This window comes from Cydia amplana, chromosome 6 (assembly GCF_948474715.1).
Source record: "Cydia amplana chromosome 6, ilCydAmpl1.1, whole genome shotgun sequence".
In the NCBI taxonomy this organism is placed as follows: Eukaryota; Metazoa; Arthropoda; class Insecta; order Lepidoptera; family Tortricidae; genus Cydia; species Cydia amplana.
In genome coordinates, this window is record NC_086074.1 from 5,573,035 (window position 1) to 6,726,467 (window position 1,153,433).

Sequence of the window (1,153,433 nt, forward strand, 5' to 3'; positions counted from 1 at the left end):
GTAAACTTCTGACTATAGACCTTTATTAGTTAATCACAGCCAATGACTATTTGCATATATTAACCTTATTGAGAAATCAATCTTCTCACTTCACATGCTTTAACCTGAGATCATGTAAACAATAACTTAATATAACCAGCTAACCTTATTGAGAAATCAATCTTCTCATTTCACATGCTTTAACCTGAGATCATGTAAACAATAATTTAATACAACCAGCTAACCTTATTGAGAAATCAATCTTCACACTTCACATGTTTTAACCTGAGATCATGTAAACAATAATTTAATACGACCAGCACCTGGTAGCATTAACAACCTTCTTTCGATAATCTTTCAATATACTTATATAAACTAATTTACAGTCATGGTCTGCTCTAGACAGTCTGCCAAAGTATAAACCAACATCAACAATCACAGTCCGCCCTCAAGGCCTGCTCTAAACAGTATGGCAAAGTATAACACGTCATAAATAATGACAGTCTCCCCTTAAGGTCTGCTCTAAATAGTTTAGCAAAACATAATTCATCATAAACAATCACAGTATTAAGGCCTGCTTTATATAGTTTGCAAAACATAATTCATCATAAACAATCACAGTCTGCCATTAAGGCCTGCTCTAAATAGGTTACAAAGCATAATTCATCATAAACAATCACAGTCTGCCATTAAGGCCTGCTCTAAATAGGTTACAAAGCATAATTCATCATAAACAATCACAGTCTGCCATCAAGGCCTGCTCTAAATAGGTTACAAAGCATAATTCATCATAAACAATCACAGTCTGCCATTAAGGCCTGCTCTAAATAGTTTACAAAGCATAATTCATCATAAACAAACACAGTCTGGCATTTAGGCCTGCTCTAAATAGTTTACAAAGCATGATTCATCATAAACAATCACAGTCTGCCATTAAGGCCTGCTCTAAATAGGTTACAAAGCATAATTCATCATAAACAATCACAGTCTGCCATTAAGGCCTGCTCTAAATAGGTTACAAAGCATAATTCATCATAAACAATCACAGTCTGCCATTAAGGCCTGCTCTAATAGTTTGGCAAAGCATAATACATCATAAACAACCACAGTCTGCCCTTAAGGCCTGCTCTAGACATAATCCCAAAGTATAAATTGTTATGGCCTGCTCTAGACTTGACTAGTCTAGACAGTCTGCCACTACGGCCTGCTCTAGAAGACAGGCTGCTATCAAAGCCTGTTCTAGACAGTCTGCCAAATTCAACCTAGACAATCTAATAATTTGATTTGGTATGGCCTGCTCTAGACTGGACCAGTCTAGACAGTCTGCCATCACGGCCTGCTCTAGAAGACAGGCTGCTATCAAAGCCTGTTCTAGACAGTCTGCCAAGATCCAACCTAGTCAATCTAATAATTTGATTTGGTATGGCCTGCTCTAGACTGGACCAGTCTAGACAGTCTGCCATCACGGCCTGCTCTAGAAGACAGGCTGCTATCAAAGCCTGTTCTAGACAGTCTGCCAAGATTCAACCTAGTCAATCTAATAATTTGATTTGGTATGGCCTGCTCTAGACTGGATCAGTCTAGACAGTCTGCCATCACGGCCTGCTCTAGAAGACAGGCTGCTATCAAAGCCTGTTCTAGACAGTCAGCCAAAGTTTAAATCATCAACATCATAAACAATCGCGGCCTACCCCAGACAGTCTGCCTTCAAGGCCTGCGCTGGTCAGTTTGCCAAAGTATCTATATATATAAATGCACGTGTCCTGACTGATTGACTGACTGACTGACTGACTGACTGACTCATCAACGCAGAGCCGAAACTACAAACGCTAGAAAGTTGAAATTTGGACACTAGGTTGCATTTATAAAATGTATAAGAGCTAAGAAGCGATTTTGAGAAATTCAACCCCTAAGGGGGTTAAAAAGGGGATGAAAGGTTGTATGGGGTGCAAGTTTTATTTTAAGCTAGGAATTTGAAACTTTGTAAAAATGTACTATATTAAAAAACAAGAAAACTTATTTCTGCGTTTTCGAAAATTCATCCCCCAAGGTGGTGAAAAAGGGGTTGAAAGTTTGTATGGAGATCAAATATTTTTGTGAGTGTTGGACTTGAAACTTTGTATATGGGGATATTATTATAACACGGGAAAAGTAATTTCAGCGTTTTTGAAAATTCATCCCCTAACAGGGTTAAAAAGGGGTTGAAAGTTTGAACCCATTACAAATGCTTTGAAACTTCTTAGAAAGACATAATAGCCGATGACAAAAAAAAAGGAATTGCGACGTTTTAGGTAATACAACCCCTAAGGGGGTAAAAAAGGGGATGAAACTTTGTCCTGGGGTGCAAATTTTATTTTAAGCTAGGATCTTGAAACTTCGTAAAAAGGTATTAAATTAAAAAACAAGAAAACTAATTTCTGCGTTTTCGAAAATTCATCCCCCAAGGTGGTGAAAAAGGGGTTGAAAGTTTGTATGGAGATCAAATATTTTTGTGAGTGTTGGACTTGAAACTTTGTATATGGGGATATTATTATAAGACGGGAAAAGTAATTTCAGCGTTTTTGAAAATTCATCCCCCAAGGTGGTGAAAAAGGGGTTGAAAGTTTGTATGGAGATCAAATATTTTTGTGAGTGTTGGACTTGAAACTTTGTATATGGGGATATTATTATAAGATGGGAAAAGTAATTTCAGCGTTTTTGAAAATTCATCTCCTAACAGGGTTAAAAAGGGGTTGAAAGTTTGAATCCATTAAAAATGCTTTGAAACTTCTTAGAAAGACATAATAGCCGATGACAAAAAACAGGAATTGCGACGTTTTAGGTAATTCAACCCCTAAGGGGGTAAAAAAGGAGATGAAACTTTGTCCTGGGGTGCAAATTTTATTTTAAGCTAGGACCTTAAAACTTCGTAAAAAGGTAATTAATTAAAAAAACAAGAAAACTAATTTCAGCGTTTTTAAAACTTCTTCCCCCGAGGTGGTAAAAATGGGGTTGAAAGTTTGTACGGAGATCAAATATTTTTGAGAGTACGGGACTTGAATCTTTGTATTTGGGGATATTATTAGAAGACAGGAAAAGTTATTTCAGGGTTTTGTAAAATTCATCCCCTAACAGGGTTAAAAGGGGGATGAAAGTTTGTATGGAGTTCAAATTTTATTTTAAGTTAGGAACTTGAAACTTCGTAAAAATATATGTTATTAAAATACAAGAAAACTAATTTCAGCGTTTTTGAATTATCATCCCCTAAGGTGGTAAAAAGGGGGTTGAAAGTTTGTATGGATATCAAACATTTTTTCGAACGCGGGACTTGAATCTTTGTATTTCGGGATATTATTAAAATACAGGAAAAATAATTTCAGCGTTTTGTAAAATTCATCCCCCAACAGGATTAAAAAGGGGTTGAAAGTTTTAATCCATTACAAATGCTTTGAAACTTCTTAGAAAGGCATAATAGCCGATTACAAGAAAGTAATTGCTATTTTTTGGAAATTCAACCCCTAAGGGGGATAAAAAGAGGATGAAAGTTCGTCTTAGGGTGCAAATTTTATTTTAAGCTAGGAACTTGAAACTTTGCAAAAAGGTATTAAATTAAGATACAAGAAAACTAATTTCAGCGTTTTTGAAAATTCATCCCCTAAGGTGGTGAAAAAGGGGTTGGAAGTTTGTATGGATATCAAACATTTTTTCGAACGCTCGACTTGAATCTTTCTATTTGGGGATATTATTAGAAGACAGGAAAAGTTATTTTAGCGTTTTGTAAAATTAATCCCCTAACAGGGTTAAAACAGGGGGTTGAAAGTTTGTATAGGGTTCAAATTTTATTTAAAGCTACAAACTTGAAACTTTGTAAAAATGTATTTTATCAAAAGAGAAGAAAACTAATTTCAGAGATTTTGATAATTCATCCGCCGAGGTGGTGAAAAAGGGGTTGAAAATTTGTTTGGAGGCCAAACATTTTTTTGAGTGCGGGACTTGAATCGTTGTATAAAGGCATATTATTAGAATACAAGAAAAATAATTTCAGCTTTTAAAAAATCATCCCCTAAAATGATTAAAAAGGGGTTGAAAGTTTGTATAGGGTTCAAATTTTATTTAAAGCTAGGAACTTCAAACTTCGTAAATAGGTAGTTAGGTAGTAGGTTTTATTAAATAGAGGACATGAAAATCTTCTAAGGGGGTTTAGAGGGATTATATCGAGGACAATTTTATTCAGTTAGGGGCTTGAAACTTCGTAGGTTGTGAAAGACAAAGTCTCATGCGTTGTATAATATTAATAATTAACAAATGATTAACCGTCCTACCGCAATCACTTGCTGCACAATGTTCTAAGCTAATGTAGAAATATATAACCACCAATATACAAATCCACGCGTACGAAGTCGCGGGCAACAGCTAGTAAACTAATATATATATATTTTAATTTGGATCAAACAACAAAGCCCATATTACAATAACCTAACTTTGCCAAAACATAAACTAACATAATAAACAGTCATGGCCTGCTCTAGACAGTCCGCCATTACGGCCTGCACTAGACAGTCTGCCAAAACTCAACAGTTATATTCTAGATTTATAATATTAATATGATAACTAGCAATCATGTCAGCGAAGAGTCTCGAACAACACCTAGAGATACTCTCGCTGAGTCGCTGGATCAAGGTTCAGATGCAGAAGGTGGTAATCTTGGACACGACGCGTATGTACGTCGGTTCCTCACTCTGTGGCCCTGACCATCGGCAGCTTGGGCCCTGCCCACTGCTGGCAGCACCATCTTAACGGTTTAACCTCCTTTGCTTCAGTCAGCTCTTGCTGCGAAGCCCTCGCTTATCATCAACTTCATCCGTTCAGCCAGGTTACCAGCGTTGAAACATAAAAAAAATAAAAATGTTATAATTATTGGCAGTAGCAACGATCGTTTTAGTCTCAGTCCTCGTCAATAATTAATTCATTGATCATGCACATCGACTCAGTCAATCACTATCATCATCAATTAATCTTACTATATTATTATTATTGTTCATTTATTTATCTTTCCTCTTACGTTAGGTTATTTATAATATGAATATAAAAGTAAAATATAAAAACACTTACAAAACAATAAAAAATACATATAAACACATTATAAAAAACCTAACCTAGAATGCCGCCGGCAGCGGGGCAGGGCCCAAGCTACCGGTGGTCAGGGCCGCAGAGAGAGGAACCGGCGGACTATCCGCGCCGTGTCCAAGATCACCGCCTTCTGCATCTGGCCCTTGATCCAACCACCTAGCGAGAGTCTCTCAAGATGTTGGTCGAGACTCTTCGCTATTAGACCGTTCGCTGAAACAACTATCGGGACAATGATCGTCGAATCAACATCCCACATGGCGGTTATCTCGTGAGCCAAGTCTAGGTACTTACTGGACTTGTCCTTCTCGGCTTTCACGAGATTCTCATCATGGGGGATGGTGATGTCAACGAGCACGGCCCGGCGTTGCGCTCGATCTATTATCACAATATCAGGCTTATTGGCTACAATAGTCCTGTCAGTGATAATAGATCGATCCCAATAGAGCGTGGCACGACCATTCTCAAGAACTGGCACAGGTGAATACTTGTAGTACGGTACTTCGCGGTCCACAAGACCGTATAGAAGAGCAAGCTGTTGGTGAATAATCCTGGCTACGAGATTATGTCTGTGCAAGTACTCGCCGTTAGCAAGATGAGAACAACCGGAAATGATATGCCTGAGTGACTCTCCGGGACGGCGGCATGCCCGACAAATGTCGACCGTACCGTCCTTCAGGATATATTTCCGATAGTTGTTCGTCATCATTACTTCGTCCGCAATTGCACAGGCAAAACCCTCGGTTTCTCCGAAGAGGTCCCCGAATCGTAGCCAGTTCACCGACGCGAGCAGGTCCACATCGGGTCCCGTGAGGGCCTTGTAGAACCGCCCGTGTAGCACCTTACTCTCCCATGCCGCCTTGCGATCCGCAGTACTTAGTACCACAGGTTTGCGCCAGTTCTCGTTTGCCAAGGAGAGCGGCGTGAGGTTCCTGTCTACTGCCACCACATCACGATGCATCCCACACTCGTTGTTAAGGAAATAATTCCTGAGATTGTACACCTCGCGGTTGTGGAGATCCTTGGCGTTTAGGAAGCCTCGGCCTCCACATTTCCGTGGGATGTACAATCTCATAACTGACGAGCGTGGGTGTAGCATGCGATGTGCGGTAAGCAGTGATCGGACCCTCCGATCCAGGGCGTCCAGCTCGGTCTGAGTCCACCTTAGTATGCCAAAGGAGTATGTGAGTAGGGGCATTACCCAGGCGTTGAAGGCGCGCACTTTGTTGCCTCCTGACAAAAGACTGTTAAGGACTTTTGTGAGCCGACTGAAAAAGCGCTCCTTCACCGACCGTCTAATACCTTCGTCCTCAATACCCAACGACTGTGACATACCAAGGTATTTATAGGTTTCTGATTCAGAGATAGATCTGAAAGCCATTGTCTCAGAGAGTTGTAAATTTGTTGAATTTACAACCCTCCCCCGCTCTACATGTATAACCGCACATTTATCGACACCAAACTCCATGTTGATGGCACTACTGAAGACTTCGGTAGTTTTCAGTAGGTCCAACAAGTCTTGGTTATTTGGTGCAAATAATTTGAGGTCATCCATGTACAGAAGGTGAGAAATGACTTCACCCTCTCTCCGAAGCCGGCAACCTAGTCCCAAATCTTTCAGCAGGGTGCTGAGGGGATTCAGAGCTAGGCAGAACCACAGGGGACTCAGACTGTCACCCTGAAAGATTCCTCGCTCAATCCTTATAAAATCCTGCGGACCAGAGCGGTCATTCCCGCCTCCTGGTTGACGAAGGACGGTGGTCCACCGCCCCATACACGCGCTTAGGAAGGCTCTCAAAGTTGCATCAACTTTATACAGCTCTAAGACCCTCCCCAGCCATGAATGAGGCACCGAATCATAGGCCTTCTTGTAGTCAATCCAAGCGGCTGAGAGGGCCCCCTTGTTCCGCCGGATTTGTTGGCATATGGTCATGTCTATGAGGAGGAGCTCTTTAGTACCACGGGACCCAACCCTACATCCATTTTGAGCGGAAGCCAAAATATTATTTGCGACAATGTGCGCGTTGATTTTTGCTCTCAAAATGGATGTAAGGAGCTTGTAGAGTGTAGGCAAGCATGTGATGGGTCTGTAGTTTTTTGCTTCCGTGGTACTACCGGACTTGAAGAGCAGGAAGGTGACACCAGTTGTTAAGGAAGGTGGGAGAGAACCAAGCTCGAGGGCTTGTTGAAATTGTGCTGCTAAGCAGGAGTGCGAGCATCGGAACCATTTTAGCCAGAAGTTGTGCAATCCATCCGGCCCAGGACTTTTCCAGTTCTGGGTCGTGCGGATGGCACAACTTACGTCATCGGGGGTGATAGTGACTACCCCCATAGGTTCGATGGACTCGCACTCACGCTCGACAACATTCATCCAACTCCCCTCGGTGTGTCCGACAGGCACCGACCAGATGCTACGCCAGAAGTCAGTCATGACAGTAGGATCCGGCGGCTGCGTGTCGGACTCACGAAGGTTGGTTTCCTCCCACTTTCGGTACACCTTCCTTTGGTCACTCTGGAAAAGACGATTCTGCTGGAATCGATCCACACGCTCTCTGTAGCGGCGAATACGGTTTGCCCATGCATAGACTTTCTGCTTTAGAAAGTCAATGCGCTCCGTAACGTTGGCCATGTAGTCGCGGGGCCTGATATCCGTCCCCGCGAACGCCTGGTTTACAAAGCGCATTACTCGGGGGCGGTTATTGCCCCCCCTAAAGCAGATCAGCTTTGCAATAAGAGTCCTAAAAGAGCTGATACGTCGCTCGATCCGTATTTGCCATGCGGGGGCACCTCCGTCGGTCCTAGGTGCACGTTCAGAGTCCGGAAGCTTGACTCGTGCAACACGGCACGCCGCGATGGCTCCGCAATACATGATCGCGTGCGTATCATCTAAATCTTTACTAGTCCGTAGATATGGCTCTAGTAAAGCGTTTAGGGCTCCCATTAGCGCTAGATTGCGTCTATTCATAGGCAAACGTGGTAATCGTGGCCTAGTGTTGGGAGTGGAGCGATACTGCGTAATCGCCTCATCCAGAGTCCTCCTCAATTGCTCATTGGCTGTACTACTCACACACTGCGCGATCTCCTCCTCGTCGGCGTTGAGATCCACCCGCGGTGCCCCCGGTGCCTGGTCGGGTGTCGGCACCGGATCCGGCGACGTCGCGGGCGGGTCCCGCGCCGAGGTGGAGGCCGCGCAAGCAGAGAGAGCCTCCAGGCGAAGCCGATCAAGTGTCGAGTCATCCAACCGCTTTAGCCGCTGAATGACGCGCACCTGATCCGATAATCGCTGCTCCGACACGGTGATGGTGGGTTCAAGAGCCTGAAACAGAGGCAGTATTCTTGAACGATATGCGGATAGTTGTGTTCCCCCCTCTGTAGCCCCATAATAGGCGCGCATGACGTTCTCGTTCATTTGTTGAGTCCATCTCATTATTATTATTATTATTATTAAAGCCTTTTTTTATTCCTTAAATGTGTTAATCTCTAATTTAAATATATTTAGTTACATTATATATATTTTATATTAAGGACCCCTGGCGGGTATAGGCCTCCTCCATGTTTTTCCATTTATCTCGGTCTTTGGCCTTAACTGCCCAATTTTCACCGGCTATGTCTATAATGTCTTTTGACCATCTCGTTTTGGGTTTTCCTGCTGTTCTTTTCCCATACGGTCCTGGCCACTTAGTGATTTTGCTGGTCCATCTTCCATCTGTCATCCTGGCTATGTGGCCGGTCCATCTCCATTTTTGCTTGAGTATGAACTCTAATGCGTCTATGACATTTGTTTTGGATCTGATGTGCTTACTGTTAACTTTCTCTTTTAGTTTTATTTTTAGGATGCTCCTTTCCATCGCTCTTTGACAGGTTCTAACTTTTAGTTTGTTTTTATTTGTGTGCACCCATGTTTGGCAGCCGTAAGTGAGACTAGGTAAGATGCATGTGTCCATCACTGTTTTTTTCATGTTTAAGTTGTAGTTTCCCTTTAGGAGCTCTTTGAAACTCCAAAACTTTCTCCAGCTGATATTAATTCTGCGATCTATCTCTTCACTGTTGCTGTCGGTGCTAAATGAAATCCGTTTTCCCAAGTAAATGTAATGGTCTACATATTCAAGTTCTTTATTTTGTATGAAGATTTTTGTGTGCTCCCCGTTAGTCATAATTTTTGTTTTAGTATGGTTCATTTCTAATCCAACTATACAGCTTTCCTTGTTTAGTTCATTTAACATTTGTTGTAGGTTTCTGGTATCCTCTGAAAATATTGCTATGTCATCGGCAAATCGCAAATGGTTAAGATGTTTATCAAATATTTTTATTCCAGTTTTTTCCCAGTCTTACTATATACATCATCCATATATCGTCATCAAAGTGGTCGGTCAAGCATTATCGCCGACATTGTCATCTAAATCGTCCAGCTCCGTTTTTATCATCGATATGGTCAGTTATTGACCCTGTCATGGGGCAAACATCGTCGCCGACATCGACACTGTAGTAGACATGTTCAGTCATATACATCATCATCGTTATCGGACCTCTATTACCTTAGATTTTCCTTAGATACCTACTCATCGTTACTAAGATCGTAATCAGACGTCAATGTCATCATGGATATCAATCATTATCTTCATCAAAAATCATCAACATTAATTAATTAAAATAACAAATATTCCATCAATTCATCAACTCAGAAATAACATCTAAAATATGTTTTTTTATTTTTTTATTTATATAAACAGATTATTCAATGACCTGATGGTCCTGATGTTTCGTCCTAAACTTCGTCCAATATTTCACAATAGTAAAGTAATAGGGATTCAGCCACAGGAATCGGCAAAAACGCAGCAATAAACCTTGGCATGCACCCGGAAAGAACACACTCCAAATAAGTACTACTATATACTACACGGAGTATACCGTAGCAAATACTATCGTCATTACCCCACCTATTATATTATTGGAACCATTGGAAGTAATTAAAAGTTATTCCAATACCTTAATTCACCCTATAAGCAAATGAAATCGTAAAGTCACAAATAAATTGTATTTCATAGCAACAATTCATAGTTTCATTTTTGGTTTATTACTGGATTGCAATCATAATCATAATCATTTATTAGTCGCAATCCATTACACACACACACACACACATTACGCATGTATAATTGCATTACTTATTTCAATTTTGAATACCTAGTAAAATTTTTAAAAAATATAACTGAATACTATGCTATATTATTAGACAAATATTGAGTCAACAGCACGGAAAAAGTAATCTGTTCTTGTTTAGCCAATCACGTTTAACAAATGCTTTAAACCAGACAGGACTTGCACTAAATTTATAAATTTAGAGAGACAAATTTGTACATTGGTGTATATTTTGTGCAATAAGGTTTAAATATAAATACCGCTTGTCATCAATTCAAAGGTATGAAGTAGGTATTCAAGAATTCCAAATAGAGTGAAATTATTCACTTTCTTTTTTAAATACCTACTAGGAGATCTTAACCATTGTAAATGAACCTGTACTCGTTAACAGAAAATAAACTTTCTTTTTCGTTTTCATATGCAATGTCAGTAAAAGTATCCACAATGCGACCAGACATCATGTTGCTAATAATGATGCTTTGAAATTGTTGCTTATATTTTCAAACTTATTTCTTTTGTAAATTGATGTAGAATAATTGTGACACCATTAATGGTGCAAGTCTCTTTTACATTCTGAAATGTTAATATCATTAATTTAAACTTCCTTGATTTGTATGTGAGGTGTAAGGATTAAGCCTGGACTATCTCTATAGTCCAATATGCAAAATTTCCATACATCCAATCAATCGAAAATAATAATAATAAAAGAATGTATACCAAATCTGTAACCGATAACATTTAAAATTTCGAAAAATTCTGCTCATCTGTTTTTCATCTTTAAATTATATAAACCTTGCTCATATACAAAATTCAGGCTTAAGAATGAATTACATAAACTAATGAATTGGGTTATTGAGATGCATGACATTTGAAACAATAGCATGAAATAGATGTGCAACTACCAGCATCATTTCAAATTTAGAATTCATACTGTGTGTAATTCCATTCAATCATTATTGTTTCTATATGCTTCTCTCTAAGTATCCAGATTGATAATTTTCAGTATAACAATGATATGCAACTACATGCAAGTACCTACCTATGTAGAATATACCATTCAATATCTTCAATTATCATTTTTTAATCCCTTTTTCATACACAAAATGTTCATAAATAATTATTTTCTGTCTTTTGTCCAAAATAATTTATATGCACATTATATTACTATACCTATTATATTATTTTATTCTGAATTAGAGACCGGAGTATAGAGATAGAGATATATCTAAATAAGTGTAGTGCCTGCTAAAGGCCTCTTCTAACTCTTTCCATTGACAACCGTCATGGGCCAATCTCCTACAATTCTAGCCCGCTATCATTTTCTTCCTCTCATTTTCGCTATCCCATCATTTTATCATGGCAATAACCTCTGCGATACTGATCCATAACATTGTTTTGTTATCTCTTACCATATATAGGCATTATATACTCATGCATCATTAAAAACAATATACCTTTTAGTGTCATTAGACTATCCAAAAAAAAGAATAGTAATAATACCTAGTAAATATTCAACTAACATCATGATACAACTCAGTGTTAATAACTAACTTCACTGAGCACCTGCATTGTACCTGAATACTGCATAATGCCATCCTTACCCTTTTGACTTCCTTCGTAACCATGTTGGCTCTTAATGATAGCTCTGTGTCTCACCAATCTCTCCGTGACGAAGCTGATGGTTGTTTTGCTTGCGTTCTCGTCGAGATCTATTCTCATTGTATTCCAACATGTCATCTCACAGTCCAAAAACAAACAATGACAAAAACATGGGTTAATAACTAGATCAATATATAGCGAACATCCAGTGCATTGCAAATTCAAAACACTTTTTATGGTAAGCAAACAAAACCAATTGTCAATCATTTTGTTTAGCGTACAAAATATGAAATCTATCTTGTATCATATATATACTTTCTATCTATTGCTTTCATTATGAAATGAACTCTTAAAAGACCAAGCAACTTACATTTCTACGCACCTCTCGTCATCAGTGAGAGCGACGATCGTGAGCTCTCAGGTGGCTGACGTAACCTATCTTTGCAGTGAATGTACGTCCACATTCACCGCAGGTCAGCAGCCCTCCGACAAAATTGTAGTTGATGACCGCAGGTGGTCGGGCCTTTAACTCATCACGCTTCGCGTAGTTCCACTCGCCTCTGCTCTTCAAAGGCTTGCACTTTTGTATTCATTGTATGCCTTCACTTCGGCCGATTTTGTGCCGAAGTCTCCCAGTGCGATGGTTCAATATAGCACCTCCATACAGGTGAAAATAATCATCCAATATCTATGTGGGCATTTGAATTCACAATCCCGCTTTCTGAGATGTAATCATTCACAGATTTAATGCTCAGTAAAAGGGGTTTTGCACTCAAACCACTGCTTTCAGTAACATTTCTTTTATTACATTGATATACAGGATTAATTTAAGATTACAACAATATCAAATCGAACATAACCTCGGGCAACGCGTAGCCGCCCAATCTGACAGTTCTCTCTCTCTCTCTAGCAAATTACCATAGATACAATAAACAAAAAGTATAAAGCCGGGTGCCTACTACATGATTATCAGTGTAAAGCCACATACAGGACATTAACTAGGTATTGTGATGCTTACACATGTAACTCGAAGTTATGCCCGTATGCTTGTTTGCCACCTATGTGGTATAAAAAAAAGTTAGTTTTTCACTCGAAAGCAGGACGAAGTAGGGGAAGCTGTTTTACCTCGGACAGTTTTTTCTTTTATGAATTTTAGAAAAAAACTAATGGCTGTAGAATTATTGTTTATCCGAATCTAATAAGATACATTAATAAACTATCTATTACGATATAAAATTTAAAGATCAGTTTATTTATTTTAATGGGATACGTTGACGAAAAAAAAGGGAAAAGTGTCCAAGGAACAACACCCCTGATGTACCTTGGTCATTTCCCGTTGTACCTCGGACACGATAATTTTAATTAATTTATTTATAATTTAATCATAGAAAAAATATTTATATATGAAATCACAGATATTTTTAGCATATTTACGCCATTGAATAGATTTTTCTAGTACAATTTACCTTCGAAAAATATACTTAGCAATGGTATTTTTTTTATTTTTGCCTAAAACATTTTATGCGTTGTTTCTAAAATTGATTACTTGGTAACTTATAACGCATATAACTAATAATTATAAATACGGAAAATATGAAACCTTAAGTTAAAAAAAATATTTTCAGTAAGTAGCAAGTACGGGCCAAGGTACAACCTATTTTCGTTGTCCGAGATACAACAAAACAACTTTTTGGACAAGTAAGCTTGGTAATTAGCACTTCCAATTGAGATTAGGCTGAAATGATCCTACCAACGAGTAACCTAATTAACTTAAGTTTAACTTATTATATTAAGTTTTACTATCTATTAGCAAAACATGAAATAATCATCCTTAATGTAAAGTTCGAAATACTGACTTTTCATAACACAATTTATATTTTAATTTTTTTCTTGAGTTACCAGCCGCTCTCAAGTTTCGTTGATAGCTTGTTTTTTATACTTAATAATAACGTTTCAAATAATATAAATGAAATATTTCAATAACCGTGGCAATGTGGAAATATTGCCATCTGTCCGAGGTAAAACCATGTCCAAGGTACAACAGTTTCCCCTAAATTTCAGATGCAAAAATAAATATACGGCCAAAAATGAGGAATTTCTTAAAATGCTTGAATAAATCGAATCAATGTCAAGTTTAGTCAACTGGCAGTCTTGCAGTCGCCGGACAACTAAGCATTATAAAAACATTATTTGGCGCGCCGCCAGAGTCCGCGATAAAGTCGCGGTGTTGTGTTCAAACCGCGTTTAAACGACTCTTATCTTATCTATTCAGCTCATCGTAGCGTCGGGGTTGTTTCTTGCACGATAGATGTCAGTAAGTCTATTCTCTAATGCCTAAATGACGTATCGAAATTGTAGCAAATACCTAAGTCGGTCGCTAAGCGATAAAGCTCTTTAATAAAGATTAAAAAAAAATACTTAAGTCCGGGCGCGCTCACACTAAGTACGAGATCAAAAAATATCACCGATCAATCTGGGTGCACAGGGAAAATTCTTTGGTTGAGAGGGTTTATATCATGAACGTTTTTTTGAGTGAGGGAATGGAACCTTCTTAGATGCTCGTAGAAATTGTGAAAGACAGATTTACGCTTCGATTAACACGGAAGGGATGCGGCATTCGCACTATTTCCCCTCTGCCTAGGTACAAGATCAACTGATCTAGCGCGGGTAATAAAACTAGTTGCGCTCGGATTTTAGACTAGACCGAGTCCGTCCAGACGTGCGAGTGAACACAGCAGCAGAAAAAATGCCTAATTGCTCGGTTTTTTTATTGTAAAAAGAGGTCGGGGACATCAAATTTACAAAAAGAAGGTGTTACATTTCACATGTAATATTTTTTTTACATGTCATACGTTTAATTACATTTAAACACAATTATTATATTTTAGTCTCATGTAATTGCTGGATTTATTGATTTTCCTAGCGACAAATCCGATTTCTCATCTCTCAGAAAACGATAAAATTCTTTGACGAAAATGTGTCAGTGTGCGTGTTGTGACACTTGTGACTCGTCCGTACACAAAAACAGATCGAGGTGTGCAAGATTTATCTGTGTAGGGTGTCATTTTCTATGTATTTGTGTCGTCATTACAGATTAGATTTTGTATGTAAGTGTGTGAGAAGTGCGACTGTGTGCACGTTCCCCCCCGCGAAAAATGGCAGAATGATTTGAATGTCAAGATATCGCCCGTGTTGATCGAAGGATTTACGTGTTGTTAAATTATTAACCCTCCTCCTATCTTTTGGTGCACAATATTCATGTAGAGGTATACAACAACTAACATAAAAATGACCAAAGAAGGTCAAAGAAGGCTTTGAGTTAAAAATTAATAAACTACTTACCTACAACTAAAACCTTTCAAACTAAAAAAAAACTTTTTATCCTTTTAAATTATTTAGAGGCGATTTTTCAATCCCCACTTAAACAGACAGATAGGATTTATTCCATTGATAACACGATTCTCATGTGTCATACTCATAACTTAATTCATTGGAACACCTAGTTATCGGACGAGTTAAATAGTAACTGAAAAATCTGTCTGATATCTGGACATGTAGCCAGTCAGAGTGTAGGTTGACAATCGTTAATCGAAGAGTAAATAGTGTATTTTATTAATCACGTATTCACGTGTTTGCAATCCGGATCCAAAATGTATGAAATTATCCGGATCTGGATCCGGATCCGCGGATCTTCCCATACATTTCGGATCCGTCGTGCAAACCCTAATCACGTGACTTATTGTTCGTTTTCCGATACATTTTTACTTTTCCATTGGCGTAATTTTGGCTCACCACATTATTACTTGTGTTAGGATGAGGATAGTATCGCGCCTGATAAATAATATTAGCAATTTATATGAGCTGCGTCTTCCGGCTTGCATATTTATCTCATTTATTATTTGTTTTGCGCTGCTAAGACGAATAGAAAGTGTCACAGTTTTCATGGCAAGTTTGTCTTGGCGTACTCAAGATGAAATATGCGCCAAATTAATCCTCAAGAGTCCTAAGGTAAGGCACGGCGGCGTCTCGGAATTTTACGTTCGCGAGTTGGTGAAGCAAAATGATTAAAAATGTAGCACTTTCTCAAAGGAAGTGCATAAAACCTTTAATTTCATTTCCACTTTGAAAAGTTATGTAGTATCTTAACCTATTAAAATTGTGTTCGTTTAAGAACAGAGTAAATACAAATATAATATTATGTTTAGGTAACACACTTATAATACTTATGTATAATAGTTATAATTACAATAAGACCTACTGTTAACCACATTTAATGCAAATAAAGAATTTACTTTACTTTACTTTTACTAAAGAGTAAAATATAAACACGTAATATACAGTGTTCAGCTTATTTACAAATGATCAGACGCTTATAATTTTTCAAACAAAAATAATAAGTATACAAAGTATGCAGTTACAAATATAAACCTGCTATTACGTAAGGAAAAGGTACCTAAGTACCATGTTGTTTTGTTTCCATCCATCACAACGCGGCTCGCGTGACAAAGTGCCTACATAATTTTTAACCTCTAGCCGCCCAGAGACCTATAAAAAGGTCTCCTGTTCCATTCTAATTTGAACTTTGTGTTGACAAAATAAAATTTCATTTTGCTTGGGAAAGTTTGACGTATGGGCGGCTAGAGGATATTTTTTTGTAGTATACTTAACAATATTTAATTCTACTTAAAACAGCACTTTAAGTTGGAAAAACACGTTTTCTCAAATAATAAGTTTGTATTAAATACTAAGTAAACTAAAAGAAACTTTTTTTAACGAAATTAAGCCAAATCATATACCTAAATCAAAGTTTCAAGTTGTTTTATTTTCTCTAACTAAGGGCCCGATTCGGATTTTGAAATAGACATCTATTAGATATCTTTTAGACATCAACAAGATACGATAACGATATGTTTAAGATCTAACCTGTCAAATTTAACATTTGCGCGATTCTGGAGATACTCTTGAACGATTTCCACAGGATATGACTTAGAGATCCAATTCACATCTAATAGATATCTAACTGTATCTAACTTAAAAGTGACATTGGTTGCCCGAATTACGCTGCAAAAGAGGACTAATTGATATCTATACTATAACGTATCTAGAATGGATCTAGTACGTGTCGTCTCTTGTGAATATCTTGAAGTTCGAATACGGCAGTAAGACAATTATAGTTTCAAGGGCAATATGTGGAGTTTCGTTCTCTAACATGTTTTCATTGTTTATGAAATAGTTTAGTTTGAATATAAGAAGTATAGTTTGAAAGCAATTGGGCAACAATGATCTGGGGAAAGTGATCGGAATTGTTCGGCTTTTATGTGAAGTACCTACCCATAAAATACCTACATTAGACGCCGCTATAGACGCAAAGGGGCATATTGAATTTCGTTAATGGAATTTCTGGTATACACCTTACTTCAGAAATTGGAAAGTTATTTCTTTCATGAAAAATCGTAGCATGCGATGCGAGTTGATAGCTAACATATTTTTCACCTCAGCAGCTCGAACAAGGGTACTTTGCTACTTAAAAACAGTGAGCAAAGTCGCATTTTGCTCACTGAGTGAGACAAAATGAGGAAAATGCGATTTTGCTCACTCAGTGAGCAAAATGCGATTACTCGCTACGCTCGTGAATCTAGTATAGAATCTTTCGCTTGCACGGGACTCAAAATAAGCACTCGAAGAAATATCAAACTTTGATCTCTTGTTGTACAAATAACTATTGTACTTAATGTTGAATTTATAGCTTAATTTTTGATGGGGTCATAAAACTACATCATGTTAATATGTATTTCTATTAATATTTATTTTATTTTATTGCTTATTTCATTAATTAACTTTAATTAACAAGACCGCGAGAAAAAAAATTGGCTGTGTCATACCTTCCGGCTGATGTGATGGAATGAAAATACTGATGACAAGTTTGTGGGCACAATTTGTTTTCTCGAATCTTTCGGTCTTTCTTATTTCTCTTTTTCAAAGGACTTATTTATTTACACCGTCAAATAAGGTCATCTGCAAAGCACATCAACTTTAAAAGGATAAGAACATGTAGTGTGCGCTATGCCTCACCCACACACAAGCATAGCCTTAACATATATAAGTGCATGTACGTGTTATTTAAGTCATTACACGTCTTTACTCGAACCTACTTGTTTCACTCAACGTCCCACATCACATGGCGACCCTTCCAGTGCGGCCTTGTGCTGCACTGGCGGCGCGCCGCGCCAGCCAGTAAATTAATAATTTATATGAAGAATTCAGTGCCCTTATGAACAGTGACTTTTATATAACTACGGAACAATAAACAGTGATTGAACGATCCAACAATTAATCAACCGAGTTGCATCGTATATGTAAAGGACAGTGTGGAAGTTTACTTGGGTTGATTACGGACGACCTCAAAAGTGAAATGAAAGTGGTGGTGAATAATTAAAAGGAACTATCTTCGTGGACTTAGTAATATACTACATAATTCAAAATAAATTGTCATGGATTCAACACCAATGAATAATAATAAAAAAAAAAACAATTGTTACTGAAACAACGAGATAAAATAGGGTCGTGTTGCTGCCGGGTGTTGTTGGTGGCCTTGGACGAGGGTACCCATTGGATGAGAACCGAGAACGTCGTCATCAACAGGCAACATGCAAGAAAGGAAGATCGCCTTGAGGGTGAAGTGATGTTGATGTTTTAGGTGATTTTTTCATAAGCTTTCGTAAAATTATTATTTTTTATTCTTAGATTAATTAATTACATTAAAATATTTCCATTAACATACTTTTTTATAGTTATGTACTATTTGCCAATAAACTCTTGGGTTGAATCACTAAAATCGTAATTGCGAATTAGATTATCCAGCGCTGGATACAAAAAAAAAAAGAATTGGTAAACGTATATTTTTAGTTATAAAATATGAATATTTTAACAAGATATGTACTTAGTGTGTAATTTGTGAAGCCGCTTGATGACGAAACACTAATATGGTTAAAAGATTGGTATATAATTATTTTATTTCTCAATGTAATTTTTTCGATTAAATCAAGCCACATATTTATAATATTTTGTTGTCTACTATTCTTTTTAAAATTTCCAATTTATTTTATTCCAATTTCATTCAGTGTTACGTAAACTTTTGTTTTACAATTATTCCCAATACTTAGAAGTAATTTCATCATAACTTGCAAATAAAGTAGGTACTATACATTGGCCACGATGTCACCACGATTGGTATGCGCCGTCTGTAATTACAGCTCAAATTTCAAAGTAAACATTGTAGCATTGTGCATCGATTTAGATTATTTAAATTTTACAATAATTCTTTGTTAATTATAAAGACAAATCCGACTTTTAACCATATACTAGGATTAATAAATTAGTATGTACAATTTAAGACTTAGTTGGAATTTAAGATTTTTTAAATGTTTATTTTTAAAACTTAATATGTACCGGACTTGTAATTTTTTATAAACACGGATCAGACGAATTAAACATAAGATATGACTGTATAATAATATGGATATATCACTTTTAGAATAAAGAATGGTATGTATTGTAAATGACGGAAATGTATTGAGTTAGTAGGCTTAGTACGTTTAAGAAAAGATTTAATGTTGGATTTTAGGGGTTGAATTTTAAGGTTCGTAAAAATGTTTGTAAATGTGTGTCTTTTGAAAGTTTTGGAAATGGTTTGTTGAAATGTAAAATAATAGGTACCTAGTTCGGTTATAGGCTGATTAATTTAGGAGATGGAATTTGATTGATATTAGATTGTGCGTTAGTAGTGTTCGGGTAAACTGAAGCAGATAAGTTTTTCATAGAACGATTAGCCTGATCAACTAAGAGTTGTTGAAATTCTTATTTGTTGAAGTTTTCATGGTGTTGTGTTATGTGCATGGTTTATGAATGTTTTTTTTTGTGAGAGGGTAATATGAATAGAAAAAAAACCTATCGCATCTTCGGTGGCCCGAGAGGCAGCCTTGAGCGATTAGGTAATTAACAAGGGTACGCCAGGATACAAGGCAGGCACGGAATCCTTGGATGTCTGACCATGATTCGGTCGAGTATCAATTGTGGAGACACCTTGGACACATGGAAGGTTATGATGTAAGGAAGTGTTAAAAGAACTGCCTGAATGTGAATATAAATAAATAGTATGTGTGCGCGCGTTGAATTAAATTTCCTTGTATCCTGAGCAAATGTTTAAATAAATAATTATTGTGGGGTCGGCCGACCAGGTAAGTAAATGCGTTGTGTACCCTTGCAGTGAGTGATAGAGATGCACGCTAAAGATGCAAACTTTAAGAAAATGTTGTTGTAATGCGCATATAATTATAAATGTGTTAAATGAATAAAACTTGCAAGTAACTATATACTAAAATGTAATGAAGATATAATTCAAGGTACCAATACGAGACAATCAAAATACTTATATAATGTACGATATGTACGTAAGTACGTAAAAACTAAAGGACTATGAAATGCATTGACGAATACAATTATAATTGTTTCTTATGCTATATTTTAATTATAAAAAATTGGTGGTGTACTTTCCTATACAATATTGTTTAATGTTTTGATTAAGTAGTTTTATAGTGATTTACGTATGAGTTACGTGTTACGTTTCGTCATCAAAGCGTGCATGAAATAGGTAGTTGAATAAGTAATAATTACAATAATTACAAATGTTTTTTTTTTACCTGTACTGTCAAACTTTGGATTTATTTTGAACCGTAATCTCAGGATTAAGTAATAAATAAAATAGCATTTTTTACATTTTAAAACCCACATGTTCAGTTGCATTAAAGATATTTTTTTAACTTTATATCATATGTTATTACTTTTTCTTGATTATCTTTGTTAATTTTCTATAGTTTTTATTTCTTTTCTTCTTTGCAATGGTGCGTTAAACTTAATTATAATCAATAAAACTTTTAAGTAAAAAAAAAGATTAAATTTATGAATTAGTTTAATCTTTTTTCCTTCAAGGGGGGAGGTGTAGTGTGCGCTATGCCTCACCCACACACAAGCATAGCCTTAACATATATAAGTGCATGTACGTGTTATTTAAGTCATTACACGTCTTTACTCGAACCTACTTGTTTCACTCAACGTCCCACATCACAAACATAAAATATCACGAAAAATGATGTGTACAAAACTTTTCCCCATACCATTGTGTTTCCGGATATGGCTTGGCTTTCTAGCAGTATAAACGGTTTCAAAGACGTTTGTGACACGCTTTAAGCTTGATATGAGGATGCGGTATGTCGTATTAACTTTGAAAGTGAGATGCATGTACCAAAGTTATATAATAAAATCAAATAAAACTGTCTATGTTACCAGTCAATATTTTTGTACTGAAACACATTTCTTGGTTTTACATAATTTGTCTTATGTATGAAAATCCTGTTCCACATTAACTTTACTGATAAATAGTTTTTTGGAAAATGCAATTGGCATAAAATGTGTATTTTCCATTTTCTTGTGAAACCATGAAAATTCCATGTCATTCAAAATTAAACTTTGGTTGATCTCTATTCAACCACTCATTCACAAAATTGTATTCTCCTTTATCTCCGTATAAAAAAAAACTTCTAAGTTATTACCTAGTTTAACGTAGACTTACATTTAGAAGCAAAATAAGGATAAGTAGCATCAAAAAATTCAATTATAAAAAAGAAAACACGCATTCTTTCTTTTGAATTTAGACATTAACATTCTTCTAAACCAGTTTCACGGATCCATTTATTTTCACCCAAGTAAGAACAAAATTTCATTTCACATTACAGGGGTTGAGAGAAAACGACATTTATAAGAAAATAAATAGGGCAAAGGAAACAGGATGGTACTTTCCTGGGTCTGTTTATACGGTTGGGTTCACATCTTGCCAATAACATTACTGTATGTACGTTCATGTGAGGATTATAAGCGAAACAAGCATAACCGAGTAGGTACTCATACATCTACTTAGTAGCTAGCAATCTCGACATAGTACTCCTACCAAAAATGTGTGCGACGAAACATCCAATTCGAACACAACACTGACATCACACACTGACATCAGAATAATATTGGAATCAAATACATGCACAATACATGTACGGACAAGTACGAGCGAGATGCATGATAGCTTAATGACATCAGACCGAAAGTGATCAGTTAGATTGGTCGATCAGTGAGTTCATTCGAATTGGCCTGCTAGTCGAATGAAAGTAAGAGTATTCAAAAATATTCGGGCGCTAAATATTCGGATTCGTAATTCCATTCCATGAAATTAATCTACGAGTGCCAATTGGAATGCTCATTCCTTCATTGATTTACCACAGGGACTCATCAGACTCATCAGATGGGCTAATTGAGGCAAAATTAGGTACTCGTATGAAGGTATACCGCTATTTTCAAATATACAGTAGGGGAGATGTGGGTATAACGATCCCCTTAAGGGAGAAACTTTACTGTGTTCACAGTTGGAGACAAAAACACAAGATTTAGGTCTTTATGAATAGTCCATTTACTTAACTAAGTAACTGCATACTTATTTCTCGTGTTTTTTATATATTTAAATAATTATGTTATGTTTTCTAAAGGTTTAGTAAAGGATCATTTTATACATAGGTATGTATAAAACGATCCCTAGGGTAGAGTTAAAATGATCACAGATGATTCCTTTGTAATATCAAGATTTCTTCGTCTTAATCATTTAAGTCAGTCGATTCCAGCGTTTCTTTATTTTCAGAAGATGAGTACAATTTTTTGTTCTATTTTGGCCTTATTTTTAACGCCGTCAGGGGCACAGATTTTGCTTGCTATTTTAAAAGGCAATCCATAATTTAATCGCATTAAGAGCCCTTAGCATTTCTTCCTATAAGGTCATTTTTCGGAAGTAAGTGGCTTTGCGCACATACATTCGCGACATGATATGTTATGGCCTGTACAGGAAATGCTCATAGTAAATTACTTAGGGGGTAAAATGATTCCAGGGATCATTTTACGCCTACGAAAAGGGATCATTTGACCTCGAACACCAAATTTGAAATATCGATAAAAATATAACTTTCAAATTCAACTTGCTTCAGTATAAACATCCTTAAAGTATAGATAAACATCATTAAGATCCGACAGTGAAACATAATTTGAATAAAACGCAACATGCTAAAAGTAATGGAATTCGGAAAATAGGCTACCGTAGATTAGACGTATATGTTTTAATTATGTTCTAATAAAATCACGCTACGTGCTCATACCGCCATGACACTTTAAGAGGCAACTGGCGGGGTCACGGGGAAGACGTTTAATGCATATTTAGATAGATGGCATCAGTAGTTGCTCAGATAAGAGGGGGGATCATTTCACTTTGAGGGATCATTTTACACGCATCTCCCCTACTGTTCTTATACAGTTTTATTGAGATATTTATTAATGCAACCAATGTGCGAAGTAAGACCAATACATTTATATTTCCTGAAGTATAGATAAACTGACAATAATATCCATAAACAAAAAAAGTCATTTTAATGGCAAGCCGTTAACAAAAATGAAATTTAACAAGGATTATATTATTTAAAGTCTGTCGATCAGGATGCACCCTTTGAAGAGATTTAATTTAAGCACATATTTATGACCTCTATTCTATTTCTAGACAATCCAATGGTCCTATTCCGCCTATTCCTCGCTACAAGTGGCGCGTGCACTCCGTCGCGTGCCTCCTGAAACAGGTTAGGTAAGTCACTTCCAAAACTTCTACTAATTACATTAATGTTTTGTATAACTATTTACCAGTGTATGTGCCTACATTCCAATTTGAACCCTATACTCTAACTGAATTAATTAAAGCCTTCAAAACAATTAAACGAAAAAAATCTCTAGATATTAATGACATGTCTACTTGCGTGCTGGATTATCTACCGCCAGTGGTCGTGTCATTATTCCTACTATTATTCAATGAGTGCCTACTTAACGGAGTATATCCAGATATATTGAAACTTATAAAAGTACAACCTATATATAAGGGTAAGGGAGAAATGGACCTCGAGAAATATTTTCGACCAATTTCTCTAATACCCATTATGTCTAAAGTGTTCGAATATCTTATGAGTTCATCTGTTATGAGATACTTCATAGGGAATGGTTTATTAAATAAACAACAGTATGCCTATCAAGCGGGGCGGTCGACGACAGACGCGACACGCGACGTCGTGGCGCGGACGTTGTCTCATCTCGACGCCGGGCGACAGGCCGCTGCTATTTTTTGCGACCTGTCGCGCGCCTTCGAAATGATCGACCATTCTTTGCTCCTTGAAAAATTATCTAGGTATGGTATCGGAGGCCAGTTTCATAATACCATACGCTCCTTTCTAAATAACCGCAAACAGAGTACATGCGTTAAGAACTCTAAATCTAATTTAGAAAACATAGGAAATATGGCTGTACCACACTGAAAAAATGCCTTGGTTGATTTTACGAAATTTTTATTGGTTGATTTCAGTTTTGTAAAATTTACTAGAATTATAGTTAATATCACAAAACCTGCAAGATTGAAGTTACGAAACATACTTGGGTTGCCGTCTTAAACAAGTACTTTTGTAAATTTCAGCTACACGATATCTAAAACTTACCAAACTATAGGAGTACACTTTACAAAACTTCTAGTTTAGTAAATAATACAAAATCTGTTTGTACATTTTGCATACAAAATACGTAATACTTACCAAACTGTATAAATATAATTTACAAAACCTTAAGTTTTGTAAATAATAATAAATTTCTTTGTAGATATTAGCAAACACAAATGTTAAACTTACCAAACTGTATAAGTAAAACTTACAAAACTATTACTTTAGTAAATAATACTAAATCTCTCTCAGAATTTTAGCTAACCAGTTTGGTAAACTTACCAAACTGTATAAGTAAAACTTACAAAACTATTACTTTAGTAAGTAATACTAAATCTCCTTGAGAATTTTAGCAAACCAGTTTGGTAAACTTACCAAACTGTATAAATAAAACTTACAAAACTATTACTTTAGTAAGTAATACCAAATCTCCTTGAGAATTTTAGCAAACCAGTTTGGTAAACTTACCAAACTGTATATATACAATTTACAAAACTATTACTTTAGTAAATAATACCAAATCTCCTTGAGAATTTTAGCAAACCAGTTTGGTAAACTTACCAAACTGTATAAGTAAAACTTACAAAACTATTACTTTAGTAAAAAATACCAAATCTCTTTGAGAATTTTAGCAAATCAGTTTGGTAAACTTACCAAACTGTATAAGTAAAACTTACAAAACTATTACTTTAGTAAATAATACTAAATCTCTCTGAGAATTTTAGCTAACCAGTTTGGTAAACTTACCAAATTGTATAAGTAAAACTTACAAAACTATTACTTTAGTAAGTAATACTAAATCTCCTTGAGAATTTTAGCAAACCAGTTTGGTAAACTTACCAAACTGTATAAATAAAACTTACAAAACTATTACTTTAGTAAGTAATACCAAATCTCCTTGAGAATTTTAGCAAACCAGTTTGGTAAACTTACCAAACTGTATAAGTAAACCTTACAAAACTATTACTTTAGTAAATAATACTAAGTCTCCTTGAGAATTTTAGCAAAACAGTTTGGTAAACTTGCCAAACTATATAAGTAAACCTTACAAAACTATTACTTTAGTAAATAATGCTAAATCTCCTTGAGAATTTTAGCAAATCAGTTTGGTAAACTTACCAAACTGTATAAGTAAAACTTACTGTGTGCGGGGCCCGAGGGCCCCGCGGTGCGCGTGTTGTTTGTTGTATTGTTGTATTGTTGTTGATGTGTTGTTGTTAATGGTGCTGTTGTTTGTGCTGTCGTAGGTAATTGTGTAGTAGTTTGTTTACCAAAGGGAAAAATAAATAAAGTTGTACTTTTGCTAGGACGAAAAGATCCGCATGCGAGCACTTCATTCCCGCAGCTCGGCCTTCGGCCTTCGCTGGGTTCCGAAGCTCAGCGTCGGGCCTTCGGCAAGTACTGACCCCGGCCGACGTTGCTTAACTTCGGTCAAAAATCACGTTTGTTGTATGGGAGCCCCACTTAAATCCTTATTTTATTCTGTTTTTAGTATCTGTTGTTATAGCGGCAACAGAAATACATCATCTGTGAAAATTTCAACTGTTTAGCTATCACGGTTCGTGAGATACAGCCTGGTGACAGACGGACGGACGGACGGACAGCGGAGTCTTAGTAATAGGGTCCCGTGTTACCCTTTGGGTACGGAACCCTAAAAACGATGACATAGAGGCGGCGACATACGATAACATAGTCGCGCATAACGGACGCAACTATCGCAAAGCAAAACGCAGCTCTAAAACTGTTTTATTCGTTTTCCAATGAGCAGGGACAGATATAGGTTATCGGCTAACGAAAGAGCGAGATAGAGATAAAAACGAAACGAATCGGATTGAGCTTTGTTCAGGTAGACGCTAGGCGCGCTTTTTACCAGGCCATTATATTCAAAAACTTCAATGTTCGTTAGACAAATAAGTGCTCTATTTTCTATGCATTAGAGTTTAAATTAAGGAATCTTTTAATGCGTAAAATTAAAGCAAGTAGCGAAAGTAGCGTCAATTGAAAACGTTAAAAATGATTCACGACGCTTAACGAACACTCGCTAGCATCACTAATTGAAGGCCATTTTATGTGTGACCTATCGATTTATCTTTATAAAGTACTGAAGTTAGGGGTCAAGTTATATTAGACATTTGTGAGACGATGCAGATTAGGTTTTTATGAAATGTGAATTGCGTATTGTACGTTTTATTACTTCAATGCGATTTCGTTTCGTTTCGTTCGACACACACAGGGAATCCAGTTATTTTAGAAACTGAGGGCCTACCGCGAACCACGTTCGACGTGTTGCCTCCCTGTCACACTTACGTACGAATTTACAAGTGCGACAGAGAGCCAACACGTCGAACGTGGTTCGCGGTAGGCCCTCTGTTTTTGAAAACAGTTACGTGATTTAAAAAAACGGTTACGTTTTGTTTCACGGAAAACTCGAAACGACCCAGCTCTAAAGCATACATAGGGACAGACAGGCAGCGAGAAACGACTTCGTTTTATTTATACTATACTTGGTCAAGCAGATCTTGTCAGTACAAAAAGGCGGCAAATTTGAAAAATGTAGGCGCGAAGGGATATCGTCCCATAGAAAATTTGAATTTTGCGCCTTTTTTAACTGACAAGATTCGCTTGACCATCTATATGTAGTGATAGACTTGTAAATTTGTCTATACCTTAACCCTTTTCTTGGCAACGTAACACCCGTGATACGTGAGGAAAAAAAATCTAACAACTTCATTTTACTACTTAATAAGTTATTCCATATCTACCCTCCTATATTTAAACAAAAAATAATGCACACAAATGTCAGTGTCAATTATGTAAATTAGTAATCGTCAACATGGCGCCACCGAAACAACACCCACACCACTTATTTCTTAGATTTCAATATATTTTCTCATAATTTGCGTTTAATGCCATTTATTATCTATCATTGAGTAAAGATTTAAAAGCTTAATTTTATAACTTAGAACACATAAAAATTTCACGTCCAATGCTATGTATTACATTTGATACGATGCCAAGTTGTCGTCAAAATATATTTACATAAATTATTGTTATTTTTGAGTGTTTTTACATTTTAAAGGGTTGGCGATTGTTTTGTTTTTCAAAATATTTATTAGTTTAGCTTTCGTTTTGCACGTAAGGACTTTTTGTTAAGTTTGTTGAAGTTTCACGATGTGAAAATTTTCTGCCTGGTGATAAGGCAATAGACGATTTTCGTGTAGGTACTTATTTTGAAGATATAATGGCCACCTGGTACCTTAAATTGCCTTATACTCGTAGTAGTGATAAACGATGATTTCTGTTAACTAAGATGTTGTATTATTTATATCGAAAACCACATTTGTTTTCTAGAAAATACATAACTACTTCATCGAGGACATTGCATTGTATCAAATATGATACGTACGTTTTTCAGAAACTGAAAAGCCATGGATTTTTTCCGTATTTTTTAGTTGTTGAGTAAGCCTAAAATGTGACAAAAAACTAAGAAAAAAACAGTATTGAACATATTTTGTCCTTACCAAGAAAAGGGTTAAGTAATAAAATTGAAAATGGCCAAAACCGACACAGTGGCCACAACCGGGGCATCCTGCCCTACCCTCTTTCCTTGGTGGCTCTAATATTAAGCGTTTAAATTTGTAAAGGGGCTCTCTTATTAAATTTCCATCAGTTGTTCGAAATTTTGGCATGAAGGTGAAGGTAAAGTGTTACCGAATTACGGCCGAGTCTTTATCATTAATATTAGAAAGTTTGAATGATGGTCTAGCTAGACAAAAAGCTTATTTAGAATAAGCATAGCTACCCAGCTGGCCGTGTAAATTATTTCATTATTTAGATCAAATTGCTTTTCGGTGAAGAAAAACATCGTAAAAGGAAACCGGACCTAATACCGATAAGGCCTAGTTTGCCCTGTGAGTTGGCAGTCGCTTTCGTTAATATTTATTTATACCTAATAGCAGATTTATAGCCGGTTTAAACTCTCGCGCGAGCCACGAGACGAGCCGCGAGCCGCGCCACGAGACGCGAATGTAAGCGGTGGGCTCGCGGCTCGTCTCGTGGCTCGCAAGCTCGTCGAGCTAATATAATTTAAACACTAACGGAACGGCATAAGGTTTATAACCGAATGACAACCCGAACTCGACGAGCTTGCGAGCCACGAGCCCACCGCTTCTCGTGGCGCGGCTCGCGGCTCGTCTCGTGGCTCGCGCGAGAGTCTAAATTGGCTATTATACTTAATCGACAAACTCGAATACGCGGATTAGACTCTCGCGCGAGCCACGAGACGAGCCACGAGCCGCGAGCCGCGCCACGAGACGCGAGTCCACCGCTTACACTCGCGTTCGGCTTGTCATTCGGTTATAAACCTTATACCGTGCCGTTAGTGTTTAAATTATATTAGCTCGACGAGCTTGCGAGCCACGAGACGAGCCGCGAGCCCACCGCTTACACTCGCGTCTCGTGGCGCGGCTCGCGGCTCGTCTCGTGGCTCGCGCGAGAGTCTAATCCGCCTAGAAGAAGCTATTAAAAGAGCATTTGGAATATTTGGATTCTATATATGTGTAGGTATTTACTGAAAATTGTAACTGCATAATGTGTATTGCGCAATTAGGTACTTACCAAAGTAGACTATTAAAATTAACCAAAAATGTTTTGTAAATTATACAAATTTTACTTTAGTAATGCGTTGCGCGCGAGTGCATGAGTGAGACGGCGAGATATGTTAACAAGCGTGCGCACACGGGACAATGCTCACGTTCAATCCCGATTCCCGCCCCGCCCAGTCAGTGTTGCCAGTGCTAGGTATCTACACCGCTTATTATTATCCCGCAATACTGCAGATAAAGTAGTGTAAAGTGAAAATACTAACTACTACTAGAGTCAGGCCACAGAAAGTCTGTAGCGCTAGACAAAAAGTAATTTTTAGAAATCAGTATGTGACAAACCACAACCACAGAAAATTGATTAAATAGTCTTGATACTTGTGAAATTTCTACCATATTGACCGTCTATGAAAAATGTAAGCTGTGCATTATGGTTAAATAAATTTAATTCCAATAATAAATGTCACTAATAATATGTATAAGTACCTACATCTACTATTGTTGATAAATAATATGGGGAGAATGTGACATTTGGCGTCATCAAAATTATTGAGCTTTTGTAATATCCGCGACGGCCTAACGGTAAATAGGTACAGAGGGCCTACCGCAAACACCGAAGTTCGCAAATTGCTGGCATCTTACTCTTTTACTCCCATTAAGGCGTAATTATATTGATAGAGAAATTGCCCGCAATTTGCGAACTTCGGTTTTCGGAAAAACGAAATAAACCATTAAAACAATAAACATACATTCAAAATAAATTTAAGCTTTAACTAGTAGGTACCCACACCCTCCATGCTTATGTTTACGGCATGGCTACCTACTAGTTAAAGCTTAAATTTATTCTTAATATATCGTCGTTATACTTACTCAACCTCATATCTGCAGCAATCATTTGATGGAAATGTCGCTTTTCTTTCATTCGGAATACGGGTGTTTTTGTCATCAAATGAGTGTTGGAGATACGAGGTTGAGTAAGTATAGCGGCGATATGTTTATTGTTTTAATGGTTTATTTAGGTTTCCCGAAAACCGAAGTTCGCAAATTGCGGGCAATTTCTCTGTCAATCTAAATAAGCCTTGATGGAAGTAAAAGAGACAGATGCCTGAAATTTGCGAACCTTGGTGTTCGCGGTAGGCCCTCTGTACCTGTTTACCACTAGGCTAGGCCGTCGCGGATATTACAAAAGCTCAATAATTTTGAGGATGCCAAATGTCACATTCTCCCAATGTTATTTATCAATATTAGTTTATGTATACATATTAATAGTGACATCTATTTTTGGAATTAAATTTATTTAACCATAATGCACAGCGTAATTTTTTCATAGACGGTAAATATGGTACAAATTTCACTAGTATCAAGACTATTTAATCCATTTTCTGTGGTGTTGTTACATACTGATTTTTAAAAACTACTTTTAATTTAGCGCTGCAGACTTTCTTTGGTCTTACTCTAAAGTGATATTTTTCGGGTGAAATCGTACAGTTTGGGAGTGCCCTGGCAACACTGGCGGCGCTGGCGCAGACGCGTGCGCGGCGGATACTGCTCGGCCATTTTGCGATTCGCGTTGGTTGGTAGTGTCGGGTTTTTAAAGCGAGCGCGATAATTTTGTCTGTGGCCTCTGTGCGTTTAAATAAAATATACTTAAATTACTCCGTGTAGTACTGTGCCTGCAAATGGCATCAGGCTGGGAAGAAGATAAAGACAGCTTAAGTTTAGGACTCCAGTATCTAGAAGAATGGGGTTTATCCAAAAGCACCATCAATAATTTTGCGGGTAAGTTTTGCATCATTATCCCGTATTTACCTAATTATTTATTAAGAGTGATCAATGTATTGTAGGTACCTATTCGAATTCTCGTTTTTATAATGCAGGGTCCTTTTTTGAGTTTTAATTTTACTTGATTTTACGTAGTTTGAGAATGTACAAATTCTGGATTAAACTTGTCATGCCCGAGATGCGAGTATACGAAGAATCATATTTATAGTAAAAACAATTGAGGAGAGGTATTCAAAACGTGATTTGTCACAAAAACAATAAAATTGAGTTAATGTTATCACTGTTATCAGTCTATAGACTATAGAGCATTATAAATAGCACCTATATAAAACGTTTCCTCACTGCATAAATCTTATTTTCCTATAGTATTATAATTTTGTATAGCGGAATCATATGCAAAAAAAAGTTTTGTCCACAAGAATTTGCCATGCAAAAAGTGATTTGTCACTTTAGCCAACCGCTAGTCTATTTGGCCGCCATTTTGCCTAAGAACACACTTCGTTTGGTTTGATGTAAAGTTGTAAACTTTCTTACGTCAAACAAAACAGACTAACATACGTATGTATTTTATAAACTTAAAACTAAACACTAGTTATTTAGTCGATAAAACGGCGTGGCTCCGTTGCATCGGCATTTGTCCTTATAACGTTCGTGCATAAAATGTTACGTTCAACTCGTCCAAGCAAAACACGATTTGTTCATTTTTAAATCTCTTAAATCTAAGTTAATTTGTATGGGTACTTATTCCGAATAATTTTAAAATAGTATTAGGGCGCGTGTACACGGTGCACGCGCGGTGCACGCGCCCTTAGTCTACAATATTCTTTTTAACTAACAGCGCAAAGTTTCAATTATATCAATGTAATACGAAATAATAGTTTTTCATTTATCTTAGTTTGAGATTACTGACAAATCACGTTTTTAATAAGTATGCTTAGCTCCTCAATTATGTGTGTCTTTTGGCGTTTAAAAAACAAGAAATTTAATTCTACACTCAACTTAAGGAAGTCCTACCATAATAATATTTATCTAAGTAAGTAACTAATTGACTTCGCTTGTTTTATCTTTCAGATAATGGCATAAGTTTTAAACTTATGGAAAAAATTCAGGACCCCGAGCTGAGAGAGCTGATCCCAAATATCAAAGAGAGAATATTATTCAAGACTGGGATCGAGAAACTACATCAAATAATCCATGTAAGTAAAGTAAACCTACTCGATTGTTATTTTGTCGTGTTGAAATTATTTGCATAGGGGCATTCTATAAAGAGGCCTGTGTGTTATAAAAAAACCTGCTAAGGATGAGTCCGACTAGCGCACTGAGGGTTCCCTGTTGCCAAGTCAATGAAATATAAGTACTTGTATTATCAGTTTCTATATGTATAAGTACGATCCCAAAGGTTCAAAAATATCTGAGCAACCTTATGCAACTACTTTATTAAGGCGTGTTGACATATTTTTGGGCACTTTGTCCGTGCATGTATTTCTAACGACTGTACTGTATGTATGTCAGGCCGCATAGTTACACATAAGACACCATGTGAGAAGCTGTGTTTTCATACATCTGACACCTTGCACGCTGTGTCACTTGTATGAATGGAAACACAGGTTCGCATATCTCTGGTGGATGCTCACCCTTGCTCTGATTTTTGATCTTATAAGTTTTATAAGTTTGACAGTCATGTATTTTTGTGTATCTGTCTGTGGCATCATAGCACCCAAGCGCGTGAACAGATTTGAGTCTGATTTTTTAAATTGAATGTATCTACCGGAGACGGTTGTCAGCTATGTTTAGTGGAAATAAGACCAGTCATCTCCAAGATATTCAGCGTTCATTGAAACTTAGTGACAGGATTTTAGTCAGTATTGAAGCTAAGAATTTCAAATTTTGGTTTCTATTAGTTTTAGTATCATTTTCTACACACCACTCACTACTTAAATGAGGGTCTCATGATAAACAGCTACTTGTGTTGAGGGTGATTTAAATTTTTAATTTCATATTATTAATTTGCCTTGTTAATTCGTTTATTATATGTGCGGGTCAAATCTTGCAAGTGGTCAGCTTCTCAAAATGTAAGTCGGATGCAAATATGTGATGGTAGGTACCATAAAGCCGGTCTGGTGATGGAGATGGAAGGTGGCCACAGGAACTTCTCAGTTACACAAGATATTCTCTCAGTAAGTTCATGATTGAGCAAAAAAAGACAGTCTGCAACAAAAGCTTGCACAAAAAGTGAACTTTTTGACCAGGGTTCGGAACCGGTATTGATATACCGGTTAATATCGTTCATAAACCGTTATATTATTTCGTTCATTAATAAACCGGTTAATTGATGGAACGCGAACTTTAAAATTTTGTTCTCTCTTCTAACCGGTTAGTTGAGAGAACGAAATGTTTTCGTTCTCGAGGAACGATATAATACCGGTTAATCTCAGCCGTCTACAATATTAATATATTACCCGGCTACCCGCTCTAAGTACCAGTGTTGGCCGTAATGTGTAATTCTAATTAACAATTAATAATTTCCATTAACTATTAATTCCGAAATTAATCAATTGCATATTGCATTACGCATCAATTTAATTAAAGTTGAATGTAGTACCTGGCGCTGTAGGTATATTATTAGGTCTAACTCGTGCTTGACCATTTATTTTTGCAGGACACTGCATCTGAAGATACAGCTTCAATTAATGGTGATTTGATGGTGTCAAGCTTGTCATCAAGTTCAAGTACCTCTGGAGTGAGCGACCGTTGCGTAGAGAAATCTCCTGTAAGTTTTTATGCTTTTTAATTTAAGTCTACTATATGCTATCTCTTCTTCCTTTTTAATTTTGTTTTTTATTTCAATATTAGGTACAAATTGATTTGAAACAAATCCTAACAACGACTAATTGTGGTGAACTGTGTCTTGCATCTGCATTTGCAAACAAGCCCCTAGATAATGCATTAAGAAACCAAATAGTTCGAACCGTAGTAGAATATTACATCAAACGTTACAATAAAATGACCAGTCAAGACTTTGATGTATTGTCCGATCAAATAGTAATGCTGTTTCCCTCGGAATGCAAGGTTTTTACTTTTTTTTGTAGGTAGAAGTACAGTAGATTATTATTAGTAGTACGTAGCAAAGTAGATAGTACGTAGGCACATAAGACAACTTTAGTACATTTTTATACTGCACGGACATGTATCGGTATATGTGACGTTCCGCGGGTAAAGGTACCTTATGGCGGTTGGCGCTTACGCTATTGCTAACGACTAGAGATGGGCCGAATATGGACTTTGCCGAATACGAATATTCGGCCGAATATTCGGTTGGGCTAAAACTGCCTAAACAGCTGAAACCAAGTTCATACAGATTCGCGATCTGCACTCGTCACGTGTTTTTGATCCTTCCCCTTCCGACCGACCGGCAAATTTTATGAAAAGAAACTGAAACGTCTTCGTGGTAGGCCCTCCTTTGATCGTAAAGTGCACGAGCCAGCTAGCGGACGCCCTTAAAAAAAAGTTTGTTTATTCGGTAAATATTCGACAGAGCGAACCGAACTATTCGGCCGAATACGAACATTGAAAAATATACCGAATATGCCGAATACCGAATAATTACCGAATATTCGGCCCATCTCTACTAACGACGCTCCAATAGCAATGCGATGTTTCGCAAAGTATTAAGCGCCAACCGCCATAAGGTGCTTTTACTCGCAGAACGTCACATAATGTAGATATGGTCTAAGAGCTAGCCACGGAAATAGGTATGCGATTTATAGAGGAACGAAATCCCTCTAGTTAGTATGCCATACTATCATTATTAATGAATCCGGGCGCCTGGCAGCTGTTTAGCGGTGAGTGCGGGAGTGGATGGGCAACAAAGGGGTTGTAAAATCAATTGAAGGTGTGCAATTTATAGAGCTCTGTGTTTGGTGTGATATAATAGCTAATGTATGTATTTAATTCAAATTTAACAATGGCGACATTAGTAGAAGACATATACGACACTATGCGTAAAGCAATTGTGAGTCAGGTGCAATTTGCTCGTGGTCTTCAGCAGGCGCTTAAGTGATTGTGTACTTTCATCACCTGGCACTACTTTTCTCCCAAATAAAACGCCTGGAATTGTTATATTTGAATTAAATACATAATTGGCTATTATATCACACAGAGCTCTATAAATTGCACACCTTCAATTGATTTTACAACCCCTTTGTTGCCCATCCACTCCCGCACTCACCGCTAAACAGCTGCCAGGCGCCCGGATTCATTAATAATGATAGTATGGCATACTATCTAGAGGGATTTCGTTGCTCTATAAATTGCATACCTTTTTCCGTGGCTAGCTCTCCGGCTAATAACATAACCAGCCAGGAGCGGAGCCGGAGAAGAGCTGGTTACACCATGGGACACATTTTGTGACACAACCTGGGAATGGAGAGGGCGCTTAACCACGTCCGGTCGACCATAATCAACCGGCTATGGAGGATTTGATGCTGTAGGTATACTAGGGTGGTTCACGTTTGAATGGGAAAAATTCAAATAGTAGTAGTAGAAGTCGTCGTTGTCGTATTAGGAGTAGTAGTAGTACCTAGTTGTAGTCGTAGTTGTAATATTTTTTTTAGTACGACGGTGGCAAAGAAAAGCATACGGCCTGCCTTATGGTTAGCAGAAACCGTAGCCTTTAGACTCTTGCGACTCCAGAAGAATCACGAGCGCTCTGCCTACTTTTATTGATTTGAGGATTCTTTGAGTCGAGAGCTAGAGACAAATACATGTCCCTCACTCTCAACACAACGCATCCTCTGGACCTCTGGCGACCTTACTCACCACCAGGAACACAGCACCACATACCTGCAGAGCATGAATTATTTGTTGCACCAAAAACTACCTAGGTAACAACAGGCGTTCTTATTTCTAAAAAGTGAATCTCTTATCAGTGAAACTACTGATACAAAATATTTTTTATCAATATATTTAGGTAACCCCATTTTAAATTCTGCATAGCTTTGACAGCATACTGATTTATATAGGTACTTCTTTAATTTAGACATTGTAACAATCGACGTAACGTAAACGGTTTAAATTACAGGAGACATATTACATCCCCAGTCGGAAAGTTGGAGAAAAAACTTATATTTCCGCACAAGCGAAACTACCTACTCGCTACCGTAATCAGCTAAGAGTATTAAGGAAAAGTGGAGTAGTAACACGACCACCCACCAGTGGCACCAGTTCCGATAATAACGAAGATACCATTCCAGGTAGGCGTGATGTGTGTATTCATAGAGGTTCGATGTCATGGGTGTACGAGTCGACGTTAAAGATATGTTTGTACTTTTGCACCTTATTACAAAGGATTAAGGAGGAAGTAAATATCTTTGACGTCGACTGTACATGAATAAAATTACATTCTTCTATCACCTTATTTGTTGTGTATTGTATTATTTGTTGGTCATGTGGGTAATGTATAATATTTGTTTATAATCAGGGTCCAGTACTGATATTTCACCAGAAGAGGCCGAAGAACATAAGTTGTGGTTGAAATTTAACAAAGAACCATGGGTAGACATTTTGGATAAATGGAACCAGACCAGAAAATACCGAGCGGCATTTATCGCTGAAGAAAAAAATACAATACAGGATATTCTTACAGAATGGCCTAGCCTTAAGGCGAGTCTAGGATATAAATTGGTATGCTTTTTGTATTAAGTATACTTGGACTCATCGGTATTCAGAATATGACCATTTCAGTTATTTTTTAAGTATATATTACCTCCTATTTATAAACAAACCCTAGTGACTATAATAATATCTATAAAACAGATGATCACCGACTCTATTTGACTTTACATGCGTAATGTGACTTTCAGATTGAAGCAGATTTTGACGCTATGCATCCGCATTGCGAACTTAATTTGTTTAAAAAATGGCCATTATTTATGGAAAAAGCAAGACCAATACTGAAAAATCTTAAATCACCGGACATAAATTTACTGGATGAAAATCTTCAGGAAGGTAGGTTATGTATGCTGTGTCTCTAAGTTGGGCTATTTCTTGACTTGGCGGGGCGGAATCGGTATGCAATATTTTGTACTTTGACGTGATCTTACTGATGTGCCTAGATATCAGTATTACATTTGCGCATTTCCTAACACTTACCTAGGCGTAATTGAACAGAGTAGTACTGTTATTTATTCTGTGACAGAGTACAAAAAGTAGAAGACATATACGACACTATGCTTAAAGCTATTGTGAGTCAGGTGCAATTTGCTCGTGATCTTCCTGCAGGCGCACAAGTGATTGTGTATTTTCATCACCTGGCACTACTTTTCCCCCAAAGAAAACGCCTGGCATTGTTATATTTGAATTAAATACATAATTAGCTATTATATCACACCAAATTCAGAGCTCTATAAATTGCACACCTTCAATTGATTTTACAACCTCTTTGTTGTCCATTCACTCCCGCACCCACCGCTGAACAGCTGCCAGGCGCCCGAATTAATTAATAATGATAGTATGGCACACTAACTAGAGGGATTCCGTTGCTCTATAAATTGCATACCTATTTCCGTGACTAGCTCTCCGGCTAATAACTGCCCCTTAGAGAGCAATGCGCGCGAGTTGTAAGCGCGGCGCGACGCGCGCTGCTCTCATCGCGCTCCGCTTGCGCCCCGCTAACAAAACGCGGCAGTCTGACGAAGCCTTTAATGTGATCATCATCATGATGATGATGATGATGATGACGGTTTGGTTAATCGTTGATCCCATCCAAAACATAAATGTAAATGAATGCCAATGATTATACTTTGCTTTTTTTAGATGCCACGAACTACATTTTCTTCAAATTAATGTCTTGCAAGATGTCGCCTACCGTTAAAGTGCCAATCAAAGAAAATGGAAAAAAAAGATTTTACAAACCCAGCATTGTGGAGTCGCAGAATTCATTTATTTTACACGTTACGGTGAGTACATGTATTAAGTCAAGTTATCCAGTATACTAGGATATATTAATCCGGGGCCTGAGCATAATTCTGTGGGCATGGCAAAATGCGAAAGTAGCTCTGTCCGTTTGTATCTGTTATTTTTTCACGTTTGAACTACTGAACTGTTTTTGATGAAATTTGGTATGTACGAAGCTTAAGCTTTTGAGATAGACAGAGTACCTACTTTATTATTCGAAATTTGAATTTTGTTTGAATTTTTTAAAGTTTGTAGTCCATAAAGAGAAAATTAACGAGATATGTGCTTATACAATAGAGGAAAAAAAGTATATAGGTACCGAAGTAAGGAACTTCATATAGTGTTTTCCAATAAGGGCATTTCGATTTTCAAATGTAATAAAACATGATATGTGTAAAATATTAATTACTTTTAAGTTTTATTTGAATGATACGTGCCATTTTTTGTGAAATATGACATCGTTCAAATATCCGCCCCGCCTCGGCTTCTCCTGGTAGCCCATAACTTAAAAGTCCAATATTCAATAACTCTTCCGCACAGATCAGACTGAATTTCAGCGATGGCTTGGGTTATATTGATTTTAAGGGCATACGTGGATTGCGGCTTGTTTGAGTAGATATGCGATTTCAGAAAACCTCAAAAAAAATCAAGGGGGATCAAATGCAAGGATATCCTTAAAATCAGTATAACCCAAGCCATTGCTCAAATTCAGCCAGTTCTGTGCGGCAGAGTAATTGAAAATTGGCCTTTTAGGATATGGGCTGCCAGAAGAAATCAAGGGGGACATTTGAACGATGTCATATTTTACAAAAAACTGCACTTATGGGCCTTTCAAATAAAACTAAGAAGTAATTAATATCTTGCACATAGCCTGTTTTTTTGCATTTTAAAATCGACCCGCCCTTATTGGAAAACATTATATTTTACTGTATGGGTTATGGGTTCAATACATAACAAGTCTTTATTATTGCTTAATTATAGCTGGTCAAACAAATCTTGTCAGTAAAAAAAGGCGCGAAATTCAAATTTTCTACGGGTCGATATCCCTTCGCGCCTACATTTTTCAAATTTGCCGCCTTTTTCTACTGTCAAGATCTGGTCGACCAAGTATAGTCGAATAACCCGCACCGTGTTACTCCTGGTGCAAAGGTGTCCCTAACGCTTGCTACATTACCGTCGGTGCTACCATTTACAGTTTTTTTAAATTAATTATTAAATGAAACTTAAAAAAAAAACTTGGCCCAAGAACTTTCTTGCGGGCCTGAGGTGGTAGCAAATGTCGACCACACCTATCCGCTATTTTAGCAAACGGTGCACCAAACACCCCGTATAATACGAGTATTTGTGTTTGTTACAGAACCAGAGTGAAATCAAAAATAAACTGGAGCAATACCAGAAAATGCATCTATCCAGAGGAACCACCTTCCAACCGCTGGTGATTGCCGTCGGACCAACGAGCAAGGACTTAAAGGATTTTTACGTAGCGGTTGAGTCAGTTCTCTACAAGGTAGATCAACTGCTAAAAGCTGTCGACGTGTGTTTCAAAGTAATTCACGTAACCAACGTTCAATACCCGCTAGAATGTTTAAGTGTATGGTCATTTATCCAAAAATATTTTTATAACTTGCACAACAAAAAGGACAAGAAAATTTCCTCTGTCTATTGCTTTATATCAGATCTGACTGACTAATTAATTGAGCATCTTTCAAGGACTTAAGAATTTTTGTGTTTTGACTATAGGGATAATAGTTAGTAACAATGTTTATTTGCTTCATGTGTTCGATCGAAACAGCAAACCATCAAGATCTTATTCATCATTACAAAACTAGTCACAATCTCGGTCATAACTCGATTTATCGATGTGCACAATCGAATTGTTTCAGAGCATTTCAAAGTTTGCGTTCCTTTCGTCGTCATATAGTTAGTCATAATGTCTCGGACCGGAATATATATTCAGAATTAGCCCCGTCGCTTAATTTTAACACTGATAACATGATCGAAAATTACAATAATTTAGACATAACAGATAATACTCAGGATACATGTAATGTTAATGCATGCTGTAGTAATCTGCAACCCACATCTGAAAGTTTCAGTAAGAAAAATGAAAATGTACGGAAGTCTACTGCAGCATTTGCATTATCGTTGTATAGCAATCCTTATTTAAATCGTAAATGCGCTATGAAAATAATTGACGATGTTTCAGAACTAGTAACTGGTGTTATTGGAACTATGTTGTCTGAACTCTCACCTAATGACGATACACCGAATAAAAACATAGTTGAAGCAATTTCCCATTCTTTCGACGGTTTGGATACTGAAAGTCAAGTAATTAAATATTTTTCTGACCGTAATATTTACACACCCCCAAAAAAATTTACAATTAATGAAAATGTTACTGTAAATACAGGAAATTCTACGGTAATGCTAAGACCTATGTCGGAAACTGGAGCGATAGTACCTTTAAGAGCAGTTTTAAAACAAATATTTGAACTACCCAACTTTCTAAAATGCAGCACTAGTATTCCTGATGTTCAATCTATATCAAATTTTACACAAGGTAATATGTGGAAGCAAAAATTGGTCGGAAAAATGGATGAAAATAGCTTATACATTCCATATTTTCTGTATTTTGATGATTTCGAATGTAATAACCCCCTGGGTAGTCATGCTGGAGTCCATTCTATCGCTGCTACCTATTACACATTTCCAACGTTGTCAGCGGATCATGCTTCACTAAAAATATATTTGTTGCAATGTTGCATAAATCATCTAGCAAAAGTCATGGAAATGCTTCAATTTATTACGAACTTATAAAGGAGTTAAAGAGTTTAGAACAAAATGGCATAGATTTAGAAATCAGTGAAGGTGTTTTTAAAGTATATTTTATACTAGGGATGATCATTGGTGACAATTTGGGACTAAACACCGTTCTTGGATTTGCTAAATCATTTTCTAGTAACTATTATTGTAGAATATGTAAGGCTCATAAAAATATAATGGGAAAACAGTGCAAGCAAGATGACGGTTTAATGCGCAATCGACACAATTATAACACTGATGTCGAAATTAACAATGTAACAATGACAGGAATAAGTGAACGATGTGTATTTAATGATATTAGCACTTTTCATGTTGTTGATAATTTTTGTGTTGACATTATGCATGATATATTTGAAGGTGTTTGCCATTATGATCTGACTCATATTATTGTGTATTTTACAGAAAGCATCACATTGTTCACTTTAAATAACTTGAATAATAGGTTACAATTATTTGACTACGGATCTGGTGAGCTAAATGATAGATGTGGAATAATAAAACATGAACATTTAATGAAAAGCAAATGTAACATGTCTGCATCTGAAATGATGTTATTTGTACACATATTTCCTTTATTGGTGGGAGACTTAATACCTGAAGATGACGAAGTATGGCAGTTTTTTATTACACTGCTAGAAATTATTGATATTTTACTTTGTAGGGATATCGATAATAGCACACTGTTGTATTTAGAAGCCTTAATAAGCGAACATCACGAAAGTTATGTCAAACTGTTTCACGACACCTTAAAACCGAAGCACCATTTTATGGTGCATTATCCGCATGTTATAAAGCAAGTAGGACCTTTGAGACTAATATGGTGTATGCGATTCGAAGCCAAACACAAACAATTGAAAAGAACGGCATCTCTTATAACTTCTAGGAAAAACTTGCCATTGACTTTATTAATAAAAGAACAATTGACTCTTGCTCACAGACTTTACACTGGAAAAGGATGTGAAACAAGAATAGAGTTGGGTACTAGGATATCTGAACCACTGAATAATATTCATGATTATCTTAAAGATGTTATTATTTCTGACGATGTAAATTTATCAAATGCTCTTAATTGGGTTTATTATAACGGTATAAAATACGTACCAGGAATAATTCTAATAATTTCTAATCGGACATGCTACAATTTTTTTAAGATAAAATTTATTTGTGTTTCGTCATCAAGTAATAACATCTATTTTCTAACAGAACAAATTGATTGTATAGGATTCAATTATCACTTGCAAGCACACCAGCTGCATCAAAGAGAAACTGGTTTATATAGACTAATTATGCCACAAGATCTTATTTACGCACCAACTTTTTGTCATATTATCTCTAATGGAGACTCTTACTGCAGAATCAAATATATTTAGATACATGATGTCACAGTCTGAACATTGTTTAATATTTGGAGATTTTTAAGCTTAGAATAAATTTAAAAGTGGGAAAATTACTGTCTTGGGTGAGGCTTGAACTCACGGCCTCGGGATCGATACTCCAGCGCTTTGTCATCTGAGCCACCAAGACCTCATCCATAGCCAGCAAATCTTTCCACCATATTACGGGTCAAGGGTAACCTAGCGACATCTTAGGGCTACTTGCACCATACACTAACCCGGGGTTAACCGGTTAAATCTGGAGTTACTATGGTTACCAGTGCAATTTGACAGTGGGTTAACAGTTTAACCGATTAACCCCGGGTTAGTGGAATGGTGCAAGTGGGCGTTAAACGGCTACCGGAGTTCCAAGTTACGTTTCTGTTTGTTAAAAATGAAAATTAGTATGGGTAGCACGTCGTAACTGGTGAATTTCCAATTTAACTTGGAACTCAGGTAGCCGTTTAAGAAGTGTAACACTCTTAAGGTAGATGTCGCTAGGGTCGCCTTGACCCGTAATATGGTGGAAAGATTTGCTGGCTATGGATGAGGTCTTGGTGGCTCAGATGGCAGAGCGCTGGGGTATCGATCCAGAGGCCGTGAGTTCAAGTCTCACCCAAGACAGTAATTTTAAATCCACCCTGTATACTCGTCTTTCATAATAGACGCAAAGAATACGTACCAAAGAGATGCCTTGTGGGTTAGGCCCCCGTTAAATGCAATGGGCTCAACTGAACCCGGTTCCCCATACAAACATAGTTTGGTTCTCTTTTTAAACGGTCTAGGTCGGAATATACTTCTAGCTAGAAATTATAACAGAGAAAAAATAGAACGAGCATAAATTTCAAGCAACAGAAGCTAATTTACGACCTAGATGTAGCAGATCCCATTGTGTTAACAAAGTTGCCGTTTTCAAATGAGAACCAAACTACGTTTGTATGGGTAACCTGGTTCAGTCGAGCATACGGGGCTAGTACCAGTAGGTACTAGGCTCACGCGCTGTAGTCTCCCTGTATACAAACCCATTATTGTAATGAATAGCCCAATTCTTTGTTCTTGAGTGTTATGTTATGTACATTATACATATTTTTGAAGTATATATTTTTGTTTCCGATTTCAACGTCTCGAATACGTTATGTTTGCATGTAGTGTTTCGTCTTAATTAGAATAGATTAATAATTGAAGCCAAATTATTATTATCATGACTATGCGTATAACCCAAATTTTTGTAATGCCATGAGAATAAAATAAATATTTTTTTAATTCCCCAATATTTTGTTGTTTATTTTCTCCTTCACCCTGTTATTTCAGATGTGATAGACCTTGTCATATGTCGTTGTGTATATGCAACTGTGCATAATTTTATGAAACGAGCCGAAGGCCGAATGATGCCTATTTTAAGGTTACACGATTGTTTCAAAGCCAAGTTATGCACAGTTACACGAGTTACAAATTAAATAACTTTGCTATACATCTAGGACCTAGATACATAGATTCTAGTTATACATATAATGTTATTGTGTGCCAATTTACTCTGTATACTATTATAAATCTAACTAAGTGGCTTTTGTTATTTTTTTGGTATATTGTACATTGTGGTGAACTGGATTACGTAGCTTTTTTATTCGCTTTGATACCATTTTAGGTTTAAATTTTAATGATAAGTTTTGTTTCTATTTATGCAATTGCTTCATAATTATTGGTTGTAAAACGATTGTGATCTTAATTATTTTATGCCAATATTAATTTAGTAAGAAATACTAAATTATTATACAAATCAAAATGCATTACAGATCCAATAACCGTCCCATTACTTGACCCCATGCCATAAAACCACTATATATTATAATTTATATATTATGGCATGGAGTCATGTAATGGGTCGGTTATTGGATCTGTAATGCATTTTAATTTGTATAGTATACTAATATAATTTAGTATTTCTTACTAAATTAATATTGGCATAATATACGAAATATAGTAGTTGATGTAACTAAATCATGTTTCGTAATTTGTACGCAAGTAAACTATTAAAATCCACAAAAGCCGTTTAGTAGAATTTATTACAGATATTTTGTAAATTGCACCTAAGTAAAGTAGTAAAAATTACAAAGTTAGTTTAGTAAATCGTACAAAATCAGTTGCAGTAAACTATACGAAAGCGCTTTAGTAGAATTGACTCATAGACCAGGTAAAATATACAAAGTTGGGTAGTATATTTTACTAGAGTTGTTTAGTAGAATTAAGCTAAGTAAGTTTCGTAAACTATACATTCCTTAATTTAGTGATATCTACGAAACTTCAGTGAGTCATATATACGAAAGAAACTTAGTAATTATTACAAAAGTATATTACTTGATTCCACTAAAGAAGTTTTATGATATCTACGAAACTTCAGTGAGTCATATATACGAAAGAAACTTAGTAATTATTACAAAAGCATATTACTTGATTCCATTAAAGAAGTTTAGTGATATCTACGAAAGTTCAGTACGCCATACATAATAAAGAAACTTAGTAATTATTACAAAAGTATATTACTTGAATCCACTAAAGAAGTTTAGTGATATCTACGAACGTTCAGTACGCCATAAATAATAAAGAAATTTAGTAACTATTACATAAGTGTATTACTTAATTCCACTAAAGAAGTTTAGTGATATCTATCAAAGTTTAGTGGTCATACGTACTACAGAAATTAGTAATAATTACGAAAGCAAATTAATTGATTCCACGCAAGAAGTTTAGTGATATCTATCAAAGTTTAGTGGTCATACGTACACAAGAAATTAGTAATAATTACGAAAGCAAATTAATTGATTCCACGCAAGACGTTTAGTGGTATCTATCAAAGTTATGTACGTCATACATATTAAAGAAATGTATTAATTATTACGAAAGTAAATTCGTACACGCTACGACAGTAATTTAGTGAAGCGTACAAAAACTTTTGCAGAATTACGAAATCAATTTTGTTAAAAGTACAATACAAAATCCGTAAAATTTACTAAATATATATTGTCAAACGTACTAAATTACTAAACTAGTTTTGTAAAAAGTTCTTTACTAAAGTAGTTTTGTAAATTCGATTTAATAAAGTAGTTTTGTAAATTCAATTTACTAAAGTAGTTTTGTAAAAAGTCAACCAAAGTATGTTTGGTAAATTCAACAATATTTGTGCATAGGTCCCAATTCAACCCATAAATTTCGTAAAAATTTCGTAAAATCAACGAAACTATTTTTTCAGTGTGCACAGGGGTCCACAATGGGAAATGTCCTATTTTTGATCCTGGTAAACGACATCTCATCGGCTAGTCCTGATTTGGAGTTCATAACGTATGCCGATGACACTTGCATCCTGGTAAGTGCTGACAACCTTCAAACTTTAAATTCTAAGGTCGAAATTGCTATGCAACTAATATCTCAATGGTTTGCAGCAAACGGAATGCTATTAAATTTAGAAAAAACCAATATTTTACATTTCCAGCTTAGACATAACATCAACAATAAACTAGTTATAAAGCTAAATGGCGTTGAGGTACCACAAGTTAAAGAGGTAAGGTACTTGGGCTTCATTCTGGATGCCGGTCTCACGTGGTCCCCTCACATCGACCGTATGTGCGACAAACTGTCTTCTGTATGTTATGCGCTTTCCAGAATAGCACCGACCTTGTCACATGAAAATGTGTTAAAAGCGTACTATGGATATTTTCATTCCGTTCTTATTATGGGTGCTGACCTGTGGGCGACGGCGGCTGACCGCGAAAGGCCTTTCAAATTACAAAAACGTGCTGTTCGTATCATTAGCGGAAAGTCATTTGATCATCCCGCAAAAAGTTTATTTAAAGAGTATAAGATTCTCACTCTTCCAAGTGTTTTCATATTAACCGCATGTAAGTATGTTAGGGCTAACGTGGATCAATACGCTACCCATTCGCAGGCCCGTAGAAATAACCGGTTAATTGTCCCGCGGTGCAGGCTCGCAAAGGCCCGGAAGTCACTTGGGATCTTAGGCCTAAAATTATATAACTTGCTACCTGAGGAAATAAAACTATCAAAAACTGAAAAAAAGTTTGACGGAAATCTTAAAAAAATGTTAACTGACTTAGCATGCTATAGCGTCGACGAATTCGTTGAAACGTGCACTAACCCTAAGTAATTTATGTACTATGTATAACCTGAGATGTATAATCAAATGTATACCATGTATGTATTAGTTGAATACGTACCTACCTGACCTGTAAAACATTGACTTTTATGAATAAATGTCTTGTATCTTGTATCTTGTATCTTGTTTACGTTCCATAAAGATTCTATTTGCTGTACACTATGAGCTGAGAATTTGGAATGTACTTGTGCTCCTTCTATTTGTGTTCTGAAGTATTCAGCATGAGTTGAGTTAATCGCTTTACGCAGCGTGGGTACTACGTAGGCGAACAACACGCGAACGCGAAGCGAAGCGACGCGGCGCGGGGTGAATCAATCCTTTGATGCCTATAGAAGTGTCCTACTTGGGCGATCTCGTTGCGAACGCGAACGCCGTGCGAACGCGCCGCGTCGCTTCGCGTTCGCGAGTGGTTCGCTTACGTAAAGGGGCCCACTGATTAACAGTCCGCCGGACGATATCGGCCTGTCAGTTAGAACAAAAAGTTGACAGTTCTGAACACCTGACAGGCCGATGTCGGCCGGCGGACTGGTAATCAGTGGGCCCCTTAAGACGCAGCGTTAGCAGAGTGAGTGGAGCGCGGCCAATTACAGAGCAAAGTTTGATAATGGAATTATTAGAGTGATAGTTTCTAAGGAAGAATTCCTTAATAATTGTGAGTATTATACTTTTATATTACCTAATCAACAACATATATTATTTAATGCTATTCTTGATATAATAGTTATATGGTATACCTATTTACACTTCGTCTAATTTATACTAGTTACATACCATAATAATTATTACATTTTCTAAAACATGTTTGATCTGACTAGTGACATAACATAATTATATCTAGGCTTCAATAGAAATAAAGGATTCTATAAAAGTGGATTAGGTTAGGTTAAATCTGCAACTCTACACAAACGAATATCTAGGAAAAAGTGGGTTAGGGTTTAGATTAAATCCAAATACATATAACAAAAGCAACGTAAAATAAAAATCGAGTTTAAAAAAATATCAAATGGAATTATGGCAAGTGTATATGATATTTTTAATATACACACTCGTCATATCCGTCCTTCACCACTGGAGGCTTCATATTTTTTTCTTTACTATACAACATCTATTTCAGTGTATGTGATCTAGTAGTTAAGTATGATGAGAAATAATATTTACAGTAGATATGGGGCTACTTTTCCGCACTAGTGCGTAAAATAGCACTTTTCGTGCGTATGTCGAAACTTTAAAGTGCCATATGTACTGTAAAACGTTGTTCGATACACGTGCGAATAGGTAATTCGCAACCCGTGTCGATTTAAAACACTCCCTTCGGTCGTGTTTTAATTTATCGCCACTCGTTTCGAATTTCCTCTTTTTCGCGCTTGTATCGAAAATGACTATTACAGTACATATGGTGCTACTTTCCCGCACTAGTGCGTAAATAAGCACGTTTCGTTGCTATGTCAAATATTTAAAGGGGCATATGTACTGTAAAACGTTGTACGATACACGTGCGAATATTCCTTTCCGCATTCTTCTTCCATTCTTCTTTTCCGCACGTGTATCGTAAATAACTATTTTATAGAAATAGTCGTCTGTAACCAAATATTTTGAGCCTAATGAATATTTCGGGAATCTAACTTCTAACTACTAATTGCCTAAAACTTTTATTTACATTGACCCGGTGATAGGTACATAGAAACGAAATACCAAAGGAAAATTGATGAGATTATATGTCACCCGGCCAACAAATCGAAGTTTAAAATCATTCGTCATTATTTCTTGATTGGCTTAGCTGCGTGAGTAATACCTAATGCATACAAATGAAGGACATTCAATTATAAAAATCAGTAATTTATTTTGATGTTACATCGCGTTCGCACAAAAATAAGTGCGAGCGAGAGGCACTATTCATATTCATATTCAATATTAGGGTTGCAAATAGAAAAAAAAACACATGTTTTTTTTTCAAATTTATGAAAAAAAAACATGAAAAAAAACCTGGCACCATGGTTTTTTTCTAAATTAGGTTTTTTTTCAGATGAACAAAAATATGCCACAATAACGGTTTTTCGTGATTTATTTATATAACTTAAAACTAAGTACATTAAAGTAAGTATGTCAGTACAGTATCCGGAATCCCTGAATTCCCCGATGCGGCGACGAGAGGCGTTGGTGTTGCCAACAGTAAATTGCGATAACTACCACTACAGATTTCATTTATGTTGTCAAAGTTGTTAAATTAAATTGGTTTAATGGTTAACATAAAGTCTAAAACAAGTAAAACAACCGTATAAAAGTATTAACTGCCTTGCAAATTTTTAGTTTTCATACTTTTGAAAAAAAAAACGTACTCCAGAAAAAAAACGGTTTTTTTCTCGGTTGTTTTTCATGTTTTTTTTCAAGTCAGAAAAAAAACCGTTTTTTTACAACCCTATTCAATCTATTATTTGCATAAAAAAACACATAGAAATGCATGCAAATAAAATTTTTAAAAACACAGAGATCGCAACAATACAGAAATCAGAAATAATAAAACACACATAATTAGCTATAAGTCAAACAGAAAAAACAAAACAATAATACTAAGTCACTGATAAGAATATCATAAAATAATCATTTACTAGATAAAATACTTTATTTGAAATTAATTGTATCGAACGTTTGACGAAATTAATTGTCTACGTATCCCATACAAAATTCAAATCAATACTCGACTAAACGTTTTTAGGTTCACGATTCATGGGTAAACCGTCACAGTTATCAATAAAAACCTTCATCGTTTACTATCCTAACTTTTAAAGTGAGAGACTTCAGTACACCCCGTTGTAATTAATGACGGAATATAGGACAGATTTTCACCATATTTCAATACAGGAATGTAACTACTACTTACTTGGCTGGCGCGATAACCCAAAGTGAGCTTGGCCTCCAACACAAGAGGGCGTTTTTTTGTTGTTGTCCCCTACACTTTTTTTTCAAATTTGGGATTTTTTATGTTATTTCTACTCAGAATCACGAGCTCTGTCTATCCTAATAGGAGAAAAAAAGTGTCCTAAGGTTTTTATTTCCATTACGTCACCATTTTTCATAGACTTTTTATGGCGGTCGCGGAATGGAAAGATCGAAAAATGTATGGAAATTTTGGGACACTTTTTTTCTCCTATTAGGATAGACGGAGCTCGCGATTCTGAGTAGAAATAACATAAAAATCCCAAATTTTGAAAAAAAAAAGTGTAGGGGACAACAAAAAAAAAACGCCCAAGAGCACGCCACTTTGCTCGGTCCAGAGCGGTATCACGCCAGCTTTCGCCGACGCCGAGCTCACGGAGATCTGCCTCCACTCTGTCCGCCCAACGACAGGAATGTAATTTAAAAGGACATAAAAATATCTGAATTCCCGTATTGGATTTTTTGATTCCTCATTTCTTTACAGCTTTACCTAGTTTAAATTTTCACACGCAGTAGTCGCCGTGAAAGCTGAGCGGGCTGTCGCCTCCGGCGTTATGCTTCGAATTCGATTACTTATTGCCCGGTAGCTGCGAAGCCGTCTGCGGCTGATGAAATATAATATCCGGAAGCCTCATTGCATTCGGAACTTGCAACTCCAATTAGATTTATTGTGCTATCCAGTGAATATACAGCTCACACGTAAACATAATCAATCAATCTGTATCATAAATTAGAATTTAGTGTCGAGTGGTATTTCCAGGGTATTTCATAAAATGTGGTAATTAATAAGATAAGACTTACCTACTCTTTATTAAAATTTTCATTGATTTTACCTGGCAATTAAATATAGGTATGACATAAAAATCCAGCTTCAAATTGACAGCGTATTTAATAGGATAAATGTTACCATGTAATATGTAAATACCTATATTTAATAAAAAAAAATTACACAAAATACTCACTGGTAGCAAAGGTAACATAACTCAGAATTAAATAATCATTATATTATCTGACTGATAACAATTGTAACTATGAATATATTCGCTAAGGTAGAAAATCCACATATTCCTTATAAATATAGGTAGGTATTTGTGTAAAGTATAATTACGTGTCGGAGTTCCGTATGACGAATCCTAGCTATACCTACTGACTGGCATCACCTTTAAATCGACGAGAACAAGGAAATACATAATATACTCGTAGTCATACGAGAAAAGCTTTGTTAAATTAAACTGTCACCGAATAGGATAAACATTATTTAAAAAATAAAAGAACAAATTTATAATGTTTTGAGACGTCAGTGACTAACCAAAATTATGACGCCCGGAAAGTTCTGTTACAGGTGATCCCACCGACGTTTGCTAAACGTAATTGTCTGTGCAAACAGCTCTTATGCGAACAAAGGTTTGAAATGTCACAAGGGTGCGAATTTCATAGTAAAGGAGGCTTCGAGCGCGGGGGTGAAGAGAGCAAGGGGCGCTAGGGACGCGGGAGGGGTGAGAGGCCCAGAGTCAAGCACGCGACAGCGGCGGGCGAACGCCGCGCTACCCTCCGCGGCTCACGGAAACTACTCACTGGAAAACCGGTAAACTGCCCAAACTGTGAGATAAACCCGTGTTAAAAAAAATGCCCAAAAATTAACTGTGAGTGCTCCCGCGTCTTTGTCGCCTGTTGCGCCCATCTGCCGCCTTCTCTTGACTACATTCAACTTCCAAGGCCGCGCCTCTGTGGCCTCATCGATAATTTAGGGTGAGTATTTTAGCTTTTATTATTTTTTAAATCGTCGGCTTTATATTCTGTTAGGTACGAGTTCAAAGAATTTTTGTACGTAATTTTCCGGCGCTTTTCTTTGTGACGTAGCCATTGAAACTTATTTGGAGCGAAAGTTAGTGAGCAAAATGTGTAGCAAATGGTTTTATAATGAATGGTCAAGCAAAATTAAAATAAGTGCCCTAGTTTTGACGGCCTATTGGGACTCTTTGTTGCTAGAAATTAATGTCTAAGGCAGCAACTCAAACCAAAAGTCGGGACATTTACGTTAGCAGATTTAAAAACTACTCAATATGGTGTGTAAACAAGTTTATTACCGCCTAGGTAATCACTTTAAGGATCAACATAAAGACGGTGAAATAACACTCTTTAAAACATGAATATGATCATTATGTGAGACTTTATGACTTTAATTAAGTGATTGTAAAAAAATTGTGTTTTCGCTGTTTTAATAAAACACATTTTCAGATGCAATATGCAGTTATACATGAGTAATATTGAGGGGTACATAAATTACTGATTTATCATTTTATTGTATCGCAAGTACCATAAAATGGGGTGAGTAGGGTTCGCGGGGAGAGTTGAGTTATGAATGGGGAGAGAAGGGAGGAAAGGGGGATGAGATGGGATTTTAAGGCTACTGCTACAAAAATAATGTATACCAATTTAAAATGGAGCTATAGTAATACTCATCGATCCAACAATCTTCCAAAATCACCTTTGTATGAAATCCCATCTCACCCCAATTACGAGGGACTACGGGGTGAGGTGGGATTTCCTGTTTATCGTCAAAGTTATGAAATGGAACTACCCAAAATAAAATAAAAACTAAAATACAAACGTCCGGAACACTTACTATATACACCATTCAGTTTGCATATGTAAAAATAAAATGTTATCGAGGTTTGAATGTCAGTTTTGCCCCTACTCACCCCATTTTACGGTATACGATGTATACTATATATTAATATATATTATTTAAAGCAAATTTGATAAGATTATCATAAACTGCACCAAGCACCAAGTAAAATGGCAGACGCTGAACCAATTTAAATTCTTGCTCCAGCTACCTTTAACCTAAGACGTCGGTCATCCATTATATTCAACGATTTATCAAAAGACTTAATCGAGTTAAGTTCGTTTATTGTCGAGCGTCCGAACCACGGCCGCAACGGGTGAATGAGATTAAAAAAGTAAATTTATATAATACAACAATAACTTGGGGAATCCTTTTAACGTAAAGCTTTATTAAAATGGACAACGTCTGTCGGGAATTAACAGTCTATAATATAGACTGTTTTATATTATAAAATATGTAAATAATTAGGTTAGATTCTGGTAGCCAAAAATATCGGTACACGTACCTACATCTTTATTCTATATCTGTGGTAGCAACGGAATTGGCAGAAGATTGCAACCGTATTTGCAACGGCTAGCCAAAGAAGCCTGGAGTCCGTACGGTATTTTGATCTGAAGAACTGCTAATGCAGGAAACAGTTTTTTGAAAAATGCAAAATATTCACCAACTTGGTAGCTGTACTAAACACTGAATATTTTTATTATTGTATTCGGTCTTATTAGCACTCTTTACTAGACTTGATATCATAATTGATGGACATTTGGTTTATATTGTTGCCCAAGCCGGTGGTCGAGAAAGGAACGTGCGATGCCGCGGGGCGATATACACTTTTCCCATTACTCGTTATGTGAAAACACAGTCCGTGGTATGTTCCAAGATCATTAAATTTATTTTATTACCTCAGAAAATTTCACTATCTCGCTAGACTAGGGTTTGCAATCCGGATCCGAAATGTATTCGCGGATATTCCCATACATTTCGGATCCGTCGTGCAAACGCTACGCTAGACATATGTATAGCGCAACAAATATTTCCATAATAGTGAACGATCAGCGATCACAGACTGAAGATAAAATTTTTCATGGTAAATCACTACGGTGCCGCTACGACGTAGACTGACGTAGCTCGTAGCTTACACGTGGCGTAGTAACAACATAATTACCCAAACATTTATTTACAAACAAGATATATACAGTGGTATTACTAAAAGAAATTAATAACTAGCTTAAATCTAAAATAGGCCCGTGAGGCATTGTACCAAGGATGCTGGCGACATTTCCTCGCTGTATCGCAATGCTGATACGTTGTGCGAGGTAGCCGCCAGTTCTTCGGTCACCATAATTTATAATCAGGTATTTCCGATGCTGATATAACCACTTGTTAGTGTATGACCGAATTTTTAGTCATATTTTTGCATTTATACGATTTTTTCTGCTCTATACAGCATAACCTAGGTATGACCCCACTATTTTAGACCACCACACACATATGAAAGGTTATGTATTGTATAACACGCCGTCCAATACGCGAGCGAGTGAGCGAGTTGCCTAATGACATGACACATGACTCTGTTTGCATTTCGCGCACACCAATCAGCGTTAGTGGTCGTCAAGTTCGTATCAAAACAAGATCAAAACCACAACAAAATTTTAACTCTGAATCGGTTACCGTATTCAAATTAAAATAATTTTACGGTTCAGACTCACGTATTCACAACATGAAATATGTCGCGCGAGTAACTAAAAATACGTAAAATTATTTTAATATTAGTATGTCGCACGATAGTTTAAATTCGATTACGGCCACCGCATTGTTCTCTGGAACTTGACTCTGGAATACGGAATACCTCCATTTTGACTTAAAATAACTTTACTTGGAATCAAAGACATACTTATAAAATGTTGTATTTAGATACCCATAATTATTAAGGACCCATTTAAAATTCAAATTATCTCTGCAACAACAATCATGCTAATGGGAAGGAGCGCTTTTAACTCCTGAATATTGTGTTGCATAAAAATACATTTTTCTTTCGTTCAATATTAAAGTGGTTTGTCGTAGACGTAACTGAAATGTGCGATTGTAGTTTTGTATTGTAGAATTGTTAAAGTAAACATGCGGATAGCTTTTAGGTATTCATGAGTAAACATACATTTTTACATACGGATTTGGAAATAAACAAGACATATTAAAGTGCCTAAAGTTAGTGTTTTTGCTTGGGTCATACTTGCGTTGTCAAATTATCGGCTATATTTATTATTTACACTATAAATACACAATTGTAGTTATGGTTTCATATTGGAAACACATCTAATAACTATAAAACCCTAATTGGCCTATGATTGACTTTAATTACTCCGTAATCACGCACTTTTAAAAAACATGCACTTATTAAACATGCATTTTGTGTATATGGGATACAATCGTTGCTGCCGTCTTTTTAATGAATTGGCATTGTGTAAAATGTGCAAAAGAATTAAAACTCTTGTCTGTTATTATGGAGTAAAAAAATAATGATGATAATTTCAAAACAACTTCCGGATATATAATCTGCCAGTTTTTTCAAAGATTAGTTTTGACATATTTCCATATATCCTCTTATCCACAAACGTTTACGGACAAGTAGAAAGGCTTGCAACTCACTCCACCGTTCACTCAGAGCGTGTGAATATTTCACGAGGCTAGCGGTCCTGTTGGCTGGCGGTTTTGACAGATCTTTGACATGCCGTGCCGTGTGTGTCATTAGGCGAAACGAGCAAAGCTAAGTAGGTATACGAGTTGTATGTATAATAAGAGTTAGATGGAGCGAAAGTCAAAGCTCACATTTCTTATAAGTAACAATAAAAAAAATGTGGTTAATATAGGTATATAAAATTGCGTATAAATATTATTTTATGCTTACAAGTACGATTACTGCCATGTAGTCGTGTTCCGTATGAACGATAACTTCATAATAAATTTACTGCTAAGTATAAAAACAAGACTGCCGCAATGTGGATGATTCTCTATTCACGTGGATTTGGGAGCCGGATTACTGTTCAAGGCTCGGGTTTATTAAAAAAAATTATTTGAAATGGAATATATTTATGATCTGACTGCAGCGAAGTCAAAAGGGAAGGTTATATATTTGACCTGAATATATATCTGTTCCCTCCTACAGTAGTGTGTAATATAATAGAAATTTATTTATACTAGAGATAAGATAAGATAAGATAAGATTTCTTTATTGTCAAAGCTGGTATATAGGTCTTATTAATATCACAAAAGTCCATCAGCTTGCCCATTTCGGGAGTAATTTGAGTACTTAATAAATAATTTCTAAAAATATAATTATTATAGACAGTCATGGATTGTCGTGGGCGTCATTATCAGCTGAGCCTCAAGCAAGTAAACAAACCAAGCAAAGGTCAAAAATAAACCACAAGTTCCGGATGCTGGAGAATTACTAATATTTTTTTATATTAAGGCTAGATTTTAGGAAATAAAGTCACGTATCAAATAAGTAAAAAAAAATTCGGCACCGGAGTCAGGCACCGAACGTCATCTCTGAGAATCGCCCTGAAATAAAAATAAATGTGGATTATTTGTGTAATATTACTCGTTAGCGGTTTAGGTATAAGTAAGTAAATGTTTTGACAAATTGATTTTATTTCAGATACATAAGTCAAGAAATAAAGACATTAGAACCGTTTAATGGTGATTGTAAGACCAAACTTTGCAATTATTTTCTATCGAGCATAGAGCCGATGTCGTTCAATCATGTATCGAGTGCGGCCACGGTCTTAAAATATAATAAATATTAACATAGGTATAAATATATTTTTTGCTTTACTAAATCAAATAGTTTTTCTTAAAAGGGGCTACTTGCGGTTTTCATCGATTTTTGACAAGTTTTGAATCCTATCTGACCTATCTCCTACTTTTGCACTACAGATAGGTTTTTATAAGACAAACGGCTATCGGTTCTTCAATCTTTATCTCCATTATTGTCTACCGGATTTTGAAAGAAATTGATACTATTTTATGATTTTTTTAAACATTGTCTAAAAGATTACTCTTTTCGTATCTAGATTGCTGTGAAGGAGATTACTTATACGAAATCTACATATTTGGGTTCGTCTTTGACGTGTCGTAAAACGGTTTTAATTTTAAACGAATTAACACAAAAGTTATGGCCAGAAAACCAGTTTCTTGGCCTTAAATAGTTCAACTTTGATGCCAAATATCTTGAAGACAATGAACTTAAGTAAATATGGAATACTATACCTATTGCTTAAAGCCGTTGCTTTTAATATGATAAGCTACAAAAAACATAAGAAAACTAAGGGATTCAGATCGAAGGTCATTGGCGTGGCGGAGCCCCTTAAGTACCATCAATTTCAAGGACATTAGAATAGAATAGAATATAGAATAGAATAGAATATTTTTTATTGACAAAAGAAGACGATCTTACAGACACATGGACACAGGTGGATCCCAAACTAGGCTATGCCTGTGAATGCAATTGACATTAGAAAATTGACATTGGGTGTTGACAGCCCCTTAATATGAGTTTAAAAGCGGTTTTATGACATTTTTTCAACGATTTTAACAAGTCTTCAAAAGTTTCGGTTTCGGCCGAAACTAGAGCCAAAGCCGAACATTCAGTTTCGGTTTCGGTTTCGGCAAAAAAAACATGTTTCGGTCGGACACTAAGAATTAGTACACTCTGCGAGGAAGATCATCTCATAGAAAAGGTTTAGATATAGAGCTTCGATTGAAATAATACAAAAAATCCAATCAAACTTCAAACTTCAACATTTATTCAGCAAATAGGCCACAAGGGCACTTTTACACGTCAACATTGAATTTACATACAAGCAAAAAAAAATACATCAATTATAAAATACAACTGCAACTACCAAATCAAACTAACGTAATACAATTACTTAGAGATGTATAAGGTCTCAATAAGTATAAAGTTATAGTTTTCAGCTAATTTTCATTATTTTCAACAGTTTTAGATAAATGTCGTTGTGTAGTGGTATGTTCTAGTAAGTTAGATATAGATATAGTTTAAGCATATTGAAACGACTCCATGTAAGACAGTCATTAAAGAGACGTAGTCCTAACACGTTGTTTTCACTCAAGTCCGTTCCCGCCTGCCCCATACAGCACATGGCGACCTTGCCAGGATTAGTTCATAAAAATAGAATAAAACAGTATTTCGAATAATAGCATTTTCTTAATGTAAAAAAAAAAAACTTTTATTTTTTTCTTTTTCTTTTTCACCCCAGAGGTGTAGTGGTATGTTCTAGTAAGTTAGATATAGATATAGTTTAAGCATATTGAAACGACTCCATGTAAGACAGTCATTAAAGAGACGTAGTCCTAACACGTTGTTTTCACTCAAGTCCGTTCCCGCCTGCCCCACACAGCACAGTTGGATTAAATATGTAATGTTGTGGATTGATAATTTACCGACTGACCTGGTAAAACGATAGCTCTACAAAATTATTACGAACGGAAGACACACCATTAGTTATTCATGATGTATTGCCAGACTCACGTCACGTCACGGCTTCACAGAACATCCGAGCTAATACATTAACTATGACATATGCCCAGAGATGTACAAAATGGTTTTAAAAAAGCATTTAAATACAAAATGCAAAATACTTTTCAGATTTACTATTTCAAATGCAAAATACCAAATAGTTTTGCGTTTTGTATTTCAAATGCTAAATGCAAAATAGGTATTTTCAAAATACTTTTTCAAAATAAAATACCTTTTGAGCAAATCTCAGATATTTTTATTTATTTTAGGTATTTATCATGAGAAATAGAGACACAATGCCGAGCCGAACAAAAACGTCTAATATCATGGCATGGCACCTTATGCATGACATTTTGGTCATATTTATTAGTACGCGTATCAATAAATTCTGTTATGGTATTAATAATAGTCCGTCGGTTCCTCTCTCTGCGGCCCTGACCACCGGCAGCTTGGGCCCTGCCCCGCTGCTGGCGGCACCCTAGGTTAGGTTTTTTATAAGGTGTTTATATTATTTTTGTAAGTGTTTTTATATTTTAATTTTATATATGTACATATTGTAAAAAACCAACCTAAGAAGAGAAATAAATAAAGGAAATAATACTCACTTAAAATAATGTAAAAAACTAGACTAACGAAAAGAGAGCCATGGCTCCATTTTGTGACTTGTGTGGCCATTTATTTCGGTTGATTGTGCATCTAGTTCTTATTTTATTATTATTACACTTTTCTTTTATTAATAACAACTGGACTGGTATTGCTAAAAGTTAAAAAAACATCAGTTTTTATTTATTACGCTTTTTAACAATACCAGGGGGCCGATTTTTGAATTTCGATCGCTCGATTTCGTCACTCGAAAGTCGGTGGAAAACGGCGAGATGCTGATTTTTGAAATACGAGCGATATAAATTGTGAATTTAGTGGTATTGACCACTAGTTTTTGATTCTATTAGTAGAATTTACATGCCTAGTAGTGGAGATATTACTGAACAAAATACACGAAATCGAGCGGTCGAATTTCAAAAATCGGCCTCCTGGCGCTGGCGCCAGGCGCTAGCAGGCGCCTCTATCGGTCAAATTCGGCAATACAAGCGTCATTCGTTCATTTCATTTTGTTTGACTGGTAATGTTGGCTAAACTTAATCACAAAGTATTTTGCATTTTGAAATGAATATTAGAAATGCAAAATACGTCTCGAAAAGTATTTCAAATAAAATACAAAATGGTTTTTACTAAAAGGCATTTAAATGCAAAATACAAAATAGGTATTTTGCATTTTGTATTTGCATTTTAAATAGAAGTATTTCAAATAAATCGCATCTCTGCATATGCCATCCCGTGTTGTAGTTTAGTTGGAGGTAGCTATGTTGCGTTAATTTTGTGTATTATTTATTTTTATTTTCTTACTTTTTAAACTGGCTTTACTCATTTCAAACTTTAGAAAAACATGATTATTAAACCTAAAAATAAAGTAAAATTAAAGTAATTAGTATAAAAAATATATTTGCGACATAGTAGCGGAGATACTAGCAGCATTTCCTCGCTGGATCTTGGCTGATACGTTGAGCGAGAAAGTTGGGAAGTGACAAGAAGAACACTCCAACGTAAGCGGATTAGTTTGCCTACCATGTAATGTAACTGTGGAGAAACTTTTGTTGCTGAATGTACTTCAATGCGGTTCTTACTGTGTGACATACGACTGCAAAGTGCACAGTGAATAATGTTTCTGGTTTATAAAGTCGCTTTGTTAAATAAAGTCATGGTATTCTTAGAAAAATTACGTTTGTTATTATTTATTTCATAAACAGACTACTATAAATTATACATTCAATAAAAATCAATGTGCCATCGTTATGTTTTAAATTTCACCCAAACAAGTTTTTATCGACAACCCAGTTGTAAATATATTGTCATAGAATGTAAAAAAGGGTTCCTAGTACGGCTTGATTTAGGGATCCATCCATTGATGGTAAAATGTAGACACCCTACTACATTTTACCCTTACCCTTATAACTTTACTACTAAGTTTAATAACTGCCATGTCTGACGAGAAAAGGGAAGGGAAGGTTGTTAAAGGTATTGTACCCTCAAGTCATTTACATTTTGTATGCTAACTTTTTAATCTCCATATTTGTAGAGATTATCTCGAGGGTAATTTTAGGGCCTTTGTAAATGTTTACATGCTATTTATTGGCAAAACCAATTTCATAAGCGCAGATTATCTAAGCCGGATCGATTAAATGTCGCAATAAAATATCTAAGAATCTACGCATAACTAATTCAATAAAACATAGACTAAAAAGTACCTATTGATGAGATTTACTACTTATATATAACTAAATCAACTTATAATTATCATTGTATTTATACATTATAATCAAGCATCTAACGCATCCATGTTTAATTTCGGCCAAAATAATTATATAATTATCATATATTTATTAACTATATAATTTAGGTATTTTTTGAAGCGGTAGAAACTTCTTAGAATAGTGTACTAAATATTGATGGAATTCAACACGGAAACCTCGTAATACTGTAATAAACATACCGCAGGTGTTGGCTTATCGATATCGCACCATTTTCAGGCTAAGCCCATACGTTATGATTGCTGCGTAATATATTAGAGAGGTATAATATTAGCACGTAACTTAATCTGGATTGTGTTTGGTGAAACGAGCATTCTATTTATGGGTAATCACGGGTTTTACATAAGCAAAAAGAACATGATATTACCTATACGTTGGGAAATTAATTTAAGGTACTCTTTGGTAAGTATAAAATATAAAAATGTCTTAAGTTAGTAATAAAAACACACAATGATAAATAGTTTCAGTCGCTTAATAAATTAGTTAACAGCAAGTCTTAATTTAATTTTCTACCTTTTCCCAAATATTGGTATTTATACAATTCTAAAAATACCCTTATATTCTCTATTTGCCCCAGTTTAGTCTAAATTTATTTTTAGTAACAAAAATAAATGTAAATCCTCGTGTCTTGATCCAATATTCTCTCGCTCACGTCTTCAGAATAAACTTTTCCAGGTTACACTGATTCGCATATAGCCTCGATCGAGGCTAAAGTGCCTACTTGCCTAGGAGTGGCATATGTACCTACGAGATTGGTCGGAGGTGTTGGGCGCATGTAAATTGGACGTCATCGCGGCAATCCCGGCCGTTCTTGCATGACTGCACTACTGGCGCGCCTAGCACAGCGCACACATTGCAAGTTTCGCCTTTCGCAAACACGCCAAAACAAACTAGTGCTACTGTGACACCGGGTATGCTAGGTAGGTAGATCGGGGTCCCTCAGTTTCCCATAAAGTTTTCAGTCATAATTAATGATTAAACGAACTTATTACCATAAGTGAAGTACTATCGTAATTATTCGAGTTGCTTTGTCGAATAGACTAGAAATAAATACATTTTTTTTTGTCATAATATCATTATTCATAAAACTGAAACCATTAACTTTCAGGATTTTCGTAAGGTTATCCTATAGATAGGTAGGTTAGGTTAGGTTAGGTTTGTTTTATGGCAATCCTGAAAAGTGACGCGTTTCTGAACCAACTGAGTTATGACTACTTAACGAAAATGCGGGCAAACAATACATTATGACTTAAAACTTTTTGGGAAACAATAGAGACCTAGGTAGATGGGGTAGGTAGGGTATGCTATCATGGTAGGGTGCATCATTACATCATTCACTCGTCGCATTTAACGATGCACTGCCAAATTCATGCGCTGGGATTTAAATTCCCTAGACTGACAGCTGCGATCTGAATAGCCTTTTACTGGAATTTATTGGGAGTTTACGCAAACAATTTCTAAATCTTACGAGATTTAGTTTTTACTGACTTTTGTTTCGGTTTTGTGTCCCTTTATTATGACTATACTTTATTGTAAGAGTAAAAATATCTGAAACCTTATCAATTCTAGCGAAGCATTTGTTGGGTAGCTGAGATCATTTTAATATTAGAACAAAGTCACAGTTTTCAAAGGTTCCTCAGACTTAAAAGGTTTCTTGTTAGCAAATATACATTTTCTCACCTACTTTATTATTTAAACTCTTCAATATCATCGCGGTGGAGCATCTAAGATTACAGCTGGAGTTATATTTAATGTTCCTGGCGTGCCTCGGAAATATAGGAGTCGTTAAGGCTTAAGATGTACCTGGGTTTCAATGGGATTATCCCAGTTTAAATTGTTTGTTTTTACAGACTGAGAAGGCAGAACGAGCGGAGTAATGGTCTCTCCGAGGCAAGAACATCATTAAACGAAACATTGAGGCGATGTACTACTTGTATTCTTAAAGCCATGCCGTAGAACCAAATGGTCGGATCCAAAAAAAGTATTACAGCAAAAATGTCTTTAGTTTGATTTGATTGATTTATTCTTTATTTATTTTTCGTCTTAAGTTAGGTTATTTATAATATGAATATAAAAGTAAAATATAAACACTTACAAAACAATAAAAAATACATATAAACACATTATAAAAAACCTAACGTAGGGTGCTGCCAGCAGCGGGGCAAGGCCCAAGCTGCCGGTGGTCAGGGCCGCAGAGAGAGGAACCGGCGGACTATCCGCGCCGTGTCCAAGATCACCGCCTTCTGCATCTGTTTTTTTTTTTTACATTGGTTTGATTGCTTGGTTCGATTTGCATACTAGGGCAAATAAGTTTTATGGAATTAAATTATTCATAAATGTTTATGTTCTTAATATAATTTTACTCCACGCAAATCAGTTGTAGAACTATGAAAACTTAAGTACTTACTATCAGTATTTTACAAAGGAAATAACAGACAGTACATACAAATGCCAATTTACACATATCACTTTGGGCAGTTGCTATATACAAAACCATTAAAGATGTTATGGTTCCTACATATGTTACTAAAAGTAATTTAGATTAATGTATTTAATGTGATTACTAGATGTCGACTTTATTTTCGACCACAGTTCTGTTGATCTGCTGATCAACGTAACTCTAATCCCATAATCCAAATAATATGCGTGCTTGAGATACATATTTATGTAAGTAAGCATAAACCAACTGAGTGTATTGGTGTAAAAATAACTAAACAAATGAAGCACTCTCACTAAAACAAAATAATAGCGCCTAAATGTATTTCCTACATAAATTAATAATTTTACTCACGTTTTCAACGGTCGAGTCAGAGCTGGCTTCAAAACACAAGCCTGGTCTAACAATAACAACGAGAGTAAAGAGAGCAAAAAGCTGAATTCCGGGCTATCTCTGAATGGAATTAGTATCGACCCGCTTAATCAGAGCTCCGCTCAGGCTGGTCACATGTGAAGCATGTTGATGAGACATTTAATAAACATGTAGCCCTTTCAGGAAACGTTCCGGTAGACTTTCTCGTGCGAAAATACAAAGAAAATTGGAATGAATAGCGAAATGGATTTCTAAGATTTTAGCAATATAGGTACGATTAGAAATGGAGAGTTCTTATGTCATTCTATCAATTGATTTTGACAAATATGCCTATGTAGGCATATTACATATACAAGTATTGTACGATCGAACAGGTCCTGTAAAATATTAGGAGTCATATCGAGACGCATGCTAATAGTTAGTGCAGTTTTGTGACGTGGGTTAAAACTTCAGCTTGTGTTAATGAGTTTTTCGGAACAACTAATTATGGGCTTTTCATGCATTGTATTTGATATGTGTATTATGTGTATATATTAAAGATATGTGTAAAGTCTTCAAACCACATTGGGCTAGCGAGGGTGGGGCAGGATAAATTCGTTGCGTACAGTAATTAGAAAGTTATTATTCATATTGAACAAGTATTACAACTCACGCATTCTTATATCACTGGCATCCATACTCGTAAAATATAAAACAGTAACCACCTACCCCAAAATGAAATAATGAAAAACTTAATTCGAAACAAAAGTAAACAATGAAGATAATAATACATGTATATATAATACAATAATTAATGTTAACTTATCTTATTCTTAAGTTAACTGCTTATTAGGCATTCGGCAATTGTACACTAAGTAACCTATATATGTATCCGCGGTACACAGCCATAATTAAGTATTGCATTTCCATTGTATATAAAGCACAATATTGTCCAGATGCTCGCGATTCGTGTGTGTATTAACGTTCCGGCTAAGTGTTGATTTACTGGACTTGTTTGCACAAACAGTGATAAATAACGATTATTTGCGACAACAGGTAGTCGACTGAAACGATAACAGCTTTTGGGCCGGCCTCCAAGCGTGTTTATTAAATCCTCTGCCCTGAAAAAGGCTTCATTCGTATATACGAACAACTCATATTACATACATAGTCATATAGCTTACGCACTATATCCTTTTTATTATGCGTATATTGTTGTGTTGTATGAAGCATGCCAATGTTTACAAGCGACATTTTTTTTTAATGCGTGATTGCAACCACTGAGGAATAAAGGTAATCACGGTACGGTAAGGTAAGGTAAAGGCAGGTTTGCATTAGCATTGTTTCCACCGAAATACCTACATTTAGTTTGATTGAAACCAAACATTCTTAAAATGTAAATAGATACGTCTCCACGTACGTTTTACGATCTAATATACTTAGGTTCTAAGAGTGTTTGTAGAGTACGACTCCGCCATCCACTATCTAGTTTCCTGAATATCAATATTGGGCCTTTCCTCTTTCAGCATCGGGAAATAAAATATACGACGCTTCAGCAATATTCAGAAAATAAACATCCGTTTACGACCTCAACTAAAAACAATAAAATGAATAATTTATGGAGTTACGTTCAGTTATTTTCCCCGAAGACACCAGAACGTAAAACCTTTACCATGCTGACGTAAGCTCGGGTATCAAAACAAATCAATGGGCTAATGGTATATTTTATTTTCTCTTCCAATACTACCTACCTTCCCCTTTGACCTGAACCATGGGGGCCAACCCTCGTTCGATCTAATAAAATCAAATGATGAACCCAGCAATTAACCTCGCCCTCCAAAGTACATATACTCGTATGTACTATTAAACGAGAAAACACCATACATCATTAAATAAAGGATTTAATACATAAAAACATGGAAAACAGGCATAACTTAGGTAAACCACACTCCTACGCCGTAATGGCGGTCGATCCACACTGACAGTTAGAGCCGCGCCAATCGTAGTCTTCCCATCGACACCGACCGTATAGGGTTGCACTCGAGCAAACCACATAATCGGTTATCAGTTCGGCCTCCTGATGAAAATCCTTCGCCCACGAAGGTCAGCAAGCAGCGCCACAGTACTTCCGTCTTCGCGCACCTCCAGGTCGGTTCGCAAGAGGAATCGTGACGCAGCCCACTAGTACGAGTTCAGCGACTACGTTGACCGCGATGACTGTGCTATAAATATCAGAACAAAAGCCAAAGAAATTATGTTACAGTTCCATCTGCTGATGTTGAGACCCCCTTTAGGCCACATCAAAGTTACTATTTCTTAAGTAAGGCTCTTTAAGCAGTGAAGTGTTGTAAATTTTATGAAGTTATCACGGTATTGTAATTCGATCATTAGCTCTCAAACAATAAGCAGTCGGCTTATATCATATCTAACCGTGTACTTCTCTCTTTTTATGTTATTTTAGGAGAATTAAAGAATTATCATCTAGTCAAACTTCATGTAGACAAGAGTGACCTCGTAAAGCAATGTCATATAGATTCATATCAGTTCTTCAATGAAACATGATGTAATGTTCAGCTCTCTAAGCAAGTATCTACTCCTGAAGAAAGCATTAATGTAGTCAAGTATCAATTCTTACGGCAAACATCTTTAGACAACTGTCAGTTCTTAAACCGAATATCAGCCCTTAAAGGAAAACATCATGTAAACCGCTCTTAAAGTAAATATTTTGTAGGCAACTCTGAGCTCTTTAAATCAGATATCAACTTCCAAAAGAAAACATGAAGACAATTATCTGCTCTTAAAGTAAATATATTGTAGGCAACTGTCAGCTTTTAAATCAGATATCAACTTCTAAAGGAAAACATCACGTAGACAAATGTCAGCCTTTTTAACACCTGGCAGACACTTTCTAGCTCTTAAAGCTAACACCAAATGGTAACTCCTGAATAAAAAAAACATGTAGACAAATATTCGCTCTTAAAGCAAACATCATGAAATCAACTCTCAGGTTTTAAAGCAAACATCTCATAGACAACTGTAAGCTCTTGGATCAAATATAGACTTCTAAATAAAGGAAAACATAATGTAGACAAATATGAGCTCTTAAAGCAACCATCATGTAGACAACTGTCAGCTCTCAAAGCAAACATCTTGTAATCAGTTGTCAGCTCTCAAAGTAAATATTTTGTAAACAGTTGTCAGCTCTCAAAGTAAATATCAACCATGTACTGAAGGAAAACATCACGTAGATAAACTGTCAGCTCTTAGCACACACATACTTCAACCGTAAGTTTGTATTTATATTCAGCTTTTTAAGTAACTTTTTTTTTTGTTTTTTTTTTTTCAAGCTAATTTGTAATAAGGGCTATTTAAGCATATTTGTAATATGAGCTCTTTAAGCATTCTTGTAATGTGGCATCTTTAAGGAAATTTGTAACATGGGCTCATTAAGCATGTTTGCAATACGGGCTCTTTAAACATATTTATAACATGAGCTCTTTAAGCATATCTGTTTTGGGCTCTTTAAGCAGATTTGTAACAGGGGCATTTGCATCATAGGCTCTTTAAGCTGATACGTTACACAGGCTCTTTAAGCTTACTTTTGTAATGGGTTCTTTAAGCTAATTGGTGTTATAGAGCTCTTTAACAGATTTGTAATATGACCTCTAAGAAAATTTATAAGGGCTTTTTTTTTTTTAATCAAATTGGTAACAAAGGCTCTTAAAGCATTTTGTAATATGGGCTCGCTAAGCATTCGTATCATGGGCTCGCTAAGCTGATACCTCTCATCAGCTCGCTAAGCATTCGTATCATAGGCTCGCTAAGCTGATACTTCTCATTGGCTCGCTAAGCATTCGTATCATGGCTCGCTAAGCTGATACTTCTCATCAGCTCGCTAAGCATTCGTATCATGGCTCGCTAAGCTGATACTTCTCATCAGCTCGCTAAGCATTCGTATCATTGGCTCGCTAAGCTGATACCTCTCATCAGCTCGCTAAGCATTCGTATCATAGGCTCGCTAAGCTGATACTTCTCATTGGCTCGCTAAGCATTCGTATCATGGCTCACTAAGCTGATACTTCTCATCAGCTCGCTAAGCATTCGTATCATGGCTCGCTAAGCTGATACTTCTCATCAGCTCGCTAAGCATTCGTATCATGGCTCTTTGAGCATATAGATCGGACTTGAACTCGCTATCACACTGGCTGCCTCAGTCACGCGCCGCCACTCAAGCGCGCAGTCTCGTACCGCCGCTCAGGTGTGCAGATTCGTACCACCACGCAGGTACACAGGCTCGCACCACCGGTCAGCGCGCAGACTCGTACCGCCGCTCAGGTGTGCAGACTCGTACCGCCGCTCAGGTGTGCAGACTCGCACCGCCGCTCAGGTGTGCAGACTCGCACCACCACGCAGGTACACAGGCTCGCACCACCGGTCGGCGCGCAGACTCGCACCGCCGCTCAGGTCTGCAGACTCGCACCATCGGTCGGCGCGCAGACTTGCACCACCGGTCGGCGCACTGACTCGCACCGCCGCTCAGGCATGCAGACCTGCACCGCTGCTCAGGCAGGCAGACCCGCACCAGTACATTCTGCAACCATAACTCAGGGCAATAACTGTGTTCGTTATAACATAGGATATTTGTATTCAAGTTTTGAAATTATTGTTCACTATGGGGCTCACTCAATATTCATTAATAATTTATCAACATAATATTTGATCAGAATAGATTAAATGTCTCCTGGGGAAGACCTATGCCCATCAGTGGAACATTGCACAGGCGGGTAATAAAATAATGATGCTGGCTTCAAATATATCAACATGTATCAAGATATACACACACAAGACATGCTGCATACTCTATCGAGATTCTTGATGAAGTATTGATACTATCCCGCATATAAAAACGGTTTTTTTTTTTTTAGAATCAGTAATGTGAATAAACATGTGGACAGTTTATTAACTAAAGGTGTAGGTATTCCAATAATGTATAAGCTACAGCAAGCCATCTTTCAAGGTTATTTCTTCCCATAACCATATACCTAAAGTTTACCACCTTCATGTCAATAGCCCAATAATTTATCATATTTTTTTTTCTTCAGAACACATAATATGTAGTGCCATTATATTATTACATTATTCTATGACATTGTCAGATTTTCAATAAAATAGGATGTAGAGTATGATTTGCTTGCATGAAACTGCCAAATACTTCAAAGAACTTGTGTTGAAAATACTTAACTTCTCTCATAGTGGTACACGCAGCAGCCAACTTGGCAACTTTTGACATACTACCTGCAGACATCTCTCACCACAGATTTCTTTCACTGCCAAGAATTCTTTCCACCATCCAGGTCGGTGAGGACTCCCATCAAGCAGGTGCAGTCGCCATTTGTGAAGACATTTGAACATTCTAACAACACACACATGCAACATTTACTTAACAAACAACAAAAACATGTGATCTGATCCGTCACATTTTATTCCACATTATTATTTGTCAGTTAGATATAAGATTACTTATTGCACTTTAAGACTTAACTCTGCAATATGCAGTTTAATTTAGGAACAAATTCATTTAGAAATATTATCCTTGGAGCAAGGCATTTAGTAAAATTATTACTCAAATAAGTGATACAGCATTACAGTAAAAACCAAGGCAGTATATTTGATTCAATTCAAGTAGTTTTGACTAAGTTTCCATGATTAACCAAGACTTAGCTGATATGACACAATTTTCAATCACCAACATAATATGACTATGAATAGTAAATAATTCAAATGAACTCTTTTACAAGCACCATAGCCATATCAATAACGTCCTTATTTTATTTATTCACCACTGAAATACATAACTGCCTGTTAGGTATATCACAATCAACATTAAGAGTAGGTAAGGTACATGTCCTTATTAACGGCACATGTCACTTCTTCCTTTCCATTTGGACATCACAGGCCCCATCTATGGTGGCTATGCTGACCTGTTCTAGTTTATTTGAAACATGTTAACACATATTATTATTCAGTGTATGGTACATGGCAATTTGAATCCGTTGGGGACATACCTCATAACGGCTAATCATTTGTGTAACTCAATTTTATCTTTTCAGTAATACTCACTTGTCAATATTTTATTTATTATTTTTACCATGCTATACTATTACTTACAAATTATATGAATGTCCCTCACATATTACACATAGGTACCAGTAAAACTTTGTATAATTTGGCCTTACCTTATTCCATCTTGTATGGCTGAGTACATTTATATACCTCCAAAACCTTTTTCACAGGGCAGTATTACTTACTCATTTGTCACAAATGATTTGTGTGTAATCATTCTGCAAGGCCTCTGTGGGTATGCCGACATAAAGCTTGTTCTGGCATAAACATAGGTATTTATTCTGTGAAAATATAAATGAGGCAACAACATTATCTGAAATGACAATTTTTACCATCTTTCCCCATAATAGTATCATGATACACTTTACACAACATTCTCAAAGGGATCATTTTAACATAGCCTTAGAAAAGATATGTCATGACACCAATTTAGCAGGTCTTGCATAAATTGACATAAATAGCTCAGGTTCTCTTACACTCACAACAATAATATTCAAAGTGTAATAACAATCACACACCACATTCTCTCAGACTATATTATTTATCATCTTAGAATGCTTTCTTAGAATATTATGAACATGAAGCACTCCTCAATGTTGAATAACCAAACTTTTGTATCGGTAACATGTAAAATACTTAATCCAATTCTTTTTATTGCTAATACTAGTATTTTCCATTAATAACCATAGCCTTTATAACATAAACTCGACAATAAATCAGAATCCAACTGTCATGACTCATAAATTTCATAAGCAATTAATAACACCTCGGCAAAACTTTCTGTACTTGACACCGATGTATGATTTTTAAAAATTAGGGTCCAGGATAACAATCATGGTGTGAAGTCATTGTAGTATGTCTAAGCCGTTTAGTTCAGCTAGTATTCATAATCAGTATGGTAATTCTAATTATTGCCTTTCTTTCAATATTTTAAGAGTAAATAATTATGGCCATTGTTGTTGACATGATTGATTATTTATATGCCATTATAGCTATGATTTTAGCATGTAAAATGTTTGCATACATGCAATATTCTTCTACACAAAGTGGATAAGACAACCTTCCACAGATTTTCCTTGATTGTATAATGATATTCGAGATTTGACACTATGGCACTTAGTTCTTGGAAAGCTTACCCATAACACAATTAATTATAACATTTCATCGTCACATCGTTCCACCAATTGAAACGACACGATATAGCTTACCAAATCTCGCATTCCAACTAACTTCTCGTATTGGGCAAGAGTGGCGTGACGCCATGAACCACCGGTGATGTACACCGTCATCAATAACTTACCACCCCTTTTCTTCTTAAAATATGCCTTAATAAGGCTTCATCAAAAATATGTTTTTATTATTCAATGATGAATGGTGTGAATAAAATAGTAAAACCATGAACCGGCGTTTATTTGGTTAGCGGGTAAACTACGGCGTTTTCGTCAAACAGAATACATTGTGGACGTAAATTACGAATGCCGCTTCTGAACTATTAAACGAGAAAACACCATACATCATTAAATAAAGGATTTAATACATAAAAACATGGAAAACAGGCATAACTTAGGTAAACCACACTCCTACGCCGTAATGGCGGTCGATCCACACTGACAGTTAGAGCCGCGCCAATCGTAGTCTTCCCATCGACACCGACCGTATAGGGTTGCACTCGAGCAAACCACATAATCGGTTATCAGTACCTACTACTTTATGTATTGTGTTGCAAATTACTGGCGGAATGGATCGAGTGTCCATTCGATTTTGAATAATGTATGTATGTGTCACTGCCCAATTTAAAATAAACTTCTCTGTATTATGTAGATTCAGGCGTCAGCTTTGATTTGATTATATTTCTAGTTTGAGATGTACGTGATTTAGAAAAATCGTCTCCTATAATCTTATTAATCATAGCATTAAAAAGTTGAAAGCTGGCATAAAATTTTATTAACCAAGCTAAAGCAAAAATGGATAATTTATTAATGGAGTGGTTTCAAACCTTTTAAATATAGAGTATCATTCTATTTAAACTATTTTCATCATCTTTTTTCAAGAAAACATGTAGCTATTTTTTTGGTACCTCCTCTGTTACCTCCACAAAATAGCAGCTCCTCTACACACGATGTGGGCGCAATAACCCTGCGGGTAATAAAGGTTCCAAACCGATAGTACATATAGCCTGACCAGTAATATATGATAATTGTCATGAGGGCGCTGTTATTCTCATGTATAGGGTGACAATTCAGTGTAGTATGAAAAAATTAGTTCCAGTGAAATTCCGCAACATGGCGCACCCTCAATAGATCCTGGTTCACCTATACTTACTATCGCTTGATTTCAAGAAATTGAGTTCTAAATATCTCTCTCTATTATGAGCTTTCGCAAACTTCAAACTGAATTTCCCCTTTCAATTAAAATGTAGGAAACGCCCCATACACTTAATACCCAGCGAAGTTGCGACACATCGTTAAATGTTTGCGTTTCCCGTGTCCCGCGCGGACGCTTCCTGGATGCTGGCGCTTTAATTGTTAGTGGCATCCGATATTCCACGAAGTTGCTGTGCCGGTTTACAGAGGCAATTACTCTTTATTGACCCCCTGCCCAGTGCACGAAGGGGTGTTATAATGCGAAGCTTGCAATCTGCTTTTAGCGCGAGCATGTCAAGCGCAATGGGTTGTTCCTAGATTTCCTGTAAGTACTTTACTAATTCCTAGAACTGGGTTTAAGTACACGATGAGTGTTGCATTTTAATAAACTAAATCGTGCGGCTTTCGTTGATCTTTGATTGTATTGATGTGATGTCGAAGTGTCGTGTGGGACCAGTCATTACATATATGCCGTTCATCTAAAAAAGTATTGTAACACTTTAACTTTTTGGACGCCAATGTCCGATATATCCGCACCGTAGGTTCAACGCCAAAGACCGATTTATCGGTCACAGACCACAGAGCAACATAGACCTACGTGCATATGCATACAGTTCAATTTTAGTTTTGACATTTCAATGCGTGGCGTCTGATTGACAGCTTTTGTGTTTGACACGGCGTCGAAAAGGTTAAACTCTCGCGTTTTGTACACATATTTAGTGACATCGGGTCTACCGCAATAAAATTTCATTATTTTTACCTTTAATCCGACGTTTCTGCTAGGTTGCATGCACTAAGTATAGCTACTAACTAGCTGGTAGCTGTGGTAGCCAGGTACTGTTAGATACAATTAAAGTTGAAGTGTTTAAATATTAATTGACGGTGTACTCTAGCTGTCTCTCCATATATCCTAATTACAAGTAGGTATAATACTGAATTAAGTCTGAATAGTTAATGATCAAACTTTGTTAATTCCATGAAGTTATATAATTTTCAACTCGAGACTACGTTAATTAATGTACATACTCATTAAGCTATTAATAAATGCCAACGCTGAAATCAAGGTTTAAGATTAAATAAATCAAGTATCTGCATTAAGGCAAGTACATTAAATTAAAACAAAAATACTTTTTATGTTGTGTTGTGGGGACAATGATATATTATGTAAAATAAAAGTTTTCGAAAATCATTATAACTTTACCACATAATGATTCGTTGTTGTGAACTGATTAACTTGTGGCTATCCTGTTTTATGTAATAAATTAATTTATGACTAATATTCGAAGATTTTGCTACTTATCTCAATTATTTCCATGGTTCCCTTGGAAAGTGGAGTTTTATTTGTACTAGATTATATAGACGCGTTAACTATTTAATACCTGCATACTCCCTATTTTAACATATGGATACCAGACTTGGGCGCTCACCAAATCACAATAAACCAAACTTCGTACTTGCCAACGAAGCATGGAACGAAGCATGATGGGAGAGAGGAAAATAGATAAAATCAACCACAACATAATCAGGAAAGCTACAAAGATACAAGATGTAGTGCTAAAACTAAGAACACTTAAGTGGAAACGGGCTGGCCATGTAATTAGAGGAGAAGACAAATGGAATAAATCAGCAACACTATGGTACCCAAGAGAGGGCAAGAGAAAGAGAGGAAAACCTTTCAGAAGATGGGAGGATGATCTGGTAAAGACAGCCGGCAAAACCTGGAATAGACTGGTACAGAAGAGAGAAGATTGGAAAGTGTTGGGGGAGGCCTTTGCCAAAGGGCTCACAGAATTAGCAATGGGAAATAATTAAACAAACGATACCTACCACATATTCTGATACAACTGATACAAGGCTATAAAATATAAAAACAAGCAACAACGGTTGCACTCCGGGAGTGCCGATAGAAGTGAAAACTCACCTCACTATGTTACCGACGCCCGGTAACACGATACATACGTTTAGCGGAGGTATACTATTTATTTATTATATATTATTATCATTCTCAAATAAGATCAGACTTTTCATTGACGTGTTTATTTACATACTGCCATGACAACGTCAAATTATTTGAACATAGGTAAAGAGTCTTGAAGGAGTCCGCAACATAAATGTCAAATAACATTCAGTTTTTCTTTATTGATTTAAATGCCATCTAAATTAACCTAACCTAACCAAACCTATCCTATTGAAGCGCGGTACCCTACCGCGGCGCGCGAGGCTTCCCGCCTCAGCCTTACCACAGAATAACTAATAGTACTGCCTTACGCTGTCTCGAGTTTATAATTTTTTCCCTATCTCAAAAAGTGCCCAGCGCCGCTAAAGAAGTTTTCACTTCAAAAAATATAGACGCGTTATTATAAAATTAGGCAGAAGCCTTCGACTTCGTCTTGAGTTCAATGATGATGTTGGTTGATAAAAACTAGCCGTTATCCTTCCCGAGCCTCAAACTATGTATACAATTTTATCCAAACCGGTTCAGCGGTTTAAGCGTGAAGAGGTAACAGACAGATTTACTTACGCATTTATAATATTAGTAGGGATAAAGTGAACATTCTTATTATAGCCTCGGTAAGACCCAGGGCAATTCTGGCGCTTTTGAATTTGGAACTTTCTTTTATTTCTATATGAGTTCAAAACTCTTTAATTTGTACAAGTAAACGGGGAATTACGAGGATTAACAAGGGGTTTTATGTACGTACACGTACAAAAGGCGAGACACCGGCACGTGATCCGAGCGTGGGCCAAAAGCAAACTTGGCGTGTGTTTGTTTTTGTTTCCTTCCGCCAATCTTCCGCCTTTTACCTTCGTCGCAAAAAGAGCTTTACATATAAGCTAAAATTACCTTATTATATTATGTATGCGTATCTTGGGAGTTTAATCCAAAAACAGTCTAATTTAAAAATGCATTAGGGTTACTCTGTGTTCTGTCTCTCAGTGGCATGATGTTAAAAACACGCTAATATATCATTAGTCTTTATGAGTTTTAAGATTATGGTAAACAAAACCAGTTTCGATCTTTAACTTATATTTAGACTTATTTCCAGTTGGGCATAAAATATACAACACAGTGTTAATAAACAATAACATTATTACAGACATGTCGTACGTAGGTACAGTTTACTGCTTTATTAGTAAGCAAAAAAACTAAACAATAAAATTGATATATATATGACACCGTAAGATTGTGAACCCGTTAGTTTATAATCTAACGTAGGTTAGGTTAGGTTAGATTATAATCTCCCTACCGTCAGTTTATAATGTAACTAGCGAGATTATAATATGACGAGTGTTTACAATTTTACGGTGACATATATATATATACATAATCTTCTACCGGATACTTACCGTGATAAAACCTATATGCTGTGTACCCCCGAGATACTAACGGTTTAAGCGTAAAGAGGGAACAGACAGAAAGGTAGTTTTTCATTTGTGTATAAGTAGTGATAGAAAGATAGGTAAACACTAAACACAATAGAAAACAACTATTACTCATCAGTCTCATCACAGAAATTTATTCACTACCTTTGCCGGGTTTCGAATCACCAGCTTCGATACCAGATTAATAGCTTCCGTAAGGAAAAAATAGTTCATTTTATACATGAACAAACGCCATTTGCGAAATCCATCGGCTACTCGACGCCTATGATCAGAACACCGAAAATGGGGTAAAATAGGGGTAAATAGAATTGTTAGGGGAAAGAAAAAGATTTACAGGCTCATCTTATATTCAGTAGCGACCTAGTTGAGCTGCGAGCTCGCCGCCGCCCGATGGGTCCCTTGCGTCATTAGACGTATACCGACTTAAGCAAATCCGGAAAGGAAAGTTTATATGACTCTTTATATTATTGTTGTTCATTTTGTTGGTCCATGTTGCAGAGTACGTATACGTACTTTTAGTTTCTGGCGTTGTTTGATCAATTAAATACAATAAGATTAGCCTAATTTTTTTTTTGCTGATCACTTGCTGAATATGAAAAGGATTTTGTAGTTTCAAAATAAGGTTACTTTAATCCGTTATTCCAAAATTATAAGAGAATAAGAGGTTAATTAACCTCTACTTAAAAAAATCTTGTAGAGAACTGCAATGAGTTTTGTATTGATATGGCTTAGTTTGACGGTATTTCAAATACGCTCGAACGATTTAATGGAACTTGTGTAATATCGCCAAACACTCATTACCACATGTTGGTTCTGAAAATTATCTTCCATTAGTGAAAATAATTAGAATCGGTCTTGAATTTCCCGTTCAAACATCATAGATTCAATTATATCCAAAGTCCTTATAGTTGATATGAGAATACCTTCGCGTATATTATGCAAAACAGATGCTAGTATAAATAATACAAAGTTACGGCGGAGTTAAGGACAAAGGGAACGTAACCGTTTCTGAACTAATAATAACGATATGTCACGTACTACGAGTTAGACGTTTAGGTATATATTACGGAATGGAAATACAACGCTAAAAGTTTACAAATCCATTAAAATTGAAAAACGTGAATTATACGTGCTTTAGAAAAACTAAGTAGGTAAGTAGTTAATTTATTAATATAGTCAAATTGCTAAATTATAATAAAAAGCGATTAGGTATGCGCGTAAACATTTGATGGTTGAATATTTTGTAGGATTTTTCTTATTCACTAAAATCTCATTAACGTTTTCCATTAATTGTTTATGTTGGACAACACCCGGGCACTACATATTAGAGCTAACAATTTATATCAAATTTAATTTTAAATATTGATTTTGTAAAAATATGATGATATTCGGAATGTGCATGCCAATATGCTTCGACTGAAATTCAAACTACGCTCCGAACATTGAGTAGTATTTTTCCGCATTAATGTAAAGTAAACGCAAAGAGCTGTTCAAAGTTCAGTAGAAATACTAGTGTACTTATATATTATTTACACAACGAAAGTTGTAGAACGTAAGGTATTTACTCACCTCTACAATTTTTGAAATGTGAACTTTAATTTGCATAGGATATTGTTGTTTTTCTTGTTTGCAAACTGTATTGGTGAGTGATGGTAACTCATTCATAATCTTTTATATTCAACAGTAACAGCACCTTACATACGTAATATGTATTTCAGACGTATATTCAACTCAAAATGAAACTATCATAGTTAGCTTCAGAATAGGTAGACATTTAAAATATTAAGTACTCACTATTTATTAACTTAGTGATGTCATGAGCCCTTTTATTTAGTTTATTTTCTGTTAATTCAGTACCTATATAAAATATCAACACTTAAAAATTTTGCTTTAAAACTGAACAATAATACAGTTACCATGATCGTAACATGAAAATCTAAATCTTAGATGTGGAACCGTACCTACATAAATACAAGCTAGGATTTTTTTTTGTTTGCAAGTTCTCCTTCTCGTTCAAAACTTTCAATTCTGCTTTGCATGGCGGCCATATTGATAATAAATTCATGGATAAATTTGCAATCACTTTAGTATTCTGTGAATATTGTCTCCAACTTCACCTACAATCCAATATTTATCACCTACATCACAGAATAAATAATAGTACTAAGTACAGAAGACTCGGGGCAGTCGCTCTCTAACAAAACGCGTCTGTTACGATCAGCACAGATATGGCCGCTAGGTGGCGACAGCGCCACGCGCGGCTTATGGCTTTCCCCAAAATTGGGGCGGAACGGATGTACTTTTAGCTACCTGTAGCAAAGCGACGTAATCGCGGAGTGAGCCATGCCTGCCTACATCTACATTGAAGTGAATTTCGACATCAAGCCTAAATTATGATACACAAAGTTGTAACGTAACTTGAATTTTGAGGTAACTTTAAAGCTGAAACGGGCGTTTTTTAAGAACCCTCCAGTTCAGAGGGCGGCGACGGTTGGTTCGTGACCCGCCTTCAGATGTCTTGACTTGATGACCTCACGGTATAGGCCGAGTTGAATAATCCTAGTACCGTTTATAAAAGGAATAAATAATGTTATATAACGTCAAATGTCAGTTCCACCAGTTTTGCACTTCAGTCAGTTACGTTAGGTATTATTTATCTTTAAAGATAACCTGAAAGTTTTATTCTTAATTGGAAATAATCTAGAGCAATAACGATAATTTAGAAGAAGAAAAAGAAACGCATCTGACTTTTAAACGAGATTAAGCTTAAATACGGAATGTAATACTGCCATAACATACGTAAACTGTATGTGCCCCTTAAAATCAATTACAATTTCGTTTAGTAAATATTTAAGCACTTTCGGAGTAGACAAGGTTCTTTGAGTTAATTCCGTTTAGTAAGTTTCATTATTTCACTTTATTATGACGGCTCAAACCATATTTTCTAAATTTCTTAATAAAGTCATTATTAATTGCAAATATAATTAACGTACTTTGTTACAATTTAGCCAAACTAGGTAGCTAGTTTTGTAGGCAATTTATTTTAATGTTAGTGTAGTTAGGTCCCAACCTAAAACATATCTTGTTATAAATAAATGCCAGTTAAAGCTCTGTTATGTTAATCTGCTAAGAAAGTGCCAAAGCCGATAACATAATTTATTATAACTAGAATATTCTATCATGATAACGGCCTTTTTTATGAATAAGGTTACCTTACATAACTTGTTATTTTTTATAATTTATGTAGGTATTATTTGTTAATTTTGTTAATTAATTTGTTTTGTTGGTTGTGTCAAATATAAACCAGTTAACAAGGGAAATAGTAATGATCATTGATCATATATTACATATTTCTTGTCCTAAAACAAGCAACAAAAAAAATATTTTGGTAAACTAGATTTTGGTAAACCTTATCGCAATGACGTAAGGCCTGCATATCGTCAGGCGATAACACAAGTGTGTTAGGCGTACAATCGCACATTAAACAAGCAACAAGCCTTAATTTGGATGGATGTAATGTGTGAACATCGTTATCCGGATCCAAATGTTTTCATTATGACCACAGAACATTTTTGCGGCATGTTATATCATTTCACGTTTGTTAGACTTTGGATTGTACGAGTATTTAGTTACTCGTAAAATATCGGTATACTCTTTTACCTCACTACTTTTTCGTTGTTATGAAAAAAAAAATAGGTACCTACCTATTTCTTGTACAAGAGAGCAAAGTTGTTGTTTATGTCTCCTGCTTAGGTAAGAAAATTAAGATTATATTAGCGAAAGATTCCGAAATTAAGTCACGAGCGTAGTTTTCAAAAAAGTGGATGCTTAAACCTTGTGAGGGTTTTCAATTTTGCTGCCTCCTGTAAACTATCTATACATTAATCTAAGTATTTGGACACGTCAGGTGTTAAGCAATAAAATTTAAATAACATTCTCAATTCTTATGCTTTTAAAATTTGTATTTATGGAAGAGTGTAGGCTGCATAAAACTCGATTTTATGCTTTGATCATATAAATCTTTATGTAAGATCCTTAGAGTTCACCTTGCTTATGCACCTAATTGGATAAGTCAAAATAAAAAGGCAGGTTTCAATAAGCATATGACAAGCTGACCTTGTTCGTGAATTTCATGATATTTCAGCTATGCAAGCCCGGGCGTCCCTTTATGCAAAAATATTCAACTGAAGAGCCGATGTACGAGCACTGTCCTTTTTGACAGCTGCTTGTTATCCGCGCTGCTGTGTGATTTGAACCATTTGAAGCATTTGAGACATTTATGCTAACAAACGTGACTGGAATGCTGATTTTTAACCGACTTCCAATTCATAGAAGGAATACAATTTCTGTATTCGGTTTGGTATTTTAGTTGTTCACCGATTACTCCGAGACCCGTGGTCCGATTTGAATTATTTGATGTGATCTAATACTTATAGTACGTAATCGTATGTGGAATAAATATAGAGGTACTTTTATAATGTCTATAGTCTAAGACAAAATCGAGATCTTTTATGACAACAAATCTATCATATTAGACTTAAGAATTATTATCATGTTATAAAATGAAATAGATGTATACTTACCTACTAAAGAAAAACGGGACAAGTGCGAGTCGAACTCGCCCACCGAGGGTTCCGTACTTTTTAGTATTTGTTGTTATAGCGGCAACGACTATCACGGTTCATGAGATACATTCTGGTGACAGACAGACGGACAGTGGAGTCTTCGGAATAGGGTCCTGTTTTTACCCTTTAGGTACGGAACCCTAAAAAGTGGCCAGACCCTGAACCTCTAGGCCAGTCTAGGCTAGCGTTTTTCCGTTAGATTTCTTCCTTAAGTTGAATTATCTTACGTAGGTATTTACCTTGGAGGATATAATCAAACGGAGACGCCATGTCTGTAATTTTCTGTACAAAACCGTCTGCCGATTTTTGCGGGGGAGGGGAACGTCAAATGTATGCGTAACGTAAAAATAGCCATGTCAGATAAACGTCAGTCCATACATTGTGTATGACCGTTGGCCGCCTATTTTCGACAGAGGGGAAAGCCTGTTAATGGCTACTCCGTTTAGTTGTATCCTCCAAGGTATTTACCTATTAAATAAAAGAGAAATAAGGCCGAAAAGGTTAATATAGTTGGTCAAACCAATTTGCCAGTAAATAAGAAAAAAAAACTATACGCATCTTTTTCTTTTGGGTGCTAGTACTAGTGTAAGACAAAGATAGTATGATTCTCTCTATCTATGTTTGAAATGAGAGAGACCTTTGACAAACTATAATAACAAATAAAGGACTGAGGGAGAGAAAAGGTTTTAGTGAAAAATAATGAAAATGCCTGTTGAAATATGGATTCGCTCCCAAAGAAAGCAAGTCTGTCAATGTTACTTTATCAATTGAACACGTTTATTCGTTTAACGTTTCTTTCCTTCCCGGAACAGACTGGCCAACGTGAGCCTATAATCTCGTCACTTTCCCCCTAAACAAAACAAAACTTGCTTTTCACGTCTCGACAAAGCTGACAATAAAATTACTTTTTGTATAAAACTCTGAGGTTCTTACTCCAAAAAGTTGCAAAAGTTGTATTCCCCCGCCAATAAGGACACTCGATCGTGACTTAACAATGATATCGACATTTGTTTTAAATTGGGTTCCGGAAAGTTCTGTTGAACTATTCTATTACCATCGTTTTGATTCACTTGGGAAAAGGTACTAGATTGTCTGTATAAGTTATGGATTGAACATAGACACACATACACACATACACACATACAGACTCAGGAACAAATATCTGGTTAATCACACAAATAAATGCCCTTACTAGGATTCGAACCCAGGATCGCGGCTTAACAGGCAGGGTCACTACCCACTAGGCCAGACCAATCGTCAAAATATGTATTATACTGACTAATATTCAAACAGAAATTTTCTCGATTCAAAAAGTTGATCCCGAGAATAAAATATTAACGTACACAAAGAATAATTCAGCAGATAATAGAAAACGCCAATCTTATTATAGCTTTATCAGAAAATAATTCCAAGATACCGTTTTCAGTCAGCCTGTCATTTTTTGATGAATCGCATATCAATTCCATCTGAAATTCATCGGTGATGAATCAAAATTATATCGGGCTAGGATCGTACGAAATGTATTATATTGATCACGGAATAAAATTTCACCTCAATCAATGTACCTATACAATGATTCAATTATACATCATCTGACAGATATCTTTAAAGTGAGACCCAAAACACTTAACCAACTATAAATCAAATTAGGTGTATAGAGTTACGGTAAAGGTATAAGATTAACAGGTAGGTTGAGTGGTAACTAATATAATGTAAACAGTGGAGCTCAGCGCGATTGTGAAACCTCTAGTTAACGACGTGGAAGCCTGTCTAGAGGCAGGAGCTCTTGCTACATTAGCCTTGATAACTTTATAAATGGTTGGCTCATGTTACCCTTGAGTGCCCTGGGGAAACAGTCGGTCATTATACAACGCTGAATTTACGAAATTTGTGAAACTTCAAGTTAACGAAGTTACCTATATATGTCGGCGGCAGATCGTAAAATCGGGCATATCGAGATATTCCTAGGCATATCATGAAACGCCGCCATTTCATGATCTGACTAAGATTAACCCAGGCATATCACGATTGCAAAATTGTAATAATATTACAAATAAGTAGAAATACAACATTGAATATAGTCGTAACTACTCTCAACAATTCCTTTTTCAATCAATAAAAATAACTTGAACTATTTAAAGTGTGTTTAATCTCGACGGAAGAGAGACGGTACAAGCTTTTAGGGTGCGAGTGAGAGGATATTTGTTAGTGCTAATAAAACGAAAGTTCCCATTTATCGCCGAAAATTGATTACCTGAGCCTTACCATAATGGATTTTGATACAAACACATTATTAAATCAAAACCACCATGGTCCTTATATATGTACGAGTATATAGTACGTCTTGTGATTCTAGATTTCCTCCTATTGTGTTATCGAACTTAATATTTATTTTTTAAGTTTTATTTATTTCGCCAAGGTTAATAGTTTTCGGGTAACCTGATTTATTATACGCATTACGTTATATCAAGGCCGGTAAACAGTCGTCAACCCCTTTATATTCCCCTTTAAGGGGCGCCAGGTTCTTTATGTCTCTGAAATGTGATGACACAGCGATAGTAATGATGTATGATACAATATCATAACTTCACGTGATATGTCTCAGGCCCGCAGCTTTAGACGCTTTCATTTCTCTCTGTAATAGCAACCGAGCCGTAAAGGTGGATATTTTCTTTAAAAAATAACATTTTTCTGTTTTAAGGTAAACAGAAGGTTTTTGGTTTGAAGTTAATTATGTTTAATTACGGGAATTACAGCGGTCGGTAACTACGTAATTTGGTGCTGTCGCTGTGTGCCGCGAGGGCTCCAGAAATGTATTTGGTAGGTATCATATAATTTAAAACGAAATTTATGGCAGTAAAAGTAAAAAAGTTATATTAAATTAAACCTTTGTGTTTGTGTATATGTATTATGTTCGAGAAAATAACAAAGGCACAGATGCTTAGGACATACAACCTACAGGGTAAGATAAAAAATACGTACCTAAGTCACAAATACATTTACACGAACACGAATGTGAGTTTTATTTTTACAATTACAAAACAATTCAAAGCTTGATCTCCTTCGTATTTGCTTTACTCGGTTCTACAAACAATAAATCTCGGCGATCAAAACAATTAAGCCACAGAGATAGGAGTAGGAAAATAATCTTAAGCGAATTAATTTACCTAGTTCTCTTTTTTACCCCTCTGCCTACAGGAATCTCATCAAACACGAACGTTTGCTCGAGAGACGTTTGTCTGAGCAATGTGTTATGTGTTACTAGGTAGAGCTTCATAAGATCTAGCGTACTGGTACCTACATATATATATATATATATATGTAAACTATTGTAAATCATGTGTGGCATTCTGGGTTTAAACTTGTTTATTTGTAGTCGTAATGTAAACTTACAAATCTTAAAAGTGATATATATTACCAACCTACCATATGTATATACAAACCTACAGTACCTATATTATGCATCTTGTTGGATACTAACATCATACTCATCATCATCATATTATTGTGCCTAATTTAGATCACACTGAACTATTTTTGAACTGGTGTAAGATCACTTAGCTGGTATGTCCAATTTTTGTCATAAAATGTTCCCATTTAGACGGTTCAAGAACTTGGATGCAATACTCGTTACATTGCGAACTACAGAGTACAATGAGTTCAGTCGTATGTACCTAAAGAAAATCGCATGCAAGTTCTTAAACCGCCTCAAAGAGGCTACAAGTACATATTTCTTTGAGGAGTAACCAAGTTCTATCGAAATCTATTACCATAAGGTCTATCGTCAGTAGGTCTACATATTTCGGCAACATTATAATTCCTGCCACAACCTATTACGATCATAAAACCGTAACTTGGCGTGGCATTACATCCCATACACCGAAGCTGTAAGCAAGTTTTATATAAGGGTAAACCCCCGTCCGTATACAGCGAATGCCATAACATACTACTAAGTAAACATAATACGGCTCAGGAAAATAAGGAAAATATCTTCTTCGGTTATACATAGTCATATCATGATGTTAGGTTATTACGTACGCGGCACAATCGATACTATGCGATGCTTCGATTAGTGCGATAATGATTTGTTTATACAGCATTTAGATATGGTTTTAGTTTTGTAGCGAATCAGTGATGATATTCTTTATTCTTTATAGAGACGTATGCGATATGAAACTACACAAATCGCTGAGTTTCAAAAGTTATTATGTTTATAAACACACAGAGCAATTTTGTGGTTGAATTTATCAAAAATATAGCACTTTATAAGGAAAAAAATGCTGCAAGGTAATAATTAAAACGCCTTCAAAGCCAATAAAATAAATATTTAACATCAGTTTTTAAACACTGGCTAAATGTAACCATAAGCGAGAGTCATAGAGCTGCTTAAGGGTAACATTCCATTTCTGACCGCAGCTGCACTACTGGTACTGAACGCGTCGCTGTTACTGTCAATTTCCATAGTAAAATGAACAGTAGTGCAGCTGTTGTTGGAAATGGACTATCACCTTAAGACGAAACAGGAGCTGAGATTTAAATATTTTAGGTAAATATACCCGTCTCGCTAACGGAAGCGGCTCCTAAAACTAGTGCGATAAGGACAAGGCGAAAAATCCTGCGTCTCAAAAATCTCAAAAATTTAGGTTACGTACTCGACTGTTTCCTCCTCCAAAACTTAACCAATCGTAAACAAATTTGGAAATCTAAATGATTATGAAATTATGTGTGTCGGACCGTTTTGCTTTTTCAGCTAATTGATATCAGTTTTGAATACCACGCCTCTCATTGCGGCATAGTCAATTAGGCCATTTTGGCCATTTTTGAAGGGCTATAGCGCCTTAAAAAACCAAAATATCAAAAAAAGCAAAACGGTCCGACACAGATATTGACAAGATTAATCTGTGTTGAAAAAATCATTGCTCTAGCTTCAAAACCCACGGAGGAAACAGTCGAGTACGTTTGTATGGAGAAATGACCACTCCTGTTGGCTCTTAAGGTGCAGTAGGCTCAGAGAACGGACTTTTTGGAAAGTCGTAGCGCTTTTTAGGGTTCTGTAGCAACAGGTCTATGTACATGTAACAATTGTTTTTAATAAATATATTTCATTTCATTTCATTTCTAAATAACTACAAAGCTCCACGATTCTATTTCGATATAGGAATAAGAAGTTCCTCCGGTTCATTTACAGGTAGTTTGCGACAAACTAAACCGAAACGTTGTAAAGGATCGATGTAACGTAACTACTGATGTGCTTAAGGAAACTTTCCAAAATTGCGAAATGTTTCGGAAATTTAACGTAGAAAAAATTCGGAAAATTTCTTACATTTTTGTATGAGAATTGAAACTTTCCAATTTTAAATTTAAATTTCCCTTATTTCCTAGTGAAAGTTTCATGAAATTTCCGAGAATTTATAGAATTATATGGAAACTTTCCGCAACTTGCACATCTGTAAACGTAACCCGTGTAACTCACAGGAGCTTCAACTTACGTCGGAAACTTTATCCTTGCGTGACACAATATGTATAACGCACCGGACTTCTTACAGTTATAAACTTACTATGGTTTACCGTTTAACTGGGTCGGTTGGTAAAATGTTATTATAATGGTTACCTACGGATAGGTTAACGGCTTTAAAGGCTTGGCTGCCTAAGCTAATTTATATTATCTTTGTTAAGTAATCTAGTCTCCCAAAATGAACTTCTACTAGAACGTTGCCCACTTCTTTACCAACCATCTGAGAAAAATGGTAGACCTATACAATCAATTTAATAATAATACAATATGTTCGTTAACATTTTTGAACTGGAATTAATTTCATAGTAAAATTAACTTTATTTGCGATTTGGAAAGTCTGGGACTGATTTGATTAAAGAGAATGAATAAATTATTAAGTGTTATTATTAAATGTAAGCACTTATTCCTGCGTTCAAATGTGTATGAAAGGGTACGTATTAGGCTAATAGCTTTGCTGAATGTACCTATTATTATTTGGAGCTTGTCGTGTCCTACTGCTGGGCAAAGGCCTGTACCTAAAGAATTAAAATTTAAATGACACAAATTCGAAATAGTAGCCCTGAAATATACTCAGTTTTCCACCCACAATGACGTAACGTGAAGCCAGTGTTTCCAATAAACGACTTACTAATAAATAACCTGCCAGTCATTAACGGCACTGAAATTGATTGGCCCGAAGCGGAACGATAGCAAGCTCGATAAAAATGATAAAAATACAGTGAGCTGTAGGGCTAAGATGGCCGGCTCTTTATCATTTGTCACCATGGCTGTCACGTTCTAACAAATATGTTAGTGCGAAAGTGACGCATAGCATGACAGGTGATAAAAATGCGACCATGATAGCTGGTCTGAATTGAACAAAAAAATAAGGTATAGGCAAAATGGTGTACGTGTGAGATCATATTTATCAAAGTTTCAATGCTAAGCACCAACACAGATCTCATTCCCCCACTGAGACACATACCCCAGATGACAACGAATGAACAACTTATTATTAATTATATTTTTGGACATTACATTTGAAAAACGCAAACTAGACTAGGCAAACTAAACGCAAACAAGACTAACAACGCTCTGATGAAATAAAAATGTACAATACACATACGTACTTTAATATTGTTACTTCATTGATATTGGATAGGTACCTATGTAGTTTCGAATAAAAAGGCTAAGTAAAACCTAATAAAAGGGTGAATCTAGCCAGTCAGAAAAGATAGTTAATCAGGGGTCCGAAACGACGTGCTAAGCTGGGCTTAGCGTTTTGTTATTCAGTAAGTTTCTCTCTCAGCTCCGAGATACGAGAAAGGACAAAAATTAAGTTTACTTGTATGTTAATGGTGCTTTTTGTTTACTGTTTCTAGTTTATAAGGCAGTCCTCGAAGAATAAAATGTAATGTGTGGCACGATTTCAGAAGATAAGTTCGCAAATAAATGTGTGGGCCTAAGATCGTCGAGCTTGTATTGGCTTCGCCGTTGTCATCCCTTTTTATAGTAACAATAAAATAAAATAAAAAATTAAAAACCTTCTACGCTATATGGCAAAAACATCCATTCTATGCCAAAAATACCTTTCATTATTGTAGAAAAAAAACTGACTCATATTCTTGAAACTGCTAAATCGGCTACAATTATATTCATAGAAATTAATCTAGTAGTTTGAAGAATATTAGCTCTCCAAAATTATGTAGGTTATTTTTGTCGTAAAATGGATTTTCTTGGAATACAGCGTAGGGGTTTTTTAAATGCTTAAATTGAATAGTTAAAATTTACTTCATTAAGCAATCAATAACCATCATCATCTTCCTCGCGTTGTCCCGGCATTTTGCCACGGCTCATGGGAGCCTGGGGTCCGCTTGGCAACTAATCCCAGTAATTGGCGTGGGCACTAGTTTTTACGAAAGCGACTGCCATCTGACCTTCCAACCCAGAGGGTAAACTAGGCCCGTTTAGGGATTAGTCCGGTTTCCTCACGATGTTTTCCTTCACCGAAAAGCGACTGGTAAATATCAAATGATATTTCGTACATAAGTTCCGAAAAACTCATTGGTACGAGCCGGGGTTCGAACCCGCGACCTCCGGATTGCAAGTCGCACGCTCTTACCGCTAGGCCACCAGCGCTTCAAGCAATCAATAACCATATATGTTGAAATATATCACAATATAATATATAGGAAAAAGAGTGTATTGTTTATAAATTTCGTTGAATAGTTCTGTATCTATTCAACGAAATTTATAAACAATACACTCTTTTTCCTCTCGGCCCTTCATTTTTCCTCCACTTGGATTGTTTTTTTTACAACAGAACGTGACCCGAATGAACTCATATTCATTACTCAGCCCCGCCTAACGTTACACTGAACAATGTGTTCAAAAATTGACGTTTTTACGTGGTAACGTAAGCTGAAGGCGAAACATTTATGGGCAAAGGAAATTACCCATTACACGCTGTGATGGGCTCCGTGTTACTGAACATTACTTCCAGCTATTACCGACAATTATTTGTCCTTTTTAGAGCACGCTATCACTTTGTTAATATGCTATTATTCTTATCTTATCTTATTGTTTTCGGGGGCCCTTACGGATACACTTCGACCCATAGGGATCTTTGTTAATATGCTAGCTACAGCTTCTGTTGTGGACGAAGTATGACAACAGCCACAACGCATGCAGTAGTATTTTATCGTATAGTATAAATATATAGCTAAATCGATTACTTCAATTATTAATATGAAATTTTAACATGTAGGCGTAATTTACTAATTTTAAAATGTAATAAACCATTTATATTGCTTTTGTCCAACAAAAAAACATTTAATTAAACATATGATATAAAAAACGTAAATATATGAAAGGAAAAACGACATTTTTTTTTATATATGTAGGTACTTAGTAGAGTTACTGTTTAAAATAATACATCAAAATATTTCATGGAATGATTTGAAGACGTTATCTGCACCGCATCGGATGCATGCGGTATCCTGACCACTATCGGATTGGTCAATAAATGTTATGTCGGTTGTTGTAATAATTATATTACTCGTATATTGCTGGACTGAGAGAGTTGTTTATTAAATACGAACCGAGTTGCGTACAATCAATTAAACGATTAGGTATAATTTAAATGATTGGAGTGACTGCTTTAGATACTTGTGAATAAAGTGAACGCGCTACTTACGTAGACGAAACCACCACCAGATGGGTACATAGCATGCTCTCTAACAGAGTAGCCACTCTGACCCTCCATACTACAGAACATGAATTTTATACCACAAAAGGGTGCCCACAAGGAGGAGTTTTATCCCCACTATTATGGACCCTAGTAGTGGACCAACTTCTTGCAATTATGTCAGGCCAAGACTTTGACACACAAGGATATGCCGACGACCTTGTAGTCATCGTCAAAGGCCCTTGCCTCCACACAATATCCAACTTAATGCAAGGAGCTCTAAACACAATATTCAAATGGTGTAGAGAAAATGAATTGTCCATTAATCCGAGCAAGACTGTACTAGTACCATTCACAAGGAAACGAAAGCTCGAAAAACTTAAAGAACCAAGACTTAATGGACAAATAATACCATTCTCAGAAGAGGTCAAGTATCTAGGGGTTATTTTCGACCAAAAGTTAACTTGGAACCCTCACCTGAGAAATATTATACAAAAAGCGAAAATGGCCATGTGGTCTTGCTGTCGAATGGCAGGAGCAAGATGGGGCATAAGACCCAATATTGCTATGTGGTTATACACAGCGGTAGTGAGGCCAATTATCACCTACGCCTCCGCAGTCTGGTGTAACAAAACCAACCAAAAGACGGCAATAGAAACTCTAAACAGCCTGCAACGCACGGCTTGTTTAACAGCGACAGGCGCCTTCTCCTCGACTCCGGGGGCGGCCCTAGATGCACTGCTGGACATTATACCACTCCATCTGCAGGTGCAAAAGGAGGCCAAGCAGTGCGTCTACAGAATATGCACGCTAAATAGGCCAAAATGGCGCTCCCAAGCATTAGCCAAACTAAAGGCCTGGGTTTTTGCAAATAAAACCCTTAACATGCCCACTGATGACACGCACACCGAATGTCATTTCACCAAACTGTACACAGTAGAAATACCTCCTAGAGACAAATGGACTAACAACCAAATGTACGTTGAAGAGGGAAGCCACATCTGGTACACGGATGGTTCAAAGAAAGGAAATGATGTAGGATGTGGGATCTATGGTGAGAGACCTAAGCTCAGAGCTAGCGTCAGCATGGGCACAAAGGCCTCAATCTTCCAGGCAGAAGTCTTCGCCATCAACAAATGTGCGGAGATTAACCTGGACAGAAACCTAAGACACCAACATATCTACATCAACTCAGACAGCCAGGCTGCTCTGCTGGCACTAGAATCCCTTGAGTCAAACTCAAAACTAGTCCAGAACTGTAAAACAAACCTAAATGCACTGGCTAACTCCAACAAAGTCACACTTAGATGGGTACCAGGGCACTCCGACATTAACGGAAACGAAGAAGCAGACGAACTTGCAAGAAAGGGCGCAGACACACCCCTGGTCGGCCCAGAACCGTTCTGTGGAATCACAAAACGGGATGCATATTCTCTGCTCAGCGACTTAGAAAAAAAGAGAGCAATCGATTGGTGGAAGTTCGCTAAAGGACAAGTACACTCGAAAGCTCTAATCAAAGGGTTCAACAGCAAAATCGCTAAGGAGCTTCTGGGGCTCAAAAGGCACAAAACTTGCGCGGTGACTAGAATACTGACTGGACACTGTAAGTTGAACAAGCACATGTTTCAAATTGGCAAGAAACAAGATGCGACATGCAGGTTCTGCCAGGAGTCAGAGGAGACTGCAATGCACATTCTCTGTTCCTGTGGACCACTAATGTCAAAAAGAAGTACCTACTTAGGGCGGCATGTATTGCAACCCTATGAGGTACAGAACGTTACGGCCCAAAGCATCTGTAATTTTCTGGATGCAACGGGTATTAGTAATGAACTTTAAAGGGCCGTCACAATAGATCAATACTTGGTCGACGTGACACTCAAAGGCCCGATACCACCCCAATAATAATAATAATACGTAGGTGGGGTGAGTAGTACATTTAAATACATTTATACCTAAAACTGTTGTTAGATTATTTGCAGTTAGTGAAGCAATGCATTATTTATACGAAAGTACGTTTTTTAACACATTCAATATCATGCACATAATTCATGATTTTTTCGAGTCAAATTATCAATTGACTATATGAGCATCATAACTCAAACACTATTCTCTCGTTTGAAAGTATTAATTGGTCAACCAGCCAATTTTCCTTCATTCGATCCCCATCATATCACATAGAGAGGCTTTTTTGACGCTAGCGTTAGACCCTGATTACAAGCTCTTGGCACTAAATCATTTACAGCAGCGGTCGGCAACCTTTTAGTAGCCAAGGGCCGCATAGTAGTTAACGAAGTTGACGCGGGCCATACTTTGTTAATATTTATGACTTTATCAGACATTGTCGTTTGTCAATATTACATACAAAATAGCCAGGGAGGTTCGCGGGCCGCAAGTGACAGGTTCACGGGCCGCAGGTTGCCGACCGCTGATTTACAGGTATAATAAAAATTTCCAACTTTTACATTTTTCATTTTAAAATATGAAGAGATTCTTCCCTTCATAATTTTTTTACTACCTGAACTTTGCGGACTAATAATAATGATTTGTAGTAATGAACGTTACTTATCTTTTATCGAAATTCTTAAAATAGGTACTATTCGCAAATTATTGATGTTTGCATAAATGTTGACTATATTTCATGTCAAATTAGGTATCTATCCATTTACGTATGTAACTATGCGCCTAATCAAGAACCAGGTAGCGGTAAGCTTCACAAAATACCTACATATACTAAACGTGACTCAAATGAGTTGTTGACGTGTTGAAATTAGGTCGGAAACGAATTTGTGTACGCGCGAGCTCGCGCTCCAGCAAAATTTTGAGGGAGCGATAGACTGCCTGCAAAACAGATTTAATGGATGACTCACGCTAGACCGGGCCGAGCCCGGGCCGAGGAGTCAGACACGTCATTTTCTATGACGGCTGATCGGTGATCACGTGGTGCTTTCCATACTCGACTTCGTCTCGTTTTGCAACTTCGTCACTTGAATTCAATTCAATTCAAATTTCCTAACATATTCTGAATGACTGAATGAGGCACTATACCTATCTATGCGGAAGGAGTAAAAGTTACCCGTTTAGTAGTTAAATACTTATACAGATACTGATTTTCTGTTTGCTGCAACACACGCCACGTCAAACAGTTGGAATAATCATTGCATATGCAATATATCTCCTCGTCCCATACATCTAGCCAGATGGATTTGCTTTGCTTGGTCATATTCAAGACACACGTCCGACTATCGTTATTTTCTATTATGCACTCTTATAATGACTCCACGGCTGTTGGGCGGCTACTTTTTCCGTTGTAAAAAAAGGCAATTTCTTAAATAAATAATAATAATAATAAATATAAAAACCCTAACTTAAGAGAAAAGATAAATAAAGAGATAATAATAAATATCAGGGGACATCTTACACAGATCAACCTAACCCCAAATTATGCAAAGCTTGTACTATGGGTGCTAGGCGACGATATACATACTTATATAGATAAATACATACTTTTATATACATAGAACACCCATGACTCAGGAACAAATATTTGTGTTCATCACACAAATAAATGCCCTTACTGGGATTCGAACCCAGGACCATCGGCTTCACAGGCAGGGTCACACCTACTAGGCCAGACCGGTCGTCCATAAATCTATAAATAAAGAACAGAACCTCCGCTTAAAAAGGTTACTCGTTCGGGTTTTGGGTCTTTTATACGAGGTAAGTTGGAAGTTCAAAAACTCATAATAAATGGATTCAAATGAGCACAGAGCCGGTCATAAATCACTGAGGGAAGGATTTCAAATTCAAGAGCTCTTCTGCTCTGCTCCAACTGAAAAGCTGTCGCAGTGAATAGTCATAAAGACTTGTGAAAGGCTCTTGAATAAGAAGTTAAGAGTGAGTAGAAGTTATTCCGTAGGTACTTTATGAATATAATTAGGCGTTATTTAATTAACAAAAATATATAGTTTATAAAGAATGTTTAAAATATCACGCAAAATTTGTAAAAAAATATATATATTTTGACCAGCAGAAAAGCAAACGTTTTATTTTATTTTTATTTTATTTTATTTATTAGGCACACAAAACAGATAACATTTGTTACATGAAATAATTATTTTCAGTACAGGTTTTAGTTGGGAATGCCATCCAAAGCATGTATGCACATCATGAACATATTGGAGCGAAAACTACAACTATGCTAAGGCTATACAGCTAACTAACTTAATTACACAGTAAAGCAATTTTTGACACAAAACATAATAATTCACATCAAGAAAAGAGTGAAAATAAAGTAAAGAACTTTAGTATAAACACACATTATAGAAAATTAAAAAGTGATTAACGAAACTTAACCTAAAGGTGTTCAATGGCAAAGAACTTCCATAACCTGCTTCCGAAAGATTGCAAAATTCGAGTTGAATATATCAATATGGCTATGCTTAGATACTAGGTCGTTGTACAGACGGCACATTCTTACAATGAGGTTGAAAAATGAAGTATTATTTCTATATACTTGAAGAGCAAACGTCTTTGGGGCACGGGACCTGAACCGGGGGGTATTAAATGTAACGATGGACAGTATATTCGGGGATACAATTTTGGAGTGGAGAACTTTGTGGAGAAATAGCATGTCATGAAGAAGACGACGCGATTCAAGGGAGTAAACATTGAGTGCACGCAATCGTTCTACATAATCCTTGCGTACAAGATCACGGTTGTAACGGTATGACAGAAGCTTGAGACATCTCTTCTGAACTTTCTCGATATTATTGGAGTGCAATGCGTAGTACGGTGACCACACATTGCACCCGTATTCAAGAACGCTACGGACAAGACTTTGAAACAGTGTTAGCAAGCTTTTTGGTTTTTTAAAGTCTTTGGTGATTCGGAGAATAAATCCAAGCATTTGGTTAGCTTTTTTTGTAATGTACTCGTAATGATATTTAAAGTTTAACTGTTCGTCAAACCAAATACCGAGATCTTTAGCTAACTCTCTACGTGAAAGTTTTTGATCGGCTATGGTGTAATCGTAGTATATTTTTTGTTTTTTCTTCGAAAAAGTTATCGCGAAGCATTTATTCACATTTAGAACCATACGATTATTAGCGCACCAGTTGGAAATAACATTTAAGTCGTCCTGCAGCAGTAAACAGTCTGTGGTGCTGTTTATTGTTTTGTATATTTTCAGATCATCTGCGTATAATAGAGAGGGGCAAGACAATAGTTCTGCCAGATCATTTATAAAAACAATAAACAGCAACGGCCCAAAAGTGTGAGCCTTGAGGTACTCCTGAGGTTAAAGGCACAGGTGCTGATAAAGATCCGTTGACAGCTACAAGTTGGTTCCTGTTATTCAAGTAGGAACACATCCACCTGAACAAATTACCATGTATACCGTATAGTGCGAGCTTGTGACAAAGGATATTATGGTCCACTTTATCAAAAGCTTTAGAAAAATCCGTATATACGGTATCAACCTGACCTCTATCCGCAAAGCTAGTACATAGATAATTTTTGTATTCCAGTAAATTTGTTACTGTAGACTTATTTTTTACGAACCCGTGTTGCTTATCAGATATGACTGTTCTAAAGTGGCTATATAAGTTTACATAGACAATGGATTCAAAGAGCTTAGCCATACACGAAAGAATACTAATGGGCCTATAGTTTTCACAACACGACTTGTCTCCCGATTTGTGAATTGGAACGATATAAGCAGTCTTCCACACTAGAGGAAAAGTACCTGATTGTAAAGATTTGTTAAATATTAAAGACAGTGGTAAACAGAGCTCCCTGCAGCAAGATTTTACAAACGAGGGGGGTATGCCATCTGGGCCCGAACCCTTATTGCCATCCAGCAACTTAATTTTCTCAGCAATTATATCAGTGGAAATAGAAACATTATTTAAACATTCGTTACTTAGTACATCATTGCTTAAAGATGAGGCAACAGCACCAGGAAACAATGCTGTAGGGGGCTCAAACACTGATCCAAAATAAGACGAAAACAGATTACAAATGCCCGGACAGTCAGATGCTGTTAAATTGCCGTAACTCATTCTCTGTGGCATTGCTGAACGACTTTTTTTGTTTTTTACAAAGCGCCAAAAAGCCTTAATATCGTTCTGCACCGCTTCTTCAACAGACGACAAAAAGTCCCTGTAACACCTTTCCGTCATTATCTTACATCTTTTTCGGAGCATTGAGAAAACATCATAATCTCGTGGATTGTTAAATTTTTTAAATAGTTTGTGAAACTTATTCTTCTCATCGAGGCAACGCTTGAGAGCATTGCTGTACCAAATTGGGTAGTGATTACTAGATGTTTTCTTACGTAGAGGCGTATGTTTTCTAATTATGTCAAACAACGTATCATAAAATGATTTTAAACACACGTCCACATCTGATGAACTTAGCAACGCGCTCCAGTCAATCAATGACAAATCTTTACGAATTTTGGAGATATCACACTTATTGAAATTCAACCTTTCAGTATTGTTAACTTTCATCGTACGTCCCGGATGTAGTTGCGGTATATCTATAACTATAGATGGATGATGTCCGTCCTGTCTAGTCATCGGTTCAGCGCCATATACTTTCATACAGTTTATATTGGATAATACTAGGTCAAGGAAACGTCCATTTTTGTTAGGAATTCCGTTTAAATGTTTTAAGTCGCACAACGACATAAAATCTAAAAGCATGTGTGATTTACGGTCTTGAGGACTATGAGGTATTAATTCTGTCGTTCTAATTGAATATGTCCATGAAAGATCAACAGTGTTAAAATCACCAATTATCAAAAAATTGTCACCGTCATCTGCATTTAAAATTAACCTTTGGCAATTGAAATAAAATCTTTGTAAGTCATGTAACGGTAAGTCAGGAGGCAGGTAGCAAACACATATATGTAGTTTATTCAATTTATTATTGTGAGGTAATATTGTGAGCCAGATGTCTTCCACGTCCGATTCCCATGACTCTTGGCGGACCGCACGGATATTTTTTTTGACAGCAATAAGGGCCCCGCCCCCCTCAGTTTTCCTTGAATTAGTTGTTTCGCGATCACGTCTATGTACATTGTAACGGTTATCGAAAATCTCGCCATCATACACACCATTATTCAAGTTGGTTTCCGTCAGACAAATGTAGTCATAATTAGAATTCAACATACTTAAATAAAATTCATATAACTTAGACCTGATTCTATTCACATTTTGATAAAAAACTAATGACATAATTACAAAAAAATAAAAATAAAATCTATAAATATACCCAAATACACAAACATTGAGAACAGAGAATCAATTACCTTTATTCATAATACACAACATTACTTATTTAACATATTACAATATTTTAATAATTTGTAGCTAATTACCTAACATATAAAACAAGTCGATAATTCAAAGTCCTTATGTACTTTTAATAGGGTTCAAAACTAACTGTGTCATACGTCTGTATGCAAAGGCGGTTTATCAATATAGGTAGGTACATGGACTTCATACATTGAGACTCGAGCTAATAAGATAAATAAGATCAGTCAAATAAGTAAATTATACCTTATGCACTCGGATATAAGATCCATAACACACACGTAATTAATATCAGCTTATAAAATTGCATCACTTAGTGTTTTGGTGACAGATTTTCCGTGTGTGATTTAGATCCCACACCCAAGTTATTAAGTGTATCCAGATTTTTTACATACACAGAAGGACTGTTATCATCTTTACGTATATATATCCGAGCATATCTCACCCATACGTATTTATAGTTATTGTTTTTACACCACTTCCGTGCAACGCTATGAAGTTGTTTGCACTCAGGTGAGAGATGCTCAGATAAGTAGATCCTCTCGTTTGCCCCGGTCAGTCCGACGTGGGTCGTGTTTAGTGCATCATCGGGATGCGCTTTGTTATAGCGGTAATAAGCCGATAATAGTGTGTCGCGCAACCGAGGTGATGAAAGTGAGACAAGTATGTTACGAGGGCGATTTGAAGCTGGGTTTATTTTCGCGACCCGGCGGCAGGCGCTGACTTCGTTATCAGTTACCGGGACCTGCAAGATACTGCACATTCTCTTAAATATTGACCATACATTCTCCGCGTGTTTTTCTGGAACTGCCTGTATTTCAATATTGAAACTACGTGATATGTTTTCAATGTTGGCCAATTTAGTTTTCAAAATTTGCAACTCGCATGTCAAGTGCTGGTTTTGAGTTTCAAGGTGCTTTATTGCATCTTCCTTTAAGGCTAAGTCGCATTTTAAGTCGTTTTGCTCCTCCGTTATGAAGTCGGTAGTTTTGGTGAAATCGTTTTGTAATGCTTGCTTTGTAATTGCGATCTCCGTAGCAACCATTGCCTTTAGGTCACTTCTTAAGGCTTCCCTTAAACTACACATGAGCGTAGATGTAGGTGAAAGTTTCTCGTCTAAGAGCCTGCTGATGCTCTCCAAAGTAACAGGTTCCGCGTTATTGGCTGGCCCACGGAGGGCCGCGGCCGGCCTTGTAGGCGGGCTCGACTGTAGATTATCATAAGACATGTTCATGGATTCCGACATGGAAACACTGTAACGAGCAGACGGAGTAGCAGGAGTATGTTCGTTGACCCTCCGCCTTGTTACGTTGGCGCAAGATGGACACTTGAGTGCTGCTAAGTGGTCTTTATTGAATGCTGAGATACGGCTCGGTGTAATATTTAGGCATTGGTAGCAAAATGCCAACTTACATAAGTTGCACTCTAAATAATTGCTTCCTTCAATAGTGTTGATGCAACCCGCGCAATTCATCCTTTCTCCTCAATATTTGTTTGGGTAATGAAACTGAAAATGTGTTATTTACATCTATGTGCTAACGAGTAACTTGTATGCAACGATAATCAATCAATCAATCTTTGGGTAATATGGCTCCATCGATACTGTCGATGATTTCGCCAACGTCAAAGTGGATCCCACGTGGGATCGAATTAATATTATTTGTAATAAAATTCAGCCAGTGTACGGTATAAAAGTATAAAATTATGGCCTCTAGGGCTCTAGCCAGCCACGGTTAGAGGTAGAAATACCAAAGTAAATGCTCTAGAGCACGACGTTGTTCGGTAGTATGGTTCTCAGTTCTTGTAAGGCGATAGCTAGACTTTACAAGAACCCGCGTGGGCTACCCGGCGTTGACGCCAGAATGGTGGTTATACGCGTTTCATGATTATTTTTTCATTATCTGCACACTTCCACATTAGTTTACTGCATAATACGCTATCAATATTACACTTTAAACAATATTAATAAGCAAAAACAAAGAAATGAATCACGAGGCCATGTTACCAAAATGGCGGTCGACGAATAACCCCCTATGCAACGATAACGGTATTCAATTATTCACAATCGAGAGCACAGCTGATTGTCACTTTTCGCTAGGGCGACCGTTGACACGAAACAAAACAGTACTAAATTTTTCACTTTTCACTTGTAATTAAATGTAATAATGTTTTTATTTATTTTTTATACTGTAATCATCGTAATTTTCTACTGCTACAATATAAAATTTAACACTTTACGTCCGTAAACTATATTTTAGGAAATTAGTTAACGCTCACGCGATGTTGACGTTGCGAGCGAGCTACCCGCATTTTTTTTTAAATAACTATGGGTTTTCATTCGAATTTTACAGAATTTGGGTCCTTGATTAAAACTTATTAAAATTATCAGGGAGCCTAGCGAAGATGACAATAGTTATTTGTACAACAACACAAAACAAAAGTTTTGTGAACTACACGAGATCAAAGTTATATACATCTCGTGCGCTTTTGAGTCCCTTACTACGCTCAAGATTCTAAATTAGTATAGAATCTTTCGCTTGCACGGGACTCAAAGCACTCGAAGAAATATCAAACTTTGATCTCGTGTAGTTCACAAAACTTTTCACCTCAGCAGTGAGAACATATTAGAGAACCCGAAAAATGTATTCCTTCTTCATCACTTACCTATTCACTCATGTTTTCTTAAGATATACCAACAATTAAGTTTTCACCTCAGCAGCTCGAACAAGGGTACTTTGCTATAAGTAGCAAAATCGCATTTTGCTCATTTTGTCTCACTCAGTGAGCAAAATGCGATTTTGCTCACTGTTTTTAAGTACCTAGCAAAGTACCCTTGTTCGAGCTGCTGAGGTGAAAAGTTGTTTAAACGTTTGCACGTAATCTTTGTTGTGAAAAGTTTTCGTCATTCCTGCTCAGGTAGGTACACCGAGTATAATGAGCTGCCAACTGTGGGAGAACAAAATCTTCAGCTTACCGAAGCGTCAAAATGTACTCCTTACAAATTTTACGAGTTTTAGCAAGTATTTGCAGCGGGTAATAAAGGATTCTTATAATCTTAGGTAAGAAAGTATTTTAAATTTGAAAAGAAGGTTGGGTATACGTATTTGACACTTCCTTGTTTCGATTTAAGGGGTGATTATTGGTCGTACTCGTATGTTTGAATAGTTATTCAGAATAACACTTGTTGTCTTCTTATACTCGTACTTACTGCAACAAATATGAGCGGGTGACGAAATAGGATCTGAAAATCCATTAACTTTAGGTTGTTTTAGAAGTTCGAGCCCAGGTTTTTATAAAAGCTGCATGCACGGCATGTAATGGGGGAGAAGTAGAAAAAGGCAAATTTGGCCGAGACGCGAAGTTTTTACCCGCGTCACAGTTCGTTTGTGCGATCCCTTTATCACGCGATTCACTGGTATGAGTGACAAGCGTCAAGCTGCCTTACAAGCTCGAATTTCCTGCAGAAAAGATATGAATATTTAGGTAGACAGTCAAACGTTACCTACGTCTCTACCTTACCGCTAACATACGTACTAATAAATATATGTCGGGGACGGATGGTCCCGATGGCGGTGGGCGCGTGGGGGTAGTACCTAGATGTATTACTTCACAGCCAAAATAGTAGGTATGCTACCAACGCATGAAATAAACATCCAGATTCGTTAACCATACTAGTGCCTACTATATGTCAGTACTAAATAATCAAAACAACCAATCACTATTCCAAAATTATTTGAATCAAAATAAAAAGATCACGTGAAACCGTTCAAATCTTTATTTTACAAAAGTAAGCTTCTAATGGCACATAAGAAATCAAAATAACACTTGGAATAAAACACTTAGCTAAACGGTTAAAGAACGTGAGAATCTATAAGCTTTCAGAATAATCCTTCAGGTGTAAGCCTTCAGGAACGCAGCGAATTAGGCACGAGCTTGGCTAACCTCCGATCTCTAGCGCGGTCCGATCAAGAAGAGAGAAGCCAGTTCCAGCGGCGGAGCCAACCGCTCCCGCCTCCAATTCAAGTTGGTAAACCTGCCTGACCAGTCTACCAACATAACGACAAAAATGCCTGCTCGTGCCTACGTTCACTCAAGATACCCCTCTTGACGTTCCAAAGCCTTCTACCTGTCATCTTAGTTCATCAATACGCCAATAGATGGTGGCGTTACTCTCTACGCAACTTTATGATTCCGTTACAAGCAAATAATATGTAGCCAAACATTGCTAATCGACTTTTACAGGCGTCTAACTATGAACTGTAATGCTGCAATACGTCTTTCTGGTGTCTCGCTCCGACACGGCCGTCCTGCGCTACACACGTCCTCGTGTGTGGGTGTACGCATTTGATTCTGTAACAAAACATACAGCACAGTATCTCATCGCTCGGTCATTCCTGACCAACAAATTGGGTCTCACTCAAATTACTATTAAAATCAAACTTTGTTATCAATCAAACCAGAAAAAATAATTGTTCAAAATTACTTTAACAATCCTCAATTCTCAAGTCAAAAATAGTCCATCGAGCAACGACTAAATAAAAATAATCATCAGTAATCATCGCCGCTATCTAACGGATACACTCCAATAATCATCGCCTCCATCTGGCGGATACTCTCAAATTTATGTGAAAACAAAACAATCCCAAACATCAAAAACACAAATCACAACAGCTCTAATTCATTGCTCGACAGTATCACTACTATTGTCGTCAATATCAATTTACGGGGAAATTATCTGGCATAAAAAAAAAAAAAAAAATTGGTCATATGTGATCTAAATTTTTGTAAGACATCTTAAAATAAATAACATTCTGAATTGATAGTTCCAATTTTACTCATATGAACACAGTACATAAACAGGAATTCATTTTTAACAAAACAACACCAGTCCTTCGGTGCATTGCCAGTCCTTCGGCAGATACCAGACCCTCGTCAGAAGTAACCATCTCAGCCGCGTAAGTGCTACTCCTCGCAAAGAGCATTCTGCACATAAAAAGCAGACCACGTGCACCTCTTACATGCTCCGGCACTTCTGATGCGGTCACTAAACAATACCCAGTCCATCGAAAGCAAAACACTAGTGCCCAGTCCAGCGGGCGTACTTTCAGTCCATCGAAAGCAAAACAGTATTGCCCAGTCCATCGGGCATGCCTTCAGTCCATCGAAAGCATGACAGTATTGCCCAGTCCATCGGGCGTGCCTTCAGTCTATTGAAAGCAAAACAGTAGTGCCCAGTCCATCGGGCATAATTTCAGTCCTACGAAAGTACAAGCTTTCAGTCCGTCGAAAGCAAAACAATGTTAACAGTGAATTCCAAAAAAATAAAATAAAAACAGTTCTTTAAATCATGTTACTCAGAACCATTGGTACTATCAGCGTCAACTAATCAACTGAAACTGAACATTACTGATCAAAATCACTAAAGATAGCTTTCTTCTTTAGCTTTAACAACAGAAACTCGCTCAAGACTTCTATGCAGAAGTAAAACATCTCAAAATAATCCCAACGAAATGGGAACTGCTCACCAGCTTAATAAAGTATGATGCACGCGACCAAGTCAAAGGTGGTGGTGGTGAGGTCCAACCCAAGCACGGAGGCTGATCCTTTCCGCTTGCCGTTGCCGTTGCTGCGGCAGATTGCGAGAGACACGATGTGGTTCAACATAGCTGGATGTTCCTGAAATCATCATTTGCACGGTATCAGGTTTATCATGAATGCAGGCTAAACTCAAAAGGTTTATGAAATGCAAGGTAGTAGACACAAAAAACATGTTTCCAATGTATACGGGACTTCAAAAATATCAGAATAAAATTTAAACTTCAATGAGTGCGTTTTATTTCCTTCTATGAACAAAACAAACACGTGTTCCAAAAATAAGTAACAAGGTAAAATGGGCCAATACGAAAAGTGACAGCTTATTAGTTACGTTCGACTGTTATGCTTCGCCATTACACTCAAAATAAAATTCACTAATAAACAATTAGAACGAAACCTGTCCTTTTATTTCCAAATCTCCAGCACAGAAGATACTGCACAGCTGCTTCTGTGTCACGGGCGTAATGGTATGATGTCTGCAAGTTCGCTCGGCTCTGGCTGCAGGACACTGTAACATTAATTTTCATATGCGTAGCTCATGTTTCCATAGTATACACGATTTGTGATCTATCACGGCATTACGAGCAATAATTTGTCGCAATTTTATTAATTACTAAACATTACAGGGTAAATATTACATAATGCTTGCATTGGCAAATCAGCAGGATCAATTTCTAACGGTGCATTGTATTTTTATGAAAAAAATATTTTTTGAGGGTAGATGCACAAGTGAGCGATGAAATAATATCACGTCGCAACAGCCAATATTTGATTTTAATTAACAATATGGATTTCATACCAAAATAACTTAAGATCACTTAGATTTAAATGGATTTTAAAAATTAATTGTATGTTCAAATCAATTATTGAGGGTAGATTCACAAGTGAGCGATGAAATAATATCACGTCGCGACAGCCAATATTTGATTTTAATTAACAATATGATTTCACATCAAAATAACTTAAGATCACTTAGATTTAAATGGATTTTAAAAATTAATTGTATTTTCATGAAAAATCAATTATTGAGGGTAGATTCACAAGTGAGCGATGAAATAGTATCACGTCGTGATAGCTAATACTCGGTTTTAATTAACAGTATGGATTTCAAATCAAAATAACTCAAGATCGCTTCGATTTAAATGGATTACAAAAATTAATTATAAAGAAACGTAACGATCCCAGAGATGACGTCACGTAAAGACCGCTATGCTCGACTGCCTCAATCATAATTCACAGTTTCACAATAATTCTCACCAAATAACAATGAATTACACTCACCATTCAATCAAGGTTAGACACGTGAGCTTACCGTTACCAAATAACCAGATTATGGAATGTAGGTCACCAGAAATACACCACGCTCCCAGGTGGCTGTGTAAGCAATACATGAAACTCCGCATCCATCCCACTTGCTGATATCGGCGACGGATGGTCCCGATGGCGGTGGGCGCGTGGGGGTAGTACCTAGATGTATTACTTCACAGCCAAAATAGTAGGTATGCTACCAACGCATGAAATAAACATCCAGATTCGTTAACCATACTAGTGCCTACTATATTTCAGTACTAAATAATCAAAACAACCAATCACTATTCCAAAATTATTTGAATCAAAATAAAAAGATCACGTGAAACCGTTCAAATCTTTATTTTACAAAAGTAAGCTTCTAATGGCACATAAGAAATCAAAATAACACTTGGAATAAAACACTTAGCTAAACGGTTAAAGAACGTGAGAATCTATAAGCTTTCAGAATAATCCTTCAGGTGTAAGCCTTCAGGAACGCAGCGAATTAGGCACGAGCTTGGCTAACCTCCGATCTCTAGCGCGGTCCGATCAAGAAGAGAGAAGCCAGTTCCAGCGGCGGAGCCAACCGCTCCCGCCTCCAATTCAAGTTGGTAAACCTGCCTGACCAGTCTACCAACATAACGACAAAAATGCCTGCTCGTGCCTACGTTCACTCAAGATACCCCTCTTGACGTTCCAAAGCCTTCTACCTGTCATCTTAGTTCATCAATACGCCAATAGATGGTGGCGTTACTCTCTACGCAACTTTATGATTCCGTTACAAGCAAATAATATGTAGCCAAACATTGCTAATCGACTTTTACAGGCGTCTAACTATGAACTGTAATGCTGCAATACGTCTTTCTGGTGTCTCGCTCCGACATATAAATATTGCGCTCGACTCGAAGCTCTATCTCACATATACACACATTGTATACATGTCGGCGGTCGATCGTAAGATCAGGCAGATCGTAATGTTCCTGTGTAATGTGTAATGTTTTGACGATAGTGACATTAAACCAATATATAGGTAGGATAGGTTCGTTAGGTTGCTTTAGATGCCCGAAGGGCAAACTGCCCAGCTTTTAGCTGCCAGGCTTTTATCCTCGCGTAGCGGGGCTCCGTCGACTTAGGGAACGGGTCAAAGATTTTCACGTTTCACGATACATATGCCTAGGAATTTCACGATATGCCTGATCTTACGATCGGCCGCCGACATATACACCAGTTCAAGTTCTTCCGGGTCTTGGTTTCGGGTTGGGTCCGGGGGGACCGGGTCTGATCTACTGTTACTAATTATTTAAAATGAATTCCACAACTATCTATTTTATAATGTTAACTATTTTTGTGTTAGTCTAGATGATACATGGTATACATGTATCATCTAGACGAAATTAGTTTTTACTGAAATAAATATTCAAACAATTAGTCAAAACTAATCACCAAGGCACTTTGCAAAAAGTAGTGTTGACTAAAACAACCCAGTTAAATCTAGTTTTCATCAAGGCCATAAGGAAAACTAGATTAAACTAGGGAAAACGCATTTTCATTATGTATCAAATACAGCAACATGCGCCGTCTTCTGCGATAAATACAAAACATTCAAACATGGACACTCTGATATATACATAATAATCATTACAACGAATTCGTCAATCTATAACCGTAATCGCTCAGCGCTCTGCGCAGAGCCCAAACTTCATACATTCCCGCTCGCATAACTAATGGCTTATTACGAATTTTTCCCAGAGTTACGCTTGTAGGAAATTGTTTGTTGTTCTTCAGCAGCGCCGCTGTCATCGTTCGTTCAGATTTGTATGTTATGATGACATAACATGAAACCAATTCATTCCAACACGGCTCGCCGGCTACACTTAGTATTTATATTTCTAAAACGTTGATACGAAAGGCACAACACCTTACTTTTGCTTAGTACGTTTTGATACGATTGTAAAATATGATTACGAGTAGAAGTAAACAACATGCAGTCTTATCGCGAATGAGCGATATCTTCGAGATAACCTTTGGATACCAACTTTTAGGAAATTATATATGGAAATTAAAATAATAATATTATGTTTCTTATAAATTATAATGCGATAAGACTGCATGTTGTTTACTTCTACTCGTAATCATCATATTTTACATATTGTATCCTGTATTTATCGATAAACATATGTATAATCGGAAGTCGATAAACGAGAAGTCCCTATGACAGCTCAAAAATGCTACGAGAATTCCGGGCTCTGATTAGAATTCATTTCATGTACTGATTAGGGAGGCAAATGCCGTAGAATCGAATCTAATCAAAGCCCTACTTTGCGAACACCACAACGCGATACCGGCTAAAACAATCAGAATGGCCACCCCTTTTGTTTACATAAGCGAAGGAATAACTATAGGTACTAGTTGTTGACTATATTCTAAGAATACCTACGATAAAATTCATAATAGTGTTTTGTCCTATACATAAATTATTTCACAGCAGTTATGATATCAGTTTTTATAAAATAAACAGAAAACATAAGACTCAAAGATTATTTTGCGATTTAATAGTTAATTATTTTACAAGCGGCCAAAGTTGTTGTTTAACGAGCGTAGCGAGTGGTTCAAAAAGCAAAATCTTGAGCGTTGCTAGGGCTTCAAGGCACGAGGGCTAAACAAGCTTTGCTACCGAGTGAAACACAAACATTTACACCACCACCAACGCGAGGAAAATACTAACTGTACAACATGACAAATCAAATCCAAATGAAGTTACTAAATACCTAGGTATCATTCAAAATCTAACTTTAAATTTGCATCAGTTTTATTAGATACTCTAGTGGATAAAATGCAACTTTCTCATCACTTTTTGAACAATTAGTTAAGAGAGCCTTTACCAGCTGGTGTAGTAAAATTATATTAATTAGTGACGAATCGTTATCACACTATACTCTCGCGTCTACTACACATATAGAAAACACAAACATATTAGAACTAAATGCCTCTGCCCGTGACTTCGTCCGCGTAGAGTTTAAAACTTTCCCATTTTCGTTCTACAGCATTTAAAGAATATGTTTTAAATTTCAAGGTTTTTACATTCAACGGTTTAAGTTGTGCGTTTCCACCAGTACCTACCTAATACGGAACTGTTAAATACATACGTACTCGTAAAGAAGGTATATTTTAGCATTATATACGGATCTCCCTGGAGAGTTGGTAATGCTGGCAAAGTTTATACGTTAACACATACCTAAGTCTTCTGCAACACTTATACATATAACGAAACTTTCCTCTAGTAAAGCTACTTGTTATTAAGTTATAATAAATCATTCTGCAAACATTAATGCGTAAGAATCTTAAGAAAGTCCGTGTCTAAACACAGCTTCGAAAGCAACATCACAAAAAGTTAGAAGAGTCATTTGACTTTTAAAATAGGTTAAATAGGAGTTGAATATTTGTATGAAGAATAAATGATTTTTACACGGCTTTTACTGTTGTTTGGATGTAACTGCAGCCGCTTTACTGTTGCAGTACGCCGCAACAGTAATGCAACTGCAGTTCACATCCTTCACCATTACTGTTAAATTGTTAATACAAATTATTTTTAATGTTACGCAAACAAAATTGCGTGCATGAGTAAGTGTAGACAAGAGGTTGCCTATTTGTAGGTAGATGTATCTAGTTTCTGTACGAAGATACTCTCGGCCTTGTACGAGTATAATATCGGGTGGGAAGAAGCTGTAAGCCTTCCGAGGGACCTCTTTCGGGTCTAATCACCTTCACTGAGGCCAAACAACTTTAACTAATAATATTAGAAATTAAATCACTCGATTGATTAACCTACTTTTAGCTAGGTCGTTCTAGTTAATTTTGAGATCGATTGTAGTATCATTTTAAATGAATGAATATTACTCATTGAGAATAATGGAAGAGTTTTGAAACAATTCTTCACTTTTTTTTCAATGTACTAAACAGTAGGTAAGAATATTGTCACATTGAACAAAAAAAAATATTTATGAAAAACTTTGAGGCATATATTCTAATACCTGGTTTGTCAGCGTCAAAAGTGACGTTTCTGGTAACATAACAAAAAAGTTGATTTCAAAAGTAGCAGAAAATTAATGCAACATCATAAATAAGCATTATTGAAGCTAATTAGTAAAACTCTGATAACGTTTATTTAATAATGATAATAAATATAAGCTAATTAACATGAAATACTTGGTATGCAAAATGAGATACCCGCCGTTATGTACGATTCATTCGAATACGACTAATTAAGTATGCATTTGACCTGGAAAATATGTTATGTTTCTCAGTTTTGGCGAATAGCTATATGGATAATATTTGTCGTTACCATTGAGAGTAAATACCTAAATTATTCATTTAAATTGATTAATTTAAATGAATAATAACTAAATTAATCCTTAGGTAGGTACTTACAACAAAATAAATAATGTAGACCAGGTATGACCAGGTATTAGTTTTGTACGCAAAGCTTGTAGGCAATCGCCTACAAGCTTTGCGTACCTAGGTAAATGAAGCGTTGGCGCGTTGGTAGGTATAATATATACTGCCTAACGGCATGTGCGTGACCGATGTGTTAATGTTAATACCATACGATTTTTGCAGATAAATCAAGATTCTACAGAACAAAGCTAAAGATAAGATAAGATGATAAAAATAAGATAGTAGTTTTCCGACGCTTTGGTATGTACGAAATAACATTTGCTATTTACCAGTCGCTTTTCGTTGAAGGAAAAGATCGTGAGAAAACCGCAATAATTCCAATAAGGTATATTTTGCCTCCTGAGCTTAACGGTCAGATGGCGGACGCCATTCTTAGCATTAGTTGCCAAACGGAACCCCAGGCTCCCGTGAGCCATGGCAAAAAGCCTAGAGAACGATAGGAAGATGATGATTGCTTACACAAGAGTATCAACGCGTCACGATGTTACACATCGTGATTATGTGACACAGTGACTACTTTGAAAAAATCTCCTGCTACTCAAAGTTGAAACGCAGTAAATCTATATGCATTCCATACCTAGTTACTATATTTTTCCTTTTATTGACAGAACAAGATACGAGTTTTTTTTTCAAAGTAGTGACGACATATACCTATCAAGTTACCGAAAGGGAGCGTTATTATATTTTCAACCCAATACCAATATATCATTAATACACATAAGAGTATAAAATGTTTTTTTTTTTGCTAAATGTTGGTTGGTATTTCCAATCATCAGTTAATCTCTCCAATGGAACAGTATAAGACCTCTGATTACGTATTCTTGTTACGGATCTTGAGTTCAAGTTAAATTGGTACGTTAAAGAATTCGGCTCGCCCGTAGGTACTTTGGCAATGAGGATGAAGACAAGATGTTCTCAAGACATCATCCATCATGTTCGAACAAGCCCAGGGGAATCTCGCCCACCGCCGTTGCTAGATTAAACTGTTACCGTTGTCAGCATGACAACATGTCTGGGATGATGGGATCCAATATGCAAGCGTGTTTCCGTAGGTACCTGTTTTACCTTACCAACTAGCGTTGTTATGGGGCCATTCAGCGCATAGCACGGCATATAATTTGTTAGTGAATGATCCACTACGTGGACCGCAGATTTAGTAATGGGTGGGGAATTACAACTTCATAAGTAAGTAATACATTACACATGAATCTAGTTTTAAAAACTACGTCAGTCATAAAACATTTCATACAGCTATTTCTGTTGTTCCGGTTACCAACAACTTTTAAGCTGCGAATAAAATAATTTGATTTAACAAAACACACGACACTTCTGCCGTATGCATCTGGATCGGTGGGCCAAGTTAGCTACCGAATGGACACCGCAGATTAGCCGGGGCAGAGGCAGACCAAAAAAGAGATGGCGGTTACCTTGATGCTTTTTGCAGCGACTGGTGGGAACATGCAACAAACCGTGATGAGTGGCGGAAGAAGGGGGAGGCCTTTGCCCAGGAGTGGGACACGAAATAGGCAATATAAAAAAAAAACAATACCTACACATTTATTTTGGCAGGGATATGAATTGGAGGTCACTTTTCAATAAATAAAATAGGCACTGTGCAAAAGGTCATGGAGATCATTTTAATAAAGTTAAGAATTAAATCGTACATGTTAGGCTACAAATATTCAATTCATTCAACTTCGTAATTGAATACGAATGATAATTGGACAAATTTTGCTGGCTCTAATTTGAGCCAGAATGCTTATGGTGACGTCACACACGTGGGAGTTGACGGGTTAATGAACTGAATTGTTCACTTTTGGTGGAGCATATACATTATCGTAAGGCTCGCCTAACTAAATATTATAACAGTTTAATTGCCTTCTTTAATCCAGAGTAACAATCAAAAACTTAAGCCAAAATACTAACGTTATATTAAAGCATTTTGTATGTTGTAATTTTATTTGTACCTAGTTTTCTTATTCAGAAAGTCAATTAATCTAACTTATTGTATCGCCCTCTTTTCAAAACAAATTACAGGCTTTGGCCTTTATCTGCCTTAGAAATTGCGACTTAAGATGCTCCGCCCGCTTGCCGTCTGAGTTCCTCGGATCTCATTTATCCATTCAAAGATTCCGAGCTACGTGACGATCTATTTATTGGCTGCAAATAAAATTGTCCACGACGCTCTTGGAAGGCACTCGCATGCCTCCGTGAACATTCTTATTGGAATTCACTGCTATATAGTCTATTGAATGGCGATTATTCAGCCCTAAACGTCATTTTCGTTCAGTCGCGCTCAGCTCTCTCGTGGCGCACACGTCTAGGATACACTTAGCTTAAAACTTTAAAACATCTCAAAGTTATCCGGGGAGCTGAATTAAAGGGGTGAGAATCCCATTTTCCATCTCGTTTGCAGTTCGAGTGTCATTTTACTCCCACAGGTGAGTTTGCAGATAAAGTCCATCTTAAGTTGCACAATAGTGTAGAAATAATTAAATTTGCTATAATCTAGTCAACGATCGGCCCCGGCGGCGAGGGTTTGAATGGGGCATCGAAAACTATTAAAGCTGGAGTGAGAGCAGAATGCGGCGCTGCAGATAACAAGTTCGTAACTTTGTGCAGCGGCGCGGCGCCGATGCGCCCGCCCACCTGATATTTGGATTTACAGAATTGCTTTTTAAACTTTACCAGTTCATCTGTGTTATCACAAGTTACTAGCAGAATAAATTAATAACATATGTCCATGGTCTAGTATTAAACTTATGACTTACTTTCCTACTTTAAATGTACTGATAACCTTATATTAACCTTTCATATGGCGAACGTGGATCCACGTTTATTGAGATCTAATTAGGGCGTATTAATTAGTAAGGTCGGCAAGGCCCCTTGTTCCACGTAGATAACTAAGTTTGATAACTTGTTTTCTATAAAGAAAATTGATTATTCCTAGCTAACACGGTTATAAAATGGCATTTTTATTTTCCTCGTAGAAAACTTTTATTTTCTCACTTGCGCATGTAACATATGCAGGCGTCCATAGACTACGGTGACTAATTACCATCAGGCGAGCCATATGCTTGTTTGCCACTGACGTGGTATTAAAATATATTAGAATTCACTGCACTGTTCCGGTTACGGAATAAGAGAGGTTTTTATTTATACATTCGTTGTTTGTAAATTCTCAACTTATTTGGTCTGCACGCAGCAAAAAAGGAACTGTGTTGAATTTTGTCAAATGAAATATTCAGTAGTCAGTATTTGCAAATTCAATTTCAGTATTATTCGTCAGCGTTACCTTTATTCTTTAAATAAATATAGGTATAAGTTTACAGCTCTAGATATGCCAAAACACTTATACTGTTAATACATAGTCATAGCTATCTTAACATAACATATGTAGAGATTAAAGAAAGGCATGAAACTATACTAATTTACATAGGTACTCGTAGAGTTAAAAAAAACGACTTTGTAAATCCTGATATTATAGGTACTAATTTACATAGGTTGAGTTTAAAAACATCCTGATACTATGTTGTAAGGACGGCCACTTGTCTGCGAATATGTCTGCGTTTTGGACTGTAGCTAAGAAGTTATTGAGTAATTCTATTGCTCGGTACGTGGGTGCGTTCGAACCGTGATAGGTGCGAACATTTGGATATGCGAAAAGGTTTCTGGCTCTACGTGCGGTTCGCCCTACTGCAGCTATGTAGTTGTCGGGGGTAAAAATACGCATACGCTCCAGAACGGATGGGTTGTCAATATGATTTCTTAGAAGTAGACAGTAGTGTAAGGCAAGCGTTTGCTTACGACTTAGCTCGAGAGACTCTAACCCTACCATTCCCAGTACAAAGGATGACGGAAATAAGTACGGGTAATATCCGTAATACCTTTTGTAAAGATGTCTAGCAAATTTACGTTGGACGGGCTCGACCATGATGTTATACTTTGCTTCCCGAGGGTCCCATGCGATGCAACTGTACTCAAGCTTGCTGCGAACATAGGCATTATAAAGGATTATAGCGATTTTTGGGTTACCTTTGATTTTACGGATCTATATCTAAATCCCTAAAGTCTTTTCTCCTATCGATGCATTCCCTAATATTGTTAGCCATAATGATCAGTTGTCCTAACACTAAAAACCCTAATTTTGGTTGTCCTAATATTGATTACTTATCCTAATGTTATTATGCATATTTTATTTTTTGCGAGGGTCGCAGTTGAACCCTAACCTAACCCACTTTTGTGGCAGCAAGTTCTAAAACCTAACCATTTTTCAGAACCTTACATTATGGAAAATAATCGTTATGACAATTGATCGTTATGGCATGTGCCCATTAGGACAAACCAGTTAGGGCAAGTGACTTTAGGACAAACGTTGTTAGGGATTCAGAATGACACCCGATTTTACAACCTTTCATGTAATAAGCTTCAAATCAAACCTCTGATTTCCTCAGAGCTATTTATTAAACTCGACAATATTTCAATAGCACAGGGCTCCGCATAATTGGATGATCCTCTAGAAAGAATATTTTCTTATCTCGCCGTCTAAAGTAAACTTTCCTTGTCTTTCTTTCATTTTATGAGGGGTAAAATTGAAGCAGCTTTGAGCTATTAATAAACAATTTTTAGATACTTTCCGTTAAGAAAAATTATATTTTAACGTTTACATTATCATGATATGCTTAAGCTTAGAATAAATTTAAAAGTGGAAAAATACTGTCTTGAGTGAGACTTGAACTCACGGCCTCTGGATCAAGTCCCACTCAAGACAGTAATTTTTTCACTTTTAAATTTATTCTAAGCTTAATAGCATCGATCGCAGACGTTTCTGCTTGTTAAAAAAAAATGATATGCTTATTTATAATCTTATTGGATCTAGTACTATCAGTCATTCTAGAAAACGAATACGTAACTTAAGAGCAAACTTCAAAGATGTAAGAAAACACAAAAATATTTTTTTGAATTTTCTATTATTTTTAATTCGAATTAAGTCTAAATTAATATTTATTTTTATAGCTGAAATATAATTATTAAATTAGTAACTAATTTGTACCTGAAAGCAATGCTACTGTGCTTTTGCGTATTTACTTGCGACCGAGAAGTATCTTTTCAAACCTTAAATTCTTATTAATATTGTAGGTATACTCGTACATCCACATAACCACAGAAAATAAAGTAAGAACTTCTGTAATGTGGCTCCTTGTATATTATAAAAAAGGGAACGAGGCATGATGCATGCGGCACTACTTATAAATAATTGTCGTGTGCCTCATTCTGTAAATAGACTTCGTCGAGAGCACGTGTTTTATTTACGACCTATTTTATGGGGCACATAATCATTATGTGGGGTGTTTTTATGTGTCTTGTTGTGTGGTAAATAATTGACAACTTTTATTCTTCTACATTTATTACTTATATGTTGAAAGTACAAAGTTAATTAATTTTGTACCTATTGTATTTCATTTTCAATTCAAGTGTCGAGGCTAAGAAAAAAACTTGAATAGGGCGTTACAAAATGAATTGTTTTTGAAATTATTGATGTTATTGTTTGTTATTTTAAGATTACTGTTTAGGTATTGAAAATTTTCAGCGATAGACGAGTAGATAATATTGATAAATATTAAACAAAGCCGTTACTTAAAATTTAAGGTTTATATATCTTTGTACTGTAAACTTGAAATGAATATCGAAGATTAATAGTAAAATGTATAAAAGAGAACATTTTCACTTAAAACTAAGACCCAATAAAAATATCTACTCAACCCATCTCTTCCATTAGTTCTGATATGTTAGCCACTAGATTAAATACATCATTCGTTTATTCAATAAGGTTAAAAGTTATAGGAAAAATAAACTACAGATAAATCAATCAACACGAAGGGTTTAAGGCCGTCGCCACTCCATCACGATTGCTATCGGTGGCGGGCGACTCCGTAAGCTCTCGATGTTGACTAAGATATCGTTTATCGACCGCCCCTGAATTGGCTCTCCGTCGGCGTCGATCCCAGATTATGTAAGCTCAAGATAAACATAATACAAAACTGTTACCTTCAAAAGGCTATAGTTGCAAAAAAACTAAAAGTACCTATTTATTATGTGCTAGATGGGAGTCGTATCTCGTCGCATAATAATTGATTGTCCTAATGTAATGTTACGCATAAAACTCTTTTCGCATATTTTTTTTCTAGCTGAAACAGAAAGTATTTTCTCAAATATTTTGCATAGTTTGTGTAGAACAGCGTAGATTAGGTTAGGTTTCTTTTATAATTTTTCAGAAATGTTAATAGTTTCAGCACAATAACAATAATGCGAAATGAGTTGTATGCGTAACATTACATTAGGACAATCAATTATTATGCGACCCAATATGGACCCAGTAATATTATATCGGATGAAACAGAATGAGGGACTTTTATGCAAACGGGAAATTGTTTAGGCTACCTAGTTACGTACTTTATTTTTCACTTATTAATCACGTTAATATTTCTAACCGCTTGTGAGATACAGTTTGTCAAACATTAGTGCAAAAATCTACATGTTTCAACCCTAGCAAGTAGATCTGAGCATCGCATGTAAAGTCAAGTTAATGACATATATGAATGTATGTTACATACATATAAATAAATTTGTGTTTTGTACAATAAAGAGTTACATACCAAACTTTCTAACAAAACATGTCTGGCACAAAGTTTTGGCGACTACTTTATAAGTCTCAAAGTGCAAGACAATCTAGACAACATTTGCTTCGGAATAAGGTCATGTCCTTAAAACAAAGTCTCGCAATACAAGGCTCGGAGGGATGCTTGACTTGCATTGTTGTTTATCAGGGATGTTGCGGATGCCGATTTTTTGACGCGAATTGCGAATGCGAATTTTTAAAGGCTCACATCCGCGGATGCGGATGTCAAGGTTAGGTACATTAAAAACGTCAAATATTTTTTTTCAAAAAACCGGCCAAGTGCGAGTCGGACTCGCGCTTCAAGGGTTCCGTACATTAGGTTCCATTCACGCTTGACTGCTCATTTCTAATAGGTGTTTTTGGCAAACTATACCTAGCTAAATTACCTAGCAGTCTAGCACTTACGCCGATGCTAAGACGTTCCTGTACCGACCTGTTCCACATCCGCATCCGCATTAAACTCCGCATCGATTAAATGCGGATGCGGATGGAGATGTGGATGTTGAAAATAATGCGGAAGTTTCGCGGTTGCGGATGCGGATGCGGATATTCGCAACATCCCTGTTGTTTATCGCGGCTGCGAACTAACTTGATCATCCGAGTAACTTGTGCTGTTATCTCTTGGGCCCCGTGGCTGGCTGTTACTGTTAATGTTTGGACTTTTACTTATTAACTATGACCCTTAGGGGTTGAAATTGGAAATGCTCTTTACTAGTGAATAGATTATTATATTTCTATAAGTACACAGATGCAGGTACAATAACAGCATTCCCACAACTATGGGACATATTTTTGAGTAGGTAAGTTGTATGCACGCATTTTTTACATTAGATTGTACCTGAAAATTAAAAAAAAAATCTGAAAATTCTGAAATTCAAGTGAGTGAAACCGTTGTCGTATAAACAGTTTAAAATGTCTCACAAAAGTTTAATATCGATGGTTGATTGTACCTTTTTTTTGTCGTTGTGGGAATGCTGTTATCGTCCCCCTGGCCTGAGGTGGGCCCATTTTGGGAGGGTATGTGGGACTCTCACCCACCAGCTTTTTCCAATCTGAATATAAGCACCTATTGAGTAAGTATAGAAAAAGAATTCCATACTTACTCAATAGTTTGCCTGAAGCCATAAGACGCGAAAACCAGATGTCCAAATTTAAATCTATGTTAATAAAACATTATTATGATACATTGTAGTAATTAATTTACCTACTTTAAGTTATATTAAGTTACATAACCAGAGACTGATGACCCCACAGTCAAACTCATTGTTGAGTTTTGCGGGGCTATGATTATAGTTAAGAATATCACTGTACTTTTATTAAATAAATAAATAAATAAAATAAAATATTAGTCAGATGCGTTCAAAAGTTAACTTTGTATTAATTTCAAATAGTATGTATTAACAAGTAACATGCTTACACAACCTCACTCCTATGCATCAGGAAATTTCCCATCAATCATTGTTTGTATTGAACATTTAAACTGGAGGCCAGATGAAACATTTTCCACTTGCTACTCCCATTCAATAGTGTTTGCCGGCCCCATACGAGCTGATTGAACAAGCTATACACACTTGTGAAGTACGCTTTGTTCACGTTCGATATCGTTCGTTGCGCAAATGGTACTTCCGTATTGTAATAGAGCTCGATCCAGATAAGGAGGTTGGGGGTAGATTCACACAACACCTGTTTAAAACAGTACTGATAACTTTTATAATCAAACTATATTGTTAGGAAAAACCGGACAGGTGCGAGTTGGACTCTGACAGATCGTATTCATAACAAATTCAGATCAGATTCATAATCTGTTATTAAAATCATAATACACCTTTCGTATGTACACACCAATGTAGTGCAATAGAGTGAATTGAGTACAACTTGAATTATCCAAATGCTACGGACTAAGAGCTACGCTGTAGCGCTACGTTGCGCCGCGTATTAGTGAATGAGTATATTATAGGTAATAAATTAATAATATAGGTAATCAGTAGTTATATTGTGTTTATTATAATTTTAAATAAATATTGATAATGGTACTAAAATTGTATCGACTTGGTAAAATTTTACTTACCTAATTATTTGTCAATATTTGTGAATTTGTCAATCAGAAAATATGTTTTACTACTTTGCACCAAATAAACGATCAACTGCCGTATTCGAACTTCAAGATATTCATAAGATACGACACATACTAGATCCATTCTAGATACGTTATAGTTTAGATTTCAACTAGTTCTCTTTTGCAGCGCAATTCGGGCAACCAATGTCACTTTTACGATGGATCGTGTTAGATATCTATTAGACGTGAATTAGATCTCTAAGTAATATCTTGTGGAAATCGTTCAAGAGTATCTCCAGAATCGCGGAAATGTAAAATTTGACAGGTTAGATCTTAAACATATCGTTATTGTATCTTGGCGATGTCTGAAAGATATCTAATAGATGTCTATTACAAAATCCGAATCGGGCCCCAAGAATAGATAGCGCTGAGAGGAGTGGGCGACGACGTGGGCCACCACCCACGGTTTGGCAGCCTGAAGGGCTTTCCACTATATTTATCTAAAAAACCGCAATATATATAGCAAAAACTCCAAAGTTTGTTTAGTGTTCCAGTGGGTATATTCGACATAACAAAGGAAATCGCTTTTGAACAGAACTGTATGAGTCAGTGGAACGTGGAACGATACTTCGAACGTACACTGACATCAAAATGATGTCATTTAGCTATCGTGCATTTCACTCGTACTTGTCTGCCCAAGTATTGGCTTGTCTGTATAAGTATACACAACTACCCACGACATCATTTAGATATCATTTTGATGTTAGTGTACTTACGTTCGAAATGGCCTGATATCCGATGGTCACTTTTCGTCATACGATTGTCGATTAGTAGGTAATAGGTATGCGTTAACCTAAAAATAATATGTTAAAATTATATATAATTTATAGGCACGCAGCAAGGTAGTTCATTACGCCTACGAAAAATGAATAAATCTATATGACTATATTCATTATTGGTTTATAAACGTGCTCCACGTGTATAGTTCGCTAGAGTGTAAATAATAAAATACGTCAGTGACCGCTCGGTGTCACCTCGGGTATCGTAAATAAGGTTATTAAGTGTTCGTAATAACTTTACTTCCTGTGTAACACGAGTCTTCAGAGCTGAGAGCGCAATAGTTATTAGCTTAAGTGTAACTTATATTTTTGGATTATACTGCTACCTTTGCATGAAAAGGTTTCCGTCAATGTTCTTTACAATTTATTACGTCAATACATACATACAAAAAATATGTCTTCAAATGTTACTTAATAAAGCTGAGTTTGTAAGTACTTGCATATAGTTCGCATACCTACTGTTCAAATATAGTAGACTAGACGGTGTAAGCATTGTGTTAGTGTGTCTAATTGCCATCACCCAGTTCTGAATAATAGTCGGTAGTTGGCCTAGAGCCCGTAACGATGTGTTGGATCGATTGGGCGCGGAAGTTAGGATCGTTACCCGCGGAATCAGTTCACTTAGACCTTATGAGGAATGAAATTTCGCGTGAATTGTGAGTAGAAATAACGGAGGATAATTTTATTTATAAGTAATGCAAACTACTTATTTAGGAAAAAACACGGGGATATGCGAGGTACCTACATGATGTTTATTAACCCTTAGCAATACTGTGCTAAGTGAATGTGTATTGTGTACGTCGTACTAAATAACTTTTATTACGGAGCAACAAAAACGCTCTAAAAATTTAGCGTTGTAAAAGCTCTTCTGTATAGCCTATAATTATAAATTCACAACACAGCACATGGCTAAGGGTTGAAAAAACATCCCGTATTATTTCAGCTGTTACTACCTCTTACTCACGTAGTAAGGTCAACTCACCCCTGCTACAAAAAAGGCTTATTGATTTTCAACGTGACCCTTTGTAAAAGCACGCGGACATCTTTGTTTGCTCGCAGCAGACGTGACCTCTTCTATATAAAAACAGTTTTAGGGCGACGTTGTTTATCCTTGCAAATCCCTCTGGAAGGGTTGTAAGGATCCTTTCTTCGGTTTGTCAGGTTAAGCTTGGCCCCTTGTCGGGAAGAAATGCATGCTTCTTATTTCTATTACTCTATAGTCCAAGAGAATCAGGCATGGCTTTTTCGATCCAGAGAATGAAAATAAAAAGTGGTTATCGGTAAATTGTAGAAGCCGATATAAAAATGACGATATAAACGAAGTGTGTAGACAGGAGTCTGTGTAGGCATGTAAGATTATATACAGGATGGTTCCTGTAACAGGAGCAATAAATTTAACTGTAGGCTGTACTCCTCAAACTGACCAGTATTTGTTCAGCAACTTTTAATAATTACTTATGTTTTGATTTTTATTACACTTTAAAGTTTATTCTAAGACGCAATGTATTGCAAATTTTGTTATTTTTGAAGCGTGACAAGCAACGTCAGACACACTGATGTCAGCGTACATTGAAGGCAATATTTATTTTGTATGAAAAAGAGGAAGTCTGAAGGATTCATAATTTTTAAAAGTAGTTTAACAAAAGTTTTATAGTTTGAGGAGTATAATATAGGTATGTTTTAATTATTTGCTCGTGTTACAGGCACGTTATCCACAATATAAGTACCTGTATAGGTACTTATATTTTGGATAAGCCTAAATGAAAAAAAAAGACTGGCTCATCTATTCTCATACAAGGACACTTCCTTTAACGTCTGATGGTGATATGACATTCATGGCAATATAGATTAGATAAGAAACTTTAAGCGAAAATTGAATTGCTCGGCAAATTGCCAAAAAGTGGGTACGCGTTGAGCATATACTTATTACTTACCTATTTCTTGATGGCAAAGTCTCCTACCCTTTATATTGTAAAGACCGAATTCACTTTACTGTATCACAGTAAAGTACCAATTACCGCCTTTTAGTGGATTCCGAGTCCAATCCCTGGCGGGCGCGCTTCAATAGCTTTTAACGACCGACCGTATATCGTGAATAGCGAGTTTATAGCAACATATTATCTAACAAATTTAGTTTCACATTAGCATAAAATATGTTATAGAATAGAAAATAGGTTTATATCTTTTGACCTCTTTGCGTAAATATTCGTAATTAAACTACCATCAGAATTTCTAATACGCGTAAACGATACTTTAAAACTATACCTCATTTAATTAGGCCTAAGTGAACATGAATGAAGTTGAAGGCGTAATCAACTGATGATATGATCGGTATACTTATAGTCGGTATTTTTTTATTGTTAGGCAGGTATACACTTTTATATGATGACATGCAGTTAGCAGTACTAGTTTTTTCGAAACAATTTAGGCCTACCTGTTTAATTGATGACTAAGAAAAAAAACCTATTCAACAACAGGACTTTTGTACATATGTGAGAAAAGTGGAAGACCGTTTTTTAAAAATTGTGTAAAACATTTTCCACAATGAATATCCAGGGATGAAAACGGGGGGGACTACGTTTGTATGGAGAACTGGTCGTCTACTAACCTCTTAAACGTTAAGCTGAATAATTAAGTAATCCATTGGCTAACTGTCTCTTATTTTCATTTCCAGGTACGCAGTCATAATCAACAATTATTAAGCGAAACATTCCAAAGCTCGCTGAAATAACAGGTATTTATGGGACGGAATATTTTGCGATTTTAAGCTAGTGTCGTGCACAGGAAAATGGTTATGTTAGCCTATGGAAATAGGGTTCATTTTTATACGAGCGCCGCTGAAGTTTAAATTCTGAGTTCTAAAGTTGTCTATTGTATTATGATATCGCTAGGTGGTATAGTCTGCGTCAAAAATATGCTTGACTTTGCATCTTATTCCATCGTTATAAGGCGAAAACGGATTTGAATCTATGTATATGTATACATTTATTGGTCTTGAGTCTAATCGAACAATGATAATTTTGAACGCTATGAATATTTATGAGTTATGACAATATCACAGCATTTGAATGTGCGTAATTATGTATTAACAGTCTGCTTCTGGGTAAATGTAAGGATAAAGGAACATGATTCCTTAGTATTGGAAGTATTTTGAGTTTCGAGTCTAATTAGAAGTGTTTAAAGGCAAACACATCTTAAAAAGCCCCTTTTAGGGTAAAAATAGTCTAACGGCGCGATTCGGAAAATGAATAAGAGATTTACTAGATATGAAATAGTAAAGATATGTGACGTTCCACGGCAAAAGGTACCATTGTCTCGGCTGAATATTGAAGCGGCGTTAGTAATAGCGTAAGCCCCAGCCGCCATAAGGTACCTTTTGCCGCGTGGAACGTCACATATCTTTACTATTTCATATCTAGTGAATCACTAATTCATTTCCCGAATCGCGCCGTCATTCTTTTAAAACAAAATGATAATAAGAATGTACTACTTACATTTCATACTGATTTACTGCTTACTTAATCTATCTAATACCTTTAAACGAGCAATTATTGTATGTATATTTATTTATTTATTTATTTATAATGTATATATATTTCGGGGATCTCGGGAACGGCTCTAACGATTTCGATGGAATTTGCTATATGGGGGTTTTCGGGGGTGAAAAATCGATCTAGCTAGGTTTTATCTCTGGGAAAACGCTAATTTTTGAGTTTTTATATGCTTTCCGAGCAAAGCTCGGTCTCCCAGATATTAAAATACAATAACTGACAGAAGAGTCTGTGCGGAAAGAGAAGAGTCGTGGAATGTATAGAGCCCAATACATTACTCGACTCTTCTCTTTCCGAACAGGCTCTAATACTTCTTTAGGTATCCTCAGTACTGTCACGAAATTTGAGAAATGGCGGCGACGAGTCAATGAAAACACTGTGATAATAATTATTTAGGTCTATTGAACCGCAAACGTACCCAATTACGATCACGCTAAACAATATTATATACAGTGTATAGTGTATATTATACACTATGGCAATGTATACATAAATTGTTACATTTAGGTCTAACTAAGCTTCATTGTTCTCGACACTACGTAGCCTTATCCTACCTACACAAGATTTAAAGCACCCAGATTAATATTAATAACAAACGGATTAGGCGGGGCTAAACATTGTAATAGTGTTACAAAATTGTTATATGGTGCCCGGGGGTAACGTGCTATGAAGGACGGGAGATTAAGCAAGATATTGTCTATCGACATATGAGGTAACCTTGTTAAACAAAAACGTTGCCATTTAATACCTTATACCAGTGTACGTAACTATGTTATCACCTATAATGTGAAACATATTATATGTACAATCATTCAGATGTTTTCCAGTCTACTACCACATGACTTCCCTCGGCTTCGTAGTTACGGGTTATTGAGAATGATATATATTTCATGTCTTAAAATCACATCATCATTCTGCGATTTTTTTTAATTGATGAATTTACATATTATTTAACAATTAGAACACGACAAAAAATCACGTTTGTTGTATCGGAGCCCCACTTAAATATTTATTTTATTTTGTTTTTAGTGTTTGATGTTATAGCGGCACAGAAATACATCATCCTTGAAAATTTCAATTGTCTAGCTAATAGCTATCACGGTTCATGAGTTAGTTAGCCTGGTGACTGGTGACAGACAGACGGACAAACAGACGGACAGACAGACAGACAGGCGGACAGCGGAGTCTTAGTAATAGGGTATTACCTTTAGGGCACGGAACCCTAAAAAAAGAAATTTTCCTACCGACCAGGATCACTGTAATTTACAATAAATGTAATTGCGAATTTATATGCGATATATATGTAATTGCCGTAATTGGTATAAATTGATGGTGTTAAAACCGGAAGTTTTACAGTTACCTACAGTATTTGAGAATTGTGAAATGAAATTTCCTGCGTTAAACAACAACAACCAATTAAGCAACAAACTTTTGACAACGGGGTCGAGAATAATAAATTCGATTATAACTTTTATAATAGGATAACCTCATGACCACTGAGTTGGGAAGTATATTGCCTGACAACTTCAACACATGTTTAACGAAAATACCTATCTAAGAAGTGAAGCTGGAGGAATTTATTAATCTTGGGAAGTATAGTATTTATGCATATATTTTTTAAATATAATAGTTTGTCACGAATCACGAACAATTTTTATAATGTTATTGACGAGTGTTGAAAACTTACTGCTACTAAATGCGACATTATACGGGATCATAATCATTAAAAAAAATACAATACGTTTAATTGTCCAACACAGGTATGAATAGTACATAAGTACAGATCTTATAATATTACTTATACAATTTTTTGTCATTAATGAACTGTGACTTCATGCTGTGGTGCACAGTTACCATTAATTATAGTCTAACAAAAATTCGCTTACACTATAATATGTTTTGTCAACTAAATATTTAAATACTTTACTTTTAAAACTTGTCATATCCTCTAAATTTCTTAATTCAATTAATTTGTAATTTAAGTATCTCGTTTAAAACTAATTGCTATACTTCATGTAAAGGTATTGAAGTTACCTACCTATTAAAATAAATAAGTTACCTATCCGATTTTAAACTTTCGTGAGACATATTTTAAACTGTTTAGACGCAACAGTTTCACTCACTTGAAGTTATCTATTCAATAAAAACTAATTATTTGTAGTAGAAAACATATTGTACATGGATAAGTATTACAATATAAAAGAATTTCTTTATTTTTTCCTTCTTTATTTTTGAACGATTGACTAATCCAGTATGAACTAATAATTATGTAAATAGTACCATCTGTGAGCCGTGTTAAAATTGCGCATTGTTCTGCACCAGTGCATCGCTTAGGTATATGCAAGTGTAAACGAGCTGTTGTAAAAGGAGCAATTTCAATGTGTTTAAAGTATTCATATAAAATGCTACTTGTGATTGAACAGTTATTTGAGAAATACCTATATGTAGATAATATAACAAATAAATATATGTAGATATATTAATATAAATAAATATATGTAGATAATATAACAACGCGCGTTAGTTTTCGGTCATCGTCACCGGTACTTTATCTACTAGCGATGATTACTTAGGTACCTACTAATTATAATAGTGTAACCATGGCTATATGATTTAATAAACATTGTAAGCCACTGACAATCAATAGTAAACGATAATAATATTCACTGATGCTAATTCGTTGTTAGTTACTGAAAATACAAAGCCTTCATTAGCTCCGTTTAATGGTAAAATAGTCCTCGGTCGGTATATTCCAATTCTGTAAAACTATTTCAAGTGTAATATATTCTAATATTTTATATTTGTTCTTACCTAGGTATATAGTCTGATAAAGAACAATGAAATCACTTAACATAGGTATTAAATTGCTGCGTCGGTCATAAACTAATCTCTCTTTATTGGGGTGCGCCTATTAATTTGGCGCATGATACTAGGTAGGAGTAACGATACCCTAAGCAATGGATGTCTTTGTCTTGTGAGGCTTATTCGTTGCTTCAGATATATGACAAAATGTTTTATATTGTTGAAATACCGATAATAATCCAGGCTAAATATGACATTTCAATTTTTGTAGGTTACTCGGCAATCCCCAAAACCTTTTGTTACTTTCCAGAGCCTATAAATGGAGTGCATAATAGCCTTGTCATTACAGTTCCACAAAACTTGCAGTGGGTAATAGCTAAAGGCGAACAACTGCGAGAATAGTTTGGTTAATTTCCCTGCTGGGGCAACGTAATAGTAGATTGTTCCGGCCACAGTTCTGTTTGTGTACGTGATAATTGCGCCGCTTTTGGTAAATTCCCAAAATGAATACAGCGTATTGTTAGATAGTTTATGTTTAAATATCTAGGTGTTATTAATTAAAATCTGTCACATCTACATAACTAACAAGCCGTTTTGAGAATCGTTTCTCTCTATGCAGTATGCACCTTTTTGATATTTGTGTTAGAGAATGATATTGATATGAAATCAAAGGTTTCGTAAGTTTTACGAATACCTAGTTAATTGAAATGCATACAAGTGTGTAGATATTGTGTATGAAAAAAGGATTAACGTAATTGCTTTTGATTTAGAAGTTTTAATTATTTGCCAAAAAATGTAGCAGACAGGCAGTGAAAGTCTATGTACCTGGACGTACCTACCTACATACAATTTACTAAGAGTGAAACTTATTATGAGCTGAGAATTCTGAGAAATAATTATTGGTAAATATGTATTAAACTTTTTTTTAGTCCTTATAAATAAATGACTGGATGGGAAAATAATATAAAATAGAAATAGTAAGTAGTCTAATTACATTTTATTTTTCCTGATTACTATCATTAGAATGTCATTTAAAATGCAAGTTTTTGCCACCTAAGTTACATTTCAACTCATTTAGATACCGAGAAGTGGGTATAACTTGCAAGAAACGAATATATTCAGAAAAAATGGCAACAGGCCAGTTGAACCTTAATAAAGCTCGTGAAACCGTAAAAAATCTTCCCATTTCCAAATTAAATTTAGAATGTTCCTTGCGATTTACTTTCTCAAAATTTGATTTATTAAGCTAATTGATTTTGACGAAGTGAAGTAAAAGGTCACGACTCACGTCTTCAATAGCTAATCTACAAAGGTCGAATCTGTCCATACAATAAAGAGGTCAGGGGGAGGCATGACTTGTCATAACGCCTTATAAAGTTAATCAACACAGTAAGACCATTAGTTCCACCACGGAACATGCTTTACACGGAATTTCGACGGCGCCCTTTCCCTTAAGTGGCGTCTGGCAGCCGTGACATTAAAAATACATAAAATTTGATACATTTTCCTAGCTAACTATAGCTAAATAAATGGACTATCTATCCATCTATTTATCTATGGTGAGGAAAGAAGCCTATTTAAAGCATTGTGTCCATGTGACCGACTCGATAAAATAGTATTAGTAACACATAGTTCAACGCAGCAGCCTGAGAAACCTAGTGCTGCATATAAATTATATATCATATAACATAAAAAAAGATATGCTACCACGTGACAGGCATAGCCTTGTGTGGGGCCGCAGGCTTTTGACAAATGTTACTAAGGTTTTTTTTAAACATTTTTTAAATCTGACCTCTGACACAGGTCTCTCCAGCTGACTTTACATTGTAATATGCCTGTGCCTACGATAAGCAAGAGTATTGCCCTAATTAACACACATGGCCTTACTTCCTAGCCAAGTGTGTTGTGGTCATAAGATGATTTAACTTTAGCAATTTCAGCATTAATGCATTAGTGCCATAAAAGTTCTTCCTTATTATGTAATAAATGTGTATAATTAATATACTTCTGGCTCGGACCAAGATAAACATAATTATCATAATGAGTCTGTCTTATCTCTTTATATTTCAGCCAGGCCTGATAGAAAGAAAGAATATACATTTATTTACGTCAAACCTAACCAGTTCATTACATAGAATGCATAGATGAGATAGACGTTAAAAAGCACCCACAATCCTTCTGATCGCACATTACTTGAATACAAGAGAAAATTAGTATAAAGCAGAGCTAAATCGGCTAAAAGCTCGTGCTCAGTGCGGAGCTTCAATTTATTGCGCCAAAGGCCACTTGAGCTAACACCTTTTCGCTGTTGTTTGAGGCAAACTAGCCCGACTAGCCGTGTGTGCACAATGGAGCGCAGTGAGATGGGCACTACGGGCAGGCTTAACGCGACGGTCCCTGCACCACTACCACCAGTTTGGCACTGGACATAAACGCCACCGAGAACGTAATTTACTTTCACTGCATCTCTCTCGTACTCGCATATCAGTGCGAGCAAAATGTGTAGAAAGTAAATTACGTTCTCGATAGCGTATATGTCAGTTTTGACACTATCAGTGACTCATGGTACGGGCTCAGGACTTACTTGTACTATATGTGTATCAAATAAAATGGAAGCTTGATGATTTCTATACTAGGTTTGCTTGCTTTGCACGGGCGTTTAGTAAATAAGATAAAAGCCGTGACCGTGGCATGAGAAACCACCTCAAAAGGGTCCGAATAGTGACTAAAAATAAGCGAGTAGAATGGTAGATTTAAATGATAAAATATTTAGATTTATCGGGTTTGACCGGGCGGTCAGCCTGGGGCTGCCATAGGGCTGGGCAGGCCTCGATATAGTATTTAAATGTTAGCATAAAAAACTAGGTCCAATTGCTTATAATAATTATTGTTTTCTTATGCCATTGTTATTATTTACATTTATTGAAGTCTAAAGGTACTTGAATATAAAGTAGGTACTACTTTATATTCAAGTACCTACCTACATATATAGTAACTAATATATGAAGGTAGGTACTTGAAGAATACCTAGTGTGCGGTATGTGTTAATTAGTTTCCCTTAAAACAAGTATCCATTATTTTATTTAACAATAAATGTAATTTATTCTTATAAATAAAAACTTTCCGCTGATATTTAAAGTGCTCCTGAAAACGACCAAATGGGAACAGAATGTGGCTCATAAAATATTCCTTCTTATTTTATAAAATAAACATAAATCTAGATGTTATCGTTTCTTTGAGTAATAAAAGCCTTTACTTATTCTTAACAAGTTTGTGCAAAAACGTGGACTTTTAAAATAAACACAGTTTCTTTCTAACTCGCTTGAAAATATAATGAGCTAAATTCTATTCTACGAGTAAACCTAGGAAACCAACTTATTTAAACAAAATAAATGAATTAGACTCTCACATTATTACAGCCATTATATTCGGCGGCGTTGTTCAACTCACCCTTAATTTATTTATACGAGATTTAATCATCATTTATTGCAGCCATTTACGAAACGCAAAGTTTTATTATTCACAATTACTGGAGCGTCAAGCAATATTCGTCTTAATCCAGCTTGTACGAAATGTGGCGGCTCAGAAGAAATCTCCATCTGAATGAAAGTGTTCTCTTCCATTATGTGGCTCGCATCTCCGGCATTATTGCGAGTTCGACACAATGAGACGACGCGGTTCTTGAAAAATGAGCAGCCTATACCTGTTGCTCCTGGCAAACAGCCCTCTAATACCATTGAATATCGTATCTTTGAAATGGATCACCGCAAAAAGTATTTTTCGGCGTATCAAACTAAATAGTTGAAATGAAAAATCAAGATTGGATTGAGTGACGCGGCAAACCTTTACTGCTACCGACATGTGGACATAAGAATACTTCCAAGCGGCGTTGTATGCCACCGTGACGATAGCGAGCCATAGGTAAATATCATTTGGAAATGATTACATAAGGGTACACAATTACATTTTCCGATACCTACCACATATTTCATAGAGATTTATTTTAAAATGTAAAGGTACTTAACACTCGCAAAATACTAGCTTCAATTTTACTCATAACTGTCTTGGTTTGTGAAAGTTGAACAAATTAGATGTCGGAAGAACTTTGCGCTAAACATTTATTTACAGATTTAAAGTCAGAAAGCTACGTAAACCGAGTTCTGTTTGTTCTTGCTTGGATTGAAAAAGTTTTATAGAAAACCGGAACGCTGCACGCCAATGCATTCTCCTCATACATGACGGCACTAGAAAGTAAACCGACCAGTGTAATGGTTGGAGACATTGAGTGTGTGTAGGGTGCGGTGACAAGTCGATCCACATAGGGTGGCTCGAGCCGGCAGAGCGTCGAGTGATTGCCTATTGTGCTCGAGTTCAGACCGACTTCATTCGGATCAGGTTATGCCACTCATTGTAAATTTATTTAAGCTGTTTTGACTGTTGTAAATCGGCAATGTACCTAAAGTATACAGCTTCGTTTTGTATTTTAGAAAAAAAAGTAAATGCATGATACCGACAACATGAATAATTCATTGTGATATCTAATTCATGATATCTAAATTGGATTTGCTTCTGAATTTATGTTTTGAAGTTGTTCAATTTCCGTAGCAAGGGATTTTCACGGACCTTTTTAATCCATAATGAGGAAAAGGGTATTTAAGTCATGAATATTTGAAAATGATTACTCTTCAACTGTTTACTGCGGATGCGCTTAAAAGTGGCCAATCGAATGTTTTTTGTGCGCCGGTTCATTTTTGCGCTTTGCCGGTTGCATACCTACAAAAGACAGCCGGAGTCCGCCATGTCAACCTAATCTCCAAAATTGGCACACACGCTTGTTATTTTTATGCAATCGACTGCTATCTGATTTTTGAAACCAGAGAGGAAACTAGGTCCTTGTACATTAGTATGGTGGTAAAAAGTCGTCGTAGTCTGATTTCAATTAAATTCAATTCAAATATTTATTAATAAAATTTCAATTTTATACGTTATAATAATTGAAGGGATGTTTACAAAAACAACATAACTGCTTAGAGTGGTTGACACTTTTTTAAGAACATTGTTAATCGTTTCAGGTGTCAACCAGTGTAGTCAGTTATGTTGTTTTTGTAAACATACCTTCAATTACAGTACATTACTATTCAATATTTATATTACATTATTATTTTGAAAGGCTCTCGGATTATATTCGAAGGATTATCTACACTCGTAGGTACACTCATAGTACTATGATAGTACCTTTTAGAACATGGAAAATTATGACTTTTCCTAAACCACTCCGCTAAATCTGGGCCACCCCTAAGCCACTGATTTATTCTTGGTAGTTCCTGACACACGTAAGTTCCATGTTTCAAAATTACCTGCGGTAGGTACTTACGAGTGTATATTTTACGGTGCTGATGGTGCAATAAATTCAATTTTCTTTGTTGATAAATTTTGTTTGTTGACTTTAAAGCAAAAGTGCATCCAAGAGAAGAATTATAAAATACCTTTAAACACCACAGTTCAATTAAGGTTGTGGTGCTAAATGAACGTCGTTTTATGCAGATCGCAACGGCGGGTGTTGTTTGCCTTCAATTATAACTTGACGCGGAATGCCGGGGAATAAAACAATGGGAGGTTTACAGCTAAGGGTATTATGGCGACGGGACAAAGAGTTTTAAATGCGACGAAAATTTTGTACGTAGAATCTAGAGTACAGACCATTTCATGCTTAGTGTTTTGGTGCGACAGTCATTAGGTTTAAAAACCCCATTGAATAACTTGGTTGGTAGTATTAAGGGTTAACATTCTAGACAGATTAAAAAAACCATAACTATGAAAAATCAAAAGAGTTCTACAAACATATGTGACCTTACTTCTCCCTCCGATTTCCTTCTCTAACGAAAAAGAGGTTAAATAAAGATATTGTTACGTGTTAGGTACACGTAATGTACGTTGTGCATCGCTTATATGTTTCTATAGCTAACAAACATATGACCAAATTTAATTGAGAAGTGGTGCAAACAAGAATGATTTTCTTTTTGTTTGTTTGAACTAAATAATATTATAGGCTAATGTATCTTGTTGGATAAGATAAGATAATATAATGATTTATTTGCTTTAACATGGTGCATTAAGTTGACATAATCAGTATAAGCAGGCAGTATAGCCAAGGGCAGCATGCAAGTATTGATCTTAAAATTAAACTACTGGCATGTGTAAGTACGCTTTAGTTAGTCGCCAGGATCGTGGTTAAAAAAACCCCAATAATTGAACTCAATGAAGCGGAAACAAAGTTCATTAAGCGCTACCAACTAATCGCATGATCCAATCGAGTTAATATCGGCCTCTGGGAATATCGTCGATTTTAAAAATCCCAGCATTTATTTAAAAACCGCTAAAAATTGCTTACCATAAAAAATCTACGTAAAAGAGACTTGAATATTTAAATATGAGACGAAAAGAAAAAGAAGTTCACCTTACTTTTTTGTCAAAGAATTTTATTCAGGTGTACTGAATCGAAAATTTGTTTTATCTTCGAAGATCGTACTCAAGGTCAATTCCAGAATGAAAACTGGGCGAATAAGTATTACGTTGTGTGTATCGTACTAATGTAGGTACTTATTGGTTTGTGTGCGCCAAGTTATTTTAATCCCTAGTAACATTTAGTATTTTGACTGTCTAAAATACTTTACGACCATATGATACGGGTTGTTTGGTACGTGCAACGATTTAAAAGGGTGATACCTGAGATATAATTAATTGAACAAACCAAATTTGCATGTCTTAAGCCGCGTTTTCACTTATTGTTCTGAGCAAACATTTTGTTTTAAGCAAATGCTTGCTCTGCCCATTAAAAAATATAGGAGCAAGTATTTCCATTCAGCGAACGAACAAAGGATTGCTCGTTCAAGTGTTCAGAACACTAAGTGAAAACGCCCCTTACCCGATTTTGGTATTTTTTAATCATTAAAACTTTACAGAATTGGATACTTTGTACCTATTATTGTTGTTTGAGTCCGTTCAAATACTTTTTGAAATATGCCTGATATAGCTCTTTTTTTAAGGTAATGCTCATTCACATTTATGACTAATATCTGAACTTAGGAAAATAATAAAGAAATTTACTAATAGTACATTACTAGACTGCAACCACGTTATATTTCTAAAAATTATTAGATTTTGACCAGAACAAAATCTAATCTCTTTAAAGTCATATACCTATATATTTATTATTGAAGAAGCTATCACCCCTACCAATCAATCTGTATAGGTAAGTACCTATAATGAAATTTTGGCATGATCATAAGTAAATTATTCATGATCTTAATTCATAAAAGTAGGTGATATGATAATATCATATTATTATTATTGTTTATTTATTGTTTTCAAGTTGAGCTTCGTGATCATTGTGTAATAATTAAACACTAGGTAATGTAAATTAGACACTGTCTAGGCATCCTTCACATGTGTTGCTAAGCTTAACGCATACACGTTATCTGCCTGGCCTGACTGACGGATTGCATGCCAGACTGGCTTACTACTACGGGTGCGGCACTTGTGTTTCTACTAAACTAGCATCCAGGGGCCCATTTCTCGAACGGTATTAGACTTATATTATTAGTCCACGAATTTTCAAGTCGTATGGGTTACCATGGCAACACACTAAGTATATCAGACTAATACCGTTCGAGAAATGGGCCCCAGGTTGGTTGTTATAAACACTAGCCTGCTGACTAATACTGATTTAGAACATGAAAGTACTTACTTATTAATGAAAATATTCAAAAGGTTAGGTAATGTTCCTGAGATTGAAAGTAAAATTGACGACTACAATTATATCTAATTATATTATAATATTAATGTAATGTAATTATAATAATTTACCATTTTCCTATAGAACGTCTAATTAACCGGTTGAAATCTAAAACTCGATAATGAGAAATTCAAGAGTAATAAGTTCTATTTACTGTGTATTCTAATATGTAGTCTCGAACCTGAATGTTATGATTGAAGGGTTGGAAAAGGCGTGCAATTCGTCTTATTCTATTCTATTCTAATGGTAAACGTATACCGTAGCGTAGGCGTAAGTAACAGGCTAAGGTATTTGCTTACCATAAGGCGCAATTTTTCAAACGCAAATGAGCAGTGTTCAGATCCACGGGAAAATAAAAGTCAGTTCAAATATTAATTAACAATAATTACAAAAAAATCTGAACGATTTGAAAAAACTTTTGCTCAAGAAAATTCAACATTTCGAATTAAGTAACTCATGCGTATGTTCAGTAAAGACGCAGCCACCAATCTCTGGGCGATTACACTGAAATACTTTTGATGCAAATTTCTAAAATAATCCATCTGGTTTGTCCGATCTTTGGGCTTTGGGCTTTGGGCTTTGGGCTTGTCGAAAAATGTTATTTCCCGCGTGTAATGGCATGGAATTTATCTCGCCCAGACGTAAAAGGGAACGGTCTAGTTTGATTTCTTCACGAAGGTTGAATTGAGCTCAATTTTTCTTCGTATTTTTGAAATGAAGAAATCACAGGTGGGGTCTTAGTTGAAACAGTTCGTTTCAACTATTACGTTACAAATTAATGGCGAATAATTAGTGTTATTATCTATTGATATGTATACTTACATATCCCATTAGGGAGACAGATTCTGCAACCAAATTAAAATAATATCATCCAATTAATACAATCAAGAAACATTTTAGCCACCGACCTTATTACACTCTAGGAATAACGGTTTTACCCCCACGGAAGTTATAACCTGAATATTCGAAACCGATGAAGTTTTTGACTTAAGTATACCTAACTAACATTTAATAAATAAACATAGTTTAGGACCAGGTGCTCAGACTACTGTCTAGAGTATTATAAAGTGTTTACGAAAGTAGTAACACACAAAGATCGGCTTTATTTGATATTATTCTCAGTGCCTCTTGTTAGCATATATGTGATGTACAGTCACCTGCAATCATATGGTACACAAAAAAGGCCGCAAAAATATATGACGCGCTCTTATTGCGCTATAAATAAGACGTACTTATCGGATATTTTGCGGCCTTCATTCTGTAACATATTATTGCAGGTGACTGTACAGTATGTGCATGCTTTAGTCGCCAGGATCGTGGTTTAAAAGTCCCGATAATTGAACTAACTACTGAAGCGAATACAAAGTGAATTATTTAAGTGCTTCTAACTAATCACATGATCAAATCGAGTTAATATCGACCTCTGGGAGTAGCGTTGATATAAAAGATTTAGGCATTTATTTAAAGGCCGCTGATAGATTGATATACATAAAAAACGATACGTAAATGAAACTTGAACATTTAAATATGAGATATAATGAAATAAAGTTAATGTTACTTTTTTCGTCAAAGAATTTTATTGGGGTTTACAAATTTGTTTTATATTCGAAGATCGCTCTCAAGGTCAATTCAAGAATGAAAAGGCGAAAAGGTGTATCGTTGGAATCGTATTGTTTTGTGTGCGTCCTGTTCTTCTATGTAAATGGAGAGTTTTATAAATTTACTTTTGTATTATATTTTTTGAGACCAGGTCAGTGTCAAGACTGTCAAGCATATCACCCACCTATTAATATGCGGGTACATAGCGCATGGACTTGGACTCTTGCAACTCAATTTATTTTGTACCCAAGCTAATAAAACTACTCTATGTATATGTTGAATTGAATTATGTTTAACACGTTCACTGTTCCGACTGTTAACTGTCAACCTTGGCCTTTTAACAGAGGCTTGCCGTGACCCATATGTGAAGCACGGGACTGTGAACGTCTTCACACTCGTATGTGAAATCACACCACATAAATAAGAGGTGTTTCGTTCTGCAAGTGTTGCCCTTATTCCGAATGTCACGCAAGGGTTGAGTATTAGGTATAGACAGCCACACTGCGCGGCGTAGTACGGTACGCCCTAGAGTGTTTATGCTTTCCGGATTGGCAATTTTGAATGTCATTTTTAAACTGTTGCCCAAAGCCCTTGCTACACGGTCGCCGACAAGCCCCTCAGACCGCGTGGCCTTGGTCTGGACGGACCGTGTAGACAGTTGTTTCCAACAAAATTTGACCAAAACTGACCAAGGACAGACCAAGGTCAGACGGTTAGAAGGCTTGTCGGCGACCGTGTAGCAAGGGCTTTAATACCATTAGAATCCAAAAAGATACTCGTGTCACTATACACGCGACTTTGATGACATTTTGTTCTTGATGAGATTTAATATTACAAAGGCTGTAATCCGGGCGCCCGGCGTCCCGCGGCGGCCCGGAACGTGGCCCGGCATCGGGAAAACTTTCATTTTATCACATTTGTTACCCGGACCCTGAATTAATTTTATGTTACCTACCTCTAGACTTAATTAGACAACGCGAAATATTCCGCTTGCGTTCACTGCTTTTGTAATAAAAATAAGGTTTTTTTTTAACGCTATCCAAGTTAAGATAAATAAGGTTATTTCATTGAAATAATAGCAAGTCTGAAAATTCTCAATTTATTTTTTTAAAGTTAGTTTTAAGTTGAACTTATTATTCAATTGGCTGAAGCTGAAGAGCATAAGGTTAATAATAATCACGTAAAAAACCGGCCAAGTGCGAGTCGGACTCGCGCAAGGAGGGTTCCGCACCATCAACAAAAAACAAGCAAAAAAACGGTCACCCATCCAAGTACTGACCCCGCCCGACGTTGCTTAACTTCGGTCAAAAATCACGTTTGTTGTATGGGAGCCCCACTTAAATATTTATTTTATTCTGTTTTTAGTACATCATCTGTGAAAATTTCAACTGTCTAGCTATCACGGTTCGTGAGATACAGCCTGGTGACAGACGGACGGACGGACGGACGGACGGACGGACGGACGGACGGACGGACGGACGGACGGACGGACGGACGGACGGACGGACGGACGGACGGACGGACAGCGGAGTCTTAGTAATAGGGTCCCGTTTTTACCCTTTGGGTACGGAACCCTAAAAATGAAGAAAAGTAACATCAATCTGAGGTGTTCACATATTTTCATATCCTTAATATTCAGTCCACTGAGGCGACGAGGGTTGTTGCTGAACATTATGAATATTTATCAGGCAACATTACTAACCTAACCTTACCTAATTTACTCTCAATAAAAACAAAATCACTTTTTAGGTAGCCAAGCTAATTACATACTGTTTTCCTTGTATGCATTCAATTAGAGGATATTATATTATATATTAATATTAGAATATTTAATTCAAGATTACTTACCTTTAAAAATAATACAGTAAGATAATGTTATAAAACTCACAGGCGAATTAGAACGTAGACTGACATCAAAATGATGTACTCGTAGTCCAGTTATGGTGCATTTCGCTTGAACTTGTCCGTACATGTACTGGCGCGAGTGAGACGCACGATACCTAATTAAAGGATCTTACCTTGACACTTTTTTCTTAACTCTAATACTTTTCTCAAGAATTAAAAAAAACCGTCAACCGGGACATATTTCATACCAAAAGGGGGGGTTGCGGCAGGGGGAGGGGTTCGGATGCTAGTGTACGTAAAGCACCATACCCAAAGGTATCATACTACATTCATAAAAGGCTGGCTATAATTTGTTTTTCAAAAAACACAATATCCGAATCACAAGTACAAATGTTTATTTAATTTATTTAAAAGTTTTTGCACGGTGATGAATATACAGTGACAAAAGTCGGACTTAATGCACACGGCATTCTCTACCAGTCAACCTTTAGGCCAAACAGAGAAGCATAGTTGGTGCGGGGTATGTAAAGAACACTAAAACTTGACGCTTAAAATTAATTGGCACAAATATAAATGTGATATAAAGATAAAATAAATATATACAACAATAAAATGTTCCTCAAAAGATTCAGTAAAAGGAGTACGAGTAAGGTAAGCCAACGGTATCGGGGCTAGTTATGAATTTTAAATCACTAGCCGGCCTGCACTACCAGTATGTTGAAACGTTGACGGCCGGCACAAAACGTTGCCTGCTATGAAATTCGTTAATTATTTAACAGTGTCTGATGTTATGTTAGTGTATAGTACGAGTACGTGTATATTTCACAGGAGAAATCGAAGTTAGTAAAGCCAAAGCGTTACCTAAACATTATTTCTCCAAAATATCAGTTTTTTAATTAGGTACCTATCGTACGCCAAAAAAATAACTCGTAACCTTTTGTAATATTCGAATTATATAAATTTTGAATAAACATTTGTGATAAGAACCGGATACTTAGGTATGCATTTTGTAAAGAAAATGGACGCACGTTATAAAACTTTTGAAAATCAAATCAATGTATTAGATATGCATTTATTTGTCTAACTTTACAGTACAATATAATTGGATTAAGTTTTCAAAACAATTCAAATAATTAATTGCGCGGCTATTAACACAATGCTATTTTGGTATTACTAGCTGTAACAAATCTGATCGACGACCAATAATCCAAAATAAAAATAAATACGCTTTATTACAATCAAATAAATGTTCAGCGTGAAATATAAATTGCCGATGCGAGATATGTTATCTAAAATTCAAATGGATACGAGTGCGAATTGCAGGAACATCGTTATTCTACATTGCGGGACAGTTGACACGAATTATGCGACGCGAGTAGTTTACCCAACGGACTAGTGTTGAGTCGCTCACTCGTGAGGCACCTCATTTGTACCACTCATTTTGTTAATTTGTCGCAGTACTTCGTACCGCAAAAATGTCTTACTTCACTCCTCTATTCATTTTACTTGATTCTAAAATTATCTTTCTCCTAAAAGTTCTATTCTTAACCTCCAGAATTGCACTCCAATTAAATGTTACTATTTATTTATTTATAAAGGAAGTGATGAATACATAAATATGTATATACATTAAATATTTTTGTCGCCGTTGGAATTAATGGAATAGTCGACGCTGAAAATATGCTAGTACCTCACCTCATTTGAAGTAAGACATTATAACACCTCATTTTAGAAAATGAGGTACTCATACAAACTCATTTTAAATTGATGTCCTACCCATCACTACAACGGACGGATTGGCAGTGCCGAGGTGTGGGAGTAAATGTCACGATTAAATGATTTACGTGAATTGCGTCGGGATTACTTTATTGTGTATTAGACTCCGAGTGAGGATCTATTTAGAATCGGTGTTTGGAAATCTCTTTATCATCTTTGTATACCTACATATAGGTACACAATCTTTCTATGCAGGCAACTATCATTAAAACCGTTATAAGTGATGAACGTTTTATGAATATAAAATAAGGACCCCTAGATAAGGTCAAATACCTACATACATAGAAGGCATGAAAACTAGAATGATAATATAAATATTGTAATATTTACCTACCGTTCGGTGGTTAACCTAAAAAGTAAAAAAAAAACAGTTACTTAAAATAAAATTGTGTTTAATTAATCAGATATATATGGTCAATCAATCGCATGCAAATCATCATTTACTCCAAATGTGTATGCAAATTAAAATTTACCGCTACGCCATAATACTCGTATTAATAATCGTAAGTTGCACTAACAATACCTGGTTTAGACAATGTTTATTCATTGATAGTGAATCAACAACATTCGTTTGTTTAATTATAGTTAAACTACTGTTTAAACTCAACTAACTAATCAAACAGTGGTATTGAAAGTATGTATTTATACTAAAAGCAAGATAGGTAATTAATACATATTATGATAATGTCAACGGAAATGATGCTGTTTTTTCCAAGAGGATATTTTTGAGTAATTTATTTAACCTAATTTGGTTTAGACTTTTACTTATATGCAAAGCAGTTTCCTTGTGTCAAAAAGAGACGCAATTAGGCTCTAATAATCTTAAGTTAGAGGGGTTCCCCTCATCTGGCATAATATTGTTCGTCAGAAATACATTTCGCATAACATGTATCGCAGAAACACTTTTAGTCGAATGATAATTTTGCATAACTATTACTTGGCATTACTATTTACTACGTATACAATACATTTTGCAGCATATCATTAAGCAGAATATTACTGTTGCCGACTTTCATTTAGCATAATTTTATGTACCATAACCATCCTGCAGCATATTACTCTTATTATGGCATAATGATTTTGATGACACTTCTGCCAAGTAACATTGTGCAATACAAAACAACAAAACTCATTTATTGCACAATAAGTGTTATAAAATGAATATAAAACTAGAATTAAGTACAACTAATACTAAAGCTAAAAAATTAAAAATACCTATCAAAATTTTGCGCCTTTGGTAAGGTGCCCATCACGCAGGCAGCGTTCCCGCGCTGGATTGCTATGGCCAATCTTTGCGCGAGAAAGCTGCCTGCGCGAGGGTCACCTGTGGCCTGCCTTAGGCGTTTGCTGAGCGCCTTGTGGAGCCCCCGAGCCCCCCTTCCCCACAGACCTAGTGTCTCGACGCCAAAGGCTACAAATTCGTAGTGTGCGCCGAGACAACTATATTTATTCGCCTTGAAGCGTTCTCGGGCGTCAGCCGCCGCCCCGGCCTGTTTGCTGGTGGCTGAAATGTAGGACGCCGCCAGCGTATCTGCGCAGGTGGCGTCCCACACCAGCGCGCGGCCCATCCGCCAGGGGATCAACGACATCCCGTCGGGGCGCTTGCCGTCATCCCTTGCGATCTGGGGCTCCAGAGCCGCAGGGACTTCGGCGCTGACGAGCGCTCTCCTCAGGATGTTGAGGGCGGCATGACGGGATAGGCGGCCGGCGCCCCAGGAGCAGGCGAGTCCGTGGTGGCCAAGGCGGTCAACAGGGGCCCCACAAGAGGCGCAGCTGTGATCTACACATACATCGGCTCCGACCCGGAGTCCAATAGCAATTCTTAAAGTGTTTGGCTCGATGAAAGTGCCGGTATTGGGTGATGGGTAGGCGTGTAGCCATTGTCCAGACTCTGGTCTGGACACAGCTAAGAGCCTTGCGCGGTCCCTTCCCGACGAAGTGTCAACTAGGGATTTCATAACGGCGGTGCAAGCTAAGTTGTCCCAGGCCCTTTGCATCTCGGGTCTAGGTGGAACATCTGGCAGTTTAGCTAGCCAGGCATTCTTGGCCTCATCCAAGCACGCGATCTCGCAGTTTGTTGTTTTAAGGATTTTACCTGCGAGATCAGACGTGCTATGGATTGAGGACAAGAATGCCGGCAGAGCAACACTCGATATTGTACGTGTTCCTAAACCGCCAAACCTAATGGGCAAAGAAGCTTGGGTCCAGGCCGGTTCGTTAAAACGGACATTTAAAATCGATTCTAGTTGTGATTTAAGGAGACTATCGATAGGTTGGACTAAACTAGCGAATTTCCAGATAGGGCAGCAACGGAGCAAGTACGTGAATTTGGGAACCAACAAACAAAATTTTAAAATAAATAAGGCCGAATGACTGCTAATTTTGATTAAGCGATCTGAATTAACACGAAATTTAGAAATAGATTTGGCCAAAACAGACGGAATAGCTTCATCGAAAATGGGGGAGCCGAGAAGGTCGAGATTATCCTTTGCTAAGATTTTAATGTTTGGGGCTAAACTCGAAAAACTTTGAAGTACAGCTTTTACTGGCAATACAAATATATGTCAAAAAACTTTCTGCAACACATTAGTAACTCAAGTTAGAGTTATGATGTCTCAACCTTTTACTTGCTTACTATGCTAATGAAGGCTATTATTGGTGTATAGTGATGCGTACTTAAATTTGCACTTAGTACACAACTCATGAATCTCATGATACTGAAATAACAGTGAAGGACAAAATTAGTGATGTATACTAACTTCAAAAGTGATCTCGGAACTTAATTGTTTCTAAGGATACATTGAGCGTGTTATTTTTCCAGACCAAAAGCAGATTTGAGTGTAATTCATTATAATACATATAAAAAATCATAAGGTTTGCCGTAGCTGGATAATAATTTATATCGAATTTTATAAAACTCGAATACTCAAGTCACGAAAACATGAAATTGTTCGCGTCTAGAAAGGTTCTCAAAGATACTAAAAACTTCCTTTTCTTTCACAGTCGGATTCTCAAATTGGGTCGCTCACAGCAAAGAGGCTCGTGTTGAGCCTATTTTGTGGGCGTTTGACACATTTGCTGCACTTATTTGAGCGTAAGCTTTGAAAGCACACAGTGACGTACATTTGGCATCTGGGGGCACGACAGTACTTCAGCCAAGTCGAGAAAAACAAACAAAGGAACGCAGCCGTACCCTCTTTGGCGAAGCCGACATGGCATTTTCATGGCGTTTTTAGTTCTCACAGCCCTGTAACTTCATTTATTTTATTCGAAATAAAAATCGAAATTCAATGCCTAAGTTTAGTATCTATTCCTAGGCATTTTATTTTATATGTACCTATAAAGAGCTGTCGTAAAAAAGATACGAACGGTCCTCTCATCCTGTGGTTGTTTAAATTCGCATTCTGCTCATATCGCCAACCTTTCAATGAATACAAATGCTACCCTTCCTTTTACGGCTTTAGTCGAGATGACATCATGTAAGTAATGTTGTTTCGGTGGTTTTAATACCTTAAGCGTTATTTTGTACGAGCCGTGAGTCTAATTATATTTTTCATGAGCTGTTTAATTGAACTATCATTAAAAAAAAAAGGTATATAGGTGTATCCCATAGAAGGTAGGATCCTATAGAAGTGGTATACGCGTGCCTCCATGAGGGACAAAATATAGGCAATGCGACACTATGATTGGTCGAATTTATTTGTTGCCCACCATAATCCATACTAATTTATGGTGGGGAATAAAAAAAATGTGAGACTGTGACAAGGACAAACAATAATAGCGCTTTCACTGCTACTACTGAAAGATACATAAGACTATCCCGTTCGGTCATTTCCCCCCACCATGGTATATCCTAATTTACGTAGGTACAGTCAATTGTAAAAATATGGGTGCACATATCATATTAAAAAATATGTACCTTAGCTCTTATGTCAGCGAATTAAGAACTATAGGACATATTTTTGAGTAAAATGTATGCACCCATATTTTTACACTTGACTGTACATGTACCTACACGCATCGTTTCTTTTTTGTATTAATTAAAATAATCCACAAGTTTATCCTCTAGCCACCCAGAGACCTATATAATAAAAATAAGGTCTCCTCCATTTCACTAAACTTTGAATCTTTATTTTATTATTTTTATATCCTCTTCTTCTGTCCTCGTTGCATAAATTTTTTGAGACGGTACGATATACCTTTGCTCAGAGTACTTATACTACTATAGCAGCATCTGCGGTTAGTAACAGTAGATTAATCCTAGAATGCATTATAAATTAATAATGCGTACTTGAACAAAGCTGTGTTAGGGAAAGTAAGTTTAAAGATAAATACTCAAGTCAACAGGATTTGGCTGTCAACAAAAAACTCCATCGAAGTCTTCAAGTAACACATTGCAACTTAGTTGCTACGGGGTTTAGTAAAGTTTTTATCAGTACGTGTTACCTCTGGGAGGCGCCTAAGGGGTCAAGACAATAAAACTCAAGTGTATAGTTCAGTAAAACTTTTAGCTGTCCCGTTTGGTAATCTGAAGAATTTACTTCCCCAATAACTTTACACGATATATTCTTTCAACGAACTTAGAGCCTTCCTTACCTATATGGTTTAATCTGCCTGATTATATTTGTGCAAAATCATAATTTTGATTTGTATATTTAGAAATATGTTTAATATAAAACGTGTTAAAATAAATAATACAAATGTATAACAATTAGGCTCAAAGGCCTTAGAATACAATAATATTTAAAAGCGAAATAATTTCTCCTTTGTTTAATAGTTACATGTGGCAGGTTAAACTTGGTTATTAAAATCTCTTATTATATGTAACTAGGTTGGGCGTTTACATATAAAAAACCAATAAAAGTCATCTTGCTACGTCGCATGTTTACTTACTAAACAATGTTTGATCTTAGTGAGCACAACATTTTACCAAAAAAAAGGTAAAATACGTGAATCTATACTAAAAATAGCCCACTTTCGTATTCGTTTGTTTTAAAAAGATATTAAGTACTTACCTGTGTTACACATAAAAAACCGGCCAAGTGCGAGTCGGACTCGCGCACGGAGGGTTCCGCACCATCAACAAAAAATAGAGCAAAAAAATCGTGTTTGCTGTGTGGGAGCATTGGGAGCCCCCCTTAAATATTTATTTTATTTTATTTTTAGTATTTGTTGTTATAGCGGCAACAGAGATACATCATTTGTGAAAATTTCAACTGTCTAGCTATCGCGGTTCATGAGATACAGCCTGGTGACAGACGGACGGACGGACAGCGAAGTCTTAGTAATAGGGTCCCATTTTTTACCCTTTGGGTACGGAACCCTAAAAAGGCTCCGGAGTATCCGCTTTTTTGTCTAAATACATATGTAATTTGGCATGTTATGCAATAAACATTCTGGACAAGGGCCATTCAGTTATGTCCGAGTCGGGCAAGCAACGAAGGACTGAGTTATGGCGTCACCTTCCTTTACGGCACGACCCAACCCTAAACAAGAATGGGGTAACCTTGTTTGTTGCTTTTAGCAAAATTATATTTTCTCTGTTTTTAGCAAGAAAATGCTTGAGTCTAGTGAATGTCAAAGTAAATATAAGGCTTTGAAGTCGTTAATTTATGAAAAAAATAGGCACTAATAATTGTACTCGTGTTTACGTTACGGAAAAAATGCTGCCTTGGGTCGACATTCAACATTTCACGCCCCACTTTTTTTGATCGTTGTCGGAAAAAGAATTTTGCTAGCTATAAATATCGGAGCGTAATGAATACCTAGATATAAAATAAAATACCTTTTATATTCCTCGAGTATGAGGAAATAAAAATATATTTTAAGATATTATGTACAGAGTCAACCATATTTTAACTATCATATGCGTACAATACCTAATGGAATGTGTTGTATAATTTTATTTCACTTTTTTTCTTTTTCAACCTTTTAGATAGGTACTTATTGTGTTTTTTGTAGTGGATGTAACCAAAATATTTGGTATTGATTTTTAATTTATTATACATACCTACTTACGCGTTTGAAACAAAGGTATGTCGGGGTAATTTCAATTTAATTATTTACATCAATCGTCAGTCTCGTTTTAGGCACATAATTACGCATTTTAATCGTACTTAATATAACAAAGCTACAGTAGTAGAACTATTTTAACCGAAACAATTTACAACCGGACTTCGTTAAAATTTCTATGATTTTGAATTTCACAGAGTTGTTGAGGCTAATGCAGTTAGGAAAGAGGATGCAGCTGAAACTCACAGTCCTAGAAGAACAATGACGTTTGTAAATGTGAATTGTGTACAGAGCTAGACTTTTGTCTCTTACATAACTCTGCATTCTACCCGTATTTTGCCAGTGTACTATGTAAATGTTTATTACTTAATATTATTCCGTGGTTAGTTTTATTCAAAGTTGTGGTTAAATTAATTATTATTTAAAGTAAAATGGCTATTTTCTAGGTTGAAGCCTTATTTTTAACAGGGGTGAGTACAGAAATAATAAATATGATCATTCGTGTAGGGGTTATATTTAAAAAAATCTTCACCGTTTTTTTCCGATATTGATTTAACAAAGTTAGTAAGTGAGAAATCATTATACTAGAGCTACCGAAGGATCTGGTCACTTACGGCCACATTAATTCTAAGGCCAAGTATTATGAACGGCCACTTCCCCGATGGGCTACTTCCTTTAAGGGCCACTTAAAAACAACATTCCCCGAAAGGCCACAATCCTCTATCGGCCTCTTCCCCTTAGGGCCACTTCCTCAAACGGCCTTTTCTCCTTATGGCCACTTCCTCAAACGGCCTTTTCCTCTTATGGCCACTTCCTCAAACGGCGGGCGACGATCGGACTATTTTTCTATTGATTGGGAAGCCTTCATGGTTTATTTGCTTGAATTTAGTAAGGTAATTTAGTTGAAGTACCCGTGCGGAGCCGGGGCGTATATTATATAAGAAGAAAAAGTTAACTCTCAAAAGACTCGACAAGATACGAGTATAGGCATGTAAATGATAGACCTTACTCGCACTCCCACTCGCACTCGGACTCCCACTCCCACTTGCACTCGTACCTCCCACTCCCACTCCCACGTCCACTCCCACTCCCACACCCATCCCACTCCCACTGCCACTCCCTCTCCCACTCCCTCTGCTACTCCCAATGACACTCCCACGAAATCTAAACACAAAATTCCATCTAAATCGGTCTCAGCAAATCAAATCTGACGATATACCGATAGCAGCGCCACCTATCGAGTCCAAGTGGCACCATCCATGTATACTCCAGAATTTAACAAATACTTTTCTGAAAACCGCATCAAAATCAGTTCAGCCAAACGCGAGATAATCGCGAACAAACATTCAGACATACATATACAAACATACTGGTCAATGTAAAGTGAACTCTAAATGGCTCTTCAATTAAGTCCGTGATAGTACAGTACCTATACTACACACTTAAAAAAATTGATTTTCGAAATTATACTACGGACCCACTATACAGGGTGTAATCATTAATTGTAGCCCAGGCGATCACTCTGTAAATATAACAGATATCAGAAAACTTTAAACTGATATCGAAAGTACTAGGATTTAGTAGTGTAGTAGTAGTGGCCAATCGGGGAATTGGACAAACTAGTAAATTTTGTAGTGGCCGTTCGGGGAATTGGACAATCTAGTTATTTTAACAATGGCCGTTCAGGGAATTGGACAAACAAGAAATTTTTGCAGCGGCCGTTCGGGGAACTGGACATAGAAGGAATTCCAACAGTGGTCAATCGGGGAAATGGCCGGATAAGGAAACGGACGAACTACGAAATGGATAAAGGAATTTGGAAGGTGGACGTTCAGGGAAGTGGCCGTAGGTGACCGGATCCCTACCGAATACGTAGAAAATATTAGTTATTCATTTTAATTTTTTACCAAATAATACATAAATATGAAATTACAGCTATCCCAATTTAGAAAATAATTAATAAATAGTGAGATTAATGTAATGGTAGTGCAATAAATGACATTTTATAATGGTGCGCATTGTGCATAGTTGCCGCAAACTTAGTGTAAGTGTAAGGCCTGAGTGGACGCTCGAGTTGAGCGTGCAGCGGGGCGGGGCGCGCGGCGTGCATGTTAAAAAATTGCAAGCGTATAGGAGCGGCCTTAGTGCACGCTGCTCAAATCACTTGAAAGCTCGACGCCACGCTGCACGCCCCGCCGAACGCTCCGCTCCGAGCGTCCACTCAGGCCTTATACATGTACACATTGTAAGCACAATACTGGCGTTGTGGCAGACTTCGAGATTCATGTTACATCTCCCGTAACTACTTTACGAGTCATCTCCTGAGAAGAAGTTGGCCATAAAAATGTTTGCCGACTTGCGGTCCATTAGGACAAATTACTTTATGTAAATGTACAAATTAACAAACAGCATCCATTCGCTATCCATAATTCTATACAGTGTGGAAAGATAAGTCGGGCTCTGGAGGGAAACTACCTTAAATCCTTAACCTGGGTCATTTTACTTAAATGAGACATTCCTTTATTTTTAAAAAGAAACAAAACTGTATTCAAAGATTTTCTAAAACTCGCTTGCCTCGCCCGGGACTCGAACCGACTAAAAATTCCAAAAAATAAAAACTCGCAATTATATTCTACTAGTCGATACAGTTAATGTTAATAATAACATTTCTCCAAGAAACATTAGGTCTTAAACTCGTCTGTCGTACAAAAAATCCATAAAATTTAATATTTAGTAACTCAAGATTTTTTTAGACAAGCCAAATTGAAGAAAAAAAGAAAAATACTTTGAATGCAGTTTTGTTTCTTTTTAAAAATAAAGGAATGTCTCCATTAAGTAAAATGAGCCAGCTTAAGGATTTAAGGTAGTTTCCCTCCAGGGCCCGACTTATCTTTCCACACTGTGTATAAAATACACAATAACATCTCTACTTCCGCATAAAAAGATTATGATTAACGTCACACAAACATTGGTCCTCGGATAATGTGATAAAGTGGAGAAACAGCAACTGCGCAGTGACTTGTGAATGTCCGGGACGTCCCATTTGGGCCTAATAGCCTCTTGAGTTGTTCCATGTTGTCAAATTACATATGACGTATAGTAAAAAAGGCAATTCCCTAGCAACCTGTAGGGATAGGGGAGGCGGGGCAAATTAGATCAGTCGGGCCCTCTAAATGAAATGGTACACTTGCCTTGTCGACGGAATCGAAAATATCGATTGGGGTTATATAAACATACGGGTTTTAATGTGATACGATCATTGATAGACGTTTTTTTATAAAAATATGTGACATTGAAACATTGAAACTAATGGTTGGTTAAGCGTGAAGAGGCACGAGTAACAGAGTAATTTTCGTATTTATAATATTACTAGCTTCTGTCCGCGACTTGGTCTGCGCGAAATGATGATGATGATTTATAAAAACTATCTTATATCCTTCCCCGGGCCTCAAACTATCGCCATGCCAAAGTTCATGTAAATGGGTTCAGCGTTTTAAACGTGAACAGGTAACAGACAGACAGATAGAGTTACTTTCGCTTTTTAAATATTAGTTGGAATCAGTACCTAAGGAAGTAAGAATTAAGTAGGTAGGTATCTACAAACCTGCTCAGCAAACAACGCACTAAGAAAGATCACATCGGAGCTCCAAATACATGAAACGCCTTGAAACAGAGAAACAGAGAAAAATTTGTTGGAATCAGTACCTAAGGAAGTAAGAATTAAGTAGGTAGGTATCTACAAACCTGCTCAGCAAACAACGCACTAAGAAAGATCACATCGGAGCTCAAAATACATGAAACGCCTTGAAACAGAGAAACAGAAAAATTAGTTGGAATCAGTACCTAAGGAAGTAAGAATTAAGTAGGTAGGTATCTACAAACCTGCTCAGCAAACAACGCACTAAGAAAGATCACATCGGAGCTCCAAATACATGAAACGCCTTGAAACAGAGAAACAGAGAAAAATTTGTTGGAATCAGTACCTAAGGAAGTAAGAATTAAGTAGGTAGGTATCTACAAACCTGCTCAGCAAACAACGCACTAAAAAAGATCACGTCGGAGCTCCAAATACATGAAACGCCTTGAAACAGAGAAACAGAGAAAAATGTAGACGTCTAAAACTCTCTACACGCGTCTCTGCGTTTGGACCATCCCCACACTGTTAACTGACAGTTCGTAAACCCTATTACAAAAGGCATAAGGTCCACCGATAGATATAGTTATGAGTGTTGCTGTTTGTTCTGCGTAAAGTCTCGACGTGGTCGGTCTTCTAATGCGGTAACTCCTTATAAATGGCGTCGTTAAAATACCGCTTAAAGCAAATTAAACTAAACTCGGTGGAAGTTTAGAACTATTGGGTAATTAGTGCGCCTCCGTGCCCTATTTGATAACATTGCACCCACGTTCATTTTGGGTTTGTATTTTGAGCGGATTTGTTTCATTACTGGAAATTAACAGAAGTGCAATTCAAACAAGACATTTAACCTTTTAACCGCCAGAGTCTGATATATAAGACATTACATATCCAGCTCATTTCGCCACAGTCTGATGAATAAGACAAAGATCTGATTTGGTTTTTACAGCACATTTATAACTTCCGTAACTATGCCAACCTTACTCTGTGTACAATTACTGTCGGTGGCGACACGAGCACGCTCGATCAAAAATTGCTGGCGGTTAAAAGGTTAATTTATAGAAGAACCTTACTTATTGGCATCAGCTTTAGGCTATTGTACTTTTATTATTGTTGTAACTTAGTAAACAAAGAGCAGCGAGTAGGCTGGAACCACGGATTTCCAAGCAACATAATGTCTTATATAAATGCCCTCGAAGCTAAGAATCGAATGAACTAGAGACATTTCAGATATAAGGTGATTCACTTGGTTAATTTCGAATCTCAGCAATGAGGAAAACAAAGCAAGGAGTGCAGGTGTGTTATGTGTTATCTTTTTAAGATTAAGTATTCCTAAAATTTAGTTATTTGAAATCTCATTTCTCGATAGAGATACGAACATAGAATTCGTGTACTTTCTTCGTAATCGCCAAAATAGCCTATTAACCTTTTGCACGCCAATGACCGATATATCCGCACCGTACGTTCAACGCCAAAGACCGATTAATCGGTCACATATCACAGAGCAACATAGACCTACGTGCATATGCATAAAGTTCAATTTCAGTTTTGACACTTCGGTGACGTGGCGTCAGCGTGACAGCTTTTGTGTTTGACACGGCGTCGAAAAGGTTATTAACAAAAGTCCAAACTATAAAGGTGGTAGTTATAATACTAACAAACGATGTAAAAAACATCGTAAAACATTTATAAGCCCCGCACGAGTGGATTATAAACTATAAAATACTATTTTATAGTTGGTTGCACCAAATACATTCTTCTGCATCGCAGATTTATATATATTTAGATTTATGATATGTAAAAATATTGTATTTCATCAGTTGACATATTGAAACAGTACATAATAAGTTAATAACAAAACTATGTAGTACTAATTGATAGCGCCATCAATACTGGTTAGTGGTGGAATATAGTCACGGTTGTTAACAAGAAAGTCAATACATTTGACTTAACTATCGCTTATCTGTCGCTCACTGGTAAATTTCCTATCTACTTAAATGTCTAAAAACAATTTACCATCCGCATGTCAGAAAATAACTTTTGCTTTGGCCTTGTGTTGTTTATGACTATCATAACTCATAAGGAATTAATCGATAATTGTATTCTTGTAGCTTTCAAGGAAAAGCTCCCCAATTCGTGAGTTAGTGTCATTACTTTCCTTTAACGTATCTTTTGTTCGTAAAGGCAAAAGGCAGAATGGATACGTGTGTTCGATCCACAATGCTCATTGGGTCTATCTATTAGGTTTCAAGGATTAGACGGCACGTGACGCCTCGACGTGACCACGGGGCGATCGATACCGCTGCTCTTCTAAAATTATCTGATACTTTCAGAGTGCTACCGCTACTATTAACTGCTATTGTTGAAGCAAGCATAAAACAGTCTCAAAATGAAAGGAATGTGATTTCGAGTTATATTATAGTTATCTACGCTCTGACATAAACCTATAGAGGTAATAAGTACGAGTAGACACGCAAATATTTGGATGAATTGGAGACGTTATATAATAGAGACGAACGTCATTTTTCATGTTTTTTTTACAAAACGCAGTATAGCCTAAATCTAAAAAATAAACTATAGGGGACTTAAGACCAATCGTTGGTATTTGTAACGAAACTGATTGCGTTTAATGAAGCATAATATAGCCCACAATCGGCTCATTCGGAACAATGTACCTACTAATGACTTCAATCATCCTGTTCAATTGCATAATGCTATCACTTATACATATTATTATAATTATAATTATAATATTATAATATTATTGCATATTATAATTAGCAGGGTTTACCGCATATCAACATTTTGTTAATGGCAATGCAATGACGAATTATTCATGCATGTACCTACTATTGGTAATAATGGAAAATCACGGTAAGGATTAGACACATAATATATAGTATAGGTTTAAATTGATTACCACAGTAATTGTTTCCATATGATTAGAACATCACTGATCGTTTAGCCGGGTTCAGCGACTTAATGCCCGAATGGTCACCGTCGGCACCCATTCATATCATAAATGGTACGCACCCGCACACTGACACGGACCTAAACGGAGGTGGCCCATCAAACGATAATGGATCATCCACCGAAGGGGCCTGGACAGTCGCGCGGCGATCTGCGCACAACAACTCTAAAAATTCCTGCGCACGAAATATCACCGTTAAAAATATTTATCCAAGGCCGTTTTAGGATGTTGTTAAGTGCATTTGACTATAAAAAATAATGGTCGGTTCTTCCCTCGAACGGAATAAAAGTGCTCTCAAAGGAAAAGTGTTACGTAATATTTGTCCTGCCCTATTTGTTCGCGATATGAGAAACATAGAAACCGAGTGGGTTTAACGTTGCCTCTACAAAGACTGGTGAGAGTGTGTTTTAAAGAGCTGGTTGTTCAAAGAGATTGTGGAACGCAAGTGTATCTACAGGTAGTGTAATGTAATAGGATGATATTCTTAACCGCTTTTCTTCTTACCTTTGACTAATTGATATTATTTATAAGGTTAATCCAGTAATGGATTGGTAGGTATATGGTTTATGAAATATAAATATACATAATTCAGGCGCAATGTGTACAGATACACGAACAAAAATATATAAAACATATTATAGCATACACATAACACGACAAGTGGATTCGACCACGATGTAAATTGAAAACGCGTTTTGTGTTTGTTTAGGCATAGGCGGAGGTATATTGACATAACTCTCCGGCCGGATGATACAGCGGAATGAACAACAACAGATGGAGGGGAAATTTGTTTAAGCGATATCACACAGTTTCTGCATTTCCTGGTCAAATAAAGTAAAGCAGAATAATGATTGTCAATGTTTAGGGATTGTTAACTCAAAACCTATTTTTAAACCGAAATCATAAAATATACAATCTTTTTAAAATATACAGCTTCATGTACCTTCGTACAGTAGGTAGGTAGGCAGTGGTAGACTTCTAATGGAGAGCTCAAAATTATTCATTCAAAAACAACCTTAATAAATAGCATTTTGTAAGAAGATAAGTTCATTTTACGAGTCTCTAATGCCCCGTTACTCTCAGATGTCCGTTATAAATTTCTTTAATTGTTTGTTTGACGGCTTAACTTTTCAGGGTTCCGTGTCCTAAGCCCCGTGGTATCTAAGCCAGATTGTAGAAAAATAATTAAATATGCAATGTTATATACACTAATTACATTGCGACAGTGCTAATCAATTTACCAGTATTTTAGTATATATGTAAGTACATAAATTTTAGGTACTTAACGAATTCAGTACACTCTGATAATAAAACTATTCACACTCTAAGTTCCGACTACGGAAATCATAAGTACTTACGGGTCATTCAAAATCTTATCATGGTGCATGGACTGCAACGAATGTAAGATTAGCCTTTTCCACGCCGTGTCAAACACAAAAGCTGTTACTCAGACACCACATCATTGAAGTGTCAAAACTGAAGTTGAAGTTTATGTATATGCACGTAGGTCGATGTTGCTCTGTGGTCTGTGACCGATTAATCGGTCTTTGGCGTTGAACCTACGGTGCGGATATATCGGTCATTGGCGTCCAAAAGGTTAACAGTTTTGTAAGCCATGACAGTTGCAATGGCTATCAGTTCATCAGAAGCGAATTGTGGAAGTTTGCCATGGCTACTTAGCAATTTTAATAACAAAACTTCCGTGAGACACAGACAGAGCGTTTTCGATTTAAAATGACCCGTTCTTAAATTACTGGAAGCACAAATCCACTAAAAAGTCAAAACATGATTCAATTTATTATCCTGGCATACCGTTTCTGAAAAAAAAAACTATATGGTACAGTCGAGTTTATTTTGAGCCGACTTATAGTGGCTTATCGACCTATATAAAGCTGAAAGTTTAGTATAAATGGTCTTAACGAGGCTACATATTTGATGATCTTCCTGAGCGTTGCCAGAGTAAATTTGAACAGGTAATGAAACGTGTAAGTAATATTTGATGGCTCTTTACCTGATCACAAACACCAGGGATTTGCTGTTCCCGGATAATTAATTAGAGTTGGACATTTTCGCAAGGACTATTGAGACTTTATCCGGTCCAGATTTAAGTCACCAAATACATAGAATATAATTACCCCACACAATTTATAACTATGATTTTTTTGGTGGAAGAACAGCAATTAGTAGAATTACTCAAACTCTGGTAGAATTATAGGATACCAAGTCCTATAATTCTATACTTAGGTATATGTAATTAAATCATGAACAAACATTATTTTGTCAAATCTACTACCAAAATAATAAACACGTTCAAGCGCACAAATTAAATATAAATATTTAAATACAGCTTCAAAAAAGCAGGGTTCCCAAAATCTATATTTTTAGCCAGAAACTTTCAAACATATTTCCATTTCGTAATACAAATTTGACGTTAAAACCATTTATAAATCATATATAAATAACATAAATATAGGTATGATGTTTATTTTTTACTGCACTGACAAAGATGATAACGATTTTTTGAGTCCGTATACAGGGTGTCCCAAGAAGTAGTGATATACTGAAGCTGGGAGGTAGAGGACCTAGAGGGCTATCTGAATCACCCCCATGTATGTTCCGCGATTTTTCGTATTTTCGGAGTTATGATTTTTTTTTTAATTTTTCTTCTGGTTTGGATTTTTTTTGTAATTTTTTTTCTGGTAGAATTATAGGATACCAAGTCCTATAATTCTATACTTAGGTATATGTAATTAAATCATGAACAAACATTATTTTGTCAAATCTACTACCAAAATAATAAACACGTTCAAGCGCACAAATTAAATATACATATTTAAATACAGCTTCAAAAAAGCAGGGTTCCCAAACTTCTATATTTTTAGCCAGAAACTTTCAAACATATTTCCATTTCGTAATACAAATTTGACGTTAAAACCATTTATAAATCATATATAAATAACATAAATATAGGTATGAAGTTTATTTTTTACTGCACTGACAAAGATGATAACGATTTTTTGAGTCCGTATACAGGGTGTCCCAAGAAGTAGTGATATACTGAAGCTGGGAGGTAGAGGACCTAGAGGGCTACCTGAATCACCCCCATGTATGTTCCGCGATTTCTCGTATTTTCGGAGTTATGATTTTTTTTAATTAAAAAACAAAAATTAATGCCAAGAAAGATAAAATTACCCAGTATGTTCACAACTTCAAGGGCGCTTAGAAAAATAAAACACACTGGGTAATTTTATCTTTCTTGGCATTAAATTTTTTTTTATTCCATTCAGAGATCTAACGATAGTAAATGTTACCATACTGAATTGGCCTATCTATCAGCTTAGCACACAAAAAAAATCAAGCATCTACCTCAATAATTCACGTCAACATAAATAAAAATCTCATCGTACTCGGCGATAGGTGAAAAATTAAAAAAAAAAATCATAACTCCGAAAATACGAAAAATCGCGGAACATACATGGGGGTGATTCAGATAGCCCTCTAGGTCCTCTACCTCCCAGCTTCAGTATATCACTACTTCTTGGGACACCTTGTATAGTTAAACGTTTAAATTTTTTCTTAGATGCAAGTACAGAAATACCGTTTCTGATTTTATTGTTTGGCTTATAAACTGTTTTTAATAAAATTTATAGTGTACATAATAGGTAATTATTAGATTTATTACTCGTACATACAAATCATCAACATCATCATAATTCATCTATACTATACCGAAATGTCGTACATAAATACCTACCGATGAAAAGTAGGCCAATACGTATTTTTGTCATTATCATTACTATCACATTGTCGTCCAATGATTGGCAATGGTCTCATCCGTTTGTTCATTCGTCCCAGTTTCATGATGTTTCTGTATAAAAGGCATGTAAATATAGAAAAAACAAGTCGCTATATGCCCGACTTGGGTATATTGGCAAGGTGCGAAGTCGGTGGAGGGGGAAGTGGCGCTGATCGTCACAAACATAGGTAATCTTATGGAATGTCCGACATTAGTACTAGCGGCAGCCGCTTGAACTAATTTTACTCCATAAGATTTAAAGTAGAAAGTCCGACAAAATGAGGGCAGCACCAGTCGTGCACCTAGCGAATACTGAATGTAAAACTAAAGGGCAAACGTCAAGCTAGTTGAAATATAAGCACCCTAAACTAGCACTTTGCCCGTTCGAATAAGGCTGCCCTTTGGCACGCCTTGGTACAGATAATCAAATCAGAAGTATTTCGAATACCCAAAGGGGACGCAAAGTGCTGTCTAGTCTTGATGTTATTTTCCGGGAAAGACTACTGTTGATTTTATCGTTTTACATTTTCGAGCCGAGGCGTTACGTAAATTTAGAAGAAAAGATAAGACTGCTGCCCCCACTTCAGTAGTTCTTTGTTTAGTTTTAAACTTCGAATGTAGGTTCTTTTAGTTTCTTCAAGTGTCCAGTTCAAGGTAAAATATCACGCCTTAACACACTCTACTCAACAAAGTATTATACTTTGTGAAGTTATTGTGCTTGCTTCAAGTGATAAGTAGCTTAGTTTGTAGAATTGTGGTGGAAAATATTGGAAAATACCTACATTTTTTTTATGTTTGTTACATTTATTATGAGTTGTAAATTATTAGACCAAAACATCACGATTTGTTACATATTTGCTATTCAAAGGCACTTTTATGGAAACATATGTTTAAATAAATATTAGATTTATGAGTACGACGACGAGTGAGTGAGACGAGTGAGAGAGAGACGAGTGAGTGAGTATGGATTTGGGTTAAATGCTGATCAGCTTTCGTCAGCACGTCTGAAAAAATCAGACGTAAGCATTATAAAAAAACTTATTTACATATAAGTAGTTTATGTGGAAATTTTATAATGTGTTAAATGGCTAGCGCAAAGAAAGGCTTATGTTTCTCAGAATTATAACACGTACAAAAAAAAACCTAAACATGAATTATAAATTAGTTTTTTTATTAAAAATATATTGTTGTTTTCATATGTGTTTAACGTTAGTACTTGCCCCCAGGGTGGTTCGGGGAGGACTGTGAATATGACCTAGTGCCCCATGACTGCGGCACACCCCTCTCCTCCACGCCACACGCGCTCGCCAACCTGACACATTCCGAAACACTCGTAAGTAACTTATAGAAAAACAAACTGGCTTAGTTTTATGCTTTACTTTTTTATTTGTTTATGACTGCTACTACTGTCCATTGCGTCTTTTTACTTTCTTACTAGATCCATTTGTCTATGATATCGCGTAAAATATTCAATCATTAAAATAATAAGTTAAGTCATGAATTCCTTTTATAAACGAAGGCTCCTATACCAAGGGGTAATTATGGTTACGATACTATTCTAAAGGAATAATTACCTCTACAGGAACAAAATTCATTAATTGTCTAACTAGGTAAATAGTTCGACTAAAGTAATTTGTTAGTTTCAACAAACAACATTCAACATTCGTGTGTAGATACTGTAGATTGACATGCCATAATTTATACTGCAATTTATTATTATCAAATCATAGAAATATGTTATTATTTTTATTAAACAAAGCGTGGTGGAGTTAGATACTATTAGTTTAAGGAAAATAGGTCTTATTAGAATCTGTTTAATTGTTTTTAATTGATTATCATGAAAGTCAGTAGTTATAATTTGTTTTACAGTAATAAAAGTCGGGCAATAGGAGCCTATCTTGACAAGTTTGTAACATGAGAACATGTTTGTTAAATATTTATGGTATTTTATACGTATTTCCGAATTTTAATAAGGAAGGAACACAAAGTCAACTACTACATCTTGTGACCCAATGCGATTTCCTAACGAGTGGAGCACGTTAGACGAACTTTCTAGAGCCCGACTTGTCAAGAGCATACGAAAAATCTATGTAGTTTCCAAATTTCCATACGAGCTTTAGTGTTTGAAAACTCGACCGCTCTTGATTCCCTCGCTAAATCTCTGCTATGAAACGTACTCCTAGCTTGCTCAATTGACGCTGAAATCAACCGCCATACTTTTGTTTTTTGTATGACGGTCAGCGCTGGCGCTTGGGCGTGCACTCGCGGAGTGAGTTTTTCATGGCCGTTGATTTACTTTATACTCCACGTTATATTACAAGTGTTCACGTTTGCTTAGGTAAACCAGTATGATTTGGCGTTGGCTGCTGGTATGCTGCGTGGCGCTGTGCGCGCGGCCCGCGTACCCGCAGGGCGCGCAGCAGTGCCCGGCGGCCAACACCATGACCCCCTGCACGTGTACCGTCAAGAAGAACGGCCTGGACATACTTTGCGAGTTCACCGAGCAACAGCATATACAAAAGGTACAAAAGCATACCTACAAGTGTTCATTCAGTAAGGATAAAACGCAGATCAAACGCCACCAATTTGAATCCCATGTATGTTCAACGAAAATGAATGGTTTCGAAGAAATCATCGAAGAAGCAAGAACACTCAAATCAATAATTTCACCACTACGATATTTTTTATTGATGTTAGATATGTCGGCGGCCGATCGTAAGATCAGGCAGATCGTAATGTTCCAGTGTAATGTTTTGACGATAGTGACATTAAACCAATATATAGGTAGGATAGGTTCGTTAGGTTGCTTTAGATGCCCGAAGGGCAAACTGCCCAGAAACAGGAACCCCGCGTAGCGTTTCACGATATGCCTGATCTTACGATCGGCCGCCGACATATATACTGCGTCCTTTTCGAAGAAAGGCACAACATTGTCAATGTGGTGGTAAAATTTTGGCTAACAATGTCATGTAATGTAACTGTGGAAAACTTACTTGTGGAAACTTGTAATTGGCTCACTGTTTCTATGTCTTTACCTAACTTGTTACTCTAGCTGTAAGTTTTGTAGTTGTTACAATAATGACCTGCGAGGCGCGTACACATTTTACAGAAAAGAAAGGCTATTTTTATTCTCCTCTTCGTGCTAACGTTTTCGAGTTTGCAATCTAGAGACTACATAACAAGATGTCTTATCTTTCCAAATATATTGCGCTATAAAAATTATCATAAATTAAACTTATATTTCAACAACTAAAACTTTCACCCGTAAACACAACTCAAACGACAGACTGCAAAATTACGTAGGTACTGGGTAATAAATTCATGTCTACGACTTGTCGTTCCTAGAACATGCAAATGGCGCTGTAGCTGCAGCGAGGGAAATGGCGCCGTTTGGTTTGCAACCGCACCAGTATCACGGTAGCACCGATGCAGGCTGCAAATAAATGGACGACATCACTCTCAATCTCCGTGATAAAATTAATGACTATAGTTGGTCAAACCAATTTGTCAGTAAATAAGAACAAAAAAAAACTATCCTTTTCTTTTGGGTGCTAGTACTAGTGTAAGACAAAGATAATAGTATGTATGGTTTTCTCTGTCTATGTTTGAAATGAGACAGTCCTTTGCAAACTATAATTTAAACGTTCTAATTGCGACAGCTCACGGCAACGACATCAACACAATTTGTCAAGGAAATTGACAGTGACATCGCCCGCATCATCCCAGCAACGCTGCAACAGTAATGCTGCTGCAGTCGCCACCTGAATGTAATCGAGCCTGTCAAAAATGCGCATAAGTTATTTACTACTACTTAGAAACACTGCAGGTTTACGATTATTGTCTAACGCAAAAATAATCGTAACATACAGAAACCTCAATCCCATGAGGAATACTTAGCCACTAAACTTTGTTGTTTTCTTTCAGGCAAGAAATAAGTAAATAAGAAAAACATACTTACACATATTGTATACGAATAGACGAAACTCATGAAACAAATGCATTCAAACTTTACACATCTGATTCTTTGTACTTCAAAAATGGTGCAAGCTAAATGCACTGAAATATCCAATTCCAATACTGCTCTACAAATATTTGTTTCTGCCTGCAAAGAAAGCTTGAAAGGTTTTAAAATCATGTTCGTTCGGGGATTATTTTAACATTGCGGAGAAGACTGTTTGCTCGAAAGACGCGCGCCTTTGGTGAAAGAACGATGAAGCTCTCTAAAAAATCTATTGAATATCAATTATCTTAATAAATTATCGCCTAAACATACGCAGTATCTTTTAACAGTTTTAACAAAAACTAAGAACACCCGCTCTTTTTCACTTTTTATTAAAAAGTTTTAACAGCCACATTATGTAGTCTTAAAAATAGTTATATCAACAATACTTGTCTGTAAGGAGACTAAAACTTCGTAAAATAAGTCTTCTTAGATTTACTTTGACATTCACTTAAATTGTACCAGTACCTAAGTAAATGAGATAAATTGATTGAGTCAAATCCAAAGTAAATTATGTAGACGCAATAAAGGTCTACGACGTGACGAGATTAAATAAAGAATAAAGCCAAGTTATTATGATGGAGAAAATATGAATTCATTAGATAGTTTAGACACATCAAAAGAAGCTTTACGTTGATGCAGCTAAACATATTATAACGTCCATTAAATAAAAAAATAAACATCGTGTTTCGCTTGAAAGCTATACAGCTTCGGGTCATTAAAGCTGTTTTAATATAATTTATTTTTATTGCTTTCTTGGATTTTAAAAACTAAATAATGTTTTGTCTCGAGTAGGTATAATATTATCATTTAGATTTTTTGTGGCGTAATATAGTCCTAATTAATAACGCAAGGAGATAATATTCGTAATATTGCCATAAATATTAGTAATTCCATATTTTAACCCTTCGTATGTCTAAGCACTGATCAGTGCGCACAAATTTAAGTCCATTGTTTAATACAAAAGGTTTAAATTCGTTCGCACTGATCAGTGCTAATACATACGAAGGGTTAAAGCATTACCAAAATACTAACAAAATATACTAAAATGAAAATCTACATCATTACGTGAAGATAAACCTGTTTAATTTAATTATGTTCCTATGGGGTTTAGTGTAAAGTATAAAATTGTAATATAACAGACGGAAGAATTTGGTATATAAGACTGTAACTACAAAATAGGTAAATACGATACTCTATAGATCTAAATACTAAATTTACTAACATCGATTCCTCTTTCCAGGCTATGAACACGCTTCGCTCCAAGCCAATGATAATTTTCTACCTAAAGTTGAGGCACAACAACCTGGCGAAGCTTCCATCGTACATATTCCTGGGCTTGGACATCCGCCACTTGACCGTGCACAACAGTAGCCTGGCAGTCATAGAGGACTCTTCATTAAGTTCAATTGGTGAGTTTATGTGATTATGTAGGGGCCCAATTCGGATTTTGTAATAGACATCTATTAGATATCTTTTAGACATCGCCAAGATACGATAACGATATGTTTAAGATCTAACCTGTCAAATTTGTCATTTCCGCGATACTGGAGATACTCTTGAATGATTTCCACAAGATATTACTTAGAGATCTAATTCACATCTAATAGATATCTAACACGATCTATAGTAAAAGTGACATTGGTTGCCCGAATTGCGCTGCAAAAGAGAACTAGTTGAAATCTAAACTATAACGTATCTAGAATGGATCTCGTACGTCTTGTCTCTTGTGAATATCTTGAAGTTCGAATACGGCAGTGTAAGTGAAGTTTCATTTGTATTATACGATATGCCTAGCCCGAGACACGAGGCGCCCTCCCGCCCTGTACATTCCTGTGACAGTAATGTTTTCCCCTTTATTGGAAGTTGGAGTTTTTGGGCAAGGCTCAGTGATTGCAGAAGCGCTCTAAAAGTAACTTTAGGTTTTTATTTGCGGACAACTCTGAATATCACGTGAAAAGGTGGCTATAATAAAAATGTCATAACTATGTAGACGACAAAACGCCGTAGGTCCGTTGAATCGTTTGCTCTTGTGTCGGATACGGCAGTTTGCCCCGAAACCTCTGAAACACAACACCCGTCGGCGTCGGCCAGGAGTCATACTGCCGTATTCGAACTTCAAGATATTCACAAGAGACGACACGTACCGTACTAGATCCATTCTAGATACGTTATAGTTTAGATTTCAACTAGTTCTCTTTTGCAGCTCAATTCGGGCAACCAATGTCACTTTTACGTTAGATAGTGTTAGATATCTATTAGATGTGAATTGGATCTCTAAGTCATATCTTGTAGAAATCGTTCAAGAGTATCTCCAGAATCACAGAAACGTCAAATTTGAAAGGTTAGATCTTAAACATATCGTTATCGTATCTTGGTGACGTCTAAAAGATATCTAGTAGATGTCTATTTCAATCCGAATCGAGCCCATAATAATGAATGTTTCGTTATGTAGATGTTTTCTATGTAACTAAGTAGATAATATCAAAGGCTATTGATTTCAGGTAACAAGCTGACACAGTTGGACGTATCGCAGAACAGCCTCGCTACGATACCAACATCCTCATTCGCGCATCTTAACCATCTGCTCATTCTCAACATGAACCATAATAAGGTAAACGTCATAAAATTCAGAAGTGGAAACCTCTATTAAATAAATAAGAATAATCTCAATTAGTGTAAGGCCTGAGTGGACGTTCGAAGCGGAGCGTTCACAAGTAATTTGTGCAGCGTGCACTAAGGCCGCTCCTATACGCTTGTATTTGTTTAACATGCACGCCGCACGCCCCGCCCCGCTGCACGCCCAACTCGAGCGTCCACTCAGGCCTTACACTTAGGTATCTCAGAAGTCACGTCGTATTAATTATCTCATTCAAAGTGAAATAAAAGTACCGCCACCGATTATTTAATTAACATGAAAATCATAACTTAAATTTAGAATTCCGAAAGTAGTCAATAGCGTCTCTCTTAAGGTCTTTGAAATCCATGGGTGATGACCCGTCATAATCGGTTATGACCTATGGGGCATTTTACTATATAAAAACTAGAAAGAAATTGAAAAGAAAAATATAACTACGTAATAACAGCTGGACTTATCGCTAAAAAGTGGTCTCTAGACAATCTCTGGGTAGCGGAAATTGTAGCACTCATATACAAGTCAACAGGTAGTGCAAGAACCTAAAATTTCAAATTCGTTAAATTTAATTGAGAATAATGAAATGACTGAAACCAAATTAGAGTTCATGTCATAAGCATAAGGTCAATAAATCTTAAAATGCAATTTGAGATATGTCCAGTCTGATGTACCATTATCAACCCTGTTAAGCAAAGAAATTATAAGTATTGCTATTACTTATGAATATAAATTAAGTTGCAATAAAGTTTCTAAATTACTTTTTTGTCGTTTTAGCAATAAAAATACGGTGACAGCAGAATATTATGGCATCGTGGCTAATGAGCTCCTTGCAAATATTTTATTAATCCTTAAGTAGTGTTCAAGCTTGGAGTCTTGAGTATTAAATAAAAATCGCAGATACTTAAAAAGCTTCTAATTAAAGTTCCACAAAGGCACTTAAGATTACATTGTATGTATGAAAAATATATTTGCGAGTGTGACGCGCACATGAGCTTGTATCTCAGAGCCTAATGGCTCGCTAGGCGTCTATAGAGACGGCGGGGGGCGCGGCCGATGGGCCAACTGGTTTAGTGGTGTACGGTCCCCGCTTCCCCTTCGTTGGTAGGAGCCGCAACATCCTGGGGGCCCTTGGAGGCGTCAGCCTTCAAGGCTTCATGAGTGTCGTCCAGCAGTGGGCAGAGGTACTTCACACCTCGTTTATAAGTGCCCGTTACTGTGGCAACTTCGGCCACTCGCGAAATCCCGTCGGCGCCAGGAAACAATTTAGCGATTCGTCCAAGCCGCCAGTGTAGGGGAGGAGTATTCTCTTCCTTGATGAGGACCAGGTCACCCAGTTGAAGAGCTCGTCCTGGAACACGCCACTTCGTCCGTTGTTGGAGCTCGCCGACGTATTCCAATTGCCAGCGCCGCCAGAAGTGCTGTCTTAATGCCTCGAGCCTCTGAAACCTATCTAAACGGTTTGGGTTTATATCCGCGAGGTGGGGCGACGGCAACGAAGTGAGCGCGCGGCCGATGATGAAGTGACCTGGGGTTAAGGGTTGGAAATCGTTTGGTGAGGACGACAAAGGACATAAAGGACGACTGTTAAGGATAGATTCTACCTGACTAAAGAGAGTTGCCAATTCTTCATAGGTTAAATGAGCGTTACCTAATATACGATTGAGGTGAAATTTTGCCGATTTGACTCCTGCTTCCCACAAACCACCAAAGTGAGGAGCATATGCCGGTTGGAATTTAAATTGTATTCCCTCATTTGCTGCAAAATTGCAAACCGTGTCTGAGTTTGAAGTAAGATAATCGCTAATTTCCTTGGCCGCTCCTACAAAATTACGTCCATTATCGCAGAATATTTCGCGAGGTCGCCCTCTACGAGAGATAAAACGTCGCAGTGAAAGTATGAACGAATCCGTCGACAGCGTGCTTACTGCCTCTAAATGCAAACATTTGTACCGGAAACAAACAAATATAGCTAAATAGCACTTTGTTATTTTGCAACCTCTGCCATGCCTGTCCGTAATCATAAAGGGACCGGCGAAGTCTACGCCGACACTAAGGAAAGGAAAATCAGGCGTTACGCGCTGAGAAGGCAGAGCGCCCATCAAAGGAGCAGAAGTGTTGCCAGCTGCGCGGCGACAGGTGACGCATTGTTGCGATACGGTGCGCGCAAGCGTGCGCCCCGATACGGGCCATACCGTCTCGCGAACGGCGGCTAGAAGCAGCTGAGGAGGAGCGTGCAGGAGACGGATGTGTTCCTTTTGAAACAGCAATCTAGTCAATCTATGTTTAGAGTGTAACAGCATTGGGTGGCGTTTGTCAAATGGATAAAACGACGAGGACAGACGTCCACCAACTCTGAGAAGCTTGTCGTCTTCATCGTAAAATGGGTTCAATGATAAAATAGGGCTTTTAGGGCCTAGAGGTTGCTTGTCACGCAACAAATTCAATTCAAGGGGGAAACTAGCCTGTTGTGACAAAGCGACCAGTTTTTTAAACGAAACCTCGAGCTCCTCAGGTTGTAGTACACCCGTAGTTTTATTGGATGAAGGGCGGCAGTTATGCGCAAACCTAAGCATATAAGCTACCGCACGTTGTAAATGTGTAAGTTTCGAATATCGATCGAAATCAATAACATTGGTTTTTTGCGAATCGTCAGTAATCGCGACGTTAACCTTTAGCTCGGGTAAATCGAGTTCCGAGTTTGCGGAAAACTGAGGCCAGTTATTTTGTGGCTCGTATAAAAAAGATGGCCCGGTCCACCACATGTGCAAATCAGGTAAGCGACGCGCTTCGACCCCTCTAGATGGGTAGTCAGCCGGATTTAACGCGGTTGGAACGTGACGAAACTCACTGCCATCGGTGAGTTCTAAAATATGAGCTACGCGATTGGCAACAAACGTTTTTAATTTGGTTTGATTAGTTTTAAGCCATGCGATTACAATTGACGAGTCAGTCCAATAAAATTTCTGCGCAATCTGGCAGCGCAACGTCTTAGAAACAGCTGACGCGAGCTGCGCGCCTAGAAGGCAAGCGCATAATTCTAATCGCGGAATAGTCGTAGCCTGGACCGGCGCGACCTTGGCCTTGGCGCACAGCAACCTGACTACAACATCGCCCTTCTCATTAGTGGACTTTAAATAAATACAGGCCGCGTATGCAACTGAGCTTGCATCACAAAAGACGTGCATCTCGATATGCGTCGGCGAGTCGCAAAGTACATTACGAGGTATTTGGAGCGAAGTTAAAGACGCTAACCCGTTAACAAAGTCCTGCCAAGACTCGTTTATGTAACTCGGCACGGGAACATCCCAGTCGATTTTTTCAATCCATAATTTTTGAATTAAAACTTTAGGTATAATCGTCAGCAAACACAAGAGGCCTAGGGGATCAGATATTTTACACGAGTCCGATAAAATTGAACGTTTCGTAGGGTGGCCGTCCTTGGCAGAGTATTGAGTAGGAAAATGAATGACATCTGCCTCAGAGTCCCAGCCCACTCCTAGCGTGTGCGACGACGAGCTAATGATCAAGCTACCTTTATTTTCACCTACACTATCGTTTTGTGAGTCATGCAAAATTGACGGTAAATTTGTGCGATATTTGCGCAAGGGAAAACAACCAGCTGCCAGCGCACGCTCAACCGACTCTTTAATATAACGCAATTCCTCCTCTGTGTTTGATCCCGTTAATAAATCGTCAACTAAAAAATCATTTTGAATGATGATCTTAATTTTTTCATCTGCACATTCCTCGCCCAACTGCCACAAACAGCGTGTACTCAAAAAACTAGCACTTGAAAATCCGTAAGTGACCGTGTTAAGCCTTAAAGTCTTTAAAGGTTCGTTCTCATTGGAGTGCCAGAGGATTAATTGTAAATCGCGGTCGCATTCCTGAACCAGGACCTGCCGATACATCTTAGCGACATCCCTAGTTAAAACATATTTGTAAGTACGAAACCTCAGAAGAATGTTAAACAACGAATCTTGGATCGTCGGCCCAACCATCTGTAGGTCGTTTATAGAATAGCCAGACGTGGTGGGGGCACTGCCATTGAATACGACCCTTAATTTTGTAGACTCGCTGGAGGGCTTTTGCACAGAATGATGTGATACAAAAAAAGAAGGATCCGGAATGTCAGAATCGGACACAGAGAGATGGCCTAATTCGGCATATTCATTTATAAATTGCTGGTAAGCTGTTTTCAAATCAGGGTTGCGTTTGAATCGTTTCTCTAATGCAAAGAACCGTTTTTTAGCAAATCGATACGAATCCCCTAAACAATCGGGTTCCGTAACTAATGGCAAACGCACGTGAAACCTACCGTTATCGTCACGATAAGTGTGAGTGACAAAGTGTTGCTCACATTCCGCCTCTAAATCGGTAAACGGTTGACTAGGTTGGGGCACCTGCTCCAGCTGCCAGAATTTGGTAAGCGAGTCGTCGAGATTATCACTGGTGTACAAGTGATTGCATTGTAAAGAGGAATTGAACGACTTATCGTTCAACATTGAAAATGCATTGTACTTACTGACCACTAACCAACCTAGTTTCGATTTGCGCAAAACAAGCGAATCGTGCCCTATATCAATTTGCTGGCCTTCAACCAGACTCCAAAAAACGTCACCGCCAAGTAAAATATCTACAGGTCCGGGCTGATTAAAATTAGGATCAGCGAGCGTTTTATTACGTGGCCACTGGACGCTCGACACATCGACATACTCTAGTGGCAAAGTGCTATTAATTACAGGCAGCGCTAAACATGCGATATCGAATTTAGATTTTTTATCATGTTTAGACCGAATTTGCACAAAGCAGCGCTCCGGATTACTAGATATAGGAACGTCGGACAATCCGAAAAGCTTGGAATTACTGGGCAGCGGTGCGAGTTGCAATTTCTGTTTAAAACTGCTTGTAACAATAGAAGGCATGCTTCCGCAATCTAAAAACGCGCGCGCTGTTACATAATCATTAATAGCCGGGCTATATATGTCTATGTACGCGGTAGGCAAGAGTATTTGATTTGAGCGCGACACGGTCACATTCGACGACAGCCCGAGCTCGGGCTCCGAACGCGGCGGAGGCGCATCTACGGGCGCAGCGGCAACCTGAGGAGTCTCCCTATGCAACAAAGTATTATGGCGCTTCTTACAAGTGTGACACGGAGCTACTCTGCAGCGATGAGAAGTGTGCCCCTTCCGCAAACAGTTGAGACAAAGGCGTAACCTTGACGCTCCGGAGATCCGGTCTTCAACTGGCAGGGACAGGAATGACGAGCAATCGTAAATCCGGTGCTCGCCGCTGCAGAACACACAGGCAGGAGGAGAGGCCGAGGCCGAAGCAGCAGGAGTGGCTGAAACCGCAAAACATTTGGTGCTAGACTTCTCGCGTTTATTATGAGGCGAGGCAATAGGTTCGCGTTTATTATTATTATTAGTGATAGGCTTATCAGATTTATTACGCTGAACCGATTCCAAAACATCCGCACGTCCCTTTAAAAAGCGATTAAAATCGGCCAATGACGGCATATCATCATTTGAAAATGAATTACTTTTAAATTCCTCCCATTTTAAACTCGTATTACTATCAAGTTTATTCGCGACCATATGTATAAGAAGCGTGTCCCACTTATCAGTGGGCTGGCCCAACGTATTTAAAGCCCGTAGGTTTTTGGACACATGATCCACTAAATAGCGCAAGGACTTTGCCGATTCGCGACCAATCTGTTGTAAGTTAAACAATGAGTTTAAATGGTTGCTAATCAGCTGTTTTTTGTTGTCATATCTCTCGCAGATATAAGAGGTCTAATCATTTTATTAAAACAACGGTATGTGTGATAAAAATACATTTATTTGGCACAATGAATATAATCTCTTTGAGCCTGATTAACCACACGCACGCGACAGTAGGTATACACTTAGACACATACTATAATTATTATCTCGGGTTCTCACAAAACAAAACGAACTGACCTGCTCACAATTCAAATACCTTCTACCATTTTTAATATTGATCGACCTTATCGTTCGAACGTCACCCCACGAATGATCGTTCAATATTCAAGATGGAGGGATCGATCACGTGACCATTCACGTGATCGATCATTACAAATACTTTTAAAAGTCACTTAGCTTATTTAATCTAGAAAAATGTTTTATAAGTACTAAAAATCTATATAAACCACACAGTATCCTTACAGCTCGGCCATCCTGCTAGAGCAAGTCCCTTTGCTCATCTACAATTACCATTCGATTAAATGTTAGATATACTGGTTTTATAACAGTATATTACAAAATAAAGTATATTTTAACTAAGTTATACGAATTTATATGATCACTTTATTTATTAGCATTCATTTAATTATTTTTAATGAACTCATTGAACAACGTCAAGAAAGCCTAATCAATAGCACTTATATAACACATAATAATCAAACAACATAATGTTATTATATTTTAGGATTTCTATTAGTACACACACACCTCTACCTAATTACAGATACAGATACAATTGAAAATTCGAACTTACAATAGTGCAATATTAATTAAAAAATTATCAATTTATCTAAATTACCTATGTCCTAGATCCTAGACTAACAGCCATGCAAATTAGCCATGATGATTACTCAGACCCATTTGGACTTCGGTGTCGTCACTGCCAAATTCGGAACTACTTACTTACTTTACCATGCTTGTTATCAAACACAACCAAGATTTTAATTTATTTATCGCACTTATGTTTTCATAACGATGGTTGCCCTTTTCCGTGTTAGTGGTGTATCTTCGACTACTTAGCGGTCGTTAGGAAGGCATCTAATAATCCTATACGGTCCCTGGTATTTGCTACCCAATTTTGATTTACCACCACTCGGCACTTCTCTCCTAACGCTCACTAGGTCCGTGATTAATCTAACGGGTGTTCCAAAATAGCTCATGTAGTCGCGGAAGACCTTCACCGTTGTTGAGGTCTTTGTATTTCGAACAGGCTAGATGTTAATGAATTTAGAAAAGCTGTCATTTATAACAAGGAGGTAATCACCGTGAGGGTCTCTAGTTCAAATGAATGCGAACGTTGCTTATCTGGTTTAGTTTTCCGGCTAAAGTACGAGACTGGCTTAAAAGGGCCTTCGTCACTTTTTTTTTTGGAAAAGCAACTGAGTCTTACGTTTCGGGTCATAAATATTGGGAATAGATCTAGATATTAGTTTTCCCTTTAATGAGTTGAATGCATCATCCTGGTCACTGATTCTGGTCACTTCCATTCATTGCCTTTCTTCAGCATGTCTGTCAGTGGTCTGCGTATCACAGCTAAGTCACGTACAAACCTGCTAAAGAAGCTTGCCAAGCCTATAAATAGCTTTAGAGTCAATCCACCTATCGTTATATTGACTTGTACAATATATTATAATCTTTCATAAGTAGCCATAATTTCCTTGTATTCAATCTTAATTTTTAGTGTAACCTCTGTATTTATAATTATAATTTTGTTCAATAAAGATCCTCTTCCCCATATATCTTAATTGTTATTATTTTTATTATTTTATTTTTATGACATGTTTCCCTTAAATCTAAATCTTACGTATTTTAGTAGGTAACATCTTAATTTAATCTATTCTGTATTTTTAATTTAAGTTGTAATTTTAATTTTTTTTTATGTTTCCCAGCCTTTTGAGCCATGTTGCTTGATTAATAAAATATATAATAATATAGGTAATCATAACATCAACTTTTTTTTTTATTCCTGTACGGTCACGTTAGCTTTTGTCTTACCTAATTATCGCTTTACGCGGCCAGCTACACCTACCGTTACAGGCAGGTTGCTAGTGTCAAAATTTAATTCAATTTATTCCCGTCGGTTTTCTATTTAGAGTTAACGCACTACCCAATACCCATATTGACAAAACACAAAAGATTTGTATGTATTTTTTTTTATCAGGATATCGATAATAGTTATATTTGGAATTGTTTCTCTACTACTACCTACAGAACACTGGAAGATGACCTAGCTTCCCACAGGTCCGCTGTCTCTTTTACCCAGGAAACTTTTGTGTTCTTCCTCGTTACAATTATGACAAACAATTTCATTAGAGGGTTAATCCGATTGTTTTATAGTAGGGTTATCTAACTATTTCCTATCTTGTCCCTGCTTATCAAATTTTTGACCTATTTCTCTGTTAAGCCCCACCTTAACTGTTTCTAAATACTTAAGACCCTCTTCAGGTTCACAAAAGCACGGTCCTCTATACCATCTAACAAGCAGTCAACAACAGCTTTCCAACCCTTAATACAAAATCTGTTTAATAAATATAACTTTGTCATATAATAGTGCTCAAGTGAATCTCCATATTTAGCTTTCTTGGAGAGCATAGTTGTTAAAAGTTCCGCGTAATCATCACAACATGGGAAAGATTCTACAAGTTTCTTTTTCTACTCCGACCACGTGTAGAGGACAGTGCTAGGATCCTGGTACAAAGATTTAGCAGGGCCTGTAAGTTTCGGAAGCGTAAAATGTATAATCTCTTTCTCTGTCCACCCGTAAATCTCAGCACTCCTCTACTTTGTAAGCCATGTAAGAATGGTTTAATCTTTCTACATTGGATCGGACTCGTGAACATTATTTAACGACAATTTAGAAGATAAACTGCCTTTCATATCTTTTATGGTGTTCAAAAATTTACTTATAACATTTTCACCAAATTCGGGTAGTTTACTTACGCTATCACTAGTGATGGGTAGGACATCAATTTAAAATGAGTTTGTATGAGTACCTCATTTTCTAAAATGAGGTGTTACAATGTCTTACTTCAAATGAGGTGAGGTACTAGCATATTTTCAGCGTCGACTATTCCATTAATTCCAACGGCGACAAAAATATTTAATGTATATACATATTTATGTATTCATCACTTCCTTTATAAATAAATAAATAGTAACATTTAATTGAAGTGCAATTCTGAAGGTTAAGAATAGAACTTTTAGGAGAAAGATAATTTTAGAATCAAGTAAAATGAATAGAGGAGTGAAGTAAGACATTTTTGCGGTACGAAGTACTGCGACAAATTAACAAAATGAGTGGTACAAATGAGGTGCCTCACGAGTGAGCGACTCAACACTAGCGATCACGCCGTTAATTAAGACTATGTTTGGGAATTTTTTGAACCGATCGACGCTCGGAGAGTGAGAGTATATATAACCTTTTATGTCCAGAGGTTATGCGATAGTCATCATCAGAACTGTTATTATAAATATATTGCCTATTTCTCTCCATGCGTCCATACCGTCTTGGGACTCACATGATGTCGTGGGTGCTTATATATAATTATCCTCGTTGTCTTCATAAGAGGAATTCCGCGACCTCCGCAATTTCCGTCGGGCTCGTGCGTCCACATATGGTGACGTGCTTCTACTGCGCGGAATGTGGCTTGACGGTCCACCGTGGCAATCTCTAACAGATTCCCCGCGCGAGCGGCGGCGCCAAGAGGCACTACCATTGTAGCCGCCCAAATTTCGTGTTCGCGAACATGAATCTCTCTCAAGCCGTAAATCGCGATCATATGCAGCAAGTGTTTGCGGCTTTGCCTTCCTTTCAGGCTCCCTTCCGCTCCCTCACTTGGCATCGCATGCAGCAAGTGTTTGCGGCTTTGCCTACCTTTTAGGCTCCCTTCCGCTCCCTCACTTGGCATGCCAGATGACTTACGCGTCGGACGTTCCCGAATCTCACATTCGTTAACGTCCACTTCTGTGACATTAAGATCTGAACTTCGCATCTTTATGCCTGCCATTAAAAAATGGACAAACATCAAAGACGCGGCCACGCTAACAAGACTGGCCAAGAATAGAAACGACTTTGCAAAGGTGGCCACCGACGCCCGCTAGGGCATGACAACAGAAGAAGAAGATCTCTCTGCACCCACCATCGCTGACCTTATCGTCATTTACTGTCCATGTACGTACTGACTAAATAAGAACATTTTTTAATACCATGGCTGCAATAAACGATTATGATTATGATTACGTCCATCACTGAAACTTATGGGCACGTATTTAACCGGTCATCTAATTAATCAAATTTGGGTAGTTTAAAAAATAGAAATGGGTACTAAATTAATAGATTGGCAACAAAAAGGGAGCCTTAAAATATATCAATACGAGTTGTATTTTATTACTGTTACAGCTTTTTGTTTACTTTTAGACAGGTACCAATTATTTATTTGGCATCTGGAGACCATTTTATGAAGCACATTTTAAAAAGAAAATGGCTATCTATTAATTCAAAAATGAAGTTCTTTTAAAATATTTTGTTTGGTTACTACCTTTACACTGACTACACAGTCAACCTAACATGCTCCTCCTCGCCTCGCTCGTCGTCGCACCTACTCTGGCAGAATACAGTGGTAACTATTGAAATAAGTAATTAAAAATTTAAAAACCTAATGGTACAATGGCCATTAGGTGTTTCATGATTAGGGATTTCGACTATAAGTATATCGCTTTGCAATATTTTAGTTATTATTTTAGACGCCAACCTATCACTTCAAGTTCCCTATATGTTTTTTTTGGTGGCTTGATTTTGCTGCCAGTTTTTTTTTTTAATAATTATCATGCTTATATTTGAGACTAATATAAACTTATTGGCTCTAAACTATTAATGCACAGCCAAATAATATTATTGTATGCCCAATGAAAGTTCCTGTTTAATATTTCAGTTGCCCCGTTAATAATAAGCCAAACTTATATTTGTACGGTTAATTATCGCCGCTCCTTCCAATTTTTAACCGTCCTTACAAACATTACGAGTGTTGTAGCGTCATCTTGCACTATATGGTTAAAAATATGATTAGAATAGTACACGTTGTTTTTTTAAAAGAGCTCTATCAGCTGACAAAGTACCTTGATGTCAGTTAAGTACCTTGATGTCTAACACGATTTAAACCCGTAATATCAGCATTTCCAACAGGTTCTAACAACCCGAAATATTATCATCCCTGCCAATTTATTAAATTTTCACTAAGTTCAGGGAGTTTTCAGGGGCCTGAAAGATCTTTACAGGTTGTTTCTAATGAAGTTCTACACAATATCAAAAGAAATGCGTTCGTGCATTGGTGGGTATCCAAGAACCCGATAGCTGCAAGCCACATTTTTTGAGCATGGCATACTTACGCTGCCATGTCTTTATATTTTAGAATTATGTATTTATGTCAAAAAAAACATACACTTGTTCAAACAGCTGCCAAATCGAAGGCTAAAATACAAACTTGAGCTACCCGCGCCTAAATTACAAATATATAGGAAAAAGCCCTCTTTATGCAGCAGCTAAATGCTACAATCATATTCCAGACTTTATAAAGGCAGAGGAAAGGGATACAACATACGCAAAAAGATTGAAATGGTTCCTTGCGAGAAAAGTGTATTATTCTATTAATGATTTCTTCGCAGATAGCTTTAATATGTAATTTATTAGTTCTATTTATATAATTTAATACGATGCTACTTTTTGTGCTTTATTGCATGACATATGTAAATATTATAAATCTTAGTTTAAGGAAATGTTTGTCATACCCTTTTAGGGTCCATGAGGTACTTACTTGTATAAATGTTGTAACATCTCTTGTTGTAACCATGGTGCAATAAATAAATGATTGATTGATTGATTGATTTGTAGTTATAACAAGTTTCAGCTGCTTTCAGAAGCCTGAAATATCGTTTCAGGTCGTTTCTAATGAAGCTCTACACAATATCAAAACATTTGAAATATTCACAAGTTCAGTCACTTTCAGCAGGCTGAAATATCGTTTCAGGCCGTTTTGAATGAGGCTCTACATTAATGTAGAATTGAAACTTTTACAAATTTCAGTTATTTTCATCAACCAGACATATTTCAGGCCGATTCTAATAATTATCTTCACTGTATCAAAAATTCTAAATTTTCATCAATTATCAGTGTTTTTCAGCAGCCTGAAGCAACGTCGCGTCGCAGGGCGCGTCGAAACGGGTTCATTATTTATTTTATAAAAATGATTTTAAATTCTCCTCATCATGGTTACATTAAAATTTAATTATCCGTACCATTTACGAAGTATTTAAGCATGAATCTATTATAAGGATTTATTTCTTCATTTACCATATCGTTTAGTTTCTTTATACTTATAATCTGGTCATTATTTGAATAAACAACTATTATAAATATAGACTTGTTCACATGAATGTAACACGTGCATACTCAAACTCAATGTAATTCGAAGAATAAAAGAAAAACGAAATGGGAAAGAGAATGGGAAGTTATATTGCATTGCCTTATTAGCATATCATCACGCATCTAGTTTTAGGCAAAACTTGAAAATATAATTATATTTACAAGTACCTACACTAAGATAAGAATAAACACTTAATTGCGAACCAATCAAAACATTATTAAATCTGACCGTCGCAATTGAAATACATTGTATAGGTAATAAAGTAAATAGGTATTTAATAGAATGCAACACCCAACCTTAGGTATTGGAAATTATAATTATCTTTGTAGTGTAAAACTTGTAACTGTTGTTTTTTGTCAAAACAGCTCAGAACAGGACAATACGTTTTAACGTATGCATGCACTCGTTTCATAATATATTTATCACGTAAACAAATTTGAGATCACGAAATCAAAACGACTCAAATTGTTATTACATTACATTATTTTATTATTTCGTTTACTTTCCTAGTTGTATTAAGCTATCATTATTTAAGTGTGAGCACGAACCTCACACTAAAAAAATATTTAGTCAAAATAAGTGGTCAACAAAAACAATATCATTTAATTGTTATGTGTCATTATTGTATTCATTGTGCCAGGGCCGATTAATTAACTTTTGCAGGCGGGATAAACGAGTGATTTGTAAAAATACTCGCCTATCCTCACTTCTGAGATATAAGAGGTCTAATCATTTTATTAAAACAACGGTATGTGTGATAAAAATACATTTATTTGGCACAATGAATATAATCTCTTTGAGCCTGATTAACCACACGCACGCGACAGTAGGTATACACTTAGACACATACTATAATTATTATCTCGGGTTCTCACAAAACAAAACGAACTGACCTGCTCACAATTCAAATACCTTCTACCATTTTTAATATTGATCGACCTTATCGTTCGAACGTCACCCCACGAATGATCGTTCAATATTCAAGATGGAGGGATCGATCACGTGACCATTCACGTGATCGATCATTACAAATACTTTTAAAAGTCACTTAGCTTATTTAATCTAGAAAAATGTTTTATAAGTACTAAAAATCTATATAAACCACACAGTATCCTTACACAGAGTAGACGCCATGCCTCAGCATAATTATTGTCCGACATTTCTAAATTACTTATCACTTGAGCCGCTTCACCGTCCAAATAAGAATTTAGATAGTGAAATTTGTGAATCGGCTTGATGTGGTCGGAACTGTGAATGAGTGAATCAAATGTGTCTCTAAATTCGAGCCACTTAAAATACGAACCATCGAAACTAGCGATTTTAATCACAGGCAAACGAAAATTTAAACCGTTGCATACATTGTCATGACCACAGTTACTTTGAACTTCAGACTTTACGCTGGCGAAATTAGATCTTTCGGCTATCTTATCAATAATTTTCTGCGCCGTTGCAATAAGAGAAATAAAATCATTTTCCATCTCTTCTCTTATGTCAATTTCGGACTGCATATCAGATGTAGTCGCAATTTCTATTTGAGTTTGGATCTGGTCGAATTGTGTGAACATATTACGAAAACGATCCAACTTCAACGAAAGTTCGTCTACATCTTTCGAGGAAATATTTTCCTGAGCATTCAATTCCACAATGTAATTTTTAAATTTAGTAATACGCCCCTTAATGGACGTTCTAGTAGGAATCAACGTAGCCATTATATGAAAAAGATCCGATTTCAATTAAACCAGCGAATGAGGAAATGAGAAATCAAAAATAAAATATTGGAATAAATACGTAAATTTTTCCGGCCTATGTTCACAGTCACAGTGGTTGGCTCGGTCGGCAACAGTGCTATGCGGAATGCAGGAGTCAGCGGAAAACGCACCGCAGCTGCAGCTGAGTAGTGGCTGTTGCCGGGAGCGATGCGACCGGTTCTTATCTGTAACACGGTGAACACTTGTGTTACTATGGAATGCAATGGAATTTTTTGCGTTGAGATTTAACTGTGCGTAATTAGTAACATCGCTAGACAGTATTCTATATAGCACAAAGTGGGAGTATGCTTTATGAAATAACGTAATGTTTAAATTAAGTTGAAGAAATTAACTAATAAGAATGTCACTCAAATAAGCGTTCTGTTCTTTAATAGTTTTAAGTTCTTAAATTGTCGTGAAAGACTATAGGTTTTAAGTTTGGCTATAAAGCAGCGATCAGATTATTTCACTGACACTAGCTATTAAATGAGGATACGTGCTAAAAAATGTTTACGTCACTAGTGCAATAAAATGGCATACAATTAAACTTAAGCACGGCGAAGGGTGAAGACGGCAAAGCTAAATAGTCAAGTAGGTGGAGGATAGTACGAGCAGAAAAATAGGAAATATGAAGGAATGGTGCACTTCCCTTGCTAAACCTTGGCTGCGGCGGCGTAGTTCTGACCGGCGGCGGGCTTGAAGTAAGGGTGTCTGCAGCTTCCAAAATGGCGTCGTAAATCTCCGAATATATATTTGTACAGTTCAACTGGCGTCGTAGATAGGTACAATAGGCGTCGTAAGTCCAGAATACTGCGTTGACGCCGGGATGTCCAATTTCTGCCACGTTGTAGCTGTCGGGACCTTTGCTCTCTTCACACGTAGAAATTCCGTTCGACTCGGGCAGAAGCAATCGTTGCGTATTAATCACGTCGATGGGTCACCATGTTCAAGCTTGGAGTCTTGAGTATTAAATAAAAATCGCAGATACTTAAAAAGCTTCTAATTAAAGTTCCACAAAGGCACTTAAGATTACATTGTATGTATGAAAAATATATTTGCGAGTGTGACGCGCACATGAGCTTGTATCTCAGAGCCTAATGGCTCGCTAGGCGTCTATAGAGACGGCGGGGGGCGCGGCCGATGGGCCAACTGGTTTAGTGGTGTACGGTCCCCGCTTCCCCTTCGTTGGTAGGAGCCGCAACAAGTAGCTTTGCACCGTAAAAGCTAACAGTAGAATACGCAATTAGACTTATTTAATCACAGCTGGAGACAACCATAAATTAAGATGATTTTTGTGGAATGTGGCAATTTTCAAAGTAATAGTCGAAACCGCTTTTAAATTACGTTAACATGATTTTCATCATTAAGCATGACAATAATCTCATTTTTAAGTAGGTATGCTGTTAAACAAAAATGACAAGGGCTAAATTAGTTTTAGGCGCATAGACTACATACATAAATCATCTTTTTGATTAGCTTTACGACAGACAGAGTTTAAGAACTAGTGCTATTAATATAACAGTTTTGAATGATTCACGCTTAGTTTCACTAGACTTATATCATATCCCGGTCGATATAAGTGTGCTATTAATATGTTTATTCAAGTCATAAAACTGTTAATCAAAAACGGGAAACTACCAAGCCATCTTTAAAATTATGCTTATTAAGCCAGGTTATTCTATTTAAAAAATAAAGCAATTGTTGTGGTAGAGTACGGTGTGTTTAGTAAAATATGATTCATATTATACGAATAACAAAAATGATTGCATACACATTAAAGATACATACATATATGCAATATGAAAATGTAAAGTATAAAAGGTGTTCCTGCGAAAGTGATTTAAGTAAGGATTAACATTAGTTCATTAATATATTTTTTACTCTAAGAACAAAGATTTTCAGTGTAATGGGGGTACGTAGGTACATCAAATCGCTAATTACGTACCAAAAGCAATTGATTTTTCACAGTACTGACACAGCACATTAACTATTTTTTTAGTCGTAGATTGAAGTGTTTGGTGAAGACTTAAATAGATTTCAAGAAATATTTTACACATTAATTATTTTAGTTATTTCCTTTCACAAATGAATGTTTTTATAGCATCAGTTGTTTTGCAGGTGACAGCGGTCCACAATAGAGCCTTCGTGGGCCTGGATACGCTGGAGATCTTGACGCTCTACGAGAACAGGATCTCTGTGGTTGACGGCGAGGCGTTCAAAGGCCTAGAGAAGTAAGTAAAACGAAAAATACATTTCATATTTAGCTACGCAAACAAACAATGGACGAACTGTAACCGCGACAGTATACGTTGGATTTTTTGTATCTGAATATTTATTGTGAAAAAATATATAATTACCACTATTAATAGTTTACAGATATATAGGATTTAATCAAGTTAAGACGAGCTACGCCCAAGGCGATTTATGATATGTTCACTAGTTTGAAGAATTAAATATAAACAATATCATAAGGTAAACAGACCCTTAGTAATTTACATTTTTAATGAGGGATTAAATTGTAATCTGTTTGTTGTTTGTTTGTGAAAGTAAATTATACAAACGTAAATGATAATGTGTTTCTCAATTTATATATCATTGGCTTATTGTTAGCATAATTTCACATGGCTCGACAGTTTTATCTCCATTCTGAGCGTGGTTGTACAATAAACGAATTAAAGATAAAAGGAACAAAGGCATACTCGTTAATTAAAATTACAATTGAAATTTTAATTTGAGTTTAAACGAGATATTTAAACAAGCATACATTTCACAAGTTTCGTTTTAATAATTACATTTTGATAACAGTAAAACGAATATTAAAACATGTTTGTATCTCTCAAAACTAAAATGTCTGCTTCATTAAAAATTTAACGTAATCTCTACATAGAGGAAGCTTTAAATTGTGTTGTAGGCATTACTCGTAAAATAATATTATCACTTTTCAATCCCCTATCCTTTCGACGGACCACTCTATGTAAGATCTCGGTTTCAGCTTTGTCGGAGAACTGATGAAAAATGCACGCAAAGCTATCTTGAAAAATAAATCAGAGCGCAGACACCCGTCAAGACGGATTAGTTATGTAACGCATCCTTTACACAGAATAAATAATAGTACTAAGTACAAAAGACTCACTCTCTAACAAAACGCGTCTGTTACGACCAGCACAGATTTGGCCGCTACGTGGCGACAGCGCCACGCGCGGCTTATGGCTTTCCCCAAAATTGGGGCCGAACGGATGTACTTTTAGCTACCTGTAGCAAAGCGACGAAATCGCGGAGTGAGACACGCCTGTCCTTTAGAAGATGTACTTGTAAACTATGTACCCTCTGCGTATAGGTACATAAAGAGGGAGTGAGAATTTTACTGGAGAATATGCTATCGTGAATGTAAAATGATTGACAGGTGATTTTACTGATTGGCAAGACGAAGTTTTAGAATTAATTATGTCGAACGATAACAAAAAGAACCGGCCAAGTGCGAGTCGGACTTGCGCACGAAGGGTTCCGTACCATTATCTATAAAAACGGCAAAAAAAAAACACGTTTGTTGTATGGGAGCCCCCTTAAATATTTATTTTATTCTGTTTTTTAGTTTTTGTTATTATAGCGGCAACAAAAATACATCATCTGTGAAAATTTCAACTGTCTAGCTATCACGGTTCATGAGATACAGCCTGGTGACAGACGGACGGACGGACAGCGAAGTCTTAGTATTAGGGTCCCGTTTTCTCCCTTCGGGTACGGAACCCTAAAAATACCAAGGCCTAAGATCTAACAAACAAGTTTAGTTACCGCCACCTTGACAATACAATTTATAACAAACAAGTGCGGTTTTGTTTCGCTTCCGAACAGCTAGGGTCGGAAGTTATCGTAACGACAGCTACAAAGTTTGGCGAATAAATTACAGAGTCCGCGTAGCGTTCGTCGAAATTACCGCGCGTAGCTCCGCCAAGTCTTCGCAACTCTTTATGTTTTATGGATAATATTTTTGCCACCTCAGGTAGTCAAAGCTGCTCGTGTGTGTATAAAGCGTAAAATTATAATTGCGTATTACTTTTAAGGAGCGTTGGTTTCGATTAAAATAAATAAAGAGCGCAGTACGGATTGTCTTTGTAAACTTCTGAATGAATCTGATTTACTTGTAACGTTAAACTTTTTTTAGCTAAATTATACCTCATAAAGTTCAACAAATTTACATTTTAAGTTCTTACTCGAATATATGTGTGTAGTAAATACTACACATGTGTGAAATTTTCGGTAGTTTACTAAACTGATTTGCCTTAGCCTTAGTTGATAGCTCTCCTTCTTACAAAATTTGAGCTATGGTGATCTAAATCGCGACAAAGACTTTAATTTGTGTATTAATAATCATTGTTGGCTCATTATATCTTTAAATGTTTGATCTTTTTATTGATTATTTACATGTTCATTTAGTCCTAAAAAAAATGTAGTCCTAAAAACTTTAACTTAAAGGATTTTTCAAATAGAATACCTAATGGACCGTATACGATAATAATAAGTTACTTAATAACCAGTAGCCACTAACGAGTATATTTAAAATGACGCAAACTTGGCAGGAAGCTGAAGAGATTGAATCTCGGCGGGAACGAGTTAACGGCGGTGCCGCAAAAGGCGCTCGCGCTCCTCGAGAACATGAAGAAACTGGAAATGCAGGAAAACCGCATCACTTCTATCTCGGAAGGAGATTTTGCAGGTATTAAATATGTCTGCAGTTTTGTACTTGCGAGGTTTCAGAGCTAGTTGGATGTTGGAATTCTACGTGTAAGGCCTGAGTGGACGCTCGAGTTGGGCGTGCAGCGGGGCGCGGCGTGCGGCGTGCATGTTAAACAAATGCAAGCGTATAGGAGCGGCCTTAGTGCACGCTGCTCAAATCACTTGTGAGCCCGACGCCACGCTGTACGCCCCGCCGAACGCTCCGCTTCGAGCGTCCTTACTCAGGCCTTACACTACGAGTTTCTGAGAAAATTACTCACTTTAAAATCAACTGCAAGTAGATAATTTGAGATTGTTAGAAATTTATAAATATGTATGTAAATTTAAAATGTACATCACGATAATAATAGAATTGTACGATTGAATTATGAGGAAATATGGACAGATGACAACCAAAACTCGCTTATTACAACCACAAGTTCAGAGCCATAGTGAACCGGTTGTACCAAAACAAGGTAGATTTTTTTCTTTGTAATTAGTGAGTTTTGGTTGTGACGATATGGCACGGCTTTAAAATCGTTCCTATATGCACGAATTAAGTTCAACATGTTGTTTTTAGACAAGTGTTTTTGTAGTGCTATGTTGGCGCATTCAATTTAATTTATTCCAAGTTATAAAGTATGAGGCTTCAAAAATTTTATAATGCTATTTGAACTAATAAGATAAGATAAGATATTATTTATTGTATAACTGTGTACAAAGGTGTTGACATACCTAATACAATTAGGAACCAACAGTCAATCCATCACGGACGTACAATATATTAATGACTAACCTATAACTAAATAACAAAACTAATACCTTATTATCATAATAGTCAATTTCTTTCATGCTGTAGAAGACTCTACTAAGAAGGCATTTTTTTAAATGGTTTTAATTTGTTGGTTAATGGTTTTGGTAATAATTAACATGATGTCGCAGAGAGTAAATGATTATACAATGACGCTGTTGATAATTGTAGGCATGCGGAACCTGGACTCGCTGGGGCTGGCGCACAACCAGCTGCGTGAGGTGCCGGCGCAGGTCTTCTCGCACCTCTCGCTGCTCAACTCGCTGGAGCTCGAGGGCAACCTCATCCAGAGGATCGACGAGAAAGCCTTCGCGGGACTTGAAGGTATGTTATATGACCCGAAGGCCCTGGAGCCGAAGCTTTCTCGAGGTAGTGTGCAGGGCGCCGCCACATACTGGTTCCTCATGACAACCTCCACGCCGGAAAAAATGGAAACACCCCGGGGTCTACCCCCTCAGGTTGCCTTAACGATTTTTATAGAGGTGGCCATCCTCGCGGTCACCACACCCTAAACTGAGCATACTTAGGCTTATAATTTTAAAAGGTTTGTCAACAACAGAATGCATTCTTCATATTCAATAACTGCAGAATGCCAGCAACAGCTAAAATCGACAAATATTTAACTTCTTTTTTAGCGAGGTACCTATATAATACTTATGTACTTAATTCCTACTAATATTATAAACTATTGAACGGATTTAGATGACATTTGGCATGGAGATAGTTTAAGGCCGGAGAAAGATATTTACGAGTAAGATAGTTTTTATCAGTCATCGTCATTAATCCACGCAGACGAAGTTGCGGGCAGAAGCTTGTGCTCTTATATGGAGCCAAGTTTCTACCCTATAATCACATAAAGTTTTACGCTTTAACTTTTAAAATAGGTAACCCCGCGCGATAATGCTTGAGAATGTAGGTTTCAGGACTGAAATTATATATTGGAACTTTACTAAATAACTGAATAGTTTCCCTACAATACAATCATATATGAAACCCCCTCCCTCCCAATGGAACAATTATTAACATATTATATTTAATTGAACGGAAGTAATTTACGGTAATTTCCACTCTTGGCAGGCAGTCACCAATCATAAAGAAAATTACTAAGCAAAGTACTGTGCGTTGTCACGCTAGTGAAACTATGTAACATCTCGGGCTATTTAAAGTTAGGTGGGTGCCTACAAATTTGTTAACTTGAGACATTTACGAATAAAGTTAGTAAGTAATTATAGCATTTTAATTAGCTATTGAGTAATTTTCTGAAGCTATAAAGATAATCACATAATTTATTTGAGTTTGCGGTGTAAAAGGGGAATGACTAATTAGAAATCGTGCAACGAACTTTATGTAGAGATGGAGGATGAGAGATAGGATGTATGTTTGTTTAGACACTGCAGTATATATTCATTAACGTCGATTAACATAATTTGTGTAGTAATAGAAAACACTGTGATCAAACGAGTTAACAGTTAATTCACCTGTATTCCTATATTCAATATGTATCATAAGGGAATTAGCGCGGTAAGTTCAATTTAAACGTACGACTATATAGCTATTTAATGATGGTACAATTATATAACTGCTCCCGATTTCATTTAAGTCAGTCATTAGATTTAAAAACCTAATAATTATTGGTATTTTTGTTTCCACGTACATTTATTCTGAGTTTGTGCAATAAAGAGGATTTGTATTGTACTGTATAGGCTACATGACTAATTTTCATTTATGGTATCAATCGATCGGGTTTGTTTTTAGGATCAAATGTCTATATGGGACCCATTGCATTAAAGTAACACAAAAGTCAGAAATTGTAGTCAAAGGCCGACAGTCGCACTTCACTCGCGAAACGCACTTAAGGCCGTGCATCGAAAAATAACAGGATCTTAGAAACGTGGCAGTGGCTAGCCCCGGAAACAAACAGTAGTGATTTTCGGATATATGTTTCTTGACTATATGATAAGTGATTTCGTAGTAGTCGAAACAGGAATGCTTAAAATTTTCTCGATAGAAAATAAATCCAAACTTACGTGTTCATTTTTCGGTTTTAGCTTCGTGCAACTAGAAAACACATCCATATCCAGCACAACCCACCTTACAGCAAAGGTTTTCATCTCGTCTTAACTTTCAAAGAACTAAATATTAACTTATTATCCTTTACCGATGGATTTATTATCGATTTTTGATTTTACGAATTCAACAGCAAACGCCCATTTTACGCAGTTCGGTTTCTCTTTCTGTCATGCGTCAAAGTCATAAATGCATCCTTTATGCCAGTAATGTTAGATGGCCGTCGTGCCTCAAAGAGGTAAGACCTATGTCACTTCGCGCAGCGCTCCGAATTACGTAAAATTTTAATATCCAATAAACGTTGAGTCGTAACTCCATTGAGTAGTAACGGAATCGGAGGTAAACCTATGATGGTGCCTTCTTACAGGCCTATACGTTACGCATGTGTGCGTGTTTGCTTAGCTACGTCATGCTACTTCGAAATCTATACTCTTTGTCAGTTACAACGGGTTAGGAAATTTCGACAGATATTGAAATGTATCGGTAGCTGTTTGGTATTTAGCCATCAGAATCTAACCGTAACTTTTTGCTTTATTTTTGTTTGAAAATAAAATATCTATAAGAATATATTTTTTGCTTTTTTTCTATTGTAATGATAAAAATAAATCTAGTATGTTTCATGCTCAAATAATTTAAAATAATTGAATAAATATTAAAAACTAATTGATATTATTCGTTTTAATTATTATATTATTAAGTTTGTTTGAATAAAATATTTTATTTCAATAATACGAAAAGTTATTATATTTAAGTACCACTAAAAAAAGGTCCCTAATTACAAAAACTCACTTGCACGGGCCGGGGTTCGAACCGTGACCTCCGGTTTGAAAGTCGCACGCCACTACAATTTCACATAAGTAATTTATAATGACATGATACCGTGGAAAAAGTGAATATTACAATGTACTGTGTTACTATCATTTTATAGTTTATTTTGGCTTGACAAGGAGGAATGAGAAAAACGTGCAAAGCGAGAGGATTAAATCTCTCTGTCCCTTTCTTAAAGTAGCCAATCCTAATTATGACATCTGTTTTGATATTAATTCTTTGAACATAATTTGTCGATGTTCTTTTTTATATCATCGAGAAAGATTTTTATTAAAAAAATGTGTTGAATTTATATGTTTTATTTATGTTTTTTGGCATAAATTTCATTACTTTTGACAAATTTTGATTGTGATGACAAACGATTTGATGTGATGTGTGAAACGAACCATGTGATCAACGATTTATCTAATAAAACTTCATTTAGTCGAAAAAAATAGTTGTCTACTACCGGGTGGAAAAAAATTATGGGCCCTGGAGGGAAAGTGCCTTAAAACCTTAAGTTTGCTCATTTATTTGTCTGATTAAATGAAACACCATGAGGCTGGCTTAGCACATATATTTGCAACTGCCCTTGACACATGACATATCTTAGTCTACCCTCTAATATACCTATATAACACCTCACCACTTAATTTAGGTCTCACTAACATAATAAGTACATAACAACTTATGCTAATACATCTTACTACTAAGTCAGCGCGCGCTAATATATTAATTTCAACTATTTAAGTAGACAACTAGTAAGTTAACCATATATGTTTAAAGTTAAATTTATAACATTACAAGTTCACCAAGTACCTAACTACCAAGTCCGATAACTAATTAAGTAATTACCTATTATAAACTAATCAAATTCAAACCCATAACGTCTAACCGTAGGCCTGTCACGTTTGGGTCTATTCTTACATAATAAAGGTGGTTCAGGGCTTGGTTCTTGCTGAGGAGAATTTCTAGCAAGACCTTCGCCAACGGGAGCTGAGGGTTCAGCTCGAACCGGAGATTCGTTTTGAACTGAAGGCTCAGTTATTGCTGAGCTGGTGGATGCTGTAACTGGTTCTGGTCTCTTACTATACACCTTGCTTGGGGTTGTTCTTTTGTTGTCACTAGTATCGATTTGATTACCCGTATCTATTGGACCCGTTGTATCACCACCTCCCATTGCCAAGGATACTCTAGACCGCCGTTTTAATTGGTCAATGTGTCGGTGACCCTCATTACCAACACTGTCTCTAACTCTATAGTTGGTTGACCGAACACGCTGAACAATTTGACCCGGCGTCCAGTCCCCTACACCATTACGAGTACGACTAAAGTCTTTAATGTATACCTCTTCCCCCGAACTAAACTCTCGACAACTACCTCCCGCTGTTTCTACTTGCAATTGCTGTTTCTGTTCCACTCTTTTTGACCTATCAGGTTTAATAGCATCGAGACGCGTCCGTAACGACCTATTTTGTAAGACCATAGCGGGGCTCTCCCCGGTAGTGGTATGTTCCGTAGTTCTATATAACAACAAAAACCTATCGAGAGCCGTTTCAACATCAACACCGTCGCTCAACGCCTTTTTAATTACATTTTTACAAATACGAACTGCAACTTCTGCGGCACCATTAGAGGATGGGTGGTAATGCGCTGTCAAGCATTGTTCAATGTGATTGGACCTTAGAAACGACTTAAACGATTCACTCGTAAAAGGTGGCCCGTTGTCAGAAACAAATTGGGTGGGTAATCCAAATTGTGAGAAAAGACGTCGACATTTGCCAATTACGTCGGACGCCGTCGTGGTTTTCATTTTAAATATTTCTATCCATTTCGAAGTGGAGTCGACAATAATAAAAAACTTCATACCCGCAAACGGCCCCAAAAAATCTGCATGTAGCCGAGACCACGGTCGAACACAAAAAGGCCACGGGCGTGGGGCGTGCGCCGGCGGCGCAGTGGCATGCGCGGCGCACGTCTCGCACGTGCGACACAGACTCTCTATAGCCTCGTCGATGCCGGCCCACCATACATAACTACGCGCTAAGCTCTTCATTTTAACCATACCCATATGCGTTTCGTGCAGCTCCTTCAACACGCGATCTCTGCATTTTTCGGGAACAATCACCCGATGCCCCCACATTAGACACCCTAATTCAAGATAAATCTCAGCTCGCCTATTGAAATACGGTTGCAGTAGCCGCATTTCATTTTCAACCGGCCAACCATCTCGAACAAAACTTATTACTCTGCTCAATATTGCATCTTTACCGGTTTCGCTTTTAAGAATGTTATAATCTAATAAAAACGCGTCGCGAGCAAAATGCAGGTAAGTTTGTTCAGGATCTAGCTTCTTGTTAAAAGGTAACGGTAACCGCGACAGCCCGTCCGCTCCGTTGTCATTCGTACGCACGTATTCGATATCATAATTATACGCTGATAAAATTACGGCCCATCTTTGCAACCTACTTGCCGCCATAGGCGGAATGCCCACCTTTGGGCCAAAAATAGACACTAAGGGTTTGTGATCAGTACGCAGCAAGAAGCGCCTACCATATAGATATTGGTGGAATTTTTTAACCGCAAAAATGATAGCAAGTGCTTCTCGCTGTATCTGAGGGCCTACCGCGAACCACGTTCGACGTGTTGCCTCTCTGTCGCACTTGTGAATTCGTACGTAAGTGTGACAGGGAGGCAACACGTCGAACGTGGTTCGCGGTAGGCCTTCTGGCTATATTGGCGTTCGGCCGGGGACAGCGCACGGGATGCGTATGCGACCGGGCGCTCCCCGCCCGCGCGCCCCTCGCCGCCGCCGCCGCCGCGCTGGGGTTGCGATAGCACACAGCCGATACCTACTGATGACGCATCACAAGTTAGAATCAGCTGATTATCCTGATCGTAGTGCCTCAATACCTCCGCCCCTGTTAGCAAATCTTTAACATATTTAAACGCCGTTTTACATCTACGTGACCATTCCCATGGCGTTTCTTTTTTTAATAAATTGTGCAAAGGCGATAAAATAGTACTCAAATTCCGCACAAACCTTCCATAAAAATTAACTAGCCCTATAAAGGATCGTAATTCCGTTACATTGTTTGGTTCTGGTATTTCTTGTATTGCCCTTATCTTTTCTGGGTCTGTCCGAATTCCACCTTTGTCAACAATGTGACCCAAGTACGACACTGAATCAGCAAAAAAAACACACTTGTCTTTGTTTAGTTTTAATCCGTTAGCATCTAAGGTTTTAAACACTGCAGCTAGGGACTCCAAATGAGATTTTCTGTCCTTCCCCGTTATTAACAAGTCGTCACAAAATACCGACACATTGGGTATATCCCTCATTAAATTTATCATAACCCTTTGAAAAATCCCCGGGCTAGACGATAGACCAAATACCAAACGATTGTAGCGGAAAAGACCACGATGAGTATTAACCACTGTGAACAATTTTGAACTCTCGTCAAGTTCGATTTGGTTGTAAGCGGACGACAGATCAATTTTTGTAAAATGTTCACCCCCACTGAGCCCCGCAAATAAATCGTCAACCTTTGGCAATGGGTACCTATCTACCAATAAAACAGGGTTAAGAGTAATCTTAAAATCAGCACACACCCTTATTTTACCGTTTGGTTTAGCAACGGGCACTAATGGCGTGGCCCATTCTGAAAATTCAACGGGTTCAATAATACCAGATTGCAGCATAGCGTCCAGTTCAGCATCCACCTGGCCGCGCAGTGAATAAGGCAACGGACGCGCACGGCAGTACACGGGCACGGCGCCCTCGCGCACGTGCAGCGTCGCCCGGCCGCCCGTGTACCGGCCCAGCGCTCCGTCGAACAATTTACAATATCTGTCAACAAGCGTACATACATCTAAATCAATTTCCGTTTGCTTGACCTCCGATACAGACTGCATTACATTTACGCTACACTTTTTGATCGCAGGCGTTTTAATTGACAATTCGGCAAGCCATTGACGTCCGATTATTGGAGTTGTACCATTGTTTATTACATACAAATCTAGTATTTTATTTATGTTGTGATACGCAACATTTGTACGCAAAATACCTAAAGGTTTAATTACACTTTTATTATAAAATCTAAGTGAGATTGGACATGATTGCAAAGGTACACTACTAAAAAGTTCTTTGTAAGTGTCCCCGCTTATGCATGAACACGCACTCCCTGTGTCCACCTCCATGGGTACTACTTTGTTATGTATAGTGATAAGAACGCTCACCGCAGGATAATTCTTTAAAGACATCTGGTACATTGGCTCCTCCTCGGAAGACACGTCCTCTTCCTCCTCAGCCTCAGCAGACGATTCTGTGACAAGATGAGTCGCTTGTCCTTTGCGCCCCTGCCCCCGCGATCCAGCACGGCCGCGGCTGCGGCTGCCGAAACTCCTCGCAGGCCCCACTTCCCGGGACGGCTGCAGACGAGGACATACTCTTCGTAAATGCCCAATAGCCTTGCACCCACTGCACTGGTATGTCGTAAACTTGCAGACCTTAGCAATATGATCATAACCGCCACATGCCGTGCACCGCTCCGCGCCCCGCGAGTTGCTCGCGTATACGGCATTCAGCCCTTCTTGCGATTGTAGCTGGCCACGGTTCCCGCTGCCGTCAACCAACGCAGCATCTTTCTCCGCGGTTTCTAAAGCGGTCGCGAGTGTAACCGCCGTCGCATAGGTAAGTTTCTGCTCCGCGAAGAGCCTTTGCCGAATAACCTCACTCGTGATTCCACACACTAGCTGGTCGCGCATGTTATCATCCAGTGCCGCCGCAAATTCACAGTATCTGGACAACCGCTTAAGCTCCGCCACGTATTGTGCCACATTCTCGCCAGCCTGCTGGCGCCGCTGCCGGAACCGATACCGTTCCGCCATTACAGACGGTGTAGGCTGTAAATGATTCCCTACAATTTTCACCACTTGATCAAAACTATAATCCGAAACGCTGTTAGGACTAGTAAGGTTCACCATAAGTTCGTATGTTCGATCACCCACTAGTGAAATTAAAGTTGGTAGATGACGTTCGGTCTTTATGTCATTTGCCGTAAGGTACATTTTCACTCGATCACAATACGATAGCCAGTTATCGTTAATCACGTCGAATTCTTTAATCTTGCCAATCGACATTGTTTAACACTTTCCTTGATAACTACACAGTCACTAAGTTATTTACGCGTATTAAAGTAGTTATTTGTAACTTTTATCCATTCGTCGCCATTAATTTGTCTGATTAAATGAAACACCATGAGGCTGGCTTAGCACATATATTTGCAACTGCCCTTGACACATGACATATCTTAGTCTACCCTCTAATATACCTATATAACAATTTTACTTAAATGAAACATTATTGTTTTTTAAAGAAACAACTGCATTCAAAGATTTTTGAAGTGAAAACTTCTTTAGCGGCGCTAGGCACTTTTTGAGGTGGGGAAAAAATGATAAACTCGAGACAGCGTAAGGCGATCATGTGACCGTAAGGTTTAGATGGCCAATCATTTAGATGGCATTTAAATCAATAAAGAAAAACTCAATGACATTACATGAAAAAGGTTATAATCTTGTACGGGCTGAAATACGAGGATCTCACAATATTATAACTTTATATCACTCAAATATAATTCAATAAAGCTACATCTTGATGAAATCGCTAATAAAAGTGAACTCTAGTACTGGTGAATAAAACTCAAAATATCATGACCAAATATATTTAGATGCGAGGTCTGCAAGGTAACTTTACAATTTCTATTCGAATTTTAAACAATTAACGCTATAAATTTGAATTTCGAATTTTAAACAAGCTCACTGACCAGCAATTTCGGAACCAAAAGTTTTCAATAGAAAGGAGGATGGGTCAATTATACATAGTGCTGCAGACATTTTGGACTAGTCATTGAGTTTTCACTTCTGTCGGCACTCCCGGAATGCAACACGTTGTTTTTTTAAAATTCGCTTAGTCGCGCCCGGGAATCGAACCTACTTTTTCCACACTGTATAAAAGAACACAAATGCTTTTCTTCTAGGCGGGGGAAGAAAAAATTTTGCTTGCATTAATTCGTACAGTTTCGAAAGCTTTTTCTAATCAATATTTAGGGTTTACAGATGCCCACGATACGATTATCTCCAGTACCGTAATTGAGCTCTTCATGAAATTAATGACCCTAGGGTCAATATCTAGAACACTATACAGACTAAGTCATACAGTCGGGATAATGTATCAATTATATGTCTTAAGTTAGTTCATGATTAATAACAAAGAAATCCCGAGAGTTTCCTGTGAGCTGTGTACAGTAAGCTCAATCTATAGTTTTTTTTTAAATAATCGATATAAATGTAACTTAAAAATTCCTACACAATTCGAAAATTTGATGATTAGGTCATAATATTAATCTCAATTGATATGGAAAATTGCACCACTCGGATACCGTGAGATCTATTTATTATGATTTTTTATTTTTTATTTTATGCTTAAAAAATATGTTTATTCATCCTACACTCGAAAATTTTATATTTCTACAATTATCTGTTTATTTAACACGTGTTATCAAAAAAATATTGGAATAATAACAAGTGCTTTGCGAGAAATCAAAATAAATAACAAATAATGTAGGCACCCCTGACAATTGAAATTCAAAATTATCCAGAAAAAGCGGCCAAGTGCGAGTCGGACTCGCCCATGAAGGGTTCCGTATTTAGGGGATTTATGACGTATAAAAAAAACTACTTACTAGATCTTGTTCAAACCAATTTTCGGTGGAAGTTTGCATGGTAATGTACATCATATATTTTTTTTTAGTTTTATCATTCTCTGATTTTAGAGGTTACAGGGGGGGGGGGGGACACACATTTTACCACTTTGGAAGTGTCTCTCGCGCAAACTATTCAGTTTAGAAAAAAATGATGTTAGAAACCTCAATATCATGTTTGAAGACCAATCCATAGATACCCCACACGTATGGGTTTAATGAAAAAAAATTTGTTGAGTTTCAGTTCTAAGTATGGGGAACCCCCAAAAAAATTTTTTTTTTTCTATTTTTGTGTGAAAATCTTAATGCGGTTCACAGAATACATCTACTTACCAAGTTTCAACAGTATAGTTCTTATAGTTTCGGAAAAAAGTGGCTGTGACATACGGACGGACAGACGGACAGACAGACAGACAGACATGACGAATCTATAAGGGTTCCGTTTTTTGCCATTTGGCTACGGAACCCTAAAAATGAGTGTTTCAAAAAGGCACCCTGTATTCCTTACATACCTAAATAATCTCTTATTCAATAAAACATATAATTACTAAACACTGTGATTTATTTCAAATAAATGCAAATCGATCGGATAAAAGATATTAATACCTACCTATACAACAATGAATACGAGTACAGTCAGCTGCAATAATATGTTACACACCGAAGGCCGTTTTGCGGTAGATCATGTTAGATCTTATTTGTAGAGCCATAAGAGCGTGTCACATATTTTTGCGGCCGTCGAAGAGTAACATATTATTGCAGGTGACTGTACCTATGAAAAATTCGAGGGTTAAAAAGCATTTCAACCAAAGCATTTATAATAATAACGACTATGGACGCCTGCAACCCCAGGGGTATTGTAACTCCATAACAATAAGGTTGAAATTTGCATTTAGTGACCGCAAAGTCAGGTGAGCGTAATCAAGTAAATCTGTTTTCATCATATTTTATCAAAAATAATCTCTTTTCTGTTCTTGTGCTATTTTCTTATTATCAATACTCTTAACTTATATGCTATATACGCTGCTGCTTCTATGCTGTTAACATCTTCCAAAACAACAATAAATATTCAGGTTTATTAATTAATTATTTTATTGTTTGCTATTATGAACAAGTAACAACGCCATCTGTTTAAATTTTTTCCGAATTTAAGTTTCTGGCCGACCGCAGCGACCGCGTATAATGGTAGTTAACTTCTGTAACGTTAGATGGTGCTAAAAGGTCACACAAACTTCACGTGCGGCGCGAAGCGTTTCCATGTGTGCCTGTTAGCGGGGAACTCGCGGGGAGGGAAGAACTAGCGGGCGTGGTTTACGAAGCGCCAGACGCGGCTGCAGTAGGCCCTTAACAAAACGATAAATGAACGTGACGTCAAGGTTTCTGAGAGCCCATCTTGTCGTATGGACAAAATTGCGTTTTTGTCGGTGAAATATTGCGTTTATGTATATAGTTGCTATACAATTGTTTTTTTTGGATAAAATGTAAGGAATCGAATGGTACCTTAATTTTATCGTTTTTGGAAGTTAAAAAAAACTTAAATGTTGAAATTTCAGGTCCTGTATTTTTGTAATATTTCCAGATTTTATTTTAATATCCTGATTATTGTGATAAATTGCTTGTTTTTTATCTATTTTACTAGATTTTGTTATAAAATTCAACATGTGTCATCATCCCTATTGTAATAGAAAACCTGCAATACCTCCGGCTGGGCGACAACCGCCTGCACGAGATCCCGTCCGAGGCGCTGCGGCCGCTGCACCGCCTGCGCCACCTGGACCTCCGCTCCAACAACATCACGTACATCGGCGAGGACGCCTTCACCGGCTACGGGGACTCCATCACATTCCTCAACCTCCAGAAGAATATGTAAGTACCTATATACCATAGACTAGGAATCCTCTAGACGGAGTTTAGAGCAATTATTTCATGAAATTTACCGATGCTGCCAAAAATACGGGGGTGCGGGGGGACGAGGTGAGCGAATTCCGTGCCGTGATTGGTCCGTTCAAAGACACGGACCAATCACGGCACGGGATTCTGACACTTTGGCTCGAAGACGGAGTAAAACTACCGTATATAGTGGCAGAGGGGGTAGCGTTACTATGCTCAGTCTAGAGAATGTCTTGTCTGTGCTACATACCTATTTCAATGAGAAGAAACTAGCTAAACCTAAACCCTCGGTCCGGAGCTCAAAATTTGTATACACATTTGGCCAAACGGCTGGTTAAGGTCACTGGGGACAAAAGAGCTGGCAGCTTCTTCGCTTAACGAATAAGCGTTGCAGTCCAGCGAGGAAATGCTGCCAGTATCTTTGATACTATGCCCCAGGGGCCCTCTTTAGATATAGATTTTTAGTTCTCTTTTTATAAGTAGTAGTTTTAGTTATGATGTAAATTGAACATAAAAACTAACTGTCCTTGACATACTTACTAATAAAACGTCTATTATAGGCATTACATATTGAAATGGGTCACTAACGTTTCTTAGTTGAAAATTGCTTGACACTAACGTATGTCTCCATAACTAGAAACTTTATATCTAGAGCCACGACCGTAGTAATCCATTTTATAAATTTAATGTCAGAGTCTAACGGAAATCTGATATTAAACGAGAACGCCTTATTTTATCATCAAGCAAATTCCCTTTCCAAAGTTCGTAAATTAGAGATTAGAGTCTGCATTGTAAAAATTAATATATTTTAGTGGAAATCAGAATTTGGCTTATGTTAAGCATGGCATTTTAGAGTTCTTAGAGCACGGAATTCTACGATTATGGAATTCTCGTGTAAGGAAAGTTAAGTAATTACATATAATATTCCGTCATAACAATGGCAAAGTAAAAGCTGATTCAACCAAAAAATAAATGTACCTATGCGTACCTTACCTACTAATAACCATAACATTTGCAACCAGCTAACAAAGATTTTGGTAGCTTATTATCAGGAAATTGGACAGATCTCGGGTTTCCTTTAATATAATGAAATCGGGACATTTCTAAAACAACTTGCAATCGTCTACAGCAAGATCAAGACCGCAGGTCAGAGTGATGGGATAAAATGAACGGCCTTTATGAATGAATGAATGGAGGCTGAATGTGGGTCAAATCAAGTCTAACCCACGCACACCCATATAGTCCATATATAGAATTACCCAAAATAAGTACAAATTTAGTCAGTTAATTCATCCCTTCTCAGGTTCTTCTCCGGATCTGAACGAAGCTATTTTCATAAATAATTTTGGTGCAAAGATAGATGCATTTTAGACCTAGGTTCATATTTTTATATCGAGCGTAAGTTATTTAATCAGGGTTCGAATTGAAAAAGCTACTAGAGACAGGCCCCAATTGCAAGTTCATATTTTATGTATTAATGATCTGAAAAAGAGCTACGAGTTTTCAAAAACTCAGCTGGCGGAACCCACTGCACCTTAAGGACTACATCAGATCATGGGCTAGTAGGGTCGACTACAAAGAGATGTATCCACTTTTTCACCTTATTACAAGGCAGTAAGGTGAAAAAGTGGATACATCTCTTTGTAGTCGACTGTACGAGTAGGTTCAGTATATCTAAAAAAACAGCTACCTAATACTAACCAAAGCAACAAATAAAAAACAAAAAGCTTGTTACGAATAAATTACAAATCTAATTACATTTTAACAAATCGTGTTATAACACTGATTTAAACTTTCACGATTTTTACACATTATTAAATTGTACGCGATTAAGTCCCGTTGTACAATTTAATTAAATCGTGTTATTATCGTGTATCCATCGTTTGTGTCAATAATTCTTCACACATAATTTTGCCTCGTTTGCTTTATTTTCCACAACGTACTCGTAAAAGTTGTCTGTAAATAGTGGGACATTTCAAACGGACTTGGGAGCGAGAAGTCAAGAAAACACAAACATTGATGTAAACATTTGGGTCGCCATGTTTTCGTCAAGTGATAGCACGCATAGACACGGAAAATAACTTGGATTTTCACGCCCACTAATCCTTGCGGCGGTCGAGAGAGGTCAAGGCCATCCATCCATCATTTTATACAAAAATCATAGAATATATTACGTGTACTATTAGAATTATTTAGAACAAATTAAATTATTAGCAGAGGACGCTGGTTCGATTCCAGCCTGGGGTACTGGAGGCCTTGGGTCACTTTTTTTTTCTTCGTATATGACATTTATTTAAGTTTGTAGTACCCAAACTCGTCAAGAGATGGCGCCACCTCCGAGATAGAACGCGCTAACGATGTGTCGACGTAGAATCATGACCTCCGAGATGCAAATTACCGATCGATGTCAAACGCTAGGAGCGGAATAGTGCTTGGTTGGCTGCATTCAAGTTATTGAACACCTTCCAACATTAATCCTGCGAACTATTGTAATTACAGTGCGGTGTCTCTGTCGAAACGCCTACTGAGGTTACATTAGCTTCGATACGTATCAATTTAATTGTAATAACGTTGGTATTGCAATAAATAAGCCGACTGAGATAACTACGTTGTTTTCGTCTGCGGAGAGTAACCCTTACTACAAGTTTATATTTTACGTGTATTTAAATATTTGTTAATTTGGTATAATGCTTTTAGCTTTTAAACTTGTATTATGTAATATGAAATGGTTTTCGAAAACAGCGCTACAGGTTTCAAATCGATGTACCGACTACATGTATCAGGCAAATGCAATAAAGACGAAAAAATACTTAGGTTTCATTTGCAGGAAAAATATTTTCCAAAGATTTCCAGCCAACAAAATAAAAACGTCTGCAATTTTTATTAACAAGAGAACTTTTTAAGTAGGTACTGTAAAAACATGTTTAATAATAAAATAAAATACTAAGCGACCAGAATAATGCAAAACACTTACATGTCATTACGGGCCTTCTTTAAATACCTTAACAAATATTTAAGGAGCTAATAGGTATTTTTATACAAGGGGGCAAAGTTGTTGTTGTTGTTAACCTTTCGCTAATACTTACCCGAACCCGATAAGTACCCGATACCCGAGCAAGCGAAATATTCCTAAATCGATTTCAAAAGTGTTTTTTTTTTTATATATTTATCATTCTAAGGCCCACTTGCACCATTCCATTAACCCGAGGTTAACCGGTTAAACCTGGAGTTATCATGGATGCCAGTACAATTTGACAGTAGGTTAACGGTTTTACCGCTTAACCCCGGGTTATTGGGATGGTGAAAGTGGGCCTTAATCATCACTTAAAAGGTTGTTTATTAGTGCATACAATACATACCTATAATAGAAACAAAACATAATTAAATAACTAACCTACAAAACTTAAAAGCTAAATCTAAAAATAAATAAAACTAATCTTAAAATAAATCATTACAATCTATCCCCCTGCGGAATGGTGCCGTAGATGCTGGCAGCATTTCCTCGTTGTATCGCAATACTTATTCTTTGTGCGAGGAAGTTGCCAGGTTCACTTAATAGTAAATTTTATCAGCCAATATGAGGAAATAATTCAGAATTCGCATCAAATTACTTTGCCACTCGTGTGGATAAAAAGCAAACTTTTCATCAGTTTTTGATGAGTAAAGAGAGCTTTTGAGTGGTGTGGTGAGTTTTTTGTTGTTTTATCTTTTATATATTTAACGTTTCCTTCTCATTCCAGCAGCTTTGTCTTAATTCATCAAATTATACCCTTCTCGCTTCGTGTGGTTTTGATTAATTTCTAGAGTGGCGTTGTTTGCTCAACTTCTGAGACTGAATCTCATAAAGGGTAGGATCTTGATTAATAAGACACAAATTTGTTATATTGTGAGGTTGCACGAGCCGACCGGATTAGATGTCACATGGTTTTTGTGTTTAAACATAAGGACAGTAGGTTAAACTTACTAATAATCTTATTTTCCTTTATTAAAAAGGTGACATTTGCTTAGATGTCAATGAACTGCCTAAGTATAATTTATTTTTATTCGGAAAGAGAAGAGTCGTGGAATGTATTGAGCCCCATACATTCCACGGCTCTTCTCTTTCCGCACATACTCTAATTTGTTTTTGTCAAGCAAGTAAGTACTTTGTGGGCTAGGCTTTTGATACTAAATTGACAAAATAAAAGTTCATATGGTCACTTTCAATAATGCGAATAGATTACATTCATAGTTTCCTTGCACTTTTGTAGCTCGCTGTACATTGTACACTTCATTTCCAGTTAGTTCGATATCGCGGAGTTTCGCTATTAGGTATTTTAATTATTATTTGACAATACTATATGATTATTTTAATCACTTCAGTGACTATCTACAATGGTGAAATACCTATCGAATAATATGTCAATCATTTTAAAAACAGAGTTCTGAAGATCAATAGATAAGAACCACCTATTAAAACGAATCAATAACTCTTAGCACGCACAAACAAAAAAATCTCTAATATGATACCTGTTCCCATATAACACTTTAAACTCTCGCGTTTTGTACACATATCTAATTACACAAACGGGTCTACCGCGATATAGTTTCATTGACCACAGCTGGTATACAACTCAGCTGAAACGTCGGAATTTAAGGTAAAAACAATGAAACTATTTATGTCGCGGTAGATTCGTTTTTGTAATTAAATATTATACCTGTTGTGTATTGTTTGTCTGTAGGGTCCACCAGCTGCCGACAATGGGCTTCGACAACCTCAACTCGCTGGAGACGCTCAACCTGCAGAACAACAAGCTGCAGCACATCCCCGAGGAGATCATGGAGCCAATCCTGGACACGCTGCGAGTCGTTGACATTATGGGTAAAAACCATCATCATTATCATTGGCCTTAAAGTCTATTACAGACTATTGAAACAGTGTCAGGTAGGGCGACGTTTTTCGTGGCTATGTAAGCCAATACGGGAGCGGCAAACACGACCACAGGCCTGGCAGGTGTAATGTACCCGTGGCGAACAGGTGTTGCTCTGATGGCGCTTGGCTCGCTTACTTGCGAGTGTCTTAAACCAAGCGTCGTCGTGAATTTTACGCCCGTCGAACACCAGTTTGCGCCACTTGTCTCATATATTATCATTACTCCCTTATATTTTCACTCTATATTACATTTTTGAGTTAAAATTGATATCAAATTAGTTGAGACCTAAAGAATTGCCAAGTGAGTGTCGGGTCACGCATAATAAAGGGTTTCGTACCTTCATATGATATAAAAATCTATACCAGCAATAAGGAGTAAAATAATAAATAAACTTAAAGTGTGCCTGTTTACTTTCAATATTTACTCACGAATGAACTTTGTATTTCGAAGAGTTAATTCAGGCTAAGTGCTGTCCTTGGTCACGCTGTGCGATAACGTAGTTAAATTTAATTTACATATCATAACTCGGATCGCAACGAAACTTTGCATGCTTTTTGGTAGGTAATATCATGGTTAACACGTTAAGTGTTTGAGGAAAATTAATGACCGTAATTTTTTAATTATGAGCTTGGAGCACGCGCCTTATTGGTACCAACCTTATGAGGTAAAGTTCTATGTGGTGGTTGAGGTTCTATGGAACTTGCTAACTATGTAAACACAAAAGTCACTAGTAAATTGACATTCCGAGACATTTTTAATATGGCGGTTTGTTTACAATTACATAGTTAGCAAGTTCCATAGAATGACACTTTACAGAGCAATCCGGCCTATAAATATGGAATTTCCTAGATTCAACGGGCATTAGTAAGTAATGAACTTTAAAGGACCGATATAATAGATCAATGCTTGGATAATAATAATAACGAACTGAGAGTACCAACTCCAAAACATATAGGGAACATTGGAGATGTAGTTTTCTTTTGTTTTAGACAACCCGCTGATCTGTGACTGCGAGCTGGCCTGGTACGAGGCGTGGCTGGCAGGACTGCGCGACCGCGACGACGAGATGATGCAGAAGAAACGCACCGTCTGCACTATGGTCACCGAGCACCGCGAGTACAGCGTCGCCAAGATGCCACTCGAAAAAATGAATTGCAAGAGGAAACCTGCCTACGACCGCCCCAACAGCGCACTCCGCTGTGGCGTCTCCGTCACTCACGTCCTCCTTGCAACCGTCACCAGGTGGCTCTACTAAACGTAAATATACACGCTTAAGTTAACCCTTTTAAGTTTCAGCCAAGGCTGCCTTCAAGCTAGCTGTGGCCGGATAGCTCGAAGTCCCCCTTCGCTTTATACTCGGTTCGATATTTAGTAACGTGATGAATTTGTGCGAAAACTCGATACATATCAATTTGGGCTGATAAATTAGTATTTTGGAGCGGTAGCTTGTGATAGTAAAGGTTTTAAAGAGTTAAAAGTAAGTGTGATACTGTGAGTATTTTTACATTTTAGAAGACCTCTTACGGCATGCCTTACTAATGAGTAATGTAACAACCAAAGCGTAGTAGTATATTATCGACTACAGTTCGGCATTTTATTAGTATCACTGGAGATGTGCTTCATTCTAAAAGAGATGCGTTGACGCATCACATAATTATTTGTACGGACTTTGCATGAACCGTTTTATGTGATTACAACATAAAAAGCTATACAACTTAGGCACAAATATGATTTGAAACTTTACACAACCTTAATATTTTAAATGAGAACTTCTAATATTTTTTATAGTTTATCCATACAATTTAAAACGTAACCTTATAAATACTTACTAGGAAAGCTTTTGCGCATTTACGATGTTGACTATAAAATAATATTACTGTATTCTACTCTTATATCGTGCGAGATGAGTGGGGCTCGTATATTTTAGTTTGCCATCTAAACTATTACCTTTTCTTAATTATTACACTTTCTGTGATTCTGGATTTATTTCTTCCAATTATCTACCTCTATTTTTCTATTTAGTAAGAGATTAAAAAGGATTTAATTTAGATAATATTATTTTCTATAGATCCATTAGTTAAAGTTACATTTAACTTTACAAATAGAGCCCCTAAATCAGTGGTTCCTAACCGTAAAAGTGGTAATTATCCCCGTGGGGGTAAAACTGGTATTTTACGGGGTTTAATAAGCGAATCTAATTTAACAATACAACAAACGTACACGTGACCGGACTGAAAAGGTTAGGAACCACTACCCTAAATGTTCTAATTGACATAGAGATAGGAGTAGTGAAATAAGTGTTAGGTAATTTTTTTCTAAGTAAACTAATTATACGCTGTTAATATGTTACATTATAACTTTGATTGTTGGCCGGAGTTTCGTTTAGCAATATTTCAATAATTATTATATCATGTTTAAAATATTTAATGAGTCTCAAAATTAAGGTATACCCAGGAGGGGTCATAATTATAATTTAAAAAGAATGCGGTTATTTAGTAAACTAAATCATAGTTTATACTTGTATTATTTCAGTTAGTCACTATCTTCTATTTTGTAGCGTTAAATCAAATATAGCTTAGGTATATTTGCTGTAAAAGTTTTATCGACATTAGGTAGCGAGTTGTAATAAATGTGACTTTAAGCGTTGCCTGCATTCATTTAATAAAACTGAATGTTTATTTGATATTAGTGTCTAGAAAATATTATAATTTATACAAACAAAAACCCATGGATATTATGAAAAAACAATTGAATCGGATCTAATCAACTCTGAGAAGTTAGCTCATGATTCTCATAAATATAATAGGGTACTGGCCTAAGTTTAAAGGCAAAATTAAAGTAAATTGGATTTAAACGTGAATTTCTATAATAACGACTTTTTGGAATTTCACCTTCGAGCTTCATATAAAAATAATCTTCTAAAATTTAGTGGAAATATATTTTCGCCAATTTTTGTATAAAAAATATTATCAGTAATAAATTTATCAACAAGGGTAATCTTGAAAACTAAAAACATATCCATTAGTGGTCTGAATTATAAATAAGTAAAATTAAATATAATAACTAAAATAAAAACATAATAAGAAAATATACATGAGAGAGTATAACGTAGATACGACCAATATTTACTCAACCACGAGATCAGTTTCCCTCATCTGAGTAAGTGAAGCACTACATTTGTCATTTTATGTGGCAAGCATCCGTGACTCGGAAAATAACGGAAATTTTTCAAGCGATACAAGAAGTGTTGTATCTTTACACGAGACAAGTCACGATCCAATATAGGCAAGTGGTCAGCTGGATAGCTGAAAATCAAATAAGTAATTATATTTACATTAGTGTATGCTACAAAAGAAAATGTTTCATGAATGCATGACGCGAGATTGAATAGGCACAGTCCTTTTCACATTGCATTCATTATTATATTTTCTACACTGAGTATGATATTGAGGGCAATGTTAGGATACCTATAGTATTTAAGGAAATGATTACAAATGTAAACAGAGAATAGTAGAAATCACTACGTTGTTTCCTCAAAATTACAATATTTTTTTTATTTAATTCGCATTTGAGTATATACTATGTTATTTGTTAATATACGTAAATTCCTTGTTAACACAATTTATTTCAGTTTATGTTCCTAGCTGATTTTTTTTTTACTTTTTAGATTTTCTCGATAATAAGTTAATTGGAGTTATTACAATAATTAAATCAATCGAGCATGATGTTGGCACCAAATTCAGTTGACTGCACGTATTTGATAATAAAATTAAGGTATTCTAATTAATGTGATGTAGTGGTTTGTAAGCACAAATAGTATATACTCTATACACTTTACAATATTGCACCTTTATGTCACGATTATATACTTATTAAATATTAATATTAATCAGAGTCGAAAAACCTGATAAATTAAGAAACACATACAATTTCATACACTTATTCTAAAATGTCATTCAATAGAAATTGCTAACTATGTAAACAAACCGCCATACTAAAATTGACACTGAATGTCAAATTACTAGTAAGTTTTGTTTACATAGTTCGCAAGTTCTATTGAATGACATTTTATGTACCTACATGTTTTTAGATTATATTAAATGTATAACCATTTTCTCATAATATTGACATCTCTCGATGATATTTAGTGTGGTGTTTTATTCAAGTTATTATGTAACTAAATCATATATTATGTATCTTCGTGTCTTACTAATCTGTAGATGATCTGAGGCAAGTTATTATACCTACTTACTATAACAGCACTACGTATTTAGCTGTTTAAATATATTTACAGATTTCAATATCGTACAATGTTTACAATATTTATCTACGTATCTACTTCATATTGATAATATATATAATGAATGAGACCCAATAGCCATTGACGTGTAGGCGCTTCAAATATGAAATACCTGCCAATGGAAAAATAGTATGTAGTTTGTGTTACAAGGGATCAAAATGATATATTTCCGTCAAGGGCGTACATTGAATCCTGAATGAAGCATTGGATTCTATTGTAGAATCCTGAGCGAAATGAGGGATTCAAGTGTTAACGCCCAAGACGAAATAATTGAAGGGATGTTTACAAAAACAACATAACTGACTACACTGGTTGACACCTGAAACGATTAACAATCTTCTTTCTTAAAAAAGTGTCAACCGCTCTAAGCAGTTATGTTGTTTTTGTAAACATCCCTTAAATTTTGATACCGTGTGACACATACTGCTTTTCACGTCAACTATGCGGAAAATAAAAAAACCTGACTTAAACACATTATTTAAGCTAAAAAAATAATGTGCAAAAAAATGTAAAAATAGTGTGCTAGAACAGAAAAGTGTTACTTTGATCCCTCCTAGCAGGGAGGTAAAGTGCCACTTTGATCCCTCCTAGCAGGAAAGAAAAAGCTCTTTTCTGAATAGGAGGTGTGAAAAAATGCTTTTTCTACTCGTCGGTGGAAATTGGGATCGATAGTGAACAAAAGAACCAGCACAAACATATCGGGACTGTGGCGCAAAACAAATGTAGCGCCAGCAGTCTATGATCGTACATATCATTTAGAATAAGCCACTTAGCGAATGTATATCACTGTTGTATGTTGTTGGTACCTATAACGTATATTTACTGTTAATCATTCATTGTTGGACGGAAAGCTTAACGTAATTAGTCATTTTTGAAATATGATTGTAACCTAGTAAGTAAGATTGGTCTTGATCTGTGCATTAAGTAATACAGTTGGTAATACATTATAAAGGGCCAAGAGTGGATTGTGTCACTGATGAATTTACTAAGTAACATGCAAGAACACCTGAACCTGAAGAGAACCTGAGAATGTAACAGTCTTTAAATTCTTTTGGTATGATTCAAATGTAAAAAATATCTACGTTGCATGAAAAATGAAAATTCATGACTTATGCGCTTCAGCGCGCTATACCCGTTAAAAAATAAGGAGTAAAAATATACAATACAACACGGAAATATTTAAAAACTTTGGAAATATTCTTACTACATTTTGAAAAATTTAACAACAATTAAAGGTTTACATTTTCAAGATAATAATTCCGGAAATTTCGACGTTACAAGCGTTAGCGTCGAGCGAAATTGCGAGCGTTTGTTTGTAGCCACCGGCTACATTAATTGAAGCGGGATATGATTGGCTCATTGGTTCGTTCATGTTGGTAAAACAAAGGTAATTCTGTAGTAACCTCAACCTGAACTACCCTGCTTGAACTGACCTGTTATTTTCATTTATTGTATGGCATTACAGTTACTGGATTAAAATTAAATATTACTAGAGATTAAGGTTTGCCCTCTTCAGATATTCAATGGCCCTTTCACTGAGGTTCGCCTGTAGTATTCAGTCAAAATCTCTGCATCAATACAATACATACTCTATAACTCAAGAGTCTGCAAATTAAGGTCGTTTGCTTAAATGTCAATGACAGCCAATTCAAATTCTTGATATTAACGTTGAGATTCTACTCGTCTGGTGGTTCATAAAATTTAATCTATATCTTTGTACTAAATGGTTGTATCTATAGATGTTTCATGTTTCCAGCAATAAAACGATTTGGCGTTAATCTCAATATTGTATCGGAAATATTTTAAGTCGTATTTTGAATGTAATTTTCTTAAAAGATATCTGTGTTAAGACCAAGTTTATAGTCACATTTATTATTGTGTTGACTCGTAAAGTAAGTAATGTAATTCTAATATTGATATTTTACTCATAAGGGTGTATTTATTTTATTCGGTTAAATAAAAAATAAATCAGTTATCTGCGTTTTATTTTAAAGTATATATCAAACTGCTATTTTAAATACACTTAGGCTTCACACAAAACTGGTACTAATAGCAAAATTTATAACCAGACATAATACATGGGGATGCCTCCATCCCTAAGGGGATGGAACGGAATTTAAAATATAGGGGAGGGTACTTCGTTTTACGACTTCTACGCAGAATTTTTTTCGGAAAGAGGTAAGCTTGTTATTATGTATGTATGTTTAAATTCGTTAGTGTACAAAACACAAAAAACAAATACTGGTATGGCACAGGATAGTCAGTACAAAGGCGACCTTATAATACTCGTACACTTGCATAGTGAGTGAATGATTGAGTCATTTAATATTTTTTTTAAATACAATTTTATATCTGGGGGCACGGTAGTGCCCCCGCCAAGACGAGCAAAGCGAAGCGCAAGGGCACTACTACCTTTTCTCGAAGCGCTTCGTCGTTTTTTTGAACCCTCATAACTTGGGTTTGGATTATACCAGATAAACAAAATTCTCGGGATATGATGTCAATAGTGGACTTATTAAACGTAAAAAATTTCAATTGCATAGCTCTTATACTTAAGATTTTATTCATAACTAAAAAACCCCGATTTCGTCACTGACTCACTCACTCACTGTTGATCATCAAAACCTCTAGGGTACTTCCTGAAGTCCTAGGAAGCTGAAATTTGGTATGTAAGATAATATTAGTACACAAACAACAAAAAAATTCAAAAACTTGAAATTTTTTTTCCTAAGGGGGGAAAAGGGGGGTGGAATTTTGTATGGGAGATCAATAACCGCTGAACCGATTTAGTTGAAATTTGGTATGTAGATAGTTTTTGTAATGGGGAATGGCATAGAATAGTTTTCAACCCCAAAATCACCCCGTAAGGGTGAAAAGGGGGTGGAAAAAGGCGTTAGGGGAAAAAGAGGGTTGAAGGTTGTATGGGGAATCAGCAAAAAGCAGATTGTATAAAGATGCCCCGAGGTACGTATTTCAGGATTTTTAATAGTAGGTCCTTAAATCACACGCGTAACCCTTTAAATTAGGGGATGGAAGCAACTTACAAAAAGAAGTGAAATCCCACCAAAAACATTTTCATGTAAAATGTTGCCAAGACGAAACCATAAGGCTCGCACTGACAAAAAGTTATCAGATCTCTTGTAGAGCCAAGCTTCTAACTCTACGAGTACAAGCCCTAACTTCACAAACTCTACACCTTAGTCAAAATATGTGGCTTGGCCGTTTCGTTACTCCAAGAACTATTGTATTATAAAAAATAATGAATAGTGAATACATTTTTCACCTTACGTCCATGTGACAGTAGCGAAACGGTCAAGCCACATATTTTGACTAAGGTGTAGAGTTTGTGAAGTTAGGGCTTGTACTCGTAGAGTTAGAAACTTGGCTCTACAAGAGATCTGATAACTTTTTGTCAGTGCGAGCCTTATGGTTTCGTCTTGGCAACATTTTACATGAAAATGTTTTTGGTCGGATCTTTTTTGCCACGTTATTGCCAAATAAATATTATTTATATTTACAGACACGGTTTTATATCTGACAACTTTAGTAAAATAAATTTAAGCTTTACCTAAAACAATCAGAAATAATAATATATATTATCCATCCTTTTTTTTTGGTAGGCGTAGAATTCCAGAAATTACTTAAAAATGAAAACGGACCTTAACCTTTAAAATCTTTGAACAACCCCAATCGTCTGGGAAAAATTAGGATCGGCGAAATTATAAGGGCTTTTCAACAGAATAATGGGGTATTCAACTAAAAAATACTTCAAACAAGCTGGTTGTTATTTTATATTTACTTCACCGACTAAAACACGTATAATTTGTACGTGAATAAGTGTAATACAAGATAAAATATCAAAAAAACCTAAATTAAAAATGCAATTAAAAACTTTACCTACATTGTCTGCTATCTGTGAATTCAGGATACTATAAATACATGAAATTCACATCATTGAAGAATAATGTATTCCATCGTTAACTTGTGTGAGAATGTGACCCAATTGGGTCAATTTGGACCGGACGGGAAGTAATTCAATAGGGTCAGTTTATTAAATCAACAAAATAAGGCGACAAGAATAAGTGCGTAAAGTTAAGTTAAATTTGCATTCATTTAAAGTTAATTTAACACCAACCACGGTTTAAACTTAATAAAAAAGGGTGATCAATTCGCAAATCGCAGGGAAAGCAAAACGAAAAATCCAACCAGATTCATTCTCGGAGAAAATAATTCCCGAACACATTTACAAAAAGCTAAAAATAAACGTATAACTTTTATGCACGCAATTTCAATAGCAAAGAGAATAAACTAGAAATAGGGTCTATCTAGGGTTTGCACGACGGATCCAAAATGTATGGGAATATCCGCGGATCCGAACCAGATCCGGATAATTTCATACATTTCGGATCCGGATTGCAAAGCCTAGTCTATCCAAGTGAATATATTTTGAATATAATAGAAAACGTTGCACTTTTCGTTTTATCTATCATCTCGATAAATTTATACTTTTCGATTGGCGTTTGTTGATAAACAATTGTCATCTTGGTTTCGGAGTAGGTACAGTCCCTGTAAAAAAAACTACATTTCGTGGCTCAGCTAATTTGAAATAATTCATTTTAATCAACTAATAACTGTTTTCTTTACTTAAGTAACCAATGTCTTCAACTTTTCAAGTTCATTCACATCATAATTTCAATCAGTTTTCAAATGAATATGAAAATGAAAACCTAGTGTAGCGCTAACTACTAACACTATTTGAGCGACGTCAAGTTATTATTAATTATGACTGATTAGTACAGGCTGCGGTAAGCTTCCATTAGTCAACCTGATACTCCATTAGAGCTGACCGATGCATAACATAATAACAGTACGAGTTAAGTGTGAAATTATGAAGTAAGTAAGTACTAGCTTTTGAACGCAACTTCGTCTGCGTAGAATTCGTACTTCCATATCCCACTTCTACAGTAAAGTAAAGCTGCTTGTCAAGTGTAATATCTCCCATATTGTGTCGCAAGACAAAAAACATATCTCCCAGAAATCGACAAAAATTGCACGACACGTAACTTGAAAACTTTACATCCTAGCAGCATACTTTGAAGGCAACTAATGTTGACAATTTAATGTATAACATTTTGTTAATTGAAAATTCAGGTAGTGTTTATTTAATTACATTGAAAATGATAACTAGTGCCCACGCCAATTACTGGGATTAGTTGCCAAGCGGACCCCAGGCTCCCATGAGCCGTGGCGAAATGCCGGACCAACGCGAGGAAGATGATGATTGAAATTGATAAAATTATTTAAGGCGGTTGTCACATTGGATTCGGATTCGCACGGCGGCGGCTCCTGTTTGCGAGCTGGACATACGTGCATAGTGCTGTCTCGCTCACACACCGGAGCGGCGTGCAGATCCGCATCAGTGTGATAGTCGCATAATCCGATTTCTTGCATCGTGCGAGAGTAAAGTACAACAAAGTAAGCCAATGTGTCTTAGTGACAGTCCATTTATTGCATTTCCACCGAGACTGCAGCGAGATAATAATATTAAGTTTTGTGGTCTCAGCCACGATATTTTACACGTACAAAGTAAAAGAAACTAGTGATGTAAAAGACTAGAGCTCTTGGTATCTTCTAGACTGCATTTTTTGGCTCCTGTCATTAAATCGATTAATAGCCAATTTTACACAATATGTACAAACTTTGCCCGTAGTAAGTACAATACAGGTTCTGTTGACTAGACGGCAATATATAATCAAAATTAGACAAAATTAGTATATATTAGGATTACAATAATAAGTACATAAAACATAGATGGTAGGATCCTAATAGATGTGGTATACGCGTGCGTCCATGAGGGACAAAACATAGGCAATGCGACACTATGATTGGTCGAATTTATTTGTTGCCCACCATAATCCATACTAATTTATGGTGCGAATAAAAACAAGGACAAACAATAATAGCGCTTTCGCTGCTACTCCTACTGAAAGATACATAACATTATCGCGTTCGGTCATTTCCCCCATCCCTCATGCCTGATCCAGTTAATATAAAATACTAGATTCGTGATAAAAAAAAAACATCAACGACTCAGGAAAAAATCTATCATGATTACTCTTAACGGGACGTAAATGTATGCTAAGCAGAAATATTGCGAGTTTTTTGTGCAGATTTGGCTCTTGTGCATAGTTTCATATTATTATACCTATGTAATTTATAAACATTCGACACCTTTTTAACATTTTTTTTAACAAAGACTTTTAGATAATAACGTTCTAAAACTCTGCAAACAAAAGATTCGCAATTGAAAAGACTCAAGTCTTTATAACCTAGTGTCATAAAACTCATGCAAGTCCTTCAAAGACTCACTACTTCGTTATTGCCAACACTACGGGAGATATTTGCGGTTTAGATGCGCTGTGGAAAACTTGAAACAATTAAACACACTTGCAGGATGTTAGCATTTCATGAAGTGCAAGTGTGAACTATACCACTAACTAAACCAGAATGTAATAATAGATGAATAATGAATAAAGATTAATTATCCCCTTTCGTGACAAGCATTGTAGTTAATTAGCATTTTTTCTCACTACTTCTTGATTTTTTAAATAAAAGTAATAAATCAACATCATAACAAAAAGAACCGTGCATTTTTTTAAACTTACATTTAAAGAACTAGAGAATACATATTTTCATTTAAACAGGCCCATATTAAACGCCGGAATATTGCAATTACACATGCTAGGGCACGTATAAAATATCTCTTGTAACATAAAACAAACAATAGGCTGTAATTTAAACATCACGAGAAAATAAATGGTCTGGTGAAAAGAGTACATTCTGGGGTGGAAAAAAGCGCTTCATTTACTGCGGTCGCCAAATACGAGGCAGTTTGTGATGAAGTCGTTTTTTTAGTTTTAGTCGGAAGGAATTATAAATACGTTTTATAACATGGCTTTTAAAAATTCTTCATACTATTTCACAGATATTGTAACGATGCACGTTACTATAGGCATCTAAATCAAAAGTATTATTTAAAATAATGTGAAATTAAGAAATTAACATAACATTTCTGTGCGCGACTGTACTTTCCGCCGAACAGCGATGTCAGCAGTTTTACCCTTCTTATACCACCGGCCATCACTCCGCGCCCCACTCTGCGCTCGATCGTCTTTAGGGATAGACGCTGCCGGTCGCGTTCACGGCCGTGTGCCGTGTCCTCTCACGCGCCGGCGCAAGTCCAAATAATATTTTTTTAAATCGGCAATGCTAGCCAAGTGTAGCTAAATCTTTAAAATTTGCTATAAGCAAATGATTTCAATACTAGTTAATTACTACCCGTCCCGCACCCCGTTTGGGTAAGTGTTGAACGTTACTTAGTTTTAAGAATCTAGTGTGCTAAATTCTATTGTGCTAAAACGCTTATTTTCAGTACCTAATGTTAATTGTGCCTTGCCGGTATCATGTATTTTAAAATAATTCCTATCTAGTAAGTATTGTTAGCCGCCGCGTCGCGGCGTAACGGTAAAAGTACCGTTATAACATGGCGTCTCATACATTTTGCCCAGCGTGTTATTTAACTTCAGATTATTAATAGCCTTAGCTCACAAGCTTAGTTTATTGCATTTTTATCATTTTAGTTGATCCCCATTATTGTAATTTAATTTCATAATCTTGCACTCTGCTTTTGGTACCTACTTGCCATATCACTTAACCGCTGTAACTCCGTTCTGGTTATGAACACCCACCATCTACTTTTTGCTACTCCCTTGCTTGCTTAGCGTCATCGTTGGGGTTCATACCGAGCGGCCAATTAATACGTGGACATAAAGCTGGACGATGTACATTCCAGGGTGCAATTAGACGGCTTAAAACTACGGCGGCAGGGGGGACCTGCTGATCCGACCGCAGAGTAGGAGGCCCTCCAGAGGCTTCCCGGCTTCACGCACCAGCTGACCTCGGCGCTTCCCGAGACGTCCCGGCGTCCGAACACAGGGCTCGCACGACCACCTTGCCACGTCAGGGGAGTACCCACCTACGTCAGTGAAATCAGACAGGCTAATTTAAAATTTAACGGACCACTACCACGACCACCGCTCGGGTTATTTTTTTAAATAAATTTATTTGTTATAAAGCGTTTGGGACTTTAATTTAAACCTCCCAACCTTAACCGCTTCAATATGAACTATCAGGTATCTTGTGCGTACCTTAAGGGGGCCACTGATTAACAGTCCGCCGGACGATATCGGCCTGTCAGTTGTTCGGAACTGTCAACTTTTTGTTCTAACTGACAGGCCGATACCGTCCGGCGAACTGTTAATCAGTGGGCCCCTGACGCCATGGCGACACCACAGTCATGCATAAAGCAAATAGTTCTACAGAAGTTTAAACTGAGATCGGAGATTAAAGAGGCGCCTGGGTATGGTATGGTATGCTATAAAGCAAAGGAAATGTTTTGTGGGTCTGAATTTGTGCCGTATCTAAAATATCTAAAATGTCGATGTAGATTAATTGCACACATTTAAAAAGAGAATGTTTGTTTTTCAGTCTGCTTTGCATTTGCTGCAAAAAAAGGTTTAATTACTTACTGGATTACAGCACCGAAACCAGTTGTGTATTAAATAGAGGATTGTTCGCTTGTTCAAATGTAAAAAAATACCAAATATATGTCAAGAACTTACTGTAACGATTGATTTCCGTAATTATAACAAGGATAAAATTAATCTACAGTGTATTTTGCTATCAGATTATAGTTGCATACATTTTCTAAAATCACGAACACTACGAGACGATAGTGTTTTATACACAGGCTGCTCCATAAAGAACAAGTTCATGTTTAATCATGTTTATTACCTCACACGAAGGGTTTGTCACTGATTTATTTAGCTCCGGCCACCTTCGCTCCACCTAAAGGCTATTACGCTCGAGGAAAAGAAAGGAAAAACAAAAACGCTACACCCGTTCGTTGAGTTTGCAATTTACTCGAAGAGATAATCACTGTGTAATAGAGGATGATATCAGAAAAACGTTTGAACCTTATCTAAATTTTGATTTATAAATATACGATGGATTTTCATAAAAATTCAATAAGTACTTAAAAATTAAATGATATCATTTTACCAAAGTACCTTATGGCGAACTTAATGTCATATGTTAGTTCTAAAATAATTTTACTTAAATACCCACAACAAAGAATATCTTAAAATTATCCATCAGTGGTCAAGCTTGACAGCGTGCAGCGTTTGAGTATCTAGTAGTTTTCGTTCGCCGGTAAACCCGCTGTTGAAAGCACCGTTTGAATTTAGAATTGTTGATAAAGGCAGAAAAAGCTTTAACAGATGAAACCGCCCGAAATTTTCCGAACACTTAAAGTTTTACTCAAGTGGTAAAACTCAAGTGGAACACATAAGCAGTAAGAAGCACACTATAGGAGGATGATTATTGTAGCGTCTGTTAAAATGTAAGTAATTAAGAGACACAACTACACAACAAAAACACATAAATGTTTCCTAAACCAATTTTTCCTTTCTAACCCCCAAATCTATATATATAAATGCAAGTGTCCTGACTGACTGACTGACTGACTGACTGATTCATCAACGCAGAGCCGAAACTACAAAAGCTAGAAAGTTGAAATTTGCACACTAGGTTGCATTTGTAAAGTGTACAAGAGATAAGAAGCGATTTTGAAAAATTCAACCCCTAAGGGGGTTAAAAAGGGGATGAAAGGTTGTATGGGGTTCAAGTTTTAGTTTAAGCTAGAAATTTGAAACTTTGTGAAAATGTATTATATTAAAAAACAAGAAAACTAATTTCAGCGTTTTCGAAAATTCATCCCCCAAGGTGGTGAAAAAGGGGTTGAAAGTTTGTATGGAGATCAAATATTTTTGTGAGTGTGTGACTTTAAACTTTGTACATGGGTATATTATTATAAGACAGGAAAAGTAATTTCAGCGTTTTTGAAAATTCATCCCCTAACAGGGTTAAAAAGGGGTTCAAAGTTTGAATCCATTACAAATGCTTTGAAACTTCTTAGAAAGGCATAATAGCCGATTACAAAAAAAAGTAATTGCGACGTTTTAGGAAATTCAACCCCTAAGAAGGTAAAAAAGGGGATGAAACTTTGTCTTGGGGTGCAAATTTTATTTTAAGCTAGGACCTTGAAACTTTGCAAAAAGGTATTAAATTAAAAAACAAGAAAACTAATTTCAGCGTTTTTAAAAATTCATCCCCCGAGGTGGTGAAAAAGGGGTTAAAGGTTTGTACGGAGATCAAATATTATTGAGTGCGGGACTTGAGTCTTTGTATAAAGCCATATTATTAAAACTCAAGAAAAGTAATTTCGACGTTTTTAAAAATTCATCCCTTAAAAGGGTTAAAAAGGGGATGAAAGGTTGTATGGGGTTCAAGATTTATTTTAAGTTAGGAATTTGAAACTTTGTAAAAATGTATTATATTAAAAAATAAGAAAACTAATTTCAGCGTTTTCGAAAATTCATCCCCCAAGGTGGTGTAAAAGAGGTTGAAAGTTTGTATGGAGATCAAATATTTTTGTGAGTGTGTGACTTTAAACTTTGTATATGGGTATATTATTATAAGACAGGAAAAGTAATTTCAGCGTTTTTGAAAATTCATCCCCTAACAGGGTTAAAAAGGGGTTGAAAGTTTGAATCCATTACAAATACTTTGAAACTTCTTAGAAAGGCATAATAGCCGATTACAAAAAAAAAGTAATTGCGACGTTTTACGTTTTAGGAAATTCAACCTTAGGGGTAAAAAAGGGGATGAAACTTTGTCTTGGGGTGCAAATTTTATTTTAAGCTAGGACCTTGAAACTTTGCAAAAAGGTATTAAATTAAAAAACAAGAAAACTAATTTCAGCGTTTTTAAAAATTCATCCCCCGAGTTGGTGAAAAAGGGGTTGAAAGTTTGTACGGAGATCAAATATTTTTTAGATTGCGGGACTTGAATCTTTGTATAAAGTCATATTATTAATTCTCAAGAAAAGTAATTTCAGCGTTTTCAAAAATTCATCCCTTAAAAGGGTTAAAAAGGGGTTGAAAGATTGTATAGGGTTTATATTTTATTTTAACCTACGAATTTGTAACTTCGTAAAAAGTTATTTCATTAAAAGAGAAGAAAACTATTGTTAGCGTTTTTCAAAATTCAACATTTAAGGTGGTGAAAAAGGGGTTGAAAATTTGTATGGAGGTCAATATATTTTGTAAGTACGGGACTTGAATCTTTGTGTAATGACATATTATTAGAATACGAGAAATGTAATTTCAGCGTTTTTAAAAATTCATACCCTATGAGGGTCCAAAAGGGGTTGAAAGTTTGTATAGGGTTCAAATTTTATTTAAAGCTAGGAACTTGAAACTTCGTAAAAAGGTATTTTATTAAAAAACAAAAAAAACTATTCAGCGTTTTTAAAAATTCATCCCCCGAGGAGGTGAAAAAGGGGTTGAAAGTTTGTATGGAGATCAAATATTTTTGAGAGTGCGAGACTTAAATCTAAATTGTATAGGTTATAATTTTATTTAAAGCTAGGAACTTGAAACTTCGTAAAAAGGTATTTTATTAAGAGAAAAGAAAACTAATTTCAGAGTTTTTGATAATTCATCCCCCAAGGTGGTGAAGGGGGTCGAAAATTTGTATGGAACCCAAATATTTATCGGAGTGCGGGACTTGAATCGTTGTATAAAGGCATATTATTACAATACGAGAAAAGTAATTTCAGCGTTTTTAAAAATTCATCCCCTAAAAGTTTAAACAGGGGTTGAGAGTTGGTAGAGGGTTCAAATTTTATTTAAAGCTAGGAACTTCAAACTTCGTAAATAGGTAGTTAGGTAGTAGGTTTTATTAAATAGTGGACTTGAAAATCTTCTGGGGGTTGAGAGAGATTATATCGAGATTATCGAGAACAATTTTATTCAGTTAGGGGCTTGAAACTTCGTAGCCAGGTTGTGAAAGACAAATCTCATGCGTTGTATAATAATTAACAAATGATTAACCGTCCCTACTGCTATCTTTTGCTGCATAATGTTCTAAACTAATGTAGAATTTATAACCACCAATATACAAATCCACGCGTACGAAGTCGCGGGCAACAGCTAGTAGAGATATATTGCTACAGTTAGTGTTCTAAGAATCTGTTACAGCCTAATTGTGCTACATAGGAGTTTATTCTGAGTCTGATTCGTTACTTTGATGCTGACTGTACTTTAAATGCACCGTCTGGCAATTATTCTGTGACCTGTACTCAAAGTAGAGGGCGCGCATTGTTGCCCCGCCGCGGGGTCCAGGTTATCCGGGGTCGTGCACAAAGGAGAACTTCTCAGACACCTCGGGTTTGATCTCAGACACTGTACTAAGATGCTTCTGATCACTTGATACCCTGTTACAGAGAACCGAACTTAGGCCAGAAAGTTACAAACTAATCAAGTTTATATTGGTAGGTTGGTGTGTCTAAGATTATATTTTACTGTTTGATACCTGATTTGTTTCAAATATATTCAAAATGAAAATATATTCTTATATTAAAAAAACTGTAATTTGTTTATGCAGAATTGTACATTTTAAGTGTAAATTTAATCAGTGTGTACCTATTGCCAAATGATAAATAAATATTTGAAAAAAAAAATGAAACCATAGAAGGAGTCCGAAATTTAAATAGTTTAAATAGTATCAGGCCATTCAGACCCTCAGGTTATGGACGTTTCTGGGCAAATAAATGTCTCTTTTGGTACTGACCGATCATATACAGAATAAATCCAAATCAAATTTATAACCCATTATTACGTTAATAATAAGCCTCCTGTGTAAATTTTGTCGTTCAATCACTTTATTGTGTGTCGTCCTAATCCCTACATGACCGCTAATGGGTTGATATAACTTTATTGTACTCTTTATCTCGACACGGATAACAAAATGTGTAATAACACCCCAGTGTGATCAAACTTTCTATGCGGTCAGTGTTCTCCATTGGTTAAACCAGATATATGTTTTAAGAAATTCTTTCCAGCCTCCACCATAAATATTCATGGTATTTCCGCGTGTATAATGCAAGTAGCGGAGAATAATATTTTTGTAAAAACTAGCAGAGACATCACAGCCGCTATAAGGTACGAATCCAGCAACATAGAAACTAGTTTGATGTATTCAAAAGGTACTTTAATACAAGATACAGTACGTAGCTGCCCCCTTTTTAAAATATCTTTCGTTAAATTTAAATAATCACGATTATTTAGCAGTGGCGCTAGTGTGCACGTTAATGGGCTCTTAATACTTTATGTCACTTAATTTTTGGTCGCCAAGAGTTTACTTAAAACCACAAACATCTTGAGTCTATGCCTAATATGTATCATGTATTAATATGTTTAGTAGGAATAACAAGATTGCATTATGTATACTACATAATGCAATCTTAGAAAAGTGTTCAACAAAACCGATAAGTCACATTCATATGAAATCGCTTGTCGTTGTACAGTTTGCTTTTGCTTATTAGGTGACACATCTAGAAATATTATTATTTTTTAACTCAATCGGCGGAATCATTTAGAAAAAGTTTTCGAGAGTCTCTGTCGCAAAAATTAAAACACGTTTCAAATTTTAGGAACACTTCGTGCAATCGCGGATGGCTCCAAGTTTTCACTCACATCGTATGCGGAGCCTTCACCGTCACGAGCTTCATCTTGATCTTAATCGTCGCGTTTAACACTACCACAACTAAACCGGAGTCACGGTGTCAGCTCTCCGGTTGTCGTGTCACCTGCCATGGGGCACCATTTTACGAGGAATATGAGGACGACATTGTGTTGGGTATTGTGGTATGTTATAGTATGAGATTTTTTATTTATTTAAACGAAAGTATTCAAATAAATGAAAGGTGCTTTGAGATAGTTTTGATGGACGTATAATTACAAAAGCCTAATTTGGAATTGAAAAATAAATGTAGGTATTTCAACACTTGTTGACCACTTACTTTCATATATCTGGTTTTCCGACTGACCAGCAATTTTCTACAAAGGTCGCATTTTTCACCTGCTTCTCGTGAAATTTTGTGAGCAGGTTCGATAATTATTTTATTTTTCAATTCATTTTTTGGATTATTTTCCAAATTTCCTCGGGGGTTCGCGAGGTCTGTAGAGCTGTAGCTCACAATAGAGCCACTAGTTTTTTCTGGGTAGACGATTTACTCTACCTTAAATAGTATATCCCAACAAAAACATAAATGTGAAATGAGAGCCAAGTTCAATATTAAGAATATGTGTCGTTATTGACTCGCCGACAAAATAATTGAGATCTATATGGGTGCCAAGTTCTGTGCTGTGTAGAAAATCCTGAAATTATAAAGGATTTGTCTTGGCTAGTTTTTACGTATAGGCCTATAAGTAATATATATTTATCTATGTTACTTTTTCAAAAATTTGGTTTGTTTTTAAAAACTAGCCAAGACAAATCCTTTATAATTTCAGGATTTTCTACGCTAGTTTTTACGTATAGGCATATAAGTAATATATATTGATCTATGTTACTTTTTTCAAAAATTGGGTTTGTTTTTAAAAATTAGCCAAGACAAATTCTTTATAATTTCAGGATTTTCTACACAGCACAGAACTTGGCACCCATATAGATCTCAATTATTTTGTCGGCGAGTCAATAACGACACATATTCTTAATATTGAACTTGGCTCTCATTTCACATTTATGTTTTTGTTGGGATATCATTACTTTTTGTACAAAAAATTACTATAGTATTCATCATGAAAGCAGTTTGCCTAAGCTGAAAAGGAGACCCTCGCTGACGCGCGGTTAATTGTCAAAAAGTTTCAGTTTTCAGTATACGCCTAATAGTCTACCTTCATGCCAAATATCAAGTTTGTAAGTGATCTAGAAGTGGGTTAGGTTTTTGGTCTATAAGTATTAATAATTTTTTTTCCATCGAAATATCAATAATTTCCAGTTTTCAGATTTTTCCCTCTATTTGCACCTAATAGTCTACCTTGATGCCAAATATCAAGTTTCTAAGTAATCTAGAAGTGGGTTAGGTTTTTGGTCTTTAGGTATTAATTATTTATTTTCCATCAAAATATCAATAATTTCCAGTTTTCAGATTTTTCCCTCTATATACACCTAATAGTCTGCCTTGATGCCAAATATCAAGTTTCTAAGTCATCTAGAAGTGGGTTAGGTTTTTGGTCTTTAAGTATTAATTTTTTTTTCCATGGAAATATCAATAATTTCCAGTTTTTAGATTTTTCCCTCTATATGCACCTAATAGTTTACCTTGATGCCAAATATCAAGTTTCTATGTCATCTAGAAGTGGGTTAGGTTTTTGGTCTATACGTATTAATTTTTTTTTCCATCGAAATATCAATAATTTCCAGTTATCCGATTTTTCCCTCTATATGCACCTAATAGTCTACCTTCATGCCAAATATCAAGTTTCTAAGTCATCTAGAAGTGGGTTAGGTTTTTGGTCTATAAGTATTAATTATTTTATTTCCATCGAAACATCAATAATTTCCAGTTTTTAGATTTTTCCCTCTATATGCACCTAATAGTCTACCTTGATGCCAAATATCAAGTTTCTAAGTCATCTAGAAGTGGGTTAGGTTTTTGGTCTATACGTATTAATTATTTATACGTACGTATTCTTCCATCCGTTATTAATACTACAAATAATGATTTAGAAAACATCTTAGACTGGAGTCATCGCTATGGTCTCATCATCAATCCATCTAAAACGCAAGCAATAATTATAGGTAGTTCAAAATTAATCTCCCGAATAGATTTTTCTAATTTACCAACGATTTTATTTAACGGCACACAGATTCCTTATTCTTTTCAAGTTAAAAATTTAGGTATAATTATGGACCGTACTCTATCTTGGATTCCCCAGATCAATGAGGTTAGTAGGAAAATGTTTGCTGCTGTAGGATCCCTACGGCGGCTTCGTAACTTTCTGCCGCTCGCTACCAAAATTGCGCTTGCTCATGCTCTGCTTCTCCCCATTTTAGATTATGCGGATATCAGCTATCCCGATCTTTCTGTAGAGCAACTAAATAAACTCGAACGTCTTCAAAATCTATGCATCCGGTTCATTTATGGCTTGCGAAAATATGACCACGTCTCCTATTACCGTTCGGAGCTCAAGTGGCTCCCCATACGTTTGCGACGCAATTCTCACATTCTTGCTCACCTGTACGGTATTCTCTTCAACCCCTCTACCCCTATCTACCTGAAGGAGCGATTCAAATACCTCTCTTCTTTAAGATGCTCCCAGAACTATCTGCTTGCCCAAATTTCTTCTTCTTCTAAATTCTATAACGATTCTTTTACCTTCCAAGCAATTCGGTTGTGGAATGCTCTGCCGTCTGAGCTAAGACATGCTAAATCGCTTCCCATTTTTAAGGCTCAACTCAAAACTCACTATCTGTCCCTTCCTCAAACTCGTTAATAATTACATTCTGTCTGTCTGTCTGATTCTGTGTTGTGTGATATATTTATGTATGTATGTATTTATTTATTTATGTATATATGTATTTATTTATTTATTTATTTATGTATATATCGCATTAATGTATGTAATCATATTGTTATATATTTAGTTGTGCTGATTTTGTTTTTTTCCTGTTCTGGCTGTCCATTTATATTTGCTACCCTTATACATATTTCTTCCCGTCGAAAATGTCTACTACCTGAAGGTTGTCTGGAAGAGATCGCTTTTTAGCGATAAGACCGCCTGTTGTTGCTTAGTTTTATGTTAATTTGCTGTATTTAATCATGTTTTCATTGTGCACAATAAAGAATATTATTATTATTATTCTCTCTATTTATTTTTCATCACAAGTTAGGTTGTTTATAATATGGATATAAAAATAAAATACAAAAGCATTTACAAAAACAATTCAAAAACTTATAAACATATTATAAAAAACCTAACCTAGGGCGCCGCCAGCAGCGGGGCAAGGCCCAAGCTGCCGGTGGTCAGGGCTGCAGAGAGAGGAACCGGCGGACTATCCGCGCCGTGTCCAAGATCACCGCCTTCTGCATCTGACCCTTGATCCAACCACCTAGCGAGAGTCTCTCAAGATGTTGGTCGAGACTCTTCGCTATTAGACCGTTCGCTGAAACAACTATCGGGACAATGATCGTCGAATCAACATCCCACATGGCGGTTATCTCGTGAGCCAAGTCTAGGTACTTACTAGACTTGTCCTTCTCGGCTTTCACGAGATTCTCATCATGGGGGATGGTGATGTCAACGAGCACGGCCCGGCGCTGTGATCGATCTATTATCACAATGTCAGGCTTATTGGCTACAATAGTCCTGTCAGTGATGATAGATCGATCCCAATAGAGCGTGGCACGACCATTCTCGAGAACTTGCGCAGGTGAATACTTGTAGTACGGTACTTCGCGGTCCACAAGGCCGTTATTATTATTATTATTCTCTTTATTTATTTTTGGTCTTAAGTTAGGTTATTTTATAATATGGATATAAAAATAAAATACAAAAACACTTACAAAAACAATACAAAATACTTATAAACATATTATAAAAAACCTAACCTAGGGTGCCGCCAGCAGCGGGGCAAGGCCCAAGCTGCCGGTGGTCAGGGTTGCAGAGAGAGGAACCGGCGGACTATCCGCGCCGTGTCCAAGATCACCGCCTTCTGCATCTGACCCTTGATCCAACCACCTAGCGAGAGTCTCTCAAGATGTTGGTCGAGACTCTTCGCTATTAGACCGTTCACTGAAACGACTATCGGGACAATGATCGTCGAATCAACATCCCACATGGCGGTTATCTCGTGAGCCAAGTCTAGGTACTTGCTGGACTTGTCCTTCTCGGCTCTCACGAGATTCTCATCATGGGGGATGGTGATGTCAACGAGCACGGCCCGGCGTTGCGATCGATCTATTATCACAATGTCAGGCTTATTGGCTACAATAGTCCTGTCAGTGATGACAGATCGATCCCAATAGAGCGTGGCACGACCATTCTCGAGAACTGGCGCAGGTGAATACTTGTAGTACGGTACTTCGCGGTTCACAAGGCCGTATAGAAGAGCAAGCTGCTGGTGTATAATCCTGGCTACGAGATTATGTCTGTGCAAGTACTCGCCGTTCGCAAGATGAGAACAACCGGAAATGATATGCCTGAGTGACTCTCCGGGACGACGGCATGCCCGACAAATGTCGACCGTACCGTCCTTCAGGATATATTTCCGATAGTTGTTCGTCATCATTACTTCGTCCGCAATTGCACAGGCAAAACCCTCGGTTTCTCCGAAGAGGTCCCCGAATCGTAACCAGTTCACCGACGCGAGCAGGTCCACATCGGGTCCCGTGAGGGCCTTGTAGAACCGCCCGTGTAGCACCTTACTCTCCCATGCCGCCTTGCGATCCGCAGTACTTAGTACCACAGGTTTGCGCCAGTTCTCGTTTGCCAAGGAGAGCGGCGTGAGGTTCCTGTCTACTGCCACCACATCACGATGCATCCCACAGTCGTTGTTAAGGAAATAATTCCTGAGATTGTACACCTCGCGGTTGTGGAGATCCTTGGCGTTTAGGAAGCCTCGGCCTCCACATTTCCGTGGGATGTACAATCTCATAACTGACGAGCGTGGGTGTAGCATGCGATGCGCGGTGAGCAGTGATCGGACCCTCCGATCCAGGGCATCCAGCTCGGTCTGAGTCCACCTTAGTATGCCAAAGGAGTATATGAGCAGGGGCATTACCCAGGCGTTGAAGGCGCGCACTTTGTTGCCTCCTGACAAAAGACTGTTAAGGACTTTTGTGAGCCGACTGAAAAAGCGCTCCTTCACCGACCGTCTAATACCCTCGTCCTCAATACCCAACGACTGTGACATACCAAGGTATTTATAGGTTTCTGACTCAGAGATAGATCTGAAAGACATTGTCTCAGAAGGTTGTAAATTTGTTGAATTTACAACCCTCCCCCGCTGTACATGCATAACCGCACATTTATCGACACCAAACTCCATGTTGATGGCACTACTGAAGACGTCGGTGGTTTTCAGTAGCTCCAACAAGTCTCGGCTATTTGGTGCAAATAATTTGAGGTCATCCATGTACAGAAGGTGAGAAATGACTTCACCCCCACTCCGGAGCCGGCAACCTAGTCCCAAATCCTTCATTATTATTATTATTATTTTTTTCCATCGAAATATCAATAATTTCCAGTTTTCAGATTTTTCCCTCTATATACACCTAATAGTCTGCCTTGATGCCAAATTTCAAGTTTCTAGGTCATCTGGAAGTGGGTCAGGTTTTTGATCTATATGTCAGTCAGTCACAAAAATGCCGGTTTTTAAACGTTAATTTATCAATAACTGTTTGAGCTATGTTTATGAAATTTTGTATTTTGTACAAGCTATGGGACTTGAATACATGTGCCAAATTTCATGTGTGTGGGTTAAGTAGGTTTCAAGTTGTGAAGGGGTCAAAAGTAGCTCGAAATGGTTCGTGTAATATTACACACGGTTGCTGCGTCGCCAGTTCCTTTTTCTTTGAACTTGGCTGGACACGCTACCGCGTGTCTAGATATAAATAAATTCACTTCATTTATAAACGTGTTTTTTTAATAACACAAAGTTATTTTTTACAGGCTGCAGGGGAGAATTGTCACAGAGTATTTTTGACTTTAATGGAGCCCCGTTTTAATAATGAATCACTGCCACAGAACTGGCTCACAAGACTACGGCCCGTGGTGGTCGAAATCGGTATTATAGGCGGAAACCTTCATCACATCCCACAGAATGTCTTCTCTGCTGCCTTCGCAAGAAATTTGAGACTACTGTCATTACAAGAAATAACCATCACATCGTGGAGTCAACACGCATTGCTAGGACTCGCAAACTTAGAAAACATTTTTATAAAGAAATGCAATATTATTGACATGCAAGAAAATTTTCTGTCTGCAGTGAGCCAATCTTTATCAACATTAACAGTAGTTGAAAGTGGCTATTGGAATCCGGAAAATCTTACAGGGTCCTCTCAATTAGCGAGTTTTTCTATGCTAACCTGGGTGGATTTATCAAGCAACGACTTCGGTGCTAATTTAGGAAACACAAGCTTTACCAGATTGAAGAATTGCAAGTCACTATACCTCGCTTCCAATAGAATCTCTTATATAGAACCGGGAACATTTGATAATCTGATTAAATTGGAATATTTAAATTTAAATAATAATTTCCTAAACCGCATAGAACCGGGTCTATTTAATGTCATGACGTCATTTTCCACGCCAAAAGTTAGATTAAATCTGGTAGAAAATTGGTGGCATTGTGATTGCTCGGACAGGGAATTAAGACGATTAACAGCGCTCGCTATACTATTGGTAGATCCGATTTGCAACTCTCCCAAATCTGTGCGAGGAAAAACGTTTTATGAATTTGTTGCTGATTGCAAAGAAAATGAACCAAAACAAATAGTTGCTGTTGATATGCAACGTAAAATTGTTGAAAATGAAGAATCGAGCATAGATAAATTTATGTGCGTCTCAAAAGCTTCTCTAGACGCTACGTCAAAAGTGATATCACCTTTTCACAACTATCATTGCTCAGTGAACGTCATCAACTCTCTTTCTGAAGGTAATTCTACAGTGACTGACTATTATAATACTTCAAAAGACAGTTTATGGGTCAAACCGGTTATAATTGTTATAGGAGACAATTTTACAATGCTAGAGTTAAGTTTATCAAGAACTGAAGGTCATGGGCTTATTTGGTATCGAAATTCATGTGCGAATGAAGTATTTTGTGTAAACGTCTTGCCAGACACAATTCGACTTTATAATATAGATATTTATAATGACTATACTTTTTGCCCTGTAGATCTTAAATCGGGTACTATAGAAAGTTCTCATTGTATTGATGTTTCGTCGAATAACACAAGTCATTCTTATTTTAGAACAAGATTAATATTATTTCCTTTAATAGCAGTTGCTTCTCTGTTCTGTGGGGCTTTCACACTGTACATGCTTATTCGAAAATATCCCTTTCTATTGAAAGGAAGCAAAAGACTGCTATTCGTGAAGCATAAAACGGTGGATGCATTGGTATTGCCACCGAAGGTACCTTTACGTGGAGTTCAAAGCAATACTTTCTTGAATAATTCCAAAGATTTTACAGACATACAGACATCTTTACATCATGATTTCATGCGTTCGGGTTCCGTGAGAAGTTGCCATAGTATCGCTCCAAGCTATATTTCCGCACTACACCCAACTGAAGAGCAACTAGCGGATTGGCGCTTGAAACATGCTAATGAACGATTTGACAGCCATTATGCTACGGTATCCATTATCAGCTCCGAAGTGATGTCATTGTCAAGTAATAGCGATCACTTGTATTACTCAATTGAGGATGATTCGCCAATCGTTAGCATCAGTGATCCGTTTAGTCAGAATTTAGAATATGAACATGTCAGTGTTTCTTGATTTCCTTATTATAGAGCTATATTGGAGTGCCGTAAATTTTCATCACCGGAACCAGAGTACCTATTCGGAACAGATATACGTGAAACCTTTTGCAAAAGCCGCTCACGATGAAGGTTCTGGGCTTTTGGCCCCTCATCGAGGTCGGTATTTGGCCTCCCAGGCAATATTACATGGAAATTGATTTGGCCATAATCGCCGCCATCTATGATGTAAAAAAAAATTCGTAGATATTTTTTGTGCCAGTATGCCTAATTTCAGCGTACTCGGACCATTTTGAAATTACTCTATACAAATTACCCATTTTTGACGTGATAACGTCTTATAAATCGATGAACACCGGTAGCATGCAAGTGTCACGTTGTGGACAGATCTCCATGGTAACACACGTAACAATGTTTTCTTATGACGTTATCACGCAAAATTCCGTAAACCAACTTTACAGACAACCATATATTTTTTTGTAACTGGCCATAATTTGTGGGCAAACTTGTAACAATGCAAAAAAAAATGACAATAATCCGTTCAGAAAACTCGGGTTTCTGAGTTTTTATATTTGTAAGATTAACGGCCCTCCACTAAATAGTAAATATTCATGTTAATATTTAATTTATTAGTAATAATGGTAAGTCTATTTTGAGTAGAATGCTAAGCGCAGATGTTCCGCAGCATATTTATTTGGACAATGTGTCACGAGACGAGGTGACCGGGCCGGCGTAAGCGCATGCATCGTGAATCAATCGTACACAGCTGCTTCTGACATCAATTTGAATTCACTACAAACAATATAACGTGGCCGTTCTCTCTCTAGTTATCTTAGACAATAAAAAAGCGGCCAAGTGCGAGTCGGACTCGCCCATGAAGGGTTCCGTATTTAGGGGATTTATGACGTATAAAAAAAAACTACTTACTAGATCTTGTTCAAACCAATTTTCGGTGGAAGTTTGCACGGTAATGTACATCATATATTTTTTTTAATTTTATCATTCTCTTATTTTAGAAGTTACAGGGGGGACACATTTTACCAATTTGGAAGTGTCTCTCGCGCAAACTATTCAGTTTAGAAAAAAATGATACTAGAAACCTCAATATCATTTTTGAAGACCTATCCATAGATACCCATACGTGTGGGGTTTGATGAAAAAAAAATTTGAGTTTCAGTTCTAAGTATGGGGAACCCCCAAAATTTATTGTTTTTTTTTTTATTTTTGTGTGAAAATCTTAATGCGGTTCACAGAATACATCTACTTACCAAGTTTCAACAGTATAGTTCTTACAGTTTCGGAAAAAAGTGGCTGTGACATACGGACGGACAGACGGACAGACAGACAGACAGACATGACGAATCCATAAGGGTTCCGTTTTTTGCCATTTGGCTACGGAACCCTAAAAATGAGAGAACCTACTCGTATTTTAAGAAAGTAGAGAGACGTAAGACATTTCAAAAGGCTTATTGTAACTTATTATATTTTGCGTTTCGTTCAAGTGATTTTCATTATTTTAGATTAGAAATACGTGCTGTTCAACGAAAATTAGCAATGTAAACAATGTTAAGCTGCCAATTCTATCTCACTAGAAACTAACAGCTTATGACCTAATTTATCCCTAAGTACTAATATTATAAAATTATAAAATATAAATATGTGAAAGTAGGTAACTCTGACTGTCTGTTACCTGTTCACGCTTAACCGCTGAACCGATTTAGATGAAATTCAGTACGGGAGATAGTTTGAGGCCCGGGGATCGTACATAGGATAGTTTTAAAATTCGTCTAATAGTGTTGTTGTAACTATGTAGATACATTTTTGTTGTAAGTTAGTAAGTAGGTATAATAAATAATTAAAATGGCACTTACTATTATATTTTTAATTTCTTTGTCTTTGTTACGTCTACCTATTCTTCACCTTAAGCTACGTTGTTTTATAATATGTGTTTGAAATTAAAATATAATTTATATTTTTAAATTTAATCCATCTTTCTTGCTTGGTGGTGGTGACTATCCGCGTGGGTGTCCAACGGCGGTAGCACGGTCGCATTTTTATCGCTTGTCACCATGCTTGTCACGTTCTAACAAGTATGTAAGTACGAGAATGACGGGCATAGTGACAGGCGATAAAAATGGAACCATGCTGCGCCCGCAAGAGTATACCGCGCTTATTTTATGTCGGCGGCAGATCGTAACATCCACCAAATTATGAAATTTCTAGTCATAATTATCATAAAATGGCGATACATCATGATGCCTAAGATTGGGCCAGGCATATCACGATGTGGATATAAATTATTTATTATACATATAAGTATATGTAGTGTTCTTCGATTTTCATAATCAGAGCTGCTTGACAGTATTATAAAATTGTAAGAAACAATGTAAACTTAAAAAAAAAAAGATAAAATTTAAATTGTTTGCCAGAAGCAATGTAAGAGTTGATAAAGATTGAATCTTAATGCTATTGGCTGTTATGCACAATGAAGTTTCAATGAAAGTGTTTCAGTTGTTTATAAAAATAACACAGGAAGTGGACACAATGATTATGATCATTTACAACCGCTTATCAATATATGCCAAAAATAAATATTCTTAACAAGTACAATGGCGCTAACAATAGTACGAAACCGGCTGTATTATAATTGGCAGCCCTACCTTCCGGCGAGGCTAGAACAATGCACTTGGCAGTGACATTGCTAGGGTTGGCAGATAAAGCACCGCTAATGTTTATCGCTAATGAGAAATGCGTGTACGATGCGATTACGTGGACACGTGATGTGGGTTTAATCGTACATTGACAATGCAATGCTTTTGTAATTCCGATAAAAATTTGATTTCACGGAAAAAAAATCAGCGCTTTAAAAGCTTTGGTATTATGTGACCAATTATACGTAGGTACTTACTGTTACGAAATTCAAAATATCATATAGGTTACAATTCCGCTACAATTATTGTATATTTTATTATTAGTATAGTTTGTCTATTTCATGATATTGTGTTTGATTTTATCCTATTAATATTACCGATGTGAAGTAATGTGAAGTGTGTTTAGATATTATTATATTAGCTTACGTGGATTAGGATATAGGAAACTTTGATCATGAGAATAGTTGAAAATGATCTACCTAAGGTATTAATTGTACTTATATAAAAAATGTTTTTCTTTACCTATGTATAAATATATAATTTCACAATCATGTAAATTACGGTAACGGATAAGCAATAAATCACTGATAGCCTCAACTGAATACCCTTGATCGTTATCACTTATCATGTTGGATAGATGACTAAACTTGACGTCAAGTTGATACATTACTTTATGATTTTGGTAGCTCTTTTCTGGACCACTGGAAAATATTTTAGTATTGTTTAAAGTTCCTTTGTAAAATAAGTTTTGGTTAAAAAAACAGCCAAGCTTTTACCGCTGGCTGTACTTTTCTTTCAACGGGCTACTAACACTCATCGAGACATTTCTAAAAAACCCAAACACAAATTAGGTTGCGTTGTTTTATCATAGAGTTCCTATAGCCACCTCCTGTGTCAATCATTAGATCAGCTCGATAGCAAGTAAGTACCATAATATTGCATTGACACACAAACTGTAAATACCTACTCATATGTAAATATGCGAAGTTTCAGCGCAATCGAATAATGAGAAGTGGGTCTAATTTAGCTTAGGAGATACATACGTATACAAACATTGCAAGTTAAATAAAAGCTTGTAAAAAAGGATACCTATAGATAAAAGAAAACCGAGAGATTCCGATCGCCCAACAGAAAACACTACGGACATTAATTAAAAGAGGGATTGCTCCGAAAGCTGTGTTTTATTTTAGCATTTATATTTTTAAATCCCTGCTTTATCTTGAAAGCATTTAAACTTTAACATTGGATGTTTCTTTTAAATGTCCCAGAGAGTTTTATTCGCCAAAAAATATTTAAGATTTATACGTCCAGTTTCCCACAAACAAGCTCAATTATATTTATTTAACCTTTATTGCACAATAGAAGAAAGTACAAATGGCGGACTTAATGCCATAAGGCACTCTCTACCAGTCAACCATTATAGTTTATAATGATTTGTGTGATATCAACCGACGCGTTTAATATATCTACAAGTTGCAAGATCGTTGTTTGCCTAAAGCAAAATCCATTGATTGACATTAGAATCTTCGTACCTCAGTAGGTACTAAATAGATACTAAGTCCATATCTAATGTCCCAAATTTGTTTGTCATTTAGCTTAGTTTAAAGAATATTACAAAGTTATATGGAAGTCACGGCTGTCTTCCAGTGCTTCCAAGTTAAAAGAGCTCAAACTTTGACTCATACGGTCTGAAGTCTTTTTTTCAATTACAGACGGTCACAACAGGAAATTTTTGCAAACGACATTTTGTACAAAAGAGGTTGATTTTAAGGGCTACAGTTTTTTTAAATTATACGAGTAATTTTATTTACAATTATGGATTCAATTCAGGTGTGTGAAATGTTTGAAATACATCCACATTCCCAGTGTTTTCTTTTGCTCCTGCTAATCATAAATAAGATAAAATGTGCCATGTATGCCTTTAAGTAAGAGCATTTAGAATCTTAACGATTGTATACCTACTCGCTTTCTGTAGGTATATAACAAACACGTGAATTCGGTGCCTAAAAATATTTAACTCGCTTCAAATTTCATAGTAGCATTTTTATATTGCTTCCTTTACCCTTCACTTTCTTTGAGCAACGTAACCCTAACCTAGACGTATGTCTGCACCTTGTAACTATACACATTACTCAGGTATGCACATAGACGTGCTATTAATTGCGGAACACCTGTACAAGTGGCTGGGACGCGAGCGCATCAGACATTAATTGCATATGGCGCGACCAGCGTGCACGCATGCCAAAAGCCAACGCGCGCTTGCGCATTGAAGCGTTACTTCTGCACCCGCTGAATAAATCTAACCTCCAAATTTAGTACAGCGAAAACTGTAACTGTCCCTTTCCCACTAATGTAAACAAAAAGAGAAAACTAGTCCTAGTTCTTAATATAGAACGCGTATGTTAGTTTTCGACTAACTACATGTCGTATTTAATTTTAATTTTGCCGTGCTAAAATTATTTGCGTGTTGATGAAATAATTTAGTTCGGCCGTTCTAATAGTTAATTAGATAGTAAATGTTAGATCCCAATAATTTGTTGAGTTACAAATTCTAGCTAGTTGCATAGTTGTAGATTAATATCATTTTTGCCTCAGAATAATATACACAGGACATTAATTACACTATGTAAAATATTTTTATATATATTACAGAAAAATTATATTATTAGCAGTTTTGTTGATACACTAGAAAAATACAGTCCATATAGGGTTCTCTAGTACATATTGTTATGGTCTACGGGCCAGAAGGGTGATTCAGAAAGTTGTAACATTAAACCTCCAAAACGTTAGCAGAGGTTCCGTAGGTGGGTTGAAAAGCGGTGGCCTCGTCCTCAAAGAAAAAATATATGAAAGAAAATGTATAGAATTAAATTTATATTTATAAAAAAACGGAATATTTATTTTATGGTGAAGAAAGAGTCGGTTAGCGTATTTATGTCAATAGGTACCTAAAGCTCCCGCAGGGCTCATGCTAACACCCCGACCGACAATATTTCCCTTGATATAGCTTTCTGTAGCATTATGACCTGTAACATGCTCGATCACATTTTATCATGAACTTATTTCGTATACCTATACGAAAATGGAATATGGAATGGGAATATGGGTTAGGAAGGTAGAAAGACTTTTTTCAAACGACTGATGCGGCCTCAAGTTTGCTCCAGACTAACGCAGTGTATCTACACTAACTTAATAGCCCTGACGTCATCGAAATCACGCGCATTACGAAAGACAAACGCTGAACTCCGATACCTTTTATTTAGTGGCAGACGCTTTCGTGCTAATTAAAGTTGAGCTGCATATCGAGGATGACACCTAAGTCACTAATATAGTCAACACAATCCAACGTATCAGAGTCTAGCAGGTATTGAGCGAATATGGGACTATTAAACTAAACTCAATAAATACAAAGCTACGTAACTCCGTGTCATATTTCTCTATTCTTCCATATAATATATATATATATGTATGTGTATTATATAACAAATAATATATATAGCTACTTACATAATTATAATTCCAGTATACGTATATAGTATGTTATATACGAACATAAAATAAAATAAAAATAAAAAATATATAGCCAGTAATGCATGTTTAATTAAGCATTTTTCGTTGACTAAGTAAATTTTATGTTAGGTATTTATTTATCCGATCGCTCTCTAAACTTGTGTCACAAATATTGTAACTAGCCCTAGCACAGGCAGGGCCGGATTAACCCTAAGGCAGAGTAGGCAACTGCCTATGGGCCTCGCCTCGGCTAGGGGGCCCCGCCTCGGCTAGGGGGCCCCGGCGGCCCCGCGCGCGCCAAAAAAAAATTGTGTTTCATATGGCCAAAATTCATAAATATTTTTTTATGGTACCTACTTATACCTAATGTCCAATATCAGTTTCTCAGACACACAATCATCAAATGATTATGTAAATTATGTTATTTTATAGCTTTTAAAGTCTGTAAATCGAGCTCGAATTTCAGGCTCCCGAGGGCCTAAAACCTCATTAATGAAACTTCGGCCCTCCGAGTAACTCTTGTATGACACATATATTATTGTTGAGTAACATTTGATGATTGGTTCGTATCAGAGCGCTGCTTTCTTACAGTTCGACCTTCGGCGTCGCTTTTTAACAAATATAAACATTGATTTCAGAAGCTTAGCCTTTTGCCTCGCATGAAAGCTCACTTCGCTGGTTATAAGTACGCTTCGGGCTTGTTAAGTATGTGGAGATTGCTGAGCTCGACCTTCAGCCTCACTTTTTACCTCAATTTTTGGTTCGCCTACCAAATCTCTTCTTTAGCTTAGCCTTTGGCCTCGCTGCGCCAAGCTCGGCCTGCGGTCTCGCTTTTTAATACAATGGACATTGGTTGGCGTCTGTGATCTAGCTGAGCTTATCCTGAAGCACGGCTTTGACCTCGCGTGAAAGCTCGCCTCACTGGGTAACTTCGGATTTTTAGGCTTATTAACACGCTTTCATAACCACTCACATGATTCCAGCAACTAGAGTTTCAAGATTGCGCACCTCTAAAATGATCGTCGCAACTCGAGTTGCAAAAGGAGTGTATGCGGTTTTTTATTTATTATCTGTGAAGGGCTGCACAGATACGGTATAAACAATTTTTAAAACACAGACTACCAACGTGACAATATTTAAAAAATGTTTCAACCATATAGACACAACCACAGTATTTCTTATCTATTTTACTTTGCAAGTTGTTCAGGAAGTGCGATGTGTAAAAAGTTGCTGCGTGTTTTAAAATGCCTCAAGTATTCAAATTTAGATATTTCTATTAGTAATGTATATTAAACTACTCCGCGTTTATTGGTCTATTAGTTTAAAACTATATTTTAGACCTACTTAATATTGATGACCAAATAATATCACTTCAAAACAATAGTTCTGTAGATTCTTGACGTGTTTCTTATTTGAATGCCCTACATTTCTAAGATTACTAAATATATCTTGAGCAACCAATAGACATTAAATAGTTCGATTATTAAGTTACATTAATAAACCATAGAATGTATTAAATCACTGTGTATTACACAGGATTAGCGATCAAAACATGTGACGGTAAATTGTAAGTACAAACCCGGCAACTGTGGTTGCTTAAAGCATTTCTGCATATCGTAAGGCATGTGGTGTACTAGACGCGTTGCATACGCGTTTTGGGATTTTTTTTACTACTTACTTATAATTTGTATTTACTAATATTTCTTTGCTATTTACATTGAATAAACTAAATAATTATACGATTAAATAAATAATAAATTAGGTATTACAATTTTAAAGTTCCTATTTCTGTTGAACATCTGCACCGCGCGCTGTTGTGTCTCCACCCTAAATGGGTAGCCATCTTTATTTTTGAGATGGAAGAAGTCAGTTTACCGGCTTATTTACGTTTGTAATCAGTATAATTTTATGTGTTAATAGTTATTATTGGTTTATTGTGCTTAATATGTTGTGAAGTGTGTGTTATGGTGGATGTATTAAACGTGTTAGTGTAGTTATAAGTTAGTTCGGTTGTTGGTGATCGGCAATTATAAAAACACCAAAATTTAGTAGGTACGTAGATACTCTTTTGTTATTTTAAGTTATATAGCTACTATCATCGTTATAATTGCATAAGTTATGCATTTTATTTCAAGATTATTAGTGTCTTAAACTGTTTTTTACTATATTTTAGTACTTCAGTGTCTAAATTAGCCACAAAAAAATCATGAACATAATATATAGTTTCACAGCAGATTGAGCAATTCGAAAGTTTCTTATCGGAATTTGAATTAGTTTTACTCGGCAATTTCATAGGTGAGCTATCAAGATGTTTAGTACCAATTAAAAGCTTATTAAGTCTTCTTTAAATTGAATACAAAAAAAAGATACGTTATCGATTTAGATTTTTAATTAAAAATAGTTTTCTACTATAACGCGGACATTATTTCATTGGGTCAACTTTGTGAATTTTTAATAATTATTTTTATTATAACAGCACAATGCTATAGTAGTAAAATAAATTCTTTGTTTCTTTATCATTAAAAAACCAAAAGAATCGTTGCAAATGCTTTAGCAGAAGTAAAGTTATCGATTTTTGAAAATATCATGACACTGTGCCGTCGTATCTGCGAAATGGCAGAGCAGTTCAGGGCACCTTTTGTTAAAATCGGAATCATGTGAGTGGATAATTTTTTCACAAAAAATTTCGCGCTCGCTGCGCTCGCGATTTTTATTGCTTTTCCGATTTACCCAGTGCTTACATGCTAGTTCGACTGGTTAATGAATAATCATTTAAACACATGTAAATTATTTATTATTAGGTTAATTTTAATCATGTGGCTCGTATGGTCGGACAATCACTGTTCAGCCTCGCAAAATATTTAACTACTTATTGAGAAAAAAGAGCTCTCCCCACACTGGACGCAAGGAGGAATCGGCAAAAACTAATATAAAAAATCTTTATGTCCACGCAAGAGCGAAAAAGACATCGTTTGGCATGTTCGTATCGGCTCAACCGACACCTAAAGGTTGAAATTAAAACCGCAAACTTACTTCCCTGTACTGAACAACTGAACTTATGTAGGCAGAGCTAACTGTAAGGGGCCCCGAGCATTGCACTGCCTAGGGGCCCCGACATGCTTAATCCGGCCCTGAGCACAGGCCCCGGTCTTTTTGGGCTGTTACTGCACACTATGTCTTTAAACGCTGGCTTCAATTAAAATGTATAATTAGATATAGTGAAAAGTTTGCTGTATGCAAAGAAAAGCATGTTTCTTTCGCTTAAAGGTCTTATACCAGATCCGTTACCTTTTGAGTGAGAACGTCCGCCTGATTTTATGTGAATCGCTGATTCTTTCAAAATTGAATTATGGTGATATAGTTTATGGACCACGCCTGCAACATAAAACTCGTCGCTTAATACAAAGAGTACAAAATGCGTGCTATAGATTTTGTTACTCAATACCCCCTAGAAGCCACATTACCCCGTATTTGAACAAATCGTCCATACTGAATATGTCCTCTCGGCGACATCTACATCTTGCATCCTCTTTGGCGTCTTAAATAATAAAACTCCAGAATATCTCTTTTCCAAAATTAACATTTCAACATTTCACAACCGTCATGCCACTAGGTCGACTCGGCGCTGTCTTTTAGAAATGTACCCTCATAGAACGATTGCATTTACCGGTTGTTTCCGATATCTCGCGACCAAATGCTGGAATGATATCCCTCCACCTGTAAGACGGCTCAAAAATAAGCTAACTTTTAAACACCAGTTTAAAAAGATACTGCTTGATAAACAAAAAACAGGGATACCATACGGCTTTTTGGTTGCGGATTTCAGGATCTAATCGGTAATTCGGAGAATGTCTAGGAGATCTTGAGTCAAACCCTACGCACTTTCTCACTTTTATTTTATTTTACACACACTAACACTTATAACACACTTCACACTTTTTACTCAACTGTACGTGATCTGGGTTCCGGCAGAATATCAGTGCTTTGCTCAGTAGAGTGGAGCGTATAGCTGAGTCGGAGCCCTTTTGTTTACACAGTTATTAAAAAGGAGAAACAGTTTGAAACGTCGGGATGTATAAAAGAAATAATCCGATAAAATAGTTATATTTTATGTTGACATAGTTTAAAAAATATGTAGGTTAAGTCTGCGTCCGTTTAAAATGGTTTAAAAATAAAACATCATTAGGACACTAAAGACATTTGACTTCACGCAAATCGGGTTTCAGTGCAACCGAGTAAAATGAAACCCTTCTGGCAACCACGTTAGACGTTACTATTGTTTGCGGTGACAATCGTTTATAAACACTAATGGATGAGACATATGTAAATAAAATATGAAAGAACTACAATGTAGATACCTACTTAAAGATAATAAAATAGCAAATCACTACATAGTATAAAACAAAGTCGCTTCCCACTGTCTGTCCCTAGGTATTACTGAATCGCGATTAGAAAGGGATTGAGATAGCTGTCAATCCATATTGATTTTGACGTAAGTGTATGGAAATCTGTTATTTCTAATCCCTTTCTGATCGCGGCATGATAATATGCTTAGACCTTTAAAACGACGCAACGGATTTTACTGCGGTTTTTTTAATAGATAGAGTGATTCAAGAGGAAGGTTTATGTAAAAAAAAATAACCCGTGCGAAACCGGGGCAGGTCGCTAGTTTTTAATAAATTAGAGAGATGAAAAAAAAAACATTATTGCTTAAGAGCCAACAGGAGTGGTCATTTCTCCATACAAACGTACTCGACTGTTTCCACCGTGGGTTTTGGAGCTAGAGCAATGATTTTTTCAACACAGATTAATATTGTCAATCGGACCGTTTTGCTTTTTTTGATATTTTTGTTTTTTAAGGCGCTAGAGCCCTTCAAAAATGGCCTAATTGACTATGCCGCAATGAGAGGCGTGGTATTCAAAACTGATATCAATTAGCCAAAAGAGCAAAACGGTCTGACACAGATAATTTCATAATCATTTAGATTTACAAATTTGGTTACAATTGGTTAAGTTTTGGAGGAGGAATCAGTCGAGTACAAAACCTCGATTTTTGAGATTTTTACGCAGGATTTTTCGCCTTGTCCTTATCGCACTAGTTTTAGGAGCCATTTCCGTTAGCGAGACGGGTATATTTACCTAAAATATTTAAATCTCAGCTCCTGTTTCGTCTTAATCAGCTAGAGAATATTTGAGGACCTTGGCCGTATCCGTATTTTTAAGAGGGTGTTATGTCTTGCTGGGATATCAAAACTTGGGTAAGGGTCGAAAATACTGTGGCATCTACTCCACGGACACCCATGTTTCAATTATGATTACCATAATTCAAAGTAGGTACGCTATGATGTAGTTAAAAGGGAATGACCAAAATTGGGGCATATCCCATCAGCCAGCAAGCCAACTCTATACACCGATTTATAGTCTAATCAAAACTATTGTGACATGAATAATTTTCGTCATTAAACTCTCCTATTAAATTTTATTATTGTATGTTATTTCTACTCAGAATCACGAGCTCTTTCGATCCTAATAGGAGAAAAAAAGTGTCCATTTCCATTACGTCACCATTTTTCATAGACGCGGAATGGAAATATCTAAAAATGTATGGAAATTTTGGGACACTTTTTTTCTCCTATTAGGATAGAATGAGCTCGTGTTTCTGAGTAGAAATAACATAAAAAATCCCAAATTTGAAAAAAAAGTGTAGGGGACAACAAAAAAAAAAAACGGCCAGATACCCTTAATTCACGACAAGTATTCCCGAATGGAGTACGTGTTCTGTCGTAAAGTGATTTTTACGTTGCGACGGAAATGGGAAAAGGGACTAATGCAGCAGTTCTCAGACGTCAATAACACTCGACAAGTTTACGTGGTATTGCAGCCGGCGCCAATTTAGTGTTTTAGTTACTTATTTTTATCTTGAATCCTGCAAATTATTGACTACGTTTTTATTTGAAAATTATAAAGTCATTTAAATAAATAGATGCCTATGACAAACTAATTTTATGATACAAAGTGTACTGTAGCAACAACTGCAATAACTATATAATTGTTCCCTACGATGAACGAAATACTTTAATCAGATGTAAATATCTTACACGTAGGTAAATATACTTCATAAGAATTATATACAGCATGTCGACATGTCGAAAGCTGAAATGTAAATATGCATTAGGGTATTTTAGAACCAGTATACAAAGTATCATAACAATCGGTGTAGCGGTTACGAAGAAATTAACAAATTACGATTTACATATTTACTTTGGAGCAACCTGTAGGTGTTTGAGGTAATAAATAGTATGAAACCTTCTTCGACCGTTTTGATTATTTTTTTTATTTATGACATTATTGCTAAAATAAGCGTCACAAAACGAAAGACTTAGATTTTCATATTTAAGCCAAAAACCCCTAACGCCGACGTCATAGCGAATGTGTCTCGATATAAGCATAATGTTTAGGATCACCTCTAAAGGGACTCGCCGCTTGTGACATAAAAAAGTAATAACCCTATATCAAAATGTAGGTTCCAAATAATTTATTACTAGCTGCTCGATGAAGGTGTGCGAGGGCCAGCTGAAATAAATATGATGGGGGTGGAATAAAACGTGAATTTGATTTCAATTACCTACCTAGCCGGAAAATAAGCTTATTTGTAAAAAAAATATACTTTGTACGTTTATCTACTTGTTTTGTGCAAATTAAGTAAGTGTTTTACTAATACTACTACTACTATTACTAAAAATACTAATACTATCTAGTATTACACTAATTAATAAATATACTAATTAGAAATTCTAAAGGAATTTTATTAATGCATCATTACTGATCGTAACAATTTCAATAAATATAATGTTATCAATATTTCCTGTGCCGTTACTATTAGTAGCCAATTGATGAACTTAGAATCAAAATAATATACATAATCATCATTATTACCTATGTTATACATTGTATCAGTAAGTATTTTAAGGTAAGTTTTCATTCTACTGCACTGTAATTATACTTTATTGTAAATTATAGTGGAACGTTTTCAGAGGCATGGAAGGGTCACAACGTTACAATGTGGCAATTTTAAGGCGTTTAGGCAAACTTCACATACTTTGTTAAATTAAGTAAGTAGGGTGAAGGTTCTATTTCGCGTCAACGCTTGATTGATACCATGTTATTGAATTATACAACACATTATTGAAAGGTTATTAGATCGATTACCGTGTCAAAAACTTTGTGACCCAATTTGACTCGAGAAAGTGATAGGTGACATAGGCATTGATATGCTATCAATATGTCACAAACTATGAGTTCGGATTTGACAACGCCTTCTATCGTAAAAGTAGCGATATACTGTAATAGTAGTTTGTGTTACAAGGGATCAAAATGATGTATTTCCTTCAAGGGGGTACATTGAATCCTGAGCGTAATGAGGGATTCAAGTGTTAACGCCCAAGACGAAATAATTTTGATTCCGTGTGACACATACTGCTTTTCACAACAACTATGAGGAAAACAAAAAAAAACTTGTGTTGACACAATCTGATGCTTAAACAGATTATTTAAGCTAAAAAAATAATGTGCAAAAAATGTAAAAATAGTGTGCTAGAACAGAAAAGTGTTACTTTGATCCCTCCTAGCAGAGAGGAAAAGTGCCACTTTGATCCCTCCTAACAGGGAAGAAAAAGCTCTTTTCTGAATAGGAGGTGTGAAAAGTTACTTTCCCACGTATGCGAGAGACGACAGAGTCGAAAACAAAAGCGAAACGGGGAAAGTCTGATAATTTAATCATTTCACAGTTCCTGTTAAAAACTGTTTTCAATCTCGCGTCATTAACTTTTGCTGCATTCGAGTGCAGTTGGCAACCATCGGCGCCAGTGAAAAGCGTAGATCGTAACAAATATGTCACTGTCCACGATCGGGAACACCTGCCTCCCCCCACTGGCTCCCCTGCCCCCCATTGCCTCAGCCCTCATTTAGAACTAAACATTTATTCAATGTGTGCGTTGTCATAGCAGTGCCATGCTAAAGATGTATGGTATTTATGATTAATTAATTCTTACATTAAATAATACTAATTAAGTAAAATGTTTGAAATTGAGATGAAATGTAATTTTACAATAAAAAGATAAATAGACCTACAGTACAACGTACACAGTTTTCCAGAGAAAAGTTTTATAACTTACCTACAACTAGCTGTTGCTCACGACTTCGTTCGCGTGGAGTTCATATTGGTGATTCAATTGTGGTATTCTACATAATCATTGTACAGCAAAAAAATGCAGTTGGGTAAAAATTTGAAAACACATCACATTTGCCTGTCACAATATCTTTCTAAGAAGTTGCAAATCCCTCACTCGAAACAGTTTCGTACCCGATACATACTCAAAACCCTTTTTAGGGTTCCGTAGCCAAATGGCAAAAAACGGAACCCTTATAGATTCGTCATGTCTGTCTGTCTGTCCGTCTGTCTGTCCGTCTGTCTGTCCGTCTGTCTGTCCGTCCGTATGTCACAGCCACTTTTCTCCGAAACTATAAGAACTATACTGTTGAAACTTGGTAAGTAGATGTATTCTGTGAACCGCATTAAGATTTTCACACAAAAATAGAAAAAAAACAATAAATTTTTGGGGTTCCCCATACTTCGAACTGAAACTCAAAATTTTTTTTTTCATCAAACCCATACGTGTGGGGTATCTATGGATAGGTCTTCAAAAATGATATTGAGGTTTCTAATATCATTTTTTTCTAAACTGAATAGTTTGCGCGAGAGACACTTCCAAAGTGGTAAAATGTGTGTCCCCCCCCCCCTAACTTCTAAAATAAGAGAATGATAAAACTAAAAAAAATATATGATGTACATTACCATGTAAACTTCCACCGAAAATTGGTTTGAACGAGATCTAGCAAGTAGTTTTTTTTTAATACGTCATAAATCGCCTAAATACGGAACCCTTCATGGGCGAGTCCGACTCGCACTTGGCCGCTTTTTTACACCTTAGGGAATGAATTTTTAAAAATGCTGATATCACTTTTCTGCTTTTCTTATATTGTATCTTTTTACGAAGATTCGTCTCTTACCCAAATCGTTTTCGTTACAAACTTTGTACCCATATTTAACCCTCCTGGGGGATGAACTTAAAAAACGATGAATTAACTTTTCTTGAAATTTTAATAAAATATGTTTTTATTTGTTCAAGATCCCAGTTAAAAGACTTTTACCTTTCAAGCCCTTTTTTACCCCCTAAGGGGGTAACCCCTTAGGTTTTTTAAAATTACTTCACTTAGAGACGTTATAAAATGTAACTTGATGCAGAAATTTCAAATTTCTAGCCATTGTAGTTCCCTGCATTTCGTTGATGAGTGTGTCAGTCAGGACATACCCATTTATATACCTATCGATATCCGATTTATACTTGATGAACATACTTTACCCAATTTACTTTTTCTATGTGGTTATTAAATAACAAAACGTATAAATTCTGAGAGAGATTTTCTGCAATTGTATATCATTAAGAAAGGCAGCCATTTCTATTATTTATGATTTACTTTGAAAGCCTCAGGGGAAAACAAGGAATTTCCTTTTAAGCTTTAGAGCAAAATAATATTTGCTAGCGTTAGTACCAATTATCATAATATAACATTTAGAACTATTCTATTTGGTATTAAATATAAGAAGAGACAAGGGGGTAGGAGGAGGATTTTTTTTATAATTATTAATAATTTCATCGTACCAATACTATCAATACCAACTAGAATTTTGACAAAATTATTCTGTCACAAGAAAAAATAATGAGAAATAACAATATGTATATATTTTTCTAACTTTTATGGCTAATATTTAACAAAATACAGAATGAAATGCAGCAAAATACTGGGTAATTGGTATTTTGAAATGTAAATAAAATAAAATAAACTCTTTGCCTAATTAGAAATACGACCCGCTAGCCTGACGTATACATTCCCAGCTATCATCCGGCAACAGAGCATAATGTATGATGACCTCAACAATAACAGTTAAAAGCGATCGCCGAAGCCAAGACGCGGTGAATCGTGGGCAGAAAGGGGCAGTACCAAGTCCCTAAACCAGAGGCAACCTGGGTGACATCGTCGCGCGTCTTAGAGTAGTCGCTCAGTCTATCCAGATAAAAGGACTTGTGTTCCTCATTCTTTGGTTCGGCATTGCGTACCATATTATTCAATTCCTTTAAATAAAAATGGTGAGATTTCAATTCGACATTATTTAAAAAAAATATTTAAAAAGTTCTGATTTTGCATTAATACTTTTTGTGATTAAAACTTTAATTAGATAGTGAAGTGCGGTTCCACATTTCCTATATCTTATCTTTTATCGTGTCTCAACGTTTGTGTTATATAAAAAAAAGCTAACGTGCAGTTCATTTTTACAGGATGATCTTAATAAGGACCAGCTAGCAAGTGAGTATTTTTGCAAATTAACCTAGTAGGTAGTTAAGTATAACATCTCGACAATATCATCTAAATCGGCTTATCGATTTCGTATGACAACTAAATTTTATTTAAATGATGGTTTTATTTAAAGCGGCTGTTATTATCATTTCATCAAATCACATCTAATACTTCAAATTGCCTTGCATAGAAAATTGGTTCATTTTAACTAATCGTGCAGAATAATTTAAAAGGTGCAATAATATAACGCGAGTTCATAGCGTCATCTAATCCGCTTCGCTTCAGAAAGTGTGATTGCAGCTAAGAATTACTCTGGAGAGTAATAACCATTTAATTTAATTAACCTAGGAAAATGAAACGTGTTTTCCGTTCTGCTTGTTTCCAGGGAGAGTTCTCCTTTCTGTGATAATCAAGTGTTATACTGATCTTAAGTAGACATTTAATTTACATTACATTGTGTATATAATCACTTAATCAGTCTAATAAGAGCAGTATTTAAGTTCATATAACAATGATTACTTGCACAATTTTTTTAAATTGCATTAGCATCCGGCCTTCACAACTGGAGAACTTCGTAACTTTTCCTTTAGTATATCACATCTATTTCAGTTTATAAATTACAATCGTTTTTTCACCCCTGGAACAACTTTTTCAATCAATTCCATGCATCCATGACCCTTCTGTCATTGCCAATTTTCTTAAAACCGGTCGGATCAGATTTTGGTTACAGATTGATTTTAGATTGAAAAAAATTATATTACGTAAATTAATTAAAAACAATTTTTGCATATTTTAGAAAAATAACTCATGCTTTAGAATTTATAGTATATCCTTTTAACTGATAAATTTATATGTGTTTGGTAGAGTTACCTATAGACATTTTTCTAGGTAATAGACATGGTAGGTCTAAAAAAAGGTGGTCCGGGTATAGTTTAAGATTAATTTTACTGGGAAAAAACTAATAAGTTTCTCACATTTCTACGCTGGCGAGTCACATAATATTGAGTCAGCAGTTACCTGAAAAAGCTGACGCTCCGTAAATAGTTTGCTTAGTTACCGGGCCGTCTCTGGGCTAGCGTCAGTACTTACCTAATAGGTATACACGGTATTGCGTTCAGTTACAGATCAAATGGAGGCAAACGGTAAAGAATTTTTATTGCTACCAATTCGACCATTTCGACCTCCAAGCATAACTAAAAACTTTACCTACTCATAATTAACAAAAAAGGCTTTAATAGATAAAAGAAAGACGTATTAAGTCTCATCACCATCAGTCTAGGAGTCAAATATAGTACATAGTTTTTAAAACTTCAAAAAATGCACAATTTTCAATTATTTGGATTAAACCTATTTTATTTTCACCATAATTATTTAATAAGATATTAACGCTATTTACCTACTTTGGCAAAAAGTTAGTTGTAGCAGAACATCGATCACGATTTCCCAACTGAATAAGTTGTCATTTACCTTCGTTTAAATACAAATAGAACTAAAAATAACAGAAAGCTATACTTGTTCTGCGTGCTACTCTGTTGCTGCTTTATTTTACCAGCGCTGGAAGCCGCCAGCAACATGCTGAGATGAGGCCATTTCGCGGTACTTTATTCTTATTTTGTGTTTTCTTTTATATTATGTATAGTTTGTGCTTACGAATAAATTCTATTCTATTCTATTCTATTTTCAGTCCTTAAGAAGGCGTTTGAGGCATTCGACCACGAGAAAAAGGGTTGCATCGGCACCGTGATGGTGGGCACCATCTTTGGCATGCTGGGTCTTGGCGTCACCGACGAGACCTTAAAGGAGATCATTGAAGAAGTGGACGAAGATGGTCAGTAATCTTTAATTTTCCCTTTTATGGGTCGATATTTATTTTGTTGTAAATTTTTTTTCGTCAGATTTCGATAAAATTTGTTGAATAAATAGATTTCCCTATTCTGTACAATATAAGCGCAGTATCACCGTATGTCCTAAAAAAGTTTTCCCCTGAGTTACGAAAAAGTAGGATTATATTTCCGTAATTCGTCAAAAATTATTATTTTTGGATCAAGTTGTGTTTTCGTATTTATTCCGTTCAAAATGAGGAGCTTTTCAAACCAGTCAAATTTTATCAATGTGCGACGAAAAAAATATCGATATCCGAATAAAAATCGGCCCTTATAAGAAAAAGTACTTTGTAATCTAAAAATACATTCTTGAACCGTCCGTAATAATAATGTAAAGTGGGCTGTACTATCTAATCTAAGAAGCAATCAGTTTTAGTCAGAAATGTGGGCAGACTTTATAATGAAAAAAGGCTTTTCAGATCAAATGAATATTAAGAGCCAACAGGAGCTAAGATTTAAATATTTTAGGTAAATATACCCGTCTCGCTAACGGAAGCGGCTCCTAAAACTAGTGCGATAAGGACAAGGCGATAAATCCTGCGTAAAAATCTCAAAAATCGAGGTTTCGTACTCGACTGTTTCCTCCTCCAAAACTTAACCAATCGTAACCAAATTTGGAAATCTAAATGATAATGATATTATCTGTGTCGGACCGTTTTGCTTTTTTGACTAATTGATATCAGTTTTGAATAGCACGCCTCTCATTGCGGCATAGTCAATTAGGCCATTTTTGAAGGGCTCTAGCGCCTTAAAAAACAAAAATATCAAAAAAAGCAAAACGGTCCGACACAGACATTGACAATATTAATCTGTGTTGAAAAAATCATTGCTCTAGCTTCAAAACCCACGGAGGAAACAGTCGAGTACGTTTGTATGGAGAAATGACCACTCCTGTTGGCTCTTAAGCTAAGAGAAATGTTTATCCTAATAGTGTGATAAATGAAATACAATATCAAAATGTAACGATTCCTTTTACTACATGTATAAAATTCGCACGATAATTCAAATTAAATTAAATGATACCGTCATTATAATGAAAACAACAAAGATCAACAAGGAACATCACAAGGCGAACACATCATATTATTATACCTTAATAATGAGAAATGAGATACTGAAAATGAGTTGGCTCACAATAATACACACCTTCAATTTTACAAGGATAATTAAAGGGATGTTTACAAAAACAACATAACTGACTACACTGGTTGACACCTGAAACGATTAACAATATTCTTAAAAAAGTGTCAACCGCTCTAAGCAGTTATGTTGTTTTTGTAAACATCCCTTCAATTGTCAGTCGCTAAATTGCAGCATCAATGATAATCAGCTTTTCCAAAACCAAAACAGGCTCAGAAGCAACATCAATTCAAATAACACAATAAACACAGTTGTCTTTGATTCTGGCGCAATTGGAGTAATAAGCATACCGCGGTATTCGGAAAACAAGATACGTTCTAGAGAAGAGAACCATACGATATGTACTAGTATCTGCCCTAGTAGCACGGTCGCATTTTTATCGTTTGTTACCATGCCTGTCACGTTCTAACTAGTATGTAAGTGCGAAAGTGACGGGCATAGTGATAGTCGATAAAAATGGAAACGTGCTGAGCCCGCTGGTAGTTTAGATTTCAACAAGATATCTTTTGCAGCTCAATTCGGGCAACCAATGTCACTTTTACGTTAAATTATCGTATTAAGATCGTTTCAAAATCGTTATGAGATCTAAAAATACATAACGAGACGTTTTAGACATTGTGGAAATCGTGCCAGAGTATCTCCAGAATCGTGGAAATGTCAAAAATGACAGGCTAAATCTTAAAAATATCGTTGTCGTATCTTGGTGATGTCCAATAGATATCTAGTAGATGTATAATTCAACATCCGAATCGGGCCCCTAGTCTTTGTTAAGGACTGCCGAGAATCAACGGGTCGCCCCGAGCTTCGAGAACAACAAAGAGACCCTTTAAGGCGAAGTCCCCTAAAAGACCTTGACACTACATTAAACATTTCGCTCAAATTCGAAACATAAAATCTCAAAAACTAGAAAGTTACCTTAGATAATGGGTACAAAATGTTTATTACCCAATCAAATCAGATCCATAAAAAACGTTATGAGAAATTAATTTACGAAATCGTTTACTATATATATACATTTGGTCCTAAATGCGTGTAATCCGAGTTTGCCCAATCCCAGGAGATAATAAAAGAAATAATGCCTATCGTTTATCAGATTAAGGTTTAGATAAGCCGAAAAAAATCACCTCATAAAATTTCAACTGTAATATAATATACATAAGGTTTATACTTTAACTATAACATACATGTTTTCGGTTGCTCGATTTCCGAGTATTAGGCGTCCAAAAAAGAATATAATATACCACTGCAATATAGTCGCCTTAAGCTTAGGTGACCTTAAATCTTGGTTATCTAACTGAAAGCCAGTTCAAGCGAGACAAGTAAATTATATGAAGGGTGATAAGGACTTCATGTTTCGTTATGACTGTTATGAGCATTGTATTTTATTTTTATACACTCACTTGAGTTATTTATGTAAGTTTTGGTTAGATAATAGGAATGTAACGGTCTTTGGCGGCCTCGAGTAATTTACATATATATGGAGTAAAAGCCCTAATAAAAGCCCTTATATAGACAAGACTTATGAATAGTTAGGTATATGAATTTTTGCCAGTTCAATTCAGTTATCATGCATTTCGCTCGCACTTGTCCGTACATGTATTGGCGCGGGCGAGACACACAAAAACTAAATACGTAATATGATTCAAATATCATTCTGATGTCAGTGTACGTTCGAATTGACCTGAAAGGCAAAATTCAGGAAGAGATAATGCAATAAACTGGCGAAATTGGGTCAACAGAACATAATTAAGAAATTGATATTGATTATACTATCCAGATGCAATACTGAGCACGTGAATACGAGTATTTTAAATATCACTAGCGATAATCGGATAAAACTGAAATATCAAAGATGCTCAATAGATATTTATAAAGTTTTTAGATTTTCGTAAGTTCCCGTAATAGTCATAAAGAGCTCTCTACGCTACTAAAATATTATTAATTGCTCCATAAACGAAAACCCTGTCCAAATAAATGTAAACCAATTATTTGGGATAAAGATTAAAGGCTTTGGAGAAACGAAGCGAAGAAAGCGAAGCGACTAATTATTTTATTGACTTCCCATTTTTTATTATCCCTACTTTACAAACTATTTTATTTTGTTTAAAATTGAAAGTATTGTTTACAACTAGCGTCGCGGAACCAATTATGGTTTTCGACTTAATTCAATTTTGTCACCCAACTCACCCATGTGCTGCTTCTGATTCTGATATCAATAGAGTACAACGCCTACGGCAATACCTATTAAACGATGCTCCCCGATCCGCCACTAATTTTCTGAGTGCTCTTGCCGGAGAATGCAAATACTCTTTCATTGTGCCTACTATCAGAATATAAAGATCTTAAGCGACTAAACCCACATAGCCACATGCGACATTACCTTTCCATGTCATAGTGTTATCGCTTCGGTAAAAAAGATTCGCTTGGCGTATTAGAGATTAAACTTTTGCAATATTTTTGAACCGAAGTTATTCTAGTTGCGTAAACGGTTCGCTGCTGGGACTGTCAAAGTTTGGTGAAATATGAGCGTAGAGTTAGCGAAAGCCATTTTATGTTATTTCGCATTGAATGTGAATAATTAAAGCGATAAAGATCTATTTAAAGGCTATTACAATTGTTAGATTAGTATAATACTCGTAAACTAAGGCCATTACAGTAAACGATATTAATTTATTACGGTGAGGTTGATATAGTGAAAGCAAAGCACACAGTACGTAATTCAAATTATGTCTTGCCCTGTGACACAATTAACCCTTAAGGCCAAATAATAGGTACATTGTAGTCTTAAAGGAAAATAGAAGGGGTGATGTGAAGTTTTCAGTCCGCGCCAAAGCACCTGTCTAATATTTTTTGTCCATGATACGAGATTCTTCTTGAGTAGACCATAGCAGGATTAGGTATAGTTGAAGAAATATTATTTGCATCGAGGAATAATATCGCTAATGGCTTTTTTTTACAATATGGTAATAAATAAATTAGCACCCAGTTTTGCTTACACTTAATTTAAACACATCCTACCAACAAACATGCTAGTTATTTTTCTACATTTAAATTTCTTAGTTTTCCTAGTATTCCAACTTTTTAATTAGCCTGTTGTTAAATTAAATAATTTAAATATAGATTGAATCTAAATAAACATTTATTTCAAATTAAATACGATTTGTGATGAAAAAAAGTTTCATTTACATAATAACGCATCGTTATTATCCCAGAAACACAAAATACCATAACTAGTTATTCCTACAATACCTATCGATGACACGTGCTTAACTGCTCTTTTGTCCTTTTGTATTCGTAAACAAAAAGTTTTATGACCAATCGGTGCAAATCAAATTTCGTCAACTATACAAAAAATGCAGAAGATCATTGTAGATACATTTAAGATAAAATGTACCCTTTTATGCTTGCTGCAGGATCCGGCGAGTTGGAGTTTGAAGAGTTTGTAACCTTAGCGTCGAGGTTTATGGTTGAAGAGGATGCAGAAGCTATGCAACAAGAACTTAAGGAAGCATTCCGGTTGTACGACAAAGAAGGTAAATAAAGACTATACAGCAATGCATTAACCCCTCGTAGTATTTAATAGAATATCTCGAGCTTTACATAATTAACCAATGCCATAGGTTAAGCTTTATATTACCAATTAATTAAGGCTTTTGCTGTGTTATTGAAGGCGGAATTTTAACGCGTAAAATCATATTACAGGCTAAAGTAATCAAATACTCTCGCTCGGAAGCGAATGTGTCTGGCTGAATGAAATTAGTCGTTGGAAAAATTCTAGACATTCCTGTGACCCTCACAGGACCTAACCCTTGTTAGTTATTTAACGTGTTTCATTCGGGAGGGTAATTTTCTAGGGTGATTTTGGTTTTGTTATTAAAGAAAATAGTGAGGGTAAGATTGTAGTTTTCTTACTCAGGTGCCTTAACCTTTTGTTGACCTTCGATACATAACTATTGAAGTAGTTATTTACATAGGGATTACACTAAATTTAAGTATTATATTTTTTAGCAGTTATTCGATTGCATTAAAAGGCAAATGAAGCAGATTTATTCAAAACTAGCTTCCGTCCATTACTTAATCTGTATGGAATTATTATGATGATTAATAAAATCTATCGTATTTCCTTCCTCTGGCTGGACCCTTACTATTTTAATTCTAAATTTCATTTAAATCGTTTTAGCGATTTAAGCGTGAAGAGGTTACCTAGGACAGACAGACAGAGTTACTTTTGCATTTAAAACATTAAGTAAGGATGTCCTCAATTGGATTCGTTTTGCCTGGGGACTGCAGCCCAAAAATCTCCAGTACAATGAGAGATGGCTTATGTCCAGCAGTATGGCGTTGAATGGCATTACTTAACTATTAAGTCTAATACGCCGTTGAAAATCATTTCCATTTGCGTCATTTTGATATTTATGTTTGTTAAAAAATTTACAGAGGCCTGTTAAGTCTTATTAGTAAGTGGATAAATATAGGCAGTGTGATGAAACATGTTTCAGGTAACGGCTATATCACGACAGGGGTGTTACGGGAGATCCTCAGAGAGCTGGACGACAAGATCAGCGCAGAGGAATTGGACATGATGATTGAGGAAATTGACTCTGACGGCTCTGGCACAGTTGACTTTGATGGTATGTATCACCGTCTTTATCAGGGTCATTCTCTGATAATATGTCTGCAGTTGCGTCTAATTGCCACATACATTTAATATGGGTCCGGCAATTAGACAGCAGACATATTTTTTAGAATAACCCATCAGGGAGCCACAAAAAATTTTTGTTTTATGCAACCAGTCTCTGCTCGTCTTAGTGTGACCCATACTAAATGTGGGTGAATCAATTTGCTTTTTGCTGTTGTGCTGGCCCGTGACTCAAGAAATAACATTTACAAACTGTTAATTATTACATTATTTACAAGGTATTACAAACAATCAAGATATAATATTAAAAAAAATATATATATAAAGAAGAATTCATAATTATGCAATATATAATCTAACGCGTTAGATTATAAAAACTGCGAACCATAATTAATAATTTTATTCTGTAAATACCCATTTTAAGAACAATTACTAAACACAATTAAAGTTTACTCAACACAAATCTAACAACAAAATCTAAAGCATTAATCATACTCGTGGCATAATAATTTTGTAACGCTCCAATACGTTGAAATACTTAGTATTCTGGCATAAAATACAAGCACTATGTCATTGTTAACTAAATTGATCGTGACATCGACTATTATAATTTTGAATTTATAATATCGGGTCCGATGTAGTAACGTGCCAAACCTGAGTTTAGCTTTGGCTGAATATTTGATTGAATTGATTTCAACTTTTGCTCTGATCTTTTTTAAAACTAAACTGCAGCAGGGCAGGTGCCCCGGCCGTGACCACTGGCCCGGTCTTGGCCATTTATTGTCTAAACATTATATACAATAAATTGATTCGTTATATATCATTACAAGAAACTCAATTCTTTGCCATAAAACTCTTTAAAAACTAAAAAAAAAAACAGCGGGTTGCACTCCGGGAGTGCCGACAGAAGTGAAAACTCAATGACTAGTCCAAAATGTCTGCAGCACTATGTATAAATTGACCCATCCTCCGAAATTGCTGGCCAGTGAGCTTTAATTTGTAGCGTTAATTGTTTAAAATTCGAATAGAAATTGTAAAATTACCTTGCAGACCTCGCATCTAATCTAAATATATTTGGTCATGATATTTTGAGTTTTATTCACCGGTACTAGAGTTCACTTTTATTAACAATTTCATCAAGATGTAGCTTTACTGAATTATATTTGAGTGATATAAAGTTAGAATGTAACTGTAAGATCCTCGTATTTCAGCCCGTACAAGATTAGAACCTTTTTCATGTAATGTCATTGAGTTTTTCTTTATTGATTTAAATGCCATATAAATGAGTGGCCATCTAAACCTTACGGTCACGTGATCGCCTTACGCTATCTCGAGTTTATTTTTTTCCCCACCTCAAAAAGTGCCCAGCGCCGCTAAAGAAGTTTTCACTTTAAAAAAAGATTATTTTAATATTATTGTTTTCTATTTATATTTATTAAAACTTCAACTGGCTAAAAAGGATGCTAAGGTCGCCAAAACCGGGGCATCTGCCCAATTACGGTTTTTTATCTTGTTATCATGTCTAAACGAATACATAAAAATAAACACGCCTTATTAGCATTGTATTATTATGTCGCGCGTGTTGTATAAGTTGCGTGAAACTAAAAGGGAAAAGAACAAAAAATATTAATGACATAATATATTAACAGGACTACAAAGGTCCTAATAATGAAGATCCTAATAATAGCAGCAAAGAGAAATGAGTCCATTTCTAAGAACAAGCATTAATTATGAAGAAATTGTGACCTTAAATGGTCTACGGTTCAGTTAGTTTCTTAATAAAGCTTTTCCTTTATTTACATTATTATTTGTACAGCTACCTGCGGCTATTTTCATTTTAATTGACTTGTACTTAAAACACTTGATTATTATAATTTATAATGTGTTGTAAAGTCATGCTTGAGCGTGTTGTAGCTAATTTGTAGTAAAAAATAATGGAAAAAAATCGATATTCAAAGCATTGATCGGTAAAGATAAGTAAACTGTGGGTTTTGTATAGTACCTAGGCTCTACTTCATATTTGTATTATGACTTATTATTATTTTATATTTTTTACTGTTATTTGCCCCCTATGTTAATGCAACTGCTGTAAACGTGTTCCGCCATTTTAGTCTAAAAGGTAACGTTTACTTAACACTTATTCGAATAATACTTATACCGGTATCTTAGTTTGATTATGGTATAAATTGTTTAGTTATGTAGGTACCTAATTTAATTAATTCAAGGGGTAAGAAAAATTTAAATAACTTTCAGGGATTAGTCTCATACATACAGATAAAAAGGAGTTTTCCAACAAAATCAAATTACGAAAAGTTTGTGATATCCGTTGAATAATTCAGTACATTTGATTTGCCGTAATTGTGACTGAAACTGTGGACTTCCCAGAATTTCCCTAGCTTAATTTTGCTTATGAAAATTTCATGCCACCGTATTAACACTGCAAGAATTTTTCTGGATTTGCACTTATAAAACTTTTGTTAAATTTCAGAATTCATGGAAGTTATGACGGGAGGCGACGACTGAACGACCATTTGCCCAAGTTTATGTTATAATGATATTAATTTTATCTATGTCTACTACACAATATGAATTTATTTATACATCGGAAGACCAATTTGATATGATTAGCAAAAAACTATAATGTATTTATTTAACTACTTGTAAGTTATTTTATAAGAATTAAACAATATCCTAAGATTATGTATTTCTTTAATTTTTGCACATTAAAATCTCTTAGGTATTCTGCAAAAGTATTATTGGTACACATGAATCACATGGTTGATGATGTCATGTTGCTTACTGATATCGTTCAATTATAAGGACCAACGCTGTATTTAATAATGAAAAATAATCTTTTACTTGACAATTAGGCTAAGAAAAAACCTATAATCTCGTCAACAGACGATCTTTCAGAAAATGGTCTACGCCATTTTAATATTAATGTTGATTAAACTTAAATCTATGGTAATTACTAACTAAATTAATTATCTTAATAAAGTTGGACTTTACGATGCAAAATGTTGCAATGATATTATAAATAATGTTGGTTACAGCGCGGTTGACAGCTAATCGCCTCAGCACGCAAATAACGACATCATCTATAACAGTCAACCACATTTTACACAACAAAAGAGAGTTCATATTCGCCGCTATACTTACTCAACCTCATATCTGCAACACACATTTGATGACAAAAACACCCGTATTCCGAATGAAAGAAAAGCGACATTTCCATCAAATAATTGTTGCAGATATGAGGTTGAGTAAGTATTTATAGCGACGAATATGTATGTGTCGAGTGCGTTGTTTATACTGCACATTACTAATATTGAAAACGCCACACTGCTATAATGCTTGGTGTCTCTGTTTTAAACTAAAAGTTGGTAAGAGACAGCGTTATTTCAAACGTTGTAGCAATTATGAAACTGAAGTTGTTTGCTTCTCCCGCGCGCTTATACTGAAGCAATTATAACGAGTGTGCAAATGGACTATAAATATTACTAGCGATGTCTGTCGGCGGGCGGCAGCCGCCTTAGTGCCGATACAGATGGACTGCAACCAGACTGCAATTTGTATGGAAACTGTGCAATCGGAGTGCAGTCAGCGTGCGGTTCCCACGTAATTGCAGTATTCGAGATTCACAGATTAATGTTATTGAAATAAGCACAAATCTTATTGAAATAACTCTGCCTGCCTGTTTGTTACATCTTCACGCTTTAACCGATTTAGATGAAATGTGGTGTGGAGGTAGTTGGAGGCCCGGGGAAGGACATAGGATAGTTTTTATCAATCATCATCATCAGTCTACGCAAACGAAGCTTCGCGGGCAGAAGCTTGTATATATTTAGCTGACAGACTATTATATATATGTATTCTCCTATATAGGGCCTAAACTTTATTAGGTAGGGTATCAATAATGGTGGCTGCATTATCTTGCTGAATGGCAATGCCGATGTGCTAAGGGAGAAACGAGACAGCCTTCTAATCACCGGTACATTCGATCATAAAAGTATTTTTTTAAATTAAATGATGTCAAAATGAGATTAATTTGTAATTTTCGAATGTCGCTCAAGGACTATTTATATAGCGTAGGAACATAGCACAGGAGAACGAGTAGGTACGTACCTATAGGAGATACGAGTAAGTATTCTTAGCGATTTAAATAAGCCACATACAATCAGCGTTGTACACGTATCTAAGCCTCTATAAGCGGCGAGCATCATGGGCATCTTTGCACCAGAAACGACATGAAGCGTTTTGTCTTTTTAAATTTATAATTTTTATTTTTATTTGTAATCTTAACTAATAAATAAATAAAAGAATACTAAATATAAAGCTATAATTATGAATAAAAATATAATACACTTAATGCTAAACAAAGGAGTTCAATTGATTGCCATGTATAATTATATCTCGAAACTAGCTTTCCTCGACAACAATGTCACGGTTAAAAATATTACTCACCATCAACCAGGTATAACGTTGATGAATAATGATTAATTAATTAATGTATTGTATTTATTGAACTACCGGGACATCTTTGTCTCTCACATGTAGCTGTGACTTAAAAGACAAATGTCTATTGTGCATTTGGTTTTAAAAACAGCATTGTACCTTAAATAACACCGTAATAAAGTCCCTTTTTGTTTAAAAACAGCCTGTCGGCCGCTTGTCATCTTTAATTTTTTCTACCTGTGATTCCAAGCGTACCTCCATGAAAGTAACATATAACTACTATAAGAAAAAAGCCTTTAGCCTGATAATTAGTGATACTATTTTGTTTTGTAAAGCATCACTAATAAGGTCTATTTTCATTTGAAGTAATTAATTAAATCTTCATTATTCTTCTGCTCTAAGAAATTGCTTTGCAACACTGAAGCTGAACTCGGCATGTATTAACAAGTTGCATTTCAGACCTAATCGCCATGTGGTAAGTTTGCAATTGGAATGGATTAATGATAGATTTAGTGCTCACTGGGTCTGAAGGGTTCACGAGTGGTTGGCGACATTAATAGCGGCACTAAATTTGTCGTTGATAGCAATTAATGCACTTGAAAGTGTTGAGATTCCGCACAAACCACAGGAGTGCACAACCGTTAGCTCCTTCATTTTTAAAACCTAAAACCAGTAAGTAATATAATAAACAGATCCCGGAATTCTCGTATGAATTCCGGGCTCGGGCGAATGAGCGATCTCTTCGAGATAACCTTTGGATACCAACTTTTAGGAAATACATATATCTCGAATAGATCGCTCATTCGCGATAAGATTGCATGTTGTTTACTTCTACTCGTAATCATATTTTAATATATTGTATTCTGTATTTATCGATATACATATGTATAACCGGAAGTCAATAAACGAGAAGTCCCTATGACAGCTCAAAAATGCTACGAGAATTCCGGGCTCTGGTAATAAAAGATACTTCTGTAAGAACATTTTCATATTAGTATCTGTGCGCCTGTAAAAATAACGTTTTGTTCTTTTGACTATCCTATGAAAATAAATAAGATCTCATAAATAAAACATGAAGCGTGAAATGTATAAAACTAAACCCTATTTTTACAGCTGATAATTCTATATATGCTTATACCTACATGTCTGCGTTTTAAAATAGGCGAAGCACACATATTTATATGTAATTTGTTTTTGAACGATTTGTGTAAGATTATCCCATGTTATTCCGGAGACATAATACACCCTTATTTCTTAAATTGGATCGGTAAAGCGAGCTTAGGAATAGAAATCATTCATAAAGTAGCCGTGTACTTTTGCAACTGGGTGTACCTACCTATTATACAGTGTGTAAATCCAATACGGGCGAATATTTAAACGGTGGTTAGCATAGGACCTAAAAAGTATATTGAGATAGATTTTACTTAGAAATGCATTGAAAATTTTAACCATACAAAATAATTCGGCCCGCAATGTAATACACCACACAAGTTACGGGATACGAGCTTTTTAAAGTAACTGTCAACGCTTGTTGGCAGTTACTATAAAAAGCTCGTATCTAGTAATGTCATGTCATCTTCTGTTTCTTAATGTTTGCAGTACATTGCTGCTCGGTACATGTGGAAAAAATTAATCACGGGGTCATAATTAAGTGTAACTTAAAAAAACATTTTAATTAATGATAAGACGGGTAAATTCTATATCTGGTTTAATTTATTGCCCGTATTAGACTTACACACTGTATATTAAAAGTGATAAGCACACATACGTAGCTATTTGCGAAAACGAGCGATTGGTTGAGTTGACATAGTGAGATCCTGAGAACGCGTGTAGGCCTAAAATAAATCCGTCTCTACAATATAACGTATAACGTATAGACCATGAAACTAGGAATTTCGCCTATAGGCACCTGTTTAACCAGTGTGACAATTACCACCTGACAACGACAAATCGCCGTACATTTCGGTCCAACAAGTAAATAAGTGTTGTTGTTATGTAGGTACTGTTGTTACCTATCGATCCAGAAATGAACAGAAAATTGTCAGTGTCAGGTGTCAATTGTCGGGAGGCACCGGTAGTTCCTATTGACGGGGCGACCGTCGAGAGTAATACACTCCATGCTTCCGGGAGTCCGCGCGGGCCGGGATACCCATCTGTTGCACAGGACAGGCCTTTCACTTTTATAGGTTGGCTATCTTATTGGCGGAGCAAATAAAAACGGTTAATGTGTGAAATTGTGCTATTTATGAGTATTTCCTATGTAATTTAAACATGGCATGTAAATATTTGTTTGACAACAAAATACATAATGTTAGTAATAATAAATAAACAACCTAGTATAAAATACCCAGTAGCAGTTATAATACTCGAACCTCATACTCAATGATGTGTTCTCAATTTGTTCAATTTTTGCAAGCAATGTAGGTACATATATCACACCTGATGACCTGATCAACAAAAATCGAGACCGAAAAGAGAGAGAGAAAATAGGTTTTACATTATTGGTTCTGTTTTAAACTAGCGTTACTACAGCTTAATAATAAGTACCTAGTACCTATGCTAAATAATTTGAAAACGGAAGACGCAAACAGATATCTTTTCATTTCGAAGCCAGCCTAGATACAAGATTATATTTTATTTACCTGGGACATTCGCGGCATCTATTCTTTAACACGGCGACCTCTGCCTGGATAGAGTTTATTTCATTTTGATTGTCGGTAACTGCAGCAGCACTGCAACAAAGTATTTATGTTGAAGCAACGGAAATAAAATTACAATGAAACAATGTTTAATATCCTCAACTTCATCGTTACTCTCCGGCAAGTTAGGTTGCATTGCAAGTACATTGCAACCAAAGAATTTGCTTAAAACATACATATCAGTGTATTCTGATAGTTTAATTAAAATGGTTACAACAACGTGAATGGTTTCACCTATGTGACGATTCGACTATTCAATCAGAATAAAGTTCACTGACAGAAAACAATATATTTAAGTGCAATCCAAATAATCCAAAACAGTTCAGCACCCCTGCCTTATCCCGCCCAATTGAAATACGTCGATCGTATGATATATACTACCTGTGTACCCAAAGTCAGGATTACTTTGACTGTCAGAACCTGCTTGAGGTAGTCAACGTATCTACTCCTATACCCTATAAAAATGGTGCGTTGGTTTAGTCACAAGTGGTTAGTGGTTAATTTATTAAAATGTGCTGGATTTTTGTATTTATTTTGCAATTTTTTTATTCTATGTGCTGTATGCAGGAAGAACTGGACAAGAACCAGCTGACCCGTAAGTAATTGTGCATTTTGAACATCATGAAATAACCATCAACAATCATAGAGACTTTGAAAGTATTTCATTTAATTCAGTCCAGTGTGAAGAAATACTTAATACCATAAAACATAATTATATGGAGAGGCTTTAGGAAATATTTTAGGGCTGTCAGTCAGGTAGGTAAGTAATCAAATGTCACATCACATCGTTATATATTTAATAACGATGTGATGTGACATTTGATTAATTACCTACCTAAAATAAGGTCATCCTAAAGCACACAATTGACAATCGTTCGCGCCTCTATAGTTCGTTTTTTTAGCATTAGAAAGAACTTGAAAGAAGGTAAGCGATTTTGACATGTCTTTTAATTGAAAAACACTTTTTAAAAATCAATAACTATTACTTATGAAAGCAGAAGACTATAAAAGATCGTATTAGATTCATAATTGTTACATATTTACCGTAACTTATTTTTAAAATGTGTTTTTCAATTAAAAGACACATCAACATTGTTTACCTTATTTCTAATGCTAAAAAAACGAAGTATAATCACTCACTTTTCGTTGAGTCGTAAGATTTAATTGAGACAGTTTAAGTTCTCCCAACACAAAACGACTTCCGGCAACTATTTAGAAGAGAAACAATATAACGGACGCAAAGTTGGACGTTTTAATGACACTTAAGGACTCGAGCAAGTGCCCATTGCCACCAGTGCTTGTGATAATTATAATTGTCTTGCTCTTGGTGGGTAAAGTTTGTCTTTCAGTGTGAAGGCAGGCTATTTCCTAAATCAATAATTTATATATTTCCTTACCTATCTTTAGATCATAATTATGCCGTAGCAAAATGCCGGGATAACGCGAGCAAGATGATGATGATCTTTAGATCATAGGTAAACGACAATTGTTTTAAACTCAAGCATACTCAAACACAAAATGCCATACAACACACTCCGCTTGCTATATATGGCCCTAGCAGATTCGGTAATAAACTACGGAATATCTAGCTACGGACGAACATACAACACATACCTACACAGAATTTATAATATACAAATAAGAATACTAAAAACCATAGTTCCATTAAAAATAAAGCAAAAATATAAGAATAACTATGATAAACTATTTCAATATTGTAGAGTACTTAGCATATTTAATAAAGTAAAACTGGCTATGATTCTTGAATACAAAGACTTATTAGGAAAGCTGGATAGATACAATAGACCGGCCAACCTCCGGCGATTACCCAATGAACCTCAGTTTAAAGTCCCTAAAACAAATAATGAATATGGCAATAGAGTCTGGAATGCATACTTACCTACTATTCTAAACAACTTTCCTAATAGAGTATTACTAGATATAAGTAATAAACCTAATAAGATTAAATATACCTATAATAAAAAAAGAACTGAATTCCATAGTACAAGAATAATTAATAAATAAGTAAGCACATAGATATAATACATATACACATAAACATATATAAATACATAATTATAATAAGTATTATTAGAACTTAAGACTAGGGAATAAGTCCCCGCTCTACCTAGTTAATAAAATCTTAAATATTAAAGATTGTAACTAGGTTTTAGAAATTGTAATTCTATTATTATTTGAAATAAACAGATTTAATAAAAAAAAAAAAAAAAACTATAGTTTTCTTATAATTTTGGTAAACTAGCGTCTGACTCGTAAGCTTATGAGGAAGCCATATAAAACGTCCATTTTTAATAAAATACCTATTACAAAATTCATAATAGGGAATATTACACGAAACTCTGCGTAGGAGGCGCCACTCCCAAGTCACAATCTAAGGGTCTACCGCAAACGAGAGAGTCGACATTTTGTTATCTAACCTCTCTATCACTCTTGTATATTCGAGCGATAAAGAGGCAATAGCTGAGTTTCGATTTCGCGTTGCCCGGTATTATACCTATAATAGGCTTTGTAAACAAACCGCCTTGATGTATCAATGTCATATTTGATTGTCTGTGAAAACTTGTCAAAAAGCAGGTTAAGGTACAGTATGTATAAGTTGTGTGTATGTAATATGTATAAGTCACCAGTGCTGCACTCTGGCTGTAAAATATTGCAGTAATACTCCCTAGATATGCAATGCATTCATTTTTATAACAAGTTACCTGAGGATGCTTTAAGATTACCCTTTCCAGCTCTTAAGAATTACTTAAAAAAGTCATTGATGTTAAAAGCTTATTACAGAGTCGAGGACTACTTGACAGACAAACATGCATGGTCCAAACCAGAAACTAACTAATAAAAAGTAGTAGCAATTAAAAACATTGTATTATGTATAGAGTTATAGGTGACACAGCTCAGGTAAGCAGGAAAGCACATCAAATATTATATGTTGGTAATTAATAATAATCAATCAGATTTATATAATATGTTTTCCCATTTCTTTTAATAACTTTATTTTCTTTTCCTTTTGTAAGAATTTGATATGTTTTCTGAAAGAGCTACGATTTTGTATGATTCCATGTACATATGTATATTTTCTAAATCAAATTTCTATTACACCTTATGTGTATAATTGCATGAATTCTATAGTAATTTAAATTGTATTTTTTCCCTTATTTTCTCGTAATGCATGTTAATTATAAGATGTAATTATTTTTGAAAAGATGTGTCCCGCCGAGTTTGTTGCCGGTCCCATATTGGGATACCCTCCTCCAATTGAGGGGGGATTTAAATCTTCTCGGGGCAGAGGTGTAGGGTTGGAGCCGGTCTACCTAGCTTTATTTGACGTTCATAAGCGCATTGTAATTATGCCTACTTGAATAAACTATCTTTTATCTTATCTTTTATCTTATCTTATTCATTCGTTTCATTACTAAAATGCTTCGTAAAAAATAATAAAAAACTTTTGACAGTTTCCCACCTAAAGTTCAATTTAAAAAAAGAATGCCGCTTACGATTCACGTTATGACGCAGTGTTCCTCTGTACGTACCCGAAAGGTCCCAAAATGTCACGAAAACCTGCTGATTGTATATAAATAAATCGAAGGCGTTTGTAATTAAGTGGATGAAGCATTATATGGAGTATAAAAATGTTTACGACTTACCAGAACGCGGGGAAACAAAAAATACCTCCTCCACAGAGGTAAAACGGGTCTTGCAGATGTTTTCAAAAAATCCACTTCTATCATTGCGTTATGGCGGTTCTGGGCAAGTAAAATTGGAGAAAAAAGGTTTGTAGATATCTCTAGATAGAATCAAAAGGAGTTTGAATGAAAATGGTTTAAAATATTGCAGTACGGTGAAGAAGCTTCTCCTTTACTGCAAAAACATATGAAAAAAATGGCTACCGTGGGCGAAAGAAAACAAAAACCAAGATTGCAGTTATATTTTTTTTCCGATGAAGTTTCTTTTTGGGCAGTTAATTACTTGACTTAGGCTTGTTCTACGACAAATAATAGAGTGCTCGTGCGAACCGAGAATTACCCAGTAGAGGAACATGTTTGGGGATGCTTCTCGAAGCAGGGTTTCGGCCATTTGCACTTGTGCACCGATACACTGGACGCCCATAAAATGGTGAAAATTGATGAAAAGGCATTGTCGCCTTCCGTTTTCAAAAGTTCTCAAAGGATAAGGCTTCTTGGATCCCGCAAGAGAATAATGACCCTAAATGCCGAAGTCAGCACTGTACTGCATGAAAAACTGAAAATGGCGTCGATGTTTTGGATTGGCCCTCAAAATCACCCGACGCCAACCCAGTTCAAAATGTTTGGGCGTGGATGAAGCTTAAATTACGAGGAAATAACACTCTTAGTATTATTGACCTAACTGGAGAACTGAAGTCTGTGCGTACGTCTTTACCTTGCATTTTAGCTGAAAATTTGGTCGAAATTATACCTCAAAGATACCAAGGTATTATTCATAATTCAGGAGACTGGACGTTTTATTAAAAATAAAGCATGAATATGTAATTACAATACTCTCTTATGATAGTATTTGACATGATGACTCTTTACTTTTTTTCAAAGTTTTACCGGTCACGCTCTTATCGTACATAGTGTACCTTCAATTACATATGAAAGATTGAACCTGATATTGCGACAGTAAGCGCCCTCTATCGAAAAAATGCTATATGTGTATATATTATATGTTTTGTGTGTCTATTAGTAAAGACACAAAAACACTAAGTACTACATAATTTAAATTAACACCAAAAAAATAAAATTGGGTTAAGATTGGGTTGCTACAAAATATTAAGTTAAGTAGGTTTAACTTGTTTAAACTTTCAAAATTTTTACTCATTAAGTGCCGTCGTTGTGAATAATAATTAAGTATAGGTACCTAATAATTAAGTATAAGACTTCTATTGCCTTGTTTTTTTCTGATTTGTTAAGAGTGGCCAATTATTATGGAGGGGCCAATAACTATAGCAGTCACCCTATAACTTTGTCCACAGTTCTGAAGAATGCCTTCGACGCTTTCGACCACGAGAAGAAGGGAGTCATAAGCACAGACATGATTGGAACCATTCTGGAGATGTTAGGACACGAGATTGATGATGATTCCTTGAAAGAAATCATAGCTGAAGTTGACGAGGATGGTAAGTCTTCATCATAGAAGTTTCGTGTCTACTAGCTAGATGGCGCTGTTAGCCATGGACCGATGTACCTGATTCTCTCTTGTAAGTATAGATGGCGCTGTTATTAAAAGTTAAAAAAACTAAAAATTAAAAATGTATTACATACATTATAATAATGTTATAAATTGTTGTTATATTAATATATCATTATACTTGTCACATAGGTACCTAACAAATTGTTGAAATATTTGTCTTTCTTCAGTTTATGAAATTTAAGAAATATTTTTTTGTGATTTAAAGTACCTACAAAAATAAGTTTCGTTTAAAATTTTATAAATAAATAATATTGTTACGAATTAAACATTTAAATAAAATGTATGAATAACTTTTTGCAATAATAATTTATGAGCGAATGCATTCTTAAAATAGGTAAATAAAAAAGAAATAAAAGTAATGAGAAGAAAAACAAAATACAGTCACATGAAAAAGCAAAAAAAAAGCACCTCTCCGTGACAATGCTATTGCATTGCCGTGACCAGGATTCGAACCTGGGTTACTACGGCCACAACGTAGGGTCCTAACCACTAGACGATCACGGCTATCGAGGCTTGAGAGAGGTGGGCGAATTTAACAATCTTGTTCTGTTGGCTTTATTAAAACGTTACTAATCATCATCATAGTATGTCCAACAATCTGAAAGGGTAGTGTAAAAATGTATAGTATATATAGTAATATAAATTGCTAAAATGCCAACTTTTCAACACAAATGACACTGATGGTAATGATGATGAGGATGATATATAATATATAACTTTTCAAGGTATAAATCTATGGGCCTTAGTTCTGATTTGATCTGATCTGATAATAAATCATTTTCAGTGACGTCAGTGACATAATAAAGTGACACGAAAAATACATGCAAAAATGCAACATTTATAAATTCAACAGTCAATACCACGGGTCGAGGTAAACATTACATTTATAATAATAAATAATTACTTGACCAAGACTTGTTGGACCTACTACTGAAAACTACCGAAGTCTTCAGTAGTGCCATCAACATGGAGTTTGGTGTCGATAAATGTGCGGTTATACATGTAGAGCGGGGGAGGGTTGTAAATTCAACAAATTTACAACTCTCTGAGACAATTGGTTTCAGATCTATCTCTGAATCAGAAACCTATAAATACCTTGGTATGTCACAGTCGTTGGGTATTGAGGACGAGGGTATTAGAGCGCTTTTTCAGTCGGCTCACAAAAGTCCTTAACAGTCTTTTGTCAGGAGGCAACAAAGTGCGCGCCTTCAGCGCCTGGGTAATGCCCCTACTCACATACTCCTTTGGCATACTAAGGTGGACTCAGACCGAGCTGGACGCCCTGGATCGGAGGGTCCGATCACTGCTCACCGCACATCGCATGCTACACCCACGCTCGTCAGTTATGAGATTGTACATCCCACGGAAATGTGGAGGCCGAGGCTTCCTAAACGCCAAGGATCTCCACAACTGCGAGGTGTACAATCTCAGGAATTATTTCCTTAACAACGAGTGTGGTATGCGTCGTGATATGGTGGCAGTAGACAGGAACCTCACGCCGCTCTCCTTGGCAAACGAGAACTGGCGCAAACCTGTGGTACTAAGTACTGCGGATCGCGAGGCGGCATGGGAGAGTAAGGTGCTACACGGGCGCTTCTACAAGGCCCTTACGGGACCCGATGTGGACCTGCTCGCGTCGGTGAACTAGTTATCTCGTAGCCAGGATTATTCACCAGCAGCTTGCTCTTCTATACGGCCTTGTGGACCGCGAAGTACTGTACTACAAGTATTCACCTGCGTCAGTTCTCGAGAATGGTCGTGCCACGCTCTATTGGGATCGATCTATCATCACTGACAGGACTATTGTAGCCAATAAGCCTGACATTGTGATAATAGATCGATCGCAGCGCCGGGCCGTGCTCGTTGACATCAGCATCCCCCATGATGAGAATCTCGTGAAAGCCGAGAAGGACAAGTCCAGTAAGTACCTAGACTTGGCTCACGAGATAACCGCCATGTGGGTTGTTGATTCGACGATCATTGTCCTGATAGTTGTTTCAGCGAACGGTCTAATAGCGAAGAGTCTCGACCAACTCGCTAGGTGGTTGGATCAAGGGTCAGATGCAGAAGGCGGTGATCTTAGACACGGCGCGGATAGTCTGCCGGTTCCTCTCTCTGCAGCCCTGACCACCGGCAGCTTGGGCCTTGCCCCGCTGCTGGCGGCACCCTAGGTTAGGTTTTTTATAATATGTTTATATGTATTTTGTATTGTTTTTGTAAGTGTTTTTGTATTTTATTTTTATATCCATATTATAAAATAACCTAGCCTAAGAGTTCAAATAAATAAAGAGAATAATAATTACTACAATATAGGTAACAGATAACAGAGATGTATGTATAATCTCTAGGGTTAATTAATATGATGTGAATTTTGAGATGTAAAAAGATCCCCAATGTCAGAGTAAATATACTAATATGTAGGTAGGTACCTATCTACTTAAAATATTTGGAGATTTAAGCCCTCTTACGGCCGTATTCGAACAATGCTTATAAGATGTCGCAGCGATTCGATACCTATATGTTAGCGTCAAAGAAAAGTGACGTTATTGGTGGAAGAAATGTGAAATCTTAAATATAAGCATTGTTAGAATACAACCTCAGGGTGATTCTATTCGGGGTGAGGTGAAGCGTGCTATTCTATAATAATATTCTGTGACTGTAGGTTCGGGAGAATTGGAGTTCAGTGAGTTCTGTAAGCTGGCAGCGCAGTTCCTCACAGAAGATGAGGAGCCTGACAGTGAAGCCATGACGGCCGAGCTCAGAGAGGCCTTCAGATTATACGACAAAGAGGGTATGTATCGGACATTTCCTGCTATCATTTCTACTCATTCATAGGTAAGTACTAACAATTTTTTTCTATGGGCCCTAAAGGCCAGGATCTCTAGAACTGTGTCGTATGCATAATTATTAGACTCAAATAAGTCCGATTTATGAAAAAAGTGGAATTTTATCGATAGCGAATGTATGAAAATTGTAAGGGGGAAATTCAAAGGGCTGGTGGGGGTAGCGGCACCACTTTTCAGCCCGGCAACATCACGTTTCTAGGAGCACCACTACAAGGATCAGAAGTCAAACTGCGGTCTAATAATTATGCATACGACACAGTTCTAGATAAGATCTGGGTCAATTTCTGAACACGATTTTTTTTCTGTCCGTGATGAAAATCGCGGGTTAGCATCAGATAATACTTACCATTTTTTTTTTACATAAAGAAGTCACACTTTCACACCGAGTTCCATATGAATTCACTGATTAGTTGGTTTTTAGAGTACACATAAAAATACCTAAAGGCTCAAATTACTACTCCCGTGCCCTGTCCGGAATCTACTTTTAAGCATAATGAAAAATCCTACGAAAAATTCTACATTAGTATCACTAATTTAGTGTCAAATACTTAAACTAGATGATATTGACTATCACTGAGCACATATACTATTAACTTAATTGTGGTAAATAACTTGTGATCGATGTTTAAATTTTGTCCGAGCGCGCGAGTAAAATTTCGTCGGCAAAACTCAAAGGGCTCTGACAGCCGACGTTTGTATTTGAACCGCCTCGTGTCCCGCCTCACCTGTACTGGCAGTATTCGGCTGTCTCTCAAAGCAAGCGGATGTAAGTCAAGCCGCGGCGTGTTCGAGGAAATCGCGTAAGTATTTCGGAATTCGGGTGGGCGACAATTTTTTTCTAATTTCGATGCCCCTTATAAATTTTATTTTCCACATAGCTTTTCAATGACAATTGTCATATTTAGGAGCCCTTTATGTATCTTTATGTAAGCGATAACATATCAGTTTGGTCAAACACGATTTAAATTTTTGGCGAATTTTTTTATTACGAATTCTAATTTCCGTGCCCTAATTCCCATAGCAAATTTACCTAAAACAGCTGATTAAGTGGCACGGGAATTAGAAAGTATTACATATATTGTCAACAAATCTTTTATTGGGGGCACTGTAAGTTAATTGGCAATGTTTACGTCATATTATTATTACATATATATATTGGCATTGAATATATATTATATGTAATAATAATACGACGTATATCTGTCTATTTTACATTTAAGGAAATCTTAAAGAATGCACAAAAATCTGTGAATAGTTTTTTAGTATAAGTACTATAGTACATACAGGATGGACCCGAATAACCCGGGCAATTTTAATACGTAAGGTAAGGTGGGGTAAGACGACACCGGGGTAAGACTATCACTTGTATGGAATCCTTGTACTGTTAGTCTTACCCCACCTTACCTTATTCATTGATCATATTATAACATTAAAATATTATATAAACATAAAACTATTTCTGGAATTATTACATATTATAATACCTGTACCTAAAGTTACATGAAACAAAATGAATCACATTTGCAATGTTTTGTTTTTGTAAATTTGACAGCTGACAGCGTATGCCGTATAAAGTTTAAATATCTGGGAGACCGAGCTTTGCTTGGAAAACATATACCTACCTACCTAAAAACTCAAAAATGTGCGTTTTTCCAGAGATAACACCTACCTAGATCGATTTTTCACCCCAGAAAACCCTCATATATGATCAAATTTCATCGAAATCGTTAGAGCCGTTTCCGAGATCCCCGAAATATATACAAGAATTGCTCGTTTAATAGATTAGTTGTTATAAATTAAACCGTAATACTATTAGAGACCTTATTTGGGTTCCGTAGCCAAATGGCAAAAAACGGAACCCTTATGGATTCGTCATGTCTGTCTGTCTGTGATAGTCTTACCCCGGTGATAGTCTTACCCCACCTTATCTCATATGTGGTTAAACAATTTTTTGTGTTATGAATTTATGAAGGCAGCATATTCGATTTCTTCAGATTAACTTACACAATAACTTCTTCTCTCTGTGCCCCTATTTATTTCTTAGTATCATTTCCTATACGGCCATATACCAGATCATACACCTTGTACCTATCTACATGCAGATACATAATGACACTTTTTAATGAATAGTTTTGTATGTAAGGCGGACATGTTTACGCAACTACTCAAAGTATTGTTTTGAAATATGTATATTTTACTAAGAAAGAGAGATTAGTTGCCATTAAAATCAAGGAAACGATTAGTCAAATACGTAGTTTTTAGTGTATCATACTTTCGTAGATTTGTCGTCCGAAACTAAAATTAAAGAAGATAAATATGTTCGATGCCGCTTCAGTATGGTTGAAGTATATTATTGTAGATTAAAATATACATAAATAATAGTTTTAACTACCAAAATAAGCTAAGAAAACAATTCCTGTGCCATGTTCTAATTTCCGTGCTAGTAAAATCTAATTCCCATGGACACACTAATTCCCGTGCCCTGACCAAAATTTTAAATTGAAATAACTTTTATAGTTTTATGAAATTTTTTACCCCATAAGAAAATTAATGTTTATTATATTTTTTATCAAATTATCAGCATAATTTTTTTTGTGTAATGTTGGTATTTCAAAATTCCATGGGAATTAGACAAAAATGCTCGTTTGGTGAAATTGACCCATCTAACTTTGGTATATTAAAGAAAAAACGTTATTTTCAAATGTTCAACTAACACTAATTTTAACGTCATTACTAAAATTGTTCTCACAAAAAGCTAGGAGCTTTCTAAAACAGTTTCCCTATACCTTCTATATTATAGTTTCGGATTTGCCCTCACTTCCCTACTTTTAGGTTAGGTGGAATGACAGGAACCCTGGGACAAAAGGTAATAGGTAAATCTAAATCAAATGATAATACCGTAGGGTCCGGGTACTTTAGCTCCCCAAGGTTACTTTGTTCACCCGTGAAAACCTATTTTATTGTATTGATAAACTATTAAAAACGGCATTATGTGATTAATATGTTTCTGTGGAAGCCTCTAGTGTCGTTTTTAAGAATATATTTTTCCAGTAAATGGGTTTTCATGGGTGGACAAAGTAATAAGTAATAACCTTGTATCGTAAGGGCTAAAGTAAGTACCCCGACCTTACGGTATTGATAATACTAACAAAAAAAAAATGCATTAACAAAACTTACTTAAACACGTACGAAGAAGGATTTTCCTCCTACAATTTCTCTTTCCCCAAACTAAATAACCTATGTTTCTGTTACTTGACCTGACCTTATAGACATTTCAAGTAGTTAAACACTTATATTGTATCAGGCAACGGCTACATCACGACAGACGTGCTGCGTGAGATCTTCATGGAGCTGGACAGCTCAATCCCGAAGGACGACCTGGACGCCATGATTGAGGACATCGACTCTGACGGTTCGGGCACAGTGGACTTTGAGGGTAAATTTTAGACCCTTTAAACTCTCGCGTTTTGTACACATATTAATTACACAAACCCCCAAATTAGACCCTCAAGTTGTAGGGTAATTCGTCAGTAACTGGCCACCTGTTAGTAACTGGCCACCTATAAACAAAATTCATTTTAGTATAAGGCGGCTAGATATTGAAGGCTGGCCAGTTATAAATAAATATAAATATAATTATTGGGGGACACCTTACACGGATCAACCTAGCCCCAAACTAAGCAAAGCTTGTACTATGGGTACTAGGTGATGATATACGTACTTATAAGTATAGATAAAATACATACTTATATACATAGAAAACACCCATGACTCCGAAACAAATATTAGTTATTGAAACCTTATACTAAAATGAATTCTGTTCAATAGGTGAATAGAATTAATTTTTAGTTTAGTGTGGCCGGTTATTGGTCGGTGGCCAGTTACTGGCGAATTACCCTATATGTCGACACAATTAGTCGTACATTAGGCATGTATACTAACATTGGAAGGAATCTTTAGTCTCTCGCAACAAATGCATTTATTCATTCATTTGACGACCTTTGTTTGAAATCAAACCAAAAATAAGTATAATATTCTAAATTGGGCTAATATAGTCTCCAAGTAATCGGCGAACATGCATAAAAATAAGAAAATATAATTCAGACGAATTGAGAACCATCTCCTTTTCTTTTTTAAAGGCCCACAGGATATTAAATCAATTATTTAGTTTTTAATTGACGTGAATTATTTCTGTTTCAGAATTCCTTGAAGTCATGACTGGTGAATAAACTTCAACAGTCGAATTTAGCTTTTAAGTCTACTAGTTATAAGTCCTTTTTCCCATGTTAGTATTACTTAAACTTATAATAATGTTAATGCTTAAGCTAAACAAAGTGATATTTAGGTTAAATTACGAACAAAATTCAATTTTAAAGTACCATTAACAAATGTCTGATACACTATGACAGATTGAATTCTGATGAAATCTATATAATTGTAATTTGTAAATATTCTACTGATAATGTACAAACACTGCTCGTAAGGGATTTTTTTAATAAATAATTCATTACAAATATATTTGCGTTTAATTTGTTTCATACCTGAAAAACTACTATCTGCTATCGATCTGTAGTCTCCGTAATATGCTAGATTGTGAATATCATTGAAATCGATATAGCAGTTTTGGAGAACTAATTTAAAATACACAAATACATTAATAGTACTCGTCCTTAAGCAAAGAATAGCTTACATGGAATAATACAGTAAATTTATGCATTTAGCGTTTGCGTCAAATCGGGTAGTTCTGATTTTTTGCAGACTTATTTATGATGTTGGCCCAATTAATAATCCAAGTTTGTGACCTCGAGTGCCGAACGCAACTTTGTAAAAATCCAAAAAAACTGCGAAAATTTCGGTTTTATTTTAGATTGGGGCGATTATAACCCTAAAAGACTAGTTTTTGATAGTACCTTTTCAGCGCGTTTTTAAAGAAGACTAAATTTGCTATAATATAACAATAGAATTATCTCTGTAAATTGAATAGTTTCCGAGATAAAGCCTTTCAAAACTTTTTTTGAAACATACATTATGTAATGTTATTATTTGTAAATAGTCACCATTAGTATTAAGATTATTGCCATGATCTAACAGGGTACCATGTACCGACTTCATATACCTACCTAATGTTTTAATACCATCCTATGTAAAAATGAACATGGACATATATATACATAACATATATACATAAAGATATATGAATATGAATGTAAACATTTTAAAAATTACATTAAACATGAATAAATGTGGAAAATAAAACATAAATAAAACAGCTCTACGGACATCATCATTCGATTTAAAATTCACCTTATAATAAAGGTAAGGTTAGGTACTCGATAAATCCCAACATAAATTCTGAAAACTCCGTAATCTGATTAAAACTGACTTCGAAATAAACGTGAATACTTACTCGTAATATAGGCAAGTATCTTTACGCCAGCGGTGCGTAATCACTAATCGTACATCTTAATGAGGGTTAGTAATTTGGTGAGTGGAAGGTCGGGAGGGAACGGTCCAAAGGCCAGGTGTATATATGTATATCCCCATCCCCATGGCATTGGGACAGAACAAGTAGAATGGCGATGCGAGCAGGGTACGTGTCGTCGCCGGTTATGAGCAAACGCTCGCATGCTAGTACTCGCCCGCGCTGACCGAAAAACGTAAACATGCCTTTTGCGCCACAATAACGTTCAGATTAAGAAGCCAGACATCAAATCTGTCTAAAGGAGGCGTATCCATTCACCAGGCACACAAGTTTTTACTACCGTTGCGCGAGAAATGTGGAAATGTGGAGAGGAACGAGCGGCGACACCGGTTCCGATACTAATTGCGCGCGATAGCCGTTCTAACCTCTTTAATATGTTCTGTGGCATTGGGACACGAAACGAAGTACCGATTAGGTGATTAAATCGGGAAGACCTATGGGTGGATAAGTAGTATTACCCACAAAAGATACAATTTTAAGACCTTATGAACCATTTTTAACCCATGAAACCCTGAATAAAGAAAAGTTTTTTCTTATTAACGACGATATAATAAAGTTAAGTAGTAAAAATTTTAACTGAAAAAATTCCGTGTGATTTTTGTTTGGCTAGAGTAAACTTGAGTAAATCTAAAATAATTTAATAATATATTGTATGGGTTGAGAAAGTAGGTTTACTACCATATTAAGGTGGATATGGTGAAATAGGTAGTAAATATCCTACAATGTGATACTTAAGGTCAATAGTATGTTGGAAATTAAATAAAAATAATATAGGTATTATCAAAATTACTCTGCCAAAGAGATTACCAAAAATATTAGATAAGAAGATTTTCTTGATTTAATATGACATTTCTGTTCAAGGCTACCCGATTTAATTATTTTAGGGATATGATATTCTCAAGAAGTTCAGGCCAGCAAAGATCTTAATATGGTTCTGCTGAAAGTATTGTAAACGGAACACCAATGATATCCTTATCTCAATGCTGATCAGGCCTTATCTAAGTAGAACATGCTGGGCCCAGCACGATTGCCTGAGGAGATCATAAATATTGAAATCGAAGGACCTTTATTACCTTAATATATGTTAATCTGAAAAGGTCAATGCAAAACGCCGCATATTAACAAGTACTAGCTATGTTTAAAATTTGGCGACTTTCCTATGTAATTATTGTGGTTTTCTATGGATCAAATGTTTATTTATATCAAGCTGTTATAAGAAAATAACTTCCGGAACCTTCTTCACACTAGCACTTTGTTCTGATATATAATGTAATTCATGTCTTTTGTGCATTTCAATTTTAAAAAAGATTTTCGTCTCAATCGTTTTACAATTAAGGTCTAAATTGGTTTATAAAAAAATGAATCATCTATCATCATTATACCCGTGTACCCCGAATCTTCTATCTAAAACCAAACTGTCTTACTTGAGGATTAAGTGTGTTCAAATTCAGACTTTAAATGTCGCGCATTAGGTTTTCTTTTGGGACGTATTAGCTAGATGAGTTAGTTCGCTTTAGTCTGAGAGGGATGAAGAGCGTTTGGTTGTTATATACGTAGTTGCGGCACTAAATTCGGCCCCGTCGATAGCAATGGACTAGTCGGTGACGGTAATGACGGTGATGGGATTCCAAGCGAGCCGCAGAAGTGCTCAACTGTTTGCTTGCAGGCCATCTGCATTATTCTTGCTAAATTATTAATTAATATATTCTTGTTTTTATTACCCACCTATATTGAAGGCAATTTTCTTAATCTCTATCCCTGTAAGAACAAGTTAAAATGGACTTACCGTGACTTCTATAAGTATTCAAACTTTCTTGGTGATGTTACTGGACCTGACGATGCAGCTGCCTAAAAAAAAGTAATGTCAGAAAACATTGTAGGTGGGTATTGGAGATACAAATTATAATTCTTGCACCACTTTTTTATGCTATACTGAGGTAAAAGTGGTATAAGATCCCCAAGATCAAAATTTTAACTAAAGCTATTAAAGCAATATCAACTTATAAAGTGAGCCTTCCGGCTTTTCTTGCGTCGGCGGCTGGGGTTGTGGACCTTGTCACTAATATGTTATCTTTAGATGGTGTCAAGGTCACAATACCCTATGCCGCTGATGCTCTGTCGACTTGGAAGGCTCTTAACTCTGATGCGCCGGTACCCGAAAAACCTTACCGCCAGCGTTTGTGGGACGACGTCGTGGTAAAGGGGCTACTCGATAGTCTTATTCATACCGCTGCTGGTTCTGACAGAGCCAGGCTAATCGCTGCCTCCAGGCCTGAATCTGGAGCTTGGCTACACGCTCTTCCCTCCCCAAACCTAGGCACCTTACTAGACAACGGTTCGTTGCGTGTGGCCGTTGCTCTCCGCCTAGGTTGTGATGTATGCCAACCCCACCAATGCATCTGCGGCTCCTCTGTGGAGAGCAACGGCCACCATGCCTTGAGCTGCTGTCGTTGCGCTGGGAGGTTCCCACGGCACCATGCTCTTAACGACATCGTTAGGAGAGCCTTAGTGGCAGCTAATATTCCCTGCATGCTTGAGCCGCCAGGCCTCAGCCGTTCGGGCGGCAAAAGGCCTGACGGCTTGACCCTGGTGCCGTGGGAAAAGGGTAAGTGCTTGCTATGGGACGCCACGTGCGTCAGCACTTTTTCCGCCTCGCATATTAGCCGCACAATGCGGTCTGCAGGAGCGGCTGCTGAGCACGCGGCGTCCCTTAAAAAAGATAAATACTCGGCGCTGAGCGGGTATCTGTTCGTTCCCCTCGCCGTGGAGACCTCAGGTTGCTGCGCGGAGGGTAAGACCTTCCTCCGCGAGCTGGGTCGTCGCCTGAGTGAAAGGGGCCTTGACCCCCGCTCCGGGTTCTTCCTGATGCAAAGGCTGTCCATCGCAATACAACGCGGCAACGCAGCGAGCGTGATGGGCACCTTTGCGTCAGGGACAGCCCGGGACGGGTTTTAGTAAGTATTTATTTTTTATATTTTTAGTTTGTATTTATATTTAAGTTTTTGCAATAAATGTTACTTATAAAGTTCCTCCAATAGGACTAAAAATGTGATAGGCTAGATAGCAAAAGGCAGATGCAAATTAATAATATACTAATTTACAATTCATTAACGTAATATTGCAATCGGTTACCACGATAGTAAACTAAATGTTTCTAATTTTTGTTCATCATTATTTGTATGTCAATAGTAATACTTTTGAAAATTGTAATTTTGATTCAGCTAAATATATTATTCCTGTCTCCCGTTTACCACGGACGTTGTAAAGGGTTCCAACGTCGGGATGTATTTTAAATTCATTATACGCGATAAAATCAGTTTATTTAATTCCAAACAGTTGAACACCCCTGAACTATTCCTCCCAGGCGGAACGCGTCAATCTTGTTATGCATATAATATAAACTCACATCTACAAAGTCTGGATTATATTGACAGTATTTGCTTGACAGCGAACCTATCTACAGTACTGACCTATATTAAAAATGGTGCGTAAGTTCACTGACTATTGTTTAGTGTTTGAACATGAAAATGTTGTGGAGGTTTATAATATTGTATTTTTGTTTTATGTGCTGTGCGCAGGAGGAACTTGACAAGACTCAACTGACCCGTAAGTAAAAAGTTACAATGTTACTATAATATTCTTTTCATCCCTATTCTATTTTGTTTAGTAACTAAGTATGTATGATTAATATTTGAGATAATTTCGCGCACAGTAGATCTGATTTGATTTGATTCTGCGATGTGATTTGAGCCAATATAGTTCACTTTATTCATAAAACTTAACAAGTCTCAATTAGTTAATTTATGTTTATCCCTTCTTTGTTACAAATACATGCCTACTTAAGTCAAAATAACATATAACGCGATAACAAAATATTCAAATTCATAAAATAATCGATAAGCTAAAACTATTAATTTAGGTTCAAATGGCTTATCAAGTTATCACATTGACAGAGTGAAGTTCTATTTTGTAAACTGCTATCTGTTTACTTGAAATTCTGAACATCACTTTATTTAGGCGCAGTGAGTAAGTAAATGAATCTAAATACCTATTAGGTACCACTGTTGCAATACACACTGTACAAGAAAGTAGAATACGTAATACATAATAATCAAGGTAGACCTTTAAATATGTATTATATTTTGTCCTCAGTTCTAAAGAATGCCTTCGACGCCTTCGACCATGAGAAAAAAGGAATCATCAGCACAGACATGATTGGTACAATCCTCGAAATGTTAGGACACGAGATTGATGATGACTCCTTAAAAGAAATTATTGACGAGGTTGACGAAGACGGTAAGTCATTCTCTTAGCAGTATTATATAAAATATGTAGATGGCGCTCTATGCCACAGGCATGGGCAGATATTGCAGTCTATGGCGACAGATGGCGTTGTTATATGAAATTATGGGTAGATTCAAATTAAAATTAGGGAAATTTGTGATATGTTTTTAGACCCGCCTTATGAGTTAAGTGATTTTACTGTCAAAGAAATAGGCGTATGTAAATACAGTAAGCTAAAGAGATTTTCATAAATTAATATTATTTATATACCTATACCTTATTGTACAAGTATGTAGCAGTCAGAAAAATGATTTGCTTAGCTATGTATTCAAGGATTGAATACATATTTGTATGCAGGAGTAATAAAAGCTAATAGTTCGTTGTACGTAACATGTAATAATTACAACGCGCAATTATTGCGCTCCGGAAAATGGTTTTACTAACCTATCTTTAAATCGAGGAAATGTTAAGTAAAGATAAGTAAGATAAGTAAAACGGCGAAAGACCTAATTAAGTCTAATTAAAAAATAAATCTTTAGGTTCGGGCGAATTGGAGTTCAGTGAGTTTTGTAAGCTGGCAGCGCAGTTCCTCACAGAAGATGAGGAGCCTGACAGTGAAGCCATGACGGCCGAGCTCAGAGAGGCCTTCAGATTATACGACAAAGAAGGTAATTACTAGTTAGACATTTATCATAAAAAATAGAAGGAAAAGTAAATAGTCTTTTAAATATTTTACTGTAGGTAAGTTATATTTGATTAAATTAAATTCATTTAACATTCGGATTTCTAATTACTCGGATAATTCGTGTTATTTACTTATTTATATAATTAGTTTTTTTAACAGAGGTATCATAGAATTAAATGGCGTGTTTAAGCATAATTTAAACACATTAAAAAAAAATTGGCCACTTATAGGCTGAATCCGTCTGAGAGAAATTCCGTGCACGAGCGTATGTTTTTCACCGTCGGCTATAGATATTTTTGAATGCTAAAAATAAAACCAAGCTTTGATGAAAAAGTTAGCAATAGTGCATTGATGTTTGAAAAACACGCTCGGGTACAGAATTTCTGCATTTACCTTACCTGGTTTTACTTTCATGGTTATACACTTTCCTATTTTTTTTTAAATATACTTTTAACAAACAGGTATTGGTAACTAAGTATACATGTAAAAATAATATGTACCTACAGCGAGCTGTAAAAGTGCACACCCTCTTTATGAATGGAATTTATTTATAAAGTGGGTACTTATGCAATTCTGTAGCTGGGTGTACATCCAGCCACAAAATTGTAGTGTAGGGTAACTTTAGAATAAATTTATTCATAATGCGTCCAAACAACTTTGCAGCACACTGTACTGTACTTATCAATTATTATTATACTTACTTCTGTTGCAACATAATCATAATAAACAGCTTTTTCCGTGATAGATAGAACAGATTTGGTTACAGATTTGCTTTGATAGGTGTAAGTAAATTTCCCCAATTGATCAAATCACTTGGTGTAATCTCATGTTGTCAGGTAACGGTTACATTACGACGGATGTACTGCGTGAGATCTTCAAGGAACTGGACGCTTCTATTCCGAAGGACGACTTGGACGCCATGATTGAGGACATTGACTCTGATGGCTCGGGCACTGTTGACTTTGAGGGTAAGTTTCAACTTCCCTTTTATCCTCGTAAGACCCACCATATAAAGTTTTCAAATTTTTAATTTGAACCTTATTCAATAAGTAAATTAGAACGAACTTCGCTTGTTTTAAAAAGCAATGATTAATGAATCAATAGAAATTCTATTTTATTTGGTTCATGAAAGGTTCAAATTAGATTGCACGAATATGTATATTGTAATGTACATTAAGGGTCTCCCCATACTTATCGACGCGGATTCGGCGAAAGCCGATAGTAAAATTAGTAAACAGCATAAACAGGTAAGGTTCGGTTCGGCTCCGTTCGGCCGTCGACGGCCGACGCGTCGGCGTCTTTTTCGCTCTTATTGCGTGGACATAAAGTTTCATTTCTATTGGCATTGCCGATTCCGCGTCGATAAGTTTGGGGAGACCCTTAGTCTCAGGAGGTTAAACGAGTCGGCATCCGGGTCTGACAGGTTAGCGTTACCACAACTTCGTTTCGCACTAAACTTATTCAATATAATCCATAGACTTTGAACGGATCAATCACGGCACGGGATTCGCTCACCTCGTCCCCCCGCACCCCCGTATTTTTGGCAGCATCGGTTTCATGAAATAATTACTCTAAACTCAGTCTAGCTAGAGGATTCCTAGTCTATGATATAATCAGACCATTGCACTGTTTGTTAAGGAAGTAGTTACACTAGTTACCAAGATAGCCAATATTTTGTATTGATAGTTGTTTTCGAAATCGCACAAAAATACACATACTACCAGATGATAGCTTTATGTCAAAACTGACGTTCAAAATTTTTCATGAATGTTTTTTTTTTCTAACAAAAAAGGTTCAGGCTATCAATTTCGAGTTTGTTAGAATTTCCTTATTTAGAACGTTATTTATAGTATTTTCTATAGTAGAGTATGTTCGCAAAGAGAAGAGTCGTGGAATGTATGGGGCCCAATACATTCTACGACTCTTTCCGTACAGAGTCTACCTATTATTCAGATTTATAAGCGACGTTCGAATTAATTAGTTATGATTATTTTGTATATACCCTTTAGTTAGTTGTTTCTTCATTAATTTCTTTCCTTTTATTACAGAATTCCTTGAAGTCATGACTGGTGAATAAATTTCCGGCTTGTGTAGGTTCTTTTTTATATTATTAGTTTATTTATAAATGTTATTTAACTATTATTAAAAACCTAAGTGATATTTAGATTAAGTTTCGACCAAAATTCAAATTTACTGCGCCTTTACTCTGTCTAAGGCACTGGAAGGTTGAATTTTGATGATACCTTTTAATGTATTTATTATAAGGTACTTTAGTATTTATAAAAAAATAAAAACCTGCGAGCAGTGAACATAAATATTTTTAATAAATAATGATTAAATATTTGAATTTAATTTTATTTTACTTACTTGTATAAAGTACCATGCCCATGCATATTTATATTATAACATGAGCTTATTAATGGTTCCGGTTATTTAAAAAATTACAGGTACCTTCATACAATTTAATCCATCTTAAATTCATATTGACTTCTATTTCTACTTTATCATATCGTTTTAATCCGTCAACCTTCATATTGTAACAGTTACAACTTTTTTTGGCTGCAAGAGCCTCGCCTTGGACTTGGCTGAGCGCGCCATGACGAATGACGAGACGGATTGCACGACACCTGAAATGCTGGATCCGCGCCAGTTGTATGACAGATTGTGACCATGCCAGATAAACATGCCGACTGAATTGCGGCATGTATCTAGGACGTATGTACAGTTGATTGCAAATTGTTAGTATAATTTTTGATAACGAGAAAACTGCCAGCTTATGATTTTGACGGCATTTGTACTTAAATAATTGGAAGCCTTACATTTTGCAATATCTTTGGTTTTGATTGAATAACGATTCAATTTATTTTAAGAGTTAAAAGTTATCTGAAATTTAAATCCTCTTTTCTACGACAGTAAATACGTATACTTCAACAAGCGTTATGTTTTATGTAGTTTAATAAGAAATTGAAACATAATTAAAATCACGATTTTATTTTTAATTTATGTAAATGCATTTTCTGAAAAATCAGCGGGCGCAGCATGGTTCCATTATTATCGCCTGTCACTATGCCCGTCACTTTCGCACTTACATATACTTATTAGAACGTAACAAGCATGGTGACAAGCTATAAAAATGCAACCGTGCTACCACCGTAGAACTAGATCAAGCAATCTGTTATGAAGATAAAAAAATTGAGACCATTCATCCTTATTAACAAACACGAGTCTTAGGGTTTATAAAAATAAGTGCAATTTTTACTTGAGTTGAAAGAGATGCCCGTCCCTCAAACTCAAATTAATATCCAATTAATATCCCGGTTAGTTTGATTGTTTTTTATTAATGATGTTATACATAGGTATCTAAATTAATTTTGCCCTCATTAGGCGTATCGCTATTACATATTTAGAGATAACAGGTATAGAGTCTGGCTAGCCAAAAATTGTTGACAGATGTTTCCTTGTAGTACCACCAATTGTCTATGATTAAAAAAAAAGATAAAAGTCAGTTGTCAATTTATGTCATTCATTCAAATTGTTTGCGGTTTATAAGGGGTTTATTTTAAGTAATTTGAATAATGTCTATACTGAGTGATGTCCGCAAACTATTATTTAAAAAAGGTCGTAAATAATTACGACAATGTGCGAAGTCGACGTGTAGTGTTTTATAACGAAAAACTGCAATGTTTATAAGTCGTAACCAAATGTAAACAAATTAGGAGGTTGGTGCTCTATAAATATTTTGATACTTAGCATTTAGCATATTTGGCATAGTTCTTACGTACGTAATTTTTTGGTGAGGGATTCATATTACGGACTACGGTATTATCGAGCTAGGTCTTATTTACACTACATTTAATTTTTCGCCTTACAATATAGTATATGGTGAGAAAGTGTAAACATGTGTTTATCGTTGACTGTATTTTACATAGTGGTAGAAATTATGTGAGCTGACTTTGAGTGCACGTCAACGTATATTTAACTTATTTCCTTAGGTACCTTACGTATGCACAGAATATCAAAAATATTTTCTAGTATCAAAATTATAATTCCTACTACACAAAGTGTGACCAACCCAAGATTTTTATATTTTCCCGCCAAAAATCTGTGTAATATTTCAGTAGCCAGACTCTAGCTATAGCTTAACAAATAAGTAAATTAAGTAATTTCTATAACTTTTCAACTATCGAGTAACTAACTGCCCTATTTAATTCAAAAGGTACCAACCACAAATGAAAAGAAACTTACACGCAACTTAAGTTATGTTATGAAATAAGTTATTTGCATAGTTGTATTTGCCCTCAATCACGTCGTTAAACAGTTTCTACGTCCATAAGGAAAACCACTAAGAACGTAAATTATCATTTAAGTATCTATTGTGCGCTTACAAAAATGCACTTAAAAGTATTAAATAACATAGACGGAAAAACCTGGAAACAAAATAACGCCATGTTTTATAATGGTTTATATTTCTAGCAGCTTTTTTAACAGCAACACCTAAGTCACTTGCGATACGCAAAGGATAAAATAATCTGATTTTGACCTGATTTTATAACATATCTCGTGTAATGGTTCGAGCGGGACACTCTTAATATTGGTATCTTGTAAAAAACTGAAGATGCCTCCAGGGATTTTTTTCTTTACTTCAATAAGATATCCCTGGCACATGTGGCTTCCTTACTAATACCGTTACTAGTACCGTTTTTCATACAACTTTGTGACAAAAACCAGTCGTAATGGTTTTAAATTCATGTACCTACTATAGAAATTGACACGTGTGTCTTAAAAAAATAATAGCTAAACCGATTTGGATTTTGGATTTTGGGTTTTGACGACCGGTCTGGCCTAGTGGGTAGTGACCCTGCCTGTGAAGCCGCGGTCCTGGGTTCGAATCCCGGTAAGGGCATTTATTTGTCTGACGAGCACAGATATTTGTTCCTGAGTCATGGTTGTTTTCTATGTATTTAAGTATTTGTATATTATATATATCGTTGTCTGAGTACCCACAACACAAGCTTTCTTGAGCTTACCGTGGGACTTAGTCAATTTGTGTAATAATGTCCTATAATATATATATATTTTTTTTTTTATTTGTTCCAGTCCACTGAATGCGTTACTAATACCATGCTCGTTCTGGTACCTAATAGGAAACCACGAAAGTACCTACAAATTTCGTTTCCTTAACTTATGGTGTTATTACGCAGAGCTTGTGGTCACCAACTTTCTTGGCTGATTTGTTGCATGGCGGAAGATGGCGTGATTGAAATTACATACTCGATTTGATACAGGAAAGTGGACACTGGACGTTTCAGTTTATCTCCGCGTGTTTTTTTATTATGTCGATATTTAGAGAAGGAAATGGGGACTACTTTTGTATGGAAAGGGTTCGTCCACTATCCCCTTAAAGGCACTTTGGGTTGCAATCACGTGGAATGTTATGTACTCTTTCATCTGATAGTTAATGTAGCTAATTAAAGCATAGCAATAAATATTTATATCGACATGTCAAGTTGCCGGATATATTTAAAAGATACTGCTTGATAAAATAATGTACCTATCATGTAACCTACAGCGGTAGGAGCATGGTAGGATTTTTATCGCCTGTCATTATGCCTGTCAATTTCGCACTTACATACATACTTGTTACAACGTGACAGGCATGGTGACAGGCGATAAAAATGCGAGCATGCTACAACCGCAGAAGGCGTTTATTGATTTGTATTGCATTTTTTGGACCCGTTGTTCAACAGATAGAGAGGGCGAGAGGAAGGGGGGGGGGGACTCATTCATTGACCTCCGGAGCCTTGGAGGATACAACTAAACGGAGTAGCCATTAACAGGCTTTCCCCTCTGTCGAAAATAGGCGGCCAACGGTCATACACAATGTATGGACTGACGTTTATCTGACATGGCTATTTTTACGTTACGCATACATTTGACGTTCCCCTCCCCCGCAAAAATCGGCAGACTGTTTTGTACAGAAAATTACAGACATGGCGTCTCCGTTTGATTATATCCTCCAAGTCCGGAGCGATTATTTCAGGAAACATTCACCCCTGCTTGTTTTGAAAGACCTATACTGAGCAACTTTTACTATAGGACCAACCCCAAAATCGCGAAAAAAAAGTAATTTCATACATAGAGTCTGTGCGGAAAGAGAAGAGTCGTGGCAGAAATGGGAACTAACATTTTGAATTTTATATGGCAATCAAACCTTTGACACCTGTCTTGTAAAAAGTAAACAAACTTCTGTCATTGTATATTTGTATTAACAAAAACCGCAAGTTTTGTGTATAAAATATTTTCAAAACACGATAAAACCGTATATAAAACCACAAGGAAAATTATATTCAACATTGTTCGGTTTTGTCAGCGGGAAGAAAACGTCTAAAAGCCGACTATCGACTTACAAAAAGTCGCGGACATGTTTCCGCTATTCACGGATATTGATGTTGTATTTAATATTAAATAATTACCTATTTAATAAGCCCCCTAAGTAACTGTTCTCCGGTACATAATCGGTAAGTATATTCATTTTCATAAATATGCAAGTCATTCATGATTTTTAAAATAACTGATGAATAGTCTTGATACTTGCCATTTTATGCATATTTATATGTAAAAAATTTTCAGGATTGAGTAAAAGTACCTACGGTATCTTGTTAAAAGACCGAGGTGATATGCAAGAATTTGTAATCTACGTGCCGGATTCAAGCACAGCACAACCAATTCAGATGAAAATAGTTCTATGAGTGTCCCACATGTGACATTTAATATTTTAATTCAGACTTCGATTACAAAGAATAAAACTTTTTCTAATAAAATATTTCTTTATTTGTAAGTTCGTTTACTAGGTTCTGTTAGTTACGAAATTATATTTCATATTTAGCAGTGACTTTTCGGCGAAGTAAAATATCGTGAGATGAGAGAACCGGACATATCCCCTACTTATGCACTATTTTATATCCCAGATAGTAAAATTAAAGTTATATTGCCCAATTTCTTCCCTATCTACCCGGTTTTGTATTAAAATAACTGTTGGACTGCACAGATTAGGCAGTAAATAAATGAGACTCTATCTTGTTTGGTACTAAAATGACAGTTGTATTGGGCAGATTCTTAACTAGTTTTAGCAGTTTTGTCAATAGCACTGTCACTTTTTAGTATCCGAAATATAAAAATAAGAGTGTGTTTTAAAAAGAAAACTAGTGCCTGCGCTAAATCAGAGGATTGAGTTGACGAGTCGACACCACCACCAGGCTCCGTTTAGTAAGCCGTGGCAAAAAACCGGAACAAAAGGGATTCAAGTATCATGACCTTTAGTGTCGTACTATAATCACGTGACCAGTGTTGTCAACATAGCAAAAACCATAAAATAGCACTGGCGCGCCCTCAAATCCCACGACTCTTCTCTTCCCGCACAGACTCTACATCGGTATGATTCACGTGCCGCCACAGATGACCACTCAAACAGTTTCTGCAACTGTACCGCCGCAGCCATATTTATAATTACTGCTCCTTAAAAAAAAACTGCGGTACATCAAAATATTCTAATACTTGAACAAATTAGTACCAAATAATATAATCAAGTAATCATGCTTGCAATGCGTGCTTTGCTTACCCCTACCCCTACCCCTAGCGTGCTTAAATGGGGACATGGCGATGTCTCACATTCCACCGGGTTATGACATTCGAATTCTTCCCAAGCCACATATTCCCTTACCGACTAAGCACAAGCGAGTCCAGCGCTCAGGTGAACCCAGTATACGCATACTCCCCGATTACGCATTGTTGTTACGGATACAGCATACAGGCGGCCTAAAGCCAAGGTGACAATCGCTTGCGCTTCGCCATAGAATCGCTTTGTGTCTCTCTGTCACTCTTCCATATTAGTGTGACAGTGACAGTTGCGTTTCATTTTGTCTACGGGGCCTGATGTATTGGTTCAGCTTAACGATAGATTCGCTTGCGCTCGGCAAGCGATGAAAACATACGGCCAGATGTGATCCAAGATCGCGTGTTTAGCTGGACGCACGCGCCGCTGTCACGAACTCTGTAATCCGCTGTCTTTAACGATTACAGAAAAATGCAGGGCATATAATTTAAACGGTTCTAATAACTTGTTTAAGTCAAAACTTTGAGGTCTGACTGATTTGCAAATAACTGTAGCAGAAAACTAAACATCGATATACTCCTATAGTTCGTTTTTTTAGCATTAGAAATAAGGTAAACAATCTTGATGTGTCTTTTAATTGAAAAACATATTTTAAAAATAAGTTACGGTAAATATGTAACAATTATGAATCTAATACGATCTTTTATAGCCTTCTGCTTTCATAAGTAATAGTTATTGGTTTTTAAAAAGTGTTTTTCAATTAAAAGACATGTCAAAATCGCTTACCTTCTTTCAAGTTCTTTCTAATGCTAAAAAAAACGAACTATAGTGGAAGTACAAATATGTACTAGTATCTAAATAAAAATCTAGATCAATATGTAATATTTGTCCCATGATTGAGTAGCGGGGCATGTGGCAGCTCACGTCGGGGCCGCTAAGCGTACACGTGGAAGGAAAAATTATTGGTTTTCTAAATTTTCAAGCTAACCTATTATTACGGTGGAGCGCTGGAGCGTGCTACGTTGAATGCTATTAATCTTCTTGTAAATTTAATGCCTTAAGAGGGGGCGTAATTCCAGGAAATAAGAAAGGAACAAAAGCTTACGCGTACCGCGCGAAACTTGCGACGGAAGTGTTCGCGATCGAGCGGGTTTTGATGTTTTTCGTCGTCTCTGAAAGTATAGGTACTTCTGTTTACGTTCGTGAAATCCTTCGGCTATATCATACCTACTAAAATTATGCAGCTATGGTAGGTATGCAGAGTAACGATATTTACATTTGAGAATATTTTAAAATTTGACATATTTACGTGATTTTTTTCTACTATAATTTTTTAAGGTTTTGCTCAGAGTGCACTCGCAAATTAAGTAGTCCAGTTTCCGAATGAATTTTTAATGGCATTTACTCTTCATAAAAACGTGTATAAATTCAATACAAAAACTACAATTTTGCGTTAGCCCCCTCTTAATTGTGTGCAGAATAGTCAATATTTACCAATGCAGTCGGTGTTAAATTGAATATAACAATCATACTCCAATCATTATACGGACCGGAAGTATGGCGAATTGGAAATAATTTATAAGAGGTGATGTGTTTAATTTAACGGATGTCAAGATTCTAGTATTATATACGAATTAAAATCCAACAAAACATCGTTATATGGGTGTGGTTCAAGTATGTACGCTATCACAAATATTATTCCTGTAAGATTTTTATGAAAATATCTTTCTAGGTCGTATGATAAGAAATAAGAATTTTAATAAAGTACTTACTACTACTTAGATTAGATCTAGCAAATGAATACATGTATCACACGCGCCGTACATTTGTACATTTATTAGCTTTACGTGTATACATTTTGTTTGGTTTGGCATTTTTTTACTGATTTAAGGCTAAAAAGTCATTATAAAAAAAAAGAATAATTGTTTTTAATAAAAATTAATTATTTAACCATTTACCTACTTCCGGGTAGAATTTTTGAGGGAATTCTCCATATAATATGTGTAATATACCTTAATAGAATGACATTTAAAAAAAGAGGCTTTTATAATTTATTGTTATGCGCAATCGTATCTTTACTGGACTATTAGGCTATTTAATAAACAGTTGCAATTTCAACAATGGTTACAACATACACATACAGAATGTAGTTCATATTTTAGGATAATAGCTTAAATTAACACGCCATGACACTACACGACGCTATAACAAAGCATACCGTGCACATTCCTGATCACATTAATAAGTAGCTCCAAGCTTTCTTAAGGTCAGACAACGAAGGTCACTTCCACACGACTCCTTCGCGGACAAGGCCGAACCGGATCAAGACACCGCCCTTATTACGAACAGCCTAAAGCCGATTGTTAGATGATCTATGACCTGTCAAACGTAGTTTTAGACATGTTGATTACAGGCCGGACGGCGCATAGGGTCATTGTTGTCGGTAATGAAAGTTCTCTTCAAATACAACCATTTAACACCTACATCTAAAATCTATAAAGAGACCAAAATAATGAACATCAACCAGACCTACATATATTACACCTGTCTACTAATCCGCAAAATCATGCGAAAGGACCTGCATATCCAGATAACTTTCACTAAAAAGCACAATGTACAAAAAATGAAATTGAGAAACGCTAACAACCTAATACTCCGGACCCCACGCACTAATTACGGGAAAAAGAGCTTACTCTACGAAGGTGGTCATTTATACAACAAATTACCAAATACTATAAAAGATGCTAAATCGAATACCACTTTTAAAAAATTACTTAAACATCATGTTTTAAATAACCTTAATACAAATAATTCATATAACTATTAGAAACATTTTAAAAATATATTACATAAAAACCATTAAATAAACTATTTAATAAAATAATACATTACAAGCTCAATACAAATCATTTTTTTTTTGTTAATAAAACATGTCGCAATAATATGAATTAACTCTCAATATTAATATAAATAAATAAAAGAACGTTATTGACAAAAATAGCTTCTCTTAACTTTAATAAATAATGCAAAGTGAATATAATATAATATGTACCTCAAGTATTCAATATTTAACACTGAAATATAAAATCTAAATTAATTTATTAAAATACATACCAAAATGTTTGTTTAGTTATAAGTACATCCTCTGTTTTATAAGCTATGATACTGACTAGTTGTTATCGCTATGCACTATTCTGATCGCCTGCCGAGCGCGGGCAAGTTAATGGCGCGCCTGAGCTAGCTTAGTAACCATGATCTCTAATTACACATAGTCGCTACCCATCCCGCGATCTGCAGTTCTGGTTAGCCTGAGACCTCGCGCCTGCGCTCGCGCAGCTGATTAAACTAATCTAATGTGCTCGCGTACTTACTTGTGTAAGTCGCTGCGGGCTAAATAATAAAAAATGTCTACCTACCTACATATATATTTTCTTGTCTATATTTTGGAAACACTTAATAAATTTGCACATAACTCTTACTTCTTAGTATAAGTAATGTTAACTCATGTAAGTGAATTGTAATATTCTTATGAGTAATAAAATTCTTTAAACCTAATCTTTGCCGACAGCTGAATTTTGATTTAATTCAAAGTGGCGATGAAGTTCAGTTGATGCTTATTGTTAGGTATTTTTTATTTTACTTGGTCATTAATTTACGTTAATAGCATTAAATCAGTTTCTGAATTCAGAAGTTGTCTGAGCATATTATTCTACGTTTTTCTTCTTCAGTCGGTCTCGCAATGCTGAGAATCGTGACATCGTGTCCTTCTGTTGAAGACCAGGCGGCCTAGCAAAGGTGACAATCGCTTTCGCTTCGCCATCGAATCGCTTTGTGTCTCTCTATCACTCTTCAATATTAGTGTGACAGAGACAGTTGCGTTTCGTTCGCTACGTAGCGTTAGCGATTGGCATGTTGTCTACGGGGCCTGGTTCCTCCATGGGCTTATTCTTCGCCAAGCTCTACGTTACTCACCCGCTATTATCAGATAAAACTCATTAGGCACAGAATGTGATTATGTGCAATTATTATGATTCTTTGTTCACACTTATGTCACAGAATAAGTAATAGTATTATCATACAGAACGGCCACGCACCGCCCCGCCCCGACTCGGATTACCTCGCCCTGCGACTGGCCGCGACATTAATGTGTCAGATACACAATGACGCGTGTACAGACGTGCCGCGCACACATATAAACGCAAATCATTTTTGATCACAGACAATCCAACCTCTAGACATAGCATAGTCGCGCTACCCCCTCTGCCACACATACGGTAGCGTTACTCCATCTTCGAGTCAATCCCGTGCCGTGATTGGTCCGTGTCTTTGAACGGACCAATCACGGCACGGGATTCGCTCACCTTGTCCCCCCGCACCCCCGTATTTTTGGCAGCATCGGTTTCATGAAAGAATTGGCCTAAGCTCAGTCTAGAGGTTGGATTGTCAGTGTTTTTGATGTATGGCGTGTCCGCCCTGTGCTTATGTTTAGCCCAACATTGTCTTCATCGAGTTGGTTCAATGAGAACTTGAAACATTATCGTTCCGCCCCCAGTCTTCGTCGCTGTGTATTTCAATACTTAGGTATATACTTCTGATTTAAGCAGTTTAGGCACATTAGTTAGGTACATACATTTCAAACCATATCCAATGGTTTTAACATGTACATATATAACTTATTTTTTAGGAGGAGGAACTTAGGGGAACAATAATTGTCAAGAATTGGAGGATCAAATATTGATACCCCGTATCAGAATTAGTAAGAGTAAATAGGTATGGGAGGTAACAGGCGTGTAGGTATTTCATTATCAGCGTTATTGTATAAATCTTATAATGCTTTGAATGACTATTATAAGTAAATATTATTTTTTACGTATAATTACGATTTAGAAAAAGAATTTACTACTGTCAATAGTCAATTTATTATTCCTAATTCTGAATATAAGATGCAAGCGCATAACAAATTACGTGATGACATAGTCTCCTGAAATTAAATTGCGAGCAATGTCGCTGGGCTGAAACATTATTTTTGTGATACATATTTTGGTAACTAGATATCTATCTATCTATCTATCTAATCTAATACCTTTAAACGAGCAATTCTTGTTTATATATATTTCGGGAATCTCGGAAACGGCTCTAACGATTTCGATGAAATTTGCTATATGGGGGTTTTCGGGGGCGAAAAATCGATCTAGCTAGGTCTTATCTCTGGGAAAACGCGTATTTTCGAGTTTTTATATGTTTTCCGAGCGAAGCTCGGTCACCCAGATATTATCTATTTTAATTACGGTGCGATTTCTGACAAATTTCGTATATTTTTTTGTTACAAATAAAATACGTGTGCATATACTAAGTTTCAATTTTAAAATTAAACTGTCTTAAATCCACTTATTTCAGATAACTGGAACATTTGAATCGGTTTATAGTATTGATTAAATATTTACAATCTACCTATTTTTTAAATTAAGTATACAAATATTATGAATAAATATATTCAAAAAATTTGTGCAAAATATTCAAACATTCAATAGGTAGCTACATAAGACTATATTTCTCTAAAACTAGTCGAGTAACCTTGCAGCCATCTCCCACAGTTTATTATCACATTGTAAACATTTTCTCGACTAGTCATGGTACCTACACACATAATTATTACTATTTTGTATCACGTGAGCATGAGAACATGCATAATTGCAACGTTAAACAAAGTTCTGTTATTAATTGGGTCTAAGCTTGCTTAACATACTTAATATTTACTAAGAACTTGTACTGTTGTCTCACTTTTTATTTTGATTGGAGGTTTTTCGGCCGGCAGCTAAGTATGGAAACATCAGCTGAAACTGAGATTAAACAGAAACACGCTGAATAAGCTGTTGCCCCCAAGAAGTTATTATTACGGCTCCTTTCAACTTTGTGTCGCGCCGTTTTTATACTTTCGCGTTTTATCAACCCTTTCAACATGAATTTCTTAAAAACTATTGATAACAAAACGTTTGCTAACCATCCAAGCGTCGCCTGACCCCGTGGGCGATAAGATCTCCCCAACAAAAGGTTACTAAACTAAGCCTCACTTGCCAATGACCTGGGCAAGGTAAAATGGCGAAACCACACAATGAAAACAGCCCGAATCCCCCGATGACAATGGACAATTCGCCATGCTTCTTATTGTCAATTATAAAGGGTTATTTATGCAATTGAAGCTTTGAGACCCTGCAACAGTTTACACGGTCCAACAAACATTCATGTTAAATTAACTTAATTAAATTGTATTTTTGTTTCAACATCACTTTAAAATAAACATAGGCGTAAGTAAGCAGCATAGGTTGACTATACGTCTCAGTACCTCTTCTCATTGTACGAAAGGGTTTGCGCTATAATCTTTGCGGGTAGGAACTTTATACACAGCTTTTAACTTTTTTCTAAAAAGTAGATAGGTATGCACAATTACAGATTTCCAGGTACGTTGTTGTGGACCCACAACCTCCGGTTTGGAAGCTTTACTTATGCGCTAGATTATAATTATAAGATAACGGTAAAAATGAAAATACACACTGGCTTCAAAATTTAAAGCTATTTCCTTTCACATCAAATAGCTAATTAAGTTAAATATTTCAAATGAATACCTACCTACTACTTTCATTAATGATGTTAATTAAAGATATCTATCCGACGTTCGTTTAATGTCTAAGCTCGATCTTATATTAAAAAGTTATTAATTGCAGTTATAAAAGGCTCGTTATCCAAAATTTCGTCACTCGCGTCAAAGCCGCGGTTCAGAATTTGTTACGAATTAGGCGTAGGTGTTACATGATAAGAATTCTCACACGCGACTCAAAACCCACATAAATTAAAAACATGTTAGAGAAACATACATTCCGCAGATTCCGCTATCTAATTTCCCATCTACGCATAGTGCTAATAATATTATAATATTTACGGATTATGAAGGAAAGGAAGTTTTTTTTTGTTGACGCATAATGACTTTCCTTTTTTCAGGGTGGCCCTGTAGAATATATCATGAGAAATTAAATGGTGGATCATGAAGCCGATTAATTTGTATAATAGGCTTAATAATCTCCCATTGTTTCTGGGGTATGAAAAAAATTTTTTTATAATAAATACCAAGAGTCATTACTCTCCTATTTCTTAAATAAATATTGCGAACTTTCGAGGGTAACTTAAGATAGAATAACAACTGTACCTAGTAAAAAATCGTATATTAAGCTTTACTAAATATATCCGGTGAATTTTTCGGCTTGAGTTGATAAAGTGAAGAAAGGTCACCTGATATTGACCTAGAATATAGTCACCTGTGTAGTAGATTTTTGTGGTTGTTTCAAGGCCACATCCAGTCTTGGTACACATTACTTTTTATCTTTAAATTACCTAATCTTTTGTGCATGGGACTTTCTTTGATTCAATTTCGCATTTACATCCATTAACCAAAACCTATTGCACAATGGACATTAAAAAATGTTAATATCATCTTATTAAAACCCACGAAGCATTGCTCATAGTCTGTTATCAATTTAATACGGTAATGGACGAGAAAGTTCTCGCTGATAATAGCTTAGTAGTCAATGAGCAAAGCATCTTAGTGAAAAACGTAGTATCTACGTATGGAGCTTGTATATCGTTAGAGCTTTTTCTTGAGACTAACGCCGGTACATCTACGCTGTTATTATGGTACCTTGAACAATGGTGAAGCTTCCAATGATATAATGGCATTAGGAGAAGCAGAATGCGATATAATCCGGCTTGTGAATTATGATAAAATAGTTGTACTCGATGAAGTTATAAGCTAGAAAGTTAAACACATTATGTCGCGACGGCGGTTAATTGCTGACGAAATATATTTTTAATAGACTCTGAGACCTTAGTAAAAGCCCTAGACACTGGTTTTACAAGAAATTCAAATATTGAAATTATTTTTCAGATATTTGATCTCGTTTAGAAGTTGTGATATTCATTCCAGCTGCATTCCTATTTGAGGAAGAACCTTTTAAAAATGTATTTAAAAAAAGTTGATTGAAGATTATATATGTACCTAACTAAAATTTCATTGAGTAAACTGTGTGTGTATAATTAAGCCGGTTTTAGCCGCAAGATACCCACGCGATCGCTTATACTTTCATTGTGGTATGCAAAACGAAGGCGACGGTGCGTAACGTAACACCGCACCGGCCACCGGCTCCAGATAAAAAAAAACCTCTTATGCACTTAATAAACATTAGATTTTTTGTTTTCTTTTTCCACCTATAAAAAGGCTAACGCGCGTTAAAATAAGGGTAACATTCCATTTCTGACCGCAGCTGCACTACCGGTACTGAACGCGTCGCTGTTACTGTCAATTTCCATAGTAAAATGAACAGTAGTGCAGCTGCGGTTGGAAATGGACTGTCACCTTAAGGCTCATATTAAGACACAAGTAAGCGTTAAGAATAGAACGTTCCTTCTTTTCCAGATACATAAAATGCGAGTCAAATGTTATTAGTTGGCCTATTTGCTGCTTGTGAGCTAATGAAGGCCTTAATCCATCATTTGTGACACCAAAAACATTAACCAATTATTTCGTAATGTATTTTGATTCAGATAAATATAACACAATTGTCTTCAGTAAAACGGAAGCATTTGCGTTATGAAAACTGTGACATAACGCAATTTTGTCAGGACTCCAAACACAGTACCCGAGCGGTCGGTGTCGCAAGCTCGCCTGATTCGTGACCAAACACGAATGCCCGGAAGCTAATGGCCTAGATCCAATCCGCTTTTCGTGGCCACATTAATAATTTCTTTATAAAGTTGTAAGCGTATATTGTTTTCGGGTATTAAATATGACATTTTTTTATAATGGAACCTTTAAATTTATGGCTGTCGTGAGGTTAAGATTAAGTTTGACCATGAATCTTAATAATCAGATACTATTGGTTTGATTTTTTGAGGCCGGAAGTTCGTATAATTATTTCAATTATAAGAACATGATGAAATGTTAACAAGGTGCACTTATTCAATTTAAAATTTGCTTCGATTCCTCGGTTCCATTCTAGATTCAATTTCCTTCTGCACAGATCACAGACAAAGACATCCTCTAGACCGAGCATAGTAACGCTACCCCCTCTGCCACTATATACGGTAGTTTTACTCCATCTTCGAGTCAAAGTGTCAAAGTCCCGTGCCGTGATTCGTCCGTGTCTTTGAACGGACCAATCACGGCACGGGATTCGCTCACCTCGTCCCCCCGCACCCCCGTATTTTTGGCAGCATCGGTTTCATGAAATAATTGCTCTAAACTCCGTCTAGAGGATTCCTAGTCTATGGCACAGATTGTTTAGCTATTTCGTTTTTGTAATGATTTGACCATGTTCCAACTAGGTATTAGAACATGGCCGAACAAATTTAGCCAATTGAAAGAGTTCTTTACATAATTACACTGTTTCGTGAGGTACAACTGGTACAATTTATTGTTAAACAGAATGTGTATTTTGTGGCTTATCGATATTGATTATGTTTGAAGAAAAGGCCACAGGGCTTATTTTTTTTAGATTAAGTTTAGTTTACTTTTATTTTAGAATAGTTTGTATTTAGTATAATTGTAATATTAAGTTGTTTTTATTTATGATTTTTGTCATGTTTTTGTTCTTACCTTATATAATATGAATAAATCTTTTATTAACCATACATAGCTTTGCGAAAACTTATTTGAAATAAAATTTAAGTTCATCAAGTATTAAGTTTTAAGCGAGCTTAAAACTTTTTACTTAATAATACGTTTTACCATACCACTCATGCAACTTATTATTAATTAAGTAAGGAAACTGATGTATGAAGTGATCAATCATGTAAGCTTACTTATTTCTCTATGTCTGGAGTACTCCACTGGAATGACACTTCAACTCCTTTGATACATTGTAGTAATTAATTTACCTACTTTAAGTTACATTAAGTTACATATTAACCAGAGACTGATGACCCCACAGTCGAACTCATTGTTGAGTTTTGCGGGGCTATGATTAAAGTTAAGAATATCACTGTACTTTATTAATTAAATAAATAAAAAATAATGTGTGTGATAATATCATAAACAGCTGCCAGGCGCCCGGATTAATTAATAATATCATTATTATACTATCGTATGGCACACTAACTAGAGGGATTTCGTTGCTCTAAAAATTACATACCTATTTACGTAACTAGCTCTAAGACCAATAGTTCAACCATTTAGAAGTGATTGAGTAACAAATATGTATTTAAAAATGTAAGCTGTAAAGTTTATTTTAAAAAATCGTATAAATCAATCAGACATAAGAGAAAAATAGTTGGGTTTGGAACGATACTGTGGGGATCTAGAAAACCCGAAACTCAAGATATTTAAGTAACTTCCGACCACGTCCGGTTTAAACGAGTCGTATCTTTTTTTACATTGCGATATTTTTTATTAGACCAATAGACTTCACCATAATTCAAACCAGAAATTTAATTTAATTAGCGTGGTCGTCGTCAATCTACTCTCCAAATAGTTGCTCTAAACCAAACCATATATGGACACCCACACATTAGTAATTAAATATTTCTTAATATCTATTCCACAGATTAATCCCAACGCGTTTACACATAACATTGCATAAAATAAAGTTACTGTTCCATTAAAGTATATGTGGTTTATAAGATGATGAGATTTGATTCTATTACCCAATAAAATTGACAGACATTTACTTGTGCATAAACAGATTAGGGACATTCTTGAGTAACCTGCAAAGAGTAGTATAATATAATGTAACTCGGCATGGTTATACACAGATATTATACAATATTCCAAAATTCAGTCAAGACTATCCGAGTTTTGTTGCGATAAATAAAAATTCTACACAAAATGACACGTTTTTATTGCTCGCAAGTTAGGTACAGGTAGACCGTTATACTTTTTTTTCACTCCTTTTTGCTTTTAAAAACTTATTTAAAAGGAAAATGATTAGTAGTTTATTTAATGTTATATTGGACAGCAATTGTACGTAGTAGGTACAGTATACAGAGCGATTTGAGGTCATTAAATTTGTCCTCGTGCGAAATTCAACAGTATTCTATTGTAATATACTTACTGCCGTATTCGAACTTCAAGATATTCACAAGAGACGACACGTACTAGATCCATTCTAGATACGTTATAGTTTAGATTTCAACAAGTTCTCTTTTGCAGCGCAATTCGAGCAACCAATGTCACTTTTACGTTAGATAGAGTTAGATATCTATTAGATGTGAATTGGATCTCTAAGCCATATCTTGTGGAAATCGTTCAAGAGTATCTCCAGAATCGCGCAAATGTCAAATTTGACAGGTTAGATCTTAAACATATCGTTATCGTATAATGGCGATGTTTAAAAGATATCTAACAGATGTCTGTTTCAAAATCCGAATCGAGCCATTAGTCGTCATTCTCCATTCCTAAATACCTCGTGCTTACAGATATTATAGGTTGAACAAGCCTATAAAAATACATATCTATGTATGTATCCATACTTAATATTATAAATGCAAAAGTTTGTCTTTCTGTCTGTCTGTATGTTACCTCTGTGTCGAGATGGTTTGAGTCCCGGGGAAGGACATAGGGTAGTTTTTCTCCCAGAAATGGCCTTCTAAAGGGGTGAAAAGGGGGGTGGAAGTTTGTATGGGGAATCGTTAAAAAGCAGATTGGGTAAAAATAAGCTACCCAAATTACTAACTCCACGCAGACGAAGTCGCGGGCAAAAGCTAGTATATAATATATAGGTACACCTATTAACCTGTCGAATCCCACGATATGACGTCACCATAAGCGTCCTGGCTCATATATGAGCCGTGGGAGCTGACAGATTAATTTAAATTCAATAGAATTTGGATGGGTAAGACCTGCATTCGCAAACGCAAGCGTTGCTGGAATAGCTCTTACTTAGTTTATTTTCAGTCATGTAGTACCTATTCCTAATTTTTTTTACCGGCGGAACTTATTTATTTCGTGCACTACCTGTTTTAAAAGTTTTCTATTCTTTATATCCTGCCACCCCAAGCGCCGGGTGAGAATACGTTTGTGCCATATCCATTTTTGAGCAAAATCGTTTTTTAATGATTTCTAAAATAACAAAAAATATGCTATAATTGACACTAATCGGTTTTTGGAAAAACATATTTTTCAAAAATGTTACAGTGCCATATTTTACTATGGGATAATTACACTCTGTTAACAGAAAATTATCACAAAAGTGTGACATATCCAAAACTTTTGTGTCATATCATACATTGTACGTTTAACATTTACTCATCAAAAACGGATATGGCAATAATACAAGTGCTTTTATTTCATGATTACCACTATATTCACAATATTTGTATAGTGCTATAAATAGTAAAATATGTGCTTAAATGATAAATAAGTTCAATATTTCCTAAATGTAAAACTTTTGGAGAATTTTTTTTTTGCTTCTTTTCGCTGTCCTGTAAACCAATGTAAGTGGCGTATGGCACAAACGTATTCTCACCCAGCGCAAGGTTGTCTGGAAAAGATCGCTTACAGCGATAAGACCGCTTATTGCTACCTTTATTTACTCAGTGGTGAACCTCTACGTTATATACTTACTCGTACACATGTACAGTCACGTCGAAAAACGTAGCTAAATTGGCAGAATCTTTACAATATAGGTACACTGTACACTTGTGCAAAAACTGTGACCGCTTCTAAACATTTTGTTACTTCAATTACCAATAGTTATTGTCTAACGTTTGTCAATCGTTACAGACCAAAATCCAGCTATTTAGGCCATAGATTGAAAGAAAAGATGTAATTCTGCACGCTCGAACAGTTTGATCAAAAAATGTCGCATTTTTTTAAACATCCAGTTTGTCACTAAACTTCAATGTTCTGTCGTCACTTTTTGTGTCTATTAACTGTTTAGGGGCCTGTATGGAGTTTTAAGTATGCGATGCTGGTGTATGGTGATGTAAATGACACCGTAAGATTGTGAACCCGTTAGTTTATAATCTAACGTAGGTTAGGTTAAGTTAGATTATAATCTCCCTACCGTCAGTTTATAATGTAACTAGCGAGATTATAATATGACGAGTGTTTACAATTTTACGGTGAAATAAACAAAGTTAATTAACAACCGTGATACCATCGCCCACACTATTAACCGACAGTTCGTAAACCTTATTACAAAAGGCGTAAGGTCCACTGATAGACAGTTAAGAGTATTGCTGTTAGTACCTACAAGAATTCTTGGCAATCCGATTTATTGGTTAACCAGTGACCAATATATACAGTGAATGTATTTAGGCATGTTTTCTGGTTTCTCTGAGACCATTGTCCCGATAAATTATAACAAAAATAGGTATAGACTGTGAACCTTATTTAAGAAAGAGAATGATATGATTAATCATATATCGCGTCGAAGTGAATAAACATATAGATACCTACTGTATTCTGTGTATAACGAGTTATATTACTTATATAGGTATTTTTACCCTTGCATACCTGCACATAATTTAGCAAACAAGCATCGGAAAAGCCTGAAACTTCCGATTAACTCGAATGATTGGACAAAATCGACCTCTCAAATGAATTAAGCGGAACCACTTAATTTTAATTGCATTTCAGGCGTATCATTTCATTTGTTACTTCAATTTCACAATTGGGTCAGTCTGAGGTCGTTGAGACAGTTGATGTGGTTGTGTCTAATGCTGGTTGATAGTGAACCCTGTTAATAGGCAGGCCGGAAGGTGCTGACCGCAATCTGAATACGATTAATGAATGCAAGGTATACACCTTGCAAGGTATACACCTTGCATTCGCGAGGTTGGTTTAAGGATATTGATATGTGTAATGTGGGTACGTGATATAAACTTTGATTACTTAGTACCTAATTTAGAGTGCTAGTTTTTTATGTGCATAAATAAAACTGATACATGTAAATGTTAAACTATTTATTCTAGACTACGTTTAATTACCAAACCAAACATATCTGTTTAATTATATTCCTTTATATTGTAATTGTTTAGAACAGCGTTAAAAAAATTGTTGGCTTTTCACGCAGTTTTAGTAACATTATTTTGGAAATTAAATAAATCTGGTCTTAAAACCAATATACCAAGAAAAATAGTTCTGAAAGGACAGCATGATTTTCCCTTTGAAGCTTTAAAATCCAGTTTATCAAATTATAATTTCGTAGGGAATGTATTAGACCGTGGTTTATGTATTAGACCGTAATGATTTTAAACCAACTGTTAAATATAATAAAATAGCACTGTTGTGATACTCATACCTCAACTGACCTCAATACACCCATATCTTTAGTTCATACCCCGCAATCCTCTTGGTCAGAACCAGAACTTTAGTAAATACTTACTGTTTAAGTATTTCTAACATGCAATCCAGCTCCAGTTTAGGACCATTAGTGTCTCCTCAAACGGGTCCACAGATGTTATCACAATCGATTTGTGCCTCGGTGTTTCAATGGTATGTCCAAGCTTATTTTCTGCATCTAAACCATTTTCCTACTAAGGACTTTACCACTTAACTATTAGAAATACTTTTGCTTAGACATTTTCCGGCGCAACTACCGCAGTTACGTTTGCTTTTTGAAGGTAGGTACTACTCACTTTGCTATTTGATTTTGAACTTTGTTAATGTTAACACTGTGTAGTTTTTTGCATGATTTGTTCATCTGAATTTGATTTGTTATTGCTTCAATGGCTCCTTGCACTGCACCTAAGTATTGAAAACATGAATGTAGATCGATCTTCACTTTAAAAGTCCGCAGCCTAATTATAATTTAATTGCCAATGGGTTGTTTATTGAAAATGTAATTGGTAAAACATATAAACGCTAACTGAGTGAGTTATACAAGTAGAATATCATTAATATATTATAGACCAATCAATTGATTACGTGTAACCGGCTAATCTCAGTAATAGGTGTGACTCTTCAAATAAAAAATAATTAATTCATTTATTTTTAACAAAAAAGAAAGGCATTTATTGCAAAAACTTAAACATACATTCCTTCTACTTTTTAACATGTTTTCCAGGGTGTCAAATCCTCCTTTTAATTTTGACTCTGCCTAGAAATCTGAGGTTTCTAGATTTGAATTCTGATATGGGATTTTTTGTATGGTTTTTTTGTCTGTCATATCATAAAATTTTCATACAAAATGAAACGGAAGTAAATAATAATTATGTATTTAAGTAGGTAGGGATACGAAATAAAACATCTTATCGATCAATATTTAGGAAGTAACATTTGGGTCATCAGGGGAAGGCCCCCGCTCCGAGTCGTTCCTCGTGCAAAGGCTGTCCGTGGTGATCCAGCGTGGCAATGCTGCGAGCATCATGGGCACCTTTGCGCCAGGAACGACTTGAAGCTTTGTCTTTTTTTTTAATTTATAATTTTAATTTTAATTTGTAATTTTAGATATAAATATTTTAAATAAATAATTAATTTTGGGTCATTAAAGGGCTTGACAGGCAGTTGCGTAATCACTTAATCGGTTAAGATCACTGACATGAGAACTTGATTTCACTTGTCAAGTTGTCAGCTTAACAGCTTATTAAAGTTAGTAAATGAAATAAGTATATTTTGTGAAACTTTAGTTAAAGCAAATGACGAAAAAAATAGATTATCATTTCATTCAGTTTAGTTACCGTTATTTATTACACAAAAAAATCCAATATCAAACTGATTTGATGCCAAAGAAAGAGAAAGGTGGCATAGACATTAATGACAGAAAAACACGACGTGTACTAATGCTTTAAGAGTAGGTACACAATTTTAAATCAAAAACCAGAACAAAATTATAAGAGATAAGACAATTGACACCTTTCAAGCTCTGTAACAACTTTCAAGTTTTGCGAAACTTGTCTGTCCCTAATAAAACCTAGACCTACCTGCAGTGTACGTGATCTAGTGGTAATCTGGAGGCACGGTAGTGCCCCCGCCAAGTCGAGCAAAGCAAGCAGGTACAGCCTTAACCTCTTTGCTCGAAGCCATTCAGATTCAGAGTATTATCGATATCATTCTAAATTCGTTATGGATTATGGGCCCGATTCGGATTTTGAACTAGACATCTATTAGATGTCTATTAGACATCACCAAGATACGACAACGATATGTTTAAGATCTTGCCTGTCAAATTTGACATTTGTGCAATTCTGGAGATACTCTTGAACGATTTCCACAAGATATTATTACGATATTTTAACTTTAAAGTGACATTTGTTGCCCGAATTGAGCTGCAAAAGAGAACTAGTTGAAATCTAAACTACAACGTATCTAGTACAGTATATCGTATCGTTCTCTAGTCTAGAACGGATCTTGTTTTCCGAATACCGCGGTATAGCTTAAAGCCTGAATTTTCAGTGACCAAGAGGGATTCTTTAAACTAAGTTATGCATGTTAATATTGTCTTCGATTACCGTCGACACTTACTTTACTCATGAAGTCATGAAATAAAACTATGTGGACGGATTATATTGCGTATAATGAATTTTAATTACATCCCGACGTTTCGAACCCTTCACAGGGTTCGTGGTCAGTGACTGAGGAAAAATATATATTTACCCAAAATTACAATATGCAAATCTACCAGCATACAAAAAGAATGAAACAGAAAGTGTAAATTTTAAGGCTGGTATGCAAAATAGGACCACATGGCTAGTTTTAAATAACAACTATTTTTAAGTACCTAACATTACTATATTAAAATGTCTACACCATTCAACTGATTAAACACTATGTAAGTCTCGCAGTCCTATTCTTGCTTGTTCCGGCGATATAATCCATTCCCATATGTAGTTTTATTTAATAAGTATCTACATACATTTTGTTCCAACTGTACTTTAAGAATTATTGCAACTCAAAGTTTTTTAATTATGTCACTGATAACTGACCTGATCTGAATCATCGATCATCAATAGCCTAAGGTACTTTTAGCAGGCACAGGAGTAATTCTATTTCTTTAAAAAATGTCTAATATTGATGCGGTCACTACTATGACAGTAAAGTTCTTTAGACCGACATAAGACGGTACTAAATAAATTAATCGACTCAGTTTTACATAAACTCTTAAATCTTACTCAATTAACTGGACTGGTATAGAATTTTTATTACCTAATTGTAATGGAATTCCAATTCGATTTTGAGATTTATGGCAACTTGTAGGCATTTAATGTGTTATTAAATAATTATACCGTATACTTAATTAATCAGATAACCCTATCTGTCCGTATAAGGATTTTCGCGGTATGTTCTGTGAACTGTTTATTTTTACATGATTTAGAAAAATATATTACACAGACACTCAGAGATGGAAAATTTAATAATAAACGCTAAAATACTATTCATATTTGTAATTACTACAGTACCTATATAATTGTGACATAACAGGAAAGTTGAAGACCACTTCTCTATACAAGCGTACCTAGTCCCCATTTTCCTCTCTAGGTCTTAAAATTATAGAAAACATTGTTTCACAATTTGATGTATATTAACTACAGCTCTACATTTGCGCAATCTCTTTGCTCGACTTTTTTCGATATTTTAATTATTATAAGAGTTAGAAACTTCCAAAAATGTTGACATATTATAACGCTCCTATCTAACTCTTATGAAAAGTTAAACGCAGGGATATAGTTAAATATTTATGGTTAATATACATCAAACCATGTAAAAATAGTTTCCATAATATCAATATCAAGAGAGGAAATTCGGGGCTACATTTGTATGAAAAAATTAACGGTCGTTCCATTTCCTCTTAAAAATTACAACTGTTTTAATTTCCAATACATACTATTTAATTTTGAATTAGAATTTACATCACCTTTAATGCTCAAAGGTCAAGAATGAGATAACCAACTTGATTGATTTAAATGACCGCTCCAATTTTAAATTACTAAATTGTTGATGGAATTTGTACTTCAGAATGATTTATGGCTCGTTGTGAACGGGTCAGTGACATTGACACTGTTAGCGCGACCTGACCGGCTGGACTGGACATGGACCACTAGGTGGAGGTCACACATGAGCACAGGCATATGCCAGAGGCCGAAATTGTGTCGAGAATGTGACAATTCGGCTTTGCTACTGTTAAACTACCATATCGCCACTTTTGTGAACTGGCAATGTCACCGTCGGGCATTCTTCAAGTCTTATGTTCTCTTATTTTCCAAATTAAGATAATTATCGTAATATAGGCTATTATGAAGGTAGCTATAAACGTACGTAGACACATAGATAACATTTCACACACAAAAAAGAGAAACGGTTGGTTTTCATCTGAGTCCCTAATTCGTACTTTTATATTTTACACAACAGTGATAGTATTGATATTTTGAAATCGATACATCGCAGAATAATAACTAAAGTATCGATGAATTGAATGGCTTAAATTTACAAAGAGCCGTAGGCGTGCGCGGGCGACCGCCGCCCTTACAATTATCGATTTGGTAACCACTTAATAATGTTATTTTTGGGTAATTACTAAGTGCTTATTTAGGTTTATCGGTTAATTTGGTTTTTATTACTTTGCTTGCATTCATTCCACACATCGGGCATTCCACAAAAAGATCTACTTTGTCGAGGGCGTGACGCTTATGGCAGCTACCTTAGTAATTAATAACCTAATAACCTGCATAGTAATCTGTATAGTATGCCGTCAAATTTAAAGCTAAGTCATCAAACGTTATTATGCCAAATATCGGCTTTTTAATAGCTTTATCAGAAGTGTTAAAAAAATAGCGTCTCGTACCCGACACTGTTCTGGCGGATATTTGCTCTGAAGCCTATAAAATAGGCTTACCTACATACATACGTCAACTCTGGCGTCATAAGTGGGCTGTCCCGGAACTATTTAAATGTATTACAATTTACAATACGCATAAGCCAGAAATCCGCAAACGGTACTTACCGAACAGTACAACCTCCAACATATGTTTTGTCAATCATTATATTATCGTCATTTTAATGTGCAACAGTTGATTGTAACGGAGTAGATTCAAATGTCAAATCTAAATTTATACATAAATATATATAAGAGGTCTCGAGCTTTCTTCGGCCAAAACGAAAATCATCATCATCTTCCACGCGTTATCCCGGCATTTTACCACGGCTGACGAAAGCCTGGGGTACGCTTACAACTAATCCCAAGAATTGACGTAGGCACTAGTTTTTACGAACGCGACTGCCATCTGACCCTCCAACTCAGAGGGGAAACTAGGCCTTATTAGGATTCCTCACGATGTCTTCCTTCACCGAAAAGCGACTGGTAAATATCAAATGATATTCCGAACATAAGTTCCGAAAAACTCATTGGTACGAGCTGGGGTTTCAACCCGCAACCTCCGGAAAACGAACTAAAACCCAAACGACCAAAAAAAATGTTTAAAAGAACTTTAAAAATCTACTTACTAAATGTATAGATGACTGTTCCAAAAATAAAATCTAGATAGATCGCTATAGACATTTACGCTAAGGAAAATTGTTAATTGAGTTACAGCCGGGTTCGGTACCTAAATATTAAAAATGAGACGCTTCATTAGTGCAGAATAATATCACGACAAGTGCTGATTATCCAGATAAATCCATAAATAAATACAAAGCCGTGATTGAAGGCATTGGCATGTATAGTTCGTTTTTTTAGCATTATAAAGAACATGTCTTTTTATTAAAATCACCATTGAAAAATAAGTCGCAGGAAATATGTTAGAATTATAAATCATATACGATCTTTTACATTCTTTTGCTTTCATAAGTAATGTAAACTAATTTTTTAAAGCTTTTTTTAATATTTTGTAATAAAAAGACACATCAAGATTGTTTACCTTCTTTCTAATGCTAAAAAAACGAACTATAGCTTACACTTCCTTCCTCGTCAGACTTACTAACCGGATGCGGTAATTTCAAAACCTTGAAGTCGTTCATTTCATAATTAACCTTGAGGATAATTGAAACTTGAAACGACAAAGAGATGTAACATGATTAGGTATAAACTATAATTTACACTTCATTCACACAGATGCATTGACAAGAATTAGCGCCAGCATCTGTTTATGAAAATATTTACATGTTTGTATGAATTATTTGCAAGTTTCATTCGGCGGTGAGTCTCGCTCGCGCCAATGTATCTAGGTACGAACCGACTATAATTAAGTAAAGGGGCCCACTGATTAACAGTCCGCCAGACGGTATCGGCCTGTCAGTTAGAACAAAAATTTGGCAGTTCCGAACAACTGACAGGCCGATACCGTCCGGCGGACTGTTAATCAGAGGGCCCCTTAAGGGAGTACTTTTGTAAAAGGCACTTCACCTTTCTTTGCTTCAAAATAATTGACACTGTTTTGCAAGAGTGGCCGAACACGCATATGTCAGTCACAAAGCACTGTACGATATAATGTTGCTTTATTCGATAAAAGTAACTCGATGGCCGTGACAAATTTAAAACTCGTTATAAGTAATTTATTAATAATTTCGTTCAATCGGAAATAGGCATACTTATTCAGTAAATATGTGCTACTTGAAGAAATATTTATGGTACTAATTTAAATTTCAAAAATCGTAATACGAATGATGAAATATTATTTCGTACCGCACTTAGTCACAGTAACAATGTGGTAGGTATATATTGCCACTATAATTTAGGAAACTAGGTAACAAAAAGATGAAGAAAATATGAAATTATGTCTTTTTAAGTACTTAATCTAGTTTTACAAATAAAACAAAATTAATACCGTGCTTCATGCTTTCACGTTTAAACTAAGACTTTTACATTTGCGTTGCGAAGAAGAGTGCCGTTCAACTTACGCAGGTATTTATTTTATTATAACTTTTACAAACTAAAAAATATGTCATTAGTTCTCCCTATTTTGTACAGTATTAAGCGTAGCCGCAGCCGTATTTTACTTGCTAATGTACGATTTGAGATTTGTTTTGTGGTTTTAAAAAATAGCAATAGTGCAATGTAGAAGAAATAATTAAATACTCGTGACCAAGACAATAACCAAATAGCCAATTTAGACTCTCGCGCGAGGCACGAGACGAGCCGCGAGCCGCGCCACGAGACGCGAGTCCACCGCTTACACTCGCGTTCGGCTTGTCATTCGGTTATAAACCTTATGCCGTGCCGTTAGTGTGTAAATTATATTAGCTCGACGAGCATGCGAGCCACGAGACGAGCCGCGAGCCCACCGCTTACACTCGCGTCTCGTGGCGCGGCTCACGGCTCGTCTCGTGGCTCGCGCGAGAGTCTAAAGCGCTCTAAATAAACTAAAAGCGGGACACCCACATGCCGTTACCTAACCTAAACCACATTAAGTAATTTAAATGGGCAACTTCTCAAATCATTGTTTGAAGAGAATCGGTTGTTAAATGTGCATCGATGTCATAATGAAGTTTAATTATTTCTTCATGATATAATTTCGGCGATTTGGTTACTTTTGTTATGATATTTTATCTGCCTAGGAGTATAATAAAACTGGACTCACAATTAATAGTTCACTTACTTCACTCTCTATCGAAGAATACCCGCTGTTTAAATACTTAATTATATTCTTTAACTTATTTAAGATTATCGATTGAAATTTTACTGTATTGCGTATACGGTATCGTATTTATGTACCTATACAAAAATCTGCCGCAAAATAAGACATATTTCCCAATCAATCGAACAGTTGTTGTCACCATACAAGTAGAGAGGCAAAGACGAGAAATGTAGAAACACAGATCAAACATTATCTATTTGTCATGGTTTCGTAACAAAAAACCTCATTTACTACAGTCACGAGTTTTATGATATAAATCTTACGAGATTATTCTTTCTGCTTATAAAAATGATTTATGACTTAAATATAATAAGTAGATATTATATTAAGTTAACTGTTACATTTTTGCACCTACATATAATATGATAAATGCCAAATGATATAAAAATTGTAAGTAGGTAATAATTATTTCTCTCTGAAGGGTAGATCATTTTGATTCTAATATATAATAAAAAAAAACATGTGTTAATATTAATAGTTTAATCTATCTATCTATCTAATACCTTTAAACAAGCAATTCTTGTTTATTTATTTATTTATATAAGAATAAGAATAAGAATAAGAATAATTTATTTATAATAAAATAGGTAGGCAATCACAAAGGTGTCCGGTAAGCACCAAACTAGGCTGAGCCTGTATCTTGGGGCTTACAAAAGAGTAGGTAACATACGGTAACTAAACCTAATTAAAATGATGTGTGAAAGAGGGTGATAAGGTGTATGCTTTTAGGGTGTGTATGTGTGTGTGTGTGTGTGTGTGTGTGTGTGTGTGTGTGTGTGTGTGTGTGTGTACATATATATTTCGGGGATCACGGAAACGGCTCTAACGATTTCGATGAAATTTATTATATGGGGGTTTTCGGGGGCGAGAAATCGATCTAGCTAGGTCTTATCTCTGGGAAAACGCGCATTTTCGAGTTTTTTATATGTTTTCCGAGCGAAGCTCGGTCACCCAGATATTTTAACTTAATACGGTTATACTTACACTGACTCAGAAAAGAAAATGTATCAATACTAAGTAGGTAGTAAGTAGGTAATGGATTTGTTTGATGTAAATGATCACAGTAAGTAAATAAAAAATAAAAATTAAATACAAATAAAAATTTGGAGGCCAATTAAAACTTACCATTCCGTGCCTTATCACAGTGACAATCAACATGAAAGTCGCTAGAGACCTCATACTATTGTCACTGTGACATAGTACAAAATTGATAGGAAATTAAATTCTTTGACTGTACGCTAAAGATTATCACACTTTAGCGTGCGGTCAAAGAATATCTACGACGACCTATTGTATACGATCTATTGACGACCGGTCTGGCCTAGTGGGTAGTGACCCTGACTGTGAAGCCGCGGTCCTGGGTTCGAATCCCAGTAAAGGCATTTATTTGTGTGACGAGCACAGATATACAGATATTTGTTCCTGAGTCATGGTTGTTTTCTATGTATTTAAGTATTTGTATATTATATATATCGTTGTCTGAGAACCCACAACACAAGCTTTCTTGATCTTACCGTGGGGCTTAGTCAATTTGTGTAATAATGTCCTATAATATTCATTTATTATTATTTATTTATCTAAAAATTACGACTTTAAAAGTTCGTCAGGTAACAACCAAAGGTCACTAATAGCAAAGAAATAATTTAACAAAAGTCAACCTTATTTTGGTACTACATAGCTAGTACAATTCACAGTGGTTCTAAACTTGTGGTATATAGTAATTAGTGAGGTTTGGTTGTCACCTGTCGATTTATTTCTTCGTCCAAAGACATAAAATTACAATTCAAATGACTCTATCGCTCATTAGACCATTTTCAGAAAGATCTAATCATATCGACTTGACCTTAAATACAAATGGAATGTGCGTCTAAGTCCTTATGCTTTCAGTGTTCCTATTACCACTATTACATAGGTATAACTAGTTTCGTTGTATCATGTAGCTTATAAAGGCAACCCGTAATCTTATTCATTATCTCATTATGTTTTTTATAATAACGAGCGGCCTAAATTATTTGTATTTTCATTTTTCTAATACCGATAAACTTTGAATTCACGGGGAAACATTGTTCGTCGATTTTTAAACTATTAGTAGAAATTGGTTTCACGTCATAAAATTCTTAAGTTTGCGTTCAAAACCCAGCTCTCTTATTCTCAAAAATCAATGATCAAATGTTTCCCTGCGATTCAAAGTAATCCAAAAAGTTACAAAGTTTACGCTACTTTACAACAGAACGGCCGCTATAAATCGTTTTTACTCCTTTTTAAGCTACGTTAATGTGTTATTTATGATATTGACAGTTTTATTAAGTTAAATGGATAATTAGTATGTGGATAGTAAGTGTTGCAATATTTTATTAGGGATCCGCAGCTACTATGGCAAAAATATACCTTTGACATTCGTCATATTTCATGTCACATCTACGGAATGTTACAGAAGTAGGGGAGCGGGGGGTAATTGGAGCCTACTAAGGAAAATTGTTAATAAAAACGACATATGTTTAAATTGTAATATATTTAAAGTATGAACATAAACCTTGTTTATTTGAGTATCGGATAATCACGTTTTGAACCTGCTAAAGATATTCTTTTTGGAAAAACGAATCAAAATATAAAAAAGTCATTCGCTCTCATTACCCCACACTTCGGGAAATGAGAGCCTAATAAATTTTCATAAGGGTAATGAGAGCCATAACTTTGAATCTTGCTGGATATGATTTTTACCATAACTAAATCAGCAACATTACTTTGCTAATAAAGATAAATCTTTACTTATTTTCTCGTAATGCATGTTAATTATGAGTTGTAATTTTTTTTGAAAAGATGTGTCCCGCCGAGTTTGTTGCCGGTCCCATATTGGGATACCCTCCTCCAATTGAGGGGGGATTGGAATCTTCTCGGGGCAGAGGTTGGAGCCGGTCTACCTAGCTTTATTTGACGTTCATAAGAGCGTTGTAATTATGCCTACTTGAATAAACTATCTTTTATCTTTTTATCTTTTAATCTTTAGATCCTTCAGATCTTTAGATAAATCCTAGGCTCCCATTACCCGCTTACCTCCATTTTGATAAATAATTACATAAATATTTTAATCAGCTTTCTATCAGAATCGATTGAATGGCACTTGATAGATGATTAATTTGTGTATGCAATTAATACAAACTTGTTCAACAATATCATATTTCCATGCTTATCTCGTCGCTGACAATCTGAACTTTTTTATAAGCACGGAACGAAAAACAAACAACCGTCTCCTGCGACTCAATGCTGCACACCAACGAGTCGGCCGCGTTACACGAACATTCCCGAAGGTCGACGAACACGCCCGAGTGGTCACTCGTGCGCCAATAGGGGTAGTTTTCGGTAAAATACCATCGCTCTCATTACCCGACGGCTCTCATTACCCCCCGTTCCCCTACCTATGATTAATCATTTAGAAGTAAATTAAATATTTGGCTCAATTTGGCCTACTGATCTGAAGTTATCGGCGCAAAATTATGGTACGATCCCTTTTTGTATCATACTAATGTACGGAACCCTATATTGTCACATCGCCACACGCATTGCGCCAGTTATTAACAACATTTTGGTCGAAGCGACAAGTTGCGTCGCGATCTATTTCTCTAACGATCCAAAAGCAAACATTGCGAACTTGTTTTAATAGTGCTATTCATAAATCATTTTAGTGAGTCTATCAATTCGCGATGGTCATTAAAATACCTACGATGGCTATTTGGTTGAATAATACTAATATTACGTGATGCGAGATGTAAAATTGGTCCACATTTTGCAATTAACTTACGCCACTACGTTCCGATAAATTGTTTTGCATTATTTAATTGACAGGCGTCTTGAGGCGTAGACTGTACTGTACAAGTGTACACCTATGAATATATCTTATGTATGGGACCTAATCATGTAGGTATCTTAATCCGTCATTTGCATACTTGTTGTTCTTGTTGTTACAGGATGTCCCGTGTTCTAATCAGGATTAGAACATAGGATCTCCTAAGGGTGGGTTTGTGTGTTTATCAAGAATATTTATTTTGTACCCGAGTTATTTTAAAATTGCATGCAAGTTCTTGAACTCTCTAGATGGGCATTAAGAGCGATTTTCTTGGGTCATAAAATGCATCGATGTTTTGCTCACTAAGGTAAAAGGGCAGGTCAGTTCTGCCACATTTCTTATAAGCAACATGGCCCTCGTATCTGATGTGATCTTAACGAATCTGCTAATCTCATTGCGCACGCGCCGCGCTACGCACGATCTGAGCCCGGTGTGCACGTAAAATCAGTAATCAGTGTTGCAAGTCTATGCCAATAAGAGCATCGATTTACTGTTCAGACTTTAACGACATTGGAAATTACGCGCTTTTGTAACGCAAATTCTTCAATCTATTTAGCATTGCCTCGACGCATCGATCACCTCAAAGTATATAGCTGTCCCAGGATCATTCAGAGTACACCGCATTCGATTTGTTTAAGTAATTTATTTATCACTACATAGTATAAAACAAAGTCGCTTCCCGCTGTCTGTCTGTCCCTATGTATGCTTAGATATTTAAAACTACGCAACGGATTTTGATGCGGTTTTTTAATAGATATAATGATTCAAGAGGAAGGTTTATGTATAATTTGTTAACCCGTGCGAAGCCGAGGCGGGTCGCTAGTTCTATATGGAACATTCTAGCAAACGCCGTTGTGATACAACAATATGACTAAAAACTCACAAAAATGGAGGTAGACAGGGTGCAGCATTTTTATGCTGAGATCCTTGAGATGGACTATAGTTGTAACGAAACTATCCTCATAATTAGGAAAATTTTCCGCCAACACTATTTATTGGTACAAATTGGTACGAGTAAGTATGAGCCACAAATATACACAAACATGTCAAAATGAGATTAAATTGGAATTTTTTTTTTAGTTCAAATCGGCGTCCTGTGCAAACCGTCCACCAGCTCCTAATAACAAAGGTCGGCCTTTATTAAGGCCTTTTTAATTTTTACTGACCATTTACAATCGTAGACGTCCTTCTTTCTTTTCATTCTTAAATGATCCACCTCCAGATAAAAAATCTCATATGTTCCCGAAAAATTAAGGACAAGTACCTACTTGAGTAAGGTAGCATTATAACCATTATAACATGTAACTCCAGATGCACTTCGGATATCATCACACGTATAGTCATAGCTAAAAAAGCTTTCAACACCAAAAAACACCTATTCAAAGCGAAGATATCCCGAAATGTAAGAAAGCGATTTATCAAGACCTACGTCTGGAGTGTAGCGAGACGATACGGAAGCGAGACGTGGACATTAACCCAGCGTGTTAGGGACAGATTGAACTCTTTTTAAATGTGGATATGGAGAATAATGGAAGGTATAAGCTGGAAAGAGAGGAAAACAAATACTGAAATCCTTGCTGAAAACGATTGAGAACAGAAGGGGAAGCATGTTGGGGCACCTGATACGGCACGATACTTACATAAAGACTATAATTGAAGGAAGAATAGAAAAAAAGAGAGGCAGAGGAAGGCCGAGACGTGCGTTTTTGGACCAAGCCAAAGAGAAAATCAACGTAGTGACGTATCAGTAGCTCAAAACAGTGGCAGAGAGAAGAACAGAATGGCGATTACTCCACCGACATGAGCCAGGCTCTTAAAATTGTGATGATGATGTGATGATGACTTGAGTATAATTTTTGGGTGTATTTTAAAATCACAGTACAGTTTTGGAATGTGTAGGTAAGTGCACTATAAACTTTGTACCAAACTTTAAACGACATTAATCATTTATTTTTTTAATAACATAGCATATTGAATCACTCAGAAAGCGTACTCCATGTTCATATTACCATATATGTTCATATTACGTTACGCATTATCTATTCAAATAATCGTAGACCCATTATAAAATAGCAATCCTAGGATCAATAAATAAAACGACAGACCCATTGGCTGAGAATGCAGACGCAATGCACGAACTAAAGACAAATAAAAGATATAGACTTGATCATAAACGAGTACAGTCAGCATCACTAGAAGCGGATGAAATACCGCACAAAAGAACCTGACATCCAAGAACCCCTATGGTGCTGCGGGTGTCCATGGGTTGTGGTGATGGTCTACCATCAGGCGATTCGTCTGCTCATTTGCCTCCTATATCATAAAAAATAGAGATATATATTTACAGAGAATGGTAGATACTTTTGAGGCGTGGTCTAATTCGTTACTTTTTTATTATTATTTACTTATCACAATTAAGTACACAACAATTTTTCAACATTTAATTTCTTCGCAAACTGCGATTTTGATGCTGACTTTAAATCTGTATAGCTATTGGAACGCCAGTTTGAATTAAAATTTAGTTGCGCGAGAATACAATTTGACTTGCAGACAGACACTACATTGTTTGACTAGATAGTGATAGCGTAAACGTGCCTATACCTGATATGTATGCGTTTAGACATAAGCAATGATGAAATACACGACTTTATACAGAAATTGAAAGTCCTTTGTATTTACTAGTCTCTTTGTGAACTAATTAAGTTGGGTAACGCCTGCTGCAATAATAAGGACGATAACATCTCGATGGCTGGACGGCGGGTTTCGGTTTGCGTCATTTTGCAGAATCCCTATTTTGTTGATTATTTAAATAGCTATTGAACAGTAATAGGAAAGTCGTAATACTTCACAGGCTTCCCAATACCAAGATGTTATTGATGGTACAAGCAGATTAAAAGAATCCTTGGGATACCCACATTGTCAGTTTCATTCTTACTGCTAAAAGTTCAATTCAATAAAAACCATTAAAAGGTGATACCTAACCTAAGTAGGTACTCAAGTTACAGAAAGTTGCCTTATATGTTCCCAGTAAAAATACCTGCAAATTCACTTTTTTTCCTACCTTAGAATTAATACGTAGGATATTAAATATTACACGAAATAAAAAGTAATAAAAAGATTAAAAATAAACAAAAATAAAACCAAAATATAATAACTTAATATAATATCTTTTTTAAAAAAGGGAACCGCCTTCAAAAAACCAACCCACTGAAAAGTACAAAATAATTTTTATATGGCACCCCTTTACGTGTCCAGTCCCTATCCCACGGCGTAAAGCAAATTTTTGCCAAAAAGTAATTAATACCTAATAATAAGAAAATTAATAATCATCCGGGTAATTACTTAGTTTTTGAAGTCGGTGCCAAACCAACAAAAACAGTCTTTACGAACTTACTTTAAACGTACTTTAAAACAATACGAGAACGGGGTGCCATATAAAAATTATTTTGTACTTTTCAGTCGGTTGGTTTTTTGAAGGCGGTTCCCTTTTTTAAAAAAGATATTATATTAAGTTATTATATTTTGGTATTATTTTTGTTTATTTCTATCTTTTTATTACTTTTTATTTATTTTATTTTATTTTTTACTTTTTAGTGATAGCTAGGTACTTCATTTGTTTTAGGTTTTGGGCTAAAATACTAGTTTGTTAGGCTCTTTTGGGCTAGTAACTATGTACCTACTAATGTTGGTGATGGCCTAACTCGATGATAATCGCGACACAACATAATATAACGTTTTGGTGCTAAACGATTTGTATGTATATTACTCCCACTTCCACTCCCATTCCCAGTCCGAGTCCGACTCCCACTCCCACTATTTTATCTAAATCGGTTTTAGCAACATAAATTTGTTGGTAGGTATACCGATAGCATGGCCACCTACCGGGTCCAATTGGTTTTTCGAACCATCCATGTACTGTACACTAAAACCTTCTCCAGAATGTAACAAACACTTTTCTGAAAACCGCATCAAAATCGGTTCAGCCAAACGCGAGATACTCACGAACAAACATACACACATACATACGTACATACATACGGGTCAAACTGAGAACGTCCTCTTTTTAAAGGCAGTTAGAAAAAAGTTCATAGACCCACCTAGTGGAACTCTGCAATATAGGCACACGACGACAAATCGGTTAACCAAAACAAAGTGTGCCTATGTTGCACCAAACCTAAGTTCCACTAGGTACAGCAAGGGTTCAGCATCAGCTCTATTTTGGGTACTGCTCTCCCAAGTGCTCATCAAGATGTGACAGATTACCAAAATAGCGTGGGCCTATGTTGCACCAAACCTGAGTTCCACTAGGTACAGCAAGGGTTCAGCATCAGCTCTATCTTGGGTACTGCTCTCCCAAGTGCTCATCAAGATGTGACGGATGACCAAAATAGCGTGGGCCTATGTTGCACCAAACCTGAGTTCCACTAGGTACAGCCAGGGTTCAGCATTAGCTCTATCTTGGGTACTGCTCTCCCAAGTGTTCATCAAGATGTGACGGATGGCCAAAATAGCGTTGGCCTATGTTGCACCAAACCTGAGTTCCACTAGGTACAGCCAGGGTTCAGCATCAGCTCAATCTTGGGTACTGCTCTCCCAAGTGCTCATCAAGATGTGACGGATGGCCAAAATAGCGTTGGCCTATGTTGCACCAAACCTGAGTTCCACTAGGTACAGCCAAGGTTCAGCATCAGCTCAATCTTGGGTACTGCTCTCCCAAGTGCTGATCATGATGTGATGGATGACCAAAATAGCGTGGGACTATGTTGTACCAAACCTGAGTTCCACTAAGTACAGCCAGGGCATCAGCTCTATCTTGGGTACTGCTCTCCCAAGTGCTCATCAAGATGTGACGGATGACCAAAATAGCGTGGGCCTATGTTGCACCAAACTTGAGTTCCACTAGGTACAGCCAGGGTGAACCCTGCCAGCCAGGGTGGTTTGGTGCATCAGCTCTATCTTGGGTACTGCTCTCCCAAGTGCTCATCAAGATGTGACGGATGGCCAAAATAGCGTTGGCCTATGTTGCACCAAACCTGAGTTCCACTAGGTACAGCCAGGGTTCAGCATCAGCTCTATCTTGGGTACTGCTCTCCCAAGTGCTCATCAAGGCGTGTCGGATGACCAAAACAGCGTGAGCCTATGTTGCACCAAACCTGAGTTCCACTAAGTACAGCCAGGGTTCAGCATCAGCTCAGATCTATGTATACTAAAACCTTCTCCAGAATGTAAGAAACACTTTTCTGAAAACCGCATCAAAATCGGTTCAGCCAAACGCGAGATAATCGCGAACAAATATACATACATACATATACACATACATACATACGGGTCAAACTGAGAACCTCCTTTTTTTTTGAAGGCGGTTAATGAGAACATTCAACAGTTAACGCACAAAGCGGTGTGAATTGTACATAAATCCATACTAATATTATAAAAGGAAGTCTGTCTGTCTGTCTGTTACTTGGAGGATATAATCAAACGGAGACGCCATGTCTGTAATTTTCTGTACAAAACAGTCTGCCGATTTTTGCGGGGGAGGGGAACGTCAAATGTATGCGTAACGTAAAAATAGCCATGTCAGATAAACGTCAGTCCATACATTGTGTATGACCGTTGGCCGCCTATTTTCGACAGAGGGGAAAGCCTGTTAATGGCTACTCCGTTTAGTTGTATCCTCCAAGGTCTGTTACCTCTTCACGCTTAAACCGCTGAACCGATTTAGATGGAATTTGGTATAGAGATTATTTGAGTCCCGAGGAAGGACATAGGATAGTTTTTATCCCAGAAATCATCCCTTAAAGGGATGGAATTTTGTATGGGGACTTAACAACAACTGCACAACAAACTTTGTCAATAGGAATTGTCCCGCCCGCGTGGTGTAGCACCGGCGCTGGTGCACGATTTAGTTGAAATTTGGTATACAGATAGTTTGAGTCCCAGGGAAGGACAAAGGGTAGTTTTCATTCAAGAAATCACCCTTTAAGGGGGTTAAAATGGGGGTTCAAGTTTGTATGGGGAATCAACAAAACGCAGATTGACTAAAATAATAGCTACCTACCTAAATTAATAATTCCACTCTGACGAAGTCGCGGGCAACATCTAGTCAATTTATAAGTGATACATCAAAAATACTCCGAATGTTCTCTAAAGATATTTCATGAATGGTGTCATTATCATAGGTTGTCCTGCTTTTTTTTATATAGTACGTTATTATAATTTATTCATTTTATATGTATTCATCCTTTCGCGCATGAGAGGAGGCATGTTCCCAGCAGTGGGACGTATATTAGGCTGAATTATTAGTATTAATATAACTGAAACTGCTGGACCTAAATAAACTTGTTCTCATTTCTAGACATCAATTCAGAGATAAAATAAAATTGATCAATCATGGTTGCTGTCGACTAAAGCGATATCTATTTAAATAGCGGCTAGGAACCGCTCAAACAAAATCCAGTTTTCATTCTAATGGGAATGATGGCAGCCTTGTAATTTATCATTTAGTGTTAGGTAGACTCAGCGGTAAGTAATTTCAGTTATTTGTCTTGTTTCATTACTCAAGATAGCAATTTCAAACCTGTCAATGCATAGTTTTGTTATGCACGAAAACGCAATACGTGTAGTGTGTATTAACGCATTTAAGACATTTTGACATACGTAACAAAATTTATCGGTGCAGGAAATGAGTCACAGGTTTTAAGATTTTACGTGCCTATAGTATTAAAGCTTTTTCATTAAAACTGTGACAATAATGAGATTATAGGCCTATTATTGCTAACTGATTGCCATTAGCGCTGTAGCGGACTGGCTTCTTGTGGTTCAACGAGTTTTTAGCTGAAGCATGACTTTCAGAAACAATCGCTGCTTTTTCCGTGTCATTTGAACGTTATTGTATTTACTTATTATTTATTATAACTGGAAGTTTAATACAACTACACCGGTAGGTCTCCTATAGCGTTTATGACTTTATTAGGAGGAGTATAAATTGAAATATTCATAGTAACTTACTTGTCAAAAGTAAACAGGTACGTTCTTACGAACTTGGTGCATTGTTTTTGAATTAAGGGCCTTTAGTTGACAGTGCTACGAGATCTTTGTCTTTGGTATTGCCCAGGCGTATTTAGGTATAGTAGTTGAATCCGGAGACATAAGATATCATATATAAGAATAATGAATATTTCAATAGAGTTCCTAAAAGTCATGTTACATACTTGAAAACATCCGTTACCCTATGTCAACATTTTAGTTACTGATGAGTGATGACTGCATGGCTCTTAATTACTTTAATTGTAATTAATTGTAATTCATTTATTTGCTAGAATCATGGTTAACACAGATGTTACATAGAGATATAAGTCCAGCACAATTCTGCCGACTTACGGCGTGCAAATTTACTATACATACTTAATTACTAACATGCATTTACTCTATATTTACATTTCACAGATTAATTATTACTTAATAACAATGTCAATATTTATAAATTGCTAATTACCAAAGCGAGCATTAATTTAGAAGCGAGCGTAATCTTATAATCTTCTTAACAAGATAATTACAAATGATTTAACATTTTTATAATACTTTGCAATGAATCTCAGCTAGTTTCAAAGTTATTTCATTGCTACACATTCGTTTTATGACTTCCACCCAGGAATTCATCGTCAGTTTCATCACGCATGTTTCACTGAGGTTTACATACGCTCGAGTCAGTTTTTACGATGATAGAATCTGGTATTATATGATAATACCTATTTAAGTACGAAGTAACTGTTGCGTTTATTATTGCCTATTACATAGATTTTATAACACATTTCCAGATAAAATTGACTAGGTACATTTTCTCTACAATTTTATGAATATATAAAATAACTCGTTTTTGTCCGTTCAGTTGACAGATTAGTTAGTAAACCTACAGCTCGCGGAAGTCCGAGAAGTCGTATGAAAACCCACAAACTTCTTGATAGAAACTTATAGTCCGTGGGTCGGGCACAAATTCCGTCAGTCATCGCATCCCGGGCGATACCACGTAGAGTAGTAATAGGAGACCTTCGTGAACGTCAGCTACCGCTACGTTGGTAAGGTTGAGAAACAGCAGCCAATTACATAAGTAATATTTTTAGGTTCAGATCAAGCGTGATCACAAATAAACGAATAAAAAAAGCTCCTATTTCAATTAACTTAGCAAAGTTTAAAAATAGTTATATGTAACAAATAGGGTGGGTTTGTTTGTTACAGTGGCTGTTGTTCCTCAACCCACCAAACCACCAAATTTGTAGATAGCTCCCGTCTGGCTTTCAGCGTTACGGCCTTTAGGGCATCAGGTAAGGGTCTTTTCACCTCGATGCAGCCGGATGACGATAGCTATATATTAATAATGCACAATAATGGTCACCTGAGAAAATTTCAATCAGGATGCGATGACTAGGTATTGTTTTTACGTCTTTGGGTGGCTCGCAGTTTATTAATATATAAGGGTTGGCAAAAATAATTACCCTTAATTCGCCTTTAGTGCATAACTTTGCCTTGATTAGCATTAAATCATAATTCCGCTATAAATTGTATCATGGAATCCATGGGCCTATTACTCGCGTTACTCGTAGTGTTCCCTGCTACGGTAGTTGGGTACTTTTGACAACCCTGATTTTTTGCTGTTAGATCACTGGTTAGGTTGGAAATGTTTTCCAGTTAAGGATGACTCACGCTAGACCGTGCCGTGCCAGGGCTGAAGCGTCCGTCATGTTATCTCCTATGACGGCTGATCGTTGATCACGTGGTACTTTCAATAGAAAACGAAGCGCCGGCAGCTCCGGCCCGACCACGGCCCGGTCTAGCGTGTGTCATTCTTAAGTTGTTATTTGACAATTTACAATTGAAATTATTTAATTTGACACCCGTACCTCCTCAATTCGGTGCAATGTGTTTTATCTTCTGTTGCATTTTCATTGAATAGCTGCACCAAAGCAGTAAAAATTTTCTTATTCAGCATCGGCCCCGACTATTCAAATCACAGACATAAAACAGTAACGTACTTGTGTAAATGTGTAATAAACATTTTATTGCCAGCTCATTAACCAAAACTCTAATAGGTTGCCAATGTTTCAAGAAAAAGGGGCGTATAAGTCTAGATGTCAAGCGAACTTAGGCCTTTTTCGGCACAAAGACAGGGGCGTAGTCCAGAAACCTTGGTCGACTAAGATAGTGACAAGTGTGACAACACAGCTATGTGGATAATGACCGGTCCGCTAATGTAGTTTGCAAAAAATACACTTCATACGACAAGGTTAATGTAGATAAAATAAAGGGGCTTGGCAATGCCGTAGGTAATGAGAGAGAAATGGAAAGTTATCTGTACAGGTGACCTAGCCAAGGTGACAATCGCTTGCGCTTTGCCATCGAATCGCTTTTCGATATTACTGCGACAGTGACAGTTGCGTTTCGATCGCTACGGAGCGTAAGCGATCAGCACGTTGGCTACGCGGGCGCGGCCAGTACGGCAAGTATGGAATGACTTTAAAATACTTAAAGTACTTATATGATCGTATTGATCCCAAGTATTGATCGATCATATGCAGACGGAAAATAAAAAAATACAACACTTTTTCTCTTAAAGAAATAATGTATTACGGTAATTCAAAATCCAATACCCAAAATATTGTTAAAAAAAACATTATTCCAAAGACCTAGAAACCCCTCTGTGTTAGGAAGGTTCTTTTTTGTAAAAACTAGAGCAGAGCTTGCACAGATTCCCGGGATTAGATGGCGAAATTGGATTCTATATGAACCCGGAGTCATATAAAATGCAACTGTGAAAGCGCTCAATTGAGCAAGAGGAGAACTTGTTTTATAGATTTTCAAACTTGTTTTATAGATTTTCAAAATTAAATTCTGGATACCCTACTTAGGAGTTCCTAACTCTGAAACATTATTAAAATTGCAATAAACGTTGTAGTGGGCGTTATGATCAATAACGTTACTTTCGAAAATGATTACAGCCAACGGATCAATTATGATAATGCAGCGTGTCCTCGCTTGGAAAATACCAAATAAGGATCAATGCCTTACATACGTTAATTTACTTCATTTTCAATTCGTATTTCATGCGCACTTCGTTTTGCTAGTGAGGTTTCTAGATCACTACCGTAGAAAGTTGGGCTTACCGTTTTTTATAAAAAAAATCAACAATTTCTAATACTAAATTTTGATGCAGGTAGAAGAAAGTATTAACTTTATAAGTGTCATAATAAAAATATAACTGCACGTAAGGTGACGGTAGAGGTGGGTAAATTTTCAGATTCTGTCAATTTACCCCATTTCACACACAAGCGCACTTCACGCACACTACCTCACTTTACTGGGACAGGTCATTGACCCATCAAGTTTTTTTAAGATAGCGTTTTGAGTTTAGTGTTAACCACTGACCTCTTTTGAGGAACAGAAACTGTAAAAACGTTCCATTGAAAGAAGAAAGAGAAACAATACATTAAATCTTGCTCTCCTTGTCTGTTCATGTCACACGTGACGTATTTAAATTCTAATTTAATTCATTTGATTGTTAACTATTTTCTGCATATTATGGCTTTGTCGAGATACGCGTTTTGTAAAGTTAAACCGAATAAACCCAGATGTCATTAAGTCAGATGTAAAATGTTATTTACTACTCTATACGGTTATTCATAAGGCGAAAAATCAATTCAATTAAAAATTTAAATAAATAAAGTTTCGGCAGGGTGGAAATTTAATTAAGGCCGACAAAATAAAATTTAATAATATATGTCGGCTGATGTACCCCTAAGATCTTTACAGATTTACTTGTACGAGTATCGTATATTCGCTATTTATTTTGCTATTAAATTTATAAAATTAAAATAAATAATTAAATATTATACTGGCATTCCACCGCTATTATTTCAGTGCTGAACTGATTATCTTCGATCGTAGCCTTGATGATGTAGTTGTACTTACACTTACGGCGGTAGGAGCGGCAATGAACCCCGCGCAGCGTAGAACGAGAGGTGCGTTGGGATAAGTGCATATACATATAATTCTTCGTGCGTCTGTCTGTCTGTCCGTCCGTCTGTCACAGTCTATTTTCTCCGAAACTACTGGACCAATTCAGTTGAAATTTGGCACACATATGTAAATTTGGCACACAAATGTAAATTTGTGACCCAAAGATGGACGTGTAACGTAAATAAAATGTATTTTAGAGAATTTGAAATACGGTAGCCATTTTTGGGGGGGGGGGGGGTAAATGAAAAAATTAAAAAATATGTTTTTTAAACTATATAGTGTTACATATCAAATAAAAGAGCTCATTGTAAGAATCTCAAAGATATATATTTTTTTATAATTTTAGGATTAATAGTTCAGCAGTTATTCATGAAAATAGGCAAAAAATGATCATTCTCCGCCCACTTTCTCCGAAACAACTGGATCTAAAATTTTGAAAAAAATACACAAAGTAGTTCTTTACCTATATATGTCAGGAAAATCTATAAGAAATGTGCAGTCAAGCGTGAGACGGACTTAATATACGGAACCCTTAGAATGCGAGTCCGACTCGCACTTGTTTTTGTTTAGCTCTTATTAGGTTTAAGGAGTTTTATGAGTGAAAAAAGAAGTTTTTTGTTTTATGTGCCCGCGTTATTGCCGATCGATTGTGTTTTAAACGATAATTAGACAAAAAAACTTGTTTTTCACCCAACGAATATAGATCCCCATGACACATCTTCCAAGTCGCCTTTGGATAGGCTTAATTTTAAAAATAATTGAAATAATGTTCTATATCATTCATACTTGCAAAAAAAGACTAAAAATAATTTACGTGACCAATGCTTATTATTAGTAAATATCTTACAATTTAATATCTGATATATCACACGATACAAAAAAATGGCCGCAAAGTTAAAAGTTTATTTATTTACGTTACTAGTCCATCTTTGGATCACCGACTCTTTGTCATATGTGAAAAATGTGTACCAAATTTCAATTGAATTAGTCTATTAGGGGCAGACACACGAGTGATCTTAAAAGGGATTTTTTTCTTGAACTTGTACTTACCCCAACGCACCTCACGTTCCACGCGGCGCAGCGTAATCAGTAAGTACCTAATAATTAGTGTCCGACCGAAACACAAATTTCTGTATATATAAATATTGTTGTCCTACTTGCTCCCCAACTTTTGGTCTTTGTCACATAGTTTAGTTTCATAATACGAAGTACTATTTCGTATGTTTCGGCCAGGCCGAAAGATTCGGCCGTTTTTTGGCCGAAACCGAAACTACGGCCGAAACATGATTTTATGGCCGAAACTGGCCGAAACCGAAACCGAAACCGAATCTTCGGTCGGACACTACGAATAATCACAATGGTCTTAAGTACCACAGACCCTACTGTCGCTTAAGTCCTTTATGACAATCTCTGCCTATTAGAACTTATAAAAAAAAAAGAAACCGAGTAATTATATCCAACTACCGAACCTGCTTACAAATTTTCTCGAGATATTTGAGAAATGTGATATGCAAAGGAGAACATTCGAACAAACGAAAGTATTTTTGCCCAAGCTGAAACGGAGACCTTCGCCTACGCTCGGTCAGTGATGGTTTAGGTACAGTCAGCTGCAGGTCACCCCTGCATAGAAGATTGTATGCAGTGGTGGTACCTTTTCTCTGCAGCTGACTGTACACCTATAAAAAATTGTTGTACCTGCTGCAATTTTATACCGGTACCGTACTTTATATTTCAACAGGTATAGTACCTTCAAAACGAAGCGGTATTGATAAATAATAACGGTACCGTACCGCCTATAAATAATAATAATAATTCAGCCTATATACAGGGTGGTCCAAACCTTGACGTCCAAAAATTTTTTTTTAGATTCCTCACGTCGTGGGCTATCAGAATATACCCCATGTATGTTAGCCGATTTTTCGTAATTATCGAGTTATGATTTTTTTTTACTTTTAACTTTTCATATGAAATTCCGGGGTTCCCATACAGAGTGGCTAAAAAATAACTGCATTTCCGTTGCCAGGGAGGTTTTGGGATTATACTGAGCAACTTTTACAATGGGGCCAACCCCGAAACCGCGAAAAAAAATTACCCTTCCATAGAAAATGGACTAGCCAAAATGTATAAAAAGCCAATTTTTTTTTCGCGATTTCGGGGTTGGTCCCATAATAAAAGTTGCTCAGTATAATCCCAACACCTCCCTGGCAACGGAATGCAGTTATTTTTCAGCCACTCTGTATGGGAACCCCGGAATTTCATAGGAATAAGAATAAGAATAGAATAAGAATAAGAATTGTTTATTGCCACATACATGAACATAAAATAGAGTTAGAATTACTTACATAATAAAATAAAACAGTTGTTATCATATACAAAACAAAAGTGAGAAGATCTTTGTATTAGGCAAAGGGTTCCAGTCTCAGCGTGTGCCGGGCCTAGGTGCCCGGTGCTGGTTTTCAGACCGGTCCCAGACTAAGGACGGTCGGAGAATATTACCTACATAGGAAAAGTTAAAAGCTTAAAAAATCATAACTTGAAAAGTACGAAAAATCGGCTAACATACATATGGGGTACATTATGATAGCCCACGATTTTTGGACGTCACGGTTTGGACCACCCTGTATAGACAATAATCTCAACGCTAGCCCAATGCGGATTGGGGACTTCACACACAGCTTTGAATTTCTTCGCAAATGTATGCACTACGAGTATGCAGGTTTCCTCACGATGTTTCCTCCTTCACCGAAAAGCTAGTGGTAAATATCAAATGATATTTCGTACATAAGTTCCGAAAAACTCATTGGTACGAGCCAGGATACCAATGAGTTTTTCCTTACCGCTTATACCGTAAAGAAATAATGCAGTCTCTGCTTTGCACGATTATTGTGTGGACATAAAACAACAAAAACAACAAAAAAATGAACATTAATCGTTAAAAAAAAACAAGTGCAGTGATATACACGCATCAGCTTTCAGCTGCTAGTGTATTAAACAATATAATATATAATATAATAATAATAATAATTTTTATAATCACCGAAACATACATACCTCTACGCACAGAATGTCATTGAAATAAAACATTGTTTTTTATAGTAAATTAATATAACATTCGATTTATACACATAACAATAAGCAGGCCAGGCTGCAGCGATATTGGCCTGTAAGCTTCATCTCGGTCTCCAAATCCGCAAAACTCGCTACTAAATGCTGGTCTTGCCGTTATTAATTATCTTGATTCTTGAAGATTATCAGAACAGCACGTTACGTAATCGCATACATAGACGGAACGAACGTCAACAAAGTAGGTGTAGACACTGCAAGTCTTTAGGTATTAAACGAATTACGCTTCGTATTAATAGATGAGTAATATTTAAATGAACATATAATATTCTCTAACATAAATACAAGATTACAATTAATTGACATCAAAAGTCATTGACGTACAGAAGTCATATACATTTTTATAATGACGCAAAATTGATACCAGCATAATGAAAATCAATCCCAATCAGTAAAACGAGTCTTTAAACTTTTTTCATTTTAAGCGGGTTTTGAAGGAACAAGTTACTTAAATTCGATTGTAATCGTATTGTTTTAGGATAATTTACTGCTGTTTTCGACCGTTACGACCCGTAAATAACAACAACTCACATTTAAAATTTGACTGGAGCTCGACGTGATTATATTTATTTACCCTATTTTATGAAATACAATTTATCTACTGGTATACATTTTCGTATGCGTATATGATGAAATGTCTTTATTAATGTCAAAAACGAGCTATGACGACGTACACGTCTGCTTCGATGCAAGGCCAACGGCCATCTGACTCGAAGAAGAGTTTTGAGTGATGTCGTCAATGTATGGAAATTATACGAAAGTTTACATTTGGGATTGAATTTCTGTGTTGTATTTGTGAGTAAAAATATAAGTAGATAATAATCTGGTAGTTTCGTTATCTAGCCTTCAAAATCCCACAACAACTCAATTACTGTCAAAGACAAAACTGTAATGCGTCTTGCTCAAACGGAACTCCATATTTTGATTTTTGGACACTTTTAGTGTCGATTTGTAGAGAATTACAGGAAATTAAAAAAAATATGGCGTGAAGAGCCGGTACACGGCTTCTTCTTGAACAGATTTTCGTATAATTTAATGCAGTTATTAATCATTCATTGAACAAATTGATTGCACAAAGTGAGGTCTAAATCGAAAACGTCATATACCGTCCCCTTAAGTACCCAGGTATCGCTGTAGCATTAATATTTCAATTAATGTTCTTACATCAAATATTTCAAGGTTTATTTCTCCTCTATTGATATTAATTAATTAATTACTTCTTAATTTATATTGCTAAGGTATGCATGCATGTAAATACTTATTTACCTTGTTTTTATCACACCGCGAAACTATTTAACTACCTTGACAAAACTCTAAATACATAGGTACATATTTTATTTTGGTATCAGAATGACTAATACCGGTTTGTTTTATAGAAAACTTAAGTGACATTTATTTTAAGACTAAATAAACTTACCAAAGTTTACAGGGCACTTAGTAAACTACAAATTACAGAGTCTCACGAAAAGCTGTTTTGTGACTCAATTGACACGTGAAAAATCAAGTTTTACTCTAAACGGCCGGTATGTAAAATCAAGAAAATACTTTAAAATTGTTTGACACTTTACTTAACTATTTGGTAAATTCACGTATTGTTTTTATTCTTTGAAAACCTAAGTTTTGCTTCTCAAAAAGTAGCAATTATTGGCCAATCAAGTCACGAAGAAGTACATAACAAAAAAACAATAGACTAAGAATCAGCACACTGGCCGGTTACCTAGTTTGTGAGATTGTGATAGGTATTGGCATAGAATAAAACAATACAATTATAGCAAGCTTCCCTTTCAGTCGTGCCCTAACACGGATTTGTTTAAGGCGCCTTTGTTGCACAACTGGTCAATATAAACTTGTTTGGAGCATGGATAAGGAGCCTGTGAATCGTTACTATAAGTTTTATGATGAAAATAATTATTTGTTTGATTTTCACGTGAAATTAACAAACCATTCAAATGACATAACCAACCAACCACACATACAAATTCAATTCACAATTCAAATGACATAACCAACTTGAATGTAAGTATTTTTTTGTTCAATGCTGTTTTAGTAAATTTTATCACTCAGCCTATGTAAAAACAAAATCATATTACCTACTTGGTAACCCCGTTCATATTAATAATAATTTACAATAGAGAGTGTCTTTTTAAAAGCAAGACGTTACACGTATTATAGAAGAGTCACATTGTATTCTTGAACTAGGTACATTTTAGTACTTAAAACAATTGGGATATGAAATTAGGTTAGGACGACTTTTAATAGCCTTTTAATATGCAACGGTGAATGTGCTGATATGAGGAGAAATATCAGTCAAGGGGACGACCATTTTCTCAAAAATACATATTTATAATTTAGACATAGTCATGCTGACCTATTCGTTGGTTAATTGATATCATCGATAATTTTATCCTTGAACTCTATGAAATGGTGGTAATGAAAATGCGAGTTTTCCGGCCCCAAGCGACAGTTGGTAGGTGCTTTGCCGCGTCGATGCATTACGCAAGCGTTCATGGCTCGCTTTGTATGAATTAAGAGTAAGTACCAAAACCAGGCCGACAGGTGCCACTTTATTCGTGCGCGATTATCTCTTGACTTTTTACTTTTTACAAAAAGTTAGTCTGTATAACTTTATGCTTTGTTTTACGTAGGTTTTAAGTAAAGGGTACTTATTTATTTATGAATTTATTAAATTTAAGCCAGGAGCCTTATTAGAATTTTGATGTTGCTGGATATGTGCCAGATGCACTGAGATAAATGTAAGGTATACCAAATCAAGTTGAGATTTTTAAAGTTGAAATTCAAAATTAAACACAAGAAAACAAAATTCAATGTATAAAGTTATCGCAAGCGGTGGTGGCCGCTATATGACGCCCGATCAATGCGGAGGTCGCGGGTTCAAACCCCGGCTCGTACCAATGAGTTTTTCGGAACTTATGTACGAAATATCATTTGATATTTACCACTAGCTTTTCGGTGAAGGAAAATATCGTGAGGAAACCTGATACATCTGCGAAGAAATTCAAAGGTGTATGTGAAGTTGAAGTCCCCAATCCGCATTGGGCTAGCGTTGGGACTATAGCCCAAGCCCTCTCGCGCATGAGAGGAGGCCTGTGCCCAGCAGTGGGACGTATAAAGACTGAATTATTATTATTAATGTTATTGTAAGGCTTTTATACATCAAGTGTTTCTTTTTTACATCATGTTCCTAACGTTGTTTCCGTATTTTTATCGCGGCTCAGTAACGAAGCCTGAGATCCGCTTGCCCACCTAAGTGTTACCATAAATTAGCACAGGTAAACAGATAAAAATCATATTAAGTAGCATTGTAACATACAACGTTACGTAACGTAGCGGTATGTTGATACGCATGTTTGATCTCGATTCTGATTGAGAGCTCAAACAATGGGTTATATTATGAACTACTACTAGTAACTACGTCAAAAGACCTTTACGTTGGAATGAGTATTTCGACGAAACATGGCACATGAAACAAATGAGTAACCTATGTTATAGCAATATGTCAATGCAATTTTGCAACCGCCGGAACAAATGTCAAATGATACAATAATGCTACAAATAAGTTGACCAGCCGCAAACCTTATCAAGCGAAGAAAGTCCACTGTATATTAATATGCGTAGTCAAAACTGAAAAATGTACCTACAGTATGGGAAAACTTAAATGAGTGATCTCATCTCAATCTTATTTATTTTATAATAGCCTTCGTCCACTGTTGAACACATAGGGTTTTCTTACCGTTCTTTTGGTAATGTCATCCAGAGAAGACGATGACTTTTTTACTGGAAACATATCGGATATTCATAAGAATCATAAGGCTTTACTCGTCGTCGAACTTTTCTTTAATGTTTCCAAATTAGCTTAAAATGTTATGTAAGGTCGCCAATTAATTTCTGTATACATAAATATTGTTGTCCTACTTGCTCCCCAACTGTTGGTCTTTGTCACATAGTTTAGTTTCATAGTACGAAGTACTATTTCGTATGTTTGGGCCCGGCCGAAAGGTTCGGCCGTTTTTTGGCCGAAACCGAAATACGGCCGAAAATGTTCAAACTCTTAAAAATATTAATTTTATCGAATTTATTCAGCTTTTTCTGAGACAACAAAGTTAAGAGTATGAATATTTAAATAATTTAATAACGGAATCTCTAGAAATTACTGTGTCTCAACTGGTTTTGATAAAGCTATGCTAAGGAACAATAGCAAAGGCAACGCCGACAAACCATATCTTGTAATTTATTGTTGCTATTTTCTATAATAAACGCCGTTGACAGATATGTTTCTGCACAGGCGGTTCAAGGAGATTGGGTAATTAGGTAAGTAAAAGGTTTTTGGTAATTGTAAGAGGTAGAACCGACCAATTAACCGACCCTTAACAAGATATTTTGGCAAGATACCGAATGTTCTTAACGTTGGTTGTAAATTAATGAGTTTTGTAGGTTTGAGCGTTGGGAAAGTTAAAAACTTCGGGAAAGTAATTCGTCTATCTTTGCTACTAAGTAATAGTATTCTTGGATCGCAAACTTATACGATTTTGTGTTCAATTGTTTGTTTTATTCGTTTTTTTTTTTGTTAAGTATGGAAAAGTAAGGAGATGTAAACTTTGTATTTTTTAAACACAAGACAGCTTAATGGAATATAGTGTGGTAAATATTTGCAAAACATGTTAGATTTCGAGGCGTACCTATATGAAATAAGGTCACTTTACAAAAATAACTTCTGCAAAAATAATTAGTTAATAAATAATTCACATTTTTAAATGCCTTAACTACACACCATTTTAATATCTTGCCATTCCCAATTTCAGTATCGTGTCATAGTGATTGTTGGTGTCTATTAACTTATAATTTTTTTCAATTACAGTCACGACGATTGCTGTCTGTACCTTTGTCGTTGGCTCTTGGACAACTATTGGAATGACTTGGTAGCTTTTGTTTGATTGTGAAACGGTACAATTCTCAAGTTATTATCAAAGCACGACCGCTGAAACCTAGAACTATGAATCAATTATTTCGTAAAAATGTACGTTACACAACCCCTTTGTGTACTTAATGAAATAAAATAAACTCCATTAATCATTAAACAGAAACAGCAAATGTCATAGAACTGTCACAAATTAGGTACAAATGAAACGATGATTATTAAACACATATTAGGTACTACAAGCGGTAGGTATAGTACACTTAAATAAATAAACCTAAGTAACGCAAATTGTAAATGTACCTAAAGTAACTATGTACATCAGTCACGCTCCATGTTTATTAGGGTTCTAGCTAAATAAGGAAATTCCATAGCGTAAGTGTGGAACAACCAATTTAGCTAGGACCCTAAATGCGTAATAATCCCGTATGGTGACTGTGCCTTGCATATATTGTAATAGATGTTGTAGACTAAAAAAGTCTATGATAAATATAAAATAGTCAATAAATATCTATTTACTTTAGTTTCAAACTTATTTAAATTTTCACGATTTTTACACATTATTAAATTGTACAACGGGACTTAATCGCGTCTCGAACTTACTTTAGTTAGTTCTACAAATATATGCATATTCGCTGTGTGTATTCATTAAACGAGGCCCTGACGTAAAGTACAATATTTATCTATAGAATACCTACAACAAATAATAAGATATCCTTTGTTGGTAAATTATTATGCTTATCAACCGTGATTGAATCTAGAATAGGAAGAAAGTCTGTCGTCAGCACACGTATCGGGAAAATTGTTACGAGACTTAGTTCGTGTGATGCAAGCCTTTTTATTTGCTTGTTGCATTGCATATTTAGTGCATTTTGCAAGCAAGTCTGTGTATATGCAACTAAATAATTAGTTTGTTAGCTGTAACATTTTTATAGCATATCGTGTACTTTCCAATGTTACCTAATCAATAGACAGAAAAAGTATATTAGCAGTCTTTAAGTGCAATTTTCTAAAGGCCTTTTACATTATAATAAAGTCATTTTGTGTCGGCATAAATTATCATAAATAAATATTGCGCGTTGGCCGCTAAGATATGTATCATATTTAAATTAAAGCTTGTCAACTATGTAATGTGACAAAAAGGGGTTTAAATTTCAAGAGAAGGAAGTTTTAACGGTTAATTATAGGTTAATGTGTAAATAAAAGTAAATTATATAAAAAAAAACATTTTACGACTTAAGAGATAAGTAATACCTACAACTCCTACGAGTTTTACACCAATGTCCATGTCTCAGTTCGACAATAAAAATCCTTGTTTATAACTATCCCGTAACATATCGATACTTGTACATGATAAAGTTATTTCACCAAAATTCAAAACCTATTAAAAACGTGCCGTGCGTAGTAAATCTAGCCTAAAGCACGCCTATACGCATGTAATGTCACTACGATGGTTCACTATTTGCATGCTATTCCGTCCACATTCCTACGCACGTTCCGGCAGATCCGTTACTAGTGTTACTACTTTACTTTCGTTTGCGTATCCACTGCTCCAATCCTCTCAAGCTCGTATCTTAATCTCACTTGATAGTCCAAAATCAACCGTGAGTGACATGTAATAGAGTGTAGTTTCCAACTTGACTAGTTATGTCTTTATGAGAATTGTTAAGAACTGAGAGTGATATCTTTATTTAGAGCACGCTTGCATTTATTGATTAGAAATTGCTACTTTGTTGCTAACGTGTACTGATGTCACCAAAGATGTCACCCATCCGTTACGATTGTATCATTACCTATGTACATATTTTATTTGTCGGTACATGTACCTATTTCTTTTCTGATTTACGTATACACAAAATAATTATATAAATCAATTTGTTTTGAATAAGTATTACCTGTATGTGTGTAATCTAAGCTATTGATACTAAACAAATTAGGTAAGCACTGACTACTGACTAGTAATTATATGGATATTGGATAATTTGTTTTCTACACGCTTAAATTGATTGAAATGTTTGCTAGCTGTAGGAATCCGAATGGCCAAATTAAATCGCAGCTTCATAAATTTAATAAACCTTTTGGGAATAAGCTGTTCTAAGTATTCGATCTAAAATAACAGTATCTTTAAAGGCAAGCGATAAAATCTCACTACCATCGCCTTTCCAAGCAGATGTGAAGAAATTGCAAACAAAACGGTAGTTAGTACTAAAGTCCTTTTAATTTTAAGCTAACTGGTTCAGTGATACCGAGGTCACAGCAAAATGTCAGATTAAGACAAATAATTATTAGCTAATTGAGGCTAGTGGTGTGTTTGTAACTAAGGGGGTATACAGGGTGTTGCCTGTAACACGAGCAAATAAATAAAACATATATTATACTCGACAAACTATAAATTTTTTGTTAAACAACTTTTAAAAATTACGAATCCTTTAGACTTCCGGTTTTTCGTACAAAATAAATATTGCCTTCAATGTACGCTGACATCAGTGTTTGACGTTGCTTGTCACGCTTTAAATGTAACATAATTTTCAATACATTGCGTCTTAGAATAAACTTTTAAGTGTTATAAAATCAAAACATAAGTTATTTTTAAAAGTTGCTGAACAAATATTGGTCAGTTTGAGGAGTATAGCCTACAGTTAAATTTTTTGCTCCTGTTACAGGAAACACCCTGTATGTATACCAATATAATTCTCCTTTGTTTAGTAGATAGTACAAAGTAGTTAATTCTAAGCCGGTATCTATATTTTATTAATAATTCACATTTTTTAATAACGCACTTTAAATAAATTTATATTTTTAAATACAGTGTTATATAAAAAATGCTAATCATTAACCGTTTATGCCTAATTTATGCGGAAGTCAAACGACTAAGTGTAGGCCTATCTTTAATAAATAGTTAAGCAACAATTCATTTTATAACTGTACTATTTGTACGGAACCCTGAGACACATCTGTTAAAGCCGACTTCCTATTCGGAGATTATAATCTATTTAGGCTACACTAGGAAAAGTAATCAAGGCCGTTAATGCAATAATATCTGTTTCTAAAGCAAGACACGTCGCTCATAAAATTATACGGGAATAGCATTACAAAATTTAAATACGAAAATAATTAATTTACATAAAATATTTTTAGTAGAAATTACCAGTTTGGGACATGCGATAAAAAACTGGTTAATTCCGAGTCTGACTCGCGCACGGCCCCGTACAAACTATGAACTTTTTTTTTTTATTTAAAAAGAAGATACTTTCACTTCTACTTAATGTGTGATTTTAATTTTATTCAAGGATATCATTTCAACTTGATTGTACAGAAAATTTAAGGAAAAAAATAGGTGCTTATATTACCAACTTAGTTCAGATATGATTTTTATTGATTAAAATATTTAAAATATACCACGATGAATCATATAAATAGTTATATTTTTTCCTCTAATATGTATGATCACGTTAATGTTATATACTTAGTAGCGGCAAACATCTATAAAACAAATTTCATTAAAATAGTTTTCGAGTAAAATGGCTGTGGCATGGCATACTGATAGACAAACGGAAGGATGGACAGACAAGACGAAACTATAAGGGTTCCATAATTGCCATTCTGGCTACGGAACCCTGAAGAGAAGAAGTTATATTCTCCATAAAATTATAATATAAAAAAAAATCACGCTATCAGCGCGTAGATTGAACTTTTTCATGTTGATTTTAAGCGACACATTATTTTTAATAAATCACTAAAACGTGTCTAATTTTTATTTATTTTCACTTGTGTATCTTTACCCTGCATACCATATCACTAATATAATATAATATTCCTTATAATAGCAGTATAATTTTTAAACAGAAGCATATTTTTAGAGTAAGTATCATAATTAAAAACTAGTGTCCGACCGAAGGTTCGGTTTCGGTTTCGGTTTCGGCCAGTTTCGGCCAAAAAATCATGTTTCGGCTGTAGTTTCGGTTTCGGCCAAAAAACGGCCGAACCTTTCGGCCAGGCCGAAACTTATGAAATGGTACTTCGGACAAAGACCAAAAGTTGGGGAATAAGTAGGACAACAATATTAATACCTACATATACTGATTCATGTATATTAGGTACAGACATTAATTGGTTTATTATAAAACACAATTCCACTAATGAGGGCGCCACCTGGACGGTTGACGCAGTCTTAAGAGGCTGTCAATACCTATAAGTGAATGAGATAGCACTGTCGCATGTTACTGGGCCCTGGGCAAGATAATAATAAGAAAACTAGCCTCACTTTTTACCTCAATTTACCATTGGTTTGTGTTCCACATGTCCTCTACTTCAGCTTAGCCTTTGGCCTCGCTGCGCCATGCTCGGCCTGCGGTCTAGCTTTTGAATACAATGGACATTGGTTGGAGTCTGTGCTCAACTACTTATCCTGAAGCCTTAGGCACGGCTTTGACTTCGCATGAAAGTTCGCCTCAATGGGGCACTTCGGACTTTTCGGCCCAGGTGAAGATCGGTACCCGGCCTTGCGATATTCTTAACAAAAAATTTCGCGCTCGCTGCGCTCGCATTTTTGGTTGACCCTGTGTCTACATGTTAGCTTGACTGGTGAATGAATAGAGTTAGACCAAGAAAATTCTGCAATGATTTTGATAGCATACGCAGTGCAACTAGTGCAAAGGTTATTTATACGTCATAATTTCATAGAAGTTTTGACGTTTAAAATAACACACTGCGTGTGTTATCAACTTATCAAAATCGTTGCAGAATTATCTTGGTCTAACTCTAGTAATTTTCATAAAAAACTGCTTAAGTAACATCAATTTCAAGGACATTGGGTGTTGACAGCCCCATAATATGTGTGTAAAAGCGGTTTTATGACATTTTTTCAACGATTTTAACAAGTCTACAAAAGTTTCGGTTTCGGTTTCGGTTTCGGCCGAAACTAGAGCCAAAGCCGAACATTCGGTTTCGGTTTCGGTTTCGGCAAAAAAACATGTTTCGGTCGGACACTATTAAAAACCCACGCGATAGTTAAATCTTCCGACGCGCGACGCACGATTCGCGCGGCGCGCCGTATCTTTTGTTTAATTAAACAATTGTCGTATTACAGCTTTTCAATTAGCATTTAATATATCGGCACTTTCGGGATTTTCGGGACTAACATTTACGCTTCAAATATTTGACTTTTTTCTGTTCTGTTATTTTTTCCAATTAGTAAATATTATCAAGCATCATTAAATACCGTTGAGTAACGTTAATACGAAGTTTGTAATAAACAAGAAGTTAATGTTAAATAAGGATTTTTAACGATTAATCTCCACTAAGGCACGTAGTTTCTTAATGTTTTAATTAACAATTTCCACCTAGTTTACACTGAATAAATTGCCGCATATTTTGTAATTCGTACACAGAACCACGTTTACGACCCCTTTATACTTGCCCCTGATACCATTATAAATTGTGAAATGTGATTAATTAAATAAATTTATTTGTTACGCAGTTTTGACGTGTCTACGAGGTTCTTGAGATAAGGATCGTGTTTTACCGTTTCTGCGCATACGCATGAATTTTACACACAATTATGATCACGTGTCTGTAAGTACACAACATTATATTAATTTTAATGGAGTCGTGTCGTAAGCCGTAACTTATAAAAATTAAAATAATTTATAACAAAGTGCATTTGTAACAAAACATATAAGTAGCCTTTTAGCATTTTATCTTTCATTTCATATTGTTCATATGTGTATTGACTCATACATACCTATGTATAATTGTCAAACGATGTTTACATGGTAAAATTAAAAATGTGATTGAATAAAAGATCGAATGTTTTTTTTTTTTGTTTTTTTTTTACAGTTTGAAAATTAAATCGGGAATGTAAATTAATTCATCGTGTATTTTCAAAATTACCTTGCAATCAATACACACTACTGTACGTTTCTAACGTATTCCTTAATACATACATTAAGTATCTATAGGTACTCATATTTATTAAATTAAAACACTAAAAAAAGAATTGGTATTCACATGCTTTAGATACGGTACAGTAATCATAATTCCTATACCAGTTTTTGTAAGCGCAAAATACTAGTTCGAGCGCAGAATGCAACTGAGCTTACACTAAATTTATAAAATTCTAACAATCTGCACAATATTTCTAAAATTTACAGCTTCGGGCTTTTTAACATTACATGAATTCTTAGTGAGTATAAAGTAACTAGGTACATAATAATATTAACTTGTTTACACAAGTACCACGTTTTTTGAAATGCAATGAACTTTTTAGGGTTCCGTAGTCCATCCGTGTCACAGCCACTTTTCTCCGAAACTATAAGAACTATACTGTTGAAACTTGGTAAGTAGATGTATTCTGTGAACCGCATTAAGATTTTCACACAAAAATAGAAAAAAAAAACAATAAATTTTTGGGGTTCCCCATACTTTGAACTGAAACTCAAAAATATTTTTTTCATCAAACCCATACGTGTGGGGTATCTATGGATAGGTCTTCAAAAATGATATTGAGGTTTCTAATATCATTTTTTTCTAAACTGAATAGTTTGCGCGAGAGACACTTCCAAAGTGGTAAAATGTGTGTCCCCCCCCCTGTAACTTCTAAAATAAGAGAATGAGAAAACTAAAAAAAATATATGATGTACATTACCATGTAAACTTCCACCGAAAATTGGTTTGAACGAGATCTAGTAAGTAGTTTTTTTTTATACGTCATAAATCGCCTAAATACGGAACCCTTCATGGGCGAGTCCGACTCGCACTTGGCCGCTTTTTTAAATTCCTTTTATAATTATTGATGTGTTTTTTTTTGCTGTATGTAAATTCCATATTGACGTGTAAAAGTGCCCTTGTGGCCTATTTGCTGAATAAATGTTGATATTTGATATTTGATATTTGAATTATTACCTAGTTCGTAAAATTCACAATAATTGGTGGAAATCTATACACATTTACGGAAACTGGTTTACAAACGTATGTGTTACAGTTTATAGAAAGCGAAAATAATGTCACTTGACGTTTCCGCAATAGCCTACTTCTTTGATTAACATCTTCACAGTGAATTTGTTATGACATAAGCCAAATGAACTACATGTTCGTTTCGTGCGACATTTTGATTTAGTAATATGACACTTTTTGTAGCCCCGTGACGCTTTGTGTGTTACACGTGTGTTAATATTTCAACATTTCCGGTTCCATACCGGTGCATAAAAATAAATTTATATTAATTAATGAATATATTTATGCAATCTCATATTTAAGGAATGGTAAAACGTTTTTGAATGCAACCTCGTACAAAAACCCTTCACTAAAACATGAAATAAATCAACATAATAAAATATCCACTCATAAAAAAACCGGAATTTCCTACGATATTAAAAACCCTTTGAAGTATAAGTACCCAGGCATTGCATAATAGTAACCCGCGACTTTTCCGATCGACTTCAAGGTAGATTTTAATCAAATTATTTCGTAAACAAATTTAATCATAATATTTAAGCAATAAGGCTAACAAAGAGAGTGTATAAGGGAGAAGTAGAAGCGGGAGTTGGAAGGGGTAGACTTAGGCGGACTTTCTCTGATCAGATCAGAGAAATCCTGAAGAAAGGCCAGGTCAAGAGCACCCTAAACCGGCGAGCGTCTATGAGGAATGTTATAAAAGTGAAGGAAGCGAAAGAAGTATTTAAATATGTCAGGAAGTGGAACTCCGTGGTCTTTGCCTACCCCTCCGGGAAATGGGTGCGTCCCACGAGATATAACTACATAATATATAATTTCATATTCATAACGTTCACAAGATATAATGAACGTTTGTTATAACATCAAAATCAATATTTTTATTAGGAATAACGGTCAATTAACATAATACTTATATGATATATGATTTTTTTATATAACACTCAAATATTCTAAATTCAGTTTATATAACATACATAACATATATCGATCATAGTATATACTATCTTTTAGTCCGGATCATGTCCGGATCCTCGCAAACGGTGCCACAGCCAGTGCAAACGGACGTCCCCAGTGCTAGAGGCCTGGATGACCTGGCGGTCCTTAAGAAGTCAGTGCGTGTGCTGCGTCATATTCCTAAGGGAGCTCGGAGTCTGGCGGCGGGTAAATTGAGTGGCTTGATCGATAGTTGTGTCAACGCAAACGGTGAAAATGAATGGTTTGCCTTGTTGTCGTTCGCCTATTCCGCACTGCGAGTGCCTGATGCAGCAGTGAAGGGTAACCTGACCACTAAGGTCAAGCGGAATATAGATTCGACGGGGGATTTCGACGGTATGGATGTCTTGGGGACGGATCCTGGGGCCTCCGGTTCATCCTCGGTGCTTAAATCAATCTAATCCAAGGTTTTCGAGGGTGACCTCAGGGGGGCAGTACGGGTGCTTATGTCGGAGGACGCATTGGCCCCATCGTCAACTGAAACTCTTGTTGCTTTGCAGTCTAAACACCCGGCCCCTTCTCGTCCGCTGGTTTTTCCGTAGGAGCCAGATAGGTCTTTTCTTGCATTGACGGTAGATCTTAGGGACGTAGCTTAGGCTCTCGGCACTTTCAATAGCGGTTCTGCCGCTGGCTTGGACGGCCTTCGTCCAGTGCACCTAAAGGAACTTACGTCCGGCTCGGCGGGTGATAATGGTTTGCGGCTACTAGAGTTCTTGACAAAGTTGTGCAACTTTTTGCTCAGTGGTCAGTTAAACCCAGTGGTTTGCCCTTTCGTGTATGGGGCCTCATTGTGCGCCTTGTCGAAGAAGGACGGGGGTATGAGGCCAATTGCGGTAGGTAGCACTTTTCGCCGCCTGACAGCTAAACTGGGTTGCCGAGCTGTGAAAGAGGAAATGGCCACATATCTCTGTCCTCTTCAGTTGGGGTTTGGCACGAGGTTGGGGTGTGAAGCCGCCATTCACGCGACGCGGGCGTTTGCGTCAGATCCGAGCAACGAAGGGTGTGTAATCGTCAAGCTGGGCTTAAAAAATGCTTTTAATACCTTAGAGCGTGATATCCTGTTAGCCGAGGCCAAGGAAAGGGTGCCCTCATTGTATCCCTTCCTTTTTCAGGTGTATGCGTCCCCATCTAATCTTTTTTATAATGGGTCCCTCATTTCTTCCCAGGTCGGCGCGCAGCAGGGAGACCCGCTTGGCCCTCTAGTCTTCAGTCTCGCCATCCATAAGGCGATCTCAGTGCTTCAATCCCCGTTGAATATTTGGTACTTAGATGATGGTACTCTCGGGGGTAAGCCTGAGGTGGTGGAGCAGGATCTGGTCACCCTGCTTCCACGCTTTCGAGAACTGGGACTGGAGGTGAACTCAAATAAGTGCGAATTTTTTTCCTTGCGGCGTCGATTCTCAGCTTTCTTCACCTTCATTTTGTGAATTTCTCCCTGGGCTTAGGGAACTGTCTACTCGAACTTTTCATCTTCTTGGGTCGCCCATTTTCCCTGAAGCCATTCCAGAGGCCTTTGAGGTGCGAAGGCAGCTTCTCCTGACTGCCAGGGAAAAGCTAAAACACATTCACGCGCACGTAGCTCTTTTGTTGTTGCGGGTCTGTTTTGCCGTTCCCAAAGTGACTTACTTCTTACGCACCGTACCGACGTGGCTTTACCCCGTGCATATTGACTCTTTTGATTGTGTGTTGAGGGAGTCATTAGAATTTCTGTTGAATGTCTCCCTTGATTCGAATCAATGGGACCTGGCCACACTTCCCATTCGGACCGGTGGTTTGGGCGTTCGGCGCGCGCGGGATGTAGGCCTGCCGGCCTTCTTGGCATCGGCGGCTGGGGTGAGTGGCCTTGTCACTCAAATTGTATGTTCGAATGGTGACGAGGTAGCCATACCCTATGCTGCGGATGCTTTGGCGGCATGGTCGGCTCTCAACCCGGGTTCGCCAGCGCCAGAGATACCGGATCGTCAGCGCTCATGGGACGATATTGGGGTGAAGCGGGTGTTCGGGGGCTTGTTGGAGATTGCGGCGGGTGCGGATAGGGCAAGGCTCAACGCAGTGTCGAGGCCAGAGTCCGGTGCGTGGCTCCAGGCGCTTCCTTCCCCGCATTTAGGTACCCTTCTTGACAATGACTCGATGCGGGTGGCCGTGGCTCTACGCCTGGGCTGTGATGTGTGTGAACCCCATGTATGCATCTGCGGCTCTATGGTGGAGAGGGACGGCCATCACGCATTGAGTTGTTGTCGGTGTGCAGGAAGGTACCCACGCCACCACGCCTTGAATGATATCTTTCGGAGGGCGTTGGTCTCGGCGAATGTACCTTGTGTGCTGGAGCCACCGGGTCTTAGTAGGTCTGATGGGAAGAGGCCCGACGGGTTGACCTTGATCCCGTGGGAGAGGGGCAGATGTCTCTTGTGGGACGCCACGTGCGTCAACACTTTTGCCGCTTCGCATGTTAGCCGCACTGTGCGTTCGGCAGGGGCAGCGGCTGAGTTAGCGGCGGCTCGGAAGCGGGAAAAATATGCAGTATTGGGGAACTACTTGTTTGTCCCTCTTGCTGTGGAAACCACTGGCTGTTGGTGCGCTGAGGCAAGGACTTTTATTGGGGAAGTGGGCAGGCGTTTGAGACAGAGTGGTCATGATCCTCGTTCCGGGTCGTTCCTCATGCAAAGGTTGTCCATCGCGGTTCAACGTGGCAACGCGGCGAGCGTGATGGGCTCCTTTGCGTCTGGAGGGGCGCGGGGCGAGTTTGGTGTATAGGTTTAGTACTTGTTAGTTGTTAGTTTAGATTAATATTTAGTAGTAGTGTTTAGTTTTAAGAGTAGGTACCTATAGTTGATTTTAATGTATTTTTTTTATATAATGAATGAATAATAAATTCAAAATCTTTTAGTATAATGATCATAAAATATAATAGCGTATGATATACTAAATAGGTTATAACTGATACCCCTATACAAAACCAGCTGTTGCTAGAAAAGTAGGTTAGGTTAGGTTAGAACTGCGACCCCTACAGAAAACAAACTGCTGCCAGAAAAGTAGGTTAGGTTAGGTTAGAACTGCGACCCCTACAGAAAAACTGCTGCCAGAAAAGTAGGTTAGGTTAGGTTAGAACTGCGACCCTACAGAAAACAAACTGCTGCCAGAAAAATAGGTTAGGTTAGGTTAGAACTGCGACCCCTACAGAAAAAAAACTGCTGCCAGAAAAGTAGCTTAGGTTAGGTTAGAACTGCGACCCCTACAGAAAACAAACTGCTGCCAGAAAAGTAGGTTAGGTTAGGTTAGAACTGCGACCCCTACAGAAAACAAACTGCTGCCAGAAAAATAGGTTAGGTTAGGTTAGAACTGCGACCCTTACAGAAAACAAACTGCTGCCAGGAAAATGGGTTAGGCGTTTATTCTTTACGAGCATTATGCATTTTGGTGTTAGATGTATTGAGTAATATACATTATAAATCTGAGATATTATGAAAGTTATACATAATCATCGTTATATACAATGATATTATACTAAAATAACGTTATACTTAACAAAAATATATATTTTTATGTTATACTTAACATTCGTTATACACCTTGAACGGTATACAAAACAAATTTATACAATATGAGCGTATATAATATGAATATTATAGTATAAGTTCTTATGTCTTATATTACTTACCCCCGGGAAATAGGCGTGATTTTATGTATGGATTATAAACGACTATTTTTGTGAATTCAGCTGAATTAAGGTTTTTTCTTAAGTGCTCTACATTTTTCCGGCGATCAGTTAAAAATAATAATTAAGTAGGTTTTTCTGTCAATGATTTTTTTTTTCTAAATAACAAGATTTTTATACAAATACCGGATAACGTATACTAGGTTTATCCTAAATTGAGCAAGTCAGTAGGAATTGAGTTCTATCGACGTTTGGGTACTGTTAAAGTAGACCTTATAGTAACATTTTTAGGGATCCATAGTCAACTAGGAACCTTTATAGTTTCACCATATCCGCCTGTCTGTCCGTCTTTCCGTACTAGGCCTAGGTAATTGACCTTTAGTGCTAGAAAGCTACAAGTTGGTTTATTATTATATGAATTACTCACGTCGACGACTTTTATATTGTGTAGGATGATAGAGGACATGGGGGTTTTCATGAATTTTTGATGTGGAAATTGTCCGCATTTTCCCAATACCGCAAGGTTAATCATAGGCCACATTCTATAAAGTTTGAATAAGCACCAACGGTATGAGTTACGTTCAATAAGCAGGTCGTATGCTAAAATATTTATTTCAACAAGTAAAGCCGAAGCCGCATACGAATTTGAATACAATGATAGTAAATACAGCCGGAACGCGGCTACAACTTAGATCGACGCTTATAGATTGTCAAGATAGAATTTATTCTCATTCACGAAGGTTCTGTAAGTACATAACACTGATTTAAACTTTCACGATTTTTACACATTATTAAATTGTACAACGGGACTTAATCGCGTATCTAAGTTTTAAGATTTACCTCCGACGGTTCGAGGACGGCGTTGTCCCCGTGGTCTCGGAGAAGACTGGCTTAAGTTGACATCAGCATCTTCTAACCGCGCGAGTTTTTCGAACTACCCGCACTTGGTCTTGTTTCCGCTTGAACGTTTTGCGCACTAGGGATATCACTCTGTCGCACACACTGTTAACTGATGGTTAGTCAACTTTATTACAAAAGGCATAAGGTCCACCGATGGACAGTTAAGAGTGTTACTGTTGTACACCTTAATAAGAAGTACGTAACATACTATTCATAAGAAGTACTTATCCGTTTGTTGGAAAACTAATTTACGTAATACAGTTGAATTTGCGACAAATGCAATGTAATTTGCGTATGATTAGTTCTTACATAAGAAAACGATGGTTTATGGGTAGAACATTATTACGTATTTAGCATTACATCACTATAATAATTGTTATAAATTACTGTCATTGCTGCCAAAGACAGTACCTGCATTAATTACCTGTGTTCAATAACAGACCCCACTCGTATGTAAGTTAAGATACTTACATAAAAAAAAAATTAAGACGGCTGTATTAATAATTATAAGTTTTATAACACTTGTATTCGATTACGCATATGGTGGAGGGTAGACTTAGTTTTTCTGCCAACAAACTGTTATGCAATAAGTGCAATAATTACACTGTAATTTTGTTTTGGATTAAATAAATTAAAAAAAAATGTAAATTCTGTTTTTGTAAGTCAAAAAGGGAATAGGTAAACCTGCTAAATAGTCTTAATGCAAAAATAAATAAAATCTTGGCTGTGACTTTTTATCCAAAATAAACGAAGCAAATTACCATTTCTACGCAAGTAACAAGGTAGGTGCAAAACAATCGCAGTGTGTCTTTATATAATATCTTATTACTACGGAACCCCAAATACGTCATAGATAACATCGCTTACATGACTTATGTATTATTTACACACAATGCAGCCATGGCTCTAATGTGCAAATAAAGAGAGTAGAATACGTTTTGACATTCCGTGGGAATTGCGTGAGGATAGAGCCCTGCATTCTTTGGCTTTGTTTCTAAAACGTTATACAACATAGAAGGTAGGATCCTATAGAAGTGGTATACGCGTGCCTCCGTGAGGGACAAAACATAGGCAATGCGACGCTATGATTGGTCGAATTTATTTGTTGCCCACCATAATCCATACAAATTTATGGTGGGGAATAAAAAAAAAATGTGAGACTGTGACAAGGACAAACAATAATAGCGCTTTGGCTGCTACTCCTCCTGAAAGATACATAAGACTATCCCGTTCGGTCAGTTATCCCCACCACTCATGCCCTATCCAGTTAAAATACTAGATTCATGTTATACAATGACATGGTATGTCAAGTGGTTACAACATATTCTGGACACGATTTTTGCTATCATGAAAATAAAAATCTCTGGTGCATAAAAATCGAAACAAAGATCCTCAAAACAGAACTGTATTCAGAACGGTGACATAAAAAAACTATAAAAAATGAATTTGTTATTTATTGTATCGTGCAATACGTGCATTATTGAATAAATAGATGAAATACTGGATTGACAAGTCAATATGCACAAATGTTGCCACAGTTTAATCAGTGTTGTTCAAAAAACATCGACATTATTTTAAAAGCTTGTAATGGGGACTACCGCAAGAATTCGCTGATAGCAAATTCGGGGCGCCACTGTCGCATTGTCGGTTCAATTTACACTCTCAATTCATTTATTCGGAAAATAGTCACATTATATAAAATCGTTTCGCCACTTTTCTGCGATGTTCTTAAATCGATATCGTTTGGGGACCTCTTTATAGAATACAATAAACTCAATAAAAGTAATCAATAAGAGATAGTGCATCATCATACTTATCGATACAGGTTTATCGACATATATCCGTGATTAGTATTTTTATTCCTATCACTTTATCTGTCAATCTTGTCCGCGAAAAGATTTAAAGTAGGTAATCCATATTTAAATGACGCTGACAGTTTTATGTTTATACAAGACTTTTGTTGTGTGTGTGGCATTTCTCCGTACAATGCCTAGTAATGGTATGGTCAAAAGGTCATTTGCCATTAAACGCAAGTAGCAAATGTATGAACTCACTAACCAATGTGTAAACAGGCCCGAATGTGAAGACAAGCCACACTTAACACGCAGCCGCACTTAGCCGTACTGACCTTATATGCGCTTACTTTCAGATAATATACATATTATTTAACTTATCTCTGACAATCATTGGTCAATAATTACTAGTCACGTGACCAATCGATATTGCAATATTTGCATACCAACGCTTCGACACTAAAACACTGCCTGCACAATATTTTTATTACCTATAATTGCTTGGTATACGTTAGCTAGGTAATGATAATGATATAGGACAGGTCAAGCTGTGTATTTAAATATAACTGTTTAATTTGTTTCTAATGAACTCAGGTTGTTACTTTGTATTTTTAAGTATATGTAAATAAAGACCTATTTCTTAAGATTTATTCATCATGTGTTACATGTTTGCAAATATAAAAGGGTACAATAATTTCACACCAATTCTACTTGGATGGTAGAATAATTTCTTCCTTGTCCTGCTACGTCACTTCACTATCAACTAGGCTAGAAGGCCGCCAAAATTAGTTATACCTACCTAAGTAAAGCGAAAAATTTATAGACAAAACGGTTCGAATGTCTCGATATGATTGTAAACCAAAATTATTTAATATATCTACTATTGATTTTTTTCATTATGCAATGTTACTCGTTATTTAGCCATAAAAATGTTATATTTGTGTATAAATACTCGTATAATGATGCAAACGAGATGTGTTGATTGTGCTGCTGTATATCGATAACCGATTTATGACGCTGAAGAGCCACTCTAGAGGGTAGTAAACGCTCATTAGCAGATATCGTATTTTAGGTGGCAAAACTTACAGGTAGATAGGAGTTCCTATACAAAATAACAGGAAAATTGTCTTCTGGTTTATAATAAAAAGATATTTAAAACTTGGTACCTATAATTAAACTTAGCGGTAATTTAAAAAAAATCATCGTTATAAAAAAACGAAAGTTTGGATAAAATAATAGATACTTACAAAAATATAGGTACGAGCTCACAATTAAAATTCGGAGCTATCACTTATATATGGGATAAGCATCGATAGCTGACTTAATCGATATAGGAACTCAAATCTACCTGTCATTAAATTGTACCCCTTAAAATTTGATATCTGCTCATAACTCATAAGCCTATCTTTTAAACGACGGAATTTCCCGATCGGATAGTGTATTTTTTATACAGGGTGTCCCAAGAAGTAGTGATATACTGAAGCTGGGAGGTAGAGGACCTAGAGGGCTATCTGAATCACCCCCATGTATGATCCGCGATTTTTCGTATTTTCGGAGTTATGATTTTTTTTAATTTTTCACCTATCGCCGAGTACGATGAGATTTTTATTTATGGTGACGTGAATTATTGCGGTAGATGCTTGATTTTTTTTGTGTGCTAAGCTGATAGATAGGCCAATTCAGTATGGTAACATTTACTATCGTTAGATCTTTGAATGGAATGTAAAAAAATTTAATGCCAAGAAAGATAAAATTACCCAGTATGTTTTATTTTTTTAAGCATTCTTGAAGTTGTGAACATACTGGGTAATTTTATCTGTCTTGGCATTAATTTTTTTTTTAATTCCATTCAAAGACCTAACGATAGTAAACCATACTGAATTGGCCTATCTATCAGCTTAGCACACAAAAAAAATCAAGCATCTACCGCAATAATTCACGTCACCATAAATAAAAATCTCATCGTACTCGGCGATAGGTGAAAAATTAAAAAAAAATCATAACTCCGAAAATACGAAAAATCGCGGAACACACATGGGGGTGATTCAGATAGCCCTCTAGGTCCTCTACCTCCCAGCTTCAGTATATCACTACTTCTTGGGACACCCTGTATATTTTTAATAGCCTGTTTTATCTTCCGCTCACTACCGCATTCATTAATAGCTACTCAAACTTTTCCTCCTATAATAAACATATGTTTACTTTGCTCAGTCGTGCTCGGCCATTTAAGATAAGGTTACGATTAAGCAACATTAGTTAACCTAATTATAATGCACCGTAGGCATAGAAATTAATATACATAGAGCAGAAGTTCAACTATCAATGTGTCAAAAATTGACTGGCGCCTTCCGGCAATGTCGAATTTAATAAGTTTTAATTCAACGTACATTGTGCAAGCGGTTGAAGCTTGTTAATAAGGTATTTGACTGTATATAAAATACATTATTTCACACCCTGCATGAAATAAAGCATAAAATAATTACTAGAAAAATCCAGATAACAGTTATTTTTAAATACAAGGTTTATTTAATAAATCGATAGAAATATAAAAAAAGTAGGTGAGTTGACCGCAACGTCAATATGCAATGTTTCATATATATTCCATATTAGTAAATCGTTTTAACAATTCTAAAAAAGAAGCTGATTTGACTAGTAGGAAAATATCCTATTGTAGATCCTGGTAGTCGAACTACTGTATTATAGCGTTGTTATGTATGGGTTATTTAACATAGTGAGTGATACATGTGTAAGGACACCATATCAATCATAGTGTACGCTAATAATGTGTTATTCATTATTGGTGCAAGCCGGAGCTGTGGACAGCATTATCTATGACCAACGTCATATATCTTGTCTTGCCCGGTTCCGTCATAAAAAATATACCTACGTGACTAATGACTAATTTTCGTAGTATTTTAATATGCATACAAGATTTTAGTGCAGTAAAGTAGAAAATCGATATATTAATATTTTATTTTACACATCCGTGTGTTAGACACAGTGCCATCATACCTTAAATGACATATAGCCACAGTGTCTGTCGGAGATTTTATAACTGTGAAATATGTACTTTTGTTTGCTATATACCTATTACCGTATTAAAAGATCTAAGGAACTATTTGGTAGCATCTAGGATTCTCCAGTATATTAATATATATATCTAAAAGGAAAAGGCGCATGTGTGAACCATTAGACACAAATATAGATTAGATTTTACTTACAGTATGTTAAAAATGTATTATTGGTTTGATGTGGCATTAACCGTCCTTGCAAAGCTATATCCATTCCGGTTAAAGAAAAGAGACTACGTGCCAACCACACTCGTATTACGAAATACATACTATGTATTAATCAGTACAAAATACTGCATACATAATAACACAAGGATATCGTATAGACATAATAATTGTTGTAAATTGGTGGGCGTTAAGTCAAAGCATTAAAAAAAGCGCAAGTAGAGTGGACGGAGCAAATCTGGTCGACCTCCAGGCAACCTTGCCACTTTCTACCAATAACAACGAAACTACTGCTGAAATGTTTACTGTGGCCTCTTGTGGTCAACAACTCACTGTCAATATACAATAATTTTATCAACGCTGACGCTGCGAGGTGCGAGGCTGCCGAGGTTTTCTCAAGGGGCTACAGTATGGGGTTCTTCAAAAAAAACCGGCCAAGTGCGAGTCGGACTCGCGCACGGAGGGTTCCGCACCATCAACAAAAAATAGAGCAAAACAAGCAAAAAAACGGTCACCCATCCAAGTACTGACCCCGCCCGACGTTGCTTAACTTCGGTCAAAAATCACGTTTGTTGTATGGGAGCCCCACTTAAATCTTTATTTTATTCTGTTTTTAGTATTTGTTGTTATAGCAGCAACAGAAATACATCATCTGTGAAAATTTCAACTGTCTAGCTATCACGGTTCGTGAGATACAGCCTGGTGACAGACGGACGGACGGACGGACGGACAGCGGAGTCTTAGTAATAGGGTCCCGTTTTTACCCTTTGGGTACGGAACCCTAAAAAGGAGTGTAAAGGTTTTTAAAGGAACAGCAACGTGCATGTAATATCTCTGGTGTTGCAGGCGTCTATAGGCTACGGTGACTGCTTACCATCAGGCGGGACGTATGCTTGTTTGCCACCGACGTGGTGAATAAAAAAATAACGATATATAAATATTCAGCTTCTGGAAATAAAATTGGATATACCTGTTTATTACTTACGTGTTTGGTCCGGTCGCTTTGTCCAGTATTTAATTCATCGCCTTCACGTAAAGTACATTTTATATTCCATTACCTCTCAATAGCCCTTACACCCTGGCGGGTTCTATCTCTGTGTGCGTCCATGGCACAGGCAGGAACAGTATCCGCTCGGATACACTATTCATTTGATTAAATTGACAAAAGGGACTTTGGGCGTTTTTTTTTTTAAGTTGTCCCCTACACTTTTTTTCAAATTTGGATTTTTTTATGTTATTTCTACTCAGAATCACGAGCTCTTTCTATCCTAATAGGAGAAAAAAAGTGTCCTAAGGTTTTTATTTCCATTCCGTCACCATTTTTCATAGACTTTGTATGGCGGTCGCGGAATGGAAAGACCGAAAAATGTAGGTATGGACATTTTGGGACACTTTTTTTCTCCTATTAGGATAGAAAGATTAGATTCTGAGTAGAAATAACATAAAAAATCCCAAATTTGAAAAAAAAAGTGTAGGGGACAACTTTAAAACAAAACGCCCCTTTACGTGTTGGCTTCGTTTACGTGCACGCATCCCAAATATCTCGATTATCACTGTTCTGTGCACGGGAAAGAAATACGTATTATATTAACATTCCTTACATGAGAATAAAACAAATATTATATTCATGAAATAAACGGGTCTCAAGAATAAATACCAGCTTAATATCTCTCATTCCGAAGAAACCCATAACTCGCCTGTCCCACTACACAGACAATTTTGGTGACTAAAATCGAATCGATAGTAGTGCCTCAAACACGTACGCAATCTTTGCAAATAATTTTACTTTTTAACATTGCAAAAGCTTTTAAAGCATTTCCGGTTCCGGAACCGGCATCTGAAAGGAAAACTGCTCGGTTGTTAAAAGTATTAAGCGTCACATACATTTTGTTAAAATTCGCTTCAGCTGCCAGAACAACGGTGAAATCTTGTTCCGTAAAAACTACGAATAAACTAATATCACTCTTATGCTGGTCGCGGTCGGTAATCGTTAGAAATTACAACTAAATAAAGAACACGCGCAAGCGCACGTCATGTCACGGCCTCCGCTTCCATTTCAATCACACAAAGGTACTTTAGATCCAGAATGACCTAAGTAGTTTTTATAATACACTCAATATTATTGTTTATTACTCAATGCTAACACACTAAAATACTGCAAACATTTAGGCACGGAAATCGCTCTCGCTCTCAGTTACAGAGTTCGTCAAATTGATAGTTATCTAAAAAAACGTAACCGTGTCGTGTAGTTAATGTAACAAAAACCCTGCATAGGCTAAGTACAGGGGGCGTAATTAATCTGCTTATAATAACAGGTTATTAATTTGATCTGGATTGATTATGAATATGGACACCTACTGACATATGTAAATTTATTAATTTCCGCTACACAAAGGTTGTCTGGAAGAGATCGCTTTTTAGCGATAAGACCGCCTGTTGTTTACCTCTGCTTGTATTTCTGTTTTCTTTTGTATTGTCTTCTTTTATTGAGGTGTGCAATAAAGAGTATTTGTATTGTATTGTATGGTCTGTTAGTGTCAAAAGTGCCGTTTCTAGTCCATAACATATCCAAGTCAAATTCATAACCGGTTATTACAATCAGAATACGCCTCCAGGACCCAGTCGCGCAACGAAGGATTTCTTTCTTGTATATATTTTTTGTAACACTGGTTCACGGCTTGACCAATAACAATATTTTATCCAGTTCGCTTTTCACATCACACTAAATTGTATATTTGTACATAATTATATAGATATTATTACATTATTTATAAATATAAACAACAAATTACTTAATACAAAAAAAATCCTCGATCCGGTTAGCACTTGGCAGTTTATTTATTAGTTAGGTACTACGAACATATTTATACGCTATTATAATTATTAGGCACGATGAGCGATAACTACTTATAGTAGGTACTTATACATATTTATACGTAATTGTTACGTAAATGACACTAAAAACTACTCGTCATTAAAAATAAAATTTATTACTGACGAGTCTATTCAAATTATAATTTAAGCTTAGATACACTAATGCTTATTCTATAATCATATATGTACCTACTCAACAGTATTTCAAAAATAATTTAGTCAAAACTGCTTTTTACTGAGGGTACTTTGCGAAAACTAGTTTTGATTTGACTGAAAAATATTACTTAAAACTACATTTCCCCAATGCATTTCGAAATACTAGTTTTAACTTATAATTTCCACCAATGGCACCAAGGCGTTACGGAAATACTTAACTAGGAAAAACGCGTTTTCACTAAAAACGGGGTTTAACGCTACATATACCTACATATTTTACACGAACTTGAATTTGGACCATAGTGTGTTATGGACTAAAATTATCTGAGTTTATGGGAGTGAAATTTTCTACACGATTATTCAAATTTCCAACTTCAATTGAGCAACGTGCCATATTACGCACTCTTAGAAATCTGTAACCAGCATTTATTATCATAGAATTACATGGACATGAAGCAATTCGAAAATTATGCCTTGCTAGACACGAGGGTATAAAAGTATCGTATCAGAAAGTCAAAGAGCTGGCGCAAGATAGGGAATGCTGGAAGATACTCCACCGACAAGAGAATAACTCTTAAGTTAATGATGATGATGATGATAAAAGTTGATTGAACGACGGCATCTGGCAGAACAAAATAAGTTTTCTAATCTAAATAGGTTCAAAAATAATTAGAAATAGCTAAGTAATTAATAAGGTAGTGCTGAAAAGCTGGAATAAGTAATGGGTCGTGCTAACACTTGTCATCATCTTCTTCTCTTTTTATCTGCCGTGCGTTATATTATAAGCACAAGCACAGACCAACCCCTAGTTATAAGAAAAGTAGATTTATACTTAAAGGTGTATAAGTATATTAAAATGTCAAATGTAGCATCACGAGAAATCCTAAGGGAAACATTCCATTTCTGACCGCAGCTGCACTACTGTTACTGAACGCGTCGCTGTTACTGACAATTTCCATAGTAAAATGAACAGGTAGTGCAGCTGCGGTTGGAAATGGACTGTCACCTTAAAAGATATTTTACGGTTATTATCCCTATGCTTTGGTATAAGGCTACTAGTTACTTTTGTTTAAGAATTGGGAATGATACCGATGTTGGTAATTAATTACTTAAACTGCGAAGGTGTGGGCAAAGTCACGGGACAAAATAAATAAATATAATTAATTTTAAATAATTAAAAGAGGGAAGCCTCACCGGCTATAGCAGTTTTTATAATTTTTGTGAATATAGGTAACCGTATTTATAATATCTGTTAATTTGAAAAAAATCATCAAAGTCACCGAAGTTACTGTTATTCAAATGAAACAGAACTACGCAGCCATGGAGCAATTTGCGAATTACCCATTCGATGTAACATTTTCTCTAATTTAACCTACATCTGACAAAACCGACATGCACCCACTCTTCCGTTGTTACACTTGATAATGAATCGTGCTTAATTCCATGTTATTAAAACACCGGTGTGTGCCTACACTGCCTACCTGTTTAGTTCAGGTACCTAATTGTTGCAATCATTCACATTGTCTGCAGGGTATGCTAATAATTGCTATTTATTTGGAAGCGTGTAAAAATTGCATGAGAACGGTAGAGTTTAAAATAATAAGTAATGTTCGTTCCATGAAACCTATTATTATTAAATATTGATAGGTGCATTAGAACACATTCCTATGTATTACGTTCTGTGGTTAATTAAACTTTAAAATTTAAGAATAAGCTTATAAATATGATATTTTAAAATTTCAATCATATTAAAAATGTATATAAGTACCTATTTTGTATAGGTTAATCAGCCGCGTTTACAATTCCTCGCAGTTTTTTTTTAACTCTTAAAAAAACCTTAGGCCTAAGACCAAAAAAGGGTCTAACTTATCTTTAATTTACACCCTTCATCTTGCTTAATTTAAAAGTTCCAAAGAGTTTATCTAATTATTCTCTCGTTTCACTACTTCCTTCTATAAATTACAGTTTTTATTCTACTTGAGAGAACTAATTAAATCTGAAAGGTGAACAGTTTTATTATTCTCTGATTATATCGAGAACAAGAACTCGATCAAGCACTTGACGTTTGAACTTTGAATTGACCGCAGATTAAAGAATACAAATTAACATTTTCAATCCAAGTGGCGGTACTACCTAACTGCTGTATGGAAATGGCCATACAACAGCACAATTTTTTAGTTACTCGCGAGCAATATAAAGGTTGTATTACTGTAGTCAAAACATTTCCCATATAATCTGTCTGATTGGTAATACGACGGTTGTTGAATAGTACGAGAAACGTATTGCCGGTTTGGTAACAAAATGATTATCTGATAATGCCTTGTCTCTAAATCGTAATATTTTTATGGGTGACTAATACACCATTTTATATTTGACCTCGTAATATCCGTATTAATACCAATTTTTCGATTTAATAATTTTCTCACAGATTCCAATAATATAATATTCGCCTCTCGGCATTTTTCTCTTGTAAATTCCTTGCTGATCTATCAAACATCGATTTCAATACGAGGAAGTTGTCATATGTTATGTAGTTGTCATTGTTTTAGAATTTATGACATTTGTCAAATGTCATTTTGCGGAACAATGCCTTCAAGGTTTTCTTTGTGTACAGCATTCGACAATCAATTAGGTACCTATTTTCGTCGGAAATCAATCAAACCTATGTAGGTAATCAAATCAAACAAGCGATGAGATTATGACTAAGATTTTTCAATTAAGAGATAGTCAAATTACACTAGCATTATTCGAATGACCAATAAAGAGCCAAAACAAGTCACTTGAATTATTAAAGAAATACTTTTTAACATCTAAAAAGAAAAATTACACTTTTGGCAAAAAAAATTATGAGCATTGTTTGGGTTCCGGAGTTAAACAGCAATATTTCAATCATGCAAATATAAATCAATTTCTAGTATGAATTGAGATATTATGCTCTTACGTAAAGAATAAACAAACGATAAATACATCAACTACTATCTGCTTCCGAAGTGGTACTTATTCAACAAATTATAGTTAATACACTACAACTTACATAGTTTATCTAACGTTCTATTTAGTCGAGATATGCGTAGTACTTTGAGTCTTATATTGTCAGTCATCATCCTATACTAAAACACTTAATGCAATACTTCACGTCACGCTATCGAATAAAATGTACACTAATGTTATAATGTTTTGGGTGTCAAGAGCTGGCTAACTTAATTCTACACAATATTCCATACATTTTATAGAACCATGGATAGCAGCCAGTTCTCTTTGCACGTTACGCGATAACCTATTATGTTCCGGGTTTGGCACGAATTGATTAACCAAACAAATCAAAAATTCATATCATTCAACGGATATATCGCTTTCGCTAAATATAAATTAATCGTCACGCTTGACGAACAGGTTAATGCTATCTAATCGTCTACTACAGTGAGTAGCCATTTGTTCACGGTTCTTGGATTACCTACGAGGCGTTCGTTTTGTAACGCCCCGATATGTTTACAAGCATGTTCATACAAAGTAACGTTTAAGTGTAAGTGCAAGTATTTGTGTTTCCAGAAACTTGTTTTTCTACACAAGCAGCGTAGAATGCTGATTTCCGTAATAAAAATAAACTAAGGGTCTTGTATCCTTCCCAGGGACTGAAACTATCTCCATACCAAATTTGATTTAATTCGGTTCAGCAGTTGAAGTGCGGTAACAGACAGACAGACCAAGTTCTTCGCATTAATAATATTAGTAGGGGTTCGTAGTGATCATCGTTAATAACACAGAACAAGTAGAATGGCGATGCGAGCAGGGTACGTGTCGCCGCGGGGTTTTGAGCAAACGCTCGCATGCTACTCGCCCGCGCTGACCGAAAATTAAGTAAATATGCCTTTTTGCGCCAAAATAACGTTCAGATTAAGAAGCCAGACGTCAAATCTGTTTAAAGGTGGCGTATCCATTTACCACGCACACAAGGCGCTAGCTAGTTTTTTTTACTACCGTTGCGCGAGTGTTAGTAAATGTGGAGAGGAGCGAGCGGCGACACCGGTTCCGATACTAACTGTGCGCGATAGTCATTCTAACCTCTTTAATATGTTCTGTGGTTAAAAACGATTTTATAGCTTTAATAACAGTTATTTTATAGAAAGCTAAGTCAAGTAAGGTAAAGTACACTGGCATTCTCGTCAACAGACCTGAAAGTTCACTTTTCATCCTACAATAAAATTATTGTATTTTGGCAATGTTTAATTACTGTTTGTTTAACCGTTTATACATAATTTTAAGAAACTAGAAATCGGTCATTCTTATTCCTCGCGTTATCCCGGCATTTTGCCGCTACTCATAGGAGCCTGTGGTCCTCTTGACAACGAATCCCAAGAATTGACGTAGGCGCTAGGTTTTACAAAAGAGACTGCCATCTGACCTTCCAACCCGGAGGGGAAGCTAGGCCTTATATGGATTAGTCCGGTTTCCCCACGATGTTTTCCTTCACTTGTACGAGCCGGGGTTTGAACCCGTGACCTCCGGATTGAAATTCGCACACGCTCTTGCCGCTAGACCAACAGCGCTGACTGAAATCAGTCATAAAACTGGTTCAAATGAAGTAAAAAGGCTAGGGCTAGACAGACCTTTGTTGTATACCACGTTTAATCACTTGAAGCACCCAGGGAGACTTTTGATTGCGCACTCGACCCATTTTAATTAAAACTGATTTTCACAAGCCGTTTCACAAGCATGACTAAAAGGGAGCAATTTCACAGAAGTTTTAAATGATATTACAACCCGCTCTACATTGCTAGTTTCGTCAAATATTATTTCGCGCTCAGTGTCGCATACTTTCGTGTAGCATTGACACAAAGCGTATCAAGGCCGATATAATAAAGGCGGAATCGACTTAAAATGTAGTAATCGTTACGTAAATTTGGCGAGAAAGTTGCGTGTGAATTTGAGAAGTGATTATAATGTGACGTTGGACGGCCGAAACACAAGGCTCATATTTTTTAAATAGGTATCTAAACATACTGGAAAATAAAATCAGTAGTGTTGAATAGTGTAAAATCTCGGTTTACGTACAGTCGCCATCAGATATATCGGAGCGGTCGAGGCACTCACAAATATCTTAACAGAACACGCCTACATTGGCAAGGCATTAGAGTGCGTGTCCAGATATTGTGAACACCTTGCCGCTCCGATATATCTGATGGCGAATGTGCAAGATTTTTATAAATGTAATATGTAACACCTTTAAAGGTAAAGCTACTCGTATATTACCAGTCATGAGTACGAGTATAGTACAGTCGCCATCAGATATATCGGAGCGGCTAAGGCGCTCACAAATATCTGGACACGCCTTTATTGCCAGGGCGTTAGAGTGCGTGTTCAGATATTGTGAACACCTTGGCCGCTCCGATATATCTGATGGCGACTGTACCTATTAAGACGTTAGACTGTGCCGACCGGGCCGTGGCCGGCGCCTACTTTTCTATGACAGATGACAGGTGATCACGCGATGCTTTCCAGAAAACGAAGCTCCGGAAGCTCCTGCCCGAACACGGCAGGTCTAACGTGAGTCATCCTTTAAACTTAAAATAACTATTGTAATTTAGTTTTGTTCTGGTTTGACTGTCAAAATACGCCTGAAGTTAACAAAACATGAATTCATACACATGGTTGGGCTTCATTTATTGATTACCGTCATTATTACATTTAAAATAAGTACAAACGATCTAAAGATATTATCTACGTATTGGCTCTATATCTTATCGCAAGTTTATAGAGCCAATCGACATAATCAATTAATTATACGAGCAAGTCGGCACGCTCAAATGACCATGGAAATATTTAACTGTTCAAGTAAGCATTATGGAAATGAATTGCTTACCCAGTGCTGCGATACAAAGAGTCCCACGCTTTAAAACACAAAACACAAATGTAGAAAATTTTGGGTATTCAATTTACATCCGAACATTTCTTGAATACAAAATGAGGGTACGTTTTGAAAATGAACAGACGCATACTTTGTGAACATTTGTTACGTGCTTAAAAATGTTACAAGACAATAAAAGTTAGGGTATTTTGTTTAACTGCTGCAAGGTAAAGTATTGTTTTTGAATGTCAGTATGCATTAAAAAAATTTACCTACCTACGTACTAATGTACCGTAGAATGGGGTTACTTCCATCAATTTCAAAATTAATATTTATTTATCTCCCCGAATATGGAATCTAAAAATAAAATAAAAAATGACAATATCGGTTTTTGCTCCTCTATCGATTTCAGCAATAATATTTTTTTAAATACTAATGTGTCCTTTGAAAAAAAATTCTAAAGTGGTGATCAACTTTAAACTTAATTTGGGGTTACTTTGATAACCCCCTTTTTTCGACGGAATTCGATAGTAATAGGGACTAAAACTTCAAAACATCACAAAAAAATCCGTTCGCAGGTTTAGGATTTATAAGGATTTTATTGCCTTTGGGGTTACTTTGACAAAGAGAAAAAAGGTTAGCTTAGAAAAAATCAACTTTATTGCAAAACAGTCTCATATTTAACTTATTTAAGGTAAGAAGCATAATTGAACAATAAAAACCTACCTATGAAAATTTATTAACAATATGTAATAACAATACGATGATGTACGGATGCTTGGCGTATCGACGGCCTGCCTTCGACCACTTCTGTCACAGCCCGGTTTAAAACTTTTTCAGAGTAGTTCCTATATGCTCAAGTATTATTCTAAAACAATAATACAAAAATCAGTTAAAAACCTTCAATATCTAAATAATCTAAAAAAGCTATATGTCGTCAAAGTAAACCCTTATAGGCGATCAATGACACCCCATGCCACAATAACCGAGATACTAAAATGGCCGCCATGATTATGATTTGCAAAGTACACAAAACTGAGGCCGCCTTTACACCTGTAAGTTTTACTTACGTAAGTAAGGACACAGCTATACCACAGAATGAGAGATGAATATCGTTATCTCATTCTAACAAATAGCTTTGTCCCTACTTACGTAAGTAAAACTTACAGGTGTAAAGGCGGCCTGATACTTGCATATTTTAATTTTTTTCCCATCGATCGACATGCTTATCCAGTGACGTTCAATCTTGCCAACCGTAAAATAACAATCCACAGGGTGCGTTCAGAAAGCGTAATATTCGAGTTTGAACACGAAGTAAAGTGTTTATCAAAGTAAACCCAGGATTCAAAGTAACCCCATTCCACGGTACTTATTAATATGTATTTGATTTACTCTTTACTTAGCCCAGCTTAGCTTGCTTGATATCAATTTATCACTTACGTTCAACTGATTTACATTTCTTTGCATTCCCAAATTTCTTCCATTGCATTGTTCCCCTTTAAATGCAGTTATCAGTATTCACCTGCTCACTCAACTCACCTTGGTCTTGCGCTATTTTACTAAGACATACCCTTACGAAAGCTGTTTGATAAATATGTACCTACATAATAATGTACCCCTTTAAAAAAAACTTTATTTTTTATATGTATTTTATTCAAATAGGCGTTTGTAGTGACGATGACCTCTACGTTAAAGTTTTTCCGTCATGCTGCTTTTTCAGGTTTGGAAATTTTAAGTATTCGTATAGAAAGATCTAATTTTTTCAAATGGAGAGGGCAAGAATTCGTTAATTATTTAAAAAATCCTGTTACAAATCGCGAAAAATGAGCTGGTTTGGCTGTAAACGCTGTGTCGCGTTTACTCCCACGCGGCAACCATCTCGCCCATATTTGTTCCATATCAATTTTGTCTTCATAAATGTACTGTACTCGCTCGATACAAAAATTCTCGATGTCAACAATTTCGCAAAATTTTGTTCAGCGGTCGGCTAGTTAGATATTTTGTTGTTTTTGTTGCCAGGATGATATTCATCAAAATGGCTGAAAATGGATGTCCTGCGACGCTTAAATTCGTTCAGGCTTGTCGTGGAATGAGAACAGGGGGCCTAGCCAAGATACCAATCGTTTAATTGCGCCACGCCGTAGCGAAGGAAACGCTAAAGTCTCTGTCGCGCTTGTATTAAAAAAAAACACAAATTTAAATGCTTTAGAGCGACGGACCTAGCAGTTATAATCCAACAAGGGTAGTTTAGTATGCTAGTTTAGTAGTAGGGAGTAATTATGCGTTTCAAATTCTTATTTACATTATTCCCACCCAACCTGTCCTTGGCGATTGGCGAATATGCCCTCGCCATTTATGCATAAGATCATGTGAAATCAATTTAAATTTGGTCAGAAACACTTTGTAATTTCATGTTGTAATCTCAATAAGTTGAAATAATTACGCGCACTTACTGTATCGATTACTCAATAAGTGGGCGATACTTTCTTACGGGCGAATTAAACTAATTAAAAGTAAATTGAGCTGCGTAAGGCTTCTATAACCTGAAATGATCCAGTTTTCAGTGCGGCATTTAAAATGTTTGAAAGTCAAATGTGTAGGTATCCCTTAACACACTCTGGGCTAGCATGGGACCAAACTACAGCCCAAGTAAAACATTGCTTACTTAAATTCGCGCACTAAAAACCAATCTACTTCCTCGCGTTGTCCCGGCATTTTGGCCACGGCTCATGGGATCCTGGGGTCCGCTTGACAACTAATCCCACTAATGGCGTAGGCACTAGTTTTTACGAAAGCGACTGCCGTCTGACCTTCCAACCCAGAGGGTAAACTAGGCCTTATTGGGATTAGACCGGTTTCCTCACGATGTTTTCCTTCACCGAAAAGCGACTAGTAAATATCAAATGATATTTCGTAGATAAGTTCCGGAAAACTCATTGGTACGAGCCGGGGTTTGAACCCGCGACCTCCGGATTGCAAGTCGCAGGCTCTTACCGCTTGCCACCAGCACTAAAACCCATTAAACCTAAAATAAAATCCACAATTGCATATTCATAACTGGTTGTAATATATTAGCTATATATAGGATATATTATGATTTATATGGGAGCGAGTGAGTGTAGCAGAGCAGGTTCCTTTTGTAACCATTGTACGACCTTACCGTTGCATTATACTCAGATGCCGCTGATATAATACTTGCATAACTAATGATAGTGTAAACGCGTGTTATCTGTACATTACTGCTATGTTATCAATAGGCTTTTTATCGTTTATAAATTGTATACGTATTTCTAGGTAATTGCATAGTTCATAATTTAATTTATCTTGAATAACTGTTCTAATTTTTTTTTGCGATTCAGTAATTGGGTACTTACCTTTAGTTAAAATAAATTATTCCACACCTTGCACGAAATAAAGCACCACATAATTATTAGAAAAACATAGATAGCAGTTATTTTTAAACACAATTACTATTTAATAAATCGAACTAAAATATAAAAAGTAGGCGAGTTGACTGTGACGTCATTATAAACGTTTTCATATAAATTCCATATTAGCAAATCGTTTTCGCACGGTTCTAAAAAAGAAGCTGATTTGACTAGTAGGAAAGTAGCCAATTCTTGTGTATAATATAATGTGCAGTTTATTTTTTTATATCTATGCTATTTTGATTAAATAAAGATAATTGTTAAGGGTGTATTTGTATATAGTTTTGGGTCAATTTCTGAACACGATTTTTTTTCTGTCCGTGATGAAAATCGCGGGTTAGCATCAGACAATACTTACCAATTTTTTTTTACATAAAGAAGTCACACTTTCACACCGAGTTCCATATGAATTCACTGATTAGTTGGTTTTTAGAGTACACATAAAAATACCTAAAGGCTCAAATTACTACTCCCGTGCCCTGTCCGGAATCTACTTTTGAGCATAATGAAAAATCCTACGAAAAATTCTACATTAGTATCACTAATTTAGTGTCAAATACTTAAACTAGATGATATTTACTATCACTGAGCACATATACTATTAACTTCATTGTGGTAAATAACTCGTGATCGATGTTTAAATTTTGTCCGAGCGCGCGAGTAAAATTTCGTCGGCAAAACTCAAAGGGCTCTGACAGCCGACGTTTGTATTTGAACCGCCTCGTGTCCCGCCTCACCTGTACTGGCAGTATTCGGCTGTCTCTCAAAGCAAGCGGATGTAAGTCAAGCCGCGGCGTGTTCGAGCAAATCGCGTAAGTATTTCGGAATCCGGGTGGGCGACAATTTTTTTCTAATTTCGATGCCCCTTATAAATTTTATTTTCCACATAGCTTTTCAATAGCAATTGTCATATTTAGGCGCCCTTTATGTATCTTTATGTAAGCGATAACATAACAGTTTGGTCAAACACGATTTAAATTTTTGGCGAATTTTTTTATTACGAATTCTAATTTCCGTGCCCTAATTCCCATAACAAATTTACCTAAAACAGCTGATTAAGTGGCACGGGAATTAGACAGTATTACATAATTGTCAACAAATTAATCTTTTATTGGGGGCACTGTAAGTTAATTGGCAATGTTTACGTCATATTATTATTACTTATATATATTGGCATTGAATATATATTATATGTAATAATAATACGACGTATATCTTTCTATTTTACATTTAAGGAAATCTTAAAGAATGCACAAAAATCTGTGAATAGTTTTTTAGTATAAGTACTATAGTACTTACATACAGGATCGACCCGAATAACCCGGGCAATTTTAATACGTAAGGTAAGGTGGGGTAAGACGACACCGGGGTAAGACTATCACTTGTATGGAATCCTTGTACTTTTAGTCTTGCCCCACCTTACCTTATTCATTGATCATATTATAACATTAAAATATTATATAAACATAAAACTATTTCTGGAATTATTACATATTATAATACCTGTACCTAAGGTTACATGAAACAAAATGAATCACATTTGCAATGTTTTGTTTTTGTAAATTTGACAGCTGACAGCGTATGCCGTATAAAGTTTAAATATCTGGGAGACCGAGCTTTGCTTGGAAAACATATAGGTACCTACCTACCTAAAAACTCAAAAATGCGCGTTTTTCCAGAGATAACACCTACCTAGATAGATTTTTCACCCCAGAAAACCCTCATATATGATAAAATTTCATCGAAATCGTTAGAGCCGTTTCCGAGATCCCCGAAATATATACAAGAATTGCTCGTTTAATAGATTAGTTGTTATAAATTAGCTTTTCTAATACAAGAAAAATTAAATATATCCTATTCTTACTATATTATAAATGCGAAAGTATCTCTGTCTGTCTGTCTGTTATCTCGTCACGCTTAAACCGCTGAACCAATATCATGTTGATGATATTTGGCATGGAGATAGTTTGAGGCCCGGGGAAGGACAAAGGATCTGGGGACACGGCAGTGCCGCCGCCAAGTCGAGCAAAACAAAGTGGCACGGTCAAAATAACATTTAATTTGAACATGTAATCTAAGAATTAATGCACTTTAAAATCCCTTAGTTTTGTCACTGACACAATCACTCACGATCATCATTATTCTAAGGTACTTCTAGCATACCCACAAGTTCCAAATTTGAAACGTAATTAGGTTTAAGCTTTTTAAGCCAATAAAAATCTAATAATACTGCAATATTAGTCACGCTCTAAAGATCTAATAACTGCATAAATAAGTTTGAAATCCTATAGAAATATATGCGATAACAAATTTACCTTTTAGTTCTTACAATTAGTAGGGAAAGTAAAGGTACACTACGATGTACGATGTGAGTATGAATAAAGATGTATATAGTTATGATATGTGTATACATAGTATCAGTATGGTATGGGTATGATTACCTGAAAAGAAGGACAGCCTACAAAAAGAGATGGGATCCTATCAAAAACATTACATGTAAAAAGATGCAAGTCTCGCAACGCAGTTCTTCTACTACAAAAAAAGTTTTGAGATGTAATGTGAAACCAAGTCGGTTATTTTAGACAATGCCAGGGGGGTATTAAAACCGTAATACTATTAGATACCTTATTAGGGTTCCGTAGCCAAATGGCAAAAAACGGAACCCTTATGGATTCGTCATGTCTGTCTGTCTGTGATAGTCTTACCCCGGTGATAGTCTTACCCCACCTTACCTCATATGTGGTTAAACAATTGTTTGTGTTATGAATTTATGAAGGCAGCATATTCGATTTCTTCAGATTAACTTACACAATACCTTCTTCTCTCTGTGCCCCTATTTATTTCTTAGTATCATTTCCTATACGGCCATAAAGCAGATCATACACCTTGTACCTATCTACATGCAGATACATAATGACACTTTTTAATGAATAGTTTTGTATGTAAGGCGGACATGTTTACGCAACTACTCAAAGTATTGTTTTGAAATATATATATTTTACTAATAAAGAGAGATTAGTTGCCATTAAAATCAAGGAAACTATTAGTCAAATACGTAGTTTTTAGTGTATCATACTTTCGTAGATTTGTCGTCCGAAACTAAAATTAAAGTAGATAAATATGTTCGATGCCGCTTCAGTATGGTTGAAGTATATTATTGTAGATTAAAATATACATAAATAATAGTTTTAACTACCAAAATAAGCTAAGAAAACAATTCCTGTGCCATGTTCTAATTTCCGTGCTAGTAAAATCTAATTCCCATGGACACACTAATTCCCGTGCCCTGACCAAAATTTTAAATTGAAATAACTTTTATAGTTTTATGAATATTTTTACCCCATAAGAAAATTAATGTTTATTATATTTTTTATCAAATTATCAGCATATTTTTTTTTGTGTAATGTTGGTATTTCAAAATTCCATGGGAATTAGACAAAAATGCTCGTTTGGTGAAATTGACCCTTTTGATACTCTTTACATTATTGTCTATGCCTAGTTTTAAGTTTTTTTTCTACTCCAGCACTTAAATGTGTCAATTAAATGACTGACAGTGATATCTAAAGCAATGTCATTTGAATGCTTTGTCTATAGGCTCATAAGATGACTGCTAGCAGTCATCTTATGAGTATAATACAACTGCTTTATTTTTTTTAAAGATACAAGTTCCGATCATCTTGATTGAAAGAGGTATGTTTTCATTTACAATAATAACTCTTTTTTTTTTTTAAATAATAACTCAATTTTTTTAAATAATAACTCTTTTTTTTTTTTTTGCAACTGTCATAGAAAAAGTAATGTATGCAACAGCTCATAATTGGTTCTTAAAATTCTCGGGTCTTTTTTTACAAAACTCGACTACGTCTCGTTTTGTAACTTCGACCCTTGAATTTTAAGAACCCTTATTATATCACTGTTGCATAAACTACTATTTTCTACGATTCCATGTTTAATTTCTACATGTACATTTGACTATTTTATGTTTTTATACGTCAGTGCGCATTAAAATCCCATACCAACAAGTCAACTGCTTGAGTTTTCTATTAATTTTCCACCTTTCCTAAAAGCTATCGAATCCCCTCCTCTTCAATAATTCATGAAAGTATTGAATTTATAAGTACTATTACGCTCAGATCTGACTCAAATGAAGTTTCACAACTTATAAATTGAAAAGTTATAATTGGCAACATAAATAAATTAACAGGTAATTGTAAATTAATAAAGAAATAAACTAACTTAACTAAATAAAACTAAAAACTAATACTAAATAAAATTAAAATAAATCTAAAAATATTGGACCCCTTTGGCATGGTGCCGAAGACGCTGGCAGCATTTCCCCGCTGTATAGCGAGGCTATTAACGCTGCGCGAGAAAGCTGCCAGCTCTTCGGTCACCAGTGAGGTCGATCAGTCTTTTTTCCAGGTCTTTAAAAAGTTGTAGGGCACTAGGACCCCACGGGCCAAGGGTCTCAACCCCAAATGGCATAAAAATATACTCGGGGCCGAGACCCCTGTACTTATGCATTTTAAGCTTTTCGGCCGCTTTAGCCGCCGCACCAGCTTGGTTACTGGTTCCGGTGAGGTGGGAAGGGGCCAGTGTGTCTACACAGGTAGCGTCCCACACTAGCACCCTTCCCAAACCCTAAGGAACCAGGGACATACCGTCCGGTCTCTTGCCGTCGTCTCTGGCTATGCCAGTTGGTTCCAGTAGAGCTGGCACGTTGACGGATGCAAGAGACCGGCGGATTATGTCATTCAGAGCAGCGTGTCTTGAAAAGCGGCCAGCACTTTTTTGGCAGGATAACCCGTGGTGTCCTAATTCGTCGACCTCACTGCCGCAGGGGCACCTGTGTGGAGCACAGACGCGAACTCCAAGCCGAAGACAGGTCGCGATGCGGAGGGTGTCCGGCGTGAGGAAGGTTCCGGTGTTTGAAGAAGGATATGCCCGGAGCCACTCCCCGGACTCCTTGGACGCCGAAGCCAGTAGTCGAGCCCGTTCACGGCCTGTACTACGGCCTGTACTTATAAATTCGATTTTTTGAGATATGTTATATTTAAATTTTTGTAAAATTGAAGCATTTACTTACATATTTATGTATTCTAAACAATATCTAGCCACTGCAAATTGCTGTATGCTATATAACTTTAAATCGTGCCTCAATTGCATTAAATTTATGTCATCTGTTAGCAGCGCAGCGTTTGATGTAGATTATGAGGTGAATACTACGGACTATGTAACTTATTAGCTAGGTAAATTATTTTAAGTAAGTGCTGATTGTAATATGAACGTATATCATGTGATATGCTCCCACAACATAACAATACCCATTGTTTTGATAATTAAACAAAACTATAATTAAAACTTTGGTCCAGTCTAATTCGTGGAGAAACTCGCACTTTCTTTGTTTTCAGGTTTTGCTTGTATTGTTACCGGGGTGAAAGCGTAGTGTGACTGACAGAATTATAGCAGTGTATTCATAACTTGATGGCACTTTTCTCAGCGTAATTCTTTTATTATTTTGTCACTTTATTTATATAATGCCTTATAACAACTTGCAGTAGCGAATTATTATCTATCCACGCGTATATTATTTTCAAAACAAGTTATTTTATTACTTTATAATGAATACATGCCAAAGGTAGGTAAAAACTTGATTTCCCATTACTCACGATAAATTGCTAACAAAAACCAGTCATCATCAACGGCCACGAGCCAATTGTTACACTTTAGTACGAAAGTGGTCGCGTAATATGTTGTTTACACTCAAAAGGCGAGATATCCTATAAAAGTCTCCGGTTTATACCCTGTTTTGGAACTGTACTGCAACGCGGCTGAGTGAACGTAGTATCCCGTAGCGTCGGTGATACCATCGCAACAGGGTCTGTAGGTGGTCTCAGCACTTATCAAGCCAATTTACATGAAACACTGAATTTATACGCCATTCGTGTAAGAAGAACTCGACACTTTCGTTTTTTACTTGTACCTATATACATTTTGTAAGTGGTCTTTCATGTTGTTTTTTACTTTGAAATAAACAATTATTTTCTTTACCTTCCCTTCTCTTTTATCTCTTGATGATCTTCAGGTTGTGTCCCAAAAAAAAATAGGTCCACAAAAATACGCAGGTATTGGTGTTTTTGTATAAAAGAAATTTCTTACGAATTACTTCTTACAAATTTTGTGAAACTTAAAATGTTTTTCATCATAGAGTAGGGTATCATAAATCATCATCATCTTCCTCGCGTTGTCCCGGCATTTTGCCACGGCTCATGGGAGCCTGGGGTCCGCTTGGCAACTAATCCCAGTAGTAATTGGCGTGGGCACTAGTTTTACGAAAGCGACTGCCATCTGACCTTCCAACCCAGAGGGTAAACTAGGCCCGTATTGGGATTAGTCCGGTTTCCTCACGATGTTTTTCTTCACCGAAAAGCGACTGGTAAATATCAAATGATATTTCGTACATAAGTTCCGAAAAACTCATTGGTACGAGCCGGGGTTCGAACCCGCGACCTCTGGATTGCAAGTCGCACGCTCTTACCGCTAGGCCACCAGCGCTTCAGTAGGGTATCATAAATACGAGTAATATATAAATAATATTACCTATTTTATAATAGAAAACTGTGCAGTGCTTTTTTCATTTATTATAAAAGGACATTTTACTTAGCATTATAATAATAATTGGATTAATTAGTGTTTCTTCCAATATAGTTATAGCATCTACCAGCTACGCATTTTAAGGGGTTCGCACAAAACTCTCACACTTGGCATGACCCCGCCTCCCACTGTTCCTGTGACGTAATATGTGGATGAACCCTAAGGCTAAAAAGAGTACCAGTATAAAAAGGTGAATGAGTCATAAACACCTTAATATACGGGTAGGTATAATTAAGAATTCATTAAATAAATATCTTTGATTGGAAATACATTTTCTCACAAGAATCGACTCATTAATTAACAGCTCGGAAACAAAAAGAATCACAAGGCATATGTATAAGCTTATTAATCACATATCGTAATTATCCAACTATTCAATCACACATATCCTTTACGGACCTGCAGCCAGTGAGTCACAAAACAAAACACTATCACGAACATGTATTAAGGAAGTTGTTTACAACTGCTACCTAAACACAATACAATTTCGAACAAAACCTTCGGTCAAACACGTACTTAATGTTACGGGTTAACAAAGGTAACAATGCTTAATGTGATAAAGGGCCAGTTAACAGCGTAAAATGTCAAGTGCTGACCCATAGTTGACCCTTTTATGAGGTTGCGCAGTCAAACGCGGAATTTCTTGTTACCGTAACATAAATCTCGCGCCAAAATAGGAGAACTCGAAAAAAAAGCGCATCTTTCAGTTGTTTTTAATTTTTATGGTATGACTTAATTCAAAACCTTAGTTTGATATAGAATAGATATAAATCTTATTTTCCTATTCATCTAATGCAGTGGTGGGCAAACTTATTTTGTGAGGTACCAGAAAGTTTAAGAGATTTCAGAGGAGGGCCAGCATTGCAGCTAAAATACGTTTTCATTAGTACTATGGCCATATACTAATAGTTTCGAAGGACCAGCGGCGGGCCAGATTAAGTCCTTTGGCGGGCCGGAGATGGCCCGCGGGCCGTACTTTGCCCACCACCGATCTAATGATACGAATCTTCATACAAAAGAAATATACGCGTCGACTTCAGAAACTCCTCCGTTTTTTTCGTCGGTTAAAAATACAAATGTATTTAGTATTTCTGGTTTCCCTCTAATCGATTTTTGGTTTAGATTCGCAGGTTTAGGTTTATATAAATAGAAGTATGTGCCTATTCATATCCTTGGATACCTACTCATTGAAAATGATTTAGCTTAGACTTATTACTATTTTAGCCTATAAACATTTTTATTCAGCTTGTAACTTCCTCCAGACATGTAAAGACGTATGTATACTCATACGTTACAAGTCCTGAAGTAATCTTACATGTGTATACACATGACTTTTTGTCCTCTAAAAATGTTGTGTACTAACTAATAACCAACTCTTTAACCAATACATCATTTCAATATTAATTGTAAGCCGAACCCAATACCTTTATGATCACAGCGCCTCAGAAACCAATGGTCGCGTATTCAATTTTAAATGACCGAACATACGACCTTACTGGTCCTGTAATAATTTATTGTTCTCTAGATCGCATTTTATAGACGCTGTCAAACAGCGTATTGAGTGGTAACCTTCTAACCTTATCCAAATTAAGAGCACGACAATCGACTAACCGCCGATAGGCAGCTGTTTCCATAAGAACACACGATACGATAAAGAGTTTTATAATATAAATGTAGGGCAAAAAGAGCCCTTTCGTTACTTTTTTGTAACCATTATTAAAGCTCCACATGCATTTTCAAAAGGTGGCGCTGGTGGCCTAGCGGTAGAGCGTGCGACTTGCAATCCGGAGGTCGCGGGTTCAAACCCCGGCTCGTACCAATGAGTTTTTCGGAACTTATGTACGAAATATCATTTGATATTTACCAGTCGCTTTTCGGTGAAGGAAAACATCGTGAGAAAACCGGACTAATCCCAATAAGGTCCTAGTTTACCCTCTGGGTAGGATGGTCAGATGGCAGTCGCTTTCGTAAAGACTAGTGCCCACGCTCCTGGAATTAGTTGCCAAGTGGACCCCAGGCTTCCATGAGCCGTAGCAAAATGCCGAGACAGCGCGAGGAAGATGATGCATTTTCAAAAGCAAAATACACATCTCAAAATAGCGTCCATGTCGCAAACTTAAACCTTAACTTGCGATATAATTAACATGAAAACGAAGGATTATATTGAACTCGACGTTTTATGAAACGACGACGAAGAAATTGTTTTTAAATAAAGATTGATTTACTTTGTTATTAATTTGGATCTGCGGAGCTTTCAGTATATTTCACTCTAGTCTACATATATACTTAAGTACCAATTGCCATCAGAATAGCACTAATAGAATACAATAAAAAGCTGATTAAATCAAAAGAACTTTCATATACATCGCGTAATAGAAAGTTCACGCGAAAAAAAAAACAACGAAAACGGGCCTACAGATCCGCGGTTTATCTATGGCGTGAGATCAGAGGCAGCTATTTGCCTTGAAAATGTAATGGCTACCCGAGGCACTGCGGCAACCGTCGATACTAATTAACTGCGATATGCTTCATATCGGGCGTTTTGAGCGTCAAATCTGTGACATTAATTACAGATTTGCAACAATCAAACCAACGACAGGTGGGGAGTAGGTACATAGTATTTACCTGTAGGTATTCAATTCAATTCAATAAGCCTTTATTTAACAATCTTATCAACTAGTTTTACAAAATATAATAGAACATGTTATTCCTCTTTTAAGTTGAACAAAAATAAAACTATATATTAGGTACTCTATATTTACGCTGTCAGACATCGGAGTCAAGATTGTCTTGCTTTCCAGCATAGGCCTCCCCCAAGTACCTCCACAGTTCCCGATCATGTGTTTTCCTCCGCCAAGTGGTACCAGCCATAGCTATGAAGTCATCTTCCCATCTTCGTAGAGGTCTATAGTTTTTTCTGCCTCCTTCCCTAGGATACCAATCAGTCACTTCTTTGGCCCATTTGTCTTCCTTGCATCGAAGTATGTGTCCTACCCATTTCCATTTGAATCTCTTGATAGTATGTGAAACATCTTTAACACGTGTTCTTCTACGTATGGTCTTTAGGTTGATACGATCTGTTCTCCTTATGTTCAGCATACTTCTTTCGATGTTACTTTGTGTTGTTTCTAGTCTTTTCGTGTGTTCTTTTGTTAATGCCCATGTCTGACAGCCATATGTCATGCAGGGTGGGATACAAGAGTTGACCAGCCAGCCTATTATGGATAGCTTTATCCATCTTTATCCACGTGATAAAATAACTGTCACTGTTTAACACCGTGGGAAAGAAAGTGACGGACACCGTTTTATCACGCTGTCACGTAGACAAGAACGACCATCATATCCGTACTGTAGGTATAAATACTTAACCACATGAGAAGAAAGACATCTTTGGAGAACTTTGAGAATGTCTGTTTTATCTTTTTCCCACAAAAAGAATTAAGCATGTACCAGAACAGTGCCATGATATAGTAGAAAATTTCTAAGATCACATTTTTAACAGTAATGAAACCCTTATATAAGTTATACATTATGAAGCTAAGACCTTTAAATGATACCTTTAACGTCATATATGTATATAAGGGCCAATTTGTAATGTGAAATATGTGATCTTGCCGTCGATTAATAGCTAGGGTATCAGGGAGATAATTTAGTACCTTTGTGTTGAAACATTCTCACTACAAGTAAATCTCTAAAAACGTCAGCTTAGCAAACTATGGAAAAGTAAGCTATCAGGTAGTTTGAATATGTTTAGACAGCCCAGATTTGTGTTGAGTTGAGTATACGGTGGGTCTTAGGTTTTTAAATATTTCTAACAATTGGGCATAGATATTAACAAGATTGGCCTATGGATAACGTTGACCAATCGATATCTCGCTAATGATAAATAGATAATCAGACACCTGTAACACCAACACTAATTGTCAAACTCAGATTATATGGATAACTGAGGCCTTCGAATAAACAATAAGCCAAATTGATTTTCCTATACCAGCCTCCCACGAAATAAACAGGTACTTCGTATGTAACTTAATTGATTACCGGCTTGCTTAATTAATAGTACCTAATGATAGTTTTTGACGCGAAAATGCATTACGTGGGTTTGGTTACTTTGGTTTCGTAGTTGGGTCCGGTACTCATTAGTGACTGAGCCAGAGAGCCAGAGAGCTAGTTTATTTTTTTATTTTTTTTAAATCTGTCCAGATTTTCGTATTGTTTATTTACTTTTAAATACCTAGGCTGTACCTAATTTGTAACACTATTGTAAGATAAAAAAGATCAACCAGGCTATAAAACTGTAGCGATATACATATCAAATATCTTACTGCTATAATTTTATTAAAACCGTCTTTTAAATTATGCATTTCATGTTTTTATATTAAAAACTCCACAGTCATCATCGTTTTAGCAATTTTTCCACAAGCCATCAAACCATTTTTCACATCAAGTATCTGTCATAAAATAAATGAAACCAAAAAAATTATGTTAGGTTCTGTCAATTATCCACCCCGCAACCTAAGTCGAATATTTGAAAAAAATATTTTTGTAAGACACATGACAAGAATGATACTGTTGAATGAAATAATCTAAATTGTCCACGGCACACATAAAACACACATAAACATTAAACTTTGACGGGTAGCTGCAATTTCTTTGGCTACCCCGAACATTTTTATTAACTAATTTCGGGTAGTTTAGTGTTGTTTTATTAATATCTCCGTTGACATTTGTTGGGACGTCAGTCTTTCCGTGACCACAGCTGGTGCAACTCAGCTGAAACGTCGGAATTAAAGGTAAAAACAATTAAATTATATCGCGGTAGACCCGTTTGTTTAATTTGTACAAAACGCGAGAGTTTAAAGTGTTCTACTACGAGTAGTAGTCCTTGGAAATACAAGGGGTATTTCCGAAATGAAAATCATTCAGCAATTATGTTCTAATTTTCCTGCAACAATTATAACAAGTTCTCTAGTGGGGCGTGGCGCAATGATAACGCAACATCACGCCTGAAGTACTACTCATCGACAGGGTTCTATCATAACTGAAAACTTCTTATAAATGTATATTACTATTAAATGTGTATTATTAGTAGGTACTTGTTATTTAAGTATTTTCTCTTGCTTAAGCATTTGTTATGTACAATTAGTAGGTACTATAAATTTACACTTTTATTATTTTTCAATTGTACCTCGATACAATTTGTAAATTAGGAAACTATAGGTCTATAAAGGAATTAATTTGTAGCTATTAGCTAAGTTGCTCATATGTTTATTAAGACTGTTTGTTTCTCAATAAAATAAAAAACATTATGTACATTGTAACTCTGATGCAGTTAAATTGGTTAACAAACTATACAGTGTGTAAATCCAATACGGGCGAATATTTAAACGGTGGTTAGCATAGGACCTAAAAAGTATATTGAGATAGATTTTACTTAGAAATGCATTGAAAATTTTAACCATACAAAATAATTCGGCCCGCAATGTAATACACCACACAAGTTACGGGATACGAGCTTTTTAAAGTAACTGTCAACGCTTGTTGGCAGTTACTATAAAAAGCTCGTATCTCGTAATGTCATGTCATCTTCTGTTTCTTAATGTTTGCAGTACATTGCTGCTCGGTACATGTGGAAAAAATTAATCACGGGGTCATAATTAAGTGTAACTTAAAAAAACATTTTAATTAATGATAAGACGGGTAAATTCTATATCTGGTTTAATTTATTGCCCGTATTAGACTTACACACTGTATAATAGAAGTCGGTATTCAAAATGTTGAGAATGTTAATGACAGGTAAGTAGGGAGCCAAAATAAATCCACATTTTAAAGCCGACTCAAATAAAAGACACCTATACATTTATCTTTAACCTTTAGTCGGCCTTTTTACTCGATTTAAGTTTATTCACTTCGCGGTTGTACTAAAACGAGTTCTGACGATGAATGGACTACTGCAAATCTGCGTAGTAATTGCATCAGCTAGAAAATTCATTCATTTGAACTTCACTTCCGAGTAAACATAAAATCATCAATACAATTCTAAATCTATCTACCTTCCGAAAGAAGGCCCAATTGTTACGTGATTTTTATTTTTTTTCATCTGATTGATATGAACATTTATGAATAATAATTATTCTAATACTAACTAGATATGGCATTTAAATATTTTTTAAATTGGAAATGGTTTAATCTCACTTTTCTGACACTGCGAAAAGTCTTTGCTACGTTCTCAAAAATATCTTAACACAAAATCCAATAAAGCCTAAGTAGTGTAAAAAGTTTAGCAGTTTACATAGCACTCAAAACCACATTTATGAAATATGTCGTATTAAAACTGGTTTAAACTAAAGACACCCCTATTTGAGAGGCAAAAGGCGTTCGCACTTCCCCCGGTTACCCAACACCGCCGGATCACCGCGCACGCCACGTTGCGTGCGTACGCGCCGCTATTCCTCAAATTATCGCTAATCGCGCGTTATGACATTCGATGCAACACGTATTATTGAATCTGCATGGAGTAATATGTAACGGAGAAATGTAACGCAATTTGCATTCAACTTTGTATTTATATTAAATACTAGCTACACCAAACCGTTATCCTCCACTTAGTTCGCATGGAATTTTAAATATTTACAAACTGACAAACCTCTTTGAGACAGTAATACTATATTATACTTATAATAAAATTATGTGATTGAGAAATAATTTGCCAAAGATAGCACCACATTTTTAAAGTGTTTTTTTTTAGATTGATTAAGTTCTTTTTTTAAACGTCTAAATTTTATAAAAAAAGTTTAATATAAATGTATAAACCACATGTAATTATTTTCTAAATGAGATGGGTGTAGAATTTTAGATGTAAGATTATTTAGGTAAAGTGTACAATTAATTTTGAATGCATGCAGAAGAATAATAAACAAGGTTAATACGATTGATCCAAAGTTACGATTTTCCCTAGATATTTCATTTTTATAGATTTTTCATTTCAAAATGGCCCATGGCTGTAGCTACATAATTCATTAATAACGGTAACAGAAAATCTAACGGCGTTATTCATAAACGTCTGCTAAATTAATCAGTTGATGATCGTCGTTCGTCCCTCTCTGTGGCATAGCGACAGATAGGCACAAACGTCGATCATCAACTGATTAAGTTAGCAGCCGTTTATGAATAACGCTATAAGTATATAACTACCTACTTGTATAAAAGTAAATTACCCACTCGCCTACCTCACAGGGTGTAAGCAGTGGTTTGCGAAATTGAACGGGATGCTACTGAAGCCGATTAGGGTGTGGCAACTACGTACTAACTACAGGTTTTTAAGTTATGTCCGTTAGGCCTAGTGAGTAACTCGGTTAGTATTTTTTGTCATAATTTAGGAAAGTATGGCAAATGTAATTGATACGATTTGTGCTAAAATTTTCAATTCGTTTGTTCAAGTAATAATTCTGTTTTTATTTTATTTCACATACTTTACGTATCCAAGAAACCAAGTGCATATGCATTTTGCGTCTTTCATTATTATTTAATTAAGACTCCTTAGAAAGCAGGACTTCAAAAAGTACTTTTTAGAACAAAATCCAAATAAAACTATTTTCCATGAAGGACACGATAATAAAATAAGGGTTTGAAAATTTTACTGAGTCTTGATCAAATGAATAGATGCATGTGGATATCATGATTAAAGTAATATTTGTTTAAACATGAATCCCACGAACCCCATAAAATATCAAAACTATACTATTTCACAATTACACGTTTTAGACTCGAGCTATCGCAACATCATTGTCTTTTATCTTTTTAATTGCAAATTTATGACAGAAATAAAGCGTTGTCAGTTTCATTACGTTTCACAACGTTCCTCTTAATTCGCCGCTAAAATCTGGTGCGGTTGTATAATGATTTTAAGGGTCGTGTGGCGTAAAACTGCCTCGACAACATTCACTTGTTCGCGCAGTTCGCACAGTGTTATCATTATGATATATTTATTACGCACTCATTGACATTGGACTGTCGTTGATCTGGAGTTGCGTCAGTGCAGGGCTTTCTATGCTTTGAACATACAGATAGTTGCGTCAGGAGCCATCTTTAATCCATCAACAGTGAGAGTAATCTGACAAGTGATATTGAAATTGGCACCATCAAAGTTGTACCTTTTGGTTGCGAACAACGGAACAGTAAAACAATATCTGCATCATTTCGTGAAATAATCGTTCAATATGACTTATACTAGTTTTTTTGGTATATTTGCGTGTACCTAACGAAAGTGAATATGTGAATATAGTCAAAGGAGGCAAAAACTACCTTTTCACTTAAGCTTCAAAGCGGTAGTAGTCGTTCAATTCGTGAAAATGTAAGTTTGCAGAATACAAAATGAGTACCTGCCTACCTACTTAGCAACAATTGATACGAAACCAAAGAATTTATAACAGTAGGGTACAATAAGCAAAATATAAATTACCAGCTAATCATACAGTGGAAGAAATTGGTAGATGACTGGTTATGCAGCAGTGTTATAAGGTAGCTAACTAAGTGGCAGACAATTGCCTGCCAATTTATTACATATCAACCCTCTTTAAGTACTAGGCCTGAGGAGCTTATTTCAGAATATCTTGGTATCAAGAGAACACGTACCTATTACAAAAATGAACCAATCAAAAGGAGATTGTATGAAATACAAATCGTTTAATGAAACATTCAAGTTTTGCTCTTTTGCGCTCGCTTTGGGTCTAATTTATCCAAACCGAAAAAATAGGTGCCTAAGAGCATCGCTTTTCTCCGGCGTACTGCTGTTTAATTGTGGTACTTTGTTTTGGTTCATATGGTACACTGTCAAATGTTTGTGGGAGCTAGACATTTATAACTCGACGAGGAACATAACGGTTGGAGTTATCATCCTGCTTTTCGTTTTGAAGACCTTTTATGTAAATTATAAAACGGATATGTTTGCATCTTTGTTAGAGCAGATAACGAAAGATTTATTAAACGGAAACAACATGGATGCGGACTATCAAGAGATTTACGATTACTATATAAAACAAGGCCTGTTAGGTCAGAAATGTTACATATGGATTCCCATTATTTTGTCATCGATATTCCCTATATACGCTGGTATAAGCATGACTTACGCAAGCTTGAGGTCCGATAACTTCAAAAAAGTTATGTTGCATGAAATGGATTTGAAATATATTGAAGACAAACAATACGACTTTCCATATTTCGAATTAGTATTTGTATACTACTTTTTGGGGATTTATTCCATGATTCCAAATTTTGCGGGCTTTGATGGATCGTTCTGTATTGCGACCAGTCATCTGCGTATGAAATTAAAGCTTATGACTCATAGCGTCCAGAGAGCCTTTACAGATTCGAAGGACATTTTAGAGTTGAAAGCAAGATTGAAGACTTGTGTTAAAGATCATCAAGAAGCGCTTGAGTTTTTTGCTCTGATTCAGAGATTGTACGGAGGCTGGTTATTCGCTGTGTTTCTGCTGACTTCGTTTCTGATCTCTTGCAACCTGTATCAGATATATCTTACTGGCATTGACCCCAGGTACACTATGTTTGCTGCTACTGGCGTATTTCACATGTACACGCCATGCTACTTCTCCAGCTGTTTGATTGAGGTAATTTATTTCAAGTTACACGTATAAGCACCTACTCCTGCAGAATTATTTACCTAATTATTAAAATAATACTTAATTTCGATGACATTATTGCATTGTATGCTATATGGAGCTGATCTGATGATGCAGTCGGAAGGTAGCAAACGGAACTCCTCGATGGAAAAACATAAACACCTCGAGTTTAGGTTCATTAAATAGATCTCGAGAAGTACTTGATAGACAATTAGACATGCAAATGAGAAGAAGTACAGTCAGCAATAAAAGTGTGTGTCACAAAATTTTTCTGTAACTTATTTTTCAGATAGGAGAGCAGTCATGCACAGACATCTATTGCGCTCAATGGGAGCGCTGGGCGGACCCAACCGTCACCAAGTTCCTGATGTTCATGATGGCTCGAGCACAGAAGAGGTTGCTGTTAAATGGCTTGGGTATAGTCTTTTTCAACATGGAAAGCTTTGTGTCGTTAATGCAGACATCTTATTCTTTCTTTACATTAATCACCAGTAAATAAATACTTTGCGGATAAAACCTGTCCAAATCAATTTCAATAGAAGTAGGTATTTAAATAGTTTATAGTTTGATAAGATAACACATAGAAATTATATTTAGTAGCACCTAAATAAGTCATATACCTAACGCTTAACGAAAAGTGGCAGACAAATAGTTTGTGACCTAGAAAAGGACAGGATATTTTTATACGGTTACTCGTAAAAATTTACCTAGTTAAAGTTACGTAGTTCGATTTATGACTTTATTACTCGAATAGTTTCACTGCAGTTAATATACTTAGAATAATACATTTAATAGACAATTAATACAATGCTACTTATATACACTAAAAGTAAAACTGCAACTCTAGTATCAATAATATTTCTTTATCACGATATGAAACCGGCAACGCGATTACCATAAAGTCTAAATAGGACCTAATCTAGAACCTTATCCAAGGAACTAGTAGTCTAATTTTACTTAATAGCCATTTATCTTAATTATTCGAACTGTACCTTTTACTCTTACACATAGTTGCATTAAAAGCTTAGGTAATAATTAAGTCGTGCACTACTTTAACTTGTAATTTAATAATTGTATCACAGTAGGTATCGACTTGCAAAAATAGTCTGTCTAGTAAATAAAATGGTTTTGACACTTGCTTTCTGAGTAAATTTACTTATCATTTTTCATTACCCCAATTAGAAGTGTTTTCCATGATGTTACTGGATTTTTTGTTTATTATTACCGGTATTACACACTAATAGTAAATTAATGTCCAGCCTATTAATAATAGCGTTAACAGAACGCGATCATTCATTCATAAGCCGCGTCTTGTTCATGTGATCGCGCCGAAAATCAGAGCACAACATCCGAGTCAGTGCAGGCAGCTATTGCACTCCGTCGATAGCAAAAGTGTCTGTCGACCCTGGTCCCCCCCCCTACAGTAGAGGGGGTTCCCAACTCCCTTCACCTTCGGCGCGCGCGCACCAATGACCGCCCGCCCCGAGCCGGCGAAAGGTTTTATATACAAGTGGAATTCGCACTGCCAAATTGCTATAAGTCAAAATATAGGGTAGTCGGGCGGTTCACTCGTTCGACGTGCTCTACCCTGTGTGCGTCGATCGTGTTTTTTTATTTGTGCACACGATTTTTGGATTTACCGCGACTCTCTGTGCCAGGCAAATGCTACGTGCAGTGCCGCAGTAATTCAGTGCTATTATCTAGGACTTTGTGTGGTTATGATGGGGTGCAGTGCGAGATACTGTTTACTGACTGTGGCCTTGTGGCTAGTGCTGGAACACGCAGCGGGTGTGAGAGTGGTGCCCAAGCGGAAGAAAGGTAATTAATCAAACACATGATATTTACAGTTATCAAAAGTATACCTAATGCTTATTAGTTTGGAGCACGCGTTCTGCTCTGAAAATCATTTGTTACTAACTTTACACAGCTTCAAGTGAACAGGGTCATCCGTTAACCTAATTTCAAATAATTTAGCTTCTATGAGTGGTCAAAAAGGTTGGATTAGCTGGAACCCAAAATTTTAAAGTATTTTTTATATCTATTTAAATATATTAAAAACGGGTCACTCACGTATGTTTAACGTTCGTTACGTAAGTAAGTATTTTTTAAAGTCAGTATATTTAAAATGTTTTAGGACAATTTTTAAAACCACGCTGTTCAAGATTACCCTACATACCATACATATGTAAAATGTATATTATAAGATGTTTCACATTTGCTTGCTACGTCATGATAACGTAAATAACGCTCATACTAACTTATCAAAACTATTTATAAACCATTAATTAAATACTTATAACACTAAACGACATCCTAATTGCTATTAAAATAACTTAGCCATAAAGTTTTTTCTATATAGGTAACTGTATTCGTCACCGCACAGCGCCTAATTCGTTGATTTTAGACTATGATGAACATTTCAATCCACCGTTAGACGATATTTAAGCAAAAAGTTAACATGACTGAGCGCAGTTTTTAGCTTCAAGTTAAATTTGTAGAAACAAACCTGTTGCTACACCGTTACTAACAATATAAACTGAATGAAATTATGCAAAAGAAATGTCTGTCTGTTTTATATACAGAATTAGGACACGAAAGCAGTTCGCTTCAGTCACGATTTTGCGGACAAAAGACTGCCGGAATTGCGGACTCGGAGTTACGCATTGAATACGCATCAAAATTGCACGAAAATCGTGTCTTGCTCTATGGAATTAAGTCCAAGAAACGATAACAGCGAAATAAAACGAGCCGCCTTTCCATAAATAGCCCTGTTCTACTATCCGCCGTATTAGACGATTATGTTACTAGTACCTTAGTTTTCGCGCCTTATTTCGCCTCACTAAACCCTATGAAAATATGTACGTGCATACATACGTACGCTTGAGAACTTGAGAAATGTCGCAATTTAATCTAAGTCAAGTTTCATAGTTACCAGACATCCTGTCTGACACCGAGAAAACGTGATTAAGATTTTTTATATCTTTAGGTATCTAACGTAGTAAAAAAATGTGAATACCGGACACACGTTTTATCATCATCTTCCTCGCGTTGTCCCGGCATTTTGCCACGGCTCATGGGAGCCTGGGGTCCGCTTGGAAACTAATCCCAGTAATTGGCGTGGGCACTAGTTTTTACGAAAGCGACTGCCATCTGACCTCCCAACTAGGCCCGTATTGGGATTAGTCCGGTTTCCTCACGATATTTTTCTTCACCGAAAAGCGACTGGTAAATATCAAATGATATTTCGTACATAAGTTCCGAAAAACTCATTGGTACGAGCCGGGGTTCGAAGCCGCGACCTCCGGATTGCAAGTCACACGCTCTTACCGCTAGGCCACCAGTTTTATACTTAACTAAATTCTAATGACTAGTCCACAATATATTACTTTTTTATCATCTTTCATTGGTTGATTCTTTGGTCTCCTCTATAATATTAGTGTCATGAAATTGTTCTCCTTACGCCTTGTTAGATTTTTTTCTTAAACCTACAAAATTGTTTGAAATTCGTTAACGACTTAATCAGCAAAATGAGAGAATTTCATTCGTACATTATGGCCGGTAGCTTTTAAGGCAGTACAAGTGGATTCCTTTCGATATAATAGGCGGTTTGCAAGGCGACATCCGGACGGCGTCTAATCGTCGACCGGTCTGATGAAAAGTGAAGCCGAAGCGAGAGTCCGACCGGTCCCGGGCAACGCTCGCGTGCCTGGTTTCCCGACACGTTTTCCAAATAATTAGTCTCAATTGCATCTTCTGATAATACTTAGAAAATGGAAAATTGTCTCGAAATGCTGTCTACGTGTGCACGGATCGATTCCAACGCAAACATCAAGGCACGAATCCTGGTTGTGGTTTCTCTGCTCGGATGGCTCGGATGCCGTTATGATGTACATACATACATCACTGGCTCAGTGACCCAAAGAGGATCTTGGCCTCTGACACAAGAGAGCGCCACTCTGCCCTATTCTGTGCCACTTCGCGCCCGTTGGGTATTCCGAGGGCGGACAGGTCTTTTTGGGTTTCGTCACTCCAGCCGCGTTATTATGTAATGCTCTAAAAACGATTTAACTCCGATTTATTTTTAGTGAAAGTGAAAAACGTGATTTTAGCCACGTGTCTTTAAAGTTATTAGTGCAAGCATAGTTAACGTTAATTAAACAAACTCAAGCGGATCAAAGTCAATTAGGTACCTAAGCATACAACTATTATATTAGCAGTGTTATCTTTTAACAAATTGTGTTCACTGCATGTAATTTGGAGTTTAATTTATTTGCCATGGAACTGTTAATTTCACGACCTGTTAATTATGAACTTAACGGTACATCATTATAAAAAGATACGCCTAAACTAAATGTTAAAATTATGCTAATAGATTACACAAATGGTGACTCGTTCTGAACTTGATTTAGGTTCGCTAATATTGAAAATACATAACATAAATATTACATATAATCTGTTAACTTGTAGAGAATGCCTTCTGGCATTAAGTTCGCCTTTTGCACAATTTTTACTGTGCAATAAAGTTTAAATAGGTATGCGTATTATTTAGGATTGCGAGCAATTAATTGCATGTAAAGTACAATGAGATATCTTTATATGCACTTATTTATAGATATATGAATCGTCAAGTTGTATGATTTCTCGTTTGTTCTTCCGTTTTAAACAAAATTTATAGCAGCATTTATTTAGTGGTTTAGGTATAGGTTTTATGGCTCTAGCCTTGGCCTAATTGTTTTAAAAACTAAGTAACAGTGTTTTTTTATAATTTAATGAAAGAACTGTGGCCAGTGGGTGGTAAATTCTTAATTAATACTAATCAAAATTGCCACTTAAGCAAAGCCCTAGAAAAAGTAAATCCGCAGTTAAGCCACTACTTACCGATAATTTTATTTTTAATTAGGTGCATTACACCGTATTTAGTCAGATCCTGGCCTGCTGGCGTATTTAATCTAATTTTTTTTGCATGATTATACGATTGCGTACATACTTTTTTGATTAAATAGATGCGTAATGTATCATGGAGCGTAAGCAATGGAAGCGAAAACTATTTTAAAATGTAACAAATGTACTGTTTTTGTAAACGGTTGGTGTTTACACAATTACCTAGCTGGACGCCTTACTAGGTCACCTTGAAAGTCGTCTGGAAGTGAATTAAGTTTGTACCATATTCATAATAATGTCAATCAATTAGTCAGTGTTCAAAATGTCAATTTTTAGACGCCTGTATCAATAACTGTTAAAGCTGTATATAAACACAGGTTTGGGCAATTGGGCCATCAGTGTAGTAGTAAGAGTAGTAGGAATAGTAAACGCATTATAGGTATTTATATTTAAAATTATTGTCTTATCTTAGTACATACGTGGTACTTTTCTTAAATTTGTTCGAATATCGTAAACTACAATTTACGTACATACTTATGTTACGCTCGCATTACGCTTTAACCCAGAAGACAGCTTTAAACCATTAACTATGAATAAAGAAAGATAAAAATTTGTTCATTAAACAAAAAAACATTTGACAATTTACAAAGATACTCTTAAAATAAAAGTTATAACTTATAAAATTGTTCGCACGAGTAATATTATTTACAATAAAATTTTACCCTTTTATATTTGATATTTATTATATGGTACTTACTCAGTTGGTTGTGGCCTGATTGGGATACATCTGGTAAAAAAATATATAATTTTAGGTCACGTAAATAATTCAATTCCGTAACGCAACGTTCACACTAACTGTTAGAATTTGCTCTTGATATTCATATCACAGAAATCAGCTTTGCTGTTTGTGCCTCTCATACATAATTCATACTAATAGCCAGTATAAGTGGCTGAGGTGCAAGAACAACTGTTCGGCTTGTGTGTGAATAGCACGTGAATAGTAATACCTAATTATCGATTCATATACGCCACGACGCGACGATTCGACGCTAAGGAGCCACGCTGTTACGTCGTCGCCCAAGTCTAATATTTAGTTAATTTCATTTTTATGTATATTGTTTTTCTTTGTATCATTTCTTTTATATTTTGTAGTTTCACAGTGCCTTGGTTTTATACTGTAATGCTGTGTTACTTATTTGATCAATAAATAAATAAATATCCGCGCCTTTGGAACCGACTCCCCCTTAGTATTAAAAATGCCTCAAACAAGTTCGCTTTTAAGAAATCGGTACGTACTTTCTTTGCTGGAAGAATGAAGGATTCCTAGTTTTAGTTATATATTTTATTGTATATATTTAAATTGTTAAGTATATGTATTTATATTATATGTATCGTGTATATTCTGATATACTTGCATATGTGTGTTATTTTTTTTAAATTAGCTTTGCTGTTTATATTAAATTTTGTTAGTAGTAGTAGCAGTTGCACCGTCCACAATCTCTCTGCTTTGCCTTAAGGTTGACTGGTAGAGAATGCTTTTGGCATTAAGTCCGCCTTTTGTACAATAAGTTTTTCTTTTGTGCAATAAAGTTTAAATAAATAAATAAATAAATAAATATATCACTCCAGGAGTGCTCCCGTCACTGCCATGTCGTAAGTAAGAAGTTGATAGTAATGTACATTTAGTCCACAAATACTTTGACAATTTTTTTTTTGGAATATTTTGTCTTACTTACACAATTTACACATCTTTTAAAAACGTAAATTGGCTGCTGTTAATAACACGATTTCATGTAATATTCTATATAAACCTATTTATTTTCTATATTAAGTGTAGTTAGAATACTTACTTAAACTTGCATTTACCTAACAAGTAATTTAAGTCATTTACCAAACTAGTTATTTGTAGCTTTAAATGGGTTTATTTTAATTCAATAAACCTTGGTAATTGATTATACGAATAATAACTACCTAGTACTTACATAAAACAAATACGAACAGAATTATACAAATTGCCAAATAATTTAACTGTCGATTGATCAAATTGCAAGAATCATAATTAAGTATATCAATAATAATATATTTAGTAATGTTAATTAACAATCTAAATTAAATTATCAATCTCATTTATAATATCATAAAATTAGTTAGTCAAACTACCAAAAACTCATCAATATTTATTTTTCTATTTCCACATCACTTTACGTTAATGGCGTCCGCTATACATATTGCCCATATTGCCCATATGCTGCCAAATAACACGACCTTGCAAATCCTAATTGTTTTTTCATGTATCTTTGTAACAAGTGAATGCTTGCGTATATTCAGCATGGTAAATTAGGTTTAAAGTTCAAAACTTATACTAAAGGAATAAGGTCTAATTTTAATATTGTGTACAGACTTGACCATACGCAAACGAAACTGGCGAGAGATCTTGACAAAGCTCCCGGTCATTAACCCAAAATACAGCATTTCAAGTCTTGCAACTTTTTACGACCAACCAAATGACCCCTAAGTATCTCGCTACGCATTATTAGTGCATAATGTGTGTCGATTTCCCGTTCTTATTGCATATTTAGATTTGACATTCTCAATGGCGGGTTACAACAACGTTGAAGAATTGACCGAGTTTGGGCGCACTTGCGGTTTTGGTAACGTCTGGCTGTATTAATATCCAACGGCGTAGGAAATGTATATATTAGTCACGTGTAATACCTTAATTGGTATTTCTGCTCATTATGTACCGTAAAATGGGGTGAGTAGGGTTCGCGGGGAGAGTTGGGTTATCAATGGGGAGAGAAGGGATGAAAGGGGGGTGAGATGGGATTTTAAGGCTACTGCTACAAAAATAATGTATTCCAATTTAAAATGAAGTTATAGTAATAAGTACTCATCGATCCAGCAATCTTCCAAAATCACCTTTGTATGAAATGCCATCTCACCCCAATTACGAGGGACTACGGGGTGAGGTGGGATTTCCTGTTTATCGTCAAAGTTATGAAATGGAACTACCCAAAATAAAATAAAAACTAAAATACAAACGTCTGGAACACTTATTATATACACCATTCAGTTTGCATATGTAAAAATAAAATGTTATCGAGGTTTGAATGTCAGTTTTGCCCCTACTCACCCCATTTTACGGTAATATCTGTATGATACGAGCATATAGAAGACAAACCACAGCCAGATCAAACCACGGTCAGATAATGGGCCACTTTAAATATAAATTTTATATAAATTGACCCGTGGATTTTAAAAACACATAATAACAATTATCATAATACTCCCGCCGTCTTTTTCTACACCCCCTTTAAGTTATTCCTCGTATTTTTTAAAGATCGTTAACTAAAGTCATATTTTATTCAACTGAGAATGATTTATATTCTGATTCGATAAGTAGATACTTAGATCATTCGGGACGAACAAACAGTATAACAGATTGATGTAACAACACGCCCAGCTCATTATCCATCACGTGATATCGCATAACTGATGATTTAAACTATTCATCGATTTAACAATGTATGAAATGATTTCATCGTCATTCATTTATTCCTGATTCCTAATACAATCCGCTTTAACAGTCCATGAACACTTTAACGCCTTGTCTGTTTTTCTGTACAAGTGCTTACTAAAATAAGAAATAATTTGCCTATGATTACTCATACACTGTATGATATACAGTATATGTATTTTAGGGGTATTGCGGATAAATTAGCTCAATATAAAATAAATAAATGGGGAGCTAACTCGAAATTCCTCGCTAATAGTATTTTGCTTCAACGCTAAGGCACCTAAGCACTTTTACTCTTAGATACTTAAATTACTTAGTATTCGATCCCGGCTAACATTCGATTAGGTTTCACTATTCAAGTATAGAGATTTCCGATATTCTAAACGCATTTCTAAGTCAGCAGTTTTCACAAAAAAACCATAAATAAGCTCTCTAATCACTGTTGACGAATTATAAGCGTTTTTTCCTTATTAACATTCCGTTTCCGTATTGATTTAGGCGTACAACAAGGTTATATTTAAATTACCGTTTATTTAAACCGTATTTGTTTGCTTTCGGATCTTTTGTATTCAATTTATCGCGCCTGACTTTTAGAAGGCTCAACTGGTAACTTATTGCATTAACCCGCCCTTTATTCACGACTGACCTGGTATGAATAAACTTTGCGGTCACAAAGCTTTGTTATAAGACGCCATACGATTGGTGTAGACGACGCCCAGATTATAAAACCGTAAGGCAAAGAAATAGACGTAATAATCATAATACATTGCTATATTAAATAAATAAATAAATAAATAAATAAATAAATAAATAAATAAATATTAGAGGACATTTTACACAAATTGACTAAGCCCCACGGTAAGCTCTAGGCTTGTGTTGTGGGTACTTAGACGACGATATATATAATATACAAATACTTAAATACATAGAAAACAACCATGACTCAGGAACAAATATCTGTGCTCATCGCACAAATAAATGCCCTTACTGGGATTCGAACCCAGGACCGCGGCTTCACAGGCAGGGTCACTACCCACTAGGCCAGACCGGTCGTCAAAATGCAGGGTATTATGCAGGTTACTATACAGATAATTCATCTCGTGATCGAATCAAAATCGTGGTCAAATCGTCGGATGTCGGTCAATGTATGATTAATTTTTCAAGTTTACACTGTTTTGCACAGAAAGAAGGCTGTAAGAGATTATGAAACTTATTGTTCATAGTTTTTTCTCCCACCTGTCAGTTGCTCCCACGAGTTATCGCAAACTATTGGAAACATTTTTGATAACCTGCATGAATCTCTACCGGATTGACCAGAGATAAAAAAAAATGCCAGTTAAAAGTTGCTCAACAACGTTTTTAGGGTTCCGTACCCAAAGAGTAAACACGGGACCCTATTACTAAGACTCCGCTGTCCGTCCGTCCGTCCGTCCGTCTGTCACCAGGCTGTATCTCACGAACCGTGATAGCTAGAGAGTTGAAATTTTCACAGATGATTGATGATATTTCTGTTGCCGCTATAACAACACATACTAAAAACAGAATAAAATAAAGATTTAAGTGGGGCTCCCATACAACAAACGTGATTTTTGACCGAAGTTAAGCAACGTCGGGCGGGGTCAGTACTTGGATGGGTGACCGTTTTTTTGCTTGTTTTGCTCTATTTTTTGTTGATGGTGCGGAACCCTCTGTGCGCGAGTCCGCCTCGCACTTGGCCGGTTTTTTTAGTTAGAGCCTATATTTACACCCGCCTGAGACATTTGCCAATTATAACACTATCGGGTTGCAATTGACAGGTGAAATGCTATTAATTAATCACTCGATAAATTCAACATTGTGACAGCTATTCAGATATTAATGTGCCTACCGTCTAAATATTCATGATTAAAAATGTTCGCAGATTACGCAATCTGCCGCTTGGATGCCTAATTATCATTACTGATTTCGATTATGTACTTACATGACATAAGTATAATATTAGGCCTGATATGAAAGTTGCGGAATGTTAAAATACTTGAAATCTTAAGAGCAAACTTGACAGCGTTTTGGCCCAAAAAATAAGATCGAAGCCCAGCACTTATACTTACCTCGCGCTTCCAATGATGATTCCTATAAAAGTTCATTTTTATTTTAATCAGCTGTCACGTAAAAGTTTCGTAATTTTTTTTTGGAACTATAGAAAATGTATTTATTTAGAAATGTAACATTTAAGTAATAAAAATACGGGTAAGACATAATCCTCAATTATTTTTTAAAGCCTATCTAAAAGCGACTTGGAGGAACTGTCATAGGGATTATCATTCGACGAGTGAAGTATTAAAAAAAAAGTATGGCTATCATTATTGCCGTTCTAAATTGCATACCTATCTAAAATAATATGTTAAACTAGATTTTCGTAACATTGTTACTTAATGATTACTTCATGAATTTAAATGTTATTATGGTCGAAACTGCAGATCGCATTTCCTCGTAACTTTCATCATTTAAGAGCGACACTGTGCGCTGTCGGGAAATCGGACGTTTCCTGACGAAATTGTTGCCTTGCCAATAGTTTCCATCCGATAATAAGCAGTGCTAATCGTTTCTTGGGTAATCATAGCCCAACCGAAAGTTTAATTTTCGGCCAGGCGGCGAAGACGCCTGTCGCATTCGTTTACCTTGCACTAGACCCATTAAGGATGACTCACGTTAGACCGGGCCGTGTCCGGGCCGGAGCTTCCGGCGCTTACTTTTCTATGACAGATGACCGGTGGTCACGTGATGCTTTCCATAGAAAACGAAGCTCCGGAAGCTCCGGCCTGGTCTAACGTGAGTCATCCTTTAGTTCCACTTTCCGGCATACGAGTGACCATTTAATATGCTTTTTAAAGATTTAAGACAGCTGTAAACCCATAATTACGTTAAAAGTAAATTTTGATCTCGCGAAATGAACACATTTTAAAATTACTAATGGATTATGTTGGCAAGTACATACATTATTCATCGTGTCATCGACAGTTATAATATATTTATAAAATCGAATATGTCGCAACATGCCATATTGGCATGAACGAAAGTCAAATTTTGAGAAAGTGGCGCGAAAGGTGAAACAGCGTTCGACACCAAATGTTACCTTGAATGACGCAAGCGCATATTGAGTTACTTTAAAATACGGAGCAAACATGCACCTCAAAGATTGACCCAGATTTTAAATCTTAACTTAATCCTTAAACAAAACAAGGATTAGCAATTAGTTCACAAACGCCTTATAGGGCTTATTGTGGAGCAACCATTTCGACATAACATGCACGATTTAAATTTATTAGTAGTATAGGTAGTATACCAGTAAATGAATATTTAACTGTAGTTCTTGAACAAGGCGCAGACTTTATTCATTTATTGACAACCATTTATCAACTCGCTGTCAAGTACCATTTACTTCGATTTACGTAGTTTAGAAAGCAACGACATCTCTAGAAAACCGATTGCAATCGATTGGGGAGTTGCTAATCGATTAAGCGTGGTTCGATGTTTTCGAAGACGCACCGACGCGGAGCCTAGGTCAAGATCGCTGCTCGACCGTGGCATCGAAACCTCCGCCTGAGCTCTTCTGTCATCGAACTTTGCATAACGAAATTATTGCAATAAAAAATGTTGCCTATGATTCACGGATTTTGAATAAAATATTGATAAAAATGTTGCATTTTATTCCGACCGATAAGGCGGTTGGCATCCGATTAAATGATAAAGAAGGACAAAATGTAACTCCTAATTGGACGTGGCAGAAAAACTTAAACGTGCGCATTATAGTTGCAAAATGTGTCAATTAGAGCTATCAACGACTAATATCGGAATCACATCACTTACACGACAAAGAATCTATGCAATTAACTTCTAATAAAGTCCTGGAGTTGGAAGCTATTTCATAAATCTTTGCGCAATCGTCGTCCACGCAAAAGCTAAACTGCCGTATTCGAACTTCAAGATATTCACAAGAGACGATACGTACTAGATCCATTCTAGATACGTTATAGTTTAGATTTCTACTAGTCCTCTTTTGCAGCTCAATTCGTCAACCAATGTCACTTTTACGTTAGATAGAGTTAGATATCTACTAGATGTGAATTGGATCTCTAAGTCATATCCTGTGGAAATCGTTCAAGAGTATCTCCAGAATCGCGGAAATGTCAAATTTGACAGGTTAGATCCTAAAAATATCGTTATCGTATCTTGGTGATGTCTAAAAGACATCTATTTCAAAATCCGAATCGGGCCCAAAGTTTATACATTACAATTCGGGAATGCGATTCGGTATTTATTGACCGCTCTAGTTCCAGTTACAATAACGCGAACAGCTGGCAAGAGCGCTGTTCCCATGCGCCGGAGTCTCGTGAGCTAACGAAACTGATAACATTACATTACTGTCTTTGCGTTCTGCTCAACCGTATTGTTGTCTTGTCGATACGCATTGAACGCTTCGCTTAACGTAACTTACGATTACCAAACATGGTCTGCTTAAATAGGGCTGTATGCAGCAAGCGCCTAGCACAATTTGTAGGTAATCTAACTTTGTCCAGGCCACTGTGATTATTACTTTCACTGTTGTGCTGTTTTACGTAACGATTCCGTATCTTACAGCTAAAAGCTATCAATTTATAAGAAACATAGTATTACGAGACCTATCTATTATTTAAATCAAATCAATCGCTGACAATTTAATTGACCTAAACGGCTACGTAGAACTACTTTTATCTCGTGAATTTCATAAACTAATTTATATTCATTAATTCACTTGCAGCTGTTAGATTAGAACCTATCCTTACATTACCTAACCCTCAAGTGCTTCCAAAGTTACAATTACAGACAATGAAAACAGTTATATAGGTAGAATATCTTAATTTTCAAATGGAATAATAAATCTGTCGATCATTAAAACTCCATTCAGATTTTCGAATATAACAACTTATCTTAATTTGATGACCGTCTCCGTGCCTCTCGCACCAATAGTAGTGTACGAGTAGACTTCTCAAAATGTATATGTCGGCGGCCGAGCGTAAGATCAGGCATATCGTGAAATTCCTAGGTATATCGTGAAACGTGAAAATTATTGACCCGTTCCCTGAATCGACGGAGCCCCGCTACGCGGGGCTCCTATTTCTGGCCAGTTTGCCCTTCGGGCATCTAAAGCAACCTAACGAACCTATCCTACCTATATATTGTCACTATCGTCAAAACATTACACAGGAACATTACAATCTGCCTGATCTTACGATCGGCCGCCGACATATATACATGACCGATGACATATATAGTTTCATATATTATGACTAATAAGCAGCAATCAAATATTGAAATCGCTTAAAGAGGCGTGGCAACGAATTAAACCATTATAAATGCCCTCTAAATCCGCTAATAACTTATTTCCATCTAGATTACCTGTAGTAACCGGCAGGCATATGATTAAATGCTTGCGTAAATATTCCGCACTACAATATCTTCATTCTTTCTTATAGGTAACTACATATTAAAACTACACACTACCATAGAGAAAAAAATACATAGTTTGCTCACTCCATACATCAGTCTTAGTACCAAAAAGACTATTAGCATCTAGCATCGAGTAGCGGAACTATCAGTACTAGCTACTTGACAATAGATGTAGCACCGACCGGAAATACTTATGCTGTTGAGATAAGACTTTCCGGTCGGTGCTACATCTATTGTCAAGTAGCAGTACTGATAGTTCCGCTACTCGATGCTAGATGTAGACACTGAAATTAACAGTCTAACTGATGTATGGAGTGAGCACTCTTGTCTTATTATATTTCTCTATGACACTACAGTGAACTGCAGCCATAGAGACATTCTTGCACACAGTAGACCTTGCGTGTGCCCTTTAGGGTGATCCAATTCCAATCAAAATGTGTACACGCCATCAGAAAGACTTAGAGCACACGCTAAAATAACAAGCCTAATTATACTACAAGTTTCTCAATTCTAAAAACGTTCAGTTTGCCCCTCGTACATACGAATCACCAACTCTAATTCAGGAACTTAGCTTGCTACACACAGATATTCCGGAAAATTGGCGGGATTCAAAACCCGAACAACTATAATTTTCGCAGATAGGATTACTATCTAGTTTTGTTTAAGATTTGTTTTATTTTAGTTTTAATTTTAACGTTTAGTTTCTTTTTTTTCTCCATTCTGTTTGTAACCAATAATTCTACTGAGTAAAGTACTTAGCTGTTTCTAATACCTTAATGTTTCTCGGGAATATTTAAAATGACGTGTCCCTAATTAAATGGCCGAGTTTAATTTTTTCTATAGGAATGGTCGCGGCTTTCTACCACCGTATACGACTCGGTGGGAACGACATTTTTACGTAGCGTCTCTGTAAATCAATCAACCTGATCACTGGACGCTGTTGATATGTGAAAACTGGCCTGTCTATAAGCTGTTATGATAATCGCACATATATCAAATACGCCAAGTAATACATTAGCTCAGTATACTTCGTTCCTAAAAAATTTACGATCACGTTTGAGTATCGTTTAAATAATTATTAAATTAATTGCTAGTACATAGTTAAAAATAATTAAATTACGTAACTATACCTGAATTACAGGAACACTTCGTTATTCGTGATCGTAATTTATAAAATTTGAAATTTCCAAGTGTTTAGTCAGATGGATAGGATACAAAATGTTGAAACCCGCCGAGCAGCAGACTCAAAAGGAAGAAATAAAACGAAGTCATAACATCTTTTATGTTTCGTAAAGTGAGTTTTTGCGCTTAAGGCTTGGTGTTATTTCATTCACTTTCTCGTAAGTAAAACAAGTAATGTGGTAGAGATCGTAAAAGGCTCTATAAAAAAAATATAAGTACCATTGCGTTTGGATGGTAAGGCTGGAGCAATAAAGCTGGCGGATATTGGATTTTTGTAGACTATCTGATTTGTTCTTGTAATTTAACAATAAATAGAATGTTAGTTACAATTGTGACGTTTTGTCACAATTAAATAATGGTGATTTTACAGTATATCCACCTACGGATAGAAATTATAGGATATTTGAATGAAAACTTCGAATATCGTTGTAAGTTGTAACAACATTTAGTGCAACATTTCATGCAGATTACATAAAATATATTTAAAACATTCATTGAAAAAATTATTAGTCTTGTTGGTTCGACGCCGATTCAAAAAAAGAGCGATACCCAGCTATACCAGACATATTTTAGGTAAGCATGTTCCATCCTAGACTGCATCGGCACTTACCATCAGGTGACGCCGTTGTCAAATGCTTTCCTTTTTCAAAAAAATAAAATCATGGCCACAGGGCATTTCCGCTCCCGCTCTAAATCCGCTGACGCCATAGCGCCATCTCACGTTCATTTTACTTTCGCCGAACTGGTGCACGGCGGGTCCGCTCTGGACCACTGGCGCAAGGTTGCGAAACAACTGAATAGAATAGAATAGAATAGAAAAACGTTTATTGCAAAAACCATCTACATACAGCACCACACATATAAATTTAAGAAAGAAGATCTTATACACTAAACAGTTAAAACTATTAGTAGCTTAAACTAACATGCAATAATAATCGTAGTATTGATGCTGCTATAGAGGCTACAAATGGACACCACTCAGCATATGCTCTAACATAATATATATGCTATAGCGCTGGTCTTCCGTGGAGCCCAGGGCAAGAAGATAGCTCAGAACAGTAAAGGCAGTGTCAAAATGTGATTCAGTACCTAATTAATATTTAACACAAATTACAAACTTATACATGAAGACAAAGAAAAAGAAAGAAGAAAAAAAAATTAAATTTGATATGGAAGTAAGTGGGTTGGGAATATGTAAATATATATAGTCAGGCAAAGCATGTATTTAGTATAATATTAAATATAGTGGAGCATATATACCTACATAAAAAAGGGAACTCGAATAAATAAAGAATTAAGTTTATAATATAAAATTTGTGAGAAACTGCTCCAGATCTCGTCTTACGCACTTGTCCATTGGACTTGGTTTATAATCCACGCTTACTGTACACTCACATTGAGCCATAGAGTATTACAAACATAGAGCCCGATTCCGTTTTATCAACTTGGTATGATTGTAACCAGGTTTTGATACGACTTTGACGATCGTCTTAGTGGTTGGCGCGAATATCACGACTTTCACTTCATTTCGCATGCACCAATTCTTGGCAAAATAAGATCAAAACCGTAACTCGTTGTTAAATCTGAATCGTGCTCATGGTGGATATTGAAATGTGTTGCTCTCCGGCAAAATTGCGATTAAATTATAAATTAAATTTAAATTATAAAATAATTAATTTTTAATCTTTATCTTTAAATGTTTGCAGATAAGATGAGACTAACGTGTGATAAGAAATATTCCTTAATAGTAAATAAAAGGATCTCAAAAACATATTTAATTACACAAACGGGTCTACCGCGATCAGCTGAAACGTCGGAATTTAAGGTAAAAACAATGAAATTATATCGCGGTAGACCCGTTTGTGTAATTAAATATGTTTACAAAACGCGAGTGTTATGAGCATTTCTCAAAAAAATTGTACATTTCGATCACATTTTAGATTTCTATAATCATCCTTTTTTGTTACCAGATTTCCTTACACATTTGGTAACAAGAAAGGAATGTTTCATACAAACTTTCTTGGACATTTTGGGAAATATGGTAGAAATTGTTCAGCTTCATGTACTTTACCAGCATACCCATTTTTATAGAAATCTAAGATGTGATCGAAATGTACAATTTTTTTGAGAAATGCTCTTATAGATGGGTCATTCTCTCATTTCGTGCAAATCGGTGAGATTCTCTCGGTTTGTAATTTTTTTTTTAAATGGTAAACTTTTGAGTTTCGTCAATTTGTGGATTCATTTATTAACATTTTTCTGCTAAAGGCACCTTTGTAACGTTATTACTTTCCATTTAATAAGGCTACTGGTAATGAACTACGCGCTGGTAATGAATTCGGCCGAGATGGTAATTTTATCAGTGGACGGTAATGAAACAAACTTATGAAATCGAACATAAAAAAACTGTATTTCAAGAAAATTAACACCAATTAAAATCAACAATATTAAAAACATGTGTCTTAAGCACTGCGGAGATGATCAAACCGACTTGACATACACTTGGGGTTGACAATCTCAACTTATAATGTTCAAGCTAGATGGTACATTTACCATTTACTTATCATCATTATAAGTCGAGATTGTCAACCCCAAGTGTTTGTTAAGTCGGTTTGATCATCTGCGCACCATATCACATAAAACATAGTTTTCAAATTTTCAAAAATTAGCATAGACAAAATATATTTAAATCATTCGCGTTTTGTACCTATGTAAATTTTTTTTATCGTTTTAACCCTATAGTGTGGGGTGTCGTTGGATAGGTCTTTAAAAATAAATAGGAGTTTGCAAACAACATTTTTTGATAAAGTGAACCATTTCGGAAATAATAATTTAGAAAGAACAAAAAACGGTTATTCCTTCTAACTTTTGAAAAATCGATCCAAAAAATATGAAAAAAATCATAAAAATAGTGCTTAATAAACTAATTCAAACAAAATTAAAGCAAACTTGATAAGTTAAGCCGTTTATGAGTTATCGCTAAAAGTCTTCCCTTTTTATTTTATTTAAAAGCCTGGCAACCCTTATTTGTGACCGGATTTTCGCAAGCAACCCTATAACCACATAATAGTGACCGGAAAAAGGTAGGCAACCTAGTTGATTTATATTGTACAAGTTGTATACTTTCCATTGGAACTTATTTCGTTTGTCAGACAAATCGGTAAAATTTGAAGAAAAAAATTTTTTTTTTCAAAAAATAATTAAAAATAGTCTTGACAATATTTCTTTAAGCAACCCTATTTATTTATGTTCAGGAACATATTTTCTTTCATAATATGTAAGTTTCATCCGTCAGACATATCGGTGAAGGTCGACCATCTTAGACTACAAAGGCTCCCCGGTTGGGCTCCCCTATTATCATATACAGTTTTAAATGTTTATAACAACGTAATATTTATAATAACTAAGCCTCTTTCCATTAAATGCACTGCCTCGAATATATTATCATTACCTTCTTAAGTCATTCATTACCTTCCCCAGTAAAATTGGAAGGAAAAGAAGTGAATGAAACCGATATGAATGAAGTTTTGGAAGTTTTTGTCGCCTACATCAGTTGGCATCAGACCTTAATTTTGCAGAATAAACCATCTGAAAGGCGACACTAAAACACTTCATTACGTATAATTATAATAATGTACACTTGCTACTTACTGTATAAATCACGCGATGGCGATGAAGACTAACGAGAACCACACGCCTTCCCGACCCGAGAGATCGTATATATTTTCGCTAACAGCGGCACACGGGCGTCCGCTACGAGATCACGCGGCCAACTGACTGACGAACAATGTGTTGCATCGGCGGTAGGCGCTATATACCCTCGCTATATAGCAAAATATAGCTAATCTATTTCTCGCGTCGGTAATGAAGAAATTACTTGAACCATACACTTATAAGGCTGTATAATTTTTATTATTTATTTCTAGCTTCTAATATTATACGATTTAAAACATAACTAAATAAGTCATTTATTAAACAAACAACGAATTTTCTATTTGTAGTATCTTAAGGTTAAAATGTAGGTCAAAGTTATATCTTCACGCGTTACATGTAGAGATGAATGAAAAAATTGGGTGTTAATTGTACATATAAAGAAAATACATACCTTTTTAGAATTGTTCATTGGAGAGACATATACTTTAGGCCCTATGTTACAACCTTGCATTAACAGATATTTGAAAACGCCACCACATTTTTGGTAAATTTCCGAAAACACCGATTTGCACGAAATGCGAGAACGACCCAGATCTCAAAAACACTTTCGGGAGTCGTTCACGCAATTTACTTCGAATCAATAAATAACTTCCAATTTATTTTGATGAGCTTGCGTTAAATATCTAGGCGCTAAATCTACTTTTAAGTACCCACATACATTAGGAATGAAACAATCTAATTCCCGGCCCGACCGCAATTCATAATTATTTGACCAAATCTGCACAATCCAACAAAAGCTTTATAATTTCCGGACCATTAAAGGTACACCTCATTGGCAGCAAGGCCACGGTGTGAATGTGCAGCACGACAATTGCATTCCATATAATTCTGCAAGCTTAATGGACAATCCAATTTAATATTTCTTCCTTAGGTATTTAAGTATAGATTACGCGGCCAGTGGTCGCCATGACAACGCAAAAGCGGATCTGATTGATTTGACGTCGGCGTCAAACATTGAGGCGGATGTTGGGAACGCCTTGTCATGGAATTCGCTGCGAACAAGTGACTGTCGTTAACAATGGATAATTTGTTAGTAGCATGTAGCAATTTTTAGCAGCAGGTTACACATATACAGATTGATAACCACTGAGCAAAACTTTTAATTATTCTATGTTTATTGTACTTAATATGTTTTTGAACATATTTTCTATCTAGTTGGATTAAGGATGATTGCACATGCAGCGCAGCGCTAGATTGTGATTGTTCTAAGCCCGTGGGAAGAACTCGGCACGTTATGATCTCTAGGACATGAATAAAACAAAAGTTTCAGGTCGTTTTTGTAAAGACAAGGATATCAATTAACATGAAAACCGGAGATTGTATGGTAATTATAAATGCATTATGTAAACGGATTCGGAACACAGAATATCTAACTTAAACGTGACTAGAGGAAACCTTAGCCCACATAATCTAGACTTCGCTGAATTATCATTGAATAGTGACAATAAGGTGACAAACTAAGCTAAAACAAAGTTAACCGATATATAATAACAGCAATCATAAGAGCTGTTACACTGGTAGCCGACCTTGTCCTAATGGTAGCAGCGTAGATGCAATTTTGTCATTGTGCATTTGATCGCGTGTCTAAAGAGTAATTGCATGTATTTGTAACTTACAAAAATATAATCAAAAGTAATTATTGCAAAATAGTCCTAGCTACCTTACATAAGCTTATTCATTAATTCGGAAGGCGATATGCCTTCAACTACTATTTCCAACAATATTTTCATAATCAAAAATACCATCAAAATAGGCACCTACTGTTTGCTAAGGTGAGTAGGTTAAAGATAAAGATAAAGATAAAGTTTATTAAGTTCAAAAGGTTACATCACATACATAATTTCTTAAGATATGTTACATAGTATTCTCTGTCCAAGATCTTTCGCTGATACTTAAATTAGGTATAAACCTGAGCTATAAGTACCAGCTACCTTCCTTTTGTCTCTATGTACTTTATGTACTTATTTATACATGTATTATATACAAGCGAGTATTATTTATGATTAGATATATACTTTAAAGAAAGTTATTCAAAATCTATAACAAAATGAGGAAATTTTACGTTAGAATAGAAGTTATCTCTAAAAATAGAAGAAATTTTTTTTTGAATTTTTTTTGTTAAAAATCATCAAAAGAGCTCCAACATGTGTGTGTGTGTGTGTGTGTGTGTGTGTGTGTTTTAAGGTACACTAAATTGAAACAATAATAGTTATGTCATTGGATGCAGAAGAATTTCAGTGTCGATATATGTTTTGTTCAATAACCATTCTGTCAATGTCTGTTTGCATGTGTATTTATTAAGGCCATAAATGTTTAGTAGGTTAGCAAAGTATTTATGCTAATCGGAAAGAAACAAATAGGTAGTTCAAATTTTATGGAAGGACCGACTTTGAATGAAGTAGGCACGAAAATGAGCTAACCTGTCTATGATGGAACTATATCAGCAAACCCTTTATAATTAGCATTCACATATCGCAACACCTATTATCCACTCAATACCACATATTCAACAATAACCATTGTACTAGTATCTAGCGCATCTTATTACAAAATGGTTTGTTTGAGCCCGTCTGCTTTGCCTGCATGACATTCTGATGGCATTCAGCGAGACAGGTGAATCGCCAAAATACCGTTCACGTCTAGATGTGAACCTGTCGGGGCAACAATGTGACATGCCTACTTTCTATGCAATTTGATAATGTTGTCTTTAAATTGCCATTGCGACACTTGGGAATTATTTCAAGGCGAAATCATATGACAGTAATAATCCAACCTCTAAATACCATTAGAGTAAAAATTACAGTAAGAAACAAACAGCAAGCAGTTTATTTATAGACTACATTATTTTGTAGCCGTATCATGTGAAAATTTTACATAAATTTATTTTTTATTTAAAATGATTTTTCATTTGCAGACTTTGACATTCCACACATTATAATCTAAATGTCAAGAACCTAATCTAAGAAAATAAAAATAAACGTTTTTTGTTGAAACTGCATAATGCATACTTGTAGGGACTAGTATATTATGAAGACCCTTTAGAGAGCAAGGAACTAAAATTTACGATTTGACTGTCAATCACCGTAATTGGCGTCAGTCATACTTATAAATGACAGTTTAAATCGTATCGTTTTCCAGTCTACTGGTCTGGCTTGCGAGCCCGAGGCTTAGCTTCCGCAACAATAATTATTATTATCAGCATCTAAATACACAAAGGCTACATTCCCCGCAAGAGAACTTGTAATATGAGGCAAAAGTCAAAACACTATTGGCGCTATAAGGTATAGGTTTTAGAAAACAGAATATACTTATTAGTGTACTCCCGAACACCAAAAAAAAATTCATCAAGTTACTTCAAATCCTATATTATTATTTTATTAAAATTCTTGTCGGTACATGCACAATTTTACTCAAAACGATTACAATATCATACACCAACCTCAAAATTTTCATTTGTGAATTTGCTTCGAGGCCGTTTCCTAATTAGGGGTTAAATCTATAATACGTAAGTAGGTATAGTAAATATAATAAGCCTAAATGACAGCTGTCATTTCTAAGCAACATTCTAATTTTTTCAAACCGGAAACACCAGAAGTGGGCATGTCTAAATCAGTTTTTAAATTTTAATTACCAAATTACAGTTGAGGTTAGTTCAGTATTAGGTTAGGTTACTTAAGTTGACAACCAGCTCTAACAATGTATTCTAAGTAAACGATTTTTGAAGGAGGAGCTACAACCTTATCCCTGAGAATATTAAAACCCAATAGTTGGATACTTTTAACAATTTACATACCATATAACCCGCTTAATAGTAAGCACGTTACCGTTTTATCGACCCTTTAAAAACCTATATACTCCTTTTTTACTCTATAAATTTTATACTCAATTAAATGATTTACACCACCTCCAATAATCAGTGAAATAAAATTACGTGAAAGATAAAAAAAAGCAGTTACTTAATATATCTTGAGTTCCGCCCGGAAATGTGTCACCATGCAAAGCAAAACAGGTAACTGTTATGGCTCTTCGGAGAAGATTGTGTGAACTTAATTGTTATGTATGTAAACGTAATGCCTAATAAAAGTTGCATAAGCTGGTGTTATCGTTATAGCTAGGTAAACATGTGTTTACAAAATACTTACCTAAATTACCCGATTAAATTACTACCTAGACAATACAGATAATACAACATAGATAATATTACCTTTTTTGTTTTAATAACTGTAGACATGTATCACTATTTGATAAACATCTAAACTGCAAACATTATTATACATTCAGTTATTCATTCTGAAACAAATCGATACGAGCATAATATTTGACCGCGCACCATCCCAGGATGCGCAGGCAGCGCAGGATGTCCCAGAACTACCACGTCACAGTGACACCGAAGGTAGGCCAAGAGGAACCTAATCAGCCTAACATGACCTCAGTAAAAGTTTTCGCGTTACTACCGAAAAAAAATTGAGAATTTCACCTACCTAGTACTAAATCGATATTAAACTTTCGTGAGACATATTTTAAACTGTTTTTTCTACTCGTCGACTGCAATGCTTGAATTAAGACTTCGTATACCAAAGTGAAATCGCATACTTTTTTCACCAACTCAACTATAATATTCAGTATGATTCTTCTACTAGTTTTAAGTATTTTTTTTTTGTTGACTCGTAGAAAAAGTATTGTATACAATAGTGATATAATCAAGCTTTTCAATCTCGTACCTTACTTAGGCAACTCAGCAAGCTTCGTTGCCTAAACACGGTACTCGACTGAAAAGCTCTCCATTATATCACGATTGTATAAAATACTATAGACGACAACGGTTTCACTCGAGCCTGTAGTAGGACCCCCAAAAGGGCCCGAAACATGTCGCCAATAGCGACTAAAAATTCAAGTGAGTGAAACCGTTGTCGTCTAAACAGTTTACCTACTAAATATTGCTTAGAATTCCTATTTGACGCAAAAACATGCCTATGATACACATAATGGATGACCGCCGACGTGTTCATGACATCATGCTGATACGATCAATGACTTCTTAGAATCATGTATTCGACTACAAATTCGTTTTCTATTTGCAATATATAATGAATGAGTTACAACTCAGGTAACTTCTTATGTAATTCTTGAGAAAGTGTGATAGAAAATTCTAATGTAACAGAACAATTCTGTTTTGCATATTCTTTTAGTTTTTATTAGGTCAATTTGTATTTTTTTGCGTAGTCACTTATTCAATATTTTTTTGTTTTTCAGGTACATAATACACCGTAGTTCATTGGCAAACCAGCATATGCCAATCTAGCATTAGCACCCTGGAAACAAGGTTTTAAAGGCAAGGTTAGATATGAGTACTTACACTGAAAACCGCTTCGTGATATATTGTTTGATGAATTTTAACAATAACAAGTGTATAGCACTGCTTTATTACTGTATGATACTGTTGTACTATGTATATGTATGTTCGTAGGTATATTTGTTATTATTATTTAGATCTTAAAAAATATAAATATTATAGTAGGTATGCTAAGACTATTTAGGAAACTTGAAAACGAACGTAAGTACCTACATAACCGTAATGAGGCGCTGGCTAGCTATGAATAACATTCTGTTTCAGCCAAATTTAATTATGTAAGGCAAATTACGAAAAACTAATGCGATAAAAACAGCTCATTAAATATATTAAAAGCTATTTATTACACATTATTATTTACACGCATGTGTCAATTACGACTTTGTATAAGGGATGGCCTGTGCACACTGGATGCGTTTGTTTAGAACTTTAGACGTACACGTGCACTCGTGCACCTTATACTAGTAAGAGGCTGCACACCTCATGCGTGTCGTGTGCGTGCACGGCTTAAACATTTTAGCACACGCTCACGTGCACATCTACGCTCACGCAACCGGTGTGCTCTGGCCTTAAACAGTCGCTGTCTATCGTTGAGCGACGCGAACAAACAAGTAACTTGTCGGTAATATCCGCCGCGTCAATGCTCCGACAACTAATTTACATAAGGCCAATACATGAGGCTTTTCCTTCCTATTTTCTAATAATATTCTAGTATTAGCGGGGCGTTTTTCTCGTCGCAAAACCTGCGTATTACAAGCCTGGTGGTCGTTATTCAAAACAGTACTTAAAAGGAGCTTAATATTCTGTGGCCACAGGCATTGACTAGGTTTGCTTAAACGGTGTAAGATAATATTTATTACCCGCCGACTCTACGCTTTCGTAAACAAAATCCACTTCGGTTACTTTTACTGCAAAATAACTGTGTTAAGTTATTTATATTAAGTATTTTTTAAAATTCTAAGAAAGTTATTAAATTAAACCAACTATGAATAAAACTGATTTGTCGTGAATGAAACCTATAAATACTTGCATTTTTATTTGTTTGTGTACTAGCTAAATCGTCTGTATTCTCCAATATGATACAAATAAAGTACTTAATAAAGTTTCTATTTAACTAGTGATTTCCATCTTTGACCTGGTTTTCATTTGTCATCAAATGAAACCGTCCAATCGCTAGTCAGTTCGTAATAAAAAAAATCCTGAAGAATGTTCCGCCAGCCCACTTAATTTGCCAGCAAGTGCATTATGTTAATGAAACTGAAACGCAACGAAGCGTTTTAAAATCCGGATGAATTATTGCGTTAAACCGACGCTCTAGGCGAAAAAAGCGTCTTAGTAAACTAAAAGGGTTGTTAATTGTGCAGTTTTTATAAATGTTTGTGGTTGCATAAGGCTTTAAATGGGTAATTTAGCTGGAAGTGAGAATCTAGAAATAAGCCTCTGTTACGTTATATGAAAAGTATGAAGTCCAATTGGTTTAGATCAATTAGTAAATTAATGAGCCAATTACCTTTTACGTAAATCCTAACAAGGTATTTCTGAGCAGGTATACGGAACATAACAATCAGTATAGTATAATACGGAAAGCTCTGTATATATTTCCCTATTTGGAATTTAAGGCTTTGTTCAGAGACTAAAATATCATTGTATGTACATAAATAACTAACAAATAAATATAATTAACTGATTCTGACATTCTTGACAACCCCGTTGTGCCATTAAGACCTTACATACCTATTTTATTACTAAATAATATATTTACTTGATTACGATTACGATTGAGTTCACAGCTCAAAACGTAAGGTAAAAATGCATCATTTTCCACATACAAATATTCAATATCTTACATGTAAATCGTTCGGCGTTATAAGAGCCAATATACTTAATGGATTAAATAAAATACAGTACCTAGGTCCTAGTCCTAGGTTAGGTTACAAACACTTTAAAATGTAGGTACATCCAATAAGTATTATAATGAAATCGAAACGTCACAGCGTCACTTTTAGCGAAAGTTATTCGCTCTAGATAAGAGAATAACGTATCTATCGGCAAGTGAAACCACTTTGCAATGAGAATGGTAAATAAACTACGATGAGCTTGCAGGTCACGTCTACGGGACGCTAATCAGACCCACGGAAAGCGAGAAAAAAATTAAAATTGCGCTTTAACTATTTTGGAGCGTGTTTGGCATTCCGAATTAGCCTTTTATTTACTAGTCTGCATATTTAGTAGCCTTAACATAACCGTACACGAAAAAATATATATTTTGTTGGAATGTTAAGTAATAAGGAATTCTCAAAACCTATCTATCACACTTTATATTAAGCAAATATCGTTTAATAGAAATAGAAAAGAAGTGTGCAGGTTTTTAAAGCGTTGGAAATACTCAGGTAACACCCCTGCAACAGGCAGGCCGTATGCTAATTTACCACTGACGGGGTATAAAAAAATCAAGCAATTTGGATAACGTACCTCTAATTATAATTGTCATACCTGTACATGAAAATATTAAATAAACAGAGGCTTTAAACAATATAGGTATTTTTGCATGACAAAAAGTAAATAAAATGCCATATACCTAATTTTTATATTTACGAAAGTAATACTTATTTCATGTATGTATGTATGTATGTATGTATGTATGTCACTTTATTGCACATAAACAAGTTTACAAATCGGATAAAAACAAAACAAAAATAAAAATGTTATACTTACGTAGTATGTATGTACACGTAGGAGGTAAGCCTTTGATACGTTTACGGCGGTTTAGCAAGAGCAATCAGCTCATTATTATACACTTTAAGTAATATTAATTACTGTAGGTATCATTATAAAGTAATATTAATTACTGTAGGTATCATTATAAAGGATCCCCATCCATTCGCAACCGATTAGTATGTGGCTCGTTAGACCAATTCAAAGCAACTGCTGTTACGAAAAATTATTGGCAAATTTAAAAATATACTGGGTCAACCAAATCTTGTCAGTAAATAGGAACAAAACAAACTATACTCATTCTTTTCTTTTGGGTGCTAGTACTAGTGTTAGACAAAGATAGTATGATTCTCTCTGTCTATGTTTGAAATCAAACAGGCCTTTGACACACTATAACTCTTAATTCGCGGTGTGATTGATGATGGTGTCGGAAACAACACTCATGGTATGTTTCGACATGAGTATAGCCTACTTTATACGCTACAAGTACAAATCGCATGGTGTAACAAAAACATAGACAATGTCAGTATGTTAACTTACGTTAGTCAGTACCTAGTAAACACTATGTTAACTTGAGGCTAGCGTTACGGTTTTTGAAGTGAAAACTTCTTTAGCGGCGCTGGGCACTTTTTGAGGTGGGGAAAAAAATGAGAAACTCGAGACAGGGTAACAGAGACCGTAAGGAGCGTAAGGCGATCACGTGACCGTAAGCCCCGTAAGGTGGCCACTAATAATTTAAATGGCATTTAAATCAATAAAGAAAAACTCAACGTTATTTGACATTTATGTTGCGGACTCCTTTTCAAGACTCTTTACCTATGATCAAATAACTTGACGTTGTCATGGCAGTATATAAATAAACATGTCAATGAAAAAGTGTGATCTTATTTGAGAATGATAATAATATATAATAAATAAATAGAATACCTCCGCAGCCTCCGCTAAACGTATGTATCGTGTTACCGGGCATCGGTAACATAGTGAGGTGAGTTTTCACTTCTATCGGCACTCCCGGAGTGCAACCGTTGTTGCTTTTTTTTTAATAGCCCGTTTTAGTGTCCCACTGCTGGGCAAAGGCCTCTCCCCTTGATCTCCACAACTCCCGTTGTTGTGCTTTTTCCGGCCAGTTACTGATGAATGCGTCTAAGTCGTCCCGCCATCTCTGTCTGGGCCTGCCACGTCTGCGCTTTTTTTTTGCGGAATCCGCTTGGTGGCTATACTAACCCAACTATCTGGATGCATGCGGCAGACGTGACCCGCCCAGTCCCACTTCAGCCTGGCGGTCTTCTCCCCCACGTCAGCTATGCGTGTTTTGGAGCGCAATGTAGTGCGTTACGGTCATGGTGATGATTATATTTTATTGCTCATTTGGTTAAGGTATTTAGATACACGCTACAATTAATCAATGACATTTTATCGTGATAATAATAAAATGTATTACAGCATCCTGAGTGCAAAATAAAAATGTTGCTCGCACACAATATACAATTAGACGAATAAATAGGTACTAACTCAATATACTGCGTATTATATTTACTTTGGTATCATATGAGATATGATCAAAACAGATATTATACTGTCTACACTGGACGTGTGCTTAAATTAATAATGCATTTGGTTCAGGCTTCTGTTGTGCGCCAACAATTATGAAACGTGTTCTTTAACTGTTTTCATTTACCTAGACACTTTTTAGATATACTTGATACCTATTTAAAAAGTGTATGAATAGAACTGTAAATTTTATTGCATTTACAAACAAACACGTAATAAGTAGGTAACAGAAAATAAATTATTATATATAGGTAACAAAAACTTAAAAACAGTGAGCAAAATGCTATTTTGCTCACTGTTTTTAAGTAGCAAAGTACCCTTGTTCGAGCTGCTGAGGTGAAAATTTAATTGTTGGTATATCTTAAGAAATCATGAGTGAATAGAGGTAAGTGATGAAGAAGGAATATATTTTTCGGGTTCTCTAATATGTTCTCACTGCTGAGGTGAAAAGTTTTGTGAACTACACGAGATCAAAGTTATTTACATCTCGTGCGCTTTTGAGTCCCTTACTACGCTCAAGATTCTAAATTAGATTCACTCGCTACACTCGTGAATCTAGTATAGAATCTTTCGCTTGCACGGGACTCCAAATAAGCACTCGAAGAAATATCAAACTTTGATCTCTTGTTGTACAAATAACTATTAAACAGTGTTTTAAATAGGGATGTTGAGCCATGTTGAATTTTACAACAAAATCTAGTAAAATAGATAGCAAATGAGCAATTTATCACAATATTGTGGATATTAAAAAAATATATATAAAAAAAATACAAAAATACAGCACCTGAAAGTTTCAAAAATTTAGTTTATTTTTAACTTTCAAAAACGAAATAAGTAAGGATACCATTCGATTCCTCACATTTTATCCAAAAAAAGATTGTACAGCAGCTATATACATAAACGCAATATTTCACCGACAAAAATGCAATTTTCTTGTTTTGTTCATACTTCAACATGCGATCTCAGTGAACTTGACGTCACGTTCATATAGCGTTTTGTTCGGGGCATTCCACAAGTGAAGTACGACTGTCGGACTTTGAATATCATTTCTGACCTTTGTATTGCTTTAATGCAATGGGTCCCATATAGACATTTGATCCTAAAAACAAACCTGATTGATTGATAACATGAATGAAAATTTGTCATCTAGCCTATTGTAATATTGAATTCGAATTACACAATGGTTACACAAATGCTGCGCTACTTCTGTATCGCGATCGCGTTATCGAGCGAAACGAGTGTCGTGCGAGATCGGCCGATACGCGGCTAGGTCGGCGCAACCACGGGAACACGATTACGATTTCATAATATTTTTGTAACTCTTTCCGTTTTACCAAATAACCATCGCCTTTGGGCTTGTCCTGGAATTGCGATTAGCCAATATCCATTTGATATTAAATATTTTTCTTTATGATTACCTAACATTAAAAAAAAATTGTTGCCAGGTACTATCTAGTACTTAGTTACTACGAGCGACTCAATAGGTTTTTTCGTAAACAATATATTAACGAGCATATTACCTATATTAGTGTATTATAAGGTCGATACTTATTATAGAAACGTAGTTACGTAGTAGAATTATGGAGGTTACAAACCTCCATAATTCTGTAATCTTACGTATGAACGTATGGTTGAGCAAATATTCAAAATAAAATACAGATGAAACTAAAACAATCACAAAAAAATAAATTACTAGCATCAACTACATTTCAACACCTGTAACAAAATTGATTAGTGCAGGCCACAGTCGGACCTTGAATCACAGAATTATATTCGCTTGTTATACCATCATAATACCGAAACGTGTGAACGATTTCGAAACTCATTGTTCACCCAAGGCGGTTAATTTAGGAGGTTTATAATCTTATCAATCACCCAGCGAGACAAAGAGACTGACATTGGGGGACGTAATTTAGAACAAAATACCTGTAAAACCCGTCCAAGTAAAAGAGCGTATTCTACGCTAAATACGTAGAAAATAATATATTCTACGTTGAAAACTAAATCCTACGTTGAAAAAAATTTATTATGATTCCAATCTTAAAACCAAGACAAATTTGGGTCTGAAAAAAACAACGGATACACTCAGGGAGTGCCGGCAGAAGTGAAAACTCAATGACTAATGCAAAATGCACTATGTATAATTGAGGTTAACGCCATCCAGCGTTAGCGTTAATTACTTGAAACCCCTAAGCACATCACTGTTAGTACTCAAGTTATATTAATACCAGTTAGAGCGAAACTCACTAAATGGCATTTAAATCAATAAAGAAAAACTCAATGACATTACTTGTAACAGTTTTTCATGTAATGTCATTGAGTTTTTCTTTATTGATTTAAATGCCATCTAAATGAGTGGCCATCTAAATCTTACGGTCGAGTGATCGTCTTACGCTGTCTCGAGTTTAATATTTTTTCCCCACCTCAAAGAAGTTGCGCTAAAGAAGTTTTCACTTCAAAAATTCCAGATTTGGCATCTTTCCTGTGAACAATATATTTGGTACTTAACGATTATGCCACCGAGTGAAACACAACATTTTTCACCACACCAACGTGAGGAAAATACTTACTGAAAAATATCAAACCAATTGAAATCCAAATGAACGTTATTACTTAAATATTTACAGTACAAATGGTGCTGCTTTACCGCCCTAGTGCGGAAAACGATAATAAGTGCCTATAGTGCCTATGTCGAAAACTTAAAGGGCCATATGTACTCTAAAACGTACAATACACTTGCGATAAGGTAATTCGCACTTGTGCTATTACATTCAAATTCATCGTTTAAAAGTCAATTCTACCAGTTGACATAAGGAAAGGAAACAACTCAAAATTAGCATTCTATTACTTTGCCACACATGTGGATAAAACACAACTTTCTCATTCGTTTTTGAACAATCAAAAGAGCCTTTACCAGCTGGTGTGGTGAAATAGTTATTTACGATACAAGTGCGGAAAAGCGGAAGTTCGAAACGAGGGGCGATATATTAAAACACGACCGAAGGGAGTGTTTTAAATCGACACGAGTTGCGAATTCCCTATTCGCACGTGTATCGTACAACGTTTACAATACATATGCCCCTTTAAATATTTGACATAGCAACGAAAAGTGCTTATTTACGCACTAGTGCGGGAAAGTAGCACCATATGTACTGTAAAAGATATTTACTCATAAAAGAAAGTTATGGATTCTTGCTAACAACGCGCCAAAAGGTTAGCTAGTACTTCTTTATCTGCGTTTCATCTTACCTTTTATTAAACTGAGGTACAAAATAAGCAAAACAGAACATATTACAGCTTTCACTGCAATAGAAGTACAATAAGGTTGTAAAACTACTATAATAATGAAAGTGTAGTACGTCGATTCCTCACTCTACGTCCCTAACCACCGGCAGCTTGAGTCCTGCCCCGCTGTTGGCGACACCCTAGGTTAGGTTTTTTATAATGTGTTTATATGTTTTTTGTATTGTTTTTGTACATGTTTATGTATTTTATGTTATATTATTTTTTTAAACAACCTAATTTAAGAAGAAAAATAAATGCACAGTCACTTTTATTGTTAGTTTCAACGATAGGTATATAAGGACCTAATTTTATGTAGTAGCAAAAGAACAATACGTTATTATTTCCTTTATTAAAGCTAAAATATTAATTATAAGTTAACAAAGAGTTTTAGTATAATGTAGGTAGTAAATGAAAAATTTATAATATTGACTTTTATAAAAAAAAAATAAGTACATAATTAATTTTGAATTATTTTGTCTTTAGGAGCCCACGACCGCTCGTTACGGTTAATTATATCATTAGAAGAACCTTAATTTGATTAATACTCAAAACGTACTAACAATGGCAAAGACTGATAGGTATTAATGAAACCCACACTGCGTAGAAGTTACTAAGCAAGATTAGGTACCTTGCTGCCGCATTGATTTCATTTGCCTGTTAGTGAGGTTTCGATATAGGTACTAACGATGTATTACGCCAGGAAAAGCGGAAAAAATACCCATTTGAAATTGTTTTCTGTTTTAAATGTATCCGTCTAAACGTAGTAAACGACTACGATCATTAATTATATGTCAGTTTATACATAACTATTATCATACTTTATTTGTTTGCATATATCCTTTGGTTGGCTATAAATCTGATTTATTTGATAATAATTGTGCCAGTTTCGTCATATTACCCAGTTATGGTCTAACAGTTTCATGAACCTTTATTATTCAGCCTTGCACAAGTACCAAGGTAAAAGTTTTGACGTCACATATTGCGTACCTTGTAGGTAAAAATATCCAATTGGATTGCGTATTCAGGCATTTAATTCAACAATCAGGCACTGCACGCTACAATCTAAAATAATCTAAATTATGCAGTTCTTTTCTTGTTTTACTGGTCGGGTATCTCTGTTTCTACCCTTTCAATGATATCATGATATTCATGATGTACAAATCAGACTAAAGTGAAAGCAGGAAATATATCAAATCAATGTGTAAATTAGGAGAATAAATTTCAATTGGATATCTTGATTGTGACCGATGGCAACATCGCCATTCCTTTTAGGGTAACTTTACTGTAGAATTAGGTTAGGTTTGCAAGATTACGCATCACAAGTTGCCAGAGGGCCGTACGATTTTAGTATTGAGTATTAGGTGTGCGGACCTTAGGCGTAATCGTGGGAATCGAATCCTGGGTCAATTTAAACTGAAATCGATTACGTCGTTACGCTAAGCCCTTCATTATTTTATTATCGAGCCAAGTCTGTAATTTATCGATAACCGTCATGACTAGGGCTGTGACGGTAATGCGAAGGCGACTTATCACGACGCCTGCTCGCTATGGGCGCAGTTACTATTAAAATTGCTAATAATTCATTATTCGAGATCGATTAAAATAGGCTACATGACTAATTTTCATTTATGGTATCAATCGATCGGGTTTGTTTTTAGGATCAAATGTCTATATGGGACCCATTGCATTAAAGTAACACAAAAGTCAGAAAATTGTAGTCAAAGGCCGACAGTCGCACTTCACTCGCGAAACGCCCCCCTATACAAAACGGCCAGGGGCATGGTACCCTTACTTTTATCGTTTTTGGAAGTTAAAAAAACTTAAATTTTTAAACTTTCAGGTCCTGTATTTTTATAATTTTTCAATATTTTAGTTTAATATCCACATGATTGTCACAAATTGCTCGTTTGCTATCTATTTTACTAGATTTTGTTATAAAATTCAACATGTGTCATCATCCCTATTGTCGTAAAACAGGTGTTCTGATTAAAACACAAATTTAATTAAGCTTTGATTACATAGATCTATCCTATACCTTTTACACAAAATCAAAATAAAAAACCAGTAAAAACAAAATAGGTCCAATAATTTGAATCGTTCTTCCATCTTATACGAAATAAAAAATTATATACCTACTCGTACGTAACTTAAAACCATGCATAAAACATACCCTCTTACGACAATACAAACAAAAAACTACATAGCCCCTAAACAAACGCATTTAAAAACTGTAAAAATGTGATTTATGTCACATTTTTATACAAAAACAATAAAATATTCAGGGTGACCATGAATTGCGAAAGCGCACGGAGTGAGCGATGTCAAGGTCACCGTCACAATTCAATCTGAAACACCGATCGTTCCATTAATAGGATCTCGCGTTATGATCTAATGGAGCCCGAAAACTTATTGTCTAGTAGAGTGCTTTAGGTGAACTGTTTCGAAATATAAAATTAGCCCCAATTTGCTCCAAGTTCGCCACATCTCCAATTGTATTGTTCTACCTAAGTAAATATTATAAGTACCTACCTATTGAGAATTCGTTAAAGTACCTACCGATGTCGAAATAAAAACAGTAGGGACCTAAACTAGCTTAACAAACATATTTTTAGTGTCTTTAAATTTACTTTTACCTGCGTTTCTGCGTGTTTTTCGGTTTAGAAGTTAAAGTAACTAATTTCTTGGTGTCAGATTTAAGGCAAAATTTGCCAAATACCTTCGTTAAAAGCCGTGAACTGGTCTAACTATGGAGCTCGGAGCCTCTAGGAGTGGTGTACTTAAATATTTCACTGAGTTATGGCTTATTCTCTACATTTTCAGTTTGTTATACAAACGCATTTAAGTAACATGTGGCCTGGGCGCTGACACGGGCAAATAATTAAAATGTAGATTCTACTCCTCAAACAATAAAACTTTTGTTCATCAACTTTTTGAAATTATGTGGTCTTAAGATTACCCCTTTTTCAAACAAACTAAATAATATTTTCAATGTACTTTAAATTCCGTCTAATTGACATTGCCTGTCAGTCTTGTCGCCGTACAGGCATAATCAATTTCGTAATACATTGCGTGTTCGAATACATTTTAAAGTGTTTTAAAATCCAAACCACAAGTTATTTTTAAAAGTCGCTGAACAAACATTGTCTAGTTTGAGGAGTAGAATCTACGTTTTAATTTTTCGCCCGTGTTACAGGCCACACGCTGTATAGGTAGTCTGTCGTCGATATTTTGTATGTAATTAGCCTGTAAAGATACCCTTTTGGAAATACCCCCGTTTTGGTGTTCATTTCGATACCATAATATAAATGGAATTAAATATCATGCTGCCAAAAGCATAGTCTTAAAGCACACAGAACACGCATCCTCACTGTAACTATATATCTAAAATGGTGGCACCATCTCTACAAAACCGTGAACATAGACAAAAAGCCAATTTGTGTCAATTACTGACCAGCAATTCAAGGTGTGAGTAAAAAAAATCAAACTGAATTACAATAATTATTTGCCAAAGTACCTTGCCGGAGGTCGACAACTTTTTAGGAACAAAAATAACTAGTGCAGATATGAAATTTCGTAAGCCAATCAACGTTGTCCTCAACCTTAATGTGATTTCGTGTTTTTCGTTCTTGTTATATATGTTTCACTGTCAGCGATAGCTTTGAGGTACAAGCTAGAATAGATTTTTATATTGATGATAACATTTGTTTTTATCTGTCGATAAAGTAAACTAGTTACGTAGTTGGTTCGACTAATAGCATTGGTTCTTTTCTCCGCTCCACTGGATTTCCGAACGTTTTCTCTCATCTCTGAGGGCCTACCGCGAATACCGAAGTTCGTACCTATATTGTGGACAACTTTCTCTGTCACTCTAATTACGGCTTCATTGGATTAAAAGAGAAACATCCCCGCAAATTGCGAATTTCTGTTTTCGCGGCAGACCCTCTGCTCAACTCCGCCTCCTTGGACTTCGTGACTACTGGCCTTAAACTAGTATGAATGAAATATGACTTGATGAAAACATAAAATTAAAAATAATTTCACATAAATAGTTATTACGAGTAACTTTCTCGTAATTAAGTTACTTATTACAAAGAACGCAAATACATACAATTTTTGGTCATAATACGAATTTCGTATTTATTCCACCCAGAATAAAGAGCTCTTCAAACTTGCCAAATTTTATTAGAAATCTAAAAAAAAAATCGTCAAAAAAATAAAAATCGGCCCATATTTTAACTGGCTGGAAAAGTTAGTAAATCACAGACCCATATCGCGCAATAAGGGCGTTACTATAATTAAGCTGTTTCGCGCTAACCGACCTCATCCGCTCATCCAGGAAGCCTTAATATGAACAAAGTGGTCTATTTTCAAGTCACTCGAGTGTTACATTTCAAAACAACTCAGAGGTGATATTCTAAGACCCTTTGGTTACTTAATCGCGGACAATATTGCCTGTGACCTTAGGTTTATAACTTTGCTCTTTCGATACGAAATGTCTTAGAATCGTTTGTCAGTAACGGTTATAGGTATTATACTAAAGTGACCCTTAAGTAAATACTATGTAGTTTAGAGGTACCGTAAAATGGGGTGAGTAGGCGCAAAACTGAAATTCAAACCTCGATAACATTTTATGTTCACATAATTATGCAAACTGAATGGTGTATATAATAAGTGTTCCGGACGTTTGTATTTTAGTTTTTATTTTATTTTGGGTAGTTCCATTTCATAACTTTGACGATAAACAGGAAATCCCACCTCACCCCGTAGTCCCTCGAAATTGTGGTGAGATGGGTTTTCATACAAAGGTGATTTTGGAAGATTGTTGGATCGATTTTTTTTATTATGAGTATTATTATAGCTCAATTTTAAATTGGTACATTATTTTTGTAGCAGTAGCCTTAAAATCCCATCCCACCCCCCTTACATCCCTTCTCTCCCCATTCATAACCCAACTCTCCCCGCGAACCCTACTCATCCCATTTTACGGTAATAAGTACCTATATTGTTGACATTTTTTTTTATTTAGAAATTTAAATCAGGCAACAAGGGCCTGGGCAAGGGTAAATACCTTACAGACTAACATATAGGTACATATGTATTTTATAAACTAACTAATGCGACGATTGAACGTATTAAGGAAGCGGTAATCCACTAAAAACAAAAGAAATGCATGGACGTATATGCGAGAATAAGGCGAAATAAATTATCGGCATAAGTGTACCTACCTACATATTTTATAAATTTATTTGCAGAGGAGTCAATTAACTCTGCAGCTGACTGTAGGTACTTATACTATAGGTAAGTAAAAACCTTTATAGAAAAGAAAACCGACTACAAACAGGATAAAATAAAATATTATCCCTTTTATAAATATGCATTAGCAACTGATGTTTGAAGTCGGTGCCTAGCCAAATTTCAAAAGCGTCAACACAGTCTCGATCCGAAGGCCCACCACGATATGAAAGAAAGAAAGCAGTCCATTAGTTCTTCGGGGGTATTATTGACCAGTATTGTAACACAAAAAAAGTTTAATTGGTAACCTCCTTTTGTTGAAGTCCGTCAATAAGTGATTGTAAAGCTAATACAAGTTAACAGTCTCGAATAGAATCTTATCAGATGGTTTGATAGCAGTTAATATACACCTGCTAAACTGTTGCCACCGGCTAATTACTTTCAAAAGTTTAATTGTATCGCGAATTATAATTGCACAACACGCCCCTTTTATGTGTGTCCAAATAGCGTTAACATTCGGTCTTTTGTTTATGTAAAGCTGGTGTGGTTCAAGATCGAGCGGGGAGCGATTAAATATAAAACAAATCAATTTGCTGTAATTTTGGTAAGTGGGTAACTTATTTTTACGTTAAAGATAAAAAAGATAAAGATAAAGATATTTATTTGCAAAAATGTAGTGTGTGTGTTTTTATACTTTTTCAGTAACCTACAGCATTTTCAGTGCTACGTACATGATCTACCTCACGGAGCACTTATGGGATTAGATCGGTACTGTGAATCGGATACAGGCGTTTTGTTTCAGTGTATTTTTCAAATATACATATAGCAAATAGTATGAAAGTTAGTATTAGTACCTTATCGTATATTAGTTTATTTAAATAAAATATATTTATAGGAAAACATATGATCATAAACCAAGTGTACTTAAGTATAAGAAACCGGCCTAAAATAGCAGGAAGCATTTGATAACAGCTCTAAGGATGACTCACGTTAGACCGGGCCGTGTCCAGGCCGGAGCTTCGGAATATAGCATTTGAAATGAAGTATCTCCCTTTTTCCTAACACCCAAAGGTGTATTTTTATTTAGGAACAAATAAACGTAAATATTGTATCAAAAAGGTAAAGGTCCCAGTCGGCGTAATCGCTCAAAACTATACTCTCATAACTCGCGCTTCGCACTCTCCAATGTCACAGAGCAGGCATAGTCACCGTGGGGCAATGCGCACGCGGCGATTACACGAGATTACACACACGAGACAATTACCTGCCCATTACACGGTTGCACCACACTGCGATAATCACTCCGCTATAAAAAATAAACTATCGTATCTCGACTACTTACAGATGAAAATTGATTAATCGCTGCTCACCTTTACGCATGTTTTCTCATGGTTTACGAGTATATGGGAATACATTTTTTTTTTTAAATTACAAATGGGCTTATTCATGGTCAGAGACTAGCCGAGGCGAAGACGTGGCCTACGATGGAGCGAGCCTGCCCAGAAGGTGCCTGTTCAACCTTGATTTATTAACCGCCTTCAAAAAAAAAAGGAGGTTCTCAGTTTGACCCGTATGTATGTATGTATGTATATTTGTTCGCGATTATCTCGCGTTTGGCTGAACCGATTTTGATGCGGTTTTCAGAAAAGTGTTTGTTATATTCTGAAGAAGGTTTTAATATACATAGATCTAAGCTGATGCTGAACCCTGGCTGTACCTAGTGGAACTCAGGTTTGGTGCAACATAGGTAGACGCTGTTTTGGTCATCCGACACGCCTTGATGAGCACTTGGGAGAGCAGTACCCAAGATAGAGCTGATGCTGAACCCTGGATGTACCTAGTGGAAGTCAGGATGTGCCTAGTGGAACTCAGGTTTGGTGCAACATAGGCCCACGCTATTTTGGTCATCCGTCACATCTTGATGAGCACTTGGGAGATCAGTACCCAAGATAGAGCTGATGCTGAACCCTAGCTGTACCTAGTGGAACTCAAGTTTGGTGCAACATAGGCCCACGCTATTTTGGTCATCCGTCACATCTTGATGAGCACTTGGGAGAGCAGTACCCAAGTTAGAGCTGATGCTGAACCCTGGCTGTACCTAGTGGAACTCAGGTTTGGTGCAACATATTCCCACGCTATTTTGGTCATCCGTCATATCTTGATGAGCACTTGGGAGAGCAGTACCCAAGTTAGAGCTGATGCTAAACCCTGGCTGTACCTAGTGGAACTCAGGATTGGTGCAACATAGGCCCACGCTATTTTGGTCATCCGTCACATCTTAATGAGCACTTGGGAGAGCAGTACCCAAGATAGAGCTGATGCTGAACCCTGACTCACCTAATGGAACTCAGGGTTGGTGCAACATAGGCCCACGCTATTTAGGTCATCCGTCACATCTAGAAAACCAAACCAAATTAACTTCATACTAAATTACACTAAAACTAAATGGAGAGCCTAACAAACTAGTATATTTTAGCCCAAAACCTAAAATAAATGAAGTACCTACCTATCACTAAAAAGTAAAACATAAAATAAATAAAAAAATAATTAAAAAATTAAAAATAAAATAACTTAATATAATATCTTTTTTTTTTTAAAAACGGGAACCGCCTTCAAAAAACCAACCCACTGAAAAGCATAAAATAATTTTTAAATGGCACCCCTATAGGTAAGAAAATTAATAATCATCCGGGTAATTACTTAGTTTTTGAAGGCGGTGCCAAACCAACAAAAACATTCTTTACTACCAATCAGCAAAAAAATACGAGTAAGTAGTACCTACAAGAACTAAATTAATGAGTAAACTAAGTAGGTATGTCTTTATAATGCAAGTAAGTGCAGTTCTTTGCTGTCTAAAATATCGGTTCTCAAAAATTTTGGTTTGGCACCGATTGCAAAAACTAAGTATTTACCGGGATGATTATTAATTTTCTTATTATTAGGTATTAATTACTTTTTGGCAGAAATTTGCTTTACGACGGGATAGGGACTGGAGACGTACCTATAGGGGTGCCATTTAAAAATTATTTTATGCTTTTCAGTGGGTTGGTTTTTTGAAGGCGGTTCCCGTTTTTAAAAAAAAGATATAATATTAAGTTATTTTATTTTTAATTTTTTAATTATTTTTTTATTCATATTTTAATTTCACAAACACACAGTTTATACGAATTCCGTAGTTATTTTTTTTAGTAGAATTTTCGCATTTATGTTTTCGAATAACAAAAATCAATCTAAGTTTTTTTGAATTAAAATTAAGCTTTAACATTTATTTTAATAAAGTAAACGAATGCTAAATAAGAATTCCAACCTTTTCCTTGTTATTACAGTAACGCAATAGAAGACGCTGTCTAAATATAATTTGGTATATGATATTACAATTAAGTTCCAAACTTGGATAGAGTAATAAGAGTAACAAAGCATGAAACTCTAGACAACTTAATAACATGGCGAAGGTTGTTATTAGACAAAATTGACAGTTCCTTGATATGGTCGGGTTTAATTAAAGAAATGAAACTGTATCAAGTCTTTTGTCTTTTGTTTGGCGTAATTATCTCCGCTTGTGAAACTTAACAATTATTTACTTTAAACTAACTTTATTAAGTTCGCCTTTGTACTTCTTACTATTTTTTGTTATTTTTTTTTATATTATTTTTGTAAGAGTTTACTACTACTAATAACGTTTACGGGGAAATATAGATGTGGTAGCGTATTTAGGTTTTTTTAGATTATTTGTTCTTGTACTATCAAAAAGGCAAAAAAAATACCAAAACATATTCATTTCAATCACCTTAGTCTACCTGAACCAGCCAACGTAGCTTTTATAAAAATCACAGTTCAATAATGTATATTCCCAATGTAGCGGTTAACGTTATAGCGTTTTTACATTATTTTATTTCTGACCTCCTTTGAGCAGGTACGTTGGTGGATACGGAATAAGAACTAGGGTCCATTTCAAAACTTTTAGACGAAAGTTGCTTTACCATTTTCGCATAAACTGCTTGACACGTACATTCATCGTCCTTAAACTTTATTACGCGAACAGATCTGATATAGAGATCTATATTGCCAAATTGAGTCGTGAGCGCATTAGTTACAGTTTCCTTACGAACTAGTGCTATAAATTCACGCAGTTACAACCGCACTTACAACCATTGCCTACAAATATTTGCAAATGAAGGCTCAAGTCCGGCTGTTAGATCAGGAAATGTACATTTTAACGTGTTTAAAATTACAAATAGTATCTACCTGAATACACACAATTGCAGATTTCATTAACAATCGGCCTCGTAATACGGATACCAATAAAGTATGTAGTTTACGTAGAATAGAAGTTAATATGTGTACGAGTCAATCGTTACATACTCGTATGTCCATATACACGCATAACATGATAAGTCGATGATGCACGAATATGTGAAAGCATTTTTTTATGTTTCAACGAATTTAAATATGGTAAGGTGCATTGGGTTAGCTTCGAAAGCGAGTAATTTTGAAAATGGAAAATATCTATAAAAACAGCACTTCATACTTTAGCAACACTTACGCTATTGCAATGCTTACCAAATCCACCTTATATACTGGTATTACTGGTCATTTTTTCATTGTAAAGCCATAAGTGGCGAGGCACGTAAATATAAGTACCTACACGATTCCTACCGGCTTGGGAGAAAATTATCCAACCTAAATCACAGAAAGGTACCGCAGGGTAAAGTAGTAAGGGGTATGTTTGAAGTTTTATCACAAATAGCCACTTATGTATTGACCGCACCTATTTAAAAAATGGAGACAATATACGCTTTTAGTAATCATGAAGGCAGATTAAACTTATGCTATGGGAAAAGCAATTATCGGCTATTACGAGAACAATTAGAAAGAGGCGAGTAACCAAACATACCGTGTGAACGGCTCCAGTGTAAAGAAACTGCACTCTGTAACACAGACAAGACATCCTCTAGACTGAGCATAATAGCGCTACCCCCTCTGCCACAAATATACGGTAGTTTTACTCCATTTTCGAGTCAAAGTGTCTTTGTGTGGCGTCCGCGTCTTTGAACGGACCAATCACAGCACGGGACTCGCTCACCTCGTCCCCCGCACCCCAGTATTTTTGGCAGCATCAGTTTCATGAAATAATTGCTCTAAACTCCGTCTAGAGGATTCGTAGTCTATGCTCTGTAATGATACAAAGTTCCCATGCGTATGGCAAAATTAGCGGACACACATCAAATGTCGATTTCTGAAACAGTACAAACAATCTGTGCTGGATGTAGGTATACCTTGGTACCCAAAATTACTTCTGCGGCATCTTGTGTGATTCTCCCCTAAATAAATATAGATAATGAAGTATATATAAATACAAGCAAGCACACAAATAAAGCTTTGATTGCACGCCAAATAGAAGTCAATTTTGAGATTTTGATCTCAATAATTTTGGGTTTTTATTATGAAATTTTCAACAACAAATGAGTCGTGATGACAGACTAGTCTCAAAATGGACTAATTGAAAATATGTAATACAATAAACAGTAAGGCTGTAAGGTAAACGTACTAGTGCTCGTCACGGTCCCAGTACATGTCATCCAACTTAAGTCATTATCAATAGACGTGACCGCAGGGTGTCATCTATTGGGCATTAAGCATTAGCATGTCGAGCACAGGAACGTTTACCTTATATATTTATTTATTACCGACTCATATAACAATAGGTCCCCTCACTGTGTTTCAACAGTGATTTATAAATATTGATAATAATGTTTAACTATAATATATAGCAATTATTAGTAAGTATTTTGTTATAGGTAAATAATATGCACTTTCTATTAAAAACGCCTATTATTTTGAACTATCTTTGAAACATAAATTATTTTAGGTTAATGTTTTGTGGAGCGTGATCAAAGTTTTATTGAGCTCGTCACGCAACGAATGGGATTCACTCGTAAAACTTATCTCGTTCACACATTTTACTTCCGATATTACCGCTTCTTCGCAATTTAACGCTTTCATATAATAACCATGTTATGGTAGGTCGGTACCAATAAAGACGTTTAGTGTCGATATAGTTATTTTATATTATACCCATTAAAAACTTATGGGAACGGAAAACTTAACTAATTCCTGAGGAAATCTTCCATTTCTTAAAAAAAGGATAAAATTTAATTAATATTATAAAAGCGAAATTCTGTTAAAGGATGAAGAAAAGTCAAAATGATAAACCAAAGTTTATATATAGGTACTTGGTCAACCAGATCTTGACAGTAGAAAAAGGCGGAAAATTAGAAAAATGTAGGCGCGAAGGGATATCGTCCCATAGAAAATTTGAATTTCGCGCCTTTTTTTACTGACAAGATTTGGTTGACCAGCTATAACTTGCAATTTAAATAATCCTTATTGAACAACAACATAAATATAAAGTAATCTAAATAAAATTAGAACTACCTACAAAACTAAAACTACTACTTCAGAAAGGAAAACTAAAAATCTATATCTAAAGAGGGCCCCTGGGGCATAGTACCAAAGATACTGGCAGCATTTCCTCGCTGAATTGCAACGCTTATTCGTTGAGCGAGGAAGCTGGCAGCTCTTTTGTCCCCAGTGACCTCAATAACATAGAGGTAATTTTATCGAAATGTCCCAAACAAACACACTAATTAACAATGGATAAAGAGAAATGTTATGAGTTAGAGTGAGTGAATTTACGCGAGAAACAAACTATATCTTACGAGCATCTTGTGTTACGAGGCCAAGTGCCTCACTTCCTAGCGATCACATGCAGTCTTGCGCAATGGGTGAACAATGCTCAACAAGAAGCCTAAAGAGTGAAAGTTCTGCGATACCAGACGCCTGAAGCTACATAATTAAATACTGTAACATATTCATTAAGGTAGGTAATTAAAATTTTCGACGTCTACATTGTATTGTAGCCATAGTTTTGTTAAGCAACCGGTTTATATAAGTGTTTGGTTTTGCAAAAAAATTAACTAGTGCTTAACATAATTGATCACTTTAAGTAAACAAGTGGCGAAAGAAAGTTAATAATGCTTAGATTGTATGCTATTAGATAATACATGATTGTATAATTATCCGTTTGTATACATTTGATTTTACCAGTAATTCATCAAGCCTTCTGAAAGAGCAGTTATCGATTACTTACGTGACGTTGTTAAATTCGCTGTATTAAATTTTCATCTTTCACTGTCATATTGATGTACCGATAAGTTTTTAACAGCATGCTGTCTCTTTTGTAATTTGTCTGAAACCAATTTCAAAATCAACAAGCGTTAAATTAAGTTTGCAATTAATTTGTTCCGCTATTAGAATGATTGGCATAGTTGCATTCTTAACTTTCGCTTTAAATGTGAATTTCGCGTCAATAAATACCTAAAGTTTTTCAATAACATAAAGTTCGTGATATCTTTTTTTGCATAATTTATTTATTTACAAATAACACTTGAATTATCAAATATGCTGAAATGTTATATATCTGTCGAAACCTACTAATTTATTGTTTGTAATGATTTATTAAGGCTCCGTTAACGATTTTAGAGCCAAAATGTAAAATTTATAGATTTAGTCGTTAAAATTGTACTCCTTTTGTTACGTAATATCTAAATAACAAGTATTGGTTTCTATTAACACGTCTTCTCATCTTGCCTTTTAATAATAAGGTCCCGAGCGTGCGTCACCGGCAATATATGACGAGAAGGGGCAGTTTCTAAAAATTCATCAAAAAATTATAGTTATAAATTATAAAAAATGATGTATAAGAACAGTTTCAGGAAATGTTGTAGATTGTTTAAGTATCAAAATTACGTTGAAATTAAGTCGATTTTCACGAAAATTGTTCACTTGTTTTGAAGTAATTTCTGGTGAAAATTGATTTCGTCTAACTTTCATTTACTCTTGTTCAATATCATTTAACAAAAATGTAGTCTATGAAAGTTGGAGTACAGGATATGTGTAATACTAAATTACCATTTTTAGCAGTCCAAACTTTACGAAATTTACAAATAAGATCGACTAAATCAGTGCTTTACGCGCGTTTATCTAAACGTCCATCAGAAAAAAAATCATTACTAATTTAGTGAGTCAGTTTTCAAAAAAATGATTTGTACAAATGCAAGATAAGAAGACGTGCTAATAGATACCAGTATTTGTTGTTTCTATTACGTAACAAAAGGTGGACAATTTCATCGACTCAATCTATCAATTTTACATTTTTGCGACTAAAATCGATACCGGCCTCGTAAAATTTATAAAATTGACAATACAGCAATCGAATCTGTCGAATATTTAGAATAGAAACACACACAACATTGCGTTTACTGTTCATTTTAATTGTTCAATAATTAATAAAGAACATGCCTTATTGCATATGTTTTTGTACAAATTACGGATATCTTCTGTAAATCTATAAATACCAATTGTATATTTTTATCGATACGGACGTACGATTTACAATCCGAAGGTCGCGGGTTGAAATCTCGGTTCGTACTCGTACCAATGAGTTTTTCGAAACTTATGTACGATATATCATTTGATATTTACCAGTCATCTGTTCGGCGAAGGAAAACATCGCCAGGAAACTGGACTAATTCGAATAAGGCGTATAGTAGTTTCCCCTCTAGGTTGGAAGGTGAATGGTTCTCATAGTTTGTGGATTATTGCGGCCGTATTGCGCTCAGCAACAAAAAACGAATCAATTATATGACCTACTCGTACCTATCAGTTCGTTGTGCTTTCGTTAATGGAAATTTATCTAGATCTCGATCCACCAAAGCGTATTTACGAATAGGCTCACGGGTCACATGATTATAACTTTGTACGCTGTACCTTATACCTATGCAAGTCGCTCACGGCAACCACTAACACATTGCTCTCGTTTCACGCATGCCAACCGCAATGCCAGCGAGTGCTCAATGCATATACTAGGAATCCTCTAGACGGAGTTTAGAGCAATTATTTCATGAAACCGATGCTGCCAAAAATACGGGGGTGCGGGGGGACGAGGTGAGCGAATCCCGTGCCGTGATTGGTCCGTTCAAAGACACGGACCAATCACGGCACCGGATTGACTCGAAGATGGACTAAAACTACCGTATAAGTGGCAGAGGGGGTAGCGTTACTATGCTCAGTCTAGAGGATGTCTTGTCTGTGGCTCAATGCGAGATGCAATTAGCTTGTTTACACTTAATAATATTAGCATCCTAAACGTAGTTTATAATGCGTTATTTCTAGGCTTCTTTCCTAATGGAAAAACGGTAATGGTATGCGATTTTCTATAAAATATACCTAATGGGATACCTAATGCGATATAGCTACGCCAAGGGGTTAAAAAAGTAACACGTGGTAATTTAAATCTAGTCCTAATCATACGAAACCGGTAGCTAACTTACTACTTGTAATCGAATAATGCATTCAATCACCACCGTATCTGCTTAATGAGTCATGTTGAAACCGATATACTGGTAGCGTTCACCAAATGTCACGGAACAGCGCATAATGTCGTTTAATCAGCATCAGCAGTGTTTATATATATTTTTAACGAATTTACTTTTATTCAACTTAATATTGAAAATATTTTTATAAATATGATTTGCAACTAATTTTGTAACTAATGTAATAGGTATGTTGAAAATATTTTTTTATTCAAGAATTGTACTTACTTATTATAATTATAAACTATTAGATATAAGATATACCTAGTTATAAGATTGTTATGCCCTAACAAGGTTCATGTTTGATCCAGAATAGAAATACTTAACATCTTGCAAAAACAACACGATGATGCAATAAATCTACTAAATACTTATTCTAACTGAATCGTTCATTCACACTGGAACTAATTTTATTGGTTTTTAACGCAGGTTGTTTTTAAAAACAATCATTTACTTAAGCATAGAATCCGTTAAAGATGTCACTTTCTCTCTTTTCCGCTCGAAAGCCCATGATTGTCTACTCGTAGTTCACTTTGCTTACACTTTTGAGTCTCGAGAGTAAACATTTATACAGTGTTCACGCCTGTCTGACGTTTAAATAAATTCCGTATCATAAAGTTATAACATTACACTTTCTCAACATTTGCGTCATTTTTGATTTGTATTTTTTTCATTTAACGTTATGTAGGTATGATATTTCAATGTGTTTAAGATGAGTTAAAAAATGTATGAGGTAAGGATGATGTTAAATTATTAATTGAACTACTAAAAATATTCCCATACTTATTTTACTAAAGGGGAAAATTTACAGTGAAATAGTATATACAAAAAATAAAGATACACAAAATAATAATTTATTTACAAACAAAATATTGTATACAGTGGTATTACTAAAAGAAATTAAAAACTAGCTTAAATCTAAAATAGGCCCTTGAGGCATTGTAGCAAGGATGCTGGCGACATAGTTACACTAGATTTTGTGGTATTATTTATTCGTGTTTGTCATTCACATAATTTAGATAATTGCTTTCAAAATAAATTCATTTCGTTATTGGACATATGATTTATAATCTAAATTGTGCGAAGTTATGGTCATTACTACTGTTAAATCACTTTAACGAGGTAAATCAGCGGGCACTTTAAACATGGTTATATTTACTTTACGGCTCTACTCAAATATTTTACACGACTTTAAAGGCTTTGTCGCCTGTGGGTGTAGCTGATTATAATCGTATAATAAATCGAAGCTTGATTGATATATTGCACAAACTGTATTGTACCAACACCAACAGGTGGGAATAGTTAGTATCACAGATGACCTCGAAAGTTTGGGAAACAATCACCCGGCTGCTCATGACCCACTGATGAGGTCAATTCGTTAAAAAGCCTACGCGTGTTCTAGCATTGTTATCTATATTTAGGGTTACCAGATGACAGGAATTTTCCTGACATGTCAGGAATTTTGGCGTTTTGTCAGGAATGGGGACGGAACACGAAAATGTCAGGAATTTTTGAATTGATAGACTTTATTATAAACCTTTTTATTTACTTAAAGCCCGCGCGCGGCTCGGCTCGGCTAACGGCTGGACCCCCCCCCCCCCCCCCCCCGGGAATTTTCTCAGGAAATTCTAAATTTGATGTAAGATGCAGTCTTATTTCTTCTAAAATTGTGGTTGCATGTTATTGAGCTGTCTAATTAAACTACTCATGTCCTTGTCTGTTCACATTTGCAATACCGCAATCATGATTTTGTTACCTTCAGTGTCCCCTTACATTTTTTATCTTAATTTCTACACTTACATACAAAAACGCTCGCTTTCTTGTTACTGAACTGCCAAATATAGGTATCGCTAAACCGGTAAATACAGTTTTTAGTTTTATCAATTTCACGACCTTTTTGAATTGAATGGGTATTGTTTTAAATTCGAGTGAAATAAAACAAAAGCAACTCTTTTTTTTATTTAATAAGTAATGATTTTCATTGTAGGTAATTACTGTAATTAGTAGTTAGTATTAGTACTATTTAGTATAAGGACGGTGGGGCGCTAGAGGATATAACTTTTCTTTGTTTTTAGTCACTATGTTATGGAATAATCTATCAGACGTTATATATCCATATTCAATAATTTTGCGCAACACCGGACAATAATTATGTATAATCCTAAACCAGGAGGCGTATCATGGTCACATTTTTATCACTTGTCATGCTATGCGTCACTTTCGCACTTACCTATTTTTTAGAACGTGACAGCCATGGTGACAAATGATAAAGAGCCGGCCATCTTAGCCCTACAGATAGAACCAAGAATAACGAATTCTAGATTAGCCTAGAAACAGTAACAGGCAATTAACCAATCAAGTAATTAAACTAACTTTTACTAGTTTTCCCCTCGTAAAGTCTCTTGACGAGACACAGTAACAACTAAGGTAAGTGTACCTGTACATGACGCGCTATAGGCACCATTTACCTACTCTTCCTAAACACTGTTAACACCAGAGTTGGGCAAAAATTAACTTGAATAAGAATAAGAATAAAAACAGAAATTTTATTCTTATTCAAATCGATTTGAATTAAAATAATTCTTGCACTAGTTATTTTAGAATAAAATTAAGGTGAATAAATCATGTGACTTTTATTTTAAATGCGGAATAAAAAACAGAATAATTATTCTAGAAGTGGGACTATTCTAAATGAGGTTTTATCCAATTAAAATGTTATTTAGAATTAAGTTAATTTTTGTAGTACAATCGGTTATATTTTGTAAGTTGATTTTCACCCTTCTATTTAAAAGTCGGATTCATATGATATTTCTTACTTTAGTTTAGGTACAGTACCCATTAAAGAATTCCGCTATGCACTGTCTATCTAGTTCTATCATCCGATCAGGGTGCTTAGCCAACATGCCAAACGTTAACGCTCCTCAGTAGAGTTGCGTAGTCTCTCTCTATCACTCTTATATATTAGTGCAATAGAGAGACAGAGATAGCGTTTCGTTGTCGTAGCGCAAACGATTGGCATGTACAATGTAGCTGTTCTGGGAGCCTAGCCAACATGCCAATCGTTTGCGCTACTAGAACGAAACGGTCTCTGTCTCTCTATCGCACTAATATGTTAGAGTGATAGAGACAGAAAGCGCTTCGTCGTCGGAGCGCAAACGCTTGGCATATTGGCTAAGCCCCCTGAACAGCTAAATTGTAGCCAAATATTTGGTTATTAAATTAAAAACAAAAATTGACATCTTGGGTAGGCACCTTGGGTGCGTAGCCAATATGACAAACGTTTGCACTACGAAACGAAACGCTATCTCTGTCTCTCTATCGCACGTAAGAGTGATAGAGACAGAAAGCGCTTCGTCGTCGGAGTGCAAACGCTTGGCATATTGTCTAAGCCCCCTGAACAGCTAAATTGTAACCAAAGATTTGGTTATTAAATTAAAAACAAAAATTGACATCTTGGGTAGGCACCTTGGGTGCGTAGCCAATATGCCAAACGTTTGCGCTACGAAACGAAACGCTATATCTGTCTCTCTATCGCACTAATACGTAAGAGTGATAGAGACAGAAAGCGCTTCGTTGTCGGAGCGCAAGCGATGGGCATCTTGGCTAGGCCCCTAGAACAGCAAAATTTACCTAATGATTTGGTTATTAAATTAAAAAACAAAAATTGGCATCTTGGCTAGGCACCTTGGGTGCGTAGCCAACATGCCAATCGTTTGGGCTACGACAACGAAACGCTATCTCTGTCACTCTATCGCACTAATATGTAAGAGTGATAGAGACAGAAAGCGCTTCGCTGTCGGAGCGCAAGCGATTGGCATCTTGGCTAGGCCCCTAGACCAGCTAAATTGAACCTAATGATTTGGTTATTAAATTAGAAATAATACGGTTACTGAAACTATGCGACAGTCAATTTGTAAGATTTTATTCCATAAAATAGGTACCTATAAATTAGACGAGACTAACTACTATATTACATCTACCTAACTATACGTAATTAGTACCTATACGGTACCCAGACTTCATTTTTATTCCTGGAATATTATTTCGAATAAAAATCTTGATTATATTTATTTGATTAAGAATAAGTTATTCTCATTCAATTTTTTCTCATACGAATTATTCCCGATCAAAATTATTTGAATATTTTTGACGGGAATAAAATCGAGATGATTTTATTCCTACGAATTCTTATTCAAATAATGATTTTATTCTTGAATGCCCAACACTGGTTAACACCATGAGTAGAAAGCTGACCCGTGTTTTAATGTTCGTAAAGAAATTATTTGTTGTGACATAAAAATACAAACTAAACTATGTACATGCATTATAAAACTAAAAATAATCTTAGAAATAAACTTATAAATAAAAAATGCTCCCTATGTCGCTGTCCTGGGTTATGGTGCCCAGAAGACTGGCAGCGTAAATAATACTATAGGTACATAGAGGTAGACTTAGTATACTCGTATCATGTTAGTGCACTATAAATGATCAAAATACAGGCATGTTTGTGTGATAAAGTTATTTAGTTACTAATCATTACTACTAATACCAAACTAACATACAAATTACAAGGAATAACATAACCAATGCACAATTTACTTTACAGCTACCTATATATAATACTTGAGCACCATCGACTTTCAACCTCCTCTTTTTTGGAAGTAATCTTTCAAGTTGCGACTTCCCTTCACGAAAGGTGATGACTGATGAATGAATATGTGAACCAAGTTTATCGTAATCTCACTTTATTGTTGCGCCTGCACATGTACATAACACTTCCCCATGATCCATTTGTAACCAGGAACCCGGGGAAATTGTCTCGCGATTACAAAAACCACACGATAACCGCGTAACGCCGGCCTAATTGTGAAGTTACCTGAAAGTTATCTAAGAGCGACGAGGAACTACGCAGATACATTTGCTAATTGAAAGTTACTATGTTTATCGGTGTTCTGTCTTCGAAAGGCGACCGTTTGCATAAAGTTAAACGACAAACATTGTTACTTACTTAGGAACCTAGGCCTAGGTATACCTGTTCTCTCTACTTGGAGTAATCTTGACTATTTTATTTATTGCTCAAAGCAGTGGTTCCTAACCTGGGAGTAATTACCCCCGTGGGGGTAAAACTGGTATTTTACGGGGGTAATAAGCTAACCTAATATAACAATACAACAAACGTACACGTTTTATTTTTTATTACCATTGGGAGGAGGGGTAAAATCAGGTTCCCTAGTTAGTCATAGGGGTGACCGGACTGAAAAGGTTAGGAAAGGCTCACTGGCTCAAAGGATATTGGAAAACATAACACCTATAATATTCATATTTATAATTACTAAATCGTTGCACGAATGATAGTGAATAATTCGTCATTATAGTAGTTATATTTGCCCGCGTCACTGACAATGCTACGCTTACTTTTCGCCCTTGGAAGTTAACTGAACACTTGAACAGGTATAACTATAGCATTTAATTAAAATCGATTCGTGTTATAAATACCTCTACCTCTATATTTTATTACCGACTTCTAATAGCTGATATAACTTACAACTAAACTGACAATTAAAGTCATACATCTGATAATCAAGACTGCCGGTATCGAATAACTTGTTTTAATTTATGGCTTTTTTATATTTCCAGGCAAAGCTATAATTTTTTTTCTTGTAACAATAGTTAGAAAACGTTCAAATGTGATTGGCATGCTATTGGCTTATAATCTTTTACATGTTACTTAAAAGCTGGACAACAAGGAAGTGACAGTGACTGTGCTAAAGGCCGTGAACCAAGTCATGTCCCACAGTTGCAAATACTCAAAAGCAATTTTTTGCTCCATGGCCAGACAGCACTATATTACTGAACTTTAAATAGATATAATTGTTGTGCCGATCATTTACATCTGATGAATGAATACGTTGTTTAAATAATATATGCTTCTTATGCGAATTGCATAACTGATAATATAAGCGGTATAGATGATCTTTAGTTACACGATTTAAACATAAATTCAAACGTGTGAAATGCGCGAAAGTATGAGTAATTATATCAGTGCATACGTGTGAGTGCGCATTAAACACTGACAGGAAGATGCGTAGTTTTTTTTTAAATATATTATTAATAATCTAATGGAGACAGAAACTGCTTGTCGCATCCGCAAGTTGCTGCCGCGCACGTCGTGGAACAAGACAAGCCGTGTCCGGTCTTTATTCCCGGACAACTACACGTCCGGCTTTTTATCGCGTTTACCGGACACTTTTTTGATGTCGCGCTTCCTTTATACTCCTAATATCGAGTTGTAACTCTAAACTACTTAATTCTCGGTTACAATAATGTACTCCTAATTAAAATAAGATACCTACATATTTTTTAACGTTTCTATGGCAACATCACACCGGGACGTTACGGATAACTGTCTTACGTCAATGCCTATCCGACTAAAGTGTCTGCACTTTGTAAAAGCATCTAATTTGACCTGCGAGTCAACTACACTGTTATTCTCGATGCAAGCCTATAGTTTTGTAGGTGTCGCATTCACTTCCCTGTTACAATTATATTCCTGATACCCGTGGTTCTCTAGGGAACCGATTGTCGTTACGAAAACATTCGTGACAACATAAACGCTGGTCGGCGCTGGAGCGCAAGCGCAGGTTGCAACGGAATTTGCATTAACGCACCTGCCACGCGAGTTATCTTGCACTCTGATCTGAGGAGTACGTTCACTGCTACTGCCGCTCGGCGAACGTCGAAAGATGTATGGTGTTGATAGGTTTCATGCGCCACTTAGTAAAACTAACAACTCTCGATTTTCACAAGAGACTTAATTGTTGTTAGCCAGTTAAGTATAGATCTGAGACAGTATATTCGTTAAGGGTAATAGGTTGTTTATTTTTGTTCTGTACATGCATTAAATGTTTCTATTTGTTTTCCAAATAGAGTGGCCGATTTATTAAGTTGCGTTTCTTTTTTAAGTATGCAGCTTACAATATGAGAAAACGTTGGAAGTCTCCAAATCCGAGGCCGTGGGTCCCGTATCAATGAATCTCTTGGAAGTTATGCACAATTTATCATTTAATTTTTATTCGTTTTTTTTTCGGACTAATCCCAGAAAAGCCTAGTATCCCTTCTGGGTTGGAAGGCCCGATTTTAAAACTAGATAGGTCAGATGGAAGACGCTTTAGTAATAATCAGTGCTCCTTTAGTAGGAAACAGAAAAAAACAATGAACAGTAATAATCAGTGCTCCTTTAGTAGGAAACAGAAAAAAACAATGAACAGGAGGTTTTCTGTCAAGTATTTGTGACACTTCTGCGATTAATATGTGGTTCTTAATTAAGTATACTTACTGAATTATTTGTATTACATGATCTTGCTCTTACCGTGTACTGTTTTCTTCTTTTCAGAAGCCATAAATATCGCAGACGACCAGTCCACATCAGCATCATGGTGGCAAGCGGGCACAGCGACGCCCTTCCGCGACACCTCCAGCAGTAGCGTTTTCTCCGCCACCCATGGCCTCGTCCAGACCCACCCGTCCAACATTGACCCATTCGGGTCCTTCGGAAGCATCGGTAGCACCATCGGGCCTTCATCCAACTCGTTTGCTCAAGCCAGCGGCAGCGGTCCGCTCAGCGGTGGCATCAGGAACAGCCCTCTACCTCCCTTAGCGAGAAACGCCAATGGGAAAACTACCTTGAAGCATCTTGACTTCACCAGCAGCGCTACTGCTGAGCTAAGGAGGAACCCCATGCTCTCGGCTCCTGATGAATGCGCTAGAGCGTGCCGAGAAAATGAACCACCGAGGATCTGCTACTATCACTTCACCCTCGAATTATACACAGTATTGGGAGCGTAAGTTAACCATTTTGTTCTGTTTATTAAATATTTTATTCATCACTTGGCCGTCTGACAAATATAACTAAATACCTACAAGTTTAAAAGGTTACAGTAAACACGTAACACCCGGCTTTTTAACATTGTCCCATTGTACTTCATGTATTGTCTTCACTCGACGGAAATGAAGTCGCACGCCCACTTAACTAGCGGTTACGACAGATCACCCAGTGACATTGCACGAAATGGGTTAATTGTTTTTGACCAACGTAACCACTTCCAAAACTAACTTTCTATGACAAGCATATCTAAACTAAGAAGATTAATTAATGTATTCATCAATTAATTGTACTTAAGTACTTAATAAACATCTAAGATGTGTTTATTTATAGCTTTACATGTGGCCACGAGCGATTGAATGATTTCTAAATACACTATTTAAGCATGACTCACGCTAGACCGGGCCGTGCCCGGGCCGAGGCATCCGCCATGTCATTTTCTATTACGGCTGATCGGTGATGACGTGGTGCTTTCCATAGAAAACGAAGCGCCGGAAGCTCCGGCCCGGCCACGCCCCGTTGTAGCGCGAGTCATCCTTTAATTAATTTAAATTGCCTTAAGTATTCGATATATATTTAATAGGTAATTATCTGCTTTTATCTAGTAAATTTACTAAATAAACATCTAAGATGTGTTTATTTATAGCTTTACATGTGGCCACGAGCGATTGAATGATTTCCAAATTACTATACACGATTTAATTCATTTAAATTGCCTTAATATATTTAAATAATTACCTGCTTTTATCTAGTAAATTAGAAATTGAGTCTTAATTGAGAAGCATTAACACAAATCAGCATTTCATTCCGAAATGCAGCCTCGAACGTAACAATGCACTTGTGAACGTAACTCGCTTTTTATAGCTTTGGTGAGTTAACGACTAGCCTTTTAATACAACAAAGGGTATGTCGTGCACAAATTTGCACTTGGCTACGTCCGCGACCCACCGACCGACATTTTCTTTTTACACACTTCACGGTTTGTTTCACCTGAACTGCTAACTATATCGTTTCAATGCCGAAGTTTAGTATACGCCTACTGATCCAAATACCTTTGGGGCTGCCTATAATTGATAGGTGACGACACAGGTTATGCAAACCGATGTTTCATGATACCCAAGTACGCTGCTGAGGAAATTCTGGTGTAATCATCGAGTCGGCATATAGTTGATAAGGAAACTGCCTACCGATTTGTATGTAACATTGTAAAACTTAATTTCAGGGCATGCCAAGTGTGCACACCTAACGCCACCAATGTTGTTTGGTCTCACTGCCAATGCGTGTTAGCTGATGGAGTAGAACGTGGTATTCTCACCGCGAATAGAATGTTACCTGGACCTTCTATCCAAGTGTGTGAAAACGACAAAGTTGTCATTGATGTTGAAAACCATATGGAGGGTATGGAAGTAACCATTCACTGGCACGGAATCTGGCAAAGAGGATCGCAATACTACGACGGAGTACCTTTCGTGACTCAGTGTCCTATTCAACAAGGAAACACTTTCAGGTATCTTATTGGATGTTTTAATACGCTATGCATAACACTATAATGTGAAAAAACTATAAGCTAACATGGATATTTTGAATTCCAGGTATCAATGGCAAGGAAACGCTGGTACTCACTTCTGGCACGCGCACACCGGTCTGCAAAAACTTGACGGTTTATATGGCAGCATTGTAGTACGCCAACCGCCTTCCAAGGACCCCAACAGCCACTTGTACGATTACGATCTGACCACTCACGTCATGTTGATCAGTGACTGGCTACATGAAGATGCTGCTGAGAGATACCCTGGTCGACTTGCTGTTAACACCGGTCAAGACCCCGAGTCGGTGCTGATCAACGGAAAGGGACAGTTCCGTGACCCCAACACCGGTTTTATGACAAACACTCCTCTGGAAGTCTTCACCATTACTCCTGGAAGGAGATACAGATTTAGAATGATCAACGCTTTTGCCTCAGTGTGCCCGGCACAGGTCACATTTGAAGGACATAACATGACCGTCATCGCTACGGACGGCGAGCCTGTACAGCCCGTACAAGTGAACACTATCATCTCATTCTCAGGTAAAATACTTATGTGAACATCGCTTTTTAAAGTGCTCATATTTTATGAACGTCTTTGAATATAGTGCAATGGAATTCAATTAGCATTTCTAAACTTGACGAAGCGAAACACTGGATAGGTAACGTTGCAAAAGAAATACAACGATGCATTCGATGAAATGCTTTAGGTACTTACTGGCTAAATGTTAATTAATTTCAGGCGAACGTTACGATTTTGTGATTGAGGCCAACAACATCCCAGGCGCATACTGGATCCAAGTGCGTGGTCTTGGTGAGTGTGGCGTGAAGAGGGCTCAACAGTTGGCTATCTTACGGTACGCTAGAGGACCTTACCAGCCATCCAGCCAACCGCCCACTTACGATGTCGGCGTACCTCAGGGTGTGGTAAGTCCAAATCTATGTAAATATAATATACAAAAAAATAGTAGAAGATAGACAATAGGTATTGGAATTAGCATGAACACTTATGTATTGAATTTATTCCAAAAACCAACACCGAATGTATACTGCACATGGTAAAGCACCTGTGATATAGTCAGCAGTTTCATTTAGCTGTCAAATAAAGCTGGCTCCTTAGTTCATTGTTTTTCTGTGTCGTTAGTATTTTCCGCTCTTGACATTCGCTTGTAAATACCACATTACCTTACATAGAAGAAAAAACTGGTGCATATTTCCTCCGTGCAAATGACATTAGCGAAACGTCCGCTGCGATAGCCCGCAGACCTCGTTTCATGAATCTACTTGTCGTGGTTATTAATTGGCGGATATTGCAACTGGATTCTTGCACCCAGGTAGCCTGCCTCGATTAAGCTTAACCGAACTGTCAACTATGTTGCAGATTATTGCTCAAACTAAAATAGTAGTATTGGGTCAATATTTCATTACTATACGAGGCTTAGTTTTAAACCACTACGTTATCAAGCTGGCCTACAACTGGTAGATTGACGGTGATAAATGAGCTGCAACCTGTAAATATTACTAGTAGCTATCAGAACCCTGTAACTAGATTATCTTAGTTATTTTAATGCACTTCGTAAGGTTTCCCGTCCCTCGTAGTTGAATGAAATACCTCTAGTTTGCAAGAACATTGACCACTAGTTATAAATAATTAGATGTAGCGTACATGTAGTTATAAGTAGTATGCACGTATTTATAGTAATTGCACGTAAATACCTTTCTCCGCACTAACCATCCAGGTCATGAACCCGTTGGATGCCAGATGTAATGTCCCAAGAAACGACGCTATTTGCGTCAGCCAGCTAAAGAACGCCCAGAACATCGACCCGGCCATCCTGCAGGAAAGACCTGACGTCAAGATTTTCTTGCCTTTCCGTTTCTTCGTCTACAGACCGGAAATGCTCTTCCAACCCAACACCTACAACAGATATTTAGGTAAGTATTGCTAAATTCGTATTCTTTATACTTGATTATGACCTCCTATCCCTTTAATTTGCATTCTTAATGTCAACAGTTGCCCCGCAAGGAGACCATGTAATCAGTTTAATTGATGAAATCTCATACATGGCACCACCTACACCTCTTATCAGTCAGTACGACGACATCAACCCGGAACAATTTTGTAATGGTGACAACAGACCAGCAGACTGCGGGCAAAACTGCATGTGCACACACAAGGTCGATATCCCGCTCAACGCCGTCGTAGAAATTGTACTAGTCGACGAAGGTACGTAGTGAAACTCTTTATTGTCCATAACAGTTAAATACATGCATAAACATGCAAATGTTAATCGAAAAATTTCACTTTCAGTTCAAATCGCCAACTTATCTCATCCGTTCCACTTGCACGGGTACTCTTACAACGTGATCGGTATCGGCCGGTCGCCCGACACGAACGTCAAGAAGATTAACTTGAAACATGCTCTAGATTTGGACAGGAGAGGTCTGCTCGAGCGTCATCTTAAACAAGGAGACTTGCCTCCCCAGAAAGACACCATTGCCGTCCCGAACAATGGCTACGTTATCCTCCGTTTCAGAGCCAACAACCCTGGCTTCTGGCTCCTCCATTGCCACTTCCTTTTCCACATCGTCATCGGCATGAACGTAGTCCTCCAAGTCGGCACCCACGCCGATCTGCCCCCTGTTCCCCCCAACTTCCCGACGTGCGGAGACCACCTCCCCCCTATCAACTAAATCGGTTCCTAGTACCAGTTTCAGTTTATGTCCAAAAGTATCAAGTAGCATTTGATCTTATGTTGCCTAAGTGTAAATTTATGTTTGTATTGTGTGATGTGTTCGGCGGATTCGAAGTGCTCGATTCTGCCGTTTGTGTTTCTTATGTATTCGAATGATTCAACGGTTTAAGACGGTTCGTGATTTATTTAAAGGTGATATCTAATGTTTCGTTTTTCAGTTTCACATGCCATACTAGTTGGTGATAATTCTAGATTATTTAATTACGTCCTTACGCTATTTGAGGCTCTTTTACTTTTTGTTTTATTGCCTTTAGGTATATTCCATTCATCCTGGAGATGTCCGGTCTTAACTAACAACTTGCCATTATACGTTTCACCAAGGATATTTATTTCGTGTATATATAAAAATCATATATTTCTATTAATAAATAGTTTTTTAAGAATTCCTAGTTACTAACATTCGCATGCGATCAAAATTGTAGGACATGTAAATAACACCGACAATTGCAATTCTCCTTGTAAATACACAGAAGTACCTAGATTGATCTTTTAGTACCTGCAGTATAAAGTGTCGTAATATAGCGACCATACCTCATCCTTCAACTCCATAAGCAACGAAGACTGTACATAAATATTTTAAACATATCTACATTTTAAATAGGTATTCACAAAAGTTACCATTTCGTGGTTACCAGTACTTTAAGGATCTTGTGTGTAATAATGACGTCGTGTTACTCGTGATCATTTGTTTCTGTGCCAATAAATTAAACAAATGAATCCTACCGGGAGGCGACGATACATCGACTAATTCATGAAAATATTGCTAAACTGCTTTAGCAAGATTGTAATGTCTTTTAATAATTAGTGTAAATTTTTATACTCTTTAATAAAATTTTAAAATAATTTGTTAATTTTATTTCACCCCGACGATATCCACGACCTTGCCAAACAGCTCAGAAACCGTGAATAATATTAATGTAGTTCATTTTTACTACCTATATTGTATTTTTTATTGTGGGAGCGAGCCGAGGAAAAATAAAGACCTTAATGCATGTTTTAGGTTATTTTAATTATTTTTATCATGCTCATAAAATTATAATGACTATTTTGTAATCTATTGTGTGCCTATTTATAGATACAAAGTATTATTGGTGATGATATGTTATGTATAATAATGATTTACGCACTTAAATAGTGTAAATATTGCAACCGTATGATATATGACGCACTGTAGTTCGTAGTTTTTCACCTCAGCCTGTACTTTAGGTCCGTTGTGTACTTACTAGATTTGTAGCCGCTTCCTGTCTCTTAATAAACTTAATATTAAAGCCAAGCAACATATAGTGTATTTTTTACTAATACCTATTAACAAAATAACAGTGTTGGCCGTAGTCATCAGTCAACATAAAACACAGTCACTTTAAACGTACAATTAAGTCACTACGAAACTCACTAAGTACTTGTTAGATTAAAAAGAAATATACATATTTTTAATATGACATTTATAGTGGGGCTGCTACACTTTGGGTCGGTGCCTACTTATACCTGACTGTGGCTATAAATCTATTAAGTACTTCTAAAACTTCTGTATCAGCCTCAGTTAGATTGATAAAGAGGTACAAAACATATTGCATGGGTATTTAGTGAGTTTTGTTAGTCACGTAACTAAACACTAATGTCATTACTAACCATTTCTACTAAACAACAATCTTACTTTTATTTAATGTATGTATGCATGCTGTGCATTTTGATAGCGTCCATACACTTTTTTTCGTTCATACTCATTTTCTATTTAGTTAAATTAGGCTTTTATAATTATAACAAATCAACTCCTTTAAAAAAAATCTACTCAATTACAAACCCTTAATAATATTCAGTGCGCAATCTCACTACAGTTCGGCCAACACTACATGCAGTAAAGTACAGTCGAGTTCCAAACACCTTTACAAACCAACGTTCCAAATATTTACCTACACGACCTTATTGTCAGTGTCTTCAAGGCGTGTAAGTATATTATCGTAACGTTGGCTTGTAAAGATGTGTGTGAACTCGACTGTACTAGTATATCCAGCTACTTAAGTGTTCAGTGCACAACGAGCCTTACTCGGCCAAGTGTGTGAGGTGTTTGTGTTGCACGGTGTGAAATCGACTCCGACACCACGGGACAAGGTATATTTCTGTATTTTCATTTGTTCTTGCTTAAATCTACTTTTTCTTTTTGACGAACATGTTATTTGCTTATGACATTTTTTTTTCAATTCTAAATGCGAATGCCTTAGTTTAAATGTCAATTTTACCTTAAGGTAATAAACCCTCTGGACGCCATCTGCAACGTACCGCGTGACGACGCGGTGTGTGTGAGCAACCTCAAATCGGCCAAGCCGATAAATAAGCACATTCTGCAGGACCGGCCCGATGTAAAGATCTTTCTACCCTTCCGATTCTTAACCTACAAACCGGCGGGACTATTCGAGCAGAACATTTACAGGAATTTCTTAGGTAAGTGTTTTTATTATTAGGGCGATTCTCAGAGATGACGTTCGGTGCCTGACTTCGGTGCCGAATTTTATTTTTTACTTATTTGATACACGACTTCATTTCCTAAAATCTAGCCTTAATATAAAAAATATTGGTAGTGGAGGCCTCCATTAGAACCTTATAGTTTTTTTGATATTTGAGATTTAAAAAACACCGAAATCATGTGCAGGCACTGAAATCAATTTGCCTCACCGAATTCAAAAATGCTTACACAGAAATCACACTTCAATATTATATCTAAATTATATTATAATCTATATATATAAATGCAAGTGTCCTGACTGACTGACTGACTGACTGACTGACTGACTGATTCATCAACGCAGAGCCGAAACTACAAAAGCTAGAAAGTTGAAATTTGTACACTAGGTTGCATTTGTAAAGTGTACAAGGGATAAGAAGCGATTTTGAAAAATTCAACCCCTAAGGGGGTTAAAAAGGGGATGAAAGGTTGTATGGGGTTCAAGTTTTAGTTTAAGCTAGGAATTTGAAACTTTGTGGAAATGTATTATATTAAAAAACAAGAAAACTAATTTCAGCGTTTTCGAAAATTCATCCCCTAAGGTGGTGAAAAAGGGGTTGAAAGTTTGTATGGAGATCAAATATTTTTGTGAGTGTGAGACTTGAAACTTTGTATATGGGAATATTATTATAACACAGGAAAAGTAATTTTAGCGTTTTTGAAAATTCATCCCCTAACAGGGTTAAAAAGGGGTTGAAAGTTTGAATCCATTACAAATGCGTTGAAACTTCTTAGAAAGGCATAATAGCCGATTACAAAACAAAGTAATTGCGACGTTTTAGGAAATTCAACCCCTAAGGGGGTAAAAAAGGGGATAAAACTTTGTCTTGGGGTGCAAATTTTATTTTAAGCTAGGACCTTGAAACTTTGCAAAAAGGTATTAAATTAAAAAACAAGAAAACTAATTTCAGCGTTTTTAAAAATTCATCCCCTAAGGGGGTTAAAAAGGGGATGAAAGGTTGTATGGGTTTCAAGTTTTAGTTTAAGCTAGGAATTTGAAACTTTGTGAAAATGTATTACATTAAAAAACAAGAAAACTAATTTCAGCGTTTTCGAAAATTCATCCCCTAAGATGGTGAAAAAGGGGTTGAAAGTTTGTATGGAGATCAAATATTTTTGTGAGTGTGGGACTTGAAACTTTGTATATGGGTATATTATTATAAGACAGGAAAAGTAATTTCAGCGTTTTTGAAAATTCATCCCCTAACAAGGTTAAAAAGGGGTTGAAAGTTTGAATCCATTACATATGCGTTGAAACTTCTTAGAAAGGCATAATAGCCGATTACAAAACAAAGTAATTGCGACGTTTTAGGAAATTCAACCCATAAGGGGGTAAAAAAGGGGATGAAACTTTGTCTTGGGGTGCAAATTTTATTTTAAGCTAGGACCTTGAAACTTTGCAAAAAGGTATTAAATTAAATAACAAGAAAACTAATTTCAGCGTTTTTAAAAATTCATCCCCCGAGGTGGTGAAAAAGGGGTTGAAAGTTTGTACGGAGATCAAATATTATTGAGGGTGCGGGACTTGAGTCTTTGTATAAAGCCATATTATTAGAACTCAAGAAAAGTAATTTCAGCGTTTTTAAAAATTCATCCCTTAAAAGGGTTAAAAAGGGGATGAAAGGTTGTATGGGGTTTAAGATTTATTTTAAGCTAGGAATTTGAAACTTTGTGAAAATATATTATATAAAAAAATAAGAAAACTGATTTCAGCGTTTTCGAAAATTCATCCCCCAAGGTGGTGAAAAAGGGGTTCAATGTTTGTATGGAGATCAAATATTTTTGTGAGTGTGGGACTTGTAACTTTGCATATGGGTATATTATTATAGGACAGGAAAAGTAATTTCAGCGTTTTTGAAACTTCATCCCCTAACAGGGTTAAAAAGGGGTTGAAAGTTTGAATCCATTACAAATGCTTTGAAACTTCTTAGAAAGGCATAATAGCCGATTACAAAATAAAGTAATTGCGACGTTTTAGGAAATTCAACCCCTAAGGGGGTAAAAAAGGGGAGGAAACTTTGTCTTGGGGTGCAAATTTTATTTTAAGCTAGGACCTTGAAACTTCGCAAAAAGGTATTAAATTAAAAAAACAACAAAACTAATTTCAGTGTTTTTAAAAATTCATCCCCCGAGGTGGTGAAAAAGGGGTTGAAAGTTTGTACGAAGATCAAATATTTTTTAGAGTGCGGGACTTGAATCTTTGTATAAAGCCATATTATTAGATCTCAAGAAAAGTAATTTCAGCGTTTTCAAAGATTCATCCCTTAAAATGGTTAAAAAGGGGTTAAAAGATTGTTGATTGTAACTTTATTTTAAGCTACAAATTTGTAACTTCGTAAAAAGTTATTTCATTAAAAGAGAAGAAAACTATTGTCAGCGTTTTTCAAAATTCAACATTTAAGGTGGTGAAAAAGGGGTTGAAAATTTGTATGGAGGTCAACATTTTTTGTAAGTACGGGACTTGAATCTTTGTATAATGACATATTATTAGAATACGAGAAAAGTAATTTCAGCGTTTTTATCCCCTATAATGGTCCAAAAGGGGTTCAAAGTTTGTATAGGGTTCAAATTTTATTTAAAGCTAAGAACTTGAAACTTCGTAAAAAGGTATTTTATTAAAAAAACAAAAAAACCTATTCAGCGTTTTTAAAAATTCATCCACCGAGGAGGTGAAAAAGGGGTTGAAAGTTTGTATGGAGATCAAATATTTTTGAGAGTGCGGGACTTAAATCTTTGTATAAAGCCATATTATTAGAACACAAGAAAACTAATTTCAGCGTTTTTAAAAATTCATCCCATAACAGGGTTAAAAAGGGGTTGAAAGATTGTATAGGTTATAATTTTATTTAAAGCTAGGAACTTGAAGTTTCGTAAAAAAATATTTTATTAAGAGAAAAGAAAACTAATTTCAGAGTCTTTGATAATTCATCCCCCAAGGTGGTGAAGGGGGTCGAAAATTTGTATGGAACCCAAATATTTACTTGAGTGCGGGACTTGAATCGTTGTATAAAGGCATATTATTACAATACAAGAAAAGTAATTTCAGCGTTTTTAAAAATTCATCCCCTAAAAGTTTCAACAGGGGTTGAGAGTTGGTAGAGGGTTCAAATTTTGTTTAAAGCTAGGAACTTCAAACTTCGTAAATAGGTAGTTAGGTAGTAGGTTTTATTAAATAGTTGACTTGAAAATCTTCTGGGGGTTGAGAGAGAAATTATATCGAGAACAATTTTATTCAGTTAGGGTCTTGAAACTTCGTAGCCAGGTTGTGAAAGACAAATCTCATGCGTTGTATAATAATTAACAAATGATGAACCGTCCCTACTGCTATCTTTTGCTGCATAATGTTCTAAGCTAATGTTGAATTTATAACCACCAATAAGTACGTAACAATAAGTACGTGTAAGTACGTAAGAAGCAATCTAAGCTCTTATAAAACCCGTGAGCAGCAGTCGGGTAGAAGCACGCGCGGTGAAAGTCTCATTCTGGTACCGGCCCATACTACCGCTAAAGCTAAGAAATCCCTTGGTGTTTTAGGCGTCAGACTGTTCAACACGTTACCTGCTGAAATCAGAGATGTACGTCTTTAGTGATGTCACATTTACTAGAAAGATTAAAAAAATGTTATTGGAGATGGCCTGCTACACGATCGACGAATTCTTCGACAGGGTGTCATTGATCCATCCATACACACAATGTGAAAGTCTAAATCACTGTTTCGATGGGACCATGATGGGACATTACTTTCACTGTAAAATGTTATTTTTAATTTAGATATTTTAATATGGATTATTAGAAAGCCTTAATGTAACTATTTAAAATTATTTAACGAAACATGGAATTATTTTAGTTTTAAGTTTATAATTATGATCGACACGACATATGCATTTCTGTTCTGCTTTTATTTGTTGTTAAGTATGTTTACATTTAGTGAAATGTAATTTTATTTTATGTACTTACTCCTAACATGTAATTGACGTTATCAATAAAATATGAATATGAATATGATTATGAATATGAATATACAAATCCACGCGTACGAAGTCGCGGGCAACAGCTAGTCTATTCATATTTTTCATTATTATTTGATGATAAGTGATGTATGGGGTTCTTCAAAAAAGGAGTGTACAGGTTTTTAAAAAAAGGTCGGCAACGCGCATGTAACACCTCTGGAGTTGCAGGCGTCCATAGGCTACGGTGACTGCTTACCATCAGGTGGCCCGTATGCTTGTTTGCCACCTATGTGGTATAAAAAAAAATGTAGCGAGGCTAATTATATCGCATAGCTTACATAAATTTAATAGATAGTACCTTTGTTTACTCGAGATTTTAAAATAACCAAGTTGCGGCTTATGAAACAACATCTCTAGAAGATATCCCACACTAATTGACTATCCTCATACAATAGGGCGAAGTAAGTATGGTCCCGAAACGAGTTTTAGACATGTCGACCACAAATTCGCACATACTTAAGTGCCATGAAAAAGAAAATGTTTGTTTCACACAATCCAACGGCACACTCGTCAAAAAGAAACTTATGTTACCTACACCCGATAAACAAGATACTTTTGAGTGGTGTTCAATGCTCAAAAATATTTAATGCACTTATAAAACAATGTAAACAATACGGAAAACAAGTATTTTGCTAGACTTAAAAATATGTAGTATTTTTGAATGACAGAGTTTTAAAGCGTGTATTCCCTCAATTTAAAACTATTTAAAGTTGTTGACTAATGCTTAAAGATCTAATCACCTATTCATTATGATCTCCTGCACCGTCAAACACTTGAGCTAAATTGTAACTCCGATATTTAGACATAAATACATCAGACATTGAGGATTGTTAAAACATTGGCTATGTTGAATTTGTGTTCATGGCTATGCTTTAGAAATATTGATCAGTACCTACCTACGTTCAGTGCCTTTGAAGCGATCTCGACATTCGAAGGCGACTTTATTTTTAATCCCTTGTTTTGTGGGTGCACCTTGCATAGTATGTAACTACACAAGTTATTTTAAACGAAGTGGGATCTAATTAACTACATTTATGAAAGCCTGCCTGTGAAGCCGCGGTCCTGGGTTCGAATCCCAGTAAGGGCATTTATTTGTATGATGAGCACAGATATTTGTTCCTGAGTCATGGTTGTTTTCTATGTATTTAAGTATTTGTATATTATATCTATCGTTGTCTGAGTACCCACAACACAAGCCTTCTTGAGCTTACCGTGGGGCTTAGTCAATTTGTGTAAAAATGTCCATTAATATTTATTTATTTTATTTATTTTATTTTATTTATTTATTTAAATTGGCTCAAGTTCAAGGTATCGTGGTGTAGGAGGGCCTCAAGTGATACAGAGGACAAATTCACATAATATACTCCATTGGTTTGAAGAGAAATTAAGACAACAGCGGATAGAGAGAAAGAGACATTGGGTCTACGATTTTCAACATACGTCTTGTGAAAAAAAAACTACTCATTGTAAACTAGTGATTTTGTTTACCTATACTATGATTTAATTTAAGTACATAGTTTTACGTTTATAAAACATATCTTGTACTTTTTAGGTGTGATAAGTTGGAAAATAAAGTACAACAAACTAGTTTACAAAGCAGGATTTGAATTCGGTGATCACTTTCTTGATATTGGTGGTCAAAAAATCCACTGAAACCAAGGAAATCAACACCAGTGATGTCAAAATTAATCGCTTTTTAGCAATTACAGAAATAGTATGAATGATACAGAGGAGATGTAATAATGATGGGTTTACGTACTTTCGAGGATTTCTTAATCACTTGCGTAACGATAAAGACACTAAAACTGTGGGAGAAAATTGCACCACCGATCTCAAAAAAACATAGAACCAAACCCACCGAATGACAGAGAAACATTTAAAAAACTACCTTAGTATACTGTGACTGCACCTCTACTTTATTCAACGGTTAAGGCACTACTAAAGCATACTCTGTTTGAGCCACTGAGTTCCTGGTCTACAACTTTGTAAGTGTACCGACATGGTTTGTAAATTACACCGAAATCAGTCAGTAGCCCGGGACACATCGTAAATTTGGTTTTATTCAATGTGTTGAGCTAACACATTATTTTGATTTATAGAATATGATCAGTTAACGAATACCTTATGCGTGAATACCGATAATAACTTCGATATAATTCCCCATCTTGAGTAATAATTTTTTATTTCAAAAAATCTGGGCGCGGGACACGCCCACCGAACATCATTTTTCGCATTTGGATATTTTTTTCATGTATTATATAAATAACAAATAATTAGTTTGATAGTGTTCCAGACAGAATATATGCTGAAGATCATGCCTGAATTAATTCAGATTTATTAAACAGTAAATTCAATAACTTTTTGCCCCGGACACGTAAAAATGGCCCTCCTGAGAAATGCCCATTATTCACTAGTAGCGCTGTGAGCTGTAGCCTCCTGAGATTAAATGTACATTAGAATGTACATGTTCGTTGCAATCTAATTTGAACCGCCATGAAACAAATAAAGTAGCATTTCGTTTGCTTCTTTGCTGTTTAAAACAAACGAAATTTGTTCCAATTTACTTATAGAATAAGGTTGAAATAAAAACTTGGGAAACTTTATATGGTGGGTCTTACTAGGGTTTAGTCAATCAAAAAATGGCCAATAAAAAACGTCAATAAACAGCGAAAATATATTGCTCAAAAGCAATGAACAAGAGTATGGGAGCAGAAATTCCCATCGCAGCTAACAAGTCAAATGCCAATATTTTTTGTTTTGTTAAAATAAAGATTCAAAATAGAATTAAAAAGGAAACCATTTTATAGGTCTTTGAGCGGCTAGAGGTTAAGTTTACCCTATAGATAGACTGTATCTTACCGCGTTTCCTAAAATACAACTTAATGTTTTCAGTGGCGCTTGGTGGAGATCACGTGGTAAGCCTGATCGATGAGATATCGTACCGCGCCCCGCCGTCGCCGCTGCTCTCGCAGTTGCACGATATCCCACCAGAAATGTTCTGCAACGGCGACAACCGCCCCTCTAACTGCGCCGAGGACTGCCGCTGCACGCATATGATCGACGTGCCCTTAAACGCTATAGTTGAAATCGTGCTGGTTGATGAAGGTAGGATCACATGCCGTAATAGTCTCGTTATAAAACATGCGAATTCAGTTCAGTTGTTGCTGGTATGCAAAACTGTCTGTGTAAGCCTTAGCTTAGGTGAATAAAACACTGTTGCGGTTTCTGTATGCGGCGCCAGTGTGATAACCGCCGTAGTTAGGGCAGCAGGGCTAACTAGTATCAATTTACGGCATCTAAACATTAAAGAATTAAGCCATTTTATAAACCATTTTGTTACGAAGGGCCAAAACCGTAAACCTTTTATTTTACAGTCCAAAGCCAAAACCTCTCTCATCCGTTCCACATTCACGGTAACAGCTTCCGCGTTATCGGCATGGGCCGGTCCCCGGACAAGAACATTAAGAAGATCAACCTGAAACACGCCCTAGACCTCGATAGGCAGGGTTTGCTGGACCGGCAGTTTGTAGACCCGCCGGCAAAAGACACTATTGCCGTGCCTAACAATGGATATGTGGTGCTTAGGATGAAAGCTGATAACCCAGGTAATTATTCTCCAGTTTTTCTCGGAACATTAAAGTTCTAAAGTTTATTAAATATAGGGTCAAGTTAAAGATTGTTCGTGGGTAATGTTGTTCTCATTTTTACCGTTCTTGTGTAGCAAAAATAAACACATGAAAGAAAACATAAATTCATGTAGGAAAACAAGGAGCAGGACTAGAAAAATTACTTAAGAATTTCCCTCTACTTCTATTTTATTTTAAGAATATCATAGCTGGATGGGACCATAAGTAATTCTAAATTTGTTAAGGATAAGCTCTATTATAACAAAGAAATTTTTCGTGCTCAGCTACAAGCCTTATGAGCTACATTAATTTTAATATTGTTTTTGTTTTTCAGGATTCTGGTTGTTCCACTGCCACTTTCTCTACCACATATTAATCGGCATGTCTACAATAATCCACGTAGGGACGCAAGCCGACCTACCTCCCGTGCCTCCCAACTTCCCAACGTGCGGGAGCCACGTCCCCGACATCACTCCCCCGGTCTTCCACTTATACTGACAGTGCCAATCACTGTTGGACATTATAGCATTCGATCTCACTAAATGTGAAGAGATTCTCCAGGAATCTTGTTTTCAACAATATGAAATTGAATGAATACTGCCATATCTTATTCGTGTACTTAGACAAATATGAAAGACGTGCAGCATATTTCTGTTTGGTTCATTGAGATGATGGCATTTGATTTGGTAAATGTTGCCAAGGAAACTACTTATATTTTAGGAACATATTTTTATGTTTTTGGTGAATGATGTGCCAGATGTATCGAAGAAAACTCTCTACTGTATAAAGCTGACGCTCCTAGCATGCGTCGTGAAGCTATTGTACAAGCTTCTGAAAAGATAAAAAAATATCAATCAGGTGACAGCGTATCAATTAAGAACTCCGAAGAAAAATAGTATTTTATCGGTTATATGATCTTTAAATATGGTCCTATTTGATTAATAAGAGAACATTACAAAACACATTAATAACATTGTTAACATCATATGACCGATCAATATTACATAACACGTTTGCATCTATAGATTAGGTACACATTAGATATTAAGGTAATTCTAATTTCTGCAGCGGAATAAAAACCATTCGGACGCTTAAAATATTTACTGTAGAAGCGGACCAAGCTATCTCGCAATCTTTACAATGACAATTTTGGAAGTGTCAGGATAAAAGTCAAATTTCTAATGAATTTCTAGGAAAATATGACATTTATTATGTCAATTCCATATTTTTAACGTGTAAATTTGTTCATTGTCGAGTTAATCTGTTCGGACTACAATTATAATACAAAATTCTATTCCAGACTCTTAAAACAACAATTATCGTCTACATTTTTGTAAATATCTTACGCTGTGTTCTACATTTATTTTGGATTTAGTTACATTAACTTAACCATAATTACAATTATACATAAGTAAATGATAACTAACTATAGTGCAAAATGTGTCGGTTCCAATTCCAAATATAAATTTTAAATCAGCACATAATGCTTTACACATAGTATTTAATTCTTATCTCGTCTCAAGTGTATAAAGACTTGAGACCGTAACTACGTTACGGTTAATGACCTTATTGCAACTTAAGTGAACTTTAGCTTAATCATACCTGCCTGTTGAATGAATCTCATATATATGCTTGAAGTTGGAAGATGGTAAGCTCAACTAATTGCAATCGTTTTTTTTTGTTTTTTAAGTAATTTTAAAGGGAATTAGGTACTTACGTACTAACATACACTCTCAAAATTTCAATCTTGATTAAATTACTATTTTTTTATTAAAAAAAAAACTCAAAATCGATCCCATACAGCAGCTTCTCTGTGCAAGCTCGTTGCGAACTTGAAGACAGGAAAGGGAGACTGTTTTGTGATCGCAAAAATAGTAATGTTGCGTTAGCATTCCATTTTTTTATAGCTGGCAATCTGTTGGACAATGCAGATGACACTTAGTGCCCAGTTTAGTGCCCAGGAAATAGAATTGCTTAACGGTATAATGATAATAATTCAGCCTTTATACGTCCCACTGCTGGGCACAGGCCTCCTCTCATGTGCGAGAGGGCTTGGGCTATAGTCCCCACGCTAGCCCAATGTGGATTGGGGACTTCACATACACCTTTGAATCTCTTCGCAGATGTATGCAGGTTACCTCACGATGTTTTCCTTCACCGAAAAGCTAGTGGTAAATATCAAATGATATTTCGTACATACTCGTAAGTTCCGAAAAACTCATTGGTACGAGCCAGGATTTGAACCCGCGACCTCCGGAACGCTAACGGTACACATTGTACAAAATGTACAGTCTTCTGACAGTCTTATGTCTGGTTTTAAGAAGCAAATATCATTTCATAAATATTCATTAGGTTTTGTAAATATTTTCCTGTGCAATGTACCTAGTTGAGCTTAGATATTCCGACTTTTAGCTTAACAATTTTTGACACAGGGTAGTGTTTTTGTGTAAAAACATACACCTGTGGTGCGGCAGTTCACGTCAGCGAAGGCTCACGTTTCATTTTTCCTATTTAAATTATTTAAGGAACACTCACTCACGTTCTAATGATTATAATGTACCTATTATACTAGGTATTTATAGAATTATAAGATGTATTCGGGTAACTCCTATTGCTCTATTTTAGGATGTAATTCCGAGTTATCCAATTACAGCGTAGTAGGTACCTACTTACTTTAGTACTTTAGTAAACGTATACCTGTTAGGTACTTATAGAAAAAGTTCTAGGTGAACGAAGTCATATTGTAAATAAATAAATAAAAAATATAAAATAAAATAAACTGTTTATCTTTTTCAATCCACAGAATTGATGTTTACTTATATTTTATCATTTTAGGTAAAGAAATTATCTGTATAAGTACTATGATTTCTTGTGTACCCATAGTATTTTTCCCATAGCTCGAGTATGGTGACAGCTTTCATTTCCATACAATTTATAACTTTAAAACGCAAAAATGTTTTGAGCTGAGAGATGTCACCGTACCCAAACTATATGAAAAATACTATAATAACCTAGTAGTACTTAGTACTGGTTTGTTTTTTGATTACAGTAGGTATATTAGTGTAAATATCCTATTAATCTTACCCGTAGTTCGTAGTATTTAGTATCTAGTTCGTCTAACCCAATACCTTACGGCTCGTTATGCACTATCGATGTCTTCTTACCATTATTTTATACTTTACGTAGGTACATTAAGGCTGTGTCATTAACATGAGAAACGTGGACAATATTGGATAAAGTGCATTTGGGGTGACTTCGAAAGCGGGGTAACGGGTAACAAATATCTACTAAACTAGTGACAGTATATATCTACTGTAGCAACAGTAAGCAAAATGCCTTGGTAAGTAGTGTAAGTGTTGCCAAAGTATGAATTGCTTCTGGCTTAGTAGATAATTAGATATTAGTAACTTTCTAAATTATCCCGCTTTCGAAGTTACCCCAAGGCACCTTATCAGATTTTGTTTTTCTTAATAATAATTATGAAGTTTCCACTAACAATTCAATTCTACCTCCTCCCCTGAGCCATTTTTGTACCATTTTACATTTATTATTACATCGAAAAACAACTTTTGACATTGATAGTGCAGCGAGCCTTAGTTTTGGGAAAGTGTACAATGTGTATGTTGGTGTATAGTAGATACGATTGCGATGCCACAGGTAGAAGCTTGTTTCCATTTACATTTTTTACTGCTTTTGTTCTATAAAAAAAAACTTTTTTTCCTTGTTCTTTATTTGCATGTAAATCGCTTTACGATCTCATTAGACTTAACTCCGAATTAAACTTAAAGAATTCAGTGAACTGTTTAAAGGCTTGCTTTCTGGCATTTATATTCTGGAAACATGTGCATTAATTTTGTTATCTATTTCAAGGTGATGAACCCCCTGGACGCCATTTGCAACGTCCCCCGAAACGACGCAGTGTGCGTCAGCAACCTGAAATCGTCCAAACCTATCGATAAGGCCATTCTGCAGGAAAGACCCGACGTCAAGATATTTCTGCCCTTCCGTTTCCACTTCTACAAACCCAAGGATTTGTTCAAAGAGAACAGTTATAAAAATTATTTAGGTGAGAAACGCTTTCCATTAAATACTTGTTTAGGTTGCATAGGTAATATTTAAGTTAGGTATATAAACTATTATTAAATTAAACAAATTAAAACTATACTAAGTTACTACTAAGTAACATTAAAATAAGTCCCCCAAGTCTGTGCCCTGCGGAAGGGTGCCCAATGAAGCTGGCTATTACATTACTCCGCTGGATGGCTATGCCTATTCTTTGACCTAGGAATGAGCCAGCCTAGGGTCACATTGTCACCTCAGGTTGCATTGCAGGCTACGTAATGAAAACAAAACTTGTTATAAGTCTTTTTGTATTTTATATATTTTCGAGCACACTGTTTCATTCAGCGAACGACATAAAATTGATCTAATGCAATTGCGCAATGCAAACATTGCAATACTTGTTTCTTGCAAAAGTCACCTTCTGTTTCCAGTGGCCCCCGGTGGCGACCACGTGCTCAGCCTGGTCGACGAGATATCGTACAGCGCGCCGCCGGCGCCGCCGCTCTCGCAGATGTACGAGCTTTCTCCAGAGCTGTTCTGCAACGGCGACAACCGTCCCGCTAACTGCGCAGTCGACTGTCGCTGCACACATATGATTGACGTACCCCTCAATTCTATAGTCGAGATTGTGCTTGTTGATGAAGGTAACGCTCAATGAACTACTGTTTTCAAGATAGTAACTGTTGTCCGAAACAACTGACCCCGAACTGTTATTTGTCACATACTCTAGTATCTTTAGTGAGTAACATAATGATCATATGATATGATGCTCTTGTTCTATAATATAAATTCTTCTTTGAAAAGAAATTGAATTAAAATTTCAAGTTAAATTGTTCTTATTCAAAAGAAATGCCAATTATGAAATAATGTCATTTTTAATAAACCATGTACGTTATGGTTTTACAATGCTGACTAAATGGCTTTTTCCTGATAATATGCTTATTACGGAAATCGTATTTTATTGAAAAAATAACGTTATTTTTCCAGTGCAATCGCCGAATCTTTCTCACCCATTCCACCTTCACGGGACAAGTTACAACGTCATCGGTATGGGCCGGTCTCCGGACAAGAACATCAAAAAGATCAACCTGAAACACGCACTGGACCTGGATCGGAAGGGTCTGCTCCATCGACAGTACAATAGCCCTCCGTTGAAGGACACCTTGGCCGTGCCCAACAATGGTTACGTGGTGCTGAGGCTAAAGGCTGATAATCCTGGTAATTTGTTGCAGTAATTCATAGTTTAGTTGAGCAATATCGTACCTTGTCACAATTTGCGTGTATCAATCAGAAAGAATTATGCTAACTTCGTAAAAACTGAAATACCTATTTAAAATAAAATTATGTATAATAAATAGTAATAGTTATTTAACTAGTGGAAATAACTAGAGTAGCTTTGAAAGAAATCTTGTTTTTGAGCAGTTTAATATTCGTCGCTTTTATCATCATCATTATTAATAAATATTGTTTGTTCTTTCCAGGATATTGGTTGTTCCACTGCCACTTTATATACCACATAGTAATCGGGATGAGCTTAATAATGCACGTGGGGACACAAGGAGACTTGCCCCCTATACCAACAGACTTCCCTCGCTGCGGCCACCACCTCCCCGCCATCTCGCCTCCGCTCTACCCCATACACTGATGGTCACCATCACAGATAACCATTATACCATTCGATCTCACTGAATGTGAATGGATTCTCCTGGAATCTCGTTTCCGAAAGCATCAATTTGAATGAGTACTGCCATATTTTAATACTTGTACTTAGAGAAATATGAAGGAAATGCGAGATAATTTTATTGTTTGTTGATGCGTGATTGACGTTAGATTTTAAAACGAACGGTGCTGCTTCAAAGATTTTTTGTTATAAATGTTTAAGATGACCAAAGTATATTTATCACATGTGATGTTTATATTACTTTCCGCATAAAAAATAGATATGCACCAATTTGAAGAATGCTTCATTCATATCGATTATATACAAGTATGTGCCCTAAATAAGTATATAATACAACCTAATAATATAAAAGACCAGAGAAAATTTGCGTACGACCCTCTTCGTTAAGAACAGCGTTATATCTATTGATTTACCTCGGTCTATAAATCTAATTTAGTAGAAGTTTCTAATTAGGTATAGCCCTAAATTTAACAAAAATATATCGGTATATACTTACAGATTGTTAGTTATTCCATGTCTAATTTAACATCATGATTTATTTTATTAAAAGAACCATTTGGTCGCCAAAGATCTTTACAGATATACATTAACTGGTCTGTTTGAGATTAGATATTATAATATAAATACTACTTCTTGTTGACTATTTTTTGTAAATAATTTACTTTCCGTGTTGGAATAATTTTAAAATGATTTTTTTTTATAAGTGTAGACCTAAAATTTTATTTAGTACACTGATAAGTATAGTGCAATATAAAACAGTTCCAAATTATTATTACTATAATATATTTTAATATATTTAAAAAGCTCATTATAGTTCATGTAATAAACATGCTTTCATTTTAAATCATTTTAATATTTAAAAAAAATTAAACGATAAGAAATACCTTCATAACCTTTTAGCAACCTATTCGTAAATAAAGCTTTGTTTTTTACCTATTGCAAATTTTAAAGAATGGAAACTAATGTTAAGGATGTTTGAGGTTGGAAGATGCCAAGCTTAAGTAGCTATGTAGAGTCCAACATAGAAGACTATGAGATTAGAAATTTTGACCATCCACCTCGTAAACACATTATATTAAATTATTCACTAAGAACATTTATTCATTGTAATTATAACTTGATGATCATTACAATTTTCATTTTACTATGTATGTTTTTAATGGAGACTAAAATGTTTGTATTGATTTACAGAAATATTGGTTATAAAATAAATTTACAAGCTATAGCAAGTATACTTCAAACTTCAAACTTCAACATTTATTCAGCAAATAGGCCACAAGGGCACTTTTACACGTCAACATTGAATTTACATACAAGCAAAAATATTATAATAATACACCAACAATTATAAAATACAACTAACTGCTTACGTACTTACTTTACCTACTTATGTAATTTAATATCATAAGTCACGAAGACAGTTTCATACCAGACTTTGCTGGTATGAAATGTATGTAAATCTGTTTATATTGGAATCTATTTTAGTTTATTGTGTATTCTGCTAATTATTTTATTTTACTTTAGAACTGAATCAATTGTTTGAAGCTTGGATATTCTAACTTCTAGCATAAAAGTTTTTGACACAGGGTAGTATTTTTGATATAAAAATATAGTACACCTGTGGCTCAGCAGTGTACCAAAATAAAGGCTTATTATTATGTTTCATTGCCCCAAGTGAAAGTACGAAATTGTGTACCTACGAAAATTGTGGTAAATTAATAATTGATGAAATATTTATATAATCGTCTTTATTTACCAACTATCTTATCTAATTTAAGCCTATTTTTTTTATTTAGCCTACTGAAACCTGTTAAGTAAGATGTCGGCGGGTGAAGTCATTTTATAATTAAATTAAATATTGATAAATATATTATTTTTTATTATATTTCCACGTTAGACATCATCATCCTTTTTATTATTTATTTTGGATACTTCTTAGTGGTGGTATTTACTTCGACAAATATGGCGCAAAAGTGATAAATAAATATCGCATAGCACAGCATAGGGTAGAACGGTTAGTGGAGTCGGTTTTGGCTTCGAAGAAACATATCATGCCTCCGCTGTCCATCTGTCTGTCTATCTGTCTGACGACCTATGGCTATTGCCCAGGATACATACTCGTAGATCAAGAGTAATCTAGCTAGGTTTCTTTTCTCGGAAAATAAGTTTTCTTTACATTTAAATGATACTTACTGTGAAAATAATGGCCACTCAGATATTTTTAACCATAGAGGTTACAGAGATTACAACTAGAATATACCTATTGAAATTAAGATAAACAAAATAAAAACTGGGATGGTATAATTATACGAAATAATTAGTTACTTTACATTACACTACCTATCCAAAATAACTCCTCTTATCGCTGTGCTAATATTCTAAATACCCGCATTCTGACAACAACTTAGTTCGTCAGGCAGAAGTATGCAAAATGGAACATTATCATCGACAGAGATGCTGAACTCACTGTACTGAGAATCAGTATTTATAATTAAACAATTGATATGTTTTCATTATTTTCCGAAAAATTCTGGGACCCCGAAGCCCAAACGTCCTAGTTAGAAATATTGACAAAAGCTGGTTGAGGTCTCGTGGGGAGCTAACTGTTTACAATGGATTTACATATAAATCCAAAAACAAAGAAATGGAGAACTTATCGAAGGTTTGATAGATCTTCGTTTCGTTCGTTTTGTTGCAATTAGAAAGAACCCCGAAGAATTAAGCTCATTTGTAGGGTTCATTATGGGGTATAATAATGAAATAATATTATGATTACTACTCACTGTTTACAATTAGACAAGTTATGTGTGGCGTAAAGCCAATGAGCAAATGGACTGTAATTTTTGTTGTAATGTTTGTGTATTTTACTAACTTATGAGAGAGTAATTGAGCTTACCGGTAGTTTTTTTTCCTTCTGCTGCTGGCAGAGACCTCTGCGGTAGATTGCTGCTTCCTGGTTACACGGTGAATAGGTTTTCTCGGTTTTATATTGCAAGTAGGAATATTAGGATGTGTTTTTTTTTTTTTGTTAAAATGGCTTTTGCTGCCAGGGCACTTTGCCAATGTCAAGTTTAGTTATAATATAAGGACAAACTGAGGAGTGCACCTAATATGATTTAGCCCAGAATTTTGAATTTAGAGAATTATACACTTATAAAAATAGTTTTAATAATATAACATTAGCAATAAACACATATAGCTGAACATACATAAGAAATATTTATAGATTTATATTATTTTTATCAATAAAATATGCCAACAGTTTTAATACATTGGGTTCAGAACTAGCCAGAAGAGATTTGACATTACAGGGGAGGCAGACTTTGAATTTTATCAAGAGATCGTATAAGGAAAGACGGTTCAACGGACATTCGAAAAATATATGTTCAATTTGTACCTACACCATACCCACATTGGCATTACGGGCTACCTTTTACATTAATCCTAAATAGAAACTCCGGAGAGCACACATGACCCATTCTAAGGCGAATCAGAACACTTGTTACTTTTTTTTTGAACCTATGTTTATAAAACCAAGGTTTACGATAAATATTTTTTTGAATTTGAAAGAATTGTAATTTGTTATTAGAAACCCAAAGATCCGACCAAACAGAAAGTAGCTTTGATGATGAAACTACGTCCAAGTCCTTACTGAAGCATTTAAAAAAGGACCTACTACCATTTGTAGCCGCCTCTTTGGCAGCTTCATCTGCTTTTTCGTTACCGTGGATTCCTTTGTGGCTTGGAATCCATGATAACTGTACTTCTAAATTTAACAAGTGGCAAGAAAAAAGAGCTTCTTTAATTAGGCAAATTATAGGGGCTTTTGAGCAATTTTTGATAGAATTACAGGTAATGGCCTGGATCGAGCTTAAACTATCAGAAAAGATTACCGATTTGGGCACCTTGAGTTCTATTATATATTTAACTGCTTTCAAAATGGCTACGCATTCTCCGGTGAAGATAGAGCAACTGAGGGAAGTTGAAATTTGCGGGTTGTCATCAAATTATCATGAATGAAGGATGTGTTACTCCTTCGCGTGATGGTGATACTAAAGTTGGCAGCTATTGTTTTTTCTACACCCTTTTATGTCGCCGGCCAGTAGCCTCACTACCTCAAATAAGTTAGTATAGCGTGAAGGTGAAATACTAAACATTATGTGTTTTTTTTTTCGTCGTGCCAACTTATGTTATGATCTAGAATCTGCTCTTGCAAATATAATCTAATCTCAAATATAGATTATATCACAGCATTTTCCCTTGTTTAAAAAGTGTAATAAACAACTAAATATAACAATTAAAATTTTGCGGGCTAACGCTAAGCTACCCAAACGCCCACAATCATCCAATCCTCATACAATAAACTCGTGCAAGAAGATCAATTTAAAATTTGAAAACTGTTGTGCACCACTGCAGTTAATGTTTACACTGATACTTAGTTAGATTTTTGCATACAAAATGGTTCATTGCTTGAGATATAACCGCGATGTAATCTAATTGCTTGACAATAACCTTAATCTATACGATGAAGTCACACGTAAAGATATTATTACTGCTGTTTTGCAGTTCTGGCTTTGGAGGTAGGTGTTGATATAATGTAATGTTTAAGTATGTAATTTAAAAAAAAATCTATGTTTAACGCCCCATTCTTCGAATCCGTGTAAGTTTGCAATGTCTAAGGATTAAGGAGGAGGAGGATGAACAGCAGCACGACCATAAACATCAAACTTATATGTATGCTGCAGATATAAAGCTTTTTAAATACTTTTTTGTGAGTAAACACTTAACTTTTATTTATAAATAGATTTATGGGTGATTTTTGCAACTACCCAACATTAGGTCGTGATCCGAATTGACCCAAATATAACTTAATCTATAAAATTATATTTTCCTAGCACATCCAACAGTGAGTCAAAAGCCAGACGGTAAACTGATCGGTGGGCTCAGTACTAAACATTCCAACCACCCTTACCTGGTCTCCCTGCAGACAAGGTTATTCAGGATACGAGCTCATATATGCGGCGGGACATTACTTAGTCTAAACTGGGTATGTGGCACTGAGTATAAATTTTTAGTAAAACTTTTTAGTAAAACCCCAGACATTTAAAATTCGATTGCATTTATCAAGTGAACTTTATTTATCTTTTTAGTGATTTTAAATACTTAGTTAAAGTCCCGATGTTGCGAAATTACTACCGTTTCTTTCATTGAGATTTTTCAATAACTTCATAGACGACCTAAAAATTAAAGTATTAAAGATACGCTTATCACACGTGTGCTAACTTTAAAAAAATATCATTAGTATTGTGCCCCGAGTTAGCACCCGTATTAATGTTTGTAAGGGGTGGTTTTCAACGGCATGATATGTATCCTCTGGCTTAGGATTTTGTTGAAGACTGTTCAGTAATGTTTAAGATTCTCACGGCTGGCCACTGCGTGACAGAGTCCTTCATAGTGAAGTGGCTTCCAATGGATGCCATAGCTGGATCGAATAATGCACACGAGATGCATAATATGGGCTTCGGTCCCGACGCGCAAATGGCCCCTGTAGACCGTCGCATACCGCATCCTGATTATGCTGGGTATGTGATCTTCTTTTTAACGCTTTATCCAGTTTGAAATATCAAGAGATCGTAAAGAAACTGAGGCTTAATAAATGGTAATTTCTATAAAGGTTGTACTGTAGCACTTGTTTCTCGGAGCACAACTGCCATCTGACTTTGGAATTGAATGGCGTAAAAACATTGATTGGAATGGATTAGTGATTCTCATTAACAACTGGACTTTTATAGACAAGACTTTACTTCATATCAACTGCCTATAATTGATCACTATCAATGTTAACCTATGAGGCAGGCCAGTTAGTATATGTATATCACCATCCATCCATGATGGTTGATGACTATATGATCTAGGTGTTGATTTCTTTTAAAACGTAAGTTAAAATCTTAAAATTCTAATTACGGTCAAGTAGGTACTTATCAGTTTTTTAATGCTTTTAACCTTAACCATTTTTTTAACAGTGGCATCGGACCAAACGATATAGCCGTTCTTCACACTAGCAACCCATTTAAGTTTACAAAGTTCATACAGCCAGCAATACTCCCTTTGCTTTCGAAGGCTACTTACGAATCTCCACTAACGTTGACTGGGTGGGGTATACTGAGAACCACCTTCTTCTTTCCGGACCTGCCGAGGTATCTACAAGAAGTCAATGTTACCTATATTCCCTATAAAGGTAAGTGTAAACGCTAAAACATTTATTTTTGGTAATCATAACCAAGCTCAAAAATTCTATTCCGTTAATATTTTAATTGTATTTTTTTTTGGTTCGATTTAATTTCCGCCAATTTAGTTTAATTTTGACACGACACTACAATTTCTCACGTTTTCAAGTCCACATTGGATTGATTCGATTATTTAGATTTTTTATCGCATAATACATACATTTACATGCTTTTCCATAACTTAGTAAAACTTATCAGAAAATGTTTTGTAATTCAGTAAAAAAATATACTACTATATTATTTCATTTTATACTGCGACTTGCGACTATGTACCTATATTATTTTCATTTTACCAGAATGCAACGAGGCCGTTGATGCGATAAAAGACAAGGGTGAAACAAATCCTCTAGACGAAAAGTCCAACATCTGTACGGGACCCATCACCGGCGGTGTATCAGCGTGCAGCGGGGACTCCGGCGGGCCTTTAATCCAATTCATAAACGAAAGGGACAACAGTATCGATGAAGATAAAGACAATGACGACAAATATCCGTTGACGCTTCCAAATCGTAAAGGAGAAGATAGGAATATTAAGGAAGAAAATAATAATAAAATTATTCCAATAGTAGTTGGTGTAGTATCCTGGGGTTCAACACCGTGTGGTGATAAAGGCGCTCCAACGGTATACACTAAAGTAGATAACTTTTTAGATTTCATCAATACATATGTCATATAGATACCTTCGTTTTATTTTATAAAATTAGTACAAAATAACTTACAAATCACAATAACCTACTTAAAAATAAAATTGAAAGCGCAGCTTATTAATACATAGTCATAATTCAGACCTTGCGATTAATGAATCATACATACCTACAATCCGTGCACTTTTAAAAATGTATTCCATATAATGTTAAGTAAAGATTCTTGGTGCCCTACAACATGATGAGGTATTGGTAGTTAAATGCACACCGAAACCTGATTAAATACATAGGTTTGGTTAAAGTTGACCCCGTAACCTCACATCCTCGTAAAATCCTACATATTCAAAAATGGCAAGATCAGCAAAAAGGATTTGGTATAATTTTTGAAAACCTAGTCCTAACATACTCGTATTTACGACGAGCAGTACGAGTATCTTTAATAACACTTTCAAAATGTTCCTGTATTTTTAGTCAGTCTTATGAGTATCCTTAATTAAGCAGTACATCCGGTGGCCTGTAGTCACCGCATTTTGGAAACGAGTCGAGGAGAGATTTTGGGAGGGACTCTGGGACGTTGATGACGAGTGCTGCAGGTAAGGCGAGGCTGCAAGACCGACACTCGAGCAGCCAGCTGCCTCCTCTATCCAGTTTTATCCGCACAATAGTGAAGCCCTTGTTTGGCACTATTACTGTGTCTTTTAGTGGAGGCGTCTGAATATTCCTGCAAAATTCATAAAAATATATTTAAAAAAGATAAGAATAAAAGAAGTATTTGGGATAAGAAAATCACTTGTTCTTCTTGCCCCGAGCAAACTAAACTAAGTTCCTCTTACCTAACATGACCTGTAATTTCGATATTGTACACCACGCAAAAGGCAATCACGGTCCATATCCCGGTCGATATCAGTCTTGTAAATATAAAGTGTCTTTAGATTAATTTAGAATCCATTTTAGAATAGTTTTTATCTCTAGATACTTAATTAGTAGTACTAGGGTACATAAAAACTTCAAACATAGACCTTTACCTCTTAATTTTTCCATCATTATAAAGCTGCTCGAACGTTTCTTTCGAAATTGGTTTTCCATCAGATCCCTGCATGGTGGCTACTACTTGCATGCTATATCCATGCATGTGGAATGAGTAAGAATCACTACTGCCAAAACCTGTAACCACAAACAAAAGATGGTGATCAGGCAATAAATAACGCATATGTTTTTTTTTTTTCAAAATCACTAAAGAAAATACGTGTGTTGATTTGTCAGGCAAGTGTGGTTTACATCGCATTAAGTAGGTAAGAAACAGAAATATTAACAGGTACTTAAGTAGAAAGTTTTACCGATTAAGTTGAACATGAGAAATCGTAAATCATTAGGTGAAAATATTGCCAATTTTCACCTAACGAGCAAGTCAATTAGGCTTTTAAAAGATGACTAGATCAATTTTGGAGTACTATATGTACATACATTTTCAGCAACCGTCTTCTGAGAGTTCTGAGTTACCTAATTAGTAGATCTACAAGAATGTTTTACGTACCTTCATTCAACAACACTAGTTCCAGTGACTCTCCTGGCTGAGCATTAAGCGCTAGCAAGCACTGTGGATCCTTGCTCTGGTCCTTCTCACCCATGGAGCATTTGATTTCCTTCTTAACATCGTTTGGCCTCATTAACAAAGGCACATTAGGATAGAGGAAGCTCTTGTGGTTTATTTGTACAACACCTTTGTCTGCGAGCGCTGAAATCGTTAACAAATATTTAAAGATTCTGCATTTAAAGTGTCGAAAAACTCCATGCAATGTTACGGCGCAGCCAATTGCTGCAGCGATAGTATTAAACAAGGATAGATGGACGATATGTAAGCCTCTCGCCCTACGTAGGTATACTATTAAGCATAGCCATACATCGAAGAAAAAACAAGACTACCATTGGTAACGTCAAGCCATCCACTTTGCGTTTCAGTAGATTTTTTAATACACAGACCTTAATTTTTTACAGTAAAACAAAGAAAAACAATGGAACTACAAGAATACGTAATTGGAATTCGAAAGGGCTAGTTGATTCTCTGTAATTCTTCAGCTTCATAATAAAAGTTAGTTTTAAGTAGTCTAGAAAAAGAAATTAAGGAATTTTCCCACCAAAACCTAATAGATAAGTGGCCTAACCTAAGCCTAACGCCTGCGCGTGGTAAGCCTAACGTGTTAACGTTAGGCTACAACTAGGTCACCTGCCACCGTACAAAAAATGTTTATGTTCCTATCCTTTCACATGAGTAGGTATATAAATCACAGTTGTCAGGTCACCGGCTATTAAAGTTAAAATAATGGATAAAAATGGCAAAGTATCTACTCCATAAAATGTAAAGATTATTTTTGACAAGCGTAGACGCGTCAGGATTTATAACATGCTACCATTAATCATTCTTACGTTTACATGTGAAAAGCAAAAATATATTGTGTACTTACATAACGAGGCTGGGAAAAACGGTTTCTTTGGTATTGCGTCACTGATGTATCGGTAGTCGTTATCGGTGTCTTTGAACTGCAACACTTGGCGGTCAATGCTTAAAACGAGTGATCTATCAACTATGCTGTTGGGCACATCTTGAATTGATTCCAGTTTTTGGCCGTTAATTAGAACACCGGAATCCGAGTCCTGGACAAATGTCTCCTTCTGGAAACGCAACAAGGAAAAATTTAAGTACTTACTTAACCAAATATTGTTTTCCCAAATAGTTTGAAAGAGTTTTAACTTATCTCATGTTTCTGGACTACTAAAACCGTGGGTTCAAATCTTAATTACGATAAGATTAATAAGAAGAAAAATCCAATTTTCTTAGTCGTGTCGTATTAAAGCAAATAAAGCGTTCTCGGAAAAGAAAAGGATAAGGATCCTGGCCACATTTTTCACTCATCTTTTAGACACAAACAATTCTTGATTAGTCACAAACAAACGAAAGCAAATCCATCACTTTGAGGTAAAGGTAAACCTCTAATGCAGGTGCCATCACTGCCACCGTCGACACGCATCGTATTCCCTCCGTAGTATTTTATTATACAAGCAAACTCGAGACTCTTGTGTACAATGACACCGTTTTTATTTTATTTACAAGCAAACTCAAGACTGTTGCGAGCTAGCGGTATATTTATACCCCTCTGACATAGTCACTACAGCAAGCTTACCTCTCCATCGAGCAGCATAGCAGTATAATTGAATCCCTGGTGCAGCAGCATGGCGCTGGCGCTCAGGTTGCCGCAGGCGCCGGCGCCGCGCACGCGCACCCAGTTGCCGCCCATCTCCTCGCTAGCTCGCACCACCACGTCCATGCGCTCTCCTGAAATTTGTTCAGATGTTAATTATACATTGGATACCTTGATATTTTCTTATAATATATTAGGTTAACTCACATTTATAGACGGGTCTATCGCGTTTATTTGATTACCTTTATTTACCGACGTTTCGTATAATAGTTATTTATTTAATTGATATTACGTTTTATCTAGTTTAGTTTTAATCTTAGTTAAGTATACTGTACACTTATTTTATTGTTACATAATTAATCGGATTCATAAAATCGAATTGATTTCAAAAGTTTGTAAAAAAAAGCAGGGCATATAAACATTGAAATAGGTAAAGTAATAAATGCTTCAATTAAAACAATACCCATAAACTTAAGTGCCTTACGAATGCAGGAATTACCGTTATGCAAGAAAGTTTCCGATGGGAAATTCGTGTAGGTCACCATTAATTCTAGCAATTTTAAGTCACGCAACTGTACTTGACGCAATACAAGTCATAGCATATGTAATTGACGTAATATCATCAAACCTTTACTAAATCGTCAGGTGACAATCAAAAGTCACTAATTACTATAAAATATTTAAACAAAAATCAACCTTCTTTTCGTACTAATATGGTTCACTATGGCTATGAACTTGTGGTGGTACTTAGTGAGTTTTGCTTGTCACCTGACGAAATTACACACGATGTAATAAGTGTCGCGATAAAAATAGCGGGAAATCATTGAAAGTGAAACGAAAACAAAACGGAACCAGTTTCACGGTGACCTTAACTCTTGAATGAACCAAAGTAGCGCAGACGGAGCCTTTCTCCTCTCACTGGACTCTAGTGAAAACCGACAACCACACACTTATCAACTTTCTCCGTAGATTTATGGAGGAATAAATTAGACTTAATGCATTATTATTTGGAGTTATAAAACCACGATTAACACGTGTTTGCATGGAAATGTACCGAGTTTATGTTTACACACTTTTACTTACCTACACTCCGTACCTATATTTATGTATTTGATTACGACTAAAAACACGCATAAACTTTCATAAGTTTCTGTGGCGCATCTTAGTTTTAAGTTCTTTGTATTATGTTTTTCTGATGTGTAAATAAATTAAAAATATATATATAATATATATACACCGTGAAATTTTAGTGGTTGTTTTCCCGCGGCAGGGCGATTTGCTATCGGTAGTACTTTCGAATTATGATAGACAAACTTATAAATAAACTGTTTTCCAAAAAAAAAAATTACAAAAAAATATCCTAAACTCGAACAAGCGAAAAACAATAGTAACACACCAAGTCGACGACAGTTCCCGATATTGTAAACAGATAAACAAATAAACAAGCACATGTTACTTTTTTAAACTGTGTAACAGGCTAGAGTGCTCTATTTGACAACAAAATTAAAATTTACTTAGACTGTTCCTTCACGATTAACAGTTGATATAAAACCTTTTTATTAGTTTGATCTTGCCATTACGTTGTGTCAACTTTGGTAAATCGAATAATTACATCCTCTTCGCTTATTAAACTAATGTGATAACAGATCCTGTCAATGTCATCACTACTATTTCTAGTAAAATGGATCGACATTACGAATATTCTAATTTAGAGTACATCGCGATGGTGCAGCTGTACGCTAGGGCTAACTACGACTCCCACGCCGCTCGGCGACTTTACGCGGAACCGGACCATTTACAGTCGCTGCGTCTTTGGGGGATTTTAAACCCCCAAGTTCCACACGGACGAACAACTGTCGCCGCAACACAGCGGCTGCTTAACCACGGGCAGTTTCAAACGCCAGCACATGCACAGGGCAGAGGTCGGCCGGCTGTTTACAATGCAGAACTCGACGAAGAGATCATCGAGTACTTCGAACAAGATCCTCGTCGTAGTACACGTGTGGCTGCGGCTTTTTTCGGCGTAAACCAATACTACGTGTGGAAAGTGCTAAACCGAGAGGGACTACATCCTTATCATTTTCGGAAAGTGCAAGCCCTACACGAAAACGATGGGCCAGCTAGGGTAGCTTTCAGTCGGTGGTTGCTCGATAACAGGAATGCTAACATTTTGTGGACGGACGAAGCAACATTTACGCGAGTGGGACTTTTTAATCAGCACAACGAACATTTTTGGGCTTTTAATAACCCACATGTAATCCGCGAGTGTGCTCATCAAGTGCGGTTTAGTGTAAATGTGTGGGCTGGGATAGTCAATGGCTACGTTATTGGCCCTCATTTCATAGTTGGAAACTTGACCGGGGGAAGTTATTTGGAGATGTTACAGAACGTTATCCCGGACTTATTAGACGACGTTCCGCTAGCAGTGTTAGCAGATCTTTACTACCAGCATGACGGGTGCCCGGCTCACTATCAGCGCGCCGTGCGGGCCCACCTTGATGCCGTGTTTCCCCGGCGCTGGATTGGGCGTGCTGGGCCCGTGCCTTGGCCAGCGAGAAGCCCGGACCTTACTCCGTTGGACTTTTATTTGTGGTCTGAGCTAAAGCGCCTAGTGTACCAGCGGGAATACGAAAATCGAGAAGCGTTAACAGTGGCAATAACCGACGCTTTCGATGTTATTAGACGTGACAGAGACACACTAATATCATTGAAACAAAATCAAATTAAACGTGCCAGATTGTGTATTGAACGTGGCGGATTGCAGTTCGAACAATTATTGCGGTATCGGGAAGTTTAAGTGTTTAAGTTTTTGATCATTAAAAGCTTGATCTTAACTTGTTATGTTTACTTTTAAGGATCTGCAAACTAACTGCACGTAAAATGTGTGAAGGAAAAATAAACGGAACTACTTTTTAGGTTATTTTGTTTCATTCACTCAAAAGAATCAGGTAGGTACTACTGCAGTGCTACTACTGGTATTAGGTCACTTTCGAGTTTCGTTCGACACATTTATAAATCTGGCATTTCTTAACATTATTTAAAAAAAAGATTACACATCGACTGTATATCGATAGCAGAATCATTTCGTTGCGGGAAAACAACCACTAAAATTTCACGGTGTATACTTAACATGAAAATTTGGAAATTTAATTCGAATAGTTCACCTCTGTCTGATATTTTAAAATGGAATTTATTTTAAATTCATGCAGTTGAATAGAACTCTTAACTTAATAACGCACCACTAATTATAATAAATATTATTTTTATCGTTACAGATGCTTAATTTAATTTTTTTACTTTTCCGATGGTTGATATACTTGGTCAACCAGATCTTGACAGTAGAAAAAGGCGGCAAATTTTAAAAATGTAGGCGCGAAGGGATATCGTCCTATAGAAAATTTGAATTTCGCGCCTTTTTTTACTGACAAGATTTGGTTGACCAGCTATAGTGTATATGATATGACAGATATTATGATAAATTTACTAACCATCTTCTACTACAAGTTTTGGTATTATTGAACCAAGATACCGTACGGAATTAAATTTCTAAAAAATGACAAGTAGAAACATAAATCACTGTTAATAACGAAACAGAGATTAATTTCCCAACTTTCACCAGAGTGTCTTCTGTACGGATATGATGGTCGTTCTTGTCTACGTGACAGCGTGATAAAACGGTGTCCGTCACTTTCTTTCCCACGGTGTTAAACAGTGACAGTTATTTTATCACGTGGATAAAGATGGATAAAGCTATCCATAATAGGCTGGCTGGTCACAATATACTTAAGTATAATAGAGCCAGGTAAATATTTATCTTATCGAGTGTCAGATACCGCTACCGATTAATTGTCGAAAATCGCAACTGGTTTTTCTGCTAAAATACCTGGCCAATGTCAAGTATGAGTGCAATTGAAGTATTTTGCTAAAGCCTTTCATCAGGTACTTTTATTTGACATTGATCCTATGTGTATCTTTATATTCAAGTGTTCGTTATATCATCCCACGACCAAGGGATAAAAAGTATAATATACCAACACGTAAGACTTTATTTTGATGTTATTGTCTTTCAACTTTTATTATTAAAATTAAATCAGGTACTTTTAATACCTTTGTGGTTATATTATTATACCAGAGAGAGTACCGTAAAACGGGGTGAGTAGGTTTCGCGGGGAGAGGTGGGTTATGAATGGGGAGAGAAGGTTTGAGAGGGGGGGTGAGACGGGATTTTAAGGCTACTGCTACAAAAATAATGTATTCCAATTTAAAATGGAGCTATAGTAATACGCATAATAAAAAAAAATCGATCCAACAATCTTCCAAAATCACCTTTGTATGAAAACCCCTCTCACCCCAAATACGAGGCACTACGGGGTGAGGTGGGTTTTCCTCTTTATCGTCAAAGTTATGAAATGGAACTACCCAAAATAAAATAAAAACTAAAATACAAATGTCCGGAACACTTATTATATACACCGTTCAGTTTTCATATGTAAAAATAAAATTTTATCGAGGTTTGAATTTCAGTTTTGACCCTACTCACCCCATTTTACGGTATATAGTACTACGTAAGTACCTAGGTTACTTCAAGGTGCTTTTTGTTTAGTTTTGTGCACAAAAATAGTGGCTGAGGAGCGCTATGAATAACTATGTCACTTATTTAGTTTCTTACATGAAATTTAAATAATCATACCTAAGCATATAAAAATAATCGCCCTTCAGCGTCAGTACACTCAGTACTTATATCCTAACTAAACCGAACAGGTCGAAGGTATGATAAGATTTTCAAAAGGCAGCCGGCTGATCTCTTTTCGTAGTAAAAACAAACGATAAGCAGTGTTTTACTAAATGTCCTAAGCACTTTGATGGATTCATAGAAATTGCACTAAAAGATAAAGTAATACCTGGATACAGCTGGATTCGGCTGGTCGATACAGGCTTGACGGGCTTGCCGTCGGTGGCTATGACGACCATCTCGAGCCCGTCGACTGTGACCACCACTGGGCATTCGACCGCTATCGCGTTGATAACACGCAGTCTATACGCGAAACTTGGCAGCACAAATATCCTGGAATAACGAACAATCATTTGTACATTTAATAATAATAATATATCGTTTATTTCAGAATTAATAAATTATTCCATATATGTACAATTAAATAAAACTTAAACTCTATATACATTTACAACTACACTTAAAAATTAGGTGGACAACATGTGCTTCTGGTTCCAGTAGTACTGGAAGGGACCATCGTCCCGTCCTGCCACTGTTTCCAGGAGACTGTTGGGGCTACCGGCGATACGTCTCAGCAGGGACGCAACACGTTTGCGCATTATCGCGTGGAAGCCATCCGTGCGCGCCTCCACGAACATGCCTGACGCACTGCAATGCCGCGGGAGCCCCAACAGCATCCTGAACAACTCGAAGTACTATTAAGTACTAAGCTTCGGCAGTTCGAGAGTATGGCAGTACCTAAAATTCAAGATACTCGAATTATTTTTAAATTATAACCCATCGAGTTAATAGAGGCAATTAATGTAATGATAATTTGTTGTCAAGTTAACAGAAATGTATTACGACAAAACAAACATGAAAGTATTGTTAACATATTACTGAATTAGGAAGAGGTTATTAGCAATATCTAAATAATTATAATGATTACAATCACTACGGATTACTTCCGTTGGTATACCTGTAGTCAGCCATTGAAAACAGCCGCCTTCACTTCACGCTAAGTAACTCACTGTACGTTCTCCGATTACAGACATACTAACGACAAAATGAATGAAAAATAACTAAACTAAGAACGAAATTGACTTATAATTAAAGATTTACCACTGATAAAATGCTTACTTAAAATCTTCCTCCAGTCCATTAACCAGCAAGGAACTCGGCTTCAACTGACTAGAATCCTCCAAGTTGGCGGTCATAAGTTTTGGGAATTTAGCCGCCACGATTAGCGTATTTTCCTGGCTCCTGTCGTAGTCATATAAGGAGGAGTGGGCCTCCAGAGGCTGCGGCTGGTTCACTATCAACGCGCCATACAAACCATCGCTTTGGTGACGCACTGGAATTGAGGAAATAAAAATAAATGTGGGGAGATTCTTATACCTACATCGAGTCCCACAGTAAATTTAAAAAGCGTTTGATATAAGTAAACATGATGATCATTATTATATACGTTACGGGTAATGTTAGAAGTTTATTAAACCGGTATAACTAGTATTAGATACCGTAAAATGGGGTGAGTAGGGTCAAAACTGAAATTCAAACCTCGATAAAATTTTATTTTTACATATGAAAACTGAACGGTGTATATAATAAGTGTTCCGGACATTTGTATTTTAGTTTTTATTTTATTTTGGGTAGTTCCATTTCATAACTTTGACGATAAAGAGGAAAACCCACCTCACCCCGTAGTGCCTCGTATTTGGGGTGATAGGGGTTTTCATACAAAGGTGATTTTGGAAGATTGTTGGATCGATTTTTTTTTATTATGCGTATTACTATAGCTCCATTTTAAATTGGAATACATTATTTTTGTAGCAGTAGCCTTAAAATCCCTTCTCACCCCCCTCTCAAACCTTCTCTCCCCATTCATAACCCACCTCTCCCCGCGAAACCTACTCACCCCGTTTTACGGTACCCAAGCCTTTTGGATAAAGTGCGAAAGGGCTTGGGAAATACTAGGTATACTCAGGTAAACTTAAGTTTACTTAAATGTTACAGGCAATACTAAAAGGTTAAATCACGAAAATAATCCAAACGCGTTATTTGCAAAATAGCATCTGGCAATGACATCTTTTCATTGCCAGATGCTATTATGCACTACGCAATTTCTTTATAGCTGCATTGCAGTGTCAATTTTAACCACTGCAATGCACCGCAAATGACAAAATAAACGCTCCCATTGCCAAAGATTCAAAACAAAAAGAAAAATCTGATCACGAAGGTCTACGTCAGTGAACCGTCGCTTGCTAAATAGTCAATGAGTCAATGTTAACTTTTAAGCATTAGCGTGATTTTAGGGTTCTTTGGTTAGTAAAAAACTCTCAATCTCCCTTGCTTGACATAACCTGCCTATATCTAAACAATTCGGGCAAATGAAATTCGGGTAAATGAAATTCGGGCAAATAAAATTCGGGCATATGAGTATTATTTTATACAATTTTCGGACAAACAATAGACAACCCTAAAAAAGTTTGTCGTAGGATTTAAGTTATATTACGAATATAATATATATTAGTTCACTACTGTTATCTACCTATATATTTAAACAATAGTTTTTCCTGAAGCTGTATCGTTTACTGAGGTGTGCAATGTGCAATAAAGAGTATTTTGTCTACCTTACAAGCCATGGCCATTTTCATTTCACGTTTTTCATTTATTCCTAAACTCTGTGATTTGTCCACCTTTCCATTAAGTGTAACAACTTTTAGTTTATTTTTGTGTTTGCTCGTCTCGACAGCTTTCCTTTCTATTTAATGCCTCGCCAGTGCAACATAGTATGCCTTTTATCTCGGATCAAATGCATTATAATTATATAAATCACCTCCCACCAAGCAGCAGCATTTGCTCGTCTGTCATTTAGAAAAACTTGTTCTGAAAGTGCACTTTCACTAAGTGCACTTTTAAGTATGAATATATTAATCATAGAGTACCGAATAACTACGACAACCATCTGCGGGCGCACGAGCGCCGAGCAAACTAGGAGTCGAAGTGGTCGCCATGACCGAAATCGGCCGGAAGGATCATCATCATCATCATCATCATCAGAGTACCTACCCACCTACTTAATATAAGGTATAAAACCTTCGCAGTGTTTGGTTTGTTCAACAAAGAACAGAACAGAATAACGGCCGTCTATATAACACAGAGAAGTGCAACAATAAATTACCTGAGTCCGCATGATAGAAGAAAGTTCCCGGAGAAGATGCTCTAAACGCATACTTGTAGGAGGCTCCGTAGCTAATAGGACATTGTGTAACCATGGGTACTCCATCCATGTACGGCGTTCCTTTCTGCTCCACACCGTGCCAATGTATCGCCATATCTTGTCCAACCACCTTATTCTTCACTTCAACTACTACAATGTCATTAGCGCAAACATGAATAGGAGGTCCCGGACTCATCCCGTTCACAGTGAGCGCTGGTCTTCCGTCTTCGAGGATCGTTGGCTCGATTTTGAATTGGTAGTAACACCTGCGCGGTTTCACGTTGAATTTACAAGGCCGATAGCATGATTTGTCTGCAATGAAAATGTAGAGTGTAAACATGCGAGTAACCTTGTGAGGTATGTAGTCTTGACCTTCGTCCATCTTTGACCAAGCTTAGTTGTTTAGAAATGTCTTTTATGCATACATATTATGCTCGTGAGCTCATAGTATTTTAAGTAGGTATGAATGTTTTTTTTTTAATAAGTGAATTACTCGTCGTTTCCAATGGCCAAGAGTTTTATTTTTCATTGAATAGTTTTTTTTTTGAAGTATAGTTTTTAGTAGGTACTTTTTAAGCCTAATGTGGAGCGAATTGTTTTGTGAAAGGATTAGTATTTTGTCATTCTAAGAAGAAATTCACTCAATATAAATAAATCTATAAAAACATGGTACATTTCACCGAAAACCTAAACAGAAAGAAACAAAAACTTTCGGGTGAACTCTCAAACTGACTTATACACTCAACACATTTCCAATAGGTACTTACACCGTTTAATTAACAAACAGCTAGGCATTTCTTTTATATTACTTTCTAAAAGTCCACTTTTAAGACATCTGTTATATATTAACAAAACTTTACCTGCACTCTTTGTAGTATCCTCGAACAATATATTCGTGCTCATAGGCACCAAACTGTCCAAAGACGCTTTCCCATTGTTGCTAATGTTAGCAATAACAAACAAAGCGCAGACGATTAACTTCATTTTGATGAAAACTAGTCGGAAGTGTGCACAGTGGTTCTATAACATTGCGACGCGGCGCAACGCGAGCTCGGCCGGCGGGCGACTGGACGCCGGAGCCGGAGGTCTCGCGGTGTTCGATGCATAAACCCTCCGGTTGCACAAATGTGGTTCCGTTCTTAACATAATTAACAAAATTCGTGGTACAGTCAGCAGCAATAGTAACGGATGAAACGACGCATACTCTGGAATATTATCCAAATAGATACCGTCGCCCACACTGTTAACTGATAGTTCATAAACCTTATTCCAAAAGCTAAGCTACTTAGTTAGGCCCACTTGCACCATTCCACTAACCCGCGATTAACCGGTTAAACCTGGAGTTACCATGGTTACCAGTACAATTTGACACTGGATTAACGGTTTAACATCTTAACCCCGGGTTAGCGGGATGGTGCAAGTGGGCCTTACTGGGTGCAATTGATGTCCAACTGAGGACTTAGTTGGACCAAGCACACCCAGAAACCCATAGAAATCGATGATCTAGTTAGTCTAGCCGTTTATATGTACCTAAGTAACAAAAAACTGAAAATTGAAGCGCTTCTATTGACAAATAGAAGTACAATCAACAGAATGGACAGTGTTGCTGGTTTTATCTCTACAGTTTGCGTTCAAAAGTATCTGTCACTATCTCATTGCTATATAGAGACATACCTACCTCTTTTTGTCAAGTTATTAAAAACTGGTAGATACTTTTGACGCGTAGTCTGATCCGCTACGCTGTCGTTATCTCGGTCAGCTATATGTCTGAAATCATGTATTGTGGAGATTAAGACTGCGTCGACCGTCCAGTTTTCCTCTATAGGTACATTGATATCAAAACCATTCATGTAGGTATTATAGTTACAGAGATGTAACTACCAACTTATGTAGCCACTGCGCCATAAAACTTCGTTACATCTGGTTTTTGATCCGAGCCCCTCTACGGGTGTTTAGTTTAAAGTCGTTCCCCTTACGTTTTACGTAAAAATCGATGATCAACGCAAATCGAAGTAACCCCAGTTTACCATATTTAGTACTTTCACCATCTAAATTACGTAATATACATATATAATCTATCGACTAGTGAAGAGGATTAGTTTTCTTCCTGTTACCTAGAAAGTTAGATAATGAAAAGTTGTGAACTTGCAGGAAATAATTTCTCATCGAGCGCTAACTGCTTGCTAACATACCTTACTAGTTCCATAATATGGCGTTATTCATAAATGCGCTACAAGCCTGTCATTTTAACTTAGTAAGAAAGGGATAAAACATAAATCAACACAATTGAGGCTTGTAAAGTTTTATGAATATAGTAACTACACCTTGTGGCCTTACAAGTTACTTATATTTTTTGTTTCGTTAAGAAACATTTTTAAAACACATAATATAATACAAGAATAGACATCATAATTAATTAGCTATTGACAAACCCTTTTCGAGGCCCAACTAATGTACAAGGTTTTTCCAAAAAATCTAAATTTCTTCCAATTAATCCAGCTTTGATAACTCATTTAAAAAGATAAGTCACATTTTCCAAAAGTAAAAAACGATATAATTATTTAATACTCAGGTAATTTAAAAAATAAATCGATTTTTATGTACCGTAAAATGGGGTGAGTAGGGTCAAAACTGAAATTCAAACCTCGATAACATTTTATTTTTAGATATGAAAACTGAATGGTGTATATAATAAGTGTTCCGGACGTTTGTATTTTAGTTTTTATTTTATTTTGGATAGTTCCATTTCATAACTTTGACGATAAAGAGGAAAACCCACCTCACCCCGTAGTGCCTCGTATTTGGGGTGAGAGGGGTTTTCATACAAAGGTGATTTTGGAAGATTGTTGAATCGATTTTTTTTATTGTGCGTATTACTATAGCTCCATTTTAAATTGGAATACATTATTTTTGTAGCAGTAGCCTTAAAATCCCTTCTCACCCCCCTCTCAAACCTTCTCTCCCCATTCATAACCCACCTCTCCCCGCGAAACCTACTCACCCCGTTTTACGGTATCTTTCCTTTTCTTTTGCCACATATGTATTAAGATGAGAAATAAAGTTTCACATGAACATTGTGAATCGCAAATATTTATTAAGCATATGCTCTCCGAATTGATTTTTTATATTAATCGTTAATATGTGTACAGTACTTAGTCATAAATATAATAACATTCTTGAAAAACAATGCAATAAGATAACTTAAAATTCGGTCAGGTTCTGAATATTATGGGTTATCTCTATTGATAATTTCAAAACCACCCGTCGAAAAAGAAAACTCTTTTATTAAAATTAAGTTGGTGTGTCGCAATTCGTTCCACACTTAGAAATTGGACAAAAATCATTTCAAAACACACGTAAAGACTGTATTTATGTTAAGGTCACCGTGAAACGTACGTTGCGGCACCGGAGACATTAACATTTTCAGTAAGATAAGTGCACTTTATTTAGGACACAACCGAGGTGCAAGTAGCGAAAAGTTTCCTAAAAGTTGGAAAAGTTCTCGGAAGTTTCAGGATTTTTTTACATAAAACAAAGAAAACTATGACTTCAATTCGTATACAAAAATATGAAAGGTTTCCGAAATTTTCCCATGTGGAAATTTTGCAAATTTGGAATCTTTTCGACTGCACATCAGTAGGCACGGCCCTAAGTAGAAACGGCCTGGCAATGTCATTGTTATCTATTATCTATTTATTACTAGCTGTTGCCAAGACTTCGCCAGCGTGGATTTTCAGTTTGGTTAATTTAATTGAACATAAATTGTGCAGTATATACTTACCTCCCTCGATCAAAAAAAAACGTTCCCGATACGATTTCTTACGGGGTGAATATTTAACGACGTTAAAATTACATTTCGTGTTTTTCAATATTGTGTCTTTCTTCAAAGTTTCAAACCCCTCGAATAACAATCGGTCCCGATACAGGTAAACTTTCAGTTTCAACTCTCTTTTTACCAGCTTAAGAGATGATTTTTTATATTGACTGAAATTATGTTTGGTATATATTTTACATATCCTATGGCCCTCCTATATTAAGACTAATCTAATTATTTGTGTACTTATGATTCTAGTTCCAAAAACTAGACTATACATAAATTATACAGACAAAATCGGATAAACATTAAAATCCATGACGCATACGCTCACTTTACACACTTTCTACCAGACACCATACAAGCACATTTATTTATTACTTACTTTACTTCTACATCCCTACCAGTTTGCAATCAGAAATAGGCGTCTAACCGATTCAAAATTAATTTAATAAATAGGCTTCTAACTATATTATACAGTTATATTTTTAATTATAAGTTTGCTCGCTAAAGTGGTGTTTGGACACGGTGATTTAGATCTGTGCGGGTAATCAGTTTTACTGACGTGGAAATAATAAATTACTTACTTACAAATATGTTTTCACTCTATAGCTTTCATTTGAATACAGTGCTGACTATTATCGACAAAGTAGCTAAAGTTTAAATCTTCGTAACTTCTAAATTATAAGAATACAACTATAAAATATTCGATCACAGTTAATGGCAGTTATCTACTTGCTCTACAATTTAAAAACAGTAACAAACTTATATATGCCCTGAGACGTGCTTGCAAAAGTGAGCATATTGACCGGATCAAATCAGCTGCGAGCAAGTCGACATCTTTCTGGGACTGCAGAAGCATTATAAAAATTGCTCTTTGCTCCTTAATATCCATCATTTCCCAGCCACAACTGTACACAGCTCGAGAAAACACCTCCACGGCTTTCGTCAGCCGCTGCCCAAGGAAACTGTATAAGAAAAATACGATGAAACAATACATGGCTATCGGCATAAAATTAAAATATTCTTCAGGTTCCAAGAAAAAGAAACAGCACATGCACACCGCGTTCGAACCAAAGTTAATTCCCATCGGTATGCTGCATAAAACTCTGATGTCTTTTATAATATCTAAAGTAAGAATGTGTCGCTTTATAATGACGCCGAGTCTTTCCTTTACTAAAACGTAGTTACTCGGATCGGTAAGTAAAATATTGAATGTCATGATTTCATCGGAGATCAGTTGAACCATAGCAGAGGTATGCGCTATGAGCAAGAGCATCATTGTCCAGACAATGAACTTCCAGAAGTTTAGTACAACGATAACAATCGTTAATTCCTGGAGGGATGTCAGCGCTATACAAAGTTCACGTTGTGGAGAGGACGTCAGTGGCCTGAGTCCTGAAAACATATTTTTGTAATTAATAGAACATCTAAAACATTTTGGTATATGTATTACAATGATTATTAGAAATTAGATAGATATATCCGTGTCGCCACCGCCTTGAACGCAAGAACTTAGATTCGGACTATTTACTGAGCAAGCCCCGTCGGTTCGTACTATACTTCAATATCTCAACATGGGCCGAACATAGCTACAGATGAATTTGGCAGTCATACACTGGAGAGACAGAAAATAAATGTTGAAACATGATTTTTCTCTAATTTTACAAATGAATTCTTACCAACGCAAGGTGTCATTGAGAAGGTTTTTTCGTTCAAGTCAGCACGTTTCGGCAAACATGACGTAAACTCATTGGTTAAATAGATAAAGTAGAAAATAAATAAAATCCGTTTGATCATGCATAAGGAGTGCTGGTGCTTGTCGACGAACAATCCGGCTTGGATAGTGCTCTTATCGGTTTGTTCCTGGTTCGTCGTATTCCTGTTTCGTCGTATTCCTGTTTTGTACCTAGATGTATTACTTCACAGCCAAAATAGTAGGTATGCTACCAACGCATGAAATAAACATTCGGACTCATTAGCCATACTAGTGCCTACTATATTTCAGTACTAAATAATCAAAATAACTAAACGATCTTACGATGCAATCGGATTCAACTAAAATAAAAAGATCACATGAAATCGTTCAAATCTTTATTTAAGTCAAACTAAACCGGTTCCAACCCTACACCTCTGACCCGAGAAGATTTATCCCGGCAACAAACTCGGCGGGACACATCTTTTCAAAACAACGCATAATTTCTTTATTTTACAAAAGTAAGCTTCTAATGGCACATACGAAATCAAAATAACACTTGGAATAAAACACTTAGTTAAACGGTTAAAGAACGTGAGAATCTATAAGCTTTCAGAATAATCCTTCAGGTATAAGCCTTCAGGAACGTAGCGAATTAGGCACGAGCTTGGCTAACGTCCGATCTCTAGCGCGGTCCGATCAAGAAGCAGGAAGCCAGTTCCAGCGGCGGAGCCAACCGCTCCCGCCTCCAATTCAAGTTGGTAAACCTGCCTGACCTGATAACGACAAAAATGCCTGCTCGTGCCTACGTTCACTCAAGATACCCCTCTTGACGTTCCAAAGCCTTCTACCTGTCATTTTAGTTCAACAATACGCCATTATTTCGTTACAAGCAAATAATACGTAGCCAAACATTGCTCATCGACTTTATACAGGCGTTTAAAGCTATGAACTGTAACACTGCAATACGTCCTTCTGGTGTCTCGCTCCGACATATATATATATATATATATATATATATATACTATTTGTTTGAGTTTCGATTGGCTTAATTCGAAGTAAAAATACATTTTTCTTACTTTAGGTGTTTTTCACACTAATACATTTATGTTTAAGACTAGGTACTTACTACCACTGAGCTTCTCTGCAAGACTATTAAGATTTTCAATTGAGCTACTATCCCCGCGATCAACTCCGCTATTTCATATTTCGCATTATTGGTAATTAAAAGAAAAATGGAAGTACGATTCGGTATTAAAGGTTCTCTTGTTTTATTAAAAGATGCTAGTGATGCTACCTGTTATGTGTTTTTAGGGTTCCGTAGCCAAATGGCAAAAAACGGAACCCTTATAGATTCGTCATGTCTGTCTGTCTGTCTGTCTGTCCGTCTGTCTGTCCGTCTGTCTGTCCGTCCGTATGTCACAGCCACTTTTCTCCGAAACTATAAGAACTATACTGTTGAAACTTGGTGAGTAGATGTATTCTGTGAACCGCATTAAGATTTTCACACAAAAATAGAAAAAAAAAACAATAAATTTTTGGGGTTCCCCATACTTCGAACTGAAACTCAAAAATTTTTTTTCATCAAAGCCATACGTGTGGGGTATCTATGGATAGGTCTTCAAAAATGATATTGAGGTTTCTAATATCATTTTTTTCTAAACTGAATAGTTTGCGCGAGAGACACTTCCAAAGTGGTAAAATGTGTGTCCCCCCCCCCCCCCTGTAACTTCTAAAATAAGAGAATGATAAAACTAAAAAAAATATATGATGTACATTACCATGTAAACTTCCACCGAAAATTGTACACGAGACAAGTATAGTCCGCTGCCGCGCCGCCGCCGCGGGTTTTAGGCGTCTCATGTACATAGCGCGAAGGAGCGGCGGCGGCGCGGAGGCAGCACCGTGTACACGCGCCCTTATGTGTATGGAATCGAAGCTGTTTCCGGCCTAACTCCAATCTGTGGCTAAATGTTTTGGTGCTTGTAGTTTTTAAGTATTCTGAATTAAATACTCTGATTTAAACATAATTAGATTGTTTTTTTATTATTATTAATCTCTCTATTTTCACTTTATTGCACGAAACATAGGACGTTTTGCCAAATGGAATTCTCTACCAGTCAGGCGTAAGGCAAACAGAGATTGGTGTTGGTATGTATGTAGGATACAAAAGCGACCGTATGTCGAACAGGTAATCTGGTTGCTGGCATTACATACATCTTTCGTGCTGGTATTTTATACTGTTAAATCGTACCTATGCTAAAAAAGTGACGAACTCCAAATGTGACGTCCTCAGAAAGTGGCGTTCTCAGAAAGTGACGTCCTCGGTGCTACATTATATCTTTAATTAAGTACTTTAAGATGTGCCGGCAATACAGAATACAGAATACAGACTTTATTGGTAAATATAAACATAGTTACATTTTACACGTCATAAACTTAAAACTACTGGGTACATTATGTTTTTATCATTAAATACAAGTAATAAACAAGTATTAACATTTGTAGGTAGGTGGGTACTAGAACCTGTTGCTCAAACGGTGCTGGGTCAATTTCTCACCGGCGCACTCATAAAGTCGGCAATACGATAGTATGCCTGATCTATTAGAAGGGATTTAAGTTTCTTTTTGAATATTGCATCGCTAGTCGAGTCTTTGATGACATTAGGTACGGAGTTGTAGGCAATCGGTCCCATGACGTCAAGCGATCGTCGAGACTTAGCGAGTCGATGCTTTGGGATTTGTAATCGTGGTCGCCTTCGCGACGAGGTGTCACAATTTTTAGCGCTAGATTTGTAATTTTGTATATTTGACCTTACATACATGCACACAGTCAATATGTATACAGACGGTAACGTTAAAATTTTATGTTTTTTAAACAAAGACTGAGCAGGATAGTCAAATGGTTTTCCATCAATTATACGCAGGGCTCGTTTTTGCATCTTAAACACTCTGTCGCGATCTGCCGCTGTGCACCAGAGATCTACACCCTGCGTAAGAATCGAGTGGAAATATCCATAGTAAGCTGTTTTGGTGTTCTCTATAGACAAACTGGGCGCTATCCTGGACAGTGCGAAACACGCTGCGGCCAATTTGTCACAAGTCGCATGTATGTGTGGTGCCCACTTTAGGCCGGCGTCAATATAGAAGCCTAGGTACTTAGCCGTTTCGACTTGTGGAATTGGGGTGTTATTTAATATAATATCCAGATCGGGCTTATTTGACTTTTTTAACTGGAAGTGGACAATATTTGTTTTTTCTAGGTTTAGAAGCATGCCATTGGCAGAAAACCATTCGACCAGTTTATTCATGACGTGACAGATCCTCCGCCGCCATCGCCATGTTGAGTTTGAGGTCGGCGTCTAGGTCGGCACACAAATAGAGTGCCAAGTAAAGACTCAAAGGAGCACTCTATATATGTGCCGAAACTCCTCGTTGGGCATATCAAAAGGGTTCCATGTATCCCTTATGGCACGTCGTTGAATTTTTCTTTGTTGATGCTTTTCTTACATGGCAGCAGCTGCCAAGAAGAAATGATATCTTTGCCATCCCTACAAATAATGTAATGATATTCTTATATGAATTACAAATGGAGTTCAAATAGTATATATTATATTTGAAAAAAAAAACTATACCGGCCAAGTGCGAGTCCAAAATTTTAGACCCAGTAATTTCGGAGATAAAGGTGGGGGGGAGGGGGTAATTTATTGGCTATTTTCTTAAATAACTTCTAACCTATTTATTGTACTTAAAAAAATCGCTGGTAGCCTAGCGGTAAGAGCGTGCGACTTGTAATCCAGAGGTCGCGGGTTCAAACCCCGGCTCGTACCAATGAGTTTTTCGGAACTTATGTACGAAATATCATTTGATATTTACCAGTCCCTTTTCGGAGAAGGAAAACATCGTGAGGAAACCGGACTAATCCCACAATACGGGCCTAGTTTACCCTCTGGGTTGGAAGGTCAGATGGCAGTCGCTCTCGTAAAAACTAGTGCCCACGCCAGTTCCTGGGATTAGCTGCCAAGCTGCCCAGGCTCCCATGAGCTGTGGCAAAATTCCGGGACAACGCGAGGAAGCCATGTCCGTCTTTGGGTGAGGGGTCACTAATTTACATATGTGTACTAAATTTCAACTTAATTGGTCTAGTCGTTTCCGTGAAAATAGGCTGTGACAGACGGACAGACAGACGCACGAGTGAGCCCTAAAAATTGTATTTTTCACCACTTCTATACCATGAGAGCACCTTATCGTCCTTATCGTGCCCAGTGAGCACCACGATAAATTAATCAAAGGCTAGCCGTCAAAAATCGACTATATGTCTAACTATCCAACAAACGTAGCCATTTACCATCTATCGCTGTCAAAGTGGACAAAACGGTATGAATGTTATAAAAATGTATAAATCTAGACAAGTGACTTTTATATCATTTAACTTATCCACTTATCAACTAAGTTTAAGTTGGAAAAGTAGACAAGTGACATATTATCCAACGAGCATGTTATGCAGTTAATCGTTTAACGACTATCGCTGTCAAAAGTGGAAAAGACGACAAATCAATAAGAACTGGATAAAATGTCAGTTTTATCATCATTTATACAACTATATCATTTATACAGTCGACCATCATAGCCCTACTGTACTCATACTAATTGATAAAAATAATATTAATTGACTTTAACTGGCTCTTATACCTTCGTAGTTTTCGTACTTACTTTCATTAGACAATTATAGTTTTCGGCTTGTGATAGCTTAATTTTATTGTAGGTAACATGTAATGAAATAAAACTATTATTTTCTTCGCTATTATTTAATTTAATAAGCAAACTGTTTTAATAAGTAGGATACCTACGTAGTACCTACTACTAATCTTTCTAATAATCTAGCAGCTTCAAGGATATTTGGTTAAATAATTGCGGTCAGATATTACAAACTTGTGGAAATTTCTAGTTTCTTTACAGTTTAAAAACAGTTGCAAATTTATATATGCCCTGGCACATGGTAGCAAAAGTGCTCATGTTGACAGGGATTAAATCGGCTGCAAGCAAATCGACCTCTTTCTGGGACTGTAGCAGCATAAAGGCAATTGCCCTCCGTTCCTTTATATGCATCATCTCCCAGCCACTGTTGTACACTGCCTGAGAGAACATCTCTGCGGCATTCGTCAGCCGCTGCCCAAGAAAACAGTACAAAAAGAATACAATGAAACAATACACAACTATCGGCATAAAACTCAAATATTCTGCAGGTTCCAAGAAGAAAAAAAAGCACATGCACGCTGCATTCGAACCAAAATTAATTCCCATCGGTATACTGTATAAAGCTCTAAGGTCTTTTGTTATATCTAAAAGAAGAACGTGACGATATAAGATGACGGGTAGCCTTTCTTTAACGAAATCGTAGTTTCTTGGATCAGTAAGTAGCGTACTGAACGTCGTGATTTCATCGGATAGCAAACGATACAGGACAGAAGTATGCGCTATGAGAAGAAGCATCATAGATTGGAAACTGTGCGTAGTGTTGAGAATGGTTATTTCTTGAATTGATACCAGTGCTATGCAGATTTCGCGTTGTGGTGACGACGTCAATGGTTCGATCCCTAAAACAATGATGATATGTAAGTAAGTAAAAGACACACTTCATAAAAAAAACTTAAGGATAGAGAAGTAATGAGTTTTTTTTTTAATCCGAAACGACATTTTCAAATTCGTTTTTCACCGTATCTACCAAGCAATTTATTCGGTGTGACGAGTCTAACTACTTCCATATCTCGACTCTTACTCGGGATTTTCTTGCAAAATATATGTAGGGAATACTGCAACAAAAGTCGTTCTAAAAACTGATTCATCCCTATTTTAAATTAAATACTTACCAACACAAGGTGCCATTGAGAAGGTGTCTGCGTTCAATTCAGCCCGTTTGGGCAAATATGTTGTAAACTCGTTGATTGTATTGACGGTGTAGAAAATGATCAAAATGCGCTTGATCAAGGACAAGGAGCGCTCATACTTCTCGACGAATAACCCAGCTTGTATGGTGCTGGTGTCACTCTCTTTAGCTTTTTTTAGTACACTCTTTAGTAGATCTCTGAAAATTATAAGTTTAAGAGTATGTTTGAAGGATACTTAAATACAATAAATGCTTACTTTGCCACTCCTGTGGATAAAATGCAACTTTCTCATTAGTTTTTGAACAGCCTTTATAGGCTGGTGTGGTGAAAATGGTTACCTTTTCATTATCCACCAGTAACTGTTGTTCGTTATAAGCACTAGGAGGGATACGTTAACGTAACTCTTGATGTAGTCGCTGGCCACTTGCGCTTGCTTGGCCTGGTACACCACGCTGCCCGCGCCGTACACGTAGGCGAGCAGCGATAGGTGCACGATCCAGAAAGGGACTGTAAGTGTTTAAGCATAAGGGTAAATTACTAGAAAAAAGTGTTTGCTGAAATAGTCCTGAGATTGACTTTTACTTGACAGTTATATATATTCATTCACAGGTTGAGTTTAGAAGATTTTCATGTTATTGTGGGGTTTCACTCGTAGATAAAATAACTTAAGATGATCATGATGATGTTGTGTAGCTGAAAGTCTCTATTTTCTTTCTTCTTTTAACTGCCGTCAGCTTACTCTCTCTAATCCTTATTATAACTAGTGACGAAGTGTCGAATCTGTCCTCAACCGGACCAGCAAAATTAAAATCATATAACCTAACCAGGCTGCTGTGACTATGACGAAACTACATCAAGTTGTCGTGTCTTCTTTCGCGAAGATGAGCCTTGTTGTAGGTTCGTCCGCCCACAGCTCATCTGTAAACGTAACAAGCACAGCTGTGAAGTAAATACACAAAATGTCCGAACCGAATATCTTTTTCCTGGTGATCTGATATCCAACCAGGCTTGGCCCGACCATAACGAGCCACACCAGGTTATCAAAGCTGTTCTCAACCAGCCGCTTCTTGATTCCACGGAGCCGGTCCATGCTGATAAAGGACTGCTACAGTCTATATTTCGCCCCAAACTGGCCACACGCCATGCCCCAACGGAAAAAGTTACTACTGATACCTATTATTACTTTAACTAGGCACTAAATAAGTTAGGTATTACTTATATGTTACAAATTATGCTGAAATTGCAGGTGTCAACATTCACATCATAATTACCGATAAACAAAGATTAAGTCCTTTCATTACTTGGTGATTAGTTACCTACCCTCAGAACAGTGGAAGTTAAGAGCCCATCAACGTGCACACTAGCGCCACTGCTAAATAATCGTGATTATTTAAATTTAACGAAAGATATTTAAAAAAGGAGGCCGCTACGTACTGTATCTTATATTACACCTACCTTCTTATTACCTTTGGAATACATCAAACTACTTTTTAAATGGCTGGATTCGTCAATCTATGCGTCCAAAGTTAAACGGCCGTTTTTGTTTTGAGTTCATAGATCGACGAATCCAGGAACATAAAAACTATTAGCTTGATGTATTCAAAAGGTACTTTAAGATACAGTACGTAGCGGCCTCCTTTTTTAAAATGTCTTTCGTTAAATTTAAATAATCACTATTATTTAGCAGAGGCGCTAGTGTGCACATGGATAGGCTCTTAAGCGATGTGAGTCTGGAAAGAAGAATGTTGTTATTATGTCACACATAAATAGGTAACAGACATACAGACATACAGATTCAAATCATTAATTTAAGATCCATCTCAATAAAACTGACTGCGAAACCCAAGTGAAAATACAAAGGCACATATCTTTTTTAATTACACTTTCAAGGTAGTATTTAATTATCGCATTTTCAACCGGTGTTTAGTTTAGAACAATATCGGGAAAATAAGGTCATACAAATTATCCACAATCGAACATAATAACTTACATAAGTTATCGATACACGTAACATATCTGCATTATTATTTAATTAATATTTTTGGTAAACACAACTTTTTATTGAATAATTTTACGGTTTAGACTCACTTGTTTTAAGTCACTCGCGCGACATGTTTCGGAGAGCCTAGGCTTTATTCAATGTTAGCATGTCTCACAACAGTTTAAATTCGATTAGTTACAACTTTTTATGTTATTGTTAGGCCCGTGATACACTTGTAAGTTTTACTTACGTAAGTAGGGACAAAGCTATTTGTTAGAATGAGATAACGATATTCATCTCTCATTCTCTAGTATAGCTGTGTCCCTACTTACGTAAGTAAAACTTACAAGTGTATCTCGGGCCTTAGTGACTATTTACAGTTTTTTTTATTATTAATGTACTAAGTTAGTAACAATTCGGTTTCACCTTTAGTTCTGTCTGACAATTAGCTTTTTATCTTAGACCATGAAAATAAATATTTTGAGTGCTACTTTGTAATAATGCTAGTTAAAACTGGTACGAACTATTTATTAGGTAGGTAAATTACATTTAGCAAAAGTACCTAAGTGAATACCATCATTTTCATCACCATATCAGCAGAAATACACACATTAGGCACATATTGGGTAAAGAGTTCCTTTAACCTTTTGGACACCAATGACCGATATATCCGCACCGTAGGTTCAACCCCAAAGACCGATTAATCGGTCACAGACCACAGAGGAACATAGACTTACGTGCATATGCATAAAGTTCAATTTCAGTTTAGACACTTCGGTGACGTGGCGTCAGCGTGACAGCTTTTGTTTGACACGGCGTCGAAAAGGTTAATAACCTCCACAATGACTCGCTGAATATCTCTAGGGCCTGTCGCGTCGTGTATGGGGCCCAATACATTCCACGACTCTTCTCTTTCCGAACAGACTCTACCGTACCGTAGTCAACTAGGAACCCGTATAATTTCGCCATGACCGTCTGTCTGTCCGTGCTCGGCTTAGCTCACTGATCGTTGTGTTGTTATTGCAAGAAAGCCGCAATTTGGCATGGCTAATAAATCAATCACGCCGACAAAATGGTTAAATAAAATTTATAAAATACCTACTGAGGACGTAAATTGAGAATTTTTTTTTAAATCTATTACACCTCCAAAATTTTTACGAGTAAAGACTATTGTCGTCATCTTTCGGAACGGTAGGTATACAAACAACAATGGACTTCGCTATTGTTAAAGGTACTACATATTACCAAACGGAGTAGAGTGCACAGAAACGTATAGATGGCGTCTTACATTTAATAACGGAATGCAAACTTAGATGGCGTTGTCATCAGTGTTTATTGTAAACAAACTTGCACAATCACATGATTGAGAATGAGGTCATCCATAGAATTAGAATAGACAAGAACAACTGTCAATCTTCAAAAGTGCGACCAAAAATTAAATGCAAGTGTGTGCCTAAATTGTCTATGTGAGATCAAAAATAGTGATGTCATGTTACAACATATTAATAATCTATCGGTGTTTGATTGCTTTATTTGGAATTACACCCTTCTTCTGATAATAGTGGTATTAAATATTTACAAGTATTAACTCCAATGCCACAAAAAATACGCGAAAGAGAAAGTCAGCTTACAAGTAGTGAGAACGATTTAAATGACCATTCGTAAACGTTATTGCAAGGAGACACGGTCTACAAACGCTGACAAATACCTGCAAATACTTATGACGTTGTTTGTACAATAAGCGGTACGGTCTCTTCGTAAAGTAATGGACTTTCCCTTTTTTTAATGATCCATCGTAACTGTCACCATGCATATCCATGAGGTTGATCAGCATGGAGCAAAGGGAAAATACCTAGGTACCGTTAAATGGCCGTACTTTGCTCCCCATGTGGGTATTAAGTATGCTCGAAGTCTGTATGTTTATACTCAGTAAAATAAACATTAATATTAGGTACATAAAAAACGGGTTGCACTCCGGGAGTGCCGGCAGAAGTGAAAACTCAATTACTACTGCAAAATATTTGCAGCACTATGTATAATTGAGGTTAACGCCATCTAGCGATATTTGGTCGCATTACTTGAAACCCCTAAGCACATCACTGTTAGTACTCGAGTTATATTAAATACCAGTTAGAAAGAAACTCACTAGATGGTATTTAAATCAATAAAGAAAAACTCAATGACATTGTTCGATCAGGTCACGTGTCCGTCTTACGGTCATATGATCTGTTCTGTCTGTTGCGAGTTTAACATTTTTTCCTCACCTCAAAAAGTGCACCGCGCCGCTAAAGAAGTTTTAACTTCAATAAGTATACAAGTGTGTAAAAAATATTCATATTTGCCTTAATTTGGAGCAAAGTAGGACCACTTTACGGTACTTGCCTGAGGAAATACATTACTTTCGCAGTAAACTGACTCATTTAACTTGGATTGACCGCATAACGTCAATAACATGGTAAGCTGAGGGCCTACCGCGAACCACGTTCGACGTGTTGCCTCCCTGTCACACTTACGTACGAATTTACAAGTGCGACAGAGAGGCAACACGTCGAACGTGGTTCGCGGTAGGCCCTCTGGTAAGGTCGCAAACGTACGTAGATATGGCTCATATTAGTATGACACTAACGTATTTGTATCCTCAAACGTAAAAATCACTAGTCATAGGTAATAACCATTTTCAAAGCAGTTAACAAAGAGTCATTGCAATTGAATAAAACCATTTAAATCACACCTGGTGACTGCAGCGTTGCCAGATGGTCACAAAAGTCACATTTTTCGTGACTTTTCGCCTTCTCGTGTGACATGTGCGTGACTTTTGATTTTGAGGCAATTTTTGTGACTTTTTAAGATAGTCGATTTTTGGACAAGTTTATTTTTACAATTCGTATAATTTAGGAACTCTAGAAATTTGACACTTGCACTGACCCTTGACGTTACATCAACAATCATGTTTATTATCAGTCATGGCAAAATGAGACTTGTTACCTTGACGTGACGGTGTTATATAGTTTGATAGTAGTAGTTTTTTTAGTGTAATGATTCATTTCTTTTAGTCTGTATCTATACTACTCATTGTACTGCATCAGTCATTTTGAGATTTTTGTGCGCTCTAAAACCATTAATTTTATCCGGGGGTAAATTATTTACGCATATACTTTTTTATTTTCTTTTGATTAAAGATTCGCAGACAGGGAAATCGACTCCACACTCGCGTTCGCGCTTCCACACCGCGACAGTGTAAACTTTTAAAACTTTTTTTTCGCACTGACTGACTGTGACTCGTATCTTCTTAGTAGTTTGTGGACTGATGTGACTGGGTTAAGGTTGGTAGATTAAGGCGTGCCCAGACGAAGACAATCCCTCCCCCCCCCCCCCACTCCGACCAAACTATCCGATCAAAACAGGACGCGCGGACGCAAACACCAATTTGGCCAGTTTCATCAATTTTAATTTTATGGTGATAAGTTGCTTGACTGTACATTTCTAATATTTCTAATAGATTTTTCTGTCATCTATAGGTAAAGAACTATTTTGTGTATTTTTTTCAAAATTTTAGACCCAATAGTTTCGGAGATAAAGGGGGGGGGGGGATGGTCATTTTTTGCCTATTTTCTTGAATAACTGCTAAACTATTTATCCTAAAATTATAAAAAAAATATATTTGAGATTCTTACAATGAGCTCTTTCATTTGATATGTAACACGATATAGTTTGAAAAACTTTATTTCATAATTTTCTCATTTACCCCCCAAAAATGGCCTCCATATTTAAAATTCATTTATTTACGTTACACGTCCATTTTTGGGTCACAAATTTACATATGTGTGCCAAATTTCAACTTAATTGGTCCAGTAGTTTCGGAGAAAATAGGCTGTGACAGACGGACGGACAGACAGACAGACAGACGCACGAGTGATCCTATTAGGGTTCCGTTTTTTCCTTTTGAGGTACGGAACCCTAAAAATCCCCCTAACCGCGAAAACTAGCGTCACAAATTGGTATTCTTGCGTCCGCACCCCATTGTATCGGTATTTAGTATCGGTCATAATCGGCGGGCCAAATTGGGGTTTGCGTCCGCACGTCCCGACCCGATCGGACAATTCAATCACCGGCGAAAAATTGTCCTCGTCTGGACAGGCCTATACTATAGTCTGTAAAGCCATTTCAGTAAGTAGAAAAAAGCGTCAAATTTAAAAAATGTAGGCGCGACGGGACGGGTCTCCCCATAGAAAATTTTAATTTCGCGCCCTCTTCTACTGACAAAGTAATTTGACTGACTTTATAATAACTTATTATCGTAATTTTTTTTTTTTTTTTATGAAAAAATTTTTTTTTCGTTTTCAACAAGAAAAAAATCAAGAAAAAATGGAACGTACAATTTATGAAATCGATCACAAATAGCATTAAGTATAAAGAAAAATCATATTAGGTTAGTAGATTTTTTGTGAAATATATTATTTTCTGAATTTTTTCTATACTAAATCGATTTACCAAACCATACTATAAAAATGTGACTTAAGCAGCAAAAACGTGACTTTTAGGGAAACGTAACGTAACTTATGACTCCAGAGCCCTGGCAACACTGCTGGTGAGGTACATAAATGAAATACTAAGATTAAATTTACTGCATGTTTAATTTAAAACAAGCAACAATACAATTGACCGATTCTCTCAGAACAAGCAGCAACATTCGATAGTTATTAAATATAATATATTATATATGTCCCCATTCTCGCACTGCAACATATTTGCAATAACATCTACTCACATAGATTTTACGCCATACTAGAAAAATCTCATTTATATCTAAAAATATGACTTCAGCTAATAGTAAATTTCTTATAAATATAGATCATGTAGACAGCCGTAAAGTAAATCTGCTCATAGCAGTCGTATTCTTTGGAATAGGTTGCCTTCTCGGCTTTAAAGCTTTAGAGTTCAGGAGAGGCTGTAAACCGGGTGATCCCGGCGCGGCTCATGTCAGCTGTGGTCGGAGCTCACGCTTCGTACTCTACGTAGAAGCTCCTCCACTCGCCTGTACGGGCTCTGACACCTCTCTTGGTCCTGTTCTATGAGGTAGGGACTGCCCTCGCTTTCTCGGCCTTCTGGCGTGTGCCGTCCGCTGGAACTCTCAGCGACGGTCTTATTTAAAAACGGCTCCATATCTGCTGGTGACGGAGCTACCGCTTTGTTCGCTTGCTGCGACGCAGCTAACTCTGCTTCTTTCTGACGGAGCCAAACCGGCGAGTTGACATAAATCTTAGGCCTTTCCCTGAGCGCGTTGCATCTTTCTAGTGCCGGTCGTCTAATTGGAACTGGCGGTCTGTACCCAGGTGGAATAGGTCCTCCTCTTCCTAGGACTGTACATATAAGTCCTTTTAACGCCGCTCGGAAGTCTTTGAGATGGTATGCGTAAAGCAGTGGATTGATAGCGGAGTTGAGATGAGATAAAATAATGCAGAAGTCCGTGAGAAGGTTTGGAATGTGGAGGTCCGGTTTAAAGGCGTTGATAGCGTTGATGGTGTAGAGAGGGATCCAGCAGACCATGAAGAAGAAGACGATGACGGCGAGGTTTTGTGTGGCCTTGACCTCCCGCTTCTGCGCGGCGCCGAGGACCCGCAGCATGGTGCCGCCCGTGACGCGCCCGTTAGTTCCCTGCACCGTCATCACCTCGCTCATCTGAAACGTTTAACATTCCTGTTTGAACTCGCAGCAAATTGAACAGATTCAGATCATAGTGGAGATAGTAGGTATTGAAGAGAAGAGCCACATGAAATCGAGCGCCCGGAATTTAAAAATCGGCCCCCATGGTCCTTATCATACACAGACAAGAGGTTAACAATAATAAAAAAACATCGTCACCTGTTTGACCACGACTCGGTAAATGTGCGCGTAGAAGGCGGCCAGCAGCACACTGGGCGTCATGATCGTGGCGAAATACAGGAACAACAGAAAGTTGTAGTCCATAACCTCGACGAAGTAGCAACCGACGTCGGGGTCGACGGCCGCGTGCCAGCCCAGCAGCGGCAGGAAGCCCACGCCGGCGCCAGCGACCCAGCACACTGAGATTATAACTGGAAGGGGAAAAAAATCTGGTAAGAAAAAAATCTGGTAAGTAATTTGGCCAAAGGAAATTTAAAGGAAGAAAAGGCAAAGGAGAAGGATTCTCGTAAGTTGTAAGGTCCAATCTATTTTTAGGTAGATTAAGGTAAATGTGGCGAAGAGATATAAGGTCTGACTGTGTCCGATATAAATGATGACTCAATTTGCTCGACCTTTAAGCATAGGGTCTAAGTTCGTATAACTTAACTTAATGTTACGTCGTATCATGTTGTGCAGAATGTACTTATTTTAAATCTGTGGCAGAGAATCAAACAGAATTTTAAGAAAGTACTGTAAGGGTAAAAACACCAGAGCACCATTTATAACAATATTTATTAGAGAATCACAATACATGAGAGTTAGGGACTTAGGTAATACGCGACGCTGATCACGCGCAAAAACCGATCTCTAGATGACAGACGTCATCATGCTGCTCCCAGTGTTGCCGGTTCTCGTAGTGATGTCAAGACCGCTGTTTGACGATGCCGCCTTTTAGCTCGGCCATCGCCTGACCCGACCAGCGCCCCGCAGGTCACTGTCATCAGTGCAGCCACTGAAGTCTGCCACAGCCAACGCAGTCGCAGCAAGCTGGGTCTTCACCAGGTGGATGTAGCCTCCACCAGTTCAATATTCTGCGAATTGAACAAGCACCTTTTACGCTCAGCCGATATACAAGCCTTGGTCCTTTTGAATAATTCGACTCGAGTTCCGTTGAAACGGTCTATTTCGTTATTGTCAACTTACACCAAGATATTTAGTTCTATTTCAGTCGAATTGGAGTAAGGGCTTAAGCCGACTGAACCAAATGTAAGAAAGCATGACCAGGCTAGGTACCAAATAATCCGTGGTATGAGAGGTGTTAGGATATGCAAGTCTGCTCAGCACTTGCTTGAAATACACAAAAGGCTTAATTCACGTGCATATGACACCAAGAGGATATAAATACCAATTAATTAATTATGCAAAATAATAAAATATTGCGATGAGCGTGACATCTAGCGGCAGGTAGATAAACCACCCCCTTTTTTTGTAACACCATCTAACATTAATTATTTTCTTGTGAATAACGTCATATAACTTTGAAGGATTTATTAGATTTTGATAAATTTCTAGCATGTATACCCATGCAGCTAACCCAAACCTTCCATTGAGCGGTGCGTTCATACTGACCGCTTAACGTAACAATGACTATTTGTGTCGTTTTAAAAGCAAAGACTTGGAACAAACTCACAATTGGCTTCTCCGTTGTAGGATGTAAGACTCCCTCGCATGCACGCACAAAAATGCGTACAACTCGTGAGAGGCTAACATGGGACACGTCTCATGCATGTGCGGAGCTGCCTAGGCTAGGACACCACTGCCCTTGTAGGCGCAACGACCGTAGAAGTCGGCCCTTCACGATAAGGTTGTCACGGAGCCCGGTGCACGCACTCGCTCCAACTGGGTATTTCGAACAGGCACTCCCTCCAACTCTACTGGATCCGGTACTTCGCCAGCGATCCCTAGAAGGTATAAGTGCAAGCAACCCTTTCAAGGTAACCTTGAGATCATCAGTCTTAAGGTCATTAAAATATCCTTTTGTAAACAAGGTCTCAAGCCAACCTCTCAAGGTCAACAACAAATAGTACGATACGATATAGATAAAACATTCATCGGTAGTAGAAATAATGGTCCTCTTAAGGATAATATCATATCACATGCAATGGTCCGCCTCTTAAAGCCTGCACTGCAGATACCAGGAACAAACTAGCCTGTTAAAGATAGTCTTGTATCACATGCAATGGTCCGCCTCTTAAGGCCTGCACTGCAGATATACCAGTAACAAAATTAGCCTATTAAGGATAATCTAAGCTCACATGCAACGGTCCGCCTTTTAAGGCCTGCATTGCAGCAAATACCAGTAACAACCATCCTCTTAAAGATAGTCTTATATGACATGCAATGGTCCGCCTCTTAAAGCCTACACTGCAAATACCAGTAAACAACCATCCTCTTAAGGATAGTCTTATATCACATGCAATGGTCCGCCTCTTAAAGCCTACACTGCAAATACCAGTAAACAACCATCCTCTTAAGGATAGTCTTATATCACATGCAATGGTCCGCTTCTTAAAGCCTACACTGCAAATATCAGCAACAACCACCCTCTCAAGGATAGTGACAAACAACAGGCCGCTCCTTAAAGCCTCTGTTGCGATTACCGGCGCCAGGAAGTAGCCTATTAAGGATAGCATCCCTTGCCAAGACTAAAGTAACAGCCCTTCTTAAAGAGCACATAATAATTAAAGCTCTATAGCAGACATTGAAGAGAGTAAGTAATATAAATAAAATAATCACTCAGTTCTCAATCCGAGTGTCTAATAAAATTAATCAAGCACAATGTGTTTATTTTAGTCGCCAAACCTGTTAACAAAACACATAAGCATGACAACAGTAACCCAGTTCTAAATCTGGGATAAAACAAAATCACAACTCGATTCCAAACTCGAGAGTAAGTAATATAAATAAAATAATCACTCAGTTCTCAATCCGAGCGTCTAATAAAATTAATCAAGCACAATGTGTTTATTTTAGTCGGCAAACCTGTTAACAAAACACATAAGTATGACAACAGTAACCCAGTTCTAAATCTGGGATAAAACAAAATCACAACTCGATTCCGAACTCGAGAGTAAGTAATATAAATAAAATAATCACTCAGTTCTCAATCCGAGTGTCTCATAAAATTATATCTCAGTTCCTAATCTGAGAATATACTCGTAGTCAGTTCTTAATCTGAAAACGGTACCTGAAATAACAGCATTTGCCCTTAACATGGAAAATATAAAATAATAAGCAGTTGCTACTATGCAACCAATTGTAAATGATCATATGCAACTTGGCTTGCCTCTTCCGTGCCCCTAAATAAAGGCAACACTCTTACTATACCAACATTGAACTACACTATAGCCTGAACAGAAGTTCATGTTATCGAGGTTCCTCTCTTACCCAGGTTCGCCTTATCGAGGTTTCACAAATTGTATTTTTCAACCATCATGAAGTGTATATTGATAATGATCAATCAGTCAAATCATGGCACATATGCTTAAACCATAAAGCTTCCAATCCCAAGACACACATGGTTGATTTTCTCCAGCTGTGCATGTGCATTTTATGTGTAGATAACTCAACACATCATCATCCAGGTTAACTTATACCTGCACAAAACTTCGTTTAATATTCATCCATTTAACACTTAACTGACCGGTACGTTTAGAGTCCAGTAGCACTTGTATGTAAAGACATGTATATCATATAGACCGTCAATATTCATATTGACTCCTGAAAGTATTCACCTCGCTTACCATTAGCAACAACCTGCTTTACCAGTGTCATACTCAGCTCAGTAAGTATCTAGTTCAATATGTCCATCTCCTTGACAAGATTAAACCTTGGAAACACCTATAATCATACTTCATCGGTGCAAGTATTATAAAATTATGGTCAAAACTTCACCAGCAATAAAGTTTTGTTATAAGGAAATGCATCTGAAACATACTGTTAGAACACAAATGATTATCATTGTCAATAACTCAAACACTTGACAATGTCATGCCAATAACTTTCATTAGTTTGGTAAGTCTGTTTAAATATATGTCTTTGGTTCATTTTATAACATGACATTTTGTGAAAAATATTTGCAATGCAAACTTAAACCAACATCCCAATGAACAAAACAACAACCACAACATACTATAAGCTGTATGCAATTAATTTGTATAAACATTCATAAGATTTTTCATACATAGAACCAATCAATAATATATACAGACAGAAATTTTCTCAACATCTCAAATGATTTACTGCCTTATTTATCAGTATGTCTGCAGCTTAATGTTAATTGCAAAGATGCAGGAGGTTAAATGTGATATGAACTGTCTTTTAAAATATTCAGTCCGAGGAGGCTCCGGAAACATGGCGCGACTACATTTGTCACAGACAATACTAACCAGCTACAAATAAATGTCACCTTTCGCTTATTCATAAAGCGCACTTTACTAACCACACACAGTCAATGTAACACATACTGACCGTTAGTATACATGTAGAACATGAACAAACATTTTATTTCTAAATAAATACCTCATTTTCCATGACATCGGAGTATAGCCACTTATCAACATATTTTCTCCATATATGAATTATGAGCACTAGGACATAATATACCTGGCATCCATAACCAATTAACAAATATTACCCATGTCCATTTGGGTTCATTATAGAGGCCTGACCCGATAGTCACTCTAGTGCGTTCAACGACGGTATGGTCGTTCAATTCAAGAATCATTGCTGTCAAATTTCTGGAAATTACACAAACCAAAAACACACCAACAAAGCATTATTTCAGTTGCAATAAGCATGTGTAATATCACACACATACACACACACACACACACACACACACATATGAAACAACAAGTAATTTCTCCTCATTGTCGTTGTAACCAATATTCCAGTGTTTTTGAAAACTTGTAATCTATTTTAATTTGACTGAAAGGATAAAGTATTAAATAGCACTCATTGTTAATCATGAAAGCATAATACCAACATACATATAGTATTAATCAAGGCTAAGTTTACATTACCAAACTTGTTTTGTATGCTTTTTACTTGAATGTAAATTTCACCACGACACAAACTTTAGAAAATGATCATAGCATTTTGTTAATATGTCATGTAGACATACTTAATCACATTATGTTATGTATCTGAAAGCACATAGATTACAAAAATAACACAACATATAAGTGAGGCAGTGAATATTTACCACTATGGCCCCGGAGCACTGTTAGGTGTTGGATCGACAGACTTCTTACCTGAGTTACCTTTTACCTGAGTTACTCTATAATCCCAAGGATTTATTTCATTCATACCAATATCAAAATTCAATTGTACCTAATGGTATCTGTCAGCTTATGTCTTGTGATCTTCTGCTGTGAATATTGTAATACATACATGCCAGCAGCTTTATTACACTGTCAATATGTTTTATTTTTGACAGTCATGATCATTGATGTACATAAACTGAAATAGGTATCTGAAATCAAACACAAAACACACGGCAAAGGTACGATACGCCAGCCAATAGCCGTCACAGGTTAGTTTTGTAGGCTATTCTTGTAGGTATGATTTTGACACCAATCTTGGACTTTGTATATTTAAGTCCCTAACTGATGAGTGGTGTTGGTGCATTTACTCATTACAATCAGATTAACGATCAGAACAATGAAACAAGGAAGGACTACGCGCGGTAAATTTCGTAATGTCAATTTCGACAAATTATATCGTAGTAGGCGGGAATCCACTATCGCACTTCTGAAGCTGTAAGGGTAAAAACACCAGAGCACCATTTATAACAATATTTATTAGAGAATCACAATACATGAGAGTTAGGGACTTAGGTAATACGCGACGCTGATCACGCGCAAAAACCGATCTCTAGATGACAGACGTCATCATGCTGCTCCCAGTGTTGCCGGTTCTCGTAGTGATGTCAAGACCGCTGTTTGACGATGCCGCCTTTTAGTACCTACTCCGCAATTACCTACAAGAGCAATTTCTTTTTATCAGATAAACTCCGCTCCGGTGTGCGAGTGGGACATCGCTATATATGCGTGCATAGCGCTATCACGCTCATACACCGAGCGTCGTGCAAATTTGCATCAGTGTCATAAATGCGTTAGCTGCTTTGCAATCAAATTAAATAAGTGTATAATGAAAATGAACAATTAGCAATTTAGTTGTTTTGATGAATTTGCTGATAAGAAAAAGAAACCCGTAATATCTGATCGGTTTAGGATAACCTTGGCAACTGTAGGTACCCGAAAAAACCAGTCTGAGTACTCTGAGTGCGTTGTAGGTCCGTTTCGCCGCTGAATCGTTATTGAGGCTAAGCTCGTTAAAAACCATCTGTTGCAGGCAATTACTAGTGCTTCCCAACACAAACACAATACGTGTTCCATCTAATCACTTCAGTAAGTTATCTAGACCTTAGGTACCTGCCTATAGAACGCGCTGATAACTGTTATTTTTGTTTAATAGGTACCTATAACACATAGATGCAAGATTATCATGGTTACATTTTTAGTCATTTGTAATCATACAAATGACTCCAACTTGTTTGATACCAAAAAGAACAGTATACCTATAATATAGATCTTGTATCACTTATTTTTAAGGCTTTATTACACATTAGTGCTTAGTGCAAATGCGAATATTTCCACATTTACTAGGTAAAATATGCGTTGAGGGCTATATGTATGAACACGCACTACACATTAATCAATGTGTAAACAGGCTCTAAACGGGGATTAAAAGGAGTTGTGTTCAGTTGTCCTTCTAACAAAAACTAATAGTACCTACGTACATATATATCCTATTTCCTTTACTTGTATCGAACGATATCTCTTATATCTATATATATAAATGCACGTGTCCTGACTGATTGACTGACTGACTGACTGACTGACTCATCAACGCAGAGCCGAAACTACAAATGCTAGAAAGTTGAAATTTGGACAATAGGTTGCATTTATAAAATGTATAAGAGCTAAGAAGCGATTTTGAGAAATTCAACCCCTAAGGGGGTTAAAAAGGGGATGAAAGTTTGTATGGGGTTCTAGTATCTAATATATCACTAAAGTCTATTTTTTTATTCCGTAGACTAAAATGACATTTCATAGTATGAACATCAAGTGTCATTTCATACTATGAAATGTCATTTTAGTCTACCGAATAAAAAAATAGACTTTAGATTTTCGGAATTGCAAATGACAATATGATATTATGTACGGGTAGGTGTGACAAAGACTGGCATTGTCCTTGTGGTATCTACATAATTTAAGTAGCACACTTAAACAAACTGCAAACAAAAGTATTTTGCACGCTTATGGTTGTGTGTAAGATATGTACATTCTTATATAGCTGAATCACACGACTGGTAGGTGATGTTACTGCCACGGCATATGTTTAACACTATTAGGTTTATTTTAAATATTATTTTTTTGTCATTATACATTATACGCCAATTCATGGGATAAGTTGCTAAGCGGACCTCAGGCTCGGCAGACGGACCATGGGGTCCGTGGCAAAAAGCCAAGACAACGCTAGGATGATGATGATGATATAACACCAAAAATATTGCATTTGATGAAACAAATAAGGTATGTTGGCATAATACCGGATGCGGGTTAATTTCCGCCAAAGTAGGCTTTATTTCTTAATTTCGACAACAAGGTGCAAGACGCCATTTCATTGCGCCTCAGCTGCCAGCGCCCCTACCCCGCTCAGTGATGTCGGACATGTGCTACGCGCCATTAAAGAGACCGAGGTAATATTGGTCATTTTTCTGGCCATCCGGTCTTCGCCCTGTAATTTTTGTCGCGTATTGTGCTAAAACTGTGGTTATTTTTGTGATTCAGTGGATGTAAAATTTAGTTTTAAAGGTTTAAATCAATCCAATCAAAACAGCGGCGGTAGCACGGTCGCATTTTTATCGCTTGTCACGATGCCTGTCACGTTCTAACAAGTATGTAACTGCGAAAGTGACGGGCATAATGACAGGCGATAAAAATGGAACCATGCTACGCCCGCAGGTCTAGGACTGCTGTAGACCGATTTCCGATCTTTCACCGACCGATTTACCCTTTCAGGTAAAGATCGGAAAGCAACAATCCGAACTTTACCCATTTAAAATCCAGCAGTAATTGTAAAACTTTCAATTTTTATGACTGCAATAATTCTGTTTTTATTGTAATTATTTCGTTCCATTATTTTTATTCAAGGACAGTAATTCAAAAGGAAAATATTTTAGCAGTGTATGGAGGTATACAGTGTGTAAATCCAATACGGGCGAATATTTAAACGGTGGTTAGCATAGGACCTAAAAAGTATATTGAGATAGATTTTACTTAGAAATGCATTGAAAATTTTAACCATACAAAATAATTCGCCCCGCAATGTAATACACCACACACGTTACGGGATACGAGCTTTTTAAAGTAACGTCAACGCTTGTTGGCAGTTACTATGAAAAGCTCGTATCTCGTAATGTCATTATCATCTTCTGTTTCTTAATGTTTACAGTACATTGCTGCTCGGTACATGTGGAAAAAATTAATCACGGGGTCATAATTAAGTGTAACTTAAAAAAACATCCTAATTAATGATAAGACGGGTAAATTCTATATCTGGTTTAATTTATTGCCCGTATTTGACTTACACACTGTATAATGTAAGAATGTATTACTTAGGAAATTGTTTCTGTTGACATTTCAAACTTTGAGAACCACAGATTTACCAAATTTTCGCGTGTGGGTCAAGATCGGATGCAAAAATACAAAAAATTAAACATTTGATGAGAACTTTTAAGTTTCTAGTTATTCATGGCTGCAATTTATATACGTTGGAGGAGGTTAAACATCGGATGTATCCTTTTGAATACCTTATTATCTGAGCATTAAAAGTGGTTTTTTTTCGCCATCCGATCTTTACCCGTGATGACAAATTCATCGTTACCCTCGAAAAAAAAGTTGTCTCATCTTTACACTGGTACAATACTGAAACCGTTGAAAGTTGCCAATATTCAGGCCTAAACTATGGTTATTATTTAACGAATTGCACCCCATTTCTAAAATATAGGTCGAGAAAAAAATTTTTTCGCGAGGTCTCTCAATTAGTGCCAAAATTGTCCGGTATTATCCCAACATACCTTACCTAATTGCTATTTATAAGTGCTTGTTGCTAGGCCTACACGAATAAAGTATATTTGAAATTTGAAATTTGAAATTCAAGCAGCAAAATGATTACACGTGTACCGAGGATGCACTGATAATGGTTTTGTCCCTGCAGCTAATACCTATCAACGGTCGGTAGCGAACATGTGATAACTATAGATGGGTCATTCTCCAGTTTTGTGCAAACGTCTAAACTCCGTCAAACCATACTAAATGTATGAAAAGTTTGATGGAGTTGAGTCTGACCTGACCGCAGTCATATAATTTGAGAACGACCCAGGTACTTACAGTATTGTGAATAACGCTGATTAATAAACAAATATTGAAGACTAAAATTTAGTCTTCAAAACTCGACTATATTTGAGAATTATATATTTTTTTACGCGTATGGATGTAAGAAATCGTCTTTGCCGCCTTTGAGGGGTTAAGCCTCGAGAGTCTTATGAGTTCGAGTCTTTAAGCCTCGAAATGAGCGTTATTCACACAACACTGCCCAGGTATGAACTCTGACGAATTAACTAATCTCGTCTACTATCGTCGACTATCGATATCATCGGCTTATCACATCATCAAGGTCAAGGTCAAGTACTGTAAAACCACCCAGGTATAGTCCAAAAACTTCCAACTATAGTCCAAAACCAACTCGTACCTTTACTTAATTATGTTCGTTCAGGTGTGACTATGGTTTGAGTGTTATACTCAGACAACACGAAAAATTATATTGATATTGATACTTAATTACGTGTTGAACTTGTGGATCATAGTTTTACGATACCTAATCAGTTTGTTAGATTAATAACTATACCTACTTAATTACCGTAAATAGCCTATCACACCTATCAAGTCCCACACTCCCACAGGTAGTAAGTACTCAGGTCAGGTACTTAATCACAGAGTTGTAATTACTTGTACAGGGTGGCCAAATAAGGCCACTTTATTTTTGAAATTTTATTCTATAAAACATAAAAAATATTAAGTATTCCTTGTTAAATATAATATGTAGGGTCAGCAATTACACATGGAAAATAATGTCAGACAAATGTCCACCTCTAGCAGCATGGCAGATGCGAACCTATTTTTCACACATTTCTGGCGTTATCTCAGCGACAGTGTTTCGAATATTTTGTTTTAATTGCTGAAGGTTCGTTGGCCTATTAGCATAGTCCCTTTAGATAGCCCCACAGAAAAAGTCAGGAGCTGTTAAATCAGGCGATCTTGGGGGCCAGTCAATGTCACCGTTTCTCGAAATTAATCGAGGGGGAAACGTTATTTTTAATGTTTCTATTGTTTTTAATGATTATAACACGTTGTTCCGTCGTAAAACGCTCCATAATAAATTTGCCGTATCTACACAAACTAATTTTCATGCAATAACTGTCATATTTACCGCCAAAATAAAATGGCGGCAAAAAAAAGTTGTATACCTCTAAGTTGGCCACCCTGTACTTGTTAAAGTGGGAATAGTTGGTGTTTGACACGTCCAGGTCAAATTTGCCCGGCGCTTGATGACGCACTGTGCAGACACTTGCGTGTAGAGATGGGCGGCGGGTAAATACCCGGGGTAGATATCGGGTATTTACCCAATCTACCCGGTATTTATCTTTTCTACCCAAATGAGTGGGTATAAATAAAAGTTGGAAACGGAGTAATAAATTGAATTGAGATAATGTAAATAACAGTTTTTTTGATACTCATGTAGTTCTATAAAATGTATAATATTTGTATTGACTAAGGAATTTGTCAAATGTTTAATATCTTAATACATACATTCTACAATACGTGTGTTTGTCACTCTACTCCTCTTAAACGGCTGGAACGATTGGGATGAAATTTTGTGTGTATATTTCAATGGGCTCCTGAAGGGTTGGGAAAAACAAATGAACCCGGTAGGTGGCGCTGCTATCGGTATATAGCCAAATTCGATTTACTGAAACCGATTGGGTGAAATTTTGTGTATATCTATATTTCAACGGATACCTGGATTGTTTGAAAAAACTATTGGACCCGGTAGGTGGCGCTGCTGGCGGTATATCACCTAATTTTATTTAATGAAACCGATTTGGATGAAATTTTGTGCATATATTTCAACCGGTACCTGGATTGTTTGAAAACACTATTGGCTATAGATATGATCGCCGCGCCGGCGCGCCGCCGCCGCCGACAAAATTTTCGCCAGTCATTTACATTTACCGCGAATTTAACCATTGCAAGCATGGTTAAACGTCTTTAAAAGGTATAAAATGGGGTTAGTTTTGAGATATTAAGCGTTTCCACGTCCAAATGTCCGGCCGTTGGCTTCGCATGGAAGAGCGTCGGAATCGGGTCTCAATTAAACTTGGCCACTGTTCAAATTTCAAGCTTTGCTCTCTCGCAGCTCAATCTTTGGCCTTGCATCGCTCGCATGGAATTAAGCCGCTATCTGAACCTGCAAGTTTTTGGCCCTGTTTGGAGCTCAACTTTCGGCTTGTTTTAAAACGCTTGAGCATTGGTCCTTATCCGATCTTAGCTCCATTGCAGCTCGGCCTTTGGCGTCGCACGAATGCGCCCGCAGGAAAGCTCCAGATCTTTAACACTATGGCTTCAGTCTTTATCAGCCTGCGCCCTCGCTCTGCTCTCTTGCAGCTCGGCCTCGCACAGAAGCGCGCCGCAATCGGCGCTCCAGGCGTTCGGCCGTCAGCCAAGCTTACACTTGGCGTTCGATTCTTAGCTGTATGCTTACCTGCAGCTCATCCTCTGGCCTCGCATTGGGACGCGTCGAAATCAAGTCTTCGGTGTTTCATGGAGCTCGGCGTTGGGCCTCACTTTTTGACATAAATCGGTTTTGTTGAATCGATATTGGTTAATGACGGATCTCGATTTTCTTTGGACTGTCGACAAGACGTTTCCCTGATACAGTCAATCCGCAATTTTTAACTAGCACAAAAGATAAGGGCCTTGCTAAGATCTTCCGGAGAGCCTCGCCAAGATTAAGACCGCCTCTGATGCCGCGCGATACCGCTTATCCACAGTTTATACGATATCAATTTTTTTCGTACCATTATTCAATAAATTATCCTTGAAAATAAAAGATGCATTTATTTCATGACTTTCTTACAGCAAAAACATGTTTATTCGGTAAAATTTTGGTTTGAATTCTTTTTTCATTATTCGAAGGTGTTTCAAGGCCATGCCGCCGTTTCGCCGCCGCCGCCGACCAATTTTGACCGGCGCGCCGCCGCCGGCTAAATGCCTATCGGCGCTCATATCTAATTGGCTATATACTAGACGTGTGCGCCGATTAAAAAATGATCGGCGGCGGCGTTTGCCAAAAAATCGGCGGCGGCGGCGTGTTTTCGGCGTGAAATCGGCGTGACCTTGACTTTCAGGTTTCTTAAGTAAAATCGTTAATTTGTTGTTTTTCTTGACAATTTGATCAATCTAGGTTGCTGGTCAGTGAACTACGTATAGTTTTGAACACCCTGTGAGTGAAATAGGATTTGTAAATGTTTATAATTCAATATAGGATAGGCATGATAACTTATTTCCCTAGTAACTGGCTTGCATTAAGGGCTTATCTGGTCCCAATGACCTTCAATCCCATCTGTAACTCCATTTTCTCATGATTTCCATGGCTTGTCGTATTAAAAATGACGAACTTTAACAAAACAGAACTCCAAATATCCTAGAAATTTGCTAGGTATACTGGACTGCTATGGTTTCTTTTTAACGGTTCTCTTGTCGTACAAGTACCAGGCTTACTGAGACGGACACACAGCACAGTGTGCTGCGTGCTTGAAGCTTGAAGAGGTCGGCCTCTTCATAGCGTTCGACCATCTCACACATGCTCTAAGTCGAGCAAGTTTGCCATTCATTCGGCCTAAATTCTTGTGATTCTCTACATCGTGCGTTGGAAACATTATGTCCGAAGAATCTAAGGGCTCACCCATGGCATATTGTGAAGGGCTGAGTGGCGATATTGAGATCTGATCTCTCTGAGAATGGAGGGGTTTCTAGCTTTCCAAGGTATTAAGTCTTCGTTAACACCACATGTTAAAAGCGCCTTCCTTTGCCACTTTGCACTTTTTGATGTTCCACGTTTCGGCACCATACTGGAATATTGAAAACACGACAGCTCGTTCCAAGCGCACTTCAGTTGCACGTCATATACCTCTGTTCTTCCAGATTTTGTCGAGGTTAACCATAGCACTCTTAGCCATGCCAGCTCTGCGGCGTTTCTCGGCGGTGCAACCACTGGCACTGGTTATCAACCCAAGATATACAAACTAGCTCGCTTATTCGTAATCGCCGAGTGCGTCGTGCGTCGGTAAATGGGAGTGCGTTTGCCCTGTCTACTACCTACTACCATTACTTTGGTCTTGAAGTGGTTGATCTTAAGACCTCCTAAAACTTTCATCTTCAATTTTCTTCAGAATTTCGATGCCGCCATTTCGATGTATTTCTTGTTGTTACACCACCTTGAGGTCCTATGGTAAATGAGCACTGTGATTTCGTTATCTAGTCAATTGTAAAGCCTACTTCATATATCGCTCCCTCATCTTTCTTGACGCTGAATATTGAGGATTACTCAATTACATTAATCGGTGTGTCAAAATTGATGTATATTTAACCACTGTAACATATATAATTCCAAATAATCCATATTGTAATCCAAATACCAACTTGCAATAGCTAATTAACAACACTCAAGGTCACGCCGATTTCACGCCGATCATTTATCGGCGGCGGCGGCGTGGCAAAAAAGCCCGGCGGCGGCGGCGCGCCGGCGCGGCGCACACGTCTACTATATACCTATAGCAGTGCCACCTACTGGATCATATTGTGTTTTCAAACAATCTAGATACAGACAAAATTTCATCCAAACCGGTTTCAGTAAATCAAATTTGGCCATATACCTAACGATAAAATTACTGTATTAAACAATAAATAAAATAAAATGTAGAAATATCAAAACCAAATTATGAAAATAATTTAAAAATAGTAGGTAAAATAAAAATAAATGAAAAAAAAGGAAAAATATAAATACATAAAATAATAATAGGTACACAAATTAACAAAGAAATGTAAATAATACGGTATACAATAGCTTAATTAAATTAACATTCCTACAACACAAATTACACAAATCTGTGAACAAAATGCACTCGTCGAAAAAAAATTACATTAATTGTGTACAAAAAAGTTGTGTGATTGTGATTTGTGTACTTTATTTTAACTTATTTTCATATTTATACGATAATAATGTTGATATATCTTATTTATATAATGAATTTCTTCAATTATACGAACAAATTTTAAATACCCAACAATTTGGGTAGATACGGGTAAATATCGGGTAGATTGGGTAGTTTTGGGTATTTTCCCGGTATTTACCCGCCGGCGCCCATCTCTACTTGCGTGCGAATGAGGCACACCTCATTTTTTACACTATAAATAGCAATAATAACTAGGCCAAAATTCACTATCTTACTATGTCTGAACGCTGCTTTATCGAAGTATAACGTCAATTCTTTATATATGCCCCTAAATATCGTAAATAAATAAATGCATGTATATTATCTGTCGTGTGTATAAAATTAAAATTAGTAAGCTAACATATCAAATGATCAATGCATAAAAGGAGAATAACTAGAAGTATTTTCTGTACTAATTTCAGAATATCTTAGTTGTATATGTTTTCTAAATATGTAATTACATTGGTGCGTCGTTGTCGAACTTTTTATATCAGACGAGTGACGGTCGTACGCACACAGTCCCCAATTTAAACAATAAAACAGGGATCCAACGATAATCCGGCGAATAGGCGAGAGTTAACCTTTTGTCCACTATCTTAAATCCAAAACGTAACAAGAGCATTAAATCTTCTATGCCCGGTTTTAGATTAAATGACAATTTAGAATTTAAAGAAGCGGATTCTGGCAGATGCCGCCCCAAGGGCAACGCTAGCTTGATCATGACGATCATGCAAGTCAATAGCACAGAAAACATATGACGAGTAAGTAGTCCGTCTTCGCATATCTTTAATCCTCTAAAGCGCTAACCTAAGTTGATCGGCAGCGTATACCTATTAATAACGGTAAAAATTTATAGAAGCAAGGCTTGTAATTCTAACCCAAATTGTTAACCAAACCTGAATTCACATAAAGTCTTGCTATAAGGGACTTAATCTTCTGCAACTTGTTATTTTTCTGTGATCACATTTAATAATTGTGTTGCCAATGGGGCTCATAATCAGAGGGGCCTTGGATATTTTCTCATGTAACAATTATTACGTGCGTTACACTATGCGCTTAAAACCAGATGTTGATATATTTACTGTGATAATGAATGTCACCTTGTATTCAAGTCGCCTGTTATAACAAATGGCCTTTCCTAAATTCGAAACATCCAAAACAAATTACCAATCAAACTGTATATGCAAATCAAAACCTGGTAAAAATCAATAATAATATGGGTCCGGGGTTTTTCCGAAGTGTAGTCTTATGTTAAATTATATTCGTATTGTAATGAAAATATCAGCATGAAATTCCTTGCGAAAACCTCTGCCTTGCGATAATTTAGAAAGTCAACAGCGAGCGGATCAGCTCATGCACAGGCATTGTCCGATACTCATGGTTTACAAACGCGTCTCCTACGTTTTTTTATTGGAAGTATTGTTACCAGTAAGCAATGATTTATAATTCAAGATAGGTTATGGGTGTTCCAAAATTGAAGCGCTTACTTTGTGACAAATTGGACAAGTTGCCTTTAGTCGCGGCTGGACAAGCGAGAAATGTACACGTGCTAACGAGCTCCCGCACACCGAAAGAGAAAGAGACGAGCTTATGTTTAACAACGAGTGTGACAAAGATGGATGGAATGAGAAAAATAATCAAAAATAACAGATTTCTTCGTAGGCACAGAAATGTATTTTTTGTGCTCCTCAAGTATGAGTATAACCTATCTATGGTTTATGGTTATATAATATCATTGCCAGTAAGTATCCATATTACCCATCTACTAAGCTCGTAAGTAATCGCGATTATTGTTTTATAAACAAGGTCATAAAACGTTCAGTTCGTCGTTCTCAATTTACTCAACCATTCACAAACATAATACATGCTGCAAGCTGATTATAAACATTCATACCTTATAGGACGTGTCCACAAATTAGTCATTGTTATACACAATTTTTCCTTTAAAATGGGCATGACTTTTGCAATTAACGCATTAATGCAAGCTACGAGCTACGTTCATAGACAATACCATTTTTTTTTTTTTTTCGCTTTGTAGCGAAAAGCGCCTACGGACAGGGAACCCATCTAACGGGTCACCTGGCATGGCGTAAATGCGTCTTTGCTTGCCTATTTAATATAGTAGTACAAATAGTGGACTTACTATTTACCTCAAGGCCTATCTTAACCCGCCTATTTGTAAATTTGAAGTCACAAACACAGTCAATATTGGCGTGATCGCATTTTGAAAATTACTTCCAAGTAACACAGCGATTGTACCCACCAGACCAAGATTTGAGTGTTGATAGGAAACTCTAAGCACGCAAGCGGCAGGTAGCCATTACGTAGACACTACGTATACCTAGCAAGATTCAATTTACATAAAACGTTTCAGGCGTTTAATAGGTTTATGGTCGTTGGCCGGCTATAAATAGCAACTACATTTCTATGACAAGGGTCGACGTTTCAGGCCATGAAACGTAAAAAGGCTGAAATAAATGTAACCCGTGGTGACGTTAACAAAGCCAGTTGACAGAAAGACTTGTAAATTAACTTGCTCGTGGAGCACGCAGTAACTTTCTTTACTATTACCTTCCTTTGTAGAAATAAAGAGACGATATTTATTTGTAATACAAATATGGGAAGTAGCTACTAGTAATTTTAATGAGTGTTTAGAATCTTTTTTCAATATAGGAATGGAAGCAGTGGTGTCAGATTTGTTACCTGTAAATCATGTTGAAAAACAGCTCACGAAGGGGTGTAGGTGGGGGTAGGTACGTAGTTCAGGTGTGCGACGCTGGGCTCACAATGCCTACCCCCTCAAGTCTATCATACACGTCCCCGTCGTCTATGGCTCTGCCGCCGCAGGCCATGGACGAACCCATCCCACTTGTGGGGTGGGTCGTACACCCTGGTAATGCTGGTGGTCGGTCGGGCGTCGCACATTCCATCTGCCCCGGACCACCAGTAGCTGAGTATGAAGGCGACGTCGTAACCCATGAGGACCTAAAAACCCGAGTGGGGTACGACACACTCTGGAGAGTCCTGTACGGCGTGGATAGCAATATGATCTCGATCAATTTGCTAGCTATGCTATGCGGACCTCCGTCATAACCCATGAGGACCTAAAAACCCGAATGGGATATGACACATTCTGGAGAGTTCGCACGGCATAGCTAGCAAAATGACTTAGGTCAATTTGCTATCTATGCTAAGCGGACCTCCGTCATAACCCGTGAGGACCTAAAAACCCGAGCGGGGTATGACACACTCTGGAGTGTCTGTATGACATGGCTAGCAATAAGATTTCGGTCATATTGCTAGCTATGCTATACGGACCTCCCGGTTCCGCCTAAGGTGTAGGTGACTTAGGCGGACTACACTCACCTGCCTGCGTAAGTCCTGCGCAGTAGAGCGCCGTAAGCGGGGATGCAGGAGTCCTGGGGGCCGAGGCCTGCAGGGGGTCGGGGTTAGTTATCCCCTGTAGGCCAATATGTCCTTTTTGGTCCGAATTTCCGGCGAAACGGTGGCCCTGCAACTAGCCACTGCAGGGTATTGGACACGCGTCCCGTACGGTCGAGGTGGTACGGTCCGCAGGCGAGGTGTGGAGAGGGGCGTCCTCTGGGAGGATGCCAGGGGCTCGGCCATGCTGACGGGGCAAGGGCGCGTGGAACCACTGGGGGAGATAGGATCGTCTCTCTCAGCCACGTGTCTGCAGCTCCCGATGTCGCGCATGAGTCTCACCTCAACACACCTATACCTCTTGGGTAGTCCTGGTGTCCAAAGTGACATCCCCAAAGGTGCGGGCTCCATGGAGGGTGGGAAGCTCGAGAGGTGAAAATTACACAAACAACAACATGGATGATATAAGATCCCAAACCCCGCGGGTACTGGAAGGTACCCCAACACCGGAGGGTAACGGGGCAGTTTCGGCTGTTCCGGTAACCTCCACCCACACACAACAACACACAACACAACACGGAGCAGGAGCTGTCCCGACAGTTCCCCCCTCCTCAACACGTGCCTACAGGGAGGCTCAGGCAACCCTGCCAGGCACCACTACAAACAGACACACACACAATACACACCGGCCCCGGGGCGGAGCTGGCTCGACAGTACCGCCTCGCAAGGGGCAGGCCGCAACAGGAGGAAGAGCCGCCGGGAAACCGAAGGCACGCATACCTGTTGCGCTGACACCCAGACCAGGGGGCCCGGTGCCGCAGCGCCAGGCCCTACTGCCAACACCGGGGACATCCACAGGTGCTGTTCCGCCAGGGGGTAAGCCCCCTGCCACGGAGCAGACCCTAGTGATGGAACCGGTGCTGGACCCCGTTTCTGCTCAGCTGGAGGCGGGATGGACCGTACAAGTGTCCAGGAAGGCGCGGAGATGGAAGCCCGATAAACGGGTGACAACTCCTGTACCCCCGCCTCCCCCTGTTACAGCTGCGGCTAAGCCGCACAAGCTTAACAGGAAGCAGAGACGGAGGCGAAGAGAGAGGCAAGCCGCTCTCAACAACACCGCCCAGGCGCCCCTGGGAAGGGCCAGGCGCAGCAGCAAACCCCCCCTGCCGACTACGCAGAGGCTGCAAAGGCTGACCTGCTGGTGGCGGTGACCACTGCCACCTCGGGTCACCTGACCTCACAGCAGTCGGATGAGGTCCAGAGGCAACTGCTAGCCCTGCTCTCGCAGGAAGCTAGACAACCCACCGCAAGCCTTCCCGTAGGCCCACTCTTCAGGGGCAAGCCTGTATGGGCTAACGGCTCCCTGAGACTGTGGTGCGAGAACCAGGCTAAACTGGTGTGGCTCAAGCGCAGCGTGGCTACCATCACCCTCGACAAGGGGGAGAAGGTGGTAGTCAAGCGCCAGAGCAAGGTGCCCAGAAGGGTACGCTGCGGGATCCTGTTCCCGGGTGTCTGGGAGGACTTTGGCGAGGTAGGCCGAGCTCTCCGGTACCAGAACCCGTGGGCGGAAATAGACCGCTGGCTGCTCAACCGGCGAGAGGTGCAGGGAACGGAAACGTTCGCTGTCGTCAGTGTGCCGGAGACAGTCGTGCAGCCCTTGGTAGACCGCGGACGCCGGCTCGGCTTTATGCTGGGCTCGGTGTACGTGAAGTTTGAGGGGGCACGGGGGAAATTCAGGGAGCAACCGCCCCCCAGCAGCGCTGTCGACACCGACAGTGCAGCTGATACACCTGCCGAGCCCATGGACACTCACCCGGCGACACAGGCACCTGTGGAAGTAGTCCAGGAGCCTGAGTCGCAAGCCCCAGTGCAGTCTCATTCCGTCTCCGAGAAGGACGAAGAAGAACTTCTTCGTGACTCCTCGGAGAGTGAAGGGGAATGCGCGCAGGGGCTAGGTAAGCTGGCCATCGGCAAGGAGGGGGAGGAGCCGATGTCGGCGGAGGAGGGTGATCCTTGTGGAGGAGCTCCCTTCGCCAATTGGTAAGTTCCTCCAAGCCAACCTCCACCACAGCGAAACGGCGACGGCTCAGATCCGGAAGTGGTTGGAGGTAGGGCTTGCAATTCGAATATTCGAATATTCGAATTTGTCGAATATTCGACCTGTTTTGATATTCGAATATTCGGCCGCTCAGGTTTCGAATATTCGAATATTTTTTATTACTATAAAAAAACCTATGTCATCCGCTGTAGTTACAGTTTCTGTGTGTTTTACGGGTATTTACAGTGAATGAGGAACGGTAGGTACCCAAATACGAAGGAAATAATATTCCTACTGTATTCCTCTCGATAGACTTCGTGAATACAGTGAAACCTAACTCAATTTAAAAGAAAACGAAATCAAAAAGTATGTTATTTTTACGGTGCGTAAGTTTTAAGTTAAAGGGTCATTCTGTTTATTCAGTACAAGCGTACGTTAAGCGAATTTTTGAAGTCTAAACCTTGCCACTTATCGCAATTCTCAAATTTAATCATACCAAACCTGCCCAACTTGGTAATCTAACCATGTACCTTTAGCTGACGAATAATCCACCCAGTATTCAACTAACTTTTTCCCTTAAATATTCCAATATTATATAATTAGCCGACCATTAGGAATAATAACTTGCTAAAACAAATAAAGTCAATAAAGATTCAAAATATTTACAATGAAATTAAAGGCCTTTTTACAGGCCTCTGAGTGATTACAAGTTAATTTAAATCGGAAAATAATTACCTACTAAAAAAAATATCTTACATACCTAGGTGTTTGGATGGTTAAAGTTATATTATTTCACGCAACGACGCATTTATAATAAGTTTTATCTAGAAATATTAAATACGTCTAATTTTGGCGTTTTACTTGTTTTTATAAATGTGGGCATCTTATAAATAGTAGGATGATAAAATCTAGTCAATTAAGTGGATTTCTGCCAAATATCCTTAGTTTTAGCAATATGTGAAAAAAGCTTTTGAATAAAACGATAATAAAACGATTTCTCGTTCCTTTTCTTATTTTTTATAATATTCGAATAATTATTCGAATATTCGAATACGTCGTCAGAAAAAGTCGAATATTCGAATATCTGAAAGTTTCGAATATTTGCAAGCCCTAGTTGGAGGTCAACACTACAGCCGTAATCCTGATCCAGGAACCGTGGGTCAGAAGAGGCTCTGTCTGCGGTCTCCGTAACTTAGGAGGTAAGCTAACAGTCTACTCGGGTCCGGATAATCCCCGGGCCTGCATATACACAACTAAAGATTTACATGTGCAACCTCTAACGAGCTTCTGTTCTAGAGATGTGTGCGCCATAAGGCTGCACGGCGCGCAAGACACCAGCCTGCAGAAGATGGTCGTAGCCTCTGTGTATATGCCGGAGGCGGACGACCCACCACCGCATGACATGACAAGGCTGGTCAACTACTGCGAAGAGGAGGGGCTCGAACTCATCGTGGCAACCGACTCGAACGCTCATCACCCCCTATGGGGCATGGAAACAGGTAACGAGAGAGGTAAGAAGCTTGTCGAGTACCTATTTACTACAAACCTTAACCTCCTTAACACAGGTTCGGAACCGACATTCATAAACAGACGTAGCAGGACCATCATTGACCTGACCCTATCATCTGAAGAAGCATCGAAGCACATCACAGGCTGGCATGTATCGGAGGAGGTGTCGTGCTCAGACCACAGGTGGATTCGATTCGACATTCAGGTAAAAACACTCACAGCTGAGCCTAGAAGGGACCCACGCAGGACCAACCGCGATCTCTATACCCTGCGACTAAACACAATACTAGAACAGCAGGAGTGTCCCCTGGAGATACTAGGCACAGCTGAAATAGAAGAACAGGTAAGCGCCCTCACAAACACCATCTTGGAGTGCTACCATCAGGCATGTCCCTTAACCACCCCATCAACAAGCAGTGGAAGGAAGAGCAACTGGTGGGGACCTGAGCTGGAGAGACTCAGGGGTAAGATGAGGAGACAACTAAACAGAGCAATGAACACTGGCACTGATGAGGACTGGGATAACTACAAGTCCACAAAGGCCAAGTACAAGAAACGACTCAGGTACAGGAGCACAAACTCCTGGCGCAAATTCTGTACAGACATTGAAACCACCATGCAGGCTAACAGGGTAAGGAAGGTCCTCTCCAACAACTCAACCATAACCTTGGGATCCCTGCGTAAGCCTGACAGCTCTCTCACCAACTCACCGGAGGAGGCGGAACGGGTCCTGGTGCAAACACACTTCCCGGACTGCGTGATATCGCACCCAGTAAGTTGGGAGGCAGAGGAGACCACTCCGTCGGAGGACGAGTGGCTACAGACACACGAGGTAATCAGCCCACAGCGCACGCAATGGGCCATAAACAGCTTTGACTCCTTCAAATCTCCAGGAATGGATGGGATCTTCCCTGCGCTTCTAAAATGGGGCGGTAGGCATCTCACTCTGAAGCTGACCACCGTTCTGCGCGCCTGTCTGGCTCACAGGTACGTGCCAAAGCGGTGGAGAGAGGTCAAAGTCATCTTCATACCGAAACCAAGTAAAAGCGACTACTCGGATCCCAAATCCTTTAGGCCCATCAGCCTGACCTCCTTCATGCTTAAAACCTTGGAGAGGTTGTGCGACAGGTATCTGAGGGAGAGGGTGCTGAGTAACGTGCCCCTACATCCCAACCAACATGCCTACAGCCCTGGCAAGTCTACAGAATCGGCACTACATGCAGTGGTAAGCAAAATTGAGGTGGCGATTAAAAGCAGGTCCATGTGCTTAGGAACCTTTATAGATATAGAAGGGGCCTTCGACAGGACTAGGTTCAGCAGCATTGCAGCATTGGAGCGAATACAGTTATGACCCAGTGGATAAACAACATGTTGAGCCAGAGGGTCATAAAACTTGGGACAGGCGAGACACAGCAGGCATCAGTGGCAAAGGGATGCCCCCAAGGGGGCGTTCTATCGCCACTTCTATGGAACCTAGTAGTGAACGACCTAATCACGGCACTAAACAACAATCACTACTACACAATCGGCTATGCTGACGATATAGTGATACTAACGAGCGGCAACCACACAGGTACGGTATGCGACGTTACCCGCTCTGCACTAGCCATCGTGGAGCGCTGGTGCATCAACAACGAACTCACAGTCAATCCCCACAAGACGGAGCTGGTAATGTTCACCAACAAACGCAATTTGGGAAACTACCGCCTTCCCAAACTGTTCAATACAGAACTCCAACTATCTGCAGAGGTAAAGTATTTAGGGGTAATACTTGACAACAAGCTAAATTGGAGTAATCACTTAAATGGCAAAATTGATAAAGCTACAGTCGCGTTCTGGCAATGTCGTAGAATGGTGGGTAGAACCTGGGGATTAACTCCCAGGCTAACTCTATGGCTTTACCAGGCAGTTATAAGACCAATAATAAGCTACGGAGCGATAGTATGGTGGCCACGCACCAAACTATCCACAGTTGAGGCTAAACTACAACGACTCCAGAGGCTGGCCTGTATGGCGACAACGGGCTGCATGAGGACAACACCAACCGCGGCCCTGGAAGCCTTACTGGGCCTGCCGCCGCTGCACCTCTTTATACAACAGGAAGCGCTAGCTGCGGCGGTACGTCTTAAAAAATCTAATCTCTGGAGACCGCCTAGGGTGCCACACACCGAAATCCTCTACGAGGCCATAGGTAGGGAACCGCTCATAGAAGCGGTGACTGACAGGATACCCAAGCAGTTCGTCTTCGACAAGAAATACAAAATACAATTACATGAAGAACCCCATGAAGGACTCAACCCAAGGGAGCTGAGAATCTTCACGGACGGATCAAAGACAAGGTCAGGCACTGGCGCTGGGGTTTTCTCAGAGGACCTAAACATACACATCTCAACACCACTTGGTGCCCATAACACAGTCTTCCAGGCGGAATGTATGGGCATCATAATGGCAGCACACTCAATCGTCTCAAGGGAAGTATTGGACTACCCCATCCGCATACTCTCTGATAGTCGATCAGTACTGCAAGCTCTACAAAGTTATACTCTCACTTCAGGGCTAATTTACGAATGCCACAAAGCTCTGTCAGAGGTATGTACCACCAATGGCGTAACTCTGCAGTGGATCAAAGGACACAGCAACTCACGAGGTAACGATGCAGCCGACATCCTGGCGAGAGGTGGCTCGGAACTGAAGGTGGCAGGACCTGAGCCAATTATACCTCTGCCATTTGCCTGGCTCCGGAACATGCTGCGTCATAACACCAAGGTAAAACACCAACAATACTGGTCTAACCTAGGCACCTGCAGGCAGGCGAAGGAAGCCCTCCCGACACTCAACCCCAATCTGTCACGGAGGCTGCGACAGCTGAAGAGACCACAGCTCCGGCTTATAGCTGGGGCCATAACCGGCCACGCCTCATTTAACAAACACCTACTAACCCTACGTGTTACAGATAGCCCCCTCTGCAGGGCGTGCATGGAGGCAGAGGAGACAGCCGCCCACGTCATTCTCGAATGCCCAGGGGTGGCAGAATACCGGGCACAACACCTCGGCTCACCGGGGTCGCTCCCAGAAGTCGTCGGCAACGTCAAGGGTCTGCTAGGCTTCCTGGTAGAGCTGGGTTGGCAGGAATAGGCCGCCAACCCATCACGCAAAATAGGCGCAATAATATGACGTCGAGTTGCGGAAACCAAGCCCGCGAATACCTATAACCTATAACCTATAACAGCTCACGAATCACGATGTATTGTATTGAGAAGTGAGGTATGTGTAAGAATATGAATCAACAATGAGTTGAGCACCTATTATTCTTTGGATAAAGCCAAGTTATCACAACAAGTGGTTCTATCAGGTTCGATCATAAAGAACCTGTATAAGGTTATTCAAACTAACAGGACAAACAAATACCATTCATACCATTATTTGTACATTACCGTTGTGCACAATGGTCATTTACTGGCTACTGTCGTGCAAATTACTGTGCATGTTCCAATAGTGACACGCGAACTACGATTCGTTATATAAATTGTAGTGGCCACACGTTAATAATTATACCCACTGTGTGGTTCAAGTGCGAGTTAGTTTAGCCACAACAATGCTAAACCATCGGTGGTCTAGCCTTGAGTCCAACCAAATAGGGCCAGTAGTGTATTCGAACGTGTACGAGCGAAATGAATGGCGAGTCATTTCAAAACAAAATCTAATATCAAATCAAGATCATGTTTTTCATGTTTCTGTGCTCCAGCAGGTCTTGCCAAGATGACGATCATTGATAGAAAACGCCAATAGAATCTTAAATAATGTATGGAAATAGTCACATGAATTTTCGTAGCAGCTGTGATACATTTGTTCGTTTTGTTTGGCGTTTGTTAATGTATGATCGTCATCTTGGCTAGGCCCCCAGGCCTAATAGGAATATGATATGGCATAGTTTACAGGGACTGGCACAGATACATAAACAGACATGTCTATTATTTTCATTTCATCACTTCGCCCGCTTTGTGCGTCTGCTTTCGACTGTATGAGGTGGTGACTAAGTGCTCCATATGATAAGTCGTCATCTTTCAATAAACGTTATCCTGACATCCTGAGGAAATTATTAGTGCAATTGGTTGCATGAGCACATCGACACTCGGAGAGTAATTTGGGTTTTAAAAAGTGACTCATGCATTATGATCAATGTGGTGAAGACCGTGTATAATGGCAGACCTTCTACAAGCTCTTGCCCTAGTTGACGGTCTTCCCAGCATTAAATATTATATATGCCGGTTTTCCCCACTTTGACCTTAGTTCTCGAGAAACTGTTGTGTCAGCTCTAGTCTCTTTTTGGATCGACATTTCAGACGGGATTTCCCCAAAAGTTTAGCTTTAATTCGTTTCCATCCGAATATGCTACTATTGGGATGGAAACGAAATAAAGAAAATATTATTTAGGTAGTCACATTAATATCGTTTATTTTTCTGTTAGCCTTTATAAAGCTTAGGAGAAAACTGTAAAGTGTGTAATGTAATCCCACCAAATAATAATAAGTTAAAGAGTCATAATGTCTTCACTTCTAGAAGGCACATGATACAAAAATAATTTCCGAAACACTGACCCCGCCGCGACTTCCTCGTAGTACACATTCGGAGCTGACCTTTCCTTACAGAATAAGTTATAGTAGGTAGTACCGTACTACAGTACCTACGTCACACCAGAATCTAGATGACCCCGAGTTATTTTAAGGCAACCAAATTGCACAAAGGGCAACACCCCAAGATAGTGAAACTTAATTTATCGCCAACGATTATTTTCATGACTCAAGTAGATATTCAAATTCATACCTTCTTTACCGAGGATTTCCCAGTAATGCAGTACATTCAACTTGTGTTGTGACTAATCTGTAATGTACCTATATTCCTAGTTTACCCGTAATAATATAAAGCACGAATATATCACGGTCCCTACGTTATGCTGATAAAGAAACATGCCTTTTTTATCTAAACAAATACTGATTTTTGTTGTGGTCGGCATATTATAATAATTTACGTTTTACTTAAGTACTTGACGCTAAGCTTATTCGTCATTATCTTAAGGATGCATCACTTCTATATACCTTACGCTTATTACACCACTCGCCTAAATTGGAAACTATATAATAATAGGAATTTCTCACTTTGAATTCTAGACATTTGAAATCGCGTCCTGACTTTTTATCTTTACTATACCTACTACGAGCGCACTGATAAGTGATAACACAACTACGAGTAAATACGAAGGCAAGTAAATATTCTAGAACATAAATAAATAAGCATTTGTTGTTTTCATTTCCGCTTGCCTAACTTTGTCATGAAACTTCGATTTCGAAAAACAATAGAGTGGGTACTATAGCTGTGCTACGCAGAATCGGTCAACATCTATTGTCCCTTTTGACAAAAACCACAAAGCGGTAACGGTAAAGGCACTTTTATTGAATAAAATACAAAATGTTTGGGTCCCATCGTAATCACATGTCATTATTCATTACATTTGAACGGATGTTGAGATCACACAAACGAGAGCATACATTTTCGCATAATAAATTGAGTTTGGTGCCGACGTGACAATAGTATTTAAAGTACCAATAAAGTGTTAAGTCGGTCAAATTAAAAGGTTAACATTGCGTGCTGAACCTTCATAAAAGTTATAAAACACAAAGGAGTGTAGAGTAAATCGATAAAAGGTACGTTTGCCTAAGACAATTACATTAGTTATTAGGACTCCCATGACCCATGATTCTAGAGACCAGACGAGGCAATTATCACAATAATTAGTCTTATTTTTACTTACTTTAATACAAGTAATAATATATACTCGGTGATTAATCATATTCAGTTTAATTGTGTAGTCGAATCCACTCTAAATACCTTTCCGATGTTTATTTATAAAAAAGGTCTCAAACTGTGGTTTTAAGCGTAATCATACAAAAGACTTCACTGACAATATGTGCTGACGCCACATGTATTGGAAAAATGTTTTTAAGATTTAAGTACCTGTGGACACAATGTCTTTTGATTTATCTGAATAATCATACAATACACATAACACATTAGATAGTCTTAAATCACCGTTGACTGAACATGATGCTCATTTGGCCAAATAATTTAAGAAAAAAAGATAAATTAAATTATGAGCAATTCCAAACCCTTTGCAGACTATAGCCTTACATTATAATTTATAACAAAATAATGAACAGTTGAACATATTATGACTTGGCGGGTGTCCGCGTAACACGCGCAGATATAGTCAAACTATGAAACCGCAAACCGAAACTATAGTAAGTACCTACTCCATCATCATTCTGACATAGTAGGTGAGAATGCCTTATTGTGTTAAAAGGTAGGTATAGTACTAAGTGCAATAAAGTAAGTACTAAAACGTTCATCAAATTTTATGTTTCACTACCTACATTGTATTACGAACTTTAATTAGATACATACTTTTAAGAGTATGTATTTTATATGAAGTACAAAGTCTTAATTATTATTTTTTGTTTGGCATTGCGCACTTGTATAAAATGTATCAAATAGAGAAGTAACAAATTCAAATCAGATCTTTAAAATTAATATGCGACAAACACAGCACACATTACAGCTAAAATAGTAAATGCTGGTACATTTCGAGCAGCTGAATTACGTTTTATTGATTTATCTGCGTAAGTCTGTAGAAGGCCACATGGCACTTCATGCTTCATTCTAGAACTAGGTGTTTTCCTCATAACGTAACACTGCATTCCAGGTGTGACTTGGATCGGGGCTCCCTTCACGTCCACAGCGTTGACGACCGTCGTGTTGGTGGTCGTCGTGATCACGGATGACGTCACAGTTCCACCGGTGGCTGGAGCCCCATTAGTCACGTTGCCAGCATCTGGCGCCGCTCCGGGCGTCACCAGAGTACCGTTTGGCGACAATACGTAAGAAGGCGTATCTTGAGGGTTGGTCGCATTAACGATGGTCGTATTCGTCACGGTAGTCGTCACGGTGGTTTGGTTCTGAGAATTCTGTGGCTGTTGTTGTTTGGCCTGTTCGGCGTAAATAAAGCTACTTATCAGCTGACAGTCTATCCTGGTTTCTTCGAAGTCTCCGTTATCTTTCTTGATGCCGAATAAACATACTTCGCCGGGTTGTGCTTTGTAACTTTGGTAGTTGTTGTTGTTGTTTGAGGATGAATGATGTCCTATGCCGTAGCCGGCAACGCCGCCAGCGAGGGCTCCAAGGTTGAACAATGCCAGTCCAGCCAACAAAGAACTGTATTTGCTGCCGGAATCTTTGTACTGGTACACGTAGGTAGGGGGAGTCCCGCGATACACGGGGTAGCTCATCGGCGGACCGCCATGAGGCGATGCGTAGTGTATTTGCTGAGGAGGATTGTAATGGTAGTGATGATGAATGTTTGTAGTGCCACCGCTCGAGCCACCTCTGTTGTTGTACCCGTGGTTATTTGAGCCAGACAGGCCTGGACCAGAGTTAGGATAAGCGTGACTTCCCGAGTTACCCGTTGATGGTGGGTATTTATGTCCACCGCCACTGGGATAAGAGTGACTTCCACCGCTGTTTGGATAACTGTGGCTTCCTCCGCCGCTTGGATAGCTGTGACTACCACCGCTGTTTCCACTTAATCCACCAGAAGATGGATAGTTATGGCGGCCCCCACCACCACCACCGGAGAGACCACCAGAACTAGGATAGGAATGTCTTCCGCCGCCTGAGAATCCGCCCGATCTGCTCCCGCCCCCGCTGCCGAATCTTCCAGCTTGTATAAACTCTACATTAGTTAGCACTAATATCGCACAAAGAAACACAATCGAGTAACGAAACATGGCGTTATACGTTTTATTATTGCACAATGCCTTCACAAATCCGCCTGCGCTCAAGCGCACCGCACTGAAGTTAGTAGCTGACTAGCGACTACACAAATAAACGTTCTCTCGGTCGCGACACTCGCGCCCGCTGACGGAGGTGTTGCGTGTTACCACTCGGCAAATTATAAATACCCCAGTTTTACCGACACATGGTAAAACCATGGCTTGTATACAAAAACTTTGTACACAGAATTTTAACTGAATTGAGTTCAGTTAATAGTAGATTGTGTCACAAGGGAGCAAAATGACATATTTACGGTGAGAGTGTACCTATATTGAATACTGAATGAAGCGAAGGAACCTACAATACAATACAATTTCCAAAATATGATCCTGAACGTAGTGAAGGATTCAAGTGTTAACGCCCAAGGTGGAAATAGTTTTGATACCAGGTTTGACACAGTATATACTATGAGGAAATTATCATGTATGTTTGGCCTAAAAAATTGTATGCAAAAAAGATAAAGTGTCCGAGAACAGAAAAGTACCACTTTAATCCATCCTAACAGGAAAGTCAAAGCAAAAATAATGAAAGCAATAATCAATTTTTAGTACAATTATGCGTATGTTATGTTACAGTAAAAAAACTTGCTTTGCAAAAACTACACATGTCTTGGTTAAAACGCGATTTCGACTAGACAAGACAATTCCATAGTCTGGTAAATAAAGCAAACTTTATCTTTAGTACCTCCTTAAGTACTGTACGTGAACTAGAATTGAATCTTGAGAAATTGCTAATTTAGTTTTCACCAAGGCACTGGCAATATTTGTTTACAGGTTGATTTGTATATTTTTTCTTTGTGATAATTTAAAAAAAAATGAAGTAAGTGCAACTTTAAACAAAAATCAAGTATAAAATCCCAGCTGGAAGTATTGGTGTCAAAATAGGTATATTTTTATAAATTGTAAATTAAGTGGAAAGGTTTTAAAAAAATATAAGTATAAAAAACCTTTACTTACTAAAAAATCTGCCGGCTTAGATTCCTTGTTGACTGTCGCCAAAAATTAAGTTTTGTCGCATAGCAGCCATTTTTTTATTATTTTACTGTTAACCTATTTCTTGTTATTAATTACACACGAAGGATTTAGAAATTTTAAATGTCTAACTTCTACAGTTCTTGTAAACCTCAGTGGATAAAAAGTCGTCAAATCACCCTTAGTTGCAGGGATATTCAACAAGTGGCAACACCCAGCGGTATGTTTACCTGCGCCGTCGCGACCGTACACAATTACACACACAGGCACATTTTTGTAACGAAAGATGCAACAGTTGCGGGCATAATGAATGGGGACCGATGGCTGGGGATAGTTGGGATTCCTCGTTCGGGATAACCTCAACAGCTGCCAGCAATTTTATTGAAATCATTTTATGTTATAACAACAACATTCTTAACTACTCGTTGGTGAAACTTATATATTAGCAATAGGGTTTACCTATGTATATATACAATAAACTGTAAGTTAACGTTGGACGACGATGGTAATTAATTAGTGATGAGTCATCAGTACCATAAACGAAATAAATAAAACTGGTCGAGTTGTCAATTTTATTTTAAAAAGAGAAAATCGTGTACCTAGTATTAATACATATCAATATCGCAGTAATAACACTTTGCGAAGAGAATATCATATGGAGTAGGATACCTATTTTATATTTCGTCGGCGCGAATAAAAAAATTGCCATGTATTTTTAAGCTACTTTTCAAGAGACAAAAATAACTGTTTATTTTCCTGTTTGTAATATATTTGTTGCATCTGTATTTTATTTTCTAATAGATAAGAAAATAAACAGTTTTTTTCGTAATTTTTTACAATATTATTATTTTAACCAAAATTTTGCTACATAGCGACTTAAATTTGGTTCACATAAAATCGTCATGTGTGAAGTTTGTACACATAGCGATTTCTTGCCAAACTAACATAGTACGAGAGATGATACATAACGATTTTAGGGTCTATGTCGGGTAATCCATTCTACAATAAATCGCCATGTGCAACATTATCGCCATCACCCTCGACGGAAAAGAAGGCATTTAATTTCGTTATGTGCTAAAAAATCACATAGCTATTTTTTTAGTTTCTGTTCTATTTTTTTTTGTACAAATGTTGTTCTGTGTTCACATAGCGGAATTGTTATTTTCAAAACTAATAAAGATATAACAAAAATATTTATGTGGGTCGACGGGAAATTGAAAAAGGAATTCAAATATGCCAAAATCAAAAAATCGTAAAAAAACACATAGCGATTTTTTTATTCGCACCGACGATTTCTGTATAAAAGTTATATTCGCATAGCGACTGCAACAGCGTTTCTGTTGCAACGTTAGGTACTGCTGCGGCGTCAACACGTCCGATGTCACTGTCAATCTCCTTCATAAAATTACGAAATGAACGTTCTTATTGTGACCGCAATGCAGCAATAGCAACAATCTTCTTAGTAGTTTGTGAATAGCAAGGCAATGTACCAAGGAATTGACAGTGACATCGCCCGCGTCTAGCCGTCCACGCTGCAGCAATAAAGTTACCAACCGAATGTAACTTTAAAACTAGGAAATAGTAGTTTGTGTTACAAGGGATCAAAATGATATATTTCCGTCGAGGGCGTAAATTGAATCATGAATGAAGCGATGGAATCTACAATACTCACTACGTTCGGGATTCTAAGGTAGAATCCTGAGCGTAATGAGGGATTCAAGTGTTAACGCCCAAGACGAAATAATTTTGATACCGTGTGACACATACCTACTGCTTTTCACATCCACTATGAGGAAAATAAAAATACGAGGGGCGTTCAAAATATTCTCGGTATTGATATCTTACGACCTCTTCTAAAATTTCTTTCGTTACTGGCCGCTAAGGTTTATTCATTGACATTAAAAAAAAGTATAATTCGAACCGAGATGGTCTTTTGTTTTTCTGCAATTGCTGAACAAACATGAACATCATGTGCGAATTGACAATGTTAACTAAATTAGAACATCGATGCGTGATAAAATTCTTGACAAAACAGGGTAAAAATCAAAAAACCATAAAAGAGGAAATGGATTGTGTTTACCGTGAGTCTGCTCCTTCTTTATCTACCATTCAAAAGTGGTCAAGCGAGTTTAAACGCGGAAGGGAGAGTATTGAAGATGACCCTAGACCTGGCCGGCCTGTAGTAGCTACTTCACAAGAAAATATTGATAAAGTGGAAAAACTTATATTGGAAGATGGTCGAGTGAAGGTAAAATCTATAGCACAAGTAACCAATCTCTCTATTGGTACCGTACATGATATTATATATGACCATCTTAATATGTCAAAAGTAAGTGCAAGATGGGTTCCGCGAATGCTGACTCGGCTTCAAAAAGACATGCGTGTAGCTTGTTGTTCCGATTTTATTGACCTGTGCGGTGAAAATCCTGATGAGGTGCTGCAAAGAATAGTTACTGGAGATGAAACCTGGGTTCATCATTATGACCCAGAGGGTAAACAAGAGTCCATGCAGTGGCACATTAAGGGTTCAGCTCATCCCAAGAAGTTCAAGGTCATCCCTTCAGCTGGCAAGGTCATGGCCACGATATTTTGGGATTGTGAAGGAGTATTACTAATCGATTATAAAGAAAAAGGTGTAAATATCACAGGACAGTACTACGCTAACATTCTACGTCAATTAAAGGATGTAATTAAAGAAAAGAGGCGAGGAAAGTTAACCAAAGGTATTCTGCTTCTGCATGACAACGCCCCCGTCCATACTGCTCATATTGCCAAGGCAGCTATTGTTGAATGTGGGTTTAAAACTGTTACTCACCCACCGTATAGTCCGGACTTAGCCCTCAGCGACTTCTTTTTGCTCCCCAATCTTAAAAAGGATCTGCGTGGAAATAAATTTTCTGACGATGAAGCATTGAAGGCGGCAGTGGAGGAGCATTTTTACACGAAAGATAAAAAATATTTTTACGAGGGATTAAAAAAAATAATTGATCGATCTTTTAAGTGTATGTATATATATATAGTTATCCATGCCGTAATCGGCAACGGCGACCCTAGCTAATTACGAGCGTGAGCTCTGATATGGCTGGCAAAGCCGAACTTACTTTTAAAAACTCTATCGCAGGTGGGGCAGTAGAGTTGACCAGAACTATTGTAAGTATAATTGTAGGAGGGTTTCGGCCGGGATTTACGTATCTGACGTTTCGCATCAAGATCAGTGAGACGCGCGTCTTCAAAGTTCTTTACGCTCAACTTAACGCGAGAACGCCATTCTGGCCGCTGAGAAGCAAGCTCCTCCCATTTGTCAGGTGGTATACCGCAGGCAGTTAGGTGGCGCTTAAGCACATCCTTGTAACGTAGGTGCTGCCCACCTTGCTTCCGTTTACCAGCTGATAGCTGGGAGTAGAAAACGGCTTTCGGTAGTCTGCAATCACTCATACGCCAAAACATGCCCACATGCGTGGAAATAAATTTTCTGACGATGAAGCATTGAAGGCGGCAGTGGAGGAGCATTTTTACACGAAAGATAAAAAATATTTTTACGAGGGATTAAAAAAAATAATTGATCGATCTTTTAAGTGTATGAACATAGGGGGGGAGTATATTGAAAAATAAAAATATCAAACTTTTCGTACTTGTTTGTTTTCATTCTCATACCGAGAATATTTTGAATACCCCTCGTATCTTAGTGTTGACACAATCTGATGCTTAAAACAGATTATTTAAGCTAAAAAAAATAATGTGCAAAAAATGTAAAAATAGTGTGCTAGAACAGAAAAGTCTTACTTTGCTTCCTCCTAGCAGGGAGGAAAAGTGCCACTTTGATCCCTAGCTCCTAGCAGGGAAGAAAAAGCTCTTTTCTGAATAGGAGGTGTGAAAATATAATTATATCTTTCTTAGGTTATTTTATTAGCCCAAGCGGCCACTGAACACACGCTATTAAAGGTAGTTTTGAAAGTTTACTTAATTTTTCTACAATGAAAATTGCACGTGACAATGTTTATATCAATAAAGAGAGCGTATATAATTTATTATAAAACTCAAGGGGGAAATGGGTATTTAATATTAGGCGTTAATTATGATGAAATGCCTAAAGTTATAAAAATTGTAGTAAAAAAATATTTTTGATATCAAATCGACATGTCATTTGACCTTTTATATCATTTCTGCGAAAAGAAAAGATCAATGAGGGCATTTCCGTCATCCTTTTTTAAAAGTTCACGTTGGCTGGTTGAAGGAGGTTTTATAATAAATTATATACGCTCTCTTTATTAATATAAACATTGTCACGTGCAATTAACTTTCAAAACTACCTTTAATAGCGTGTTCAGTGGCCGCTTGGGCTAATAAAATAACCTAAGAAAGACATCATTATATTTTCACGTCCGTCCGTCCGTCCGTCTGTCTGTCTGTCTGTCTGTCCGTCCGTCTGTCCGTCCGTATGTCACAGTCACTTTTCTCCGAAACTATAAGAACTATACTGTTGAAACTTGGTAAGTAGATGTATTCTGTAAACCGCATTAAGATTTTCACACAAAAATAGAAAAAAAACAATACATTTTTGGGGTTCCCCATACTTAATTAGAACTGAAACTCAATTTTTTTTTTCTTCAAACTTATACGTGTGGGGTATCTATGGATAGGTCTTCAAAAATGATATTGAGGTTTCTAATATCATTTTTTTCTAAACTGAATAGTTTGCGCGAGAGACACTTCCAAAGTGGTAAAATGTGTGTGTCCCCCCCCCCCTGTAACTTCTAAAATAACAGAATGATAAAACTAAAAAAAATATATGATGTACATTACCATGTAAACTTCCACCGAAAATTGGTTTGAACGAGATCTAGTAAGTAGTTTTTTTTAATACGTCATAAATCGCCTAAATACGGAACCCTTCATGGGCGAGTCCGACTCGCACTTGGCCGCTTTTTCTCAAATAAATAAAGGAAGACGTTAGGTAAGTAATCATGACCAAAGTATATCCAAATATTTAATGAAGTTTATCACCACAATAGCTCTTGTACGTAATTATACAGCGATAATTACGTACAAGAGCTATTGTGCTGATAAAGTTATAGGTACATACATATTTTATATTATTATAACATTATTTATTCCGACATTTTTGAGTAGGTAACACAACAAATGCAGATTAGCTACAATCATTTTTTATAGCAGCTACATACGGAACTCTTTAGTTGTGATCTCCGCCGCGTGGAGCATGATTAACTGTATGAGAATCTCAACCAAGATGTTCCCAGTGATAGTTACCGCTTCAGCCGCCACTAAAAAAGTTATTTCCACTGCCATTGCCATTTGCACTAGCATTCAACGTTGCTTGTGTATTTGTACTCTCGTTGAGCACATACTTAGGTTTCATGGACTCAGCATAAATCTGTAAAACGCCACATGGAAATTCTATTTTAATTCCGGAACTGGATGTTATCATCCTTTTGACATAACACTCCATTTCGGATGTCACCTCGATTGGTTTTCCCTTAACGTCTACTGCTTGAAGGACCGGCTTATTGGTTGTCGTTTCTGACACTGGTGGCGATGACGTCTCTACTGTAGTATTTGACGCTGGTGACTGCGTATCGTTACTCGTATTAGTAATTGACATAACCGTTGACGTCGCACTCCCATCAGAAACCGAAACTTCCTCACTCGTCGTATCAGAAAAGTTGAATGTCGAGAATTTGTACATGTACATTAGCATGTCCTCAGCTTTAGTTGTGTTATCAAAAGTAGTATTTGCTCCGGTAGTCGTGTTCATTGTAATTATTTGCTTAATCTGTTCGGCGGTCATAATTCCACTTATCGTATCACGACAGTCTATCTTCGTTTCTTCGAAGTCTCCGTTATATTTATGGATACCGAATAAACACACTTCGTTCAGTGGCATGTAGCTTTTAGGGGGCAAGTATGCAATGCTGGAAACATTGCATATTGCATAAACGTTAACTCCGAGGTCAAACAATGCTAATCCAGCTAACAACGTACTGTACTTGCTCCCGGATTCTTTGTATCTATTAACAGATAAAGGAAAGGGTCCACGGTATATAGGGTAGTTTATTTGTGGCCCGCCTCGAGGCGACGTGTAAAGAATTTGTTGCGGAGGATAGTAACAGTAGTTTGACCATAACTGACAGCTCTGGTTGCTACTTGTTTGTTGTTGGTACCAATCACATAAACAAGAGCGATTATAGCCGCGTGTGGTTGCATGCCATAGTCGTCGTCTACCTCCCGTGCAGTGCCTTCCTCCTATACAGACACGTGGGCGATGCCAGCTGGAAAAATGTCCACGATTCAGATCGCTATTCGTATGTTGTCCAGAAGAATTACCCCAACTCATTCGATAGTTGCGCTCAATGTCATTTCCACTGCTGTTCAACGCTGCTCGTATACTCGTACTCTCCGCGTTAAAATCAGAACTTCTTTTAAAAGATTTATCAACGTAAGCCTGTAAAAGGCCACAAGGGAAATTCTTTTTCATTCTAAAAGAGGTTGTTTTCCTTATAACATAACATTGCATTCCAGGTTTCAATTCAATCGGAGATCCCTTAACTTCAAATGCGTTGACGACCGTTGTATCGGCGGTCGTGATGTTCACGGATGACATCACAGTTCCACCGGTGGCTGGAGCTCCTTTAGTTGTATTTCCATCATCTGGGGATGCCTGAAGCCGCACCAGAGAATCATTCGGAGTCATTACGTAAGGGGCTATACGAAAAGTATCTTGAGTTGTCGTATTCGTCACGGTTGTCGTCACGGTGGTATGTGTCTGAGAATTCTGAAGCTGCTGTTTACCGAGTTCAGGGAAAATGAAGCTACTTATTAGGTGACAGTCTATCCTAGTTTCTTCGAAGTTACCGTTATCTTCATTGATACCGAATAAGCAAACTTCGCCGGGTTGTACTTTGTAGTTAAGGTAGTTTTTGCTGTCTGATGGTGAATTGTGACCTACAACAAGGCCGCTAGTGAGGGCTCCGAGATTAAGCAATGACAGTCCGGCTAACAGTGTACCGTACCTGGTCCCGGAAAATCTGTGTTGGTATACGTATGAGGGTAAAGATCCGCGATATACTGGGTAGCTTGCCACTGGCCCACCATCGGTTGACGCGTAGTGTATTTGCGAAGGAGGATTATAATAGTAGTGCTGAATGTTTGCAGTTCCATTGCTTGAGTTACCTGTATTTACCGGATACCCATAGTAGCTGGTGCCCGGCCAACTGATATTACCTCTACCGGTGTGGCCGTGACCACTAGGATAGGTATGAGCACCTCCACCACAGTAATACCCTACTAAACCTCCACCACAGTAATGCCCTAAGTTTCCACCACCTCCGATTCTTCCAGCTTCTATTAACTCCAAATAATATGAAATAGATAAGACTAATACGCAAATATACACATTTGTGTACCGTAACATGGCCAACGTCCGCCTGCGCCTGAGCACACCGTACTAATATGCCTACAAATAAACGTTCAACAACGACACAGACTTGTCTTATTCAAAGCACAGCTACCGTATTTGAAGCAGCTCCAATATTTACCTAATTAGTAGTTAGTCTAATTAGTAATTAGTTAACTACTAATTAGGTAAATATTGGTGCGGGCACAGTTTATCTCGCCCGGCAGTGTCAGAATTGCAGTGAAAGCATATAACTGGAAACCGCCTTTGGGAACATTACCGTTCAAATTCTCGGGCCAAATTAGCACACATACACAATTACGCCTACATTTAAATAAGACGATACGTTTACAGAGCCTGTCTCTATTACACTAACGTACACAGCTAAGTGTAGATGAAATGCATATAATGTCAATAACTACCAATCAGCGACATTAATCCGCTAATAACCTTCTTGCTGTACGTACTGGCCGCTGAGAGTTCGCGGTTCATATTTGATTAGAATATGACTTGGACAGGGATAGGTTTATGCCATACATTGAAGAACCAGTCAAATAATTCACGTATAATAATTTAATGCAGATTAACCCCTCGTTTCCCAAGACCTCTCAAATCCATACAATTCCGACTCGTATTGGAGCCACTGGGAACTGAGAGGTTAAAAGATAACTAGTTAAAATGTTGTTATGAAATTAAATGACAGACTAACTCAACATAATTAAATATTCATTGTTGTAGGTATAAATGTATTCCGCTATAATAAGTATTTTGTATATTTTATTATCAATCTGTATGGCAGTGCGAAGTCACGTTCAGAGCCCGTACCATGAGTCACTGACAGTGTCAAAACTGACATTTACGCTATCGAGAACGTAATTTACTTTCTATACATCTCGTTTGCACTAATATGCGAGTACGAGCGAGATGTATAGAAAGTAAATTACGTTCTCGACGGCGTTTGTCAGTGCCAAACTGATGGTAGCCGTACTGGTATAGTCTGTCCGTTTTTCTAAGATCAAGTACGCCATAGTAAATGTATGGCGAACTTGATCTTAGAAATCGGACAGGCTATACAGCCTGCAAAATTTACATGGGTAGGTACACGAATCGGGTCAAAAACATTTGAACAGGCGGAGTCACAATAAATCCCCACTTTCAGTTCCAATGGAAATATTTTATATGTATATAGCCGGTCAAGCAAGTTTGTCAGTAGAAAAAGGCGCATAATTACAATTTTGTATGGGACCATAACCGTTCGCGCGCTTACATTTTCTAAATTCGCCGCTCTTTTCTACTGACGGAAATGGCTTGAGAGTGAACCTACATATATGTGACAGTAGAGGGTGGATTAAAATGATCAACATTTTAAGATAATGTGTGTATTTGTTAAATTAATTCAGTGAAAGCGTGATAGAAAAAAATGTATCTACATATAGGAGACCGGGTATGATTATCTCACGGGTTATCTCATGAATAGAACATTAGATATCTTGCCAGGCATCCACTCAATTTCATGTCTCTCTAATTGGACAGCTTTTTTCCATAGTTCTCTGGGAATAGCATCTTGTGGGAATCTGAATGGAAAGTAATGTAAAATGACAATACCAAATTTGATTATTAATTTGAAATAACTAGGTAGTTTTTTTATAGCTCCATCTCATGAAATAAAAAAGGAAAATACAAATCTGTAAGAAGGAATTTATTACTACATTTATAATTACAGTGGAATTTGTTTATTATGACTCCGCTTATACTGACCAACCGCTTACTATGACGCAATTACTGAGCGAAGTTTGGTTTTCATATGAAAATAACTTCGACCTATAAATACTATTTTTATGGAATTATGTCCGGTTATACTGACAAATTCGCTGGTTTTCGTGGCCGGCCCCACATATTTCCCTGCCAGGACGTCCGTGGCGTTTAAATTGTTTTAGTTTTTACTCTCGGTGAAAGTTGATAATTGGTATAAGGTTAATAAAACTCATCTCTCACAAAATAGTTTGAGATTAATTTGGAAAAAATAAAATAAAAAGTTTATCAACTATGCTTTATATGACATCCGCTTAGTATGACATGTTTGTTACTTCCCTTCAATGTCATTATAAGCGGATTCTACTGTATATAGAAAATACCTAAACCAATAATAATAAAATAGTCTACTTCATTTGGCATAAAACCATCCCTATTATCCTCGCAATTTAAAAAGTCGTATGTTGTTATGAAAGTCGTATGCAGTTGTTACGTTTTAGCTTAGCACGGTAGTATTGAGAAAATGTCGTCATGTTTATCCCAAATTTTACTGAAGTTATCTGTTTACTACAAGTGAAAAGTGATTCCACTGTCCTTGATATGAACTAAAACAACTTCTGCACCACTTCACGACACATGAAGACATTTTTAATTACAAAAAAACGTAGTTTTTATAAACCAATTTAGCCATCCGTCACTGACTGTCATCTCGGCCGCACTGAAGTTGCCAATCGAACAGTCTGTAAGCACCGCCTACAATCGAATACTTTACGTTGGGTCATAATTGAGCGGACAGAATACTTCCATGGTTTATATGCGTTCACTGCAGAATTGTTATTGGAAACGCGTTTTAGGTACTTTAATTTAGTTATTAGGTATTATGTCAGCATTTATAAATTGTTTTTATTTTATTGTCAATTATACCTAACTATTAAGAGTCTCCAGATTCGCGGATTAATCTCTCCCGAATCAAGACCTTTTCATACTTTTATCAATTGAGAAAAATCTAGAACATTATATGTAGGTAGGTAGTAGGTAGGATATAAAAAATTCCGTACCAGGCCCCAATTTCACATCGGTGACAGGTGCGACAATTGTAAAACATCACTGTTACTGACGTCACAGGCATCCATGGGCTACGGTTACCGCTTACCATCGGGTGGGCCATATTTCTGTTTGCCACCATCATTGTATTATTTAAAAAACTTTATTACTTATATCGGAAAAAAACAGATATTTCTCATGCGAAGTTTATGACGATTGTCACAATTTTCGGTAATAGGGATGATGAATTGATGACACATGTTGAATTTTATAACAAAATCTAGTAAAATAACAAATGAGCAATTTATCACAATATTGTGGATATTAAAAAAAATGGAAATAATACAAAAATAAGGCACCTGAATGTTTAAACATTTAAGTTTTTTTTTAACTTTCAAAAACGAAATAAGTATGGATACCATTCGATTCCTCACATTTTATCCAAAAAAAGATTGTATAGCAACTATATACGTAAACGCAATATTTCACCGACAAAAATGTAATTTTTTTGTTTGTTCATACTTCAAGATGCGATCTCAGTGACCTTGACGTCACGTTCCTATAGCGATTTGTTAGGGGCGTTTCACGAGTGAAGTACGACGGTCGGACTTTGACTATCATTTCTGGCTTTTGTATTGCTTTAATGCAATGGGACCATATAGACATTTGATCCTAATAACAAACCTGATTGATTGATACCATAAACGAAAATTTGTCACCTAGCCTATTCTTGACAGGAAATTAGTTCTGTCAAAATTTCGTGCCAATTGTCGTGTTTCTTGTGACAATTGTCATAAACTTCGCAAGAGAAATAGGTATCTGTTTTTACGCACTTTTATTTAGTTTCACCTGTCCCGTTGTCTGTCTGTAATCAAATCTTGCAAGTTAAATTTGATCCACTTCCCGATTGAGCTGAAATTTTGCATACAGTAAGTCGGGTGACAATGCAATATTATGGTACCATCGAGCTGATCTGATGATGGAGACAGGAGGTGGCCATAGGAACTCTGTAATGAAACAATGCAACCTAATTGTGTTAGGGGTTTTTAGAATTGTCTCGATGAGTATTAGTTGTCTGTCGTAAGAAAAGTACAGTCAGCAATAAAAGCTTGTACCAAAAATGAAATTTTTGCCATAAACTTATTTCCGATATACGTAATAAATATTTTTTTAAATAATACTATGATGGTGACAAACAGGAATACGGCCCACCCGATGGTAAGCGGTAACGTAGCCCATGGATGCCTGTGACGTCAGCAACAGTGATGTTTTACGATTGGCGCACCTGTGACCGTGGTGAAATAGGAGCAAGTCACCTACGTTTCGAATTATTGGGCGAAATAATTAGGTAATATTACGGGATACCATTCATTAAATTATGGATTTCACCAGCTGTTGCTCTAGAGAGTAATACGAGTATTTTGTTATTTTATGTCGCAGCCATTACGTAAAATTAGCCAGCTAATTGGACGCCTAGGCCGTTCATACACTTCTTACTTTACTGTCCTAGGTAAGTAATATAGTATTTACCGACTTCAGAAGACACAAGGAGGTTCGGTTGTATATACTTTTCTTAAATATCTATTTATTTATTGTGTAAGTATAGTAAGAAGCTTTCGCATGAAATGTAAACTGATTATGGGAATTCGTATAAGTAGATGAATAAATATCATAAGTTCTCAATAAATGTACAAATTATGTCACTTTTATTTTGATCAACCTAAAACATATCCTGTCAATCCTGTACCGCAACATTTTCGTTAAGTATCGTAAAATAAAATGAGCCTATTTGATCCCCATTGGATAATTGCTCCAACAGTTTTTATACATCTATATCACAACCTCGTTTTAGTACTACATCAAGATAATATAGTTGATTCTCTACTAAATTTTTGAAATGAAAACTTCTTTAGCGGCGTTGTGCACTTTTTGAGGTAGGGAAAAATTGTTAAACTCGAGACAGCGTAAGACGATCACGTGACCGTAAGACGGACACGTGACTTGATCGAAAAACTGTTACATGTAATGTCATTGAGTTTTTCTTTGTTGATTTAAATGCCATCTAGTGAGTTTCGCTCCAACTGGTATTAATATAACTAGAGTACTAACAGTGATGTGCTTAGGGGTTTCAAGTAATTAACGCTGGCTGGCTTTAACCTCAATTATACATAGTGCATTTTGCAATAGTCATTGAGTTTTCACTTCTGTCGGCACCCCGTTGTTTTTTTTTATAATTTTGGAGAAAAATAGGCACATTTAACGGTACCTATCCAGAGACCCGAGAGTATGACGGTTATGAAACCAAGTATATCGACAGAATTGTTACATTTCGAAAAGATTAACACGCAGTTAAGGTACTTAAGTAATTAATATGTAGCATTTTTATAAAATAATAAGTTTAATACAAAAATAAAAAATAAGGTTATATCAACTTAACGTCTCAGTTAACCTTTCAACCCGTTTCGTAGATAAGATAATAGTTTCGTGTATTATAAGATTTATAAGCGTATTAACTCACGCAAACAACTTATTTACATTTAAGTATTATATTATAATGATGCATATGTGTATATATTTGGTTATGTAGCATAATTTCGAAAATCAAATATCCTAAGTACGAAATTCCTAAAGACAGAACATCGAAAATCAAATTGTCTAATGTACGAAATTCCTAAAGATGCATGTCCTAATACACTTTTAATCGAACGATCTCATTTTCGAAAATCAAAATTCCTTTGTACAAGATGTCTAATGACAATACTTCGATAGTCAATATGTCTAGTGCTCAAAATAGCTACGTTTAAAAAGCCTAATGACAGTACTTTGAAACTCAATATTTCCGAGAACATTTCCTTGAGTCAACGGAGCCCCGCGTAGCGTCCTTTCTCTAGGCGTTAGGTTCTAGGCGTTTTGCCCTTCGGGCATCTAAAGCAACCTAACGAACCTAACCTACCTATTGATTTACAGTCATATTCGAACTTTAAGATACGTCAAATATTAGATATAGAAACGATATGGATCGGATATGTCAGTGTCAAACAAGTGACAAAAGTGACGTTTCTTCAAACAAAAACGTCACTTTTGTTACTTCTTTGACACTGACATATCCCATCCATACAAGTGTCAAAAGTGACGTTTCTTCAAACAAAAACGTCACTTTGGACATTTCATGAACGACCAAAAAGTCGTGGTATTAAATAAAATTATCAGTTTTGTACGGAAGACTTTTTATTTAAACAGATCAACTAAACGTAGGACACATGTCGTTAGAAATTTCGCAATTTATACATTTTAAACTTAGGTCAACTGGACGTAGAAAATAAGGTCGTTAGTATTTTCGTGCACTAGCAGTATTGTACTTTAGACATTTAAAACATAGGTTTATTAACCATAGGACATACATCTTTAGGAATTTCGTACATTAGACAATTTGTTTTTCGATGTTCTGTCTTTAGGAATTTCGTACTTAGGATTTTTGATTTTCGAAATTATGCTACATAACCATATATTTATTGTTTTACTTTACTTTAACTTTTTTACACAACTCCTTTCATTACAATTTCAATGTCTATTGCCTATTAAAATTATATGGCAAGTATACATTCCACTCAAAACATTATACATAAACATAGTAAATTACACAGCAATGAACAGTGACATCCACCATGGTGGATTATGTAGAATCTGCTTCAGTTTCTGTCTTTCCGGTAATATAGTATTTTCAGACTTAGCGGGCTCAGGCATTTTAGAATAACGCAGCAAGGTGTTACAATCCACCATGTTACTAGTAAGGAGATCCCTTGTTCTGACCTCCACTTCGCATTCCATGTTCGATGGGTTTATAGGAGGTCCCTTCACTTTAAGGGGATCCGTCGCGTTGACAGTGAATGTGCAACTCGTAGAGTTGATCATTGTCACGTTCGATGACAAGGTTGCATTTACAGAGGTCGTATTCACAGGTGCAGTGTTGTTCACCATAGTAGAATTCGTCACACACGTTGTAGTATTAACTTGAGGAGTTTTAACCAGCTTACCCTCATTAGTGAATGTCGAGACGATTTCGCAAGGTATTTTCAATGTCTCAACTCTTCCGTTTTCCGTGATTTTCATAGTGCAGACAGCCGCGTTTTGAGGGGAATAATTATTATTCATACTTGAGTCAGAGTTGTAACGGCGTCTATAATAGTCGTCATGGTAATAATGGTCGTGATAATGGCTGTGGGAGCGCCCCAGGTTGTACAACGCTAAACCCGTCAAGATGTCTCCATAGCGGCTGCCGGAATTTCTATATTCAGTCACATACACGTACTGCGGTGATGAGTAGTAGGGATGAGAAGTATGATATACATTGGGAGTATGATAATTATTAGTGATGTGATTATTCACAACATGAGTTCCAGTATGATGAGGTGTAGCGTAGTTATTACCGTACTTGTTGTTGGTTTGTTTGTTTCCGTAATGCGAGTTAGTGTAATCTACTCCAGCCGGAAGGGAAGAGACTCCGTAAGAGGGGCGGGAACCTCCAGATAACCCTCCGTTTGAGTTAGGATAGGAATGAGTTCCATAATTATTATTATTATTAGAGCTTGATGAGGATCCCCACCAAGACCAACCCGAACCCGAAGACGAAGAGCTTCCAGATCCTGAGCCTGACAGGCCCGTTGACGACGATGGGTAGCTCGGCTTTTGTCCACTTCCATATCCAGATAGTCCTCCTGATGAAGACGGGTAGCTGGGTTTGGACCCTGATCCGTATCCAGATAGTCCTCCTGATCCTGATGAAGACGGGTAGCTGGGTTTGGACCCTGATCCGTATCCAGATAGTCCTCCTGATCCTGATGAAGACGGATAGCTGGGTTTGGACCCTGATCCATATCCAGATAGTCCTCCTGATGAAGACGGGTAGCTGGGTTTGGACCCTGATCCGTAGCCGGAGAGGCCACCAGAGGATGGATAACTGGGTTTAGAGTTCCATGACGACCAACTTGACCCGGAACTTGAAGACGACCCTCCTCTCCCCCAACTTGAGGAGCCTCCTCCTCTGCTGCCGCCTCCTCTGCTACCACCTCCTCTGCTGTATCCTCCTCCTCTTCCGGGCTTGCCCGCAACACTCTCAAAATAACACACAAACGATATAGAGAGCACAAGGCACAACAGAAATACTCTGTTGGCCATGATTGACCGCTAAATTGTCCCAATTAAAACGTATGTACTGTTCCAATTAAAAGTAAATATTATGCGCGCGCGCGTCCAGCCACTCGCCCGAGTTTGTTATAATCACTAACTTGTTTACGTGTAGCAACTTGGCCAGCTATTCTGGGAACGGGACCGTGCGTTTCATTCCATCTCGCTTACACACACCTATCATTTTTTATCTGTGCGTGTTCAATTTTGAATCATAATTAATTCCATTTAGAAGTGTTTTTAGTTTCTTCAGTATTGTTATATGGAACGGCTGACTCACGGGTATCCCAAAATGCGATGCGGACTTTCCTGTTGCTGCAAGAGCTGCATGCGTACATGGGATTTCCCATATAAACATTATAAAACATACATAATCGAACACAAAATTATGCATTTAGGTGTATTTTAATTTAGATTACTTTAGTTTTTAATTTTATTAAAAGTTATTTATATTGTTTTTATAATGAATAAACAAAGTATGCGTAAGTACTTATAGTACAGTGTAGAGCTCGGAAGTATGAAAAAGCATCTGGTCTTTGTATACTTTTTTTTATTAGCCTATAACAGTGCCCACTGCTGGGCAAAGGCCTGTCTTTGTATACTTATGTAGGGGAGGTAAAGACCATTGGGCAGTCGGGAGGCTCGGGCACCTCCTTGTAAATCATCCTGATTTTTGAAGGGTACCCTGTACCTTATCTCGGGTAACTCGGGTTCAATATCCAATCAAATGTTTTGATAGCTTTAGGGCTTATTTTATAAACATATTTATTAGTAAAACCTCAGTGTCCTCACTAGAGATACGAGCGGCCGGTTGCTCTTTGTTTAATGAAAGCTATATTTGTTGTGTTTTGTGGTGACTTATTAGTGTTTGTTGGATCATGTCCCCGCAACGATACGGGTGGCCTTGTCAAGTTTTCAATCACTCGCTGTGATTAGCGGTTTTAAAGTCAAATCAAATCATTTATTTATTTATAAAGCTGCAAGTGATTTTATTATGGTTTATTAAAAGTTTTAGAGTGTCTATTATATGTATATTTTGATTAGGTATTATTGAGGTAGATACCTACTTCTGCGGAGTTCTTTACATTCCTAAAAAAATTAGTATGTACAGTTATACATATCACCAGAGGCCAGTCAATAAACACGTTCTATTTACTACCCTCTAGTCTGAAATAACTAGTCAGCCTAAGCTGTACTTCAATTACGAATTTATTCTACTTGCGTGGCCTCAAACCATTGAGAAAAAAATACATAGAGTGCTCACTCCATACATACATCAGTTCAGACTATTAATTTCAGTGTCTACATCTAGCATCGAGTAGCGGAACTATCAGTACTGCTACTTGACAATAGATGTAGCACCGACCGGAAAGTCTTATCTCAACAGCATAAGACTTTCCGGTCGGTGGCTACATCTATTGTCAAGTAGCAGTACTGATAGTTCCGCTACTCGATGCTAGATGCTAATAGTCTTTTTGGTACTAAAACTGCAGATGTATGGAGTGAGCACTCTATGTATTTTTTTCTCTATGCCTCAAACGAACCAAATACCCAGATTAGTTAGGCGTGGCTCGTGGGTAGGTATATTCATCACATAATACAAATTATAGTTCGATTGATTGATAATTGAAGGTAATTGTATATCTTCTTAAGGTATAATAGTATATACCTTAAGAAGATATACATTTAATAAATACAATTAGGTACGTGTAAAAATATACAGTATACAAAATGCAACATATTTTTATTACTATTCAGTGAACCTGTACCTATCAATAACGAAGGTAAAATTACGATTATACACATGCAATCAATGTAATCATACAGCCAGGAACAGAGACAACCACCAGGGCGGATGTTCCAACATTTCTTTTAGTTCCGATCTAGGGGGCATAATAATAGCATCCTTATTTTGAGGCACCGGCATCTTCGCATACTTCAACAGAACTTCACAATCGACTTCATTGCTAATCACTTCTTGACGAGTCCAAATCTCAACCGTACAGTTCATAACATTCGCGTTCAACGGTGAACCTGTCACTGACAAAGGATCAATCGATTTTATAGTAGATTTACAAACCATATTGAATTTTGGCGACTCTGTATTAATTGATTCAGACGTCTTTGCATTACTATCATTTTCCACAGAGTCTAATGAAGTTGAATTAGCCACTGATGAATTAACACACACGGTTGTCGTTGTGTTACTTGCATAAGGTAATTTACGATTGCCGTCTGCAAATGTTGTCACTATAGCACAAGGAATCTTTAACACTTCCTCTTTTTCGTCCTCTGTAATTCTCATAAGACAAGTCGCCTCATCTTTATCTTCATTAGCTTTTTCTTCTGCTGAAGTTGAAGTAACAGCATGATCCGCGTTGCTTGAAGCCGAGGTATTACTGCGTCTATAGTAGCTGTCGTGATAGTAGTGGTGGTAACTGACGTGTGAGCGGCCCATATTATACATTGTTAAGCCAATCAGGAGATTGTTAAATCGGCTATTTGACTGTCTATATTGATTTACGTACACGTACTGTGGCACCGTGTAATAGGAGGGCACTCTCGGTACAGAAAACCTGTACGATCCGTATCTTTGTCCATATTTAAAACCGGGTTGCTTGATTAGTCCGGAGAGGCCGTTTGAAGAAGGGTAGCCATGCGAGCCTCCTGAACCAAACCCAGAATATCCGGTAGACGCTGGATAAGTGTGTCGAGAAGAACTTTTTCCCCAAATGCTGCCAAATATACCGCCTCCTCCACGTCCACCGCGACCGCCACCACCTCGTCCGCCTCCTTTACAATGTACATATGCAATACAAACGAACACGAAGTATAACAATAACAAACGTTTCATAATAACACGTTTATAAGGAGACGTGGTTCGTCTCCTTTGGCCTGGACGCTTCTGCGTTGGAGTCCGGGTCGTAAAGGGGGCCCGATTATCGACTAAGTGTCATCACGTGCATAAATGTTTCGTGCGCGTAGCAATCACCTGTTGACTATGATAGGCAGGCGACTATTCTAATAGAGATAGGAAATTTAGTTACTCAATAAGCATTTTTAGAGATCTCGAAAGCTTGATGTGAAATTTTAACTTAAGTATGAACCTATGTAGTACCTACTTAAGGGGAATTATGAGTGTCAAGGGTCAAAACACAATTAGTTAATGATTGCGAGTGATCAGATCAATTTCTATTAGAAAATATTTATCAGGCCTTAAAAAGCTTAATCAAAAGACTTTCTTACAAAAAGCGGAAAGTTAACTTGAAAGGTCTGCCGAAACATTTTAAGTTATATTAGAGTACCTATGGCTTGCCAAAAATTGTTGACATATATATATTTCCTTGTTGTATCACCAATTGTCTAATATGATTTAAAAAAAAGCTAAAAGTCAGTTGTCAATTTATGTCATTCATTCAAATTGTTTACGGTTTATAAGGGGTTAATTTTAAATAATATTAATAATGTTTATACTGAGTGAGGTCCGCCAACTATTATTTAAGCTCGTAAATAATTACGACAATGTGCGAAGTCGACGTGTAGCGTTGTATAACGAAAAACTGCAATGTTTACAAGTCGTAACCAAATGTAAACAAATGAGGAGGTTGGTGCTCATAAATATTTTGATATTTATACATTTAGCATATTTGGCATATGAATATGATAGTACTTATGTAAATTTTTTGGTGATGGATTAATATTATGGTAGGTATTATCGAGCAAGCTCTTATTTACACTACATTTCATTTTTCGCCTTGTTACAATGGTATATAGTGAGAAAGTGTAAACATGTGTTTATCGTTGACTGTACTTTACTACATAGTGGTAGAAATTATGTGAGCTGACTTTGAGTGTATGTGTGTCAACGTATATTTAACTTATTTCTTAGGTACCTTACGTGTACACAGAATATCAAAAATATTTTCTAGTGTCAAAACTATAATTCCTACTACACAAAGTGTGACCAGCCCAAGATTTTTGAATTTCCCGCCAAAAATTTGTGTAATATTTCAGTAGCCAGACTAGTAAAAAAATAATCCGGTTGAATATTTGTGAAATTACAGATAACAATTTATTACGAAAAAAAAACAAAAGTCAGCGACCAGTAAAGTAGCAGGGTTTTTCGACTTATGGGTCCTACAGCTGGTAACAATCAGCTATAATTAGTTGCGCCTTATGAGATTGTCGCGCAATCTTACAGAGCTAGAGTACACTAAAGTCTGTGCGGAAAGGGAAGAGTCATAGAATGTATTAGTTCCCATATATTCCACGACTGTTATCTTTCCGCACAGACTACAGGCTTTTCGAATGTATGAACATTTGACCGTGGAGTCAAAAATACATAAGACGCTACCTCGTAATGAATACCAGGGTACGCACCCAGCCAAGATGGTGTACCTATTCCCATCTGTGCCCGCCCCACGTGAACATCGCCATACAAGAGGCGGGCACAAATGGGAATATTTTGTATGTACTTAGCGCCAAGATGCCAATCGTTTGCGCTCCGTAGCGAACGAAATGCCAATGTCTTCGTCGCACTAATATGAAAGAGTGATAGAGAGAGATTACCGTATCAAAAGGGCGGATCCAGGCCCTGGGCTAGATGGCTGGACAACTGTTACAGTAAATATTTTTCTTAACTAACGTGCCCCTTCTCCCCTAACTTTATAGTCACGTCATATTTCGCTTGTTGGGATTATTCCCCAAGGGACTCAACATTTGCACTCTAATAAATATCGAACTTTGCTCTCTTCTCTTTTGGCACAAAAAACTATTTCTAGGGTGGCTGCCGTTCCTCAAGCGACGAACTTTGTTCACGAAGCGTCAATTTATATCTTCCTAAACATTTTACGAGTTATCGCCCAGAAAAAAAAGTGTGACTTGTCTGGCCGAAACTTGTTCTCACCTTCTGGGATCTATAAAAAGCAGGGTGTCAGTATGAATTAAATTAGAAGACGTTGTTGATGATATCATGATGTTTATTATGTAAGTACTTACATGCAATACCAGCGAATATTAGGTACTATATTGTTTTATAATTATTATATTATGTTACTTGTTGAAGTAATAAACTTACAAAATCAGCCTCTTATATTTCAGTTAAAGGAAAACAGTATATACTTAATAATGCAACATCTCCATTTTGAGAGTTATTTACATTACATGAAGGTACGTATTTACACGTGTGCGCATAAAATTGTTACACACTTTATGCACTACTTCAAAGAAAAGCTAATATCAAATTCTATAAATTCACTTAACGTTATAAATGCAAAAGTTCCTTGTATACTTGTGTACTGTTATAATATTAAACTACCTTACCTACATTTAAATTCCGACAACATGCATTAAAAGTACAAGTGTATAAGTACCTATTTCCGATTCAGGCGACAAGATGGAAAACCCTCCAACGCGCACGGTCCCTATAATCAGCTTACATTTGACCTCAATTTATATCTTCAATTCTTCACGCGTCTCGTCACTTATAAAAACCGGCCAAGTGCGAGTCGGACTCGCGCACGGAGGGTTCCGCACCATCAACAAAAAATAGAGCAAAACAAGCAAAAAAAGCGGCCAAGTGCGAGTCGGACTCGCCCATGAAGGGTTCCGTATTTAGGCGATTTATGACGTATTAAAAAAAAACTACTTACTAGATCTCGTTCAAACCAATTTTCGATGGAAGTTTACATGGTAATGTACATCATATATTTTTTTGTTTTATCATTCTGTTGTTTTAGAACTTACGGGGGGGGGGGACACACACTTTACCACTTTGGAAGTGTCTCTCGCGCAAACTATTCAGTTTAGAAAAAAATGATATTAGAAACCTCAATATCATTTTTGAAGACCTATCCATAGATACCCCACACGTATGGGTTTGATGAAAAAAAAAATTTGAGTGAAATTTTTTTTTTGTGAAAATCTTAATGCGGTTCACAGAATACATCTACTTACCAAGTTTCAACAGTATAGTTCTTATAGTTTCGGAGAAAAGTGACTGTGACATACGGACGGACAGACGGACAGACAGACAGACAGACAGACAGACAGACAGACAGACATGACGAATCTATAAGGGTTCCGTTTTTTGCCATTTGGCTACGGAACCCTAAATGGTCACCCATCCAAGTACTGACCCCGCCCGACGTTGCTTAACTTCGGTCAAAAATCACGTTTGTTATATGGGAGCCCCACTTAAATCTTTATTTTATTCTGTTTTTAGTATTTGTTGTTATAGCGGCAACAGAAATACATCATCTGTGAAAATTTCAACTGTCTAGCTATCACGGTTCGTGAGATACAGCCTGGTGACAGACGGACGGACGGACGGACAGCGGAGTCTTAGTAATAGGGTCCCGTTTTTACCCTTTGGGTACGGAACCCTAAAAATCACCAATTGTTATAAAACATACAACATAATTATGATATACCTTGAAATATTATATATAAGTATAATATTTTCACCTCAGCAGCTCGAACAAGGGTACTTTGATTCTTAAAAACAGTGAGCAAAATGCGATTTTGCTCACTGAGTGAGACAAAATGACATTCAAGTGACCTTTATAGTCAAATGTCATTTCAACATACGGGGTCTAATAAAAGTTCGAAATACTTGGGTTCTATTATCTCTGTCCCTTGCACACTGTTAACAAAAAGAAACAGACAAAAAAAAGTTAAAACGACATTCAACAGTATATTCACGGTTTATAATAGACCCCCGAAAAACTTCAGACCTCATCGTTCCAAACCACGTAAGAGTATGAATTCTTAATAATTAATAAATAAAAATAAAATTTAAGATTTGATAAAAACTGATAAAAGACTATATTTTAGGTATTTTATTGTACAATTAAAATAACGAACTCAAAAAATACACAGATCATCACGCAAAATTAATTATTTTACTTTTAAGAATTTCTACCATAGTTGACAAATAGTACGTATCCACAATTCGGACCGTATCTTACAAAGATTTTTTTTACAAAAAAAAAAGTTGTCGATTGAAGTGTCAGTTAATGTTTGTTATTTTTATATTATTTTACTGGAATTTATTATTACGTTTTGTTTTTGTGTTCCATTGCGGTAATTAAACTTAATTGTTTGTATATCTTAAGAAAACATGAGTGCAGGTATTAAGTGATGAAGAAGGATTACATTTTTCAAGTTGTCTAATAGGTATGTTCTCACTGCGCTGAGGTGAAAAATGTTGTGTACTACCACGAGATCAAAGTTATTTACATCTCGTGCGCTTTTGAGTCCCTTACTACGCTCAAGATTCGCTTGCACGGGACTCAAAATAAGCACTCGAATAAATATCAAACTTTGATCACTTGTTGTACAAATAACTATTTCAATGTACTTTAAATTCCGTCTAATGACATTGCCTGTCAGTCTTGTCACCGTATACAGGCATAATCAATTTCGTAATAGATTGCGTGTTCGAATAAATTTTAAAGTGTTTTAAAATCCAAACCACAAGTTATTTTTAAAAGTCGCTGAACAAACATTGTCTCGTTTGAGGAGTAGAATCTACGTTTTAATTTTTCGCCCGTGTTACAGGCCACACGCTGTATATTTTAATATGGCTCTTAAATAGTTTATATAAAAAGATCTTTAAATTATTTAAAAAAACATAAGTACTTACCTACCTAAGGTTAACTTTGACGGTCGAATGCATGATAAAGACCGAATGTCCCGATAAATCGACGAATCAACCGAATGTTTTAAGAAGCTGATGGAAAATTACACTGCGATAAAAAGAGACATCCACCATGGTGGTTTGTTCAGCATAGTCTTCAGCGCTTCCCTCGATGGCAACACATTGGTAGTTTTGTCTTCAGGAACCGCCATTTTCGCATATTTTAGAAGAGTGTTACAATCCACAGAGTTCTGTATCACGTCATGTTTAGTTCTGATTTCTACTGAGCATTCCATGTTAGTTGCCTCTGCTATTGGTACTCCGGTTACTGACAAAGGATCCTTGATATCCACAGTTTGATTAACACAAGGATTAACGATTGTGTTGTTTACAGAATTCGAATTGATATCCAATGTCATATTCATATTTACTGCACTAGTACAATTATTAATTCCGGTTGTTTCCTTGGCAGCATCGTTTGACGTATGATTTCCACTGTCGAATGTAGACACTATAGCACATGGAATCGATAACACTTCTAATTTTCCGTTTTTATTAATCTTTAACACGCATTTGGCTTCATCATTGGTTCCTGGGGCATTATTATTTTGCCATTCCGATCCCGTATTTGAATGATGATTATAATATCCTCCAGAACTGCCGCTCCTCTGGTAGTCATCGTTGTAATAATGGTGATCATAATGATGAGAGCGTCCCAAGTTGTACATCGTGAGCCCAGTCAAAAGATTGCTGTACGGGCTTTGAGTTTCCCTATAGTGTGTAACGTAAACATACTGCGGCGCCGTGTAGTAGGTGGGTCGACTTGGTCTATACGAGCTCCAGTATGAGCCTCCAGAACCAGATAATCCATGTGAATTCGGGTAAGTATGTGATCCACCTGATCCGTGACCGGAATATCCTGTAGATTGCGGGTAACCGTGACTGCTGCTTCCTGAGCTTTTGGAGCCTCCTGAGAACCACCCCGAAAACCATCCTCCTCCTCCATGGCTTCCATGACTTGAATGACTGCTGTGACCGTGGCTGCTGCTATGACTGCCATGACTCCCACCGTGACCTCCGCCGTGCCCACCACCCCTACATTCTATTAGATTCACTGTTAACACCACAAGCACAAAACAAAGGCATAATTTAGCGTGATTCATTTAGGTATTATCTCGGACCGAAACGTCTGGCGATCCTGAGTGGCGAATCGCGTGTAAGGCGCGTACAGCCCGGAGCGACCATTTAAAACTGGTTGATTATGAGCTTTGGTTAATGTGTGCGTGTAAATATGACGTAAGCAGTGTTTCTGGAATCTCCATGTGGTAAAAAGGTTGCAAAAACAGAAGCCAGTCATCCATATGTCCATATGTATACAACGGTACTCTGTAGGTATAGTTATAACAGGAAATGCAACGCTAAATCTAAGCAACTTAAGTATTAATTCATATACAGTGTGTAAATCCAATACGGGCGAATATTTAAACGGTGGTTAGCATAGGACCTAAAAAGTATATTGAGATAGATTTTACTTAGAAATGCATTGAAAATTATAACCATACAAAATAATTCGGCCCGCAATGTAATACACCACACACGTTACGGGATACGAGCTTTTTAAAGTAACTGTCAACGCTTGTTGGCAGTTACTATGAAAAGCCCGTATCTCGTAATGTCATTATCATCTTGTTTCTTAATGTTTACAGTACATTGCTGCTCGGTACATGTGGAAAAAATTAATCACGGGGTCATAATTACGTGTAACTTAAAAAAACATCTTAATTAATGATAAGACGGGTAAATTCTATATCAGCCCTAGTAGCACGGTCGCATTTTTATCATTTATCACCATGCCTGTCACGTTCTAACAAGTATGTAAGTGCGAAAGTGACGGGCTTAGTGATAGTGGATAAAAATTGGAACCGTGCTGAGCCCGCTGGTTTAATTTATTGCCCGAATTTGACTTACACACTGTATGTACCTACTTTTACAAGTGTAAAACATATTTCTTGTAGATTCATAGTCAATCAGTATGCTAAAATGTCATTCAATAGAACTTGCTAACTATGTAAACAAACCGCCATACTAAAATTGACACTAAATGTCAATTTACTAGTAACTTTTGTTTACATAGCAAGTTCTATTGAATGACACTTTACCTATCTTTTTACATGAATTCATTGTACTAGCATTTGAATAAAATATTTGAATCAGCTAGCAATTTTTTTATTTATTTTTCGTTTTTAATGCAGGGTGTGTCAGTTATCCGTTGGACTTACAATCGATAAGGTTAATTAAAACCACATTACAAAGTACCTATCATAACAATCGGTGCACTAATAGTTAAGAACAAATTAACCAATTAAGATTCATGAAACATTGGGATGACGTGTTTTCTGTATTGTTTTTTGTTCTAATACTTCTAATATTTTTTTCATTAAACTACAATTCTGTTAGGTACTAAGTGAGTATGGCGGCTGGTACTTAACTACAGTTGCAAGGTGTATTGCCATTGCCCCCGCCGCGGGCTTAGACAGCAGCTCAGGCAGCTTCCCATCTGTCTCGACAAAACGGAATACACCAGCGTCAATAAACAGCTCAATAATAAGTGCTCTCAATAAACGACCGGTCTGGCCTAGTGGGTAGTGACCCTACTGCCTATGAAGAGTATGAAGCCGATGGTCCTGGGTTCGAATCCCGATAAGGGCATTTATTTGTGTGATGAACACAGATATTTGTTACTGAGTCATGTTTGTTTTCTATGTATATAAGTATGTATTTATCTATATAAGTATGTATATTTATATCGTCGCCTTGTTACTTGTACCCATAGTGCAAGCTATGCTTAGTTTTGGGTCGATCGGTGTAAGATGTCCCCCACCAATATTTATTTATAAATTACTATGTCATCGGGGTGGAACAACTGCAGTTAGGGAGATTTTGGGAATTCAATAAGTAAAAGATTTTTGATACGCCAGCGATGGCTCTTAGACAAATTGTCATGATTTTAACTCATAAGGTGGTGCTGATAATGCCATAATTTAGTATTTATTTATCCACAGTTGGCAGTTATTTATGATGATGTTGACTTACGTGCGTAAACGACACAATAAACTTAATGTAAGTTATCATTAACAGAAAAATCATTAATAAGTAATTAGGTAATTACCTACATATTTATGTAAATAGTTAGCCCTTTATTGACAACAGATAATAACCAAATGAAACGTACTTAATTAATATCGTGATGCCATTAAACATCCTCATTAGTGTTTGTCCGGTTGAATCCCAAAGGAATCCGGAGTCCGGACTGATAGCTAAATTTAAGATACAATTGGCAAACCTAATCAAGAACTAAGTACCTAGCGCAAGACCTAGTTTTTTACGAAAACGACTGGAATTTGTCTACAAGCTGCGCTACCTGTGCTACACTACACTTATACAACAGGACAAAATCCTTCGTCCACCTTACCGAAGCTCACCGTACGCTACGCAAGCACATACTTGGTCGTCGCTCAAGAAACTTAATGACCACTACCTGCCTTCTTCATTATCGCAAGAAAACGCAGCACTCCACGCAGCTCTGGAATATAAAGAGAAAAAGAGGAAGGAGGGACGCCCGATATATACGTGGGAGGACTCACTTAACCACGACATTCGACACTGTACTTACCGACCCCGATCCTATTAGGAGTACATATCTGAAAACAGAAGCAGCCTAAAAAAAAAACAAGCGGAAGAAATATACAAACAACCGGAAACGGACACGCAATCAGAGCCAGAGGAAACGGAAAACGGTGGCGGCACTAGCGGTAGGATATCTAACACGGAGCCCCAAGTGACCTAGCACGCTTTGATTAGATCAGAGATTACGTAATAAAGACAAGATGAAGAAGAAGACATGAAGAAGACAGGAAGAAAAAGCAGTCATATTCCCTCACAACCAAGTATTTATTACACACCAAGTATAGTATCCATCTACATGGGGTAGATGGATACTTCACGATGCTTCATGTGCCCATCAGCTGATTGATATTGGTAAACAATGACTTGTTTTACTTGACATTTGACTTAGCAACAATAATTTTAGCATACATAATATTTAATATATTTGACTAAATATTTCATGTATGATGTACAAGTACATTATTAAAAACAGTTTTGCTATAATCTTATGATGTAACTAAGTCGTTGACAAAAATTTAAACACTAAGGAAGAAGTACTTAATTTCACGGAATCTTGTTTCTATATTATTATTATTTTATTTACTTTTCCCACCTTAGTATACATAATACTAAGTATGCTACATAGTGTAGCCTAATCGTGGCCTTAGTTTAGCCTATAAAACTGGACATATTTATCTAATAATTATTTTCTAAATTCATTATTTAAAGTTATTTTCCACATGATAAGGAGAAGGTAGGGCCAATTTATGCAAATAAATAGGTGCCGGAAAGAGTATTTATTACATGATATACAGAGCCCGGAATTCTCGTAGCATTTTTGAGCTGTCATAGGGACTTCTTGTTTATCAACTTCTGATTATACATATGTATATCGATAAATACAGAATACAATATGTAAAATATGATTACAAGTAGAAGTAAACAACATGCAGTCTTATCGTGAATGAGTGATCTCTTCGAGATAACCTTTGGATACCAACTTTTAGGAAATTATAAATAAAAATTAAAATTAATAAAATTATTTTATTTACATATTATATTCTGTATTTATCGATATACATATGTATAATCGGAAGTCGATAAACGAGAAGTCCCTATGACAGCTCAAAAATGCTATGTGGGCTCTGATGATATAGTATGGGAGGGTATTCCGAACATGTTTATTGTTGTTTCCATTACTTTGTGTACTATCTAATTACAAGCTTTTCATATTTTTGAATTCACTTATACCTATTGATTTTTTGGCCCCAATGGAAACAAGATTGTATTTGTATTTAGGGAGGCTGTTAATTTGTGCAGAAAAAATTGTTTCCAGCTATCTCAAAAACGGCTTAGCTAATTAGGTTGCAGTTTCCGATCAAGGTTACATGATACATAGTAACGGTTCTTAGATACATTCTAACTTCTAACCCAGTAGAAAAGTAAAATTGTATCATTAAAACAAAAAAATCAAATATTAAACAAACAATTTTTAGGTTCACGTATCTTACTGACTTCACGATGCCTTGTATTCGAGTCGGCTCAAAATTTCCCGTCTCTCCTACTATCCTGACTGCAAACCCTACACTCCAGTCCTATCTACTGGGTGCTCCGGTGTCTCGGGCAGGCTGCGGGCGCCTACGGAGGGGTGGCAGGGGTTGTTGCGTAATAAGCTGGTTTGCGCGCGTACTTTGTTTGATTTCGCGTTTGAGGCTTAGCCGGTGTGAGGTGACGCTGACACCTCCACTGACTCGATGCCGCTTAGGTTGAATCAGCAGAGTCATACGAGCTTACAGGGCTATTTGCCTCAACTACGCCTCCCCCCTGTAGTCTCCTCTTCCTAGTCCTTGCTGCAGGATCTGCTGGCTGGAGTTACCCCTAGTATCAGTAGTATCAGTATCAGTAAAACGACTGGAATTTGTCTGGAAGTTGTACTGTGATATCTTTCTGAACTTGTTTGATATCACTCCTAATGCATCTCGCTTGCACTTACGTATTGGTGTAGATGTACTAAGGTTAGGTAATAAGTTAATAATCAATTAATATACTTAAAATCAAGATCAGATTTTTGTATTACGCCGCTCCATTTCTATTGAAAAGGAGCAGCGTAGTATGTATTATCTAGGCAGACAGGTGTATTTGTTATTGTTGATCTCACCTCGGATTTACAAGCGCCTTAGTTTACTTGTATTTATCAACAACAGCCGTATTTATTTATCATACTCTTATTTTTATTTTCTATTTGTAGAGTTTATCAATCTATGAAATCATTGCGACGTTTTCCCGCGCATCGTGACTATAACAATGCGTTGTAAATCACAATCCGACCATCGTCCAACCTGCAATCACCTCTCGCGACAGTCGCGACTGGCTGCAATTCCGCTTCTTTTAGTAACGCCACAAGTCACGATCGCTTAGTCAACACCATCTCGCCGCCGCCGCGGCACATTAAAAATGTTAATAATCATAGTCTTGGGGGCCATGTTGACTCAGGTGACATCTAACGAGAATGGGAAAGACGCGAAGCCTTACTTTGTCGTCCAAGTGCCAGTGGAAATGCCGAACAGGAACGACCGCTCAGACCAATGCTGGTTACGGGTCGAGGACGTTGAAGTGACTGCTATGATAACCGTGTACTGTTTCATATCCCATGATTTCCTCGGTAATTACATTTACGAGTACAATAAAAGGAAGATGGAGGAAGAAAGCTTTAATGACAGCCGATGGAATGAGGACCTAGTGACAGAAGACAAATGTTTTTCAACCAATCCTGAACCGTTTGGAAAGGATCACAAAATGTCAACGCTATTGGACACAATAACGCACAAGAGGATCTATATCAGTCAGTCAGCAGATTGCAAGCTAGTGATGTACAGTAGGGAAGGAACAACCAACTATAATGTGGACTGTCAAAAAATCTTGTATTATTTCAATTGTAGAGGCAGTAGTTCCGCTACTGCGTTAAAAATAAACTTAATCACGATAATTAGTGTATTTATTTGGTTAGTGAGCTGTTGAACAGTTTTTCAGCGGTTAATGTGAATATAATTTTGCATGTAACAAGTTGTTTCAGTGCTCATAATAGTAAAGAGGTAAGAGTTGCATGATACACGGCATTACAGTGAAGGTCGAGCTCGCGGTAATTAATTACTTACATCCCATTTGCAACACAGTGAATTGATATTAGATTTAATTACTCATATTTAGAATCATTAAGGATAGAAATTCACAACTATCCTTTCTTTTGAAATATATACATAGGTAGGTATGTTTCAAATTTCCAGGTCAGACCTAGTACCTTCAATGGCCTAGGCTGAGTATTTTCTTTCACTATTTCAATAACTCTACTGTTTTATAGATGAACCCCCTTATTCATCAAACTTAGGTAGCAAAACTTTATTAAATGTTATCTTATTATAACAAACACAAAAGTCAAAATGACAGGGGATAGGGATATATCAATTATCAACAGCTTGTTAGAATTGTCAGACATTTATGAGTTTTATCAATAACGCCATTATAGACTGAACATTCAAATCATACCTACTATGATTTCACCACAATAATACAACTTTAAGGAAACTGGATGTCTAGCTTTAAGGAAAATTTCCAGTGTTATATATAGGTAACTAAAAAAAATACTGTTTCTCAAATTAAAAATAAATAAAAAGAAGATGGTCACTTGATTCATTTCTTATAAAATAACTCGTACATACTAAAAAAACAATTTGACAGTCTCATTGCAGTTGTTGTAACAAGATAGTTAAAAAATAATTACTTGCCTAAAGATACTGGCTGGATATTAGTTTAAAATACGGTGATCGTGATCGTTGACACATGTTAAATATTTGAGTTAGGTACCTACTCACGTTACAAATAAAACAAAGAGATGCACATACAAACATACATCTACGAATGTGCAAAGGTATGTCACGCGTTTTAAAAGCATTTTCACTGAGTGTGCAGAAAGCGAAGAGTCGTAAGTAAGTCGAGTATAATGTTTTGGATCCCAAGCCCATACATTTCACGACTCTTCTCTTTCCGCACAGACTAACTGTATACCATTAACAATCCTGTTAGCCTGTTAGTAATCGTCACAAAACTGACGGTCAATGTCAAACCCCATACATTTTGTCAGGAATGTGACGTTTAGACGTCACTGAAACACGACTTAAGTCGCGCTTTAAATTACAAATTAAAATTCCCTAGACGTGTCATGTTTTGAATAACAAATGCTGTTAATAAAAGGATTTATGAACAAAACAGCTGTGTGTCCGTGATAAATCGGAACAAATGAATGTACTGTAGGTACCTACTCAATTGAAGCAGAATTTCAAGACACTTGTTTGGCCGTGACGCCGAAACCACTGGACCATAGTGGTTTACGTAGATAGATCAATAATAATAAAGTTAGAAATCCATGATTCTGTTGAGCGATTCTTGGAAAGTACCTACTATGGAGATACAATGTCTTGCATAATAAATTGAATGACTGACACGGGCCTGAAAAATTACCGAGAAGAGTTGCGCATTTGAAACAAGGTTAACAGATAGCATCAGAGCCCGTACCATGGATGGCAGTGTCAAAACGGACATTTACGCTATCGAGAACCTAAATTACTTTCTATACATCTCGTTTGCACTAATATGCGAGTACGAGATGTATAGAAAGTAAATTACGTTCTCGACGGCGTCTATGTCAGTGACAAACTGATGGTAGCCGTAAAGGTGTTGGTTTATACTTATATTACTTAGACATTTCCATCATTATTATTTATATCTGGAATTGGAACCTAAACATTCTTCTTATTACTTGTTCCAAGTAATGTTTTTAAACTGAAATGTGACTGTGTATTATTGTGCTGCGCTCTTATATGTACCTACATTAATGCGAACGAGACGTAAGTAATACCTTTCAATAGTTTCAATACGTCATCAATGCGTTTCATATTAGCCCACGATTCAGATCAGTTTGAAACCAAAAAACCTTTCGTGTTTATCAGCTGACGCAGGTATCGCAATGTGGTAGTGCATCGTGACGTCGTTGATGTGAAACTGACGTCATTGGTCTATTTTACATAAATTGGGACTCATGCGTGCGAGAGGGGTTCTGTCACACACAACCTTACGAGTTTATGAGTACATCAATGAAATTGTTGCGTTTTGTGTTTTCTTTTAATTAAACATTAGTTAGTACTGCTGCTGCTGAGTGGCATTGATCATTCCGTCAATTGTGGTTTGTGCAACTGGCTCTTAGTAAGGTAGAATAAAAAAACAACGGGTTGCACTCCGGGAGCGCCGACAGAAGTGAAAACTCAATGACTAGTCCTAAATGTCTGCAGCACTATGTCAAATTGACCCATCCTCCTTTCTATTGAAAAACTTTAGTTCCGAAATTGCTGGTCAGTGAGCTTAAATTTGTAGCGTTAATTGTTTAAAATTCGAATAGAAATTGTAAAGTTACCTTGCAGACCTCGCATCTAAATATATTTGGTCATGATATTTTGAGTTTTATTCACCAGTACTAGAGTTCAAGATGTAGCTTTACTGAATTATATTTGAGTGATATAAAGTTAGAATGTAACTGTGAGATCCTCGTATTTCAGCACGTACAAGATTAGAACATTGAGCTTTATTGCTTAATATAAAAGTCCAGTTTTAAATAATTGACATGAATTATGACTAAAGTGCTTTGGTGAATAAAAACGAAATAGCAGGCTCAGGCATATATTTTCGCCGGGCGGTAGAAAGAGAGGGTTACGTCTTACTCCCCCCATCACAAAAAGTGCGCAGCGCCGCTAAAGAAGTTTTCACTGCAATAATAGTATTTTTCAAATAGCTCGAGTATGGTGACAGTCTGGAGGATATACTTGTGGCTTGACTTGAAATCAATTATTTAATAGAAATAGCGTCGATAATCCGTTGAACCTTCAAGATAGTTTTAACGACTTATTACTGCCGTATTGCGGTCAAGCTAACAATTGTTTTGTTTTCTTAAGTACCCTGTTAACTCGATCGGACAAAACTAAAAACGAAACAATAAGTACCTAGATTTTCTCAAACCGTGTCGTTTCATTTTCAAACCCTCATAGCTTCATCCCAAATAAAACCAGATAGCTCAAATTCACAGGATAAAATGTTGTTAGGGAACATAATTATGTAATACATTAAGTTTCGTTGATGAATACCTAAAGTACGATGATTTGGCCACTCACTCACTGACACAAAATACCTAAAGTACGATGATTTGGCCACTCACTCACTAACACAAAATTTAGGGTACTTCCCGATGTCCTATTAAGCTGAAGTTTGCGTTAGAACAGAATAATTAAGACCCACCCCTATACATATAAAAGGGGGTGCAGTTCTGAATACAAAGTAAAACTAGGATATTTCACGATGCCCTACCCAGCTAATATTTGGTATGGAACATGGAACCTAGGATTTACATACAAAGCTATTACGTATGAAACGGCCAAGAAATAGTTTTTAAGCCTCTAGTACATACGAAGCCATATATGTATACTGTCAACTCTAATTAACAGCTATTAAAGTTCAAATTTAAACAAATATTTTGAATGACATGCATCAATGTGTAGAGTTAGTAATGTCAGGGCTTAGGTGCTTGGCTCTTGCTGAGATCTGTCTTAGTTTTTTACATTAAAAGCTAGTCTTGGATGCCAAGTTTACCTACATGTAATGATTTAGATGGGATTGAAATTGAAATTGAAATTGATTGATTGTTCTGGAATAAAGCTGAATCAAAACAATAGAATATCAAGTTCCTAAGCAATATAATTGTGTAGATGTAGACACTAAATTACAACAATAATCCCCATTTACCTAGATAGGTAAATGGACTACCCATTAACTACCTACCTGTATTAAACAAAAAGAAAGGCAAGACATAACACGGTCAACTAATTAAAGTAAAGACAATAAAAAACAACCCGATAATAATACATAATATGTTTATCTGCTAGTAGAAGCAGTTCAAGGCACCACTCTTATCGGAAAGAAATAAGAAAACATTTCCAGTATGTAAAATAAATAACGTGGAAGACAAATTGCCTACTTGCCGAGACAATTTTCAATTCTTAGAAAACTATTAAATTAACAGAGCTGGTATTTCTGTCGCATACCCAACACAAGTGAGCAGAGCTTCAGATGAACCAATACGTGCGATACCTGATGGCGCTCAGATACTACGGGTCTTTAGGTCACAGTAAATTTGATAAACCAGAGCTAAACACTCGCGTGAACAAAGTTTGCGGCTAGAATGACAGTGGTGAATACAATCTTGTTTATTCGAGTTCAATAACAAATATTTGGTCAAAACAAAATGATTACGGACTGCGACCCGATGGATGTTACAATGTCGACAAATAAGTAAAAGTCGTCTGGCCATTCTCGGGGCACGTTTTGTCCTTAGCTTAGCGATATGTTATTGCCCAAACGAATAAGTAGGTACCTATAGAAAATAGCGTAGTAGATAAGTTTTAGTAATAAAATCACTGATAAGTACCTAAAGCTAGAGCGTCAAAAGTACAAGATTAGATAGTAGGCGATATATTTGACTATTTATGTTCAGGGCTTCGGAGTTTTCATAGCGCGGTAAGATTAAATGGAGTCGATATTTAACATTAAAAGTCATAGGTACAATAGGCTACATGACTATTTTTTTTTATGGTATCAATCGATCGGGTTTGTTTTTAGGATCAAATGTCTATATGGGACCCATTGCATTAAAGTAACACAAAAGTCAGAAATTGTAGTCAAAGGCCGACAGTCGCACTTCACTCGCGTAACGCCCTATACAAAACGGCCAAGGGCTGTGACGTCATCGCCCATCTTGTAGTATGGACAAAACAAGAAAATTGCGTTTTGTCGGTGAAATATTGCGTTTATGTATATAGTTGCTATACAATATTTTATTGCATGAAATGTAAGGAATCGAATGATACCCTTACTTTTATCGTTTTTGGAAGTTAAAAAAAACTTAAATTTTGAATCTTTCAGGTCCTGTATTTTTGTAATTTTTCAATATTTTATTTTAATATCCACATTATTGTGATATATTGCTCGTTTGCTATCTATTTTACTATAGCCTGACCAGTAATATATGATAATTGTCAAGAGGGCGCTGTTATTCTCATGTATAGGGTGACAATTCAGTGCAATATGAAAAAAATTAGTTCCAGTGAAATTCCGCAACATGGCGCACCCTCAATAGATCCTGGTTCACCTATAGATTTTGTTATAAAATTCAACATGTGTCATCATCCCTATTCCTAATTCTCATGCTTTAGCTTTTCCGTGTATAAATAATAGCATTATTTTCTCAGTATTATCAGCACAAAAAGTAACAATGGTAGGTATTAATATTTCTAATTTTGTTTATCGCGCCATCTGGCGCTGATACGACACACTCGCTAGGGGGAGCAACCGTGTTGTGACAACTCAACACTCTGTTAAAGTCAAAGTTCGCCAGGTGGCGGCACAAGCTAATAAACAGAAGATCTTAATTCCGTGTTCGGATTACGGTTTATGGGCAGTTAAGACGGCTAACGCGAATCTGTAGTCTTTATATAGAATTTATACACGTTTTGTAAAAAAAAAACACTGTGAAAATAAACTATACTGGGTATGGCCTGTATCACGAGCAACAAATTAAACTGTAGGCTGTACAGTGGGCCAAGAAAGTGGTCTACCAGTTTTGACAAAAGTTTCTGCGAGATCTAACGATCGCTAAGGTTGACAATTGTCACTGTCATAATATTACAATCGACCTTGTTGTCTCATGACGTTCAAACGAACCTCAACCGTAGGGTGGTAGACCACATTTTTGGCCGACTGTACTCCTCCAACTGACCAACATTTGTTCAGCGACTTTTAAAAATAACTTGTGTTTTAATTATTAGGACACTTTAAAGTTTATTCTAAGACGCAAGACGATACACGTCTTTTGTTATGTTTAAGGCGTGACAAACATCGTCAAGTCAATTACAATGATAATGGCATAGGAATATTGAAGATAATATTTAATCTGTATGAAAATTAGAAACCGTTTAAGGAGTACATGTTTTAAATTAAAACATGTACTCCTTAAACGGTTTTATTGGTTGGTAATGTTGGTATTAACGTGTTGGTTTCGGACATGTTGTTGTGAACCGAGTTTGGTCTGTAACACGAGCAAAATAATTAAAAGTTTTAATTATTTTGCTCGTGTTACAGACCAAACTCGGTATTTCTAAAGGCAGACTCCAACCAAAAACAACATCTCCGAAACCAACACGTTAATACCAACATTACCAACCAATAAAACATGTTGTTGTCACGTCTCATCGTGGAAGTCACTCTTAATTCCGAGATGTCGTAGACGTCGAGACTGCGGTCTTCCTATTTGCAATAAACACCAATATTGGGCTACTTGTGTTAGCTTAGCTACTTAGAGGTGTATTCTGATTTTTTGTGGTGTATTGATTGTAGAGTAAAAATATGAAAAAAGATACCCTTGCATGCAGGACTGTAGGTACCTATGCCTACTTGAATACACTGATATTTTATCTCTATCTAGTAGCGTAGCCGATTGGTAAGTCAACTTACGCTTTTATCACACTGACGTGGATCTGCATGTCCTTCCGGTGCGTGAGCGAGACAGCGTTATGATATTCACGTATTTATATAGCGATATTCTGTGTGGATCTGTATCCAGTGTATACGACTTACGCTCGAGGCATTCTAGCGAATTGGAATGAGAAATGAGTGGGCATATTGCTCTGAGTGATGGGTTATAAGCAGAAAGGTTCTCGAGTGGCAATTATGTACCGAAACAAAGGTTCCCACCTTTGTTTCGGTACATAATTGCCATAATTGCCAAGAAGCCCGGAAAACTCCTTATCAAGATGGTCCGACGATCTACTACTACTACTACTACTATTGCTGGAAACTATTTGAAGAGGACACCACGCGGTCCCATGAGAATCTTTCTCCGTTAATTAACGTGTTTTTGCTAATTGTGTGTAATAATGTAAACGTGTTATAGAGTATCACTCTAATGAAATAATTTTTCTTACCTCAAAACTAGTGATAATTCGCTTTTTCTTCCGAAATGCTAGGATTATAATGACATATAATATTGCGGTAAAATAATATGTAAACGACACTATAATTCAACGCATAGGACATGCACATTTAATCTTGGAGGAAAAAAGTTACTTACTTAAGAGGGTATACAATTTATAGTCTATAAAACGGAGTACCTATAGCTGGTACCGCGTGGCAGCATTTCCCAAATTATGGGTCGCGAGCGCAATTTGAGTGGGCCCTGAAACATAAGACAACCGATATGCCAACCGATTGGGCTATTTTATGTTCCATATTTAAGATGGCCAAGAGGTGGGTCCCGAATTTGTCCGTTTTTGTTAGGTGGGTCGGACCCCAGTCAACATTGCAATTTGCAAACCACTGGCGTAGGGCATTGTGAAAGAACCCTAAGGCTGCCGTATTAAATGAGAGCCCGGTCTCATTTAATACGGCTCTCATTTAATAGATTTGAAGTAAACAAGTCCCGTTGATTGAATCACATATCGAAAAGGAATCAAGTAAATTATCGACTCACTGCCACGAGTAATTATAGGGAAACAACATCGCATTCATTTGTTTTTATTGAATACAGCGACCTTGTGACCTGGAAAAGTTGTAGGTAAACAAGCAGATAGTTGTTTTACTTTTCCTGCAGAGCTTTGAATGGAACAGTAATCTGTTGACAGTTGAAAAATGGTTGAAAAGGTAACTTCATCACTACACTTTATTAAACAAAGTCCCTCGCCGTGTTTGTCTGTTTGTATGTATATGTTATCTTATCTATCTATCATAATAATTGATTGTCCTAATGTAATGTTACGCATAAAACTCATTTCGCATAATTTTTATTGTGCTCAAACTATTAACATTTCTGAAAAATTATAAAAGAAACCTAACCTAACCTACCCTGTTCTACACAACCTATGCAAAATATTTTCGAAAATACTTTCTGTTTCAAAATTATGCGAAAAGAGATTTATGCGTAACATTATATAAGGACAATTATTTATTATGCGACGAGATACGACTCCTAGAGTGATTCTTGAAGAAGGTATAGGTGTATAATTTGTTAAGGGTTTGTGTAACCCGTGCGAAGCCGGACGGGTCGCTAGTAGTTAAATAAATGGGAACTGCAACGTATCAGTGTAAGTCCCGTAAAACCATTTAATAGTCTAGTACCACACGTAATTATAATTTAATTATGAATACTAAGCTTATTTTTCGTTTATAAAAATATCTTGCCATATAACTACGACATTCAAACAAAGTCACACGTGAACGAAGATATTCGTGTTTATTTTATACCATAGTTGAGCGCTTTTTGACTATAGTTACGTAGTGGTTTAACGGTAGATTATTTTATTTATAAGTTTTGAACACGTATATTGACATGTGGTATAGTGGTTATGGTATGTGATTGTGGTCACGTATTATTTGATTCCAAAAAATGTAGGTAAAGATTTTAGATCTATTGCTGCATATTTGTGTAGATAGATATCTTTCTGTTAAAGTGACTTTTGATGACATGCTTTAACTTACTGTTAGGTTCGAATATTTGGTCCCAAGATGAATGAAACTTACCTGTAAAAAAAATACAGTGAAACCTGGATAAGTGAGACTTCAAGGGACGAGCAGATTTGTCTCACTTAAAGAAGTATTCCACTTATCCAGGCTCTCAGTTAGCCAGGTACAAATGAATTTCTGTCTCATTTACAGATTAATAGAGGTGAGAATAGAGGATATATTCCAGTTATAGAGGTGGTTAATAAGGTATTTTGTAATTAATTATCTTTAAAAATAAATAAGGTAAAATAATCCTTGTCACTAAATATTTTTTAAGTCTGTTAAAAATATTTCTTTGAATTTATTTTGAATGATTCTCCAAAGGATAGATTTTTTCATTGCGTCTTAGAAATCTATGAAATGAAAATTTGTTTATTCGTGTTACTTATTAAGATTTCAGCTTTGGTTTCGATAGTTTTAACTACATAAAGTAACTAAATGAAACTTGATGTCGTTTAGACACAATTAAGCAAATGCGGAATTTGTGGATAGACTAAGAATTATAGTAAGAATACGGAAATTGATGAATAAAGTCCAAGTTAGAGAGGTCATAGATTGACGTTATCTCAGATACAGAGGTCAATTCCTATAAAATTCTAAACAAACAATTAGGAAAATGTAATCTTATAAATATATTCTCAGTAAAAGAGGTAAAATACACTCTCTGTCTCAATTATAGAAGTAAATGTGACTATAAAATCACAACAACTAATCCTAGTTATAGAGGTTCGTCTTAAAGTGTCGGGACCGCACCATGAGTCCTAGCTATAGAGGTTTCTCACTTATCCAGGTCCCACTTAACCAGGTTTCACTGTATAACATTATATTTTAGTACCGTTTTATCTGGTATTTCGTGTACCTATCTTTTAGAATAATTGTGAATGTTAGTAATCGTTTTTCCTACGCCAGAGTAATTTGTAACCACATACAATACACGGAAGAAAACTGCTTCGAGCTATGCTCGTACGTAACAGCAATGGGTAATAAACTAATGAAATTAGCCAACTAACTACCGCACATTTACAAGGTTAGCAATAGGGGACTACTAATGAATTGCCTCAGTGTCAGTTAGTAATTGTTTTACTGTACCGTGGAACTGTCTAACTGACAGCGGAACAGCGGACATTAATAGGTACCGTTAGATGCAAAGGTATCTACGCTACTTAAGTCTTAAATGATCATAATGTGTAGGGGAGACCGAGGTGTGTTGAAACAGAGGTAAGTTTAAATGACAAAAATTATAAAAATCTATAAGTAGGTAACTGTCATCAGTTAGAAAATATTATTTACATAATAATAACATATGTATAATATAAATATCGGTACCTAAAGATAAACATCAAGGGAAAGAAGATATACTCTTAAGAGGTTGTTTCATTTGCTTTAATATAAGGAACAAAGTTTAAAAGTTTTAACCATATTTCTGAAAACAAAATATAAATTGAAAAGTACAAAATCAATACCAACCAAGGAGTATCCCGATAAGAAATGAGCGAATGTTGAGAACTTGGTGCCAAAACCCCAAAGTTATGTGACACAACAAAGTTAGACGAGTGTCTGATTAAGTCTCGGGAACTTTATTAACGCTAATTCAGCTAATTAAGGAATTAGTCGGAGTAACAATATCAACTTTTACAATTTACAATTCGATAACTAATGATCAATCGATAGTATTTTATACAATCATGATATAATGGAGAGCTTTTCAGTCGAGTACCATGTTTAGGCCACGAAGTTTGCTGAGTAAGTATGAGAAGAAAGGTATGAGATTGAAAAGCTTGATTATATGATATGACTATTGTATGCAATACTTTTTAATAATAATATTTTTACTACTATACAAATTACATAATAAAACAAAATTAGGTAAGTACCTATCTCAGTAGATAAAAGGATACCACAAAAGACCTCAACGAGGTCTTTTTTTTTTCATTTTTATTAAAAAGTAATGCCTTTTGTTCTATATATCCTTTGGTTTTGTCCTCTTGACCGCGGCGAGATGTGAATTCAACTATTAAAGTCGACGAGTAGAACAATGTATTTAATGTTTTTCTCCCTATAGGCGTTTGTAGGTTTTAAGTCGATTTCGAGACAATTATTTAATGCTCGACTTGGCGGGGGCACTGCCGTGCCCCCAGATAGTGTTGATAAGTGTTTGTTTAACAGCATTCTGTATAATTGATAAACATAGCCTTGAGTAACCAAACTATTCAATTAACTTTGGATAAACTTTCGCTTAACGTACAATATACAAACGCTTCCCGTAATTTAACTTGAAGCGCCTTTCTCAGACGTCCTTCGAAAACTTTAATTTGATATGTTTTCCCGGGGATTTTAATTAGTAGGTAGCACTTATTATAAAAGGGTGTAACAATCAAACGCCTGTAATAAGGTTAACTTTGCCCATTCAGATTCCTTATCCGACTTTCTAAATTATGACGCGATCATAATTATGAGTTGACAGTATTATAAAATAAATTAACCCTTAAATGCATAGTGATGCATTTATACACACAACATAAACATCAAATGTTATGCATTATTAAACAAATTCTATTTGTTCTTGTATATTATTTCAATAGTAAAACTAATAAATTTTCCGAATTATTACATAAATTTACGCAGTATTTTAATTTATAAAAGTTACATTTGTTTATAGACAAAATGTCGGAAAACTTGGAAAAACCTGGAAGCTGATGATTTTTAGTATGTGATTTTGGGCAGATTTTTCGGGGTTTGTAATTATTTTATATTTACAAACTTTATCATAGAAACATCACAAATAGTGTACCTTTCTGTTGGCAGTTAAGATTTTTCCTATACCCCTTACTAATAGCTTTATATTTCCAAAAATATGATTTAGACTATGCAACTTTTAACACTGATTTCGCAGTGAAAATCGATGATATCATTTTTTTTACTATTTTTCCTAGAAACGGCAAACAATTATGTGATACATATATTAATTTCGGGCAAAAAGAAAAAATCATGCATTTAAGGGTTAAAAGTGGAAAAATTCACTGTCTTGGGTGGAACTTGAACCCACGACCACTGGACAAGACAGTGAATTTTTCCACTTTTAATTTATTTCGAAGCTTAATAGCATCGTTCGCAGACGTTTCTGCTTAATATAAAATTAATTTAGTATTATAAAATGTTGTGCAACTGGTACATAATAATGATTTTAAAATTGGAACAGGAATAATTGCAACAAAAGTGTAGTGCAAGTAAAGTATGGACGCTATGCACGAAGAATTTTGTAGATTGACCCGTCATTTCCTATCTATATCGTACCTACGCGCAAAATTATGTTGCTTTTCCGCTCGCACAGTGGCATTGACCATCGGCATATGGGCGGGACAGCAACATAATTACGCGCGTGCGATTGAGACAGGAACAGGCGGGTCAATGTACGAAATTCTTCGTGCTTAGAGTCCTTACTTTAGCCGATTAAATATAGCTGGTCAACCAAATCTTGTCAGTAAAAAAAGGCGCGAAATTCAAATTTTCTATGGGACGATATCCCTTCGCGCCTACATTTTTCAAATTTGCCGCCTTTTTCCACTGACAGATTTGGTTGACCAAGTATAGGTAGATACAATTTTCTAAGGTTTGAACGAGTGCTGAGAGATAATCATTTACTTGTACTTTGCAAAAATTCGACACATTCCTTGTTATTTATTTTTAAAGAATGTCTAACTTTCATATCAGCTGTGTTGATGTATCCATTACACGAAGTTAGATCTTGATGGATCACTGGAATTAAGGACGCATTATGAATCCAGGACACATCACCGAAAACTTCACGTGGAGTTTATAAATTCAATTTTATTAATTTCTGCGTTATTAATACTTATTATATGGTCTATTAAATATTTAAGTATTTAAAAGATAATAAAAACGGATAGGTACAACTTTTTATATACCAGCCAATAATGTTCGTAAATTGTATCATACAGACCGTTTGCTAGGGTACAGCATTACGACACATTAGGCATCTGAGGGGCTACCGCGAAAACCGAATTTCGCAAATTGCGGGCATTTTTCTCTGTCTCTACTTACGCTTTAATTGGAGTAAAAGAGAAAGATGCCCGCAATTTGCGAAATTCGGTTTTCTCAGTAGCACCTCTGTATTAAGAAGTATAATGGTCACAAATTTTTGATTGAGCAACAACATGATCCTTACATTTGAGCTAACCTACATAACGCTGTGTCACGTTCTACCTAACTTTGTTTATGCGTACTCTCAGGACTACCATAAAACGTGCTTTTAGAAGAGAGTAAAAGTTACTATGATTTATGAAGAAGGATATAAAGTGTGGAGTGAAAGTGTCCTGTGTAGTGATGCGATGTGAACGTACCCGAAAAAAATAATCACCTCATGGAAATCAGCTTTATCTTTGTTAGTGATTACTGATTAGTATCAAACTTGGCTGGTTCACTTTGGTGTCTCAAGCATTTTTGTAAAGTAGGTAAATGTGGTATTTTTTGGAAGAGATACTTGATTTTTAACAAGATTTTGGATTGTAAAAACCGAATTATAACCAGAATTAATGGCATAATATATAAGGATGAACATTAATTACGGTGACATTTTAATTTTCCATATTTCTTATGATTTTTAGGTACTTCCGTTGTCGCCTCATCTCAGGGAAACTTGAGAAATAATATCACTTTATGAATGGGTAGACTTTTTTTATCTACTTATTTAAAAGAAGCCTTTATCAAAAAGACATGTCGGCTCCGTTGGGCCTCTATAATAAAGAATTTCCACGAGTGTTACTAAACCAAAACACCAAAAAAACTGTACACGAATTTCGCACTTTTTGATAGGGGTTCCGCCAATATAGATTGGAAAACCCCAATATCCGTTACTGTATAATCCCTGCCTTGAAATAGTTGCGCCCTCTTGTCTCGAGTCCGGACACATTCCATTAGGATGGGTAGACTTGTATGTCATGTATATAGTTTTACATTATAATTTTTCCCCAATATTACTCTAGAGAACGACACACCACTAGTCCTGTGACCGCAAAACTACATGCAAGGGCATCTATAAAAATCCTGGGAATAATTTTGTTTATGCGTCGAGGTCAGAGGAAAACGGCAAAAATCAAAGGAAATAGTAAAGAAGAGTGCAAGTTCTTTTTGTCTAAGACATAATTAATACCTTTTGTTTCTAGGCATATAGAGATATATCTAACACGCGTTAGCATAGCAAGTTAGTCACGATATGAAACTTTGGTTTTAGTACAAGCTCTTGTATTGCTTCAGTCCTCAGCAACAGTTGAATGGGAATGAGATGATTACCACTAACTGCTTCTTGAAAGGCATTCGAATTTTATAAATTGATATCAATTTGATTCCTCGTACTAAGGTGTGGCGAGGGCAAGAGGCGAGGGTTGTAAAATTAAATTAATTCTAAAATTTGAATGACCTACCTTTTCGGGCTTACTTGCTATTTATCATCTCACTCTGGTTATCAAAAAAAAATAACGTAACGAATAATATATACAAATATTACATACATACATACATATAAGGTATCCTTATCGCTTTACCCTGCATTGTAAAATAAAAATCGCCCGTCCGACATACTAATCCCAAAATTTATAGCAAGGACCAATTTATGCTAAAGCTTTTAAAGACTGAAACTAAATAAATAATATAATATAATATCTGTCAACCGCAAAAAACCTTATAGTTCTCTAGATTGCCCATTTATGTCTACTGTTAATTACTATCCTTCTTTACTTCCCGCTCAGACACAATTTATATCTGCCCCAAATAAATATTTCAACTGTTGTCCTTTATTCAACAAAACTAATGAAAATGCTAATGAAAGTAAGTTTACATTCTGTAAATTAAACATGAAAGTTTATTTTCACGTCAGACACAATAACCTCCGCAAATCCTTACTTAGATAACATGCTATTAGCTGGTTGCTTGGACTCTTTATTGCTTCCAATTCACTATCTTTCCTCGAAACCCTCGACGATATCTCTTTCAGTCACACTAATACAATCCAAGATAAAAATGAAAGGGACAGAACATTGAAATCTAGGTTAGATTTAGGTTTAGTATGATTAAAAGTCAACGAAAGGGAATCTTTGACAACAACCAATCCCGCAAGTGACCTTATCTGTTATCTTGACTACAATTACTTTGCTTTAAGGCCGTGCATCGAAAAATAACAGGATCTTAGAAAGGTGGCAGTGGCTAGCCCCGGAAACAAACAGTAGTGATTTTCGGATATATGTTTCTTGACTATATGATAAGAGATTTCGTAGTAGTCGAAACACGAATGCTTAAAATTTTCTCGATAGAAAATAAATCCAACCTTACGTGTTCATTTTTCGGTTTTAGCTTCGTGCAACTAGAAAACACATCCATATCCAGCACAACCCACCTTACAGCAAAGGTTTTCATCTCGTCTTAACTTTCAAAGAACTAAATATTAACTTATTATCCTTTACCGATGGATTTATTATCGATTTTTGATTTTATGAATTCAACAGCAAACGCCCATTTTACGCAGTTCGGTTTCTCATTCTGTCATGCGTCAAAGTCATAAATGCATCCTTTATGCCAGTAATGTTAGATGGCCGTCGTGCCTCAAAGAGGTAAGACCTATGTCACTTCGCGCAGCGCTCCGAATTACGTAAAATTTTAATATCCAATAAACGTTGAGTCGTAACTCCATTGAGTAGTAACGGAATCGGAGGTAAACCTATGATGGTGCATTCTTACAGGCCTATACGTTACGCATGTGTGCGTGTTTGCTAGGCTACGTCATGCTACGTCGAAATCTATACTCTTTGTCAGTTACAACGGGTTAAGAAATTTCGACAGACATTGAAATGTATCGGTAGCTGTTTGGTATTTAGTCATCAGAATCTAACCGTAACTTTTTGCTTTATTTTTGTTTGAAAATAAAATATCTATAAGAATATATTTTTTGCTTTTTTTCTATTGTAATGATAAAAATAAATCTAGTATGTTTCATGCTCAAATAATTTAAAATATATGAATAAATATTAAAAACTAATTGATATTATTCGTTTTAATTATTATATTATTAAGTTTGTTTGAATAAAATATTTTATTTCAATAATACGAAAAGTTATTATATTTAAGTACCACTAAAAAAAGGTCCCTACTTACAAAAACTCACTTGCACGGGCCGGGGTTCGAACCCGTGACCTCCGGTTTGAAAGTCGCACGCCACTACAATTTCACATAAGTAATTTACAATGACATGATACCGTGGAAAAAGTGAATATTACAATGTACTGTGTTACTATCATTTTATAGTTTATTTTGGCTTGACAAGGAGGAATGAGAAAAACGTGCAGAGCGAGAGGATTAAATCTCTCTGTCCCTTTCTTAAAGTAGCCAATCCTAATTATGACATCTGTTTTGATATTAATTCTTTGAACATAACTTGTCGATGTTCTTTTTAGGGTTCCGTAGCCAAATGGCAAAAAACGGAACCCTTATAGATTCGTCATGTCTGTCTGTCTGTCTGTCTGTCCGTCTGTCCGTCTGTCCGTCTGTCTGTCCGTCCGTATGTCACAGCCACTTTTCTCCGAAACTATAAGAACTATACTGTTGAAACTTGGTAAGTAGATGTATTCTCACACAAAAATAGAAAAAAAAACAATAAATTTTTGGGGTTCCCCATACTTCGAACAGAAACTCAAAAATTTTTTTTTCATCAAACCCATACGTGTGGGGTATCTATGGATAGGTCTTCAAAAATGATATTGAGGTTTCTAATATCATTTTTTTCTAAACTGAATAGTTTGCGCGAGAGACACTTCCAAAGTGGTAAAATGTGTGTCCACCCCCCCCCCCCCCCCCTGTAACTTCTAAAATAAGAGAATGACAAAACTAAAAAAAATATATGATGTACATTACCATGTAAACTTCCACCGAAAATTGGTTTGAACGAGATCTAGTAAGTAGTTTTTTTTTTTATACGTCATAAATCGCCTAAATACGGAACCCTTCATGGGCGAGTCCGACTCGCACTTGGCCGCTTTTTATATCATCGAGAAAGATTTTTATTAAAAAAATGTGTTGAATTTATATGTTTTATTTATGTTTTTTTGGCATAAATTTCATTACTTTTGACAAATTTTGATTGTGATGACAAACGATTTGATGTGATGTGTGAAACGAACCATGTGATCAACGATTTATCTAATAAAACTTCATTTAGTCGAAAAAAATAGTTGTCTACTACCGGGTGGAAAAAAATTATGGGCCCTGGAGGGAAAGTGCCTTAAAACCTTAAGTTTGCTCATTTTACTTAAATGAAACATTATTGTTTTTTAAAGAAACAACTGCATTCAAAGATTTTTGAAGTGAAAACTTCTTTAGCGGCGCTAGGCACTTTTTGAGGTGGGGAAAAAATGATAAACTCGAGACAGCGTAAGGCGATCATGTGACCGTAAGGTTTAGATGGCCAATCATTTAGATGGCATTTAAATCAATAAAGAAAAACTCAATGACATTACATGAAAAAGGTTATAATCTTGTACGGGCTGAAATATGAGGATCTCACAGTATTATAACTTTATATCACTCAAATATAATTCAATAAAGCTACATCTTGATGAAATCGCTAATAAAAGTGAACTCTAGTACTGGTGAATAAAACTCAAAATATCATGACCAAATATATTTAGATGCGAGGTCTGCAAGGTAACTTTACAATTTCTATTCGAATTTTAAACAATTAACTATAAATTTGAATTACGAATTTTAAACAAGCTCACTGACCAGCAATTTCGGAACCAAAAGTTTTCAATAGAAAGGAGGATGGGTCAATTATACATAGTGCTGCAGACATTTTGGACTAGTCATTGAGTTTTCACTTCTGTCGGCACTCCCGGAATGCAACACGTTGTTTTTTTTAAATTCGCTTAGTCGCGCCCGGGAATCGAACCTACTTTTTCCACACTGTATAAAAGAACACAAATGCTTTTCTTCTGGTAACTTAAATGTTCTATCTATCTTGGTGATATGTCAATGCAATCAAATAATCTGAAAAAATAATAATAACCCAATTTATGAATTCCGTTCCTTCAGAAAAATGCGAAATGTACGTATATTTTTTTGGGAAATCGTACTTTTCCCAGAGACAAATTTAGTTGGCTAAGAGACATTTTCACTGATTTGGGGTCTGTACTAAAAATCTAACATAATATGATAAGGACTTAATCGTTTTAAGCTCAAGAGTGAGTTTTCCTAAAGCTTTTTCTAAAAATTATGTCTTTATTAACGTTAGGAGTGCACTGCAGCATGTCAAATGTATGCCAAAATGTCAAGGGAGAGAACAATAAATTAAGTTTCAATTCCACTTCCACTCATCAGCAAAGTGATATAAGTATATCAGCAGTTTAAAGTTATTTTAGATTACAAAATTAGCGCATCAAAAAAATCAAAGTGCATAGAAAAAAAGTCTCCTGAGTCATAATAAAATTGATGTCTCTTGGGTCACCAGAAAAGTCACCAGGGAGAACGATCACCCAAATCACATTTAAAAGAAAATGTAAATTTTGTGTACTACCTACGAACATTTTTCAAAAAACTATGTTTTTATAACATATTAGACCCCGTACCCCGGATAAAATGGTCGGCGACTAAAAAAGTAACTGCGTTGTACCCTTGCCTTCGTTGCGATATGTTTGGTAAGTCAGGAGACTTAAAAAATGAGCCATGATTTTGGGACATATTAAAAAATATTTTTTTGAATAGGTATATATTAATTTTAGCGGACTTTAATAATTTACCAGTTAAATTAGATGTAAATACCGTTTTAGTTAATCGTTAATATGATATATTAAGTAGCAGTAAAACACTTTATTGTACAAAAAGACACATAAAACATGAAAAAACACACATCCTTCGTATATGGTAGAATATATTTTTCACACTTATAAGTAAAAACCAAAACCGATACGCGATTGGGATACGCTCTCTTTATATGGGATACAAAAAAAAAATTCTCCTGGGTCACCAAGAAAAATCGACATATTAAAATAATTCAGTTCGTTTTTAAGTTCTAGTCAGATTGACTTTTTGGTTATTTGAGATAAATTACAATAACGCTTAGATTTGAAAAACATGATTTTCTATTTTGTTGCGATCGACCCGGGTAATAAAAATACGGCGAATTTGAACTTTTGTTTGTTGTCGTTGTAAAATGTATTAAAAAATAATGTACCCCTGACAATTGAAATTCAAAATTATTCAGAAAAAGCGGCCAAGTGCGAGTCGGACTCGCCCATGAAGGGTTCCGTATTTAGGGGATTTATGACGTATTAAAAAAAAACTACTTACTAGATCTTGTTCAAACCAATTTTCGGTGGAAGTTTGCATGGTAATGTACATCATATATTTTTTTTTAGTTTTATCATTCTCTTATTTTAGAAGTTACAGGGGGGGACGACACACATTTTACCACTTCGGAAGTGTCTCTCGCGCAAACTATTCAGTTTAGAAAAAAATGATGTTAGAAACCTCAATATCATTTTTGAAGACCTATTCATAGATACCCCACACGTATGGGTTTGATGAAAAAAAAATGTTTGAGTTTCAGTTCTAAGTATGGGGAACCCCCAAAAAAAATTTTTTTTTCTATTTTTGTGTGAAAATCTTAATGCGGTTCACAGAATACATCTACTTACCAAGTTTCAACAGTATAGTTCTTATAGTTTCGGAAAAAAGTGGCTGTGACATACGGACGGACAGACGGACAGACAGACAGACAGACATGACTAATCTATAAGGGTTCCGTTTTTTGCCATTTGGCTACGGAACCCTAAAAATGAGTGTTTCAAAAAGGCACCCTGTATTCATTACATACCTAAATAATCTCTTATTCAATAAAACATATAATTACTAAACACTGTGATTTATTTCAAATAAATGCAAATCGATCGGATAAAAGATATTAATACCTACCTATACAACAATGAATACGAGTACAGTCAGCTGCAATAATATGTTACACACCGAAGGCCGTTTTGCGGTAGATCATGTTAGATCTTATTTGTAGAGCCATAAGAGCGAGCGTGTCACATATTTTTGCGGCCGTCGAAGAGTAACATATTATTGCAGGTGACTGTACCTATGAAAAATTCGAGGGTTAAAAAGCATTTCAACCAAAGTATTTATAATAATAACGACTATGGACGCCTGCAACCCCAGGGATATTGTAACCCCATAACAATAAGGTTGAAATTTGCATTTAGTGACCGCAAAGTCAGGTGAGCGTAATCAAGTAAATCTGTTTTCATCATATTTTATCAAAAATAATCTCTTTTCTGTTCTTGTGCTATTTTCTTATTATCAATACTCTTAACTTATATGCTATATACGCTGCTGCTTCTATGCTGTTAACATCTTCCAAAACAACAATAAATATTCAGATTTATTAATTAATTATTTTATTGTTTGCTATTATGAACAAGTAACAACGCCATCTGTTTCAATTTTTTCCGAATTTAAGTTTCTGGCCGACCGCAGCGACCGCGTATAATGGTAGTTAACTTCTGTAACGTTAGATGGTGCTAAAGGTTCACACAAACTTCACGTGCGGCGCGAAGCGTTTCCATGTGTGCGTGTTAGCGGGGAGGGAAGAACTAGCGGGCGTGGTTTACGAAGCGCCAGACGCGGCTGCAGTAGGCCCTTAATAGCTTGAAAAGACACTTCCAAAATCTACAAATTTTACTTGAATAAGATAATGCATGACAGGACGACAATTACACTTTGTAATAAGAAGTGACAATTAAATGGATCTGAAAACCTGAATATTAGCTATGTATATATATATATATATGTGTGTGTGTGTGTGTGTGTGTGTGTGTGTGTGTACGCAAGTACGCCATTCATATTTTTCGTAAAATTCTAAGACACATTTCTACTTTCACGCGAATAAATTCCAGCACCAAGGAGGTATTCAATAGAACTCAACCACGTTCTAACGCTTTACTTGTACTCGTACAATAGATTTCCATCTGCTCGTATAGCTCCTTCTCAGATAGGGTTTGCACAGTCCGTATGAATACGTTTCTCATCAAAAGCGTTTGAGTGGTAAATCTATAGTCCCAAAGATTCATTGATTATATTCAAAACGTAAAGTTGGCGGTAAAGTTGTCAAAAGTTGACGTTTAACAATTCTGTTACATTAAAACATATATAGCCTGACCAGTAATATATGATAATTGTCAAGAGGGCGCTGTTATTCTCATGTATAGGGTGACAATTCAGTGTAGTATGAAAAAATTAGTTCCAGTGAAATTCCGCAACATGGCGCACCCTCAATAGATCCTGGTTCACCTATAATATATATAACATAACTAAATAACTCTTTGACAGTAGCCGTAGGTAGCGTCTGTGCGGAAAGAAAAGAGTCGTGGAATTTATGGGGCTCAATACATTCCACGACTCTTCTCTTTCCGAACAGACTCTACAGACTTCACAAGGATTTAAAATTCATGGGGCAGTTCGAACCTAATTAGTTTTTTTTGAAGTGAAAACTTCTTTAACGGCGCTGTGCACTTTTTGAGGTGGGGAAAAAATGTTAAACTCGAGACAGCGTAAGACGGTCACGTGACCGTAAGACGGACACGTGACCTGATCGAAAAACTGTTACATGAAATGTCATTGAGGTTTTCTTTATTGATTTAAATGCCATCTAGTGAGTTTCGCTCTAACTGGTAATTTCAAGTAATTAACGCTAACGCTAAATGGCGTTAACCTCAATTATACATAGTGCATTTTGGACTAGTCATTGAGTTTTCACTTCTGCCGGCACTCCCTGAGTGCAACCCGTTGTTTTTTTATACACGTAACGTAAGTAGTACTTGCGATCATTTTTAGGTTAAATCTTATATTTTAACGTCCTCTCCAATTTAAGGGATATTTTAGTTGAGACTGGCTATCGCCATAATATTTTGCCACTATACAAAGAAAACATTTTCTTAATCAGCCTTAACAATATTTGGCTTGTAGCGCCATTTCAAATTAGCTAAAAGGTAAGGTAAACATTCGTCTCAAAACAGCCAGCGTAAACGTAGCATGACGTTGCCAAACGTAATCCCTAGTTATAATATTCAAGGACACGGGGCCCTTCCTATTAAGAGTTTTGGGTCTTTTGGGGCCTCTGGCTATGCGTGTCAGTTGAACATATTCCAAGTACTTATACGACAACTTTACAAAGATTATTTAAAATTTTGTTAGATTTGAAATAATTCTTTGAATGTATGTATGTATGTATGTATAAACTCTTTATTGTACAAAACACAAAACACAAATTTATGGCACAGGATAGGCAGTACAAAGGCGAACTTATCCCTTTAAGGGATTTCTTCCAGTTAACCTTAATATGACCAATATATGATATGTTAATGTGACTAGCTTTGTATATTTGCAACTTTACATGTGTATTTTTTCTCTTGAAAGAAGTACTACACTCTAATATATACATATACCTACATATGTTCACTTAACACTTTTATCATCTCATTCAAATTTGAAAAAAAAACTCAACTTTTATTTATCTAGTTGACAAACCTGTCGAATCCCACGATATGACGTCACCCATAAGCGTTCTGGCTCATATATGGCCACTGGGAGCTGACAGATTAAACAAATAGACATAGGACCTACTAAATAAAGTGTACATTGACTCTTGAGGTCTAGTTTACCTGCTTTTTCTTATCCTTAACCATTATTAATATTTATCGCTATGAAGGGGAGCCATGTTATTAATTATGTTCTTATTTTCCCGGAACATTAACTAAAATACGCGTTTTTTTGTCAACTTAAAATAATATATTTATCGTGGGTAGGTACCTATTTTTATACAGTATTTAAACTTGCAATAATTTCTAATTAAGTTTGAATGGCAAAATAAATTTCGGTTAGTACCATGGACCTAGAATATTACGGACGGACTGTCACCTAAGACAAACTGTGACACTGCAATGGCGGACGGTTTGAATGTGTGCGTGTAGACGAGTGTTACCATGTAACACAAATTCTCCCCTAATGGTGAAACCATTATTTTTAATATCGTCCTTGTTTTCAAATAAAAAAATTAGGACAGTTTTACGTTAGACAATAAAAAAGGTGTGTACGTATCTGATTTTATAGGTCTTGAAAATGCGCAATATTGCACAATTACTTTGTGCAAACATTATTTTCAATACCTAATGAATAATGATAGTTAGCATCGTAATGAAATCAGTTCCTCATGTTTTTTTAATTTATACATTTAACTTGAAACATGTATGGTTTTCAACAAAAGAAATATAATACATAACAAACAAACGTTAACTATCAAACATGCATGTAAGCGTCTAATCTCCTTAGTATCGGGAAATTACCATACCAACCTAGTTTGAAATGCACAATCAATAATTTAACCATTTACCTAAATGATCTCTTAATACATAATGATTTAATAAGAAGGGTATCAATTACCCTACTTTCGGGAAATTACCCTATTCATGTTCCTGGTCACACTCCTGTTTTGCAGTTTGATAATTTATAAACAACAAATTATCGTGATTTTACGTACTAATTGATAAACTTAAGTATGAAAAGTTATTCCGTGACTTTTTTTCTTTCGATCGGTACAATTCTAGCAGGATTTAACTACGCATGCCGCGATATTTTATATTTTTCTTCGACATGTTTACTTCAATGACGTTTCGATTCGTCTGACGGCAAACTGGTGGATGTGGGCTGTCAATGTGTGTGTGTCACGCGTAAATACTATGAAACTGGTGGATGTTGGAATCACAGTTGTGTTGTAAGCGAAACTCTGTCCGTAATATTATAGGTTCATGGTTCGTACATTCGGTAGCTACATATACTTATGTCTTCGTAAAAATGATTCTAAAAAATCAATGACAGGAACTAGAAGAGCAATATAAACAACTAAAAGACCACAACGAGGGCAAGAACATCTTCAAGCTGGCGGGCACGCCGGCGGTGTTCGCGACGCTGGCCATCCTCGGGTACCTGCTGAGCGTGCTCGGCGCGGCGGCGGGCGTGCAGACCGTGGTGGCGGTGGGGCAGGCTGCGGCGCTGGCGGCGCTGGTGCTGCTGGCCGTGTGGGCCTACAGCAGGTGAGGATATACCTTCAAGCTGGCGGGCACGCAGGCGGTGTTCGCGACGCTGGCCATCCTCGGGTACCTGCTGAGCGTGCTCGGCGCGGCGGCGGGCGTGCAGACCGTGGTGGCGGTGGGGCAGGCTGCGGCGCTGGCGGCGCTGGTGCTGCTGGCCGTGTGGGCCTACAGCAGGTGAGGATATACCTTCAAGCTGGCGGGCACGCAGGCGGTGTTCGCGACGCTGGCCATCCTCGGGTACCTGCTGAGCGTGCTCGGCGCGGCGGCGGGCGTGCAGACCGTGGTGGCGGTGGGGCAGGCTGCGGCGCTGGCGGCGCTGGTGCTGCTGGCCGTGTGGGCCTACAGCAGGTGAGGATATACCTTCAAGCTGGCGGGCACGCAGGCGGTGTTCGCGACGCTGGCCATCCTCGGGTACCTGCTGAGCGTGCTCGGCGCGCCGGCGGGCGTGCAGACCGTGGTGGCGGTGAGGCAGGCTGCGGCGCTGGCGGCGCTGGTGCTGCTGGCCGTGTGGGCCTACAGCAGGTGAGGATATACCTTCAAGCTGGCGGGCACGCAGGCGGTGTTCGCGACGCTGGCCATCCTCGGGTACCTGCTGAGCGTGCTCGGCGCGGCGGCGGGCGTGCAGACCGTGGTGGCGGTGGGGCAGGCTGCGGCGCTGGCGGCGCTGGTGCTGCTGGCCGTGTGGGCCTACAGCAGGTGAGGATATACCTTCAAGCTGGCGGGCACGCAGGCGGTGTTCGCGACGCTGGCCATCCTCGGGTACCTGCTGAGCGTGCTCGGCGCGGCGGCGGGCGTGCAGACCGTGGTGGCGGTGGGGCAGGCTGCGGCGCTGGCGGCGCTGGTGCTGCTGGCCGTGTGGGCCTACAGCAGGTGAGGATATACCTTCTAGCTGGCGGGCACGCAGGCGGTGTTCGCGACGCTGGCCATCCTCGGGTACCTGCTGAGCGTGCTCGGCGCGGCGGCGGGCGTGCAGACCGTGGTGGCGGTGGGGCAGGCTGCGGCGCTGGCGGCGCTGGTGCTGCTGGCCGTGTGGGCCTACAGCAGGTGAGGATATACCTTCAAGCTGGCGGGCACGCAGGCGGTGTTCGCGACGCTGGCCATCCTCGGGTACCTGCTGAGCGTGCTCGGCGCGGCGGCGGGCGTGCAGACCGTGGTGGCGGTGGGGCAGGCTGCGGCGCTGGCGGCGCTGGTGCTGCTGGCCGTGTGGGCCTACAGCAGGTGAGGATATACCTTCAAGCTGGCGGGCACGCAGGCGGTGTTCGCGACGCTGGCCATCCTCGGGTACCTGCTGAGCGTGCTCGGCGCGGCGGCGGGCGTGCAGACCGTGGTGGCGGCGGGGCAGGCTGCGGCGCTGGCGGCGCTGGTGCTGCTGGCCGTGTGGGCCTACAGCAGGTGAAGATACCTTTACAACTTAAACTTACGGTCTAAAGACCTTCTTCTTCTGGATCTTTACGGATTCTGTTCTGCAGGAAAATAAGATGAGAGGAGAATAGTCAGAAAATATCGGAACAGTAGGTACCTAATCTTGCCGCCCCCTAAAAGTGCCGCTAGCCCCCCCCCCCCCCCACTACGCTACGCTACTGTCCATTGGGCTCAATAAATGTGGAAGGTGATCTACAGCCCGCCTATATTGCCGCTCGCCTGTAGCAGGGCTTTCATTCTCACCCCTTGGAAGCTAATGGTCGCGCACTGTGCGGTTTTACAGAAAGTTCCTTCCGCGAATGCTCCGTCTATGGAATGAGCTATTAAACAGAAAGTAAGAAAATTCCCTTTAAAGAATTGCAACTACAAGTTCGCAGTTCTTTACCTACATACCTTCTTGTCTGTTTCCAGAGTGACGGGCAACATGCGCGACGTGGGCGTACAGCTCGACGAAATAGCAGACTTCTTGCGAGAATGCGTAAGCATCTTTTGTTTTAGTCACAAATCTCTCTAAATGGAAAAGTCTGCTAAATGGAAATCTAGCGCTACACATACGTAAGGGGCTACGCCAAGTCACAAAAAACCTGACGAAGATGGACATGTATTAAATCATGGACCTAGAATATTACGGACGGACTGTCACCTAAGACAAACTGTGACACTGCAATGGCGGACGGTTTGAATGTGTGCGTGTAGACGAGTGTTACCATGTAACACAAATTCTCCCCTAATGGTGAAACCATTATTTTTAATATCGTCCTTGTTTTCAAATAAAAAAATTAGGACAGTTTTACGTTAGACAATAAAAAAGGTGTGTACGTATCTGATTTTATAGGTCTTGAAAATGCGCAATATTGCACAATTACTTTGTGCAAACATTATTTTCAATACCTAATGAATAATGATAGTTAGCATCGTAATGAAATCAGTTCCTCATGTTTTTTTAATTTATACATTTAACTTGAAACATGTATGGTTTTCAACAAAAGAAATATAATACATAACAAACAAACGTTAACTATCAAACATGCATGTAAGCGTCTAATCTCCTTAGTATCGGGAAATTACCATACCAACCTAGTTTGAAATGCACAATCAATAATTTAACCATTTACCTAAATGATCTCTTAATACATAATGATTTAATAAGAAGGGTATCAATTACCCTACTTTCGGGAAATTACCCTATTCATGTTCCTGGTCACACTCCTGTTTTGCAGTTTGATAATTTATAAACAACAAATTATCGTGATTTTACGTACTAATTGATAAACTTAAGTATGAAAAGTTATTCCGTGACTTTTTTTCTTTCGATCGGTACAATTCTAGCAGGATTTAACTACGCATGCCGCGATATTTTATATTTTTCTTCGACATGTTTACTTCAATGACGTTTCGATTCGTCTGACGGCAAACTGGTGGATGTGGGCTGTCAATGTGTGTGTGTCACGCGTAAATACTATGAAACTGGTGGATGTTGGAATCACAGTTGTGTTGTAAGCGAAACTCTGTCCGTAATATTATAGGTTCATGGTTAGTACCCGTAATTATTCACTGTTGACTATAAGCTTCACTGCGCGTTACTTTAAAGTCAACCTTTTAATAATGATTTAAATTTAACTGATCTACAGATGATTTCTCGTGTGCTATACCAGTAAAACATAACCTAATAAATACAATTATTAACACATCCTTTGGTCACATATGTACCTATGCCTTGTTAGTTGTTACCCGTATGCCAAGACAATGAAGTCGTTACGGTTTTAAACTAACTGATTTACCTTACGGTAAACAACTATAAGTAGTTCGTTTTTTTAGCATTAGAAATAAGGTAAACAATCTTGATGTGTCTTTTAATTGAAAAACACTTTTTAAAAATATGTTACGGTAAATATGTAACAATTATGAATCTAATACGATCTTTTATAGTCTTCTGCTTTCATAAGTAATAGTTATTGATTTAAAAAAAGTGTTTTTCAATTAAAAGACATGTCAAAATCGCTTACCTTCTTTCAAGTTCTTTCTAATGCTAAAAAAAACGAACTATAAACAAGATCGTTTTAATAAGAAAGTGCCAGTTACGATAACGGGAGTGTCCCTGACACCCGCCAAAAGCACTGCCCGAGATCTAATCAATCTACCCCTAAATACTTTGGCCTATAAGAAGAATTGTATACTTTGCCAATGTATAACGTCATGAAGGATATGATAAAAAAAAGGGATAACTAAACTACGTATATGTAAAACTGAGGTACGGTAACTGGACCGAATTAAACAGTTTAGTTAGTTCGTTTAATTAAGGTACCTACTGTAAATTGGCTGAACTTAAATCAAAATGTCGACTAACTATTAAGGTGGTTCTCCTTGCGTGAATTTCATCGCTTGTAACATGCTATTGAAGTTACCTACACGAATAACGGAAACTTGTTGTTAAGACTGCCTTTTGATACCCATGTTATTTGTGCCCACGTGTATTTTGTGAATGAAGTACTACCTAATATTAATTTACTTCCTGAAATTCCTTTCAATAATTTAACCTGATATATATGGACACTAGCAGCTCAATATTAACAACGTTCAAATTACTTGTATTAGTCTGAACATTTTGGGAAACTGAATTCTGTCTCAGGAAACTGAAAAATCACGAAAATTCTGTAAACGAAAGCTAAATTTTCTGAAATACTCAACGAAAGGTGAAAGAAGCGCTGGTGGCCTAGCGGTAAGAGCGTGCGACTTGCAATCTGGAGGTCGCGGGTTCGAACCCCGGCTCGTACCAATGAGTTTTTCGGAACTTATGTACGAAATGTCATTTGATATTTACCAGTCGCTTTTCGGTGAAGGAAAACATCGTGAGGAAACCGGACTAATCCCAATACGGGCCTAGAATACCCGTTTTTTTGGAAGATCAGATGGCAGTCGCTTTCGTAAAAACTAGCGCCCACGCCAATTACTGGGATTAGTTGCCAAGCGGACCCTAGGCTCCCACGAGCCGTGGCAAAATGCCGGGACAACGCGAGGAAGATGATGACTCAACGAAAGGTGAAAGTAGGTCTGTTATAGATTTTCAAAGATGAATGGAATAAATCCTATCCATTATCGCTATATCAATCAGTCGCTTGACATCCAGACTCTTTTACGAGTTTACTACGCACGAGTTTGCTTAATGTAGTTAATAAAAATCAACCCTAATATTAACCCCTTACAGTTCTAAATAGTACATGCCTAACCTTCATGTAGTTCAAGAAACTTAGACCAAATGGAAACCAGTGGCATACGGCAGTGGTCTAATTTGGCCTCTGTTTGGCAATAAAGTGCGCTGTATGTGCCCACGCAAAAAGTTCGGTCTGTGGCCTTTGGGCCAAGTTTTATCGGACCGAGAGGTGTTTATTAAAAAAGTATTGATTACTATTTTTAGAGTTCCGTACAAGAAGCTTGCCAACGAGACCTTATTTACTTAAGACACAGTATTACACAAGCAAAGCGTCTCCGTTTTAGCTCGGGCGAAAATGCTTACGTATGTCTGTCTCCTTTACATGTCACATATTTATTGTACAATTCTCATGAAATTTTGTGAGAAGGTTCGATAATATGGAATTTTTGTTAATCTGTTTTTTTATGACAATGCCATATATTTAATTAATTTGAAGTTATATAAAGACAGACTCGTGAGGATAAAGACAGACTCGTGAGGTCTACAGCTGACAGAGCCGCTAGTTACTAAAACTATATAATCTGTCCTATCCGTTAGTCTGTCCATATGATATAAAACTCTGTGTAGTTAAATCAGTATAAGAAAATTACGTTAGAAAATTTTGGGATGATAGGTAGGTACGGAAGGTTTGTTCCTGGTTCGTCGTATTCCTGTTTCGTCGTATTCCTGTTTCGTCGGATTCCTGATTCGTCGTATTCTTGTTTCGTATGTATGCTAGAAAAAGTACGATCACTGGTGATTACATTAAATCTTCATATTTAGTAAATACAGTACGGATATGATGGTCGTTCTTGTCTACGTGACAGCGTGGTAAAACGGTGTCCGTCACTTTCTTTCCCACGGTGTTAAACAGTGACAGTTATTTTATCACGTGGATAAAGATGGATAAAGCTATCCATAATAGGCTGGCTGGTTTACTGCACGACATATTTAATTATATGTATATAATTCCGACGAAACAAGAATACGACGAATCAGGAATCCGACGAAACAGGAATACGACGAAACAGGAATACGACGAACCAGGAACAAACCGTACGGAATCCTAGGTAGTTCGACTCGCACTTCGACAAATGTTCTTTTTTTTTTAATTTAACCTAGTTTTGTCGTGAATGGTAGCCTAATTGCTAGATAAAGGCGATAACAGACATGATAGTCATGTATTTAATTGTTGTGGCCTTTATACTGACTGTAAAGAAAAGATGAGACCCAGAGGTATATCTCTATTTTATGTGTTGAATCATTAGTGTATTAGGTCCAGCTGTGGGAAAAACACACAGTAGGTACCTAAGATAACGTTAATCACATTTGATGACTTATCTAATTTATTAACATCATCACATCTTGTTAGTATAATTTTTTAACTTTTGAACAGAGTTAACCTCGATTCTTTCCAAAAACCTGCACAAGCATTACTGAACGAAAATCATATTTATTTGTGAAATATTAGCATTATAATTTCTTAGTTCCTAGAGGTACAATAATTAATTATGAACGTCCCAATTGTACTTGACAACATCTTTTAAATTAGCGATGGTCCTCTTCACTAAGCACGCATCTACAGCCAACCAATTTTCAGCTAATGTAAACAAAACACGCAGGGCGCGGAATCATTTTAATTAAGAGTTTGTTTACATTTTGAAGCTATGCAAACGACGAAGATTATATCTAAACTATAAAGATATTTGTCAATCGATTTATTTTAGACTAAAGAGATTTTTAAATTGTAATATAGTAATATGTAATAGGTACATGCACAGCTCGTTATACAGTTTAGGTTTAACATTGAAGAAACGTCAATTAATTACTAAGCCTAAGATATTATAGAAAGAGCGCGGTCTTCTGTCACAAGTATTTTATACCTACTAGAACCTTTACAACTGTTAACAAATGAACATTTATCATTTTCATTTTTTTTTTTCATTAAGTACTACAAGATATATTCTTGATAAAACCATTTAGCCTGATGAGTTGCGGACCTACTTACTCCTAATTTTTAATAAGATATTTAAATCCTCATATAATCTTAACGCATGCGAGTAAAAATACTAAATTCAGCTAAAGAAAATTGCGGCTGTTCCATAACTCCAAAACTACGTGTTATATTCGGAAAGGATCTCAGTGTAACGGCTGCCTTCAGTTTTAATATAATGTGGGCTGACACTTGGCGCGCTTGGGGTAAAATGGGAACATCGACTATATTTGATTGGCATAACAAGTAGGGTATCTCCCGATGCGAACATCTGACTTTACTACATGTCCGAATGAGCCGCGCGTTTTTTCTTTGATAAATAAACTTACCCTACATAAACAATTTATACAAATAAACAGAACAGTTCATGTAATGCGCTGTAAACAGTCAATAGTTTACGTAGTAATTCGTGGTAGTGGTGATGGTTTTAGACTTCATGACAAAAATGTTGTAATGAACTTTATACTGATGAACACTATCTATTGGTATTCAATTCTTGTATATTGAGGCTATCGCTAACATACGTATATGAAAACCTATGGTAACATAGGTACACACAGCTGCAATAGCGCATACTTACTTAATGAATGGAATTCATTTAAAAAATGTGTATGCACTTTTGCAGCTCGCTATACCTACATGAAAACCTACATAATCAGGAACTCGGAAACAATTATCCGCGTACCTCTATCACATTTTAAATAAATTACTTTACCAGGATTCGGACTCTTATCAATCAGAGTAAAACTTAGAAAAGGCATAGGATAGCGGAAAAACGTTTTTAATAAGTAATAAGCGGAATCGTTCCTAGATTCTCCCCACGTAGCGCTAGCCTTGGCCTAAGGGAGAATTGAAACAAATGGAGTCGTGCTAAGTATGAAGTTAGCTCATTAAAGCAATTGGAGGAAGCCATTGAAGAATCCAGCTTGACGTCATGCTAGCATTGTCTAGTCGGCTAGCCGCGCATAGTAGGATATGAGCAGTCTAACTTTGCTAATTTGTAATTGAAACAGTGAATATGTATAGAACATTAAAATAAAATAAAACTTAAAATGTAGTAAAAGCTACTAAGTTCCTACCTAAAATAAACTACCTATTCTGAAATATTTTCTGTCTCTAAAACCAATTAATCGTTAGTGTTGTACAGGTAGACACTTTTGACATGAATAATAACGAGTATATTTTGATAAATGACGTAAAAAAGAATGTTATGAATGACGTCGTTACCGTTACGTAGTCATTTAAAAGCAACGCGATCGTTGTAAGGCCATTTTCCTAATTATAAATACTCGTATCTAATACTTAAATTTAGTATGCCGGATGGTATTGTTTAATGTAATGATAACTGCGTACAATACATTTATAAAAGCGTAATAGCGTGAGTCATTTTTAAACACCTTTTTACAGACAAGATAATTTGTAACAGTAGACATTATAAAAGGATTTTGAAAGATTTATCCCAACAATTCAAATTTATGATGTCTATGAGTCCTTATGACATACTATTAAACATTCTCTGAAAGAAAGATGATATTCACATAAGAAAATATTCATTGAATTTACGATAACCCAACAAAATTCCCCAGACACCCTTGTAAACGAACACATCTCAAGTTAATAGGGCATCAGTTAGTAACGTGGCGATAACGAGTTTGTGGAAATGACATCAAAAGTGCATTTTCTTGTAGTGACACGGCAGCTGTTTCTGCTCTTTCGATGTAACATGTTTACTTACAATTACCGTCTAGACATGGGTTTCAACAATCGGCATTATTAAGTCTCAGTCAACACCTAGTACGTAGGTATAGGTACCTAATTTAAACGAGCAATTCTTGTTTATTTATATATTTATTTATTTATATATATATATTTCGGGGATCTCGGAAACGGCTCTAACGATTTCGATGAAATTTGCTATATGGGGGTTTTCGGGGGCGAAAAACCGATCTAGCTAGGTCTTATCTCTGGGAAAACGCGCATTTTCGAAATTTTATATGTTTTCCGAGCGAAGCTCGGTCACCCAGATATTAGGTAAGTACCTAATATCTATTAAATCCAAATACATGGGTATGTTATTTTGTCCACGTGTATTATTGAAATGAAAACGAAATGAAAATAATTTATTTGTAACAACACAATCTTAAAATTAATAGATGATAAACATGTTACATATTATAGTTATGCAATTGGTTGTTCCAAAGAGGATACCACTCAGCATGTGTCGGAGCACTTAGTGCAACGACGCTGATTTTCAGTGGACCCTTAAACTTATAAAATAAGAAATAAAACATTACTAACGGAAACATACTAAAAACAAAGCGAAGCAGGTAGTCTTTAAAAATAAAAATAGCCGGCATAGAAAGAGAATTAGAATTCTTTCGAAAACAGGTACTTAGTATGGAAACAGAGATGAATGAGGAATGTATGCAACGTAGACTTTTTTTACGATAAATAAAGAGACATAGGCGACTAGGAGTGAGAACTTTGATGTGTGATAAGATGATAAGATTATTCCTATATTAAATTTAAAGGGTGTCATGAACTAATAGCTTTAGTTTGTGACACCACCTTATAATTTTAGAGAACCATGCAAGTTCCAAGCATTTTGTTAAGTACATTCTAACGTAAAATCCCTAATATTTGTATTACATATGTAATAGTTTCCAAAACTTTAATGAAAAAATTCGCGAGAAGGATACTTTCGGATATTTCAATTAATTCATACTTAATAAAGTAGTATATTTTAATCAGCACAACTTATAGATGTGTATGGCGACTGGCGAATAAGGTTGGATTTAAATTGGGTATAATAAAAACCTAATGTTAGTTATAAGACCAATCTCTAACTAAACCTTCTTTTATATTATTGGAATTTATTTACAAATACTTCAAAGCTAGCAAAGGGAAACTTTACTAATTTAGCCTTCAAACGAAGCTCTTTGTGATGAACTCTGAAGGACCGCGTAGAAAGCGCAGTCTTACCAGTCCTTCTAATTCACTTACAGCTTCGTAAACTACGTAAATGCAACTCAACACCCACAGGAATTGAAATTTAGGAATCAAATAGTAAATTGAACTACTTTTATTTGTACAGCCGCATGTACACATTGGGCCAACGTTGGTCAGTGTAATGTACCTACTCAGATATGCTGGCATTATTGCGTTCAACCGCAAAGCTATAAGAGCCCGTTAACGATTTTAGAGTCAAAATGTAAGATTGATAGATTGATAGATTACTCGTTGAAATTGTACACCTTATGTTACGTAATATCTAAAAATAACAAGTATTGGTTTCTATCAGCACGTCTTCTCATCTTGCCTTTTAATAATGAGGTCCCGAGCGTGCGTCACCGGCAATAAATGACGAGAAGGGGCAGTTTTTAAAAATTCATCAAAAAATTATAGTGGTAAATTATACAAACTAATGTATGATAACAGTTTCAGGAAATGTTGTAGATTGTTTAAATATCAAAATTACGTTGAAATTAAGTCGATTTTCACGAAAAATTGTCACTTGTTTTGAAGTAATTTCTGGTTAAAATTGCTTTCGTCTAACTGTCATTTACTCTTGTTCAATATCATATAACAAAAACGTAGTCTATAAAAGTTGGATATGTGTAATACAAAATTACCATTTTTAGCAGTCCAAACTTTACGAAATTTACAAATAAGATCGACAAAATCAGTGCTTTACGCGCGTTTACCTAAACGTCCATCAGAAAGAAAATAATTAAGTACTAATTTAGTTTGACGATTTGCCTAGCGACGTTTAGGCATATCAAATAACTAGGGTGTGATATTCCTAGGCATATCATGAAACGCCGGCATTTCATGATCTGCCTAGCGCGACCACCAGCCATATCGTGCAAACCTCAAGGGGTGATATTCCTAGGCAGATCATGAAACACCGGCATTTCATGATCTGCCTAGCGACGACCAGCCATATCGTGCTAACCTCAAGGGGTGATATTCCTAGGCAGATCATGAAACGCCGGCATTTCATGATCTGCCTAGCGACCACCAGCCATATCGTGCAAACCTCAAGGGGTTATATTCCTAGGCAGATCATGAAACGCCGGCATTTCATGATCTGCCTAGCGACGACCAGCCATATCGTGTAAACCTCAATGAGTGATATTCCTAGGCAGATCATGAAACGCCGGCATTTCATGATCTGCCTAGCGACCACCAGCCATATCGTGCAAACCTCAAGGGGTGATATTCCTAGGCGGATCATGAAACGCCGGCATTTCATGATCTGTCTAGCGCGACCATCAGCCATATCGTGCAAACCTCAATGGGTGATATTCCTAGGCAGATCATGAAACGCCGGCATTTCATGATCTGCCTAGCGACCACCAGCCATATCGAGCAAACCTCAAGGCTCAAAAGGAACGTAAACTGGTATTAAAAGGTACGATCTGGCAACACTGGACTCGGACGCAGCGCCATATAGAATGCAGCGCCACCAGTGGCAAAAAATGCAATTATTTTACGATGCGATCGATATGAATGAAGCTAGGAATTCGAAGAATACATTGCTCCCATCGATCTGCCGAATCTTTTATAAGACAGGTCGTGATATGCCTGAGTTAATTTTAGTCAGATCATGAAATGGCGGCGTTTCATGATATGCCTAGGAATATCTCATCAATTATTTTACGATGCGCCCGGTATGAAGCTAGGAATATCAAAGAATACATTGGTCTGACCGATCTGCCGCCTCTTTTATAAGGCAGATCGTGATACGCCTGGGTTAATCTTAGTCAGATCATGAAATGGCGGCGTTTCATGATATGCCTAGGAATATCTCGATATGCCCGATTTTATGATCTGCCGCCGACATATACAGCGGGTTTTTTACTAGGAGGCCAACTCAAAAAGGTTTCGTTGTTTTATTACAGAGTTTGGCTATCAACCGTGTTTATTGCGAGGTAATAAAATAAAATCGTCGTAAAATAAATATGAAGACTGTACACATTTCTACATCTTCTAACTTTTTCCGTCAGCTGTCAACGACGTCCGTGACATAGCCAACTTGCTGAGCTTAGAGTTACACTACTGCCGCTATGTATAAATGTGAATACCTACCCGTCGGCGTACTGAGCTGAGATAAATTGGCCCTATTATATAAAGGTGTACAATGGCATAGTACGTAAGCTTAGCATACTTCTAAGTTTTCCAGGGCACACTTGTATTAAGCAAAAAACTGAGAAGATTTATCTCTACCTAAAAACTATTCGAACACTCCCGGCTCCCTTAATTGTTTGGCGTTGACAACGGTCAGCTTTCAATAAACACTACCTACCTACTGGACTGGATATATTTAAGAACGAGAAACAGGATCCCGATTTTTTCCGCACCAATGCAAAAAGAAATAGTATTTCCTTGATCTTCTTCTTCCTCGCGTTATCCCGGCATTTGCCACGGCTCATGGGAGCCTGGGGTCCGCTTGACAACTAATTCCAAGAATTGACGTAGGCTCTAGTTTTTACGGAAGCGCCTGCCATCTGACCTTCCAACCCAGAGGGGAAACTAGACCTACCTTATTGGGATTAGTCCGGTTTCCCCACGATGTTCTCCTTCACCGAAAAGCAACTGGTAAATATCAAATGATATTTCGTACATAAGTTCCGAAAAACTCATTGGTACGAGATGGGCCTTGATCTCGTAAATATAAAGCTACCTATGCTACTCAATGGATGTCATAAAACAATTGGATCAGATATATATGGAGCGTATAAATAAACACGATAAACCAAACGCTCCAATTGAGAAATACAGGTTTTCTTCTCACGCTGCTGTTTGCCCTTTACCTTTGCTTTATTACTGCTGGAGATTACTAAAGGTCGTACACTTTGTTATTATTTATTGTTCACTTTTCCTATCCATAGGGGATACTTGTCCTTTCAGGGAATGCTATAAATCTGTACAAAGTGACAAAGGCTGGGGTTAATTTGTTGTTTTGTATTTTTAGGAGCTAGTCTCTTATCCGTTAACAATATCGTATTACGTAGAGCGTTTTTCAAAAAAAGTGTACATCTCATTCATGTCTTCAAAATATTGACTTCTTGGGCTCATTTTACTCAGAATCATTTGTACATTCACGCCTCATACATAAAAAATGTGTCCAAAGATTTCCTTTCCAGATCGTCACATTCTTGTATGAACATTTTTTTGTTTTGTATGAACGTGACGCACTGGAAAAAAAAATTCATACAAAATTTTGGGACACCTTTTTTCATGTATGAGGCGTGAATTTACAAATGAATCTGAGTAAAATGAGCCCAAGAAGTCAATATTTTGAAGACATGAATGAAATGTACACTTTTTTTGGAAAATGCTCATTAATAAATAATATTGACTCATTTATCTATATATATAAATGCAAGTGTCCTGACTGACTGACTGACTGACTGACTGACTGACTGATTCATCAACGCAGAGCCGAAACTACAAAAGCTAGAAAGTTGAAATTTGCACACTAGGTTGCATTTGTAAAGTGTACAAGAGATAAGAAGCGATTTTGAAAAATTCAACCCCTAAGGGGGTTAAAAAGGGGATGAAAGGTTGTATGGGGTTCAAGTTTTAGTTTAAGCTAGGAATTTGAAACTTTGTGAAAATGTATTATATTAAATAACAAGAAAACTAATTTCAGCGTTTTCGAAAATTCATCCCCCAAGGTGGTGAAAAAGGGGTTGAAAGTTTGTATGGAGATCAAATATTTTTGTGAGTGTGGGACTTGAAACTTTGTATATAGGTATATTATTGTAAGACAGGAAAAGTGATTTCCGCGTTTTTGAAAATTCATCCCCTAACAGGGTTAAAAAGGGGTTGAAAGTTTGAATCCATTACAAATGCGTTGAAACTTCTTAGAAAGGCATAATAGCCGATTACAAAACAAAGTAATTGCGACGTTTTAGGAAATTCAACCCCTAAGGGGGTAAAAAAGGGGATGAAACTTTGTCTTGGGGTGCAAATTTTATTTTAAGCTAGGACCTTGAAACTTTGCAAAAAGGTATTAAATTAAAAAACAAGAAAACTGATTTCAGCGTTTTTAAAAATTCATCCCCCGAGGTGGTGAAAAAGGGGTTGAAAGTTTGTACGGAGATCAAATATTATTGAGGGTGCGGGACTTGAGTCTTTGTATAAAGCCATATTATTAGAACCCAAGAAAAGTAATTTCAGCGTTTTTTAAAATTCATCCCTTAAAAGGGTTAAAAAGGGGATGAAAGGTTGTATGGGGTTCAAGATTTATTTTAAGCTACAAATTTGAAACTTTGTGAAAATACATTATATAAAAAAATAAGAAAACTAATTTCAGCGTTTTCGAAAATTCATCCCCCAAGGTGGTGAAAAAGGGGTTGAATGTTTGTATGGAGATCAAATATTTTTGTGAGTGTGGGACTTGAAACTTTGCATATAGGTATATTATTATAAGACAGGAAAAGTAATTTCAGCGTTTTTGAAACTTCATCCCCTAACAGGGTTAAAAAGGGGTTGAAAGTTTGAATCAATTACAAATGCTTTGAAACTTCTTAGAAAGGCATAATAGCCGATTACAAAATAAAGTAATTGCGACGTTTTAGGAAATTCAACCCCTAAGGGGGTAAAAAAGGGGATGAAACTTTGTCTTGGGGTGCAAATTTTATTTTAAGCTAGGACCTTGAAACTTTGCAAAAAGGTATTAAATTAAAAAACAAGAAAACTAATTTCAGCGTTTTTAAAAATTCATCCCCCGAGGTGGTGAAAAAGGGTTTGAAAGTTTGTATGGAGATCAAATATTATTGAGAGTGCGGGACTTGAGTCTTTGTATAAAGCCATATTATTAGAACTCATGAAAAGTAATTTCAGCGTTTTTTAAAATTCATCCCTTAAAAGGGTTTAAAAGGGGATGAAAGGTTGTATGGAGTTCAAATATTTTTGTGAGTGTGGGACTTGAAACTTTGTATATGGGTATATTATTATAAGATAGGAAAAGTAATTTCAGTGTTTTTAATAATTCATCCCCTAACAGGGTTAAAAAGGGGTTGAAAGTTTGAATCCATTACAAATGCTTTGAAACTTTTTAGATAGGCATAATAGCCGATTACAAAAAAGAGAAATTGCGACGTTTTAGGAAATTCAACCCCTAAGGGGGTAAAAAAGGGGATGAAACTTTGTCTTGGGGTGAAAATTTTATTTTAAGCTAGGACCTTGAAACTTCGCAAAAAGGTATTAAATTAAAAAACAACAAAACTAATTTCAGTGTTTTTAAAAATTCATCCCCCGAGGTGGTGAAAAAGGGGTTGAAAGTTTGTACGAAGATCAAATATTTTTTAGAGTGCGGGACTTGAATCTTTGTATAAAGCCATATTATTAGATCTCAACAAAAGTAATTTCAGCGTTTTCAAAGATTCATCCCTTAAAATGGTTAAAAAGGGGTTAAAAGATTGTATAGAGTTTAAACTTTATTTTAAGCTACGAATTTGTAACTTCGTAAAAAGTTATTTCATTAAAAGAAAAGAAAACTATTGTCAGCGTTTTTCAAAATTCAACATTTAAGGTGGTGAAAAAGGGGTTGAAAATTTGTATGGAGGTCATATTTTTTTGTAAGTACGGGACTTGAATCTTTGTATAATGACATATTATTAGAATACGAGAAAAGTAATTTCAGCGTTTTTAAAAATTCATCCCCTATAAGGGTCCAAAAGGGGTTGAAAGTTTGTATAGGGTTCAAATTTTATTTAAAGCTAGGAACTTGAAACTTCGTAAAAAGGTATTTTATTAAAAAAAACAAAAAACCTATTCAGCGTTTTTAAAAATTCATCCCCCGAGGAGGTGATAAAGGGGTTGAAAGTTTGTATGGAGATCAAATATTTTTGAGAGTGCGGGACTTAAATCTTTGTATAAAGCCATATTATTAGAACACAAGAAAACTAATTTCAGCGTTTTTAAAAATTCATCCCATAACAGGGTTAAAAAGGGGTTGAAAGATTGTATAGGTTATAATTTTATTTAAAGCTAGGAACTTGAAGATTCGTAAAAAAATATTTTATTAAGAGAAAAGAAAACTAATTTCTTTGTCTTTGATAATTCATCCCCCAAGGTGGTGAAGGGGGTCGAAAATTTGTATGGAACCCAAATATTTACTTGAGTGCGGGACTTGAATCGTTGTATAAAGGCATATTATTACAATACAAGAAAAGTAATTTCAGCGTTTTTAAAAATTCATCCCCTAAAAGTTTAAACAGGGGTTGAGAGTTGGTAGAGGGTTCAAATTTTATTTAAAGCTAGGAACTTCAAACTTCGTAAATAGGTAGTTAGGTAGTAGGTTTTATTAAATACTTGACTTGAAAATCTTCTGGGGGTTGAGAGAGAGATTATATCGAGAACAATTTTATTCAGTTAGGGTCTTGAAACTTCGTAGCCAGGTTGTGAAAGACAAATCTCATGCGTTGTATAATCATTAACAAATGATTAACCGTCCCTACTGCTATCTTTTGCTGCATAATGTTCTAAGCTAATGTAGAATTTATAACCACCAATAAGTACGTAACAATAAGTACGTGTAAGTACGTAAGAAGCAATCTAAGCTCTTATAAAACCCGTGAGCAGCAGTCGGGTAGAAGCACGCGCGGTGGAAGTTTCATTCTGGTACCGGCCCATACTACCGCTAAAGCTAAGAAATCCCTCGGTGTTTTAGGCGTCAGACTGTTCAACACGTTACCTGCTGAAATCAGAGATGTCCTTAGTGATGTCACATTTACTAGAAAGATTAAAAAAATGTTATTGGAGATGGCCTGCTACACGATCGACAAATTCTTCGACAGGGTGTCATTGATCCATACACACAATGTGAAAGTCTAAATCACTGTTTCGATGGGACCATGATGGGACATTACTTTCACTGTAAAATGTTATTTTTAATTTAGATATTTTAATATGGATTATTAGAAAGCCTTAATGTAACTATTTAAAATTATTTAACGAAACATGGAATTATTTTAGTTTTAAGTTTATAATTATGATCGACACGACATATGTATTTCTGTTCTGCTTTTATTTGTTGTTAAGTATGTTTACATTTAGTGAAATGTAATTTTATTTTATGTACTTACTCCTAACATGTAATTAACGTTATCAATAAAATATGAATATGATTATGAATATGAATATACAAATCCACGCGTACGAAGTCGCGGGCAACAGCTAGTTCAACATAGGCGATAGGTTTATAAACATGAACATGCATAAAGGTTGACAGTTTCAAATATGTTTAGCTTTCAATGAATAGCTTGAATAGTGTGTGAAATTATTTTCGTCTGCTCCGACTGCGGAAACGTGTCACACTGTCGGACATGACTGTCTGTCGAGTGCCGATGTAATAACGGCAGCTGCGGCCATTTACTGACATGGCCGACCTAACACATAAAAAGGGTTTAAATATAAATTACAGTTCCGTTTCGTCTTTTCCCCTTAACAAATAACTAGGTACTTACTTGGAAATTCCTTAATCGCGCATAATCTAGGGGCATTTTTAAAACTCGATACTTTCGAAATAGTTATCTAATTTACTTGTTATTACGTAAGTAAATATATTTATACAGTAGGTAACCCATCATAACAGTTTTCCATACAAGAAGCGTATGAATTTATCAACTGTTGCTATGGCAGAAACATTGCGTGGTCCATGCTCTTCTCTTTCAATTGTGTTATTTAAAATAGATATACCTACCGACATTGAGACTACCCTTATGTAGCTGAAAAGGTAAAATCCTAGCCATTTAAACTACCGCCATTACTATTCGACTTACGCGGTCACATAGAATAATGGCCGCCATCAACTTCCGGCTCCGGTGCTACCAAGTCACACTGAGTGTGATTTCATCCCTAAATTCCTTAATATAATTTAAACTTGAATTTTAAGTTACTACTGTACTACTAGGTACTGCTGGTAGGCAAGTGGTAAGGCCCGCCATCACCATGGCTTGCAAACCGCAGGCCATGAGTTTTTCAGTAAAGAAAACATAAGTGAAACACAAAATAAATTTATAAGTGTGTGTGTTTTCCCTAATCAGCATACGGCTAATGTCCTTTGTCTATGATAATAATTTGGCCTCTGATTCTTACTTACGCAACAAATTAGAACAACTTATAACGTATTAACTCACATTTATAATTAGACGGGTCTAACGCGAAATTTATTCAGTTAGCCGCGACCATGACCAGTGAAACCTGTGTCGAAACGTCGGTAAATAAAGGTATGTGAATAAATTTCGCGTTAGACCCGTCTATAAATGTGAGTTAATATGTGTTCAAAACGCGAAAGTTTTAAATATTATATTGCAAACTTATAACGTAATTAATAATGTAATGCGCCCGTTGAATTAGCGTTGTAAAACTAAAGTACCTAAGTATATAAGAAGGGAGCACTTCGTCAATATTAAAACAGGAGAAAACGCTATAATGGAGGTATAATAAATACTTATAAATAAAGTAGCTAAACTGGGGCATTATAACCGCAATTCTAAGCAATGTGTAGAAGTAAAACTTTCTGGGTAGTACTATGTAAAAATCGAGCTATAAAGTAGCCGCCGATAGATTGGAGGACGTGTAAAAAAAGTTATATGAACTTTTTTTTTTATTATGATTTTCAAACATAAAATGTAGAGCATGACAGATAAACACCCAAGTTGTAATATTTTTCCCAGTGTCACAATCTCCTTAAACGGCTTCAGGCCATCTGGTACGTTAATTGGAGTTATTTTAGACATCGATTAAAAGGGTCAAGCTCGAATTGTGCTCGTCCAGTTTTGCATTTCATGAATAACAATTTCCTTGTTTAAGTAAATGGCGGTAGGAAATACCCCGGTAGAGATTGATTCAATTAAACGAAAGGACAATATCTAAAAGGGTGTCGAGATACTGTTAAATTATTTATAAAGTCTCTAATTGAGAGAGTTCTTTAAGGTCTGTATAATTGAGAACTGGACCTTGGATAAAAAGCAGGCTAAGCATTTTGTATGTAAAACTTATAAACTATTATACTTAGATGTCATATAGGTATTCAAGTGACAAAGCCCTCCAGTGGTGGAGTGGTGGCAAAACACAAGTCGAAAAATTTCATAAAATAATGTGATGTGTTCCTGAAGATGAATGTAAAACTTGGTGTAAGGTATATTCGCTGTCGTTAGACTGAAGTTTCAAAAACATCAGAATGTCTGATAACTTAACATATAGGTATTCTTCAAATATTTCTTATTCAGAGAGTTACTAACAGATATTAAAATCCCCATTGTCATCACAATGAGAAAAAAGTTTTTAGCACTTTCAAGTTTTCTTAGCAAGTCGCGGGCAGAGGCTAGTTTATTAACATGTGAGGTGTATTCGGGTAATTCCGGACATCGGGTAATCCCAAAAATCATTGTAAAATCACTCATATTCCGTTGTAGTAAGAGTCAGCTTTCGGAATTATCCGCCACTATTCGTCATTCGGAAATACCCGAATACACCTTGTATGACTAAGTAATCAAAACTAAAACGCCGATATTGATATCTTCGGAAAATTACTGATGGTAATCATTGGACTATTTAAATAAATTCGAGCAATCTAAAAAATCTGGAACAAAACGGAAGCTGTCAAAAATATAGGTCATTATTATTATACAGGTAGATAACTACATATAAATATCGGGCGTTAAATTGCGTCGGTTCCAGTAACGACATCACGTCGCCGGGCAGCCATTTGAACAATGTCCCGCTTTGCGGCTTCAAACTTGTATGAGTGGCCAATAAAACTTTCATTAACTGTTAGTCTTTTGTATTAACAAGTTCTAAAGACCTACCTAAGTGACACAATAATAGTAAATTAAGGGTGAAGCGAAACACTTAATACTTAAGGAGCGTTTTTGATTAAGATATACAGGTCATATAGATAACAATTAAGACACACTCTAAAAAAAATTTGGTTGGCCCTATCAATATCTTGATAGTCGTAATCAAGCATCTTGATTCCATACGAGCCTAACAAGAACTTAGACACATCAAATAAGGTAATTCTGATTGCTATTACTATATCTATGTAACTGAACCAATTAAGATCTTGTTCAATATTTACACGAAAAATAATTATGCTAACTAATTGATCCTAGCAAGATCAACTAAGGGCTTGATAATTGTTATCATGATAAGTTACTGTACCAACTAATACAAACAAGTCAGTTTAACTAAGATGTAGGTCAATATTAACATGAAGAATTACTGTATTAACTATTTGACCCAAATAAGTTCAACTAAGAACATGATTACATCGACTAATGCACCTTAGTAGCCTGAACTAAGATATTGTTAAATTTGAATCTCAATTGTTTAATCATTTCAACTAAGATGTAAATCAATGTTAACATGAAGAATTACTGTATCAACTATTTGACCCTAATAAGTTCAACTAAGAACATGATTGCATCGACTTATGCATCTTATTAGCCAGAACTAAGAAATTGTTAAATTTGAATCTCAATTGTTTAATCAGTTCAACTATGAAGCTTGTCTAGTACAATATACCATTCTTCATCAATTGTACTAGTACAATAAAACACAACAACAAACAACAAGCTTCATAGTTGAACTGATTAAACAATTGAGATTCAAATTTAACAAAGTAAAGTTTTATGAAAAGGGGGTAAATGAATAAAACAAAAAATATATATAATAAGATGTTATTTATTCATCTAAACATTTAGAAAACTAAACGTTTTACATTTAAAAATCGAACTTTCTTTTACATACCTTACATATATATTATAATTAACATTTAAAACGGGCTACAAATATAATGACCGTTTGGCGTACAACCGTCGATTTCCCCCTTATGGGTACCCGTTGGCGGCAGGCTCGGGGACGTCTGTCGCCTACACGAGGGTCCCTGGGATGGCCAATGCGCAAAAAATGGCGCACTCTTAGAGAAGTAAAGGGAAACAGTTCCTCCGAAGTCGAGTCCGCAGTTCGGACAGCCGCTGGCGGGGTTTCGGAAGCATGGTCCCGATCGTTTCCCGTGCCTCGCCTTAAAGCCTTGAGGCGGCCAACAGGGGTTTTATTGGGTAGACCTGGGGTCTCATTAGTCCACAACAGGGATTCCCACATAACCATCCCGGCCCGTCCCCGCGCCTTTTATTCCCGTCGCCGCGATTATCACTTGCTCCATGTTGCACATACACTATTATACATTAGGTACACAAAGCAAACGTTCACTGTTCCAGGCTTGCCGTGAAATAAAGGCACAAGTAAAGTTTATTTCGTTGACGCGTACTTGAATGACTAAGTAGTTGTATGTTGAACGTCGAGGCTGAGACTGACTCCCCACTCGCACGGTCACAGGCGCCGCAGGGGCGCGGGCGGGGAGGACCGCGGGTGCACCGGCGCCCCCCTACTTATCTCTTGATTGAACGGATTAACTGATTATATAATTTAATTATGAAGAAAATCGATTTAACAAATAATTCTTAATAGAATGGAATATTAGTTTCGTAATTAATACAATAACTTGATCATAATGGGATTGAATGTTTTATCTTTGTTGTTCTAAATATTATATGTTTAGTTGATTAAAATACCAAGTCTTATGTAAATCAACAAAGAGAAAATAATCACATAAACTATTAAAATGTTCATAACTATTAACATATTTATCTGTTTTAATTAATTTGTTAAGGATTGAATCAACCTACGTTACATAATTATGCCAACAAGTTAATGATAGATGCAAAGTATACAATTGTTAGGATTAATAACATACCTACTTTATTAGTTCAATCACAGATACACTTATTGTTTTAAGTAATCAGGTTTCTTTGATTTATATAAGATCGTTATTGTTATAATTAACTTAACGTCAACTAAGAGAAAACTGCTCTTAGTTGGTCTTCATTTTTTAGAGTGCAGAGCCATATTTCTGTATTCTGACAGATTCCTTTGGTTATAGCTAGCTACAAAGTCCCATTTATTATTATTTTATCGAACGAGCGAGCGAAGCGAAGTGAAGTTCTTATCGAACGAGCGAGCGAAGCGAAGTGAAGTTCTTATCGAACGAGCGAGCGAAGCGAAGTGACGTTCTTATCGAACGAGCGAGCGAAGCGAAGTGAAGTTCTTACATTCAACTTGGAACACACGGCTGGCTAGGGGCACGTCCCGGCATTTCGATGTTTTTAAGCTGAACTATCAGAGGATAGTTTGATACACAATAACTTAAGTAAATTTGTTCTAATTTAAATGAAATTGGGTGAACGTATAGTTTAGCGCATTCTATTTTAGTCATTAAATTTTGAGCAGGCTCGATCACGAGATTATTGAGCTAGAAGAGCTTAAAATGCCAAAAAGCTTTTAATTTAAGATTTTAAAATAATTAGCAAGATAAAAACGAAATAAAATAATCATAATATTAGTATTTGACATTTGACTAGAAAGATTACGGCTTGCCACAGATACAGTTTATTTTAATCTCTATGGACTATGGTGATTTAAATTTATCAATTAAGGGCTCCACAGATCTTGCAATAAATCGCACGGTTTTTGATCCTTTCACGACTAAGTAGCACTACCTTCGATTGATCTTTTTGGCGAAACGCGAGTTCTTAGTTCGGGGCGAACTACTAGTTTTATTTTTTAAGGAGTACCAACAGCTACAAAAACATTATACAGATTTAGGTAAAAACACAAAGCCAATTACAGGTACTCACAGACAGAAAAACTTTGCGCGCAATTTCACACAGTGCTATCACGTTTTATAACTTAATCACACAATTTTACCGAAATCTGTCAAAAAAAATTGACAAAATTAAAATCAGCCCTTTTATGCCTTCATATGTCGAATTCTAATAATACATAACATAATCGTTGAATTTATTTTACCATTGTATCTCATTGAAACATATATATGTATTTTAACAATGATTACAAAATACCGACAAAGTGGAGACCTTATTATTTTTTTGAAAATAACATCGCTATTGTTTTTAGCAATTATTATGGATGCCGCATAAGCCGATGACGTCGAAAAAAAAAGATTAACTGTTTGTTACAATGTAAAACGCTTAAAACAATATAAAACGTGCCCTGGCCTACAATTAGGGAACCCTCAAAATTCCCTTGGAATAAAAAGCAGGCTTTGTCTTCGATTTCACATTTTTCCGCAATTGAAATGTTTTTCGCAGTTTTTTTTTTACCATTATGTGAAAATTACAAATATGTAATTCTAAATATTTCAATGATCTCAGAGTGAGGTTTTCAACACAGTACAAAGTGCAGTAAGAATAATAATTGAGTATGTTTAAAAAGGTAATTAAATTAAATAAAATTGTTCCAATTATGGAAGTTATAGTTATACTTAGATTAAATATTAAGCTATATTTCGGTTTGATGAGTAAACTGTAGTTTATTCTCGGATGGACTATTTATAGTGCTTCTGTAGTTTTACAACCCCAGTTCAGTGCCCTGGCAATGTCTGGTTAAACGCTATAAAATACCTGTTGGATATTTTATTATTGCCAACGATTTTTAACACGCTTTTATTAGGTCGACCTGTAACTATGTATTATGTAATGGAATCTTGCAAGTTAAATTTGATCCACTCCCGGTTTCCGATTGAGCTGAAATTTTGCATACACATGTAAGTCGGGTGACAATGCAATATTATGGTACCATCGAGCTGATCTGATGATGGAGACAGGAGGTGGCCACAGGAACTCTGTGATGAAACAACGCAACCTAATTGTGTTAGGGGTTTTTAGAATTGTCTCGATGAGTATTAGTTGTCTGTCGTAAGAAAAGTACAGTCAGCGATAAAAGCGGGTACCAAAAATGAAATTTTTGCCAAAAACTTATTATTATATTGTTCTCTGTTTCAATTAGATTATTTTTTATTAACAATTTCTTCAATTTACTGTTGATATCTCAAATTTAGTATTGAATTCCTGAAAGGCAGAGCTTCGGTCTCTCTTTTTTTTCTGTTGCTCCTTCTATTTAATTTGGAAGTAGGGGTTATTCTAGTTAGTGTTTGTAGTTTAAGCCACCAAAGTTTGTGGGATCAATAGCGTGGTTAGGATACTGGCATCAGCCTCGAGCTTTATAACCTAATCCCCTTGAGTTATGTCTATGTTCTGATAAAGTTTATAGTTTCTGTGGATAGTGTGGATCTCTAGCCAATATGATCTGTAATTTTAGTTAGGAGTACCTAAGGTTTATTTAGTTTTTTTTTTCGAATTTAAACTGTTGTGAGACATGCTAACATTGAATAATTTTACGGTTTAGACTCACTTGTTTTAAGTCACTCGCGCGACATGTTTCGGAGAGCCTAGGTCTCCTTTCTCAAGCACTAACAGTGCGAGCAGCGTTCACGACGCGATACACGGCCGTCGTGAACTCGTCGTAAAATTATTCAATAGTTTTTTTTTTGTTAAAATTTATAAATCAATACTTACTGACAAAAAATATGTCTAAAGAACAAATGCTTTGTTTAATAGGGTAACGGCACCAGTGGCCAGCCAGGTACCAGTGGTCAGACTTTTGAGTCGTTTATTGGTCATAAATATCTGGTATATTCGTTTAAACAAATCGCGAGTACTCAAATAGGAGCTTTGATTCCTTATTGGTTAATACGTCACACGACAGGTACGGTGAGGGAACGGGGGGAAGAAATATACTCGTTCATACAGGTGCTGTTTGTCGACGAGTGCAATAGTGTCATGTCCGCCATATTTTTTACTGCACGTGGTGTTCTCTTAACAGGCAAGAAAAACTATGTTTTAATGTTAAAAGTTATTATTTTTGTTAATGATTGGTTTATTTATTAGTTTATCTATTAAATTGCATTATATTTGAATGAAAATATCAATATTTCACTTATAAATTGAGGGGGCTGGCCACTGGATAACACTTTTTTCCAAAGAATCCAGTGCCCAGCCCCCCACGGCTGACCTTTGGGTCATTCGTTTATTTTATTATTTTCGAGCCAATGCGACCGTTAGGACCGTTAAATTTACATTTTCAAATTTAGTTAGGCATGCCCTAGTCAATTTAAAGTAAAACCCAGTAGTCAGCCGCATTTGAAATAACGTTTTAATGCGGCTGAGCACTGGGTTTCGCGGATCCAGTACTCAGCCATTGACCTTGCTTGATACGTCGCCGCCAAAAATATGTCCACATTTTTAAACCCTACCTCATTGAAATAAGGTTTAAAAGTGTATACATATTTTTGACGTTAACTATACATAACTATCATTTTGCTTTTTCCTGGTCGGTGTATGACTTTGTTTATTAATGATAATTAGATCTGCATAGACTCGATTAATTATTTTTTACCGAATACCTACGAGGAACATACCTACCTACCTACCTACTTGATTACCTGGTTACCTGATTTACCTTGTTAATTTTTGACGGATTAATTATTAGAAAATAAATATTGCGATTCTTAGTTTGCAAGAATAGTGTTAGTTAATTAAGTCCCTATGGCCAACAAATTTCGTGTCATAAGAATTGTATGTACCTATAAGATTTTTTTTTATTAAATAAGTAAACAAGTAGGTAAGTAATACATATATGCAAAAAAATTATAAACTAAAATTAAAAACTACAACTAACTACAATAACAATAACTAAAATTATTAATAAAAATAGATATTGGTATAACATCGTTGCTTTTGATATATGCAAAAAATTATAAACTAAAATTAAAAACTACAACTAACTACAATAACGATAACAAAAATTATAAAGACAAAATAAATATTATAACATCGTTGATTTTGATATAAATATTAGTGATTTTGATCTAATAATTATGAATAGTTTATATAGGCTGAGTACTGGGTACACAGAGGCTGCTTACTGGATTTTGGAGGCTGACTACTGGAGAAAAGTGCCACTTTTTGTTTAAACTTAATTAGAGATATTATAAATAGGGTTGTTATTTTTTTTAATATTTTGTTTTAAAACTATGATAAATAATTGATCTAACCATGTCATTTGTTTAATTATCCGACTAATCCTGTAGAAATGCCGAACGTTCAAACTTAAAAAAGTCGTTATAAGGCTGACTACTGGTGCCTTTACCCTACTTATTCCAGTTAAAATTTTGGTTATCTTAACAACTAGGTCATCTCTTTACGTTGCGCGTGATTTTCTCTTCATTGATCATGCTTAAAACGCGTTATTATGTTTGTATAGCTAGTACCTTTATAAAGTAGGTAGGTAGTGTATTTAGGATTAGATTTTTGATTTGATTATTTTGTTATTTAATCTCTGTTATTAATAAATTTCATACGGTAGGTAGTTAATCATACATTGCGGTTTTTAGTATTTCGAAGTCAACTAGTAACCCTTAAAGTTTCGCCTGTCCTTCTGTCTGTTTCTCTGTCTGAGCAGTGACACTGCAACAAGGTGCAAAATGGGAATTTAAATTCTTTGACTGTACAGTACAGAATCTGTTACTAATTTACACGCATTGTGGGTTTAATATAAACATGGAAAGGCCTCCATCCAATATCCCTCCTAACACAAATCAGAAAGTTACACAATACGCCTCAGTCAATGTCAGGAGAATATACGCGTAAATATGTTGCTTAATCTATGTAAGTTGGCTGAAACCAACTGAAACTTAAATCTGTTAATCTCAATATAACTGTGTAATGTAACTTTTTGTGCGAGACTGTTACTAAAGAGAAAGTAAATACAAAAGGTATTCAAAGTAAAGCCAATTAATCCTTTAACCTTTAAACAAACATATCTCCATAAACACCTTAACCAACCTAGCGTAACTAATAGTGACTTCACGAGTTCATTTATTTATTTATACACGTTGTATACTCGAAACGTTAATCTTGATCTAATCAGGTAAAACTGTATTTAGGTACAGATACATTCTTAAGTGTTGGCACGATAGATGCACTAATCTAGCCAGCTCTTGTGAATCAGCCTGTACAATCCCATAATCTATTATATAGTGACTGTAGCCGCCGTGCAGGTCAGGAGCTCGACGACTCAAATAAAAAGCTTCAATTCTTAGTGAACTGATATAATTTTCCAAGTACTGGTTTACAAGGGTTCTTGCCAAAACGGTTAATTGTAGAAGTGGTGGTTATTGTATGAAGGCTGATGAGAGAGTGATTTGCATAATTTCAATAGTACAAAAGGTGGTTTAAATTAAGGTGCCTCTAATTGGCCGCGATACAAAGTATGTGGAGCGCTCCTATTGGCGCTTAAGAAAAGCTTCCGAATACTAGCCGAGCCCGACGGCCGCGTTTAGCTACTGCATTAGGAATGTATTAAGAGTTTATACAAATAAAAGGTTGCGTTCGCAACAGTGACACTCGTATTAAGAAAACGCTAATCGAAACATATATTATGTGCCTGTGAAAATTAGTTCGATGCATTTTAATTTTCAATTGGCGTCGATATAGCTACTTGTAGTTATATATATACAGCATACTTTCTACGAGTCAGATGCTCCATTTTACGTATAATATGTAATACTAGCGATCCGCCCCGGCTTCGCACGGGTTAACAAATTATACATAAACCTTCCTCTTGAATCACTCTATCTATTTAAAAAAATCCGCTGCGTAGGTTTAAAGATCTAAGCATACATAGGGACAGACAGACAGCGGGAAGCGACTTTGTTTTATACTATACTAGCTGTTGCCCGCGACTTCGTACGCGTGGATTTGTACATTGGTGGTTATATATTTCTACATTAGCTTAGAACATTGTGCAGCAAGTGATTGCGGTAGGACGGTTAATCATTTGTTAATTATTAATATTATACAACGCATGAGACTTTGTCTTTCACAACCTACGAAGTTTCAAGCCCCTAACTGAATAAAATTGTCCTCGATATAATCCCTCTAGATTCCTCCTATCCTCCCTAGAAGATTTTCATGTCCTCTATTTAATAAAACCTACTACCTAACTACCTATTTACGAAGTTTGAAGTTCCTAGCTTTAAATAAAATTTGAACCCTATACAAACTTTCAACCCCTTTTTAATCATTTTAGGGGATGATTTTTTAAAAGCTGAAATTATTTTTCTTGTATTCTAATAATATGCCTTTATACAACGATTCAAGTCCCGCACTCAAAAAAATGTTTGGCCTCCAAACAAATTTTCAACCCCTTTTTCACCACCTCGGGGGATGAATTATCAAAAATCTCTGAAATTAGTTTTCTTCTCTTTTGATAAAATACATTTTTACGAAGTTTCAAGTTTGTAGCTTTAAATAAAATTTGAACCCTATACAAACTTTCAACCCCCTGTTTTAACCCTGTTAGGGGATTAATTTTACAAAACGCTAAAATAACTTTTCCTGTCTTCTAATAATATCCCCAAATAGAAAGATTCAAGTCGAGCGTTCGAAAAAATGTTTGATATCCATACAAACTTCCAACCCCTTTTTCACCACCTTAGGGGATGAATTTTCAAAAACGCTGAAATTAGTTTTCTTGTATCTTAATTTAATACCTTTTTGCAAAGTTTCAAGTTCCTAGCTTAAAATAAAATTTGCACCCTAAGACGAACTTTCATCCTCTTTTTATCCCCCTTAGGGGTTGAATTTCCAAAAAATAGCAATTACTTTCTTGTAATCGGCTATTATGCCTTTCTAAGAAGTTTCAAAGCATTTGTAATGGATTAAAACTTTCAACCCCTTTTTAATCCTGTTGGGGGATGAATTATACAAAACGCTGAAATTATTTTTCCTGTATTTGAATAATATCCCGAAATACAAAGATTCAAGTCCCGCGTTCGAAAAAATGTTTGATATCCATACAAACTTCCAACCCCTTTTTCACCACCTTAGGGGATGAATTTTCAAAAACGCTGAAATTAGTTTTCTTGTATCTTAATTTAATACCTTTTTGCAAAGTTTCAAGTTCCTAGCTTAAAATAAAATTTGCACCCTAAGACGAACTTTCATCCTCTTTTTATCCCCCTTAGGGGTTGAATTTCCAAAAAATAGCAATTACTTTCTTGTAATCGGCTATTATGCCTTTCTAAGAAGTTTCAAAGCATTTGTAATGGATTAAAACTTTCAACCCCTTTTTAATCCTGTTGGGGGATGAATTATACAAAACGCTGAAATTATTTTTCCTGTATTTGAATAATATCCCGAAATACAAAGATTCAAGTCCCGCGTTCGAAAAAATGTTTGATATCCATACAAACTTTCAACCCCCTTTTTACCACCTTAGGGGATGATAATTCAAAAACGCTGAAATTAGTTTTCTTGTATTTTAATAACATATATTTTTACGAAGTTTCAAGTTCCTAACTTAAAATAAAATTTGAACTCCATACAAACTTTCATCCCCCTTTTAACCCTGTTAGGGGATGAATTTTACAAAACGCTGAAATAATTTTTCCTGTCTTCTAATAATATCCCCAAATACAAAGATTCAAGTCCCGTACTCTCAAAAATATTTGATCTCCGTACAAACTTTCAACCCCGTTTTTACCACCTCGGGGGAAGAAGTTTTAAAAACGCTGAAATGAGTTTTCTTGTTTTTTTAATTAATTACCTTTTTACGAAGTTTTAAGGTCCTAGCTTAAAATAAAATTTGCACCCCAGGACAAAGTTTCATCTCCTTTTTTACCCCCTTAGGGGTTGAATTACCTAAAACGTCGCAATTCCTGTTTTTTGTCATCGGCTATGTCTTTCTAAGAAGTTTCAAAGCATTTTTAATGGATTCAAACTTTCAACCCCTTTTTAACCCTGTTAGGGGATGAATTTTCAAAAACGCTGAAATTACTTTTCCCATCTTATAATAATATCCCCATATACAAAGTTTCAAGTCCAACACTCACAAAAATATTTGATCTCCATACAAACTTTCAACCCCTTTTTCACCACCTTGGGGGATGAATTTTCAAAAACGCTGAAATTACTTTTCCCGTCTTATAATAATATCCCCATATACAAAGTTTCAAGTCCAACACTCACAAAAATATTTGATCTCCATACAAACTTTCAACCCCTTTTTCACCACCTTGGGGGATGAATTTTCGAAAACGCAGAAATTAGTTTTCTTGTTTTTTAATTTAATACCTTTTTACGAAGTTTTAAGGTCCTAGCTTAAAATAAAATTTGCACCCCAGGACAAAGTTTCATCCCCTTTTTTACCCCCTTAGGGGTTGAATTACCTAAAACGTCGCAATTCCTTTTTTTTTGTCATCGGCTATTATGTCTTTCTAAGAAGTTTCAAAGCATTTGTAATGGGTTCAAACTTTCAACCCCTTTTTAACCCTGTTAGGGGATGAATTTTCAAAAACGCTGAAATTACTTTTCCCGTCTTATAATAATATCCCCATATACAAAGTTTCAAGTCCAACACTCACAAAAATATTTGATCTCCATACAAACTTTCAACCCCTTTTTCACCACCTTGGGGGATGAATTTTCGAAAACGCAGAAATTAGTTTTCTTGTTTTTTAATATAGTACATTTTTACAAAGTTTCAAATTCCTAGCTTAAAATAAAACTTGCACCCCATACAACCTTTCATCCCCTTTTTAACCCCCTTAGGGGTTGAATTTCTCAAAATCGCTTCTTAGCTCTTATACATTTTATAAATGCAACCTAGTGTCCAAATTTCAACTTTCTAGCGTTTGTAGTTTCGGCTCTGCGTTGATGAGTCAGTCAGTCAGTCAGTCAGTCAGTCAATCAGTCAGGACACGTGCATTTATATATGTCGCAGGGAAATGATCAAAACAGAGATTTGAACAAATCTCTAAGGGATATGATCAACTCACGCAGGATGTTAAAATGGCGAATCCATATCATCATTTCCCTAGAAAAATTCAGTCATTTGACCAAATCACTGACTCTGTTTAGTGAAAAGACAAAATCGGCCAATAAACCCGAAACGCTTTTTCATTTCACTAGATTTGTTTAGGAATTTGACAAAATCCCTAACCACGACAGTAAGTTGACGAAACGAACTTAAAAAGTCAACTAGTTTTATCATTTCGCTAAACAGGTTTAGTGAAATGATAAAGTCTCAACTGGAAGATGGTATATGGTGATTTGATTAAATCTCTGAACGGTTTAGTGAAATGACGAAAGCAAGTACAGAATACAACAGTTTACTCTCTACAGTTAAGCGATTTGATCAAATCTCTGACTAGATTACTTAAGTGAAATGGTAAAATAAAATGTCAATAGTACTGTAGGTATCAAAGTTAATCGAATACAAGAATAGGTTGTAAACTGAAACATAATAATTAATTATTAAGAGGGATTGTCTTTTTAATTATTATAATTATACCATACTTTTTTACTACAATAGACTATGATATAAAGTTACCTTCTGATGGTAAAGTTGCCAGTTTTGACGGTAATGAAAAACGAAGCTACAAGTGCGTAAACGTAATTTTAATTGAGTACCTACTTTCCTCTACTCCAAATTAATTATTTCACACCGTGCACGAAATAAAGCACCAGATAATTATCAGAAAAGCATAGACAGCAGTTATTTTAAACATAATTTATATTTAATAAATCGGATTGAAATGTAATAAAGTATGTGAGTTGACCGTGACGTCACTATACAGGTTTTCATATAAATTCCATATTAGGAAATCGTTTTGACGGTTCTAAAAAAGTAGCTGATTTGACTAGTAGGAAACTAGCCAATTATTTGTTAAAACATGTGTAGAGTGGCATCTTGAGTTACACATGACATTTTTTTTTTACAGGCACATCTATTGGTTTTGCATTGTACTTTGCACTTTTCACAGGAACACTTCTTGAACCCCTGACCTCCAAATACAGATAACTTAGCTGCAATTTCACGTAGACTGCACTTCGTAGAGGGAACTGCTGCAGTAAATGACGTTGTGGTTGGCTGAAGTGCGTTTCTAGGCAGCCAGTCTTTTATGATGCCGACAGATGTACCGATTTGGTACAGATTATTTTTAATATTTAAAACAATCCCCGGTACATTACTTCCATCTAATGGACCTCTATCTACCTTAGGGACGTCCACCAACACGCTTGATTTGATTAGCAACTCTTTGAATTTGTGCAGAGAAGTCTCTTTCATTTCTTCAGCCGATATTTTCAAAAATCAGTCTAGTCAGAGATTTCATCAAATCGCTTAACTGTAGAGAGAGAGAGAAACTGTTGTATTCTGTACTTGCTTTCGTCATTTCACTAAACCGTTCAGAGATTTAATCAAATCACCATATACCATCTTCCAGTTGAGACTTTATCATTTCACTAAACCTGTTTAGCGAAATGATAAAACTAGTTGACTTTTTAAGTTCGTTTCGTCAACTTACTGTCGTGGTTAGGGATTTTGTCAAATTCCTAAACAAATCTAGTGAAATGAAAAAGCGTTTCGCGTTTATTGGCCGATTTTGTCTTTTCACTAAACAGAGTCAGTGATTTGGTCAAATGACTGAATTTTTCTAGGGAAATGATGATATGGATTCGCCATTTTAACATCCTGCGTGATTTGATCATATCCCTTAGAGATTTGTTCAAATCCCTGTTTTGATCATTTCCCTGCGACATATATATAGAAGATAGAATAATGAAGCTCTCACCCACTATCATTCCTACGTTGGCCCCATATGTGTACTATAGGCAACACTACAGCAGGTTTACTGTACGTACGATATACATTTTATAACTCGACATCTGGTTTATCGTATCGACAAAATCAATCTTGGTATTTTTCATTACATCTGCAAACAGTATTGTAGCAATAAAGCCATCATTATCAATATAGATTCAGCGGCAGATCGCAACGGATGTCTCTAATTTACCATATCCCAAGTCTGGACATTTATGAGGACCCATGATTTACTCCTTGGAGTGTCGCCAGTGTAACGCTGCTATGAGTTATAAATATGCAACTTTCCGTATTTCTATTCTTATCTTGTATCAAAGAGATCGTCTATCATATAAATTTATATTATGCTTGTTTGTCATAAACTTGTCAACATCTTTCTGTGTTTTTAAAATGGATCTGACTGAAGTTCTGAACTGAGCAATTGTACAACATGGTACTTACAACACGCAATAATATATACTTCAAGCAAATGGGTATTATGCTATAATGATTAATTGTTAGAAATCGACCTTGCTGACACAATCATTCGCCTGAAAAATTTACACTTTCGAGTATAATATAATACTCAAAGGTATTTTGGTGCTCTTTCTATGAACAACAAAGAAAACAGATAGGTATATTAGGTATAGGTACTATGTAATAGGTAAATATAATGTACATATTTGCTATATTAACTAGTACCTTCTAGCACTACTAACAAATATATATATAATAATATTTATTTCATAAGCAAATAGAAAACACTGAACATTATGTATCACAGAATTCACATAATAGAAAATACGATTCCGTATGGTGGCTCATAACAAACTTGCGTCGAAAGTGGCGCCATCTATCACTCTCGCGTGACGGTGACACCCGTCACGTGCAGGGTGTCGATCGGAGAATAATCTACGACATAGGTTCTATGTGAATCGTGAAGTAACATTATCGGGAAATTTAGTTCGTACTTATAAACGTTTATACGGACCTATCACATTTTTACTTATATGTATGAAATACATCCCTACTTAGAGTTCAGTTTAATTGACACCCGTCACGTGCAGGGTGTCGATCGGAGAATAATCTACGACATAGGTTCTATGTGAATCGTGAAGTAACATTATCGGGAAATTTAGTTCGTACTTATAAACGTTTATACGGACCTATCACATTTTTACTTATATGTATGAAATACATCCCTACTTAGAGTTCAGTTTAATTGGATTTTGGGGAACAATAACTGATAATGACAACAATAACACAAGCATTTTCTGAAAGTTTGATATAAGTTTTAAATTGTATTTTGAAATCAGTCAAAACCTGATGTTATAAAAAAAAGATGTAGGTTCGTGTTTATTTAAAGCGGCAATTCAAAATAAACAAAGTGCCAAGTGGAAATACTTACTTAAAAAACTATTTTTTATTAGAAACCATGAGTTCTTGTTCCTCGTTTTTCTGTATAAATTATTAAATGTTTGCTAAACAACCAAAAGTAAAAAGGTTCTTCGTAAGTAGCTAGACTACTTGTGGATTAACGATGTAATTTTATGTGAAAAAGAAAGTTTTATTTAGGCATAAGCACTTTTCGCCTCTGTTGTAATCACAGTTTCATAACAAAGATAATTAACACAGCATTATTTGTCTTATTTATTGTGCATTAACGAAATGGTAATCAAAAGTGATTTAATATTCGATTATCCTCAATATTTCAGTATAGAAACTAGAGTTAGACTGTTAGAGGTTGTGATTTACTTGAAACTTTGCCACATTTACATAAATGTGACCACATACATATTACCTATACATGAACTCCTCGGGACTCCATATCGGAGCCAAGAGATCTAGCCGGTCTAGGATTGAATTTTATTTCCTAGTATTTGTTCCTTCATACGGAGCGGCGCCAGTGCCCTTATTTAAATTTCCGGATTTTACTATACTTACCTATTACGAAGGCTAGATATTCATACCGCCAATAAATTGTCTTCCCGTATACTTTTAACAAATAGGTACCCAGGGGTAGAGGAACCTTGAACCTCATATACGACAATACGAGTAATGAACGAAGATATGAAAAGTGTTAACTTAAAATTAGTTTTATGAATTACGTGTTCTTTATTACAGATGCACACCCCACTACTAGGGATTGCAGAACCGATACTGTTTAAAAGAACCGGGATTTTCGGTACCGGGCAGAAATGGAACCGGGATTTCCCGGTATTTTCGGTACTTTCGGGACTGCCTTCAAAAATCAGTTTTTACATCAATTTTCAGTAAAAAAAAGCGTAAAACGACCACGAATCTTTCTTAAAACAATAAAAAAGTAGCACAGTGAAGGTACACACTTCTTTTGTACCATAATATGTGTCTTTAAGTCACACAATCATTAATATAATTTGTTTTTTTTCCTAAACTAAAGTCTATTTTTTTATTCGGTAGACTAAAATGACATTTCATAGTATGAAATGACATATGATGTTCATACTATGAAATGTCATTTTAGTCTACCGAATAAAAAAATAGACTTTACATGATATTTTTACTATCTTTGTTCATTGGCAAAAACTAAATTGTGGCTCAGTAATATCATCATTTTTTTTAAATATGACGTTTTGTGAAAAAGGATAAAAAAATTGATACTTAATTTTCGCATGCGTTCAAAATGGGCTGTGGACCTTCGAACATATAATAACAGAACTATCAATACGACAAATCAAGAAATTATTCAGCCAGAATTATTAATTCATTTAAAATATCATTATCATATGTGAATTTCTTATACCGTGTTTGAATTTGAATTAAAAGTAGTATTTTATTAATTACAAAATTGTCTCTACTTTCGTAGTTAGTATACAAATATGAAATAACTAATTGTTCGTATAAAATTATTTATCGTACAAACATTTATGCCCTTAAAGTATCAAATTACGCAATTTTATATTGTCGGCATTGTCAAACCCATTGATTTTTTTTTATTTTTTTTAATGTAGTGGTCAGCCGTAAAAGTATTACCATCAGCCTTAGATTGATAGAATATATATATTTTCTTTATAAAACATGATATTTCATGCTAAGTAACAGAAAGCAGTAGATAAATATTGTACCGGAAATTTTAGTCCCGAAAATCCCGGGAGTACCGGGATTTTAATTTTGAAATCCCGGTTCTTTGCTTGGCTCTAAATCCCGGGAATTCCCGGTACTTTCGGTACCGGTATTTCCCGGGAGCAAACCCTACCCACTACCCCTTACAAAAACAACTAAAGTACCTATATACAAGCTAAGTACGCTCAATGTAAAAAGTATCTGGTTGCTAAAGCAACCGCTATAAGGTATTAAAGAGTTCAGAGACATTTAAAGTGGACTCTATATTCGTTTCAGCTCGGTTGTAGGTACCTACCTACATAATAAGATGTAGTAAGTATTTTACTTTATCACCATGTGTCACTGACAAAATACGAACATCTTATTGTGCAAGAATACCTAAGCACTTACTTACCTATTTACGGGAGGTAAATATAAAACTTTGGCTAAGGGCTCAAAAACACCCCCAATAGGTACTTTTCGGTTACAAATTAAACCGAATCCTCAAAGCACGACGAGAGTGAACTAAAAAGAATAACTTTAATTAAAGATTTCTTAGAAATAAATGCTAAATCCGTAAAATAATATCACGGTATGCCCAATAATTTTAATTTTCCCATGTATACATACATACATAGGTACATACATATATTGCAGATCTGAGAATGATAAATATTTTCGTAAAATATGGCGGAGCTCATTCAAATCATTCAATTACGAAGTTCTTATTGAGCTTTCCTTTTTATTTGTAATATTATTTAGAAATGCTTTTATATCTAATGAGAACACATATTCTGAAACAGTATTTTCAATTTTCAATTGGGGTATTGAACGACTAAATATGAAAAATTCACCGACTGGGAATCTCTGGTGCCACTTACTTAACATCAAGTTAACTGTGTAATGTTTCTTCAGCCATATTGCGAAAAAATATCTATTTACTGTAGGTACCTATTTATTCAATATATTTTAAAAGGGTATTTCCTGTAACAGGAGCAATAAATTAAACAGTAGGCTTTACTCTTCATACTGTATGATAGTTATTTACTGTACTAATTATGACAGAGGCAGATTTTATTCTTACGTAACAAGGTTTTGCAATCAGTGGTTGGCCGAAACGGCTTTTCTGGTCTTTAATACTGTGATTGGTACAGTCACGAACACGTTTAGGGGTGAACTGAAAACCAGCGCTGTGACAGCTAGTCAGTAACACAGCAAATGCTGGGTCCATTCCTTTTGTGACACCATTGTTATAGCCTTAAAAAATTATGCGAATTTAATTGTTGCTGTTCTCCTATCAACATGTCTATTTGTTTGTTTTTAGGGTTCCGTACCCAAAGGGTAAAAACGGGACCCTATTACTAAGACTCCGCTGTCCGTCCGTCCGTCCGTCCGTCTGTCACCAGGCTGTATCTCACGAACCGTGATAGATGATGTATTTCTGTTGCCGCTATAACAACAAATACTAAAAACATAATAAAATAAAGCTTCAAGTGGGGCTCCCATACAACAAACGTGATTTTTGACCGAAGTTAAGCAACGTCGGGCGGGGTCAGTAGGTACTTTGATGGGTGACCGTTTTTTTGCTTGTTTTGCTCTATTTTTTGTTGATGGTACGGAAACCCCCGTGCGCGAGTTCGACTCGCACTTGGCCGGTTTTTCTTTTATAGTTTTTGAATTTTTGTATGTGTGTGGCTATAAATAATTCTTATTCTAATTCGTACAGTGTCACGTGACTATAGTAAGTGTGAGTCATGTGAAGTCATGTCCACGCTCTCGGATAATGAAGTGCTAACAAAGCAAATCGCTCCGATCCATACCTCGATGCTAATTACGTAAACAAGTTCAATTAGGTACTGTGAAGGATGTGATTGACAAACTGATATACTTCTCTCTGAAGCATAACGCATAGCTTACATCTAGATAACGATACATACTGCCGTATTCGAACTTCAAGATATTCACAAAAGACGACACGTACTAGGACCATTCTAGATACGTTATAGTTTATATTTCAACTAGTTCTCTTTTGCAGCGCAATTCGGGCAACCAATGTCACTTGTACGATAGATCGTGTTAGATATCCATTAGATGTGAATTTGATCTCTAAGTAATATCTTGTGGAAATCGTTCAAGAGTATCTCCAGAATCGCGGAAATGTCAAATTTGACAGTTTAGATCTTAAACATATCTTTATCGTATCTTGGCGATGTCTAAAAGATATCTAACAGATGTCTATTACAAAATCCGAATCGGGCCCATAAGCACCTGCCGTGTGACTTTACATCACTCCAAGTATTTGACAAGTCACAAATTACTTATAGACCAGGATCTCTAGAACAGTGTCGCATAATTCTTAGACCGCAGCTTGACTTTTCATTCTTGTAGTGGTGTTCCTAGGCTTCAATAAACCTGATGTTGACAGGGTGAAAGGTAGTGCAGATATCCACCAGCCCCTTGAATTTCGAACAGTTCTCATACATTTTCTGTCGAAAAAATACAACTTTTTCACAAAACAGACTTTACTATACTAGGTTGGTGCGAGATTCGTAATTAACTGTCAATATTTTACTGTAAAATTTGCTCCAGCTTTCGTAAATTAAATTATATAGGCTTATCCTTGGCTATAAACCATATTTAGGCGAATCAGGTTTCATGTTAACATTCTTAACACTACTACAGCCTTCTTGACTTGACTAATATTTCTCTGACAGATAGGTTTATGTTGCCTATCCATTTATGAAAAATACTTATTAAACATCCATTTATGAAAAATACTTATATTTATACATGATAAAACATATAAACAACAACATCGAGTGGCGAAATTGCTTGATAATCGCTATCGCCGTCAGCCTAATCAATCCCAGCGTATTGACTGGCTATTTCCAGTCATTTTAACATGCGAACTAGTAATTTACACCTACGCTCAAGATAAGATTAGGATTGGACAAAATTATCATTCATTTAGTAGCTTGATTAGTACCCTTCGTCTACATCGCGTAGCAGTCCTATTCTCTAAGATACAACTTGTGTACAAAGATTATCCGTTTTAAATAAAATTTATCTTTATTTCATACACAGCCACATAACTCACAAAACAAACGAGAGTTATTGAATTTTTCGATTGGTATTTGCAGAAAATTCCTCACCAACCCCACTGTTTTTTTTTTATAGAAAGCGCGTGTTCTATAAATACATTCACCAAAATAAAAAGCGTGTGAAATGCGTGGGCTTCGTTTCTCTGTGAATGAAGTGTGGTCGTAAAAGATAAATCATACTATTTGTTGCTTCAGTGGGCACGGACCAAATGGACATATCTGGCATGGATGCTTTAGGTCTTTAAGTGCATTTTGTTCTTAGAGAACTGTGTCAATCTCTAGCTCGGTAGACATCCTGCTTTAAAATTACTGACACAATTGCTGCTAAGTTGTGCTTATTTACAGTGACTATTATATACAAATGAACGAAGGACTGCGTTTGAGGGTTCGTAATATACATAGAATACACAGAGCAATTATCTTAGATAGGGAGTCTAATGTAATTCTACGCCGTTGACTCTAAGCTTAATTAATGTTAATGTGCCCTATCTGTTGCCATCAGTTGACTTAACTGGCATATAAAGTTATAAAAGCCGACTCACTCAATAGTTAGCAATGGCCATTTCCATTAATTACCTTGGATAAAATGATCAGAAACAAAGGCTAATCTATACAGGAATATTATTGTTTTAAAGTATAAAATACAACGCTATAATTTTACAATTTTTTCGTAATTTACAAGGGATTTACTCGTAATGGTAAGTCGTAGGCACTTTGACTTTAAAGCACCAAGAGCAAACAGCTCTTAAATAAATCAGGGATTATTCTTAAATTCACACAAACCGAGATTGTAACCCACAAAAAGAGCATCGTAAGTTAGTTGACGTCATACAAAAAAATATCATACAAACAAAAACAGAAGCCAAACAATATCCATCTTTAGATATGCCATTTGCGTAAATTAAGTAGAAAGTCCATCTCACTAACTTCGCATAAAAACTTTCAGTGTCTTGTTACGGAGTTGTCAGATTTCCATTTAAGTACGCCGTGGATTGTCCACGTCTTCAGGCAAACTGACGCTTATCGTCCTGTTAGGCTTAAGTTTATTAAAAAGTCGTCCTCCAGTTACCAGTCCTTGGGAAAAATGGATATTGCAGACAATTTAGGTTCGCATTAACCGTCTGGAACGGTAACAGGCAGAAACCTAGTTATTAAGAAAATGGATGAGGCGACTGCTTTGTACACAATGTGAAGGACGTTCTGCAAAAGTGTTACTCGTATATTTTTTTAAAGTCTAATTTAGTGTTCACTGCTGGGCAGAGGCCTTCCCTTGTTTCCTCTCGACCCTATTGTTTGCATTTTCCCACCGATCCAGGTAGAATGCGTTTAAGAAGAAGAAGAAATACATTTATTTAGCATCAGGTACAAGTAACACACAATACAAGTAACACAGACAACTTAGATGTTAAACAGGATCCCCACTCAGCATAATGCCACGGCAAGCCATGACGCTGATTTTCAGTGGGTACCTGACTTAAAACTAATCTACATCTAAACTAAGACTAAACGAGTGGCAACACACAATTCAGACACAGATTACAAAATACATACCATAAAAGAGGGAAACTACAACCAAGAATAAACTTAAATTAAACAGTAGTTCAGCATTTTAGCATGCTTAACGTTGCGGACCGTTGTTGGCTTGCATACTGGAGTTACTGGGTAGGTAAGCAAGCAGGCAACAGGAAGGAGACAATTATGTAGTTTGTACGTTCAACAAGTATGCTCGATATTTAGATTTAAAAGTGTTAAGCGATTTGAAGCAGTTTGAAGCAGTCGTCCCGCCATCTTCTTTTCAGTCTGCCTGCACCATCTATGGTGTTCCCATTTTGGCCCGTCTCTCCGGGTGCATACGACAGACCGACATTCCAAGCGCTGTACGGACACGTATTAGCCGAATGTTGTGCGGATCATTTTCAAACATTTTATAATGTTGGTTTACGTTTGCAACGGGCAACGGGGCACGATATTAAGTTGATAGTGATTATTAGTGCACAAAAAGAGTTTACAATATGCGTCGTCCTGGTTTGAAGATGTATTTTTTATTCACGAATAAGAACGCTGAACTTCAAAGATTATCATTGCTAATAAACAAATCATTCGTTCGTTTTACAATTACGAGTATAAAAGCTTCATTCAATAAAAGGCGAGCGTGCGAAGCACTCAACGGTAAGATTCTTACGGAAATAGGGACCCACTTTAGGATTCATTTAGATAAGTGTCAAATATATGTAGAACATATATAAATATTATACACATTGTCATGTTCAGAACGGCTCAAACGAAGGTGAATTTCTTTCTTCTTTGAATTCTCTGAATCCATTAATTTTCGCTGAATATTACATAGGGGATCAATGCTACCGCTTAAGGTTCTTTATATTGATCCATACTGAACGCGACTCTGCAAATGTTTTACTAGTATAATATCAGAAGAAAAGTTATGTTGTTAGTACCTAATCAACAGTATCCTTTTTGGAAAGCCTAGATTTGCCTAGAGTTTATAATTGACATAAAGTCAGCAACGGGTGTATGTTTTAATATGAACGCCCTTACTGCCTTAACAATAAAGTAGTATTCAAATAATTTTGAACACCACGCCCGCTTAACTACTTCTGCTGCTCAAATAAGTGTAAGTGTAAGGCCTGAGTGGAGTTGAGTGGACGCTCGAGATGGGCGCGCAGCGGGGCGGGGCGTGCGACGTGTATATTAAACAAATGCAAGCGTATAGGAGCGGCCTTAGTGCACGCTGCTCAAATTACTTGTGAGCCCGACGCCACGCTGCACGTCCCGCCGAACGCTCCGCTTCGAGCGTCCACTCAGGGCTTACACTAAAGTACCATGAATTAATGAAGATTTCTTAAGAAGGCGGTCACACATCGCTCTACTTACATGATATACAGGGCTCACGTTCACACGTGACACGTGACTGAGTTTAGAAATGTTGTGTATGTGAAGCAAAAGGCCGTATTAAGAAACGTGAAATCATCATCATCATCCTCGCGTTGTCCCGGCCATTTGCCACGGCTCATGGGAGCCTGGGGTCCGCTTGGCAACTAATCCCAGTAATTGGCATGGGCACTAGTTTTTACGAAAGCGACTGCCATCTGACCTTCCAACCCAGAGGGTAAACTAGGCCCGTATTGGGATTAGTCCGGTTTCCTCACGATGTTTTCCTTCACCGAAAAGCGACTGGTAAATATCAAATGATATTTCGTACATAAGTTCCGAAAAACTCATTGGTACGAGCCGGGGTTCGAACCCGCGACCTCCGGATTGAAAGTCGCACGCTCTTACCGCTAGGCCACCAGCGCTTTTTTTATTAAGAAACGTGAAATATAATACCAATTTTATGTGATATAATAACGTACTTATTTTAACTACGACAGAACTGAGAGAACTTATTAGTATCTGTTTTTATGATTTCAGATGGAATGTTTGTTTTAATTTTTAAAGAATTTAAATTATATACCTAATTTAGAGGTTTTACGTTTCTAAATACGCCGCCTCGTATTGATATCAAATTGGTATTACAATTTTCGTTTGTAAACAAGCCCCAAGCGCAAAATAAAGGTTAACAATATACAATACACGTGTTGACCGAAAAACGTACACAGCCCTGTACCACTACCACCAGTTTGACACTGACATAAACGCCATCGAGAACGTAATTTACTTTCTATGCATCTCGCTCGTACTCGCATATTAGGGCAAGCGAGATGTATAGAAAGTAAATTACGTTCTCGAAAGCGTTTATGTCAGTTTTGACACTGTCAATGACTCATGGTAAGGGCTCTGAAACAAGAGAACTTCGCGCGTTTTACCCCTTTACGTTGAGATTGTCAGTTGCCAAGTCGCACAAACTTGTCTCTTCTCTTGGAAATTCAGAATCGATTTACGATTAGGTACCTAAGATAGAATCGAGAGTGAATTTTTAAACTTTTTGAAGTGAAAACTTCTTTAGCGGCGCTGGGCACTTTTTGAGGTGGGGAAAAAATGATAAACTCGAGACAGCGTAAGGCGATCACGTGACCGTAAAGTTTAGATAGCCACTCATTTAGATGGCATTTAAATCAATAAAGAAAAACTTAATGACATTACATGAAAAAGGTTCTAATCTTGTACGGGCTGAAATACGAGGATCTCACAGTTACATTCTAACTTTATATCACTCAAATATAATTCAATAAAGCTACATCTTGATGAAATCGCTAATAAAAGTGAACTCTAGTATACTGGTGAACAAAACTCAAAATATCATGACCAAATATATTTAGATGCGAGGTCTGCAAGGTAACTCTACAATTTCTATTCGAATTTTAAACAATTAACGCTTCAAATTTGAATTTCGAATTTTAAACAAGCTCACTGACCAGCAATTGCGGAACTAAAGTTTTTCAATAGAAAGGAGGATGGGTCTATTATACATAGTGCTGCAGACATTTCGGTCTAGTCATTGAGTTTTCACTTCTGTCGGCACTCCCGGAGTGCAACCCGTTGTTTTTAGGGTCCGTAACTTCCGTACCCAAAGGGTAAAAACGGGACCCTATTACTAAGACTCCGCTGTCCGTCCGTCCGTCCGTCTGTCACCAGGCTGTATTTCACGAACCGTGATAGCTAGACAGTTGAAATTTTCACAGATGATGTATTTCTGTTGCCGCTATAACAACAAATACTAAAAACAAAATAAAATAAAGATTTAAGTGGGGCTCCCATACAACAAACGTGATTTTTGACCGAAGTTAAGCAACGTCGGGCGGGGTCAGTACTTGGATGGGTGACCGTTTTTTGCTTGTTTGGTCTATTTTTTGTTGATGGTGCGGAACCCTCCGTGCGCGAGTCCGACTCGCACTTGGCCGGTTTTTTTTATTTTCCTGATTTCGTGCCGCTCTGAGTGGTGTCTAATGGTAACATTCCATTTCTGACCGCAGCTGCACTACAACGCGTCGCTGTTACTGTCAATTGCCATAGTAATATGAACAGTAGTGCAGCTGCGGTTGGAAATGGACTGTCACCTTAATGCAGTTTCGTGGTATGAACGTGGGCCCACATGTAATTAGTAATTACGCAATAATGATACTTCTTATTAATTGTTTTTTTTTTTAACTTTTTACATTGTTTACGCATCATTAAAGCTACAACGACACTAAAGGCTTCATTTCATTTCATTTCCGGCTGCATTATTTTGATCACGTTTCGTTTCTGAATTAAGATAATCAAATTCATCACCACGGGCGCATTATCACAGACGAAATTTTCAATTTGGTTTTACAAATTTGCTTTATAAATTTAAAGGGTTTAAAAACTTGAATTAAAACGACTATTTAGGTTTTGCAATTGAATTGGAACAAAATAAAATAAATACCTTTAAGTTTATTAAATTTTATTGTCTACCATTACAAAATACCCAATAGGGTCGACATAATAAATTTGGCCTAAAGTATTGATTACGATTTATCCTAAGTTACAGTATTGCCTCGAAGCCCAACCCTTGGTTCGATTGTATCTTATAATGCATCATTCATGTATAGCTACTAAGCATATTTTTTAATTTACTTTCTTCCAAACAACGGATTGTGCAGATCTAGGTACCTACTAGTTTTTACCATAACCAGTTAACATGGCAAATTAATACATCTTGACAAGCAATCTGTATAAATATATCATTATACAGAGTCATTTTTGGACCGTTATAGCCATATTGTGCGAGGTGATTAGGTAGGTCATACTGAACAACTTTTTCTATGGGCTTTTTCTATTTCCAACCCCGAAATCCCAAAAAAAATTTGGCCTTCCCATAGAAAACGTCGACATCCACTCGACCAAAATCTATGAAACGACCAAAAAAATTTTTGTGATTTCGGAGTTGGTCCCATAGAAAAACTTGTTCAGTATGGCCTACCTAATCACCTCGCACAATATGGCTAAATTTATTGTAAATATGTATTAAGCAAACTATTTCATACATTTTATTGATAAGATGTCACTTAAAATATTTATATTAGGTTTTCTCAAATAGTAGCATGTTGAAATACAATTTTAAGGCAATTTATATATCATAATTATATGTCAGCATAATCAAAGCGTAATTGAACCGCAACTTTATTACGGGTTTCTACGAAACGTATTGTATTTGTTGAGTCACCCAACCCCTTATTCCGCCACCGTTTTTGTCGCCAAATATGTGCTTAATGAAATTCGCTCTAACAGTCCCATCAATACAGTCTAGAAATGTTTGCAGCACCTTATTAGCTGCTTGAATTTCTATATATACTTATTACATTCAAATACAACTAAATGCAACATTGATTCCTTCAAAACTGCCTTCAAATATAAATTGAATCATTTAAGTAAGTGGTTGATGTAGTCAGTCCTTTTTCGGCGGGCCTCACAAAGAGTAATCTGAGTAACCAGGAAGTAAGCTAAAATGTTAATTTAAATAGTACTTATACATATATACTCGTCGTACCAATGGTGTTAAATTCGCAATATTACTCTATAGAGCTGAAAATAATGCGATCTGTTTTCTAATGAGAGATACTCGTAATTATATACTTTATTTATGTGGGCGAATGGTACCTTCCAAAAATGCTACGCCAAGAGTAATAAAAAAGGTTAAGTATATTCTAAACCTTGCAATATTTTATTGAAATAGGAGCAAAAAGATGCATCTACGTACAATGACCATGAGATCACCTTTATCTGACAAGTCAATTGGTGTGAATACAACTGGTGGCAATGGTCGGACAAAACCAGTATGAATAGACGCGAAAACGTCAATACACAATACGTCTAATGTTTACTTGACCGGTCAAGTCGTTAAATGTTGACTTAATCCCTCATACTAATTAAGTAATTAGCGTAAATATACGCTCGTATCATTTTACACCATCCTTATGCTAACATTTTCATGAACACTCACGATACGAATAACACGAATTAAATCAACGCATCACATTGCACGAACTTATTGAGAGCAATACCCGATTATTGCGGATTGATTGAGCGGCACTTCTTCTTTTTGGTCCTTTTTCTTCCGACAAATACATTGACATGTAATATATAACGTTAACGCAATTGCTAAAGTCACCGGCAACCAGATATATACGGGAACACCACCAGGCTTCATTGTGTCAGCGTATTCTTTTAACAAAGCGCAGTCAATATGAGCATTCTTTTGAGCGGTAGACGTATTATGCCATATTACACAATCTTGGTGTCTGTTTATTGGTATTGGGTATCCAGTATTGTTGATAAATGATTTCACGTCTATTAGAGATGAAGTGACATCGAACGTGTTTGAGTCCTCGCGGTTTATCTTGTTTTTTCTCTCTATGAACGTAGACATTATGAAGCAGGGAAAAGCTGTTTGTTCAAAGTGATTCCAATCTCGAATTTGCAGATTACACTTTTCTTCGGGGTCTTGCACGTGATAAGGTACACTCGGGGATCTTCCTAGATTATACAAAGCTAGTCCGGTTAGTAGTACTCCATATCGGCTCACAGTCTCCCTGTATTTGTAGACGTACGTCGGTGGTTGACCGTGGAAGACGGGATACGTGACTGGTGATGAACAATGGCGGCACATAAAGACTATGTGTGTCGGCGGATGGTAGGTGAAATGCGTGTGTTTAGAGCTGACGTGGTAATAATTCGGGGCTCGCAGAGCCGAATGGTTGGCGAAGCGTCCGCGCGGTCCGCCATGGATTTTCGCATTGATGAATAAGTTGGTTATGGAGAAGTAAATAAATATTGTATGAAGCGGCTTCATTGCAACGCGAAGGGCGGGTCCCGGCGCGCGACTGGCGCTGTTTGGGGGAAAGAGGACGCTTGGCGCCAACGCAGACTGGCCGTCGCCAGACTGGCGCCCTACCCTCCCCATAAACCATGCTTCACCCGAAAATATTTTAGCGCATGACATACGGGGATATTTTATTTAAAGAAACACGAAAATTATAATTAGCGTTAGATTATTTAAAGAAAGAAAGGTGTTTTGGGTGCATTAGGAAATATTTAGTTTGTTTAACGCTCCAAATTTATAGTAGGTTAGGTACCTATACTACGCAGACTACCTACGCTATTTGTAGGTGTTAGGGCTAAATAGGTACATATTGTTTGTTGTAATAGTCAAGAACTCGTAAATGTTATTTATAGTCATTGATTGACATGATATTCAAAAATATGGACTACGAGTGGAAAACGCATTAAGTCTTCTAAAAGTTCTCCTATATATTATACATGAATACTTAAGTCTTCAAGAAATTCATTAGTTTAATTCAAAAAGATTTCGTAATCAATTAATCTTATACTCGTATAGACTAGGTAAGCCAATGAAACGATATATCCGATTAAGCAAAAGAGCTCCGTAATGTCCTTTTAAAAGCAGGTAAATATACGAATACTTGTTTGACCCTTGGTGACGTCTGTGACAATGGTTAGGTCACTCAGGTCAAAATATAAGTAAGATTTTATCGAATTACCCACTGAATTACCTTGTAAATTCCATCAATACCATTACCATTGCAATGAGACTTAATACAGTCAATACATGTTTCGATTCATCGTATTCGTTACAAGTCAGTGTTAATAGTTGATAGAATCAAGGTTGGATTGCCTCTTGGCGGCGTTAGGCACAATGGTCAGGAAATTGACCATAATGGCGGTATCTCGCAGGAAGCGCTACTTGCGCGGGCGCTCTTTGTGCGGCGCCCGTCACCGTCATCAGCGAAATCTACACCGTGATAGCACGCGATACGTGAGCCACAGCTAGAGATTATGTAGTCTTAGTAGTAGGCGAATAATTTCTGTTAGACGATAACATTTAAGCAATCAAGTTACGAAAAATTACAAGCGCTAGGAAGCTTTTCTCTTTTTGTATATACGTAGACACATTTGATCTTTTAATATATGTATCTGTTAAACTCAAATTCATCCATGTATTTGAGTTTAACACATGCAATGGTCGTATGTCGTATGTAAGTACGGCGAGCTGCAAAACAGACAACTAGTCTCTGTTTTACCTTGATCGTCCTCAACTGTTCGTGTAACAGTTAAATATAAACAGAAAATTCCACAGCCCACGTAATGTAAACCAACATTCAAACTATTCATCAACTGGGTAGGTAGGTACCTACTGAAAAATATATTATAGTTAGTTTAGCGTGAATAAATATAATAAACAAACAACTTTCCATTAAACTGTCAATAAACACGTTAGTGTTACAAATCATTCTAAAATTACCTGGATAATGCTATTTTTACATAACGGTTTAATTTGTAAATGTATCTAGATAATGCAATCGATGAACTAATGTATTCTCTATTTTATGAATATGGTTGAATAGGGATAGGTTATAGGCGTTCCAAAATTGAAGCGCTTAACTTGTGACAAATTGGACAAGTTACCTTTAGACGCGGCTGGACAAGCGAGAAATGTGCACGTGCTAACGAGCTCCCGCACACCGAAAGAGAAAGAGACGACCTTATGTTTAACAACGAGTGTGACAAAGATGGATAGAATGAGAAAATTATTCAAAAATAACAGATTTCTTCGTAGGCACAGAAATAAACATAGAAGTATTTTTTGTGCTCCTCAAGTATGAGCATAACCTATCTATGGTTATATAATATCATTGCTACAATGCTACATCCTTCTTCTATGCTACTTTCCTCGAACTACGAGGACTTTTGAGATGATGGTTTACATTGCAAAAGCTCTATCACAAACACTCAATTATGTATTTACTCGTATCTATCGTGTTTACATTTTGACCGTGTCAGAGACTATATATTTACATGTTTAATATTCCAATAACTTGCTTAATAAGCAAAACATTTGACTGTACATAAGGTCTCTCAACAGTCTCAACACTACTTGTATGTACTTAGTATATTTGCAGGTACCTACACTTAAGGAAAGCCACATCGAAGCGTGTATGTCAAGTTGAGTGTCGCACCGAAGCAGAGTTCAATTAAGAAAATGGTCGTTACAAGGACACGAGTAAATACCTCTTAATAATCGGCTGTTAACAACAGGGTGTGGTAAAGTATGGATCATAAAATGTCAATCCCTTGATGATTCATTGCGGAATCGCCTAAAGTATATATATAATGTATTTAATTTCACAAACGGGTCTAACGCGATATAATTTCATTGTTTTTACCTTAAACACAATTGTCTTTCCGTGAGCACAGCTGGTGCAACTCAGCTGAAACGTCGGAATTTAATGTAAAAACAATTAAATTATATCGCGTTAGACCCGTTTGTGAAATTAAATATGTGTACAAAACGCGAGAGTTTAAAGTATTATAAAGTATAATGGCCTAACTAAATAATATTCCGCGAATATTTTGCATGACAATAGTTAAGAGTGCTATTACATTTCGGGGATGAGCGAGTTTACGAGGGGTGTTCAAAATATTCTCGGTATGAGAATGAAAACAAACAAGTACGAAAAGTTTGATATTTATATTTTTCAATATACTCCCCCCCTATGTTCATACACTTAAAAGATCGATCAATTTTTTTTTTTAATCTTGCATAAAAATATTTTTTATCTTTGGTGTAAAAATGCTCCTCCACTGCCGCCTTCAATGCTTCATCATCGGAAAATTTATTTCCACGCAGATCCTTTTTAAGATTGGGGAACAAAAAGAAGTCGCTGGGGGCTAAGTCCGGACTATACGGTGGGTGAGTAACAGTTTCAAACCCACATTCAACAATAGCTGCCTTGGCAATATGAGCAGTATGGACGGGGGCGTTGTCATGCAGAAGCATAACACCTTTGGTTAACTTTCCTCGCCTCTTTTCTTTGATTGCATCCTTTAATTGACGTAGAATGTTAGCGTAGTACTGTCCTGTGATATTTACACCTTTTTCTTTATAATCGATCAGTAATACTCCTTCACAATCCCAAAATATCGTGGCCATGACCTTGCCAGCTGAAGGGATGACCTTGAACTTCTTGGGATGAGCTGAACCCTTAATGTGCCACTGCATGGACTCTTGTTTACTCTCTGGGTCATAATGATGAACCCAGGTTTCATCTCCAGTAACTATTCTTTGCAGCACCTCATCAGGATTTTCACCGCACAGGTCAATAAAATCGGAACAACAAGCTACACGCATGTCTTTTTGAAGCCGAGTCAGCATTCGCGGAACCCATCTTGCACTTACTTTTGACATATTAAGATGGTCATGGATAATATCATGTACGGTACCAATAGAGAGATTGGTTACTTGTGCTATAGATTTTACCTTCACTCGACCATCTTCCAATATAAGTTTTTCCACTTTATCAATATTTTCTTGTGAAGTAGCTACTACAGGCCGGCCAGGTCTAGGGTCGTCTTCAACACTCTCCCTTCCACGTTTAAACTCGCTTGACCACTTTTGAATGGTAGATAAAGAAGGAGCAGACTCACGGTAAACACAATCCATTTCCTCTTTTATGGTTTTTTGATTTTTACCCTGTTTTGTCAAGAATTTTATCACGCATCGATGTTCTAATTTAGTTAACATTGTCAATTCCCACATGATGTTCATGTTTGTTCAGCAATTGCAGAAAAACAAAAGAACATCTCGGTTCGAATTATACTTTTTTTTAATGTCAATGAATAAACCTTAGCGGCCAGTAACGAAAGAAATTTTAGAAGAGGTTGTAAGATATCAATACCGAGAATATTTTGAACGCCCCTCGTAGGTATTTTACGCGCTGCGGCAGGCCCCGCGATCTCAGGTCGCCGAACCCTTCCACCGCATTTTCCCTCGGTCGCACTACAATGATGGATTAAACATTCTTGATCCGATCGTGAAGCACATTAAATCAATCATAACAACACTAACTGTACTTTAATATCAAAGTCCTAAAAATGTTATTTGGTACGAAAATACTAAATCCAGTGCAAATATACATACTTATGTAGGTCATTATTACTAGAAAGAAATTATACGTACTTACTTAGGTACTCGCTTATTTTCATTTTTCGTCATTGCATATGGTATAGGTTGTATAGTGAAACTATTTTCATCATCATCATCATCAGGCTATAGTAGTCCACTGCTGGACATAGTCCTCCCCTAAAGAGCGCCATAGCGCCCTGTCCTCAGCTTGCCGCATCCAACATCTGCCTGCAGTCTTTCGCAGATCGTCATCCCACCTGGTCGGAGGGCGTCCTACGCTACGTTTGCCGAGTCGCGGTCGCGGAAACTATTTTAGCTATATAATAAAACCTTTAATTTGTATCTTAAGTTTAGAAACGAGGTGATACTAAGCATCTGATGATGAAGCCTGATGATGATGATGAAGGTGGTCACGGATACCAATCAACCATGTAGTAACATGATTAGGCTCGTTTGATTCGTCTCAACAAGATCTTTGGCACTAGGTGACACTCAGGGTCTGATAATGGAGCTGGAAGGTGGCCACTGGTACCAGTCAACTATGCAATTAAACTACTTTGTGTTTGAGCTCGTTTGATTCGTCTCAACAAGATCTTTGGCACTAGGTGATACTCAGGGTCTGATGATGGAGCTGGAAGGTGGTCACCGGTACCAGTCAACCATGCAACTAATCCACTTCGTGTTTGAGCTCGTTTGATTCGTCTCAACAAGATCTTTGACACTAGGTGATATTCAGGGTCTGATGATGGAGCTGGAAGGTGGTCACCGGTACCAGTCAACCATGCAACTAAACCACTTCGTGTTTGTGCTCGTTTGATTCGTCTCAACAAGATCTTGGACACTAGGTGATACTCAGGGTCTGATGATGGAGCTGAATGGTGGTCACCGGTACCAGTCAACCATGCAACTAAACCACTTCGTGTCTGGGATGACAACCTTCCAGCTGCACATCAGACCCTGTGAGTACTATGTTGTGTCAAAGATCTTGTTGAGACAAATCAAACGAGCCCAAACACGAAGTGGTTTAGTTGCATGATTGACTGGTACCAGTGACCACCTTCCAGCTCCATCATCAGACCCTCAGTACTATCTTGTGTCAAAGATCTCGTTGAGAGGAATCAAACGAGCCCAAACACGAAATGGTTTAGTTGCATGGTTGACTGGTACTGGTGACCACCGTCCAGCTCCATCATCAGACCCTCAGTACTATCTTGTGTCAAAGATCTTGTTGAGACGAATCAAACGAGCCCAAACACGAAGTGGTTTAGGTGCATGGTTGACTGGTACCGTTGACCACGTTCCAGCTTCATCGTCAGACCCTGAGTTCTATCTTGTGTCAAAGATCTCGCTGAGAGGAATAAAACGAGCCCAAACACGAAGTGGTTTAGTTGCGTGGTTGACTGGTACCGGTGCCAACCTTCCAGCTCCATCATCAGACCCTCAGTACTATCTTGTGTCAAAGATCTTGTTGAGACGAATCAAACGAGCCGAAACACGAAGTGGTTTAGTTGCATGGTTGACTGGTACCGTTGACCACCTTCCAGCTTCATCATCAGACCCTCAGTACTATCTTGTGTCAAAGATCTCGTTGAGAGGAATCAAACGAGCCCAAACACGAAGTGGTTTAGTTGCGTGGTTGACTGGTACCGGTGACCACCTTCCAGCTCCATCATCAGACCCTGAGTCCTATCTTGTGTCAAAGATCTTGTTGAGACGAATCAAACGAGCCCAAACACGAAGTGGTTTAGTTGCGTGGTTGACTGGTACCGGTGACCACCTTCCAGCTCCATCATCAGACCCTGAGTCCTATCTTGTGTCAAAGATCTTGTTGAGACGAATCAAACGAGCCGAAACACGAAGTGGTTTAGTTGCATGGTTGATTGGTACCGGTGACCACCTCCCAGCTCCATCATCAGACCTATATATTCTGATTCTGACATATCATCAAAAGCATTTGTATTCAGCCATTTTTTAATTTAGTACCTATAAAATATCAGATCATTTCAAATATCTTTAATGCTGTCCGGTAGTTACATACTATACTATAAAAACAAATGCACAGTACTAGGATCAAAGTTTCTCAGTCGCCGTTTACACGCACTGTCACGCACACAGTATAGCATTTTACCCGGCGCCTGCCGCACACAATGATAAAAAACCTCGTCGTCGCCGTTGAAAACGTGCGGAGCCGACCGACACACGTCCTACCTCTACAAGCTCTGCCGCGGCACTGAGCTCACGACCGCGCGTCATCGGTAATATTAGAGTCGTTTTCAAAAAATTGCCAAAAAATTATAGTAGAATTTCATAAACACTAATGTATACCATCAGTATAAGCAAACGCTGCAGATTGCTTGAGTATGAAAATGACTTCGATATTAAGTAGAATTTCGTAGGAATTGACACTTGTTTCGGAGAGAAAATTGAGTTTGTTTTTCTTCGATTTTCTCTTTCTCAAAGGTATTTAGGAAAAATGTCAAAAGTAATTCCTAATGTACAGGGTATTAGTAATACAAAATAGCCAGCTTTACCAGAGTAAACTTCTCAACATTTACAAATACGAGCTCACAATTTAGTACTACACGTGGTTTTTCGGAAACAACCATCAGAAAAAAAATCATTACTAATTTAATAAGCCCTTTTTCCAATATTTAAAAAGTAATTCCTAAAGATAAGAAGACGCTTTTACCGTAACAAGCACTCATTGTTTCTAATAATGACCCTAAAGTACTGAATGTCATCGAGGAATATCATCAATTTTGCATTATTTTGACTTTTCTTGTTGGAGCGCTCTTAAGAAAGGCGAAAAGATATAAAGACAAGAACAACATGCAAGTTAGCTTTGTTATCTCTAAATAAGGCTTTGTAGCAGGAGTTGCATATTAGGTACTTATTAAAAACACCTATCGCCATCATCCTTTCCAATGAAACTGATAATTATAATCCTCTTCCGCGTATTGGCCCATAATAAGCAAACGAACATTAAGTACCTACATGCATTAAAAAACAAAACAGCAACATACTTAATTGACTATGATATGAAGACCCACCCATACAAACCTAATACTAAATAAATACATCAGTATTTATCTATAGCAGAAATAGAATGAAAACAAGTTAAATACGTAAAATGAAAATCGACAAACTGCGAAAGAGAATGTAATTGCGTGGTTGTTTAAAAACAAACTTAATTTACCAAAATATTACTAGCTAAAAACATAACGGTATGGAATGAATAGGTACGTAACCTGAATATTGAATTTTAGACCTGATAGATAAGAAACCTAATTATATCTGGGAGACCGAGCGTTGCTCGGAAAACATAAAATCTCAAAAATTAGCGTTTTCCCAGAGATAAGACCTAGTTAGATCGATTTTTCGCCCCCGAAAACCCCCATATACCAAATTTCATCGAAATCGTTAGAGCCGTTTCCGAGATCCCCTAAATAGAGATATATATATATATATATATATATATATATATATATATATATATAAATTAATTAATAAATATAATAAATATGCAAGAATTGCTCGTTTAAAGGTATTAATTAGATTAAAAACGGGTCACTCACGTATTTGAAGTCGAAAAGGCTCGACATGTTTCACTCGAGCGTTTTCGACTTAAAATACGTGAGTGACCCGTTTTTTCATATATTTAATATGTCTGTGTCTCACGGAAGTTTTGTTATTAAAAGAAATCTAATTAAATTAAGATATTGTTCTCCAATTTGTAATGTAGGTAAGTATATTATTGAAATTGAAATCATTTAAGCTAGGGTTAGTACAAACATAATCTTAAAATAAATTCTGACACACTGGGGCATGTAGCTGCACCCAGTGCTTCAGCCACGGTGAGTCCCACCGGTCGGCCAACGTGCACAGCATGCTATTGGAGCTGGCGCGCCACCGCCTCAACAGGAGCTACACCGCTTCCTGATGATCGCGTGGAAGCCATCGATCCGTCCCTCCGTGAACATATCAACATACCAGGCGCTACAGTGTCGCGGCAGCCCGAACACCACCCTGTACGCATTGTTGTACTGGACCCGCAGAGCGCTGTATGCTATTAGGTACGTACGTATAATTATTAGGCAAGTATTGCTTGTAGTACGGTTAATGGCGAAAGACAATCATATTCGCAAGTAAAGTTAACGAAGTTCTTCTGAATTACTTCAATTTGTACAAATTTTTCCAGTTTAAAAATGTTAGCGCAAAGCAGAAAATTCATATAAGAGTTTTCCATCGAGTGCCATTCAAGATTATGCTAATTCTCCAAGGACGTCGGATAAGCATTTTTCGAAACTTCCTACTTATTTTCTCTATTGTGGCCTCCTGAATTATGTACCTAAGTATATGACGTCGACTGTACCTACCCTGTAATTACGAAGTCAAAGATATGTTTACACTTTTGCACCTTACTCCTTTGTAAAAGTTGAAACGAACAAACGTCTTCTTCAACGACTAAGTAAGGTAATTGCACTAATTTAGGTAATTTTATGTATATATAAAGTGCATAAATACGTTTAATATCTATTTAGTACCTAATTTAAAAAATTATGTCAACATATCTTGTCACAAAAAAGCATGTTGTTGTAAGGGCCCGGCCACATGTCAGCGGTGCGGCGCCGCCGCCGCCGCGCGGCGCGGCACCGCAGAAATCTGCGGCGCCGCAAACCGCTCTGCGGCGACGCCCGCCGCAACGCAAAATTTTGCGGTGCCGCGCTGCGGCGCCGCAAAGCGGTGCGCGGCGCCGCGCGCGGTGCCGCAAAGCGGTGAGTTTCGCCGCGCGCGGTGCCGCCGAGCGGCGTGCGGCGCCGCAGATTTCTGCCGGTATTTTCTTTTGAAATGATTTGCATCTTCATTCATTATACGAAGATATGGGTTCACCCAAAATTTTCTTTTCAATTGTTTTTTTTTCTGCGCCTTCTTAATAGCGCTGGCAGTACACCGAGAAATTCAGTAAAATGCTGCAAATGATGTTAAAGGTATGAAAATCGGTACGATTGATCTTTAGGACATTTGAAACAATTTGACCCGAAGCACCATTAAATAAAAAAAAGCGGCCAAGTGCGAGTCGGACTCGCCCATGAAGGGTTCCGTATTTAGGCGATTTATGACGTATTAAAAAAAAACTACTTACTAGATCTCGTTCAAACCAATTTTCGGTAGAAGTTTACATGGTAATGTACATCATATATTTTTTTTAGTTTTATCATTCTCTTATTTTAGAAGTTAAAGGGGGGGGGGACACACATTTTACCACTTTGGAAGTGTCTCTCGAGCAAACTATTTAGTTTAGAAAAAAATTATATTAGAAACCTCAATATCATTTTTGAAGACCTATCCATAGATACCCCACACGTATAGGTTTGATGAAAAAAAAAATTTTGAGTTTCAGTTCTAAGTATGGGGAACTCCCAAAATTTATTGTTTTTTCATAGATTCATAGATCACACTTTGTAAAATTGAAAATTAAAAAAAAAACATATTTCATGTAATTATTTTCAAAATTGCTTTCTTAGGGTGAGATATGAGGATATTAGGTATAATTTGAGGTATATTTTACAAAAAAATATTGAACGGTATTGTATCTGGAGAAACCCAAACTTGGTATGTTTTGAAAAATATTTTTATTATAATTTAAAAAAAATGACTCAAATGTAATGATGTGATATATTTTTGGAATCGGCTCAGAAAGCCTTTTCGTTTAATACTAAACACGATAGGTTTCTAAACAAATTTTTCAAAAATTTCATACAAAAAAAAGATGACGTCATAACTGCTCTCGTTTTTTTTATTTGTTGGTGCTTCGGGTCAAATTGTTTCAAATGTCCTAAAGATCAATCGTACCGATTTTCATACCTTTAACACCATTTGCAGCGTTTTTTGGCGAACCGCTATCGCTATAACAACAGCAAGAGCAGAACACGTGTGAAGGAATCCATGTCTGATTAAACAACTGGTAGTCGAATTTTATTCTTTACTATGCAGCGTGGCATCGCACGCGGCGCCGCACGCCGCTTGGCGACACCGCGCGCGGCGAAACTCACCGCTTTGCGGCACCGCGCGCGGCGAAACGCACCGCAGCGCGGCACCGCAAAATTTTGCGTTGCGGCGGGCGTCGCCGCAGATTTCTGCGGTGCCGCGCCGCGCGGCGGCGGCGGCGCCGCACCGCTGACATGTGGCCGGGCCCTAAAGTGCATAACTACAGTTTGTAAATACAACACGAGCAAATATTTTAACGGTGGTTAGCATAGGACCTAAGAAGTATATTAAGTTAGATTTTCTTTAGAAATACAATGAAAATTTTAACCATTCAAAATAATTCAGCCCACAATGTAATACACAAGTTACGGAATACGAGCTTTTTAAAGTAACTGTCATCGTTTGTTGGCAGTTAAGTACAATAAAAAGCTCGTATCTCGTAATGTCATGTAATTTTGTTTCTTAATGATTGCAGTAGATAACTGCTTGGTACATGTGAAAAATTTAATTACGGGGTCATAATTAGGTAAGTGTAACTTAAAAAAACTTCTTAATTAATGATTACACGGGTAAATTCAATAGCTATCTGGGTGGATCAAAACTTCTTAATTAATGATTACACGGGTAAATTCGATAGGTATCTGGGTGTATCAACTATTTCTTGTTGTTATTCTGTCCGGTCAGCCAAGAGACAATATTAGCATAGTTTGTTAGAAGACATTGTACACCACGTTCTTCTTACACGCTTGGTAGACGACCCTCAATGGAAAGGGTTTATAAGTAAGTATTACAAAAAAGCGTGTTTGGTGAATTTAAATGCCTAAAAATCAGGTTTTAAAGAGTGACCCAGGAGAACGTAACCATGGCAACGACTGAGAAGAAAAAGTTGATTCACCCATCTGGTTTAATTTATTGCCCATATAAATACCTAAGACTTAGAAGGAACTAGGAAGTCTATATAGTACCTAACGCTCTAATAATAGACTACAGGTTCATATCTCCACGTGAACTAACCACAAAGGATACGAAGGCTGCGTGTTCGCGTCCGTAGAGTAACTGTATGCAAAACGGTTTACCAAATCTCACGCTAGATGTCGCTGACCCGACCACACAACTAGCTAACGAAATTCTTATCGAGTTCGTATATAAGGTGTGTAAATTATTTTTAATATATTGGCTTTATTTGTGAATGTTAATGATTGTTTCATTCTTCCCAAGTAAAGAGCGCCCTTTTTGAACGAGTTAGGAGTACAAACATTGGTCCTTCGAACCGGATGTACTATGGGCCTTATGTTTTAGTAGTGCTTCCTGCATCAAGTGGCAACGGATTGTTGTCGAGGGTGCAATCTCCGAGGGCGGCAGTGGATTGGAGCAGTCGACGGAGTCAGCAGCGCCGTGACCTTGAGTGACGTCACGGTGGATCAACTTGGCGGGAAGATTCAACTAAGGTTCAAGTACTAGTGAAGTGTAAGAAGATTTCAAACTGTGAGTACATTTATGTTTATCTGTGCAAAGTGTCATTAATTGGAACTGTCACCTGTCAAAATAATATTTGGAAAGTAGAGCTGTCACATTTGGACTTAGGAAAAATTAATGGACAGAAGACAATTTCAAAGTGTTTAAGACTTAGAATAATTTAAGAAAAAGTGATCCGACGGGGAACCTATGCCCGATTTCATATCGAAGTACATCAGCCAAACACTTAGAAAAATTGAGAGCAAAAAACACTTGTAATATTTTCAAGATTTACTTACTGTATGAGGACTTAGCAGATTTACGAGTGACTATTTGGGACTTAGAAAGTTTATGATAAGATTTGCTGGGACTTGTAATTTTTCAAGATGAGTAGTAAAATGGAAGCTAGTGTAAATTTTCAAACGGATCAAAGTATTCGCATCAGCAAGGCATTCAGTAACTACAAAAAGTCTCCAAAGGAGCGGATTACCATCTCGTACGTTGAAACCAGACTTGAGAACTTAGAGAAAATATGGGATCAGTTTTCACGTATGCATATGCAGATACTGATGTTGCCAGAGCGAGAAGTGCTACAAGATACTGCATACATGAAGGACGATGTGTATGATGCGACCAACGAGTTATACATAGATTACAAATGCGAGCTTAAGAACGCTATGAGCAAGTTAAAGGCAACAACCAGCAATGATAGTCCAATATTGTCAACTACTCCAATGTCAAAATCGAGTCATGTGAAGCTTCCTAAGATCACGATTCCAACTTTTTCGGGAAAGTACGAGGAGTGGACGGGATTTCGGGATTTGTTTATTTCACTCATCCACAAAAATCAGGACATCGATGATATCCAGAAGCTTCACTACCTCAAGGCGCATTTGACAGGCGAAGCGGAGCAGCTTCTTAGACACATACCCATTTCTAGTGAAAGTTATGACCAGTGTTGGACCCAGTTAGAGAGTCGCTATAATAACAAGCAATATTTGGCGAATTGCATATTAAAAAGATTTTTTGCACAAAAGACTCTTCTGACTGAGTCTGCCACTGACATAAAGCATATGTTAGATTGTACTACAGAAACGTTGAATGCATTGTCTAGCCTCAAAATTGATACAAGCACTTGGGATATTATTATAATTTACATTGTCAGTCATAAATTGGATCCAGAAAGTCGGAAAAACTGGGAATGTAAAGTAAGCGAATCTGTATCTCTGTCTGAGCATTTACCGACACTGGAGCAATTTAAGGATTTTTTGCAAACGCGATACCATTCTTTGGAATTTTTGGAGCCAAAACCGGGATTTACCCAAAAACCTAAATATGTGAATAACAATTACAAGGGGAGTTTCAATCAAGTTAAGGGCAATCAGTTGCAAAAAGTTCATAATTTGCTAGTCACTAACAATGTATCATGTAATTATTGTAAAGGTGACCACCGTATAATACATTGCAAAGATTTCAGTGCTTTAGATGTCGATGTTAAGCGTAATTTTGTTCAAACCAACGGGATGTGTTTCAACTGTTTGGGTAAAAATCACACTGCCAGATACTGCAAATTGACAACAAACTGTCAAATCTGTAACAGGCGACATCACTCGCTGTTACATCAAAAGGGAGACACTCAAGCCAATCAAGGTAGGGAGCCATCGGCTGATCAAGCTGTGGCACAAGTTCATACACAACAAGTCGCAAATTCAACGGGAGAAGCTATACCGGGAACCAGTGTTTCAAATCACTTCGTTAATGAAGGCTCACAGCAAGGGTTACTGGCTACCGCGGTAGTAAAAGCCAAAGCATGGGAACGAGAAGAATATCATCTATTAAGGGCACTTATAGATCCGGGATCAGAAGTCTCATTTATCACCTCAGCTGTAGTTCAGTTACTCGAGTTAAAACAAACTCCAGCTAAGGTTTCAGTGTCAGGATTGAGAGGAGAGCTGATTACAGAGCTGAAGTCTACGGTTCAAGTTACAATCGCATCACGCTCTAACACTAGCAGCACCATTGAGGTCACAGCATACGTGGTTGACAAAGTTACCTCGAACCAACCATCTGCGAAAGTATCTATTACCTCATGGCCGGAGTTACAAACTGTCGAGCTCGCAGACCCTGACTATCACACTCCAAATAAAATAGATATGTTGTTGGGAGCAAAGGTCTATGCTCGGATCATTCAACCAGGTTTATTCAAATCTCCCCAGGAGACTACGGTGGCACAAAAGACGTCTCTGGGATGGATTTTAAGTGGTGAAGCAAGTTTACATACCAACATCTCCTGCAAGCTGGTTAGCATGCACATTCAGGTGGAACAGTTACTGAGGTCCTTTTGGGAACTTGAATCAGAACCTAAGAACAAAGAACGGATTTTAACACCTGAAGAACAAAAATGTGAGGAGATATATGAGGCAACTACTACACGGGATGAGAACGGCCGATACGTTGTTAGATTACCGTTCAGGGATGAGCAACCAGCTTGTGTAGATGGTGGGTCCAGAGAAATAGCGTTACGAAGATTTTATTCTCTGGAAAGGAAGCTTCAAACCGATGAGCGCCTGCAAACAGAATACACAAAAGTGTTCCATGAATACCGGGATTTAAATCACATGGAACCTTTATCAGAGCAAGAATCTAAGGAAAAGGGACTGTACCTACCTTACCATGCTGTTGTGCGTGACGAACGGGAAACTACTAAGGTTCGTATAGTTTTTGACGCTTCTTGCAAGGGCACAAACGGGGTGTCCTTAAACAGTGACCTTATGGTTGGTCCTACATTGCAGTCAGAGTTGAGGCACATAATCATGCGTTGGAGAATGCATCCAGTTGTCTTCATTGCCGATATCGTCAAGATGTACCGGCAAATACGAGTCGATGAAAGAGACACAAAGTATCAACGCATCCTGTGGAGAGAGAATCATACCCAAAAAGTAAAAGAATACAAGTTAAACAGGGTTACTTTTGGGGTCTCATCAGCTCCTTACCTTGCTGTTAAAAGTCTGATTCAAGTCGCCTTGGATGAAGGTGTAGACTTCCCTCTTGCGGTTACTCGGGTACGTGAGGATTTCTACATGGACGACCTGATGTCAGGTTGTCAAACCGAGCAAGAGGCAATAGAGATCTACCACCAGATGAAGACGCTATTAAGCAAAGGAGGCTATGAGCTTCAAAAATGGTCAAGCAATAGAAAGGCTATGTTAGAAGAAATTCGAGAAAGCACAGCAGAGAAAGAAGAGCATAAGAAAATAGAGATGAAGCAAGAAGCGGTAAATAAAATATTAGGACTTACCTGGGATCGAAATCGGGACGAATTTGCATATACAGTTCAGCTACCTCCACCGACAGCACCTGTAACTAAAAGAAAGGTTACATCAGATATTGCGAAACTATATGATCCTCTTGGTTGGATAGCTCCAAGCATTGTTAAAGCAAAAATGTTCATTCAAAAGCTTTGGTTGGCAGGCATCGAGTGGGATCAAGAGCTACCGTCGTCGCTGCTTGAAGAATGGTTGTGCTATAGGGAAGAATTGTCACAGCTCACCAGATTCAGACTTCCTCGCTGGACAAATCACCAATCTCAGGCCAGATTAGTTGAACTGCATGGTTTTAGTGACGCCTCAAATGCTGCATATGCCGCTGTGGTGTATTTACGCGTTATTGACGCAGAAGGGTCAATACACGTCAGTTTAGTGACATGTAAAACAAAGGTTTCGCCAATAAAGCAGATTTCAATTCCTAGGCTGGAATTATGTGGAGCGGTATTATTGGCCAAGCTATTGGTTGAAGTTTCAGATGTGTTAGATGTGGAAAAATCTAATATTCATGCATGGACAGACTCAGAAGTGGTATTGGCGTGGTTAAGCAGTCACCCAAGCAGGTGGAAGACTTTTATAGGAAACAGATGTTCAGAGATCTTGACAGCCACCAGTCGAAGCCAATGGTCACACGTAAGGTCAGAACACAACCCGGCCGATTGTGCTTCAAGAGGGATCTCAGCATCTGAATTAAGTAACTTTGAACTCTGGTTATCTGGACCGGCTTGGCTGAAACAAGAAGTGATTAACTACGGAGTATCGAAAACAATGAATACACAGCTGGAAGAAAAAAAAGTACATACTCACCTGGAAACTATGATATCTGAATCGGACGGCGAAGATCCTATGTGGTCGAAGTATTCTTCACTCACCAAGTTGTTAAGAGTTGTTGCGTACTGCCGAAGATTCCTGAAAAATAAAAGAAAAAATCATACTTACCTGCTGAAAAGTGAATTGGATGAAGCTTTAGCAATTATGGTAAAAAAGAGTCAGCAACAAGCTTATGCTGAAGAAATAGAAGATATAAAAAGGGGTAAACTAAAGAAGAAAAGTCAACTTACCTCGTTTACTCCACAACTCGATGATTTTGGAATAATTCGTGTTGGTGGGCGGCTCCAGAGAGCAGACATAGAATATGATCAAAAACATCCAATGTTGTTGCCGAAATCAGCTTGGTTGACTGAGCTTATTCTTCGAAATGCACATTTTAAAACATTGCATGGAGGAGCACCACTGATGGTCAACTACATTAGGGCCAAGTTTTGTATACCAGGCCTCAAGAACTTAGCTAAAACACATGTAAGGAAATGTGTTCCATGTGTTCGGAACGCAGCCAACATTCGGAACCAATTGATGGGGCAGCTGCCCTCACCTAGGGTTAGTATGGCAAGGCCGTTTATCCGTAGTGGGGTAGATTACGCCGGGCCCATCAATATACGTGTTTCAAAGGGTAGGGGAAACAAATCATACAAAGGGTATATTTGCCTATTTGTATGCATGGCTACAAAAGCCGTCCACATAGAAGCAGTTAGTGAACTGTCAACAGCCGGCTTCCTCGCTGCCTTCAAGAGGTTTGTAGCGAGGCGAGGTCACTGTAGCGACCTCTACAGTGATAACGGGTCTAATTTCGTGGGTGCATCTAAGGAACTCCAGTATCTTTTTAATGCGGAAAAGTCAAGTTTAGTTCCCGAGCTGGCTGACTGGATAGCGTCTAACGGGACTCAATGGCATTTTATACCTCCTTACGCCCCCAACTTTGGAGGACTTTGGGAGGCAGGGATAAAATCCTGTAAGTTTCATCTCAAACGCGTTATTGGGAATTCTACACTCACTTTTGAAGAGATAAGTACGGTTCTATCTCAGATTGAGGCGTGTTTAAATTCGAGGCCGCTGTGGCGCATTGATGACAACGGGGAATCACTACCATTAACACCAGGTCATTTCCTAATAGGAGAACCTCTTGTAATAGCCCCAGATCAGCGTTATGATCAAGTGCCGATATCGCCATTACGTAGATGGCAATTATGTCAACGTATGATGCAGGATTTCTGGCGGCGCTGGTCTCAAGAGTATTTAAATCAGTTCCTTCAAAGACACAAGTGGACTCAACAAACTCCAGAACCCAAGACAGGCGATGTAGTTCTGGTGAAAGAGCCTGATTTGCCACCGACTAGATGGCTTCTCGGTCAAGTGGTTGAAACACATCCAGGTTTGGACAGGGTAACGCGAGTTGTTACTCTTAGATGTAAAAATAGTCTTATAAAAAGACCCACTTCGAGGATTTGTGTTTTACCATTAGCCGATTAAAATATCTTGTTTAAGTTAGATTTATGTTGAATGTAATATTTCTGTTAAATGTTGTTATAAGTTTATTCTGTTTATCTGCATTGTGTTAAGAACTGTTGTTCTTGGTGGGCGGCATGTTCGCGTCCGTAGAGTAACTGTATGCAAAACGGTTTACCAAATCTCACGCTAGATGTCGCTGACCCGACCACACAACTAGCTAACGAAATTCTTATCGAGTTCGTATATAAGGTGTGTAAATTATTTTTAATATATTGGCTTTATTTGTGAATGTTAATGATTGTTTCATTCTTCCCAAGTAAAGAGCGCCCTTTTTGAACGAGTTAGGAGTACAAACACTGCGGTAGATGTATAGGTATATGGAATAGAAACATATCTCATAATCTAAACATGACTGAACCCATAACACTTGTCTTATTTTATATTGGATAGATTTTATAGACTTTGAAGGGTTGTTAAAAATAAGTATAATAAAATTGAATGACTTTATGACCTTACAGATTCATAAAGGCAAGCGAGATTTCTACGATACATTCATAAAATATTTGCCTGGAGCAAACGTCTCCCTTTGCGGCAATCAGCTACTTTTGGCTCTCACATTTATAGACGTTCACTTTTAACCGACTTGCGTGAAAGGAAATTCTCAATTCATGCGGGTTGTCTGAGAGAATGATTCAGATTTAACGATTTGTTACGATGTTGATACGACCTTGATCGTAAGCTTGTGCCTGCTCGTTCACTACAGAGAGCGCTCCGCTCTCGGTTAATCGGTCAAAGGAACAAGTTCGGTATTTTAGTTCCTTTAGTTCAGTTCGGTCGTTGAACTTGTTTAGAGCCGGGAATGAATAGGTCGATATTAAACATTAAAACACGTTAACACAATAAAAAAATTAAAATATATAGAAAAATATTTGATTTTTCTTTATACTTTTCGGGGTTTGACATGTCGCGTGACTCTTTCATCTCGTTCGCACTTGTGCCAGCGAAATTGTGAACCTTTTCGTTCTTACCGTTTTCCGTTTCACTCAGTCAAGCGCTCTCCAATCCCTTAATCGGTCTTTAGGTCCTTTAGTTCAGTGGAACTGAAGGACTTAAAGACCGATTAAGAGCGCGCAAAAAGATTTAGTTCCTTTCTAACAGTTCTTAGTTCACGACCGACACAAGCCTACTTGATCGCTCCCGCTAATTGGTGCATACGAAATGAAGTGAAAGTCATGCGTGAGACGCGCGCCTATCATCGCCAAGACGATCGTCAAGGTCGTATCAAAACCAGTTCAATAACATAACAATTTGTAAAAGTAGAATGGACCTCCTCATCAATAGGTACCTGCAAATATTGAGTCGTAGAATGGGGTTCAATTTAAACGTAGATTTAAAGATTGACTGCTTTGCAAAATTGCGATTAAAATGAGTTTTTTTTTTGTAATTAAAACCAAATATGTATTTATAATTAATTAACACTTAGTTAAATTCAATATTGTACGCTCGAAATAGGCAAGATTGTTGATACCTTATACATATTTATAACATGTTATAACCGCGTTTGTTCTTACTTACTGACAAATTTGGTTTGACCAACTATAGTTAGAGAATTTAATTACACAAACGGGTCTAACGCGATATAATTTCATTGTTTTTACCTTTAATTCCGACGTTTCAGCTGAGTTGCACCAGCTGTGGTCACGGAAAGACAACTCAACTCAACTGCAACTCAGCTGAAACGTCGGAATTAAAGGTAAAAACAATGAAATTATATCGCGTTAGACCCGTTTGTGTAATTAAATATGTGTACAAAACGCGAGAGTTTAAAGTGTTATATAGTTAGAGTTACTACGCACCCATTTTAGAATTATATGAGCGTACTAAAATGCCATAAAATTCCCGCCATCGCATAAATGATGTAGCGCACGAACAATACTCGTGATTTGGAAATTACAAGCACTTTGGCATTGGCACCTTTTACGACCCTATTAAATTACCATTTACTTTTACTGAACAACCGCTTTTCTAGCGGGCGTCAATGGATTTGGAACACATTTGCGTACACGCAAGCATTCAGCATAATATGTGTCGTCATGTATAAAAAGCGTGTACTGCATTATGTGTGCCGGGCCACGCATAATGCAGTATCAATAGCTCCCTATATAAAAAGCAAATAACAATAAATGTACGATTTCATTAAAATATACATATTTGGGCTTATAAAAAAAGATACATAATTTCGTCTTTAAAAAAAAACCTATTCATATTTTTTTTACTGAGTATTCGCTAGGTGCACGACTGGTGCTGCCCTCATTTTGGCGGACTTTCTATGTTAAATCTTATGGAGTAAAATTAGTTCAAGCGGCTGCCACTAGTACTAATGACGGACATTCCATAAGATTACCTGAGTTTGTGACGATCAGCGCCACTTCCCCCTCCACCGACTTCGCACCTTGCCAATTCCTGTATTGGTAGGTAATAATATGTATTTTTCCGGCGGGTGTTACTTCATATAAAAAAGCAGTAAGATATCCTCCATAACTAAAGAATGCTAAAAAGGGTTTTTAGAGCACTAAGTGAAAGTAGTTAACTGGGTATTCTAATTAAGTGGGCATTCCTTTGAAGATTCGCTGAGAAATAACCTTTTACAGTAAGGAGATTCCAAAAGGGACTCCTTTAGCGGCCTAAAGTTTGTTAATTTTTTCCCTGTACTTTGAAAAGTTTGTACACAACTCGATTCCACTTAAAACATTACTCATAATTCTCATAAAACTCATTAAGGTTGAACGTGGCGAAACTGAGTTTACTGAAAATGAAAATGAAAAAAATTATATCTACTGACTTGATTGACAGGTATCATAAAAGCGGTTTCAACTTTAAAAGGTATATTATCGCTACTTCAAAGCTACTGTAGGCCTAGCACATGATTGACGCGACAGTATCTCGCGGCGAGATAACTACCCGTCGTTTTCTAACTATTAATAAAAGAGGGGCGAGATACTGTCGGGCCAATCATGTGCTAGCCCGGCTGAAAGCCAAAAACTAAAGTGAAAGAAAATTATGCTTAGGTAGGTACCTAATGAGTGTTCACATTAATGTGATAATACTGATAATGTATAATTTTATTTTTGTACCAATAACCTTATAGACACCTGTCTATACTTACATAAAACTAGACACTTATAATCACAGAACAAGTAATAAGGTTAGAATGCGATGCGAGCAGGGTACGTGTTGCCGCGGTTATGAGCAAACGCTCACCGGCTACTCGCCCGCGCTAATCTTTAATATGTTCTGTGCTTATAATTATAATCCAGGTTACGAATGAGTGTTCACATTAATGTGATAATACTGATAATGTATAATTTTATTTTTGTACCAATAACCTTATAGACACCTGTCTATACTTACATAAAACTAGACACTTATAATCACAGAACAAGTAATAAGGTTAGAATGCGATGCGAGCAGGGTACGTGTTGCCGCGGTTATGAGCAAACGCTCACCGGCTACTCGCCCGCGCTAATCTTTAATATGTTCTGTGCTTATAATTATAATCCAGGTTACGAAATAAGTCGCAAAGCTACATAATACAAACCCCAAATGACCCAAATCTTTGACTTGGATCGCGGACGTCACTCCGGGCGTTCATTTGACGCCCGACGCCGCTTCATCAAATCGACACCCGATGACATTCAATTCAATTTGTATGAACTGAAATAGATGTCATATATTTAAAAAAAAGCTCTACAGTGGTGAAGGCCGGATTCGAACCGGCGTCTTTAGCAATCCGGGCTAACGCCTTGAACCCCTTGGCCACCCGCCACGGTGGAACCCGTCCAAACTTCTCGACTATATGCCATCTTACTAAGACTAGGCGCCTTAGACCAACTCTAAGGGCAAGCAATATGCGCTTGCCCAATTTGCATGGTTTTCTATAACTCAAAAGCGCTAGGTAAATGATTTAGTTGGATTAGAGTGGATCTTTCCATTAGATAGAAAAACTGTTGAAACCGAGAGTTATTTTATGGTATAGGTAATAGTATTTTATGCAACCGTTGTTTAAGAGAAGTCAAAAAAGGCGAATGGCGTGAGTAACAATTTGAAGCGAAGACGAAAATTGTTAATAAAGACGCCACGAGTATTTTTTGGCTCAGTTAAACAACGTTGCATAGGTACAATACTTTTTCTACGACCAAGCACTTACTTTGAAATAAAATTGTAAATTTAACAAATATTTTTCATTCAAGAAGTATTAGGAAAAATGGAGGGTACGGGCGGAAAAAGCACAGACTTGTCATTTTCGCGCTCGCGCTTGACAGACAGCTGAAGTGTGCGAAAGGGAAGCCATCACGTATATGAACATCCCATGAGTGCGAAAGAGTCAGACTACAAATGAGAAAACGTGACCACTTTTGAGTTTGATGACGGCCGCAGACGGCCAAGAGCGTATCACGGTCATTTTCAAATTGAAAAATATACACGGATTAGGACGAAAAGTATTAGATAATGTAATTCATTAAGATGGTGTCTTGTAGTGTGCCGAATTGCAGTGTCACAGGGCCAAATAATACAAGCAAATAATCATTTCACAAGTGATTATGATATTCCGAGCGAAATTTTCTTAACGATATTTTGTCTAATTTTATTAAGAGCATAAAAAGTGTGAGAAGCCGGTTTATACAGTTCAATATTAGTTTTCCTTCCGTTGTGTGCTATTATTTTATAATATTAGTCAATAATTTAGAATATTTTGTGTAAAAACATAAACTGTTACTTTACGCTAGCTAGGGCTTGACAAAATGTTCATATGACAATATCGATAACTCGTCGGTATATTAATAGCTATGTAATTATTTCTTCACAAGACATCATTAAAATATAAGAGTTAGACTAGACCAAAATAAGTCTGCAGTGACTGAATATTTCGATAGCACACGCAGTGCAAGTGTTATTTATATGTACGTCATAAAGTCGTATAAACTTGACGTTAAAAATAAAATAACAATTGCACTGCGAGTGCTATCAAAGTCGTTGCAGACCTTTCTTGATCTAACTCTACTTAAAATTTAGTAACCTGCTTTATCGACGCGAGTCACCTGCTTTACCGATAACGCCGCGTTCCTTAACCTTTTCGGTTATTTTATTAAATATTTTGTATTGTGTAAGTAGTCAAATTAATATATACAAATTATAGACGGAAATATGTCATATTATATTAAAGAAAAAGTGACGAAGCCCTCCAGTGGTGAAGGCCGGATTCGAAACGGCGTCTTTAGCAATCGGGGCTAACGCCTTGAACCCCTTGGCCAAATCAAATTATTTTATGAAAATATTATGATTTGTTTTTTTACGTATAATATTTATCAAACTCGAAGGGTAGGATGACACCTGTCAACTCCATATAATTTATAATATAACCTAAAAGCGCCACATCTAGCAAAGGTGGTGGGCGCGGGCTAAGCCGCGTAAGCTGAAGACGCGGGTTCGGTTCCCGCCTCGGCCACCGGTGTATTTGGTCACATTTTCTTTGGTGTATATTTCAGTTTATAATAAAAAAACACATTTGAAAAGTAGTCAAACACCGATAGATTATTAATATGTTGTAACATGACATCACTATTTTTGATCTCACATATACAATTTACGCACACACTTGCATTTCATTTTTGGTCGCACTTTTGAAGATTGACAGGTGTTCTTGTCTATTCTAATTCTATGGGAAAAAGAATGAATGAGATTTAAAAAAAAGTCTATGGTTCACTTATTTATCGGAGATGACATTTAAAATAAGCTTGGCAACAATGTATGTATTTCATTCAATCTAATACCTTTAAACGAGCAATTCTTGTTTATATATATATATATATATATATTTCGGGGATCTCGGAAACGGCTCTAACGATTTCGATGAAATTTGCTATATGGGGGTTTTTGGGGCGAAAAATCGATCTAGCTAGGTCTTATCTCTGGGAAAACGCGCATTTTCGAGTTTTTCTATGTTTTCCGAGCGAAGCTCGGTCACCCAGATATTATTTTTTAAGTGGTCATTACACGAAGTCGTTCGTGACACTTTATTTTCATTATGTTCTTTTTGTGTAATTATGTGTATCGTCTGTGTGTTAATAAAAAAACTATTCTATTCTATTCTAAGTATCGAAAAAGTGCCAAAAAGATACTGCGTGCATGCACCAATGCTTTTTTGGGGAATAGACTAAAGACTTGTCTTGACAACTAAAGTTGGTCAACCAAATCTTGTCAGTAAAATAAGGCGTGAAATTCAAATTTTTTATGGAATGATATCCATTCGCGCCTACATTTTTTAAATTTGCCGCCTTTTTCTACTGTCAAGATCTGGTTGACCAAGTATATAAGGTAGGGTTTTAAAAGTGTGTGCACGACCTTTTAAATGACAAATAAAAGTACGGGAGTAGAAAAAAGTTATTAAAATAATCGTCTAATATGTATTCAATATAAATTACAGTTTAAGAGCCCTAACTCAAATTTATGTATTTTAGAACTATTAAAAACTGAGAGTGGAAAATTTCTCAGCTTGATTTCTTTTTAAATATATACTAAGTAGTCACACTTACAGTATACACTTAATCTAATAGCCCTAACTTAATTTTGATATCATTAAAATAGATTAGACTTTCGCTTAAAAATAAATTCGGATATAATATATACAATAGACAAATATCTAGACATTGTGTAAATTGATGATAATAAAATAGTCTGTCTAAATATCTGGTGGAAAAATACCGTGAAACCGAAATTATCCCCACTGGCCCTCAGGTATCCACCATAACCTTCCGTTTACTCAGCTCCAAATCCACGGCTTATGTTTTCGAATTGTTAGGCATACATGTAAGTTTCGTTCATCATCGTTCATCACTGAAGGACATGGACATATTGGACATTGAAAACTTGGGCAATAAAGCGAACGATATAACATGATTGTGAATGTTTGTAACTTTATTAATATTGCCGTTTAACGCCCACAATGGCCTCTGTTTCTGAATTGCTATATGCGTCATAAACTAAATTCGATACATCCCTATAATAACCCCTGACTCTATAACGCTGCGTATGATCATAAATGCTGTTTTGAACATCAGGTGATTGCGTCAGTTGTGTTAGATTGGAACAAGTAGGAACTCTTGAAATAATGCACGATTCCCTCATCATTACATATTACATACTTGAGTAGAACTTACAATTTACATACCCAATCGGTTCTGGTCATTCTCAATCTCATAGGAAGTGGATATAGAATATACTTATACAACCACTGTCTTTATAGACTAGATTCCTTTGACTCTAGTAAGATGCGCATTAACACCGCTTGTCGCATCGTAAGATAAACGTAAAAACTGCCCGCATCGGTCACAATAAGTAGGCACTGTTTGCTTACGAAGGCATAGGCATCGTAGGGGAATCCCGCATACCCTACACCCGACACCAACATCTTTGGCTGGACGCAAAGAACGACAAAACCTCAAAAATCACGCTCTAACTATAGCTAATGTATTTGCTTCCTAATCAAAACATATGCAACCTCATCAATATTATAGGAGAGCAAAATAGACAGTTAACAACGGGAAGGGTACTAAAAACGAGGTAATATTAATATAGTAATAATTTATTTTAATTTGAGAAACAAGTTTGTATTATCTTTAGAAATTCTTGCATCGAAACATTCGCGACATTTGGCTACGGAGAGTGCTACGCCGTAGCAGGCGATTTGCATGATCATGTCATATTTCGCACTGCAATATACATGATCCTTGACCAATGTCATGATTGCAACATGTGTTTGTACCAAGGATTCCATGCTACACTGAACCGTAATCGAACTAACGGTGTAAACGTTGTTAGCTGGCAATATGTTTATTTATGTCAACCAAAAAGAGCTTCTTCCACCGTGAATGACGTCATGTTTTAGCAGTAAAAGCGTATTTAGATTTAAATATATGATATCAATCCAATATTTATCAAGTTTTGTTAACAGTACCTACACCACGACTTGTCGCTAATCGCTATACAGAGCTGACAATACCTAAATAAATAAATAAATAAATAAATAAATATTATAGGACATTATTACACAAATTGACTAAGCCCCACGGTAAGCTCAAGAAAGCTTGTGTTGTGGGTACTCAGACAACGATATATATAATATACAAATACTTAAATACATAGAAAACAACCATGACTCAGGAACAAATATCTGTGCTCATCGCACAAATAAATGCCCTTACTGGGATTCGAACCCAGGACCGCGGCTTCACAGGCAGGGTCACTATGCACTAGGCCAGACCGGTCGTCATACCTGCTACGCGATATGACGTAGCACTACGTTAATCCGCGCAGTGAAAGTTATTAACTATGCTTGATATCACTTGGACATGTCACATAATTTAGGGAAAAGGATCCAACATAAGTCATATAACGCCAAATGCTTAAGGATGCGTCCCTTTCGCTTAACTAAGATCACTCGATCCACCACTTGATCAATCTCCCTTTCTTAGCAAATAACACATATATGTGAACAATTTTGAGCGCTGAATGTGGTGGCATTGGCAGGTGGCAGCTTAATTATTGAGAAATCCAAACGCTTAACTCAGATATTATGGTCCACCCGGAACCTTGCCCACACGATCTAAGTGACGACTAGTTCGAAGCTTCGAAGGTAGATGCTAATCACATTATAGCAATGTAATTAGTACAATTATACACTAGAGAATCGTTGAATCGTTATCGTAAATAAATTATCCCTTAGTTTGAGAAGGAGAAAGCCCCGAGGGATCCACGCTTTATCGAGTTCGGTTCAGGGCCCTTAAATCTTAATGATATTACGTGAGAGTCAGAATGGCGGGTGTATGTAAATAAAAATAAACAAAAAGCATACCATATTTTAGTACCTAATTTGTACTATTTGGTACCTCATATAAAAAAATTAGTACCTCACGGTATTTAAAGTTATTACCAAAAAACGTTACACCCGCCAACCTGACAGTCAGAATGGCGGGTGTATTTTATTACGCTATGATCCCGCGATTATTGATAAATTCTATAAAAGCCAAATTTTAGTACCTTTTTAATACTTTAATATTCAGTTATAAATTGAGCCATTTTATTTGTGGTTTCTGAGTTTTACTCATTTGACACTTTGCATTGCTATTCAAAAATTTCAGGCGCTTTAATTTTTCACCGTATCGATATCGTTTTTGAGAAAAAACGCTACGCTACAACTATTTTTATTACGCCAGGATTTAGTACCTTTCATGTTTAATCTGTTACCCTTTCACGGTTAATCTGTTAGGTTCAATTAACTATGAAAATTACGTCTTACAAATGGCCAGGCGCCATGTCAAAGGATTCTTCCTAAGAAGAAATTCCGCTCTTCATTGTGCATGTAATTGTGTACCTAATACCTACTCTTAAGTACATGGTGATTAATCAAATAAGATGGAGATTGAGGGGAGAGGCCTTTGCCCAGCAGTGGGACACTGTATAGGCTTATTAGGCTTATAATAATAAAAATAATAATTCATCTTACACATACAACCTTCCTCCGGACACTTTTCTGCTAACTTACTGCTAAGAGGGGCAGTAGTTTTCTCCGTCCCTTTCAGCAGAAAGTTTCCCGAAAATGGATAGATGTAATTATTCCAATAAGAATGCCTAAAGTACACATGATCGTTTTGTTATGGCTCGTTATAATATTGATAATAATATACAATAACTATCCGTCCTATTGGGCACATTAATGTGCAATTGTTTTACAAGGGGCAAAGTTGTTGTTTATGTCCTCGTGCTAATATTGATACACGAGTAAGTGAAAGTTCCAAAAATAGAACCATGAGCGTAGCGCGTGGTTCTAAAAGTACAGGAATCTTGAAAGTTGCGAGGGTTTCAACTTCAACGCATGAGGCTTAGAAAAAAACCTTTGCTACCAAATGAAACATTTCTTTCCACACCAACGCGAGGAACATACTTAACCCTTAAATGCATAGTGTTGCCAAATGTCTACAAAGCATTAGACAGCTCACAGATTAAGGGTTAAACGAATTCTATTTGTTCCTGTATATTATTTTAATAGTAAAACTAATAAATTTTCCGAATTATTACATAAATTTACGCAGTATTTTAATTTATAAAAATTACATTTGTTTATAGACGAAATGTCGATAAACTTGGAATAACCTGGAAGTTGATGATTATTAGTATGTGATTTTGGGCCGATTTTTCGGGGTTTGTAATTATTCTATATTTACAAACTTTATCATAGGAACATCATAAATAGTGTACCTTTCTGATGGCAGTTAAGATTTTTCCTATATCCCTTACTAATAGCTATATATTTCCAAAAATATGATTTAGCCTATGCAACTTATAACACTGATTTCGCAGTGAAAATCGATGATATATTTTTTTTTACTATTTTTCCTAGAAACGGCAAACAATTATGTGATACATACATTAATTTCGGGCAAAAAGAAAAAAATCATGCATTTAAGGGTTAAACCATATGCCATTAGAAATCAAAACAAATAAACGAATGCTGTAATTATTTATTATTGACAATCACTTAATAAATGTAGCTTTTATTCACTAAGTATACATTCTCTATACATGCATTCATTGAATGTACAGAAATAGGCACGTCACGCTCAGCGTTTTGGCACTTTTATATGCAATTTTGATTACCATAATCAGTCATTATGATAATCCGGGCGAATCATATTGATCATATGACTAGTCGATAGAGTCTGTGCAGAAGAGTCGTGGAATGTAAGGGAGCCCATACATTTCACGACTCTTCTCTTTCCGCACAGACTCTATTAATCTTTACAAGAAATAATAATTTTCACACTTGACTTCAAATAACAACGCGGTATTTTTTTTACATCAGTTCATAATAAAAACAAAGGTGTGTTACTAATAGATTGTTAACCAAGGGATGAAAGGCTCATTTCTGCCGAGGTAGTTTGACAAAGAACGACTGTCACTACTTCAAAAGTGCGACTCGCACGTTTGAAGTAGTGACAGTCGTTCTTTGTCATCTAGTCACAGAATAAGTAATACTCGTAGTATTATCATATAGAACGGACACGCACCGCCCCGCCCCGACTCGGGTTACCTCGCCCCGCGACAGCAGATTGCCGAGCGCTCAGTTCGGTTAGCGACGCGATGACAGAATGTTCAGAATGCCGGTGTATTGTGTTATTACGTTCGTTTCTTAAACCCACACTCATATTTTAATGCCTGTTATTATGTAGCAGTCACATAAACTACTATACCGTATTTCGGTCGAATTATCCCACGCGGCGGGCGGCTCGTCGTGTCAACTCGTGTCACTTCGGCCGACCTCGGCAAGCCTCGGCTTCGCCTGCCCTGCGCCCGCACGAGAGTCAGCCGGGTCAGCCCTATAAGCGACTTACCCACACAATGACGCATGTACAGACGTGTCGTGCACAAATAAACGCTTATGATTTTTGATGCAGGGCGTGTCCGCCCTGTGCCAGTGGTATCTACTCAGTAGGTACCACCAAACCGAGTTGGTAGGTTGGTAGTAACTATTGGGAATTATTTTTTCCAGTAGTTACTAGCGGTAACAACTTGGTGGTAACTAGTGGGAATAACTCGTTTTCGGGGTTGGTCCTATCAGTAAAAGTTGCTCAGTATAATCCCAAAACCTCCCTGGCAACGGGAATGCAATTATTTTTAGGCCAAGATGTATATATACCTAGCTAGTGTAAATCATTAATTAAAGTTGACGAAGAAGAAAGTTTGTCAAGGAAATGCTTGCGCAGCATGCGCTTGAATTGAATGTGAATTTGGTCTGCGGTTGCCCGATAGAGAGTGGGAGAACGTTCCAAAATCTGATAGCCTATGCCTGTACATGTACCTACATACTACGCCTTAAACAATTTTTTGAAAAGATTTCACTATAGCCTAGTTCGGACTACATTAGTCGAGTGGCGAGTATTTTAGTTGACTAAAATCGGTCAACTGACCAAAAATCGTTCGCACTACAGATGAACGAGTTACAAGTGAGTAGAGACTACGTTAATTTAGTCAAGTGGCGAGTATTTTAGTTACTAAACGTATCCGAACACCAAAAATGTAGTCCAGTAGACTAGTAAGAGTTAGTGGTGGGGGGAGGCTCACTCGCCAGAAAAAATAGAACAAAATGGATCCACTTGAATAATTCACCGACTAATCTACTCGACTAAATTGTTGGTGTTCAGACACGTATAGTAGGATGGTCTTAGAATGTCTGAATCTACTATATACTTATAATAGAGAGATTACCTGGCGATGAATCGCATTGTTATCCTTTGTTAAACCCAACCGCTAATTACGCGTGCAAAATGAAATGCAATAACAACAAATGATTCCACACAGATAACGTCCTTACCGTTTTAAGAATTGAAATTACAATAGCAGGGACTCGATATAGAACCTTTTGGAAATTAAACATGAAAATACCACCGGGTGTGGTATTAATTATGTATGTTTAAGTTAAGAAACTAACCAAGACGATAGAAAAACCTCATGTAAGAATAGTTAAATTAAAATATTGCTTGTAAAAGGTATGTATTTCAATCGTACTCACAGTAGAAATATAGTATGTGGTACTTAGCATTTCTTAGCAAAAACAAGGACATCAACGGGATCCCACAAAGAAGTATATACATATGTACATCACACTATTCACACTAATATACCGACAAACAGACATGATTTGCGGGTTTTATTTGATTAATCACCATGTACTTAAGAGTAGGTTAGTAGTAGGTTAACATCAATAAATTGCTCTGATAATTAGATTAAGATAATATGTACCTATGTAATACCTAATTACTATTCATAAGTGCTTGTTGCTAGGCCTACATGAATAAAGTATATTTTGAAATTAAAAAAATTGTTAATAGGTATTAGGTACACAATTACATGCACAATGAAGAGCAGAATTTCTTCTTAGGAAGAATACTTTGACATGGCGCCTGGCCATTTGTAAGACGTAATTTTCATAGTTAATTGAACCTAACAGATTAACCGTGAAAGGGTAACAGATTAAACATGAAAGGTACTAAATCCTGGCGTAATAGAAATAGTTGTAGCATAGCGTTTTTTCTTAAAAACGATATCGATACGGTGAAAAATTAAAGCGCCTGAATTTTTTTAATAGCAATGCAAAGTGTAAAATGAGTAAAACTCGGAAACCACAAATAGAATGGCTCAATTTATAATTGAATATTAAAGTACTAAAAAGGTACTAAAATTTGGCTTTTATAGAATTTATCAATAATCGCGGGATCATAGCGTAATAAAATACACCCGCCATTCTGACTGTCAGGTTGGCGGGTGTAACGTTTTTTGGTAATAACTTGAAATACCGTGAGGTACTAATTTTTTTATATGAGGTACCAAATAGTACAAATTAGGTACTAAAATATGGTATGCTTTTTGTTTATTTTTATTTACATACACCCGCCATCCTGACTCTCACGATATTACCCATGAATTCCAAATACATTCCGAATATTTTTAGAACCGCGTAGCAAAAATAATCCGTTATAAGAATCTGATGTCTTACGTAAATTGATCTGACAATATTTATTCTAACTATTTAGATTTTATATTTGGGTTGTTAAATACATATTTCCACTTAACTTAAAATATAACTTAGTTAGACTTAAACATATAAGGTAAAATAAAGATGAAATGAAGATGAAAATTCTGCGCAAATCAAACATTTCGAAACATAATATATGTACTTACTAAACTGTAGTTGTTAGAAACTTTAGTTAGTGTATTGTATAAGTACATTATGTACCATACTAGCTGTGTTTAGCTGCCTTCCTAAGTCTCGTGTAAGCTCACGTATTACAATCTCTTACAATTTGCCTCATGTCGCGGGTGAAATGGAGCAAATGAAGTCTTTGGCGAACTGATTGTTCCATAAAATGTTGTTTTTATTTTATGAATTCTATAAGTACCTACAGATTTATAAATTGTTATAGTAGTTAAATAACGCTACGCAAACGGAAATGTATTTATTGTGACTTTTTTATACATAATTATTATCAAACACGAAAATGTGTATGATATGTATTACCTACATATTTTTACTACTTAACCTTCTCTAGCGATAGATAAGTAAATAGACGATTTCCAAATTTCTATTTTCGCATAGACCCCCTCTGGGCCTTGGCCAGTGGTAAGAATATGGGCCCGGCCACATGTCAGCGGTGCGGCGCGGCCGCCGCCGCGCGGCGCGGCTCCGCAGAAATCTGCGGCACCGCAAACCGCTCTGCGGCGACGCCCGCCGCAACGCAAAATTTTGCGGTGCCGCGCTGCGGCGCCGCAAAGCGGTGCGCGGCGCCGCGCGCGGTGCCGCAAAGCGGTGAGTTTCGCCGCGCGCGGTGCCGCCGAGCGGCGTGCGGCGCCGCAGATTTCTGCGGTGCCGCGCCGGTATTTTCTTTTGAAATGATTTGCATCTTCATTCATTATACGAAGATATGGGTTCACCCAAAATTTTCTTTCCAATTGTTTTTTTATTTCTGCGCCTTCTTAATAGCGCTGGCAGTACACCGAGAAATTCAGTAAAATGTTGCAAATGATGTCAAAGGTATGAAAATCGGTACGATTGATATTTAGGACATTTGAAACAATTTGACCCGAAGCACCATTAAATAAAAAAAACGAGACGAGTTATCTTTTTTTTGTATGGAATTTAAAAAAAACTGTTTTGAAACCTATCGTGTGTGGTATTAAACGAAAGGGCTTTCTGAGCCGATTCCAAAATATCATATCATTACATTTCAGTCATTTTTTTTTAATTATAATAAAAATAATTTTCAAAACATACCAAGTTTGGTCTTCTCCAGATACAATACCGTTCAATATTTTTTTGTAAAATATACCTCAAATTATACCTAATATCCTCATATCTAAGCCTAAGAAAGCAATTTTGAAAATAATTACATGAAGTATTTTTTTTTTAATTTTTCAATTTTACAAAGTGTGATCTACGAATCTCTCAATTAAATATTTAAATAGAAAGCATAGTTTTTCCAGAAAGTCGCTTATATCTCGGAATCTATAAGTCGTAGTAAAAATTATCTATGTAAGAATTAACTGAAAAAACTCACCTTTAACCCCCCCCCCCCCCCTTTCCCCGAGTTCTCCACCCCCCACTCATGAGAACTTTTTCTTACTTAAAGCTTAGATATTACCAAAGGAACATGTAAACCAAGTTTCAATACTCTTATTTTACCCGAATGACATTATGAGTAATTCGGCAGGGGTATTATTACACTTTGTAAAATTGAAATAGTATTTTATGCAACCGTTGTTTAAGAGAGGTCAAAAAAGGCGAATGGCGTGAGTAACAATTTGAGGCGAAGCCGAAAATTGTTAATAAAGACGCCACGAGTATTTTTTGACTCCGTTAAACAACGTTGCATACAAATCTTTTTCTACGACCAAGCACTTTGAAAAAAAAATTGTAAATTTAACAAATGTTTTTCATTCAACAAAAATAATACTTTAAACAAGTGGAATCATATAGGACATATATGTAGGTAAACAAACCAAAAGTATACAGCTAAGATACGCGACCCGGCCACCGCGCCCCGCGCCCCACGGCCGTATGGTCAGCGACACCTTCTAGTAACTCATGAGGCCCTGGTACTTGCTCTTAGTTAAATTACAATTTTGGATAGTTTTTTTTCTCTATTTTGGCCACAGTAGCCTATGGAGACTAACAAGCAACGCTAAGCGGTGTTCGTAGTCTATGGATCTTGCTATATTACGGGTGTCACATGCGCGTTTCTGACTTCTGAAGGAATTTTATTGTTTCTACTATAGAACCTAATGAATATTTTGTAAATTGGCAGCAATGCACTTAGTACTCATCTGTCAGAGATGACAATTAAAATTAGGTTGGCAACAATGTATTTCACACAATATTTTTTAAGTGGTAATTACACGAAGTATCGTAAAAGTACCAAAAAGATACTGCGTGTATGCACAAATACTTTTTTGGGGAATAGACTAAAGACTTGTCTTGACAACTATAACATAGGGGTTTAAATGTGTGTGTACGACCTTTTAAATGACAAATAAAGGTACGGGAATAGAAAAAATTAAAACAAATATACTAAATGTAAATATTTTCAAAATTGCTTTATTAGAATTAGATATTTATTTATTTATTTAATCTTTATTGGACAAATGAAAATACAAACGTACAAAAGGCGGACTTAATGCTAAAATGCATTCTCTACCAGTCAACCTTCGAGCAAATCAGATAACTTGTAGGCGGTGCAATATCATGTTATAATTACAAAACAAAGTAGGTACCTACTTTTACACAACTAAACAAATACAATGAATATAAATAATAAATAGATATAGATATGAGGATATTAGGTATAATTTGAGGTATATTTAACAAAAAATTTTCAACGGTATTGTATCTGGAGAAACCCAAACTTGGTATGTTTTGAAAAATATTTTTATTATAATTTAAAAAAAATTACTCAAATGTAATGACGTGATATATTTTTGGAATCAGCTCAGAAAGCCCTTTCGTTTAATACTACACACGATAGGTTTCTAAACAATTTTTTTTAAATTTCATACAAAAAAAGATAACGTCATAACTGCTCTCGTTTTTTTTATTTGTTGGTGCTTCGGGTCAAATTGTTTCAAATGTCCTAAAGATCAATCGTACCGATTTTCATACCTTTAACACCATTTGCAGCGTTTTTTGGCGAACCGCTATCGCTATAACAACAGCAAGAGTAGAACACGTGTGAAAGGATCCATGTCTGATTAAACAACTGGTAGTCGAATTTTATTCTTTACTATGCAGCGTGGTATCGCACGCGGCGCCGCACGCCGCTTGGCGGCACCGCGCGCGGCGAAACTCGCCGCTTTGCGGCACCGCGCGCGGCGCCGCGCACCGCTTTGCGGCGCCGCAGCGCGGCACCGCAAAATTTTGCGTTGCGGCGGGCGTCGCCGCAGAGCGGTTTGCGGTGCCGCAGATTTCTGCGGTGCCGCGCCGCGCGGCGGCGGCGGCGCCGCACCGCTGACATGTGGCCGGGCCCTATCTCGGTAGCTTATTATTACTTTGATAATATTCGTTACTTCCGATCATAAGCGGCAGTTTTATGGCTACTTTATAACCCTATAAACTTAGTCCTTATCCGTAATAATTACGATGCATTGTCACTCTATATGATGACACATATGATCTTCGTATCATAACTGCGATGTACTAGATATGCAATCTTGGTTAAAGTACAGTCACCTGCAATAATATGTTACACAACGAAAACTGCAAAAATATGTGACACGATCTTATTTGTAGAGCCATAAGAGCGTGTCATATATTTTTGCGGCCTTCGAAGAATAAGATATTATTGCAGGTGACTGTACCAACTACCAACTGAGTGTGCGCCTCAGATCAACCAAAATTGTGATCTCTGATTGATTACGCATAGTTTTCAATAACCTCTAGGTCACATACTGCGAACGCACATCTGCGTTCGGTGAAATTGAACATCTGTCAGTGCTGACAGGGTGGCAGATTGGAAGCGATGAAATGCGTAGTGAAACTTTGAATCTTGTAAACGTTTCTACCAGTAGGTAATGAAGCTGATCGGACCGAAGATGCGCAGTAGGTACAACTATGTGCAGATGAGCGGAGCGAGCGAGCGAATGCTTTTAGACGGATGAGAGCTGGGCGATAGATTCGAAGCAGAAATAACACATCTACAGATTATAAAAATTGCTTGCTCACATCCATTGCACGCTTTTCTCACTGTTTTGTGTTTAAACAAAAGACAACAGCGCGCTTCCCTAAACCATAGAGAACAAAATACATAAGAGTGCTTACTCCATACATCAGTTTTAGTACCAAAAAGACTATTAGCATCTAGCATCGAGTAGCGGAACTATCAGTACTGCTACATCTATTGTCAAGTAGCAGTACTGATAGTTCTACTTCTCGATGCTAGATGTAAACACTGAAATTAAGTCTGAACTGATGTACTTATGGAGTGAGCACTCTTGTCTTACTATATTTCTCTATGCCTAAACCCATCCACGTGAGCTGTGCCAGCATGGCTAGAAAAATGAAATAGATAGAGAAGTCCAAGCTCTCTAAAAATAATTATTATCTATGGGTACCTACACCAAAGGTAAAAATCGAATCCAAAGTTGATCCGAAGTCACAAAATAGGTACTTACGCTGCAGTAAAATCTTTCGGCTTTTCACATAAACTACACTGAAATAACCACTCACTCGCTGAATTCATGTTAAGGGTGCCCTACACAAATATTTACTACTGATTCAATGTACAAGATCGTGTTCTTTTCCACTAATTTATCACTAATTGTTCAGACCATGTTCAGACTCTCAGACACTGACATTGACAATGTAATGCTGGTGCTGCTGTCATGATTACAAAGACTACAAAGAGTAAGTATTTGAATAGTCACCAAAACGGCCAGCAATCTTCGCCATTGAGGTTTGTGTAGGTGTAGCGTAATTCCAGGATAGAGTCTGGGCGGAAAGAGAATATTCGTGGAATGTATGGGGCTAGGGTTTGCACGACGGATCCGAAATGTATGGGAAGATCCGCGGATCCGGATCCAGATCCGGATAATTGCATACATTTCGGATCCGGATTGCAAACCCTATATGGGGCCCAATACATTCCACGACTCTTACTAATAGTAATAAGCAATAATAAGTCCAGAACTAGACAAATAACACGTTTGCGGCGGGAGGTGTATTCTTTCTATGCTCTTTTGCTTTCTATTATTAGATTACCACAATATTATGACTTAGTAGTAGGCAAAATCAAGAGGCGAAATTGCAGAATAAGTAATAGTTATTTGTACAACAAGAGATCAAATTAAGTTTGATATTTCTTCGAGTGCTTATTTTGAGTCCCGTGCAAGCGAAAGATTCTATACTAATTTAGAATCTTGAGCGTAGTAAGGGACTCAAAAGCGCACGAGATGTAAATAACTTTGATCTCGTGTAGTTCACAAAACTTTTCACCTCAGCAGTGAGAACATATTAGAGAACCCGAAAAATGTATTCCTTCTTCATCACTTACCTCTATTCACTCATGTTTTCTTAAGATATACCAACAATTAAGTTTTCACCTCAGCAGCTCGTACGAGGGTACTTTGCTACTTAAAAACAGTGAGCAAAATCGCATTCTGCTCATTTTGTCTCATTCAGTGAGCAAAATGCCATTTTGCTCATTTTGTCTCATTCAGTGAGCGAGCTGCTGAGGTGAAAAAAAAATAACACCTATTTAAAATATGTTTCATTAAGTAATTAATAAAATGTATTTTTTACTGCACGAATTAAAGGGACACCCTTTAAAAAAAAGTGTTTTTCATCAATTTCAAGTCTTGCGTCCTTTTTGGGACAACCTTTATAATCCATATATCGCTATCCTATCCTATCACATATATGTATGCAAGTGGCCATTGCGGTTGTTTCAATTGGAAAACCACAATCCATATGTTAGTTTGTAGTCATATCGCTAGTATAAGTATAGTGTTAATCTAATTCTTGAACATATTGCTGTACGTCAGTAACCACAGCGTCGATTAGATTTAATCAAATTGCTTGTGCGTTGGCAGCTTGGCACAAGGACGATACATCCTTAGCTGGCCCGCCTTAGCTCTATCTAATTGTGTCATTCTATGCTGCGATTGAATGCATACATTATTATTAGAGCCTGTGCGGAAAGAGAAAAGTCGTGGAAATTATTGGGCCCCATATATTCCACGACTCTTCTCTTTTCGCACAGACTATCAACAAGGCAGTCAATAGGTAGGAAGAAAAAGTAAGTAAACAACTACCAAAGCTATTTCTGTGTATACATAAGATGGGTATCTACTCAGTCGTATACCACGTTCAGCCAACAGAATGATCATGATCAAATAATGAAGTATCTGTTCTTTTCTTGTTAAACCTTCTTCACGGTAAATCTGAGTGTACACTGATTTGATTAATGCTTACGTAAAATTGTATGGGGTGAGGAATTGTTTGGAGCTATTGTTACAAATGAGGTCAAAATATTCCAAATCAAAAAGCCTTATGTTATGTGAAGATAGACATATTTCTTAGCTTGTTTATATGTAGGTATGTATACGCCCCTTTGTCGTTTATCTTTTATCGTAATACATGCCATCATGCAGTACCCAAAAGAATATTTGATTTCCAAGTCATGACCGCCTACGGCATATATTTAAATGTTTTTAACATTTGATTTAACAAATGGGTCACTTTTGTTACAAATCACACGCTGAATAATAAAGTAAATCTTTATGGAATTACAGTACCTATTGTATTCTAATGACGTAATGACTATTCGTTAGGTAGGTGTTCTTTAGTTGGTATTAAAAAAATGGTTAAGCATTGACCACTATTTTCAGCTCGGATTTTCAGGGATATATAACAACATCAAAATCAACAATATCAATTCATAACTCATAGGAATAGAGTAAGGTGCAGTTTTATAACTTCGAAAGCGGGGCAATTTTGAAAATAGAGATTGCAGTAGTGTACCTAAGTGTTGCCGAAGAGTGCCGAAGCGTGAAGTGTGCTTTTGGTAGATTACCCCGCCTTCGTTTATCCCAATGCACCAAACGATATGGCACCTAGCTACACATATTTATGAAGTCGATTAAATATTTAAATATGGGAATCCCAAATCCCAAAGTAGGTGTATTTTTATAGGACAAAAACGGCATTCCCAGAACGTGAACGGACTTTATTTGGAACTTATGGCATGGTACATGTTACAATTTACAGGCGGAAGTCTCGTTCTAACACATAGGGTTATAGAAAGAGACTTCCGCTTGTAAATTGTAACTTGTAGCTTTATAAAATAGGCCAATGCTCTAGCCATTATCCGTTAAATTTTTGTTTAATTTTCCTAAATTAAGAATTTCATCTCGGAATTGAAATTGGTAATAAACTTAGGAGATTCAGAAGACTTGGGACTCAATGTTCCAGGGCTGCAGCTGCAGGGATACTAAATAGAGAGAAGCGAAAAATTTAGCCTTCTTAACATGTGGAAATACCTAGTTCCTTTATTTTAGTTTAAGTGCGTCAACGGTATTCTACGACCTACGTTGCCATGAGTGAAAGAGAACGAACACAGTATTACGATTTTCAATTGTCACTTAATTCACAAACAGTAAAAATACCTATGTATCATCATCATCAACATCTTGGTACCTAACGGTAGGTACCTCCAAACTCTACTATTACATAAAACGTCATATGTAATAGCGAAACCACTGACGCACGCTCGGAAGTCGGTAAACGATAACACGTCATAAAATGCTTAAAAGATACTTAATTTCGAATAGAAAGATAAACCAAGATAATTCCTAATCTAAATACTCACTTATAGCTGTTTTGGTGCGCACGTTCCGCGAGTAGCACATAGGGTGAAGGATGGCCCAGTACCGGTCCACTGATACAGCTACCAGGCAGAAGATGCTGATGGTACAAAGCATCACTAGCAGCGACACCGTGAAGAGGCAGGCATGGAGGTTCCGTGGAAGGCCCACGGAAGCTAGGATCGCGAAAGGGATCCCCAACAGGCCCACTAATAAATCCGCCACTGCCAAGGAAACTATATAATAGTTAGTGCGACGTCTCAACCTCCTGTCCCTTCTAAACACATGTATCACCATAGCATTGCCGATTATCGCCACTAAAGCTACCAGGATCTCTAAAGTCGTGTAGGCCGCGTACAGCTCCGGGGTAGGAGAACGGTGCCCCGGCGCTGTGGTTGTGGCTTCAGGAAACTCTGTCACCGCTTCTGCCATACCGTCAACTTTATGGATTTAACCCATAATTTCACTGCTTGCGAAACAAGTCGCAACTTTAAAAACTACACTGAACTATTTACTCACGAATGTACAGTTTCATAGTAGGTTTAAATAGTAGAATGTATATTTTTGTCGTAAACTTTCGCCGACTTATCGTGCGGTTATCGTGGATCACGAAGCGCCGAGCGCGTGTTCCGCCCGCGAGTCTTCCCGCCACTGCGGCAAGCGCGAACACGCGCCCGCCGGGACGCACGCCCGAGATCACTTGTTGCCTTGCAACCGTGGATGTTGCTTACGAATGTTATAGGAACATGGTTTTAGAAAAGGGACATTATTTATTATTTTAGCAATTGACAACGAAAATCAATATGAAATGTAACAGATATTGGCAGATTCAATAACTGCAGGCCGTCCTATTTCCTCGATAGCTCTGTGGGCTTGTGCATCTACTGAGAACCAAATATAGAACATACGGCAAAATGTAGACTATAATATGTTCTAGTAACTGATAACCTGACAATCCCTCATGTTTTAACCTTTTCAACGCTTTTCGTCCCATGCTAAAATGTGGCTTATACGCCAAATGGTTGCAATATGAAGAGCGAAAATGAACCTTATCTGTCAGCAGGAAAATTGCTTTGACAGCGTCCGTCATAGCCTTTTTAGTGGCTGTTGGCGTCATGGGCACGACAGCACTCGACCACTTTAGTGGCTCTTGGCGTTGAAAAGGTTAAATAATCATTTTTAAGGTCGGCGCAATAACCCTGCGACCGTGATTTGATTCGACGTCGACAACGATATTTGATGGGTCTCTGCGCCGATTACGCATATAGATGAGCGCTGGTCTAGCAAAAGCATAAAAAATCGTATTCCGATATAGGTAGGTACGAAATAAAAATCATATTTAAAAAAAAAGTATTTCGACTGAATTAAAATTGTGGGCATGTTCCGATGGCCTAGCAAGGTTTGGTAATACCTAATTCCCAGTAGGTAATTACCACTGGTAACAACTTCAAACTTGGTGGTAACTACTGGGAATAATCCTCGAATCTCACCATAAATCTAAAATTGGTGTGGCTTTCCACACAGAAATCCTTAATATGGTTCAAGTGCAATAAAGGACATTTCCGTCTGAAATTCCAACAGAAATTCTTATAGTAACGTTCTTACTGCAGATGAAACATTAGACCAGTGGTTCCTAACCTGGGGGTAATTACCCCCGTGGGGGTAAAACTGGTATTTTACGGGGGTAATAAGCTAACCTAATATAACAATACAACAAACGTACACGTTTTATTTTTTATTACCATTGGCAGGAGGGGTAAAATCAGGTTCCCTAGTTAGACATAGGGGTGACCGTTTTCCTCGATCGACCGATTTAACTGATTATCCCGTATAGAACGGCCTTATAGCGCAGAATAATATAATAGGACGTCGCGGAATAATATAATTAGAGGTGGATTAAAGACATACTTCAGTACCAAAAATGGTATATTTCTCGAATATTATTATCATTATGCATGGGTACCTACACTTTAAACAGACTTCAAAATCATCAAAATATATTCTCTGTAATACCTAATCCAGCATTAAGTTCACATGAGCCTTACTTTGAGTTCAACTCATATTTAACGTAAATAAAAAATCATTATTATTATTTTATTATGATACGAAGAATACACATAGATACAATATTAATTTATCATTAACAGGTATTCATCAATCGCCGAGGAAGTAACCAGAATTTAAAGGAAATTCTATTATAAATGAATATGTTAATAGTAAACGTTTTCAATGCTATGACCATTTGCAAAATAAAATGGGTGTTTTCTCGGAACAATCAAGGGATTCAATTTTATATAAAGTGACCTATTTTCATTTAATGTGTTTACCTAAAAAAGGTATTAAAGCAGTTGTCACAAAACTAACGTCCTACCGCCATCATCAGAATATCGAAAATGTTTATCTGCCTCTGCATCACTCTTGCATTGAGATGTGCGGTCGTCAATGTCAAACATCATACATTTTGTGACAAAAGTGACAGACATGGCCTAATTAACATAACTTCGGCTTTCAAGTTAAAATTAAATGCTAAATAATTTAATATGATGGACATAACCTATCCACCAGGTGCACAGGTATCCCCATGTCTAGTAGCCTTGCCCTTGGCATTGAGTCTAGAGTGGGATATAAATGTAACATAGCCTCCCAACACATCTCACTCAACTTTGGTATACAAAGCCAAACTTTATACAAAATATTATTTCTACTAGCCGCTTCCTCCTTAGGCTCAATACCTCCAAATACATACATGCAACCTTGTGAAGTCACTGTAGACGAATGAAAATATAGAGGGTTTGGTAACACAGTCATATGCATTTTATACCATTGCATTTCCGACAAATTAAGCCTCCATATATCTTCGAATACAGAATTTCCATCAGATCCTCCTGCTACAAATACTTGAACACCAGTTGGTGTGTCTATCTGGACAGCGCTGTGGCATTTTCGTGGCAAAGGGGCCACAGCTACTCCCTGGGTGTCATCAGCTTTCGGTGTTAACATAGACCATGTTCTAGTTTGTAGGTCAAACACTGGTATCTCCATGAGTTCAAAGGCCCATTCACCTGTCCCGCCCCCTATTATGTATAATTTGTCATCAACTCTAGCAACTTCATGTCTGTACCTTCCTATAGGCTCTTCTTCACCTCCGGTACCTACAAAAACTGACTCCCAGATCAATGTTCGGAGATCTAACCTGAAAAAAAAAGTAATATAGGTCAAATCTAGAGAAAACCAAACTAATACCAATAAGGCCTAGTTTCCTCTCTGGTTTGGATGGTCAGATGGCAGTCACTTTCATAAAAACTAGTGAAACCCAGGCATGAGCTGTGGCAAAAAGCTGGGATAACACTATGAAGATGATAAATTAAATAATAACAAACATTAGTAAGTAATTGTTTAAATCTTATAAAAATGAAGAAAGCAGTAAAAGTTGCTATAATAACATTTACCTGTATATATCACTGTTGTAAGCAAAGCCATTGGTGCCACCAATAGTATAGAAATATCCATCATGACATAATATGGCCTGGCCATATTGTCCCGGTGGCTTTGAACCTGTTGCTTCCAGCAGTAGCAGCTTAGCATCACCTGGACTCGCCTTCCATGCAATCACATCATTACTACACTTGTTACCAAATGGTGCACCAGTCCCTCCAAATATCTAAAAAACATGTTACTTAGTCAAAACCTGGCAGTTACCTTGTCAGTAGAAAATAAGGTCTCATGATCTGGCATCAAGATGCAAGTAATAACTATTCTTATTGGCCTTCTTAATAAACCATACTAGATCTGATGTTCCTTATCGCCGCTATACTTACTCAACCTCGTATCTGCAACACTCATTTGATGACAAAAACACCTGTATTCCGAATGAAAGAAAAGCGACATTTCCATCAAATGATTGTTGCAGATATGAGGTTGAGTAAGTATAGCGACGTTATATAGTTTCTATTGTCTGGGAGAGGACACTGACTTCTGTAACACAGGTCTTTACCTAGCTCAGAAGTCAGGGACTTCAACACCTGCCTTGTAACTTGTAAAAAAAAATTATTTTTATTGGCCAACCGACAAAGTGAGATTTTTCACGTATGGTAGAAATAATTTTAGCTATATACAAACCATCAAGTATCGGCCATTCATACACATAGCATTAGATGCTAACTCTTCTGGCATATTCTCCACGACTTCATGTTCCGTCCATCTGCGAGTTGCAATCGAATAACTCCAGAGCTCTTTAAAAAGCGGTCGCTCCGGTGTCCAAGTCGGATTTGCTCTCTGTATGCTTGTTCGAGGGAGTGAAGGGTTATAACCGCCAAAACAGTAGATATTTACGTCATCGCATGCTATTCTATGTCCACTTCGGGGTCTGGGACACTCTGCGCTACGAAACTTTACTTCAATAACCTTAAAAGGTTTGAAAACAAAGTCTCTTCTCGATGAAGTCATTTCGCCGACTGTAACAGCATGTAGATGGCTATTTTGGCTTATGGAAATTTCGAGTTAGTAGATTTAACTAATTCAATCTACATAAAATCTTCAAATCACGATATTTTATCGGATAGGTTTACGATATTATAACAGCAATAACGAAATAATGAAAATTCCGATTTCACAAATACGAACATGGACATCAACATGACATTTGAAAAGGAGTTGATGTTTCCAAAAATGTTGCAAAAGCATTTCATTAATGGATCGTTTCAAAGTGAGTACTTTTTGCTACGTATTAAAGCTCATACTTGGAAGTCGAGTTTATTAGAACATTAATTAAAATAGCGCTATATGAGACATAGATATATCATATTCGACATTAAAGCCACAACACACTATCGCACCAAGGTCGCAGTGCGGTGCGATAGTGTTTTGTCACTTTTTTAGGGTTCCGTACCCAAAGGGTAAAAACGGGACCCTATTACTAAGACTTCGCTGTCCGTCCGTCCGTCTGTCACCAGGCTGTATCTCACGAACCGTGATAGCTAGCTAGTCAGTTGAAATTTTCACAGATGTATTTCTGTTGCCGCTATAACAACAAATACTAAAAACAGAATAAAATAAAGATTTAAGGGGGGCTCCCATACAACAAACGTGATTTTTGACCGAAGTTAAGCAACGTCGGGCGGGGTCAGTACTTGGATGGGTGACCGTTTTTTGCTCTATTTTTTGTTGATAGTGCGGAACCCTCCGTGCGCGAGTCCGACTCGCACTTGGCCGGTTTGTAGGCGTATTTCTAACCAAAGTTTGTAAAGGCCCCAGTACACAATGGGCCATCGTCGGCTACTCCAAGGGACGCATTTATGCGTTAGAGAGAGCAAGTGATATTGCTATCTTATTCTACGCATGGCTGCCATTGGAGCATAGAGAAAAAAATACATAGAGTGCTCACTCTATACATCAGTTTTAGTACCAAAAAGACTATTAGCATCTAGCATCGAGTTGCGGAACTATCAGTACTGCTACTTGACAATAGATGTAGCCACCGACCGGAAAGTCTTATGCTGTTGAGATAAGACTTTCCGGTCGGTGCTACATCTATTGTCAAGTAGCAGTACTGATAGTTCCGCTACTCGATGCTAGATGTAGACACTGAAATTAATAGTCTGAACTGATGTATGGAGTGAGCACTTTTTTTGTCTATGCTTGGAGTGGCCGGCAATGGCCCATTGTGTACTGGGGCCTTAACTTACTGCATTTTGCTAGGTTTTGCTTATGCTGTTTTGCTCTATAATTGGGTTAGTGCTACTGACAGAATTAGTGAGAGGCAAACAGTGAACTTGTAAGCTTACCGCCCGATATGCCGGTGGTTACCTTTAGGATGTGTAGTGTCGGAACCCGCTGGGCGGGTTCTTTGTTGGTAGTCGCTTTCCTCTACAAAGCGGGAAACCGCCGGGATAGGCTACGAGCGTAGCGCTACGAAAACGTTGGCAGTGATGTGTTAAGGGCTAATCATAAGCCGCAAACAGCTTTCAGGTAGTTTAAATAAAATGAAACAATAGCATATGCAGTCACATTTTTATTTCAATAGAGGTCACGATACATGTACGTTTTTGAATAAAAGTACAAATATAATGTAAACATATCACTACATAACTTTGTTATAAAATTCCAGTTCACTAATTCGACAGGAAAATAAATTAGCTTTTAGTTAATTTGTTGCACAAGCCTTTAGTTCTTGTCGTTTTAGCGATGAGCTAAACACTAAAAAAAACCGCAAACATTATAACACAATTTATTACCGATCTAACAAAATATAGCTGGTCAACCATATCTTGTCAGTAAAAAAAGGCGCGAAATTCAAATTTTCTATGGGACGATAGCCCTTCGCGCCTACATTTTTCAAATTTGCCGCCTTTTTCTACTGTCAAGATCTGGTTGACCAAGTTTAAGTATAACATCAATTGTTACTAAAGAATCTTTATTTATTTTTGAAGCAAAAATTAAACTTTTATGTACTTATTTACTTCAAAAAAAAAAGCGGAAAATGCTCACCAATGAAGGGTCCCATGAAACAGCTAATTGTTCTATTTTTTATAGATATATATTATTATGTAAGCACGTCATTTCATTATTGTAAGTGAATAGAGTCAGACCGAGAAAAGTCTGCAGCGATTTTAATAGCCCACGCAGTGCAAGTGTCATTTTAAACGTCAAACTTCTATGAAATTACGACGTGTAAATAACACTTGCACTGCGTGGTCTATCAAAATCGCTGCAGACTTTTCTTGGGGCTGTAATAGACAGTCTATGCAGCGCGGTGCATACCGGTAGCAAACAAAACTTTATGTTTAGACTTTTTGTTTTTCTTTGAGGACGGGGCAGAGATGTTGGACTGCAGGGCGGCCTCGATGGCGTCGCTCAGCACCAGCGCGCGGGGGGCGGAGCCCTCTACCGGGGGCGCCGGCGGCGGGGTCGACACGCGGCGCACCCGCCAAGTACCGGAGGTGCCTGCCATCTGAAAAATACGACGGAAGTTATAAATATGGTATTAATGGTAAATTATTTAAATGAGCAATTCTTGTTTATTTATTTATATATATATATATATATTTCGGGGATCTCGGAACGGGAACGGGTCTAACGATTTCGATGAAATTTGGTATGTAGGGGTTTGCGGGGGCGAAAAATCGATCTAGCTAGGTCTTATCTCTGGGAAAACGCGCATTTCCGAGTTATTATATGTTTTGCTCGGTCACCCAGATATTGGTAAATTATACACTCGTTTATTTAGTTACTAGCGACCCGCCCCGGCTTCGTACGGGTTAACAAATTATACATAAACCTTCCTCTTGAATCACTCTATTAAAAAAAACGCATCAAAATCTGTTGCGTAGTTTTAAAGATCTAAGCATACAGACAGACAGACAGTGGAAGCGACTTTGTTTTATACTATGTAGTGATTACGAAATAAAGCAGTAATAGTATGAATATGATGTAATCTGGTACAAGTAATACAATACACCTGTATATTCATGAGACGGGAGAGGGACCAATACTACACGCTGCGTAAATGATCACTTTAATCAACCATACGCTGTTTTAAAATAAAATAAATTTGCAGCCTAAGATAAATTATATCAATAGATAACGCTAGGGCCGTTTCGTATTTGTTAGATTATCAATTTATTTAATTTCAATCGATGTATGGGGCTATTCATAAATTACGTCATTTCAAATTGGGAGGGGGTCTGGACATCGGATGATGGTAGTATGACGTAGGAGGAAACGGGGTCATTCGATGCATGATTTTTGGATGATTATAGGGGGGGGGGGGGGGGGTGGAGGTCCAAAATAGATGACGTAATTTATGAACAGCCCCTATGTATATATATATATATATATATATATATATATATATATATTTCGGCGATCTCGGCAACGGCTCTAACGATTTCGATGAAATTTGGTATATGGGGGTTTTCGGGGGCGAAAAATCGATCTAGCTAGGTCTTATCTCTGGGAAAACGCTGGTTTCTGAGTTTTTATACCCAGATATTATTTATAAAGTGAGAAATATACCTTAGCAAATGATAAACCCGACGAGGAAGCGGGAACGGCGCTCGGCGACGGAGTGGGGTCCGGCGGAGACCCCGGCACGGGGTCAGGTCGGGGCGGGCTGCCGAGCGGCGGCGGGAAGTGCTCCGCGGACGTGAGGTCGGGGCGCGGCGGGCCCTCGGCGGCGCGGCGGTGCGCGCGCTCGCGGCGCCGCTCGTCCCGCGCCAGCCGCGCGCGCAGCCGGGAGCGACGGTCCAGCTCTTCTGTAACAATCAACAGGTCTATTGCACTTTCATGCCCATGAACGGCACGGATTAGTGTAAGTGTAAGGCCTGAGTGGACGCTCGAGTTGGGCGTGCAGCGGGGCGGGGCGTGCGGCGTGCATGTTAAACAAATGCAAACGTATAGGAGCGGCCTTAGTGCACGCTGCTCGAATCACTTGGGAGCTCGACGCCACGCTGCACGCCCCGCCGAACGCTCCGCTTCGAGCGTCCACTCGGGCCTTAGGCCTTACACTTAGTCCCGTAGTACCGGCGGCGAGGTCGGAACTGTGCCGCAGGTTACCTACCTCTCTGTTTTATACGTATCTCATGTATGCCGGAACCGACTATAAGGTCGAAATTGGACAAAGATTCGCGGCAGTTCCTTCTTAGATTTAATATGAACCAGAGGGAAAGTGAAACCGAAATGTGCTAGCTCCAGTAGACTCGCAGAAAGCTTGTTTTTGATTTACAATAAACAATCGATAAATTACTAAAACGTACCCGAGAAGTTTTTGATTGCAGCTTCAGTGACATGAGGTGGATTAAGATCTAGTTCCACTATGTCAAAAGAACAATTGAGTGGCAAGTGGGCAGCGTACGGCATATGCTTTCTGGTCTGAAAGTAAAAAAAAAAAAATTCTCGAAGGATTATTTCATAACTCGCATTATGTTACAAAATAGTTTTTAATATATTTCGTTCATTTATCCCTTCAGGTCCCATATTTATTGTTGAAATATATTACTCATGTCAATTAATAAAATTCAAGTAGAAAAAATGAACGGTTACTTTATTAAACTATTTACAACAATAATTATTTCTATGATAAGAATTTCATTGTTGCGACAAGAAAACTTGTGTTGCCACTGTGTTGTTTTTGTTTGCTTTTAATTCAATTATATTCATAAGCGCATTGTATATGCCTACTTGAGAATAATAAACTATATTTCTTATCTCGTTGTTGTCTTACCTGTTCAACAAGTGATAATGTTTCTCGATGCAGAACGCGACCGACGATGGTTGTCGGGGCGGCCGCGAGCGCACCCCACGCCGCGTTGAGCATCCGCACGTTCAGGCTGTTCAGGAACACTTGTTGGCCGTCCGCAGCTGGCAACATTACAAATATTATACGAAACAGCCTTCACACTAACTCGGGTCGCTAATAATAATAATAATAATAATAACGAACGGTCTAATAGCGAAGAGTCTCGACCAACATCTTGAGAGACTCTCGCTAGGTGGTTGGATCAAGGGTCAGATGCAGAAGGCGGTGATCTTGGACACGGCGCGGATAGTCCGCCGATTCCTCTCTCTGCAGCCCTGACCACCGGCAGCTTGGGCCTTGCCCCGCTGCTGGCGGCACCCTAGGTTAGGTTTTTTATAATATGTTTATACGTATTTTGTATTGTTTTTGTAAGTGTTTTTGTATTTTATTTTTATATCCATATTATAAAATAACCTAGCCTAAGAGTTAAAATAAATAAAGATAATAATAATAATATTCTTTATTGTGCACCATACAATTAAAAATACACAGAAATTAAATACAGATTAAAAGCTAGGTAACAACAGGCGGTCTTATCGCTAAGAAGCGATCTCTTCCAGACAACCTTTCAGTAGCAGGAAACTAAGGACTAACAACATTGAACGGGTAGTGCCGATATACATTTAATAAAAAATAGAATTAAAATAAAACAAGACGAAAACCATTACATACTTTAATATAATACATAAATACAAATATAATAAATACATATATACATACATACATAAAATATTATACAGGCATAAATAAAGGCAAAATTAAGGCAGCGAAAGGTAATGTGATTTTAAAAGAAATTTGAAAATGGGAAGGGATTTAGCACGTCTAATGTCTAATGGCAAAGCATTCCACAACCGAACAGCACGAAAAGTAAAAGAGTTTATACATATAAAATTTTGATGAAGAAGATGGTGGAGCAAGGAGAAGTTTCTCCGCACACCGCACAGAAGAAAGATAGCTGAAACGCTGTTTAAGATATAGGGGGGTAGTAGGGTTGAAGAGAATATTATAAAGAAGAACAAGAATATGAGAGTTGCGGCGATGGCGAATAGGGAGCCACTTGAGCTGGGTGCGAAATTCAGAGACGTGGTCATATTTGCGTAAGCCAAACATGAACCTTATACATGCGTTTTGAAGGCTAATGAAACGTGAAATAATTGGGTTTTCTAATTATACATAGTTAGGGCACAGTATAATAAAGAGTACTAGCATACAGTATGGACGCTCCCTGCCTCCCGTTGAAAGTGCCGCCCACCCGCTGAGACCCGCTCTCGGTTACCTCACAGTTACCCTACAATGTCTTATCTCACTCACACAAGCATGGTACGCGTTCACCTACACGAGCTTAGGCTGTGTGCGTAGGAACGCTTTGGTTTCATACATTTGATCGCCAGTGTCCGAGGTGTGGTTAGGGAAAGGACTACCCTGTTATAATTTTCAACTAACTGAGCATAGCACAAATCCTTTGCACACATAGATTCTATAGTAATTACAATAAATTATCAACCACTGAATTAAGCAAATTAATTGATATTTACAAGAATTATCTGATAGAAAGTGTATCATTTAAATAAGCATTCACTTTTTAACGGACATTAAATACACACACCAGACAGAAAATAAGCATTATAGATAAATTTCCTATATAGTACAGTTGCACATAAATTCATTGTAAATGATCATTGAAAAAATTGCAAGGTATATTTACTTACCCTGATAAAAGTAGAAGTATTTAGCTTGATTCTGCTTGTCAGCATCAGTTAAAGTAATATCTTTAAACTCTTCAGTAGCCTCAGTGCAATCAATCAACGGAAACTCTTCAGGTTGATTTTCATTTACGTTATCTAAATTGAACTCGGGTGCATCTGGATTTAAGCCGGACCCAACATCAGTCACTTCTAAATGCTGCATTTGTTCTTGCACAATATCTATACAGGCAGCACCTTCTTCTGTCACATCAAACCAATCCACCCTGTTTTGATTCACTTCTTGTTTCTCGTATACTGTCGGAGCATCGTCTAACACCTCTTCTTTAATTTTAGTGACATCACATTGTAAATTAATTGACTCCTCCTTCACCCTTAACAACTCTAATGCCTGTTCCATGAATACAATCTCAGTTGTATCTATCTCTGCTAATATTTGGTTTTCTATTTCCATCCTTTCCCTCTTCAATATGTCATGCACCTAAAATTGAAATTTAGTATTCAAAATACAAATCCCGCCCTGGCAGGTTTACTTTGCTGTTGTAAATATTTCTGTAGTTTACAGTTTACCATTTTGACAACTGATTGATTGCTTCAAAATCCCCAACTGAACACAATTGTGAATAGTCTACATATCAACTTTGTCAAAATCTAAATTAACAACTGGCTACTCCAGCTAAATTTTTCAGAAAATCACAACAAAACTGGACTGTACACTTGTACAGTCTAAGTGACACAGCAAAATACATAACAGCAAAATATGACAAGTATGAAAGGGTATTTTTTATTTACCTGTTGTTTATTAGCAGCAAAGAATTTGGCATATGGTGCATCATTAATACAATCAAGTGGCAACACTGCTTCTGCTGCCGTATCCCGCGCCAGCCCGCGTGGCGGCGCCACCTCCACCACCGTGGAACCCCGCAGACGCCGCACCAAACGCATGCTTATCTAGGAGGGACATTAGACATTATGACGTTAGACGTTTGCCGACCAAAGTCGTAAACTTTTTAAAGATTTTTTACGTTTTTGCGAATCAAACATGCAATAGGTAGCTTATTAATCGCTTTATTATTACTTACTTAATTTTACTACTTAATTTTACAGTACATTGGTGTTACAGCTAACACTGCTGTAAAATTTGATTTCAATAAATATCAATATCAATTATGTAATAGATATTAACAGTTGGACATAAGTGAAATTAGGAATATCAATGGATGAAGATACTTTTAACTTTGTTTAAGTAGCCAAAAGTCATCATCTTCCTCGCGTTGTCCCGGCATTTTGCCACGGCTCATGGGAGCCTGGGGTCCGCTTGGCAACTAATCCTAGTAATTGGCGTGGGCACTAGTTTTTACGAAAGCGACTGCCATATGACCTTCCAACCCAGAGGGTAAACTAGGCCCGTATTGGGATTAGTCCAATTGGGAAAAGTAGCCAAAAGTGAGGTTAAAAAAAAATGCTTTTGTAATCTCTCAATTCTTAAGTCACTCAACCCAAGTTTTCAGTTCACCCAATCCACTAGTTGAAATTAATTAACTACAGTTTTTAAGTATTAAAAGCATTAGTACCTCCTCGGCAGGTGATTCCCATTGCACCACCCTTGTTGGCTTCATATCTTTGACCTGAAGAGGTGCATGACAGACTGGACATGGTGGTGGTTGTTTGTCATGAGTCTCAGCATAATGCATGACACAGGGCCAGCAATACACGTGGCCACAGAGACCGGTGCGGCCCGCCACTGGAGCTCCCAGGCAGATAGGGCACTCGGTGCTCCCGGTGCTTCTAACCACCTGTAAAAAAATACATGAATAAAGATAAATGCCATAGAAGCATGGCTACACAAATGCCACATTTTGCACTTTCTAAGCGCCAACTGCAGTAGATATCACCAGTTTTAGGAAGCTCAAGTGCCGCAAATGTTGTTTTTAGTGTTGTAAGTACTCTCAAGGGTTAATTTTGTGGGTGACTTAAAGAGCCGAAATTGTACCCCCAAAGAGCCGCATGTAGCTCACGAGCCACGGTTTGTCAACCAATTGATTGAAGTGGCTAAATCATCACAAAAGTAATAAATAAAATTTAAATGTTACAAAGTGTTTGTAACTGAATTTGAGAAAATGCATTTATGGCAGTCAGTGGCTTCACCCAAATAATTAAAATTTGTATATCAAGGACAAAGAAAAGAGGTATAGACAAATGCTTACAATCTCTTCAATTTGCTCCCACTTGATAGGCACATCAGGATCCAGTATGTTAGCCCTGTAGTCTCCATCCTCTTTCACCACAAACTGGCAACTAGAAAAAGATTTCTATTTAGATACATTCTTCTGAAATATTTGGGGGACTCTAGTATTAGGGTGGATCTACTAATTCTTGTTATTCTATCTCATCAGCTAGGGGAAAATAGTAGGACAGTTTGTTAGAACAGTTTTACCATGTCTTACCATGCTTAGTAAATGGCCAATTATGGAAAGGCCATATTTATATACAAAAAAAATAGGATTGTACCATGTCAATGAGTGACAAGAAAAAATCATTCACCCGTTTAGCTCTACATCAAAAATGCATTGAAATAGTTTAACTTACTAAGCACGCAGATAGAGATCGTGACTATGCCGGTGTGCAGTTCTCTGGACACCCTGACGACGCGGCACTGGATCTCTTCTGTCCGTACCCCCGCGGGGAGTATACATGAAGTTCAGCAAATGGTTCCAGTTTTGCTTCTTGCTTCCAGGTGCATACACAGACCCTATTTCAGGGTCTTCATCATCTCCTAACCTGCATCATCATGAGAAACATTTAGAAAAACTTACAATAAGGTTTAAGTTATATCACATGTTATATTATACAAGCCTTACATGCATGTAAGGATCTCAAGCTCTGGTTAAGACTGAAAGGTCTGAAAGTAATGCAATTAGAAATGGTTGTGTAAAACCAAGCACCTTTTGACTCATAACGTCACTTATGTAAATTCGATGACAATGCAATAACAAAGTACCGTTATCAAACAAAGCACCTATAAAATGCAGCTTTTACACAGCATATCTGGCATTACAATAAAATATATAACATGCATATTGCATAATCATTATTTGAATGTTTACCTGGCGATCTCCGCTCCACCCAAAGCGTAGTTGGGGGCCCCGCGAGCCCGAGGTCTCCGGTCAATTTGACACCGACCCCTCTGCGCTGGTACATTCTTCCGATTAGGCTCATTTTTAGGAGCGCTTCCAGGACCTTCGCGTTTCTTGTTGTTTTTTGGCCAAGGTTTGTGCGTTAATTCTGAGATCAAACATAAATAATCAAGTCACCTGACACAACATGACATAAGAAACATAACAAAAAAATGTCATCATATTAGAACTTGTGTGACCTTCATCTTTTGTACTCACCCGTACTTTTTTTACCATCGACGGCCGAAGCCCTCGATTGTAGTTGAGATGAGCGGTTGATAGACTTCTTGTCCATTTTGGATTCTTCCAACATCCACAAAAACAGCTGAGCGGGATGCTCCCCGAGGAGATGACGATTTTACGTAAAAGGGCGACATTTTAGAAAGCCATGTTTATAATCCGACACAAGGAAAAAAATTAATCCTTTGTAGAAATACACTTTACCTTAGCGGTAATGGGTTGTTGCAAAACTCTTTACACAAAAAAGGGAGTAGATTCTACTCCCTTTCGTCGCTACCGACGAAAATATTATAAGAAACTGTGGTTCACCGCGTGCCGCTAATATGGCGACTACACAAAAATTAGGAGACCGTCTAGGCGTCTAGTATGATTGCGCACTTCCTAAAAATATTTAAATATTTTTGAAGTCCCGCAAATTTTCCATTAGATTTATTTTCATAACAACTTTTATTTATTCCTAATATTAGTATATTTTATTGACACATATTCTTTCAAATTTAAAAAGTAATACAATTGACTACTTTTACCTAGAAGTTTTTGTTTTGCTTTTGTTGTGTTGGCATTTTGTTGGTAAGTGCGGTCCAAATCGAATCAACTTGTTTTTAAATAAGTGTGCTAGTTTGGCCAGAGACTGTCTCATTCATGTCTCATTTCAAACACAGATAGAAATGATCATACTGCCTTTGTCTTACTCTCGTACACTTAACTAGCACCCAAAAAAAAGGTATGAATATTTTTTTGTCATGAATCTAGTATAACTGGATTGGGCATGAGTGGTGGGGATAACTGACAGAACGGGATAGTCTTATGTATCTTTCAGTAGGAGTAGCAGCGAAAGCGCTATTATTGTTTATCCTTGTAACAGTCTCACATCTTGTTTTATTCCCCACCGTAAATTGACCACCGTGATTGGTCGAATTCATTTGTTGCCCACCATAATGCGACGCTATGATTGGTCGAATTTATATGTTTTGTCCCTCACGGAGGCACGCGTAGACCACTTCTATAGGATGCTACCTTCTATGTTTTTTGTTCTTATTTACTGACATGGGGATTTGATTATATACTTGGTCAACCAGATCTTGACACTAGAAAAAGGCGGCAAATTTGAAAAATGTAGGCGCGAAGAGATATCGTCCCATAGATTTTTTTTATTTCGCGCGTTTTTTTACTGACAAGATTTGGTTGACCAGCTATAGATGGTAGAATGTTGATATAGCTGGTCAACGAAATCTTGTCAGTAAAAAAAGGCGCGAAAGTCAAATTTTCTATGGGACGATATCCCTTCGCGCCTACATTTTTCAAATTTGCCGCCTTTTTCTACTGTCAAGATCTGGTTGACCAAGTATACATATTTGATAGTTCAAATAAAAAAGAAGCTGATTTGACTAGGAGGAAAGTACCCAGTAGACTTTATAAGTTTTTTTTTATTAAAAGGTAACCGGCAAAAGATTGGCGGGAAATTCGCATTCCTCGATTTTTTTCTTTCAGATACGTTACATGTTGAAGAAGTTGCAGAACTTTAATTGATCCTTAAAAACAATATCATATCATTATAATTTTGTCTGTTTATTGAAAAAAGTCACGAAATGGAGAACGCTAAATTACCAATTGATAATGCTAATGAACCGACTGAAGGAGCTCATCAACCAGTGGTAAGGAATATTTATTATATTTCCAAGATCAAAAATTGAATACACATAAATAAAAATTCTTGTAATAAAACGTTTCGTGGTTTTAGTTATCTGCAATAGCTATTGTCATCGCTGTCAATTTTGTCAACTTAAATTGGGTAAGGGGTAAGGTAAACTACCACACGTTTGCTATAAAAATCGTATCATACCCACATTAGTTTTATTCCTTGTTGTTGTTGTAGTGCATTAGCGGTAGCACCATGAGTTCCCAAGAGGAGGCAAACAAACCGAAAAAGCGGCATGCAACATTTGCAGATAACACGATTACTGAAAAAGAGCTTTCTCAAACTAGCAGGTAATCATTGAGTTATTATTACTTTATACAGAGAATAAGCCATAACGAACAATTAAATGGTCGTAATCGCAATCTGCACCGCGCGACTAAAACGTCGTAAGCGCCGTGAAATTCATGGCGCTCACGCTTTTAGGTCGCGAGATTTACGCTGCGCTTCCATCAGTACCGTCTTTACCATAAGGGCACACGGGACCCGTGCCCAGGGCCCCCATCGTCAGGGGCCCCCCGCGACAGATAGTAACAGTATATTTGATTACTCATATAAATAATAAATAGAAGATCATAGTTGGAAAATGTTAGTTTAATTAGCTTTCTTTACTTTCCAAAAGGGCCCCAAATTCTTATGTGCTCAGTGCCCCGGCATAGTTTAACCTTTTGGACGCCAATGACCGATTAATCGGTCACAGACCACAGAGCAACATCGACCTACGTGCATATACATAAAGTTCAACTTCAGTTTTGACACTTCAATGATGTGGCGTCTGAGTGACAGCTTTTGTGATTGACACACACACTGGCTTCCATAGTTTGTTATCGGCCGGCAACAACTCATGGCGTACTGGTTCTCTGTGCCGGTTCTATGACGCAATATGTTGGGTATTAAGCCCTTGCTACACGGTCGCCGACAAGCCTTCTAACCGTCTGTCCTTGGTCTGACCTTGGTCAGTTTTGGTCAAATTTTGTTGGAAACAACTGTCTATACGGTCCGTCCAGACCAAGGCCACGCGGTCTGAGGGGCTTGTCGGCGACCGTGTAGCAAGGGCTTTACTTACAGCTCCTACAAAGAAGCTCTAAGTCAGCCAGCGCCAGGGATCTCCCACCACCAGCGTCTGGCGTGGTTGCAGAGGCGACGCGGCCCCGGTTTATGGGTACGTAGTAAATTAAAGTGTGTTTTTCAAACTTTTTCATGACGCGACCCCCTTAGTACGAACTAAATGTTTTGCTTATGCATATAATATATCCTAGGTTCATACGCTTATGTATTGTGTCAAGGATGGCAGAGGCTTCGCGACACACAGGGGGTCGTGACCCACAGTTTGAAAAACACTGTTTAATAAAATAATTAAACTAAGTCGAATATGTGCTTAACATAACATACACAATGATTGACATTACTTATATCAAAATATTTTTTGACAATTATTAAAATTTATTAATAATTTACTCATATGAACTTATGAATTTGTTAGGGCCTATTCATTTATTACGTAAGACACAACTTTTTGCGCATAAAGTAAAAATAAATTCGTGTAAACGAAATCATTTCAGATAAACGCTTTATCATTATCACCGATTGTGTATTAGAAATTCATCTTTTATTTACCAAGACGATTCTAATGAAAACAAACTCAATAGGGTAGGGTATCTATTAGGTAAGTATTTTATTATAGGGTTCCTGGTTTGTATTCCAGGTTTCTGCTCAATCAGCCATAAGTGATATGCCTATATTAAAACAGTTTTGAAGACAGCTTACATACGAATATTGCAAATACACATGCATAATAGCTCATAAAAACTAAAATTAGATAGAATATTGCCAATGCCAACATTGTCGCATTCGCAACTTTGACTGTTAGGTACCTACGTACATAAAATACTTTGATCCGTAGTCAACCATTACCGAATACAGAATAATATAAAATAAAAAAATATTTTTACAATTAACTTAGACAATAATCACAAGAAACATTTTCTGGACAGGTACAATGCGACGCGTGTAACTCCTGGCGTCATCTGCCACATGTTGTTGACTCCCATCAGCTGCCGCCTAAGTGGTATTGCTCTATGAATCCAGGTCAGTCAGAGTATTAAAAGATATAAGATAAAAAGTCGTATTATTATACCTACATATTAAGGAGTCTGATGCGAGATTAGGTATTGTAACAAGTTAACCTCGGTTAGGTCATACGAGCTTAACTTAAGCTCGGTTAGGTCATGCAGGCTTAACTTAAGCTCGGTTAGGTCATGCGAAGTTAACTTGTGGTCGCGAAACGTTATATCTACCCTACTACAAATAGTTTTACCACGGCTTGGCTTGAGGTCTACTTACACGCAACCAGGGACCAGTCTAATCAAATAGAGGCATCTGGGTAACGCAAGTTTTGAAGTTCCTCTCTCCTCGTATGTCCTATCGCCTACCCGGCGCTAAGTTCGGTAGCGTTATCATTACATAAGCATGCTATTAAAAGCTTTTATTAATAATACAACCTAAATCCGGATTTAAAATTGCTTCATTTGTATGAGACGCTATGAGTAAAATTTATAGAATTTAATCAGTTTACTTCGAAGTTACTTATAATGTATATAGGCTTGTAAGATATATAACTATTTTTAGTTTAAAAATCAATCAATCACTTTATTCACAATAAAACATATGTACTTAAATACATGCAAATACAATTATATGGTGCACAATAAAATCAACAAAAAATATAATAAACAATCACAACAATAATAATGCATTACAGATTAGAATGAGAACTTTCGCAACTTTCAGATAAATCTTTAGCAGACTGCTCGGCCCCGGAAACTCCCCTGCGTATATCCGACGAGGAAGATCTGATTCATAGCGAGTACTCGGCCGGCTCGCTGGTGTGGGCGCGGCTGCCCGGCTGGCCGTGGTGGCCCGCCATGGTCGACGACGAACCTGATACTGAGCAATTCTACTGGCTTGACGGCTTCTCTGATATACCGGTAATGTTGTGTGTAGACCTGATCCACAGGAGTACTCGGCCGGCCCGCTGGTGTGGGCGCGGCTGCCCGGCTGGCCGTGGTGGCCCGCCATGGTCGACGACGAACCTGATACTGAGCAATTCTACTGGCTTGACGGCTTCTCTGATATACCGGTAATGTTGTGTGTAGACCTGATCCACAGGAGTACTCGGCCGGCTCGCTGGTGTGGGCGCGGCTGCCCGGCTGGCCGTGGTGGCCCGCCATGGTCGACGACGAACCTGATACTGAGCAATTCTACTGGCTTGACGGCTTCTCTGATATACCGGTAATGTTGTGTGTAGACCTGATCCACAGGAGTACTCGGCCGGCTCGCTGGTGTGGGCGCGGCTGCCCGGCTGGCCGTGGTGGCCCGCCATGGTCGACGACGAACCTGATACTGAGCAATTCTACTGGCTTGACGGCTTCTCTGATATACCGGTAATGTTGTGTGTAGACCTGATCCACAGGAGTACTCGGCCGGCTCGCTGGTGTGGGCGCGGCTGCCCGGCTGGCCGTGGTGGCCCGCCATGGTCGACGACGAACCTGATACTGAGCAATTCTACTGGCTTGACGGCTTCTCTGATATACCGGTAATGTTGTGTGTAGACCTGATCCACAGGAGTACTCGGCCGGCTCGCTGGTGTGGGCGCGGCTGCCCGGCTGGCCGTGGTGGCCCGCCATGGTCGACGACGAACCTGATACTGAGCAATTCTACTGGCTTGACGGCTTCTCTGATATACCGGTAATGTTGTGTGTAGACCTGATCCACAGGAGTACTCGGCCGGCTCGCTGGTGTGGGCGCGGCTGCCCGGCTGGCCGTGGTGGCCCGCCATGGTCGACGACGAACCTGACACCGAGCAATTCTACTGGCTTGACGGCTTCTCCGATATACCGGTAATGTTGTGTGTAGACCTGATCCACAGGAGTACTCGGCCGGCTCGCTGGTGTGGGCGCGGCTGCCCGGCTGGCCGTGGTGGCCCGCCATGGTCGACGACGAACCTGATACTGAGCAATTCTACTGGCTTGACGGCTTCTCTGATATACCGGTAATGTTGTGTGTAGACCTAATCCACAGGAGTATTCAGCCGGCTCGCTGGTGTGGGCGCGGCTGCCCGGCTGGCCGTGGTGGCCCGCCATGGTCGACGACGAACCTGATACTGAGCAATTCTACTGGCTTGACGGCTTCTCAGATATACCGGTAATGTTGTGTGTAGACCTAATCCACAGGAGTATTCAGCCGGCTCGCTGGTGTGGGCGCGGCTGCCCGGCTGGCCGTGGTGGCCCGCCATGGTCGACGACGAACCTGATACTGAGAAATTCTAATGACTTGACGGCTTCTCTGATATACTGGTAATGTTGTGTGTAGATCTGATCCACAGGAGTACTCAGCCGGCTCGCTGGTGTGGGCGCGGCTGCCCGGCTGGCCGTGGTGGCCCGCCATGGTCGACGACGAACCTGATACTGAGCAATTCTACTGGCTTGACGGCTTCTCAGATATACCGGTAATGTTGTGTGTAGACCTGATAACAGAAACTACTTAGTTCGCTGATACTTTTATGAGTGCGAGCTGCCCAGTTGATTTTGGTGACACCAAGCATTTTTATTAGTTGAGTAATGGCCAAAAAAACTGATGTGGGGCTGTCCATAAATTACGTCATCTGTTTTTGACGATTTTTGATCCCCCCCCTTCCCCCCCCCCCCTAAAATCATCCAAAAATCATAATCACAAAGTTACATTATTTGTTATACATATTATACGTGTACGAGTGTAAGTTTAATACCATTTGTATTTTATTCAGACACATTACAACGTCGTGTTCTTCGACGAGAAGGGCGCCACACGGGCTTGGATATCTCCAGAAAATTTGGAGCCTTACACTCAAAATAAAAAGAGGTTCCGACGTTCTTCAAACGCCAAGCAATACAAGAAGCGACTAGAACGATCTATACAGAAGGCTGACAAAGCTGAACAACTTCCTGTGGCCGACCGTTTGGCCAAATTCAGCTTCATAAATTCATACAAAGGACCAATAGTCAGTCCGAAGAAAGTTACCAAGACAGAGCTAGAGATGTTCCAGAAGAAGTTGAAACGAAAATTTAATGTTGACTTTCCTATTGAAGCTACTTCGGACTCAGAAGACGAGGAATCTATTCAAGCGCTTAGGGAAATAAACAAAAAGAAAAATGTTATCCTGATTGGAACACCCAGAAGTAAAAAGGCTAAACAAGATAATACTTCTAATAAAGATAATGATAATGCAGTCATGAAAGCTGTTTTAGAAAAGCAAAGTAATGAGAATCTTAAGCATAATGAGGAAGGTAATACAAATGGGGAAGACAGCGGACTAAAGCCTCCGACACAACAAGATATTGAAAAGAAACCCAAAAAGAAAATTGACTTTAAAACTCCTATAAAAGGATCGGATGTTGTGAAAAATACCGCCAATATCAGTTTTACAAGTGCAGCAACGACTAGTTCTCATGAGCAATCGTTTAAGATACCAGATTCTATGGCCACTGAAATTGGAAGCACACCGACATTAAACTTGGGATCGCTGATTAATGGCTTTGATAATGGTGAGAAACATAAGTACATTATTGTTGGTAAATCGTAAATGTGATCAGACACGTAAAACAGAGTATGGTTTTGGTGTTTTGATGAGTTACTTATTGATATTATAGGTATTAGTATTAATGGTATCGTCTTGGGTCGTCCCATTCGTTTTTCATCAAGTTCTTAAATTAGTCCTATTCTGCTTTCGTCACGCATTCTACATTGAAAGCCACCGACGATTGTGACGAATGTAGAATGAGTGACGAAAGCAGAATAGGACTAATTTAAGAACTTGACGAAAAACGAATGGGACGACCCAAGACGATACCGTATTAATTATAGGCGGTTCCTGGCACTGCGGGGCTACCAAAATGCATCGCAGCCATAATGAGTTTTTTTTTTTTTCAAAGATATATTTCCTAATATGTGCGCTAGTTTTGGTAGTCTTTGTAGACAATAGTTGCCTAAAAATAAAGATTTTTCATATTTTTTTCAGATTCTTCAAAAACGTACGTACCTGAAGATGAATCTGATCCTGGGGTTATTACACAGGATTTCCAGATTCGCGTGGATACTCCAAGCAGTGACGATTTTGAGTTTTAGTACTACCTACTGTTTTTCAAGGAATTTCTTCTATGTAATATTATCGATTTATTATTGCTTGATTATTGTTCAAAAACCATATCTTGCTCTATGCAGATTGATCTTTAAACATATTTTTTATCATTAACTTGTACAAAGTTAAACTTCAAGAATAACTAATAGTTGGAAAACTATATCATTCTTAAATGAAATGTCGCCCTTTAATATTTAAGTAGCAGTAGAAAAACAAATAGTGGATAAGTTTAGACTGTAGAAGCAATGTAGATACATTCGCCATCAGATACAAGGTGTTCACAATATCTGAATCTGAACACGCACTCTATAACGCCCTGACAATAGAGGTGTGTTCAGATATATGTGAGCGCCTTAGCCTCTCTGATATACCTGATGGCGATTGTACCCACCCAACATTGACTAAGTACGCCCATAACCCATAACATTACGTAATTTGTGAGTGACCCCTAGTTGCATTTGCCTTGACCGATCTTATGGCTCCTCTACACGATGGGCCATCGCCGGCCACTCCAAGGGACGCATTTATGCGTTAGAGGGAGCAAGTGATATTGCTATCTCATTCTACCGCATGGCTGCGTCCCTTGGAGTGGCCGGCGCTGGCCCATCGTGTAGAGGAGCCATAATAGTGCTAATTATTATTTTATTTTGTGTACCTAAACTAAACATGGATAATTTTGTACAATTCGCTATTATTATTATTTGTTTATTTTTTCCGTTGTGGATGATGAATTGATGAAACACAGTAATATTTAATACTTAATAAATATCTGATGATATGATGCACGTTAAGTATTGTATAGGTATAGATATTTAAACACATTATTTAGTAATTTAAGATACTTTTGAAATATATTAAAGTTTGTTATTAATTCAGCATAAAATTATTTTAATTAAAGATGCTCAGGGTTAGCTCTTATCCTAGGGCAGTGGTTCCTAACCTGGGGGTAAAACTGGTACTTTACGGGGGTAATAAGCTAACCTAATTTAACAATACAACAAACGTACACGTTTTATTTTTTATTACCATTGGGAGGAGGGGTAAAATCATGTTCCCTAGTTAGTCATAGGGGTGACCGGACTGAAAAGGTTAGGAACCACTGTCCTAGGGGATTAATGGCTTACCGCGAAAGATAGAGAGGCAGGTTCTTAAATAAATTTCGTTTTTCGCGGTAGAGCCTCTGCCCCATTGCATCTCTGAGGGCCTACCGCGAATGCTGAAATTCGCAAATTTCTGACATCTTTCTCATTTACTCCAATAAAGGCTTATAAATAATTAGAGTGATAGATATAGTTGCTCGAAATTAATGAACTTCGATTTTCGCGGTTATAGCCCTGGCCTTCAGCCGCGAACGTGAGTGCGGGGTCGAGTTCTCAGATCTGTGAAATCGATTCACACCCGTACATTAAGTCCCACTCACGCTTGACTGCTAATTTCTAATAGGTTTATTTGGCTAAGTAATGACTAAATAACCTAGCAGTCTAGCACTTACGCCGATGCTAAGACGTTCCTGTACCGACCTGTTCCACATCCGCATTAAATCCGCATCGATTTTATGCGGATGTTGAAAATAATGCGGAAGTTCCGCGGTTGCGGATGCGAATGGGGATATTCGCAACATCCCTGCCCTGCTTGTACCTAGCCGTTTAAGCCCCCCATTCACACTACTGCCTTGTAGTCCGCCTCGTTGGGTAGGATTGTGTGTGGGGGTTTCGGACTACGAGCTGTCCTACCGTTTAGCCGTTTGTAGACGGCTCGTAGTCCGCAACCCCCATACACAATCCTACCCAACGAGGCGGACTACAAGGTAGGAGTGTGAATGGGGGGCTTTAGACTCTCGCGCGAGCCACGAGACGAGCCGCGAGCCGCGCCACGAGACGCGAGTCCACCGCTTACACTCGCGTTCGGCTTGTCATTCGGTTATAAACCTTATGCCGTGCCGTTAGTGTTTAAATTATATTAGCTCGACGAGCTTGCGAGCCACGAGACGAGCCGCGAGCCCACCGCTTACACTCGCGTCTCGTGGCGCGGCTCGTCTCGTGGCTCGCGCGAGAGTTTAAACTGGCTATCAGTAGAATAAAGTTGAGTCCAAACGAGACAATTTTTCGCCAATCTGATGAAATTGTCTGATCGAATCAGGCTGTGCGGACGCAAGCGCCAATTTGTTTCCCCGGTCAAATCAGCAGGTGCGGACACAAAAATGCTGATTTTCGAAGTTAGTATCTATGGAATGCAAATTGGTGATTAAATTGTGTACGTGTGGACGCTAGATGAGATTGGCGCGGCGCCTATTATTTGCCTGATCAAATCGGTCGATTTGCCCAGTCCGTCTGGACACAGCTTAAGGGGGCAAACCAAAGAGTAGTATAATATATAAATTATACTTGGTCAACAAGATCTTGACAGTAGAAAAAGGCGGCAAATTGGAAAAATGTAGGCGCGAAGGGATATCGTCCCATAGAAAATTTGAATTTCGCTACTTTTTTTACTGACAAGATTTGGTTTATTTTTTATTTATTTTTTATTTTAGTTATTTTTTCTACTCCAGCACTTAAATGTGTCAATTAAATGACTGATAGTGATATCTAAAGCAATGTCATTTGAATGATTTGTCTATAGGCTCATAAGATGACTGCTAGCAGTCATCTTATGAGTATAATACAACTGCTTTATTTTTTTTAAAGATACAAGTTCCGATCATCTTGATTGAAAGAGGTATGTTTTCATTTACAATAATAACTCTTTTTTTTTTTAATAATAACTCAATTTTTTTTAAATAATAACTTTTTTTTTAATAATAACTTTTTTTTTTTTTTTTTTTTTTTGCTGCAGCTGTCATAGAAAAAGTAATGTATGCAACAGCTCATAATTGGTTCTTAAAATTCTCGGGTCTTTTTTTACAAAACTCGACTACGTCTCGTTTTGTAACTTCGACCCTTGAATTTTAAGAACCCTTATTATATCACTGTTGCATAAACTACTATATTACACAAAAGTTACAACTTTTTTGTTAAGGACAAAGCTCCACAAAACTACATTTGTTTGACTGTGGAGTCGCATTATTCTATACTTAAATAAATTTATGTTATAAGTAATAGGCTTACATTGGGAGTTATAATACTAGGTAATGTCATGAACTCGGAATAATAAACCAACAGGAACCGCCATTAACAGGCGTTCCCCTCTGCCAAAAGTCGGCGGCCGCCGGTCAAGGAGGTTATATAAAACTAGTTGCCATACGTCATACGCCATTCAGCAAACGTCAGTCTAAGTGGAATGTTAGGAGCAGAAAATGCCGAATTGTAGCGTTTTCTCCTGTAAAAACCGATCGGACACATCTAGCGTACTGAAAGAACACGTTTCTTTTCATATGTAAGTACTATTATATGTAAATATTATCAAATAGTGCACTAATTTAGCAAAAAACTAAAAAACATTGTCAGTCTGAAAGTGATACCACTTCATGGTACTAGATCTAATTTAGGGTAATATATAAAGAAGACTTTCTAAATATTCATTAGGTATACCTAACTTCTAATTTGCGTTGCTTATTATTATATAATTTATATAACACATTATTTTTCTATAACACCTTATTTTTATATCAACATAATCCATTCAAAGAAATAAATAGTATAAATCATAAGTAACGTGATATTACCGATCTGGTCATTGTGCTAGTTTCCGTCTGTTGATTGTAATAAGGTTGATTTTGGATCTTGCTGTTTTTTCGAAATAATACAAATGAGTGTTGCTTGTTCTACGATTTATTGAAGACTGAGGTGTGTTTAGGAAAGTACTTATTAAATACGATATGCATGTGTGCGTGGGCCATATACACATATACGATTTTTAGACAGCTTTAACATACCGCCCACCAAAAGGATATTATCCTTTTTTAAATCAAATAATCATGCAAAATTAATAACAAAATTAAAATACAACTCATCATTACATTCATTACGCGTAATCATTCTTAACCAGGTTTGCATAAACATCAAAATTGGAAAGAAATTTACAATTTATAATAATAATAAAAATAAATATGTTCTTTAATAGAACAAATATCATTTTTTAGACGTTATAAACAAGTATAACATTAATTAATTAATTAACTATTCTGAAACATCGACTGGGAAGAAACAAAGTTTACTGATAGAACGTTTAACAATATTTTCACCGCTCTTGACACTGTACACTCGCGTTAGGCCGTCGTTTCCAGGATGTTTGTCAACAATGCGTCCTAATAACCACTTTCCAGGAGGTAAGTTTTCGTTTTTTATTAATACGATTTGGCCAATATCAAATTCCGGTTCCTTTTTTGTCCATTTCGTTCTTTGTTGAAGTGTTGATAAATAATTTTGTTGCCACGTGTGCCAAAAATCGTTTAACATTTTTTGCAGGTGTTGCCAACGAGACAAAACGTTCGTGTTAGTATCTTTGAAGGTTGGTGATGGTATAGTTATCGGTGCCTCTCCAATTAAAAAGTGTCCTGGGGTTAAAGGATCCGCGTTTTCATCATCGTCTATGGGAACGTAAGGCCGTGAGTTAAGGCACGATTCGACCTGGCAGATCAGAGTTGAAAATTCCTCAAAGGTAAGATGAGAATTAAGGATTCTTTTTAAATGGAACTTCATGGACTTTACTCCACTTTCCCACAATCCACCAAAATTGGGACTGTATACTGGTACAAAATGCCACTGGGTTCCATCTTGTGCCAGCTTTGTAGCTATATCTTCATCAAAGTCCAACTTTGCTTCTTCAAATGCATCTGCCAAGGCTTTATTTGCTCCTATGAAGTTCCTCCCCTGGTCACTCCAGAGATGTGCACACCTGCCTCTTCGTGCAACAAAACGTCTGAAGGCCCCGATGAAGGCTTCCGACGTTAAATCTCCGACAAGCTCCAAGTGTATGGCTTTAGTAACCATACACACGAATATAGCTATGTATGATTTCATGGTTCTTATTCCTCTCCCTTTTGACATAAGTGTCTGATATGGACCAGCGAAATCGACGCCACTATTCAGAAATGGTCGCGCTGGGGTAACACGTTCCTTAGGTAGATCTCCCATTAACTGCTTCTTGGCAGTGGCGTTTTGTCTTGCACATATCAGGCATTTGTGGATGTATGATCTGACCTTTTGTTTCAATTTGAGGATCCAGTATTTACCTTTTAGGTAACACATCATCAACTGTTGTCCGCCATGAAGGGTTCTTTGATGAGCATCAGCCACAAGTAAAAAGGTAAGTCGGTTCTTACTGTCCAGAATAATAGGATTCTTGCTATCTTTGCTCAGATTTGCGTGTTTAAGACGACCGCCCACCCTGAGTATATTAACTTCATCCAGGTAAGGATTCAATGATTTCAATTTACTGTCACATCTTACATTTTTGTTATTTTGTAGTCTGGTTATGTCATCATCAAATGCTTGTTGTTGTACCAATTTAATGCAAGTCATCAATGAATTTTGTAACTCTTCTGTTGTGAATGTAGGGTTCGGGGTAATTTTCTTGTAATTTAAAAAGCGTTTGCAGTACGTAATTGTGTTAACAAGTTCTTGTAAATCATCAAAATCGTCAAACTGACTTATAATTGAATGATTATCTTCCTCTTGTACCTTCAAGCTGGTGTGAAAGGTTCGTTTCATTTCCAAGTCTGTCGTGGCGTCTGATTTATTAAATGGAATGTCATGTGTTTTTAGCCATTCTGGCCCGTTCCACCATAAATGATGTGAGATGAGTTCTGGTAGCGGGGAACCACGTGACGCAATATCCGCAGGGTTCGATTGGGATGTTACATGATACCATTTGTCGCCAATATCATCGAGAATGGACACCACGCGATTCCTGACGAAGGTTTGCCACCGGTTAGGGTCTCCTTTTAACCACGACAAAACTATTGTTGAGTCAGTCCATGCGAACACTTGGCTTTCAGGGATTCTCATGGCTTCTCTAATTTGTTTAAGCAGCTTTGCCAGCAGCGCAGCGCCACACAGTTCTAATCGAGGCAAAGATACTGGCTTCACTGGACTTACACGGACTTTAGCAGCTATGATATTCGTCTTGATTTCACCTTCTTCAGTTTCTACTCTCAAATAAGCGACAGCTGCATAAGCCTTTGTAGACGCATCAGAAAATCCATGTATCGTAGTTTTATCTAGTCTTAGTTTAGTTGTGTGCAGCCATCTTGGTATATTGACGTCCCTTAAGTTTTCAAAATTGTGTCTTATGTTTAACCATTCTTCTTTTATTTCAGGTTCTACTTCATCATCCCAACTCGATCGGTGCAGCCAAAGTTTCTGGATAAGCATCTTGGCTTGAATTATGCTTGGTGCCAGCCATCCCAAAGGATCGAACAGTTTTTGCGTTTCTGCTAGTATGTTTCTCTTTGTAATAGTTATCGGTTGCTGGGGTAGTTCAAGTTTGTACGGAAAACTGTCTTCACCCATGTTCCAAGTGATACCCAGTGCACGTACAGTTCCGTCTAGGTTGATATTCATGTTTACATTACAGTTTCTCTCATCCGGTGGGAATTGCTTTAAAAAGCTGGTGCTATTAGACGACCATTTCTGCAAATCAAATCCTCCGTTTTTCAGAATATTTGCAATATTTTTGGCTACATCTACAGCGTCTTCTGTGTTATCTTGGCCCGACATGAGGTCATCCATGTAGAAATCTTCTTTAATCGTTTTTGCAGCTACTGGATGGTGTTTTCCTTCGTCGTCTGCGACCCTTTGTAACGTTTTCACAGCTAAGTATGGCGCAGATGCTGTACCAAACGTGACACGAAGCAGGCGGTATTCTTTAATAGGGTCTGCTGCACATTTGCGCCAAAGAATACGCTGCAGATCTGCATCTTGTTTTGTAACCAAAATTTGACGATACATTTTCTGTATGTCTGCAACGAAGCAGATTTTCTTCATACGCCATCTCATGATTATGTTCCTTAAATCTTCTTGAAGCTGTGGACCCACCAGTAGCTCTTCATTGAGTGAAATATTGTTTATGCCTTTAGATGAAGCATCAAACACAGCTCTCACTTTAGATGTGTCCTTGTCGTTCCTAATCACAGCATGATGTGGGAGATATACTGATGGGGCTTCTATTTCAGTGTCTGGAACTTCTTCCATGTGCTTCAATGTTGAATACTCTTCTATGACTTTGGTGTATTCCTTTTTGAATTTTTCGTCCTTTTCGAATTTTCGTTCTAGTTGTTTGAATCTTCTCAGTGCTATGTCTTTTGTTTCTCCTTCTGTTGACATTATTTTCTCTGTTCTTGTGGGAAGTTTCACTACATATCTTCCTTCTTTTGTTCTGGTAGTTGTATTTGCATAAATAGATTCACAAAGTTTCTCATCTGCTGTAAGTTCTGGTTTTTTTGCTGAATCCAGTTCCCACATGTTTTTTACCAGAAGGTCTAAGTCGAGTTTCTGATGCATGACAACAATATTTTTTGAAGAATTGCCTTCAGCGTCTCCGAATACAATCCATCCAAGGCTTGTATTTTGTGTACATGGTGAGCCTGGAGGACCTTTGATTAAGCCATTAATTAAAATTTTTGCATAGACCTTAACGCCTAGAAGCATGTCTACTCGACCTGGTTGATGGTAGTTCGGGTCTGCCAGATCGAGTCCATTAAGGTGCTGCCAAGCGTGGTGAGTCTTGGTGTGTGCTTTTGATGGGAGTTCAGCGGTTACTCGAGTAGATAAGACAAATGCATTGATGTTTAGGTTGAAATCAGTGTCAAATCTTGACTGAAGCTCACACTGTACCATACTGTTCACTGAGGTCTTAGTTGATTCGAGTCCCGTGGCTGAACCCCTGACAGGTGTCTTGTGTAGTTTCATCATTTGCACGGCTCGCTCCGTGATGAAGTTCGCTTCGGAACCCTGATCAATCAAAGCCCGCAGTGTGAGCACTTGCCCCTTCTCACCCTTTACTAGGACAAGCGCTGTAGCTAATAAAGCATCTGAATTTTGAGCAATGAAGTGCGTTGCTACAGTGATATCATCTTCTACTTCTTTTGGTACGTCATCATCCTTATTTTCTTCCATCTGACTAAGATGTGCCTTTATAGTTTCGTTCTTTGTATGGTGTAGTAGAGAGTGATGACGTCTATGACAGATTTGGCAGGATGTTGGTAAACGACACTTGAACACGGAGTGGCCGCTGAGTAGGCAGTTATAACATAAATTGTTTGTTTTCACGTAGTCAGTTCTTTCAGTTACGTCCATATTGGCAAAATCCTTACAGTGACTCAGCGTGTGATTATCATTACACTTGATGCACGTTCTACTTGAAGTCGCCGGTGGTGTTGTATTCAAGCTACTTTGTTCATTAGAAGGAGCTGGCGAAGTCAAATGAAAGGTTTTCTGCGTAGCCGGTCGAGAAACTGAAGGAGCGGCCGAAGTAGTCTGGTGAATAAATTCCAAAGTACGGAATTTGGTTTCAAGAAAAGTCCTCAATTCAGACCACTTAGGTAAGTCATCCGGTGTACTCTTAAAGGAATATTCTTCCCAGTCCTTGTGAGTCTCTGTGTCAAGTTTCAACACAATCAAATGCACTATCATAGGATCCCAGGATTCAACTGATACCTTAAGGTTGCTTAGACTGTTCAAACACTCCGTAGTTGTGTCTAAAAGTGATTTGATTTGGTTAGAAGTTTGCGAGTATATCTTTTTCTGCGAAAATAATCTTTTCATAATAGCATTAACAATTATTCTTTTGTTTCCGTAACGATTCTTTAAAGTCTTCCAAGCTTCTTCGTAATTAGCGTCTGTTACTTGTATGTTCTTAAGTAAAGCTTGTGCTTCGCCACTGACACTATTTTTCAAAAAATGGAACTTCACGACGTCGCTTAACGAGCTGTTGTTGTGTATAAGTGACTCAAATATGTCTTGAAACGTTGGCCAATCTTCATAACTGCCGCTGAAAACTGGTGGCTGTACGCGAGGTAACTTCACTTTATCTCCAGTTATAGCACTGTCAGTGGCAGTACTGGCAGTATGATTGCATTTACCACTCGAAAATGATGATAACATGTCTTTTATATCGCCACTTAAGCAGAAGTACAAGTCTTCATAAATGTAGTAATCTTCATTAACCAAATAAGGTATATCCATTCGCTTGTCCGTCGGTGTACACTTAAGAAGGTCTTGATGCGCACTTTGAAATATACTCCAGTAATGTTCTATGCTTTTTAATCGCGACTCGAGATACCCCTTTGTAAGTCGTGCTTTAGGACATTTCTTGAGATTTGTTTGAGTTTTTTGTAATATAGTTGCCGTATCTTGTAACACACTTATTAATTGTTCCATATTTGACATTTTGTTTCACCAAATTTCACGTAAATATCCTTATATAAACGGCGAAAAAGTTCAATCTTAATGTTAATTAGTTGCACTCAAATGTTTCGTGTCTATTCACTTTATAACTTGCTATTTAATTGCAAAGTAAATGCAAAGATCAAAGTATTGCAAAGTAAATGCAAAGATCACAAAATGTTCACTATGAAAAAACAGTCCGCCGGCCGCCTTATCGCTCTGGAATGCAGTCCTTTTGTTCTCGTTCGCCGGCGAACTCGCAGACTTCTTCGTTGCTATCCGGTTCGGTATGGACCATATGTTGATTGTAATAAGGTTGATTTTGGATCTTGCTGTTTTTTCGAAATAATACAAATGAGTGTTGCTTGTTCTACGATTTATTGAAGACTGAGGTGTGTTTAGGAAAGTACTTATTAAATACGATATGCATGTGTGCGTGGGCCATATACACATATACGATTTTTAGACAGCTTTAACACCGTCCATGCTCTAGTCTCTAGTTTTCGTCCACATGACAAAATAAATAAAAAATAGCAAATTAAATATCAAATATGTTATTTGCTAATCAGCACATAACATATTTGATATTTAATTTGCTACTTGCCAAATACATTTTTTATGTAGATAGATACTCGTATATTGTCTCGACATTAAGGATTGCTTTAAGTCCAAATTTTTGCAGCAATGTAGATTTATATTCAATTTCTTCAAGTGGACGAAAACTAACGCACCTACCCTACTACTGTTTGAAAATTCATTTTTCTCTTAGTTTCTATCGTATATTTTTTATTTTACATGTCCAATATTTGTATTGTATATATAAATAGGCACTTTTAATTTATTACTCTGGTATCACTCTACCATAGTTAGCGATGGGACACCATAAAAACCAATATCGATAAAATCTATATGAACATTATAAATATATTGTTATTTTGATTTATTTTTTATAGATTTCCAAAAGATGCAATAAATTTTAAACATAAGTAGTTTTCAGCTTACCAAGCCATCGAAAACCTAAAAATATTGCAATATCAGTCACGTTTTAAAGTTCTAAGAACTGCATAAGTAAGTTTGTAATTCCATATAAATATATGCTATTACAAAGTTACTGTTGCAGTTCCTACAAATAGTAGGTAAAGTAAAGGTACACTACGATGATAACCGACTTGGTTTCACATTTAGCATTACATCTCAAAACTTTTTTGTAGTAGAAGCGTTGCGAGACTTGCACCTTTTTAGGGTTCCGTACCAAAAGGGTAAAAACGGGACCCTATTACTAAGACTCCGCTGTCCGTCCGTCCGTCCGTCCGTCTGTCACCAGGCTGTATCTCACGAACCGTGATAGCTAGACAGTTGAAATTTTCACAGATGATGTATTTCTGTTGTCGCTATAACAACAAATACTAAAAGCAGAATAAAATAAAGATTTAAGTGGGGCTCCCATACAACAAACGTGATTTTTGACCGAAGTTAAGCAACGTCGGGCGGGGTCAGTACTTGGATGGGTGACCGTTTTTTTGCTTGTTTTGCTCTATTTTTTGTTGACGGTGCAGAACCCTCCGTGCGCGAGTCCGACTCGCACTTGGCCGGTTTTCACATGTAATGTTTTTGATGGTTCTAATTGACTAAAGCAGACAGTTAAAATTCAGTCAATAAAATATCGACAATATTATCGACAAGTCCCTCGCACTTTTACGTTTACTTAAAACTGACATCATCTCGTTCACGGACAGGGTTGTCTGTGTTTGTTCTTGTATTTGTGTGAATATAATTTATGCTAGTGTTTGATAATTTTCTCGTGTGCGTGTGTAGCGACGCATGCAAAAAATGCATTAGTGTTTACATTATTTGTGTGCGTTCCTCGCCCCCCGCGCCGAAAACGGCAGAATTTTTCACATAGAAATTAGTGCGTGTCACCACTCCATATTGGATTATTCCTCCGAGGTCATGAATACTCTATAGGGCAGCTGTACTTGGTCAAGCAGAACCTGTCAGTAGAAAGACGCGGCAAATTTGAAAAATGAAGACGCGAAGGTATGTCGTCCCATAGAAAATTTGAATTTCGCGCCTTTTTTTACTGACAAGATTTGCTTGACCAGCTATATAAACGTAGTGATTATATTCTCTTTGGGCTCGATCTCCCATGAAAAATTTGAATGCCTTTTCCTACAGCCTTGGTACTGTGAAATACCGTAATGTATCGAATATCGTAGGCAATTTGTTACAAGGTAAGGGGATCCCTTAAATTGACTCGTCTATAAGGCCTTTAAATTAAAAAAATATCACCCGTGAAATATCCCAATCTATAATGTCTTTGGATATTTTTTTTTTATTCGGAAAAGTCAGACGGAAAAAGTATTGTAAAATTGAACTAACTTTTCTTTATTACCGGGTTTTTTATAGAGCTTTCACAATAAAAGTCGGTAAATAGTGGTTCGATAAATACCAGCTATTTAATTAGTACGAACATACCGGTGTCCATTAAATAATGGCGACACTATATTTTGCCAAAAGTTTGGTTAGCCCAGGTAAGATAGCGTCAATAATTCTTTAAATTTACCATTTCAGTAGCTTATATCATGAATTTAATGATCTTAGGACTTAAATAATGCTTCTTGCGCAATACTTGTAATGTTAATTTATTTAAAACAACATTTATATCCTATATCGGAGTAATGGTTAAGGTTGTGATTATTATGTAAAAGATCAATCAACCCGAGTGTTCTTTAAGGCATAACACTATTATAATATATAAGTATCTTAATTAGTGACTATTTGTTATTTTTGTCATTGTTTTTGGACTGATTGTGAGGCTAGATAATTTTTAGGTTAGGATTATTGATTTTATTTTTAACTGCACTTCTCTGAAATCTGTATACATTTTCAGCATTGAAGGTAGTTCTAAAACAAGGGCAATGTTCTCATCTCAGAAATACAGGATTTACCGGCCTTAGCCCTCTGAGTATTGTATTACGAAGAAACTATGCAGAGAAGCAGGTCTTCGAGAGAACCAAACCTCATTGTAATGTTGGCACAATTGGACATGTTGACCATGGAAAAACTACCTTAACAGCTGCCATCACCAAAGGTATGTTCATTTCATAAGTACAAGATATAAAGGTGAACATTATAGGTTCTTTTAGCTGACACACACAGATGCATTATAATTTGTACAACAGGACTTAATCGCGTAGTTAAGATTGACCTCGGACGTTCTTCTTCGACACCACGGGGACGACGCTGCTCTTGAAACTTCGGAAGTAAATCTTAAAACTTAAATACGCTATTAATCGCGTCCAATAACATTGTACAATTTTATAATATGTAAAAATCGTGAAAGTTTAAATAAGTGGTGACACAGATGAAAATCAAGAATGCATCAAGAAATGTTTCTTATGTTACAGTATTAGCCGATCTCAATTTGGCCCAAAAGAAAGGTTACTCCGACATTGACAATGCTCCAGAGGAGAAAGCCCGAGGTATTACTATCAATGTTGCCCATGTGGAGTATCAGACTGAGAACAGGCATTACGGCCACACAGACTGCCCTGGGCATGCTGACTACATTAAGGTTTGTGTGTGTTTAAGCCATTTTTATTTAAATAGTAGATCCTACAGGAGCATAATCACTCTTGACAACAAGTCTCATATAAAAAAAACCGGCCAAGTGCGAGTCGGACTTGCGTTCCAAGGGTTCCGTACATTAAGTCCGACTCACGCTTGACTGCACATTTCTAATAGGTTTTCCTGACATCTATAGGTAAAGAACTACTTTGTGTATTTTTTTCAAAATTTTAGACCCAGTAGTTTCGGAGATAAGAGGGGGAATGGTCATTTTTTGCCTATTTTCTTGAATAACTGCTAAACTATTGATCCTAAAATTATAAAAAAAATATATTTGAGATTCTTACAAAGAGCTCTTTCATTTTTGATATGTAACACAATATAGTTTAACTTTATTGTTAAATTTTCTCATTTACCCCCCAAAAATGGCCTCCATATCTAAAATTCATTTATTTACGTTACATGTCCATCTTTGGGTCACAAACTTACATAATTATGTGTGCCAAATTTCAACTTAATTGGTCCAGTAGTTTCGGAGAAAATAGGCTGTGACAGATGGACGGACAGACAGACGAGTGATCCTATTAGGGTGCCGTTTTTCCTTTTGAGGTACGGAACCCTAAAAACTATAAATGAGTTATATAATGGTTGCAGCTTTTTCAAAGATTGTCTAAACCAAAAATGTTGTTACATATCTTGTTATTTTTATTAATTTTTCTTTACATAGCTTAGAAAACACCTTTATAAAGAATTGTTGAACATGTGGCAGTATATTTTTAGTTGTACTTTCTTTAAAAGTGATATTTTCTCTAATTTAATGTGACTTTTGATCTGGTAGGAAAAAATGTCATAAAGTTCTTTCTCTTGCATTATCATAAATACTTTGTTTGGCAGTAACACAAAAGAAAGTTTGAAAATTGAATGGAAATATTCAGGAAATCTTTTTAGGGTTCCATATTTTCCTGTTGGGATTGAAAGAGCTGGTGATTCAGAGTAGAAATAACATGAAATTACACAGCTGAAATAACTATCTTTCTTTGAGAAATCTCGTAAAAAATGTACGAAACTCATATAAAGTTATTTTTATCTAATTCAGGGACTTTCATATTGCTAAAATCCAAATCAAATTTTCAAAAACAAAAAAAAATCGTCAAACCTATCTTTTTCAGAACATGATCACAGGCACAGCCCAAATGGACGGCGCCATCCTAGTAGTGGCCGCCACCGATGGCGTTATGCCTCAAACACGCGAGCACTTGCTATTAGCCAAGCAGATCGGCATCCAGCACGTAGTTGTGTTCATCAATAAAGTGGACGCGGCTGATCAGGAGATGGTTGAGCTGGTCGAAATGGAGATTAGGGAGCTGATGACCGAAATGGGATATGATGGTGATAAGATTCCGGTTATTAAAGGTTGGTATTTTCTTAGGGCCACCCCACATCTAGCGTCTTTCGAGCGTCGGCGTCTACAACTCTATGGCCGAACGTCGACGCGACGTCGACGCAACGTCGACGCGACGTCGACGCAACGTCGACGCAACGTCATTTTCCATAGCGCTGACCAGACGCCGACGCTCGAAAGACGCTAGATGTGGGGTGGCCCTTAGGCTCAGATTAATAGTACGCTCTTTTCCTACAAATTCTGTACAAATAATTGACTATTCTGTGTCCAACAACTAGGTGATTCTTAAATTGTGTCCAAAAAAAATTTTTTTTCATAAACGTTTTTATTTTTCACATATTATTACATGTATCAAAAGTACATACAAAAAGCAATTTTTTGATTCATATGGTCAAGCTTAATACCCTCAGGAAGGTAAATAAAATGAGTACATAAACACGGTTGTGACAAAGTGTCCCTCGGCTTCGCACTTGTAATTTTTTTTTACATGTTTCTAAACCTCTTAGGACAATACATTTAGGTTGACCTAAAACTAGAGGTAAATTGCTTTGATATAGAGTTTACTTATTTTCAAAAAATGCATAAGAATAAGAATCACCCAACTATTTTAAATGACTTATCAATAATTAACCTGGCACTCCGAAACATGTCGCGCGATTGACTTAAAACAAGTGAGTCTAAACCGTAAAATTATTCAATACCTGGCACTAGTCTAAATTAACCACGTGAAATAGACGATTAGTACTTAGTGCATAATTATTTTCCATCGTATCTTCACGGAAACATATGAACGTGTCTTGCTATTTCAGTCAGTCTCGGTACAAAAAGTACTGAGGTTGACTGAAGTGGCATGATAAATATGAACGTTTCAGGGAAAATACAATGGAAAACAATTATGACTACATCTGTAGCCGTTATTCATTCCTAACATTGACCTGGAAATGTCACAGCTTGCCAAGTGAGCCTAGCTTGCCCTTTTAATTGCCATTAATTTACCTAATCACGATATATTACTGTAAAACTCCAAAACAAAACAACAGCTGCTAGTGTATCAAATAAAATAATAATAAATAATAATAATAAAACGCATCTTCTTCATACAACCAGCAAATAAAAGCTCTCAAACTGTAGTTTCCTAAGTAGCCTATCTATATCAACCTCTCTAATTTCAGGATCAGCCCTCTGCGCCCTCGATGGCAAAAGCCCCGAAATCGGCGCCGAAGCCATCACAAGTCTGCTGAAAGAAGTGGATTCCTTCATCCCCACACCCGTCCGAGAGTTGGACAAGCCGTTCCTCTTGCCTGTTGAGTCCGTGCACACGATTCCTGGACGAGGCACTGTTGTTACTGGACGTCTGCATAGAGGTAAGACTCCCAAGAGGTTTCTGCTGCGGTCATTATAACAAAGTTCCCCCTCACCATAGAGAAAAAAATACATAGAGTGCTCACTCCATACATCAGTTTTAGTACCAAAAAGACTATTAGCATCTAGCATCGAGTAGCGGAACTATCAGTACTGCTACTTGACAATAGATGTAGCACCGACCGGAAAGTCTTATGCTGTTGAGATAAGACTTTCCGGTCGGTGCTACATCTATTGTCAAGTAGCAGTACTGATAGTTCCGCTACTCGATGCTAGATGTAGACACTGAAATTAATAGTCTGAACTGATGTATGGAGTGAGCACTCTTGTCTTACTATATTTCTCTATGCCCTCACATTATTATGTCGTTTTACTAAACACTCAGGTACACATTAACTAATCCTAGCTACATGTCTCAGTATCAGTAATCTAGTCGCAATACAGTCAGCAGCAATAGTTGCTAACCCCGCGGGCGAGGTGTTCAAAATGATCTTGACGCGACTTTATTGTTAACAGAATAAGAGCGCATCAAGGTAATTTTGAACACCTCCCGCTTAGCAACTTCTGCTGCCGACTGTACAACCTAAACCCATGTACATTATTATTTTCAGGAGTATTGAAGAAGGGTACCGAATGCGAAATCGTTGGCCACGGTAAAGTAATGAAATCCACTGTAACTGGCGTCGAAATGTTCCACAAAACCCTAGACGAAGCTCAGGCCGGTGACCAACTCGGTGCCTTAGTGCGTTCAATCAAGAGGGAGCAAATCAAACGCGGTATGGTCATGGCTAAACCCGGAACAGTGAAAGCCCACGACAATATCGAAGCGGCGGTATACATCCTCAGCAAGGACGAGGGTGGCCGGTCGAAACCATTCACCTCGTTCATTCAGTTGCAAATGTTCTCTATGACTTGGGATTGCGCGGCGCAAGTTACCATTCCTAATAAGGAGATGGTTATGCCTGGTGAAGATGCGACGTAAGTATACAATACAAATAAGCTAGCGACACACTTAGCCCACGTACGCAACATGTGCAATGCATTATGAAATCTGATCCTTGAAATTTGTATGTATAGAAACATACTTGTCATACGCAGCGCAACGCATGACAAGTATGTTTCTAAGCATACAAATTTCAGGGTTCAGATTGTCATAATGCATTGCATACGTGGGATAAGTGTCCCTGCATGCTCTTTAAATATTGCTCACCTCATTCGAAGTAAATAATACAAAAACAAAAGAGCTACACAAGAAGTGGTAAACAACAGGCAGTTTTATCGCAAAAAATTTTATTTTATTCCAGATAACCTTTAGATAGTGGGAGTAGTTTACTTATTTTATTAAAAAGATAAATCTGTTGGCAGTTGTAAAAGAGCTGTAATGTCCAAAACGTCTACATCTTTTCTGTGGGTCCAAAGAAATGACAGCATGGAGTATGCTTTTAGACTATTAAATATAAAGTTAAACTTTCTGAATTTCCACTTTCGACCTAAAAAAATCCTACTAAGGTACACACAAGACGTACATAACAGCAAAATAATGAAGAAAGTTGCTTAATAAAGTGCATTCAGATCTGGCTAATGCCGCTGCCGCGCCATTCGGGATCCATTTGCGGGGATTCGCTTTCAGGTTTATTACTGTCTCAACATTTATTGATGGCTACAAGAGTAGTATAGGTGAACCAGGATCTATTGAGGGTGCGCCATGTTGCGGAATTTCACTGGAACTAATTTTTTCATACTACACTGAATTGTCACCCTATACATGAGAATAACAGCGCCCTCTTGACAATTATCATATATTACTGGTCAGGCTATAACACTAATTAATTTTAAATTTTCAGCCTACAATTGCGCCTGGTGAAGCCCATGGTATGCGAAAACGGACAGCGCTTCACTCTTCGTTTAGGCGACATGACTCTCGGCACCGGTGTCATCACAAAGATCAACAAGAACATGTCCGAAGACGACCGACTCAAGCTGATGGAGGGAAAGAAAGCCAGGGAAAAGGCCGCTGCCAAGAAGTAATCAGCGATATTATAAGTTATAGTAGTTGTTAAAATTATATGCTATGCATTTAAAAGTGTAAATGTAGTCAATAAACATTCAATATGGCTATTCATTTTTTTTCTACATCAACTTCTGACCTATTTTTAAACGAAGATGTATCCACTCAGTGTGTGGATTACACTGTGTAGGGAAAGAAGGCCAGGGAAAAGGCCGCTGCCAAGAAGTAATCAGCGATATTATAAGTTATAGTAGTTGTTAAAATTATATGCTATGCATTTAAAAGTGTAAAAATGTAGTCAATAAACATTCAATATGGCTATTCATTTTTTTTCTACATCAACTTTTGACCTATTTTTAACCCTTTGACCGCCGTTGGCATGTATACAAGACAACGATATAACGATACACTGGCGCCGCTGTCTTGTATACAAGACAAAAATTCAACCGCTCGGTAAATGTGGAAAAAATATCAATTATATATTTTTTTACACTCATGTTAATGTTTTAGTTCCTTGTTTAAAAAAAAATTGCATTTATTGCAGCTATAGAAATCCATTCTTTTATAATAAAGCTCTCAAAAAAATTGGTCCAGATTTCAACGTTTTTCTTGTTCCTCGTCGCCGTTGTCTTGTATACAAGACAGCTAGGGATGGGAATGTTAACTCGATATGAGAATATTCAAAATAAATATCAAATCGCAAATCTGGTTTTATTTAAGCATTTGAACACTTGTTAAATGCCAATTGGTGGTAACTAGTAACTAGAATACGTAAAACGAGACGAGAGAGACAGGCATTAACTATATAGTTCAGGCCGTTCAGGGAGCTTCTTCAGCTGTTGATAGTAGAGTCAGACAAGTAAATCTGTCCTTGTGGTTTATTTGCAGAACAAAAGATTCATTTTAAGATGATAGCGTAGTGGGGAGTGATACCCTGCAGTGACCGCTTCGCACAAGAATGGTACAGGCGGACGCTAGGACTATATAGTCAGTGTCGCCTAACTATGAGAATGTTATATATTTGAAATTGACGAAAAATTGTCATGGTAGGGAGGATGTAATACGGGAACTGAGAAGCTCATCTAAGGAACATGTCGAATGTGAAACATGCATTCCGGAACATTTCCGATCCCCACCCTTTTCGAATATTATTGTTCTTCACTCATTGACAATTCAATTAACCCACGTGCAATTTAACCCAATGCAGTTCCGGAACTTACATTTATATTATCGACACACGATGCGCGGCTCTAACGTTACGCTTATAAAGTTTACGTACCGACAAGCGCTTACGCCGTTGACCTAGAGACTATTATTACTTAATCCGCGCGGAAACAGTCCTTGTCGGTCTGCACTGCGGACAGTCCATGCGCGCCGTTGTCTTGTATAAACGACTTCTTGTACAGCCTAGTGCGGTGATATTACGTCATGAATCGATATTGTTTAGTGGTTGTTTTTAATGATAAAGACCTTTATTTTTAACATTGTCGTGTGTAAAAAATATGTTAATTTTTGGCATTTTCGAAATAAATTAAAGTTGGATAAGAACAAAGCCAAATTGAGAAGATTTTTACCAAAAATTGTAAATATCGATATCACTATTTGCAATCCCTAAACTTTTTATTAGTTGTTTACTTAGAATTTGCTCTGGCGTGTGAGTGAGCGTCTTTGCGGACTAGGTCTGGCGGCCAAAAGGTTAAACGAAGATGTATCCACTCAGTGTGTGGATTCCACTGTGTAGGGCGGGGCGCGATTCAGAATTTTAACTACACGGAACAGCGCCATCTACTGTTTGATTTTTTAACTACATGTATGTAGTATTAGTATGGATTGGGCATGAGTGTTGGAGGAAACTGATAGAACGGGATAGTCTTATGTATGTTTTATCGCATTGCGTATGTTGTCCCTCACGGACGCACGCGCATAGCTCATCTATAGGTTTCTACCATCTATGGTGGGCGGCGTCTCAAAAAAAGCTTAATAGCGCGATTTAAGATTTTTAGTCCACGGAACAACGCCATCTAGCGAGTGATTTTTAAACAATAGAACTCTAAAGATTGGACCTAAAGTGAAGGGAAATTTTAACCGAAGTTGGTTGTCGTGTTCATTTTGTATTGGAAATGGGCACTAATGGCATTGTAAGTATTAATTATATCTTCATTAAAAAATGGCTGTGACATGCCTTACAAGTTACTGAATTCATGTATAGGGATGATAGCAGACAAAGCCACATTTAGAACTGAAATGGGATAATATCCTTAGGTTTATTGCATTGTCAAAGTTTCATGTTTTTCCTAAGAGAAGGCAATATTTTTGATCTTACCAATTGTTATGCAATGAGCCTATTTTGGCTACAAATCCCTTTGATGGTAATGATGGTATGGTAAAAATAAACTTGTTTTCTTTTAAAAGTTTATTCTCAAAAATTCTCCACAATTACAGTGAAATATTGTCAATCCTCAGAGCAAACAAAAGCATCTGAGATTTCAAGATTAGTAAAGGATAACCAATACAATAATTTATGATATCAAATATTTCACATGAATTTAACGGCCTGCCACATACTTATGGCATGTACTTAGTGAAACTTACACATTAAGATTTAAAGTGGTTTACTGTTACATTAAAGATCACGAACAAGAAAAATACATATGGTACAATTCAATGGACGCAGTTTAGCGAAAAGGATCCATCCTCTAAAATTTGTCATTTAAATGAATGACTTTTCCTTTTGACAGAAAGTTCAAATTTTACTAACAGATTTTTGTGGATTGGTCCTTTTCCCTAAACTACGTCCAATTATGGTTAATTAGTTTAAATTAACACGATAAAAGCACTGTGTATTTAGATAATTAGCCAATGTAAACCAGCAGAAAAGTAATGGAATGAAAATTTTATGACAAAATTGTCTTTGAAACAGTCCTGCTTGTTCATCCAATCACATTTTTTAGAGGGCACTGGGCATTTCATTTAACAATCTTCACTATTTACAAATCTTCGTCTTCATCGGGCAGGGCAGTGTCTTGAGCCTCTTTGAGATCCTTTTCGATCTGGTTCTGCCATTGTGGGTCCATGGTGACTTCTGGGGGCACGAGCGCAGGCATAGCCACAAATTCTAGGTTGCCATCACCAATCAGTTTGCGTGCCAGCCAAAGGAAGGGCTTCTCGAAGTTGTAGTTTGACTTGGCTGAGATGTCATAATACTGGAAGAAAAATAAATTTGTTAGATCCTTAAATTAGTAAACATCTAAAACGATATTCTAGTTCCTATCATACTAATTACAGAGAAAAAATTGTAATTTAGTGCCATAGTGCACAAAGTTGTTATTACAACCAAATTTTCTGCATAATTAGTATGACTGTAAACTAGGGTACCGAAAATGAATGCCTCGCTTGAGGCAATGCAACCAAGGCATGTCTACACTGGCAGTTTTGAGCGACCGTGTCGACCCAGCTGATGATCAACATAACTGACTTGACACTTGTCCAAATTACTCTGCAAATAGTATATAACAAAGACAAGACAAGAGCAAGAAAGAAGTCCTATTATAATGCAAGATTTACTAGGAAATGATCTTATCTTTAAAATGTGTATATAAAGGTCACTGCATAGCTATGATACTACCATTGGAATAATATTGTCAACAATGCACTAATATTCTAAACCAATTTAAATGAGTTAAACAAAATATGAAGCTTACTTGAAGATTCTTTTTCCTGTGGAAAACAATCGTTTTCGCTTTGACTTTCCTGTCTTTAATATCGACTTTGTTTCCACATAAAACAATGGGGATGCCTTCACATACGCGCACCAAGTCTCTGTGCCAGTTGGGGACGTTTTTGTAAGTGACGCGAGACGTTACGTCGAACATAATTATGGCGCATTGTCCTTGAATATAGTAACCGTCTCGAAGACCTCCGAACTTCTCTTGGCCGGCTGTATCCCATACGTTGAATCTAATTGGGCCGCGGTTCGTGTGAAAAACAAGAGGGTGCACTTCGACTCCGAGCGTCGCGACGTATCGCTTCTCGAACTCTCCAGTCAAATGTCGTTTGACGAATGTTGTTTTGCCAGTGCCGCCGTCGCCAACCAGCACGCATTTGAATGTGGGCATATCATCAGCCATTTTGATTAATTTGTTTCTAGTCCTGAAAACAGTAAAAACTTTGCATGAGTTGGATAAGATTCATAGTTCATACGATGACTACACAATGGCCAACCAAGCTTGCACCACTATTTATTACTCACTGGTTCGTTATTAAACAATAGCTATTAAAAAACAGACTTTAAATAGTTTAGAGCATTAAGTTTCAATTAGAACTTATTTCACGGTTAATCTTCCAAATTTAAAATTGTTTCAAGTTTTCCATCAAATGGCGCTCAACTATCCGCACAGGAATTTAGCCTAATGGTACCGCACACTTAAACAAATTACACATAAACTACATTTCATGGGTCACAAATAAATATCAGAATAAAAAGCTTAGCACTAATTGATTATGAATAAGTAACATAAAAATACAATTTACCGAGATTGTCTAAGAAAACTGCGATTTAACTTAGCACTGGCAAAAGTCGTTACGGCTCACAATGGCGTCACTGAACTAGACGGAAGAATACTTTGACACCGACAGGCGCAATGACAACTGTAGTCATATGCATGTCCCTTAAAATAGTGAAACACTAACAAAATATTAATAAATACTAAAAAGAATATACTATTCTATTTTTAAAAGAATACTCAATTTATTGAAGTAATTTGTCTTAGCGTTTTTAATTAGATTGCAAGAATAATTTTATTAAGTATTTTGCCTGATACATCCATGATACATCTCTTCCCTTCTGTGACGTCAGAAATTTAGCGCCATCATCGTGCATACGGTCCAACTCAAACTTATGGAGATGAGTATTTAGAGTCGGACCAAAAAAAGTCTGCAGCGGATTAGATAGCCCACGCAGTGCAAGTGTTGTTTATAAGTCATAATTTCATAGAAGTTTGACGTTTAAAATAACACTTGCACTGCGTGAGCTATCAAATCCGCTGCAGACTTTTCTTGGTCTGACTCTATTCCTTTACGAGCTGTGGACCTTTACCACGGATTGTGCGGGTGGACTTGGGGTGGACCGGAAATGGGGACTTGACATCACTTTGACATTGACAGATTGATGATGATGAATATGGAATATATATAGATGGTCAAGCAAACCTTGTCAGTAGAAAAAGGCGCGAAATTCAAATTTTCTATGACGATATCCCTTCGCGCCTATTTTTTTCAAATTTGCCGCCTTTTTCTACTGACAAGATCTGCTTGACCATCTATATATATGACATTGACGTACATTAAGCGTTTTTGCATTTAAAAAATAATAAATATTACCTTATAATAAATCGATTGCTATTTGTTAAACTACTTATTAGGGCTTATTGGGTAAATGTATAGCAATCAAATTATTGAATGCACTATTTAAAAAATGCAGTTGCATTATCGCCAGATTTTTTATGTCATCTTTTGTCTATAATGTTGCCGCACTAAAAAATTAAGTTTCGTTTGGTTCTTGCGTGGTGGCGTATCGATTTTTGTTGAGTGAAGTCAGTGAAGTGATCGTAGTGTTCGTGTCCTTTAATTCCTTTATTTTAGTGACGTTTTTAGAAAAATATCTGTGAATGGGATTGTGTAACAAGATAAAACGTTTATTTGGTGTGTGATTTTCCATTAAGGATGACGAAGGACAGGTTAGCGGCGCTTCAAGCGGTAAGTTTTTCGTCTGCCTAATATAACCAAAGGTCTTTCTCGTTGGCCATGAATTCGCGAAAGAATAGCATTGAGTATGGCATTTATGATAGCGTTTTGTAGGTCATAGTTTCTTATACTCCCGCATAACATTGTTTGTATGATTTTATGCAGAAATGTATCAAATTCTTATTGGATTCTTTAGTCTATTCGCCCCACCCCTAAGATTTATAACACTGGTGATATTAGGGGTGATAAAATGTACCGAAATAATACTTTTTTTCAGTTATTACTAAGGCAGTAACTTATTGATTGTTCAAAAACTTGGCATGAAGCCTTTGACAGGACTTGGACAAGACACGGAAATGAACTTGGAAACTTGCCTTAAATCCTTTTGAAAAAAGTTTAAATTATGCTTGTAAGATATGAGTATTCAGGATTTATGATACATTTTTCTGAATATTTTACTACTCGCTAGGTTTTCCTATACAACAGCTAAACAAACAGCTAAGTTCATTAGGTACTCTGATTGGATATAAATTAATTGGATTAACAACCATGATGCTAGCGTTTATGGCATAGAAAGCTTTAATCTGAGTGTTTCATATTTAATCATTGTAACAAACATTAGATTTCCTAACATTATACCATACTACTACCTAAAAATTATCAATACAAATTATTCAACTCTAAACAATATTTTAATCCTCTCTAAAAACGACTGTACCTAAATCATAAGCTGCTGACGGGGTTTTTAATGTTTTTTATGTTTGTTTTTAGTTCTTTACTTTTTTAAGTACTTGCATACCTGCTATTATTGCAATATATTTATTGGGCAACAATGACCCAGGGGCAAATAATAAAAAGTTATAATTTCCAACTGCTTAATTTTTTTTCATGTATGCTACTAAATTACCTGGTGATGAAAAAAAAGGTCTAAACAAAAATTTCATGGACAATTTGGGTCGCTGATGGATTGTCCGCAACTCCGATACTGATTTGTATTAGAATCTTAGATTTTTTTCCTAATAAAAACCCTAGTTAGTCACATAACAGAAAGCTTGCTGCGGTTTATTAGGAATGGCAGTAAAACACCTTACAATTCGATTATTTATCTAGATTAAACTTTATTAAATTGTACAATTGTAAGGAAAACTGTAGATATAATAATAATAATAAAAAAAAATGTACAACGGGACGGGACTAAGTTTTAAGATTTACCATTAACATTTTAAGATTTACCTTAGATATGACACCGTAAGATTGTGAACCCGTTAGTTTATAATCTAACGTAGGTTAGGTTAGATTATAATCTCCCTACTGTCAGTTTATAATGTAACTAGCGAGATTATAATATGACGAGTGTTTACAATTTTACAGTGACAGATACGAGATTAAGTCCCGTTGTACAATTTAGTAATGTGTAAAAATCTTGAAAGTTCCGCTCCCGACCCGTGGTCCAACCGCTATGTCCAACTGGTTGCACCACGAGTAAGTAAAACTATCCGTAGTTCGACTGTCAGAATATTAAATCAGTGTTGATTAAACTTTTACAAATATGTATCATTTCTACAAAATTGCATTCAGAAATAAACATTTGAAAAGCTTTTTTTGTCTATCTAACAAATACATTGTGAAACTGTGATAAAAACATTCAAATATTATTCAATATTATCAGTGCTTATAAAATTCCTCCATTTTATTTATCACAATCATTTAAATTAATTGAGTGCCAAAGGGCCCAAACGCAATAAATCATTCTTTACTGTAATTGATATGAATGACAAAGCTATTTTTCCTTATATGCGAAAGCCATTAAAGCTGATTTGTAAGTTCATTATGAACATATGATTATACAACATATGATTATACAAAATCAACATTACATTCCGTTGTCGTGGCATTGTTGACTCGTTATCAGTTACGCGCCATCCGGCGGCTATCAATGCTCAGGGTTGGGCAAAATACTGGCTTCCACGTATTTGAAATACAAATTACAAAATACATTTTTAAAAGTATTTGAAATACAAAATACAAACTACTTTGGTGACGGGTATTTGAAATACAAAATACAAATTACAGTGTTTAAAATAATGTATTTCAATTACAAAATATACCTTTATTTATTTTTTTGTTTAGCATTTAGTTTTAACGTTAACGAATATCCTTTCATATAAACTTATAGGGTCATTGCGCTAGTTTTCGTCCACCTCTACATTCCTGCACAAATTTGGACTGATTTCAATCCTTATGTCTAAGGCGTCTAAGCAATATATCTGTCTACATATAACAATGATATTTCGCAAAAAGGAAGCGCTGGTGGCCTAGCGGTAAGAGCGTGCGACTTGCAATCCGGAGGTCGCGAGTTCGAACCCCGGCTCGAACCAATGAGTTTTTCGGAACTATGTACGAAATATCATTTGATATTTACCAGTCGCTTTCGGTGAAGGAAAACATCGTGAGGAAACCGGACTAATTCCAATTACGGCCCTAGTTTACCCTCTGGGTTGGAAGGTCAGATGGCAGTCGCTATCGTAAAAACTAGTGCCAACGCCAATTACTGGGATTAGTTTCCAAGCGGACCCCAGGCTCCCATGAGCCGTGGCAAAATGCCGGGACAACGCGAGGAAGATGAAGATTTCGCAAAAAGTAGTAAATTAAAAATGAAATATATATTTGATAATCCGTCAAGTCGTCGAAAACTAGTGCATGGACGGAAACTACTGCAATGACCCTATCCCCTAGATTTAAACGAAAAGTTCCACGCAGAAGTTGACCTAATATAGATCCAGTATCCAGCCAATGAAAATTGTATCTCGGCTGGATCAGAGGTTCGCGGTCAGCTCACAGCTTGTGCGAGAGATTAGACATTTTAGGATTATAGAATTTAATAAAATGTATTTATAGAAATGTATTTTGAAGCTTGAAGTATTTGAAATACAAAATACTAAATACATGTGAGTGCAGTATTTGAAATACCAAATACAAAATACTTTTGAGGTAGTATTTGAAATACAAATACAAAATACTAATTTGTATTTCAAATACGTATTTCAAATACATGTAATTGAAATACTGCCCAACCCTAATGCTGACTCATTAAAAGTTTGCATCATCAAAAGCTGCATCACCATTCGATACATAGTGCCTGGGAGGTCGTTAGCGAAGCGTCTATGTCTACGCTGAAAAACCCGGTGACGTCACCTTGTGAGGTCATCTTAACTAGATCTAAGTATGTTTTTGTCCTTGTCGGGATTTTAATGTGCCTACTTAAAGTGAAAAAGAGCATAGCTGTGTAGACAAGCTATTACTGTTGTAAATTGCGGGAGAAAAAGTTTTTGCCTTCTCCGGAAGTTGAGGACACGGCTAATGGATTCATACAACGCTAAGAAAACGAAGGATTAAAAGAAAAAAGTATAATTTCACACGTTCTATAACTTCTATAAAATGTGTTGCAAAATTGAAAAGTAAAGTATTTAACTCGGGTGAAAGCAACTATTTCACCCTCGAAGTATTAGTGCTTTCTCTTCGTTCAAGCGCAAAAATATATTGGGTTCAATGGGTCACTTTCAACCACTACTTAACAATCTACTAGTTGACCTTATATAATCCGCCTGCAAACTGTCCATTTACCATAGTCCATTCAGCGCTAATCACGACACGTTGTCGTTTTGCCTCTACGAAGCATTTTCGGTAAACATCGTGTTCGGTACATGTACATACCTGGAAACCCATGTTATCTGCTACGGCGTAGCGCTACGTGGGGTTACCTAACTACCCATCCCTACGTGATTGCCATATGAACAATGAAATATCCTAAAAAAAGTCCCGACATCACCCTAAAAATCCTGTCATTTCCTGCACGGTCATTACTTCCTCCCTTATTCTAAAACCTTTCGTGAGCCATTATCCCCTTAAGTATGTTAGTGTTAAGGACCCCACATCACAACTCGCCACAATACGCTGTAAAGTGTCATTCTTTGGAACTTGCTAACTATGTAAACAAACCGCCATAATTAAAATTGTCTCTGATTGTCAATTTACTAGTGACTTTTGTTTACATAGTAAGTTCCATAGAATGACACTTTAGCATAACCTCCCAATTGCTCTGCCCAACTCCAAACTTTTTGTTAGCTTCTAGTGGTCAGTAGAGGTGTTTAAAAAAGCCTGACACTCGCTAAGTCCGCCTGACAAAGGGCCAAAAATCCTGACGTATTGCAACCCTCTACCCCTACGGTAGAGTCTGTTTGGATTTTTGGAAAGAGAAGAGTCGTTGAATGCCTTTTGGGCCCCATACATTCCACGACTCTTCTCTTTCCGCACAGACTCTAGTACCCGAGATTTAAAATTTTAAGTCCCTTCAGAGAGAGATTTTAAAATCCCTTCCAACAATTATTCGGTTGGTTGAACTAGTGACGAAAATTCGTAACGTAACGTACCGGCCTTAGTTGGCGCTAACAAACTCCTAATTGGACTACTCGCCACCTAATTAACTATGTAGGTACTTACAACTTGATTACGCGAAGAAGAGGCCATAGACTGAAACTGAAATCCTTAAAGGGTCTAAGTTTTGACTCGATTTATAATTTACTAGCGACCCGCCCCGGCTTCGCACGGGTTAACAAATTATACATAAACCTTCCTCTTGAATCACTCTATCTATTAAAAAAACCGCATCAAAATCCGTTGCGTAGATTTAAAGATCTAAGCATACATAGGGACAGACAGACAGCGCGAAGCGACTTTGTTTTTATACTATGTAGTGATTATTGAAATTAAGTTTGTTAATTTATATACTCAATTATATTATATGAACGCAGATGCAGGCTGATGGCAATGTATTGCTTAAACTTGCTGAATTCACTAGCAAAAGTGGACCAGTAGGTACCTATCTTTATCTTTACCACGAGTCGGACACTGATATATTCGTTAGCGACTGCGTAAACTAACTCACAATGCATCTCCTTGTGTTTGAGAGATCTGAAAACTATCGTCAAGAAAATACGAGTAGGGCGTGTCTAAAAATTGTAAAGTTCACCTCGCTCCCTATTTTCTGCTGCTGAGAGTACGACGCAACTGAAACTCATCATTCGCTTGCCCTTATTTCATTTGAGGTCAGTGCAGCATGTCCTTTTCCTTCTCTACTTCTCTGTCGCCCGTCGCCGTCACCTCATCATTCACTTGTGTTCTGTATTATCTTCCACTCAGCCCCATCCACCTTTTCTACGGTTTTCTTTTCCTCTTGCTTCCCTCCACATTCATTAGTAATACCTGACTCTTTACATCAGTATCATCATTCCGCATCACATGCCCGTACCACGCTAGGCAATTTGCCCTTTCGTTTTCTACTCAACTGAAAATATTTGTTAAATAAAGCCATTCATAGCAGAGTGTCTATGAGTAAAGTAAAAATATGTATGAAGTAAGTTTCCTAATTGAGGTGATGACGCATAGTAATGACCTTCCTTAATGTAACATGCAATGCAACGTGTCCGAAAGCGGTTACAGTGTTTTACAAACTCATTACGTATGGCTATTGCAATTTGCGTATTTCGAAATGTTTTGAAACAAAATGTAACTTGCACAAAAATGACAATAATTCGTGAGCAGTAGTAATACTTATTTATTATAATATAATATATTATTAATTATTTATTAGAATTAGGAACAGTGTGATAAGGGAAAAGTGTGGACTGAACGAAGATGTAGTGACAAAAATTGAGAAAGGTATGTTGAGATGGTTTGGACACGTGGAAAGAACGAGTGAAAGAAGGCTGACAAAGAGTGTATAACTTATACATTATAAGGGAGAAGTAAAAGAGGGAGTTGGAAGAGGCAGACCTAGGCGGACTTTCTCCGATCAGATCGGGGAAATCCTGAGGAAAGGCCAGGTCAAGAGCACCGTAAACCGGCGAGCGTGTCTTATATAGCTTGGAAAGCTATAAGACACGAGAAACATAAAAGTGTAACAAGGAAAATGAAATTTTACTTATTCAAATATAATTTGCTATGTAAATATAGCAACTTCGACCAGAATTAATTTCATGTTTAATATTAATATATGCAAATCCCTAAGGTGCAACAGAGAAGATATGCTATAAGCTGATTCCCTGTTTTGTTCAATTTTTATTTACAATTTATTTGTGTTATCGTTGTAATATATTGCGTAAGGGGCCCACAGATTACCAGTTCGCCGGACGATATCAGCCTGTCAGTTGTTTAATTAGAATTGTCACCTTTTGCGTTTAACTGACAGGCCGATATCGTCCGGCGAACTGGTAATCTGTAGGCCCCTTTAGTCCTGCGCTCGGTGAGTTGACTGTCCGATAGTGACAGTTGATAATATCCTCCTTCCATATTTGTAAAGAATCCCGAGGTTGCATTACATTGGACTGGAATAACCAGTAACTTGACTCTTCTGTGTTTGCACAAAAATTAAGGTACAGGGACATTCGACCTGAACCGAGTAATGGCCGTTCTGACGAAGTTTTCGATCGTTTTCGAACACAATTTTTATCGTCAGATTGACCGACATTCAAATTTATACGCGATATCTGGAAGGATTTTCCCCATTAAACCAATTATTTTTAATGAAACGATCTGTAACAGACCATGTTTTGGCATTTTTCAACGTAAACTCATATCGTCAATATCTTCATATCTTTCTATACTTAACATTGTAACATCTTTATTATTGTAAATCAGGCGCGGATCCAGCCCTCAAAAAAGGTTGTGGTCACAGCAACCCAAAAATCTTAAAGTACGAGTCAGAGTATTAGGTGTCGAACTCGCTCATGAACAATCATGACTCTTGAACGACCATCCCGATCTCAATAGACCGTGATGACGTCATAAGTCTATTAGGGGGGTACCTAATGATTCTCCGAGCAATTTTTCGCAGATTATCGATTCAGAGAGTTTCGGCGAACATCTAACTTTTAGACGACATTTTCTAGTTTTGGTTCACATACCGTTCAATTCGCTTTTGTGTTGAACAATTATTGTAAGAATTTCATTTGGCAGAGTAATCTTCTCGTTTAAGGAACTTTTAGTCGTGATTTTTTGCCGTTTCTTGCGTAATGGTACGGAACCCTTCGTGCGCGAATGCGACTCGCACTTGGCCGGTTTTTTTAAAGATTTCGTTAAGTAGATAGTCTAGTCGAGAAGTTCAGGGTGGTGGAAAGTAGAGATACTTGTGATGGCTCATTGAATTCGGGATAATGTCTAAAAATTTCTAACAGTAGTAACATGAATTAAATAAATAAATAAATAAATATTAATGGACATTTTTACACAAATTGGCTAAGCCCCACGGTAAGCTCAAGAAGGCTTGTGTTGTGGGTACTCAGACAACGATAGATATAATATACAAATACTTAAATACATAGAAAACAACCATGACTCAGGAACAAATATCTGTGCTCATCACACAAATAAATGCCCTTACTGGGATTCGAACCCAGGACCGCGGCTTCACAGGCAGGGTCACTACCCACTAGGCCAGACCGGTCGTCAAAATGACATGGTTAAAATACACCATAAACCATGCATTATTTTTTTTTCCAAATTTTTAAATGAATATTTAATACCTTTAATAGTAGATTGTTATCCAAGGGATGAAAGGCACTCATTCCTCCCGAGGTAGTTTGGCGCTTGAACGTAGTGAGAGCGCCAATAGTCCAAGGCTGAAATGATGCCTTTCATCCGAGTTAAACACTCTACTTTTCATTTCGAATACGAAGAAAGTAAAATGTATGTGTTTTTTTTAAACATGAGAAAGTACAATTTTTTATAGTAAATCTTGAGGGTACTTTCAATTAACATTTAGGCAAAAGTATCAATATTTATGGAATGGGGAGTTAAATATCAGAATGAAAATTTTATAACAAATCCATTTAAACCCAATTTTCAAAAATATAGTCGTACTTGGAACGTAAAATGCTCTAGTGCAGAAACGTATCATTTTCTGCACACCTTTTAGAACAACAATGACCTTCTTTCAGAGCATGAGAAATGAAAAAACATATTACCCTTTCATGCCGCGTGCGCATCCTGAAAATGACGCGCGTAGGGCTATTTTTAGTGTTAAATGAAAACTATAAAGAGTATAAAGAGTACCTAACCTAGAGCTAGAATTTTTTAATGGGGATTTCCTCCTCTTTTGGAATATTTTGTCTTCATATCTTAAATTAGTTTACGAACCCCGGCTCGTACCAATGAGTTTTTCGGAATTTATGTACGAAATATCATTTGATATTTACCAGTCGCTTTTCGGTGAAGGAAAACATCGTGAGGAAACCGGACTAATCCCAATACGGGCCTAGTTTACCCTCTGGGTTGGAAGGTCAGATGGCAGTCGCTTTCGTAAAAACTAGTGCCCACGCCAATTACTGGGATTAGTTGCCAAGCGGACCCCAGGCTCCTATGAGCCGTGGCAAAATGCCGGGACAACGCGAGGAAGAAAAAAAAAATCTTAAATTAGTTTACGAGCATGTACTGGCCAAAAATAAAATACCATATGTATTTTTTCATGTTTATAATTATAACTTTAGCAATTTTTGATGTGCGCTACGAATACATTTTCTAGACATTATTCCGAATCGAATCAGGTATCACACCTATCACTATCACACGTATTATTGGGTGCAGTATCTATATTTTTCATCATTTTGAGCTTGTAGACTAGACTACTAAAAGTACTAAAGTTACAGGTAAATTAATGATTTAGCAATTGCGTTACTTACAACATTGATTCATTGATGCATATATAACACTTTTTATACATAGATAAATATAAAATTAAATGCAACGCTTATTACGCGGAAAAAACTCCTAAATACTCCTGTAAATTAAAAGCTGGTATTATTAATTTAGAAAATTGTACTAATATTTGTGAATGTTTAAGATTTCGAAGACCCTTTAAGGTGACGGTAGAGGTGGGTAAATTTTCAGATTCTGTCAATTTACCCCATTTCACACACAAGCGCACTTCACGCACACTACCTCACTTTACTGGGACAGGTCATTGACCCATCAAGTTTTTTTTAAGATAGCGTTTTGAGTTTAGTGGCCTCCTTTTAGGAAAAGCGTTCCATTGAAAGAAGAAAGAGAAACAATACATTTAATCTTGCTTTCCTTGTCTGTTCATGTCACACGTGACGTATTTAAATTCTAATAATTCATTTGGTTGTTGACAATTTTCTACATTATGGCTTTGTCGAGATACGCGTTTTCTAAAGTTAAACCGAATAAAACCAGATGTCATTAAGTCAGATGTAAAATTTTATTTACTACTCTATACGACTTTTCATAAGGCGCAAAATCAATTCAATGAGAATTTAAATAAATAAAGTTCCGGCAGGGTGCAAAATTTCAATAAGGCGGACAAAATAAAATTTGAAAATATATGGAAACAGTGTTGGCTAATGTATCCCTAATATCTTTACCGATTTACTTTTATGTGGTATGCCTTTTGTTTCGCTATTAAATTAATAAAATGAAAATAAATACCTTATTTTAATTACAATGTTACATTTTTAAATAATTTTTTGTGCTATACATACTTCAAAAAAATCGCTGGAGGCCTAGGAACCACTGGTAGCTTAGCGGTAAGAGCGTGCGAATTGCAATTCGGAGATCGCGAATGAGTTTTTCGGAACTTATGTACGAAATATCATTTGATATTTATCAGTCGCTTTTCGGTGAAGGAAAACATCGTGAGAAAACCGGACTAATCCTAATAAGAGCCTAGTTTACCCTCTGTGGGTTGGAAGATCAGATGGCAGTCGCTTTCATAAAAACTAGTGCCTGGTGATGATGTGACACATACTTCCAAAAAATTCTGCAAATATTTTACGTGACAACTGCTTATAAGTAAATATTATGTCGGTACACTTATAAAGTATAAAGTAGAAAATATCTTATAGGTACATAATATAAAAACCGATCATGTACCTACGAGTAGGGTTCACTATGGGTTCCACAGTTACACATTTTTATTGCATATGTTTTGTTTAAGACCAACTCACCTATAGGACATAGGTCTTCCATTAATGTTTTGGCGTTGAACTATTTTTTGTATACGTAATACAATTCTGAGATAGGTTATGGTACATTTTTGGTTACCTACTTCTAATTATGTATTATATCTGATATGTCACATGATACCAAAATCGCCGCAAAGTTAAAAAAAGTTCATTTATTTACGTTAGTAGTCCATCTTCGGATCACCGACTTAATTACTACTTCCTTACTTGACATATGTGTACCAAATTTCAATTGAACTAGTCCAGTAGTTACGGTGAAAATTGGCTTTAACAAAATGGCAGACACACGAGTGATCTTATAAGGGATATTTTTTTCCTTGAGTGAACGGTATGCACTTATCCCAATGCACTTCACGTTTCACGCGGCGCGGCGTAATCTGGCCCCTATTTCACCACGATGACAGGTACGTCATTTATAAAACATCACTATTATTGACGCTATAGGCATCCATGGACTACAGTTACCGCTTACCATCGGGCGGGTCGTATTCGTGTTTGCCACCATCATTGTATTATTTAAAAAACTTTAATTTATCGGATAAAACAGACATTTCTCTTGCGAAAAAATCTTGTGACAATTGTCACAAGATTTTTCAAAGTGTTTTCAGTAAGTCTTGACAGGAAATGAGTTCTGTGTCGCAATTTCGTGACAATTGTCGTGTTTCTAGTGACAATTGCCACAAAATAAGATTTTTTTAGTGGCAATATAATGGAGTTTATTTATTTATTAAAATGTTGGTGGCAAACAAGCACATCGCCCGTCCGACGGTAAGCGGTTACCGTAGCCTTTGGAGGCCTGTGACGTCAGCAACAGTGATGTCGACAATTGTCGCATCTGTCACCGTGGTCGTGGTGAAATATGGGCCAGTAAGTACCTAATAATCACAATGGTCTTAAGTGTCACAGACCCTACTGGCGCTTAAGTCCTTTATGTCAATTTCTGCCTATTTTAATATGATAGTTATTTAAGTTTTATTTTAAGTTAACCTTAGCTATAAGTTTAAAAAAATTGTTAAGATGTACTAACAAAATATGGACCATGTTTGTCTGAAATAAACGTTTTTTTTTTTAATTATTCAAAAAAAAGAAACCGAATAATTATATCGAACTACCGAGTACCGAACCTCCTTACAAATGTTAATCAGAATCAGTTGAGAAATGTGATTTGCAAAGGAGAAGAATTCGGATATACGAAAGCATTTTTGCCCAAGTTGAATCGGAGACCTTCGCTAACGCTCGGTCAATGATGGTTTAGGTACAGCCAGCTGCAGAGGAAAGGTATATACCACCCCTGCATACAATCATCTTTGCAAGGGTGGTACCTTTTCTCTGCAGCTGACTGTAGGTACACCTATAAAAATGGTTGTCCCTTCCCTGCTGTAATTTTATACCGGTACCGTACTTTATATTTCAACCGGTATAGTTTTAACTTCAAAACGAACCGGTATTGATAAATAATAACGGTACCATACCGCTTATACAGTAAAGAAAGCATGTCTTTGCTTTGCACAATTATTGTGTGGACAAAATTCTTATAATCACCGAAACATACCTACGATTCCTACACACATAATGTCATTGAAATAAAACATTGTTTTTTTATAGTTTTATATAATACTCGATATATACACATAACAATAACCAGAGGCCGCTGCGGTATTGGCCTGTAAGCTTCATCTCGGTCTCCAAATCCGCAAAAACTAGTTAGTACTAAATGCTGGTCTTGCCGTTGTTCTAGATTCTTGAATATTATCAGAACAGCACGTAATCGCATACATATAGACGGAACGAACGGCAACAAAGTAGGTGTAGACACTGTAAGACTTTCAGGTATTAAACGAATTACGCTTAGTATTAATAGGTAAGTAATATTTAAATGAATATATAATTCTCTAACGTAAATACAAGATTACAATTGACATCAAAAGTCATTGACGTACAGAAGTCATATACATTTTTTTTAATGACGCAAAATCGATACCAGCGTAATGAAAATCAATCCCAATCACTAAAACGAGTCTTTAAACTTTTTTCATTTTAAGCGGGTTTTGAAGGAACAAGTTACTTAAATTCGATTTTAATCGTATTGTTTCAGGATAGTTTACTGCTGTTTTCGATCGTTACGACCTGTAAATAACAACAAATCAAATTTTAATTATATTTATTTACCCTATTTTTGGAAATACAATTTATCTACTGGTATACATTTTCGTATGCGTATATGATGAAATGTCCAGAAATGTCTATAATAATGTCAAAAACGAGCTACGACGACGTACACGTCTGCTTCGATCCAAGGCCAGCGGCCATCTGACTCGAAGAAGAATTTTGAGTGATGTCGTCAATGTATGGAAATTGTACGAAAGTTTACATTTGGGATTGAATGTCTGTGTTGTATTTGTGAGTAAAAATATAAGTAGGTAATAATTTGCTAGTTTAGTTATCTAGCTTTCAAAATCACACAACAACTCAATTACTGTCAAAGGCAAAACTGTAATGCGTGTTGCTCAAACGGAACTCCATATTTAGATTTTTGGATACTTTTAGTGTCGATTTGTAGAGAATTACAGCAAATAAAAAATATTATGGCGTGAAGAGCCGGTACACGGCTTCTTCGTGAACAAATTTACGTATAATTTAATGCAGTTATTAAACATTTCTTGAACAAATTGATTGCACAAAGTGAGCTCTAAATCGAAAACGTCATATACCGTCCCCTTAAGCTAAAAATAATTGCCCCTGTTAGTAAATAATCTTTATGCTAGCAAATAATTAGGACTGTTGTCAGCTGATATTAACTTACGAGAATTTCTAATTCATAGGTACCAGTTGATCACATTACCTACCGTTTCAAGTTTTCAACCAATGGTTACCTACTCGGGTAATCGTGACAGTTAGCTACCAAACGATCAGTCTAGTAAAGTTAATCCGCATATCAATAGGTATTATGCCAACAACTCTGCGTAAAGAAATTCTGCGAAAGGTTCCTCTGCCAAAGTTTCTGCGAAAAATCGGCGTAGTTTTAGCCGGGGAATCGATAGGACATACTATTAGGGTTGTGGGCATGCCCATCGTGCCCACAACGGTGGATCCGCGCCTGTTGTAAATGTACCATAATCATGCATAAAGACATTTTTGATTGATTTTGATTGTTTAGTTTTAGTGAATGCTTTCTATACTTCTTAAAACTTAAAATAAGTTTTTGGCAAAAAATTATATTTTGGTACAAGCTTTTATCGCTGACTGTACTTTTCTTACAACAGACAACTAATAATCATCGAGACAATTCTAAAAACCCCTAACACAATTAGGTTGCGTTGTTTCATCACAGTTCCTATGGCCACCTCCTGTCTCCATCATCAGATCAGTTCGACGGTACCATATTATTGTATTGTCATCAGAACTACATACATCTGCTAATTTTCATGTCATGACGCTACGATCCTTGGAAGATGGTTAAATTAGTTACCTTAGATTCCATTACATGTTAGTTACATACAGGTCGTGAATTCCTATGGCCACCTCCTGTCTCCATCATCAGATCACTTCGACAGTACCATATTATTGTATTGTCATCAGAACTACTTACAGCTGTCAATTTTCATGACGCTATGATCCTTGGAAGATGGTTAAATTAGTTACCTTAGATTCCATTACATAGTTACATACAGGTCGACCTAATAAAAGCTTGTTAAAAAAATTATTATTTTTTAAATATCTAGCACGCTACAAGATGAAACCTATAATAGGTAAGTAATAATAGTATCAATTCAGATTATTTTACACAGTTATTTTTACTTATAAGAGCTATAAGTATATGATCGTAAAATAGAATTTAGACAAATGGGGAATTGTCAAACTTCTATTTTACGATTATCTCAAAGTTCCGCTGTAGTCACGACGGTATGACATTTCACCGATCGCCGTTATAAAAGAAAGGGTAGCGGTATCAAGGTTGCTGGGGAAGGTTCAAGTGCTCGTCTCACCTGACGTCACCGAACGTCCCTGCTCATGTAATGCAACAGCTGATTCACATTGTGTCTACATTTAGCGCGCGTTTACTCTCTAGGGGAGGAAGAATTAAATTTCCGCCTGCATTAGACATGTATGAGAAATATGTTACTAGGGGCACAGACACAGTACCTACTGTCAACGCTTTGGTTAAATAACTTTTTGAAATATTTTAAATAAATATGTTTGGTTAATGTTGAGTTTCCTCGAAGATCTCGACGTATATGACAGTTAATTCTGATTTTTTGTTTCAATTTCTTATACATTTGGTTGTTTATTTTGTCCTGAATACTAGGTATTAAAACTTATTCGGATCGACACACACCTTCGCCTAGCTAAAACTAAGTACGTATATTCTTGTTACTTAACTGTTGTCCTTCTGTTAATCTTACATCTGTTCTCTATTTGGTCATACCCCTGAGCCACATAATACCCCTGAGGCCACAAACTTTAACCTTGTAAATCTCGGAGCGTTTCTTTCCTTATTTCTAATGTTTTTAGGGTTCCGTGTCTCGAAAAGAAAAAAAAAAGAACCTTCTAGGATCACTTTGGTGTCCGTCCGTTCATTCATCTGTCTGTCAAGACCTATTATCTCGAGAACGCGTGGAGGTATCGACTTGAAATTAAAACCATATACTCAAGTCTGCAGCCCCTTGAAGCTGTGAAAAAATCAAACTTCTAAGTTAACGTAAAAAAAAGATACGGCCGTTTATGCCGCATAAAACTTATATTTCGACACTCTCAAGGGAATCAAAATGTATGGGGACTTCTCTTTGACTTAGATTCCTAGAACTATGAAATTTGGCAAGTAATATTGTCTTACATTACAAGTACAGGGCTCAATCTTAAAACTATACATTTCTAAAAAATAAAATAAAATAAAGTTTGTACGGAACCCACGGTGGGCGAGTCCGAGTCGCACTTGGCCGGTTTTTTTAACTTTAATCCCCTTATTCATAAAACTTAGCAACCATTTAAATAACTTCTGTAAAATTTTGTCTCTTTCTAAAAACAGAATGTCAAAATGACGGATAGGGTCAATCGATTACCAACGGTTTATTCGATTTGAAAGACGTTTATGAATAACGCCATAAGACTAATATAAATATTGTATATTTGTACCTGTGAGAACGCCACACTAACAGAATAACATGCATAAGACCAATAATTTGAAAAGTATGATAAAATTGTTTCACGAACGTGGAGATAAAAGCGTATCGTATTCAGTTCACGACTTCACGAGCCCGAACGACGCGCCCCGCAGCGAAATCTATAATATTCAATTTATTCCTCCCGATGTTGCTATCGTGCGTTCTATGCATTACTCTTCGGTTAGTTAGCGAACTACCCCAATACCCAAGTGATATTTGCCTAACGATTTTTTGTAGTTGTAAATTGCCGAGTTTTATTTATTTCTAAGTAAGCGCAGAATTCTGAGGAGTTTAATATTGATTGTTAGAGACGACATGATAAGATTTATTAATAAAATGCAAGCTTGTACGAGAATAGTATCGGCGCTAACTTGTGTGCATTGCTAGGCTCATGTATCTGTGCTAATGTTTCTGGCATGAGTCCAAGTCGAGCCTACTCGACGGGGTCGCCCGTGGTGGCTGCAAAACTATGGGACTAGCTTATCTATGCCAAATTGGATCTGGGTCTTTAAAATTGTACCATCGAGTACCTAATGTTGGCGATTTACGGATAAACCTCAAGCTCGCTCAAGCGTCTGTTTATTGCAGTATTCAGAAACTAGTTTCCGTTCCGTATGACCGGTATGACCTAGTAAACTGAATTTTGGTATTACAGTGGCAACCAAAACTCAATTGCAACGGTGAGTACTTTAAATATTGGAACGCCTGAATAGAGCGGAGATGGATTTTCTAAATCCCCAGCGGGGTTAAGCGCTTTTGAATAAATTTAGTGATCCGCTGAAACAACACTACGTTGCATTTAAAAGGCTTTGTTCCATTCTTTGTAAACTTGCCATGACACTTATTCTGAGAACCGCTTTGTTAGTTTAACGAAATTAGGTATCTATGAGTAAAGGTGGTTTCACCCGGAATTTCCTTTATGTTTATGGTTATTTCGAGGTTTTTACCGCGTTCTTTGCTCTTCCACTCGTACGTACCCGCATAGTTTCGTGAACAAATCAGAAGAATGTAGCTATGAGGTCTAAGGTACGTCAAAAGTAACAGGAGGACCTGCCTTGCCTTTCATATATATGGTAACAATTGTAAATCCCGAATCTCTACATCACCCCTCCGGGAAAGGGCCCCGTTTTTGCATGAATGCTGTTCTCGTATTTGCCGTGTTTAATTAAATGCATCAATGTTGACATCGTTGGAATTGGAAACGTATGTGTATACGTATCCCCGTTCCGCGTCGTGTAAACCGATACTATTAGTCAAACCCGATGGCACATGTCGATATCCGGTGAGACCCAGTTCTGGGACGCGACGGCTGGTGTTCATGTGCTTGTAGTTTGTACTTGTATTTATGACGAGTCGGAAAATAGGTCTTGGATTGGATTAAACGATGACTGGTTAATTGATCACTGTTTTTATTTATTTATCAATAACGATATATTAAGTTCATTCAACGACATATTTCTAATAATCTTATAGGTAGCGGATTTTTGCATGTACATAGGTAGGTATTTTATAAAATATTCCAACATGAGTACGTACATTGTTTGTTTTCTTATCTTGAATGAAATCATCTCAACTGTTTAGGATAAGGTGATAACAAACCAATAACTCGAGTGTAAGGCAATAAACTCAGGTACAACAGTATCAAAATGCCATCTACATTGTGTCTCGATCCTATCGTAATAACGCGGTCGCGATGGGCCTTTTATTGTCGAATATTATATTGTTAATGGTTACTCCCTACGACGTATCGAGAGATCTAAAACGTCAACATTTATATCTTTTTGGGTCATATTCACCTCACAGACAGAACAAACAATGTATTTATTTCATTATTTCATCTTTATTGCACAAAAGAAAAACCTTATAGTACAAAAGGCGGACTTAATGTATCGATTTACTTCCTTCAGGTTTTCAATCGTTTCTGCTAATCTAAGGACGTAATATGAGGCTTAAAACGAGATCATAATTTGAATTAGTTTATCATTAGTCTAGCGCGAAACTTGGCATGTTTTCAGATACCACAACTTTTTGTGTCACATAATAACTTGGCCTAGTTTATACATTTATGTTTTTGGTTTAGAAAGCTTAGTTTTAGGCAAAAATATACGGAAACATTTTACTACGTTTGTACATTTTAATATTTTAGTCCATATTTTTACGTAATAGGTATAAGTTTATTATTATTTTATTATTAAGTATAATTGTTTTCAGATGATGGAATGTCTCAAGAAAACCTTTTCTCTTTCGAGGATAAAGCGGAGTAGGCTCTCACAGTTTTGCTTTGTTACTGAAGTTTTTCGAAGTGGTTTCCAGTGAAGACGCTTTGTCTTTTCACAGTTAGCTAGCAGTTAATCGTACCTATTTCAATTAGCTGTACTATTACAATTCAAAGATCTTAAACAGTTTATCAAAACTAAATGGTCAATGCAATTATGTACTCTAGAAATATAAGCAGCGGGTAAGAGTAGGCCTTTGTAACCATATAGGTAATGTAGTTTTGCTCGTTAGATGAAAATGTGCACCCACATTAATTTATTATGTCACTACCTGACTACTCTTGCCTGTTGGAGCCTGTCTGATCTTAGAGTATATCATAGGCATTTTTTCAGGATTAGCAGTAGAAGATAAATTTTCGTAAGCTTAACAAAATTAACCTTTGATCATGAAAACCTTTGTTACAGGAAACGCTTGCCTAACCTAATCCTGAAAATTAATGTTAAACATAATCCCTCTGTCTGTACTCTGTATCATGTCGTGCTAATGGATAATCAATCAACCCTCAATCAAAAGCTATTGAAACATAATGTGCGCAGCCAGTAATAATATAAGCGAGAGGTGTTAGGTACAGGCAGCAGCAATAGTTGCTAAGCGGGCCAGGTGTTCAAAATAATCTTGACGCGACCTTATTGTTAAGAGAATAAGAGCGCGTCAAGGCAATTTTGAACACCTCGCCCGCTTAGCAACTTCTGCTGCTGGCTGTACTCGCAGTTAAGGGACAATTTATTTCGGTACGGGTGTGCAAATTAATGTTTTGAGGAGAGGTTCAGCGGAATAGTGATACTGCAGTGTCTAACTATGTTAGTTCAACTGTGAGTTTAATTTTCGCTTCGGGACTATTCATTCCCGCGCACCGGGAGTACAGTGTCATTTACGTGCATTTATATTTTGAGTAGTGTTTCGACTATTTGACCCTCTTGTTTAAGCTACATTAGCGTTTGACTATGAGATAAATTGATATTTAACAAAGCAAGTCTATATTTCGCTGCAAGTTTTCAGAAAATTCAATACGTTTATTGTGTGCCATTTGTGTGCATTTTGTGACACATAATAGCACCTGGCAACAGACAGTTGAAAATTGATCGTTGGGGGTAAATTTGTTTATTTTAAGTTCCTGTGGCGTAATAACTTGCCCAGCTTGTCTAGTATGTACTTACCTACATAAAAAAAGTTATTATTAGGTATAAGAGTGGTTAAATAATGCGTACCTAAATACTTACCTTTTAAATATTTTTGTTTACTTGACGCGACAAGAAAAACTCATACAACTAAACGAATTAAATTGAATTTACTTCTAGTCAGAAGTCGTCATTCAGAACTAACAAAACACGCAAAAACTCGAAATGTAGCAGATTTTATTAACTTTTAGAAATAGTTAAAGTGCTTACTTAATTTTGATCTCATTCTCTACCTACATTATTATAGTAATGGACCTATGAATATTATGAGACGTATTTTTAATTTTCCTCAAGTTTCCTTCCCTAATAAAGACACCTGTGGAATACTTAGAATTATGCTAGGATTTTGCAAGATTTCTTTAACTTTTATTATATTATTTAATTATTTGATTATTATAACTTTCAGAATGCAGGTATATGCGCTAACTCGCACTGTACTCGTATTCCATTATTCAGAGCAGGTAGGAGACGCGGCGTTGTAGCAGACAGGTGATAAAGGGACCGATTCGTTGTCAGGGGCAATTTCATAAACGTGCCATACGTTTATACTGCCAATGAGGCCTGAGAAATATAGGGCTTTTGAGGCCGAAGGGTTTAGTTTTAGAATCTTTGGAATTACTGTCGACATCCCATATTGTAGATATTTTTTAACCTATTGACTTTTCTTTTATTCATTTTGAGTCTTAGATTAGGTTGTTTATAATATGAATATTAAAGATATATACAAAACACATTAAAAAAAGATATAAAATACACATGAACAGAACACATGCAAATTGTCAACGAAATAGACAGACGACAAAGGCGGAAGTTAAGTTAGATACCTACTCACATTCAAACACTGTCAAAACACTCATTGGCAAAAAATATACTGAGCAAAACAAGTGTAGGTAGCAAGAAGAAAATTCGCATCAAAAACGAAACGTCTGACACTTCTGTTCTGTCAGAAACTTTCCTTTCCCTGCAAACGAAATTACCTTCATAGAGTTTCCAGTTCCGTTCTCCTGCAAACCGCATAGACCATTATTACGTGTAAACGCCGTTACGCCCGTTGCACTGCTCATTTGTAATTCACTGACGTAGAAATTCGGTGCTAGCCCCACATCAGCCACTGTATTAGGTTACAAGTGGGGGCGACTTGTATTCACGGAAGAACCAGTGTAAGGTTACCTTGAGGTCCCCAAGACTACGCGTAATCAGAGAGCTTACTGATACTGGCGCGTCTAAACATTCGACTTGCCCGTAGTCGGTAAGGGGTTGAAATGATAGCACAGTTGCAAAATATACGTCCGGCAGTGTCTCGGAAGTGTCAAGCGGACGGGGTGGCTCCGGTCACAGTAGACGTGCATAGAGTATTCCATCTTCCGACAAAAACATAAACGCGGGCCGCTGGCAAATTCAATTACCGTTACAACGGCACCTCTAGATTTAACTGGAACTAGTAGGAACAAGCATTGGGTCTGCTCGTCATATCATACGTGACGTTAACAGGAATTCCTAGGTTCAGAGATGGGTTACTGACGTTGTTTCTGTGTGTGCCTCGGCTCCGCTTACGTAAGTTCTGCGGCAGCGCGCCGGCCGCGGCCTATCAATGCTCGACGTCCATTCCATTGTCGTACACGCTACATTTCTTCGTTTCGTCCCATTTTTATTGAGATCTTATGTGGGTTTAATGGCATAGTTTTGCCGCACATGACGACGTCATTATTAGTATTTATTAGTTACTAATGAATAATATACTTTTTATAGCACCGTAAATGTTTCGTAAGAAAATTGATGCTGCTTAATATTTAATTAAATACAGGGAAATAAAAATAACATATAACCTAATATAGATATTAGGTTAAAACATATATGGTACCCATAGGTTTCACGTTGAAAAAATGATCGAGCAATTTATCAGTACGATAGTTTCCAAAACGTTACTTGATTCTATGATACCTAACTATTCAAATTGGCACACGACTTATTTAAAATAGGTACATTTAATAAGTTGGATTTTGGCTTTTCCGTTACAATTTCCTTGGTTTTACCCGGCCATGGCCCCACCTATTTACGCGTGTTTTGGGTTATGCAACTCCTCTAGTTCGGTCTCTAGATTGAGATTATTCCGTTCACGCACTTCACGCAAACGGGGTCTGGCGGCATAGTAGTTTGTGTTACAAGGGGTCAAAATGATATATTTCCGTCAAGGGCGTACATTGAATCCTGAGCGTAATGAGGGATTCAAGTGTTAACGCCCAAGACGAAATAATTTTGATACCGTGTGACACATATTGCTTTTCACATCAACTATGAGGAAAATAAAAAAAATCTTAGTGTTGACAATCTGATGCTTAAACAGATTATTTAAGCTAAAAAAAATGTTTGCAAGGGGGTAAAATGAATAAAATAATAATGCCAATAACTATGATACAGTTATTAAGCTAGTGGGTGAGATTCAATAAAAACATGAAAGTTTTTTTAGTTTCACACACGGCAACAAAGCCATCAAGTTTTGTTTGTTTTTGTAGCACTATCTTTTTGTTCTGCTCCAACGCTTTTGTTTGAATTTTATGATGCGTTATCTTGCTGCACCGTTTACACTGCTGCTATAATAGCCTTTCCTTGTATTACCTGGTCGTGATCCCGGTATAAGCTGTTTAAAATATCAGAAGCGTTGAGTTTTCTTCCAGTTTGAGGTGGAAACAAAAATAGCGTTCACTTCACGCGCACGCGATATTATATCACGTTGACATTTTTGGTTGTTGTATTACGAGTATGTACTTACGTTGTATTGAAAAAAGCTCTATTTACTAGCATAATATTTACCCAGGTAAAAATGAATTACGAACGGGAAGGTTTTACTCGAGAGTGTCAAATGTTCGAAGATGGGCTTCGTACTATAAAGGGGTGGTAGATATAATAATCGTTTGTGGATCTCGCGCAAGTTTAAAGTTTAGAGGACCCGGTATAAGTAGCACTTAGACTAGTCATAGTTTTTAAGTAACTCCAGGTCACAGTTAAATTGGTTTGTAGTAGGTTATGTTAGTAGGGACAGGGCCAAAGCTCTTGTAATGCGTCTGACACCAGACAGAGGTACATAATTCTTAGTAGTGGCCGGGTTTAAGGGGCCGTAAACAAGCGCGCGTGCGGCGACGTCAGCGCTGCGGGCTGTCCCTCGTCGGCTTTACGACTACCCGTAAACCGCGACCCGCGTGAAACCGCTTCGTTAAGGTCGCCCGTTCGGTTAGCGACACGCAATCAAATACCCTTAATATCGATGTCTTCAAGCTTGAAAGAGCCTAATAATAACCCTCCTACACATACCCAAGACAACACGTACCTCTACGCCGTCATTATACTCGCGAGAGCAGAGATGTACAAAATGGTTTTAAAAAAGCATTTAAATACAAAATGCAAAATACTTTTCAGATTTACTATTTCAAATGCAAAATACCAAATAGTTTTGCGTTTTGTATTTCAAATGCTAAATGCAAAATAGGTATTTTCAAAATACTTTTTCTAAATAAAATACCTTTTGACCAAATCTCGGATATTTTTATTTATTTTAGGTATTTATCATGAGAAATAGAGACACAATGCCGAGCCGAACAAAAACGTCTAATAACATGGCACCTTATGCATGACATTTTGGTCATAATAACCGGTTTAGACTCTCGCGCGAGCCACGAGACGAGCCGCGAGCCGCGCCACGAGACGCGAGTGTAAGCGGTGGGCTCGCGACTCGTCTCGTGGCTCGCAAGCTCGTCGAGCTAATATAATTTAAACACTAACGGCACGGCATAAGGTTTATAACCAATTGACAAGCCGAAGCCGAGTGTGTCGCGGCGAGCCACGAGACGCGCCGCGAGCCGAGTCGCGAGTCTAAACGGCTATAAGGCGCAGGCGCGCACTCTGACCAAAGAAAAAAAACCGGCCAAGTGCGAGTCGAACTCGCGCACGGAGGGTTCCGCACCATCAACAAAAAATAGAGCAAAACAAGCAAAAAAACGGTCACCCATCCAAGTACTGTCCCCGCCCGACGTTGCTTAACTTCGGTCAAAAATCACGTTTGTTGTATGGGAGCCCCACTTAAATCTTTATTTTATACTGTTTTTAGTATTTGTTGTTATAGCGGCAACAGAAATACATCATCTGTGAAAATTTCAACTGTCTAGCTATCACGGTTCGTGAGATACAGCCTGGTGACAGACGGACGGACGGACAGCGGAGTCTTAGTAATAGGGTCCCGTTTTTACCCTTTGGGTACGGAACCCTTAAAAAGGGCGCGCATGGCTAGCAGGCGCCTCTATCGGTCAAATTCGGCAATACAAGCGTCATTCGTTCATTTCATTTTGTTTGACTGGTAATGTTGGCTAAACTTAATCGCAAAGTATTTTGCATTTTGAAATGAATATTAAAAATGCAAAATATATCTCGAAAAGTATTTCAAATAAAATACAAAATGTTTTTTACTAAAAGGCATTTAAATGCAAAATACAAAATAGGTATTTTGCATTTTGTATTTGCATTTTAAATAGAAGTATTTCAAATAAATCGCATCTCTGCGCGAGAGTTTAGTCAGATGGGTTTAATATGTTTTCGCAAGTAAACTCATAAATTTTATTGCTACTCGCACCCTTCCACGTTTGGCAGCAAAGTTTGGAAACCTTTCATCGATTTATTAAGGCTCACGCATGTATTACAGCCCTTATCTATGATGGCCAACGAAAAGTTGAGTGCCCTCCATTCGCTGTATTAAATCTTAACTAATCTCTCATTGCGTTTAGAAGTCAAAATATTTCCATCATTTTATCTGCAAAGTTAACTTTGCCGAAAATATTATATCAATTTTGTTTGCCAATGTTTTATCGGTTCTTACTAGTCGGGTAAATAATTTATAATGATTTCCCAGAGGGCAGCACAAGAATACCTTATTTGTCTTCGGTGGCTCGAGGAAAGATATATGGAATATCAATATCGAACGGCCAGTTGCCTAATGATTTAAAAATACTTACGTTACTTGGGAAGAAACTGAAACATATGTTAAGGATTCTAGGAACTTCAGTCCTAGTTAGATAACATAGCTTATAAGGTACCTACACAAAGAATTTGCGTGGTAATTTTCTAATAGAAGGTAAGTCTATAGCTTAGTCTATGACTTAGATTAGTAAATAGTCACAAATCAGTCACGCTCAGCCAAAATTTCAACGACATCGTAGCCTTGTAATTAGTTTAACCAGTAATACTCATAGTATTTTTTCCAAGTATACTTACGGGCCACAGCCTCTCTTAATCTTCCCTCCAAGCTTGATGAACGCCTCCCATGAGGCGATAAATATATATCTACTGGCCGTGCTTTCCCGAAAAGGTCTACAGACCCGACGCTTTATCCAACTAAATTATGTAAGGCCTGAGACTACTCCAGGTTGGTTTTAGCCGTAAGACTCACGTAAGGGTACATGACGTTAAGCCAAGCCGGGATTACTTTGCGTAATATCGTTAGACGACATCAAAACGATGACTTTATTCACGAAACAAATTCTTTACTTGTACGTAGAGTAAAAAGCACCCGGGCACCTGATGGGACTGGAAAAACTGGGCACAGATTTGGGGGAACAGTCGAGCAGGGGTTGAGTTGACCCAGATCCGCGTAATTTCTGCTCGTTTAGTGCGCGCCCTCCGTGTTACGTTTTATATTGTTTCCAAACTTTCGCTTTCGTTTCGCTATCTCTATCTTGAATTGGATAAAAATAATGTCGAGTGTTTAGTTTTCTAACACAAAGAAGTCATTTCCTGCCTACTTTTAGTTTGAAATTAAAGAACAATAGTGAATACAAAAGCGGCCGACGCTCTGGTGAATTGTGTACCGAAGGTCGACTTGCAATATCGATTTCGTTTTCCATTCCCTGAATTTGCGTCATTAACTTGACTTTATTCAATTAAGTCTGCTAATTTCGTGGTATGATATGCTGCGCTTATTTATCAACTCGGCAATAAACATAGTTTCTAAATAAAAACATAAACTAAGTCTAAACTGAAGTTTGATAGTTTATTAAATTAAACATAATAAATATTTAACGATTTTTTTGCTATTTTCAAACCTAATGTTACCATGAATGTGTTATGTCAAGAGATGTTGCGATTTCTCGCAACATTTACACCCATCCGTAAGCATCTTTCTTTTGATTTTATCTTCCTGTGGTAAACATTCAAAATATATTCAAACAGAAATATTTTAAGTGCCTTTAATAAAGAGCATAAATGAGGAGTTAGCATTTACATGTATAATTGTGACATAAATCGACGCACGGTTCTGGGATTTAAAAATCTCCGCAAGGCTCATTCAGCCTTAATTGAAACACACGTCCCCGGCTTAAATGCCGAATCCGGTTTTGCGTATGAAGCCAGCTCCCGGATTGCCGCTTGTTTAATTAGTTTTCGTTAATTTACAAGGTAAATAACCAGAAGTCGTTAAAATTTTCCCTAAATGAAAATTCATTTAATTAGTCTCACTGCCCAAAACGGGCATTGCGAAATTTCCGCCGTATATTCCGGTTGTTGTTGAATCTTCTATTGTAGAAATTGACTAACTTTTACAAGGTCGAACACGTGCTTTAAGTACTTTTGTGATACTGTTATCATTATAATTTCAAATTTACTCGATATTAATTGTATCTCGGTAGCTCTCGGGTACTGGGAAGTGATAAGTGAGTTGCTATTCCTGTCGCTTAGGTATTTGCCAGAACGCCCTATCAGCAAGTCGACGTCATAGAATCTGGTTCAATTGAAATACGTGACGTGACTCCCAATTTGTTAGATAGCTACCCTCGCTGTAACTGTAGATGAAAATAGCCCCGAGTTCTATGCGATTTTAATCAGGGATTTTGTTAGTAACGTACGTTTTATTTACGGTTTCGTAGAACGAGAACGTAGAAATTGTGTGTTGTGTTATCAGCTATTACAGGACTTCCAGCGTTTAGAATCGTTTATTCAAGTACTCGTATTATTCGAATACTAATGTAATATCGATATCTTTTATGTATAAAACTATACAAAAAATCACAATCTTGACGCACATACATCCAGGATAAGGAGTGTTGCAGTTTAAGAATTTATCCTAACAAAAGAAAACACATCTATTTAATTTTATTTTTTCTGCAATCTGTTGCTCTGTTCTTTATTCGTTCTTCGTTTCGTTCTAAAAGGTAACGAGAGAGTGCGAGAATTTAAGCTCCACAATATGTCCTTTAAATGCTTTATTACCAATTATCATAATTAATCCGTTTAATAACACCAGAGTACAACGGGGTGACCTTTTAATGGCTTCAATTGAGTATAATGACTCATTTAAAAGATAGTCCGTGTGGTGTTCTGATTGACGATGTGGGCAGCTACTGTGCAATATCACTTGCTCATAAAATGTAGCCGGACCCCACAATTACATTACTCCTAGCTGTGGAGAGATCAGTGAAGTAAGGTAATGTAATCGTTGCCAGTGGCAGCGCCTTTGTCTGGCAGGGCGGCCGTGACCGCCTCCAAATTGCTCCGCCTCGGGATACCTAAAACTGGATGGCTCCTTGGTGAATTCGTGAATTCTTAACTAGATTTGACGTGAAATAGTTATTTTCGATACAAGTGCGAAAAAGAGGAAATTCGAAACGAGTGGCGATAAATTAAAACTCGACCGAAGGGAGTGTTTTAAATCGACACGAGTTGCGAATTACCTATTCGCACGTGTATTGAACAACGTTTTACAGTACATATGGCACTTTAAAGTTTCGACATACGCACGAAAAGTGCTATTTTACGCACTAGTGCGGAAAAGTAGCCCCATATGTACTGTAAATACATTTACCGCACAATATTTGCGAAATAACTTAAGACGACAGTTGACGACCGCGCGAAATCGCTTTATTTCCATACAAATGTAGTCCTCGTTTTTCTCTCTTACATCATTGAAAATATTTTGACAAATTAGATGTAGGTACACTTAGGTGCAAAACTGTGGCATTTTTTGGACAGTTTTGCACCTAAGTAAGTATATTTGCGAAATAACTTAAGACGACAGTTGACGATCGCGCGAAATCGCTTTTCCATACAAACGTAGTCCTAGTTTTTAGGGTTCCGTAGCCAAATGGCAAAAAACGGAACCCTTATAGATTCGTCATGTCTGTCTGTCTGTCTGTCCGTCTGTCTGTCCGTCCGTATGTCACAGCCACTTTTCTCCGAAACTATAAGAACTATACTGTTGAAACTTGGTAAGTGGATGTATTCTGTGAACCGCATTAAGATTTTCACACAAAAATAGAAAAAAAAAACAATTAATTTTTGGGGTTCCCCAAACTTCGAACTGAAACTCAAAATTTTTTTTTCATCAAACCCATACGTGTGGGGTATCTATGGATAGGTCTTCAAAAATGATATTGAGGTTTCTAATATAATTTTTTTCTAAACTGAATAGTTTGCGCGAGAGACACTTCCAAAGTGGTAAAATGTGTGTCCCCCCCCCCCCTGTAACTTCTAAAATAAGAGAATGATAAAACTAAAAAAAATATATGATGTACATTACCATGTAAACTTCCACCGAAAATTGGTTTGAACGAGATCTAGTAAGTAGTTTTTTTTTATACGTCATAAATCGCCTAAATACGGAACCCTTCATGGGCGAGTCCGACTCGCACTTGGCCGCTTTTTTTCTCTCTTTAATGACTGAAAATATTTTGACAAAATTAGATGTATATCAACCAAGGCTACTCCTCTACGTTTGCCTTGTTTTCGATTTTTTTATTATTATAGGAGCATGTAAAAAATTGTATGGAATTGGTTTATCGCTCCTAATTTTTACAATAATCAAAACACCGAAATTGTTATAGGATATGCTTAATACACATCAAATTATGTAAAAATCTTTTCCATAATGTAATTATCTAGAGAGGAAAATTTGGACTACAAACGAGAAGCGGTCGTCCTCTTTCCTCTTAACTTGATTTATTAGCGTGATACATAAAAATATGCTTTAGCTACCGTTGAGATATTTTTATGGACGCGTACATTGATATAAATGTAGATCGTTGCTTACCTTTTATACCAAGATGTACGAAAATATCTCTACCCTCCTTTATAAGGACAGACGTCCTGTTTAATTTTTTGTTTTAGGAATACGGACAGAGAAAGCAATCTGATTTAGTGAGCTCTGTATGTCCGTATTACTCCCGAAGGGATCAGGTACAAATGTTTCAGGCGCGGTTGTGGTTACGTATTTATAGTGTACGTAGTTACAGTAACGTGGGTATTAACAACCTTGAGCAGTTGACTGACCGGTATTAAGCTAGATATCTTGCAACCTGTGAAACCGTTAGTAATTTAACCATGACCATGAATTAATTTACGAATGTTAGCTTCTAGCATTATTGGGTTTCATTACGTTACAAAATTAACGAGAGATAAGTTCACGGATGTCACAGACATTAGGAATTTAGGGCTGTATGCGTGTGTTCTTGAAGACGAGACTAGTTTTTTAATGCATGGCTACAAGCAGGTTGAATACCGTTTGACGTGGTATAAAAAATGTAGACGTTATTCAAGTAACACACGCTGCCTCTAACTAAAGGTTATCAGTAAAAAAATGATACAATGTCGCGGCTGTAAAAACAAGAGTTTTATCTAGATGTCCTCGTTGTCTGCTCTTGAATTTCCGCGTGAGCTGATAACGACGAATATAAATGCAATTCCTTTTTCCTTTCTTTTCGGGGACAGCTCTTACATAATTCTTCTTCTGTTGTTACGGTAATCCTTGATAAAACTGTAGTACTGCTTTTACCAATATTTAGGTATTCTTCTAATATTTAGGTACAAAAAATAGTGGTTCGAGCAGTAAGGAATATAATATACTTATGTATTTTTAATGTGCGACCTTATTTTAAAATCCGAGCAAGCGACAGATCTAGATTATAGTACTTATTCAAATCATTAACATTATGTGAGATTCTAATTCTCTAAATTAAAAACTTACTAATGTAATATTTAATTTATTTAATTCCCAAGTGGTTTATTATTTGTACAAAACATGTACTCAAAGTCATATTAACACCCATAAATTTCTCTAACAGCCCAAATTAATACAATATGTCTCCACCCCGCTATTGATTTGACTGGATCAACCAAACCAGAGCCGTAGTACAAAGCGCTTTGGTCGAATTGGTCGCTTCACCTCCCTTATTCAAGGAACAACAATGGCCTGTGTTAATTAGCTGCTATCAAGTGCTAGTAATTGGGTCCGTTAATGGAACTCACGGTATTTAATTTGGAAGGCTCTCCATTATCGTGACACTGTTGATGTGCCCTTGACCTGTGCCTTTGGTTGCTCCCTAACATGACAGTTTTATTTTGCCGCTGCTTATTATCGACCGTGTTAGTTTGTTAATAAATTATGATGTGGATACAATATTTCTAACATCCGGTCGACGTATTAAAGAATAACAACCTTTCCGATTGAGCTGATGCCGTACAATTAATTTCAATACGATAATTTTAATGTACATAAGTACTTTTTGTTTTCTGAATACAAATATATAAAAAATAAGTCTTATAAACAAATTTTACCTAATCCTTAAATGCTACTTTAGTAATGTGTAATCATTATTGTAATTCTGACCACCCTCTGAAACGTAAAATATTTAGTAATAGTTACGCTTGCCGTATATTATATACTATGTGTGTCTATTAAACAGTTCATGTTAATGTTTACGCGATTATGAAATTCACTTGAAAGTGATGCTTAATCTTTTTGCACAATTTGAACTACTTAGTTTGGAAACGCTGTATTCAGTTGAATAACATACTTGTCGACGAGGATGTATCTACGTGGGGATGCGGCATAATCAATTTGAGCATTCTTATTCAGAACATACATCGCCAGCTATTTCAGGTTTGTAGTGTACTGATTAAAGAGAGGATATTCGTTCCGTCCGAGCCCCGTCGAGTCGCTTTATATCCGCACCGGAGACCTGTGTGGGGGACACGGTCGGTCCGCACAAATTGAATAATGGCCACCTCTCTTGTAGTACTAAGTGGGTTCTATTTTGTTGTACGTGCCATCCGTGTTGAGCCGTGCCTACGTTCTTAAAATAGCACATATTTTGGCGAAGTTAAGCTGTACTTTTTAGATTGTGTGTGTTGTCCTAATTGAGCACAACACATTATTCGCTGTATAGTAAATGTGTAAACAGGATAACAATAGATAGATAATGCGTTGTATTGATTTCTGGTTTTCAAAGGCCGTGATGACTTGCATACCTTTTCAATGGAATGAATGTGCACTGTGCAGTCATTATAGTTAGAGTTACAAATGTGGATGAGCACTAGAATATTTGTCAATAAACTTTATGATAAGTCGTTTTTCCCTTTAGCTCCACACCATTTAAAACTGGTTAAAAAAAAACTGTATCCAGAACATCTAGATAGATTTTTGAGAGTAGTTTGTTTTAAATTATAACTGTTTGTAAAAAATGAATTTAAAAAGCGTATCCCTATCATATTTAACGTTAAACGGTCCGTCAAACATTATCGATGTAAATCCACCTTTAACGTATGTTTATCTTTCCAGGCGCAAAGCGACGATGACGACGTCGGGCCCGACGACGTCAACGTCGCGGTTGAAGAGAGCCCCATGACCGAATTCTTCGGTGAGGTAAGTTTGCCATGACGCTAGAGTAGTCTGTACGAAAAGAAGAGTCGTGGATTGTATTGGGCCGCATACATTCCACAACTCCTCTCTTTCCGTACATACTCTATCTACATACAAAGAATTGAGTACGGGGGCCATAGGTAAGATGACCATCGTTAATCAACAAACGCCAATCGAAAAGTAAAAATCTGTCGGGATGACAGGTGCAACGAAAAGTAATTTCATCATTTCTTCATTCCATACGTTATTTAGGTTCCGATTCGCGATTTCTATAAACAATTATCACTATTCTTATCTGTATGTCGTGTTAAAATAACTTTTTTGGGACATAGCTAATATACCTATATACCTATATTGGTATAATACCTACCTTCATATTACAACATCAGGTGAGGTGAACCACGTTAATACCTTGTTTGACTGACAAGGGGATGTGACCGTATTTTATGTTATTTCAGGGATATTTAATAATCTGTCATACATAATATTGACATATCGTCAGGTGACAAGCAAAAGTCACTAATTACTATAAAATATTTAAACAAAAATCAACCTTCTTTTCGTACTAATATGGTTCACTTATGGCTATGAACTTGTGGTGGTACTTAGTGACTTTTGCTTGTCACCTGACGATATTGATTTAAACTAACACGATTTTCATTAATAATTTATAAAACTGAATCGCAGTGAATGTTGACACCATTGGTTATTAGTTATTTTTTATCTATGTCACCGTAAAATTGTAAACACTCGTCATATTATAATCTCGCTAGTTACATTATAAACTGACGGTACGGAGATTATAATCTAACCTAACCTAACCTACGTTAGATTATAAACTAACGGGTTCACAATCTTACGGTGTCATGTACATACACAACAAAGACTGCAAAATGTGTGTCAGGATTTGTACGCGCTCCTTTATTCAAGATATTATTATACTTGAGTGACTGTTGTATACATTATCTACCATCTGCTTTTACTATATAATTGATAATCAAGTAGCAACCTATGTCATATCCTGTTTCTGTAAAGAAGGTTCCATAGGATTTATCTTAGACATTATGTTATGACACAATCAAGTTACTTTTCCATGGTTTTATTTTACCTATCTCAAGGCTTAGGTAACGAAGTAGGAGTACATTCTTTCTTATTTCCTGTTCGGTTTATATGCATACAACAAATTTAAAGTAACTCAATGACCTCAATGTCTATGACAAGTACAAAAGTTTCATAATAAATTACGAAACTCCCAAAGTAATTCAAGTTGTTGACAAGAGTGTCATTAATGTAATAAAGTCCTGACAAGTAGAACGGTCGCTCCCCAAGTAAGTAGGAAGATGAGATTTAACTAGAAAATAATATCTTAGGGAGCGTCCCTTGCACACGGCGACTTATCGTAGCGAAACAGTGTCCTTACTCTTTCATAGCGTCGCTAAGTAGCTACTGAATAAGAAAATGTATCTTTTTAGGGTTCCGTACTTAAGTATATAGGGTAAAAACGGGACCCTATTACTAAGACAACACTGTCGCCTCAAAACCTCAGAATAGCATACTATGGGTACTTCCACTCAATTTTAACTCAAGGTGTAGAACTATGGGCTACTGCAGCTGAATGTGATAGACTATTTAGATTACAAAAACGTGCCCTAAGGATAATCTCAAAGAAACCCTATGATTATCCAGCTAAGTTATTATTTATAGAACACAAAATACTTACGCTACCATGTGTTTACATACTAACAGCCTGCAAATATGTAAGGTCTAATCTGGGGCTATATACAACTCGTGGGCAGAACCACGGCCGCAACACGCGCGGCGAGCACCTTCTGCTAGTTCCGCGCTGCCGACTGGCCAAGGTGCGGAAATCACTCGGTGTCATGGGTGTAAAAATTTATAACACACTTCCGAAAGAGGTCATTAACTCAGCTAGTGAGGCAATATTTGTAAGTAGACTTAAGAAAATGTTAATTGGTTTGGCTTGTTACACTATAAGTGAATTTATTTTGAGAACTGCCGATGTCCATACGAGGGGCGTTCAATATATAATGAGAATGAGATGCAAACTCTTTAAATATTAGGAAAGTAAATACTGGCCGGTAAAGCTAATCTACCTAGCTGATTGCCATGAAAAAAAAACTAACTGTTTTTTGTTTTAAAAAAAAATACGGCGATTTCTTTGCGATGCTGTTGAGTACGTTAGCGAAAATGGAGAAAATTGAACTGCGCGCCGTTATTAAATACTTGTGTTTGAAAAATTTTTCTACGGACCAAGTCAATTTAGATTTACGGGACACTTTAAGGTCTAATGCTCCTCCGTATTCGACAGTTGCACGTTGGTGCGCCGAATTTAGACGTGGAAGAACATCGACCATGGATGACCCCCGCTCCGGACGCCCTACTACAGCAGTAACTGAAGAAATTGTGAAAAAAGTCGAAAACTTAGTTTTGGCGGATCGTCGTGTCACGGTTCGTTTTATTGCTGAAAATGTAAAGATTTCAACGGGGAGCGTGCATAATATTTTACATGAACGCTTGGGTATGAAAAAGGTATTAGCGCGTTGGGTACCCAGAATGCTTACTGACACGCAAAAACAAACTAGAGTCGAGATTTGTCAAGAAGCTTTGGACCTGATACAGCAAGACCGGGAACTTTTTTTGGCGCGATTTATAACAATGGACGAAACATGGCTCCATCATTACGACCCTGAAACGAAACTGCAGTCTATGACATGGAAAAGGCCATCATCTCCAACTCCGAAGAAATTCAAGGTGGGCCCATCTGCCGATAAGGTCATGGGCTCTGTTTTTTGGGATGGTAAAGGGGTCGTAGTGATTGAGTATCTCGAGCATGGAGCCACTATTACGGGCTCTTTATATGCCAAACAAATAGCAACATTGCGCAATGAGATCCGTGAAAAACGGCGAGGTAAACTCTCGAAAATTGTGTTGTTCCATCAGGACAATGCACCGGCACACAAGTCCGCCGTTGCAATGGCTGCAATACGTGATGCTGGGTTCGATATCCTTAAGCATCCTCCGTATTCACCAGACCTCGCCCCTAGTGACTTCTACCTATTTCCGAGATTGAAGAAATACCTAAGAGGCAAGAAATTTGAAGACGACGACGCGGTAGTCGCTGCAGTACAAGATTTTTTAAGTACTCAAGATAAAACCTTTTTTAGAAATGGAATATTAAGTTTAGAAAAAAGATATACTAAGTGTATTATGCTAAAAGGTGACTATGTCGAAAAATAAAATAACATTTAATAAAAGTTGTATATAACATACTCATTCTCACTTTTTATTGAACGCCCCTCGTAAATGATATTATTTAATCTAGTGATAAATTGATAATTATCAATTTATATATAATTAGACATTTTTACATTGTATACATAATTATGTATATAGCTTTGTGACGTGTAAAATTATTTATGATTTTATAAATAAATATCTCAATCTCAATCTCAATCTCAATCTGTCCGTCTGTCTGTCACCAGGCTGTATCTCATGAACGGTGATACCTAGACAGTTGACATTTTCACAGACGATGTATTTCTGTTGCCGCTATAAGGTCCGAGATACTCTTGTAAGTTTTACTTACGTAAGTAGATTCAAAGCTATTTGTTAGAACGAGATGCATGAGATAACGTTATTCATCTCTCATTCTGTAGTATAGCTGCGTCCCTACTCACGTAAGTATAACTTACAAGTGTATCTCAGGCCTAACAACAATTTTTTTTTATCGTTCTTTGCATAATCGTACGAAACCCATCGTGCGCGAGTCCGACTCGCACTTAGCCGTTTTATTTTTTGGGATAATATTACACGTGTCGGCCTAGTCCCAAACATAAAGCGATGATAAATCGAATCTTCGGCACTGCGAACATTTTTAGTTATATTTTAAAGCTTACAGTAAAAAGATGTCTATAATACAACCTGCCACCTGCCTCTTATTATTTTATTTCTCATTCTCTGACGTACGATAGGTATCATATGATATGTCTACCTACAATGGAACCTTAAGCGTTATATTCAGTAAGCGTTACAATAAGGCTACACTTAATTGAACTTGACCTCGCATTGTCTTTGTGAGATGTCCGTTCTGTTCTTTTTGTTTTCTTTTTCAGACTCAAAATCCAGAACGTCAGAATTTATTATCTTCATTTATGGGTTGGATGTTTCAACGTGGCAAGAGAGATACTCGTAGCATTGCCGAGTTCTCAAATTTTGTAAACAATGTATGTAACCATAACCAAGTTGTATTATTAACAATGTGCCGCTTTCATTCTAACATCTGTTCAGTGCAGGGTTTTATACGTTAAGCCAAGGATAATAACTTAGAGAAGAGTTGTATAAGATAACATGTCAGGCGCAATGCCCTACATGTAGCCACAAAGGCTCTTGTGCCCAAGTTCTGCTGGTTTATGAGTGAACTAGTTTCTACTTCTACTGCCTTTTTTTCCATTCTGTGTTGTTTTGAGCTTATATTATTATATGGATTACATAATTACTTTTGAACGAAAGATAGGTAGCGTAATGACTGCGATATCTATTGCAGATTCACACCAAAGTATGTTTATGACTTCTTATAATTTCTTTGGTACGAATATTGCTGATTTAATGACTCGAATATATGATTTATTTTTACATTAACTGCAGGTACTGAATTTTCTTTGAATGTAAAGATAAGCCTTTATAATTGTCCGACTAGAATCTTATAATCCTTTCGCTGAACATTTGCATTTCCATTAAGCAGACATGGTGAAGGGGTTTTATTCTAATATATGTTTTAGGAAGTTAGGTAATACCTAGTAGGTATGTTGTTGTATCTTATTATAAACAATATATTTTTATGTTTGTTGAAACTCAAAAAAAAGCTTGAAACAAAGTAGAATCTCAATATCTGGCCTTGACAAATGTAATTGTTATAGGTCATTTTATAAGGATTTTACATATATACATAACTAAACAGCACTTAGAAGCAATAAATACAGTGCAGAAATGATTTGGACGCTCTCTGTTATAACACGGCATTTTGAAATTTGGGTCGCAACGACTAGTAGGTAATCCCCTTACGGGACGAGGATCATGTTATGAATGTAAGTAGTTTCTTAAGTTAAAGATATTCTATTGTTGTATAAAATCTACCGCGGATGGAGTATCAAGACAAACCTTACTGGTTTACCGATACTTTTGTAATTAAGCTTAATTGTGTTGTAATTACCTGAATAATTAATAATAATAAAATAATAATAATCCGCAAAATTCAACAAACTTCCTTATTTGACAAAATAGGTGTTTGCAATAGAAATGTTTATACTGCGCGGTTACTATTTATATGAGATCTGTTACATTGAATTTTCATTAAACTCCAGAACGTAAATAAAATAGTGTGGGATGGGACAATATTTTATTTACGTTCGTTTATCAACGCTTTCGACAGGTGTTATGTTTTACTTGGCGACAAAGCCCTCGTACGGAAACAGTAACTATCGAGAGCCTCCGATACCCGCATTACAAATGTTTTTGCAATCCGTGAATATCGGCAGAACACGGCACTTTTATAAAAGTTGCAGCTTGTTGCTCGCCATTGTTTCACCGTTGTTCTGTTGGACAACATGTTTATTGTTCGTTAGCGTTGTATTCTGTATTGCGAGAGCTCGTCCACCAAGTTTGTTATACATTTTTACATCTGATTCAGCCGCATTCGCGTGCCGAGCACGTGTCGTGTCGATGTTTTGAAACAAAAAAAGCAATAAAGGGACCGCCGTTCCATCTGATTAATGGGTGTGGCCGCAAGAAGTTTGGCTGGCTGATGTTGATATCGGTTACTTACATTTAAACAGGCACTCAAAACTCCTTTATTAGCCGATCCATTAAGATTTTTCGTGATTCAGCGTCTCGCTCGCTCACACATTTCTCAATTTTGACAATTATTTTTTATCGGATCCATTTTCAGCAATGTAAAAGAAAATGATTTTCTAGTGATTTCTTTTTAAGCATCCTTTGAAAAGCGTTCCTTTTCATAAATCTGCTTGGTGGTGTGTGAATGGGGGACATAACAAATGAGCAAAATGGGTGGGGTTGTCAGCGGGGGTGGCGAGCCAGATTCTATTGCGACATTCAAACAATACGCGGTCCTCAATTAATGGTAGATGGATGATCATACATGCTCTTTTCCCGCCATTTATTTTAACAATAGAGCCTGTTAATGGTCATAAAAAACTGTTTCAAAGTTTTTACTACAAAGTTTTATTTGTATATCGAAGAATTGATTCATTCATAAAAAGTAAGGGCTTTTTGTTATTTTTGTTACGAAACAGTTGAAAGTTTCGCGGCGAAACATTTATAAAAGTGCCGAAACTTGAGCACAAAAGAAAGTTTTCCGTCTCGTCTACAGATACTCCGTGATTCGTCATAATTTTTTTTGGGATATAGATATTGTTATGTTTTGTGAAGTATTGGCTTGTGATACATAATTATAACTGAAAAGTTACATCTTTAATTATTTTGATTTGAACTATTTGAAGTAAACCACACTCTAGCAATATTATTTCGTGACAAACATTTCATTTCAATTATTCACATCCATCAAATTCTTGTTTAAACATACATTGCTAATAAGCTCCCCCATACGTGTATCGTGTATAGTTGTATACTATGTATGTGTATTGTTAATATTATAAACGCCCCCGGAATTTTCTTGACAGATTGTAATATGACACGTTGTAAGCAGTCGATAAAATTCAACGTCCGCCTTTCTCGTATCAAAATTCGTCATGAAATTTCCGGACCCAGGTTGTAAAACTGACTTATTCTCGTGAAACAGCGTGCAAGCATACTACAAGCCCCTCTAACTTGGAGATTTTGTTTACATATTGTTTGCTATTTTCGTGCTTGAGCCGCAGAATAGGATTTACATTCATTACAACTTTCACCAAGCAAAGTTAACTAGTTACGCTAAGTAATGACACGATTTCCCACTGCATATGAAACAAATGCACCACTGCAAGATATCATAAACATAAATTGTGCCTATTTGACTGAACTCAATCGGACAATAAAATCAATAAAACTGCCTAATAATAAATTAACTAATCCTGAAATTAACTGTGGTGGTTTAATCTACAAACTAAAAGTAAAGCAAGAGTTAAAAAAATACGCAAAGACTGTTCTAGACTGACTTAATATATAACACGAACCTACTGAACACCAACATGCAACAGATAGCTATCTACGTCACGTTATAATTAAAATTGAGGGCATACGGACGAATCAATGACTCGTCCATCAATTAGATAAGCTTGCTAAAATTTCGGGTACAATTCAACCCAGTTTCGCCGGCACATTTGTAACTTTGTAAAGTTTGTAACAACCTCGCCGTAACCTGCTCTTCAGTCAACCTGTCTTGCCTCGCGACAGGCCTTCGCTGTATCGTTCCAATCTATGCAAAGGACGGTGCTTGTTCTTGTATTGTAGGCCTTGAAAACACTTTAAACGAATTGCTATGCAGCATGATCACAAGATCTTGATAGTTAAGTGGATTCTGCGTGCAATATTCAGTCCGGGGACGAAATAACATTTGATATTAAACAAAACTATTAAGAAAATTAGCCTAATCCCAACAAGACAGTGTTGAAGTGAAAAGTCAGATGGCAGTTGCTTTCGTAGAAACTTAGAAAGTACTAAGATAAGGAAGATTGTTAAACATCACAATATTACGATTAGGCCTGAAATAGTGTATAATAGATAACGCGAAACGTTTCATATTAATAACAATACTTCCGTGAGACAACGAACGTACGTCATGATCGATATCACGAAAGTAAAAATCTAACAATTCGTATTTAAGTATGTAGTTTAGGAAATTTATGGTATGTCAAATATGTATTAGTCAAGTGTGATTTGCTTTTGTGTTAATGTTTACCAGCCCTAGTTTTACTTAGATGAGGTACCTACTTAGCTTAGGTTAGGTTAGGTTCCGTCACGTTTTGTACCTACTTAGGTACAAAACGTGACGGAAAATTTGATTAACGGCAACATTCAACTAACTGAAAATGTAGGAAGATAAAACTCGTACAGTGAAACTAGCTGGGGCAAAATCAACTGATTACATTACGCTGCGCTGCCGTTGGCTCCTACCAAGGCAAGAATTCATTTTTCTAAAGAATAAAAACGTAATTCATAACGATTTATTCATTTACAGTCATAGTAGTAAAATTATCTAATGTGGATATGCTTTCTGCATTTAATAACAAACAAATACTTATGCGAAATTGCGGAATTTCTCAATTTCGAATAATTGCATCATTATGAGATGTAAAAAGTTTTAGGTCTATGATTTTATTTAGGAATGTAGAGGCGTGCATATGCATGACCTTTGCAATAACAAAATGTCATCCATAAACGTGAAATTGTTGACATTAAGCATTATGACTGTCTCTATCTCTAATTCTGTCAAATTAGATGCAAAGTTAGCTTAGACGGACTGTCCAAGTCTCAACCATAATATTCCAATGTAGGTATTTGTAAATATTTATTTTTGGTAATTATAAATAATATCAGTATAATGAAAAAATATCCACTATTCCAGTATTACTAAAAACTAAAAGTCAAACTCTGAGAGTCACAAGTCTCCGGGCGGTTACAGTGACATAAAGTCAGTAGTATTCCTTTTATGTAATGGATGAGATACGAGATCAGAATATCGTCACAGAAAAATGACGTAGCAGAAGGCGACCTTCATATACAGGGTGGTCCAAACCTTGACGTCCAAAATTTTTTTTTAGATTCCTCTAGTCGTGGGCTATCAGAATATACCCCATGTATATTAGCCGATTTTTTGTAGTTTTCGAGTTATGAATTTTTGAAGTTTTTTTTGGTGAAAATTTTGGGGGTGAAGTAATTTAGTCATAAAAAAAAACTATTAGATTTTTTAGGATGTTTCTTCTTGTAACATACTCCTTAATAAATGACGTAATTATTAAAAAAAAAATCAGCGTCCTCACGTTGATACAAGTTGTAAAAAAACATGACTGAAATAATTTTTTTACACTCAGGCATGTCAAGCTTAGATTTTGCGCTTAAATAAAAAAAAATACAAGCTGTTACAAGGACTTCTGCTGATTTTAAAAACTGATAGACCCTAAGTGTTTTACAAAAAGGTAAAAAAAAGTGACACTTAATAGTCGAAATTTGACAGAATCGGCACTCAAAGGAGCTGAGGTCGAAAGTTCCCAAATTAGTGAATCACAAAAAAATACGGTTTTATTATTCCTAACTTTAATAAAACACAGAAATGACCACGATGCATCAATGTTGTGACATGCGATAAGCGAATCATCATTTGGGTAAGCTTAATCATTATCTTAACTGGACCGGTGTCGCGGCGGGTTGTTATCTACAAAGGGTTCATTTTTACCTGCTCCCACCCCGCCGACTACTGTCTCCATACACACTATTGTTTAATAAGTTCACCTCTATACACACACACCCACACACAAACCCCCCCCCACACACCCACACACGCACCCACACACACGCACACCCACCCACACACACACACGCACGCACACGCACACCCCCCCCACACACACACACACACACAGACACACACACACTTTAATGCGTGTGCGTGTGGGTGTGGGTGTGCGTGCGTGTGTGTGGGTGTGCGCGCGCGCGTGTGTGTGTGTGTGTGTGTGTGTGTGTGTGTGGGTTTGTGTGTGGGTTTGTGTGTGTGGGTGTGTCAAGAGGTGAACTTATTAAACAATAGTGTGTATGGAACTATGGAGACAGTAGTCGGCGGGGTGGGAGCAGGTAAAAATGAACCCTTTGTAGATAACAACCCGCCGCGACACCGGTCCAGTTAAGATAATGATTAAGCTTACCCAAATGATGATTCGCTTATCGCATGTCACAACATTGATGCATCGTGGTCATTTCTGTGTTTTATTAAAGTTAGGAATAATAAAACCGTATTTTTTTGTGATTCACTAATTTGGGAACTTTCGACCTCAGCTTCTTTGAGTGCCGATTCTGTCAAATTTCGACTATTAAGTGTCACTTTTTTTTACCTTTTTGTAAAACACTTAGGGTCTATCAGTTTTTAAAATCAGCAGAAGTCCTTGTAACAGCTTGTATTTTTTTTTATTTAAGCGCAAAATCTAAGCTTGACATGCCTGAGTGTAAAAAAATTATTTCTGTCATGTTTTTTTACAACTTGTATCAACGTGAGGACGCTGATTTTTTTTTTTTAATAATTACGTCATTTATTAAGGAGTATGTTACAAGAAGAAACATCTTAAAAAATCTAATAGTTTTTTTTTATGAGTAAATTACTTCACCCCCAAAATTTTCACCAAAAAAAACTTCAAAAATTCATAACTCGAAAACTACAAAAAATCGGCTAATATACATGGAGTATATTCTGATAGCCCACGACTAGAGGAATCTAAAAAAAATTTTTGGACGTCAAGGTTTGGACCACCCTGTATACATATCAGCTTTATTTTAGCGTTATAGCAATATCTTGTTATCACTTTTGATAACACTGGAAGATGCTGTTTTTTTAGGGTTCCGTACCCAAAGGGTAAATAAAAAACGGGACCCTATTACTCCGTCCGTCCGTCCGTCCGTCCGTCCGTCTGTCACCAGGCTGTATCTCATGAACCGCGATAGCTAGACAGTTGAAATTTTCACAAATGATGTATCTCTGTTGCCGCTATAACAACAAATACTAAAAATAAAATAAAATAAATATTTAAGGGGGGCTCCCATACAACAAACACGATTTTTTTGCTCTATTTTTTGTTGATGGTGCGGGGAGGATTCCGCAGTCCGACTCGCACTTGGCCGGTTTTTTTTAAACTACATATTATCCTAAAAACGGAATTAATTAAATATTTGCACCAGGGATGTTGCGAACATCCGCATCCGCATCCGCAACCGCGGAACTTCCGCATTATTTTCAACATCCGCATCTGCATCCGCATCCGCATAAAATCGATGCGGAGCTTATGCGGATGCGGATGTCGAACAAGTCGGTACAGGAACGTCTTAGCGGCGGCGTAAGTGCTAGGTAATTTCGTCATTGCCTATAACGAAATCGTCTAGATCCAGAAAAGTCGGCGAAGTTACTGTTTAATAAATATAACGCACCTATATTCTTGCTCAAATACTAAACGTTTCGTTGTTTTTAATAAAAAAATACAAAAAATGTAATATTTGACGTTTTCAAAGTACCTAATCTTGACATCCGCATCCGCATCCGCGGATGTGAGCCTTTAAATATCCGCATCCGCGTCCGCGGATGTCAAAAAATCTGCATCCGCAACATCCCTGATTTGCACAGCAAACTAATGCAAACAACAGGTATATTATCATTATCAAGCGTAACAAAACTCAAAGTAGCTAAGTATTTTTTGAAGTGAAAACTTTACTCATGACTATGCAAAATGATCCTAAAGACACAACGATAGCCAAAGACAGTCGAGAACCTTAATCTTTGCAGCTCTCGTGGAAAGTACTAGTTAATTATGTAACCTATTTAAAATTTGAATTACCTAACTGCATTTTTAGCATTTACATTTTCTGTGACAGCGGCACATTCGGCAGCGATTCCCTAACCCCGTACATACACGCCTTTTTCTTGTTGTGCCACAAATACACCATACTTTTGCTTTTCATTTCATCCACTTGTTCAGGATATTACGGCCTGCATAGGCGAACGATGTACGGCCAGCAGACGACAACTTTGGACTTAGATTCAATAGCTTGATTGTCAGTATTCAAATTACCATAGTCCGGTTTCTGTACCATTACGTTACGCTAAAGATGTATACATTCGTTGCGCCAACGTAATTCCGTATGCGCGATCCCCTAACTCCAAACACTTCACGTCGGTTTCCTTTCGTGCCGCGAATACGCCATGCGTTTGCGTTTTCATTTAATCCACAACTACTGCGACATAAATATTCACGGCGTGGCGGCTATTCATCATAATAGTGCAGTTCATTTACATGTTATTATGTGTGATGTGCTAACGTGGTCTTACTGTCGTGTCCTCATTTGAAAAATATATTGTCCACGAACGTGCGACCTGACAAATAGTGAAGCGGGTCTGCAGCGTATACGCCACTTGCATTAAAGAAATTCCAATTCTTTCAAATGGTACAGATACTACACACACACACACACATACACACACACGGATGTACACAGCGAGCTGCATTATGAAAGGAATTCATTCATTAACTGGCCATGCACTTTTGCAGCGGGGTGTACAAGCAAATGGCGAGTACCCAGAGGTTAATACAGAGAGTACAAAATGCCTGTGCGCGCTTTTGCTTTGATATCCCTCCACGCTCGCACGTGACACCAACTTGAATAAAAACCACATTATGGAAATGTCCACGCGTCAAAAGGGATTTGTTAGCCGTTCGTCTGGCTCGCATTTGGTCCAGGTCGCTGTTTGTCCAGTTCGCGTTTGGTCCAATACGCAATTTGTCCTAAAATCCGGACCAAAAGCGAATTGACTTAGTAGCAGTTGGTCCCAATCGGAGTTCGCCATATACGCGTTTTGACACACTCGCTGCTCGCCCCAAATGCGGTTCGTCCTATACGCAAATAAGCCTTTTTCGTCTTTCTTTGACTAATTGGACGTTTAAATATTGTATTAGCCTTTGTTTTACAAGGCCTTCAATAAGAAAATATACGAATGGTAACCACTCTCCCCTGCCTACTCGTCTAGATACGAGTAGGCAGGGGAGTTATTGCACGGTTTGAGATGTTAAAATCAGATAATATACCTACAATCCTAAAGCAGCGTAATAATTGAAAGAAAACTCTCATTTGGGCAAAACAGTTTATTTATTTAAAAAACAACTTAAAACTTATCTTAACATCAACAAAAAAAACCTATACTTAGGACCTTGTCTTGGCTTTATAACACCAGTGATACATTATGTTTTACACTTCCTTAACCTTTAAAACACTATAAGCGTTAAGATAGAAGGAAATTAAAATCAACAAGTAACAGACTTGTTAACGAAGCATGGAATGTAGCTAAAACACATTGTTGTCTGTTTGACGATGTCATTAATATTACGTTATATAACGTCCAATTAGTCAAAGAAAGACGAAAAAGGGTTATTTGCGTATAGGACGAACCGCATTTGGGGCGAGCAGCGAGTGTGTCAAAACGCGTATATGGCGAACTCCGATTGGGACCAACTGCTACTAAGTCAATTCGCTTTTGGTCCGGATTTTAGGACAAATTGCGTATTGGACCAAACGCGAACTGGACAAACAGCGACCTGGACCAAATGCGAGCCAGACGAACGGCTAACAAATCTCAAAAGGTCCATTTAGCGTCACTTATGTTTGGTATTGTGCACTACCGGGTGCCTCCGTACCTTTACGATAAGCTAACCTGGGCTCATAACTCCAGATCCTCAGAGGTCAGATCATCCAGGTATCTGAAACTTATTTGCCCTCATCATCATTCTGCGGCCTTTCGTGGCAGTTTTCGGTACACTGCCACGAAGTGTTGGAATGACCTGCCTCCACCAATCCGTTCGCTGAAGTCGTTGAGTGGCTTCAAGTTAAAATGTCGGTCACACTTATTACAAACACAAATTGAAACGTCACTGCAATATAACTAATTAACTAACACATGTACACGTAAAAAAAAAAAAACTTTTTTCTTACAAATAAGTTCGTACAAGTCCTTGGGTTAGTGCGGCGTTAAGTATCTGTACATTTACATTTTATTTAAATAGTCATATTATTAAAATAGTAAATATTTGTTTTGTGGGTAGTTTTTTAAGTTATTTAGGTTACAGTTTTTTTGTGATTCCTTGAATTTTTTTATTTTTATAATTCAGTGTGTGTTTTATAGTTCTGTTATTAGTATGTTCTTTTTGTTTTCTTCGGTTGTTGTTTAGTATGTATAAATTTCTGTGTAGCTTACTCTTTTTATGTCTGTTTTTTGAGTGTCGTTGGCGTATGTGTAGGGTTTGCAATCCGGATCCGAAATGTATGAAATTATCCGGATCCGCGGATCTTCCCATACATTTCGGATCCGTCGTGCAAACCCTACGTATGTGTCGTCTCATAGTTTTAAGTCAGGTCCCCACTGAAAACCAGCGCCACGGATTGCCGCGGCATTATGCTGAGTGGGGGTCCTATTTTAGCGTCCAATATTTTTTTTATGCCTGTATGTTTTCATTTCTATTATGTAATATGTTGTGGCGTTAAATAAATGTATTTTCTTTCTTCTTCTTCTTTCAAATAAATTTAACGTTATTACACACAACTAAACTTGCAGGTTTTTAAATACTTGAACTTACAAAAATAGAGGCTCAGATGGGCCCACAGGCACAGGCTATGAGCGTACGCCACGAACACTGGATGGAGCTTTGAATAGAGCGTAACGCTTATGCGGGGCGAGGACAGCCCACTGAAATGTAAAGGCCATGTATTCCCACCTATAGCTCCGGTGAGGCGAATTCTCCGGCCATCCAATGTAACAAGACTTAAGTCCCTAACAGCTGTGGATAATCAGAGAGCACGCGTATACTGGTTCCTTTGAGCCTCCGCCTCGTTCGAGCTAGATAAGGAATGACATCAAAGTTCTGTGGAGATTAGTCCCAAGCGTTGCAGAACAGGTTAATTACAGAGTCGAGGTGCTCGCTTGGTCGAGGACCGGGGCCGCTCTGTTTATGGAAATGTCAACTGGAGTTCCGTTCACACCAAAACGTTGATTTTAGGACGTTTGCGACTGTCTACTCCTCTAAAATGCACATGCCGGAAAGTGTTTTATTTATATTTGACTAAGATATCTAATTCTTTTTTCACATCTTTATTATCTTCTAACTTGTTTTTTTGATTGGGTGCCGACATTAGGGTGTGACCCGGCAAACTAATTGAAAGAACCTACATATACAATACAGACAATACTGTATATTTGAACTTAGAGATAGGGAACGATAATGACATTTCTGTCCTCACGATAACTTCACACCGGTCGTCTTCTTTTGTTTGTTTGTAAATATTCGTTTTTACAATTTATTAACTAATACCCTAAATCTTATAATAAGAATAATAACAAGAACAAATCCCACTAGCAAAGTAAATCCTTTAAAATGATTTACATACATGTTTTGGAGGTTCTGTTCATCCCTCGCTCAATATAATTTATCATATGGACGATACGCCAGCTCAGCATCTCCTTCGGTTATTTTCTCCGTCTAAACAACGTGACCTAAATTCGCTCTTTGACTAGGTTTATAATTATATCAGAGTGCATTATACGCGGAGTCGGTTCCCACGCACTGCCTCACTGTTTACGTTGTACGTTGCTTTATTGCGCGAACATTGCTGTAAACTGTTGAGTGTTAACCATTCATGTGTTTACGTCATTCTCGTCTGGCTTTGCTGAGTCAATACTGAATAATCTTATTGCAGATTACGGCCAGTCCGGGCGAATAATATGCTCCCACTTTTAATGAAATTTCAAAAGTATGTATATTTTTACATTTTTTTAAGAGTCGATATGTCACCAGTCAGCACAGTCTGTTAACAATAACCTGTAAACAATTTCAGTGCCACACAATATGCTAAAATTAAATAACCTTACACTTAATAAAATAATTAGATATAAATATAAGTATTGTTCTATGGCCCCGACCATAAATCCTTTGTGTTTTTTTTACAAATGAATACGTACAGTCAGCGGCAGAGGTTCCTGAACGGGCGAGGTGTTCAAGATTGCCTTGACACGCTCTTATTCTGTAACAATAAAGTCGCGTCAATATAATTTTGAACACTTGGCCCGCTTGGCAACTTCTGCTGCTGAGTGTACTTTGAAGTTGTAATTTTCAGAATTAAGAATAGGTAAATGGGCTAATTGGTTCAATTTATTGTGACGCCGTGATATACAAGCGCCTGGTCACAATACAAGTGCACAGGTGGAGTCATCTACTCATTATTTTTAAAGTACTACTAGCATACAATAGGTTTTTTAGCACAATTATAATGTTTTAAAGAAATAATTAACTAAATTTCATTTCAAAATGTTCACGTTCATACTTGTAAGTTATTTAATGAAAATAAATATTTTCCTTTACTACAAGAATCAGTCAAAAGGAACCATTTCAGCAATTTTATAACAGACAATAACCACGCCCTCATCTAATTCCCGTCTTCCCCGGGGTTTTCCTTGACGGGATATAAGGTTTTTTAGTGATGTTAACAAACCTTTGACGCGCCCGGGATTCGTGCGGCGCACATTAACGAAGACTTATGGCATATTTATTTAAAACACGTTCAGAATACACAGGAAAATTCTCAAAATTCCCACGGGGCGAAATAACGGCTGCTGAAATTAAAATTTGCTTTTCGTTTCGGTTGATCCGCGAGGCCTTTTAGCGCTCTACGTGTGTAATAAGCGACGCGAGGTGACGCAGCTCTGTTTAAAGCAAAATTTTAATGTTTTTCATTACATGATGTTGTCGTCTCTCATCGTTTTACGTTGTACTTAATAAAGTTAAGATGCTATGAAAAGGCTAATGATGAGCCCTCTGTTGAGTTCACGATCACTCGTGAAAATATCGTTACATAAATCATTGTCATAAATTTCGCAACTCATTATTGTATAAACACTTCCTGACTTAATTAGCAAACATAATAATGTCGCTTTAAGAAGAAACGCAACGTACTGAAAACTGCTGACGCGATGCGTAAATACTTCGCACCAAATTTACGGAATAACGTACTTCATACCATACATAAGTTTTGGTATTGTCAGCCCCTTATTCTATTTTATTTCGTCTTATGTTAGAAGTGGAATATTTCTCAAAGTAATTGCTTGATACAATCCCTAGACTACGAAGCGCCAATTTAAAATACATAGCTAGAAGTACTCGCCGCTACAAAACAAATTATGTGACTCAGCAAGTTGTGCGGTAATTCCGTTGAACATTGGGTAATGCATTGCTTGTTGCGGACTTGTTCTTTATCAGTTTTAACTTAAGTAAATAAGATAACATCGTTTTGACGTAACATGTCACTGGTGTCTTCTGAACAAATGTTTGCCTACTAAAAGTGCACATCCTTGAGTGTTTCCTATCTATAGATTATACTATTTAACTATCTGTCTATACTACGAGTTAGGGGAGGTAGGGGATCATTGGGCCGTCGGGAGGCTCGGGTACCCTCTTGTAAATCAGGACTTATTACAAGGGGGTGCCCGAGCCTATCCCGACTGCCCAGTACTCCCGTACTTCACATAAAACTCATTATTCTCAAATACAAGTCATATTCAAAGAATCTTCTCTTTCGTCTGAATTCTCTTACTATCATTAACTTAACGAACCCTGCGACCTGCTAGGGTCCGAAGCCAAGTTTTCAAAGCACAAAAAAATCGCTTCGTGTGCTACGGCGTAGCGCGTAGCAGCATTTTTTTATATTTGGAACTACAGTCCCTCTTAGATCTTAGACGCGTCCGTGAAGCAGGTACACTACCGGTACACACTTTGTCTAAATAAAATAAATATGAATGTAGATCTGTTGGATTACCTACCTACTTCAGTTAACGTAATTTTTTCTTATAGTGATTACAAACAGTGTTTGAATCTAAAATTGGTACATACAAACATTGCAAGCTTATAGAAGAAAACTTTTATTAAGCGGCAAAGATTGTTTCAATGCGTACCAACTCCCGGACTTCTGAACCGGATATTGGATCGGGCGTTTATCCCCCTAATGCGAATAAAGTGTTAGGATGAAATACAGCCCACAGGTTCAATCTTTCCAATCAAATTGTTTCAGTGGTTCCTTATTGCGATCGACTTGTTCAGACACGAATCCATTTCAAAAAACATTTTCTAGTCACCGATTTCTTCTATTAAATTAAATTTCGTGCTTTTGATAATGCTTACAATTCTAAAATGCCGACTTGCCAATGAGGACTATATTTCCGCACATGTTTGGTGAACACCTTTTTTAATCAATATGTAGTGCGGTAATTTGTGTTATTAAGAATATTATAGCTATAGTTACACGTCTGACGATGACGATGTTGTTTCTAATATTTATCATGCAAATTCAAATATTATTAACTCTCATGTCTTCGCACCTCTACTGTTGTCTTTGCATTTATATTGTATCTTTTCTGGTGTCTCCTTCGATTTCTTCGTTTACAGGTGGGTCAGGTGGAGTCACTTAGAACGCTGATGTTCACTGCCATTCTCAGAACTCCATTTGTTTACATGACTTACGTCGCCCCCTTTCATAGTCGCTAACTTCAGTCTCTGCTCTTCCTTTTCCGCAGTCAAACATTATAAGCTTCTCAGTTGGCTGGGTTTCGAAAGCCGTATAGTAAAACTCAATATAAAATGCTATTGATGCTGCAAGCCGCTCTCGCACTTCTAACAATAGCGGCGAGGTTATCACGCGGCGTCCGATAGCGACTATCGCAGTAATCTCATTAATTGGTGAATCACGCGCAGAACCGACTTATCAACCGGAATGTACACTGTGCGTCAGATTAATAACTTAAAAGATCCAATAAACAAAAGATAACCCATTTAGTAATAGAAGCCTGCTATTATCCATGATGTAATACATTTTAAGACGGACGCAATCAGAGCTTATGATAGCGGGGCCTTCTGACAGTGCGAAAAGCGCCAAACTAATGCGACGAGTCGGGTGCATAAATTTTTCATGGATACCATCTTCAGATCTAGGCTTTTACAAACGTAAAACCATTCAGACGTAAGACTTTGGTTAGTTAATTCCTGAGGTATAAGAGTGAATTATCAACATTAAAAATACAATAGAACTGGGAATCTCTAAGAAATCTGGCGGTGAATAAGTTAATGATCTGCTTCCGTCTTCATCTGGCAAACCAGTTCTAAGGACCCACATTATATGACTTAAGAACTGATGTGTCACAATTTATATTGACTGCATGATTCAGACTATTAAATAAATCACATGACTACTTTGGGTCTAGATTATCCTCATGAACATTGAAAATATTTCCTCATTCTTTGATGAACATTGATAATACAGCTATCTTAAACTCTGAATTGAACACTGAATGTACAAAATGACACAAATAAAAAACAAAAGATCTTTGATCCGACTCAGGTTGGCATAAACTGCTAAAATCAAATCACTTTCGTCAATAGTAGGGTAAGAAGAGGCGCACGAGGAGAATTAAAGGAAAGAAAAGATATAAGATCGCATGTTTTGTCGAACAAGTGTTGCACGGAGGAAACTTGAGCAAAATTGCGTTAACTTGGAACGTAATTTTCTTATTTACTTGTCTAATTGTAAGTAAGTAAGAGTAATAGGTATGAAGCAGGATAATGAAGATTTGCGTGCCCTGTCATTCTAAGATTTCGTTTAAATTGCTATTAGATGTAGCTGTAGTCTCCCATAGAACATGTACTCGTAGCTAGGGTGTACTAATTTATAGTGAAAAGAAAAAAACAGACTATAGTACTTTTTATGATCACTTGATCAGAAATTGTTATCGCGGTTGCAAAAAATTTAACCGTAAAAATTTCACTATAAATTCGACCACATTGATTATATAATTTGCCAGATCTGAAATTGGTTTCTCGGAATTTTAGCTAGGTATTATTTGAGTCATGGATATTTCCGTGTAACGTACTGTTACTATGTGGCTGGATTGATTTGCAAGACTGCAAAAACTAGGGTTGCCAGATCGAAAGGCGCTATAATCGGGAAAAAATATAAATTTATCAGGATTTTGGGACTTAAGTCGGGAAAAAAAAACATTCAAATTAAAGTAATTGTATTAAAAACAACGATATTTTACATTATTGGCACTACGTCAGCTCCTCTGCCCATAGACGTTTTTATATAAAAATAGTAATAGCGACGCGGGTCGCTAGCTCGCTCGAAGACAATTCGGAACTTGAAATTATTGTTTTATAACGTGAAGCTGTTTTTCGGGACACTTTTCACTTTGTCGGGAATCGGGAACACATGCTAAAAATCGGGAGAATCCCGCCAAATCCCGACCATCTGGCAACCCTAGCAAAAACCGATGAAGGATCAGTCTTCCACTTCTCTGACTTTTCTAATTTCGGCTACTTTCAATTCGTTTCAGAGAACTGTAAAATTTAAAAAAATATATATTCAAAGATTATTCCTTATAATGAACTGTTTTAATTTCACGATAGAGTCTGTGTGGAAAGAGAAGAGATCCCATACATTTCACGACTCTTCTCTTTCCGCACATTCTCTAGAGTCTAGAACATAACGATTTCTTGTCTGTGCAACCGTTTCGCTGCCAGCTAAACTTGGTAAAGTTTAGTAAGTACCTATACTAAAGCCTTAGGCTTCGCTTCGCCGCAAAACTTCATATACCAAACAACTGTTGCTCTTTTTAAGTGAAATATACTTAAATTAAAAGCAAAGTTACCAAACGTAGAGAGCTCCGAATTTACAATACCTACGCAATATGTACCTAAAGCGACCGTAAACTAAGTTTCACGGACTTGGACTGTTTGTTTGACAAATTGGCAAAATAAATTATCAATTTGAATCAGCTTGTTCCTACTTTGATTAATTTATCAGTACTTACCTACTGAATCAATGATTATTTTGATTTGAGGCTCCGACTTGGGACTTTGTGAGCACATATTGATAACGTGACTATGAATGAAGGCTGTTTTATATAAGATTTGCTTATGCTTGTTGTACTGAGTGAGTCCTCTGTGTTGAATCTTGTGGGTCGGAGGTTACATGCAGTTGATAGCATCGTCAATTAGAGGAATTCTTACCTCCTGACTAGCTGTGCTGGATTTTATTAAAAAAAAATCAAATCTGCTAGTGTTAATGACTTTTGCATACATTGTTCCGACATGGCTTAGATTCCTTTCGCCATCTCCTGTATTTGGCATGTTGCCAGGCCACGTTTGCAACCAAATTTTATGCTAAATTGAGCCTCAAAAGCACTAGTTAACTCGTGGAATTTCAGTACATTTAGCGTACTCATAGTGTTATGACTGGATATCGAGTGCTTGCCGACGGTCACACTGTTTTAATGTGCAAATGTGTGTTTTAATGCCAATGTGTGCAATTATAATTGCTGTTCACTGAACACTTATTATTAAACACCTATATTGCAAAAACCATAAACAGAATGATCGCATTCAGCGTAAAGCTTGTGTTTTACATGTTAATTTTAGTAATTATGTTCGATAGTAGTAGTGGTCTGCTGCTAAACAATAACATGCTTATTATGTGCTATTTAGGAGCGAGTTGTATTGCACCACGGAACTTCTTAACTGCTTAAATATGTACAATGTACATGATGTCGCCAACGGTCATTCAATAAAAAACAGTTTTACTTTACATAATATATTAATACGGCTTCTGATGGTTTGGTGCATGCTGCCAGGTCCCTAAATTCCCTAATTCTCTTTTTAACATGTTTAACTCAGGCTTTTGGTATGCAGTCTCAATGTGGTTAACATTTCGCTGAAACCTAAGGCGTCACGAGATTGACAATTTGACAGATTATGTTGCCTTACTTGCTTTCGATTCATATTCTTAATAAGTCAAGCATACCAGTAAACATCACATATTTTAACGCTATCATCAAAACCAATAAACTATGCACTTGCGGAAAACTTGTTCGTAATATTTGATGCTGGCTGAGTGCCAATTTTTATATCAGATATCTCCTACCACCCAAGTCGTCATACTCGTAGTATTTACTGGACTGAAAGATAAAAGTCCGTACCAAAACCCATCTGCATTAAAAAACCTTTAAGCTCGATGAGTAATTAACATCGTTCAGCGCGTTTTCATCGTATGCACGAGAACGGGCCAGCGTGCGTCATGTTTTCAGGCGAACTAGTGTAAAACAGCCATACGATCAGTTATGATTGTACATTTCGTGTGATTGACAATTACTATTGGCCGTTTCCAACACCGACTAAAGCAGCTGTCAATCGGACTTACTTGATCGTCTGATTGAACAGTTTGACAGGCGCCATTGAAGCAATCGATTGATTGTTTGAATACGTCATTGACAATTATTTCTCATTATTGTTTTATTTTTGTAGAATACGGCGCTGCTGATAAAAGATAAGAATGCTAAAATTAACGGTCATTGTGAATTGTATTGTACATGTTTTTATTTTCAGTTGTATCTTTATGGACTTTTAAGCTAAATTTCATAAATGATTACTTTTCAACATACGTGACAATCATAATCGTCTGACATTCGCAATTGATCCACTCCAAATCCGTCGCAATAACATTGGAAAAAAAAACACTGAATTTTCGATTTGGCCAAATCAACCAGGTTCATTTAGTGATTGGAGAAACCCTGGTATTTTCTATGCTACATAATACTTTTGTACATAAACTCGCTGACCCAATTTCTACTTTTAACGCCCTGTAAGAGCACAGGTTTTCAATGGAAAAACAAAATTCATTAGTAGCCACGTTGTTAATTAAAGTTTAATGAAGCTTGAGAATTGAAAGTGAATTCTTAAGGTGGATTTTAATGCATCTTAATTAACAAAATACTTATATTTGATTGATTATACGCTATTATAAATTTTTTTATCTTTCGTTTTAGGTCAGGCTTTTTATAAATTGGATATTCAAAGAAAATTACAAAATATGTACGCAATTACAATAAAAAAACCAAGGTTTCCTTCTGTCTTTGACAAAGTGTGCAAAGACGGATTTTAGCTGCCGGTGTGTTAAGCTTTTAACCCTTTAACCGCCGCATGCGCAGTCATAATATGTCAGTTATAATAATCAACTCTATTGACAGCTATTAACATTCAAATTTTAACAAAAAATGTTTTATGACATGCAGTAAGGGGTTCAAAAAGGATATTGTTTAGCTGTCTCAATGTCTCTCTTAAAATAATCAAATTTTTGAAGTCTAATTTGTCCAACTTAACGGTTTCCAATTGAGCTGAAATTTAGCATACCCACGTTATTTTCTTTACAATGTATAGTTATCTGATCTCATGATGAAGGCCGAAAGTGGTCAACTGGTCATAGAGAAAACAAGGCGATTTCATTGAGTTTGGACTCGGTGTATTAGAACATTGTAGTTGAAGAGAAAAGTTACTGTCTGAAAACCTGTACCTGTATTGAAACATAAAGTCTGTGCCTGTATTGAAACATAAAGTGAGTGAGTGAGGGATGTAGAATAAATTCAATATACGCGATATAATCCGTTTTAATAGTTTTATTTCATGAGTAACTATCGCGGTACCCGAAGCCAATATTATAAAGTGATTGTTTAAACATTTCCGTGAGTGAGGTAAACCATATAAGATGTACAGCGTTATATTTAAAATAATTGTTTGTTGACAGGTGGAAGAGATACGGGAGATGATAGACAAGATTCAAGCAAACGTGGAGGAGGTGAAGAAGAAGCACAGCGCCATCCTATCAGCACCGCAATCAGATGAAAGTACGTATACAACTTAATTTTATAAAATAATCAGTATAGATTATTAAATTGTACAACGGGACTTAATCGCGTATCTAAGTTTCAAGATTTACCTCCGACGTTTCGAGGACGGCGTTCTCCCCGTGGTCTCGGAGAAGAGTGAGTCGGTGAGTCTTCTCCGAGACCACGGGGACAACGCCGTCCTCGAAACGTCGGAGGTAAATCTTGAAACTTAGATACGCGATTATGTCCCGTTGTACAATTTAATAATGTGTAAAAATCGTGAAAGTTTAAATCAGAATCAGTATAGAGTTGGTATACTCGTATTTACGCAAATTTCAACGAAAAGAAGAGACAATCTGCAAAGGGTACTTTTTAGAGTGGTCTTTGAATCAAGCGCTTCGTAATATAGGACGTATTATAGTATAAACAGAGTAAACATCGGTAGAACCTCTTTGGATAGACCAGGGCTAGTTGCACCACGCACTCTACCAACGAACTGATCAAATACAAAGCACTGTTAAACTTTTAATACTTGTACATGCATATTTAGTGAAACCGTCTTGCGTTAAAAAAATACACGAAATAAAAGACACTTCTATGTATTTCGTGAAATTATCAACATGAAAATACCACAAAAGGAAATTATGCAGGCGAGGATTACACGATTCACGTCGTGTTCGTTCGAGTCTTCAGAGGGCCTACCGCGAACCACGTTCGACGTGATGCCTCCCTGTCACACTTACGTACGAATTTACAAGTGCGACAGAGAGGAAACGCGTCGAACGTGGTTCGCGGTAGGCCTTCAGACTATCCTTCTAAAGTTGCCGTTTTGGTGCCGACTGAGTATGCTTCTTAGGCTATTTTCGAAATACATGTGGTTCGTATATACGTAGCGTGTAGGGGAAATTTAAGGTATTACAGTAGAGTCCGGTTATAACGACGCCCAAGGGACCGCTGATATTACGTCGTACTAACCGGACATCGTACAAAACGAATTGCCAATTTTAATATATTTTTTTAACCAAAATAATTAACGTCACTTTGTATTTATTAATACTTATGCGACAATCAAAGAAAAAAAAACATTTCCTTTAAAATATTTATTTATGTTAGTATTACAACACTTTGTCTTAAATGGAGAGACTTGTGTGTTTAGAAGAAGCCACTTTTCAAGGTACGCGTAGTCAACCCACTCGTCATCCGCAAATTACTCGAATCCCGTAAAATAAAAAGTCGTAATTCTTGGGGATCTAATCCAGCTGACGTTGTTTTATCACACAGTTCCTATGTCCATATCCTGTGTCCATAGATCAGCTCGAAGGTACTTTGGAAGGTACCTACCAAAATATTGCATTGTACCTAACTTATGTACATAATTATGTATGTGAAGTTTAAGCTCAATTGAAAAATGGGAATTGGGTTTTATTTAGTTTGCAAGACTACGAAAAGTCACATGACTATTTCATCTTGCTGCGTATAGGCAAAAGGGGGAGGGGAGTTAGGTGCGCGGGACGGATAAGCTTCTTACCAACTATTTATTTGTAAACACTACGTCGCTCGTCGTTGTAACCGGACTTGACGGACGGATGATGAGTAAATTTCCGGCGTTAAAAGCGATCGGTCGTTATAAGCGGAGTCATAATAAACGGTTGTACTTTCATAGTAGCTCGTACTAAAACCAAACAAGTGCCTATACTTACGTCGCTATAAGCGGTTGGTTGTTATATGCGAAGTCGTACTAATCGGACTCTACTGTATTTGTAATGATTTTGCTTTTACGCGAGAAAATTCATCTCTAATAAATCCTTTAAAATTTATAATATGTACTTTACTCACACACATCATAGTTGAACGTTTCAGAAAATAATAAATTGCTATGTATTAGTATATGGGTTATCTGTTGACGCGACGTCACGACGTAGGTGGCCTGAGTTAGTTGATCGGGATAGATTGAATGTCGAAGTTGGTGGCATTTGCAGTGCGGGGGCGTTCGTATGTCTGCCGCCGTGGGAGTACGTGGGAGTTTGCGGGATCTAGCCATCCATGGAATACTTCGCTAGACTCCATTAACTGTCCTTGTTTGATCAGTTTGGAGGACGAAACTAGAGTAAAATTTCCACTATTACTTTAGTCATTAAAACTTGTTTGAGTTTTATGAAATATGTTAGAATATGCTTATTATGTTTGACACCATGGTGAAGTGGACATATAGACAGTCTTCTTTGAATTTGAACAAATCTTTTATTTTACAAGCCCTTTTTTTAACAAGTAAATAACAATCTGCTGTGTTATTAAAGTACCTTATTTACGAAATGTACCTACCTAACTTACAATGTTCACAACATTTCGTAATTTTAATGAAATATGTAGATGGTATCATGCAACGTAAGAGTTCGTGTAACGCTACTATAATTACATATGCTAATGCCTCTATTGAAAAACTACGGCGGTAAATCTAGGTAAGGTCAGACGACTAAGATATACACATAATAAAATTAAAACTATATAACAGAATACACATAAAACAAGGTTATTGCAGACCACTGACTCGAAGTGAAACAGACATCATGTCAAGATTTTGTGGCTGTCACGATAACACGGTGGCTAGTAAACGAGATGTGTCTGGGAATTTGATGTATGTCACAACAGGAATCCAAGCAGACACACATTGTTTTAAATTTAAATTGTTGCAACGACATTTTAATGTATCATCGAGTTTTCACACTTGACTATTTGTGATAATTTGCTTGTACAGTATGTTTTGGTCTGTGATTGCTGCGTATTATACTGTAACTGAGTTTCCTGATCATTGCTAGACAACTTGGAAGAGTATTAAACATATATACGAGAAGAAGGCGGGGGCGGCGTCTCGCGGTCGGAGCTGGCGAAGGCAGCTCACCGATGACGCATCGCTGACTCAAACCACATGCCGATTACCGAATCAAACTAAATAAAACGACCATTCATGCTCTACGAGTATACGCTCCGTACCCGTAGCACATTAGCGCATGTTGCGTGTACACAATATATAGATGTAGGTATGTTTATGTAGCAACTAATTCCCATAGTATGTATTACCATGAAACGAGCTTTTGGCGTAGACCGGCAGTACTCGTAATCGTACTCCCTTACAAACTTTACTCCCCATTTTACCCCCCATTGGGGATTGCTTTCAACGTAAAAAAAAAGGAATGTATTTATATGTTAAACCGTAACTGGGTTAATTGCGTGACCATTTTTATCAAAATCCGTATATTCGTTGCGGTGCTCTCCAACTTTTTCTTATAATATTAATAGTATTTCGTGTAAAAATCACCCGATTTACTTTAAGTTTGAATAAACTTGGTAACGTCCAGCAAAAAAACGTCGGGCACAATATTAATATACACATAACTCACGTTCTATTGTGTAGATAAAATAGATATCAAAATCTTACCCGGGCACCATATGAATAGAACATCTCTTGTATTGTCATTTAACAACCCACCATATTATGTGATATAGGTATCCTGACCCATTTCACGAATAAGTGTACCTAATAAGTCCTAATCTAAATTTTGTTGGTTATATACGAATTCGCCCGTTTTACGGTTGACAACAAACTTAGCCGAATTTAACGCTGTTGTATTTGTTCTTGTTTTATGACTAATGAGTGAAGGTTTGTGGGGGCTGATTCTGACGCAAGATTAGCTGGAATTAACGAAAGCTTCGCGGCGGTGAGGGCGATCGCCCCACGCCCTTGCGCCCACCTCTCCTTGTTAAGGGCCTTTATTCTCATGGTTACCAACGCCAACCATCCTAAGCGTGACCTCCAGTACTTACCAGGTATGCCGCATACATAGTATTACTGAATCGCGATTAGAAAGGGATTGAGATAGCTGTCAATCCATATTGATTTTGACGTAAGTGTATGGAAATCTGTTATTTCTAATCCCTTTCTGATCGCGGCATGATAATACCGTATGCGAAATAGGAAATTATACTTATACTGGTTTCCCTGAGACGAATGCTCGGTTAGTGGTTCCAAGCAAGTTTTTAACGCGCTGGCAACGCTTACCTACCTGCCTTTGAATTTTCTCACCTAAAGTACGAGTTAGTAGGCAATAACTTTGACTTTCGCACATAAATTTGACGCATCGCTCGGAAGTTTCAAAGTTATTCACTTTTACATGTAGTAGGTGATTTAAGTTTAATTGTTTGGAATCTTCAACAAAAAAATAGTCAGAAGATTTTCGCACATTTGTCTTGTCTAAATCTTACTCGTGTTGTGACTGGGCTAACTTGAGCAACTCTCCTAAAATTACCGTAATTACTATTCAACTGGGCGACTGGTGTTAGAGGAGTGGTCAATGGCCAACAAATAATTGAATGCCTTCAAGTAAACCTTAAAATATGACAAATTAGTTCCGGCTTGCCCAACTGACATGTTTTGCGCTACACCACTAACCGTAATCGTTGGTCTGTTTGTTAAATAAAAATGTTATGTTATACCGCATGTTCTGATACATTAATGTAGGTGTGAGATCGTGATCTTGAAGCGCGCTTCGCGTGAATAGCGCGGTCCCTCCAGCAGTGTCACGATCACCAATTGACCCGACCTAAATTGCGTCGAACAAGCCATCGTTGCCTGTCGTTATATCGAACAAGCTGACGATAACTTTTTACACGTTTATTAAGTATAAGCGGCCTCATTCCGCGTTATGCCTTTTTCGTATCAAACTATTAATATCACTATCGGATTAACTACATCTCTTGATTTCTCTTAGAGCAAAAGTTTTATACGTTCCCGCAAATTCAATTTACATAAAATATAATTGGTATTGAATTCTCATTTCTAACAAAGGGCTCCAGTTACCACCCTCTAAGTTTACTAATGAAGGGCCTTTAATAGCACGCTATCGGATATTCTTGGAATTAGGTTTCATTATATTTCTACTGAAAGTACAGAATATTAATAGTTATTATTAAACGAATATCGTCAATTATTCTATTAATAGCGCAGTTGGGTGCGTGGGAGGGTGGATATTTGTTTCTATTTATAAAAGGGCGATGAATATCTCTTGGAGATATTTGACAGTTCTTGATGGTATATTACCTACAGCTATTACCTAATACCTATAGTGATTATTAAGCTGCTGAGTTTGTTTTCAATTTTGAAATATGTTTTCGCTACAAGTCATTCTCATTACAATCTTCGAATCCTAATTAGACCTCTTAGAAGTTAAAATTCAAAAGATCCTTTCTTACTTGAGCTCTTAATTTTTTTTAAAATATGTTTTACAATTCACGGAAGTATTTTCAAATAGGTTGGTTATCTGATCTGCATAGTACTTAAATACTATTTGCTGCTTAGTGCTTACATTTTTCGGTTAGCAGTAAATTCGCAAGTAACCTGTTTTTGTAACGCAAGGGTACAGAAAACTAGGTTTACGTCAACCGTTCGAGCATTTTACTAGTGAAATAGCGATTCAATTTCGTAGATGGCCAACTCTAAATGTCTGGGCACATGCTAACTTTCAGCTCAACCCCGTACTGTGAGAAAAAGGCGCGCTAACGTTCCGCGGGGGAGTCCTGAAACAACAAAGTTACTTGTCGTGAACGCTTGCTATACCAGGGGGCAGTTTCTCAAAAGATTGTAACTTGTAATATAAGTGGAAGTCCCTTTCTAACAAAAGCTGTCAAAAAGTGACATCCGCTTGTATGACAATCCGCTTTTGTGAAACGGGCTCCTGATAGTTTATTGTTGAGTTAGTGGCTTTTGTCAGAGTTTTCAATCCGCTCTTCCTTTACAGTTAACATCAAATAGATAGTGTATTTTCAAATAAATAAATAAATGTATGGTACTTTAAAAAAACCGGTTGCTTTACCGGCAAATTTTCACGAATAAAAAGTACCTCACGTAACTTTCACATTTAATTTTACAAGAAAAATATAAGGTATACAAAAAAAGGTTTACTCTATGAAGGCGTGTGTTTTTGAGAATCGAGAACAAAGGTCCTTACATTAACAGCCCTAAGATTAATAGTCTGCATAAATAACAAAGAATCAGCATTACTTTTAAGTTTTAATAACCTCGTGAAATATAAATGGTAGACTCATTTCATCTGTTATCTTTATAAAATTAGATCGTGATGAAACTCATTCATTATATCGAACGAGATATATTTATAGTAACACGTTTTATTTTCGGCGGGCTGGCAGTAAAAGGAGATCCATATAAATCAGCTAATATTTGGGATGATTTTCTATCAATACATAGTGTACATGAAAGAAATGTATTATTCAGAGGTTTTAGGCGTGATAGGTAAGTACGAGTATACCTGTTGTGATGACGTTACCGAGGTTTGTCAATGGCTTATCGTATTTTGTCATGCGATCGTTTACTTGGAGAGGAAATGCGATTTCCGTGTCCTCCAATGAAAACGGTTGAGTATGAGTTTAGGCAGTAATAGACACTTAATGGAATCGTGAGCGTGTTGTGAGGGGCAGTTTTCGTGGTTTCCATTTCAAATGGAGAAATAAGTAGACTCGAAGTAGTCGTGCCCGAATTGCAAATATAAGTAGCCATATTTTTATCTATACGCTATACGCTCCATAGTATTTTGTGTTGTTGTTTTTTGTGTTTCGAATAAATAAATCATTCGACCTTTTCATTCATTTCATTATTATCAATAGCAGATAATTTCGCTTTTGGAGTGATGAATCGCCAATACAAATGCAAAGTAGCATTATTTGCTATTATAGGTATAGTAGGTATTACAATCATATCAACTTTTACTAACGTATGAATAAATAAATCATTGCATTATATGGCAATCTGTAGATCTCTATACTTATCGGTCCTTTTCTCCTCAAAAAATTACGGTTCTTTGTTCGGGTGTGTTTGTCAATCTTGAATCAGATTTTTCAAATTATAAAGCCGGCTTAGGGGTCTGCAGTGATTGAGGGCCTGGTCTCCCTCGGGTCGCGGCGGAATATATATTGCGTGATGCTGGTGCGGTGCGTGAAAGACTGGAAAAATCCCATTATCGTTAGCCGCCGTCCACACCTGCTCACTGAATAAATAAAAGATGGATTCACTATTAGGCCAATATGATTTACGACAGTGCTTAGGTTCGTTATTCATTGGGGCTCTTAAAAATGGGGTGTCTGTAGCGTATCTACAGTAGATAGGCATGCTGCTTCAAATTCTAGTCCACGATGAATCTTGCCACATTGAATATGTTTATGAATGCGAGATGTTATAATTTATCTTTTATTATAATGGTTACTGGAACAAAGTACAAAGTGCTCAGAATTCAAGTACCTAATGCAGAAAATAGAGAAACTGTCTAGTTGCTGCCAGCTCCAATAAACTAGTTCCACGCATTCTGAATATTGCATATTCCTAACAAGGAAACTTTTGCCTTAGCGCTACTATTTATTTGAGATAGCAATATTGTTGATAAATTGCTCGGAAAATGCTGATACATTTTCATTATTATCGATTCTGTGCCGTCCTACGTAAAACTCGTAAATTTGTGCATAAATCCAGGATCATCCGTGTCGACGAGTTAAGACATTTATATTTTGAGAGCTGAGCGCCCGGAGTTCACCCGAGTCTACAGCTTTGGCGTTAATATGAGGATAAGGCAAATCTTTTATAAGCCGATAACTTCGGCTCGGAATCCACAGCCGCTGGGAGTCGGAGATATCGGTAATTTTTCTCTCATTTGCCGTTATCGACGACAAGCTTGCCTGCCGGTGACAGCGGGATTTATCTTATAGCGGAAATAAACAGTTATCCATTCATCAGCTGTATCTAATATACTTGACACCTAAAAATAATCTTAAATGTCTTTAATATTATCTCCGTATTTATTTTTCGATTTACTTCCTTGTGGGACTACGGCATTTGCTAAACCGATTACCGATGTTAGACAAAGTTTGGCCCCGAGACGAAGGTTCCGACCTGTCTGGACGACGCGTAATGGCTGAAGTTTCTTATCGCCGAACGTGCACCAAAGCGGTCTTGTAGTTATTGGCGATTACTTGTTTGTTGCGATATTGTCAACTTGTCACCAAGTATAGTAGTTTACATAAGCGGAATGGGTTTACGAAAGACGCTTACGAAGTATTCAGGATCAAAATACTACTCTTAGCTCAACGTTATATACTTTAAATCAACTTATTTTGCTAACGAAACTTCTGAACCCTAACATTTCATGTCTCATTTCAGAAACAAAGAACGAATTAGAAGATCTCATGGCTGATATTAAGAAAACTGCCAACAAAGTCAGAGGAAAGTTAAAACGTAAGTTGGATTCACACGTACAAATTTCCATTGTCACTTTCACACATTCTCAAGCGAGAATGTACTTAACCTTGTTCCTGGGAAACTTTCAGCGAGTTTTAGCCTTGTGAGATGATAAGCTTCCCTCTATTAATTAGTTAAATGTTCTCCTGGCGCGCTGTATTCTGTGGAAGCGTGTCATAAGTAAGATTAAAATAGCTTGCGTGGAAAAGATTGGAAGCTTTTCGTTAAGTCCGGAAATATTCCTCTGCAATGCGAGGTATTATTGTTTAAATGCTATTAAATCCAATGGACCAGACTTATATCTAATTGATTTTGCCTGAAAATACATTCTCCACAGACAACGAAACTTCCTCTTCACAGAATTTGCCAAATAGGTGCACTTACTTCCTTTGTGTACAACAGCGAAAAGCGAGTTTTTGAAAACTTTTAGAGTACGTTGCTCAATGTTTTCATAAACAAATATTGACCAAGTCTTTTTCATCTGGTCTCTGATTCTCTTTCAGCTTCGTACAAATATTGGTAGTTATTTGTATGTAATTTTTATACAAGAAATAATTGTACTACTTCTACAATTACTACAATCCACAGACATAGAGCAGAACATCGAGCAGGAGGAGCACTCTAACAAATCATCGGCGGATCTCAGGATAAGAAAGACACAGCACTCGACCCTGTCTCGCAAATTCGTTGAAGTGATGACCGAGTACAACCGCACGCAGACGGACTACCGGGACCGCTGCAAAAACCGGATACTGCGGCAGCTGGAGATCACCGGCCGGAACACCACGGATGAGGAGCTGGAGACTATGCTGGAGCAGGACAACCCCGCAGTCTTCACGCAAGGGGTCAGTTACTTTTTACTAACAACTCTAGTCTAGCTTTAAGTAACTCGGGCGACAGGCCATCCAAGTGTTGACCAAGTTCAACCTGACGCTGACGAACAGGGACCGCTGCAAGAACAGGATTCAGGAGGCAGCTGGGGCCTTTTCACCACGGTGACAATTGATACTTGACACTGACAATGGCAGCGTCAATATTTACTTGTTGGACCAGCAACGTACGGCGAATTGCCACTGTCAGATGACAATTGTCACCGTGGTGAAACAGGGGCCTGGAGGCAGATGAAAGAGTTCGAGATACATCTTTCCCTTTATTGACTTTGTGACATTCTTCACACGGTACATATGTATTACGTCAATTTAGTGGTAGGTAATCTTGAACTCCCTTTTTCCAAAAATTATCACAGAACCTTCGTTGAGACGAGATCTCCCTCTTCCAACCCCATCGACTTTGTGCGTTTTTAGTTATTTAGACAGATTTTCTATTGCATCGATCGTCAGTTTTTCACATAACATTATTTTTTAATTTAAGGTTTGGTCAGTAGTATTTCTCCGAGCCGCCGTAAGGACTAATGGACTTTGATACAAAGGGCTGTAAGCGCAAGTCACGTTCGTTGAAATAAGCGTGTCAGGAAAATGTCGTTTTTCCATGTCTACAAAAAGCGGCTAGCCCCATTTTTAACGTAGCTTTTTATTCCAAATATTTAGCGCTAAAATTCTTTTTTCTCATAATGAATGTCGTTAAACTGTAACATAATTCTCCACAGGACCAACCGCAGGATAGTCAAATGAACCCAAAATAACTAATCTTGAGCACCACATTCATTGTTAGAACATCCAAAATTATACTTCAAAGTACTCGTATAATTAATGAACAAAGGCACAGAACAGAATTTGTGTGCACGTCTCGTAACGGTATTGTTGACTGGATTTACCTACTGCTTTCCGGCAAACAAATATCCACCGCCCGTTACTAATATTTAATGTTGGCTCTTTACAAGTGGAAATGAAACTAACGATGAAGCTCCGCGCCCCGCACGAAAATTCGTCCGAAAGTAGAAATCGATGAGTCAAGCTCAAGCCTTCCGAGCCTCTGGGAATGTCGCCAGAACGCTAAATTGTGCCTTCGAAAAATATGCGGATAAGTTTTAGGTTCGAATCCTGGCTTGAATGTGTTTGTTGAAGAATAACTTGTCATAATTAAATCCCTGGTCTTGGAAGTATGGCAGTTGAATTCATAAAATGAAAAAGCTCGGGTGTTTGGTAAATGAGCAGATCACAGCATAATTTAGATAGCAATCAATGCTGCCGGGAAATAAATTGTGGTAGAAAGATGATATGCAGTCGCGTTAAAACAGAATATTTCAACGGCATTTCCATTTCCACGCGTACCAACTGACCCACATGCACGACGGATAATCTCTAAATGGCCTTAGCTGCAGATTGCAGTACACAATGCATAATGGCTGTTCATTAAAAATGTTCCCAGGTGCAGGCCGTCAATGTAGGTCGGGCTTTAGCTTTTAATAAAACATACTTTCTGAATCAGACTTCTGCAACTAGCAAACCAGTAAATTACCTTTTGCCGAACAAATACAAGGTTCGATTGAAATTTCCACGCTGCAATTTCGAATCGTGATGAATTGGGCACACGCTTTTATTGAATTACTAGCAATCTGTTGGAGCTTGAAATACTCGTGACGAATTTATATGAAATATATGTATGTCTTTCGCGCGTGTTCAAAGTAGGTTGCTGTGCTGTGTTACGTATGCTATGAAGTAATACACAACAATTACGCAAATTGACTGCAGCTACTTTGTAATTAGTTTAGATCGATGAAATACCTGTATCGAACGGTATCACAGTTGAAACGGGGAATCATGCATGACATGAAACACATTTGTGCCACCATAATACAATATTCATGACATAGTTAAGTCACCGTGTTAAGTATCTTATACAGTTTTTGTTAGTGTTTTAACGTTCAGGAATAATGCTGATAATGAAAAACTCATACTTACTAGCAACGGGTATATGATATCTACCTATTTTGTTAAATCGTTATCTATTTATATTACATTCTAATAACAACAAGGCATAATTGTAAACTAAACAATAACACATATCTAAATATCGAACAAAAATAATAATTTATCCTTTATTCAGCCTTTAACAAAATTATATTGCGATTCTGCACTGCCGATTTTGACTTTTTTTTTAAGTTTTTTTTATTTACTTTTTTAATTTACTAGGCACCTATTTTTGCTAAGGATAGTACAATATTTTACCACTTTGTCAATTACAAACAAGTAGTACGATCTCTTCATTTATATCATGATCGCGTTTATCGGACAAGACATGATAGTATTGATAGTTACTCGAACAATATACCTACGTGCACTTTTTGACACCGCGCGTTAGTAACAGACGAGCGCATTAAATCAATTCTGCGCATCAACCTCAAGCTCCCGGCTTAACATATTTCAATCCCGTTTCCAGATAATAATGGAGACGCAGCAGGCCAAGCAGACGCTGGCCGACATCGAGGCGCGGCACGCCGACATCATCAAGCTGGAGACCTCCATCCGCGAGCTGCACGACATGTTCATGGACATGGCGATGCTTGTCGAGAGCCAGGTCAATCACACACACATACACACTAACAAACAGATAGCGTCGGTTGGAATTGCTAATGGTATTGCAGCAAGACTGAGAGCGTTTGTCGATAAATCTAACATCGAATTGAATTGCATACTTGAGGTAATTTTAACACGAACTAATGTAGATAGTTCGTTGATAATCTTGAAACCATTCAACAGTTGAGCTAATGTTTGATGGAAGCGTAAATTACGAATTATAATATTATTTCAAGCATATTTTTGTATGACACTAGCTTGAAAACAGGACCACCATGGCAATGCAACCGTCAGTGGCAAATATTACGTAATAGAGTTTAACTAGCTTTAAGATAAGGTAACTCTTTCTACCATAAAAATAATTACAAACATCCTGTAATCAATACCTTGCTTACTGAACACTTATGTCTTGCTGAAATACTGTACGTCTAATAAGTAATAAGTTGATGATAAAGACCCAGAGTCATTACTTTGACACATAGGTACGTGAAGTGGTAAAGGGACTACAACTATAATCATACCACCCATGACATTACGTCGATTGAAGGAGTTGCACGGTGGTATAATACTCGTAGCTTATCAGAAGAATAATGGATGTCCTGTAGAGGTGTATATCCAACGATTAATAGGAATGCTCTTGAGAACTACCCTTATTCTCTCAAAAGTTGCACACAAACTTTACTGCTTCGTTTAAACTTGTTTGCTACATTGTCTGGAATATAACGGATAGTGGACGCTCTTTGCTCAGTCACTTTGGGTGTATCCACTGTTGACTTGCCTGTTACATTGTACTGCCTAAACATGAAAGTTCCGTTGCATTTATGGTTTTGTACATCGTAAACTTCACTATTCAAGAAAACTTTTACTATTGTTTAAAACTACATAAAGTAAGAGATCCCTCCACTATGAAAGAAATACCGTAGCATACAACACCGGTAATTGGCATCAGCATATAAATTGTGTAGTACACGCAAGTAAACGATGGACATGTATGTTATGTATGTTCCTGCAATTCATTGCCGATTAACATGATATCTGCTGACACGACAATGTTAAGCACATTCCTAGATTAAAAGCAACTGTTTTTATGGGTACATTAGTATTTATGAATAATCAAATAAACAAGTTCCTCTGGGTGCAGGGAGAGATGATCGACCGCATTGAGTATCATGTAGAGCACGCTGTGGACTATGTCCAAACTGCCACCCAAGACACAAAGAAGGCCCTAAAATATCAGAGCAAAGCTCGACGGGTGAGTTGTCATCATTCCAGTACCAGCCATTCGTTGCTAATGCGTTTTTTTGTTTTGTTTGTCCCCCTTCTCCCCCTCCGGTTCCTTTCCCCTGTAATGTTGCGATATGTTTTGTGAATGGTTCGACTCCCACGTTACCTCGCATTTTGTTTTCGTTACATCAATCGGTGATTGGTTCAAACACCCCCGCTTTAACTGTTGTGTGACAATAACTGTTCTACTCGCTGTCTAACACTGGATGGAAACGGGCTAACCTCCATTACTAACTGTTCTTTTGTCATCGGTGTGTGCGTAATTTGCCTTCGGTATTTGGTATATAAATATTCTTGTTATATAATAACCACTGCTAACATTTACTTCTCACATTTGATCTTTTAACGTGTTATTATGTAACAATGTTTTCGATTTGTTGCAAGTTTTTATTTGTCTCGCCTCGTATGGTTACGGATTAAATTATGTTTATTTGGCAAAAATAAAAACTTGCACAAAAACGTTTCTAACTAACAATGTTTCTTACATATAAAATTCATATTAACTCTTATATCTACTAAGGTAACACTAAATGTCTATTGTGGTATCACGTGTTCGTTCTGGGTGTCGTGTCATGTCTGTGGCATTTTCCAGGGTGTATTTTATTTCTGGCTACTCATTTAATTTACTACTCGAACTGGACTAATTATTCTAGCTAAAATTCGGTTGGTTCCTGTAATAAAACTCACACTGGGTCCAAAATAACGCACGTTTGAACCAATCCGCGAGTCCAGTCCCCCTCCCGGCCGCCGCGGCTGCCCTTAGCGCGCGCAGGGCGAGCTCGTGGACCGCATCGAGCACCACGTCACGCAGACCTGCGACTACGTGGACACGGGCAATGTGGAGCTGAAGAGCGCCCACAAGTGGGCCGTCAAGGCGAGGAAGGTAAACACCGAGCCTACACACACCGCGACCGCGGACGCCTAACGGGGACTCACGGGCCAACTAACGCGACCGCTATGAGGATCTAATGCCAACTTCTCCCCTTTCTCATTATTCTAAAGCCCTTGCTAGACGGTCGCCGACAAGCCCCTCAGACCGCGTGGCCTTGGTCTGGACGGACCGTGTAGACAGTTGGTTCCAACAAAATTTGACCAAAACTGACCAAGGTCAGACCAAGGACAGACGGTTAGAAGGCTTGTCGGCGACCGTGTAGCAAGGGCTTAATACATTCTGCACGTGCATGGAACCGCACGTTCGGACGAGAAAAATTGTCTCGAGTCGCAAGCACGATTTAATACTATTTTGTGAATACGTTTGCCGATAGCCAGAATATTTTAAAGGTTCATTTTATTTGGCAAATTTTCATTTTAGTTAATTATAATTAGTGAAGGTATTAACATTTTTTTTTCATGTAGCTTGCTTAGGCATGGAATCAGTGTTTTAGATGCAAAATTAAATCTGACACAAATTTGTTTATCAATGAATGTTGGTGACGGAATGAGATTACACAAACAGTTAAAAGCAATCAATTATTAATTAAAACTCGACTGTAACTGATAGAATAATGAGGTCTATTTTAAGCCCTACTTATCTATAGTATTAAAGGTATTTATTAGAACGTACCTAAATTGAAAACTATCCCACGTGGCTCGGTCATTTTTGCCCATGAGATAATACCATAGGGGCTATTCATAAATTACGTCATTTCAAATTTTGGGGTCTGGACATCGGATGATGGTAGCATGACTTAGGGGGAAACGGGGTCATTCAAAGCATGATTTTTGGATGATTTTAGGGGGGGGAGGGGGGGAAATCGTCAAAAATAGATGACGTAATTTATGAACAGCCCCATAGACACAAAACATAGATTCAGCATGTAATAATCTAATTTAAACTGTTGTGAGACATGCTAACATTGAATAATTTTACGGTTTAGACTCACTTGTTTTACGTCACTCGCGCGACATGTTTCGGAGAGCCTAGGTGTCCTTTCTCAAGCACTAACAGTGCGAGCAGCGTTCACGACGGCCGTGTATCGCGTACTGCGGCACGCCGCGTCGCACGCTGCGCGCGCGCCGAGAAAACCGGTTGGGGGAGGTCTTCCGCTGTCATTGTAGGCGGGCATAGTGGTGTCTTTGGGCTTTGGTCACCTAACACTTGTAGCGATACACATAGCATATATAGCATAGTGAGTTCGTGCTGTGTATCGCTACAAGTGTTAGGTGACCAAAGCCCAAAGACACCACTATGCCCGCCTACAATGACAGTGGAAGACCTCCCCCAACCGGTTTTCTCGGCGCGCGCGCAGCGTGCGACGCGGCGTGCCGCAGTACGCGATACACGGCCGTCGTGAACGCTGCTCGCACTGTTAGTGCTTGAGAAAGGAGACCTAGGCTCTCCGAAACATGTCGCGCGAGTGACTTAAAACAAGTAAACCGTAAAATTATTCAATGTAATAATCTTTTGTATCTCATCTCATGGCATTATGTCATTGACAGAAAGACTGAGTCATACAGTTTTCTTTATTTAAATTTTCTTAATCACGTAAAAACCCTACATGAAAAAACTGGAATAATGTTGTCTATGAAAATTTACTATAGTCCGAAACAAATTTGTGTTTGATTTAAATTATATGTCGCAATGTGGTTGCAGTGGTGACGGTTATACAATGAGCTTATTATCTATAAATATTTATGAATAAATAAATACAGAATACAATCCTATTTTTGTTAAAAAGCATGTTTAAAAATATTTATGCGTAATATACCTATGTAATATTATTTACTTTTGGACAGGCATATCCATATGCGTATTAGTTGTGCACAGTTAATTATTTACTTTTTTTCTTGGAAATCGACAAGTAAAACGTTAATTACATACTCGAGCAAATGTCGATTTAAGGCAGCATTAGTTTAAGTAATTAATTATATTGTCCATATTTTAAAATATTTTCCGATTCACTTTTATTTAGTGGTTGTAATTGATATAATTTACCAATGAATCGCTAACGAAACGTGTGCCAATAAACTATTAGTTCAACTATTGCTGCCAATACCAGTCCAAGATTGCAAACATTTATTTGCCTAATGCCCGTCAGCTTTCCGCAGTTACACCGATTTTATTTTCTTTTGTTTTCCCTTGTCATTGCAGAAAAAGATCTTCATCATGATATGCCTCGCTGTTACGCTGGTTATCCTAATAATTATCCTCGCCGTCACATTGAGTTAGATAACGGAGGCGACCCACGGGCCACGGACACACGCGTGGTTGTCATCACAAGACGATGATATTTGCCTGAATACCGTTTAATTTTATCATCTTAAGTCATTAGGTAACATTGATGGATGTTACTTGTGTCGGGTGACGGTAGATGGTGCAAGGGTAGGCAAATGATGAGTTAGTAAAATTACGGGTTGATTAGAATATACCTTATTTATTTCTTTATTGCTAAAATTGTAGTTTTCAACTATTTCAATGTCTACCCTCTCGTCATCTACAAAGACATCTATGGAGATGTGATTTTCGCCACAATTGCTTAAAGGGTGGTATTTAATACAGGGGTACATAAAGTAATAACTGATATAACTACGAAAGCAGTAAATGTTTTGTTTCAGTTATATCACTAAGTCTTGAGAACTAAGGAAGTCTAAAATAAAATCTTAATTATTGCATACACTCTTTTACACTACTTATGTTCAATCGTGGCTTAGAATTGTGTTATTTCAAGCAAATGTGATGAAAAACATTGTGTGTAAAACGGACGATGTTTAAATTGTAAACTTAAGTCTTAATAATAACTGACTTTCGTTAACAATTTTTGCAATATCGCCCTTATTCCACAATGTACTTATTACTCTTAATGAACGGTGCTACCTGAGTAGGTTATTCAAAATAATCTGATCGATCAGATGCGCTTTTTTCAGTTCTACCACTTTCCAAAGAAAATATTTTATATTTTACATTTGAAATGTATTCCTCATGGATGTCTTGTCGTTTTCGTCTGTCACAAAAGTGTAAATTCAGACTATGTACCTAAATGTAATTTACTGTTCAGCAGGCAGGTTTATCAATAATGTTCTTATTTTGTGATATTCCACCAAGAAAAAGGCCGCAATGTGATTAATAACTTCTAATACTTTTATGATGCCAATGCCGTAAATTTTTGTAAAACTAATAACAATTCTTATGGCGTAAACCCTGTTAATTATACGTTAATTTAGCGTTCACATTGTGGCTGAAATTAGTAGGCATCTTGTTTATTACTGCCCCTTACTCGAATTGTCTTGCAAAAAATTTGCTGTTCGTACCTAATAAACAATTTAAAGACAATATAATGCGAAGTGCAATAATATTAAATTGTGCTTTAGGTTAATCGTCGTTATAGCTTTGCTATGTTGCCATGGATGTCATTCTGTAAAATATAGATAGCGAAGGGTTTGTTGGATAGCTACATACCTTATTCTAAACAGATTTATTTCTTACGAATTACGCTATCAAGAATAATTGTAGAGTGACAAAAAAACATGTTTTAATTTGTCAGCCCGACAATGCGGTAGATAAATACTGTCCAACAAACACTTTGCTGATAGTAGCTTGCAGAATAAGGACCGGTTGACATCAGGCGCTTTTGTACCTAATGATGTTATTCATTTCATTAGACAAATAATACGATTTAAATCAGCTAACAATTTAAATAATAAACTATGTGAATACAATTGTATACTTGTTATAGGTGTTGTTAGTTAAACATACAAACATCACAATTGATGACCGGGCGTATTTTAAGTAGGTACATTAACTTAATTATTAATGCTTCCTGCTGTTGATTTGAGAACAAGCTAAAATAATTTATTGAATATTTGTAATATACATATTAATGTAATCACGCACAAATCCAATAAGTAGATGAAGTTAGGTATTTATTCGCTTATTCCTTAATGAAAATTGTTTTTTCTCATTGTATCTTTTTATTCACTAAAAGTACTTTGCTGTACTGTTAGTAGGGAATTTGAGATTTAGTGATTAGTCAATATTTTTAGATTTTGTTGAATCAATCACTATGAAATCGACACCAGTATTGTCTTAACTATATTAATAATTTTAATGTTTTGCATATCCTTATATATTATTTTAAAGAATAATAAAAAAAAAGCAAACGAATTTAATTTAAGTGTGGTTTCAGCTTATTGGTTAAAAGATTATTGGCTGTCGATGATATAGGTACCAATGTGGCAAAAGTCACTTGTGTTAATAGTTTAGAAGATCTGTTTTATTTGTTCTTATACATGTACACAACTGCTAAAAGTAATTGGTGTCATTACTTATATTTTATTATATATTTTAATTGCCGATTGAGTTGTAGTGTAGGTTACATTTTTAGTCCTGTTATACCAAGGTATATTAAGATGTTTGCTACATTAGTCTGTTATTAATTTGATAGATATTTAAAGTATTGTTTCATATAAACGTATTGTCTTGCTAAACTGCATTTAATGACAGCATTTTTTCTTGAAATATATTTAAACGAAGTATAATTTTTATGTAGGAGAATATAGTTTATTACTTCTTTTATTGCATATCTTGTATTATTATTGTTAACTTGTGATTAACATATAAATTATGGTATATTGTTTAGCTGATAACTTCTTTGTAGCTTTACAGAAGCGTCATAAACCATATTCACGTACAGCTTGTCACGCGTTTTAAATAATTAATCGAAAGACTGTGAAATATAATTTAATGCCATTCAACATTATTGTTTATTATTAGTTACTTAATAACGGTAAAATTGTATTAAGAGGTTACGTCTTAATTTCGCTAATATTAATGTCCGTGCAACGGGCGCGGCGACCCAAATTTATTTATACAAATTATAAATAAAGAAACGTTTTAATGTTTACTCAAGATGTAAATAATTATGGTAAGAACTTTTGAAAATAATATTATATTTAATTTATTTCTATTTTATTTTATTTTAACTCTCCTATTTTCTAATACGATACCTAATTGTAAGACCGAGGCAAAGGACGCACCCACCTGTGATCATTCATAGTAGATAGCGGTTTTGATTAGTTTCCACCGTTTAATTATTTGATATTACGGAGAGGGCGGCGCGTGGCGCTCGCCCCGGACGTGTCTAAAGCGTAATGTTGCATGCTCGCCGCCGGCCGTCTACAGAAGAAGATCATGATCCTAGTGTGCTTGCTGATACTGGGGCTGGTGGTCGTGGGCTACGTCTCCAGCTACTTCTACTAGCTTCTCCGCCAAATGCTCAAAGGTAACTCGCCGCCGCGAGCGCCCGCGGCCGCGGCGCGCCGACCGCCGCGGCCGCGCCCGCTCGCTCCCACTACTAGATATCTAATAAGTGTTGTGTTTGTTCAATGTGCAGAAGAAGATAATGATTCTGCTGTGTCTGCTCGTGCTCGCCCTTCTCGCGACCGGCTACGTGTATAAAACCTTCTTCCTTTAAACGGTCGAACGGGGCCCGGGGGCAGGTTTGCGAATATTTACTTGGGCTTCATAGACGGCATTCATAATTAGAGTTTTTGATAATGATTGAGTAGAGGCTGTGCTGACATCGTCGGATTAAACGTTCATTATAGTTGCATTATAGCAAACTTAGAATCTGCCTTGATGCGGCGCTCGTATTGGATCAAAAATTGTATTTGGTCCAGATTAGATATATGTTCTTATAAATAAATGATTGGGGTTGAAATTAAATAAATCAAAAATCCGTTTTAACTTAATAATTGGAAGACCAATTGACGTTGCAAAAGAATACTACGCTGAACGCAAAACCACCAATAAATCATGTATCTACACTGTGACAGCATATTCACATTCAAGTCACGGCTCACTGGTTTTTTTATTTATAAAAAGTCCGCTTATCTTCCGAGTCCTGACCGTCTAGCATGATGCTTGGAAACGCGCAAGATGTATGGAGTCGCGCGCGAGAATGCATCCCATGCTAGCAGGTCTGGACGTCTGGTGCCTTCCGAGTTGATTAGACCGTATTATGACCGTGTTAAAGTTTAGTAACGTATGAAATTGAGAAATAATCTGTGAGCCTTGATTTTTTCATTCGGCGCAATACATCTAAGCGTTAATTTATATTCCCATTATTTTTATTTTTCCAATAAACTACATTATACTTTTAACGTTTAAAGAGATATAAAGCGCCGAGTGAAAATAAGTAAACACGCCTATCGAGTCTTAACTGTATCCCATACAGTATCATACAGCAGACAAGCATGAACATACACGTGTGCTTTTAGTTTTTACTTTAGATTAGGGATTAAGAGACTGACGCCTCAATGTTCAGTGTGGGAGAGACATGCAGTGATAACTTTGCCTAAATGCTAGAGGCGACTGCACTCTCATCTCAATATGGAAATGGCTTCATCTTAAATGTACAAATCTATCTTCTTTAAATTAACTCTTGTTTTTAACTTTTATTTATAATTATGTAAAAAATATGACAACCAAATTTAATCATTTACGTATCATATTGATATCATGTGGGCAAGTAATTAAATGAGCAGATTTTAATACTACGACGATTAGTATGATCTTGGTGATCAATGATCATATTGGACGATTCATAAATAGTATAAATACCACAATATTGTTATGTTTATTTTACAATAAATAAATCATATCGCACTAAAATACATTTTGACCAATCATTGTTTTTTTTTTTGTTAAATTTTAATACAAAACCTGGACTTTTTTATTTAACTGCTCATATTTAATTGCCCAATCTATTACTAAACACTAACTACGCAATCTTACTTTACTAAAAAAGTCCTAAAGTAGTTAATTGTATGTATCCGTATTTTGGATTTTGACTCTGGCTGACTTTTCAAATCCATGCACTTTTCTTATCCCGCACCGTATTTAGGTACTACATATACCTACATATCTGTGTATCTGTAGATCGGGTTGTTTTATTTGTCTTGAGTAGCATTGAATGAACTAAATCTTGTAGTCATTATTGCTAGTATTTACATTTCTTGATACGATTAGCCATAGTGTATTTAATTACTCTTCCCATGTCGTCGCATGGCGACCGTGCCATTTATTCAGTTAATATTTACATGACAAAAGAAAAACCCGCTCTAAAATAATGTTTCTCCTTATGTTATGTTAAATGTTTTCTGTCCTTATAACTTACACAAGCGGTCTCATTATACATTCTACTTTTTACGGAAACATCCATTGGTCCGTTTGGTTGGTCTTTGGTCTACATTCAGTTCAGTTTAATCTCTACATTTTTGTTCAGAATTAGGTATAAAACTTGATCTGAAAGAGTAAGTAATTCAACTAAACCGCTTTTACCTATATTTATGGGATTTCTTACCCGAAATTGTTACTCGAAGACTTAAATGTCTTCCTGTAACTATTTGAATAATAACAAAAAGACATTTACATAATAAATTAGTTGGCTATTGCATCGTTCTTACAACAATATTCAATGGATGTTCCCGTATTATTGAATTATTAATCTACGAACTGTAATTATAGTTTAGTCTTAATAGACCCCTCCATGACATATTTGTTAGCCACCAGTTCAATGTATGGTGGTAACGGGACGGCCATGCTTATTTTAAGTTGTCATTGAGTTAAGGACTACATATCTCCACTCTTTCTAAAACCCGTGGAAACTCTGCTTCTATTTACTAGCTAACAGTTAGACTTAATTACCTAATAGTTTGTAAATCCACCAGCGTACGTTGAATTGGTGGCTTAAATTGATATATTTTCTTCGTGTCTAAAATACTTCTCTAATACTATACTGTACTTACATCTATAACTAACACTTCCACGAAAGTTTTCCCATGCTATTCAATTTCCACCACCCAAACTATTTATCTAACTTTTTTACGTTCGGTGAGATAACATGATTAATTGATAGGGTATTTCTTGTAATATAATATGTTAAATGGTGTATTACATTACGCCCCGACGTGTGTGTCTTACCGCGTGTGTACGCTTGCAGGATCGCCATGCAAAGAATCATCGTCGCGTGCGTCGGCGCCTGCGACCCGCCCGCCTGTCGCTGCTTCGCGGCGCTCGTCAGTAACCATCGTAACGTTTCATTTGTTGCCACTAGTAACGTTCAAATGTATTCTTATCTATAAACACATGTTAGTAATCAGCAAATCAATGTGGCTTCAAACACTTGTGACAATGCTACGCGATGCGACTTTTGGCTCCAATGTCAAACCAACAGCCATATTTATTTACATCCCCAGTTGCCCAAACGTTTATAATGCGAATGTTTCAGAATACGCAAAAATATAAAGTTGAAGCACGGAACATAATCAAGCACTTTATTGGAATGTTTGTGTAACGGGGCAATAGTTATAATGTATAATTAACAGTTAATCCACAACTTGCATAAATTCTTTACATGTATAACTTATATTGGTACCCAAAATAGGATTTGACTGGACATGTTAGGATTTAAGAAACAACACACAGTGATTCTGTATCCCACTAGTACTGTGATTGTCAGAGGCTATTTTGTGTGCATACTGAATCGTTCATAAAATGCATTTAAATTAGGAAGGTTACTCCACTTGAATATAGTTATAACGTGTACTTATAGTTCATAACATTATCAGAAAAAAAATGTTTAGGCAGTCTATTTTTGAATGTCCACTGCAGGCTTCATGTTAAAAGAATTATAAAAAATTAACACCATCCTGTGGAATTAGAAAAGTTAAGTTTAAAACGTTGGCTAACTTGAAGCTTAAAAGCTTCAATTACGTTTTTCGTAAACTTGCCATGATATGATATTTATAATTTAATATCATACTCGTATCTTTAATAGTAATCAGAAATTTCCATAAACAAAATCAAAAGAATGGCAGTATAAGCTGCGAAGCTAATCGAAAAATGTAATCAGTATTTTTAACCGAAGATTTGTAATAACCACAAAACGGACGATGTTCAAGCATTAGGTGTAGATATTGATACTTCGCCAAATAAGGCTCGATCAGGCCGAGGGCCGAATATTGTAGGGGAAATCGTGTCGTCAGTAGGAGGATGTTAGTGGGGGTGTCGATCGCGCGAGTGGCCTAGTCCAGCTCGGAGGTTGGAGAGGAGGGTAGGCCAGCGCACAGTACAAACAGAGGCGGTGCGGCCGCGCGGGTTATTCCCACTAGTTACCACCAAGTTGTTACCAGTGGTAACTACTGGGAATTTTTTTCCCACCTTTTACCACTGGTAACTACTGAGAAAAATTATTCCCAGTAGTTACCACTAAAAATTTTGTTAGAGTTAAATACTAATAAAAACAGTATAAAATAGTATAGTATAAATATAGAGTGATTTTGAATTACCGAATAAAATCACTTAAAAATAATCTAAATGGATTATTAAATTTATCTTGCATATATTATAGTTTTTGTACTAGTACCGGTTAAACTGTTTCAATATTTTTTCGTCACTTTTAAGGCAGTTTACTAAAACACTAATCGACTTAATAATGATTTATTAAATCACTCTATATTTATTTTTAATTTTTTTGTACTGTTTTTATTAGTATTTAACCCTAACAAAATTTTGGTGGTAACTACTGGGAATAAAAATTCCCACTAGTTACCACCAAACCGAGTTGGTGGTAACTACTGGGAATTATTTTTCCCAGTAGTTACCAGTGGTAAAAGGTGGGAAAAAAATTCCCAGTTGTTACCACTGGTAAGAACTTGGTGGTAACTAGTGGGAATAACCCGGTCGCTGGCGGAGCCCGGCCCGGCGCCGGCGCCGCCGCGCCTCATCAGAGCATATCGCGCCGGCGTGCCGTCGCCGTAGCAATAATGATATTCGATTACAATTGTAAAATTGTTTTTAACTTTCGAATGTGTGATAGTAGATGCAGTTGTTGTTTAGTTAACTTTAACATTATAAATTATAATTAATGAATTGTTATTGTGGATGTAACTTTTAATAAACCGTAAGAGTAATTTTAAACTTTCATAAATAGACACTCGTTTAAATTGTCTTGACGCTTTCAAATCAGAATCGTAGTTGAAAATTAAATTTGATTTCTTACTCTTAAGACCCCTTCATTGTACAGTAATCCATAATGTATCTACGTAGCTGGTGTAGCTAGGGTATACATTTTAATAAATTCGAAGTACCAGTCGTCGGCGATGCAAGTAGGTACTTATAGGTATTGAAACAGTATTTTGTGTTCGTAACGTTATCTATATTTTCCTAGAAAAGACAACACACGAAAATATTAAGCACCAACACGTATTAGCATTCTCCTAAGAAAATAAGTGTAATGTTAAAGAAACCTGATGGTTACAAAAAGGTGAGAGGTGGCCACTGAGCAGTGCTTGATCGTCGGGGTTGACAGAGAGCGTCTAACGGCCCTAAGTCCGCCGTCGGCGGCGCCAAGCCCTCTAAGCCCGACGACCAAGCAAAATACTTAATTGAAGTGCAGTTGCGTATGGAACAACGTAAAGCAATGTTAATTTATAACTAGTTAACATAATTAGATTTTTATCCTTAAGAGTAGGATTTCATCTAGTTGCCTTTGTAACCGTAGAGAAATTAGGTAATTCCTTTTCTCTCAGTAGTTTCATTATAAAGTGAGGTCAGTCGCATGTTCCCACTCGCCAGTCAATTGTCCCGCTTGTCTTCCCCGCGAGCCGGCCCCGACACGGCACCCGACCTTACATCGCGCTGACACTAGCTAGGTGCATCTCGACTCATCGTATCTTAGGCTAAGTATATTATATTATGGGCCTCGTCGGGTCCCCTCGCCGAGGCCGCGTACCTGACACCAAAGTAAAGTTAATGGTAGTGACTAGCGGTGCGCTAGCCCTGAGCCCTGAGCCCGGAGCTGAGCCTCGCGCCACCGAACACATCGCACAAGTCACGCGGAGACGCTCCCGCCGCCGCGGGACGAGGGGCTTTGCGGCGCAAGCGGCAAACCTCTTCGCTCCCGAGTAGTGTTTTGTAAAATAAAATGTTAGAGTATATAGGCATAACCAAACTTCTAGTCGGCTTTCAATGATCTTAATAATCTGATAATATTAATCGTAATATTGCAGTTGTATTCTTCGGTTACTAGTGTACATAATGTGGCGTTCTCGTGTTCATACAGCCGCGCGCCTCGCGGAGCCGCACCGTCCGATTGTCGCACGACTATCGCGCGTTTATTGCTCGGTTCGGACGTTCGTGAGGCACGGCGGCGAGCGTTCTAACAAAATCTCAATCTTATCGTAAAGCATAGATATTTTCATAATCAATAGTATGCATTGTTGATTGGATTGCTAATTTTGTATAAGTACACAATTAGTATAGTTTATATACTTATGTGTCAATTCATATAGCATTTTATTACATTAACAGACGATAGCTAGTAAGTGTTAAAGGTAATCCAGACGTAATTACAGTGCTGTTTAATTAGGCTTCTTTGGAGTTTCTGTTCCAATGTGATGTTTTGGGAGCGTTTCTGTTGCGTTTGTTATACTTAGAGGCGGGAGCGCGCTGGCCGCCCGCGCGGGTCCCGCCCGCGACAGGGGCGCTCCACAGTTTATTAAATGTACCTACTACAGTACTACATATTTATGGGAAACAATGTACACGTCTGTAGCGATCGTAAACAGCATTTAACCTACAAATCAGTCCTCTAAACATATTTGTATTTTATCTTCTCCATAATTGTATAAAAGGAATTTAAAGAGCAACGAAGATGATGAATAATATTAGGTATCCTGATGCATTTCCAAAAGGTCACTCTATTAGTATGATATTTATTATTTATCTACTCCTTATATACGACTTCATATTTTAATACGAAGTCAACAAATTTTTCGCGGCTCTAGTTATAGCTCCGAGAAGCTTGATTCCTTGTCAAGTTTTTAGACTAAGTAAATCAACCCCATTCATACCCTTTTTCGTTAAATTTAAAAATCCATACAGAAAAGTGGCGCCCATTTGTTACCAAATCTGTTTTTCGGAGTTTTTGCAACTCTACCAACTACCAGGAAAGTCTAGAAATCATTCCAATTGTAGAGCCGCTATTTATTTACTAGTCTAGCTACAAATAATTCACTGACATCAGTTTTGGCCTGAGGGTCCCTTTTATTAAATAAGTTATACACTCGCTCAATTGCATAAATATCCTAAAGGGCACATCGCTTGAACGTGACTTAAGGTTCACAGGCGCGTTTTCCGGGCGGGGCGTGGGCGTTTTATGTATATGTGACATTTTCAATAATGAGAATGAGTTTATGCAATTGGGCCATAATATCGCGTTGTAGGTAGGTATATACCTATTCGACATTCACCTGCAAGTGTTCTAAACGACGCTGTAGTCTAGTTCAAATTTTATTTCATCATTATACGCTGCTCTAAACACAAATTAAGACATCACTCATTGGCAGTGTTAGAAGTATTACCCAGTATTATAAAAGCAATGTTATATCCACTCGCAGTGCGGTTAAGGTGCTCTCTTCTATTAGGCAGCGACTTTTATATTACTTAGTAGGACATGCAAGATTATGGTACCAACTTTAATATAAATCACATTTGACAAAAATAATTTATTGTGGTGTGCAAAGAAATCCACAAAAAAAAGATAAGGAACTAACCCGCTGAAGGAGAATTAAACAAAAAACTTCGTGTACCTTACATAGAGCAAAATGAAACTTACCCATTACTTCCGTTGCAACACTAGACGCATATATTTTGACACAGTGCTCTAGATAGATTAATGATTATACCCTGATCTTTAAAACTACCTGGTCCTAACTCAGTTGTATAAAAGTCTGTGTTTAGCTTTAGTGCATATTCAGTCTGCTCCGCCCTTGGCGCGAGTTAATTCGGTTAGGGATGGGTGCGAAATACAGCCAGTTTGCCTGCTGGGCAACGGTCTGATTCTAATTGTAACAAACGATACAATATGGATACGATACCATAAAATTTTTGATGTTTATTAAATTTTGAATCAGGCCGTAAATAACCGGTAAGCAAGTTAACGCCCTGCTATGACTCCCGCAGTCCTTCAAGAGTTAACGTAGAGTCGCTAGACTTCAATTCGTAGGTAAATGTTTATAAAACTTTCAACGTTCTCTCGATTTGTGCTTTATTTCCAACTATTTGATGTTGCTTCGCGTTAAATGATGTGAGACATTGAAAATATATTAGAGTTTATATTTATTTTAAAACATGTTATTTTTTATACTTAGTTTAATCAAAAAAATGTTGAAATAGCATAGTTCCGTTTTACGGAAGTTTCTTGTACTTATAAAAGTATTTCAAAATTTATATCAAAATTGTATTCCTCTTAATGATAAAAAAATCGTCTTGTAATCTTGTAAAGGAACACTAAACCTCCAGAAATTGTAACAGTAATAAATTATTGTATTATGAAAACAGTGAGATTCTGGACACATGTAAAATTCAAGTTAGATTGTTTTTTATAGTCATATTCTGTACGTAGGTTATCAATCTGAAGTTCTCTCATAATTATAAAATAAACGGTGTTTTCTGCTGTAATACTTGTTTTATTTAAACACATGTTCAAAGCTCAATAATGCTTAGTGCCAGTTGCACCAACCCCAAACGGACTGATCAAAATCACTGAGCAGCAAACTATGAAACTTTCCATACAATAAAAGTTAGCGATCACTTTTGTTAAATTAAATACATCGTATCACCATCATCTTTAATCATGTGCATCATGCATGCACGATGACGGTAGCAACAGCTATTATCATGTCGATAGGATCGATTTAATCTCGTAGCATCAGATTCTTAGAAATACAATTGAGATGCATCTATTACCTACGCATCCATTTGTGGAGATTTCCTACAAAATTGTCATTGATGCAGAGAAAAGGTAGCACCCCCGTATGCAAAGGTGCTAAGCGAATAGAGTCAGACCAAGAAAAGTCTGCAGCGGGTTTGACAGCCCTCGCAGTGCCAGTGTTATTTTAAACGTCAAACTTCTATTAAATTATGACGTGAAAATAACACTTGCACTGCGTGGGCTATAATCCGCTGCAGACTTTTCTTGGTCTGACTCTAGTATTACTGAATGTACGTCAAAACTTAATACTTATCTAATGAAATGAGGCTATTGGCCTTAATCATCACTACATCGTATAAAACAAAGTCGCTTCCCTCTGTATGCTTAGATCTTTAAAACTACGCAACGGATTTTGATGCAGTTTTTTTTTTATCGATAGAGTGATTCAAAAGGAAGGTTTATGTATAATTTGTTAACCCGTGCAAAGCCGGGGCGGGTCGCTAGTACAATATGTAATTCAATCGAGGACCTTTAACCTTTTCGACGCCATGTCAAACACAAAAGCTGTCTCTCAGACGCCACGTCATCGAAGTGTCAAAACTAATTGAACTTTATGCGTATGCACCTAGGTCTATGTTGCTCTGTGGTGTATGACCGATTAATACGTCTTTGGCGTTGGACCTGCAGTGCGTATATATCGGTCATTGGCGTCCAAAAGGTTAAATGGTATCCAGACGGGCCTGATCAAGCCGGTCGATTTGATCAGAAATGAAATTGGCGTCAATCTCCAATTTTACCTATATTCATGGAGATATTAGAGCCCGATAAATTGAAAAAATGCCCCAGTACGGATATGATGGTCGTTCTTGTCTACGTGACAGCGTGATAAAACGGTGTCCGTCACTTTCTTTCCCACGGTGTTAAACAGTGACAGTTATTTTATCACGTGGATAAAGATGGATAAAGCTATCCATAATAGGCTGGCAGGACGAAAATACTGGCGTCACAAATTGGTATTCTTGCGTCCGCACGTCATTTTATCGGTAATTATCGGCGGTTGAATTCGGCGAGCCAAATTGGCGTTTGCGTCCGCACGTCCTGATTCGATCGGGAAATTTAATCAGATTGGCGAAAAATGGACTAATCTGGATACGCCTATACGATCGGTATTTGCTGCTATAAATTTGTGTTTAAAGATGGTTGAAGAGTGTAAACAGGCGAGATACCAAAAATATTTTTGGATGGGCTATAATAACACCTTTATACTCTGGCAATCCCGCGAAAACGCGAAATTAAAACTTTCTCTAGGAGGAAAACCCAAAGAGTAAAGTAAATATAGATGGTCAAGCAAGTCTTGTCAGTAGAAAAAGGCGGCAAATTTGAAAAATGTAGGCGCGAAGGGATATCGTCCCATAGAAAATTTGAATTTCGCGCCTTTTTCTACTGACAAGATTTGCTTGACCATCTATATAAACTCCATCGCGCCTAGATTTTTTAAATTTACCGCCTTTTTCTAATGACGGAAATGGGTTGCCAAACTATAGTTTTTGAATTTAGCGTTTATTTTTTATTTCTTTTGACTCGATTGTTATGGCTTTAACACACTATCGCACCTCGACCTTGGTGCAGTGCGATAGTGTGTTAGGGCTTTTAAGGGCGCAATCTCGTTGACACGACTCGATTTTTAATGCGATCTCATGCGATAAAATTGAGTAGTGTCTAGTTGCCTTAAGATATAATATAATGTTACCAGATAACAATTTGTTAGACAAATGTCAATGTCACTTGATTAAGTTGGTTATTTATCTTTATCTGTGGTAAGTTAAGTTGCCAATGCTCGTAATAAATTAAAAAAAAAAAAAAATGTTTAGAACGCGCGTATTGCATATTGCATAGTTTCGGTGCCTTTAGCCTTCCAAATCAGTTTTCTTGGACAAAGTTGCTTTTAGGATCTTCTAAAATAACTAGCAAATAATATATAACCATGAACGCACCACCAACATTCGAATCCTTCCTTTTATACGAAGGAGAACAAAAGTAAGTTTCATCAGTTTACACATAGTGTAGATGCTCAGGAATTGATTGTTTTTATGATGTAAATAACATATTCTCGTGTTTATTCTAGAGTTCAAAAAGAAGAGGACACGAAGGTAACAAATGCCGCAATATTTACTGTCAACAAAGAGGATCATACGCTTGGAAACATGATTAGACAGTAAGTGCATTTAAAAATTAGTTAAATTGGTACTTAACTACACTAAAACCAACGTGTAAACCTAATTGGGATGATTGTTACTGTATCATATACACAATATACATGACATGACATTCTCAATCTAAAAAAGGTATCACATTGTTGGTAAACACTTATTGACCACCAGTAATAAGATAACCTTTTGCTTGTAAAGACATGTATTTTGTACTATGACAGTATGTTATTAGAATCAGACCAAGCTAACTCAGCAGTGATTTTGATAGCACAGACTGGCAAGAGTTATTTTAATGTTTTATTTTTTCTCATAATTTATTAGAAGTTTGATGATGTTTAAAATATCACTTGCACAGTCTGTGCTATCAAAATCTCTGCCGATTAGCTTAGTCTGACTCTACATGTAAATCAGAATAATATATTTTATAAAAGACTTACCAGAATGAGAGTATATTTTAATAGAGAATATTGATTGTTGCTTTATAAGCCAAATTGTGTTCACATTTGCATCAACATGATCTAAGAAGTGTAATGTTGAGATCTCCTAACATGAACTATGTTTTATTTACAGTCAACTCTTGAAAGACCCAAAAGTGCTGTTTGCGGGTTACAAGGTGCCCCATCCCCTGGAGCACAAGTTTGTGCTGCGCATCCAGACCACCTCCGACTACACGCCACAGGAGGCCTTCATGAACGCCATCACTGACCTTACATCAGAACTGTCTTTATTTGAAGAGAGATTTAAAGTGAGTAATTAGATAAATCTATTGTTAATTTTTCTTTTCCAACTTTTCATTTGGTTATTCCAAACAAAAAAAACTTTAACAATTTACTTATGAATATGTTTTTAAAGTGTTTTTCAAACATCTTGGGTGCGGTTTCAATACAGTTTATAACCATATAACGCAAAATCACACAAATTTGTATTGAGATGACATCTGTCGCACGTAGTTTGTTGTCAACAAATGCTATACATTACAAGAATTGTCGTTCATTTTATTGATTTTTAGTAGTTCAGAATTAGCTCACAGTGCCTTATACAGGGTGACCCATAAGTGACACGTCACAGTGACACTGGAGGTAGACCAGGCCAAGAGGACCCAAACCAACTTAACATGACCCCAGTAAAAGTGGCACGGTTTTCAAGTTATTGCCAAATTAGGGTTTTTCATGAATTTTGTCCGTTTTTAACATTGTTAGTGTCAGTGTGCACTAGGAAAGGTCTGAAAGTTAGTTTTTTTTATCTGTACAGCATCATGATTAGGTTATTAAGATAACTGAAGAGGTATTTTGTCGATAAACAATGTAAAATGCAATAAAATACTGGTTTAATCTTGAAATAAAATCACAGCGAAACATTAATTTCGAATTTGACCACCTGTCGCGAAAAAAAAATACTAGAAAAGTAATGAGCAAATAATGTCACTTTATTAAGCATGTCATGCAGATTCAAAATTGGTATAATACATGTACCTTCCTGCAATAAAATAGGAATTATTATCATCTTTCGAATGCCTCATAAAAAGTAAGTTAAAATTAGGAAATCTGCAATCCGTTGCTACTTAGTAAAAATAACGATTTAATGTTAAGATATCTCATTATGGATACAGAAATAAAAGAAACGCCCATTCAGTATTTGTCGAATGCCTAAAAGAAAGAGATGGAAAATGCTTATCTCCCTTTTTAAGGGTATCATTGATTTGATAAAGGTTCAAAGACAATAAAATACAGGTTGAAGTTTGATTGATTTATTTAAATAATTTTACAATAGGTGCTCGAATTGTTTTCGCCCTGCTCGTATGCATGCCGTGACGTGTCACTTATGGGACACCCTGTATACAGACTTTAATTGATGTCATAGTGCTATTCTGCCGATGCACAAGTTTAACTTTTATAACGTAATAATATTTGAGGTTCTACTAGACTCATTCCTTACCATTTTGCCTTTGAAACACTTTTCATCTCATCTTATGTTGTACTTTCATTCTGTCATCATGAAAAATTACAAAATCTCTGTCTCACTGATGTGAAGAAAGGTGTAGAAATATTTCTCTTCAATTCATCTATAACATTTCTTGCTATCATACTGTTTGCTTTTTGAGCAATGAAAACTAATTTTTAAATGATATAAAAAATTGTACCTAATTAATCTTGCATATTATCCCACTTTTTACTAAAACTAAAAAATCTTACCCCCCTGATTTTTTTATAGCCACTACAAAAACCAAAAAACAATATGTGGCGTTATAAAAGACGATAGTAACAAGTGGGATAATGCTAAACTTGCAAGAAGTAACTAAAATAACTTCATGGTAAATTGTTACAGGAAGCCATTAAGGAGAAGAAGGATGGATTAGATTAAAAATATAGGACTTAAAATCTTTTATACATATTGTAAGTTTTAAATATATCTCATGAATTAAGAAATATTTGTATACTCAAACACACCCACTTTGTCCGTAGAAAAAGGCGCGAAATTCTATTTTCTATGAGAAGTTAACTCTGAGCCTTTTTTTTAATTTACCGCCTTTTTCTACTGACAAGATTGGTGTGCCAGAGTATATTTTTAATTTACACATCCCACCCAACACCGAAGTTGGTGAACTATTTTTAGCAAAACTAGTGTAAACACTATGTCGTATAGACATATAATTTTTATGTGATTTAAGGAGTACCCTGGGGTAATGAGGCTCTGGAGCTTTTAAGAGACGGGCAGGCGTTTACGAGAGAGGGGTAATGATCCCCGCTCTGTGTCTTGGCTGGTCCAACAAGTTTCCATCGCCATACAGCGTGGGAATGCTGCAAGCATGATGGAAACTTTTGGGCCAGGCTTGGTGCAGGGTGGAGATGAGCATTAGTTTATAGACGTTTTTAGACGAAATTATCCTCAGCCGCTTCCCGAGCTTTTCCTCGCGCACTATTTTTCTACAGAACTTTAAAAACGTATGCTGCAAGTTCTTCATTTTGATACCCCACATGATAGATTTCCAAGATTGTTTTTCCTATGGTCGTGTATTAAACCACTTGAACTTACAAGCATAAACTTTGAATACTACTACTCGTTTTTGGGCAGTCGTGTAATAAGGATGACATGTTCAAGGTGTTTCTGCCATTCATTGACCAATTAACGTATTGAATAAAACAAACAGACATAAAATTCAATATTAATTTATTGCTTATACAAAATCTTAAATTTGGTGTTTCTTTTCTATATCTCCATAAAACAACAATAAAAGTTATTAGGCTATGAAGAATATTATAATAATCATGATTGTGTTGGAAATGATTTAAAATGTGCCATGAACATATCTCTATGTGCATTATAAACTAGACAATGCACACGAAAAAGTACCATTCACCTTATAATATTAAAATATCATGCAACTGTGGCTTAAACATTAAAGATCAATGCTTTATTTACAAATACTAGTTAAAGAGTTAACAAGTAAACAAGTCGTACCAAAAAAGTTGGTAAACGATAATGAATAAATAATTCCGTAAGGATTAACAAACAACGGTAACATTAAAGCTAGGTGAAATAACTTATGTGTTAAAACGTCTCCTCCTCATCACAGTTCTCCGTCGCGTGTCCGAACACTGTAACAAACAAATATGTAAGTGTTATAAATGTTTCACATCTAGTTGTCTGTTTGAGATGAAATTTCAGTGATACAATTTGGACCAGTTGCACCGATCACACTTGATAGACTGATTAACATCACTCAAGAGTCAAGAGTGAACTATAAAACATTTCACAGGATAAAATTTAGGGAGCATTATAAGTATAACAGTGACAGATCGTTTAGTGACTTTAGTGCAACCAACCGGACCAACCCTAAATATAAAATTATTTAACATGCAATGTATGAATGTTTGGGTCAAATCTTGCAAGCTAAATTAGACAACTTCGCATTATTCGATTGAACTGAAACTTTAGTTACATAAGTGCATAATACATATGTATTATGTACATAAGTTGAGTGACAATGCAATATTATGGTACAGTCGACGTCAAAGATATGTTTACATTTCGCACCTTACTCCTTTGTAATAAGGCGAAAAATGTAAACATATCTTTGACGTCGACTGTACCATCGAGCTGATCTGGTTTGTTAGAATTGTCTCGATGAGTATTAAGTTGCCTGCTGAAAGAAAAGTACAGTCAGCGATAAAAGCTTATGTCATTTTTTTTTGTCAAAAACTTGTTTAAGATTGCCGCGCGCAATCCTCGACGTCGTACACGTTGCACACGTCGCAGACGTAGCAGCCGGCCTAGCCAAGGTGGCAATCGCTCGCGCTTCGCCATTGAATCGCTTTGTGTCTCTCTACCACTCTTCCATATTAGTGTGACAGTTGCGTTTCGTTCGCTACGGAGCGTTAGCGATTGGCATGTTGTCTACGGGGCCAGGACTTTTTTTTTGTCGTTGTGGGAATGCTGTTACGCATCGTCCCCCTGGCCCCGACGTGGGCCCATAATGGGGGGTATGTGGGACTCTCACCTCCTAGCTCTTTTCAGTTATGAAAAGAGGGGAGGAGCCTACCCACTAAACCCACACCGGCGTTTCCCACAATATATTATACCACACAAGACTACATGAATGATAAAACAACGTGGGATTAATTGTTATTCGAAATGATTATTTTTTTAGGTATATTTGATTAATGATGAGGAAATTGATATTCCGATGTACATACTTCTTTTGTGTTTTTTATTTATTTATTTGACATTTAGATTTTATTCTAGAAACATTCTAGACTAGTATTTTTTATACAATTTTTTTTTCATGTTTGACGATCCTTTTGTGAAATTCTTAATTTAATTTAATTTGTGTTTAATTTGATTTGTATAATAATCCAATATTCTTATGGAATAATAACATCAATAAATTGCTCTGATAATTATAGCTGGTCAACCAAATCTTGTCAGTAAAAAAAGGCGCGAAATTCAAATTTTCTATGGGACGCTATCCCTTCGCGCCTACATTTTTCAAATTTGCCGCCTTTTTCTACTGTCAAGATCTGGTTGACTGAGTATAGCCATAGAGAAAAAAATACATAGAGTGCTCACTCCATACATCAGTTCAGACTATTAATTTCAGTGTCTACATCTAGCATCGAGTAGCGGAACTATCAGTACAGCTACTTGACAACCGACCGGAAAGTCTTATCTCAACAGCATAAGACTTTCCGGTCGGTGGCTACATCTATTGTCAAGTAGCAGTACTAATAGTTCCGCTACTCAATGCTAGATGCTAATAGTCTTTTTGGTACTAAAACTGATGTATGGAGTGAGCACTCTATGTATTTTTTTCTCTATGGTATAGCCTAAGATAATTTATAAGTATGTTACGATTCATAAGTGCTTGTTGCTAGGTCTACATGAATAAAGTATATTTTGACTATTGACTAATATGCCGTTTGGGGAGGCGTCCTGGGATCGCGAACATTCTACCAGGACGCCCCCCCGGCGGGGCCAGGACACAAAATAGATACAGTACAGAAGTCAATCACATGTATGTACTTCACTTTTCATACCTACGCTCGGCGGTCGCTCTAGGGTTGTCAACTATGATTTATGCACAAAAAACTATCGTGGTAGTGGCACTCGTATCTAGTAGTGGCCGGGACGGGGTGCTTACCTACCTACCTAACAGTTCTGTTTAACGTTAAAACAAACCATCGAAATACAAGCAGACACCTACTTACCTCTCTGAAACCACTGGTAGTTTAAAAAACGACAATTCACCGTTTAATGTTGAATTTAAACAACCGTCCACTGAACAGTTATAATAACATCTTTTTTGTTTCTCCATTATTGCACAAAAAAGTTCACAGGCGCGTGTCTCAAGCGGTTGACACTCGCGCTCGTACTGGTCCCAACCGGTCCGAGATATCGTGTCTGTGAGCAGTGTCTATGTGTGCGTTGCTCGAGCGCACTTTGTATGTAGCTTGATATCTGTACTGTATCTGTTTTGTGGCCAGAGCGCCTACCGCGAACCACTTTCGACGTGTTGCCTCTCTGTCGCACTTGTAAATTCGTACGTTAGTGTGACAGGGAGGTAACACGTCGAACGTGGTTCGCGGTAGGCCCTCAGGACTAGTAGTTACCTTCGCAGATGTCGCAGTAGGGGCGGGGCGGCGGCGGTTTCTTGCCGGCGGCGGCGGCGGGCGGCGCGCCGGCGGCCTGGCGCGGGCACTCCTCGGTGTCGTGCGCGTCGAACACGTCGCAGATGTCGCACCACAGCCGCGGCGCCACTGCGCGCGGCTTGCGACCGTTGCTGTAACACACATACAAATGAATATCTTGAAGTTAAAGCCCTTGCTACACGGTCGCCTTCTAACCGTCTGACCTTGGTCTGTCCTTGGTCAGTTTTGGTCAAATTTTGTTGGAAACCACTGTCTACATGGTCCGTCCAGACCAAGGCCACGCGGTCTGAGGGGCTTGTCGGCGACCGTGTAGCAAGGGTTTAAGCAGTACTAAACTCCAAGAGAGCAAGCACGCTACCCACTATGTCGGACAAGAGATTTCTATCGTGTTCTAGAGTTGATGGGGGAAGACATATTGTAAATTGATCACATTTTTAGATCCTTTACATAAATGGTGATCATCATCATGATCTTCCTCGCGTTGTCCCGGCATTTTGCCACGGCTCATGGGAGCCTGGGGTCCGCTTGGCAACTAATCCCAGTAATTGGCGTGGGCACTAGTTTTTACGAAAGCGACTGCCATCTGACCTTCCAACCCAGAGGGTAAACTAGGCCCGTATTGGGATTAGTCCGGTTTCCTCACGATGTTTTCCTTCACCGAAAAGCGACTGGTAAATATCAAATGATATTTCGTACATAAGTTCCGAAAACTCATTGGTACGAGCCGGGGTTCGAACCCGCGACCTCCGGATTGCAAGTCGCACGCTCTTACCGCTAGGCCACCAGCGCTTCATAAATGGTGATCATGGATTTTATAAATAAATAAATCGTAAACAAAGTGGAAAACACTTTTTAGCCGTCAAAGTCAACTTCATAATTAAAAAAAAGCTTTTTTAATATGTACATTTTGTAAGTATTCATACGACGAGATATCACAACGGCAGAAAGGATTAACTTTTCTGTATGTGCCTAAAACGGTGCATTTCTGTCCAACAATGCTACTAAAGAAGTAAGTAAAAAAAACACATTAGTTTAAGTTAGCTTAAGTTACTTATAAGAATTGCCATGCCCTTACGGGGCTCATGTTTGAAACTTTTATTTCATAAGATCTTATGTACAACATGAAAGCAAATAAACTACTTGAATACTTGAAGTAAGTACTCCTTGGAGGATACAACTAAACGGAGTAGCCATTATCAGGCTTTCCCCTCTGTCGAAAATAGGCGGCCAACGGTCATACACAATGTATGGATTGACGTTTATCTGACATGGGTATTTTTACGTTACGCATACATTTGACGTTCCCCTCCCCAGCAAAAATCGGCAGACTGTTTTGTACAGAAAATTATTACTGAATCGCGATTAGAAAGGGATTGAGATAGCTGTCAATGCATATTGATTTTGACGTAAGTGTATGGAAATCTGTTATTTCTAATCCCTTTCTGATCGCGGCATGATAATACAGACATGGCGTCTCCGTTTGATTATATCCTCCAAGAAGTACTCACAAGACGGGCTCGTCGGGTGGTCCGCCCTCGAGCGCCTGCACCCGCGCCAGCAGCATCTCGTTCTTGCGTTGCATGTCCACTATCACAGAGTTCAGGAATGACACCTGGCCCTCCATTTCAGCCTGTAGTTCCACGCTGTTGGGACAAAAAGGTTGTAAAATTTGGTCTTCAAATACTTTAAAGGCCACTTGCACCATCCCACTAACCCGGGGTTAACCGGTTAAACTTGGAGTTACCATGGTTACCAGTACAATTTGACACTGAGTTAACGATTTAACCGGTTAAACCCGGGTTAGTGGGATGGTGCAAGTGGTGCTAAGTAGATTAAGGCCAATGTGGAGCTCTTTCGTTGCTTGTAACTTTTGCTTTTGAACACAATTAACACTCAATGCTGAAAACTCGACTATCGGGTATTTTATGATTTCGTTCCCAGGCCGGACGACCCGATAGTCGGGGTCGTGGTACTACAGCTTTATATGACGAAATTTTTGCGCCTGTCGCGGATGTCTTGTTTGGCTGTGTGACAATGAATGTGTTAACGTACTCCACTTTCAAAAGGTAGGAAAAGCAGAAGAATCTCTTCCTTTCTGTCTGTGCGAAGTACGTATACAATTACGTTCTTGCCATTTGGCGGTATTCCCGGCCAGAAATGTTATAAGCCGATCTTCTCCACATTTATCTCATAGAACTGGAAATTGATAGGCTTTTTTTACAATGGATGTAAAAATGCTTAGTCCAATAACTCCGACGAATAAGTTTCGAGTTATATTATAGGAAATTCTTACACAGATTAACTAAGTCCCACAGTAAGCTCAAGAAGGCTTGTGTTGTGGGTACTCAGACAACGATATATATGACACCGTAAGATTGTGAACCTGTTAGTTTATAATCTAACGTAGGTTAGGTTAGATTAGATTATAATCTCCCTACCGTCAGTTTATAATGTAACTAGCGAGATTATAATATGACGAGTGTTTACAATTTTACGGTGACATATATAATGTACAAATACATAGAAAACGCCCAAGACTCAGGAACAAATATCTGTGCTCCTCACACAAATAAATGCCCTTACCGGGATTCGAACCCAGGACCGGGGCTTCACAGGCAGCAGAATGCTTACTTTTGTGTAGGGACGTCGCCGGCTCCGTGCAGCCCTACAGCGTTGTTATCATTCTTGTCGCGGATGTCCGTTTTCGACGCCATTTCTTTCAGCATTAGTACCTTCTCTCTCTCAGCTATCTCGGCCTTGGCTTTAAGATTCTGAAATATAATAAACACCATTAATTAGTGTTTCTTCTGTGAATTATAAATTGTTTCATTAAGTAATAATTTTACCTTCACATCTTCTTGGAGTTTTGAAATGAGCTCTTGCTTTTGTTTCAACTCTACCTTTCTTTGGTCCACCTCATTCTTCAACGCGTTGATAGTGGTCTCGTTCTTCGATAAGGCTTCAGAGGTAGTTTTCCTAATAGCCTGCAACTCTAATGTCAATTTCTCTAACTTATCATCCTTCTGTACACTAGCACTCTGCTGAACTGTCACTAATTCTAACTTATTGTTTAATTCTACTATATTCTTCTCTGCGTCACTTAGTTTTTGTTGCAATGCATATTGCTTTTCCATCTCCACTTTTACTTTCTCTTTGGATTCCTTCAATTCTTTGTGATACATTTCTGCTTGGGCTCTCAGGTCGTGTTTTGCACGTTTGGCTTCTTTCTTGTATTCCTCGTACTGTTTTTGCAGTTGCTTATTCAAATCTTCATAATTCGTCTTTTGGCCTTCGTTTATACTTGTTAGTTGCTTAATATCACTTTCCGATTTGACAATTATTTGTTGCAATTCAGTCACCCTTTCTTTCGCTTGTTGTAACTCTTCTAATTGTTTTTCTTGTTCTTCTACACGATTTTGTAAAGGCTTAACGGTAGTTTTGAGAGATTCCGTTTCTACTTTATATTTTTCATTTAATTCTTCATTTTGGTTTTTCAATTCAGCTATTGCTTTGTTTAGGTTTTCATTTAGTAAATTCAATTCGTTTTCTTTTGCTGCACAGGTTTGAATTTCTTGACTCAGTCTGGAGATTTCGTCTTCTAAATTCTTAACCTTGGTGGAATTATTTTCACTCTTCTGACTTTCATTATGAATTACACTCTTTTGTTCTTCTAAGGCTTTGTTAAGGTTGGCGTTAGCTGTAATGTTTTCATTTAATTTATTTAAAGTTTCTTCGTGTTCTGTTCTTAATTTTTGTAACTGGGCTGATTCTTCTTGATATTTTGTTTCAATTATGTTTTTGTCTTGGTTTAACACAGCCATTTCTTTTCGCAAGGATTCTAATTGGTTGAGTTGTTCCCTTAAAACGGATTCTTCGGCGGAAGAATTACTAGCAAGGGTTTCATATTGCTGCTTCAAAGTAGAGTACTCTAGAGTACTTGCATTAAGTTTTTCTTCTAGCTGTTTTTTACTTTCTAAAGCACCATTGAGTTCTACGTTAATTTGTGCAATTTGGCGTTCTTTTTCAGTCACTACTTCTAAGTTAGACTTCAGATCTACATCTATCATTTCCAATTTGCGTGAAAATTCTTTAATGCTGTTTTCTTTTTCTTGTAGAGATTGCTTTAGCTGTTCGCCCTCGCCCCTGCTAGCTTTTAATTCGTCACTCACAGCATTTAATTGGATAAGAATTTGTTCTAATTCTTTCTCATATTGGCTCTTTTGATTGCCCAGTTGCAAATTCATGTCGTTTATAACTTTTTGTAAAGAATCTTCATTCTTTCTAGCTTCTTCTAGTTTATTATTCAACTCATTCTGGGCTTCAGTTAATTGGTCTACTTTTTCCATTAACGTGACTTGTGATGTAGCACCATCTGCTTTCAAAATTGCAATCTCTTCCTTATACTTCTCAATATCTAAGTCTACCTTTTTGCACATGATTTCGTATTCGTTGTTTAGCTCTTGTTCTCTAGTTTTCAAAGTAACGATCTCTTGCTTTAAATTAGTGTTTTCGTCTATCAATTGGTCAGCCTTAGATTCCAATTCTTTAATATGATTAGACATCTCATTAGATTTATTTTCAAGTTCCTTAATTTTACCGTCTGCCAATTTCAGTTCTTCTATCCGTTCATCATTAGATTTTATTAATTGACCACGTTCTAGCGAAAAATCTTCTTGTAGCTTAAATATTTTCTGTTTTAATTCTTGCTCCATTCCACCGCAAAGATTAGCTAAATCGCGCGCTTTATCTTTGGATTCTTCCAACGCCTTTTCTGTTTCTCTTAGATGCTGCGACAGTTTGTTAAATTGTTCATTAGAGCCAGTCGCCTGTCCAGTAAGATTCATATATTCAGCTTCAATTTTATCTTTAGATTTCTGCAAGTCGTCACACTTTTCCAAAGTACTGGTAAAATGTCGTTTAAGTTCACCGATCTCTAATATCAATGCAGATATTTTATCTTTTAACTCATTATTGGTTTGAGTTAGTTCATTTATTTGTTGTTTGAGGCGTTCGTTCTCTTCTTTTGCTGCCTTCAACTCATCTGCGTTGTGCGTAAATTGCGAGTTGAGAGTATCCAGCTCCACTTTGTTCTGATCTAAAGTTTGCCTGTGATTCTCTATTTCTTTCATGAGCTCTTCTATTTTTGAATTACGATTATCGATTTCTTTCTTATGTTCTTCTGCAATTTTGCTATGCTTGATATTAAAGTTGGCCGTAGCCTGTTCGTAATCGTCTTTTAATTTTATAATCTCCTTGTCTCTTTCGTGAATGTTTTGTTTGTATTCGTTTATAAGTTGTTCTGTAGAACTGGAAGAATCACTTGATTCGTGAAGTAATTTTTCATATTCTCTAGTTTTGGCGGCCAAACTTTGCTGTAATTCTACAATATCTGATTTGCTCTTTTCGTTTTGCTGTGTGATTTCGTTTAATAGGCTTTCATACTCGTTGACTTTAGCTGCATGTTCCTCCCGGAATTTAGTCAATTCTTCCTGCAAGACTTTACAGGTCGTATCTTGTTTTGTCTTCACTTCTTCTAACTGTTCCAGGTCTAATATTTTTGAACTGAGTTCCATTTTTAGCTTAGTTATCTCCTTGTTAAGGTTCAGTTCGTGCTCTTTGCTTGCCCCGATCACTGAAAATTACAAGACAATTGAGTTAAATACGGAAAACAGTTAAAACAGTGTCAACACAGTTGACTAAAGATACTTTTATACAGTGGAGGACCTCTTATAAAAACTGTTCGTTTGTACAGAACGAACAGTGCATAAAGTATTTCTTACTCAGACTGAAAACCTAATTCTGGTTATATCATGTCTGGATTGACTACAGAAAAGATAAAAAAATACTAACTAAATACTAAATCGTATTAGATTGAGGGGTTAACTAGAAATAAAGGAAAAAGAGGTAACCCCTACCTTACCTCTTTTTCCTTTATTTCTAGTACTTACTCTACGTACTCTAGTACTTGGAAAAACATACCTTTATTCAACTCATGTGTCTTATCATCGACAGAAGCCTGGAGTTGCGCTAGCTTCGCATTCAAATCAACGACGGTCTGACTGTTCTCCTTATTTAGCCTTTCCAAGTTCTGTTTCTCCGATTCCAGTTTGGACTCGGCCAGTTGCAGTTTACCGGTGAGGACGGATATTTGAGTGTCGAACTCTGTTTGTGCGATGGAGATTTTGGACTTGGCCTCGGCCAAGGCCTTTTCAGCCTCGGCCTTGACTTTGGACAGCTCCTCGGACATGCTCTTGCCGACGGAGTCCTTCTCGCTGTCTTTTTCTTTGAGCAGGGCGTAGGCTTCGTCCAGGAGTTTTTGGAGCTCGGAAGACAATGCTGTGGATTTAAAAAAAAAAACAAATTAACATATGGAGAATAAATATATTGGCTGTAAATGGGTAGTCCGGCGGACATGGCGAATTTATTTTCTCTCACTTAATTCACCGATATACACTCCCAGGGCTCACAGGTTGAGATTCAATAGGATTAGCGACCAGCAATCTAAGCGTGAATTCCCCGTTGGCGTGCGTTGGTCACGACGTATTTATAAAGTAAATCCGGGTATAAAATAGGGTCACACCGTGACGATATGCGAAATCCGTTGGCCACCCTCCTTTATATATATTTTTTAAAAGGACACGAGAAATAACACACACATATGAAACAGTTACCTACAATTCACACTAATTAAAACCGCCGCGGGAAAGCATCCGATCAGACTGATCTAATAATCTAAAGAGCAACAATATAAACTCACAAAATGCAATTAGAAACCAATAACAACTAAACTTGCCAAGCCAACAGAATCCAAAAAAGGATCTCCATCTTTCAAGTATAAAATATGTATTGAATAAGCATTCATAATAAATAGGCGTCACATTGCTTCCAGTGCAACCTACCGCTAGATTGTAATATCAAAACTCGAGCGCATTTTAAATATCAACAATGCACTTTTGATATTATAAATAGGAAGTATAACATTATGAATATTATTGTAACTTTAGCTATGTAACCTTTAGATTGTTTAATGTAATATTATCTATGTAACCTTTAGATTGTTAAAGTTATACTTAACCTTTAACTGACGACGTGCCCATTTCACGACGTCATGAATTTTCTTTAGAGATTTATTTATTTTATACATATTGTGAAAAGCTCTCGTTTATTGTACCATTCTCTTTTGCAATTAGCTAGCATCCCTTCGAAGCCGGCAGTCAAACTTGTCAAACACATGATGCCCGAAACAGAGTCATTGAGGTCTCATAGACGTCACGTCAGTGTTTTTGTACCTACTAAAACTCTGTGATGAGTGCTGCAGCCTTTTCAGTTTATTTCTATCCACTTGCAGGGCAACCTTGCCATCCAGCTCGTGGATATGCTGCAGTCATTGACGTAATATCTAAGGACGGGCTAATGGGGCACTAAACGTCGTACTAGTTCAGCGGTGCTACCCACGAATTCCAGCCAATCGTGCAGTCTAACGCGACTAGTTGCGACCAATAGCGCGCGTAATGCGAACTCGTCAACAAATCGCGCGCGTGATGCGAACTCATCAACCAATCGCGTTGTAGCGATTTCACACCGCTGTTCTGGCCCCTGTCATGCCTCATTATTATTGCCCGTAAAGCCAGTCTAGATATATGGCTATGTCAATGGCTGCAGTGTTGGCCGAACGTTAATTGCAATTGACCAATAACTAGTACAAATTGAACCGCAAATCGTAACGGACCGTTCGGTTTACGGTTCAATTTATAATAGTTCGTGGTGAATTGCATTAACGTTTCGGCCAACACTGATATGCTGCATGGTCGGTCGCGGGTATATAGGCTCCACTATAGTGTACAGGTGTAGCACTCACTGTGCGCAGCGGCCAGCTCCTCGCGGTGCTGGTCGGCGAGCGCGGCCAGCTCGGCGGCGCGCTGCTGGTCGCCGGCGCGTAGAGTGGCCGCGGCCGCGTCCGCGCGCGCAGCTTACAGCGCCACCTCTGCTTCCAGCTCGTGGATATGCTGCATGGTCGCGGGTATATAGGCTCCACTATAGTGTACAGGTGTAGCACTCACTGTGCGCGGCGGCCAGCTCCTCGCGGTGCTGGTCGGCGAGCGCGGCCAGCTCGGCGGCGCGCTGCTGGTCGCCGGCGCGTAGAGTGGCCGCGGCCGCGTCCGCGCGCGCAGCTTGCAGCGCCACCTCGGCTTCCAGCTCGCGGATATGCTGCATGGTCGCGGGTATATAGGCTCCACTATAGTGTACAGGTGTAGCACTCACTGTGCGCAGCGGCCAGCTCCTCGCGGTGCTGGTCGGCGAGCGCGGCCAGCTCGGCGGCGCGCTGCTGGTCGCCGGCGCGTAGAGTGGCCGCGGCCGCGTCCGCGCGCGCAGCTTGCAGCGCCACCTCGGCTTCCAGCTCGCGGATATGCTGCATGGTCGCGGGTATATAGGCTCCACTATAGTGTACAGGTGTAGCACTCACTGTGCGCAGCGGCCAGCTCCTCACGGTGCTGGTCGGCGAGCGCGGCCAGCTCGGCGGCGCGCTGCTGGTCGCCGGCGCGTAGAGTGGCCGCGGCCGCGTCCGCGCGCGCAGCTTGCAGCGCCACCTCGGCTTCCAGCTCGCGGATATGCTGCATGGTCGCGGGTATATAGGCTCCACTATAGTGTACAGGTGTAGCACTCACTGTGCGCAGCGGCCAGCTCCTCACGGTGCTGGTCGGCGAGCGCGGCCAGCTCGGCGGCGCGCTGCTGGTCGCCGGCGCGTAGAGTGGCCGCGGCCGCGTCCGCGCGCGCAGCTTGCAGCGCCACCTCGGCTTCCAGCTCGCGGATATGCTGCATGGTCGCGGGTATATAGGCTCCACTATAGTGTACAGGTGTAGCACTCACTGTGCGCAGCGGCCAGCTCCTCACGGTGCTGGTCGGCGAGCGCGGCCAGCTCGGCGGCGCGCTGCTGGTCGCCGGCGCGTAGAGTGGCCGCGGCCGCGTCCGCGCGCGCAGCTTGCAGCGCCACCTCGGCTTCCAGCTCGCGGATTCGCTGGTCGCGGGCGAATTTCTCGGCCTGCAAATATGTTATTTACTATATTAGCCATTGACCGCGTCTTCGCCCGCGTATAAGTAGTAGTAGTAGTAAAACACTTTATTGTAAAAAAATCAGAACAATACAGGAAAAATAACATTCGTCATTATTACAAAGGCGAACTTATCCCTTTAAACGATTTCTTCCAGTTAACCTTTGAGCAATTGAGGGAGAATTGGAGACAGTAGACATCCGTACTGTACCAAGTCGATGAACTGCTTATATTTCTTCCCCTAGTTGTCTCGTACTAAGTTGCAAAGCGGTTTTGCCTTAAGAGTATGACGCCAAACTAAATTTAAAATTCTCATACCTCCATAGCATCTTTGTATTTCTGAAACAAATAAATGAAGTTAAATAAAATCGTACTACACAGTGAACAATCGCACCCCAATGGCATACGAAGCTAATTTATATCTTATAATCTCACGAATTTCTATTATCGTAAAGAATATACTAATTAGAAAGAAAGAAGACACATCTATTTAACGCCACAACATATTACATATAGAAATAAAGACATACAGGCGTTAAAAAACATTGGACGCTAAAATAGGATAATGCCGCGGCAATGCGTGGCGCTGGTTTTCAGTGGGGCCCTGACTTAAAACTATTACACTAGTAGGTAGAGTCAGACCAAGAAAAGTCTGCAGCGGATTTGATAGCTCACGCAGTGCAAGTGTTATTTTAAACGTCAAACTTCTATGAAATTATGACTTATAAACAACACTTGCACTGCGTGGGCTATCTAATCCGCTGCAGACTTTTTTTGGTCCGACTCTAGGTAGTAACATTTACATTGTAGTCCTCCTTGTTGATGTTTTCCTCTTCGTGTTTGAAGAGCAGGTCCTCCACCTTCTGTTTCTCGTCTTCAAGCCGCTGCGTCAGACGATCCAGCTCCGCTTTCAGCTTGCCGTTCTCAGTGCTTGTCTGGAACAACAAAATACACTTTTAAGATTTTGGAAATGATATGTAAATAATATAACGCTGATGAAATCGGCGGCAGACCACCTACCACCGGTGGACGACGGTTGAAGACCCAAAATAAGCTCATTTAAATAAAGACGTAGCGCAAGACCGCGCTAGATGGAAATTGAGGACAAGGCAGGCCGACCCCAAGTAAATGGGAACAGGTCTAGCAGGAAGAAGATGAAATCGGCGTTGGAAGGGCTTTTTTACGTTTCGCAGTACCTCTAGCCTCAGTTGTATGAAAAATGCAGGTGTTATATTCTTAGGATCAGTAACGGACCATTTACTTAGTTAGAATTTGTCGTTCCTGTACCTACATATCATGGCGTAAAGTCATTCTATGGAACTTGCTATGTAAGCAAACCACCATATTGAAATTGTCAAAAAATATGAATTTACTAGTGACTTTTGTTTACATAGTTAGCAAGTTCCATAGAATGACACTTTAGTGACGACTTTTCGCCCAAACACAGGCGTCAAACGCGTTTACTGGGCCTCTAAGCCATGTCTCTACCTGTGCGGCTTCCTTCTTCAGCTGTTCGAGCGCGGTCTCAGCGCGGTTGGCCTGCAGAGACACCTTGGCCACCTCCGTCCGCTCCAGTTCCCGCTCTCGCATCAGTCGCTCCAAGTGATGTTGTTTTAAGCTATGTCTCTACCTGTGCGGCTTCCTTCTTCAGCTGTTCGAGCGCGGTCTCAGCGCGGTTGGCCTGCAGAGACACCTTGGCCACCTCCGTCCGCTCCAGTTCCCGCTCTCGCATCAGTCGCTCCAAGTGATGTTGTTTTAAGCTATGTCTCTACCTGTGCGGCTTCCTTCTTCAGCTGTTCGAGCGCGGTCTCAGCGCGGTTGGCCTGCAGAGACACCTTGGCCACCTCCGTCCGCTCCAGTTCCCGCTCTCGCATCAGTCGCTCCAAGTGATGTTGTTTTTCTCGAAGCATCTCCTGTTATGAATAGTGGAACATGATTAGTAAGACTTTCAACTGACCGTAGAACTTTTCAAAGTATTTTTTTTCTTTTGGTTTGATTATTTTAATCATCACTATCTACAGCCATAAAAGAGCATTTTTTCCATAAGTTTTTTGAAACCGCAGAAACGTCTAACTATGCCATTCAATCGATAGGAACATTTATACATTGATGCCTTCGAACATAAGAGAGTTATACCTAAATGACGCAGTGTAGGTACTTCATAAGTCTATATTACAAATACAGCCATTTTTACCCTACATCCTTATAAAACGAAAAAAACTTAAAATTAATTTATCGGCGTGAAATCGTGAGTACGGGTCGTAAGGGTCACAGCGACTCATTAATCTCAAATTCCTGTTTTCGTATTTCTAAAAGGTTCAATTAGTCTTATCATTTCATCCGTATTCACGATTTAAGCCGATCATTATCCTAAACCCCAAACAGGATATTGTTCGTTCGGCGATGCGTTCTTGATTGTTATTTTCCTCCTGATGACGCACCTGACGACGACCTGACGACCGCAAAACAAATTGGTCCTTCACACACTTTCCTGACTGCATCTGTTAAATAAACCATCGAAGACACACTTTGTATAATTAAATGTAAAACAATTAGCATGCGGTTGAAACAGAATACGAGTTTGTTGGGAGACTCGACAGTTGAATTCATCGGCATCTCGACGCAAACCAAATGATTTAGATTCATTTATTTTTCAATAAGTATTACATGTTTTTATTACAATCGAATATAAAGATGAATTATACATATCAAGATCGTCAAAATATCCACATGAGTAATTAAATTATTTATAGAATTAGCAGATAATATAATATAATTGAACAGTACATGCCTTAAACATTATTAATTTTCAATTTACAGATATACCTAATACCTAAGTAGGTATAACGTATGCGTGTGTGTCTTGTATGTGGCAAGTGCAGCACCATACTTCCCAAACCAATGAACCGATATCGATTAACTTCTTTTACGAAATTATGGTGAAATCAATGACATAAATAATATTTTGCATTTTAATGATACTGAGTTTTGGATCCCAGTCCCGGAGATTATGATAATGCGGTAATATGTGAAATGGGATCCAGATGTTACAAGCTTATCGCCGTTAGGTTAGTATTAAGATTTTCTCCCTTCTACTTAGGGCATAAATAAGAGCAAAATCGATAGTCCTTTTCTAATAAGTAGAATAGAATTTAGAATGTGTATTAACTATGTATGTTACTCCAACAGATATACCTATATGTACAAATTGTTTGTAGGTAAGTATGTACATAAAAACTAACTGTATTGCCAGAATTTCTGCCCAGGACTTTTGCTGGCAGTTCTAACTTACAGCAAAGCCACTAGTAGAGTATAAGTACCTAAATGTTTTATTCCACTTATTGTTTATTTTCGTAAAAAGCTAAGATCAAATCGTATCATGCCAAATGATTTCTTAGATTTATCAAAAGTATTAAAAAGAATTCTGGCATATAGACACTTACCCCATCGTCTCTTGACAATTCCCTAAAAGATTTTTTTTGAGATTCCTACTGAATTCGGGTCATACGTTATTTCTGCGAGTAAGATAGTCCTGTCACTGTCGAGCCAATGTGATATTTTTGCCTCTGTTACGAGCTTTACCTGAATAAGTTACGTAATGAATTGATTTACATGATTATAATATTAATGTAACTTGCTAGATGTTATCTACGCAATAAATACATAATTTGTCCCATTGAATAGCTTTAGATAACATTGATAGGATAATGGACCGTTAAAAGCGATACTGAATGAGACGTAAAAGCTATTTACTAATACAAGCCTTTACCTTTGGTGTTGGTTCCAGACCCGTATTTGTTAGGTTCATTGAGAATCATACTAAGCGGAGTTCAGAGTGAACTCTTTTTCTAATAAGTTAATATTATATTTAAGTATAGGTGAGTACCCCCTTAATATCAGGCGGGCACTATACTTGTTTGCCACCGACGTGGTATTCCAAAACTCTCATTGCATACCCACTTTATGAATATAATTCATTCACTAAAACCTACGGCAGTTTTGCTACCGTACCTAAATAATCTTGCAATACGTTTACGCTAGTGCGAAAACCAGTGCCCGACATTCCGTCCCCTACCGGTGTCGGTATAGGTACCTACGGATAGGGTAACAGGGGTTATACCTTTTGATAGAAGTAGACTATATAGTTAGTAGAGTCTGGAGACGTTTGCGGATCAATAAGCCTGCATTTCGGCGGTGCGCTCAGAGCTTGCCAACTTTAGAGCAATTCTCACACCAAATTCGCTACTTTATGTTGGTTTATTTTAGATCTTGTTCTGCCTGCAGATAAAAAAAAAATTGTACAATAATAGCTAAGAAGCTTTGCAGCATCAAACATACCTACCATATTTTTGTAGGTTTTTAAATCTGTTAAATGAAATCCGTACTTTTAATCTCAATTTTAGAAAGTAAGGTATCCAAACGAATCCCGAAACTTTTAGTACCTTTAAGAATCAACCGGTGAAATCATAAAACGACGCGTAATATGTATTCTGTAAGACTTATATATCTGTATGATATCTAAAGAACGAATTATTTTATCGGAGCGCGCGAGCGGAAGGAATACCTAATTTCCATACCTTTTCCCGGCTTAGCTACAAAGTGTCTCAGGTTTACGAAACGATACTGGCAAACCACACCAGCAGGCATTCGCAATAAAATGCCAGGTTCAAACCGGTCAATGATTTCATGTACTTAAGGTTCACACGTGCACTCGTAAAATTCAGAATCTAGTAGATATTTACTTAGGTATGTAATGTACCTACTCCTTGCCAATATTATGAATAGGAAAGAAACTGTTGTCAGTCTGTCGCATTTTCACGCCATTGAAAGTTGAACAATAAAATACTATTACCTATTTTATAGCTTTAGGTAATTACACTCACTGAATGGAAAGGGGAATGCACAATGCATATACACCTAATCTTACGCGGATGGAAATAGAAAACTTTGCCAACGTATTATGCTCGGTTATGTTCTCATAAAACTTGACGGCAAGTTCGCCTGTGCTCATATTCCTTCATGGCGGTAATATATTATTTAAGACGGTTCGATACTGCTACGTTGGGTTCATAATGCATGTACAGTATCACGGTATGCTTTTGATAAGTTAGGTTCACACAATCAATCATTATTTAGGTAATTTCAGCTTTATTGTTCGGCTCGGCAATTTTTGCCAGCTTATTTAGCAATTTTAGATTTAATTAAATAAATAAATAAATATTATAGGACATTATTACACAAATTGACTAAGCCCCACGGTAAGCTCAAGAAAGCTTGTGTTGTGGGTACTCAGACAACGATATATATAATATACAAATACTTAAATACATAGAAAACAACCATGACTCAGGAACAAATATCTGTGCTCATCACACAAATAAATGCCCTTACTGGGATTCGAACCCAGAACCGCGGCTTCACAGGCAGGGTCACTACCCACTAGGCCAGACCGGTCGGTCAACATGTCAATTACATGAGTAACAAATAGATTATTACACAAACTGCGCCAGTTTTAGTCATTCCTTACCTTTATATTTAGGTAAGCGTAGGTACTCGTAAAGATATGCTAAGCTCATATGGGCTGGATTATACGTAATAGGATTTTCAGGCTGACTGCCACGTAAGTAGGGACGCGCAGTTCGAATTTCAATCGAAGTTTTAATATGTACCTACGTTTATCCATTACAATACTGCAAAGTGCAAAATCTTGTAGCTATTGAGAATATGGTAATGTAAACATTCCAATTTATTATGGTAAGGATCTAAATACCTACTGTTAACGAGAAGTACTTAGACTAGAATTGTTTAGATAGGTTGTTTAATCGAGATTGTGAAGTGATTCTGATTAGGTAACTAATAGTTTATGTAGTGTGTTGGAATTCCATGAATGTTTTGGGATCGTTTGCCGAGTGCTTCGCTTCAGGGAAACAAGTATATAATACTAAATGAAGTACTCACATGCATATCTATTATAATAAGCTTTGTTCGGCATACAGACAATGCTCGTTGAAGGGGTCTCCTGTTTGCTTCGTGAAATACAGGAAAACATCCCATGTGTACTAACTAGATAAATTTTTGCCTTCATACCATACACCCCTTTATCGGCTTGTACAACTTACACTGTAATTTTCATCGCATCGTCACTTTAAAAACTACATACGTATATCGAAAAATCCAGAATTTATTAATTTTGCCGTTACTGTACAGATACTGACTCTCGATGGTTTTCAAAGCGATAGGATTAACCGCCCTGGCTTCAAGCCAGGACCGGCTCGTGATATCGTCCTGAATTCGCCGCAACTTTTGCAGCTTTCAAAGAGAATTTATGTTTGGCTTTTATTTCCGAAGAGTAAGTAAGGTAATTTAGCGGCGTCGCATAAGTTTCTATATTTTACACAGGGTTTTAATGGTTTTAAAGATTTCTTCGTAAGTATATATACAGGTATTAGTTATACAATGTTACATGAGTAGGTGCCGTGGTAAAACAGAAGTGTGGTTGAATGAAAAGCCATAACATAATAGTACCTAAATTCTGTCAAGGGCGTAAACAAAGCGTGCGGCGGAGGTCACCTTTGGCTAGACTGATACTATCGAACTGTTTATACTGTTTAGTGGTGCGTATACTGCGTACATTCCATATTTAGCTTGGCCTATACCCAAACCCATTCATATTAGAAACACATTTATAAAAACCACAACAGAAAGACTTTTTTAGGAAGAGATGTTTCAAAGGAAATTGTGTCTTGGATGGATGGACTTATCAACTAGTTTTTTTTTTTTTGAAACCGTGTATAGTATGCACATTGATTAGCACTCTCATTAATTCTGATAAATGTGCTGATTGATTACTTGGCATGGCACCAAGTTCATTAAGAACTGTTACAAATATTACCCTGAAATAAGGTTGAATGGTCCAATCATCAGATGGGACTAATACTGATGTGCCGTCGGAAAATTACCAGAATAGCGAAATTTTCACATGGAAAAATTTCGGAAACTACCTACATTTTGTGTGGGACTCAAAATTTTCCATTTCTAAAATGGACGTTTTCTTTGAAATTTCCGAGAACTTTCCGACCCTTAGGAAACTATCCGCAACATTTCTGTATCTAGGGGACCGAAAACACGTAGGTTTACCTTGCCCTATTTATTGAGTACCTATATCTAGGTTAGATTGGTTTAGCCGCAGCAGGCACCTAATAGTTAAAAGTTGAATCAGTGTGAATTGACTAATAGAATAACCGCATATCCTGTTAACTGTCCAATGAGTGATGAATGTCCCTTTGTGCAGTGTCACGCAGCTGACGTAAATCTGTACCGTTTCAAGGCAAATGATCTTTGAACGAACAAGGGGAAACGAAATGACAACGTGTTAGATGAGACCGATAGTGCTAAGAGGAGACCTTGGTTGAATAAAGGTTTATTAATAAAGCCGTTGTTAGTACGAGTAATAGAGAGTAAAGTCTATTTTTTTATTCGGTAGACTGAAATGACAGTTAATAGTATGAAATGACATTTCATGTTCATACAATTAACTGTCATTTCAGTCTACGGAATAAAAAAATAGACTTTAGATACACACCGATACCGTTTGATATCTAAAATACCAAAATTACACGTAGATACCGGTATTTGTGTAATTTTGGTATTTTAGATATCAAACGTTCCGTTAAAATTTCGCCTGGCAGGTATGTCTGTTTGCCCGTCCGTCCGGCTCAGCTTAGTGCTAGAAAGCTATAACATCGTCATCGATATAAAGATAAAGGAGGAAAAAACGTAATGATCTTATGATGATTTAGAAAACAGGAATTTAATTTTTAAATATATATAATTGTATCTACCTAATTACAAACATTTGGAAAACTGTTTTCGTTAATTGCATATCACATTGCATTGAAGTTGCGAATAAGTGACAATACATATGAATCCTATGATGTTAACCTATTCAGCACTAAAGACGACACATTAGTCACATTACCGTTACGCCTTTCTTTAGGCAACATCCTGACTACCTACGTAATGGAAAACAATACTTTTGCTACGAGCGTAGCACAACTAGCATACCTATAGCAGTGAACAAGTTAAAACATTAGTACTTGCAAAATAAAGTTACATTTTCCTATCCAGGAACCAGGTAATCGCGTGTAATCGAATGATGTACGAGTAAGTACCTAGTACCTGGTGGCAGGTAACGGAATGTCGCAGTGTTACGGCGAGCAATTAATTCAGTTTATTACCCACTAGGGGCCAAAGGGTCAGATTGCTGGGCTGGGTCGACTTTTCGGCCATTTCCACTGTGGTGTGGTGACAAAGTTGGGTTATATAGATAATATACCGATTATTAGATGTTATAAATGAATCGTCTCTAATTCTGCGCATTAAGAAATTCGGTATTGATTTAAAAAGAGAGAAGGCAGGCTTAATTGGTAGTTTGAAACTAGATACTTATATCTCTATTATACATATTAGCACAAGTAAGAAGAAGTTAGGTCAGGGGGGTGTCACTCCGCAGTTTAGGTATATTTGGCCGGCGCGCCCATCGGACAGGCGTATAGCAGTGGGCTGCCGCTCGGCGTGCACGATAGCCGTGTCACGTGGCGCTCGCGCAAAATTGAAAATACACAATGGCTTCGAAACTTACTTCCGTGAGAATCAGACATACTATCTCCGGATAAAAAATGTATGTTTACATAATCAACGTTTGTAATTCCTACATATTTATCTTAAAAATAATAAATCAGTGGGTATAGGTATAAAAACTTGTCAAGTGATAACCCCGTGCCGACACTCGCAGCTCGGTCATAAAACTGCGGCGCGCAAAGGAGATTCACGGTTCGTGCGCGGTTATAAGTTTCAATTTTGCTTGCAGGCCGCGATATAGGTGTAATTTTATACCTAAATCTGACTTTTGTGAAGGAGTGAATTTTCTGTACGGTAGTACTATTAAGTAGTTATTCTGTGGTTAGGTAATCAACTTGACTTTACTATTTTGATAACCAATTTCACGTCAGTCTCCATTTTTTTACGATAAGTGCAGTTGCTTTATGATTAATTATGATCATAAAAATACTAGACAAAGCACATCCTAAACCGTTAAAAGTAGGACCCGAACATAATCGTACAAATGTTGTATAGGGTCCAATAAGAAATCATTTTTTGAAATTCCATCCCTAAGAGGGTGAAATGGCATTCATTATTTCAACACGGAGGAAGGAGTATGATCGATCGAATTTATAATTTACCCCTGTTATTAACCACATAACAATCCTATCAATTGTTTGCGATGAAAACATTCAAAATCAATTTTGTTAAAATTTAATTTACAAAAATAATTGCATTTACAGTGCTCCCGCATCCAATTCTAACCCTTTGCCCAAGCAAATACATACTCTGTCCTACAAAAGTGTCGATTTTCTATTGTTTTTAGAAGCATAGACGAGCATGCGAGCATCTATAATAAGCCTTATCCTAATTCACACATTTCTCTCGCGCGAATGCTTGATTAAAAAATACAACTTTGGTCTTAATGTGTAAAAGGAGCAACATTTGCAAGTGCATCCATTTCGACTATACTTACTATCTACAAACCAAGCTGACGATAGGGGTAATAAAACTTCTCATTCACACTTAGCAAGGCCGTCGTAAGAGTGAATGAGATAGTAAAATGAGAATAACCCCAGACGTTCGTTTTCCGGATACATACTATGATAGTCAGCAATAAGTATTGTGCGGTATGCATTGCATCCCTTCAGGTTACCTTTGTATGTTTTTTTATGTGAAATATAATGTCGAAGAAATAAAAAAATCCATTTTGAGTTACATTCAACCAAGCATTCGCCCATAAAGAATTTACTAAGTAAACACTCGTTTTCATAAAGATCCTATCTAGCGATCTAGAGATAAGTAAAATGTCATTCAATAGAACTTGCTAACTATGTAAACAAACCGCCATACTAAAATTGACACTAAATGTCAAATTACTAGTAACTTTTGTTTACATAGTTCGCAATTTCTATTGAATGACACTTTAGTAATCTCCTAGAAATATCTAAGTTACTTAAGTTGGATTGGATCTCACTATGATGTAATGGATCTTTATAAAAACAAAAATGTAGTCGGAATAAAACAACATAAAGTTAATTCATATAATTTATTTTCAACAAACAGTTATTCCAGTAAGGATAATGCAGGATAGGAATAAATACACAACACTGTTCAAGGTATATTTTATTAAAACGACTAAACTAGGATAGGTAGTTTATTAATTAAATGAATCAAAATTCATATGTAATGCTTAATGTTTATTTATAATTAACAATTACTAACTAAGTTATGCTAATTTAGAAAATATTAATAAGTTAAAAGTGAAACTAATCTAAAGCATGGGAATGCTCGATTCATAAGTGAGAACTTAAAGTTATGAATATCATCGTCATCTTACAGGCACTGGTATTTTAAAAATAGATATAAATAATAAATAATTTAACAAACATTTTATTGCACTCAAGAAAAAAGTAGCGCATGATTTTACTGTGATTTTAAATTTTAATAAATTTATTTAGTAAAACATTCGTTCGTTTCTGAACTCTACAAGTCTCTACTCATCTCTTTCTAATAACGTCACATAATTTAGTCAGTACAGTCTACAACAAAACGAAATCTACTAATCTTTATTCAATTCACACAAATAAGTTGCAATTGGGTACTTTCCCCTACTTAAAATAAATTATTTCTCACTGTGCACGAAATAAAACACCAGATAATTATTATAAAAACATAGATAACAGTTACTTTTAAACACAATTTCTATTTAATAAATCTGATTGAAATATAAAAATTAGGCGAGTTGACCATGACGTCACTACACATGATTTCATATAAATTCCATATTAGCAAATCGTTTTGACAGTTCTAAAAAAGAAGCTGATTTGCCTAGTAGGAAAGTAGCCAATTGTATCCGCAACTCACAGGTGAAAAGTGTAGCATTCAATTCGTCTCAACACATCGGAGACGATATGAGATATGAGATAGAGTACTTATGTCGTTCAGATATCCCTATCCCTTTTGAAAACCCCCACAATTCAGAATATCACAGGCTCCTTCAAACAAGACGTAACAATTTACGTAAACATCAGTTGAAAATATTAGTGTAACTAGTACTAGCAAGGATTATTGTAAAAATGGCTGTATTTTATTTGTACTTTGTGTGCGTGGTAATTGACGTAAGTCTAATTACTATTCGGACAGGTATCTATAGTTAGTTTTACATTATGGACAGTCTAACAAACTACACCTGAAATAAATTTAGGTTAGCGATTTAGTTTCTTATTAGAAACACAATTTTTTTAGTATCAAAATTACATGCTCAAATTCAAACATGATTGTAATTCGTAACAATCAAACAAGCTGTCGCTCTGAGACAGTAATAGATGGAATGGAAGCCCCTGGTACTGCCGGAGCGGTATGCGATAACAACTAGCGTGTGCTTTACGACAAAAGTTGGTCGAATTTAAAGTTTCTTTCACAAAAACAGTAACAAATTTTATATATCAAGGTAAGAAAGTTCGTGCTAAAAATACTTTATAAGTATTCTAATATTTCAAGAAATTTTAACCAACCACAACTCGGCCAAAGACGATAGTGGATGTTACCGTCTTAATTTAGAACCAGATGCTTCGATTGATTTTCCATTCACAATGTCTATCACCTTTGAAATAAAATATTTCAATGATGATTTTAAATCTCAAAAGAAAATCAGCAGTAAAATTGGATCTAAATCGATCAAATTGGTAAACAATGTCTTTTGGCGCATAGCACACGAAAGTCGTGGACGTCTACCGCGCGGCGATAGTGGGGTACTGTACCTGCAGCGCGTTCTTCGCCGAGACAGGGGTGGACGACGCTCGCGGCCCACCCACTCGCTGTGCCGTTAGTGACAGTGCCAAAAACATGGGGGAAACCAAAACAACACGTTAAGGAACTACATATGCTACGCCACTCGTCATCCATTTGCAGTGTCGGACACTTCTGACAGATTAGGAATAATTAACGTATAACCATCCAACTATAGTCCAAAAGCTTCCAAGTATGGTTAAAAGTTAACACGAATATCTTCGTTCGTTGCCTATTATTTAAATGTCGTAATGTTTTGGTTTTTTATTGTGAATTTCATAATTTTAAAATTATTTAATCTTAATACCACTCCAATTAGCTGACCAAGGGCAGGTTTAAATTCAGCAAGCTGTACCCGCACCTTTTTCATTAAGTACTTACACAATTTGTTGCACAATGTTTAGATAAATACTTACCTACTTACTTCATATACCTAAGATGGACTAATTACTTACCTAACCCTTATATTATACCTAAGAACTGATGTAAAAAAGTAATGAAATAAATGCATTTGTATTTGTAATTCTCTGACAAAATATTTGTACATCAAATGGAAGAAATAACTCGGGCAAAACCAAAACGAATATTGGTATTGATATTAAATCACGTATTGAACGTTTAGACTATAGTCGATTGGTTTTACGGTAATATAGCCAAATTAAAGACTAGGATAAAAGTAGCCCGTTATTTGTTTGCGGACGTTATATACCTCGCCATAGATTTGTAACAGAAGTGACCGTAACCGACAAATCGATTGCCTCTGTACGACGAAAACTGCCAATGTATTGAATCAGATACTTTATTTGATTCAATATAAAGGCAATTTAATATAGCTTTATAGTTTATACCAACAGAGAATCGCGAAATTTAATACAATGTTGGTACAAAATAATCGGTGAGCCATGCAGTCGTAAGGAAAGTGGAGATACTTTGACTGTCCATATGATACAAAGCTATGGATGGACAAAGTAAAAAGTTGTTATTTTAGCAGACACTCAAACTGCCAAAACAGAAATATGTAGGTACATAACAAGCAAAATGATTGAATGTCGATCGATGTCTTTGGTATTACGAGTGAAACTAATTCAACTACGAAATGAACTAATGATAAGAGACCTTTTAGATATTCGATTTGGAATAGGTATATACTATGCGCAAAAGAAATGAAGCTAATTTCCGTGTTTATGTGTTCTGCACACCAAATATATTAAGTTAGTTACACAAACCACAAACATATCTAAGTGTAATTTGAACAGTCTTGCCACGATTGGGAAATCTTAAAAATAATATCACAGTCTAAAATCATAAGAGATGTTCTGAGGAATGTCTACCGCAGTCTCTCAAGGGATCCCATTTAAGTGCCATCAAGATTTATACTACAGCCAGACTGCGAGATGGCAAAGAGACTTATCTCTTAGAATATATTTTTGTAACTTATTACAAAAATATATTCTTTACAATCTCAAAAGAGTCTGATCTCGACTTGACGCAACTTGGGTCCCAGTTGTATTAAGATAATGTAACTAACGTAACGTGTGAAATAAGCAACTACGAATATAAGCGGTCGAAATGATTAATGACAAATGATAATATAATAAAACAAGCTCGTTTTCAATTCCCTATCTTTATGTCATATCTAAAGATAGCAAATCGACAACAAATAATAAGTGTAAATTAATAACAAAAGGACCAAACCGAGGGGTGCCACTACAGACAAAATAAAATCGTATTAATCAATGTCCATGCAAACAATAAGCGCACTCTACATAAATATTATGACCGCACTCGTCCGCGTCGCCCCCGCGAACATCGTGTATGCAGCAGATACGTGTCACTTCGCTCACCGGACTGTTCAATATTTGAGACAAACACTACAACAACGTTTCTTGACGGACGGATATAACCGTATATCAAATATAATACGTACTAGGAATACTGATATAGGTAGTATACGATGTTACTATTAATTAGGCGTTCAGATATACACGATGTTGGGGTAGGAGAATTGGAAGGGCGACACGCAGGAGTAGTGGTAACTCTTCCCGAAGCCCGAGAAGTGCGTGTTGGTCGGCGGCATGTCGACGAGTATGTCGGTAGCGGCGGTCCCGCGGCTGGCCCGCGTCACGGCGGCCGGCCGGCCGCCCCACCGCACCAGCTCGCCGCCGCCGCGCCCCGCCCGCGTGTCGCCGCTCGACACGCTCGCGCCCGACCCGCTCGACACGCTGCGCCGCGAACGCGGCGACGCTATGCTCAGCGTGCTCTCCGAGCACCGCCAGGATTTGGGCAGCGTTTCGCTCGCCCAGCGGCAAGGATTCAACTCTTTGCTTTTAGCGTCGCGCATTACGATGTCGTAGAAGACCTTTGGGTGTGGAATAGCGATCAAGGCGCAGTGGTCCATGTCGACGTGTTTGACGAGGAGCGTTTTGTCGAGCAGGCTGGGCACGCTGCGGTGGGGCGCGACGCGGCGCGGAGTGGTACGGCCGAGCGGCTCGGCCGAGCGCGCGCGCGGCTAGCCTACCTGAGCGCCGAGCGCCGTCACCCCGAGCCTCACCCCCGTCGCGCGAGAGGACGCGATCGATGTGCCGAGTGACGTGAGGGATTCGCGCGAGTTGGAGCGTCGCATGGGCGTCATGCGGCCGTTGCTGTGGATCGCGCAGGATCCAGGCTTGCGGTTGGAGGGCGAGCGTGATACCTTGGCGATGGGCGCGAACAAGCCGAAACGAGGCGAGCATTCAAAGTACCTGGTAAATAAAAATAATTAAAAACCTGGATTTACTGACACTTTAGTTTCCTGCATATTTTACTGATGTACCTCTTTCCTTCAACGGAGCCGTCGTTCTTGCCGATCGGGTCGTCAAGTTCAACACCCGCCCAAACGCCTGAAGCGAATTCGGTAACGCCAACATATTTCAGGGTACCAGCTTTGCTCCCGCGACTGCTGGATACTATGACTCTGTCTCCGAGGCGAAGTTCCCCGTTTGTCGTTGTCGAAATAGATGCATCTAAAAAAGGAATACTCAAATTAGCGTCAATAATGCTTTGTTCTATTTACAACTGTTTATCTAAATCCTACACATCATTACTACATCTTTGTGTTAGTCAATTGATCACTATTGACCATCTGTCAACAATCAAGCAAGGTGATATTTAACCAATCTATTCAAAAGTGACTCCTTTGTCCTGATAAATCACTCTAAATACAAGTAGGTTGGCACTGATCACTTTTGCAGCATTGCAAATAAAATATATGACATATGTATTTTGCGTTTCATTTACAATGGTACTTTTAAGTCCTTTGTACCTATACTTACTCATTTTGCTGCTGACAACGCTGCGCACGCTACCGTTGGGGGACAGCGTGCGGCGGTAGCGTCCCACCCCGGACGGCGGGCGCTCGAACACGCTGCCCGCGTCCGACGTGGGCGACCCATCGTGTGTCGCTAGCGGGGCACGCGTCAGTCGCGTCAGACGTGAGAACACGCCGCGCTTTTCCGAACATTGGAAATAGCGGACGCCAGCTACTGATCCGTCGTTTTTGCCTGAAAGATGTAACATTTTATTAGATGGTCTGCTTGATGTCCGAGGATGCCCGATCGAACATAGAAAAAAGTCGTAGAAAATTCATCAGTGTAACCTGAGATCTGATGGTGATGAGGCAAGCCCCGAAAAGGAAATGGCTGGGATACCTTCACATAGTTTATAAAAAGGATGTAACAAAATAACAGATGAGGCCAAATGGTCAAATATCCTCCAACACACTGTGGTCTGTCGTACCGATGGCATCGTCGAGCACGATCCCCGCCCAGTCGCCGGGCGCGAACTGAGTCTCCCCGATGTACGCGATCTGGCCGGGCTTGGTGCCGCCCACCCACACGCGCTCGCCGATAATGAAGCTGTCAGTGTCCTCCGTTAGAACAACACTGTGGTCTGCAAAGTCAAAACACATGCTTATGTTTTTTGTTAGGTGTCAGTATTTAACTATGTCCGGCCGCCTGATACGATTGTCAACTTTTTTTTATTGATATTTTTTTGTGTTACGAACAAACATAAAACATTTTGTGGAAAAATAACACTTAACTTAGGACGCATCAGTAGTACCATACGTCACTCTATAAGTAGATAGTAGTTTCTGTTCTAAAAAGGCTTCAGATTATAGGCACAGGTAATATTCGATGTGACATCGTATAAGGCGCTCAAACTAACGATATTAAGCCGGTATAAACCTTTTGAACGTTCTCCGAAGAATGCCTAATAAGTTTTAATAATGATACCGGAAGAAAGTTTTAAGCATCTCATTAAGTTGTAAATGCCCACCATTCAAATAGGTAGCGGAAAAGGCTTGACCCATTTATGGGCAGGTTTATGATGTGCACACGATTAGAATAATCGTGGGCGTATGCGTGCAAGTGCAACGGTCACCGGGGTCGATTTGCATTCTCGTATGGACGCCGTGTACGGACTTTCGCTTCATTCATATTGCATTCAACAAACTGCAGTTGACTTGAAAAATATGAAGTGTAGTATAGTATATTTATAACTGGAAGGAATAGGCGTCGTGTGGCGTCCATGGAACTCGATTAGGTACCTACTAATTGCATATTTAAAAAATATTTGAGTACTGACCTAGGTACAGGTCAATTCACAAAAGCTGGTGTTTTCAGGTTTGAAATGTATTAACCAGTATAAATAATAAGTATCCCGACACATATAGGTACAATTTCATTCACTTATTCAACCTATGCTCTTGCTACTGAATCGATCTATGGAATTACAAAGACGTTCTAACGTTTGTGCGAGACGTAGTTCGTGTTTGTCTAAGCGTTTTTGGTTCTAAACGCCTCACTCAATAAGTCAAATAAGCATACTTAATCAGGCATCACTATACAAATATTTTACTTAGGACGCCACACTACTGATAGAGCATATAGCATTACTACATATCATAACTTAACATTGCATAACACTAAAACACCACAACATTGCAAGCAAATTGATCATAATCACCGATGAATAGGTACTTGGAACATCTAATATAATGACGAGTATGTGGCTATCGAGCGTGCGTGACTTGCATTGCAATTTGTAATAAAAAATTGTTCAGCTTCAAGTTCCACGATAAAATACGTTTCCAATAAAATATGATTTATTGCAAGAGACACTTTAATAGGTGGTGATTAATGCAGCTGACTGCTAACAATAAGACCTAATGAAGGAGGTCTGTTTATGGTCATCGACTAATATGAAGGGTTTGGGCCTACGCTACTCGGCCTGTAGGTACATACTAGTAAGTAAACAATTCGCTTGTTATTTCACAAACACGTTAAAAAGGCATGTTTCCTAAATGGTAAATCTACATGCAAATCTTTACGAAATGTTAAAACGATTTGTTACAATAATTTTATGCCAGTCGCGCCGTAATGGCAACTGATACATTCATTAAATCGATTTTATAGTGGAACTTGACTTTGTGAATGAAGTGAAGTGCGGTTACCTGAGGACCTGCGCAGGCCGGCCTCGCTGAGCCGCCGCGGGTGCTTCTCCCACAGCGCGTCCATCGACGTGACGCTGTACGTGCTGCTGGCTACCAAGCGACACACACACAACCATTAGCTACACAACACAAACATGAGTGGAACTCACGACACAATGGGTGCATTCTAAAAACGAAAATGTGGGATTTTTAGTTATGAAACTGTATTTTGCTATTGAATAGATGTTTGAATTGAAAAATGGTTCAAAAATTATAGATTAGTAAATTAGTTATTTTGTTGATTTAATCTAGATTTAATCTTGGTAATTTTAGCTGTATATTTTTAATAGTCTATTCATGCATTGTTAGACCTGTCTGTTATGAGAATTTACACGCGCAGTATGTTTTTTTCTTTGTACAGGTATTAGGTATTACTCGTGTTACAAAGATTGAACAGCCTTGTCATGTAGAAGACTGACTTCGTCACTGACATAGTCATTGTGTCGAACGATTATGAGCGACAGCCGTGGCGCTTGTAAAAAGAGCAAAACAATCAGCGTTACAGTTCGGCCGATAGACAATGCTGTTAATTACGACGGTAAGATTTGATGGGGGTCGTGGGCGGGCGACTCGTCTTGACATCGCGGGTATGTTTATTGTGACATAGTGTTAACAATTGATTATGTTGTTTATAAACAATCGAACGACGACGATCGCGCCGCGCCTTGGTGAGAAATAATAATGGGTTACATTTTTAGTTAGTACAAATCGTCGCGCGTTATCGACACACGTTTAAACCTACACCTCAAAAGATTCCACCACCGTCTGATGACATGAATACAGAGCTCTCTACAGTCTTTACCCTCCACCTAATCACAAGTGCCTCTACGAAGGAATAGGACTTACTAGATGCCTTGCGATGCGAGCGCGGTCTGTCGGGCAGACTGCTGGACACCTCGTCCTCCTCGGCTTCTATGAGGTCTTAAGATACAAATAAAAGCGTGACATCATTATGAACAAGTGAAATTTAAAATTATTGACAATATACAGTGATTGAGTGATATATGTGCGTGCCAAACGTCCATTTCAAAGCATGTAGCATGCTGTGCTCTCATGCCATCTTAAATTTTGAAATCACTCTATAGATTTCGAGCGTGAAATGAGATTTTACTCACCTGATAAATGTTTTCTAGATAAGTCGTCGCTGAGCTTCCTCACGGCGTCGGAGCTGCCGTCTATGACAACAAAAACACACGTAAAGCGGAATGATAAAACAATAAGCATGCTTAAGGAAAATCTATATACCTACCTAAAAATAATTTAAATTTCAATGTCAGACAGATAACTAATAACAAATTGTCGAGGAAAGCAAGCGTTTGTCACTTTTCAACATTGTTTCAAAGTTATGATTATAAAGATTTAAGTTACAGGTAAAGTATTGCTTTCCGCGACTGTACAATACAATGAAGGCATTGACGCGTAAAATATTTGAGGCTCTATGTCATGATACATGGTCGTTTGCAATTCATATTGGGCAGAGTTCGATAAAATCATATAGTAAGGATTGAGGTAGGTGTAGGAGACACCCACTGGCCCTCGCTGGGCTAGTCTATAAAGGGCTTAATATCATTGGTGTTTAGTGACATGTGTGTCTTTAGTGAATAGAGTAGCGCTGGCACGAGCCACAGCTGGCATACGGACACGAATGAGTAGGCACGCACTTAGGGTTATCAATGAGGTAAAGAATTTTCCCAATAGGTATATCAAATTTTTAGATCACTTTCTAAAGGTTAATTGAAAAACTGTTTACAATTTTAGCTGCGTTTTTAGATTGGAACATGAATTTATTTGTCATTTTAATACATAATGTTTTTTGGTAGGGTCTAGGTCTGTGCGGAAAGAGAAGAGTCATATAATGTATTGGTTCCCTTACATTCTACGACTCCTCTTTTTCCGCACAGACTCTATCACACGGTATAAGTAAAAATATTTGTTTCAGCTCCCCTAGTGTCCGTCAGAAAGTTTATAGATGAATCTGGCATTTCATCAGGATCTTAGAAATTTAAAAGTTGGTAACCCTCACGATTCGTAGCAAATTATAGTGGGTGATAAAGCCATAACTTGGTGTCTGTTTGTTCTTGGAACTATCACGATATCCGTTTAGTTCTGCTTCATTACACTGAAACCGCGAAATCTAGTCCAATATTACGAATATCTAGTTCATAAACTAGATCTCTCCGATGTAGTATTTAGATATCGTGAAGGGACCGAGGTCTAGTGCTTGGCATGATTCATAGCTATTGATGGTAAATAATGCGCGATAAGATAAACTTTAAGAACCAGAACATTATTAATTTGCTAAGAACTTGTTTTTAATATATTGAGTCTCTATTAATTTTACAGTTAATTAATGTGAGAGGTGTTATTGGCGGTAAATCGTTTATGGCAGATGGAACGCGGAATGAATTTATAAATCATTATCTATTTCGCACTATGTAAACCCGTATTAATCGTCAAGATATCTTTAATTTATTGCCGCATGGTTAAACCAGGTCCAGGATTCCACATGTCTCCAATAAAAATAAACGCACTTTTCTATAGTCAAATTTATACTTTGAAACTGACCGTACCGGGCGATCACTTCATGATTTTTTTAAATTTATTTAGGAAACAAACACGATATTTAAAACAATACTCTGCAGGAGTACAGCTCCTGCTGTTAAAACCCTAAGAGCTTCATTTAAACAGTCGATTGTATTGTTTTAAGTGAAATGTGAACATGAGAAGTGATGAAACTGGCTTCACTCACAAGTCCGGCGTAGGTGATCACTGATCAGAGTGAGGCTAGAGTGACCGAGGAGCCGGCCGGCGGGTCGAATCGCGTGTCCGGCACTGAGCCTAGTTAATCACAAATCACAACTGCGCAGCGACACCGGCCTTGCGGCTGCGCGTGGGCACGCTAATCATAACTTGGCTCATCGCGGGCCCTACGCCCGGAAGGTACCTACGCGGAAACTGCACTAGAAAGGCTAACTGGATATCTAATGGCGGGTTTTCACTCTCATTCTGTTACTCTATACGCACACGTCATATAAGTAGCATTACAAATTGCAGCATCTCTATCTGTACGTAGGTTAACTTTCCGTAGAAATGTTTCTCACCTAAGATGGAATGACGCACATAAACCAATGTAATTTGCATACTCAAACTACGTGTGAATTGCCACAAAGAGACGTCATTTTAAGATCCCATATAGTTGTCTATGACAATGTCAGAGATGGCGATTAAATTACACTTATGTAAGATATTGTCTGATGGAGCCAAATGTTGATGAAATTGATGCCTCGAATGGCCGAACCTAATCTGACCTAACCGCATAAGCCCAGTTCGATGCTGTTAACGAGAGGATGCGGGCGTGAGGAAGAGAGTCGTACTCTAGATGAGAGTGGAGGAAATCAGGGGAGGATTATCTCCAATACTAGAAGAGAAGTACTCAACATGGTGAAACATTGAAAGTAGGCGTAGGAATTCCTTTAGTTATAATTAACGATTATTTATGTGCACATACCAAACATTAATTGTCATAATAACGATAATACGATAATTACCCAAATAAATATTAACACGCTATAGGTACGTAGTTATTAATAAAAGTGAATCAGTCACAATCACTTTGTTATCGACAAGAGTCAATAAAATGCCTAGGTATTACACTGAGTTGCAATTGCAAACATATAATTGCATCGCACAGCTATAAAAGCTAAATTGATAATAACATAACACGACATTGTAATCATTGTCTGACTATTTATATGTACTTAGAAAAAGGAGGTTCTCATTTGACCCGTATGTATGTATGTTTGTTCGCGATTATCTTTATGAGTAGTTCTTAATTGTTCTCCCCTTTCGACACTGCAAATGGAGATTGATGATGATTGAATTAAAAGTCGTTAAATAATAAAATTTATCATGGTTGTAGTTAATAAATAACATAGTCAGGTCGCCTTGCCATCAAATAATAGCATAGGCACGATTATATTCCTAGAATTGAAAAGTGCAGTGCGCAGCAGCTGCTAATTTTCACACAACCGTACATGCTATTACTTGATAATAAACTTCAGAATACTGAAGTCTTCCGCACCACTCAAAAACAGCCAAATAATATACCTACCGGTGCTATTAAATTAAATTGACAAGATTATCATAACAAAAAGGCGTTATTACACGTTTGTCTGACAAACGTCGGTCTGCTATTGTCATGGTAAAAAGACATTCGTCATAGTACTGGCAGCGTACTCCAGGACTGGTTTTCATGTCGGATATCAAAACGACAAATTGACTGTAATATATTAAGATTAGCGATGTTTATGTTACACAATTTAATGAGAACAATGATTAATCTGATGATAAAAATATAATGACCATAACGTGTGTGATGGCAGGTGACACAATGCAACAACGTGGCGAATCCCACGCTAGTTCGTGCTCTTGTCTTCTCGTAGCGCGTGGGTGACCTACTCTAGTTCCGAATACTTCCCACCCTCCACAATAATATAACAAATTTAATGCTACATATATATTTTTTATGGCCACAAAGAAATATACGTCTATAGTTTGGCCGAGTCCATAATACACCCAGGGGCTATCATTAAAAATGACTGCGGCGGAAAATATGGTTCGTATATTAACTATGTAGGTACATAACAACAATATGCTAATACTATGACATGATGTCAATTTTATGCGAACATCTCCGTTCGCAGAAATGATGTAATTGCTATAAAAGAGCTTACATTATTTGTCCATTTAGTTAGCGCTTGAAGAGCGAGACGAGACGACCAAACAACTTGAGCACAGACCATGCTTGGAGACAAGAGTCGGGAATGACATTGTGTTTTGTGGTCAAGTTCAAGTTTTTGTGAGCGAGTCGTATGCTAATGAGGTGTTGTTTTGCAAAACATCAACGTATGAAATCATTTTGACAATTGTACCTCAAACATATTATTATTTGGGTGCAGCAACAGCACATATACTCTAATTAGGTCTAGTCGGGTCATACGGCGAATGTTCTAATTCGTCAATTGAGGACAATTTCGCGCTCTGCTCTCACGCAACTGATGAGACATACGCTTTGTGCAACAGCTGCAATTCTTGATGCCAATTACTTGACCAGCTGCTCGTCCACGTGAAGCCAATTTCATTCACAGATTTTCCACCAATCACTTCAAATTAAACAGACTAAGCGTGAAATTTGGAGGCGACTGTTTTCGTTAATAGTATTTATTAAGCGCATGTTACACATGTATGTGTAGCTACTTTGGACATGGATGCAATATGACATGAGTATAAAGTATACTTAACCTACCAACGAATTTACTTTGATCCGATTGAGATGGTTGATGTACAGTCTGCATCAAAAGTAACGGATCAGACTATAAGCCCCTGTATATCTAGAACAATTAGACCGTGACAGATACTTTAGATCGCGACCTGTAGACTATATCCCTATTTGGAAAATAATTCCCGGATGGCAAGTTTTTTTAGAGGGTTGTTTCATCCACTACTATTGAGGCTGACATTGAAAATGACAGATATTTCATCAATCACCTTATATAAGAAATTCCGAAGCTTTAGCAAGTGTACTTTGGACACGGAAGCAAGATGAATATAATTCTTTATCTAATAATGAGAGCATAAAAAGTTCAGAAGCAAAAATACTCCGCGCCGACCGAGTTGGCGCCTACCGTACTACCGCGATCCAGCAGAACGGGAACAGCGCCCCGCTGCGACAGATGAAAAACAAGATACATTCAGGCCATATAAATAAACATTGGTGATTCATACCGCATTTCAGGCAATCGTTTATCGAGCCATTATCATAATTGAAATATTTATTGAGGAACATGTGACAACCAGTTAAGGTTGCGTACTCGTAGTTCTGATACAAGTGACTCATCCCACACCGTATAGAGACAATGCAGTTCGGAGCTCAATGTATAATACGCGTAAACAGAAAGACGATAATTTAGCACCAAATTTGGATGTATTAAACAAAAAGCTATTTCATGAATCGAAAGGTCTTGCAACAGCCTCCATGTGAAGTTGAAAACAAAACATTGTTTGCAAGTTCGGAATCGAATTTTATGTGCTCTCCATACACTGTTACAAGATTTACGGCCTCTTGCGTCCGCAGCATTAATTTATAGGTTTTCGCAAAGCATAAACAGCTACAAAAGTTGTAGTGTCCTGTCATCTCTTTATACATTGAATATTAAGTAATTCTCTCGTTTCGAAGTTTGTATAAAACAAAATGGAGGGTTGTATAATAATAATAAAAGATTTATAAACGAAGCCATTTAATGCACCTGTATAAAGAGAAAAATTAGATAAAGTTATTAGATATTTGGATACTGATGCCCCGTGATGAAAGTTGATTGCAACAAGCGCAGGTAGCCCGATGTAGGCTATTTCACGGATAGACACTAGCGCCATCTGTTGAACGCAGTGACAAAGAAACAATAAATGAGTGAATAAACGATCTAATGGTCCGATTAATTGGCTCAGGATGCGGTATGATTGACGCGGCAGGCCCTTAGCCCGTGTAAGGCTCGAAAGCGCTCGGCAGGCGGGTCACGTCTGCCCTTACGATAATGGGTGGTAATGAGACCGCGCCATGCATCGCAACTACTCTCCACACCTGCGATAATAAATCCGAAATCAAACTGCCATTGGAATACTAATGTGATTTATTACTCTCATAACGATAAATTAGCACGATCTGATGGTAGTAGGGACACTTAATTGGAACTAACGGTAACAGAGTAATGATTTATCCCGCGCGGCGCTTATACGGTAGGGTATTTACTAAACATCACGTATAATGAGATACGCCAAAATGTTGGGAAAATTGTTGGTTCTGTTCAATATAGAAGAATTCACAAGCAAGTATTCATTCGACTTTAACCACTTTGGTTAAGTTAAAGATGTCTCTTTCTACAAAACCTACTATGTATGTACATGATGTAATCTTTCAACAATTTTAAGCTATCGGCCGTACTTGTGGTCACCGTCAACAATTTTTTCAAAAAAAATTAACTACGAGTAACTAAGCAAATCCCCATATAAAAAGCTCTATACACATACATACCTAATATTTGCTCAGCGACATACGTGAAAATTATCTCTCTACACATACTAACAAGTGCTTGCCAAATAACGCCATAAAAAGCCCATTAGAGGCCCGATAACATATTCAACTTTAAAGTGAGACTATAACGACAATCCATTACGGATAGAGATAATCGTCGCCAATACATTACGGATAAATAAAATGTAACATCGATTTGATAAAGTGTCAGGCGTTAGCGCGACGGGAAAGCGTGGTGGCATTATCAAAGGTGATAAATGTTCGTTGCAGTTGTTAGAAGCAACCAGTCACGAAGTAGGCAGTTGGGCGCGTGCAACCGTCTTCTTTGTTTCTCACGGCTCGGTTGCAGAAATACCGTGCAGATCGTTATCTGCGGCGATGATAAATGCATCCAATAATTAGCTTGCAGGCGTAGGTATCATTATAGCTTACATTTCATACCTAATGTACGAAATTTATATGAAAGATAGGGATTACGAATGTAAAATACGATGTAGATGCAAAAGTGGGCGAAAATGCGCTTAAATTTCGAAAATGTGCTACCTAGACAGGTAGCACATAAACTTTAGGTAACCTGTAGGTAACCATATTGTTGCCCAACAATATTTAAGTGACGAGTTTTTGTATGGTGTCGTGGACGCAACTGGGTTTTTGTACCCATCATGGTGGAGGTATGTTTGCATACGTGTTTTGTAAACAGAATGAATCAGCGTGGCTACATGCACGGGATTTTAGAATTGTACCGGACCAACTGTGTACATAAAACTTGAGGTGACGCCACACGCTAGGCGTGTCAGTCGCGAACATTCTTGACAAACTGGCTGGATCATGGGATTAACATATTCAAATTTCTTCTTAGAGATATTCTAGAAATCTGCAACACAAATAGCTTGCGATCATGGAGTTTCCCAAGCTGACGTCGCCTTGAACTTGCGACGTAAGCTAACACTGACGTAAGTGCGTTCAATAAAGCAGCAATTCACACTGTCGCACTTGACGCCGCCTACGCGTCCAATACACACACGATTACATAAAAGTTTGACAACATTATAAAGATTATCCTCAATTTGGTCCTCATTAAATTATTTTTTTGGATGAAACAGCAACATAAATCGATTTAAAATAAGCATGTTGTGCGCAGTATTTGCGTGAGACGGTAATGTAATTTTTATAGGATTCAATTCTCAACACTTAATGGTCACTAATGCAGAAACAAGAATGTCTATAAGCACCTATTAACAAGCGGATTTGTATGGAAAATAAAAAACATGAAATATACGGGGGCGGATTGTCGCCACTGAACCTAAATGACTGTTTATTAATGTTAAGGTGAACGCGTACGTTAAACCGCTGCCGTCGAAGGAATTATTCAAGAGTTCACGCCTCTGCATCTCCCGCTTAATGAATGAACTCGGATTATTAACGATGAAACACAAGTGTGCGTAACTGATAAAATCATATGTTATCTCTCTATCGAGTGCGATTATCACGATGTCCTATTTCGCCTTTAACGAAGTTTGTGATTACTCAATTTCCCTTATGAACCTAGATAAATTGACTCATGGAGATATGGAGGCGCTATAAATCCAGCTAGATAACGCAATCAAGTGTACTGTTATTATCGGTTAAAGGCTAGCTTTAGAAAGGCAGATTACAAAATGAAAGCTCTCGGCAGTAATCGAAATTACTAGATTACTATAGGTTCAGGGAACACGAGAAGTTGAACATGGATTGCGTTGTGTAAGCAAAACATAGCCTTTTTCCTATTGAGCAGTCAAAAGGGAGGCTGGGTAAGTAGGTTGAGTGTAGACGGGACGGCGCCCGGGACAAGTACAAAATGTTTCCGGTTGTAACGGCCCAGCCTATTTCGCAAACTGTATTTTTAGATGAAATAACATTCGCGAGTGGAAATTTAATATGTGCTGTAGTGGAGTGAACATTGTGCTTATACCTATTACCTAGCTATTTATGTATGATATTGATTGTATGTTAGGCCACACAACAATTTGAATAGCAAAAATAATGAAGAATCACAAGACGAGTTGTCAAAGGATTTAATTGAACCATTAGCATGAATAAGTAAATTATATTTACAGTACATATGGGGCACTTACGCACTAGTGCGTAAAATAGCACTTTTCGTACGTATGTCGAAACTTTAAAGTGCCATATGTACTGTAAAACGTTGTTCGATACACGTGCGAATAGGTAATTCGCAACTCGTGTCGATTTAAAACACTCCCTTCGGTCGTGTTTTAATTTATCGCCACTCGTTTCGAATTTCCTCTTTTTCGCACTTGTATCGAAAATAACTATTATATGTCCATGGTTATCTGGTGATGTTAGTAATAAATCGATATTGATGTAAGTATGTATGTTTCTGTTATTGGTACATGGAACAGGCCATTATTTGTGTAAGTTATCGCCTTAAAATGTATTAACAATAAAATAACGAACAATAGGTGAATAAATAAAAACTTCGACATGAGCGGTAGCGGGCATCGTACGCAAAAGGAACTTGTCAACCGAAAATACATACATACATCACAATATTTTGTGAGGCAAATTGTTATTGTTCGTATGCTACAAAAAACTGGTTTCAACTGAGTCTTGCATTATTCTTAGTCGTGACAAAAGGAAAAACACAAAATGGTTGGATGAACCCGAGGTTCCGACTTTTCAATGGCGTTGTGGTAAATATAGGCTCTAATGCCACAGGGTATTGAGCATAAGGAAAGGTGGAAGCTAGCGACCTCCCACGGAACACCGCGAAGGATTATAGGTACGTGACTGGGATTTGATTATGATCTCACTGTATATGAGGAAGGATGCATTTGTAAAATTACGGAAACCACCCCAAAAGAGAATTCACGGACAAAACACGATCGCTACAGTCATTTAAACTTTGTGCAAATAATTCTGCAGAACATCTTACGCAACAAATATAAAAAAGTTGTAGTCATATTGTAGTGTTATTGGATAAAATCTCTACACCTCTGACACGCAAGCAACTCTATTGAATGTAAATATAATTATCAGATTCACCTTCTAGAAACACACAAAAGGTGTTACGGTGGTATTACGCGAAGTTACAATTCCGATTAAACAATATAGGAAGTTACATACGAAGTGAAAGTAATAACAATCAGCATATAACTTTCGGCTAAATTCATTACCTACATTGTTTTTTTTTTACAATATATGACGTATGAACAAAAAAACCTATATCTCTATTTGTAATTTTTTTTATAGACGCCTACGTACAAAATGTGGGGTATACTGTAAAAAACAGTTCTAAATTTGATGAACGGAAGCTGATCTGATCGCTTAGTAAATTTACATCGACTTTGTTTTTTCCGAGTCTTGGCCTATTTTGATTGAGTACCCACTTACCTAATTATGGATTATAGCTATAAAAAGTATCAATGAAGTAAAACATTCCACTGGAACGCATTAGGTAGGTAATGTCGCTCGCGGATCCCTCGGATGCCATTTATCATGTGCGTACCGGCGCCGTGGGCGTGATGATGATGATGTAGCGATCATCTTGCTCACTCATAACATGGACCCGGACAAGCTTACAACTAAATTTCATAATTAATTTTAATCATATTTTAATTTTGCATGTAAATCGATATAAACAAGGACCACGTTCGGCTCGGTCTGATACGCTCGAGAAGAGTCGACATCGGTGTGAAATCAAAACCCTGGTTCAAGGTGATCTGTGGATATTGATTTGTGGTGACAAAAACAATACGTGCAGCTATTAAATTACGATAAAAACGGTTGTTGTAATAGGATGGACGGCATCGCGCATGGTAGTCACGTTGTCCTGATACACCTGTTCAGCAGCTTGGTTACGGTTGACGGAAAACAATGCCACGGCGACCGGGAATATTGCGTAATTGAGCAATTTTCACGCGAACATCGGTTCAGATAAGGATAAGACACGGGAAGTCGCTTGTCGCGCCTGAACGGTCTTATTTTGAGACGACAAAATGACAGAATGGCTCCGGAAAGGAGTTAAGAGGATGCACTGACTTTAACAATGTTCAGCCGTGTAAAAACAAAATTAAACTTTAAAAAAACAGTGAGATTACAGGTAATGTATTGCATTGGTACTACAATTCAATCAAAAGGTAGGTGCTGCACGCGACAATCATGACGTGTGTCACGCTAGAGGCATTGGAAATCATAAAGAAACATGAAATTACGCAACTACCAGTAGAGTTATAAATAGAAACGTCGACAATATCTACACAGTTTACTTAAATTTGCGTAACAATAGTTAAGACTTAGAATAAATTGACATGCGAAGATAATTCTACACGATTGCAGGTATGCCGCGGGATCATTAAAGTGGAATATGTATTTATTTATTATTTACTTGTTATGGGTTCTAAGGTCAGGCAGGATGCAGGTACGGTTGCAACGTGGCATGCCATGCCGGTGTCCAAACAAGGCTAAGTGCGTTGGAAATTGCTACTGTTGAGGCGCCGACTAGTTGAAACACTACGTGACAGAATGATTATAGGTGTAGTGGCCCAGAGGTCACGGTGAACATCTCACAATCAATGAGGGCTCGGAAAACTAATGTCGACCACCAGCGCGCGAATTAAGTTCAATCTTAGATGAAATGCATATTCAATAGCTTTTGATGTAAGCTAATATGAGCTCGTATAAAGTAAAAAGTTCGGTAGATAATGGATGAAATATAAGCGTAGGGCGTTCGAAGAACAAGGACAAGGGCAAGGTCGGAAGAGGGTGGTTCAAGGGGGACTACAAAAAAACTACAGGCGGCGCGGGCTAGTGAAATAACTATTCGTAACTGTTACATAACGCTTACTTAACTTAACGACTTTGATAAATGAAGTCATAAAACGGAATGCAAACTATATACATAGTTTGTTTTGTTTCACTCAGCATACAATGTTTTAATAAAACTTCTAGACAGGCACCGCATTACGATTCATGAGAATACAGAGCAGTATTCTCGCTAGGTATAGCTGAGATCACGATACTTATTTATAAGTTGGCACTACCTACTTATGTACTAACCGCAGTTTTGATGATGTTTACTTACTCCTTTTGAGTTGCTCTACGATTTGAGATTATGAGAAAATTATGCCAGCTCCATGAAGCAACAAAGTGTTATTTTTTGGTGTGCTGTAATAGATAGCTGTCATTAACAGCTTAGTTATCTTACATTCTTCAGTCTAAATCTTTCCTAGCCTTCTCGTATTCAAAAAGGTTATGCGTGTCGTGAATTGAATTGCTTTTATTTGTTTTAGGCCTGACTTAAATATTTCCGTGTTCCGAGATAAGATTCTCGCCTGTCATGAGTTTTCAGACAAATAAGCCTAAAGTTATTATTATGTTAATATTGTTAATAGGCTTTAGGGACGTTGTTGTATTTAACATTGGTATTACAAGGTCATTCGCATACATCCTTTTCACCATGACAAATCGAAAAATATTATCCTCAGGTAGGTCTCAACCTAGCGAATATAAGTTTTCCCTTTATTAATCAATATTCTCAAACTCTTTTACATTTTAATCTTAATATGGATATGTAATTGCCTTCCTAAAGTACCAATACGTTATCAAACATTAATGACTACATGCTGATGTAAGCTAAACTGAACGGACGAAACATAAACTTGTTGGACTAGAAAGGACGGGAAAACGAATTCGTATGACGGAAACAGGAACACGCTGTCGCATCTAAGATAAATATAGCCTATGGCACATGACATGAAGAAGAACCGTATTTGAACTGTAATGTGCTTGTGTAATTTAATTTCATCAGCCCCATTTAACTCGCGAGTTAGGCTTTGTAGCGCACTGAGTATTCACTCTTCATTAGCACAATTGCCGACTGACATGCTACCTCATTAACACAGGCCCTGGATCTAGATCCACGGACACATTATGTTGTAATGGTAGGACTAGTCCTACCATTACAACATAATGTGTCCGTTCCTACGTAATGTTGCCTATTTATCTTGATTAGTATGTCTGACGTCTTCTGGGTTTACGTTAGTCGTTGTATGTTGCTTGTAAGCTGTTTGGTGCATAATTTTTCTTACACATCCCTGAATTTGCTCCTACCATTTCACATAATGTCATGTGTCCTTCCCGACGTAATGTTGTCAATGTATCTGGTTTTGTATATCTGACGTTTTCTAAATTTGTATTAACCGTCGTACGAGTAGTTTTAAGTATGATTATTTTGTAGAGCTATCTGACATACTCATTCTCATTAAAGTCATCAACATTGGGAGATGTGGGTCTAGTCCTAATACCAGTACCACTGTGAAGTGTATTGTGTCAGTTCTTCGTCATGTTGCCTATTTTTACCTTGATTTCTATATCTGACATCTTCTGGATTTGCGTGTCAGCGTTAAAAGAAAAATTAAGCAGGTATCTACTCGAATCTGATGTTTTTTACATCCTCTTATACAAGTTTGTAATATTGGTATAAGACGACAGCAAAGATAGGTACATTTGACATATTTACAACATGACACATAGTACAAAAACTGAAAAACAATAAAGGCTGTAATTCGTTTTTATCACTTGTAATGACTTCATCGTATTGCGAGTTGATAAAGAGACATTAAAATGCGATGCTAATAGAATCTTTACTCAATAAGTCCTAATTTTAAGGCTATTTCAAGTAATCCGAAGATGTAATTAACTTCCGATCTACGTAATTTAACGACTTAAGTCATCAGATGATTCTTGTTATTTTTCAAGGACAACAGTCGTCGTTTCAGTTTCTTCACTACCTATAAATAGGTATTGTCTTGCTTACTCTAAGTAAACGAATAAAATAAAACTGATAGCATTGTAAGGTATCGCTTATCAGCACATTTTTATAAATAAACAGAACTGTTACTGTCAAAATACTGAATAAAAATTACAAATAAAGAAAAGAAAATACCCAAGTAAAAAAATTTGATCAAAATTTGAGGCGTCCCGAAAATTACAAATTTGAGACTCACCGGAGAAGCTGATTTTCGTTTCGACAGGCATCTTATTTCCAGTTCAAATCCTCTGGGCTTGTGTGGTATTTTTTTTAAATTCGGCACTGATAATATCGATGTATCGTGGAGTATATTTTCCTTGTGATCTACCCTAGGTAGGTTTTGTCGAGTGTTTGCGTCGTTGTCGCGAGGGTGTGACGCGCGGATCGCTCGCCCGCCGAGAGTGCACTGCGGCCGGCGCGGCGTCCCACGCCCGCGCCGCCCTCGCTGATACGAGGCTCTTGTTTTTGTTTCCCCGGCCCGAGGAGCCTTTTCATGAAATTTGAAATTAATGATGTGACTTTAGAATGGCTAGGGTGAAATTTTGAAAGCGTTTATCTTCCGATTTCAATAAAATTTGCTCTGAAAATAAATCAATAACATTGCTGATATATTTCACAATAATTATTGTATTACGTTGTAGCTTACCTACTGAACTAGAAGGACCGATGATCTAATTATTTTAATTGTTTTTAAACAATTTATGTTAATTCAACGGGCACAAGGACGTCAGATCTTTAATAGGATTCGATGTACTTACTACATAGAGTGCAAAATAAGGTGCACAATATTTTCACCCTACACTTAATTAAGCGGTTCAGGGCAATATGTGTAATTTTGTTACTATTTTTATCTTTTGTCAAGCCTCGATGTAAATATTTTGCTATCTTAGTTAATTCAGAGTATGTACTATAGTCTCTACACGAATAGCCTCTATCTTATCTCTGAGCTTATCGGGCGAGAATTCTTACCTTATAGGTACTCAACTACTCATCTACGTTTACCTACAGTGTTTTCGTTTGAATTTAACTTTGTAAGCCTTGGCGGCCTGTTTCTTAATGTTAAAGTGCTTCAGTACAGTCATTAAATAAAGATAGCGTAGATATTGCGATAAGCAACATATTTTTCTCTGGAAATAGGACTAGGTTACCTGTAGCCTGTAGTAGTCAGTAATCAGCAATAGATATAGGCGCTCTTATGTCTTTCTTTACTTCGGTGAAGTAGCGTGAAAATACCGATATAAAAACGTAGTTAGGTATGTGTCATAGCATAGTGATAGCGATAAAGGTATGATCTTCTTTTCATGCTGACAATACATGTACCTGTTATATTTTTACTGGCAATATTGACGGTCTGCCAGTCACGGTTTCTAACAGGTCAAAGAAAGTGAGTTGGCGAGGTCGAGTGTAAAAGAGCAAGCCATTCAACGTGAGTCCATCCCGGACGTTCTTCATTGCCGTTTGTGGTGACACGTCCGATCCGAGGATACAATTGATTGTTACGGTGCACGCCTTTCACCCGATAAATGAAACGGACAGGCAAAACCTCTTTCAGCTACACGAGTTAAGTATGTGCCTTTAGAACGAATGATTAGGAATAGGTACTTGTCATACCTACACAATTACAACCGTTGTACAAGTTTTTTTTAAGGAAAAGGGGTAACGAAAGAGGGAAAAGAAAACTTAAGGCATTCCATCAAAATCTAAAAAAAGTTGGAGGACCTATGTTTCTTTTATAATACCAAACACAATATAATATTTTATGTTGTTTGAGTGGAAGTAAAAAAAAGCGATCAGTAGGGTAGTAAGTATGACGAGTATAGGCAATAAGCTCATATATTATAAACCTATTATGTTATAATCAGAAAGCTCGGTCTAGGGAATAAATAACAAAGTAATAGATATAGCGGTGCTTATGCAATTTGAGGCGAGTAAAGTTCAGACTATGTAGCTTTCACCGAACAAGTGAGCTCCGTGAATTTCAATTTTGAGAAGGTAATGATTGATAATGACTCTGTTTTTGTACAATCAACATCAAATTGTTTACATTTTGGACTTTACTCCATTGTGATAAGGAGGAAATCGTATCCATATGTTTGACATCGAAGAGTAGGATATCAAACTAGACATGAAAGTTTACATTCCACCTGAGTTGATTGTTGACTTCTGTCTGACATTCACGGTCGGTAAATACAACACATTGATAAACGAGATCTGTATATGGTTCATCTCGTACTTTCTAGTGATAAAGCGACAAATATGGTACTGTTAGTTTAGTGTTGATTTATTCTCTCTATTTCCAAACCCATTAGTGATTCAAACTGATTTCCAATTCCAATATAGATATGTAATTATTTTCTTTATTCGGCACTATCAAAGACGACTAGCTTGATAAACCAAAAACATTCCAACAGGTTACGGTTCGCCAAATATTTATTTTTACTAATTTGCACAAACATCGTTTGTTAGCGGGCAGAGACAATAAATAAAAGGGACTGCTCTCTATCTCTATCTCCTACAAAATTACTTTCAGTAGTAACAAAGCGTTTTGTATGTAAATTGGTGTTCCTTGGAGAGAACTCGTCGCGAATATCCTATAAATTTTGCACTTTGACCTCGTTGTACTATAACGGCTTTTAGTGAACAAGATATTTATATGTGAATTTTTCATGTCTAAACCCATTTTTAGGGTTCCGTAGCCAAATGGCAAAAAACGGAACCCTTATAGATTCGTCATGTCTGTCTGTCTGTCCGTCTGTCCGTCTGTCCGTCCGTATGTCACAGCCACTTTTCTCCGAAACTATAAGAACTATACTGTTGAAACTTGGTAAGTAGATGTATTCTGTGAACCGCATTAAGATTTTCACACAAAAATAGAAAAAAAACAATAAATTTTTGGGGTTCCCCATACTTCGAACTGAAACTCAAAAATTTTTTTTTCATCAAACCCATACGTGTGGGGTATCTATGGATAGGTCTTCAAAAATGATATTGAGGTTTCTAATATCATTTTTTTCTAAACTGAATAGTTTGCGCGAGAGACACTTCCAAAGTGGTAAAATGTGTGTCCCCCCCCCTGTAACTTCTAAAATAAGAGAATGATAAAACTAAAAAAAATATATGATGTACATTACCATGCAAACTTCCACCGAAAATTGGTTTGAACGAGATCTAGTAAGTAGTTTTTTTTTTATACGTCATAAATCGCCTAAATACGGAACCCTTCATGGGCGAGTCCGACTCGCACTTGGCCGCTTTTTTCGGTGAGCAGCGATAGCTTTGTGTAGAGATAGCTTCAGTCTTTATAATTTAATAGTCTTTACTAGTGGCTAGTGGGCCGTTGACCGATAGATTGGAATCCAAATAATCCTTGACTCATACTCCGAGTTGACGGTAGAGGCACGTAGGTATAACTGATTTACGACCCATACAAAATGTCCCCAGAAACCTAATAAGCACTTCATACAGACGCAAGGAGGACGGGGATTTAGGCAGCCTTGGCTGAGATTTACGACATACGTTTAGTATGTAGATTTATGGCTCGACTAGGAAATAGAACAGTATTTCCTGCTGGACAAAAGAGTCCCGTTCTATGAATATTAGAAAATGCCTCGCATTTGTCTCGTATACTCGTATATTTAAAAATTCAGGAAAAGTTAAATTCTTAACTTTACATATTTTAAAAACCCCGACACAAGTTATAGGCGCATCCTCTGTTCAGTATAAGTGAGTACTTATCCAAGAATTATCATAAATTACACATAAAAGCTATGTTTTGCAATCTGTGTATCGCGACTCCCTTATCCCTATAACCCAAACAGACAAACAGCCTCTCAAACGGAACACATATCTATTGATGACAGATTTTAGAATAATACACAAAATTAAATTGGCTGTCGCTAAATGATGTTGTCTACACATAATAGGTAATTAGACTTTTTGTTAATAGAAAAAAGCGCAAGCCAATTCGAGATATATTTGTTGTGACTGCGAAGCGACGGAGTGTGACCGCCGGTATTATTTTGCCCCCGGTCACGTATTGTTTGTGCAAGTGACTCCGGTCGCCATATTTATTTAAAGCAACGCCTAAGCCGATGAGTAAATAAGAAAACGGTGGCGTACCTATTTGATTCCTAACAAAGAGACTACAGTTTCGTACTCCTACAAATAAGGATATTTAGAAGGGTTTCGTAAATGAGCTTAATTTTTTTAAATCTTTATTGCAGCCTTTCTTAGTTAATCGTAGTGAATATGTGCTTCATACATGGACTTTTACGGAAGTACTATTTACGGAGCTACTCCTTTATTTCCCAGTTTGATCAAGTACATTTACTTCGTCGATGTGGAGCAAGCACTATACGCAACGGTCCGCTAGCTTTACCGTGCAGCGTGCAGCGCGCATTCCATAAAGCATCTCAATAAACTCGATATGTTGACAACGCGAGCAATTTTCCACACCTGTGGTGCGCCGGCGCCGCTCGACCGCCAGACCGGAACACTTTCCAGCAATGGCGTTACTTTAATCTTGCAGTACATCAATGTCAGATATAAGTATAAGGGTTTCACGTAATTAGATACAAGACAAAACTATTCAACTACTGTCATTCAGTCTGGCTCACTCGGTGGCCTGCAAACTTTAAATACCATCTGACTCTGGCATTTCAAGGAGCCACGCAATATATTTTGGTTTGTCTAAATGTAGTTAAGGAAAGCCGCAAGTGTACTTCTATAGAAGCACCGTGCTGCTTGCGAGTCGGAGTTTGTCGATCCCTGCTGGGTTAACCAAAGTTTAAAAAAAATCGGAATAAAATGCTATTATTTACGCAGTAACATCTGAGGTCAAAGTGTTTATAACATGTATATTATGATGTGTATTATTCCGGCGTACCTTCTCTTCTTAATCTTAATGCGTCATATCATAGCATTAACGAAATCGGCGGCGCCGGACGCAGGAATATACTTTACATTCGTATCATAAGTCGTCGATAATTTGGCAATACCATGTTCACCAATATGGTTATTATATTTCTAACGACTTTCTAGCTACATTTGTAATAGAAAATATAATGCGACTTCAATGCTTTGAATAAGTTCTTAATTTAGGAATTCGTACTTTGTGTTTATTAGTAAATATTGTCACTTAGAGTAACTGTTCTAATCACTTGTTTATGATAAGATGATAACAGTAATCATGATGTTAGTTTGCATGCATGTCTTTGGTTCTCGAAACGACCATGTACCAAATTCTGATTCAACGTACAACGTACCTTTAACTTAATATAAAAAAAGCTCTGCTAGAAATGCCTCAAAGGTCAAGTGTAGACGCTGGTGTCGTGTCGTGACGTCGGAGAATTCCATAGTCATTCCGAAAGTGCCTTTTGAATCAGTTTTGATTCTTTTAAGTAAGATTTGACCTTCGTAAGAACCACGGATGTAGTAAATAAAGTACAGCGCGACAGTCCAGTTACTGGAATCACGGGGAAAACCTACATAGTTATATCAGCATACCTACGCAAGTTGTTGCAGTTGTGCATAAAACTGACATGAAAAATGAGTTCAATCCAAATAAGTAATGCCGACTTGTGTTGTGTACGTTACTACTTCCACACAAAGCAGATAGATGTATGTTTGTACTAAACCTGTGAACTGTGAATAGGAGTAACATAAAACCTCGTAAAAGCGTGAACCCTGCAAAATCAGGAGACAACAATGTCCTTCCTAATGTCTAAGAAATATAAGATTACTAGCTTTTTCCCGCGACTTCGTCTGCGTGTGGAATTAGTGATAGCAGCAAAAGTATAGCGCCTGGATAATGCTAATAGCAATCATTCAATTTGAATTATTAGACAATTCATTAACTCTTTCAATTCCACCCGCCTTTGCACTCTCTTCAGGGATGATTTCCGACATAAAAACTATCCTATGTCCTTCCCCGAGACTCAAACTATCTCTATGCCAAACTTCAACTAAATCGGTTCAGCGGTTTTTAAGCGTGAAGAGGTAACAGACAGACACACTTTCGCATTTATAATATTAGTATGGATATAGGCAAGTATTATCACAAGTATGAGAGCAAGCAGAAGTCCAGGTCCGTGACTACGACTATATTAGGTTTAGTACTGTTACTTTAACAAATGTTTTAAAGCTCTCACTAATAATAGTAATAATTATTGGAGCCGGAACTGCAGCAGACCATTAGATTTTGAAGTAATTAGCGCGTAAATAACTTTCTTTCTCTAGGAATGCTCTAGCCATCACTTATTCACTGCGCGGAAATATAAGTTCTAATCGATAGAAACAAAATAACTAAGGTGTATTCTAACATTTTTAACTAATTTAATCTTAATCTAGTATTCATAATCAATACTTTCTTTTACGTGGAAGACAGGTGTATATTTTGTAGGTTTTGTTTTGTTTCAGCTTATCTTTGAAAGCTGTGTGAGTCCTGTCGTGTGTTCAAGTTGGTTACATTATATTCCGGGGACTTCTAGCAAAAACACCAGCATAGGTTAAACTTCTTATAATGAGAAACCTTGTCACACGATTATAATAATCACGAGCTTAATCACTAAGTCCACGAAATCTGTTAGTGGACACGAATTTAGAATACCTAATAATACCTATATCAGTTATAGCGACATTATGATGTCATTCGGACCTGCGCATTAATAATGTGCTGCAATTGTGGCGACCTTGAACTGGGATTACAGTCACGATTTGCTCTGCAATGGTTGATGTGCCATCTAGATAAGGCCGACAGAAAGAATGCAACGACCAACAATATAATGTCAAATTTAAAGTTGTATAGGTACCGTCGACATTTATGAGACTGTAATGTAACCCAAAACACGACTAAGTTAATCTGGTTAGTTAGGGTGTAGGATCTCCATGTAAATTGTAAATTTGAAATTCTGTTAATTATTTCTTCACTAGCGACCCGCGCCGGCTTCGCACGGGTTAACTGATTATACATAAACCTTCCTCTTGAATCACTCTATCTATTACAAAAAAAACGCATCAAAATCCGTTGCGTAGTTTTAAAGATCTAAGCATACAATCAGACAGACAGACAGACAGCGGGAAGCGACTTTGTTTTATACTATGTAGTGATTAGTCTTCATCAGGACTTCCACTTCATTAAATATTTTCCAACAGTAGATTGCACGGGGGATTAAATGGCAACCCAAAGTCATGTAGATGTTGTCCTGGCAATAGGACAAAATTACAAATTGACAATAGGACCAACTGAGGAACCCTCAAACAAAAGACTTTCCCAAATCGCCTCAGCATTTTTCGTGAAATCGAGGAACATATATTAAAAAAATAACTGGTGTACCTCCCTGTTAGTCTGTTAATAATTTAATGTCATTAAAATTGTGTCAATTTTGCCTTATTTTGGCTCAAAAATCGCTGATAATAATAAAATGGCACCTGAAATTGTGCCACTTTTTCTTCTCACGAATTCTAATATGCAAACAAGTACCTATATTGTTTACTCGGGTGATTACGAAACTCTACATTTGCAGTTATTGTCCAAATATAATTTGGACACAGTTAAACGATAAGCAATAGTATCAAATTTCATGTCACTGTCACAAAGTTATTGTTCAGAACAAAGAATCCGCATTAACAGCAATAAAAAAACAATCGATCAGCCGCAAATAAAAACTGATTAGGTAGGTATATCATTGTTATAAGATCTGATTATGTTTTTATTTGAAAAAGCAAAGTGTGAAAGTGACGCATATTATCTTAATCGATTCGGTAATAATTTCGTAATGCTTACAGCTACATATTATGAGATATAAATATAACCGTCGGAAAAATAAATAAGAGTAATAGGTGAAAGGTGCCGTAATAACTACTTAATGTAATTCGCAAAATGGGAAGCGAATGGTGTACAACGGAATTCGGTTAGGTGCAGGCGCTGCGCAGAGGTTCTTGACATTTTGTGAGAATATCACGCGAAAACGTTTTGATTGTAGAATGCTCCGAGGCCGCCGGGTTGCAGGATTACATTTAGCATTTGATTTCAATAGAGACTTGGGTGGGCCGCTACTTTAATGATATCGACGTGTGCTAACATGAATCAATGCCCTATGTACTGAATAAACAAATAAATAAGCTTATATAACTTATATTGCAATCGGCTATCTAAATGGTCAATATGTTGGAAACTAGCTTTTGCCATTTACGCAAACCCTTAATTGCAAAGTACAATTTGTCTGAGGTAAAGTGTAGTTTTGAAACTGGCTTCTTATTTTTTTAGAACGTAAGTAACTTACAGGACTTGAATTAGGGTTAGATAGGGTTCTTGCGGTCCTACCTAGAAAGCCTATTCGCATAGTTTAAAAGGATCTTAATGGGATTAAACTGAATCAAGAACGAACTATTTGCAATACATATAATTACTAAACTATAATGCAATAATTGCTACTCTATTAACCAATTTAGCCTGAGAATTTACGCGGTTATTTCCACCAATCTCATGAAATGAATTTCATTATATCCGTGGGAATCAGAAAAAGTGTAAACAAATCAATGTTTACCCCCACTTTAAATGTCACTACGATCGCAAAGACGGACAGACACTAACCAGACAGACATGTCATGCGAATTGATGGACAAACGGCGACCCCAACAAAGAGGTAGAAAGCGGGATGAAGTATTTAGGCGGACCGTTTCGCGTTAGAAGCGATATTATAAAGGCAAACTGGGAACCAGGTGTTAATGAGTCAGCTAGTTAGCTAGCTATTATCAACCATCGAAACATACCAGCCATTCCGATGAAACTATATATAGTTGCGATCTATTTGCAAATAGTGCGAATGGAAATAGCGGGCGTATTAAACTTAACCTACTTATTAAAGTTACAGTAAATTAAATTGACTTGCTAAACAGCCCTAAATATTGCATATTTACTCGTAGATATGTTCTAGTCATAGTCCAAATCTTATACTACGACCATTTATTCTCGCGAATTCCAAAAGTTTGATCGGACTTACCAGACAGACAATACTAGGAATAAATTAAAAAAAAAAGCAGTTGAAGTAGTTTCGATGAATATCAATTGCCATTAATAAAATATTGACGCTTAAATGATCCAGTCTATCTAATCTCTACAGGCACAGGTTTAACCGGTTAAGGTTCATATCGTGCCTACCATCATACAATAATGAAAAATTTAAGGCTATAATATAGTCCGCGATTAGTTATTATAAGGCATGTAAACCTCGATAACTTAGGATTGAACAATTTACCTAATACTTATTTGCTCTGCTATCATATCGGCTCCTTAAGCACAAGCACACATATATTATTCCGTATATAGTCAACCAAACGTCGATTGAGGATGCAATTAAAGTTTAAACCTACAAAACGAAGTGCACTTGCAATAAAACGTAGCTTGTTAGTTAATTCAATAAATTGGCTTGAGCAGCTCGGCCTAATCTTCGCAGGGCAGCGGTTCGCAAATAAGGTCAACAAGGTAATAGGGTCGGCTCGGATGAAGTGGAGGTATATCCAATCGACGATTCGTTAAGTATTTCCTTAGGACACGAACGAAGATATTTTACGTCAATTAGGTCTACTCGTTTGTTACCGTAACTAAACAGGTTTTTCGCAGCACATCAATATGTAAATTCAGCCGTCATTATCAGTATTATCACTCATTTTTATTCTCATTTATGTTTATCAAGAATATCTAGAACATTCTGACTTCTGACCTTCTATAAATTTAACACACCTTATTGACCTTTAGGTTTTGTTATATTATAATTAGTGATCGTTATCAACGTGCAGTTTTCATACGCAGAAAAAACAAATACATTTGAAGATTCACTTTTGTTCTTAACTATAAAATAAATACTTATCTTAGGATTACACCTCTAGATATAACTCTTTACGGTACAAAACCTTTTCCGCCCTAATATATTTTTAAAACAATGTACGTCAAATGACATTAAATGTCATAAAAATACAACTATAGTTGCGTGCAGTATTTTAGAGACTAAAATTAACCTTCCTGTGACTTCCGTTAACGTAGAAAGGTCATTTAGCTATTTAAAATGGATTTTTTCCAATCGACATGAACAACTGACAGCTAAATATGTTGAGCAAATTTTAGCCGTTAATTCAGTATAATTTGGATAAGTGATTATAAATATGTATATAAATAATCTCATAATTTGTGAAATATATAATGTTTAAAATACTGCGTATTTGTTTTTTGTCAACCAATACAGCACGTTGATAACAATCACTAACTATAATACAGTCACCTGCAGTATAAGGACCATAATTTTCATAAATAACGATACCACATGAACACTCAAAATTAACTGATGCGCTGTAACCTGTAACGGCTCTGCAAAGTGCAAAGTAGAGTTACGCCAGTTAGGTATTTGCCTCCAAATAAATAAATGTAAAAAAACGACTGGTCATGGCAGTGTATTAAGTAATCAACATGCCAAGATTGCGGAGCCTATTTCGGGTAGTTTTTATTGACATTTAGATAGCAGAAGTAATCAGAAAAAGCTGCCAAGCGCTAGTCGGACGCGCCCATGAAGGGTTCCGTATTTAGGGGATTTGTGACGTATAAAAAAAAACTACTTACTAGATCTCGTTCAAACCAATTTTCGGTGGAAGTTTGCATGGTAATGTACATCATATATTTTTTTTAGTTTTATCGTTCTCTTATTTTAGAAGTTACAGTGGGGGGGGGGGGGGGGGACACATTTTACCACTTTGGAAGTGTCTCTCGCGCAAACTATTCAGTTGAGAAAAAAATGATATTAGTAACCTCAATATCATTTTTGAAGACCTAATATCCATACATACCCCACACACATGGGTTTGATGAAAATAGTTATTTGTACAACAAGAGATCAAAGTTTGATATTTCTTCGAGTGCTTATTTTGAGTCCCGTGTAAGCGAAAGATTCTATACTAGATCTAATAGAATCTAATTTAGAATCTTGAGCGTAGTAAGGGACTCAAAAGCGCACGAGATGTAAATAACTTTGATCTCGTGTAGTTCACAAAACTTTTCACCTCAGCAGTGAGAACATATTAGAGAACCCGGAAAATTTATTCCTTCTTCATCACTTACCTTTTCACTCATGTTTTCTTAAGATATACCAACAATTAAGTTTTCAGTTTCACCTCAGCAGCTCGAACAAGGGTACTTTGCTACTTAAAAACATTGAGCAAAATCGCATTTTGCTCATTTTGTCTCACTCAGTGAGCAAAATGCGATTTTGCTCACTGTTTTTAAGTAGTAAAGTATCCTTGTTCGAGCTGCTGAGGTGAAAAAAAATTTTGAGTGTCAGTTCTATGTATGGGGAACCCCAAAAATTTATTGTTTTTTTTCTATTTTTGTGTGAAAATCTTAATGCGGTTCACAGAATACATCTACTTACCAAGTTTCAACAGTATAGTTCTTATAGTTTCGGAAATAGGTGGCTGTGACATATGGACGGACAGACAGACGGACAGACAGACAGACAGACATGACGAATCCATAAGGGTTCCGTTTTTTGCCATTTGGCTACGGAACCCTAAAAAGTGCTTGGCTCGTGATCGAGCGGTGATAATAGAGCGGATGGATAACCCGGCGCGGCGCCGGCGCAGGGGCGCGTTCTCGTAGCTTACCGAACACTAACTCCAAAGAAACCAGTATAACTGTGACCCGCGACCCATAATTAATATGAATTATGGATAACCAAAACAACTTGTTTAGGTATCTTTCGAGTAACAGGCAAGCAGGTTGTGGTTTTAAGAGTATCAAATTTAAATTTAATGACATAGCAAAGTTATTCCCAACAAATAGAAAATTATGTGCCACTAGTGAAGGCTTATTCTTCATTTAGTTAGGTTAATGAAATGCCAAGATGTTTTGATTTCTTTTCAATCATTAAGAATTTTTGTAGTTCACTTATGATGAATCACACTATACATATAGGCCCAACAATTTGCACAACGTATATTTTACAAGGGGCGAGGATTCAAAGCATGACAGTTAAAATATAATTATGGGACACTTTATTGATGTAATATCAGAGACCTCACCGCGGCAAACGGTAGAGGCAGGTAACGAAATTTCGATTTTCGTGGTAGACCCGCAGCCTCAGTAGCTTAAATATATACCGGTTTGACTGAGTCGAACAGTCAAGTGTCAGCAACAACAGCCCAGTCAGTCACGCACGCGGGTGAAAGTGAATCACTAACAATAGAATGGACGAAGACAAATCGGAGGCATTCGGAGGTCCATGACCAAAACACGAATAAGCCATTTCGGGCTCACTTACCAAGCACACAGGACATCCTTGACACGTATCTAAATACTGTACTTAGTGTGAGACTAATTAATGTCATTTGTTTTTATACGTCTTACCTACTTCGGAAAATGGCGGGTTGCTATATCAGTTATGTAGTTAATATGTGTTTACGACGCATAAAGACAATTACCAATTATGACGTGCACTTAATTAATGAAATGAAGCCCTAGAGGCCTAGACCACCATGGTACTGGGTAAGGTACATCAGGGTAAATTCGACAACGGGATAATTTGAACAAATTTAAAATAAGCACATCGTAAAAAAATTGTTAACGTCACAAATTTCCATTTCCATCACCAGGGGTATTTATGCTGATTGTACTTTTAAAACAATTAGGTACAAAAACGAAACGTTAAGTTACTAATTGTGTGTATTACATCGTTTACTCATAATAGCTTGTTTCAAAATAACGGTATTAGTACTATAATATTAACGCCACTGATTCACTAGTACTCGAAGGTCATACCAAGAACCGGTATACAGATTCACTTATTAACTATAACAGGATTTAAGTTTTTGTTGGGAAGGCCCGTTAGCTGATATAAAAACTCTAAACAACTTGCGTTTAGACATTCCGTGCTATTAGAATGCGAAAGTTTTGATGTAACAACTTAACTGAAAGCGTTAGTTGCTAGGAGTAAGACGAACTTTCAAGTTTAACATAATGTTGGTTCTGGTACCCTAGATGATTCCTTTTTCAAGTTACCAGGTTTCACTTGGTAAAAACCTGACCACAATATGAAGTTTTCCCCGCTTTTTAGAAGGTCAAATAACAATCGCTTGGCATAATCTGTCTACTCTCTCCAAAATTATTGAGTTACATTGCCGACATGATTGCATCTATTATATTGCAGAAAGCTCTTGAGCCTCCATATTATGCACTGTATGCAAACGCTAATAAAGGAGTAAAATGTCCATATTAGAACATTAGGTACTTTTAAAGATAGCAAAATGTTTGGCCTTCTTGGTTTAACATTAATAAGTTTTATAGGAAGAACCAATACCGACCGTGTCGTGTAGGAGGTTCGACATAAACTATTCGTCCCTCTCGGTGCTTATCACCAGTCCGATTGCTAGATTTGCTAGTAAGTTGTAGATGTTGCTTGGATCTGGACATAAAAGTGATCGTGCTAGCCGGTCAGGAACTTAGAAACTAACTAGCCACGCCACCACAGTAAAAGTTAAAAAAATACCTATCACGTAACAATTATAGCCATTTATAGCCTAAGCGTAATATTCCTACTGCTTACAGTGCTCGGATGGGTTAAACGTTGAAATGAACTAGTGTAACTGTGACCTCGAGAGCCGTTACAGGTATGGGTTAACGGTGCAGGTATTTGTACTGGTTTTTCTTAACGCCCGATTCGGCAAGCGACTGGAATATCACTCCTTGTTGACTGTGGTACGGTGAAATCGAGTTCTTGTCGCTAACGAACGGTCGCACGATCGAAACAGACTTCTTTCAGGCGAAACTAACCAGTAGCCACGTTGTCACTCCACGTTTATGGTATGGCAATAACATGCTAATATGAATGAACTACGTATTATGATATCTTATCGCAAGAACGCGTTAACATGTAGCTTAATAAATAGTATAGAAACTCGCAATTGATTTGCTTTGAACTTAAAGTGGACAGTCACTGTGGGGCATGCTACGCACGAATAAAATCCATGCAGGAGAATTCAATAAAAGCCTGTGGTCATACGTAGCATGTTCGTGACGTTCGGGCGTCATCATCGGGCACGTGATGGGTTGGCTTTTACCTATGCATTTGCATTTAAACTTTCCGATTGATATGATATTATACTAATGATTATGACGTCAAATATATCCCTCCTGCTTCAGCAAAATGTTTCGAAACGCATCTCCCTATTGCGGGAGTGACTAAAAATACATGAGTTAAACCGTGAAATGAATTTAAAGTTACGAGACTGTTTTATTTGTACCTACAAATTGATAAGGTGGGCACTTCCGGTATCATACCTAAGTACGTTATACCCACAATAAGTTAAACTAAAGCTAAGACAGGTTAAAAATAAAGTTGGTACATAGTTAGGACCTTAACCTTTTCGACGCCGTGTTTTGACACAAAAGCTGTCACGCTGACGCCACGTCACCGAAGTGTCAAAACTGAAATTGAACTTTATGCATATGCACGTAGGTCAATCTGTGATATGTGACCGATTAATCGGTCTTTGGCGTTGAACCTACGGTGCGGATATATCGGTCATTGGCGTCCAAAAGGTTAATGAATTCTGTCTCTAGAAATATAGATTTTAGCCATCTCTTTAATTAAACTATTTTTTGCTACAAAATGATGTCTGATAAATATCAATTAGAAACTGCATTTAAGCATCCAATTCCCAATCAGCCTTGCATGTTTAATGGCCACAATTACTCATCAAACTCAAGCACAGCAAAACACGATCGACGCAAATTTTAAAGTCAAGAAACTGGTTTCGTATTATCTGTTCCCGAGGTTGTTTTATCATCGAAATAATGACATTTCAATATTACGAAAGCTGAGGTCACCTGCTGCTCATGGGTTAATAATAGTGATGACCTAACACTGCTTACATTGCAAGTAAACATATTAAGATTCTATTAAATAAAGTCATCTCTTATCTCTTCAAGAATATATGTATATATTTTACTCTAGCAAGAATAGATAATCTCCTAAAATATGTGTTGTGGGATTGAATATGAGCTCTGTTTTGACAACAAGTACATACTGTTGTTTTATCAAAGCATGTGCCTGTGAAACTGGGGCAATGTAGTACAACATTCAACTTAAGCACATTGCAGAGTATTTTGCTGCTTTAGATACTGCTTAATATTTTTTTTATAAAAGGAAAAACTGGGAAATTCTAACAATATTGAAATATGAAATGGGAAAATGATTTTTTTATCAACCAATTTTGGAGAATATGTGATCTGACCTAGAGACTTTGTGACCTATTAAATTGATTGAAGATGATAAGAGCACGGGAACAATGGCTAAAGTCAAATCAATCAATGTTGTTAACAACAGTCATTATCTAAACTTGAACTCTGCCAATAATTGCTTAATGCCTCTAATGAATGAATGTACACAAAGGCATGAGAATAATGCTGGTGAGGAATAAGCACATCAACTAATAATTAGAGAAAATAATTAACACCAAAAGCAAAAGTTGGTGTCAATTGCAGTTTGCTTGGTCTCTCTTAGATTTTTTCTAAGATCTAGATTTCATAAACATGCCTAATCTATAAATCATGTTTAAGAAATAAAATTATTGAATAACACTCACCTGATCTTGGAGATATGGGGATTGCTGGTTTTGGGGCTGAGTTGGAACACAGCCTGCCAATCTTGCTGGGAGGCTTGAGTCCTGAAGGTTTTGGTAGGCTCGAGGGTCTGGTAGATTCTGCAGACTTGACTGAAGCTGCAGCTGTGCTCTGAGATGCTGTGGAGCCGGGGGGAGATGCATCTCCTACCAGCGACGTCGATGACACGGCCGGCTGCAGCGCCGCGTCACTCGCCGTCGTCTCTTGCGGTTCGCTCATTCTTGATTCACTTTATTGATGCACTTCGGTTTTTTTAAATTGTTCATGAACTTATGTTATCAATCGCCCGCATGTTAAGTTTTCACTGTAAATAGCGTAATTTAAATAATATTTGCGACGCGACACCAATAAACATACGAATGCTAAAAATAAAACAAGTTCCCGCGCAATACACACACGCACGCAACGCAATATGGATCACGGCCAATGTTGGTTATTGTAAATATAGGACGTTACTTTAATAAATTTTGTAACATCTTAGGTTTCTTTAGAAATATTTAGGAGTACTTAAAACTCAAAATAAAGTGATGTAAACATCACACGACCGCTTGAAAAAACAAAGAACAGAAAACAATACCGTGTTATGTTTTTAATATACACAAAGTCGTTAGCTCATCTTGAGCAAGCTAGCATAATAGAGAAAATGTAACGGCATACCTTGAGGAACTGGAGCACAAAAGTGCTTTCCGCTACCTAGAAAAAATCGCGAGATTTTTACCGCTCGTTGAAACCCAGCTGAGCTTGACAGCGTTATCAATAGCACTAGCAGCACTCCACAAACATATTATTTAATCCATAAACAAAATTCTTTTCACATCCTTAAATGTAGATTGGCACTAAGAGTTATTGAACATTATTGCGAAGTTAAGAAGCACGTAGGTAAATATTTATGAACCCATTATTTATTACCACGACAACAAATATGCGATTTGCTGCTCCACCGTCTCCGTCACCGACCGAACGAACGTTCAAAATTACCACAGATAAACTTTCTCCGTACTCTCCGTATCATGTTAATATTATTCCAGTAATAGTTAAAAACACGGTAATTGATAATTTCCAAAAAAGTTATATCATCATACTTCTTAATATAGTGTGTCACAGGACTGTTCCATTTCAAACATAGACAGAGAGATTCATACTATCTTTGTCTTACACTAGTACTAGCACCCAAAAGAAAAGGATGAGTATAGTTTTTTTGGTTCCTATTTACTGACAAGATTTGGTTGACCAGCTATATTATAAAAATAACTGCATTCTATTTTTAAATAACTACCTATGTAAATAAATGTATAAATCAAGTACTAAATTCATTTGTATTTTTTTGTCCTAGCATTATAATATAAGTCTCAAATAGGCTCTGTTTGTTTTTCCATCAACTGTCATTCTGTCTGTCACGTAACTGTCACTCATCTCCTTGCGTTGCGTCTGCCTTTCGTGATTGTGTGGTTAATTTAGCACTTAGCAGATGGCACAAACAGCAATTAAATCTGGCCATAAGTAATTCAATTAAAAACAAGAATGGACTAAAATAAGCAGACATACCCCAAGAATCCTAAGATGAAGTTAAATCACAAAAACATCGAAAAGGATGGGTGCGGGTAAGGTTCATTTACACTGCTGAAATTTGCGGTGAATTTTCTTTATTTCATAGTTTTAATCTAAGGAAAACATACCAATTTATGATTACAGGAGCATCAGCCTCACTCCTGAAGAGCCAGAAGACATCTGGCATGCGTACAATCTCATTTCTGAAGGAGATATTGTGACTGCGTCTACCGTACGTAAAGTACAAACAGAATCCTCTACTGGTTCGTCCACCAGTAGCAGAGTTAGGACAACTTTGACTATAAAAGTGGAGACAATAGACTTTGATACTCAAGCATGTGTGTTACGGTTGAAGGGGCGAAATGTGGTGGAGAACCAGTATGTCAAGGTAATTTTTTTATCCATCCTCATCCTAATGTATGTTATTAATTTTGCATTGGCATTAGTTATCAACTGGAATCTAAATAATCCTATGTGATGATTAGGACTATAAGCCAATAGACCAGGGGTCACTCAATTCCAATGGTGGACCGCGGTTCGCATCAAGACCGCCAACCTTTTTTTATCTTTTTTGCTTATTTAATAAACTAAAGGAGAAACGGACCGCAATGGTCATTTTATTTTAAGAACCGGACCCCCAAAGAAACTGACCCCTGCAATAGACAAACAATTATTCCATTATTGCCATGAAATTGATGATGAATCTATGAAATTCTTGACCATTTTTTATCTTTTTACTCCAAACACTAAACATTTAAACATAATATTATCAACCATTTCAGATGGGTGCATACCACACATTAGATCTAGAATTAAACAGAAAGTTCAATTTACAAAAAGCACTATGGGACTCCGTGGCCCTGGAGAGAGTGGAGATGGCATGCGACCCCGCAGCAAACGCAGACGTCGCTGCGGTGGTGATGCAGGAGGGGCTGGCGCATGTGTGCCTCATCACACCGTCCATGACGCTAGTGCGGTCGAAGATTGATATCACTATTCCTAGGAAACGGAAAGGATTTGTGCAGCAACATGAAAAGGTATATTGCCGCTATACTTACTCAACCTCTTATCTGCAACACTCATTTGATGGTAAAAACACCCGTATTCCGAATGAAAGAAAAGCGACATTTCCATCAAATGATTGTTGCAGATATGAGGTTAGTAAGTATAGCGACGATATGATTATGAACTTCTATATGAATTAGCATTACAAATTATGGACATATTGAAACCAAGGTTATTTGATTAGTGACAGAAAAGAAAGGAGGCCCCTTGTGAAGTGCTACCTCATATTCAGGAAATAGGCTGCTTTTGACCCTTTCCTATGTTTTCGTCATATGTACTCCAGCCTCTTCAAATAGTTTCTATTGTCACATAATAGCAAAACTATGCAAATAAATACTGTCACTAATACATAAAAAAAGTACCTAAAATTTTACCATTCTTAAATTACTTTATTAAACAGTCAAGTGTAAATATTAGTACCTAAATTGTAACTATCATAATATGGGACTTTTTCCTGAAATAAATAATATTCATTAATTCATATGAGTGTAAATATCTTACTCAAAAATATGTCCCATAACTCTTATGTTGGCAAATGGCAAACTATGGGGCATATTTTGGAGTAGGTTGAATACATCCGTATCAAAAATACCAAACACTGACCTGAACATACTAAATTCTCAATTCCAGGGCCTAAACAAGTTTTATGAAGCAGTGATGCAAGGAATTCTGCGGCACATAGACTTCTCCATAGTGAAGTGTGTAATCATAGCATCACCTGGCTTTGTCAAGGATCAGTTTTTCGAATACATGATGCAGCAAGCCATTAAAACAGACAACAAACTGCTTATTGATAATAAGGGCAAATTCCTGCTGGTGAAAGCATCATCGGGGTTCAAACATTCATTGAAAGGTATGTTAACAGATATTGTTCAATTTTCTTAATTATTTCCAGGTGATAACCAAAAGTCACTAATTGCAAACAAATAATTGAACAAAAATCGACCTTGTTTTGATTCTACTATATGGTTCAATATGGCTCTGAACTTGTGGTACTAATTAGTAAGTTTTGGTTGTCACTTGACAAAATGCATTAGACAAAATTATGGTTTAAGACATTTATTTCTCAAATTATAAATTAAAACATTGTAAAAATTAATCTTCTAACTTAGTCCTTTTTTCAAAGTTTACAATTACAGGAACGTCTTAAGTTTTCTGCAGTTTGTAGTCGGTGCCAACGGCCCTGTTTTAAGATGTGAAATATTTCATATTATACTAAACTGGTTTTAATAAAGTAAACTATCCTATTATTGATGCCGATGCTGCCAAATGGTGGGCACCTTCAACCTATTCAGTGCCAGTGCCAATCATTAGGTAGTAGTAGTACCCTTAATTTGGAATAAGTATGTCAGGTCAGGACATAAGGTCAACCGAGGTAAATGCGTCACTTGAGGTAAATGCGTCTTATAAAGATTTCTTCCTTACATAGGTAACCTTTGACCCCCTCTTTGTATTTTCTTCCTAATCAGAATCATTGGAACTAATGAGTGTCAAGGAGGCAAGGGCTCACTGTCTTGATTTTTTCGTGCCAAATTAAGTATGCTTAATGTTTTTCATTGTATAATTTCAGAGGTTCTTCAAGAGCCGGCAGTAATGGCAAAAATCTCAGACACAAAAGCAGCGAGCGAGGTAAAGCTCCTGGAGAGCTTCTACACCATGTTGCAGTTGGAGCCGGCCAAGGCGTTCTACGGGAAGAGGCATGTTGAGAGGGCTAATGAGGCACAGGCGATTGAGGTCCTGATGATATCTGATAAGTTATTTAGGTTTGTATTTCCTTTTTGTATAAAAGTATTAAATCAATTGCCGGGTCCACACAGAGCGAGCATGTGCGCGATGAAATTGCCTCACGCGTATGCTCGCTCTGTGTTCGGTAAATTATTTACCGACGTTTCGACACAGGTTTCACTGGTCGTAAAGGTAATTGAATAAATTTCGCATTAGACCCGTCTATAAATTGTAATATGTGTTCAAAACGCGAAAGTTTTAAATATTATATAACTAAACCTTGTTTGCAGATGTCAAGACATCCAGAAGAGGAAGGAGTATGTTGCTCTGGTGGACTCAGTACGGGACAACGGCGGAGACGTCAGGATATTCTCGAGTATGCACGTTTCTGGTGAACGTAAGTTTCTATTCACTTTGATTATTTCATCTTTACACCGAGTTGATTTATTCACATTAAGTAGATTTTTGAAGTGAAAACTTCTTTAGCGGCGCTGGGCACTTTTTGAGGTGGGGAAAAAAATTATAAACTCGAGACAGCGTTAAGGCGATCACGTGACCGTAAGGTTTAGATGGCCACTCATTTAGATGGCATTTAAATCAATAAAGAAAAACTCAATGTGTCAATAAAGCTACATCTTGATGAAATCGCTAATAAAAGTGAACTCTAGTACTGGTGAATAAAACTCAAAATATCATGACCAAATATATTTAGATGCGAGGTCTGCAAGGTAACTTTACAATTTCTATTCGAATTTTAAACAATTAACGCTACAAATTTAAATTTCGAATTTCAAACACAAAAGTTTTTCAATAGAAAGGAGGATGGATCAATTATACATAGGTAGTGCTGCAGACATTTTGGACTAGTCATCGAGTTTTCACTTCTGTCGGCACTCCCGGAGTGCAACCCGTTGTTTTTTTTTTCATGATGCTCGATACGTCACACGCAAAACTAAATCTTAATGGAATGCACGTACGTCCCTATTGGAATGAACTCGTAGAGACTTGTTTTGAGCAAGGGCATGATTTTCAAATAGACCTGTTGGGTAGGATGGACAAAGAAATGGAAGAGAGAGTCAATAAGACTAATGTGACCTTTACAACAAATGCATTTTTTTCTTTAGTAGACATGAATTTTGTGAAATGTGACTAGAAAGGTCACTATATAATGACTTGATGTCGGTCAATAAGTATGTATAAACTAGATAATTTACGGCTTCCGTTTTTAGGGTTCCGTACCCAAAGGGTAAAAACGGGACCCTATTACTAAGACTCCGCTGTCCGTCCGTTCGTCCGTCTGTCACCAGGCTGTATCTCACGAACCGTGATAGCTAGACAGTTGAAATTTTCACAGATGATGTATTTCTGTTGCCGCTATAATAACAAATACTAAAAACAGAATAAAATAAAGATTTAAGTGGGGCTCCCATACAACAAACGTGATTTTTGACCGAAGTTAAGCAACGACGGGCGGGGTCAGTACTTCGATGGGTGACCGTTTTTTTGCTTGTTTTGCTCTATTTTTTGTTGATGGTGCGGAACCCTCCGTGCGCGAGTCCGACTCGCACTTGGCCGGTTTTTCAGAATTAGAGCGAGAAAAAAAATTGGTCTCTATTATGATCAATAGTGTGCTATTCAAAATTAATCACCATTCTTCATATGCCCGTTGTATACCTAATTGCAGGATTTATTTTTACAGAACTGGACCAGCTAACAGGTGTGGCAGCTATTCTGCGGTTCCCAATGCCCGAGTTAGAAGATAGCGACGAAGACGTGGATTCACACTCGGATTAACTTTTACACCATTACCACAACCATAGAGAAAAAAATACATAGAGTGCTCACTCCATACATCAGTTTTAGTACTAAAAAGACTATTAGCATCTAGCATCGAGTAGCGGAACTACCAGTACTGCTACTTGACAATAGATGTAGCACCGACCGGAAAGTCTTATGCTGTTGAGATAAGACTTTCCGGTCGGTGCTACATCAATTGTCAAGTAGCAGGACTGATAGTTCCGCTACTCGATGCTAGATGTAGACACTGAAATTAATAGTCTGAACTGATGTATGGAGTGAGCACTCTTGTTTTACTATATTTCTCTATGCCACAACGGAATGTGCTCAATAAACAAACTTTGGGCGCAGTCAGCAGCAGGCGAGGTGTTCAAAATGTATTTAGCACGAAGCTTATTGTTACGGTTTGGTCACACGGACGCGGATCCGCGCGCCTCGGCGGTGTGCAAGCGGGACATCGCTATATGTTCATAGCGCTGTCTCGCTCACACTTCCGTGTGACGGAAGACTTCAGAGAACATGAACGTGTATCATTTTCTCAAACATGCGAGGAAATATGGGGCATTATCCATGAAAAGGGACCTTATTGTCGATGGCGCTTACGCCGCACAGCGTCGTGCGGCATTGTATTTATATCGGAGCATCGTTAATAATGACGTAACCGCCATCGACAATAAGGTCCCTTTTCATAGATAACGTCACATATTGTCATCATCATCTCTAGTTACAGAAATAACTATTTGGCCGGCCGGTAATCCCTAATTTCCCGGCAATGGTAGTAATGTTCTATTTTAGCACATTATTTCATTCGCTTAAGCTATTTCTGCTGCTGACTGCACACAAATGTTTCCTCGACTACTATTCAGTCATATAGTGTGCATACAGCTATGGAGTAGTCTTTCTACAATTTTGTGACAAAAAGAGATAGCAAATGAGCAGAGTTTGTACACTATTGAATAACTGTACAGTTTTTTTGTTGTTATTTGGTGTTTTAACTAAGGCAAATGGGGCATTATCTATGAAAAGGGGCCTTATTGTCGATGGCGCTTACGCCGCACAGCGTCGCGCGGCATTGTGTTTATATCGGGGCATCGTTAATAATGGCGTAAGCGCCATCGACAATAAGGTCCCTTTTCATAGATAACGTCACAAATAGTCAGTGATAGCTTTATTGGTCTTTCACCTGCGTTATATGTACATTCAGCTACAGGAATATATAGGTACGCAAGTGGTTCAACTATATCTTCAGCTGACTGTACATAAAAAAATAGCTAAAATAGGATTCGAAAAAATCAATTAGCAGATAATCGATTAGATTCCCTTGACTAGTACATTTTTGGTGAATAGTTGAATATTCTGGTTTTGAAAATGTTCTTAGCTTTACAATTTGTTCTTCAAAAAACAAACCTGTATAGTAGGTAATAAGATACAGTTTCTACTCCCAATAACAGATAATTTAATTTCAAGTATTTGTTATTGTTATTTTGTGTCGGAACGTTGTTTTATTGTTGCTGTCTGACTGTTCTATTGAACAGAGCATTGGCTCTTATTGTTATGAATATCAGTGTACGCATAGTTGTATATAATGTCTTAATGTCTTAGGTACCGTTATAAACTCATGAGCGTACTATAATTATTTAAATATGTAATAATTATATTAATTATACTATAAAATTCAGCTCTTGGTTTTTATTCACTATCCTATTGTGTGTACCAGGGATGTTGCGAATATCCGCATCCGCAACCGCGGAACTTCTGCATTATTTTCAACATCCGCATCCGCATAAAATCGATGCGGAGTTTAATGCGGATGCGGATGTGGAACAGGTCGGTACAGGGACGTCTTAGCATCGGCGTAAGTACTAGACTGCTAGGTAATTTTAGTCATTAGCCAAGAAAACCTATTAGAAATGAGCAGTCAAGCGTGAGTGGGACTTAATGTACGGAACCCTTGGAACGCGAGTCCGACTCGCACTTGGCCGGTTTTTGAAATAAAAATTACTAAAATGAAATATTTGACGTTTTTTATGCATCTATCTTGACGTCCGCATCTGCGGATGCGAGCCTTTAAAAATCCGCATCCGCATCCGCGGATGTCAAAAAGTCGGCATCCGCAACATCCCTGTGTACTAAAACAATATTATGTAATTTATTAGCATTAGTGGTAGCCTTGTAGCTGCTGATGGCTCTGTACATGTTGTCACGCCGCCCTGGCGGCTATGTGACGCATCAGACAGATAGCCCGATTCACGATTTATCGTGTGATTTATAAACTAAACTAATTTTGTACAAATCTGGGGTTAATACTCTTAATAGTCGATTCAGATTTTTTATTACACGGAACAGCGCCATCTAGCGAGCGATTCATAAATTAAACAAAATCATGTGAAATGGCACATTCGTCTAGACTGAGCATAGTAACGCTACCCCCTCTGCCACTATATACGGTAGTTTTACTCCATCTTCGAGTCAGTGTCAGAATCCCGTGCCGTGATTGGTCCGTGTCTTTGAACGGATTAGTTATCTTTGCCGATAGTTGAATATTCTGGTTTTGAAAATGTTCTTAGCTTTACAATTTGTTCTTCAAAAAACAAACCTGTATAGTAGGTAATAAGATACAGTTTCTACTCCCAATAACAGATAATTTAATTTCAAGTATTTGTTATTGTTATTTTGTGTCGGAACGTTGTTTTATTGTTGCTGTCTGACTGTTCTATTGAACAGAGCATTGGCTCTTATTGTTATGAATATCAGTGTACGCATAGTTGTATATAATGTCTTAATGTCTTAGGTACCGTTATAAACTCATGAGCGTACTATAATTATTTAAATATGTAATAATTATATTAATTATACTATAAAATTCAGCTCTTGGTTTTTATTCACTATCCTATTGTGTGTACCAGGGATGTTGCGAATATCCGCATCCGCAACCGCGGAACTTCTGCATTATTTTCAACATCCGCATCCGCATAAAATCGATGCGGAGTTTAATGCGGATGCGGATGTGGAACAGGTCGGTACAGGGACGTCTTAGCATCGGCGTAAGTACTAGACTGCTAGGTAATTTTAGTCATTAGCCAAGAAAACCTATTAGAAATGAGCAGTCAAGCGTGAGTGGGACTTAATGTACGGAACCCTTGGAACGCGAGTCCGACTCGCACTTGGCCGGTTTTTGAAATAAAAATTACTAAAATGAAATATTTGACGTTTTTTATGCATCTATCTTGACGTCCGCATCTGCGGATGCGAGCCTTTAAAAATCCGCATCCGCATCCGCGGATGTCAAAAAGTCGGCATCCGCAACATCCCTGTGTACTAAAACAATATTATGTAATTTATTAGCATTAGTGGTAGCCTTGTAGCTGCTGATGGCTCTGTACATGTTGTCACGCCGCCCTGGCGGCTATGTGACGCATCAGACAGATAGCCCGATTCACGATTTATCGTGTGATTTATAAACTAAACTAATTTTGTACAAATCTGGGGTTAATACTCTTAATAGTCGATTCAGATTTTTTATTACACGGAACAGCGCCATCTAGCGAGCGATTCATAAATTAAACAAAATCATGTGAAATGGCACATTCGTCTAGACTGAGCATAGTAACGCTACCCCCTCTGCCACTATATACGGTAGTTTTACTCCATCTTCGAGTCAGTGTCAGAATCCCGTGCCGTGATTGGTCCGTGTCTTTGAACGGACCAATCACGGCACGGGATTCGCTCACCTCGTCCCCCCGCACCCCCGTATTTTTGGCAGCATCGGTTTCGTGAAATAATTGCTCTAAACTCCGTCTAGAGGATTCCTAGTCTATGTTTGTAGCAAAGCCAAAGGGATGTACAGATGTAAAAAAGTACTGAGGTTCATTGAAGTAGCATGATAAATACGAAGGAAAACAATTATGCACTACATCTGTAATGTGGTCCATTGAAAGAAACGCCAATAACCTCTCAATACTTTAATTCCATTTAGCTACATGTTAAGCCATGGCCGCCTCCAAAGCCTGTATCTTCTGCTTCCGCTTATCACTTTTCTTGTCTTCCTTGACCTTTTCATCGTGTAAACGCCTCTTTTTCCTGAGCAGCCAGATTTCCTTCTTGCGGGCTTCTTGGCCGGCCTTCATGCTCTTGTAGAGGTTCCGATGTTTCTTGCGGACGAGTTTCTCGCGAAGCCTGAAGGCTTGCTTGTCCTCTATTTCTTTTTGATAGGGGTGTTCTTTGTGAGTTAAACCCGCTGTAACCGCCATTGCCTTTTTCTGGAATGTTAATTTTGAGATCAATTATATGTCACAGGCGGTTTAGTGCTTGATGATATTTAGTGTAGCAAAGAAAATATTCTTGGTCTTATACTTATTATAAAATACAGGTTTATGCAGGTTTGTCCAGCTTTTTGGACAGACATTTAATTACTATCTAATATGTAGTTTTAAAATGAGAACGAAACTCCGTTTGTATGGGAAGGTGAAATTCGGCAGAACTTGCTGGCGACTCTTAAGTGGTTCACTAAAATGTGTCATTATCAGAGTGGAGGGACCTTATCGTCGATATGGTCTTATTGATATTCCCAAAATCTCATATGCTAAGCTAACGATCCATGCAAAAATGAGGTCTTATAGATATTTTTTGTTGTGTTTTAACCTTTTCGACGCCGTGTCAAACAAAAGCTGTCACGCTGACGCCACGGCACCGAAGTGTCAAAACTGAAATTGAACTTTATGCATGTGCACGTAGGTCGATGTTGCTCTGTGGTCTGTGACCGATTAATCGGTCGTTGGCGTTGAACCTACGGTGCGGATATCAGTCATTGGCGTCCAAAAGGTTAAACTGACTGAACTGTAACACCCTATTACCTATGTTGGACAAATAAATAATTTTGTATTTTGTAAAAAAAAAAAAAAAAGCTCATTATTGTATTTTACCTTTTCCTTTGCCAACTTCTTCTTCTCAACATCCAGCTCATCACCTTCCCCTTCGTCCTCAGAAGTCGACTCTTCGGCCACCTCCTCCTGGTACTGTCGGGTCAATGCTTCATCATCACCTTCTTCATCCGAATTGTCCACGTCTTCCTTGTCTTCATCACTGGCTTCCTCGATATCTTCATCCGAGGCTTCATCTGTAAAAAAAGAAAGTAAGTGTGAAATTCTGTGAGGGCAAACCATCTTACTTACAATCTCACTTATATACTCCTTAAGTTTTTGTTTACAATCTATTATGTGTTGTATAAAATACTAGAGACCCGCCCTGGCTTCGCACGGGTTAACAAATTATACATAAACCTTCCTCTTGAATCACTCTATCTATTAAAAAACTGTATCAAAATCCGTTGCGTAGTTTTAAAGATCTAAGCATACATACAGACAGACAGCGGGAAACGACTTTGTTTTATACTATGTAGTCTACATAACATTTTATAGACTAATTAACATCTTAGGTTAGCTTAGTCTCCAATGTAAATGTTTGTGGTTAAATTATAAATTACATAGTTATTTAGTACTAAACCTATTCTTATAATTTGAAAAACTTACTCTGAGGCTTAAATTCAGGATCATTGAGTGCTCTCTGCTCAGGTGGAATGTACACTTGATCCTTAGTCTTGTCCACAAACGGAGACAAATGCGGGGGCAGCACAGCACCCATCAAGTACTTGTTGATAGGCAGCAGAGTCCTTGCGTTGACACTGTCAAACACCCACTGGGGCTGTATGTAGTAGCGGGAAAGGAACTGCTTGTCCATGCTCGGTCTGTCCACAATCTGGTAGTTTATCGACTCATCTGTCTCATCGAAAGTCGCCCCAACAAACATATTGCGGTCCCATGACACCTCACCCCCGAAGCAGCGAATCAGGAACACCAAAGGTTCTCGAGGGACTTCCCTGTTGATGAAAAACTTTAAGCCTTTGAACATGGTTTTGAGTTTCTTCACTTTTTCGGCTTCAAGCTTTGCGTCTTCCAGTTTCTGTGGGTCTTCATCCTCGGTGTTGAATATGTCAATTTCAGGCAACTCTTCAGCTTCGTTTGAGCCAGCTACTCTGGCTAGAGACATATTCATGGCTGCGATTCTTTCAGCTACATAAGCTCTTTCGTCAATGAGATCCTTCTCTGAGCCGGGTGAGAATGCTGCAGTCAGTTTTGGAGGATATACCAAGTTCAAGGAGTGGTACAGTTTGAAGTTCACAAATCCAAGCATCATTGTGTAGAACTCAACAAAAGTAGACATGATTTTGAAGTCTACTTCATCCTTGCTTTGAGGCTGAAAAATTAAATTAAATGTGTTAGAGAAATAATACTCAGATCCTCACAAAATTTTTAATTTACAGTGTCTTCATAATAATATGAATAAATGCCAAAATAAAATAATATAACTTATGTTTTGTTTAGTAAGTAAATTATATTTTTAGAATTCAGCAAAAGCAAATGTCTAAAGAACCTGGCTGAGGACTGTAAAACTGCCATGCTCTTAAATTATGATGACGATCGGAACAAATACACTGAACAGGATTACAGATACAGAAAATTGTGTTAAAAATAAGTTAAGGATTTATTTGAGATGCAAACTACCTCTCAAGGGCATAAATTATTTCATACTTTACATAAGATATCGAGTGTTACATTTAGTGCCACATTATTGAAGTTCGAGTTTCAGGAGATTAAAGCTATTAACTGAATATTTATTTTAATTACCTGGAATGAGAAATGATGTGGCACGATCCAAGTTATAGTCTGCCCCTCAATTTCAGCTTGATAATAATATCCTTTCACTGACACAAACACTTTCCGCAAGGCCTTCGCAGCAATGACTGCATGCATGAACTCCACTGTCAGCCTCCTACACAGCATGGACTGGTCTCTCGGCACCCTCTTTAGGGACGGGAATGTGCTGAACAGGAAGCACAGAGTGAGGCAGTCGTCCAAGTCTCGGAGGGCATCCACAAAAGTAGGGTATCTCTCTTTTACAATATGGTCTATATTGATTTCTGGGTAGTCTCGCAAGAACTTCCTCATCTGTCCATATTGGCGCATAGCTCTTGCTTTGCGGATTTTTTGTTGATACACCTTGAACACAATAAAATATTAGGCAAAGTATAAAAAATGAAGTTCAAAGTTAACATACAACGATGCAATATACTTACTTTTAAATCTCTCAGCTTCCATATTATAGGCTCATGTAACAAGAATTTGATGTCCTTTGTGTGATAGAGTGTTTTGATGCCACCGGCGCCCTGTTGAGCCCTCTTACGGTTGCGGGGCTCCCTGGGATATATTCCTTTCAAAATGCAAATTCGTCGGAAGTCTTTAAGAGAGAGCTGCAGTTTCTTTAAAGCAGCTTTTCTTGTCATAAATTGAGCTCCCTCTCCGGACGAATACTGTAAAAATAGAGGTTTTAATGTGATATATTTTAAAAACACGTGTGGGATACAAATTTGTTGGTTATTTGTTAGTGCGATATTATAACTGATTGTTTGCTACAAACCTTCTTCTTCTTCTTGGACACCATTTTAGTATTTGAATTTGTAAATTAATATTACTTCTACAATGCCTTTATGCACTTTTAGACTGTTATTTAAATTAAACTTTTATTTATTTCTGCAACATGCGCAGTACTTAAAACGTCATTTTGACAAAAGGATCGCTTAGTGTTGCTAGTCAAATAATTATAAATTCAACAAACAGGTAGGCAAAGAGAAGTATAGTTGGTCAAACCAATTTGTCAGTAAATAGGAACAAACAAAACTATACTCATCCTTTTCTTTTGGGTGCTGGTACTAGTATAAGACAAAGATATACTTGGTCAACCAGATCTTGACAGTAGAAAAAGGCGGCAAATTTGAAAAATGTAGGCGCGAAGGGATATCGTCCCATAGAAAATTTGAATTTCGCGCCTTTTTTTACTGACAAGATTTGGTTGACCAGCTATAGTATAATTCTCTCTATGTTTGAAATGAGATGAGAGAATTATAAAAAAGGCAAACAATCTTGATGTGTCTTTTAATTGAAAAACACGTATTAAAAATAAGTCACGGCAAATATGTATACTTGGTCAACCAGATCTTGACAGTAGAAAAAGGCGGCAAATTTGAAAAATGTAGGCGCGAAGGGACATCGTCCCATAGAAAATTTTAATTTCGCGACTTTTTTTAAGAAACCAAAGAATAAGAATAAGAATAAGAAACCATTTATTGCAACACAAAAAGCATACAGGTTACAAAACATAAGGATTGAAAAAATAAGAATAATTGTGCCGCAAAAGGAACGGGCTCAGCATACGCTGCGTCAGTCATTTCATTACAAATTGCCTGCGCAGCGCTGGTTTTCAGTCCGTCCCCTTCACTGAACCACATTGACATTTATGCGGGTTAAAAAAAAAAAAAAAATCTAAACAAAAAACCACTACAAAGATCTCTAGTTAAAGTTTACTGACAAGATTTGGTTGACCAGCTATAAAAATTATTAATCTAATACTATCATTTATAGCTGGTCAACCAAATCTTGTCAGTAAAAAAAGGCGCGAAATTCAAATTTTATTTGGGACGATATCCCTTCGCGCCTACATTTTTCAAATTTGCCGCCTTTTTCTACTGTCAAGATCCGGTTGACCGAGTATATATTCTTCAGCTTTCATAAACAATAGTTACTGATTTTCAAAAAACGTTTTTCAATTGAAAGACATGTCAAGATCGCTTATGTTGGTATTGTTGGTCAACCAAATCTTGTCAGTAAAAAAGGCGCGAAATTCAAATTTTCTATGGGACGATATCCCTTCTCGCCTACATTTTTCAAATTTGCCGCTCTTTTCCATCCCTTTTCCACTGACAAGATCTGCTTGACCAAGTAGGTATATATATATATATATATATATATATATAATACTGATTGAGGTACTTAATCAGGTTAATTCATGTTATAGGCATTGTTTAAATTAAATAGTATAACAGCGGGTAACGGGTTACTTTCGCGGGTATAAAATTTGTATCCTAGATACATGTTATATATATTAAACGGGCGATTTTCAAGCATAATAATATTATGCTTGAAAATCGCCCGTTTACATATTATGTAAATAAATTATGCACCTAACTTTATTAGCGTGCTCGCGTATGAAATCGCGTTATTACTTGCTGCAGTTATATGCACCAGGGATGTTACGGAGCTCCGTTTCCGTTTTCGTTAAGTCGGAACTTCCGTTTGGTATTACACATCCGTTTCTGTTCCGGTTCCGTTACTTTTGAAACGGAAGTTATATCGGATGTCAATGCTTAGCGCGGCAGCGGAACATGAGCGGTGTACATCAAAAACAAACAGGTTTATACCAGTCATTCGCTCATAATAGCCCCGCTTGCCACGTGCTTCAGTAAGTTCAGTAATTAGATGTTCTGGTAATTAGATATCCGTGTTTTTGAATTTAAAGTACCTATTCGTATGTGTTGCGTTGTGTAATGTATACCTACTGATAGTACTGACTCAGGCTCCGGTTCTGGTTCCGGTTCCGTTTTCGGTTCCGATTCCGTTTCTGGTTCCGATAAACTAAATTTAAAACATCTGGTTCCGCTTTTGGTTCCGATAAAAGCACATCCGTTACATCCCTGATATGCACCGTGTTCAATTTTTTAGGGGTCACTTTACCACAGTAGACCCTTTATCGTTGATGGTAAATTTAAAGCCATTAAAAGGCTATAAGTACATGGTGTAGTAGGCGGCAGACAAGTGTGAATTGAAGCCTGAAGGCGAGGGCTTTATTAACACGAGTTCTTAATTCCTGTAGGTACCGCTCGTGGCAAACACAATGTTTTTCATCACACTTGTAAGGAAAAAAAAACCGGCCAAGTGCGAGTCAGCCTCGCGTTCCAAGGGTTCCGTACATTAAGTCCGACTCACGCTTGACTGCACATTTCTAATAGGTTTTTCTGTCATCTATAGGTAAAGAACTATTTTGTGTATTTTTTTCAAAATTGTAGACCCAGTAGTTTCGGAGATAAAGGGGGGAATGGTAATTTTTTGCCTATTTTCTTGAATAACTGCCAAACTATTTATCCAAACTATCCAAAGATAAGATATAGATGATGCGTCGTTCATAAAATATACAACACATATAATACATATACAGTTTAACACAGAAGTACTCGTAAATATAAAAATATCTAATTTGAATTCAGCTAGGCCAATACGGCATTATTTCCTGAAGTAGGTATAAAAGCCAAAATGCAAGTAATCGTAGGTACCGTAGAGTTTCCTATCTTCACCTGGGTTTTGACACTTTTCCTAAAAAATCTCTCAAATTTGAAAGCATTTTAATCCGTTAAGGCGAAAAAACGTTTTTTAGTGTTCCTAACTATCAGTATTCACAATTGAAACTTTGAATTTCATTGGTTAAGTTGGTAAAAAATGGCCTCAAAGGCAATAGGCGATGTTTGGGTATTTTTCCCAATCTTCGCCTACGGCATGCTTTACCGCTAATAATACACTTTTCTGTGACTAACACATGTTAAGTCGTATCTATTTGGAATGTGCTACTATACTATGAACCTTAATTACACCAGACTAGCCATATTTTAAAAAAACGGTGTAGTAGGCGAAGTTTGGTAACAGTCTGAAGTTGGTTTCATACATTTTCTATAACGAAGCTAGGGCTGCCAAAAATTAACCAACATGCCAAATAAAGGGGAGTAATGGTTTATAAGTAAAAAAATTATAATTTTTAACAAAAATATTTAATATTTAAACCTGGCTCGCTGAGCAACTTCTGTTGCTGACTGTACAAAAATATTTAAATTTGGAAACAAGTAATGCCATCCACCACCAATAGGGTATTTGACTACTAGTCAAATCAGTTTCTTTTTTCGAACTGTCAAAACGATTTTGCTACTATGGGGTTTATTATGTAACATTAGCATGTGACGTCACAATCAAGTTACCTATTGTTTATAGTTTTATACCGGTTTTAAAATATAAATTGTGTCTAAAAAATAACTGCTGTCTACGTTTCTCTATTAACCTTATGATGCTTTATTTCATGCATGGTGTAAAATAATTTATTTGAAATACTTACAGTCAAATACCCTATTAATGTGGTAAAACAAATTTGACAACCCTAGGGGTAGGCGAAATTTGGCAACAAGATGGACGCAAAGTACCTTCACCAATGTTTTATCCAATTGTGACTTCTAAACGTAAGCTAGCCATTAAATAATAGTTTCATATGAAAAAGAAATAGTTATAGTATATAATCATGTAAAGAGTTTAACATTACCTGGTCTGTATCACTGTTAAAAACCGAAGTTCAAACACTGGCTTAAAAAAACGTGTGGTCGGCGTCGCGAAAAAACTGAACGTAAACTGTGTGAAGTTAGCCGCAGATTGTTCGAAGAATGTTGACACCCGTAAAAAATACTTTGTATTTAGTAGTTTTATGTAAGGCTTACATTAGAAACATTTTGTTAATGGCAACTTTTGTCAAAGTAGGCGAAAATAGGGAGCCCAGGCAAAGATACGAAACTCTACGGTACCTACCTCGGTTAGGTTAACTTACAATTCAAAGTAAACCACTCAAATATTTTCGTTTTTTATTCAGATTATAGAGAAACAATAAATTATTAAAGTAAATGTCAATAAGTTATTAAACTATACTATTGTTAAAGATTTAATTCAGGCTTTTCTTCATCAGAGTCTACTGGAGTGGCAGCAGTAGACGTTGTTAAAGCGGCGGCATGCTTCTTAGCCCAAGCAGTAGGGTCCGTCATTATGTAATGCATGGGGTAGTAGGAAGCAGGCCAATAGGATGTCGGGTACGGCGCAACCGCATTGTTGTTAGACGCATCCTCGCTACCTACACCAGCATCCTTTAAGACCTTTAAGGCGCTAGAGTAGGCGGCGTGCACCATATGAGGATACAAGTAATTGTATGCATATTGAGGAACAGCAGAACCCGAGGCCTCTGGCTTGGTAGCAGTCGCCGGAACTGCTTCAGACTTGGGAGCCTGGATACCAGCGTAGCCGTATGATGAGTAACCAGATTCAGCAGGCAGGCCGTAGGCGTATTTTGCAGCTGCGCCTGTGATTGCGGCGCGCTTTTGAGTACTAGTCGATTCCTCCAGTGGTAGAGCGTTACTTAGTGCTGAAAATAAAGGTAGAGCGGTAGGTTGAGGATGTGATCCAGCTGCCAGGAAGTTGACTGGCTGGTCGGTCAGCCACTGCGAGCTGACTCCGTTGTCTTCCGTGGCGGCTACGTAGAGGTCTCCTGTAGTGCCGTCGCCAGAGGGCTTAATGTAGAGCCCCTGCACTGCCTGGAAATCGCCTCCAGGCCACGCTAGATGTCCCCTGGCTGAGGCGAAAGCCAATGCGAGTACCGCAAATCCTTTGAACATTTTTATGAAAATTTTATCTTGTTGGTTAATGATTCAAAAATGTATAACTTGAATGACAACTTTCACAAGAAATGCTGCTTTTTAAAGGAAATATAAGTGATAATTCTCATAGTTACATCATAAATATCAAGATGAAGATACCTAGGTTGTTTCTAGATTATTTTTACATGATTCAGTCTTTGATTTGTTGACGGCACGTATTTTTGTAAGATGAGTCAATAATAAATTCACGTCTTGGAAAATTGTGAAAGAGTTATCAATATTTTATTTTAAGAATGGATAACAACATTAACCAATAAAGACAATTTCGTCAGAAATAGCTTCTAAATATCTAAAGATATATTATGATATCATTTGACTTTATCTAAATCCTAGGTATATTTGTTTATCTAAGAATCTAAGTAGGTACGCATTTTGTTTGTAAACGTTAGGTATTATTTTCAACAATTAAACTTTATCTATACTTAACTAGCTTCCGAAACCAACTAACTTTGTCAGTGTCCGCGACTTCGACTCAGTAAACAATTTTCTGTCAAAAATTTCATTTTCATTTTTAAAAACACATTTAAGTATTACCGACAGTAGGTACTTATTTATACCACTGGAATAATTTCCTCTAAAAACATAACTTATCAAAACGAATAATTCGAGTTACCAGTAGGTACTTATACATATAGACCCCTCGCCTTGAGGGGTAGCCATTACATAGTTCCAATATCCAACTTCTGGATCCATCATCAGCTCGATGGTACCAAATTATTGCATTGGCATATACTTGTAAAGTTTTGAAACAATAGGACTACTACTAGTTGATGGGCGTTTTCTAAAATAAATATTGAAAACCCGATTCTCCCAGATCCTGGTGTTTTTGGGTTCTTTCAACTCAGAATCACTAGCATATTCAATCCCGATGATAAAAAAAATTGTCCCAAAATTTTGTATGAAAATTGTACATTCCACTACGTCACGTTACATACAAGTGAACATTTTTCTCATACTAAAAACGTGACGTAATGGAATGGACATTTTGGGACATCTTTTTTTAATGGTAGGATGGAGAGTGCTGTCGATTCTGAGTAGAATGAGCCCAAGAATGTCCAGATTTGAAAGAATCGGGTTTTCGATATTTATTTTAGAAAAAGCCCTGATAGAGTCAGCAGCAGAAGTTGCTATAAGCGGTCGAGGTGTTCAAAATTAGGTACCTTAACACGCTCGTATCATTAACAATAAAGTCGCGTCAAGATCATTTTGAACACCTCGCCCCTTTAGCAAATTCTGCTGCTAACTGTACCTAAAAGTAGATTTGCGCGATTTGTTAGTTTTAGTAAAGTTACCAGTAATCATGGCAAACGTACCTAAATATTTTTTACAATACCAACATTTCCTTACCCTGCAGTTTAAGTAGGTTACCATAACATGTCCGTATATATCAGCGTATGTATTACTTGTTTATTGCACTTCTGCAAATACCTAAGTAAAGTTAGACACTACGTGACGCAAGATGTACGATTTGAGATCAAAGATCAGTGATATTGATATACATATAAAATATTATCACGCACGTTTCTGGAATGTAAGGCATGAATGGAAAATAATTAAAAAATCCTATAAAGGTACAATGAAAATCCCACTTGAAATGAAAATACCTACTCACTACGCACGGGATATAATGAAATGTTTTACGTAACTTCCGACCCTCACAAGTTTTTTATAACGCTTTGTACACATAGTAGGTACCGTTAAATTAAAAAACAAGCAACAACGGTTGCACTCCGGGAGTGCCGATAGAAGTGAAAACGCACCTCTCTATGTTACCGACGCCCGGTAACACGATACATTCGTTTAGCGGAGGTATTCTATTTATTTATTATATATTATTATCATTCTCAAATAAGATTACACTTTTTCATTGACATGTTATTTACATACTGCCATGACGTCAATTTATTTGAACATATGTAAAGAGTCTTGAAAAGGAGTCCGCAACATAAATGTCAAATAACATTGAGTTTTTCTTTATTGATTTAAATGCCATTTAAATTATGAGTGGCCACCTTACGGGGCTTACGGTCACGTGATCGCCTTACGCCAGTTACGCCCCTTACGGTCACGTGATCGCTTTACGCTGTCTCGAGTTTATCATTTTTTCCCCACCTCAAAAAGTGCCCAGCGCCGCTAAAGAAGTTTTCACTTCAAAAAAGCTTTGACACTGACTGGGATGGACTTCGTTTATTATAAAGGCCGCTTATGCAAATAATGGACATGATTTCTAGACACTAGGCGTTAAATTACAACTTTCTTTAGGTTTATAGCATATTTTATTTTATGATTTGATCAGACTGTACAACCTGTAATAACACGATATAAACTGACATATCATTTATTTATTTAGTTCAATGCCATTATTGCATCATCCAAAATCTGCCAAGTTAAAGTACAGGGTGTGGTATGATGTAATAATAAACATGTACGGTCGGCCTAGCCAAAGTGACAATCGCTATCGCTTCGACAACGAAACGCTTTGTGTCTTTCTATCACTCTTCCATATTAGTGCGACAGTGACAGTTGCGTTTCGATCGCCACGGAGCGTAAGCGATTGGCATGTTGGCTACGCGGCCTGTACACCCTGTAAATGTGACGTTATCTATGAAAAGGGACCTTATTGTCGATGGCGCTTACGCCATTATTAACGATGCTCCGATATAAATACAATGCAGCGCGACGCTGTGCGGCGTAAGCGCCATCGACAATAAGGTCCCTTTTCATAGATAATGCCCCAAATATGGTACCATCTATTAGTACATTGTATAGGTATTAAGGGCGGTAAACAAGGATTTACGAACGAGTGTGAATTGTTTTAGGTATAGGGGTATAAAGTTGTTGTATAACTCTTCGTGCTAATACCTATTGATACCCGAGCAAGGGAAAGATTCCAAAATAGAACCACGAGCGTAGCGAATGGTTCGAAAAGTGGAATGATGAGCGTTGCTTTAACGCACGAGAGTTAAACAACTTTGCTAGAATGAAGCAACATTTTTACCACGAAAGAAAACGAAATAACTAAAAGTAAAACGTTACTAATCAAATCCAAATGAATTTATAAACATCATGTCATCAGCTCAAAAGTTGCATCAAGTTACTTTCCCATTCTTGTGCAATTTTTCAACAGTTTTTTGAAGAAAAATAATAGCAAATAATATTTTTAGGTGTAGAAACCGCGACTTATCAAAATAAATCGCCATTATGAAGTGTTGAGTCGCACAGTTTCCCAACACCATCAAAAGGCGCCATGCGCGTTCAATCTGTATATTTCTTATCGAATTTCATACTCCCATATACCACAGCCTACATCACGTCAGTGTGCGTCAAAGAAAACGAGGAGTTTTCCATGTGTGCGTGGAAATGTGCCCCGACTTGCGTCAACATCAAGTTGTTGTCGGCGAACGCTACTTGCCCGCAGCCGTGGTCTTGCGATGTCGGCTGTCGATGCGCACCCGGGTTCCTCCGGGATGAGTGGTCGAAGGAGTGTGTAATGGTTATGGATTGTCCAGGTAAAATGTTACAAATCGGAATAAATGTTATATACGAAGAAAAGTGACCAAGGGTTCCAGTGCCCAGGGCTGGAATCGAACCAACAGGTGGCAGGTGCCTGAGCCCTTCGGCCACCCGGGCGACGGCTGCATGGATCGAATTTTTAATAGTACATATATGGATTTCCCTGAGGGCTTAGCTTAGCCTAGCCTAGCGTAAGCCTAGCTTGCTAAGTTGAGTTTGAAAGTGGTCTTAGAATCGTTTCTATGGTAAAAACAAGTGTAGGGAATTCTACAGGGCCCTATGGGCTGTAATTCAAAAAAATCTAATCTCATCAAAAATCAAAGGCAGAGTCTGTGCGGAAAAAGAAGAGTCGTATAATGTATTGGATCCCATACATTTCACGACTCTTTTCTTTCCGCACAGACTCAAAAAGTTTTCACCACACCAGCTCGGAAAGTCTTACTTTGCACTTCAAAAACTAAGCATACCTATAGCAAAATTGCATTTTATTCACACGTGAGGCAAAGTAATTAAATGCAAATTTTGAGTTGTTTTCTTATGTTTGCTGGTAGAATTGACTTTTAAATGATGATTTTGGATGATAAATATTTAATAACATTAATTTGGATTTGATTTTGTTTGACTCGTATTTTACATTTAATGTTTGCTTCGGGTTGGTGTGGTGAAAAATTTCGTGTTTCACTCGGGGGCAAATTTTGTTTAACCCACGAGCTTTGAAACCCTCGCCACGCTCAAGATTCCATTTTTCGAACCAACTCGCTATGCTCGTGGTTCAATTTTGGAATCTTTCGCTTGCTCGGGTATCAATAATCAATATTAGCACGAGCGGTTAAACAACAACTTTGCCCCCTTGTAAAACAAATATCTATTTTCTTTGTAGTTTTGACTATCGTTTTGTCAACAAATTTTAATTCATAAACAACAACCAAATTTTTTTTAAGTTGGTAGGTATACTTGGTCAACCAGATCTTGACAGTAGAAAAAGGCGGCAAATTTGAAAAATGTAGCCGCGAAGGGATATCGTCCCATAGAAAATTTGAATTTCGCGCCTTTTTTTACTGACAAGATTTGGTTGACCAGCTATACATACCTACCTATAAGTTAGGTAACCTTAATAAGTTATAAAACATGATTTTGAAATGCATATAAAATTAAGATTACCTATCTCAAAATAATGACTACAAAGAATTATAATAATATTTCAAGTAAAACTGAAACTGCCAATGCTCATAACAACTTGTTATGAAATATCTCACGTTTTGAGCATTACCAGCATTTATTCTCACGAACTGATTGCATTATGATTTCATTTTATAATTTACGGAAATATTTGGGTCATTTTATCTTATTTCTCCTCAATATGTTTTTTTTATTGACTTCAGTCAGACATTCACATTAGTCCCTTTAATGTTTCGTATATAGCTGGTCAACCAAATCTTGTCAGTAAAAAAAGGCGCGAAATTCAAATTTTCTATGGGACGATATCCCTTCGCGCCTACATTTTTCAAATTTGCCGCCTTTTTCTATTGTCAAGATCTGGTTGACCAAGTATATATGTCGGTACCTACCTACTTTCTTAAAAGAAATGATAAAGATGATTAGTCAAAATAGGCAATGTAGAGTATTTTTTTTCCATGATTTTCCTATTCATATTGTGCTCTCAAAGTTTAAAATCAATTAAATTGTCATAAATTATTATAGGTACTTAAGTATTTCGATGACGGCGACCTCAGTAATTATAGGTGTCGTAGGTACAGTCGCCATCAGATATATCGGAGCGGCCAAGGTGTTCACAATATCTGAACACGCACTCTAACGCCTTGATAATAGAGGCGTGTTCAGATATTTGTGAGCACCTTAGCTACTCCGATGACGACTGTACCTATTTAATACAGTTGAAGTAAACAAAAAATATTTATTTGTTCGGCTGGAGTTCATACAATTTACTTTAATAAGGTACTGACCCTGAAATAATGTCTGCATAATATAGCGCCATTAATATTTATTTGAAACTAGAGCCGATAGATCATACTCTACCGAACGTAAAAAAACTCTACAACACACTATGTGGGTTTACGTCCTCAATTAAGGTTTTTACCTCGGAATGAGTGATAATAAGCAGGAAACTTGTATCCACTCACCTAACAGAATATTTTAAAAATACAAATAAAGGAAAATAGGACTGTTGCGTTTTATCTTTCGCTACTATTGATACTGACTGTACCTACAAATAAAAATTGTTAGATGTCACCATATTAGATACGGTTTATGAGATAGAGCCTGGCGACAGACAGACGGACGGCGGGTTCCGTTTGTAAACCCTTCGGTTACAGAACTCTAAAAAGTAGATTCATTTGGACGTGAGAATTTGAATCATTTACCTAATCTAAATTAAAATAAGCACTAGGTATACGTTAATTGAGGTCGATCATAGAGATATGATTTTATTGCAATTATTCGTGTTAGATACATAATCTATATATATATAAATGCAAGTGTCCTGACTGACTGACTGACTGACTGACTGACTGACTGATTCATCAACGCAGAGCCGAAACTACAAAAGCTAGAAAGTTGAAATTTGCACACTAGGTTGCGTTTGTAAAGTGTATAAGAGATAAGAAGCGATTTTGAAAAATTCAACCCCTAAGGGGGTTAAAAAGGGGATGAAAGGTTGTATGGGGTTCAAGTTTTAGTTTAAGCTAGGAATTTGAAACTTTGTGAAAATGTATTATATTAAAAAACAAGAAAACTAATTTCAGCGTTTTAGAAAATTCATCCCCCAAGGTGGTGAAAAAGGGGTTGAAAGTTTGTATGGAGATCAAATATTTTTGTGAGTGTGGGACTTGAAACTTTGTATATGGGTATATTATTATAAGACAGAAAAAGTAATTTCAGCGTTTTTGAAATTTCATCCCCTAACAGGGTTAAAAAGGGGTTGAAAGTTTGAATTCATTACAAATGCTTTGAAACTTCTTAGAAAGGCATAATAGCCGATTACAAAAAAAGTAATTGCGACGTTTTAGGAAATTCAACCCCTAAGGGGATGAAACTTTGTCTTGGGGTGCAAATTTTATTTTAAGCTAGGACCTTGAAACTTTGCAAAAAGGTATTAAATTAAAAAACAAGAAAACTAATTTCAGCGTTTTTAAAAATTCGTCCCCCGAGGTGGTGAAAAAGGGGTTGAAAGTTTGTACGGAGATCAAATATTATTGAGAGTGAGGGGCTTGAGTCTTTGTATAAAGCCATATTATTAAAACTTAAGAAAAGTAATTTTAGCGTTTTTAAAAATTCATCCCTTAAAAGGGTTGAAAAGGGGATGAAAGGTTGTATGGGGTTCAAGATTTATTTTAAGCTAGAAATTTGAAACTTTGTGAAAATGTATTATATTAAAAAATAAGAAAACTAATTTCAGCGTTTTCGAAAATTCAACTCCCCAAGGTGGTGAAAAAGGGGTTGAAAGTTTGTATGGAGATCAAATATTTTTGTGAGTGTGTGACTTTAAACTTTGTATATGGGTATATTATTATAAGACAGGAAAAGTAATTTCAGCGTTTTTAAAAATTCATCCCCTAACAGGGTTAAAAAGGGGTTGAAAGTTTGAATCCATTACAAATGCTTTGAAACTTTTGAGAAAGGCATAAGCCGATTGTAAAAAGAAGGAATTGGGACGTTTTAAGAAATTCAACCCCTAAGGGGGTAAAAAAGGGGATGAAACTATGTCTTGGGGTGCAAATTTTATTTTAAGCTAGGAACTTGAAACTTCGCAAATAGGTATTAAATTAAAAAACAACAAAACAAATTTCAGTGTTTTTAAAAATTCATCCCCCGAGGTGGTGAAAAAGGAGTTGAAAGTTTGTACGAAGATCAAATATTTTTTAGAGTGCGGGACTTGAATCTTTGTATAAAGCCATATTATTAATTCTCAAGAAAAGTAATTTCAGCGTTTCCAAAAATTCATCCCTTAAAAGGGTTAAAAAGGGGTTGAAAGATTGTATAGGGTTTAAATTTTATTTTAAGCTACGAATTTGTAACTTCGTAAAAAGTTATTTCATTAAAAGAGAAGAAAACTAATGTTAGCGTTTTTTAAAATTCAACATTTAAGGTGGTGAAAAAGGGGTTGAAAATTTGTATAGAGGTCAATATTTTTTTGTAAGTACGGGACTTGAATCTTTGTATAATGACATATTATTAGAATACGAGAAAAGAATTTCAGCGTTTTTAAAAATTCATACCCTATAAGGGTCCAAAAGGGGTTGAAAGTTTGTATAGGGTTCAAATTTTATTTAAAGCTAGGAACTTGAAACTTCGTAAAAAGGTATTTTATTAAAAAACAAAAAACCTATTCAGCGTTTTTAAAGATTCATCCCCCGAGGAGGTGAAAAAGGGGTTGAAAGTTTGTATGGAGATCAAATATTTTTGAGAGTGCGAGACTTAAATCTTTGTATAAAGCCATAGTATTAGAATTTAGAACACAAGAAAACTTATTTCAGCGTTTTTAAAAATTCATCCCCTAAAAGTTTAAACAGGGGTTGAGAGTTGGTAGAGGGTTCAAATTTTATTTAAAGCTAGGAACTTCAAACTTCGTAAATAGGTAGTTAGGTAGTAGGTTTTATTAAATAGTGGACTTGAAAATCTTCTCGGGGTTGAGAGAGATTATATCGAGATTATCGAGAACAATTTTATTCAGTTAGGGGCTTGAAACTTCGTAGCCAGGTTGTGAAAGACAAATCTCATGCGTTGTATAATAATTAACAAATGATTAACCGTCCCTACTGCTATCTTTTGCTGCATATTGTTCTAAGCTAATGTAGAATTTATAACCACCAATATACAAATCCACGCGTACGAAGTCGCTGGCAACAGCTAGTCTATATATATAAATGCACGTGTCCTGACTGATTGACTGACTGACTGACTGACTGACTGACTCATCAACGTAGAGCCGAAACTACAAATGCTAGAAAGTTGAAATTTGGACACTAGGTTGCATTTATAAAATGTATAAGAGCTAAGGAGCGATTTTGAGAAATTCAACCCCTAAGGGGGTTAAAAAGGGGATGAAAGTTTGTATGGGGTTCAAGTTTTATTTTGAGCTAGGAAATTTAAACTTTGTAAAAATGTACTATATTAAAAAACAAGAAAATTAATTTCTGCGTTTTCGAAAATTCATCCCCCAAGGTGGTGAAAAAGGGGTTGAAAGTTTATATGGAGATCAAATATTTTTGCGAGTGTTGGACTTGAAACTTTGTATATGGGGATATTATTATAAGACGGGAAAAGTAATTTCAGCGTTTTTGAAAATTCATCCCCTAACAGGGTTAAAAAGGGGTTGAAAGTTTGAATCCATTACAAATGCTTTGAAACTTCTTAGAAAGGCATAATAGCCGATGACAAAAAAAAGTAATTGCGACGTTTTAGGTACTTCAACCTCTAAGGGGGTAAAAAAGGGGATGAAACTTTGTCCTGGGGTGCAAATTTCATTTTAAGCTAGGACCTTGAAACTTTGTAAAAAGGTATTAAATTAAAAAACAAGAAAACTAATTTCAGCGTTTTTAAAAATTCATCCCCCAAGGTGGTAAAAAAGGGGTTGAAAATTTGTACGGAGATCAAATATTTTTGAGAGTGCGGGACTTGAATCTTTGTATTTGGGGATATTATTAAAATACAGGAAAAGTAATTTCAGCGTTTTGTAAAATTCATCCCCTAACAGGGTTAAACAGGGGTTGAATGTTTGAATCCATTACAAATGCTTTGAAACTTCTTAGAAAGGCATAATAGCCGATGACAAAAAAAAGTAATTGCGACGTTTTAGGTAATTCAACCACTAAGGGGGTAAAAAAGGGGATGAAACTTTGTCCTGGGGTGCAAATTTTATTTTAAGCTAGGACCTTGAAACTTCGTAAAAAGGTATTAAATTAAAAAACAAGAAAATTAATTTCTGCAGTTTCGAAAGTTCATCCCCGAAGGTGGTGAAAAAGGGGTTGAAAGTTTGTATGGAGATCAAATATTTTTGTGAGTGTTGGACTTGAAACTTTGTATATGGGGATATTATTATAAGACAGGAAAAGTAATTTCAGCGTTTTTGAAAATTCATCCCCTAACAGGGTTAAAAAGGGGTTGAAAGTTTGAATCCATTACAAATGCTTTGAAACTTCTTAGAAAGGCATAATAGCCGATGACAAAAAAAGTAATTGCGACGTTTTAGTTAATTCAACCTCTAAGGGGGTAAAAAAGGGGATGAAACTTTGTCCTGTGGTGCAAATTTTATTTTAAGCTAGGAACTTGAAACTCCGTAAAAAGGTATTAAATTAAAAAACAAGAAAACTAATTTCAGCGTTTTTAAAAATTCATCCCCCAAGGTGGTAAAAAAGGGGTTGAAAATTTGTACGGAGATCAAATATTTTTGAGAGTGCGGGACTTGAATCTTTGTATTTGGGGATATTATTAAAATACAGGAAAACTAATTTCAGCGTTTTGTAAAATTTATCCCCTAACAGGGTTAAACAGGGGTTGAAAGATTGAATCCATTACAAATGCTTTGAAACTTCTTAGAAAGGCATAATAGCTGATGACAAAAAAAAGTAATTGCGACGTTTTATGTAATTCAACCTCTAAGGGGGTAAAAAAGGGGATGAAACTTTGTCCTGGGGTGCAAATTTTATTTTAAGCTAGGACCTTGAAACTTCGTAAAAAGGTATTAAACTAAAAAACAAGAAAACTAATTTCAGCGTTTTTAAAAATTCATCCCCCAAGGTGGTAAAAAAGGGGTTGAAAATTTGTACGGAGATCAAATATTTTTGAGAGTGCGGGACTTGAATCTTTGTATTTGGGGATATTATTAAAATACAGGAAAAGTAATTTCAGCGTTTTGTAAAATTCATCCCCTAACAGGGTTAAACAGGGGTTGAAAGTTTGAATCCATTACAAATGCTTTGAAACTTCTTAGAAAGGCATAATAGCCGATAACAAAAAAAAGTAATTGCAACGTTTTTGGAAATTCAACCCCTAAGGGGGTTAAAAAGGGGATGAAAGTTCGTCTTAGGGTGCAAATTTTATTTTAAGCTACGAACTTGAAACTTTGCAAATAGGTATTAAATTAAGATACAAGAAAACAAATTTCAGCGTTTTTAAAAATTCATCCCCCAAGGTGGTAAAACATGGGGTTAAAAATTTGTACGGAACGGATATCAAATATTTTTGAGAGTGTGGGACTTGAATCTTTGTATTTGGGGATATTATTAGAAGACAGGAAAAGTTATTTCAGCGTTTGGTAAAATTCATCCCCTAACAGGGTTAAAAAGGGGTTGAAAGTTAGTATGGCGTTCAAATTTTATTTTAAGCTAGGAACTTGAAACTTCGTAAAAATATATGTTATTAAAATACAAGAAAACTAATTTCAGCGTTTTTGAATATTCATCCCCTAAAGTGGTGAAAAAGGGGTTGAAAGTTTGTATGGATATCAAACATTTTTTCGAACGCGGGACTTGAATCTTTGCATTTCGGGATATTATTAAAATACAGGAAAAGTAATTTCAGCGTTTTGTAAAATTCATCCCCTAACAGGGTTAAACAGGGGTTGAAAGTTTGAATCCATTACAAATGCTTTGAAACTTCTTAGAAAGGCATAATAGCCGATAACAAAAAAAAAGTAATTGCAACGTTTTTGGAAATTCAACCCCTAAGGGGGTTAAAAAGGGGATTAAAGTTCGTCTTAGGGTGCAAATTTTATTTTAAGCTAGGAACTTGAAACTTTGCAAAAAGGTATTGAATTAAGATACAAGAAAACAATTTCAGCGTTTTTAAAAATTCATCCCCCAAGGTGGTAAAACATGGGGTTGAAAATTTGTACGGATATCAAATATTTTTGAGAGTGCGGGACTTGAATCTTTATATTTGGGGATATTATTAGAAGACAGGTTAAGTTATTTCAGCGTTCAGCCCCTAACAGGGTTAAAAAGGGGTTGAAAGTTTGTATGGAGTTCAAATTTTATTTTAAGCTAGGAACTTGATACTTCGTAAAAATATATGTTATTAAAATACAAGAAAACTAATTTCAGCGTTTTTGAATATTCATCCCCTAAAGTGGTGAAAAAGGGGTTCAAAGTTTGTATGGATATCAAACATTTTTTCGAACGCGGGACTTGAATCTTTGTATTTCGGGATATTATTAAAATACAGGGAAAGTAATTTCAGCGTTTTGTATAATTCATCCCCTAACAGGGTCAAACAGGGGTTGAATGTTTGAATCCATTACAAATGCTTTGAAACTTCTTAGAAAGGCAAAATAGCCGATTACAAAAAAAGTAATTGCAACGTTTTTGGAAATTCAACCCCTAAGGGGGTTAAAAAGGGGATGAAAGTTCGTCTTAGGGTGCAAATTTTATTTAAAGCTAGGAACTTGAAACTTCGTAAATAGGTAGTTAGGTAGTAGGTTTTATTAAATAGAGGACATGAAAATCTTCTAAGGGGGTTTAGAAACTTCGTAGGTTGTGAAAGACAAGTCTCATGCGTCGTATAATATTAATAATTAAGAAATGATTAACCGTCCTACCGCAATCTCTTGCTGCATAATGTTCTAAGCTAATGTAGAATATATAACCACCAATATACAAATCCACGCGTACGAAGTCGCGGGCAACAGCTAGTGTTAAATATGACCCAAAACCGAGTATGCAAAAATAGCGTGTCAACTCATAATGCAAGCTAAGGCATACGGATGCGATTGCAAAATATATAAATATTAGCGTGTAATGAAATGTGATCACAGTATTTGGACATATCGAAAATGCAGGTCGTCATAGCTTGTGTCCTGTCATTGGCAGTGTCGGGGTTAGCTAAGCCGTTCTACGGTGAGTACCTAAGGGTACCCCGGTCACATCTCGGTGGCTATGGCGGCTACATCTCGCCGTGCGCTGCCGTTGGCGGCTACCATCACGCTATTCCTGCATACCACGCACAGCAGTCCTACGGGCCCGTCGGCTACGGTCACGCTCACATCGGCGGCTACGGCGGCGGCTATGGAGGACCTCACTATCGAGCGGACGAAATGGAAGAAAATGCTAACGAAGAACCCGAAACGATGAGCTTCTCAGAGATGGAACCTTCAGAGAACGCGCCTGAAGCGAGATACGTGCCGCTTGGTGGGAGTTACGCCGCGCCACATGCGAGTTCGTACGGCGCTATCGGCGCTGCGTCACCTGGAGCGGTCGGCGTGTTCCCGGGCGCTCATGTGAGCGGATGCAACGTGCCACTACTCCTAAGCTGTTCCCCGTCGATCGTGCCTGGCCGGATTGTGTCCCACGGTTCGTCCTATGGCTCACACGCCGCCTACGGGTCCTCAGCCATTGTCGGAGCCGGAGCCGGAGCCGGTGCCTACCGCAGTGACTCAGAGGCTACGCACGACCTGACCCCGTCGGAGCAGCCAGCGGCCGAACCGCACACCACCACGGTACACGAAGCCGCCAACATCACCCCAGCCAAGACTCAGTGAAATTAGCTCTAATTTAAAATAGTATCTGTATTAGAATTATGATTGTTATTTATTTAGATACTTAATAAATTATTATTTGAATTTTGTACTAAATTTGACTATAATTGAGCACATCCCTAACATAGGTAAATAGGTAAGTGAACGATACGCTAATGTCTCTCTGTTACACTATATAGTAGAGTGATAGAGAGAGCTAGATTACCGTTTCGTTCGCTACGGCGCAAACGATTGGCATCTTGGCGAGGCCCTCAGGTCATTAGTTTGACGCTAACTACCTACACAACTATTTAACTTAAGAAATTACAGAGTTTATAGTTTTCAACATTAAGTCAAGTAGGTAATATTTTTGACCGACATTTTGTCGTAGGCATCCGAAACTGTTATGCAATCGCTAACATCTTTGATGCGTATGCCTATACCACTTATAATCTCAGTTAGTCGGTAAGGAAGTTACGGAATTATTTTCTACTACAGTCAGCCGCAATAGTTGCTAAGCGGGCGAGGTGTTCAAAATGATCTTGACGCGAGTTTATTGTTAAGAGAATAAGAGCGCGTCAAGGTAATTTTGAACACCTCTTAGCAACTTCTGCTACTGACTGTACCTATATACAAGGTAGCCAAGTTTTGGGTCTAAAACTAGTTTATATAGGTACGGTACGTATTATACTTGTACTTACTTAACATAATACAAATTAGCTGCATGCATTTACTAACCACCTCAGTTTAACGGTAGATTTAACGTCGTAAGGCGCACCATACAATATTCTCCTATTTTTAATTAGGATCTTGTTGTGTAGTGTATTGGGATAAATCCCGTTTGTTTCAGAAAGCAAAGAAAAAAAAGAAATGGTACTTTATTTGATTTATGAATACATAGTTCTTATAAGATTGAAATTCGACAATTGTATGGAAATCATCTTATTTTATTCAATCACATGTACTTACATACTATATATGTATTTTATGTATTTATTTAAAACAATGTCAACCATCATATTGAGTAGGTATATGTCGCTAGAAGTATATCTGTCGTGTCTGATATTAAGATAAAACCAAGCTTCCAATACGTGTCAAAATTGCTATAAATCTAATAGTTACACCACTCATTATCTGCGCGATTATTTCCTTACATCTACTTATAATATAAATAGTCCTTCTAATTTCATCTTACCATTCACTCACTTCCATCACAATGAAGCTCGCGGTTGCCCTCGCATTAGTCGTCTCATCTGCCTTCGCTGCACCCACCGATGATCTGATTGTGAAGGAGAGAACGAAGAAATCTCCATCGGGATCTCCTTATGGCGTTGGCGGCTCTTATGGCGCTTCATACGGCCCTCCTTGCGCTGGGGCAGCACCTTTAGCGCCAATAGCGCTATACCTGGCTCCTCAAGGCGCCCCCCACTACAGAGAAGAGGAAATGACTGATGAGCATTCTGGACACGCTCGCTCATACGAAGGTCCCAGCTACGGAGCGTCAGCGCCTGCGATATCGCTGGATTCGCAGGCACCGGCAGCGCCGAGCGGAGCGGTAGGCTACTTCCCTCATGGAAAGATCGGTCCTTGCGGAGTCCCACTCCTCCTTAGCTGCTCCCCCAACGTTGTAGCTGGTCATCTTGCCAGTCACCACGGCTACGCGGCTCCGGCGTACAAGCAGGCAGAGAAGGAAGAAACCACTGAATTGAAGGAGGCAATAGAAAAGTCGTGGTCAGAAGCTCAGAGGGAGGCGAATCTCGGTCCTCATCATCACCACTTGGATGGCCTTCATCTTACCGGCGACCACAAGGCCTTGGGGGAACACGCTCATGATCATATTATAATATAATATTTTTAACGAATTAGTTGTCATGGACTACTCTATCTGCGAATTAATCAAGCTGTAAACGGAACGAGTAAGGTAGCATATATGATAATAATAATAACTACTGTGTAATAATTTATTCAATTATTTATTTTTTCTATGAAATAAAATGTGAATTGAAATATAATAACTTTTTCATTTCTCATCTTCTGAAAGCTCAATGTTTCCCTATCTATGAAACGGGTTGAAAGTTACACGTTTCGACCCTATATAGAGTTTTAGTTTCCGAGTATATTTTACGATAAGCAATGAACATTTGGTTCAAATTCTTAACTCCCGATTTCATAAATGACAAACCTTTTACTTCAATTGTTCAGTTAATACCTAATATCTGGGTGACCGAGCTTCGCTCGGAAAACATATAAAAACTAGAAAATGCGCATTTTCCCAGAGATAAGACCGAGCTAGATCGATTTCTCGCCCCCGAAAACCCCCATATACCAAATTTCATCGAAATCGTTAGAGCCGTTTCCGAGATCCCCGAAATATATATATGTCGGAGCGAGACGCCAGAAAGACGTATTGCAGCATTACAGTTCATAGTTAGACGCCTGTATAAAATCGATTAGCAATGTTTGGCTACGTATTATTTGCTAGTAACGAAATAATAAAGTTGCGCAGAGAGTATAACGCCATCTATTGGTGTATTGTTGAACGAAAATGACAGGTAGAAGGCTTTGGAACGTCAAGAGGCGTATCTTGAGTGAACGTAGGCACGAGCAGGCATTTTTGTCGTTATGTTGGTAGACTGGTCAGGCAGGTTTACCAACTTGAATTGGAGGCGGGAGCGGTTGGCTCCGCCGCTGGAACTGGCTTCCTTCTTCTTGATCGGACCGCGCTAGAGATCGGACGTTAGCCAAGCTCGTGCCTAATTCGCTACGTTCCTGAAGGCTTACACCTGAAGGATTATTCTGAAAGCTTATAGATTCTCACGTTCTTTAACCGTTTAGCTAAGTGTTTTATTCCAAGTGTTATTTTGATTTCTTATGTGCCATTATAAGCTTACTTTTGTAAAATAAAGAAACTATGTGTTGTTTTGAAAAGATGTGTCCCGCCGAGTTTGTTGCCGGGTTAAATCTTCTCGAGTCAGAGGTGTAGGGTTGGAGCCGGTGTAGTTTGACTTGAATAAAGATTTGAACGGATTTATGCGATCTTTTTATTTTCAAATCACACCTTTTAAAACTAAATAGCAATTAGTTATTTTTATCGCTTAGTCCTAAAATATGGTAGGCACTAGTATGGTTAACAAGTCCGAATGTTTATTTCATGCGTAGGTAGCATACCTACTATTTTGGCTGTGAAGTAATACATCTAGGTACTACCCCCACGCGCCCACCGCCATCGAGACCATCCGTGTCGCCGACATCAGCAAGTGGGATTAATGCGGAGTTTCATGTATTGCTTACACAGCCACCTGGGAGCGTGGTGCATTTCTGGTGACCTACATTCCATAATCTGGACACGTGGTAAATGGTAAGCTCACGTGTCTAACCTTCATTGAAAGGTGAGTGCAGTTCATTATGTTATTTGGTGTGAATCATTGTGAATTATGATTGGGGCTGTCGAACAGTGGTCGTAACGTGACGTCATCTCTGGTATCGCCACGTTTCTTTATAATTAATTTTTGTAATCCATTTAAATTGAAGCGATCTTGAGTTATTTTGATTTGAAATCCATACTGTTAATTAAAACCAAGTATTAGCTATCACGACGTGATATCATTTCATCGCTCACTTGTGAATATACCCTCAATAATCGATTTTTCATGAAAATACAATTAATTTTTAAAATCCATTTAAATCTAAGTGATCTTAAGTTATTTTGATGTGAAAACCATATTGTTAATTAAAATCAAATATTGGCTGTCACTACGTGATATAATTTCATCGCTCACTTGTGCATCTACCCTCAACAAATATTTTTTTTCATAAAAATACAATGCACCGTTAGAAATTGATCCTGCTGATTTGCCAATGCAAGCATTATGTAATCTTTACCCTGTAACGTTTAGTAATTAATAAAATTGCGACAAATTATTGCTCGTAATGCCGTGATAGATCACAAATCGTGCATACTATGGAAACATGAGCTACGCATATGAAAATTAATGTTACAGTGTCCTGCAGCCAGAGCCGAGCGAACTTGCAGACACCATTACGCCCGTGACACAGAAGCAGCTGTGCATTATCTTCTGTACTGGAGATTTGGAAATAAAAGGACAGGTTTCGTTCTAATTGTTTATTCGTGAATTTTATTTTGAGTGTAATGGCGAAGCATAACAGTCGAACGTAACTAATAAGCTGTCACTTTTCGTATTAGCCCATTTGACCTTGTTACTTATTTTTGGAACATGTGTTTGGTTGTTCATGGAATTAAATAAAACGCACTCATTGAAGTTTAAATTTTATTCTGAGATTTTTGAAGTCCCGTATACATTGGAAACATGTTTTTTTTGTGTCTGCTACCTTGCATTTCATAAACCTTTTGAGTTTAGCCTGCATTCATGATAAACCTGATACCGTGCAAATGATGATTTCAGTAACAGCCAGCTATGTTGAACCACATCGTGTCTCTCGCAATCTGCCGCAGCAACGGCAACGGCAAGCGGAAAGAATCAGCCTCCGTGCTTGGGTTGGACCTCACCACCACCACCTTTGACTTGGTCGCGTGCATCATACTTTATTAAGCTGGTGAGCAGTTCCCATTTCGTTGGGATTATTTTGAGATGTTTTACTTCTGCATAGAAGTCTTGAGCGAGTTTCTGATGTTAAAGCTAAGGAAGAAAGCTATCTTTAGTGATTTTGATCAGTAATGTTCAGTTTCAGTTGATCAGTTGGCGCTGATAGTACCAATGGTTCTGAGTAACATGATTTAAAGACCTGTTCTTATTTTCTTTTTTTGGAATTCACTGTTAACATTGTTTTGCTTTCGACGGACTGAAAGCTTGTACTTTCGTAGGACTGAAATTACGCCCGATGGACTGGGCACTACTGTTTTGCTTTCGATGGACTGAAGGCACGCCTGATGGACTGGGCAATACTGTTTTGCTTTCGATGGACTGAAAGTATGCCCGATGGACTGGGTATTGTTTAGTGACCGCATCAGAAGTGCCGGAGCATGTAAGAGGTGCACGTGGTCTGCTTTTTATGTGCAGAATGCTCTTTGCGAGGAGTAGCACTTACGCAGCTGAGATGGTTACTTCTGACGAGGGTCTGGTATCTGCCGAAGGACTGGCAATGCACCGAAGGACTGGTGTCGTTTTGTTAAAAATGAATTTCCGTTTATGTACTGTGTTCATATGAGTAAAATTGGAACTATCAATTCAGAATGTTATTTATTTTACGATGTCTTACAAAAATTTAGATCACATAAGACCAATTTTTTTTTTTTTTTTTTTTAATGCCAGATAATTTCCCCGTAAATTGATATTGACGACAATAGTAGTGATACTGTCGAGCAATGAATTAGAGCTGTTGTGATTTGTGTTTTGATGTTTGGGATTGTTCTGTTTTCACATAAATTTGAGAGTATCCGCCAGATGGAGGCGATGATTATTGGAGTGTATCCGTTAGATAGCGGCGATGATTGATTACTGATGATTATTTTTATTTAGTCGTTGCTCGATGGACTATTTTTGACTAGACAATTGAGGATTGTTAAAGTAATTTAGAACAATTATTTTTTTTCTGGTTTGATTGATAACAAAGTTTGATTTTAATAGTAATTTGAGTGAGACCCAAATTGTTGGTCAGGAATGACCGAGCGATGAGATACTGTGCCGAGTATTTTGTTACAGAATCAAATGCATACACCCACACACGAGGACGTGTGTAGCGCAGGACGGCCGTGTCGGAGCGAGACGCCAGAAAGACGTATTGCAGCATTACAGTTCATAGTTAGACGCCTGTATAAAATCGATTAGCAATGTTTGGCTACGTATTATTTGCTAGTAACGAAATAATAAAGTTGCGCAGAGAGTATAACGCCATCTATTGGTGTATTGTTGAACGAAAATGACAGGTAGAAGGCTTTGGAACGTCAAGAGGCGTATCTTGAGTGAACGTAGGCACGAGCAGGCATTTTTGTCGTTATGTTGGTAGACTGGTCAGGCAGGTTTACCAACTTGAATTGGAGGCGGGAGCGGTTGGCTCCGCCGCTGGAACTGGCTTCCTTCTTCTTGATCGGACCGCGCTAGAGATCGGACGTTAGCCAAGCTCGTGCCTAATTCGCTACGTTCCTGAAGGCTTACACCTGAAGGATTATTCTGAAAGCTTATAGATTCTCACGTTCTTTAACCGTTTAGCTAAGTGTTTTATTCCAAGTGTTATTTTGATTTCTTATGTGCCATTATAAGCTTACTTTTGTAAAATAAAGAAACTATGTGTTGTTTTGAAAAGATGTGTCCCGCCGAGTTTGTTGCCGGGTTAAATCTTCTCGAGTCAGAGGTGTAGGGTTGGAGCCGGTGTAGTTTGACTTGAATAAAGATTTGAACGGATTTATGCGATCTTTTTATTTTCAAATCACACCTTTTAAAACTAAATAGCAATTAGTTATTTTTATCGCTTAGTCCTAAAATATGGTAGGCACTAGTATGGTTAACAAGTCCGAATGTTTATTTCATGCGTAGGTAGCATACCTACTATTTTGGCTGTGAAGTAATACATCTAGGTACTACCCCCACGCGCCCACCGCCATCGAGACCATCCGTGTCGCCGACATATATATATAAATAAACAAGAATTGCTCGTTTAAAGGTAAAAGATTAACTTTAAACTTAGAGTCGTACCAAACTAACACTGCATAACATTTGCAATGATAGTGTGGAATTATGTCACATATTTCTATGAAAATATGACGTTTATGACTTTGTTCTATTCAAGTCAGTGCAAAGTTAGCGGAGACAGACTCTAGTCATGTTTTTAAAATTACATTGTATTTTACTTAAGTACCTCGTACTCAAATCTTATACCTTTAAACGAGCAAATTCTTGTATATTTATTTACTTATTTATTTATGACACTGTAAGATTGTGTACCCATTATTAGTTTATAATCTAACGTAGGTTAGGTTAGTATAAAATCTCCTTACCGTCAGTTTATAATTTAACTAGCGAGATTATAAACTGACGAGTGTTTATAATTTTACGGTGACATATATTTTGAGGATCTCGAAAACGGCTCTAACGATTTCGATGAAATTTGCTATATGGGGGTTTTTTTTAGGGGCGAAAGTCGATCTAGGTCTTATCTCTGGGAAAACGCTAATTTTTGAGTATTTTTATGTTTTCCGAGCAAGCTCGGTCTCCCAGACATTTAATGTTTAACTCGGATGAAAGGACTCATTTCATCCCTTGGTTGACGATCTACTTTTAAGCATTTATTCTTTTTATGTAAGTATATACTGAGATATAATGTGCTTAAGTTGAGGGTACGTTAGGTAAGTAATTAATGCGTTATAAGTTATAACTTATATGTCTTGTACTGTACCTACTCATTGGCCGATTGGTTTAACGTCAACTTTGACCACCAGAGTTACCTATAGCACAAAATGTACGGCATCGCACAGCGCAATCTATATTAGCTGTCATAATCGAAGTGCGAACTATACAACTATACAATGTTTTAATAAATAATGTATGAACGAATCATAATATATTTAATAACCTTTCGTTTGATGTAGCACACGTGTATGTATGACTCATGGTATAGTTATAATTTACATTTTGCGAATTTCGGTCGTGATTATATGACGTCATACAGTCATTATTCGTTACCCAGAGACAATAGAGATGGTCTCCCGGCGGTTTTAGAATCCAGGTCATATTGCTAATAACATACTAGATGCTTATGCGGATTATCCTGATAATGAGCAAGTTCGATTTTTTTAACTTTAATGCATTTGTACTGGCTAATACCTACATTTTGTTGCATAATTTCCACATTTTTGGACAAATTTTGTTTTTTTTTTAAATTAGTGTATGGCTCAAGACGCCATCTTTAATGTTGTAGTACATTGCTTTAACGTCCGACTTTTGGTTCGGTTGTAAAACCCAAATAATCGAATATTTTTTTACATCATTTTTATTTGTTTGTAAATTTCTCTTAAACTGTCGTTTATTTCGGTACATACTGTACAAATTAAATGTAGTATATTTAATTGGCTTTCATTTAATACCCCACACGTGTATGTGCAATGCATAGTTTGGGTGCAATATGCAATATTCGCAACGAGGCGGGAGTCATTTTTATGACGTCATTCCGCTGAAGTAGATGGCCGGCGCCACTGTCTCCCGGCAGTTTTGGAGACCCAATACCATGCCCAACAACATACTAAAAGTTGGAAGCGGTTTCCGGATCTGAACTATCTCTTCGACCGTTTCCCATAAGGCATAGTACTAAGTATATGTACATGTAACTTAATTTTCGCCTAAGTAACTTCAAACGTATCTACAATTATAACAAAATAATTGTTTTACAAGGGGGCATAAGTAATTGTTGTTTAACCTCTCGTGCTAATTTAGTTAGGTAAGTAACCTACCTAAGTAAGCGAAATAATCCAAAACTGAATCACGAGCGTAGCGAGTAGTTTGAAAAGTGGAATCTTGAGCGTTGCGAGGGTTTCAAGGCACGAGGTTTAAACAAACTTTGCTACTGAGTGACACACAAATTGTTTTACCACTTTTTGAGAACTCTATATAAAAAAATCATTACCAATGTTCCTAACTCCCTTGAAATAAATGTCATATATAGGGTATAAATACTAAAGAAGTGACCAATTCCTTCAGTGGCACGATGTCCTATACATATATTATACTACTCTTTGGGCTCGGGGACCGATTCGAACTTTAAGATACGCAATTAATAGATCTAGAAACGATATGGATTATATATGTCAGTGTCAAATGTGACGTTTCTTCAAAGACGTATCTAAAAGTTCGAATTGTATTTATAAATATTTGGATGTTTGTTACTCAATCATGCTTTAAAACAGCTTATCTGATAAACATGTAGAACTAATCCCTGAAATGAAATGGGTAAAATATAGGGCCAACATAAAATCTGGACAAATCGGGATAGAGGCTATCATTGTTTAAATATTTTTTTATACTTAATATTATAAACATAATATAAACATAAACAATAATATAAACAGCTCTGCTTCCTAAACGTTATAGAAATCTGATACCTTTAAACGAGCAATTCTTGTTTATTTATTTATATATATATTTCGGGGATCTCGGAAACGGATCTATCGATTTCGATGAAATTTCCTATATGGGGGTTTTCGGTTTAGGTCTGATCTCTGGGAAAACGCGCATTTTTGAGTTTTTATATGTTTTCTGAGCAAAGCTCGGTCTCCCAGATATTAGCAAGCGGGGGGCGTCGCTGGTGCGGCGCGTACGCGGCAGCGCCAACAGTCTACTAGCCACAGTCGCAGACAGGATGGATGGCGCTTTCTGGGAGTACTGGATTAGCCTTCATGCTTGTAGTAGTTAAAATTATAGTAATAGATTAGATATATATATAGATAGATACTGTCACTAACATAGGTTAAGAGTTATAATAATAAGTTACTAATATTATGGAAACTATTTTCTGAAATAAATAATTATTTAATTTTAATTTAATTTAATTAGAAATCATAAGTTAGACCGAAATCAAGGAAAACTATCTATTTTTAACACATATCTATTTTTGCCTGAAATACGTGATACAGGTTATGTTTCAACGCTATTCTTAGAATGCGGAACGATGACAAGGTTGCGCGGAAGGGCCGCCTCAGCATGTCCCGCACGACTCATCGCACGGGGCACGTACGCTCGCACTCGGCCAGGGGAGGGACGACTAGAACATTTTAGTATAAAATCTTCATGAGGCTCATCTCCACATCACACAACGGTAGCACACGATGAAGACATTAGTTGTGCTAGCCGCCCTAACGGCGGTCGCCGTAGCCGGGCCCACATACCGGGCCGGCGACTCAGACCTCGACATCACCAAAGAGAAGAGATCACCGACTTTTGGGTCCCTTCAACATCACCTGCCGATTCAGCACCACCAACCCTACGTGCAGCCAATCATACCGCATCACCTGGGTCTGAAGAAACCTTTGATTGTATCGCATCCTTATGGACACCATCACGGCCACATCTTCCGTTCTGAAGAGGAACAACTGGAAATCCACTCATCTGAAGCCAAGGAATCGAAGAAAACTTGCATGAAGGAGATGGAGGCGAAGTGTGAGGACGAAATCTCTGCCAGATCAAGCGAAGTTGAGGACGCCACTAAGGTAGAGGATATCGACGGAAGCGTATCTGATACCGAAGTAGCACAGAGCTTAAAAATGGCAAAGGAAGCAGTTGATACCTTGCAAAAAAAGCTGCAGTTAGCTGAGAAGAATCCCAGAATGACACAATGGAAACATGGAGAGTCGGAGGCTGATGGTAACATGCATGACAACGTTGAAACTGCAAAACTAGCTCTGGAGCATATGCAGCGCAACTTCGGCAACTTGGAATCTATGAACGTACACGCCAGAGCATTTAAGAATTCTGAAGTACACGATGCGAATTTGAAGCTCGAACCAGCATTCAAGAGTTCCACGGACCTGAAGACAGATGAGGAACGATTAGCTCAATGGAAAGATGCTATTGATACTATCCAGAAAAACGTTGAGTTAGTCAGAAATATTGAAGATAGTTTTCAGAACAACGCTCATTCTGAGAAGTCTGCTACTCTTGAAAAAAGCTCTAGTCTCAAACATGAGATAATCGGTGATTTGACGGAGAGCGCCATGGAACTGAAGAAAGAGAAGAGTTCTGATAAACATATTTCAGATGTGAAGATGGTTCAGGATTTGGAAACACAGTCGTCTGACGTTAAATCGGTCTTGCAGGCACGTGAGAATGAAAAATCACAAGCAGAAGACATGAAGATGGCACAGAATATGGAGAAAAAATCGACTGATGAAAAATCTAGTTGGCAGGCACGCGAGCAGCAAAAATCTTTTGATTCCAAGAATGAAATGGAAACTTCTGCATCTACACTCAGCGAGTCAAAAACAATCTTGCACAATACAAATGATCAAGTTTTTAGAAGCGAAAGCAGTCAGTCGGAAAAGAATACTCATATGCTGTCTGTCCCAACCGCGAAATCGATGGATATCAAGTCATCCATTTCTCAGCTGAGCCAGCCGAAATCAAACGAAGACGCTGAAATGAAACAAGCAAAGCAAGCGCACATTGAAATAGAAATGGATTCTCCTCTAGTTGATACCACCACTTTCATGAAGTCTGCTGAGCAGAACAAAGCTGAACAGCACAAACAGATCGAACATTTCAGTTCAAATGGACATTCTTTGCACAAAGAAAATGACATGAGCACTCATGAGCACCAGAAAATGGCAGAGGAACATCACCAAGCTGGACACTCATCTCATATTGGTCACAGTATGGACTCGCAACAAGCAGAACACTCGTCTCAGATGAGCCATGGTATGAACTCGCAGCAAGCTGGACACTCATCTCATATGAGCCATGGTATGCACTCGCAACAAGGCGAACACTCATCACAAATGGGTCATAGTATGATCTCGCAACATGATCATCAGAAGTTATCTAACCCCGTCATGCACCCCAAAGAAGCTCATGAAATCAGCTTAGACCAACCTAAAGAGAGCGGACTTTTGGATCAACATAAATCTTCAATCTCCACCATGAACGGTAAAGAGGCACATGAGATGACGATGAAATCATCTGATCAACTAGCTGGCCAAAGTCAACTATCCGGAGTGATTGCTAAGCCCGCCGAGCTTATTTCATCCGGACATCATTCAGAGAAGTTACATTCCTCATTATCTCACGGCGCCCACGGCAAGTCGGCTGAAGATGCAGCCTTGTTTCCTCCGATCGGAATGAACTCTGACTTCAAAGAAGCTTTAGTTCCTAAGGCATGGAAGGAGGCGCAGGCTAGAGGAGCTTATGGATCCGGCGCGGCAGGATTGGGCAGCTACGGTTCCGGTCCTGGCTCTGGATCAGGTGCTGTGGGCGTGTTCCCGAGCGCGCACGTCGGCGGCTGTGCTATCCCACTGCTGTTGAGTTGCTCTCCGAACGTTGTGGCCGGCCACTTGGCCAAGAGCCATTCGTACGCCGCCGCGCCCAGTTACGGCGCTTCAGCGTACAGAAGCAGCGACAACCTCAGCTCACACTCCAAACGGGATATCACGAAGATCAGCCGTCCATCAAAAATAAACCGGTCTCCAACAAACAAGGGCATACAACATAAAACAATTCTGATCACCGATAAGCTTTAAAAAACTTAAAAAGAACGTCTCAAGCCGCTATGATGAAACTGACTCTGCAATTTAATTATTTATTTTTTAGGAAAGATAATTATTTACTTATTTATTAACTTATTTTTTTGTATTAAAAAATTATAGCAAAGCAATCACAAATAGATAATAAACTATTTAAAAAAAAATATTTCGTTTACATTCATATTTCCCTAAAATATTATGATATCCTTCTGAACGCGCATTATTTGCGATAGTATTCTTTTTGGCGTGTACCTATTTATAATCACTTATAGTAAATATAAAAAAAACACCTTAAGATGAAATACTTATCAGTCTTATCACAGTGGAACTTACCTACCTTGTGCACTCGTATTTGCGTCATTTGACACAGGACACTGACAACAGCAATACAACGTAAAATATCTTGCACACAGAAATTACAAAGGAAGACAATTGCATTGCGAACGTTTACGTTCGACGTCTTTTTTTTTTAATTTAGGGTTGGCCGGACACTACCGTTATAAATCGGTAGTCGTCTAAGTAAATCGATATAAATTTTTCATTTTATGTCGCAACAATTCAATTCAATTCAATGTTTTATTCATAAAATATACATTTTACACGTCAAATTTTTAAACATTATTAAATTTAGGTAATATTTGTTATAAATCATTCATATTACAATAATTAATTAGATATTTATAACAAAGTATTATTAAATTTATTATGTCTTATTATTCTAGCCATAAACCTAAACCATATAATTCTAGCTTTATTTAAATCTCAAATAAAAATTAATTAAACGTCACAATTCGATACCCCAGTCTAGGTGCCATCCAATCGTAATCGCTTGCTGTGACAATCGATTTGGGTTAGTTACATCCAAAGAGTAAAGTAAGTATATATAGGTTACATCTCTATATACGTCTGTCATAATGTGTCAAAAGACGCAAATAAAAATAATTCCACTATAATTACCTTTTTTATTTATGTAGGTACGTATAAGTACAGTCAGTATTCAAAATGATCTTGAAGCGACTTTATTATTAAGAGAATAAGAGCGTGTCAAGGTAATTTTGAAGAACTCGCCCGCTTGGCAACTTCTACTGCTGACTGTATACAGTGTGGTCCACAGTGTCCAAACCTCGATGTCTAAAAATTTTTTTTAGATTCCTCACATGAGAATATATCCCATGTATGTTAGCCGATTTTCGTTGTTTTCGAGTTATGAATTTTTGAACTTTTAAATTTGTTTAAGTATAGCTGGTCAAGCAGACCTTGTCAGTAAAAAAAAACCCGCGAAATTCAAATTTTCTATGGGACGATATCCCTTCGCGCCTACATTTTTCAATTTGCCGCTTTTTTCTACTGACAAGATCTGCTTGACCAGCTATAATTCCGGGATGTTAAACCAACTAATTTATAAAAAAAAACTATTGAACTTTTTTGAATGTTTTTTTTGTAACATAACATAATCCAAACGGCTCAGTTGCTAAAAAAACAGCATCCACGCTTGACTTGAGTTGGAAAAAAAAGACAAAGGGTTATGTTATAAAAAGAAACATTAAAAAAAATCATTTTTTTATATAAATTAATTGGTTCGCCCGGGAATTTCTTAACGAAAGTTAAAAGTTCAAAAATTCATAACTCAAAAACTACGAAAAATCGGCTAACATATATGGGGTATATTCTGATAGCCAACGATGAGAGGAAATTTTTGGACGTCTATGTTTGGACCAACCTGTATACATATACATCCTATAAGTACACATATTCAAATACCTATACATTGCATTGCAACATTTGCAACACAAATTCAATGGTTACCTAACACAATCAATTTAAAGTATCCAGTTCATAATCGTTGATTTTTTAATACTACGTCGATGACAAACAAGCATACAGCCCGCCTGATGCATCGAGAAAACCTCGACATCCGCTCATACCGGCGGAGCGTCCGCGGAATGAAATTCCTTTTGAATCGCACAGTGCGTGACCATTTAGGTTTTCGGGTGTAACAATAACGTACATATATACGTACGTATATAATATAACAATAGGTATAATAAGTAATAAGTAAATTTGGACTGCAATACAGTAAAAACTGCAATACAGTAAAACGCCGCCGTCGCCCGAGGCGCCGCCGACCAAGATCTTGCCGCGCTAGCGCTGGCGTTCACGAGGACGTGAGCTCCGATATCCGTTTATTGGCATCACCATCTGAGGGTTCCGAGGTTCCCGAGTATGATGATTCTACAGATACCTCTATAATGTCACCGCCACCTGATTCCACGCCGCTCAACCTGCTCAACCTGTACACGGACTCACGGCTGCCTGAAAACGAAGATACATTCCGGTCGGTGCCGTCTAAAACCGATAAGTTGAATATCCAGATTCCTACTTCCTCATACATTCAACAGGAAACTCAAATTCTCATTAGTTGCCAAGCGGACCCCAGGCTCCCATGAGCCGTGGCCAAAATGCCGGGACAACGCGAGGAAGAAGAAGAAGAGAAGATAATAAACAATTGTCATCATAATGTCAACTTGGATCAAATATGTGAGATGATTTTAAAAGATAAGTTTGATACTGAAACTACTCTCGTAATTCTATTGGGTAATAGTCATCGAGTAAATAGAACAGGTGTAGCTAAATTAATTCAGCAATTAAATATTATTGAAAATTGTGGCATAGGTAAAATAATTCTATGCGCTCTGCCATACTCCCGATTTTTACCATACGAATATAATTATAAGATTTCACAGATAAATTCACTTATGCACAATGCCATTTGCCTTAATAAAAAATTATCATTTTTTTGACATAAATAAAATCAAAGAAGAATTCAATGTTTCTGATGAGTTTTACGTGACAAAAAAAAGTAAAATACTATTGACTGATCTACTTGCTTACAATTTAGAGCCACATTGTCTCAATCAAAAAATTATGTCTCAGAATACTATTAGCACCACAACTACCTCACAAACCCACCCAAATAAATCAAATTTAAACTAAAATGTAGGACAATGGAAAAACCCACGAATATTAATCTCGTGCACCAAAATATTCGAGGGTTTTCCAGCAAGGAAGTCGAAATAGGTTTATTCTTAGATAGCTCTGACATACATGTTATGTGCATTACGGAACATTGGCTGAAAGATACGCAGTTGACTTTTAATTTTATTAATTTTGACTTAATTAGTTATTTTACTAGGAAAAACGCCATTCATGGAGGATCTCTTATTATTTTAAAATCTGACATAAAATCTAAAGAGCGTAAGGACATAACCAAATTCTCTGTTGAGCAAGTAGTTGAAATCTCCTGTGTCGAATTAGTGCAGTACGTAATAATTTGTGCTTATAGACCACCATCGGGAAATTACAGTATATTTGAATCGGCAATGGAGAACGCGTTAAATGTAGCCTCTAAATGTAAAAAACATATCATAGTATGTGGGGACTTCAATGTCGACTTGTTGGATCCGACAGGATTAAGCGTTAGGTTAGTGAGTCTATTTCACTCATTTAATCTAAGTAATGTGTTCCTTGAGCCAACGCGAGTCTCAACAACTAGTGCAACATGTCTAGACAATATATTTTGCAACTGTAACTATCTCAATAAAAAACTTCTTAATTGTTTTAATTCAGACCACTGCGGGCAAATGATTACGATCCAAAGTACAGTTGAAAATACAAGACAGTCAATAACATATAGACCCATAACAGATAGTAAACTAAATAAATTTAAAAATGTTATTCAAAGTATTTTACCATCAGTATCCCTTTCCCACAATGACTGTAACGAAGCATACCGACTTCTCTTGGATGTAATAATTGAAAATTTTAATGGAATATTTAAGCTAAAAACAACTTCGGGACGCAAAACTAAGAAGTTTAGTGATTGGGCTACTGCGGGTATACGCAAAAGTAGAGATAGGCTTTATGAGCTATATGGCATGAGAGAATATAATAAAAACGAGAATTTTACTGAGTATGTTAAATCGTATTCACGTATCTTTAAAAAAGTTTGTACTGCCGCAAAATCAAATTATATTAAATCTCAGCTGTTAAGATCGGATAATAAAACTAAGATGACTTGGAAAATCATTAATAGTGAAAGTGGTAAATATAAGGGAAAAAAAAGTGAGTATAACCTACTTAGTAACGGTAAAGTCATAAATTCAGATTTTGCAGTGGCAACGACATTTGAAGAGTTCTTCTCAAATATAGCAAGTAACACTACTAAGGCTCTTAAGTCATCATCTGCGCAGGCTGAAGCTCTGATGTGCTCAAGTGTTAAGGAATGTAATAATATCTTCGATTTTAATACCGTTGACCCCTTTACATTAACAAAACATTTTAAAACAATTAAGAAAAAAAGTACCGAAGACTTGTGGGGAACATCTGTGAAAATTCTTGATAATGTAATAGATGTAATTTCTCCTTATTTAACATATATTTTTAACGGTTGTGTGAAACAGGGAGTGTTTCCAGATTTAATGAAAATAAGCAAAGTTGTACCTTTATACAAATCAGGCGAAAGAAACAACGTAACAAACGTTCGCCCTATATCAATTCTGCCCGCCTTGAGTAAAGTCTTTGAAAAAATTATGCTAGAGCAGTTACAGAGTTATTTTAAAGCCAATAATCTATTTCACTGCCAACAGTTTGGATTCAGGAAGGAATGTTCTACAACTGATGCTGCTTCAGAACTTATTAAATATATTTATAGCATATGGGAGAATTCTTGCGACGCAATAGGCATATTTTGCGACCTTTCAAAGGCGTTTGACTGCGTTGAACATTGTACTCTTCTATTAAAACTGAAGCACTACGGGTTGTCTGCAAATGCTTTAAAATTAATTTCATCATATCTTAGTTATAGGTCTCAAACAGTAGTCATAAATAGAATACAATCTAACGGAGCGCCTGTCAAATTAGGAGTGCCTCAAGGCTCTATTTTGGGGCCTTTTCTTTTTTTAGTTTATATTAATGATTTGCCCTCCATTGTCGAAAACTGTTGCAAAATTGTTCTATTTGCAGACGATACATCTTTAATTTTTAAAGTGAATAGAAATACAATTGATTACGATAGCATAAATGATATTCTTTCGAAAGTTTTAAACTGGTTTACAAAGAACAACCTGCTACTTAATGCCCGAAAAACCAAGTGCATGCGATTCACATTACCTAATGTTAAGCATGACAACAACATAAATGTTCATTTGAATGGAGACCGTTTGGAGTTAGTAGATAAAACCATCTTTTTAGGTTTAACTTTGGACACTAATTTGCAGTGGAGTCCTCATATCTCGTCATTGGCTAACAAATTAAGTTCTGCAGCTTTTGCAGTTAGGAAAATAAGGCAATTGACTGACGTAGAGACGGCACGTTTAGTATATTTCAGCCAATTTCATAGTTTAATGGCATATGGAATTTTACTGTGGGGTAAGGCAGCGGATATACAAACAATATTTGTTCTACAAAAAAGAGCCATCCGAACTATTTACAAGATGGGGTCTCGAGAATCATTAAGAGATCGATTTAAAGAAATAAATATCTTAACAGCAGCATCTCAATATATTTATGAGTGTATTGTTTATGCTCTAAAGCACATAGATTCGTTTAAGAAAATGAGTAGTTCTAGACATAAGCATAAAATTGCAATGCACAAGTTTCGTGTGCGTAAAATATATAAATCTTTTTTGGGGCAATGTATATTATTCTATAACAAATTGCCCAAAGAAGTGCTTAATTTGCCAATGCCAACTTTAAAGAAATATTTAAAAACCTCCTTAATGAAAAAAGGATACTAAAGTGTCGAAGAGTACCTTAACGATAAAACAGCTTGGCCTAAATTGAACCAAAATAAGAATGACTGCATGAGGCCTAGAAATGAATTATTTTTATAGAAATTAGACCTTTAAATAACTGTTTAATGTAATGTACCTAAACTTCTTCCCTTGTTTGTTTTGGAAATTATTGTGAATTCATTATAATTATTTACCTATTATTGTTAGATTTTTTGATTATTGCGCTTATAATTTTGTTTTTGACGATGCAAAATGCTGATTCAGCCATTAACTAGGTAGGTATAATTTATAATTTGTATATATTTTGATGATGCATGAAATTAAAAATTATTGTAAATATACAATGACATAACTACCATTAGGTAATCGCACTTTTGCATGTTCTAATTTAATTTTTATTTTATTTTATTATTATTATCTTTTTTTTTTAGTTCAGTATTAAGTACTAATGTATTAATTTTCCAAATTGTAATGTATTAATTCTTATTTAGACATTGACGATGCAAAAGCGATCCAATGGATCCTACTTGAATAAAGTTATTTTTATCTTTATCTTTATCTTAAAATAACAATATTTAAAACGAGTTTAATCCAAAGCTAACCGTATGGGGTAAGTATAATGAGCAGGCAAGTTTTTGAAATGATGCATTGCATCGCAGCAAAAGTAAGATAAAATACTGGTAACAATTATTACATTTTCACTATAGCTTTAAGTCTCAGGTGTGCATTAACAAAATCATTTTGCGATCTGAGGAATTTGCAAACGAACAATAACATTTACCAAGTAATTTGAGGAAGGTGTCATTTTAAGTAATACGATTAAGTGCGGTCGGGGTGTTACACCGAAGTGACCGAAGTCAACCAATCGTGTCATAATGAGAACCATGTATTCTGAAATACTTATTTTTTGTGGCCTTCTCGTACTAGTTAACACTTATCCGGCCCTAGTTTATGACTACTATAATCCGAATACCAGAGATGTGGAAGATATAGAATTTCGTGACAACTATCAGAGTTCTGACTTGGAGAGTCCGTGTTTACGGTCTCACAATGGTGATGTGAAGTGTTTCTTTTATAACGAGATTTCAGAAAACATACCTGAAACACCGGATTATTCGTCGATACCAGAGAGCCCAATAGAACTAGCTGGAAGACAATTGGAGCAAGATTCTATTTATGAAGAAAAGCGCGATTTGGTAAATCCAGCAGCTACAGAACTTTTGCCACAGAATCCTAACTACAACGCCTATAACTACGAAAGCTCTCCAATACGTACGTACATTCACGGTTTGGTTCCTCAACATTCTTCAGCTTACTACGGAGATATATATCCAGCTGTAAATCCAATGCCTTTTAATCGTCTCACGAGGAGAGCTACAAGTTACGAAGAGTTCTTGGCTCAGCTGTCGCATGACGCTCAGATGAACAATATTCTACCAACAATGTCCTATCTGAGGACGGCGGGACCTAATTATTACGCACCATATGGTAATGGCCCAGTCCAGGCTACTTTCCCTCAGGCTGTTGGGGGCTGTTCAAGACCACTTCTATTTGGCTGCTCCCCGATTATTTACCAAGGAGTTATGGCACATAAGGGATACGCATACCCCCCAGCAGTACAAGTATTACATCCAACCTCGTACAAGGAGTCACTGCGGAACCAGAAAGTAATTCGCAATAAAGTTAAACCACCAGCTGATAAAAATAAGCAAGATCATCGTGAAGCTTTGAAACTCTCGAAAGAGCCTTCTGAAGAGTTTATTGCCAATTAAAGAAAACTCAAATATAATTAGGGGCTATGTGAGACTTTTATATTTAACCAAACCAAGTGATAATTTACTTTATGTGCACTATTAATTTAAAACAAAAAAAGTTAAATACCTATATGTACACTAACTCGTGACTTTTATTACAAAAACCCATCCTGAGTCTTTTTGGTATCTAAGTTTCCAATTTACGAACATATATTATATTTATTATGATATGGTGGTAGTGTCTCTAACCTTTATCCACTACTTGTGTATTAATAGTAGGTACTAAAGTAGATACATTTGCCATAATTGAACTCAAGTTTTAGGTGTACCTAAAACTATAGTATATATATAGAACATACAGTGACACCCACCTTCATAATATGTGCTAAAAATGCCTTTATATTATGCTTAAACTGGGTTTATTAATGGTTAAATATGATTTTTATATTTTAGTTATTTGTGTATGAAACCTGTCAACCTGATGCTATATAACATAAAATTGGACTTTCCTAAGCGCAGTTATATTAATAGACACAAAAGTAGATTAAAATAAAATTATCATTGTGAGCCTTTAGAAAAGGTTAAAAAAATGTTAAAACTAGAGTGCGCCATACAATCAGAATACGCCTGAAATTATCTAATTAAACTAACATTTCTTTAACTTCGTCGCTGTACTGTGGTCTGTGACAATCCATCCCTCTAACATATTCAGCACTAATGACGACACACGGAGGCGTATTCTGATTGTTAAAACAGGTTATAAATTTGATCTGGATTTGTTATGGAAATGATCTGTCAGTAGTTGCACCTAGTGGTCTTTATACATATTTCCAGAAATGTATTTTAGCTAGGTACACACACACACTGGGAACCCAATTAAAATTTAACAACTTGTTATAGTTTTGGTCTTATTTTGATACGACCTTGAAGATCGCTCCACGCTGATTGTTGCGTGCGAAATAAAGTGACAATCGTGCGTGAGATGGGCAGGCGGCCTAGCCAAGGTGACGATCGCTGGCGATTCGCTATCGAATCGCTTTGTGTGTCTCTACGACTCTTCCTTCTTAGTGTGACAGTGATAGTTGCGTTTCGTTCGCTACGTAGTGTTTGATATTGCCAAATTGCCATGTTGTCTACGGGGCCAGCAATAAGCAAGACGATCGCCAAGGTCGTATCAAAACCGTAAGCAGTTAATTAACCTAAATCGGGGGGACGTAGTACTGCGAGCGTAACTTAGCACTGGGTGAAATATATTTTTTAAATGATCTCATTTGAATAAATCTCAAATTCCCGCATTAGATAATTATATCTACTACCTATAGATACCTATTAAGGTATCTATAGGTAGGTAGGCATCTAGGAGCTTTGCTCGGAAAACATATAAATCTTAAAAATGCGCGTTTTCCCAGAGATAAGACTTAGCTAGATCGATTTTTCGCCCCCGAAAACCTCAATATAGCAAATTGCATCGAAATCGTTAGAGCAGTTTCCGAGATCGCCGAAATATATGCATCAATATAAAAGAATTGCTCGTTTAAAGGTATAAATTATATATTACATTCGATTTTCATTCAGAGCGATAGAGGCGAAACCTACTAGAATTGTCGTGTCCACCGTAGCGGATGATCAGGGCGTCCGCTACGCTAGCTGGTGCGGTTGCACGGAGCGGGTGAGCGGGATAACGAAAAACAACACCAGCAACGCTGCGGAAATAGAAGAGTCGTGGAATGTATGGGGCCAAATACATAACACGACTCTTCTCTTTCCGAACAGACTCTAACTGGCGCGGACGCGTGCTACTTACGGATTTTACTTAATGGCACCAGCACAGCATGCTCCGTGCACCCGCGCCAGCTAGCGGACGCAATCCAGACTACATTTTTAGGGTTCCGTAGCCAAATGGCAAAAAACGGAACCCTTATAGATTCGTCATGTCTGTCTGTCTGTCTGTCTGTCCGTCTGTCCGTCTGTCTGTCCGTCCGTATGTCACAGCCACTTTTCTCCGAAACTATAAGAACTATACTGTTGAAACTTGGTAAGTAGATGTATTCTGTGAACTGCATTAAGATTTTCACACAAAAATAGAAAAAAAACAATAAATTTTTGGGGTTCCCCATACTTTGAACTAAAACTCAAAAATTTTTTTTTCTTCAAACCCATACGTGTGGGGTATCTATGGATAGGTCTTCAAAAATGATATTGAGGTTTCTAATATCATTTTTTTCTAAACTGAATAGTTTGCGCGAGAGACACTTCCAAAGTGGTAAAATGTGTGTCCCCCCCCTGTAACTTCTAAAATAAGAGAATGATAAAACTAAAAAATATATATGATGTACATTACCATGTAAACTTCTACCGAAAATTGGTTTGAACGAGATCTAGTAAGTAGTTTTTTTTATACGTCATAAATCGCCTAAATACGGAACCCTTCATGGGCGAGTCCGACTCGCACTTGGCCGCTTTTTTGACTTTGGAAGAGATGATTTTACAAAGTTGGTTTCATTTTTTTAAATTTTTTTCAGAATACGACACGTGTCCGCCCGGGGAGAGCATGGGCCACTTCATGCAGTGCGTGCGGCCCATGAAGACCAGCCGCTTCAACCAGTCGCATTGGGAGAACTACCCTGACCTGCGGGAACATAACTCAACGGCTAATGATGATGAATATTTAACGTACTCGCTTTAGACGCCGCGTGCGCATCCCGAAACCCGAAAATGACGCTCGGAGAGCTATATTCAGCGTTAAAATAAAATTATAAAAAATGGAGAAAGAGTTCTAAAACTTAGAAGTTTATATAGATTAGGCGCAGTTGTCCCAATGGGCGCACTTGACTGGCAAAATCAGGATTTCTAAATTTTGGCCAGTCTGTTAGTTTATCCCCATCCCTATATATTAATTATTTGCGTTTTATTTTTTTCCTTAGAAAAGAAAAGCCGTTATTTCATGCAATTTAGTCAAGCGTGAATTCAATTTTGTTACAATCTGCCAAAAAATAATAAACGAATATCTGGGTGACCGAGCTTCGCTCGGAAAACATATAATAACTCGGAAATGCGCGTTTTCCCAGAGATAAGACCTAGTTAGATCGATTTTTCGCCCCCGAAAACCCCTATATACCAAATTTCATCGAAATCGTTAGAGCCGTTTCCGAGATCCCCGATATATATATATATATATATATATATAAATAAATAAATAAATAAACAAGAATTGCTCGTTTAAAGGTATTAGATAGATAGATAGATATAGGTAGGTATTTATTCAGTTAAAATACGTTTCTTCAGTTAATCATTATTCAATACATGTCAATTAATATCTCATCGTATGTAAGTAGTTAGCAACGATAAGAATTGAAATGAAAATAAAAATTGAGTCATATTTCTAGTGAATCAGTTATTCTGTAGGTAGGTAACATAGGTACGTTACGTGAGGTGTGTGCGTCAATGACATTCGATATTTACTTTGGATCATACGATCGACCAGTTTACACTTAGGTATTCAGTTTAAACGTAGATACCTAATCAGAAATGTAACAAATGTAGACATTATAATAATATAGTTAATTTTCCCCATTTAACTATTAAATAAAAAAAAACAGCTAAGAACGGTAAAAATTCACCTACTTACACGTAAAAAAAACGCATCGAAATCGGTCGATCCGTTTGAGAGTTACGATGCCGCAGACAGACACACAGACAGACATTGGCGTCAAACGTAGGTATATAACATCCGTCTGTTTGCGTCGGGGGTTAAAAAGCAGCAGAATACATATATTTTTGAGGCTTTAACCTTTATACGATAATGAATCTTTGTTTGTAATGGTATATAATAAATAAATTTATTTATGGTAAGTATATTAGGACAATCAATTGCCACAAAGGGTACTCCTTATATGTTTATAAGTATGTATATATGTATGGGTAACATTAGGTATCCTGATAAAATGCAATCAAAACAAGTGGCACGAGGCGATACTGTGTGTTGGATTATTACATTTATGACTGTTAATAAATTCTAATTGACATTTAAGTGTAGGTACTTAAACAATGACTATTATAATAAGCCGCATATATGTTTTTCACGTGTATTGATGTGTGTGTCTTTTACAGACTGACCAATGATTGGCCCTAATCAGCCGGCCTAGCCACGGTGACGATCGCTATCGCTTCGCCATCGAATAGCTTTGTGTCTCTCTATCACTCTTCCATATTAGTGCGACAGTGACAGTTGCATTTCGAACGTTGGCTACGCGGCCTAGCCAAGATGACAATTGCTATCGCTTCGACATCGAAACACTTTGTGTTTCTCTATCACTTCCATATAAGTGCGACAGTGACAGTTGCGTTTCGATCGCAACGGAGCGTAAGCGATTGGCATGTTGGCTACGCGGCGAGTGATTACAGCATGGTGTAGTGAAACATACTTTATTTATATCTTAATCTGTACCTGGGATAACATGGGCTATCTGTTTTCTAGTATTCTTATCATCAACCAGTAGCTATCTATACAGTAAATACTGTTTGCAACAAAACAAGAAATGAATAACATCTATAGGTAATAGATCGTTTTTTGTAGCATTAGAAAGAACTTGAAAGAAGGTAAGCGATTTTGACATGTCTTTTAATTGAAAACACTTTTTAAAAATCAATAACTATTACTTATGAAAGCAGAAGACTATAAAAGATCGTATTAGATTCATAATTGTTACATATTTATCGTAACTTATTTTTAAAATGTGTTTTCAATTAAAAGACACATCAAGATTGTTTACCTTATTTCTAATGCTAAAAAAACGAAGTATAGTGCGTCAAGCAAATCTTGTCAGTAGTAAAAGGCGGCAAATTTTGCCAGTATAAACGAGCGTAAACAAATAAAAGTTACACAATCACAATAACAATAATAAAATTGATTTTCAATAGAAATAGGTGTATCTACCTAACACTTAATGAGTAGGTATTCCAAGGAATGAAAAGTTCGCGTTATCGTCATTCGCACGAGTCAATCGTAAATACCTACCTACGTACCGTGTGCATTTATCGTAGTAAGAGGAGGCACTGCTGTGTCGTCGGAAAGTTCCCACAATTGCGAAATTTCCACTTGTAAAATATTCGGAAACTTACCATGTTTTTGTAGGTAGGTATGTACATGAATAGAAATTTTCCATTTCCAAAATGAAAGTTTCCTTTATTTCCTGTAAAATTTGCCTGAAATTTGAGAGAACTTTTCCAACTTTTTGGAAATTTTCCACAACTTGCACTTCCACAAGTATGAGTAGGTACTTACGTAATGTGCCTAGGCATAGCGCCACGTTTCTTTTCAATCTTTTTCAATTCTGGAGTTTATTATTTAAGATTTATATACAAATATATAAAACTCAGGTTATTTTCATTATATTGTCTGTTTTCTTTTTTGTTACTCACGTTAAAAGAAATTGCAAGCGGTTTTAGATAATTGCGGCCATTGCGGGCTAAGTAGGAACACCAAATTCTATCGATCTATGGATGTAAGTTAAAGTGCCTTAGTTGCCTAATGCAAAGCGTATGCAATTATTGGAGACGTGAGTGCCGTGGAGGCTTTTAGACATCTGCAAGTTAGAAGATCTGCCCCCTCGATGACAACTTTTTTCTATAGTTCGTTTTTTTTTAGCATTAGAAAGAAGGTAAGCGATCTTGACATGTCTTTTAATTGTAAAACGGTTTTTAAAAATCAGTAACTTATACTTATGAAAGCAGAATAATATAAATGATCGTATTAGATGCATAATTGTTACATATTTGCCGTGACTTATTTTTCAAACATGTTTTTCAATTAAAAGACACATCAAGATTGTTTACCTTATTTCTACTGCTAAAAAAAACTAACTATACTTATTCGAATAAATTCTTTTTATTGATACATCCCGTAATTTTGCGCTCTCTGTAGGTGGCCCTAAGGTTCCGGGTTTGACTTAAATTGAATGATTTATCGTCCTTGCTGTTAGATGGCAGGAAGGTGCTAAAGTATATTCAGTTGAATAACTCAAAGAATTTCCTAGAAACATATTTAGATTAAACTATGATACCAATTACATTTTTAAAATCGAGTGAAACTTGGACTCTTTGCGGAAAGACATGAATGTATGAGGCCCAATACATTCCACGACTCTTCTCTTTCCGATCAGAACCGTAACAAAATCTAGTTCGAAATGGCAGGTCCCTATTTAACAAAAGTGAGATATGGTAGATATAGATATGGGGGATGCCACACAATACGTTATATACGATACGACTACATAATCCATATCAAATTGAAAATGAATGGAATATCTCCAATAAAGTAACAAACAAAACTGTCATAGGGACCATCATTCAACGCGAGTCGCGAGCGGTACAGGTACAAGTAGTTTTATTTAAACTCTTGGAAAAACTGTCGTTGAAGTACAATGCCCTCATTATTCAATATTTGTCAAGTAAATAATTTTCTGACGTAAGTTAAGAGCCAACACGAGTGCTCATTTCTCCATACAAACGTACTCGACTTTTTCCTCCGTGGGTTTTGAAGCTAGAGCAATGATTTTTTCAACACAGATTAATATTGTCAATATCTGTGTCAGACCGTTTTGCTTTTTTGATATTTTTGTTTTTTAAGGCGCTAGAGCCCTTCAAAAATGGCCAAAATGGCCTAGTTGACTATGCCGCTATGAGAGGCGTGGTATTCAAAACTGATATCAATTAGCCAAAAAAGCAAAACGGTCCGACACAGATAATTTCATAATCATTTAGATTTCCAAATTTGGTTACGATTGGTTAAGTTTTGGAGGAGGAAACAGTCGAGTAGGAAACCTCGATTTTTGAGTATTTTACGCAGGATTTTTCGCCTTGTCCTTATCGCACTAGTTTTAGGAGCCGCTTCCGTTAGCGACACGGGTATATTTACCTAAAATATTTAAATCTCAGCTCCTGTTTCGTCTTAACGTGTCAACATTCACATTCATCAGTCTGCGTGGCACCTGCCATCTACAAACTTTTAAATGCTATTCCTAAATACACTAAATGTATTGGTTGACATGTAGTTTTTGACTTGTCCACCAGAAGACACAATTTTGTAAGCCCGCAATTAACTACCGAGAAAATGACGTCTACACGCGACGCAAACGCACCACATAAGATAACTCCAAATCATTTATAAGGACTCCGCGACCGTGAAGATTCATAAACAATACCGACGAGTTATAGTTCGCACGTATCAAAAGATAGTAGTGAAAAAACAACAATGACGAATCTTATAGTATTGTTGTTGGTGTCAACCCTTGTCTTCACAAATGCAAGGCATATACATCCCCCCGAAGAGCCGCATGCAAGACATCAAGATGTAGAAGATATATGTGAGCATGGGGCTAAGAAAGCTTTAAAAACGGCGCCGATGGGAGAAGAATACATTAATGTGGAGGTAATAGATGTACATTATTAGCATTTTAAATTTAAGAACCTAACCAATTTGAACCAATTTGCCTTCTAAAGATGACAGTTCTAACTTAAATGCATACAAATTTAACACCGACTATTTTTGCTCTCTTCAAACCATTACTATCGGTTTTTAATTTTCAATATCTTATAGGTTAGCTACCATAATTGTGTAGTCTAAAATAAGACGGCTAAGAAGCTAAAGTTAGGCCGAGACAAAAATACTATAGATTTTTAAAATAACCGACTTGTGTTATGTTTACAGGAAATTCCACGCAACATTAAACCGAACCGCTTCGTGCCACTGAACAACCCGATATTTTTTATGGGTCACACGCCTTGTCCCGAGGAGGGCTTCAAGAGGGACTATTTGGGTATCTGCAGGGAAGTCTGGGACTAGCTGGACCAACATCTATTTAGCTGCTACCAAAAAAAAATCATAATGACTGGCCGACGAATAAAAACTGGGCATGGTATGCTTTCTAATTTCTATCTCTTGGGCATATGTTCAAGTCATTTTCAAATGGTGCGAATTTTTTTGAAAATAATAATAAATTAATGCTTAGTGGTTTGTTCTACACTAAGTATAAGTTGCTTTATATTAATGTGATATTAGTTATAAGATTTAGTGAGTCTTGTTCGTGTATCATGGACATGGCAAATATAAGATAAGTTGTAAGTAGTGTAAGCCTGCCACATGACTGAGAAGCCAATGTATTTACGAAAGTTGGCATAACAACAAACAACTTCATTTACAAGGCGTTTCAGTCTAGCGGCAAACCTAGACTTTGATGTTCGATAAGATATGCTGCAAAAGGTTAAAAATACTTTATCACTTCTTGTAGAGATAAATATTTATCAAGTGCTGTGGAATATTTTATAGTTTGTCAATGATTGTAAAGAGTGCTTACTGATTATACTTAATAATAAATATGATCGTGCAACACTAATACAGGAATTTATTTTAACTTAACCAACAAGCGACCAAAAAGTCAATTTACCAAAAATATTACAAAAATATTCAAAATTAAATATTATACACAAATTTAATCACAATCTAATTTAAGACGCGCACAAAAGCTTAGGAAAGAGGTTTTTTATTGTATACTGCATCAAAACCAATGCTTGCCAACCTGTAATATCTCTACCAATTTTTCCCTTTGCTTTGTTTCAAGAATCTTATACTACTTTAAAAACTCACGTTCGGAGGATCGCAATTCAACGCTTAACAAAACGACGGTAACTTTGAGCCATCCCAACTGCCAGGTTTTCACATTGAATGAGGTTTTAGTGTAGGGTTAAGGTAGGGTTACATGAGCGATGCCGGTGGTAGGGTGACGGCGCCGTGTCCAGAGAGAGGCGATGGCATGGACGCGACACCCCTGATCCACGCCTCGCGTTCACAGCAGAACGACTCCACGTTGTTCAGAGCGCGCATGTAGATAGTTGTAACACCGCCTGGATAATCATTCAAATGATAAATACCGAGGCAACTGATAGCTCGGGAATTTTCAGTAGTTACATGTAATAAAGCTAGAATATTGTCAATTGTCTGGAAACATCTTCGATTATAGATATCCTTGTATTCCGCTACGTCCTGTTCCGGGTTTTCCGAACACTGTTGTTAATTTTATATCAGTAATAAATAAAATATCTTCAACAGATAAATTTACGAGTAGTGGTATCAATAAATTTTCAAAACAAGTAGTAAAGCTTGTTTTGGACATTATTATTGTTCTTCACTAGGTTACAAGAGTTTTAAAGTTATATTTTAGTCATAAAAGTCATACATTTTCAGCATCAGAAGTAGCTAAGCAAATATGCGCGTGTAAGTTTGTTTTTAACCCTTCGCTCGCTTAGTTATAAAAATTGCTGCTGATTGTGACTCTTACTGACCTATGATGATCATCTGCGTGCCGAGGTACGCGAGGGCGTGCCCGTGGCGCGGAATAGACATCTCTGTCTGCTGCTTCCAGCTGCGCGACTTCCAATCCCAGTAGTCTATAGCACCGACACTGCTCGCAGTTTTCTCCTAAATTACATAATAGATAACAGTTTAGAATGATTCAGGGTTAAATTCACTAGACTTATATCGACCGGGATATGGAACGTGATTACCTTTTGTATTATTTTCGAGCTCCCGATATTTCGACGCGCGACACGCGGATCACGGTCCATATCCCGGTCAATATAAGTCTACATAATAGATGTTGCGTACAGAAAATGTGACATACTCTTCACTGACCGAGGCCTGAAACGACCTTGCGTCTTCGGTTCCGGCCTCGGCTACTGGAGGGTATAGTCACTTTTTCTTTAGTTTGTATGACATCTATTTCAGTTTCTACTACCTACAGAACCTTGTAAATGTTAGCAGGTGTTGGAAGTCATGATTAAATAAAATGTTTCTTTTCTTTTTGTCCATAAAACATATTAATATGTAGGCCATTGTGTTTTGTCAGACGTACACATTTCGCTAACGGTAAAATAAGTAAATCTTTACCACAAAAACTTGGCATGAACTCACTTTCTCGGACACTTTGCCGGCGCCTCCGACGAGGTACAGTTTGTCGTTCATCGCGAACAGCGTGGAGAAGCAGCGCGGAAACCGCAGGTCGTAAATAGCCGTCCACCTCAAAATTGTATCAAGTTATATATTGAGTTTAATTTCCGACTCATTTCGTACCTTGTCCCAGTTACAATCAATATGAAAGTCGCTCGAGACCTACTATTATCACTGTGAACAAGTACAAAATGGGTAGGAAATTAAATTCTTTGACTGTACAGTGAGCTGCAAAAGTGCATACCCACTTTAAGAATGAATTTAATTCATAAAATGGATATGCTTGCACTGTTGCAGTGCTGTGTGTATACTTGGAAAATCTGTCTCGTCAATCTCACACTTATCGATTTAGGACATTTTTCATTCAGATTGACATGTGCGTTTATATACCTACACGTTTAGCCCTGGTTTTCATAGATATATTTTCCGTACCTTCTGTTGCCGTTCCTAGAAAACTACAGGCAATTATTACCAATTATTATCAATATAAAAATTACGAACTATGCAAGATCTAGCAGATGCTAAATTGCTAAGTACGTAAGTACCCCAAATGAATGACGAGATGAATGTGCGCGATGGATGGATTGATGGTTGCGATTAGGGTTTGCACGACGGATCCGAAATGTATGGGAATATCCGCGGATCCGGATCCAGATCCGGATAATTTCATACATTTCGGATCCGGATTGCAAACCCTAGTTGCGATGGATCCACTTATCAATTGAAGTGCTTTCCACTGGCCTTATACTTCGAATAGAAACAAATGACTGGCAAGAGCTACTAAGTAGTGTGGTAAAAGATAAAATGTAAGTAGGTATTCAATCTTACTGGTTAGTTTCCGAGTTGTAGCACTCGACGACCTTGCAGACGGGCCGCTTCTTCTCGCCGGTCATACCGCCGGCGACCCAGATGTACTCTCGGTACTTGGTGGCCGCGGCCGCCATGCGAGCCACGCCCATCGAGCGCACCTCGCTCCAGAAGCCTGTGGCCGGGTCGAACTTCTCCACAGAGCGGAGAACTCTGCATAATGATTGCAAGCGTATACATATGTTAATTTACATAGCACTTAACTACAAATTGTAAAGAACTAATCTGAAAGATGGTAGATCGCAATGGTTTTTTGGATTAAGGTCTCCATTAAAACTCGAAAATGGTGTTTGCAACAGTTTTACCGTGGTTGGGTTTATTAATAAAGCATTTAGTAAGCCTTGGAGACAACATAAAATCTTCAAACAATGGACACTACATCCGGTTTACTGCGCTCTTCATAAGTAACATAATGTTATTTTAAAGTATGGTACACTTTGAGTTTATATTACATTCGCCGAACGATACGTTGAAAGGCGAGTACATTATACGTGGTCTGAAATTTACCTCCCCTTTTTATCCTGTCCCCCTATGGCATACAGAGCCATCTTGTGGACGACGAGGCCGAAGTTCTTCCTGGGCACGGCGAGGCCGGACTCGCTGAACCAGGCCCGGGTGACCGGCTCGAAGCTCCACACGGTAGACACCACTACTGATTTGCCACGTGTGTCATCGTCCCGAGGATCTGACCCACCTGAAGGTATTTGATTATATTCATAAAAAAATAATACTAATCAATTATAGAAACTAATATAGAAACCATTTCATACCAACGAGATAAACTCTTCCTCGCAGGAAAGCAACTGAATGGTGATGTCTCGGCTCGGGAAGTTCTCCGACGATATCCCAAGTGTTAGTTACTGGATCGAACCTGTGTTCAGACGACAAGTTTATTCAACGAGCGAGTCACCGGTGAATATATGCTGATAAGCAATAATGTATCAACCCACATTCATTTTGCAATAAGATGGCAACTCAAAAAATTGACGTTTAAAGTTGACATTTTATTACAAAATTAATGTGGGTTGACACATTTTTGCTAAACAGCATCCTTTATTTTGTGCATACTCTGCAGGTTTTTTTTATTAAAGATCATGATTCAATTTTGTTTCTGTTTTTTTTTGTATTACCTAAATATATCCTTCCCAGTATTTCTCCCGAGGCCATAATTAGCATGAGGGTCGATGCCTCCAAACACTAACACAGTTTCTCTGTTGTAGTTGAACAGAGAGCCATCGGCAGTGTAGATCTTATTAGTTGGTCCTAGGACAGATGTTGATAATTTATTCCTGAAAGTGAAATGTTTCTAGTTAAATACGTACCTTATGAATTTTAAATATAACAAATAGTTTTCGTTGTATTTACATAACAATATTTGAAAAGCCAAATTTGAGAAATAGGGAGTTGTGTTTTTAACGTAAGTTTAAGAATTTTATGGTGTGTTTGGCAACTTAACCGAAATACATTATGAACGTGTCCAGAAACCAATTCTTTATAGTTTAAAAATCAATGATCCATGTTTCCCCGCGGTTCAAAGTAACCCCAGTTTACTGGTTCGTATTCGTATTGTTATGGGTGTGAGTAATTAACTAATTGTGTGTTGTGTTTATTTATAGTATGCGGTGTAACTTGAAGTCCAAAGTACCTATAGAATAAGTATCTATAATACAACAATGCAACATCATGAAAATTAAAAATAGGGTACCCACATATTCTTCCTTGCCAAAGATTCCTTGGATTGGTTGAAGAGCGATATAGTGGGACTCGTGTTGTTCTGTCGCCCCGGCGCCGGCGCACTTGCTGCTGTTGCTGCCTTTTGAGCACTCGACGATGCCGCCTCTGTCTGCGCCCTACAAATACTCGTAACTGAATGGTAAATGCAAGGTCCTTGGAATAATTATCAGGTATCACTTTTCCAAATCTCGTGCAACTCCAAGTTAGGTAGCCGAGTTTATCCCATGCTATTTAGGATGATAATTGATAACAAGTAAGCGTTAAGATCCCAGAGACCATCCAGAATACTTTTATATGACGCCTCTGTCTGCGCCCTACAAATACTCGTAACTCAATGGTAAATGTAAGGTCCTTGGAATAATTATCAGGTATCACTTTTCCAAATCTCGTGGCAACTCCAACTTAGGTAGCCGAGTTTATCCCATGCTATTTAGAATGATAATTGATAACAAGTAAGCGCTATGATCCCAGAGACCATCCAGTAATACTTTTATAGGAGCTTGAACTTCACATTTCATAGTTCTGTTATAGTCTTAGACCATTGTCTTAGACAGTATGTATGTCTACGCATTAAGGGGCCCACTGATTAACAGTCCGCCGGACGGTATCGGCCTGTCAGTTGTTCGGAACTGTTAAATTTTTGTTCTAACTGACAGGCCGATACCGTCCGGCGGACCGTTAATCAGTTGGCCCCTTTAGGTTGTAAATACGAGAAACACAGTTACAGAGTAAATATAAAAAGTTTTACTTACTTAGTGCCGGCCATAGCAGCTGTGGCAGCAGCCAAGTAGGCTGCCGCTGCGCTCGGACGTCTCTCATAGCGCTGTAACAAAGGAAGCCTTCGAAACCTGCTAAGGAATTGGTATCTGACACCGTACGCGGGGTAGAGCGTCATGTTTCATAAATAAGTTTTTGTCAAAAATTTCATCCCCAAACACAATTAGGTTGCGTATGGCGTTGTTTTATCACAGAGTTCCTATCGCCACACCCTATCTCCATCATCAGATCAGCTTGATAATAATGCATTGTCATCCGACTTACATATTGTATGAACATTTTCAGCTTCATCGGAAACCGATTTGATTACAGATAGAGAGATAGACAACGGGGACAGATGAAACGAAATAAAAGCTTGCTAAAGCTAATTATTTTTTTAAATCTTACAAGCATTATGTGTTCAGAGTCGCTTGTGTCACTCTGGTTGGTGTTGAGTTCTTCAATGGAGTCCTTCTCTGGCGGGTCGAATGCCTGCTCCCGCTGTTTCGACGACAGCTGTAAGACCATCGTTTATAATCACATTATATTTGTCCTTCATGCGGGTGCATGTTATGTGTAGCACCATTAAGAACCGGTTAAATAAACTATAGCAATATACCGGTTCAATAAATCGATCTACGCGATAAAAGAAATGGCAAACATCTTCTATGGGACAATTAAAGGGGCCCACTGATTAACAGTCCGCCGGACGGTTTCGGCCTGTCAGTTAGAACAAAAATTTGACAGTTCCGAACAACTGACAGGCCGATACCGTCCGGCGTCCGGCGGACTGTTAATCAGTGGGCCCCTTGAGAGTCGCCAGCAAGCTCGGCCGAATTTCACCTTTCCATATAAACGGAGTTTCGTTCTCATTTGGAAACTACGTATTGGATTATAATGACACTTTGCACATACAATAGCATGAGTTATATCTAATTCTGTAATTAGTTTATATAGCTCAAGTTTATAAAACAAACGAAATAGAGCAAAAACAAGTTTTGTACGAAAAACTTAAATTCGCTGTATCCTAATGTAAGTACAAAGTTTCAGAGCATTCTAACTACTCTTTTTAAAATGAGAGCGTAACTACGTTTGTATGGAGAATCGAGCTTGCCGAAGACTCTCAAAGCTACATTATAAAACACTAAAAATATATGTAGGTATAGTATAACTATCAGTGTTTTGAGGATGAGACATAAAAACATATGCGGCCAATTGGGAACCTCCTCTTTTTTAGAATAGGCTACATGACTAATTTTCATTTATGGTATCAATGGATTGGGTTTGTTTTTAGGATTTAATGTCTATATGGGACCCATTGCATTAAAGTAACACAAAAGTCAGAAATTATAGTCAAAGGCCGACAGTCGCACTTCGCTCGCGAAGCGCCCTTAACAAAACGATAAATGAACGTGACGTCAAGGTCTCTGAGAGCCCATCTTAACGTATGGACAAAACAAGAAAATTGCGTTTTTGTCGGTGAAATATTGCGTTTATGTACATAGTTGCTATACAATATTTTTTTTTGATAAAATGTAAGGAATCGAATGGTACCCTTACTTTTATCGTTTTTATAGTTTAAAAAAAACTTAAATTTTGTAACTTTCAGGTCCTGTATTCTTGTAACATTTCCATATTTTATTTTAATGTATAGATTATTGTGATAAATTGCTTGTTTGCTCTCTATTTTACTAGAAATTTGTTATAAAATTCAATAATTGTCATCATCCCTATTCGGATGAATATGCAGTTAAACGGCACTTTTTTGAAATACCTCCGTAAGTTATGATCTGCCGTCCGTGAAACTATAAAAAATAAATAATAAGTTTAAAATACTCGTAAATAAATAATAAAAAAATGGTACATTATCTTGTTCCAACAGACACATCTGAATCTGTTGCAGTTGCGGACGGTGCGCGGGCAGGTGGAATTTACTTTGTATAGCTCGCTTTCGATCCTATAGTAAGAAAACATTCACGTTATTATATGTTTAATTATAAACTATCGTATAAGTAGTGGGTATTCCTAATAAACACTAAAAATAATGATTACGAGAATACTTACTTATTAATTAGGAGAAAAAAACACTCCCAACCTTTTTATTTCCATTCGGTTACCATTTTTCATAGACTTTGTACGAGTATGACGGTAACGCAATGGAAGGATCGAAAAATGTTTGGAAATTAAAGGGCAAAATATTTTTCTCCCGCAAGATCTCGTGATTCTGAGAACTCAAATTTGAAAAAAAGTGTAGGTACCTAATACCTAAATAGTGTTCTACTTAAAAAATATGCTACATTCAGAACTATTCTGGGCCACAACGCTATTCAAAAACGATGGTTTTTTTTTCGTAAAATGGATGCTCATTTGTTTCCAGTGACACTACTCGTACCTCTCTTGCCTGCTCGCTCCTGCCGTGCAGCACGGTCCGCATCCTCTTCATCTGCATCGCCAGATCTTCCTCACGAGGGGCCGTCGACGGAGACTGGCCCGAAGGCGGACTACGGTCTTTATTCTATAATATTGCAATGTTAGATGACAACAGAAATAGAGAAACACTTATTGTAGGGAATCCTCATACTGCTTCTCTCGCCTCGAGCAAAAGAAACTATGTTTCTCTTACCGCACATAACCCTATGAGTACCTACGTGGTTTATGTTGCTTTTACTTTGAAAATTGACCAAGTAAATTTTAAAACTATCGGTTTTGCAAAGCTTTTGCATCAGTATTACAGTTATTTTGCAACGATACCTACTACTGGGGAATTTAAATAATACGTAAAGTTTATGTGCATGTATCCATTCAATTGTACATTTCGAAAATTTTAGGACATTTAGGACACGAAAATTAAATAATAGGCATTAAGTACTTAGTCGAAACCCTCGGTTTTGCCACAAAAGCCTTACTCGATGGTGCATAGTGACAACATGTGTATTTAGTGTCATTATGTGAATCAAATTTTAACCATTAAGCATAAGCAACTTTACTAAAAACTTGCCTATATGTAGGTAGTCGAAAATCGCTCGACATGTTCTATTCCGTACCGAGCAGCATCATTAAAATCGACTTAAAATTCGTGAGTGACCCTAATATTATTTGATAGATTAAGCTGTTAACGGTGAAGGGCCTACCTTCCTCTGATCCATAAATAATTCGCTCATAGGAAACTTTTCCTTATCTCCCGTGAACCCTTTAAGCGTCGTTGGCAGAGGTAAGTCCAGTTTCGGTCTTCGTGAGTCCATTATATCAGCGTCCATACCGCGAAGACTGCCTACATAAACATGTTATGTTTAAAGCTGTTTTGGCTGGATTGCTATCTTAAAATATACAGGCTGTCTAATTTTAAGTACAATCGTTACTGTAATGTAGAAGTGGTCATAGTCATAGGCTCGCTTTATTTATGAGTTTTAGGTAGACAACTAAAAATATTGGGGCTATTTAGAAATTGAAATTTAGATCCCATTCACACATTGAAGAGGGTCTGTTGAGGGACATTGATAAGTGATTAGTGCGAGTTCGCCGTACAGCAAATGTATGAACTCACACTAAACACTAATCAATATATAAACATACCCTCAGTCTTGTTTAGCAGTAAAAAGCAGTAGAAAATATATGGACTTGCACTTAAAACTAATCCACGAGTAAATCTGGCCTTAGTAGTCAAATTACCCACTCATTCACATACAAAATCAACTGTTGAGAATGATAAATTCTAGATGGAAGAATTAGGGCTCATATAGACGACGCGCGAACTCGTATACCTACGATTTTAGTTACATTGCGGACCATTGAGGTTACATTAATTCAGCCTACCGATCAAATGACACAATGTAATGAAACTCGCATGCGAGTTCTCGCACCGTCTAAATGAGCCCTTAATGTAATAGAATTATGACTCAAGATAATAGACGATATGGATACCGGGCATGTCATCATTTCTCCGTGGCGGTTGCATGAGGGCCATCTGCTGGTAAACTTGGTCTTTGGGCGCCATGAACTGTTCAAGGTATTTCAGGAAGTCCTTGAACGTGATATGATTCTGTAAAGGTGATGACATTTATCCAAATGTTATTTTTCATTGATACGAGTATTCCTAAAGTGCGACTATATTGTAAGCAATGTCTACGCGTGCATTTTTAGCCCTTATTTATAGCAATGTTAAATATAAAATTAAAATTGTATTTAGGGGTGTATTTATATTTTTCCTGTAATATTATGTGATGTATCAATATAGCAACATTAACATTATATAAATAAAAAATAGATTATATAAATAAGAAACAGGATAAGTACCTAGATGACAATGTATTTAAAATCTTAGGAGATTTGATGTATAAGCACCACTCTCTAATATACCTAAATGTAGCAAATTAGAATCAGCAACAATGACAATTTGTAATAAATTCTATGAAAATAAACGATCATAAATAGACACCGATTAAGATAAGAGTTAAAGATTTTAGGACATAAATATGTACGTAACACAGTATTATTCTGCGAAATTAATGTTTTGGGGCCAGTCATGTGGGTAAACAATAGATAAATACAGCGGTTTATTGGGTATTGTTCACCAATTGGCCGTTAACAAATCTAACTGCAGACAGGCTTGGTTTTCCTTATTGTCATGCTTTATTGATTTAGTAAGTACTTATTAGAACTTGCGTCAACACATGTTTCTATGTATTGGGTCATACTTTACGTGTAAATGATTATGTAGCTGAGTATTCTAATGGTAACTCTTCTACTAGTAATAAGGTCAGCCGTACAAAATGATGACGAGTAGGTACCTATCTACATTTTTGTGTAAGAGACCGGCAGCTTATTGTATATTAAACATCGAATTTATTACAAAAGAATAACCTAAAGATCACGATATCGTCAGGTCGTTTTGCATAGGTACCAGTGTGGGTACCAGTCATTGATATAGGTACAGCACGTAAGCGTCACTGCATGGACGTTTCAAAAACGCCTTAAAATTTTAATAATGTTTTGTTTACCGTTTCTTCTCCAATCCAATTCCTTTCAGCTGGTTCCGTGAGACCAAGAACATCTATCCAATGGTAATAGTTCTTGGAGTTGTTGCCGTACCAGTATTTTATGATGACGTAGCTGTAAGCAGAAAATCACTCTTAAACTAGGTAGGTACTAAATATTATTTGTAATTACCAGCTCCCTAAGATAACTTCTCTGAATACACGTAATTGTGTTGTTAAGGTCATCAACTTAAAAAAACCCAGGTAATTTCCTCGCATCAAACAATTAGCACTTTGGTGCTACCTGGTAACCCACTCCCACCCACTTACACCAGCCCTTATGACGTTAGGTACTCAAAAAAATCCGTATGATTCATTACGCAATCTTTTTAAAATGAAATCATTAAGTACATACTTCAAAACTAATATAGTGGGACGTGTTCCCTGACACAATTTCTTAATTTTTTTACAATAGTTTAATTATGTAGAAGTGGACAAGTTATATAAGAATAATAGGGTACATTATAGATCGCAACGTATCCGTATGGTGCCCCGGGATCTTCACGAGGTGGGAGTTATAATAGAACTAGGTATTTCACTCCAATTATTTCAAATGTTCCTAGTTACAGATAAGCTCGGCTAGTCTTTACGTGACTTACGCAAGTCCATCGTCGACCATCTGCTGAACGTCAGGGTCGTTGACGATCTCCAGAATCTCAGCGTTGTCGGGATTCCGCTTGATGTCGACTAGCTGCCAGGGCGAGATTAGGCCGAAACGCACGCAGCGCATCACGTCGGCTGCGTGCCGTCGCCGCTCCGGCCAGTCGCCGTGCAGCCATCGCACTCCAGCCATTAGGACTTCTATCTCACTGAGACAATTATTAAGCGTTGAACAGTTTGGTTTTAATCGATATCAGAATATTTGCGTCAAAAAAGGCAAACAGATGAAACTTGAACGAGAAGTCAATGAATGACATGTTTTGCATTGGTGATAGAATTTTAGGAAATTAGATATCCCATTTAACAGAATTTATTCCGAACCCCGTTCATTTTTCTTGCACCAATTATTAAACCCTTTATCTACTATCAAATTACACATACCTGGTGACGCAGATGTAATTTGATCTTAAGAACATTAAGATCTCATCCAATTCTAGACCAAAGAAATCTCTCGATGCCACCAAAGGTAGGAAAAACCTTTGTACCCGTGGTACCTGCGGGCACCACGCATGGATTAAAAAGTAAACGAAAAACAACGATCAAAATCAAATAATTTTGTAGATAGGGGTATCCAAAAAAGGACTGTTTGTCCCAGGAGTGCACATAATCAGATTATTTACAAACTCGAAGTATGATACCTATTACCTGCTATTTTAATAAAAACTTTATCAACTCTTTAAAATAACCAATTTTACCATTAAATCCATGACTTCCTTGATGCCTTTTGCCCGTGCTTCTCGAAACAACGCAAATGCCGTATCTTCGTTTATCAAGGACTCGTTAGCAATGAACGCCCAACATTGATCTTCTAAATCTATTGATCATATAAAAGTTAAAACTATATATCCTTTCATAGTGTGTACACTTAGGGCTCATTTAGACGGCGCGCGAACTCGTATACGATTTTAGTTACATTGCGGACCATTGAGGTTACGTCAATGTCAATTCAGCCGACCGATCAAATGACGCAATGTAATGAAACTCGCATGCGAGTTCTCGCACCGTCTAAATGAGCCCTTATAAATATACACAATGGATAATTTAGTTAAGGAGCTACAGTGCGTTAATTGGGCTTTGCCTGGGTCCACTTGTTCTTCTCTACTTTGCATGATTCTGGGCGCCCCTTTATAGCCAATTTTAGCTCAAGTTGGCTTTTCGCATATTTTATCTTACGTCCATTGCCAGTGTGGCAGTATAGGAAGAAAAAAATAAATAAATAGAATCTACGTAACCTTTAATAGCCAGAAACTGTGCTGCGCAAAATAGTGCCAGTATATTTTCCCGTTTAAGTACCCGGTTGCTTTCCGGTCCGCTGAAAATCATCCATTCATATAACGTTTGAAACGCCTGTGGCGTGACGCGAGCCTGAAATAAAACCATACCTATCAGTCCACTTTTCTGTTAACGTTAGAGGGGCTCCACACTGATTGACCTGGAAACGTAACTGAGCCGGGAGAACAGTAAATTGCGAGGTGCAGGTGAAAAACGAGAAGCAAGTTCATATTTTGAGCTTTCGTGCGAAATTTGTCACGAATTTTTTACATTCGTGTGTCTTTTTAGGGTTCCGTAGCCAAATGGCAAAAAACGGAACCCTTATAGATTCGTCATATCTGTCTGTCTGTCTGTCCGTCTGTCTGTCCGTCCGTATGTCACAGCCACTTTTCTCCGAAACTATAAGAACTATACTGTTGAAACTTGGTAAGTAGATGTATTCTGTGAACCGCATTAAGATTTTCACACAAAAATAGAAAAAAAACAATTAATTTTTGGGGTTCCCCATACTTCGAACTGAAACTCAAATTTTTTTTTTTCATCAAACCCATACGTGTGGGGTATCTATGGATAGGTCTTCAAAAATGATATTGAGGTTTCTAATATCATTTTTTTCTAAACTGAATAGTTTGCGCGAGAGACACTTCCAAAGCGGTAAAATGTGTGTCCCCCCCCCCCGTAACTTCTAAAATAACAGAATGATAAAACTAAAAAAAATATATGATGTACATTACCATGTAAACTTCCACCGAAAATTGGTTTGAACGAGATCTAGTAAGTAGTTTTTGTTTATACGTCATAAATCGCCTAAATACGGAACCCTTCATGGGCGAGTCCGACTCGCACTTGGCCGCTTTTCTTATCAAGCGAAAGTCTAGAAATTAGGTTCCGAATCGACGAAGTTACTAGAGAGGTTGCTAATTATATATTTGGTAACGTATTATGATCTGATGAAGTGTGGTAATTCTGTTGCATAAACAAAACTTACTGCTGGCAGTGTAATATCCTTTTGCGTGTTAGCATTGAAAAATGCCGAATACACTTGCAATACTATGTGATGACAGTGGAATTCTTCATCGCCGATGTGAATTACTGTGTCGGTGTTGCTAAAATTACAATTGCACGATTATCGATCTATTTGATCAGTAGAATGGCCGTAAACGGATAAGTTTTACAGGGCGGGAAAACACACCTTTTACTGTTGGTACTGCGTCATCGGATGACTAGTAAATCAAGCAAAAATATTTGATTTCTGGGTTTTTTTACAGTGAACAATTATTATCAAGTAGAAACGATGCAATTCTAAGGCAATAATCGAAGGGAAATTAATAAGCTCAAGCCATTTATAAATATGTATCACTTTTTTTACCACAATCGCAAAATTGGTTACATTTTTGGTATCGTAGGTAGTTTAGCTGTATACGTTTCATATAACAGTGTCGAAGCAAGCAGAATACTCGTAAATAATGGAATTAACATATATAAAATCAACATGGGTAAAAACTCTGGTCATGGAAAAAATCCGGGATAAAGTACATTGTGTATTAAGGGCGGTAAACTACAATAGTCAAACGAGTGTAAATTGAAGCTTAATTAACATAAGTTCGTAATTTCTGTATCACTTGTGGGACATACAATGTTTTTTATTATCCACTTGTGAGGAAAAAAGGGAAATAAAATTAAAATTCAACCTAATTTCTTACGTACAGCCCTAGGACGAAATTTAGCATTTACAGACCGCATCGCCTACGTGTAACAACGCCGTTTTCGAGCAAGTGTGATGGAAATAATCTTACACGTAGTTATGTACACGTCGATAGAACTCCTGAAAGAGATCCTGTTTCTTGGGTAACTGGACTCGCAGCCAGTCCACCGGCTCGTACTGTGCGAAGCCGAAGCTCTCCAAGTCCTTGCCTTTCGCATGTTTCGCTTCGGACAGTTTCGGCTTGCCACCACATTCGCTGTGACATGTGCCCGATGGCTGGAAATGTATAATTTGATTTGATATACAATTTTATTTGGATTGGGTACCTACCAACTACCAGTCCAATCTCTTAAACATGAAATTTGTAATACAGACGGAAGCCACGTTTTTCACCTTTTATCAGAAAGAGTCTTCCTATTGGACCACCACTGCTACAACTACAGTGTAGTTACTACACAACTGTACTAATGTGCCGTCGGCAAGTTTCCAAAATGGACAAATTTCCAATTTGAAAAATTACGAAACTACTGTCTTTTTGTATAGGAAATGAATACTAAAGTTTCCTTTCAAGTGAAATTTTCCTAAAATTTCCGAGAACTTTTCCAATTCTTTAGACACTATCCGCAAATTGAACATCTGTAGCTAAAACTGTAGCTTGTATAGTCAGCACCAAATAGATAGTGACGGCCAATGGTTGAATATATATTGTATTGTGACTCATGCTTATTTTTATGGAAACAAAAGTATCAGATATATTTGGCCACGTTGACTGTAACTGTCGTTCTTGCTCGCGACTCCATACATATAGTGCGACAAGTATGAAATCGCGCGCGAGAACGCAACTCATGCTAGCCGGTCAGGTGTCATTTCTTAAAAGTTATTTACATAATTTTTGAAGAAACGCAACATATTACCTACAAAGTTAGCTAAGCTATTTCATACACACAAAAACATTTACTGCTAGGAAATAAGGTCTACGAATCAGTTCGCGACAACACACTAAATAAACGTGACTATCGAGTTATAACTAGTTAAAGGCATAAACAATGAGATTCAACATTGATGCATCATGAGATTTGTCTGTCGCATTCTACGGACGAAACATATTAAAATAAAAGACTAACGTCGTTAATTTCGCTGTCGTCATCCGGTTCGCCTGCTGCTTTTCCTTCAAATTTTACTTTTACTTTAGCCTGTGTAGGGTCTGCCAAAAGAACGCCCACGGTCGAAGACTGAAATACTACCTGTATACAAATAATATCACAAAAATGTTACTCTCCACATAAAGTTTATCTACATTATTGAATTTCTTACACTCGTCAGATATCCAACAATAAGCAATTGCGAGCAGAGACTGCCTCAGACCAGACGTCATGGTATCAATAATAAATATTTCATGTCGTTATACCTACATATTTTGGAAATATGATACTTATATGTATTAAGTAAAAATTTTGCTCGCTTTTAAATAAATATTGGTAAAATTGAGTTCAACATCTTTACCAGGCACGATTGAGAATAAGGTGTTGTAAATATATTTTTGACCTAAAGTCGATCTTATGAGATAGGTATTGGTATAATCTAATACCTTTAAACGAGCAATTCTTGTATTTTTAAATCTGGACACGCTTCCAGATTTAGTTATAAAATATTATTTATTTAAAATGTTGATTGTAATACCTGATTGGATTGCACCTTTAGATTACCACTCGGAGTGCTTTTGAAGGGAAACATTTTGCGCCTGTAGGCGTCATGATCAGAACTCTCCGCGCTGAAATATATAACCAATCATCATAGGCAAGGTTAGAAAATTAAAAATATTTATTTTTAAGCAAAATATGTGACGAATGCGTTTGTTACTTCTGGCATTTTTAATATGTCTGTCAAAAAATTCTACCAATAAGTAATAATTGTGCAGAAAATTTTTCGGAAAGTATGAACGGTGAAAAACATGTATCTATTCGTATAAATTATTAGTGAGTGACATAGCTACTACTTATTAGCTATGCCTGCGCCATCGACCGTTTGCGATTCGGTCTATTCAATTTACCTTTAAAAAAAAAAACTTGGTTTATGCTTTAAAAAGCATATCATGAACCTCTGTCACTGTACCCTTTTCATGCAAATAAATGATTTATGAATTATCAAAAGCGTTTGAAAAAATAAGGTAAAAGCAGACAGACAGACATGATGAGTACATGACTTTCGCATAATGTCGGCGTATCCCCTACATTTCGTTAAACTGTGGAAAAGGCTCTATGTGTAGTATGTGTTGGCTTCGGCTACCGAGCCCGTATAAGGGATACGAATAGAAGTATGGTTGGTATGATGTCATTGGGATGACAGCAACATTTGATTGTCAGTTGTTGTTTACGTGTTGTCTTCAAAGCTTATAATGTGATTCAAACAAAAAGAACTACGTATTTCGGATAGAATAACGCACCTGGAGTCCTCCGGGTGGCTACTTTCGGGCGCTAAATCTATTTGGTTGCTTTGAGCGAACTCCTTAGCAAACTTTGAACCATACGTGTCTTCGTTCATCGCTGTTTTCTTCTTTTGCGACCTTATGCAATAAATAAGCATTATATTACAATACCTATCTACTCTTAGCATAAATTACGAACACAATATAGATACCTATTTGAGTTTTCTAAATGTTCCAATGAGATCCATCACTTATAAAATTGCTGTAAACGTAAGGTCTACAGCAATTTTATAAAAGAGGATCTTGGCCTCCGAAACGAGCACACCACTTTTCCCGATCCACTGCACCACACATCACCCACTTTTACCTACACATCTGACCTGTCAGCGAATGTGGTGGCCTGCCACATGCTTAATTTTTAGTGTCGTAATTGTAACTTAGAATTCCGCATGAAGAATACCGCATGTTTCATGAAAAGCGTAACAAAATAAGGGTCAGGCTTTTATGGCTTTATAAATAAGATCGTGTCAAATTTTCAGAAATCGGTTATTGCGAACCATGGTATATAGTTGCTACAAATTAATTATAGAAAACCTGGCAACCTAAAAAGGGTATTGCAAGCATTCGTATAGCTATTCTTATTTTCAACGGCGTGCACTCTTGAACTGGTTCACAATCCCAAACTAAATATGAATTTAACTCGTCATAAACACCCAGATTATATAATACGAGTAAATTGTGACCACCTGACTTATCTTAACCAATTTAATATTATATACCTACCTGTAGACTGTTGTGTTGTTATGTAACTAACCGCCTTCATTTAGATATAAATAGTTGTAAATATGAAAGGTACCTAATTGACGTGTAAAACTATGTTTTATAAAGGAATAAATGAAATGAAATAGCTAGGACTAAAAATATATATACATATTAATATGAAATACGTACCACTTGATATGTACAATCAGAATAGTTATTTATACAATTTTACAGCTAAGAAAGGTGAAATAGTACTATTTAAAATCTACACACTTTCCCTTATGATTCCACGACATGTGAGTGTGTGCAGTGCTGGACGTAGAGTTCGAGCAGTACTTCACCACAGCGTCTCCTGATTGCTCATAGAACGATTTACTACTGTATCTCTGCACTGATATACCGTTTGTTTGTTTGACAAAGCCTAAAAAAACAAATAACAATATTTAACCACAAATTTTGAACAGGAAAGTTCTCAAGTTGGCCTGTAACTTGGCTAGTTATCATAGTATAGCGACAATACCAACCTAAGTATTAAGGTTTAGTTCCTTATATTGGATTGCTATATCAGGTGGTAGTTAGATAAGAACTAAAACTTAGGCAAAAGCGAGTAAACAAGTGCGTCCCGACTCTCGACGTCGACGGTATCTCGCGCGTACTTAAAATCGAATTCAATAGAAATGGCAAATAATGTAAACATATATGACAACCTAATACTTTGACGAAGGTTGTTTTCATTGAAACATAAATAATTAACATATATTTTAACTAGACATTGATATAACAAATAAATTATTTAAGTGTAAAAACTGTTAGTAAAGTCACGTACGGCTTGTCATTAAAAAGTGCGAGATAACGAAATAATGAAGGTAAATTGGTTTGTTTACATTATTTGCATTTTCTATTTTAGGTACTCTACTTTACTTTACTGTCACCAGAAAACTCAAAAAAAAAATATGAACAGGAGAAGGATAAGGAGTAATGGTTTCTGAATTACATTATTGTAAATTACCTAGCTACTTTACAAGACTTACTGCTGTCGCTGCAGTTGGTGGCCAGCTCAGAAAAAGAACAACTCCTGTGAAGTTTAGGCCGAATGACGATGGAATATATTTCACTATAATTTTCGAGCGTGTTCCGAAGTCTTCTCTTGGGAGCAATTATAACGCTGCAAGATTGAAGTGACAGCTTAAAATGGTGGAACTAGCAAGCCAATAGGTATAAAAGATCAATACGGGTACCTAAGTGTGGCGATGGCGTAGGGACAAGTGTGGCTGGCTTTCTCATTGGGGCCTGTTTATACATTGATTAGTGTTAATTGGGGGTTCATACATTGGCTACTTCCTACTTGCGCTTAGTGGCAAATGTATGAACTCGCAATAAACACTAATCTCACTAATGAATGTGTAAACAAGCCCAATATGACGGTCGACAAACCGTATGCCACACTTATCCGTATGTCACACTTAATCGTATTGACCTTACTTAAAATTGTATTCGAAAACAGGAAGTTGAAGATTAAAGTCTCAACATTATGAATGTGATGACGACGATAGGTATACCAAGAGCATTGTCCGATCTGATATGGGATGACGGATACGACCACAAAGATATAAAAAATGCCTTTTTATATTTATTTTTTCTTTTAATAATTTGTTTATTGCTGAAAAGTACCTAAAGTCTATTTTTTTATTCCGTAGACTAAAATGACATTTCATAGTATGAAATGACACATGATGTTCATACTATGAAATGTCATTTTAGTCTACGGAATAAAAAAATAGACTTTAAGCGTTGTTGCAAAGTTGTGCCATAGATAGACCACTCTTTAGTAGCTGTCTTTCTTCAAGAGTCCAAGAGCTCTTATTCTCGTAATAATAAAGTCGCGTCAAGATCATTTTGAACACCTCGCCTCGCCCGCTTAGCAACTTCTGCTGCTGACTGTACGGACAGACAATGTGAAAACGGTCTAAGGGTTCCTGGCTTACGGCGAACTGGTGAAAATTTTGAAGTAATATATTTGCTACTCACCTGTATATCAATTTGGATGTGCTGAAGGAAATTTTTCGCAAAGAAAGACACTGAATTTTATTCCTATAAAAAAATCCTGGATTTTTTTAAGAACTTTCCAAAAGGTGTTTAGGAACTTTTGTTTAAGGAGTTAGTTACGAAACTAGACATACATACTATGTATCGAATAGGTATCGAATAGGTAATTATGTATGTATTGTATGTGTATGTCTATGCTAGTAAACTATGTAAAAAACCAACTTCTTAAATAAACGCCAAAGTTAATTAGGTAGTAACAGGTATTTAAAACAATATTTATCTATTATGTTATACGTAGGTATGTGAGAAGAACAATAAGCACTTACTCGGGAAATCGGCGTATATAAGAGCTGTTTCTTACATGAGACACTATTTCTGCATCATATATCTGAGGAAGACGAGATCTGATAAAAATTGTGAGTTATAAATAATTAAATAGTAACAATAGTATACGTAAATCACCTACCTCTCGCGTCGAATAATGGTCCCTATGAAAGTACAATTTTTATAGGAAATAAGAGTGCTGTTAGCTATAGGTGTTAGGTACGTAAAATGTGTGTACCTACCTACTACACATTTTTTGGAAGTTTAGCGAATAAATTTCTTTAGAAATCCATGGTAAAATCATACCTATTCTATTCTTCTAAGCCCAACCTAAAGGGAATTGTAGGAACTCTGTCATAGGGGAACCATCATTTGCCGCGAGAGCTATAATAATGACGAGGCAATATGCAAAGTTGATACACACCGGCTGCCTATTTTCAAGACAATTAAGTACCTTAAACTAGTACCAGAAGAGTGACACCTCGCCACTGGAACTTACCTAATGAATTTTACGTGAGCAACAAATATATTGCTGACACGGACTAAGAGTTCTACGTAAACTAACGATTGCTAATAAAATTAATCACGTTTCTTTCTTTATTCGTTTCATATGATGATTAAAGATCTCACCATCAGAAGCCAACAAACAGTAGGGTGTTTTAAGTAGATTACTTAATTATATTGACTCGTTAATTTTTTTCGCTTATGTACATTTATTGATGCCTGTTCTTGTACATTTTTGCTATGACTAGTAAAAAATGTGTTACCTAAATGAAATGACAGCCCCCAGCCCCCATTTAGAAAGAAGACTTCGGAATGTCACCCCGGGTTTTCTCTCAGGGATTTCGACTAACCACGCGACGTTAGGTATCTAATGGGTAGAAATCTGTTTCAGATCGCAATGCGGGGCTTCAGGGTGGCAGGCATTATGATACTACTGACAGTCATCAACGTGAGCGTGAGTATCATGAGAGTTCGTCTCAGCCAAAAATGACGAGCTATCGGTACTCACAATGGCTTAGATCCGGAATTTCGCATATCCCGATTGAACAGATATTTAATTACACAAACGGGTCTACCACGATATAGTTTCATTGTTTTTACCTTAAATTCCGGCGTTTGTGTAAAAAACGCGAGAGTTTAAAGTGTTATATTGGAAATACAGATATTTGCAAATAGGTATTCAAAAACATTTATAGGGATTTTTTTACTAAAATTATATGAAACTAGGTACCTTTAATCATAAATGATACAATAATACACTTAAAAAAGTATTTTGACAAAACGCCGAATATTCATTAGGTGTTGGAAGTATAGCGTGAACCTGTTAAAATCGATGTAGAAGTTTTATACGCAAATAATAATGTTGGACTTACCTTTTCTAAACTGACGCTCTTTTTCATTTCAACGTCGATGACAGTGTACGAATATTAAAATCATATTGTGTTCAATATTTGCTAATGGCTAATAAATAAATAGATTTGCCCACAACTCTTTGAAAATTTTTGACAGTTGAAGTTTTGAGTTTCCGCAAGAATCAATGACAAGCTCGTTTCGCTGTCAAATACGTTGTCTATGGTTAAATAAATTTTAAGTATTTCCTAACTTTTCAGAAATGAAAAAGTCTACAACTCTGGGAATAAATCAGATTATTTTATCAAATATTTTTAAGTTAATGTCCGTTTACGAAAAATATAGGTACCTACTTATTTATTAAAGGTAGGACCATGTTAACTCTGCATATCATTTGCGACTCAAAGCAAGCAAATATACCTACCTACTTTATAGAGTTGTTACTGCTACATCCGTACTTTTTCTCTCCGTAATAAGTACCTAAACCATATCTATTTTGCAGCTTTTGAATGCTAAATTTAAACATTCTGGAGTCTGTGCGGAAAGAGAAGAGTGGCGGAATGTATGGGACCAATACATTCCACGACTCTTCTCTTTCCGAACCGACTCTATCTTACATACTTTACATTTCACAGACTTTATGCAATGGGGCGATAACACGCAATGATCGGCCTAATAAGTCAGCAACTGTGCTTGGACATGGTTCAATAAAAGTGCATGATAGACCTAATGGAAAAGATACCGTACTTGATGGGCCTAACGGATCAATAAAAGTGCTTGATAAAGGAAAACTAACCGTGCTGGGTGGACATAAAGTGCGTCGTGACATTCGTGAGGCCAATGCATCAGTAATAGAACATCTTGGGCCTAATGCACCAACAGTAAAGCCTCATAGCTCTATACGACGCGAGGCTAATGCAACAGTTATATTGCATCGTGTGCCTCTCACGCGAGGAAGATCCAGACGTGAGGCAAACACAGAAAAAGAACCCAATACAGTGAAAGCATCAGATGTCACTACTCTGAAGCCAGCTACTACGACACCAGCACGTCTAGGGAACATGATAACTGTACCCGACAACTGTCCTGATGGAAAGAAATACGTGAACGGAGAATGTCGGGAGATTTGGCAGTTATCTAGATAGCAACGATAAATATTTTATTAGCAACGAATCTCAACTTCACTATACGATTATGTTTAATTTACGGTATTTGCATTTGCAGGCAATGAAGATATATGAATTCTGTAACAATAGACTATTTGCTTAGTCATTCATTTAGTGTTAGTGTATGATGTGTATCTACTTCTGACAAATAAATTTAATAAATAACAGTATTGGTCGAGTTGTCTCTTTTATATTAAAGTCCTTCCGTCATGTGGGTACTTACAACAATAGAAGGTGTGAGTTTTATCAAAGATAATTTGAACTCTATTATTTTTATTAAGGTCCAGTTGCATCAACCACAGTTATATAACTTATAATACTTTAGTATGTAATACCGTAAAAAATATTTCATTTTTAAAATAAAAGTTGTATATACAAAATAGAGACACCCTACGGAGTCAATGCCAGATAGAATCTCTGCGAAAGGAGAAGAGTCGTGGAATGTATGGGGCCCAATACATTCCACGACTCTTCTCTTTCCGAACAGACTCTAGTCCTAAGGTGGTGAACCTGATAATATTTTTTTTTACATAGGAAACATTGCAGAGTTGGAAAAACATTGCAATCATCACACCTAAAACATAGGTATATTTAAAAATGAATATTAAACAAGGCTTAAAATAATTTAATTCAATTCAGTGAAGTGCGAGTCTGACTCCCGATCCAAGAGTTCCGTACATTGTACAAACCAAGTTATAATACCTACTAGCATAATAAAAATACCTATATAGTACCTATGACTCTTTCTATATACCACTGACTGTCTATAAAGTGCACGAATGGTGCCTATCTTCCCCTACATTCTTCAAACTTTGTAATAAAAATGTATCGCTGTCAAATGTGGAACGTGTACTTTAAATCAACCAAAAAATTGGATACCTGTAAATAAACAATCAATTTACCACGCTATAGTGTGATAAATGTAGACATCATAGCAGATTTATATAAGTGTGACAACATTAGGGTATAAATAATACGAAGAGAACAAGAAGAACTCAATCGTTTCTTGCAGAAGATCAGAAATTATTGTAAGTACCTGTAAATAATAATAATAATTTGTCCCTTTTATTAGCAAAATTTATAAAATCATGAGGTCAAGCAAAGAGTAAAGTAAGTATATAGGTAAAGAGAGCCCTCTTGAAGCATTTTATGGAAACTCATTTGAAAGCACCATCTCTGATTGTCCGCCGAAACTAAGTATGTATGTGTGCGTGCACAACTACATATGCATCCATACGTGTACTTTCGCCCCACATAATATTAAGTCTACTTGGGCGGTTTACAAGTCAATTTTTTGTTTGATTTCTTGTAACTTATAAAAGATTTTTGATTACAAGATATCAAACAAAAAAATGACGCGTAAACCGCCCAAGTAGACCTAATATTATGTAGAAAAGGGATTGAAGAGTGGAATGAATATACGAGGGGCGTTCAATAAAAAGTGAGAATGAGTATGTTATATACAACTTTTATTAAATAATATTTTATTTTTCGACATATTCACCTTTTAGCATAATACACTTAGTATATCTTTTTTCTAAACTTAAAATTCCATTCTTCAAATTTCTTGCCTCTCGGGTATTCCTTCAATCTCGGAAATAGGTAGAAATCACTAGGGGCGAGGTCTGGTGAATACGGAGGATGCTTAAGGATATCGAACCCAGCATCACGTATTGCAGCTATTGCAACGGCGGACTTGTGTGCCGGTGCATTGTCCTGATGGAACAACACAATTTTCGAGAGTTTACCTTGCCGTTTTTCACGGATCTCATTGCGCAATGTTGCTATTTGTTTGGCATATAAAGTGCCCGTAATAGTGGCTCCATGCTCGAGATACTCAATCATTACGACCCCTTTACCATCCCAAAAAACAGAGCCCATGACCTTACCGGCAGATGGGCCCACCTTGAATTTCTTCGGAGTTGGAGATGATGGCCTTTTCCATGTCATAGACTGCGGTTTCGTTTCAGGGTCGTAATGATGGAGCCATGTTTCGTCCATTGTTATAAATCGCGCCAAAAAAAGTTCCCTGTCTTGCTGTATCAGGTCCAAACCTTCTTGGCAAATCTCGACTCTAGTTTGTTTTTGCGTGTCAGTAAGTATTCTGGGTACCCAACGCGCTGATACCTTTTTCATACCCAAGCGTTCATATAAAATATTATGCATGCTCCCAGTTGAAATCTTTACATTTTCAGTAATAAAACGAACCGTGACACGACGATCCGCCAAAACTAAGTTTTCGACTTTTTTCACAATTTCTTCAGTTACTGCTGTAGTAGGGCGTCCGGAGCGGGGGTCATCCATGGTCGATGTTCTTCCACGTCTAAATTCGGCGCACCAACGTGCGACTGTCGAATACGGAGGAGCATTAGACCTTAAAGTGTCCCGTAAATCTAAATCGACTTGGTCCGTAGAAAAATTTTTCAAACACAAGTATTTGATAACGGCGCGCAGTTCAATTTTCTCCATTTTCGCTAACGTACTCAATAGCATCGCAAAGAAATCGCCGTATTTTTTTTTAAACTAAAAACAGTTAGTTTTTTTTTTCATGGCAATCAGCTAGGTAGATTAGCTTTACCGGCCAGTATTTACTTTCCTAATATTTAAAGAGTTTACATCTCATTCTCATTATATATTGAACGCCCCTCGTAACAAAAACATAATAGTAAAGTATGTATTTTATTGCTTTCAATTTGGTATACAAAAATAGTATGTACATTTTATAATGAGCAGGAATCCACCGCTTGCAGCTTCTGACTCAATATCCAATTTCTTTGAAATCATTGTCTCATTAGGATAATTTTGGGTAATACGCCACGCCACGCTCTGTAGCTCCGTACACAGTTTGCTCCAAATATTCTTTAAAACACATGGGTAATGTTCTTTAAAATACTGAAGAATTTCAGGCATACATATGTATTATCTCTTGTCTAAGCAGGTACCCCCATAGATGCGCTCTAGTTCCTCCCACGTGTCTTTAGCGGAATCAAACCCCACGATTTTTTGCAGAATGTCATAGGACATGATTGTCGTGAACAAAATTGAAATTGCGCTATTATATTTTCGAGCTTATAAAAGTCTTTTTCATCGCTATTTGCAGTGAGCGCAAACTATGGAATTTTTCTTTTTTACTTCGAGAATATCTAAACCTCTTGTCTTGAGCACTATTAAAAATGTAAGCCTCCAGGTGTTGTAATATTGGGAGTCTAATCTCCCTATTTTCGTGTTTAATGCCTGCTCCATTTTTACTCGGTTACACTTTAAATTGAATCGAGAAATAGTTATTTGTACAACAAGAGATCAAAGTTTGATATTTCTTCGAGTGCTTATTTTGAGTCCCGTGCAAGCGAAAGATTCTAAAGTAGATTCACGAGCGTAGCGAGTGAATCTAATTTAGAATCTTGAGCGTAGTAAGGGACTCAAAAGCGCACGAGATGTAAATAACTTTGATCTCGTGTAGTTCATAAAACTTTTCACCTCAGCAGTAAGAACATTTAGACAACCCGAAAAATGTAATCCTTCTTCATCACTTACCTATTTAGTCATGTTTCTTAAGATATACTCACAATTAAGTATAATTACCACAATCAAACACAAAAACAAACAAACAAACGTAGTAAATTTCAGTAAAATAGGTAATATATGAAAACAACGACCATCAATTGATTGACATTTGAATCGGCAACTTTTTTTTGTAAAAAAAAACATTGTAAGATACGGTCCGAATTACGGATACTTACTATTTGTAAACTATTGTAAAGATTCTTAAAAGTATAATTATTTATTTTACGTGATATACTGTGTATTTTTTGAGTTCATTATTTTAATCGTACAATAAATTACGTAAAATATAGTGTTTTTATCAGTTTTTATCAAATCTGAAACTTTATTTTCATTAATTACATATTAAGAATTCATACTTGTATGTGTTTTGGAACGATGCGTTCTGACGGTTTTCGGGGGTCTATTATAAACCGTCAATATACCGTTGAATGTCGTTTGAAAATTTTTTTGTCTCTTTCTTTTTGCTAACGACGTGAAAGGGACAGAGATAATAAAATCCAAGTATTTCGAACTTGTATTAGACCCCGCATGTTGAAATGACATTTGAATATTAAGGTCACTTGAATGTCATTTTGTCTCACTCAGTGAGCAAAATGCGATTTTGCTCACTGTTTTTAAGTAGCAAAGTACCCTTGTTCGAGCTGCTGAGGTGAAAACGTATGTATCTGTTTACGACATTTAATTTGTCTGACAGTGTGACAGTTAACAACAGTTGCTAAGGTAACCAACATTATAAATAAAGGTATTGACAGACTAGGTATGCAACCTTCTCAATGTTGTATTCATGCCTTAAAATTGTTTTGCAAAGAGTTTGCATAATCGGACGTCAACTTTACCCACTTTTTCTTTCTTTCTAAATGGACGCCGTCGTCCGCCATCTTTACTGACGCCAACTATATTAATAGTGTCGCCCCCCTGAGGTCAACCTCATCTGCGATTCTGCGCCTGATAGAGCAAAAAAATACACTAAGCAAATAATACAATAACGACTGTTTATGTGCTTACGCGTGCATTATTATATTACAATATTAATTTTAATTTAAAAAGTTTTATGTGAAAATAATGACGCTAATGACCGCATGTAATTACATTCTGCAAACTTCGTTATCAAAATTTACGGGTAGTAAATAAGTGTAATATTTATACATTATATAAATATATACGAAGAGAACAACTAAGACTCAATCATTTCTTGCAGGAGAAAATAAATGATTGTATTAAGTACCTTTATTGGAAAATTTTCAGCATTAAGGTGCCGTAGGTTCAGAGAGCGAAGTTTTCGAAAAATAGTATACCGCTTTTTTTAGATAACAATACGGTTGCCAAAAATTTAATTAGCAATCTTGAGCATTTTCTTTCAGGACTTCAACGAATCGAATCATGATTTTTTTGACATCCGCTCGATAGAAAAAAATCACAAACGGTTCTAAAACGCACTTTAAAATTTGTAACAATTTAAGCACAAAAGCTAAAAATATGGAAATTGCTTCTATAAATGCGCAATTTTACTTTTGAGGAAACTCAGCGATTACTTTTTAAAACTTCCTTTTTAAAACTTAAGTACAACAAATTAAAACTCAAAATCATGATATCCGTGGTCCTGAGCACGCACATCCATCTTGCTCACGCTTACGCTCAGTGAAAATGAGAGAAGAAGACGAACCTATGGGGCCTTAAACATTTCGATTCTCATAGTTTCAAATATGTACAACATTTTCCAGGCTTCCTAAATAGCCACAATAGTCATGAGTGTCGTAATTTTTGTGTTTCAGACTACAATGCATTGCTTCAAACTGATCAGCATTCTGATGCTACTAACTATCACCATTGTAAGTATCTAATGTTGTTGCTTTATTTGATACCTAAATACAGGGTGGCCAACTTAGAGGTATACAACTTTTTTTTGCCGCCATTTTATGCTGGCGGTAAATATGACAGTTATTGCATGAAAATTAGTTTGTGTAGATACGGCAAATTTATTACTTATGGAGCGTTTTACGACGGAACAACGTGTTTTAATATTTAAAAACAATAGAAACATTAAAAATAACGTTTCCCGGTCGATTAATTTCGAGAAACGTTGACATTGACTGGCCCCCAAGATCGCCTGATTTAACAGCTCCTGACTTTTTTCTGTGGGGCTATCTAAAGGGACGTGTCTATGCTAATAGGCCAACGAACCTTCAGCAATTAATACAAAATATTTGAAACACTGTCGCTGAGATAACGCCAGAAATGTGTGAAAAAGTGATGAAAAACGCCATGAAAAGGGTTCGCATCTGCCATGCTGCTAGAGGTGGACATTTGTCTGACATTATTTTCCATGTGTAATTGCTGACCCTACATATTATATTTAACAAGGAATACTTAATATTTTTTATGTTTTATAGAATAAAATTTCAAAAATAAAGTGTATACCTCTTATTTGGCCACCCTGTATATATATAATCTTGTATATGAGGTATACTGACACAATGTGATAAGTATATCACTTGCAGGCTGCAGGCATTTGATTGATTCGATCGTAAATAAATACATTCGTACAACATTCGTACGTGGGCGTTTTTTTTTGTTGTCCCCTCACTTTTTTTTTTTCAAATTTGGGATTTTTTATGTTATTTCTACTCAGAATTACGAGCTCTTTCTATCCTAATAGGAGAAGAAAGTGTCCTAAGGTTTTTATTTCCATTACGTCACCATTTTTCATAGACTTTGTATGGCGGTCGCGGAATAGAAAGATCGAAAAATGTATGGAAATTTTGGGACACTTTTTTTCTCCTATTAGGATAGAAAGAGCTCATGATTCTGAGTAGAAATAACATAAAAAATCCCAAATTTGAAATAAAGTGTAGTGTAGGGGACAACAAAAAAAAAATGCCTAGGTACCTACACCATGCATTTATTTTTTTATGAAAAGGCAATGTTAGACAGTTGTCAGTGTTATCAGTTATCACATTGACTACGGTTTCTGGATGCGGTGATGACGGTGTGATGCATGTTAACATGGTTTCGTTCACTTGATGAAAGGAACAACATTAAAAATGTGAATCCGGCTTAAAGTTTGTCTGAATTAATTTAACAGGACTTATGCGTTGGTGCCATCAATCCAAAATGGAAGTTTACTACAGACCCCAGTGCTCGGGCGGAACTCAGGAACATGATAACGGTGCCTGACAATTGTCCTAAAGGAACACACTACATAAACGGCGAATGTCGCGAAGTGTGGTAACAACTCAAGCTTGCTAGTGTTAAACAGGGACCTTATTCTTCATCATTTTATTTAATTATGTGCTAAAATGATTTGTGTTCTCGACTAGAACTTCAAGCGCGACGGTATTAGGTATTGGAATTAGGTTATTAAGGTCCTTGTATAATATCGGGCGAGAATTGTATCATGGTTCAATAAACTGATTTGTGTGTGTATCCAGCTGTGTATTTTTACAATGTATTTATTGATATTTTACCTATGTATACCATTTAAACAGGTAAAATAGTGGTTTAATAAATTAATAGTGGTTCACCAGAACCTACCAAGGTAGGAAGGTTTTACATAGGATCAACCTCTAATCTAAAAAAGATTCTGTAGTATTTTAAAATTAGGCTGGTTATTTACATGTTCTTTTATTTCAATTTCTCTATCGTTTATTTAACATACCTATAAGTAGGTACCTAAGCTTACAGTAAATTGAGTAAATATAACTAAAGCGCATATAAGGTAATTATACAGGACGATAGGTAGGTACCGTTAAACCTCCCAACGTGCTCCCAACTATAGTCGAATACTGCAACTATGGTCCACAAGTTCAAAATATCAATACCAATGTTCCTTTTGGTAAATTTACTCAGAGTTATTGAAGTGAAAGCTTCTTTGGCGGCGCTGTGCACTTTTTGTGATGGGGAAAAAATGTTAAACTCTTAACAGGTGTCACGTGACCGTAAGACGTAAGACGGTCACGTGACCTGATCGAAAAACTGTTACTTCAATGTCATTGAGTTTTTCTTTATTGATTTCAATGCCATCTAGTGAGTTTCGATCTAACTGGTATTAATATAACTCGAGTACTAACAGTGACGTGCTTAGGGGTTTCAAGTAATGCGACGAAATAAAGCTAGATGGCGTTAACCTCAATTACTTATACATAGTGCTGCAGACATTTTGCAATAGTGATCGAGTTTTCACTTCTGCCGGCACTCCCTGAGTGCAACCCGTTGTTTTTCCATTTATAAACATACCTTGCCTTAGAACTACAAAAAATACAGTAAAAGACACACCTGAATGGAAAAAAATGCAGTTAATTTAGGACCATAGTGGGAGCTTTGGTTGGACTATAGTTGGGACTGTTGGGAGGTACGGTACCTATAATTAAACTCAACAAATTCAGAAATTAGCTAGACATTGTATCAAAAATATCATAATTAAAATTACAGAATATAAGACAAAATAACAAATTACTAGAAAAAAGATGTAATCATATTTTTATTCTTGCAATCTAGCCGGAGTAGGTAGCTACGTAACCAATAATACGATGTTAAGTATAATTTAAGATTTATAAACAAATTTTTACTCGAAGTGAAAGCTCGTTTAAAATTACGAGACAAGTATTAATTTACTACCAACTCACCTAAGTATAAAAAATAAAAAAGCAACCATTAACAACCAAGACCGATTTATTTTCGATTTTATTATGTTCTACCTTGCTTTTAGTTCTGTACTGTGTGCTAATACTCGTAAATAAAACATTCAATATGTTCTACCCGGGCGTTTTTTTTTGTTGTCCCCTACACTTTTTTTTTTTCAAATTTGGGATTTTTTATGTTATTTCTACTCAGAATCACGAGCTCTTTCTATCCTAATAGGAGAAAAAAAGTGTCCCAAAATTTCCATACATTTTTCGATCTTTGCATTCCGCGACCGCCATACAAAGTCTATGAAAAATAAACGTAATGGAAATAAAATCCTTAGGACACTTTTTTTCTCCTATTAGGATAGAAAGAGCTCGTGATTCTGAGTAGAAATAACATAAAAAATCCCAAATTTGAAAAAAAAAAGTGTAGGGGACAACAAAAAAAAAAAAACGCCCACCCACACACAATGCCCCAACGTCCTCGCTGCTAACGGATACGGAACCGACGTCATAGGGTTTCTCTGTCCACGCGGAACCACGATCTCTACCTATCTCCAGCCGTACCCTTGAACGCCTCTACAAATTCACGTGTTGACTCAGCTCAGACACTGCGTAGATTGGTTATCGTGATTCCTATAACCCATCGATAAGTTCTCAGTATATTTACACAGTACACAAACACGTCATGTACTGGTTGTGTATTCCTATTAGTTGCACGAGTAGGCGTGAGTCTTGTACTCATGATTTCCAGTGCAACTTGACCTGTAGTTGGTACCTTAGGCTGGTATTCCACCTGTGCAATTGCTCAAATTTGTATTTTCGTCTTACATTTTGCTTAATGAGAGAGTGAACCCAATGCACATTGGATCAAATATTGGACCACCACCCTTATACATAACTAACTATGCCTATCGCAGAACGAACTTATATTGGTGTTTCTGACGCTTGGATTGTCTTGTGTTTAGTAGGCTATTGGAATAAGACCTTTATAGCACACCCTTATCTAAGATATGATGTGGCAAACTGCAAAGATATATTACCTGTGTGATTAATCATAATAAACACAGTTATAGAGGTAGGACTGTTGCTTATCGATTTTTTTATATTGAATAGATACTATTTTGCACTTCTTAGAAAAACATTTGCTAACAAAATATTCCGAAAACAAGTTTCAAACTTCAAACTAAGTTCCTAGGTAAATTGTAGGCAAACCAATTGTTCAGTAAGTACAGTCAGCGATAGAAGTAGCTAAGCGGACGAGTTATTCAAAATGATGATCTACGAATTATGTCGCTTTATAACTTCTGCTACTGACTGTATCTATTATGTTATTGGCCGTTCTAAATTATCTTATGATTTCAGTCTAACAAAATCTACAGTACCTACCTAAATCAGAGGATTTGGCGAAAATACGTACATTGTTTAGAATAACTTAGTCTAGGCTGACAGTGTGTTTACGCAGTGTGTGTCTGCACTATTTCAAAATTTTCAAAGACTATATAATTAGATAGGTAATGTAGTTTTTGAAGTGAAAACTTCTTTAGCGGCGCTGTCCACTTTTTGTGATGGGAAAAAAATGTTATGGCTGTTCTACACGATGGGCCAACGCCGGCCACTCCAAGGGACGCAGCCACGCGGTAGAATGAGATAGCAATATCACTTGCTCCCTCTAACGCATAAATGCGTTCCTTGGAGTGGCCGGCGTTGGCCCATCGTGTAGAGGAGCCATTAAACTCGTAGGTAACAGGTGTCATGTGACCGCCTTACCTGATCGAAAGACTGTTACTTCAATGTCATTGAGTTTTTCTTTATTGATTTAAATGCCATCTAGTGAGTTTCGATCTAACTGGTATTAATATAACTCGAGTACTAACAGTGATGTGCTTAGGGGTTTCAAGTAATGCGACGAAATAACGCTAGATGGCGTTAACCTCAATTATAGATAGTGCTGCAGACATTTTGCAATAGTGATTGAGTTTTCACTTCTGCCGGTACTCCCTGAGTGCAACCCGTTGTTTTTTTTTTAGCATACCTAAAATAACGCGTAATGTTTTCAAATCAAACGGAACAAAATAAAAGCAATTTAAATTTCGTTGCAAGTCATTTGTATTAGTATCATATCAAGACCGTGAAGCTAGAGGATATAAGTACCTATTACCTATATACCTACGTACCTACTTAAAACTAAAATGACATACCTATTTTATTTGTGTGGCTCTAAATAGCGCGGGATATTTTGTGTGACTCACTCCAGGTTGTTTCACACATCGGACCGATAAGTCTCTAAACAGTCGATAAGTATTTAACTGGGGGGCGAACCGACCGGACACCATTCATCCTAGCAAGACGCAGCGAGCATTTGTGTTGAGCAAGATTTCACTGAAATTTAATTTAATTTAATGTAAGTATTAGATCATATCATATTTATTCTTTAATTTTTATATGTTTATGCATTTGTAGTTTTTTTTTCAAGCAACATTTACTTTTCGATTACTTAACAAGATGGTTGACTCCTATTGGTTGGTCCTGATGGTTGGTCCCTATAGGTTACACTTAAGTGCAAAGCATATAAAATGGGTCACTTTGTATAATAATTTCCAGAAAGTGAATATTTCCCCTATTCAAATTATGTCAAATGAAGGCTGCAAATAAACATGTTGACAGTTGTTTATCTTGTTTACTGGTTTACTTTAATTACTTACCTACTTAAGTTATTACTGTTGTCATACAATACAATTCATACAAACTTACCAAATAATTTGAAGTTAATTAGGTAGGTACTTATGTTTGTCCAACATCGGCCCTTTCCTTGATAACACCTTAATTATATTATTTGTAGTTGACCTATTCTACGATATAATCATTTATTTATTTACAATATATATTATTTATATCCTATTCTACGTATATAATTACATACATTACCTAAACATAATTCGACAACAATATACTTAGATTGGGTGCATTCTGGTTTAGGCAATAAGTATATAAACATTGCTATATAATGATTCGTGCCTATTTATTTATATACCTACTCACGATCAGAATATCCTGCGCGGCCACTTGTTCTGCGGCCTTCATTTGTCGTGACATAATCTATATATATAAATGCAAGTGTCCTGACTGACTGACTGACTGACTGACTGATTCATCAACGCAGAGCCGAAACTACAAAAGGTAGAAAGTTGAAATTTGCACACTAGGTTGCATTTGTAAAGTGTACAAGAGATAAGAAGCGATTTTGAAAAATTCAACCCCTAAGGGGGTTAAAAAGGGGATGAAAGGTTGTATGGGGTTCAAGTTTTAGTTTAAGCTAGGAATTTGAAACTTTGTGAAAATGTATTATATTAAAAAACAAAAAAACTAATTTCAGCGTTTTCGAAAATTCATCCCCCAAGGTGGTGAAAAAGGGGTTGAAAATTTGTATGGAGATCAAATATTTTTGTGAGTGTGGGACTTGAAACTTTGTATATGGGTATATTATTATAAGACAGGAAAAGTAATTTCAGCGTTTTTGAAAATTCATCCCCTAACAGGGTTAAAAAGGGGTTGAAAGTTTGAATCCATTACAAATGCGTTGAAACTTCTTAGAAAGGCATAATAGCCGATTACAAAACAAAGCAATTGCGACGTTTTAGGAAATTCAACCCCTAAGGGGTTAAAAAAGGGGATGAAACTTTGTCTTGGGGTGCAAAATTTATTTTAAGCTAGGACCTTGAAACTTTGCAAAAAGGTATTAAATTAAAAAACAAGAAAACTAATTTCAGCGTTTTTAAAAATTCATCCCCCGAGGTGGTGAAAAAGGGGTTGAAAGTTTGTACGGAGATCAAATATTATTGAGAGTGCGGGACTTGAGTCTTTGTATAAAGCCATATTATTAGAACTCAAGAAAAATAATTTCAGCGTTTTTAAAAATTCACCCCTTAAAAGGGTTAAAAAGGGGATGAAAGGTTGTATGGGGTTCAAGATTTATTTTAAGCTAGGAATTTGAAACTTTGTGAAAATATATTATATAAAAAAATAAAAAAAATAATTTCAGCGTTTTCGAAAATTCATCCCCCAAGGTGGTGAAATAGGGGTTGAATGTTTGTATGGAGATCAAATATTTTTGTGAGTGTGGGACTTAAAACTTTGCATATGGGTATATTATTATAAGACAGGAAAAGTAATTTCAGCGTTTTTGAAACTTCATCCCCTAACAGGGTTAAAAAGGGGTTGAAAGTTTGAATCCATTGCAAATGCTTTGAAACTTCTTAGAAAGGCATAATAGCCGATTATAAAATAAAGTAATTGCGACTTTTTAGGAAATTCAACCCCTAAGGGGGTAAAAAAGGGGATGAAACTTTGTCTTGGGGTGCAAATTTTATTTTAAGTAAGGACCTTGAAACTTTGCAAAAAGGTATTAAATTAAAAAACAAGAAAACTAATTTCAGCGTTTTTAAAAATTCATCCCCCGAGGTGGTGAAAAAGGGGTTGAGAGTTTGTACGGAGATCAAATATTATTGAGAGTGCGGGACTTGAGTCTTTGTATAAAGCCATATTATTAGGACTTAAGAAAAGTAATTTCAGCGTTTTTAAAAATTCATCCCTTAAAAGGGTTAAAAAGGGGATGAAAGGTTGTATGGGATTCAAGATTTATTTTAAGCTAGGAATTTGAAACTTTGTAAAAATGTATTTTATAAAAAAAAACTAATTTCAGCGTTTTCGAAAATTCATCCCCCAAGGTGGTGAAAAAGGGGTTGAAAGTTTGTATGGAGATCAAATATTTTTGTGAGTGTGGGACTTGAAACTTTGTATATGGGTATATTATTATAAGATAGGAAAAGTAATTTCAGTGTTTTTAATAATTCATCCCCTAACAGGGTTAAAAAGGGGTTGAAAGTTTGAATCCATTACAAATGCTTTGAAACTTTTTAGATAGGCATAATAGCCGATTACAAAAAAAAGGAATTGCGACGTTTTAGGAAATTCAACCCCTAAGGGGGTAAAAAAGGGGATGAAACTATGTCTTGGGGTGCAAATTTTATTTTAAGCTAGGACCTTGAAACTTCGCAAAAAGGTATTAAATTAAAAAACAAAAAAACTAATTTCAGTGTTTTTAAAAATTCATCCCCCGAGGTGGTGAAAAAGGGGTTGAAAGTTTGTACGAAGATCAAATATTTTTTAGAGTGCGGGACTTGAATCTTTGTATAAAGCCATATTATTAGATTTCAAGAAAAGTAATTTCAGCGTTTTCAAAGATTCATCCCTTAAAATGGTTAACAAGGGGTTAAAAGATTGTATAGGGTTTAAACTTTATTTTAAGCTACGAATTTGTAACTTCGTAAAAAGTTATTTCATTAAAAGAGAAGAAAACTATTGTCAGCGTTTTTCAAAATTCAACATTTAAGGTGGTGAAAAAGGGGTTGAAAATTTGTATGGAGGTCAACATTTTTTGTAAGTACGGGACTTGAATCTTTGTATAATGACATATTATTAGAATACGAGAAAAGTAATTTCAGCGGTTTTAAAAATTCATCCCCTATAAGGGTCCAAAAGGGGTTGAAAGTTTGTATAGGGTTCAAATTTTATTTAAAGCTAGGAACTTGAAACTTCGTAAAAAGGTATTTTATTAAAAAAACAAAAAAAACCTATTCAGCGTTTTTAAAAATTCATCCCCCGAGGAGGTGAAAAAGGGGTTGAAAGTTTGTATGGAGATCAAATATTTTTGAGAGTGCGGGACTTAAATCTTTGTATAAAGCCATATTATTAGAACACAAGAAAACTAATTTCAGCGTTTTTAAAAATTCATCCGATAACAGGGTTAAAAAGGGGTTGAAAGATTGTATAGGTTATAATTTTATTTAAAGCTAGGAACTTGAAGTTTCGTAAAAAAATATTTTATTAAGAGAAAAGAAAACTAATTTCAGAGTCTTTGATAATCCATCCCTCAAGGTGGTGAAGGGGGTCGAAAATTTGTATGGAACCCAAATATTTACTTGAGTGCGGGACTTGAATCGTTGTATAAAGGCATATTATTACAATACAAGAAAAGTAATTTCAGCGTTTTTAAAAATTCATCCCCTAAAAGTTTAAACAGGGGTTGAGAGTTGGTAGAGGGTTCAAATTTTATTTAAAGCTAGGAACTTCAAACTTCGTAAATAGGTAGGTAGTAGGTTTTATTAAATAGTGGACTTGAAAATCTTCTGGGGGTTGAGAGAGAGATTATATCGAGAACAATTTTATTCAGTTAGGGACTTCGTAGCCAGGTTGTGAAAGACAAACTCATGCGTTGTTATAATAATTAACAAATGATAACCGTCCCTACTGCTATCTTTTGCTGCATAATGTTCTAAGCTAATGTAGAATTTATAACCACCCACCAATAAGTACGTAACAATAAGTACGTGTAAGTACGTAAGAAGCAATCTAAGCTCTTATAAAACCCGTGAGCAGCAGTCGGGTAGAAGCACGCGCGGTGGAAGTCTCATTCTGGTACCGGCCCATACTACCGCTAAAGCTAAGAAATCCCTTGGTGTTTTAGGCGTCAGACTGTTCAACACGTTACTTGCTGAAATCAGAGATGCCCTTAGTGATGTCACATTTACTAGAAAGATTAAAAAAAGATGGCCTGCTACACGATCGACGAATTCTTCGACAGGGTGTCATTGATCCATACACACAATGTGAAAATCTAAATCACTGTTTCGATGGGACCATGATGGGACATTACTTTCACTGTAAAATGTTATTTTTAATTTAGATATTTTAATATGGATTATTAGAAAGCCTTAATGTAACTATTTAAAATTATTTAACGAAACATGGAATTATTTTAGTTTTAAGTTTATAATTATGATCGACACGACATATGTATTTCTGTACGGTTACCATCAGTTTGTCACTGACATAAACGCCGTCGAGAACGTAATTTACTTTCTATACATCCCGTTTACACGAATATGCGAGTGCGAGCGAGATGTATAGAAAGTAAATTACGTTCTCGACGGCGTTTATGTCAGTGACAAACTGATGGTAACCGTACTGTTCTGCTTTTATTTGTTGTTAAGTATGTTTACATTTAGTGAAATGTAATTTTATTTTATGTACTTACTCCTAACATGTAATTAACGTTATCAATAAAATATGAATATGAATATGATTATGAATATGAATATACAAATCCACGCGTACGAAGTCGCGGGCAACAGCTAGTAGGTACATAGTTTTTGCTGCATCATTCTAATTTGATCGACCTTCAACCCACAAACTACCTATTTGTTACAGATATTAAATTTCTTTTGCGTACCTTCCCGTTGAGTCATTTACCTAAGAAAAGATTGACTATTTTTGTTAGAGAGTGAGTCTTCTCTACTTAGTACTATTATTTATTCTGTGCTATAACCTGTGTGTGTGTGTGTGTTCCTGTGTTTTTTTATCGATTCTTCGAAAACTCTAAAGCATAATAAAATTTTCTGGGATGTATTCGACTCATCATATAGTGACGGACAGACAGCCCATTACATTTGTGAGAAAAGCGGTTATATTGTGGCCAGATTACCTCGTCAGTGACCTGTCACTGACGAGTCAAATAGTACCCACAGAGGAAATAAAGTTCTGTTCAAATATACTTACTTACTAATATTTGTGTTTCAGAATAATGGCTGCCAATGACCGTGTCGTGTTTCCCGACGAAGTGGAGGACGTAAAAGCGAAGGCGGCAGAGGTGGCTGCCAAGTCTGGTGCGGGAGACAGCAACTCCGTGGAGGAAGCTCCTCAGGAGACCACGCCCAACATCGCCATGAGGAACATGATCCAAGTTCCTGACAACTGCCCGGCAGGCTACAAGATGGATGCGGACGGAGTCTGCCGAGAAGTCTGGTAACTTGGTTGTGTCGCGCGATTTCACATAAACAACAAGTTTACTGATACGATAGATACGTGAGATTGTCGAGACGGGTTTTGTTATCGTGGGATATGAAATGTATGGATTTGTATGCCTGTATACAACATCTACGAGTATAATACATTTTACTTGCCTTGGTCTTCACTCGCATTTAACTTAATCAGCAATTTTATAGCTAAGTTACGTCTTTAGTCTAAATTTTTGTTTAGTTTTGGAATACTATTTAACCTGTGTCGAAACGTCGGTAAATAAAGGTAATTGAATAAATTTCGCGTTAGACCCGTCTATAAATGTGAGTTAATATGTGTTCAAAACGCGAAGGTTTTAAATAAGTATTATATTTAACTTTATATAGCTGAAGATTCGACAATCTTTCTTACAGTATTATATATAGGTTTTAAAACTTTTAAACGATGTATTAATTACCCTTCGTGTGTGCGTTCCTATTACTACGAAATACATTTTTACAAAAAACAGATTGTTTTATTCTCAAATTACCTACATGGTTTTTTCTAATTTAGCTTGTGAATTCCATAAAGATTCCATACTTAGATTGTTTTATCAAACTATAGGTACTTCTTTACTTAAGTAACCTACTACCTAGATCTGCATTTATATTTTAGACCATACTCAATGTTTTTTTTAATGAGGGCCACAAAGACGGTACCGTCTTGGGTCGTCCCATTCGTTTTTCGTCAAGTTCTTAAATTAGTCCTATTCTGTTTTCGTTACTCATTCTACATTGAAAGCCACTGACGATTGTGACGAATGTAGAATGGGTGACGAAAGCAGAATAGGACTAATTTAAGAACTTGACGAAAAACGAATGGGCGACCCAAGATGAGACCACAAAGACGGTGTTGTGGCCTCATTAAAAATATATTGATTTATTTTAAAGGTGACGTGCGGATGGAAAGGTTGTGTATCTTTATAACAGGATCATCTGGCGCTACGTAATAAGCCCAGTTGAGTATCGCTGTATTAGACTACCTGTTCTTAAAATATGAAGTAATTAACAACTTTGTACTTACGTATTAGCTTAATTGCATCCAAAGAAATGAATAAATAAGGTATCTACCTACTGAGATATGTTTGAAATACCGTTTCTTACGTTTCTAAGTTTTGTTTTGCTACCTCAGACGGGACCTAAGGGTGCACCAATGAAACAATTAATTTTCTAATAATTAACGATCATTTACTTTAAAATATTCATATAATTACATAATAATGATCTAATCTGTAATAATTAGAACATAGGGTCTAAGATAAAAAATTAAATGTATATTATTATTTCATTCTTCTATAATGAACCCTGACAATTTCAAAATATTCTTGATATTTTCCTACACAAATTAAAAGTTATAAGTAACCGAGCGTTGCATACGTTTTAACAAATGGAGCATCACTCTCACAGGAGTTCCTGAAAAAGAAGAAGCTTGCTTTAGTAATAACAGGAGTACACTTAACTAACCATTTTCGACCTTATCTCGTTGAAATAAGGTGTACAAATGGTCAGTTATTATGCTTCGTTTTTTTTAGCCTATCCACTTCACAGCGTGCTTTAAAATACAAAGCAATTTTAAATTGTTAGGTTTACCGCAAAACATGGTAAAGAGTAATGATTAATGAACCACGTAGTATGTAACGTATCTTGAAATGAAAGTCCAACGGATTATCGACTCTATCTCTATGAACACTAGGTAGCCAGTTCCACGCCAGGGGTGGCCCTTTGTTTGTATTATTTGACTTGTAGTGTAATTGTCATATAGCTAAAAGTAGATAATACGTTGGATCTTCAAGACGGTTCTAAAGACTTTTGCTGCCGTGTTTTGCTGTAAACCTTATAATTGCTTTGTATCCTTAAGCACGCTGTAAAGAGGATGACCCGAAAAGAAAAATGAAACACCAGTGTGTGTGAAGTGAACAACTGTTCGGAGACGGGGCGAATCCGCGCGCACAATGCATTTCAGGGACGAAAGAAGGTAGATCGTTGCAATTTCCCTTATCCAGAAAATATTCCACAGAATAGGGAAAATTGCATTTAAATCCAAATATATAATATGGCGAAATAAGCCGAGATTGTTTGTTAGAAAAACCTTCAAATAATAATAAGATACCTACTTCAACATTTGTTCAGGTATATAATACGTCGTGGGTTCGTCAGTAGGTACGTTTGTCCAAAGAAAGAGCAGTTATAATTGTGAGTTATATGCTACTTTCCTATCTGTCCATTTTAGCTACAGTTTGTAATATATTTTATTTTTGGGGACCTGGTATATGCTGTATTGTCTAGATTTTGTATATACCTACAATGCTACTTCATACCGTAGATTTCCATACTTCGAATATAATTTTTAATCACTCATTGTAGTTACTCAAGGAAATTATATTGGGTACACGAGCAGGGTACAGGCATTTCAAAACAAAACGTGCAAACAGTCTACTACACAAGGATAAAGAAACAACAAAATGGCAATATTCAACTCATATAATTACGCCAAATACGTACGCAATACTAAACTTTATATACACACATAACATAACAAAAAGTAACTAAATTATTGCAACCCATATAAAAAAAGTTTATTTCTCTAATAGGCAGTTGTTGCACTCAATACTCTAGGAGTGAAGCGTGTTTAGGAATGTTTATTTCATATCGTCATGCAGAACCAATCGTTTAGTGACGGACAGGACATCGCGCTAGCGGCGGGAGGCGTGCGGGCTACGGCGGTACTTACTCGTCCTCCCAGGGACAAATGTCGTTCCGCTGTTTACGATCACCGAGGTCGCTCTTATTATCACGCTTAACAATATTAGATTTCGAAACCGACGACAGTTCGTCTTCGTGAGCAATTTTTTTCGTCGCGTCCGACTCGGCCGCCGCCGCGGGGACCGGCGGGGGCGCCGAAGGCACTTTGTCTACGTGGTCGTCGTCGACCCCGATGTCCTCCCCCACGGCGAGCGGCGCCACCGGCGTCGGCGGCGCCGCCCGGCCCGCCGGCTCCGGCGCGGGCGCGGGCGGCGGCACGGCCACCGGGGGCGGCGCGGCGGGCGAGGGCGCCGCCGGGACGGCCGCGAGCGCCGCGGCGCAGGCCGGGGCGGCCGGCGCCACAGCCGCAGCGCCGCTCGGCACCACCGCCGCGGGGCTGGCCGGGGCGACCGGCGCGGGACCGTCCGGCGCCGGGCCGGGGCCGGCGGGCGCGGGCGGCGCCGCGGCGGGCACGGCCGCGGGCGCCCGCGCCGGCGACGATTCCGCGGCGTCGCTCTCTGGAAGATCGCCGATTTTGCTGCCCGTTTGCGAGGCCGGAGCGGTCTCCTCGATCGTCGCCAGGTCGAGCTCGGGCGCGTCCTCGAGAGCGCGCGGGGCGGGGCGCGCCGGCTCGGTGGGCGTGGCGTCGGCCGACGCGAACACGGACGAGGGCTCGTCGGAGACGGCGAGCGAGCGCGGCTCGTCGGGCGAGTCGGGGGGCTCGCAGGCGGAGTCGTCGTCGGGCGCGGAGCTGACGCTGATGGTGGGCGTGGGGTGCGGGGGCAGCGCGGGCGCGGCGGGGGCGGGCGCGGGGCGCGGGCGCGGCGGGGAGGCGAGCGGCGCGAGGTGGCGCGGCTCCACGGCGGACAGGCGGCGCAGGGGCGGCGGCGCGCCGCGCAGCCCGCCGTCCAGCGTGCTCTGCTGCGGCAGGCGGCGCGCGCGCTCGCCGCACACGGCCGCGCTCACGTCGGACGAGGAGCTGCCCGAGTCGGCGGCGGAGTCCTGTCGACGCCGCGCACCGCTGTAAGATGAGCTCTCCCGACTCGATGTCTCCCACGGCGCCACGTCCGATCTGTCGTCGTCCGCTGGATCCCTACGAAAATGATCAGATTGGTACGTCCGTAAAATGAAGATCCTCATGAAAGAGTGCATTCGTGACCGGTGTAGGTTCGCTGAGAGTTATTTACACCGACCGGTATTAAAAAATAAAAACAAATCATTCTTCCGAAATTAATTTAGAGGCATGTGTTATCTGTACGTTTTGTCGCACGAAGCAAGGGGTGTGCCAAGCCCAAAAACTATCGATCCGTCAACATTGTCAACGTGGCTACGCTACGGCTATACTGAGAGGGATCTCGGCCTGGTGGCTCCGGGAAGCGTGGCGCACACCGCCAGCTCGTGCGATGAGCCCGATAGCGGGCCTTGCTGTGCTGCCTGTTTACTGATCTCACCTGAAGGGGATGTCGGCCAGGTTGGACTGCGAGTGCGAGTGGGGCGGCGGCTCGGCCAGGCGCGGCGGCTGCGCGGCGCACACCGCTAGTTCGTGCGCGGAGCCGGACAGCGACCGGTCCGAGCCGCGCCGCCGCGACAGGCCGCCGGTCGCGGTGCTGCCCGGCTTCTTCTTTACTTGACCGCCGCCGAAGTTGAAGAATCTGGAACGGATATACGATTGAAATTGGTACATTCCTTCATGTATTGTTGTTGTTAAAACATATAGTGAAGAAAAATGTATTGGTGTTATATCTTAGTGTCGTTTCTCATCATAATCATCATTTATTTTATTTGCTATACGCACATATGTATCTTAGTGTCACATCTTTTATTCCACATTGAACGCCGCGCTTTTATTTTGCATACTAAAATCGGTCACATGTGCCTGGTGCCGCAGCGAAAGGCTTAAATTTATTCGTAAAAACATCAATTTACCAGAAAAAGTATTTTATTGTTGCAATGCAGTTCGTATCAGTAGTTAATTTTGACTTAATCTGAGTAACACCGAGTAACCTTATCGTAACCGTATCCTTAGATCTGTGTCCGCCCAAACTTTGTCTCTCAGCGCAATAGTTAATTCTAATAATCGTTCGTTTCTTCTTCCGGTAATAGTCACGGGAAATTTTTCGTTAGTTCGAATTTGAGGCACATTACCCCAGATCCATGGTGAACGAGACTGACCTAAGAGCCACTGTTTATATTATAAGCTATTGTATACTTACTTCTTCTTCTGATGCACATTCTTGCCTTCTTCCAGCAGCCTCCGGAAGTGGTCGGAGCGCACGAACCGCGGATAGCAGTCCTTCTTCAATAGTGAGTTATTTCGAATTTGAGGCACATAACCCCAGATCCATGGTGAACGAGACTGACCTAAGAGCCACTGTTTATTATTATAATAAGCTATTGTATAATTTGTATACTTACTTCTTCTTCTGATGCACATTCTTGCCTTCTTCCAGCAGCCTCCGGAAGTGGTCGGAGCGCACGAACCGCGGATAGCAGTCCTTCTTGAGCAGCAGCGAGTACACGTGGTCGGCAGCGTGGTCAAGCGCGTACCGCGAGCCGGTCCGCATGTCCTCGACCACGCGGTCCATGGTCGCACCATCAATGTTTATCTCACACGGCGCGCCGGGCTTTAGGAATTCTCTGTGGATAAACAGTGTTCCAATATGATATGTGCCAATTGAAAGAGTAACGTCAAAACCATTTAGTGTTCGTAACAATGATTTATAACTCAAGATAGGTTATAGGCGTTCCAAAATTGAAGCGCTTAACTTGTGACAAATTGGACAAGTTGCCTTTAGACGCGGCTGGACAAGCGAGAAATGTGCACGTGCTAACGAGCTCCCGCACACCGAAAGAGAAAGAGACGACCTTATGTTTAACAACGAGTGTGACTAAGTTGGATGGAATGAGAAAATTAATCAAAAATGACAGATTTCTTCGTAGGCACAGAAATAAATATGGAAGTATTTTTTGTGCTCCTCAAGTATGAGTATAACCTATCTATGGTTGTATAATATCATTGGTTCGTAATAGAGAATTTACTTCGACTATGTCATGTCTGAATATCGAAACCTTACAAAATTGGTGAAGATTTGTTTTTGAAATAAAAGAATTTAGCTTCTTTACCTGATTGTTTTTAGGGAGGTCTTTTAAACTGCCGAAGAATTTCGAAAACATGATCTTTTAGTTAGCACTTCGTATGCTGTACAGAAGCGACAACGCTTTTAACTTTGTACTTTCATAAACTGAAATAGATGTCGATGCCGCGATGTAAAGAAACTCGAGTGGTGAAGGCCGGATTCGAACCGGCGTCTTTAGCAATCCGGGCCCCTAAGCCACCCCACCAAGGCGGAACCGGTCCCAATTTCTCAACTATATGCCATCTTACTAAGACTAGGCGTCTTTGACCAACTCTAAGGGTAAGCAATATGCTCTTGCACGTCCTATATGAATTCCTTACGGAATTCCTTTGTACTTTCACTTCATATCATATCATATCATATCATATCATTTATTCTGTAATAGTCATATATTGTCATTTATTATTTACAATTCACTTAGTGAACTAAGGATAATATTATAAGGTATAGAAATTAGAAATAAATAAAAATTTACATTTAAATTTGCATTGTGATGGAATGTTCATATTTTTGTCTCATTGTTCTCATTAATAAACTCATTTACGGAGTAATAGGCCTTCCGAATCAATAAACATTTTAAGCGCGAGTTAAAACCCGAAATGGTGTTCATGTTTTTAATGTCACATGGAATATTATTGTAAATCTTACTTCCAACCACATGTATACAATTGCCAGTCTTCCTAAGGCGATGAGTGGGCTGTACCAAGTCATGCTGACGGCTGTCCTGGAATCTTTTACTGTTCCACTGTTTTTTGGGGAACAAAGTCAAGTTCGCTCGGACGTACTTTGCCACCTCGAGTATATACAAGGAGGAGAGTGTTAGAATGCGGAAATTAATAAAAAATTGACGTGTAGGTGTATCTGGGGCAGGTGTATCTGGGGCAGGTGTATCTGGGGCAGGTGTATCTGGGGCAGGTGTATCATAAAACCAGAACACTAACTCGTAAATCTCCTCAAGCTTCTTCGCTATTTGCTTGACGCTGCTCCTCCTCAGATCCATCACAGCCAGCCAGAACCGGATGTTCTCGTGCGAGTACTCCTTGCGCAGGAAGCTGGTGAACTCCTGCAGCCCCGTGGGATCCGACACCAGCTCGTCGATGCTTATCGCCCAACGTTGCACGCGCTTTTCACTTGGCACTTCCACTCTGAGGGAACAATCATATTAACATTGTTTAGAATAATGAAGGCTTCCCTGATAAATAAATTATTTCCAGAATCCAGGCATTTATAACTAGGTATACAGGTGGATTTTCTTTTTGGGTCAGTGAGGGCAGCTACCAGATCCCGTGCTGCTACGAGAAAACGGTCTAAGAAGACCTTCCCTCGATTTCAAATTAATGAAGATTGGCTTTTACAGATTTTGGAAAAAACATACAGGGTGCGAGAAAAAGGTCATTTTTGACAAACTTTTTTTTTTGATGCCAATCGATCCCATTCCTATAAAGGATCAAAAGCTTGTATGGAACCAAAAAAAAATTTCCGGCTAGAAAAGCCACAAATCGAGGAAAACTTTTCCCATACAATTTGTATGAAAATGAAAACTTTTATTTTTCACATGCTATTTTTGTATGCCAATCGTTTCCATTCCTATCCAGTATCAATAGTTTCTCTGAGGTCAACTTACGGTGATGTACTAAAAAGCCACCAATTAAAGAAAACTTTTTCCATACATTAACTATGGAGAAAACGTGAATTCATATTTTTCTATCTGGCCAATCAGTCCTGTTACATTTAAGGACCATAATACTGTATGAAGACATTGCTGTAGGACTGATGGGCGAGATAGAAAATTGAGAATATAATAACATTTCACATTTTCATCATAGTAAATGTATGGAAAAAGTTTTTATTAATTTGTGGCTTTTTAGTAGGTACATTACCGTAAGTTGACCCCTAAGAAACTATTGATACTGGATAGGAATGGAATCGATTGGCATACAAAAACAGCATGTGAAAAATACAAGTTTTCATTTTCATACAAATTGTATGGGAACAGTTTTCTTCGATTTGTGGCTTTTCTAGCCGGAAATTTTTTTTTGGTTCCATACAAGCTTTTGATCCTTAATAGGAATGGGATCGATTCGCATCAAAAAAAAAGTTTGTCAAAAATGACCTTTTTCTCGCAACCTGTATGTTTTTTCCAAGATCTGTAAAAGCCAATCTTCATTAATTTGAAATCGAGGGAAAGTCTTCGTAGACCGTTTTCTCGTAGCAGCAAGGGATCTGGTAGCTGCCCTCACTGACCCAAAAAGAAAATCCACCCTGTATATTCGGTATCAATAAATATATCATTCTACCGACATTATATGACATTATATCCATCTGCAAAGGGTGCTTCGTCGAAGTCAAAGCGAAGCTACCTATAAAATCAGGTTCTTTCAACATCGTTTGCAAAGCTATGAGGCTAAAAGCGATCCCAGTTATTCAGCTCGAGCTATAAAACTTGAGTTATGGTAGAAACATGAGAAATTCGTTATAGAATTAAAGTAGGTTATGCACAATAGTGCGAATATGTCATTATTTAAAACAATAAGAAGGCAAAGTAAAAGAAGGTGCATCTAATAGATTCTAATTTCAGTGTCATAGACCCTTATGGTTCCCAAAATTGCAAAATCCATTAACATATGTAACAAGCCGAAACTGTTTTAAAAAGGTTTCGAAAGCCAGGGCCAGATTATTCAATTGTAATGCATAGGGGTTTCGTCGCCTACCTAGAGACTTGAAGGGAGAGGGGCTATGACTTATGAGACTTGCATAATCTAGAGGTTTTTTTTATAGGACATTCTTACATTCTTACACAGATTGACTAAGTCCCACAGTAAGCTCAAGAAGGCTTGTGTTGTGGGTACTCAGACAACGATATATATAATATACAAAGACATAAATACATAGAAAACACCCAAGACTCAGGAACAAATATCTGTGTTAATCACACAAATAAATGCCCGTACCAGGATTCGAACCCAGGACCGCGGCTTAACAGGCAGGGTCACTACCCACTAGGCCAGACCAGTCGTCTCAGTCAGTTCAGTCAGGGTCAGTTTTTTATATTGGCCGTTCCTGGCGAAAACTGAGTGTGTCACTCACAAGGGACTGTTGATTTGCCAATACAAGGTGTCGTCGCTGATCCAAGGGTTGGAGGGCTGCGGCGGCGTGAGCCAGGGATCGTAGGGAGTGAACGTCTCCGAGTACGCCATAAGGGCCTCAAGGGCAATAGACGTCTTCACTCGCGTACGGTCCAGGCTCGCTTTTAGATGTTCGATCTAGAAGGAGAAACCAGAAATATAGGTTATTAGATGGCACAAGAAGACAGTGAAGGGAGGCTATGGAATAAATACTAATCTGGAAGAAGAGTCAAGTGTAAAAAACATGGAAGTAAGAATAATACAAAAATATTACGGTACCTATATAGTACTTGCTTCCTTGTACAATTATCTCTAGTTATATTTTTTTTTCAGTTGACTATTACTATACATAACTACTATAATAGAAGAGGTAGGGCGGTGACGTATGATGAGGTGGGTCAAGGGTTCAAAATATACCTATTTTAAGCCAGTCATTGATTTCATTGCCTTTGGACTTTGTGGGCCGCGACTGCCGCGAGAGACATTATTTTGTCTATATTTTATATTTCAGAATAAAGAAGCAATGCTAAGAGTAAAGGCGGTCACATGGCAGGTTTCTTGAATATTCGGTTGTCCGGGCGGTGGCCGTGATGCTGGCTTCTAGCTGTCTCACTCTATCCTAGTGTTCTGCACGACAGCGTGTCCGAGACGTACCTCCTTGAAGATCTACAGGATGGTCCGCTTATTGGCCTTGGGTACCCTTGAGCAGACAGCACAGGGCAGCTCTCCTGCACGCTCAACTGTCCCGGTGGTGACCGCGCCACTCTCTCCACACTCCTGGCTCTCACTCTATCCTACTGTTCTACACGACTGTGTGCAAGAGACGCACCTCTCTGGTGATTTGCTGGATGGTCCGCTTCTTGGCCTTGGGTACCCTCGAGCGGACAGGCACGGGGCAGGTTTCCTGCACGCTCGGCTGTCCCGGCGGTGGCCGCGCCACTCTCCAGTAGGCTCGCTCTTGGCTGTCGCTGACTATCTTATCCCCCTTCTTGCGATCTTTCGCTAGCCGCACCTGAGGAAACAGAATACAACTTGTAAAGTAACATTTTATAGTCTAGATACGGTTTAAATAATTTTGTTTGGTTAGGGATATTTTAAGGTCGGTCTTTTCTGGATACTTATAAAGATCACTAGAAAAATGTAGGTAATAATTTAGATGAGGTTGCCTTTTTTTGTGGCTTACACTTAGTTAACTGTAACTTTGGTCTATAGTAAGTAAATCCAGTTCGACAAATGTGGTTCGCAACGTTCACTCCACGAGTTACCTAGTCCATAATCTCTCATAAGTTATTGACCAAACCTGATCTTCAGTCTGCGTAGTACCTAATAAAAAGTCTCACTTCGCAGCGAGGTTCATCTTGAGGTTGGCCAGCGATTCCACTTCGTGGTCTTTGGGACCATGTCGATGATTGTTGTGTAGCATTCGCTTCACGAGTTATCTGGACTCACATAAACTATAGAACAAACCTGCTCTTCAGCCTGCATAGTAATGAAGTCCCACTTCGCAGCGAGGTTCTTCTTCAGGTTGGCGAGCGCTTCCACCTCGTGATCTTCGAGACCATGTCGCTGCTTGTTGCGCAGTGTTCTCTTCACGAGGTAGATGGCGTACTCGACGTTGTCGGAGCCGGCCAGGCCGGGCGCCGAGCCGCCGACCCGTGGCGGTTGCCACGGCCAATAATATGGGCTCTATGGAACAAGGGGAGAAACAGGTTATTTAAGGGTGGTTTTAGTGCCACGCGGACCGTCCGTGCGGATCGCTCCGCACCGCCAAATTGTATGGGAAAGCTGTCCACGCGGACGACCGTCAGATTTACTCTAAAACGCTCCCTGAATTATTGTTCCGGTGCGGAGCGATCCGCACGGACGGTCCGCGTGACACTAAAACCAGCCTAAGGGGTTTGGGTGACACTTGTTCAAATGCCTTGGAATCTTAATACTGAACATTTGTCTGAGATGTACCTATGTACTTCTAAACTACATTTATGGTGCGTGATACGTTGGAGGCGGGCGGCGGGCTGATCTATATTCGATAGGTCACAATCTTGTTCGCGTTTACATACAGCATATATGGCTTGTTCCGTCTCCATTTACATAAACAAAATACGTGGCGTATACTCGTAGGTATAGTAGTAGTAGTAGGGTACATATCGCTGCGGCTATTTAATATAAAAGTGGGTACACTTACTTGAAATCTATATAGAGAAGAATCATCTTTTAACACTAAGTTTTTCGAATCGTTGACAGGAAAGAAGTAACCATACTGGCAGAGTTGATTGGCTAAATTTATTGCTTCAACTGAAACAGAATACAAAATACTTACTTTAATACTTTGATGGTGTATAGTGTACCTATAGGTAGTTAAAAAGTTCTCCATCGGTGGTACGAATTTGTGTTGTCTACATTGTCTACCTTACAAGTCGGGTAATTTTTGTTGAACCAATTTGTTAGGTATCTGCGACCACGAAACGTGTCGAAACATCGGTCCTCATTGTTTTTTTAATAAGAATAAATAAAGTAAATATTAATTACCAAAACTTACCGTTACTTTGTTCGTCGAGATTGAACCGGTCCATTAGCCATTCGACAAGATCATAACCTGAAACATGGAAAATTAGCCTATTTGTGTCCCCTTTGTGGTTGCTCTGACCCCAGGGGAACAACCGAGCAGTTGGGTTACAGATAAAGCCAATTTAGAAGGAACACTTATTATGAATCTGTCAAAGTAGCAAATGTAGGAGAAACTTGTAATTTTGTAGTTACGTGCATTATGGTTTTTAGGCAATCTTAATATGCACGCACATCTGCCAACGTTTTCACGATATTTAATATGTCGATTAGTGGTGGTTTGAGTTTCCAATACCTATAAAACAAGAATCATCCGGATCAATGAATCCAGATCTGACGGATTTTATGTACAGTACAGTTTAGATCCGGTTTGAAAAATATAATAGAGGCGCGTACATTTTAGGATTGGTTTTACTCTATGTACTCGTATTGGCCATGAGACGGCGATATAACATATACCTATTTAAATACATACGCACATATTTTTTGTACGAAGAAAATCATGTAATTTAATTTATTAATACTACATTTTATACATTTCTCGATGATAACTAAAACTGTTGCAGCAGCAGATTATGTTATAATATTTTTTGTTAGGTACAATTTGTTATGTTCTCTCATTAATACTTTTTCTTAGATTAATTACAAATTTATAAGTTTACTGTTTCTGCCATCTTAGCTACAGAATACGTAAATACTCGTATGATATTCCAGTTGGCGCCCCAAACCTATAGGTAGAAAACTCTACAAATCTACAGGAGATTTCACTTTTCTCAATAACTTGCGCAAGTACGTATCGGCTTAAACTGACATGTGAAATTGCTTTGTTTAAGCGTTAGGGTAGTAGTTAGTACGTATTTATGTGCAATATGAACCTGACGTTTATCGTCAATAAATAATGGGCTAGAATAAGCAAGAATTGGCGGCGGTGAACGGCCGCCAGCAGACATTAAATACTTATGGCGCGCTATTGATTTTATAATCAGACGGGCAACGCATGCCGTACCTAGTGGTGCTGGTCTATGTACAGAGATTGCTCAATTCTGAACAAAATCACTCTTTTTGGCTCGTAGACCAATAATGTTCCTTAATGGGTAAGTATTGGCATATCTTGCACATTTCTTATTCAAGACGATGCTCACGCGTTGGTGCCTATTGTTGACTTCTGGATTATGTTTACTATGCCATGACTATGCCATTGACCACTTAAACTATCATCAAAAGGGACTTAAGGGAGTATACGGTAACGAAATTGGCATTTTTTTATTTACTTTGGCTAGTTTCGCTTAATATGGCTCGACATCAATGTTTGTTTCAGATACTGAATTGAATGCAGATAGGTATATTGCGTAGACAGAAATATACTGCTGTGCAGTAGGTAATTTTAGACAACATAGAGTAAGGATTTTGTAGAAGTTCTGGTGTTACCTGAGTGAGCCGAGTGAGACATTTCTAGAGCCTCTTTCTTCGCGTTGGCTATATGCAAAACAAAGTTTACTTTCAAAACCACATTGTAAAATAACATTGAAGCAAATAAAAAACATCCAGTATGCATGTAGCTCTATTTGCATTGTAGCATTGTAGCTATGTTCTTGATGGTTTTGAAATTGAAAATAATTCGTTGGTATTGCTTAGTTTGAGGACAGTCTTAATGTTCATGGATCCTAAAATTAATTTTGAATTTTGCGTAATAAAAATGCCAATTCGTGATACCTACAATCTAAGAACATAACAAACAAAATGGTTTAATGAAACTACTTAAACATCTAATAACTTGTGATTTGAAAAAAATAATATCATCACATCACCAGCCTATGTAAGTCATTGTAAGTACGTCCCACTACTGGGCGAAGGGCTTCTCTCACAAAAGGGTTTGAGCTACTGTCTTCACTGTTAGCCCAATACGGATAGAGGAGTTCATTCGAACTTGAATTTATTAGCACCTTGCAGCTGTATTTGTATGCAGGTTTCCTCACGGTGCCCTCTCCGATGAGCAGGTACCGTAACACCACCCAACTAGTTATAGTCCAATACAATAGAATAGAATATATTTATTTGTATTAATTGTACATCGTCAGATTCAAAAATTATTTACAATTATAAAAACATTGTGTAAGTTAATTCGATTAGATATAATTAACTATACTAAACCATAGAGAAAAAAAATACATAGATTGCTCACTCCATACATCAGTTTTAGTACCAAAAAGACTATTAGCATCTAGCATCGAGTAGCGGAACTAGCAGTACTGCTACTTGACAATAGATGTAGCACCGACCGGAAAGTCTTATGCTGTTGAGATAAAACCTTCCGTTCGGTGCTACATCTATTGTCAAGTAGCAGTACTGATAGTCACGCTACTCGATGCTAGATGTAGACACTGAAATTAATAGTCTAACTGATGTATGGAGATGGAGTGAGCACTCTTGTCTTAGTATATTTCTCTATGACTAAACATAAATTAATTTAAACATAGTTTCCTTGAATTGAATTAATAAAATACTATAACTATACTTATGGGCCAGGTTTGATACGTAAGTAATTAAGTATCGATTCAAATGTTATTTTATTGTTTATTTCGAATTATTCCTGTTATTAATTAATATATAATGCCTCATAACTTTCTGCATCATTCAAATAATAGTCACAAACCATAATTGAGAAATTTTGTACTATAGTTGCGTGGTTTTACGGTACCAAATGATAGTTTAAGTACATGAAACTAACTGGTACAGTACAAGCAGGGGTTCTAGACAAAAAGGCTTGAGAGCCTCACAGCCTATCGCTGGGCTACCAGTCTAAGCTAAAAATATCGCCAAACTAAATTTAACTAATGTATTTTTGTACTAGAAAGAGGAAGTTGATAATATGTCAACTTGGACAAGTTGTTTTGGCTGCGTGAGAGATAACAGTGCGACTATTATTAACTAGGATTGCGATAAGACTTAATCTTACCCATAAAAGCAGACGGAATGTAGGTGAGAAAGAGTTTTTGACTTCGAACAGGCACACCCGATTCTGGATCTTGCATTTCTTTTATTAAACTTTCCATCTGAAATTAGACAAAACGAACGTAAACACAGAATAAATAATACCTAGTACTAGGTACAGAAGCCTCACTCTCTAACAAAACGCGTCTGTTACGATCAGCACAGATATATGGCTGCTAGGTAGCGACAGCGCCTCGCGCGGCTTATGGCTAGCCACCAAAATTGGCGTGGAACGGATGTACTTTTAGCTACCTGTAGCAAAGCAACGAAATCCCGGAGTGAGCCACGCCTGACATAAATATAAAACTACAAGATTAGTAAGTACGTAACTATACGTAGGTAATACTTAATGCGTAAAGGACCACCCCTGCACTTTTTATAAACAGTAACTCTTTAATATAGGCATGATGATGATGATGATGATGATGATGAGGGCTTTATTACATTGTTAGTTCCAAACAAGAAAAGTTTATATAAGTGTACAGTCAGCAGCATAAATTGCTAAGCGGGCGAGGTGTTCAAAATCATCTTGACACAACTTTATTGTTAAGACAAATATATAAAAGCGTGTCAAGGTAATTTTGAACACCTCGCCCGCTTAGCAACTAAGTCTTTTTAAATGACGAAACAGTATTACCTATACAGTATAAAGATAAAGATAAAAAAAAAAGTATCGATGTACATACATTAATAACACCTAAATACAGCAAAAACCCCCATTTTCAATAGGGATGTTGACATGAATCGCGAATATATAATATGTTATGTTTTTACCATAGCAGGGAATATTAGAACGCGGAAAATCATATTTTGCAAGTGTAAATATCTGTAATAAATTAATTAAAAATAATCAAAAGTATTTAAAATAATGCCCAGTATCACGTGACTGCAAACGCCAATCGGAGCGCGTGACGTAATCACAGTGGAATCACCAAAGACAAGTTATAAAACCTGCCTAAGTGTCTACAGATTATCGTACCGAAACGCGATCTTGGTGCGGTGCGGCGCACGAATCGATAGTGTGTAAGGTGGTGCGTTAAGGACGCAGCTATAAGTTAGAGCGAGAAAGAAGGTCGCTGTCCGATGCGGTAGTGTGTTAAGGCTTTAAAAAAAATTGTCAGTTGCCATATAAAGAATTTAAAAAAATTACTGACAGCAGTTTGTTTAAAACGCCGTTACGTCATCAAGGTCACGTGACAGTTTGGAGCGTTTAGGCGCGAAATTTAAACACGAAACTTATTATACATGTTTTCTTATTCAAAATTAATGAATATATTTTTTTAATATTTTTTTCTGTAATTATTACGTGTCTATCTACAAAATGAAACCAGTTCCAAAAAATTGTCAACATCCCTATTAGGCTTTCCTATGTCCATGGTAGGCCGAACTGGTTCTTTTTTCTTCGGACTTATTCTTCTTCGGTATTTCGAACCGGATTTCGTAATTTATACTGAGATTTATGTGATGCGCCTATATCATAGGTTCCCAAACTTTTTTGGGCCACCGCCCACTTAGGTGTCAAAAAAAATTTCAGCGCCCACCATCACGGAATAATAGCGGAATTAACGTAGGTACCTATTTTTAATTCACGGAAAAACTATGAACGTCTACCGATACTTCTTACGGTTTGATGTCAGGGGCACGTTCGAATTGGCCTGGAAGATTTACAACAAAGACCTAATTTGTCAACTTTCTAAAACTGATATTTAGGCCAATTAAATTAGAACTTTTCGAAAATGTATTCCAGCTGGAACTCATTTTAAAGCCTTCATTTGGTCCTAAATGCGTGTAATCCGATTTCCTCTATTCCAGGTGTGCATAAATTCTAGCTATTTTTCAGTTTTTTCGTCAAAAAATTCGTCTAAACATGATAAAAATGGATATCTGAGGATCCGGCGGAGGAAAATTGGCTACCTTTAATTATTTTTTTTGCATAATTGTGTTAAAATCCGACATTCTTTTTCGCCAGTATATGATCACAAAATATTGCTGGTAGTGACATTGTAATTGATGATTCCTTCTACGTACATCAAGTGGTTTGGAAATCCAAGGAAAAATTTATCTTCCAAGGCTTACAAAATTTATGGACACCTCCTGGAATTGTGCAAACTCTGATTACACGCATTTAATTTAGGACCAAATGAAGGTATTAAAACGATTTCTAGCTTAGTGAGAATTAATTCCTCAAAATGCATTTTGGATCTTATTTGATTGACCTAATTTAGCGAATAGGTAAATAAAATAAATTGCGAAAACACAAGTAACTGAAGTAACCCTATATAAATAAATCTACTCGTAATTCGTATTATCTATTAATATTTTAGTTTTTTTTTTCACTTGCGGGAGCGCCCCCCTGGGCAGCATGAACGCCCCCCAATCGCTTCCGAGGTCTCTACCGCCCCCCTGAAACTCTTCTGCGCGCACTGGGGGGCGGTATTGACCACTTTGGGAACCTATGGCCTATATGGTTCCTATTAGTAAAACATGTGCCTACATTTGTACAATTTTCAATTATCATCCGTCTCCGTATTACAAAAATATCCTACATGATACATTCTGAAAATGTAGGCAATTATGAACTATAATGAAAAAAAAAAAATTATGACGTGCACGCATTTCGCCACCATTATTATTAAAACATTATGTGCCGCTAACAACAGCCCGCACGCCATGCGTGCTCAGCAAGTTTCGCGTAATATACCTATACCCATGACATGCATGTCAAAAAACGCGCATCGTTAGAACGATGCAAATAGATTTGCACGGAACTGATTTCGTAAGCTTTTATCATGCCTACGCGATTCTGCAGAATTCATAATTCTTTTTCAAATGGCCTGGTTAACCGTACCTATGCAGGAGAACATAACATTTAACGCCATACATTTTCTATGCCAGAAACATATGAGCGTTTCACACTAATTCCTATGGGCTTCATAGTTATAAAAAAAACAGACTTTCGTAAAGCAAAGTCAAAGTTATGAAACAAAACGCGAGCTAAGTTCTCAAGTTAAAAATAAATCGGAAGCACAAGCGATGCGTTCAAGGCGATTGCTTTTGAATCTAGTGACGTCATTTATGTCCTTTTAGGTCAACGTGCACTCGAGCTCAGCTGCCTTCGGGCCGAGGCCCTCCAGACCCTCCAGTCTCAAGCCCCCTCGAGGACAAAGCCGATGCAGCGCTGAAGCGCCAAACTCGATCAAACCGCGCCAATGGCGAAGATGCAGTCGGTAGTAATAGCTCAGATTGAAAATATCGATCGCGCTGTGTATTGGCTCCGTGAAATTGGGAAAGTTAATGGTTCCGATTCCGTTTAGCTGCACTTGGCGAAATTAGATTTCTGTTATTGGTGGCGAGACCCCTCCGTAGGCGCGTTGTTCGTCTATTTTGATAGGTTTTGTAGCATTCATGTTAAATCCACAGTTATTGGCATTAAGTATTTTGTATATTCAAAAATTCGAATGCGTTGTTAGATTAAGATTAAGCGTTGTTATAGATACTTCATTGCTTTTTAAGATTCGGATTCCTTATTTCAGTTTGATGTTTTGCCTTTGAATCAATTCGTTCAACTGCTTTATTGCATTTATTAAATATAGCCAATAAGGTTTTAAGGGAGCAGAAGAACCGACAATGTTCAAGGATTTTCGCACAAATGACTAATCCAAATAGCAATGAATTGTGCAATCTTAAATGTAACAACTTTATTGATTCACCAGAACGTCGATTATCCTAAAGATATGATAGTTGTGTAATAGTCAGTTAAACTGTTGGACTAAGCGTGTTAGTGGACGGTGATTCGTCCCCGGAGACGGGAGCGCGAAGGCTAAGGCGGTGACGTCACGGGCCCGATCGATCGCAGCTCGGTGGCGCCGTTCTAACCACTCGCCGACCACGGGCGAGTTGAAGGCTTACAACCAACATAAGTACGCTCTATGCTTACGCATAGCCTTTACTTGTCTGGAGCTCATGATACACAGGTAGGGTAAAGAACTGGGCACACCCGTCCTCTCGCAACGGACGGAATTACATGGCCGGGTCACATCCCGCGGTCCGGACCTCCGTACCGCTCGACAATCAGACTATACACGCGATTGTTTTGTTTTCAAACGAAGGGATACCTACACAATGTTTGAAGACAATATTTCGATCTATTAGGATTAACAACAGTAAGATTATGGAACGTTATTACGTTACGAATTACGACATAAAGTGAGAACAGATTTAGGTATATAGGTACATAGGTATAATAACGATGGTAGTTGTATTTTGGGAAACCGAAGGCCGAACTGACATAACTTATGTCGAAAAACTAAATTTCGTAAAAGGGGTAGAGTTAGACCAAGATAAGTCTGCAACGATTTTTATAGCACACGCAGTGCAAGTGTTATTTTAAACGTCAAACTTTTATGAAAATATGACGTATAAATAACATTTGTACTGCGTGTGCTATCAAAATCGTTGCAGAGTTATCTTGATCTAACCCTATGTAGGTAAATATTGTAGATACTTTTTGTAGTACCTATGTATTCATTTCATGATATATATAAAATGAATAGAACGTTACAACCTACGTTATTCGTGGTCGATTCCATTTAATAAACCATTATACGGAACCATTTGCTGAAACTTCCATCATTAATCACTTTCAAACCAGCCAAGTCGTTAAACTGTAGACTAGAATGCCCTATTTATACAGAATCGCCTAATATACTACCGTGGAATATACGTGTTCGATCGTGGGTTGCACTGAATGAAGAAAGCCCCAGTTTTAGGTTGAATGTATTGAGCCAATCGGGAGTGGAGGACGGCTAAATGGCGAAGTTGCGGACTTACTCAGCCCTTTTATTTCCCCGCCGACCCTTCTATGAATAAAACCGGGCCTCAATCTGCTCCTACTACCAAATATGCAAAGATTAAAAACTCTCCTCGAAAACTCGTTTCAGCGGTCGCTACCCGTATAGATATCCGTTGCTAAGTCATCATCTGACGTCACGGAAATATGGCGGACTCATTTCGCTTTTTGTCTCCTCGCTATCTGGCATCATCCCAAAACTCTCGAAGGCTTTCTTATAAGAAGGTTCTCGGTTATTGCGTGCAAAAATTAGGCGGAGATATTCCACCCCCTGGGAAAAAATCTTTGTTGAATATTTGAGCTTAATTTAGAGTAAATAGGATCGTGATGTTATGAAAATGAATATAACAGCATTCTTGGAACAGAAATGTGTTTCCCTGTTTGTTATTCCAGCCACCATTATGCGTGGGCTCTGCGCCCGCGGGACAACAAAGGGTTGCAGCTGAGCGTGTGTGGCGTCGCTACAATCAACAACGGGAGTTGTTAGGTTGTAAATCACAGATATCAACGGCAGGAACACCAGTCTCGCTATTTCTCGCCGTACCATTCTCATGAAATAGCTTTCGCCAATTAATGTAATGGATCGGAGTTATCGAAGCGGCTGTCGCGCAGAATTGTGTGCTCCGTCACGACCGGGCTGCCGTGACCACGGCACATTCAAGGCAATGGCTTCCGAGAATTGTCAACAGAGATTAGGTTTTTTATTACAAGTCCCCAAAGCATTACCGGAGCTTTATCACAAAACGGCCTTCGTCCAGACTGAAACAAAACTACAAAATTTTGACTGATAAAACGATGTAATGTTTTCGGAAAATCTTTATTAACATATGCATGACGTGCGAGGGCTTACCTTATGAATACGGAAAGAAGAGGCCAGCTTGAAGCCGGGTGAAGCGAACCCTATCGATTTTCAGAAAAGCCAGAGGCGCCGCTCTAGGGTTCTTGTTAAAAATAAATAGCAGGGGAAGGCGTTACTTCTAGAATCGACGTGATGCATAATGTAGGGGGAAAGTGGCCGCCGCACCAAAATAGAAATCAAAGTGCTAAGATTTATGAGAGGCTGCTATCTATTTGCTTCACTATTTACATAGGTACTTTCAGTTTTTATTAAGCACACTATTAGAACTAAGACTAGTAAATATTATTTTAATACCTATTTAAGTTACCTACATACTTACAAAAGATTTTGCGTGGGCCTCTAAGTACATTAATTATGTTTTAGTTAGGAAAAAAAGTCGCAACGTGAGCACTGAGCAGCCATTTTGCTATTTAAAGGATTTTCGAAAATTCAGGGTTTTAGAGAAATACCATTCATAAAGTAAGTACCTACCTACTATGAATAAAGTGTATACTTACCACAAATACTTTCATAATATTTTATAATTATTTTTGGGCTTGTGACTGCGGTCCGAGACATCTAATTTTACGTTTCCAAGTTAAAAATAGCTGTAAGGTGGCAGTTTAAGACGCACAAGCTAAAATGCAAAAATAATATCTAAATAAGTACCGGCAATGTGGCGTTATATCCTGGAAGTGTTCTTAATTAAGTGCCCCCGCCAAGACGAGCAAAGCCAAGCGCAACGCCAGGGCACTACTTACCTTTTCTCAAAGCACTTCGTCGTTTATTTTAAACCCTCAAATCTTGTATGTTGGTTTGCATATACCAGATATATAAACAAAATTCTCGGGATATGATGTCAATAGTGGATTTATTGCCTAAACATAAAAAGCTTCGATTGCATAGCTCTTAAAATACTTACTTATGATTTTATTGACATCTAAAAAACCTTGATTTCACCATTGGCTCGCTCACTGAAGAAGTGATGATCATCAAAATTCTTAGGGTACTTCCTGAAGTCCTAGAAAGCGGGAATTCTGACTACTTAAGGCCAGAGTAGAGTCAGATTCCAGGTAGAGTTTGTGAAGTTAGGGCTTGTAGAGTTAGGGCGTGTAGAGGCATGAGATCTGATAACTTTTTGGTAGTGCGAGCCATACTGTCTCGTTTTGGCAACAATTTACATGAAAATGTTTTTGTTGGGATCAATTTTATCACATAATACCTATTATCGAATTAAAATATGCGTGTACCTATACAGGGTGTTTCCTGTAACAGGAGCAATAAATTAAACAGTTATGCTATACTCCTCAAACTGATCAACATTTGTTCAGCAACTTTTAAAAATAACTTATGTTTTGATTTTTATTACACTTTAAAGTATACGCGCGTGATACGGAACGCACCCGCTAAATACGGTGCTCGAGTCTAAATTATTTTGTGTGAGAAAGAGTTAAGAAAGCTCCAAGAACTATATACCCAGTGCAAGTGTACCTTCTGATAACTCTAATGAGTGTGTGAAACCTGAAATTACAGTGTTATATTGACTAATATCAGTGTCTAAAGTGCACAACGGCAACCGCCATTTCAAAGAAATAACTGATCTACGCTACGATTGGTGGGCGCAAACGGCTATCTCGCTCTTACGGCAGCCAATACTATAGCCAACTCTCTCCCTCCCGATATCGTGATTGGCTAACGGATAACAAGTCCCAGATTACAACATGAATTGTGCAAACTGCAAACTGGAGATCTCATACCCCAGCGAAAGAATAAAATGCACTGCATGTCTCGATAATTACCACTACCGATGCCTAAATATAACAACTGCGCAATACATGAGCAAAAAATTCGAGATAGAAAGATCCTGGCTCTGTCCACAGTGCTATAATGTTACTACTCGACGTCCTCTTAGAAATGACGATACTCCAATTCGAAACTTAACTAGTGTAATTTTAAACGACACTTCGATGTCAGTCGAAGACACAGATAACGATCAAACTAAAAATCAATCTAATGTATCGATCTCTCCAAACACTGGTGTACACTCTTCGATAAATGAGCAACATAACAACGCAACTATCAGCTTAGACAGCATCAGCAAACTTTTAGATCAAAAGCTAAGCCAAAATTACCAGCTAATGCTCACCGAAATACAGCGAGCAGTATCCACCCTTAGAAATGACATTACATTCCACACTGAAAAATTAACAGCCGAACAGACTAACATAAAAATTAGTATATCTAGCATTGACAACAAGATAAAAAACCTAGAACAAGAAAATATGAAACTTAAGCAAGAACTAGACCAACTAAAAAACAAAACTGCCAACGCGTTGCCGCTGCCGAGCAATCCTGAAGAAAACAGCAAGAAATTAGTTATTCACGGGCTATATGAATACCAAGGAGAAAGTGAAAGTGAACTACATAACCGTGTTATCTACCTATTCCAGGATATTATGAATATAAATGTATCTGGTTATATCGAGGACATGTCCAGAATAGGAAAGCTCACTAAATCTAGACCTGACCAATCACACCGACCCTTAATAATAGAACTTATCAGCAAACGTATGACAAAGTACATCCTACAAAACAATCACCACTTTAGAAATACCGGATTGTCTGTTTCCGAATACCTGAGCGAACAATCGCTAAAAGACAGAAGAGCACTAACTGCAAGTTTACGTCTCGCTAGACAAAGCGGACATCATGCCGTGATTCGCCATAACAAATTATATGTGAACGGAAAACTAGTCGATCTACAAACCCAGCCTACACCTGAAACACAACTACATAGCCCAAACACTAGCCGCAGTTCTACCGTCACAAATGAAACCAAAACAAACACGCGACGCACAGAAGATATCACTTTAAACACTTCACAACAATCTGCTAACTTTCGTAACATCTGAAAATAAAGAATCACTTAAAATCCTGTACCAAAATATGCAAAGTGTATTCAACAAAACTACTTTACTAGACGCACTTTTAGAACCGAGCGATAACCAATACCAAGCTGTATGTATATCCGAATCTTGGCTATCAAAGGAAAAAGAACATCTCATCAATATCAGCAACTACATCCTAGCGGCATCACTGTCTCGAGTCAACTACGCGGGAGGCGGCTGCTGCATACTACTGCGCGACGATATGGAATATGTCGAGCGAAAGGACATTATGGACTACTCCATCGAATATGTAATCGAAATTGCTGCTGTTGAATTAACTAAATTAAATATAATACTTATTGTTATATACTGGAATAGTCGACTACCTGACATATTTTATATACAATTAAAACTTGTTCTAGAATTATTAAATAAGAAATATAGTAAGAAAAATATAATAATAGGAGGTGACTTTAACACAAATATTTTAGAAAATGACAAAAAATCGTTGGATTTATTACACTGTATGTTACAATATAATTATACTCAACAGATACATGAACCAACGCGAGTCACAAATAATTCATCCACTTGCTTAGACTTAATATTTACCAATTTCACGGGAAAGTCTATATCAACATATGTTTATGACTTCGGTTTGTCTGACCATAAAGGCACTATAATACACTTAAATGAGCAACAAAATATACATAAAATAACGTGGAAAAGCCAAAAAAGAATTTTTAATAAAAACAATATGTATGAGTTCAAAGCACACCTGCAAACAATTGATTGGAATAGAGTAATAAATAGTAATAATAATATTAATGATAATTATAACAACTTTGAATTTATATTAAAGGACATCCTTGACATTTATATACCTATTAAAAAAGTGAAGATTGGACTACCTAAAAAAACATGGCTATCAAAAGGTATTAAAATATCGTGCAAATCAAAAAGACTTTTAAAAATCCTTGTTTCGTATACAAAAAACCCTATTCTTACTAAACACTACAAGCAGTATGAAAAGCTACTAAAACGAGTTATCCTTAATTCCAAAAGAAACCAATACATTAAAGAAATAACTGCCTCCAAAAACATATCTAAATCTATGTGGCGAATAATTAAAGAGCGCACTAACAAAAATGTAAAACAGACCAAGCATAACATTGAACTGGATGTCCATAATAATCTATCGTCCGATCCAAAGCAGGTTGCGAATGCATTCAATGCATTTTTTGCGTCAGTTGGAGGGGTCAGCGGGGGAGCCGCCCCGCGCGGGCGACCCGTGCGCCAGCCGGTTACCAATACAATGTACCTCCGGCCGGTCGAGCCGCTTGAAGTAAACAAGATAATTAAGGAATTAAAAGATAAGTATAGTTACGGCATAGACGAGCTACCATCTGCATTAATTAAGTTTTGCGCTGATGAACTAACTTTGCCATATTGTACGCTAATAAATCAGTCCTTTTTAGAAGGAATATTCCCCGACAGATTAAAAATTTCCGTCATTAAGCCCATACATAAAAAAGACGCCAAATCAAACCCTAGCAATTATCGACCTATTTCTCTTTTGCCCGCGTCCTCAAAGGTGTTTGAAACAGCCATGTGTAAACGTCTTTACTCATTCTGTGAAAAATACGATGTATTTGACGACTGTCAGAACGGCTTTCGTAAGAACCGATCCACTGAACTTGCTACTTACAAATTTATACAGGAGGTGCTAAATACCCTAAATGACAAAAAATATGCAGTTGGAATCCTCCTAGACATGTCTAAAGCCTACGACCGCGTACAATGTAACCTACTATTGGATAAGTTATACGACATAGGAGTGAGAGGTATAACACATAAATGGTTTGCTTCTTACTTAAAAAATCGTAAGCAATACGTTGAAGTCCAATACCACGATCATAACACGGGTTTAATAACAAACGTGAAATCAGACAAGCAAATCATAAATCACTCTATACCCCAGGGAAGTGTAATTAGTTGTTTGCTATTTATAATTTATATAAATGAACTCCCTAAAGTCATAGACAAATCATGCGTGTTATTTGCGGATGACGTCTCAATTCTCACATCATGTCTAAATAACGACACTCTGGACACAGACCTAAATGACACAATGAATAAAGTAGTCAGCTGGCTCAATGACCACAATCTGGAAATAAATTTAAACAAAACAAAAATTATGCAATTTAAACCAGTACAAAAGCGCGCTTTAGAAATTGATTATTCGTTTAACGGCCACAAACTGGAATGTGTAGAAACTTTCACCCTTCTAGGTTTTGATATTGACACAGGCATAAACTGGAAAGCACATGTTACGAAAATCAAAAATAAAATGCTCAAGTTCATTTATGCCCTGAGAGAATTAAAAAAATCAACTAGTCTACAATCGGCAAAAATAGCCTATTATGCTTATGCCTACTCTTGGCTCAAGTACGGTATTATACTTTGGGGAAATAGCACAGACGCAAACGATTTATTTTTACTCCAGAAGAAATGCGTACGCATCCTCGCGAATATTAGGATTCCAGATAGCTGTAGACCATACTTCATCAAGTACGAAATTCTAACACTAACTTCGATGTATATTTTCGAAATTTGTAAATTCGTAAGAAAACATTCGGACCTATTTACAAAGTTAGTAGACCAGCCCCGACGCTTCGAAACAAGGTTTAAGCATGATCTAGCATTGCCGTCAACTTCTAAACTAAAACTTCATAGTACAAGTCCAAACGTCATGGCAGTTAAAATATATAATCACCTTAAAAACGACATCAAAGCTCAAACAAGTGACAAAAAATTTAATAAAATGTTGAAAGACTTTCTAATAAATAAATGTTATTACGACTTAAAGGACTTTTTCGATGATAATGTTACAGGATATTCTAAATAATTTATTATAATTAAAACAATGACATTTATAAATACTTAGCTAAATAATAACTAAAAATTAATCTTATTATATGAATATTGTACATTAATTATATAAGCTAATACATTTATTAGGAATTTGAACCTGATTTTGAGATAATGTAATACATACAATATAATTTTGTCATATAATAGAAACAAATTAATGATAATATGTAAATATAATAATATTGTTATAAGAAAGCTATGCTGTGCCCTTACAGGGTCCATGTGAGACATTGTACATTTATACTTGACATCTATACTGTACCATGGTTGCAATAAAAAATTATGAATTATGAATTATGAATTATATTCTAAGACGCAATGTACTGCAAATTTTGTTATGTTTAAGTGTGACAACGTCAAACACATGTCAGCGTACATTGAAGGCAATATTTATTTTGTATGAAAAAGAGGAAGTCTAAAGAATTCATATGTTTTAAAAGTTGTTTAACAAAAGCTTTAGTTTGAGGAGTATAATATACTTATGTTTAAATTATTTGCCCGTGTTACAGGCAACACCCTGTATAAAAAGCGCGGGGGCTGGACGCTTGCTGACTCTGGCTCTGAAGGCCTACCGCGAACCACGTTCGACATGTTGCCTCCCTGTCACACTTACATACGAAATTACAAGTGCGGCAGAGATGCAACACGTCGTACGTGGTTCGCGGTAGCCCCTCTGCTGCATGGATCATCAAGTAAAGTACACTCACCTTATCGAAGGCAAGGGGTCGGTGTCTCGGCACGTCAGAGAGTTCCATGGCTGTGGGGCGGGGCGAGGGGCGCGGGGGCTGCGCGCGCGCTAGCCGACCTCCATGGGCGTCTGCCGCAGGGGCCGCATGCCGCTCGCGCCCGCGCTGCGCCCCCGACACCTGTCGACAATAATACTATATTAAATAAATAAATAAATAAATAAATATTGGGGGACATCTTACACAGATCAACCTAGCCCCAAACTAAGCAAAGCTTGTACTATGGGTGCTAGGCGACGATACACATACTTATATAGATAAATACATACTTATATACATAGAAAACATCCATGACTCCGGAACAAATATTAGTGTTCATCACACAAATAAATGCCCTTACCGGGATTGGACCATCGGCTTAGCAGGCAGGGTCACTACCCATTAGGCCAGACCGGTCGTCATACATATTGTACAATACACATATATACAATATACAATATGTATTGTATACATACATACAATACATATTGTTACTATACTTGGTCAACCAGATCTTGACAGTAGAAAAAGGCGGCAATTTGAAAAATGTAGGCGCGAAGGGATATCGTCCCATAGAAAATTTGAATTTCGCGCCTTTTTTTACAAGATTTGGTTGACCTGCTATATCCAACTTTCCAAAAGTCCAAACTGGATGTTTGGGGCATTATCTATGAAAAGGGAGCTTATTGCCGATGGCGCTTACGCCGCACAGTATCGCGCGGCATTGTATTTATATCGGAGCATATCGTTAATAATGACGTAAGCGCCATCGACAATAAGGTCCCTTTTGTATTAGAACAAATTAAATTATTTTCAGAAAATATTTTAATTTGTTTTTATTTCAAGTAGACACGCTACTATATAAATTATAAACTTTTAAAAAGTGTCATATACTAAGAAAATCTATACATCTGCTATAGCAGAGGACGCTGGTTCGATTCCAGCCTGGGGCACTGGAGGCCTTGGTCACTTTTTCTTAGTAGGTATATGACATTTATTTAAAAGTTTAAGGTCCCTTTTCATAGATAACGTCACATTTTATCGCTAGAATTCATAAGAAATACCAATTAAAGAGATCTAGAAGGTTACCGATCGACCGTGACTGTGGCCAACCGAGATAAATTGAGTTCCTCTTCTAAATGCTCGGGTTAAGGCAATATCAGAGGCCCTACGGCGAAAAGAGAATACCGAAATTTCTTTATCTGCGTCTCTATATCGCTCAAATATGCAAGAACGACATAGAAGCTGATAACAAAATTTCGATTTTCGTTTTTCGCGGCAGGCTCCCTAATCCTAATTTTATAAATCTCAGCATACTTATTCATTTTCTTGTAGTTCTAACTACCCCAATCTGACGCAATTACCCTGGTGATAAACTTGGGAAGCAAGACTGAATCGTATCCCTTTAACATAAGGCGAAATATTATAATGAAGTTGTGTAAAAAATACGAAAGATACTCGGAATTATTTTGCAAATGCACTGCGCGCTGCTCGTCATATTTTTTTAGACAATTCACAAAAACGTTACATCGTATTGCCTTTCTAACGTTTCAATTATACCGATTATTAAAGCAATAAAAAACTGTTAAGTAGGTACATATGTATTACCACAAGTTACGAATTATGAATTAATATTACGACACAGTTTGCTTCATAAATATGTAATACTTTTTTCTTATTTTTATTTCAACGACACAAAGTGCATAGATATATAAATATTTATGACGGCGACGGAGAACATACTTAGAAGTTATTATTTTTCAATGAATTATGCACGTCTCAATAAAGGGGAAAATATACTTGAAATGAAATGTATAAGTAGGTAGGTACATACGCTATACCCAAAGTAGTACTTACTTAAGAATCTCACTTAAAAAATTTAAAGGACAAATGAGAAATAAATTCGTTGATGTTGCTACTTGCTAATAAATGTAAATCTAATATATACATATGTAAACCTAAGGTTATAGGATGAGCACCGTGCATGTAACCCAAAAAAACGAGCCCTACGGTCTCCAAAACCATAGGCCAGTTGGGAGCATGTAAAGCAAGTTAAGTATTGATTGCAGTAGACAATCTCTATAAAAATAGCTATAAATCAATAACTCTTCTAACAGATGTTAAATATGTAGTTTACGTGAACTACATGCTATAGATTAGAGATGCACATATTCATCGCATGCCTAATGATTACACCAATGAAAACGCAACGAGGCACACGTAAAAAATGTTATTTCAATGTGGTCCGTAAGTGGATATACTTCTACACTTCCAGCTTGTCTAACTTTTTGTACCTGGTTTTACTTATATTGCCTGAGCGCATCGCAATTATCGCACAAATAGAAAGTAAAAACTTACAATTTATAGTTCTTTTTTGCCATTACAAAGAACTTCGTAGAACCTTTCATGCAGTATAATAATGAAATTAATATCAACTATATAGCACGATATTAGCTACTTATTATTTACTAACTTTTTTTACCGCATCGTGTTCCTGATTTACATCCTCATCTGCGAAGTTCTTTCTAATCCAAGAAAAAGTATATAACTATAGAAATCGTTATACAGTCCAATTTCTTATACCACTGAAGAGAGAGATGAATTCTAGTACTTATACAAAATATGTATGACCTATTCAAATAGTTATAAACTCTGTGTAGAAATAATGACTTAAATCCATTCAGCCTTTTTTTGCGTAATATTAGATATGCGTACCTGGCTACACTCAGGGGGGTAGGTAGATACATGAACACTTTCAAAAACTGATAACTTTCATAATTACCGCGATAAAACACCAACTAAACTATAACAATATGCATACACGCATAGACAATTACCCTAGATTTTTGGTTTTAAAATACGAACCAATCACACGTTTCAGAGACATTGTTGCCTCAGCTGGTAGCAAGATCAATAATTCATAGGCGAATTGAAACTAGCTTTCATATTGTGAAGGAACGACTTAAAATAGCTCACCTGTGATTGATGAGATCAGCCCATTTAAATAAATACATATGTACATACATCGAACCGTTGTTTAATTATGTATGTGCGGTGTAGCGTACATACAAGTAGGGATTGCAATCCGGTCCGGCGGATCCGGTAATCCGGCCGTATCCGGCACATTTTTCAAGCTACCGGATCCGGCAAAATTCACCAGATCCGGTCCCGGATCCGGTAAATGAATCAAAGAATAAAATAACGCTAAAATTTAAAAGTTCTTGCCAATATTCGAACGTCGCTCGACGCGCGCGATATATGCGGTGCGGGTGCGATGTTGCCGTTCTATTTTCTCCCTCGCAAACAGCAACACAACAACTTGTTTGTTAGTTGACGCCAGTCTTCTAGCCGACGAAATATGTGTCGTCGTAGTGTTGAGATTCCCGTGCAGCGTAAGTATTGTTTTATATTCAATAAATTGTGTTGTTACATTGTAATTAAACGTACGTGTTATTTCGTTTTATTTTGTATAAACCATTCGAGCCCAGTTATAATAAAGTGTTACCTGCATTTAAAATATTATATTGAATACTTTATAAAACTTGATTCAGCACTTCAGCAGTTAGTTAAATGTTTTGTCGAATTAAAGTAATTAGAGGAATATATGTTGAATTGTTGACTTTTGACGACCGGTCTGGCCTAGTCGGTAGTGACCCTGCCTGTGATGCCGCGGTCCTGGGTTCGAATCCCGGTAAGGGCATTTATTTGTGTGATGAGCACAGATATTTGTTCCTGAGTCATGTTTGTTTTCTATGTATTTAAGTATTTGTATATTATATATATCGTTGACTCAGTACCCACAACACAAGCTTTCTTCAGCTTACCGTGGGGCTTAGTCAATTTGTGTAAATATGTCCTATAATGTTTATTTATTATGATGTTATTTTGTTATTATTATGCTACTAAATAAAGCTGGAAAATATGTTGTGTAAATAAATGTTTTAATGTTAGGCTATAGATATTTTAAGAGAAAAAGAAGATTTTAATTTGTGACACTGATTATTGTAATAAGACTTAGTGGTTATAAGTAATAAAAACGTTAATGTTTGAAACTTAAAACAGCCGTTTTATTAATCCATTAAAAAATATCCTTAACTTCGCATATAACGATAAAAAACATAATAAAATACGTGAATTGATGAATTTTTTATCTGCAATACCAATCCGGCCGGATCCGGCAGGATCCCCGGATTGAGGCCAAAATCAGGCCGGATCCGGCCGGATTCAAAACCAGACCGGATTGCAATCCCTACATACAAGCTACAATACTACTTTTACAAGTATGGGGCTAGCGTGGATCAGTCCTTTTACGGATATTGCAAGTAACGGTACGCCATTAAGGATGACTCACTCCATGCTGATGCTCAAGCAACTTTTGTACTACCTACGTATATATTTTATAACCTGCCTACCTAAGTATTTTTTTATTTATAGTTCGTTCTAGTTTTGGACACGCGGTGTGATACGGTGTAGGTCCTCGACCAGATCTACAGGCCTAATCAAATCGATGACGGAGACACGTAATATGTATAAATCATTGATTTATGGAGAGATATAAAGAGAGCTATGAAATATATAATAAACTGACCTACGAAACAAAAGTGACCTACTAAAAAAAAACATTACTCCGATTTTATAAACCTCCCTGTTTGTCACCTCACAAACATCCGGACGCGATACAATTCGCTAGATGTCTATACCTATAATACCTGGAACAACAACTTAATTTCCAGTAGTTGATCGACCAGAAAGGAACCCACACCAATTGTACCGATGTACCGGGTTTGGGCGCACGCTTAGCATTAGGTTCAATTTATAGATGTATTGTATGGTGTATTATAATATTTATAAATATAACTTACGTCATCATAGATATCATCATCTTCACCGTCAGTTGAAGATTCCATTATTAAATAATGGCGGGGTTTACCAATTTACTGTATTGCCACCAAAAATGTTGAGCACTTTTAGTGCCTTGTTATAAACATACATTTATTTTAAGTGTCAATTTTAACTATGAATGTTACTAATCTGCACTCGGCAAAGTCCGCAGTAATAATGGAAGGATGCTTGCGTGATCGGTCCAGCCCTACCCATTAAACTAGGCACAAATAACCACCTTGCCACATGCAGTAATACTCGGTAAATTATGGTAATGTTCTAATGAACTGCAGTAATCAGTGTATTAAACAACTATTTACATGGTGGTTTTACTGCGTTTAGGTCCATACAAGCTTTTGGCCGCGAACATGGCTGTGTGAAATTAGTTATTTGTAGGCACAATTATTTTTTTGTGGAAATTGAAATTTGGTGTTTATTCTTTGTTCTAATAAGGGATAATTTTAAGAGGTTATTAGTATCCGAAAACTATTGCTTTACTATTGCTTTAGGTACCTATATCTAGAGGGTTCAAATCACATAATTATATCCGTATCAAATCTCTTCAAAACAGTGTTTCAGAGGTGAATAACAGATGCAAAATGGCTGAGAGCAGTGACCATTTTTTCCACTTTGGATGTTACAATCTGCCCTAGTAGCACGGTCGCATTTTTATCATTTATCACCATGCCTGTCACGTTCTAACAAGTAGGTAAGTGCGAAAGTGACGGGCATAGTGATAGTGGATAAAAATGGATCCGTGCTGAGCCCGCAGGTATTACTTGCATATTACATAAAATAAATAAACTATTATACCTTGATAAGCCATGCTGATGAATTGACAAATTCATCTAAGGATGTCATTGATTTCTGGTATCTGAAACATTTTATTAGTTATATTTAGAAATTAAAACAGTTCAATCAAGTAGTGGAACGTTCTAAAACTTCAAAATAATTGTGTTGAAATTTGAAATAAACTGTGAACAGTAAATTTCAACAATTTTGAAGCAATCGAAGGATTAAAATATCACTCACCTCAGCTAGTAAATAACTAAAACATACATCTCAAGAATGCACGCGTTTGCCAACACTATACACAACATGTGCACTATGTGTACACGAACGAGTAAACGATCCGAACACCATTCAGACTGGAGATTCATATAGCGGACAGCGGTTGGGCGGCGTGCGATCTAGCGCCCAGATAAATTACTATTGTTTAGCAAACGACAAGCTCACGGCACCTCGCAATATCTCCTGATAAAGCAGATAACGCTAAAATCTCTTCTCAAGTCGTAAATTTTCTACGCACGCGGGAATTTTCGGGAGGCTTAAGCACCTTTAGATAAGTGAGATAAGTAGGTGGCCTCGCCTGTGGCACACCATACGTCGTTAATAGATTGTGACCCGAATTTTAAACGCGAATTTTGGCCTTGAGGTGTAATCATTTCCATAATATGTGGGACTTGTGATATCTAAATCATACCTGCCTGTACTAAGCGCGATATTAAGTAATCATAATCAACAAAGGCGTTGAACTTTATATGTTACTTAGGTATTCGTAGGCAACTTACCTACATATTAAGGTCCGTGACAAATCAGTCAGAATCTCACTCCTTAGGTAATAACTTAATGCTGCATGCTATGTGCTATATCTACCTTTTCCTACACCCTACCCTATAAAATTATCTAGGTACCTACCTAACCTATCGACTGGGGTTGCAATGGATTATTTGGGGCTAATGTTTTTTCGACTACATACGTGTATGAGGCCTGATGCATATAAGTTCTCGGCTAGTCAGAGCATTTTCTTAGGTTCAAATTATGTAATATTTTTTTATACCTAATCATAAAACAAAAAAAAAGAAATATAATTTCTACGATGAGAAGAATAACCTTTTCTAATTATTTCGGGTAGGATCATCTATTGAAATAGATGCCGATGTCTAGTCTATCCCGAGTAACGGCCCACTCGGGATAGACAGACAATGCTGCTTCGAATCCATGAAGAAAGTACAGACATACAGTGTTGCCAACCTTATTTTAAATGTCATCTCTGACAAATAAGTGAACGATAGACATGTTTTTTTTAATTTCATTAATTCATTAATTCATTCTTTTCCCGCCCGTACCCTCCATTTTTGCTACTTCTTGAATGAAAAATATTTGTTTTTACAATTTTATTTCAAAGTAAGTGCTTGGTCGTAGAAAAAGTATTGTATGCAACGTTGTTTAACTGAGTCAAAAAATACTCGTGGCGTCTTTATTAACAATTTTCGGCTTCGCCTCAAATTGTTACTCACGCCACTCGCCTTTTTTGACCTCTCTTAAACAACGGTTGCATAAAATACTATTTTAATGAGCTATTTACATGTTTAAAATATATTAAAATAAATATGAAGATTGTTTTTCACCAGACGAACTTAAATGCATCGGGGCTTGTATTACTTAAAGCCGTAAAAAATGGTTTATTCCAATACATAATTATGAGTTATGAGGTAGGTACTTTCGACCAATGAAAATTGCCATTGGATTGATTATTACAGCGCGATTCGGATTTAAGAACATGTTACGGTTTTGATCTTATTTTGATAAGACCTTAAAGATCACTCACACTGATTCGAAAGTCGTGCACCAGATGCGCTCCAATCACCAAAAAGATCGTTAAGGTCGTATCAAAACCAGTTCTAAACTCTAACAAATTCTTGAGTTATAATAGACCTTAGGTTTAAGGAACGTTTGGGCCCATCGCATACAGTACCTACTGCCGTATTCGAACTTCAAGATATGCACAAGAGACGACACGTACTAGATCCATTCTAGATACGTTATAGTTTAGATTTCAACAAGTTCTCTTTTGCAGCGCAATTCGGGCAACCAATGTCACTTTTACGATAGATCGTGTTAGATATCTATTAGATGTGAATTAGATCTCTAAGTTAATCTTGTGGAAATCGTTCAAGAGTATCTCCAGAATCGCGGAAATGTCAAATTTGACAGGTTAGATCAAACATATCGTTATCGTATCTTGGCGATGTCTACAAGATATCTAATAGATGTCTATTACGAAATCCGAATCGGACCCTAGGGGCTGAGTCAGTGGAAGGTCTTTCCAAATATATCAGGGTTCACTGACATGTCTTAACTTGCTTCCATTAAAGGATACAATATATAAGAATGTAGTCAAAGCTATTTACGAACGAAACCTTGAACCTTTTCATACACGTTTCCCTTTAAGAAAATTCTTACTGTGTTTTTTATAAAAGACCTCCCTGCTTTATTTCTTATTAACTGCAAAGAGGTTCCGCAGCAGATACAATGGTCAATGGCAACAACTGATACGACTATAATACCCACCCTAGGAACACTAGTGCCTAGATAAGTACCTATAGGCAAGATAATTAAATAGGTATTTAATACGAAAAGGACAAAGTACCAATAAGAGGTACAATCTTATGAGATTTCGGCTTATCAAACCCAGGATAATATTTACAACATTTATCAACCACTGTATTACAGGTGGAACAGCATTACATCTGATCCACGATCAAACATCGTTCCTCCTCCTCATTTTGTAAATTGATAGGTAAGATTAGCCAATTAAACACGGCAATTGATGTGCGAGGATATTTATTTTAGGTGGAATCCCGAGGTATTGGGTGTTTGAAACTGTTTAGACACTGCCAGTGATTTAAGAAGAGATTTGGTAGAAGCTTTTGTATATGTATGTAGTTTTTTGATACAGAGCTCTAAGGAACGGCTGGGAAATTGGTCGTTCTATTCTAAAATAAGGTAAGTCTACAATTAGGTATAGGTCGAATATTATGATCACTTACAATTGTTCGTTGTCGTTGTAGGCGTAGATAAACCGCCATGTTCTGATAAGTGTGTAGGTAGGTACGTAAGCACAAATCTATCCCTAAAGACCTACCTTGGACCTACCCCGCTAGTATTAGCTAGACAGTTTCCGCGTTTTGTGAGATATGAATCAACAAATTTACTTATGTGGTACGCACGTATTTCTTTTAGTTAGGCAACTGAAGACGTCATCAGGTAATTTTGTCACGCTTATAAGGGAACGCATCAAACGCACCGAACGCACGTCATTGCCATCGCGTCTTAAAATGGTCAACACATTACATCTTATAAGGTCTGATTAACCTATTCTTTAGATACTTAATATAATATCAATGTAATGCTAGTCTGACGTGTATAATCCGCACAAATAGTGCCAGTTTAATTTGATGAAGAGCTATCCAAACCTGCCTATTACAGTTAGCTTATTTTTAAGGTATAACGTTAGGGATTTTTGCACTTATAGCAACTGATTACTAAAGGTCTAGTCGATTGTAAAACTTTCTAATAGGCTATCCCTGCGATATAAACCATTAAAGCCCCCAAGACAGGAAGTAAAAGATTCTCGATACACAACTTAAGATGTGGGTGGTGAAAAGTAGAACGTTTTCCTTCCAGGAGGCGATTCCAAGAGTCATATATAGGTAAATCGGACCTTATACGAGGGGCGTTCAAAATATTCTCGGTATTGATATCTTACGACCTCTTCTAAAATTTCTTTCGTTACTGGCCGCTAAGGTTTATTCATTGACATTAAAAAAAAGTATAATTCGAACCGAGATAGTCTTTTGTTTTTCTGCAATTGCTGAACAAACATGAACATCCTGTGCGAATTGACAATGTTAACTAAATTAGAACATCGATGCGTGATAAAATTCTTGACAAAACAGGGTAAAAATCAAAAAACCATAAAAGAGGAAATGGATTGTGTTTACCGTGAGTCTGCTCCTTCTTTATCTACCATTCAAAAGTGGTCAAGCGAGTTTAAACGCGGAAGGGAGAGTATTGAAGATGACCCTAGACCTGGCCGGCCTGTAGTAGCTACTTCACAAGAAAATATTGATAAAGTGGAAAAACTTATATTGGAAGATGGTCGAGTGAAGGTAAAATCTATAGCACAAGTAACCAATCTCTCTATTGGTACCGTACATGATATTATACATGACCATCTTAATATGTCAAAAGTAAGTGCAAGATGGGTTCCGCGAATGCTGACTCGGCTTCAAAAAGACATGCGTGTAGCTTGTTGTTCCGATTTTATTGACCTGTGCGGTGAAAATCCTGATGAGGTGCTGCAAAGAATAGTTACTGGAGATGAAACCTGGGTTCATCATTATGACCCAGAGAGTAAACAAGAGTCCATGCAGTGGCACATTAAGGGTTCAGCTCATCTCAAGAAGTTGAAGGTCATCCCTTCAGCTGGCAAGGTCATGGCCACGATATTTTGGGATTGTGAAGGAGTATTACTAATCGATTATAAAGAAAAAGGTGTAAATATCACAGGACAGTACTACGCTAACATTCTACGTCAATTAAAGGATGTAATTAAAGAAAAGAGGCGAGGAAAGTTAACCAAAGGTATTCTGCTTCTGCATGACAACGCCCCCGTCCATACTGCTCATATTGCCAAGGCAGCTATTGTTGAACGTGGGTTTAAAACTGTTACTCACCCACCGTATAGTCCGGACTTAGCCCCCAGCGACTTCTTTTTGCTCCCCAATCTTAAAAAGGATCTGCGTGGAAATAAATTTTCTGACGATGAAGCATTGAAGGCGGCAGTGGAGGAGCATTTTTACACGAAAGATAAAAAATATTTTTACGAGGGATTAAAAAAAATAATTGATCGATCTTTTAAGTGTATGAACATAGGGGGGGAGTATATTGAAAAATAAAAATATCAAACTTTTCGTACTTGTTTGTTTTCATTCTCATACCGAGAATATTTTGAATACCCCTCGTAACATAGGTATTTTTGGCGAACAAAAAGTCTCGCTTTTTCCAACAGGGATATCAAGAGCCATATATAAATAGGACTTTATAACATATTTTTGGTGACATAAAAGTCTTGCTTTGTTAGGCTTTAATATATGTTCGTATGATATTCGTTGCTGTAATTAATGCTTATTGCCCTTATAGGGTGGTTGACTGTCAGGTCAAATCAAGTGTATATGAAACGCACACACGACGTCACGTTCAAATTAACTTCTCCTTCTACATTTAGTTATAATTAACATATATATTATATATACTTATATTTATACAGTCAACAACCCCATTGGACTTATGTGCTTACTGTGTCTTTTTTCTACATATATGTTTTGCGACAATAAATGACTTTTTACTTTACTTTACTTTTATATATCGCTATGCCCCCCATGGAAAGGAGGGCGCTTCCCTGTGAAACCCAACTTTCTTCGAGCTACTACGACGACGTTAGGTAAGCAATAATACTGCAGGTGATACTTTTTTTAGGGTTCCGTACCCAAAGGGTAAAAACGGGACCCTATTACTAAGACTCCGCTGTCCGTCCGTCCGTCCGTCCGTCCGTCTGTCACCAGGCTGTATCTCACAAACCGTGATAGCTAGACAGTTGAAATTTTCACAGATGATGTATTTCTGTTGCCGCTATAACAACAAATATGTACTAAAAACAGAATAAAATAAAGATTTAAGTGGGGCTCCCATACAATAAACGTGATTTTTGACCGAAGTTAAGCAACGTCGGGCGGGGTCAGTACTTGGATGGGTGACCGTTTTTTTGTTTTTTTTTTTGCTTGGTTTGCTCTATTTTTTGTTGATGGTGCGGAACCCTCCGTGCGCGAGTCCGACTCGCACTTGGCCGGTTTTGTTTTGCCTACCTGCAGACCCAGATGCGATTGTTATTAAAACGAATAAGAAAACCCCGTTATTACGCAACGTTGCCGTTTACAGCACGTGTCTACAATAAGTAGGTACCTACTTAATACGTGTGAAAATTAATATTGTACTTGCTAAAATTATTAGGAGCATAATCTTGTCAACTAATCTCATGGTTAATAACAAAAAGACGTAACTGTTAAAGAAGATATATTCAGTTCTCCATTATAAAAATGATAAATTATAGGACTAAGGGTGAGAAACACAACTTAAAAAGTGTTTCGATCGTAGGAAAGTTTAATAAAAACTGGTACAATATAACCGACTCTCCCCTGCCTATTTGTGACATGAAAATTTTTAAAACTTTACTAATTACAAGTTACAACCAAACATATGCAAGATGGGCTGACCACTGGTGCATTGCTGACCACTGAAGCCTTTAGGTACTGTAAGATCGGGACTGAAGCATGGCTCAATAGATGGGACGATAATCCTACGACCAACATAATATCCTAACATAATATCATATCTCATAATGTATTATTTGTTTATTTATTTATATATATACCTATATATATATATATATATATATATATATATATATATATATATATATAGGTATATATACCCTAGGTATACCTATATATATATATATATATATATATATATATATATATATATATATAGGTATATATATAAATAAATAAACAAATAATACCTACCTATGTATATATATATACCTATATATATATATACATTGAATTTGTATATATGTAGGTATATTTAAAATATATATTTGTGTAAGTATAGTATCATAGACATCATAGTAATCTCGTGTCTGTTTTCATATCCACTATTTACAATCCTGCACCAAACAAACTGTCTCTGTTTAGCCCAATGGTTGACTTGTAGAGAATGCCTCATGGCGTTAATTCCGCCATTTGTACTCCTTTTGTGTAAATTTGTGCAATAAAGTTTAAATAAATAAATAAATATCCGTAGGTACCTACATACCGTTACTTATTTGTTATTAAATAATGATAGGTAGATGTTTTACTATCGCGGTAATCTTTGCCGAATAACACCGGAAACCTCTTCAAAATACTTAAAAACTGTTTACCTACTCATCATAAGTTTTATTAACCGCTCTATTACCTCATACTTTTGGCGTTATTTATCGCTGAGCAAAAACATGCGGCAGTTAGCGGTGTGGATTTGTGCTACAGATAAACTTACGTTCGCAGTATATTATTGTCTTAATAAAGCAAATAAAGTTAGAGCATCAGAAACATCGGGTCACGAGGAACAGTTCTAGCTATGGAATTGCTTCTGTTATCGTAAGTACTTTATGAACTTCAATGTGAAATAATTGGAGCCGAGTACCAGACAGGCCTTAGTGATGTGATGGTTTAGTTACTTTAGTTAATCAATCTTGATATAAAATAGCATAAGTAGGTATACCTACATGTTTACAGAGGACCATGTATAGGATAACACATTTTCTGGCTGTAATGTCAGATGACACACGTTTAAGATTATTTCGTATTTAAATTCGTTACTGAACAAGAAACCTTGTCCAATGCGCGCGAGTGACCCAACAATACGGGTGGTGTACGCCCTCCGGCGGCTGTTGCTTATATAGAATATATCGTTATCTACCTCTACAACAACATACATAAGCCTTCTTGAGCTTACTGTGGGAGTAGGGTCTTTGTCCCATAAAAATAGTGAACCAACGTACTGGCTTCCTCACTTATACTGTGTCTGTAGAGTAGTGTAGAGCGGAGAGTGTTATGAGAGTGATTGAATATAAACACATTTGTTTACGGTGCACCACGTGCTCGCGGACAAAGGAAACGTGGAACAAACGCTGCGATTAAAACAACCGTACTGACTAATATCTGAATAGTGAAGAAACGTGACCACTTTATAATAGGGAACTAAACAAAAGTTTTGAACTAGCTAACAACATTTGGAAAGATTTTTCGTATTAAAGGAACATGTCACGTCATACCTTTAATAAGTTTTTGGCAAAAATTTCATTTTTGGTACAAGCTTTTATCGCTGACTGTATTTTTCTTACGACAGACAACTAATACTCATCGAGACAATTCTAAAAACCCCTAACACAATTAGGTTGCGTTGTTTCATCACAGAGTTCCTATGGCCACCTCCTGTCTCCATCATCAGATCAGTTCGACAGTACCATATTATTGTATTGTCATCAGAACTACATACAGCTTTTCATGACGCTACGATCCTTGGAAGATGGTTAAATTAGTTACCTTAGATTCCATTACATAATTAGTTACATACAGGTCGACCTAATAAAAGCTTGTTAAAAAACCACTACTACGTGAAGATTAATACTTTCTGAAATACCAACACCATGGGCATAAAAAAGGAAAACTAAGTCATCCCACTTTTCGTGTAATTTTTTTTAAAGCCCCGTCTCCATATCGCGCGGCAAACCATCGAACATTGGCTCGCGCGGCAGTCGCGCGCAATGGATACCGCGCTGCCGCGCGAGCCAACTCGATGCGCCCGGTATCCATTGCGCGCGGCTGCCGCGCGAGCCAATGTTCGATGGTTTGCCGCGCTATATGGAGACGGGGCTTAAGAGTCTCAAATTACTACATCACATAATTGTAGACCACGAATTAACAATAGTGATTCAATGATGACTCAGAACTTACTCATAAACTTTACGAACTGGGCAGAGACAGCCGCATAAGCGATATTAATTAGAACTACGAGGGGCGTTCAAAATATTCTCGGTATTGATATCTTACGACCTCTTCTAAAATTTCTTTCGTTACTGGCCGCTGTTTATTCATTGACATTAAAAAAAAGTATAATTCGAACCGAGATAGTCTTTTGTTTTTCTGCAATTGCTGAACAAACATGAACATCATGTGCGAATTGACAATGTTAACTAAATTAGAACATCGATGCGTGATAAAATTCTTGACAAAACAGGGTAAAAATCAAAAAGCCATAAAAGAGGAAATGGATTGTGTTTACCGTGAGTCTGCTCCTTCTTTATCTACCATTCAAAAGTGGTCAAGCGAGTTTAAACGCGGAAGGGAGAGTATTGAAGATGACCCTAGACCTGGCCGGCCTGTAGTAGCTACTTCACAAGAAAATATTGATAAAGTGGAAAAACTTATATTGGAAGATGGTCGAGTGAAGGTAAAATCTATAGCACAAGTAACCAATCTCTCTATTGGTACCATACATGATATTATACATGACCATCTTAATATGTCAAAAGTAAGTGCAAGATGGGTTCCGCGAATGCTGACTCGGCTTCAAAAAGACATGCGTGTAGCTTGTTGTTCCGATTTTATTGACCTGTGCGGTGAAAATCCTGATGAGGTGCTGCAAAGAATAGTTACTGGAGATGAAACCTGGGTTCATCATTATGACCCAGAGAGTAAACAAGAGTCCATGCAGTGGCACATTAAGGGTTCAGCTCATCCCAAGAAGTTCAAGGTCATCCCTTCAGCTGGCAAGGTCATGGCCACGATATTTTGGGATTGTGAAGGAGTATTACTAATCGATTATAAAGAAAAAGGTGTAAATATCACAGGACAGTACTACGCTAACATTCTACGTCAATTAAAGGATGTAATTAAAGAAAAGAGGCGAGGAAAGTTAACCAAAGGTATTCTGCTTCTGCATGACAACGCCCCCGTCCATACTGCTCATATTGCCAAGGCAGCTATTGTTGAATGTGGGTTTAAAACTGTTACTCACCCACCGTATAGTCCGGACTTAGCCCCCAGCGACTTCTTTTTGCTCCCCAATCTTAAAAAGGATCTGCGTGGAAATAAATTTTCTGACGATGAAGCATTGAAGGCGGCAGTGGAGGAGCATTTTTACACGAAAGATAAAAAATATTTTTACGATGGATTAAAAAAAATAATTGATCGATCTTTTAAGTGTATGAACATAGGGGGGGAGTATATTGAAAAATAAAAATATCAAACTTTTCGTACTTGTTTGTTTTCATTCTCATACCGAGAATATTTTGAACACCCCTCGTATGTAGGTATAGCTAGTCATCTAGTCAAGACAAGAGTGAGTGACCGGCTACTAAGAAATTCGATCACCATATATATAGGTAGTGACAAAGGTACCTATAAAATTATAAAGCGTAATCTTAATACATATTACCAAAGCAAAGTAACTCCGACCATTTGAATACGACCATCTATTAATACATCTTCGCGCTCAAATGTCTCAACCGATTTAAAGAAAAGATTAAGAGATAATTAGACTTCCGCGGAAGGACATAAGCAGAGTAATTACAATTACAGAAACAGAAAATTGTTAATAAAGACGCCACGAGTATTTTTTGACTCAGTTAAACAACGTTGCATACAATACTTTTTCTACGACCAAGCACTTACTTTGAAATAAAATTGTAAATTTAACAAATATTTTTAATTCAAGAAGTAGCAAAAATGGAGGGTACGGGCGGGAAAAGAATGAATGAATGAATGAAATTTAAAAAAAAAACATGTCTATGGTTCACTTATTTGTCAGATATGACATTTAAAATAAGGTTGGCAACACTGTATTAAATTCAATATTTTTTAAGTGGTCATTACACTAAGTATCGTAAAATCGCCAAAAAGATACTGCGTGTATGCACAATTTCTTTTTTGGGGCATAGACTAAAGACTTGTCTTGACAACTATAAGGTAGGGTTTTAAAGGTGTGTGCACGACCCTTTAAATGACAAATAAAAGTACGGGAGTAGAAATAGTTATTTGTACAACAAGAGATCAAAGTTTGATATTTCTTCGAGTGCTTATTTTGAGTCCCGTGCAAGCGAAAGATTCTATAATAGATTCACGAGCGTAGCGAGTGAATCTAATTTAGAATCTTGAGCGTAGTAAGGGACTCAAAAGCGCACGAGATGTAAATATTTTTGATCTCGTGTAGTTCACAAAACTTTTCACTTTTCAGCAGTGAGAACATATTAGAGAACCCGAAAAATGTATTCCTTCTTCATCACTTACCTCTATTCACTCATGTTTTCTTAAGATATGCCAACAATTAAATTTTCACCTCAGCATCTCGAACAAGGGTACTTTGCTACTTTAAAACAGTGAGCAAAATCGAATTTTGCTCACTGAGTGAGCAAAATCGCATTTTGCTCATTTTGTCTCACTCAGTGAGCAAAATGCGATTTTGCTCACTGTTTTTAAGTAGCAAAGTACCCTTGTTCGAGCTGCTGAGGTGAAAAATATATTGCTGCAATACGGTTAACAGCAAATGTACCAAAGTGTAGAGAACAACCTGCCTAAAACAAATTATCACACGCCTTCTCTTGACAATATACTTCCTAAGCGCAGAGGTTAACTTTACTAATAAGGTCAAAAGGAGTAAATGCTAACGTATTAATCCTTTGATATTAAGGGTCACAGTTAGGTAGTCGCACATTAGGTACGCTATATGTCTCACCACGGGCCAATTATGTTATACTGATTTTATGCGGCAGCACTTGCTAACTATATAATTAGTAAGTGAAACCTATAATTTTGTAAATATTTATAAATCAGTACGTTTAAAACAACATTGACTGACCCTTCTCATCTTTTATTTACCAGCTTTAACATTAGGTAGCGCCTTATAAGCGATTTTGATAAATCAATAACTAATTATTGTACAAACTTTGTAAATAATGAAAACTAACATTTGATTTCAATTGATCAGCTGTCCCTTAGGATTGATACTGCTGAACTGCATGTTATTGCATACGAGACGAGTAGTCGTAGTCAGCAGCAGGCCAAAGTGTCCCAATATATCGGAACAAGTCTTTATTTCTATAGCAGCAAACGTGTGTTACTAACTACCTACACTACTGTTAACACTATCTATTTGATGCTGACTGTCCAAGTGTCCACCTCGGGTTCTAACTCTTACATAACCACAGTAACCTAGCAAAAAATTACTTAATCTCGCAAGAATCCAGATCCGAGACTGGGCAAAAAGCGATTGTTAGTGACATTGTGTAAGGTCGGCAAAGAAGCACCTACCTCAGCCCTGGGAGGCGAGCCGCAGGCCCCGCAGAAAGACAGCCGCCTGACAGAGAACACGTCTTTCCCCATATGTAACTTGTTGAGAAAACGTCTCGGATGTCGCGCGGTCGTTATGGACCAATTAACACCGATCACGGCTCGACCTCTGCGTGTCTCCAATCTGTTTTCTTTACAAGTGGATATGTCGCTAGGCTTTGTGGATATGTCCACAAAAGTCACACGCACGCAAATATGGATAACTACGCTAATAAATGTACACAACAGTAATAGTCGTATGGTTTAGGTGCCTACGTTAGTCAATAAGGCCTACTGGCATCATCCCGCTAACCCGGGGTTAAGCGGTTAAACCGTTAATCCAGTGTCAAATTGTACTGGTAACTATAGTAACTCCAGGTTTAACCGGTTAACCCCGGGTTAGTGAATGGTGCAAGTGGCCCCAAGCGCCACTTCCAGCATTAACCCGGGGATAACGCGATAACCCAGGGTCAAATTGTACTGGTAACCATGGTAACTCCAGGTTTAACCGGTTAACCTCGGGTTAGTAGGATGGTGCAAGTGGTACTAAGTGATTTAGAACATCCGAAAAAGAACTTAGTACGGATATCCCACACAGTGTGACACAGTTCATCGTAATATTTGTTACTCATGAAAAGCTGTAAAAAAACTCTAAATAATAACATTAAAACTTATGGTGAAAGAAAGAAATAACACTTGTATTCTGTGGTATAAACGTAAACAAACACAACATAAACATCGAAATGTTTTTTATAAACGAAACCTCTGAAAACATTTGCTCATAAACTCATAACGCATGCAAGCCCTACAGATTGTAATCAGGCCTAAAAGCATGTTTAGAGCCAGCCAAGAGGGGAAGGCTTGTTATATAACACCCACTCTCACTGAAGCTCCGAGTAGATGATATCAGACAGGGACGTCAAAAGGGGACTATCTACTTACTTAGGTAACAAGGCTAATTCTAATAAAGATAAAGATTATGGTGTACGAACTAACCGACAAGGCATCGGAGCAGCTGGATGCGCAGCACACGGCCGTTTATCGACGCTGGGAGCCCGCTCGGAAGAGTTCAGATAAATCGAAGATAGCTTGTGTGACGTCGCGATATTGGAGCAACGTGCGTACTACTGATAACATTACCTATCCGTCATGAACAGAGCATGCGACGAGAACAAAGCGCGAGGGCCGCGAATCAACACAACTATAGTTTACTTTACCTAGCGGCGGCGTATTGAGGTGTGGGCTCGGCCGAGAAGTCGCGGTCGGCGCGGGACGGGCGCGGTCGGGCGTCAGCGAGCGCGCGTCGCGGCCATGGCGGCGCGGCAGGCGACGACGGGTCGCGCACTGCCGGGGCCGCCGCCGCCCGGGCCCGCGCACGCGCGCCACCACTGGCCCCCACCGAGCCGCCCGCCCTACCCGATAATACCAACTTCAATACTCGCATTACCAAAACAACTACCTTTTCGGGAACTTCCTTTCGCTAACTTCTATATTTAAAGCATGAACAAATAGTTAAAAACCGCGATAGTAATCATGATAATTAAACTAATGAAAGGATAAGACTAGAATTTCAAGTAAGTAAAATTACTTCTAAACAGTTTTATTTTTAACCGCGCAGGATCAGTCGTTCCAAGATTTCGCGATTGTGGCGATATTTCTTCCAATAGCAACCCAGTCACTCGACTCGCAAATTGATCACCCAGATCCACGATTGCAATGAAATTTATGACAGGTCGTGGATCTACATATTATCGACTTGCCACGGGTAATAATTTATGCCAGGTTTGATAAACGCAGCGTTTTGCGGTAATCGGAAGTGGATTAACTTCGTACAGATTTAAATTGGCTTTGCGAGATAAGCTTTACAGATTACGGGGGCGAGTTAATTTTGATCTTGATAAGCGGTCGAATCGTATCATGAACACTTGGTCGAATGAATAGCTGCATGTCATAGATTCCGACCACGCTAAGTTTTTACGCCAAGAGTGCTACGCTAAGATTAATATTTTCTTTGACGTCAAGTACCTGCATATGGCGTTTTTATGGGATATTTATGCAGAGTAAAAACGGGACCCCTATTAATAAGACTCCGCTGTCCGTCTGTCTGCCACCAGGCTGTATCTCATGAACCGTGATAGCTAAGGCAGTTCTGTGTCTGGGATGGATGTAGGGCTTCCATACAACAAACGTGATTTTTTTTGCCGTTTTTTTGTTCCATATTACGGAATGGTACGGAACCCTTCGTGCGCGAGTCCGACTCGCACTTGACCGGTTTTTGATTTTATCGATCTCCCCGACTCCAAGATTAAAATATATTGGTAGAGTCCGTAAGTTTTTACCGGCTTAGCCCTCTTGGCAGCGAGCATGTATGGCTGCGCCTAACTCAGTGTAAAACTTGTCGAGTGACTCGCGTGTTCGGAATAGGTAGAGTAAAATATCGAACGATGATCCAGTCAAGATTGTAGGACTCCGTTGACAACCTTGTCCAGCAATGGATGTTTCCTAACCTATTCTGGTATCCCACTGTCCCACAACTGGGCAAGTCTATCCCCTTGATTTCCAGGACTCCCGAGTTAGTGCTTTTTCCGACCAGTTGTTAAGTAAGGTGTCTAGGTCGTCCCGCCATATATGTATGGGCCTGCCACATCCACGCCCATTTTATAGAGTCCACTTGGTAGCTACACTACACCTAGCCCACCTATCTGGATCCATGCGGCTGATGTGTGACATGTGTGTGTGATTAAATATTCGTATAAATATAAAGTATTAAAGGGAATGGTGATTCAGTCCCAGCAAGGCTCGAATGTAAAAATATCCCGGGTTGGCTCATTGTTTATTTGTCATTGCACTTTATTTACCCGCCGCCGGTCGACTGAGCCGGATTGGGATTGTTTGATTTTTAAGCCGATTGCACCATTCAGAGATTTGTATTTTGGGCGTTTTTTTTTAAGTTGTCCCCTACACTTTTTTTTCAAATTTGGGATTTTTTATGTTCTACTCAGAATCACGATCTCTTTCTATCCTAATAGGAGAAAAAAAGTGTCCCAAAATTTCCATACATTTTTCGATCTTTCCATTCCGCGACCGCCATACAAAGTCTATGAAAAATGGTGACGGAATGGAAATAAAAACCTTAGGACACTTTTTTTCTCCTATTAGGATAGAAAGAGCTCGTGATTCTGAGTAGAAATAACATAAAAAATCCCAAATTTGAAAAAAAAGTGTAGGGGACAACTTTAAAGAAAAAACGCCCTTTTATGTCGGTTAGGCAAGCCATTTATTAAGCCCTAAATTGCGGATTGATGTGGCATGTACATTTTATACAGTGTTTAGTCAAAAGAGGTCAGTAAGGGAATATGAGAATCTAAATATAAATAAGACAGGTACCTACCTACCTGTAACATTTGTTCTTTGAAACCACTATATTCTGGCTATATGACAACCATGCAAGGGCGGATCCAGGATTTTTTTCTGGGAGGGGCACATGGGGCAGTATAGGGGCAAAAATAATCAACAATAACTGTTAAAAATAAAGTTGCAGTATTTACCTATATAAAGGTTAAATAAAACAAAAGATTTACATAATTAATAAAGATGGTTTTCTTTTATGTTTCCTGCTAAAGATGTCCAGCACTTCATTAGCGTTCATTTTTGTCGCAATGTCTTGATGGATGTGCATTACAGCCAGTCCATTTAAACGCTCTTCTGTCATCCTGCTGCGAAGATATGACTTTAACCGGCGTAAGGTGGAGAAAGATCGCTCGGCAGTGCTCGTGGTCACAGGAAACGTGCACAACAATTGACACAGAGTTCTAATATTCGGTAGAACCGTTGCTCGTTTGTAGGCATCTGCTGGAGTCTTTGGGATATTTTCTCTCATCTGTTGCCATATTTTTAGCTCTCCCTTCAAAGCTAAAAAACAAGGAAGGTCATCCTTATATAGTTCAGCGCCTCGCAAAACATCCTCTATATCTTCATCGCTGAAGTTATGGGACACTAACTTTTGCAACTGTCCGATTGTTTGGAGGGGAGCGCTAGGGAACCTGGATGACATTTCGCTTAGCAAATAGTCTAAAAAAGGAATATATACTGAAAGTCGGTAATATTCTTCAACTGACTGAGTCTGAATGTTCGGCCGATTTGTTTGACGGCCGGTGATTCTGCGGACCGTGATTTCTGCACCAATTTCGTTTGCGATCGTCTCAGCCTGATTAAAAATTTTATTGAATGAGGTCGTGCTATTTTCACGTTGTCTCTGCAGACTTCCTGTGGTCGTATTGATAAGCTGAACTGCAGAGAGTATGTCAATTGCAGTGGCTTGTAATGATCGAGATAAGGACAGCGTGATTCCTAAAATATCAGACAGGATTACCAGGCTTATGAGAAATTCTGACGACATTATTGATTGCAGCAACGAAAATGGAGATGTAGCACTCCTGGTTCCTTGATCAGCCATTTTTTGCAAAATGTCAGGTAGACATGGCAAGACGTCCAAAAATGTCAAAACCGCTTCATGTCTTTCCACCCATCTGGTCTCACACATTTTTTTTAAGATATTTTGTTTTTCCTTAGGCAGTTGAGTTTGCATTTCTTCTCTGAGGAGATGTATTCGTTGAGCTGACTCACGAAAGAAAGTTGCTACACTTGAGATAACTCCTACGGCATTTCTTATGCTGGGTACGGTGCAGGCTGTACTGAGAGCTAAGTTGAGTCGGTGGCTTGCACAGTGGGTAAAAAGGGCTAAAGGCTGAATGCTGGATATCCGTGCCTGAACACCTTGTATTTTACCGCTCATGTTGGCTCCTCCATCATAGGCTTGACCCCGGCAAAATGTAATGTCCAGATTAAGGCTTTCCAACGCCTTCAAAATATGATGAGCAATATTTTCACCACTAAGTTTAACAACCTCGACAAACATTAAAAAATCTTCTTGTATTTCATTTGTATCTACATCAAAATAGCGAATACAAACGGCTAGTTGCTCACAAATAGAAACATCTGTGGTCTCATCAGCTATAATGGTAAAATATTTAGACCGTTTAATTCTGTTCACTATTTTGTTGCTGATCAATTCCCCACAGCATTCTATTAAGTCATTTTGTGTCGACTTGCTAATGTAGGAAGCGTTTTTAGGACACGTTTTTACATGGTCACGCAGTATCTCATCTCCAGCATCGATTCGGAACTTCAACAACGCTCTGAAGTTGCCTTCTCCGTGTCCGTCAGAACTTTCCGATTCTAAACTACCATCATCCCTGTGACCTCTTAAAGGTATGTTTTGCGTTCCACATAATATAATTGTTTTTATAATGGGTATAAGTTTTTTACGATTCTCTTCAATAGTTTTCATTTCGTGGTATCTCATTTGGACAACAACATCCATTGTTTTCCCCTCCATCACATCCAAAAAATTTTGAGAGGCTACTACGTTCTGTTGGTGATATTTCGTACCCTCGTGGTGTGTGATCGTTTCGATGGCCTTTTTATATCGAAGCAGTGGTTGCGACACCAATCTTCCCAGCTTCACATCATTCATGCCCGCTTCACATCGGCCAAAAAGAATGCACATTTTGCATAATCCGCCACCAGCAATTTTACTATATGCAAGCCATTCATGTCCCTTTAACCAGCCCATTTGAAAAGAACGGTTCTTTTTTCCCTCACGCACAAGTGGAAACTTAAAGTCTGCTGTAGGTTGCCAGGTATATTTCAACCACTGGTACCTTTCTTCGTCCGTAAGAACTAATCCGTTCTGCTGGTTGATTAGTAGTGTACCTAAAAATAAAAATAATTAACGGTTTAGATATATAGAAGTCCTACATGTCAGCTGTTTGTGTCAATTGTGTTCACTAAGGTTTATTTTCGATTAAATGTATGTATAGTGATATTTGTTGACTTGAATTATATATATATATAAAGGAAAATCTAAGGAAAATCGGCCGCCTGATATGTTTTTGTAAAAACTTATTTGAACTTCAAAACATATTTAAATAACCCGCTGTACTAATTATTCTATCTACTTTTACTTTTATATAGTAAATTATAGATGGTCAAGCAAATCTTGTCAGTAGAAAAAGGCGCGAAATTCAAATTTTCTATGGGACGATATCCCTTCGCGCCTACATTTTTCAAATTTGCCGCCTTTTTCTACTGACAAGATCTGCTTGACCATCTATAAATGCTTAATCCGTAACATTAGCTTATGTAGCTGTTAGCTGTTGTCGTTTATAAGCACATTGTAATATGCCTACTTGAATAATAAACTATCTTTATCTTTATTAATTAAGTTTATTAAAAATTATTATTACACAAAAGTATTAGTATTAGTTTATATCAACAAAGTAAGGTCGCGAACTGGACGCACGCGATGCGCGGCGCGGCGAGTGAGTAGTGGAAGCCATACGAGCCCAATTTCAAAGAAAAACCGCAAATCGATGTACAGTTTAGCCATTTGGCACACGCATACTGGAGGTCAAAACAGAATTTTTGACCGGCAGTTCTTAAAAAAAATCCCTTAGGAGGGGAGTGCTGACTTGCTGAGTCTTTTTTTTAATGCAATTTCTTTTTTAGAAACCTCTCGTGTATGGTATTATATGAAAGGGTTTTTAGAGGCGATTCTAAAAATATAACACATTATTACATTACAGTTATTTTTTTTATTAAAACAAAAATTATTTTCAAAACATAGGTAGGTACGAGGTAGGTACCAAGTTTGGGCTCCTCTAGATACTATATGGTTGACAATATACCACAAATGATACATGATAATATCCTCATATCTAACCCCAAGAAAGCAAATTAGAAAATAATTTTAATTAGAATTTATTTAAAAAAAAATTCAATATTTCTAAGTGACACAGTTCTACAGCGAAACGTATTGTATAAAAGACGAAGAGGAAGAAATATAATTTTTATCAAAGATACTAACCTTGGTATCGAAGTTGAAAAATTTTGGGCCAAAAAACTAGTTTTCTGGTCATAACTTTTGTGTTATGTAATTAGTTTAATATTAAAATCCTAGACACGTTTTTAGGGTTCCGTACCCAAAGGGTAAAAACGGGACCCTATTACATTACTAAGACTCCGCTGTCCGTCTGTCCGTCCGTCCGTCCGTCCGTCCGTCCGTCTGTCACCAGGCTGTATCTCACGAACCGTGATAGCTAGACAGTTGAAATTTTCACAGATGATGTATTTCTGTTGCCGCTATAACAACAAATACTAAAAACAGAATAAAATAAAGATTTAAGTGGGGCTCCCATACAACAAACGTGATTTTTACGTCGGGCGGGGTCAGTACTTGGATGGGTGACCGTTTTTTTGCTTGTTTTTTTGTTTGTTTTGCTCTATTTTTTGTTGATGGTGCGGAACCCTCCGTGCGCGAGTCCGCCTCGCACTTAGCCGGTTTTTTCGAGACGTCAAATACGAACCCAAATATGTAGATTTCGTATACGTAAGGTAAGTAAGCATATGTAAGGTAATCCATCACAGCAATCTAGTTACGAAAAATTGTGTTATAAAAAATAAAAAAAATAAGTAATATTCATTTTTTTTCGAAATCAATTAGCCAAAAATGGAGATATAAGATTTATTTTATTACTGGAGATACAAGATTGAAGAACCGATTGCCGTTTGTCTTATAAATCTATCTGTAGTGCAAATGTAGGAGATTCGATTCAAATCCTGTCAAAAATCGATAAAAACCGCAGGTACCTGCTACCTTACCTAGCCCATTAATAAATACACTCAACCTTATCTTCAAAAGTCCATAATTTTGGAGAAATAAGGCAAATCAGTTTGTTTAAGTACATAATTGGCAAAAATACAAACATGACGTGTTCTATAGCTCTACACAAAATATGGAAATACACAAAGATTGCGATACTCACCTATATCTCGTTCCTGCAACATGTAACTAGTGGAGGCTGATGCTGCCGATGGATTCGTTGGCATTGGTGTAGTTGCCGCAAGCGTGGATGCACATGAGACACCACCAAATTCAACCCCTTTCCCTGTATCTGCAACTGCATCGTCGGTTTTTTGTTTTTTTGTAGAGAAAAACGCACTTATGCTCTTTTGTCTTTTCCTGCATTTATCACTCATTATATAAATACAGTAATATAACTTGTTACTCGATGAAATCACTTTAATTTTTTGCTTCACAATATTTTGAGGAAACAACGTCAAACATACAGTACGGCTCCTACGATTGTTATCAACTGGAACCAAATGTTGAGGATAAGTAAGTACGTACCATGAGCAGGTATAAATAAGCGCACAAGTGTGCTGCAGATGTCTTGTAAGTAATTCCATCCAAAAGAAGGACGCCTTGGCTTTGTTTATTTACAAACAAAGAGACGCGACCTGTTACTTGACGCGTTCGTCCAATGAATGAGATCTTTCTCTTTTACTCCAATTAAGGCGTAATTTGAGTGACAGAGATATTTGCTCGAAATTTAAGATTTTTGGTGTTCGTAGTAAGCCCTTAGAAAGGGCAAGAGTTTCGCTCATGTTCTTTCTGTTATTTTATGCATATATTTTAACAACGCTGATAATTCGATTTATCCGTACTGTGATGGAAAGTCCACAACCGTCTGGGGGGGGCACGTGCCCCTGTGCCCCCCCCCTAAATCCGCCCTTGCAACCATGTCCCACCTGTCAATTTAGCACGTCTAAAAGCCCCCTTTATTTAATATTTAGAACGCGAATGTTCGCAAGTACCTAGTTAATTAGTTATTGATATTGAAAGCAAAAACACTAAGTATTTTAACAATTGACAACATAATGATATGCATATATAAAGTAACTTTGTTAACATACCTAATACACCTATCATACATCCACTCGTAGCTGCGCGAACAGAATGAATTAATTGATTCATTACAATCATTACCTACATTACAAAACCTACATAAAAAGGTAGATATGTTAATTGAAACGACTACATAATTGCATGTTAATGGATAACTATAGGTGCATAACGAGCAAAAAACGCTTTTATTTAGTAAAGCCAGGAAATTAGAAGGAAACGAAAGATATGGCGTGTCGCGCGATACTTGCGACGGAAGCCATGGCCAACGAGCGGGATTTTACGCTGAAATATAATATTATTGTGTTTAAGATTTTGCTCGTCTGATCCCTCGGCTAATATGGACATTAGCTATTTTATACTAAAATTATTAGAGATGCCCCGAATAGTGGTTTTGACCGAATACCGAATATTCAGCCACTCTCTTGGTAGAATACCGAATATTAGGCGACCGAATATTCGGCATGAGATGCGAACATTGTGAGTCACAATTATTATGAAAACTGTTCGCCAACAAAGCACAACTTTTGCTAAGATATATTTTTTTGTAAAACAGAACTAATGAATGTAGTTAGAGTCAATCAAATCACACCCATGATAAAAATAAAATATGTCATAATCAACAAATGCTTTAAAAAAAAGGGTCTTCCTATTTAACAACTTTCCAATAATACTTTTTAAATATTAAATATACCAATTTTTTGCATTTTTGTTTTGTAATTTTTCTTTTTAGTTAGCGGCAACAGATATTCGGTATTCGGCCGAATAGTAGGCAACATTCGGCCGAATATTCGGCAAAGTGGCCGAATAGGCCGAATACCGAATAGTTGCCGAATATTCGTGGCATCTCTAAAAATTATACTATTAACTATGGTATGCAGGGTCGTTACCCCGTTATATCCAACTGAAAATAAATAATATTTAAACATGATTCGTGATTTTTTTCTATCGATCGAGCCAATTAATTTTATAACCTAATCTTAAATTATTCTGGGGAGGAATCAAAGGGTTTGAATCGAGTCTTCTGAACGCGTTTTCGAGAGTAGTTATTATAATGTAAATGCAGTAATAATAGCCATATTTCTATGCAGTAAAATGCATAGGTAACCCCTGTTACAACGTGTAGGCAATAAAGCTGGCTGCCATAACCGTTGCATTGCAAATTGCAATCGGCCGCCGCTGGAGCATAACGAAAATAGAGCGCGAATATAGTGAGTTACTGCAGTGTAATGCACTGGAAAATTAACTTAATCGTAGACAAGGGAATATTAAGACGTATGAAGTAGTGAAAAATATTGGAGCCGCAAATTCGATAACTACGAGCTTAATTGTAATAAGGCAAAAAATGTAAACATATCTTTGACGTCGACTGTACCTACGATTGTTATCTTGGCTAGGCACCGCAACTAAAATCATCCAACAATCATGCTTCGAATGACCCCGTTTCCTCCTACGTCATGCTACCATCATCCGATGTCGTCGTCGTCCCCCCCCCCCCCTCCCTCCATTTGAAATGACGTAATTTATGAATAGCCCCTAGGTAAAATCCGTCGCACGCGTCAGCGTTGCTCGTACTTTTTTTCGTTAAGAGCCAACAGGAGTGGTCATTTCTCCATACAAACGTACTCGACTGTTTCCTCCGTGGGTTTTGAAGCTAGAGCAATGATTTTTTCAACACAGATTAATATTGTCAATATCTGTGTCGGACCGTTTTGCTTTTTTTTGATATTTTTGTTTTTTAAGGCGCTAGAGCCCTTCAAAAATGGCCAAAATGGCCTAATTGACTATGCCGCAATGAGAGGCGTGCTATTCAAAACTGACATCAATTAATCAAAAAAGCAAAACGGTCCGACACAGATAATGTCATAATCATTTAGATTTCCAAATTTGGTTACGATTGGTTAAGTTTTGGAGGAGGAAACAGTCGAGTACGAAACCTCGATTTTTGATATTTTTACGCAGGATTTTTCGCCTTGTCCTTATCGCACTAGTTTTAGGAGCCGCTTCCGTTAGCGAGACGGGTATATTTACCTAAAATATTTAAATCTTAGCTCCTGTTGGCTCTTAACTCGCTCACCCGATCCTTGCAACCGCGCCAGCTAGCGGACACGACATGATTCAAGCACCCTACGACGCCATTTACGTCGGCCAATTAGGGATTGCAATCCTGTCTGATTTTGAATCCGGCCGGATTTTGGCCTCAATCCGGGGATCCGGCCGGATTGGTATTTTGGATAAAAAAAATCATCAAGTCACGTATTTTATTATGTTTTTTAGCATTATACGCGAAGTTAAGGATATTTTTAATGGACGGCTGTTTTAAGTTTAAAAAATTAACGTTTTTATTACTTAACCACTAAGTCTTATTACAATAATCAGTGTCACAAATTAAAATCTTCTTTTTCTCTTAAAATATCTATAGCCCAACCCACATTTCCCAAAAAAGGTGCTTTCAATTCAACCATTTTAGTTTGAGCAAACAAAATCAATGAACGTGCATATCTATACAAGTATACATGAAAACATTTATTCACATATTTTAGAACATATTTACATAAGCCCCACGGTAAGCTCAAGAAAGCTTGTGTTGTGGGTACTCAGACAACGATATATATATATAATATACAAATACTTAAATACACAGAAAACAACCATGACTCAGAAACAAATATCTGTGCTCATCACAAAAATAAATGCCCTTACCGGGATTCGAACCCAGGACCGCGGCTTCACAGGCAGGGTCACTACCGACTAGGCCAGACCGGTCGTCAAAAGTCAACAGTTCAACATAATTATATTCCTCTAATTACTTGTAATTCGACAAAACATTTAACTTAACTGCTGAAGTGCTGAATGAAGTTTTATAAATATTTATTCAATATTCTTTATTATTACTGGGCTATAATGGTTTATGCAAAATAAAACGAAACAACACGTACTTTTAATTACAATGTAACAACACAATTAATTGAATATAAAACAATTCAGTACTTACGGTGCACGGGAATCTCAACACTACGACGACATCACGACACATATTTCGTCGGCTAGAAGACTGGTGTCAACTAACAAAAAAGTTGTTGTGTTGCTGTTTGCGAGCGAGAAAATACAGCAACGTCGCAGCCGCACCGCATACATCGCGCGCGTCGAGCGACGTTCGAATATTGGCGAGAACTTTTAAATTTTAGCGTTATTTTATATATTTGATTCATTTTACCGAGACCGGATCCGGTGAATTTTGCCGGATCCGGTAGCTTGAAAAATGTACCGGGTCCGGCCGGATTACCGGATCCGCCGGACCGGATTGCAATCCCTACGGCCAATCCCGTTTGCTAATTTGCGGCTACAATATTCGACTACATTAGTCTTAGTATATTGCTGTCTATTTCATACAGGTAGGAAGCAATTACCCTACCATCGCCCATTCGCCCATGGACACCTGCAACACCAGAGGGGTTACAAGTGCGTTGCCGGCATTTAAAATGGGAGTACGCTCTTCTCTTGAAGGTTTGAAGGACGGATCGGTCCAAAATACCGCGGCAATAGTTCATTCCGTTCCGTAGCTAAGCCGTGCGAGGCAGGAAGTTTTTGAAGAAACGCACAAATGAGGCCTGTCAAACATCTAAATGGTTAAGCTTATAATTAATGAGTCATGTTAAACAAAGTCTCAACACAGTTCGTTTTGTAGGTATTTGTAAGTTAAACTATACATAGCCAAGAGCCTTGCGCCGACCGATTGAATTCGATTGTGCAATAAATGACTTGCACTCTTATTAGTTTGAATTTAGGCAACATCTCCAAGCTTTAAATAACCTAACCGAAATAACGTCAATGATCATAAAGCATTATCCACACCGAGCACCGAAACAAAATCGATTAAATGGACGAGAAAATGTGTCACGAATAGTTCCACGGAAGCTCCGAAGGCACGCGATCGTGCAGTTTTGCGACCCGTCTGTTCTTATTGCGAGAGCGAGGCGAGACCCCGGAAAAACCAGTTTTCCGTGACTTCGTGAGCCGTATAAAATAGTTCATTACCCATAGGTAGGTACGCTACAGGAAGGTCAAGCGTGGAACGATTAAAGAAAATGAGAAAAAATGGTATCAATACACCCATGGGGCGAGAGTCCGACTCCCGACTCGCACTTGGCCGGATTTATTCGCTAAAGGAGACTCAGTAGGCCTAGCCAAGGTGACGATCGCTTGCGCTTCGCTATCGAATAGCTTTGTTTCTCTCTATCACTCTTCCATATTAGTGTGACAGTGACATTTGCGTTTCGTTCGCTACGTAGCGTTAGCGATTGGCATGTTGTCTACGGGGCCAGGTCCCAATACTAATCTCCAGAATTGGCGCAGGGATTTTACGAAAGCGAGTGTCATTTGTTTTTCCAACTCTGATCGAGGCACAGACAATCCAACCTCTAGACATCGCATAGTCGCGCTACCCCCTCTGCTACACATACGGTAGCGTTACTCCATCTTCGAGTCAATCCCGTGCCGTGATTGGTCCGTGTCTTTGAACGGACCAACCACGGCACGGGATTCGCTCACCTCGTCCCCCCGCACCCCCGTATTTTTGGCAGCATCGGTTTCATGAAAGAATTAGCCTAAGCTCAGTCTAGAGGTTGGATTGTCAGTGGATCGAGGGAATCCACAGAGTCTATCATATCAGCGTTACTGCTACATCTACAAATCCAGTAACAACTATACCTACCTACTTTATACCTACAGGCACCCTGAAAACGCGAAAAAATACTAGCTGTTCCCCAGAAAACATTGCCGAAATGTATGAAACAATAAGGCATTAAGGCCTTTAGGCATTAAGTCCGCCATTTGTACTTATGTTTTTATTGTGCAATAAAGTTTAAATAAACAACTGACTCTTTTGCGTTTTCAGAGTTGCCCCGACAGTAAAAGTAGTTCACTATAACCTACTCACAAAGTACAACCACCAACAACAAGTATAAAGTGGTATGGTCAGTCCTAACCAAATCATGCATATGCGTAATCCTACAGCGTTCTAAAGCTAAATTGCCCGCAAAGTTTTACATCAAGCATGACTTCGGCATACATTATCACACCAAGCAGTGATTTGCCTGAGCCCTCGACTCGCCGGTGCTTGGCGCGACGTGAACGACGCCCCTATTTGGTCGATACGATCAAGTCATTTGCCCGCTGCAATCCCTTCGCGGGGAGATTTACTTTTAAACGGTTATTACGGTAGGGTTAGCGTGTCTATATTGTAGCCTACCTTACCTACGGGTAATTTTCAACGCGGTTGGTACGGTGAAACAAATTGGAATGTGAAGCGAAGGACCGTGTCACAGTGTCGTATTATATTTTTTCTACTCCCGTACTTTTATTTGTCATTTAAAGGGTCGTGCACACACCTTTAAAACCCTACCTTATAGTTGTCAAGACAAGTCTTTAGTCTATTCCCCAAAAAATAATTTGTGCATACACGCAGTATCTTTTTGGCGATTTTACGATACTTCGTGTAATGACCACTTAAAAAAATATTGAATGAAATACAGTGTTGCCAACCTTATTTTAAATGTCATCTCTGACAAATAAGTGAACCATAGACATGTTTTTTTTTAAATTTCATTCATTCATTCATTCATTCTTTTCCCGCCCGTACCCTCCATTTTTGCTACTTCTTGAATTAAAAAGATTTGTTTTTTCAATATTATTTCAAAGTAAGTGCTTGGTCGTAGAAAAAGTATTGTATGCAACGTTAACTGAGTCAAAAAATACTCGTGGCGTCTTTATTACTTTACTCACGCCACTCGCCTTTTTTAACCTCCGACTCCCGCTTGACTGCACATTTCTAATAGGTTTTCCTGTCATCTATAGGTAAACAACTAACTTTTGTGTATTTTTTTCAAAATTTTAGACCCCGTAGTTTCGGAGATAAGGAGAGGGGGGGGGGGGGGTTAATTTTTTGCCTATTTTCTTGAAAACTGCTAAACTATTTATTATTAAATTATAAAAAAAAAATATTTGAGATTCTTACATTGAGCTCTTTCATTTGGTATGTAGCAAGATATAGTTTGAAAAACTTTATTTTTTAATTTTCTTATTTACCCCCAAAAATGGCTTCCATATTTAAAATTAATTTATTTACGTTACACGTCCATCTTTGGGACACAACTTAATTGGTCCAGTAGTTTCGGAGAAAATAGGCTGTGACAGACGGACGGACAGACAGACGAGTGATCCTATTAGGGTTCCGTTTTTTCCTTTTGAGGTACAGAACCCTAAAAACATGAATTTGACACTATTCTTAGGTTTGACAGGTAAAACCTATGCTAGCGCTATCTGTACGAGGGCTGTTTGATAAGTACCCGTTTATGAAAAAAATAATCAGTTGTTTTTGTTTATATGCATTTATTTTTCTTCATAGTCTCCTTTTAACTCTATACACTTGTTCCACCTATAGGTATTCAAGCTTCAATAAACCATCCAAAAAGTATGATTTCGGAAAGTCATTAAAATAGGCCTCTGTGGCGGCAATGACTTCGTCATTTGATCCAAATCGCTTACCACCGAGCCATTTTTTCAGGTTGGGAAACAAAAATAAATCGCATGGGGTCAAATCTGGAGAATACGGGGGGTAAGGCAATAGGGCGTAGCGTAATTGTGTTAATTTAGCCATCACAACTCTAGACGAATGAGCTGGTGCGTTGTCGTGATGAGACAGTACTTTTTTATTTTTTAAATGGGGTCGTTTGTCCTTCAACCCAGCGTCAAATTCATCCAATAAATTGGCATAGTACTGCCCTGTTATCGTTTTCCCCTTTTCTAAGAACTCAATATGTATAATACCCTGCGAATCCCAAAAAACGGTCGCCATGACCTTTCCAGCCGATGGAACGATTTTTGCTATCTTTCGCGCAGGTTCACCCGGTAAAATCCACTGCTTCGACTGCCCTTTCATTTCCGGGGGGTAGTGGTGACCCACGTTTGGTCTACGGTCACGAAACGACGCAGAAACTCCTTCGGGTTACGTTTGAACACGGCCAAACACTGCTCCGAAGTAGTCAGTCGGTTCCGTTTTTGCTCCTCCGTGAGTAAACGCGGCACCCACCTCGCCGATACTGTCTTCATACCCAATTTTTCTTCTAATATGTTTTGTACCCGCTCGATTGGAACATTTACAGCATCAACGATTTCTCGAAGTTCAATTCGGCGGTCGGCTAAAACGATATTTTCAATTTTCTTAACCATATCGTCTGTAGTCACCTCAATTGGGCGGCCTGGGCGATCCTCATCAAAGACGGTTGTTCTCCCCCGCTTAAACTCGTTAAACCAGTATCTGACGGTTGTCATAGAAGGAGCACATTCATGGTAAACCGCTTGCATTCTTACTTTTATTTCATCACATGTTTTTCCTTCCAAAAACAAGAATCTAATTACAGACCGATACTGCTCTTTCTCCATTTTCACAATTTTAAGTTCACGCTTTCACTGAATCGCTGTCAAATGAGAAAAAAACAAAAGAATGCTGTTTTTTTTAAATTTTCCCACCTCTGAAAAATGGCTTAAAACGATTGTATACATATTTTCGGCCCGTGATATTAATACATTTGGAAAACGGGTACTTATCAAACAGCCCTCGTAAAACACTTCGACCGGCCATCTCCGGGCCAATCGTTACAAAATAATTAGCTGAACTACTACTTGAGCTTATTATTACAACTACATAAACTAAAATACAGATAAGGAGTAATAATAAAACAAAGATGTACTTACTTCAATTGTATATTAAAAAATATCACTTTATTAAACACATAACAAGAGATAATAATAACTTTGTACCAATATAATTAATAATCTGTGGAATGCTAAACTTAAATTGTGATGTTGGCACAACTTACAAATACTATATATAAAGAAAGCTTGATAAAATACAGTGTTTTCAAAACATACAAGGTATTTATTATACACAGTGCGTCAGGAGATGCGAGAACCAGTCTCAATATACTTAATTTTCAACATTCTACAATTTTTGAGTAGTGCCTAATGCCCATTTCGTAAATAATGCCAGCTTCGAAAACCATTAAAAATATAACACAGATTGGTATCAATGGTATCAAAAATTTCATCATTTAGAAAGGTTATTTTATTGGCATCAAATTTATATCCGATATCATATAGATATATTTTTTTATTTAGTCATATTGACGTTAGCATTTGATTGTGGCCAAGTAAATAAATAGCTTGGGTTGCACTGAGGTAGGGTGACTGATATAGTTATTGGCCTTTCCTAACAAATCAGAAAGAAACAAGCGAAAAGAAGTCTTATTATAACGGCGATAATAACAGTCACCCTATCTGCATTTATGAAATGGGCGTCAGTCTTAGCAAATTTTGCAACAAAGTTATAATACTCGAACGAATGTATAATTATCATCTAATCAACATACTTGTGGCATAGATAAGGAATTAATTAGCGCGACTTATCTGATTTGATGAATTTGTCGAGTTCGGCGTCACTGGCTGGGTCGACCTGGGATAGTTGGCGGAAACTCTCGTCGTCCACGAAGCAGATCTCGTGGCCATCTGGAAATTGAATTATAATTTAGCTGATGCTGTTGCTGCTGTTGGTATATAATCTTCAATAGTTCCATGGCATTTGTATTGATTGCTGGTTTCATTGGATCTTACGTGAGTGGGAACCTTAACACATTCATTGCCACCCAGCCAAACAAGACATCCGCGCCAGGCCACAAAAATTACTTCTTATAAAGCTGTAGTACCACGATCCCGACTATGGGGTCGATCGGCCTGGGAACGAAATCATAAAATTCCCGATAGTCGGGTTTTCGGCACGGAATGTGTTAAGTTATAACTTACCATACCTTCAACTGCCAATCACAATGTTGCCTGCTCATTTGACAATAGTTATTTGTTTTACAAGGGGGCAAAGTTGTTATTTAACCGCACGTGCTAATATTGATACCCGAGCAAGCGAAAACTTCCAAAATTGAACCACGAGCGTAGCGAGTGGTTCGAAAATGGAATTTTGAGCGCTGCGAGGGTTTTAAAGCACGAAGGTTAAACAAAATTTGCCCCCGAGTGAAACACAAAAATTTTCACCACACCAAGTACCTACACCAACTCGAACAAAAAATAACTGTAAGATATCAAACAAAACCAAACGAAATCCAAATGAATGTTATTAAATATTTATCATTCAAAATCATTATTTAAAAGTCAATTCTACCAGAAAACATAAGAAAACAACTCAAAATTTGCATTTGATTACTTTGCCTCACATGTGAATAAAATGCAACTTTGCTATCAGTTTTTGAACAATCAAGAGAGCCTTTACAAAAAAAGTGAAAAAGCTTAGTTGCTGTTTGTTCGGACTTCACCTTAAAATGTATAAGCATATCTTGTCGTTAGCGCCAACGAGCACGCGAAAGTGATAGCTTTTTACCATAAAGCAATGCGTTGAAGCGTTACAAAATACAAATATCTTTATTCAGTATTAAAGGACACATATTTGCTTACATTTATGTTCGGAACTATAATTATAGTTTGAATTAGTAACCTTAGTCACTAAGTGCAAGAAATAATGTCGTAGTTACCGTGTAGGCACGGCACAGTTAAGTGACCAATCACAGTCCCTAAGTCGTTAGAATAAGGTGTACAATTAACTCGATTAACTTATATTTTGTTACCTGGGTCAGCTAGGATAATGACGCGCACGGTGGCCTTCCCGGGGGTGTCTAGCGAGATGAGGGGGGTGAGGATCTTCTCGTTGGCGGCCTGGATCCTGCTGTCGATGATCGGCTGCTCGTCGAAGGGGCAGGCGAATGCTATGCGGCCGTAGGCCTTCGCACGGTTTATGGGCTCCGCTGTAACATGAAATTTGTACTGGTTAATGGTCAATTGCAATTAAGGTACGGCCACATTTTACCGGCCACGACTAGCTTACATTTACTAGCAGAATGTACTGTGTATGCGGCACCGCGATATAATACATTCGGTAGAGACACACTGAAAGAACACGAACTAAAGGACGTCGAACTCAAATATGTCCTTCTGTTCTGCAGGAAAACAAGAAGATTCGAGAAGAAAGAAGAATGAGTGCATCAATTCGCCGTTAAACGTAAGTTTGGCGAACCTAATATAAGTGTTAAATGTACCATACTTATTGAAAAAAAATAAAAAAAATTTTTAAAAAAAAAATAGTGTGGGAACGCCGCCGGGACAGTACCTGCAGCTCCAACTCCAGGGAACTGGGCTGAATGAACGCGACAAGCGATCGACAGCCCGCCTGCTTCCGGCCGGGCGTCCCTACACTACATCTACATCTACATCTATCTAAGGTTCGGCCAACACTGATCTGATAGGGACATTCTTACACAAATAGACTAAGTCCCACGGTAAGCTCAAGAAGGCTTGTTTTGTGGGTACTAAGACAACAATACATATAATATACAAATACTTAAATACATAGAAAACATCCATGACTCAGGAACAAATATCATCATTATACAAATAAATGCCCTTACCGGGATTCGAACCCAGCACCATCAGCTTCATAGGCAGGGTTTACTACCCACAGGTTGTCAATAGAAAAAAAAAAGATTTTTTTTTAAATAAGTGTAAATTAAGAAAGAAAACTGGACTAGACTGAATATTAATTAATAATATTTTTCTTGTTGAATTATTGATTAAACTGCAGTTCGCCAAGTTCGTGAACAATAGGTATTAAAACAACTTGACTTTAAGACTGATACAAGTGTTTATGACACGTGTGATGAACTGATGACCACTTTGGCCAAGTACTTGTTCTAATGCCTACAAACAAGTTTTGTTAAGTCTACTATGTAGGACTAGATTGTTCAGTGTATTTTTTTTATCAAACATATATTATTGTAAGTACTAACTTTAGTATCTACCTAATATTTTATCCAGCAATGCTATTATTTCTAATATGAATAATGAATTGTAATTGACTAATTAATATAAGTATTAATTTTTGACATGTAAAGTTTGTAATTTTATCAATAAAGGAATATGAATATGAATTTGTTTCATTTGTTACATAAATGACACAAACAACAGACAGTAACATAAAAATGTGATGTATGTGAATAGTGGAGGATAAAAAGTACCATTATCAAATTAGAATAAATGACCCTATTATACAAAGTACAGTATGAAATTTTCAGCCGGCTCGTACCAATGAGTTTTTCGGAACTTATGTACGAAATATCATTTGATATTTATCAGTCGCTTTTTGGTGAAGGAAAACGTCGTGAGGAAACCGGACTAATCCCAATAAGGACCTGGTTTACCTAGTTTTAGACGGGCTGAGTAGGTACTTGTTTGCACCGACCCGCGATGTGGTATCCTCCTAAGACCCTGCGTACAATTTTTTGTCCATATTCCAAAACATACTTTGAACTTTCATTGAGTAAGTAAGGGTTCCAAATTCAAAAACAAAACAAATGCTTCTGGGTCTCAGGAGGGTATATAAAATATCAAATTACCAATTTCAACAAGCTCAAGCTTGGCCTGGTCCTCACTGAAGCCCACGACCACGGACTTGTCCTTCTTCTCGAAGATCTTGAGCGTCAGCAGGCCGTTCCAGTAGGCGATGGACCTCGCCAAGTTAGAGCAGGCCAAGGACACTTTTTGAACTGGGTCTGAAAGAGAAAGCAAATAAGACTATTATGATTATCGGTTTGTTCAGAGCAGGGGTCTATTCGTCGTCGTGCAATTCGTGTACAATAATGTTCTCAAATGTGTTAGCTCTTTGATCGTGCATGTGACGATATTACGAATGGCGATATACGAATAGGTACGATGATTAACGAAGACATTCGGTTACAACTTTGATACCAAAAAATAAAAATATACTTGGTCAACCAGATCTTGACAGTAGAAAAAGGCGGCAAATTTGAAAAATGTTGGCGCGAAGGGATATCGTCCCATAGAAAATTTGAATTTCGCGCCTTTTTTTACTGACAAGATTTGGTTGACCAGCTATAAGTTCAAAGCGCTGTGGCTACTTTTGCGGAACTTAATTAATCACTGGTATTTTGATTTCGAGCACTCGAAACCCAAAAAGAGGCCCCAGAATTAAGTGTTTAAATTAAAATTATACTCTAGGGAGTTTGGGAGCAACTAATTAGGTATATTTTATTAAACAGAGATTAAATAACGTAATAAATCATTCAGATTAAAAAGCGGTGGTGGCCGAGTGGATATGACGCCCGACTTTCAATCCGGAGGTCGCGGGTTCAAATCCTGGCTCGTACCAATGTGTTTTTCGGAACTTATGTACGAAATATCATTTGATATTTACCACTAGCTTTTCGGTGAGGAAACCTGCATACATCTGCGAAGAAATTCAAAGGTGTATGTGAAGTCCCCAATCCACATTGGGCTAGCGTGGGGACTATAGCCCGAGCCCTCTCGCGCATGAGAGGAGGCCTGTGCCCAGCAGTGGGACGTATAAAGGCTGAATTATTAATAAATCATTAATCTAACCCTAAATTAGCTTGAGGCATTGTTGCCAGGACACTGGCCGCGTTCCCCCTCTGCACAGTGACGCGGAGTTTTTGAGCAAAAAATGCCCCAGCTACTAATTCGTGCACACAGCTGAAGAATGCATACCCACTTCATGAATAGGTAGATTTTTTGCAGATCGTTGTACAGTCGCCATCAGATACACAGGAGCGGCCAAAGTGCTCACAAATATCTGAACACGCTTCTATTATCAAGGCGTTACAGTGCGTGTTCAAATTTTGTGAACACCTTGGCCGCTCCGATATATCTGATGGCGAATATACAATATTTACATTGCCACGCAACGAGTAGGTGTTTGATTGTGCATAAACAAAACTGGAAAGTTTTTGCAATTTATTATCAGAATATCTATGTGTCAACTTGAGCAGCAAACATATTCACCAATTTTAGCAGTATAACAAACGAAAGATAGACTTATCTCTCAATGATGCATGCACAAATACCGTGGAACTTTATGATTAATTTGCATAATACTTATCTTATTACTACAGATGCATTTGTAAACTTTTACTGTAAAATTTAAATGAAATCGATTTCAACATACATATACTGATAAATTTAATAATAATAAATTTACCGATACCGAAAACTAAGTTCTGATTGAACAAAAATGCAAACTAATCCTGATTTGCGGTATCAGTTATTAGGGATCTACTTACTATGGAAAATATCAATTCAATATGATAAAAAAAAAAACGATCATCCTTACTAATTGCTACTAGCCCTACTAATAAATGCGAATGTTAACTGTCTGTCATACACCCGTTTACGCTAAAACCGCTGAACCAATTTAGATGAAATTTGGCATGGCATGGCAGGAAGGACATGTGATAGTTTTATTAATTATCATCATCATTCTTCCATGCAGACGTAGACGCGGGCAGAAGCTAGTATAAAATAAAAGTGACCAAAGTGAACAGCCGAATTTTTCAAAATGAAATAGTAGATACTTAGAACAATGTTCAGTTACCCAGACAGCACTCATATTTCACTTTATCTAGGTCCTAGATTCTAGGATAAGACTGATATCTAACAGAAGTCAGCCGAATGCTTATCACTGTCTAACAGCGTGACAAAACGCATGTACACTTGATACAATATTTTATCACTTATCTTTGTTGAGATGGCTTTTATCATTAGCAATTGTTATAAATGAATACGAGGAAAATTTAAACGTTTCGGCGAGTAAATAAATAGCTTAAATAGACGCCAATGAATTGGAACAATTTGTCATGGTGACGACTGTAAATAATGAACATTTCATGGTAATATGAACAATAGGTTTTTATAGTGTTTGCAAAAAAAGAAGTCGCCCAATGTGGAATAGGATTTTGTTTAAGAAGATATTTTAAAGAGTCTATTTTATTTTTGTTGTTGTTTTTTGTAATTTTGGTTATTTTTAGTGCTTGTAAAAACTTGACATGTAAAATTGCCCCTGTGGCCTATTTGCTGAATAAATGTTTGATGTTTTTCAGGATGATAGTTGCTTTTTAGGGTTCCGTACCCAAAGGGTAAAAACGGGACCCTATTACTAAGACTCCGCTGTCCGTCCGTCCGTCCGTCCGTCTGTCACCACTCACCAGGCTGTATCTCACGAACCGTGATAGCTAGACAGTTGAAATTTTCACAGATGATGTATTTCTGTTGCCGCTATAACAACAAATACTAAAACAGAATAAAATAAAGATTTAAGTGGGGCTCCCATACAACAAACGTGATTTTTGACCGAAGTTAAGCAACGTCGGGCGGGGTCAGTACTTGGATGGGTGACCGTTTTTTTTATTGTTTTTTTTTTGCTTGTTTTGCTCTATTTTTTGTTGATGGTGCGGAACCCTCCGTGCGCGAGTCCGACTCGCACTTGGCCGGTTTTTTAATGTACCTACCTACTTGGTAGTGTGCCAAGTCTTTCAAAATTTTTTACATTACTTACCTATAAATCCTACATCATCATCTTCCTCGCGTGTTCCCGGCATTTTGCCACGGCTCATGGGAGCCTGGGGTCCGCTTGGCAACTAATCCCAGTAATTGGCGTGGGCACTAGTTTTACGAAAGCGACTGCCATCTGACCTTCCAACCCAGAGGGTAAACTAGGCCCGTATTGGGATTAGTCCGGTTTCCTCACGATGTTTTCCTTCACCGAAAAGCGACTGGTAAATATCAAATGATATTTCGTACATAAGTTCCGAAAAACTCATTGGTACGAGCCGGGGTTCGAACCCGCGACCTCCGGATTGCAAGTCGCACGCTCTTACCGCTAGGCCACCAGCGCTTCGAACCTATAAATCCTACAATAATAGTTAAATATTTTTAGTAAATAAGCTTTTGGTAAATGTACCTATTTACTTAAAGTAAAATAAAATTATGTTAAAATTACCTTTTCCAACAGGCTCCGGCTTATCAACAATAAAGAATTTGTATCCACCAGGTGCTTCCAAGTACTTGATTCCATTCTGTTGCTTCACTGGCCAATTATTGGCTGCAGCCCTCTGCAGACTCTCGCTTGACTGTATGGTGAGGCCAATAAAATCATTGCCTGTCTCGTAATGTGTGATCCCATAGTTGTACGTAAGTTCAACAACAAAATGTGTATCTTCAGGGCCGTAGCCCACCATAGTCTTGCTCCATCTGTTTGCATATGGTCTGTGAAATTAAAAAAACATTATGATAAGCCTTTATAAGGCAGAAAGAATATATTTCCTCCAGTGATTATGAACTTTATTTCCAAGTGATAGGGTTCAATTCGTAAATACAGACACCATTATTCCCCTTATAGGGTTAATTATGTAAATTGGCTAGCCTGCCATCTCTGTAATATTCACCAGATATAAAAAGTATAGAGTCTGTGTGGAAAGAGAAGAGTCGTGGAATGTATTGGGCCCCATACATTCCATGACACTTCTCTTTCCGCACAGACTCTATAAATGGAAAAGCCACTGTAATTTTTTTCAAAACATTTTATCTGGTGGTCTCTCAGAATGTAAAATGCACCACAAGTAATAAATTATTACCAGTAGCTGAAGTTGTAGACTTGCTTTTTTTCTTTGAAGGATTTAACTAAACAAAAGCAATGTGCAGGTTAGAATATCAATGTCTTTTTTATCCTCATTTCGAAATTAATTATTATAACAATAACCGTTAGAAATAAAATATGACCACGAAACACCTTATCAATTAATCCATTATACTATCAGATGCAATCTATATTCAATCAAAAATAATATAAGATTCAAATGAAGATTATAAAATATAAATAATTAGGCTAGATATTTGCAAAGTTCACTGTAGATTAAAATCATTGCTTATCAATACTATACTGGGTCAACCAAATCTTGTCATTAAATAGGAACAAAAAAAACTATACTCATCCTTTTCTTTTGGGTGCTAGTACTAGTGTTAGACAAATATAGTATGATTCTCTCTGTCTATGTTTGAAATCAAACAGACCTTTGACACACTTCACACACTATATCTCTTATTATACAGCATATTAAAGGTTTAATATCATAAAATAATTGAATCATAGTAATGTCAGTAATCCTCAGAAGTACTGCTTAAACAGGATATCCTGTGTTGAATACTTGTTTATGAATATAAATTATTGAACAAAATCAAAATTGGCATGTTTTATTTCAAGTTTATTTCCATCTATGACATAAATATTTATTTATTATATGATGAAATAATTGTTTTTATAAAAACATGACAAATCCATGAAATAATTTACAACAAATTTTACAACATGTTGACACAAGATATCGACTGTGGTTAATATTTTTCTATTTCAGTCAAATACCTATTCAATTTAGTTATGATAAATAAAAAAAAATTAAGACAAAATGTTTAAACTAGGTACTCTAATTAATTAATTACCCATTGCAGGCCGCTTCACACCCTTCGCTGAATTCTTCATGACGAAGTACCTAATAAAATAGCACGTTTAATTACTCATATGGATAACACTCTCAAGTGACTAAGCACATTCAGGCTGCCTTTTTGTAAGTTTTAAACACAGGACAGAACGGTAACTGAATATTCTAGTTCGTTAGGACAGAAGCATTACTATCGTAATTTGGGCTGACCTATCACAGCGTAACATCAAATTGCATTTCAAACCGTAAATGTACGTGTAAAAAAACCGAAGTTTAGTTATTAGTTACGCCGCGTCATGACCGGTTCTTGGTTGTTTACACCGACCTTGAAGCTTCACTGGGGCAATTATAAAAGACTTATAACTATAGCGAAGCTAAGCAATCTGTTATGCTCAACTTGTCTAAGACAAATACATATTTTATAGCAATAATTTACCTTCATTCCCAAGATGTCTCGGTAGAATTTTGCTGTAAGGGTCCTGTCAGCCACTTTAAACACGAAATGCAACGCACGGCCGCTCACCATTTTGATGCAATTTAAATCTTAGAATAATTAATGAGAATTTATAGAATATTAGACGTAAAGTTGTTAATAATATGTATCACAGATTATTACGGTCACGTCCACAGTACGCGGCGTATGACAACCGAATGACAGCGGCGCGAATGACATTGACGCGCGCAGCCATGCATTCATAAACCGATTATTCCATATCCATAGGATGCATTCATATTTCATACAAGTTTCTTTTTTTTACCCGACTACGGCAAAGTCTAAAAGGAGTGCTATATATACTTGGTCAAGCAGATCTTGTCAGTAGAGATTGGCTGAAATAGCAAGACACGTATTCATACGTTTCCGTGAAAATATGATGGAAATTAATTATGCACTACCTACATCGGCTACATCTGTATAGCATCTGACACAAATAATAAAATACTTACCTACTTTTATTATTAAATGACCGAATCCTGTGATCCTTTTTGTTAGTATCGCATATGTGCCTCCGCCTCCACCATCTCTGCAGAAAGTATCCGATGGCTGACGGAAAATATTACTTATATAAATACCGACCGGGGGTCCGTCTCTCGGACCGTCAATATAGGGACGGCTGGGGGCTTAACGCGAAAACCGAATTTCGCAAATTGCGGGGATCTTTCTCTTTTACTCTCATTAAGACGTAATTAGAGTACAGAGAAAAATGCCCGCAATTGACGAACATCGATTTTCGCGGTTATAGCCCTGGTAAATAGGAACAAAACTTGAAATGTGATATAGAGTCCGTGCGGAAAGAAAAGAGTCGTGGAATGTATGGAGCCCAATACATTCCATAACTCTTCTCTTTCTGAACAGACTCTACTTGATAACTCAGTCTGCGCCGTGCGCTTGATGTGTATGCGCGCATGCAACGGTCGGTAGGCGCTCTGCCTGTTACGTGTTTTAAAAATGTCGACTGTTAATTTAGTGAAGTGCATTAACTGCAATTTAGTTGTGAACGAGACGCTGTGTTTTATCCAAAATAAACACATGATTATGGAAAGCGACAGTTTAGTGAAAATCTGCTCTTCAGCTTTCAGTGTAGAAGACATTGAGAAGGCTAAATCTTTGCTTTTTCACTCTATTTCGACAGACCTGCGCAACATAAAACGCAAGGCCAAGAGCAAGGAGGGGAAAAGTAGCAAGGATTTGTTTGACATCATCAATGTCTTCAAAGTAACGGACAGTGAAAAGTTACCCGTGTTCGTGGCCTGTGACCTAAACAAGCTTCCTCCGATAACATGGGATCACCTGGACGTATCAAGACTTCTTAAGGACATCACGGTTCTTAAACATGATTTGGAAAGCATAAAGGATACGTATGCTACCAAAATACTCGTACATCAGATGAAACAAGAGTTATTGTGTAACAGAAACGACACTGTGGTAAACGATAGTCACCAAGAAGTGGATTTTAACTTTTCGCAGAAATCCAATATAAATAACCGTCGTGGTGCGCATAACGTACATTTAAATTTGAATAGCGGACCGATTGGCCTACCGCCGCACTTGTCATTTCGGTCGGTTACAGATAACGACGAGGTGAGTCACCGAGCGGGCGATTCCGGCTGCGACAAGTTGCCGTCTCGCTCTCGCGTACGTACAAGCTCCGTAGCATCTACTTCATCGGCCGAGGAGCGTGAGCAGCGCGCAGCCAATACTGAGCTTTCTGCATCGGCAGCACCTGTGCAGTCGAATAACGTTGCGCACCATGCTACTGTCGCGAGTCACTTAGGTCGAAAATCCAGCGGGGAGTTGCCGAGTCGAGTCGAGCCGAGTAGGGAATCATCGGCAAACAACGTTTCTCAGGCGCAGGATAAGTCTTTTGCAGATGTAGTTCAAGCCCCGGGGGAGTGGAAGCGAGAGGAAACGAACTCTGAGTGGGTTACTATGCAGAACAAGCGTTACAAGAACCGGTTTATTGGCGATAAGGGAACGGCAACAACAAGCACTAATTGCAAGTTTAGAGCAGCGGAGTCGAGGATTCCGTTGTTTATAAACAATGTTGACAGGAGTACGTCGCCGGAGGATATTGTTGATTACATACGGGAAAAAACGAACATTAAAGTCACACTTGTAAAATTAGCTATGAAGCAAGTTAAGGAGTATGATGCCTACAAGATGTTTGTGCCCGGACAAAGTCTGGATATTTTTATGATTAAAGCGCTTTGGCCCGAGAATATTTCGTTTAGGCGTTTTATCCATTTTAAAAACAGGCAGATAGACTCGGTTAGCTAAATAAATCATATATAATATTTTTAAATGAATAATAATATCAGTAAATGTAATATTGTTAGTTATAATTGTAAATCAGTTACGCGCTCTGTTGACTATGTTAGATCTTTATGTAAACATGCTCACATAATAGCTTTGCAGGAGCATTGGCTTTTTAATCATAGCTTGGCATACTTAGGTAGCATTGATGATAGCTTTGGTTTTACGGGCAAGTCTAGTATCGATGACACTGTAGGTATAATACGCGGTAGGCCATATGGTGGTGTAGCGTTATTATGGAAGAAAAGTGCGTTCGACTCAGTGTCCGTGATTGACTGTGCTAGTGATCGGCTCGCGGCAATTAAAATACAAGTTTGTGATCGTTCGTTTTTGGTGTTTTCGGTTTACATGCCCGTTAACCATGCTGATAACTTGAGCGATTTTACAGAGTGCCTGAGTGAAGTATGTGCTATCGTGGAAAGTGTCGAGATATCCTCAGTTTATATTCTAGGGGATTTCAATGCGCATCCCGACAGTTTATTTGGTAGGGAACTATTAAAGTTTTGTGAGGACCAGTTTTGGTTATGCGCGGATATCGTTAAGTTGGGCGTAACATCCGATACCTTTACGTTCGTGAGTGACGCACACGGTTGCACGCGCTGGCTCGACCATTGTTTGGTTACCGAGGCAGCGATGCAATCAGTTGCAAATGTAAAGGTACATTACGGGTCTAATTGGTCTGATCATTTAGCCTTGGAAATTAGCTGTGATATCAATGTGTTGAAACCTGGGCCCCTATTCGACATGTGCAACTGTCAAATTTCGCGTCATTTGAAATTCAACTGTTGAAGTTCATTTGAAGTTCATCAAGTGCTGAAGTTCATTTGGTACAAACAATAATTTAACAAAAAACAACTTTGTTTTATTATTACTTTAAGGTTTATAATGGTTTGGTTTGGTTGTCACCTAACTGTGGATTGCTAATGTCAAATTTTGACAAGTAATGATTCCAAAGGTAGACTTGGTTCTCTATGACCTTCGGCACCATCTTGGAGTTTTTGACGTGCGAAAGGGTAATTTATAGCAAAGAGTAAAACTTTTTTTTTTCAGTACGTAAGTTTACATGAATTAATGACATCTTGTGAGCGATAGACCAACGAATGCGCTGTAGGCGATGCGGCGGCGAGTAGTGGAACTTACGTGACAATTTCCATCAATCAAAAAGGGACTACATTGCTGATGGTCGATAAAGGCTATTAATAATTGAATTTTAACAGCAAGAATGCCTTATTGACAAGCGATCTTTTTGTTGAACCCACACCTACACGTCAAATAATGCTTGCTCCACACATTCTCCTATAAACGCTCAAAATTGTAAAAAAATGAAACAATTTACTCATCACCTCTCTCAACTCAAGCTGCCTATTTCTAAACCACGTTAATAAACCACAAGTTGTACCTTAACACATTTCGTAAACCACATATTCAGAAAAGTCCGTATTTTATTACAAAGTGGAACATGAATAGCTTGTATTACTTTTTTGGCATAAAAATAATCTAAATTAGTCAAAATATTTTGACTAAATATTGCGCTACTGCTACCTACTATATAGGTACCTACTACCTTAGTAACTTGGTAACTTTGTCAGTCACCAACTATTTTGATGCTACCTACAAAGAGCATCAAAATAGTTGGCGACTGACAGGTCAGGCTCCGGTCTTGGTAAGTAATATAGTCAAATACAGTAGGTCATAAGACCTAACATTACTACCAAGACCTAAAAGTACCTATTGTTTAATATGTATCTATTCAGAGATGATTTTTAATTAAAGGAGATTAAATACATATATGTTATTCAACTACAAATAAAAAAAATTGATCTATTTCAGTTTACACATTTTTTTTCGTTTAATTTTAATAAAACATTAAAGTTTTTAAGCATTCAACTTTATTTAATTTTCTTCACTTTATTATTTTCTGATATTTAGGTAGGTATGGTGTTTCAGGTTGGTAACAGGAAATAAGAAAACCACACCTCTCCAAAAACTCTGCTGGTGATTCACATCTGTAAGTTTAAATATGAAACATGATAAAAACACTTAAATTAAAAACTTAATGTCTGGGAGACCGAGTTTTGCTCTGGAAACATATAATAACCCAAAAATGCGCGTTTTCCCAGAGATAAAACCTAGCTAGATCGATTTTGCGCCCCCGTAAACCTCCATATAGCAAATTTCATCTAAATCCGTTTAGAGCCGTTCCCGAGATCCCCGAAATATATTATACATATAAATAAATAAATAAATATACAAGAATTGCTCGTTTAAAGGTATTAAAAACTTATAAATAAATTATTAGCCCTAAATCCTGGTAGTGAGTGTAGTGACCTACCAAGTGCGGTAGGGTGCCCTTCTGCAGGCTGGCCGCTTGCCCCGCTGGATAAGAATGCTGATCCGCATCATCAAAAGCATACAGATATAAAGCGCTTTGACAGCTCCTCATAGAGGCAACGCGCGCTAGGCCGCACGCCATAAATCTAAGCTAAAGTCTTAAATTCGAGATCATGAACATGAAATATTGTTCGCTATAATATTAAAATCATAGGTATTAGACCTATGATTTTACTATTATAGCGAAAAGTTAGCAGGAGACGGCCGTGCCGTGGTCGTGATAGGTACAGCATGCGTGGACCAGACAAGCAAACCCTGAATTATGTCCCTACCTATTTTACTATACCTTTGTTCACCATTATGTTCACCTATGTATATTTACTCTTCTTTCCAAGATAATCATCTTTTTCAAAATGTAACCCGTATAATCGGGCTGTATAATTGCCTCAATTTTTTTTACACAAAGTTGTATGTAATCTTAATTCGATAATTAATGATGTTTTACATATTTATCATATACTATTTTGCAAATTTTTCTTGGATATTACGTTATTTCGATTGACGTGTTTATTATTTTCGTTACTATGACAGCGTTTTTTTTTTCTTTTTTGGCATTTACTACAGTAGCCAGTGTCATGTCGATATAAAAACACTTTAAAAATGGAAAGGTTGAGTCCTCAATACAGTGACATTATAACTCAAACAAGAACCATCCAAAGGGGGGTGGGGGAAATTTCGTTATCTGCCTCTCTATCACTCTTGCATATACGAGCGAAATTTAATGGTGGCAGATAACGAAATTGGTTTCGCGGCAGGCCCTCTTTAAACAAACCGCCTTGATTCATCAATGTTATATTTATTAGGAACAAACGTTGACTGCCGACTGTCCTATATATTATACTACTCTTTGCTGCCCACTTCTAGCGCTGACGGTACACCGCGAAAATCAGTAAAATGCTGCAAATGGTGTTAAAGGTCTGAAAATCGGTACGATTGATCTTTAGGACATTTGAAACAATTTGACCCGAAGCGCCAACAAATAAAAAAAAACGAGAGGAGTCATGACGTCATGTTTTTTTGTATGAAATTAAAAAAAAATGTTTAGAAACCTATCGTGTATGGTATTAAACGAAAGGGCTTTCTGAGCCAATGCTAAAAATATATCACATTTCAGTTACATTTCAGTCATTTTGTTTAAATTATAATAAAAATAGTTTTCAAAACATACCAAGTTTGGGCTTCTCCAGATACAATACCATAATTTTTTTTTGTAAAATATACCTCAAATTATCCCTAATATCCTCATATCTAACCCTAATAAAGCAATTTTGAAATTATTTACATTTAGGTTTTTTTTTTAATTTTTCAATTTTACAAAGTGTAATAATAGCCCTGCCGAATTACTCAATACGAGTAATAATGTCATTCGGGTAAAATAAGAGTATTGAAACTTGCTTTTTCTACTCCCGTACTTTTATTTGTCATTTAAAGGGTCGTGCACACACCTTTAAACCCCTAACTTATAGTTATCAACACAAGTCTTTAGTCTATTCCCCAAAAAAATATTTGTGCATACACGCAGTATCTTTTTGGCACTTTTACGATACTTCGTGTAATCACCATTTAAAAAATATTGTATGGAATACATTGTTTCCAACCTAATTTTAATTGTCATTTCTGACAGATGAGTAAACCATAGACATGCTTTGGTTAATGGTTCGATTATTTTCATCTTTATAGGGCTGTATCTCCTAAACCGTGCGTCGTAGCACAAAAATAATCAAATTTTCGTTCCCCTTTGAAACCCCTAAGTAATATTTAGAAAACATGAAAAACAAAAAAAAATAAAGAATTTTTTTTATAGGGTTTTATCTCCTAAACCGTGCGTCGTAGCGCAAAAATATTAAAATTTTCATTCCTCTGTAAGAAACCCTAATTAATATTTAAAAAAAAAACACAAAAAAGAGATTAAAAAAAAACAAAAAAAACTTTATAATGCTGTATCTCCTAAACCGTGCATCGTAGCGCAAAAATAATCAAATTTTCGTTCCCCTTTAAGAAACCCCTAAGTAAGATTTAAAAAACACAAAAAAAGAAAAAAAAAAGAAAAAAAAGAAAAAGAGGAAGAAAAATATTTATAGGGCTGTATCTCCTAAACCGTGCGTCGTAGCGCAAAAATAATGAAATTTTCGTTCCCCTTAAGAAACCCACGCACTGAACAACCTATCACATTAGGACATGAAACAATCATCATCATCCATTTTTATTATTATTTCATTGCATTTCAAAGTAAGTGCTTGGTCGTAGAAAAAGTATTGTATGCAACGTTGTTTAACCGAGTCAAAAAATACTAGTGGCGTCTTTATTAACAATTTTCGGTTGTTGTTTGTTGTTATTGTTACTCACGCCACTCGCCTTTTTTGACCTCTCTTAAACAACAGTTGCATAAAATACTATTACATGTTCCTTTGGTAATATCTAAGCTTTAAGTAAGAAAAAGTTCAGATGAGTGGGGGGTGGAGAACTCGGGAAAGGGGGGACGTTAAAGGTGAGTTTTTTCGGTTAATTCTTTCTTAATTATTACATAGACAATTTTTACTACGACTTATAGATTCCCAGATATAAGCGACTTTCTGAAAAAAACCGTTATATATTAATTTTATGCTTTCTTTTTAAATATTTAATTGAGAGATTCATAGATCACACTATGTAAAATTGAAAAATAAAAAAAAACCTAAATGTATATAATTTCAAAATTGCTTTATTAGGGTTAGATATGAGGATATTAGGTATAAGATTAGAGGTATATTTTACAAAAAAAAATTTACCGTATTGTATCTGGAGAATCCCAAACTTAATTGGTATGTTTTGAAAATTATTTATATTATAATTTAAAAAAAATACTGAAATGTAATGATGTGATATATGTTTGGAATCGGCTCAGAAAGCCCTTTCGTTTAATACCAAACACGATAGGTTTTTAAACAATATTTTTTTATTCCTTACAAAAAAAGATGACGTCATAACTCCTCTCGTTTTTTTTTTATTTGTTGGTGCTTCGGGTCAAATTGTTTCAAATGTTCTAAAGATCAATCGTACCGATTTTCATACCTTTAACATCATTTGCAGCATTTTACTGAATTTCTCGGTGTACCGCCAGCGCTATATAGGTATACTTGGTCAACCAGATCTTGACAGTAGAAAAAGTCGGCAATTTTGAAAAATGTAGGCGCGAAGGGATATCGTCCCATGGAAGATTTGAATTTCGTGCCTTTTTTTACTGACAAGATTTGGTTGACCAGCTATATACATATTATACTACTCTTTGCCTACGCCTTTGCTTTAAACTTTTTTTAACAAGTTTTCACAGACAATTAATAATTTGACATAGACACATCAAGGCGGTTTGTTTACAAAGGGGCCTATCGGGAAGTGCGAAAATCGAAACTCAGCTATTTGCCTCTTTATCGCTCGAATACGCAAGAGTGATAGAGAGGTTAGATAACAATATTTCTAATTTCTGACTGTATTTTTCTTTAAATATTTTCAAATATAATTAAGTTGCGTTGTTTTATCACAAAGTTAAAAAGACTTAAAAGACCACTGTCTGTATCATCACCATCAGATCAACTCGATGGTAACCATAAAAATATTGTATTGTCACCCATATTACATATTATGTACTTATGTAAATTTTCAGCTTCATTGAACACCCGAGAAGTGGGTCAAATCTAGACACGCGGTAGCGTGTCCAGCCAAGTTCAAAGAAAAAGGAACTGGCGACGCAGCAACCATGTGTAATATTACACGAACCATTTCGAGCTACTTTTGACCCCTTCACAACTTGAAACCTACTTAACCTACACACATGAAATTTGGCACATGTATTCAAGTCCCTTAGCTTGTTCAAAATACACTATTTCATAAACATAGCTCAAACAGTTATTGATAAATTAACGTTTAAAAACCGGCATTTTTGTGACTGACTGACATATAGATCAAAAACCTAACCCACTTCCAGGTGACCTAGAAACTTGAAATTTGGCATCAAGGTAGACTATTAGGTGTATATAGAAGGAAAAATGGAAATGGAAAAAAAATAATTAATACTTATAGACCAAAAACCTAACCCACTTCTAGATTACTTAGAAACTTGATATTTGGCAAAGTAGACTATTAGGTGCATATAGAAGGAAAAATGTGAAAACTGGAAATTATTGATATTTCGATGGAAAAAAAATAATTAATACTTATAGACCAAAAACCTAACCCACTTCTAGATGACTTAGAAACTTGATATTTGGCATCAAGGTAGAATATTAGGTGCATATAGAGGGAAAAATCTGAAAACTGGAAATTATTGATATATCGATGGAAAAAAACATACTTATAGACCAAAAACCTAACCCACTTCTAGATTACTTAGAAACTTGATATTTGGAATGAAAGTAGACTATAAGGCGTATACACTTTTTGACAATTAACCGCGCGTTAGCGAGGGTCTCCTTTTCAGCTTAGGCAAACTGCTTTCATGATGAATACTATAGTAATTTCTGTACAAAAAGTAATGATATCCCAACAAAAACATAAATGTGAAATGAGAGCCAAGTTCAATATTGAGAATATGTGTCGTTGTTGACTCGCCGACAAAAGAATTGAGATCTATATGGGTGCCAAGTTCTGTGCTGTGTAGAAAATCCTGAAATTATAAAGGATTTGTCTTGGCTAGTTTTTACGTATAGGCATATAGGTAATATATATTTTTCTGTTAGTTTTTCAAAAACTTGGTTTGTTGTTAAAAACTAGCCAAGACAAATCCTTTATAATTTCAGGATTTTCTACACAGCACAGAACTTGGCACCCATATAGATCTCAATTCTTTTGTCGGCGAGTCAACAACGACACGTATTCTCAATATTGAACTTGGCTCTCATTTCACATTTATGTTTTTGTTGGGATTTAATTTGCATGATTTGATTGGAACCACATTGGAACAGACAGACAACCAACGGGACAGATAAAACTAAGTAAAAGCTTGAAAAAATGTGGCTTTTTCAATTTCTATTGCAACTTCAGATGAAAACGGGGTCTCTATTGTTTCCCAAATAGTTTTAAGCCATAATGTATTGTTTGCTCGAATTTTCGTTAGTCATAATTCATTTAGTTCAGAAACGCGTCACTTTTCAGGATTGCCATAAAACAAATCTAACCTAACCTAACCTATCTATAGGATAACCTAACTAAAATCTTGAAATGTTAACGGTTTCCGTTTTATGAGTAATGATAATATGACAAACAATACATTATGACTTAAAACTTTATGGGAAACAACGGGACCCCATGAAAACGTCCTTATTGAAGCATAAGGACCCTTAATTTATGGAAAGCCACATATAACAACCAATTCGAGGCTACTAGGTGGCAAAATACGGCTCAATACGAGTAGGTAGGTCAAATACACGAGAGTATTAAAATAAGGATTTATATTTGGCCAAATATTCTTGTGACAAAGTTATTCTTCCTCGCGTTATCTTGATTTTGCCACGGATCATGAGAACCTATTGTTCTCTTGACAATTAATCCCAAGGATTGACGTAGGCACTAGTTTTTCCGAAAGCAACTGCCATCTGACCTTCCAACCCAGAGGGTAAACTAGGCCTTATTGGGATCTGTTAGGCTGTTAAAGTTTAAAGTTACCTACTCGTAAGTCTCGTAACACAACATATAAGTTTCACATAACAAAATTACTTACATATATATATTATGTACCTAAACATATTACTTTTCTAAAAAAAGGACTGAAATCTAGTGCTGCGAAGAAACGGTATTTTTGTTCGGCTTTTTTGTTGCTATTTTGGCATATGGATACATGGTAGAAGAAGTAAGTATGGAATCCTCCTCCGTTTTGCGTGGTCCGACGCACCTGGCCGGGTTTTCGCGATTTTCCGTCAATGTCTGTCAATACCTTATTTCTTACGAACACCTAAAATAATAAGTTTAAAATTAATCTCAATGTCTCCAGTTTGCTGTTCATTCAAACTGACAAAATCCAAATTTCTAAGGCAATATACGACCGCTGTCTTATATAAGCCATTAAAATTCATCATGAATAACCCCACGTTGCGTTGTTATAAATTTAATTAAATAAATAATTGTTTTATTTAATTTATAACAACTAATTAGGCATAGCGTCCAATTTAGAATATGACACAGGCACTAGTTCTTACGAATTTTACCTTAATTTATTAATCAAAGGACCTGAGGTAAAAGTGAGAAGAGGTTAATAAGCAGATGCACCAGCTAGTCGCCGACGCTCCGCTTCCCCCGGGATTAGCCCTTAAGCCTGCACCTAATAGACTGGCTCATAGGGGGCTATGAGCTTGCTGTTGCGTCAATTTTCATTTTTAGAAAAAAAAACTAGTCTACTAACTACTAACAACACAATAAATGCTTATTTTGCCGCATTCTTCACTATCTCTCCCTATTTCACTGCCATCTAACCCAGAGGACAAAAATATAGCTTATTGTGGCTACTGGCTACTCCGTCTTCCTCATGACTCATGATATTTTACTTCACCATAAAGTAATTGGTGTAATATCAAATGATATTTTTCACACAAGTTACAAGAAGTTCATTGCTAAGAACCACGACGATTGGTTTAAAATTTAAACTTTATATATAATTTGTTACCTAGTAATTATAATAAATCTGTTTCCTTTTTGACATTTAGTGGTATATGTATTGCTGTATGTTTATTGTCAAGTTTTTTTTAATTCTGGACAATTGTCATATATTCGTTTTCATGATAGATCTACACCAACGCAACTGCATGTCATGTTCTTGCGGTTTATTTTTATAACGCCAAGTTCAAAATTTGACTGTTAACTCCATCTTGCGTCGAGTAGAGGAATCAAAAAACTATAGAAAATAGAAATGCAGTTTACTCTATGCCATAGAATCCCCTTTTAAATGTCATAAATCCAAACATGGCGGCCATACCAATAGACAATCAAGTCTAGCGATGAAATGATTTGTTTACATGAGATTCACTGACAGATAATGATCTTTACCTATTCGACAACCCACGATAGTTCAGATTCAAATGAACTTCAACATGCGACGTCAAAATTGGCATGTCGAATAAGGCCCCTGTGTATACTCAGTCTAACTATGTGTATGATAGGGTATTGTGGAGACATAGAGATGCTACACAAATTGAACAGTACCATTATTTGTGTAATGAGAGACTTAGACACATAGACTTTCCGAAGGAACTGACTGAATGTTGTGATGGTTTGTGTAGCAAAAGTAATCATAGGGCAATTATAGATCGTTTATATAACGACATTATTAACGCGCTGAAGTATGCGGCTGAAGAGAGTGTATGTGGGTCTGGTAGTAACAACAAAAGAAGAAGAAAGTGCGTAGTAGGTTGGAACAAATATGTTTATCCTTATCACAAAGAGGCCAGGCTCCATTTTCAGCTATGGGTCGCGCATGGTAAGCCGTCGAATGGGCACTTATATGAGCGGATGGCGGAAACCAAGCGCATTTTTAAGTCCAGGTTGAAGTGGTGCCAGGACAACGCTGATCGGATAAAGATGGATGTTCTAGCCTCTCACCATGCTAAGCAAGACTTTCGAAACTTTTGGAAACAGACCAACAAACTTAACCCCAGAACGTGTATCCCTCTCAATGTCGATGGTCTTAGTGAGCCCACTGACGTGGCTAATATGTTTAGGGACAGTTTTTTAGTTAAGCCTCTAAATTGTGTTTCTAATGTTCCTCAGGCTAGGGCAAGTGTCGCTGGTAGGGCAGGGGCACCCATGAAGTTTGACGCGTCGGAGGTCGCTTCGGTCATACGAAATATGACTAGAGGTAAATCTCCTGGCCATGACGGTATTAGTGTGGAGCATTTTAAGCATGCCGGGGTGCACCTGCCGCGCGTGTTGGCGATGTTTTACACCCTGTCTCTGCGTCACTCGTATTTGCCTGATGAGTGTATGAAAACGGTGGTTGTACCAATAATCAAGAACAAAACAGGGGATCCGTCTGACAAGGCTAATTATAGACCCATATCATTAGCGACCACGGTAGCTAAGGTGTTGGACAGTTTGCTTGATCGACAATTGTGTAAATACCTTAAGCTGCACGATGCCCAGTTTGGTTTCCGAGCAGGGCTATCGACTGAAACAGCAATTCTTTGTCTCAAGCATACTGTCCGATACTACACCGATAGGAAAACACCAGTTTACGCTTGTTTTCTTGACCTATCAAAAGCTTTTGATATGGTGTCTTACGACCTTCTTTGGCATAAGCTTCGTACAGAGACAGACGTACCGGATGAGGTAATAGGGGTTTTTGATTATTGGTATAACAACCAAACAAATGTAGTCAAGTGGGGCAATGCCTTTTCTGATGAGTACAGGTTGAGGTGCGGGGTGAGGCAGGGGGGGTTAACCTCGCCCCGTCTCTTCAACTTGTACATCAATGCGCTCATAGAGGATCTCAGCAGTACCAGAGTTGGTTGTGCAATTGCCGGGGAAATGGTTAACAATATTAGTTACGCGGATGACATGGTGCTGCTGGGGCCCTCTGTATGTGCAATCAGAAAACTTTTGACTAAGTGCGAGGAGTATGCTGTGACTCACGGACTTAGGTACAATGTGGCTAAAAGTGAGGTTGTTGTTTTCCAGCCGCGTGAGCATAAGGTGGATAGGGTACCGGAAATCTCGCTGTACGGAATACCTCTGGATAGGACCAAGAAGTTCAAATACCTGGGTCATTGGGTCACGGAGGACCTCTCGGATGATCTAGACGTTGAGAGGGAGCGCAGGGCGTTGGCTGTCCGGGGTAACATGGTGGCTCGCAGGTTTGCTCGGTGTACAAGGGAAGTTAAGATAACTCTGTTTAAGGCATATTGCCAATCCTTTTACACTTGCAGCCTGTGGGTCAACTATACTCAGAGGGCAGTCAGCGCCTTGTGCGTTCAGTACAATAACATATTTAGGATGCTGTTGGGTCTTCCTAAGTTCTGTAGCGCTTCGGGTATGTTTGCGGATACGCGAGTAGATGGTTTTCATGCCATAATGCGAAAAAGAGCCGCCTCCCTTATGCGCCGCGTACGTGAGAGCTCCAACAGCATCCTAAGTCTGGTGGCTAATAGGCTAGATTGTCCTATAGCAAGGCACTGGGATAGTCTCCATGTTCCCACATTATCCTAACTTAAGAATAGTTCTAGGTCTTGACATTTAACTAAACTTGACTGCGCATAACTTTAGAGCGTTTAAACTTTAGCTTATAGTTTTTTAAAGTAAATCTTATCAATAAATGTTATTATTTTATCTTATTATTACTTATCAATTTTATTTTTTATCAATTATCAAATGCTCAGTTAGTTTATTTTAATGTCTAGTCATGGATCTTTATATTATATACCTATTTTTACTGATTTTAGTTTTAAGTTTTGACATTTTAATTGAATTGGACTGCGCATATATTTACAGTGTTTAACCTTAATTTTTAATTTCTATTTTATAGTTTTAAAATTTTAATCTTTTAATAATCAATGAATTTTAATTATTACCTATCAGTTATCAAATGCTATGTTTAATTTAATTTTAATGTCTAGTCATGAATTTTTATGTTATACCTATACCTAATTTTATTTATTTTTAATATTATCTCAAATGTACACATACCTATGGATCGTTGTTGTCTGGAATAAATGATTTATATTTATATATATAATAATTTCTTGAAAAATACCCAGACATTTTTTTTTTATTTTAGGTATACAAAAATCTACTACTATTTTCAATCGAATTATATAATTTGTGTACCTACGTATTTTTAAGAAATTATCAGGTAATTCACATTTAAAGTTTTTAGTCCCTATTCACTCCAGCCGTCCCTATTCACTCCGTTTGAAGATAAGTACCTAATTTTTTTTTCACCTCAGCAGCTCGAACAAGGGTACTTTGATTCTTAAAAACAGTGAGCAAAATGCGATTTTGCTCACTGAGTGAGACAAAATGACATTCAAGTGACCTTTATAGTCAAATGTCATTTCAACATGCGGGGTCTAATAAAACTTCGAAATACTTGGGTTCTATTATCTCTGTCCCTTTCACACTGTTAGCAAAAAGAAACAGACAAAAAAAAGTTAAAACGACATTCAACAGTATATTCACGGTTTATAATAGACCCCCGAAAAACTTCAGACCGCATCGTTCCAAACCACGTACGAGTATGAATTCTTAATAATTAATAAATAAAAGTAAAGTTTAAGATTTGATAAAAACTGATAAAATACTATATTTTAGGTATTTTATTGTACAATTAAAATAACGAACTCAAAAAATACACAGATCATCACGCAAAATTAATTATTTTACTTTTAAGAATTTCTACCATAGTTCACAAATAGTACGTATCCGCAATTCGGACCGTATCTTACAAAGATTTTTTTTACAAAAAAAAGTTTGAAGTGTCAGTTAATGTTTGTTATTTCTATATTATTTTAATGGAATTTATTATTACGTTTTGTTTTTGTGTTCCATTGCGGTAATTAAACTTAATTGTTTGTATATCTTAAGAAAACATGAGTGCAGGTATTAAGTGATGAACAAGGATTACATTTTTCAAGTTGTCTAATAGGTATGTTCTCACTGCGCTGAGGTGAAAAATGTTGTGTACTACACGAGATCAAAGTTATTTACATCTCGTGCGCTTTTGAGTCCCTTACTACGCTCAAGATTCTAAATTAGATTCACTCGCTACGCTCGTGAATCTATTATAGAATCTTTCGCTTGCACGGGACTCAAAATAAGCACTCGAAGAAATATCAAACTTTGATCACTTGTTGTACAAATAACTATTTTAGCTCGAATAAGGATTTTATGCCATGTATAGGTACCTAGTACAGTACCTAGCCCTTTTTCGGGGCTAGCTCTTAGACTGATTTAATCAGTTTGTGAACATGGAATACTACCCTACAAAAACTTATCTAAGCAGGCATACTTTCACTGTATCGTCTCTGTATCACAGTCATACATCTCTAAGCAGGTACAGATTGTTCGTTTGACGAGATAAGATAAAATAAATATTGATTGCAATCAAGTAATTAGGTATACCTAACCTACTCGTAGATAATGCAAAATTATAGCTCTATTACTGGGTCTATTAAATGCCTAATTTATTTTATCGCTATCACTAAAATAAATTAGGCACATGTGAGCAGAATATAATATACTTAATATATTACCCCGAAGAGACGCGTAGGTATTGCAAGTTTTCTTGGATTAACCGAGATATATTATTGGACAACCGAGTGAATAACCTACGATCTATAAGACACGTAGGTATGTAAGATGTTCTAACGTTATGATACTTATGAATCCAATGATCACAATCTGAGCGCCTACCGCGAACCCCGTACGACGTGTTGCCTCTCTGTCGCACTTGTAAATTCGTAGGTAAGTGTGGCAGGGAGGTAACACGTCGAACGTGGTTCGCGGTAGGCCCTCTGCTTCAGTCCGGTCAGATTCCATTGCTCATCTGAAAGCAGAGTCGTCCAACTGCGATATTTGCGACTCTGTCGAGGATGTACAGCACTTCCTAATGGAATGTGTTCGGGCTCGAGACAAGAGGGCGTAACTATTTGAACTTGGGCGCTTATTTAGGGTTACGCAGTAACTGATATTAGGGTTTTTTTACTCGATATTGGCGGAACCCCTACCTAAAACTCCGAAATTCGTGTAGTTTGTTTTAATCCAGTAACATTTATTGAAACTCTGTAATGTACATAGAGGCCTAACGGAGCCGACATGTCTTACTGATAAAGGCTTCTTTTAAATATGTAGATAAAAAAAAGATCGCAATCACATAATATGCGTGCCAATGGTCCCATAATACAGGGTCGCTCGCACCGGTGTATCAGCGTTAGATATCCTACGTAGGCAACCTATATATAATTAGCAGGGATCGGATATTCGGATCGATATTTACCTAAACTTGGCAAAATTCCGGAAATTGTTGGGAAAATATGGAGTCGGCTTCTTTTTTATTATAAGTTTAATAAATATGCTCCGGGACTCCGGGATCGCACGAAATGACATAAGATGGTACAAATTTACCTACATGTTTAGTTTATGGCTATTTTTGACAATTTTTGTAAGGAAATATGTTGTCACAGGAAACACAAAGGTCCGGGAATCCAAAGCACAAGTCGGTGTTGAAAAAGAATCCAAAATCCAAATCACAAAGCAAAGCCGAAACCGTTGTTGAATAGCCGAGTAGAAACGTAAAACCAAAGTAAATAATATTAATTAGTTATTAGAACAGTTACCTATTAGCGTGACTCATTTCTTTAAATTGGGAAGATTCGATGTAAGGTTAGGTATAAGGTAGGGACTATTAGTAGGATACTAAATTGTGTAATTACCCTAAAACAATTTAATAATCAAAATCCAATATTCAATCATCCACATAAAAACTACATATAATTTCATACAGAAATACGGTTAATATATTTTCCCCTAAATCTAATCTACATTTTTAATTTCGTGGGTAATATTTTTTTTACATTTTCCATTTCAATAAATATAATCTTACATAACTTTTATGCAATAGATACGAACTCTATAGTTTCAGCTACGATCTGTAAATCTGTACTGTAAATATTTATTTTGATCTCGTTAATTCAGATTAAACATTATCAGGTATTCCGTTCGTTCAGGATATGATTCGGCCGAGGACATTAAATGTCCACTCTTCTGGTTCAATGCAATTGTAAAATTTGCTTCAATGTATGTTACAATTACAACGTTAAACAGATAAAGGTAAAACTTAACATAAAGAACGGAAAACAACGCTTCTTAGCAGCCATTGACTATTAAATTAGGATGCAGTTGTCCAGTACAAGTCTCTAAACGCTTACTTAGAATAAAATGGGAATATAATATGTCAGTTATTTTCATTTCACGAAGGCATCGAACAAAGAGTAAAGTAAGTATATAGAACAAAAAACTATACTCATCCTTTTCTTTTGGGTGCTAGTACTAGTGTAAGACGAAGATAGTATGATTCTCTCTGTCCATGTTTGAAATGAGACAGTCATTTGACAAACTATATAATCTAAGGCAGTGTATGGCCATAAGATAAAATTGGCATCGAACGAGTAACTGCCAGTCTGGCGGTACATAAATAACACGGATGGCTACAGAGAGAATGGAGTTACGCACAAATTTATGTCGTGTAGTAAATAAGCTCATATTATTAAGAAGTTAAGTAAATCTCATTTCGGTAAATTCCCTCACCTTCGTGAAATGAAGCACCTAGCAGAAACTCCCAAACGTTTCTTATCCCGAATTTGATTTCTACCTAAATCATCGCTTGTACTCGGAGCAGCATGCGCCTTCCATGGTTAAAAAGCATAGACAACGCGATAAATTTAACGATAAAATATTAAATTTACTCATAGACTAGATTGATTCACAGCTAATGCATCCCATGCACAGTAGAATAAAAATATTTTTTTGTATTTTTTTAAGACAAAGATCAACATTTGATTAAAGATATCCAAACATTCGTATCAAATATGCAATAGTATGTTCTAAACTGCATTATAACAGCAAAACCCGCATAATACGATTTAAAGGACTGAACTGAAAACAGGTGCGGAGAATCGCCTGAAGACTCAGACTATTATAACGATCATATACCTACGCCTGAGGAAAGGTGGAAAATATAATTACGTAGGTATTACGTATACGTATAAAACGTGTTCGTATTAAGCGAGCTTTACTATATTTTATTTGGTCATCTCGAAACTCTTGCGGGCATTTAATTATAAAATAACAAAATGCAGTCGTGGACGGGCTGGGCGTTCACGATTATGCAAGAGTTCAAAATGTGTAGTACACTCAGCAGCATAAGTAGCTGCTCGAACAAAGAACTCAAATGACCCTCATTACTCCCTATGGTCAAGAGAATAAGAGCTGGTGCAGATCATATCAGTTACTTTATCAGCGTAGTTACTTTTATAGCTGACTGTACATGATTGGGTCTTCATCACAAAATTATAAGCATAAATAATTAAAAGCTTGCAAATTAGATTTGGACATTTTAGACACCTCAACAATTGACCGTAATATATTTTTTACAACAAAACATGATGACGATGATAACATACATAATAAGTACATTAGGTACATGATTTATACTTAGGTAATAAGTAGTTTTAAATATAATAGGTATTAGGCATACAATTACATCATTTAAATAAGGAGGTTACAATATAACAACATAATATTTCTAAGATAGGTCCATTTGTCGATCAATAATTAGTTTGGACAGGTAATAGTTAGGTATGAACCGTAAAATTATTTATGCATATTCTTATGAAAATATTTACTCTATCGCAGATAAAAAGCTGTAAAAAAATAAATTGCAAGATGTACGGCAACAACAGATGATGTAGCGTTTTAAGTACGTCTGTACTGTCACTTTTATAAACATGTATGCCTTTTGCACCCGATATCATGAATGTGAATTTGTGTAGCTACATGTTTATATCCGCGACTGTACTTACAGCCAATGAGAAGTTACAATTTAACGCTATTTATATCCTAAGTTTGTAGTGATAAAATATACTAAGTTACGACCTAAACGGCCGTTGTAATATGTCAAGAAGTCCATTTTGAAATCGCGCCCAGTTTACCTTATTGTCGTCAAGGTTGAGAACTTCGGATAGATACCTATTCTGCTTACACAATAAATAAATGAACGTAGACAGTAAACGACAGTACAGAACGAAACAGTAGACGAATCAGCGAAATTCTCAGCCTGGAACTGAGGAAACACACAAATACAGTGATCAGTAACGCAACAACGACGAATAGCAAAGTGTTCAGTTGTTAGGCTTCTCTTTCTCGGAGCCCTCCTTGTCTTTATCTTTGTCCTTTTCCTTGTCCTTTTTTTCTTGCATTTGTTGGAGTTGGGCCGGTAGAGCTTTCAGTATCGCGTGTACCTGTGATAATAAGGATACAGTCAATTGTGCGTTACGTAATCATGTATTTTTGATAGGTAAACAGAATGGCGATCGGAAAGCGTAGCTTTGAATTTGAGTCTTAGGTAGGCCGACGATCTGATAAAAGTTGCGAGAGTAAAATCGTTAGATAGATTGATTAAAGCTAAAGACCTACAGGGGACTTAGGGCCCGATTCGGATTTTGTAATAGACATCTAAGTATTAGATATCTTTTAGACATCGCCAAGATACGCTAACGATATGTTTAATATCTAACCTGTCAAATTTGACATTTCCGAGATTCTGGAGATACTCTTGAAGGATTTCCACAAGATATTACTTAGAGATCTAATTCACATCTAATAGATATCTAACACGATCTATCGTAAAAGTGACATTGGTTGCCCGAATTGCGTTGCAAAAGAGAACTAGTTGAAATCTAAACTATGACGTATCTAGACGTACGTTCTAGATCCATTCTAGAATGGATCGCATAGAATGCATAGAATGGATGGATGTACCTACTCGTATAATTAAGTGCGACGCTCGAACTGCTACTTTCGTGCCGACGGTAAGCGCTCTAATCTTGAATATGCTCCAGCGTTTCTAGTAGTCAACATATATAACGCCTTACCTCCTCAGCGACAGCCATTAGCACAAACTCGAACTGTTGCTTGGTGGCGACAGTCCGCGGCCTCTGGTCTCGGATGTGCTCGAGCGTGGCTGCGATGTCAATCTCCTTCGCGCCCTTGGCCATGCGGTTGAGGACCATGTCGATGAGGCAGTAGGTGCCTGAGCGGCCGGCTCCGTCACTGGAATAGATTTAAACTAGTAGTTCGCCCCGAACTGAGAACTCGCGGTTCGTCAAAATGTTACATTATTATTTTAAAATTGTAAATTTAAAAACTATATTATAAATGTGTAAGCCGAGCACTTTCATTTGATACCAAACTTGACCATACTTTCTTGCAAAAAAGATGACCAGAATAGCAAGACCCCTCACAAATAGCTTTTTAGCCTTCTAAGCTCTTCTAGCTCAATAACCCCTTGATCGAGCCTGCTCATAATTTAATGACTAAAATAGAATGCCCTCAACTACACGTTTACCCAATTTAATTTAAATTAGAAGAAATTTACTTAAGTTATTGTGTATCAAACTATCTTCTGATAGTTCAGCTTAAAAACATCGAAATGCCGGGACGTGCCCCTAGCCAGCCGTGTGTTCCAAGTTGAATGTAAGAACTTCACTTCGCTTCGCTCGCTCGTTCGATAAGATAGGTAGGTATGTACCTTCAAGCGGCGGTGCGTAAAATAATTATATTCATTATATTCTTTAGCAAAACGACGCTACTATTGTTTTCGCTTTCTTTATGAGCTCAAGGAAAATTATTTTGGAGATATTATCATTATCGAATATGCTAAGTAATAGAGATTGATTCTGTAGGTACATCAAGGCCTCAATCGCCGCAATAGTTAAAAATATTTCATAAGATATAAACACAATTGCTCATTATTAGTCATTTGATGGTTTACCTGCAGTGAACCACGATAGGACAAGACCTCCCTCTGTAAGATTTGTTGACTTTCCTGTAGGAATAAAAAGTTTTGTTAATAGAGTATGGAATAAGTTTAAATAAATAAGTTTGCTAGTTCTTTGAGTACAACACGTCAGACTAGTCAGTTATCATTGTACAGTCAGCAGCAGAAGTTGCTATGCGGGCCAGGTGTTCAAAATGATCTTGACGCGACTTTATTGTTAAGAGAATAAGAGCGTTTCAAGGTAATTTTGAACACCTCGCCCGCTTAGCAACTTCTGCTGCTGACTGTACAGACTATCAGAACGAAGCAACATCTTTGTGATATTACACAATTTTCATATAAAAATAGGGAGTAAATAGTATTTTGTCACGGTGTGGGTTTGTCGAATGTGCTGGTTCTATCTCCAGCAACGCTTTGGTCGATATTAGTATACACCACTCTCAGGTCAGAAGAGGAAGTGGAACTGAGTAAAAGCACGGGACACGCCAGATTGCTGTTTTTTTTTGTAAAAATATCTGTTCCTACCTGGAACAGATTTTTTCGTAAAATCTATGTTCGTATTCTAGTACGAACCTTCGGAACTCGAGCAACGCCTTGGTAGATGCTGGTACGCCGTTCTCAGGCCAGGAGAGGAAGTGGAACTGGGTAACGGTACGGGTCTCGCCAGTACGCTGGTTCTTCAGGTAGAAACTCCGGACTAAGTAGTCGTCACACCAGATGTGCTCGCTCACAAGATGGACCTGGAATTATGTAGAAGGAGAAGTTAAAATTTATTAAACTTTTTTAAGGCACCTATCATACTAAGATGCAATACGTTATAATGTAAGTTAAAAGACAAGCGAACATAGGTTATTTAAGGGAGGAAGGAATAGAAAACAAGAGGATTAATTTTATTAGTGATCACTTGTCACTGCAGCCATAGTGAAATCTCACATTTATGAGTGTAATAAATCCGTAAAGCGCAAGCGGCACCTCTGAGTTTGAAAGAGTCTCTTTACCTAGTCGCCGGCTGAGAATACGTTTGTGCCATATCCATTTTTGAGCAAAATCGTTTTTTAATGATTTCTAAAATAACAAAAAATATGCTATAATTGACACTAATCGGTTTTTGAAAAAACAATCTTTTTCTAAAATGTTGTGCCATATCCGTCTTTTACTATAGGAAAATTACACTGTGTTAACAGAAAATTATCACAAAAGTGTGACATATCCAAAACTTTTGTGTCATATCATACATTACATTGTACGTTTAACATTTACTCAGGCAATAATAAAAGTGCTTTTATTTCATGATTACCACTATATTCACAATATTTGTTTAGTACTATAAATAGTAAACATATGTGCCTAAATGATAAATAAGTTCAATATTTCCTAAATGTAAAACTTTTCGAGAAATTATTTATTTTTGCTTCTTTTCGCTCTCCTGTAAACCAATGTAAGTGGCGTATGGCACAAACGTATTCTCACCCAGCGTAGTGCCACTTTGACATTAAACAATCTAACCTCATAGATATGGTAGAGCTCGGAGCCTTCCTCGGGCCAGTATCGGTGGCACAGCTGCTGTCCATTCTCCGTCAGCCTAGTCAGCATCACCATTACCACGCTGCCCTGTTCCCAAACCATCTGCCAAAAGTCGGGCGCCGTGTGAGCTAGAGGACCCGCGGCGGCGATATAGGCTGGGTTGCGAGGATCGTGGTCCGTCTGAAATGAATTAGGACATTAAATTGAATCTCTTAGCAAAGAGTTTCTAACTGGCAATGACTTAAAATCTTCCAGCAATTAAAATTAAAATTAAACTGTCAATATTACATCTGATGCTTCATCGGATGTGAAGAAAGCCGTAAAGAATATGGCATCGGTTTTGTGTTTTCGGCCTTATAAGTTGTCATAATAATAAAACACTTACAATAGTAGAAGCGTTGATGTAATCCGAGCCGAGATGGTTAGAAAGCTTGTTGAGCGTGACCCTGGAGTGGTCGTAAGGTAAGACGTCAGCATAGCGGTTCTTGCCGGTGTTCTCCTCCTTCATGGCGGCGTTGGTGGCGCACGGTTCAGCCTCGTATGCGCAGAGCGCGCGCCATTCCTGCTCCAGGCGATCCTTGTTGCGGAGGTGGTCTTCCATGTATGCCTGAGGAAGGTAGGTCGTATTGAAGTGTGTATGTTGAATATTGGAAGGTTGCTATTTCAAGGAAGACTGATGTCAAATTAAGGATTGCATAAAAATACTAACCAAAACCATGTGTCCAGTAGATATGTCCATGTTAGTCAATGCTGGTTCCTCACTCCTGAAAAAAAAGATAATTATTTATAAGTACGTCATATTTTAATTTACCTATACATATAGTGCTAATAATTGAACCGGACATTCAGCAAATGATTTATTCGATCTGTATCTTGTTTTTTTGCCCTATTCTTATTAGTGTGACATAAGATAGAAATAATAAAAAGTTTATGAAACTACTTACAGACTGTTGCCTCGGTAGGCTCGGTAACTTGCTCTACTTACTGAGGAAAAAATACTGGATGTATTTGCGTGGAACCGTGGAAGATTATTGTCATCGTGGCTGTAAAGTCCCCTTGTCCTTGTCTATTGGAGCAAGTGGAGTGTGAGATCACCAGCAGGTACGGTCATTTTCTACTGCTCTAATTACTTGTCCTACTCACCACGAAGAAGTAGTACACCGAGTGGATGACGATCTGGCGTCAAGTTCTGGTGACAGCGAGGCAATCCGCTGCGGGAAACCGCTAGATGCGGTCATTTTCTACTGCTCCAACCAGTTGTCCTACTCACCAGGATGAAGTGCTGGAGCGAGTGGATGGCGAGTTGCCGTCAGGTTCCCGTGACAGCGAGGTGATCCGCTGCGGGGGGTCCGCAGGGTGTGGCGCAGTAGTGGTCTGCTGGCCCGACCACTTGCCCGACATGCGCGCGCGACACAGCTCCTTCAAACATACATCTTGATTACGATTTACGTCTTTTATCTACATGGAAAATTTTAAGGAAAAATAAATTTTAACTTAGTTGCCTGATAACAAATGATATTTAATTTAATTTAAAATAAAACCAAAATTAAAAGTCTGTAATATAAAAGCTTAGACATACGATATAAAGTAGGGAATTAAAGCATTTCTAAACCGTATCATTAAAAATCTGTCCGGGCTCTTATATTTGTCAGAAACGAAATAGTCTGTTATACCTACACTAATTATTAAGTAATTAATAATTTGGAATTATTAACTTTTTACTAGTTGTATGTATTTGTGTATATGTGTTCAGAAATAAACCTTTACTTGGTAGTCTCTAGTCGCCTCAGCGTCGATCTCGGCCGCCGAGGACATTCCCTGCATCTTCCTCTTTCCATTCAGGTCTCGTTTCAGCAGCACAGCGAACACCACACCACCCACCAGAAGAACGGACAAGCTGCCCACTAGAGCCATCAGCACTGGGAGCTCCAAGCCGAATATTTGGGTCTCAGATGGCTCTGAATGCTCGATTATTGGTCGTTTGCTCTGTAATGCAACAATGATTTTTTAAAGAATTTTATTCGTAAGTAGGATGCAAATCACCCGATAATTGGCTCTCCGAGGATGAGGTGTGAGGCTTATTTGCTTAGTTTACGAAAACAACATGTATTTTTCTATAGGTATTTGTGAAGGACTTACTCGATCTCCGACGCCTGTTGACATAATTCTAACACCGGTCTCACGTCGTAACTCGTCTTTGATGTCATCTGAAATATCGTAGTAAAAAGTAAAATGTATGTATCAAACATGACTTTCATCGTTTCATTACAAAATAATGCCTTGTCTTACCAATACGCTTAGCTACAGTGCTTGCATCGTATCCCTTACTATTCCTCTCAACTTTGAACGTCACTTCTCCTTTGTCCACTCTGCAAAAATATATTAGATAAGATTTTGGTGTCTAGAAAAATAATCTAATTCTGAGCTAGCAAAACCTTAATTTCATACCCACCGAGGATTTGTGAAAGTCTTGTCCTCTAATCCCAGTTTTTCTTCAATTTTTTTAATAAATGAAACGCCAACATCCCAGTTGTTGAACAACCTGTGAGAATTAAATAATAAAAAAAGCATTCAATTCTCTGATTAGTAGATACATTTATAAATATGTACCATGATCATAAGAGGAACATGTGCATACCGGTTTTTGAAGACGACATACGCATAAGAAGGATCGTAGTCGTAGTCATTGTGGTCATGGACGCCGGTAAACTTTTGTGCACTAGGCGTGCCTTGACCTGCAAATACAAAATCGTAAAACATATCATATTTGGCCTTAGTACCCATACGCGACACATACATAAGTCAAGGAATTAATTCATGCAAATTCATTCGTTTCATCGTAGTAGCTAATAAAAATTGATTTGATCAGATTATATATTACCCATATACCTACTCGTAATATATTGATTTAATTAAAGCATCAGACAAATTAAATTCTTAATTTAGCTTCATCGCAATTTTAATTGCTAAGGCCATTAAACTACCTTGCACAGTAGTGTTCTACAGTGGCAAAAGAAAAAAAACAAAAGAAGTCATACAAAATGAAGATGCACACGGAACAGAACATTACCAAAACGTGACGACACCAATGATTTATTATTGTTTGAATCGAAGAACGGATAGCTAATGGAATAACCAGCACATGGAAATAGAAATATATAAAATTATAACAATGATATAATTTGAAAAACACAACACATATACACAATACGCATTATGTGAGAGGAACCCACAGCCTCATGCCTTGAGTGTTAAGGGGAAATAGTGCTGCAATGGAAGGGAAACATTTAGTGCGAAGTTCTAGATAAAGAAGTGCGTTTTATCGTATTTTATGCAAAGAATTAATGTCGCGCTGCTACCAGCGTTCGAATATTTAAGAAAATACATTTGAGGCATTTAGTTTTTCAAGAAACAACGACAGCTCTAGCACATCTCAGGCCTTAGTGACACTAACCTGTCACTGACTTATTCTGATGCAAATAATGCTTTAGGACTTTCGCGTCCAGGCGAGGCCCAGGCTTTTTAACATCGTCTCGTTCCCTACGCATAAACCCCCATTCTTTACTTAGTAAATCTTGAAAGTCCTCGGGGTAAAATTTTGAATTTTCACCTGAAACATGGTCGGTATTTGAAGTCAATAACTTTGCGTCAATTGTTCCTGCCAGTACAGCTCCTAGGGTTATGGAGGGCTAACGTGAATTTAAATAGGTAGCCGTAAATAAAGCAGAAACGTTCGGTTAACTTAAAATATATGAACTTAGAAAGATGAAGTCTTTCAACAAGATGGAGTGAAATAATGTTGCTGCCTGTACCTACAACGCAAAAAAGCAACGAAGCAACAATCGTTGTCGTTATAACATACAACAATCATAACTTGGATATCAAAACTCACCTTGCAAATCCTCAGCCTTTAGGGGACCACCTTCAGCATAGAGAGCTCCTTGCGGCTTTAATTTGGAATCAACAATTTGGCGCCAGTAATTCACCAAGTACTCCATATTCTTAGAATGTTTCGCCTCAGATTCCGGGGTATTTAGATCTGTAATATGGTAAAAGATTCAATCAATAGTCTTATAACCGTTTAACCTATCTAAAATAAACAACTTTAGCTCCAAGTTACCTTTCCAGTTTTCAAGTTCTCCGCTACCCATATCATAGGGTACCTCTTCCATATCGTCGAAGTAAATTCTCTGTTCAGGTAAATCGCTAGGATTGTCATATTCAAATGGGAAATTCTTTTCAGCGAAACTTTGTTTGTACTTTTCTTGGGCGTTTGAGAGCACCTCTGCATCAAGAGGAGATACATTATTTCCGAGGATATACTCAGCCGTGAACGGAGGTGCTTTTACTTTCATCTTTCTATAATGAGCTCCTAGGCGCTCTTCATCATAACCTCCGTTATCTTCCGCTCTGTTTGCGTTGACTACAGGCAAAGACTTTTTAATCTTATCCACAATGGCGCTGGCATACGCTTCAGGGTCAGTGGCTCTAGCTTTTTGAGCAGCCCTAATTCTCTCTCGGAAACCCTCAAAAGGTAGAATGACAGGAGACTCTTCGTCTCCACTCATTAACATTAGATCGCGTAATTTATCGCTTGGGGTTTCTTCGGCTGAGATTACTTGATCTTCGTCAGATATTATGGGCCCTATAAAAATGAAAACAAGTTTATTATCCTTAGATTCCTACCATACTCCTTCAGCCAATGGCCGAAATGTAAGTATCCAAATACCTTTTTGAATAAGAAGTTCAGCAGCTTCCTCGTCGGTTAACGGAGGGCTATACACCTCATTGGCATAGTTTGAGTCAAGTTGAGAGTTAGGAGTAAAACGAATGTAGGCCTCCTGTTCATCGGGTTCATTCTAGAAAAACAACACACATCAGTAATTTTTAAGTCGCGCCCTAAAAGCTAAATCTTAAACATTGCACAGGTACGTACATCTTCTTCGGTAGTTTCAGCGACATCGGAATTTAGTTTGGGGTCCACAAAATGGTCGCATATTTTTGGATTGATCTTTGTTGGGTCTCTGAAATTTGAAAGGATTCGATAAATCAATCGATATCGCATATTATGTGATAAATGGCTTGTCTGCAGTTTTCTTTGACTTATAATTTGCAATAGCTGACGGCTTAAAGAAAAATTAAGCCGGTCTCTTTATTCAAGACTACTCTTTTACAATAAAGATAACCTTGCCTCGAATACGATTCATCAGTTGCCGAGATTGATAAAAACAGTCAGCACATAAAACAGCCTACATCGGTCAAAGCTCGTGTGCTGGTAAACAAGTAGGTATCCCTTAAAAACATTAAAGATAAATCAACTCGAACTATAGTAAGTAGTGCGTGGTTATAGGATTTACTAAGATTTTTAAAGTGAACAGCCCTTAGCGATATTGACAAACTTAATCTCTGCAGTTTATTTTACAGCAATACTGACAGGTCCTGGCGCATGGTGTACAGCATGGCCTGCAGCACGCACTGCGTGTAGGCGTGCTCCCAGCGGTAGCCGCGCGACGCTAGGCGCTGCAGCTCGTCCTCGAACCATTGCAGCTGCTCCGAGCTCATGTCATATCTGAACAAACATACATAAATTAATAATAATAAATATTATAGGGACATTCTTACGCAAATTGACTAAGTCCCACAATAAGCTCAAGAAGACTTGTGTTGTGGGTACATAATACATAGAAAACATCCACGACTCAGGAACCAATATCGGAGCTCATCACGCAAATAAATGCCCTTACCGGGATTTCAACCCAGGACCATTGGCTTCACAGGCAGGGTCACTACCCACTAGGCCAGAACCGCCGTCAAACATTCAACAATAGAATTTTATTTATCGTAGTCTTACAACCAAAGATAATATTTATTTAGTAGGCAAAGTTAGGTAGTTAGTTATTTGTGTGTTGTTTAACAAAGAGAAGGATTTGGCAAATATGATACTAACGTAATGGACCCTATAATGGACGTGGAACCGGTAATGGGACATAAAACCACAAATCCTCTAAAATAAGTATGTAAAAGTAGTTTATAAACACTGGCAATATTTTACCATAAATAAGAGTCATAGAGCTGTTTAAGTTTGACTTTTTATTAATTTCGGTTAATTTTTAAGAAATTGGCGCCAACCCAAAAGTTGTCGTGTCACTGGAAAATATAACCAGTAAGAATTCTTAACAACTTCGCTAAGAGAGGTGAGTTCATATATTAAATTGTAATTAATTATTACTTGGTGTAAACTAGAATGTGTTTTGTTAATTGCATTTACCATGAGATAAGGTATACAACACATTATGTTGTGACTCTAGACATGTATAAAAAATAGTGGTATTTTGCCCAATCCCATTATAGGAGCTGTAAAACTGCATACCTCCTATGATGGGATAATTTACATAATGATGCTTGCCATTGCGTAATTTCATGTTTAAACAATACAGAAGTATAATGTAGTTACTCGTACGAACTATGTCAGGAGGTCTTCTCGGACTTCGGATAAATTAATATCGTTTTTACAAAATTTTATTTAACTTGCCCTGTTAGTTTGTATACAGGGTGGATTTTCTTTTTGGGTCAGTGAGGGCAGCTACCAGATCCCGTGCTGCGACAAGAAAACGGTCTTAGAAAACCTTCCCTCGATTTTAAATTAATGAAGATTGGCTTTTACAGATTTTGGAAAAAACATACAGGGTGCGAGAAAAAGGTAATTTTGACAATCTTTTTTTTGATGCTAATCGATCCCATTCCTATTGAGGATCAAAAGCTTGTATGGAACTAAAAAAAATTTCCGGCTAGAAAAGCCACAAATCGAGGAAAACTTTTCCCATACAATTTGTATGAAAATCAAAACTTTTATTTTTCACATGCTATTTTTCTATGCCAATTGATTCCATTCTTATCTAGTATCAATAGTTTCTTTGGGGTCAACTTACGATAATGTACTAAAAAGCCACAAATTAATAAAAACTTTTTCCATAGGTACATTTACTACATGGAGAAAATGTGAAATTTAATTTTGACCCCAAAAAAACTATTGATACTGGATAGGAATGGAATCGATTTGCATACAAAAATAGCATGTGAAAAATATAAGTTTTCATTTTCATACAAATTGTATGGGAAATGTTTTCCTCGATTTGTGGCTTTTCTAGCCGGAATTTTTTTTTGTTCCATATAAGCTTTTGATCCTCAATAGGAATGGGATCGATTGGCATCAAAAAAAAGTTTGTCAAAAATTACCTTTTCCTCGCACCCTGTATGTTTTTTCCAAAATCTGTAAAAGCCAATATTCATTAATTTGAAATCGAGGGAAGGTCTTTTAAGACCGTTTTTCTCGTAGCAGCACGGGATCTGGTAGCTGCCCTCACTGACCCAAAAAGAAAATCCACCCTGTATTAGTGTGGTTCAAATCTTGGAAATGGCATTTGAGCCTCTTTCGGATTTCCGATTGAGTTGAAATTTTGGATACGTATGCAAATCGGATGACAATGCAATCGGGTGACAAAAATGACTAGTAACTAGTTTTTTGCCAAAAACTTATTCCCTATTCCAATATCTTATACTGATAGGGTATGCCCATTATAGGGGGCCCATTACTGGATCCACGTCTATTACCGGGGTTCCATTACTGGAGCTTTGGTGTCCATGACTGGAGAAAAAAAACATACTTTTAATTTATTAATTATGTGGAAACTAACTGCAGTATCTTTGATACAACACGCCTGAAACATGAAAGAAGGATAGCATATTCATCTTTTAACAAGCTAAGCGGTAGAACTTTTACATGTATCAGGGAAATATCACAAATACTCCAAATTTCCTCTTAAATGTCCCATGACTGGTGCCGTTACTATATATAGTGACAATATTTGCACTTCACAAATATATTATTATTTTATACCTGATGCAAGTTCGGCAAACGATGACTGATATTTATACGTCACTACATATCTGCATAGCCTCGTTACGTCCAATGTACATTAGGATGTACACTCAGTTTCGATGGAATGTCAACCTTAATTAAAAACAATGTACGTAGCATTTCATTTGTCTCGTAAAATTTTTGAAGAAATGAAATATAACCTAATTGAAAATACAAGAAGATTCTAATTTCCTTGGCTATAATTTTGTATGATGGGCGTCATGAGGATAGGTAACAGAAACACATCTATTTTGTAACTTTGGTTAAAATTGGCACCACCGCACTTCGTGTCACACGCGTATATCGTGACGCGTGTGACAAAGAAAAATACTGCCACGGTCTAAAAGACTAAGCAATGCTGTTGACAGGGACTAGTTGAGCATATTGAGAAAAAAATTGTAAATTCTTTTTTACTGGCTTGGGACTAAATTTCTATTCCATATGATTTTATTATATGACAGGTTACACCACGGAACAACGGTGACACTCCCTGATGGGTACCTACTTACAATTTACCTCTATTACTGAGAAAATCCATTGTCATAGTTACTGAACGTCAAAACGCGAAAACACAAACCGCAATATATACGACTTCCCATAGACGCGGTTATCGGTTATGCGGTTTCAGCAAGACTGAAAACGCAAGAAATTAATCGTATGTGCGTTCTAAGCCTTAAGTTGAAAGTTAAAACTTGTTGGACCTTACGTTCCTACTTACTAAGTGTAGGACGCCTGCTGTGGCCAGGACGTTAAATAAAAATATCCAATTTCATATGGCTCCAGCATTTCAAAGTAGTTTAAAATTGAGTAAATATTGGTACTCACTGGTACAGCGCGCCTTCATCTACTTCGCTCTCGTAGATCGGTATACACTTCCCGAAGGCGAAATCTATAAAACACAACCATATTAAAACTTCAAGTATGATATTTAACAACGCTTTAAAACTTGGTTCTCGACAAAGTTAATGTTTATGCTAGGTATGTTCCAACTTAAGACGGAGATAAATGTTACTTAAAAGTTATTATTATGTAAGTAGGTATTCGTTTTTAAATCAACACATTACTCCCATAATAACCCTTCCAAAACAATGATTCAAGCTTTCACATCAAAATATCAATACTAAATAGGTAATAACCCAATAAATAATTTATAAAATCTTAAATTTGTAAGAAACTTCAGAGGTAGGTACTTATCACGTTTTTTTTTTGCGTAACAGATGTCGCATGTTACGCTGGTCTGTGCCAGGGTAAGATGGCTTTGCAAAAGTTTAAATGAACGATAAACTAGTGGCTAAATGGTGTGTATTACCTTAAATAATAGTGGATGCAAGTGGCATTTACTGCGTCGTAAAATACGAGTAAACTTACCGTCATAGCACCACTCCGCGCCCTCTATGCACAAGGTTGAGCTGAATAAGCAACCTGTAAGAAATTATCGTATTTGTAAATCGTATAATACATATACAATACATATTGGTAGAAAAACTGTGGAACATGTCATGTCATTGACCGAACGAAAGCGAAGGCGGAAGTTTTCGTTTACAGATCGTATTTTCCAACGGATTCTCTTGAAATTTTATGAGCAAGTTAATTGTAGGTATAGATATTTTTGTCGATTAAGTTTTTGGAACTTTTTCATAATGGCGGAGCCATGGGGCCACTTTAACGTAGAAGTTTATATAAAAGCTTAATATTTTTATTGATTCACGACAATGATTTATACTCAAGATAGGTTATAGGCGTTCCAAAATTGAAGCGCTTAACTTGTGACAAATTGGACAAGTTGCCTTTAGTCGCACCTGGACAAGCGAGAAATGTGCACGTGCTAACGAGCTCCCGCACACCGAACGAGAAAGAGACGACCTTATGTTTAACAACGAGTGTGACAAAGATGGATGGAATGAGAAAACTAATCAAAAATAACAGATTTCTTCGTAGGCACAGAAATAAACATAGAAGTATTTTTTGTGCTCCTCAAGTATGAATATAACCTATCTATGGTTATATAATATCATTGATTCACGAAAAGCGTTTGATAGAATATTATCTCTAATACAATAAGGCAACGTCAAAGCTGCCCCAACGAATCCACGCCCTCGGGCACTCACTCTGTCATCAATTCAGTAAAGCTACGGAAATGTACATTTTCGAAGTAGGTACATAATCTCATCTCTTATGTAAGAGATCTGCCTCAATCGTAGACTAGGAATCCTCGGGTCAATAAGGTACGAGTAATTGTAGCCGTATGCCGTAGGTATGCAATACAATAATCCTTCAATATCCTATCCCATCTACGTGATAACTTAAGAGGGGACTGACGCAAAATTGTACTTTTTATATTGAATTTGTACACGTTTTAGTTAAGTGCAAAACCTATGAAAAAAAAACACAAGGATACTAAACTATGTGTACAAGGGCATACTCCAACCCAACCATAAGATCCAATCACGAAAACATGAATTTTCATTTATTTTCAATTGTATATTATTTAGAACCGTTACCCTGCATATTATAGAACTTTAAGTACATAGTGATATTACGTAGCAAAAATTTTAACAGAAGTATACCTATAGCTAATAAGATAGGTACTTTATTTATTAGATCATTTTTGAAGTGAGAAATGGAAGTTTCTAATTTAACTCAGCGTATTATTAAGAACCCATCAACGTGCACACTGGCGTCACTGCTAAATCGTGATTATTTCAATTTAATGAAAGATAATTTAAAAAAGGGGGCTGCTACGTAATGTATCTTGTATTAAAGTACCTTTTGAATACATCAAACTAGTTTCTATGTTGCTGGATTCGTCAATCTATGCGTCCAAAGTTAAAACGGCCGTTTTTGTTTTGAGTTCATAGATTGATGAATCCAGCAACATAGAAACTAGTTTGATTTATTCAAAAGATACTTTAATACAAGATACAGTACGTAACGGCCCCCTTTAAAAAAAAAATCTTTCGTCAAATTTAAATAATCACGATTATTTAGCAGTGGCGCTAGTGTGCACGTTGATGGGCTCTTAAAATCTGTAACTAACCTACCATTAAACTAGGTACTTAACGCGAAGAACTATCGCTGAATACACAATGTTAATTAAATTTTCCAATGTGTGTAGGACTGAAGGTAGGAATAAGTGGCGTTTGACATTCAGTCGTAACCTCGAAAGGTCGCTGTACACTGCTGGGACTGGTAATAAAAGATTGTTAATTAAATGAATTTATAGTACCTATTGTTATATTGTTGTTCACTTCATGTAACGAACATTAACAGTATAGTCAGTATCACTTTGGCAGTCACGATCTATTTGACGCTGACTTTGACTCGAAAGCCAAAGACATTTTACCCTAACTTTCGATTTCGAATCTACAATTCCGCATAGATCAGCCAATTTCAGGTCTTTGAAATTAGTTCCGAATTTATATTCGAATTCATTCAACTATCAGAAACTGCTAAATTAAATTACCGTAAAATGGTCCTACTTTGCTCCAAAATTGGCTCCAATTTAAGGAATTTTTTAATATTTTTTAAACTGTTCCTTTGTAGCGAACCTTTTTCGGTTGGCTTACCTCCGCCTGCGAAAGCAGGCCGCTAAGTCAATGATATACCTAGGTGTCAATTTAATTGTCTAATATAAGATATTCTTGTGATGTCAGAATAAATATTAATACGTTTTAGCTATATGAGATTAATTATTTATTTAATCCTAAATAGGAGTCCCTTATTTAAATATTCAGACACATTGAATATGAAGAAGAACATCTCATATGACATATTTCATCGGTAAATCAACTTTATGATATGTTGTTTTATATAAAACGAAGCTTTGAATGCGGGGCACAATATACTCATTGTTGGGGGTATTTTTTCTCCTACCTATAGTTCACTTAGAGGTGCAAAGTCACCCCATTGTGCGCCAAATTAATAGACCCCGCCAAAGTAGCTATGAAATTAGTTATCAGTTCGTGTATGACCCAGTTGCGTCTGACAGCTAGTTTTTATTTCTATTAGCTATGGAACTCAAAGGCTAGTCAACGTGCCGCGAATCCTTTCATGTGTCATACCGAGGATACCTTACAATATATTATACATTATATTTCCAGCCAAAAGCAATACAACTTCTATTATAAAGACACCTACGCTCATCTATTTACCTACGTGACAAAAATAAAATAAATTAAGGAGGCGTAGGCTCGGGGCGTAGGTATAGTCCATGCTTGGAAATACTGACGGAAGCTGGCAGATTCGATTACGAAAATATGAGTAGTTATTAACTTATTAGTTAATTTATGACCTACTTTTGTTTTTAAAGTAAAGTAGAGTAAAGCTTTATTTGCGTTAAATGTGGTTAACAAAAGGTCTTAAATATTTATATTAGTGTTTGAACTGAAAGGCAGTTATTGAAAGCTACTATAATAGTTATAATACGTTCCATCTTTGAAGCTGAGTCCATTTATGTAACATACCGAGCTTTACGAGCTCAAAGCTCACAAGCTTCATAAGATGTTATTTCCATCGAAAAGCTCCCACAAATGAAATTGCAGGTAAAGTTTATTCAAACCCTGAGCACGTCTATTTATAGCTACGTATCGATCGAAGTTCACAAATGTTGTAACGATAATGCTTTCGATGTTGATGATAAGAATCTTTTACTGTTAACCTTTAATCTTGGGATGATCGAGTTACTTAATTAAGGATTGGTACGGTAGTGTTGAAAGAAACAAGTTTATCATATCTTCAGGACTGGATTCATAGGTACCTACCTACTCAGATATTTAAGTGAGACTGAGGAGGGTCGACTATTTCGGGACACTTTATTTTCAGACGCGTTTTTGGGAGTGACAGGCAATTATTTCTCCGATGTCTGTATAGCGGAAGCTGCATATTTCGTTATTGTCCTTAAATGTCCTCGCCCAGGAACTGGATCGTGGGTATAAATAAGTTACACGTGTGTTACTACTATTGCTAAATTTATGTAGTTTAGTCGTAGTAGGTATTTTTTCTATAGGCAACGTAAACAGTGTCAGCATAGGTACCATAGGTAGCATAGGTACTTACCTAGACAAATTAGTTAATTTGTCTAGGTAAGTATTACTCTTGCAAGAGTCTTAAGACATATATGTACCTACCTAAAATAAGTGAGATAAGTACTTTAAATCAATATATTATGCAGTTTGGCGGGAATGGGAATCGAGTTATATTATATTGTCGCGTCTTCTTCTTAGTTGCATCATAGAGAAAAAAATACATAGATTGCTCACTCCATACATCAGTTTTGGTACCAAAAAGACTATTATTTTCATAGTCGACATCTAGCATCGAGTAGCGGAACTATGCACTATGAAAATAATAGTCTTTTTGGTGCCAAAACTGATGCATGGAGCGAGCACTCTTGTGTTACTTTATTTCTCTATGGTCGTATGTTACTCTTGTCAGAATAACGGTCACTGAGGTCGTTTCCCGCCAAACTTCTCTATTTATTGCATTCCGAACAGATTAAGGGTGACCCAGGTGAGAACCTTTACTTGGTCGGTCCATCGCATATAGTCGCATCCCTCTCTAATTAACCGCCGTTAACCTAGTGATTTAAAGTAGTTATAAATAATATGGTTATTTTCTTACCTATGTTTCCATCGGCGTGCGAGGGCGCCAGCGTGCAGAGCAGCGCCAGCGCCCACAGAGCCGGCCGCTGGCGGCTCATCACATCTGTCACAATACGATAAGCAAACTAGTTCATACAATATACGTTAACAACTTTCTACAACAAGTAACAAATCAACTAAAGCCTGGCCAGGAATACAATAATGATCACGCGCCATGTTGCGGAATTTCACTGGAACAATTTTTTTCATACTATACTGAACTGTCACCTCTATACATGACAACATGAGAATAACAGCGTCCTCTTGACAGATCATTATATTACTGGTCAGGCTTTACCAAATGTAATGAACTGACATCTAACTATTAAAAAAAAGTTAAAACTAAGTATATATATATATATTTTTTTTTGGCCTAACACGAACGAGCGACAGCGGTCGTTCGGACGGATTCGGACGCGTCATTATAATTAACTACTCTTTCTCTCTCTCATGACTCAATGTCAGCAAGTGCCGATGTTGCGAGCGGGACGACTGTTACACACGGATATAAAGATATAAAAGAGTGATATATATCCCAATGATAAAAAGATATATATCAATCTTTTCCCTCTACTGACATATTTCGCCCATGTCTAGTGAACAGCCACCTTCTGGGCAGACTCGCTCCATCGTAGGCCACGTCTTCGCCTCGGCTAGTCTGTGGCCATGAGTAAGCCCATTTTTAATTAAAAAAAAAAGGTTACGACTTCTATAACCTTAATGTAAGGGCGACGACCTTATGCCAATTCGGTGTTGATGAATATTTTACAGTGCGTCTTTGCGCTGTCTTTGCATGGTCTTTGCCATATATGTGCTATTATCTATGAAAAGGGACCTTATTGCCGATGGCGCTTACGACACTGGCATCGATAAGCAAAAAACGTAGTAGATTAAAATTGGCGATTCTGGCACATTTTTAGTTGTTTTGATTCCCAATTTAGCAATTAACTTTCTGTAAATACCGGAACAATTATTACAAAAGTGGTAGGGGGAAGTGACTTGAACGAGCCAGGTACCTACCTATTGTTTGCTGAATTATTTCGGTGGGTTCGGAACGTATTTTATACGAGCTTTTTTGTGAAAATACCTACTAATTTTCCGTCAACAACAAACATTTTTCTCGTAAAAATATCGCTCAAAAATCACCGAAATAATACAAGTGACTAAATACGCTACTTACTTCTCCCCTCTTATTTCACGCCTTGTCAGCCATGTCATGAGCAGTTATTAAAAACATTAAAATGTCTCATTTCGAGCTCCTATTTAATTATTATCTCAGACAAGAAAATCCGCAGCGAAGCTACACATAAGTAACAACGAAACATCGTTTATTTTTTCTTTGAAACAAAGGAAGGGGGATCCCTGTTGTAATTTCCTGCAGAAAGACTTGATTAAAATCTATAAACGTTTTTCCTGGGCCTAAATTCAGCGATGATCAATATAATAACAATATGATACCAAATTCTGCCAAAAAACAGAACTTTTAATAGGAACTTTTAATTTTTTTTCACAAAATTCTACGTGGAGGGCGCTACTAGCACAAACTCAGAACCTACCGCTAAATCGAAATTTCGCGGTAGACTCTGTACAATAGGTACGTGCTAGGTAGTGCTGGGGCCCGATTCGGATTTTGTAATAGACATCTATTAGATATCTTTTAGACATCGCCAAGATAAGATAACGATATGTTTAAGATCTAACCTGTCAAATTTGACATTTCCGCGATTCTGGAGATACTCTTGAACGATTTCCACAAGATATTACTTAGAGATCGAATTCACATCTAATAGATATCTAACACCATCTATCGTAAAAGTGACATTGGTTACCCGAATTGCGCTGCAAAAGAGAACTAGTTGAAATCTAAACTATAACGTATCTAGAATGGATCTAGTACGTGTCGTCTCTTGTAAATATCTTGAAGTTCGAATACGGCAGCTGGTCTCTGACGGCAGAACATTGCAGTAGTACCTAATTAATTTACCCCCTATTTAATTGACCGCAGCATTGTCGGTAGTCATCAAAAACTTCCAAACATTTAGTGAATACTTACAACATTTGAAGAGTACCTACCAGTAACGGAATGGTTTTATTAGTACGACTCCGTGCCCGACTAATTTGAAAAGTTTCGTCCCATCCCCCAACCGGCGGATCGCAAACTTGGCACTCAGGTACGAAAAAAATTGAATTTCTCGCAGGAAAGTCGTCAAGTGGTTACATATCTTTAAATCAACGTTGAAGCAAATTTATAAGGAGATACAAACGTTCTAATTATTTAAAAATGGCGGATTTTAACATACATCCCTTCGACCCAATGTTTTTAATGTAATGTTGTACTCTAATTCAGCTTTAACGGTAGCTGCAAATTCTTTGTCTACCCCGAAAATTTTATAAACTAGTTTCGGGTAGTTCAGTGTTGTTTTATTTATGTTTCCGTTGACATTTGCCGGGACGTCAGTCTTTCCGTGAGCACAGCTGTTGCAACTCAGCTGAAACGTCGGAATTTAAGGTAAAAACAATGAAATTATATAGCGGTAGCCCTTTTGTGTAATAAAATATGTGTACAAAACGTGAGAGTTTAAAGTGTTATTTTTCAAAGAACATTTAAATGTCTGAATTGTAATTATTTATAAGTATTTTTATCATATTAATTAGGTAGGTATTTGTTATCAGGATACTGTTAACTGTAGGTATCAGATCGGATGCAAAAATTTCAAGCCTCCCTTTAGTTACAATCATAGATTAGTATATGTTATTACTGTAAGTTACAATTATGACAGGAACATAGGTAATCATATGATTAAGTGGTGGGGCGAAAATTTTCGTGTATCATTCGACATTACAACCCTCAAGATTCCACTTAGAGCCGCTCAAGATACGCTTAGTGGTAAATTTTAGAATCTTTATCTTTAACTTATTCGAGACCCAAGCAAGCGAAGAATTCTATAATAGTATCACTAGTGAGCACACCAAGAGACTCAAAGGTGATAATGATAATTCAATTTTTTTAAATAAGTACTCGCTTGACTTGTGCTTTACTTTGGAAATCCTTGGCTTGCATTTGCGAACAAGTTTGCAACCTTTCAATAAAAGTGTATAATGTTATAATGTAGGTACCCTGTGCCCAGGTAAATTTCTGATAAAGGTTAAGGAGCTACTTACTCGTATTTATCTGATCTTGATTCTATTGAGTAGATAGTACCTACCTGGGCGTTTTTTTATTGTTGTCCCCTACACTTTTTTTTCAAATTTGGGATTTTGTATGTTATTTCTACTCAGAATCACGAGCTCTTTCTATCCTAATAGGAGAAAAAAAGTGTCCTAAGGTTTTTATTTCCATTACGTCACCATTTTTCATAGACTTTGTATGGCGGTCGCGGAATGGAAAGATCGAAAAATGTATGGAAATTTTGGGACACTTTTTTTCTCCTATTAGGATAGAAAGAGCTCGTGATTCTGAGTAGAAATAACATAAAAAATCCCAAATTTGAAAAAAAAGTGTAGGGGACAACAAAAAAAAACGCCCACCTACCTATAGCTGAATATTAATAAATCAAATCACTCGGGTAGCTAGCTACATGAACATCCTTATGAAGTTCCACCAGGTAATATAAATTAAGCTAGGTAGCGTCGATCAATACCTAGTTGCATGCGGATTTTATGCGGTATCATTACATTTATAAATAAGTTAATGGCATTATCGATCGTGCTAAATAATGAGCGGATTGCCTGACTAATGTAATTGATACAATAGATTTTCTGTGACGTAGGCGGAATACAAAAAAATCAGATTTGATATTATGTTACTCTTGTTTATCGTCAGCTTTAATTTAATTAAGAACGAATTAAAGAAAAGAAGACCTGGATTAGGTACCTGTAAAAATTAAGCCACATGAATGCCTATAGTGAAAATGCATAGATACCTAAGTAGGTAAGTACCTTGCGAAATTCAATTCAACTAAAATTAAATTTAGGCTTTTTAAATTTATAATTTTTATTTTTATTTGTAATCATAAATTGGTAATTAAAGTATGAATTCAACATACAAAGGTGCAACTTATTCAGGATTTCCATAAAATACCAGTGAAATATAAAAACGACACCAATACCTAATTATTCAACGAACAGCGTAGATAAATAAACTGTCTACCAGCATAAAAATAGCTAAAACTATACTTACCTATATAATAGATAAGTGAATAGATTACTGTATACACTTATTAAAAAAGAAGCAGGAAGAGGTACCTAAATGTATAAGAATGTTCTACCTATAAATAGTTTAATAAATACTCATAGTCGCATATCTAATGCCGCTTAAGGTACTTGAACATATCTAGTAAAATTTACTCCTTGTAGCATTGAAACTGATTCCTAGTTATTGCCTTAATTGAGGGTTTTCGGCTGTAGGGACAGTCATAAATTGTGCGTAAAAGTAATTCAAGTTTCAGATTCCAGATTGTTCTGTGAAATATGAACAGTCATTGTGGCCTGCCTCCTTATCCATTATATCTAATTGGGACCACCTAAACAACCTACAAGCTATTTATTTTTAATTTTCTACCGATATGATATAGGTTTAGAGTTGAAAACAAAAAGCATCCAGTTATGTTTTAAACAAAGGGTGTGAAAGTTTATATACCGGGGTATATATGTGGTATTCAATAGCAATCCATAAATCTTTCAAAGAGCTATTCGACAGCGACCCGCGCGTGACGTATGTCGGTCCGGGTCCACTGACGTAGGCACCCATGCCCTTTTCCTCCCACACAATCCTAACCTGCCTACACCAATGCCAAATGTTACTTCCATTATCATACAACTCAAAAAGAACCTATGCTAATTTTACTAGGCGGTACAACAATCGCTAAACCCCAGATCTATTAATAACACAGATTATCGACAAAGTATCCAATTCCAACGCAACGCATAACAAAATACGTAAATTGATATTAATTATTAGGGATTACAGATCACGTATGCCTATATTAAAGCAAAATGATTTCACTAATAGCTTTATAGTTGATAAACAAACGCGTCCACATAATAATAATTAGTTAAGGGGTCGTGTAACAGGTTTCGCGTCGAAATAATTGGTAATGGCGACTCTGAAGTGCGGCTGAAAGCTGTGGACCGGGCATGTTTGTGTTGCCTAGGGTGTGGTGTACGCACCGTTTAGAGCCGCTGGGAGGTCGCGAACATATCCGCAATCTGCCGGGCACTTTTATTTTCACAACAGGCACTGAGTCGCGGTTGAGTTCGTGGAAGTGTTGGAGGATGGATGCGAAGCCACCAGCTGTGTTCTGTTAAGGCGGGCCTGCGCACTGAGCTCTATCGATCCGAATGCCGTCCATTCACATGCGGCGGTTTCACCGCCCACATAACGTTCCGATTCTATGTTATACACCAATCATCATTAGATAACGCGATATTAGCACGGAGCCTCTCGAAACACTTCACTTGAACACTAATAATACTGGCGCGATAAAAGCGGCGGTGAAAAAAATATGGCCCCGGCAGATATGTTGGTAAATTACCTAGTCCACGATTACTGCGCCGTTACTGTTTTAATAGGGAATGCTAAGGTCGGGTGGAATTCTTGTTTGAGCGTGTCCTAGTACTTAGCCGGGTGTCGCCCACACGCCGGTTATCGCGTAAACAGCGCCCGAATGCTAATGACGTTGTTCTGACGCTTTTACCCTAAATGCAGTATCTACATTTGAAAACTTAATCAATTCTGTACCCTATTGCGTAAGAATAAGGTACACAATTTAATGAGTTTTCAAATGTAGTTGTTGTGGATATGTCTACGCGTGGTAGAGTTACGATAACGCGGTTTTGTGTTACATTCGGTTCAGTGCCTGTCGCTTTAAGTTACTAGTGCCTTTAATGTCCTTGGCACTTAGACTAATGGCTAATTATTTCAATTGAAGACAAAGGTATACTATACTATATACATACTATTAAGTATTAAATATGTCTTCGTAGAAACCTCTACGATTCGTAGCAGCCCACGTAGCTTCGCAGCACTTGAGTCTGAAAGGCCCTTCGCTGGATTCTTGAGTTTTTTTCGTAGTTATGAGTAGGTATTTCTGGCGTGGCCTTGGCCTTTCCAGTTCCATTTCTATTCTTATTCTTTTATCTGCCGAACACGCAAAATTATAATTGGTAAGTATTTAATTGTAGCGTTCTATTCTCGGTTAGACAAGAATTCATTATACAAAATTCTCGATAGGTACTCTACGACTAACCGCGGTATTCGGAAAACAAGATCCGTTCTAGAGAAGAGAACGATACGATATGTACTAGATACCAACTAATTTAGATTTCAACTAGATATATTTTGCAGCTCAATTTGGGCAACCAATGTCACTTTTACGTTAAATGGTCGTTTTAAGGTCGTTTCAAAATCGTTTTGATGTCTGAAAATGCATAACGAGACGTTTTAGAAAATCGTCCAAGTGTATCTCCAGAATCGCGGAAAAGTCAAATTTGACAAGTTATATCTTAAAAATATCGTTATCGTATCTTGGCGATGTCTACAAGATATCTAATAGATGTCTATTACAAAATCCGAATCGGGCAGTAAATAGGTACTTCGTCAGGAGGCTTAGCCAAGATGACAATCATTGGAAGGTACAAAACGCCAGTCGAACATAAACAATGTGCGTATGGAAATAGTCACTTGAGTATTCGTACTATACGTTGCATCCGTTATCCCGATACATTGTATTTCAATGTAATGTGTCATTCTATGGAACTTGCTAACTATGTAAACAAATTCACTAGTAAATTTCAACATTCAGAGACAATTTCCATATGGCGGTTTGTTTACATAGTTAGCAAGTTCCATAAAATTACACTTTAGGTTCTATTGTCATCTTAGCTAGGCCCCCATATGGATTCCGATTAAGTAAGGATAATATTAATTTGGTATGTAAGGCTGGCCAGTCTGGCATAGTGTACCTAATTTATGGCTTATTTGCTTAGGTGCTCTCTATTTACCAGTCAGCTCAGAGCAGACATTGGGGTGGTTCTTTTCCTGGGTTTCTGATTAAAAAAGCTCAAATCCCACACTTAAAATTTTACACTACTTCCATAATTTTTTTAGGAATTTAAATTTACTTTACCTTTTGCAAATTCGCAAATTCTGATTATTTTGTATTGCATATGTATTTATAATTAGACATATTTCCTCTACCCCATAGGATATCCTATCCATTATAAGAGATTAATGTCTCGTTGGGCATCTCTAAGCACATGCCCTCTGCAGCAGGAGCCCGATTCTCATATAACAACTTGATGGTTTTGATACGACCTTGAAGATCACGCTGATAAGTGCATGCGAAATGAAGTGAAAGGAGAAAAGTATAATCAAAGCTATAAAAAATATTTAATTAGAATAGATCCCCAGGTACAGTCAGCAGCAGAAGTTGCTAAGCGGGCGAAGTGTTCAAAATTACCTTGACACGCTCCTGTTCTCCTAACAATAAAGTCGCGTCAAAATCATTTTGAACACCTTGCCCGCTTAGCAACTTCTGCTGCTGACTGTACCCTGTACCACAGTACGGTAGAACATTACTGTACTACTAGTACGGTAGGAACGTTACAGCTTTAGCTTATTAGTTATTAGTCGTTAACCTACAGTGCGGCGGCTGGAGTGGTAAGTACTTACGCCAAATTAATCTTGCGAGCCTACTCAAGTAGTAGTCTTGGTTGAGTAATAATCGTGCTTGGAATACAGTTAGGGCAACCTGCGCGTCCTGCGCCCTGGTCATTCATTCCCACTTTCACAGGTATTCCTGTATTACGGGAAATAGGGTCAAGTATTATTTGTTTCAACCTCCTGACGACCGGGTTTCAAAAGCCAGCTTAATTTTAAATGTCAAATTGACAAAGAACTTAAGTGTAGGAGTGGGTCGTCAGGAGAATAAAGAAATTAACCATTTGACCGCCAAAGACTCAACTGACGCTCGCGGCTACAGCCCAATCAAAAGTCAATGTCAAGTCAGCGCGGCTAAAGTCAACCTTCGTGGATTCAAACAAGGTTCACCATGATGCGCCGCATGCCATAGGCATGGCGTTAAGGCTCCGTTAACGATTCTAGAGCCAAGATCTAAAATTGATAGATTTAGTCGTTGAAATTGTACTCCTTTTGTTACGTAATATCTAAATAACAAGTATTGGTTTCTATTAACACGTCTTCTCATCTTGCCTTTTAATAATAAGGTCCCGAGCGTGCGTCACCGGCAATATATGACGAGAAGGGGCAGTTTTTAAAAATTCATCAAAAAATTATAGTTATAAATTATAAAAAATGATGTATAAGAACAATTTCAGGAAATGCTGTAGATTGTTTAAATATCAAAATTACGTTGAAATTAAGTCGATTTTAACGAAAAATGTTCACTTGTTTTGAAGTAATTTCTGGTGAAAATTGATTTCGTCTAACTTTCATTTACTCTTGTTCAATATCATATAACAAAAATGTAGTCTATGCAAGTTAGAGTACAGGATATGTGTAATACAAAATTACCATTTTTAGCAGTCCAAACTTTACGAAATTTACAAATAAGATCGACTAAATCAGTGCTTTACGCGCGTTTACCTAAACGTCCATCAGAAAAAAAATCATTACTAATTTAGTGAGTCAGTTTTCAAAAAAATGGTCTGTACAAATGCAAGATAAGAAGACGTGCTAATAGATACCAGTACTTGTTGTTTCTATTACGTAACAAAAGGTGGACAATTTCATCGACTCAATCTATCAATTTTACATTTTTGCGACTAAAATCGATACCGGCCTCTTAAACGGGTGTCCTTGTTTACCACTCGGCATTCGTGCAAGTGAAGACTTGATCAAGAGAATCGTTCCAAAATTAAACTAAAAGCGCAACGAATCCTTCGAAGTGGTCGAAATTCCACTTGTTAACCACTCGCTACGCTCGCGCTTTTTTTACAGACAATTTATGTATACCTAGTGCCTTACCTAAATTGTTTACTATTATGAAGTTATAATTACGAGGGCAGAATAATGAAACAAATCTTACGAAGCCAATAAGTTTTTATTAAACCACTTATTTTTACTTTAGCACTGGACAGTTTATAAACACTCCGTAAAAAACATACCTAATGCTACTCTCACACTCGCGCTATAGCCTCAACATACTTCGCTTCTCGATCAAATCGATACTAAAATTAAGATGTACAAATGAGTGTGGAGATAGCACTTTCATCAAATTGGGGTAACAGACTAACTAGCACGATCGCATTAATATCATCTCTACATGCTAAAGTCGGCTCAATTTGCAAACCTCGTAATTGCATTAACCCTTTAACCGCCAGAGTCTGATATAAAAGACATTACATATCCAGCTCATTTCGCCACAGTCTGATAAATAAGACAAAGATCTGATTTGGTTTTTACATTTATAACTCCCGTAACTATGCCAACCTTACTCTGCCTGGTAAAATTACTGTCGGTGGCGACACGAGCACGCTCGATCAAAAATTGCTGGCGGTTAAAAGGACATTAGGGATTTGCTACTTTATTCACTAATACATTAAGTTGCAAATCTCGTAACTCCTCCGGAGGAATTTGCGACGTCAGCCGACAAAACGCGATCATACTACTTAGCCAGGATATAACGAATTTTGTACATTTGTACAATAAATAGGCACAATTTTAAATGATCACTGATCAGTCATATCCTTACCAGTTTTTCTACAAAAATATCTCAAGTTATAATAGCTATGTACATGTATTTTCGAAAATTAACAATTTCTTGTGATGTGTTGTATTGCACCATATACTTACAATGTTATATTGAGTTGTATAATCCTCCCTTTCTAACGTGAACACGTCACACATAAAAATATTGAACGGTTCATACTTCCAATCAGTCAAATTTAAGCTGCCTTTCCACTGGGGTGGAGATGAGAGGAGCCGTGCGGGGATCAACCAATACAATTGGTTGTAATCCAGCGGGGCGGAAACGAAACCAATCATATTGGTTGCTTCTCGCAACCTTGCATCAGTCGATAGGCAGCCTTAGGGTTTATAAGCCAGAACACACCCAACAAAAGCACAAACGAAGTTATAAGACGCAAGACCGAAATGCAGAGAAGATTTGTGCATAATCCTTTGCGATCGTATCTATTTTCTCGGAAACGTTCGTATTTGTCATGCTACTTCAGTCAACCTCAACACTTTTTGTACTAAGTTTGACTGAAACAGCATAACACGATCGTGCGTTTCCGTGATAATACGACGGTAAAAGATTATGCACTACATCTGTACCTTTCTACATGTCGAATTGTAATAGACATCTAATACATCAAATAGGTGGTGTGATATCGTTAAAAGTTAAAAATATTTCACTCCACCAGTAAAACATCAATATTTTATTTGGGAGTCGGCTAAGTAAATCTGCTCTTACTATTTGGCTGTTTCGAGAGGTATTTAGTAGTATTGAGTAGATTTACACAGAAACCCTCCAGTGTCATTTCCACTTTAATATGACCTTCGCATAGACCACCATAGAACTACCATCGAAATACACTTGACGTACAATACATTCATATGGAGTAAGGAATATATTTCTAGATAAATAACAACAATATTCAAACACATTGTCAAAAATAGTCTATATACATTCAGCAGCCGAAGTTGCTAAGCGGGCGAGGTGTTCAAAGCTACCTTGATATCTAGATATTAGAAATGTAGTTAACATTAGTAAAGATGCAGGCGATTTCTAATAATTGGATCATAGATGTAAGTAAAATGAGGTAGATATGGTACCAGGCGCACGATCGTGAGCCATTAAATATAGGTTACGGAACCTATATTGAGTTAGTCGTATGGCCTATTATGGGTGACGCTAACGTGTCAAGTTGTCACAATCGTTGGATCAGGTTGGATCATTTAGTTTTGCCAACTGTCACACATCTACATAATTGGATCGAGACATTATCTTTTGCGTAAAGTTGACTTGCTATTATGCAAACTAGGTCACCAGATGTCACTATAAAATTGGTACAATTTAAAGGCACGAATACAACATTAAGAAGGTTGCATATACCTCGTATGTCAAGACCTTTCTTTATTCATAATGTTGTCACATGGTTGTAACCATAGCAACTGTTATTTACTGTCAGAAAAAACAAGTTCAGAATCACGACATCATTACTTATGTATTTATTTTGTGTGTGTGTGTGTGTGTGTACGGAGCTACAGAGCTTGGCTAAAAATTACCGGGAATTGTAAGATCCTGAGATGACCAAAGGTAAAAAGAACAATTCCAAAGAGAATCAGAAGCTGCAAGTTTTAACACCTAGTCTTTTACTATTTTGTATAACTACCGAATTGAAAACAATAAACATACTTGCTCTAATATAAAGTACAGTGTATGTTTATTTATTTATTTTGATTTTATTATTTTAAAACCTTTTCCACGTAATATTAGGTCTACTTGAGTACTTTCGTACGTCGTAATTGTGTACTTTCGTCCTACATAATAATATTAGGACTAATTGGATCAAACAAAAAAAAACAACGGGTTGCACTCCGGGAGTGCCGGCAGGAGTGAAAACTCAACGACATTGTAACTCAGAATATTAATAACAGCGCCATCTAGTGCAAAATGCCTGCAGCACTATGTATAATTGAGGTTAACGCCATCTAGCGTTGTTTCGTCGCATTACTTGAAACCCCTAAGCACATCACTGTGAGTACTAGAGTTATATTAATACCAGTTTGAGGGATATTAATACCAGTTTGAGGGAAACTCACTAGATGGCATTTAAATCAACGTCTTACCTGTTACGAGTTTAACATTTTTTCTCCATCACAAAGTGCTCAGCGCCGCTAAAGAAGTTTTCACTTCAAAAATTTATTTGTAAACCACCCAAGTAGACATAATATTATGTAGGATGAAAGTACACAATACGGATGCTTTTGTAAATGTGCACGCACACATACACAGTTAGTTTCGGATCCAAATTATAGATAGCGCTTTGAAATGAGTTTCCATAAAATGCTTCAAGAGGGCTCTCTTTTCCTAATATTCTTACTTTACTCTTTGCTTGATACGCTCTTATCCTCTTAACAATAAAGTCGCGTCAAGATCATTTTGAACACCTGGCCCGCTTAACAACTTCTGCTGCTGACAGTACATTTTAACCGCGGGATTGAAAGTGACGGACACCGTTTTATCACGCTGTCACGTAGACAAGAACGACCATCATATCTGTACTGCCGGGCTAGCACATGATTCGCGCGAGATACTACTATCCGTCCCTCGTTAATTAACATAGAAAAAAACGGGCCTGCTGAGCACCAAAATTGAACACTTCAATTTAAGGAGGCATGACACAACATACTAGTCACAAAATGTGACTTAATTTGTATAAAGAATTTACTTTCCTTATAACTATAAGTTGACATATATTATTACTAGCCTCGCCCGCGATTTCGCCCGAGTAGAAGTCGTTCTAAAACATTTCTTAATGTGTAATCACTCCTCCTTCAAATTTCTATCCTTGAATCACGGTAATATTTCGAGCTTTAAGCAGCCGATTTGTATTTCACCCGAATATCTTTGGGCAAAATTTTGTTTAATATTTAGATAACTCATCATCTTCCTCGCGTTGTCCCGGCATTTTGCCACGGCTCATGGTAGCCTGGGGTCCGCTTGGCAACTAATCCCAGTAATAGGCGTGGGCACTAGTTTTTACGAAAGCGACTGCCATCTGACCTTCCAACCCAGAGTAAACTAGGCCCGTATTGTGATTAGTCCACCGAAAAAGCGACTGGAATATCAAATAATATTTCGTAGTCGTACACAAGTTCCGCAAACTCATTGGTACGAGCCGGGGTTCGAACCCGCGACCTCCGGATTGCAAGTCGCACGCTCTTACCGCTAGGCCACCAGCGCTTCTTTTTTTTCAATATTTAGATAACTAATCTTACATACAATTATCTACCTACTTGTGATGTATAACACTAATGATTTAAAAAAATGCGAAAACGCACAAAAAAAGTATTACAACGAATATCAAAGCATACTTATAGTTCGTTTTTTTAGCATTAGAAATAAGGTAAACAATCTTGATGTGTCTTTTAATTGAAAAACACATTTTAAAAGTTACGGCAAATATGTAACAATTATGAATATAATACGATCATTTATATTCTTCTGCTTTCATAAGTAATAGTTCCTGATTTTTAAAAAGCGTTTTTCAATTAAAAGACATGTCAAGATCGCTTACCTTCTTTCAAGTTCTTTCTAATGCTAAAAAAACGAACTATAGTATCTCAAACGAAGATGAATACTAGTACTATAATACAATCACAATATATCAAGACAAGTATAAATTAGCTGCATTTATTAAGTACAACCAATTATGCAGCCTCTCCGTGTCAAATAATAAAAGATTGTGTCGTTCTTCGAAAAAAGGGGCCTTTTGTTACTGTAGCAAGCTATTATTGACGTAAGTAATTAAATATAAATGCGACACTGCAATGTAAGCGCGAATCGCAAGATCCTTTTCCTTGAGAATGACGCAATCTTAAAAACCATAGTTATTGACACACCAACATACATACAAGCAATTTCAATAAATAATACAAAGTTGCACGGGAAACACATCTTAACTTTATATTAGCAACTAATCTAACAGGTACTTCGTAGTCAGGCACCGTGTGATGTTCGAGTAAAACTTAAGAGGCCAGTATCGATTTTAGTTGCAAAAATGTAAAATTGATAGATTTAGTCGATGAATTTGTCCACCTTTTGTTACGTAATAGAAATAACAAGTACCTACTGGTATCTATTAGCACGTCTTCTTATCTTGCATTTGTACAGATCATTTTTTTGAAAACTGACTCACTAAATTAGTAATTTTTTTTTCTGAGGGACGTTTAAGTAAACGCGCGTAAAGCACTGATTTAGTCGATCTTATTTGTAAATTTGGTGAAGTTTGGACTGCTAAAAATGGTAATTTTGTATTACACATATCCTGTGCTCCAACTTTCATAGACTACATTTTTAGGGTTCCGTAGCCAAATGGCAAAAAACGGAACCCTTATAGATTCGTCATGTCTGTCTGTCTGTCCGTCTGTCCGTGTATGTCACAGTCACTTTTCTCCGAAACTATAAGAACTATACTGTTGAAACTTGGTAAGTAGATGTATTCTGTGAACCACATTAAGATTTTCACACAAAAATAGAAAAAAAAAACAATAAATTTTTGGGGTTCCCTATACTTAGAACTGAAACTCAAAATTTTTTTTTCATCAAACCTATACGTGTGGGGTATCTTATCTATGGATAGGTCTTCAAAAATGATATTGAGGTTTCTAATATCATTTTTTAGGGTTCCGTAGCCAAATGGCAAAAAACGGAACCCTTATAGATTCGTCATGTCTGTCTGTCTGTCTGTCCGTCTGTCCGTCTGTCTGTCCGTCCGTATGTCACAGCCACTTTTCTCCGAAACTATAAGAACTATACTGTTGAAACTTGGTAAGTAGATGTATTCTGTGAACCGCATTAAGATTTTCACACAAAAATAGAAAAAAAACAATAAATTTTTGGGGTTCCCCATACTTCGAACTGAAACTCAAAAATTTTTTTTTCATCAAACCCATACGTGTGGGGTAAGGTGAGTTCGACTAAGATCGGACACCGGGTAAGATCGTATGATTCAAATTTCTGCCTGTTGCGGGGCTTTTTTTTAATGCTGGCAAGGTGATGCAATGCCCGGGACAAAACAGCGCATTGCATCACCTTGCCAGCATTAAAAAAAAGCCCCGCAACAGGCAGAAATTTGAATCATACGATCTTACCCGGTGTCCCGGTGTCCTTATCTTAGTCGAACTCACCTTATCTATGGATAGGTCTTCAAAAATGATATTGAGGTTTCTAATATAATTTTTTCTAAACTGAATAGTTTGCGCGAGAGACACTTCCAAAGTGGTAAAATGTGTCCCCCCCCCCCCCCCCCCCCTGTAACTTCTAAAATAACAGAATGATAAAACTAAAAAAAATATATGATGTACATTACCGTGTAAACTTCCACCGAAAATTGGTTTGAACGAGATCTAGTAAGTAGTTTTTTTTAATACGTCATAAATCGCCTAAATACGGAACCCTTCATGGGCGAGTCCGACTCGCACTTGGCCGCTTTTTGTTATATGATATTGAACAAGAGTAAATGAAAGTTAAACGAAATCAATTTTTACCAGAAATTACTTCAAAACAAGTGAATATTTTTCGTGAAAATCGACATAATTTCAACGTAATTTTGATACTTAAACAATCTACAATACTGCCTGAAACTGTTCTTATAAATATTTTTTTTATAATTTACCACTATAATTTTTTTATGAATTTTTAAAAACTGCCCCTTCTCGTCATATATTGCCGGTGACGCACGCTCGGGACCTCATTATTAAAAGGCAAGATGAAAAGACGTGCTAATAGAAACCAATACTTGTTATTTAGATATTACGTAACAAAAGGAGTACAATTTCAACGACTAAATCTATCAATTTTACATTTTGGCTCTAAAATCGATAACGGGCTCTTAAATACAATGGCGATATAAATTTAAAACCGTTTAATGTCATACAAACGCAGCTGCATACATTAGAAAGATAGTGAAGATATAAAATCTAATCCATCCGTCCACATCCATCAAATAAGATGTTCAATTGTTCATCATTGTTTTGAGATCACAAGTCTTCAAATTATGCAAAATTAACAGTTTCGAATGATTCACGGTTAGTTTCACTAGACTTATATCGACAAGATGCATGTAACTGCGTCGAAATATCGGGAGCTCGAAAACAATACAAAAGGTAATCACGGTTCATATCCCGGTCGATATGTCTATGTAATAATTACTCATTTGTTCACATCGATCGTAATGTATTCGCGTAGTTAATAGTTACTCAATTTACTCATTTCTACAGGGTGCCATTTGAGTCGTGATCAGTAATATGTTTTTCTAACTCCATAAACAATGAGCAATTTAATGCCCCTATTCTTACTAAAAACAGACAAGATTTTTTTATTTTTTCGTTTATTTTTTGTCATTTATTTTACTTTTACAAGTGGATTTAGGATATTACAACGGCTTATAAGATATTTAAATTAGTAAATTGAATCGCCTCTTTGAATCGGAACTGTCATTGACATCAATTTTGTCATTTGTCCCAGTTAGAAATAATATTTACTTAATTTTTCATTTGAAATATTTTACAAAGCTGTTTAAATACCACATTGCCACTTGTAAAAGTAAAATAAATGACAAAAAAAAATCTTGTCTGTTTTTAGTAAGAGTAGGGGCATTAAATTGCTCGTTGTTTATGGAGTTAGAAAAACATATTACTGATCACGGCTCAAATGGCACCCTGTATTGTGTTGATTTTAGAAGACAATAACATACTTATAAACAGTCGGTCTATAACAGGGGTAATTTAGTCAACATTACATAATATAAATGGTGAACTTATTGATGCAAATCGCATTGGGAAATCCGTATATAATGGAAGCTCGACGGTGGCAAATAAGCGTGTGACCCGCCTAATGTTAAGCAGCCAACGCAGTCCATGGGCACTTTTTATCTTTACGGAATATTTTTTACGCTGAATAATGGAATCTTTACCTTGGTATGTGAAACATTCCACCTTCAATGTGTGGAACAATTTTGACCAAATGAGATGAATGTTTGTTGTGGTATTTTTATTGAATTCCGTTAACTTCGGGGTATGGATAAGTCTTAAAGGCAACGTATATCTTTGTAATATTGTTTTAGTTTATGATGTCGTAACTATAATGGTCGTATTTGCATGCTAAAATAGAGACGGAACACGTAAACCGAGAACGGTAACCAAACTGTTACTTTGACATAAAACAACATCGTGCCAATTTTAGGCAAGTCATATTTACTCGAACTTAATGGCACGCTCGAGAAACGACAAACCTTTATATACAGTGTATCTTCTGAAAAAACTTATCTTTATACAGGGTGCTTCCTGTAACAGGAGCAATAAATTAAACTGTAGGCTGTACTCCTCAAACTGACCAACATTTGTTTAGCAACTTTTGAAAATAACTCATGTTTTGATTTTTATTACACTTTAAAGTTTATTCTAAGACGCAATGTATTGCAAATTTTGTTATGTTTAAAGCGTGACAAGCAACGTCAAACACACTGATGTCAGCGTACATTGAAGGCAATATTTTTTTTGTATGAAAAAGAGGAAGTCTAAAGGATTCATATTTTTTTAAAGTTGCTGAACAAATGTTGGTCAGTTTGAGGAGTACAACCTTTAGTTTAATTTATTGCTCCTGTTACAGGAAGCACCCTGTATTATTATAATTAACATTCCAGTTTACTTGCATTTAATGAGACTATCTAAAGATTCCAAAAGTCTATTTCGGTTGGAAAGGGCAAGGCGGGGCCGGGCGGTGCGGCCGCGGCGGAGAAGTTTCATGCACCACGTCATAAAATCGTGCATTGCTATAAACCGTGTCGCCGATCTCTGAGTAGATGTTATTGGAGGCGTCATTCGGCACGTCGTCGGCATGACTATCATTACCGTGCGACGTCGAATCGCTGCTGAAACTGTCACCCGAATACAATGAATAATTGTATTTCCCATCGAAATAATTATTGGTGTTATCAGATTCGCAGAATTTTTGCAGTTTCTCATTTTCGTCCTCGTTTTCGGGTACAAAGGTGTTCTTGTCATAGTTGCTTGTAAGTTTTGAATAAAATTCTTCGGGTTTTGAGATAAACTGCTGCTGTGCGGGATTGGCGTAGTTCCCGTAGGCAGGCGCGGCTGACGTCGACGGACCATCATTCACATTGTGAATTGCGTAAATTTTTTCGCTGTTTGTGTTTTTCGATCTAAGATTGAGGGATTCTGAGATTTTATCATCTAGGGATATGTCTCTTAGAGCCTCGGCGGAAGCATTCTCCTCTGATAACGTGTTTGAATACGTATTATTTGGTGGCAATCCGTAGGGGGCTACGTTTGAACTATGCGAGTGCAGCCCGTTAGGTATAGCAGTATTGTTAGGAAGCACACCATAGTTGGCACTCGACTTTGGAGCCGTTCCATAGTTATAATTATTGGGGACAGCTCCATATCGATTATAACTAGAATTATTTGGAAGCGTCGCGCTGCCGGTATTAGGAACTAAACTAGAGCTACTCTGATAGGCGGGTGTGTTGTTATAAATATTTTCTACGGTAGAACTAGTAGATGATGTATAATTATTCGAGTATTTATGAGATTCCTGAGTGTGTACAGTACTGAATTCACCTTGTAAATTATAGTTCGGTCGTGTTTGAGTCGGCGGTGTGGCGGTCCAGCATTGGGAAGTGTCGAAAGGGTCCGGTTCACTTAGTGACTGAGACACAGATAGGTTATCTAGAGATTTGGCTCCGGAGAGATTCGCGCTTTGGGTTCGGGGGGATTGTGAGAAGCTCGGTAGACTGTCTGTGCTTGGCTCACCCCAGTCTGCTAATCGATCTGGAAGAAAAAACGAATTTTATACTTAATACCCCCACTCTGATTCGTTTATTTTGGTTCATAGGTCGTCCAATTATCCAACTTGGAAATATCACAAGCATCATGGGCATCTTTGCACCGGAAACGAGAGGGAGTTTGTTGACTAAATTGTAAAATTTTATTGTTTTCTATCCCTAATGTTTTCATAATAACTACTGTTTTGTTTACTGAACACATTCACTGCGTAGCGACCGCTGGCAGTGTATGTGTTAACACTGCTATTATTTTTTGTGCTAATAGGGAGTATTACTGCAATGTTTTATCGCCAGAGTGCGGCAGTAGCGCCTTTAGTAAACCATAGAGTAACTTATACATACTGATGTACCTTAAACTGTTTTTTGACAAGTTTTCACAGACAATCAAAAATATGACATTGATACATCAAGGCGGTTTGTTTACAAAGGGCCTACTGGGAAACGCGAAATCGAAACTCTGCTATCTGCCCCTTTATCACACGAATATGCAAGAGTGATAGAGAGGTTAGATAAAATGTCGACTCTCTCGTTTGCGGTAGACCCATAGATTGTGACTTATTGTGAGAGTGGCGCCCCCTACGCAGAGTTTCGCATAATATTCCCTATTGTGTATCATCAGCTTCGATCAACACGGGCTTCCGACACGTCGGAAGGGATAGGCCCAAGCGATATCTTGACATTCAAATCATTCTGCCATTTTTCGCGGGGGGGAACGTGCACACAGTCGCACTTATCACACACTTACATACATAATCCAATCTGTAATGACGACACAAATACATAGAAAATGACACACGTCAAAGACAAATCTTGCCAACCTCGATCTCTTTTTGTGTACGGACGAGTCACAAGTGTGACAACACGCACACTAACACATTTTCGTCAAGAGATGAGAAGTCGGATTTGTTGCTCGACCGATCCGCAATTTGTACTGGGCGAGAAAAATCGATAAATCCAGCAATTACATGAGACTAAAATATAATAATCGTGTTTAAATGTAATTAAACGTATGACATGTAAAAAAAATATTACATGTGAAATGTAACACCTTTTTGTAAATTTGATGTCCTCGACCTCTTTTTACAACATAAAACCGAGTAATTAGGCATTTTTTCTGCTGCTGTGTTCACTCGCGCGTCTGGACTCGATCTAGTTAAAAATCCGAGCGCAACTAGTTTTATTACCCGCGCTAGATCAGTTGATCTTGTACCTAGGCAGAGGGGAAATAGTGCGAATGCCGCATCCCTTCCGTGTTGATCGAAGATCATCAGTATGAAACTTACTGGCTTCAGGCACATCAATAGGCTCGTCCAATATAGAGAGGATGTTCGAGATCGCGGAGGCGGGCACGCTCATCCGCGTCGCCGGCGGCATGTCCAAGTCGATCAGGAGGTCTGTTCTCACTGCAAATAATAAAATAGTTATTTTCGATACAAGTGCGAAAAAGAGGAATATTATTCGCACGTGTATCGAACAAAGTTTTACAGTACATATGGCACTTTAAAGTTTCGACATACGCACGAAAAGTGCTATTTTACGCACTAGTGCGGAAAAGCAGCCCCATATGTACTGTAATAGTTATTTTCGATACAAGTGCGAAAGAGGAAATTCGAAACGAGTGGCGGTAAATTAAAACACGACCGAAGGGAGTGTTTTAAATCGACACGAGTTGCGAATTACTTATTCTCACGTGTATCGAACAACGTTTTACAGTACATATGGCACTTTAAAGTTTCGACATACGCACGAAAAGTGCTATTTTACGCACTAGTGCGGAAAAGCAGCCCCATATGTACTGTAAAACTACATTTGAAAGGTCTTCAAAAACTCCGGCTAGCAACGTTCAGGTTACGTGATATTCAAATGAAGTTTATAATAAATAAATGGTCCAAAAGATCATATTGATTTGAAAACCTTTTTTACAGTACATATTATGGTCCTATTTTCCCGCACTAGTGCGTAAAATAGTTTTTCGTGCGATGTCAAGATGCGATGCTGCGATGTGCGAGTTTTTGGGATACTTCACAACACAATTCTAAAAACGGTGTATTTTTTATAATGCGCGTCTGCGCGCCACACTTTGGCTGCTTGAGCAAGCCTACGATTGTCATAATAAGCTGTAGTTGAACTGATTGCTTCCGTCATTGCTCACGCGTGTTACATATACCTAACATTGTTCGTCTAAAAGAACCAACGTGCCTTGAGATGAATCGTCGAATACTTGATATGATTTGGCGTTCTACCATCCATAACGGTGTCAAAATGTTCGAAGATAACCGCCTCACAAGCTTAGACATAAAACGCTTACAAAAAACGAGACCTAAGGCTCCTACGTATACACGGTCAACGCAGCTGGCCAACTTTATTGTCACGCGTGCAATAGAGTATTTAAGAGCAAGTTCGGCCTGGCCAGCCACATTAGGGCTGACACTAGACAACTTCCATAATATTTATTTACTATGTATATGATTTGTTGAACTTAAAATCTACCTACAGAACATAACCAGAGCCCGGAATTCTCGTAGTATTTTTGAGCTGGCATAGGGACTTCTCGTTTATCGCCTTCCGATTATACATATGTATATCGATAAATGCAGAATACAATATGTAAAATATGATTACGAGTAGAAGTAAAAACAACGTGCAGTCTTATCACATTATAATTTATAAGAAACATATACCTAAATAAAAATAAAAATTATAATATTTTATTGTTTTTTCCTAAAAACTGGCATCCAAAGGTTATCTCGAAGAGATCGCTCATTCGCGATAAGACTGCAAGTTGTTTACTTCTACTCGTAATCATATTTTACATATTGTATTCTGTATTTATCGATATACATATGTATAATCGGAAGTCGATAAATGAGAAGTCCCTATGACAGCTCAAAAATGCTACGAGAATTCCGGGCTCTGATTATAACCAACGTACCTTGGGACAAACTCTTGGAATGCACCGCTCGCTCTAACTTCTCCAACGCTAACGGGCGATCATTGGTCAGCTTGTTGTAGTAGTACTGTTTGCTGCCGGCGTTCGCTGCCCGTGTGCTCGGCGGTTGTCTCGACTCGATCGTTTGTCGCTTGTTTCGTAGTACCACTGCCGAGTCGTCTGATGCGAACGGCGATGTTGCGCTTTGAGCTGGCAGAAATAAATGTGACGTTATCTATGAAAAGGGACCTTATTGTCGATGGCGCTTACGCCATTATTAACGATGCTCCGATATAAATACAATGCCGCGCGACGCTGTGCGGCGTAAGCGCCATCGACAATAAGGTCCCTTTTCATAGATAATGCCCCAAATGTATTTATCTCAAAAATGGACGGTAAAGTCGACGTTGCCGGTTAAAAAATAGGTCGCGGAGTGCGTATAGTTTATGGTCAGTCAAAAAATTAAAAAGTTAAAGACATTGCAGCCTCGATTTCGGGACTGCAATGTTGCATATAGCAGGTCAAGCAGATCTTGTCAGTAGAAAAAGGCGGCAAATTTGAAAAATGCGGGCCCGAAGGGAAATCGTCCCATAGAAAATATAATTTCGCGCCTTTTTTTACTGACAGGATTTGCTTGACCAGCTATACAAATTTCATTATTTGTCGAGTTCCAAACTTTTTAAAAGTTGAAATGGCCATATCAAATGAAGGCATACGTCCATTAAACAGCCAAACAGATGATCAGTACTTATTATTATAATGTTGGTAGCGCGACTATTTACGTGTCTCAAATAGGTTGGCGTATTTTCAGCAGAAAAATACAGTTCTATTTTTTTTTAAAGGCGGCAAAGCAAATCTTTTTAATAGTTTTACTTTTTTCTGTGCAAATTAGAACGTTGCTTTGTAAAATATTACTATTTCTTGCACCATTTTTGAGAAAAGCACTATATATGACTCGGCTGGAAGGCTACTTGCTGGCTTCAGATTCTATTAAACGAACTCCCAAGGTCGTCCGTTTAAAACGAATCCTCAGCCAGCAAGTAGCTACTTCCGAGCCTCAACAATAATGTACTATTTATACCGACATTTTACATAATGTACATTTTACATACCTAGTGTAATACATATTTGACAATTCGGTGTTGGTCATCAAAAACAATTATTTTGCGGTTACAAAACCACTGTATTTGAGTTGACCGCAATTTGTACATTAAATTGGATAATTTTCCTTAAGCAAACACGGAAAAAGGGGGCTTAAAAAGTACCTACACGTTATGCCAATAGATTTCGAATTATAGATATCTCCCATATGCCAGAATAGGGAATATTTTTATATTAAAATACCTATACCGGGAGCACACCCTAGTCAGAATTACAATTCACTCATGAATGTTAATGAATACCCTCTATATTCGTAAAGATAAACCTCTGCCCCAAGGATAACCAGCGCAATATACTCTGAAAAAGGTACTCTTTGGATTATTCTTCAATTTACATTTGAACTCTATTAGGTCGTATTAGGTAGGTAGGTATTAGGTAGGACTTGTGCTTGGAAAAGGCGTTAACGTAATAGTCACAGCGTGATAAAATCCCCACTTAGTCATAGATTAGCGATTTGCACCACTAACTGCGTCATATAAGCGGCAATAGCTAATACTCGTATAATATAACGCGCGCTGGTGGCCTAGCCGTAAGAGCGTGCAACTTGCAATCCGGAGGTCGCGGGTTCGAACCCCGGCTCGTACCAATGAGTTTTTCGGAACTTATGTACGAAATATCATTTGATATTTACCAGTCGCTTTTCGGTGAAGGAAAACATCGTGAGGAAACCGGACTAATCCCAATACGGGCCTAGTTTACCCTCTGGGTTGGAAGGTCAGATGGTATATAGTCGCTTTCGGAAAAACTAGTGCCCACGCCAATTACTGGGATTAGTTGCCAAAGCGGACCCCAAGCTCCCATGAGCCGTGGCAAAATGCCGGGACAACGCGAGGAAGATGATGATGAGCTAATAGAATATAACAACGCTACCATGTTGCACATTACGAGTAGTAAAGCCATGTGATGGCATTCATAAAACCACAGATTAATTGGTTGTATTGGACGAGTAAAGTCAAAGACAAATATTCGTGTTGCTAATGTTGTCTAAAGTTGATTATTGCTAATTCAGTTATGGCATACGAGTATACATATGGCATAATATGTGGACGTAGTTTAGCGAAAAGATTCTATCCTCAAAAATGTGTCATTTGAATTAAATTATTTGTATCTATGAATTAGTAAAATTTAAGGAAAATAGCTTCAGGAACATTGTTTCTACTCTTATGAGCAGGCATCGGAGTTTTTATCGCATGGTAAGACTAATAGCAAGCTATGGAGTCGACATTTGCCATAAATGTAAACTCTTATTCATACTCATACTCATTTACATATTTCATTTATCTTAAAATGCCTTTAGAGCGGTCGGTCGTGTATATTATCTTAGTCGAATTATATATAAAAATATTTTTCTATTACATTATGAATTCATAACTTCAATTATTTTAACATACAACTACTTATACAAACTACATCGCTGCGAAAGACCTAATGTCATGTAGGTACTGACCGCTGATAAAAATGATTAGTATTTGTCATGTGTCAATCACTGGTGATTGCAAACGTAGTAGTTATTTATATCTGTAAGTGGTAAATACGTTGTGGAATATTCCATAATTAATTATTATGCCTAACCCAGAAATAGCTGCAATTTTGGCATGGATAGAGCCATACAACGATTTACAATATGACTATGAAAAATCTGCTATAGTGTGCTTGAGTTGTGAAGTACAACTCACCCAATTAAAACATACATTTATTTTAAAACATATCTGTGTCATATCATCATTAAACTCATATACGTAGTAACTATTTAGTAATCGAGAACAGATTACTAAATAGTTACTACATATTAAATAAAATTAATCATGAGTATGAGTATGAATAAGAGTTTACATTTATGGCAAATGTCGACTCCATAGCTTGCTATTAGTCTTACCATGCGATAAAAACTCCGATGCTTATGAGGAATATCTGGACATGTAATAATACATTGTGCAACATAGGGCGTAAGTTAAATAATGCAAACGAGAGTAAGTTAAATCGCGACGGCTTGCCGGAGCGATTTATAGACTCGAGTTTGCAATATTATTACGCCCCGAGTTACACGCAATGTTTTTCATCAGTTTCATCACACTTGCGATACAAAAATGAAGTATAAAGACAAAAAACTGTTAATTATGGTACTAGAAACTTCATTACTCTCTAGGGAAAACGCTTTTTCTATTACTCCCGCTAAGCCTGCGTACAATTCCACATTTACTGAGCGAGTGTGATGAAAATAATTTTAATTGTTGATGTTCCTAAAATTTGCATACTAAATGGCTGAATATTGTTACCTGCTATTCACAATAAGGGCACCTTGTACATACATATTCTTGCGAATAAATTATTCTATTATATTCTAATGATATTTCTTTTTGACAGAAAGATCAAATTATATTGATATATTCCCGTGAGTCATTTTCCTTAAATTACGACGAACGATTTTCTTACACATCTTATACAATCAATGGTTGTTCTATAATAGGTATCTAAGTAAGTGCTATTACTCAATGTAAAACTCATCTGATTGTTTCTTGACAATGTTAATTATAAGTACCTACATAGTATCAGTTCTCATTCGATTGATTTACATTTAGGTTGCGCAATTAATCTAGGTTGTGTTGGTGTTGTTATTTATCACACTGATCCAAAATGAGGATCGCGTGTAAACACTTCAAATGTATGTTTAACAGAGATTCTGATAATTGCTTTAATTCTACTAATATTAAGTATAAAATGCGAATATTTGTCTGTACGCTTAAGTGCGCCGTTGTTTTATGCGATAAACGCAGCGTTAAACGCGATGCGTTTGCCGCTCACCATTTTACATAAGATAATCTAATGAACATTGTTTACGCGGTAAATGCATTGTCATTATCCCTACATTCCGTTGATCGCATGCGTTCACCGCTGCGTTTATCGCATAAAACAACCTCGCGTTTTAAACCGCTGGGCCGATTTAAACCATATTTGATATGGAGATGTCTAGAGACCCGGGAAAGGACATAGGAGACGACATAGGATAGTTTTTATCGCAGAAATCATCCTCAAACCTCAAAGAGGGTGAAAAAGTGTAGATTGTTTACTATGGAAGTATTAATTCTACTCAGACTTAATCGCGGACATATGCATCCGTTGAACATTGAATAATTTTACGGTTTAGACTCACTTGTTTTAAGTCACTCGCGCATCCGTATTTTTTTACAAATACATCTATCCATCATCTTGCAGCAAACAGTTGATGTCGTTTAATTAATTCCCTACTACCAATCTAACAAGAAACGACGTTTACATAAACTATGCACAGAGAACAATGTATTTGATTGACTTCACACGAGATAGTAGGAACACGAAATTCCCTCATTAAAGTTCTACGCTAATAATTAGAAAACCTTCAATATGACTATAAAAAAGATTCCAAGGGTGAGTCGTCTTATACGTTATACGTTACAATCGTATAAAAGATTTATAAAGTAGAATAGATGACCCAGGATCCTCAGGAAAAGGGGAGTGCTCAATTTCTTTGTCAATGTTCTTTTTGACCATCAAACTTAAAGTTAAAACAATTTAAAACTCTACAGAGCTGAAGTATTTTCAAATTCATTATTCAAAGAAGATTCCAATAAACAAACTGCCGGTAAAGATAAGAGGTTTTTCGTCAGACTACGGAACCATAAAAACCCTCCAAGCAGAATGAACGACAAAAACTCCACTGTTCCAACAGTTATTATAATTGATCTGCTACCGTAACTAATTAAATTTTACTTTCATAACGAAAGTGAAATGTATGCGTTGGCCAAACACTGCAAACATTCTACGATTAGGTACATACTGTCAAACAGTTGAAACTCTAATCACCATACAACCATGTCAAAGTGGTTTTATAAATAAAATCGTAAGGTAATCTTAGGTACGGGTATATTAGGTATACCTCGACCGTTTAATTAAATGAAGCTGTTGGAAAGAAGTAATTATAGTCAGTAAGACTGTGGTTGCCAAGTTGATCGAGCCTTTTTTTTAAACTAATTTTAGTCCCATAGCTCAGTTCTGCTAGAAAATCACCACGCAGCTTTATTAACAACATGAGATATGTAGTAGACCTATACCCGTCTAGGAATTTCAATTTGAAATTGTTCCACGATGACCTAGGATTCCAATTGGTTCTGTACCCACGTAAGTAGAATAATGTGCTATGCGGTTATTACGTATTACAAACGTTGGGCCAAGTATTACGTATGTGAGACAATGTCCTCCAACATTACCATATGCGCTGCATAAAAATGCGCGCGTCATATTAATAAGTATGGCACAACTTAAGCATACCGACTTATTTAATAAAGATCGTATCTAAGACGTGACACAACAAAGTCAACCCTGGCTCGTTTAAATTAGAGTTCAAAACGGATTGTTAAGAATGACATATGGCGGAAAGTGAGTCTGTGAATTCAAGATATCACTCGCGTGAAAGCTTGCTTGATATGGCAAGCATCTTAGAACCAGATCTTGTATGTATTAGAACACTAATGAGTAAAAAACCTATTTCCTGCGACGTTGTCAAACTGGTAGGACATTATACGTCGAAGTTATCTGAGCGCCAATACTATGTTTTCTATTAAATATGTATTACTTATGGTTAAACGGTTCACAATCGCAATACAATACCCATAATAGGTATAATTGATAATCTATCAGGAAAACCCTAACGGATATCGAACGAAACATGTTACAGAAGTAACGTATGTTATCTTTAGACGAAACTTTTTTAAATAATTGGATATGTAATTGATACCAAGTATACAACTTAAAAGGGAATAAACTGACAGAAATTAAGCCAGCTCCCTGTAAAATACTATAAGGTACCTATAGTAACTGGACAATTATGGTCTAGTTGTTATTCTGCGTTACGTTTTTACGCGGTTTTTTTTTGTTTAGTGAAAAACTATGCCTATCTTCAAAAAGTTGAAGCCTGTATGCGACGCACGGTGGACAACTGTTTTTGTAAATTACTCACCTTTATTTGACGGCGATGTCTTTATGGTCGTCCCCGGTACTGTTTTGCTTTTAATTCTTTTCAAGATCGTACTGTAAAACAAATATATGAATTAATTTTCCTTGCTGGATCAAACACAACAACCTCGTGGAAAAAAGATAATGAGGCTCATTTAACGTTGTTAATATTCTTGTAATTTACTTTATCTCGATTTTTATAAATGGCTTTATGGACACAACAGTACTTTTACGAAAAAATCTAATTAATTTTTATTCAAATACGTTAATCTGGATCGCGAAAGATAAAGACGCTCTGGAGCAAAATCCAGCCTCTTTTGGAACCGATTGTATTTTTTCTGATTCCGGTTCGTTACAGCCAAATATCATAATGCCCTTTTACATATTTTACTAAATCTCAGTTCCAAAATGCCTACATTCCCAAATTGACTTATATTCAATACAATAAAATGTCATAATAACATTTACACATTACATCCGATATCCAAATTGTACAGTTGGTAAAATGAACAATAACTTCAAATACCGAATTATTATTAGGACGAAAATGAAGTGAAAATGCATTAGTTTCATAATTACCAAAATTCAAAAAAGCCCTTTGTTGACAGGCCCAAAGATCAAAATGACACTGTCTCATAATACCTAAAATTTTAACAACGCAGTATTTTTAGTGTTACGTATTTATAAATGTACTTAAATAATTAGTTCAGTTAATAACAACAAGACGAAAATTGGGATGCCGTTGATAATTAATTTAATTACTCATTGCTTGAAAACTGTAAAGTTCAACATAATTTTAAATATTTTCCATAGATACTGAGTTTTAGATATTTTGACAATGTGACGTTTTTGTATCTAATTAATTTGAGTTTTATTTATACCTTTTGGGAAATGGTATAATTGAAAATTCATCCAAACACGATCAAGTCAAGTTTTAGACATTTTGGGAAATGGTAGAATTGAAAAGTCAAAACGCGATAGTCTAAATGAATTAGTCATATTAAGAACACGGTAATTTAAGAAGTAGGCTTAAGTCATTTCGAGCTTTAGACATTATGAGAATAATCTATTTCAATTCAATTTTATTTATTTGCTTGAACATACACAGTTGTCATGGTTACATGTCATAGGGGTGTTATAGGTACTTATTGTAGCTATTGTGTACATGAATGTATGGTCTACCACAATATGGCATGCAAAATCTTAGATTAACTTAAATTAAAATAATAATCTAATTACAATTAAAATGACAAGTTATCAAAATATTCCCTCAGATTATAATATGGTCTTATTAGTAGAAATGATTTTAATTTTTTGGAAAAAATAATATTATCACATTGTCTAATGTCCTCATTCAAAAAATTATAAATTTTAATTCCCATGTATTCCAGACTTCTTTTGAAAAGTATATAATTTTTAGATTCTGGTAATTGTATGTCAAATTTATGTCTTAATCTAGGATGTCTATTTTTGTTTTTACATGCAAATCGGGTCTTATTTTTATAAACAAAAATACAGACTAAGTATATGTAAAGTGATGTCACTGTCAATATGTTATGCTTCACAAACAGAGGACGGCAATGTTCAAGTCGCTTTGCCTTATCAATCTGTTTTGACATTCTGATATTTTAGGAACACACACACACACACACACACACACACACACACACACACACACACACACACACACACACACACACACACAGTCATGTGGACTTCCAAGTCCATTTCTCATTAGGTTCAATTAAACTTATATAAGTAATTACCTTTGTTATTCTCTGGTGTGTTTATTATTTTTTTTAATTTCTATATTAATTAAAAAAAATTGTTAGTAAATTACCATCAACTAAAGAAGAGCGGTGACTGTTAACACAGGTATTTGTCACTTAAAAAGATGCGCCAACACTTACAACCGTATAAGTAATTCTAAAAACGAACAAACTATTTTAATATTTTTTTTCACCTTACCTAGGGAACAATCCCACATCCATAGTCCTCTGGTTCTGCCCCTTCCACCAGTGCTGTTGCGATCGCCTGTCTATCAGCACGATCGCGTCCCCCACCTCCACCGTCATCTGGCCTTGTTTATGATAACTGCAACCACATTTCACGTAAAGGACACGTACAAATATTAGACCTTATGTAGTTCTAATAAATAGGCTACATGACTAATTTTCATTTATGGTATCAATCGATCGGGTTTGTTTTTAGGATCAAATGTCTATATGAGACCCATTGCGTTAAAGTAACACAAAAGTCAGAAATTGTAGTCAAAGGCCGACAGTCGCAATTCACTCGCGAAACGCCCTATACAAAACGGCCAGGAGCCGTGACGTCATCGCCCATCTTGTAGTATGGACAAAACAAGAAAATTGCGTTTTTGTCGGTGAGATATTGCGTTTATGTATATAGTTGCTATACAATATTTTTTTGGATGAAATGTAAGGAATCGAATGGTACCCTTACTTTTATCGTTTTTGGAAGTAAAAAAAAAAAATTTTGAAACTTTCAGGTCCTGTATTTTTGTAATTTTTCAATATTTTATTTTAATATCCACATTATTGTGATAAATTGCTCGTTTGCTATCCATTTTACTAGATTTTGTTATAAAATTCAACATGTGTCATCATCCCTATTAAGGTTGTTTGTGTGGTCAGTCGTCCACCTACAATAAATTAGATGAATGACGTACTATGTCGGAATAGCATTCATCTTTGGTGTAGGTATATATCACCTGACTATAACAATACGCTTTGGAGCCTCAAAGTTGTAATAACATATTTACTTTCTTTCTGCGAGTGCGCTGAAACATAGAAAATCGATATATCCCGGAATAAAGCCTTGATTGAACGTCTTTGTAATTTGTAAGTTGGAGCTGTTTTCAAGAAGTGATCTACAAATAATGCTCGTTAAATATGTAGTAGGCATAGTACGAATAACCAGTATAATCAGTTAACTAGCTCAATGTCTTACATATTTACTGTACAGCCGGCCTAGCCAAGGTGTCAATCGCTATCGCTTCGACAACGAAACGCTTTGTTTCTATCTATCACTCTTCCATATTAGTACGACAGTGACAGTTGCTTTTCGATCGCTACGGAGCGTTAGCGATTGGCAGGTTGTCTACGCGACCTGCCGGCCTAGCCAAGGTCACAATCGCTATCGCTTCGACAACGAAACGCTTTGTGTCTCTCTATCACTCTTCTATATTAGTGCGACAGTGACAGTTGCGTTTCGATCGCTACGGAGCGTTAGCGACTGGCAGGTTGGCTACGCGGCCTGGCCCCGTAGACAACATGCCACACAGCGATTCGATGGCGAAGCGACAGCGATTGTCACCTTGGCTAGGCCGCCGGATGCGCTAAATCGGAAGCGCGCGCTAAAGGCAGGGCAATGTCATCAGGTCACCGTCCATTTAGATGTGGATTTATTTCATCTTGCTCAAATTAGGTCAAGGGAATACCTAGCCACAAGAATACTACATATCGAAAAGTGTTATTTTTTTATTTATTATGTTGACGTGACATTGGCATTATTATTGGCACAAATACAAAAGGAATTAAGTTAATTGTTACAACATACATTTATATTCCGATTGGAAACAAATTACCAAGGTCTTGCAACGCATTACCGAAATCTGTACTTGTACGTGGGTCATACTGAAAGTTTCTGGATTCTGATAAATGAGACGACTTATTATCCTTATGACATATTTATTGTTTTTCGAAGTATATACCCTCACTATTTACACACTTTTGCATTCGCTGGAACCATTGTGAAAAGCAGTGGGTCCAGTCTTCCTTAGGGACCTCTTCGATGGCTTCGTGGAAAGCATTCACTGCCACTTCCGGGCTTGTAAATCGTAAACCTCTATGTTTATCTTTAATTTTTGGAAATAAAAAGAAATCACATGGTGCGAGATCAGGGCTATATGGCGGATGAGTCATTAATTCCACATTTGAGGCCTTCAAATATGCATTCGTTACCTTGGCGGAATGTTCCGACGCATTGTCGTGGTGGAGGACTATTTTGCTACGGGGACGCTTTTCACGAACTTTGTCAAACACTCTGGGCAAGCACGTGTTTACATACCAATCTGCAGTTATTGTCTTTTGGTTTTCAAGCGGTATAGTGGTGTAATGCCCTGATTTGCCGAAAAAAGAAGAAACCATTTTCTTACCAGTGCTTCGACTTTTTTTAACTTTCGTCGGCAAGTCTTCAAAAGGAAAGACCCACTCCGCCGATTGACTTTTCCTTTCTGGTTCAAAACAGTAAACCCAGGTTTCGTCACCTGTCACGATATTATATACAGCCGTTGATTGTCTGCCGTCAATTTTTTTATTATTTTACGGCACCACTCTACACGCAGTCCTTTCTGGTCTTCCGTCGAATCGTGCGGTATCCATCGCGTACAAAGTTTCCGAACCTTAAGGTGCAATTGCAGTATCTTTTGAACCTGGCTCATTCCAATGCCTAAGGTAGTACGAATTTACTGACAGGTAAGTTTTTTGTCAGTTTCAATTAGTTGTCGTACAGTATCAATATTACAATCGGTAACCGCTGTCGCCGGCCGGCCCTCACGTTCATCGTCATAGAGGTGGTCACATCCTCGTCTAAACTCACTAAACCACGAATAAACAGAGCTACGAGATGGGGCTTCATTACCAAATGCTAATTGAAGTATTTGACAACTTTCTTGCTGAGTTAAACCACATCGAAAATCATAAAAAATCATGCTTCGAAAATTTTCACGACTTAACTTCATTGCAACAACGACACACGAATTTCAACCCAACGTCACGATGAAAAAACAAATGACAGTCTCACAAATTAAAAAGTAATATACTGCCAGAGAGTGCCTGTTTCAAACCCTATAATTGTTTTTTTAATTTTCGTTTTCTAAGTGGCCAGTTCCAGGAATTATCAGTATGCCCTAAGCTTGGAGGATACAACTAAACGGAGTAGCCATTAACAGGCTTTCCCCTCTGTCGAAAATAGGCGGCCAACGGTCATACACAATGTATGGACTGACATTTATCTGACATGGCTATTTTTACGTTACGCATACATTTGACGTTCCCCTCCCCCGCAAAAATCGGCAGACTGTTTTGTACAGAAAATTACAGACATGGCGTCTCCGTTTGATTATATCCTCCAAGGCCCTAAGTATGCACCTGGCTACAGTGAACGCTTTTTTCGTATGGTAGTACATTTGTCATCTCAGTTAGTCACCATTTTAGAAAGAAGAATGATATTCAAGGCTTATACGATAAAAATCTAAGTAATTCTAAGTTTTCCAGCCAGAGATGAATGACCTCTATCAACAAGTAACTAATTTAATCGGATATCGACAATTTAATTTCCGGTGGTATTGACGATTCGCGACTGAGCGCAACTACAAGCTGAATATAAAATAAAAAAAATGTCCGAATAACGAGCATACGGGCGCGGGTTGGCATGTTGCGAATTTTACTTGGAAACAAACATTTCCTTTCGAAATCGATCCTCTATCAAACAAACCATGTAAGCATCTAATCGACCTAATCGGTTAACCATATACAATTGTTCATTGCACACCTTAACTGACAAAAATTGTCGCTGAGGTAATGTCGTTGGTTCGGAACTAAAACGAACGATAATATTGATCCTTACCTTAGCGCAGCTATGGCGGTCTCAAGCTTATTCCCCTGGATGTACCGCAGGATGCCTTCGAAGGTAGGCCTCTTCTTGGGCTCCAGGTTCCAACATAGCATCATGAGCGTGTAAACGTCTGGTGGGCAGGCTGCTGGCGCCGCTAGGCGTTGCCCGTCTTTTATCCGTCGTAGTATTTCCGTTCCGTTTAAATCTAAAACAAAGTGCAATGTGATATTTTGTGATACTTTACTACTTACTAGGTTTTATTGAGGCGCATTCCAGAAAAGTGTCAGGTACGTGGCGCTATTCTTTTCACTTCTGATAAAGCTAAGTAGCTGATATTCGGCATAATAACATTTGATAGTATTATATAATTCATCGATGTATAATACAGATTTCTGCAAGTTATTAAGGTAGCAGTCATAGGCGTCGCGTCCCCGACAATAGACCTTTTTGTGGAATCCTATTTATTTAATAACGATTTGTCTTTACAATTGTCAAGTAACGAGACGAATGTGATTGAAGGTGTTACTTCGGAAGGTAAACTAATACTGCACTGCCAATAGAATCCAGGTCGAATTCAACCATGCTCTAAATTAGTTCAATAACATTTTAATTAGCCTGTCTTAGCGACTGACATAACAATGAGGCTCTAATCTCTGAGTTTCACACGTGACATTTGTCCCTTAACACGGACAATTCGACATACCTTGCCGATAAGACTTATCGATTTAAACTTTCACGATTTTTACACATTATTAAATTATACAACGGGACTTAATCGGGTATCTAAGTTTTAAGATTTACCTCCGACGTTTCGAGGACGGACGGACGGAGGGTTTCGTTTCGGTGAATCTTAAAACTTAGATACGCGATTAAGTCCCGTTGTATAATTTAATAATAAGACTTATCGAGACCTCATATTAATGATACCTACTAGCGACTTATACTGTTGGAGTCATAAATATTCGTCGAAATCTGTGTCAAATTGCAATCATCAAGTATATAAAGAGTTAAGCATCAAATAAAAAGTCCGAGAGTGATGCAATATCTTAAATGTGCCCTAAAATGGTGTTTATGCCTGGCGGTCTAGCACAACTTGCGTTCTCGCGCGCGAGTCCATACTTGAAGTCGCGCTGGATGTCCATACATCAAGAACGCAACGCGCGAGCAGGTCAGTAGTCAAGGAGACTTTTATATCATACCATAATTATGAGGAATATGAGGCCTATTACCTATAAGTATGTACGTATCTTCGTTGCAAGGAGTGCCTTCCCTGCGCCTTTGTTTATTCAAGCTTTTATCGATTAATTGGCTTGTTATTCTACATTTTATCGTAGCTATAGTTCTTTGTTTTTAGCATTAGAAAGAAGGTAAGCGATCTTGACATGTTTTTTAATTGAAAAACTCTTTTTAAAAATCAGTAACTTATACTTATGAAAGCAGAAGAATATAAAAGATCGTATTAGATTGATAATTGTTACATATTTGCCGTGACTTATTTTTAAAACATGTTTTTCAAGTAAAAGACGCATCAAGATTGTTTACCTTTTTTCTAATGCTAAAAAAAACGAAGTATATTTATCGTAACGTTTTCCCTATACGCATATACCGTATCAGTTAACTATTTCAATATCCATCCTTCACTTTCGATAAGAAAATATGTCGACCATATTGGCTTGTATAAAAACGTTACTTAGAAATAGTTGCCTACTCCAGCTAATTAAATTGTTACTCCCCACCATGGTTTTTCCCACAGCTAATGCCCAACCCATGACGATAAATTCGTTAATTAAGTAAGTAATCTAAGAGAAAGGAATTTCTACCAGGCACAGTTTCTAAACTTCAGTAAGATAGGTACTTAATTCAGAAATAATAGTATGTAGATCGATAGTCATATGCGCTTTATAAAATATTATCGTCATCAGAACATTTTAATACTTTTTTTTAACTTAGCTTCACTCAGTGTAGCCTAGTCATAGCTACAGTCAGCAGCAGAAGTTCCTAAGCGGGCGAGGTGTTCCAAATTCCCTTGATTCGCTCTTATTTTCTTAACAATAAAGTCGCGTCAAGATCACTTTGAACTGATCTAGTTGAATTCGGCTAACATAACAACAACGTAACGATTTTTGGGCATTTTTTGACGTGTTTTGGAGCATACGACTTACCGCATAAATTAAGATGTGCTAAGAACAGTTCAGGTTCAGGAGGGACATGAAAAAGACATTACAGATAAACTTACCAATCCACGGCTCCTCGCCAAAGGAATACATTTCCCACAAGGCCACAGCAAACATCCACACATCGGAGGCGTGCGAGAACTGTTTATGCCGTAGTGACTCGGGAGCACACCACGGAAATGGGACCTTTCGTCTTTCGGTCATCACGTAAAACTCGTCGGCGTCAGATAGAAATTACGGATAAACTTACCAATCCATGGCTCCTCGCCAAAGGAATACATTTCCCACAGGGCCACAGCAAACATCCACACATCGGAGGCGTGCGAGAACTGTTTATGCCGTAGTGACTCGGGTGCACACCACGGAAATGGGACCTTTCGTCTTTCGGTCATCACGTAAAACTCGACGGCGTCAGATAGAAATTACGGATAAACTTACCAATCCACGGCTCCTCGCCAAAGGAATACATTTCCCACAAGGCCACAGCAAACATCCACACATCGGAGGCGTGCGAGAACTGTTTAAGCCGTAGTGACTCGGGTGCACACCACGGAAATGGGACCTTTCGTCTTTCGGTCATCACGTAAAACTGGTCGGCGTCGGATAGAAATTACGGATAAACTTACCAATCCATGGCTCCTCGCCAAAGGAATACATTTCCCACAGGGCCACAGCAAACATCCACACATCGGAGGCGTGCGAGAACTGTTTATGCCGTAGTGACTCGGGTGCACACCACGGAAATGGGACCTTTCGTCTTTCGGTCATCACGTAAAACTCGTCGGCGTCAGATAGAAATTACGGATAAACTTACCAATCCATGGCTCCTCGCCAAAGGAATACATTTCCCACAAGGCCACAGCAAACATCCACACATCGGAGGCGTGCGAGAACTGTTTATGCCGTAGTGACTCGAGTGCACACCATGGAAATGGGACCTTTCGTCTTTCGGTCATCACGTAAAACTGGTCGGCGTCAGATAGAAATTACGGATAAACTTACCAATCCATGGCTCCTCGCCAAAGGAATACATTTCCCACAGGGCCACAGCAAACATCCACACATCGGAGGCGTGCGAGAACTGTTTAAGCCGTAGTGACTCGGGTGCACACCAAGGAAATGGGACCTTTCGTCTTTCGCTCATCACGTAAAACTCGTCGGCGTCAGATAGTGTTCGCGTTAATCCGAAGTCGCCGATTTTTACCTAAAATTGGGGCACATTTTCAAATTTGGAACAACACATTGGACAGAGCACATGTCCATACGTAGGTTGGTACGTAGGGCGACTGCTATAATTATGGGCCACTTTAAACAATAGGGCTACTATTGGTTTGTTTCTCTCTGATTTGTTAGGAGTGGCCAATTACTATGTAGTGGTATTGACCACTACATAGTAATTACGATAGATCTTAAGATTCCGAAAGTTTTCTTACGACATATCAACGCATGAACAGTGACATTATCTCAAAGTAAGCCAACAAACAGTCGTGTTTACTCCTAACTGAAAACCGTTTATGGCCATTATGGCCGACGTAACAATTTCTCCTACTCGTAACTATTACGAGACTTCCAGGGACTTTATTTTATCTGCTATAAAGTTGTAGTGGGCTACTTTAGCGGGGGAACACCAAAACACCTACATATACGTATAAATAAGATACATATAGGTACCTACATAAAATAACAAGATCATATCTGTGAACAAGATAGTGCAGTCGACATCAATACAGTCGAAATCACCTAGCGGATGAAACAATGCGCCAAAACAAAAGTATGTGCCACTCTGGAATACTCTTCCGATCCGAACTCTATTCAAAGCTGGTAGGTATATCTCAAAGAGATACATCTCACATCTCTACAGTTCGCGTTCAAGAGTATAAGTTAATAGAGAATGGCGTCTACGAAAAGTATCGACTTTTGACGGGTAGTCCGATTCTTTACTTTTGATGCTGACACCACTTTCTATAACATATGAATATTTGTTACAACCTATATGCTGAGTCTCAGCTCAGGTAAACAATATATAGTTGGCCAAACCAATTTGTCAGTAAATAAAAACAAAAAAAAAACTATACTCATCCTTTTCTTTTGGATGCTAGTACTAGTGTAAGACAAAGATAGTATGATTCTCTCTATGTTTGAAATGAGACAGTCCTTTGACAAACTATAATAAGTAGATTCTAAGTGTGTCTTGGAACGTATGTAGGTTTGTATTCATATCTAAATGAATACGATCGACAATGAATGCGTTAAGACGAAACAGGAGCTGAGATTTAAATATTTTAGGTAAATATACCCTAACGCTACGCTAAAACTAGTACAAGGACATGGCGAAAAATCCTGCGAAAAATCTCAAAAATCGAGGTTTCGTACTCGACTGTTTCCTCCTCCAAAACTTAACCAATCGTAACCAAATTTGGAAATCTAAATGATTATGAAATTATCTGTGTCGGACCGTTTTGATTTTTTAGCTAATTGATATAGAATAGAATAGAATAGAATAGAAATAATTTTATTCGTGAGCACAAACACAAAATAGAAACAGATATAACAGATATAACAGAGATATAACAAGAGATGACAAGAGATATAACAGAGAATAAAAGGATAAAGTGCCACGAAATGGTCTCATCTCAGCATGTTGCTGGCGACTTCCAGCGCTGATCTTCCGATGAGACCATCCGGTGAAACAATCACGACAGGTAACATGAATACAAAACAAAATTAATATATAACATACAAAAGACAAAGATAGCAAAAAGATAAAAATACATTACAATAAATTACTATGTACAATGTTGGGTCGAACCCGTCTTGGCCGTACATTACGCCTGACAGCTAGCGCCATGCGGCAACTATGCAGACTAAACTAAAAACTAAATGAAGACAGGTCGATTTCATGAGCAACATTAATATTTTATCGATCTCACAGATTTAACTACGTACAAACAGACAGCTGATGGCAATTTCTAAAGTAATGTGCCATGGCAATGCAAAGGGAACGTAATCTAAGTGGTAAGTACAAGCAGAAACTACAGGCAGCTTGTATCGTGTAAGCAGGTTTCCTGGCTAAGTTGGTGGCTAAGCATGTACTCTTTAAGCTTCGTTTTAAAACTATAAATACTTTGCAGGTTCCTCATTGGCGGCGGCACGTTATTCCAACATTTTGAGGCCGTATAGCTATAGCTGCCCCGGAAAGCTGCCGAAGCGTGGCGTGGCGTCAACAATTGAATTCCACATTTACGGCGGTCGCGGAGCCTAATACAAGATAACTTGTTAAAAAGATATGCAGGGGTTTTATACTTCAGAACTCCGAAGAGCAAACAGGCCAAATGGAGTTTACGCCGGTGCTGCATTTTGAGGATCTTATGACTGTTAAGAAACGGAGTGACGTGAGCTCTCAACGGAATATTAAAACAGAAGCGAGCATAGGCATTCTGAACACGTTGTATGAGTCTTTTTGTTTTAGCAAGAAGCCTAGGCCCAGTTACAATATCCATATAGTTCAGTTTTGATAGTACAAGTGACTCGACCAGTTGAATGCGCAAGGTTTCGCTTAAATATGGCCGAATTTTATATAGCACCTTAAGCTTGTAGAAGCAACCTCTTACGGCCTCTGCAGTATGCTTCTCATATCGAAGTCCACAATCCATTAAAAGACCCAAATTTCGCGCTTCATACACCCTCTCAATTGGTTCATTCATCAGCATAATATCTACTGAAGTACTGATACCAGCCAGTTGGTGCTTGCTGCCAAAGACAAGGTACTTAGTTTTATTTGGGTTGAGTAGTAGGCAATTTTCTGTTGCCCAGTTTGCTATACTTGTGAGGTCTTGATTGAGTTTCTCTATAGCAGTGTTAACTTCCGTTGGCTTACATGATATGTAGACCTGTATGTCATCTGCATAAATGTGGTATTTGCAGTGCTGAATGTGAGACCTAATATCAGCAGAATAAAGTATAAAAAGGAGCGGGCCAAGTACCGATCCTTGGGGGACTCCTCTGGTAAGCTCGGCTTTTTCTGAAAAAAGGGAGGAACCGTCTTCAAGGCGCACTTTAACTATCTGGCACCGATTGCTGAGGTAACTTTGGAACCACTTTATAGTATTCTGGTCAAAACCATAATAGGTTAATTTAGATAAAAGTAGATTTATATTTAGACAATCGAAAGCCCTAGAGAAATCAAGGAGCACTAAAAGAGTGCACATGCCCTTATCCTGAGCATCCAAAATGTTGTCAGAAACATCAAGTAAAGCGGTTGTAGTGCTACGTCCTTTCCGAAAACCGGATTGGACATCCGGCAAAATGTTGTTGGATTCTAGGTAGGTGGTTAACTGAGCACAGACAACTTTCTCCATTATTTTAGACATACATGGCAGAATGCTAATTGGCCTAAGGTCTTCGCAGATCGCAGATGGGTTAGCTATTTTAGGCAAGGGATTTACAACTGCTAACTTCCAGATATCCGGAAAGGTGGATGAAAGAATAGAGGTATTAATTAAACTAGTAATAATGTCAATTGTGTAGGGCAGCGTTAAAATAATCATATTTAAATTTATCCCATCAGCACCCTCTGCATTCGATTTTAAACTTCTAATTATTTTAGTAATTTCGTTAGAGTTAATTGTATTTAAGTGGAAAACTGTGTCACTGTATTTATGGAACTCAAAATAAGTTAGCTGTGACACCGTTACATCTGAAGTTCCTGGCAGATCAAGAAAATGTTTATTTTTGTCACATGGATTATTGAACAGTGAAGGTAATTCATTATTCTTATTAGGCAATATTGTGGATTTAAGGTTTTTCCATAAAGTTTTTGGGTCGTTTATTTTATTGTTTATATTTTGTTTAAAATAAGCCACTTTTTCAAAATATAGAGCCTTATTTACAACAGATTTGAAATCCTTGTAGTATTTTTTTTTTAACATCATTCTGGTTCTTGTGAAAGTCTGATGCAGCATTGTCACGTAAACGCATCATGAACTTGACAGTATCAGTAATCCAAGGGTGGGATTGTACTTTAACTAAGGATGTTTTTAGAGGGGCATGTACATCAAATATACTAAGTACTTGTTGGTTGAATGCTGTTACCATGTCATTGATACTGCCAAGATTTGATATTAAGTCCCACCTCACGTCACGCAGGTCCACATCTAAATCTTTGTCACAGATTTCCTTAAAAGGTCTGTAGGTAATGTGATAAGGCTTTAATTTCTCACGCTTGACGTTGAAATTGCAAACCACAAGGCAGTGACCATACAGGGAACCCACGTGATCAATGGTAGTGTTTTTTGCCTGCATGTCTGAACAAACAATATCGATCAGCGTCTGGCTGGTGTCAGTAAAATGTGTAGGCTGAGACACTAATTGAAATAATCCAAAACTGGTAACAAAATTCTGAAATTGAGTGAATTTTGCGTCAGAGCTGTTCAAAAGATTTACATTGAAATCACCCAGTATAACTAAGTTATCGTAACTGCGAATTGAACTTATCGAGTCACTTACAGCATCTAAAAATAGTTGTAGGTCCATCCAGGGTGGTCGGTATGCCGTTCCAATTGCCAGCTTCTTTCCGTTGAGAGTAAAAGTGATCCACATCTGCTCCACGAGCTTATGCAACGGGTCAACGGGATGAGGCCAGGTCCGAGCTTTGAGATTACGCTTAATATAAAAGCCTACGCCTCCACCGCGCGACCGGTCGCCCTGCGGTCTAGGAATATGCCGGAAACTGTATCCAGGAAGTGTCGGTGCCCGCCCTTCTTCGCCCGCCCTTAACCACGATTCGTTGATCGCCAACACATCAACATCCTGCCGAGTAGCAGCCGCTATGAAATTGTCATGATTTGTGCCAAGGGAACCTGCATTGTACAAACCTATTTTAAGTGTTTTATTTACTATTATAATTATAATTATATACCTCAGACCACCTGACTACTTTAACAAAACGGATAAAAGTTACAGAACCAGTTTGGCAGAGCCTGCAGATTATAAACAACTTTATAATTATATAGACGCTAAAATGTACTGAAATAAACAAACTGCTATTGCCGTGCCATAGTGTAATAACATAAAGAAATGCTATATACGCCCGCCCAGACCTCAGACGGAGCCAACTCCAAAAACCCGATGCAGGTCTGCGTCAGAGCGAATGGAGAAAGCTGGCTTTCCCTCTCCTTGTCGGGCATAGATTCTGCCTCGCCGTGTCCACGAGAACCTCCACTGCTGTTCCCTACACTGCTCTCGAACCTTGTGGAACAGCAGGCGGTTTGTGCGTGTGAGGCGCTCGTTGACGAAGACGCGACGCGGGGGGCCTGCCACATTGTCGTCAGAGAAGGTGAAGTTTCGCCGAACCCGTGCGGCCTGTAGCAATTCGTCCCGCAGCTGTCTCCGCGCCAGCCTAACGACGACGCGACGCGGCCGGCCTCCGGCCCCACTGTCGGCCCCTTCCCCGGCCCGGTCCACCGCCCCGACTCGCTCGGCGAACACCACGTCGCGCTGCTCCAAGGCGACACCCAGCCTGGCCGCAAGGACGGTGACCGTGTGGACAACGTTACGTTTCCCGCGTCGCTGACGTAAAAACAGCGAGCGGGGTCATACGCAGGGCTTTCACCAAGCTTTGCCCTCTCTTGATGCCGGCAGAGAGTGAAGCTGCGCCAGCCCCATCCACATCACCACAACCACATTGAAAGCGGGTGCTTTCAAGGCCGGGGGCATGTTCGCGAGCATGACGCCATCTAGCGGGCATCCCAAGAAGAGGCGGAGTTCCAAGCACGGCCGCGCGGGGGCGCGGCGACAGCCTCTACCACTTTACCATCTTACACGGCAAGGCACACAAGCCGCTCTCGCGATTTTTGCCAATCTTTATATAAAGTCGCCATACATTACAGTTGTAATTCTTTATTTAATTTAATTTAAAAATAAAACAATTCTTAAAATCAAAATAAGAAGAAGTCATTGAAGAGCCCCGTCTGCTGCTCCTGAGACTACCTAAAATCGCTAACCTCCCAAACATTGGTCCTTCGAACCGGATATCAGTTTTGAATACCACGCCTCTCATTGCGGCATAGTCAATTAGGCCATTTTGGCCATTTTTGAAGGGCTCTAGCGCCTTAAAAAACAAAAATATAAAAAAAAGCAAAACGGCGACACAGATTAATCCAACAACAAGACAAGACAACACAAGATTAATCTGTGTTGAAAAAATCATTGCTCTAGCTTCAAAACCCACGGAGGAAACAGTCAAGTACGTTTGTATGGAGAAATGACCACTCCTGTTGGCTCTTAATCCCAGCGCGCAGCGAAGTGTGAGTGGTGGTCAGATAAAATAAATTTACATAATCCCATTTAGGGTTGTCCATTTGGGTAACAATTTGAAGGTCATTGTTCTGTGATTTGTAGCTAAAGCCGCGTCTCGAATCGCGCGGCGGTCGCGCGAGCATTGTTCGACCGCGACAAACCTGTATTTTGGCTCGCGAGCCATTTTTGGCATCATCTTGAACTATAGCGCGGCAGCCGCGCGCGGCAAGCGATCCGACAATCGTCCGATCGACCACATTATATCACAAAAATAAATTATTCGGAACGAAGTATAGCCAAATAGAAAAATGATCTGTTGCGATAATCACTACATTTACTGTTCCATAGAAACTGTTTAGTGCCGTATAATTTAATTAAAGTATGACACTTTTCATTATCCATGTCTCCGGCCGCGCGAGCCAACTGAAATATATACACATCTGTCCCAACTGCGCGCGAACACTCCTTTGCCGTGCGCCCAAAAACCGACAGTAAATGGTTAGTCGCGCGGCACGTTCGAGCGCGCCAATGATGGAGTTGGCTCGCGCGGCAGCCCGGTATCCATGGCGCGAGCCAATGTTCGATGGTTTGCCGTGCGATATCGAGACGCGGCTTAAGGCGAATCAATACCTACATGAAAATGAAATGAAAATGTTTATTAGGGTAACAAACAAATTACAGTTACAAAATATGGCTGGAATTTCCTAGTAGATGAGCATACATCTGTATCAGGAAACCCCGTTACACCTCAGTTAGTTAACAAAATCTTATATAGTACAGTTTGCACACTTACCAGATCTAGTCTGCTGAGCAAAATATTTCTACAGGCCAAGTCTCTATGTAAAAATCGACTTTTTTCTAAATATGCCATGCCTCCTGCCACTTGCTCTGACCATTTTGATACATACTTCAGTGAGATTCTACCATTTTGGGCTCTTATGTAGTCTAGTAAAGCACCCATTGGGGCCAACTCGCACACCATCATCAATGGATGGAACACCACACCATGCAATTTAATTAGATTGTTATGATTCAACTGATGCATAGCTTCCACTTCTCGCCTGAAGTCATCGTACAGGCCAGTTAGAGAAAAGACATCATTTCTCAAAACTTTGACAGCTACTGCAACAGTCTTTCCGGAGTCCGGCATTCGCCATTCTCCTTTTCTAACTACACCAAATGAGCCCCTTCCTAATTCACTCTGGAGCCTGAAAGACAAAATTGTTAAGTATTTTGCTAATTCCCTCTGCCATAGTGATACTTTAATCTAACACCATTGAATTAATTTATGCCTGTTAATATTAATATCTGGGAGACCGAGTTTCGCTCGGAAAACATAAAAAAACTCAAAAATTTGCGTTTACCCAGAGATAAGACCTACAAATTTCATCGAAATCGTTAGAGCCGTTTCCGAGATCTTTGAAATATATATATAAATAAATATGCAAGAATTGCTCGTTTAAACGTATTCGATTTTAATATAAATGCAAAAGTAACTCTGTGTCTGTCACTGCTTCATGATTAAACCGCTGACCCAATTTAGATAAAATTTGGTAGAAAGTTAAGAGTGGTAACTAGGTGATAAAATTGACTTACGTAATATCTTGTTCTAATATAATACATGTTGATCTTCCTACGGCTACTGTGGGTGTCACAGGAGCTAAACCAGCTTTTTCCTTTTTAGTAGTCCCAAATATTTTATTCCAAATCTTCTGAATCTTCCTTCTTCTTACTGCTTCTAGTAACCTGCGCGCTGCAGGCTTAGCTATGCCAATTTGTTCCAAATCATCCTCACGTACATGATCAAAGTGACTCAATCTTGTTAGCTAGAACAAAATTATAACTGTAATAGATATTATCAGGGATCGGATAACGGTATTTTTTGTATGGGAACAAAACAGTATTTTTTCGTTCTTTGTTAATTATTTCATTTTTAATTGGGCAATCTAATAATACGAAGTTATTACCTATAAACACAACTAAGTCATTTTGATTATAAAATAATTCTAAAAATAAAATTATTTCGAGGTTTTCGCGAAAAACCTGTTCCGATCCCTGGATATTATACACCAAATAAAAAGTGACCAAGTCCACCAGTGGCCGAGGCGGTGGTGGGGAACACAATGTTAGAAGAAAAACTTGGTCTTAATAATTGTAGTAAACATTGCTTCTCAACCTTGACTGCAATGCATCAATGGAATTGCAAAAGGTCATTGCATGTTTTGCAATAAACTCTGACTGTAACACCATTAAACCATGTGACTTAACTTTTAGGTAACTGGTATTTTGTTTTTATAATGCCTTATAAACATTTTAACAACTTTACACACTTTCCAAATATGGCAAAATGCCAAAGTATTATATTATTTCTTTGCATTTGCAAAGAATAAGTACCTACTGCGATATTAATCCATAAACTGGTTATAAACTATATTATATAAATAATAGTCTCGTAACTGGAATAAACTTGTAAAGGTAAAATGTAATGTTTACATGAAGTTGCTCCCTGATTGGTAAATAAAACTGTTCCAATTCCACACTCCGTAAAATCTCTCGCAGCCTGTCCGTAGGATCCGGGTCCATGGTGCAAAATCAGCGTTGGTGACGCTGGTTTAATCCCTCATGTGTATTCAGTGAGGAACATTTGAACGCATCAAGCAGGAAGTTGGAATCGAGAAGGAAGCATTTAGCGTCGAACAGGTTTGACAAGGGAAGACCACTTAAATAAACACTGGATTGATCATTTATAAAGCACCACATATGTGTCTAAAATGCAAAATAAATAAACTTAATCCCACATTCCGAAAATAATTCACTGTACACACATATTTTTTTCCCAGTAAAGGAATCTTGCAACGCGAGGCAGAGCGGAGGGAGGCGGAGGACCACTAAACGTCAAAATCAAATCGATCAGTTGCGGGCGTTTGAGGTATGTAAAAATACGCTTGTTGTCACAGTTCGGTTTGATAAATTAATTCAAAGTAATCAAATAGTTATGCAACTATCTTTTAGAATGAGATAGTCATATTATAACATATATTTTTACTATAAAATACAGAGCTCCGTCTCTGTAAGTTTTAAAAATTTAAATAATTTGATATACATATTATGAGAACCATTGATATAGTATAAATAACTGGATACCCAATCAGCCGCCAAAAATGGCCCCACAAAAGTGATGTCAAAACAGATCATGCATTACTTTTTCGTTTAGTCTTGTTTGAAACGCTCAAATGTGAAGTTGTCAACAATTACGAAATGTGCCGTTAAAATATGTAAAAATAACAATGATAAAACAAGGAAAAAGGATGGAATGTATTTCTTTCGGCTAGTTCTTTGGATAGCATTACATAATTTATGTAATCTGGTGGTAATTTTATGGTTTTGAATAAATTAATTTGTTATTACCAAAGAAGGGATGTTAAGGAACAAAAATCTAATGAGTCGATGTGAGGTCAATATTTTTTTATATTTTTATATGGAATTCATAAGAAATAATATTATGTTTAAATTCAAGATTTCCAAGAAAACCTATGCGACGTGCAAAGTGGACTGCTATTTAATTATAGCAAGAGATAGGGGTGATGCAGTTTTAAACAAGGCAAAACGGCACTTGTGTGTTCGGCCCATTTCCCTGTTTCCGACATATACACCACCAATAAGGGCTTATATCGACTAACTGTAAATGCTAAACCTGTCGGAACACAGTGACAACCACAGGATTTTTTTTATAAAGTATAGGTAGACTTTATAAAAAAATCCAATCAGTATCTAAATGTCCCCGTGCACCCGCGCTATGAGTAAATGTAGATCTTAAATACACAGTTATTTAATAAGTAGAATTTATTTCAAGGAAATTAGTATTTAAAGACGTATACTTACGAATTAAAAATTTAATTTGTTTGAATTTGAACCACGAATTAATTTTATTTGAGCTGCCGATTAAATTAAATTTGTTTTATTTATTACTTCAATTGGTTTTCCTGTACAGTAATACATATTAAAGTGTACCAAAGTGACTCCATTCGTTCATTATTCTCGTTTGACGTTGTTTGACGTAAATAGGTACGTTACGTTTAGTGCCATCGGACTAAATTGTTTAACAGTGTTGGTACTTATGTTTGCAAATTTGACACTTAATGCTTACGACATTAAGCTCTTTTCTGTACGAAACATTTATCTTGACTCAAAATTTACGTAAGCGTTTTTATCATCAATGCAAATGGTGCGAAACGTCATTGGGATCCACATTTCTTGACGTTTTTGTTCTGCTTTGTGTGTCTATTTCTTTTATATTAAGTCAGTGATGAGAACGTAAACTTTAAACAATGTAACTGGAATAGTGTCAATAGTGTTTTTACATGGTTTTTACTTGGCATTATTAGCAATATGGCGGCAGTTTTGTTTTAGAACGGATGTATTTATGAACTGCATATGAACTGCCAATGTTTTAAAATAATTTAATGTATTTTTTTCCTTAAATACTTAAATCATAATGGATGTCCTATCTGGCGAAAGTATATGTGAATTAAAAGAAGTAGACTTCGGATCTGTTCCAGTCGACACAGTTGTTGAAAAATCAGTTTGGGTTGAAAATACATCCAATGTGAGTGAATTCAATTTATATCTCTTTTTGGTGTATTTGACACTGAGTTAATGGTTTCAATCAATCAATCAATCAACCAAATTTTATATGCTATAAGTAAGCACAGTTGCATGCAAATACAATTCAGTTCACTTATCACAATAATAGATTTACAACGAATAAAATCGTTTAATCGCTTAAATTTATGTCTAGGTAAAAATCACATATACCTCGAAGAGGTACCTACGGTAGGTAACGAGTACGAGTACTTAAGTTTATTATTAATGGATTATAACTTATCTACCCGGCCGTCGGTTCGGATACTTTCTGCTATTATATTGCGCTGCTAAGAGCGACAGGCCAATATTCTATAACATATCTCTCAGCAGAAAGTGGCCGGCGACCGGATACATGTAACAAATCTAGATTAGACAGAATGGTCATGCCAACGCTGAAGACTGGGAGCTAGGAATGCGAACGCCCAGAGCAAACCTGGTGCCATATTGTCTTCGAAGTCTCGTACACATGCGGTTAGTAACTGCGTGTCGGTTGTTTGCTCTCTTCTTGCTTATAATTGTGATTTTTTAGGAACCTTTGACCTACCGCGTTGCACTAATCTACGTCATAAATACCGTTGACCAAGTATTCAACCTGTCGGTGACGTCTGCCCCGGTCAAGCCTCGGGAAAGCGTCGAGGTTCTGGCCCGCTTCCGACCCAAAGTCCCGGGACAGTCCTACACGGACTATTACATGGTCGATGATACGGCTGGCAACACTTACAGGTTCACCATCTTTGGGAAGTCCATTGGTAAGTTTATAATTATTTTTTTATAAAAGGTCGCAGTCCTTACGCCTGTTTAGAAGACTCGCTTCGCTTTGCTATAGGTATAGAATCGCTTGACTAAAAGAGCACATCTATATTTGCACAACTTGAAAATTTCTAAATAATGTACCTACTCTTATGATGGCAATAAAACCGTTTTAGGTCCAGATGTAACACTAAGTGAAAAGAAGCTTACTTTAAAAATCTGTAAAAATATTCTGGAGCAAAGGAAGGCAGTGGTGAATATCATCAACAGATCCGCTGTGGAAACTACTTACCAATGGCTTTTGCCCTTAGCTGGGCAAGGATATTTCCAGGTAAGTACCTATCTACCATTCACTCCTGAAGGACTCGTGATTCCTACGTATAACATATCTGTTAAAAATATATTCTAGTTGTCTATTCTCCACCAGCGACAAGTCAAAGATGACATTTACTGTCACTGATCTGTATCCGGTCTCTTTCAAACATGGCTTCCGCCCACTAGCTGCCCAATTTGTGTCGTCCCTATTTTATTTTATTTTACCTATACAATTTTATTTATACAAGTTTTTAAATCAATTTTTCATTGTCGATTATTAAAATAAAACAACGTGATATTCAGAAGACATCAGTTTTATTTAATCACAAGATCTTCAACACGTGCCAACCACTGCGCCAGAGTCTGTTTAACAGGTTATGGGCCCAGATTATTGAAGATTCTTTGTGAAGTGAGATCAAGACTGAAAATCTTACATAAACATTTCAACGATGTCTTCAGAAAACATGTCGAGATTGGCATCAAATTTGGGCGGACACATAACCTCAATAGAGAGATTGACTGGCATCGATACCTACATTCCGTGGAAGTTTGCGGTGAAAATGGTTTTAACATTGGAAGGTCTGTGGAAGTGCGTAGAAGGCACGGACACCGATGCGGATCGCGACGCGAAGGCGCTGGCGCGCATAAGTTTGTCGCTCCAACCGGCCCTATACCAACACGTGCGTAACTGCACCACATCGAAGGCTACATGGGACAAACTTGCGGAGTGCTACGAAAATAAAGGATTATACCGAAGGGTTCTCCTACTGCGTAAGCTGCATCGGGTCGAGTACGGCCAATTCGCATCAATGTCGGACTACATCAACAACGTCATGGTCTTAGTACAACAATTAGAAGACATAGACAAAAAGGTGGATGATGAAGAGGTCGCCGAGATCCTGTTGTCTGGTCTGCCTCAAGAATATGACGTATTGGTATCCAGCCTCGAGACTGCGTGTCTGACTAGTACCTTAAGTTCGGATGTGGTCCGCATGAGACTTTTACAAGAGGAGCACCGCGCTTACACCGCGACAAGCAAGAAGAAGAAAAATGTGACCTGCACCTACTGTAAAAGGCAGGGGCACGTGGTGAAACGCTGCTTCAAAAAGAAAAGGGAACAGAATAGCAGCGAGACAGATGGACATACAATGTTTGCCGCTGCATTCTCCGCCGTCACAACTACAGCATCAGACTTCATAATTGACAGCGGAGCCTCTCAGCACATGGTGAATGATGGAAGCCTTGCTATGGATATTAAAGAAAACGTCTGCAATATCTCCATAGCCAACGGCCAACACATCCGCAGTGAGTCTATCGGTAAGGTTCCTCTCTCTGAATCAGTTACCTTGCAAAATGTTTTAATCATTCCCAGTCTCTCTAACAATTTAATGTCTGTGAGTCAAATGACTCAAAAAGGTTATGTGGTTGTTTTTTCCAAAGATGTATGCAATATTTATAGAAACTGTAAAACTACAGGCAACCCAGTTTTCTCTGCTACAAAAGTTAATGGGCTTTATAAATATCAAATCGAACAAGGCAGGTCCTTACCCCAGGCAAACTCCAAGCTCCTGCATCCTAGGCAGGAGACAGTGAGTGCCTTCAAGGCTGATTCTTTGCCATTGAGCTTGTGGCATTTTAGGCTCGGACATCTCAATACAGCAAGTATACGCATGCTAGGTGATGGGGATCAGTGTTCTGGTGTTGTTTTACAGGAAAAAGACAATTGCCTGCGCAGTTGCGTCTCTTGCCTGGCGGGCAAGATGCATGAGGCATCTTATCCCGTGGCAAGCTCAAGACGCGCTGCTACTCCACTAGAATTGATCCATTCCGATGTTGCTGGGCCAATGCAAGTCAGCACATGGGGCGGAGCCCGCTTCTTGTTAACATTCACCGACGACTGTACGAGGAAGACTTTTGGCTACCTCATGAAGTCGAAAAATGAGGTGAGTTCACACTTTATTAACTTTAAGAATATGGTTGAGAAGCAAACAGGGTTGCAAATAAAAGTTCTTCGCACTGATAATGGAACTGAATATTGCAACAATGAACTTACAAGTTTCCTAAAGAAGGAAGGTATAGTACACCAAACTTCTGTGCCTTATAGCCCAAGCCAAAATGGTGTATCTGAACGCGTAAATAGGACTCTTTTTGAAAAAGCACGAGCTATGTTGCAGGAATCCGGTCTATCCAATCGCTACTGGGGAGAAAGTGTAATGACGGCAATATACCTGAAAAACAGAAGCCCTACCAGTGCATTGGCGAACAAGGTTCCTGAATGTGAATGGACTGGATCTCCTATAGATCTTAGTCATCTTCGCGTATTTGGCTGCGTTGCATATTCTCTTGTTCCTAAACAGAAACGGCGTAAGCTTGATGCTAAGGCCAAGCCCTACGTTTTTGTAGGCTATGGAGAAACTTGTAAGGGGTATAGACTAAGTGATCCATCTGATCCTAGAGTAGTCATTTATTCAAGGAATGTTTCCTTTATTGAAAATGAGTTCTATGGAAAGAACAAACAAAATAGTGAGTTAGGGCAAGCCAATAAAGAGCATTTTATTTTTTATGATAATACAATTTTAAATTCAAATGATCATAATATTCATAATGATGAAATTTCAAATAAATTGATCAACTGTGATATTAGCGATAAGTCTGATAATGTCTCTGAAAATGTTTCTAATGCTAGCTCTTCTGATGTTTCAGATCAGGAGATAACACCACCAGCGTGGTCACCACTGACTGATCAGTACTGTACTGGCGAAGACAGTGCTTCCGACAATGGTGAGGGACACACTTCTCTGCCTGAGCCGGAAGTTGGGTGTCAAGGAGGAGGGTCGACTGCATCATCAGATGATGACGCGTCATGCCCTCAACGCCCTGTACGTAGTACCAGAGGCAAATTACCACAGAAAATGGATGACTACGACTTATCAGGTATGCTAGCAGAGGCTAATTCGCCGGACGATCCTGTTTCCTACGAAGAGGCTATGTCCTCACCTGACAAAGAAGAATGGAGCAAAGCAATAAACTGTGAGTATGAAGCTCTTCTCAAAAATGGTGTGTGGGAATTAGTTGATCGGCCTAAGAAAGCAAACGTCATAAAATGCAAATGGGTTTTCAAACGAAAATATGATGCTGCGGGTAAATTTAATAAATATAAAGCGAGACTAGTTGCCCGTGGTTTTACACAGAAGCAGGGAATAGATTACACAGATACCTTTTCACCTGTAGTTAGGCACTCAACATTAAGAATTCTTTTCTCTCTAGCTACAGAACTAGATTTGCAATGTAATCATATTGACGTTACAACAGCTTTTTTAAATGGCGAACTAGAGGAGACTATTTTTATGGAACAGCCGCAAGGCTTTAATTGTACAAATAATAATGATAAAATATGTAAATTAAAGAAAAGCATTTATGGGCTGAAACAAGCTAGTCGTGTATGGAATGCTAAAATTCATAATGTGTTGTGTACTAATGGATATAAACAGAGCAAATGTGAGCCCTGTATTTATGTAAAAAGAACTCAAAGTGAATATGTAATACTTGCTTTATATGTTGATGATTTTTATGTTTTCCATAATAACTGTATAAATAGTGTATTGGAGCTTTTGGAAAAACATTTTGAAATTAGACATTTAGGTCAGCTTAAAAACTGTTTAGGCATAAATGTTACTAGACGAAAGGGTTCTTTAATTTTAGATCAATCAGACTATATTAAACGTTTATTGACTAAGTTTAATATGACAGAGTGTAAGCCGGTATCTACTCCCATGGCTATTAATTCTAAGCTTGATAAGTCGGACAAATGTTTAGATGAAAATATATATAAGTATAGGCAATTACTAGGTTCATTGATGTACTTATCAGTTTGTACCCGTCCTGACATATCATATGCTTGTAGTCAGCTTGGTCAATATAACACTTGCTTTGGTATGGATCATTGGCGTGCTGCTAAGCGTATATTAAGATATCTTGCAGGTACAGTAAATTATGGACTTTATTTTTGTAAAGGGGATAATTTAAATATATGTGCCTACACAGATGCAGACTGGGCCAACGATTTGTATGATCGCAAGTCATACACTGGTTTTGTTGTTAAAATTGGTGGCAACGTTGTTAATTGGGAAGCCAGGAAGCAGCGTTGCATTGCTTTATCGAGTACGGAATCGGAATACTTGGCAATTGGTGATGTATGCAAAGATATATGCTTTGTTCGAAATTTCATGACTGAAATTGTTGACAAACCTATAGATGCAACAGTATACAATGATAACCAAAGTGCACAGAAATTGTTACTCGTAAAGGAATATTCACACAAAAGAACAAAACACATAGACTTGCGCTACCATTTCGTAAAAGATCTAATTCAACAAGGTTTAATTAATGTAAAATACCTACCAACAGAGAAGATGGTAGCAGATGTGCTAACAAAACCCTTGAGTACTGTAAAGCATAAAAGTTGTATATCTGAATTGAGTATTAAAAATGTATAACAAGTGATCTTACAGGGCTATCTATCCATCTTATTTTTTTGTTATTGTATGTAAATGATAGGAGACATGCATGGTGAATTCATAATATAGAAATGTTTAAATTGTGATATTAATATGTATGTGTACTCTTGTCGAAGGTAGAGAATAAGGAGGAGTGTTAAAAATATATTCTAGTTGTCTATTCTCCACCAGCGACAAGTCAAAGATGACATTTACTGTCACTGATCTGTATCCGGTCTCTTTCAAACATGGCTTCCGCCCACTAGCTGCCCAATTTGTGTCGTCCCTATTTTATTTTATTTTACCTATACAATTTTATTTATACAAGTTTTTAAATCAATTTTTCATTGTCGATTATTAAAATAAAACAACGTGATATTCAGAAGACATCAGTTTTATTTAATCACAAGATCTTCAACACGTGCCAACCACTGCGCCAGAGTCTGTTTAACAATATCTCAGAGGCGTAATACTTATTCTGATTTTTAATAACAGAACTGATCTGTACCCTTGCCCTACCTACATTATTTCGTGTCATTTCATGGCCGAAATGTGACGCAGATAATTGCTTTGTCGCTTAGCTTCAGTTCCATGTTTTTGCCACTGAATGTACAGTCAACAATACTGTTAGCTTTGCATACAAACTTTGTAGGGGGGTACCTACGTTTTCTCTGCAGCTGACTGTACCTGCGTGCTTAATACATTTGGATTATGATTTATGATGGTTTCAGATATCTACAGGTAACTGTGGATTGATAAGAGCATACGAAACTATAAAGACTACTGTGCTGTTTAGCGGCACAGCTCTTGGAGTTTACACAGCTGAGCTGGCCTTGCTGGTCTTACATCAGGTAAAATGCACTTATGTGCTTTAGTTAGTGACTAGGCCCTCAGTAGAAAAGTTTTATAGGATGGGATGGGGATGGGACTGATATATCGGTACGTAATCTCCTTTGTGTAATAGTTGCTGACACTGGCTGACTGGCTGATTGCCGCAGCCGTTAAGGCAGTCCTTATTATTCAATCATCTCTGCATGACAAGTAATTGGAAATACTATATTTTAATGATGTTCAGTAGAAACTAGCATGCGAACAATTTAATTTTGATTTAATCTCTTCTAACCACGAAAAAGCGTATTAGACTACAAATTCAAATTCATACTCCACTATTTTCAGGCTCCCCAATTTCTTAACATGATAGCGACTATCTTTTTACACGGCAACCCGTTGTTCGCAACGACTAACCACGTCTTTGAAAAGAATATCAAACGCAAAAACCGCTTCACTCATCTGATGGAGAACAGTCTCAATCGCTTGTGTTACATACCTACGGCGTCAGTGTTCGATAAATACCTGGACTTTGGAGTCGGAAGTGTGTCTGATGTCACGAGGAACATATCGCAGACTCTGTGCGTCACAAATCACGAAGAGCAAGAGGGCTATATACAATGGATTCCAGGTTCAATGCCGGCGAACATGTTGGGCCATCCTCGGTAATCCTAGGTACACACAGATGTTCCTCGTCTTATTATCGCGCCCACGGTTGCATCTCAAATGAGCCAAAGGTCTACTCAACGGAAGCTTTAAGTTATATTAACACCCAAAGCCTGCCCTCCTCAAAAAGGGTGATATATCCATTTTATGACCACTCCTAACCCACAACCACGAGAGACGCAAAATGCAAATATCCAAAAGGTCCTGTAATCGGGACTAAGGTTGGCCTAACATGTATGGCCGGCATAAAATGCAATTGGCAATATTGGCCACTGCAATGAACTGAACATTAAAAATATACTTGAAAATGCATCTTCCAGATCCTGATAATATCTTCCTAATAGACCCGATTGAGTCCATAATACCTGCAAAAGAATCAAAATTGTTTACTGTCCGGTTCAGGTATGTATTCAAATCAAATTTTTTATCTGGGAAATAAGCAGAAGGGCCAGAAATAACCGAAACCTAATAAGGGAGTATCTGATGTCGGGCTTATATTGTATACATATAGGATATAGGATTAAGTCTGCACAGTTAGGGATTCGGAAAGTAGGTACCTCAATATGGTATGAAATTGTGAGTCTTGGCAAAAGACCATCAACATTAGGTGCTTGAAATATTGGGGGAGTTGTTTCTGATCATTTCATCAATCTTAATTGTAGGCCTAAAATGGAAGCAGAGGTTTACGGCTATCTAATGTGCGGCGATTTCCAATACGAGAGCTATGACAAGTATATTGAAGACGTGGCAATCAAACACACGTGGTTTAGAATATCCTGCATTGGCAACACCTGGTCTCACTGCACCGAATGGGCCACAGAATGGGATTGTCCTGCTGAAGTACGTTTTCTTTCCTCTTTATCCAACCCAAGCTATATCTTCTTTTTTTCACTCGATATTGGCGGAGCTCCTGTCTAAAACTTGGGACGAAATTCGTGTACAGTTTTTTTTTAATATCTAGTAACACTTATTGAAACTCCGACAGGCCCAACGGAGCCGACATGTCTCATTGATAAAGGTTTCTTTTAAATATTTAGATAAAAAAACTGGATTGATAAGAGTCTTCTATAAGGATTGTAACCCATATTTTTATCTTTTTCTCCTGTCTCTTCTTTAGAGTGTCGGAAGAGTAAAAATTTACCCAAAAAATCATACCTATTATCTTAATAAATGTAATTAATTTTAGCTGATTCTACCACCCACTGTCCCCCACAGAACCACTTATGGCAACTTTATGTTGTCAAATAGACTAGAAACTGCCATGTATTTTAAATTCGAAGCTCCGGAAGGAACGTAAGTTTTGATGTGACTTTTTGATATTTTCCGTCCTTTTAGTAGATACCTAGAGATTAGTCAATCAATAGTATGTATCAAGTCCGGATTTTGATGCGATTCACTATACGTATCTCTTTTTGACAAAATAGATATGTTTAAGAAAAGTAGTTATCTAAAATAGGTAGGTATGTACTTACCTACCTACCTTAAATACGTTACCCTATCAAGATTATACTAACATAACATCAAATCATACTTAATTCTTTGAATCGCTCTGGAATCCAATTGAATACAATTATTCCATTAATGATCTAATGAAATTATTGACTGAAATCAGGAACTTTGTGGTCATGCCAATGTGCGGCGTAGTACAAGGACGAGGATGGCAGATAATATCAGTAGCAATGGAACCTAAGACCTTAGGAAACTTCTACGAAACATGGAACTTGAAGATCAACAGGGTTCATAAGGTAGGTAGGTAAATAAATACCCAGGTACTAGCTGACTGATCCTTGGCCGCTGTTTACACTCGGCAGGAGCAGCCCTAAAGCTGCTTTCCACTGAGACGTACATGAGCGGAGATGAGAGGAATCAATCAATAGCATTGTGTTGGCGATGCGCTCGTTATATCTGTACCTAGTTATGTTTTACTTATGAAAAATCATAGTCATGTTAAATTAGCTTTTAACTCCTTAGTATTAAGGTTTATATTTGTTTGTAGCATATCTAATGCAACTTGTTACTATGCACCGCGGGGCAGTCCGCTGCTGGCCGCGAGCCTACGCACATACGCTCTCGCGACATTTTTTTGTAATTGTGTTTTTCCGAAATACATCTTCGTGTTAGAACCTCGGCCTTTCCTTCATACGAACCCCATACAGTCAACAAAGTGGTCTTCAAACCGGATCCATGCACCGCACTCCGACCACGATCGAAACGCGTAGGTCGAAAGCGCGCCGTGCAGAACAATTAAGGAGGCTTCTAGAAGAAGAACAAAGGATGTCTCAAACGGGCCAGCCGAGTGAAGCACCTTATGGTCATAGTTCTACAGCCAGGTTGGAAGATATTAAGCCAGCTTCAAGTGTTCCGAAAGATTTAGTTATCATAAAAACAACGGAGGGTAGCGTGAAGTCTGAACCAACCGCGGCAGAATTGCGCAAGAAAATGCTTCATACTTCTGCTTCGTATGCCAGCAAAGCTTCTAGCAGCAAGGGCTCAAGAACTTCATCGGCTTCTAGAACAGCAAAGAAGAAGCAACTTTTATTAGAAGCCGCAAAACAAAAAGCTGCCATACAGATGGAGATCATCGATAAGACTCTGGATGCTCAATTAGCAGAGCTGGACGACGAGGAACAAGAGTACGGTTCACAAGTAAGTCGAAGGAGCTATTCTCGAAGTCACGTCGCAAATTGGGTGGATAATCAGAGCAACTTGGAACCGCAAGACGATCTGCAGCCAGCCCCCGATAATGGAATAATTAACATGGGTGAGTTGCATCAGCAAATGCCACATATGCTGCCCGTACCCGGCCCAGCGCCACGCGCCGCCACGCCCGCGCCAGCCCCGGCGCCCGTGCCGCCCGCTCCGCTGCCGCCGCCCGACGGCACCGTCATGGCACTCAACAATGCGATACAAGTTATGGCCGATGCTGTGAAGAACATCTCCACTGCCAGTGCACCGAATACCAGCTTACTCAGTCGACTCAGCACGCCAAAAGATCTCCCCGAGTTCTCTGGCGATTATTTAGAATGGTTGCAGTTTAAACAAGCATATTACGAGTCCACTGAGCTATGTAAATTCACCGATAAGGAGAACCTTTGGAGGCTTAGAAAATGTTTGCGCGGAGCCGCTAAGGATGCAGTCAACGCTTTGTTTATAAGTGCCACGTCACCTGAGAAAGTCATCTCGGCGTTGGAACTACGATATGGTAACTCCGAGTGCATCATTTCCCGCATATTGTACGACATTAAAAAGCTTCAACCATTACACCAAGATTACCACAAAGACATTATTACGTTCGCGTTAAAAGTTCAAAACTACGTGGAAGCAGTACGAGCAGTCGGTCAAGAGGAGCACCTACAGGGGGTAAACATAGTTTCCATTATTTTATCTAAGCTGCCGATAGTACTAATATCGAAGTGGTCAGATTACAGCTTAAATTTAATCAAAGATGGTAAAAAACCTAGATTGGTCATCATGTCTGACTTTCTTAACGACGAGGCAGTCAAGATTTCAACCACTGCAAGTACCTATATTGCCACAAAAAGTGAGAGTTACAAACATAAAACTCAAGACAGTAACAACACACGTAACCACACAATATTAGTGCACGGCGAAGGAAGTGATAAGAAATGCCTTTTTTGCCGAACATCTGTTCACAAGATAACTGATTGTAAACAATTCAAACGAGCGCTGCGCAAAGTAAGGTGGCAATTCGTTAGAAAAAACGGGCTGTTATAAATGCCTATTATCCAAACACGAACGAGAATCGTGCCTTGCGCCTGCTTGCGATAAGGACGATTGTGGCGAAGCACATCATCGACTTCTGCACTACACGGTAAACAAGATCGAGGCACCGCTTGCGTCATCATCATCATCGGGCCCTTCGAGTTCTACAACATGTCCTACTACGAGTGCGTCAGCGCAGCAAGACCTCGAGTCCAAATCGGTACCTGAGACTTTGACGCATATTAACGCAAGTGATAAAAGGGTGTTGCTGAAAGTAGTACGTATCAGCGTTAATGGACCTAACGGTGTATTTTCGACTACGGCTTTATTGGACGGTGGTTCTTCGGTTAGTTTAATAAGTTCGAAATTAGCGCGGCGCGCGGGATTAACTGGACGTACTAGCACGTTTTGCACACAAGGTGCATTTGTCGGCAGCGAATTAGTACGCGAATCTACCATTGTGAATGTGAACATTACGGGTATAGACAATAAGGTGCATAATGTAAGGGCGCGTAGTGTAGACGATTTGAGTGTACCGTTACAAAGTCTATCACTTTTAAAATGTGCTAACTTTGCTCACTTAAAAGATATTAAAGGTAAATTATGTACTTCTGATTCAAAACCTGAGATTTTAATAGGTCAAGATAACTATCATTTAATGATGCCTTTACAAATTAGAGAAGGTAAAAATAACGAGGGTTATGCCAGCCTCACTCCCTTGGGTTGGTGCGCTCATGGGAAGGTGTGCGTGCCGCAGGGCGTCCGCCCGCCCACGCAGGTCGAGTCTAACCTTTTTATTTCAGAGTCGGAGCACACGACGGATACCTCAGAGGGTATTGATCTGTTAAGGCAGATCCACGAGGAGGTCCGGCTGTCATTCAAGGTGGACACGATGGGCGTGACGTGCGCGCCGCGGCAGAACGCGCAGGACGCGCGCGCGGTGGCGCAGCTGCAGCAGTCCACGGAGCTGCGCGCCGGCCGCTGGCACGTCGGTCTGCCGTGGAAGGAGGACCACCCACCCATGCCTGACTCGTATCCTAGCGCTCTTAAAAGGATGAAAGGTATCGAAAATAAAATGATCAAGGACTCTGGTTTTGCTGATAGGTATCGGGAGCGCGTGACTCATTTACTTCAAAATGATTACGCATCTGAGCTGTCGGATATTCAGGTGAGACCCAAAACATGGTATCTCGCTCATTTTGGAGTAGATAACGTTAACAAAAAACGTCTGCGTTTGGTCTTCGACTCGGCAAATAAGGTAAATGGCTTATGTTTAAACGATTTCTTATTAACAGGTCCCGATTTGCTGTCGTCACTATTTGGTATTATGTTACGCTTTAGGGAAAACAAGATTGGAGTAACCGGTGACATCAAAGATATGTTTTTAAGGATCAAGATTCGAGCCGAAGATCAACACGCTTTAAGGTTCCTATGGAGGGACAAGCCTACTGACCAACTAAAAACGTATGTAATGACATCACTGCCGTTTGGGGCTAATTGCAGTCCGTTTGTTAGTCAGTTTATCAAAAACTTGAACGCGCGACGGTTCGAGTCAACTATGCCGGAAGCTGTCGATGCGATATGTAATTCGCATTAGGTAGATGACTACATAGACAGTTTTGCAGACGAAGCCTCGGCCATCAAAATGGTAAGAAATATAAATTCAATTCACAGTGCCGGCGGTTTCGAGACGAGAAACTGGACTAGCAACAGTGTCTCAGTTTTAAATAGTCTGCCAAATCAAACCTTAGGTACAGCGGCCGTAAGGTTTAAAGTCGATCAGCAGCAACAAGGTGAGCGTACTCTCGGGCTAATATGGTATCCAGTCGATTGTGATGTGGGACGTTGAATGAAACAACTTGCTTGGAGTATCGATCTATAATGTCTTGAATAACGTCATGTAAAAGCTTATATAGGGCTAAACCAAGGGAGTGTGAGTGTACGCGTAGCGCACCCACTACATCTCCATTCCTTGAGAAAAAAAAAATAGATTACCGTAATATAATATATTAAACTCAATAATCTATTTTTTTTTTATTTAACCTGTAACATTTATGGTTCAATAATTCATGGTTGTAATTTTATATGATAAAAAAATTAAAATAAGACATTAAGATAAGTAACACAAACGAAAAGTTTCTAATTTTGAAATTCTCAATATAAACATTTTTTTTTAGGTAGGTACTTATGTAAAATCAATAAAAGAAATATCTTATGTTTATGTAAGCTACTCTGGAATAGCTATTTCTATAACGCGTAAACATGATGATTACAATTTAAGCATGCATAAGTACTTAATTTTATAATATAATCACTTAATTACAAATTCGTGCCTTGATGACGAAACGAAACTTTCACATAATATGTATCGCTTATTTTTAGCATAATTATATTCGATAAAATAATTTTAAATTCACACAAAGAAAGTTCATAATAGTAATAAGAAAACATTTTTATATCAAGTAAAAGTTCAAAAATCAATATTAAAAAAAAAATTAAGAAATACAATAAAAAAAATTGTCCATGTTTGTTATTTTCGTACGTAGTTTCTTTTTCATTAATTTATCTTGTCATATCATGGTTCTTGCAAGCATTTATTTTTAAGTTCATTTCATTTAGGTATACCTACTCACTAGTTAAACACGTCAGTACTTTCATCATTTACATATATTTACTAAATTATTTCATAAAGTGTGCATCTAAAGCGTGCATCTCTTTTACGGCAAGGGTACACAACGCATTTACCTTTGTGGTCGGCCGACCTTACTATAATTATTTATTTGGCTCAGGATACAAGGATATTTTATTTTTGCGCGCGCACACATACATATATTTATATTCACATTCAGGCAGTTCTTTTAACACTTCCTTACATCATATCCTTCCATGTGTCCAAGGAGTCTCCACGATTGATGCTCGATCGAATCATGGTCAGACCTCCAAGGATTCCGTGCCTGCCTTGTATCCTGGCGTACCCTTGCTAACCTAACCGCTCAAGGCCGCCTCTCGGGCCACCGAAGATGCGATAGGTATATATACTTCTTTCTATTCATTTTCTTTCATATTTCACTGTCACAAAAAGAAACACATTCAAAAATCAACCACATAACACACCATGAAAACTTCAACAAATAAGAATTTCAACAACTCTTAGTTGATCAGGCTAATCGTACTATGAAAAACTTATCTGCTTCAGTTTACCCGAACACTACTAACGCACTATCTAATATCAATCAAATTCAATCTCTTTAAATTAATGATTCTATCCAAAATCTTATATTACATAACTCAACCCCATTCCTTTCTATTTCATCTCATATACATTCAATTACAAACATTACCAAAACCTCTAGCCATCAAATCCAACGTTAAAACAAATCCAAACATACATATACCTACCTAACAATATCTTCTTCATGTACATTCCCTTTCCTATTTATCAGATTTTTATTTATCAAATCACTTTGTAATTCCATGTTTTCGTATTGTCATGTTCATTTTCTTTTTAAATCTCAATTCCGATTATTGCAAATTTTAATTCGCCATCCTTAAAAAATAACATTTCAAATTTTAAAGTTACGACAATCTTAATTAATACACATATTTTAAACTAAAACATAAAATAGTAGGTAAGTATATGGTTAAAAGTGGGATCTGTTTTTGTATTTATCAAGGAATATTGCTATAAAATGTAATGATCTTAATAAGTGCACAATGATACAAATGTTTACTGTGAAATTTGAGCTGTAATTACAGACGGTGCATATCAATCGTGGTGGCCTCGTGACCAATGTGCTTTACTTGCAATTTATGATGAATTTACCTCTAAGTGACTTGTGCAATTTATTCGTGTTAATTTTAATACAAAACTTTACGTACCTAACACTGAAATACAATTGGATTGATAAATTTGAAATACCTATTGAAAAAAATATAGCGGTCCACGTAATATGAAAAATATTTCAATGATACGATATTTTTATGATTAATTTAAAAAGACATTGAGAAATAAAATAATTAATTAGCCAATTATGTACCTATTTACCAACCTTTTAACCATATTAGTTTCGTCATCAAGTGGCACAGTCATACTTACCTCTTTTATCCAATTATTATAATATAAGAATTAACATACTATTTTAAAGTCCAAGGGAAAAGTTAATAATCTTTTAATGAAATAAAATATTTAAGACCTAACTAACTTTAAATGATATTCAGAAAAAAAAGTAGTTACTTAAAATATTAAAATTAAAATGTCCTTGTCGCACGGTCACTCATGTCACTTTCTTGTTTCCCTACACGGCGGCATCTTCTTCTTCGTCAATCATCTTCAATCTTCGTCATTCCTAATTGTCCCTGGGCCTCCAGACGCCATCCTCGACCAAGGACACCAACAACTCCCTGCTGCAAGCCATCCTTACGATTACCACTTTTTTTAAAAACTGGTTTTAAATGCGTCCATTTATATTTTTTCTGCACGTTCGATAGTTCCACCAATAATATTATTATGCTTTCAGTCATCACTGTCATCACTTGTTAATATATTTCACTACATAGTTTTGTTTTTGTAGTAATGATTAATTATTTTATTTTTTATTATTACGCAGGTAATGACTAATGAGTCCGTGATCTCTAATTTTTGTAGAACTACACCAAACCAATTCACTATGAGTTTTCAAATAGTCACTTCCTCACAAATGTCTTTTTAATTAATAATAATTTGTTATCTTGAATTTTCTTCTTGACCTTCACTGGCTGGCGCGGCGCGCCGCCAGTGCAGCACAAGGCCGCACTGGCAGGGTCGCCATGTGATGTGGGACGTTGAATGAAACAACTTGCTTGGAGTATCGATCTATAATGTCTTGAATAACGTCATGTAAAAGCTTATATAGGGCTAAACCAAGGGAGTGTGAGTGTACGCGTAGCGCACCCACTACACGATGATAAGTTAACTTTCGACTTATCATTAAAACGGATTCCCGAAAGTATTGTCAACGGTGATGAGCGTCCTACAAAGCGTCTTATGCTTAGGGTAATAATGTCGATTTTCGATATCTTAGGATTCTTATCTCCTTTCACCATTCAGGGACGTATTATGCTGCAGGATACCTGGCGATTAAATGTAGACTGGAATGATTACATTCCGGATGCTATTTACAACAAGTGGCGAAAATGGATTGACCTACTTAAGGTAATTAGCGACATACGTATACCAAGGTGCTATCAGTCAGCTGTTCGCAATCACAACCACGGAGATGTCGAGTCTCCATCTGTGCGAGTAAGCGAGACGGCAGATCACCCGAGCGGAGCATCTGCTGGTACCCCGAGCGCGACGTTGCCGCTATCGACGATCGCGCCTGGCAACGGTGCGCCTACGTCATGCGCTACGAAGGTCTACGAATCCGTAGCAGAAGCTACAAGCGCTACGCGTACGGCAAAGGTAGGTTATAATAACTTACAATTGCATGTGTTTTGTGATAGTAGTACTCGGGCTATGTGTACTGTTGCTTATTGGCGTTGGGAGATAAATGGTTGTATTAAAGTTGCCTTTATTGCCAGTAAATGTAAAGTTATGCCCGTGAAACCATTGACAGTACCTAAGGCCGAGTTACAAGCTGCAGCTGCTGCTGGTGCGACAGTTCAACTGTGTTGCACTGGGTGCGTAACAATACGCGCTTATATAAAACGTTCGAAGCGAACCGGTTGGGCGAGATTGATGAGTTATCCCGCGTAGACGAGTGGAATTATATACCTACAAAGCTAAATGTAGCGGATTTAGCTACGCGGGAGACTTTCGATCACGCTCAACTAGATGAATGGTTCGCGGGTCCGAATTTTTTATATGAAGACGTATCCTTATGGCCAAAAGATGTGATTTTGTCACAGTCAGACGCCGCGTCGCCTGAATGTGTTGCTGTCGTACACGACGGTTCAATTGGACTGGCTGTACCGGACCCATTGCGGTTTTCTTCTTGGTTGCGCTTGAAGCGGGCCACAGCTACGGTACTAGCGTTTATCGACAGATGCAAAGGTACTCAGAGTCAAGTCGACTGCGGTACTATGGAACGAGCTGAAAGATTGCTTATACAGCACGCACAGGCGGAGTCCTTCGGCGAAGATATCGCCACTATTAAAAATGGTAAGCCATTGCACCGCTCTAGTAGATTGCTCTCTCTGTCACCGGTGTTGGACGAATATGGTCTGCTGCGAGCGAGCGGCCGCATTGATGCTGTAACAGACGTACCTATTGATGTTAAGAGGCCGGTGATACTCGATGGTCGGCATCAGGTGAGTAAGTTGATCGTACGAGATTATCACGTGAGGCTGGCGCACGGGAACCAAGAAACCATAGTTAATGAGGTAAAACAACGGTTCTGGATCTTACGTCTAAGACCAACCGTGAAGTTCGTAGCATCATCCTGTATGCTGTGCAGAATTCGTAAGTGTCAACCGCGTATTCCGCGAATGGGGAACTTACCGAGGGCACGAATGGCGCACCATCAGCGCGCATTCTCATACTGCGGTTTAGACCTGTTCGGACCGATGGAGGTCGTCGTGGGACGACGACGCGAGAAAAGGTATGGAGTTTTGTATACTTGCCTGACGGTGCGCGCGATCCACATTGAGCTAGTCTCCTCTCTGACTTCGGACTCGCTGATAATGTCGCTGCGTCGGATGGCGGCCAGGCGTGGCTGGCCATCACACCTGTTCTCCGATAACGGGACAAACCTGCGTGGTGCCTGCACTGAGCTGCAGCGATCGATGCAGGAACTGAACGCCGAAGAGCTGAAAAGCTACGGTGCCAACAAAGGTATGGAGTGGACTTTTATCCCTCCCGCTAGCCCCCATTGGGGTGGGGCGTGGGAGAGGCTAATTCGTAGCGTTAAAACGTCTCTAAAAGTAGTTTTAAATGAGCGTGCACCACGGGACGAAGTTCTAAGCACGCTTATGGCGGAAGTAGAGAATATAGTGAACAGTCGTCCCTTGATGCACGTCTCTGTGGAAAATGGAGGTGTGGAATCACTCACACCGAACCATTTCCTTCTTGGCACGTCGTCAAATCTGCCCACTATCGGTTCTTTTGACGGCTCTGACCTGTACCTGCGAAAACATTGGCGTACAGCTCAGCGGCTAACCGATATGTTCTGGCAGAGGTGGATGAAGGAGATCCTTCCCGACCTCATACCAAGAAGGAAATGGCACGAGGAAAGTAAGCCGCTGCAGGTGGGCGACCTGGTTCTTGTTGTGGACCCGAACTCTCCTCGCAACATGTGGCCAAGAGGTTTGGTCACTCAGGTGTTCGCCGGTAAGGACGGGCGCATAAGGTTGGTGGAGGTGAAGACCAAGACTGGGACTTGGCGTCGGTCTACGGCACGCATCGCACCTATCTCTTTAGTTAATTAGTGCTGAGACAGCACTGGGGTGGGGAGTGTTGGCGATGCGCTCGTTATATCTGTACCTAGTTATGTTTTACTTATGAAAAATCATAGTCATGTTAAATTAGCTTTTAACTCCTTAGTATTAAGGTTTATATTTGTTTGTAGCATATCTAATGCAACTTGTTACTATGCACCGCGGGGCAGTCCGCTGCTGGCCGCGAGCCTACGCACATACGCTCTCGCGACATTTTTTTGTAATTGTGTTTTTCCGAAATACATCTTCGTGTTAGAACCTCGGCCTTTCCTTCATACGAACCCCATACAGTCAACACATTGGTTGTAATCCAGCGGACCGGAATAGAGATGTGGATTACAATTCTTTTCATCTTCGCCTTGGAAAGGCAGACTAATTCGATGCGAGCGGTGCGGTGCGAGAACATCGAAACCAACCGAAAAAAGTGCCAGTTTAAAGGGTTGGGTGCTTGTCGCGAGCGAAAGATCTAGCTGGGAGACTCGTACCCCTAGCACCGCCAAAAAATTTGCTAGGGCTGTACGATTAGTACGATTTATCGCACCTTAGATTTCTCTGTATCGGGTTGATCCGCTTTAAAACCCGTAATTCTTAATGCCGGCTGCAGATGCTTGGCAAAGAACGGCAAACAACAAACACGAACGTTTGTTTTGTGTTTGCTAGTGACTGGCATCGGTGTCGGTTTTATTTGCACAACACAAATCAAAGGGGTGTTCGACAGACTGGCACGTTCGCCAAGCCTGGGGATAGTGGGGATGCCGTGTTTGTGCTGGATGGTGTTTCCGGTGTTTGGCATTGTGTATGGTGTTTGTAGCAAACATCAAGCATGTGGAGTCGGCATAAGGCTCAAACAATTTTACTTAGGTATTCAAGGTAAGTACCAAACACTCGCTAGGTGGTGCGTTATTTTGCCCAAGTAAATTTTTATGCGACTACAATCCAATTTTTTTCCACCTACATATCTATGTACATACCTACATGTACAGTCCAATTCCAAAACCAGTAGGTATCAAACGTACCGAATTGAGGCTTGCCCTATGCACAATTTGGCTGAATTCTCCTGGTATATTTAGGCCTACATACGACTAAGTGGAAGCGCCGAGAGCAGTGAGTTAGAACTGATGTCGCACGGATACAGCCCCGAAACTCACGCGGTCTACGAATTCCCACCTACCATTACAGGATGCACCAACTACACCACGGCGTATTTCCACAACGTTACGAGGATGAGCATACAGTTAGTCATGTTGGTTTTGTTCATGCTAGGTCAAGTGTAGACTCTGACCACGCTAACTTTGCACAAACTTGACAGCAGATGTTTTTTGTGAGAAATGCCAAAGAACAGCTAAAGATACTCCTAATAACTACAAAATTTAGAAAGGTTCGTGGGGCAAAGGGAAACGAGCGTGGGCCTTCATATTTAGGTTTACATATTTATATCTAACTAGAAGAGAAAGTGAAATACGAGTAGAACTAATGTCCCTTTTATCCAATGGATCCCATCCCATTAAGAAGTAACCTTTTTGCAGTCTTCACATTGGATGCAAATTCGCACGTCGCTCCTGTGTCGCCATATTCGTGCATAACGTTGTCATTGTCAACTTGTCACGCTCATTCACCGAAGCGAAGTGCGAATCCGCATCAGTGTGATAACCGCTTTTTGCGAGAACAATCAAACGTTAATTACGCACAGATCAGAGCGCTTACCGCGAAAACCGAAATAAGCAAATTGCGGGGATCATTCTCTGTCACTCTAATTACGCCTTCATTGGAGTTAAAGAGAAAAGGTCCCCGCAATTTACGAATTTCGGTTTTCGCGGTACGCCCCCAAGTCACATGGAAGCTTACCTATTAGAATTTTTATTCTTTCATTATGAAACGTTTTCATCAGCGTAAGAATATTAAATTCCGTGCCATGGCTCGGCGCGGACGACCGCGGGTCAATAGTGATACCACCCAAGCAAATACTGTGCTACCACTGGTGGTTCTTTCCGAAAGAGGCCAACAAAGTTTACAAGACCACCATCACATGCTCGTGCGTCGTCCTTATAAATGGCAGGTAATATTACAACAAGTTTTCAAGTTTTTCCATACACTTTTCGTCGGGTAGTTGCGCAAACTCTGTTTTGACATTTTGCTGGGACGTCATGCAGTTAGCCGCGACCACGACCAGTGAAACCTGTGTCGAAACATCGGTAAATAAAGGTAATTGAATAAATTTTGCGTTAGACCCGTCTATAAATGTGAGTTAATAAGTTTTCAAGAGTACTTTGATGTTAATTGGTTAGTTCCTTTGAATAAGGCATTTCTATTTGTTTGGTAAAACTATTAATAATAATAACATAAAGCGCGATAAGTTAACTGGTTTAAGTAAGACAGACTAGAACCCTGTAGAATACTCTTCACGAGCTTAATCTGTAACTACAGTAGTAGGGGACAGATAAAAGATGTCGTTATTTTTCAGACCCATCGCTGAACCAAAAGAAATATTAATCCAAATTACTGGATTTTCGGAACTTCCCGATTTGAGAGTGAGTTTTGATATTTATGAAATGAAAATAATATTTCAATGCCCATTTAGTAATGTTCTAGTAGGCACAAGCTACATTTATTGTGTCTGACTGAGCGCAAGCGTACCCATTTCAACTATTTTTCTGTTTGGCAGGTATTACCCAAATTGAACAATTTTCACGACTTAGTGGTCAAAGAGAGGGTTACACGCACGATCACTATTTACAACTACTGTTCTTGCTTTTTTACTTCAAAATTATACTACACCATCGATGGTATGGACGACGATTGGAGTGGTGATAGGATGGATATAGACTCTGAAATTGTATGTATAAATTAGCTAGCTATGTATGTATGTACACTAAATGTTCATGTTAGCATGTAGCTTATCCTCTATTAAGAGGGTGCGTAAGGGGATGTTTTTCCCATTCATTCTCTAAACACCGCATTCGGCGCAATATCTTACAGAAAAACCGCTATAACAATCACACTAGGTCAGCAAAGTTATTACCTTGGCACCCCTGCATACACGTTTGTATGCAAAGGTGCCAAGTTTTTCTGACTGTACCTACATTCAATGAATATTATTTCTGTAGAGTCTGTGCGGAAAGAGAAGAATCGTAGAATGTATGGGTAACCTTACATTCCAGTCATTGCACGACTCTTCTCTTTCCACACAGACTCTACTATTTCGTACCTTGTCACACTTATCACAGTGACAATCAACATGAAAGCCGCTAGGGATTTCATATTTCACACACCTACATAAATCAAGTTCCTTTAACAACAGAATAGTCTGAAACCGTCCAATCACTGCGAGATCAAGTTGTCGGTGACGCCAGATGGGGCGGGGCCCCGGCAGATCAGCATTTCTTACACAGTGCTGTACCGCAACGAGTTCGACCAGGTAGAGGAGATCCAACCCATTACCAAGACTATATGCATCGTTTGGTATGACGGCATCTATCCGAGCATCAAGGTAAATCAACTAATGAACAGTTAAGGTGCAGTAAGGTGCAGCCAGCAGCTTTTGAAAATATCATAGCGCTTTTTTAGACCATAATACGGTTACCGAAACATATAAATAGCAATCTTGAGGCCTTTCTCTAGTAGGTAAGTTTATCGATTCACCTCAACAACAGTAGCCATAATCAAATGGGTAGATTGTGCGTATGTCCGATTTTCACTGTAAGTAAATTTAGTATGACAGACATTTTCTTAATTTTTATAAATTATTTTCAGGTAAAGCGAACGCTATCTGTAAAATGTCCAGTGATATTGAGCAATCATTGCGTTTGGAATATTACCAATGTAGATGAGTAAGTACACCAAGTTGCTTCTCCCTAACATAATTACGTTGTTTGGCTCTACTAAATGACTATTTCGTTTCGGTACTCCACAAGCTAGTGATCGTAAGCATCAACATCAAAACCAATTATCTCACGATAGATTCAATAAAGTGTCTGTTTTTTCAATAGTTACCTAAGCCTCTGAACACCAACACTTTCAGTGTAAGGTGCCCCATTTCGAATACAAAATGAACTCACATACCTACGTGTTCTTGGCAGTAAATGTGTTAACCTACAGTCATTGTAGAAATGTAGGCAAACTGCTACTCAAACTGCTCGGCGCTGATGACTATAGGAAGTATTTAATCTATCATCCCACAACGCAGATTCAATAAAGCTTTAATGGACTGTCGACCAAACGAACCTTTGACCGTGAACCTGCACGCTCCCGACCTTTGCGTGCGGCTCGGCGAGGTAGAACTCATTTTCGTAATTGGCTGTGTCTATGACGTACCGGTAGCCTGGAGCCTCAGAAGGGAGAAGATATGCGATTGCGCTATGATTGAGGTCCAGAAAGGAATATCTACGTATGAGTGGCGACATAATTGCGTGCACAGGTCTTTGGTTGAGTTGACACCTTCGAATGGGATCGTTTCGGTGAATATTACACGGTTTATTTACATCTTTATGCTCTTCACAAGTTTGCACTAAAGGTAAGTTTGCATATAAAGAAAATAACTGATGGCTGGATATTGACCTTACTTATAAAGGTACTACAGATAAAACTTACTCTCCTACATAGAAACTTCTATCCTCCTGAGACCCAGAAGCAGTTGTTTTGTTTTTGAATTTTGAACCTTTAATTAATCGACAAAATTTCAGAATAGATCGTGGAATATATACATAAAAATTTACGCTGGGTGCATAGATAATTTTTTGATGACTGTATTAGGTAAAAAATACAAAAGTCTCATGTACCGTAATTAGAAAAAGATTAAAATGAAATGGTTAATGTAACACACGTTTGTATCTTTAATGTTTGTGTCAGGTTTAGCAATGAAATTATATATTGAGTAAGCAATTGAGCACTGAAATTTAGAAGTATGTTACTTGATAATTAAAAACGTTTCAGACCGGCAATCCAGCGCTCTTAAATTTGAAATTTAATTACACATACGAAGGCCTCAACACGCTATGTTACGTGCTAACCCTGCCCAATCAGAGGTCGTTGTATTTATACATCCACGTTTTTGCGAATGTCATAACCAAGGGGATACTGACTCCTTTACGGAGACCAGCTGTTGACACGAGTGACTTATACTTGTCGGTGCTGGAGTGTGGGAAAGTTCCGATCAATAATTTGGATCCGGTCATTAGAGTAAGTCATGGTCAATAATAATAGTATTTACATTACTTACAATATCTGGGTGACCGAGCTTTGCTCGGAAAACATATAAAAACTCGAATATGCGCGTTTTCCCAGAAATAAGACCTAGCTAGATCGATTTTTCGCCCCCGAGAACCTCCATATAGTAAATTTCATCGAAATCGTTAGAGCAGTTTCCGAGATCCCCGAAATATATATATATAAATAAATAAATATACAAGAATTGCTCGTTTAAAGGTATAAGATTACACGTATGCTGTATACAACGAGTATTATGCTCTTCATGTAAGTACGTGTACCTATAGACATACATGGGACCCAGAAGTAAAGGATCGAATGAAAAAAGAGAGGGACAAACTATTGATAGGTACCGCGGGGCTATCGTTTTTATCTATCTCTATCGTTCGTGCTGAATTAATGTGACAGAAATTTTCGATCTACGAATTTCCATTTCTGTAGACGAGATCAGAGATCAATCGAAGAGAAATATTATTAAATTATTGCCACGAACCGAAAGACACAGCGTACGGACACAGTGTTTATCATGTCAACATATAATTGCAGATCATATGGTTCTACAATCCAACCGAGGTGTTCACAACGTGGAGGCTCCTGCGAGGAAACACGACAAGCCAAGACTCGGTGATCAAATGCCTGCTTTACTTCGCCGAGGTCCCACCGTTGGGAAAGCTGGCGATCCCGTTCGCATTCATGCCTACAGAAATGGTGGACTATGAAGTAAATATTTCTCTATTAATAATAAAAAAATCAGGTACTTTACTAAGATGGAGACGAAGTTTAAAGAATACAAATTCAAACTTGTGTAATTGTTTGGTAGAAACAAAAATTGGTTTTTACTTTGACTGTAATTTACTGACTGCATTGACCTCAAGAATATCAAGGTAAACCTATACATTCTAAACAATACTACTTAAGCTAAGGAACAATTCTAAATAGAAGTAATTTCTTCATAAAATGGAGTAGCTCGTAACTCCTGTTTTGATGATCACATTTTAACTGAACAAATGTTTTTACCAACAGACCACGTTTTCCTGCTCTTTTGGGTATGACACGGTTAAAATATTGGTCAAAGGGCAGGGCGGTCTCCCTAATTGCGTGGAAACAAGACTCGACATACCACTGTATGTTGAAAAAGAGATCAGGGCTGCGTACAGAAAAGAAGTTGTAAGTTACTATTTTAGCTTCTAACTTTCGTAACAATACTCGTATAAAGTTTTTATTAACTGTCACAAATAATCAATGACGAGCCCAGCAATGACCCAGGACTATAGAAAGGGATGGCATTATATCTCCAGTTGCCACTTGGTACTACGGCTGCAATAGGGCCTTAAAACGATGAGAGCTGATCCCATAATGGGAAGTGGGAAGAAAGAAGCTGCAAATGATGCAAATGGGTAAATCAACTTTTTCTTGTCACTCGTTGCCATGGTTACGTTCTCCTGGGTCACTCTTTAATAACTGATTTTTAGGCATTTAAATTCACCAAACACGCTTTACCAAGCGTGTCAGAAGGTGGTGTACAATGTGTGTACAATGTCTTCTAACAAACTGTGCTACTATTGTCTCTTGGCTGACCGGACAGAATAACAACAAGAAATAGTTGATCCGCCCAAATACTCTATGAAATAGACGCCCTAATGTTAGTTACACATGAAATTCCGCTTGTAATTATCTTTCCAGGTATTTTTGTCTCTGGAACACAGGACCATCCCAATAATGCCTACACATTCACTGATCAGAGACACGCTAGCTATCTGTAATGACACTGACCACATAATACGATTTATATGGCTACCGTAAGTTCAGTACTATCTAAAACGTGCCTATCAAAAATTCTGAATTTACGAGTATATTCGTCCTCAATACACGTAACAATCATTGGAATATTAACCAGTTGGAATTCGGAATTTTAGCGCGCATAGGTGCGGTAATAAATGAATTTTCCAACGGGGGAAGCACTGTTATGCCCAAGTTATGCCTGGTAGGTAGCATAATAGTATTCAAGCCAATATTTTGGGTATATATAACAACGATGACTCATTAAAAACTACCTACTCTTAGTGTAAGGCCCGAGTGGACGCTCGAAGCGGAGCGTTCGGCGGGGCGCGCAGCGTGGCGTCGGGCTCACAAGTCATTTGAGCAGCGTGCACTAAGGCCGCTCCTATAAAGTTTGTGGTGTGGCCTTGGTTTTATCTTTACAGAAAAGAAAATGAGTAATTCTGGCTACTTTGTCTCCAAACATCTATTATCCAATGCAATTCACTGAATAATGTACGGTCACGGTGTATGTAAATTTTCAACTCAATCAAATCGAATGATCCAAAATCAGACGAATGAAATAAAGGACATGATATTAATTATGTATGATTTTATTTTAGGGAAAGAATTGCAAATATCGTAAACGTAGTGATGACACCGTGCTGGGGAGTGATCCAACCAAAGAGCTCCGAGTGGATTACTATGACGGTTTATACCTTGCAAGAACCTGCTACGTTCACGTAAGTTATTTTTAGGGTTCCGTAGTCAAATGGCAAAAAACGGAACCCTTATAGATTCGTCATGTCTGTCTGTCTGTCTGTCCGTCTGTCTGTCCGTCCGTATGTCACAGCCACTTTTCTCCGAAACTATAAGAATTATACTGTTGAAACTTGGTAAGTAGATGTATTCTGTGAACCGCATTAAGATTTTCACACAAAAATAGAAAAAAAAACAATAAATTTTTGGGGTTCCCCATACTTCGACCTGAAACTCAAAAAAATTTTTTCATCAAACCCATACGTGTGGGGTATCTATGGATAGGTCTTCAAAAATGATATTGAGGTTTCTAATATCATTTTTTTCTAAACTGAATAGTTTGCGCGAGAGACACTTCCAAAGTGGTAAAATGTGTGTCGTCGTCCCCCCCCCCCTGTAACTTCTAAAATAAGAGAATGATAAAACTAAAAAAAATATATCATGTACATTACCATGTAAACTTCCACCGAAAATTGGTTTGAACGAGATCTAGTAAGTAGTTTTTTTTTATACGTCATAAATCGCCTAAATACGGAACCCTTCATGGGCGAGTCCGACTCGCACTTGGCCGCTTTTTTTATATTATTTAGGTACGGACGCTAAACACGGAGAATCTCGTACATCGACCTGCCTGTTCTTATCTCTATCGTACGCGCATAATTATATTACTGTCCCGCTCTCACAGTGGCATTGAAAGCCGGCATCATGGGCGGGACAGCAATATAATCACGCACGTGCGATTGACATAGAAAAAAAATCTAAATTTACAGCACAACAGTGGCGTGTGAATTGCTAGATTTAACCGAACGCAAACGCTACCAACAAAATGAATTGCTCCGGAAAAATAAAATGGAAAAGTGTAATCAAGAATTCATAATTACTGAAGAAGGATATTATCGACCCGTAAGTTTTGCATAAAAACAGCATCTGCTATTAATTAAGTGTCCGTATCAGCACTACTTTGAAAAAATCTCGTATCTCACCAAAGTTGACATGACAATTTTACACAGATTGATCTAGTCCCACAGCAGGCTCAATAAGGCTTATATTGTGGGTACTATAGATGACGATAGTTATAAACTTTGTATACATAGAAAATATCAATAACTTCAGGAACAAATATTTATGTGAACACACAAATAAATGCCCTTACCTGATGGTTTCGAACCCAAACAAAGACAGCTGTTTTGTAAAGAATCAACGTTCTTTTAAGAAGTAGACGGTAATTCAGCAATCAGCAGAATCATTGTCTGACTAATTCTACCATAATACTTTTATTTTATACTTTAATTTTATATTCATTGACATTGTTTTATTATTATATTGTTTTAATGATTGCATGTCATAAATTACTGAATTAGTACCTTAATGTACAATTTTGTAAATATTTTGCATGTTGATGTTGTGTCGACTGAATACTGTGTCTATTTTAGTATAAGATCTGATTGTTACGTAATATTCAAGCAAATAAATGCATATATTCTATTCTATTATATTCTGTGTAGGGCATCAACGACGAGCCACCATACGTGTTGGACATAGAGAAACCAGAACCATTTTACTTGTCGTTGACTATATCGATATCTTCCAAAGGCCAACGCGATGGCTTCCCACGGATGCTTTTGAAACAACAATGGGAGCAGGTATTTTGAAACAACATTGTCAACTTGTAGTTAATAGTGTATTCGTTTGTTTGATTGGAGTAAATAGTTAAGTATATTAAAATACAAATTAAATTAAAATGAACATTATTTAATATTTGTCATTTAATATCAACTCTTAAAAGTCAAATTGTACTAGCCAACATGAGGAAACCACTCAAAATTCGCATCAATATACTTTGCCACTACTGTGAAAAAAAGCAACATTCTCATCCGTTTTGAAAGTATTTTTGCCCTGCAGCGAATAATTCAAGAGCTGCCTTACTAAACCGTTTCATATTCCCACCTATTGGGTGATATACTATAAAATATACTATAAAGGCTCGACTTAGAACACTAATACAAGAGTAGGTACTATTGGTTCGCCAAAAATGACAAAAACGAATATTTTTTATTCATTTTAGACCCCACCCTACGATTTATTAACATCGGAACTCCACGACTACTATCAAAAAGGGAGTTCTGGCAACAGTATGACTACACTGGATATTATAAGAATCATAGACGGGATACTATGGTAAGTGCTAGTTTATTTATATATTTATAAAATATAGCATTTCATATACTTCAGTTATTTCTGAAATACCACTTACCTAGTGGTACTTACCACTTACATACTTAGATACATAGAAAACATCTATAACTCAGGAAAATGTATTCGTGATGGACACACAAATAAATGCCCTGACCGGGATTCGAACCCGGGACCTCCTGCTTCATAGGCATGGTCACTACCTACTAGGCTAGCAGGCCGTAAATTTTTGAGTTTATTCAATAATGTTGAAGAAAAAGTAAGAATAATTTCACTAATTATTTCAGGGATGCTCTACATAGCAAAATGTTTAAGAACCAAATTGAATATTTTGCCAAAGAAGACATACCAACGTATTCCCATTTGACGAATGCTATAGAGAGCAAAGAGAAATCAGTTTTAAGCAGACGGTAAGCAGTTTATTATTAATGAAAATACCTATAAAACGCTTCCTCATCATCGCCATAGCTTGTCAATGCTAATACTTCGAAAATATTAACTAACGTCAATGTGGCGAAGACCGTCTATGTAAGACAGTCACTGTGAGGTAAGACCGTCTAAAATCTCTTTCGTCGCGTCTAACTCATGAGTCACATACTCCACTTACAGAAGGTCGGTAGAGCAGAAGTTGCGAAGCGATTCCTATCTAAGTACCTACCTACCTACGAGAGTTCTTGCCCTATGAGTCCTATGACGGTCTTCCCAACCAAACATTTTGTATGCCGGTCTTTCCCACATTGCCCTTAGAAAAATGAAGTTTTTCACGAGAATCAGTAGTAAACTTAATGTGGTTTCAAATTTTTAGAGTAACGTCGGGAATTTGCGATGCCATCGTGAACAAAGCCATCTACCATGTCTACAACCTCAACCCGAAGCACGAAATATCCATCTTCGAAGCTGAATAATAGGACTTTCTATTTAACCCTTTAACCGCCAAATACTTCACTGACGCGCCCGGCTACAGCGCAATATCAACCTTCGTGCATTCTGAAAAGGTTCACGATGACGCGCCGCACACGATAGGAGTGGCGTACAAAGGGTTAACGACACATTTTCCATGGAAGAAGCGCGCGTCGAGTTGTAAAAGCGTCTCTAATTTGTAGTTTAATTTCTTAGTCTTAATTTTATTAATAAAGTTGAGTTGGCAATAATAATCAATTTATTAATTAAACATTCAACAATTATTCTTAACTATATCAGTTATGTATATCACAATCATCTGGAATGGGACAAAACAAATACAAAAAATATATACCTTAAAGTATCAATCAAGAATTTTCTCCAGTCTCAGTTGTATCTTTTTCGGTTTAGGCGAAGCGATGACGGTGACTTTTACACGATCACCCAGTTTTGGTGTTTGGTTGCCGCCGAGGTTGCTTCTGTGGATGAGGCCGTTGTCCTTGAACCCGCAGTCGACGAAGCAGCCGAAGGGAACCACGTTGCGGACCACTCCTGAAATAGATAGGTATTAATTATATACATACAATTAACCATTGATAAGTTTCAAGCCCATCGACCAACAATGCTTGGGCGACCGTCAAAGGAAAAGAATTATGCACTACATCTGTACCGTCGGCGAAATATTTTTTTTTTTTAAAAGCGATGTCGTCGCAGCTATTCGTAACAATAAGAGATTAATGTAGTAAATGTCGTTATAACCAGCAGCAATTTTAGTGTCATATACAGAATTACGTTTCATTCGTCTTTTTAGTTTGCGGAGGTTAAAAACCTTAGTGAAAACCACATATATAATCCAAAACTACGCTGGGCCCAATTTTGGCCGATACCTAGAGTCAGACCAAGCAAAGTCCGATGCATTGGATTTGATAGCCCACGCAGTGCACGTGTAATTTTAAACGTCAAACTTCTATGAAATTATGACGTATAAATAACACTTGCACTGCGTGGGCTATCAAAATCGCTGCAGACTTTTCTTGGTCTAACTCTATACGTTAGTCATAAGTCATAACCAACAATTAGGCTTATCCTTAACTAGTGAGAACAGAAAAGTCTTCTCTTTTAACCGTTTCATTGCTTGTCCCATTTTCGAAAACTTTTGGCTGTGGCGGCGAACAATTCCATGACACGAGAGGCGTGCCTTACGCCATAGAATATGATGGCACGCCTATCGTGTCATACGCCACACGTTAAAAACTTTGATGACACGCCTGTCGTGCCATCCGCACGCTTATAATATAACGAACGTCAAAAACAGCCTCAAGAAAAGTCTCACCTGTCAAAGTTTGACCTTCCTTCAGCTCATCTGTCGCCTGAATAGCCATAGAGTACACCGGCTTGCAGAATACTATAATATTGTCCTCATGCGGCTTCTGTTTAAAAGCATTCACTATGAGCTCTAGAGTTCCGGCGTCTGTCTTTAGCTCTTTGCTGAGGGAGCTGATGTCGAGGGTTGAGGTCTTCCTTTCAACTAATACGGCGAAATGTGATTGGGTGAGTTGGTTGATGTCAATGCTAAGTTTATTTGCAAATCTAAAAAAAAATACAAAAATAAATTGTAAATGCAATTGTGGGGAAATTAATAATACCTCAACTCATTAGGGAGTATTACTGCAATGTTCTGCCGCTAGAGTGCAGCACTAGTGCACATCCTAAATCATAGAGTAAATTATACCTTAAACAGTTTTTTGACAACTTTTCACTATGCCATTGATGCAATAATGCTGTTTATTTACAGGTATCGATAGAATACGCGAGACTGATAGAGATGCAGAAACCGAACTTTCGATTTTCGTGTTTCGCGTTTGTGCTAGTGACGCACTCTACGCAGAGTTTTGCGTAATATTCCCTATTTAGGGAAAATAGTGATCGATTGCTAAAAGATCAAAGATGATTCACGTCTAGCATCCTATATTCGCTGTGTAAACGTCGCTAGTATGCACTAAGCGAAGGCAAGGAAAGGTCAGTTGCGGCAAGTGCCCTTTTGAAGCAATTGCCTACAAGCCTACACAAATACCTAATACAATCCCTATCATTGTAGGCATATTTGTTTCAAGGACTCATTTTAAGGATTAGGTGTAATCCCACTACACTTTCTTTACCTAAGGAATTTTCTGGTATTCATATAATCGACGTACTGGTCTCATAAGCGAACGCGTCCTGGCTCTGTAGATAAGTTACTAAATCAAGCTTACGATCTAGTCAAGAAGGTTGAAATTGTAGCGATAGTTTTAAAAGATATTCTGTTAACATTTTGTAAACTAATCCTTTCAAACATCGACCTTACGATCTAGGTTCAAATTGATATGACAACTCATGTAAAACATTCTGTAAAACTTACAATTTTGCTACGCCATAACTTTCCGGATGAATAATGGTAGAGTCGAGAGGCTCACTCCCACCGATAATCTTTAGAAAACCGGCACATTGTTGAAATGTGATTTTCCCGATGCCCGTCACTTTGAGTATTTCGGCCCTGGTAGTGAATCCGCCGTTGTCTTTGCGATAGGCAATTAGTTTTTTAGCACGGCCCTCATTCAGTCCCGATATTCGCCTGAAATAATTAGAAATCAGTGGTAACTGGTAGTCATAAGTTAACGTTTAATAATCTAATCTAATCTGTTGAGATTTATGTAATACTAGCGACCCGCCCCGGCTTTGCACAGGTTAACAAATTATACATAAACCTTCCTCTTGAATCACTCAATCTATTTAAAAAAAACCGCATCAAAATCCGTTGCGTAGTTTTAAAGATCTAAGCATACATAGGGACACACAGCGGGAAGCGACTTTGTTTTATACTATGTAGTGATACTAATATAGTAAAATGTATAAAGTAACATTTACCTTAGTAAGGCCAACGAAGCAGTATTAATGTCCACACCAACCAAGCTGACGATCTTTTCAACGGCACAATCCAGTGCTGTATCCAACATCTTTGGCGGTATGTCGTGCTGGTAAAGCCCTACGCCGAGATTTTTTGGGTCAACCTGGAATTTAACAATAAAGTATAAGATGTGAAAATGTAATAAAGTACATTTTGTATGAAAAGCGACAAGTATTCGCTTAATCCCTCGCTTTCCACCAACGCGATGTGGGGTCAGCAAAAATAATCAAAAATCAATTCTAAAATGTATACTTCAGGGTTGATTATTGGCTGTCTTTTGATCCCCGGAAGTCGAGGGGATCTTTAAGTCCTGGTCTGGCCATGGCGCTGTTCGCGAAGCACTTGCGATAGGATCGCTCGCTATTCTAGTGAATTTTACAGTACGATTTGCAGCGTTTATGCAGTGCGCGAGCGGTTGAAATGTTTCATTATGGTCGGTTTTTTTTCATAAGGTTTATTTAAAAGAACATGTGGTAATACTTACTTTGATAAGTTCTCCTAGGGGATCTAGAACTCTTCTAGCGATAGACAATGCCGATATGAGGTTAGGGTCCATATTTGGGTGCTCCTAGAACATGAAATATAAAAAGCAACATTCATATTTGTATTGTACACCTACAAGAAACAACTGTAAAGCGTGGTGGTAGAGTAAATAGGTATACTTATAGAGTGGTTATCGCACAATTAAAATATTCGCAGCGAGTTCTGAAATTCTTGTGGGTTTAATTCAAGATTTTAAAGATAATCTACGGACACATGAACCCTCTGAACGCTGGACCTATCGTGCGTGGCGCGTCATCGTGACTCTTGTCGGTATGTACGAAGATTGATATTGAGCCGTAGCTACGCGCGTCTTTGACGGTCAATTTATTCATTACATAAAAGTTATACAGCATAACATAATCTACAATTCAATATATAATTAGAGAAAAAAGAAAATATTCAACTTCCATCCATCACCTCACAGTACCTCAAGCACATACGGCACACATCCGTCCACTGACTTGCAAACAGATCACTTTCTATGCTTTCACTGGGTGCCCATGACAGAAATGAGTTTAAGACGTTAGGCTACGTTCACACGGCATTGTCCTGCACGTTTTCTTGCAGTATAAATAGTGGCACATACTTTGTGCATAGAACTATTCACACGGCGTTTGTCCTGCAAAAAAACGTACATTCTTTATACGTTTAAACGGATACTCACCGGACTTGTCAAGCAAATCGAATGAACTTTAACGTATTCGGTTTGCAGTGGCGAGTAGTATAGTTCTGTTTCATTCACACGGCCCGATGTTATACGTTTTTTATCGAATAGAAACCGAACAAGCGTCTATGGTACTAGAGCAACTTTTGGCGGGAACGCACGTATTTTGCTTGCAATTTCAAGATTATTTCAAAATGATTGACGAATCTTTGATGGACAATGAATTATTAATTAATTTAATCGAACAAAAGTCCGTTTTGTGAGATAAAACTACCGATCTTTATAAAAATCGTGTCGCAACTCAAGCGGCTTGGAAGGAAATTATGAAAGCTGATGCTTTGTCGACGGCGAAACCTTTGTCGCCATCGATACCAATATAAAAGTACGATGAAGCGTGGATCCATCTCAGACGTCTGCCCACTGCGAAAACTGCGTGAAAACTGTCGCTATTCGGCGTGAAAACTGTCACTATTCGGCGTGAAAACTATCGCTATTCGGCGTAAAAACGGTTTTTAAACGCATAAAAATCCGCGTGAACACCCGACTGTTTGTACGTTTAAAACCGAATACGTGAAAAAACGTGCAGGACGTTGCCGTGTGAACCTACTCTTAAGCGCACGGATGGTGTAGTTCCTGTACGCGTTCTCGGGACAGCGATCAGATTTGTATTTCGATTTCAAGGGTTTAAATTGAGTTTTTGTATTTACATCTGCCGATTTACCTTTTGGGCCTCCTTGCTAATAGAATAAATCGATGCCCCTTGCTCCGGCACGATAATTACAGGAATGGAGTCCGATATACGGTGATATTTAAGCCACGCTTCGGTTTCGCGGCAGGCCGTGCCGTTCCCTAAGCCGATTAATTCCACACTGAAAGAAATCATCAACCTTTAACCACTGCCTTAATATAAAAGAAATAGACACACAAAGCAGAACAAAAACGTCAAGAAATGTGGATCCCAATGACGTTTCGCACCATTTGCATTGATGATAAAAACGCTTACGTAAATTTTGAGTCAAGATAAATGTTTCGTACAGAAAAGAGCTTAATGTCGTAAGCATTAAGTGTCAAATTTGCAAACATAAGTACCAACACTGTTAAAAAATTTAGTCCGATGGCACTAAACGTAACTTATTTACGTCAAACAACGTCAAACGAGAATAATGAACGAATGGAGTCACTTTGGTACACTTTAATATGTATTACTGTACAGGAAAATATTAAAATTGAAGTAATAAATAAAACAAATTTAATTTAATCGGGAGCTCAAATAAAATTAATTCGTGGTTCAAATTCAAACAAATTAAATTTTTAATTCGTAAGTATACGTCTTTAAATACTAATTTCCTTGAAATAAATTCTACTTATTAAATAGCTGTGTATTTAAGATCTACATTTACTCATAGCACGGGTGCACGGGGACATTTAGATACTGATTGGATTTTTATAAAAAAAAATCCTGTGGTTGTCATTGTGTTCCGACAGGTTTAGCATTTACAGTTAGTCGATATAAGCCCTTATTGGTGGTGTATATGTCGGAAACAGGGAAATGGGCCAAACACACAAGTGCCGTTTTGCCTTTTTTAAAACTGCATCACCCCTATCTCTTGCTATAATTAAATAGCAGTCCACTTTGCACGTCGCATAGGTTTTCTTGGAAATCTTCAATTTAAACAATATTATTTCTAATGAATTCCATATAAAAATATAAAAAAATATTGACCTCACATCGACTCGATAGAATTTTGTTCCTTGACATCCCTTCTTTGGTACTAAAAAATTAATTTATTCAAAACCATAAAATTACCACCAGATTACATAAATTATGTAATGCTATCCAAAGAATTAACCGAAAGAAATACATTCCATCCTTTTTCCTTGTTTTATCATTGTTATTTTTACATATTTTAACGGCACATTTCGTAATTGTTGACAACTTCACATTTGAGCGTTTCAAACAAGACTAAACGAAAAAGTAATGCATGATCTGTTTTGACATCACTTTTGTGGGGCCATTTTTGGCGGCTGATTGGGTATCCAGTTCTTTATACTATATCAATGCCTTTAACATATATTCAATTCGGTTTATTTATTAAGTAGGTATATATTGTTATATTGTGTCTTTAAACTTTTTATGGGTAATCCTTGCCTGTCAATAAAGGTTTTTATTTTATTATTAATATTTAAACCTTTGAACGCTTATGTCATGAACTCATGAACACAAACATCACTCAAACGCCAAGATCCCGGGCGCAAGCGAGCTAATATACGAGGGGCGTTCAAAATATTCTCGGTATTGATATCTTACGACCTCTTCTAAAATTTCTTTCGTTACTGGCCGCTAAGGTTTATTCATTGACATTAAAAAAAAGTATAATTCGAACCGAGATAGTCTTTTGTTTTTCTGCAATTGCTGAACAAACATGAACATCCTGTGCGAATTGACAATGTTAACTAAATTAGAACATCGATGCGTGATAAAATTCTTGACAAAACAGGGTAAAAATCAAAAAACCATAAAAGAGGAAATGGATTGTGTTTACCGTGAGTCTGCTCCTTCTTTATCTACCATTCAAAAGTGGTCAAGCGAGTTTAAACGCGGAAGGGAGAGTATTGAAGATGACCCTAGACCTGGCCGGCCTGTAGTAGCTACTTCACAAGAAAATATTGATAAAGTGGAAAAACTTATATTGGAAGATGGTCGAGTGAAGGTAAAATCTATAGCACAAGTAACCAATCTCTCTATTGGTACCGTACATGATATTATACATGACCATCTTAATATGTCAAAAGTAAGTGCAAGATGGGTTCCGCGAATGCTGACTCGGCTTCAAAAAGACATGCGTGTAGCTTGTTGTTCCGATTTTATTGACCTGTGCGGTGAAAATCCTGATGAGGTGCTGCAAAGAATAGTTACTGGAGATGAAACCTGGGTTCATCATTATGACCCAGAGAGTAAACAAGAGTCCATGCAGTGGCACATTAAGGGTTCAGCTCATCCCAAGAAGTTGAAGGTCATCCCTTCAGCTGGCAAGGTCATGGCCACGATATTTTGGGATTGTGAAGGAGTATTACTAATCGATTATAAAGAAAAAGGTGTAAATATCACAGGACAGTACTACGCTAACATTCTACGTCAATTAAAGGATTTAATTAAAGAAAAGAGGCGAGGAAAGTTAACCAAAGGTATTCTGCTTCTGCATGACAACGCCCCCGTCCATACTGCTCATATTGCCAAGGCAGCTATTGTTGAACGTGGGTTTAAAACTGTTACTCACCCACCGTATAGTCCGGACTTAGCCCCCAGCGACTTCTTTTTGCTCCCCAATCTTAAAAAGGATCTGCGTGGAAATAAATTTTCTGACGATGAAGCATTGAAGGCGGCAGTGGAGGAGCATTTTTACACGAAAGATAAAAAATATTTTTACGAGGGATTAAAAATAATAATTGATCGATCTTTTAAGTGTATGAACATAGGGGGGGAGTATATTGAAAAATAAAAATATCAAACTTTTCGTACTTGTTTGTTTTCATTCTCATACCGAGAATATTTTGAATACCCCTCGTAAACCATACTCGTAAGTGTGAAGGTTACTTTGACGGCGTCCGCCACACCATAACACCTATAGTGGTCCTTTGCGCGGTGGGCACGACTAGTAACGACATCTGTAGGTGTGCTTGGCATTCCAAAGGTTAACCCTTCGAATGCCATAATAGTACATTACTGCAGACGCCGGGAAAGAAGGGCTTGCCGGGTGAGTAGGTATAGACGGCCGACCGTAGGGAGGCTGGATAGTGATACGAAGTCGGCAAGACCTTTTCACGGCTAGGCATGTATAGTGCTTTTCTCAAACATATGCAATGAAATAAAAAAAATCACCATTAAAAAAAACAAATTATAAATATCAACCACCAATAGCTACACGACAAAAGTTTTTTAATTTTCCTTCCAATCCTGCCCTAATGCCTTTTTTTTACGGAAGTCGTCCGTATTTCGCGTGTGTAGTGTTCGAATAGACCCTATTAGGGCCATTATACACAACCTGATAATAAGAATCTCAATTTCAATAAATAAAATAAATGCAGAGGATTTTAAATATTGTCTATGGTCTCTGGTGACTTACGTATAGACAAGATTTTAAATTTAATCATCAACACATTGAATCATACAGATTCGTATTCTTAATATCAGTACGTTCGTGTATAACAGGCGTTAACACGGATATTTTGGTCCAATAACCATTCATTCACTAAAAATAAAAAATATAATTCGGCTGTTTAGCCTGTTCATGGACACAGACCCCATGTTTACATTAGAATTAAAAAAAAATTACTTCCCGGCCTAGGCCTTCAATTTCGTATGAAATTCCTTTACAGTTCTCTGGAGTTGCTCCGCCCTAAACGTGATACTTCGAAGCCTGATATAACGCCCGGAGCGACGACATTTCATTGCATGTTTGAGAAAATACCTATTATACATAACGCGTCATCGTAAACTTATTGAAATGCATGAAGCAATAAAATTGCAACCATATAAAACTTTGCTTACTTGTGTTTGGTAAATAGATTTCTTAATTGTGTAGCGGCAGGGTCAAACTTCATGTTCTGTCTTAAATTTGGATGAATAGTACACGCCTCTAACTTTTCTCCATCTGAATCTATGATACCTATCTGAAAAACAAGTAAAAATATCGTTTAACTTATTAAAGTTACATAAGTTAAAATGGACTGCGCTGATGGCCTAGTGGTAACAACGTGCGACTGCAATCCGGAGGTCGCGGGTTCAAACCCTGGCTTGTACCAAAGAGTTTTTCGGAACGAAATATCATTTGATATTTACCAGTCGCTTTTCAGTAAAGGCCCAATGAAGGCCTAGTTTACCCTCTGGTTTTAAAGGTCAGGTGTCAACGCTTTCGTAAAAACTAGTTTCAATCATAATTTACCTTACAACCGGCTTTGAAGCCAGGATCCAATCCTGCTATCCTCCTATTCTTTACCGGTTCAGTCAACAAATACTTCTCCAGATTAGTTGTAAAAGTCTTCACAGCCTCTTTATGTGCCTCTGTGGTCAGGTCCGTCCTAACTTTCCTTGACAGCCACGGCTTGATAAGGCGGTTGTACGCGTCTTCTAGACCTTTGTGGACCCAGTGATTGCTGCTCCATAGTGTCATACAAAATCTGAAAAATAAGCAGTTCATCATACACGAGTATTTGCTATGCCGGTGGAAACGCACGGTTTATCAGGCGGTGGAACATGCTATGCGATATAGCTGTATCGCTACTTTATCATGGTAGTTTGGCTATTCGGGAAGATATAAAAAAAACACGATTTTATTTTTGTTTTGGATAAAATTTGGCTTGTTTGAAGAGCTTGTCCTAAATTCCTAAAATTATGATATGAGTACGAAGATTTTAAAGTTAAATACTACCAGAGTTTTACGATTTTATGTATTGATTCAAATAAAATGGTTAATAGATTCAAAGGAATTTGAGTCTAGTTACATTACATTATTTTAATAGTACACATACAGCGTAATTGCAATATGGCGTTGCCACTTACATAAATGGGTGAATCAACTTTTTCTTGTCACTCGTTGCCATGGTTACGTTCTCCTGGGTCACTCTTAAAACCTGATTTTTAGGCATTTAAATTTACCAAACACGCTTTTTTGTGATATTTGTAAATCCTTTCCATTGAGGGTCGTCTACCAAGCGTGTCAGAAGAAGGTGGTGTACAATGTCTTCTAACAAACTATGCTACTATTGTCTCTTGGCTGACTGGACAGGATAACAACAAGAAATAGTTGATCCACCCAAATATGTTGTGATTGTGATTGCTACATAGAAGGTACAAATTTCTTTGACTTTAGTATGACGTTCCCTATATCTAGTTCATGGTGTGAATGCTATGCATAGACATTAATACACATATTCAATAAATATCAATATCAATAGAATATACCAATTCGTACCTCTCCAGCTTCTGATGAAACCAATCAGGTACCACTATTTTAACACTAAGTATTTTTTCGTCTTCTCCTCTATTAACTGCCAAGGTCTGATGTGGTTTGACAAAATGAACTGGGCACTTCCAATCAAAATACACTTTGTAAGTGTCAGGGTCAGATTTGGTGTCAACTTTGATATTCTCATTCTCCTTTGGTTTTGTCGAACTTTTGGTACGGCTGGTTTGGATTGTGAATTTGGTTTCCTCTTTCCTGTAATGAAAAAAATATTGAAATCATTTTAGCCTCATCATCAAACCCTGTTAATTACATTTTTTTTATCAAAATTTTATCACAAAACTAGAGAATATACTTAATATTTTAGGTGTTTGATGGTACGTTTACACGCTTGCTGAGGCTTGGCAATCGTCTACAAGCTTCAAGCCTTTACAAACGCTTGGATGCCATTTACATGCTTGCGAGTGCGTTACTGTGTTCCGGACAAGCAAGCATGGTAAACGTGGATGTTGAAGTTGTGTCGGCAATTGCTCTGTCTCCAAAAACCGACACTAGCCCGGATCGCGACAAGCTCTTGCAAGCTCACGCAAGCCAAGCCAAACAACCCCGTTCACATGCTTGTGTTTGTGGAAGCTTGTCGAGATTTGCCAAGCGTGTAAACGTACCATGATGTATTGACGTAAAATTTGTCTCTTATTGCCCAAACATTTATAAATCAACATAGATAAACTGATAATAATGAGATTAAATTGGAATTTATTTTAGGTAGGTATATTATGGCAAAGAAAAACTATGCTTATTTCATCATAATATTAGCGGGCCTATCGCGAATCGAATTTATTAAGATTACTTTGCGATAGATAGGAGTTCAAAACACAAAACTAGTAGAATGCCTATGAAATGCCTTCACAGTCCGGACGAGCCTACTGATTAACAGTCCGCCGGACGGTATCGGCCTGTCAGTTGTTCGGGACTGTCAACTTCTTGTTCTAACTGACAGGCCGATACCGTCCGTTAACAAATGCTGAAATTACATATATAACTCTCAACTTGTACAATCTAATGTAAATTAACTTACAATTTTCTCATCTGTTCAATAACTCTAGTATCCTTATAAATGACATCAGCAATGATGTGCGTCACATGAGCCTCCACTTTGTCCACCGATGACAGTTCCTCATGATGAGTGCACAATGTCCGTAGATCAACATACTCTCCATTGAGTAGTTTCATGGCATAAGGCTCCAGGCCTAGATTACGCGCTTTTTCCGCTAGTGATAAGGAGTGGGTCTTTAATGGGGCATACTGAAAACATAAAAAAAAAAACCACTTGTGGTAAAACTAACAAGCCAAAAAAGTTATTTAACCCTTAGAAAATTCACTGGGAATTTATTAGTAGAAGTATCATTCATTACTTCTGTTACAGACAGTCCCTTATGCCCAGGATGCATGGAGACAGAAGAGACAACCTCTAATAGATGGAATGCTACGGAGGGGCTCCGTACATAACAAAACATCATGCATCTCCGGGAGGTCCTCACTGAGGTCCTACTAATTGATGTATGTTTGACCGAATTAAGTGACAGAAACCAGCTTGTATTACATACAATTGAATTGAATTGAACAATAGGTATATCTTACCACTAAGTCAAGTTCTGATAAATTCCGAGCATTCAAAAGACTTCTCTGAACATCTGGTGTCAGTTTCTTAGATTTTCTCAATGTCTCCATTACAGTTTTTGTTTTCTTTTTTAAAGTAGTAATGTTTTGGTAGCTCTCAAACAGTTCTTGAAGCCTAAAAAGAGCATTATTAACATTGTAACAAAGAGTATTGTTTTTTAATATTTTGATAGTACCTAAACAAAGGTAGGTACTTAAACAAAACATAATATACCTACAGAAATTTATAAGGCTGAAAATTATATGCATTATTGGTCCAAAAGTTTGTACTTAAATGTAAAGATTAATGGTCACTAATGAACAGTAAATATTGACAGGGTTAAAATAAAATGAAAACAAATCTTAATAAGGCAAAAGAAACAACTAACTTAAGACATTTGATTTTGAAATGAATAAATATACCTGAGATGTTTAAAAATTATGGAGTTTGTGAAATTTATTTACTTTGAACTTTGTTAGTACATAACTGAATAAAATTTAAATGATCTTTAATAGCATGCAGAAAATGACATTAATAAAAAACGAAACATACCGATCTGGCATTAAGTAGTCCACTTCAGATTTTCTATATCTGCAAATAAAGGGTAGAGTACACCCTAATCCCAGGAGGGAAACAAAACTTTTAGCCAAGTATAGTGGCACCCTCTCCACCTGCGATAACACCTCTGCCTCATCCCATGTAACAACAGTATGCTCGATGTATTCATGTCCATCGTCATCTGATTGATCTGACACTGTTTCTATTTTCTTCGATCTAGCAGCGGCTTTGGGTTTAGAGTCAGGTTTTGCTGGCACCTTAAAAGTTTCATTTTTATCAGTCTTAAGTCTTTTACTCGGCGATGGCTCTTGTTTTGCAACCGCGGCCTTCCGTTTTCGGGTAGTGGTTGTAGGTTTTTCCATTGCAGTGCATAAAAGAAAATTAGGATAGTTTGTAGAAGACAACTTCTTCCTATACTGAATGTAATTGTAAAATGTAAATAGAAGAAGTCCTTCAAAAGCAAAACGTAAAACGAAAGCGGCAAGTTGTCTGTGACACTGACAGTACGTAGTGTCAGTGTCAGTCACTAGTGACAGTGACATTTTCGACAGCTCCGACAGCTGTTTAGTACGTTCGAATACCAAAATATTACCCGGTCAAACAACTTTGTCAGTAGAAAAAGGCGCAAAATTTAATTTTTTTAGTTGAGTGTTTATAACAAGAATAATTTTACAAAGGAATATATTTCTCAAAGTTCCTGATGGAAGTAAAAACCTTTAAGTAGAGTCCAGAAGAGACAATTTTTCGCCAATCTGATGAAATTGTCCGATCGAATCAGGCCGTGCGGACGCAAACGCCAATTTGATTCCCCGATCAAATCAGCAGGTGCAGACACAAAAATGCCAATTTTCGAAGTTAGTATCTATGGAATGCAAATTGGTGATTAAATTTGTGTGCGTGTGGACGCTAGATGAGATTGGCGCCAATTATTTTCCTCGATTCGGTCGATTTGCCCAGCTCGTCTGGACTCTTTTCTGAATTTAGTCCCTGACAACAGGGTCAACAGGATACTTAGGATACGTCCCTAAACGTGAGACACGAAACACGAAGACTATTTGCATCTCACTTCTACGTATTGCTGAGCCCCTGAGTTAAAACTCTATAGTTGTCAACAGTGTTGTAACAAATATTTTTTGTAAATGTTATCGATAATACCCTTGTATTATTAAGTTATATATATATATATATATAATATATATTATTAAGTTACAAGAATCCCTGACAATGTAAGTTACGCTCTCATTTTAAAACAACATGAGTATTGGTCACTGACCATCCAGCCTCTAGACATAGCATAGTCGCGCTACCCCCTCTGCCACACATACGGTAGCGTTACTCCATCTTCGAGTCACGCCTACACCGCTTACTTCAGTCGGCGGACCGGGCTCGGTCTAGAAACTTCGGTAGCTCGAAGAAGTTTTTGCTATCAAAAATGCATTATTGTTGTGTCAAATTGTGTGGCAAGAACACTAAAAACTCTGGTGTACAAAAAAATGGCATTTCATTTCACAGGTAAGCCGATTTTTTAGAGATTTGGATAAAAAATATTTTAATTTAAGCGTCTCATCAAATTTGACAGCGCTTGAAACTCGATGACGTCTTTTAAGAAAGTCTCTTTCTATCGCGCTGCATCCGTATACATCCTTTCTTGTCTTTTATTACGTGACATTCCTCAGCCCAAACTAGTGATGTCCATATCCATAGAATGTGATTGTTTACTATTGACAAGGTAATTCAATTCAAATCGCATAGGTATTTGCGAAAAATTCACTGCACTACATAGGTACTCGTATTAGTGATGGGTAGGACATCAATTTAAAATGAGTTTGTATGAGTACCTCATTTACTAAAATGAGGTGTTACAATGTCTTACTTCAAATGAGGTGAGGTACTAGCATATTTTCAGCGTCGACTATTCCATTAATTCCAACGGCGACAAAAATATTTAATGTATATACATATTTATGTATTCATCACTTCCTTAATAAATAAATAAATAGTAACATTTAATTGGAGTGCAATTCTGGAGGTTAAGAATAGAACTTTTAGGAGAAAGATAATTTTAGAATCAAGTAAAATGAATAGAGGAGTGAAGTAAGACATTTTTGCGGTACGAAGTATTGCGACAAATTAACAAAATGAGTGGTACAAATGAGGTGCCTCACGAGTGAGCGACTCAACACTAACTCGTATTACTTTTAGCGATTATAAAAACATTGCAAATTTAAATTAATCACAAGACCAATTTTATACAAAAACACACGGTTGCAATTTAAAATGCATTATTTTGATTCCATTTTTGTTGAGAATAGTGGGCGTCGGTTTAACTTTTTAATTTTTGCTTTTTTTCTGTGTACGACTGCTAACATGGCAATGATACTTGAACATTCGGCCAAATAATTTAAACTTCATTTAGTTAGATTGTGTTAAATACCATTTCATTTACATAATAACAAATAAATATTTGATTTAAACCATGTAATATCTCTTAATAGAATTATACAGGGTGTTTTTAATGGGTGGGTATAGTAGGATACCGCGAATACAGGGTGGATTTTCTTTTTGGCTCAGTGAGGGCAGCTACCAGATCCCGTACTGCTACGAGAAAACGGTCTTAAGAGACCTTCCCTCGATTTCAAATTAATGAAGATTGGCATTTACAGATTTTGGAAAAAACATACAGGATACGAGAAAAAGGTCATTTTTGACAAACTTTTTTTTATGCCAATCGATCCCATTCCTATTGAGAATCAAAAGCTTGTATGGAAGCAAAAAAAAATTTCCGGCTAGAAAAGCCACAAATCGAGGAAAACTTTTCCTATAATATTTGACCAATCAGTCCTGTCCTGTTACATTTAAGAACCATAACACTGTATGAAGACATTGCTGTACGAATGATGGGCGAGGTAGAAAATTGTGAATAAAATTTCACATTTTCTCCATAGTAAATGTATGGAAAAAGTTTTTATTAATTTGTGGCTTTTTAGTACATTACCGTAAGTCGACCCCTAGGAAACTATTGATACTGGATAGGAATGGAATCGATTGGCATACAAAAGTAGCATGTGAAAAATAAAAGTTTTCATTTTCATTCAAATATTATGGGAAAAGTTTTCCTCGATTTGTGGCTTTTCTAGCCGGAATTTTTTTTTGCTTCGATACAAGCTTTTGATCCTCAATAGGAATGGGATCTAATTTGAAATCGAGGGAAGGTCTCCTAAGACCGTTTTCTCGTAGCAGTACGGAATCTGGTAGCTGCCCTCACTGAGCCAAAAAGAAAATCCACCCTGTATATAAAGCAGCAACCCGACTGATTAATTGACATAATTGCTCTCCCAGAAGGGGGTTCCTGGGGTATTTGACTTTGATACGGTCGTATAGAGGGGGTGGTTTGGCGACTTCCAGAAAAATCCGACTTTTGGTCTACCGGATTATCCGACTTTTGGTCACTAAACGGTGACAGATACGTGGGAGATGCTCGACCAAATGTCATAGAGGGACGCTGACAGTTTCTGAAGCCGCCATTATTTTTTCAAAATGGCGGATTCAAAATGGCGATCATTTTTCAAAATGCTCCCAGCGCGCTAAAATTTTGGTCACGAAAACTCGGGGTCACCTAGCTGTATTCCTATGGATTTTTTTTTAATAAAACCAATATGGCGGTAAAAATGGCCACTTATTTTTTATGAAAAGCTTCAAAGGTGAGAGATAGGTGGGGGGTGCTCGACCAAATGCCATAGAGGGCCCGAGACAACACAAATTGCATTTAAAAAGTTTCAAAATGTACTAACTAACATAAGAACACCTTGTAATACCATGGTTGCAATAAAGAATTATGATTATGATTATGATATGATTTTTTTTTTTCAAGTTGGTCTGAGCGCGTTGAGATTTGGCATGCGGCGAGCTTGGGGGCCCAAGATTAGTATGTGAATTATTTTTTATTAACACTCAAAATGGCGGCGGACACGGGCAAAGGAAAATTTCCAAGTAGGTTAAGCGAACCCGAAGGGCGAATATCAGGCTGGGAGGCCGAAGGCTGACCCGCCGAAGGCCCGAAGCCTTCACCCCGACTCCCAAGCGTGCAACCCTCAGTAATTTAAAGCGAGGCCGAAGGGCGAGCTGCGTGAATGAAGTGCTTCCAAGCAGGGATGTTGCGAATATCCGCATCCGCATCTCGTCTCGTCTCGCGCTTCTCTAAATCCCATAACTTTTTACCAATAGTTTATTTTTAAATTAATTATATAAAGCAGATACACCTGCTAACGAAACCACAACGTTATGGGTTAATGTTTTCGAACGAACGAATCAACATAGCATTCAAAACATGCTTGCATATTATTACTGTTATTACATTATTGACCGTGATTGACAATGTTATTATTCAACGTGTCACATCACTAGCGCCCGGCAGATATTTCTGTCTGACGCCCACGTGTGTTTGAACGGACCAATCACGGCACGGGACTCGCTCACCTCGTCCCCCGCACCCCTGTATTTTTGGCAGCATCGGTTTCATGAAAGAATTGGCCTAAGTTGAGTCTAGAGGCTGGATGGTCAGTGGTATTGGTATAAAATGAACATTCACGTATAGTAACATAAATCTATGTCTGTTAAAGAAAGAAGTTAAAGTGGATGCTGAGTAGTAATAAAATAAGGGTGAGATTGTATTATCAATATAATCGGAAGATCAGCGCTGGAAGCTACCAGCAACATGAGAGAGGGCCATGAGAGAAGAGGCCATTTCGTATTCATAAAATTTAGTCATATTTAATATGACTTACCCGTGTATTGGTGCCACTTCCTATGGTAAATATTGGTCTGTTATTATTTATTATTGGTTGAACATTGCACGTCTGCTGTATGTGTACGGCTCGTGGCTAAAATTAAATAAAAAACACTGATTTAAGAGAAAGGGGATGACGTCACGTCGCCGCTTTTCCATTTTCCTCCCTGGTAATATTAATTACAGAGAAGATTTTCGTTTTTTTTTAAATGTTTAGCTGTTAACATTTGTATGGAATGCTTGTTTATCGTTCTTCAGTTTTCTCATAATCGGAAAATGTCAAACGAAGATGCGTAGCCATGGTTAATTTACAATGAAAAGTGTAAAAATATTCTCCGTAATGTAAATATATAGTATAGTAGTCCGCCATTTGTACATTATTTGTGTGTATTGTGCAATAAAGTTTAAATAAATAAATACATAAATATAGGGAGGAAAATAAGGACTTTGTATGGAGAAGCGGTCATCTCCTATCGTCTCTGATTAAAATGTAACCAATAAGTTAGTCTCTGTCATGAAAATATTACTAATAGTCACGTATAAATTAATCAGCTTTACTTACCCTCGAACTGGTACCACTTCCTAAGGTAGTTGGTACATTGTAGTTTCCTGTAGGTTGGACGTTCCGTATCGGTGTTACTACCTGCTGCCTCTTAAATAGAAGGTTACAAATATTGTACATGTCTTTCAGTGGCGGTACATCAAACATATCCATAGGCAAGCCGCCTAATTTGGCTTACATATTTCCTTTACAACTCTGCTCAAACGTCCAAAAACAGGCAAGACGGAGGGAATCAGCTTTTATCGACGCGCCGCCACTGATATAGCAAGTACTTAAACGTAAAACATCTTAAATAAATTTCCTCTTGTTTTAATAATGCCACTTACCACAGGTCGATTTAGTCTTTCATATACATTGCGCTCTTCATTCTGTGGACGTGTAAATGGAGCAGTCTGGAGTAAAAATTAAAACAAACGCGTCTTGAAACTACTTAATTCATTATTTTTATTTAGCAAAGTAAAGAGTTAAATTTAAACATGTAAGACCCAGGGTGCTTAGCTGAGGGATCTTGATGAAAAGCACCGAAGCAGAGGGAAGTATAAGTATATTTCTTCAAGTCACTGGATACAGTCGTAGAAATACAGTGTCTTCGATATGTACAAGATACAGAGTTAGTCTTACGTATATTAAAAAATTAAAAAAAAAAAATAATTGTGGCTTGCCGATACATAAGTAGTTCGGTTTTCCTCGATTAGTACTTCTTTAGTTTCCTTTACTTTTCTGGTTCGAGCTCATATCTATTTGTTTTATGATATATATTGAGTATTTATTTATTTATTTAATTTAGGTTATATTTATATATGTACGCTTTATTTTTATTTATTTAAGTATTTCTATTTATGTTTATGTATATTATTTGTAACAATGTGTATTCAAAACTTGCATTTCATTAACTTTAGTGATTGCACACTATTGTTTTGTTTGTCATTCATCGTTACTTCTGTTTTGTTTTATTCGTTTCCTCAAAGGTTAACTGGAAGAGATCCCATACAGGGATAAGTTCGCCTTTGTTGTATTTAATTTACTCTGTAACTATGTTTCTCGTGTTTTTATTTCTATGTGCAATAAAGTATATACATACATACATACATATATTATAATTCAGTGTATAGGTACTGTATTTATAACTATTTGTATAATTAATGGATGATCATCAGTACATAAAATACAGCCAATAGTTATTTTTACATCATAAGTGTCATAACAAAGGCTCACTTCTTGCATTGTTAACTTAAGTGGAATCCAGACTGGACAATTTTTCGACAAACTGATTAAATTGTTCGATCAAATCAGACCGTGCGGACGTAAATTACGCTAATTTGGCTCGCTGATTTCGATACTACACCTACCTGTGCAACTCTCTGATTATATGAAGCCGGATTTGGTGGTCCTTGCGTTGCTCTAGTTTGTACGCGTTCATCTCGTTTAGGCGACCGAGACCTATCCCATATACTTGATGCTGAATCATTGTCCCCCTTAAAAAAACATTAACTTAAAGTCATCATTCGTTTTACGGCTATACAATTCAAAGCGAACTACAAATAAGAGTATATACGTAGGTACATTCGTGTTGGTTAGTTAATCACACCTTCATACAAACTTCCACGGATCCATATACCATGTTAAATACCTAAATTTAAATATATAAACCCACTAAGACTAACATTTATCTGTCAAGCCATTTCCGTTAGTAGAAATTTTTTTACAAATTTAAAAAAAATAGGCGCGAAAGGTTAACGGTTTCATAGAAAATTTGAATTTAGCGCCTTTTTGTTTTAATGCTTATTTGGACATAAACGGTACAATAATACTTACAGATAGAGTCTGTGCGGAAAGAGAAGAGTCGTGGAATGTACGGGGCCCAATACATTCCACGACTCTTCTCTTTCCGCACAGACTCTATTAATATTATTCAATACATGAACCAATGAAGTTGCCACTAACTACTAACACGTACTTATACAAAAACAAACAACGGAACGGTTCTCAACTGATAACGTTGCTTGTCTGGCTATATGTAGGTATTTCTTTACATTGACGTCTTTAAAGTTCGTGTTACATGTGATTAAAAAACCGAGCTCTGCTGCATGTGCATGTTGCTTTATAACACAAAATGCACAATAAGCGGTGTCAGTTAGCCACGAGTAAGCCAATACACTGATATGAAATACGAGAAGACACCCGCTGGATAGGTAGAGTTGGACCAAGCTAATTCGAAGCAGCGAATTTGATATTGATTTGATAGCACAGAACGTGGAAGTGTTATCATAAAATAAACGTCAAATGTCTATCTATGAAATGATGACGTTTAAATTAACACTTCCACAGTAGGGTGGAGCGTCGTTGTATGGGAAAAAATAAAAATTTGATTATCAATGTGGAACCGGTACAAAAAGTTGCAGTTTGTCATGTAGATTATAGTGATTATATCAAGTTTCAACATAAACACTACTTTTAGCCCTCTACCCAGCCGCTAAAGAAATTAATAAAGGTAAATTTTCATCAATTATTTAAATATACTATTTCACTAATATGTGTACATTTTATTGAAATTATATAATACTTAATAGGCGTATAATAAGTTATTACCAAAATGTTTGTGCCTTTTTCAATATTTATGAAATAATAAAATTTCAAACATTCATATTAAACAGCAATTTCATGCAAAACAAGGAAAATGCTACAGTGTAAAAAAATTATATGAGTTATTTTTTCTAGACATTCTTGTGCCAAAGTAACGATGTTATTGATTACGAAAAGTATCATTTTACTGCAAAAAATGGTTTGCTTATATGTTTAAATAAGCTTCAAATTTTGCCCTTCGGCGTCGCTTACGCCCTTTTTGGGTCATGTTCACACGTATGTTAGGCATATATTCACTTTTACTAGTAGTATTTTTATTATCTTATCACATTCAAAATAGTTTTCACGGTTCTGTAATAAGTTGTAAACTCCGATTTGTGCACAATATCCGGGGGTTAAAGGGCCTTTTCCATAAAACCCCTGTTTACGTGGTTTCACCGTGTCATAAAAATATACGTTACAAACAAAAATAAGTATAGGAATCGAGTATATCTGTAACAAAAAGATGTTATTTAATGAATAAAACTTGTTATAAAAAAATAAGCATAAATTAAATTCATTAAAAATATACATATATTGCTATATATAATCGAATAGTAGAGGACTAAAAGTATATACCAATATTTTTTTTATTTTTTTTTTCCCTCAAATAAAAAAAAATTAGACATCCTTTTAGAGGGGTTCCATTGCTATATTCAAGAATTTTGGATTTCGCTCCACCCTATTCCACAGTCATGTTCTTTTGAAAATATGAACTGGTTAAAATTGTGCCCGAGATGGTTAATTTATTCATTATTATCTAGGGTTCAAGCGTGCGTAAAGGGAAATCCGTCGTACGTTCATATATCGATATCAACGTAACGAAATAGTAATGTAGGTACATCACTATTCCGTTACTAAAATGCCAAACAAAACATGACAAAACGACTTCAATTTTTGAAAACTGACTTTTTGAAGACAATAACAACCACTCACGACGAGATCGACGAGCTCAGAAAACGGTTTATGTTATATCTACTTTACCTTTCTCATGTACAAATCTATCAATTAGAGTAACTACCCGTTAAATTGATAAATTATTTATAAAAACACTTACCAGGCACGACTGGCACGATCCCATGTCCTGTTAATGTTAATAATAATGTAATGTTAACGTATCCTTATTCAGCAAGTTACAATAATATTTTTCAGAGCATTGAAGTGCACACTCTTTCGAGTCTTTCGTTTCGCTTGAATAATAATAATATTATTTATCTTCGTTGGCTTCGTTCGTGCTGATAATGCATTCAGTAGTGTTGACTTTCTAGGACGATTATTTTGACTCGATTATGTTGTTTAAATCGAGTCGATTGTAAAGTGACAGCTACAACTTGACTTTGTAAAGCGACGTGACGTGCCATTGACATTTATTTGTTTTTAAAATGGTTCATAACCTCAATACCTGGAAACTGGAAACAAGACACTTTGTATTAGGTAAATAATTATTTACAAAATTATGACTACGCCTAACCTGAAGGCTAATAATATTTTAAATTCCCTTATAAGGAATTATTTCAAAGGATCATTAATATTTTCTCTACAGGTGAGTAAATGATATACCTTAAGGGAAAATGTTTTTCAAAGTATTACATAAATTTCCGAATTGATCTAATGAGTCATATTATTGTCTTATAGCCTGAAGATGCAGAACTCATGACATGGACAAACCAAAGAGCGTTTCTTGATTCAACAGTTCACAGTGAATTATTAAAACGCTACCCAGTTAAAAACGAGTTCTCAAAACTCTTTTTCAAGAAACTGATCAGTTTTATTGAACCCTATCAAGAAGTTCACGACGATGTTTACGAATTCTTATGCTTATCGATGAAAAGTGAAAGCTCAGACATGTTTTGCTACCGTCACTATGTTATTGGCCATAGCCTGGGAAATATTATTACAATAAAGGAAACTAATAACATGGTTGTGAATGGGACCACTGGGATGCGAACTTGGGAGGTATATTATCAAGCTTATAAACTTTTGTCACCATAACTTTATTATTTTATTGGGGTGATATTTTGCATGATTCACATAGCATGTTATAGCTGGTCAAGCAGATCTTGTCAGTAGATAAAGGCGGCAAATTTGAAAAATGTAGGCGCGAAGGAATATCGTCCCATAGAAAATTTGATTTTTGTGCCTTTTTTTACTGACAAGATTTGCTTGACCAGCTATAGCTTAGTCATTAATTTCCTTCTAATATACAAACAATATTGCTGAAATTGATAACGACCTACACATCTAAATGTTGACTATGTTTTCAGGCTGCTCTGATGCTAGCAGATTGGGCGCTATGCAATGAAGATATATTTTTAAATAAAAAAGTATTAGAACTTGGTTCTGGAGTGGGTTTTACTGGGATCACCATAGCAAAACATTGTGGAATTAAGTCTATAGTTTTAACTGATTGTCATGATGATGTGTTTAAGGCAATAAGGGAAAATATTCTTATTAATTTTCCTGGTTCCAATGATACAAATAAAAACGAGTTGTCTGATTCACAGAGGAATTGTCAGTCAAATATAGGTAATAAATCATATACATACTTTATTAGCATCATATAAATAACATATTACAACTGTCAAACTCAAAAATAACAAGAGATGATAATTCTAGTATTGAGTGTTGAGTGTCTAGTAGTGAGTGTTGTTAATTTTGAATTAATTCAAGTTTTTTATATAATTACTTTGCAGATGTCATGATGTTGGATTGGAATGATGACAATGAAATACCTAGTCACTTGGTGCCAGATATTGTAATTGGAGCAGACATAGTATATGATCCTTCAATTCTACAACCACTTTGTAATGTATTACGAAAGTTGTTTGACAAGAATGTTGAATTAGAAGTATACATCGCTAGCGTTATACGCAATGAGGACACTTTTAATGAGTTTCTAAGAACATTGGGTAAGGTTAAAACTTTTGTTTGAAAGTATATTTTACAAAATGACATTTATTTAGGGTAATTTGCCAGTAACTGGCTACCTGCCAATAACTGGCGACCCTAAATTAAACATGATTTCGATTCACCTATAAACAGTATTGATTTTAGTATAAGGTTTCCATAACATATGCGGGAGAGGGGTTTGGATCCTCGCTCTGGGTTCTTCCTGATGCAAAGGTTATCCATCGCGGTTCAACGTGGCAACGCAGCGAGCGTGATGGGCACTTTTGCATCGGGGGGGTCGCGGAGCGATTTTATCGGCTAAATTTAGTCTAAGTGTAATTTGTGTTTGATTTTTTAAGTTTTCTTGTTTCTTTAGTTAGTTTAGATCATATGTTTTTTTTTAAGTTACTTTGATGTGTAATTCTGTAAATCTGACATTATTGTGAATAGGCCTTGATCCTACCTTCTGAACTACCTGTTAAAGATGTGCCAAATAAAGCTTGTGCTGGAGTTCCATAACTGGTCAGCCTCCGTTAACTAGCCACCTTATACTAAAATGAATTCTGTTTATATAGGTGAATAGAATTCATTTTTAGTTTAGGGTGGCCAGTTAGTGGCGAATTGCCCTATACTCTACATATTTTCATAAAAATTAATCGTAGCCTAAATACGAACCTTGAAGAAATTTTGCACTTCTGTATGTTTATTGTTGATTTTATTGTTTTTATTTCAGAGAATAATGAGTTAACGTTTTGTACAATTTCACTGGAGTGCAGCAAATTAATTGATTGGAACTACAACAGTAAACAGAGGTGTTTATTAAAAATAATAAGAAATAAAATCATTGCACTATATCATTTTGCTTTTGATTTTAACTAGGGTTGCCAGATGGTCGGGATTCGGCGGGATTCTCCCGATTTTTAGCATGTGTTCCCGATTTCCGACAAAGTGGAAATTGTCCCGAAAAACAGCTGCGAGTTATAAAACAATAATTTCAAGTTCCGAACTGTCGTCGAGCGAGCGAGCGACCCATGTCGAGCGTGTCAGCGTTATAAAAACGTCTATGGGCAGAGCGCTGACGTAGTGCCAATAATGTAAAATATCGTTGTTTTTAATGCAATTACTTTAATCTGAGTGTTTTTTGATTTTCCCGACTTAAGTCTCAAAATCCCGATTTTTTTTTATTTTTTTCCCGATAATAGCGCCTTTTGATCTGGCAACCCTAATTTAACATGGAAGAACTTCCTCCGTTTTTCCCCCCCCAGGATACCTACTTACCAATATTATCCTCCCTTTAGTCTTATGTCCATGAGGGACGGTAATCGCTTATCAGGCGATTTATCTGAATAAAAAAATCAATCCCTTCTAGTTAATAATAATACAATGAAGGATAAACTGCTATTATTTTAATTTTGTTCGATGATATACTTTTCAGTTTGTCGATTTATATATATCGATTGTAAATCGGTTTCTTGACTTTCTTGCTTGCGCCACAACCCTACCAATCTATTCAAGCTTATTTTTAACCCATCGTAATAAATATACTCACCTACATAATTATTATGGATCTTATTAAAAACGATTTGTGTTATTTTTTTAAATAACAAGCAAAATATGCTAATTTACAAGTGTTTAATGTGTAAATTACAATAGTAATTTTATCCGACTTTTAAATTCTTGTGTTTATCGATCCCGCATATTACTGTCATTGTCACTGTCAAAATCATATGGTAACTTCGGCACTTGTTTGAGCCCTCACTACCCTCAGCCCCAGACCGGACTTAGGTTTTAGACGTGCTCATAGTTCATTTATGAAATTTATTGTTAGTGGTATTTATGTATCAAAATGTTTAGTAACGCTGCGGCACCAGAACCTGAAAGTAAATCCAGTCCTGATGCTAGTAAAACTCCTACACAGGCTGGGCCCAAGAAGGAAGAAGCTTGGGGTTATGATTTGTATCCTGAGAGACGAGGGACTTTTTCCCCTAAAATAGGAAATATACTTATTGGAAAAGAGGGAAAAGAAAATGCGGAGAAACTAAAATGTGAACAAAATGTTGTTGAGTGTGTTAAAACCAGTGAGTTTCAATATTCCTAGCTTGGTTAGCTCTGTAAATAATTCATAAATAAACGATAATTTTATTTTACTCCAGGTCCTATTGTGAAGCTTATGATGAGAGCGCTAAAAAGCTCTGGATGGTAAGTTAAGAGAATGTTTGTTTACTGTACATAAAGAAATGTTGTTATAAATAATAATTATTATTATTCCAGCCCTATAGATATTCGGAGACATTTTTCATGTGAAGTGTGTGATTACTCTGTCAGCGGAGGCTATGATCCCGAGCTTAATCAGGTAATAACATCTTACTTGAATTTTTTAGTTTGGTACTGTAGTGTATAAGAATGAAGATAATAATATGAACTTAATATTTCTCCTCTATCAAATAATTGATATTAAATTGGTATAATTTAACACAAATACTATAATTATATCTTTTTCCTAATATACAGTCGAAGTCTGGTGTATTGGTACTTATGATTACTACAGTATTGCATCATTCGGTTTCTTCAAATTCCATTTTGTTTTTTATGGTCAGTTTGAGGATGTAATCATCAAATTTCAACTAGTTTATTTCGTCTTCCTGTATCTTTATTCTGAATAAGATTTTTTTTTAAATAGTTATTTACAGCCAGTTGGTTTACAGATTGTAGTATGCCAGAACGTAAGCACACGAAAGGGCATGGTTCAAGGAGTCCTGGTCCACGAGATGATCCACATGTTTGACTACTGCCGGAATGAGCTGGACTTCAAGAATATGGAACATCTGGCTTGTTCAGAGATCCGAGCGGCAAACCTGACACATTGCTCTTTCACTAGCGCTTGGTCTCAGGGCGATGCTTCGTGGACTAAGATTAAGAAGGCGCACCAGGTTGGTACAACTTCACATACAGGGTGTGCAGGGGCTGTTTCTGATTCCAAAATTTGATCCAAAAATAATAATTATTATTATTTTTATGAAAAAAACACACTTAGAAACGGAATTAATTTTTTGAAAATCACATTAATGGGTATCTAAATGTCGACCCTCGCTGTGTACGCACTCCTCAATGAATCCATCCGCAACACTTACGAAACTTACAGTTAGACAACCCCCCGCGTCTTCATAGCACTTAGCATTCGAAAATTATTTGAATTTGAAATCAGAAATCTGCCACATGATACCTTGTATATATTATAGAGGTGAAACTCTGTAGCTGGAAGTATACTTTGTTGTAAGGGACGCTTAAATTGATGATGATGTAGCTCTACCCTACCTCACTTTACTCACATAAAATTGAAAAACCAGTTTATTTAGATTTAATCATATAAGATAACCCATTCTGTACCCTTAATATAATTTGTAATGCAAACTTACCATTAAAAAATTATATTGCCAACAACATCTAATATTATTGTTTTTATTTTCACTCTTAATCAGTCTCAAGCACACAAGTATAAATTTTCAATTTTATATTCCGAATGTGACTTAACATTCAACAGATATTTATGTAACATTTCAGGATTGCGTAAAAACGAAAGCTCTGTACTCAGTGTTGGCAGTGCGTCAAATCGGCAAAGCTGAGGCTGTGGATATCATCGAAAAGGTATTTCCCAAATGTTATGCAGACCTGGAACCCATAGGCAGACGGATACGCAGAAACTCTGATGATATGATCCGAGTGCTTAGAGATGCCTCTTACTATGGGTATGATTGATATTGATATATGTAGACTATAGCAGTTTATCTTAGAGCCATTTTATTTAAAGTCACTTTTTCCCGGATGTTTTTATATTACTTCTACTGATAACCGATTGTGAGGCTCGCTTGTGTCAAGCCTTACGGTCGGATACTGCGTAAAAATAACATAAAAATAAAAAAATAAAATGGCTCAGTAGGTGAAGAGTAGAATTTATTAAGATTGTTGACATGTAGGCGGAAATAAAATTGGCGTTGAATTTTAAAATAATGTCTTTTATTTCATTATTTACAGAATCAACATTATTAATTAACTTTTACATTATTATTGCTTAAGAATTCAAAGTACTATTTTATACAGCCCGTTCCCATTTCATTTTACATTCTCGAGGTACAAGCATAGTGTTATAGAAAAGGCACAAGGTAGCTCATAAATTTAGCTATAGGTAATTATAGTTGAAGAATTATAGAAGCTGTGTCTAAAATACCCTAAAATATTTTAATAGTTTGGCTTAAATTAGCATATTTATACCTAGGTTTATAGATTTAGCAATGGTTCCTTCGTGTATATTTAAGGCATGAATATGCAATAATAATACTTATTGGCAAACGTCACATATTTATTTTATCAAGACTTGATATATTTTATCGCAGCAGTCCTGGCTTTTGTATAATATATTATCTCACTTATAAACGTATACTACCTACCTACATGTGTCAAGAGTAGAAAAAAATGTGTGTGTAACAAGAGAGCAAAGTTGGACTTTGCTGCAAGTTATTCTAACTAGAATCTAGTTAGAATCTTTAGTATAGTTTGGCATAGCGAAAGTGTAATTACGAGTGCAAATAACTTTTGTCTCGTGTGGCACACAAAACTTTCCACATCAGTTGTGAGACTTGTGAGACATAATATAAAAAATAAGACACATTTTATGTATAAATGAGGAAATACAGTTTAAAAAAAATCTTGGCATTAGAGTAGTCGCGTGAATAAAATAACTTTTCAGCGTGCGACGAGTGCAGCAATTTATAGATTTTGCTTTAGCAGCAAAGTAACGCTTGTAATGGCTCCTCTACACGATGGGCCAACGCCGGCCACTCCAAGGGACGCAGCCATGCGGTAGAATGAGATAGCAATATCACTTGCTCCCTCTAACGCATAAATGCGTCCCTTAGAGTGGCCGGCTTGGCCCATCGTGTAGAGGAGCCATAAAGGTGCATCCACAATAGGTATTGCAGTTAACTTTTGTGGTGCACCACACAAAATTAACTGCGGTGTGGATGCACTTTAAAAGCCAATTATTTTTGTTTGCTTATTCTTTCTCTCTCTCATGTCTTATAAATCTAAATTTTGAAGAATTCGAATCGTTTTTACCCGACTGCTTGTTAAGGCTCCGATGCTTTTACTGAAGTGTGACGCAAAACAATCGGGTCAAATAATGAAGACTTCGTCATCAATTTAAAAGACTAGGTATTCGAATGAGAGCAAAGAAAGTAGGTATATGTTAATAACTAAGTGGATTGTATGCAAAACCAAAATATCTTCAAAATGGTTATTATGTTTTTGATTTTTCTCTAGAACTGATTTGAGAATCTATAGAAGACTTTTCTCAAACATGTTTAAAATAACTGTACATTTGACTTCATTAAAAAAACTTGACTTTAGGGCCTATATTTCTTCTGATAGAAGGTGCCTAATGTACCAACTAATTTATAAGAAGGTAGATACATATATATCTATACCATCAGGGCGTCTGTGGTTTATACTATACCTACATTAATTTGTGCTAAGTTATATAACGCGCGTTGGTGCTAGCAAGTAAACGGTCTTGATACTTGCTTGAGTATGAGTATAGCACAGTCGGCTTGAGATGTGTAAAAATGTACCTAACTACAAATCCAGGCTCTAGCCTCTTGCAATTACAGGAGTAGGTAATATACAGAATTCAGAAATATTAAATCATAAATTATTTATTTGCGTGAATAGGTTCAGATTACAGTTGTTATATATTGTTGTATATGTCGGCGGCAGATCGTAAAATCGGGCATATCGAGATATTCTCGGCATATCATGAAACGCCGCCATTTCATGATCTGACAGGGCCAGTTGCACCAACCACCACACCAACCACACCTCAGACTGATCAACGTCAGCCGACGCGCCTCGGCGCTTTACTATGAAACTTTCCATACATAATAATTTAGCGAACTCTTTAACGATACGAACAGTTTGGTGCAACCGCACATGGCTGCAGGTATTCCGATCACTTGATGGGATGAATTCACGGATCCTTACCCTACTCTGGCGTCAGGTATTGGTGCTTCAGTCCAATTAGAAGTTTAAAAACCTCAACTTTATATGTTGTTACCATTATTGATACTGATATTATACTAAATGCGAACATGACACGATTCGCAGTGTATCTCGGCCGCATTCAATTCGAAAAGGGCTCCTTATATATCTGTTTTATAGCACGATCCATTATTATGGATATTGGAACCCATAGTAGTTTACCGGAGACCAGTCGCTTACGTAATGTTTGTTGGATGGTATCTATATTGATATCGTTTCGTACATCCAATTAAATGTAAATCGGCTGTTACGGAGCTTTTAGCATACTCATCTTCTAGCTATATCCACAGGTTTGGTCACGTATTGAAACACTTTGTAAAATAATATTAGCTGCTTACTACAAAATTAAATACTGAATGTTTGACTAGATTGGAAAACTTAATTTTACTTAAATGTTATTTAAATCTAATCAATAAGATTTAAAACAAACTAATTTACATAATCTACACAGTATAAATTCTTACTGAGCAGTCTTACTACATTATTATAATATTTACAATCAAATTCGCTGAATTCAGCGAAATTCTAATAAAAAATATCTCTTACCACATTTTTACGTAATTATTTTAATCTGGTACCTATTATTGATAATACAATGGATATTTAGAATCGGAGTTTGATCCCGTTTTGACTGTTATTCAGGTTCTATTCAGAGGTTTTTGAAATGAACATGGTAGGCTTAGGTAGGTAAGTCGCAAGCGGTGAATTTTTCCTAGATATAAAAATTTGTAGTATCTCTCGCAGACATACCTGGTCTACCTCCTTGATAATAAATATTTAAATTTTTATGGACTGGTTCAGTGATTACCTCGGGTATTATAATAATTATCGTCTCATTATAGTCATTATCAATATGCTCGTGTAGGTTTTATGCGTAAGGTCCAGGGCGGCTCATTCCTAGTCTATGGGGCGGCGTGTTACCCAAATAGTGTACCTACCAACACGTCGCCCTGACTCTACCGCCCGACCTTACAGTAGCTACGCCAATTCAAACGTTCACTTACAATAAGACTGAATAGCGTCTGAATTACAACCTAGGGACGTAGTGTCGTTTTAAGCAACACATGAAGGCTTAATTATGCATAATTTACTCTGTATCTTAGCTTAGTAACAATAAGGGATATCGGTGTTTAGGTATCATTGTTTTATCGGTGTTATTATCTTCGGTTTATTTTTAAGGAGCTCGTAAAGAGATTTCTTAGCCTAGACTAGTACCACATTGCATGCTCTCACGTGAACGTCATTTTGAAAACTAAAGTCACGACTCGTAGAAAAGGAAAGATGAAAAATGTTTCAGCGCCATTAAGCTATTTTATGATTGACAACAGTGTAAGATACTAGGTATTACAATAATTTCACCACTACGCCAAACATCTGAGCAAATTTACGAGTATATATATGTAAATATTTATGTACGAGCAAGTTTAATGGTCCCTTACAGTATTTTAGGTTGTCTAACTCAGTAAATAGCGCTCAAACGTAATGTACTTGAAGTGGATATAATGGCTAAAAGTAATATAGAGTGGATTGTTGACACTTAGGTCTTAGCACAGAATAAATAATAGTACTAAGTGCAGAAGACTCACTCTCTCACAAAACGCGTCTGTTACGATCAGCACAGGTATGGCCGCTAGGTGGCGACAGCGCCACGCGCGGCTTATGGCTTTCCCCAAAATTGGGGCCGGAACGGATGTACTTTTAGTTACCTGTAGCAAAGCGACGAAATCGCGGAGTGAGACACGCCTGGTCTTAGGTACATTCTAACCAGATTCGACTGAAACATTTAATTTCAATTCCTTGAGTGAATGTGATCTTAATTCATACTTACCCATGTACTTATTACCGGTTGTTTAGGTATTGCCAGTTTCTGCAAATACCTAAGTGAGGACTAGCTGTGAAATAAAAACTGTTGTCATGTACAATTTAAGTCCATATCTAGTTAAATTAAGAGACATTTTATTGAGATTAAGTATCCACATTGCAAAGTTTTGTCAAGTTGTGTGTTAGACAATTTGGAACAGGCGAGCGTTTAACACTTAAGTAGGTCATTCATTATTTTTTACATCAGTAGATTGATTGATACTTCGTTTTTATAGGAAACATCATTATTAAGTAGGTAATAGAGATCAGAGGTATTTTTATATAAAAAGTTTGTGAATATAAGCTCCAACTGAAAGTGTTACTGTATTTATCGAAGCCAAATTGACGTGGGTACAGGCTGTTTCAAACTTCATATTCATATGATTGTATGATCTTAGGGATATAATATCGATTGATATGGGTTTGTAGGTGTGTAGCATTGATATATTTGTTACAAAGGCACAAGACTTGGTTCTGGACGGTTGTAAATAATTGTTGCAATTTGTATGTAGGTACCTACATCTACACCATACATTGCTACAGACTTTGGTAGACAATGTGACACGGATCTTGAACGATGACATCACTTGGCACTTCAAAAAGCGAACGTAGTCCTAAAAAATAGAGGTTAAAATTAAACATCGATTTGTATCCCTATTGTCAAGCGCAGCATCACCTCAAAGTCTGTGACGATACCTAAATAGGATATGTACATTTATAAATGTAGGAGTCATCTTTGTTCTCAATATCGTAACCATATACATTTAAATATTGTCCTACAGCGTCGTCAAGCATAGGTACATTAAGTACGTAAGAAATAGCGAGATATAACTATATCAAATTAACCTAAGTATTTTATACTATTACGGAACACTTGAAGATATTCTAATTATTTTTATTTCGTTGTAAAATTAACCTAACTTACGTAGATCGCAAGTAGTATAACTAACGTTGTATAATCGACTAGCATTTGTCTAACAATATTTACAATTAACACACAACGTCTCGCACAGGCACTTTTCACATTCAATGTGAACGTAAATCGTTTGACACTTTCACTTGTACCGGTGCACTTCACTTAGGTACGTGGTCCAGTATATGATAGTGAAGAGCACGAAGCAGCAGGGGAAGAGAATGAGCGCGAACCGGTCGAGCGTTCCGTGCTGCGCGCCGCAGAACATGATGCCCTTGTCGATGCACGCGCCCACCCGCGCCAGCGCACCCTGCGCGGCGCGCCCGCCCATCGTCTCCATCATCGGCGGCGAGTCCTACCGGCCAAAACACTACAGTACACACAACAGCCACGCAATGTACAACATTCAGCCGAGCGCCCCTCCCTCCTCGAGCCTACATACCGTTACACATCAAGGCCTAACATGCGCCGCAAGCTGTGCACTACTTAGATATATACTTCGATTATTTGCTACGTAAGCGTATCAGAAATTACTTTAGCGTCTAGTACAATACTTACACGGTGTCAATAGCGACAGTAAAGGAAGGAAGACGTAGAAATTTCAGGAATTGTTAGCCTAATCTTGCGCGTGATTTTGACTGTCTCTCTACAATTGATATTCTTCACCTAGACGTGACCGTCTACTTACGACCTGCGATGTGCTGTAGCCACACAGTGCAGTGCCTTTAATTTATCTTTACCTTACTACTCGATCTTGACTCAGTTCCGACCTTATTTTTTCTCCAATTCCTTTTCCCCGAGAGGGATGACTAAAAATTTGTCACTTTTAAAACATATTTTATGCGACATCCTAAACACACAGAGCAAACGTTAGTGGTACAGTTATGCCTACCCAATGAACGTTATTCGTAAAATATTCTACGAAATGCAATCTACGCAGTATTAAACATACAAATTCTAAAGGCGTGTTACATGGGTCGTTTAATATTTACCCTCGAAATGGTCTGATGGTCGAGCTGCTGCTTGAGCCCCTCGTCCTCCACACTGAGGGTCGGCGAGAACACTCTGCCCTGTGGGGTGCCTGTCACGGGAGTGCAACTCAACCTCTGGAATCGCAAGAAAATAATAATTTATGGCCTGGGATCAACCGCATGCACGTCCGATATAATATAGTTGACCCGCCTCTCGGGCATTGAGATCCACTCTCGTCTCATGGCGGATTGTGTGAGATGTAGCAAAATAAGCGGTCTATCAAGAATAAAATGGAGTGAAAGGCTACACTGTTAAAAATATTCAGGGAATTTTACATAATTTTAGGGCAACTTTCGTTGCCCTAACTTTTCTGTATTTTTACATAATTATGTAATTTTACAAGGCGTAGGTAATTTTACATATCGACCTGATTTCATTATTATGTAATTTTACATTTATGTAATTTTACATAATCAAAC

General features: G+C 37.2%; 48 protein-coding genes, 2 long non-coding RNA genes, 1 other non-coding gene and 1 pseudogene across 62 annotated transcripts; 28 read left to right on the forward strand and 24 right to left on the reverse strand.

Annotated features, from left to right (window-relative positions):
• The first annotated feature begins 37,641 nt into the window (after positions 1-37,641).
• Positions 37,642-40,474, forward strand: LOC134649213 (uncharacterized). Its single transcript, XM_063503932.1, has 2 exons — positions 37,642-37,776; positions 39,132-40,474. The coding sequence occupies exons 1-2, from the start codon at positions 37,663-37,665 to the stop codon at positions 39,462-39,464; spliced, it is 447 nt and encodes a 148-aa protein (XP_063360002.1). The 5' UTR covers positions 37,642-37,662; the 3' UTR covers positions 39,465-40,474.
• Positions 40,475-50,478: 10,004 nt separating this feature from the next.
• On the forward strand, positions 50,479-196,128 carry LOC134648673 (leucine-rich repeats and immunoglobulin-like domains protein 2). Of its 2 annotated transcripts, XM_063503169.1 has the most exons (12): positions 50,479-50,821; positions 118,472-118,531; positions 152,805-152,911; positions 153,917-154,100; positions 156,822-156,990; positions 158,083-158,192; positions 174,267-174,379; positions 176,726-176,862; positions 177,844-177,996; positions 188,993-189,173; positions 193,919-194,058; positions 195,100-196,128. In XM_063503169.1, the coding sequence occupies exons 4-12, from the start codon at positions 153,927-153,929 to the stop codon at positions 195,363-195,365; spliced, it is 1,443 nt and encodes a 480-aa protein (XP_063359239.1). In that variant the 5' UTR covers positions 50,479-50,821; positions 118,472-118,531; positions 152,805-152,911; positions 153,917-153,926; the 3' UTR covers positions 195,366-196,128. The 2 variants fall into 2 exon arrangements, with proteins under 2 accessions (XP_063359239.1, XP_063359238.1); XM_063503168.1 differs by lacking the exon at positions 118,472-118,531 and having other exon boundaries at positions 50,482-50,821.
• LOC134648657 (uncharacterized) lies at positions 159,232-163,474 on the reverse strand. Its single transcript, XM_063503145.1, has 2 exons — positions 163,360-163,474; positions 159,232-160,465 (listed from the first exon to the last, which is right to left on the reverse strand). The coding sequence occupies exon 2, from the start codon at positions 160,310-160,312 to the stop codon at positions 159,281-159,283; it is 1,032 nt and encodes a 343-aa protein (XP_063359215.1). The 5' UTR covers positions 160,313-160,465; positions 163,360-163,474; the 3' UTR covers positions 159,232-159,280.
• A 15,289-nt stretch (positions 196,129-211,417) lies between the features above and the next one.
• LOC134649127 (uncharacterized) lies at positions 211,418-219,957 on the forward strand. Its single transcript, XM_063503843.1, has 3 exons — positions 211,418-211,534; positions 212,026-212,239; positions 218,051-219,957. Exons 1-3 carry the CDS (start codon positions 211,473-211,475, stop codon positions 219,881-219,883), a joined length of 2,109 nt encoding a protein of 702 aa, XP_063359913.1. The 5' UTR covers positions 211,418-211,472; the 3' UTR covers positions 219,884-219,957.
• An 18,164-nt stretch (positions 219,958-238,121) lies between these two features.
• On the forward strand, positions 238,122-246,800 carry LOC134649128 (troponin C, isoallergen Bla g 6.0101-like; the record flags this gene model as incomplete). The annotated part of the gene is made up of 4 exons (XM_063503844.1): positions 238,122-238,269; positions 242,878-242,997; positions 243,964-244,095; positions 246,592-246,800. Coding segments are annotated over 4 exons (435 nt in total), but the record flags the coding sequence as incomplete, so codon positions are not given.
• A 5,009-nt stretch (positions 246,801-251,809) lies between these two features.
• LOC134648718 (troponin C, isoallergen Bla g 6.0101-like) lies at positions 251,810-263,670 on the forward strand. The gene is made up of 5 exons (XM_063503226.1): positions 251,810-251,852; positions 256,272-256,415; positions 259,152-259,280; positions 262,640-262,771; positions 263,536-263,670. The coding sequence occupies exons 1-5, from the start codon at positions 251,810-251,812 to the stop codon at positions 263,562-263,564; spliced, it is 477 nt and encodes a 158-aa protein (XP_063359296.1). The 3' UTR covers positions 263,565-263,670.
• Trnah-gug (transfer RNA histidin (anticodon GUG)) lies at positions 256,922-256,993 on the reverse strand. The gene has a single exon. It is a non-coding gene; the product is annotated as a tRNA-His (tRNA).
• Positions 263,671-268,199: 4,529 nt separating the features above from the next.
• Positions 268,200-272,122, forward strand: LOC134649214 (troponin C, isoallergen Bla g 6.0101-like). Of its 2 annotated transcripts, XM_063503934.1 has the most exons (6): positions 268,200-268,301; positions 268,396-268,423; positions 268,970-269,113; positions 269,641-269,769; positions 270,623-270,754; positions 271,835-272,122. In XM_063503934.1, exons 1-6 carry the CDS (start codon positions 268,299-268,301, stop codon positions 271,861-271,863), a joined length of 465 nt encoding a protein of 154 aa, XP_063360004.1. In that variant the 5' UTR covers positions 268,200-268,298; the 3' UTR covers positions 271,864-272,122. The 2 variants fall into 2 exon arrangements, with proteins under 2 accessions (XP_063360004.1, XP_063360003.1); XM_063503933.1 differs by lacking the exon at positions 268,200-268,301 and having other exon boundaries at positions 268,345-268,423.
• A 94,648-nt stretch (positions 272,123-366,770) lies between these two features.
• LOC134649215 (odorant receptor 49b-like) lies at positions 366,771-368,502 on the forward strand. Its single transcript, XM_063503935.1, has 2 exons — positions 366,771-367,977; positions 368,279-368,502. The coding sequence occupies exons 1-2, from the start codon at positions 366,997-366,999 to the stop codon at positions 368,486-368,488; spliced, it is 1,191 nt and encodes a 396-aa protein (XP_063360005.1). The 5' UTR covers positions 366,771-366,996; the 3' UTR covers positions 368,489-368,502.
• Positions 368,503-369,478: 976 nt separating this feature from the next.
• Positions 369,479-427,322, forward strand: LOC134648666 (uncharacterized). Its single transcript, XM_063503159.1, has 8 exons — positions 369,479-369,807; positions 421,710-422,157; positions 423,421-423,705; positions 423,791-424,266; positions 424,466-424,650; positions 425,463-425,658; positions 425,738-425,950; positions 426,035-427,322. The coding sequence occupies exons 1-8, from the start codon at positions 369,708-369,710 to the stop codon at positions 426,415-426,417; spliced, it is 2,286 nt and encodes a 761-aa protein (XP_063359229.1). The 5' UTR covers positions 369,479-369,707; the 3' UTR covers positions 426,418-427,322.
• Positions 427,323-428,051: 729 nt separating this feature from the next.
• LOC134649129 (uncharacterized) lies at positions 428,052-437,341 on the forward strand. Its single transcript, XM_063503845.1, has 6 exons — positions 428,052-428,055; positions 428,500-428,588; positions 428,723-428,918; positions 435,882-436,094; positions 436,364-436,594; positions 436,950-437,341. The coding sequence occupies exons 1-6, from the start codon at positions 428,052-428,054 to the stop codon at positions 437,111-437,113; spliced, it is 897 nt and encodes a 298-aa protein (XP_063359915.1). The 3' UTR covers positions 437,114-437,341.
• A 3,058-nt stretch (positions 437,342-440,399) lies between these two features.
• Positions 440,400-442,643, forward strand: LOC134648692 (uncharacterized). The gene is made up of 4 exons (XM_063503197.1): positions 440,400-440,681; positions 441,109-441,321; positions 441,665-441,895; positions 442,159-442,643. Exons 1-4 carry the CDS (start codon positions 440,456-440,458, stop codon positions 442,320-442,322), a joined length of 834 nt encoding a protein of 277 aa, XP_063359267.1. The 5' UTR covers positions 440,400-440,455; the 3' UTR covers positions 442,323-442,643.
• A 4,225-nt stretch (positions 442,644-446,868) lies between these two features.
• On the forward strand, positions 446,869-449,322 carry LOC134648659 (mite allergen Der p 3-like). The gene is made up of 5 exons (XM_063503147.1): positions 446,869-446,938; positions 447,254-447,405; positions 447,774-447,940; positions 448,382-448,596; positions 448,942-449,322. Exons 1-5 carry the CDS (start codon positions 446,884-446,886, stop codon positions 449,319-449,321), a joined length of 969 nt encoding a protein of 322 aa, XP_063359217.1. The 5' UTR covers positions 446,869-446,883; the 3' UTR covers position 449,322.
• LOC134648658 (uncharacterized) lies at positions 449,316-461,498 on the reverse strand. Its single transcript, XM_063503146.1, has 9 exons — positions 461,281-461,498; positions 460,382-460,732; positions 458,338-458,551; positions 457,388-457,551; positions 452,469-452,620; positions 451,752-451,959; positions 450,824-451,024; positions 450,315-450,453; positions 449,316-450,010 (listed from the first exon to the last, which is right to left on the reverse strand). Exons 1-9 carry the CDS (start codon positions 461,402-461,404, stop codon positions 449,779-449,781), a joined length of 1,785 nt encoding a protein of 594 aa, XP_063359216.1. The 5' UTR covers positions 461,405-461,498; the 3' UTR covers positions 449,316-449,778.
• A 3,476-nt stretch (positions 461,499-464,974) lies between these two features.
• Positions 464,975-468,625, reverse strand: LOC134649130 (odorant receptor 49a-like; annotated as a pseudogene).
• Positions 468,626-470,870: 2,245 nt separating this feature from the next.
• Positions 470,871-472,944, reverse strand: LOC134648717 (uncharacterized). The gene is made up of 4 exons (XM_063503225.1): positions 472,787-472,944; positions 472,156-472,324; positions 471,800-472,014; positions 470,871-471,526 (listed from the first exon to the last, which is right to left on the reverse strand). Exons 1-4 carry the CDS (start codon positions 472,905-472,907, stop codon positions 470,883-470,885), a joined length of 1,149 nt encoding a protein of 382 aa, XP_063359295.1. The 5' UTR covers positions 472,908-472,944; the 3' UTR covers positions 470,871-470,882.
• Positions 472,945-478,527: 5,583 nt separating this feature from the next.
• LOC134648678 (adenosine receptor A2b) lies at positions 478,528-648,666 on the reverse strand. The gene is made up of 3 exons (XM_063503179.1): positions 647,972-648,666; positions 479,661-479,872; positions 478,528-479,477 (listed from the first exon to the last, which is right to left on the reverse strand). The coding sequence occupies exons 1-3, from the start codon at positions 648,396-648,398 to the stop codon at positions 478,779-478,781; spliced, it is 1,338 nt and encodes a 445-aa protein (XP_063359249.1). The 5' UTR covers positions 648,399-648,666; the 3' UTR covers positions 478,528-478,778.
• Positions 500,474-503,987, forward strand: LOC134648660 (uncharacterized). The gene is made up of 2 exons (XM_063503149.1): positions 500,474-500,835; positions 503,787-503,987. The coding sequence occupies exons 1-2, from the start codon at positions 500,673-500,675 to the stop codon at positions 503,966-503,968; spliced, it is 345 nt and encodes a 114-aa protein (XP_063359219.1). The 5' UTR covers positions 500,474-500,672; the 3' UTR covers positions 503,969-503,987.
• On the reverse strand, positions 507,330-508,769 carry LOC134648661 (uncharacterized transmembrane protein DDB_G0289901-like). Its single transcript, XM_063503150.1, has one exon. The coding sequence runs from the start codon at positions 508,669-508,671 to the stop codon at positions 507,415-507,417; it is 1,257 nt and encodes a 418-aa protein (XP_063359220.1). The 5' UTR covers positions 508,672-508,769; the 3' UTR covers positions 507,330-507,414.
• On the reverse strand, positions 514,961-516,397 carry LOC134649075 (uncharacterized). The gene has a single exon (XM_063503791.1). The coding sequence runs from the start codon at positions 516,395-516,397 to the stop codon at positions 514,961-514,963; it is 1,437 nt and encodes a 478-aa protein (XP_063359861.1).
• LOC134648676 (shematrin-like protein 1) lies at positions 523,490-525,231 on the reverse strand. Its single transcript, XM_063503175.1, has 2 exons — positions 524,839-525,231; positions 523,490-524,664 (listed from the first exon to the last, which is right to left on the reverse strand). The coding sequence occupies exons 1-2, from the start codon at positions 525,068-525,070 to the stop codon at positions 523,532-523,534; spliced, it is 1,365 nt and encodes a 454-aa protein (XP_063359245.1). The 5' UTR covers positions 525,071-525,231; the 3' UTR covers positions 523,490-523,531.
• On the reverse strand, positions 526,856-528,129 carry LOC134648687 (uncharacterized). The gene has a single exon (XM_063503192.1). The coding sequence runs from the start codon at positions 527,931-527,933 to the stop codon at positions 526,899-526,901; it is 1,035 nt and encodes a 344-aa protein (XP_063359262.1). The 5' UTR covers positions 527,934-528,129; the 3' UTR covers positions 526,856-526,898.
• A 1,803-nt stretch (positions 648,667-650,469) lies between the features above and the next one.
• On the reverse strand, positions 650,470-652,550 carry LOC134648720 (kelch domain-containing protein 10 homolog). Its single transcript, XM_063503227.1, has 3 exons — positions 652,086-652,550; positions 651,416-651,627; positions 650,470-651,159 (listed from the first exon to the last, which is right to left on the reverse strand). The coding sequence occupies exons 1-3, from the start codon at positions 652,410-652,412 to the stop codon at positions 650,502-650,504; spliced, it is 1,197 nt and encodes a 398-aa protein (XP_063359297.1). The 5' UTR covers positions 652,413-652,550; the 3' UTR covers positions 650,470-650,501.
• Positions 652,551-654,700: 2,150 nt separating this feature from the next.
• Positions 654,701-662,723, reverse strand: LOC134648721 (E3 ubiquitin-protein ligase RNF10). Its single transcript, XM_063503228.1, has 11 exons — positions 662,360-662,723; positions 662,072-662,249; positions 661,554-661,745; positions 661,172-661,262; positions 660,539-660,760; positions 659,757-659,915; positions 658,971-659,445; positions 657,187-657,323; positions 656,720-656,834; positions 655,980-656,218; positions 654,701-654,915 (listed from the first exon to the last, which is right to left on the reverse strand). The coding sequence occupies exons 1-11, from the start codon at positions 662,451-662,453 to the stop codon at positions 654,706-654,708; spliced, it is 2,112 nt and encodes a 703-aa protein (XP_063359298.1). The 5' UTR covers positions 662,454-662,723; the 3' UTR covers positions 654,701-654,705.
• A 1,246-nt stretch (positions 662,724-663,969) lies between these two features.
• LOC134648723 (zinc finger CW-type PWWP domain protein 1-like) lies at positions 663,970-670,407 on the forward strand. Its single transcript, XM_063503229.1, has 7 exons — positions 663,970-664,035; positions 664,257-664,369; positions 665,145-665,238; positions 666,071-666,164; positions 666,867-667,063; positions 668,881-669,658; positions 670,132-670,407. The coding sequence occupies exons 1-7, from the start codon at positions 663,970-663,972 to the stop codon at positions 670,236-670,238; spliced, it is 1,449 nt and encodes a 482-aa protein (XP_063359299.1). The 3' UTR covers positions 670,239-670,407.
• Positions 670,408-674,366: 3,959 nt separating this feature from the next.
• On the reverse strand, positions 674,367-680,022 carry LOC134649131 (uncharacterized). The gene is made up of 2 exons (XM_063503846.1): positions 675,512-680,022; positions 674,367-674,383 (listed from the first exon to the last, which is right to left on the reverse strand). The coding sequence occupies exons 1-2, from the start codon at positions 679,575-679,577 to the stop codon at positions 674,367-674,369; spliced, it is 4,083 nt and encodes a 1,360-aa protein (XP_063359916.1). The 5' UTR covers positions 679,578-680,022.
• A 1,871-nt stretch (positions 680,023-681,893) lies between these two features.
• On the forward strand, positions 681,894-688,027 carry LOC134648724 (elongation factor Tu). Its single transcript, XM_063503230.1, has 7 exons — positions 681,894-682,105; positions 682,465-682,665; positions 682,982-683,148; positions 684,311-684,554; positions 685,716-685,907; positions 686,517-686,883; positions 687,750-688,027. The coding sequence occupies exons 1-7, from the start codon at positions 682,066-682,068 to the stop codon at positions 687,931-687,933; spliced, it is 1,395 nt and encodes a 464-aa protein (XP_063359300.1). The 5' UTR covers positions 681,894-682,065; the 3' UTR covers positions 687,934-688,027.
• Positions 688,028-690,764: 2,737 nt separating this feature from the next.
• On the reverse strand, positions 690,765-692,040 carry LOC134648725 (GTP-binding nuclear protein Ran). Its single transcript, XM_063503231.1, has 2 exons — positions 691,615-692,040; positions 690,765-691,116 (listed from the first exon to the last, which is right to left on the reverse strand). Exons 1-2 carry the CDS (start codon positions 692,038-692,040, stop codon positions 690,901-690,903), a joined length of 642 nt encoding a protein of 213 aa, XP_063359301.1. The 3' UTR covers positions 690,765-690,900.
• Positions 692,041-693,480: 1,440 nt separating this feature from the next.
• Positions 693,481-770,274, forward strand: LOC134648766 (syntaxin-1A). Of its 6 annotated transcripts, none has more exons than XM_063503320.1 (9): positions 693,484-693,667; positions 723,900-723,983; positions 747,372-747,471; positions 755,672-755,746; positions 756,338-756,594; positions 759,089-759,226; positions 760,367-760,477; positions 766,628-766,727; positions 769,449-769,585. In XM_063503320.1, the coding sequence occupies exons 1-8, from the start codon at positions 693,635-693,637 to the stop codon at positions 766,703-766,705; spliced, it is 876 nt and encodes a 291-aa protein (XP_063359390.1). In that variant the 5' UTR covers positions 693,484-693,634; the 3' UTR covers positions 766,706-766,727; positions 769,449-769,585. The 6 variants fall into 6 exon arrangements, with proteins under 6 accessions (XP_063359392.1, XP_063359390.1, XP_063359388.1 ...); XM_063503318.1 differs by lacking the exon at positions 766,628-766,727 and adding an exon at positions 766,839-766,944 and having other exon boundaries at positions 769,449-769,573; XM_063503322.1 differs by lacking the exons at positions 760,367-760,477; positions 766,628-766,727; positions 769,449-769,585 and adding exons at positions 761,282-761,392; positions 763,601-763,853 and having other exon boundaries at positions 693,481-693,667.
• Positions 770,275-777,112: 6,838 nt separating this feature from the next.
• On the forward strand, positions 777,113-779,859 carry LOC134649217 (DNA-directed RNA polymerase II subunit RPB11). The gene is made up of 4 exons (XM_063503936.1): positions 777,113-777,260; positions 777,349-777,438; positions 778,004-778,178; positions 779,759-779,859. The coding sequence occupies exons 1-4, from the start codon at positions 777,208-777,210 to the stop codon at positions 779,792-779,794; spliced, it is 354 nt and encodes a 117-aa protein (XP_063360006.1). The 5' UTR covers positions 777,113-777,207; the 3' UTR covers positions 779,795-779,859.
• A 725-nt stretch (positions 779,860-780,584) lies between these two features.
• On the reverse strand, positions 780,585-840,550 carry LOC134648726 (CAP-Gly domain-containing linker protein 1). Its single transcript, XM_063503233.1, is given in 21 exon segments — positions 780,585-781,029; positions 783,541-783,710; positions 785,088-785,222; positions 786,211-786,350; positions 786,426-789,211; positions 789,559-789,915; positions 792,448-792,619; positions 792,948-792,968; positions 793,433-793,564; positions 794,118-794,253; positions 794,255-794,395; positions 794,397-794,542; positions 804,494-804,550; positions 807,040-807,262; positions 807,334-807,523; positions 807,833-808,060; positions 808,296-808,448; positions 810,013-810,102; positions 810,898-810,972; positions 811,167-811,226; positions 839,577-840,550. Coding segments are annotated over 21 exon segments (5,715 nt in total). The 5' UTR covers positions 839,833-840,550; the 3' UTR covers positions 780,585-780,982.
• A 524-nt stretch (positions 840,551-841,074) lies between these two features.
• LOC134648727 (protein pelota) lies at positions 841,075-845,754 on the forward strand. The gene is made up of 7 exons (XM_063503234.1): positions 841,075-841,214; positions 841,306-841,549; positions 841,944-842,198; positions 842,857-843,079; positions 843,797-843,989; positions 844,242-844,348; positions 845,651-845,754. Exons 1-7 carry the CDS (start codon positions 841,174-841,176, stop codon positions 845,743-845,745), a joined length of 1,158 nt encoding a protein of 385 aa, XP_063359304.1. The 5' UTR covers positions 841,075-841,173; the 3' UTR covers positions 845,746-845,754.
• A 3,941-nt stretch (positions 845,755-849,695) lies between these two features.
• On the reverse strand, positions 849,696-853,385 carry LOC134648728 (pescadillo homolog). Its single transcript, XM_063503235.1, has 6 exons — positions 853,222-853,385; positions 852,881-853,114; positions 852,432-852,803; positions 851,277-852,000; positions 850,671-850,864; positions 849,696-850,007 (listed from the first exon to the last, which is right to left on the reverse strand). Exons 1-6 carry the CDS (start codon positions 853,243-853,245, stop codon positions 849,732-849,734), a joined length of 1,824 nt encoding a protein of 607 aa, XP_063359305.1. The 5' UTR covers positions 853,246-853,385; the 3' UTR covers positions 849,696-849,731.
• Positions 853,386-857,295: 3,910 nt separating this feature from the next.
• Positions 857,296-858,128, reverse strand: LOC134648729 (uncharacterized). Its single transcript, XM_063503236.1, has one exon. The coding sequence runs from the start codon at positions 858,107-858,109 to the stop codon at positions 857,378-857,380; it is 732 nt and encodes a 243-aa protein (XP_063359306.1). The 5' UTR covers positions 858,110-858,128; the 3' UTR covers positions 857,296-857,377.
• A 3,259-nt stretch (positions 858,129-861,387) lies between these two features.
• On the forward strand, positions 861,388-893,565 carry LOC134648770 (uncharacterized). The gene is made up of 2 exons (XM_063503325.1): positions 861,388-861,660; positions 893,401-893,565. Exons 1-2 carry the CDS (start codon positions 861,399-861,401, stop codon positions 893,562-893,564), a joined length of 426 nt encoding a protein of 141 aa, XP_063359395.1. The 5' UTR covers positions 861,388-861,398; the 3' UTR covers position 893,565.
• Positions 870,418-871,250, forward strand: LOC134648730 (uncharacterized). Its single transcript, XM_063503237.1, has one exon. It carries the CDS (start codon positions 870,453-870,455, stop codon positions 871,155-871,157), a length of 705 nt encoding a protein of 234 aa, XP_063359307.1. The 5' UTR covers positions 870,418-870,452; the 3' UTR covers positions 871,158-871,250.
• Positions 880,896-883,382, forward strand: LOC134648731 (uncharacterized). Its single transcript, XM_063503238.1, has one exon. It carries the CDS (start codon positions 880,927-880,929, stop codon positions 883,327-883,329), a length of 2,403 nt encoding a protein of 800 aa, XP_063359308.1. The 5' UTR covers positions 880,896-880,926; the 3' UTR covers positions 883,330-883,382.
• LOC134649076 (uncharacterized) lies at positions 889,956-890,896 on the forward strand. Its single transcript, XM_063503792.1, has one exon. The coding sequence runs from the start codon at positions 890,000-890,002 to the stop codon at positions 890,894-890,896; it is 897 nt and encodes a 298-aa protein (XP_063359862.1). The 5' UTR covers positions 889,956-889,999.
• Positions 893,566-898,090: 4,525 nt separating the features above from the next.
• LOC134649218 (uncharacterized) lies at positions 898,091-898,761 on the forward strand. Its single transcript, XM_063503937.1, has 2 exons — positions 898,091-898,316; positions 898,587-898,761. The coding sequence occupies exons 1-2, from the start codon at positions 898,131-898,133 to the stop codon at positions 898,719-898,721; spliced, it is 321 nt and encodes a 106-aa protein (XP_063360007.1). The 5' UTR covers positions 898,091-898,130; the 3' UTR covers positions 898,722-898,761.
• A 717-nt stretch (positions 898,762-899,478) lies between these two features.
• On the reverse strand, positions 899,479-920,004 carry LOC134648756 (uncharacterized). Of its 3 annotated transcripts, XM_063503280.1 has the most exons (28): positions 919,842-920,004; positions 918,468-918,529; positions 917,127-917,260; positions 916,369-916,516; positions 915,352-915,471; positions 914,589-914,679; positions 914,033-914,152; positions 913,000-913,184; positions 912,192-912,309; positions 911,164-911,296; positions 910,627-910,745; positions 910,313-910,425; positions 909,871-910,080; positions 909,236-909,347; positions 908,160-908,277; positions 907,370-907,509; positions 906,631-906,753; positions 906,103-906,195; positions 904,647-904,754; positions 904,235-904,305; positions 903,458-903,598; positions 902,879-903,037; positions 902,519-902,619; positions 902,256-902,442; positions 901,710-901,901; positions 900,846-900,951; positions 900,218-900,353; positions 899,479-899,779 (listed from the first exon to the last, which is right to left on the reverse strand). In XM_063503280.1, the coding sequence occupies exons 1-28, from the start codon at positions 919,866-919,868 to the stop codon at positions 899,631-899,633; spliced, it is 3,516 nt and encodes a 1,171-aa protein (XP_063359350.1). In that variant the 5' UTR covers positions 919,869-920,004; the 3' UTR covers positions 899,479-899,630. The 3 variants fall into 3 exon arrangements, with proteins under 3 accessions (XP_063359350.1, XP_063359353.1, XP_063359351.1); XM_063503283.1 differs by lacking the exon at positions 914,033-914,152; XM_063503281.1 differs by lacking the exon at positions 906,103-906,195.
• Positions 918,509-921,102, forward strand: LOC134648769 (uncharacterized). The gene is made up of 3 exons (XM_063503324.1): positions 918,509-918,557; positions 919,361-919,417; positions 920,454-921,102. Exons 2-3 carry the CDS (start codon positions 919,367-919,369, stop codon positions 920,961-920,963), a joined length of 561 nt encoding a protein of 186 aa, XP_063359394.1. The 5' UTR covers positions 918,509-918,557; positions 919,361-919,366; the 3' UTR covers positions 920,964-921,102.
• A 15,698-nt stretch (positions 921,103-936,800) lies between these two features.
• LOC134649219 (uncharacterized) lies at positions 936,801-937,128 on the forward strand. The gene has a single exon (XM_063503938.1). It carries the CDS (start codon positions 936,813-936,815, stop codon positions 937,035-937,037), a length of 225 nt encoding a protein of 74 aa, XP_063360008.1. The 5' UTR covers positions 936,801-936,812; the 3' UTR covers positions 937,038-937,128.
• Positions 937,129-938,231: 1,103 nt separating this feature from the next.
• LOC134648773 (regulator of G-protein signaling 9) lies at positions 938,232-969,839 on the reverse strand. Its single transcript, XM_063503328.1, has 14 exons — positions 969,773-969,839; positions 969,554-969,614; positions 963,842-964,000; positions 951,591-951,687; positions 948,609-948,665; positions 948,255-948,364; positions 947,537-947,755; positions 946,899-947,081; positions 946,032-946,207; positions 943,886-944,089; positions 942,223-942,444; positions 941,259-941,459; positions 939,797-940,900; positions 938,232-938,478 (listed from the first exon to the last, which is right to left on the reverse strand). Exons 2-14 carry the CDS (start codon positions 969,599-969,601, stop codon positions 938,418-938,420), a joined length of 2,841 nt encoding a protein of 946 aa, XP_063359398.1. The 5' UTR covers positions 969,602-969,614; positions 969,773-969,839; the 3' UTR covers positions 938,232-938,417.
• A 28,818-nt stretch (positions 969,840-998,657) lies between these two features.
• On the reverse strand, positions 998,658-1,007,405 carry LOC134648732 (glyoxalase domain-containing protein 4). The gene is made up of 6 exons (XM_063503239.1): positions 1,007,180-1,007,405; positions 1,006,745-1,006,794; positions 1,005,249-1,005,514; positions 1,001,833-1,001,988; positions 1,000,012-1,000,188; positions 998,658-998,887 (listed from the first exon to the last, which is right to left on the reverse strand). The coding sequence occupies exons 1-6, from the start codon at positions 1,007,267-1,007,269 to the stop codon at positions 998,775-998,777; spliced, it is 852 nt and encodes a 283-aa protein (XP_063359309.1). The 5' UTR covers positions 1,007,270-1,007,405; the 3' UTR covers positions 998,658-998,774.
• Positions 1,007,406-1,026,703: 19,298 nt separating this feature from the next.
• On the reverse strand, positions 1,026,704-1,049,008 carry LOC134648734 (receptor-type tyrosine-protein phosphatase N2). 3 transcript variants are annotated; one of them, XM_063503241.1, is made up of 23 exons: positions 1,048,707-1,049,008; positions 1,043,518-1,043,601; positions 1,039,267-1,039,320; positions 1,038,724-1,038,787; positions 1,035,415-1,035,549; positions 1,034,917-1,035,004; positions 1,034,710-1,034,839; positions 1,034,101-1,034,625; positions 1,033,873-1,034,019; positions 1,033,435-1,033,590; positions 1,032,619-1,032,715; positions 1,032,433-1,032,522; positions 1,032,270-1,032,349; positions 1,032,120-1,032,187; positions 1,031,748-1,031,966; positions 1,031,251-1,031,399; positions 1,030,690-1,030,744; positions 1,030,366-1,030,587; positions 1,029,963-1,030,160; positions 1,029,030-1,029,196; positions 1,028,451-1,028,504; positions 1,027,552-1,027,729; positions 1,026,704-1,026,918 (listed from the first exon to the last, which is right to left on the reverse strand). In XM_063503241.1, the coding sequence occupies exons 2-23, from the start codon at positions 1,043,594-1,043,596 to the stop codon at positions 1,026,799-1,026,801; spliced, it is 3,075 nt and encodes a 1,024-aa protein (XP_063359311.1). In that variant the 5' UTR covers positions 1,043,597-1,043,601; positions 1,048,707-1,049,008; the 3' UTR covers positions 1,026,704-1,026,798. The 3 variants fall into 3 exon arrangements, with proteins under 3 accessions (XP_063359311.1, XP_063359310.1, XP_063359312.1); XM_063503240.1 differs by having other exon boundaries at positions 1,031,742-1,031,966; XM_063503242.1 differs by lacking the exon at positions 1,033,435-1,033,590 and having other exon boundaries at positions 1,031,742-1,031,966; positions 1,048,707-1,049,006.
• Positions 1,049,009-1,057,862: 8,854 nt separating this feature from the next.
• Positions 1,057,863-1,058,498, forward strand: LOC134649220 (uncharacterized). Its single transcript, XR_010096939.1, has 2 exons — positions 1,057,863-1,057,978; positions 1,058,452-1,058,498. It is a non-coding gene; the product is annotated as an uncharacterized LOC134649220 (long non-coding RNA).
• Positions 1,058,499-1,060,942: 2,444 nt separating this feature from the next.
• On the reverse strand, positions 1,060,943-1,089,143 carry LOC134649077 (activated Cdc42 kinase Ack). The gene is made up of 10 exons (XM_063503793.1): positions 1,088,775-1,089,143; positions 1,087,878-1,088,107; positions 1,087,075-1,087,489; positions 1,079,988-1,080,189; positions 1,076,824-1,077,016; positions 1,073,140-1,073,265; positions 1,071,176-1,071,246; positions 1,065,025-1,065,231; positions 1,063,376-1,063,495; positions 1,060,943-1,062,078 (listed from the first exon to the last, which is right to left on the reverse strand). The coding sequence occupies exons 1-10, from the start codon at positions 1,088,862-1,088,864 to the stop codon at positions 1,060,973-1,060,975; spliced, it is 2,760 nt and encodes a 919-aa protein (XP_063359863.1). The 5' UTR covers positions 1,088,865-1,089,143; the 3' UTR covers positions 1,060,943-1,060,972.
• A 1,629-nt stretch (positions 1,089,144-1,090,772) lies between these two features.
• On the forward strand, positions 1,090,773-1,119,999 carry LOC134648755 (cilia- and flagella-associated protein 65-like). Its single transcript, XM_063503279.1, has 26 exons — positions 1,090,773-1,090,887; positions 1,091,455-1,091,674; positions 1,091,852-1,092,006; positions 1,097,218-1,097,337; positions 1,097,663-1,097,945; positions 1,098,301-1,098,382; positions 1,098,643-1,098,820; positions 1,099,167-1,099,273; positions 1,099,593-1,099,725; positions 1,110,187-1,110,350; positions 1,111,005-1,111,172; positions 1,111,578-1,111,644; positions 1,111,779-1,111,949; positions 1,112,415-1,112,603; positions 1,112,867-1,112,943; positions 1,113,300-1,113,570; positions 1,114,046-1,114,291; positions 1,114,865-1,115,038; positions 1,115,342-1,115,485; positions 1,116,002-1,116,117; positions 1,116,700-1,116,819; positions 1,117,606-1,117,738; positions 1,118,341-1,118,478; positions 1,118,901-1,119,013; positions 1,119,316-1,119,438; positions 1,119,834-1,119,999. The coding sequence occupies exons 1-26, from the start codon at positions 1,090,777-1,090,779 to the stop codon at positions 1,119,931-1,119,933; spliced, it is 3,903 nt and encodes a 1,300-aa protein (XP_063359349.1). The 5' UTR covers positions 1,090,773-1,090,776; the 3' UTR covers positions 1,119,934-1,119,999.
• Positions 1,120,000-1,120,239: 240 nt separating this feature from the next.
• Positions 1,120,240-1,137,755, reverse strand: LOC134649078 (uncharacterized protein YdcI). The gene is made up of 14 exons (XM_063503794.1): positions 1,137,609-1,137,755; positions 1,137,045-1,137,140; positions 1,132,255-1,132,517; positions 1,131,684-1,131,837; positions 1,131,121-1,131,347; positions 1,130,052-1,130,297; positions 1,129,023-1,129,257; positions 1,128,629-1,128,750; positions 1,124,801-1,124,948; positions 1,123,357-1,123,440; positions 1,122,833-1,122,975; positions 1,122,327-1,122,539; positions 1,121,262-1,121,518; positions 1,120,240-1,120,480 (listed from the first exon to the last, which is right to left on the reverse strand). The coding sequence occupies exons 1-14, from the start codon at positions 1,137,753-1,137,755 to the stop codon at positions 1,120,293-1,120,295; spliced, it is 2,523 nt and encodes an 840-aa protein (XP_063359864.1). The 3' UTR covers positions 1,120,240-1,120,292.
• Positions 1,137,756-1,137,925: 170 nt separating this feature from the next.
• On the reverse strand, positions 1,137,926-1,141,322 carry LOC134649298 (uncharacterized). The gene is made up of 3 exons (XR_010096948.1): positions 1,141,288-1,141,322; positions 1,138,958-1,139,083; positions 1,137,926-1,138,000 (listed from the first exon to the last, which is right to left on the reverse strand). It is a non-coding gene; the product is annotated as an uncharacterized LOC134649298 (long non-coding RNA).
• A 336-nt stretch (positions 1,141,323-1,141,658) lies between these two features.
• Positions 1,141,659-1,144,492, forward strand: LOC134649080 (protein-lysine N-methyltransferase EEF2KMT). Its single transcript, XM_063503795.1, has 6 exons — positions 1,141,659-1,141,773; positions 1,141,866-1,142,186; positions 1,142,495-1,142,756; positions 1,142,924-1,143,139; positions 1,143,853-1,143,973; positions 1,144,489-1,144,492. The coding sequence occupies exons 1-6, from the start codon at positions 1,141,687-1,141,689 to the stop codon at positions 1,144,490-1,144,492; spliced, it is 1,011 nt and encodes a 336-aa protein (XP_063359865.1). The 5' UTR covers positions 1,141,659-1,141,686.
• A 450-nt stretch (positions 1,144,493-1,144,942) lies between these two features.
• Positions 1,144,943-1,146,879, forward strand: LOC134649221 (mitochondrial inner membrane protease ATP23 homolog). Its single transcript, XM_063503940.1, has 5 exons — positions 1,144,943-1,145,197; positions 1,145,273-1,145,318; positions 1,145,391-1,145,472; positions 1,145,825-1,146,049; positions 1,146,681-1,146,879. The coding sequence occupies exons 1-5, from the start codon at positions 1,144,966-1,144,968 to the stop codon at positions 1,146,873-1,146,875; spliced, it is 780 nt and encodes a 259-aa protein (XP_063360010.1). The 5' UTR covers positions 1,144,943-1,144,965; the 3' UTR covers positions 1,146,876-1,146,879.
• The last annotated feature ends 6,554 nt before the right edge of the window (positions 1,146,880-1,153,433 follow it).

Coding starts and splice junctions, on each gene's coding strand:
- LOC134649213 (XM_063503932.1), top strand. CDS start 37,663: ATGTCTTGCAAGATGTCGCCTACCGTTAAAGTGCCAATCAAAGAAAAT. Junction 37,777..39,131: donor CATTTATTTTACACGTTACG/GTGAGTACATGT, acceptor TGTTTGTTACAG/AACCAGAGTGAAATCAAAAA.
- LOC134648673 (XM_063503169.1), top strand. CDS start 153,927: ATGATTTGGCGTTGGCTGCTGGTATGCTGCGTGGCGCTGTGCGCGCGG. Junction 177,997..188,992: donor AGCCTTCGCGGGACTTGAAG/GTATGTTATATG, acceptor CTATTGTAATAG/AAAACCTGCAATACCTCCGG. Junction 189,174..193,918: donor CTCAACCTCCAGAAGAATAT/GTAAGTACCTAT, acceptor GTTTGTCTGTAG/GGTCCACCAGCTGCCGACAA.
- LOC134648657 (XM_063503145.1), bottom strand. CDS start 160,312: ATGGGCGCTCTGCCTTCTCAGCGCGTAACGCCTGATTTTCCTTTCCTT.
- LOC134649127 (XM_063503843.1), top strand. CDS start 211,473: ATGCAAGTAGCGGAGAATAATATTTTTGTAAAAACTAGCAGAGACATC. Junction 211,535..212,025: donor GACATCACAGCCGCTATAAG/GTACGAATCCAG, acceptor TTCAAATTTTAG/GAACACTTCGTGCAATCGCG. Junction 212,240..218,050: donor ACATTGTGTTGGGTATTGTG/GTATGTTATAGT, acceptor TATTTTTTACAG/GCTGCAGGGGAGAATTGTCA.
- LOC134648718 (XM_063503226.1), top strand. CDS start 251,810: ATGTGCTGTATGCAGGAAGAACTGGACAAGAACCAGCTGACCC. Junction 251,853..256,271: donor GGACAAGAACCAGCTGACCC/GTAAGTAATTGT, acceptor CTTTGTCCACAG/TTCTGAAGAATGCCTTCGAC. Junction 256,416..259,151: donor AGCTGAAGTTGACGAGGATG/GTAAGTCTTCAT, acceptor CTGTGACTGTAG/GTTCGGGAGAATTGGAGTTC.
- LOC134649214 (XM_063503933.1), top strand. CDS start 268,345: ATGTTGTGGAGGTTTATAATATTGTATTTTTGTTTTATGTGCTGTGCG. Junction 268,424..268,969: donor TGACAAGACTCAACTGACCC/GTAAGTAAAAAG, acceptor TTTTGTCCTCAG/TTCTAAAGAATGCCTTCGAC. Junction 270,755..271,834: donor GGGCACTGTTGACTTTGAGG/GTAAGTTTCAAC, acceptor CTTTTATTACAG/AATTCCTTGAAGTCATGACT.
- LOC134649215 (XM_063503935.1), top strand. CDS start 366,997: ATGAACCAATCAAAAGGAGATTGTATGAAATACAAATCGTTTAATGAA. Junction 367,978..368,278: donor TCTCCAGCTGTTTGATTGAG/GTAATTTATTTC, acceptor CTTATTTTTCAG/ATAGGAGAGCAGTCATGCAC.
- LOC134648666 (XM_063503159.1), top strand. CDS start 369,708: ATGATGGGGTGCAGTGCGAGATACTGTTTACTGACTGTGGCCTTGTGG. Junction 422,158..423,420: donor TTATACACAGTATTGGGAGC/GTAAGTTAACCA, acceptor ACTTAATTTCAG/GGCATGCCAAGTGTGCACAC. Junction 424,651..425,462: donor TCGGCGTACCTCAGGGTGTG/GTAAGTCCAAAT, acceptor CTAACCATCCAG/GTCATGAACCCGTTGGATGC.
- LOC134649129 (XM_063503845.1), top strand. Junction 428,589..428,722: donor CTCCGACACCACGGGACAAG/GTATATTTCTGT, acceptor TTTTACCTTAAG/GTAATAAACCCTCTGGACGC. Junction 436,595..436,949: donor GATGAAAGCTGATAACCCAG/GTAATTATTCTC, acceptor TTTGTTTTTCAG/GATTCTGGTTGTTCCACTGC.
- LOC134648692 (XM_063503197.1), top strand. CDS start 440,456: ATGTGCATTAATTTTGTTATCTATTTCAAGGTGATGAACCCCCTGGAC. Junction 440,682..441,108: donor CAGTTATAAAAATTATTTAG/GTGAGAAACGCT, acceptor TTCTGTTTCCAG/TGGCCCCCGGTGGCGACCAC. Junction 441,896..442,158: donor GCTAAAGGCTGATAATCCTG/GTAATTTGTTGC, acceptor TGTTCTTTCCAG/GATATTGGTTGTTCCACTGC.
- LOC134648659 (XM_063503147.1), top strand. CDS start 446,884: ATGAAGTCACACGTAAAGATATTATTACTGCTGTTTTGCAGTTCTGGC. Junction 447,406..447,773: donor CATTACTTAGTCTAAACTGG/GTATGTGGCACT, acceptor GTAATGTTTAAG/ATTCTCACGGCTGGCCACTG. Junction 448,597..448,941: donor TACCTATATTCCCTATAAAG/GTAAGTGTAAAC, acceptor TCATTTTACCAG/AATGCAACGAGGCCGTTGAT.
- LOC134648658 (XM_063503146.1), bottom strand. CDS start 461,404: ATGAAGTTAATCGTCTGCGCTTTGTTTGTTATTGCTAACATTAGCAAC. Junction 460,733..461,280: donor GGATACTACAAAGAGTGCAG/GTAAAGTTTTGT, acceptor TTTTCATTGCAG/ACAAATCATGCTATCGGCCT. Junction 451,025..451,751: donor GTTTTTCCCAGCCTCGTTAT/GTAAGTACACAA, acceptor TAACGATTTCAG/CGCTCGCAGACAAAGGTGTT.
- LOC134648717 (XM_063503225.1), bottom strand. CDS start 472,907: ATGGACCGGCTCCGTGGAATCAAGAAGCGGCTGGTTGAGAACAGCTTT. Junction 472,325..472,786: donor CACCAGGAAAAAGATATTCG/GTTCGGACATTT, acceptor AAACACTTACAG/TCCCTTTCTGGATCGTGCAC. Junction 472,015..472,155: donor TACTGGTGGATAATGAAAAG/GTAACCATTTTC, acceptor TATAATTTTCAG/AGATCTACTAAAGAGTGTAC.
- LOC134648660 (XM_063503149.1), top strand. CDS start 500,673: ATGGTCGTAGCCTCTGTGTATATGCCGGAGGCGGACGACCCACCACCG. Junction 500,836..503,786: donor GGAAACAGGTAACGAGAGAG/GTAAGAAGCTTG, acceptor TACGTGTTACAG/ATAGCCCCCTCTGCAGGGCG.
- LOC134648661 (XM_063503150.1), bottom strand. CDS start 508,671: ATGTTTCGTTACTCGATTGTGTTTCTTTGTGCGATATTAGTGCTAACT.
- LOC134649075 (XM_063503791.1), bottom strand. CDS start 516,397: ATGACTCCGAATGATTCTCTGGTGCGGCTTCAGGCATCCCCAGATGAT.
- LOC134648676 (XM_063503175.1), bottom strand. CDS start 525,070: ATGGCCAACAGAGTATTTCTGTTGTGCCTTGTGCTCTCTATATCGTTT. Junction 524,665..524,838: donor ACCCAGTTATCCATCCTCTG/GTGGCCTCTCCG, acceptor CATCAGGATCAG/GAGGACTATCTGGATACGGA.
- LOC134648687 (XM_063503192.1), bottom strand. CDS start 527,933: ATGAAACGTTTGTTATTGTTATACTTCGTGTTCGTTTGTATTGCATAT.
- LOC134648678 (XM_063503179.1), bottom strand. CDS start 648,398: ATGGCAGAAGCGGTGACAGAGTTTCCTGAAGCCACAACCACAGCGCCG. Junction 479,873..647,971: donor GCGCACCAAAACAGCTATAA/GTGAGTATTTAG, acceptor TTCCCCTTCCAG/TTATAATCTCAGTGTGCTGG. Junction 479,478..479,660: donor ACCGAGTCGTGGTCAAACAG/GTGACGATGTTT, acceptor TAAACGTTTCAG/ATGAGCGAGGTGATGACGGT.
- LOC134648720 (XM_063503227.1), bottom strand. CDS start 652,412: ATGACTTCATCGAGAAGAGACTTTGTTTTCAAACCTTTTAAGGTTATT. Junction 651,628..652,085: donor TGAATGGCCGATACTTGATG/GTTTGTATATAG, acceptor CATGTTTTTTAG/ATATTTGGAGGGACTGGTGC. Junction 651,160..651,415: donor TACAACAGTGATATATACAG/GTAAATGTTATT, acceptor TTTTTTTTTCAG/GTTAGATCTCCGAACATTGA.
- LOC134648721 (XM_063503228.1), bottom strand. CDS start 662,453: ATGTTGGAAGAATCCAAAATGGACAAGAAGTCTATCAACCGCTCATCT. Junction 662,250..662,359: donor CGATGGTAAAAAAAGTACGG/GTGAGTACAAAA, acceptor GTTTGATCTCAG/AATTAACGCACAAACCTTGG. Junction 659,916..660,538: donor GGGAATCACCTGCCGAGGAG/GTACTAATGCTT, acceptor TGTCCCTCCTAG/ATAAGCATGCGTTTGGTGCG.
- LOC134648723 (XM_063503229.1), top strand. CDS start 663,970: ATGGAGAACGCTAAATTACCAATTGATAATGCTAATGAACCGACTGAA. Junction 665,239..666,070: donor GACGCGGCCCCGGTTTATGG/GTACGTAGTAAA, acceptor TTTTCTGGACAG/GTACAATGCGACGCGTGTAA. Junction 666,165..666,866: donor GTATTGCTCTATGAATCCAG/GTCAGTCAGAGT, acceptor CGCAACTTTCAG/ATAAATCTTTAGCAGACTGC.
- LOC134649131 (XM_063503846.1), bottom strand. CDS start 679,577: ATGTCAAATATGGAACAATTAATAAGTGTGTTACAAGATACGGCAACT.
- LOC134648724 (XM_063503230.1), top strand. CDS start 682,066: ATGGCGACACTATATTTTGCCAAAAGTTTGGTTAGCCCAG. Junction 682,106..682,464: donor CAAAAGTTTGGTTAGCCCAG/GTAAGATAGCGT, acceptor ATACATTTTCAG/CATTGAAGGTAGTTCTAAAA. Junction 685,908..686,516: donor TACTGGACGTCTGCATAGAG/GTAAGACTCCCA, acceptor TATTATTTTCAG/GAGTATTGAAGAAGGGTACC.
- LOC134648725 (XM_063503231.1), bottom strand. CDS start 692,040: ATGGCTGATGATATGCCCACATTCAAATGCGTGCTGGTTGGCGACGGC. Junction 691,117..691,614: donor ACAGGAAAAAGAATCTTCAA/GTAAGCTTCATA, acceptor TTTTTCTTCCAG/TATTATGACATCTCAGCCAA.
- LOC134648766 (XM_063503316.1), top strand. CDS start 693,635: ATGACGAAGGACAGGTTAGCGGCGCTTCAAGCG. Junction 747,472..755,671: donor AGCACCGCAATCAGATGAAA/GTACGTATACAA, acceptor GTCTCATTTCAG/AAACAAAGAACGAATTAGAA. Junction 756,595..759,088: donor CCGCAGTCTTCACGCAAGGG/GTCAGTTACTTT, acceptor TCCCGTTTCCAG/ATAATAATGGAGACGCAGCA.
- LOC134649217 (XM_063503936.1), top strand. CDS start 777,208: ATGAACGCACCACCAACATTCGAATCCTTCCTTTTATACGAAGGAGAA. Junction 777,439..778,003: donor CTTGGAAACATGATTAGACA/GTAAGTGCATTT, acceptor TTTTATTTACAG/TCAACTCTTGAAAGACCCAA. Junction 778,179..779,758: donor TATTTGAAGAGAGATTTAAA/GTGAGTAATTAG, acceptor AAATTGTTACAG/GAAGCCATTAAGGAGAAGAA.
- LOC134648727 (XM_063503234.1), top strand. CDS start 841,174: ATGAAGTTAAATCACAAAAACATCGAAAAGGATGGGTGCGG. Junction 843,990..844,241: donor ATATCTGATAAGTTATTTAG/GTTTGTATTTCC, acceptor CCTTGTTTGCAG/ATGTCAAGACATCCAGAAGA. Junction 844,349..845,650: donor TATGCACGTTTCTGGTGAAC/GTAAGTTTCTAT, acceptor TTATTTTTACAG/AACTGGACCAGCTAACAGGT.
- LOC134648728 (XM_063503235.1), bottom strand. CDS start 853,245: ATGGTGTCCAAGAAGAAGAAGAAG. Junction 852,804..852,880: donor GGAAGCTGAGAGATTTAAAA/GTAAGTATATTG, acceptor ATTGTGTTCAAG/GTGTATCAACAAAAAATCCG. Junction 852,001..852,431: donor CACATCATTTCTCATTCCAG/GTAATTAAAATA, acceptor TTAATTTTTCAG/CCTCAAAGCAAGGATGAAGT.
- LOC134648729 (XM_063503236.1), bottom strand. CDS start 858,109: ATGTTCAAAGGATTTGCGGTACTCGCATTGGCTTTCGCCTCAGCCAGG.
- LOC134648770 (XM_063503325.1), top strand. CDS start 861,399: ATGCGCGTTCAATCTGTATATTTCTTATCGAATTTCATACTCCCATAT. Junction 861,661..893,400: donor AATGGTTATGGATTGTCCAG/GTAAAATGTTAC, acceptor AATTTTTTTCAG/AATACGACACGTGTCCGCCC.
- LOC134648730 (XM_063503237.1), top strand. CDS start 870,453: ATGCAGGTCGTCATAGCTTGTGTCCTGTCATTGGCAGTGTCGGGGTTA.
- LOC134648731 (XM_063503238.1), top strand. CDS start 880,927: ATGAAGACATTAGTTGTGCTAGCCGCCCTAACGGCGGTCGCCGTAGCC.
- LOC134649076 (XM_063503792.1), top strand. CDS start 890,000: ATGAGAACCATGTATTCTGAAATACTTATTTTTTGTGGCCTTCTCGTA.
- LOC134649218 (XM_063503937.1), top strand. CDS start 898,131: ATGACGAATCTTATAGTATTGTTGTTGGTGTCAACCCTTGTCTTCACA. Junction 898,317..898,586: donor TTAATGTGGAGGTAATAGAT/GTACATTATTAG, acceptor TTATGTTTACAG/GAAATTCCACGCAACATTAA.
- LOC134648769 (XM_063503324.1), top strand. CDS start 919,367: ATGCGGGGCTTCAGGGTGGCAGGCATTATGATACTACTGACAGTCATC. Junction 919,418..920,453: donor TACTACTGACAGTCATCAAC/GTGAGCGTGAGT, acceptor TACATTTCACAG/ACTTTATGCAATGGGGCGAT.
- LOC134648756 (XM_063503280.1), bottom strand. CDS start 919,868: ATGAAAAAGAGCGTCAGTTTAGAAAAG. Junction 903,038..903,457: donor TCTTTGGCAAGGAAGAATAT/GTGGGTACCCTA, acceptor TTTCACTTTCAG/GAATAAATTATCAACATCTG. Junction 902,443..902,518: donor AGGAAGAGTTTATCTCGTTG/GTATGAAATGGT, acceptor AAATACCTTCAG/GTGGGTCAGATCCTCGGGAC.
- LOC134649219 (XM_063503938.1), top strand. CDS start 936,813: ATGGCTGCCAATGACCGTGTCGTGTTTCCCGACGAAGTGGAGGACGTA.
- LOC134648773 (XM_063503328.1), bottom strand. CDS start 969,601: ATGACATCCTTAGATGAATTTGTCAATTCATCAGCATGGCTTATCAAG. Junction 947,082..947,536: donor CTATGCAGGCTGAAGAGCAG/GTTTGTTCTATA, acceptor CTGTTTCCTCAG/GTGCGGCTAGCGAAAGATCG. Junction 942,445..943,885: donor AAGCTTGAGGAGATTTACGA/GTTAGTGTTCTG, acceptor GTTTATCCACAG/AGAATTCCTAAAGCCCGGCG.
- LOC134648732 (XM_063503239.1), bottom strand. CDS start 1,007,269: ATGGTGAGCGGCCGTGCGTTGCATTTCGTGTTTAAAGTGGCTGACAGG. Junction 1,005,515..1,006,744: donor TGTGAAGCGGCCTGCAATGG/GTAATTAATTAA, acceptor TTAATTTCACAG/ACCATATGCAAACAGATGGA. Junction 1,001,989..1,005,248: donor GCCGGAGCCTGTTGGAAAAG/GTAATTTTAACA, acceptor TTTCTCTTTCAG/ACCCAGTTCAAAAAGTGTCC.
- LOC134648734 (XM_063503240.1), bottom strand. CDS start 1,043,596: ATGAGCCGCCAGCGGCCGGCTCTGTGGGCGCTGGCGCTGCTCTGCACG. Junction 1,038,788..1,039,266: donor CGCGGAGTGGTGCTATGACG/GTAAGTTTACTC, acceptor TGTGTTTTATAG/ATTTCGCCTTCGGGAAGTGT. Junction 1,034,840..1,034,916: donor CTGAAACTACCGAAGAAGAT/GTACGTACCTGT, acceptor TTGTTTTTCTAG/AATGAACCCGATGAACAGGA.
- LOC134649077 (XM_063503793.1), bottom strand. CDS start 1,088,864: ATGGACCCGGATCCTACGGACAGGCTGCGAGAGATTTTACGGAGTGTG. Junction 1,080,190..1,087,074: donor TGCTCAGCAGACTAGATCTG/GTAAGTGTGCAA, acceptor CCCCAATTTTAG/GTAAAAATCGGCGACTTCGG. Junction 1,065,232..1,071,175: donor GACATCGCCGTCAAATAAAG/GTGAGTAATTTA, acceptor TATTTCTGCCAG/CTCAAAGCGCAACATCGCCG.
- LOC134648755 (XM_063503279.1), top strand. CDS start 1,090,777: ATGGATGTCCTATCTGGCGAAAGTATATGTGAATTAAAAGAAGTAGAC. Junction 1,110,351..1,111,004: donor GTTACGAGGATGAGCATACA/GTTAGTCATGTT, acceptor CGTTTTCATCAG/CGTAAGAATATTAAATTCCG. Junction 1,114,292..1,114,864: donor ATTTGGATCCGGTCATTAGA/GTAAGTCATGGT, acceptor ATATAATTGCAG/ATCATATGGTTCTACAATCC.
- LOC134649078 (XM_063503794.1), bottom strand. CDS start 1,137,755: ATGTTTGATGTACCGCCACTGAAAGACATGTACAATATTTGTAACCTT. Junction 1,132,518..1,137,044: donor GAAGTGGCACCAATACACGG/GTAAGTCATATT, acceptor GAAACTTTTAAG/GTGCCAGCAAAACCTGACTC. Junction 1,122,976..1,123,356: donor CCCTAGGAGAACTTATCAAA/GTAAGTATTACC, acceptor GTTAAATTCCAG/GTTGACCCAAAAAATCTCGG.
- LOC134649080 (XM_063503795.1), top strand. CDS start 1,141,687: ATGACTACGCCTAACCTGAAGGCTAATAATATTTTAAATTCCCTTATA. Junction 1,141,774..1,141,865: donor CATTAATATTTTCTCTACAG/GTGAGTAAATGA, acceptor ATTGTCTTATAG/CCTGAAGATGCAGAACTCAT. Junction 1,142,187..1,142,494: donor CTGGGATGCGAACTTGGGAG/GTATATTATCAA, acceptor CTATGTTTTCAG/GCTGCTCTGATGCTAGCAGA.
- LOC134649221 (XM_063503940.1), top strand. CDS start 1,144,966: ATGTTTAGTAACGCTGCGGCACCAGAACCTGAAAGTAAATCCAGTCCT. Junction 1,145,198..1,145,272: donor TGTTGAGTGTGTTAAAACCA/GTGAGTTTCAAT, acceptor ATTTTACTCCAG/GTCCTATTGTGAAGCTTATG. Junction 1,146,050..1,146,680: donor AGATTAAGAAGGCGCACCAG/GTTGGTACAACT, acceptor GTAACATTTCAG/GATTGCGTAAAAACGAAAGC.